We start from the raw sequence: 1,153,433 nt of genomic DNA on the forward strand, positions 1-1,153,433 counted from the left end.
GAACCAGGGACATATTAAGACAGACTGGAAACTGGCAAGTACTCCTGCCCTGAACCCAGGAGTCAGCAGGGGGTCATTTTATTTCCATTCTAAGCCTTGTTTTGAGTAAAAAACAAATCAGAAATTTGCCCTGGACTTCAGACCAGGAATATGTCTGTCCTGCAATGCCCAATGCTTACTAAGCAGAAATGAGGTATGTAGCAGAGCTTCTCGCAGTGAGACAACAGGAATTTTTCTTCTTCAGGCACACTTAAGTCCTTATTGTTACTATGCAAACTCACATGTTGCAGTGCATTAAAACATTCCATGATGTAAGATTGCCTCATTCTATTTAGGCACCAAAGGTATGTCAAGATTCATTTAACCCAAACTGAGGTATCTACAATGTAGAAATTCCTCCTTTTCTGTGTTTTTTACAGATAGATAAAATCTGGTTCTGGCCTCCTGGTCTTCTACTGTGATCAGCAGTGAGAGTGAGCAAGATAGTCTAGAGAGAAATCCAAAGCATTCGTGATCCAAATTGTCTTTGTGTGGTTCCTTGCCTCTCTGTCTATACTGACTGAAGAGGGACTGGGTAGCGTGAAATAAATTCTTTGAGAGTGAGGCTCACCTCGTGAATCTCACATAAGATCCGCAGTAATGTGTCTGGAATTACATGAAAGGCATCTGGGGCTATAAATTTCTGTCTGACAGGGATTTGTGGATGCTACTTCCACTCATATGTTAATTTAACAGCATGACTTTATAGATGAAACAAGAGGAATAAGAGTAGGTGGACCTAATTTTTTAATTTTTTTTTTCTAACTCACCTATAGCATTTAGTTTCATCCCATAGTGAAAGAAGCAGCTACTGGAAGATCATCATCGCAGGACTAATCAGATATATATGAGGAAAAGGCAGATCACACCATACAGAGTAGAAATAATGATGCAAAACATGAAGCCTTGATGTTAAACTAAGTTAAAAACTTGCAAGGGAAAAATGCTTGAAATTTTAGAGGGAGTTATTTCATTTTATATCTGCAGTAGCTTTTCACTCTTGACCAATATATTCTTTGAAAGTAACTTCAAAGTTATATGCATGAAAAATGGCAGAAACTGACTTTTCCATTGCACAGAAAATGCTTGTGTAAGAATTTCTTGTGTTTTCATGCAGTCGGTACACAAAGTACCAAGGAATTCATGAGGCCAATTGTAGCTAATCAAGGATCAGATAAAAAGCATTCCATTTATTTCAGTAGAATTAGAATACATAGCTTGATTTTCAAATAATCATTGTCAAGATGTAAAAATAAAAACTCAAAAAGACATCTGTCAAATAAAATTTTAATAACATATGAATCAGAACAAGTTGTGGCCCATTGTTTGAATAATCCAATAGTAGAAAAGGAGGTTAAATTCAAATAAATTATTCATTGAAAATTGTTGCTCATCTCCAGTATGTCTCTGTATATTTTAAACAAAAACAAAGTGTGCCACAGAATAAAATGAGGTTTTTTAAAATACTTCCTTGAATCTAGATGATGTAGTTCCCTATCTCATTCAAAAATAATTATTAAACACATGGAAAAAATACTAATGCATAAAAAATGCATTCAATCGGCATACGACAAATACATTATTTATTGCTTCATGTTACTGATGAGCTTTCATACTACCTCATCATTCTGTTTTGCTCTGTCACTCATAAGCCATAAGATCATCAGTAACTCATAATAAATAATGTATCCACAGCCAGTCCTTTGGGTAGATACTCTTATTTATCTAGGTAGATGCACACAAGATATGCACTTTCTCACCAAAAGAAATGGTCAGCACATTAAACAATGCTGATCTGCGGAAGTTTCAAAATAGCAGACAAAGAATGACAAAAAGGGATCAAGAGCATTACATTTTTTTTGGCCACGTATTTTTTTCATGCTAAGAATATATTGTTAGAATAATATGCAAATACAGAAGGTATAATGGGTCTTTTCAAACCATATTTACAATAATTAACATTCAAAAGGGGACAAAATTAATAGAGTTTGTTCTGACTGTTGAACCAATGATATGTACATTTCAAAGTTTATGGACAATATTTGGAAAAAATTAAAATGGAAACCAAATTGAAGATGTAAGTTAGTCTTACTAAAAGTTACTATTGCACAGGTTATTGGACTAAATGGATGTCATTAGTAAGAACAGATGGATCCCAAAACAATAATATAATTTGTAAAAGGTAAATCTTTAATATTTTTCATCCTGTAACACAAATATTCCTCAATATTTGCACTAGCATACTGCTGCAGACTGATCACTAATGAAAAACAGTCTTTGTTATGACCTGCATGCTATATCCAAGTTACATACAACACTGTTATTAACTCTTTTTTTCAACTAATTAATCACAAATTGGGTTGGTTCAAATCAACTATACAATAATATTCAAAACGGTTAACCTGAGTCACAATTTGCATTTTCAAAAAACAATTGGAATTGAACTTTTCTAACTGATTTGTGTTTGGGGAAAAAAATACCTGCTGAGGCCAGGTATTAGAGTCTCCAAACCTATACACTATGTGCTGGACTACATACATTTCTGTTATTCTATCCTGTTATTTAGATTAGATCCTGTTATTCTATTCTGTTATTCTATCCTGTTATTAACAGATATTCTATATCTGTTATTCTATTCTGTTATTCTGTTATTCTACACACAAACAGCATGTCTAAACGATTAAGGAGAAAATATGGTTATGTTAGCTGTATAAAGTAGATGAATTGATTAAACATACAGGCAGAATGAACCCTTGGTGTGGGTTTTATTTTAAAAAATGATTGTACAACAATGTAAACAAAATATTTCCACAGGGAGATGCAATATTAACTCTATTATATAAGATTTAATGACATTTTATGTAGAATACTACAGGGATGTTTTGTGTAGTTCCAGTCATGTACAGTCAAGGAAGACAGCTTCAGACTGGAACAGAAAGAAAGGAGGGTGCCTAGGTTAATATGAGGACTAAATGGTTTCTTTTGCTCTGTGTAGATAAAGAATTATTATTCATATGAATAGATATGTATATTTTGCAAATGTGCATGTGGGTGTTATGGGAAGTGAGGGATAAACATTCAAAAAGAAAAGTTATTTACACTAAAACATAGTATGTCCTTTGGCATAAAAACAAAAAGGTGGAAAACATGGCCAGGAATAAGCTTGCACAGAAAATTAAATCTCCAGAGGAGTGAAGCTTTTAAGCAAATTTCTAGTACAAGCAATAGCAAAAAGAGCCTAAGTGAAAAAGGAATTCACTAACTCTATGAGCTCTATGAGTGTCATTAAGTAACACAAAGCAGGCTGCAGCTACCCTCCATTACTAGAGGAAACTGTCCTATGACCTTTTAGTCCGCAACATGATTTTTCCTGAATAAAAGCTAGCACAATCATGTACAGAACCACAAGGTCTCCACAGTGACTGAGCAAAAGGGAAAAAGAAATTATTAAAAGAAGTGCCTAATAAAACCAACACACCAAACAAACAAACACACCTCCCTAAACCTCTCAGCTCTCAGCTTCTTTCTTAGTGCCCAGCACTGCAATCATGTGCCTAGGGTCTTATCTTAGCAAGGCACGTAGAGCTACATCACCAATTGATTCTTTTTGCATAGCGCCTTCTCCACAACTGAGAGGTGAGACACTGCTTACCAAGAAGTAACAAATACATATGGATTTTACATATTAAAAGTGGTGCTTATGGAAATAGCAGTGACTCACATCAACTGAAATCAATAGGTTTAGTAGCTGAATACATAGAAATAAAGAGCTGGCATGCCAAAACCCCCTCAGTGCTTCCCATTAACTTCAAAGACTTGTTTTAGGAGAAGGTCCAAATTAATTTTGTACCTGTTATTAAAGTCTTCCATCATCCAAGGCAGAGATTTGATGATGCCCCAGGGCTGCAGTGAGCTCCATGGCACAGTTTGTGCACAGCCACCCTGAAGCTGAGGGAAATCCAAATTCCTCAATCCAGTCTTACGTGATGGAGGCCTTTGCTTGTCTGCCATGCAAGGCTCAGAGTGTGTCAGACGCTGAAAATGGGAAACCAAAAACCTTAATAGAATGTAACAACACAGTCACCACACGTGGACTCGATTCACACAGTGTGCATAAAGCAACTGATTCCAGCAGCAAGCCAGCAAAGAGTCCTGACTTTTTTCCTAAGAATAAAACAAAGTAGTTCAATTCCACACAGAATCTCATTCTTCTCCTTTTTAACAATGACATCTGCTGTCATATCCCAAATTTTGCACTAGAAAGCACCAACCAGGAATTGCTCAAATGTGTACATTTTTCATATTGCACTAAGACTACAACAGTCTTACCTAACCAACTGGATCTGTCTGTCGCTTGCCAAGCAGCACCTGCAATTTGTTTACAGTCAACTGCAGGGAGATACATAAACTCCCCCAGATGAGGAAGATGTTGAATTTACACAGACAGGTGACAAATGATCTCAGGACAAGAATGCATACAGGAATAGCCTACAGTATGCCATTATATTATGACATAAATATATGACAACTGCTCCAATCAATGCCCATGGCAAATGTTTCCTTGTGTTACCACCACTAAAGTAATTCCTCCATGTTGCAGGTTTTTCCTTCTTTTTTTTTTTCCTTGAAAGAGAAATTCATTCTAAAATAATAATGAGTACAAATGTACCAATTAGAATGAGCAGATCATACTGTACCAAATAGGTTTCAGCACAACAGTCTGATTATCATAGTTAATAAATTTCATTTCTTGTGTATCACTGTCCAGATAGCAGTAATACGCTTCACCAGAAATATTCATATATATACACCCTGTGGTAAATTATGAACTGTAACCTCACTATGTCTTCAGTTACATCTAGACTCCAATTATAGTAAGCAGAATAACTTACCATATGTATATACAGAGTAATACAAAACAAAGCTTTCATTATACATGAGCAGCAATATTTCATAAAAGAAGTGGACTCTGCCTAAGTGTTAGCATAGAATTCAAGCTTTCTTGTATGAAGCAACATTTCCCATTCTTTTGAATGCTTGAAAATCATGCCTCTTGAAACGGAAACAGAAAAAAACCAGAAATCTTCTGGACACAAATGAAATCCTCCCTAAGCTCTCTAAAAAGAAGTTTACATTGTAGGAGGTGTTGCATAGATCTTGGGTTAATCCTCTGGATGTGACGGACTGTCTTTGAAAACAAGCAAAAAGTGGCATCAACCATGGAAACTTCCCTAGTCTCTACAAATTGTTATTGGAGATAGGACTTATTCTTGTTCCAGCCTCTCATAGATTTAAGAAGCAGCCTTTCAGTTTTAGAAGGGTAAACTGTAGCCAGCAAAATCCAAACACACCCAACCCAGGATTTGCAAAATGAGGACCCCACTTTTTCAGGTTTAAGCCTGTCTCTGCACTGTTTTACTGGGAACTTATAATTTATTTGAAGACAGTTGAAGGAGCAACCCACCTTTATTCAGTGATGGCTGGAATCTAACCAAAGAGCTATGATAGTGAGTTTGGGGGGTTTGTTTGTTTTAGAATGAATCCAAAACACCACATTAGGAAATTGAAAAGGCTGCAAGAAAATAATAGTGAACTGTAGCCAAAGAAAACGGATCATAGATTTGATTTCTAGAGGTCAAACAAGTCACCAGCTGCTCCCTGATCTTTCTAGTCTCATGTTACAGAAACATAATCAGGGAAGGTGTCTAGGAAGAAGCTTGTTGTTTATCAGAGGATTGAGGCTTCATATTAAGCCTTAGTGTTTATTGTCTGCTTAGCGAAGTTCTGATTATAGATCAAGGTACACTCTAAGCATTATGGTTTGCTTTTAGTAAAGGGTGCGGTATTTTCAAATCCTGAAAAACCTTACAGTCTAAACACTCAAAGAATGCAACAGAATCATCACTTCTGTCAGAGAAAAGCTAGAAGATGGACAGGAGTTACTTGAAGTTATAGTAATAAAAATGAGTGAGCTATGGAGAAACAATCTTCACTATGTCTTTATGCAATCCAGTGCGTGAAGCAATATCCAACTTCAAGAATAATATAACATTCATTTAGCCTTGCATAGCCCAAAAGAGTTGTCCCAGTTGTCAGGCAAGCCCAGGCTAATTCAGGCAACTAACTACTGTGCTATTTAAGATATCCTAGAGTATTGCTTCCAGCCTTGCATCCATCTTCCATGGATCTTCTTCAAGTCCTACATCACATTTGCACCCTTGTGAAGGTGTTTCATGTATCTAAGGACATCTATTTAAAATGTTCTACATACTTTTGTCTGGGCAGCTGAATCCCACTCATTAGGTTTCCCCTGTTTCTGTGTTGGGGTAGTAATGAAGATTATAGTCCATAAGAACAGTTGCTCTATCTTAACAACCCCTCTGTGTAAAAAGCAGCATAAAGAGGTCATAACAGAGCTGAAAATTGGGCCAAAGAGAGTATATTTTCATCTGGATGCACAGTTATAACTGCTATTATGTTTAGGGAATTGGGCTTGATCACTGAATGGAAAATACTTTGCAATTAAGAGGGTTGAAAGCGTACCTAGATTTGAATAATTAATGTTAATTTCCATTCGCAGAGAAGACCATCACAATGCTGAATCCAAATGCCATGCAGTCTTCTGGTCCATTCCCTCATTTCTTGTTGCCATAAATTGCAAAGTAATGTTAACTGAAGGGCCTTGAACAGAATTGCTACATGGATCACATCCCATTATACATCTGAAATCAGAAAGAATTCACACTTGCATCACTTATGCACATGAAGCAAATTCTTTCCTTATTTGGCTATACAATTAAATTGAATGAAACTGAATGTAATGCCTTGAAAACAATACTGAATTAAATGGTAATGCAGTAATCCATCAATTACAACAGGGTAACTAATGGCTTGAAATAGCTTTGTATAAGAGTTTCTACTTGGATTAATAATATAATTAATGTTATGTACTCACCATTAAACTAGGAAATAAAATATTGTTTTACTTAATCTTTCTTTGTCATTGATGGGGAAGTGCAATGGAACCAAAATGAATATTCATTGTAATGTGGTGCCTTTAGGTATACAAGTATCTATCAAAACCTCCCAAGAACGAACTATTAAACCTATTTATTATTGGGTTTGCTTTAAGTATCAGAAATGGTGACCACATTTTTAATAATCTTATTTGTCCTAAATGCTATAATGGTCACACTAGCTAGTCACAGGTTAGAGAAAGAGGATTTAAGTGAGGTTGTGAGCTAATATCCTCAGTATTTGGTTGGTCTAATTCTTCCAGGGACACTACCAGAAACACAGAAAATGGAAAAAAAGATAGATGTAAATTATCTGACCAGCTGTAGTGAGAAGGAACAGAACAGAATCTATATTTGGAAAAATGAAGAGAAGCTCACTCTTCTGCTCTGTGATGTTACACATGCAGAATTTCACACTTCCCACTGACATAAAACAAAGCTCAAGAACTGCAGGAATTCAAAACCTTGTGCATGTGTTTAGTGTCCCTTGCATGACACACATCCAAAAGGATGCACAGCAGGTTATCACTCTTTCTTGTCTCCTCTATTAGACCTTGGATCTGAATTATGCCAATCACCCTCCTGGTTTATTTAATTTACAAAAGCAATCTATTCCATTGCTGACAGTTTTAAAACTTAAATCTGCCTGTTACAGGGCAAGTGCCCTCTCCCATTCAGATCCCGTTGCAGGTACATACCTACAGGACTTCAGAGAAGGAAGGGATCTTTTTTCCCTTACCTAGTCTCTCTTGCATTTTGAGCCAATGTGCAAAGCTTATGCCTGATGACCAAAGCAGAGGGCAGAGATCTGCCCTCCAAGTGCTGCTGAGGGGTACAGCAGTGAGGGCCAAAGCCAGAGGGGGAGCAGCTGAGCTCATCCATGTCCCACTGATGAAACAATCCTGCTCAACCGTTGACAGATGGCAAAAGTCCTAATGATTGCAGGGGAAAGCCTTGCTGAAGTGTGTGATGTGTACAGGCACACTGGGACTTTAAAGACTTGCAGCCCACTCCTTTGAATACCTTTAGATCAAACAGCTCTGCACATAAGGCTGTGTGTCAACAGTTGCTTAACACTTCCTACAGACCTAAAATGTAGCTATAAATAGGAATGCAAAGCTCTGATTCCATGCTTTTTACAGAAAATTTACCCAAAGACACTAGCTAGCATATGACGTGACCTAAAGACTTAAAGATTTATATATGGTATCTATGAATAGAAGAAGGAACAGATATACACACACTCACACACACACACACACATTACAACTTATGGTATGTTTACAGTGGCCTTTGAAGTAGATATGAAAAATCTCCAGTGCAATAGGGTTTACTCAGAGACTCCCCAGGAGAAATTCCTTTCTCCTATAAGTCTTTGGAAAACAAAGATAATGGTGGTAGCTCCTTCTTCTTTCACCTTTCCCTCTCCCAGGCCTTGTCTTGTCTGGTAGCTGAATAGATGCAGTTGTTTCTGACCTGGGGAAAAGCAAGGAAATGGCAGCTCTGCTTTGCTTCCTAATGCTTTCCCCTGACTCCAGCAAAATACCCCATGGGCAAGGTATATTCAAATAGACTGTCAGCACACGCTAAAGGGGTCAAAAGCTATCTTGTATTATTTACAAGAAGTACTAGATAACGTTTTGGCCATGGAGACACAAAGAAGCATCATGAGATCATTAAACCTCTAAAACGCATGTAAAGCAAAGGGTGTCTTTTTAAGAGGTTATCAAAGGATCCCACATATGTATCAAGTCAACTCCAACAGAAGCAAAAAAAATATGCCTGTTAACACTAATGGGAACTGCAGAGTAAGTAGAAAGGCACTCACTCCTACTGCCTCTGAAAACCAGGGAATATGTATTTCAGCAATGCTGAGATATTAACTTGTGATTTAAGCAAATCTATACATTTCAGATAAGAAGCACAGCCCATTAAATATCACAGCCAATAATTTGCAAATATTTTATGCTTGGAGTTGATCATCTCAGAGGTCTTTTCCAACCTAATGACTCTATGCTTCTACAATTTAACATATCCATGCAGACAGATTATTTTTGTTTTTTCCTGTTTAGGAGCAGAAGGATATTAAAGGAAATCACCTTTCTTACTGTATTTATTTTACGTTTGTAAGGAAAATAGAAGAAAAAAACCAGAAGATAACATAAAACCCAAAAAGTGAGTTGGAAGAAAGGTTACAATAACTTTATGGGACAGATTCTCCACTGACCTTATGCATTCTGTCTTTTGAATGTAAATGCTGCTTTTCAAACCAACAGTATATTGTATCTCTTTAGTGCCTGTGGAAGAAGAATAAAATGCAGAAAGTATAAAAATCAGGATTCTGTGAGACAACTTAAATAAGCTAAAATTAAGAGCATATCTACCCAATTAAGGTTTTATTTTGTGTTATAGTCATGCCCGAGTATTTTTAAATATTGAAGGAGATGATTATGGATATTTGTGACTATATCTCTGTATCTCCCAGGAAAAGGAGTGCATGAGAAGGTTGGGTTTGTGGGAAAGGAGCACAGAAAAGGCAGCATGATGAAACCAAAGATGGTTGGGAAGTGGAGGGGAAAAAAGAAAGCAAGAGGAAGAGAAAAAAGTAGTTTCGAAGTCACTTGGGTTTGGCACAGAGTGGGGGAATTCCTCAGGGTTGTTAGGGTTTTTTTTTGTTTGACTGTCTACATCTGTCCTAGGTGCCTTAACATCTGAAACAGATTTGAATTATTAAGGGAGTAAAAGACCAGCAAGAAACTCCTCTTTAAATTATGAATTGGTATGTTTTAATGCCCCTTAGCTAGAAATACCCATTCAAAGAGAAGTCTGTTCAAGTGTAAAACAGTGCCCTTCTTAGAAAACACATCTCCCTGACACTGATTGGGATTAGAACAGTGGAATCAGAACAGTGGGATCAGAACAGTGGGATCAGAGATGTGAAGCTGCAAACAATTCTGTGTTATCACATTCTTCTGTAATATATTGACTGCTGTCGTGGCATGTGGTATTGTGCAAATGCTGCCCTAGAGTGTTCGTCCTCTAAATCAGACACAGATAATAGAAGCCAGACACAAAATGCCAGAGGAGAGTCCAGGTAGAGAGAATCCATTTTACATCAGACATAGATGCCACTTTCTCTTGGGCTGATTACTTCTTGTTAGAATAGTGCCTTACTCAAGGATTATTGAAAAGCAACTGTCAGTTCTACCAAGACAAAGAGTTCTCTTGCAGGAAGTGCAGAGTGAAAGAACTGTAAATTAAGAGCAGGGAACATTGTCCAGGAACATCCTGTAACTAAAGACAGTTCAGATGAGGTTCTAGACACAGGCATAACTACAACACGTAGTGCCACCCTTGACTAATTGCTACATTAAAAAGTGGTTATTCTGTGTCTACAGAACACAGAAAATGCACCACACCATCCTGATGCCTTGTTCAGGGCCAGCTTTTGTTTCTGTGCCTGGTCTCATATAGCACAGGTTATATTTTACCCAGTGATGCTATTGCAGTCTTTTGCCTACTTCAGCTATTTAGACTGCAAGGTCTTTGTGGCTCTCAAGGATGCCAGAATCGGACACGTACGGAGTAATTCCAGACCATAAATTTTGCCAAACTTGCTGACACACCTTTAAAATCATCGTAATAAATATCTCCAAAACAGAGCCATCAGGATTCTTAAGTCCAACAGCTCCATTGCTCAATGTACCAAAAGTCTTCCCCAAGATGACAATGCATAAAATGAACTCCTAAGTGATGATTAAAGGACAGAAAGCCCCAGTGAGTCACATAAGAGTGTTTCCCATGTAACAACAACTCTATAAGAGATCTCTCAGCCCTGATTTCAACAAAAAATTGTAAAAGATTTCCTGACATAAGCTTGTAAAGGCAGCTGATGTTTGTAGATCTACTGAATACCAAATACTGCATTGCTCATGCAGTTGTTAGTTTCACAACTTTCTTAGTCTTGTGCTTGCTTATACTCCTACTCTTCTCTTCAAGTTCTGGAGGGTAAGAGCTTTTCCTACATTTTACCATTTCTCCCTGGCAGTAATATACCCTCTGCTTTCAACAGATCTAGTGTATTTTGACTCCTGGTCTGACTGAGATTCAGGTAATTAAATTTAGCTTATATTTGAAGTTTGCTGTTTCTATTTCAAACCTGAAAGTTGTGCAAAAAAATATATCTCTTCTACTAACTGTACTAGACATTTTAGTAAAAGATATTATTTACCACTGACTAAAAACTTCTTGGACAGAAAACTAAGCTCCTGAATAATTTATAGACGGAAAGTGAAAATGAGCAGGTTTTTCCATATATACCTTCATGAGAAGTGAAATAAATGCTATTTCAAATATTTCTACTACATAAATATTTCCAGTTACTGAATGGAGAAAATAGTTTAGGTTATTTTATGTTTAGCACATGAAGGAATCTTAGCTCCAGTACCATAAGATCTCATTGTCTCTGATCAATTCAGGTTTTTTGCCAAATCATATCTTTTCTGATATACAGCAGTCACCCTTCTTATTCAAGTGCATAGCGACCACCCCACAGGTCTCGCATCTAGCCATTATGCATTAATGGGCAATTCAGCAAAACAAAATGGTTTTATTAGCTTCAATAATTACTGCAAACTTGATTCTTTGAATCCTCATTTACATTTGGTCTATTTTGCACTGCAATAGTTTTTCTGGAGTGAAGGTGACACTTGAGATCTAATGCATGTCTCAGTGAGGTTAAGAATACTGGTCAGGTCATAACAATGGATAAAGTAAACACATCCTTTTGTGGCTATCCACGCTGTTCTTAAAAGCCCTATTTAAAATAGCCATCAGGCAAAGATGGTGAAAAGGCACAAAATGAGACCATGAATAACAACATAATTCAGATTAAGAATTCTAACCCAAAACGGCCTTCAGAATTAATAGGTCATTCAAGAAAAAAAGAATACCCGTAATAAAAAAACCAAAACATTTACATGAAATCCTCCTTTTACACCTTTAATTTAGGCAGAGGTATTTTTTTCTCCTAAGCTGTTGCTTTATATGTGTTTATGTACTTCAGTCCCCATCTAGGAAGAAAGAGAAACAATCTGTTGTATATACTGACATGTACAAAATGAGTAAGAAATATTGCTGCACCAAATCTCAACTTTTACAACTGCATGATGCAATTTGATTAGTTGCATAACAATGCTCTAGATTATCCCAAAACTTTGAAATTAAATTACTAACTGATTTATTTTGGAAGTCACTGATAGTAGCAGTGAGTATGTCATACAGGAAGAAAACATTCAGGTATCCATAAAATTTTATATTAAAATTTGTTCTTACATATATAATAGAAGGAATTTTCATGATTTTTTTTCCTTTGCATTTAATGGTATAATACTTTGGAAGACTGGTTTGATTCAGGCTTTGTTGCAGGGCAGCTAAGACTCACTTTCTGTGGTAATATTTTCCTGAAAAAAATCTCACACCAGCTCCTCTCAACTATATAACGATTGACACTGCTCATTCCAAAGAATCCTCAGCACCTGGCTACTAAAATATCTTTTCTAATAATTTGCTATATTTGATACCCCCAGTGCCGTATTCTTTGTCTTCCTGAAAAACTTTTCAACCCATAAAAGTCTGTACAGCCTCACCGCGAACAGGATTTTATTAAAGCTGCACTTGCACTTACCTCAGGTATGAATGATATTATTTCTGGTAACAGCTATAACTTTCCCAATGTACCTGAATTTCCTTAAAGTAGTCTATTCAATGTGGGAAAAAGAGGCTAAGTTCCTTAAAGTTTTCTATTCAATGCAGACAAAAGAGGCTAAGTATCAAAATCAATTACAAATAAATAAGACTTACTCAATATAAAGCAAAGTGAGTTGTGTTTTGGGCTTTTCCCCCACCATGCTGTGCTCTGTTTAAAAGCACATCAATGTATGAATACCTGAAAAAACATTTCACAACTGGAAAAACTAAACAGGAACGAGAAACCAGACTGAATCTGGAACAAAACTGGGATATTGTCCAAAGGAAAGGGGTCAACTCAACAAAGAAGGAAATCATTGACTGAATCAACCAGGAATCATTGAATGATCAGGGTTGGAAGGGACCTCTGGAGATCATCTAGTTCCTGGTAAAGGAGGCTTACCTAGAGCAGGTTGCACAGGAATGCTTGCAGATGAGTTTTAAACATCCCTGAGAAGAAGACTCCACAACCTCCCTGGGCAGCCTGTTCCAGTGCTCGGTCACTCTCACAGTAAAGAAGTTTTTCCTCATGTCTAGATGGAACTTCCTGTATTCCAGTTTGCATCCATTGTTCCTAGTCCTTGGCCTGTTGCTGGGCTCCACTGAAAAGAGTCTGGCCCTACCCTCCTGACACCTGCCTTTTAGTTATTTATAGCATTGATAAGGTCCCTTCTCAGTCTTCTCTTTTCCAGCTAAACAGACCCAGATCTCTCAGCTTTTCCTCATAAAGAGATACTCCAGTTCCCTTATCATCTTTGTAGCCCTCCACTGGACTCTCTCCAGTAGTTCCTTGTCTTTCTTGAGCTGTGGAGTCCGAAACTGGACACACTACTCCAGATGTGGCCTCGCTATGGCAGACTAGAGGGTCCCTTCACCTGCTGGCCACACTCTTCTTAAGAACATCTATTCAATCAAGGGTTAAGTGGTCATTCTGTCTTCAGCTATGGGCCACTGCCTCTTTCCTCATACCAAATACACTCAAAACTATTGGGCTAACCCAGTCAAAAATGAATGAGGTTCATCACTTTAAAAGTTATTAATGCTGCATAGTTGTTAGAAAATACAAGGCTGGGTGAAGAAGAGAAATATCTGTAATATCCTTGACTGAAAAAAAAAAATACTATAGCCTAGGGTCATACCGTAGCAAACACCAGGGACTCCACACAGAGGATGTTCATTTAAGTGGTCCCACTCACAGAGAAAAGCTCGCACTAGAGTTTACATCATCCTAGACACGAAAGTCAATAAAACTTAATCCAAGGAAAGCAAGCCTCATTAGTTCTACTTTTTTTTTTCAGAACAGCAATCTTGGGTCAGGTTTTCTAACTACATTATTCTGTGAAAATAGTGGTTAATAATACATGAGATGGTAAAATAATAATTTGAGCAGCATTGGTACCACAATCACAATAAATTAAAAAGTGTGTGGTGTTTTTTCTAAATGTTTTTAGGGTATGTTTGATATAACCTTATGTTGTAAGGCCATATCTAGCTTATGTTTAAATTTAAAGCTTTAATCCTGCCTGTATTTAGCTTTAAAACATCATGGGCTAAATCTCCAAATCTTCTTATCTTCAAAATTATGTTAGCAGCTATGACAAAGTGACATCTGTTCTGAAGCTGTAACAAGAATACTGTATTACTTGACACTTGGTTCACTCCCTTTACAGTACAATGTCTGCCTCCCACATAACAGATGAAACGATTCCTCTGCTGAATGTATATGATTCTGTGATAACCATAGTAGCTGGTTAATAATTAGTATTTGCTGCTTCTATTTCAGTGAAAAGTGTCAGCATTTGGTAGATTTACATTAGAGGCATGTGAGACCTTTGTCCAAAAATAGGGTGGGGCAAAATATTTTTTCCCAATTTCTAGAACCCGAAGGTTGGAGAATGGCACAGAAAAACATGCTTGCTATCTCGCCTTGCCATTCATTGTGCACATTTAGTCTGTCAGAAACGCTCTGCTGCTGCAGTTAATGCTGCGCAGAGATTGATTGCAGGCTGTTGTTCCACAAGACATGGCTGAGGCAAATTAATAGCTCCTTGCTGCTGAAAGGGGGTGGGAGTCCCATTCCCACCTTTTCTATTCCCTCTGGTAATCCTGGCCTTGGGCTCCTGCTCCTTCTGTAGTTTGGGAAATTAACCCCATGGTTTCCTCAGACCCCACTGCATGTCTTTCTTAAGGAGCTAAGGGATGGTGGGCAAATCCTGCAAAAAAATGGGTGAATCTCTGGTGAAGGGGAAGGGTGAAAGCAGGATGGACCCTTCCCCTCATGGGTGCAATACATTTTTGATCAGCTGAGCCATCCCTGGAGCAGCCTTCTCATTCACTAATGGCAAATCTGGCCACTAGCCCCTCCAAATCAGGGGGCTAGTTGTTTTTTGCTTTATGCAGTCTGTCTGCTCACTGCTGTGTAATATAATGCTCCAAACAGTACAACAGCTCCAGTGGTTCAGTTCTCCTGCAATGACTTTCCATAGGTACAGTTTCCCACATCTCCTTCTGTAGCCAAATGTAGTCATATTAACAAGTACAAAGGATGGCGAGATTTCACAGACACATTCCCCCTATAAACCAATAACATTCTTGTGGCCTCTGACATGCCGTGTGTTACTTCTCAGACGTGTATTTCTCCATGGACTCCAGCAGTGCTATTTTTCTGGTCTCCCCAAGACCCAAAGCCGAGCAGTGTCAATCTGTTGTGTCTGACAGAATGGCAGGAGCATCACCTCTGGCCTTACCCACAGTGGAAAGTGATATTCGCTGTTCCCAACTGTGGCTGAGAGACTAGAACTGCAAATGGTGAGCCTCTGGCCCTAATGCTCAGGTGCCGCTGCTGTCTGTGGCCTTAGGACTCCTCATCGTCTTTTTTTTTTAGGAATTAATGGAAATTTCCTCATCTAAAAATCACAGTAAGAATTCTGTCTTGTACATCTAGAAGCCTCCAGTGCTTCTCACATAAGAGCAAACATTCTTATTTTCTGATTTCTGTCAAGCCAGATGTTATCAGGTTGCAGCCTATATTTCATCGATCCCAAACTGTAATCTAGCACTGCTAAATCTGGAGAAAGGCCTTGCTTTAGAGTGTTTTTCTGTGTTCCTATTTAGATTTTTGAGAGATTATGTCAAAACATATAATTTGCTGAAAATTGCATAGTCATACCCTCTATTTCAGGGATAGTGGGTAGTAGAAGTAACTTGAACTGAAGTACTATCTCGTAAGTCTGTCTGAAGGAAGAGAGTCTAAGTAGTCTAAAACAAAGACATAATTTCTTAAAATGAACATAAAATATCAACCATTAACAGCTATTTTTTTCAAATGAAAGAGTGGCATTCATAGTTCAGTTTTTGCTGTGAAATACCTTTTGTATATCTGATATTAATATAGTAGCTCATAGTCTTCATTGTTTTCTTTTGTTTCACTCCTTCATAGACTTCAGATTTTCTTTTAGAACTCTCTATTTCCAATGCCATATCATCATCCGAGTTACCCTCTTCTGGAAAATTCAGAAGGCACATCAGTAATTTCTTCAGCCATCTCCAAGTTAATCTGATGATAAAGAGCTCGGATACGAGTGTAGATAAAGTGTAGAGTTAAGTGCACAGACCAGGTAAACAAAAGGAAGGGTAGCCTATGCTGTTCTCTGGTTTACTACAGATACTGATACTCAAACTAGTTTAGGCCAGTTTAAAGGCTAGTTACACTTTTATATCCAGCTAAGATGAAGTCATATTGTTGAGCACAACACAGTCTGCACACATATGGCTGTATCCCCCGGGAGTCCTGATATCTGTCAGTATAAATGTAAGACAAATAATTTCAATAAAAGGAAATAATACTCACTTCAGAGAGTCCAGGACTTCACTTATGTTTTACTTTCTTAGGAAAAACAGATCTTACTCCAATTGTTGTAGTTGTCAATACCTTTTCTATCATTTCGTTTTCTACCAAAGTCTTAAGGGTAGATTTTTTTAAACGTCTGAAAGGCATTTCCTTTTTGAGGCTTCTATTGGGTAAAGAGCACAAGGCACCATTTGTGTGAAGTGCAAGGTGAAAGAAGTAGTTATGTTGTCCTTCAGATCTATTAATTCCTACAGGTGACTATCACCCTTCCTGAGTTCAATACACAAGTAAAAGCTTGTGTGCTGAATCTCAATTCATGTACTTGTTTCTCTCTATCGATTTCCTGCTATTGAGTTTTCAGAAGCACGTGAATTAGAGAAGCCTGTAGCAGTCATTTTATACTTAGTCAGATAAGTGGTTAAAGACCAAATCATGACACAGTGAAATCCTCATAATCTTATGAAATTGTTGTAAAATAAAATGGTTTGGGGCCTCATTTGATTTTCAGGTTTAATTTATATCACTTTAGTCAGTGAAGTCTTTTTTTTCTCAGGAAAACAGATAACGGTCTGAAAAAAAAAAAAAGCTCTGTTACTTGTTACTGTGCTTAGGATATGAAAACTGTTTACCAATATAAAAAGTATAAATCTTTTTTTCAAACCTAAAATAGATCAAAGTGCTTGTACTGTGGTCATCACTCTCCTGCATTGCAGCTCTAACGGGACAAGCATCAACATTGTTCACTGCTGGTATCTCCCTGGAAGCATATCTGGTGTTAGGCTGAAAGGCAAGCTGTGGTTCATGGTACTGTGGCTCTTGGATGGCTCCATGCCTGTGTGTGCATGGGATATCTGTGCAGCTGTAAGGATTTCTGCCTCTTCAGAGTGGGCTGGAAGGGAGGAGGAAGGAGGAACATCACCTACCAGGACCCTGTTGTGGAATGGAGACTGAGAAAGATTCAAGAAGCAGCAGCAGCAAACACATGTCAAGGCCTTCAAAAACAGCAAATAAACTCTCCCTAGGAACCCAGGTGTTAATCTGTGGAGGTTTTCTGTACTTAGATATCTGGAGAATGCTTCTAGACTGAGAACAAAGATGACCCTCCTTGCACAGGGACCATGGGAGGGAGGTCAGACTTACCCTGCAGACCCTTTGTATAATGCAAATGTTCTAGGTTGTCCTCCAGGAAAGCTTAGGTTTTGAGGGTCAAGATTCCCATTACTTTTACATATTTTTTCTTGAAGAGGGATTGGCAGACCTACCTTACATTTACTTTTCACTTGTAGTCCGGACACAGCAGTAGCTATGTATGTGACCCCAAATGACCAGGGGTTTGTTTGTGATGTTCCTTCTTTCTGGATTGCTGCTCATTCAGTTTTTATTATTTTCCCTCTCACGAAGAAAACAATACCTACTTAGTGTTATTTTATGACTAAACAAGAACCTTCTTTTGGAACCTTGTCTCTTCTCATAGTATCACAATCCATCATTCAGACTCTGGTCCTTTTTGACAGACTAATGTGATGAAATCAAAAATATTTGAATCCACAGGGTAAAATCTTCCTTGACAGAAACTACTAGAGAAAGCAGCATACTGATCCTATGAATCTCTCCTACAGGGTAGGGGACCTGTATCAGTGATAAGACTGGTGATAGCAAACACAGCACTGTTGTTTTCTAGGTGAGTTGTGGCTACCAGAATTATTTAGCATGGAAACAGGATTCAAATACACTGATTCCTGCAAACTGCTTTGCATCTCCCTTATCCTATGGAATACCAAACTCATACTATTTTTTTTACCACAAGTAAAAACTCCACCCCCTGAAAGCAGAGAGAAAGAATTCTTTGTGTCAGAAAATGGCACTATATTTTAAAAATGAAGCTCTCTTAAGAACCAGTAACTATGATCGAAAGGTTTTGCAAATTTCAGAATTCAAAATCATCTGATGTTCATAGGCAAAATCCTTTTTCATCATGCATCTTTGTACACGTCTGTGTGAATATACACATTTACATGCTCCTATGACTGTATCTCTCTGTATATATGTCTCTGTCACATACACACAGAATGTATAGATGTGCAATACTCAGCACAACACACTCCTTTTTCCCATCACTGCCTATTGCCAAAGAGCAGACTAAATCATGTGGTTTCATAATAGCAAGCATAAAAATGACAACCATTTTTTATTGCAGAATAATCCACACTGTCAGATGTACTGCCATCTGTGTTATTCAGCACTACTGCTCACTGCCTGCTGCCACCAGCACTGGCCCATTGTTGGAGAAATTACAGGAGGAGACGCTTGGCTTTACAAAAGTGCTTGAAACTGGTCCCATACTCAAGTACAACATAAACCTCAAAGCCGGACTTAACTTGTATATTCAAACGGTGTCCCCTGCTGTTATACAACTCTAAAATGCCTGAAGTGGATGGTCTCCTCTGTTTCCTTGTCAGAGACAAATGAGTTAAAATAATCAAGGCCAGAAAGTGCTTTTTATGGTTGTGAGAGAAGAATTAAACACCCCAGTGACTCAAGCTTGCTTAAAATATTTGCCTCTGAAGTTGCCATCATTGTAGTACCACAGAAACTCTCCTAGCTTGACCAAGCCTGTGCACAAATCAAATGTCAAATCTGCATCAGCTTCCACAGGACCACCAGATTCCAATTATTATTGGGTGAATCCTCACAAGCGTGAAATCTTTGTCTCAGTTTGTGGACTATTCACTCTTTTCTGTTACCACATTGCTTTAAAATCATGCCCTAATGAAAGATTGCCAATATCAACGTTAAAATTAAAATGCTCTATACAGAATAATAACTGAGGACTTCAAAATCTTCTGTGCTAGTACTCAGCTCTTTGTTTTCTTCCCTTTTCCCTCACGGCCCAAATGCTAGTGAAGAACATTCTGTAATATGACAAGTGCTGTAGCAGTTTAATTTTTAGTAGACCAGTGCCTGGTTTTACTTTATTGTGGGCAGTTAAATTTTGAGAATAAAAAGGTTATAAAAGTCATTTTAAAATTAAAATATTGCAAGACGATAATCATAACATCTTAAAAAAATTCTAACCAAACAATTATCTTCAGTAGAAAATAAAGTTTAGTGACAAATATTTTGTCAGCCTTTGGTCTTTTTCTACATATGCATTCATAATTCAAACCACCATCAACTGTCTACCAAATAAAACCTGCCAGATGGACTAAAGATTGGAGGTAATAATTACAAATTAAACATGGACTAGGCATGCTCCCAGTTGTCGCATTGCAGCCATAAAAGGCTGAAAAAATGTAGGAGACATTCCTACAAAAATGTAGCTTCAGTGTGTTAAAAAGGTTTTTGTCAGCTATAACACAAGATCCAACAAAAAAAAAAACCCTATGAGACTGTACCTGAACCTCCTCTCATTTAACAAATTAAATAAATAAACTAAGATCACCTTCAAACTAGTTCCTTTCTGAGCTGACACACAGCTGCACGTGATGCTGCAAATATTCAAAGCAATTCCACAGATCATTTTCTGAAAGGCTGTCGGAGATCTCTGTTGTTTTTGCTTTCATATGTTCTACCAACAAAAAAAGGGTTCCTTTGAGCACTGACTTGATCTTTGGAATCTCTTCACCATAAGCCTCAGTCAATAACTGAAAAGTTTCCATCACAGACTTCCTCAGTTTCACAAGAAGCTTGATATTAGTCACTGTTCAGCCTTGCACACTGACATTTTCTGACCAAGAGTATGAAAATGTCTATAATTGAACATACATACGTCCACTCTTACTGAGTGAAATGTTCGAGCTGAGCCTCGTCTCACTGTGACAGATCAGAACATGTTCTGTAACCATCTCTTTGTCTCTCCCCTCTCACTCCTGGTTCCTGATCTATAGGGTTAGTCTAATTTTTTTTTTTGTGTGTGTGTTGGAGTTTATATAGCTTTATCATTAAAACCACAGCGAGTAAACGAAAAAATCTTCAGAATGGCTTAGCGGTAAGGCTACCTATCATAGGTTTGTATAATCTGCACATTACTTCCAAACACTGCTACGGTAGTAGCCCTCCAGCATTCCCACATACTTCTCACACATGACAAACCTTGTCATCCAGACCCGACCCCCTGAACAATCTGAAGTCAATCAATATCTGTTAGTCATTCAACAGAAGTTTCTCAAATGTAATATTTTATGCTGTATTGTAATAATACAATAATTCAATAATTTCTTATGAACTTAATACTCTATTTTTCTTTGCTCTGAAAGAATTTATGAGCAAAGACTGAAGTTTGTCTCATTCCAAAGCTATGTCTTTCAAAGCTGACTTCTCTCTTCATCTCCATCAAGCCCTGATGTACTTCAACAGAGAAAGGCAGTGTAGCTAGAGACCTCCATGACAATAAATCAACATTGTAACCGTAGACGAAGGGTAAGTCAAGAACATAAGTAAGCATAAAAAATCATTCCAGTTCTGAAAATACTTTCAATAGGAATAACATTTCCATTATATTACTGAAAAGCATATATTTGATTGCTTTGTCTTTCACTTTCTTACTTCCTTTTAGTGCTATGAATAAGAAAGAAATAGAAAAAAGATTAAAAAAAGACAAATGAAGAAAGTATAAAGCAGAAGATTAAATTGAACTTTTTTAGTTTAGCCTTACACAAAACCCATCAAATTAAAAAAAAAAAGATTAAAAGCTTTGTTAAATTTTCTTGAAAAAGAGAAGTTGCTTCTGGTTCAAAAAAATGTTAGCTAGATAAGTGTAGTGGATGTAACGTCTTGAACCTGGTGTTTCTCACCGATAAATGTAAAGGACACTCCAGGCATCAGAAGCTTCAAAAAAGAATTCCTTTAGGTTATACATTATTGCGCTACAGTTATTCTAGTTTCTTTTCTTTGTTTAAAAAATATTTTTTTCATCATCATCCCTATTAGTAGAAAAGCATATATCTACAATTGCCCTTCCATATTCCTAAAAATAAACTTATTTATTAGAACTGAAGTTCTAGTAAATCTGAAATATATTAAAAAATAAATTTAGCTGTAAGAAGGAAAAATACTAATAAGAACTTCACAGAGCATGAAAATTAACTATGATATGTTAATCGAAGTTGAATTTTAAACAGAACATGGACACTTGTAGAGTTTCAATTACAAAAATGGTACATTTAGTTCAGAATAATAACAGTGTTCATTCTACCACAAATTGAAGGGTTTTTTGAACTCAAAAGTCAAGAATTGTCAAGAAATGTAAGCATCTTATCACATGCAGTGTCTACTGAGTACGAGTGTTTTCCAAACACTAGTAGGAGTACTATATTGTATCACCAGGAGAGGCTTAGTGAATATTTTAGCCACTGAAATCCATCTATTGCAGATTACAAACATTAACACAGTTAGAAAATAATTTTATCAAGGTTATTCTACCAGCAGTTGTTTTTCACAACTGGATTGACAGTTTGACTGAGTCCATAATTTTCACAGTTGGAGTTTCATGATTTGTCATGCAGCGCTGGCCAGCTCGGCTCAGTGGGAAAGTCCACGATCCTATAAATGTCCCAAAGGACATACCAGGATTTACCATGCGTGTGCTGATTCACTGGGATGAGGTCCAAGCCACTCATTCCTTCCACTCACAGGCAGGAGAATACTGCTTATCAACAGCAGTACAAGGATAACGTTCTGATCTGGAGGCTTACCTTCTTGTTGTGCTGCTTTTTTTTTCTGTTTCTTTACGCATAGTTTATTGTGTTGACAATGCAAATAAAGACATGAAAACATATAGCTCTTGAGCAAAAAAAATGCCTCTTTGCATGTTCTTTGGGCTATAATCTCAGCTATTGTTAAATTTTTGAGTTGTTAAGCACCCTCCTCTCTGCTGAGATAACTAAGAAAAAAGGGTGGTTGGCACCTGGCAGGGCTGGCATCTGAATGATTTATAAAAGCTCAGTAGCTGCTTCTCTAATATGGAATAATTTGTATTGAGTATGATTTTATGTTCAAAAAAGGATTTACCAGGCTTATAGTAAAGACAAAACAGTGGACCATAATGAGGATTGGCAAGGAAAGTAAGGAAGAAGAGCACAGCATAATGGAAAACAAAATTGAAAAAGTGAAACACATAAAAGACTGAGGAGAGCAGAGGAAGAAGAATAAAGACAATTTCCTATCAAAATCCGCTCTAGCAGGGCTTTCTTATGCTAGTTACAAAAGAGCATCCCAAAAGCTTTTCTCTTAGCAACCCCTATTGAAAGTCATTAGCAATGTAATGATGACTGAAAATGCAACGTTTTCTGGAGACCAAAGTGGTTTACAGTCTTACAGCTATTATTTCTTCTTTCGTTGTTACTTTGCTCAGTTATTTGTATTTATTTTTCTTTTAATAACATATCTCCTCCACTTTAGGTTCTTTTCAGTTCATGGACCAAGGAATCCTACATCATCTTCTTAAGTGAGACTCAGAGTAATAGCTGAGACTGTCAATTTACACTTTTGACACAGATAACTCCTCTGGTCCAGAAGCCACAGTAGCAAACTGCAGTGCAAAGAGGAGAGAAAGCAGGGGCAGGACAAAAAGTCAGTGAAACAAATAGCTTACAAACAAGTGCAACCCAAAGGTGAAATGAATTTGTGGGTAGCTGTTGCTCGGTTAATGGAAGAAATAAAGGTAAAGTACCAGCTCCAAGACAGCTACCTGTCACGCTGTCAGAGTTCAGGTAAGCTATTTTTTCCCGGAGAGAACGTAGACTTCTTTTCATCTTTGTAACTCTGTGTTACAAAGGAGGTTGCTTCTTTAGGAGAAAACCAACATGCTTCCGTGACCCAAAGACAGTACCGGGAGAATGATCCTGGAGCTTTGGGGTAGGTGAAAGGGATGGCGACATCCACCAGCCTTATTTTTTAGACTCCTTGCTGTGTATCTGAGCAATTATTCAGCATCCTCCTCTGCTTATCAGGGAGTGCTCCATCTTGGAAACTTACTAAGAGCCAAACTTGTAAGTAGCTATTGAAAACATTATTCTTTCTTCCATCTCTGCATTGCTTGTTGAATATTAATGTGTCTCTGACTTTCTATCACCATCAAAATTCCCCAGCCATATCCTGGCCACAAGCCTCTACTTCAGGAATTTTAACCTTATTTCTGCTGTGATAGTTTTCTGGTGCTTGTTTATTCAATACACGGTTTCACCCTTTTTTGTGGGGACAGGTTAAGTGCCCTTCTGTTTCATTATATAGTTATAACATACTACTCTTCTGTAATCAAATAGCTCTGAAAGAAGCAGGCAGGCATGATGATGGATGTGACAGAGCACAGAGGAGCGATCTGGGGTAGGTACATCAGCAAGGCACCAGTACCAGTGGGAGCAGGCTTGCTTGCTCACGTGGAAGATCCAGAGCAAGGGGAGATGCAGAAGCACTGTGGTTTGGCAGAAATGACTGTGCAGTCATTATTCAGATGAGATCTCTCTAGCCAAACAGAGTGCTAGGAACTATACACCTGTGAAATAATTACATGGTTATGGGTCATTCAGTCTACAGTATCGCTGTTCTCAATCTGATGGGGGCAATAACGTTCACAGAATCACAGAATCACAAGGTTGGAAAGGACCCATTGGATCATCGAGTCCAACCATTCCTAACACTCCCTAAACCATGTCCCTAAGTACTTCATCCACCCGTTCCTTAAACACCTCCAGGGAAGGCGACTCGACCACCTCCCTGGGCAGCCTGTTCCAGTACCCAATGACTCTTACTGTGAAGAATTTTTTTCTGATATCCAACCTGAACCTCCCCTGACGGAGCTTCAGGCCATTCCCTCTAGTCCTGTCCCCTGTCACTCGGGAGAAGAGGCCAGCTCCCTCCTCTCCACAACCTCCTTTCAGGTAGTTGTAGAGAGTAATAAGGTCTCCCCTCAGCCTCCTCTTCTCCAGGCTAAACAACCCCAGCTCTCTCAGCCGCTCCTCATAAGACTTGTTCTCCAGCCCCCTCACCAGCTTTGTTGCTCTTCTAAATATAGTTCGACTTCTAATTATAGTTCGACTATAATTTTTAAGAATGTTGTGGTCACAGGAAGTTGAGATTTCATATTTGCCAGTTCTATTGTTTGTTTGCTTTTATGTTTTCCATATAAAAAAAAGTGTATAGAATACTCCTGGCTCAATAACTGCAGCAGAGCTCATGTTTTCTTCATTGTTAAATGGTATTGTGTATGCATGCGTTTCTGGGGTTAATCTGAGAAAGAACAAGATAACAAAGCTGACCCTCTTCCTGCAGGCTGACTGTTGTTATTTACTGTATTTTTTGTTCAAGTACTACCTCTGCCAATAAAGTTTTTCCTCAAGCTATGCCAAAAATATAGGTGCTCTTGGCTTTTCCTTGACTTGGGAACTTTAGATAATGATGTTTTAGGGTAAAACAGTTTTCTTTCCTTTTTTTATAGGTATGTCTGAATGTGATAGAGTCTTGACCATCATGATCTCACTTCTAAGTATTACACAGCCAAATGCATGATTTGGATTAAAATTTTGATTTAAAGTACTTAGGAAGAGACAGAGACCTCTTCTGATGACTGCATCACTTTAGAACCACAGTGCAGGTCTCATGTTGTACTATTCTATTTGTCAGGGTTGGTACCCCCACGATACTTTAGACTTCATTACTTACTGCAAACGTGGGGAAAAAAAACCCCAAACATCTAGAGTGCAATCATAGAATCATAGAATGGCTTGGGTGGGAAGGGACATTAAAATAATCTAGTCCCAACCCCCCTGCCATAGGAGGGGACACCTTCCACAGAACCACATTGCTCAAGGCCCCATCCAACCTGGCCTTGAACACCTCCAGGGATGGGACATCCTGTGCCAGTGTCTCACCACCCTCATTGTGAAGAATTTCTCCCTAATGTCTAATCTAAATCTTCCCCCTTCCAATTAAAAACCATTTCCCCTAGTCCTATCACTACATGCCTTTGTAAAAAGTCCCTCCACGGCTTTCTTGTACACTCATTTAAGGTACTGGAAGGACGCTATAAAGTCTCCTAGGAGCCTTTTCTTCTCCAGGCTGAACAACCCCAGCTCTCTCAACCTGTGTTCACAGCAGAGGTGCTTTAGCCCTCTGATCATCTTTGTAGCCCTCCTCTGGACCTATTCAAACAGTTCCACATCCTTCTTATGCTGAGGATTCCAGAACTGGACACAATACTCCAGGTGGGGTCTCATGAAACCATATCAGAGGGGGAGGACCACATCCCTTGACCTGCTGGCTATGCTTTTTTTGATGCAGCCCAGGATACGATTGTCCTTCTGGGCTACAAGTGTGCATTGACAGCTCATATCAAGCTTCTCATCAGTCAGCACCCCCAAGTCTTTCTCCTGCTGCTCTCAATCTTGTCATCCTCCAGCCTGTATTGAAACCGCAGACTGTACCGATTCAGATGTAGGACTGTGCACTTTGCCTTGTTGAACTTCATGTGGTTCAATCACAGGCCCATTTCTCCAGCTTTTGCAGGTCCCTCTGGATGACATCCCTTCCCGTCTGGATGATGTCCTTCTGGTGTGACAACTGCACCACTCAGCTTGGTGTCATCTGCAAACTTGCTGAGGGTGCATTCAATTGCGCTGTCTACATCATTAATAAAATATTAAACAGCACTGGTTCCAGTACGGATTCCTGAGGGACACCACTTGTCACGCATCTCCATCTGGAGATCAAGCCATTGATCACTGCTGTCTGAATGCGACCATCCAACCTATTTCTTATTCACTGCATATTTCACCTACCAAATCCATATCTCTCCAATTTTGAGAGAAGCATGTTGTGGGGGATTGTGTCAAAGACTTCAGAGAAGTCCAGATAGATCACATCTATTGCTGTTCCCATATCCACTGATGGGATTATCCTGCCACAGGAAACCACTAGGTTGGTCGGGCAGGACTTGCCCTTGGTAAAGCCATGCTGGATGTCTCGAATCACCTTCCTGTCCTCCATATGCTTTAGCCTGGCTTCTAGGAGGATCTGTTGTTCCAGGATCTTCTGGGGCACAGAAGCTGACAGATCAGCAGTACCCAGGGTCATCTTTTCTACTCTTTTTAAAAATACGTTCAATGTTGCCCTTCTTCCAGTCACCAGGGACTTTCATTGCTATGACTTTTCAAATATCATGGAGAGTGGCTTTGCAACCGCATCAGCCAATTCCCTCAGGACTCCAGGATGCACCTTGCCAGGTCCCTTAGTCTTATATATGTTCATGTTCCTCAGGTGGTCATGAATCCGTTTTTCCCCTACAGTGTTTAGGGTTTAAAGTGCCTAGATGTTCTGTCTTAAAAAACCATAGAGGCAAAACTTGTTAAATTTTCTCTGCAACACAAATTTTGTAAGTAAATTTTGCAGTAAGCTTCAAGGTTTTTATGGGGACTTTTTTAGCTATTACAAAACATTAATCCCCTTATCTCATCTGTCCTTCAGATGAAGGAAACATCTTTCAGCTCTAGATGCAGGGCAATACCTCTAAGGGATTTCTGTGCCATAATAGCTCCCCAAAGCCCACCCATCAGTGCAGCAATGAAACACAAGCCTTTGTTTTATTATTAATCCAAAATAATAAACAGCCTGACCATTTTAATGTCTCCTACAGCACTGAATTGGAACTTTCTTTGCTATCCGTTCCTGTCAATCACTGTGGAAAAGCTTGGACTGAAAGCAGAACTTGAAGCTGCCAGAAAAGACATTAAGACATTGAAAAGTTCTGACAAACAAGAGTAAACAAATTTGAAGCTGTGACAAAAGTATACTCATACATATACTTACAGTGGCTTAGTAAATCAAGTAATATGTGAGTTCTAGAAATACAGGGAAAATTTGTCTGCTTTCAAAGGTTCATCAATACACAATGATGCTGGTAAAAGCCTAGGTGCTTCTGAAAACCTTGTTTCACAGCTTGCTCTCTGTCCAGTCCTCATTTGCTCCATAATATGTGGATTTCTCCATATGATATTACCAGGATAAAGGACTGGGTCTTTAACTTAAAGTCACAAGTAGATCTTCAACCCTATATTTTTAAATTTCTATGCTAAATGCACACCTGTCTCATTTAGCCCACAGCGATCAAGAGTTTAGTGGCAGATAGGAATGGTTGGACTTGATGATCCAAGAGGTCTTTTCCAACCTGGTGATTCTATGATTCTATGAGTAATTAGTTACAACCTGCATTAGTCTGCATAGAAGATGCTAAAGAAAACTCTTCCCTACAAGATAAGTGGCAGAACTCCCTTTTTCTCTCTGAAAGCAGCAAGTATGGTTTCTCTCTTAGCTCAGGAGAAGAGAAAGCAGCAGAAAGCAGGTGCTGCATCCCAGTCTGCCCCTGCAGTTTGCTGCCATAGTACCAGGTCTGCTCCACTCTTCTCTTGCAGCTGGATGGGAGAGAGTAGGGCTATAGGACAACCACGCCTTGGAAGTGCATAAGGCACTGTCCTTTTGGGACCTTTTCTGTAATTACCTCCTCAATGAAAAATCCTGAAGTGATGAGGTTTCTGCTTACTGGATCAGACCATGCCTCCTCTGTCACACTGCAGTGATTACTTCAAATTCTATGCATAGAGAAGTTTCTCCCTTTCCTTTGCTCTTGCTCCTTTGCTATGTTTTGTTCACTCTTTTTTTCCTCTATCCTTCTCCTTTTCCATTCCTTTTTCTCTTTCTCATTTTCTCCTTTCTTTTCTTTTTAGCTCAGTCTGGAATACCTTCACATCACCTCCTTTATCCAGAGAAGAAATTGCCACCATGTCTGCAAAAAGATTTTTTGAAGGCACAGAAACATTTTGCAAGCTGAAGTTTGTAACAGATCTTTCCCTAGGAGGAGTTGAAAAAAGGAACAGGGGTACAAAATGTTGTGGAGAGCTGTCTAGTTCATTCCTTTTTCTGGAAAGCAGCTTATAGGGACTTATTCATGCTTGTGCCTAAGCTGCAGGTAAGCAGAAAAAAACTAGATGATATCTAAACTCTCACTTTCTTGATCACCACCCATGAGAGGAATGCTTTTTCACCTAAGGAAAATGTCCAGCTAAGCATTTATGCAGAACAAATAGAAGTAAACAAAATTTACTTTGGATCGTATTTTGTACAATATACCAAACCTATGCCTGGAGAAAATTTTTACAACTCAGTCATGAAACTTGAAAGGCAGAACCCATAATGGAAATTATGACAGTGGAATTGTTCTGCTAATAATATAGTCATTTCAACTACTTAAGATAATACTGTGGCATAGAAAACACAGAACTGCCCTGACAAACAGAAAGATTGAGCAAACAGAAGTAGGTACAACCATATCATCAGACTCAATTGCCTGCTGTAGGGTAAATATTCGAAATGATATAAAAGGATGTTCAGCCACATGATGCCCAATGAAATTAACGGGACCCCACACAGCTAAATCCCCCCCATACAGCTACTGCCTTATTTCTGATATGATAATTAAGCTCTGGGAATGCAGCTCTGTTGTATTCACTCATGCCTACCTTGTTAACCCCAGAACAGAAGTCAAGTACCACCAGTAAAACCAGGCTTAGGTCAACAATACACAAGTCTTGTACTACTGCACCCCATCGCTATTAGCAAATGCTGTCTACGAACATTTGTTTAGGCAACTAAGCAATGACAGTCTCGGCTGTAACTGCAATCAGCCCTATTCACTGCAAGCAAGTTCAGTGTCATGAATGGCATTGATTACTCATGGTTTGTAAGGCTTCCAGACAATCATATTACACAGCAGCTCTATATAGCAAAGCAGTAAATAGAATTTTTATCAAAAATCTAATAAATAATAACCCTATTTTCTTTACGTTGCTAACCCTCCACCAATATTTCCACCGAGAATCTCCTGTTCAACATTGCCAGGGACAAATTTGGCTCAAATTCTACAGACTTTAAAATTTAACTTTGATTTTACTTGTGTTCTGTCTTCTGTGATTTATTGAGGATATCACATTTTCACAGAACAGCTGTCTTTTTAAAATGGTCAAATCCATTTATTCTTAAACAAATTTTATTAATGTGATTAGATTCTATTTTAGCTTCATAACAGTGAATAGGATATAGAAATCTGAATGCAGAAGTGCCATAAGCCTAGAAAGTAAAAGCAGCATAGATATTCTTCAGGTATTCATTAAGGAAAAAATATCTGTTTTCTTAACCATTAAATAAATTTTTAAAACCCCAGGCCAGAATACCAAAATTTCAAACGCAACAGTAATCACCATCACTAGTAATCAATGAAAATCAACAGGAGCTCAAGTTCTTCTGCAACTAAGCAGTTTCTGAGTGGTCATCCAACACTGCTTTGGTATCTGCCCAAGGTGACTAACACAAGCGAGAGAGTACCCAGGATAAAAGGTGTAGCCATTTAAAGTCAGTTGAGAGGGGAATACTTTTCCTGAACTATGTGATAATGCTATTAGCTCTAGAAACTCAAGCTTCAGAGTGATCCCACACTGAAGCAATCATCAACGTCTGAGAGGCAGAGTCCTCATTCCCAAGAGTTTTGTAGACAAAGACAGACCTAGACAAGATGAAAAAAAGTCAAGGATCAGAGAGTGGTAGAGAAGCTACAAGCTTGCTCTGCTTGCATAACTTGAGGTTAATATACAACATCTGTTTGTCACCAGGTATAAATCCGAGGGATTCTGAGTAAGCTTAGCAGCAAGAGATTATTTGTGATTTAGTTACATATCTGACTCACAGGGATTATTTTAATACTGATATCAATATTACTTGGTTTGAACAGGCTGTGTGTTAGCCATGCTGTGACTGGCATTGGGAACTACACAGTATATCTTAATCTCCTAATGCCTGTTCCATGGGTTATTTCTGTCAAACAGAAATGATATTTGTAAATTCTTGCTCTGATTGCAATGTGAGGTACAATTATGCAGTTACAAGGGAAGAAGAGGAGGACTTCTGCATGTAACTTAGATCCAAAGTGAGATCCGTTCGGTCAGAATTCTCTACCAGTAAATATTACTCCAGATTATTCATTACTTTTTATAGCATGAACATAGGAAGTTATTGAGACAAGATGTACACAACTAGGGTACTGGTATTCAGCTATTGAGCTTGGACTGGCAATGAAACATTCATGGGGTGGAGTGAGAGAGGAAATGTAAGCTTTCTACCTAAAGCAGAAAACATCAAAGGAATATTCACTGTACCTCACAAAAAAAAAAAAAAAAATATCTGTACCCTTTAGATGATATGCAAATAATAAATAATCACAATTATAAGTAATGACAATATCAACAAAACAAAACTGACAGAAATAAAATGAAAACAAAAAAAGTTCAAAATAATTAAAAAACAGAAAAGCAGAATATTTGTGAAATAAAGGTGTAATAAGTACACAGGTAGCAAAGAAAATCTAGTAAGTGTTGAACACTTGTTTTTATATATATCAAGAAAGATTCCAAGAAGATTTTTTTTTTTCCACATTGACTGCTTTCTTGCTAGTGCAGCTTCCAGCTGCAGATGTCAATGTATTTTGCAGATATATTCATGACAGGAGAGTCATTAAAAATAAATAAATATAAATCTGTGAAAGTGCTTAATGAATGCCAGTAGATCTGTAAATACAACTGAATTACTATTTTTTAGAGAACCCACACCCTCCTGCCAATGTGCTGTTGGAATATATTAACAAATATTTTTCTTTCCTATTGTCACAATGTTGAAAGTCATTTTGTCCTAAAGTGCTGTGACTGTTTATCAAAGACCTTTATTGGTAATTCGCAGAGAAATCATCTATGCTTTAGGTTAGACAAAGCATTAATTTTTACATTCAAGTAAAGGTCAACTACGATAGCCAGATGTAGCTGTAATGAAAATGTGTTCTGCTGAACAATTAAATAGTTCTTACCATATTCCATGTCAAATGCCTCTTTAAATTAGCAATTAAAACTGTGGTGGAAAAAAAAAAAAAAAGGAAGTATTGAGATGTGAATTACAGGACACAGACAGAAAAAGAGCACCAAGAAGAAAAAAAAAGTCTGAATTATAATGTTGGAATTGCTTAAAAATAGTAGGGGCTAAACTGTTATGGATTTACATTTTATGGGTTTATATACCACATTTTTTATGGATTTATAGGATTTATATAGTTTTAGCCAATGCCTTTCAGAACAGAAGGGTAAAATTTTATGAATGATTTGGTCATAGTGAAGAACTCGGAGAAATTCATACTTAAAATAATAACATAGTATTTTCATTTTCCTAGGAGTAAGGAGAGTCTACTCTAATTTGTACGTACCTGTGATGACCTTTTCAGGAACTGCTGTTACATAATTAGTTTGATGTGACAGTAAGAAGTGGGCCAAATTTATTTATGAATGTGATTCAAGGCATAACATTAAGATCTCATTTTACAACTCTTAGTGAAAACATAATCTGAGCAATAAAAATATTTAAAAATTTTACATCACAAAGCACTATGTATCATTGATAAAAGTATATCTTTTAACTGCCAAGTTCACACTGAATTTTAACAAAGCCATACCTAAGAATTTCTAGCATTAAAAATAAACCATGTTGAAATTTGAACCTTAACTAAAGAGACCATGGAAGTTACTTGCTGTAGTACTTATCTTAAGAAATAAAACCACAAACTTCCTCAGATTTGCTGTTGAAACTGTTTCTCTCTCTCTGTTGTCCGTTCTGCATAATCACAGATTACAGTTCAGTTCAGTTTCAGGGGTAGCCTGAAAGACGGCACTGTGGATCCAAGCAGCCTTCACATTATTAGAATCTGGAAGCTAAGCAGACACAGATTTTGAATGAAAAGTCTGCTCAGAGGCCTCCAACCAGGATCAAGATTTCAATTGTATTTGCATTTTTACAGAGCCAGGAGGGCTTGGTTGAAATTGGAGACTTTTCTAAGCCAGCATTTTTAAGCTTCAGTGTCTAAAGAAATCCACAACTAGACAGAAAGAATTCATTTGGAGTTCATTTTTATTCCCTATAAGAACCAAATGTTAGTATTTTAAAATTTTTCCACTGACAGGACTTGAAAAAACCCTAACCCAAATAATCCAGAGAACGCTGAAACCCTTCAAATCAAAAGTATTTCATTTTTGCTATGTTAACATGTAGTGACAAAACACAATTGATAAAAATGAGAAATTAAAAATAACTTGTTTCAGCATTTTCCAGGAGAAAATTGGCTGAGAAGAACCACAGCTCCAAAAAGCTCCTACCTTTCAGTAAACAAATGCTTCTGTTGCCTTTTTCTAGAACAGCAAGTAGTTTGCAGTGCAATATGAATAGCTGCTTCAGTAGTAAAAATAATTTGCATCTTAGCAATGTAACTTTACTTTAAGTAAAAATGACAGAAATGAAATTAATGTCATCAGAAATGCAGATACTTAAATCTGACCTGGTGCTCCTGGGCCACTGGCATAGACCATCAATCAAGAGAAAGAGGCAGTGTCAGAGCACGATTTATCTGACCTATTTTAGATAAGTATCTTACAGTGAAATGAATCACAAGAGAAAAGTGCCATTTCTTCTACCATACACAGAGATGTAACACAATCCCAGCTCAGGTGTAGACAACTATGGGCAGGTCAGAAGACTCTCACCCATAGAGTACAGATCACAGATATCTCCCACCCCAAGAGATATCACTGTCCTACCTATAAAATATGTATTTAGTCCTGCAATGATAATATCAGAGAGGTACGTGTCACCCATGCGTGCATGTGACCAGTTTATGCAAAGTCGTTGCCTAAACACGGCAGCTGGAATGAAAAATTCTTTCAGACAACTTTGCCTTCTCTCTCGCTTTTTTCTCTCTCCTGAAGGACAACATAAGATGTGGCTTTGCGATTTAATTAAACGTGACACGTGTTGCTATAAGCTACATATTTGCAAGTACAGTATTTATGCCAAGTATGAGCAATCCTAGAGTAATTATGGTCTATGTTTTGCAGAGGGCATGTCACTCAGTAGACAAGTTTCATGAAAGGACTGAGAAAAAGAAATGCCAAGAAAAGAAAATAAAATTATGGGCCAGAGGGTTTAAAGCTCCCAGATGAATAAAGGGAAACTGGAAAGTCTGTTAATGACAGAGGAACAGATATGACAATAATGATAGTGAAAAACTAGATGTTAGAGTTTAAGGTCAGACTGCCAAACCAGGCACGGTTCCCAGGCTGCTGAGAGGCAATTACTTCAAGACTTGCTAGGAGAAGTACTTTTTCCAAAGATCTGCTCCAGAGCCTTCAGGGTGTAATTCTCTTTCCATGATACAAGCTGAATAAGAAAGGCAATTTCAGAAGGTGGGTGCAGAGAAGTAATGTCTACAGTGGGGGTGCCTGAATGTGTTCATATGCAGACTACACGTGAAAAATCATACTAGAGCTTTTGTACTTTGGTGTACAACATCGCTGGCAAAAGCCATACAAGAGATCATGACAGTTAAGAAAATATGTAAACATATTTTGGTAGTGGATACAATTCTTAAAAACACTAATACTTTTTTTTTTCCCCCACAGAACAAATATTCAGTTTAGATTGATTGATTTACTGCTCTATAAACTACTGTGATTACAATTGTACTGGCATGTAAGTATCATGTCATTTTAAGATACTTTAATACCAATAAAAACATTATAAACTATTGTAAATCTCCTTCCCCTTTCCATGCGAGATTCAGATCTGCAGGCAGCAACATTGATCCACTGAAATATTTGGAGAGGAGTTTATATCTAGTTCCGCTGAGGTATTAAGAATTTGCAATACCATCATGTGAAGGGGCTTAAAACATTCGAATGTAGTAGAATGTGCTCAGGGCTACATCCAAGTCTTCTGAATAGTTTAAATTTAATTGACAACTATTTATTTTATTTTCATAGTTAGCACCTTAGATGTGTTCTTAGGACATTGAATGACTCCTACAGTCACACAAAAAGGCATCAAAGCAATAGATAGCACCTCATGAAAAAAAACACCAGGAAATTGCTTTCTACTCTGAAGCTCAGGTATGGCAGTTAGGTCCTGCCCATCATTAATGCGGTATCAGGGAATTACCACCAGGCTCAGTAGAGCCTTCCTTCAGCCTGGAGACAATCTGTGCAACCTTGCAAACATTCTAGTTTCTGGTAACTCAAATTTCCTTTCTGATGCCATGCTGGTACTACTCCTACCTTCTGGTTACAGGTATTAGTTCTCAATGGCTTCCTGGTAACTTCCATAATCTCATAGAGTTATGCTCTTTTTGTCTTCTGGACCATGCCGCTGAGTGGGGCTTTTCAGCTTTACTTTTGGAGGCTCATCTCCTTCTTCCTTACATTCTCATTTCCACTTCATTGAATTTTTTCTCTGAACTATCTCAGATATTCAGATAGTTTTGGATGTCATCTATCCAAACACATTAAGATACCTCTAGTTCAGATTGAAGTTAGGGTGAAACATTCAACTTTGGTGCCGTCTCCAAAAGCTAAGTTAATTACAGGAATGAAGTTCATTATTTTCTATGTACCCATTTCATTGTCTGAACAGTGAAACCAAGTTGATCACCACAGCTTACCTCAAGCTAATGGTACTTTGCCAGTTTTCCAGAACCACTAAGGTAACTGTTCAGTTTTCTGTCTTCACATTGAGGTTTAGATGGAAGTCTGGCTTAAGTATTTACCTTAACATCTTGCTCTGAAAGTGAACGTGATACTCAAATCATTTTAGCCTGTTTCAGAAGCAGTGTTTCATAAGCCACTGTCAGGGGAAAGCTGCATCTTGTGTTTTCATTCCTTTCCAGGTGAGTCCAGCTGTCAAAAGGTTACTAGTGAAGAGTGAGATCCCACTGTGATTTTAGATCAATTACAGTGAGACCAAATATAAATTATTCTGTATTTTTTCACACATAAACATGACAAATGGCTGGTTTTCCATGTATATATAGTAGTTTCTATCAAAAATTTGCACTATGACAGACTCTTTACCATAATCCTTCAGTTTACAAAGATCTTAGCTGATTATAGAACACCAATACTTTTATTTTTCAATAAATTTCACCACAGCATCAGCTCCACAAACAGTTAGAATTAGACAAAGCATCCCATTTGTGGTTTTATAAGTACCGAGGCAATGACATCCACATTTCCCTCTCTTTCTATTTGAAATACATTTTATGAGATATCTCAGGTTTGCATTTATTAAGCTTGGTTTTCTTAACATAATCTCACTGGGAGCTAATCAAACTTCCTGGGACCAACAAATACATTCAGGCCTTTATTCTTTCTTAAATTGTTTACAGCTGATGAATTTCCAGCATACAATAGGCATTGATATTAATTCCTAAATGCATGACCTTGCACAGTGAGTTACTTAATTTCATCCTATTTCTGTTACTCCAGTCCTCAAGGTGACCCATTCCTCCTTCATACCAACAATTGCTCACAACTTTTGTGATCAGCACATTTCATTATTGGACTCCTGCTTTTGTGCCAAGTACTTTAATGAAAATATTAAATGATTGTCCCAAAATTGATCCTCATGGGACTATACTAATAGTCTCAGAATATTATTAGGCCTTACATTTTAGTACTAATTATATTGTATTATTTACATTATGGCAGCAATACTAGACTCGACCATCCTGCAGCAATATACACAATAAGTGCAAAGCAGAGAGCCCTTGTCCAGATGAGCCAACCACCTGAGAAGACAAACAGAGACAGGCTGGAAGTAGTATTCTACTGTTTGGAGAGGTCATAATCTAGATGATGTTATGGCAGCTGTAATGAAGATTATCTGAGAATTTAACATTGTTTAAAATTTAGATTTCTGCTATTTGGAGATTAAGAGAGGGGGGGAAAAAAAAGAAATCCTGTTATATCTTATTCAACTACAAGAATGATGATCTAAGGTTAGTAGAAAATGATATTTTTCAAGTGGCTAGTAAAGAAACAGATACCAATAAAGATACTTTGTTGCCTATCGTACTGCCTAAAGAAATATTCAGTATTTTTATGTTCATCACAAATCAGCATGCTGTCACACAAGGCTTTTCTGGATGCGTTGAATGAGATTCTGAACCATTTAATAGAAACATTTTTCAACATTAGTTTCAGCATTTCTGAGAAATTTTTTAAAATATCATCCCTCACCAACACAAAATCGGTTTAATGACATTAATCACAATCAACGAAGAACTGTTCACTTCTGATTGCCTAAGTATTGCAACCAGCAAATACTTAAGGAAACCACCATTTATATTTTTCCTCCCACTTTTCCTTTGATCCTTTCTGTAAATTGATAGTAATATTTGAATTAATTTCTTTAAATTTTGATGAATTTATGAAATAATTTATTTTGTTAGGAACATTGTCAATGTATCACTGATAGTAACAAAATGTTCCTATTGTTAGCTGGAATGATATCTTCCATATTTTGCCCTCAATAAAAAGTATAAAATAACTGAAGTCAGTACATATGTGGCACTTGGAATCTGCATTTCGCCAGTGTGGGCATGATGTCAAAGTATACTGACAGTGTGCATGCATCCAAGAAAGCAAGCCTAGAAGCAGTGGGCATGGAACAAAAAAACATGAAATCACATAAAAATCTATTTTATGTTTTCCTTTTTTTTTTCTTGCAGTATAGATTTATTGCACTCGAGTGGACTGGTTAACTAACTAAATAAAAGCTCTCCAAAAGCTATTGAGAAACCATCTTGACTGTGATTGCAGAGCAAAACTGACAGAAGTGCTGCTATTACTTACGGCTTATATAGAAATGTTCTTACTCAGTATGCTTGACAGACATTAAATTAATCCCACTGTATCTTAATTCTAATTGCCACAGGGATTCAGAATGTTCTGAGGCATATCTGCCGTGAAAGTTAAGTGTCTGTAGCACCTCCCTACCGCAGGAAATACAGTTAAGCTCCATTTTGTTATTTTAGTGAGTATATTATTTCAAGGATGTTTTCCTACCGTTTAAAATGGGGCTCAGACATGCTGGTCGGTATCTTGCTGGCACAGCTTATTAATCTTTCAGTTGTTTAAGAAACTGATGTAGATGACATTTCTCATTTGGAAGTTTTAGGATGATTACCGTGATAGCCCAAAATGGCAAACGCCATAGGAAACATCACTTGTTATTTGTTTTCATAAAGCTTTCATATATAGTGCAGTTGGAACAAAACAGTGTCTACTTGCTCTTCTTTCAGAGGAAAAAAAAAACCCAACACAAGTCACAAAAAAAACATTGAAGTCCATTTTCAAACACCTTTTCACCTCCTTCTTTCAACTTAGAATTTTTGTTCTACGACAAGTAAGACTTCTGACCAATTCCTTTCCAAGCAGTGTGCACTCAGTCAGTTCATCCTAGATCAGAATGTTAGGAGGACCAAAGGTTTGGGGATCTGATACGCTGATTTCTTTCATGGTCTCAGACTAATATTCTGGGAACAACAGCTTCTTCAGCATCCATGGCCCGACACCTAGCTCCATGTTGCTCTCCCATCTAACTTCTTCCTTGGAGCACAGCAGACAAAGCCCTGCAAAAGGCAGAGGAGAAGTATTTAAGTACAAGTGGATGTAAGCAAGAACTGGATGAGCTGCTGCATTCCCAGAGTTTTGGTAAGCTGAGCTTGTATTTTTGGCTTTTTTTCAGGCTCCTACTAGGCAGGAGAAACTGCATTGCTCTGTATTCAAAGCAGTACAGCGCAATTTCTTTTGCAAGCATCTTGTTCAGGAATCTAATGAAATCTTTGTTTCTGTGACAATTAACATTGCAGAAATAAAGGGTCTTGGCCATTATTTTCATGCTATCCAATTGCTTTAGGAATACCCTATTAGTTACCATTTGCTGAAAGAGGGTGGCTTGAGTTTCAGGGTGGTTTTTTTGTTGTTTTGCTTTTGTCCTATGCATAAAAGCCCTTGAGGACTACTTTACCGTTATACTTTGCCGCTGTATTTGAACCACACCTGTGTGTGAAGACTGGTGGGAAGCCACAGAATAAAAATCAATACTAAGCAGTTTTATTCTACATTTCCTGATATTAGTCTTGCAAAAAATGTCTTAGGCCTGGAAAAAAAAAATTCAATAAATACAATTTTATCATCATGGCTCCAATTGTCAAGCTCCAAAATAATCTGAAAAGCAATTGGCTCCACTTTATGACAGATATAGAGACTAGAGCTGAGTAGGTCCCATCCTCATCATCTCATGCAACAAAAAAAGCTGAATGCCATGGTGAATTAAACCCCTACTTTCCTCTCCTGGCAGCTTAAAATGAGCCCATTTAGTATATATTCAGCAAAGACGCAGAACAAAACAAGCATGCAGCAAGGATTTCACTCTTCTTCCGGTATTCATTGTGCTGTGATGTCTATTGTTTGCCAGTCCGTAAGGAGGTAATTCACTTCCAGGACAGTTCAATTAGCATGATTTTTGCCATTAGCTTCAGTAAAACTTGGGTTCATCAGCTCCTCCAGGTTCTGTTTTTCTCTTTATATCCCTTGATTCCTTTTCTGCGGTCTGCCTCCATGCTTTATAGCTTCCACAGAGACTGGTTTACAGTTTCACCAATTCATTTTTACTCTTTCTGATTAGGAAGAATTTTTTCTCCACCCTCGATATTGTCATAAAATGCAAAAGGGTCCTCATTTTCATGGTGTCATCTCAAATCTTTAGCTGTTTCTGTGATCCACAATTCAGTGGCTTGATAAAAAGAAAGGAATAGTTAAGAAATTATGTTCCTAATCTTCAAACGTTTCACTGTCATGGAAAGCATAACAGTGCATCGGATTTTGTGAAGAATGTGTTTATAGGCAACAGAAAAATCACCATATACAACAAAAAAAATATAAAGAAAAGCAAACCTGAGCAAACAGTTCACAATGAGATCCACAGCTGTCACCAACTTTAAAGATTCATCTTGTGATTTGAATTTTCAAATTTTCAGTTAGCTCATATAAAATGACGGTGTTGAAGGACACATCCAGTGAGGATGATGTCTAAGGCAACACTGGGAGTTACTCATGTCTGAGTAAATCTCAAACATCCATAAACATGTTTGTCTTTCAGCTGAGTGTTTTCAACAGACTCTGTTCCCCACCTTAATTTCAGCAAATACAAAAACTATATCCAAATATAAACCTGCAATTGCAGACAGCAGTATCTTCCTGTGTACACGCTAAACATTAAAATGCTTCTCTGACACATGTGCAGTAGGACTTTCATTTGCAAAGAATTTTCATCTGTAATGTAAGAAAACACAATGTATAAAAATGTCTTCTCCACTTTTAAGGAGATCCTTTAATTCATAGAATCATAGAATAGTTTGGGTTGGAAGGGACCTTAAAGATCACCCAGTTCCAACCCCCCTGCCATGGGCAGGGACATCTCCCAGTAGATCAGGCTGCCCAAGGCCCCATCCAACCTGGCCTTGAACACCTCCAGGGATGGGGCAGCCACAGCTTCCCCAACCTGTGACAGTGTCTCACCACTCTCATGGTGAAGAAATTCTTCCTTATACCAAGCCTAAATCTGCCCCTCTCCACGTTTATACCCGTTCCCTCTCATCCTATCACCGCACGCCTTTATGAATAGTCGCTCTCCAGCTTCCTTGTATTAATTTGGAAGATCCAGTTAAGGGATAATGTATTTTTAATAGATGTTTCTGTTGTTGACTTTAAAAAAATCTTTTAGGAGCTGCGAATACGAATACAGAAGTTAGAGATTAGCCATTGAAAAAGCATATTGCAAATAGATATTATGTTAGGCAGATCCTATATTTTTCCCATGGAACTTCTTCCTTAAGTTTATTCAAGGAGGATAGTAGATTATGGAAAACTGAAATAGAAAAAAAGCAACACAGTGGAAAAAACTACACACTAACTAAAACAATGAATTAACTAGGTTGGAATATCAACAAATACCTGGTTCTGGAATACAGGAAGTAAGGTTGTACACAGTTCAAATATATTTGCAGAAGTTGAAGCAAATTAAATTGCCCAGGTTTCATGATTAGTTACAGCTAACCTATTCCTATGCAATTTTTGCAAATAGAGATCTAGGGTATTTGCATTACCCTAAAATAAACACCCCTTTGTCACTTCTGCCTCAAAACAAGTCCTCTTTGGAAAATAAACTTACATATAATGCTAAAACATGCGCAAGGCATTTTCTAAAATTCTACTATTATGATTTTTTTAGACACCTTTCATAATATCCTAACAAATATTATTTTATGTTGAGCAAAGTAAAATTCAACAGTAACTCAAGAACACACAAGAAAAAATTCGAAGTTCTACATCTGCTATATTAATTCAGCACAAAACCGCTATGGATTTTCTAGTACAATACTTGTTTTCTTCAGGTAAACAGTGTAATCAAAACCTCTGAACACTACTTTCTTCCATTGTGTTGTAATTCTTTAGGTAAGTGAGCATTTGTAAATTACTTAGTTTTACAGTACCTCAATGCCAAAGACCAAGTCAACTGTGTATCGATACTGATTAACAGGAGTTGTCATTTTAAGACCAAGCTGCTGAATGTCCTATTATCATTGTGGTGGTTTTGTAAGACGACAATGGACTGAAGACTCAGTGCAAATGCAAGAACTCCATGACAATCCTGTGATGCACTGTCTCAGGATACTGCCAAACACAACTGAATGCAATCACAAAACAATCTAAATAACTTCTTAGGGAACACTGCCAACCATCAAACTAATTTACAGCAACTCTTAATTAAAAGAAACTTCCTTGAGCACGATTTCCCACTTACCACTCTTTGAGGTCTTCAGCTAGAATCTGACTTCTAGTGAAGCTACGCAGATGCACACGCACACCAGCTGGGGATCCGATGCCTGTTTTTCAGTATGTCTCCGTGCCAGTAAAGAATGGAGAGAGTACCTGTTATTTTAGGCATGCAGCACCAGTGTTTCTGGACAGATACACCTTACAGAGGTCTACACACCACAATTACAACTACATCCCATTTTTGTGATGCTCCACTACACCTCTGGCAGAAGCATAAGCTTTTGTGCCAAGGGGCTGATACGCTCAGGGACCCTGCCTCGAGCTCCACACCCTGCTATAGCAACGGCTTGATCCCAAACCATGAGGCTGCTTCTGGTGCCAAGAAAGACAATCAGCTGCTGAAGCAGTCTCTGCCCATCAAATCAACCTATCCTGCCTCCTCTAAAGGAAAGGTGCAGGCCAGATGGATGTCTCCCGTGGCACAGTCTAATTTAGAGGCTCCTGTCTGGTTTATGTTGGCAGCTCTTAACACACGGCAGTCTGGACACAGCCATGAGGACTGGGGAGACACAAATCCACCCCTTTAAGCAACATAGACAGGTTACAAATTTAACTTATTCTACTTAATATCTGCTTCAAAGCTACAATTAAGAAAAAATATTATACGTGAGGCTTATGCCTGATTAAATTGTCAAGGCTCTAGCAATCTTCTATGGTAAGATAGTTGGTGTTGTAATACACTGCTCTGTATTGTTTAAAGCTCTTTGTTTATCAATGGTTTGTGCTGGTTAATATTTATGGGTTTTTTTTTTAATGTAATGTGCTGGCTATGTTTTTATCTCTCCCTTTTTTTTTTTGTAAGTGGGATGATGGGTGTAGGGTAAGGAAGGGCAAGAATGGGGTCATCAGGAAGAGTACAGGAACATGAAAACACAAGAGAGAAAACTGCAACCTACTTAATTGTGATCCACGGCAGGACCGAGCCAAGCACACAATGGTTACAGTGATGGAGGTCAGCAAGCAGGTAAGAAAACTTGTATTTGTGCAGGCCTCAACAAATATGACTCATAGCATTCATTCCCTTCACATATTTGGATCTTATTCCCTTTGTAACAAACGTATCTTACCCCCAAGGTGAATGCTTTTGTTCGTACAGATTTCCATCTACAGCTCTCTGGAAATTGGCAGGCTAGGAGACATTTTTGTTATCACAGTTCATGAAGCACCCAGAAATCCGATCTTTAAGGCAATCAATTGTAATTACGTAAATTTTTAGGCTGCATCCAGCTCTCCCATTTTGTTCATCCTACCGTGACTGCATGATTTCAGTGGTACAGCTTCCAACTCTTACCAGTAGAAATAAGATCAAAGCTGGCCCTAAAACCATGTTTTAGGGAACACAAGAAACAACGCAAGAAAGATAATGTATTTGAGAACATTTTTAATAAATAATGTGACAAAAATTACTTTTCTGATTATTGGATCCTCAGTATGCAAAATTATGGCTAAAATATGAGGTTTCTTACATGAACATAATGAAAACATTAATCACATGGATTGTTCCTTTAGTACTGCACACCCTTTCTATGGAACCTTTCTTTAAAAATTAGCTAAATGAAAAATTTCAGTCCTCGGTAAACACCAAAACACTTTTTTTTTTTTCTTCTTTTTTTTTTTTTTTTCCATTGGGGCTAGTCCTGATAGCTGTCGATAAACAAACACACATTTTTTCATTAGCACCAATGACAAAGAAATTTTATAATTACAAAAAAGATCATAAAATCTACAGACAGAGGACATCATTTGGCAAATTCAATGCAACTAATGCCTCTATTTCAGCTTCAATGATAATCCAATGTAGAGAGAGACCACAGTAAAACTGGTAATTTTCTGTAAGTCCAGGAAAAGTGAGAAGTGTTTTGATTATGGCCCACATTTATATTTGTTACTTTACCATCTGTCATCATTCAAATATTCCAAATACAAACATATAACATTAACAAAAAATGAAAAATATCCCAAACAAATGCTTAACATTTTCAATAAGACAAAAAAAAAGGTTAATAGTTACAATGGTTTACAAACAAAGTTTAGTGATTGTGCTTTTAAAACCAAAAAAAAAAAAAAAAAAGATAAGCAGTGCATTACAAAAAAATTAATCATCAAGATCAAACAAAACATTTTTAAGTGGCACTTCTTCTTTAAGGTGAATTGATACAAGTAGAGGTCTGAGATTTGGGCCAGTAACAGTAAGTGATATTACCGAATCATTATTAAAAATGTCCATTGATTTTCTTGCTTATTGTCATAAGCATTGTTGAAGCTGAAAATTAGAAAAAAGTTTCAGATAAAGTTGCTCATGCCATGATTAGGCAAATAGCAATCACATTGGCTTTCCTCCTGCCTATCCCAAAGGACATTTTTAATAAGAATGTACTTAATGATGAAAATGGAAAGACAAATCAAAGTACCACAGGGGATTTAGAATGAGTACATATTTACAATAAGAGCCACCTCATCCCAAATTAATTTCACTTGCATTTGTAAAACTGTATCATCTGCAAAAGGTTAGCAAGAGACTGGCAGAAAACAAGACACACAGTCTGTACTGAAATTGCAAGATACCATTTGCACTAACTGCAGACTACAGTGAAACCCCTAGAATAAAATAATGTTCTGCATGATGTTCACTTTGGGAAACGTTTTGATCAATGCCGTATTACTTGCAATGTTATTGATTGGCTCATTGGTGTACTGGCAGTGTACTAAGCACTGCCTTCCAAGGGAGTAACCTTGGGATCCCAAGCTCTGGAATCCCATTCTGTTCTAATCCTGAAGCAGCAGCTGTCCCAAGCACCATGAAGAGCAGCTTACCTGCCTTCTTGGGCAGCGAAGGTGATGCACTTAGCATTACGGAATAGGCAAGGGCTTATCCTAGTAAGGAGGGCGTACAAAGAAAGATTAAAATAAAAACTAGCATTCTGATGGCATGAAGAAAAATGAAAAATGGAAAATTGTACACTCTGATTGCACTGAACATTATTTCTGGCGTCAAACATCATCAGACTTGAGGCATCTTAAGTGATTTTTTTTTTCTGATTAGATTTTAAAAGCCTGTTACAGTACATGTCGTTGTCTTCAGCTTTCTGTTTCCTGCATTAAAAAAAAACAAATAAATGACCACGTTAGACTTTATACTTTAGAGTTTGTTTCACGTACTTCTTAAAGATTTGCTACCTTTAAACAATAATACTCCTTTTAGTTAAGTGCAGCAATGTGCATCTTAGACACCTTTTAAATTGAATTAATATTATTAGGCAGAAAAGAAAGGAGTAAAATGTTCATGCCTTAATACCTAATAAAATCCAGAATTATAAACTTCCAAAGGAAGTGAAAGACAATGTTAAGGCACTCCTAGATGCTTTAGTACTTTATTTTCACTTTTGAAACAATCTGGTTAATATAAATTGCATGTTCAAATATTGTGGTTTTGCAAGTTCTGTTCCACAGGTTTTAGGGCGGTGACAGTTATACTATGTCACATATTACTTGTCTTCTTATGTTTTTGACACATTCTTGAAGTTTCTTTACTTTCTTCAATTGGATATAACGTTAACAGACAGACAAACGCACTAGTTTTTCTGAAGAGAAATAGTTCTCCTTCAAAACTGTTTTTTCTTGCCATCTGCCCAAGCACAGAAAACACTGTTATTAAAGCCATTTTCAGTAGTACAACTGCATTTACCTCCATCTCTTCTTCTTCCTCTTCTCCTTGTACATATGCTCCCAGTACCTGCATTTCTGCAACATTCCTTCGGGCTATATTTGCTTGGTCTGCCCTCTGTCTACTTCCTGATCCTCTTGATGACATAGAGCTGGAAGAGCTGGGATCCCTAGGATTATTTGATGTTGGAAACGTTGGTCTAGAATATGGCAGGATGTCCTCTGTGTAATTAAATATATATATATTTTTATGTTTACAAGCTCAGAGATACTGTGATCCTAAAATAACTGCATGCAGCTGATTTATTTTACTTTTTACGATCCTCAGTAGGTTTAAAGTGATGCCTGACAGGAATATGAAATACATTCTTTCCATAATAGCATTATAGAAGCTTTTCTCAAGGAAATTTATAGTATTTACATGGTAACATTCACCAGAGAAAAACTAATTCATGATTACTGTCCACTTTATTTTAATTTATGATCACTGCTCTACGTTCTACATGAAAACGAAGAAAAAAAACCCCCTTGTAGTATATTTTCGATACAGCTGAGCAGGAGGAAATGAAAATACATGCATGATACTTGTAAGGAGATTACTGCGTCTAAATATTAGACCCTGTATTTCTCAAAATGAGTTTGAAACAAAATTAGTTATCAAATTTTAAAATTTCAGCACCATCTTCTTAAGGTAAACTTCTAATAACTTTTCTCTACAGTATCCACTCTATTCTGTACCAATCTCTTATTAATGTGCCCATTTAGCCAAACTACTGCCTGGTCACCCTTGATATTGACCCTGGACGTCTGTAGGAAGAAAGGACCAGGCATTTGTATGAATCTGTGTTGAACGCCTTAGTGAACAGTTGGCAAATTCCATTAATATAGTTCCATTAATTAGTAATCTTACCAACTTCCACATACAAGAGATTATATTGATCAGGTCTGATTCACACAATGCCATATCACTTGGTATTTATAACTAATGCATTACTGTTACGGCTTTCTTATTTTTGAAACAGCACCAGAATAGACCAAAATGGTCCAAGTGCCAATTTATTCTTAAAAATGCTGAATATCTGACTTACAGAACTATCTGACTTCACTCAGTTCCCTTGTACATTAGACTGTGATTAGATAGATTAGACATAACTCGACTATAAATGTATGGTTTGGGCAATGACACTGATCCTTACAGCTGTCAAGGAATGTTTCTGTTTGGGTTTCCTTAGCCATAGCTTTAATACATGACAGGTGCATAAGGAAAGCAAGACATGAAATCTATGATTTTCATAAGCTTTGTTTCCATTTTACCCTAATGAAAAGCTGCTATGCAACCTGTATTAGCACCTATATTTACAATAAATGGTGACATTTCAGCAGACCTAACTTCACTCACACCAGTGGTGTGTGAGACCCAGAAAGACAGTTCTTGTCTCCTACAACCAATATCCAATACTTTTACTTCATTAAAGCCAGAGCATGCAAAATAACCTTGAAGAAGATGAGTTTTTGCTGGTGTGCCTTCTCGTTTTGGTGCTTTATTTCCTCGTAGTTTCCCATCATTTTGCTGTTCCTGTGATTCTCTCCGCTCTCCTGAATTCGTCCGCACGTCTGAATGCTGTCTTCCATCCACCCCGTCCCTCCCTTTGTAGCTTGTGGCTTTCCTTTCCGCAGATCTGTCTGTCCTCGCTTCTATAGAAGCAAGTTTTGGCAACATGACTGGCCGCACCTCCACCTGTGATTTGGACTGGGCAGTCGGTGATTTTATAGCCGGAGGTGGCACAGGAGGGGGTGGCAAGTCTACAAAGTTTAAAAGAATAATAATTAAAATGACACCATACACAAGTAAAATTAAGAAATAATATTTAAATTGAACTGAAGAAGCAAGTTGCCCTATTTATTTTCACATCTCCCTCTGCCCTTCTCTCTCCACCCCAGAAAGTATGTTACTGTTAAAACTGCTGATGCATTTCCCCCAGCATTCTCCTTTTTTTATGCTTCATGCATTTTTTTATGCTTCAAAGCATACATGTCCCTGCCACCTGTATGCCATGAGATATAAAAAAAAAAAATCCACACTCAATCAACAAAGTAACAAGCTCATGGGAAAAAAAGACAAAAAAAAATACACAAAACCCATTTCAATATTTCTCCTTAAATTAGCACAGCCTAAAGTGTGGTAAAATTCAGTATGATTTTAAGTAATATTTGCAAGGCATGCATTCTGTTTTCACTTAATTCATTTTTTCTATTCCTGTGTTACAACTTAAACTAGAATTTGTAAACTATTCATTCAGGATAGAACAGCATTCTGTGGAATATAAAATGTGAAGGAAAAAAAAATGTAAATTCAAAGAAGGAAGGGACAATACAAAAGTGGCTCCCATAAAGCTGTAGGAACAAATCACATATATATAAGAAAACAACAGAAAAAATAATGAGATGTCAAAGATGTTTCTGAGGTTAATACTCTCAAGTGAGACTGCTAAAAAAAAAAAATTAACAGCACTATTAAAAAATGTAACTTCAGCATTTCATAGAAGTGCATTCGTTCCCTCTAGTTCCACAAATATCTTGAAGCAGCTGTGTTTTTCAAACACCATCACTATATATACGGCTAATTCACAGCCCATTCAAGAGAACATTTCAACTGAAAGCTAACTAGATTGGCCCAAGAATAAAGGTAGTACTCCTGAATGAGAAAAGATAGGAATCTAACATATAAGCATAAATTTAGATACTAGAGATGCGAGACATTTTTGAGAAGTTTTCCAGTGACGCAAAGCACAAATGATTTGATCTCGACATGTAGAAAAGTGTAGCAATGCAGAATTTAGTGCTCAATGCAAGCTTATCGGGCACCATCCTCCATGTTAAACTGGGACTACAACTTGGAATTGTCCTTGACATGTTTTAAGTGAGACTGGAAATTTTATCAGTTATCAGGAGGAGGATGATGAGGACGAAAGAAGTCATAAAGTTTATTTCTAAGGTTGGACATTAGGAAAATGAGTTCTGTAGCATCTATAACATCATTCTTGTTATGGAGCATTAACTCCATTGTCTTGGTAAACAACCAAGCAAACCTCCCCTCCACCCCAAAATATAAGAAAGAAAAAACGCTAAAAAAAAACCCACAAAAACCCCAACCAAGCAACCAAGTCAACTTCTCCTTGTTCTGATTTATGCACTGAATACGGGACCAAATCCATTTAATAAGAAAAACAGAAACATTTTTCTTTCTGTTCCTCTAGCCAAGAACAAGTTGGACAATTGGGCTTATATTCCTTGCAAATTATGCAGCATAGTTTGTTTTTCAAAGGCTGATAGTTTGGGAATGTCACTTTTAGAGAGTAGCTAAAGGTAAAGAGTTGAATAATGACGCTTAATCTTAATTATCTACTTAACACTGACTACTTGCAGCTGCCTTTTAAGAAAAAGCACTGTCATTTCCAAAACTTGAGAAGGTATAATGTAAGTAAGCTGAAAGCCTGGGTATATTAAGTGGCTGAATCAAAATAATTTTATTTATGGAGTAGAATTATTAGACTATAAAGTATGAACAAAGGCAGATCTGTGGGTGATGCATTAGATTTGTTCATCTTAAGGAACTCAAAGTGTGAAACAGAGAGTCAACTTCTGACTCAATAAGACAATAGAACAGATTTTGGTTAAGAAAGTACAGACCCAGTAGCGCTGCATTCCTTTGTTATCCATAATACTTTAAACATGATTTACAGAGGTAAGCTCTGTCCAATACACAGCCTTAACAATGGCTGTGTGTAATTCCAGAGATCAGAGTAGCATTCAGACTACATCTTCTATGCACCTAAAACTGCCCTGTGAGCTCTAGTCATTCTTTGGTGAACCAAAACACTTTCACTGTTCTGCCCCACCCTGTACACGCTTAAATCAAATATGGGCCTACAAACTTGGATATTTGCATCACAGGGCTCCATGGCCACATGAGCATAAGTGTCAATTCCTATTAAAAAAAGTTGGCATGAACCTCTGACAATTCAAGAAATAGGTGAAAAATTGTGTAAAGTTTGCCAAAGATCTCAGAATTGAGTGTGATATTTTCCATGAAAGCCCAGTGCATTAGACCATGTCAGATCAAGACCAAAGCTTATCAAGCACAGCAATTGTTCTTCCAAAGCAAGGCTGGAGATAGTGATGGCTCCCACCTTTTGCAGCATACTTCTAGCAATTACAGAATTTGGTCAAGAATTACAAAACAAGGTAACTCTGCATTAGCCTGTGGAGATTCAAACAATATTTTCCTTTCTGAGGAAAACATCCTTCTCACGAGATGTCTTCTCTCAGAAAAAGACATACCAAAACAGAAATGAACAAAGATATTAAAAATCAGAAGTGTAGGCTTTTGGAACCACAGTTGTTCATGCAATATCTTGTGTCTCACATTTCCCACTCATTGTCTCTATTAAATTATCAGAGCACTGAACAGCCCATCAGTTGACCCTGCTGGCATAAAGAGAGGGTATGGACTTAACATCAGCCTTTCCAGTCATCCTTGGAGCCTTTCTCCAACAGTGGTGGCACAGCAATGCACTGGGTGATTACCAAAGGGAAGGACTGGAGGCATATCAAAGGGAAGGAATAGGCGTCTTTCCTGTAGCCTATAAAATGCAACTATGAACTACTTTATTCAAGAGTGCAGATATCCAGCTACACGGGACAATGAACAAAGTGGTGTTAAGTCTTAACTACGGAAAAGAAAGACGCATCAATATAACAAGTTACATAAAACGGCACTAGCTCTAAGATACAGTAATAACTAAAGAAAAATGACAGTGTCTTTCAAGAGCATTTTTTCAACCTGCATGGAAACTATAAAAATCTTTGTTATAATCCAGGACTTCTTGCTCAGAATCTTTTACAGAGGGGAAAAAACCCAGACTTTTCAGAGATCAACACTATTACACCCCTGCAGTATTTATTTTAACAGCTTGTATCATAGAGAAAATCCAGATTCAATCTGCCTCCATGAGTATGAACTGGCACACTTCTTATTAAATGGAAAATGGACACTTCCACTGTAAGGAATGAAAAATAAATCACAAAGCAACATCAAACTAATATAAAGAACCCAGAAGTAATTGTTAAAGGTCAGCTGTGATCACATTTCATTCATGCCTATGTATTACTGTTGTACTGCTTCTCACATAACTAAAGTAATTAATGGGTGTAATTTCAGAGCATGGTCTACAGGAGAAACCCTCCATGCATGTCTTTTTTATGGAGTAATGATAATTTTCTATATAAGAATATATACAGAAATCATGGGATAAGCAAAATACCAATGTGTAAAAATAATCTGCTAAATTAGTTTGGAGCTGAAGTGGAGAAACCACAAATAAGCATAAAAAGATGAACTGCAAGTAGTGACAAAGGAGGGAAGCAGGCCTTAAACTCTATCAGCCTATAGATTTCTACAGTCTTATCCTAAAGAAAGCAGCAGAGTTACAGACTTGATGCAATATTGGAGAAGATAGAGTGAATTTTTTTCTACTGCATATTTATGCAGGCATGCAAAGCTCAAGACTGATCCTGACTTAGTAAAGCCTTAATTTAAGATTCCTAGATGCATAATAACCCTTAGTATTACTCGTGTTCTGTTCATGCTTTATCTTTCAAGAAACACGGCCCAAACTGTACACAATAAATGGACAAATAAATAGGTACAGTAAACCCCAAAATGTTGTATAAAAGCAGTGGATAGTTGGGAGTGTAGGGTTTTTTTTCCTGCATGTACATTTACATTATACTTTAATCAAAACAATTTTCACTCCACAAAATCTCCCTGAGTAATAAAATCAACACTTACAAAATATCTCACAATAGAATCAGAAGTAAGGACTGCAAAGACAGTAGGTATCTGAAAATTATTATCATTCAACAAAAAGAAAACAAGCTGTTTTTTAGAAGAGGTAAGAATGTATTTTTTACCTTGCTGAAATATGTACAGAGAAGATTGTTTTTGTACTGCACAGGCAGACGAAGACAAAGGTACAAATGATGCCGGCATGCATAACAGCTTTACATTTGAAAGTGAAAATTTCAGGAAATATTTAGTGGATATTCAATTGCCTTTTGTGAGAAATTCAGCTGCCCTAACATCATGTCATTGATGACATAGCTAAATAACTCAATTCAAGTCTCCGCCAGTCAGTTATGAAAACGTTAATATTTTTTTCCTTTGTCACTCAGAGATTTAAAAAAGAATTGGGATTTAAAATGTCGTGTGAACTGTCAATGGTGCAATTTCTATTGAAAGACCTACTGAATCAAAGCAATGACAAAGTACTTTTATCCTTTTTATCTAAGTGCTTACAATTCTGAGGGCTTGTAAATACCGAAAAATCAATTCAAGATAGATCAGAAGAGACTTTCATATCTATAATTTTAGAAAAGACTAAAATATTCTTTTAAAATTTGGTTTCTTAAATTAAATATGTAAGTAGGTCAGATAAGGCTGAGAAGGAGAATACATCTGTTGGTTCTTGTAATGCACTCTTAGTAGTTAACTCTCTAGAAGGCTGGATGAAGAGCAATTAAAAATTCATACATTTTAATCCTTACCACCTACTGAGCAAAGATTTTTAGCAACAAATACAGAGAACATTTCACTGCCTGGATGACTGTCAAGGAACAAAATAATTGAGCTGAAATCCCATTCTATATAAGTAGAAAATCATTTGAACTAACACTAGCAGAAAACACAGAATTGTTACTACTTATACAATGCAGAGTAGATACCAGAGCACTCTCCTTCATTTAAAAAAGGTTAGTAGCAGACTTTTACTGATACATTAATAACAAATACACTTTCAGAAATACGAGTCTCTTTCTCAAAACTTGGTGCATAAAGCAAAAAAAAAAAAAAAAAAGACTTACATATATTGCTGCCGATAATACTCTTGGTGTTTTCAATCTTTCATGCAAAACCTGAATTTATTTATATATCTTTTCTGGCAACCAAACATGTAAAGTTGTCATGACACTGGTATTTCACGAAATTGCTAACAAATGCTAATTCAGGTAATTTGGGAATAGTAAAAAATTCTTTATATGTGAAAGTAAATTCTATTGCAAAGGCTGAGAAAGAAATGAAGCTATGTATTTTTCTCCTTTTAGTATATATTCAATGCTTCTAGCCACCAATGAATATTTAAATTTAGAATATCTGCTTTACTCTGCTACAAACACACATATGTTCACACACTATAAGGAAAAAAAATATCTTTGTATCAAGCATTCCTTTATAAAAAGGATAAGTAAGAGTGTGACAACAAGCCAACAGAAAAATCTAAGTGCATTTGGGAAAGGTCAACTGTGCTTAAGTGCTTCATTCACATCTCCATATTGCTTTTCTCCACTAAAGGAAAACAATTAGTAGTTGTTATTTCATAGATAATTCTAAAGGCACAATACACTAGATGTGGCTATTAAAATGAATGGTTAGAATCTTCAATAAGGTTCTAAATATGCTTATGTAAATGGATTAGGGTGCAGAGGATCAAAACCAAACAAGCCCTTCAACCTTTGAACTGGGCTTTATTAGTTCTGCAGAAATTAAAGCCATAATTTGCTGTTCCCTGAACGACCACACTGTATTGCACACTAAACACATTAGTGGAAATTCTTACCCAATTAGAAAATATGCTGAAGTAAGCAGGTGCTATATAACACAAAACAAATATTGATCATGATTGTCAAATCTGTTGCAATATCTAACCACAATGCTCTATGACTTAACTTTGTGTAATTACTTTCACAAAAACCTGTCATCAAATCCAGGTCCATCTCTTATTTATTCCGGTGTTAGAAGAAAATGGCCACATAAAACTGTTGAGATTTTATTTCTGATGTCATAGCTGTTTTGTTTGTATCGAAATTTAATGCTGAGACAATTATACAGTTAAGAGCATTCTCTTCAAGAGAATAAAAGCTGATAAAACGTCTATAAAAATCTCTCAAAATGCCATTACAAGGGTGTCATAAATGTAACATTTCTGTTACAGTTTCGGGATTTACACCTTGTGTTGTCCTTTCACAGAAGCAAACATGCACAAAACCACTGTAATAAACTCTTGAAATCAGATAATATTCCAACAGCTCAGTTTCACAGACAGAAGGGGCCTGGGCATAAGCCAAGAGGCCCAGGTGCACTGTGTCATGCCAGTATTTAATGCAGTCTAATATCAGATAGATGCTAGTTGGAGAAAATACTCAGAATAAAGTACAGATAATAGGACGGACAACCACTCACTGCTAAATTACTTCTGCTCATTGTGCTGTGAGCTTTGTATTAATTTTTTTCGTCAAGTGGCAGGAATCATAAGGAGAAGTGGCTAAAAAATCCCTTCTTGTAACCCTGGATAAGGATCTATAATATTAGGCTTTCATATGATAATAGCAAATGATGCCCCTCTTTGAAAAATTTCAGACGGGTAATGAAAGTCCTAATCAGATTGTTGTGGAGAACCAGGAGGTGAGGAACCATGCCCTTCCTTCCCCCCCTCCCCCCGTTAGCAAATTTAGCAAACTTGACAATATGGGTTAAGTCTTGGAGAATTTATCTTACATGAATTTCCAACAAAGCCCGTGGGTTGTTTTATAAAACTGGAAGGCAGTGCTTTAATAAAAGCTGCACCACCTGAGGCATTTTCATTAAAGGCTCTCTCTAGACAACATCACAATGTTTGCATTATCCTCCCCCACTCCCAAGAGAATACAACACTACCTTTTCAGCAAGAGTTGATATTGTCTGTGAAGGCAGGAGAGAGGAAGATTAGATTTTGCTTTTACTCACAAGGTAACCACTTGCAACAATGTTGCGCTCAGGATTAAAATTCATTGATTTGTGTTGCCCACCATCTGAATGGTGAATAGTTTTTTTTTAGGAAAAGATACATTCTGAACATTTTAATAATCAGTCATGTGAATGAAGATTTTAATCCTAACCACACATTATTCTCAATGGCTGTACTATTTATGCTATCTGAGCTCTTAAATAATGACAGTAATTAGCCGATTAGGACACTACAGAAAACAGGTGCAAAGCTCTGGAGTGGATGCATCAATGTGCAACATTAAGGAACTCCAGCATTTAAAAAGATTAATCTGTTCAGTGTGTTTAGCAACAGGAAACACAAATCACTGAATTCTGAAACATAACGTTATCTCTGTGGAAAAATTTCACACACACACACTGAATGCATATTCAGAAAGGTTCACTGACGTTTTCACCCGTTTCAGTGGACTCACCATCTGTGTAGACTTCTCTGCGCAGATGTCCTGGCTGGTGTTTTTGCTTTTTGGCAGGTCGAACCTTCTGTATTACAACAGCACTCATGTTACTGTCAGTAGACACAGGGCTGGTGGGTCTAGGACAGTGTGATGCATGAAAATGTCTACGGCCTAGAAATTGTTAAGAGAAAAATAGCTATTACTTTTCTTACCTAAAGTAAGACATTTCATACTTTCTCTTTTTTTTTCACCTGGCTATACAAAACCTGAAAATATACTGTTGGAACAATAATAGAACTGTCATCCTTCCTATAATCAGCCTTAGAGTGAGCTTTAACTAAACAAAAGCATTTGTTATCCTATCAGTAGCGGGTTGGCTTAGTTGCACAGAAATTATCCAACTGGTTGGTAGCTGGTAGCTCCTGAACACCATCGGCAAGCAAAACCAGGCAGGCTTCTAACTCTTAAGAAACAACAAAACATTCAACTTTCAAAAGGGTTTAACCTCCCCTGGCTTGGGCAGTGCGAGGTCACCCATGGCATAAGTAGAGCAAGCCACTAGCAGGTTTTGGGTACAGATGACCCCTCTGTTGCTTTGCGTACAATACCAGAAATGCACTGGTGATGTTTGGCATTTTATCACAGCTTATTTGCAGATAAGAAGTGTCACAGTGTTAGCATGTGTGGTCAGGTACAGATAATACCAATGCACAAAAATCACTACATAACACTAATGTCACTGCAGTAAAATATTTTGCTTGTAATAGTAATGGGATGCAAAATTATCTTTTCTAAATATATAAATTTACATACACAAAGACACATATATTTATATGAATATATATGTATAAAATAGATAAAGTCCTGGCCCCATGGGTATGAATGGGAGTTTTGCCACCTACTTCAATTGGCCAGGATTTCATCCAGAATTACTAAATTACCTCCCTTCTCACTCCTCATGATGAACAGCTGTGTTGAAATGAAACAAAGGACTGTTAACTGCAAGAGGGTATCAGAAAAGGGATGAAGGTTGCAAATCTGTAGTGTCTGGGTGGACATAGTTGTGAGTACCAGAGTACTTCTCCAGGTCTGGCAATTTAAAATGACTGATTGGTAGAACACTCATGGATCTGCTCGAAACCTGCATCCCACTCTGCAGTATTCTTATTTCTTAGCTGAACTATAACAATATCCATTTGGCCTAGTAAGGTTACCGATTACCCACACATACCCAGCATTACTACTAACCAGGTTGCAAACCATTAAATATTTCAAATATTGTATCTCAGATGTCCAGTGGTGATTCAGGAGAAAAAAAGAAGGAAAAATATGCATAAGGCCTTGCTGCATATTCATAATCTATTATCTAAACTTCAGCTAGTAAAAGCTGTCAAATTATGAAACCAACACAAACTCAGTTCATCTCAATAATACAAAAGTAAGAGCTTTAACAGCATCCTACAAAAGATAACAACAAAACATAAAATGGAAACCAATTATACTACAATTTTTTTTTCAAATCTAGGGGAAATACAACTTTAAGGGTTTACTATTTATTAGGACATTTCAATACAGAGGGATTAAATCTCTCATGAAGACTGACTGAAAACATTGTGAGCCTTATACTAGAAAAGGGATAGAACTCTGTAATCCCGTATTTTTTTGCTCATTCAGTTCTGAGTGCAAATTTGCCAGCAGGGTTCAGGTTTGGCAATAATAAATGAGACCAAAAAATTATGAGCTATTTATGAAAAACAACATAGAGAAGAAACTTTTGCGGACTCTTCCACTAGTGTAAACTGACACCTCACCTCTGCCCCTGAATTTCTACATGTTGTAAGAACAACAGAAACCGAGGAAGCAGTTGTAGATAAATACATTTCACAGTGGCCATTTTTTCCCTTCTCCCATCAAACAGAGGACAAACTCACCTCCTGCTGCATCATGCATTTGACGTCTGGCTACTTTCAGGCCAGCGTATTCCGCAGCTGCTGCAACAGCCTGTGCAAAATCTGCATCAGTAAAAAATGATCCATCGGAAGAGCTAACACTAGACCGTCCGCTTGAGATGTTATCTTCTTCAGAAGCTGAACCCCAGCCATTGATCATGGACCCTGTTACAGAGCTCTCCAAATCCCCGACACTGGAGGCAGGAGTCTGCTCAAGGCCACGTAAAAGAAGCCTTCTGTTCTGCATCTTGGCAACCTCTACATCTGCCTCATCCTCTTCCTCTTCTGGTGCATCGGTATCCATATCAGAGACCAAGGGCCCTGAGATATATCCATAGGTATGTGGTGGGGAGATAGGCCTTGGAGGGGGTGGAGGACTCACAGTTTGACGTCTGCATAAAAATACAAGGTTAAGAATTGAATTCACATAACAGTCAGAGAAAACAGTAGTTTGATGTAAATACTTCCCAACAAGCCCGACTTGCCTTTTTAAATCAACAGAATTTCTATCTGAAAGGTTCAGGGTTGGTTTTAGTTTTTATTTTTGATGTAAATCAGAACTGATTGACAGCTATGCAGTTTGAAATGTACCACAAAGAAATCTGATTTTTAACAAGGTTCCTTTATCCCTGATTTTAATGAAAAATTGCTTATTTTGCATAAAGCTATTCATTTTTTCCTAATGTAGCACATGCACAGCTAGGCAAATAGGCGGTTACTGTTCACATGACTATTTAAAAACATTATTTGTGCACCTTTCAGACCATGAGTAAAAGAACAGCCTGTATATTGCTTTAGAAGCTTGAAACTATCTGTGTCTACAGATAACTCTATCCAAACAGATTGCTCCATAAACACAATCTTCCTCCCACCCATCCCAGTGATTCCGAAAGATGTGAAAAGAGATGTTGTTATTTCTTTATTGTTACAAATTGGTCTCGGTGATAATGTAAAGAAAGAATTCCCTACCACAACATTAGTTCTAAGTCTTAAGGATATCAAAATGCATGTAGATGTATGGGTTAATTTATATTGAGCTTAAATCATCAGTAATTATGTCTCCAGCTTAAAGAGGCAAAGTATTAGATATCACTAGATCAATGATCAGTTTAGTTAATACTTCACTCAGAAGTCCAGGCAGTAACACTGTCAACAGTTTTTCTACGGGGCTGCAAGCTTATTCTTTAACTGCCATTTGTCTGATAGGAAGAAATACTTTCTGCATAAATGGGTATGCTGTTGGCTTTGTTTACCAGAAATTTCTACTGCAGTTCGCTTTGCAAAAATTTACAAAGTACTTTTCCTTTCTCAATTTTCCCCTCTTATTATCTCATGAATATAATAATATCTCATGAACAAATAATGACCGTCATAATTTTTTTTCCTTTTTTGAGGACACACCCCCCCACCATTTTTTTATTTAATAAATGGCATCTATTCAGTTGCTAAGTTTGAAAGGAAAATTTAGCTAGGAAAAAACTAATACTTTCCAGCAAAAAGAAGCTGGAACGTCCCTGGACCACATCATCTAGCCACTATTTCCCACTTGCTCTGTTAAGTACTGAATAGAATGAAGAAAAGTTCAGTTATCAATACATATCCAATGATCATTTAATACCTTCCCCTCATCCCCCAGCATCCTAGAAACCACTGTTGATCTCTACCTGCTTTTGACTAGAGACCTTGTTCAATACAGTTTTACTACCTTAATTTAAAGCTCTTTTGACAATTGTCTTTGTAATATATTTGCCTGTCTTCATATTCTCTAGGTTTTTGGTATCAGGAGGTAGACAACTAGTAACAAAATACAACAGGGTTCTTAAAAACAAAGCTTGCCTGCCAACCTTTAAGGATAGGCTAATTGAGAGCAGCTGGTTCATGGACATACAGATTCATTCACTTTATCTGAAGCTGTGGTTCTCACTATAACATTGACCTCGTATTCTATCTCCCTAAATCTTTAGGTTTTTTCTCTGCTTGTCCACTCTTCCAGAACAGAGATTTCAACTTCAGTTCGCTATACTTCTATTAAGGTGACCAGACAGAGAAATATTACAGTTTACCATCAGTACCACCATGATATTCTAGATGTCTGGTTCTGACCAGAAATTGAGAAAAGAATTAGCAGAACTAAAAGTAAAGCTAATACATAATATGACAATCAGTATTTTAGGTATTTTATCAACTACAAAACCAGCTTCTACACCTCTCCCGGAAAAAAAAAAAAACAAAACAAAAAAAACAACCCAAAAATGAATACAGAAAGGCAGCACTTGAAAAGTATTCTTAATTGGAAGGTACTGTAATACCATATTCAAAAGAGAAAGCCCCCTTCCAGAATGGGGCTTCAGCTATTGAGCACAGTACACCCAACTCCTAAACAGCAATGCTGTAAGCCATATGAATGCTGTTAGATGGAAATGGTAGTCAGCCAAGACTTAGAAATCAACTAAATAGAATTCTGTGAATCTTTTTTAACAGTGTTTGAAAAAGTATTACAAAAGAAAAAAGGAGACAAATTTAGTTACTGACAATTCTAAGGCTTACCACTGTAGGAAGAAAAAATTAAATATAACTTTTTTTTTTTTTCAGTCCACTGAAGGAGTAAGCTGTATTCCCTATGAGCTTAAATTGGAACATCCTTCCAGATACTTCTGCGACTACTTTTGATGACATTTATGGTGACTAGCCATGAGACTTTGTGTTGAGCAAACCTTCTACTTCCAGGCAGTTGCTGGCTGGTTATGCACATTTTGCATACATCTCCTCCAATGCCTACTCTATTCTGTATGTCATGTACCTCTCAATCTTCAGAATATGGTAACTGAGGTTCTCGAAAGTCACTCACAACACATCACTCAGCATTTCCCCTTTGCCATTAGTGTCCAGCTAATTTAACCTCCAAACAACCCAGAAAACCTAAGCAAATAAAATGAACATTGCCATGCACTGACATATCAGAGTCAATGGAAATTACAGGGAAAAAATATTAACTATCCACTAATAAAAAGAGTGATTTTAAAGACTCGGGAAGATAAAGAGAAAAAGATACTCAGTTGAAGAAGTGTTACCATAAAGAAAACAAAGCAAGACAGACCACCCAGAAATGTGGAGCAGAAGTAAAAGCAGATATACGCCCTTCAAAAAAAATCAGATTAATAACTACTGCTTACCTTAAGAAAAATGCAAGCATAAAAGTGAACTAACTTTTCAAAAACATCCTGGAAAATATATCCATAAATATCCAGCAAGCTATATTAATAGAATCAAAGTTCTACAGTCTGCTTGGCAGGATCAAATTAATTTCATCATGATAGGCTTGCATTTCACTAAAAATAAAAGGTATGACTAGAATATTGCAGGTAAGTTAGTATATTTGTGGTAAAAAGCAGTATGTTCAAACCACTGGAGAAAGAAAACCATAAAAGAAATATAATTTGGGATTGAAGAGCTGTATTTTCTTAACAAAAAGCAAGTTAAGAAAATATCATACATAAAAAGCCTCATTCAGAATTCCTTGTTTTATGGAAAAGAAGCTGTGAGACTGTATATGCAAAATAGTTTGCATTAAAAGCAACTCAGAGAAGAAACAACATTTCCCTCTAACAAATATCTATCTTCGTTAATGTTGGTCATTCCTTTAAATAAGGGTAGGCAGAAATGCTAAGAAAATTTTGCAAGCAATAATTTCATGTATTTGGATTTATGAGAGGAGGAAAATCTATAGGTTATAAATTTATCTATATTCGTACATACTGGTGACAAGTTAATTGCACAGTTACTGTGAAATAATGCATGCTATTTTATGGTAATAATACAGTAAATCTATTGGAAACAATGGAACTGTAATTATATGGTAAGCTGTGTTAACGATACCACTTTAATATCCTGATGACTGTGAATTTAACTTGTGTCAGCACCGTGAGTACCGTAAAGTGATATACTACATTTCTTTCTATGGTATAATAATAAAGCAACTTAATTACATATTTCTTCGGTTACAAATAGTTCTAGCATCCTGGATTAGAAGTTAAATCTTAACAGAAGAAATATCATGAGGGAAAATCTTGGCCTCACTGAATTCAGCAGGAATTTTCAGTGAGGCCAGGATGACTCTTGTCACATCTCTCTTGCTACATTTGCATTGACACACCTCCGTTCAGGCTGGTGCTGTATGTGTCCCAGATCCTCCTGACAGTCCTGTAACATGGGCTGGAGTTCCTCCTGGGGAGAGGGGGTGAGAGTGGCAGTTGACTGATGGCTATAGGAGACAGCGGCTGGAGAGGAAGCTGCTCCTCGGACAGGTGGAGTAGGACCTCGCTCATCTTCTTCTTCTTCCTCTAGCTCATCCTGCTGCAGATACATCCTTGCAGGTGGGACAGGACAAGGAATTTCTTGGTCATAGCTAAAATTAATTTTTTAAGAAAATAAGGACTTAAATTTTTACTGTGTAATTAGCTTATCTGATACGTATATAAATAGGTCAGAAAAAAATCATTATTATATGTGCTTTTGAAAACAGCTTATTAAGATTGTATGAGTGGATGTACACCACTGTCAGTAAGCGATCTCCCTAAATAGTCACACTACAGACAGTTGAGGAGCACCAGGACAGTACTGAAGGAAGGTCTCATTACCAGCTCGTAGGGCAAATTACAGTTCAGTTGTGATTAAATTGAGAAATGGATGATGTATTCATTTTCCTTACCTTTCATCAACTGAAAGACTGTAATCTTCACTATTGCTATGGGGAGGTGGATGTGCAGGAGGGGGTGGAAGAAGATCTGCCCAGTTCATGCCAGCCTGCTTGGGAGCCTTTGGGGTCCGAGCACCCTTCTTGTGTCCTTGACTCCCTATGAATAAAAAGCAGTAAATACTTGTAATGCTTTGAAGTATCTCCTCACTACTACATTTTGAAAAACAAAATAACCATAGACCCTCTGAGATCCTTTCGATTCTTCTTCTCTGGGAATTTACTGTTGTGTTGAATTGGAATAAACTGATATTCCTTTTTAAAAGAATTAGTAATTGGTGCTTCTTTGTAAAATCACTATACATTCTTAAGTGTTTGAATTTAGCCAGAAACTTTACACAGCATGGAAAAAGCATATGGGATAAAAAACTTGAATTGTTAATAAATAGCCAAATAGCGATAAAACCATAAATGCCTTTTACAAGCAATATGTCATTAAAAGTGAGCTTCCGACTTCTATTAATTACATTATAGATTAACATCTAGCCCAAATGAGCTATAGACATATTTTCTAAAGTGTCTTTATAGTGTTTAATTGTTGGAACCTAAAATACAATATGATACAGATATGATCTATTAAAGTTCCACTGTTGCATTAAGCCATTGAATATATGTAATTTGTACTTGTCCACTGAAATGTTTTAGGCACAATGAAATGACTAGTTTTAGACTAAAGGGCAGGTGCAGTTGAAAATAATTGCTGAAAAAACTGAAATAACACAAAAAAAAGAAGAAAGAAGATCGATGAAGTATTGCACAAATGTTTTCAACTACTATTACTGTGAAATTATAGCTCATAATAGCTTTAATCTTCCGGATGTCTGCTGGAGGTACAATACAGAGGAGAGAAAGCAGTCTAGGAGGTTCCTGGAGTGTGTGGATGACAACTTCCTTACACAACTGGTGAAAGAGCTGACAAGAGAAGGTGCCCTCCTGGCCCTACTGCTTGTGAACAGAGAATGCCTTGTTGGGGATGTGATGGTTGGAGGACGCCTGGGGCAAAGCAATCATGAGACGATAGAATTCTCAGTTCTAGGTGGGGGGGATAGCAGAACAACCGCATTAAACTTCCAGAGGGCAGACTTTGGACTGTTCAGAAGGCTGGTTGATAAAGTCCCATGGGAGACAGTCCTTAAGGGCAAGGGAGCCCACGAGGGCTGGGTGCTCCTCAAGAAGGAACTCCTAGCAGAGCAAGAGCAAGCTGTCCCCATGTGCTGGAAAAAGCCGTCGGGGAAAAAAAAACACAGCCTGGTTGACCAGAGAGATATGGGTGGACATCAAAAAGAAGAGGAATGTCTATGAACTTTGGAAGAAGGGACAGACGTCTTGGGTGGACTACAGGGAGGAAGTTATATCATGCAGAGGAAAAATCAGAAGGGCTAAAGCCCAACTAGAGCTCAGATTAGCCAAGTCAGTAAAAAATAATAAAAAATCTTTCTAAAAATACATTAATAGTAAAAGGAGGACCAGAGAAAATATTCAGTCCTTATTAGATGCCAAGGGAACAACTGTGACAAAGGATGAGGACAAGGCTGAGGTACTTAATGTCTTCTTTGCCTCAGTCTTAACAGTAAGAAAAGTTGTTCCCTGTGTGTACATACCCAGGAGTTAGAGGAGCAGAACCAAGCTCCCATGATCCAAGAGGAAGGGGTTAGAGACTTGCTTGCCCAATTAGACACTCACAAGTCTACGGGACCGGATGGGATCCTTCCAAGGGTATGGAGGGAGCTGGCGGATGTGCTTGCCAAACCCCTTTCCATCATCTTCCAGCAGTCTTGCCTGACTGGGGAAGTTCCACTTATCTAGAGGCTGGCCGATGTTATACTCATCTACAAGAAGGGTTGGAGGGAGGATCCAGGGAACTACAGGCCACGGGAAAGCCATGGAACAGGTGATCTTGAGTGCTACCGCACAGCATACGCAAGAGAACCGGGTGATCAGGCACAGTCAACATGGGTTCACGAAAGGCAGATCTTGCCAAACTAACCTGATCACCTTCTATGACAAAATGACTCGACTACTGGATGAGGGAAAGGCTGTGGATGTAGTGTTCTTGGACTTCAGCAAAGCTTTTGACACAGTTTCTTACAGCATTCTGCCTAGGAAACTGTCAGCCTCTGGCCTGGACAGACGCACACTCTCCTGGGTGAAACATTAGTTGGATGGCCAGGCCCAAAGAGTGGTGGTAAACGGAGTTAACTCCAGCTGGAGGCTGGTCACAAGTGGTGCCCCCCAGGGCTCAGTGCTGGGTCCAGTTCTGTTCAATGTCTTTATCAACAACCTGGATGAGGGGATCTGCAAACCTTAAGTAAGTTTGCAGATGACACTAAGCTGGGTGGAAGTGTTGATCTGCTGGAGGGTAGGGAGGCTCTGCAAAGGGATCTGAACAGGCTGGACTGCTGGGCTGAGAGTAATGGGATGAGGTTTAACAAGGCCAAATGCCGGGTCCTGCACTTGGTGCACAACAACCCTATGCAGTGATACAAACTGGGGGAAGAGTGGCTGGAGAGCTGCACGGAGGAGAAGGACCTGGGGGTGCTGGTTGACAGCTGACTGAACACGAGCCAGCAGTGTGCCCACGTGGCCAAGAAGGCCAATGGCATCTTGGCTTGTATCAGAAACAGTGTGACCAGCAGGTCCAGGTAAGTTATTCTCCCTCTGTACTCGTCACTGGTGAGACCACACCTTGAATACTGTGTTCAGTTCTGGGCCCCTCGCTCCAAGAAGGATGTTGAGGCTCTGGAGCATGTCCAGAGAAGAGCAACGAAGCTGGTGAGGGGGCTGGAGAACAAGTCTTACGAGCAGCGGCTGGGAGAGCTGAGGTTGTTTAGCCTGGAGAAGAGGAGGCTGAGGGGAGACCTTATTGCTCTCTACAACTACCTGAAAGGAGGTTGTAGAGAGGAGGGAGCTGGCCTCTTCTCCCAAGTGACAGGGGATAGAAAAAGTGGGAATGGCCTCAAGCTCAGCCAGAGGAGGTTGAGGCTGGACATCAGAAAAAAAAATTTCACATAAAGGATCATTGGGCACTGGCAGTGGCTGCCCAGGGAGGTGGTAGAATCACCATCCCTGGAGGTATTTAAAAGACAGGTAGACGAGGTGCTCAGGGATATGGTTTAGTGGTTGATAGGAACAGCTGGACTCAAAGATACTAGAGGTCTTTTCCAACCTAATGATTCTGTGATAATAGAACAATCCAGCTTTAATAGCTCCAATAAGTTTGAATAGGACTAATTATTCAGGTAGTCTTGAATTTTAACTTTGGACATGGCTATGATCACAAGTGACTCTACCGTTGTTTCTTGGTATACATTTTTATCCTTGCTACTGTTATTTCTTTAAACATAGATAAAGTCATCGTATTTTTTACTATGTTTTAGAATCCTTCATAATCCTCTCTTCAACTGAGGTGTGGTGTTACATTACCACAGTTACATCCCTTATACACATGATTAAATACGCTGCAGAGAGTTAGGAAGCTTTTTTTTTTTCTTCACCTCTGCTGTCTTAGTTTTTCCATTCTTAGGGATAGTAGTTCTGCTTATTATTGTCCCATATGAGCTGCCAGATACAAATATGTTTTAGCTATGTACAATCATTTCTGGGTTCTCAGTATGTGAACAAAGACACTAACTATCCCAAGGTGACCATCATCTGCACTCTCTACCCTAAGCACCATGATATATACTAGGTTCAGCACAATTATTTATTACTCTGGTCACCTTGCTTCGTTCCTGTTGGAGTCCTTGGTATAGGACTATAAATTCTTAGCATTATGAATAATCATAATAGGTGTCAGCATGGAGAATATCACCTTCTCATTTTTAATTTGTAGGGGCTCATACCTCTCAGATGTTTCATGCTGAATTTCAGGTCTTAGAGTCACTTAGCACATGCTCAGAATCACATCCTGATGTTGCAGACCCAAGAATGGGCAAAAGGCTGCCTCCCAGAAGAACACCCCTGCGCAGCTGGGAGAATTGTGAGCCATGCTTATCTCACACCAGTCACTGAGAATTCAGGTCACCCAAAGGCACAGTAGGCTATATGTTTATGCTTCAGTCACAACCGGTTAAGGTGGAGCACAGAGAGGATTAAGGCAACCAGGCTATCAAAGGCAACAGCAGAACAAAAGGTGAAAAGAAAAGTCTTTGCCTCGATCAGTAGATGTAAAGTCCAGGGAGCTGCCGACTGTGACTATAACTCACGCTATAATTGGTGAGATGTAAATAAACATAGGCCAGGTATCAGACTTACAGTAAAGCTTATGTGTCATTTCTGGTTTAGCTCTGAACATTTCACAGACCTCTACCAGAAATCAAAGATGAAAGTGAATAGGTTACACAACGATCACAAGCAATAGCTTTTGAATTAAACCATATTTTGTGATTCCAAAGCACAGAGTACAATTTCAGTGCCCTACTCAGCATTCTCCAGTACAACAAGCTGTCTTGTTTCAAGATTTTTATGAAGGACTTTTAGATATTTTGCATGGAAGATGCTGATGAGAAACAAAATTTAACTGTAATTATCTATTGTCTATATTTGAATGATGTACAATGATAGTTTTGACATATAGTCACTGAAATATACACAAATTATATATAAACATGCATGCTCTTTTATTCAATGTAATGCATGGGTTTAAACTAAAAAATGAAAACTTTCTTTCTGTTAGGTATCACTTAAATGTTCTACTATCTTAAGCCTGTTCATGAATAAAGTTATCGTGGGTAGGTAGAACCAAGAGATTGAAAGGAAGTCAGTAAAGTACCAGGAAGGTGATACATAAATTAAAATCCTCTTTTTTTTTTTCTTTTTTTTTTCCGCAACAGCTGAAAAGGAATTTCTATGAATTGTCCATCTGGAGGCCTTAATATAACCAATAGGTCATTAACATCAGGAAATACAAATTCTATTTGATTTCATGACTTTCACAATTTTGGACAATCAATTACTTAACTGTCATTTAGATGGCACTAAGCAATCATTAGGATACAACAGAAATGCAGGCACCTGTTGGGCCATTTTCTATGCTATTTACCATCCCTGTGCTGTATTACTGTCAGTAGGTTCCTCCCCATCATCAGTTCTGTAAGTCCAGTAACTACTGCTAGCTATGGCTAGAGTACCCAAACACCAAAAAACCCTAAGGTTTAGTAAACACTGTACATACTCACCAGATGTACTACTGCCTCTGTCCGAGCTGTTGTAGGATCCACCTGTATTCTGGTCGTATGACTGGTTGTATGGAATAGTTGGAGCAACGTTGTCATTTACCCGGTAATCTGCAAGTTTAATAGTATAGTTAGTGCTACCTTTCAGAAGCACATCTACTTTTATATACCTGCTTCATAACACAAAGTAACATCTCCTGAAAATAGTGAGGAAGAAATCAATTCATTTTTCGAAAGGAAATCCATCCTACAATCACGTTTTATTTTTATATGGTCTCTAATATCATAAGTTTAAGGAAGATCATGGGAAGTTAGTAGCTCCACAGCAAAAATGAAGCAAAACAAAATCCTATGCACAGGGCTGTCGCAATGCATCTGAAACAATTAAGTCTCAATGGATTATTATATATATATATACACACACACACGACCTGTGTGAGCATTTTGCATACGAACAGACTGTCATCTTGATTGATTTTCCATGGTCTCTGCTTAATTTACGCATGTAGGGCAGCCAATGGACTGTGGTAGCTACTTTTTGTATTTCAAAGGTGACAAACCCACACAAGAGTCAGCCCGATATTACAAAGACTGAATGATCTGCTGGAGCAACAATGCAGCTCCACTGAATTTGGTTTACAAGAGAAGAGGTCTTTGTTTAACACCTGTGGGCTCCAAGATTTCTGTTTACATTGGGTCATGCAGGTTCTGGCTACAGGCGGGGCCTTTTTTTTGCTAATGGCTCTTACTGTAACCTCCTTCTCCAGCTCCAAGGCACTTGAAATATACATGTTACTTTTAAATCTAGATTCAGCAACCAGATTTGTAAAACTTTATCAGAAATAAAATACTCATCTGACAAAACCATTCTCTTGTGCCAAAAAGCAATTATAATTTACAGAGAAAAACTGTGTGATAAACAGAACCACTGGACATAAAGTAGTGACAATGAAGCACAGCATGTAACTCATCTAAATGGTTATTTCCCATCACAAAAGCTATAGGTATAATCATCAGCAAGATGGTTTTGACTTAGGAAATGAGAAAACCCAGACGAGAATATTGACTCATAAAATAGCAAATCAAAACAAAAAATAAACAAAACTAAGAATCCAGTCCCCATCTGCTGCAGAAATGTTTCTGATAATGTAAGCATGGGAAAAAGAGCAAAATGATAAATTCCACACCAGAGTGCATTCTATAATAGTTTCTCAGCCTAGTTGCATTCCAGAGACCACGCTGAAGCTCTACAAACCACATATGTTTACACAGAGGATAAACAGTAAATCAGCACTCTGAGATATGTATATATGACTGTCAGCAGACAATGCTTTAAAGGGGCCTTTCCCGACTGTGATATGCTAGAGAATATGCAGCTGTAATAGCTGTAATATACACAGTTTGAAAGATGCAGTATCTTCCAGGGCATAAAAACCAAACATGTTTTAATTCCAAAACGGATATGTAATACACAGTTCTTGAAAGAAAACATAATTATAAAAAAATTACAGCTTTCACCCTCTAGTAAAGAGTCACAAAAATTGGATTTTCTTTTGACATGTTTAAATCAAGGGAAGGTGTCACATTTTATATTGCCCTTTGAACTCCTCTGTAAGTAGATAGGTCCGGTTGAGAAATCAACATTCCTGCAATGAAATGCGTTTTTTTTACTGGATAACTTATCACTATGCCAGCACTTAAGCTACAACAATTCATGCAAAAACTTCCAAGTTAGAATGGGTCCAGTTCCTAGGGATACTGTTTTGCAAATCAGGTTATTAAAGGAGGCTGCATGGTAGCCTGGAGGACTAGCAAGAAATCACATACCTCTTTCTTCCAACTCCCACACACTATATTAAAAAAACATGCCCTCAAGGCCACGAAAGTACATTCTAATGTTTCCCGTTAACACTAATATCAATTTATTTTTAGCTTCTGGATCCACAGGCTTCAGTCAGGGTAACAAAGGAATTTAGTTTCCAAAACTGTGTGCAGTAGTATTGCCTCTCAATATGTGAATCAAAGGCTTGCTAGGGACAAGTCTAAAATGAATTGGATCACTCCATTTGTGTCCCCAGAGTACAACACAATACCATTTTACAGAGTTCGATATGCAAAATTTCATTCGTTTACATGAACATGTAGATTTAATTAGTCTCCATCCATGACTGAAAAGAGTAGGTTGACCTATTTAAAATTTAAGGTAGAGAATAATGTGACTACCATGCATCTGGCTTATGAATAAAATATCTGGCCTCTGTCCTAATCAATCCCTTAACTACTATTACATTTAAATTAATCTCAAATCCATAGGACATTTTATTTTATTTAACGCTTTTCTAAAGATACAGCTTGTTATTTGTTATAATAAATTCAATATCTGAAGGTTATTGTGGTGCTAATTAACTTCCTGACACTACTAACTGTGAATTTCTGAATCTAAAGAGAGAGAAATCTAAAAGCACCACAGAAGTCTGTTAATTGCTGAACCTGAAAGCTTTAGACTCCCAGCAGCAGAAGGTCAAAACTCCTCTGATGCCTAAAGAGGAGAAACAAGCTAAAAGCTCTTCACCTTTGTTTAATTTGTTTTGCTCCATAATGTTGTACTGTATAGGTGCAACCTCTTGCTTTTGCTGAACAGAGGGTTTCCAGTGTTTCTCATTCGTATCCCCGCTGCCATTGTTAACATTATTGCTGATATTTGACTGGATGAGTTGAGTGGTGGCATAAGGAGTGGGCTGCCCAGGCTGGCTGACAAATCTTCCATCCTTTAGATTTGGACTATTGAAGGTTTTCATCTCATTGATTTTGTTGCTGAGGTCCACGTCACCATATACAGTTGACTCAGGCAACATCAGGTTTGTTTGCTTGTTGTCCAGCTGATTGTTGTAATTTGCTATACAATCGGCTAACCACAGAGGAAAGAAAAAAGAAAAGGTCATTCTGTTCGCTTACGCTATACTTTCAATGAAATTCCCTTTAAAAAATTTTGGTATATAACTATATGGCTTGCATCCATGAAGCAGAGATAGCGTAATTAACTAAATAATCTACAGATTATTATTTGCCTTATAAGCTACTGCTTCAAAAATAATGTTCACTGTTTCGATTCACCATAAATTCAGATCTTCTGAATGGTATCTACAATGACTTACCTTGTTGGGCTTTTTCGACACTGGCCATATAAACACTCACATTTTTAAACATTATTCTCAAAGCAGTATGGAGATCCAATCAATAACTGTGATTAAAATAATTCGCATTGAAAGGAAAAAGGTAACCAAAACTTAATAGTGGGAATAATTAAACGCAACAATTATCCCATGTCTTCTCAACAGCATTTAGACTTCTTTGTACGTGTGGTAAGAAACAGAGATACAACAGACTTTTATAAAACAGACTGAAAAACGATTATACATAACAGAAAAAAAGAGAAACAGTACAGTGTGCAAGGTAACTCAGTACCCAGTAGCAGGTCTTTATTTCATCATTGTTTCCTTGTACAATCTTATATTTTGGGTTGAAACAAGAAGACAGGAAAGCAATCTGGGATTTTTGCTAAATTTTAGTTGCTTTGGCTATTGCAAAATAAGTATTACCGTAGTAATACCACTGTCCTGTATGCATACATATATTTTGTATCATATAGGCAGCACGAATTCACACTTCTAATAGTTACTGCATCACGAGATAACCACTTATTGCACAGAATATATTAAACATTTACTGATGCTTTGGCCACTACCATATGAACCAGAGTGGCTGCCTTTCTGCATTCTCTTGCTTCTGTGTGACAGTGACAGCAGGTCCACACGTTTTTTTCTTCTGCATATGCAGTCCACTGGAAGAATACTGAATGGAGTAACACAGTCTGTGGGTCGGCAGTTAGAAGGCTTAGTGAAAACAGTTTTCAATGATCATTAAGCAAAATTTCTCATCTGCCAGTTGATTAATGCATCAATAATTATGTAACAATCATCAGGAATATAGTTTTTCTCTTTTAAAAGATGTTGTATTTATGCTAACGAGTTTGATTCAAAACTTGAAGTCCATCACCTGTGACCACAATTAATTTACTGGAGAGAGAGCCAAGTGAAAATAAGTACACAATTCAGAATTTGACCATTATACTAAATGAAATAACTGCTAAATATAGACAACATTCAATTCAAAAATATTCCCTAATATATAAATGGTTTTTGAGAAATCTTTGCTGAAAGACAGAAATAAAACTACTACTTGAGGAAGAAAACCACCAATCCACATTTTCCATGATTAAAGAACAATATCAGAACATGCCACATACAACTTATCATTGCACATTTCATGCCTCCCAGTATGTGATTTTTGACATTTTACTGTTTGATACAGTTTTCTTTCTCATGTGCGCTGTTATTTATTGCTTCACAGTCTTCAACTTCTTGATTTCTACTTTTGAAATGCTTTCCTTTTTGCTTTCTCTCCCACCTACTGAAATCATGCTAGTCCTTTCTTCTTTCCTTGCCAAGTCCGTTGTCTTATATTGGACAATTATATATCCAGCATTTTCTTCATTCCTAATACCTCATACTTTGCTATACTACCCTTGCACTGTCACTTATAACACATATTTTTGGTTCTTTCCATTTTCAGCTACATCTAGTTTGTGTGTAAGGCAATATAATTGATACAGTACATGCAGTAGGTATATTTTTTTTACATTGATGTATTAGAATTCCTCATACAAAGTACTTAAACAAAACTGGTTTACCTATATGACAGAAGCTATATTCTGTTAGATTTTTTTTACAGCATCTACTTCTAGAATAACCCATTCCCATTCTGCAGACTTGGAAGACAGTATTATACTTAAAAGAAATTAAAACTGCACATTTACTTAGCATGTTCACAGCTATACAGAGGACATCCAACTCTGCTACTTTAGAGCATAAGTCAAGGCCAAACTGACATAATTAAGAATATTTGCCAGACTTTTCAGAAGAGAAGAGACCACTCTGAGCATCTTGTCTGACCTTCAAGCTCATAAGCACTATCTGAAAGGAAGGAATCACTTTGTAACACAATCAAGTGCAATATAAACGCTAAATTGAGAAAAATCCACTGCACCGCATCACAAGGTGTTAGAATACTTTACAACCCTCAAAAATGTGCATTCTCTTCCTCTTCTGAATTTGTAAGTTTCAGTTGTTAGAACTTGGTAGATCAGTACTTCTCAAATTGAAGTGTCTCTGTATCAGAAATCTTTTTAAGGAGGTATTTGTCAATGTGACATACTCAGCATAAGATAAAAGTCTCCAATGTTAAAATCTCTCACATTCCTCTGAAGCACCTGGCACTGGTCACTGTCAGACAGCATATAGCAGGAGATGGATTATCACCATCACAATATGACTGGTTTCACATTAATTACAGGAGGTAATGCTGTTTTGCACTTACGCAACTTCAGTATTGGCAATCATAATCCCTCTCTGAAATGCTGGGAAATGCTACTAGCAAAAACCAGCTAGACATGCTGGTAGTGGAAAACACTCATTTTCGTTCCTTACCAGTAACACAGACAGAGTTAAAACAAAAGAAATCTAAGGTCTATTTAAAACAAAATGTGCACCAGTTAGCACTTCCAGATATATTTCCCCAACCGTGTCCTTGTGGAACTCATGAGGTTTTCTTCAAGAGCACTCCAAGTCCTGCCCAAACTCCTAGGAACTACCACTTAACCTAACATTTCAAAATTGCTTTTAGAGTGTGAAGTTAACATTTTTATCCATGTGCCCTGAACAGAAAACTAGCTATCCAATTTTGTACAGAATGGCACCCCAAGGGAGGTTTTAAATGTGCCAAAGTAGGCTGACTGTCTTGCCAGTACTGTAGCAGTTTTATTTTCTTTTTTTTTTTTCATCACACCCGAACCAGAAGGAAAATCTCACTAGTGTCATTTTGGTACTTATCCTTCCCCATCCCAGCAATAAGGATGTACAGATCAATGTAAAAATCACCTTATCTGCTCTTTTTCAGATGCTGAAACATATCAGGTTAGTGCAAATTTTGATAACATTGAACTTTACCGGGGCTCCTTTAGCCTACAGCTTGCTACAACTATCCAAAGGGGGGGAAAAAAAAAAGGGATCGAAAGCATAATCATGACATAAAGGACAAACTATATGAAGTCTAAACGCATTGGAAATAAAGCCCCAAACAAACCCGTATACACTCTCAGGTACTGAAAGTATATACTCTGCAAAGAAGGTTCCTTAGAAGGTAGAAACATATCTAACCTGGTCGACTGTACGTTGTAAGGTTGCTATCACTGTTTCCGTTGCCAGATGTGCAGCAGTTGATGGAGCAGTCATTATGATTATTCCCTGTGTTAGGCCAAGTATCTGCTAGCCAGGGCTGAGTGGCTGGTTCAGTGATGTTAAGGAGTCCTGGTCTTTAAAAACAAAGCTTGGTTATTCCAACAATTAAGCAACAGTATTTTCACACTGCAACTATATTCTTCTCAAGAAGTTCGATATTACAACGCCATATTTGAAGGCCTGAGCACTGGAAAATATAGCCTGGTTGAATTATTTCATTACTTTTAGTCTCCTGTATAACCTATTCCTTGCTATGACACTCTGAAAGGTACAGCCAAGGACAGAATCCATTCAGTTTGCTGACTACATGTATACATTGCTGTGCAAGCTTTACCTGCCACTTTTGTTATGGTTTTTTCATATTTTTTTTCTGGGAAGGTTGTATTTTTATGTTTCTGCCCCTTTTTCCTTTCTAACAGAAAGCAAGGTAAAAAAGGGAAAACTGGCAAGTCAAACAAAGAAAAAATTCACCCATGGAAGCGAGAGGAATACACAGAAATAAGAGCTGAGTTTGGATGTGAATACTCCCAAATTCTTGGCGACTTATGACGCCAAGTTCTCCTCACTATTAGAGAGTACAACTATAGCTGATCAAAGGTAACACAGCAGATTACAGAAACCTCTGTTGCTTGGGAGTACTCGGATCTCACTAAGCATGCCGAATGTGAGATACATCTTTGTTAATGAGTAAGCCACTCACTTAATCTTCATGTGGGTGGAACAGCAGCAGCTTCTCAGCTAGTTTAAAGTAACTGGGAATACACAGCATCCTAAAAAATGTCCAGATATCAATGCTGCATATTGTCTGCACTTGGAATAAAGTGTATTCCTGCCATCAGCAGAAAGAAATAGAGCTCCTTGGTTTCCACTCTGATGGATGTTTTGTAGAATCTTTGGTGTGTTTTCAGTTCTCACACTAACAATGCAATGGCACATTATACAGTTCTATATAAGCAGCATCCCTAACAACTTAAAATTGCCCTTGATAACTAACGTGCTTTTAAAACTATGTACTTTTAGCAACTGTCATATACATATTTTTTAAAAAAAAGGAACACAGTCTCTTTCAACACAGGATTTTACAGGCAATTTCCCATTTAAAACAGTGCAGAATCTAGTCCTCATAATATTAGATGTGATGCTCTTCAAGAATAAAATATGCTAATCCTCTTAAACTGCAAGTTGAGAATACAAACTGCATGCAGTCAGTTGCAGGGGGTATAATCTGTCAGTGCCACAGGCTTAAGTCATAGTCTTAGAATGACATTTAAAAGATCTATACATATATGTGTGTATATATATTTCTGTACCCCATATGTCGTCTGACAATTCAACATAGGAGGTGATGAGGCTTGACTTACTGTCTGGCTAACAAATCAGCCAATACACATGCACTAAGTAAGTATTTTTTGTAAATCTGAAATAAAGGTACATCTATGTAGTCCTGTGAGCAGGCTGGCTAATTTGAAATACCTTGCTTTTTACCCCTACCACTCTGCTATTACGACATTACACCTCAAGGCATTTGGAGGAGACAAAGCCTTCCAGAATGTTTCAGCATTTTCAAGACCTATGTACTGGATTTTTGAATACCATTAAAGGTCCTCCGCTTCTGAAATTTACTTTACATTCATACTTGCTGTCATGTAAGAAAAGTGGTGTGACATACACAAATAAACAAAAATTTTACTAATTGGAGCCATTTAGGTGGAATTGTAGGCAAGAGGTGTTTGCATTACAGCTCCATAGCCTGGTGATGACTGGAGATCATAATTTCCAAAGATCTCTAACCTGTAGAGGAATTCCTCAAATTCTTGGAATTACTGTACTGGGTCTGGGGTAAGGATGGACTAAGCAAGTGGCTGTATGGGTGCCTAGCTGCTGACTGAAGTCAATCCACCACTATTACCATTACTTGAACTCTGTCTACAAAAGGGATTGCCACAGAACTGGGTAGTTTTTCAGCATCACAGAAGTGGGGATTATGTTGAAATATTTCGCTGTGACATTTGGAATTCTGAATAATGCTTTAACATGCTCACATGACTGCACTTGGCAAAAATCCTAAACCTCTCCAAAACATTGCAAATATCATGTAAGGAATGAAAAGCCTAGGTTTGGGAATCAGAGGAAGGTTTCACATGTAAAAATAACAGAGTTTTTTAGATTGCAGAAGTATGTTTCATATTCCATAAAATACGGTACATCATGTATCCTGTAAATGCCATATATGCAAATGAACAAAAGAAGCATATCTGTTAGCACCTTGAATCAATTACACTGCTAAATTATGGCACTGATACTTAAAACTAGGACAGTAAAAAATGATGTTGCATCCCTAGCAGTACCAAAATTACTATATGCAATGTGGACACTTCCAGGTTCATTTCTGTCCTCTGAGTCTATGTGACTGTGCTTTGTCTAGCTTGTGCTATGGGAAGAGCAAGAAAAGCACAGTAGCACAACGAACACAAAGGATGTTAACAGCATACCTTTTTGAACAACCTTGTCAGCGAGGAGAGAGTTCATCTCTGTTCTTTCTTATTTTCTCACTATCCTGGGGTGAAGGCAGCAACCCAGTGATTTACAGATTTGTCCATTCAAAAATCACCTTGTAGCTGTTCTAGAGGCTTTCCTCCATGGTTTTATGGCTACAACATAGCAGCATACAGCTGGACAGAGATTTCTGCATTTGCTCTTAACGTGCCAGGTTCAGCAGCAGCAGCAGAGTAGCCTCACATCTGCACAGCACTCAAGTAGACGTGGAATGTTATGTCTAACATTTAACATTACCAAGTTTTTCTACCATCTTTCAAATTAGGAATCACAAGATGACACTTGTGAAACAGGAATTAATATTGGAATTTATCGCCCAGCTGCTCTCTGAGATTTTAGAGGGTTTTTTTTTAAGCATCATGCCAAATCTTTAACTGAGATTCTTAGAAAAAGGCATGCTTGAATGTGACCTAGAAAAGAAAAATGTGTGCTACTGAAGTGACACTGCTCTGACCTGCCTTTTTTGCTATAACTGTTATTTTGCCTCCTGAACAAAACTCCAACTCTACACAGGAAAAGTAAATTACTATTTTGTCCATTGCCATTCATTAAGTAATAATGTAAACTCAGTAAACATGTGGGAGTTAAATCTTGAATTTGTAATGGGTTAGGCTGTAAAAGTGGGGGGCTTTAAAAACCTATCTGTTTCACTGTCCTTCAGTGCCTCATCTTTTAAGTGATGCTTTAACTGTTTTGCATTCATAGCAAGATTTCTTCTTAAAAAGTCACCTTATGAGCCATTTATGTCTCCAGCATTTTTTCCAGTAAACGTTCTGTCTTTGTAGTGTTTGTGAACCAGCTATATTTCTTAATCTTCATAAATGCCACGACTTAATTACTTTTACTCCCTTAAACAGCTGGTAAACCAGGTCTTTATTTTGAAGTTCAAGTGCTCCCTCTGCTGCTCATTTTTTGAGATGCAGTTTTTACAGGTAACAGAGCTAAAAATATTAACTCATTCTTTGGAAATCAACCTAAAAATTCAAACCATATAATCTTCGTTCTAAACAGAAATATATATATGACTAAAATGTATAATTTAATATAATAAATTAAAACGTATCTTTCCAAGTGATTATTCTGCCATCACTTACAAAGACAATTGTACTCCTAGCATCCTTAAAATAGCTGCACATGATTTACAGCTTTAAAAATAAAGCACATAATTACCTTCCGCCACTGCTTACGGCCTCTCCTCCTCTCTGATACGTTACTGAAACAGTTAAAGATAAAAAAGGAAATAATTTAAAAATCATAGAAGACTCCTTAAATACCAGTACTAAATTTGCCTTTGTTTCATTTTAGCTAAGACAATAAACGCGCATCATTTATACATTAATTCTGAGTCCCATTCTGCAAGCTATTCCTTCAAATGTAAGTTTATACATAATATTCATGTTGCTTGATAACTGCTAGTCTTAGCTCCGACAAAGTTTTATACTTCAGCTCTGTTCTGAAAAACACAAACACGCACATGTATCATTTAAGAAAGCAGGAAGCCATATATCAGGTTGAACTTATCCTTAACATAACTGCACTGACTTCAGTGGAGTTACTCTGTGGACGAAGTTAAGTCATATATTTATTTCATGAATGGCTAGATGTTAAAACTTTGCTCTACCTTAGGTATCACGATTTTAAAACAGACCTTACTTCCAATGTAAATAATTACTAATTACAGCTGAACTTACTGCAGAAACACATGCTCTTTCTGAATGTTACTGCACTATACTCATGAAACAATCACACTACAGAAATACATAGAAGATTTTATAATTTTGTAACATTTTATCATTGGATTTATTAATGATACTTTTTAATCTAAATATATATATATCTTGATTAAAAAAAAGTCTGGCAGAAAGAAAATACCTCCTAAATTAGAAGAAACAGTTTTCGCTAGTATTTTAGAAGCATTACACATTAACTATGTGGATATCCACATGCATTTATTTGTTAGCATGGATCACATATCCTTCACAGGAAGCATCATGGTTGAAAACTTAGTTTTTAGGATGTGAATGCCCATGAGGAAACAGTGCTATAAATTCTGCAGGTTTGCACTGGGTTTAGCAAAGGGTTAAGGAGATTGCCTCCTTACAAGTGCTGATGGATTCTACACTTTGCAACTAGGAATGTGTTAGGAAAAAGCAGCCAAATTCTGCTCTTTAGAAGAACTCCAAACTGGGAGTCTGCAAGAGAGAGATAAATGCTGGCAGTGATTACAATAACAGGATTAAAATGTAGGATGCATTGCTACGGGTAAGTCTTTTACTACAGGTAATGCTACAGAAGAGGGTCTGATTCCATTTAAAGTCAATGGAACTAATGAGGGGGATTATTTTTTTCCTTTAAATGTCTTACGTACTTTGTGGTTTTTTCCATTTTCTACTTTAAAAATCTCAGTGCTATTTATTTTGCAGCTTTGACATATCTTACAGAGCCCTGATATTTTCTTTTAATGTTAAGAATCTGACTGAGAAAATATGTGTTAGCTAACCTACCAACCTCTGCAGAACTTCAGTAGTGTGCTACAACTGTGATTGAAACAGAAGCCCTCTGTTAAGCCAATTAAAGTAACAGCCAAATAATAATAGCTGGAACTAGTCTTCACCGTGGATCTCAAAGGACAGAACCATTAAGGGCCACTCTGACTCATGCTGAACACTAGAGCAATTCCACGAAACATAATAGGATGTCTTTTGAAACAAGATACTATTCCTTGCAATTAAATGCATGTGGATAAGAATCTAACCCATTATGATTACGCCTACGTGGATGAACATAGACAAGACATGAGATTGCTTGTTTCATCTGTGGTCCAGCTTGGAAGGATGTAACTTAGCTGCTGCCCAGAGGCCAAATTAGTGCAGTGCTGATTCCAAGCTAACACGCCCTGCTAAAGTGAGTCTGGAGAGGAGGGGGCAGGTGGTATTCACCCTGCCTGGATACATATTTCCGGCAAGTCTCATAGAACTCTTGTAAGAATAAGGAATTTGGAACAAAGGAAGAATAAACAACCTGGCTGTTCACTCAGGCAGTAGTTAAAGTAACACGTGCAGTATACTGCTGGATACTGAATGTGTTGAATTGTACCCACTGTAGAGGAATAGCTGTCAGATTGTGGAACTGACTGAAGAACAGAAGAGAAAGGCTCTCACGGACTTTGGTGGGCTATGCATCAGGTTATATCATATCTTGTACATTTCCAAGCAAAAAGAAATAGAAGATGATTTTAAACCCACCCTGAATTTGAAATGAACCTCTGTTTATGTAGAACAGAATGATTATTTTAAAATTTCATAGCACAAATATAGTTTAAGGCAGCAGGCAAAGAAATCTAACTGCTATAACACTTTGATTTTCTGTATCTTCCAAAGCAGACAACTCCTAGGACACTGGTTTAGTGCAAATTCAGAGGAAAGAAAAGAAGCGAATGTTTCACTAACTATAATCCCACTGAATACTTTTCAAGTCAGCATCTGGGCACTGTTAAGTCATCTCTCCTCCAGCAGAAGCCCCTTTTGCATCGCTAGATGCAGGACACATTATTCCACTGCAGTGCAAGAAGAGAGCCCACATTGTGCAAAGTGATGGGATCGTGCTACAAAATAGTATGCTTGCATCAAATATTATGCTACAAAACACAAACAGAAAAAAGTGTCAGCTACAAAGCACATACACACTATTTAGGGAACAAAATAATGATACTTGTCATTAATGAAATTGTTCAAAACCCCTTCAGAACAGCTGAGCTGGTTATGTCAGAAAAAGAGGAACAGTACCACAAACACATGCTAAAGTAACAAAGAAGAGGGGAAAAGTGCAAATATATACCTGTTGGTGTGAAGGTAAAAGACGGGACTGAAAAATCAAAACAAAAAACAAACTGGTTATTAAGGCTGAAGAGAGAAAGGGAAACATACCACATTAGTATAAATCTAGCAGACAGCTGAATGTAAAACAAACGTATATTACTAACCCAGTAGCTCAGTCACACAGATATGGAAATAAAATTAAATTTGTGATTCAGAAAGAAGCTTGTCTCTGCAGGTACCATGCTGTGAAAAGAACTTGATATTCTATTCTGCTTCTGAGGGTCCAGTACTGTCATTTAGCCTTTCAAATTCCCCTCAGTTTGGTATTTTAAGGTTTTCTGACAATGCTAGCACAAATAACCCCCCCCACACACTGTAAATAATTTCAGACTGCAGAATGACAAATTCCTTAACAAAGCCTTATCAAAGTCCTATTGAATCTTATCTGCAGTTCACTAAGTAAATGCTCATTACGCTGCAATAATAAGCACACTTAAGTATGCAGTAAAGAAACAAAATAATAATCATATAAAGGAACAAAGAGCCCTGCTGTTTTACTGTCTCTGAATCAAGAATGGCACCAACTCTAACTGAAATAAAGGCACTAAAACCTACTGCAGCAATTAATTTTTGTTTTCATAGACTAGACTGTTAAACAGAGTTATTATCTTTCTTTCTTAAACCATCACAAAAAAAGGTTAAATATCTCCCTGGATGTAACACCTCTCTACCTTTCACCCCTCGGCTTTAAAAGAGAAAGGTTAACAACAGAACAATGACATTGCTTGACAATCTTCAGTCTCACAGCTACTATAAATCCTCTTTGGATCAATGGGGTCTCTAATCCCAATACAGAGCACCAGCATCTGCTCTTCCTATTAGCACATGCTCCCTCTCCTGTTGACAATATAGTATAGTTTTTCCTATCACTAATGGGCAGAAAAAGGCTAATATTGCCCTTTTCGATCTAATGACAGCAAAGAAATGTAACAGAAACAAAAAAAATATTCACTAAAAGCAGCCCTGAGACAGAATTTGATCAGCAAATGAAAGAAAAGGGTCTGGCTAAGCAAACAACTGCTTAATGTAATTTTTAAAATAACTCATTTGCGGAGAGTCCAGAGTGTCTTGTTAGGATATGCTGTAGTTTCCCCCGACTTTCACCAAGTCAATTTATTGCCAAGGATATGACACTAAGCAAAAATAAAAAAACAAACACAAGAAGTCAAGAAACCCTCAACCATTTAGCCCATTCCAGGCTTCATTTGTAGCACAGCTCTTTATCTCGGGAATACCATTGTATTTTCTTTGAGATAGGCCTTTTCACACAGTCAAGTTTAATTTAGGTACCTTCAGAAACATATTACTGTAGTAATAAGCTTTCATTAAAACAAAAGATGCATTTAAACCAGAGCTGCTTAAAACAGAATCCAGTGTCTCAAAATTAATTTGCAATTACAAGAACACAAAAACCCCCCCAAACCCTTAAACTACTGTCTCATTATTCTCCAGTGAGCTAAGTACTAAACCCAGTTTAGTTTCTTCAGGAACCGAGGAACAGATGAACAGAGGTTCAACTAAACTAAATCTTTATCACTACTACATGAAAGACTATCTTAATTCTCAGAGCTTCTATTAATAAACCTTCTGAGTGTGTAAGAGTGCTAGTACATAATGTATGTGTGGGAGTAGTGAAGTACTTTAACAGATGTCAAGCCTGAAGCTAAATATAAAAATAAACAAATGCAAGATTAAAGAAAGTTTGGGCTTGCAGTGATGACTTGATGCACTGCAGAGCGGCAAACTAGTTTGCGATTTATATTTCACTAAAGATGTCTTTTTCCCTTGAAGAATACTTCGTAATGGAGATGCAGACTCTGCTTTTCTGTGTATTTTCATTAAAATCCCCACCAAATTACACAAAAGATATTTTTACAGATATTGAAAAACACAGCTGTTTTGAACAATAGCTGATGTCATTAAAGTAACCATTTTTAAGGACAAATTGTATGCTTTTTACTTAATCATAGGTACTGCTGAAAGCATAGTGATGTTAGTTTGATAGAATTGTAGAAAGGCAGTATGGCAGCATGCTATTAGTAAAACAAAACAGAGCAGGCCAATGCAGCAGAACGTTGGGGTCTGTCTTATCTTAAGAAATCCTAGCAGAACAAAATCAAAGGTAAATTTTATCCTTGATTTCTGTCGTTATAATTCTGCTACAACCACTGTGCCTTAAGTTTACTGCAAGCATTGATACTATTAATAGCATGGAGGGCACCAAAACTCTGCAACGCTCCAGAACTATAATGTTTCCACTCACTCCGTTGCTATTTTTAGGACAGCTTCTTTTTTCATAGCAACACACTGCTACTGTTTGAAAACAATTGTGTTATATTTGCTTATCCATCTTGCCATTCACACAGTCATTGTTGAAGTGACTAAAGAACGTAATCTCACGACACCTTTCATACATTAAGATGCGCGTGCCTTTTAAATCTAGATCTATCTTTTGATTGCTCAGTATCAAACATTCTTCCTCTGTTTCTTCAAAATCAGGAATTTCCATTTTCTGTTTAATTCCAGAATTTATGGGTCTCAGTCTATGAGCACCTATGAGGTACTGCTTTGAGCTGTAACGAACTGTATCCTACTAAATTCAGCTTTAAATTCAGGGCATAATCAAAACATTATCGAATCATTACAAATCAAGGTTTTATCCCATATCTTCCAGGTAAAGATTCTAGTTTTGTTCGTTACAGAGTATACTGTAAACCACTGCTTGCCCACTGAGAATCTGATATAAAAGCTATTGATAACATGAAAATGAGGAGTGCTTTAAGTTAAGTCCCACTGCTGCCATTCTAACCAAATGCAGATGCCAGATGTGAGTCCCAGAAAGTCACAACAAAGGGTCTCACTATGGCATTTACGAAAGAGTTGGAAAGTATTACTGACTGTTGTGCTTTTGCAAAAACCCACTTCACCACATTGCCCCAGAACACAAGGAAATTCGAGTACACACACCAAAAGCGTTACTGTAATGTACACCACTGTTAGTATTCTTAGCAGCAAGAAAAGGCCTGAACCGGAGGTACAACGAACTACCATCCACTCAACTCCTTTTCAGATGGTACAGTGTCAGATAGCTAGGGCATATTGGAGGCTCCTAGCCTTAAATACACCTTGTCCATTTCTCATTTGTAGGAGTATCTTTATGATAAGCTAGTCTAGTTATTTTTCTAAAACTATGCTTTAAAGTCAGGTTTAACATGTTACGTAAATACTGCTGCTTTCTGCATTTCATTTGTTCCTGGTCCACACTTCTGGAAAGTATCGAGTAATTTGATAATTCCTGCATTAGAACAAGAGACTGATGACAAAGTAAACAGGCAGTAAACAGGCATTCAGCAGCCAGCAGACTGAAATACGGCACCTTTTCTGATACCAGCATAAGTACTAGTGAGTCCATTTCGCTTCTTCCTGTGGCGATATAACCAGATGCTGAAGACCATGAGGATAATCCAACAGGCTGCACCAATTCCAGCAATAAAGGCAGGCTGCTTCACTACATCAGAAATCTGCTGGGCTAAACTGACTTGATCTTCTGAAGACACAGGGTTTCCATGAGAATCTGAAAAAAAGATACCCAGAGCAGCCAATTAATTAAATGAGCAACTGTAAAAGGAAGCATGAAGCGAACTGACAAAATTGTAGTCTGCTTTTTCAAGGTGAAATCCTTCAGATTATTCTTTAAAAATCTCTTTTTACAGGTCTAGATAGAAATGGTTTCTTTTCCATACAGGACAGGTACCTCCGACTTCAATGATTTTTGTTTATTTAAGAAAGTCACTAAAATCAGGCCACTGGGCATACAAACAGGAAGTTATGCTCGTAAATTGCAGACTCTGGGACTGCTATTTCTTTTTATTATTACTTTTAGTTTAGCAAAGCAACATTAGCTTCAGAAAATTATCCAGAAATTTAGCAAAGACCACAGCAAGTAAAAGAAAGCACAAGCAAGAAACATGCACAGTCTGTTCTTTGAGCTCTGTGAATGGGTAGAGGTCAGCTACCCAGACATCCACTTTCATAAGTGAAAGTCACAAAATTACAAATTCAAAATACATTCACATAAGGTTGATATTGAGGGATACATTTGGCAGCTCCTGACAGAAGACTTACATCATGTAGTACATAGTTTAACATATTCTTTGCAGTCTCTGACTTTGATCTCAATTAAAAAAGACCGAATATTTAAAAGTACATACAGAACTACAAAATAACCAATCCTGCCCTCTTGACATAGATGAAAAAGCTAAAAAATAACTAAAAAAAAAAGTTATGAATTAGTAAAAATAGTCAAGTCGTCTCATTATTACCAAACAAGCAGGCCATTTGGAAAACATTTTATACTTAAATATCCCACATAAAAATAAAAAACATGTATTTTTCTGCACATTTTTAATTTTTTTTTAAGTGAATAAAGTAGCAGTAAGAATCAGTATTTCCTGCTCTTCCTGTATTAGACTGTTGTGCAAGAACCTCCTTAGGAAAAGCAGTAACAACATTGTCAGTGACCAAAGCTTTCTAACTGAAATGAAGCAACCCAAAGACAAAATACGGTCTTTCTTATTTTTTACCACTATGGTGAGTGCTTACTGGAAATTTTATTACTGCACAGGGTGAGGATAAGAATTCAAAACCTCTACTTAGAGTGGATATCGCTTTATCCACTCCACAGTTTAGTTTTTGAAATATCCATTTTTACTCTTGCGTAAATCCAACGGTTAGTTGCTTTTTACTATGGGTAGTGACATGAGATTCAGAATGAGAGATTAGTACTTTAAGGAGAAAGGTGGTGTTATTAATTCTATTAATATAAACTAGATAAGAAAGGAAAATCTATTCACCTAAAAAACTGTGTCTTTTCCCTGTAGACTAAGCAGTGGACAGATTTTTACTTTTTTTTTTTTTATGATAACATGCCTTGTATTATTCTAAAATAAGTCTAAATAAAATATAAGAAACTGCAATAAAACAAATCATGCAAATAGCAAACCTCCTCTGGAAAAGAATACCTATTTGAATGGGAAATGGATCGATTAATAACAACTCCTTCCAGTGAAGAATTTCAGATTTCAGGTTTTGTGACATCGAGGTCAAATACCGATTTTGCCATGGAATCACTACCACTGCCCTTAACTGCTACCTTATTGGAAATTTTATTTCATGTTTCAGATCCCTTTATCTTCTGTGATCCGAAGTGCACTGCCTAGTCTGAAAGTTCACCAGGCAGACTCATTCTTTTCTGACTAATACACACTTCATGTCTGCTGGGTTTATAGATTTCATGCCTATTTGTGCAAGGATAAGATGGGTTGCCTCAGATTTTATGGCGACAGCCAAGTGAAGGTCCACAGAAGCAGCCAGATGGGCTTAAATATATAAAGTATACTGTGACCAATGAATTAAATCTGTCACTTGCTATCTCATCTGCTGTCTCTCTGCAGCTGAGGCCATATTAAGATTTGAAAACTTGTATCATCAGTCTCTTTTCAAAATGAGTAAGTCTACTATTTCTATATTTTTAAATAGCTACACTAACTTCTTCATGTTAATGGAATAGAATGAAAGATTTCCAGAGAACCTATGGTCCTGAATAAATTCAGAAGACTGATAAATATTTTCTCTAGTTCTTTAAATATATAAATTTAAAACAACAAATACAGGGTGGAAAAACAATCATAAACCCAAAAGCCGAACAAGAATGTTTTTAAAACATGACAACTCTTCAGGTATACAGAAGGACAGTACTTTTAGGTACACAAACATTTTGCATTGCTCAGCCAATGCATGCCTGAAGATTACAAAATACTGAAGACTGTCTTTGAACATCTATTGTTCTAATTGTTAATTAAGATTCATTTCATGGAATTATTTTTCTAGCCATTGCAAACATAAAACCAACATAATAACCTAGTTGCTTTTAGGAAACTTGGCTTATGGCATGCTGTACATGGGTGGACTGTTAGATTCATTACATTAAAATAGATGGCATATACTTACACATAGAGTAAAGAGAAAAATGTATATGTGTTCATGTACAGTCATATAAATAGCATCACAGAAAAGAAGAAGGAAGGGCTTTCAAGAGGCCACATTTGATCCATGTCCTGCCCCTCTTGTAATTCAAAAATAGAAAGTAAGCTAAATATAAAGCAAAGAGAATGAAATCTAGTGAACTCCTCAGGACTAAAAATTTTCAGGAACAATATCTTGAAAGCCTTTCTTTGAGAAGCGCATCTTCCCTCTCCATAACAGCCCTGAATGATCAGTCAGGAAAAAAGTTCTTGAACTAAAAAAAGTACTTTCTCTTCATCCGAGGAAGTTTCTGGAAGCTTCGACTGAGATATAAGTGGTTCATAATCAACGTTCCTGTTCCTGCTTGCACTCTTTGAGGAGATGTGCCAAAATAATAAGTGAACATAAACATTCTACAGCAAAGTGCATCTTACTGCCAGAGCAGCAGCCACAGCATTTGAAGTACTTGAAAATGCCTCAGAGTTGTTGGCGCAGGCTGATCCCACAACTCCCTAAACCCAGCATATTATCACAGTGACTCATCCCTTCTCCTTCTCTGCTCAAGATAAGAGCCTTCTTTTTAATCATAGATAATGTTGCTATGGCTATTGCTCACAGGCTACCCAATCTGACCGTCTTCAAGCTCCAAGTTTCAAACTTTGATGAAAACTCATTAGAATTTACATTGTGAGGAACTAGGACCTGTAATTCTCCAATGTTAAATATTCATATAAATAGTAAGAATTTAAAAACTGACATTTAAGGAGTTAAATGTTAAAAGTTTAACATAGAATTAAGGTTAATATACAATTAAGATTGGAATGCCAAAGATACAAAAAAGACAGGAATTCCTAGGTTCACAGGTGTGCAAGCAACCTTAACTTTGCCCTGTACATGTACAACCTACAGAACAGTACCTTTCTACTTGCTTGTCTCATTTAGCATACAAAATGTACAAACAATAACTAGGAAGATCTAAATTTTGTTGACATTGCTATCTGGCAATTCAAAGCTTGCCAAACACCAGGAATCTGCAACATAATGTTTGAGTGCTTCCTCAAATACATGTGCATGATGCAATATGAAAATTATTTGGTAAAACATTATCAGCTTAAGAATATGCTATTTTGTTTCCTTTCTAGTTATATATGCTTTCAAAATGGAAAAATGTCATTTTTGTTCTTCAATCTTATAACATACAGTTCGAGAAGACAGCATCAAACTGTTTTGGAAGGGCTTGCTGTGAGGGAAAAAAAAAAAAGAGAGACTACTTTCTTCAAGTTGTTTGCAGGCCATAAGACAAAAATATCGACAAAAAAACCCTTACAGCTATCACAGTAGAAGTACTTGAAAGGCTGACAGAATACAATCCCTGAAGGCATGCTAGCTAGTTCACAAATCACATCTCCTACATGAATGAGAATAATAAAGATTCAATAAGACTTCCCTGTGTTTTGTACACTTGAGACATCCACTGGTTGAAATGATGCACTCAATGTTTATAATAATTGTGCAGACATCTCTTAATAAATAACTGTATATCGTATATTCACACCAATTATAAGTTTAAGAGTAGCATCAGCTACAGTTGTGGGACTTCTCAGGGCTGGCACACTCAACAAAAAATGTGCAATATCTTCTAATTTCACTAATTAATTGCCAACAAGCACAGGTAATAGTGCCAAGCTATAAAAAGTAGTATCCCATCACTGTTGAAAAGTTAGCCTAGAGAGCGGCAAAAACCAACTTGTTGCAATTCTCACTTTTCTGTACAAAGCATTATTGTAACCAATATTCTGAAGTTGCATGTTGTGACAAGAAAAGAAGTTCTATCAAAATTCTATATATTTCTCCATAGCACAGTATTTTAAGAACAATACAGTGAATTATGCCTAGATCTCATGAAATACTATTTCTTTTCCTTAACACCAAAGCTCTTGCAGTCTTTATGTAAAACATCAACTTTTCTTTAAAAAAAAAAACCAAACAAGTGGTTTTCCAGCCCTTGCATTTCACAGAAAGCTTTAAAAGTTCATTCAAAAGCCAAGACGAAAATTCAGAAGCCCCAATGGGAATGTTTTAAGGCAACAAATGATTTTTCAGTTGATCTCATGATTTTAAACACTGAAAGGTGATTTTGAACAACAAGTAAGTATGCTGTTGGCTTGTCCCTGGTGGCACAGGAAGTCTGGGGTACTGCAGCTCAGTGAGCTGTTTCATGTCAGCTGAGACATGGAAAATAAAAGAGCTTTGAGCTTACAATTTGTACCTGTCTTTGTAACAGGTTAAGTGTGCACACCAGGTCAGTTATCACAGCTCAGTTGATGCATGGGACTGTGACTGTATGCCTCAACTCTCAGACAATCCAATTTCTCCTGTCCTCCCCTCCTGTTCTGGAAGGCGGCCTACGAAAGTTGAAGCTTCCTTCTGTCACCTACCCACATGAAACACTGCCCAGTCATTTCTCACAGCCACAAACCTGGGTGTACCGAAGCAGGCAGAGTCAAATGTGAGGCTGCTGTGCAAGACATTAGGCTATACTAGGAAAAAAACCCTTTTATTTGGATGTTCCAGAGCCAGCCACAATCTAGTCTCACATTTTAGTAAGAAAAACACATTATAAGGAGATAAACATTTAACTTTAATAGAAAGTTCTTAAAAAAAAAGGTAAGCAACTATCTAAAAAAGACTATCTAAATCACACAGCATATCCTGTTTCCACACACAGAATTCTTAATTTATTTTTTTTAAGTAAGGATTGTATTAATTCAGATATCAGGAAAATATTTCCTGAAGGAATAGTTGAGACCAGTAACAGAAATGTAGAACTTATTTTTCAGTGGTAAACATGCAGTTCCTAGAGCAGGTAGGTACAGGGAATCAGGACTCTTAAAAAACCTTCTAAAAGTGCCATCCTTAGTCCTCTTTCCTCCCCCTCCATGGACTCCTTTCCCTCTCTCTGTAACCATGTAATTTATTGCCAGCGAAAAGTGCCAACTGATGACATCAACAAATTAATTTTCTTTCTTCAGAAGAGCTACCAGAAGACTGCAGTGTCTGCTCCACCCCCGGTGCTGGGAGTATGTCCAAGAACTAAGACTGTGATTCTCTGCGGGGGCTCCAGGAGAACTTGTATCACAGGGTAGGGTTAGGTAAAGTGCAGCCACTCTTCCGCCTTGAATATCTTAGGTTGATTATTTTAGTAAAGGAGTACTTCTCTTAAATGTAAATACTAACTTCCAGCAGTCTCCTGCAGTTACCTGAAAGACTGCAGCAATGTTTAGATACTCCTTTCTGCTGCTTCTGATGGCATGGATCTTGATAAGAATCTCGTCTCCAGGTCTCTGCCATGTAACAATCAAATTATGGTATTTTCACCACAGTGTATGTGGGTTTGGCCATGGCACATAATTAGAAGCAAGCAGTACAGACTATGAAAGCAAACTCCGATCACAAGGAAATACATGGATTTGACCAGACTTGCACATTTACACAGTCTCGTAGGAAAGTGATTGCTTCATGCTTTCTAACAGTGTCAGCAAAGGCCAGGAACCCAAAAGCAGGCAAAAATCTTACCCTGACAAGAGTCTGATGGGTTTCTTTTGCCACTTACTGAACCCCCAAAGTGATTAAGTTTCATTTTAAAATTCACCTTCATTTAGCATTTGCTTATCATCACAGAAAAGTGAAAATTAAAAGGGGGTGAAAGTCCTTTGCTTTGAACAGTAAGGTTACCCCATTATCTTACACTCATAAACCTCACTAATTTAATTTTTTCAAAAGCTAAGCCACATAAAACAAACTCGAATTTGACTTGAAAGTTGTCGGTAGGAAGCTGTGAATGGAAGCTGGCTGTAGGAAAGAACAACCCCACAAATAACTACAGGATTTTGCGCACATTAATGGAATGTCATAAAATCTCTCTTAATGTAATTGAGAATCATTTGCCCATATAAGTTAAGTAAGTTAAATATGACCTTCACTTTAATAGTCAAGGAAATGTACATGTAGTTTTCCAGACACTATACTAGTCATTCAGTCTTATTTTCACATGAAATAATAATAGATTTTTAAATATAAAAAGTCAAAGAACAAGGAAGATCTACTAAAGATACAAAGACTGAAAGGACACAAAGTCCAAAGCAAAATGCTGAGTTTGGTTTTTCAATTATACACCGTAATGATAAGGTATTTTGATACTAGAATACTAGTAAAGGAGCATATAACTATACCTAAAGCTACTTTAAACACTCTTCAGCTAACCAAGAGCAAAGATGCATTTCTCCCAGCTACATCCAGGAGCAATGCCTCTGATCTGCCTTTATGACAGAGACGTTTGGTGTAAATTAATTTAGGAAGTCAAGATTATTGTAAATAACCTGTGTACCTCTTGTTAATGTTCTGGGATTTTTTACTAGTTTTCACATATACTTCATATTTATTGTGCCTCTTTCAGCATGCTCTGGTTGCTTACCTTCAATAAAGAAATAAAAAATCTGATCAAGACAAATTAGGCCCCTAAACTAAAGTGAGCCAACACTTCAGTGATTCATACTCTCCTACATGTTTCATTACACTTGTCTTAAATGTGAAAATTCACTTTGAAAAGTCAATAATCAAAAAAGCATTTCTGCATTGGGAGATTAAAAAACCCCTGTGTTGTTATAATCCCACCTTTAGAATGCAGTTCTAAGGCAAGTTTAAAACCAGAAATGCCAAATGCTGTTATTCCAGAGATCAAGTAACACTATCCATTTCACTTGTCTTTAAAGTATTTCTGGTGCCATAAAAGACAAACAGCAAACAAACAAAAATCATTGAAACCCATAGGTAGGATTACCAACAGGCTTACCTAATTGGATAAACTGGGGATCACTTTTCACTCCAGGTCCTGCCCCAGTACTTGCTGCCACTTCCACGCTATATCGAATACCAGGAACTAGGGAGGGGATGACTACAGAAAAGGTGGAACCATCTACCGTCTTGTTTATGTGGTATCGACTTTCATTGCCAAGACACCAAACCTGCAGGGAAATAAACATATGGCATGTATAAATGTTCAAAATTCAACACCAGGGATAAGTAGAAGGAAGGATGACACATTCCTTTTTGCTGGAGAAAGAAATTTAGAATTTGTCACTACTCTAACATATGCATTTACGGATTGCTGTCCTAGGCACTGTATGAACATTGAAAAGATAAACTTTTGTTGCAAAGAGCAGTTCCAAATACTAAAATTATTTGCTAGGTTTATTCTAGTACATTTGTAGTTCAACCAGTGACATCAGTGCTAATAAAACTAAAAGCGTTAGTAACATGAAACAAATAAAGGAAGATCTGTCACCAAGAATCGTTCACGTACACAACAAAGTAAGAGCATTCAGTCAAATGAACCTGCAATTCTCTTGCTCAGGAATCATCCATCAAACAAAACTTCCTTCACTCAAGTGCAAGGGCAAGTCTTTCATCACATGACAACACAACAGACCCAACATCATACTGGAAACCAAACATTACCTTTTTTTTTTTTACATGGCAGCAAAAGGTAAGGATTGGGTAATATGTAATCTTCTATTGATAGACAACGGCACAATATCAGATCTCATTTTTTGCTTGGACATAGGTCTAACGACTTCAATTCACCACTTTAAAAATTACATCAGTGATATTAAAAGACTAGAAGAAAAAAATGATGAGATACTTTTATCTCTTTAGGCCTGCATCATTGATGTTGCAAATGCTTTTAAAGTAGAAGTAGCAGCTAATCTAGATCTGATAAAAAAAATTGATGAAGCTGTGGTGATTTCCTTTTTATTCTACCATGTACCTAGAAAGTTAAATTAGTTAAATTCAGTACTTTATCTGTAAAGAAGCAAACCTTCCTGACAACAGCAGCATTTCTGAACTTATGCTGATTGTACACAGGAAGAAAGACTTTGCTTTTGACATATAGGTTTCTTTAAAGATTTAGAGATAGCTGGTCTTAATCCCTTGTGAAATTCTGCTGCTGGGGATTCCTAGGTAAGTTAGCTGGAGTTTCATGTATAGAACAATTGGTAGGGCTCTTTCTGTAGAGCCTTTCCCACCTGGACAGTGGAAATTTTATTTCACCTTCAGGACATTGCAAGACCCTTTTTCCTTCTCTGGATTCCAAGGACTGAAACAAGACTAGTATGACATTGTAAAGATCTGAAAAGCATTTTAAGCTTCTTCAAAACAGAATCCCAACACAGCATATGCATAACTGCTGCTGCAAAGCAGGTCAGAGCACACACATTTTGATACTAAGCAAAGAGCGCTCAGTCAGTAGTAGCAGTATAAGCATTAGCAATATCAGTAATATTGTTCTTTAATCATAAAGGACAGTCCGTGAAAATGCTTGTATGTAAATAAGAACTCGATGAAGTGAGGAACAAGATTTAAATCTACATTTTAACATTTGTCATTTTCACAGAAATTGTTACTGTCATCTTCTACAATGGCATACATGCAAACAATAAAAACAATTCATTACATATTTGTAACTATGCACCATTAATTAATAAAAATGTTCTATTCTTAGGTGCTCAAATACATGGAGAAATTCACAAAACAGGAGTATTATGTTAAACATGAGGTTATTCAGTACTTGCCATACTATATTTGAATAATATATGCAGACGAATGATACTTGACTTTTAGAGTATTATGAAGGAATGAGTACTTTGTATTATAAACACATAAGTGAACAGAGAATTAGTATAACAAGAGAATTTCTAACTTCACGCTAAGAAATGGGGGAATGACTTCTGCTATGATTAGAATTTTTGGCTTTTTGTGTGTGCTACTGTCACTTCTTCAATTGATTACATATAGCAACTTAAATAACCTCTACAGACATATATACATATTTTACATATATATTCATTGTGCCTGTTTTCTGTCCCTGGTGGAAGCACAACAGAAATTAATAGCATCCACTGAATAAATGTAGATGTGAAACATGTCAGTGTGCTATCTACTCCTACACAAACACTACAAGATGTTTGCTCCTACACCTGACAGCCTATTACCTCTAAATGCTAGGAGGTATGTTAGGTATTATAAGCACCCGGAAACGTGAATTTCCTGACTTTTATTGTTTTGTCCTTACAACCTTAACATTCCTCTGATGTGGGGAAAATTATGGAAATAATTTTATCTCTTCAGCTCAAGGTCTGTTTTTAAATAAAATAACTCTGCAAGTATTTTTTCCCCAATTACGTTAAATATCTGAAACTAAGCCATAAGCTGATTTTTCTACCAGCTGACCAGGTTCTGAAAGACATTTCATTATTCTAAATTGACCATGAAGATTAGTAATCTCTTCCCTTTCCCTTTTCTTCTGAGGAAAATGAAAAATAGCACAATGAATTTTGATGGCTAGGAATATATGCCTATAACACAAAATAGCCATTCTCATTGAAAAAAAAAATTCTCAATAATGCACATTTGCAGGAGACTGAAACCAAAGATCCCGCTCCTCTGTAGATACAAAGCTTACTTGATATCCACAACTAGACATTTAAAAAGTTTGTAGCTCCCTTAGGAAAAATAAGCTTTTTTTCCACTTTGCTGTGTAAATTATCACAAAACAATCTGAACTGAAAAAAAATACAGTGTATGTTGCTAATGAACATCAAAAAATAAACATTTTATAATGTTCTTACAATTTGTTAAAAAATAAACATTATAATGAGAACTGTGTGAAAGATGATAAAAATATCAATACACTAAATACACGTAGTATTAGACGAGCACATTCTTTACTTGAAAGTTTTCTATTTGTTTTACCTACCCAGTTACCTATCTACTCAGATCTTAACACAGTTAATTATTATCCCTGAGCTTTTCAACTCATTAAGCCTGTTTATATTTATTACCTCCACCAACGTCTTTGAGTCACAAAATGGTTCTGAAATAGCTATGGTTCCCTTTCTACTTGTGTATGCATTTCTCAAGTTATAATGAAGGTAAGAAGGTAGTTGTTTTAATTAAGAGTGTTGACCCTTTGCTTTGATTTATGGAGGGTGTTTTAATTGCTTTCTACCATCTAGAATTACTAAATTTGGAGTTTTGAGTCACGGAATTTTCGTTCGCATTTGCTTCGACTAACCAGTAGATGGAGCCAAGCATCCACGAACAATCTAATCTGTCAGTCCCCTGCAATGTCCCCTCCTCTGCCAGGGGATCAAGGTGTGGCAGCAGTACCTTGTATTCCTGAACCATCCCGTTCTGGTTGTCCTCAGGGGGTGGCTGCCAGGTGACCACAATTGCCGTCCCGTTCCCATCATTCTTAGTTACCGAAACACTCTGCGGGGGAGCACTGGGAGCTGTTGGTTAGGAGAGAAGGATTTCATGGTTAAGTCCATCAAACGCAGCAGTGAGCTTTTTTTAAGAGGATGCTGGTTTCTGGGCTACACAAATGCATTCTTTTATGCCCTACTCTTCATTAAGGGCAGTTCTTGCCCACAAGCTAAAATGATACCAAGGAAAGCAATGGCAACCTGCAGCCAGGATCCTGAGTTCACAGAATCATAGAATAGAATCATAGAATAGTTTGGGTTGGAAGGGGCCTTAAAGATCATCCAGTTCCAACCCCCCTGCCATGAGCAGGGACACCTCCCACTACGTCAGGCTGCCCAAGACCCCACCCAGCCTGGTCTTGAACACCTCCAGGGATGGGGCAGCCACAACTTCCCTGAGCAACCTGTGCCAGTGTCTCACCACTCTCGTGGTGAAGAAATTCTTCCTTATGTCAAGACTAAATATACCCCTCTCCAGTTTATACTCGTGAGTTTTGCTGCACTCTCACTGTGCAGGACAGGAGAAGTCACACTGATCACGACCTTCTGAATTCAGACAACAATTACTTGAATGACACAGTTCCCAGTACCGAATTCCTCATTTGTCTCAAATCATCTCATCCAAGATCAACAGTTTTGAAAGATAAAGTCTATAAATATACTCCAATAGAAGGTGAGACCTCAGTTCCTGTATTGTGTAAATAATAATGAGTAATAGAAAACTTACTACGTCAGGACAGAATGTGTTAGTATTAACATATTTATAATAAAAAAAATATGGTTTGCATTTTCAATTCTTTCTAAAAGCTGGATGCTTAGCTGATGATTAACGCCATTAAACACACTTCCTGAACTGCTTGCAGCAATAAACCAGAGCTACATGGCATTTATACCAGGGAAAGAAAAGAGAAGGGGAAAAGTATCACATGCCAACAGAAGCACTAAAATCCATATTCAGAGGCACTGGCAATCTTGCATACTTATTACACCTGAGCAGCAACAAAAGGAACAGCTTTATGAACCTCCTCTTTTCAGCACATGTATGAGATGGAAATACATAATTTAGTCCACTGTAACTGTTGCCCTCATTCATCTTCTCATTTTGTCTTATTGATTGATCCAGATATGAAAGCCCTCTAAAAATGTGGCTTCCATTCCCTCAGCTGTAACACTTTGATGATCTGTGGCGTCTGCTATCTACTCAAGATAGTGATTAGCAAGTGCTTGAATCTGACAGAAGTCACTTGTGACCAGACCATGAACTCAGCAGGGAGGAGTGCACACTGCAGTGAAGATAAAAAGAGCATTTCCCATTGTGTGTTGGAGGGGATTTTTGCACATCTCTTTCTCTCTCTGTCTCTCACACATGGTTCTGAATATTTACTTCTGTGTCACCAAACAATTCACATAATGATCTGTCCAACACAGTCTCCTCTGCCACAGACTGCTGTTCTCAAACAGCACGCACTTCAAACAAAATCAAATAACGAACATATCAGAGGAAAGCAGTCCAGACTACAACTTCAAAAAGGAAAGATGAAGACAGTCTGGCTCCTACTTGCCTTCTTCCAGGGTCTTTGCAAATTTCACTTCACTATCTGCTCCCTGAAACTCATTAAAAAAAGGGCGGGCCTTGATTTCGTAGTTTACACCTTTCTTCAGTTCCGGAATGATAACACTATTTTTGGTTGGAGTCCTTACTTCAAAGATTAACCACTCTGACTCTCCATAGGATGCTGGCATAGGCCGGTACAGAATTTTATATCCTTGAATATACTGGGATTGCTGGTCCACCTGGGAAGACAGAAGACACAAAACATCCTTTAATAAATATGAACACGGAATTATGTCTGTGACACTACACACGGTTCTTGGACTATCTGTTCACTTTATTCCAAATGAACAACACTGCCAAAGCAGATAAAGGCTCCTTGCATTAGAGAAAATTACAGGCTTGATTCACAAGTGCATTAATCTGTTTGATGCAGTAGAACTGTGCTGGTTTCTGTGGATTTATGAAGGCATTATAGGGGGATAACAGAGTTGTATAATATGCCCTAACTCCATGAAATGAACAGCCTTTGCATCTGTAGAGTGATGGAGCTCAGCACAGGCCAGACTTCTGCCTCCCCTGAACCTGCCTGGCAGGGCATGGGGCACAAGGAAAGGGGGGCGAGCGCAGAGGATCTACAGATCCGCCACACAGGGTGATAAATACGGAGATCAAAGACAAGAGCCTGCCAACTCTCCTGAGGTGTGGAAGCCTCCCAAAATCCATGAAATGAGCACTGCTTCCTGCCTGCTTCCGTCTGGAGAAAGCAATCTGAAAGGGCAGCCAGCTGGCACTATCTCCATCACTGTGATTAACCTGGCTCTGTCAGAGGGCAGATTTGTCCAAGCTCTTCCTCCACCCACTCAGCAGGAGGGTCCTCTACTAGAGGGAAAAGGCTGTTTAGAGAGGCCTCTGAAAAGGCTCAGAAAGCTCAATATGGTAACATAGCTGAAATTATGAATAGCAGATTAAAATGATACTCAGTGGTCCTGAGTGCCTTTTAGACCAAGGTCATTTTATATCACATGCATGGAGAAAGAGACTTTAATGTAAATAAGGGTGCCACTCAATGTGTTTGACTATAACTGAAACAGAAAGCTTTTTTACAGAAGTGATTTTGTGCAGCATTCACTTTTTTTTAACTACTGATTTCGAAGTCCAATAACAGCAATAAAAAAATTATAAGTGCATCAGATTTTACATCAGTTTTTTTCAAAAACCTCATACAATGATATAATACAACTGTTTGCTTGCAATTTTATTCCAAAAAGCAACATATTTAATTTTTAATAATCACATAAAGAGTGCATGCGTTAGCTGAAACTGAGATAATGATTATTTTTGAAATTGTAGAGAAGACACAGACCACCCAAGAGACTGACAAAAACTGCCTGTCTGAAAAGGTTGCTCTGTAAGTAAAGGTCAAATAAAATTGTGCTAGGAACCTCAAAGCTGTTAAAAGGCGTTTGTCTGCTGCAGGTGGCTGGCCTGCAGGTGTCAAGTGTATCTGCTGTGCAACACAGCAGCTATTATTTGTACTCTTGCACACTCAGTAGCCCTGGTCATGGACCAGGACCTGATTGGGCTAGGCTCTTCTACAAAGTCAAAACGTCTTTTGTTCTTGTTCAAAATATTCTGCCATGCCATGGCAGGGGCTACACCCTCTGCTCTCCTAATTACTGCCAATATACTGACAGATTCAGATAGAAGCCCTAAACAGACCTCAAAGCTCAGTCCCTTTGGATTTATTCCTGTACCTGGTATAATCATCGTGCACTTTTTCTTCATTCTACATTCTATTTTGAAACTGCTCTTCTTTAAATAACATTTTCTTATCTCATTGCTTTGTACTTGCAGCTTCCTGTGTCTGATTGCCAAATTTCTCCCACAGTAAGTTATTTCTAATCCTTTCTTTCACTGAGGCCTAAGTCTTATAAGCCTATGTAAGTCTTTTTCATGTGTTTTCCCATTCCCTCTGCTTCAGGACTCCTACGGTATTATTTCCTTGCTCTCTCATTTCCTCTGCTATATCCTCCATGCAGCCAACTTGCTTCCTCCCACCAGAGAAACATCAATACAACATCTGAAAACCATTTGCCCCTTACATCTCTTCTCCCTGTACTGCGTATTGCGGGAATGGATGGGTTCAGATGAGGCTATATGGATTTGGGTGTTCTTCTCAACATGTATGTAAGGTGGAGGCAACGCTTTTAAACAGATTTATGGAGTATTTCTCTCCACTGGTGACTGACAGACAGTGAAGCACCCATGTTATCTCATTAGGGGACTGATACACTTCTCACTGAAAGCAGTGCAAAAGCATCAAATTATATGACTCAACAAGGCCTTGATCACCTCTTTAGATTCTAGTGCTGGACTCCCACCATATTGTAAACACTACTCTCTATAGAGACAAGAAATGGTGAAAACAGGACAATTTTTAACAAAGTAGGAAAGCAAAGCCCAGGTAGCACTCATTCTAGAGAAAGCCATTTGCAGACATACGAACTACACAGCTTCCTGAAGTGTGACTCCACTGCAGTCAAACAGTACAATTCAGCCGTATGTACAATCACCTCCAGGATACCGATTTATACTTACAGTCCAATGAACTTCAATGGAGGATGAAGAAAGAATAGTAGGGTTGTGCAGATGTAGTACCACATCACCTAGTTCTCTCTGGACCTGCTTGTGATCCACACCTTGACTTGTTGGTGGAACATCTGTAACAATTTAAGATTCCATTCTCACTAGTATATATGATTGTTAAAATAAGTATATGTAAATACAAATTAATAAACCACGACATATATGATGCTATCACCAATAAAGTACACCCTATGTACTTTCTAATTATGTTAGGAAAAAAAATACATGAACTATTTTCCCAAGCTAATTAGCAATGCCCTGGCAGTACCAAATCAATGCACTGCACTTCCTTTGACAGAAAGGAAAATGCTGCATAAAGAGAAAAAACACAGTCAGGGATGTCTCTGGTAAATGACTACAGCAGCACCTCTTCACGCTTCCCTGATGGAACGAATGTTCTACTACCCATTGCAAACTTCAAGAGACCAGGAAATCCATAAAGAATGGCAAAACCAGAAGCTGTACCTTCTGATAAATTCATGGACAAACTTACTAGATTTAATTACAAAAGAAAAGTAACAACTGAAGAAAAACAATCAGTCATATGGCTGCAGCTTCTTTGATGGCAAGTGACTTCTGTAAACAGGAGGCACAGCACAGATGAGTGTTGCTTGACTCTTCTGACATTTGGTCTTACAGCCAAAATAATTGTTCATATGCATGAAGGGACAAATTCCTCCCAAAAGAAGCAACTGTACAATGGAAACATATTTTCTGCATTCATAGCCCTTGAAAAGGATATTTAACTGAAATGGAATGACTGTCACACATATAAAATTTATAGGGCAATCACTAATAGGGTGTCTAAAATACACATATACCATAGACAGCAGAGTTACATAGTTTCTGTATTGATTTCATACATCTCTCTACGATCACTTCATTTTAAACAAATACCACACTGACTACAGCTAAAAATCATAGACTGGGAAAGTTATGAAAAGTACTTGCATTGATTTCAGTCTTCTTTTTTAAAAAAAAATTAATCTAATTCCAGATACAGAGTAATACATTACATAAACTTCGCTCCAGCCTACTACTTCCCTGCCTGACCTCCTCTAGTGACTGTGCAAGATCAGAAGTTCTTCAAGGATTCCGTTCTCTGAAGACCTTGGAAATTTCTGTACCTGTCTCCTTCAAAGAAGTGCCAAAGAGAGTACGCAGAAATTGTGTTTATATGCGTATTTATGTACCAATACAACTCTTGTCATGTGTCACTGTAAGTGTGTGAAATGTCTTAAAAGATGTGGTTTGGATAGCACAGTTTATACTGATTTCTATAGAAGACACTTACTAAATGTGAGAGCAACAGTTGCAAAGCATGCTTTTTGCACAGTGGACATATTCTCAGTTTACCAGCTTTTGGTGTTGTTTAAATAATAATAAACCCACTGCGACACTGCAAGGTATGAGGGCAACTTTCTTTCCAGAAATCCAGTTGCCATTTGGGAATACAAACCCTGTGTCACCTTGAACATTTATCACACAGTTTCCTCAACATATTTACAAGAAGATGTGATTTTCTTAAGTCAAAGAAGGAAACTGAGGTTAGCATACAGTCAGTGGGTTACAAATCTGTATTCTTAGCAAGGAATACTGAAAAAAACCAAACCCAAAAACCCCTCCATCGAGTCACTGTTATATCCACATGCAATACGTGTCACTAACAGTCCTCTATGAGAGTACTTCCCTCCCCTCAAAGTCTGAAAGCATTAGAGACATAAGTTTCTGTTTGGAGAGTTGCCTAAATATCACCCTGCTTAGAATCACGGAATCATAGAATAGTTTGGGTTGGAAGGGACCTTAAAGATCATCTAGTTCCACACCCCCCTTTACTCCCCCATGGGGAGGGACACATCCTACTAGACCAGGCTGCCCAAGGCCCCATTCAACCTGATCTTGAACACCTTCATGGATGGGGCATCCACAGCTTCCCTGGGCAACTTGTGCCACTGCCTCACCACCCTCATAGTGAAAAAATTCCACCTTACATCGAGTCTAAATCTTCCCCCCTCCAGTTTATATCCATTGCGCCTAGTCCTATCACTACATGCATCTGTAAACAGTCCCTTCCCAGCTTTCCTGTAGCCCCCCTTCAGGTACTGGAAGGTCACTATAAGATCTCCTCAGAGCCTTCTCTTCTCCAGGCTAAACAAGCCCAACTCTCTCAGCCTGTCCTCGTATGGGAGGTGCTCCAGCTCTCCAATCATCTTTGTAGCCCTCCTCTGGATCTGTTCCAACAGCTCCATATCCTTCTTATGTTGAGGATTCCAGAACAGGACACAATACTCCAGATGGGGTCTCACAAGGGAGGAATAGAGAGGCAGAATCACTTCCCTCGCCCTGCTGGCCATGCTTCTTTTGACGTAGCCCAGGATACGGTTGGCCTTCTGGGCTGCAAGTGCACATTGCCGGCTCATGTCAAGCTTCTCATCAACCAGCACCCACAAGTCCTTCTGTGCAGGGCTGCTCTCAATCACACCATCATCCCCCATCCTGTACTGAAATTGGGGATTGCCCCAACCCAGGTGTAGGATCTCGCACTTGGCCTTGTTGAATCCCGGGAGGTTTACACAGGCCCACTTGTCCAGGCTGTCCATATCCCTCTGGGTGACATCCTGCCCTTCTGGTGTGGCAACTGCACCACTAGCTTGGTACCATCACAAACTCGCTGAGGGTGCACTCAATCTTGCTGCCTATATCAGTGATGAAGCTATTAAACAGCACTGGTCCCAGTACAGACCCCTGAGGGACACCACTTGTCACAGATCTCCATCTGGACTTTGAGCCATTGACCACTACTCTCTGAATACAACCATCCAACCAATTTCTTATCCACTGAACAGTCCACCCATCAAATCCATCTCTCTCCAATTTAGAGAGAAGGATGTTGTGGGGGATCGCGTCAAAGGCTTTACAGAAGTCCAGATAGATCACATCCATTAGTTTTCCCATGTCCATTGCTGCAGTTACCCCATCATAGAAAGCCACTAGACTGGTCATACAGGACTTGCCCCTGGTGAAGCCACGCTGGTGGCCACGAATCACTTCCGCGTCCTCTATGTGCTTTAGCACAGCTTCTAGGAGGATCTGTTCCATGACCTTCCCAGGCACAGAGGTGAGGCTGACAGGTGATAGTTCCCAGGGTCATCTTTTCTACCCTTTTTAAAAATCGGTACAATGTTACCCTTCTTCCAGTCATCAGGGACTTCTCCTGACTGCCATGACTTTTCAAATATCATGGAGAGCAGCTTAGCACACACATCGGTCAATTCCCTCAGGACTCTCAGATGCATCTCATCAGGTCCCATAGACTTACACATGTTCAGGTTCCACAGGTGGTCATAAACCTGATCCTCCCCTACAGCGGGAGAGGGCTTACCCCCCTGATCACCATCTTGCTGTCTCATGGAGGGGTGAGGAGAGCAGTTGTCAGTGAAGACTGAGGCAAAAATGACGTTAAGTCCCTCAGCCTTCTCCTCATTTGCTGATACGAGGTCACCAATTTCAAGCATCAGTGGGGGTACGTTCTCTTTAACCTTCCTCTTCTGATTGAGGTACCTGTAGAAGCCCTTCTTGTTGGTCTTCACTTCCCTTGCCAAGTTCAGCTCCAGCTGCACCTTGCCTTCCTGACCCCATCCCTACACAACAGGGCAGTGTCCCTATACACTTTCCAGGTTGCCTGTCCCTGCTTGCACTGCCTGTGCAGTTCCGTCTTGTTCTTGTGTTTGACCAGCTGGTCTCAACTCAGCCATGCTGGTCTCTTGCTTCTCCTGCCTGATTTGCTACATGTGGGGACTGGGTGCTCTTGCACTTTATGGAAAGCATTCTTAAATATTTGCCAGCTCTGTTCCACTCTTTTGTCCCCGAGGACCATGTCCCAGGGTGTCCTACTGAGTAACTCTTTGAAGAGCTGGCAGTCTGCTTTCCTGAAATTTAGGGTCCTGACTAAAATCTTCGCCTGTCCCATATCCCCCTGGACCTTGAACTCCACCACTGTGTGATCACTGCAGCCCAGGCTGTCTCTGATCTTACTGTCACTGATGAGCTCACTTGTAGTAGTGACCATCAGTTCCAGTATTGCATCCTCTCGGGTGGGAGTCTCTATTAGCTGGATTAAGAAATTATCTTCAATTTACTCCAGGGGTCTCCCAGATTGCCTACAGCTTGCTGTGCTACTTTTCCAGCATATGTCAGGGTGGTTGAAGTCCACGAGTAGGATGAGAGCTTGTGAGCGTGAAGCCTCCTGTAGCTGGAGGAAGAAGGCTTCATTGGTTGGCTCTCCTTGATCAGGTGGCCTGTAGTATACACCAACCACAAGATTCCCATTGGTTCCTTGGTCTTCTATTCTGACACACAAGCTTTCAACCTGTTTGTGGCTGCTCTTCAAAGACAGCTCTTCACATTCTATCCCCTTCCTGACATAGAGGGCAACGCCTCCACCCCTCCTTCCTGGTCTGTCCCTTCTGAACAGCCTGTAACCATTGATAACCACACTCCAGTCATGGGATTTGTCCCACAAAGTTTCAGTGATGGCAACTAGAATGTAGCTTTCTAGTAGCACAGTAGCTTCCAGCTCCTCCTCCTTGTTGCCCAACTATCATGTGCTTGTACAGAGGCACTTCAGCTTGGCTGCTCTGGAAACATTCTTAGAAGCTGAAGGTTATGACGTTTTTAAAGGAACTTGAACGATAAGAGGGGAGATAACGATAAGAGGGAGTTGGAGGGAGGAGTGAGAAGAATTGGTAGCACATCCGGAGCAGAAGAAAGAAAACAAGGCCTAAGAAAATACAAGTTATGATGACAATGCAGAAGAGCATGTAAATATGCACAGAGTCAGTTAACCAATTAAGTGTTTAGAATAGGCGCGTGAACAGTAGTAATTAACCAATAAGATTGTAAGCTTGAGCGAAGGACAGTCAAGAAAACATATATAAACTTATTCTTCTGATTAATAAAGGGTCTTCGATTTTCACTCGGAGTCCGTTGTCTTCAATCCCCTCAGGCTGCCAGTTTCATTGCCTTCTTAGTGGACCCTTCATTACCTATAAGGTGTTTTGGAGAAGTTTCCTCCCTGACACCTACTACCTCAGGAGCCTCCCACTCATCTCCACAGGACTTTAGCCACGCCATGGCATCCCCAGCATGCTCCTGGACAGCGGGTGGAGGGTCCATACCAGCATCCCATCCCTCCAACCATTCTCTGTCCTCCCACCACCTGTCATAGGCTAGCCTGATATTATCCCCCTCCTCCTTCACATCTAATTTAAAGCCCTAATACAACAGGAAAGTCAGTGGAATAATTAGTTCTATCTTTGCTAGTCATAAAAGATGAGTCATTAACAATATGAATCAGACTATTAATAGGGTCAGCCATTTACACATCTGTGCTACACAATAATATGTGTGTTTTCTTGTTTTGGCTTCAAGCATCCAAGACAGGGACTGTCAGTGAGAATATCTAAACATGCCGTTGTTAATGCTGGTAAAATAAAAATGAAGGTAGGTCAGGTCTCTGATGTGGACATTTAGGACAAGACAGTATCACCCTCTAGACAAAAGTGAACTGGGAAATATCTGAACTTACTTAGCAAGACCACAGCTTACACCAAACTGAAACAGTATTGCAAGATGAGTGAAACTGCTTTAAAGAACTTGACGCTTGATTGCATTTCTTACTATTGATGAAAATATTATATATTGGTTGTTATTTTCACTCAGGCTTTGAGTGGTTCTCAGGTCTTCGCCTCTTCTAGATGCCCTGAGGACAGTGAAGCTTTTTCATGCTATTATAAACCATTCAGTTTTGTTGAGTGAACAGATCACACTGCCTCATTCGCTGTTTATCAGAGTCGGGTCAGTGATCAGTTCACTTGGGACATTCAGACTTGATGCCTCATCTCATCTCATCTCCAGGAATGAAGCGACACTGCATAAAAAATGGACTCACACAGAACATTGCTGCCTGTCTGCATAATAACACATGTTGCTCTGTTCCTGGAAATACAGGAGTCACTAAAAGGTTACTAGATCTCTCCTTGGTAACAGACTTAGGAACCAGCGCAAACCCTATTCTCCATGTGGCGTGACTCTGCTGTCTATATATAGCCACTGAAATTGTTACCCATCAGGAGAAACACAAAACAACAAAGACAGCAATGTGAAATTGTTCACCCCCAGGGGAGGTGAGGAAGACCTGCTTTCAGATCAACTTCAGAAAAAATGAAGAGTCACCAAAGGAAAATGCTTTTGTTTCCTTTAAGGAACTGACTTTCAAAACCAAACGTACTCATTTATGCAAAAAAAAGAAAGAAACAACACATGCAGAAAGAACAAAAAAAGATGACATTTAGCACTTTTACTTTGTAAAGAAATATATCCGTTTTTTCCCTCCTAAAGAATGTAAGTATTTCTATCGGAAAAATGCAGGCTGCAAAGTCGCAATGCTTTATTCCCTGTACACTGTCATATATGCAGTTTATTTTCTACAGTGAACATAAAGTAGTTTTAAAATGTACATGGCTGGATTCAGCCACAGCTGGACTTTAGTCACAGATGGAGTCAGCAGACGAATACTTCATCCACTACTAACAAGCCTTTTCTTCCATTTGTCTATCTGTAAGCATTGTCTCTCTTCCCTACTGTTTTACTTTTTGTTGTACTTTTGAAGTACTTTTAATATATTGCCAAACCCTCTTCTTTACTGGCTCATGGTGCCCAACTCCTGCAAAGTTTAAGCAGCAGAAACCAACTTAGACTATTTGTTGTTTCTCTCTCTGCCTCAGTCTTAAGCCTCATTTGATTCACTGGATGTAATAATAACAACATTTTCACAGAACTGGAGGATTTGTGTGATTAATTAAAAAAATTAGAGATTACTTTTGTTGCTAACAAGACCTGTTCTGCAAGATGTAACTATCTTTGGGTAAGAGATATTAGGTTTCCTTTAGATAATGCAATATGATGTCTAAGCATCTTTCAAAGTCTATGTTACAGAGAAATGCAAGTTTAAACATTGTATTTTACTCTAGTAGGTATTATAGCCAGCACAGGCAGACCGGCAAAAGCTACCAGAATTCCCGCATCTGGTATTGCTCAGTCAACTCGTTGCAGCCACTGTGGATGCTAAAACATTCAGTATCCAAAGCTTACCTTGAGTTTTCACTGGATCAGATATTTGGCTTGGATCACTTAGTCCATATGCATTAGCTGCCCTCACAAGGAATAGGTAAATTGCATTAGGTTTTAGCCCTTTAACTGCAAAACTTTCTGTTTTCACATTTTCAGCTACAGTTTGCCAGCTGCTACCAGATGCATGGCTAAGGATAAAACACACAGATAGCAGGTTAGTACACGCTTCTTTAACAACATAGTACATATAAGTGTTAAATACAGCAAGATCAGATGAGACTTGTATACCTGAAGGCCTCAATTATGTAAGAGGTTGGTGTTGCACCTGAATTCAAATTAGGTTGCCATGACAATGTTACTGTATTTCTGCTGACATCTGTAACCTCGGGTTTTGATGGTGCACTAGGAATCAAGTTTGGGTCAGTGGGTCTTGGTGGCTGCACTGGGACTCCAAACTCTAACAAAGGAGAGAGAGTTGCTGAGTACAGACAGGAAGCAGCTGTAAGCTAAATGGTGTTCACATTTCCACTGGCAATTTATGACAAAACCAGGTAACTTCTGCATTTCAATTTCCAATTTTCCTTTATGCATTTTCTCCACGCAAAGTAATGCTAATTGATTTACCTTGGACCTCTATGTATGCACTCCATGTAGCTTCACCACTTGGGGTTGAAGCAATGCAGGTGTACCGACCAGTGTCGCCCAGCTGAGTGGGAAAAGAGAAGAATAAATATTTGAAACAATCATGCACTCAGTGGGCTAGAGAAGTAATTACAGCTCTCTACATTTCCCCATGAATATAGATAAATGTATTAGGTGGCAAAAAAATTCAAACCAGAAACTTCTTCCATTAGAAGGCATGATTTTGTGTGATTCAAAATGAAAATGGATACTTACTTCTGAGCATACATTAAAGAACTGGAAAAGCTGCAGTTTCTAATTTAATGTTACTTATTCTGTAATGAACAAACAGAAGGCCAATTCTTACAGTGTTTAATTCTTACTCTGTGAGGTCCTAATAAACAAATTGAGAAGGAACTCACATGACAAGACCCCATACAACTGTCATGCTTCTGCCTAAAGGGAAGCCCAGGGATTTGTCTGGACTGTGGCACTGAACAGCATGTCATCTTTAAAACAATGCTTACAGACTGCACAGTGCTTTGTATATATGGGGTTACCTGTGTTAGTACAAATTTCACTCTACAGCAGACCCAAAAAAGAATCTCTGTGTGCTATTCTCATCCAGTTCTGAATGCTAGATTATTTGTCCATGTGTGACTTAATAACATTTCAAAAGAGTTTCTTCTTTTTTCCCCCCAAGAGAAATGCTATCCTCCTAAGGTCCCAGCCTCAGCATTCAGTGCTGAATGGAAACACTCAAAAATCAGAGGTTCAAACTCAAAGCCAGCGTAACTTGTAGCAGGGCAACTCTAGGGAACATAGTAAAGTTATGTGTTCAGCCTAATTTAAAAAAAATTACATTTAGAACCACAGAACAGATAGCAGAGAATAGCTAGTACGCTAAAACTTAACAGCGTTCTAAAATATTTTACAGCATGTGAGGCATGACCAGCAATACTGACCAGGTACTTTCTGTAAGTCCCTCAGGAAGCCAAGTATTTGACAGATAATTAACCATTTTAAGGTATGTTTACTCTGCTGAGTGAATATGTTTAAGCTTTAAAAACTACTCTGAAAAAGCTGTGTATATGGCTCTACTACTGCAGCAATTTAAACAAAGGCTTTCTTTATGAACATCTGAAATAATTAGATCATTTTAATCTATTAGTACTAAAGCCCAAATAATTTAAGGACTCATCTTAGTGAAATACAAGTTTTCCTTTCCTCTTCACGTTTTAAGTACCACAAATTCTCTTAATTAATAACTTCAAATGCATTTTTCCTTATGAAATCTAAAATAATGTGCCCTAGGCAGAATAAGCCAAGGTATTAAGCATAAATAATGAATTATCTGAAAGCATGAAGCATCAAATATTTTAATATAATTATTTAACATTTCAGTAATTCTAAATGTATGATTTACTACATCAAAAATGCCCAGAGGTAAGAAAAAACAAGTGAAACAAACAATAACAAAATCCATTTGCCAGTTCAAGCTACCTTGGCATAACGGATCTGCAGTGCTCCTGTCTCCAGTTGCTTGATGCGAGAATCCTGGGTAGAAATGAGGATCCCATCCTTTTTCCAGAGAATAGTGGGCATTAGAGTGCCTGTGGCCACACAGTTCAGTACTAAAGTACCATCAACAGCTACAGTCTGATTCACAGGACCCTGTCGAATGACAGGGGGAGGCCTGTCTGCAATCACTGCCAGAAGAAACAAGAAAGAGTTCTGCAACTGGAAGCAATTTTCTAATCATCTAAGCAACAGCAGTTGCTTGAGGCTTTGGAACAAACTAAAGATAATTAAACAAGTAATTAAAGTTAGAGGCATGCATTATTTAGGGTGGGGAGCACTATAATGATGCACAACTACAGAATTTTAAAATGATACACAACACAGTATTTTCAGAAAATAAAGAAGTATGAAATATAACATAGTGGTATCTGCTAGGCATTCCCTAATCCTATCTCCTTATCAAGTGACAATGGAATGAGAAAAGATTTCCCAAATTCCTTGTCAATTCCTTCTATCACATAGACGCCTGCATAACGGAATTCATACTTTCAGCATTCAAACACAAAGGAGCTAAGGCAAGTAGGGGATAACCTGGTAAAAACATACTTCTTAAAAAAAAAATAAAAAATTATGCTTTATCATCAACTCATCTTGGTGCTGTTTCCTAACTGGGAAATGCCTGGCAGTAGGATAAAGTAAACACAGAGGTACTGAATAGGACCATATTAAAAATTTGCAACTAAGATATATTTTTCCAGTAGTTTCTGACTATGATGACTCAATCTGTCAATATGACTTCAAAGTCACAAAGAAAATCCCACAGTGTTTGCATTAATTTTAATGCATCTTTCACACAATGAAAATTAAATACTATTGATGGGTTATTAACTGCATAGAAAGGTATAAAGCAGTCTCAGTATTCACAGAAAAAAAACAAAAGATTGCCTACCTGAGGGGGTTTTTGGATGGATAATCAAAAAAAGAGGTAAAAGCTATCTTATAGTGTTTCCATTACCTACTCTACCTGTACCATCCAACATGACATGAAATGATGATCTGAAAACAGACACAACTTCAAATGACATAAATCTGTTCAGTAATGTCATGGGGGTTTACATAATCTAAAAACTGGTTTGGTAGCAGAAATATAAACCTGAAATTCTGGTAATTTGTGAACATCGGATATTTCTAAACTACTTTTTGTAGCAACAAGCAGGGTGTTAGTACTGCTTTTTTGGCTAAACTCCAACTCCTGTAGTTTCATTTGCATATTCAAATGACATTGAGTTTTCAACAGCATAATTTATCCTTTACTTCTTGTTCATATCTGTAGCACTGCAGTGCAATGCAGTGTGAGGCTAATAGCATCTTCCTCTGCAGAGACAGTCAAAATAAGCTCACTTACAGTTTGTATTTAACTTGGTCAAATTTACAAAGAACTTTGAAGTTGTCCATAGTAAGGGTATCTGTGCTTTACAAGAGGAATCTAATGCCACTGAATTCCACGGTAATTTTAAGTGCACTGAAGCTGATGGCAACTTCTATTACTTTTAGAAATATCAGGGTATCATTCTGCATATCATACCTTCAATTTCATGGAAGTGCAAAAATATTGCTGTCCCAAGACATTATAAAAAACAGTTATTGATCAGATCAATCCAGAGCTTATATTTCTAGCAAAGAAGCATATTTAAATGAATTTTATTTTTTCCAAGTTCAGATGGTATAAGTCATTAAGAGAAAAACACACAGAGTTAAGGTTCTTGCCTAACTTCCTTTTTGAATGTTTTCTGTCACCCTGAAAGGCCTTCTCCCTAATGGTAAATGAATAAAAGTGGATTAAGAAATGTGGCTTACCACTTGTGAGAAACTAGAAAAGATCTAGTCCTATTCCCCAGAAAACCTCAATCCAGTACTTGCAAATAAATTATTTTATTCTCCAGGTTCGTGGCGTGTTTCTTCCTACAGGGCAAAGGTCTTGTTTATGGTAAGTATTCCCTGACAGCGGCTTCCCATCCCTAAAGTCTCTCCACAGACTGCTCTTATCCTTTCTGCTCTTATCCTTTTTTTTTTTTTTCCATAAGTGCTAAGATTATAACCTCTCCTGGGTGTCTTTACTATTAAAAATATGAAGTATTTCTGATAATTGGCAAGGTGTTCTCACACCGGCATACATTACTGCTTGCAGTTGTATTCCCTGTAGCTTTTTATATCTTAATTTTTTCACAGCTGCTCCTAAAAACAAATGCAGGACAATATTCATTTTTATATTATTCTACTGAATTCCATAGAGATTGACTTTTTTTTTTCCTTGCTGTACTGCTATATTAAAAAAAAACAAGTGGAGAAAAAAGGGTCTATGGAGATGCCAAGCAAACAAACACACAATAATAGGGATAAAGAGCTAGGTAGCAAGCAATTTAAAGAAAATCATATCTAGTGGACGAAGCTAAAAAAGAGCCAGATAAATTAACAGATATGACAAAAATCCATAAACCAAAGTATACATACTAAATACAAAATGGAAATATTCTGTTACCAATATTCTGTTATCCAATATTTTAAACCCCTGACAGAAATTTCCCAAACAGGAATTTTTATGTTTGAGGATACATGCAATCTGCATTCATGCAAAGCAGATACCAAAGTAGTGTCATATCATTCCACTGCTGTCTTCAAATAAAAATAAAAACTTGGGAATGATAAAGTAAATGCATCATTACCATCAGTAACTTCCAAGTAGGCTTTTGTTATGATACTTCCTGCAACATTTAAAGTCTGGCAGATATAGTACCCAACATCGGATCTCTGGACATTGGTGATAGTGAGGTCACCTGTCTGGGAAACTGAAAATCGGCTGGAAGACTGAGGGGGCTGGTATGAAAAAAGCAGATTCTACAAGGTATATGGGAAAGAAAGTGGGGAAAGAAAAAAGGGTCAAATAAATCCAAACGCGAATAATCTTAACATTTTTACATCTAAATATATTCATCTTTTCACATTACACGTAAAATAGTATGCTCTTCATATCATACCCATACCACAATGTGAACAGCTTTAGTAGCAAAGATGCGATACATACAGATACTATAACCAAACAAGCAACTGCAGTGAACCGAAGTAATTCACTGTAACAACTTTTTTTAGAACTTACTCCAGGGCATTCTAATTATTTCATTTAAATGCAGATGTTGGTTTACTTACTTGTCTTTTAACTTTTGCCTTCCTAAGAATGGATCTGATTTTAAAAAGAGATGCTGGTTAGGTCTCCCTATTCATAGTGTTAGTATTCTATAATGAGCCTTCTAATCTCAGATTAAATTCTATGCCAGTTTCTACTTTGACAGTTTTGGTATGAATTACATAGCATTTACCAACAGTGATAAAAAATCAGAGCTGCAATCAAAGTAATACAAATCCTTTACACTAATTCTAAATTTCTACCGCTGCCTGAACAAGTTGTGAATGAGAACATTTTAAGGTCACAGAGGCTATTCTTTGTCTCTCTTTCTTGCCTAAATACATTTTGTGTTTCCAAAAATCAGCCAAAGGAATGGGACATGACATCCTTTCCCTCAGTATTAGCAAACCCTATTCACTGACCTTCTTCTCATGTTCCCTCAATCATCGTAAGTGGTCACCACTCATAACAGTCACATATAAGCCAGAAAGATTATGTACTAGACACAACATATGGGAAAAAAAAATCCAGGTCATACAAATATATAAACATAATATACTGGTATACTAATACCATTGAAGCTTATAATCTAAATGTGGTTAGTAGTCTAGGTAGGTATTTAGACAGAAATGTTGCAAATGGGGCAAAGAAGCCAGTCTCTAAGCGTTCTCAATTTCTCTGGCCTATTGTTTTGCAAGACAAAAGACCCTGTCATACGCTATTGCACCATTCATTCCTTCCTTTACAGGAAAACCACAATCCCATATTCCTTCTTTCCTTCCAATAAAGAATACTTTGTGTCACATCCTTCCTTCAAAAGATGACTCCAGAAGAAAACTGTGATACTCTTGCTGTGCTATATCATGTTTCACCCATTGGCTTTCAAGATCCTTAACAAAGAAGCTGAAAATATATTTCCCTCTCATTCAAATAAGGTAGCTGGGAGAAAAGCTGACCTATTCAGGTACAACCTGTCAGCCAGCTGACTGAGTGGGAAAGTCGATCTCCTTAGTGCCAAACAGAGTCCTGCCCATGCAGTGATGCAGAACAACACATCAAATGGTTTAGTTTGCCAGACATGCACACATGTGGCAAACTAACAGTTGCACCATAAACCCAGAGCCAAACTTTCTTAAAATTTGGGAGTGGTTGGGAGTTCAAACAAACTTCAGCACTGGTCATCTCTGCATCTCTTAAAAGTTCTCTCTGTTAGGTGAAAAATAGTTTCATAGTATTGAAACATGAAATGTTTCGAGTTGTTTCCCAGATATATTTTTACATTCATGGAGAAACAGGAGATTGAGCAAAACATAGATATCCTTTCTAAAAAGGCTGATATCACCTAGCATGCACGTCACTTAGAAGTAAAGAAGAAACATCCAGCATCTCCAAGCTCTAGACTTATTTTCTACATCTTTAAAATAAGAATTAAAATATTTCCCTTATGTGACATCATCTCTTCAAGAAACTGCCATGAAGAAGGGACAGAAAGTCTGCTTTACCTGACTTCCCTCTCTCCGCCAAAAGATGGCTGGCTGAGGGTTTCCAGTTGCTTCACACTGGAAAGTCACCGTTCTCCCCAATGCAGCTACCTGGTCTCGAGGCTTTACAACAAACTGTGGAGGCTCTGAAAGGAAAATATCAAAAAATCACAGACTATCAGAAGACCAAAGTTAGCCTATTTGAAAGCACAATCTGCCTTCTGACTTTAAATGGTGTAAAAAAGAACAGTTAAGTTTCTTTAATAAGGAGAGGCAGCACAAAGACACATCAGTCTCTACCAGGCACAGCTTCGGCATAACTCAGATCACTTTTTCTTTTGCTGGACGTCCCAATGAAAATTCTGACTGTGCATCACTTGCTTTTATTAGTGACAATTTTATGTAAGGAAGTCCTACCAACTTAATCAGACAACTTGAAGAGCAACAGTCAGCGATACAAATAAATTTGTTACAATTTGGGTTTTGAAGGAGGAATACAGCTACAAGACAGAATGGAGAAATCTTTGAGGGGCAACTGGCCCACTGGCCATCTTTTGCCAAGGGCTGCAATAAACAACATTGAGTAACTAGGGATTCAGGCTTACATGCGCTAATGTGTAATCTCTGGTTTAGGGAAGCTGAGGAGAGGAAAAGTGCTTAATTGCTAATGAAAAGACTTTTGATGTAGTCGGGGTCTCAAAAAAAATTTAAGTCAAAAGCCTCCAAAATATTATTAAAAAACCTATAATATTTAAAAGTCTTCAATACAATTACTAAAGAGGAATTAATTTAAAGAACAGTAGAGTTAAATGTCTTCCTCATTTACATAGGCAAGGGCATGTTCAAACAAAATATATATGCAAATGAAGGCAAATTTGAAACATCTGCTCAGCCTAACATTAGAAATACTGCCAGCACTGTCTAAACTGTTTGATTCATACAGACTTCTACAACCCTTTCATCCAGCAGTAAACAGGATGTCAAAAAATCATGTCAGTCACATTAAAAAAAAAATCACCTTGGTGGGGCCAGCAAAGAAAAAAATCTACCTTGTTTTATAGGTTGTTAACTCTCACTTCTTGAAAAATATGAATTAAAGTCCATTTACTTATTCATCTCCAATTCCTTCTGATCATCTGCCCAATACTAATTTTTATTCTCTCCCTCTACTTTGCGTTGAGAATAAAAGGGGATATTTTGAATCTGACTAATAACTCAAATGGTTTTGATGTCTGTTTTTTTTTTCCTTAGAAACATTTTTGTATTTATAAGATTTTGCTTTAAAAAGAGCGTGAATCATACAATTCATTCAATATATTTTTTAAAAAATCAAGTAATTGTGGCTTTCTCTAGAATGAATTCAGTAACAGTCAAAGTCCTTTCTAAAAAAGTTGCTTTCGGTGTTCATGCAGGCCAACATTTTCAGTTTCCTTTTCCTCATGTCTTGTATCTCTGCTTCCTACTGAGTTCATATGAGAATATACACTTCCTACAACCCTCCCACTTCAGGAGGAATTTTTAAAGCATCGCACATTATTATTTACATTTGGATGCAAATGCCACCTTCCTTAGAATTTCCTTAGATAAGAACCTACACAAAGTGAAAGTGAGATTGAACTACAGTAATTAGCAGACTTCAAAACATTTAGCTCTGAAACATTCAATCAGTATCTTGGAAGAGACGTGGGAACACTTTGACATGACAGCATGTTTAATTTAGAACGGAAGGTGAAACTGTTGGGAGTTTGCCACAGGGTTGTAAGGTATGATGGGGAAGATGGAGATGAGGGTGAATCACCTTTCTCATGCTGCTAAACTCTAATAACAAGAATAAATTTATCATAAAGTTAAATTCAGAGCTTGGCTGGTTCTGTACAATGCCACACACAATGGAACTGAGGGTTTCTAAATCCTATGACAGGGCATAGGATTTATAAGGTTTCAGATTTTGTTGAACTTGAGAATGAGTACTGCTACAGAGAGATTAAGATGGTTCCCATTGCTTGAGTAATAGCTGAATTCTTATGATTCTAGCACCTGCAGAAGACTGTTCAGGGACTACTGAACACAAAACAAATAGGGGAAATTGAGTCTCTCAGGTAACTATGGTAAAATTTTATAAGATGAATAGTTATATGTCTCTCTAGATAGCATTCTAAATATGTATTTTATATGTGTATCATTCTAAGTACATATATGCATCTTATGCATATATGTATTACCCTAAATTTATTGCAATTAAGGTAAATAATAAAAATATTAGCTTCAAAGTCAGAAGAACGAAAACAGGATTAAGCACAACTTTGTTATTAAATTCCATTCAAAGTTTACTGTATTAGAAGCAATTTCACCCTCCTTTTTTCTAACTCAGTTTGCTTTTGCACCTTGGGTCACACACAAGTCGTATGTGACGAATCTACTGTAAAAAAAGCTGAGATAATAATCCCTTTATCCATAAGACCTTTAAAACAAAAATAATTTTCATAGAACATTTTTAAATTCAACTAATGCAGACACTGAAGAAAGAAGACATACTCTACATCATTGAAAAAGAGACAAAGTTAGCAACCTGTTACCTTTCTCTTTGCCATTAAGTTACCCATACTTCATGCAGAATTTATTCTGTGCGATGCATCTTGTCAATAACAAGTAAAAGATGGGAGCTGAATGGTTGAAGGACATGGAAGGGGATGGATGGGAAGGGGAGGAGAAGTTCCCGTCACAGTGATACGATGATTAGAAGATGGCCAATAAAATTTCAACTTACCAGACACAACTAAAAACAAAAACAAAACAAAAAGAAAACATGGAGTAAATAAAATTTAACAGACATGAAGCAAAGCAAAGAATAAAGCAAAATTAAAAAAAAATAAATAAAAAGAACCCTTGGTAAGGACCTTAGAAAGCACACATACATATTGATATATGAAAAATAGGTTAAAAATGTTGAATCACATATTTATTATTTGATTTTTAAGCACAAGTCTCTATCAAATGCTGAAAGCAGGCTGTCAAGGAAAATGAGTAACAGACCGAAATAATGGTCAGGAAACCTGGGTTCTACTCCAAGTCTTTTCAATAAACTACTGTGTAATCTTGAGTAAAATTTCTTTGTTTTCATATTATCATTATTTCTCTCCATCAAGACCTTTTCATGATAAAACTAACTTAAACTGTCCAGTAAATTTCAATTTGCAACATTGCTGAAATGGAACAGTGACACTTATACCCCTTCAAAAGCATTCAAACATCTACAAATGGAAGAGATTTTTCCCGGGCTAATAGCCATCACAAAGAAAGTTTATTAAAAAATTACTAATAGGCTGAGGCATTTAGCCCACACATCCATCTTTTCAGTATAAGATTACTGTCTTAAGGTCATAAAGCTCAATATTAAATGCAAACTAAACCACAATAAAATTAATTTTAAAAGATTCTTAACTCTTTTCTTCCTTCCCATACAATCCTCAACTTCACTTTATTAAAAAACACACTTATTGCAAGGCATTATATTTCTCAACAGAAATTTCCTAGTGGTAAATCATCTAATATTAAATTATATTTCAACTATAGTTGAAAATTTCCATATACTTTTAAACGGCAGACTAATTTCACTTACAGAAGAAAGGCACATTAAAAAGCATTCCTACCACATATCACTAATCACAAGAAAACAGTGAGAATAAAGATGTAAAAATAATGCATTTCTAAGATATACACAGATACTTACAAAAAAGTAAATAAAAAAAGGGTAATTGGAATAATATAGTTACATTAGAAGTAAAAAAAAATATATATTTTTAAATGCATGTTACAAATACCAAGCCCTTCAACAGTTTGGTCTTATCACTTTATGTTGAGAGTAAAACAACTACTGTTCAGCAGGGTACACTTTCATACTGTGTAGATAAACACCGCGATATACCATCCTCTGATAAAACACATGGAGGAAACTAATAATTTCCAGTCTGCCAAAATTCATTAGGCATGAGGAATACTGTTTTACTGTTCAAATAAATATAGAGGACTCCAGGTGCACTATTAAAATGAAGCAGAAAGAGAATCAGATACAATATTGGAATTTGGATTGTGTTGAAGCCAAGAAGCTGCAACCAAATGCGCTAAAACAAGATCTTGTAGAAAATTTGGTTTTTATGTTATTAGAGACTTTTTTTTTAGGAAATAATCGTCGAGGAAGTTGAGAGTAGCATTTTATTCAAAGATTCCATTTTCAGTTTTAAGGAAATATTCTGGAAGTACCTTAGCCACATTTGAATTTTTGGGTTCAGTGTTTCTCAAAGAGAAAATCGTGTGTATCATTCTGCTCAGATTATCCTGGTTAACTCTATGATTTGTAAAAGGAGTGGCCAAGAAATGATAAACAAGAATTCCTGAGAGAAATATGCTCATCCCCAAGGCTCAGCTCCTTGCTACTCTTGCTCATATGTAAGTATGTTATCCAGTAAATACTCCTTTTTAACTGAAAAGCTGTCTGCTAAACTTGCAATTATGGTCTGACCTGCTTTAGAATTAGAAGTGCTCCTCCATAAAACACAACCCATATTCTGCATTAAATAGTCTGATAAGAGACTTAATGGGATGCAAATCTTGCATAGAAGAAGTAACTATAAATTACCAATTTTCCATTATTCGAATAGTGTCAAAAAGAGAAAAGTTCAGCCTTCCTGGTAGCAATGCAAAACTGCCTAAGCCCTGTACTGAAAGCACACTTGAAAATTTCTAACAGATAGAAATCTGTCTTGGTTGCTCAATTACATTTCTACAAATTAAATTAACTTGTAAGTGCTGAATTTCCACTTTTCATTTTACCAGTTGGTTTTGTCAATGTAGCTAAAAAATAACCTTGTCAAGCAAATGCATTTCTTTTTCTCACCTGTAAAAACAGAGGGGATACTGATACATGAAAACAAACCCCTGTAGAAACAGGGCACTATGTTGGTTGCAAATCTGTGGCAAGGGCAAAGGGTGAAACTTCATAGAAAAATTTAAACAGTTCTGTCAGAGGGCCATCATGTGGTTTAAAAGAATAACAATAACAGTAACAACTCTAACAAAGACCACTTTCTTAGTTTGATTTACATATTATTAATATCTAAGGTTACTAAAACTGAGAAGAAAATAGTTTTTCCTCTGTTACAGCACATTTTATTTGACAGCCCTTTCAATTATAAGGGAAATTAATTTTCCCTGTGTTAATAATGGCTTTTCACGTGGCAGTTAGGGGGAATAACCCTTTTGTAAAGACATGAAGGTAGCATGTAAAACCACAAACACCAACGGAATACTATTTTTGCCTTTCAAATAATTTCTTTGACAAGTGAGCTTTTTCAGGAAAGACATGTCCAGTCACTGAACAAAAAACCAAAAGAAAGTGGTTTCCAGACCAGTGACGTGATCTTTTAATGCCTTATTCTTGCCAGCAATCCTATCACTCTCACTGGGACTATTGGTATCATTAAATCCACTTGCAGGAGTAGGAATTTGTAGTTTTAGGACTAGGACAGTTGCCAGACGTTAATGTAGCAAGTATTGTACTTGACAGATGTAGTATTGTAGGGTCATAGGATAATCAGGTTGGAAGCAACTAAACTGTCCCTAGTCCAACCTTCTGCTCAAGCAGGACCAGCTACGGAGCGAGAAGAGGTTCCACAGGGCTTGGTCCAGTTAACTCTAGAAAACTTCCAAGAACAGAGAATACAAAGACTCTCTCAGCAACCTGCTCCACTGCCTGACTGTCAGCAGTGAAGAAATTTCTCCCTACATCTGGCCTTGGTCTCCCTTGTTTCAGCGTAGATTCATTGTCTCTTGTCTCTCGCCATGCATCAGTGTGAAGAGCTTGTCTCCATCTTACTGACAACCTCTCTGTAGGTACTGCCAGGGGATATGGGTGGCGGAAGAGGCTGCTGTTATGTTCCTCCCTGCCCTGAAGCCATTTCTCCTCCAAGCTGAGTAAGTACCACTCTTTCAGCCCTTTTCACAAGATATGTAAATGAGACCACAATGTACTGTATGTGTCTAAATAACACATTTTGTAACTCTTCTCACAAAGGTGAATGCAAATCTTGATCTAGTGCTTCCCTGTAACTCATTGGTTTCCTCGTGCTTAGAACTAAATATTACAGAGCCTTGTCTACTTCTTAGTCTGATATTGGGCAAGCTATAACATTCAAGTACCCCATTCCTGAAAACTGTGGTAGTAATTATCTATCTCAAAAAGACTACAATTATATAAATTTTTATTCATTTATACTAAAAAGGTGCTTTTGAGATTCTGAGATTCAAAGTAGTGCTTAATTATTAAACAGCATTTTGTTCTGCATATTAAATACTAATTATTGTTCTCATTGTTACTATTTAAGAATACCTTCCAGATGCTCAGAAGATATCTTGTTATTCAATTGACACAAACTGAATACTTTTGATTTAAGCTCAATGTCTTTAATTTCTGATTATTTAAATAAATACCTTCATGCCTTCAAGGACTGCTTGATGCCCTTATAGCACATAAAAGTTATTATAAAGGAAGCAAGGAAGTATAATTCCATACCAGAAAAATGAAACAATCCCAATCTTCAGGGCAATAATTTATTACAATCATCAAGCCCATATTCAGTCTTTAGCCTCTATATAAATCCTTGGCCATGTGATTAACCTAGGAAATGGCAGTCACAACGCAATTTAGATTGCTTTCAATTATTTTTGTGATGTATTAATCCCAGTTCAAGTGAAAAATACCAAAGGCTGAATGTGCCTGTAGAAACTAACTGGTAGGAGACAGGATGTGAGTATGGGCCTATGTACTAGAAAAGACAGTGGACTTCAGGAGCAGGCATTTCTGATGTTGCTGTCCAGATAGAGACCAGATGGTGTGAGATGTGAAACTCTGGAACTAGCAACAGAGATCGTACAGGGAAAGTTACATTATCTGTGACAGAGCATTGCAGTCCCACAGAATAGCTGAAACTTAGCTGTTTATAATCTCTATATTAAATGAGTGGGTGAGAAACTCACTGTTTATAATCTCTGTCTGAAATGAGTGGCTACAGAAAATTTGGATACTAGAGTTACATGCAGAGGAAATGTGAGAGTCTGAGTATGTTTAACAAACTAGTCAAACTGTGCTCATACCTTAAAAAATTAAAAAACAACAACAACAAAAAAAAAATTCTGAGTAATTGAATAATTTTCCAACCCCTTCCCTAATTCCAAAGAAAAACTCAGTTAAAAAGCTGCCAGCTTCTTCTGTTCATATATATGTTTTATGACTAAGCTTGCTTAACTCTAAATCTAATTTACTATTTTTAAGTTCAAGTTTCTGAACAGGGACCAGTGAATGCCTTCCTGCAACACGTCTACCAGAAATTTATGTCGGTGTAACAAAAACTATTATTAAGGGACATTTAAGACAACATGCCATGCTTCATTTCCCATTCAGTGATTTGTAGGCTATCTGTTCTTATCAAATCAATCTGAAACACCCAATATCCTTTATATGGACATCTCTCTGCAGTCATTTGTGGAAAGTATCACCTTCTACAGAGAAATAAACAAGGCCAAAATCTTTTGCTCTGAAAAAAATATAAATGCTGTCATTCAGCTGTCTCCTGGCTTCAACCTGTGAAATACATGGGAAAATAATACCAGGTACATTACAAAGGAATTGGGAGTGTTTCACTTTTCATCCTCATTGGTCTCTCTATTTTCAGCTGTCAGTTTTTTGAGGTCTAGATGCACAAATAAATAATTCATACTTTCCCAGATTTTCTGCTAAAATTCAAATCTATATAAGACCAGACAGGGACACCCTTACTCGCCATGAATGCTTTCACAGTCCACAGTTCCCAAGTATGAAGTGGGATATAGTGCAACACAAACCTCTAAGGAAAAGTCTAACAGCCTGGCGCCAAGCATGCCACAGGCATACAGCTGAGGCAAAATGTTTATATGAGATTTTTGATCTTTCAAATCAAAAGTGAAGACTTGTAATTCCAAACCCCAGCAAGGGAGTGATTGTGGGTTATTACATTTAAGACGACTGGAAAAATACTGATTTGGATTGCTGCTGACGCGTCAGATAAGCAATTCTTAAGTTTAAAGGAACAAGTGACTATGGTAACTTCAAATTACCAAAGGCAAGAAAACAGAAATCTAATTGGAAAAGAAATCGGTTAATTGTTGTCTATAGTGTCACTGTAAGGAAGAGAATGAAATTAAGAAAGAAAGCAGTTCACTGAGTACTAGGACAAACACTTTAATAGTAGGATCACCTTTACAAGTAGAGGTCATCTAGAGATCTGTAACAATGTTTCAAATTCATGCACAGAAAAGCTAATAAAGGAAAAATCAATTAGCTGCTGTGTTCCTTAATACACTTCCCAATTAGTTGTGGGTTTTTTGGTTTGTTTTTTTTTTTTTTTTTAAATTTGTATTTCCTTACTTTTTGCTTACAATTGACCCACATTGCCTCATCTCTAAGAAGTCGGAATAGTGAAGCCTTCTCATGTACCAGGCAGTAAGTTAGAAACAGGTGGGCTACAGTCTGTGCCTTACATAAAAGTGCCACTCTTTAGGTACTGGTGAGCTGCAAGTTGCGCTTCTTACTGTGCGCTTACCTGGCTGCACTCTGAGCCAGCAGCAGTCTGGAAACCTGGCAGCCACATTACCATGACACTTACTCCGACCGTGCAGGGCAGAACATACTCTTTCATTTTCAGCACAGTGCACGTGGCTGCCAGGCTGGATTTAGGTTACACCTGTGACTTGATAACCAGCGAAAAAGGGCAGGTGCCCGTGTTTACTTAGGAAAGCTAATGTGCTCTAGGAAAAAGTGGTCTAATGATAACAGAGGGCAAGTATCGCTCTGTGGTGCTGACATAACAAATAAAGCCTTGAAAATGCAACTGCATTTAGAGCTGGTACATATACCAAGGAGACACAGGTAAGGCTATGGCTTTAGAACATGTATCTAAAAATTACATCACAACACAGGCAGCATTCATGTGAGATTTTTGATTTGCAACTAATTTTGCTGATACTAACTACAAAATAAGAAAGCTCATAATCTCTGTTTCACAAGAAATCAACGAAGAATTCCATGATGAAAATAAAAAATGTGGAAACAGACTTTACACTATAGTTTTAAAAGGTAGCATTCCTCAGGTTAATATATGTTGTGCACAGTTTAAAATGTTTATAAATCTTGTAGTCATTGCCATACAGTGACAAGAGAAATCTCAAATATGGGAGGTAGAAGACAGAGAGAGGGAGAGAGGGATTTAAGGGCTTTCAGAAGATCCTGTCCTAGTCTCCCCTCCCCCTGCCCTGCTCTGGGTCCTCTTAAACCATCCTATAAACCACATACAATTTAGAGTGCACATGTAGGACAAGTCTAATTTCAGCTATTTAAAAACTAGAGTAATGCAGTAAACTGTGGAGTCCTGTTTCCCAGGCTTCTCTTTTTAGAGGGGAGTTGTCTCTCCCTGTGTTTAAAAAGAACTGAGGTAATTTTGGACACTGCTGTGATCTAAGTAGTTGCGGCTACAAATATTTAGACTAAAGCCTTTTAGAAGAGTGAAAAAAGATGGATTAATTTTAAACAAGCTGTGCAGAAGTACAAAAAGATTATGATAGCTGGATACTATTTAAAGAATTCTTAGGAGTTTCCTACTGCACTAATTGACATAGTAAAAGATAGTAGAGCTAAAAAGGAAATGGAGTGGGATTTTTCCCCCAGCTTTTTATGACAGCACAGTTTTCTTCTTGGAAAAAAATACCTGTAACCTTCTTAAAATAAGCTAAATATATTTGTGAAAAGTGGCCAAAGTCATGTGATCAATGGATAACAAACACACACCAAAAATGGAAGGACAATAAATCACTACAGCGCAGTAATGTTTGATCATTAAAAAATGTTATTTCAAACATGCAGTACTCAGTAAGGGATACTGTCAACTGAAAAAGATACTCTTTCAAAAGAAATCCAGACTTCTTTCTATGGGACAACACTACCTCCACATACAGACAATCCAAGTCCATATATGGGACAATAATACCTGAATTTACTTTTTAATAATGTTAACAGGAAGGCAACTATGACATATTAATAAATTTTAATTATAGGTAGCAAAACCTCCAAGATATAAGACCTCTATACAAAATGGTATTAGCCATCAGGTAGCCAACTGGGAATTTTTACTGTGATGGAGGTTTAAAAAGGAATAAGATACTTAAGGGAAATAAACACAATGTGTAAAAATAAGATAAAATTAAAAATTTCAGGGAAACTCAGCTGGCTTTTTATACAGCGAAGTAGTCATTCACCTCTGCCAAATGATGATAATGCAATCAAAAATTGCTGGTAGTCTGAACTAAAATGTGACCCTAGACCAAAATCAATCTATGGATATCAGGAAACATGTTTTGAGTTGAAGTCTTTAGTTACGTTAGTTATGCTCTTTGAGGAATAAAGGCTGACAAGATCTGAGCTCTCAAGAACTCTGAAGGTAGAGGTATAGAAAAAGCCATTAGACCTTGCTAGTGGAAGACTGGACCACAGCAGAACTCTCAGATGACTTCTTCTTCTGTACCAAGACCCAAATATCAATGTACTACCTTAACTGTGTCAAAAGAGGGAGTGGCTGGTTGTTTTGAGGAGATGTAAATCCTAAGTGGGCTCTCATCATGCCACTGAAAGATGCAAAGAGCACACAATCTCCTTCAAAGCTATAACTAGAAAGCATTTGACATTCATGAGAATAAGACAAGCAACCTGATGTCCATCCAGATAGCTTTGTTTTTCTTATTTCTCAATCCTATCATTCTATTCCACACTTAAAAGGAAAAAAAAAAAAATTCACCCCAAACTTCGGGAATTAATGCATGGTCGTAGCAACAAGAGGAGCATGAGGATACCTCCTGCAGAAAACAATGGGAGCAAAGTTGATATTCAGCAGGTTTTAAGAAGCAGCATTTTTTCCTTGCACTGGAAGATTCTGATACTGCGCCTAATAGATGGTGTAGTTCGTGTATAAAGGCTGCAAAATACTTTATTACCAGTTCTTGAGTGTTTTTCAGCATGTAACAATAAAATATTTTAGTGTTCAAACAAAACATAGTCCTTAGTAACAAATGGTACTCAAACTTAGTAACAAATGGTACTCAAACTCAAACTTAACGATAAAATATTTTAGTGTTCAAACAAAACATAGTCCTTAGTAACAAATGGTACTCAAACCAGCTTATTAAAATAACGTTTGAACATCGTGTTATTGTAAGTCAGTATTTTTTTTTTGTCAAGAACTGGTTCAGAGATGACTGATTTTAATGACGCCTGTAAACTAACAAAAATAAAAGAGTGCATTATAATTGCTGTATAGTCCTTGTGAAAATTACTTACATGCTATAAACAAGCTGAAAAGAAAATGTGTATTATCTTTTTATGGATGTTTAGCATAGTTTAATAGAGACTATTTCAAAATTAACATATAGCAGAAGTATTGTTTAATGAACAACCAATGAAAATGATTATTCCTTACAGTCTATTCGATTTTATACATAAAACAAAAAACCTGCAAACTCAACACCTTGTAGTAAAATTCTACTTTGTCTATTCCAAAGTTATCATTAGAACAGCAGTCACAAAATAAAGTCTACAACGGTGAAGCCTGATACAAAAACAATTGATTTTTTTCCCTAGCTATGGGATTTAGTAAATTTGCAGGCAGTAGAAAACAGTCTTCAGATTTTCTTTCCTACTCTTGAGTTCTGAATATGCCACACAAATCTACTCCCTTTGCTTCTCTGCAGCGAGTGATTAAAAGGTAGACTTATTAAGAACTTTACAGTAACTAAGATCCTTTCATCAGCAGAAAGCCTCTAGTTTCAACTTATTTTTATAGCAACGTTTCCCCAAATTATTTGGATTCCTGTTCTACTTGCTTAGAAACATCCATCTCAAGGCCTTGTTTCAAAGTACTAAACTTCAGGAAGAGGTCTTAAAAGTTTTTAAGTGTTATTTCCCTGTAAGCAATTGCTGTAACTGTTGTGACACTCTATGCAAAAAAATAAAACTGCATTTAAAAAACTTAAAAGCTATAGAAGCAGCTATTTATTAAAATGTTACGCAGATTCGAAGCATCCATATATCACAGATTACTTAAAAAAATACTGAAATATTTACTGATTCCTTCTTTTACTTCTATTTTAGAAATGCTTCATCGCTTGCATGAGTAGAACAAGAACCTTCAGGGCACTAATCTATTCTTCAGATAGTTTCCTCGGTTCCTTCTCATTAACTTTTAAGATTTATATCCATACACCAGATATAGGTGACAGTCAAAGTCCTCAGATCTGCGATAGAAATCTGAAGTGCTGTCATAGTTTACAGCAGTCATTATGGGGGAAAGAGTTGTCTCTTTAAGCTATATGAATCATAAGAGATGGTTTTCCTCATTCATCCTGCCAAAAGTTTACTAATTAAAAAAATCTTGAAGTTTATCGGACAATCACAATTCTTCCATTGGATTCAAGACAGAATATGGCCTGAAGTCAATTCTTTCAAAAGGAGAAACACTGACTTAAAGGGAGACTATGTAGACAAGTTCAGATTTAAATCCAAGTCCTAGGTTTAAAATTCAAATTGTTAAATTCACCCATGATACTGTGAGGTGTTCACCACCACACATAATAACTACCTTATAACCCAATAACATTTTTGTAATCCCATAGAAATCTGGATTTCGTCTTTGTTATTCTAATGTAGGTAGCTCAGATACCTATAAAGCTATTACATTTACAGCCAACTTATAATGTGTACCAGCGGCCTGACATGGTGGAAACATTTATATGGTGGAAACATTTATATGGTATCCGACAGATAAAAGAACAAATCCTATTCCTTTTCATTCATGTGGTATTCTCAGCCCTACCCAAAAGCCTTATCAAAAAGATGTCTTTTATGGCGTGCCCTAAAGCTATTTTGTACAAAGAGGGATGGAAGGAGGAGGAAATTCCAGACTTGAAACATGTGCCACCTTTTCAGATTAAAATTCCTTGTCAGTTGACTACTACAGCCACAAAACACTTACTGAAAATTCTGCTCACTATCCACCCTGCAGATAAGCTCTGTTAAACCTAAAATTAATGACATCATAAGCTAAAAAACCTTGACATCAAAGACCACCACTGTAAAATATGAATTGGCCAGAGCAATTTCCATAGGAATTCCTCTTTGTTCCTGCCAAACTGATAGCGCTGAATGTGTTCAGTGCCTTTAAATGGCAAATTAAAATTTTACAGTTCAGCCACTGCTCCTGCATGTTTAGATGAGTATTAGGCAGGGCACTGTAACAAGCATTGTGAGCTCAAGCCACTGCTTGAGGAAGAAGTGTTAAGAAGAACTTAAAGTTTGGGGATTGCTATTCACTACTAACCTGTTAGTGATCGACCAAAAGTCACCAACAGCCACCGTGCTGGCATTATTCTTGTGAAGACACCAAGTCAACTGACCTACTCGACCTGTTTCTTTTTTAACTCCCACTGAGTAGCGACTACACTGTCATTGTTATAATGGTTACTGGCCAACTGCATAGTAGGACTTCCACGGGAGCCACAATTCCACTTGTATCAGAGACTAAAGCTCATTTCAGCATAAATTATTAACTGCTTATAAAATGAGATGCTAAAAATCCCCAATTAAGTGCTGAAAATGGGAATGAAACAAATGGAAGTAGGGGAAAATATGTAAAACCTTTGGTTGTTAGAGTTACTTAGCATTTTTATGATTAAAAGTGAAATTTGCAGATTCTTGAAGAAGCCCTACTTCTATTTGCATTGATGGTAAGACTAACTCTCACTTAGAGCTAAAGTTCTGAGGTATGCATTTTCAGTAATTTTGTGTGTCTTAGCAACATGGGCTACGGTTTTCTAAATAATACTGAAATATTTAGCATTATAATTTCTACAGCCCTGCTTCAAGGCACAAAGCTAAGCAAACCACATAATAGAAATCTTCACAAAAACATGAAAAGCATCTTGCATATATATTAAATGCATATGCGATAATTATATTCATCTTGTTTAGTACTAGAGCAAGAGAGAAATCCACTGGTTCCAGAGATGTACTTTGACTATTGTTTCCCTGCTTGGTAAAATATAATGCATTGTACTATGTGCTGCTTCCTGGCAGCTTGTATTGACTGAGGTATTTATTTAATAATTAATCATCTCCTGAATTAAATGCTTCCACGTGTATTTAGCAAGGTCTCTGGATGCCTTACAAATGCACTACACATGGCTGCAAAATGAAGACAGTGAACTGAGACACTGTGATTTTAGGAAAATGCAAACAACATCAGGATTACATTTTCTTGACTATTAAATTTTCCAAGGAGAAAATAAGATAGCTAGACAAACAGTTTCAAGGACAGAAATGCTTTTCAGCTGCAATAGTAAAAGACTAAGAGAAGGGTTCAAACTTCTGTGTCAATACAGAACTCCAAAATTGGTTTAGGAATTAACTGAAATCACAATAAAAATACAGGAACTGTATTTCACATAGGAAACACTTGCAATTCCCAAAAATAGGCATCTGTATAAAGGAAAACAGTGATTCCAATACTCATCTGTGATGCTGATGCCATGATTAGGAAGAACATTAAAATGGAACTGATATGCCCTCACCTCTTTTGCATTTTCTACAGTTAGCATTCTATTACACTTAGTTGAACTATCTGAGTTGACAGCTCCTAGTTCATGGGCACAGACAAGGCCCGTTTGCCTCGCTCCCCGAGCCAGGGAGTACTGCAGGGCATGCACCACGCACTCCAAGGTCTGCTAGATCGAGCAGGGTCAGAGCTGACCTGGAGGTAACGTCACTGCCAGAACCAGGGCAGCATTCTGCTGAGATACCAGGTTAGCTATTCGCTGTGTTTCACCAGCAGATTCCTAACACCTAGGCATCTCAATTAGCCCCAGGGCTGCACACTCCACCTTTTAATAACCTAGATAACCCCATATAGAGCAGAACACATGCAGGTCAATCACCATGCTTGAGGCCTGAAAAATGATGAGTATAGAAAAGGATATGCCCTCTTCTTAGCAGTGCTACCAGCCTTAAGGCCCAAGCAGCATTCCAAAGAGCACTGCCTACAGCCCTTTCTGCTGTGTGCCACGTTTATTCAGTGCAGCAGTTCCATTCTATGGACACTCGACAGACAATGACTGTCCTTTTTCTAACACGGGCACACATCTTCTGGGGTTAACACTAACAATTCTCAGATTTTTCCTTTGGCATATAGTCTGGCATGGAAACACCACGTCTTATTGCTGAGATACTGAGGGAGAACAAAACTCAAAACTAACCCCCTCAAAACCCCAAATCCCAGACAAATTCAAAATCCCCTCTTTGTTCTTTGCTGAATTTAACAAGTCTGCACAGTGGCAGCAGTAACTGCAGAGGCCATGATTTGCAACACAGCCCCTCTGTTTACAAACGTGTAACTGAAATAACTCTTTTTTGGCATAGCAGAACACACATTTATAAAACCCTACAGTCAAGAGATCACGCGGCAATTATCAAAAGTGCAGAAAAGTCTTGTCATTTCCATTCCTTAAATCATCCAAAAAAAAAAAAAAATACTACTCATATTTTCCTCAAAGATCTGTATCTCCACAAATAATCAGATCAACATCTCTTAGCACTGAAACAAGACCAAATCTACCTCTGTGGATAGAGCACAGTCAAAAAGCTGAACTTTTAGAAAAAACACCAAAAAATAGTGGTTTAAACGAGGAGAGGGGAGGGGAGGGGAGGGGAGGGGAGGGGAGGGGAGGGGAGGGGAGGGGAGGGGAGGGGAGGGGAGGGGAGGGGAGGGGAGGGGAGGGGAGGGGAGGGGAGGGGAGGAGAGGAGAGGAGAGGAGAGGAGAGGAGAGGAGAGGAGAGGAGAGGAGAGGAGAGGAGAGGAGAGGAGAGGAGAGGAGAGGAGAGGAGAGGAGAGGAGAGGAGAGGAGAGGAGAGGAGAGGAGAGGAGAGGAGAGGAGAGGAGAGGAGAGGAGAGGAGAGGAGAGGAGAGGAGAGGAGAGGAGAGGAGAGGAGAGGGCAGGAAAAGAAGGAAAAGTGTGGAAAAAATCTGAATGAAAATGCATGTTTTCTAGAGGAATCTTTTTTCTTTTTTTCCTTCTGATAATACTAGGTCTCCTGCATACCTGAACAAATGGATTTTGATCATAATTTACTACATTACCAGTAACAAATTAGCCTTACACATTACAGTTTCTCACATCAATCTCTTCTACAAAGACATTATTACAGACAAATGGCCCAGGAGGTAATCCATTCACACTGGGAAACAAATTATCCCGTAACAATATCCACAGTGCAAAGCTGTTACAATGTAAGTATCTACCTTGTAATACAAGTACCTAAAAAAAAGACAGTTGCCGAAGCAAGACTGAATCAAGATTACAATCACGTTCCTTAAAAGTACCACCTTATTGTCAAAATTCAAAGATGTCACTCTACATCTCTAACATCTGCACACTTATATCATTTTATAACTAAGTAGCATCCTTAACTTAAATGACATTAGAAGGATGTGTTTATTATTTTGAATAGGACTATGAAGGACTAGGGCTACCAATAGCTTATTTCCAGAAATGCAACTGCTCAACCAGTCACAAAGCAAATTTTCTCAATACTAACATTTTACAAGATTAACGGTTGATATAAGACATATCTTCAAAAAAAATTGCCATTTAAAAATTAATTCAGTCTTTTTCTTTTGAATAAATTGTGCTTACTGGTCATGTTTTAATCTCTTGTTCTAAAACATTAAGCATAAGAGCTGGTTATTTTGCAAACAAGATATATAAGTTTTGGTGTATAAACATAATGGTGACTAATAAAACAGAACATGTCAAAACCATTGGTTTTATGAGAGCTTCAACAAAAGAATTCCTATTTTCCTAGCAGATACAAATGTTAGGGACACTAAAAATTTCTGTTTGAAAAAAGAGAAAAAGTTAAGGACAAGAACCTTCCTGTTAGTGTAAATGTGTATAAAATACTTCTAAGCCTATACTTCCCCAGAACTCCATAAAGATTAATTCTCAGTGAACAGAGAAAAGGACAGAAGGACCATCAGTACTTAGAAAAAAGTATCAGGATGACATCATTGCCTGTCTGCTAGCCAGGAAAGGAAGAGAGGGATTATCTGAATAGTGAACATCTGGATTGTGTATATAAAGGCAATGAAGGATTTTTATACATACTAGTTCACTGAGTTCCACTGAATTTTTATCTTACAAAGGAACAGTAGTGCTAGGATACGCTTTCATAATGAAAAAGCAACAGGAATTCCAGTGGTCTGGGTTAGTGGATTAAAAGATATACAGATTTATCATTCACTGCTCCTTTACTTTATTTAATTGAAAAAATCTGGCAGATACTTGAACTTATAACTCTTTCTTTTCAAGTTAAAACAATGTAGTTTGATAACACTGGTTTTCTTTTTTGTGTTAGGGCTTCAGATGCAAAGATTGCAAGTGACATGATTCTGATCAGACTGAAGTTTGAAACACATATAGTTCCCCATCCCAGAAGCACAAAAACTTCTTACAAAAAACTCACATGTGAAGTGTTTCAATTTCTTAAGAATACAACTCATCCCAAATTTATATTTTCACATTTTTTTACAACACAGTATAGAGTTCTTGCATAAAGTCACAAACGTCATAGTTGCGTAAAGACTCAGCTAGTCTGTGTATAGAACTCTATAAAGCTGTTGTGTAAAAAACCCAAATTTATTCTAGATTGAAGTACTATGTAAAGAAACCTTCTTACCTTGAACTGTTAGAGTTGCTGATGCTTCAGCTTTTCCAACCATGTTTTCTGCAACACAAGTATATGAGCCCATGTCTCCTGCCATAACTTTCCGGATTTTCAAGGTATGATCATCACGGATTTCATATCTTTAAATATACATATTAAGAATCAATGAATAGGACTAATAGAACTTTATACTATTTCTGTTAAGGGTAAAAACATGGTGGGTTTGCTCTTAAATATTTTTATTCCTACATTTTCCTTACAAATAAAAATATGTATTACTCCTTATAAACTGATAATGTAAAAATGTTTTAAAAGCAAAATATATCTAAATATTTGAAAACTTTATTCTGATTTCATTTGCAACGTAAGCCATTTTTACTAATATCAATGGAATTTTACTGGCGTAATACAACCATAAAGGTCTAACGCATGAGTTTTTAATACTTAGAACTCTCTTAAGTACATGTAACACTAGTAATTATTCCCTCTATTTTTACCATCTGAAAGAAGGATTTTTTTAATATCATTGAAACAAAAATATTGTTGTTAAGAATATCACAATTGCTTGAAAGTATAGCTAAATCACAATTGATTCAATATTTTCTTTAAGAACAATGTGGCCTTTTACCATCTCCTCTCCTTTTAAGACCTTTTTTATCTTCTTTGTATAATGCAGACAATGTGTTTCTCTTTATGAGAAGTAGACACTTCTCTCAAAAATGCTGTATTTTTTACTAGAGCTATAGACTAGATTAACAGCAAGGTGGATTTGGAGCCAAGTGTTACAGTGCTTCTTCTTTCAATTTCCTTCCCTAATATGCTTTTAACTGATGATTTGGACTTCAAAATAAATAAACAGATTATCTATCTATCTATCTATCTATCTATCTATCTATCTACCTACCTACCTATCACAGAATACACTTCTTTTTAATAAGGTGCTTTACTTTTTGTCCTAAATCAGAGCAATAACAGAAGGAAAAAAAAAAAAAGTTATTTGGAAACTAGCAAAAAAACAAGGCAGCTTTCCACATTAGCAGACTATATTTTATATCACTTGTAATTCAAATATGTACTTCTTGATGTTTTAAGCTAATTTACTGTTTGTTATACATTCTCCAAAACTTTTCGTAACTATAAAATACTCTTTGGGTGAAAAATTAATCTGTATCAGATATTACTGACAGAATTTAGTAATTTTGACAGGCTGAGAGAATCTAGAGAAGAGAAGGCTCCAAGGAGACCTTATAGCAACCTTCCAATACCTGAAGGGGGCCTGTGTGAAGGCTGGGGAGGGAGTGTTTACAAAGGCTTGTAGTGATAGGTCGAGGGGCAATGGCTATAAACTGGAGAGGAGCAGATGTAGACTAGACATAAGGAGGAATTTTTTCACAGTGAGCGTGGTGAGACACTGGCACAAGTTGCCCAGGGAAGTCGTGGCTGCCCAATCCCTGGAGGTGTTCAAGGCCAGGTTGGATGGGGCCTTGCACAGCCTGATCTAGTGGGAGGTGTTCCTGCCCATGGCAGGGGGGTTGGAACTGGATGATCTTTCAAGTTCCTTCCAACCCAAACTATTCTATGATTCTACAATTCTAATTTAGGTGGTTTTTTTATGATATTTGTCATGTATTGTTACAACAAAAGCTTGAGGACAAGCTCGTTTTAAGTTTCAATATAAATTATAATTTCAAACAGAGCTCAAAGGTAAGCCAGGCTTACAGTCAAGAAAAAGAAATGCTAGTTGTTAAATGTTGAATGGCAGCATTATATACCAAGCTAGATGTCATAAAAACGTAACTCCATATACTGTACCTTGCTTTTGGTAATTCCCCATCATCTTTTCTCCATCTTACTGTAGGGACTGGGTCACCTCTTGCCTCACACTTAAACTCTGCACTATCATCCACAGTTACAGCCAAATTGCTTGGTCTCTTCACAAAAGATGGTCTCTCTAAAAGGAAAGGGAAAAAAAAAGAAAAGGATTAGTCCAGCAGTTCTGCACCTGAACTGCAGTTTTCCCTGAATTGTGGCTGTTAGACAAAGGGAAGCAGGATGACGAAACTGATGGAGGTGCCTCTGGTGCTGATCCTCTCGCTGCCAGCCTCAGGCAGAACTATAGGGCTGCAGATGGCCAGTACTGTGAACCTCAGCACAGGAGGCAGACGCATTCAACAGTGGCTGAGGATCTTAGCACAGATTCCTTACTTCTTATGGATGATTGTCACACCTAATATAGCTAAAGGAAAACACAACCTAACACGGAAAATCTAAGTACACTTTGATTCTCGGATAGAATCAGGCCTGCTGCAAGGACCTAGACAAGTGACCACTCATTTGCTGCAGTGCTTCAAAAAAGACAGAAGGCACAAATCATTGTCTCAATGGAGGTTTTGACTAAATGGTGCCTCTAAATTCAGAGGCTAAGTAAGTATCTCTGTGAAGTTGCACACAGGTATCATCACCAGCTAGTGTTCGATACAATCATTTCCAATGCTAATATAGAAAGTCAACACTTTCTTTTGCTAGCACACATCAAATGAAACAAGGCAAAAATCCCATAAGGTTTTCTCTATGATTTTTGTTTACAAAAATTGCTGTCATCCCTGACTTACATCGTATGATATGGATGACCCAAGTCGTGGCTCACCAGGGTCAGATTAATTGCTGCATACATTTTGTCAGGCTTTCTGGAACAAAATGGTATCACAGTACAGGCTGTGTTATTCTGGCAACCCAGATACTAACTGGAAATTACAGGAAAGGGATTGGCATAAGTTTCTACTTGTTACAGAGTTAAAAGCTTTATAGTGCTTTATAGTTTCATAGTTCCACACCAGGCTGCAGTGCAGTGAGGTTTGCATACACAGAAGGAAGAAAAGTTTTTGTAACAATTTCTGAGATACTCCACGATTACCCATCTAGAAAGGCAGCACCACTTGACAACACGATGTCCATAAAAGAACAGGGAAAGTTTAACAGGAGTGCTGGGCAGGTTCTTTTGCCTAAGGCAGATGACTTTCTTGCCTATAAACCTGTGAAAGCTCTGAGGGAGCTGAGAAGACAGTTGCTTGTTTTGACTTGTATGTACTACAGATATAAATATAATCTTCCTGGAACTGTAAGAATCTGAAGTTGTTGGCACAGTTGGGACATGTGAATACCTGAAAATACGGCACAAATTTCTCATAGGAGTATAAAAGCAGCAGACAAAAGGACAAAACCACAACCCCATATTCTTATGGTCTCACATTTGTGTTTGACAAAGGTGGTTCTAAATATTACTTTGACTTTGCAGATAAAGGCATAGAGATTCAGTACTATAAAACTTCAGTGAATGGTTCAAAAAGGACCGAAGTGGAAATGTGAACTGGCCAAAACCCTTTAAAAGAGCTTCCTTTATTACTGAGAATGACCAGACCAACTGGACACTTGTTTTTGCTTGCAATGCTAGGCAACTAATGTTAGATGAAACGAGTCAATCCTTACACTGTCAGTTCTAGCCTGGCTTCATATACAAGAAGTGGGAAATAAAACAGAGACCTACAGACACAAATTTATTTGTGAATTACAAAAATACAATTACAGACATTCAGTCCTTCAGCCCCGGCCCCCTTCTTGTAGGTGCTGTAAAACACAATCTGAATACAAGAAAAGAACATTCCAGATTAAATTTCAGAGTAAAAATACTTTGGGCAAGAATTTTCAGCTTAATTGCACAAGAGAAAAAGGAGTGATCTGGTAAGTTTGAGACTGCAACAGCCACAAGAGGCACATTGTTCTTATCCAGGTCAGTTTCCTAAAGTAAGAGTAATAGCCTGAGAGCTTTTGTCTGTCCATTCATAACACTCTTATTCAAATGTATAAACAGATAAGGGAAATCAGCACTGATTTAAGTGTCTATCTTTGTCACAGGATTATTTGCTAAACACAAGGAAAGGATCACTTTGAAACTTTCTAATATTACAGTTTCTGGCATGCAAACCACCCCCTGATCTAAAGCAGAGACCTAGAAGTTCAACTTCTAAATAACCAAAACCCATAATCACAAGATTTACGTTGTAAGTTTTTAATTTATAAAGTTACATGTTTCTCATGCTTTTTCACACATACCTAAGGCCTGAGTTGAAAGAATAAGGTGTATAAAGATTTCTAGACACAGGCTGATAAGACTTTTAAAGCTTTACTATCCTTTTCGAAAAGAAAAGCTCACTAATTTTCCCAGGCTGAAAATCAGAAGTATGTTTGAAGGGAAAACGAGATCAAGAAAGAGGCAAAGACAGACCTCTCTCTGCAATGCAACCCACTTACTTGTGTTTAGCAAGAGTAATATTTTCCAGCTTGGCCTATGTAACAGTCTATACCCTGATTCCTGGGTTAGTAGTAGATGAGTGATGAGCAGTTAACTGATACAGCTAATTAGGAGCCCAGTGGCAGGACTTTACTTAAATGTTTGACTTTCTTTCAGTTCTATATTTTTCTTGGAAGGTTTAAAAATCTAATAAGCTTCCACCCCAAAATGCTTCAAAGTTGTCTATAAATAAAAAAAAATACACACACACACACAAACACAGTATAGTAGATCACAGGAAGTCTTAGATTACAAAAGGTTACCCACTATCTTGCTGGGCATTCAGTTTCAACAGTTTTAAGATTGCATAAAGACTCTGAACAGGACTTCAAGTTGCCCAAGTCCTAATTCTGAGAAGTGGTTAAGACAGATGAAAGTGCCAAACACTGACAAGACAGATCTTAAGCCTGACTTAACAAAAAAACAACCAAATGAAAAGGGAAGGGCCAAGACTACTGCATCAGCACTGCGATGGAAAACAGTGTGTTATGAACCAGGATTTGGATGTTCTTATCCTGTGATATCTATTCTTAAATATCTCTCTCTAAAATATCTATTCGTTCTACAGAAACAATTAAGCTATCTCACGCCTCCCATACTTCAAAGTAACAGGGGATACATGTGGAATGAGAACTACTAAAGCCGTATCTACAGTAATCAGGAGGTAATGTTCCTATGCTGGAAGTATTCTGAGTTAGAGTTACAGCTTCTTTTCTGCATTAAGCTATCTTAAATGACAATGTATTTTTTTATGCTAGAGGAACTATCATTAGGATCACTTGAATAATTAAATCTGCTATATCAACACTCAGTACATACAACAATAAATAAAAAGATAATTATTTAGAATAGAAACTTAGAATAATTCTGTTTCTCTCCAATAAGAGGGAAACGTTAAGCCTCTGCTTCTTAGTGGTGTTAATTTTTGTTTTGCTACTACATTAAAATACTCTTCTAGTCAGTGGACACTGGAATTATTTCCAATTTGAGAACTAAATAAGAAAGTGTATTCCAATAGCAAAAACAGTCCAGGGCGGATTACAAAGCCACTAACTGCCATCCATTTGGTAGAACACAACCATGACAAGAACATTTTCAACATAAATACTAAAAAGAAATATACAAGAACTATCCTTAATAAAAGGGAAAACAAAAGTTGGACATTTCCATTAACACAATTAAAAGGAGGGGTTGGGGTTCTTACCTAAAACTGTGAGCTCCGCAACTTCACTTTCTCGTTCTCCAACCATATTTGTTCCAACACAAACGTATTTGCCAGCATCATTCTTTCTTGTGTATGTGATCATAAGCTTTCCTCCTCTGATCTAGGAAAAACCAAGGACAATAAGGAATATTTTAATATGAACTAACAATTTAATATTTATTGACTTGAAAAAAGTTTTTGTTACAGATAATGAAAAAAAAGCCAGTGATTTTTCAAAACATACAAAAAACTGGTGAAAAAATATTACTATTAAACCTTGTTTCCTCCTCTTATGCAAACAGCTTGCTTTAGTGTTACATCAGTATTTTAAAATCTCTCAGATTTGGACCCCTGTGACTTGGGGTTATTGAATAATGCAATACTGGCTGTTACAGCAGGTTGTTTAGTGCTTGTTGGCCAGAAGTATTACAAATCCTGCCTGTGTACTACCGCAGTTTGATATAATCAGGTAGAGAGTAAAAATTAGCACTAGACATAAATTCCATTTTCACATCAAGTGCTGCAATTACTCTTGACAAGAAATATGTGCATGTTATCCTACCATTGGTCACACTCTCATAATTAATTAATTTTGTATTTGTTTTGGTCCTCGTTTCTAAAGAAAGCAAAGGAAATGTTATATTATTTAGTACTTCACCTTTAAATAAATAATTTTAAAGGCTGATAAGCGGCTGGGCAGAAGTGCCTAAATCTTTACTGAAAAATGAATAATATTATGCTCTTAACTCTGAATTGAGGTTTTGGAAGATAAAGGAATTCCAGTAAGCCAAAATGTAGAAAAAAATGCTTCCCCTTTGTGATTCCAAACCTTATTATTTTATTTAAAAATATATATTAAAGGTAGATAAAAATATCTCAGCTCCCTTTGAGAGTATTTATTCTCTCATTTGATTGACAAAATGGTTTAACAAGTTCAAAGTTCACTGAAATGCAGCAAAATTTGTGTAGGCAGCTGAATATATACCATGTTTACTTTAATACACAGAAATGTTACTTAATGACATTAATTATATTTTTAAGTTAATATATACTTATGAGTCCAATCACAGAAGAAAATCACTGCAGTCTGAGGCACAGGTAGAAGAAAATAATAAATAAAAGCTACATATGAAGCTGAAAGGATCTAATGTGGTCAGTGACAAGGAGTGTTCTCAGTATGAGGTATTTTGCTCAAGTTGCCTGCAGCTACAAATCTATCCCTGAAAATTTGACATCTTGAGCAGTGCTGGGCTCTTGTTATCATTGTAAGATGTATGCATACAAAAATGACAGTCAGTTATTGAGATAAATGAACATGCACATGTATCGTAGATAATGTTGCATACAAATTTCATTCGGTTTCATTTGGCACTCATTGTCTGAGAGCAGAAAAGGTACATCCTTAATCATTCAGAAATGTAGTAATGCTGGGATTTCAATGGGCATTTAAGGGAAGAAGAATGAAAAAATAAGGCTGACCTGCAAATACACATTTTTCAAGAATCTGTGTACAAATTTAGATGTCTGACTACCTGAAATGGTAAGCACGAGAAGATAAAGTAACATATCCCTAGAACTCTATTTATTCCTTATTTAGATCTCACTAAATCACATAAAGCTATTTGCTTCTGATTAATCTATGCAAAGGATTTTAGAAAGATTTCCACGTATTGACGAGTATTTGTATATCCAGACATACATGCAGAAATATATACTTTGTGCATATATCAATATTGAATGCACTGGATTTAACAAAGAAGTGTACGTATGTATTACAAGAATTAACCAACTCAGCTGATGATTCCAAACCCATCTAAACTGTGAGCAGTGATTTTCATACATGTCTTAAGAGTTTAAGTACTCTGATGTTCAGTACTGCTTGTGCTACTCTGTGATTTGGGTATTGAATAAAATTCCATTCAAACTCATTACAATATGACATAACTTTATACTTTGCATGAACTGTAAACTTTAGCAAGAACTATCCTATGAATTTCTTCTAGGAATCACAAGACTATTTTCAAAGCACAGATGAAGAGGAGCATTAAAACAGAAACAATTGAACAATTGAAATAATTGAAAGCTGCTTTTTCTTCCAAGTTATTTGGGATCTACACAAGGAGAGAGAGGCAGACGAAACATTCCCTCACGGAGATGGAGGCAGACTTCCAAAGATGTGACATGCCTACTGAAAGAAGTTGTACTTCCAAGATGGAATTCTGAATGCATTTGGTTTCTTTTTCCTAGAGGTCTTCCTTTGTTGATTTGTTTGTTTGTTTGTTTGCACATTTTCCTTAAAACAGAAGAAGGGTTTAGAACTTAAGCTACAATGATGGCTATGCCAAATTAAATTGTGATTAATTACACAGTTACAATAAAATGTACCCCAAGTGCACGTGGAATTACAAATGTCTGTAACTAGAGCATTCACAGATGGCCAAAAGCAATTGTACTTTGGCTGCTGGGTCAATACCCAAGCTTTCCATTAATTTTAACAATTAGGTACCCACCATCTCAGTAAGATTGATCAAGCCCTCCTATTTATTAACAAAACACTGCAAATCAAGTCTGCAACTGTGGCATATTTATGTTCTCTATATGCAAAGTTTGCCACTTTTTCTCTTAAAAGAAAATCCTAGAAACATCTGTAGACCAAAGTCTTTTAACTAAAAGTACACAATGAAATAGATGCATGTGAACTTTTGTAGGAACACATGAAGAATCACTGCCACATTTCTTTGTCTGACCAAGTTCATATCCACTAAGTCCAGTATTGAAAGTTCATATCCAGTATTTAGAGCACTGACCCTTTGGGGGCAGTATCTGAAATCACATAAATTAGAATTATTCATAGTCTGTGGATACTTAACAGTTAATTAGCTGTTATAATTTAAGTGCTTTGGCTCTTCTTCTCCTATTTGTGCCCCTTCCCTAGAACAGACCAGCTGGATCTTATAGTAGCAAATGCTATAACATTTTGAAAAAGTGACAGGCAGAGTAACATTTTATCTCAAATCTCCTGAAGAACTGTAACCATACTGAAGACAAAGAGAAGCCCTTTCTTCCTAATAAACAAGATACAACAAACAGTGTTACTACACTACTCTGGTAGATCCTGCATCTCATGGGAAAAGAATTGCTTTGCTAACTGTCAAAGCCTTAAGTCTAATTTTGAAGCAATGGAAGTCAGTATCATGTTTCATTTATACAGAAATTATGCCGAGGCACTTTTTGACTTTTCATGCCTCTTCAGGATTTTGTTCTGTTCGGTGCCTACCAGCAAACTGATCAGGGCTGTGTGAGAAGAGAATACAAGAACAGCACTGAATACTGATGACAGAAGAAGATTCTCCTTAGCAGTTCACAGATGATGTTCAGTTGCTTGTGACATGTATGAATTGTTGTATGTATGTTAAAAGAATATATGATAGCATGGTGGCTTTCCAAGACTTATTGAAAGCTATTTTCTATGACCTGCCTGCCTGACCATATTTTGCTCTTCATGAACAAATTGTTTGTTCAAGCAAGTCCACTTCATTTATTTCTTTAAACAATGGCTGGAGATGTTCACGCAGAAAATTCTAGGCACCCACAGAGTTAACTGGGTCCAGAATTGTAAATTATGGCCACCCAGCAGCAAAAAAACATACAAATAATGAATCAACTCACTCAGCCAATAAATCAAATCCATAAAAACTTACCCAAGGGTTCTACAACCCACCACCACGTATTCAATACAGCTGTACACATATATATACTTATCCTAAGAGCATATTTTATGTACCTATGTGTGTTGTGTATGTGTATAAATTTCTCTATGTATAAATCCATACCCATCTGTCTGTGTTAAGAAATATTTTTATGTATGTGGGTGATTCATTTACTTTTCACAGAAATGTGCTATGAAATATGAGAAAGAATGAAGCCATGAGAGAAATGCTCAGGAAGCCCACATATAAAGATGACTGATATTTTTCTAAACTTTCTTTTAGCTCCTTGTTTCATTCTATTTAATGAATGAAATCTGCTCTGTTGCAAAATAATCCTAAAGCAAACTTAAATCCATAAAATAGAAATTTAGAACACAGAGTGAAAGACTAACCTCTGTTTGTATAGCCAGGGTTTCTGTGTACGTAATATCACAAATTTCACATATTTCAGTCTTGTAAAGTACAGCATACATATCACATATTATCTAAATGAAATGTGACAAGCATGTGATATTAACCTGTCAGACATGGTCTTCGCTTTAAAAGCATTCCTTCTAATTATAAATGACAATAAAACCACTAGAGAACAAGGTTGGTACAGACAACTGTAATTAATAGCGTCACAAATGGTAGATTCAAGTAAAATGGAGCCTAAATTTCTTAGGAAACATAGAGTTTCCTTATTTCTCTCTATGCAGTCTAGCATCCCAAACCAGATTTGGATATCCATATTATGACTTATCATTGCTATAAGGCATGGGATGTCAGCAACAGAAGACAACTTTGCAGTTTTAATGAAGTTGAGTACATCTTAGATTTTTATTTAAAAATTTGTATCTTGTTCCAAGCCTCATGAATTTCATGCATTCTTCCCTACCTATAATAGCATGCTCTAATATCAGTCACTAGACATCAAAACGTGTTTGGAACAGGTCTTCAAAGATGATTAAAGTTTGCTCTTGTTCAACTTCAAAGTTCAGACAGAGGCGTCTGTCCCGCTTTCAGTGCCATTCTCTGGGACCCCAGGAAGGTACATGCTGCCTTCTCCAGATCAAACACATAAAAAAAATTCTATTTGAAAGAAGTTTAAAACATGCTTTCAAGTGGTCTTTCTGTGCCATAAATCTGTCATGACAAAGTGCAAGTCAATTGCTCCCCACTACCATACAGATCAACAAAACAGTCTTGCAATGATGACAGGCCTGAAATTAGAATCCATAAAGAATGGTGCAAAATGCATAGGAAGATAGCTTTATTTAAAAAGAAAGAGCATTTATGGTAGAAAATAACGACAATAGATTCAAGCCGCTGCTTCTGGCACCCCTGCCAATCTAGCCTGGATACATCAGTCAGAACCAGATTCAAGTCCGATCCTCTACTGTCTTCCCCTCATTTATGACCTTATTATTAATGTCTGTATCTACAAGAAGATGGATATCTACAAAGGCTTAAAGGTTATCTGTGTCCTGAATTGTTTGGTGACTTCAGAGGGAGCTGAGGGCTAATCAGCACTTAGCATTATCACAAGACACCGAATATCAGAATAACCATATGTGTTTGATACTTCATCCAACTAACAAGATCATGGGAACAGCCAAGATATATGCAGAATGTCATATATCAACTTTAGAAGAGAAAAATCCATACTTCAGCATATACGCTATTCAGAAGTTTAAAATGGTAACAATTCCGAACTTCCTTTCTACAAACATTTGGCTTTTGTTAATCACAAAGGAAGATTTAATTCAAAATAGGCCATACTGGCTTAAGTTAATCAGAACTAATTTCCAAACAGACATCTATGCTTATATGAAAATATCTGATCCCGTAAAAAACACTTTCCTGAACCGTTTTCATAGAATCATAGAATCACCAGGTTGGAAAGGACCCACTGGATCATCGAGTCCAACCATTTCTAACACTCGCTAAACCATGCCCCTCAGCACCTCATCCACCCGTTCCTTAAACCCCTCCAGGGAAGGTGAGTCGACCACCTCCCTGGGCAGCCTGTTCCAGCCCGATGACTCTTTCCGTGAAAAACTTCTTTCTGATATCCAGCCTGAACCTCCTCTGATGGAGCTTGAGGCCATTCTGCCTTGTCCTGTCCCCTGTCACTTGGGAGAAGAAGCCAGCTCTGTCCTCTCCACAACCTCCTTTCAGGTAGTTGTAGAGAGCAATAAGGTCTCCCCTCAGCCGCCTCTTCTCCAGGCTAAACAACCCCAGCTCTCTCAGCTGCTCCTCATAAGACGTGTTCTCCAGCCCCCTCACCAGCTTCGTTGCTCTTCTCTGGACATGCTCCAGAGCGTCAACATCCTTCTTGTGGTGAGGGGACCAGAACTGAACACAGTATTCAAGGTGCGGTCTCACCAGTGCCGAGTACAGAGGGAGAATAACCTCCCTGGACCTGCTGGTCACGCCGTTTCTGATATAAGCCAAGATGCCATTGGCCTTCTTGGCCACGTGGGCACACTGCTGGCTCATGTTCAGTTGGCTGTCAACCATTACCCTCAGGTCCTTCTCCTCCAGGCAGCTTTCTAGCCACTCTTCTCCTAGTCTGTAGCACTGCATAGGGTTGTTGTGCCCCAAGTGCAGGACCCGGCATTTGGCCTAGTTAAACCCCATCCCATTACTCTCAGTCCAGCGGTCCAGCCTGTTCAGATCCCTTTGCAGAGCCTCCCTACCCTCTAGCAGATCAACACTTCCATCCAGTTTAGTGGAAGTTACTTAAGATGCACTCAATCCCCTCATCCAGGTCGTTGATAGACACTGAACAGGGATGGACCCAGTACCAAGCCCTGAGGAACCCCATTTGTGACTGGCCTCCAGCTGGACTTAACTCCATTTACCACCACTCTCTGGGCCCGGCCATCCAACTAATGTTTCACCCAAGAGAGTGTGCGCCTGTCCAGGCCAGAGGCTGACAGTTTCTGAAGCAGAATGCTGTGAGTTTTACAGCTACAGTATAAAACACTCACTATACAATGCTTCCTTTCTTACTATAAACCATGATTAAAATCCTCCTGCAACAAAAGCATGTTACAAATACCTTCATGGTCTTAAATCCACTCTACCAAGGCCTCAAAAATAAAAAAAAATAAAAAAAAAAAAAAAAAGAGAAAAAAGAAGTACAAATACTTGTCTCAGGTTTTTTTTTTTTCACAATGCTATTTACTGAGTAAAGAAAACCCACTAAACTTAACTAATAGGCAATGCATGAGCATATCCTATAAGTCAGTAAACAACATATGGAACCAACCGATCTTTCTGCAACGCTCAAAGAAAACCCAACTGAACCCAACATAGGAAGAACGTGTACCTAATGACAACAGTATTTCTGTAAAACTGTAAATTTAGACTCACGCATGAATCTCCGTTGGATGCCCTGGTGCATATATTGCTCTCATTGCAATCAGTGATTGAAATCAGAAATAAAAGTGAACTTGAACTGAACTCAGTGTCTGGTATGTCTTCATTTCTCTCCCCTTAAGCAATCTGGATAATTTGAAGTATCTGTTACATAGGAATTTTCTTCTAAGCATTACCACCACTTTGTTACCAACACCCTCCAAGGCTAAAATCCCAGATCAGCTGGGGTTAATCTGCCACACAGAATCTCTTAGTTTTTATTATGTTACTTGGAAGTATCACAAATTTTATATGGAAAAATAATCCTAACAAACTAAAAATTTTTGCACATATGAAAAATTCCTACCTGGTAACCATAAGAGAAACAGCATAGCCTAAATCTACATAAGAAAGTAGCAGTGTGAGAATGCCTACACTGCAAAAGACAGACACAAGGCCATTCTAGGAGCTGTGTCAAAAAATCACCAAGAATTAATCCAAGGGCAGTTTCAGCCTGGCTGACCACAAGGGTTCATTTACACAATCAGACCAGACTCATGCAGTACCTCTGCATGCTGCAGAGTACTCTTAAACCCTGCAGACAGCACTAAGGGGCATGTGTGAGTTTGTGTGGTGTGGAGTACTACCACCACGTCATTTCAGAAGGTTATGGACTCTGCTGAGGACTTCAGTTCCTAACAGTCATAGTAAGTATTGATCAGCATTGTCTTGCTTTCCTAAGCCTGGAGTTAATCTTCACATGACAATGACATGGATTTAAGATAACTTAATATTATAGACTGTACTTCTTCAATAGAAAATTTCCTTCTTTCCCCTAAGGAAAGAGGAGCTGTGCAGAGCACAAGTCTCCAACAGCATACTCCTATCTTTCAGGTTCAAAGGTTAGAAGCATGGGTAGATAAAACTTCACTAAGACTTGTAATTTGATGAAAGACATTTGTCAGAGTACAGATCTCTCACAGCCATCATGCCAAAATACAGAATTTTTCAAGGTCCTGATACAGGGTCTTCTAAAGGGAACTGTTCCGACAGAACTTAAGTTATCAAAAGCTTTGAAATAGATGTTCATAGGTATCCTTCTATGATGACCTCCCACAAGAAACTAGAAGGTATTTAACATGCAAAACCAAGGCTCTCCTAGCCTTAAAAGTACAATTGTGAAACACCAACAGCAACAAAATCATCACAGTCGGAGAAGAGAGAAGACAAATAAAATAAAGAATTATTCAAAATTTTTCTCTTGGCATAAGTCTGTGCAGCAGGTCATTAGTTTCAGCTTTGGCTTCAGTCATTCAGTGACCTTCCAAGATGTAGCAGGTGTAGTTCAGACTCCCACTTGCATGGAGGTCATATCCCCTATGAAACGGGCTGTCTACTACTCGCTCCTCAGTGAAGGGGAGGTGAATTACAGGCTCCTGGATCCTGCCTGCGACTGTTGCACTTCCTACACTCAATTGCCTGCGAAAGCTTTCCTCCTTGAAGCTGGTGCAGCTCCCAAGGGAAGAAGGTATTTCTGCCTTCCTCTGGGGGTAAAGCCAGGCCATTGATGACACAGAATACAAACTGACAAGCAAACGAAGCAAATAAAATTTGTCACAGGTGGCAAAAATGCTGTGGATTCTTTAACACATTTCCAGCTTGGTATTTTGACAGTTTCAAATTTTGAAACATGTCTGATTTCTCATTCAAAACATTTCCTTTCAAAACCTTACAATCAAATTTTCTTCCAAAGAAGTGTTGGCTCTACCAACTAAAGACTACAAATATACAAATATTTTGCAAAATGTTACCTTGAAAAAAATAAAATGTTTTTCAACATGACTAAAAACCTACTGACTCTTTGACCTGTGACCAAGATGGCATGTCATGGAAAGGAGACCATACTTAAAAAAAAACCATATAAACTCAAGTTAAGTTTTTACTGCATTTAACTCTGACTGCAGCTAAGTTTAGTATAACTCTAACTTTTTATACTAAGACTCTGCTGGACACAGAGAGTTGTGAAAACATTAAGCCTTTCACATCATTTGTGTAACACTTTCAAGGAAGGAACACATGCACCACATTGTTCATTTTTCATGAACGGTTAAACACAAAAGTCATACATTAATCTGCCACGTTTCACTCTTCCATCAGTGATCACTGCAGCTTTTGTGACTGCAGCACGTGCAAATCATAAATCACTGATTTCCCTGTATTTTTTTGTGATCTGCACACAAGCTTTGTGCTACAGGACAAAAGTAAAAACTTGCAGTCACAGGCAACCACAAACAAATCTGAATGTAACCTTCATTTTTCTTGAAGGAACGCTGAAAAGCCATTAGGATAGACATTACAGCTACAGACGAGATCTCTGCTTGGGAGATGCTAAAATTTAAACTTACAAAGAATAAAGAGGGCAATGTATGCACAGAGGGGTAAAGATCAAATCTCCCAATTTCCTCAACCCACATAGCAGCCCTGCATCATTATTTTCATTTTTGTGCTCTACTTTAGATCCTCCAGAAAGACTCAACAGGCAGTGACCTGCAAATCTGAGTCCGTTCACAAATGTTCAGCCCTCTGTTGCCCCAGGGGACGCTACACTATAAGCTGATCTTTAGCAGTGGACAGTGAAGCCAGGCGCCACTTGCGTTTCTATTACTCTTAAAATAAGCTAGCACAGGTTGCAATCAGTAGAACAAAGCATACACTCTTCCCATTTTCTACTTGTACCAGGATCATTGTTTCCTGGTGCTCACACATTTCCCGTTGCCACGCATTAACTACAATACCCTCTGAGAGTTCTTGTTTGTGGGCTACTGCTATGCTCATCACTGAGAAATACAGCTCCAATGTCAGCAGGAACAAGCTGCCTACCAGTTCTGCTCTTCCCACTCAGCCCTTGCCTTGGGAGCAGCAAACTATTGCTCCATGTGTAAATGGACGTGGTTACACTGTGAATAAATAGCTAAGCAGACTGAAGACAGTGAAGCCTGAAGAATGGTGCCTCTCCCCTTGTCTCGCCTGTAGCCACTGGCTCTTGCCTACTCCCGGCTGGGGGCTGCTGGAGCTATTCACAGGGGCTCCGGAGACCTGCTGGGATAATTGCTTCCTTTGCAGCAGTTTCTCACTATTCCTCTCAGATACTATGGCGGGTTTAAACTCCTGGCACAATTCTTGTTGTTGTGATCTGCACCAATGGAAAAGATGGAGAAATAAAAACGTAGCTAGAAGGCGAGGGGGGAAGAAACTGTTCTGGACACTGGAAATATCAGCTGCTAGTTTCCATTTGTATTCACAAAGCAGAGAAAACTACAACCTGGCCAGCCACGTTCTGCATGGAAATCAGTGTTTGTGGCAGTTCGCTAATGGTGGAATGGGCTTGTAAAAAATGGCAGAGAAAATTTCCAAGAGACCCATATTGTTGACTTTTTGGAAGAAAAAAGGTTAAATTCTACTGAAAACTCACTAAAAATGTCAGAACTTTAGACAATGTTTGATATAAAAGGGAAAAGAGCGTTCTGATGATTCTCTTCACCTTTCAAATAGTTCTCTGTGTTACTATACATTTGACAAAAGTGCCATAAAGTCTTAAAAAGTTTCATCCTTGGATGAGATTAATTTTCAGGCTGTTTTGCTTTAGTGGTTTCAGTGGATAGCAGTGAAATGCTACATGTTAATCCTAGACCTAAAGTTTGGCAAGAAACATTTGGTGGTGTATAATATGAATATTTCTACTCTATTTCAGAAAAATGCTTAAATAGGCCCTTATATTCCAGAATACTGGATTCTAAATATTGAAATGATGGAAAATCCTATTAGATTTTGAACTTTTGTTCAAGAGCTGTAAGAAATGATATTATTACTGTCACTTTCAAACACCCATGCAAAGAATAATCTGATATGCAGGCCATTCTCTGCAGAGAATATTAATATAACATATTTCCTGAATGTAGAGTCACCTTTAATTATGTGTTAGGTTTTGATCTGGGCTCATTCTGCTCACACAGCAAGCTAATTTCATAGCACAGTGACCTGGAAACATACCACAGAGGTATGAGCATATGATCCTAATGGTAACTTCTGAGCAAATGCTTAGGACAAACGCACCTTGAAGTGGAGGACTAGGACTGGGCCCTTTGCTGAGCCTCACATACTTCTAGCCCAAAGTAGCAACTCAGTTCCTGATACATAGGAGCTGAAAACCAAAGCAGGAAGAGGGATTTAATGTGATGCACACTTCCCTGAGGAATGGAAAACCAGAAGCTCATTAAGTGGGGATTTGGAAGACGGCATACTTATGGGGTTCTGCCAGAAAGAAATTTTAGATCCTAAATTAATCAGCTAGGCATGTAGGTATTAGAGTGGTTTGATGTGTTGTTTCTTTTTCTGTATGATTATGCAGTTCAATAAACTGTTCAGAAAGTTCATTTGTGGCATTGTCAACTACCATTCAAAAGCTCTCAAAGCGAAAAAACAAGGGACCATACCTGCTTGGAGTTAATGCAACTGTTACACTGATTATTACAAACTTTCAGACAAGTCTAAGAAGGAAAAAGTCTTAATCCTAACGGAAAGGAGTAAGTGATTTAAAGCTTGATAGCTGAACAACTGTATTCAGAAAGTTTACAGAGAACGCAGAGAAGGATACAGAACTGTCCTATTGATATCTCAACTCTCTTGACTGAATGCATAGAGGACACAGAGTAACTTTGTATACATTCTGAATGCTGCAGGTAAATATCTACCTGCTAGATATCTGCAGGTAGACCTATCTTAAAGTAAGAAGGAAAAAATACAAAGGGAAGACTTGTAGACAATGTGTTGCCTGGGATTAAAAGAAAAAAAAATGCATTGGCATTCTCCACTCTACCTGAATAAACAGATCATCTTTACCTTATGAAAATTTTCAATATTAGCTGGCATTAATTCTCCTATAAGAACACATGGAAGTCATAAGAAACAATGCAGGAGAGAGATCAAAACCAATTTTGGTACCTATTCCTTTTCTTATTTCATGAACACAAAACTGAACGCCATTAACAGTACCCAGAAGTAGATCTGACCAAACAAATGACCTATGTCTTTTATCAGTGGATAGTCTTGAAAAAAAATATAAACTTTGGTAAAAGCCCATTTATAGACTCCAATGTATTAAAATAATGAATTTTAATACATATTTGGAAAATATTTGTCAACAGAAAAGAGTTCTCTTGGCTAGATACCAGTCCCATAGACAAGGACAGTATTGCAAATATTATTTTCTAGGTTAGCAAATCAAAACCCAGTTTAATTATAAGAGGCTAATTATCAAACGTGGTATCTTGGCAGGATAATTTCAAATAAACCAAGTTTCCTTAACCTGTTGGTAGCTAGAACTGATCTCACAAAGTCAATACTTAATGAAGTCTTTTTGTCAACATATGCTCTTTTGCACAGTGCAGCTATGTAGTACCGTAAGTAACAGTCCAGGTATGAACGTGCCCATTTTCAAATTTAAAAAGAAAATGCTTCCTCACTTTTTCATTATTGCTAATAAACATATAGTTGTTATTTTAATAATTTAGGACAAAAACACGGATAAAGCTGTAAGTTTTAAAATTTTACATTTGTTTTTATGCAAAACTAGGAAGAAACATAGTTAATTCTCAAAATCATCAAAATATACTCCTATGAAACAGCAGTGTCAGACTGAGGCTTCTGGTTCAGTTATCTGAAATAGTGTAGGCTGATAGAGGCTCCAAATGAACAGGTATCCCAAATATCACAAGCTGTAATGATGTGTTAACCTCGGTGACAGTCAGAATAGAAGGGTCAAAGGTTCAGCTAGCATCCCTAGGGGTGATCCTTCAAGGTGAGTTTGAGACTCATTGACAGGGCAGCACAGTAAAACTGACACTGCACTCTAAGAAATGTATATGTTACAAAGATGAAGAACTGCCTTTTTCTTGAACTTTATATTCTTAGCAGCCAAAGAAATGCCCTTTGTTAAGATGGTTAATACATGGAGAACACAGTTCTCCACCTGCTGAAATCATAAATGTGAACATTTTCAAAGGCTACCTTCTATTTTCAAATAAAAAATAATTAGCAAAGCAGGCTCGCAAGTTTAATTGCTCTGGTACTGCAGCTACTCTTAATTTTGCAAATTTTAAAAGTTATTCTCCCATGCCCTACTCCAAATGTTCAGATTGCTAAAACTATGATTTCTTCTGCCACTGAAAACACTGCTACGACCAGTCATATTTGTTAGTTCCAAGAATAATAGATACAATAGTTTACTTCTTACATTGGTGGTGCAATGCCTTTGATTTTGGATGACAAAAGTAGAGCTACCTCTAGTAACTGGAGCTGTGACCTCCAGTTGGGTAATTTCTAATATTTAAGAATAACTAACACAAAAGATACCAGCTAAACATATAACAAGGAACCTTTCTTAGCAGAAAGTCTCATGAGAACAAAAATGAGAAAGAAAATGGAGCATGTCCACAAAACTCCAGCTGGCAAAAGGAGAGTAACTCACTGACAAACAAGCCAGTAACAACAAAAAGCAAAGCAGCAACACTAACAAAAAGATGAAGAATGTCAACTCATTTAGCACTTCAAAAAGGGGCTTCTCCCTTACTATAAACTATACTACATACTTTCTTGGAAAGGGTGAAATACTAGTCTCAATAAAGACAATGTTAATACACCCACTTCAGCAATGCCAGATTTTCACACTGAGAGTTCAGGATGTGTGCAGTGTATTTTCATAAAACATATTAGTCATAGTCTTTGTGAATGCAAATTTTGCAGGAGTTATAATCATGAAAAGTACCTACTATAGAGACATTCCTAGTTTATTAACAAACTTTTCAGATCCTTGAGTACAAGGAGCAATCATTTCAAAACCACTTTGACACTTTAGCATATAATTTTAATGTTAATGAGACGTTTCCTTTAAAATAAAAGGTAATCTCAAAATATTTGCACCTCAACTGGATCCTGCAAGTATTATACAGTCACAAACACCTAGAACAGAGCATGGCCTAAGTATTTAAACGATAATATTATGTTACTGTTCTCTCTACAGAAAAAAGCTTATTCATGTTTCAGGATGCAATAACATTTTGCACTTTGTCAAAGTGACACGACACAGCTTTGTTGCAATAGTGTCAGGCTGCTTTACATGTATGAATGCATTCCATTCCACAACTCACAAAACACTGAACACAGAACAATTCCAAGGCTTGCCCAAAATGACACAGGAACATTGCAGCAGCCCAGCAATCTGCTTTGTTTAGCTTGTAGACTTTTCACCTCAAGGCAATCTTTCCTTACTCTACAGTAATTTTCTCTGTAGGATAATGTTTTGCAGCTCACTTTTAAAAAACATGTTGCAAAGACTATATATTTTCATGGTAAAAACAGCTTATCTTTAATTCTGTTCAGTATGCAGGTCTGTTAGAGAGCAGAAAGATTAATTCCTGGAGTGTAGAATACCTACCACCAACCATAAAACAGTTTCAATCAGATACCTGCAGCTTCTATGGTAACACTTTACCCTGAATAAGCAATTTTTTTCTTACTTCATTTAGGTAAGGTCTTATTACAAGAGAAATGCTCAAACTGAACAACACAGTTCAAAGTAGTCCTAACAGACAGATAAATGCAGATGAATGAGAACAGCAAGATCTGCAGAGTCTGAAATGTGGGCAACGGTGGAGGGAATTCCAAGCCAACATATCAGCATCTTTTGCTTTCAAAAACTCTGCATTCTGAATGGCATAGCCACTTGTAAAAGTAATGGCGCAAAATACACAAAGTTACAATTAAGAGATATTGAGTCATAATCATATTGTTCAAGGAACCAAATTTCCCACTGGGTGAGGAAAGGCAAAGTTACTCAAGCATACATCTCTACGGCTAGTTTAAAAATTAAATACATCTCATGTAGTACTAAAAATATTTCAAGATATACACCAGGAAAACATTTTCACTTTCTTAAATTTTACTTTTTTAAACAGCAATATTTTGAAATGAAGCTTTGTGGGTTTTATTCTCTCTTAAAGCATTCAGGGGGAAGAACTTACTCCCTTTCCCTGCCTCTTATCTCTGCACAATTCATTCTCCCTCGTGCAGCCAGAAACTGGAGGCCTAGTAGAGGCAAGTCAACAAGTGACAACAGCAGCAAAGAGAGAGGCAAAAGCAAAGCTAATGAGGTAGAGGAAAATGAGTATAATCAGATCCAAGTAGAACTAGCCACCCACAGTTCCACATAAAATAAAAGAACAATATTTATGTGACTATGTGCCAAATAGATTCTTGATAGATAATCTTTCAAGAGAAAAAAAAAAAATCAATTAATTGTTCAATGCAGCATGAGTGCTAGCAAGAATTATCCTACAGGTAGATAAGAAAAGAAAGTAGATTCTTTTCTTTCCCTTTTAGGGAGGGCAACCATAAGAAGACAGACTTGGTCCTGCATAATATTACGGAGTCTGGAATAACACCCTGCAATGTGTATGTTAGTCCAACACTACTGCACGTGGTGAATATCTGAACTTGGCAGTCAGTAATTGTGAGTATATTATTACCTGGAGAGAGAGAAGTACTCCGTTGGGTTGAGGAAATTCAAGAACTGAAAAATTATTATTTTTGAAGTGCTGTGATTTGGATTAGACTTTTCATATAACCAGAAGCATCACAGGAAACTCAGTAAGGCAAAACTATCCAAACAAAGTGAAATAAGCAAAAATGAAGTTGACAGAACTTTCAAAAAGCAGACCAAAAAATCAAAGCAAACCAAACAAGAAGCTCTAATCACTTACATCTGTTCAAGGCTCCAAAAATGAGCACTGTTCTTCTCTACTATTTTTATTCTACATTTTTCTTTTGATTATGAGAACATAATATGTGCAAACTCAGCACATAGATTGTTGAGGTTTTATTAAACATGCTTTTAGAGTTAGTGTAATTTTTACTTTACAAAACTAATTCCAAAAATAAGCATGATACACAATAAAGTCTCAGTTAGCAGTTATACGATATTTAGATTTTAAGTGACAACATGTGGCTGCTGCGGTGTGCAAGTGACTAGGAATATAAAAAATGCCAAGAACAATCAAATTTATAAGGTCCACTAGAGACTTTCAAGAACAAAAATGTACTCTTTTTTTTACTGTTTGGAAAACAGTGAACACAGTAAGGAGCTGCATTGCTCCACTTCACTGATATAGAACGACAAATAATACATTGATTTCTGTAGGAAATTTGTGTGTTAAAAGGTCTTTCATGCTTTACTAATGGAAATTTCTCTGTATATGTGTATAAAGTAAATATAAATGCAGTAAAAAATAAAGAGTTCACAGGTCCCGGACTCTTCATGAAAGAACCTTAGAATACAGAAAATTTCTAGTGCCACATCCAATGGAATGAACTCTGAACATGATTTCTGCCTGTACATAGTATGCATGCTTCCTAGTATGGGTCCCAATGCTTGGTGTATCAGATTCACAAAAGGCTTTAAAAGTTTGACTCTTCAAATATTGTTTTACTTCGCATTGTTTTTGCTCATGATGAGGAATCGGAGAAGGCACTCAGCACAGCAGTCCTTAAGGGGCTGGGAAGAACAGTGCCTCCAGAAATGGATTTTTAATGCAGAGGAGGACATCCACAATCTACACGTTGGATTTCCATACAGCTGATGAGGGGAAGGGAGGAGAAAAATTAACTTTCTAAACCAAAGCTTCATCTTTATTGTCAAAGCAAAGGCTTCTTTCCTGACTGCTTAAAAAAACTAACCAAACAAAAATGTTTCTTTTTCATTAAAAAAATAAAATGAATGAAGAAATAATTTTCCTCCCACATCATTTCTTGATCTTCCTTACCCATCCCCTAAAAACCCAACAAGTAGACTGTCAGCCAAACAAAACAAAGAATTTACTTTCTCAACATAATAAATCACCTTCACTCCTAACCATTCAAATCATAAAGTCCTACATGCTCTGGATAGTTCAAATAACTTAGGCTGAGATAATAGCCACCTGTTATTTTATTATTTTTTAAGGAGAAGCTTCCCAGACTCCATTTGTATAATTTCAGATGTTCTTACAGGTTCAAAACTCTCAATAAGCCACTCTTAACAAGAAAATCCTGATAGTCTAATGTCTAGGCCTGTGGAAGTCTCAAAACTGAGGTATCTAACACACTCTATTTCCTGCAGGCATTTATTTCCTTTTACTATCTAGGTCATCAGTTCATGAGTAGGGACAAAAGAAATCCATGGAGAATTTTGACTCAGTGAGGACTTGTCAAATTCCTTTAAGCCTGCAGAGTATCTGCAAAAGGACTCAACTATTCTTCACTTTACTTTTATATTTAAAAGTAGAAATCAGGGTAAAATAAACTTGAGTGCAGAAAAACACATACTTAGTTCACACTAAAGGAGTACTTTCCACTACTGCTGAGTCAAACAATGCTGAGAAACCTTAGTTATGCATGCCTAATGCCTAACATTTTAAGTGGCAAGGCAAAATAGTTGAAGAATGGACATCACTGATGCAAAGGAACAGTTTCTGCAAGTTGTGAGAAAGAAACAAAAGGAACAGATACCCTTAGCTATAGGGACAATATGATCAGTGATAACTTTCTTTAAAATGCCAGCAATTAAATGACCATAAAGAGCCTTTTAATATAACACTAAATTATGATGAGCTTTAATTCCAGTAGTTTCCCTTATCATGCACACAGCCTATAAATCTCATAACCTCACACAATAGGTTACACTATTACCAGTCACACCCTTAGGAACAAAGGAGGTAATTTTGCTCCTAAATGCAAAATCTAGTCTCTGTAACAGCCTACAGAACATGGTGTCCTTCACACTCCACAGATATTTGGCACCGGGACACCCTTTTGCTCCATGTCACAATGCTCCTTCCCTTTCCACTAATGCTAAAGACCAGTATTATTCTTTGGAGATGTCTACTGAAAAGACACAACACATCATCACTTCACATCATGTGTCAACCAATGCTGGATAAGCCTGTCCTACAGTTTAATCAGCAACCTTGCATAGAAGACTCAGCGTTAGTAATAAGCCATAAACCAATTAGAACAAAGTTGGGCATTGAGCATGACTCAAACACTTTCACCTATTGGGCTTTTTCCTCACAATTTCCTTGCAGGAAACATCACACTAATGGAGAAAGCATCTTGTCTCCTAAAGAAGTACTCAGGACAGTCGACTGTAAGAGCTATAGAGAAGGAAGGGAACGTCCTTACAGGCGTTTTCAGGCCATTTGCTTTAGCTCGGTGCATGGAGACTTCAAGCCAACACAAGCAATTTTGCTCTTACCCTCAGTGCAACAGAAACTGTGTGGCCATATCAGTACAATACTGCGCCGGAGTGATCTAGCCTGTCTCTCAGCAGGGCTTATTAGCTCGGGCTCGGCGCCACATTAACCACCGCCATATGGTTTCTGGTCAATTCAAAGAGCAAACTGAACAAGCTCACATCTGCCTGACAAAGTCTGCATAGCTGTTCTCTCTAAAATGGCAATCCTGCAAAATGCTGTGAGGAGAGAATCTTGTAATAGGTTAGGATTTTCAACCCACATTTATTTCAGTGCTTGTAGAAATACAAGCTGTCACTATTAACAGCTGTGGTCAGGGTTGGAAACTACTCATGGATATGTTAGAGATGAAAAGTTTCATCTCAAAGAGTTGACTCTAAAAAATGGTAACTTTCCAAATAGGAATGTATATCAGAAAAAGGAAAATGAATAAAAAAAATTATAAAAAAAATTAAAAAAAAGTATGTCAGGTATTTTCTCTTCTTTCTGTTATCCCAGGCTGTTAATCAGCTTTTTTAGCACCTTCCAAGATGAGCAGGTTTCTTTGTAGAAGAAGGTAATGTTTTTCCAGGCTCAATCAGAAAAACCCCACAGTGTACAAAACAGTGTGACAAACACTAATCAAAGACTAACGTACCACCGAAAAGAGCTCAGATATGCCTGTAATAATAAAGACGACACAGGAAGTAGCAGCATCGCAGAAGATAGCCTGAGAACTCTGTGTTAAACAGGAAGAATGGTTGCACAGATGTGGAAACCTGAGTAGTTTAGACATGGCAGTGCAAAAGGTAGGCACGCAGAGAGAATTGAGGAGGAAGATGGGAAAGGTGCCCTGATGATCATGCCGGAGACAACAGAAGCACTTGCCATGGTCAGAGCAGTAAACAAGGGATACAATCCTGGAGACACATTTGGAATGATTTGTGGAATCTGGTGGGCAGAGAAACTCAAGCAGGAACAACAAGGACACTTGTTGAGCTTCAAGTGTGAACACAGAAAAACAACATCACATTTTGGAAAAAACTAAGAGCAAGAAACAGCAGGATCTAGAGCCATTTTCACTATCCTCTTGGACAGCTGTGTGGTTCTAAATTATTTTTCACAATTTTTTACATTTTTTTCCTCTTGGGGTGCCAAATTAACTCACAGCAGCTCTAGATGTGTTGCCAGACAAACCAATATTAATAGGACAGATATAAATCACTAACAAAAACTACTCTTGATCTTCAAGGAAGCCACCATTGTATGGATCAGTAGACTAAGGAAAAATAGGGGTAGAGTGGGAAGCCAATCCTCTCAGGAAGTGAGAAAAAGAGATGGAATGAAGAAAAAGGACTGGAAAGAAAGGAAATTGCTGGGGGGCAACAAATACATATTGGGAATTAGAACGAAAAACACACTTCTCTTTCTAACCCTCCCGGGGCACATAGGAAATTGCAGCCTGCCCTTTAATCTGCCACAAAAAAGAAAAACACGATATTTCATGCTGCTCTCCATTGGACAGGCTGTATCACCATTAGCATTACATCTTCCACACACAAGAAACACATACGCCATTGCTCTTCATCTAAAATATGCAATTTCGGGAAATTAAGATGTTTTGAGTTTAATTATAAAGAAATTAATGAAAAAAAGAGAGGATGCCAGAAAAAAAAAAAAATAAAGGGAAAAGAAAGAAATAAGTAGAAAGAAATAACTATAAACATCTTGAAATTATTTGGAGGGGCACCACAACAGTATGGTTTCTGACAGGAGCATACTTGTTTTAAAGGGTTAAGATTGTTACTCCTACATAGCAACAATTCAATCAGCTTTTGTTTCCTTTTCCTTGATTCACCATCCCTCTGCAATTTTTCCCACTGCAATTTAACTTTGGAAGGAAAGGTCCCTTTCCTAAATAGGGAATTAATTTCTGCTTTTTCCACTGTTCCCTCCAATACAAACAACTCTTTCTCCTTTCAGTTTGAACTGACAGGCATAGTAATTCCATCAATTTCTCTTTCCCTTCTTGTTATGACCAAGATCACATTAGGATCACCTATGTAGTTTTAAACTTGCCAAATAAGGCTGTGTGAATGGTCTCCACCACAAGGAATGAACCACGTTCTCTTTGACAATTCATTAACAAAAAAAATAGTGCAAATGAATAGTCTTCCTGGGGATGGCACCTTTAAGGAGGTTTTCTTGTCACAACAGAAGATCAGAGGCTTTGTTTTCACATTTGGTAGAAAACGTTTTCATCACTTGTGTAGAAATAGCATTATGCAAGACACAATAAATGCTTCATATTTCTGATGTACTAAGGGCCAGAAAATAAACAGAAATCAAGAATTCAAGTTACAACTTATCTAAAATAAGAGTGGAAGTCATTCAAAAGTGTTGATGTCACAAGACGGCCACACAAAAAAGGAATGAAAACCTGTATGCATTATTCATCCTGTAACTTTGATCTTAAAAGCTAGGAAACTTGAACAAGGAAAGATAAATGGCTTCTCAAGCTTTTCCTTTAAAAAATCAAATGAGGATGATTCAAGATAAATGATAGCTAAAAGTTAATATGAAGGAGGGGGAAATTGCAATCACAGTGCTGCACCAAAGTTTCAATGCAAAAGCTTTGCTTTTTGTATTCAATTACAAAGGATTTCTTTTTTAGGTACCAGCATCCTTTTTCATGTATATGTAAAAGATTTTACCTATTAAAATTTCATGTTCAGTATGAATAGCTTTTATCTTATACCACCTACACCATGACTTCATGCAAACAACTAGAAAGCTTTCTGAATCATGGGCTACTACTGGTCATGGGGCAGGAAAAGAAGCAGCTGTGAAATCCTGATCTACAAACATGGCTCGAACATCAGCTTTCTCCAGATCTTATGCAAGATATGCATACATTCTCCCAGTGGGAAACTATTGATAATTACAGGCACTCTGACTGCATCCTGATTTTATTTGGGCTTAGTTAATTATGCAGACATTTCCCTAAAATATGAGACAAATTGAGAGAGAGATCCAAAAGCAGAAGGAAGTTGCCCTGTCTAGATAGGAGATCCACAAAATCCTCTGAATACTCTGCGCTCCTGAGAGTCTGTAATTATTGCCAGTTTTTGCCTAAAGTTATGCCCAAAGGCCCCACCACCCTGGTTAGATTACTGATGTCAGCATCTTATATGCAGGCAATTGCATTTGGAATTCAAAAAGAAGATAGAGCAGCAACACAGTTCCTTAAGGGAGGGTTTGAACAAACCTAATGCAGACAGACATCACCACATTTATTACAAATCACAGCACACCAGCCATTTACATTAACAGCAAAGCGAAACAAAAACTGCCTTTCCATTACATCATGCAGCAGGAGGTTTTGCTTATCTGAGCTTTCAAATTGATACCTCCACACACACAGTTAGCAGTAATCAGATGATAAAGTGGGGCTAGACAGGTGGGAGAAAAAGGCTGGGTGGATGCAAGGGCAGGTTGTGAGTGGGAGGAAATGAATGGGGAATGAGGTGAAAATTTCATTGCAGTGGTGTGTGGTAGGATAACAGTAGGGACATCCTACGGAAAGTAGGGGGAGGTTTTGAGATACAACAGGAAAATGGCTGAGAAATGAATGCAGGCATGCTGGAGGTATTCACATTCTTACAACCAACCAAGATTCACTGCAGTTTCTGTGAGTGCCCAAGCAACTCGCTGCTAGTGGTACTTGCAGCCACTGATGCTCCTGCCAACTGCATCTAGACAAAACACATTTAGGAAGACCAAGCCCAGTGATTAGAGCAGTCAGCAGAAACTAGGAGATTGACTGTGCTTCCTCCTCAGCCCAAGGGAATGCAAACTCATAGCTCTCGGTGCTAAGGTGCCTGAAACACGTGGCTGCATCCTAATGAAACTGGGCTGCCATGCAAAGGAGATGGCTAGACTGGGAGTAGTCCAGTTCCTGGTGAGGACACCTAGAAGCCCAGAGTCCTGGCCCAGATCCTTGCTCCAAGCAATCCGCTGGTCTGTGAACTTCACCTGGTAAGACAGCAATTCCAAATGCGTAAACATCACTAAGGGCTGGAAACAGAACGAGGAACTTCCCCACCAGGTGAGCTCCTTTCTTTCTTACTCATAGACAAAGCCTTGCATCTTGTTTCTCCACAGTGTCTCACCTCCAAGCAGAGAGTTGCACAGCCTCTCCCTAGTGCAGATGGAACATTTCAGAAACTGGAAAAATACATTTTATCTTCCCACTGTTTGCAGTGAGAATTTAGAGCTATTCACTGGACTGCACTGAAACACTCCTTTCAAACACTCCTATATGCATTATAGCATGGATTCTTGATTCCACAGTCATCCCAGGAGAAAAATTAACTAGATGAGCACAGAATCACACTAGTTCTGCTCTGGCCTCATGATAATTGTTTTTCAATTCAACAAATTAAGTTAAAGATAAGCATTTGCTTCACAGGCAAGACTGCCATTCCCAATTCATTTGTAATACATGGAGAGGTATTAGCCACATGAAGCATATGCTTTCATATGTGGTGTAAAGAATACACATGAGAAAAACCACGTTTAGCTCCACTGTACTGAGAAAACTGTTTATAGACAACATATTCAAGAGCAGAGAGAAAAAATGTTTTGATGATGATTCTTCACCAGATGTACCCCGTGAATACGTATACACTGAAGAGCCTACACCATGTCTGACTTGAGCTAAAACTGAGCAGTACTGGGAGAGCTGTGCTCAGAGAAAATGTCTGTTTCTATACTCCCCATCAGAGATAGCTGTGCCCATACTCTTACTTTCATTCCTTATTTGTTCCATTCACTACTGTTCATAACCTGAAAGGCATACAAATTTATTTCTCTTCAAAGCATATTTATTTGCCCTACAAATAGATCAAAAATATGCAAAGACAACTCTTGACTTCTACTATCCCACCCACATAAGCATATCGATTTCCTTAACCCTACCAGGACAAAATAATATTTTCTTTTTATTGAATTCCAGAGGAAGTTGCATATTAAACTGGATCTTCTTTAACTTATATTTATCCACATCTTGCTTCAAACAATCTGTCAGGAACCAAGCCACCATATCTGTTTCTTCAGCACCTTTGATAGTCAGCTTGTAAAGCCCAGTTCTGCTGACTCAAAGATCAACACTGTCATTGCTGATAAGGAAAAAGCCTCAATTTATTAAAAATAAGCCAGGAATGGCCATGTCATCGTTTTGAAGAAAGTATAGAAACAAAATAAAAAGGTGTCAAGCATCATCCCTTATTCCAAAAAAAGTACAATCTCATGGTCTATTTTAAATCTCTGTTGAGAAAGGAAAGCATTAATATGAAATGCTTTAAACAGCCTGTCACAGTTACAGAACTCTTAAAATGTCAATAAGCCACAGATCAACAAGCCTTTAAGAATGAAAACAACTAGAAATACTTTAGAAGTTCAGCCACTAAAGTATTTTCATGCCCACTGGTATTACAGATACACTGAGCATTAACACGTATAGTTTGACATCTCCTGATCTGGTAATTTCATGGCTTAAAAAGAGGAAGGTTAACAACTGTAAACTATATTACCTGAAATTTAGTGTCACTGAGTCAATGATAATTCTGCCATCAAATAAATTTAGGTGTTCATTTTAAATACTGGCCCTTAATAGTAAAAAAAAAGGGTTGTGTTTTTTGTTGGTTTTCTTTTTAAAAGTGGATTTCATGTAAAGATGAAGTCTATCACTTAAAACATAACACTTCATCCTTATTTTAGCAGTTGCACTCTACTTCTTTATGTTCCTGCTGCTAAATGGTAATGAAAATGACCTAAAGGAGATAAGTTAACAGAAATAGGATAATTATGTCAGGTTTTAAAATTAATATTTTTTTGCCCATCTGTCCTTTAGCCTGCCCTCCATTCCAGGTCCCAATCCCTCATCACCTCTCAGCCACTAGCAAGCTAATACAGATGGTTACTGCAAGCTGTTAAGATGTACATCTGAATGCATATTTATCCACTTGGCAAGATCCTTCTGCAGCTGTAAGTTGATGCAAATGTACATTGCAATGTAGCTTCAGTCTCTTGCCTGCGTGAGAAAGCAGCCAAGATATTAATAGTGCTGCTTAAGACAATGCCAGGCAAATATGACGTAAATGAATACAGTTGAGCTAGCTATCACAGAGCTGCTAATTTACACCTTTGAAAACAAACACTCATTTGGGCACTTGAAACAAGCGTATATCTACACCTACATCAAAACTCATTTTCGTTTGTTTGTTTTTTTGAAGCAAAAACTGATAATGCAAGATAACTCCAACAGATGTCATGGTGAAAGAATACTACATAGGTGAGTATTTGATACAATCACCAGAAGAGAAAACCAAAGTGTGGGGTTTTATTCCATCGTAACCACAGCTTTAATAAATACAGGTGGCACTGCCAGTCAGTGAAAGCTGCTTTTGTTCTGAGTATGTCTTTGTTCCAGCAGCTGTTTGCATGTATAATGAAAGAAATGTACTTAATGGGCAACACCTGAGAATCCTTCAAGAGAATCAACTATAGCAATATAAAATGCAAGATTAGAAAGCATTTCCTGGAGAAAAGAAAAAAAAAAAATGTAGCACTGGAACCTTCTCTATCTTCTCTTTATCTCAGGTCAATTGACTTGTCACAGTGGGAAGGAGATTTGAAAAGGAAATTGCAAGTTCTTAGCAAGAATGATTGGAGGAACTGAGTTAATAGCCAGCAATCAGTATAGGTTCTAAGGTACTTAACAATTTAAATGTATGCATATGCCACAACTACAAAATACCTGAGCTTTGCCTTGTTTGTAAAAAAACAAATGGAACAACAGGCAATTTAAATCTCAAACAAAAATGATAATTTTACTTAGGTTTGTGGAGTTTAAGTGTTCTTCCATTAAAAATTTCCTTAATTTCAGCTTATGATTGACACATAGATTGCAGGTGCCTCTGATCTTGTTTTATGCTAGTAATCCTCCCAGTACCAACAGGATCCTATATGGTATGTGCTTTCGAACATGGTTTCTCACTGTATGGAAAGATGTTTTGTATCACCATGTTGGCAGAATATAACTGATTTTTGAACTCCATTTTTCATTGCAATTTCTTCAAGCCTTTTAGGCTCAATAGCTTATTGTTTGACAAGTCAAAAATTAACAGAAGAATAGTTTTCTGATTTGACAAACTACTTTATCCATACTACTGAATGATCACACACTGTATTCCTCAAGATACAAATGAGTATGACAACACCTCTAACGAGAAAACAGCTTAATTTGAGAGGGCAGAATAAGCCATCATCTCTCTAAAGAAACTATACCCCAAAAAGCCTTCTTATCCTTTCTGATCCAACACATCGCTTTTGTGCACAGATTCTTTTCAACAGAATTACACAAGAAGGTCTCATCTAGACTACCAGTAGTTCCTTTTCCAAGCAGCACAGAAAGCATACATTACAGGTTGCAGAAATTTGGAAGTGGATAAAAGGCAAGAAACTCTAGGAAAATGAAAAATACGAAATCCGACACAAAAACCCCAAGACTGTATTGGTAACTCTTTTCATTTAACAAATTAAGAAAATCAACTACAATCACCTTCAGAACAGTTTCGTTCTGAGCTGACACACAGCTGCACACGATGCTACCAATGTTCAAAGCAATTCCATAGATCATTTTCTGAAAGCTTGTTGAGGATCTCCGTTGGTTTTGCTTTCACATCTTCTACCGACAAAAAATGGGTTTCTTTGAGCATCAACTTGACCTTTGGGAAGAGGCAGAAATCACAGGGAGCCAGGTCTGGCAAACAGGGTGGGTGCTCAAGCACAGTGATGTTGTTATTAGCTAAAAACTGCTTCACAAATAAAGTGTTGTTAACTTACACACTGACATCTTCCAGCCCAGGGTAGGAAAACATCTATATTTGAACACGCATCCACTCGTACTGAGTGAAGAGATCGAGTTGAGCCTTTTCTCACCATGACAGGTTACACATGTTCTATGAATGCCTCTTTGTCTCTCCCCTCTCACTCTTGGTTCCTGAGCTACAGGGTTAGTCTCAGCGGTTTTTTTGTGTCGGAGCTTGTATAATGAATTTCATTTCCATGAGCTTCTCTTCCGCAGAGGAATTAGAAGAAACTAGGTTTTGCATGGTCCTCTTTAACAAACAAATGCATACCCTATAATGAAGTAGTAAGAGACTACAGATGCATTCCGAGCTAAACATAATCTAGCTTTGCCTTGAAGGTAAGAAAAAGACAGATCCTAGAAAGTAGAGTGTAGCTGGATGCCCACATGCTCAAGAGATTGGTAATTTCAGATAGTTGATTTTAGCTTTGTTTAAAATTTTTTTTATACTTACTGTAATTCTCTCATCTTTATCATCTAGAGGCGTCCCATCTTTTTTCCACGATATAGTGGGTTCTGGATGGCCTCTTGGGGGCTGACATTCCATCACTGCAGGTTCACCCACGGCTACCATTACATCTGATGGATTTTGTCTGAAGTCATCCCGCAGAACTGAAAGAATGAAGAAAATAAAGTAAAAAATCACCCAATGATACACCAACAGCACAGCAAAATGGGGGGTTTGGCCTTTAATGGTTCCTGTTGTCATCATACTTTATATTACTGAACAATTTAATTAACAAATATCATCTGGTATCTGGATGGTCTCTGGTACTTCCACACAGTAAGAGAGAAAATCCATGTACAACTCATGTTTAACTTCCAACACACATGCCAAGTGACTAACACGGACAGAGATGAAAGGTTGACACAAACATAGGACTGTCTGCACACAAGAGCCGCCTCACTGGTAAGTGTTGGCATAGCATCTGCCTAGCATGTGAGCACAGGACTTCTATTGCAGCTGAAGAAGACACAATGTCTTCTGCTCAGATAAAATGGGGAGAAGCACAGCAGGGATTGCTTTCTGACTCTCTTTTTCTGAGACAGAAGGCCAGCCTGCCACTAAATCAAAGGTTTACGGTTAGAGTTTGGCCACTGGCCATATGAATCACACACACACAGAATCACACAGAATCACAAGGTTGGAAAGGACCCATTGGATCATCGAGTCCAACCATCCCTAACACTCCCTAAACCATGTCCCTAAGCACTTCATCCACCCGTTCCTTAAACACCTCCAGGGAAGGCGACTCGACCACCTCCCTGGGCAGCCTGTTCCAGTACCCAATGACTCTTACTGTGAAGAATTTTTTTCTGATATCCAACCTGAACCTCCCCTGACGGAGCTTCAGGCCATTCCCTCTTGTCCTGTCCCCTGTCACTTGGGAGAAGAGGCCAGCTCCCTCCTCTCGACAACCTCCTTTCAGGTAGTTGTAGAGAGTAATAAGGTCTCCCCTCAGCCTCCTCTTCTCCAGGCTAAACAACCCCAGCTCTCTCAGCCGCTCCTCATAAGACTTGTTCTCCAGCCCCCTCACCAGCTTTGTTGCTCTTCTCTATCCCTGAATTCATGGAAAAAAAAAAAAAAAGAACCTAGTAAATGTCCCAGTTCTTTGATGACATTATAAGACACCGAACATTTGTGCAAACTTATCCTTGTAATTTAGCTTGTGTCTTATTCAAGCAAATAAAATTAAAAATCTTTCCTGATCTCTGGGAGTCATCCCTTAGGCTGAGCATATAATTAATTTAGAAGTCAATTTTACCACATTTTCACAGAAACGTATCAATTTTTGTGGCTTTGCTAGAATTTGTTTTTTTCTCATCATTTGGCGAAGTCTAGGACTAGGAAACTCTAGTTCCCTCGAATCAGCCACTACAAATCTTATCTATAGCTGTGTGATTATTTTTCTTTTCAGGAGAGGAGAGATGTCATACTGTGCTCAGCAAACCACTGCGCAGGGACATAGTTTAACAGAATAATGGTATTCTTAAGTCTTGCCAAGTAAGTGGCATTAGGTTTAATTTAAAAATAAATAACTCAAATTATAACAAATACAACATTCTAGACCTCTCCACAGCTGTTTCTCCATCCACACTGAACAAAGGATACAGTAATGGAAAAGTACATTACACCCAAAGGACTCTTAAGATTTTGACAAAGCTGTCACTCTCACTACCTGCAACAATCTTGTGTCAACAGTAAATAGTGCCAAGAATCAGCAGAAAAAAATATATCCTCCAAGCCACTGACCACACATGTACAGACATTCACTCCCGAATAATAGTTTGGTTGTTAATGCTGCTTCAAAGTGAGGTGTGATTTATTGTTAGACATTAAGGAATGTGGGTGTGCTTACAAATTGGCAGGTACAGTACTACCACCAAACCATTCCTCTATGTAAGGTCTTTCATGCTGCTAAGACCTCTAAAATGGTCTGAGGGCAAATAGGTCATCTACTTCGGGACAGAGGGATATACCTTTCTCATACTTTCTTCAATGCTATGCGGATGATCATGTTCTCTTGGATGAACTAGGTCTCTCAAATAGACTTAGTCTATAATGTTTAATTAAAATCAAAAAAGGTACACCTACTGCTTGTTGTACAAAAACTTGAGAAAGCATGGTCCATCTAAGAACAAGAAATTTCTCTCTCTAAATGCAAAAGACATGGATATTTCCTTCTGTGGACTAGGGAAAATTAAAAACCTTTTCAGCTATAAAATTAATCCAGGTCACATCTATAATATGTTTTCAGAAAGGGGAATGATGCTTCAGTTATTCAGAAAGATATGTCAAAAGATCAATCCTTTAGCTTCCATCCTACTTTCAACAAAATTTTATTAAATTTAACCTGCATTCTCTTACAGCTTCCTTACAACACTCCCTTATACAATAATGCATCAAAATTGGACACATGAAATTGTTTTGGCTATGGCAGCATTAAAATAATACTCACATGCCATTAAAATCTCATATATGCTTATTCCATTTATACTCGATACAGCATTAATAACCAGATGCAATTTCTTGTGTTTCCAAGCCTTCAAACAACCCAGACACAGTAAATCATGTAGCCTAAGTAGCTAGGCTGACACCGCTTCTGCTGAAGTCAAAGATTTTTTTCTATTTACTTTAACAGAGACCTGGATCTGACTTGGGGCCACCGGTCAATATTATTACTACTTTTTTTTTTGTTGTTGTTCAATTATCTAAACTGAAGAACATAAAAAAAAAAGAAACAAAAGTGGCACCAACTTACTGTCCCTCCCCTCTCCAGTTCCCACTGCTGACAGCACATGAAAGTGCAGAAGAGTATATTTCCTACACTACAGTTCTATCGCAACACAATAAAAGACATGTTGTGACCACGAGTAAGAAGTCTCTTATTACTGCTGAAATCTGTATCGCTTGGATAAAGCTTATATATATATAAAAGAAGTGCCCTTAGTATCTAAGAAACAACAGAAAAAAAAAAAATCAAGTGAAGTGATCTTAATAAACCATAAGTGCTTTTCAAGTCTGAAAGTCCTTGAAAATCTAAGAGGAAGGCCTATCACCTCCGATGGCTTTTAGCACCTTTGAAGCAACAAAGAAGTCCAGCACTTGCATACTAAAAACAAATTACCACAGTAATTTCTGCACTGCTTAGTCTCAGTTTTACAAGCATAGCATCTTGTCTGTAGATGAACAACTTTCACAAATTAACCAATACATAACAGAATGCCTTAAGAGGACATTAAAAGTGCAGGACATAGATACATCAAAACAAGTATTTTATTTTTAATATGAAATACTTTGGCTCTAACATTACATAATGAAATGCTAATAAAACATAATCCATTTGAGATTACTCCACAGATAGTCATCATGTAATTATTTTTGCAGCTGTAAAGTAGATACATGCTCTGGGTTTTTTTTGCCTCAGGCCCTGGCAATCTTGCATAAGGTTATAAATTTTAAATTTCATCCATTACTGAAAAAAAAATAATTTTTTTTTCTTTTCTGTCCCTCCTATACAAGGCTAACTGTAAATTGAGAATACATTTCCTTTTGAAGATGTATTAGAAGTATATACAGAAGTATATACAGCACATGCTATCAGTCACCAAAGGGTCAAATTTCACCACATGCACCGTTTTCTGTATATATATATATACACACACACACACATACACACACACAGGTGGAATGGAAGTAGATAAATTAAGGGGATGCTTACTTTTTCTTTTTTTAACAAATATGGTGTAGAAACTTCATAGATATAGCCCCCTCCCTCCATTTCTGACCTAACTGTGTCTAAGGTTTTCTAACACTGTGCTCTAACACTTTCTAAAACACAGCAAATAACAATCACAGTTATCATCATTACACAGCTGGAACAACTGCATGATCCTGCTGTGTGAACTCTGAACTCCTGTGTTTGTGCTGAAAACATTTTTATGCTATGCTTACCAAACTAATCAGGTTTGAGAGTAACTTTTGTAACTCCACTTTAAAAGGCAATGACTCCTACAACTATTTAAAATCATGTAGTAGTCAATCAATAAAGCAATTACACTTTCCCCAGGGACTCTTTCCTGTAGCAGAAGGAAACTAGCAGGCAGAGGATAATTTTTTATTGACAAACAAGATAAGTAGAGACAGTATTCTGTGTGTAATCTCTAAGCAGTGCTTTTCAAAATGCAGAACCTGGTGGTTTTTTCTTAGAGTTCTTCATTGGCCCCTATGACAAAAATGGGAGGTAAGTAGGCAGCAGTGGTTTGCGTATACACACTGCAGATATTTAGGAAAGAATACTGTTAGAGTTTATCATTAAATAATTGTGACCTAGTTCAAAGATAATAAAGAAAACAAACCAAAATACAAAAAAAAAAAAAAAAAAAAAAAAAAAAAAAAAAAAAAAAAAAAAAAAAAAAAAAAAAAAGAAACTAACCAGAACGCTTTAGTCAACAAGTACAAAGAATTAATTCATCATGATCACACTAATTGCTGTTGTGGCTATCATGTCTTAACAGGTTGTATCATTTAAGAACTGGAAATAAGAAAATATCCTGGAAATTTTGATTACAGGTGTATTCTAGTCAGACTGGCTAGACAGAGGAAGAGAGAGACATGAAGATTGGAGTGTGGTTCCATAATCAGATTAAGATGAATCTTAATCCATTTCAATTTTTCTAAAAGAGATCATCCAGATTTGCTTCCTGCTAACTTTCCTGCATTGCCTCGGACAAAGCACACTGTTTTGCAAGGTTAGTGGTAGGAAAGAGATCAGTGAGCCAAAGCATAACACAATTAGTCAACCAAAGAGGTCACAACAATTTCCACTCTTTCAGCATGAAGTTAAATGTTCCCTTCTATTGTAGCACGTGCCTCAACAATGTGGAAAAGTGAATTAAACAGAAGAAATGCTCGTTCCACACACTGCTTTACAAAGCAACCAGACCTCAACTAACACACAAGTTTTCTCCCAGCAAACAGAAATGTGGTAACAGCAAATTATGTGCAAGGGTTGAGCAATGCAACCCTACTAAAGGCCCACTGCCTTGCCTTTCAGCTAGTTTTGTTACAAAACCTCCATGCAATAGATTTAATTTTTTTAATACCTATCAATTCTATTATTTTAATTCCTGTGAATCTATAACAAGTATTTCTCTCCCCCCAAAACACCAGTATTACAAAGAATGTTTCCATCAAATACAAGGAATAAAACCACAACGCGCACATGCTGTGAAATGCTGTAAGATTAGGAAAATTAAAAATTAATTAAATGTTCTAATCTCATGAACATGTAATCAAAGAGAAACTAGACACATGGCCCACAGTTTAACTCTTTCACAGAGCCACCCCTCCTACAACACAGGACTTCCCCAATTACATAGTCTAAGAACTTGCACTGAATAGGTTTCCAGAGATAAGAAACTGCTCATTGAAAGGAGACCGATTATAAGGAGCAGTTCAATATATGAAATAGCAGCAGTGAAATTAGATGACACTTCTAAAATGTTAACAAAATGTATTGCCACAATTACTGTTAACCATTAAGTTGTTTCAAAACGTATTCTCTCCCAAGAGTAATGTTTTTGATTGATTGCTTTTTATACAGCATCATCAAACTAGGATGCTGATATCTACTGAATGTCAACAGTTTCCTCTCTGGAAAAAAAACTGTCATTCCTTAGTATATTAAGCAATACACATTAGCAAATATAACACCTGCATGTTTCTAAACCATTAATGTAGAAAGATACCAAGGAGTGCTGCACCTATTCAATAACATCTTTTAGAAGATGCTGATGACAACTACAAGCAATATGCTCGAATCAAGCAACATGCTACACTGCAAAAGCAATTTAAGGTTGAGACATATGGCAATAAAAATACTGAATGCATATAATGTTGTTAAAATAAGTACAATTTTTGTCGTTATTGATTTTTCATTCAGTCATTAAGAAATTTTAAATTGTTAATAGAAAGAAATGCATGCTTACAGAGAAGGTTCCAACAAAGACTTCTATAAAAACATTGGCTGAAACTTACTGATGATAATTACAAAAATTTATGGAAATTGCTAACAGTCTGATTTGATCTTTAAATATTGCTAGGAATCTCACTGGGCAACATAGCTGTCATCCCATAATGGTATTTCCATGTGTGGAAAGGAAGTGTAAATTAATTAGATGATGAATTGGGAATCAATTAAATGACCAAATCTGATAATTCACATGAAGAATAATTTTAACTCCTGTGAGAAGGGTAACTGACAGGCCTAAGAGAGCATACAGCAGCACTGGGAGTCCTAATTAAATCCTGAAGGATTTGTGATGCCTCAGGCATGTGACTCTGAGAGCATCCCTTAGGTTGATTGAAAATTGGAAATAGATAAGGAGAATGGACCTAATTATTAATTTGATTGACTGTGTACAAAACGTGATCCTTCTCAATATCTCCCAGATATTATGGTCTGTGACAAGGCTTTTACTACCTGTAAGTCACAACTTACTTCCTCGAAGAGTGGATTCATTTGTACAGACTGCAGAGACAGTTACTCACTTGTCCTGACAATTTAGTTATTTGCTTCTTTATTACTATTATTATTATTTTATTATGCATTTCATTTTAGAGTTTTGAGGTTATTTCTATCATGCTTCATTACAGACAATATTTTTAGTATGACTAACACAGATTTCCCCTCTTATGGCTGTAAACAGAGGTTTTAGACACAGCTCACAGAACTGTGGCTTTGGGAGATCACAAATTAGTTTTCCCTAGGCAAAGAAGGGTTTACATCTTTAAATCCAAGGATTTGGGCGTGTTCTGTAAATAAAGGGCTTTTTACTGTACACTCCAAGTCAAGGTCCTGATATCCAGTTTTGCAACAAAATGTTAGCTGCACTAGCTTTCCTTCAATGCAGATCATAACAAAAAAGAAGAAATCTGATTAAGATGCTGCAACAAGACTTTGTCTTGGTCCTCTAGGTTAAAGCACAGAGAGGTAACTGAAATGACAAAAGAGATATAAGGACCAAATAATGAAAGAGAAAGGGCGATAAGACCAAATTCACAAAAATGTCAGGGTTTTCCTTAACCTTATCCAACCTTATTTAATGAGCAGACACGTATCAACCCAGAAACACCAGTGTCTTGTAACTCAGGACTCCAGGAGAAAAAGAAAGGGCAGCAAGGACAGAAGCAAACATTTAGCCCATTTTCAATGAGAGCTTAAAGCTCAGATACATGGCACTGGCAAACGGAGCCAGATTGCAATTGATTGAAAGAAGTTGTTAAATGTAGGCTTGAGATGTGAAAAACTGACTCTCTTCCCATAGTTCCTAAGCTGAAAAATCCCTCACTAGGCCAAATCTGAAGGAACTTTATTCGTCTTAACTTCTGTTGTTAGAAGAGGAGATATAACTTGCCAAAAAAACTACGGCAGCACTGTTACTGTAGTACAGGCAAGACTTACGAGGCCAATGCTTGTGCAATTCCTTATAATCATCCTTTCACCCTGAAAAAGCCAAAAAACTTAACAAAGGATATGTTTTCAAAGGAACAGATTCATACACCTGTGATAAGAGTATTTCTGCAACATTCCACTGTTTTGCTAACATCCCGCCCCAGGACAACAGTTTTAGCTGTGTCCTTCTGTTTAGCATTCAAATGTTAGCATGTTATGAATTGTACCACTACTATCAATATTTTTTGAAAGCACCCTATTTCCACGAAAAAAATCCCCATTATGCTCTAAGTAGTTAAAAAAAAAAAAAACCTATGACATTTTAATATCAGAGAACAGACGGTATCATGACCATGCTCAAACCGCTAAGTCACTTCTACTTTTAATATTCTGGTAGATTACATTCTGCCGTTACATCTGAGGTCAAGCCTGAAACATCATTCACAAGGTGCAAGATGCAGGCAGTCTTTACAGCTGAATGGCTAATTTTAAATAACAGCAGAGCTAAACCCAGCATGTGTTGACACCAGACGCTACAGATAGCAAAGCCATGCTGCTCAAAAAATTTGCTGAAATATTACATACAATTTTATCATGTTCTGTTGTCATTATGTACAATATTATTGCATTGAAAGGAACTAAAGAACACAGAGATCCACTGTCTTTTCTCACCTCTCTGGACTGCTACAGATCAGGATACATCTTAGTTAGATAGTGAATGTTTCCTTAATCATACTCTGCATGTGGAACTGCATGAATACATCACGCCTATGGTAGTGTTATCTTGTTTCTTTACCTCCTAAAACATTCAAGATGCAAACTGAAAACAGATTGGCACAGTAGAAACATGTTAACTTTTTCAAAATTACATTTATGCCAAATATGGTATACTTTTCAAATTATTTGCTAATTTTAGAAAACACTCCAGGAGATGCACTTCAGGGGAAAATGGCAGATAGCCTTATACAGAGGTTATAAAGGAATATAGTCTTAGTCTAATTTAATTAATTGCTTTAAATTAGTTTCCAAACAGTACAGGCAAATGTTTGTTCTATTTCAAGGATATTCTAAGATATGAATCATTCTGCTTTCTTAGTATGACAAAGCACAGAACAATATCATACACTCAAACATATTACTGCTCAGAACCTGAAAAATCTCTGGACATAAGTTTTTGTGATTTACAATGATAGCTCTTCATTTAGATATCCATCCAAAGGCTTCAAATATTGTAAACCTCTACCTAAAGCATTATAAAAAGTAGCAAAGTTAATCACTACAACAATGAAAAAAAGGTACTGTAAGCAAATGGACTTTACCAGATTCACCAAGCTGGAACCTTGAATTGCATCTCTTGGAGATTTATACACTACCACAAATGGCAAAAGACAATAAAATCATGCAAAAAAGTACATCCACATTTGGACTCTTATTCTGGCTTCAGTGTCTGAGAGGTTTTTCAAAGGCAATGTGCCAATTGATATGTTAGTATTTAATATGCAATAAGTGCTACTGAGTAATCAGAGAAACTTTGCCTGTTGGCAGAGTTTGCCTTATTGCTGGCAAGCAGGAGCACATGAAGTTTTGGATCACCCCATGGTAAAACAGCAGCCAGAAGTCTGATTCAGAATTAACAAAAAGGGAAGAGAGGGCGATGCTCAGCATGAACACAAATGCATATAAAGCCAGCCAGATTTCATTACTAAGATTTTAATTTTGATTAAACACCTCCTTTTATATTGGGTCACATTCATTGTTTTCAACCCTCTGTTTTCATTAATATTTTAATACACAAGTAATATCAAGTTGCGGAACTTCAGTGTTGCAGCTAAAGATAGCATCTTTAATAACAGCTACAAAAGAGATGTTGGCATCCACTGCTGTCCAACTTTGCAATGCTGGGAGGCACCATGGGCTAGTAGGGACTCGGCGGCATGCACAACAATACATCTGCACTCACCACCAAGGAAAAGGTAAGTGGATGGCTGTAACAGTAGCTTAGTCTGTTTAAAATAGGAACTTATAAATGCACTGAAGACAAAACAAACTAATGTAACGGAAATGGCTGTGAAAGTCTGAAAACGATCAAGGCATTGATTGCATTTCATGGAAATGCTGCTTTCATCATTTTTTCACACCCTGGGAGAAACTGCAGTAGAGGGCAACTCCTTAAAACCTTCCCAGGAAACAACAGTGGTAAAGAAATTGTAACATGTAATTTTACTAATTCAACTGCTGGCTTTTTTCCCCCTTGTTTTTGCTATTTCTAACTCTTAATGAAGAAACTTAAGTTTGGATAAAAACGAAGAGACCACACTTCTTGAGTCCGTACAAGCTGGGGTACCATTAGCAGAAGTACCTACATTTGAGTTCCTTGCCATTACAAACTTGAACTGTAGGGCACCGTGATGCACACTACAAAGACCTACTGGTTCTGTTAATTCGATTCCTATCAATCCTAAGCAGCCTGGTAAGCCTACCAGGTTAATTACCAGGTTAATTTCCTGGTAAACCACAAGACTCTTCAATTTCCATTAGGAATTATAATAGAGAGAAAAAAACCAATGTGGCATGGTGTGAGACCAGGGCTTTTATTTCTCTATGAACTCTGAATCTGCACTCTGAATCTAAATTAAAGTTCCAAGTCAGTTCAGTGGTCTGGTTCTTTTCTTTATGTTTAAGCACAAAAAATATTCTTGAAAACATTTTGAGGTGTTGATCCAGATTATCAGTAGGTACGTAAAAATGAAAGTCGTACATACTCACAACAGTTTTAAAAAGCTATTAGATTGTGACTAATTTTGGTAAACAGGATTTGAATTAATTTGTTAGGTTTCTGGTCTGCATGTTTATGTGGGCCTCTAGCAAATATCACAAGGTATAATAAATGAAAAACTAATTTCGGCATCTCTTGCTTCTCTTCACTTTGCTTCCAAACAGAGCAAAAACCAAACTCAAAAGCAAAATGAAAGTTCCTCTGGGGATATATTTATGTCAGTACTCGAGTTTATATCAACACCACCATGCCTTTCCTCCCACACGTCCACTACGTTACCATAGAGTAAGAGGAGTTGCATGCCTACTGATGGTATTTATACACTGCATGCCCAGCCAGGAGGCCAAAAAGGACAGGTAAGTTTTAACTTCACATTACAGGGTTTTTTTTTCAGTGTATGTATCCACGTATGATATTTTGATTACAAAATCAACTAGAAGCAAGATGGCTAAGAAAAATATGATACAAGCTTCCTCTTGTCAGGAAACGGGAAAATAAAATACAACAAATAAGAATCTTCAAAATCATCATGTTCACATATATATGAGAATCCAAAACAAAAGGAGAAATTATCTTTGCTAAAGAAAGTGCTTTGTTGTTGCTTGCATGTTTGAATGTAATCAACTGGCATTTTCAGTAGCTTACCATGACAAGTGATTGTTCAGAAGCTTTCCTGACCTTTGAGACTGAGGCACTACAGTTACTTCAGGTAAAAAAATCCTTTTAAATAGTAAACACTCCTAATGTTTATACAAACTGTATGGTGCATATAAGTACAAAGTTTTCTGTGCTGTGTTTCTTGCTTGCTTTACAATAATGAGATACTCATCTCAGAACTGAAATATGTGGAGTGTATTACATGGTACCAAAACCGCAATACATGTACATTACAGCTAAACGTTAAAATATATTTGCACATTTTGGACTTGTTGGGGGGAAGGATCATATCTGTTGCATCCTTGCTAAAGCCACAGAAATAACAGTATTATATATCCACAAATCCAGTGAATCAATGCACCTGTTTGGTCTAAAATGGGAATCCTTAAGAATGTAATACTAAACGGGGGGGGGGAAAGTGAGTGCTTTTACCAGCAGAGAGAAGGAAGCAGTGCCACAAGCATTTATTCTCAATTTTGTGTCAAACTTCTGTTTCCACTATAAGTCTGTATGAATAATGCCTATGTAGCCTTTTGTTATTTTAGCATGGAAAACTGTGCAGCAGACAAAACTATCTGATCTCTCAGAGGAAAATTTTTTAGAGAGCAAAGTGGTAACTCTATACATATTCATTTAAAAATCCAGTTACAAATACATCACTAAATTCTGCCAAGGTTCATGGAAACAAATTGGGATTTGTATATACATCATTTGGATATAGGTCATTATCAAACTATCTAGAGAGTTAATCAACAGAGGACACTCTCAGCAAAACGAGACCGTTGCTACATAATCAGAAACACAAGAGCTGTAAACAAAGGAAATGCACATTATTCCCAAACAGTATAAATAATTTAATACTTCCAGAATAGAAATTAATCTACATACCATTTGAAGTACACAGAACCACCAATTCAGACAGAATAATAAAAGGTAAGGGAAAAACAGATGGATAATTAAAAAGACACTTCCCAAGTGGGAATACACTTAGCTTAGCAGTGCTGCTAACAAGTAAAGAAATAAATATAAAGGAAATCCTATTATCAGCATGTATATTTTATATTTTTTCTTTTCCGAAGGGATTGTTTTTTGATTTTTTCCCCTCTGGTGTGATTGGACACTGAACCTGGAATATCCATCAATATCTATCTGATGAACTCTTCAGCTTTTTAAGGCTTCAGTGTTTTATAGGACATTATTTGCAGAGAGATGGAAACAACCTGATTTGCCCATACTCGAGATGGGCATTCTTTTAGCTCCACTGTCCTAGAAGCCCATACCCTTTTGTTCCCAGATGAAGTCTCAACAACCTACTTCAAAGGAAAAAGATATTCAATGGTGTCTTAACCTTTCCTTTGAAACTGAACCTCTAGATCCAGTATCATCTAGCAAGGCTAATTGCACAGTGTGCAAGGGAATTACTATTATTTCAATATAACCCACCATTGAGAAATGATGAAAGCTGAGGCACTGTTGTAACAAGATTTATATAAAGACAGCACTACAAATTCATTATCAAAGGTGAATATTATTGCACAGGTAAAACAGGAAAATTTCAGAAATAATATTTATAACCTCAATAATTACATTCAAATACCAGTCAGCTTATCCTGCAAGGAAAAACTTGGAAGAAGAGAAGGAAAGGGGGGGGAGGAGGGAGAACGCAGATAAGAAGAAAATATGTGATTTCATGGGTAGATTCACTATATATCTTTCATCATATTAGCTCACTGTACTTGCTATTTATTTTATATTCAAATATCCTTACAAGTTTCACATTTTTCTATAACACAGGTCCAAAGTATCCTACAAGTTCATTAAAGTAGAAGAAATATGGAAATGTAACAGAGAAACTAATTAGAAAATTTAACCCTAAAAATGGAAATACTATCTTTTTCATTAAATGTTCATATTTAAGGCCATCTACCTATCTGAAAACCCACGCCACATATTCTAAACATCTTTTACAATTTGATGGCAAAAAGCTGCCAACTGCTTGATGATCTGAAATAGTCATATTTGACAATGTTTATCTACTTAGAAATTAAGTTTCTATGTTTTCAAAACACAATGATAACATTTTTTGAAGTCACACATAAAAGAATCAAAAAAAGCTAGCGTGTTTTTTTTTTTTTAATTTTTAAATTACTTCCATTTTTCATACTCTCAAACCTAGGAAATTATTTTATACATCTCAGGAATTTACCATAGTAATTTACCGGAGTCCTTTCTAGCAGTGATACATGCATATGCACTTAAAAACATTAACAGTACTACTAGACTAGGATCTTCTAAAATGAGAGGAGTTTGTATATAAAATTTTCTTTCTTCTGTAGCAAGAAACAGTGCCAACAAAATTATGAAGAGAGTGGCATGTGCCAAAGTAGGGGTATGACAAAAACAGGAATTTGGAAAACTCTGACTACATTGAACAACTTCTACTATAAGAATGTAAACAAAATGTAACTAATTTAGAGACAACTAACAACTTCAAAATAAGAAAGAGGAACCTCCTACTCCTCATCATGAAAATTTGTATCTTAGATCAGTTCCATGATTTCCATCAGATAGGAAAGTGCTTAAGCATATCCCAACGTTTCTGGAGCAACAACCAGTTTAAAATATGCTCAAAAGTTTTCTTCAGTCAAGAAGAGACCTGTCAGTTCTCCCTGTAAACTTCAAGAGCAGGGAAAAAGCCTTCAGTCTTGTTAAAGCACAAGTATAGTGTTCGCGGGGAAAAAAAAAACAACAAAACCAACAAACAGCCACCTCCTACACCCCATCTCCATGTCAAAAAAAAGCACCCCAACCAACCAAACCCAAAACATTGAATAGCAGTAACAACCATAACTTCTATAGAATGGGAGCTGCCTTCTCTATGACTTTCTTACATATGTTCTGGGAGGTAAAATCACATTAATTACATTCAGCACTGCTTCATTGCACCTGTGACTATACACCAGGAAATATGGATAATGTTATTCAGAAGGCAACAGTTGAACCCAAAGTCACTAAGACCTAGTATGCAATAAGAATATCCAGCTCCACATGAGATACCAGGGATTCGAAACAGCTTTCATAGAATCATAGAATCACCAGGTTGGAAAGGACCCACTGGATCATCAAGTCCAACCATTCCTAACACTCCCTTACACCATGTCCCTAAGCACTTCATCAACCCATTCCTTAAACACCTCCAGGGAAGGTGACTCGACCACCTCCCTGGGCAGCCTCTGCCAGTGCCCGATGACTCTTTCTGTGAAGAATTTTTTTCTGATCCAGCCTGAACCTCCCCTGGTGGAGCTTCAGGCCATTCCCCCTTGTCCTGTCCTCAGTCACTTCGGAGAACTATGTTCACTTATTAAATACATTCAATGAATTTTAAAAAGAATCCTTTTGTACATCTATATATATATATATTTCCCATACTGTCCAGATACTTTATTAAAATAGTTTTTGTTTCTCCTGTTTCAAGATAAACATGTACTTGCAAGTACATGTACTGTTTATCATAAAATAAAATGTGTCTAGAAATCAGACCTGTCTATTTTAGGCAACTTGATCAATCATGAAGAATTAAAACACAACTTTAAAGGCAGTTCAACTTTTCAGAAACAGGTTGTATGTTACTTAATAACTTTAATTATTTTTCCATGTGAGTCAATACTAGAAAGTTCAGCGAATTTTTAAATTGGCACCCAGTATTTTAAAACACATTTTATGTTAGATGTAAAAGTCAGCCCTGAAATCTTTGATTTAAGTATTTTTGAGGAAACGGCTATGAAAAAGAGCAAAGAAAACAAGGTTACTTTTAATTAAACACAGAAATTAATATCTAGTACACATAACACATTATTGAAGTGGTAATTAAAATATTGTATTCTGGAAGATAAATATATTAGCAAGCCAGAAGGATCTGGACTTATTTTATTATATTTTCAGAGAGAGGAAACAGAGTTAAACAGATGGCACTCCAATTGTGCAATGAATTCAGCATCTGTGAGTACATGTTGCATAAATGCCAATTAAAATGTGTCCGAGCAAATTTAAATCCCTTGCTGATGGAATTTAAGGCAACCTAGCTGCTTAAGATCAAGGTTAAACTTAATCATCTGTTCAACTTCTAGCAAGTTGCTCTCAAATTGTTTAGAAATTCCCAGTGAAATAATAAAACAGCGTTCCTATCGATTTGTGTTTATTTACATTCGTAAATCTCAAGTGCTAGACTGTAGCACAAAAAAAAAAAAATACCATGTGAATCATCTGGTAAGTCTAAATTGAAAAAAAATACTTCTTTGATTTAAAAAGCTTCTGCAAAAACATCCTGCAGAACTTCCCCTTTGGGTAGCTTTATGAAACAACACTTTTGAAGTGTCTTTGTAATTTTTATTAACCACACAAGCCTCTTTTTGCTTTATTATTACTTTAAAACTTTATTTTAGGTTGTCAACTAAACTTTCATAAAATGCATAGTGAATGCTAACTATGATATAGCAAAGTATGTACAGAAGAGGCTATGGTGAAAAGTTGAAGCAGTGCTGTTACACAACTCTCTAGCGGTTTTAATGCAATTTGGCATCGCACAGTCTGGTAATAAAAAATGCATGGATATGAACAGAGTGAACAGTAATTTGGCTTAAAGAAAAAGTTAAAGAAAAAACTTCAAGACTCGCAAAACTTTACGTTTGCCATCTATTTCAAGTATTACAAAGCACACTTTAGCAGGCCTGTACCCAGGAAGGCTGAGCGTCCATTCTCATGAGAAAAGAGAAGGCATTTTTGTCATGTGCTGAGCCATCCATAAAAATCGGGTATCATTGATTGAACTGGAGCAAACGTAGAGCAAGCAAAGCTTGGATCTTTTGCAAAGCTAATCGATTAACTTCCTTTATACATAATCCATGTGCGCAGCCTTTTCCCATACCAATTATTTCATGCTGGCAGTGTTTTGTTCAGGGAAAAGCCAGTCAGAAATGATAAAACCTACAACACAACAGCAAATGAAATTAAATGCCTGAAGTGCAAATTACTATCTACGAAATAAAATCAGAACTATTCATGCATGTATACATACTAGCAATAAATTAAATTATAGTAGTCAGGGAAAAGACCTAAATGTCATTATGAAGAGTACAGTGGAAACACTGGTGTCCCCCTCAGCAACCACAGAATAAAAGCTTTCCTTGAAAGTGGGAAAACAAAAGGCTTATCACTGTTTTCTGCAGCAGCAGAAATAAAGTGATTCTGGAAGAAAAATATACATCCCTAACTATCTTTAGATGATACAAATCATCCTGGATTTTCAACAGTTTGCTAATTTAGCGAAATCTGTGTCCTAGGCACTTCCGCAAGACTGACTGGGGAAGACATCCTTGAGTCTTGTACAAAGGCCAGTGCTCAACAGAACGCACGCAAAGAGCCTGATTTTCAGATCTATTAATCACTGAGCTACTGAAGTTCTGGCTAAGGAGCATCACTGAAAATTAGGGACTTAAGCATTTTTTTTTTTTTTTAAATGGATACTGCCATTGGAGAAGAAAGGAAATAAAACCCCGTACAGGACAGGGTCAACAACAGACATGCTTCCTAAATTGAATTGTGAATTGGGTAATATCAGCAGAACTCTCAGATACGAAAATAACTAAGTAAGGACAGCACACAACTTTTGACTGCCTTGACTTGTAGTCTTTTATTGCAGTATAGTACTGTAGGAACAGCAAAACACTAAAGTGTTCAGGCAGTCAAAGGTCATATAGTACAACATGACTGACTATATAATTTACTGGGAAAAGATCACATGTTCCAAGATAAGAAAATTTGTCATTCAAGATACCATTCCCAAGAAAAATAAAATAAAAAAGAAACTTTGAAGCACAGGTAGGATTCAGCAGAAGGAGGCTGAGGAAGGAAAGACAGATGGGCAGAGTAACTTGGCACTGCTGAAAACATAAGCTGATGCACACTGAGAGTAAACCAACAACCAATGGTATCCACTTCAGGCCCTTTCTGTCCTCTACCTTTACCTTCTGTGAGAGACATTTTTGCTTGACTCACCCAAAAAGAGGACTGGGGGGGAAGAGCAAATTCCAATGGACAAATGCAACAGTCTCTGAAAGTCAGATTTGCTTGAATACCCTAAAGGAGAGTGCCAGCAAGGAAGGAGAGGTCTGTGTGCTCTGTTCTTTTGTACTTTTTTGCTCTGTAATTATTATTCCTGATTGCATTTGTGCTTGATTTTGTCTATTGGCTCATTTTCCAGTCCTCTTCAGGGGCTTTCTATCCTTGCACTTAAAAGTTTCACCAGAGTTAGGACAGGGCCATGTCCCCAGTTAGTCTACTACAGCTGGATGGAACATACATCACAGCAAACTGCCAGATTTTTAAAGTGCCTTCAGACTTTTTGATGGCAGTAGTACCTCTAGCTTCACAAACAGCAAGTTTTGCAACTGCTGTTTCAGACGTATTTATTTCAAAGGTCCCGGAAAATGAATGACAGAGCATCTAATGGGATTGGTCAGGTCCTATCAGTCCTTCCAAGCACTAATTCTCGCAATGATTGTTACGTTAACTTGGATTACAGCCTTTACTTTAGCTTGCAATCTGCAAAATAAAATGATTCAACATTTGTAATTCTCTGCAAGTTGCACAAAGAATAAACACTTAAAAATTCAACTCAGCAGTTTTCATTGTTTTCTACTGTAACAGCTGCTGTATTTCTTCAGAAGAGGCAACCTTCTAGTAATCTTGTTTTGTGGCTTGTAATGAATGGAAATTTGATTTTGACCTCACTTTATGACCTCTACAAGAAGAATTATATTAAAATGATTTTGTGTCTTCATGTCAGCATGTCAGATAAATATTTTATTCAGTTGCTAACTGCATGACGCATTTTCAAAGCAACTCAAAATGCTGAATGTATTCTTAAAATACATTGCTAAATGAAGCAAAAATTCAACTAATTTTTAATATTTAAATATATTTGACATTTAAGAAATATTGGACATATTTGCATTAGTAAGAATACATTATGCATGAAAAGTTTTAGCTTCCATTAGGAAGCAGTACCTATGAATAATACATCTTTTTCTAGTGCCTTTTTGTGCACACAAAACATCAATTTGTGGCTAGCCCAAAAGAAATCTATATTACAGGTAAGCCATCTAATGTGTCCCTTACTACCTCTTGGCAAGTTTAGTCTAATAAGAGTTTTTCCACTAAATTACCCAGATCAACAGAAACCCAGCACAATTATACCCTGCTCTCTAACACAGCACATGATCTTTGCTCATGTGGGTAATTGCCAGGGTGGAAAATTGCAGTGAGGATGATGGTACAGATGTTCTTTTTCAGTTGACCAAACAAAATGAAAGAAAACAAAGAATTCCTTTATCATAATGACTTGTATTTAAAACGTACTGTTTTATATACCTTCACACACATAAACAAATATAATGAGAATTTTCAACAGATTTTTCTAACGGAAGATTGCACTCTTCTGTTGACGGTACAGGAATAGATTAGGTTTTAAGGAAGAAAAAGCATTAATAATGCTTCAGCATGTAAAAAACACATATTCAATGTTTGCAAACTGTAAGAATGTGCACTGACACTTATCAAGTTAAAGTTGTTGAAGAGGTTTCCACAGCAGGACAGACAGACTGGAGAAAATGTATGCCAAGATGAAAACCAAGCATTTTCAGTACTGACAAGATAGAAAAGATTTGCCTGCAATCATTATTACTGCTATGTTTACTGGTCCCTATCTCTGAAATCAGCAACTGCATTTTAAGGGGATGAAGGTAGGTCATTATGAGTAACATCCTATTTATCAGAGACTGTTGCACAACCATGCCTACAGAATGCATGTCTCATGAAATCAATCTTCCAGATCTCACACCCCCCCATCTCATTCTTCTCTTCTCACAGGTTCTCCCTGCTTTGTATTCCCTTGGGAGATGTTCTCCTTTATAAGTTTGTTCTCCTTTATAAGTTTTATAAGTTTTCTCCTTTATAAGTTTTGTCTCCTTTATAAGTTTGTTCAGTGAGCTTCTACCAAGTTGTGGGATATTCTTTTTTCTTACAATTAATTATTGTATATTGAACTCAAACCCCATCATTTAGTATTGTTGAAGATTTTTAACGTTTAGGTTATTTCCAAAAGTGTCCTGCTTATTCTCAAATACAAGCAAAATAAACAAACAAACTCTAGCAATTATTTTGCATCAACATACATTGGCATCAGTCTTCAGTTATGGCAATACAGATTGATCAAGAGTTTTCTGTGTTACAGAGATACACAACAAGAAAAGGAGACACAGAACCAGCCAAGCACCTGTTTCAATCCCTTTGATAGAAACGAGAGCAGTCGTTTCTATCAACATGAGTAGTGAAACATATATTGGAAGAGTTGGAACAGAACTTGCACTGACCCAAGAGAACGTACAAAAGACAGCAGTGAAAATCAAATTTCCTTCCTTTACCAACACTGAGAAATATCTGACCTTCTTCCACCAGTATATATCCAGGAAAAATCGTTCAGGTTGGAAAATACCTCTAAATTTATCAAGTCCAACCATAAACCTAACACTGCCTGCCAAGTCCACCACTAAACCATGCCCTCAGTGCCACATCTACACATAACTGAGAGATCTGCAACATGTTACGTTTCCAGTCTTTTGGTCACTCATCAGTAGAAGCATTTGCATATGAGAAGGAGGAGGGCAAAAGTTAACAGGTGCTTTATGTGCATAAAAGTCTAATTTTTGAGGGGTGCAAGAATCTACAGGTCAAAAATAGCTGCATAACAAATTCTGGAGACACAGGCACAGGCCAGAGATAAGCACTGCCCACCTTCTATAGTCTAAGATATGGTGCTTCACTGTTGTCTGTCTTAAAGCAGACTTTATTCCAAGTCTGAGTTGCCTGGACACAAACAATACTCTTCCTCATTCAACATAGACATGAAAAAGACCAAGAGGCATTCACATCACACTCAGACAGATGCTGCTATCGCCTGCCTTGAGGGCTTCATTACATCTAAGCCTATTATTGGGGAAGGAAGAATGACTCAAATTCAATGTGAGACTGGGGACTAGGTATGGATTAGCTAACCTCAGCCTCATTTCTCACCAAATTCAGATGCTTATGCATCTAGATTAAGAGAAACAAATGGAAATAACCAATAAAGTTATCAGCAGTTTTCAAGAAATACAGTATCTATATTTCATGGTTCACAACTGAGTATCTTGCAAGGTGTGTAGTTACTGCATGAAAGCTTGCTGGCACTCTTTACAGCTCCTTCTATGATGATTCCATAACCATGGCCTCTCTGCACTTCTTTGCTATTCACTGTAAATATAATGTGTCAGAAAGAGAATAAATATCCATGTATGGTATCAACTGCAACTAAAAATCAAACATATTTTTTCAGATGTCTTTTTACAAATCACGCTAAAAGCCATCTGCTCAGTGTTAGGCTAGACAAAGAAGCAGAACTACAGGAACTGCTTTTCCCTAAGGTTTCTGATTACTAACAGAGAACAGAATATGCAGTTATTTTATAGCGATATATGCACTGTTATGTAAGCATATTCCTGTATGATCTCTAACCATAAACAAGGATGAAGCTGTCTTCCTGTCAACCTCAAGTATGTGTTCTATTTATCCTCATTTACAATAAAGTAATCGAAAACATCTGACAAGTGTTTAACAATAACAAATACATAATTACTGAGAGCTGCAGATGGAAAGAGTAAAACCACTAGTTTTCAGCACTTCATAGTGTTACCTATCTGAAGGAGAGTTAATTCCCATTTGTTTCCTTTGCAAAGTGCACACCCGTAACTACAGGCTATGCTTACACTTGATTTGTAGTTCAGCTTTACAGGCAATTAAGATGAAAATATAGCATCCTTTGGGTTACACTTCTAAAACAGCTGGTTGAGGATCAGTCACATAGGGCAGGTTCCTGAGATGTGGATAATCTCTCATATGTGCAGGACAAGTCACAAGAATCATTTCATTTCTAAGTAATGGCCTAATATCCATAGACATAATTCATGACTATACCATCTCTGTAATTCTCTTAAACTTTCAAATATTTTCTCCAGGAGAATGGAGGAAAAAAAGGACAAAGTGGGAAACTTACTGCCTCATAACAAAAGTAACTCTGAAGCATAATCTTGCCCCTTACCCCAATCCAAAAAAAACAGACTGTAGTGCAAGATTTTAGCTACTTATGTCTGGTTAGGCTAAGCACTGAACAGTGTGTTTGTCTTCACCATACCCTGGCTACAGCTCCAGCCCATCAATCTGCACTTTTCTGAGAACAGCTGAAAACAGCTTTTTTTCCAAAAAAGTATCAATTTCAGAAATTTTGTGAAGTATTTCTCGATTTGACTTAAATCACCAAATAATGAATATACATTTAAATTTCAGGAGCGTCATATTCACAACACATTGCCTGCCAAGCAAAACTGACACCCATGGTATATCTATGCTGGTGACACACACAGGTTACCTCCCACACCCGTGAGGTCAGCAACAAAGTTCACATTTCCTTGCTGTGATTCACAGAGAAACTTTTAATGTTGTCTTTCTGAATAATGTCTCAAACATTAAGCTTTTGTTTTATCTGAACAATAAAAAACAAGTATTGGCAGCTCCATCCTCGTCTTATTTGTGAGCTCTGTTCTCTGCAAAAAAATAGGGATATTACCAGAGTAATTTAGCATGCAGCTGTTTTAGGCATCAAGCTACTTTAAGTATTCGGTGTTGAAAATCATGTTTTTTTACAGTGATGCCCTCAAAATTCTTTCCTTTAGCAAACATGTCAGCATCTAGTTTATTAAGGATTACTTCTAGCTTATAATAAAACATGCTATGACATGGACTGTATATTTGATGCTCTGTTCACAGAAACAGCTGGATGTGCACACCATGGAATTTACCAATACTCACATGATATGTCAGTGTCACAAAGATGGACAAATCTCTTGGTGCTTCTAAGCAATGGGAAGTTCTGTTTTAATCAATAAGTATATATTTATCAGTACCAAAGTACCAAAACTCACTCAGGTTATATCATTGTCGTTTCATGACTTGAAAGCTTGCATAAAATCAGCAATGTTAGAAACTGATGATGCAGAATTATTGATGAACTGAGTACACCAGCCCACTAGGGCAGCATCTAAATGCCATTCCTGTTCCACTTTAAATCCCATACATCCTGCATGGGCCACTCAGTGTGTATCTGCCTCCTGTAGACAGACTGCTGAGAAGCTACAATCAAGTTAGCACATCCCTACAATGTGGTATCAGTGATGTGAGGATTCTGCCCCAAATCTGAAATCAGTGATCACAGAGTCACAGAATCACTACGTTGGAAAAGATCTCCAGGATCAAGTTCAATCATTCCTATCAACCACCAAACCACGTCCCTGAGTATCTCATCTACCCGTCTTTTAAATACCTCAAGGAATGGTAACTCCAGCACCTCCCTGGGCAGCCTGTTCCAGCGCCCAATAACCTTTTCTGTGATTTTTTTTTTTTTTTTTTTTTTCTGATATCTAGCCTGAACCTCCCCTGGCATAGCTTGAGGCCATTCCCACTTGTTCTACCCTCAGTCACTTGGGAGAAGAGGCCAGCTCCCTCCTCTCCACAATCTCCTTTCAGGTAGTTGTAGAGAGCAACAAGGTCTCCCCTCAGCCTCCACCTCTCCAGGCTAAACAACCCCAGCTCTCCCAGCCACTCCGTGTAAGACTTGTTCTCCAGCCCCTTCACCAGCTTCGTTGCTCTTCTCTGGACGCACTCCAGAGCCTCAACATCCTTCTTGTGGTGAGGGGCCCAGAACTGAACACAGTATTCAAGGTGTGGTCTCACCAGTGCCGAGTACAGAGGGAGAATAACCTCCCTGGACCTGCTGGTCACACCACTTCTGATACAAGCCAAGATGCCATCGGCCTTCTTGACCACCTGGGCACACTGCTGGCTCATGTTCCAGTTTTTTACCAAGGACAGTGTGCGCCCATCCAGGCCAGAGGCTGACAGTTTCTGAAGCAGAATGCTGTGAGAAACTGTGTCAAAGGCTTTACTGAATTCCAAGAAACCTACATCCACAGCCTTTCCCCCATCCAGTAGTCGAGTTACTTTGTCATAGAAGGTGATCAGGTTAGTTTGGCAAGACCTGCCTTTCATGAACCCATGTTGACGAGGCTTGATCACCCGGTTTTCTTGCATGTGCTTCGTGATAGCACTCAAGATCACCTGTTCCACGACTTTCCCTGGCACTAAGGTCAGACTGACAGGCCTGTAGTTTCCTCCGACCCTTCTTGTAGATGGGTATAACATCAACTAGCTTCCAGTCAAGTGAAACTTCCCCAGTCAGCCAGAACTGCTGGAAGATGATGGAAAGGGGTTTGGCAAGCACATCCGCCAGCTCCCTCCATACCCTTGGATGGATCCCATCTTGCCCCATAGACTTGTGAATGTCTAATTGGGCAAGTAAGTCTCTAACCACCTCCTCTTGGATCATGGGAGCTTTGTTCTGCTGCTCTAACTCCTGGGTATGTACACACAGGGAACAACTTTCCTTTCTACAGAGGCAAAAAAGGCATTAAGTACCTAAGCCTGAATTATGTGATGTCACATAATCCATCATCTGAGATAACAAACCCGCTCATCAACATTCGCAAATCTAGGAACAGAAGCACACTGATTGTCTCTGTATCATAAACATACCTTCAATTTCTCCAATCCCAGTTTTCTATCATATGGCTTACCACACAGCTAAAGGTCATAAAACATTAGAAACATGAAGGCCATATGAAACCTCAGTAAGATATACAACATGACCTAGATCTAGACATAAATACTGAAACCTAGATAAATACTGAGAGGATTTAGATTACTGAGCCCCTCAGAAACTAAAATGCCTTTATGTTAATGAAAATCTTTCCATCCTCTCCATATTGACAGAAGTCCATGCACATATGTTAAGAAATTCAACTTATTCATAGCTTTCTGTGCTTAAAGTCCTATTTTTGCCACAAAGACAAACAGATTTTCCTTGACCACACTATCAATATATTAACCTGAGAATGTATTAACAAGATGCTTCACCGTATTTGTTACACCCCCATTAAATTCTGAAATGAAGGCCTGCAACCCAATCATTAAATAGATTTAAATCATATTGAAACTGTATGAGTGAGATTTTCTATTGTCTATTTATAACATAAAAAACACTGTAATCATTTGTGTGATACAGATCTGCTAATTTCCATTCACCTATTCCAATGGGAGCAAGAGGTTAATAAAAGACGCTGATATAAATGGAAAGTACCAGAATTGGAATCTCATCTTTCCATTTGCTCTCAATACTATCAAATCCTACAGAGTAAATGGCTGTCAGATTCCTGAGGCAAAATATATGAGGACCTTACATCACTGTTTTTACTGGATTACGAGGCTGCTGTCATACATGGGCCTGGGCTACCATTTTACATACGCTCAAATTAAATTTACATTCTTTAACGAGCTCCTTGAAGCTCAACTGATATTATATGTACCGTAATTATGGCTGTATTTTAAAGTTATAAGTAATTACATTAACTTGAATGCAACTCAGACTGTAAAAGTTCAGAAATAGCTACAAGAGGCGACAGGAAAAAAGAAAACAACAGTTGACTACATGCAAGCATTCTCTTCATAGGTTTACATGCTTTTGAATTGCCTAAGTAATGATAATTTTTGGTAACAAGACAAAACTTCACAGTCTTATCAGAACCCACACCTTGATAGATATGACTGAATTCAGACCCTACATCGAAATCTTTCTTACTGCCTTCCATCCCTTTTTCACAAACAAAATCTCCAAACTATGAATCAACAGTTCCAAGTGCTTAAAACTCATAGCACATTATTTATATACACACACACATACAAAATAATATATATGTGTCAAAACAATATGCCTGTCTGTCAATTCTGAAAAAGCAGGTGATACACTGGAAGTCCCAGTACCTGCTGAGAACCTGACAGTGGCTTCGTGTCCTTCCAATTTCAGAGGCGGCCTTTGAGTCATAACAGCTACGCTAGCCCTAACGCAAGAATCTGTTTCCAAGCAAATCTGCTTCCAAGCATACTATAGACATTTCTTTTGGTGGTCTGTTGTTGTTTTTTTAAAAAATAATTTTAAAAGCCTCATGCACCGGCCAGCTCCTCTGCAATTTACCTGAGAACATTTTTCAGCTAACTATCATGACTCCTCCTGTGGCTGTGGCTGTGATTTCTTAACACTGCCACAAAGCTCACGGTTTGCAAGACATTGCTGGATGCCTTTTTTAAAGAAAAGTATAGGAAAGAGAAGAACAAATGTTAAAGTAATGCCAATCACCAAATTTATACCAATAAAGCAAATTCATAATTTAAGATGAAGTATAATTCATTATTTATTGCACTGAATAACTATGCAGGATTTTATATCTGGGTGTACTAGTGCTAGGTATTTTCAAGCATTACATAAAACAACCTCAACAAAAAAGACAACTGTTCTCCATTGTGTCTTTCTGGGCATGAGCCCATTATGAATTTGAAGTGGTTAAAAACTAAAAACTGCTTCCTGAAATAAGCTTGTAGCTCAAGCACAAACATATTCATATGTGTAATGAATTCAATGTGTGTTTAACACAATCAATACAGCTTTATGTTGAAGTACTTTGTCATCACTCATAGATCATCTATATTCTACAAATTAATTCATGTTATTAATTCTAATATAGAAGGACTATTAAATACTCTAGTCTACATTTAGGTTTGCATTATACAACTGTGACCACATGACTGACTAATTTTCTGAACGAAAAGTTAACACCTAGATAAAATGAGTGAATGTTGGGTCTGTAACAGAAGAATCTCTAGAGAACAAGAGCCAAACTGGTAATTTATAAAGCTGAACTCCATTTCAATGACATTAAAACAATAGAAGGATTTATGAATAGTGTCTCTCCTTGTTACATCCAGATTACTGTGTCATCTGGGCGAGGCTGAGGACTTAAGAGTATTTCACCTACACTAATAAACCTATTTACTGAATCTGCACTAAGTGCTGAAGTTTACTTCTAATGAGTGTTGACTGATCTTGGCAAATAAAGTGAATTAGACCACACATAGCTGAGCCAGACAAGTCATCACTAGTCAGCCTGTCCCCAGGGGACAGAATGAATAAAAACTGTTTCTCAGCTTATTTTTTTTTGAAGGATCACCATAAATGTTCACGTTGATAGCAGCACTATCTTGACATCCTTTCAGAGCTGTTGTTAGCACTGGTACTATCTTGTCATGTTGAGCCTTTCTTACAAGTTAAAAAATGGAGGCATTTTAACAGTTTATTTTATTTTTATCTATCCAAACACTTATAACACACTCATCACCCCCACGTCAGTAAGCCCCAGATTTGAGTGTTGTCATGCAAAGGATTAGCATGCAAGTTCCCTAAGGTCTGGAGTGCTCCACACCAAACAAAGGATTTCATCACTGGTTTCCAGTGCAGTGGCACTGGGGTGGAAAGGGGCTCTACTCCAAGTGGCACAGGACTGAGGGTCAGTGGACCTGGCTGGTTTGACTCAGCTTTTTCTGACATGCTGAACAACTCACACCACATTTCTCTGCCTCAGTTTCCAAGCAGAATGGAAACAGTGACATCTCTCAAAAGCCTACAACATCTATGCTTGGAAAGCCTAAATAAAAATTCTCCATTCCTATTTGCTATGAAAAACGTACAAAACACCCCTGAAAGGTTGAGGGCACTACACTACCACATCTAGTTGCTTCTACCAAGAGCAATGCTGTAATGCCACCCTCACTGTTGCTCACCTGAGTTCAAAATAGGAAGAATAATCCTGACTTAACAAAAACATACATATGAAATACTGTGCATTTAAAGTTTAAGTTTCACTGCTTGAAGCGAAAACATGAATAAGCATTTTTGTTTCCCTGGTTTCATGGAAACTCACATGAGGCTCAGATCAGGAACCAATTGTAACACGTCCTGCGTGTCTGTACTGATCTCTGGACTCGAGAATGGTCAGAAGAAGGGAAAAGACAATCTTTGTGCATATACCTCTCATTTCTTGGCAGAATTAATGACTTCTTGCTCCCTGTGTGCTTTTTGTCCTCGATGTTCTGACTGCTGAGATGAGAGCATGCGAGCACACTAAGGGGCCTGGGGTGCCAGCCCAGCCTGGGTGGGGCTGAGAGGGAAGCAGGGCCCCCAAAGCAGGGTGGGAAAGCCTGGGAGTGGGAGGAAGGCTTACCCCACCTGTCCCAAGCCCCAACATTGGAATGCAGAGGTGTGCTACTTCCAGAGAAAGTCATGAAGGGTGCCTGTACTTACTGCTTGTTTGTACTCACTTGTGCCAGTAAGACTCGAGACACACGTGCTCAACCTCTCTACATCAGTACGTGCAGAATTGCCTTGCTGAAGTTCAGTTACCGTACTGAGTTGTAACCGGATTTATTCTTTCATGGGCACTTGCATTTGTGCTGCCTTTGACCTGGGTTTGGTAAATTTTACAGCCACTGGCCTCTCATAATTTTTCCCCACATTTTAGCTGTCTTTAAAATAAAGAAAATTCACATACTATGTTATACAGAAATGTCATAGCAGACAGATAGATTTGGTCTTGTGTAAAAAATCCTAGGTGTGAAGACAGAATGAAGGCAAGATAAACTCTTCCAAAACAAACAATATACAAAGGTTCAGTATTGTATTTCACCTGCAGAAATTGCTGGCTCCGCTGACATTAGGTTCCCCCCCAAAAAAAACCCTGAAATCAAAACCTTAACAGTCCACCTTCCCTTTTTTATGGCAAGGATGGGTATTAGAGGCAGATGATTTGCAACAAAAAAATGTTTGGGCTGCATCGCATTCTGGACCATATCACCATACAGGAAGCTGTAACTCTTTAAAGGTTAGTTTAGAGATATCAAAAACATTTGCAGCCTAATGTAATAATAACATCTCATTAAAAGTAACAGTGCATCTGCTAAACCTCTGTGCAAAGGACGCAGCTCATTTGCTCCAAGATTTTCAGCTCTGCTGTACACCAGCTCGAATTATCATAAAATAGCAAATATCACCTGCCATGAATTTTTTGCATGTATGTTGTGAGATGGTCCTGAAGCTCTTTTTAACTACATCTTTTGTTACCTGTGTGTTTCCCAGATATCTAGGATATGAAAATAAAGAAAATTCTGTTTAAAAATAAAAAATAACTCAATGTCAGTGTAGTGTTGGAGAGGGAAATTAGCATGTCCTTCCTACACAAGCTTCAGACAACCTGGAAAAAGTAGAAAGAATTGGGCTTTCCTCTAATTGACACCTAGTATCCAGATAAAGTTGCACACATATAACCTTTGTTCTCTTACTACAAAGCTGTTCAATTACACATGGAAAAATGGAACACAATAAAAGCTATGGAATCTTTTCACACCACAGGAATGCAGTTTAATTATTCCCACTAGGAGATATGAAGTATTTCCTAATGCAAATACTGGACTCTCAGAACACCGACATCAAGGACTTGCACTGAATTTTCCCCCAGGGGAAGAAGTATATAAAGTGTTGCATTCTACACTCAGCTTAAGCACAATATTTTCTGACGATTCTGCTATGGAATTAAGAAGGCAAACCTCTAAGCTTTCACTGAAATCTTTGCAGATTTTCTAAGATGAATGAACCAGCATGATGGATTGTTGCAAAATACGAGTATTTCTGTAAATATCAACAGAAATGTAACACAGTACGCTCTGCATTCACTCATGAACCTGCCATTAAAACGCAAGCAGCTTTCTGTAAACACCAAACATTTTAGTGCTGTGTTTCACCACTAGCTGTGTAGTTACAATTTAGTACCAGTTACAATCAAAATGAGTGATACATTTGTAAAACATATTAAAGACCAAAACTTAATTTCTAAAGAAATGCCTCACGAGTGGCAATAAACTTTATTGATTTAATGGTTTAATAAACAAGTCAAAAGATTCTTATGACACAAAACTGAAAACTGAAGCTTCAATGGAAGCCAAATTAATATCTACTGCCAAACACCGAATCCAGCCTCTAAGTAGAGGAGTTTCATCCCAGTTCTCTGCCAGTGCTCCACTCTCTGACCTTGTCCATGGTCACCTCTGTGACTCCTTTCATGAAATATTCTCACAGCTCTCTTCTCCCACTTCCAAGTTATCTCCAGTGTCTTCTGCAGCTCCATAATCTGAGGCAACCCCCAAGCAATAAGTTTAGGCTGGTAACTGCACTCCATCACAGAATTCAACTGCAGTACAGCTGCAAGTCCCTTAGACTATGTGGTCCAGTAGTACAGAAATTAAAATGTATATTTCCTACATTGTAAAATAAAAAAAAGGAAATATGAGAGGGAAAACCAAGGTCTTGAGTCTACAAACCACACAAAGAGTCTCTTGTATCTGCCCAGGGCCTACAGATTTTATGCGAAGTCCCCTGAAAGAGCAACTGAGCCCCAAAGCACACAGCTGCCACTAACAAAAGCTTTTATTCCAATGACAGAAATAGGAAATAGACTTTAAAAAAGTACCTGCATATTTTCATGAATAGCATCTGTCATTTGGTCTTTGGAAGAAAAAGTATCATGACTGGGCTATACTAAAAACAAAAGTCACAAAGTTTAATTTTGAAAGAAAATCAGGATTTACATTGTTCTCCATGCTGGGCTAGCAGTTCAAGCACTCTCAATTACACTGGAAACAGTTTCATTGCAGATCACACTTACATATAAAAGTAAATGGATTCACAGTGTCTATGCTGAATTAAATATATGCACGTGATTTATATATCTGTATGTATGCCTTCACCTGAAATACCAGGGCTAAGGTAGGGTCTTCTTTCAGTATTATGTTCAACAATACACTTAAGCATGAAAAAATATTTTCAATATAACATTTTTAACTTGATGTATCATTTTTTTTAAAAAGTTTGATATTTAAATGTTTTAGATAAATGTGGTAGATTGACCAGTTTAACTTTTGTACAGGAACACATAGACATCTTTGCCATATCCAGAGCTTAAAATTGCTACCATGTGCCAAGTAAACTTTTACAGATGTTCAGCAACAGAGTTCAAAGAAATTGCATTGTGTCTTCCTGGATATACACCAGCCAAACATATAAAAGCAAAGAAATGTCATGATATCAAATGAAGTGTCTATTTGCTGATGTTCAGATAAATGAGAGATGCAGGACTACTAACATTCTTTCTTTCCCATTACTTGAACTACATTCAAACAATGCTATTCATTGCAGCTAAACTACGACATGTTTTAAAATTACTTTTCCCCTTAGCTTTCAAAAGGCTACTCCTACATCATAGTACATGTATGAAATCCTCCTTGGAGAAACTTTTGTGTGCACAGATAAAAACTGTTTCTAACTATGTCTTCTTTATGGATGTACTATATACATACATATACACACTCAGCCCAACACACGCCTTTATATACATTAATCACCATTTTTGAACAGAAAGTTTATGGAAAATCTATATAAGGCAAATTTTAAAGGCTTCTACAATTTACTGCTTATATTTGTGATTTCTTTTCTAGCTCCACCCAGGTGGATTTGTTCCAGGAGAAGAATTGAGTCAAGCGAAGGAAGATATGAGAAATAATAACAATGTATTTCAGAAATAACTCAAGAGAATTTTATGAAGCTAGATTTTTCTTCCATGCAAGTTCTGTGGTACACAGAGAATTCACGGTGTTATGGTACTACATAAAGGCTTTATTTGCCTTTCCTTAGAAAGAACAGCAAAAGTTACTCATGGCTTTCACATGCAATACCATCAAAAGCCTTTGCCAATAAAAACGACTACCAGTCCTTCATGCTTTCTTACTCTCTTAAATCTACAATTTCCGCTTATATAAAATAGTCTATAGTTACTCCTACTGAAAACAGACAAGACTTCAGATTTTTAAGAAACATACAATTAAATAGAAAACACAATTTTGTGAACAGCAAAATTAATAAAACCTGATTTCTGGTAGATTTGTGTCTCAACCAGTTACTCCAGCATCTAACAAGGCAGCAACTTAAACTGCAGCTTTTCACAAGCTAGGTCATTTAGGACAGCTCTGCTCTCTGGTGTCTGTCCCATAAGGGCTGAACTCATGCACAGTACTTCACCTCTCTAACTTTCTTACCTAGGTGCCTGTATTTCAGGAAATTTGCAGGAATGAAGGATCTGAGAAACTGGGCCCTCCTTCATCCCTTCACATTTGGTTGAAATTGGCCTGTGAGTTAAAATATCTGTCGTTGTGGGAAACAGCCATATGCATGTGGATGCACGTGTTCATGCACACCCAGGAACACATAGTGTAATCACATAAATCTCATTTCCTTCAGAAACCAGGCTAAAAATGACATAGCAACAGCAGATGTGAACACAGTTATGAAAAGCAGCTGCATGAAACAAACAAACATAAGGTCAACACACATACAGGTTCTTTTAACAAAGCTGAACTGGCAAGCCTTTGGAATATTTACATAAATATTTTAAATATCCTCTTTCTGTGGGGCAAAGGACATGCAGCTTGGCTTCAGTTCATTTAAGACGTTTCTTATTTTCTCTGGGTCAAATTCTTACCTACTGAAGTCAACTTTATCTCTGACTTTAGCTAAATTTACAGTCAGGATTTCTTTCTCTGAATATATTGATATAATTCATATGGGTGTGCTCATACCTCCCCTTTCTCTGCCTACACCTATATAAATAATACATTTTCTACCTTCTTCATGCCACAGAGCCAGCAGGTCAAGGGATGCATTTCTGCCCCTCTATTCTGCTTTTGTGAGACCTTACCTGGAGTATTGTGTCCAGTTCTGGAATCCTCAGCATAGGAAGGATATGGAACTGTTGGAACAGGTCCAGAGGAGGTCTACAAGGATGATCAGAGGGCTGGACCACTTCCCATATGAGGACAGGGTGAGGGAGTTGGGCTTGTTCAGCCTGGAGAAGAGAAGGCTCTAAGGAGACCTTGTAGCAACCTTCCAGTACCGGAAGGGGACTACAAGAAAGCTGGGCAGGGACTTTTTACACAGGCTTGTAGTGATAGGACTAGGGGGAATGGCTACAAATTGGAGAGGGGCAGATTTAGACTAGACACAAGGAGGAATTTCTTCACTGTGAGAGTGGTGAGGCACTGGCACAGGTTGCCCGGGGAAGTTGTGGCTGCCTCATCCCTGGAAGTGTTCATGGCCAGGTTGGATGGGGCCTCGCCAGCCTGACCTAGTGGGAGGTGTCTCTGTCCATCGCGGGGCAGGGGGCGGGAGGGTGGTGGTGGAATTAGATGATATTTAAGGTCCCTTCCAACTCAAATCACTCTATGATTCTGTATATGAACATAATTGAGGAATTCCAAAATCTACCACTAATAAAATAGACATGAAATCTTTGTAACAAAATGAATTGGAGTCCAGAGACATTTGGAAACAAGTATTGCCACAAAACAGCCTTATAGTCTTAACTAGAGTGATGAACTTTTCACTGCTGCTGACTAAGGAAAGTAGTTTGGGCTGTCTTAGACCAGGGTGAGAGCCATTTAGCAAACACTTTGTTACATCCAGCTTCAAAAGCCATCTGGAAACTATACTGTGGCATGTGTCATCCTAGTAACACAAAAATATAGGACTGTCAGAGATTCTGAAGAGAGCAGAATCCAGATCCACCCTACCCTCTTCCACTAGGCAAGAGACAGTCCAGAGAGGCCCACAGTATACCCACCTTTTGTACTCCCCATTTCTTCTCTCATCTGCTGCAGAAAACTCAAGAAGAAACCAAAGCTAGCACACTAATTAACCCAAAATATATCTTGTGTTAAAAAAACCAAACCAAAACAAAAAAAACAAACTATTCCAGATATCAGTTTATAAGTGGTTTGACATCGTTAGTTTCCAGTTGGACACAGGAGCTACATTCCCTCCTCAGTATTCCTAAAGGAAAGTTTCCTGTACAGAACAGGTATAGTTTGAATGTTTCAACTAGCTACACTGTTACTTGCTGGTTTTGTACAATTTCAAGAGGTAAAAAGGGATAGCTTAACTTCTACGGCAAACACAGAAAAAGATTAAAAAATACAATTACATTTTTAAATACTCTAACAAGGGCTCAGTATTGCAGTGTACTGACCATACTGTTAGATATTCACAAAAAAAATCATATAATCATAGAATGGTTTGGATTGGAAGGGAACTTTAAAGATCATCTAGTCCAATCCCCTTTTTATATACGGGTTTTTCTTTTCCTAAACTCTAATTTCCCTAGGCTTTGTAGCGGGTTTCACACAACTTCTCCTGTGAAATGAGGGACAGTTTCACAGCAGATGAGAGCATCTGGGCTTGTTGAACTAAAACAGAAAAGCCTAACAGAAATACTGGAACTAAAAATAATAACAATTAAAAAAATATGCAGCAATCAAAATTGTAAACAACCACTTGACTTACAAGCTGTTTTCTTGAATCTAACAGTTAGTGTCTTTTTTGTACAGACTATGACTCAAGCAAAACTCAATCACTTCTGCTAGGGAGATCTGGGTAAAAATTAAAAGAGCTGAAAAGCTACATGCATCCAATGTTGAGGGCATAGGCAGTCATATATCCTCAAGCTATAAACTGAAAATAAAGACTATAACAATGTAGAGCGAAGCACAGATACCTTATAATATCACAGCTTCTCAATGTTCAGAAAACAAACTACACTACTACTGTGTAGTATAGACTTGGTGATTACCAGCCTAAATGCTACAAACAAGATTAGTTACTTGAACTGAAACATTTTCAGCTCATTCTGAAGACTCTAAGCACTGCTTCACTCTTTCCAAATGAAAAACAAGGCATGTGTTTTTGCTGGTATAATTTCTGTTTGGTGGAACAGACTATTTTCCCACGTTTGAATGAATGACTAAAGCAGTAGTTGAGACAAGGCCTCCTAAACCGAGTGCAACTCCATAAATGCCTGTGTGCAACACCGTTTGAAACACCATTCTCAGTCTCACCAGCTTTTCTCATTCTGTCAAGTTTGATCCTTCTCAAATGCTGGGAACACAACAATGATTGGATTACTAAGAATTGCCACAGTAAATGTTTCTTACATTACATGAGATTTAAAGTACTTTCACAGAGATGACAATGGAATAAATGTTTTTGCCTGATAAAAGGCATGCCACCTCCCAGGTGAGCACTCACTGTTCCGTTTACTTAGCAAGGGAAGGGAGAGACAAGTTCAAATGAAGCCAGAAAATAAAGATATGAAATGTAAACATCAATATTAACTCCATCTAGGATGACTCTACTAACATTTCAATTGCATTTTCAGCAACACACAGAACTCATAATTAACGATGTCACTAAATTTGCAGAGGCAGAAGTAGAGTGCCCAGATTAATTCTGAAGGCTTATTAGCTGCCAGTGCTTATCTGAAGTATCTGGAATACAATTAGAAGCCAGTAATCATGGAAGAAGGTTGATCTGAGAAACTGGTCTCCGTTGTGCATGCTTGAGTGATGTTCCCAATGCTCCCTGTTGAGAAAGATTACTAGTATTCAATCTTGTTCAGTGTTTGGAATTAGAATTGTGTTCTAATTACATCTTGTTAACATTATTTTTTTCTAATATAAATTCTAAATTTATAAGCACATGCTTCTTCTTCTACTTTGCTAGGATATACTTCTTTCCATCCATAAGCTTGTCGTAAAATAAGAATAAGCTTAACGTGATCTGACAGTTATCAAATGCATTGTCTTAGAAAGATATTCCCTCAGCTGAAGATACGTAAATATTATTTGGTAACTTTTGTGCTCCTGGGTGTGTTTTGGACTCTTCAGAACCAGGGTGTAGTTTTTAGTTTGAGGCTGCTGAAATGCAGTCTCCACTGCGACATAAAATGTGATATACAATTGCACGTAACACAGAACACAAAGCCAGATCACAATGACAGGAGAACCTCACTCACTTTGCAAGGCAGTTATTTATCCCTCTGAAAAGTTTAGCAATAGTTGCTACAATTTATTTCAAAATTTGTTTCAAAGAAGAAGGAAACTAAAAAAAATCTCTCCTATTGTTTTGGTTGGTTTCATTATTGCATATTCATACAAAAAAGAAAAGTATTAGGAATTTTCATTTCTCTGCAGCACAACTCACACACAAGTGCTGTTATGCATCAAAATGTGACTTCAGCTTCTCTCTAAATAAGAAGCAACAACTTTTTTCCAGTTTAAAAAAAGCAGAATTAAAACAAAACCTACAATGAAAGAAAATTTCTGTTTCTTCAGTGACTCCTTAAAATAAATACAACTCATTCCATTTTGCCTCTGCCTCAGGATTTGGCACATCCTGGATTAGCTTGCTGGTGCCTGGCTTCTTAGTTCACTGGGGTGGGGGGAAATATTTCTGGCTTTGGCAAAGCCCTTTTCCTGGAATCTTCCCAATAGCTGTGGTTCCTGATGCCTTTTTCTACGGACAGCTCAGACATCTCTGGGTTAGCTTGCCTTCTGTAGTCCTCTAGATTTCTTTACTGTGCTTCTTGGCTCAGGTTTCTAAATGCTTAACACTCATAAGCATTCTCACAATTCTCACCTTTTGCATGCTCCTCTGGTTTCTGAGCTGATTCTGGCACCAGTTTTTTCATAGTTCCTTTCCAGCAATGAGTCAATCTGTAGTGCAAGTCTCAGCACAGCAGCTGCCTTCACCTTCCTCTTATTTTAAGTAGCAGTACTCTGCTTAGAATCTTACATAAGGCCAAGCTTTAAAACAAGTTGTGGAGGACAGCAGTAGCTTTGTTCTCTTTTGTTTGGAATTCAGGATTCCTCCAAGGCTCCTTCCTTCTCTCCAGTAGCACTCCACAATAGATTCTTCACTGTTCCAGCAAGTTTTCAGATGCATGTGCTTACTTAGATGGTCTAGGCAAACTCACCCACTAAGAAAATGGTTACAGTTTGATAGAAATATATGGCATGACATGCTTGAAAGATGGGAACTTGCTTTAGATTTCATCTACCAAAAGAATTCACTCACATGTGCATGTTTTCACCCACTGCACCCCGATCCCTTCAACCCCACAAGTCAATGGAGCTACAGAACACTGATCTGAATTTGACTTTGGATCCTAATAAGTACAATAAAATAGCCCAGTCTTTGTTTCCTTCTTCTGACTTGCATCTACACAAACACAATGAGACGTAAGGAAGCCAGAACTCTTCCAAGCTATGCTGCTAATCGGGATAAGCAACCTAGAGGAAGAATACATTCATGGCAGGGAGGAAAGGAAATTTAATTGTTGTAAAGACAAGATATCTGACTTACAAATCCAGTAGTCACAGAAAGACCTCTAAAGCTGAACCAAATGCTTAAAGACAGCTCTTCCATATCATTAAGAACAAAAACATTTACACTATCACTTTGCTTTGCCACCAAGTATCTGTTAGCTTTGGGATTTAGCAGCAGTCCGAAAGTCACTACTGAAGCTTCGAGATAACAAGAAAGTTGGCATGCACTTAACTTCAAGAATGTAAGGAGTCCATTCTTCTTAATGTGGAGCACAGGCTGGCACTTGTTATCAGCTCAACTTGCTATTTTATACTTTAAAATATTGAAGATATTAGTACCAGTACAAAGATCTAAGTAAGTCTTTCTGTACAGTTTGACACAGCATTGTCCTTTTTTTTTGTGCATAACAATGCAACAGTTCATTTCCTATCAATCTTACTTTTGTGAATTCCTTATTAAAATGCTATTTCTGAATAAAATATTTTTTTCATTAGTCAATAAGTAACCCTGAATTGTCATATCATAGAAAGATCTGTATGGGATTCAAGAGCTGAATTGAAATCTAAAATAGGCTTCTGGCATTTGAAGGTTATTTGTCATACAGAGATTCATGCCATATCAGCCATTTTATATATGGCTACAAGGGAAACATCTGCAAGGTCTAACAGTTGATAAAGAGTAACCTGCCTTACTACTAGAAAAAGGAAGACTGCATTCTATTCAAAGGCTACAGATAAGGTTTAATGAACTGAGATTTCATAATGGAGAAATGACGGAAAACATGGATCTAATAAATTCCACATACATAAAACATTAAGAAAGCATGTTATAGAGTTTCTGAAGCTGGTTTGGGTTTGTTTTTTTTTTTGGTTTGTGTTTTTTTTTTTCCCCAGGTATTTGAATCCCTGCATAAAGTATATATTTAACAATTTTAAACAACTCTCAATATTAACCTTTCCAGAGATGCTATTTCTAAATTAAGATTGTGTGATACCCTCCCCCTCTCCCACTCATGTTCTGGCAAGCATTACTAAACCACATTATTTTAATCAGGGTAGAGCATGCAGGCTCAGAAAGGGCCTCGGAATACTAGCTTTGCTGGCCATTTGCACAGAGAAGAGGTTAAGCCACATAAATTTTAACAGTACTCTTGTTGGCCATTTCAGAGAGAAGTAAAGCTAGTTGGTGGCATGGAAAAGAAAGATGGAATTAGAAGTTATAGGGAGAAGAAAAAAAAAAGAAAAATCTTTTCACTGACAATAAACAACAAGCTTGACCTTTTGGAGGAGGGTACCCTTTCCTAATACTGTAGATCAAATGAGCTGAAAAGGAGATCTTAGCCCCACAGAATGATTTATAAAATGGCCAATCCTATAGCAGAAGAGAGATCTTAAATGACAATGGATGAAGGAATTAATCCCCATGACTGCAGGCAGTGTTTCACTTTTAGCTAAATTTCAAACCAAGTGCATTTGCATCTGCATGCTGATTTAACTCCTTTGCAATTCAGCAAAGGCCTAGTTTGCGTCTCCAGTGGAATGAAATGAGAACCATATATTTTTAATTAAGTCCCTGACACTTCATCTGGCTAAAGCTAGTACCATAGGCTGGTTTTAGTTTCTGAGGCATTAAGACATATGAGTTTCAAAGCTAACCGAATCTCAGAGACAAACAAAATTTCCACTCCAGGTCAAGCCTGTCGCACAACAGTCCTTCACAATATTTGCATCCTTGTCAACAGTTTTCCTTTCAAAATACATTGCTGAATCCAAACTTTAATCTAAAACATTTTATTTGGCTGGGAGGTGCTATTTCTCAACCAAATGCTAATTGTGCCAACATTTTTTTCTTGTCTCAGTAACTCCGAGTTCTATTCTTGAAAAGACTGTTAAATATGTTACAAGACTTGTCCTTCACAGCAGTGATATCAGACTAGTAAGTAAAGGGGCTTTCATCATATAACAACTCTTAGCTGCCAAAATTCTTTACTGCATATTAGTGAATAAAATGGGATCACCATGTACTGTACAAGTATAATTGGCTGAAGCGATCAATGTGATTGGCTTCCACTGGTGCAGTTTTCATAGCCACACAAATCAGTAGACACTTGCCTAATTGCTCAGTAGGTGTTAAATAACCGAGTGTGTGTTTTAGAATTGGTATTTAAAAAACATTAAAACCATTTGAGGTCAATAACTGCTCCTAGGAATACCAAAACAGAAGCATGGTACCAAGATTTCTACAAAGTTTTTTTTTTTAAAAAAAAACAAGGCAAAAAAAAAAACAATGCCAGTATCTATGTAAGCAAATGTATCTAGTGTAAAAAAAAGTTATTTTGTAAAATGCATTGGCAAAATAACTTTATTCTGTAACTGCTTTCATAATTCAGCTCTTATGTTACCCGTAATGCTCCCAGGTCTGTGTGGGACAAAGGGAAGTTTGCATCCAAAAAAACCTGACGCATATGGTTTTAATTGCTTTTTGCAGGGAAGTCAGAGTCCAATGTAAAGAAAAGTTACTCCACACTCCAGCTTGCAAACCAGGTTTTCATGTGAAAATTTCCAATAAAAAAGCAGCAACAGATGTGGCTGAGGCTATTAAGTTGTTTAGGACATTTTTTTCAGTCTGTCCACTTCCAACTAACTGCCATCTACTTCTTCCAACTTCCAACACTGTTTTCACTTAGTGCAGTCAAGGCTTCCCTCACAAAATCTCTTCCCACAAAGAATCAGCTGCACATGCAACATTGCCCAATACCTTCCTTTTCATTTAGTTACCTTTAAATAAATAAATAAATAAATAATGTATGCCTGATTTTTTCTTTTTATTCCTGTAATCACAGATTCAATATAGAGTATTATTTTTCAAATGAGGTAATGAAATATGGTATCAAGCTACTGCACAGTAATGTAGCTGTCTCTTCTAACACAACCCAGACAGAGCAAAAGAACTCAGCTTTGAACTTTTATAAAATATAACCAGCATTTTCCTAATTTGATTCCGTCGTCTTGGCTACAGTAAAATTTTACAAAGTACTGACAACTAGTTTTACAGAAGATAATTAAGTCAAAATTTCTTGTCCATCTATACATATAAATATTTTGTTTAGTCCTTATGATCCACTGAAGATCTGCATTGTTACCATCTGTGACATATTCAGCATAAGCAACTAAAACCCAAGAATTCACTTTAAATACCAACATATTTGGGGTTGCAAGCAATTGTAAGAAAATGGCACCTGAATGAACCCCTTGCAGAACAAATAATCACTTGTATTTTCAATAAAATTATGCATATGATAGTGGAAGTATAGAGTGAAGGAAAAACAGTTTTACAAGTTGCATTTATGCAGGTTCTTATGATTGTATTTTTTGACTGTTACATTCTTGGGGCAGAGATTATACATCTTTCACATCCTTTATATCTATTTTCCTGACATAATATTAAATCTGTCCAACATTTGGGTTTCAAAACAACATTCCACTTGTAACCAAGACTTCAAAATAAAATGCCCAAATGAAAGAAAACCAAATACAAATCAAAATACTGAAAATGCTGACCTAATATGCAGCTCCTTGAAATGGTATAAAAGAAGTTCATTTTAATTTATAATCTACTTAATGTAATTTAGGTGTTTTGCATTTAATGCAGGAAAATTTACCAGTAAGTTTGAAGTGTACATGAGACTATGAAATGGTCTCAAAAGCAGTGAGGCTTTTCTCTCGTGTGTACTTGTACCACAACATACCACCATGTGGATCCTTAGTTTGGAGAGAGTGTACTTTTCAAGCGAGAACACCTGAAGAAAACTTTTAATTCAATGATACTTTTTCTTCACTGAAAATTTTTGGTAAAGAAGTCATCCTAATAACAGATGGAAAACAAAAAAAAAAAAAAAAAAAGGGGGAGTTTCCCAGTTTCTCAATTTGAATACTGCACTCAGGTTATTTTATATGAAAAGATAGCCCAGGAATTATTTGATGAGTTGTGCAGTGTAGCAAGCCAAAACAATGAGAGTAGAACTATGCTTAAAGACAACCTGAGAGCTTTTGTTCTGTCTTACTTCAGCAAGTTTGCACCATGGTCTCTTAAGCCTGAGCATAAAAAGGAAGAAAAGAACAAACAAAATTCCCAAGGTTTTCAGATATTTTTCATGTTAACATTTCTAGTTCCTCAATGTCCATTCACGGCATACGTGTAATTCTTCTATAATTCAGCGACTTATAATTTTGAGTCCTATGATGACATTTTCAATCTGAGAAAAAAAAAAAACCAAACCTGTGTGTTCTTAATAATTACTTTGTCAATGACGTATTTCAGTTGATTTGAAAGGACAACTAGAAATAATCAAATTAATATACTTGGGCATATGTTAACCCACTGCCCAACACAGACTTTTCTTCAGGAAACGTTACTAGTAACTTTAACATAGCTTCAAAAGGAAATTCCTTGATGTAACTGAGTGATACCTAGTTCTTTGGAGATTGTGGACAAGTGTCCTCTTGAGCATTAGTTTGGCTGGAAGGCTGGAAGTATCAACAGTTTATGGACTAAAGCACAAGAACAAGAAAAAAAATCTTGTTTATGAGAACATAGCAGCCATCAAACATTCGTTAATGTTCTATAAAGTGTTCCCAAAGTTCATTAAAAATTATATAAGTCTTTCTGCTCCCTTCTTGAGAAGAGGCATATTGCCTCTGTACTTAACGACAAGGGTGTATTAGACAGGGATTTTAGTATCCACAAATTCTTTCATTAAAAAAAGCAGTATTGCCTCCATCATGCCCTCCAATTGAGGTTGCAAACTACTTGATCGATGGAATTTGCTTGACAAACGATACCACTAAAATACTTTTATAAGTAAGTCAAGTGTATAAATATATTCACCCTTCTTTTTTTTCTCCTACACAAATCCAATTTCTAGACATCTAAAAGGCACAAGTTCAGCATGTGTGATCTCCCATTGATGCTGATGTGCCTTGGAGAGCTTATTCCAGTTACCAAAGCATGGGTTTATTCTTGCTTACTTTCATTACCCACGGTCTCTATTACTCTGCGAACACCCTTGCTACAGAATGTGCTTTGTTCTTTTGCTGGAAAAAAAATAAAAAATAAAAAAGTACACAATTCTGTCTTTGTTGGTCTGGGGTTTTGTCTTCTTAGTGAACATTCAGGATCTAATAATATATTCTTTTCTTTCTTTAATATTCTTCTGTATCTGAGAAAACGTAAAACTACAGCATTTCTCGATTTCTCATGTGGTTGTAACAAAACAGAATGGGAAATATTTAATTTTATAGCTTCATAATTAAGATAAGTGAAGACAATTAAAGAACTGCTCCTATAAAACTAAAGAACACCAAAGAAAGCTTTGTAACTAGTATGGGCTCACAAAGATTCTACAGAGAAAACGTACATTTTTGTACATTATAAAACATTCTTCTCAGGCCAATGCAAATTAATATTTACAAATTGTTCTGAATCTTTTTCTCTAAGTATACAATAGTTCACTTGTTAACGCTGACATATTTATCTGGCCTTTCCCAGTTGTAGGAAAAAATTATGTCAATTTTCCCTCAGACTGCCTTCCTATTCTGTCACACACATTATTTCATGAAACATGAATCCAAATGTTCTGTTTCTTTTCAATTTCCTTTCACCACAAATTCCAGAGTCCCCCTCTCCATGGCTTTTAGTAACAATTCAGTCTTTCTAGTCTAATGGCAAAAACTCAATACTGCTGTCTTTAATCAGGCTACTTTTCACTTCAATGTCTTCAATACTGAAGATTCAATCTTTTGTTAGAACTACTTCTTTCCAGGTCAGAAGTTATGTCTATCTTTCTACATTAGGCATCTATTCTCATAAAGAAACAGAAAGGCTTGACAAGATGTTTGAAGAACACAGAATATTCTAACGTGTAAAAAAAAAAAAAAAAGTAATGGCTTCTAATAAAGAACATCTTTTACAAATTGGAATAATCTAGTAGTAGTCAGGCACTTCTAAAAGACCCGGGTAACTTTGCACTGGGATATTGAGCCATGTTACCTGGAAAAGAAGAAAAAGGTGATGTTTTAAACAAGTAGAGGGATTAGCTTCGTCTCTTTCCTTTCTAAATTACGGAACTATTCCCTAGTCAGTTCAAACCATCTATCATCCCCAAGTCTGTGTCAGACTTCGGACAGCTGAATAGATGAAGATCCAGCTTCAGCTCCAAAAGAGCTGGGCTTAAATTAAAATCACAAAGCTGACATGATCCTGATACTTTCCATCCTGAAGATCTCACAAATGCAAGATACAACAGATTGTACAAATAAGGAGACACCATTTACTCATGTGCTGAAGAGAAAAACATCATTAGTAAATGGATTTTCTTCTTTTCACTAGCTGCTTTCTTTTAATGGTTTGTCCTGTGGACAACATATTGCAAACTGTAACCTCAATATGAAAAAATGAGTCACAGGTACACAAATGAATCCCTAAAAAAGTAAAGAATTGAAAAATATTTGTTTAGGAGAAAGAGCTGCCCTTCACATACTGCACAAAGGCAAATTCCAAGCCTGCAATATAGTTCAATACAGACCAAACAGTCAAGTTTTATACGTTGTCTGTTCAGCTCTTCTAAGAATGTCCTCTATTGTGAAGAATAACCACCCTTCATTAGCCACATCTCTCTTGATCCCAAAGGAGCAGAATACTCCAAAAGAATGCCATATACCACTAAAAATCACACATGTAAATTGCTCATAGTAGCAACCAGTATGTAAAAGACATAAGAAAATCAAATTCCTCTGGATCGCTGGTCCAGTTGATGCCATAAAGACTAATGCTTTTAATCTTTATGATCAATTGTACTATATAAGCTGAGAGACACGGGGGTTAAGCATTCTGAATTTTGTGCCAAAAAAGATTCAGGTCTCCCTTCCCAATGAGAGCTGAAGGATGAGCTGAAGGAAGACAAAAGCCTGCGTGGATGCTTGAAACTCACTTGTGTGGACTTCATATATATCAACAGAGACCTGCTACCAGCTGCAGATTCTGTTCAATCAAGAATATAAATTTTAGGTAATTTAGATCTATGTTCCACTGTAGATGGGGAATATATCCTGAGGAAATATATTCTAAAGACAGCCCACGCTACAAATTGAAAAAAGTATAAAAAGCAGACCTCAGGATAACTCAACATAAAAACACCCAGGAATATTGTCTGTTCCATTGGATTGTGTACATTTTAAGACTGTGCTCCAAAAGAACCAGATGTTTGCTTTTAAAATATATACATTAAGCTCAAAATTGGTTACTGAAAAGAACAGCAGTTCTAATTCAGAAGTGTTTATAAACACAGAAGTTATGCTGAAAGATATATAGGCATTTAAAAATGCTGTGTGCATTTGTGTATGACTATATGTATGTAAACTGGCCTCAAGTGTTATGCTTTGATTAATCCCTAAAAGGCAAACTTTCAAAACTAAAGACTATTTACAGTAACAGCAAGTACAAAAATTATATGGAGAAAAAGGTTTACCTATAGGCAATACAGCAATCTTTTAAAACTGAGGGGTTCATCCTTCCTTCTGCAATACCATTCCTTTTTAAGGACAGAGATGGTAGGCAGAGATTTGCTTCAACAGTATCCGTACCAATGCAAGATGTAAGCAAGTCACAGACTGGGAAATTCAAGAAAAATCTCTCTCTTCAGCTTTGAAAAGATGTAGCATTTCACAGTAGGCAGTAGCAAACAAAACTAGCTTGTCTCTTAAGTGGGCAGGACTACATACTGATTGGCAAATACCTGCATTCTTATGGGTTTTATCAAACCAGGTGACCTGGAAATATGTTGAAATCAAAGTATTCTTTCGTGGGATCTAAGTAAGGAAATGCTAAAAAGTGGGTTTAAAATTGCAGCAGATTAGGTAACAAAAACATTCAGACATGCTCATTCTGTCCCAAGGGGAAGTAAAGCAAAACAGAATACAGCTGAAAACATTTTAGGATTACTCATTATGGAAAACTGCCTATCACATATTCCTAACAGGAAACCCAAATTACACCTCTTAATCATTGGTGTGCATAGACTGGACTTTCAATGGCTGAAAATTCTTGCCCTATTACAGGAATTAGTTGTAAAATCAGGTATATGATCCTAATGCATGCTTATATCTCCTTTTTACAAATCAATAAGTATTTGCCCATTTAACTTTTTTATATAGTTGCAGCTTAGGAAAAGTAAAAACAAACATTTCCATTTTCCTCTGAGCTGGTTGTAGCAAAAGGCTCACTTTGAGAGACAACTGTTGGAACCCTGAATGTTAATATGATAACAGAAAGGATCTTCCAAAGAAGAACAGTTTTCCCAGTGTTGACTTCATACTGAGAAAGACTAGCATGGGAGAACACAGTTTTCTTTCTATAGAGACATTTTCATGTATTTAAAAAGAAAGGAAACAAAAATAACGTGGAACTGTGAAAGCTGTCCTGCACTGAAAAGTACTCAGTAATGAGGTCAGTGCAATATAAGATGACTCAAATGAATCAAAGAATTCAGGCAATAAAAGTGAGATACTGCAACCAGGTTATTTTCCTCAGATCTGATCCTAGGAATGAAGAAGAAAGAAACTTGAAGTGCTAGCATCAATAACCTTGAAGACACTTAATAAACGGTATAGAGTTTTATACAAATTCTGTAAGGCAGCTGTAGTGGTTCTCTATGATTCTCTATTTTCTACTAGAAGTGTGAAGAGATATTTTGGAAAGACCAAGCACCTTTTGTTGGGAGTTCTTAAACAGATTCTCAGGTTTCTAATCCTTTGGTATAAATTAAAGCACCAAATTTCCAAGTAGATCTTTGTAAGGCTGTGCAATTCAATTCATCTCACAGTGAACAGGAAATAGGAAAACGCTATGCTAGGAGGGTTACTCAGTCCTTAGAGGAAGAGTTTCCCAGAAGACTGGTGCCCGAGTATGTAGTTAGATCTGAACAGGATTTTCACAATATACATCCAGGGATGCATAACTCATGATGTGTAATCAAGTAATTGTATTGTTCTGATACTGCTTTTCACAGTGCTTGAAAGCTTCAAAATAATACCACAGCTAGGAAAACACTTCTATTTCTTTTCTGCAGACAGAGAACTGAATCACAGACGAGCCAACACGTCCACAGTCACACAAGTTGTCCATGAATAGGGAAATCAGGACAACCAAGCATCAAATGAGCATTCTAATTCTTCTGCTTTGGAGACCGTGGAAGAGGATCTCAGCAGTGAAAGGGAAGCAACTCAGGAGAGTACTCGCTGTGCTCTTTTAATTCCTTTTAACTGTAACCTGCTACTTTGTAGTATCCTAATCTGGAACTAATCTACAAATAAAACTGACTGACTGGAAAAATGATCTGTTAGTCTATTAAGAAATTAATTAAGCACTACATTTGGAGAAAGACTGAATAGAGCTCTTCATTGGGAAAAAAATCCATATTCTGTCAATCCAACAAACCCAAAAGCAACTAAGATGTCATCCAGAGTTTTTAGTATATCAAGACGCGACACGATTCAAGGCAGCTTAATTTAACAGATGCCATTTTGTCTCTTCTATTAACCTGGAATTGTATGTATGTACAATAAACCTTTGTGCATGTGTGTGACTAAGAGACTAGAAAGTGTCTAATAGGTATGGACGGGAGTAGTTGCTTCCTATTTAACTTGATCCACGAAGCTAAAATCCCATTTTACTTACATATGCACAGCTTCACTGAAATCACTGAAGCTCATCCTGTTTGCTTAGACTAAGGATATGGCCCAGGATTTATATTACAATGTTCAACATTCCTCTAAGTACCTCACTTCAACTCTGCAAAAACACTTCTACTAGATACACTGATCACTGATTCCATTTTTAAAGTATTAGACTTTGTCTATACAAATAATCTCATTTGGTTCCTTGCTTTTTACTTCGATTTCGCCACCAGCAGAACAAAAGTTACTACTTCCCTCTCCCCTCCATCTCTTACTCATGTTTCTGGTACCAGGAACCCCAGAGCCACTCCATAATACTAGATGCATGTCAAAAAGGCTATTCTGAGTGTTTTGACTTGGCTTTAAGCCAATAAGATTACTTTGCAGGAAATGGACAAAACTGGAACATATTTTCTGTTTACACTGATAAAGTCAGTCAGCTGGAATATATTAAAGAATTTGCTGGAGTTAAATTAAATTATCTAGTAACTGCATCACCAGATACAGAAGTAACAGAGCTTGCCAATTATAACGGGTTTATTTGAAGACCTATTTCTTTCAGACTTTATGTCCAAAATGAGGACACATGAAACAACTTCAACTCTGCTTGACGCTGTACAGCTCAAGATCAAACTCATACTCTTCTGTGGCTGGGAGTAAAACTGCACTCAATTTAAAATCACCTCTAATAAGATCCTAGTATACTTGTCAAAATTCCCTTTACAGCCACAGCAGAAATAAATATTTTTCAACGACTGACTGATATTTATAGATGCTGAGTTTTAATTACCTTATACACTGGTAATTAGGAAAAATGTGGAATGCAATACATTTAATAGAAGATTAGATTTTTTTTAGAAATTAATGAGAGTCCTTAAGAAAAAGATACAACCACTGAGACACAATGTAGTGATTCTAAGTAAGTCTTCTTAGACATTTGTTACCACACAAAGATTTTTATATTTTCTAGCTTAAATTCAAACTTTTCTATATATCTTTATAGCTAAATAATAATTTGAATTATTATAAGAGTTACACTAGTTAAAAAAAAGAATAAAGTTGGAAAAAGAAAAGAAAGAAAGTCAAGGAAATACTATTATACAATAAAACTCCAAACCTTGGAAATTATAAACAAGCAAAGTAAATTCATAGTTCGAACAACAGTCAGGGCCTACAGATATCAATAATGTCACCCAGCAGGACTAGCAAACCAATCTGTTATATTTTTGTGATGGTGTTAGTGGTCTGCACTGTGTTGATAGCCCAGATTTTCATTTCCATTTTAATAGCTGAACTTGATTTTATTAAATACTTGCATTATATGTTTTCTTTTTTTATGACTTTTTGGCTCACAAAGAACAAGCACAAGTGCTTTAAGGTCCCCAGGGTCCTGTTCTTAGTACACTGCTATTGTGGGTTTGGTTTGCCTTTTTTTTTTTTTTTTAGAAAAAAAACACAACCGACAATGATCTAAACATAAAATCTCTATGGCAAACATGCAGATGACAGAGAGATCAGTGAGTACATAAATAAGTAAAGAATTAAAGCAACTTGGCTACTGCTACAGAATAATCTACCAGGTTAAACAACTGCAAATCAACAAACTTTATTTTATACTGACAAATGAAAAAGAACACCTTTGAGATTAAAACACAACTCAGTGTAATAAAAGAACAAAACTTACAGTTTGGAAGGCCTTCATACAGCACAACTAAACCAATACAGATTGTAACCCCCTAAAAAAGCTACTGTTGGATGGGGAAGAAGAATAGCTCAAGCAATACGGCACCATGCCAGAGCCTGACTGACTCTGGCACAATACTGCTCTGAGACAGAGTCTGGTCACAAGCAAGTGAAACTAATCTAACATTATGCTGCCACTGAATAAGGGTTACAAATTTCTCTACTTCTGGCCTGAAGACAGCTGTAGTGCTCTTCACGGGGACTTGGATCAGCTTGCCAACCCAAAGACAAGACTGGGTTTTTGTTCTGAGGCAGATTTAAGTCAGAGGAGTCAAACTTGATTCACCATGCTACAGCTTGGGTACAAGAGCCAGCACAGGGGGAGGAATGGGAACATGTGGCTGTGGCTGAAGCAGGAACAGCCCGTCCCCTTCAATAGCAGCACAGGCTTTGACCAACTTTTAAGCCAATAAATAGCTGCATTGCTTCCAGAACCACATCAAGAAAAAACATGCCATATAGCAATACTTGCAGACAATTGCCATAACATGTGTTTCTAATGTAATACAGTGACCAGAAAAAGGCAAAAGAATCCAAAGGCAAGCAGCAGCAACACAACAATCATTGGTTGTATACAAAGAGTGAACAAGTACTGGCTACACCTTTACAAGGTGGCAGAAGGCAGCCTACCAAAGCTCAAGACAGAGAGAAAGTTGTCACTTCTCCATCTTAAGAGAGCACCTAGTCTTCCTGGCTAAACTTATTAGGAAATCCCATTCTTCTTTTGATTCCCAGCAAGTCTAGATCATTACGTAAGAGTGACCCATCACATTTTGGTCTGACTGCTTTCAGTTTTCACATTTCATTGTTCATTTTTCATTTCTGGGAGACAGAGAGCAGGAATAAAAGGAAGACTCCAAATGCTTTTAAAATTTACATAGTGGTCACCAGTTACCAAAGAATTACTATTCTTAAATACTAGCCTGTGTGAATTGCTTTCCCACAAAGAGTCATGGTCACCCTCCCATGTATAATCATATAGGATGTGTACTGTAAGTCTCACTGACAAAAGAAATCATCTCCCTTTTCAGCCTGCATGATGACACACCTGCTGAGATCATCTTAGCAAACTAATCGTTTTGTATAGACTTCAAAAACTGATAATGTTCTAGTCTCTGCTGTTTTCAGCTGTTCTAAAAAATATTTTTATTTATATAAAGTTGCCAGTCTTAGCACACAGATAACCGGGTGAAATTTAACAGATATGATGTGCATGGTCTCAATGAGACTAAATGGTTTATTGATCCTTCCCAGTCTTAAATATTATGAAAGCCAGACCTAGTGTGCATAGCAGACAGATATGAATTACTATGAATCCCCAGGTGAAAACAACAATTGTGGCTAATGACAATTGGGGGGAGGGGTGGCTAAAAAAAAAAAAAAAAAAAAAATCAATGAAATATAAAATAATTTCCACTTTAGCTAATTTCATTTCACTGAGCATGCAGCCAGATGCATCAGAGAGTTTGAGAAGATCTTTACCACATGGACGCTTACAGCACTACATGCGGATATGTATACCATCAGGTGGAATTCATAATCCATCGACCGCCCCATGCTTCCTCTAATGACACTCACCCAGACAAAAGATTCGAGTCATAAACAAAGGCACAGAGGACTGCAAAAGACTTAATATTTTTCTGAATATATGTCAGTGAGTTTTAGGTATTCTGCCAGAAAAAAAGTTAAACAACAACAACAACAAAAAGACAATTTACATAGACATTTTGCTTGATCCTGTTTCAATATCATTCAGCCCATGGACTGCTCTTGCTGCATTTGTACAGTATCAAGCATAACAATGTCCTGGTCACAGCAGGAATCCCTAAGGTCTAGTGTAATATATGTAATGAGTAATAATGCAGTCTCCTGCTGTTTCCTGTGCCTCTAGCTGCCTCACTGACCTTCTTCTCTTGATACTGCACATGTCAGCTGGCTCCATTTGCTTCTGGAATTAGCATTAAAATGGCAATCCTTAGAGATTAAGCTACAGCTAGAGTAATGATAATGGAGATTTTAAAAGAATTTCATGGGAGTTTTAATTGCATATTTTAAAATAGAACACCTTTTCTATAACAATAGAAAGCAAAGCTAAACCTTAACGTTTCCTTGAAAAAAAAAAAAAAACTAAACCAAACAATAACAAATAACAAACAATAAACCAAACCAATAAAGGATTACTTTAAGAAATTTGTGTCAGAAGACATATTTCTCCATTTCCATCTTGTTGCCAAGACAGTCTGTGGATGTATTTGTCAGAGCAATACCATTAACGAGATTTTATTGTGAGTTTATCTTAATTGAAATAATAGTGTTTTTCCTTTCTACAGTAACTGTTACAGACATGAAAATCCCTGCAATCTTTGACCAGATTTTAAAATGAAAGATAAACTAGTTTAGTTTAAAAATCTGATCAATAACTGTAAGATAGGTAGAAGGCACATAATACTTCACAAACAATGATGTTCAGATACTGATGTGATTGGTTAATGAAATTTTGCATGGGCATTGCATCTTGGAGGATTCTTGTCATGCAATATGTCAGTTCTTACATACTAAATCTAATTCCTTCCTTTGAACTAACCTGTGTTTTCTACATTTGTATCACCTGCCCTTTACCTGAAACTCAGTAGGAAGATATTGTGAAAATAGATTTGCAAGACAATATGTAAATTCAGAGAGAAATAAGATTAAGAAATAACACACAGCCTATAAAAAAAAGTCATTTTTGTTCTAAGATGAATCTTATTGTTCTGAACTCAGAAATTGAGTTCACACTGTATGTTTATAGTTTTTTCTTTGGTGAATAGACAGATAGCATAAGAACCCATATATTTGGATTATTTTTAAATATTTATGATGCATAGAAAATACAAGGAAATAAACTGATTTTGCATCACAAGCTATTAACCATGTAGAAAAACAGAATTAAGTACTGCATTTCATAAAGTACGTTTTTAACATAATCCTAACTATGTTTGCAGCATGTCAAACATAAGACACTACTGCCTAATTAAGTATCTAAAAAGATTAATATATCTAGTAAGAAAAAAATGTATACTTCAATCTGGCAGACAGAAATATCAAATTCAAATGCTAGAAGTTGTAAATAGACATATCAGATCCAGAAAATACAGGCAAGGAATGTAGTAGATGCTCCTTAATTTTAAATCTTTTAATTAAGGCTGGATGTCCGTCTTAAAGATATGCTCCAGCTCAACCACAAATTGCAGGTTGGATGTCAAAATTACTAAGTGAAATTTTAAGGCCTGTGTTATGCAGGAGGTCCATTCCTGGTCTACATTTATGCAGAGATGAAAGGCACTCTATAAAGTGCATATAATTTGCTACTCTACTATATGCTACTCTAAGTAGCATATAATTTGATTTCCGTGAATTTTGAAGGCAATGCATGTTCTCAGGGGTCAGAAAGAAAGAATGCAGGCACACAGACTGCAACCTCTTTCTTCTAAGTGAAGAAGATAATTTACCTTTCTTGTACGACAACACTTTTCTAACTGTAGTAGTAGTACCCATGCTCTAGAAAACATGCCAATGCATTAGAACAATAATTATTTTCAGTATTTTTAAAGAGAAATAAATGTTACTTACTTTACTAATTTGCCATCTTGTCTTTCAGACACCGTCTCAGCTTACTATTCTACAATTCTGTGGAACAGCTTGGAGTATTATTACTACCATTAAAGATCAGGAGGCATGCATTTTCCTTCCCATTAACACAAAATGGAACTAAATTCATTTTCTAATAAAAGCATGCAAAACACTTTCTGTGATATGATATGAAGATTTTATAATCTCTTTATATATAGTGCTAAGTGTGTTACAGAGAGAACATTCTACACAGTAACTCAAAAGTATCTCAACAAACTGAACAGAATTTAAAAGCAATAAACAATATACTGAAAGACTAAAAGACTTAGAGGATGAGTTTATGCATAAATATGCAAATATACTAACTTTTCCCTTTGCTACAATGACATAAAATGGAATTACCATGAAAACTGTCTCCAGGTGGGAAGGGCAGAAAAAAGAGTCTGCTTAGACTGTACAAGTTTGCTAGACTTCTTTACACGGATAGTCATGCTGAGCTTTGAACTTTAAACTGAAGCTCAGAACTTGCATGCATTTATTAAACACCAGCTAAGGAGCCTGGAGCCCCCAGATGCTCCAAGGCCAGAAACGAACCAGGCTGGGCTGACTCAGCGCTATGTGCTGTGCACATATAGATACCCTGGAGTCTGTGGGGTTACAAAACTCTTCCCTCCTCCTCCACTCCTGTGCCTGTTATTAGTGGGCTGGCACCAGGCTGGCAGCTGGTACCTCATCCCTATTCAGTTGTCAGAAGGATGTAGAGCCAGGATAAGCAACATCAGCCTTAGGGAAAGGCAGGCTGCTTCAGATGAGACCTTGCCCATATAAACAGCCACACTCCAGAAACAAAGAGCTCAGGATAACCTGTTCGCCCAGGTTAACTTCCCACACTAGTTGCCAGCCTCTGTAGCAGTGATAGGTGCTCATCCATGTCTGAGAGACACTGCAGTCCCAATGCCCTCCTTTCCATCCAGTTTTTTTTCCTGCAGCTTCCCAGCTCTTGTCTCTGACTGATGCATAGTATATCAACTTCCTGAAACTCACTGGTGCGCAGAGAACGGTTACCTGCTGTCTGAACAAAAGAATCGAGAGAAAGCATATAATTTAGAGTTGACTGTGCAAACCTTTCCTCAGCCCTGGCCCAGCTGGTGTGGACATGCCATCATTAAAAGCCTGGCTGCACTGGGCAGCTTATCAACACCTTATGCACTGGCACTGCCTTCTTTTTTGGTGGCCTCTACCCCGCAAGGCTTTCAAACCATGGGAGCCAGCCTGTTAGGGGCCATGGGCTGTGCACAGAGAATATTTCAGTCTTGCTGATCCAGTTACTTTTTGTAGCTCCAAAGCAATACGCTGGGATATGGTCATTCTCCAAACAGGCTCATTTAAATCAAAGCAAAAGAATCAAATAAACCACTGCAAATAAAAAAAAAACTGCAGCAACAACAAAAAAACAAAACAGAAGTAGGGCAGAGGGAAGAAGAGTGAAACTATTAAATAATGTGCAATTAGCTTGTGGAAAGCTGCTCTGGTGATGTGAAAACTGCACCAATGTTTAAGTAATTTAAATGTTAACTTAATTACTCTCCTTTGGGAAGCAACTGCATTGGTGATGGGATGATCTAACAAGCTTCTCTCCTCTGTGAACCTTTGGAAGGAAAACCATCTAATTTTAAAACGCTTACTTGCCAGTGCTATGACATTATCACCTCTGATCATTCTTACAATACCAGCACCATTTCCCTATTCCTACTCAACTTTAAACTAAGATGTCAAAGCTGTAATTTTCAGCAATGAATAAAAATGCAATACATTTTTAAATGGCAGAATTACTCATTAACTTCACAGACTCTCTTATCTACTACTGAATGACCAACCCTGAGCTGTCTAACTGAGATCGCCTTAGGGAGTTGCTCCACTATCAGCTGAAGTAGCAGAACTCTTTGAAGTCATTCTCTCGTAACATCAAGTTAAAAAGAAAACACTGCCTCCAAGGAATTCTAATTACAGTATTTCATTTTGAGGAACATAGTTTTATACTGACCCAACAGTTCAAGGTACACACATCTTTTTCTTGTCACTATGATAAATTAATAAAGCAAAAGATATATTTTATATGTTTCCCATGCCAGAAGGCTTTAAAGATGTCATTTAAAAGAGAAAAAAATCAAGGTCAGAATTCATCTCCAATAAAAAAAAAAATTAAACTGTAATGAAGATTAAAACCCAGGTCATTCATCCGCTTTGCAGTTCTATTTAGTGTGTCAATGTAGACCATTTACTAAATTATGTATACAAACAGATTAACTGGAGTGGAAAATAATAGAACAAAATTGGTAACAAGAAGAATGTCAAAAGTTCAGGTTATGTTTTTGTTGCTATAGCTAAACAAAACGCAGCTAAATAGGTTGTATAAAGTTTTGTTTCTTTATGAAAGGCTACTTTACCCTTATTTTTAACTATGGTCAGATAATGGAAATGTCTCTTTCACTAAAATCTACGTACTTTATTTGTTTGAAAAAGATTTTAGCATTTTGACTTTCTGAAGAAACTGAGGCAAAACTCTGTTCATTAAATCTCTAGAAAGGCAGTCACAAAGCAATGACTTTGTGTGGACAGGTTCCACACAAATAAGAAATAAGAGTTCCCTGGGAAAAAGTTTGCAAAATTTTGTCCACTAACTTTAAATCTGATTTGCTGTTATATGCTTCACAAACAATTTTATGAATATGGCAGAAATACAAAGACTGAACTAAGCCGACATAACCGTTATCTACATTGTTTACAAGACTGCATTCTAATTTTTCTACAGGGAGCACTTAGTGTTAAATTACAAAGCAATAATTTTTTACATAAAAATCCTACTGGGAAATTATATAACCTGAGTATTACAAAGGCAATACGTCTAACAGATTAATTATACCAACTTAAGAATTCCAAGTTGTCTGTACTTAACCAACTGGGAAATGCACATTTCATTGTATTTTTAATGCTGTATTAATCTCCCACATTTCACTTACCCAGACAGTCAAATTAAACATTTTGGAACAGTGCAGTGATATATCTTAACTTTAGGTTAAAGACACTTCCTGCTATGAAAGTTTAAGTATTCATTAGGATATCTCGTGCAATAAAACCAGACTGATTAATTAAAAGACAAAAGACACTTGGTTTTACTAGTTTGAACGGCATTAGAGAAAGTAATAAGAGGCAATGGGATGAGCTAGCTAACAGTTTGCCACCTTGTTTACATGACCCATTCTGCTCAGCAAATGCAGCTCCCCAGAAATTCTGCCTCACTCTCACCATTATTCTGATTTTACAACTTGCATTAATCTGGGAATAATGAGAAGTCATTTGATTACATTTCTATAGGTTCAGGAACAAAACTTCTCTTTTTTTTCCCACTGAGTAAAACAGGCTTGGATATCAGCAGGTGGCCTTTTCTAACAATGTCATGTGTAGAAGACCTATGGGACAGCACTGCAGAATCGGTATCACAGGGCGAGCAACATTAGAAGCAGACAATAGAGGAAATGAAGAAGAAAACGGGAAACATTTAGGAATCTCTATTTCTAAAGGCATCTTTCTCTATACAGATTCATGAACTCAGGTGAAAATGGCCCACTAATCATAAATTCTCCAGAAATTCTGACCTGAGCAGGTGGCACTATTTACCAGTTATTATGCTTTTTCATATTATTTAGATATGTTTATGTATATTTAGGAACCTCCTAATCAACAAAACATATTTGGAGTAATATTTCATAAAAGAATAGCAGAAAGAAGATCAACATAAGCAGGAAACTTCCATCAGTTTCCAACAATAGTGCCTTTCATCTCTGTCCTCCAAATCCTTGCCCCTGCATCCTCAACTAAAGAATCCATTAAATGTATCCATATTTAATCCATCTGTGTCATAAATACAAAACCTTGGTTGTCTCCTGAAACTCGTTAAATGCTTCAATCAATTAGTCTGGGAAGGTTTTAGCTAGAGACTGAGCTTTGCCATCACACTTCAGAAAAGATGTCAGCTACCTCTATAGTTAAAAGAAGACCAGGATAACCGGAAAGTCTAAATGTTTCCTCGGAGGTACAGGAGCAACAGTGCTCTAAAGAATGATAAGACTGAAAGGGAGACATGAGAACAGTCCCTGTTTGTGTACAAATTCCTTTAATGTAACTTAGTAATACATCAGACAGTTCAGTTTCTTAAATGCTGCTGCGAAGTTTTACTTGAACATAGTTATGTCCGCCAAAATTTGGGAGCAGACTTGGTACGAATGGTTGAAGAAAGGTTATCTTACAACTCCTGCATCCTATTACAAAACACACATCCTCTGATTTGCATGCAAAACATGAAGGGCAAAATTATTGTACGGGAAAAAATATGTTGGATGACATCCTCAAATATCCAAACCTCTGCTTTTGATTTGTTTAATTTTAATTCTTTAAGTTCAAACTTTCCATCTGGACAAAAACAGGATGATCCCTTGAGGTTTGTTCTTTCTGGAGGTATGGATTAGAACAGTGTTCTAATGAATCTTGATCCAAAAATGCTGCCATAGCATGCATTAAATCTCGGTATTGTGTAATGCAGAAACTGTGACTTCTGTAATACTTTCCTTAAGTGGTCTTCATATCTTTACTTTGAGTCACAAACTGGGGGGGGGAAATCAAACCCCACATTTTTTTAACAAACAAATCACTGATAGCAGCAGTCCCAGCTTCTATGAACTGTGTCTCATAATTCTTTGTAATGACTCCAAGGAAACTTGGTTCCGTCTGTCATGATAGTGTCTGGAGACAGAAGACCAGGAGACTGATTTTTTTTTCCTCTTCACTCATTTTTCTTTTAATTTGTTCTGGATGAACGTAAAGATATGTCAGCAAGTTAACAGATGTTAAATGCTAATTTCAGAGGTTTCACAATAGTATGCAAAATGACTATACTGAAAAGTTTAAGTTTTATATGGAGAGATATGTAATGCAGCAGACTGGCAGGGATGAAAATTCTGAAGACTTTCTTCATACTATTAGTCAATATGACAGTGAACAAATGTTTCCATTTCAGATTTGTGTGTGCACATGCATGTATTTATGTGTGTGATTAGAAAGTCTCAAAATATCAGTAGCATGATGACGGAAAAACATAAGCCTAGACAAATCCGCCTAAATGAACAAAATTTACATGAATGGTAGAGTCAAAGTTAACTGAAGAAGCCAGCTCTTAATGAATATAGCTCCCTACTTGGATTTGGAGGGCTATTCCAACAAGGCCCTTCTGCATCCAAATACAACATGTTTTTTTCATAAGGCATTGTCTTCTTTATTGCTAATACGTGACAAAGAGGAATTAATAAGAATAATCAAGTCAAATACTATATTCGCTAGATCATTTCCCTACGAGGGATGAGAAAAACACTCATTTTGCCTAATGCATTACTCAAAGACACTTCAATGGTAAAGGCATTAAAAAAAAAGGTATACAAGGCAGAACTGCTCAATATTGGAATCTTAAAATATTGCCATTGCTGCAGGGGATATTTCCACCCTACAGGATGCAGTCTGTAAGAACAAGTTCCTACACAGTTCCCACCTATTATACCTGCAGGACATAATAAGATTTGAAAGCTTCAGTGTTGTGTGAGTGATGCTTTTAAATAGAAGTAGCTTTCCTAAAGAAACAAGCTTTATATGGATAGATTGCCTGTCTGTCTGCTTACCTGTCTCCTAACAACTCTGTGGAATATAGTCACTTTCAACTAAACTTAACATCATGCTGTGGTCTCCGACATAATTACACTCCTACAAGTTCTGTGAAAATCAGCAGCTAGAGCCAGAGGAGTCTAAATCAGTGTTTGCAGCAAGAAAAAGGCAATAAAAGCTTTCAAGTAGTAGTTGGCTCACCAGTCAGCATAAACACACAATCACAATAGCCCCATGGCTTACCTGACCATCACAGACTATATCAAAACTAAGTGGGGTTACATGTGTACTTATCAGTATGTTGAACCAGAATCGGGAAACACCCATCAGACCTTGTTTTTCCCCTTTGAACAGTATTTTTGCCTTTGACTGCCTGTAGATTTAGAGTTTTAACAAAAGTACTCCAGATATCAGAACAGAACACTCCACAGTGCAACCACAGTTAGGAAAGCTTTCCATGATGCTTCTCTACAGGCACTACTGAGAGGCAGAAAATACCTCTTGACCTACTTCTTTTCCCAACCCCTTCTACTGTTGCTGTAAGCAGCTCAGCTCCACGCCTAGTGACAGAATCTGTGGCAAATGGAAGATACCATTACATAAATATAAGACATTCTTGACATTTCAAAAACATCACCAGACCAATACTATAGTAAAAAGATTTTTGGGGTTTAATGGTTTAACTGCTTTGTGTTATTCATGCGCTGCAAATGATACTGAGTTTAAATAGGAAAATAAAACGAGAAAAGGACCAGATAGCAAGGAAAATTTGTGTCCCTTTTGATGCAATTATACACAGAACAGTCCATATATACCAGCCCCAGTTTTCCATTTCTCCTAATTAAAAGCAATAAATCAGAACAGTTCGTTGCCATGGTTTGTTTTGGTTTTGGGTATTTTTCGCTACAGAAGAGTGTTTTGACTTATCAGTTTGACATCTTCAGTGTCAATTAACAACTGGACCTCAAAATGGCATCTTGTGCTACAACGTTTAATGGAACAGTTCTAATGCCTACTAACAAAAGCCTCTGGACTGAAATCTTGCTAACATTGACAATGCATAACAGCAGGACTGATAGAGTTGACAGGATAGAGATAGTTACATTTTATCATAAAAGAACTGAACAAAAATGAAATAGAAGAAATTGAGTAAAAGCATTATTTGCTTTTTTGCATGTTTGGCTCTGGCTTTTCAAAAGACAAAGTAGGAAATACTCCAAAAGTAGCCCTGAATTAAATCAAAGGGCCCTGTCAAGCCCTCAGTGTAACATACCACAAAGATGCCAGTTTGGGTCTTGAAAGCAAGGGTATGCTTCATCACTGCAGTACTGTGCCCACAAGATTAATTCTAACATCTCCATGAGAATACAGATCATTTCAAGGCCATATTATACAATCATTGCTGGCCACACTGAGCCAAATGATATAGACACACAAAATGCTATTCAAAGTTTTTGTTTTCTTATTCCATATCTCATTTTAACCATAACTAAGCAATTTATATTAATAATAGAAAATAAGGAGAAAGATATTTTATTTTTAGTTACATGCAAATAATGTATCTGGACCTCATGTACTTTAGTTAACTTCTAAAATCACCTTTAAATACACAGAATCTCTACCATAGCAATATTACAGTATTTAAAAAAAAAAAAAAAAGATTAACTTAGATTAAAGCAGTAAAATTACTTTATCTCTTAGTTCTATAACATCAGACAAAAACACTGTTTCAAGAACTTCCAATTTTATCATGCCAATACACTTTTGCTGAAGAAATCAAGATTAAAGCAGAATACAGTAAACAGCCAAAACAAGTGAATTTGCTCAAGGTGCAAAAAGATCTGTTTCTTATTTGAGCAAACACAGTGCTCATTTTCTGAGTTCCTTAATGAGTAAGTGTTTAAGGAGCTAAGTGTAGTTTTAGTCATTTGATTCTGGTTACAGTCAAGCAGAGTCTTGTTACTAAAATCTCAATTACCACTTTGAGAACTAAAGTGTTGAAGGAGTCTTTGTTTATGCTGTGTGTCTTCTGAAGGCTGTCTACAGCAAGATACTTGCACCATAAAGAAGAAAATAACTTGGATCCAAACGACAGCAGAACAACAACCGTAACATTTTTTCACAAACCTGGAAAGGTGAAACTGCTCATCAATGCTAAATATCCCAAGATAAATTCTAATCCTGCATACAGAAACGTAAAAGCCGCTCTGACTTGATGAAATGGCTCCTAAATGAGTAAGTTGGAATGTCATTTTTGCTCCTCATCTGCCTTGAATAGAAAGCTTTAGCAGTGGCCGTCATCAACTTCAAACATTTGGAAACCTCTCTGCTGAATTTAATACAGAATATTTGTGAGTTAAAAGAGAACTCAAAACACAGGCTGTAATTTCAGTACTAGGCTACTTTCAATTTAGCAAAGATTTCTACAGCAGTACAATGAAAATAAGTATTAAGCATTTTATCTTAGCTCTCAGATGACAAATTATGGCAATTCCAAAAAGCAAAACTATTTTCACACATTTTCTTGTGACACGCCACTGATCCTTTAAGTACTGCTGGAAAATGCATTCCTTATTCAAACTTTTTAGAGTGATGAAGATAAATCAAGATGGACAATAGCAAAAAAATAGCGATGTCTAACAGATATATAAAAATATATACACATGCTCACCCACAGAGAAATAGCAGAAATATGTATATATAGAGAAAGCAAGTTAGCTGTATGTGGTTGTATGATACTACCTACTGTTGAATAACAATAAAAGTAACCAAGCACTATACTTTTTTTGTCAGAGAGAAATTTTGCTGGGTTTCGCCTCCTCCTTCTTCTAAAAGAACAAGCGTACAAACATATACTCCAAACCCCTAATAACTACTCTTCGTGTATTTGGATCCACAGACAAACCTGTTTGTAAATCTGTGACTTGAGATTGCCTTGACTGGATACAGGAAAACAATAGTCAAAAAGAGAAAATAAAATCTACACAACATCATGCGCATGATATATTTGACCTACAAGACAGAAAAGAAGATATAACTACAAAGGACAATGGTAAACTTACACTGATGCTTTGGAAATACCCGATTTATTTTTAACTCCTCTTTGACATCTACTGCTTATACAGTCAGAGCATTTAATACCAAATTAGGATGGGGTTTTCAAAAGATCTCAATGTTGGTTAAATCTGCTACCACTGAAGTTAATGGGGGCCAGATTCACAGACGGTGTAAATCAGCTTAATCCTATCAAATCCAGCTTTGAGCGTTTTATCACTAACTTCACTGAGTACAGATTAGGCCACTGTCGAGTCTTTTGAAAATCCCACTCCTTAATTCCTCTGCACATAGGAAATTTAAAGCTCAGTAATTAAAAAGAAAAAAAAAAAAGGAGGGAGAAAATAATATTCTAGGCAAAATGAGGCTCCTAGCTCCAGAGGATACCACTCATCCTCTCAATGAACATCCCAGCTGAGGCCTGTAACCCCAGTTTTCAAAGATATACAACCTGTACATATTATTAAAAACTATCCTGCCTCTTTCTGAGGGAAGTAGTAATATGCTGACTAATTCATAACCAGCCACTCCTCTATGAACTAAATATTCTCAAAGCTATTTGATAAAATCAGAGGAGACTGAAAACGGGTTCAATAGCTGATTTTTATTAGAGAATTTTAAGATTTACAATTAATAATAACTATAAATAATATATAGTATTGATCATATACAATTAATATTTTATTATATTAAATTATGCTCATTGTATTCAATTATTTTAACTTTAAGACGTTGTAAATCCCCCTCCAAATAACACACTGAAAGCAAAGAAAGGGACTTTTTGCTATAAGATCAAGAGGGTATTAACTTTTAGGGGTATAATATTCATAGTTGTATAAGGTCAAGTGCACATTGCATGAGCACTGTTAATTTTCACTTCTACAGTAACAACAAAACCATGAACTTCAGCTCTGCCAAACCATTTCCATTTGTTAGAAACAGTTTGTGCCACAGACAAAGGACTGGAGAGACGGAACCTGTGAATCACTGAAATGTCAAAGAACTGATTAGGTAATGTGATCAGAGGACTCTTATCAGGGAGTTTATATTTCACACTGTTTGGAAAAGCAAACCTCTTTTTGAAGTCCCTTCCCACCTTGTTTGCAAACCCTCACTCTATGTGTGGCAATCATTTTCAGCTTAAGCGTTTGACTAGAGCCCCTCAACCAGATCTGCAGAAAGTGCATGTTTCGCACCATCTCATTTAGTGTTCAGCACCTCTGAAGATATTCTGGTGTTACAGAGCTCAAGAGGAAAATAAATAAGGAAAGGAGGAAAGGAGGAAAATAATATACATTTGATCGGCTGTGTATCAGGGAATAGTCTAGCCTCCTGGATGACTACAGAAGAGTCATTGATTCAAGGATCTGGGTTATGATAAGGCTGAAGACAATACAAACAACTCTGTTCTCCACAGGGCCCTTGAGAGAATTGAGAGGAACCTCTAGTGCTGTCTGTCTTGGGAAAAACATAATATCAAACTTGCAAGCATCACAAAATAATATGCTTTCTTTCATTTAGGAGGGTACTGTTCCTGTTCTGCATGCCTTTCTTACACTTCTGTCATCTTTCGTCTATGCTGAATGTCTCTAAACAAAGAGAAAAAGTTATGTACATGACTTCAAGGTTTCCACGTTGTTATATAAAAACAGAGAACATAATAGCTACAGTTAAACGCTATCAGAAAAGGGTCAATGTCATATTATCATGTGTCTGGCCCAGAAAAACAAATACTTCTTAACTGAAACCAAAAATATGAAATAACAATTTCAATCTCTTTATTCTTTCAGACTGGAATCTGTCCCACAAGCTGTTTCACAACAATATTTAGAAACACACTGTCTTCTTTATCTCCTCATGAGTTTAGACACGTAATTGAAGGATGCACATGCAGACCATTTTTACAGTTCTATTATGACAACAGTTCAAGTGCTATTCTCTATGATAACCTTAACTTTTGAGGCCCCTTGACACCTTACTTCACCATCTATCTTCTGCTTAATATTTCCTCTACTCCGTTTTTCCCACAAACAACTAACTCTGTGATTTCTAAACAGCCTCCCCGTAACAGCAATACTTCCCACAAAAATCTCAAAGTCACAGAGCAGTGCTAACAAAGTTGTCCTCTTGCAATGTTTACACAAAACTCAAAAACTGCTAGGCTTCTGATGGGCTGTCATCATCACTTACCATTTACTTCTTTCCTTATTAGCTTATAATCCTCTTGCTGTTTTTCTGTATCTATTTACTATCTCACATTACAGACCTACCTGCACTGTGCTCGGTATCTTACATAGCACATATTGCATACTATTTTTTCTCCTCCTGTTTTCCTTCTCTGTTTAGCAACTGACATGACATGGCAACTTCTTATTGCAGTCTTAATAAACGATAGAGGGGTAAAGGCCCCTCCCAAAAGTAAGAACCATCTTTAACATCTGTATTCGAGCTGTATTGTCTAACCTTTCAGCAAGTTAAAACTTATGAAAGTTATCACACAAAGAGGTCATACAGAACCAGAGCACGAAGAGCTCTGTGGGTTTTATGCAAGTGTACCTTTGCACTTAATTCCAGTGAGTAACAGACTCCTTGAGATAGTGCTTTCAGACATCATGTTCTGTAGCAACACAGTAACAATCGCTCAATTTCTCTTTTCATTCCAGGTTAATAATAAAGAGAGACAAATCTAGCCGCAAGATCTCTTCCATGATGCACCCCTTGACATCTACATATGTTCCAAAGCTGCTTACAAAAGGTGGGATTTCGGGAGAAGATCACTGAAAGTTGTTCTCCATAGGAAAATGTAAGTCCAATAAACTTCACTATAGTGTTCATAGGGATTTACATACAAAATCCAGAACAGGGAAAAAAAAAAAAAAAAAATCCCTCTCAGGCGTTAAATCTTTAATCCTTGATTATTTGTCCAGCAAGGTGACAGATGGCAAATCTACTGCTATTATTAAAGCTCTTCCTCTGCATTGGCATCTGTTTTCCCTGGGGTAAGTAGAACAAGGGAGTTTTCCTGGCTAACCAAATCAGCCAAGTCTGGTTAGGACTCCTATCAGTATATTAATACTGCACAGAACTACATATCTTCACATTGTCTTCTACCACCATGCCCACTAGTTATGTATTAGGTCATCTTGGTATCCTGTTCCAGTCTTCGCATGAATCTAAACCGAGATTAATTTACACCTATCTACATATTTCTAGTACATGAACTACTGACATAAATAGGCATCAAGTATTACCAATTTCAGAGAACTGCAATTGTAGTCATGGAAACAAGATCAAAGCATCAATTTGAATTTGGAATTCAAAATGAATGATCATTAAAAGGAGGTTACCATTGACAAACTCTTTCGTACAGCTGTGTGCTCTTGCAAGCATATCTAATCCCCTATCATACAGACCTGGACTGAGTCCTAGATAAAAATGAAACTGCAAGGATACCTGAATCTATGGATGGCTGATGTGGGGTGGGGACGAGGGGGGTGCCTGGATATTCAGACTACTGCGTTAATGACAGAGTCAGCGTTCAACAAGAAGAATATTCCTGAGGACAGTAGTAGTTACCTGTGACATGTAACAAGAGTTTGCCATCCAGCTTAAAAGAAACAAAGAACATTTGTTTTTCATGTAAACTATGTAAAAACATCTAGGGTAACAAAGGGAATTTGCTGAGCTTTTCCTCATAGTTAATCCTTTTGCTTTTTTGAAGTATACATAAACTCTAAGTGGTGTCTGGCAGGGATATGGGACAGTTCTTTTTTCTGTGGTTTCAGAAGGAAAAACTATAACCTAGTTCTGAACTCTAACAGTCAAGGCTTTCATCTTCTCTAACACCCAATCACATTCTTCCGTTCAAAATACAAAAGTTAAACTTTGCTCTAAATGATTTTTAGTGACATTTGGTATTCCCCAAAAATTTTATTCACATTTTAATGGAAGTACTTTCTATTGGTAAACTTGGAATGTTAAGACTATTGAGACTCTAATATTGTATGCATAATGTTATATATCCATATGCCCCCAATGATAATACTGTAACCTTTTTTTCAGAAATTAACAATTGGTATCCAATGTATAAAACTACTTCTTTGTTAATTCTTTGGTGGTTTTTGGTTGGTTTGTTGGTTCGTTGGTTTTTGTGGAGAGGCGCATGGACAAGGCCTGTATTTCATTCAGATTAGTTCCATTAGCTGCTTTTTACAAATTCAAACAAACCAAATAAAGACAAACAAAGACAAACCAAAGGAAAGAAGCCATCTGCACAATTAAATGGTCAGTCAGCATATTTAACTTCTAAAGCCATATTACTGAACAATGTAAACACTAACCCCCTGCACTGATATCCTGGCCAAAAAAAAAAAAAAAAAGTAAAAAAAAAACCTGCATCTTTTATGTGTTTGAGGTTAAAGTTGCTGTGAAGTGGTATACCCTCCTCCAGAGAAGAGAGCAAACATACACTTCATCTGTGAAGAACAAGTAGAAAGGAAACAGACCTTCTTGGTAGTGTTCTGTTTGTAAGCAAGATTAAAAAGGAGGAAGCTTAAAACATGAAAAATGCAGCAATCAGGATCTTGCCTGCCCCTTCCTCCTCCCCCCAACTTGGTGCAGATGTGAGTTAAAAGACAAGCAAGAAGGAAGAAAAACATATGTGATAACAAAAGGCAGCTACCCATTGTCAAACATGCACATCTACTGTCTCCTGAAAAAAACCTCTCATTGTTTAATTGTGAGAAATATTTCTAGCAGTCAGGTTTTCTGAACTCCTTAATTATGGAAAATGTGCTTTCCTTTGCCATCTTGATTATTAAACTGGCTGATTTATTTAGAATGAGCCTTTTGGCCTTTTGAATATAGAAAAAAAAAACTATTAAGCAGTATGACTCAGGCATGTACCATAATTTTTCCAGCAACAAAACAAAAGGTCAAAGGCTGAGCTTAGAATTGACAGGTTAGCTGTGCTGTAAATCAATACCAGCCTTTGTTGACCACAGCGATCGCTTTATGGATAAAGGTCAAATCATTTAGACGGTTCAAAGAATAGTAATGAAACCTCGTGCTTAGATTCTTTCATTTTTCTACCCCCACAAATATACTTCTCCTGTATTAGTACTTCACTGAACAGAAAGGTGAAATGATAAACTCTAAATCATTCAGTTACCAGTCATAAATGGGAGAGAGACAGAAATCATCATCCATAAACTCCAAAAGTTCCCCTGACACCAGAAATTAAGAGGATGATGTCTTTCCCTGCTGGCCTAAGAGAGTGATTACTAGCAATGTGCTAGTGCTGTAAAATACCACTTAATTTGGAATTCACCATGAGGCTACTAATTGGGTCAATAGCCAGCAAGTGAAAGTTGGCAGTGACAGTCTGTCACTCAAGCATGCTTTTGCTATCTGCTTAGAGAAATTTTATGCATCTGCAAGTAGCCACTAGCAATGGGATGCAGCTGCAGTTCCAAGATGAAGACTGGAACAATACTATCTGAACTTGTATGCATGGATGTGGCGTCTTAACACTGCTAACCCTTCTGGTACCCGGCTAATGTTTTCTGCCTCCATGATCATTCCCACACACAGCAGTGTTCTGAGCCAGGTCAAACAAGAGAAAGCTCAAGACTAGGAAAGAAGTCGGCATTTATTTTGAAAACAAGCATCTCAATGAATCCAGAGTAGCTTTGACTTCTCTTTGTGAGACAGAAACATGTTCATTGTCTACAACGACAAGATAAAGCTAATTCATTCAGATCTTTTGTAACAGACACATCTTATCTTAAGATAAATTGCTGAAAATAATTAGATGAAATTAAATCATAAGATATCTAATTACATAAGCTACAGAGTCATTACTGTTTTTTTCCATCAGTACAAATTCCATAAGTGGAGTTTCCAATGTTTACTTTGTGAATGCATTCAGAAAGGCAGTGCCTTGTCTGATCATTTGTTTTGATCTATTAAAGTTTGAATAGTTTCAACATTTTTTTGCTTGACTTAGTGTTCTGATTAGTTATCACTCAGCTTCTTGCCTATTGACAGATTCCTACCAGCAAGACTGTAAGCCACGTTCTCACTACACTGCAAGAGAGAGAGAGGCCCTCTCCTGTATTTCGTCACCTTGGCAATCATAAACTTACTATTCAGAAGAAAAAATAAATGCTTTTCTCTCAGTTTTGATGAATGTCAGCAGCAGGAATTTGTCCCTTCCTGGAAAGTCCAGTACTATTATTATTTTACATTTCACTGGAGTCAGACAAGAAAGGTTAAAAAGTCTCAGGTTCTCTTTGAGGTCAGAAACATCAAGAAGCGAGTAAACCCCACATAAGTGCATAGTCTTACCATGAGGTCTCAAAAGCTCTCCTCTCACTGTTTTGCTATTGGTTAATGTACTTCTGCCCATCATATCAATGTAACGTATAAATTATTTGTATGCCTTTTGGGAATGTTATCTTCTCTTTATAGCAAAATCATGCCTGAACTACAATTGCGTGCTGCTTCAATCAGTGGTCATACACTTATATCATGGTATAAAAAAAATTAAACAAAACTCTTAAGAATTCAGTCTTTATGTGCCATGTGCCCTGCTGGAATCACTGCATTTTTTTCCTCATTTAGAAAACAGCAACAGAATCCCTAACCTGGCTGCAGGATGGATCTGTCAGTTCACAACAGACAATATGCATAGATTACCTTAAAATGGAAGCATTCATCTAAAATGGAAAGGCTTTTAAAAAAGAAGAAAGAAATAATCTTCCTGTGGTTTTGCAAAAGCATTCCAATGAGGTTACTTACATCGCTTTGAAATTAGTTTGAGTTATGGCAAGGCCACAGCCCGAGACCGGCAGCTGAGACAGCAACAGAGATGAAAGTTTTTTAGCTTTCAGATTCAAGGGGGAACACAGCTGCTACAGCCGGTCCTCTCAGATCTCAACACTTACTATAGCGATTCAGAAAGTGATAATATTTTGTGTTTTGATTTGAACAATGCACTAATGAAAACAGTCCTTAAATAGTACTAAAAACCCAAAATAATTAATCAAACACTAGGCTTTTAGATCTGGAAGTTGAAATGGGCTGATTTTAGGGAAAGTAGGTTCTGTTACATACTGAATTACCACCTCCGCACAAAAGTGCTGTTGGTGTGAGTCAGTATTTACCATTTTCTTTTTTCTTTTAAATGACTGGCATTTGTTTCCATCAATCCCACAATTTTTTTTTAATTGACATACAGTGGCACTTATATGAAAAAAAAATGTAGAAGTTTCTTACAGAATGTTAGAGAAGACCCAATATCAATTATTGTTGATGGAGGCAGATATAATGGCAAGTGTGCACAAGCACATTTACAAAGAAAAACAACAATAATAACCTAAGAGGGAAGGACTGGAGAACTTGAAGATCACAGTTGCTGAGCTCTCAATTCACAAATGATTGCGTGATACTGTACATTCCCCTCTGTGAAGTTCATGAGAAAGTTGGGCTGAGAGATAATATACAAATAAGGATTTTGGAGAAAATAAGTATCCTACTATTCCATACATGTAATTTCAACAACATTGCTAATTTCAGAACTTAACTTCAAATAAGTACTGGTTTTAACACATGATATTACAGTTGCTGTTAAAGTGTTCAAATCTATTCAACCAAAATGAAATTCATACTGTTTTAACTGAAATTATCCAGATCCTGGAATAGAAAATAACCTTGTTAAAGTGTGAGCAAAGCACCAAACCACAACTCAAATTCAAATTTTCAGGCTTCATTTATAACAAGATTTCAGTTACTGAATGACAACAATGCAAACTACTAAACATAAAATAATAACAACGGCACTAGCTCAGTTGAGATGTTTAAAACATAAACTGAGTAATTTTGAGAATTTCTCTTCTGCAGTGTTGTAGTCCAGTACATCGGTTTTGGCTGTGAAGGAGTTAATTTTCTTCACAGGAACTGGTATGGGACTACGTTTTGTATATGTGACCAAAACAGTGTTGATAACTCAGGCATGTTTTAGCTGTTGCTGGGCAGAGCTTACAAGAAGTCAAGGCCTTTTCCACTTCTGACAGCACCCCACCAGTGAGCGCACTTGGGGTGCACAAGGAGCTGGGAGGGGACCCAGCCGGGACAGCTGACCCCAACTGAACGGAGAGATACTCTATACTATAGGACATCATCCTCAGTATATAAAGCCAGAGGAAGGAGGAGGAAGGGGCAGGATAGGGACATAGGGAGTGATGGTGTTTGCCTTCCCAAGTCATGATTACGTATGATAGATCCCTGCTTTCCTGGAGATGGCTGAACAGTAGAAACAGTAGAAGGCCTGCCAATAGAAAGCAGTGAATGAATTCCTTATTTTGCTTTGCTTGTGTGTGTGGCTTTTGCTTTAGCTATTAAATTGCCTATCTCTGACCATGAGTTTTTCTCGCTTTCACTCTTCCGATTTTCTCTCCTATCTCTCTGCAGGGAGTGAGCAATCTGCTGGGTGCCTACTGGAGTTAGCTCACAACAGCCAGCAGCAAAATATTTGTCAAAAAACAAATGTCCTCTGCAAAAAAACGACATCTATAGCTTCTTCAAAAAACACCTGCAGTCATCGGTAGAAGTATTCTGTACTGTGTTACAGAAAATTTTACGATGGAGAACGTATTTAAAATGTGGCGCTTTTTAATAGCAAAAAAATCTTTTAAAGGAGATTGGAAATTATTTTAGTATGGAAATTTTTCTGGAAGAAAACTATCTATAGAGAAATTACAGACAAACTTAAGGACTGAAATTCAACAGCTGTACATGAAGGATGATATCATGGTATTATGCCAGACCTATCAGAAATCTTTTTCTTCAATCACCTAAAATATAGCTCATGAAGATGACGATTCCTCTGTCATCAGCCAAACTAACAAGATTTTCTTGTATCTTAAATTACCTCTAATTAGTTTTAAATGCTTATATGGTTTTTTAGAAACTTCTTACTGGCTATGATAAAAGGTATCTTTCAAGTCTTCATTGGTAAATAGTGGAAAAGCTGAGTGCAAATAACCACTTGTATTGAAGTAGCCACAATTCTATTAAGTTAGCTAAACCTCACAGACAGCTGGAAATCAATATGAACTAAAAGCTGCAAGTCAGTATGCATGAAAACACACATTTAGACAGAAAAAAATCCAGAACCATTTGCTGACAATTTGCTTGTTAACTGTAATATGATCAATGTTGGTTTATGCCACAAGATGGATAATGGAATTTTACAAAATCATGATTCTTGCTTCGTGATAATTAATTAAAACATTATATAAATGAAGAGTGTTTCTCCACAGTGAACCTCATTTAAGAACCACCAAGCAACAGATCTGGCATCAACTGTTATAACACAAAGAAACTTTGTATGTTTAATTATGTACAATACACATAAGTTACGTTTTGATCAAATATCTTGAAGAAATGACTTGTCTGATATTAATCCAATCTTGCTTTTTTTTCTCCACAAAGCAGGCTTTAACATAAACAAATTTTTTTCTTTCCTGTTACTAATTTACACACTTTTTTTTTAAAGAAAGAATTTTTGTGTCTACAAAAGGATTCTGTACCTTTTCTAGCAGATGCTCAAGAAATGAACTTCACGGAGAAATTTAGTGATAAAAAAAAATTATTATATATTTTCAAATGGCAGGTGTGAATGCTTGAAGCTTTTGTTTCTGCAGTGTGGGAAGCAATTCATTTTTATGCTGCTGGTTTTAATTAGACTACATTTGGAAAATGGATTTCATACAAACGGCTCTCAGAGATTTTAAACACATCCTCCATTTCTAAATTTAAAGAGGTATTCCTGAAAAAAAAGCACAACCTTCCTGAAAGTGTGGACACAGGAAGTAAATGTTAATTAATTTACAGTAGGATTCTGGTTCTAATTAAGTCAAAAATTGGCTATTGTGGGCCTAGAAATTCTTTCTAATCTTCAAAAGTACGTTTCCTTCTAGTTAGCAACTGGCCCCATATTTTGGGCTTTCTCACCTCAGGTTTTAGAAGCTTTCTCTATTAATATGCGTAGTACTGTTGGTACTTCGGTGCAAAAGATAAAGCCTCCGCTGATGCAGATTCACCACATCTAGCAGTTTGTAAGAACTACTGTATCATTTATTTCAGTTGTTATATAAACCAAATGGTGCAAATTTCTAAGCACAAGGATTAGCTACAGCCAAAAGCAAGAGAGAGATTTACAGATGCCAGAGCAGAGCAGACATGGAGAGACCAAGAAAACACCTGTCCCTGACAGGGAGAAAGCTGGGGAAGTCTGTGTAAGCTTGGATTTCCCATAAGATCCATGTGCAGTTCATAATATTCTAACTCCTCTGGAGGTAGAGAGGACTTCAGAGAAAAATAAATAGCAAAAGACTGTCACGCAAAGCAATCACAGAGTAGATCACACCCACCAGCTGTTTAGTCTTCCTACAGAAGACTGCTACTCTAGTTTTCCATTTAGTTAAAAACTTAGTTTCCTGTGGTAGCCAGACTCAGTTCTCACCACCTGGGCAGTCAGGGTTCCCATTACGGAACATTAGTATGATAGTGCACAGATATTTATGGTAATTTTAAAGGAGCAATTGTTTCTCAGTCTTATGCACTGCATTTTACATCTAGACACAGCTCTAAGTCTTGGATGAGGAATAAGTATCTAAACAAAGTCTTATAATTCAGAGGGTTAGAATACTAACACGTCATAACATTTATAATTCCTTTGACCATCTGTTATGAAAATACTATCCCTTAAATGTCCAGCAGTGAAACAGGTTTGAAAAAATTACCAATGAGGTTGTTCTGCCTTAACAGAAAAAACTGCTACTTGGGTTTTATATTCCTTCTGTAAATCAAGGGTGGCATCAGGTAAATCCACTTGGCTACTGAGTATTAAATGCAATCTTTTCACTTAGAAATGCTTCAAGATAATTATATCTCCTCCTTCTTCAGAACTGACATTTAGGAACTGACTGCCACAACTTTAGTAAGAATACTTAGCATTTAAAACCAAAACAAAAACTCCATGACTGCATCAGTATATAATGTAAATACTAAGAAATATTTTTCTATTTTCTTAATCCTTGCTTAGATCTAGTAACATTAATCTAGTACATCGTTGTTAGACCATTTATTTTCAACAAAATTTCAAGTTTTCAAAAATAGAGCATCTAATCTTCCTAAGCTTAAAAATAACTGAAAATAGTAGACTGTATAACAGTGAAATTCATGCTTTTAAGTGTCTAACATGTTAGAAAATTTACAACTTCAGAAAATTTGGTAAAACCATCTGCGAATATTTAAATGAAATGGAAATAATTAGTCTAAAATGATGCTATTTAATTTACTCTATTACTAGTTAGAACTCAAATTAACATCAGTCAATCTTAAGAAAAAGATCCTATTAATTACATATTAATTGGAATTTTAGGTCAGAATCAGAGATCCATGAGGCTTTATCAGCAAAATGGCAAAAAAGAGCTCATACTATTTATTTAAAGAACAAAAGCACAGGTCTGCTTAAGAGTCTGTAAGTGAGAATACCCAAGGCATTTCTTTGAATGGTTTTATACTTTTCCAGATAAAATATACAGCTATTTCTGACTTTACTGGAGAAGGCCTTTCTGATCCAAGCACTTCTTCAAGAAGTATTAGTCTAACTTTCAATGTTCCTTTGGGATTCACAAAGCATTTAAATTCACCTTTCCTACATCTTGCAATGTTGCTTCCTGAGCAAGGAGTCTAATAGACTACCATCGTGAAAACTGGCTCTTACTGCCATTATCTTTATAAAGTTAGTGTTACTATTGATAAAGCTGCCATGCTTTAGAACCCATCCCACATAAAGGAGATAACTCCAGCAACCAAACTTTTCAGACAGCATAGCAGACTTTAACTGGCATGTCCCAAGCATCTGTAGACAAGAATTTAGAATAAGAAGCTCACCTGTGCTGGGACAGTGGTGATTGTGAGTCCCCAATAACAAAAAAACTACATAGTTAATAAAAGCATGGGCTAACAGGAAACTGGCAGAGATTTTTTGAAACCTCTACTTGGTTTAAGTACAAAAATTCCGCTGAATTTTTGCAGATTGGTCGCTCTGACATCATCTGAACAATCAAAGATATTGTTTTAAAATGCTTGCACTTCTCTCCTTTTTGGTAAATGTAAACAGGATATTAATTAAAACCGCAACAACAACATCAGTTACAGCACATGATCTGCAAGCATTCTTTCTATGAAGTTAAGAAAAATCTTCAAGCTTTGCTATTGCTTTTACAGAATTCTGAGGTCAGCAGTAAAACTCTAAATAATTATACCAATGTCACACTACTGCCGAGTCAAAGGCCTGAAAATAAACCCAAGCACTAAGAAAGTCAGGAAATACTATTATTTGTAGAGAAATATGACCAAAAATCTGGTGTTATTGCGGGCAACTATGACCAAAACCTTGAAACTGGGGGAAAAAAAAAATGGACTGGGAGATGGAGAAGAAGAGTCTTCCTTTATTTCTCAAGAGGCTTTGCCATGAGAAAGCAGTTGAAAGCTCCTTCTCATCTCACCCTCAGTGTCAAAACAAATACTGGCTAAAACCAAATCTATGAAGTGCTGAACAAGGATCTGATAAGTACAAGATGCCAAAGCTAGCAATTGGTATTACAAGGATAGCGGGCTTTGCATGAGGTTATGGCCTCCAGACTTTTGTATACCATATTTTGAAGTTCTTCCTATAAAATTACATTTTTTATTCAAATCAGGCAGACTGTTCTCCAAGGGGAAGACCACACTGTTCAATTTCTAAGAGAACTAATTAAAATAACAGTCTCTGTAATAAACTGATGTAGACTGAAGTTTAACAAACTAATGAAGACATACTTGAAGTGAATACTAAAGGTGGTACATGTATTGGCTTTACTGCATTTTGTTCGTGTTCATACAAAAACTGTTAACCTTAAACAGATTATAAAAACAAGTGACTGAGGTAGGTCAATTTGTCTACAGACCTTAGCACTGCACTCAAAATACGTGTGTTAAGAGGAAAAAAAAAAAAAAAAGCAACCTTCAAATTAGATGCTAGGACAACAGTAGAATTATAGTAAGTATCCCTTACTTTTTTCCTCCCTCCTTCTTCCCACAAACTTATACAAAATTGAAACGTTCTAAATACATGAAGTCCCAGCTCTGTTTTCCAGCACAGAACCTTGCTGATACACCAGACATTTAAAAACTGAGTGCATCCAGAGAAGGCTGACAAAGGTGAAAGAGCTGGAGAACAAGTTTAAAGAGGAGCAGCTGAGGGAACTGGGTTTTTTTAGCTTAGGTAAGAGGAGGTTGAGGGGAGAACCTTATTGCTCTCTACAACTACCTGCAAGGAGGTTGTAGAGAAGAGGGTGTTGGTCTCTTCACCCAAGTGACAGCTAGTAGGACAAGAGGGAATGGACTTAAGCTGCACCAGGGGAGGTTCAGATTGGGTATTCGGAAAAATTTCTTCACCGAAAAGGTCATTTGGCACTGGAACAGGCTGCCCAGGGAGGTGGTTGAGTCACCATTCCTGGAGGCATTTACAAGGTAGGTAGATGAAGTGCTTAGGGATATGATTTAGTAGTGGACTGGTATGGTTGGAACTGATGATCTAAAAGGTCTTTTCCAACCTAATGATTCTATGATTCTGAAAGTCACATATAGAACTAAACACAATAAAATCTTATTGGTTAATATGTGGCATCTGTAACTACTTTTTTTTCCACATAAGTTTTATGCCTAAGCCTACAATATAAAACGAGTATATTTCTTTCATAACTAAGCATTTCTTCTAAATATTACAATTAACTCTGCATTATATATAACATAGCCTATTGCTATGGTTCAAATGGCGTTTCTGTAAATCAGTGAACGATTTGAATTTGGTGCAAGAAGTTGGCAAATTAAACACCACTTCTAGTAGGCAGTCCAAATTTTTAATGCTTTCTACCAGCATTAAAAATGCATTCTACCAGCATTTGCAGCCACCCTCAACACCATTTCAGGTTCATATGTAGAACTATGCCACATTTATAGTTAAGATAAGCGTTTTAGTATATTTTAAGGAATGTTGAAAACGATCATTTAACAAAACAGTTTTCCACCAAAAATATATTTGGCTGACTCAGTAATTTCCAATTAAATCACAAATCATTAGCACTGTGAATGTTCCTTTTTTTTTTTTAACTGTCATTTTCATTTCAGTTCTATAAAGAGTATTTTTAAAATATCATTAAGGCTGTAAATATTTTTCAGCATACTAGCAACAGAACAACCTACATATGTTTTTAAAGGAAATTAATTCTGAGAGAAGAAAATATCTATAAGTGATCCAGAAGTCACCAAAATTAATGGCAATACTATGGCTCTGGTCTCTGACTTCAGCCCTGGAAAATACAAATACTGTAAGTCTTACATGTCATTTTATTTGCCTTCCTTCCAATAATCCTCTGACAATGATTGCAGCTATTCAATTAAAGCCTGCAGAGGAGCATTTTCTAATTAGTCATTTAAAACCAAAAGTTTATCATTGTCTAAATAAATAAGCAGCATGCTTTTGCTAGAGAGAATAAAACTATCATTAATTTCAATCAACAATGAATTTTAATCATGTAAACCTACACTTATTTCATAACTTGCCTGCAATTTCAAAAGCATTTATCACTGTCATCATCTGTATATATTTTTAGACCTCGGTCCTGTAAAGATTTATGCACTAGAAACACATTCTAGTGTTGCCTTTCAATTCCCCAGGAAAGAAGCCTTGATTTGTAATTTTTATTTGTAATAGGCATTTAGAGGTCTGAAATACAATTAAATTATGATAGAATGTATTCCAGTTGTTTTTAATGTAAGTCAAAGTAAATTCAGTAAATTACTTTTAGTGTTTTTTTAGTTTAAAATATTTAGAAGTTCTATTATTTCTTTTCCTAGTTTCAGATGGCAAGAAAATAGATATGGAAACCATGGTTGCTTTTGACTACATACAGAGATGATGACCAATGTCTTAACAAGGACTGTGAAATTTCCAGAAAGGGCACACATCTTGTAAGTTCAAAAAAGAGAGTCAGTCAAAGAATCCAATACGTATTGTGATTTCTCAGCCTGAAAAAAATTATCATGCACAACTAATATAAACCATTGGGACTTGTGTACAATTGACTAAAACATTCAAAAGATATAAGTGGGTTTGTGTCAAAAAAATCAGCTGAAACTGAATTTGGACATGCTGCTCCTTCTCAACTACTCTACACCTCAACTGAAACTCAACCCTGTGGAAGCACTATGGTGCAAAACAGTAAACAGAACCATACTGGAATAACAAATTCAAGCAAACACTGAAAGCCAAGAGAAACATTATGTGTGTATTTCAGCAAAACTAGTCTGACCATATCTTACAATTATCTGTACAACTCAACCAGAAAAGATGATAAATCTTGCACTGTTTTGCAAAGGTTATTATACACTTTGCTTCAGATTTGTGAAACAGCCCAGCCCATCATTTTAATTTCAGAAAAAAATGTATGTAGCATTAGTCTACGGTATTAAGAGATTTATGTAGATTATTTAAAAAAATAAATAATTTCTAATTACAGATCTTTCATAAGTAATCATACAGCAGAATTTATATTCAAAAGAACTCAAAACCCAAAGCTTTTATGATACTGTGAACATATCGAGGGAAAAAAAAAAGGCAAAACAGATTATAGCTGCTTTTTTTTTTTTTTTTTTTTTTAAATGAAGGGTTTGTAGACTGTGGGGCAAGGGAGTGAAAATTTAAAGGGTAAAAATAAGGAGGAAGGAAGACATGGCAAAACGGAGAGTGGTTCAATGGACCACAAGGAAAAGGAGAGGGAAAGTAAATCTTCTCAAGAAAATGAGATGGCCACTGAACAGCCCTAGAGAAATTGACAGCATATATGCTTAGAAATTAGATAACAGGCATGGAAAGAAACCACAGGACTAGAACCTCACCTGTTCCCTCACAGCAGCCAGAGGAGAGAACACAGGCAGAAGAAAATAAAAGAGCTATCTGTTCCTGATATAAGACTGAATGCTAATTTTCTCTTTGGCTGCGAGACAATCACACATAAATTACAAGTAATGTCTCTTCCCTCCTGAAAAGCACACTGATGTGATTAATCTGTAAATTTTTAAAACCAATCCAAATGAAACCAAACATAGTTGAGGATAACTCAAGCTATTTGACTACTATCCTACATTAGAGCAATAAATCTTATTTTTTTTTAAATTTGCAGCTCAGAGTAATAGCAATTGAGCTGTATGGCTTACATTTATTCTATGTAGGAGAGAAAGTGCTTGTACTGATTTGAAAAGAGTGCTAAGTGAAAGTTATAAGACTTTCATTAAAGTGTGTCATGGCTATTGTCCAAAAGAACTTAAGCACTGCTCTTATCTCTAATTAAAATATAACATTTGATTCTCTGTATCTGTCAGTTTAGAACGATACGACTTCTGAAGCATCAAAGGATACCGCAACTAGAAAATGCATTAGAGTTCATAACAGCAACAACTGCCAGAGCCTTCCTGCAGTTCATCATCTCGGAGTTAATACATTGTCATTCTGGTAGCAGCACACAGCGAGCATACTTGCAAAAAATAAACCAGGCAACAAACCAGGAAACAAATGACAGTTGACAACATACTTTTATATGCATATATGACCAAGAGCAGTAGTGATGGAAAGACACAACAATGAAGTTAACATCTTAAGAAAAAGAAGGAGAGTACATATATTTTGCTTAACATTCATGATATTCGTTTCCTAGAAGGCAGCCTCAGTCATACAACTGACTTGTGGAATTCTTCCAAGGACTAATGAGGCAAAACTTTCACTCACTGGGATATTATTCTTTTTCAGGTTAATAAGAAATAGAAAACTGAAAAGTGGTCAAAACATTTGCCTCTCCAGCCAGTCTTCATTGACACATCCTGCAGACACATCAGGGTGGAGTCTGCCGTAATAAGTGAAGATTTTTCTATGCAAACTACCTCATGTCTATACAGTATTAGCCTATATACTGAATTACTGCTATTATTTTCTATAAAAACATATTTCACAAGATTATAAGTTGCACAAATATATTTTATAATAGTATAAATATTAGAAACTCTAGGTGCCATTATGTTGCATAAAAATACAATGGAATTGCTAAAAAAAAGCAAAAAAAGCAAACCGGCCTACCAGCACGAACTAGGCACTCTCTGCCCAGGAAAAACCTAGTTCTCATGAGGTTCAAAATGGGTAAAGGCCACTTATCCCACTACTAAAAGTCTCCACTCATTTAGAGATCAGTGATTTTACACAAAATATCAGGAGTCAAATCACACACCTTCGTGGATGTGCACAGAAATTTCAAGACTAACTCCTGGCCTAGAGTACTCCTCCTTCATCCAGGAACCAGTTAGAAAGAAATGTTGCAATATTTACATTTGCTGAGATGATGAAAAAGCTGTGAGGGATGATGGAGTATATGACTTTGGAATTTAGACTGTGATTTAGTGGATTTTGCATGAACAAAGCATTCTGAAATCAGCGCCTGCCACATGGATCACTGGTGATTCAGAAAATATTTCAGAGGAAAAGATACACACACAGGCCCTTGTTAGCATTTTGGCAACAGATCATTGCAGTTTTTCTGCCAGACGTGCAGAAGCTGAACTGGCATAACATCATGCTACACACTGTACATCCTGCATGTATCTTTCAGCTGTGATTGCTCTGGTATAACAAATAGCATCTGAGAACCCATAAATATCATTAAACAGTTCCAGCCTACTAATAACTCGTCTCTCTCTTTAGTCTGGCATTTCATACAAATAATATCAGGCTATTTCTGCTGTACTGAATAGAGAATACTCACTTTTGGGGAAGACGGACAGAACAAGACAACAACAAGAAAAAAAAAAAAAAAAAACAAAAAAAACAACAAATACCCACAATTGAAAAAGAGAAAGGTGCCCAACATGCCTTTTCTAAAACCATTAAATACATGCGGGATTCAACTCCTGTACAACAACTTTGCACATGTAACTGAGTGATTAAGTGCAGCCAGGATAAAACAGACACTTGACTTTTTGCTGCTACTTCCAGGCGGGAAACATTAACAGCCACATGCTCTCCATAGGCCGCTAGGAAGTCTGGGCAAGACCTGCGCCAAACTCTCTACTTCTTTACAATATACTTTCATTTTCATCTGTGTTGCTGTTACAAGCCCAGCAGCATGTGTACAAGAAGTCTAAATCTTCTTCCATCCAGTGTTCACACTCATTAAATGTCACAAAATGTTTCCAAATAGAGAAAGCAGAAAGGGCAAGGTTCATAATAGGATTTACAGAACACAACGTCCCTTTTACTCATTGTAACTTGGGAGAAAACTTATACCAAAAGAAAAAAAAAAACAACAACTAAATAAACAGTAGAAGAAGTTCAGTCATCTGACTTCCCTAAAAGCTGTTAAACAAAACCAATAAAGCTAACCTATTAATCCTCCAGCAGGACTACTGTAGAAATAATAATTTATGCAACCCCCCTGGTTACTGCGATGTCTTTATCTGTGGAAGTGCAGTGACCCCTAAACGTCTTTGACCTACTAAGTGCTAACAGATCAAACACTCAACAGCTTTTAATATATTTTTCAGATTTGAGCCCTTCTAATCAGACGCTGACTTTCGAGTTCTCCAGTAATGAATATTTCATAATACTCAGCCAAATACTTAAAAAGTCATGAAGTATCAATTGGAGTGAATAAGACCAGGCATGTCAATAATACTTAAAAAATAAATCACTATGAAAAATATATGGAAATGTTTAGTATTACATACCCTTATTTCTTAAGCAATACATACAATACATACATACATACCCTTATTTCTTAAGCAATATTTCTTTATACCTGAAAGATACACTTGGTATATTGCATTCAGAAGTTTGTATAGAAATGAAGTATGAAGTAAAAATGCTGAAGTTTTTTCAGTGCAATTCGTGTATCATACAGGCAAGGAAATATGCTATTCTTAATACAGCTCCAGATGTGGCACCATCTGACAGAAATAAACATGTTTAATTATAAATTGACCTACTCTAGTGTATTAAAAAGAAAAGAAAATTTAGTAATGCAATCAAACAAAAGTAGAGAGGAATGGAATGATAAGATTATCCAATACAAAAAACTTTAAAAGAGATTTTTTCATAGGTTGTTGTCCTTATCTACCAAAGCAAAAGTTACATGGTCAATAGAATCAAAAACAATAATAATTTCAAGTTTTTAAAAATACTTACATTAATATATAGTTCTGCAGGTTTCCTTTATATGATGACCAAAGTTTTACAAGGACATAGTAAGAAAGAATTAAAGAAAAGGTCCAGACAAAAGGTTCATTAGAAGCCACTAAAGTATGTACTGAAGTGAAAAACTGCCATACACTGCAGTAAACCATTCTAAACATAGTCCAGCAGACCATGCTTCCTGTGGTTCAGTTTTACTGTCACAGGAATCACAATGTTATGTCAAGTTTGTCTCCACCTGGCAGAAATTAAATGCTAATGATTTTTAATGACTTATTTTCCAGTTAATCTACTATGTGAATGCACAAATAGTATGCTAAGTTAAATCCTTCCACAAGTGCATAGTTAATAAATCCACCGGATTCAAAACAGGGATTGAGAAGACAAACAGAATTTGCAATGTATGCCAGTAAGTAGCTTACCTTCTCATGAACTTGGATTTAATGGTTGTTTCATCAGTTCTTCAAGCCAAAAATTGCTTGTACTTCAGCAGTTTGCCAGAGGGAAGACAAACTCTAGAATCTTATTAAGTGCAACAACTGAAGAACAAGCAAGTGCATATTCAAATGAAACAATTATATAACATCACTAAGCTGAGTTAGCAATAAATAATCAATCCTCTTTAAAAGATGCATTACTCTTCTCTTGTTTTTATTATGGAAAACACATCACCTTTTGAACAACATTTTATTACACTATTTTTGTCCAAGTAAATTTTAATAATACAACCTAAAATGGAAAAGTTCGCTTTAACTTTGCGGTTCATTTCCTCTCAACACACTCTCTGGGAGGATTATGAAAAATTCACAACCTGACTTACCCTTATTGTCTCATCCTGCTGAAATGAAACTGCCTGCCTTTACTCACAACAGCTGTCTAAAAGGAAAGCTGTTAAAGAAGAAAGCCTTCAACACATGATTTGCTACTACATACCTCACATTGTGACTTGCATTGAACAGGCTTCCAAGCTTCACTGAACCTCCTTCATCTCAAGTGTGGAAATAGGGCCCCGGAAGAAAAGAAATAGATAGCAGTAGCCATATCCTCTCTTTCCAATGTACAGAATAAGCACTGCTTGGAAGCCAGAAGGGGAACTTGAGTTTTGATCTTTTGCTGAAGAATCCTCTCTCTGAAACCTGGATTTATAACTATTTTCAAACCAATAAAATTATCCCGACTTATATTAGAGGAAATAGTACTCTCTACTTTCTAAAACATGACATCTTCTGTATATTTGGGATTTACATACAGCAGGAAAACAACCAAGCACTAATAAGTCCTTTGAGATCTGTAACTGAGCAACAGTTACACATTCTCAGTAATTAAATAATAGTATCCACAGTTATTGTAGCAATGTGAAAAGTAGCCTGCAAAGACCATAACAATTTCAGCAGCTATCTACTCAACACTTTACATTGTCTACGTTCAAAATACAAAGTTATTCTTAATTGTTAGTGCTTAATTAAAGAAATGGTTTTCCAACTAAATGTAGCCAGTTGCATGGGAAAATTTTCTAAGGCAAAAGGGGAACTTCTGTCGAAACCAGCATGTAGATAAGTGCACCCTCCACTTGTGCATTTGAAAGTATCACTCCAGTAAAGACTTGATAAAAATAAATGTGAAATACTTCTGAACAATGTTGTTCACCGCTATGAAAAGAAACTTCACTAACACTGCAAATTGCAGTGGTTCTCATATGAACCTAAAGGAAGTCTGCTGGAGCAGACCTGTCTTAGGAAAAACATAATGGCTACTAAGTCCAGGCACTCCTGGACTTGTTCTCCTCCACAGCTCGCTTGAAAGAGTGGAGTGCCACTCTTCACTGAAGATCACCTGCCTGATGAATGTCAGGGAGAAATTGCTGCAGGCTGTGATGACTCTCACTCATGAGAGTTGCTGTAACTGACTGCAGACTTACAAGATGTTCTGGATTTGTATAAACAGCGGTGGAGGAATAAAAGCCCAAAAGAGGAAAAAAGCACACAAGGAAGCCTTATTAAACAGAAAATTTCCTAGGCTGTTGTTTCACCAACTATGTCCTTAGCTCTACACAAAGAAAGAACAATAAGATTTGAAACCAGCAGTACATCACATATGACATTATTCTCATTGTTACACGTACTGAATCAGTTTTGCACTTACTGCATGGGAAACACTAAAAAGTTCCATTCTAGATTGCCTTCTCAGGAGATATGCACATCAAGAACTACAAGCAGAAAGAGGAAGAGCATTCCAATGGAGAAGAAATCAAGATAATTTCAGGAAGCCAAGGACAAAGGGCAGGGTGTCAAGCAAGACGAAAACCAAAACACATTTGTGCAAAAACTCTCTTTTGCCATATTAAGTAATGATTACATCTTGGCAATGTTCACATTCTGAAATAAGACTGGTTCCAGCAAAAAGAAATGACAGTGTCCTGTTCAAAAATAAGGCAAACTAGTAAGGTGGAAGTTGTTTTCTGGCTTATTCAAGGCGGGTAGCTGCCAGGAGACTAAACTGATGTTTCTTCAAGTATTTTAATTCAAAAGTTATTTTGGGGGACTTGAAACAAAGTACTTTCCAAATCCTGGAGGAAAATGGCTTTTCCTCTAAAGGGGCAAAGCTCAGAATAGACTAATAGACTTGAAAAATTTGTTTTTTCTGTCTAAAAAGCAGATGTTTTCTAAAGTATTTGTAGGGCGTAAAAGACAGTCTGGTGAGTGCTAGCACTGCAAGCAAGTGGTTGAATCTGTGATCTTAGCCAAACATCCTATAGTAAGTCTCAGAAAGTAGTACGACAGAATTCTAGAACACAATACAAAAAACTTTCAGATTTTTCCATGTATTGAAGTTTGTCCAATATCCAAACTGGTTTTACATCTCATTTAAAAGGATATAAAACAAAGAGTATCTATCCCTTATAGCACATACACTCAGCAAAGACTTGTGATTGTTACCTAAACATCAAGAATGATATTGAAATGAGATGTATCTCAAAAATATTGCTGACACTGTACGTGAGGCAACGCTTTTTGAACAAAACCAGGAAATATTATCAACGGTAACTACACTGCACTTTAATTACTTTTGTGTTTCTGATGTGGAAATAACATATATTCTCAGTGCTTATGTGCTAATACCAGTTTCTTCCAAAATTAAATTCAGATATTATTCACACAAGCATTTAACCTTTCAGTTACAAAATTAGATCTTCATCCATAGCAACTGATACTAATTCTCTGATAATCAAATTTGCATGAACTATGACTATGAAATAAGTAAGAAAGATAGAAGGTAAATGCTACTACCACTGGCCTCCAAGTCAAAATACTTTTGAAATAGGCTTTAGAATAATTAAAATACCATAGAAAATAGAAAATATCTAGGAAAAAAAGAAAAAATCATATACAGAACCAAAAAAGTTTCATCTTTTGTTAGTGAAAATTATTTAAATGTATTAAATGAAATTACAAACATCGAATTCGACATCTTAGAGATGTCTTTCATGAAAGGCCCATGGTATGGATTTTGATAGCTTTAGAGTCCTCTTAATTTCACAATTTTGGCACAAATACTATAGAACTATTCTCTGTCATCATATATATTTCAAGATATGTCTGGAAAAGCTATCTAAACTATTATGTTCCTTGCCTTCCATATAATTTTTAAATTTTAAAATCATATCATATACAGTTTTGTCCCCCCACTGTAAAATGAACATTAAATGCTTTCATCTGACATTCAGCATAAGTGAAGCCCTTCAGATACGAATCGATACTGTTGAGATTTTCCTCTTCATTTCAGTAGGTGACAAGTCAGACATAAAGCAATTGCAGTAAGTTGCACACACGCTGGAATTGCAACCAAGCCCAGTGTTATTGTACTTCAGGGGGTGCAGCATTTACACCAAACCATCATTTTTTTTAGTATTATAATACACTATCAAAATTCAAAACACAACACTGAGGTTCTTCAGACATGAATGATACTCAACCTAAAGAGAACTATTTTGCTGTTACCTGTATATTTTAATAACAAAGCTAAGCAGTAAAACTATAATTAAATCATGAAGTAACTTACTTATTCTTCAAAAGACAAAGATATTTCTCTATAAACAAATACAGAAAGAACAAGCAAAGCCAAATGGAAAACTCGCAAGGAATGTTAAAGAACAAATTCAGAAGAGGTGAAGAATGCTTATTCTCTGATTGAGAGTATATGCATAGCTACTTGGGCACAGACACATACAAAATGTCTTTTCTTTATCAGGCTGGTGCTTAATTCTCCAGGTTCAAACAGGACACTTCCCTAACTAACAGAGTGACAAGCCATCACATTAAGATACAATGTCTCTAGCTTGCCCAATCAAATATTGCATATACTCTGAATTGCCAGAAAAGGGCTTCTGCAAGATGAAAGTCTATCTGAAATTGCTAGCTGAAAATTCTATCTCACACTCAGTGAGCAGACAAAAAATATTGAACATGCTAGAAAATGAGCACATTCAGCTGTATCTTCCCTGCATTATTTTACATAAATATTGGATTTGGGGTTTTGACAGTGCTTATTTGTGGTCTTTTTTTTTTTTCTTGACAAAAATAGTCATTAAGTTGAGGGAGACATGGGAGACAGAGATGGACAAAACCAAACATTTGCTGTTATAAGCTAGAATCCACCATCTGAATACAAAGTATCAGCCAGCAAACAGACATCCAAATCTCATGGAATTGTTTCATATCATAGCATCTTCCAAATTTTATCCAATTCCCTTGTAGAAAAGTTTCTGCAGGTCAATAATGACAAACAGCCCATCCTCTTGGCCCAAGACGAGTGCCAGTTAAGTGCTGAGAGCCCTACAAGCAGAGCTACAAGAACCTAAATTTTCATATAAGCATGAATGGTGATTAGTTGGCAACATACTTTCAGAAGTATTTTTGTCCAAAGTAGATAATTATCCACTCACCTAAGTGCCTGCTAGGGCATTTCTGAAGTCACACAAGGCATCTATCCATGTATAGCAAGAGTCCCCTAAGGGTCTTCAAACCTCAACCTTCCACCTTAAAGTTCACCTTTGTAAAAAATTTGTGAATCTCCGCAATTACTCTTCCAGAAATCTACTTATTAAAAATGCTCCATTTACAGGGATAAGAACCAACCAATCAATCTAATTACTGGAGCCACAAAATCAAACTAGAATACAAACTCTAGATTCTCCACCTTGCATACATTAATCAAAGTTTTACAAGTTTGTTGTTTGGTTGGGTTTTTTTTCGGTCCCTCAGTGAAAACTGTGTAACTCTACTGTTCACAAAAGCTTACCCTTTTGATGCTGGGAATAATAACCTTGATATCAATGAAGTTAACCAATTAAAACTCATGTTAATCCTACTGGCCAGAACCAACATAACATACCAGCTCCACAATCTACAAAGGACATTTGAAAAGATAAGTCTAGTCTTCTGAGAAAAAGGATCTGTTTAAGTTCTGTGACATATTCAGATTCAAATCTCAAACTTAAACATCATTAAAAGCAGTTCAAAAGATTAATAGGTTCAATAGATCAATGGTACCTTACTATCTATGGAAGGAGAGAAAGGGGCAATTAGAAAAACAACTAAGCAAAAATTCCAGAGTCTGTCACCCTTTCACCTGGACAGAAAGGAGAAGGAAAGTTTGAGGTCCGTTTTCCCCCTTTCCCTCCTATTATGAATGTTAGAGCTATAAATAAAATAGCTACATGTGCCTCTACATTTGCTATTTTAGGTAACAAACATAGATCTAGATGCTTAGGTGCACATTCAACTTTCCTGGGTGTTATCTATTACAGTTATTGCTTACAGATATTTTCTACCGATTTTAGCATGCCCCTAAAAAGGCCTGGATCTATCTCATGAAGAGTTCTTTTCTTAATTCTCACGGCATAATCCTTCCGTCAGTGAGCTATTCAACAAAACAATTCTCTCTTCTTTTAAAAATATACCAGTTAGGAAGTTAGATATTGCATCAGGCAGCTACTAAATCAGACCACCCTCCTAGCCACCACATTAGATACCAGTCCTTTGGAAGTTGCTACTCAAATGCTAAAAGCCAAGTCTGCAAAAAATTGGTTCCAGCAGACAGAAATGGAAACATCTGACTTAAGTCTTGCTGTGGTGCATGGAACCAAGATTCTTCCTGTCATCTCACCCGAGTCCATGCTGCGCTGGCAGATAATGGGACTATTCTGAGAATGACTTTATTAAGCTGTGCGATTTTAACAAGCTGCTGACTGAAAAATGAAATAATTTATGCATGTCTAAATATTATTTATCAATCAGATGGGAAGTACCATGCAGATAGGTTTCCTCTCCAATTCCATGTATTAGGTTTTTCTCGTTCCAGAAGACTTTCCAGAAGCTTTAGTTAACGTGATGAAAATGTAGCTCTTAATTTTTTCGGTCCTTAAACTCCACTGTTTTGTAAGGCAGCTGACAAAGTGAGCTTACAGTACTGTCTTCAGCTCTGGCTTTGCTTTCTTCACATGTCCAAGACAAACCCCAAGTAAGCTGCTTTTTCAGCTTGGGTTAAACACACCACTGTGCTACTACAAAAGGCATCAGCTTTGAGACGTTGTTTCATTATGTTCCTTTTTACAATTTCACTAACAGTTCCCCTCTTGCTGGTCTCGTCCACCAGCTGTCCTCACCACCTCTTATTTCTTTCTATGTTGCTCTTAAGAAATGAGCTCACAAGGCTGCAGTGCATCAGTCCAACTATCGTTGTTCATTTAACGCCTTACTCCAATAAACAGTTCTTTCACGGAATTCACTAAAGCTCATTCCTAGAAATAGTCTCCACCCTCGTAATAGAGAAAAATAGCAAAAATCTGAAAACTTAAATTTAAGAACTTCAACCTACGTTTAGGCTTCTATTTTTATAGGTCAAAGATACATTGGTAGCTGGTGTCAGGCAGGCACATCATCAAGCACTGTGAACACCTCACTAAATAATCAAGAATAAAAGCTCTTCCTTTTCAGAAATAAACAGTTGTTACACTGGCTAACTAGTTTTGTACAAGTAAGTCTTTAACCTAAAGAGACAAAGCATTAGGATAGAGCAGGGCAAATGCAGGTCACCTCACAGAAAGTACCAAATCAACAGGTAATATCTCCAGGTCAAGCCAAAGGAGTTGAGTCAGAGATAAGGAAAGAGAAATGCTAGTTTAATTTTAATTAAATGATTAGAATTCCCAGTTATACTCTGAAAAAATAGTTAGTGGAATAGGATTGATAATCAAGGAATGGATTTTTGAAGAAATGGGACATGTTCCCTGCCACTCATCTCTGCTTCTAAAGTTGCCATCTTGACATATAATTAACCAAGCAAAGGGCCACAGCAAATACAAAATGTGAGTCTATGTTAAGACAAAATGTGTAAATACAAAACCAAGGGGAAACCAGTAAAGAATACTGCAATAACACCGAACTTATTTTCTGAGAGCTAGACAGTCTCAACACTAAGTGAAGCTATTTATCATTAACACTATTTCAAGCTAGACTATTCTGATATTCAGGTAAAGCAATAGCTTCCCTGTACTTAACCCAAAGCGCTTTAGCTCAAGTTGCGAGAGGGAGCCTTAAAAAAAGAAACTAAACCAACACCAAAAACCAACCAACCAAAAAAAAGAAAACCTATTAGCTTTACTTGTTAACTTAGTTAATTGATTAACTAAGAATCACGTGCATCTGCAATATAGTAGAACATAATTGTTAAACATTCATGGTAAATTTCAAGTTTAGTAAGAAATAACTATTTTGACTGACGGATCACTTTGTATTTACAAACAGAGAAAATTAAAAGCACCTGGATTCTGCAGGATGGCTCTATACATAAGGCATTCTTAGTATAAGTTCCATCAATGTAAAAAGGATTTATCTTGCACTTTATTTGGCAGAGGTGACTAAACTTTCTAACTGAGTTGACCAGGTTACTCAAACAATTATCCAGACTTCCATTAGCATGAAACAAAAGAAATGCCTGGTCAAAAAATCTCTTTGCTTTTTTAAAAGATGGACACCAAAGATTGATTTGACATATATAGTAGATTAGTGCATGGAAAGCAGAAACAAGTGCTTCAACTATTATCTCAAGTATATACGGAAAGAAAAGAGCTAGACTTATTTAGTTGACAAGATCTATTAAACATTTGAAAGTTACTCCACAAAAGAGGCATGTAAAAACTTATGATGGTGCCACAGAACTTCCTTTTTTCTCATGATGAAAGGTCTCCATTTAACAAAAAATAAAGTAAAATCTCTTGGATATTTGGGGTCCTTGATGCACACTGCTCCAAGATATAAAAGTATGCTATTAAAAAGGAAAATATCAACCTTGTCAAAAGCAGCAGGAGAAAAACAAGAAAAAATATCAGGCTTAAGCTCCAAGGAAGAAATCCGTAACTGAATAAAAACAGAGATATACAATGGAATTTGAGTTCAACTTTAACTACAGCTTTCACAGTCAGGGATAGCCACAGACAAGGAGAATAAAAGTATGTTTGGTCCATCACAGCCGTCTTCCATTACCTGCAATTATCCACGTGCAGACCATGCTAAGAACAAAGATACACAAGGAGCAACAGTTAACTGCACGTTATAAGGCAAGAGTGGGTATTCCTCTTCCAGTACAGAACATTCACTTGTGCTGAAAAACACCACGAATCCTACCCAGAGGACACAAGGTTTTGCTTTACATTGTTGTCACTTTAATTAAATGCAACCTAAATTAGGTATGTTTTTTTAATCCATTATTTTTAACATATATTAATTCTTTTATTCAAAGTTGTATCCTTACAATCATATACTTTATAACAACAGAGAATTAGTACAGATGTTCTGAATTAATGATGCTAGTCTTTACTTCTAATACAAAGTATACAAACTTTCTAATTTATTTTTTGTGACCTGTCTTAAAAAGTTGTACTTTCATCCCCAGCACTCCAATTTTCTTAGAATTAAATTCCCTTTTTAAATTTCTACTCAATATTTAAGATCAATTTCTATTAATTCTTTTTGGGGCAAATCTGGTCTTGAACAGTAAAGGAAATACCTTCCTCTTCTACACTGCTCATATAGAAAAAACTTTTTAGCTCTCAATTTCACTACTCAAGTAAAGCTGCTTTTACTGTTTCTTCATACAACCTTGACTAATTATTCTTCTAGCCATTCTTGTAGCTCTCCTTAGCATCACTTCTAGTTTTAATTCATGTCTCTAGAACACGCGAGATAAAAGTTGTACACAGTATTTCAGATGAGGTCTCACATAGGCTTTCTACAATGGCACAAATGTCTTCTTATCTACTTAACAATAACATTTTTAAGCTGAATCTCACCAGATATTCAATCATCTGATGCTCTCATATATCTTGTTTTCAGTCACTTTTGCTTCATAAGATCACTGCTTATATTTGACAATTCTATTATTTGCCTTAAATGCAGCACATTCTGTTCATCATTCTACTAATGGGCTAGGAATTTGAGATGATACTGAATTTAAAATTATTTTATCCTCTTTACTGGCTGAAGTCCTAACACTAGTATCTGCAAACCCATGCTATCAAATAAGACCAAAAGTGACCATGTTTTAAAGTGTAAATTAGGGAAAAAACCCTCATGTAATGAAAGACTATCATATTTCCCCCTTAAAATATCTGTTCATTTAAAGAATGAGGGAGTAAGGTACTATCAAATGTTCACCTGTTAAATTATAAACAAAAAAAAAAAAACCCAAAAAACAAAAGAAAAAACCAAACCATCACCCCAAACAATTTCCAATTCTGAAAACAAATAACCATAGCTTGATCTAGTGGGCAGCCTGATCTAGTGGGATGCCCCTGCCCATGGCAGAGGGGTTGGAACTAGATGATTTTTAAGGTCCCTTCCAACTCAAACCATTCCATGATTCTATTCTATGATACACGTCCAATTTTCCTCTCACTTCTCTTCTGATAGCCCTAGTGTCATATTCATTATTGAAACAAAATCCTGAAGGCAGGGATAATGGGGAGTCAGGCATTTGCAATGCTGGTTAATCTTTTATAGTTTCATAAAATGCTACCGACAGGGAGAAACATATTCAGAGTAGGATGTCAAAAAGCCATCATGCTGGATAAAAAAAAAATTAAGTCAGCATGTTCAGCAGAAAGTTCCCTGTCATTAGGTAACAGAAATGTGGAGAAAAACAATCTTAACCCCCACTACTACAGCAGGCACCTTGGATTCTCCCTTTTAAGGGAAACCCTAAACAGTCGCTTACTAAGAGGCGAATCCATAATAATGGATCATTACCATAAACCACAGACTAATTTAAAGACAGACTGGTCTTTTGAGGTCTTCACTCTCAAGAACATACAATTCACATTTTTCATGCTGTCACTGCTGTAGAGCATAAGAAGATTTGTTTGTAACATCACCTCTTTACAAGATACAATGCTAAGGCACGTGGTGCTTTCCAAAAAAATCTGACCTATTTAGTGGTTTTAAACTTGGCCTTTCTTGAAATATGTCTCAACTTTTGCTGCTGCAACTCAAACATTTTCAATATCAAGAATACTGAAAGAATTATAGAAATTACGTGCAGGATAATTATTTCTTCTCATAATTAAAATCAATCTTAAAGTTCTTCCATCAGAAAGCAAGTGATATTTCTGCTGATGCTGTAACACTTTTCAAACTCTGTTTTTTAAAACCAGCTTCTTTGTAGCTTTCCTTACTGTTGCATGAAGTTGAAAATACTCTTCACTTCTTGCTACCTTACATAGTATTGAGCAGCAGCCAATATGGTTTCCTTTTTCTACAGATGGTTTTATAATTTAGTCATTAATTTTACTTTGAACTTTTGATTTTCCCGTATTTTTCAGAATTGGAGAAGAAAAGATACAGAGTAGGAAAAGTACTTAGTCATGATCCTTTTCTCACTTCATCGGTGTTCAAAGATTCTTTAAACATTAGACTATCAGACTTTATCAAAAATATCTTTTCTCATTTTCTTCAATCCAAATGTCCTCCTTCCTTTTCAAAAGAGAAACTGACTAACAAAGAGTGTTATTCTTACAAGTTTGATTTATTTTATTCACCTTTTCAAGGGAACTGAGGTAACTATGTGACTTTCAGAAGGATTTATTGTTTCGTTTGCACTATTTTCTCCCTCTGGAGAGATCAGATTTTGCTGTCTCTCTTCCATCAATAGAGAAATAGATGAGCTAGCTGAAGTGTTAGATCTTATTTCTGGGTTGTCTGTATTCCTTTGTCCCTCAACTGAAGCTCTGTCTGCAGTAGCATGCCTACACCAGGTCTCCCTCCTTTCCCAAGCTACTGTATACACACTTCAATACCATTGGGATCACTAAACAATTGCTTAAAAAGTTCACCAGTTTCAAGGTTACTTTCATGGTTACATCCAGCCCTGGATAAGATTGAAAAATCAGACACCTCAATAGCGGAAGCCTTGCCAACAAATTTCCGAATAAGCAAAATCTGATCTCTAACACAGTGATCTTCCTCTTGCCCAGTGTGACTACATCCACATTAATTAATTCACCTTTGTGCAATGCACCTGATAGATAAAACAAGTATCTGTCCCCACAGTGATTCTACAAGTGTATCATAGTCCCATGGTTTTCCTGTGGCAAAGATTTTTCTCTTATGCCACTTGAAAACACACGTCTGTCTTCTGGAATTAAGTTAAAAAAATCTTAGCAGTTCCACTTATCAACTCTCTATACCCAAGAGCTACTTTTTAAAAAAATAGTTTCTTCTGGAATATTTTTAGCAGTGGTATATTACACATATGGAAATCAAGACCATTCTAAAATTGGTGAAATGCCGTAAGTGAAAGCGGCAAACAAATGGTTCACGAACGTCAAGCTCTTCTTCAGCGGCTGACATCCAGCGAGGACCTTGTCTGTCCATCTGCTCCCAATCCTGATCTACATGTTCCTGAATTCAGTTCCTGAATCGAGCCCCTGCCTGCCACCGAGTTAAGTCAGGACTTTCCCCATGCCTGCCCTACAACATCAGTGGGGTGAGGTATGGTCATCAAGGGAGTTCAATTTTGGTTCTGTATATGCGTATATATGATGTTATTCTCCTTTTTATTATTATTGTTTCACTTTCCAACCCACAAGTCCCCCTCTCTCTCTCATTTCCTTTTCCTTTTTCCCTGTGGGGGGAACTCGGACTACAGCTACCCCTTTTAGCTGCCAATCAGGCAAGGGGTGAGGTAAGCTCAACCAGGACACTGGTTCAGGGCTACTCAATATCAGCCTCAGCTTCAGCCTAAGGAAAACAGTTGCATCAGTGTTTGAACACATACTCCCCAAAGCTCTCTTTGTAACTCCCTCTGGTATCAAACTCATCTTTTCATTCTTTCATCTCCCTTCTTGGCATCTGGAACAAACAGAGTAGGACACGTCCCAGCTCCCATTCCAGCATGCCCTGCTGTGGTGTGAATACAGTAGCTCTGTCACTGTGGGCATGCTTTATATGGAAAATGGCCCGTGAAAGGGCATCATAAGATAATCACGCTATTTTCTTAATGTGGAGAACTAAGAGAGTTACAAATCTGGACTAATGGGCAGAGCACACAGCAAAGGCCCTGCTGCCAACAGAGCTGCAGGGCCATTTTTACCCCACCTCTTCACTGTTTCTCACATCTTGCCAGATGATCCCAATTACAAGCCAGAATTGTTCTTTCAAAAGCTTACTTAGTTTAGTAACATGAAAATGTGTTCTTGCTTTTGCTATCATAATCACCTCACAAGACTTACAAAAATAAGATTAGTGCAAATGATAGTTATGTCTCAAAACCCACCCCTTTAGCTCTTATCCTCTTCTAGAATCTTCACACTCTACTGTTACAAAATAAATATTAGAACTTACATAATTCTCTCAAATTCTTTTACCACTGGTTTCACAACATTCTGTTATAACCACTATTTCTTGACTTTTCTTTACCTATCCTTATCTTCTGGGTTTGCACTCTGGAAGTTACTTATATGTCTTATTTCTCTTTCATTTGTTGCTTTGAAGTTCTTATGAGAATCTCTCAACACTTCAAATATGTTCAGTGAGAAAACATGGTAAAATCAGTGTTTTATCGAAACAACGTGGAAAAATTCCATTTCATTTACTGAAAGTCCACCTTCCACAATTTAAAAGCTGCAATTTGATTCCAACTGCACCATATAAAAGCCAGACAGAATGAGAAACCGTCACTGTAATTCAAAGTTCAATGTAAGATTTAAACACAAAGTCAAAGCTTTTATGATGGCTCATTTACATGTTATTTGTTGGTTACACAGCTGATGCAGGAGAAAAAAGCAAACACTGTCATCACTGGAGTAACTTTTAAAACAACTGGTTATTTTTTCTCATATATTATATTAGGGATGTTTATGTGAAAGATTAAAAATAAAATTGTCTGCAAGTGACTTCAAGTACAAGTGCTTTACAATAATGTATCTTCCTCTAAAATCTACATCATACAATCTCTTTGTCCAAAATGTTAAATAATTCTATAGAAAATTAACCTACTACATATTTTAACTTGAAAATTCAATATATCTTTGTCAGCACTTATTATTGAAAACAAAAGTAAAGTATAGCTCCTTTACAATATACTATTGGATATAACATCAGAATGCATGCAGTAATGCAAACTTTACTGAATTTTACTTTTTGAGGTCAACGACCAAGATAATGAAAAACTCGTTACCCTGCACAAATACCACTAGTGTAGTGCAATGCATTTACTTACATATTGCATGCTGTAAAGTGATTTGGTAAGAATTTCATTGCATATTTAGGTTCAATTTCACATTTGTTTCAACCCAGTGGTCTGGCCCAAATATAAGGTTAAGAAATATGCAAGCGAAACCTAAGTAGCATGTTTGATCCTATAAAAATTCATGAATATTGTTACCACATGCTTTCTTCACACACAAAAAGGAATCTAAATACCATCTGTGCAAGACAGTCTAATTAGGGGATTAGTACCACAGAAGTTCTGCTCACTCACGTGTTCAAGCGCCTGCTCCCTTGGCCACTTAAGAAAAAAACATAAGTGAAGACGAGAAAAGGGACATCAGCACTCTCCTAGATCCAACGTAGACAGGAGTTAACTAACCTCACAGAATTTAGTTGTCCAACTCTACCCACGGGAGCCTGCATTTTTTTCCCTTGATGTATAAAGCCTGGCCCAGCACAAGGCTTGTGAATAAACTTGGCACCAGATGAATCACATTTTAATAAGTTCAAATGATATTCTGCAACCGACTGGTATTTAATGGTTACTACAGGGACCAATTTTTCAGGATTTGGCACCAACAATAGAAAACTGAATGATAAAAGAACATAAGTAGTTCTTAAAAAAAAATAAATGAGGTATAAACATAAGTAAAGGCTGTACTGCATAAATAAAAAGTCTTGAGTACATACAAAACCAAAGATCCTTTTGGAACCACCTCTTTTTAGAAACAGAAGTGATACATGTACAAAGAAATCTAATAAAACAGAGTCACTAACAAACGTGCTTAACCACCAATTTAAATCTGTTTCTGTTTGCCACATCATTTTTCTTAATCATAGGATAATTTATGAATACTAGTAACAATACGCAACCAAAACCCCTAAAGGAAAATCAGATCTTTGTATTTTGAACATGAATTCTGACAAGTTTCAACAGCTTATATCATATTCAACAGTTTGACAGAAATTTGTAGAGCTAAGCAATGAACTCGCTCAGAAATACGGTTTGTTTTTTGGGTTTTTTTTGTTCCTCGCTTTGGCTCAGTGAATGCTCACAAACAGATGAGTTCTATTTCTTTACTATATTTAATATTTTTTTTTAATTTTATTTTATTTCTCTATGATTTCTGTAGTGGCTGCTGATAGTTCACTTTGACTAAAGGAAAATCAAAAAAGCAAGACTGGTCATAAATCACAACTACGCAGCTAGCCTGCTTCTTGATTGAATACATACATATCTGTCACTGAACAGATTTTGTACTGTGAAAACATTTTCCCAGTCTGAGGCTATATTCTGAGTTCAGAATATTTTTATGGGAGTAGCTTATATTTCCAGACCATGGAAATACGAAATACAATGCCCCCTGCTATCCTGAAAGCCAGCAGAACGTTATAGAAGTCTACCGTGCAAATTAACTGAACAGGGAGATGCTTGCAGATGACACCAAGCTGAGTGGTACAGTTGCCACACCAGAAGGATGGGATGTCATCCAGTGGGACCTGGACACGCTGAAGAAGTGGGCCTGTGATAACCTCATGAGGTTCAACAAGGCCAAGAGCAAGGTCCTACACCTGGGTCAGGCCAATCCGTGGTTTTAGTACACAATGGGGATGTGATTGAGAGCTGCCCTGTGGAGAAGGACTTGGGGGTGCTGGTTGATGAAAAGCTCAATATGAGCCAGCAATGCTAGCTTGCAGCCCAGAAGGCCAACCATATCCTGGGCTGCATCAAAAGAAGCGTGGCCAGGCTGAGAGAGTTGGGGTTGTTCAGCCTGGAGAAGGGAGAGCTCCGAGGAGACCTTACAGTGACCTTCAGTACCTGAAAGGGCTACAAGAAAGCTGTGGAGGCACTGTTTACAAAGGCTTGTAGTGATAGAACTAGAGGCAACATCCCTGGAGGTGTTCAAGGCCGGGTTGGATGGGGCCTTGGGCAGCCTGATCTGGTGGGATGTCCCTGCCCATATCAGGGAGGATGGAATTAGATCATCTTTAAGGTCCCTTCCAACCCAAACTATCCTATGATTCTGTGAAAAAAGGTAAGGAATGCCATGTCTCTGGGATCTTGCAGGAGCACTGCCAACAGCAGATCAGGTGCTTACCGGCACCCAGATAAAGTGCAAGTACCTTTTAAACTTAGTAATTAAGTATTGTGCAATAATTAAGTGGGAAAGGAATTCAATATGATTATGTCACTGAATCTAACTTTAATTTTCAATGGCATCCCTTGATTAGTCTAGATTGCTGTGGAGGACCAATGACTGATTACAAAGACTAATGTTTTAAAGTGATTTGGTAAAATACAACTAGCCACCCAGGAGAAAAGCAAATCCCCAAATATGATTTATTTAATTACTTAAGCTAGATTTTAAAGCAGTACTGAAAAATCAGGGCTCTTACTAACTGTCCTGAAAAGGTTTACTTTGATTAAAATTTCAGTCCATTCACCAAAATAAAAAATAGTACTTTAATCAAGGCGGAAAGGACAGACTTCTCCCAGTATAATGATCTTTGTTTTTTCCAGCTGAACTACAAAATACTGGAGAATGAGAAGACAACAAACAGCATATCGATATACAGCCATGTGAGCAGTTGACTCAAAGTGTTCAAATTCAGAGCCCTCTCTTGTTAGTGACTAATATTCCCTCTCCTATTTCGGACACTAATGTCTTCCCAGATACTGGCTTCCACAATGAACTCACATTGTCAACAGATGTGAGGGTGCTGCTTAGTCAGCTTATGAATGGTTGCCAGAAGAGATTTGCTGCTTCAGGCTGCAGTAAATTAATCCCAGTAAAGGCAAGGTTTATTTGCTTCTCCAGTAGTCTGAAGAAAATACCAATGGGACAATTCTAGGCAGGGCTAAGGACAAATGAGCAATGGAGATAGCCTTGGAAAAGCCAGAGCTCTGCTGGAATGCTCTTTCAAGTCCACTTTACCTATAGGGTGTTCACCTCAGAAACTCCAGTTAACCTTTACAAGATACTGCTGTTTGCTCTTCAAATGTTTACACAGAGAAAATTGTTAGTAACAGTGTACATAAACATTTAAAGTCAGGGACACAAAGCTAGCCAGTGAAGGTAATAAAATCAAATAAAGTGCAAGCTATGGAACCTTTTTTTTTGGAAAGTTCTAAAATACAAGGAAGGCAATTTTTTCAGCAGAAATTCTCTCAAGATGATTGCTATTCTTATAAATTCAGCTTCTGCATGTTTGTTCTGTTTTAAATTTTTACGCTCATAAAATAAATTCTAAAATAACAAAGGCAGATCAACTTTACTTCCATTTTCCCTATCTGGCCTAGAAGAAATACGTTCCTGTAGGTTGAGAAAGTGAAGCTTTCCTTGCTGTTCTGAAAACCAACTCAATGCTACAGAGCCAAGGTGGTAGTAAACTGATTTTTTTTTCCCTTAGCTTATCTAGTGAGTCAAAGAAACTGCTAAAAACTGAGCACTTACTATGCAGATTCCCTCTCATACTTTTGCCTACTGTATTACATACATTAAAATACCTTATCTACACCACAGCAAAGCTTCAACAGCTACCTGAAAAAGCCAGTGCAGCAATACTTTTTTTTTCACTCTGATAGAACTTAAATATTATTTTAGTTGCACAGCCAGTCAGCAACATGAGAAAGAGATACCAAGAACTTACTAAAAACTCTATATGTCTACTTGCAAATGTAGAAGAACACCACATGTATTAAGGAAGCTACAAGTTGAACTTTCAAATTGTTAAGTACTGCACGTGAGAAGGAACTTCTCTCCAGCAACATTCATTCCTCTTATGCTGATAAAAGCATTATTGCCAGTGGGAGTATTCAAGTGCTAAACTGTAAGACAGGCAACACAAAAAAAAAAGTTATCTGCTTTAGGTTCAGAAGAGAAAGCAAGAACTACGGAGTGTTCTATACTAAACATTTTTTTCTTTATGTAGGCATGGATTTTCTACAAAGTTATGCAGTTCCTACACAAAGTATATATTTGCACAATATCTAATAGTGTAATATAGAACCTGTACAGTATTTTGAGTTCCAGAAAATGTCCTGCCTCCTCAGTACTACTATTCTTTTTGTCCAGCCTTGACCTGCATTTTTAGCTTTTCCATGGACACTCATAAAACTTAAAACAATTGAGAAAAAAATCTCTGAAGGACACTCGGAGAGCTTAGATTTATATTTCCTCCCATATAAAAGTTCTGTCTGAAACATAACTGAAAGACAAATAATAATCCTCGGTGGTGCAAATACAAAAATAATTTCATGCTCACTGATAAACAAAGTATTATTAAATCCAGTAATTTCAGGGGTTTATATATAGAAGAAAATACCCTATCTGGCCTTGAAATATCCATTAACTCAAACCAGCAGATAATTCAGAAACCTGTTAGAAATCATTAGTTTTTAACTCCTAAAGTTTATACAGAAAAAATATTCCAAAGGTGAGCCGGAACCTAATTATTTCTTTTTCCTAATTCTGCCAGGCAAGCTTTTCAACTCACACTTTGGGCTTTACATTCATTCTCACTGAACTGCTCATCACAATCTCCACCATTTTAGGCTTCCTGATATTTACAACTGTATATTATTATTTTCGCAGAAATACAGCATTAAAAAAAAGCTGTTGAGCTTTACAAATGAACAATGTACAACTGCAACCAATGTGCTAGATTCTGCTTCCTCCACCAATGCTATTAAGAGTCCCATATTCACAACTTTGTCACAGTGGGCTTTGACCCGGTCTAATGGCAACACGAAGTGTTGATGACTCAAGTCTTGTAGGGGGAGCCGCAAGAGTGAGCAAGTTTTGTTTCATTTTGTTGATGATACAAGCAGACCCAGAAGATACAACAGACACAAGAAGATGGTTGCAGAATGGCAAACACCAGTGCTCGATTATTTAGCGCATAGATTTGAGTGCAGGGCAAAGCAGCAAAACACTACTGTCTTCTTTTCTTTTCTCCCAAAGGCAAATTGGTATGAGAAAGCAGAGTTCAGCTTAATTTATCAAGCATTTACTAGAAAAAGCCAGAGGAAATTAAATTTATGAGCATCAACATAAGCATGGGAGAATTTCAGCACTTCTGTCTGTAGATTGCCTCTAGCAAGCTTATCAGTTCTTTAGTTTTAATAACGTGCCCCATCTCTTTTTAATCACGTTTCTAAAATACTACTTTTAAACTTTCTTTTTCAAAAAGCTACTACGTTTACTTCAGTAGCTGACAAGTCTGTATTGAGGCTCATGAGATTCTGCACACTTGGGAAAACTGGTGTATGTAGTTGAACCAGCAGGCTATCTGGGTAATGAAACTGAGCCCAAGGCAAGAGGGAGTCTGAAAGGCTCAAAGACTGTATAAAGCCACTTCAGTTTTGACTCCGGGCTGTATTCTTCACGTCCCCTTTTGAACTCTCTTGAATATTTAAAAAATGCCACATACAATAATTTTCTTTGTTGTTTCTCCATTAATCTCTAGAGCAAAAATACCTCTACCTGTAAAATATTAGAACACAAAATATTTCCTGGCAGGACCAGGCTAAAGGTCTGTTTTGCGCAGTATTACATCCTCATTACTGGCAAGCTGCAGATTCTTAAGTAACAGATTTAATGGAATTGTTTTCCTCATACATAGAGTTCAGCTTCTGGAAGCCAGAAACTGTGGTTTCAAAAAGTTTGCACGTGGACTTAGATGTTTAGTAGCCACTGACAGATCTATTCTTCATAGTTATTTAGTTCCTTTAGGAAATAGTTTGTACTAGTATGTTGCACCAATGAAAGCATTTCAACATGCTAGAAGAAAAAAAAACAGGCTGAGAGTTTCTGATTCAATAAGTTTGCAATTTTCTTCAGAGTTTCTCTAGAAGAATATCTCAATTAAGCAAAATGATACATCATTCTCCATTTAATAAGGGCAAGAGAACAGACACAAAAATTACTTTCTGACAGTCACCTCAGAAACCATGTAAACTTTAAAAATTACATTCTAATTAGAAAGGATAACTAAAAAGGAACAATGGAATTTTTCTGGATTTTCACATGCAGGGTTGTCAAAACACAAGAAAACCTTAGAAAATACACTTTCCATGCCCATACTGTATCCTTAAGCCTTTCACTCCTGATAATAACTGCTTAATCTGGCCAAATGAACAAAGTCGCCCTTTCCAAAGCATTTCCAGAAGGAAAATTACCCAAGCTCCTCCTTAAATAGAGCTTTTAAAAAATGTTCGCATGGTCCTTACTCTAAAGAAAAAGAATCTTATAAATTTACCTGGAAGCAGCCAGATAATAAATTATTCATTGAAGGGCTCTCCAGCAACCATTTCATATATTAAAATTTTAGGTTTTACAAGGCAATCACTGCTACAGAGGAGGATGGGCAGACACAGGTTGGTTTAATTGTCAGTATGACTGGAAGAGCTGAGTACTACCAAAAAAATCCTGGGAACTCTTGGTAGCCTAGAATTTTGACTACTAAAGCTGACAGAATTACCACAACTGAAACTCCTACATAAAATCCCCGCAGCTCAAGAGCTGATTCAGAATACTAATTCTGCCTGTCCTGTCAATGCCAGGACTTTTTTTCCCCCTTTTCCCTTCTAGCAAATTATATTAAACTTTCTTATTACTTTTTCATCAACAATACAACCATTTCTACCTTCAACTCCTTTGTGATGTAAATGAATAGCAGTCTCAAAAACAACTGAGTGTGCTTCACAGATATTCCCTTAGCACAGGTATAATTATTTTTAAAACATCACTTTGACAATCTGAACAAATCCTGAAGTAAATTCCTTAAGAGGCTCTAGCTAATCTGAAAGAAAGAAACAAAACACTTCCCAGACCTTCTCAGGACTTAACTTTCCTAGACCCATGCTTTTCCTTTTCAAATTTATTGCGAGGAACAGAGGAAGGAAGACAGTACTTTAGCTGCCTTCCTGGACACATAAAGAGTTATTTAAATGCTTTATCAACATTTTGGAAAAGAATTCTCTTTCAAAACTAAGTTCCCACCACTTCCTTTGTGGTTCCACTCAAACAGTGGGCAATAGCATTAATTAAAACCAGTCAGACAGATTCAGAGTATGCACTGTTTGTTGTTTTAAATTGTTGAATATCAATTACCTTATTATTTTGTGATTAGCATGAAACATATGCATCTACGTCTTGTGGCTTTTGGCAGTGATTTAAAAAAAAAATTCCAACTTTGCATACGGCTGTAAAACAGCATGTTTCCAGGCATTTTTAGCGCTGACTAGAGCCATTCTCAATCTGCTCACCAGCATGAAGTTAATTAGGAGAGGCACGAAGCTTATGGCTGGGTGCAGAAATCAGCAATGGAGCAAAATTATCCCTTATTTTGGCTTCAGTCAGTAACTACCACTGCGTCTACATGATATTTTTAAAAAGCTTTCACTGTTAAGTATCAGTTTAAGCTTTGACTTTGTATCTTATCCAATTTTCTAAATCCATCAATGAATGCAAATTGATGAACATAAGAAAACAGAAAAGCTAATTATGCAGAGCTTGGGGAGGATCTATAATGTGCTAATTTACAGAAAATCCAGTTTCAGACACAGCCTTGGGATTTATCTACAGTCCATTTTCAACTGCAGTGGAACTGGTCATTTTATTCATAGAATGCCAAACCAAGCTTGTACCGCAATGCATAAACCCCTTACAAGAATATCCATGTAAGAGGGCATCTTTCTGAATGTTTCTCATAAGTCCACTATTACAGTCCACATAGGGTGGGGAAAAAAAACCAAACAACCTACCTTGGAAAGTGAATTTGATCAAGGCTCTTTTTTTTTCTTATGTAACAAGACAGCAGTGAAAGCAGAGAAATACATAGAGAAGTACATAGGAAAACCTTCGTACCAGTCTCCCTTGCAAAAGATTTCATTCCTTATATGATATTAGATCACAGATTTATTAGGAAAGAAGATGCTTTAAACAAACAAACAAACAAACAAACAAGTAATCTAGGACTAGATGAAATTTAAATACCTTTGTTTTTCTTAATTTTTGTAAACTGAGGAGGTATTTCCTTGTTTAGGTCACCTTCTGCAGTAAGAGGACTGCTCAGCTACACAGTAAGGTATTTGTTACCCCTGCCATGCCTCAAGTCGTGTGGCCACATTAGATTTTCAATTTAGGTAAATTTGCTTTTGAAATATACTCCCAAACATCCCCACTTACTGTGTTTTAGTTTGCATCACATAGCAGTCCTGCAGTGCGTGAACTGGACTCCCTTCAGACAAAGTTAAGACAGAAGACAGGGTCCTGGAGAACAGCTAACATCATTCAGGCCAATCATCTGGACCAGACCTAGTTTAAAGTAGAAGCCCTAAAAGCAATAAATAACTGATGTTGGGGGCTTACCCCAAATCTTTTCACTCCTATTGCTAAGTGTGCTTTGGATTATGCTGGCAGAGTAACCAAAGAAAGTTCAAACTCACACATTACATAGTTGTTGGACATCAAGAAGACAACATTAGCTAGGTGCAAGAGGATGAACGGGAGGATGGAGTAGCAGGGGTTCAGATGCTAATGACAGTAAGAAGTTTGGAATATTCCAAGTCAGCCCCTTCCTTCTCAAGTGAAAGTGAAGAAATATTATAATGGGTCTTTTTTAGAAACTGCTGTAGTGTCTTCCAACACCAACTTACGCTTGTATTCAAAGCACTTCTTTAGCAAGTGCCATGCATTTATCACTATCACGTTGAAAAAAAGACTAAGTCTTTATGTGTACCTTTTTTTGATCATTTTCCCCTCAAAACAGTTCTCTGGAAGAGCATCAACATTCTTAGAAATGTTGATTCCAAATGACATAGAGTGCAATATACCAAAAGCCAGGAGATCTGAGCCGCAGTCCCAACCTCCTAAAGCAAAATCATTTAGCTTGCTACTGCCTCTTGCATCAAACCCTACCTGTACGCTTCTATGTACAAACCAGGACTTACACTTTGAAACTAGACACAAATTCAGACAGAACTACCAGGTTATTTCAAAACTTCGTAATTCTAGATTATGTCAAATTCACATTACAATATAATCAGAACATTAACATTTCGATAGATAAATTAAAAAAATACTATAATGGGCAATCAAATATTGGTAAATCTGATCTTAGGTTTTCTTCTTCTCTACACAGAAGAAGATTTAAAGACACACTCAAGATATTACAGGCAAAACCCCTAAAATGCTACCCACGAGTGGAAATTTAAACAGTCCTACAAAAAACATGGAGGTTTCCAAAAGGAAAAACATGTCACCAGTAGACGAGATGAATACCAAAGACTAGAAAAGGCAAAAGGAATTGCAGTTCAGAGTTACAAGTTATATTAAACCCCATTATATTTACTATGTCTTGCTTGTGACAAAAATACTTATCTGTGAAAAATTTTAGCAGAATTAACATGTAAATAATTCTTTCTTTTACTGAATATTCAGCCAAGAGATCATCTGGGGAGCAAGATGAACGCAGAGAGGAAGCCGCTGCATTTTTCTGTATTTAAAATATTAAATGAAATTGGAAGAAGCAAAAATTAGAAAGTAAAAGCAGATCCTTGAAATCATAAGAACTTTGGGCTTCAGTGAAATTTCAGGTTCTGGTAAAAAGCAAACACCTTGATATTGCTCATTTTTCCAGAGATAAAATATAGATTGAAAATAGGTTCATGTTTACTCAAGACAACAATAAAAATGACTCGTGAATCACTAAAGAAAATACAAAATATTTAAATTTATAGTTCTCATCAACAATTCCAACAGTAATATTTTTGCCTATAAATGTGATGAGAATGCAAAAATGAGTGCAATTTGAGTTCTGTACAAATACAGCATGAAGTACTCTATAAGTACACCTAAAACACAAGGAAGCATGAGCTTTACTGACAGGAAAATCACATTTCAGATTGCAGCTACTGCTAATGAGCATACAGGGTTGTTTTAGAGCTAGTTCTTCCTTATATATTCTCCTGTCATGTGCCATAATTATCTCACAGTGGGCAAGCAAAAGGAAGTATTTAAGCTGATGACTAGTTAAGGTAAAATTGTTTTATACTGAAGTCTCAGCATTCTATGAGCAGTTTTCTCTATCCCAAGTATAATACATTGCCAAATAAAAACTTAGAGGATAGTAGATTTTATAATAGTCGCTACACCTTGTAGCGACCACTTTATATTCAGGAAGAAGCTGGAATTTTATAGCTATGTTTACATATATTTACATTCTATATGAACACAATGAAAAATAAGGTAGTTAAAAGCACAGAAGAGTTTTAGAAAGTGTAACAGTACTCCCCTGTTCTGTGCTGGCTTTGCTCCATTAATAGGCTAAATTGTGCAGGATTGTTTCAGAAGATTAATTGAGGCTAACAAACCGAGGTGCCTCCCAAGGGCAGGAAAGGCCCAACTCTCCAAGGCTTGTCAAAGGGGTCTATTTCAAAGAAGCAAGAGTATATGAACAACCTTAAGTTAGGAACAGTCATTTGTCACAAGGCACTACTGAACTCATGTAACCCTACTCCTTACTTTTACACCTTCCCCAAGACTAAAATACAAAACTGGCACAAAAAAAAAATCAAACCAAACCCAAACACCTTGCTCTATGTTTAGTCTTAGTCATTTAGTCCGAAGAAGGTTATCCATTCTGACAAAAGATAAATCCTTGGATTACATACTAAATACAGCCGGGGTCCCAAGCAGTAAGTGGCCTTGTGGCTGCGAGGACCGTGGCTGGGACACTTGCCCCTGGCTCCTCCAAAGCTAAGCACCAGACTTTCCAAAGGCTCTCATATTGAGTTTGAGGCCAAACTCAGTCTGCCTGAAGTTCTGGGAATCAATTAGCCAAGGTCCAGGCCAGGCCAGGAAGACACTCATTTAAAGGGAAGGATGGGGAGTCGGCAAGGCAAAGCTATCTCTTGCACTAGAAGAGCTTTTCATGTGCGTATGTGCCTTGGGCATTATTCTGCCACTGAAGAGTCACATTAATCAATGTTCAGGACTGCTTTAAATACAGAAGTAAAAAGCTGGCTCATTGGTGATTTATTACCAAGCCCAACATGTAGTCGACATGAAACAAGTTGGTGCTTTGGAAGCTGCCACTAACAGACAGAAGGAGGAAGATATGGCAGTGGGTGTGTGGAGGCACAGTCAAACCAGTTCCATTTAATTGCCATGCAAGGGAAGTGTGATGTCGGCAGTCGTCCCAACAAATGTCCAAAAATGTCCCAAGGGACTGAATGCCTCATTTTGATTAGCAGAATTGTATAATTGCTGAGACTCCAGAAAATTAAAGCTCATGCAGTCATGAATACTGCCATTATACATACATAATGTCCTAAATGTCACTTACAAGTGCTTGGAACCGAGGTTATAAATTAAGATATCTACACCTCCCTCAGGCAGCTATTGAAGTTGTAAAGCTGTGTGTCCTTCAACAGAGAAAAATAGAACCAGTTTTCCATGATCCTACAGTTCTACAATTCTTCTGTAAGTTCTTTCAGTTTAACCTCGATATGGAAGTTTCAGGAGCATCTTTCATTTTTTATTACTAGGAAACTTCTGCTTAAAACTCTAATGAAAATTATCTCTAAAATCACTTCGTCTCTGGTTATGTGCTTATGTCCCAAAGTCCATATGACAATGTAGTATCTTCTTACCAAATCCAGTCCTCTCAAATACTACTCAAGAAAAGGGGAAGGACAAAAATCAGTCTGATAAAAAAACTACGCATATGTAAAATTCTGCTTTCTTATTTTTCCTCATGAAAAATGTCATAATGAAAAATTGCACTTTATTATTACAGGGCCTTTAATATATTTAAATTTTATCTTGAGAGGTACAGATTATTTTTAAAGTAAAAATTCTGTTGTAGCACACCTCACAGGGGATTTCTGCATAAAATACAAATTACTGTGAATAAAAAGAATAGAAATTACATGGTAGAATTCTTTACACATGTTAATTGCACAAAGAAGAATCAATAAAACTGTTTCAGCAAAAAACCGAAATCACTGCAACTCAAAATACAAAGACCACAATAACCACCAGAGGTCATAAGTTTAAAAGTGTAGCAAATAAGCTTTGACATCAGCCCAAAATATATATGTTGTGAAGTGCCATCTGTGCAATGTATGTAAATGTAAATGGTTTTTTTTGTGATCTGTCTGAAAATTCAAAAGAAGTATAACCACAGCCTGTGGACAACTACATTTTGTCTGCTGTTTCTAGGAAATTTATGCGTGTGATCTCCATTCATGGAGTGAATCTTCATGTTTGCTTGAATAACAATATTTTGCTTTAAAGGATACAATCATTCTGATAATTCTGCATTAAGTACAACACACATGCACAGAATCTTCAGTGCCTTCATTGGCTGTTGAAAGAACACTGCAAAACCAGATGCAGCATTTGGCCATATATCATTAGACCTACTAATATTACACTAACTCCATTTGCCTTACTGTCTACTGAGTGACCTTAACATAAAACTTAGTAAGTTCTTCCCAAATTCTATATCCTCTGAAGCAACATTTTTATCCAAGTACAGTGCTCTGAGTTTCTGGGTTTGGTCCTTGCAACACATTTATGTTCACAAAGCTTTATGAATATTACATATTCTAAACAAATATTTCTCAGAAAAAACTGAAATCTTTCCCTAAAGCAACAGTTTCAAATTTGAGAGCCTGATAAAACATTTCTGGTCCACGCATTCTCATCAGAAAATTCTCTTTAAAAATATTAAAAAAAAAAAAAAAAGAATAAAAATAGAAATAAAATGCATAGGGAATTTCAAGGTTTCACTTTCAAAAACACTGCAAGTACCCACAAGCACAATAAAACACAATACACGGGGGTTTTTTTCATTGCAGTCAATGAGACTGCTCAATGACAACATTAACCTCAGCACTAAGTTTAAACCAGAAGGTATAAAATATTCCCCAAAGAAGGGATGTTGCTCCAAATTATGAAGACAAAAGCAATTTAAAGTTTATGGCATCTTCTAAAATTACCCAAATTAAATATAATAAAGAGAAAAAGTACTTCTAGAATTTGGCTATGAATAGTTACATAACACACGTATAGTAAATCTTAATATAAACACACACATACATACATGCTTTCAAATACCTCAACCTACTTGACAGGGGAAGCATGAAACAAGGTAGAACAATTAGAATAATAGTAATAAACATGAGTTACAGAAACTAGAAAAGTTTACCTCCCCGAGGAACAGCAAGTTTAGGTCTTATAAAGTCCTGGAATAAAGCAGGATTGTAATCATTATATTTGCAAATGATGTGGAATTAAGGGGAATAAAAGCGTTGAAGAGCAGAAACAGAGAAAGGCATCGTTGGAAGAAATGTATTAACAACATCACGTGAGTGGAATATATTCTGTGCTGCGGTTAAAAAGAAATGTGTTCACTTTAACTATAAACTACAGAGGAAAAACTGGAATGAGCCAGGAAAACATTCAACATATTCACAAGACAAACTCAAAATGAAAAAAAGGAGATTGGCGACTTCAAGCTGATTACAGGCTCCAGGCAGCCTTTAGTAAAATTATAAAGTACTGTACATGAGGATTCATTAACTGCAATAGTATTTACTTGGTTTAATGAGAAACTGAAAAGGACTCAAGTGTAAGATTCTCTAATATAACTGAATGTACAAATTCGAATTATAATGAGACAAAATGCAGACAGTATTATTTGGGTCAATTTGCGGCTGATTCAAATCTGCATAGACATTCACTATAGTATTTACTTCAAAAAAAAAAGATTATAGGATGAAATAGGACAACAGCGAATAACACTTAAAATATTTCTAGCCATGCTTACAAATCAAAGCTCCAGCCACAGGAAAGCAAGGTAATTCTACCTAAGTTCTTAAATACAAAGATGCTTACCTCACCTAACGAGTGAAGTCAGTCTACTAGTCTTAGGTGGTTGAGTAGCTCCATGTTGAAATTAAGAGAGCAGGACAGGCAACTCAAGGCTAAAGCTTTGGATGCACATGCTGTTTACTGATTAATTATAGGAAGAGTCTAGAAAATAGTATTAACTTGACACCATTCAAATGGCCACAATTAGACGATACACAGTTCTTACTAACCTTACAAAGGGTACTGCCTGCGTCACACAAATTTTGACAGTGAATAATAAACTCAGGTAAATTAATTTTTCTAACCAGGAGGCCATAACCTAGAATGCAACAGGTAAAAACCCATGTACCCATGCAAATATGCTCTCTGTTTGCCTACTGATGCAAATTCTAAACTTAAGGGCCGACAATTACAACTGCAAGAGTAGCACACTCCTCCTTGGTGCTCCTTGGCCTCCACTGAGTCTATGGAGAAATGCATTTGTTCAAATATATATACATATATACATATATATGTTTTTTTTAATAGAGATGAGGAAGTGTCCAAATCAAAGAACCTTTGTCCCTTGAGTAACAGGATTTTCGTAAAACTGCTGACTACTATCACTGTGACTCCAATTTGAAATAAAAGCCTACGGGCTAAAGGCCCAAGATCCTTCAAGCTGAAGTTTTGAAAATACCACCTCTACATCTCAGAGATACAATCCTTGATTGTTATGATGTGCATTTCCAGCAGAACAGCTGTATCACACCAGTATAAGAAGGTAAAAGACTAGCAAACCAGGTAGACTCGGGGGTTTTTTTTCAGAAAAAATTAGTTAAGATAAAATCTGTCATCCAGAGAGGTGAGGTGTTTCAATGCCTGCTGGGTTTTTTTTATTATTTACAGCTAGATGCACATCAGTGTTTTGGAAATACTTGAAAGGTGGCAAACCAATTTGTTAATAAGACTCTGAAGTACTCTGTTGAAGAAGTACTTTGTATTTAAAAATTACAATCTTCATATGCTATAAAGAACCCAACAATCCTGAAAGTGAACTTTTTACCTTAACGTCTGAGATTTAAAAAAGCGTATATACTCATTACAAAAGGCAGTTTCAAAGAAAATTCTCAATATAAATTAGTTAAAATTCCTAAATGGGATTATGTACGTGTTTCTATTTAAACTGCTTTAATTTAATCCTATCTCTTGATACTATAAATCCCATTCATTTGTGGAGTTGTCCAGTTAACAGGGTTGATACCCTAGAGGAATCTTTGAAGACACACACTCTATTGTTACTGAATGATACAAAAGATCTCTTCCAAACCTTATAAATTTCCAAATAAGCTGTCCTTTAAAAGTGAAATTGAATCATCCATACACTTAGGCCATGCTTGATAAGATGTTTCATGAGTCAACTCGTGTTCTTACAAAACATTTTAATTGAAGGACTTTGCCTTAATCATGCAACTGTGCTAAAAATCAATGGTCATCTCTTAATCATCTAAATGTTATTTAAGCTACAAGAACCCATAGGCAGAACAGTTCTATTCAAGCTAATAAGAAAGAAGAATAAATTTACACAAATAAAATCAAATACAATTAACTTTTTAGGACAAAGGAAGAAACCTTGAGAAAGCATATATATACTAGCTTCAGTCAAAGTACTTAATTTTTTAAAGATTGTACATCAAGGATAAACACTGTAGGACTGAGGACTCTAGCATATAACTGACAATAAACAGGACACTTTGTGCTATTACTTCTGGTGTGATCTCACATATATGCCATAAAAACTTTATATTCAAACACAACACTGTTGCTTCTGCTGCTGTACCTTGCACTGAACTCCTTTAGCCAAAAAAAAAAAATTATTTTAGATATATATAAATTATTTTGCCCCCTTGTTTTAAGGGATTCTTTTAGTGTCTTGCAGCCTGGTCTGATTCAGTTTTGGATCAGGTAGATCACTCTCACTCCAGCGACCCGAATATGAAACAGGACAGTGAGACAGTCCCCAGGCTACACAGCCTGTCCAGCTGCAGGTCTACAGCTGGTTCACCGTCTCTTTAAAAACAGTTTCAATTAAAAACTTTAATTATGATTGTGCTGACTGGTCCTTGTGAAATCTGGATGGTTTATTATTGGTCATCACTCACAATACTTCATTTACTGATGCAAAAGTTAAAGGGACGAGGACAAGTTATCAGCACAAGCTTCCCCAGCATAACTGACATAGCTCAATGTACATGCTGTTTTGTCCAGTATTGTGAAGTCTTGGAAATGTATGGGAGGGAGAACCCACTTTAAATACTGATTTTATCTATTTAGTTTGCCTAGTATTTGGGCTGATGTAATTTTTGTGGAAGAGATGCATCATTTGAAGGGAAGATACGTTGATGTGTCAGTTTCTTGAAGTTGTTCAGGAACACAGAACCTATAAATAAGACTTGCTGAAACACTTCAACAAGCAAAACGCAAATGAGGCATTCAAATGGGAATTAAATTCTTTTTTCCTCTTCTGCAACTGTATGTCACATGACTGAATTGTAAGAAGCAGAGCTAGTCGTAGTGCACGTACTTTACATACATAGGCATTGTTTTAGCTCATTCATGGACAAAGAAACTAAAGTTCTTCCACACACACTTTTTGTTTTTAAAATGGGAATCTGTTTACTGTGCTCAAACTTTAAAGAACAGTGATGCAGTATCTCAGTTTCAGAACTGTTATTAGTTCTTGAATCAATGTCAATAATTCATAAAAGCTGCAGCTTAGTCTTTATTACGTGGGCTGTCATGAGAGAAGCATTACAAAAGCACTAAATGCAGACATGCACACTTTGGTCTCAAAATAATTCTGATTTTACTGATACTACTCAGAGCAGTAGAAGTTATAGGAAGACTACTAACCCTGCCTGTAAATCAAGACTACCACAACATTTCTATGTGGAAGAAACACAGAAATAAATTAAGTCATAAAAAATCATCTTTCAAAAACAGAACAAAAGTAGCTACTGGCCTCGCCTCATATCCTGCCAGCGAAAGAATTCCTGCTCTCAAGAATAACAGTCCATGTTGAAAGCAAACAGAGAGGCCTGTGGGAATTTGAAAAGTGTAAGGCTATTATTTCTAGGCTTTTATAGACAGAAATGTGATCAGAGCTCCTAGAAAACGCAGAAACCAGAAGACACAGCAATTTCACTTTTAACTGCAAAAATTCTGAAAGCACAGTTATGCTTAGCTGCGGCTCTTGAAATGATTACCACATAAGCCTTCATAAAACAGCTGAATTAATCTTTATCCCAAGCAAGGTACTTTTGACAAGGTAACATGTTCTCCAACATGGACAAAATGAATTCAGATATGTATTCTGGCAAATGTATGCTGGTTAATGAATGACTGTTTTTCCTAACTGCACCTCATAACAAAAATATCTTGACAGGGAGATATTTGAAGTCATGATTCCACTCAGTTCTGGTACTATCAACACAGATTTGAGGGTGAAGAGGGAAATAAGTGGCATGGGCAGTTGTCCAAAGAATATCCTTAAGGAAACTGAAGTCTGGTCCAGATACAAACTTGGACTGTTTTAATAAATCAGTTCAACTTCACATGTTGACACACTTTAATGGCTCTACCACTGACTTGTATATTTTAACACGTGTCAGTAAATACACAGAAATAAGCCAAGCTGACATAAGCAATTTGAAAACAGTACAAATATTTAGTTGAGACGCTAACTTCAGTTAGGTCAGCTTCAAAGCCTACTTTAAAAAGTAAACAAAGCGTAGCAAGTGCACATGCATGAATGTATAACACTTATAAACTCCCCATGATTTGGAATCCTCAATGTGTCAAAAGTGCAGGTAGGGTACAGCTTGTAAAAATGAAAAGAGAAGGGGGGTTAGGTTTTGTTTGAGTGTATTTCAAATTAAGCAGAAAGACAAAACACAGAGATGTGGCATCCTTGCCTCTCTAATTTGCTGTCAGAAGACTAAAAAAATAGTATTGATTTCAAGTTTATCTTCAAAACCATTGCTTTAACAAACCTTTGGCAAAGTATCATTCTTAAAATACACAAAAAGCAATTATAGAAAGTAATATTAACGTTAGACTCCAGCACCTCCTAAATGCTGCTCTGTTTTATTGAATATTCCCCTCAATCACACCCATGTTATTTGTAAACACTTTTCATGATTTCTCCTGACTTTAATATAATTATCTATTTTTTATTTAACTGGGAAGATGGACAATGTTTCCTCCTCTTATCTTCTGGATTTTTTAAAAACAAAATAATTTTAAAATAAACAAATAAAAGCCTGCATTGATAGAAGAAAATAATTATTCACATTTTCTTGCTTTATATATCTGGTATCTAAGTTGGAAGATGTGAGTGGCAATACCAATGAAACCTAAAAACTAGGACTTACTGGCCAAACAGAGAATTCTATTCACCTAATGTAATGATGAGAAAGACAATGGAATAGTCATTCATTTTCATATTTGGTGATAATATTTTTAAGTTCTGCAAGTGTATGAAAAATTACTAATATTCTCAGATTGAATTAAAAGCACAAATTTATTATCTGAAAATTCAAAACAAATGTTTATATTTTCTATGTAATCTAACACAAAAATATATAACTAAATAAAAGTAGTGACTTTGAAAAATATCTGCTTTATTGACTTACATTTTCTCCTTCTCTGGCAATATTTTCCCCTTCAATTATTGTTATTTGCCATTGGAGTGGAAATGGCTTAATATATAAATCAATACTTAATAAACTGTAATTTCACACATGTATCGTAGGTTTACTCCTGCTAGAAAAAAAATAATATATGGTGTACATATTGCAGCAAGATCTCCAGGACCCAGAGGCCACCATCTCTGCAGAAGTAAGTGTTGAAACTCAGAAGTTCCCCCACTCTGACAAGAGCTCGTACACAGAATTGCAGGACATGATGGCCACAGCAAGTGACAGTCACCTCTGCACATCATGGAGAGTTAATCAACCAGCAACATTTCATTAAATTATAACCTTGCAGCAGCATACGTTATCAGAACATAAAAGAAGTTGTGACTCATGTAAAATACAATATTTTGGAGAAGAATAAATTTTGAGAAGATCACAGTAAAGATTAAAACATTTCTGTTGAAGGACTGAAATTTGAAAGGACTTTTAAAAAGAACTATGAAACAGCAGTGTCTAAAAACTAAAAAAAATCGGCAGAGTAGCACAATATTGACGATTTTAAGATAGTACTACTTATTTAAAAAAATTTGCCCATTCTAATTATTTTGGTTTTTTAATGGCTGTGTGTACAAAAAAATACAAAATTGAGAATGAAAAAATTCTTATTTAGGTGGGGTAAAACAATCTTGCACAGAAATTATTTAATTCTTTAAGATGTTTTCTTGACAGGCACGAACTGGCTTCTGTCCTTTGAAAAAGACACATTAGCTATCATTTCTTCACACCCATACCTTCGGTAAATTAGACCACATCAAGTGTCTACTCTAATAACTTCCATGATGGCCCAATTTTCCCTCTGCGATGGCTGTTTTCATGCTTATTTTCTTTCTCTCATTATGTCAGTTCTTCCCTTGTCTGTATCTTCCTCCCCCAATACCAGCTTAATAAAATAGAACAAAAAACCACAACACTTGATGGCCATGGCCAAGGGAACGTGAATACGCTGTTTGGTTACTTCATCCACAATTTAAAACAGAACACAGAAATAATTTACTTTTTCCTAGAGTCACTACAGTCCAGTCTTTATAGAATAAACACTTTTCCTATTCATTAATCTTTCACTTAAAGATCTTCCTCAATATTTTTACAAAATTCAGGAAGAAAAAGTAAATCTGATTTTCAGAAAGAGTCCAAATCATCAAAAGGAATCATTAGAAATTAAATACACCTATAACTGTACCACGTTATAACTATTAAACATGTCTAAAGGAAACATATTTTTGACAATTTTTAGAGCTAATTTTTTTTTTAATCTAGTTACAGTGACAATACTAGAACAGGATGTTCTTAGAATTAAGCAACCCTATTTCAGATCAAAGGATTTTAAAGCCATTTCTAGCCAGAGAATGACATTATTTATACTACTGTCTCCACAGAGGATAAATCCATTTCTTGTTTGAAAAGGTTAGGCAATAAAGAGAGATTTATAAAACTAGTACAAATAATTGGTTTCCTTTTCTTTATCCTCTGTTGGCTTCACTACATGTTGGATAACCTTAAACCTCCACCCAGTCTGGAGCAAAATATTTTTACTCAGATTTTATATTATTGCTTTTCTAAGACATCTGCACAAGTCTTATTAGGTTTGTGGTGAATCAAAAACATTTTTTAAAGGCAGATCTATCTGCATATATTTTCTCACAGTGTCCTAAAATTCACATTATGAAAATCTGATTTTTCACAAAATCCATTCTACTGTTTCACTCATCTCTGGAAAACAATTACAAATATTCAGAAGACAAAAGATTAGAAGAAATTTCTAGTTTATAAGCACTGATATAAAGAATTATTTTAACACGGAGTGAAAGTAGCAAAAAATAAGACGGTAAAAAGTGGCCTTAATTATCTTTGTAATTCGTAGACTGATAGTAGGTTCTATTATTTACTTTCTAGTTGACCTCTTGATTAATATCAATGAAAAGTCACTATATCCTATCGATTATTTCGGATATTGCAAATACTATCTCAGTATGCCTTAAAAGCCACAACAATGAAGAAAAATGGCTAGAGGTAGCCCTTCTTAAAAAAAAATATTTTGTTATGTTCTGACAGTCATTAGGTTAATTCTCTAATAACATTTGTACAGTCAGGGTTTCAAGATTTTATTGCAATTCACACAATGTCGTTGATACTATCATCAATAGCTACAACCTATTTTTTAAAGGCATGGCAGACTTGCTGATGACTGACTACATTAGGTAAATAAAGTCACTGAAAATTACTTTAAAATAAATATGAAAACAGAGGCAGAACAATGCCAGCAAAGAACAAGATTTCTTTTTCTATGTAATTAAAACTGAAATCCATCTATGCCATAATTGTAAAGGAGGGATTTCTCAGCAAAACAGTTCAGTGCTAGTTTTGACGCTTTGATTTATCAATTTGATCCTGTTAATCAAAAGACTTGGATATATACTCAGCAGTACATTTCACATACTTAAAACTTTCTTATTTCCAAATGACATAAAAATAAACTTTAATATTTTACAAAATTGTGGCTTAAATATTTGGCATTCCCTTGATAACAGCTTGCCAATTAATGGAAATTACTGCAGCACTTAATATACAACTCTAACACCTGGGCACCAGAAATAAGTGGATATTCACTTACTCATTTCACATAGGCCACTGAGCAATAAATCAGGTCTAACGGCTAGAATACAACCTCTTACCTAAAATGGACAAACTGAATAGAACAAAAGAATTTTTAATTTGCCTATAAAAAAATACAGTTTTACAAGCTTTATTAGTCTCTATTGGAAATACAAAATTACTACTCAGCCAAAAGGAATGACCTAACATTGCAGCAAGCCACTGATGATGTTAGGGGGAGAGTGGCCCCTCATCTTTCTCTATTAAATAAGTGAATAATCAATTGCCTATCATACATTGATCAAAACTTCTGGTATAGTCCTCATCTAATGACACACACCAATAAGCAAGTTTTGAACTCACGGACTGAAAGAGATCTCTTCTGTACAGTTACAGATTTATGAGATCCATTCTGGGTTTTTTTCCCTCTAGTGCCTAACTCTTTGTGTAATCTGCAACCTTAAGAGTCTGGACATGAGGATGAGCCAACAATACAGTGCTGTTGTGAGACTATACACACATTTTACATCAGCCAGGCTTCTGTAACAATACTGTGCCAAATTTTGAGTAGCCCTCGTCAGGACCAAAAAAAAAAAAAAAAAAAAAAAAAAAAAAATCAGACATCAGAAATAGTCCATGGAGGTGTAACATCAATGACTAGATGGTATGAAAAACTCAGTATAAGAGGAACGATAAAAGAGTTAAGGTTGCCTAGGCAGTGGAGGAAAAATTTAGGCGCAACAAATAATAACGGTTTTCAAGTAGGCAAAAAACTTCTTATGAAAAAGACACTTGTGCTCTCCATCTCCACATAATACTGACAAAGAATAAATTGTTGTTATTCCAATAATAATGACACAGTGAGGTCAAAGACTATGAAGCTATTCGTACTGCTGAAGACTGCAAAGCATTATTGAATGCGTGGGGTGTTTACAGACTTCTCACAGGAGATCTCCAACAACAGTTCAGGTGACTATCCGTCAGTAATGGTACAGGTATGATTGTACAGTCTTTGGGGTAATGAGTTAGGACTAGATGGATTCTGGGTTATACAGAAGCACAGAAAACAATAAAAACATTTTAGGTCCACCCATTCTAAGGTATATAATGCATCACAACAGAATAATAGCTGGTTAGCCAAATGAAGATATATCGTTTTACAGAGTCAAGCACAGTTGACATCAGGGTCCTTAAAGTGGTGTTCTTCTAAAAAATGTAAAGAAACAAATGTTGACTTGCTCTCAAGCAGAAGACGATCACTAATGATGAATTACTTAATACAGTGACCATTACACACTGCTATAAAAGTCCAAACGGAGGAATAATGAACTAAAATAAAAAGGTGAACTACAGAAATCAAATAGAAGTATTTTTTTAAAAAAGAACATCAGAAGATAACTTAAAAAGATAATATGCTTGTAGCTGACAGAACTTTTCAAAGGTCCCATGAGAGATTCATCATTTTGTCACTTTTAACAGAGTAACGGGGTATACAAAAATTCCCCAACAAAATAACCAAGCAGTCCTTTTCAAAATAATTTTTGTGGCCTTGTTTTGTTTCTAAACGTTGCACATGCTGCATGTAGCTCCACAATTCTAACAGTCATCAAGGACTGAAGGGTCCTCTTGAAGTCTTCTAGTCCAACCTTTCTGCTCAAGCATGGTCAGCTAAACCAGGTTTCTCGAGTCAACTACATTTGGTCAGGTTTTGAGTATCTTCACAGATGGGAGACTTCACAACCTTCCACCCTCACAATAACAAGGTTTTTTTCTTGTGTTTAGATGGAATTTTGTGTGTCTTCATTTGTTTACATTGTCTCTCCTCCTGTCACTGAACACTACCAAGAAGAGTTTGGTTGCCTGTTATTCATCACTTTCCACCATGTATGTACAGACATGGCTAAGATCCCCCTGCATCTTCTGGGCTCCTGATTGAATAGTCTTAGTTCTCTCAGTCTTTCCTCATATGACACTTGGGTCCCTCAGTCATCTTTGCGGCTCTGCACTGGACTCACTCAAGTAAGTTTATGTCTTTCCTGCACTGGAAAGCCCAGCACCGGACTTAGCGCTCCAGATGTGTCTCACCAGGGCCGAACAGAAGGGAAGGACCCCCTTGCCTGATCTGCTCGCAGTGCTCTTCCTAACATCACCGAGAAGGCCAGTGGCCTTATTAGACACCATGGTTCATCGCTGGGTTATGGTTGTTGTCTACCAGGACCCCCAAATCCTCCTCTCCAGAGCTACTTCCCACCTTGTCAGCCCCTGGGCTGTAACTGGTTATTCTTCGCCAGGTGCAGGATTTTGCACTTCCTGTTATTGAACATTATGAGGTTTCTCTTTGTCCAGTTTGATTTCCTCAAGGTACTATGAAAGCCCAAAATGTAAGTGCATCCATAAGACAAACTCTAGGTACAAGCTTCAGTTCACTACTAGATGCAGGGGAAATGTTCCAAGCACACCTGATGTTTACTGAACTTTTTTCCCCCTCAACAGTTAATACATACCAGTTAGACTTTCACCTTGATCTAGCATGGCCCTTTCACATTCATTAAATTAGCATAAAATATGCAGAAAAGGAGAGGGAAAAGAAGTTAAAAAAAAAAAGGAAAGAAATGTTTTCTTGATAAGAATTGCTTTCACATTCATCATCTTTATTATCAACATACACTTTGTAAGAAATCATCCAGTCCTAGTCTCTTCTAAACTAACATATATCTTTCACACTTTTTTAGTGTTAACATTCCAACCTGATATATACTTTCCAACTACATTATCCTGTAGTCCCTCAGTAGTAATTCCTACTGATCCCAATACTTGTCTGAATTATCAAAGCCTCTTCTCACTCATTCAGCTGTTAAATTTAGAAAAATATCTACAGTGGGTGTCCAGTATTATAAAATTACATTCCAGTCCTCTATCTTCACCAACATAATATTAAATCATCAAATATGAACGTAACCTCCGAAACTGTAACCATGGACAACATATCACATGGTATCTCCTGTATACTACACTTGTGATCTATTTCTGATACTATATTTTGATTCAGGAACTCCACTATTTAAATAAAAGCATCCACTACAGTTCCTAGCTGTATGCTTATTTTTCCTTAAATATAAATAGATTAAATGGACCATTTTTAAATTTATAATTAAAACCAAACTTGCAGTAAAGAATATTTTGCACAAGAGACGACTAAGCAAAAAAAAAAAAAACACCCTCTATTTCTTTTTAATCCCATTCTAATTAGCTTTTTAATCTCCCAGTTAATGGGAGTCTGCTCTAAATGCTATCTGCTCTAAATGCTATATTATTCTACTCAGTTTTCCTTCAGCTATACTGTGTTGCTCATCTTAACTAACATATGTCTGCAAATCAACTAGGCTGGCTGTCTCTCCCAGTATCGACTCACCAAAAGGTATAGCCCAAAAGCTAATGAGCTGCTAAACATTGCTGCCATTGAAGAGAGGCATTGTGAATTTGCAGTTTTGCAAAACACCATGCACATAACTGATGATTCCTGTCAGTAGCTGTAGTGGGAGATCACGATTGACTCCAAAATAACAATTAAAATGGAATACATTAAGTAACTTGTTAGGGATAGGAGAAGCATAAAGCTTGTCACCGACTGTGGATTCACTTCCCTGATGCGACACTTTGTGAAAGCCTTAATGATTTGTCAGATATCATAGATGATTCGTCCATACATAAAAGTTATTTGGAACAGCCTATAGACTTCGCTCTATTGCAGGCGAACCACAAATTTTACTCACTTTCGAATGTAAACTTTGTCCATCAGTATGTACAAGAGAGAAGAAAGACCAAACAATTCAGAAGGAAACTACTACTATACAGACATTTCACTAACATAAAAGTAAAGATTTGATTCACAAAAGGACATCTTATTTTTAATTTCATTACTATATTGCCCTTTACCTTAGTTCCCATGTCATTGCAGAAGAGAGAGATGGCTCAGAACCAGATTCACACAAAAGGATTTTGATAATTGCACTCCTGGACTTAGTCTATAAAAATTCTGCTTATGAATTCCTTTAAACTTCAATGTCCTATTGTGAATCAAGATTATCCATTCACTAAAACTTTCAAGACAAGAATTTCGCTGAAACTAGTATATGCTGAACAAAGAACACATGAAATTTCATCCTTTTAGAGACTTAGGCATAGGTCTCATCACTGAACTGACAAACAACAATCCTCTAAGATTTAGATTACAAGATTTCTCCATTAAAAGAAAAGGGGAGTAATTATTTCCAAACATAGCAACATTTGAAACTGTACCTTATTTACAGTCAGTAGCTCAGTGATCTAAGTTCTCATTGTGTACCATCACAGCCTCATGGACCATCTCCCCAGCCATCTGGATTGTTTTGAAATGGGCTCAGTGATAATTGTATGTAATTATGTAAACATAAATAAATAAATGAAATCATTATTAAAAAAAATCAGTCAACTCATAACCAGCTCAAAATAAATTTTACATTTACCTTGCTCTGTTTCAGTGAACCTGCTTTTGCCACCTTTGACTTTCCTTCACCTTTCTGACTAATTTCTTGCATAAAATTGTTCATATATATCGTTTATGAAATCAAACACCAATATTTCTGTGATTCTCTGAACCAATGTGATTGTTGTTCTAGTTACAGCCATGTTCCTTTTTGACTAACAAAATAAATTTTCACTGACTGACTTTAAGTGGATACATATTTGTGCATACTGACCAACTGAAGTATATGAATTCAAATGAAACAGAAACGACTTTACATGTTCTTACAGCAGCATTTCCAGCAATGAATGCCAACCAATTCTGTAACAAAAGAATCTGTTGAGAAAAGTCCAGAGTGCCAGGCTCCAGATTTCAACATTTTCTTCTGATTTTAAGTTTTCATGCCACTTGAAATGCAGTGAATTTTACACACTGAAAATAAAGCTACAGTGGTAAAAGGCTGAGGCTTCTTGGGAAGGCTTGCTACTTTAAATGACAAATGGTAGGAAGAAATAATTCAAATGAAACACATTTTAAATCAGAGTTAGAAAAGAAAGCAATATACTAAGCCAACTGCAAAAATTTTCTATTTCTAATGTTTCGTTAGACTACTCGCGCTAAAGCCGATAGGCCTGGAGGCCTTAAAATTGTTTTGCTGTCAGGCTTTTTGTTTTATTTTGGAGTTTTACCAGTTTGCTACGACTCGGTAGATAAATTCCAAGCTTAAGTTTTTGCAACTAATAAAGCATAAAGGACTAAATTTATGAACTGCTGCTTTCATTGTATTATCCTTTTTAAGGCCAAAACCCAGCTTTCAAGCAGCACTGAACATAATCATCATCTAAGTGCACTGGCTCATGAAATACTGTACATGAAAATAAATCAGAGTTTACCCTGGAAGCCTAGACAGAAAAATACGAGATGTTTACAATGTAACTTTTAGAAATTTAAAAAAAAAAAAAAAGCATATGGACATAACAGTACAGACATTTTCATACTTGGGAAAGACTTGCTTTCACCCCACCTTGTCTCATCCTTCAGTAGATGCTCCTCTTTCCTTCCCTTCCTTCCTCTGGGATTAGTGTTAGCTGTTCTCACTAATAGAGCTTTAAAGACCACTTCCGTGATGACAGTTCTAGAGCTTCCTCTCCACTCCTCACCCATCCATGTTGTGTCCTGGGACACAGCTGCCCAATGCAGTAGGTCAACATTACCAGTGCTTCTTGGTGCTCTAATCACAACATCAGTGTGACAAAATAACCTAGCTGACGATTAATCTTACCAATTAACTGAATGCAGCCACATGTAGAGACAGGTGAGTTTGGCTTCTGCTTGCCAGGGCACAGAAGCAGAACGCTAAGTCCCAGAGAAGTAGTGCCTGTCCCACAGAAGTGGCACCCACTGCCTTTCATCAAACACCAGTACCCGGGTCCCCGACAGTCCAGAGAGTTAGTAAATATTTAAGAGTAAAATTAACTGTAAGCAATAAAATATTTGCTTCTGAGTTCTCCTTGGTGAGGGAGGGGGAAGGAAGCCAAACCATCGTATTCACGCTGGGAACCAAATTAATGTGTTTAGAAAAGAGGAGTTACACACATGAATATTACACAATGTCTGGGAGTAAATATAAGACAAGTTACAAACCAATTTTTTTTTTTTCATTTCTGTTTGATCGTTCATATTCTCCTAAATTAAGTGAAAGACAGTTGATCCTCAAATGTTCCTTCAGAGTGGAACTGCACTAGACATTTTCAAAAAAATCTGTATAAACTATAAACTCTGACATTTTTATTTACTATCTAGTGATAAATATCACAGCAATGCATGTAAAGAGGTCAGTAAAACAAGCTGCATGCATCTTAGGTTAGTAGAAACATGAAATCATCATGCTTATGGACAGGCAGTCTGATACTTACCTCTTTGGACATCACATAACGATAGGGAGAAGGGTTAATATATACTTGGTATTCTTCTACCAATCAAGATATCAGCTGGTAGGGGAGACCACAGAGAAAAGCACCACTGAAGTTGAAGGAAAATACCAGCTGTCTCTGCTCAGAGAAGACAGATTACCACCTGTCCAGTTATCTTCCATACACAATACAAGGCATGTTGGTCATTTTAACAGGGATAACTGTACCCATATGCTGTTTAATTTTGCACTGCTCTCTCCTACTTGTAAATATGCGTGATGGATCATTGTAAATCATAGATTAGCCAAGTGTTGATGTTTGGCTAGAGGCTGAACTTCATGCTTGCTTTAGCTCCCTGAAGCCTTAACTACAGTGTGCTACATTAGCATCACTACTTTAGGCAAACAATGGAAAGCAAACACATATGCATGCACGTGGACATACACAAAGAGAGGAAAATAATTCTAAAAAATATTAAAATTAAAAAAATAGGGAAGAATTGTTTTAAGTCAGTCTGCAGAAGAGCTCTTCACAAGCTTTGTTTTATATACTGCAAGAAGTTATGCTTAGTTATATCTGAGTTATAAAAAGAAATAAGGAAGAAAATAATCTACAGTGCAACTCTGCCACCTTCACAACTTGGCTCTGCCAGAAAAGCAGACTCAACCTGAATTCTCACATCCCAGAGGAGCTGCAAACTCTATTAACATATTCAGACTCTTCATATTATTTTTTTTCTACCCTTCTCTGTGTTGAAGACAAAAACCAAGAAAAAAGATGCTTGAGAATCACTAGAACGGGATACAGCTGACTGCTGTCTGTCAGCCAAATGTTAGTGGCTAAAAGCATCATTAGCAAGGAATAGCAGGGATGTCTGAATAGCAGGGATGTCTGTTCCGAGTGTTTCTGAAACTTCAGAGATTTGAGGTGCTCTCCAGCCTTACTCAAGCCCTGTGAATACTTTGTCCTAGCAGCTGTTCAGATGTTTGTTTGAACAAATGCTTGTAAAAAATGTTGAAATAATTATTTTGTATGAAGCTGTTGCATCATGGTCTAAACCACTAGTTATTCCAAGGCTCTGAGACAATGCACTGTGGTTTTGACCCAGAATCAATAATTCACTTATGCTGCTTTCAGTTTTGGAAAACACTGAAGACCCAGAACTTCGAAAGATTTACACTGACAAGGACCACAGATTCCTTGTGAAAGCTCTAGTCATTCACTCCCACTACTCACTGTATTGGGTGAGGTGTGAAATTCGTGATAGCTGAGCAGAAACTTTACACTCTAGCCACATCTACATTTTTTACTAAAATAATGACATTAATCACAAGTCCACCATCTAGCCTTTTCAAATTTGAAATTTGCAACTTTTCAAGCTATAAAATATCACCACATGTTTATTCATAACACATAATTCAATTCCTTTCTTGTCTGCTTTTACTTGGTATTAAGTTGCTGAGTCAGTAAAACGAACAAAACAAAAATAATGAATTCCCACTCAAAAAAAACAAAACTCAAATCCACAGAAAAACATGATTTTAACCAGTTACGTATGATTTCTTATGAGAAATTGCTATGCTACAGAACAAAAAATTGTATAAAATTAAACGAAGGGAACTTTTAATTTTAAAACGCTATAATGTAGTTCAACATGCAAGAGATGCACAATTTATTTACAAATCACCTTAAGATATCTAGAAATTTAATTAGCTTCCACTCTATTGAAGCTGACAAATCTTACTTTATTCTCAGCAGAAGCGAGTCAAGGCTTTTCTCGTGCTGGTCTACAGAGCAACTTGACTGTCATGTTGCTTTTAATAAAGCTTCAAATGCCCTAAAGACATGTTTCTTTACATATAAAAGATTTTATGTTCTAAAAATTGCTTTCCTGCTTTGTAAGGGAAATATCAAGGAATCACAAAACAGTTTGGTTTGTAAGGAACCTTAAAGGTCACCTAGTCCAAAAACCTCCTGCAACGAGCAGGGCCATCTTCTACCAGATCAGGTTGCTCTGAGTCTCATCCAACCTAGTCTTGAATGTTTCCAGGGATGGACCATCTACCACCTCTCAGGGCAACCTGTTCCAATGTTTCAGCATCCTCATCCCAAAATAAATTCTTCGTTATATCTAGCCTGAAGCTACCCTCTTCTAGATTAAAAGCCTTTGCCCTATCAGAACAGGTCCTACCAAAAGGTCTGTCCCTATCTTTCTCATAAGCCCTAATTAATACACATTCCTTAAATTAAATTTCAAGATAAACTACTAAAATACAAAATAGGGTTTATATCTGAACTTCAGATACACCGTTCGTTCATTTTCTCTCTCCAGGTACATGCAGAATTATGTAATTTAATTACCATATGTTTGCTCTGAGCACAATCACAAAATCACAGAATCAACTGCATATAAAAATGACTGTACACAAGTTAATCATATAGCTAGTTATAAATACTCTTAAGTCCAACCAACTGCTAAGTTAGCTTCTCAGCCTCAGTAGTGCGTCACCCTGCCTGTGCCCCCACCACCTGTGTCACAGTAAATACGCGGGTGCCAAAGACAGAGCTCTGCTTCAACTTCAAAATGGCAAGTCTTGCAACTCCAACCAAGCCTAACCACAACAGTCCATTAAACAACAGTTGTAATACTTAACTGCACTCAGAAATCTGTCTTGGATTATTATACATGGACAAAAAAATTGCACAGATAAAAAAATAAACAGGACTTTTTACAGTAATTTTAAAAGAAATTAAAAAATGTCTCAAGCTCTTTTGCACATATGACTTTCTTTCAAGAGCAAAAAATTAAGTTCACCATTAAAAATTTTGTTATTTGACGGATTTCATACCTAAGAGTTTACTACTTATAGAACAGGCTAATATTTTACCTAAAAAACTACAGCAGGATGTGACTATATTATATTAAATAGCAAATACTGTAAATACCAATTTTTGGGTTAGCTACAACATTAAATGCATACGTTTTCTTAACAGTCTGTTAAGTTACCTAACCCTCCTTCTGGAACACAGCCTTATAAATAAACAATTTACCCAAAGTTTAGGCACTCAGAAAAAGTAAATCTCCCATACAGTCAGAATTTTATTGCTTAAGTCTGATCAGACCTTTGTTTCAAGTAAGTGAACACAGTTCAGTAATCCAGGCAAGAAAGAGATGTTCCTACCAGATGTCATTACTTAATGCTAACATGAAAATAAGGAACATCATTGGGCGGAATTTTAAAAGTTCAATTGACCACTGGGTTAAATTCAAATAGGAAAAAACAATTATAGGCACAAATACTACACAGGAAGACAGAAGTCACCAGAAGATGACTAAATTTACAAGAATGCAATTTTTTCACACCTTTACTAACTACATCAGTATAGTCTGGCAAAACTATGCTACAGCCCAACACTACCCTGACAAGGAGATGAGATTACCATCTTTGGCTGCTTATTCACACCCCTTTATCAAAAGCTAACCTCTCTGACGAAGATGTGTTTAAACACATTAGTCTAAATATAGGCTAAGTAACAGCCAGCACATAGCCTTTCTGTAATTTAGTTTTGTCAAAATAATTTTGTACAGTTTAAATAGCACTGTTAAGTTGAGGTTCTCTCAGAACAGACCGTCTTAACAGTGGCTACACATGCAGTCACACTGCATCTGACTTGGGTTGTAATAACTGTAGGGAAGGACAGAAGCAAACAGCTGAGAGTGCAACTTCTTAACTTGGCTGAACTGTAACCAGAAGAATGCATCTGACCTAATTTAAGAGAAAACCAGTTAGCATCATACTCAACCAACTCCCCACCTCCATGGGGTCGCATGTACAGAAAAAAGGGATGAGGTTATCTCCCAGTCCCCACTTGCTGAGCCCCACAGCAAAAAGAACAATTGTTTGCCTGGCATAACAATGTGTTAGCACTTCAACAGCTGGGAAACAGTACTGGAATTTCTTCCCCCGTGCACCCAAAACAGGCTGTCCTTGCTGCTCAACTGTATTTCCAATTAAAAAAAAAAAAAAAAAAAGTAATAAAAAAAAGTAAAAAAAAAAAGTCTTTTCATAAGACTTCCAAAGAGGAAGCAGTTATATCTGAAAAAGCAGTCTTTTTCTGTTGTGGTTCTTCTCCAGCATACATAATGATTCAAACATTTAATTATTAACCTACTGTTTTATGCAATTGTTCTATAGATTGCACCACTTTGAAGTTCCCATAGTATTGTCATGGATATGTAACAACCCAGAACTTCAGCAGGCAAGAACCAATCCTCTGTTACTGGTGGGCTTTCTCTTAAGTCTCAGCTCCGTGAACAGATATCCAGGCTGAACTATGTCACATAAAACAAACAGATTACAAACCCCTCAAAATTATATTCAGGTTATTTATTTTAGATGGAGACAAACTCATTCATACTAACATCCGCTTTGTTTTCTTCTCATTCATGATAATTTCTGCCAGGTATGCTTAGCAAAGCTCTAAACTACATGGCTACGTGGCTCCACTTCCCCCATGAAACTACATAAAGAATCACTGTGCACAAAATGAGTTGTGGTGTAGCATCACAAGACCTGCAACAGCAGTATGGTTTAGTCTGCATCTGAACTGAAAAGTCAGAGACACATTCAAACCACGCAGTAAACAGGATCGGACCATGTCCATGACTCAGTTCAGACTGTCAGCTCAGGTCCCAAGCATCCCTCACTGCAAAATACTGGGAAGCGGTTTAAGCACAAAGCTCAAATTAAATACCTGAAGAAATTCAGCTACCTACACTTGCTACTCCTGCCTGAGAAAATGTTTACAACAGCACTTATAAATAAGAGTGCAACATATCCACACTCTGCAGTCTGTTCATCTCTTCCTACGTGCTCGCTTCTAGGCCAGGCTGCAATCTCTTTTGGTCCTGTGAACATTAGACTTCATTCTATGGTCCACACAAAAAAACAGAAGGTGAAAACTAGCAAGTTTTATTAATGCCTTCCTGATTTGGTCAGTATCTGTGCCTACAAATTCCTGGTTTTTTGTGTGCAAGTTCTGATTTTACAGAAGGAGAAGTCAATAGAATACTATTCTAGAACACAACGTAAGATATTAATAAATTAGAAAAATGTTAGCCATGCAATGATTTATATTTTCATACTGAAGAATTTCCATGCAGACAGGAAAAGGAATAACAGTTATGCCAGACACCATTATATGAAAGCAACAAAGTAAACAAAAATTAGCCAACCAAAGATGTTATGACTAGAAAAAGTAAACTATTTTTCTGCTTGTAATTTGTGACTTTTTCAATTCCAGGAAAGAAGTTTTTTCCTAAAATTTCATAAGAAATTGAAGTAATGGCATTTAACACAAAAAACTCCATGTAATTTTCATTTGGGTTCCTTTAAGTCTTTTCCCCTGTTGCCTGGAATAACATAGAACAAAAATACATTCTTGTTTTATACTTTACTGTATTTCTTTGAAATAGTCTTTATAAGTTCTTGATCAAAAAATTAATAGTTTAATATAGACTCTTATTTAATTAACAGAAAAAGTAAAGTAAGCTCACATTGCATTTACCAGAATTTTCATTTTCTCCCACACAACAGCAGGCATTAAAAAAATCCCACTTCATAACATCTAAAGAAGTACAACTCTAAAAAGACCTGTGATGAATCAATATGGACTTCCTTCAGAGCACCTCCTGCTTTCCCTCTAAGGTAAGAAAGTAGTGAAGTAAGCTGTGAGCAACAGCTAAGAGAGATGCTTTATTACATCATGTTTATGACAACATGAAATCTATTACTTTCCCCTTTAAACTCAGACATAGTTTGGCATTGGATTATTCTGAACTCCTTCCACACAATTAAAAGCTGACAGGCTTTGAGGAGGATGGTTGGACTAAGCATTCTCCAGAGAAACCTTCCAACCACAGCTATTCAGAGGCTGTTCTAGAAACAGCACTCTGCTAAATGCACATCTTTAAAGACTTATATTATTAAAAGAATTTCTAGACTTATTTTCTACTATATCTTTAATAAGTCAACTAATATGTGTAGCAAATGAACCTTGCAGCATAAGACCTTCATGCACACTAGACAACAGAATATTCAACTATGTTCACAAAGGCAATAAACACACAAGGCCATTTCATATGCTCTAACAAATCATCTTCTTTAGCTCTTTGCACAACCAACCTCTGTAAAAATTCCAGCGAGAGCATGTGCTTGTTTCAAATACAGAACAAATAAATCTGAAATACTCTCTAAAGAAAAATTATGATTAATTTGATTTTTATCGTAGGTTCTGTGTGTTTCACAGGGGACTAACATATTGCTGAATATACACAAAAACTGATGTGCCCTCAAAGAGTATCATCAAACTGAAAAGTGTGAAATGGTATAATCAAGGAAGACCACCTTTAACAAGAGGTTATATTTTCCTCCTGCAAACAACTCAAAAAACCTGGAAAATTTAGGTCTTGCTGGATTTTTTTTTTTGTCTTCAGAATTCATTTTTACCTAAGTGAACTCAGAAATTAATGACTGCAAAATAAGACAAGAGAAATATTGTTTTAAAAAATCAGCCTTTCTTATGTTTCTTAACTTAAAATTCCTGCTCAAACTCATAAGCCCTAATATCAGAGCATCTTGAAAAAATCAATGTAAAGCCCTATGGAATTTGAGGTCTCTAACACCCACTATCAGCATAATTTCACTTTCTAGAAATCTTGTATATTTTAATATTCTGTGTCTTTACAGTAGGGAAATAGAGGCAACCAACACAAGGCTTACCTTTGTACTCCAAGAGACCTTTTTGTTTAGCTTCCAAATTGCAAGCATTCAGATTACAAGAAAGTAGAACCTTATTAAAATCTGCCATTTCTAGAAATTTGACACATGAACATTCTATTGGGTTACACCTAAATTTTGCAAGGCTTTAGTTTAAAGGAAAACTATAAAATTTTCAAGTAGGGATGTTTTGCTCTACCACAAGCATGTGTAAACAAATAATATTTTAGTATTTTTTCTAAAAAAGATGTCAAATAGAAGCTTAAAAATTATCCATGGGAAAATAATTAATTCCTTCATTTTTAACCAACTACTGTAGGTCTGCATATTGAACTGACTTGCTGTACTTTTGCAGACGAAGAACAAATTGTTTGCATTGGTTTTTACCCTCTCACCATACAAATATTTCCAAATTAAATCAATTTCCTACTTTAGGCTCACTTTTTTGTTGCTATTTTGTAATTATTGGAACTATAGCTGTGGATCTAACAGGTAACATCAAACAAATCTTAACTGTACCCACTAAAATAATATTAAAGTCTTGGGTGAACTTTTCCAGTTACCTGGGTTTCAGTACAGCTCATCTAAAACAGGGACTACTTCACTCCAGAAACTAAAAGGTTTTTCTGTCTTTTACAGTTGTTACCAATTCCAATGTGGAAAACTTAGCAGAATTCTCTAAACAAAATATGGACCACACATATGAATCACAAAAAACAATTATTCTTTAAGTCAAAACTTAGTTCTTTCTTCTATCAGTTTTGAAAAGATTTGACTTGGAATGAAACCAGGAAAGTCACTTAAAATATTTTATTTAAATATTCTTTAAATCCTACAATAAACAACATCATGCTGTTAATCTGCAAACCTCAGTAAAGCTGCCCTAGCAGAATGGGTTACCCGCTGCAAATACTTGTCAATAAAGACTCAGCCAGCACTTTTTCTTCAGGGTACTCAAGAAAGCACTGGCTTTCTTGTACAGAACCCCTACACAAAGGTAATTTTATATAGCCACAGGTCTCTCTAGATATTGTACTGAGATCAGGGTAGAAAAGCTATACTAGTTCAGGGCCACAAAGCACATTAATTCAAGCCTGGAATACAGTTTGGCTTCCTGTCCCCATTGCTCTCTGACCTAACTCCTTTTAAAAACTTTTTTTTTTTTCTTCTAGGCTAGTTCCACCCTTGCTGTACTGTCTATTTTAAAAACAGAAGACACAATACAGACTTCCTTGATACAGACAGTCCTGAAAAATAAAGCAAGTTTTGTTAATTTTGTATAGGTAATAATGCATCCAATGTATATTTCAAATTATTTTTAAATACTAATGAATTTGTCACCTTTAAGACAGTAAAGACAAATAGAAATTATTGTATGGTATTATTTGATTTATATAAAACCCTTATAAGATGACGTCTAAGGTTTTAATTACCATAACTTCTGCTGTACATTCAAACACGCAAATGCTTGGCACACTGAATATTAAGGTTGTACATACACTTATAATTAGTCTTCAAAGAAGGAACAATGACGGTACAACAACATGTAGATTAGTAGGTAGCATTAATATTAGGAGTATCAATTTATTTATACATATTCACATTTGTACCAGTGGTTCACAAAAAATATGACAGACCAGCTCTGACCACTCCAAAAACAGAGCAGAAAGTAACCAGGATATTTTTGCTAAGCATCTAAAAATGAAAAATATCTGCATTACTTAGCTTGTTAAATGCTGCTTATGCTATCAAAAATTGGACTGAACTTGACAAAGTCAAGTAAGCAAGCTAAAAAAAATGAACAGTACACTTCCACTAGGTCTGTCCACTACTTAAGGAAACTGCCTCTCAACTTACCACATAACAGAGCTGGTTATGGCCCACCCAGAGTAACAAGTAGCCTATAGATCTAATATACTATTACCTCTATAATTAGTACTATCCTAGTAACGTATACTATGAAAGAAGTATAACAGTTTGATTCAACTTTAGTGTAGATACAGCCCTCATTCTTAGTTCATTTATTTTTATTTCTTTCACAAATATTTCAGATTAAACTCAGACCTAGTTTGTAGCCTTTGTATCAGTCTATTTATACAGTCTAATTTAATACAGATCACTTCATGGAGAGTTAAACCCCAGTTTGGGGAACAAAAAAAAAAAACTGTAAGGAAAGAAAAATAGCAAATGAAAGTGACTTTAAAGATACATTAATTTCTTGGTATGACTAGGTCTTCGGTAGACAAATGAAAAATAGTAATAGTAATACAGATTAACAGCTCTTTTACTGGAAGCATGCCCAAGGCTCGAGTAAAAGCTGTGTAGAGGATTCCATGGATAAAACACAAATATTCCTCACATCATTAAAATAAATGAAATTCTTTCCGCATCAATGTTTCTGATCCTTAACTAAAGCAGGAGGTGGGAGACAACACACAAAACCAAATCAAACCAAACAGTGCATTGCTGTTCCTGCCTAAGCAAATAATGGAAAAGTTTGTGGATTTTCCTATTAAAAATGACTTTTTCTCCATTTGCTAACAGAAGAGCATGCCAGTATCACTAGGAGAGTGCACATATATCAGCTTTGTCCTCAAGTTTTTGTACTTCATCTTGAACTACAATCCCAATATGATGAAGAGTAAGATGCCTTGCCTCCTTAAAATTTTCATGAAGAGGCAATCAGGGACTTAAACTACATTTCTCCAAAATCTTCCTAACAGTCTATCTAGCACTGCAGGGATTTGGCCTCTGGTCAACTAATGAAAAAATTCAGGTGCCTACAATAAAGCCAGCTTTCCCCAGGGCATACCCAGGTGCTGATACTGGTACATAAATGCCTAGACAAATAACTAAATGTCTCACTTTTAAACAGAAAAATTCCAAAATAATCTCCAAATCCTATAAGAGAAGAGAAGCCTGAAAAAACTTGCACCAGTCACAAGACATCAAATAATTATGAAAAAAAAAAAAAATCTAATTAAATAATTCTTTCTAAACAAAAATCTCTAACCTTCACTGGAATGAAAGTCCCACACAATCTCTACATCCTACCTTCACATCTATCACCAGTTTAATTATAAAATACATTACAGAGAATTTTATTGGCTAACAAGTCATTTTTCACATCATCAGCAATCCTTACCATAGAACAAATTTGCAAGAGAAACAATAATAAATACTCCTCTGGGGACTACTTACTGTGAATTAGTTCAAAATTATTGTGAATACTATTTTTCTAAACAAAATGGCAAAGCATGCTCAGAAGGCGTTCATGTATTTTTAGCATCTTAATCATCACTGAAATTGCATGCTTAACAATCTTTGTAAAAAAGTTTACTACTCTACCAAAGGAAATCATCCTACCTTATATTTTATTACTGTCACAAAGGAAAAATTACCTTCCTATCACCATAAACCTTACTTCTCTCCACCACAGCAAAACACAACATCTGTCAGCATGAACTTTATTTCTGCCCATAAAAAAGGGTGAGGGCTTTCAGACAGTATTTTCCAACGTATTTTGGATAAAATCCTCTTTCATAAAGAGCATTTCTTCCTTTCTAACTAGCCCTAGCACAAAACTACTCCTTCCTAATTCTCCTTAAAGAAGCTCTCTCATTTCTAAGGACACCTTGAACTTCCTCTAGAAGGTGAAATCTGTAACATTTCCCAGTCGGTGCCTTAAATATAGCTGCAAAATCTGCCATAACTTTCTATAGCATCCATATTACTTCCTTCACAGTTGCTACAATAAATCTAAGATAAAAAAATAAAACACACAGGCTCATAAAAGATCTTTATTGCACGTAATAATTGGAAATATATTTTGTATTTGACTTGTTAAGGTTGGCTTTCTCTGTGTATTAAGTTAACCGAGCTTTGAACAATATACCTAATGCAGAATTTTTATTTCAAGTGAGATACATATGAAACCTATATAATACACACATATGTTTAATGAAACAGACATTTTCAAAACAAAATGCTAGAACACATCTTATTTAAAAGATTAGCACAAGAGATGTTATCAATGCATGTTATCTAAAGTTAAAATGTTTATTTCTAAAAGCAGTTGAAATTACGTGAATACTGATATGCCTCAACATTCTGTTGACTTGTTTTGCTCCCACTTGCAATTAATAAAAACTATGTAATTTGTTCCGAAGTTTAACACTGTAATGCTTATGGAAAAAACTGACCTGACGAGCCAATCTGTGATTATTTATTGCCACAAATCATCTTAGCCAAAGTAATACCCTTTAAGGGAAGTAATTTTCATTTCTCAAAATCAATTAAAGATAAAGACAAAAACTCAAGTGATTACAGTCAGAAGTAAAGAGATCACTGCTCTTAATTTATCTTTTCCATTCGGGTCTCAGCCACACTGAATGCTGAAGATAGGGCCAACACCACATACTGGTGGGAACAATTCCCTTTTGCTTTCACAGAGGAAGAAGTTACTGAACTCCAGAGAGACCATCACACAATTAAAAAAAATACATATCTTTACAAAATCATAGATGGACAATGTTTTACCTGGCTTGGAGATATCCATTAACAACAGCTTTCTCTGGTTGTTGTGGGTAATGATCCTACTTCCAGACCAGAGCCATAGCTGCTGCCTTTCCCAAGTGACTTCATGAGAGGCTTTCCCATCCCAAACCCTTCAGTGGCAGCACATGCTAAAGGAGCCCACATCCAAGCATAAGCCCTTACGGTGCAGGGCTGCCAAAGTCCCATTTCTATGCTCCAAAGAATATCAAATGCCCAAGATCCAGAAGTGAAGACAAAGGACATCTCATTAAGAACTAAAACTGCAGGTACAACAAACAGCATTATCAGAAAACAGATCGACTTTTAAGAGTGCCCAGAAACAAGGGATACAGGGAAGAAAAGGAGCGGGTATGCAGCTCTGAGGGCCTGGCACCTTTTGGCACCAGGCTGAGCGCTTCATTTTCCTACACAGGTCCAGCTTGGCGGATCTGATGCAGTTGAGTGCCCACAGGCTGAGATATTCCATTCTGTGTACTGTACACACACACACCAAGACACTTTCAATTGAACAAGACTGCAGCATATAACCAGGTATTCTCAACTGTTTCCTGCTCTCCTGGTGGTCTATGGACTTACAAGCTGCCATTGAGATGAATTACACGCAGAGACAGTAAGCAATGTCTGCTGAACAGTTAACACCTTCAGATGCTGACCACAGACCAATTCGAACTTTCTATTCTCCTCTAAGTATAAGGATACTGCACAGAGCTTTGTCCAGTCTTGTGTATCATCAGCTCACTTCAATACAGAAGTATTTCAAGTAAATGTTAAAGAAAAAAACCTACAAAGACAAACCAAACACAAAATTAAAAACCTAAAAATGCACAAGTGCTCATTTCAATAAAATATTAGTCTACGTTTCTCAAGGAAGAAAAAGCATACTGAAACTACTGTTTTCTGACCAGTTATGTTTCTGAAGTTTCAAATGCAGTTCTGTTCCACCCCTTCTCCTACTTCTCTTGGATTCACCGAGTTGTGTACTATATGAATAACCATGTACTTCTTCAAGACATGAATGTTACTTAGGAAGACCAAACAGTCTGAACAGAAAATCACATGCTTTCTCATCCTTTAACTTCGCTCACTGTGTTCTTAATCGAATAATAAATTATAGTAATGAAATGAACTTCAGTGCTGCTTTAAGTTCCCAGAGCACTATGAAAGCCAACATACAGCAGAATTAGCAATGTTTAACATACTGATTTACTTTGTAGGCACAAAACTCACTAGACTTTCTTCAATGGTGTAGCTGTGGTCAGGGCAGTATGCACGTGCATAGCTTCTCAGAGACAGAATCCTGCATCTACCTCCATGTAAATATAGTACTAATTGGAATTTCTATATAGTATGAGTGACTTGTAGCCTTAAGTTACACCTTAACATTGGCCTTAAAACTATACTAGGTTAAGCAGAAGTCTCACGTATATCAAGCTTTTCAGATCTAGAATAATTAGTGCTACTGTTTTCTGAGCCTGTTTCAACATCTTAATATCCTTTTTCATGCGTGTGTGGACTCAGCATTCCAATAACGGTCTCACCGATGATTTGCTTAGTTTGTGGTCCTGCTCATATTGCCCAGCACAACTCAGAAAAAATCTTCCTAGATTGTCTAATGTGATTCCAGGTCCTTTTTCAGCATCACTGCCTTAGAGAACATAGTCCCTTAATGATAAACTTCTGAACATACACTTATTGTGCTTAGACATATGATGTGGCATTGTAATGCAAGAAGAAGCCATTCAGTTCTAAAGTGCTTCACCACTACTTGTTTGTCTTGACAAACTTTGTCTCATGTGCAAATACTGCAAGTTGTGACTGATGATTATTGGGCAAATACATTCCGAGCTATGTAGTTCTAATACTTCAGTAAATCTTTCCACATATATTTATAAACTTTTTTTTAATGTATGTTTATAGGAAATAGTGACTGCTTGATTCTTTATATAAACTAGTCAGACAATTTGAAGAAAAGTAAATCAGTTTTTCACTATTAGTTTACATTGCTCATCTATGGATAAGCTCTCCTTACACTCGTCTAACATTTTACAAAGACTGGTTTAAATCAAGTTTCTTTTTTGCCATAATTGAAGTCAGGAAAAGATTAAACTTACTTTCTTCTTTCCAGTAACAAAATATTTAAATGATGACAGCATAGTGAAGGAGCAAAAACAGGGACTGTGACTCCTAATTACTGTTCCCATTTTCTACTCTTTTAACTTTGAAGTTCTGCATTTATTCCATGACATAGAGCAGAAATATGCATGAGTTGCAATTCTCCCTCTAGAACAGGGAAAATAACTGACAGCCTAAAGGTTGTACCCAGCCCCCACAAGACAGTTTTACTTGGCGGCCACGATGGCCTATAGCAAGACTGCACATCTTGTACCGCACTAAAAATTTTGCTTAGCCTGCAGGAGAGCAAGAAAGAAATAAAAGAGAATGAGAAGAAGTAGGGAGTGGGAGGATCAAAGGAGCGTAGGTGATGGCTAATGGGTTAAAAATGGAAGTGTAACCATTCTAGCACTCCCCACCTTCCTCTGTTGCCTATATGGAGAGCAGCCAGCACAGAGGCGAGCTGGAGGCAGGCCAAGTCCTTCACATGGTCTCGCCCAAAGTGGGCTAAACTGGAGGAGGGATCACTTCCTGCTTTAAGGACCCAGACAACCACACCTGGATCTAGAGCCCACATGCCTTTTGTAACAGGGTTTGAAGAGGTAGCTTTGCTAGATCTGCTGGATAATTAGGTTAGACCTAATTATCCAGTGAGCCAGTGCCCCAAGAATGCTTACAAACAGGCGAGAGGAAGGCAGCACCATTCCTGCACGGGACCTACAGTATCTCCAAAAGCAGGTCACACTGCTGGAACAGAGAGACAGTCGGGATGTTTCCGAGTCCTCCTCTTTCCATCCATAATGTACTAAATCAAAGGGGGCAAATTTTACTTTATAGGCTTTCCCTGAGCATGGGTGAAATCAAAATCAATGACACTCATCTGGTTCTGCAGAAGCAGGCCCAAGTCCAGCAGGAACACATTAAAATGAAGTCAGAAAAACAAGTATCCCTATAACCAGGCTCTCCAGCACCTTTTATAGCACCTATACTGTTAGGATTTCTCTCTTGTACCTACCTTTCCTTCTCTGCACAACGGAGGGTTAAATGTACAATCATCTTGATATATTCATCTGATCCATGAGCAGCTGGCAGGGGGTGGAGGTGGGGGGAGGGAAAAAAAGGTTGCCCATAATCATAGGGAATCAGCAATCCAGGCTCTTGAGGAATAAATCCATAGAAGGAAAATTGGAAATTACACATTAAAAACCCCAAAATTTATATCCCAGCACAACCTAAAAGGGATAATTTTTTAAACATTTCAAAGGACTTCCAAAGCTATTCACAATCGGTGCTAGGAATAGTTATGAAACATTTCAAATAGTCATTGGAGTGATGAAGAGCAGTCTTGTGAGGAACAATGTAACAGTGGGCAAGTTCCCAATCTCACTACACTGACAGACATTTCTGTGACCACCTGAGACCAAAATTTAACTTCTTCCTGACTCAGTTTTTCTGTGTAGAGAACAGCAACAGTAAGACTTCCTTTTTTCCCCAAGCATGCGTACATCTGAACATTTAGGAAATGATTTTGAAAACTTGATTCGAAACAACTACATAAAAAAAACCCAAACCAGAGGAGCGTGGACTTGCTTTTCAGGGTATTCTTACAAAACGGAACACCACAAAGCAATGGTAGGATATCAGAATCAAAGCATATACAGTGATTCTCTTTCTTCTGTAGACTGACAATATTTACTAATATTAGCTGGCTTTTATGCTTTCATTATTTTATTATTTTTCCTGCAGTTTTGGAAGATACTGTGACTATTTTTCATTTTAAAACCTAATTTCTTCAGTTAGCATTTTAAACTTAAGTTATTTGCAATGCATACCATTAAACCTTTTATTAACATCAAATGACTGGCTCAGACAATTAATAGTGAAGACATTTCATATTGAGGATGTTTTTATTAGTTTTATTTTACCAGCTAATGCCACGATGGCAGCTTTGAATATTTCACTGTCTGCCCCCCCCAATAATTATAAATATAAGTCCAGAACACCTTAGTTTATAAAGAAACTGTGCTATTATATCATGTCTTGCCAAAAATGCCGTGTGATGCCTATTTATGAAAGGACAGACCTTTCCACTGTAATTTATGTTTACACCGAATTCAGTACATAGGTATGTTTTCAGGTATTTTGAAAAAAAATTGAACAGTTAATAAACCAAAACCAGCGTTATTAGAAAGAACACTTCAGAAAAAGACATTTTGCTAAGATATTTTATACAAGTCACATTATCAGTGAAGCCTTTCGTGTTTTAAAACCTTGCCACAGACTACACCGAAGAACTAATTCCACTAATAAAACTGGAGCCAAACAAATTATCTTCAGATAAAGATGTCTACAAGACAGACTTGCTAGTGTCTGATGAAAAACCTAAGAGCAGCATGGTATTCAAGGAATCTGCTTAATTATTGCCATCTTCTTCTTGGGTCACTTTTAGTCTAAATATTCGATACACTTCAGGGTGAACAAAATTATTAATTTATTTTTACACCAGAGAAAAACCTTCAGGTTTTCACAAAATAGTCTATCTGTAGCATAATTGTTGCATAAGGATCAGACATTGAGCTAAATAGCAGCTTTTAACACTTAACAGTTTCTGCCAGTAAAGCATTTACTAATAGGAGCAGAGGAACAAAAGCAAAGCAACCAAGAATGCCTTTGCATCTGGAAATTGTTACAGAAACTAAAATAGTAACTGTGTATAAAGTAGCATAGATAGATAACCCTAGGAGATTTTTTTTTTAATTAAACAAAAAAAAAAAATGAAAACAAACACAACAACAAACTAAGAGGTAGAAAAAGTTTTTCAAGTCTCTGTTCCTTTCTAAAAAAAATATGAAATATTTTAGAGTTGCAAATTAATTAAAAAAGCTCATTTTTAGTGTTTTTTCCCACTTTATTATGAAATTTTGGAACTGATTTATAGCATGCATATAGGTAAAATACTAAATATCAGTCAAGCCAGCTCTAGCACACTGCTCCCCTCCAACCACTTTTGATAGCATAGAAGCACAAAGAAGCCTGGTTTAGAGAGTCCACATGTGTTTAATCTTTGATTAATTGAACAAAAACTAAGAGCCTCCAGATGTATTTCTTTTAATCATGGGAAAGATATCTTTTCAGTTGCCTTGCTAGTAGGAGAGACTCCGCAGATGTCTGTCTGGTCTAAAGGGAATTTCTGTTTCTCTGGAGAAAACAGTTTAAATAGGAAAGAAGCAGCCATATGCTGACTATGCACTGCTTAACAGATGACGTAGAGAAGCGTCTACTACCGCAGGGAGTGGAACAGGGCAGCTTTCAAATTAAATTTCTTTCAAACTCAAAGCAATCAGCTGAAATCAATTTACATACAGGATGCAAGTTAAGTCAGACAGTTCTCATCAAAACAGCTCACAGACACAAAGATGCAAATCTACATTTGTCAGCAGTATGATTTTTAAGAAAGGATTTAACATGATGACAGTAAAAAGGAAGGAAACAATTCCTTCACAATTTTATATACAGCCAATACTTTTGTTTTCTGGGGAATGACGATTCTTCATCATCATCATAATAATGAAATATCTCATTGATACGCGATACTTGCAAAAGGTTCTAAATTCATACAGAATTGGCACAATGCAAATTAATCCCCGATTTTAGCTCAGAAGCAAGACTTCCAGTACTTGAGGAAAACATGTTTTAAAATATAGGACTGGGAGGAAAAAAGCGTCAGAACAAACAAAGGATGAAGATTACTAGACAGCATTTTATTTGCCTAGCTTTATTCTTTTTCCTATATCCTTTTGCCTACAGGCCTAAGATCTATATTACCATGTAGGAAACGTGACCACTAATAAAATTAGGAATGATCTCCATCTAGTTCTACCAAGAAGCTGGGGGGGCGAGGGGGTATAATGTGGGGTTGAGGGAACATGGTGATGGTGTGGAGATCAGAGTTTAAAGCAGAAACTGGAGCAAAAAATTAGACATCTGTTAGTTGAAAACCACATATAAAAACTCCCTTAGACCACAGGAAACTCATCAACAGATCAAAAAGAAGAGACAGCCAGCGGTCCCATTTGATAACTTCCACCAAGGAGCTCTCTGAAGTGTGCTTGAGGCTCTATCTTTCACGGCCCACAGGACGTACAGGCTTGAGATGTATTGAACGGCACATCACCTCGCACCATGAAAGGCAAGGAGAGTACGCACCAGAGACTGAAAACAGACTGTAGTATCAAAACCTCTATTTCCTTCTTCATATGATCAAGATGCCTGCCTTTATTGGTATTTCAACTTGATGTTAACAGTCTGAATTGTCTTCCACAGGCTTCTGAATAGCAATAGTAACACTAAGGAGAGCTTTGGTATCAGTTCACCATGTGGCTGGATTCAGAAAAATCACTTGCACATACGCATCAATCTCAGACTCACAGCTGGAAAGGTAGGGTCCTGTAATCCTGAACCATTTAAAATGTTGGTTTTTCGTTTTTTTTTTTCTTTGAAACCAATGACCAATCAGTCAAAATCTGCAAGGCATAGCTTTCACCTTGTTCTAAGAACAAACTTCTGCAATTTTGGTTCAAGGTTTCAGATACTGTTTTACCATCAGGGTTACCATTCCACAGAAAAACTGCCAAAACATTCTTTGATTTATGATTTTGCTGAGCTGCACAGCAATTTCTGGTAGGCCTAAAAAATGCATAAATTCCTTGATCGTCCATCCCAGCATGGTTACTGTAACATCCTAAAATAGTCATTACCTTAAGAATAATCAGTATAGTCAGTATAGCATAGTATAGTATCATATATAGTCAGTATAGTATAGCATTGTATAGTATCATATATAGTCAGTATAGTATAGCATTGTATAGTATCATGTATAGCATCATGTATAGTATCATAACCAATCAAGAACTCTGTTGGCTTACGGCATCCTAATTTCCTCTGCTCTGCACAGTTTCTGGGAAGACACAAGCATGAAAGAACAGCTTCCTTGGGTTGGACAAAGTGCTCTTGTAGCCTATTATTTTTCTCTGACCTTGACAGTAGATGATAATTGCATTGAATGGGAATCTTTTATTTACATGCTTCGTCTTCACAGTAGCTGTGTAAGTCTCATACCTATCGGTATTTAGAAAAAGCTTCTATTTGTTGCATCAGTATCATCGTTATCTGCTAATAATAACACTGATCTGTGAACTGATTTGAGCACAGAAATAGCTGTAATGCTCAAGTAAGTTGACACCCATCCTCAATAAAACTTAGTCACCTTCCAAAATATATTGAATCTTAGCACTTCAGATATAGTATGAAAGATATAAACAGAAGGGACTCCCAAACGTCTCTCCAAAATCAAAATCCTTAAACACTAATCTTACAATTGTAGACTATACAAGCTTCAGACCTTTAAAAACTACTCTTATGCATTCCCAAATACAAGCTGTTATTTTAGATAATACACATAACAATTTTCCTTTAAGAAAAGGACTTAAGAAATTAAGAAATTAAGAAATGACAACAAAATTAAGTTCTTCCACACCAAACTTTGTCAGTTAGGTAACACTTAAGTTACGGTATTTCTAGTCAAGCTTTGGTGTTTTCTGTGGCTTATCGTGTTTTAAAGCTGTATATCATTTTATTCCTCACTGCACAAATTAACCTTGTAACGCTCTCTACAGCATGAGCATCCAGTTAACTCTGATCAGGCACATTCCTTCTTTTATTCATTCATTTCATAAGTAGAGGCAAGACCAAGCAATACTAAAAAAAACCTAAGTTTTATTTTTGTCTATTCCACTGTCCTCACAAAGGAGGACATCTACATGGAGAAACCTAGTCTTTGAACAAAATGTTAAATGAAAAACTCAAAAAAGAAATATCTTTTGGGATATCTTAAAACCAACTGCATACATAAAACTAAAACCATCCACAACTTTTATGAAATTGCCAAATAAAACTGTAATCTACATAAACAGCACACATTTGTCATACACAGGCTTTCAATATATCTTGCTGCAAAGTACTACATACAGCTTCCAAGTGCAGCAAATCAGCTCTTTCTACTAGGAACCTCTGTACCAGCATACTCTGAAATGTATCATCCATCCTCAGCAGCCTACGAACTGAGGGGAGACTCTCTTCCCAAAGAATTTATTGTGGTACGTTTACTGCTGCCAAAATTCAGAAAAAAAGATCCAGAATGTATGGTGGAAGAAAAAAGTATCAAATAAGACAAAATAAATAAATATGACCTGCTTTTGATTTGGCATGAATACATTTTCTTCCAAGCGAATCCCCAATCAACTAACTAAATCTTGGCTGTCTTCACTATAGCAGTGTTTGTTTCGGATCCGATATAACAGATCTGATCTCAAACAATCAATGTGGAGGCAATGCCTCTAAAGCTAAGGGAGTCTTAATTTATGCACACTTCATACACAAACAGAAACAATTTTAAATGCATTAATACTTCTAGAAGAAATGTTCAAGTTACTGTGTATCATCAAACTAAGCATGATTTCTTCTGATATGTTTAACAAGCATTAAACAGAAGCTTCAGCGTGCACAATAGCATGTGTCTACTGGCTGCAAAGAGGATGTAGAGCAAAGTGATCATGAGTTAAAATTGAGTTAATTAAACCTTTTAGTGGTAGTATGGATCATGGCTCTAGTAGCAACAGTACTCCAACAAGTGAGGGGGGCAGCCCTCCCCATGACAAAGAGAAAAAAGATCATACTAAAGCTAACAAGATACAATAAGGAACACTGAAAGCTATTTTAAAAGCTGAGGATAGTTTTTCTTGAACTGATAAGGCATGAATGGTAAAACACCATGCAAATGATAAAAGTGACAGGATTTAAAGGTAAATGTGTCCATTAAAATCCAGTCTACAAAATGAAATTGTAACATACTCAACACCAAAGATTTAATGTAGATCAAATAGCATAGGGAGCTTGCAATTGTTGTGTGTTGTTTTATTACTCATAACATTTTGCATTAAAAATAAAATGCCAAATTTCTTAAAGGCCTCTATCAAAAACAACAAAAAATCCTTTTCTTCCTGGAAGGCATGAACAAATACACATTCCCAAATCTTGACCTTCATTCTCTTCTCCTACACCTTCTTTAACCTTCCTGTTGCTTTGTCCATGTTCCACTATGCACAAATGTGCATACATGAGCATCCATATGCCCATATAACAACTTCCTTCTGCTTTCTGTGGCCACATTACCTCACTCAAAACTATTTCAGCTCAATCTTCAAGCGTGAACCTCAATGAAATAATCATTTTTGCTATCATTTCTAGTAGGTACCAGTTCATCAGTCAGCAGAAGCAGCTGAATAACCTCTTGCCCAAGAGAGAATTGCAAAGGCCACCTTCTGGTTTGCTAATGGGTAACTTTCCATTTCCAAAACTACTTCTACTTCTCTGCTGTGAAAAATGACTTTTGTTTCCCAGCTCTTTATGTGATAGCCAAAACAGTCTTCAGACCTTACTCTGAGGATCCATTTGTACTCCCACCTGTAAAAGCTGACATTTATAGAGACAATTACCTAGTTTCACTATGACAGGGACATGCCCTTTTTCAGGTTCTTTAGGACCTTTCAGCACTGGAGAATGTGTCACTGGTAGGCAGTAATCCAAAACCAGTTACATTCCTCTAAAACAAAACACAGAGTTAATTGAAGTAGGTCTCCAGTGATCAAAAGGCTGAGTTCAGGAAGTCAAGAGGAGGGAGGCAAATGGTCCTGTAGCAGCCTACATCTCAAGGATGACTACAGACTGTTATCTGATTATCCCATCGCACACCCTTTCTGGACTCCCTTATTGAATCTTCACTCTACTGCATGTTTGGACACATACCACAAGCCTCCATTTCAGAAACTTTGTGGGGACAACACTTGAAACATAGACAAAACCAGTCAACTAAAAAAAAAAAAAATCTCCCAATTAAAGGGGAGTTACAACTCTTTATTTAATTGACCTGTAATTCAGCTTTCTACAGAGTTCGTAGTTATGCAAATTTATATCCTTCCCATTTATGAAGATATTACAGATCAAAATTACACAGAATATGTCAGGTAATATTAATTTACAAAGCTATTTTGTGCAGAGCTATGTAGCTTAGAGTAGCTTTACTAGTCTCTCAAGTGTCTGTGAGATTTTAATTCTTGAAATATCAAGTGGCTAGCTATTTGTTTAGGAAAAGTTACAGTCTCTGCAACATAGTCAAGCAGAATATAGTCAGTGGGGGTTCAAGCAGTTGTTTTGTAGATTTAAGGTACTGCTCTTCACAAGCCAGAACGGCCATTCTGTTTTTAAGGCTTCGGGGAGTGCCGGGGGGAGGCAGAGATGCAACACAATTTCAAGGAAATAACTGCAGGAACTGCAAGAAACGCAGCTGCAAATAGTATTTATATACATATATATAAAATAACATTAACGAGATGTCATAATAAATCCCCAATGCTACGAGTAGACACATGGGATCTTGAAACATTTTCAAAGTAGCACAGGAGGCAGAGATTGAATAAAAAACACTTAATTCAATTTGCTGACAATAAATGGTTTTTAAATTATGTTCAATTGTATTAATTGAAGACTACACTATCATGACCAAGATACATGTCAGTGGAAGGAAACGCAGCGTTCTTTGGATGAAATGGTAACTTGACTGAGGTGTGCATACCAAAGAAAGATGAACGAATAGAAAGAAACAAAACAGAGGGAAAACCCACTTTGCAATACTATGATTTGTGATTTTTTTTTTCTCTCCCCCATCGTGGTTATCACATCTAAACCTATTTTTAATGTTCTTAAAATACACATGTATTTAAGAAAATAAACCAGCTTTTAATATACTACACTTCTGAAATTTTTGTAGATTTGAAATCCCTCCACATTTCCTTCGTTGCAACTGCGGAATCTGTGTGCAGTGTACTCGAGGCACATATCCATCTTTTTACACAGGCAACAAATTCTCTGTGGACTGTCTCAAGATGAGCAAAAATGTTTTAGAAAAAAATAAATATCTGCAAAAAGGGATAATAGACATAAAAAATTATTTTTAGTATTAACCTCAATCTGAAGTCAAAACTACACACCCACTGAGCAGCGAAGGAACATCGAGCTGAAGTTGTTGCTGTAAGAGGGGATGGAGCAAAATGCTGTGCTTAATTCCCTATCCAATTATGAAACAAATTGGTGCAAACGGGAATGCTTCTTCCCGTGAGAGCTAGCTGTTAACAGTGAAAAACCCATTTCTGATTTCAGTGTTTCACACGTTTTTTGGTTGAACTTGCAGCATCAAAGCACATAACCAAATGAGTGCAACTCAAAATGATCTTCTGTACTTGTGTATATAGAAATCAAATAAATGCAGTTTTAGTCTGTAAACATACAAAAAATAAACTATAAGGATTTCTTAAACAGCTATTGTATATGACTACATGTATACAAATGTAAATGCTGTGACACTCAAAACAGGTGTACTGAGAAGCTAATCAAAACAGTTTGCTGATTTTCAGCAATCCACTGTGGATATGGCTACAGTTTATAATTCCAACAGCATAACAGCTATAATGTACAGATTTTTAGTTTAATGCAAATTTATTCCACCAGCCTTCAACTCTTTCCTTGTTCTTTACCTCTTTTGTAATATTTAAAGTGTTTTGGTGCTTTTGCACTGTCACATTACTACCTTTTCTATTAAAATCTTAACATTTTTTGTTAAAATTCTTTGTTTATAATCTGCTGGTATACAATTAAAAGTGTATACCATTAGACCTACAAATCTTATTTTTCCCTTACAGCATTGTTGCTGCTTATTTTTGACACCAGTCCTCAATATGAGAGTAATTTTCAACTGGATTAACAATTTAACACTATACTATTGTCACATGGCGTACATTTGAAGCTCTTTAAGAAGATATTCATCTTTTTTTTTTGCCTGTAGTTCTGACAGAGGGTCTTAAAGAAAAAAAAAACTGTGGCAATATCAGTATTTTGCATTCAGATCCTGCCAGTTAGACTCTACTCTACATATGAAGATGACTTTGAGGCAGGGGTGTATATTTAGCAATTACATATCAGCTGAATTGATGCATGCCATAGTGTACCACCACTGAAGTCTACCTCATGATGAAAAATTGTGAAGACACAGAAAGAGTACATGCATTTCCAAAATTACTTCAAGGTACACCATCAACCACAAGAATATGAAAAAAACAAAACTGTCCATGTTTCTTTGCTGCACAGAGTGAACATTAAAACACATTTTAAGAATCAACAAGCAGTGCTGTAAAGTAAACAGCAGCAATCATAAAAATCAAACTCTCTTCAGAATTAACACCAACTCAAAATTACAGCTCTGAGATACCGGATATAATATTTTAGAGTAACCAATCAACAGATAATTTAAACAGGTTATACATATACAGGATAAGCATACTTACAGCTAGCCAGCACTAACAAGGAAACAGCATGTTTATAGATATTAATCATATGTATTTACTGTACTATATGCGATGCTTAAAATCCTTCTGGTATAAAAAAGATTAAAGTCCTTGTGAATGTGAGTGAGTTTAGACAAAGGGCTCAAGTCAATGCACAAATTTATAGTCTGTTTCCTTTGCTTTCCATGAAAGTTATGAAACTCTTCTTCCAAAACTATATACCAACATATTTATTTTATTTGTCTAAAAGTAGGAGCTTCGTTGGAGCAAGTTAACAACAGGAACTATTTAGGTAACAGAGATCAGCATTTTCAGAGTGACTCACCCATTTCTGTGCTAGATTTCCAACATGACACCAGATGAATGCACACAGATTACAGAGGAAACACACAAAAACACCTTGAAATTGATAACTAACTTTTGAATTGCAAGGTTTCCTCTCATACTTCACTACTCTAAAGCTGATACTTTTTGATCTACACTTGTCGCTCCACATCAATGCATAAAACCCTTTAATGAACACTCTGTTCCTTCAAAACAGGTAGAGTTTAAAGGGTATACAGGAAGAGATAAGCATTACAAAGTGATGTGAACATACTTGACTGCTCCTTCCGTTGGCCAGATATCACAACTAGAGAGATGATTTATGGGCCACTTCTTTTACAGAAAAAAAAAAAAAGTTTCTAAATCTGCCATTATTTTTTCTAGTGCTTGTTTGTGCAACAACAATTCTAAATGTACCCTATTAGATCAAATCCTGGTTATCCTGCCTCCTATTACACATGGTTATCAGGAGAGGAAAAAACATCTATAAACTGAAACCAAGTAGACAAAATCTAACAAACATTTAGTAACCATAATTACATGTAAGCATAAAAGTAGTGAGAAAGTACAAAAATTGCTACATTTCTAGTGGTATAAGAAATGTAATAAGAAATAACCTCCCTCTGACTATTTTTCTCTTTTCCTATCTCTGTATTAATAATAATTAACTGCATAATCCCTTCATCGCTTTTAAGTCAATGCTTCATAGGTAGCTCATGCATTTCTTTATCTTCAAATAGCATCAAAGCAAGTGACTGTTACCAAAGAGTAAAAAAAAAATTATGTACTTACTTGCCACCTCCAGTGACGCATTATGACTTACAGCCTCCCCAAGGTAATTCCTTGCTACACAGACATAGACCCCTTCATCTGGCCTACTCTTGCGTCCGTGGACTATGCGTAAAAAAAATAAAGATCCACTAGGCAGCAGCATGCGGTGGGAACGTGGATCATCCTTGTCTGTTTCCACTCTTTCACCCCCCTTGTACCACTCGATGGTGGGGGTTGGCCTTCCTTCTGCTTTACAGTTTAAAGTTGCTGGTTCTCCTTTAGAAACAATCAGATCAGAAGGATGTTCAACAATTCGAGGTGGGAAATCTTCTTGTCGAAGACGAGAGCCTGCAAGGTAAGAATACAAAGTTTTCTTAGGGGATCGTTGCCAGGTACAGTCACTGTGTTTTGCAATACAGCTACTTAACCATGACCTCGTACTACGGCATTAAATAAGAACAGCTATTAACATTTTTTTTTTAATGGGAAAATAAAAACCCTCAAGCCTTAATGCATTTCCTTGTGTGCAAGGTTCTCCCAAGTGAATACATTCAAAAGCATTTTTTCAACAGGTGACCTACATTAGTGAATTAAACTGCCATGTTCCTAAACCACATCCATTTTTATATTGATCTACTCATCTATATACATTTACAGATACATGCATATGTATATATAGAAGTATGAAAATAATCTTACAGATGCTTTACAGACATCAGGCCATCCCTACCAGCAAAACTGGTACTGCTCTAATTCATAACACAAAGTCACAGTCAACCTCATTTGACTTTTTGGAAAGCTCATTCATACAATGTCTGCAGAGCAAGTCTAACATCTCCAGCTCTCACACAGTTGTTATTTCACTTGTACTATCAGCACCTTTTAGTCATTTGTTAAGCAGTATCACAGACATACAAATGCACAAAGTATCCAAGTGCTTCTTATACCTCATGTCATGTAATGAAATAAAAATAATTTTTTTATTGTCTCCAATCTGGAACTCTGATACACTGTGAGACAACAGTATCAGGGATAAAAGAAAGTTTACAAGCAAATAAAATACTCATCTAGAAAAGCATTCAATTTAAAGCTAATTCAAACTAAAAGCTGATAACTGGTATGAAAAAATACTATAATAGTCTGGTAAACAAACTACAGAAGAATATGAAAAACAACTAGGTGCTCAAGAATTCCAAGTTAAAATAAGCAGCTAGTAAACTTTTCAGGGTTTTAAATTGTTGACTCTATTATTTTCCTTATTTCTGTCTTTCTTGATATACAACTTTGCCAAGGATAAAATTAGTCTCTTGGATCACTAATTCTGATTAAAATTTTAACCAACACACAACATTGTACAAGCCTGCTATTGTTTACAGTCCGGGCCAGGCTGAAATTGAATCTGAAAATTACCATTTTCAGATATGTTGTATGTACACTTTCGATACTGACAATCAAGCAACTGTACACTAAATTCAAGTACTGTACAGAATCAAAGTGTATAGACTGACCTCTAAACCTGCTTGAAAACCGAGACTAAAATCTCCTGGGGAGAATGGGGATGGATGTCCTGAGGAAAGTCCAAGAATGCCCATATACTTTTTAAATTTTGTTGCTGAGTAACAGTAGAGGACTTGAAATGACAGAAATGTTCATTAAGTTGTATTTTTTTTTTTTAATCCTAGCTTTTTATATAGTAACATTTCTCTAGAAAATCTCAAAATCGATTGAAGCAGAAAGGTACACAAGTTGCACGAGTACTTGACTGGCACAGAGTGAGCATTAATCACAGATTGAGTCACAACTGCCTGAGGGGCATAATGGCCTTGACAACCAAGTTATAATCTTTTTACATATCTACACACTTCTATTTTTTTTTTTTTTTAGAAATCTTTTCCTCCTTTTTGCCTAGTTATTTCAGTTGCATTTACGCTTTACTGAGAAGAAGCATCTTCAATTATCAACATAAATCTTACAGTGGGCACCCATCCTGTAATTTTCCTGTCAAAAATTCTTCCCAAGGGGATATTTGGTAAAAATAATAGAAGCAGAACACCTATTACATGCTGGATCTGCCATTAAATATAGAACAGAGCTGCTTTCCCACCCCTCCTTCCCCCTCACAATGACAGCGCTGGGCTATAAGAACTAACTTACTTGTGTTCCCTGCTTTTATTATAATTCAAGTCTTTCATAAAAAGTCAACAGGATGCCACCAATTCAAGTATGCCATACTAATTACTTCATGCTGCTACTTAAAAGAACAATTACATGAAATCATGTTTCCAGTTTCTTAGACTGCACCACAACTATTTTTACAAGAATTCAAACACCGAAATAAGCAGATGTGAAGGTTCAAAGAAAGACAGCATTAAATGAATGCTAAACTCAGAAGCAAGATTTGCCTTTATTCCCATCTTAAAATTTCCTGTTAGTAGAATATACAAATACACTGTATTGAAAATAGCAGGGCATATGTTTAAATAAGAGACCTGCCGATATCAGAGAACAGCACAGAGCTGTTCTCCTTTAGAGGGAAAACAAAAAAGTTACGTGCTATGGGAACAAAGCACCTCAAACTTGAACCATGCAGCCTGAGACTGTTAGAAGTCAGGACTGTATCTAGAGTTGATCTAAACTTCAGCTCAGACAGAGATGATAAACCTGATTTCCCAAGATCTATATATCTAAATAAGAATATATAATCCTATGTCTCACAAAAAAACTGCACAACAGACTGTGCCTTTAGCCAAGGGCCAAAAAGCCAGTATACTCTTGGCCCTCATTTCTTTTCCACTTCACGTGTAGAGCATTTAACATCGATTTTCCAAGTACAAGATCTCTGCCCTTTTCTTTGACTGGAACGCTTTACCCTGTAACACAAGATCTTAGTAACTGGCCTAACTGCTATCAAAGTTATTAGTAAAATGCTAACAGGTTTAAAATCAGTGTTAGGTGATCCTTGCAAACAATTATACTCCATCAGAAGTTAATTTTCCAGTCTCTCCACAATGTATAATTTAACCTCTTTCAAAAACTTCTCAGAAAATGGAGGGAATTTTTGTGTGTTTTTATGTTGACTGGAAAGATGTTCCATAACTCTTGCTTTAGTGGTTAGAAACCTTTCTCTAATCCTTACATTAAACATCTCTGAGTAGTAAAGACCTCAATTCCTCCTTCACTAGAGCTGCACTTTTCATCTAGATCTCTCCCACGCACTTCTTGGGATTCTATCTCTTTGTCATGTATATTGTAACCTTTTCCTTTTTTTAACATCCTCTTGCATTTTGTGTTCTCTTTGCCATCAAAAGCAACAAGTTAATCTCATTTGGTTTTCCCCTCAGAAGATTCACTCACCTTTTCCTTGTCTTAAATTCTAGTCTGAGTTCATCTTTTTTGTATGTGGAAGACCCAAACCATACACAGTTAAAAGGAGAATTTGAATGCTACTTCAATCAGACACTGAAAAGCAATGTCACGTCATCTTACAGGGGAAAAAAAACTAAAGGAAAAATCAAAGAATTTTTCTGAACGTGGTCTTTTCTGCCCAAAGACACACAATGCAGTTAACCTAACCTACTGGGCTTACTTTTTCTCGCAAATTACTTTCAAGGGAAAACAACAGGAACAAGGAAGATCCACAGAGATCTTGTCCCATTCACTTTCTTTCTGTGAACTTCTCAATTTTTTTTTTTTAATATTCTTGCTCTTCATATACTACCCTTGTTCAGCCTAAATAAAACATCTGATTTCCTGAGTTTTATAGCCTGCAAGAAGAGTGTGTATTTAAATGCAACTATTTTGAAATTTCCTTTACAGGTGTTGCAGTCTTCCCTCTGTAATCAAAGACATGAAGTAATTAATGAAGGCAGTAATGCCTTTGGATTTTCCCAAAATAGCCAACTATGCAAGAACAGAAATTTCACTTTTTCATTCTATTTTGACATAAAGCACGCAATCCAAAACTGAATTTAGCATTTAACTGATATTTCAAAACACTTATTTGAGAATATCATTGGTCATTGTTTCACTTTGTACTCAATAATTCAGAGAGTTTTGTCTATAATCATTGTTCATCTCTAACAACTGAGAATTGAACATATAGTCTAGAAAAAAATGTTACATTTTTACCGAAATCCTGCTGTTCCTTTGCACAGTCATAACTGTGAACACTTCCATAACTACTTCAAAAAGGATGCCACGTTTATTAACAAAAATATCAAGCAACGGAGGTGTTGTAGTCCCGCAAGTGAGAAGCTATTTGTACAGTAAGGAGAAAACTGAGGGTAGTAGGAATGTTACAGCACTGGTAAGTCAGCTGATCAATGCCCACTCTCGGGTCTACAAGTTTATTGAAATGCATTTTAAGATGTGTTTAAGGGTTCCAAATACTGATCTGAGTCCAATTCTTTCCAATAACCTAGATACGATAAAATGTGACAAGCAAGGCTCTCTCTTTGGATCAGGAGAATCTGCAATTCCCCTATGCATTCCCTATGAAGAATAACACCTCCATTTCCTTTTCTAAGCACAAAATGGAAAACAGGTGAGCAAGGTATAACTGAAAAGCACTGAACACTAACTGAACATTCCCACCAGGAAAACACTTTGATGTTCCCTGAAAAAGACATTGTTCTTTTTGCAGTTTATACCATTACATCAATGAAACCTTTTGTTTCCCTCCTTTAATTGCTATTGGAGTTCCTGTTCCTAATGAGAGATTAAGTTATTAATAAATCTTTTTCATTATTTCAGTAACTACAGGATTTTTTTTTTTGGTAAAGCAAGTTGTATTTCAAATACAAACCCTGATTGTAAAATATAAAAAGAATTTTTGTGAGCCATGGCTTTTAAAATCAAGTTGTAGGCACCCACAAAACATTTTTCCCCACTCAGAATAATAATCTTAAAGTACTTTATGTTGCTAAGACACCATGAATTACAACATTTTTGTCATGGCTACCACACTATCAGCAGATGTCAGAAACCAGTAATTTACTGTACGCTTATGGCTGGTAAAAACCCTAGAATAACCACAGAGTGCCTGGAGTTTTAAATGATGTCTGTCTGTCTCTCTGAAATGAGATTAAATGGGAGCTGTACTAAAAATGCCTCAAATCCAGACTGATCTTGTGTTTGGGTCTTACACTGAGAGAAGCTGTAATCCAAATATTGGAAATTATAGACATTCCATTTACATAATGCTCATATACTCGTCAACTGAACAGGAGCTAGATGAAGTATTATAGTAATAAGCTAAAGAAACAAGGGATAAAAATAAAAACAATAATTTATTATGCTTGTTTAAATGCTGGGGTTTTTTCTGTTTCTTATTCTGCAGTAATTCTGGACAAATACAATTAGGTCAGAAAAAGCCAAAAATTTTTAAGCAAAAAGACTTCTGGAAAGATGTGCATCATCTCATAGTAACTTAAATATTCTGCCTGGTGGGAATGAAAAAAAAAATAGTAGGTGTCTTTGTTTTAATAGCTAAAAACTTATTTCCCAGGAGATCCTAACAGAAATCAGCTCTCTGAAATAATCACTTTTAACAAAGGAGCTGAAAGTGGCAACAATAAATCATGCTTTTGTTTCTTACTCTAAAATTAAATGTAACTCTTTAAAACTGGTCTTGAACAAAGTGTTCATTTTCAAAAGACAAAGCTTTACAGTCAATCTCTGTTACATGAAAACATGCTAATGGTTTGTCCAGCAGTTAGCATCAATAAGTTCTGACCTGGTTACACATTGAATTAGCTAGAATATAAATTTAAAATAATAGTATTTATATTGACCTACATAAGAGGTTGACATTTACATAAATCCTCAGGCAGGTAATCTTCCCAGTGTAATAAAGTGTTCAGTTTTAGCTTTTCTTTCCCCCAGTTCTGCTTTCTGGAAAGGAAAGATATTTATCTCACCCAACTTTAGCGGATATCTAGAGCAAGTACGTTTGAGACTAAACCTCACTGAAAAATTACAATATCCCATAGCAAACAGGTAAGCTGGGGATAGTATTTTCCCTTAAAGAGAACATTAATGAAATTACAGGAGCATGTTCATCAATAATGCAAAACCAACTATGACCCAGTGAGCAACCACACTATATTCAAAACAAGGCACAATGGTAACAAAGCCTACTTCATTACTCATTTTGGCTTTGAATGGCCGGAGTAATACGGGGAGAGATTTCCTACATTGGGATGATGTTGAGAACAGGAAGGAGTACAACAATGAGACTGAGAATAGCTGAGATGCATCTGAAGGTAGGCTTGTCTTTGGAGATTTGGATGTGACAATCTGGCAATGACAAAATGCTTGGAGATGATCATACTTAATTGCAGGATAAGTGAAGCAACAGAAGCAGTGAAGGCCATGACACTGAGAGTTGCACAGACTCTGGAATGACAATCAAGGATGTAAGAAGGATTGCAGAGGGAAAAAAGGTGGCAAAAGATTATCAAAAGGCTGTAAATATTAGGCAGAACTGAGTAAAAAGTGACTAAAAGATCTCTAGGGAAAGAGATATTCGAATATTAAAATAATAAAATTCAGACTTGATATCAGAAAAAAAAAAAATCACAGAAACTGTCATCAGGCACTGGCAGAGGCTGCCCAGGGAGGTGGTTGAGTCACCATCCCTGGATGAATTTAAAAGACAGGTAGATGAGGTGCTCAGGGACAAGTTTTAATGGCAGATTTAATGGCAGATAGGAATGGTTGGACTCGATGATTCAAGAGGTCTTTTCCAACCTGGTGATTCCATGATCCTGTGATTCTATGACTTGATGATAATCGGATAATTCTGTGAATAACAGAGTTGAAAAGATTTTGGAAGTTTTCACTGCTTAAACAGAGGAGTTGGGACATGGTAGGAAGATCTTGAACACTCAGAGCAACCATTGCTGCCCTTTTCCTCCCTGACAGATGGTGCTCCCTACACAGGAAGGCCTGACAGCTCTAACCTGTTGTCCAGAGGTTCACTGGTAAACCCAAGAAGAAAAAAACAACTACAGTAAATGGCAAAGTATGGGAAGAGAAGATTGTATGAGCCACCACTATTAAGTACTTCAGTTGCCTTATTTCTATTGTTATTACTTTATTGTGTTTAAATTTTCAATTAAAACAAGTTTCTTTCGCTCCATTTAAATCCATTTGACCTTGTGTACAACATTAAGTTTGGACAACTACAAAAAAGGCCAGGCATTTTCAATTACAAGTTGTTACTGCAGTAACACACTACTGTCATGTTTTAGTTGCATAAGGAAGAATGGAAATCTAAATCCAAATGAAAAACTTTCTTCAATTAGAGTTACATAAAATGTACAGATGAGTATCAATTAAAATATTTTAGAATCATTTCCACAAAAAAAAACAAAAACAAACAAAAAAGCCTCAACAGATAACTGCTTATTTAAAAGCAGTCTAGCCCTACCTTCTTTCCAAAGCAAACTTAAGTTCAAATATAAAGCTAAGTAAATTAGTATGAAAAGCATGAAAGATAACATGCTCTCAGAGAAAAGCAATAAATACCTCCTCCTGAGGAGGAAAAGGAACCATGATCCCATCAGTGTGGAAATTAAACATCTGTTGAACTTTTAAGGACACTCCTAGCCAAAGCAGACCATACTCCTGGACACTGACATCTCAATGACTCAGTGCAAGATCATTCTGTTTGCAGCAGTATGCTAGAACTAATATAGTATTTTCAGAGATCTTGTGAAATATTTTACCCTCCCACATAAATGTAGATTAAATCACATACTCCTTAAAATATACTTTAGCTTACTGGTCCACTAGAAAGCCACGAGTTGCTTGGCACAGCAATCAACATGACATTTGCTGCATGATGACTGAAGATATCTTTATATTAGTGAAAAATAACAACAGAAAGATCTGTCAAAACAGCAAACAAACTTTAACCTAAAATAACCTTCCCCCTATCACTGCCAACAAAATCCTCTTTTTCAAAACAATTGTAATGTTTTCCCTTTGACTGTGTTTGAATTTCCTGTCCCTCAACAGGCCAAAAATTTACTAGGTTTGGGGTTTGTTTCTTCAAGCATTTCTTTGGTTCCAAATTCTAACTGAAAATCAGAGGTCTTCACACACCCATTTCTTTAACATTTGTTTCTACTTACTCCACTGCATAAAGCATAGCTTTACACGCTAACATTGAATCCAACTGCAAATGGAAGCAATGTCCCAGGACTTCATTAAATATACAATAGTATGGGCCCAGAAGACTATTTCTCAGAGAGTTTTCTTCTCTAAGTGATGGACTAATGTTTCCATTATCATCTGTGCTCTGAGTTCCCATCTACTGGAAATCTAGTGAAAAATCATCAAAAATTTCAACCAACATCTTTACCATTCCTATACCTTCCCAGATGGATTTTAGCTCTGATTGAAGTGAAAATAGTACAACTTAAACACAACCACAGCGAAGAGTTTCGTTATCATTCACAGGCTGCCACAAGTTTCCTAAAAACAGGGCCTGGAGAAGTTCTATTAATCAGGCTTATGCATTTACTCTTACATAAATCCTAAGTCATCTTTATAACGTACAAGTTTGCATCCAGCACTCTCACAGACAGAGCTATGGATCACATTACAAGGAAAGCTCTCTGGAAGATGCCAAGAAACAAAGTCACGCAGGGAATTCCTCAGCTCCATATACCCCTCCTCTACCAGTATACACTGCAAAATTGATCAGTTATTCAAATACTGAAGTAAGACCCAAACTGTGAAGAGCTACTTTAAAGTGACTATGGTAGAAAACATCACCCCTTAATACACCAGAGGAGCACAAACAAGCAGTTCAGTGAAACTTCTCCACGATCTCATAGCTGAGCATGGGGTGATGTTTCATCCAACAAGCTGAATAGTACCCGAAGGAAGAGTAAAGACAAAGGCATACCATGATACCTGCTATGAGAGGCACTCCCCAACCTAGCAGTTTGACACTGCCAAAAGAAACAAGGGTATAAATGGAAATGAGAAAAGTACAACGGTCTTTCATTTTTACTTTACAATATCTAGAACATTGCTGAACTAACCTCTCAATTTTCTCAACATAACAGCATGCCTTCTTGATGACAGAAGATTCTACAGTATACACACACACACATATATATATATATAAAATAAAGTTACCAAAGTGACTTCTAGCATTTGTCTCACAGTATTTCTATACTACAACATAACCTATGAACAAAGGAAAAACTCAAAGAAAATAGTTTCAAAGCAAATCTAAGTTTCAAAGCTCACTCTGCAGACAGTCCTCAAGGATGAAAATTATATTTAACTTCTCTCTCTATAAAACCGATATGAGAAAAAGCACACTATCAAGTTGTTACTGATTAAAACATTCATATAAAGAGACGTTAGCAGACTCTTTTCCTGAATATTCATAGTGAATTCTTCAGAAAACCTGTAGCTAATAACCTAAGTGCTCAGTAGCCTGAAATATATTCAGGTATTTAAACCGAAGCTTTTCAGATGTCCTATATGATAGGCATACCCAGGGAAGATATTTAAATAGCACAGGTTTTTTAGACAACTCAACTTCTTCAAGAAAAGGTACTGAACCACAATTTTAAGGATAATTGACTGGAGTCATCTATACTTTCAGAAAACAAAATATTTGAAATGGTCTTTTAAAGGATTAGTAACAAATCCCTAGAGGAATGCAGCCCGCCTCAGTCAATTTTCAACCTTAAAAGCAAATTCTGACATATCCAGAACATTAATGAAGACAATGTTTATACCTTACATAGCACACCAAATGTGAGAATTCTATAGATAAACAAAAATGCTGTTGTCTCTGCCTGTTGAAGCTTATAATGGAATGAAAAAAAAGTTCAAGAATGGCAGTAACTCATGGTTTTTGAGGACGAGATTTAACAAGTGAAATATATTATTAACAGTATAAGTTAGAAAAATATAATTACTTGATCAAAAGAAAAAAGACGGGAGTGTGTTTTTATTTTGGATATTTTTAATTATTTTAATTATTTTATAATTATTTTTAATAGCTAGTTTAAAAACTAGCTTTTGAATCACTATTATAAAGAGTTCTGGTGAAGGGATTAGAGTGGCAAGAGAGAAAACAGATCAATACTTAGAGGTCAAAATGGAAAAATTAATGACAGGGGGAGGTAAGAAAAAGACACAGCACTACATAACCACAAGGCTGAATCAAGAGTAACAGAGATGAATATGAGCAGCAAACAAGGGAACAGACCTCAGAAAAGTTCTGCAGAGCTACACCAATATAAAAAACAACCCAGTAAATTAAAATGAGAGGAATACAGCTGTGTGATTTGAGATCATAATGTACAATACAACACCACCACAGGCAAGCAGGCAAGGGTTTGTATGGTTTACACATATAAATGCAGAAGATGACAAAGCCTCAGAAATTAAAGAGAATAACTATTTGAAAACAAGAGAAAGGAATCTTTGTTATTATCATTATTTCTAGCAGCTATCAGTATGTGATGGTGGAAGGGCTTCAAGCAGCAAAGAAAAATAAATTATGCCAGGAATTTATAACACTTAGAGGAGTATGTGTGGCTAGAAATATTAACCACCTTTCTTGCAACTTTTTCAGTAGATTTAGTAAGAGATTACTTCTCTGCACAAGGCATGTTTCACAAGTTAAGACAGCCATGTACAGAGAGGCAAGTGGAAAAAGAACAGCAACAACCTATAAAATATCGGGCAGCTAGAGCCAGAGAATTCAACTAAGTATGCTTCTTCAGCAAAGGAAAGCTATTTTTCTGCAGTCTGTAAGAGGCTAAGGTATGATTATATTATTAGAGTTCTCCTTCCAACAAATTAAACTGTACTTTACAAGGACGTAGAAATGCTGAGGAAAATACTTATATTCATATAAAGAAACAAATTTAATCTCAAGTACCTCATCTTCTGCTGCTCAGGATTATGGTAATACTTCCCATTATGCATGGGAGCTACCTGTTCACTAAATTTGGGTGTTCCTTTCTAATTTATTATAATACAAAGTGGACTAGTTTTAACTACCACCTCCACCCCCTGCCTCCCTCCCTCCTTCCATGACTATTCCATGCAAAACTTGTTCAGTCTCTCCAGAGAGATAAAAGTAGGCTGGGACCTTTACCTCACCAAGAACTTGCACTGCTCAAGTAGCTAAATCCAAGTCTGTCACTGCACAGGGAAGCTACCAACCATGACTTGAAAAGTGGATACACAGAACAAGTTTTGTTCATTTGCATCCCTGCAAAGGACTAGCCACGATTTTAGGTAGGCTTTTACTCAATAGGATTTTCAAGGCTAAACTTCCTTTAAGTTTAAAGAAAGTTTAAACTTCCTCCATCACAAATGTAAGTACAGCATAGTCTCTAAACACTAAAAGGCAACCAATATACTGACTTTTCCACTTTACCTAACTAACCAGCTATTTCAAACAACCTAAATTAAGGCCTCCTGAAGAGGCTGAAAGCCTTCAGCGGGACTCATTAGAACCACTAGGCCCTGAGGCTCACAGCTGTTCACTAGTGCCCTCTGCAAAGGCTGAGAATTAAATGCATGGTTAGGGGTTTAAATCGATTAACGGGTATCGGTTGTCCCTTCTCTACAGGTAGAGCCCTAATCTCAATCTTCTTGTTCTCTAATATACCATTAAATGACTAATTAGTAGGCATTATTGCACATGCATCAGTTTAAAGGAATTTTTAATGACAATTAATCTGTCCCTATTTTAAATTCATACTTGAAATAAACAGGAAATTCTCCCTCACTGTTTTGATTAAAAGCAAAGCTAAGCAATACTAAAAAGGTACATTAAAAATGAATGTGTCTTTTCTTGAGAGACTGTACGACAGACTGTCAGTCCTCTCCATGTTATATAGGAATTCTACTCTTAATTTGTTTTACAGTTTCATGATTGCTTCAAGTATTTCTAAGCTAGCCTATGTGCATTAGGAATACCATAATAGAATAGCTACAGGACTTTAGAGAAGTGAATTTTAAGTAGTTAAGCTACATAGGACAGATTCAACGCTATTTGATTCTTCATAAGGACAGCGCTAAACAGATCACTGTCAAGACTGTTATAAAGGAAACACTGGGGGAAAAGACTAGGAAGTCTTTATCTGCATCAACTGCTTAAATCTTTCATCAGCACACCACGATCATTGAAAAACATTACCATCAAAAAGGTAATTGAATTCATTAATCAACTTTAAAAATTATAATCTAATTACAAATAAATGAAGAAGAAATTGGTGTGCAACAATGAGAAGGGAAGAAAAAGGTCTCTAAAATATTTCAGCTCAGATCCCGTGTTTTATCATCAGGAAAAAAGGAACTGGGCTTTAAGGAGAGCTCAAAGCTCTCAGCAAAGACTGTGTGCTACTAAACCATATGCTCCTTCAGCTTAAGAGTAACATGGTGAGAAGCCACTCAAGATCCTATCAGGACATATCCTTAAGTGAAACCACTACCTGCAAACACCAAGAGGGAGAAGACAAAATTACTCAATATATATATATAAACATTGTAAGCAGAAAATGACATAGAATTATCTCACTTGATATGGAACTGCCTAATCAAGCCAAGGTCATATCTCTTTTCTTGACGGCTTGCCACTTCAGTAACAGTAAATTAGCCCCCTTCTTCCACCAGGAATGAGCAGTTCAGAGACTTCAGTTGTCTTCAGGGTGTTTCTGCCCTTTCTTTCAAAACCACACAAGAATATTTTTTTTCTGAGAAGAATCTGAGGAAGGTGATGAGGTAGCCCATTTGTATCAGCAATGGGAAAAGTCCAGCAAATAGATGTCTCCACTCCAAGAGCTATTGATCAATTTTACAAAAGGCAGTTAAAACACCAGTTTTAGAAGAAAGCAATTGTAAATCGTTTATGAAATACAATCTGCTAGGCGTGAGACAGACAGTTACACAACATGTTAGTGGGCTGAATACCCCCAAGACCTTAGGAAGAGTAGCAGGCATGAAGAAGGGCACAGAAAGTTGAGGAGGGAAGGGGATAATATGTCTGGCAGCATTTAGGCTTCTCTGTGACAGGGAAATAGATTATGGAGGCTTCAGAATGGCAGTTTGAGGCACAGTTCTACTTCAGATACAAAAGTCCTTTTTGAACCCTAACTTTAACCTGTGTGCTTATTTCAACTCCACAATAGAGGCAAATATTCATCCACTCATTTACAGAAATTGCTAGCAGCCCAATCTACTAACATCTGTGCAGTATTTAAATACTTCTATAAATAACGGAAAACTAAACCAGAAACCTGACAACAGTATATTGGGTGCTGAATCTAATCCAAATAATCCAAATCTTTTTTCCTTCTTCCCCTATCTCAAATTGTGGTTCTGTGCTGCTTTTAGTGCTATTTAGTCAATGCTATGACACTAAAGGATCAAGTGCCACTTTTTGGAATATCCAGAAATCACAAGTCCAGCAAATCAGCTGAGCTAGCAAGACAGATTCACAAAGCTTAACTGCTGAACAGTAAACATGTCGGGTGTTGGGTTTTTTTAATCTTTTTCTTTCAGTATTGGTATTTAATTACTGGTAAAAATCAAACAACATAGTTGGAATCTGTGCAATTGTTCTTACAGGTTACCATTATGATTTCACAGTGGCTTTGCTAGGTAGCTTTATTCCCGTACAAAGATATCTGGCGTATTAAACAAGCTTTCCCAAAAGAGCAAGACACTAAGAATAAGATGGAGTTTAATTAAAATAGCTGATGAACTAGCAACAATGTATGAGAAGTTTATTCAAGATAGATTTCTATTTAAAAAGACAGATAAATCTGAAACAAAGCTGAAAACATCTCATATTCAAGTTAGGACACATAGCTTTAAGAAAGAAAACAAGACCTCTGCCTTCCCCTTGTTTAATCAGGGCCATTTTACATCTGGTGGCTCTAACAGTTCTTAACTGACCACACAGCATTATCAATGAGACAAGAACGTTCAATGTTTGTACCTGTAGTTCTCCAGAAAGTCATCTATTAAATGATGAAGAAAGGCACAGGGGACTGGGTTAAAGCCCAGCTACTGAAGCTTTGGCCTTGTATTATTTACATGAAAAGAGACCAACTTTTGAACAAATGCTTAGCTACTAAAAACCTGTAAATGGAAGAACATCTTACTTGGAGATAAATTGATAACACAGGAACTCTTGCTTGATTCATTATTTTATCGAAGTTACTTTAAAAAACATATCAGAGAGAAGACTAGGTTTCAATCAAGTACAAAAACATAATTATGGAAAATGAAAATCAAACATTTTTCACATGTGAGACTGGAGCACTCAGACTAGGAAAAAAAGCTATACAGCATTTATTTAAGTCTTTTCTAATGACATAAGCTGAATATAGTAAATAATATTCATCCAACCTGTCATTCTATACACTTTATACACACTACAGAAAGTATTTCATGTAGTACACTGCCTCCTGTGAAGGTTTTGAAACGCACTTAATATTAAAACTGCAACAGACTCTCAACATGACAATTACTTTAATTGTTAAGAAGAAACATCATTATCTGGGCCTTTGTAAACACACTAAAAGTATTACTTTCTAAAGAAACAAAAGGATCTCACAGACCTATTCTGAACTCACCAACTGACAAATTAAGGCAATAAAAAGGTTCTAGGAAGTACTAGTCCCAGTGCATTTCAATGGGATTCTAGCGCCTAAATCCTTAAAGCTGATTTAAAAAACAGGAAACTTAATATATTGCTGAGAAAAAGAGCTTGAAGAGGGTATCTTGTTGTTGTTTGTTTGGGTTTATTTTACTTTCTATCACTTGCCTGTAGAACACTTCCCCTGTTAAGAGTTTGCCTACGTACATGCCAAATCAAACAGGTTACCTCAGTTAGCACTTACCAACATTCACAGAGCTTTCACTGACCAAGCTCTGAAAAAGTAATATGTGATGATTACTAGGAAGCAATAAAGCAAACAATTAAACTGGAAGCTGTACATTGAGTAAGCCGTACACGTATTTAAGTAAATAGTGTATCCCAAGTATCTTATCCCACCCTTCTTACAGCCTAACAGTACTCATCATTAAGCAAGACTGGCTAAGGGAAACTGAGATATGAAGTATAATTTTTTTATTCCTTATTTACTAAGTAAAAGAAATATCACCTTCCTAGACCTTAATAAAATATCAGCTTACAGTTCTCTGAAATTCCACCTTTTCTTAAAAAAAACAAACAAATACAGAACTACAGAATCACAGTTCTTCAGCCTCACTTAATTACACTTCTGAACTAGATTATTTTCCTCCATGAGAAGTCAGAGTTTGATGGGCCAACACAGACTATAGTCTCTCTCATATACCACCATAAATATAACTACAAAACAAAACAAAACACAAACTTAACCACTGTTTTGAAGTAAAGCAATAGATCACCCAAGTAACTCTCATTCAAGTAAATATTCTCAATGATTAATTGCAAAAAGAATACTTACGTAAACATGCAGAATCAAGCCATAGTAAAGAGCATCCCTGACCTTGATGGAAGCCTTTCTTGGTTTATTTCAGGAAAAAGCGCTGTTTTCCTGTTAATGCTGTCACAAAGCCCCAAATGAATTACTAAAAATCATTACTTTCATGTTAAAAGCTTTCACAATGACAAGAATGAATTATCAGGAGATAGAAAGTAAAAAGACAAATAATGCTAAAGAGGCCACCTCTACAAACCACTGCTGTGAACGCAAGTGCCTGAAGCCTTGTGCGCTCATTAGTATTGCTCATTGTAGTCCCCTCTCCCTCTCTGTGCAACAATTTATCAGCTCTCCCTCACTAATGTACAATCTTCTCTTTTTCCTTTCCATTAAGGAGATTCCCTTCCTTATGAATACCTATCACTCACTCTACAGCATGCTGGCTCTCCACAGAGACAGAACTCTATTACTGGTGAAAAAAATCTGCAGGGATAGACAAAATTGTATTGGTAAATAGCATTTTGATTCCGATGTAGAAAAGCCAGTACACTACTAGAAACTACTCTGAATCAAATATAAAACCACACAAGTTAATTTTATAAATTATTCAAGATAAGCCTTTTTAAAATCAAACATAACCGTTAAAACAGTAAAGCTGGCTTGCCCATTGCCTTCAATTAAGCATGTTTAAGTTCAGCTTTCCATCAAATTATATTACAATTTTACAAAAGAAGGTACTGTTTTAGAGATGAAAGACTTCATCACACAGCTAAAAAAGAAAAGCTACCTGTTCACAACAGAAAATTCTAAAAATACCCTTTTAGTTTTGCCTTCTATTTTTCTGTTTTCAAGGTCAATAAATTGCCGCATATAGACGACAGATTCTTCTGTCTTCCATATGAAGATATGTTGAAGACACCATTTCATGAAGGAAAAATAAATCGAGATAATAACACAACTTCTTGAGGCTTTGACTTGGTAGAACTTCCAGCATTCACAAGCATTTACTATTGCTCTGGAGATTGACCATGCTATTTCACTTCATAGACCCTGGTGAATGGCTCAGTAAACCACAACCTAATGCTCCATGTTTCAGAAACCTTTTTTACAGAAGTCTAAATTTTAATATAAATGTATATAATTGTTCCTCTAAATCATCAGCACCAGCAACATAATTTGCCTAGAGCATCATGCTGCTTCAGCCAAGCACAAATGGCAGGACTGTACAGCATTAGTTACTGCTGGAACACTGCATGTCAACCTCCCAAACATCCTCCTACTACTCAACTAGAATAATTTTTAAAGAACTGTATATTTCAAGTATTAGGTACAATTTCACAGAATCACAAGGTTGGAAAGGACCCATTGGATCATCGAGTCCAACCATTCCTAACACTCCCTAAACCATGTCCCTAAGCACTTCATCCACCCGTTCCTTAAACACCTCTAGGGAAGGCAACTCGACCACCTCCCTGGGCAGCCTGTTCCAGTACCCAATGACTCTTACTGTGAAGAATTTTTTTCTGATATCCAACCTGAACCTCCCCTGATGGAGCTTCAGGCCATTCCCTCTTGCCCTGTCCCCTGTCACTTGGGAGAAGAGGCCAGCTCCCTCCTCTCCACAACCTCCTTTCAGGTAGTTGTAGAGAGTAATAAGGTCTCCCCTCAGCCTCCTCTTCTCCAGGCTAAACAACCCCAGCTCTCTCAGCCGCTCCTCGTAAGACTTGTTCTCCAGCCCCCTCACCAGCTTTGTTGCTCTTCTCTGGACACGCTCCAGAGCCTCAACATCCTTCTTGTGGTGAGGGGTCCAGAACTGAACACAGTACTCAAGGTGCGGTCTCACCAGTGCTGAGTACAGAGGGAGAATAACCTCCCTGGACCTGCTGGTGACCCCATTTCTGATACAAGCCAAGATGCCGTTGGCCTTCTTGGCCACCTGGGCACACTGCTGGCTCATGTTCAGCCGGCTGTCAACCAGCACCCCCAGGTCCTTCTCTTCCGTGCAGCTCTCCAGCCATTCTTCCCCCAGTCTGTAGCGCTGCATAGGGTTGTTGTGCCCCAAGTGCAGGACCCGGCATTTGGCCTTGTTAAACCTCATCCCATTGGTCTCGGCCCAGCGGTCCAGCCTGTTCAGATCCCTTTGCAGAGCCTCCCTACCCTCCAGCAGATCGACACTTCCTCCCAGCTTAGTGTCATCTGCAAATTTGACTCCACCTTGCAGAAAAAGGTTTTTCTATTACCACGTAGAAGCATTTCAGAACACGTACTATTAAATCTGGTTAATGCCCCATCAGTTCATTTCTAAAAGTATTACCTACAATACATCAAATAGCTTCCATAAGAACAAAACAATTTAAGAGAGTTATCTGCAAAATGAGCTACTGATGTTTCATTTCCATCCAGATCGCCCTACAGCTCCTATACTGTGATAAAACATGCCAACATATCACAAAATACTGGAGAATCAACAGAGAAATTTACAGAAAGTGCAAAAGGAAGTCAGGAGGTTGGGGGGTAGTTGTGGGAAATTCCTGTATGAATCATCACAGAGGAACCTTGGGAGAGGAGAGTGAGTAGAAAAGAAAGAAAAGAGGAAAACAAATAATTCCTCATAATTTCTCCAACATTGGAAACTAAACCAGACTTCGAAAGAGCGGCTGTGGATTCCTTAGACAGATGGTGTCAGTAGATCTGTCTATTAGTCACTTCCGCGGCAGCAGCAGTACAAAGATGGGATTTGTAAAATGCCACTTAAAAACTGAATATAAACATAAGAGAAGTACATTATTAAGCTAATTAAACTTTCCAATACACAATTTTTTCCACCTACCACCTAAAACTAGCTACTGTTAATGTCTGAGAGTTACAGTTTCTGCTACAGCTTTACAGACTGTAGTAGAAATGGACTTAAACCAAAGCCCATATGGAACAGCTGGACTTAACAGGTGAAAAGCTCAGACCTAATGTTTTTTCCTGTCAAAGTCCATCTGCATCTTTGCTTCTGCTTCTTGTCAGAACCAACAACACATACGGCTGCTTTCTCACATATCATTCAAAATCGGAAGTCATAAGCACTCATCCTCCTTTCTCCCCTACTGCAGGGTCTCTACCTCCTACTAAGGTGATCTAACTTTTTAAGCAACTGAACCTTAAATCTTAAACGTTTTAATTTTGAATGTAACTAGCTTAATTCTCTGAGTTTACATTCCAGAAATGTGTGATTCCAAACAGGTATAAATGAAGCATTCTAAGACATTCTTAAATGAAAACACATGAACCTCAGAATCCTTCACAAACCCTGAAACCAAGGTTAGTTTCTACTGTGAGGAAGTCTTGCAGGGGGAAAAAAAAAAAACAACAAACAAAAAAAACAAAAATAAAATACAGATTTGGGAATATTACCAATGTGACACAAGGTATTTTCATAGGACCTGACAGGTTGAAGATACATAGAATTTGATAGAATAGCTAAATGCATGAGAAACAAAATCAACTTTGTATTTATGCAGAATTATGCATTAGCTATTAAACGGCATATATGTGACAAAGTTCAACAAATATATGTAAATTATGCCACTCTATTAAAAGATTTAGAATATTTCAGAATATTTTAAGAACACATATCCCTAGGATTACTCTCTTCCTCACTGTCAGTTCACTGATTAAAGTAAGCTGTAGCAATAATGTTAAACAGCACTTCTGGCAGCAAGTAGCTCAAAGATGCACTTTTAATTCTCAGAAATACTTAGAACATTCAGAAAGTCAGAGTCTATCACACTGCCCTACTTTATTTATCCAATAAGAAATGTAACTGAAAGAAGTAGTTTAATCCTGTTCTTTTAAGATAAAGGCAGGTGCTTAACACACAACATCTATCCTCTGAGAGATCAGACACGTAGTTCCAATAATCTTGGTTGTTACCCACGTAAAATGGAATACATAAACCAAAGACAAGGTTGGTCTTATCACAGGTACTGTATGTGGTGGGAGGGCTCCTTGGAAAATAGTCAAGATCCAAGAGCAGAAGAACTGTAATTTAATTAGCCACTACAAAGCATTTCACCTGCCTAGCACAAAAATGAGTCATACAGCTGCTGTTTTAATTATAAAAGATTCACTGCTTGCAACTATGCCCCGACTGGCATAGCAAACATATCTTCAAGAACTTTTTCTCTCTCTCTGTTACTGTGCTAGAAGGGAAAGCATTTCTGAAAGAAGCCACAAGACGCACTTGAGGACAAGCAACAGCTCCTGGGTGCAAGTATGGGGTCATGTTCAGATTGAGGAAATCAGTAAGACTTTAACCCATTTATAACATCTAACTTGGACCAAATAATACATACATATGGAGAACACACAGTATATAAAATATCAGTGACACAAAACTCCAGAAGTCCCAAAGAAAAGAAGCCTGTTTAGGATCCTTCTTCAAGGAAAGGCCAAACTGTAAGCTGCAAGCTGCTACCACCCCATGTGAGGTTGTGTTAAAGAGTTTCACAATTTGATATGATGGAACCATATGGATAATGTGAAACCATTGTCATCTTTACAGTATTTTTCATTAAATTTCATTTCAATGGTGTATACATAGTAATGTACAAACTTTTTTTGCATTTACATAGTATCTCAAATAAAGGTGGAAATCACTTATCATACCGCATTTAAGACTAGTGCTATAAACAATTTTGAAAAATACTATACTTAGACTTTAATCATTCTTCCTATAAAATTTAATTCTTTTTCTTTTCTTGAGTCAACTACGTTGACTTAAAAAATAAAATGCTTTCTACTGTAGTGCCACAAACCAACAGAACAAACAAACAAACAAACAAAAAGGCAGCTCTTGCCATTTCATGTTGTTTCATGCATTTCCTGTATGGAAGGAGAAGGAATAGGGGCACTATGGCCTTGAGTTCACACAGCGGACTCAAACAAGGTAGATAGAAAAGAGAAGAGGGTGTGGATGCAGGAGAGGACCGAGTGGCATTTCCTAAGGAAACCATAGCATTATCCTAGCAATGTTCCAACTAGTGTCTCAAACAACAAATGTAGAAGGAAACAAACAGAAATTCTTTGAAATTTGGATGGGGGGGGGGGGGGGGGAGGGGGAGAGAAATTAATTGCTTTTCATCATATAGTCTTAAAATGGCATTTTCTATTCTAAGGGAACAGAAAATGCATTTTATAAACAGTGTTTTTCTCTCTGAAGCTTCCCAAATTGTAACAAGCTGTTTAAATACACACATGAAAGATTACACTTTTTTCTTCTAATTATATAGAAGGTTCTTTATTTTAATAACACTTTAGGACACTTTAATTTTTGTTAAAGGATGAATACTGTCTCAGAGAAAACATTCCCTTCTCTAGCATGCCTGAACTTGTATTTGTAACGATGGAGACAGGCAGCAGCAGAGGATTAAAGACTTGTCTAAAGTGAGTTGCTGAAATTCATCAAAACTATTGGTGAATATGCAGGGGGGGTGGGGGGGTGATCACAATAGACTTTATGCAAGGATTCATCTACTATAAGCTACAGATATCCCAAATATAAAATATACCCCAAATATAAAATATGGCAGATTGTGGTCTTTCACTTGTATCAGAGAAGGAATTTTGACAGCACAAAGATTTTGGAAGGAAGAAATAGACACTTCTACCTTACTTAGGATAACGAATTGTGTTTGATGCTGGGATTTGATGATCCAATAATAATTCAGTGCTCCACAGCTAGAATAGAATTACCAAAGTACTAAGCAACATAACCACAAACTTTCTTTAAGAAACATTCTTTATTATCTAACAAACTCCGCTACTTAAAAGTATCTATCAACTATCTATCCTGAATTTTGTTGGAATCAAAAACCCATGTTATACTAGATTAGTCATGTTACCTATTCCCAAATTCAGTTTTCTCAGTTCTGACACTTACTGAAATATGAGTGTACCAAAATCGTTTGCCATATGGAGCCTCTGACTCGTTTGTTCTAACAAGTACTTAATTATTTTTGCATTACTTTATTTATCAAATTTACAGATTTAACTTTGAAGTCTATTCCCATGACAAATAGCTTTCATTTCCTAGAAATCAAGGAAGGAGAGAAAGAGCTTATCTTTACAAACTAATATAGTCTCTGCTTACAAGATTTACACCTTAAGAATTTTCAAAGCAAAAAAAGCAAGATGGAAAAATATAATCAAAATAGTTGAGATTTTATCACTGTGGTGAGGTTATCTTAATCCAGTGAGAGGAAAAACGTTGCTAAATATAATCTATAGAATTCTTCTCTCCCTGCTGCTCCTAATATGTAATATTTTTTTTAAATTATTTGAGAAAACATGTAACATTCAGCACTTCAAACACAAATATTATACTAACATTTATACTTTCTGTACAATTCCAAAATAATAAGGAAGTAATAAAACCTCATACATTAAAAAAACCAATCATTCCTGTTAGTAATAATTCTGCCTACTGTAAACCTAATATCATGTTAGCACATCTATCATGGACAAACAAATTGAACTTATATTCCAAACTATACCTTGAAGCAACTGAACCTTATCATGGGAACAGTACTTGGAACATCTCAACAAACAAATGTCAGTAAAGTTCCGCATAATACTTATCAGCAGGAAAGATTAAGTGAAGTGAATATACTAAGGAGTCACAAAATCAAATGTACACACAAAAGCAAACAGAAGTAGTGCTTCATTGTTAAAGGATATAGAGAATATTTATCCCTAACACAACATTCCTTCAACTGTGAGACAGACTACTTCCTAGCGATGGCAAGATAATATCAGATACATTTGTAATTTTATCCTTATGTTTCCGTTCCAAGACTGCACCCAAAAAGGTAAAATATGATTTCAAAGGCCAATATGTAGCTATTTTAATAAACATTCTTCAGACTATCAATTTTCTTCATGCCAGAAATACTTCCTTAAAAAAAAAAAAGTACAGTTTGAGTAGCATTTACCTTTTATTGAATGCACATGATTAAAGCTTGCCAATGTATCAAAAGCCTAACAGAGAGGGGCATTAATTAGCTCAACTGCTGAACACATTTCAGACTTCTGTTGATTCTCATGGTTGGATGCTGTGGTCCTCTATCACTTTCATGGAGTCCTACTCAGTGATTTTATAATCCAATTAAAAACCAGCTAAAACCCATAACCACCACAAACACATAAACCAACACAAAATCAACCTGAGGTCAGGCTATGCCATTTATACTAAGTCACATCAAGAAAGTCCATAAAAGCAACTTTATTCAATTTGAAGCAAAAGTGAATAAAAGTCCTGCTTGCTAGACTCCCAGAGTCTACTTTCTGGATTCCATAGAGTCCTTACGTTATAGACTTACCAACATCCTGCATATTAGCACACTAACAAGAGGAGAATACAAGAACCGAATGCTGTTGAAATAATTCTTTTACAGAAGAAACTAAAGATTTTAATCCTTTAGTTATCTTCCAGAAAAACTCCAATTTTCTTTCTATAGTTTTCCAAGAATTTCTGTTCACTTACTAAAAATATGCTTACAAGCCAGGTATATTAATCTCTGGAATTAAGCGATATCCATGAAATCTGAGAAGCTTTACATGCAATCATTCGGATACCCAGTGCACTAGCACACCTTTTGACACTTTATTCAGCTAAACTGTGGAAACACTGTTCCCTTTAGTTTAATTCCTGTGCCCAGATACAAATAGGCCTCTACTATTCTGACTTGGTCTATAATGACATAGGAAAAAGGTTCAGAGGAAAGAGCTCCGTCTGACACCTGCCCCAAAACGCAGCATTACCCTCAGATTGCCAAGTCATTTCACCGGGTACAAATATTAGCAAAATTGCAGTATTAACACTGACAATATTTAGCCTAACTTCTTAAATAGAAACTGCTTTTGATCCTACTTTATCCCCAAGGGTATTGCTCCATATAAAAAAAAAAAAAAAATTAACTTGGTATGTAACTTAAGAGTAAAATAATAATTTCCTATGCTACAATATATGTATAAGCATAATTTTGCTTAACAGTTGCCAGGGAACTACACACGTTCCAAAACATACCAGATTCATTATACAATATCTCACTTAAAAAAAAAAAGTATTTATTTTAGAGACATACCTTAACATGTTCAAAGAAAACTTAATTCTAACAGTAATTAAAATAAATCCCTATAAGTAGGGCAGGGCAAGCAAAATGTCTGGATAGACTATTTAAAAAAAAAAAAAGAAATGAAAGGACTAACCAACCAACCAGAGCAATCATACAACCAACCAAGATATTTTCTGTTGCATTCTCCCACAATGCTATCAACACCAGGGAATCTCCACCCAGGACTGAAGGAGCTACTGGGAAGGTCCTGCATACAAGGCTTGTTTCTGAATAATTAGCAGAGATCACAGTGCCAAGGACCTACAGGTCTCTAGCCTTTCATCTCTATCTCCATTACCCTTACTGTCATGCTTCCGGTGTTAAACACTGCATCTCTAACTGCGGACACACAAGTTTTCAAATCCCCATTGACCTGGACCTAGAAAATGACTTCCTAACCAGCAGGCATGCAGCTCAGGGCATACCTTCAGACTGCCACTGCTGCTGTCCAGCTGATGTACAGAAGGCAAGGGGATTTCCACACTGTGAAGGCAACGCTGAAACAACATAGGTACAACATGTGTTGGAGCATGCCTGCTCATCACAGACACGTGTGACACAGACCTGACTCATATCTGTTTGCAACCCAGAGAATTTTAAGAAAAGAAACCATGCTTAGGTTATGCTAAACACAAAAACTACATGCGATCCTCAGTCTTCTTACACGTACAAAGAACATTACAGATCTGACAGAAAGAAATATTAAGGAATCTTCCTTTGTATTTGGCCATGCCTTCCTTTTCATCCCCCTGAAGTCACTTAACTGGCCGGTGAAATGTCTGATCATTCAAAGACTCTCTTGTGAGTACCTGCTAGAAATGGACTCTAGTCTTTACACAACCAGGATGCAACCATGCCTTCAGCCTAGGGCTGTCAGCTTCTCACCAAAAAAATAATGTGATGATACTTGATACCATTTGGAAATATCCAGAACATTCCAGGCTAAACACTTCATTCAAAATTTCTGTGGAAGAGCGAAAAGAACAGAGCTCCACATGCCCTTGTTCTGAGACAAGGGGTAGCATTCTGCATAGAGTAATTCTTTGGCTTAGTGCATTTATTCTTCCCTGATTATTTTTAATATTTAAAAAGTGAACTATCACCTTATTTCTACAGCTATTTGATCACAAACACAGGAAATGCATGCTAAAGTGGATAAATACCACATGTAGTTGCACCTAGCATAAATACAGCAATCAGTGTGCAGAATAACTCACATAAACTTCAATACATCTGCTTACAGAAGTAACCAAAGCAACGGGCAGTAAAGAGTTGCAATTGTATCTGAATGAAATAAATTTCTTCAGTACTGCAAACACTTAGAACAATATTAAATCTAGGTAACAAAATCATCACATCAGTTGTTAAGAGTCTAGTCTTAGTAGTCTTAGAATCTCCAAGAAGCAGTGAATTGCTGTGGAGGCAGGTGAGGGAAAGAGTCACTTGGCATTTTCCGTCCTCATTTTTCTGCACACTATTTGAATATAATTTTTTTCTCTTATTTCTACATCCTTTTAAAGTACCATACAATGCAATAGTAAAAACATCTCACTCCTCTCTGAGACTTGAAAACATTACTTGATAACATTAAGAGGCTCTAATGACTTAGTTACTATGGTGTTTTTTTAATTTACCAGCTTTGTCATCTACGTTGCTTTAAAGTGCCACAAATTTCAGTTGACCCGTAAAACTACTATGTTTTCAAGGACTGAAAATTTTAAGTGTTACCACTCTTGTGGTTCTCTGTAACATGCATTTGCATCTTTAGGGACCAGGCTGATACAAGCCTGTCTTTGATTCTCTGAATGGACTGAGCATGCATCCTTGTGAGCCACACCGACGGTGTAAATAGTACATATCCTTTTCCTTCTGCTGGGCAAGAGTGCCAGGTAAACACCAACTATAACACAGCAAAGCCATCTCTTTGAGGGCCAAACACAGTGTTAATTCCATTTTCACTAGACATAACAAAAACCCTGCGATACACAATGTCTCTATTCTTTGAATGGAGCAGGGCAAGCATGAGCAGTCTCCCACTACAAGAAAGACATTGAGGTCCTGGAGTGAGTCCAGAGAAGAGCAACGAAGCTGGTGAAGGGGCTGGAGAACAAGTCTTATGAGGAGCAGCCAAGAGAACTGGGGTTGTTTAGCCTGGAGAGGAGGCAGCTGAGGGGAGACCTTACCACTGTCTACAACTACCTGAAAGGATGCTGTAGAAAGGTGGGTGTTGGTCTCTTCTCCCAAGTAATAGGATGAGAGGGAATAGCCGGAAGATGCACCAGGGGAGGTTAGAGTTGGACACTAGGAAAAACTTCTTCACCCAAAGGGTTATCAAGCACTGGAACAGGCTGCCCAGGAAGGCGACTGAGTCACCATCCCTGGAAGGGTTTAGAAGGCAGGCAGATGAAGTGCTTAGGGATATGATTTAGTAGTGGGCAAGTACAGTTGAACCTGATGGTCACAAACGTCTTTTCCAGCCTAGTGATTCTAAGATAAGTGATCTTCAGTTTCTTCTATCTAGAAACTGCTACTTATGTCAGTCACGCTGAATGATGACTGACAGCTTTGTGATCTCACATATTCTTCAACAGAGCTCAGATCACCCATTTGTTTTATTAGCAAAAGAGAGCATCTGGAATGAGAAGCTTAAGTACCTACTACACCTTTATTTCCAAAACAGCAACAAACTCTTCGTTTGTGAATAAAATTCTACTTGCAATAAACACAACCAGGACTTAGGAATGTTAACTTCCTCCTCAGAAGAGAGAAGAGAAAACAAAGAGCAAAACATCTAACCAATTTCAACTTTTCTTGTGAGATAAGTGCTTGCCTTTGAGTTTGTCAGTTGCTCATCTACTTGGAAAGATTTTTCAAGTGAAGTAAATTAACACCGGCTCATTGACTTCACTAGAACTACACTCCTTTACAACAGTTAAAGCTGACCTACATTAAAGCAGCATTTCACACCAAGGAAGAGTGACCCTAAAGACAGTTGGAGCCAGGAAGTCCAGTATGTTTCTTCCACAGACTTAATCATCATGCTGCTTGAACGCCAGACTTCCTCATCCCTGAGGGCCTGCAGCCCTCCTTACACCACAGGGATGATAAAACGATGGCATACACAACCAGCCATTTCCAACTGGTGAGCCCTGGCCAGCTCACAGCTAGTAGGTGACTAGATGAAGTGGTGAAAGCCTCAGCAATTGCCCTTAAAATTTCTGGCAGGGAGTGGTGCCTGAGCTTGCTAGTCTAAGCTACAGAGCTCTGTTTTCAATTGAATTCTTACAGGTTTTGCCAGCCATCCTTCTTTTAACAGTCAGAGACATGTTCTGTCTGGAGCTGGTGGTTCCTTCTGACGGGTGATGTACCATAATGAAAGGAGGCTCAACACAAAGAGTCAGAGATGAGGCAGGGAGAAAAAGAAAAATTATGTAATTCAGAAGAGAGAACTGTTAGAATACATTCACACCCTTGAATCTCTTTTCTACCGTGCATAAATATAAGTCTGAACACATAATCCAAACCACTAACGAAGGGGGAAAAAAAACAACAAAAAAACAACAAATCCCACAACTGAAACTAAACAAAGATTTAATATACTTGGAATGATATACAGCACCATTCAAGAGAGCAAAAAAGATACACATGAGCTTTGCAGCGAAATAACATAATATTCAGTAGACATAAAAAGTTGCAGAAAGTCATTTCATTTTGAACCAGGATCAAAACCAAACAACTGTCAACCTGCAAATTTTAAGGAACAGGCTTTGGGAAAGCCACAGAAATGTTATTGTACGAAGTCTGACACCCTAGAATCACTCAGTCGCAACACGCATCCCTAAGCAAGCATAAAGAGAAGCCTGCACTTCTCGCTTTACTCTTCAGTTTTCCCCATTAAGTGGCTAAACAAGGATATACCAGCTGCACTCAAATTCTGATATCAAATGAGTACACCTTTGTTTGGTTTTTGTTTTTTTGGTTTTGGTTGTTTTTTTTTTTAAATTAGCTTAACCTTGTTAAATCAATTCTTATACTTACCAGGGCATGACATTGTTTACATAAGACTAAGTGCAAAACCCTGACCTCTGTTTTTCTATCATGACCTCAGAGAATAGAGCCCGCTCACCCTACCCCAGTTCTTACAACTTTAATTATGTTCAACAAGGCTGCTGCGCTTTAAAGGTATCATTTACCAAGGCCAAAAGCTCTTTATTTTTATTCCTGTTAATCACTCCCATTTTGTTTTTGAATAAAACACCGGCTTTTGTTTTATTCTATTTATACACCCTGGCTTTTGCAATCAGAATTGCTATCAGACTGGATCACTTCTTCATACACAGCCCAACAGCTTCCTACATTAGTATACAACCCTATAAAAATCCACATAATTTAGCTTTAAAAAATGTTTTAGCTGGTACAGGCCACAGAGACAGGGGACAAGGACAGGTCCTATCTCATTATTTACAACATCAACATCATTAATCAGGCTGCAATCTTTAAAGAAATTCCAGCCTTTCTGTACAAGTTCCCTGACAGTCAAAAAATATCTATTCTGTTCCCACATACTGATAATTTACATTTTCAGGACTACAGTAAGCCAGAGAATTCAGTGAAAAGCCAAGTTACCATTGCAGCTGTAGAGATATCTAGAAGAAGAGCTTAAATGCACTAGGAGAGTTTTATTGGGGTTTTATCTCAACAGGTTCTTCAAATTACTTAATGGCATATGAGCAACTCTACAGAAATACATTAATGTTAAAAGTTAAGCTATAATAGTTTAAAGCCATTATCATTTAGTTTATCATCATCACTTCATTTAAAGCCATTACTCTTTCACTTTACATTTAGAAGATGAACAGCCTAAACAGAAGTTGTATTAGATTCAGTTTATATAATGGGACTTCTAAATTGAAATAAAAAGCATGCAGTTTGAACTTTATGGCAAACTGCACAATCTTCACATTTTCTTTTCTGTACCACATGAGCTATTTGCTCACTAGACAAATAATGGGTAGAAGACAAGAGTTTCTTTGTTTGCGTACACTAACTTAAAGCTGTAAAACTCATTCAGCCAAACTTTCACCTTTAAACCTTAACCTGACTTGTAACAACATTTGTAGCCTCTAAAATTACACTGCCTGCACCCAGACAGAGTTAATCACCCTTCACTTTTGATGGTAGATCATTATTCTAAGCACTTAAACTTGAGCCCTTAAAAGCCTGAAGAAAAATACATACATATCTATGTCTTAAATCAGTAGCGAAACAACAAAACTCTGCTCCACATCGCCCAGTTGAAAAGGAAAACAAAACAAGACATACAACTTGTAGCTCATGAAAGCAGAAAATAAGTGCATTTAAAGTCTCCTCAGAGATGAAATTCATGCTTCCCAGCACATGCTATTGATCGGACACCTGGTACTTTTAGGAAAAAAAGACTAGTCACAGAGGAAAGTCTGGCTTTCTTTTTTTTTTTTTTTTCTGTAATTTAAAACCTGGGGTGGGGGGGGAGGGGGGGTGGGTGATGAAATTAGGTAGAGATTTGGAAATAACATGTTCTAAAAGCCGACAAGCTTGTTAAAATTTTAAATGGTTGGCACCATTCTTTCTTTAAAGGAGTGATCTGTGCTTTACACTTTGTTTATAATATATTATGGCTCCCTTCAATATCGTGCGAGTAGGAACCAGACTGCATTCATTTTCAAACTTGAGCAACAGCAATAATTCAGCATTTTTGCCGTCTAAAAAAAGATCAGAACCATGTAAAATAAATTCTTGGATTTATGTATTATACTTCTCTCTCAATTCTGGCTAAACGCCACAGAAAAAAAAAAAAGGATATTATACAGCACAGGAAAATTCAAAGCCAAAAGTGCTTTGAAAAAGGTATCAGACACAAAAAACCCAGCAAAGACAAACAAAGCAGATAAAAAATGAGAAGTTAAAACAAAACCAGTTAAGGGTGGAGGAATGAATGACTGCCACAGGAAAGACACCAACAGCACCAACTCAACATGCAATAAATCCAATCCATGCAATCAATAACACGAATGTATCCTAAATTGCAGGATATGCTTAGTCTTGAAACTTTCTGCACTTTTTAAGTTTAGAAGTGACATTACGAATCATCTCTTTTCTCCTGCTATTCAGCTTTTCTATGCAATCTCACGTAGTGGAGAAGTGACACATAAATTGAGCCTTTGTGTGACAAGCAAAAAATTGAAATCAGTAGTTAAACTTCCTTCGAGTTCCAGGAGCTGAGAATTCAGACAGGTTTTGCTTTTCCTCCTCGGGCCACAAAAGGAATGAGTTGTTTTTTTCTCTTTCATTTATGCTAATAAAGACAAGGGAGCTATTTTTATTTTCCTCTTTATTACTGCTTTAAAAAAAAAAAAAAAAAAAAAAAAGAATCCTCAGTTTAAAACAAGTTTTAACAAGTATGTTACAGCCTGCACACATAACATGTTGGGTGGAGTAAAAGCCCTCAGAAACACAGTGCACAGAGCCAATAATGGACTTGTCACCAGCACCCTGTGATTTCATGACTGCTAGAACAAAAACAAATGCCACGTTCAGTTAATTGCAAAGAAAAGAATTCATTAACTTGATGTGGCTTTTTACTTGACCTGCGTAAGCTGAATAAAATAAAATTTCATTTTATGAGATTCAAAATGATCCACTGCAAGCCTGCAGGAATTGTGATGAAATGACCAAGTTAAATGACTGTTACTGGACTGTAGGTTACCATGCATTTTTAGCTGTGAGGTTGTTGCTTTCCTTCCCCGAATAAGGTAACAAGCAAACAAAATGTAACTGACTTTCTGCAAATTGACATAAAATAAACATAAATTCATATCAAAGACCAAAATATCAGTCCTCAAGACACTGAGATAATATGAGTGCAGACATTAAGCCAATCTTTTTGGAATAATAACAACTGATTTCTAAATAGTGATTTCTCAAAAAAAAAAATCTCATAGTTATCAGTCAAAATCAAATGTTTTCATTATCAATAATCTTTATAAAAGAGGGGAAAAAAAATAAGCGGCCTGTATAAATAACATCTACTCATTGCCAAAATGGTGAAGCATTTGGTAAACCTAAATCTGACAAACTTCTTAGCTTGACTGTCCCAGAAAAGGCAGGGGAAAAAGATCCCCATCTGATATGAAGTATTAGAGGATGAGTGGGAGGGAGTTAAATATTCTCATTCCACATTATGGTAATGGCTACCACATAAATGGGAAAGAAGCAATCATCTAGCTTTAAAAAGTCTTACTTCCTTGCTTTCTGCTGGATACTCCACATGCACACACACACACACAAATCAAAATTTTAAAGAAAACCAAGGCAGACATTAAATAAGTAGAAACACTGGCAATCCAGAAACCAAAAAATGTTGCAAGCAGAGATTTCTTAGCAATGAAGTTTAAGGAACCTTAGCCTCTATCTGGTAAAGATCACAGCTGAATTCCATTTTATAATTTGCCACGATGAACCCCAGAAGGATAGTATCTAATTCTAGAAGGGCCTACCTCCCTTTTAATTTTCTACCCCTACAAATTTGCTGCAGAAAACTCAACCAATTCAAGCAATCGTCATAGCATCAAAAATGATGCCACTGATTTTTCTCTTTATAGTTCTAAAAAAAGTTAACACTTGAACACACACTCCACTGGTTTCTCCATTCCCTCCAGTAAGAACTTGGAAGTAAGTACTATAATCCTCCTACGGAATGACAGCCTTTGAACATTTTAAACATTATTCCTGATATGATACCAAGCTACATTACCAGTCAGCTCAGTAACTGCCCAAATCATACTTGACAAAAGTTAAAATAAGTACTCTATATGCCTCTAATCTTGTTTCATTTTATGCGTTTCAATATTTTGCTTTCCCTACAGGCAACACAGATTAACACTCACTAGTGGAACAGAAAACAGAAATAATTATTTTCTAAAGTTTTCTAAACTGTGAAGTACTCGCTAGCAGTTAAATTCCATTCTGTAAGCCCCTTCCCATTTCTCAAGGCACACATTGCTGCACACACATTTTAAGTGACAAACGTTCCTCAGAACAATTGTTCCAAAAGTTAATTTCTTAGTTTCTAAATTTAACATCAGCGCTTCACAGATTTCTTTTCTAGTGTCGAAACATAGGGAAGACTTTCTTCAATCTTCTGTATTCAAAAGGTAAATAGTAGCAATGGTTCCTTCTTTCTGCTTCGCATCTGGTTTTAAATTATTCCTTTTAATTTTTAAGGGCTGTATAACCTAAGCAATGAGTCTCATTAATCACTACTGAATGATTTAACCCAGCCATTCGTTCCAGATGCTCCTCAGTGCTAGAGATATGCTAATTCCTTCCAACCTTTACCTCCTGTTACAGTTGAAACCATAATTTTCCATGTTGGTGGAGACAGGATTTTACTCCATGCATGGGGCCTCCTGCCAATCACTTCTATACCTAAGCACTGGCACAGTGAAATTGCCATGTCACAGTTTCATCAGGCATCCTTTTGTTAAACTTGTTTGTTATATATATCCTCTCTCCTACATTCTGCTGCTACAGCTTCATAGCTCGGAGCGCTACCCTCTCCAGGGCCAAATCCAAGTAAAATAATTGTTACTACCTTCACTTGTTTTCTTTTCTCCTTGTTTCCTCAGACTATTTTCTTTTAATTTTTTTCTCCTTTATCACCTCCTACCATTAAACATTTTGACTGTGAAGCATCCGTCAGCTGCTGTACCTTAAGCATCAGCTATATTTCAAAACCAGAAGCTGCATTGACAGAATTGTTTTGCATGTGGGAGGTGAGGGGGGAAACATTTAGAAATTGCAAATCCCAGTTCTGAACCTGCCTAGCATGCAAAAGAAGTCCTAGCACAAAGTTAGAGAAGTGCCAATTTTAATACCAGGTGCCAAGAGGTTCTGGTAGAAGAAAAAGAAGAGAGGCAGTAGTGACATTGCTGAACATCTGATCCAACCCCCTGTATTTTATAATGGTTTATTATGCGTTCACTGAATAAACACTAGCACAACCTAGTTTTGGATTTGGGACTGCTATCCTCAGTTTGGACTTACATGCTTGGGCTCATCTGGCCAACAGGAGATACCCAAGTTGAAAGGCTTACTTTTGACTGATGTTAGTAAAGCGTACTACAAAAGCGACATGCCAAGACAAATGTAACAGAATACATACTCAAACACTGTTTTGATAGGTTTCTTGCCCTCCACAGTGCCATAGATGCACATGCAAACTCAAAGGTATACAGCTTTTTTAAGTTAATTGGCTCTTAAGGAAATGTTCACCACAGTCCCTGATTTCCAGATGGGCTAAGTACCCACAATGACGTATAAACATTCACAACTCAAGTCAAACACTTCATACAATTTAATTTAAACACAAGAATCAAGAGTTTCAAAAGGCACTACTGATACTAAGCAGCTCCAAATTCAGGCTGTAGGTTTCCAACTTCACCAACTCACAATGTCCTGGATTACAAAAATCTGAGTTTTAATGTCTACTGAAAATCAAGCCACTCTTTAAAGGATGTCTACCTGGTCACTATCAAAAAAAACACATTTTTCCCCCCTTTACCTACTTCTAGAAGAAAGGGAAGTTCAGCTAGTACACACCTTTAGGCTTACATTATATCCTTGGCCATATAAGATTAGAAAGATCAGATGAGAAACTGTTGATATCTGTTATGCCACTGCAAAAGGAAATAGCAAAATTAAATTCTTCTATCTATGAATTCAGAACCATGAACTGCTTCATATGTCTAATCTCCAACGTAAAGGCAGTTAAGCAATTAAATAAAGAGGCAATATAACTAACAATGCAAAATAAATACCTTGCCTTGGGACATGCAAATTTCAGAACATACAGAAAATGCAAGCCAAGCAAGTTTTAAACATAATACTCACATGAAACATTTTAACAGTACTAAAGAAATCACAGTTCTGATTTATGTAGAAGACAGTTAAAGGAGCAGAAGACAAAGGCTACAACACTGAGTAACATCCGAAGCGTACATACTATACAGTTCCCTCACATGGCTGTCAGAAATTACACCAGATTTCATTGGTGGGAAATGCACCTTTGCTATACCCTGTGCCCCACATCTGAGAAGGCAGTCTGTTCCAAAATTGAGTTTATCCAACTGCTAATTCACTATGCAAGATGAAGAAAATAATATACTAAGTTAAATATTTTAAATCAACAGCTCAGAACAGGCTTGTCATCTTTAGAGATTTTTAATCTATAATAACAGGTGTTCATATCACTTTAACAATTTGCTATATTAGCACCAGACTTAAGGTAATGCAGCATCATATTCAGCAAATACCTACCAACAGAAAAGGGCAGCTTGAATAATTTTGCGTATCTGACTCATTTCTTCAAAGAAAGTATATGTTTTTCCGACTGCAGGAGTCCAGAAAACATGTTTTTCTTCTGATTAAAAAGATTCATACTATTTCAATAATTAAGTTCGACAAGCCATTTTAGCCTAAACTGAATTTATAGTAAGTTACATTTAAAAATGAGGGTGAAGATGACAAAAAAATGCTACTGCTGTTATCAAAATCCATATATTGAACATCTACATCAGAAGGTGAATGCATGCCCAAGTAACACCATCAGGGCCTTCACTCCTCTTCGAGCAAGCAACATGTTGACATCACTTCACTAAAAGCCAAATGGAAAAGTGCTCAAGTTCTCATTTGGATAATGGCACTGCTTTATAGTCAAACAGTGATATGAGGACCTATAAAGGTAATCCTACAGAAGGTATGAAGACAAGGCATAAACCAGTAAAATATCTGCCCTTAAAAGCACCTCTAGCTTTCAAGATATTTAGGAGTTGTTTTTCTTTGTAGATGTACTCTCAACACGTGGTCAAGTCTCTATTCACTAACAGGAAAATAATCTGATTTCCCCTGTTTACACCATTTATTGGGCTTAAAATACACCTCGATCACTAACTTCACTATTTACTTTACAATTTTACAAAGAGGCACTCAGATGAATGAGTTAAGGAAGGTTATCACCACCAAAAGAGATTATACAGCAGAATACACAAATAAAATATGTCAGGACCTCAGCATACAAAATTCTTAAGTGCCCTTTTGCTTGCTTGGAAAGAGCAAGGTTTCTAGCTTCCTAATGGCAAAATAACCTCTATTTACTATTGACAACAAAAAGCCTCATTCTTAGCCATTCAAGTACACAAAAAAACCCAGTAAATTTGCAACAATTACTTATACATTGACAATGCTGATCCTCACTATGAAAGAGTGAACTATTTTGAAGAAGAATCTAAAACAGCTACCATAACACCAAGCAAAGTGCCTGTTATTCACATAGTACATTTAAGGATGACAAAAAAATAATAAATTGTAAAAGTTGAGAAAGTGACTGGACTTGCTAGCCCCAGCATATTATTAAATTCGTTACACAAAGCTAAACCCTAATGAGACATATTACAGTCGTTTAGGATTGTGAAACCAAAGTCTTTCAGTTATTTAGGAAAACCAAGTGCCAAACCAAAAACAATATAATTTGAGAGCAAAGGAATAGGTTCCCAGATTCTTAAGTAGATTGTTAGATTTTTCTGTCTTGAAAGTCTAAAAATAATATTTTCTCTCTCTACTTCTTATGAAAACAAGATTGGTTTTGAGCCCCCATCAAAACTCTTTGCCACCACTTCAAAAGAATTTTCAAATAAAACATCATTTGGCATAGATATTACGTGTTAATATTTCACATTAAACAAACTCGCTACCTACGTATCATTAGATTCTGATAATATTTCTAGTGGTCTATCTCTGTAGATCCAATTAGAACCTTTAGCCTGTAGATTTTGGGCAGGAGACTCAGGAGTATCCTTGATTCATGTTTTCTAAAAGAATCTTATGGATCATTCACAGTAATCCACCAAAGCTCAGTAACCTGAACAGAACGGATGATCCCCGTTAATGAAAACAGTATTGCTTCAGGACAATGATATAGGAACTACACGACACAGAAACAAGAGAATATTTAACAACCAACACTGCAGAGAGCAAAAACATCAGTTTGAGTGCTCCTCTGTTTAAAACAGGTATCCAAATTAACTGCCAAGCTATATAAAAAAAAAAAAGAAGTGTTTTGCTGTAGTTGAAAGGTAACTTTAGGAACATTCCATGGGCACCCCTTAAACTATTAACTATCAGAAGGCAACTCTCCCACGAAGCAATACAAGAGACAATTTTGCCCTCCACTGGCTAGAACTATCACTGGAAACCACGCCTGCCCCACTACTGTCAGGCCTGCCTGCTTCACACAGCATGAGAAGCCCTCTTGAGCAAATGTACCAATCCCGTGTGAAGTACAGCAATTAGTATGGGACATTATGAATGGGAAAGTGGGAAGACACGTTGAGTAGGTGGCAATCAGCAATGCAATGGAATACTTCCTAGGAACATACAGCTCTCTGTGAATGGATCAGAAAAATTAAGTAGTAACATACTTAGCCTTGAGAACTGCTAGAACAGTGAACACACATGCAGAAAACCTGAACTTTGACATCCTCATTCCCAGCAAAACCTTTCTACATGTTACTCTCCAGATAACCGAAAGCTTTTATTTTCCAAACATATGAATTTGATGCTATTGTTTCTTGGGAGGTGAAGAAATAAAAACTCCATGAATTATGAAGGAAAGATTGCTTCAAAATGGAGGAAAAAGGGCAGAAAGCAGGGAAACACTCAAGAAAACAAGAATACCAGAGAAATACCCCTTAAAGCAATTTTTATTCTTATCTTTATGCACAGAAGCATTGAAATAACACTGGGAGAATAGGGAAGGAAAGCTGCTATGTTCCCATGTTCAAAAATATTTAAATCCATCCAACATTTATTAACCACAGGCTTAGATGAAAGAAGGTACTTCACAGGATTGCACAGAGGCAACACCAGGGTAAAAAGTTAGGGATTTTAAATTTTAAGTGGTTTACCAATTACTGTTTTAGCAAACACTAACCCATTTAGCTTTCTATTATTAAGATTTTCCTCATCGTCATCCTCTAATTATTTCCCACCTCTCAGTAAAAGTTTCTAGCATCCCAGTTAGAGCGTGGCTACAGAAACCATTGATTCAGTACTGGGTTTGAAGCAAGTGAAAAACCTTCAGTGGAAAAGGGAGGAAAGGATCAATCAACTTGCAAGCAGATCAGCTGTCAGTAGAACTCAAAGGATTTCAGTGTGGAAACTGCTGTAGATGACTCTTGTCCTTCCTTCCACTCTGCAGCCATCTGCCCTCAGACTTCATCCCGCCAAAGGTTTTTGGCATCTCCATTGTTCTAGACACAAGACCAACTATTTGACCACATTAACTGAGGAAAAAAGAAACCCCTCTGGTGAGGGAGTTGGAGAAAAGTTATTCTCTGGCGTTTGTCTCTATCTTTGTGACTGTGCTTACAGGGCAAAATTTAAAACCTTCATAAAAAATCATGGGCAGAAAAGGAAAAAAAAAGCCAAGGACTCAGATGGAATCAACATTATTAAAGAGAACACCTCTACCCTGAGGAGGGGAAAAAAAAAATCAAAACCACACAAAAAAAAAAGACCCTAAATTTACATCCAACTTACTTTATTGAGCATTTATGTGAGAAATAAATGGGAAAATAATACTAACAAAAAAATCCAAACACCATCACCCCCACTGTCCCCTGTTTCTTAACTTGGGGTTAAAGATACCCCAGTAGACAACCGAGTTACAGAGTATATTGACTATAAAGTCAATTTTTCTACAGTGGGGCCAAGCGGTGTGAAAAATTTACAAAGAGTGAATCGGTGAAGATGTTCTTCCCCATTCTGATTGTTCCATCCAGTAGATAAAGAAGGCAAAGCAAATTAAAGGTGGCATGACTGACACAGTCAAAAGTGACCAGGGTTGCTCTCTTTTTAAAAGAAATACAAAGCCTTCCATACTCAAAGCCACAGAAGCAAACCTAATACCTAACAGCAAAACTGTAATAGTTAAATTTATGATATAATCTCAAAACAGACATAAGTTATTGCATTTGGTGACATAATTAAGACTTCAAGCTTCAGGCAATGTACTTAAGTCTTTCAAAAGCTTCATTCATTCCCTGGCTGACCAGGTGTCTCGCACTACCACAACTTTAATGGCTCAAAGGGGTCCTCAGCAAACGTATAAAAATCAATTAAGGCAGAAGAGTTAGCGCCCAAACTAACCTTAACTACACCACGAGGATTTTAATGCATTTACCCGTAGCTGAGTGTACGACAAAAGGCGTTGTTGAGAAGGGGAAGGAATTGTGCAGGCAGGCAAATCCGGCCTCCCGAGAGCAAGGGGAAGGTTGGGCAGGAACCAAACCCCGCGCTCCGAGCGCCTTCGCCCCCCGCCGTCCCCGGCAGCGGGATGCGTGCCCCCCTCTTCAAGTCCCTAACACTCAGCCCTTTATCGCATTCCTCGACACCCGGGTTGGATAGGGTGCTTACACAGAGCAAAATCTGCCAGCCACAATACCCTGGGTAGTACGACCCTATCTTTAATCTACAGGCACGATAAGATACCCCAACACGCATAAACCCCGCGCAAACAGTGACTAATGACCATTAATCCCCCGGTATCGCGCCGGCCATCTCTCCCGCTTCCCATTTATCACGCTGGCGCTTCGCTTCACGCACGTGGGTAAACTTTAACCTCCGAAGGAGAACCAAAACCCCCGTCCTCTCGGGGTTAAACCCTTTCACGGGGTTAACCCGCATCCGGGGCTGCCCCCGGGACACCTGGGAGGGGGGAGCACAACCTTCAGCGCTCCAGCCGGGGGATGGGGGCGCGGTACCCGCCGCATCTTCCCCCCTCCCCCGTTATCCCCGGGGAGCCCCGGCCGGGCGGGAGGCGCAGCTCACCGGGGAGGGACAACGGGGCCGCTTCCCGCCGATCCCTCACGGCCGGGGCTCATCACCGGCTGTACTTATAGTAAACGAGCCTCTGAGCCCGCTATTACCAGGGAGGGAGGCACCGCACAGGGCGCCGCGCATCCCCCCATCCCCGCGACCATCCCGGGTCAGCCCGTGCCTACGGAGGGACCACGGCAGCTCCCGGGGCAATTGTGGTCTGGGAGCCCTCCGGGTGGAAGTGAAGCTTCGTTTCCGAGGGAAAAAAGGGGGTCGGGAAGGGGAGGTTGGCTGTGCCCTCCCGCGCCTCGCCCAGGTGCGGTGGTTACCTGCGGTGAGACACACGAATCCAAAGAGGTAAAAGTGAGCAAAGTCCGCGATCATTGTCCTCGGGTGGCGCCGGCAAGCAGTCTCATGCCAGAAGAGCCGGGGGGAGAGGAAACGAGGAGCCCCCAGTTGTAATTCCACAGAAGCTTAAGGCAGGCGAGGATTCCCAATCCCGGCGGAGTCCAGGGGCGATTCCCCTGCGGGGAGGGCGCTGTCAGCTCTCCAGCGGCAGCTCCGCCCGGCTTCCCTTCTCCTTAGCCCGGGCTTTCCTAAGCGGCGCCTTGACACATCCCAGGACCATCCAGAGCGACGGGAGAAAACAAAAGACCCTCGCGTTCCGGCAGCCTCCCCGGTCGCAAGTTGCCGCTCCTCTCCGAGACTCGGGGGGTGCTGGGGGGAGGCTGGATGCTCCCGGTGCCGGCACGGAGCGGGCAGGGCAGCGCTCTCCGCCCCGCCGGGTCAGTGGGCGGCGGAGCGGGGCGGTGGAGCGGCGGCCCCCGCTCCCATCGCGGGCGCCCGGCGGCTGCCCCTCGCCCTGCCCGGCATCCCTGGCTCGCACCGCTCCTCCCTTTCCCAGCGCCGGAGGAGGGCACGACGAGAGGGGCGAAGGGAGAAAGAAAGGAAGCGGGGGAAGAGGGAGCGAGCAAAACTTCCTCGGGCCAACGCCCCCAGCCACCCACCGTCCCACCCCGCCCGCTCTCGGTGCAGGAGGAGGAGCGGCTCCTCGCCTTCCCCAGCCGCCGGGGCAGGGATGCTCGAGTCAGGCGGGGCCGAACCCGCCGCGCCTCAACTTTCTGGTGGCACGTCGAGCCGCTCGTGGGTTTCCCCCTTCCCCCCTCTCCTCCTCCTTCTCCTCCTCCTTCTCTGATGCCGCCTCGGGACACCCTTAAAGGAGCCGCACCCACACAGCCCGGCGCGCCCGCACCGCCTCGCCCGTTCTATCCCGTCCGCAGTCCCGGCTGAGCCCGGGGTACCAACAGTCGCAGGGAAAGTAAACAAACAAAACAAGCAAACAAGCAGAAAAGGAGAAAATTAAAAAAAAAAAAACAAACCTCAAAACTAAAACACCCAATCTAACTCGGGTCTTCTTGATTCTCCCCAAATCGGGAACCCCAAGCCCCCAGATGGAAAAGAGTCCCACGCGTGCTGAGACCTCCCTCGAGGTCACGGATGGCGATGCGGCACCCGCTCATGGGCCCACAGCCAACCTTTCCCCTCACAGTTTACCTGACCCTTTTCCTTCCCTTTCCTCTGTTCCAATGATCCATGTCACTAGCGAATGGCACTATGAGCAGTTACAATGTTCTCTGGCATTCCCGGTGGAGCAAGAAGACTGCGTTTTGCTCAATGATTTCTAGGGCTGTGGCCTGGCTCTGCTCCAGGCATGGACCAACCTCTGGCACGTGCATCCTCAAATCCACACTCAGTCCTTGCACCCATTTTCAGTATCGCTACGGCTGGGTGCAAGGACAGATGCTATGCAGAGGTACGTGACCAGCTCAAGCAGCCAGCTACATATCGTGTTAGTTTTATCTCATGCCACGAAGGCAAGAAGGCTTAACATCATAGGTGAAAAGAGAAGGTGGACTTGGAAGAAAGACTGCTGCCCAGTAAGTCAAACACAGAGCAGAACTAACATTTCACAGCAAAGCTACAGGTATTCCTAGGTTTGATTCATTAAATTATGAGGATTGGATGATATCTAAAAGGCTTGTGTTGACACGATGAGGGGGAACGGGTATAAACTGGAGAGGGGTACATGTAGACTAGACATTAGGAAGAATTTCTTCACCATGAGAGTGGTGAGACACTGTCACAGGTTGCCCAGGGAAACTGTGGCTGCCCCATCCCTGGGAGGTGTTCAAGGCCAGGTTGGATGGAGCCTCGGGCAGCCTGGTCTAGTGGGGGGTGTCCCTGCCCATGGCAGGGGGTTGGAACTGGGTAATATTTAAGGTCCCTTCCAATCCAAACTATTCTATGATTCTGTGATTCTATGATTCTAAAAAGAAATTTCAGTTCCAAGAAGCATGCTGAGTATATTAACACCGTTGCAAGCCAGCTTTTTCTTGCAGTGATATAATAAAACTCCAGATAAATCCTTCCTTCACTGCCTGTCATAGGATTTATACGCGTCCCACACTGCTATCAGCCAAACAGGTTTGGATGCTCTCAGCCACCATCAATCCAACAGCACTCAGGCTGGCATGCCACTATGTTTGCCCCATTTCACGTCCCTGAGAGTGGTGTAGAGCAAACTTGGACTGAAAGTCCAACAACAGAAAGCCATGTGGTTTTCGCTGAAAAGGAAGTTCCTGGTTTGTAAGTGTGTATATATATATATATATATACACATACACACACTGTATATATATATATATATATATACACACACACACACACACACACATATATGTATATATACCAGCAGTAGCCAAACTGAGAAGATTCCCCACTCAAACTGGTAAGAATAGACCAAGCATTAGATGACTCAAAAGTTAGACAAATAACATAGTATATTAACATGAATCAGTCATTACTTTTCAGAGAGAAAAAGGAATTACTGTCCTACTTCGGATGCATTTAGAAAAGAGTCATAACTATGGAATCAATAACACTGAATTCTGTTGGATATGACCAGATTTCTGTAGCCAACAATTTCTCTTTCTGTTCAGTGACCTCATACCATCATTCTGCACTATATGGAAGAAAACTGTACTGGCACCTCCGAAATTAAAATACACAACAAAACCAGCAAAGACATCCTAGATAGTCCTTGAACCCAAGTGAGAAGTTTGAGAATTCAATATATTAGGTTTGAGGGGTTTGGGTTGTTGGTTTTTTGTTTGTTTTTTTTTTTAATTAAATAAATGAGAATCACATGCAGGGCTGAAAATGAGTGTCAAGAGTTCATTTATTTAACCTCTCAATTCTGAGATAGAACCAAGTATAAGTAGACTACAACTAGCAAGTATTGTTTAATCTCATTACTGTACACTTGTAGTGACTGGAATTTCATATTCTCTTTAGGTAAGCTGTTTTAGTTACTATATAGTCAGGTGTTTGGGTTTTTTTTAAAGCCTAGACTAAATAGTATCCAGGAAAGGAAAAAACATGACCACCACAGACACTACTTCTGTAGTATCAATACTTGACACACTCACATATGTAGTAACAAATTACATATTTTAATTGACTACTTCTGTTAAAAAAGCAAATCTACAAATAAGTCACTCTATAGGGTATAAATGGTTTTATGTATTCTGCGAATGTACATACATATTATTTATATAAAGGTGTTTATTCATTTATAAATTGTTATTTTTATGTATCACTGTTTTTACATGAAGCTGTCAATATCCATTAGTTGTAATAACATCATTTTAATGCATTTCTATGGCATATGTATTATCTAGCAACATAAATTAATATAATTACTTTGTAACTGGCAAAAGGTATATATGAGGTGGTGAAGGTAAATAAAGCATTTATCTAATTCCCGGAGTGTTTTCTCTATTTCAGATAAATCCATTTCCTCTACATTAGTTAAATAATAGATTTTAGATTCATGCACTCTTTGTCTTAGGTCCTTCAGAAAAACGACCAGTAAAATGTTATGCTGTGTTGAGGTCTTATGTATGCTGGATGTTTATTTTCCCATTTCACATTTCAGATACAGAGATATTCTAAATACAGTGGTGGACTAAAAGTCTGAAGCTTGAATGACCTTACCATATGATCATGAGGTGAGCGTCAGTAAAACAGTTTAAAGCTTTCGTGCTACAAATACTCCATTTTTAACAGGCATCTGTTTCTATCACTATAAAGAAATCTTTATCCTTTGAGAAGTACAGAATCATTCTACTTTAGGTATCTATAGTGGAAGTACACTAGAATGTCTTTTTTTTCAATTTTTACTGGCTCAGTTACTTCATAACATAATGTTTAGCTGTCAGTGTTTTCTTACTTCAGAAAAGATACTGAGTGGATGTATACTGCTCTAATTATCTTTCTTAAAATTCATTTAGATTGTAATAATGTATAACAGCTGCACAGCTGAGTGAATCTCTTCAAACAGTAAGCCTACAGAAATTCATCAGAATATCTTATAAGTAATTGACATCATCTTTAATTCTGCAGATGTTCTTACAAAATGTGTGTTATTCAGGCATCTTTATTGTCCTTGATACTGAGACATATCTACATATATATGAGATACACACACTTATATATATGTCCAAAAATATTTCTAGGAAAACAAATATGGCTTTAACCTCTTCAGATCTGGGAACACTACTTCTATGTATATTAAAATGCAGATGTTCTTGCTGTGTTAATTCTGGAACATGTGAAATGTGAATACCTGAAGAGTAATGAGATAAAATATATAAAAGATATAATAATTTTGTTGGCATCTGAAAAGGAGAAGGCAAAAATGTCACAAAATTATATTCCATTTTGACCAAGAAATATAGAAAAAATAGCCCTCTTTCACTGACATAAAGTCATGTTTTAAAGTTAATTTTAAGACTACAGAAAATACAGTAAAGTGTGCATTTGACTGTACAATAACATACAGTACTGCATTCGTCAAAGTGAAATATCAGGTCTGATTCCCAGCAGTTATCTTTCTATTTAAATTTCATGCAGTACTGAATGCACAACAGTTGAAGGACTGAATTTTTAATCTGGTGTTTATCTTCTTCTGAATCTTCCTTCCCCTCCCTGCCATTTTTAAGAGTTACATAAACATGTAATTTCTGAGAGAACAAGAATACTCCTAGACACGAAATTACATGTGCAGCCTGTGTTTGAGGCACAGAACTCTTAGGAGAAGAAAAAGAAAAGGTTCTACAGAACTCATACTTGTGATTCAGCAGATGGCACTCTTCCCTCAAAGTGACTGAAATCAGTACTACCTCTGATACAAGGACACTGTGCTTATAGAGATTATTTATTTCACTTTACCTAGAAGAGCCTTGTTTCTGTAGGCCCTAAAGATCCCAGGGTACTTTTGTCTAAAGGCAGAGGTATGCACATAATATCTTGGTTGTGCTGCAGGAGCAACTGCACACTCTCTCCACAAACCTTTTTGAACTTCAAATGACTCTTACCTTCCTGATCATAAAACCACTGTGCAGCCTTCCGGTTATCCCTGGGAGCTGGCTGCCAGAAATACCTCTGTGCGTGCATACGTATATTATACATGATCACACATAGACATGTCTGCCTATGTATACAGAGTTTATCATCCTTGAGTGTTCCGAGGCTGGCTGTGAGAATGACTAAATCAGTAGCATTATTCTATATGCTACAATTAAGGTCTCATTGACCTCAGAGAACTAGTCAGGTAAAAGTGCACTGTTACTGTTAGCAGTTAGACTATTATGAAGGTGTCTGCACAGTTTATTCAAACTAGAATAATTTTCACAGATTTTTGTCAAGATTTGCATAACATCTGCCCTTACTTTCATATGATCAACCATATAGACTCAGAAACATCCAGCCAATGCATTTGCATATACACTCATAGTAACTCATGAAATTCCATGTCTCCTCTCCTTTGTGTTTTGTTTTTACCTGCTGTAGTCTAAAATATGCTTAAATTACTATATCACATTATTTTACCCTTGGAATGTAATACTCATTTTAAAAAGGCGGACACCTAAAAAGTCCACTGTATTCCTGCCATTGTTCTAATCAGATATAACTAGGCTTAAAAAAACTGTTTATTCTCAGACTGTTTAGGACACCACAGAAGTGACCAGTTGTATTATTTAGTAAACTGTCTTAAAAAAACGTTTCAAACTCTTTTTTTCTAACTGTAAGCATTAGTAAGCTGAAATGAAATGGAAAAAATACCAGCAAATATACATCTCTCTTTGTATATTTGTCTGTAAGTATATTAGGAGCCTAACCCATATTAGGAATCCTAACTGAAGTCAATAAGCACACATGACAGCAGAACAGTATATAATTTCAGGGTGTTTTTGTAGGTTTCAGGAGTAAAAAATTGCATTTTTCTATGTTTAAGTTAAACTGTCAGTGCAGTTGTGGTAAGAAGGAACACTGTAAAGCATAGCTAAATGTAAAAAAGTGCATGGATAACAAAAGCTTGAAAACCTACAGTTGCCATGTAATTAATTTGGATCATTATTATGAGTAAACAAAAAGTGTTCTTATTTCCATGCCCATTTAAGTCAATTTCTGTTATTTTTTGACCTTACTGGTTACTGGTTAAAAATGCTATTTAAAGAAAATATTTTCTTGTATTTCATTGTTAGGGCCTTAACACGATTTTGCTTTTATTTACATTAATTTGAGAATGTAGCTCTTGTTTCTTTGCTGTTACTCTTAATTACACCACTAGTGTATTCAGACTTCCGGTGTCTTTCGCTACGTATAACATTTAGAATAGCAGTCATAGCCATTGCAGAGTAAGTAATGCTAGCAATAAAATATAAGATTTTATTTGCTGTGTTGAGTTTGTAGACAGAGACCCTAAACAAGCCCAAGCCTCGTTATGCTAGGTGTATAAAAAGAACATGACAAAAGATCTTTCTTCAAAGGATTCATAAAGCATCGTTATCAAAATAAAGGACTACAAGAAAAGTTCACCACTGGCAAATGCAAAATTCCATTGATGTTTATCCTTTAATAATCCTTTATATTAGGGGTGAATGTGGCTTTTCATTTCTGTTTGAAAGATGCTATAGCACAGCCCCACTGGAAAAAAAAAAATACTGAAGCTATATTCCTTCTGTTCTCCCAGAAAAATGCTAAGGGCATATATTTTCTATTCAGTCTACTCAGCAGACTAGCTCAAAAGCTTTTAAAAATTATTATAATTATAGGAAATACTGCGTACAACTTCTGCTCTGTGGCTTTGTTCTTGTTAATGACAAAATGCTAATCTGCCTAATATGTAATTTATATACAAACAACACAGTATTTATTACAAAACCAGTGTTATCTCTGATATTATTAAACAAAGAGAGACCTGTCCCTGAAATCTCAGTATTTGGTTTAAATGTTTAACAAATGATCCATTCAGCAGTTGCTATTTCCTTGTTTCTATACAGAGTGTAGGAAGAGCATGAGGGTGTCACCTAGTGGATTGTTCAGACTGAACTGGAAGAAAGCTAACAAGCGAAAACATCCAAGTGACATTGAATGAACTAAGAAAATAAAAGAGAAAGGATTCTTTTTTCCTTTATTTAATTACTTCAGGAATTGCGAAGGCTTCAACAGAGCTTTATTGTTCTGTAATATCTGCCTTTGGGTTTCCATTCATGTCACAGAAACTATTGGCACTGAAAAGGGCTGTAAGAATGATGCATCCAAAATTTTGAAAAGAAAATTACCTATGTTCCTGGCTCAGAGGAAAGGTTTAATATTACCACAGACAACCATTTTAAATGAGTTGCACAAAACTTTTGTGTAAGATTACAAATAATTGGAAGAAATTATATACAGTGCCTGTAGATTCCATCAATTATGTTTTAAAAGAAGGAACTATTCCATGATTTTCAACAGGCCATCAAAAAAAAGATTTTTTTTACATTTATTAGTTTGAGATTGCTGTATGCATTTGTAATTCATGAATAGTTAAAGTTAACCTTAGCAATCTGGAGATGAAAAGGATTACATAAACTATCCATCTTATTTCTTTGATTGAATTACTGCACATATTTAAAGCAGACGCCACTTAAGAACCGAATACCTGCAGTGAATTAACTCAGTCAAATGCAAAGCAGATACCCAAGCCAGCTCACCCAGCGCCATTTCAATTGCATGTTGAAATTTAAAATAACCACCATACAATTTATAATTTCATGATGAAAGCCTATCTGATCCCATTTATTTAACCTCTTTTAATTAAAAAAATGCTTACTGTAGTTTTAATATTATATTCTGCCCTTGAGTGGAGGAAGGGGGAAAAAATAAGGATGGAGCTACAAATGATAGAGACATCCTGTTTTAGTGCCTAGAGCATGAATTTTATTACACCCCCTGAAATTTTTCAGCGCGTGCTGTGTGACTTGCATGGGAAGAGGAGAAAGTCTTTGGCCCATGACAGTATGCTTATTTGCTGGTGTCAGAAATACACACTACCTGTCAGAAGACACAGTATGCTACTGGAAGAAGCAGCAAAAAATCTTACACTAGCAGTACGCTTCACTGGCCTTGCTCTTGGTATCTTACTTGAAGAGGTAATATGGCTAGTAGTAGTAATGAATGAGTGGAACGGTCTTCTTCTGTGTGTAAGGGCTAGCCCATCCTTAGCCTTTTTTTGCACATACAGACAATCTAAAATTCCCTGCAAAATACCCTGGGTGAAAAGGTATAAAGATCCCAACAGTCCTTATCCATACCAGAGGCCTGGAAAGCCACACTTCAAGAGAACTGTGAAAATGTGTCTCACTTAGTTTAATCAGCAAACCAAAAATTTGTAGAAATGTATTCCAAGTGTCAGAGTTAAACCAAACTTTCCCTACACCATGAGGGAAAATAAAGAAAAAAGATGAGTTAAATTCCTCACCCCCAAAACAGAGAACAGAGTTCGGTTGACTAGAAGCACCTTGTTCTGTTAGATATTAAATGCTTTTTGGCCCTTAGAAGCATTTCTCTTCTCTTTGGGATATGGATTTATTTTGAGGTTTTCTTTTTACTTTGTTTTTATCATTCCCCGCTGCTCAAAACTGTTGGTCTAGGTCCTAATGGATTCTGGTGAGAAATACCTGGATGATTTATATAGTGAAGTTTGGTAGTAGACACTGATAAAGTACAAAATCTGCAGAGCAAGTAAGGTTTGGTGCTGAGGGAGAGGATACTGTCAATGAGTCTTGTATACCCATTCATACAGCAGGCTATTTTACTTTAAAGTAGTTCCTCCCAGCTTTGTGCAGGAAACAGCAGTACTGGGATCCAGTACTGCATACATCTCTTTTCTCACAGAAGGTCAGGCTGCCTTTAGAATAAAAACAAAACAAAACAAAAAACCACTCCACCTCCCCCACCAAAAACACAAAACAAAACAAAACAAAATGAACAAACTAGAGGGAAGGCTTTGGTCCCCAGCTACATATTTTATTAAAAAGAAAACTGGTCTTGCATGTGTTCTCCTTAAAACCTCCCAAAGGACAAATCTGTTAGGGTATGTCTACATAGTAAGGAGCATCCAGTAACACAACTGTTCCACCCACTCTCTGAGACGGCCTGACATGAGCCAGCTCCAATCCAGAAGCTGAGTAAATATGCTATCACAGTGCCAAGCCTGAGCTAACACAGGTTGTGTCTCAACAGGCCTTATTAGCTCAGGCTCATTCTGTAATAACATGGCTATATGGCTGCTGCACTACAGCTGGCTCTGTGTGCCTGGCTTGCCGTGTGTGAGGAGCAGGCGCTTAAGTATCTGCTCCTGACTGTGTAGACATGCCGTCAGTGTGTTCCTCCTCTTCTTCCCGGAGATTTTGTCATCTAATTTAAAGCCAGCAGCTGCTCCTCTCAAAAAAAAACCCAAAAAAACCAAAAAAAAAACCCCAAAAAACCCCCCTGTACTGGTGTAGAAGAAGAACATTTTGAAAATAGTATGTCTGTGAAAGGTTGTGGAGTGCTGACTGCTTCTACAAGGTCAGAGGCTCACTTCTGTTACACCATAATGGCATTTTCCCATGCAGAAAGTACGACTTTAAGCAAGGATCACATAAGTATACAACTTCCAGTTTTCTCATCTATCACCTCTTAACAGAGAAGATGCAAGAGGAAATTACACACTGAGCACTGGAGGAGGCCTAAAAATGCAGCACTATTCTTTCAAATAAAAAGTGAAAAACTCATCCTTCTCTTTTATATAAATAGACAAGTTTTCTGTTTTCCTAATTGTTACTAAGTACACACAAGTTATCTGCATTTACCCTCAACTATATGGCTGGACAAACAGCCTACTTTTAGCTGGAGGACACATGGATACATAGCCAACCTCAAAGGATGCAACAAGAACAGAAAAACTGCTCTTTAAGTCTTAATGCCAGAAGGAGACAGCAACAGCATGCTAGTTCAGATAGTAATGTCAGACTACATACATTCTCAGACCAAAGGAAGTCAGGCAAAGTTCTTATAGATCACAATAGGGGAGGATATTACCTGGGATCCACCCCTTCCACATATGATCCTTGTAGTTTATAATCCTTAAATGGGTAAGTAGAAGAGCAGCAGCTAAAAACCTAATTCTAAACCTACACCTAAACGCACACATGCGGAAAAGTATTTCCAATCTTTTTGCATTCTTTCTTTCATAAATTATTTTGGGGTTTATCTTTAACTGACATTTTAAAATGTTGCTTCCTCGTGATGGGGCTGGGGAACTGTCACTTTTGTGTATTCAAAATTGATAGTCTCACATAGAGATAACAACCTCAGGCCAAGGGAGATTGCTTTGATGTAGAGAGGGTTTGCAATATTGAAACTTTGCATACTGCCATGAAAATGTGGCGCTCTCAAGGGAGTTCTTCCTAACTGGTAGGGAAAACTGTTCACTTGAGTAGGAGTTGGAGGGATTTTGTTCAAACATATTCAGTGGGTTCTCTTTGTGACTAACTTTATTTTAAATCGTAAAATTTAAAATTCCCAACATTCAAGAAAATATACATGCTTACTTTTTGTGATACATTTTGGTACGCAAAGCTACTTGTGTTGCAACATTTGCATTTTAATGTAAAGAAACAAATGGGTTTTTAAGCCCTCATTTTTATTATTAAAATGGGGAAATCCTCTCTGTGAATTCAATGGGATTATTAAAGACTCTACATGTTTTTCAGTAAAGTACTTATGAAACCTCCAATGCACTTTGTTCTTATATGGATTGTTTCCAAAAAGTAACATTGTTTTTAGTTCTTACAGAACTATGCTGTAATGCCCTCTACTGGTATTAAGCTGGTAAAATCACTTTAGATTTTCATTTTAGGTGATTTAAAGAGGTATAAAAAGAGTTTAAAGACTGAGGGTTCAGATCGCTATTAACTTCTACCAGTAGCCTAGGTTGGTGAGAATCTGTAAGAGGTTTTTAAGTAAAGCCAACTAAATTATCTTAAAGAATACCAGGCTTTATATAAGCTTACAATGTTGTCTAGATCTTCCAAGGTTTCTCAAGAAAGAACATTTGCTAAATTCTATGAAAAATTCTATGAAAATGTCCATTTAACTTCATGAAGTTAATTCTGCATTAGCAAATCAAGATTGTGAAAACCTTACGAGACTAGTCTTGTTAGATTTCAGTATTTCAAAAAGAATTTCAAAAGTCTTGGCTTACATTTTACTCAGCCAATGCATGACAATAACCATAGACTGAAGGCACTGTTAAAGCAAGAAACTAAATATATGCACTGGGATTTATGTCATAATCTTGGTCAATATTTTTAGTAGCTTTAAAGAAAATGGGAATGACAATTTGGACAGTAAATTATACACATACTGAAGAATCTTGCTTCAATACTTGTATGGCATGAATAAATAGAAAGAAGAAAATATTGAAAATCAACTTAGGTTTTTTTTCCTTTCCAGCTTGCTACTCTCTTCCAGCAAACTTACTGAGGTGCTACAGATCCCCAAGGAGTTAATTAATACTTTCCGTGAATAAATATCAAACACACAAACCACTCCTGTACAGGAAGATGTAATCAAGTGAGGGTTTTTGAAGTACCGTATCATTTGAAGTACTTATTTTATAGTGGCTTGGTTAAAATTGCTTTAATTAGATAAGGTACTGATAAAGATAAGGTCCAGGATGTTCTTGGTTTTCTCTTTCAGTTCTCTCTGAGCACAAAGTAGAAATTATAAACCTTTCCCAAATTTGACATCTTGGCAACGTGAGTGAGAGTTTCAAAAGTGCTTTGCAGAAGGGAATGTTCAACAGCCATTGAAAGAACTCCCCTTGGTATTCTTGAAAATCTCACCCTTAAACCTTTCTTAAGAATCCCTTGAAAGAGATTTTTGCTTGAAGCCATAAATCTTCCCATCAGATATGCAGGGCAAATCACCAATTAACAGGAGACATGAAGGATTTTCTTGATTACAATTTGGACATGCATTTCTCTGGAGAGCTGCTTTTGTTCAAAACCAGCCTATCTCCTCCATGTTTGAGCACTCTGTATGTCTCACAATCGAAAACCAGACAAGTCCAGTGCAACAGAAATGAGGGCTTGAATCATCTAAAATGCTTTCATGAGACAAATTGTTATACAATAGGTGACATACTGGTGTTTTGACACAACATCGTTTCAGATGGCAAAAGCATTCTGCTTCTCTGGGACACAATGGCATTGGATCCAAATGAGGAGTATGTGTAGATCTGGCAATAAACATGTTAAAGGCAAACATTAGCACTCAAGACTATTGTGTAGGTTTAGGCTAATCCTTAGGGGATTTTACATTCTTGGATCTGCCATATCCTAAGCTGGCATTAGCTTGAGGTGACAACCCACTGCCTGAGCGCAGGTGTGGGAGGCATGCCTGCCACTTTTCAGATATGTACGAGAAGCTGGACTCCATCTGTTTTCTTTCCCAACATTTTAATAATCTGCCGTATTGCTAATTATCCATGTAATTTAAGCCATGGTGAAGGCACCAGTGGAGACATATTTTAAATGGCTGTGATGAGGACTGTAGTTGTTTTTATTTAGCCTGTTTATGTTTAGGTTTCAAACTTAACATATTAAACTACAGGACACAGTTTGATCTGTGATCAGTGTTCCTATCAGAGAAAAAATGTGGCGCCTAGCCCTTGTGAAATTTGCTTTATTGATTTTCTGGAAGACATTGCCCAATCTAGTCTACCGTGGCAACATTCTGAATTCTCTCTTATCTCTGTTCTATTAAATACAGTGTTGTAGGTAATGCTAGTCCCAATTACAAGTAACCATCTCTTTCTAAAGTGATTTGTATTGTGTCCAGTGGCTAAAACAAGACATCATCAAAAAGCAGCATATTCTTTTATTACCCATTGGATTCAGGATAACCTATTGATTTGACACCGATTTCTCACCTGAACAGTGGAGAGACTGAAGTAAATATGCAGTGAAAAAAACATCTTACAAGGACGTGAGGACTTCTTTCTAGAATCTTGATACATAAACATACATAGATTGTTGTGGCACTTTAACAATGTAATTAAAGTATCACAATCATGTAATATCCTTGCCCAAATGCTCCCATGCTTGCCATGAAACTTTACACAAAACATAAGCCTCAGTTCTTAAAAGAAGTACTGTTCAGTTAAAGAGTAAACTTAAGCTCTTCCAGGGATGGCAGTCTTTTCTGTGCTATAGCAGTCTTCCCTGCATCTCACAATCAAGCAGAGGCTAAGAACAGCAGCAGGCAGAAAGGAAAACTGAAAGGCAGCCTTGTCTCTTCAATGCTCTATGGCTGCTGGTGACAATCCCTTAGAGATTCCATAGCCATAAACTTGGATCCAGGGCTGTATCCAAAATAAAAACAAAATACTTATGTTCTGTCTCCTCATTCTTCAACTATTTGCCATATGAAACACTGCCACCTCCAAAGAAGAACACAACAATTCTACCTCATGAGGTTTGGGGTCATAACCTCCAGAGTGATGTGAAAGTCCTATTTCTGACATACACTGGAAAAACTAGGAACATTGTTATTTGTATCCACAGAAAAAAAAATAACAACAGATAAATTGCTTGTTAGGAACATTTATACCAAACTTTTAACAAGTTTAGCAAGAGGTATGAAATAGATCTCTACTTTTGATACTAGCTTCTGGAAGCAATATTTACAAATAAACTATTATTATTATTATTATCATCATCATCATTACAACAAACAACCTATAATAGCATGGTACTGAAGAGTCAAGGGAAGAATTGGAATCTTCATTTCTTGACCACTGCAAATTAAGATAAGATGCTTTTCTGGAAGCCTTAAGCAAATACAAGCATTTCTTATGGAGCTGGTACAGGGGTTAAATAGGCAAAGTTTAAATAGCTTTTATAAGATTTGACTTGTTAATCAAGTGGTCTTTTCTATCTTAAATACTACTAATCATGCAAGTGATACTAAACAATATATTGTCTAGAAGGTCAACATCAGTATTTTAGAGATTTTATATACTACAACAGATTCAAAACATTTTATTCGCTTTTGCATTGTAACCATGCCACAGCTTGCAAAAGATTCTTTGCTGTTCTACTGACAAAAATGAACATAGATCCAAAACATGATAGTCCATACCCACAAAGTGGGAATGAGTTACTGATTTCACACCTCTGCAGTTTGTGGTTTATAGACACAGGTTGATTATGCGCATGTTCCTAATTAGAAAAGTTAAAAGAGTTTTCATATCTTTCAACAAAATAATGCCTTCAGTTGATTACAAGTAAGATTGGAAAACAAATTTTTTAATGAAATATGTGTCACACTTGTACTGAATACCATCATACGTTGCTCAGCAAAGCTGCCAATAAAGTGAAACAAGTAGAACTCTTCATATGTTTCCATGAAATTAGTAATTAAAGGTTTTCTAGTATGCAGCTTCATGGAGTACAAAGAATAAATCACATAAAACAAAAGCAAGACACTAAAAACCCAATTTCATGCAGAATTCCAACTCCTGAAGGGTTTGAAGCCTCAGGCACTTAGAATTTACTGTTTTTATTCAGAAAAATGATTTGCAGATCTAAATGAATATCTTAGGTTTTTTTCTTTGAGTCAAATGATCCATCTGTTTACTAAAACAATTCACTGTGAAGCCCAAAAGGTCATTTCAGGGTAAAACCTCCATCTTAGCAAAGGGTAAACCAAACAGGGTGTCAAGTTGAACTATTTGAAGTATAAAGTGCCATCAGATAATGTTTGATGATGGTCAGATTGTATGATCTTTCTCCTGTAGTTTTCTTAAGATTGGGATGCAAATAATCATTTTCTTGGAAGTTATAACATTAACAAAGGTTTATATTTCTGTGTCACTAATCTAGTTTTATACTCTCAAGTAGTGTTGAAAGCAAACCTTATATATAAAAATGCATATACTCTCCAACTTACTAAACAACTTGCGGCATCAGACAAAGAAGCTTTTGTCAGTAGTCTATGAATTTGCAAGTTCAATCACGGCAGTAGGCATATGCCAGAGAATGTTTCTCATCTTCTGCCATTTTAGAATGAGAGATTCCATTTATTTCAAATTGCTAATTTGCCGTAAGGTTGGAATGCTTTGATGTGGAGCTTGGTGGCAAGGGAAAAAGAATAAATCTAGGATAGGATATGCTTGTGGAATCGGCATATTGAGTAGGAAAACGTTTGTCTGAAATGAAACTATATAGTATTGCCTAAATGTAACATTACGAAAACTTTCAGTGGTGTTAGGTTTAAAATACAGCTTCCACTAAAATCAAGGGAGAAAACCCTTTAAATATGTAATATTATCAAAATAGAATATAATTTTGCTTCCTAAAATAATAAAAAAATAAATAAATAGAGAAGTTGCTATGATTCTTCAAATGCCATCACCATATCCAGGAATTGGAGACTGTATCGAGAATAAGACTTGTTCTCAGTGAGGTGATTCCCCCCATTTGTTTGGGTACTTTTTTCTGTTCAATGCATTGGAAACAGGCAGGTGGGAATGCTGTATTAGTGATTCTGCAGATTGTACAGAGTCTAGTGGAGGAAACAGAATTAAGCAAGTAACTGTAATGCCAGTACCGCATATACTCTTCCAACTCACACCTTATTTGGTGGATGAAAGTACAGCACTATGTCCCAACCTGAGTTTATTGATGTATTTGCAACACCACATATGATACAGCTCTGTGTACTCCAGGGCTCAAGAGAGAGCCTGTTTTCTTGAACCCAGATTTCTATAGCGTGAACGTAAATCTCAGTCATTACCTGCATCACAAAAGCCAAAATCATATGTTTTACTCCTATGTTTTTCAAAAGATTTTCTTAAAGCTGAAGTGGAAATTTGTAGACCATTTTCTTTTCTGCACTAATGACTTCTGTATACCTGATTTGGAACGGTGTTAGACAGAAGGTCAGCTGTCTATAAGGTAGTTCTGTCTCTAGTCTATCTACAGACAACACAGAGAAATGGGCCACTCCAGAGGCTTTTTAATGGAAAGAGCTTAACATGTATCTTAAAATTGATAAATCATCTTCTGGAAGAGCCTGTTTCTGCCCTCTTACTGCAGAGTAGCATGCATGATTGGCTTAGACTTGGCCTAAGAACTTTTTGTACACCCGGCAAGATAAAGCCAGACTTTAAATGTAATACTACAGCTCTGTCTGAGTGAAGGACCCATGTTCTACTTGGAAGAGATGTTGAAACAAAGGCATCTTCAATACTTAGTGTAAGTTATATTTAAAACAGGTCTTTGAGTTAGGAATCTCTGCTGTACACAAAGTATGTGAAGAAGGAGTGAAACTTTTGAGAGCTCTGAATTGGAGTGGTTTGGCTGAAGTCATCTTATTGAATCATCTGAATCAACTAGTTTCCGTGATGATTTTAGCAGAAAATTCTAAATTAGCTGTTTGCATACATAAAATAGTTAAAAGCTGAAGTGGTTATAAGAAAGGGGTAGACTAATTACTCAGCATTTTCTCTTAACACCATTATGTTTCTCCTGCTATTATGCAAGGACAAACACAACTATATTTCCCTGGCCAGCAGTTTTGCAGTTTGAGAGGAAATTGCTTGAGCCACAGTAAAGGACTTCTATAGAGTCTTATATGTACACAATATGTGTGCTTCTCCTTTTGTCTCCTTTTGTCATTTACTCATTCTTGTATTTCAGAAAGAAAACACAATGAACTCTCTGTGCAATTAAGATCTTGTCCTAATGTCTGCATTAGGTCTCAATTCCCTTTGAACAAAATGCTTAATTACACTTGCTTTGAGATTTCTGGTTCCTTAATGTTGAATATCATAATAGTTTATCAACAAAACAAATCTTTCCATGTTTTTCTATAAACCTGCATAATTTCTTGGCTTGTAGAAATTATATTGTCAATGTGGAAATATTGCTTCAACAGTCTAATAGAGCAAACAAGTCACATAGTGTTACTAATCATTCTAAAATGTTACTAATCTTCTAAAAATTTCTAGGATGACTGATCCTGGAATTGCGGGAGATCTTTTATCAGGAGCAATGTTGCTTCTACTTGTGCCCCATTTTGGAAGATGCATTTTCCTTTGAAAATTGCAAAGACAACAGAGAAATTCTTGTGAATCTATGTAAGATATCAACATAAAAATCAAGTCTTATTCTTCAAACATGCTGCACACAGACACTAAGCAGGTAACAAAAGAATAATAAATCTGGCTATTCTTAGTGGAAACCAGAAGACCTCCCTGTGTTCTGACATGTTCTGTACAGTACTTAAGTATAATGATGACAAAAAATTGTGTCTTACTTTACGCTATTTTCACACCCAAGCAAGTGTTTAATCCTTACTGCTTGTTTTCAAAACCATAGATACATTCTTTAAAAGCTCTTTAAATAAATGTTGGAAATGCTATTATGAAAATGTATCTTTTTCTGTCTTTCTCTATCTTCTTTCAAATCCATTCTTTTATACACTTCTCTTATACTACTTTTGAGATTATTAAACATGTAGGCTAGAGGTAAAATACTGATAGTACATAGATATAATCTCATAAGTAAACAGATGCCATCTTTAAAATGATTTAAAGAGTACAGGTGCTTTATATTAATCAAATTCTTTTTTTTTTTGCTTCAACTATGTCAGTTGAAGTGCTTATCTGTTCATGTTCTGTTCAGATAAATTACTGCTAATCATGTCTAAGGGCATGTTTAAGAGTTTTTAGGCTGGTTATAGATATTATACCATTTCAAAACTATCATAAATATTATAGTCTAACAGCTATAGTGCATCTGGATAACATTTAACCTGATTCATCATCATTGCCACCTACTGAGCTGCAGAAACCAAGCGTAAAAGCATGTTGTTATTATTAGGCTGTGCAGGCTACACTCAAACTATACAGTAAATATTTCTGAGGTGGGTATCGTAGCCTTACCTGCTTGACTATCACTGTATATTCACATATTGCAATTTCAAGGATTTTTTGCAAGACTGTGGCCCATGCTTTGTATTTAAAGTTATTCCACTTTCTTATGGTAGTTGGCTGTTAGCAGGAGAGGCAGAAGAACCAAAGATGTAATTTTCATTATTTGTTGGGAGAGAGAGTTTTAAACTGGGGAAGGACAATAGAAACCAAATTGATTAAGATTGAATCAAACCCTTTTTGACTCAAGACGTAGAGGTTCAAGTGAGGTACATTTTCAGTTAGTTGTAAACCTGTTATTTTTCAGAATCACCAAGAAAATTAATTGCAGAATATAAAGACAGTCAAGTTGAAACTACTAAAAAGCTTTAGGAGTGGCAAAGAACACATTGGAAATGTTGTGGGGTGCAACTGTACAAAGTGCTCACCAAGAGAAGGAAGTATAGGAGTGGTCAAAAGGAATCAGAAAACTTGGCCATGAATTTCACACTATGATATTATATTACCAGTAGGAGATAAGGGGAAAAGTTAGGAAGCAATATTGAAGACATCGGATGATCGGATGGAATATACTGAAAGAAGCCAGGGAACAGGCAGATGCAGAAGCTGAGAAAAAGTGACAGCAATGCTCTAATGAGAAGTGGAAAGGATTAGAATAGATTCAGCAAGTCTGGTAGCATAGCAATAACTCTGAGAAACGACATCTGGGAACAAGGACTCTTATCTAGTCTGGATGATATTAAGGTAAATGAAAATCTTTTGCAACCGGACCATTTGAGTGCTTATTCCAGTGTTATGACAGTTACTCACTCTTCATCAAAAGGCTACACTGCTGAGAGAAGGACTGGGTTATGTATTAAATATCCGAAATAAAAAAAATCATCCTCTGTGCATACAGGAGTTCCTATCCCTTTCTGAAGAATACTTGCCTCCTTATTTTCTTTGACAGATGTTAAAGTGTTCAGTGTTTGACAGGGACTGGGCCTTAAGAACAGTCCCCAGCCATCACTGTCTTTATATTTTCCTCTCTGCTGCCTATCTCATAAAATATGATTTCCCAAACCCAGTGCCAGCCACCACTCTTCTTCAATCAAATTCTTCCTAGAGACTCACAAGTGTCACATCAACCAATCCAGCACCTCATTATAAAACAGAGGGTGAAACATTGGGGAAAGAAAGCAAACAGAAAGGAAAAATGTAAATAGCATCACTTCTTGGTTACCAGGTGCATGTTATCTTATCTCTCTCCGTCTCCCAGGCTGTAAATTCCGTAGGGGTAAGGGCTGTCTTAACAAGTGCTTTGTAGAGTCTTTATCACAGCATCATGCATGTGTTCTAGCACAGTGACAGATATGTCATGGAACTACTTTTCAGATATTGTATGTTAGGTTATGCAATACTACTTTGGGATTAATATATGCCACATGATTTGTGTTTTACAATAAAAAAAAATCGAGAAATTTGGATTTCATTTCACTTTTCTAGGACAAACCCCGAGAAATTAGTGCCAAATCTGACTTCTAATTGTTAATTAGACTGCAACATGAGGATGCATAAGAAAAATAAGTATTTAATTAGTTCACTCTCAGTTTCTTTATGCTGAGATTTGCTGCTGCTTTGTTGAATTTCAACATACTGGTCAGATTACATGAAATTTGGCAAACTTAACTCTCTTATTCCAGACTGCAAAACAGATTTCTAAACACAGCTCTGAAGTCAGGACTTGCTGTAGATCCCTTCATTCTGAGGAGTATTATTCACCTATTAGCCAAGAGCAGACATTTAAAGTGTCTCTACTTTTACAAGTCCATCCAATTTCTGTTTGGCTGTATTCCCACATAATCTTTTCAGTTTAAGTGTGCTGAGTTCTGTTGATGTCAATGCAATTTAATCACAAATTTGTGGAATATTGGCTGGTTTTAACCTACACCTTTCAAGGATTTTCCCTTGAAGCAGAGGCATGTGGGAGAGTACTTGCTTTGCACTGCCTATCACATAAGCTTGCATTTTCACTTCCACTTAAGGAGAGGTGATACTAAAAGAGGAATCAGTAATTTTTGTCTCTTGCACTACAGTGGTCTTTTCTACTTTCTATTCATATTCCAAAATTACATTGGTAATACTTCTCATTTACATCATGCTTTTCTGCAGTTTCCTAATCTCCTTTTCTAACAATCTCAGTGGAGCAGGTAGGCTACATAAATAAAATGATTTTTGCACAGTAACTTACTACATTGTGTCAGACACTAAGAGGAGGATAGTTTCAGGGCTGGAATTAGACCTAAAAACACAGTTTACCATCTCAAACTCCAATCAAATCTTACAACTTCATCTACATATATAAAGTTGAATTGAAAGTTGCATACAAGCCGAAGAGTCCACTTAACAAAACTACAGGTTTAATAGATGTTTTATTCCTTCAAGAAAACCAAGGCACTTTCATATTAGGAATATGTGACAACAGGTCATATGGTTTATATTCCAACATTGAATGAGAGCAATATTTCACATTTGAGCTAACACGACACAAGAGAGCTGTTCAACCACTCTTGGCCTCTTACTACTTGTGCATAAGCACTGTGGTCATCACAGACTTAATAGTAGCTAATACTAAGAACAGAGCTAAAACCAAAGTTTCAGTTAGCTAACAAGCAATGCCACTCTTGTAATGCTACTTCCTTGTAAAAGAAATGGGTGTGCAATTGCATAACTTCTCTCCATTCCCACATGGAACAGAATTACATTCACCTGTTATTTGTACCATCATTTTGTGGCAATCCTTGAAAGAAAATATACACCCTTTTATTAGTGCTAGAACATGTCAATCAATTACAGTGGAGAGATAAAAGCAGCAGAAAACTAAGGGCTATATACATTTTGCTTCCTAAACCTCAGATTTTAGAGTATTATTTCTAAAGTTACTTTAAATGAAAAGTGCCACCACTGAGCAGAACTGCTAAGTCTTACTGCTAGCCAAAAATAGGAGGACTGAAGTTATCAATTACTCAGAAGAACTGCTTTGGCATCCTCGGTAGTGCAAATGCAATAAATGGCTTATTTTGTTAGAGTTTGGTTGGAGTTATTTTCTTAGATGCTGCAAAATTTAAAACTTAGGCAGCTTTAAGGAGGAAGCTGACATTACCTCTCTTCTGGTGTGGGGGGAACTCACCCAGGCAGTTAGCATGTGCTGAAACAGACTCTCTAGTAAGATTTTCTCCAATAATTGCCATGGGGAGGTAAGGGCTCACTAGAATGTACATTCTCCTGTACATCCCCAGCGCGGAAGGGGTAAGGCAAAGGTAACGCTTATTTAACATGGATCCATGCCTATGAATAATATTTTCAGCCTCTGACTGAATTCCAGGTCTCAAAGTACGTGACAGAAATACATCCATTTACTACAAGATGAAATATTACACCTAATCTGTAATCACTGGAAGGCTTATTTTTTTAAACTCTCCATTCAATATTGAAATAAAATCTCTTTCCTTTAAAATGAGAGAAGAGTAAAGACATCGTGCTGAGGAAATTATGCAAATTAAACAGAGTCCATACAAACCAATTAGTTTCAAGATCAGAGGTGACATATTTTCTAACTAATGCCAGTTTAAGCTTTTATTTATGAGCCTATAAATAAATATACCCTCACAGGAATGAGTGCAAAAGAACTTAGGGGATCTTCAAAAGAAGACCTGGTTAATTTTCCATACCACTGATACATTAAAAAACAATAACCCTCTGAAGAATGGTCTATTTATAAATTACAGAATTCCTATCACTGTCCTGTAGTCATGAGTCTACACAGGATTTACAGGCTAAAAATTTGCTAAGACCATGGACGTAATGGCTAGATGTCTGAGGAGTCTTATAACAGACCCTTTGATTCAGGGTATACTGGAGCGAGCATTCATTTGGTGGTTTTCCTTGGATCCACAATAGCACCACCTGCCTTAAAATGGTTGCTTTGAGGCAGCTCTCCCCTAGAGCAGCCAGTCAGCTAGTGCTCTCCAGTGCATTGCATGCTCTTAATAGCAATGGACTATTTTTTCCCAAATACCACAGCATCTATTCATTTGGGAATCTGTGGCAATCTGGACCGAGGCCAGAGAGCAGTCCCCCTTGATCTGACTGCTTCTGGCAGAATTACCATACTGCTGCTTCTAGCAGATTACTAGAGGTGCGTGAAAATTGTACTCGGCATCATAAGGAACTTTGCCAGTCTATATTTTTTTTCCTATTCATGAATCTAATAAAAAGAATATACAAAGCCTGAAGTATTAGCTAAAAAGGACGTTCTCTAATTTTGTCTTTACTATTAAAGTACATAATAATTTGTATGAGAAGGGTTTGAAAAAAAGGAAAATTTAAATGTCTTACTCAATCTTTATCTTAGTAAAGAACTATTTTTTATTTTCTCTTTTTTAACTTATTTTTTCATTAATATGAATTGTTTTGATTTTGATAAAACACCATTTCAGAGGAAAAATTGTGTCAAGTTTTAAATCAAATTTCACACATTAACTTTCCTGCAAAGGAGTTACAATTTAAGGATGATTTTGCACCAGTTATCCTATTGGAAAGCTGTGCATAGATGCCTTTTTCTAACTTATAAGTTTATTTATAGCCACTTGATGCCTTTTTGGCTTTGTGCCAACATAATTTTATGTTTGATTATTATCTTCCCTTTCCCTGATACATATCTCCTGATGAACACTTTTGGAACAAAAATCTTCTTCCTCAGCTTTGTTTCTGCATCCTTGTTTACCTGTTGTCATTTTGTGATTGATGTGTACACTCAGGTGTTTTCCTCTTATCATTTCACAATCATGAATTCTCAAATTTGAGGTAGATAATCTAAGTCTCCTCATTTGTGACCTTATTCTTCACATAATGCACTCAGTGCCACTTCAGTTTTGCTAGTCCTTATGATCAATACTTATTTCCCTAAATTATATTCTAATATTCTGTATTTATGGTCTCTCAATATTTTACCATACATCATGTTCTCATACAAGGATGGTTAGGAAAACTAATCTAGGGCAGAGCAAACACAAATATTTTAAAGATTCCACTGTAACTTTACTTCAGATTTGATATTTCTATAGTTGCCTCTTCAGTATCATCCTTTGAGTTGCTTACTCAATTTACTGATCTTATACTAGTTTCATTCTTCTGCAGCTTACTTCAATTTTTGCTTGCATCGAATAGAAAAAATACACACCCAAGTCCAACTACATCAAATTTCTACTTTTCTTTCATCTCAGAGAATCAGTTTTCAATGAAAAATATAAGATCTCATAATTTTTCATTGTAGACATCAAGTATAAAGAGTCTTATTCCACTTTCCTTTTCTCCCTTCCCGTTCTTGGTCATAAATATGAATCACATTTAACACCACTGTGATCACAGTGCTTTCCACAGTAAAAATCAACGTGCCTGTCAACACTTAGTCTTTTTCGCTCACTATACTCTAAACAAAAACCATGCAAAACCACAGTTTCTCTCCAGTGCAGACCTAATACTAGCAGCTCACAGCCGTGAATGTGTGGGTAACTGAAGAGCAGGACATCTCACATCTTGGGCTTTTAACATTGACTTCCAACTTCCCACCAAACCCTTCTATGCTGTCCCTGGTCTTCTACCACTAGCTTTTTTCTACTTCTACTTCTACTTCTACTTCTACTTCTACTTCTACTTCTACTTCTACTTCTACTTTTTTCTACTGTATCTTCTACCTCCCTCAGAGAACCCCAAGCCAATGTCCATTCCTTTCTGCTTCATCAGCATGTCTACCACACACCTCTCCTCACAGGAACCATGATACGCATGGAACCATGATACGCACCGTCTGCATTTCCCTACATTGGCTCCTCTTTTTTTACCCTCAGCCACTGGTGGAGCTCCTCAGACTGGCTGAGAGGCAAACAGGAAAGCAGCTGTGTGAAGGTGGAAGCTCGTACCCATTGATAGAACTTACTCTGCTTCTCAACATGCTTTTGCCTACAATATGCCTCTTCCATTTTCCAGGAATCAGTGCTAAGATTCATAGAGTCTGGAAGAAAAATCCAGTAAACTTGTTTGGAAAATCAGCCCGAAAATGAAATATAAGATTCAGCTGAAGTATTCTTTCCAAATTTGGTATTTCCTGGAAGGATGCTTCTCTCATACTATGTTCTCTTAAGGTCTTCAGTTCAAAATAGCATATCAAAAGGAATGGGCCTTAGGATCAGATTAGATCTTTTTACTATCGTTTATTCAAATTAACTAAAAATAATTTCAAAAAATGTCAGCACAGAAACAAATGGAAATGAATAAGGTGGATAATGAATCCTTCTCATAGAAGGATCCTTCTCATGCTGTACCTGCAGCAGTAACACTTTAATACTGCAACAATTTATTTTTCCCCCAATAGTTTGTTTTTAATATTCTCCCAAAACTCTGAAAGTATTCCAAGGCACCTTACAGTCTTTGCAATGCCAGCTGCTGTAGCACAGTGCAACAGTTAAAACTTCTGAAAAAGCCTGGATTCTTTGGGAAACAACTAATCCGTGTTTGCTCTCCCTGCCTGAATTTGTATTCTTGTGAAAGATGAGACTCCAAGAAAACTCCAAAGTAACTCCCACAACCTCACAGTAAAACACTGCCACTGGTGTCTACTTAAGGACTGATAGAATAGGCCAGTGATTTGGGGGGCATCACGTCCCTTAAAAAAGTTCCCACACTCAGATGGCTGTCAATGGTGGTGCCAGTGAACCGTTACGCAAAGTCCCCCAAACACTTTGTAAACTAGGATCCGGGAGGACAATAGTAAAGTTCAGTGCTGGAAAGAGATAGTGTACTGAATGCACAATGCCAAGCTTTGTCTGCCAGGGCTTCTGTGGAGGGAGAGGGCTACTTAATCTCCCCACTTGCCCTGGGGATTCTAGCTGTTTTAATGTGTCCTTTTTGAGAGCCTGTGAACTGTAGAATATAGGCCGGTAACAACTTTCTTTAGGACTGCCTCAGCAGAACCAAAAGCTGCCAACACAGAATACCAGCACAGTGGTGCTAATGAGCACAAAGGCGACCTTTAACTGTTTTTACAGCTACCGTGGTTAGGGTTTCATGTCATTCCTTGGTGAAGGAACTAATTCTTTGGCTTGTTTTATATGTGCCTAGCTTCCATCATGCTGCAGAGGATGGCCTCTTCACCCATTTTTCTTTTTTTCCCCCCCTTTTTTTGAATCATAATACAGCCTGATGCATCTTTAATGAACTGTGGGGCTTTCAGGACTTTTTTCCACGTTCTTACTATATGGTATAGATACACAGAGTGTATGCACTGACTGATAGAAAAAAATATTTACATTATTACTGATTTATCTAAGGACGAGTGGCAAATGCAAATCAAAATCCTTGACATACATTTTAACATTCAGGGATAAACTCCTGAAGTCAGTGAAATTTTTGAAGTAAGAGTAGACTAAACCGATAATCCTTACTTCAGGAATATTCTATTTTTGGAAAATATTACTTTTTCCTTTTACATAATTTGGACCTTTGTCTGTTTATTATATTATGAATGAAATTGTGCTATAACTGGGAAAAATAGAACTGTAACAATGATACTATATATTAAAATGGATGCAGGGTGCAAGCACAAAGACATAGACCTTAAAACAAGAGAACAGTATCAGAGATACCTTTCAGAAAAATGGATGACTTGAAGTAATTAAAGGATTATAGAAACATGTGATCTCAAGGGCTTTCCATTGTCCAACCAAAGATGTTTTCTTTATTAGCTACGTATCACATTACTTATATGTGGATATAAAATGTATAAATAATTTTCAGTTTAGGCTTTGTGAATGTTTGTTTCTGCATCAATCAGCTAATGAGTACACTTGTCAATGCGCTCACAACGGGCTGTGTGAACATTTGTATTAATATTTGACTGTTATCTCCTTCCCTCTAGGTATCCAGATATCTCATAAAATCTGCATGTGCAAGTATCTGAATATCCTTTTGTTTCCTTTTTATCCTTCTTCACTTTCCTTTTTCTTTCTACTTCACTCTGAATTTTTGCATTAAAAATTAAAAAGATACAGTGCAACCAAGGTTGAAGTGTTAATGAGATACTCAGGGCAAAAGACATGTTCAAAAACTGCAGTTAGTTGCTTTTTGCTGCAGTTGCATAGGACAAAGCAGCACAGTTGGTTTTTGTATGTATATTATTACTTCATGTCAAGTAATAAATAGACCGTAAGTAACAGACTTTTGTATATGCAAGTCCAAAATGCAGCTGCATGTTATAAAGCACACTGGCATGCTGTTGTCTCTTGAATGAATGTACTTTATGGTCACATGAGAAATCACACATATTTGGTCATATAACCAAATCAAATCCAGGCTGATAGATTAAATTCATAAGAAATGCACAGGGTAGTTGATCTGGAAGCATTAAATTAACTTTACTTTTAGTACTTTGGGGCTTTCTATCTACAATCATTTGTGCACCACTAACTTTTTATGTGGAAAGCTCTTCTGTGAAACAAACCTGCTTTAACACGTGCTGATGCCTCCTGAGATTAGCCAGCAAGGTGAGAACTCATGGTGAGACGCTAGCTTTACACCTATACGTCAGGAGCCAAATTCATGACCTATTTTAATAAATTGTTGCAAAATTTTGCACGTGATGGCACAAGACGGTCAATGAAGTCAATTAAATAACATGGTATAAGGAGGGGGAAAAGAAAGCAGGAATAAGCTGTAATGTTTCATTCTAGATTATACTAGAATCATGGGATACAGACTTAAGTGTTTAGCAAAAAGATAAAATATGCATGACATTTTATAGGCAACAGAATTTTGCTTGGCAACAAACATTTGCTGAGAACCAAAAGTTCACACAAAGCCAGCAACTCAGTCCTGCTCTAGAAAAATGGAGAAACAATTTTGCTCAAGAATTTTTAGGGAATTAAACCAAGTTCTACAGGATCAATATTCAAAGATATATTTATGCATCTAGGCTAATAGATTAGATTTTCCTTAGAAACTGTGGCCTCAATTCAAGCCCAAGCAAACTGCTGTAATTTGCTTTTTCACAATGTTATTTTGAACCACGCCTGTCCTTATGTAATGCAACTGACCTTCAAAGATAACTCCAAAATTTATAGCTAAGATAGCAATAGTGTTAATGATGCCAGCATTTAATTATCCATAAGCACACACAAAAAACAAAACAAACCAAACTCAGAATGAAACGAAGCAGAACAAAAGGAAACTAAGAATAAAGAAAACGAAACCGAGTATGTTTTTTTTTTTTTTAAGACAAGAGAAAACACTCAAACATGACCTAATGCATTAAATTACTAATGAAAAAAAAAAATTTATTCTAAAATTTTTCAGGCAAGTACAAACACCTATTCTTTAGCTGCCATGTGGGATGAAAAGTCCAGAAGAACTACAAACCCAGTCATGTTTGCTTTGAAGTGCTCTTATGGCACCAGGTTGGCCTATATATATATCTGAAGCAAATAAATGCTAAAAGATGTGATTGGTGTAGAAACTATCAAGTGGACTGACAATTGTTTTTGTCCCTTTTACTTGCAGGTGTAGTGGATCAGAAGTACGTATTTAGTGAAAGGACGATAAATGTGGCTGAAGCAAGGTCATTTTCATTAGCTCCCAGGACAGAATGTGGATTCTCTGTTTGGCATAATGTTTGTTTACCTTGTGGATGAGAGACCACTTTGAAGTGGAGAAGCTAAGGGAAAAATCTATTTTCCTGGTTTCAACAGAGAAAAATAATTTTTATATTAGCAGTTAAATTTCTGCCTAAAAAGAAAAGTTAGTTGGCCACAAGAGATTGGTTTTGGAGTCTCATGAATCAAGCAAAAAGTGAAGATGTAGAGAAAAGGAAATTAATTATATGAAAGCTCCATCCACGTTTTCCTTTCTGAAGCTAAAGTCCAAACAGAAAATCTTCCGTGGCTTTGCTAAGTATCGAGCCGATCCCTGTGGCTCACTGTGGCTACAGGGAGCCCCTAGGTGACTATAAATTGCAGAACCCTGCATGAATGCAAGTACAGCTACATTCACAGATCTGTGTTTTATTAGGTCAATATTGGTTGCCAAAATAAGTATTATGATTTCCACTAATAAATAAATAGTATTCTTAGGACCAGTCAAATACAAACTTCATTTTACTGCCACAGACCTGCTTCTATAGGAAAAAAAAAACCCCAAACCTATATTCTTGTACTTTAGGCATGTTATTTTTGTGTACAGGGCAATAGTTATTGATAGTGGAGTAATACACTTTCCAGAAATTATCTTGTATAGCTGCAGCAGAATCATACCAATCAATCCTAACAAACGACAGTCCCATTTGTGGGTTATATATTGTCTATATGAGGAAATGAATGCATTGTTGGCTAGCATGTGAATTAGAAATATACTTGCTACTCAACACTGATTCCTTGTATGGATATGCTAAGATCTAGAGTCATCCACCTAATTTTGGGCATATAATTGAAGACTCCATGTTAGGAGGAGAAGCATCCTGCAGTTTTTCAATTGCCAGTGAAGAATCCATTTGAAAATTCAACTCTGATCTAGAAGAATCTGTCTCTAGCTATTACTTGCACAGAGTAAGTAAATAGGTTGCCTCAATTTAAATACCAAAAGTTAGGTGTGATGTTTCCTGATACTCTGAAATAGTGAGCCAAATGTATGCAATGAGGCATCTTGCATAGGTGCTGGCCTGGCTCCATAATTGTTCTCTTTACCCCCAAACCAGCAGTGAACAAGAGTTTGGTACTGTGACTGTTTATGTTTTGCTGGCTCTCTAAATAAAAAGAAGAGTTCATTTATTGTTTTTTGTTTGTTTGTTTTAACAAGCTTTAAAAGTTCACAGTTTTTTAGTGGAAAGGAAAAAGTATAAGTAAGGAAAATATAATCCTCAGGCCCTTTCCCTCTCTCACTCCCACCATGAAGGACATTACTATGTTCTGTCTTGTCTCTTTCAGCTTTAACATTTCCTGCTACACTCAGTGAAATTTAAACAAAATCACTTTTACAAACATTTAAATGGAAAAGTATGGACTTTTGTCATTTCCCTCTTTGTGTAGCACTAATTAACAAAGACTTTTTGAGAAAGCAAAAAGCTTTCCTTTTTTAGAACTGGCATGCTGCTCCTTACTGATTCCCAACTGTGGTGGCACAATCCAGTATTTCTGAACAATGATGAGAACAGAAATAGATGGAATTCAATAGAAGCATGAATAATGGCAACCAGAACTGGAGTGGTGACATAATCTGTCTTCCAAACTGCCTTGAGATATAGTCAAGAAAACACCACATTGTAACTTGTATGTTGTGATCGCCTCTGATAGGTATCACCAAATCATTTTCAGAACAGATTTATCCACTCCAGTTAGCCATTTAAACATCTTTTAATGAAAGCTATGCTTACATAGTCATGTCATATATGCCTTCAGCTCCCACATTCTAATTATTATCAGCTGGTTATTTTCCCCTCTTGTGCTTGAAAAATCAGAGGTTCTACAGCGTTTCCCATATGGTGGTTTCTGAAAAAACTCGGGAAGGATATACCATGTGAAAAACATATTGAACAAACATGTTCAAGGGAGAAAAAGAGATGTAATGCTCTGTGAGCATAAAGATGCATGAATGTGCAGGGAAATACATGGGAATAACCTGAACGTGGTGTGAGGCTCTGAGGATTTCAAAACTGAAGGAGGTGGATGAATTAATATTTAACAGAACAAGCCCTATTTCCAGCTGATACTTTGTTTTGTTTCCAACTCCAAGCTGTAAGCTTATTTTGTCAATGCTATATTAGGGTATCAGAAAGATAAATATATATTTAAAAGTGGTATATTTTTGCAGGGCTTTTTTTAAATTAAGAAAAATTATAATTCATACTTGTAAAACAATCTAACACAGTGAAGATGCGAAATATTCAAATACTGATTGAATTACAGTCCTCAGAGGGATATGACCCATTACAATTTGCTTATTATTATAGCTCTTGGGGGAGCAAGAGATGCATGGCTGTTAAAGCTGTGCCACGATTTATCACAGTCTTCTGTTTTCATTTGTTTGTGACTTTCTGAAAGACTCTTTTTTTGGGCTGAGACCTCTATAATTGGTCTCAGTACAATGGAACTCCTCCTCACTCATCCCTCTTCCCTTCCCATCCCCCTGCCTTCAATCTGTTCAGCATTTTTGTGTTAGTGGTGAGTGGAAAAAATAGTACTTACTAGAGGCATTTATGGTTTGGCTTCACCATGATTCAAAAGCTGTCTAAAAAGAAACCAAGAGAATTTTTATTTGGCACAGTGAACAACACAAGCTGCCCAGTGTAAAGGTGCAGTTGAAGTGGTGCTTTTGAATGATACTGGCAAAGTGCCCTAGCAGGCATTTTAGTTATCTGCCACAGGCAGGTAAAATCCTTCCATTTCCTTCCTGCTTGCTAACATAGTGTCATGCCCACAACTCTCTAGAACATTTCCCATTGCAACTGCCAAAAAGCAGCTACTAGGAGCACACAAAAGTCAACACAGCAGCAAGATCAAACAGGATGGTGGAAAGAAAGGTGGTTTGGGGAGTACTGCAACAGTATGCTTGCTCTTTAAGTAAAGACCTCTTCCCCTTCTCTCAGACAGATCTGTGCATGATTTTCATTTGCATTTCCTTTACATGCAGCAACAAGTGCTGTAGTTGACCTGTCCTTCTCTATCTCTTTCTTCCCACGATTTGTTTCTGATCTTTCTTCTCCCTTTTCCTCTACCCTTTTGTGAGATTTGGTACTTGGCGTTTAGTAATTTTCACTTGCCAAGCCATTCCATTTGATCATGTTCTACCCCTAGTGTCAGTTCACTAGGGGTTACATGGAGCTAGTAGCAACGCACCCTCTGAGAACTGTGAAGCTCCATTGTATTGACAAAAAAATGCAACTGCGAAGGAAAGCTCAAACCCCTGCCAAAGGGAGAGCTATAGTCCAGCCATACAGATCTAGCACAGGACTGCGTACCAGAGGGCTCTCTGGCAGAAGTCTACATCCAGATCAATCAGTACTTTTTTCTGTACCTGTAAGCATTCCCTAAGCCTTATCTCCAATAACTGGAAACTCTTTGGAATAGTTCCTCAGTGTATGGTATTACATGGTTTAAGACAAGAAGACACTGCTCTTAGTTCAGGTTTCATTTGCTATAATTTATCTCTGTAATTTTTTATGTGGCTTCAAACATTCAAACTTGCTCCTTTTTTTTCCTTCTGTTGAGTTTTGAGAAGTCATCTGAGAAAAGTCAGGCCCCGGAGTCTCCTTGCATGCCAGGTACACATCAGTGGAATGCTGCTGATTTCACTCACATTCCTCCTCAGCAAGATGCGGTCAAGGGGAGAAATAATCACAACCAAACAGTGTTTTGTTGCTTGTACTTGATTAAATACACTGACACTATCATTAATCAAAGTTATGTTTTAATGGTATATTCTCAGTGAAATATATGATTAATGTTATTGATATCAGAAGAACACTCTTCTGTTATCTTGCAACTACTCTGTCTTCTTTAAAATGATTGTCAATTTGCATTTGAGGGTATACATGACTGAATGAGTGCACATATGTATTTATTCCTGGCTTTTATGTATTTATCCACAGTATCCATGATACAGATTTGCTTCTCTAATGTATAAGGCTGCCACAAGTAATATGTGCACAAGTAATTTTGTTATTTACATATGTTAATCACCAATGCATGCTTTTGGAGCAGCTCATCGTACCATTCACTGCCACCCAGGGAAGGCCTGGGGCAGCTGAGTAACAGCACTTTGCAGCAGGAACTGGAAGACATTCTACATTAGAGAACTCCACTTGTCTGAAAGCACAAAACATGGGTGTGAAGGAAAGAGCATATTTGGCATGACATTGATTTATGGGGTGCAATGCACTCCTTCTGCATACCAAACACAGACTGCAGGCTGGTGAGGAGATGACCAGGCTTTATTTCCTATCCCCTCGAGAGCCTGCTCACCCCATAAGGATGAGGGATAAAGAAGTCTCTGTAAACACCTGTTTCTCTATTTTTCCTTTCCTCTTCTGGACTCTTGTCATCTCTAGGAAGAATATGAACCGAATATCAATCCAATTTCTTTGAAAAATTAAAAGTCCAGTCTCTAAGGAATAGCTTTAGTAAGCAAACAAATTACATTCCTAGCCATTCTCTAACAGAACTTTAAGTTTGAAGGCTTTGTGATTCCAGTCTCTGTATATACTACGTACAATGCTTTTCTCTAAAGGAATGGACAGAATTTGTTTTGATTACTGAAAGCAGATGTTTGTAGCGTATGCATCATGTGTCATAGCTATGTTGCATGAAAAATTGAGAGAAATCAAGTTTCACCGCATGCAGAGTTACAGGTTTCCACTAGAGGGAGATCACTAGAAAGCAGAAAAAACGTTCTATATCCTAAAAGGATGGTAGCAGCATAATCTTATTCTCCCCTAATCTAGCAGGTTTGAGTATGTTACTGTTTAGGCATTCTTATTTAGCCAGAATGTTAAAGGTGTTTGTATAATTCTGTTAGAATTTAGAGATTTCAGTTACTTCAAAATTATCTTCTGTATGAAATAAACTGCTACATTGTAGTCGGTGATCTTATAAAGATCTCACATTTACCTTTTTATTTTGCAATTTTAGTTTTTCCATGTCTTCTAACTGAAAAAAAAAGTACTCAAGAAATATAGTTACAGGACCACATTAATGTTTTGCTTTTATCTGACTTCTCTTCATTATATTGCATATACTGTAATTTAACAGCTCAGGAAATAGTTAAGCATGTAAAATAGTCTGTATTTGTGGATTTTAGATTATCTCCCTCATGAAAAGAAGATAATTCTCTGAGGGAGAATAAAGCAGTTCAATCATTTTAACGTTTAGAACATAAAAACAGAAACAAGAATTTGAAATTATGTCTTAATAACTTAATATTTTACAGTTGATAAAAAGAAACCAACACAATGCAGACACAGTGTAAGAAACTAGAGAATGCTGTACAATGCCTTGTCCTGGAATTTACAATTTTTGCTCACTGTTAACATTCAGTTATAACCATATTGTTGTGTGCTCACTTTTAGGAGCAGAATGTCTCTCTGGACTCTGTGTTTTTTTATATTTTTCTAATAGCTATGCAAGAATAACTTCCATTCTTAAAGTAGTGGTACTGGCCTCACTATAATGATTCTGTTGGTTTATGGTGTTACAATAACTCTGGTTATTCTATGCCTAGGAACTGGAAGCTGAGAGTGAAACACTAACAATGCAGAAGCGGGATATTTAGTCAACCAAGGAAAAATGGGCACGAACACATCATATATATCGCACAATGCATATTTACATACAAACAAACATGTTTCTTTTAATACATATGGTTCAAATTGGTTTCCAAATATTGTTCACATAGTATAAAAGATATTCTCCCACCGTGTGGATGCTTATTTTGTAAATGCCCCAAACGGGTCATCAAAAAAGTTTACTCAATGATAGTTTGTAAAAGCCTATGAGTTCTTTCTATTTAATCGATTTTACAAACATCATTGCAGGAGCTTAAAAAGCTAATTTTCCATAATTATTTGCCTGTTGCGGCTGAATACCTTAGGTAATATTCTGAATCTTGCCCAGCTTATACACAGAACAGCTATAATTTGTAGATACAATTCCATAAGTGGAAAAAGAAAGAACTAAAGAATTCTTTCCTGGGCATTTTCAAGCTAGTCCCTTTGCCCACCAACTGGAAATAATTTTTGATGTTTCCAAAATGTAAGAGTTTTTCTGTTGTTATCAACACAGCCTATCTAGCTCAGGATTCAGCTTTGCCATCAAAACGACTTTGGAATCCACGGGCTGCACTTCTGTCCCAGAGGTACAAGAATTTGACTTGCTCCTGTGCAAGGCAGTGACTTGAGCCTGTCCTAACATTACACATTAGTGCCACTAATAATATTAGGGCACTAATGATGCCACATTCAGAGCATTCACCCCTCCTCCTGTGCCTCAGAGCAGCTATAGCTGGTAAACATGTATTCTTCTTTCTCAATCAAATGTCTGATTTTAACCACCATTTGCCCTTCTTCTATGTGCTGTCACCTTCCACATCAAAAGCTATTTAGTGAGGATGGTACCATGCCATGAACAAATTTCTCCTTGATCTTATTTTTAATAATTAGCTAAGCAAACTAGGCTGCTTAATAGTCTTCCCGTGAGAAATGCAACAGCTTGTTTGATGTTCTCCTGCATCCATTTTTTTCAATATCTTCTGATATAACAAACATTTAAAAAGCAAAATATAGGACTCCTTCCATCCTGTAGGTTTGCATCTAAAATCTCAATCCACTGGACATATATAATAGACAGAGTGAATGGGCACAAAAGGACAGTTTATCAAGATTTCTATCTGTTTCAAATTCTGAAATGGGCTTATAAACCAGAGATATTTTTTCTACCCTCCTACCTTCTAAAGCTACAATTGGAAGACTAGGTCATATATAAGCTATAGTAATAAGCTTTTTATGTATGTATAATTATACTGTTTAATATAAAATTATAACAACCAAGCATACAAGGTGAATAATTTTGCAGTTTGAACACAGAATTGCTATTTAGAATGAAGACTGGGAGCCTAGGCTCATTGAAATCAATAGAAAAACAGTATTGATTTCAGTGGACAGAAAAATGAGCATTTCTAATTTCCCAGAGAAGGGTTAACAGCATAATCATTTTTTTTTTTGAGATTTTTTTTTTCATCTTTATTGAGCTACATAAGAATGTAAGTATATTCACAGATTTGTCCAACAAGACAGACATAGAATACTGTGATGAAGGAAACTAACCATACACATACAAAACTCTAGCATTTTACCTGCAGACCTTTCATAGACAAGTTGAAATAATAGACATTACTAATATAAAATACCGATTTTGCAACAGAGGCACTATGCAGGCTGCAGCACTGGGATTTTTTTGTGATTTATCCTGTTACGACCTCTGCTTCTATTTGTGGCAAAATTAATTCAGCCTAGCATTTCTCCTCTTAGCTCTTTGAAATGGAAACCGTCATTCCTACTAGATCATCCCACATGAAGTGACTTGATAATATGAACAAATTTCCAAGATGAATTAACTGAGCCATAAAGGATTTTATAATTAACTTGTTGCCATTCGATTCTGAACCAAGCTCCAGAAAGACAACAGAATTTTTTTCCAAAAGTCAATTTTTAGCCCATAAGCCAATTGACTCAAATATTTTCTTTTCCTTTAATAAAAGTGTAGTCCTGTTTTAATTTCTTAGCTACGCTTAACATTTCATATGAAGCTATATAAAATCCAAAATACTAATAACGCGATGTACCTCTTGTTCCCACAAAAAGAATACCTGTATGACTTTTAAGCCACACAGAATCATTTGTCAAAAGATCAAACAGAAAATATTATTTTTTTATTGTTATTCACTTATGTGCTGCCAAAACACATTGCATTGCTTTAAAAAAGTGTTGGGCTGACTACTGCTGACTACTGCAAAGAAAGTTGCATTTCTACAAGCGATGATCTCTGCTTCATTGCCTCTGTCAAATATGAATACCTGCATTGTTAATAGTCTCTCTCACATGTTCTGAAACATATAAAGGGGCTTAAAATTTTTGTCAAAAATATGACTAATATTATTTAAGTGATATTATTATTTAAGTTGTACTTATTTTTCGTATAATACTTAACAAAATTTTCCTAGGCAGGTGCCGATGTTGTAATTTTCTGGCTTTCTGTGGGTCTGAAACAACTATGACTGATATCTACAGATAATTTATCAATGCATTTTCAGTCAAGCCCAGAAAACTCTTTCCAAAGGAGCAAGATGCTTGTGTGTGATCCATTTCATTTGAATGACTGAAGTTGTACTTGGTAATTACTCTTTTGGTGAACCTGGCTTTCCACTTGTCAAATTTTCTGACTAGTCACATGTTCAGAACTTCAGCACAAAATCCATTTACCTATACATAAGTTAAGATTATTCAGACATTCATAGCTATGCACCTACATAACTTGTAATTGCCGTGTGCCTACAGACTTGTTAAAGTGAAATCTGCCCATCACCCTCCCAAATTACAGGGTATCTGCCTCTTGAATAAAGGCTTAGTGTGAAGAAGTGTCAATTGAATAAAATTAAAATACAGCATTTCAACACTAATGTGTACACTATAGCTGTAAGTCATTTTCATGAGTAGAGTTAAGAGAATCTGATTATAAAGCAGGTGTAGCTTTCAGGGTTAGCTTATGTCCTTCAGGTCAAAGTGAAGAATATGTCAGTGAACAAATTGCTGTGATGTACAGACTATCAGGAAGGATTTGTGATGAAGCATAAAACAGGTTAATTACAAAAAGGTTTTCCACCTAAAAGCGCTCTATGCAAAACAGGCAACGCTGAAACAATGAGATCTGTCTTTTCAAAACAGACTTTCTTTTTTTTCACTTTTAAATAAATTAAAAATAAATAACTTATAAAATACATTACTTCCATTGACCTATGGTAGCTTTCTCTGAATGTGCGTCTCATAGTATGAAACAGAATATAAACTCCCCCATAATTTCTCAGTAGTCTGAAGTTGTCAAAGATTGTTAACAAGACTTTCAAAATATGAAGATGACATTATAAAATGGTGTCATAAATGTAGTGAAAAGCTGTCTTAGGTGCTTTACAAAATGATCAAAATTACAATTTCTGCCCTACCGAGCTCCTAATCTTTGAGACAACTAAGTATGAATAGCAATGGGGAAAGAGAAAATGGAGATTACAAAGAGAATTAACATGTGGTCTCTTTGCCACATTGTGTTTCTAGCTGCCTGAACCACATTGCTGTAATACGTGGAAATCTATAACATATTTTTCAACAGGGTTTTAATAAGAGCCAAAATGTGTATGTTCATCACAAAAAGCTAGAAAAGGAAAACAATCTAGCAAAGACTGATAAAATTGAAGCAAGCTAATTTTTTTCCTACTGCAGTTAGATGGCTCTTGAATTTTAACAGGATCTTACCACCATTTTCATACGAATCAAAAGTTCAAATCATATACAGAGATAAACCAAAATATGTGCTAGAGAAATTCTGGCAAATGCAAATTTTGCACAGTTGTTTTGACATAGAAACAAGTTGGCAATTTGAATTGTTTTTTCTTTTCATGACATGTTTGTTCTTCTACATATAATTCATCAATGGGAGTCACCTTCAGTAGGCAACATTGAATGTCCTGTTATTGAAAAAATAATAAGAAAAAGCAAACCAGTTTTTACATATGCCTTTTGTACGTGCCTCTGTCTTCCTGTAACCTGCCATTACACTTCATTTCCAATGGATGCCTCAGGATCCCTAATCCCGAAGATACTAAAAAATGAAAGTAATAATGGATTACAGTAATTTCTAAGGAGTACATTAAAAATTCAACTTCAAGTTCTTGTGATTACTTTTATTAGTCTGCAGTGCTTCTGTAGAAGTTAGTTACTATCAATCACTTATGCAAACAGATCTAGTCACACCAGATAATTTGTGAAATTATTACTCTTCATGAAATTTCTCAGGCAATAGATATGGTTCTCAGGATCATTCTTCATTTAGACTTATAGACTTGCAACAAATCACTGAATTAAAATTAAAAAAACCAGGGTGATAAAACACTGTGCTCTCTGAAATTAATTTCAAAGTTCAGCCACTTCATATTTTATACAAAGAATTTGCATTGGGTATGTTGAATATTTAGTTGGCTCTTTTCTCTCTGTATTGTATAAGTGAAAATTTGTGTTTTCTGTAAATACATTTATGAAAACAGATTTCCATTTGTGTACATAGACTCCACACTTAAACTTGATTTTCTCCTATCATTCCTGCATAAAACCATTATAACTACATGTACTAGAGTATCATTGCAAATTTGCTTGAACACAGTCAAAAAATATTTCTTGACAGAAATTTTAATGTCTTCAATAAGAAGTCAAAGACTTCTTCAAGAGACAGTTTCTATCAAAAATAATACAATCGCGTTTATAACAACGTTGCAAGAATATTTCAGCCAGACAGAATAGCATAATTCTACTAATGAAAAATACATCTGTATAAATAAAAGCAGAGATTGTTCATAAAATAATATGGTTTTAGAAAAATCTAACAACCAAAGCTTAATTATTTTTTTTTTCCGGAAATTTAGGGTTATCTATTAAATTCTACAGCAAGGTCACTTACACTAAGTACTCGGATCATTTCAACCAGAACCATTTGTTTCACACCATTTAATGAATGGTTTGGGGGAAATTACTTTTTACTAACTATTATAAGCCAAATAAAGGATCATAGTCTCATAGTTTGGGGGCTGAGATCTAATTTCCCTAAAATATAGTGTGCATCTAGATCTATTCATCAGAAATGTTAAATGTCAGAGTCACCCATAAGGACCCAAATGTGGATGCAGTCTTCTGATCTGTTTTGGCCAGCTGTTTTCACAGAGTTTTGGACTAATAAAACTCAAAGGAATAGATGACCTCATGAGATTTCCATTCCCTAGTTAGAAGCCTTCTAAGAGCAATTTATGATATTTCCCAGCTGTCAAAGTCATAATGAAAGCCTTGCATTAACTAATTTATATAATATAAACAAGTACCTTCAGTACTTAGCCAATGTTAAGTTTGCATTTAAAGATCTACCAAAATCCCAAAAATCTGAGTTTATTTTCCACAAATCTATGTGAACAATGATTTTACAAAGTATACGCTTTACAGAAAACATTTCACATTTCTTTCTAGAATATATCTCTTTAATTAGCTGAATGTGATAATGGAACTGTGTCAGTTTTCAGGTTTCTAGCTTTTAAACCAAATATTTTAGTTCACAATGACGGGAGCTGCTCTGTGAGATATTTCTGTGGCAGGTGGCAGTCTGCTTTCTTTCAACACAGACTATGCATTCATTAAAAAAAGAGAAAGCACTGAATAAATTCTAATTTGGCATGATTATGTGATGTGTGGCCTTGTGCACATGGTAACTCTCACCTATTGGCACTTGCAATTTTAGTATCATGTAATTAAATTAATTTTTTTGTCAAGTCAGTTTTAAACTATGTCTTTGAGGTAAAAGGCCAGTGCATTAATCCACTGCGGTATTTATTATTTAAATACTAATCAAGAGGTCAATAAATGCTTTCATTGCTTTTGTAAATGAGTAATGGAGTACTGCTCAGAGCTCTTGGGAGTGTCTACTGTTAAAAAGGAAACTGATTTTATTCCTTCTTTTCAAAGGGCCCTAAGTATATTTGTTATGCATGTCCTACCTTCTAGTGTGTGGAGTGTTTTTCTTGAAATCTAATACCTGTACTGCACATCCAAAAGCCCAAGCTTCTCAAACATGTTAGGATTCCAATTCTACTCTCCAAGTCCATATCTATTTTGCAGTAAAAGTGTGTAGTGAATGTACAGCTGATTTAATTGTAAGAATGAAAGTCTCCCCATGTGCCAGATATGAACTAGGGAGTTTCTATCTAATTTATATTATCTACAGTATTGAACAGAAGGGGAATTAAGTCGGCAAAGGATAAATAGCCGCTTTGCTGAAATTGATTCATGTATATAGAAAAACAGATTTTGATATACGCATTCCTGACTTTACTGAACACCTATATAAGCTCTATTTCTCCCACTCATTAGGGATAACTATTTAATGCATTTTGTGTCAAACCCATACTTCCGTTTCCTTTATTCTATGAGCATCAGACTTGCATAGTTACTTCATCACATAATGAAACTCCAGACTGCTATGAAGTAATCATGATGTAACGTACTTCTTCTCATGGTTATCTGTTTCATTATAAAATCTAGAATTCTCCTGGCCCAAAAGCATGATGGCTATCTCAGCTAGGAGCAGAGATGCCTGATTTCAACGCAGGAAAGCACTGGTTCAAGACCCTCATCCTAGCACAGTCTTGCTCACTGTCTCTCTGGCATCTGTTACAGGGAGAGAAACATTGTCATAGCAGTTTCTATGAAGAATTTATAGAAAAGTTTTAAGAAGTGATACTTAATTTCTTCCTGCTCCTACATTTGGGAACAGGGTTGACTGACCAGCTAAAATCTGAACTGATTACTGCCTCTAATGTTATAAAAGCAAGGAAGAGCTATAGACATGGCCTGCAACCTCTTACATTGTTCAAAAGCATTCTTCAAGTTAGGGTTCTAGTATTATATGGACTAATTGAGCAATTAGTGTTGGGTTTTGGTTTTGTTTGGTTTTGGGTTTTTTTTTTCTTTTGCCAAATGAGTAACAATAAGCAATGCCAAGCAAAACATATTTTACTGTGACATCTTAGTAATCAAAACTAGTTTTTGTAATGCCATAGAATGCAGTTTAGAAGTCATCACTACTATTCTGATAAATAACTTTAAAAGAGATACATACTTATAAGAGACAGTTTGGAAAGAATTTTAAGTCTACAGAATATAGGCTTTACCCCAGCCTAGAGAAGAGTAGAACCCAAGCATGACCATTGAAACGGAAATGGAAAAAAAAACCATGAACGCTGAAGAACCAGGAACATGGCTGAGCTCTGTGCTTATACTGAAAGATGACAGAAAATTTCTTTCATGTGCTTTGTGTAAAACAAGCCCTTTTACTTAAGTCAAGTGGCAGACTGTCTGCCTCTTCTTTGACCTTGCTCATCTAGTCCTTTTCTTTGATGTGTGAAGTGAGAAGAAAGGTGCTGAAATGCAAATAGGACTACAAATAAGGATCAGGTATGTGTATGTGATGCTGAGACCTTCAAAGAGGCTCTAAAAGCCAATCTACCACAGAAATCCGGCATTACTGCTAGTCATCAAGACAGGCATGAGCTCAAAGCAATCAAGTAGGTTGTCTGTCGCCTAACAGAAGTAGCTAATTGATGATTCTCTATATCCATTTGAAGAAGGGTGCTCAATAATAGGATTTTCTGTCTTCATATAAAGGATGCAGCTTCTTCACTGTGCAACTGACTTTTTTTGGTTTGGTTTTTATTTTTTTTTTTTTTGCATTGGACTTTTATCTGGAACTGAAGCTTTGAAGTTTAGTGTCCTATTGTCAGGGCTTATTTCCTTTATTGGCTCTTCCCCCCCTCAGACTGAGGCAATCTTAAAACTGAAGATGACTTTTTTTTTATTATTGATACATTTTTCATAGTTTCTGAACTTCATATTCAAATGTGTTTTCTCACAAGAAAAGAAAATCACATCCTTAGTTTATATTACAGTAACACCCAAAAGCTTACATTGAGCCAACTACAATATGATGCTCTTTAAAGGACAATTTCTCCTCCAGAGGCCTTACTATTCTATATTATTTATAACATTTCTATTTCTGAGTGTGCTGAGTGCTTAGCCAAGATGCAATCTGACAAATGAGGTTCCAAATATGACTACTGCTAATTAGCAGCTGTTAACAACTGAAAAGATGCATGTGGTACCAATACTCCAGTGCCAACAGAGAGAGGGGCTTCCTACATGATGAGAGGTTCATCACAGGGTTGCACTGATTCCTGAAGCAAGTCTATTGTTGTTGGCACCCATACTGCAGGGACAAAGATCTCACTGGCTGTGCGCAGGCACTAAGCCATCCTGACAGATGGCTCCTATTGTGGATAGAACATGTGTGTTGTATGCAATATGTTAGGGCAATGATGCCCACTTAGGACAAATGAAGTGTCTGCTTTACCTTGATTTTCCATACTGCCATTACTGACTCTGTTCTGAAGTCAATGTGTTTTAAAAACCTGGTCATACAAAGATTTTCAGTATTCCTGGACTTTGCAGAGATCTTGAGAGGTAAGGAGGGTAACAGTAATGACAATCCCATCACCACCTTTCATTCTTCAGCTAAAAGAATCCAATGGTATGAGCCAAAAAAATTTTGGTAGGCCTGCCAAAGTTTGTAAATATGTCAACAGGGGGGAGGAAACTCAGCGATAATCCCTGTGATTGAATGAAAAGCACATGTGCGGATAATTGAATTTCTAGTGCTTTCAAGTGAGGGAGTTTTCTGTGTAACTGCTGCTGTACTGTAGCAAAGTAGTTTTATTTACTGGAGGTATTTTAGCTAGTTGTACTTACTTCCCAGAAAGAAACAGTACCTTAGTAAAAGCATTTTTCAAATGACAGCAAACCAACTGTTTTATCATGAGGTTGATTCTTGACATTTTTTTCTTTTTACCTACTTCACAGCAGAGAGCACCATATCGCTCCTGGGGATGAATATATATATATATATATATATTTAAGTGCCTAAACATGAGAATGAATAAATTATATTCCTTAGAATGATGCCAATTTTAGCTTTCTTTTAGATTATGCAGTAATTGCGCATTGTCATTGGTGATGAATAATTCATGGCTAGTACAGCTTGTGGAATGAGAACAAATGGCTTCCTGAACAGCCTGATCAATGAAGCCTGGTTTCCTAAGAATTTGTTTCTTGCCTCCTCTCCCAGCACTCATGTTGCCACAATTTGGTGGTTACTCTTCTCCTGGTCTCTTCATTGTCTGCAGTGTCATGCACTATCACCAGTTCTCCCACGGTCTTTCGAGCAAGCCAGGACTTCTCAGCTTTCTCCTGTGTAAGCAGAAGTGCTTACCATTTTGGAGATGTTGGCTAGCCAGGAGTCATGCTTGTAGGCAGTCCACAGCTACATATCTGTTAATTTGCCAAGTAGTCCAAACAGAATGGGAACCTGCCTTTTGGAGAAAATGTAGGGTCTTCCTCTGTCAAATTTGGCTGACATTCAAATGCTAAAAGCATGCCTGCAGTCACGGATGTTTTGTTCAGGTAGAAGTGCCATCAAAGAACAGCTGCTTTGTCCTTAAATTTAAAATATTCCTATTATTTTTCTGTAGTCTCATGCTTTTAAAGGAAGTATTGCATTCACTTTTTTTTTAATTTGCTACTTAACATGTCATGTTAACATTCAATTGACTCCGAAATGTCTGATTATTATGGTTTATGATCTGCGCAGAAGCACCCCCTGACCCTCTTCCTTCACTTTTCAACAGAGATTTACTAGTAAAGGCTGAAGTGCATAACAATATTAGGGAGGCCTCATGATTTCCAGTATATCATGCCTTTAAGCATTTATTCTGTTCTCATTACTTAATTGTACTTTCTAAAATAACTGTCTGTCATTTTTCAAAATGTAATGTACCTTTAATAAATATTATCCTTCCGGTTTGATTATATTTACTCCAATACACAGTATTTGCAACTATCATTTTTTAAAAAAAGTATTTTCCTTCAAGAGTAAGAATATGAGAAGGTCTTTTCTATTCAGTTGGAATTATATAGCTCATAAACTCAAGAAAAAAAGGAAACAACTGAGATCAAATTAAATTTTGATACACAACCTCTTATGAACCCTTTCAGTTCATTGCTTGTGGAGCTCAGTCTTCTTTAACTAGAACCCAAAAAATGGTTTTCTAGAGACAGAATGAAAAGCTCTTTGCTCTATACCTTGCTGTGGAACATGATACAGTATAAAATTTATAACAGTTGCTGGCAGTTTGTTGGAGTCAATAAGGACAAAAGATATTTTCTGATGTTTGTTGCACTTGCGAAACTTATTCTTGGTTTGTATAGATTAATTCTGATGTATGGTAGCAATATCATGAAATGTTCTAGTCTCCCGAGTTCCAAACAAAGCTTATTTGGGAAACTTCCTGTATTTGTCTTAACATTTTATGTGATTATCTATGAAAAGCACATCTTGTACTTTTAGTTTAAATAGCCAGGCATTCTTCATCTACTGTACAATTTCAATGCTGAAACAAAATATAAATCCATTCATTCTGACATATGAAGAGACAATATTTGTTTCATCATTGATTTCTGTTTATGTTTACAGTTCATCAATGGAAATTATCTCTGTAATGCAGTCATCTGCAAAATTCAACTTGTTTTAATGCACACTTCATTTTTTCAGTGTTTTGGACCAATAATCTGTGTACTTGTTGCATAATAAAGAGGATCTGTGGAAAAATAACTACTCTAAAACCTTATTAATCTTATATAGAGATTATTTATCTAGGTACTTATAGTTGGCCTTCCATATTTTTATTCTTTTTCTTAACAAAGCCTGTATTTTATGAAGCAGAAACTTTTTTTAATCTAAGACAGAAATGTTATAGTTTACTATACCAGTTAAACAGATTGCTGGACATTCATCTCTCTACTCTTAGAGGTTGCCAGAGGCATGGAGAACTGCTAGCTGCAGAATAAATGAGATGGTCACAGCCTAAATGAGACAACTAGTTAGTCTTCTTTTTATACACCTATGTCAGCAGAATTCCTACTGATTTAAATCCCATTAGACCTATTTTCACTAATTCCCTTGTAGAATATGTTTGAAGAAAAGAGTTGGAGTTAGACAGAAGTCAGATCCACAGCTAGACAAAATTCTAGGAAGGGATCCATTTAAGTCTTTATAAGGCTTAATCCTTGCTTTAAGCAGTATTGACTAAAGGACTGGTAATCAAAAGCAATACCCTCTGAATTGGTGACTACCGTGAACTTAACTACGTCTTCATAAATGTCTGTGAATTCATTTGTAGCTCTCATCCAGTTTTGGTCCTCACTATGCAAAAAAAGATGCGAGCAGGCTGGAGAGGGTCCAGAGAAGGGTCACTAAGATGAGAGGACTAGGGAACCTACCCTATGAAGTAAGACTGAGAGAACTGGGTTTGTTCAGCCTTGAGAGAAAAAGGCTTAGGAAAGACCTTGTTACCTTGTACCAGTACATAAAGGGTGTCTACCAAGAGGACGGAAACTCTGTTTTTACAAGCAGTCACATGGAAAAGACAGGGGGTAATGGGTATAAGTTGCTCCTGTTGAGATTCCAATTGGATTCCAGAAGAAAATTTTTGATCATGAGAGCAGTTGAGCTTTGGAATGATCTCCCCAGGAAAGAGGTAGATTCCTCTACACTGGACACTTCTAAGGCTCAGCTGAACAGGGTGCTGGGCCATCTCATTTAAACTATACATCACCTAAAAAGGTTGGACCAGATGATCCCTTAGGTCCCTTACAACCTGGTATTCTATGACTCTATGATAATCAATATAAATGGGACTAAGGCGTTTGGTAACATGCATGCAACATTTTAGCATGGAATAATTTGAGACAACTCTTCACAAAGACCAACAGGCCAAATCTAACTGAATTCACCCACGCCAAAAGTAGTATTTAATGAGAATTGGATCCTGTGTAATTAACTTTTGCCAAAATAGTGCTTCACCTACTGACATTTCATAAAAATCATACTGATTTCCTAAAGATGTATCATAGAATCATAGAATAGTTTGAGTTGGAAGGGACTTTAAAGATCATTTAGTTCCATACTGCCTGCCATGGTCAGGGGCACATTCCACTAGATTGGGTTGTTCAAAGACTCGTCCAGCTTGGCCTAATATCTAATCTAAATCTCCTCTCTTTCAGCTTAAAACCATTACCCCTTGGCCTGTCACTACACTCCGTGATAAAGAGCCCCTCCCCAGCTTTCCTGTAGGCCCCCTTTAAGTACTGAAAAGTTGCTATAAGGTCTCCCCAGAGCCTTCTCTTCTCTACGCTAAACAAGCCCAGCTCTCTCAGCTTGTCAAAATTACATCTCCGTATTCAGTATTCTAGTTTTCCAATTGCTTGAAAAAGAAAATAGCCCCCCAAGAATTTTCTTGAGAAATCCTTGTGTTCTTATTTTTAAGTAGCAGCTAATAATACAATCCCTTATATTCAATTCCACTCAGTTGAATACAATGAAAATCTCTAGGGAGATCATTTAAGCAAATGAATTATATGGAGCTACCACATAAAATTCAGAATATTTTGAACGGGTTTTTCAAAAGAGCTTTTTGATATATATCAGGTGTTACAGTAAAATCTCTTTAGTGAATTAGAAGTTTCCATCATATCACACCGAAAGCCATACAATGTGGAACAAAAGAAGTATTATACTTGATTTGGTAGTCAAGAGGAATTTGTGTCTATAAATCAAAAATTGGCTGAATAAAACATGTATATCAGGTACCTTTGGGGAACATAAAGCTGTAAAATGTAGTTAGACTGTAGTGGTACAGTTAATTTCTACTATTTTGGTATTATATTCCCAGGATTTCATTAGATGATCATTCCTTAAAGGAAATGTAATTGTTTCAAATCCCTCCTGAACCTTGCCCATACGTGAAAGAACACATTGCAAATAAAAAATAATTTCAGAAAGGCACAAAGTCTGTGCAGAACACTACTGCTTACTGCTTTTATTCTGCCATATTATTTTCCTTCTTATTTGAATATTTTTTATTGACAAATTTAGTTTCTCTGCCATTTCTTTTTACAGCAGAGAAGGTTGAATTAAAGTACATTTAAAATTAGTACTTTTAGATGTTGAACATACATACTTTAAACTAGAGAAAACACACAGGAACTCATTCTCAGATCACGTAAGCTTGGAAGATGCGCTGACCTAATTTTTTTGCATCCTTAGGTTTTGCTCTGAAGGACCAGCTTTAGTGGAACTATTTTAAAGAAGATTTATGTGGTAGGTCCATTCATGGTATTAAAATGAAGACCAATAAATACTTAATACATTAATATTTTATTTACTAAATGTTATTATTTTAATACATTTAATGTTGTTCCATACACATTTTTATATTTTGATAAGCAGTTTTTAGTTCTTTCACATAACAACCTTTGTGATAAAATGTACGAAAAGTTCTTCTCTTAACATCATGATAATATATTTTACTCAGTCTTTACTTGGATTATTCTCTGAATGCCGATAACCAGGGAATTTATTGTTTTGGAAAATAAAATAAGGTACGTTATTATTTTCATTTAGTAGCTAACATTAATATGACTAGTCAATAGACTCAATTTTAAAGAAAAATTATCAGCTGAAAACATTATTCGCAGTGGAGATTTTTTTTTTATTCATGTCCCAAGAAAGCAGTGCTTGCTGTGTTATTGGCAGCATACTGTAGGTAAGTCTATTAATCTAATATCCTTGCCAGAATAAAGAAGAAAATTTGTAAAGAGAATAAAATAGAGGAAAGGGCTACTACTAGGCATCTGATAAAAAACATCAGAGTAAGTTTTCATTTCCCAAAAGAAGGTAATCTTTTCTACTTCTCTGAAAAACTATTTAAATGAGGTCTCATTAACCTCAGTGGTTGGTGCTCAAGGTGTGCTGCTAGGTTTGCTAACAATTTGATTTAATCCCCAGAGGTCTCTGACCTACTTCTTCTGTGCTGACCGACTAAAATATGTTCTGATGCATACTGTTGTTAAGGTAGTCTCAGAATCAGTATAATTAGTGAGCCTTGAGCTATTTAGAGCTTGAAAGAGCAAGAAACCATATATATGGAATCTCACATGCTTGATGTCTCTTCAGATGTCTCTCAACAATCATCAGTGTAATGCTGGGAGCCTATAATATATCTTGTAAGACTACTTTCCTATTTAACTCTCTTGCAGGTTTGCTTAAAAAATATTTCAAGTTTATCAATAAAAGAAATTGCGAAGGCAAGAATGGGAGCAGAGTTGGATGTTATTAATAATTGTGCAAAGAAAGGACATGAAAAGTTGTAACTGTCAGTACTTTTTCACATGTAATTTTTATTCAACTCTGTTGAGAATAGAAGATGCATGCACATTATTAAAATATTTGAGTTTTGGTAGGTTTTATGTATACCATTAGGAAAAAGCTATCCGTGATGAAACAAAAACAAAGTTTGTATGGGCTTCATTTTGAGCAGTGTGCACTGAACCTTATAAATCATGTAGGTCAAGCTGTGACTTGTCCATTAGTCTGGTTTATAGAATCAGAATGGTTAGGGTTGGAAGGGACCTTAAAGATCATCCAGTTCCGATCCCCCTGCTATGGGCAGAGATGAGGTTGCTCCAAGTCCTGTTCAACCTGGCCTTGAACACTTCCAGGGAAGGAGCATCCACAACTTCTCTGGGCAACCTATTCACTGTCAGGCAGCGTGTCCTTAATATTGACCTAAAAGCCCAGGAAACAGGTAGTGACTCAGTGGCCGATAGTATATGGGGGTTCTCACTTCAGCTGAGACCAACCGCGCCCTTTCTGCTGCAGTGTATTTTCTTCATGTCCTCTTCTCCTCTCTGTTCTATCTACTACCACCAGTCCTACTTCTCAATCTGGGTTTGATGAGTACAACTGGGAAAACTGCAGAAATAAAGATGAATGAAGCATAAAGGCTGGGGGGGGGACGACACACATGGACCTTGGGGAAAGTCTAGAAGAAGAGGGTGTTGTATAGCTCAACAGCAGGAAAAGCAACTCTGCAAAGTAACTGTGGCATGCCACTCCTTGCCTATTGCCTTACATCGCACAGAGAGCCTTGATTGAAAACAAGAGTACAGGTCCAAGACTTATGTACCTATCTGCAGCATCTCTGAGCTTAGAACCTCTGGTGTGGTGATGCATGTCTGTTAGTGGGTGCTTGAGGAAGAGAAGGAAACAAACCCAGTGCTTCATCAGCTCATCAGTCCTTCCTACACCTTCTGCTCTCTGTTCACGGAGGCATGTAGAGAAGACCTTCTCTATGATCAGAGTAGTACACATGGTAAGGGCTCACATAAGAATATAAAAATTGATTGTGCCCATTTATGCATCAGGACAAAAGCTAAGGATAGGCAATAATCAACCCTATTGATTAAGATTTTTTTTTTTAATGAAGAAATCTGCAGTTATTTTTAAAGAAACACGTATCAATACCTGTAAATCAGAAGACTGCATACAAAATGTCGTGTCATGATTCTCAGTATCTTAGAACTTTCTACTTGAACTTCTGCTTGAATACAGAAAACTACAGGAAACTTTGAAACTGATCTAGTTCTCCTTACTTTCATCCCCAGACCTTTGTTTTCCTTCTGTCCGTGTCATTTCCTTCCTCACCTACTTGTAGTGGCACTAAAAAGCCAAGCTTACTGATTTAGCAGGAACTGCTGACTAAATCATTTGTAAGGAATCCTTTTGCGTAGGAAAAGGCAGGCCAATCACTTAGGCTTTCGTAACTCTCCACTGTTGCTCCATCACAACAGAAGGCAAAAGTGGAAAACAACTAATTGCACTGTTTTTATATAACACTTATCTAAAAATATTTCACTTATATGGAATTTTCCACTGTATTCGAAATTTGGATTTTTTTGTAATCAGGTGGTTTCAGAAGAATTCGGAACAAATTTTTATTCCATTAATCTCATCTAGCAAAAGGATAAACTGATTCTGCAATACTGAAGAGCAAATGAAGAATAGGCTTTTATGAATTTATTTTAAAAAATTCTTGCAAGAAAAAGACTTCAAATTTAAATTTAACCCTACTGATAAGTGACATACTTAGAATCCACTTATTCTATTATTTGAGTGCTCTGACATAGTCCTGAAAGTATGTTCTTTATCTGTACTCAAAAACACAAGCAAGTAAGCAAGCAAAAAAACATAATTAAAGAAATGCTTCATATGTTGCAGGACTGGAATCTTCACTGACTTGGTAGAAAAAAAGAAGAAAACTACATTTCAAGAGGACTTAGTATGTTATATTGTTCTAGTTGGACTCATGCCTTTAACTCAGTTTTTAGTAATTTTTTTCAATATTCCCATGAATAGTTTTATTGGATCCATTGCTGGCTGAAGTAAATGGACTGCAGCTGGAGGGGCATTGGATTAGTCTTACCATAAACAGATGTGTTATGGCTACAGGGAAATTAATATAGGCAGGAAAAGATTGCCATGAACTGTAATTTCTCACTATATTCAGTTCAAGCTGTGTCCTGATGGATGTACAACACTTTCTAACACTGCACTACCCTGCCAGCACCACTGCAGAGCCTATCATGAGGACACAGTCTTAGAAATGCTAACTCAGTCATTTCAAACTGCATCACTTTGATACACTTGTCTGCCTAAATACATCCCGCTTTGATCATCCTGCCAAATTAAATGTGTCATGATGCTTTTTCTTTATCTCACTTCAGCTTCTGGACAGCAGATTTTAAGAGCATATGCAGCTACAAAAAGACCTGAACCTTAATAGGAGGACATTTTCCAACCAAAGAAATAGAAAACTCATAAAGATGCCAGCTGGGTATTACAAATGGATTAATTATTCAGATTTTAAAACTAGCTGCATCCACTCGTCAGGAAACATTTATAGAGCTATTATGAAAGAGATCTCACTAAGTTCATTCTTTCTAGGTATTATATTTACAGTTACCTAAGTTTGAAAAAAAAAAATCAGTTATCTTCTCTATTGTGTTCTCCTCCAGGTCCGTGCTCTCTTGGTAATATTGGTAGCTGTCTTGGTTTGGATTGATATTCAGCATGCTGGCAAGGACAGAAACACAGCGAGCCTGATGTACTTTGGAGTATACATGCAAATAAGCTTGTACTTTACTTATACTGAATTTATATATAAATTAATTAGTTTATAAAGCACTTAAGCAATAGAAGCATCTTCTAACATGTTTGTATGGTAAAAGTACATTCCTGTCAATAACAATAGGGTTCTACAATTCTAGGTTGTGCTCCTGGAAAAAAGAGCAGACAGCTCCTAATCTCAGTGGCGGTTTTCATCTTGCTCTGGAAATATAAAGCCTCTGCATTCTGGAGTTTAAAGGTAGCCAAATAATCTTGCTCTTCCTCACATCTTATAGTTTCCAAATGAACATTTTTGGTGAATAAAATGGCCCCAACTAGGTTAAGAACAAGAAAACTCTTTTGTGTTTTGTTGTTGTTGTTAAAGTTCATACATTACAGAATCACACACTGGCTGGTAGGGACTTCTGGAGGTCATCTTGTCCCTGTTCAGGTAGCGCCACCTATAGCCAGTTGCCCAGGACCATGTCCAGGTACCTTTTTAATATCTGCAAGAATGGAGACTCTACAACCTCTCTGGGCTCTGTCATCCTCACAATGAAAAAGTATTCCCTGATGTTAAGAGGGAACCTCCTATATTTCAGTTTGTGCCCATCACCTCTTGTCCTGTCTCTGGGAATCACTGAAAAAAGCCTAGTCTCATTCTCTTTGCACTCTCCCTTTAGGTATTTATATACATTGATGAGATCCCTGCGTGTTAATACAAACTTTAGAGAACATTTTTCTCAATATTGACTATTCTTAATAAGTTAAAAAAATGACTTGCTATGCTGATGTGCTGAGGTGAAGCCTAGACTATGACTGTGTAGCTGTTAGCAATGTGTTACAAGTGATCTTGCTTATTAAGAAAAGTGCACACCTCATTTACCTAAACAAACATTTCCTCTGAATGTCCTTAATTTCATTATAAACTCTTCTCTTTGGGATGATTATATTGTTTACCTGGCTTGCATGCCCTTACAAGATCTTGAATTTTTAAACGCTTACATCAGGGGCTGTCTGGAATCACAACATTGTGATTATGAATATTTTTTTTTATTTTTCTCCAGATCTTCAATACATCCTTGCAAAGGGAAGGAAAAAAAATAATTACATGTTCAGTGTGATATGACATCAAGCTCTGTGGCATAGTCAGTATGCTGGAGGGAACGGATGCCACCCAGACGGACCTTGACAGGCTTGAGATGTGGGCCTAAGCAAACCTCATGAAGTTCAACAAGGCCAAGTGCAAGGCCCTGCACCTGGGTCAGGGCAATCCAAAGAACATATACAGGCTGAGGACAGAATAAATTGAAGCAGTAGTATTAGCTCTGAAGAGAACAACTTGGAAGTGCTGGTGGATGAGAAACTCAGTATGAAGAGGCAATGCATGATTGCAGCCCAGAAAGTCAACTGTATCCTGGGCTGCATCAGAATCATGACCAGCAGGTCAAAGGAGGTGATTCTTGACCTCTGCTCCACTCTCATAAGACCTCACCTAGAGTACTGCATTCACTTCTGGAGTCCTCAGCACAGGAAGTACATTAATCTGTTAGAGTGAGTCCAGAGGAAGGCTATGGAGATGATCACAGGGCTGAAGCACCTCCGATACGAGGACAGGCTGAGAGAGTTGGGTTTGCTTTAGCCTAGAGAAGAGAAGGCTACAATGAGAACTTACAGCAGGCTTCCAGAACTTAAAGGAGGCCTACAGGAAAGCTGGAGAGGAGCTTTTATCAGGGAGCGTAGTAACAGGACAAGGGGGAATGGTTTTAAGCCGAAAGAAGGGAGGTTTAGATTACATATTAGGAAATTTTTTTTTTTACTGTGAGGGTGATGAGGCATTGGAACAGGTTGCCCAGAGGAGTTGTGGATGCCCCATCACTGGAGTTGTTCAAGGCCAGGCTGGATAAGGCTTTGAGCAACCTGATCTAACGGAAGGTGTCCCTGCCTTCTATTAGAAGATCCCTGATCTTTAGGGTCCCTTCAAACCCAAATCATTCTATATCTCTATCAGTTCTACTTTTTTTTTAGAGGGTTTATTTAATTTCTCATTGTATGCTATCTGATTATTTTGCTTATGTTACAGCTGTAATATTATTAAGTAATTCTCAATACGCCCAGGAGTAGTTATACATATAAATTTTGCATTAAAGTCCAGTTATCTCATGGGTGATATTGCATGCTCAATAACTGAAAATCCTGTTGACAACGATTTGTGTGAATATTGTGCAACAGCATTCACACTATTCCCTCAGATCCCTACTGTATCTTTCCAAATAACCTTTCTTTCTATTTTGTCCGTTTGATAATGGTCTGGAAGGCATAATTAAATAGCTACAATTTTGGAGGAAAAAATAACCCCCAAACCATTTTTAGCCTCCTGTGATGTCCTTACTGTTCATTAAAAATAGTCTCTACGCTCTATATAATACCTGAATAATGCATGGTAGTTTTTTTCCAGAGAAATAGGCATCTTCCTCCCCCACCAGACATTATGCTAAATTTGCCATTTAGGGTTTCATAAGAAACCTAGAACGCTAACTTTATAATCATTTGATTGGTAAGTTCATGATCCTTTCACCTTCCTTTTCTGTTCTTTTGTGCTTCCTGTTAAAGTTTACCATTTCTATTGATGTGAGGACTGTAGTATTATTTTTCAAGCAAAAAATTAAACAAAACAAATCTACCTATGAAAGTATGAAATGCCTCATTAGGCATCAGAGTGCAAGCAGTCTTGCTGAAAAAGAAGCAAATGATGGTTTACTATCTGGAAGTTTAAATCTACTGAAAATCAATTTGGTTTCCCCTTGGACAATAATTACTCCTAACAGAAAAAAGCAAAATCTTATATTTGGCTTTGCACTAATCCATGAACAAGAAAGAGAAATTTATTCTGCTAGAGATTAGATGGAAACAAATACAGAAAACAGTTTTTCAGTGCTTTTCGTGTGGCTAAGTTATGAATGTTTGAGTGGGCTGGTTAATCCAAGTTTAGCCAAACTGCAACTCCTCTTTTTCTTTTGGATATTCAAACCATGAAATTAGGGAAAAATAAAAGAAAACAGGAAACTGAAGCAAATGAATTTTATTGCCTCACAAGAACCAGCTGACGGGTATAAAAAGAAGAGTAAGAAAAGGCAGAGAATATAGTCACAAAGCCAGTTCAGATTTGGAAGAGATTATTTCAAAATATTCATAGGTTGGAAAAAAATAAAAACGGAGTCTGTCTATATTTAGAAGTGAAAAATAATGTAGGATTTTATGCAATAAAGAAAGCAGCAGTGAGTTTTAGTAGTAATTTTTCACTGCCTTTTAGGAAGCATCAGATAGAAACTCTCTAAATAATATATTGTCCAGTAAATTGTACAGCAGAAAAATGTCTCTTTTCTAATACAAGGCTCACTGAAAATCAGTACAGTTCCTTCTAAACCACTCTACAATGTTTTAATGCTTGTAGGTGATGGTTCAATTTGTTACACTTAATGGATAAGTAATGTAAAAGCACTGAAATAAATGTCTAGTTGTACTTGTAGAAGGATCTGATAAAAATAACTCTGGATCTTCTGATAGGCATTTTTATTTTCTTATTCAGTGTTCATGTATGAAGCTATGATACTGGGAGAATAGTTGCAGTTATATATAATTCTAAAAGGAGTGACCAGTTTTGATGGGAAATATTAATTGGATAGATTCTTTGGGGTTTTGTGACTCCCCTGTGTTGGGTTCAGCACTGTTTCCCACAATATTCCTGTATCCAAGCAGTGACATTAAGATCTGGATCTGTGAGCCACCAGATGAGTAAAAACTTGATGATTCATTATCTCAGAAGGTAATGGTTATTGAGCTGCAGCCTACCTGGAGCACAGTGATAAGAACAACGACTGCCAGATCTGTCCTGGGAGCTGGCCTGCTTAGGATGACTATTAGTGACTTGGAGGAGGAGAGAAAGGGCACACTCCTCATGTTTGCAGGCAAAACCAAAATGGGGGGACCAGTCCACGCACCCAACAACTGGGCTGCCACCTGGAGGGAGCCAGTCTGGCTGGAGGAACAGCCCAAGAAGAACCTAATGAACTTTAACAAGGACAAATGCCAAGTCCTGCTGTGGGAAGAAAGAAAGAATCTCCTGCATCCATACCAGCTAGGGGCTGCCAGGCTCAGATGCAGCTCTGCTGGGAAGGCGCTGGGGCTCTGTGCTGGCAGCAAGCAGGGTGTGAACTAGCAGCCTGCTCTGGCAACAGAGATGGCCAGCAGCATCCTGGGCTGCACAAGAGTAACAGGTAGTAGGATCAAGGGAAGCGATTATCCCCCTCTACTCAGCACTCATCTGGAGTACTGCATCCAGTTTTGGGCTTCCAAGTGCAAGAAAAAGCATTGCTAATCTGGAACAAATTCAACAGAGGTTCACCGTGATGGTCTGCGCTGAAGCACTTGCCTAGGAAGCTGAGGGGCAGGGGCTTGTTCACCCTGGGGAAGAAACAGACCTCCAATGGTTGTTTCCAATCTGAATTATCATGTAAATCTGTGATCCTATATAGGAATTACCAAGAAAAATGACCAACAATGCTAATGTTTGAATTATAAGAAATTACCTTTCAATGTTTTTCTTTTCCTATAACACTTAAAACCCAGCATTATTTCAAACAAAAAAGAATGTCACCTATACAGTGCATTTCACTGCTATGCATTAATGAGCCTATGCACATTACTAAATTCCTACTTCTTTAATTGGCTAAAAAAAAGACTAATTGGTATAACACACCATGATGAGGAACATGAGTGATGTCCTCTTACCTTTCTCACCCTGTGATATTTCGTACTCTTTTGACCTACTGACATAAATTTGCACTTCTGAACATCTTCACAAATTGCTTTGCATATTTAATTCACTGAACTGACAGCAGTGTCTGAGGGCAATTTGCTCTGTCTTTGCTCTTGCTAGGGTGCTCTCAGCAGAAAGCCTCTCATCAGCTCCAGTGGTTCCTGGCTGCGGCGGTCCAAATGTGAAAAAGAAAGTATAATACACTGTGATTGCTTTTTGTTTGGATTTTACTTGTCTCGTAATTAATGAGGAACTCATAAACTCAAGAAAAAAATACTAATCCTGGGGAATCAAATCTAGCACTCATAGCCTATCACAAATTTAAATCTTTGGAAAGGAAATTTCAAACTCCTGTCTGAAAACTGGTCTGGAATCTGTTGCTGTAAAACATCCTAAATTTCTATTTAAATTAACTAGGGCCTATTTTATTCCTTCTTATTCTTTTCTCAAGTAAGTAGTATTGTATGAGTAAAAGCTTAGAATTACTCATTGTATGAGCACACGTTGAGCACTGTTTGAGATACTCAATTTACCAATAACTGGATTTCTTTAAGTTTTACAGCCAACAACTTCTGTAGCTAAAATACCTTTTTCTATGTGTTCTCTATGAACATAAGGCTGGCAACAAATGCCAATCACATCCCCCCTTTCACTATGATCTCTGCCACAATAAGCTTTATATTCCCTGATTACTTTAATAACCTTTTTCCTGCACCTTTGCTAGATCAAATTCATCTTCTTGAGGTAGGGTTGTTTAGAAAAATCTGTAGTATCTCAGCTACATAGGGACATATATGACTACTAATATCACTATTAGATTAATTCTTCGCACAAAGTTTTGCTGTCTATTTTCTTTTCTTTTTCTTTTTTCTGGGGGGTGGGTGGTTGTCAATTTAAATTGTTCTGTTGGCTACCAGAAAACTCTCTAATTGGTTGAGAAACATGAGACATTGTCATTGTTTCCTGTTTTAATCAAAGCTCTGCCCTGAAATGTAACACAATAACTGGAGCAGAATATATTCTATAAAGTTTTTCATAAAAACTGACAGAGCAAGATTTACGTAAGTGGGAGTATCTGTGTTCCAATATTGCTACTATATGTTTTAATTAAATTATTATTGCCTGAACATCGCTATCGTTGACAGGCAATTTTATTGATTTGTGTTATATCTATCTTTTAATCCATATTAAAAATATCCTCCATATCTGTATGAGAAGAATGCTTGGAAAGAGAGGCATGAAACTGAAGGGACCTTTCCGGTCATTTAGGTTGACATGGGGAATAGAGAGATAGCTGATAGACAAGAACAGGAGATTATCTTCTATCATGAGGCGCTGTGCTGTTTCTCCCAATGACTCAGAAGCATGCTTTCTCAGTTGACAAGTTTTTAAAAAGAGAAAGATGATGAAAGAGGTCAGAACTTCTAGCTTTGCACATAATCCTGATGTATAAAAGTCAAGCAGAAGTCTACTACATATTACTGCTAGCAGTAAAGATTCAGTAACTGCGATGAAATTCATGTTGTTGAGATGTAATCTAGTGATTCATTCACACCGTCAGATGTCTGCTGGTTCTGGAGTACAAACAAGTATTTGTCTCTTCAAGTTGTTGGACATGATGAACTCAGTGTAATATGAGACCTGCTGGTAGCTTACTTTGAATACTTCTATGGAAATAAGATCTTTGTTTTGTTCAGACATTGCTACCTACCTGCTTCACATCTGAAATATGGTTTTCTACAGCCTTCTCTCCACCTAAAATATCCAAACTACACAACACATATCTTCATTCAACACTTTTCGCACCCCATTAGATGAACTCTGGTTTTGTTTCATGTGTTTTTTTCACAAGATTTCTCATTCTTTCTAACTAATCCTTAAGCTAAAATTTATAATTTAGGACTGTCAAATAGAATAGCAACTATTTCTTTGGGACATTTTTAGTTGCTATCCTGTTGCATATCATAGCATCTTCTTCGCTCAGCGACAAAATCTATATGAGCATTTACTACCTCTACTATACTGTTAGAAAAGAAATAGCTCAAAAATACTCCATTTCTCTCAAGATATTATTGTAGATATCCACCTTTGATGTCAAAGAAATCTTAGAAGTCTCTTCTGGGATGTGTTTTTAGAACTACCAATTTTCAAAACAAACACTCTATAATACATATGATAGCCTATGTGAGATTATTGGAATAAAATAAACGTCTCAGAAATGTTTCTGCAGTTAAAAGAAATTTCCCCTTCATTTCTTGAAATGCTCACCAAGGGCAATCTGTTTTTGTTGACTTGGGACAAGTGGTGATCCAGTATAAATGATTCTCCTGATCATGTAAAATATAGTAGTATAAAAGCAAAGTAATGTGAGAAAAAAGGATGGGATCTCTTGTCATATAAAAGAACATCACCACAATGATTTCATGATTAAAATCATGGGAAAAAAAAAATCAAATCAAATTCTGACTGTGGGTCACAAGTAGGAACTGCAGGATTTCTTTGCATAGTGGAAGAGTCTTTTGAGAAAACCGAATAAAAAAGTTTATTTGGAAAGATTCCTTTAGAAAGTCATGGATCTACTTAATGACGAGTGGTGATCCTTGTCTGCAAATGTTTGACTATGTAGTGCTAATTTAACAAGCCATCATTCTGATCTCTGTAACACAAGCAATAACCTGTGATCTGTTAAATAATCCCAAATATATGTGTCACAGTTAAACAGGAAATGCGCTAATACCTGGAATATAATGCATGCACACACTTCAATAACACAGCACTATGCACGTTTAGAGATTACTCTGCAACCATGGATTATGTGGAAAATAACTGAGGCTAATACTAGGTGCTTACTGCCCTTGCCCTATTTCAGGGAGGAAAAGAGAATCCTGTGAACTAACAGTGGTTACTTTACTAATAAGGCTCATAAACGACGTGTGAAGCCTGATGTGGAAATAATAATTACCTCACTCTGTTCTTGAAAATATGCTCTTACAGGTAAATATTAAACAGAACAGTATGTTTAATAGTTTTAGTCAAGGCAGTTTTGTCTTGTGTTCTTCAGTCTTCTTCACTCCCTGTTCCTTGCTGTAGGGTAGTGGCTTTCAAAGCTCCTCAGGCACTAGAGGACATCGTTCAGCAAATCATTTGCTCCATTTCACCACTAACCACACTATTTCTTTTGGAAATCTTGATGTCATTTATGACCCTTCCATCTATGAGCCTTTTTCAGAGCTCTTCATCTCCTAAATTCCTCCACTATCTTATTTGAATGATTTTCCATATTTCTTCTCTGATACACAGCGCAAACTCTCCTAGATCCTTTCCCTTGCTTCCTTTCCTTTTCTGTTTTTCCCTGTACATATCTCCAGGACTTTAATGAAAAAAATAAGAATGGGTACCCTAATGGCTCCTTTTCACTCTAAAGTAACCATACAAACGATAGTCTTTGATGTCTTCAGAGCTCTAAACTTGATAAAGAACTGAAGTCCTACTTGAACGTTCCTTTCACCTGCCTTCCTTAAATCACCAAAAAAGATTTCATTATATTCTCTGTTGCGCATTCCTATCACTTACTTTTTCCAAAATAAGCTGATGGTGATGTGGCTTAACTGTGATGATCTATTGATACCTACGTCACTATGTTACCTAAAGTTCACTTAAAGTCTGCAGAAGGAGAAGCAGGCATAACTATAGAGCATTTCAGAAATCAACTTTAGATGTTTTCTGTAGGGCGAATTAAGTACAACATAAATATCAAAATCATATGCTTCTATCCCATTGAATGTCACTGTGACCTGGTCTGTTCTTTTGCACATAGTTGAAATAGTAGTCTAGATTTTTTGCTATTGCGTGGTGTAACTATGCAATTATTTTCCAATCTTGCTTTGACAGAACAGAATTGGTCTTTTGTGAAGACGTAGACAGGGTAATCTTCCTGGCTCATTTATTTCAACTCACAGAGTTACAGTTAAAAGGTTTTGGGTTTCTTAACACTACACCATTTGCTTAATCAATCCACATGTGTCTAGAATTTTAAATATGTTACTCATGCGGTCATACCAGGTTTGTTTTTTGTTTTTTTTTTTTTTAATATTCTTAGCATTTCTCTCGTATCAAATATGCAATAGAAAACCTTCCTAAAAACTTCTTCAGTCTAATATCAATGTTATGCGTACAGAGCAGTCCTCAGTAACTGAACTTTCTTTCTTGATTTGTTATTTATTCAGCCCCCATTTATTTACATTACAAATACTTTCCACTAGTGGTCATCTTTAATATAGATGTGTATACAGACTCTCCATTTGGGTCTACAGTTAATTAATAATAATTATTTTGATAATAAAAACATGTAAACATTTAGAACCTTGATATCTGTAAAAACTACAACAATCCATTGGATACCACATTACCATAATGATTAGAGACATATAAAAATCTCAAATTTAGTCCTGTAACATACTAAGAATCATGAAAAGTCAAATACAAGGCCATCATTTTCCCGTTATAACCATCTTGAAATTTATCAACAGTTTTAATCTTTATCTGAAAATAGCTTGGGTTAGCAAGTCCACTTTCTCCCCTGAAAGTGATATGTTTCCTGTTTGGTACAAGGTTGCTTCTCAAGGCAAGCATTTACATCCACAGTTGAGACAACATAACCTAATGGGATAGCTGAAAATCTACTAATTTACAGGAGGCTTTAGGAGAACACACTGAAACACTCTCCAAAAGTCATGTACCTCTACTTCAGAACAGTATGAAACAGCTGCATATATGCATCCTGAAAAGCATATGTGGAAAGAAAAATAGGTAGGAAAAAATTAGTCTTTAACCCTGAAACCTCCCATATAAGCAAATACTTTGCTTATTTACCTCACAGCTAAACTTAGATGGAACTGGAAGGAAGGTGCACCCTATGGATACATCACTGCTTTCAGCATTAGTAAAAATTTATCATCAAACTGTATGAGAGCAGCTACTAGTTTGTTCTGGTTTTGTCCATTCAGACACCACTTTAAGATAAATATAGAATTAAAAAATAAAATGCTCCTATTTTTATCCAACAGGTCTAGACATCCTGGACTTCATCTGAATGATTTTAGGTATGAGTCAGATAATTTTCAGTAGAATAAGATCCTGGAATAGTTTTCCTTTGGAAGAACTAAATTCTATACCTAAAAGAGAACAAAAATGATCTAAGAATAACTGAAAAACCCAGGAACTCCATATTGGGCCCATGAATTAGAAAAAAAATGCAACTTTACCTCTAAGACTGTATTACAGTCAATGTTACTTTTAATAACCCTTACTGGTTACTACTGAAAGCTGTTGGACTAATTTAAGTAAATGCCCCAGGACTTCTCCATATAAACCAAGTTATATACACATACTGCTACTGATTACTATTACAGAGAGGAGGAAACAAAAAAGGATCATTAAATCTTTAAACATTGAAAATTTGGTCTTTCCTTCATTCAGTGTTCATTCAAATAGAGACACAAACACTGAAATTAAAAGCCAGCTGTCCCCCTGTTTTTTATTTTTGTTCAGCTTGTGTTTGCTTCTAACTTGATTCTGACTTTTGTATTTGCTTGGAGAATGCCTGTTCAGATATGGCCTATGGTTAAGATCTGGAGCCTCTGGGGAACTACTAGACCAGGATTTGATTTTTTCAGTCCTCCCAAACGACCCCATTAGTCTCCGAGAGGCAGGTTAAACAGCCGCAATACCTGGCAGAGGGCTTGTCCTTGGATGTGGTGCCCAGATGTACATGCACACCTAGATACAGGTGAAGGATCCACATGGATGCACAGATGCTGAGTAGTCTTGTGGTCTGCTTGGGAAATGGTCCCATGTCTTAAACATCCATAGTCTTAAACACTGCCTTGTATGCCTTAACTACGACCCTGGAAGGTGAGACAAAGTCTCTGCTGGGGCGTGGCAGCACCTGCAGCCCTGGCACCCTCTGCCTGCCTTCACCTCCCTGCTGTGAGAGGTCTTGCCTCAAGCTTCCAGCCCCTCTCTGAAACACGCCAGAGGGAAAAGATGATGGAGGGTGCATGCAGAGCCCCCCCTGCCACTCCTGAGGGCAGATGTGATTGGCAGGCAAGGGAAGCTGCGTGTTGGGCATCTGCCCCAGCCCAGGGGGTCTGGAGGGGAACAGGTTGCACCTCTCTGTGTAAAACTAAGTAACTTACTAATAATAGGGTCTGACCTGTCGTCCCAAATAAATTAGTGGGTACTTAAACACAGGACCGAGCAATCATTGTTCCCAGCCCAGTATGCTGATAGCAAATACCCAACTTACGGTAAATTAAAAGAAACATTCTTCAAGTTACGTTTAAATTTCATTTTGTCACTGTGATGACAGCCTATGAATCAAGGAGCACCAATGAACCAAATTAGGAGGAGGGGAAAAGAATAGCGATTTAGAAAAAAAATATTAGGAATATTTAGAAGTTAGAAAAGTCTACGTAATACACATCCAGCAGGGTTCATGCAGGAGGGTTCATGCAGTTTTTCTAAGGCAGCGTATGTTTTCTCAACTGAGGGGAAATATGTATTGGGGTTTTTTAATCTTTTTAGAGAAGAGTTGCTTTAAACTGGAATAAAATTTTGTCTCAAGATTTTAAACCACATGCAGGAATGACTGAGAGGAGTAAGTGATGAAAGCTGTAATCAGTGTAAGCGGTGTATAACAGACTCTAATTTTTACGAATGGACAAGAATCTCTCTTATTCCTGACTATCCTCTCCTTGTATCCTGTGAGAATCTCTTAATTATGAATATCTGATTCAGTCACTTTTGTTAATCACTTGACTACAGGCAATTTTATATATTGTGAGCAGCAGCAAACCACCGATAAAGTATTTAAAGACTATCTTCCAGCTAAATGTCCAATTCATTCTCCCTCCTTCATTCCCTTCGTTCCCTTTCCAAAAGTTGCTACCACTAGAAGAATCAACACTTACCTTCACAGCCTAAAAGTTATTTAGATCTAGAATTTACCACTGTACTGGACCAGTATTGGTTCATGAACACCCTGGACTCAGGGACTCTGCAGCTGAGCTTGGGCCCTTGTTGTGGTCAGTAGCATTACTCCTGGAGCTGGGTGTCATTTCAGTGTGCAGAGGAGTTGCAGGATTGGGTCCCTAATACATCACTGCTGTAACACACTGTGCTGCTTATCTGTGGCTTTTCTTATTTGGCCTAGAGACACATTTTTTCCAGTTTATGCAAAGCAGAGTTAATGAAACAGATTCTTCTCCAACCACATTTTAGTTTCTCTTGGATTTTTTTGCCCTGCTGCAATGAATTTGACTTTTGTTTACAACAGAAACAAAGCAAAAAATAACCCGAAATAAACACATAGAAAAATCCCTGCCTTTGGTCTTCAGAAATATTGCTCTCTGATGATACATTGCCTCGTGGACCAATGCACCCATTTTGAAAGAAAATAATGGGTGCATTGTTTCAACAATAAAAAAGGACTTGAAACATTTAAATAATTTAAATATATTGTAATGCACACAAAAAGACAGTCATCTTAGCTAGTTAAAAAACACAGTAAAATTTCCCAACAGTATAGGGTGATGGTGAAAGACAGTCAGCTAGTAAAGATTATTAAAACATCATGTACAGGTGGTATGGCAGATGGAGGTGGAAAGTGTCAGAAGTAGGCAGTCAGCAATATTTTGGAAAGATGCACTCTACCTGTGTAGCCCAGTGAATTGTCGCCATTATCAGAGGTGGGGAGTGGTGTCCCGCTGTCGTTTCCCCTCTCTAGGTCGTCGGAGTCTGTCGGAAACAACACCAGAGCTGCTGATGGGGTCACAGGAGTAACAGCATTTGCCATTTCAATCACAACACGTCCAGACACAATTAAATCCACACATAACAGCAAGAGCAACGGTGCCAGCACACGGCACACTTCGTTCTTCCCCTGCCTGCATGGTGGTACCCAGCAAAAGGTGGCCAGGAGCATTGCCCAAAATGCTGCCCGCTGTCCCTCTCTGCCCACTCCAAGTCTCGTTCAGCAGCCCGCCAGACGCAATGACCACCCTGCCTACCAGCCAGCACAGGCTGTGGTGAGCATATGGGGACGGGAAGCAGGGGAACTGAATGCTAGCATTGCTAATTTTCCACCTTATTGTTAATCAAAGCTATTGACTGTGATCACTCCCCATCATCGCTTCATCTCCTGGCAATTACAGACTCAGGGGACTTCACCTCTTTGTGGGGAGGAAGAGAGGGGGATGACTGTGTCTTGGCAAGCACAGGTGGGGGGCTGCTCTACCTCCACTGGAAGATGGGGCAGGGGAAAGGGGTAGACCCCCTCCAAGAAAAGGCAACAGTTTAGCAGCGCAAGAAGTAAGATGCATTTTCCGAATTGAAAAATTCATGTAAGAAAACATTCAATTTTAATGTCACGCTAAAAAGAAAAAAAGGGAAGGCAGCTGGTCAGCTAAGCATATAAATGAACACATGTTTTAAGACCCGGACATAAACTGCTGATCAAAACACCACAAAGTGTTGGGAAGATAACTCATAATAATGAAGCAAATCATTCCAAGCCGAAAATAAAATAAAAATCCCTGTGGCTCTGAGAACAAAACAGCACAACCCAAAGGAATTTGATATCGGTATCACTAGATTTTTTACTTCCATCTATGCAGCTTAATGTAAAACTGTTTAATAAACTTAAATTCTTTTTTAAATTTACTTTTGATAGTACACCCTCCAGTAGACAATATCTAAAAATGAACATTCATATTTTGTTAAAAATAATCCTACAAGAAGCAAAATCTCGTTGTAAGAATGTTATTACCACAACAATAGGCTGCTTATTTCTTTTTCCTGTTGACAGGTGTCAGATAATTTATTAATTATTGTACAGACCCTCAATAGGAAAGATACGTTTTGCTCTGTCTCTCACACAGACATTTTCTGGACTTCTATAATGACTGAAAATAACTGTTCCTTTTCAGTAAAATGCACATGCTGTTAAAAATCATTCTGAAGTTTCACAAAACACCTAAAGCAACTACGCAGGAAATTAAACTGGAAAAAACATAAGTGGATTTTTTTTTTTGAAGGCTTAATTTTACTAGTTCAGTCAAATTTTTAAAATGTGATGCCGAACATTAATATTCTCCATTTGTCTTTTAAACAATCTTACAGAGACAGCATCCTTACAAATTGATATTTTTTTAATGGATTACAAAAGAAAAACATAAAGAAAACCAAAATCCCCAAGATCAATCCAGCTGGAAAAAATATTTCTGATAAAAATAGTCAATTAAAGACTGGACAGCACGTCTTTTAACATTCTGTTGTGCAAATTAAGAAAATAAAAGACCAAACAAAAAACCCCAACCAAATGCCAAGACAATGTTTCATCTTGGCAGATGGAAAAAAGTGAAATATGGTCATTTATTGGTTCATTCATCTTTGCTGGCTTAATAATGGCCAATGTCGCGTACATCTTCAAAATCTGCCTGAAAATGTCTGTAGAGTGACTGAATCAACATTCTGCTTCTCCAGATTGCTCACTTATTTGCATTCACGGGTTGATTGGGTCAGAGTTTTAAATTACAGCAGTAAAAGACAGCAGGACAGGACTTTTTATTAAATTAAGAGGCAGAGGCTGTGCCTACTCTTTTTTTAGGGCAAATGTTTATAACTGACTACAAGAAGCTTGGACTGAGATTTCAAGCAATGAGCATGCTGATCTTCATTTTGAAAGATTAATTGTCTTCTAAGAGATTTAACCACGCACACCTCAAAATGATGAAGAAGGAGGAAGATGCACTGAGTGCTGACGGAGAGTTCTGTGCGTCAGTGTAACGTCTGGCAACATGTGCGAAATATGACTGCATAATGAATTGATCTTTTTTTACTCAATACTACCTCAAACATAGCTTTCCCAACAACTGGCCAACTCTCCTTGTAACATCTCACAAAACAACCAATGCTGATATCCTTTAGCAAGGCTCACTTTGAGAAATGTTACTTTTTGACCCTATCATAAAGAACATGATATTCAACTAATGTTAAATTATAGTTTCTGGCTGGAAATGACTTTCAGTAATTACTATTGCTGAAAATCAGTTCTTGCTGCAGGTGAATTCTACCCATTTCACTGAACTCTGTGCCCAAGTCCTACATTTTGAGCAGTGGCCCCCTACACTGGGCTGAATTTAATTTCATCTCTGTCACACGATCCAGCTTCGCCTTTGCTTGGGAGTCCCCGTTAAAACTTAAGATGAATAATACTATTCACTTACATGGCATGTTTCACCTTTAAAGGCATTCTGCGGAATGGGTGGTAAAGGGACTGACTATTAGGACATGATGTATTTCTTATTACCAACTTGCTGTAGGATCAGTCAGTTTTCCACTTGGCCTTGCTAAACATAATGAACCGTTTTACATCTTTACACTTTTTGAACTAGTTGCAGTGCCAAAAAAAAGTGAAGGGAATGAATTATATAATCTGGAACAATTCACCTGATGTGCAAAAAATTTCCAGCTCAGTCTGAGTCAAAGTGGTGGCTGAATTCAGTGCCTCATCCCAGAACTGACAGAGGAAGATATCTTGGTTGAATTTCTGCACTACACATGACAGACTTAAAACAAAATCTCTGATATGTGAGCTCCTCAGAAAAGCCTATTGTCAGTGAAATAAAACTTACACTTCAAAAGACACCTAAACAGTGATTGGTTGATTCACTAAGTACAAAAAACACCAGAACCCCAGTACAACAAAATAAACCCAATATTTAATTCGACTTCCTTCCACCCCTTTTTTCACACACACACACACACATATACATACATATATATATATATATATATTCCAAATGGGTTTATTTTGGAAGAGGAAGATGAAAAGTGAAATGTTTGTTATCAAGGAGAAAAGAAGGAGCAGGCCACCATTTGTCTGTTGCTACTACACTTTTCTTTCACAGGATCATTTGAGAGAGGCCTCATTTGAGAGATAGAACACTCTCATCATTATGAAAAACATCTCATTCCCTCTTTCCACAGCCATTTTCCAGAGCTACCATTCACTTGGGGCAAGTACCTTAAAGGACTAAAACAAACAAAAAACCCCTCTACAGATACCTATTTTGTCTTGATAAGAGAGAGTTAAATTTACCAGCACTGAGAGATCTAGATTTTGGCGGAAAGGTTTAAGGTTTAATCAGTGTGGCCCAAGCACAGGCATCACCTTCAGAGCAGCAAGGGAACATAACTTAATCATACAAGTTCAGAACAAGCTTTGGTGGTCCAATGGCAGTTGGATAGTACCAAAGATTTATGCAAACGTGGGGAACCTTTTCCAATGAAATTTTGACTGTAAATTGCTCCATTTAACTTGACTGCAGCAGGAGCTATTAAACACCATTCATGCTTTAATTTACATAACTTTAACTCTTTGGTGGGGTCAGAAAATCCAAATACTAAATATTTACTATTGTTATTCACTCTCTCATCTCCTACATCACCTCAAACCAGACACATTTATTTTCATAGCTGCTTGCACTCAAGTACTTTGTGCAATCAAAAATGTTTATTAAATTATATTAAATATGCTTTTAACTATGTCTCTGTTATTCATAGAAATGCCACCAGTGATTCCTCCCCCCCCCCCCCCCCCAACTAGTAACAGAAAGCGATGTCATCAGCTACTGCTTCTTTTGAACCAGGGAGATATGTCTGCATGACACGTTTTATTGATGATACATTCTTAAATGTCCCCAAATGATTCTGTATTGATGTCCTGGCCCATCCTCCTGGAGGACATAAATTAAAATCGAAAAGGCCTGAAGAGACACAACTTCTTACTACTGTACAAATCTCATGCATCTAAGTTTCTTCACAAGTCTTAGGTTTGTCTGAAATTAAAGCCGTGTACTGAAAAAGACTGACTACAAAAACAGTAACAGCCTTATTTAATTCCAAAATGTGTAGTTTTACTATTTATTGTCCTGTTTCTCTATATTTTGTTATCAGCAGCAGCTTGGGAGTACAAAATTGGGAGGAAACAGCATGAACAGCATTTTGCAAATGAACATTAATAAAAGATTAGGGTGAAGCAAATGAATATAAACTACTATCAATATTAGAATTGTGTTCTACAAATTGGATCAATTCCCATTGATTCCTTTCTAGCGATCTAGAGGAGTTCAGGAAGAGACATCAGAAAAAAACCCCTCAAGTCTGACTGCATCAAACCACAACTTAAGATGAGGAAATAAATTAGTAGCCTGTTTTATCAGTATTTTGATTTATGCGAGATTTTCATTGGAATTACAGTAGAAATACACTATAATATGTCTTAAGGGATATCTGATTTAATTCTATTTCTTCATTTGATTATTCATAATGACAAAACTTCTAATGCCATCAGAGTAAGTAAGGATAATACCCAAGGGAGAACTACTGTTAAATTAAGGTAACATGAGAACTGACTTATGTAGAGGAAAGTACTATCTAAAATTATATTAATATTTAGAAAAATGCAGACAAGCTTTCAAGAATGCAGAACTATTCTTCAGATCTGGAACAAAAAAAAACGGGAAAACTTCAAGCTATGTGCAGAACTGGGAATAATTAGGCCACATTTAGACTATCACAGCTTGGTAAATAGAGGCCTTTTTCAGAAGCCTATGTGGCATATGGCCAATTAATCTGGATAATATCCTTATTGATGTTCATATTAGCTGAAATGAAATATTCTATTATTTTTCATAAGACTTAATAGAGCAGATTTCTAGAGACATTCGTGTTCAGCTAGCTAACTTGTTTAAAATGGATAACTTTAGGCAGTTATGACCATTTTCATCAGCTGAGAGTCTCTACAAGTAATTAAGAATTTCTTAATTTAAATTTACACTGCTCAGCTGCTTCATCTTAAAAGTTAAGAAAGGTTTAAGCTAAAAGGAAAAGGTAAGAATTTGTTTGTGCATAATGACTTTAATCTGAGGACCTGGCACAAGTAATTTACAAATAAATCGATAAGGATGTCTTTTATTAATAGTCTGTACAAGTATGTCCTAGCAACTCAATATGTGGTTCTAAAAATAAAATGTACACAGGGACAGGTATAGAAATGTTATTGAGTACACGTAAGAGAGTTTTCTGATGAGAATAGAATAATTTGCGGTGTAAGATAATTATGAGAAACACGTTTTTCTAAAACAAGGAAAAATAAAGTTTTTATTTAATGGTTTGACTGAAATCTTGAGAAAACCTTAGTAGTGAATGCTATTTAAACACCTTTCCTTCTCTTTATTTTCATTAATCATTGAATAAAGGCCTTTAGCTAAGTAAAAAGTAAATGAAACTTCTAGTTATGCAAAAGCAGTAAACAACCTCTTTGCATCTTTATGCTGATGATAAACAACCTCTTTCCATCTCATTTATTTATTTATTTTGGAAGTAAATAATATTCATAGTTGTTAGCAACTTCAACACAGATCCAGCAAATACGTTTTATGGTTTAACCTAACTGTGATTTGTTCGTTTTGTTGTTTGACTGAACATTTAAATTCTCAAAACTTGTTATTTAGCAGAGAGCACACAAATTCACTGTAAGATGCTCCTAAATCTGTCCATTGTTCTCTCTCCACCTCTCTTCACACCTTGACTTCTCCTAGCTCTTCCTTGCACCTCTTGGACCATCCCCTGTAGCTCTCTCCTTTTCTGCATCTGCTTCCATTTCTTTCTCTGCCAGATAAACCCAAAAGTAACAGCCATTCAGGCTAATTAAGTGGTGCTGGAAGTGAGTTAACAGGTGGTGGCCCCAGCTGCTTTAGTTGCAGGGATGATAGGAGACCCATTGCTAGTCTTTATAAAACACTATGATTTATTAGGACAAGAAGACATTTGCTAAGGTGGGACAACAAGATTTATAAGAGAATTTTCTTCTATAAGGCAACAAGCAGACTTTCTCCAGAAAACACAGAAATGAATGACTTATTCTGAAGTGCTCATCAGTAATCCTGACTATATTCAATATGGCATACGCATAAGACCTCTTAGCATAGGTTTCTTCATAGCAATATTTTGTATTTTCTTTTTACTACAAGCACTGAATTCGATCTTACTTTAGGAAATTTCTTCTTCCTTAGAAGCTCTATTCTTTTGTTTTCTTCCAAGGGAACTTATATGTTTCTCAAGACCATTCTGATTATTGTGGGAACTGCCATCAAGACATTTAAATAATAGCAGCTATCATCATGTACAGTTGAAGAACTGGTTATGCAAGGTTCCCACGCAATCCTTCAACTCCAATACACTTCTTCCAGTAATTCCCCTAACTACTGTAATCAAGTCTATGAGATGACACCCAGTTGTCCAGGCATTAACCCATAGAGCTGGTGTTTTTATGACTTTAGCCTTGTAAGGCTGTTTTGAGACTGAATCATGCAGCTGCTTTACAAGCATCTGCACAATAAAATAGTAGCAAAGAACTGGGTTCATTTTCTCTTTAATGTAGAACTGGATCACAGCAAGAAACCAACCGTGTTTAATTACTTATTTTATTCATGTGAGTGTGGACTTCAGAGAGGTGATGAATTTCCCTTATTAATGACTATTACAGACAAACAATGAAAATTCAGGAACTAATTCAACATGTCATCCCCAGCAGCCTTGCAGTCACATGATTTGAAATCAAAACTACCATAAAAAATGAACATTGAAGAGGACATACACAAATCAAGAGCTGAAAAAGTCCTTTCTCATTTTTTTGCTTTTCTGTATACGCAAAGTCATCTTCTGAGTTGTCAAAAATATATCTGCAACACATCTGTGTCATTTACATTTTAGTAGTCTATCTGCTGAGCTCAGCATGAAGAATAATATTAAATCAATGTATGTCAATGCTTGTTTGCAGAATGAATGGCCATACACTAACATACTGTCCAGCAAGGAAATGCACTGGCATACTAAGTAAGCCTATTAAAATGGCTGTATCAGCCAGAAAGTATCTCTGACATCACAAAAATCCCAGGCCCTCTGTTCAGGAGATACTTCTAAGCACATTCCTAGCTGTTCTGGTTTATTGTTTTTTCCTTTCTTTCCCCGCCCCACTGCCCCTCCTTTTACAGGGACAGCATTTTGAACCATTCTGCTATTGTATCCGGCATCAGTGCCAACACATGCTCTGTACCTCCCAACAGTGAGTTCAGGCACAGAGCAATTACTGATATCCTTAGCATCTAGCTTTCTCAGAGGAAATGTGTCCTGTTGTTGCTCTACTTTGCTTTCCTTTCCTTTTTGCCTCCACAATCCGACACTTTGGCTATGACAGAGAAGCTGGCAGACAGGACACACTCTGAAGATCCTCTTCCTTTCATACATAAGGTCACTCATATTCTTTGTAACCTGCCTTCTGCACAAAGAAAAGACCTGATGATGCTATATCCTGTGGGGTGATTTGATGACTTAAAAAAGAAGTTTTAACCCTGTCATAGTTTACAACTAAAATAGGTTAGACTGGAATACAAAATCTTTGTGGCCTGAAAGGAAAGTAATTTAGTAACTAATGTACGGAGATTATTTTGAGATGAAATGAAACGGAAAACTGCAAGGTAAATAAGTATTCACACTGACTTGTAAAAAGACATGGAGTTGAAAAACATACCATGTCAATCTACAAGAATAAATTTAAAGCAAGCTACAAGAGTCATCAAATCACAAACACATATCCATGCAAAGCAGTAGTAAATCAAGTCTGTCCAGAATTCCCCTTCCTATTAACTTTCCAAGACAGTGAATTACCTGTAGATATCAAATGATTCTCACTTCCAACACAACTGTTTTTCTAAATCCAAAGAATGTTTTCTTCTTTTATTCACAGTAAGAAGGGAAAGTACTTCAGGGAAGTTTTTGCCTCTTGTTATTAGATCACAGGGTTTCTTTCTGTAAAGCTCTTCCTAAAAGCTACTGCTTTTGTGCAGCGTAATGAAATGTGTTCTACAAAGAAGGTTTTAAAGTTTGTCCCTGGAGAGAAGAGAAGCCATATAACAGGTGTTCCTCCTTTCTTTGTTTACCTGAGCTGACTACTCCCCACTCAAAATCATATCCTTAAGAAAACAAATGATGGAGCATGTAAGCATTTGCCTGGAAAATTTTATATTAGGCTGAAGTCCTTTCTTGTTAAAGCAGCAAAATGCTCCCATTGACTGTATGCAGGGTTCTGTTAGCACAGCTGTGAATACTTCAGGGAAATAGTAGAAAAAGCCACAAATAAAGAATTAGCAATTACTATCTAGCTCATAATGAAACATACACATATGTCCCAATCAACTTAAGAATTCCCAGTCTAAACTGAGAAAGATTCATAAAACAGTAGAAAGTTAATTTAATAGTTCCTAGTGGTTCTTTAGCATCTTCCAGCTGGGAATCTCATTTCTCAGTGTGATTAATGTCAGCCTCAAAAGAAAGCACAGGGTCAAAAATTACTTCAAGTTTATGAACTCAAACTCCAGACGAAATAGAACTACGATGAAATAAAATAGCTGAGGAGGAGAAAAATCAATAACTCTTCTATCTTGTCAGAATTCAGCTCTGTAAAATTAATACCAGATAAGAAATCATAGAGCACAGAAAGGGGGGTACTTGGCTTTACAAGCATTTACAAATTTCTCTAGATATTATCAATCTGTAATATTGTGTACATTGAGCATGGGAATAACAAGCTAGAGGCGGTAATTTTAAAACAAAATAAGACCTTCAACAGACCCATAGGATCTCCTGAAATAATTAAAGCTGTAACTGGAAGCACTGAGTCCAAAGCAATAAAGCGTGAACACTGAAAACCGATACATTTTAAACTACACAAATATGATGAGAACAATGCCACTGTAAATAACAAAAGCAGCACTGTGAAAATTTTGATGGATAAGACTATCAAGATGTCAAAGACACAACAAATCACTCATCTGTGTTCAAACACCAACTGAACCTTCCAGATAAACTGTCCAATAAGCCATAACCTTAACAGAATCTTCACTTTGTGTGTTGGCGCATACAGAACAACATCTAAATAGCAAATGGAAAGCAGAGTTATACCACTCTTAAAAAGCAAAACCAGAAAATCCATAGTGCTAGAGATCAGGCAATCAGGCTTCTCAGAGTGAGGGACACATTTACCATCACAGCAGTTAATTGAAAATGGAAGCACAGATGACTAAGAATGCATTGTGTCAGAAAGTTTCCCAAGTATACCATCGCTGGCTAGGTCACAGTTTTAATATCTGAAGTAATATCTGAGCTGAAGTAAAACACTGTAAGAGTGACAGTTCAAAAAAAGCAAAAATTCTTTAGCAAACCTGTATTGTTTGTTTGTCCTAACTTCATTAAATGTGTTGGTGCAGCTGCTTTGGGCCGGAAATAAAAAATACTTCTGAAGCTACATTATACATATCATATGTTTCTAGTGTGATTGGTTCCATATTCTTGGGGCCCTCAAGCGCCTCTAGCAGAGTTTCTAAGCAAGTTTTAATGTGTCAAACTGGATAAAAGTCACAAGTAGAGGCTTTATTCCTACAGGCTAGAATGACTGCTATCCAGCACAGCAACTCCAAAAGGGAAGATGATGCCCTGGCTGCCATCTGAGCACCGCATGATCCCATAGGCTGCCAATTAGAGCACATGGGCCGAGCCTCGCGGTGGCAGCCAGCAGCCCCCTTCAAACTCCTGCATGCCTTGGTGCCCTCAGGGTTCCTCTCTGACTGCCCACGGCTGAGACCTTAGCCCAGGGGTGCCCCAGCTCAAGGTCAGTGGGGCCAGCAGCCCCCAGCACTCGGCAAGCGCTGCACATCGGCAATGGGCTATCAGAACACAGCAGATGTGTCGATAGAACAATCAAATGTCCTTCAGCAATATTTTACTACCTAGCCAATAGGGAAACTTATAATCAGATTAGGTCTCAGGATGAAAACTTCAGTTCACTGCAGTGGACCTTTAGATACACAGAGCAGAATATGTCACGCGACAGAGTATATCTGAAGATCAAATCAGTGATAAACGCAGAGCTGTGTAACCAGATCTGTACACACAACCTACTGATTGCAAACAACTCACAGCTAAGTGATATATCATTACTACTATGGGATTTAAAAGACTTCATGCTGTGTCTAAAGGTTTTCTAGTTTGGAACCTCATCACATAATGACATTAAATATTTCTAGGTATGGCCAAGATTATCTCAAGTAGTATACTAAAATTCTACCATACTGCAGACCAAAATGGAAAAGCGTTTAATATTTTTGCAGACTTCAAATCTGTTTTATTGATTTTGTTGGGAATACAGGTATGAAATTTTGTGGAAAAAGGAGACAAAAGAACAAAATAAAATCACAAGAATGTAGAGAAAGAGAAGTATATTTAGCATATTAAAGGCAATTAATCATCTTCATTTTAGGAGGGCCAGACTACAGAAAATTCCTGGAAAAACACTGTAATTCCAGAAGGTGCTAGGTATGAAAAAAAGAAACTAACACGTTGGATCAAATAACATATCCAGCTAGAGACCAATCTGACATGGAACGCTGGTTAGAAAGTAAAACAACATAAAGCAGTATGGTATTGTTTTATTACACCAAATTAATATTTCAAACAGAAAACAAATTGCCTCAAAAGACAGTGAGGAAATTTAAATTTTAAAACAAAAGAAACAGACCTAAGTTTACCACATCATGCCCATTATTCAAATTTTACAGTTTATGTAACTTTACTGAAATTCCTGTTGTTTTACAACTGGAGAGTGACCAAGGATATTTTATATGATCTTGAAAGTATAACACCAGAGACAAAAAAGCCGTAAGCGTATGTAATTGCTCAAACCTGAATACAACTGAAGCATTCAGCAAGTCAGTATAAAAGAGCTTACATCTGAGATGAAGACTGTTTCAAGCACATTTCGGCAAAAGCTTTTAAAATTGTTAAGCCTTTCAGAACTTCTTTTTAGCTAAATAGGACTGAGCAATGAGAAGAGAAACATTTGTTACTAGAAATAATATAACTAAAAATAATTTAAGGTGTATCCCCTATAGTTTATTTTTTCTAAATGTCTATAACTAATGGCTATATTTTTGAAAATGCATTGAGTCTCAGAAAAGAATGCAGTGATGCGTGCAACATAAAGAAAGTTATGTTCAATGCTGAAAGGTAAACTGGGTAAAAATTGAAATAAATAAAAACAAACAAACAAACAATGTAATAAATAAATAAATAAATAAATAAAACCTCCATAAGCACTAACTGAATGTTGACTGGTTTTACACTGTCACACACGCCTAAGAACGCTCCCTAGGTAAACTTCTAGTTAAGATTTCTCGTCGGCTTAAAACTTGAACATAATTATGTTTGGCTAGATTCTGGCTGAGTGTGTCTCAGGGTCCTGCCCCCTCAAGTCATCCCAGTGAGTGTCCTAGACAAAACCTTCTCTTACTTGTAGCCGCCCACCACAGGTATCTGTCTTAAGGCAACCAAAAGGCAAAGTTACAGTATGGCAAAATCTTGTGCTAAGATGCAGACAATATGTAAATACATCTTCTGTCCACTGGTTCAGACATAGCTTTGAGATTCCTACCATCTTTATTTAAGATTTTGGTTAAGAATAGCAAATGAATACAGAAGACGCTCGAGGAAGATACCCAACAGATGCAGACTATGTAATCACAGAAATCCTGTTCTATAGAAAATCAGAAGAAGCTCTTCCCCATCCCACTCAGCTGAATTTATCAATGATACATATTTAATAATCAGAATTAGGATATGAATACAAGTTACGTATTTCATAAATCTGAATTACTGATTCCAATTCCACAATTATAATTGAACAATTATAAAGGTTTTTATAACTTATAATAAAGGCCATTCACAAGAACAAAAAACCCAATGGAGAAAAAATTGCTATAGGCACATGAAGATTTTCAGATGATATAATGTCAAAGAAAACTTAGCTGAATTCAAACTGACTTCTCATTTATCACATCCTGTGAGCAAGTCAGTTAATGACTACATTGACTCTCTTTTGTGTTCATTCTTACATACATCATCCAACCAAGGTGAAAGTAACCATAAGGTATTAATTTTAGAGAAAAATATTTCAATGATAAATATTTCAAATTGGAGTTAAGAAAGATTATTATACCATAGATTTGCTGTACTGAAATTATAGGTCATATTAATATGATTGCCACAGGAAATACCGCATAACATGGACTAGGTGATTCCTGGAAGTAGTATTGCTAGTAACTAAAATGGACTTCAGCAGAACCGTGTCAGCTAAGGATCTGACACATGTTAAGTGCAACTTTTTGCTATACTCAGGAGTACTGGATTATTTGGGAACCTTTCATCATTCAGCAAAAAATGATTAAATAGTTACCTGAGACCATGTTTTCTCCAGCCTACTAATATCAGAAGATGAGCTGAGGGAAGATTATTCCATCACTATGCACATCTGAATTCATCTTACATGAGTTTGTTTTTTTCTCTAACCGAAATGTAAAGAGTAGAATACATGACTCCCACCCTAATGATTGTCTCTTTTGAAGAGAAGTTGATCAATGAAAGGAATGAACATTATTTTTTTTTCCATAGGGAGATAGGATGTGCTGCACTTTGTGTGATTGGCTTCAATCTGTGAAGAAAGGCACAGAGAAACCTGAACTAGTATATGACTAAAACTCAGCACAATATATCTAATATTACCCTGTTAACTCAACATGTCTTTTATAAACACTGGAAGCAGGATCAATTTTTTCTTAGACCTCTCTTTCACAAAATGTAACTATTGTTCTATCTTTCTTGTATAACTATTCTTTGGTTTCTAACTAAACAGCTCAATTGATGATCAGTCCTTGATTCTTACACCAATTCAATCAGTTGTTATTATTTGCGTATTTAGAAAATTCAATCTGTGCAAGGGTCTTTCTCAACAGCTAACTTTTTCCCAATCAAGCACAAAGACTCCTGGCATTTTTTTAACGTTTCACGTTGTTCAGTATTTCAAGTTTAGTTAGCAGAAAACAAATCAAAGTTGCAGATGCGTCTTTGTGAAAACTGTGTTTGCATGGGCTTATTTGCTGAAAGATCACCACACTAAGGGAAGCTGCAAGGTGGTGAGTTTATCTTATGATTTTATTCAAGCTCTTTGGAGAAAAGGAGAAAGAGAAAGAGCATCCATTTGGTCTAGTCTGTGGCTCCTTATAAGGAAACAATTGATTTCTTTTGTATTTTTATTACTACAAAAACTGAAAACAGATAGCTGAGGAAAACAGAACCAGATCTCCCATTGCAAGGGCACTCAGTAAAATCCAGCTGGTGTTTCATGCAGTGCTCAGCCACAGGGAAAGTCTAGGCTTGAGAGGAGCCCCCGACTGCTGCAGCTGGGGCTGGAGCCCCACGGAGGTCAGGGAGGTGGGACGGTGCCTCCGGGGAGAGCTTCCTAGGGGCCTGACAGGGCTGAGTTACAGCTGCTGCTGCTGCTGCTGGGAGGGGAGGAGATGAAATTGTAGTGTGAATGGGGGAGGCAGTGAGGGGAGAAAAGCAGAATGTCTGATGAAAACATCAGTTTCACTTTCATCCCTCTGGTATTCTCAAGAATCGCTCTAGGGAGATGAAAGCCTTCACTTGAAAGTCTGATTCCTCTACCTTTATGCTCTGCAGGTATCTACAGAGAGTAGAGATAAAATGATAATGAACAAGCATTAAAACGAGTACAATTCCGTGGCTGAATCCCAATGAAATGAGTGAAGTCAGAACTCATTCCTTCAACAAAGATCGTGACCGTTTATATTTTAGTCAATAGCATCAAATAATAGGCAGTTACAAGATGACACACCCACACTCACCATCCGAAAATCCTTGCAAGTAAAATGACTTTTGTACAGTCTTATGGTCACAAAGACACAAAATTGAAACTTAAGAAATTTTAGAAGTGAAGCTGCACAACTGATCTTACTAGAACTTCCCCAGGCATGTTTTAGTCATTAGTTCCACAACCGCAACAAAGTATTGCTCCAGTGTAGAGAACAGATGATGCTCAGTCAATAAGCAATTACTTAATGTTTGATTCCTCCTTATTGTTAATACATATTCCGAACTCTGCTCTAATGAGAGTTTCATCTTGCCAAGTGACTTTGTCCTATACTGATAGAAGTCCAGAGTGTTTGAGGCACGTGGGTACCAAACACTGATTAGGAATCAGACTTCTTCAAAACCAACAAACTTGCAGACACTGATGAATGTTCTGCAAATCTGAACTAATGCACTTCCCCCAAAAGTGTGCAAGCTGTAGGATGTACTCTTATTATCTCCATTTTAAAGCTTGAAATCTGAAACTCCACTGTGGTTAGAGTCAAGCTCTCCAAAGAAAGTTACTTTTTTACAGACTTCTACCACCAAGGCTTCCAGCTCCAGCTTTAAAAGCCTGTAATGCTGGAGCTAGTACAGGGAGAAGGCAGCACCGATGAGGTGTCAGTACCTTTATAATGTCTGGTTTGGAGTTTTTCATCTACTGTTCAACAGCACAAGGTTGAACAGTTTCTAAGCTTTAGCCTAGCTGGCCAAAAATGTTGCAAAGCTCGGTGGGGTCATCTCCTGCCTTCCTAAACATTATTAGACCAATAAATAATAAGTTGATTAAACTACAAAGGAGCATTTCCAATTCTTAGGAGAGGATTAGTAAGCATGAAATACACTTGCCACTTTCACTGTTTGAATTATATAATAACCTGTAACATTCTCAATAAGACTCATATTTAATGTCTACTTTTACAAAATACATTTAAATATTATGTTGTCTTTAAATATCTGGGTTTATGTTAGCATAGCTAGTATGAAATCAAACATTAAATACAGATTTTGCAGTCCTCTATTTTTCTTTCCTTCTTCTTTCTAGCCCCTTTCTCAACAAAGCAATAGTATAAGCCCTATTGCTCTTTGTAAGTGCATGTGGAAGAAAATTGCTGAGTAAAAGTTCTGTTTGTGCTGCAGAAAATAAGGTCATACTGACAATGGTTCATTTTATTTAAAGGAAAGAGTTTGCGACTGATTGCTTGGGAAAAAGAAAAAGAACAAAAGAAAAGTTATTTTAGAGGTTTTGGCTCCTGGAATCAAGACAGGTTAAAGAAAAGAAAATCTTAAAAATCTTAAAGATAAAGGGATGTTTTGTAAGAAAGACTGCTAGCCTGGGACAATCTCAGCTGCTAACTTTTGAAATAAAATATGTTAATCTGTTAATTTCTTACTGAATTTCCATAAAAAGATCAATAGTACTAAAATCCAGAGAGACAGTAAGATGCCAGACACCTCCGTGAATCTATTCCCAAGTCTCTCTTTACCCAGTTTATAAAAAGGGAATAAAAGAATCCTGAATTATAAAATATGCATGTCCATATCAAGTTGAAATGTCTTGAGGCCATTGTTACGACTATAAATTACACTATTAAAATTGTTTCAGTAATAATCTCAGAGTTTGATAAATTATGAGGCATATATTTATCTATGATATTTTTTAACCACTTAACCTTCTTAACTACTGGAAGTTTAAGAACTGTAAGTACGACTCTTATCTTACTAATCCTATACTTTGAAGAGAATATTGTATTTGCATTGTAATTACATCTTCATTAATGTTAACTGCTATACCCTGTAAGAGAAATAATTTTATTATGTTACAGTTTACCACTACTCCTGACTGCCAGCACTTTGCTGAGCATGTATAGGTACGCAGTATTCTATAAAATAATGGTTAATCTCACATAACACTTTTCACGTTTCAGAGGCAACAACAGAGATTTTCTTCAATAGAAAGAGAAATAGTGATACATTAAATGTTAAAAATGTTCTTGTCAAGTGGCAACTTAGTCTTACAAACTGAAGTTTCTGAGATTCCTAAGCTACAAAATATAACTATGTTTAACAAATACAAACATATATTAACAAATTAGGTTTTGCCACTATTATAAACAAGTACCAAAATTGTTTCTGGTATTTCTGTGTTATTACAAACCCCCCGAGCAGCATTTAAACCTGACATTTTGCAATAGCACTCAGTGAAACCCAGAAAACATAAAAGCCCAAAATACTTTTCTTCTTTCCAGTGTTTCACTGCATGCGAACTCCACATTTGCAAAAACCTGATTAACAGCTTCTAAGAGTGTTGACACAGGTTCTGCTAATTTGTGTTCTGAAATAAGTTGTAAAATGAATGGATTTTTATTGTCTATTATATAGAAACACCCTTTGTCACTGAATTGATTTCTAGGATCATGTCTAGGTGAAGAAGCCACAACAGCTTTATATTTTGTAATTTAAGGAATTAGTGACCATTTAATCATAACAAAAAGTCTAATTTGGAAAGAATAAATAGTGATGTCGTCTAAATATTTTTGCTTCATGAATCTGGGTGAGCTGCAGCACGCCCAGGTTATTCTCAAGACAAATAAGTCCAGACAAAAAAAATCTTGGCATCTACAAATGCCATATGGAGTTTCCATGTGTCATTGTTGTATGACAAAATCATCTCCCCTCCTTTTTCCCTAAGATATTTATTATATATTGAAATTTTGCCAGTTCTTTTTGTTCCAAATCTGGGAGGAGGAGAGTTAAATTATTTTTGAGTCCAGAAGCAGAGAAAAATAATTAGCCTAAAAACCCCAGCTATCTTCTGAAATGGCTTTTCCAGGCGTAGAACTGCTCATTATTAAGGCCTAGCGTTGTGGGACTCTCCATGGTTTGAGGCTAATGCTCTCCCCAAGCGAAGCTGAGGATCTACCCTTTCTCATGGTTTGATGCTCCTGTTTCTAACCCTCATGGTTTGTTAGCCAGGTGACCTTCAACCTTTGATCCTGGAAAGACTATTAGCAGTGACTCCAAGAGATTTGCCTCAACAGCATGCCTGCAGGGGAGCATTCCCAGGTGCATTATAAATGCAACTTATCGCATCGTTCTACAATTAATAAATGGGATATCGCAATACACTCAGAACACATATCTAAAAATATATTATAACTAAATACATATTCATAAAAATAAAAATTGGTATTTAGTGGAGATAAGCCAAGCTGCATCCAATATGCTGCTGTGACCCACTTTTATGTGTGCATTCTCCACTTACCCTAACCCAAACATGATTTATTCAGGTACTTCGATTCCAGCAAAATCTTAATGTCAGGACTGGGCAGTGTTATTTAAACATAGTTATGGGAATTAATTACATAAACTGCTAGAGAAATTATCTGTGTGTGTCATCAGTTTTTGTTGAATTGAAGTCTAATCCCAGCTCTTTAGACCACAAACTAACATTTCATAACTCGGGACAGGATTAACTACATATCAGGTAAATAATGTCATGTTGAAGGCATTATTGTGATGTCAATAATAAATAACATCCCAGAGATTGGAGCTTTTTAGAATTGCCAGTGAGAAATATATTTTTTCTCTCTTTTTCACTGTAATTTCCACAGGTTGCAGTTTTCCCTTTTTTTTTCCAAGAGTGTGCTCCTTAAAGCAAGTAAGACAAAGCAGTATTATTCTACTGAGTTAATGGAATTTGAAATATATTTTTCATATGTAACACAACATGATTCAAACCAGCTGACCTTTGCCTACAAAGAGTTAAGAAATTACTTTACCGACAATTACAACTTAAAATGGCTCCACTGACTTAACTGTAACATGAACCAAAAGCATCATCTTGCAAAGACTTTTGTGCTTCCTCTTATGTGATGTGGGAAGTCCCACTGCTCTCATGGCTTTGAAGGTTCAGCAGGCAACTATGTCTTGTCTTCTTTATAGTTTATTTGACTTGCGGTCTAGCAAATGAAGAATTAAGAACTGCTGAGCTTAAAACTAAGCATTTTATTTAGTGGGCTAATAATCACATGGGCTCAAAGGAGGCAACTGATAGATAACAAGAGTAGAGTCAGAAGGATGGAAAAGGGAAGGAAAAAGTTTAGTTGAGAAATGAGCTCCAGCTGCTGACTCATAGCAACATTTATCAGTAAAGTTTATGAGGATGTTGTGTTCGGATTCAGTATGTGTGTGACTGCTGACTAGTCCATAGATTAAGAGTCATAGACACAGTTAACGTCCTTCCTGAGCTTTTAAATTCTAATGACTATCAAGCCTGAAAGTTTCCATTTTTTCTCCCCTCCAATAAAGTTTATGCATTGTATAATATGCTCTTAAAGCCTCTAGAGAGTTCCCAAACCTACTTTGGCTGAATGGTACCCTGTGGTGATATTACTTCATAATAAATCATAAAGAAAGGTGGAAAAAAAACCCAAAACATTTTCCAGACTATTTTTATAAACTTAAGTAGCTGAAAAATAAATACTAATTCTACATAACAAATACCTTAATCACTGAGGGAAAGATATAAACCCTAAACAAGCATAAAACCTGCCTCCAGATTTCTGTTCCATTCACGTTTTCGTTCCACAGTTTCCAAGAGAGCAACACAAGCAAAACCTTTCTTGAAATTTCTCCATCATCATTACTAATACAGCTGCATCACTGACACCACCACCGCACTGTAAAGCACCAAGACAGTCAATGCCCTCATTTGTTAAAGTCTCCAAATATTTGTAGTATGATAGCATGCATAAAATGTTCCAGCTTCTATAGAATATTGAACAGATATTTAGGTTTGTCTATTAAACAGCAATTAAGCATATACTCCGTTAAGCTACTTTCATTTCAATAGGAGTTAAACATGTGGCTAGTGGCAGTTACAAGCCTCACCAAATGAGGATAAAAGTGCTATGAAGAGAATTTTGATTCTACCTTTGTATTTCCCAGTGTCTTTTTAAGGCAGACTTTGAAAATGGTTTGTAAATACATTCATTTATTCTATATTCACTAAAAGACTTGTGCTGGGGGTCCTATAATAGTATAGTGCAGATTCCTCAGACTATACAAAAAAAAAAATCAAAATACCTATTATATGCCATGTCTTTCCTGTAAAATGATATGCCAACTTCCATAATCATTTCCTATTCTCTCTTTAGAAAGAATTGATATCTTTAAACCACCTAATTACAATAACAAATAAAAAGTCCCTTTTAGTAATAAGGAAGGAAACTGGCATGGAATCATAATAAAGAAAAGCCATCTGAGGAGCCTGCTAGAAAACAATACTATATATAATTGGTGTTTAATTATGCAGAATTAACAAATGGCAGCAGCACTGGTTGTATTACTTGACCAAGGCTCTCTGCCAAGTCAACAAGCTGGTTTTAATGTAGGAAGTAACCCATTCAGTTATCTGGCGCCTTTGAGCAGGGCCCTGACTGCTGTGTTCTCCATCTGTCTTGCCAAAAACATTTAGCAGAAGAAAGAAATCTGTTGATTTGCTAAAGCAAGATAAATTTCAGTCATTGATATGGGTGAATGCACCAATAAGATCATAAAAAAGTTTTCTAAATATTTTATTCATCTGGTGCCAATGATTTAGTAACACCAAGAGAGCTCAAAATACTAATTAGTATGAATTTGCAGGGTTGATATATTATACAATAGAATATCAAACATGTTTATATGAATATATTACCTCCACTGACCCCTCCCCTTCTCCATACACACTTATTTGAATGTATTTAAAAACATGTTTAAATATTTATGTTCTTTAGAGCCTCATTACATAATTTTCTCCCATGGTAAGCAATTAATTTGCATTTTTAAATGAATATAACTATGATGACACATATGAGAGGTTCCTGAAGAGCATGTGTGCTGATGCACCCACACTTGCAACTGACACCTGTAACAAACTAACGCACTGGTCTTACCAGTAGTTCTTCCTGCCACCCACTGCTGCGGTCTGCTACACTCAAGAGATCTGGCCTGGCACACCTTTGATAAAGTGTGCTGCTTCAGTGGAGCTCAAATTCAATTTAAGAAAAACTTTTCGAATTAAATACAGATAATAAAAACTTTGGCAGATGGAGAAGGCAAGAAAAGCCCCTGGTGGTCCCTAAAAGCAAGTAGTAGCCCACCACTTCTTCTACGCTTCTCTTTCATGCCCAGGATGCTTTGAGGATTGTCACCACAATAACGGTAACAGTAGCAGACCTACTGTCAAATGAATGAGAACCTTCATTGAGGAGTGCATCAACACACATATTAGAATTACACTTTTTATTTATGCTGTTGGAAGGCAGGAGATAAAACCGCAGAGGGAAGAGCAGAATTTGGGTTTTGATAGAAAAGGGAATATGGATTGAAAGAAATCAAATGGAAAATCTGTCACCAAACACCTCTACAGATTCAGGTACGCCTGAGTAGCTGAAGCTGGTATTGCTAAGGTCTTGACTAGTTTTCTCTTAAGTCAGACCAGGATTTAAATTACTGTAATATACTGCAAACTGAGCTAGTCTCATCTGAAATTTTGGAAGAAAGTTTAACTATGCCCAGTTCTTCTGATGAAGAGTCATTGTCATAGGAATCTGGTGGCAGCTGAAGATAAAATAAGAAGAGAAAGATTTGTCTTTGCTTTCAGTGCTTCCCAGGATGACAGGGTGAATGCAAATCAAGGACACCAATCTCTGAAGCAGCAAGTGCAACACAGAACTAAATATGAACTTCTTTTACATATTTAAAAATAATAGGCTTTAGAATTCAACGTTCATTTTAATCCCCATTTTTACTGGCAAGTAACGTCAGTTTTCTCCTTCCATTTTGCCATACTTTTTTCCAATGACATTCAGCATCACAAGAAACAATCCTTTAAACCACAGCATGTTATGTTTGGAAATAGGATGCTAAATAAAAATGCCCTTCTACGTGCTTGTGTATGTCAGTACACTACTTCACAAAGTTGAGCTATTTCCAATGCAAACACAAGTAAATCTGAACATCCTCATACATTCAATATTTTATAGACCCAGTAAAACTTGATCAAAATCTACTTATACTTGTCAGTTGTGTGACTTAACCTTTAAGGTAGACTAATTAGATTAACAGACCCCATACTGTAGATTCCAGGACTTCCTCAATGGCTATTAGATTACACAGAAGGAATTATGTTTTAGAGTCCTGCTTCCTTAAATCAAATTCCAGCCCTGTCACCTTTTTTTCATTTATTAGAACGCAAAGCTCTTGTTCCTTTCATAATAAAAACTGAAACTCTGTTAAATTCCACCCTTAATACTTGAAGTTATTCATGATTGCCATGCTTAGGATCAGATAACATCAGAATCTGAGCCTACACTGGAAGAATACAGTTTATGACAGATATCCTAGCAAAGGAATGAAAAGATGCCACTTAATATGTGAAGAGGCAGGAAATGCTTTTAAGAGACTGCCTATAATCTGTGCCCCAAGCAGACTAAAGCAGTGGAAATCCAGAGCAGCCGCTGGTGCGGCTGAGAGGAGCACCCAAGCTGGGAGATAGGTGCTGCTTGAGGGAGGCCAGTTCAGCTCTCACCAGCAGAATAAATAATGCTAACATGCAGAATTCCTTCTGGTTAAGGGACCGAGTTAGATAAATGGGGCTTAAGAAATACCTCTGCAGCTTTTCCAGCATGTTCACTTTGTCTTTTTCAAAATGTAGTTCAGATAGTGAGCATAGTTTTTGTATGCTTGCCCTGTATTCCCAGGCACCAGAGAGCCTGGACATGCCTGCAGAGATGAGCAGAATATCCAGTATTTCCTAGAAAGCACCAGAAAACCTGTGTATGCACAACACAATGAAACCAGTAAGCTGAAGGAGACTTGGTTTTGGGATTTCTTACACTTCCATCTGCCTACAAATTGCTCCCAGGTTATTACACACAGCGCAGCAATGAGGAAATATGGGTAAATACATTAAGCTTAAGAAACTAAGATCTGAGTTCAGATCTTTGTTCTAAAAGAGCTGTACAGCTGGGAGAATATTATAACAAGTGATGCCAAGGGACCATCTAACCTCTGTAATTTCGTGATGCAGTCAGGGAAAAGAAGGTGGAATCTAAAATCTGAGATACAAGAACATGGCTGTGGATAGATCATTTTCTGCACACCTGCTGATGGACACTCTTCCTTCCAAATGCCAGCATGCTCCTGCTGTCAAAATTGCTAGAAACATTGAAAGAATTAGTATGGAAGTGATTTTTTTTTTTTTTTTTTTTTTGAGGCTACCAGGATAGCTGGACTAGCTTTGAAGTAGTACCACACAGTGAGGCACTAAACATACTGGTGCATGTCCAGCCTCGGTCCCTGTTAATGGTCCAGGCATTACTAACAGCAGTCAGGACTGTCCCATTAGGATGTCATAAAATCTTGTCATCATAAAGACACAGCGGTCTTGGTCTTCTTTCCCTGCAGCTCATTTCTGGTCTGTGATATTACTTTTACACTACTTCCCTGACTTTCTCAATGCATTTACTGCTGATGCAGCTCCTTTTGTGCTCCCTGTATTGCTGGAAGTATGTGCTGGCAAGTACCTTTACAGTTAGTAGAGTTGCTTTAGTAGCTTGGGCAATCCATGGCTCCTAATGACAGGCCAATTATCTTTGTGGGTAACAACTTACCCACAATTGTATTTCTCGAAAACTATATAATTAAACACATATTGCTTCAATAAATAGCAAAGCAGTTTTGGAGAAAAATCTTGATGAATAAAGAAAAAAGAACCCTCTACCTTTATTTATAACGTGCTAAAAGCCAACTACTTGTATACATTTTTAAGACAGAAATTTCATTTCAATCCGAGCAGGCAGGGGGAACCTTTAAGCAGCCTGAGACAAAGAGGGTTTGGAATAATGGATGAAATAGCAAACCCTGACAACCCTGTGCTTGTGATCAGGTAGCACAGCCCAGGAGGGAAGCCTGATAAGGCAATTAGGAGCAGGTGATGCTTGCCAAGACAGACTTCAATCTTTAGGCAATCCAGTATAGAGAGGCTTCAATAGAGCCTACAGAGGATTCTAAATCTGCTCTAAATACTCAGAACTTCTTTAGGATATGAACTGAACACCACCTCTGGTGCAAAATATGATGAGCTATGAAGACTTCTTATTATAATCATGGCAGTGTATATAAACATTATTTCTGTAGTGTTAGTCTTTTTGTATTGGATTTTCATGCCCTGCTGATGCTGACATCTTCATGTTTCGCACAGCAGAAAAAGGAAGAGTGTGCATATTTTACACTATCTATTCTTGCCATCCTAATTCAAATGCCAGCTACACCCCTGAGGATTCCTCCATGGTGGGAAGCTTCTCTACAGTGATTTAAAGCACCTGAACTGCAACTACAGCTGGAAAAGTCTGTCCTTATTCACTACGTACTTGTCAACTGTAGATAAGCAGCTAAAACTGTCTGCCTAAAATAAGCGATATGCTATTGCACTGTAAAATGCTAGAGGGTTTCTGCCTCAAAATATTTACAGTTCTAAATAAGAAAAGAAGGAAAACAGAAGCCACAAGTTAGCAGCAGAGAGGTAAATGGTACCCCAGGTCTCTGTTACTTGCACAGTCAAAAACCTTTATATGACCGCATTTAGTTGTTAAGCAAAAAATTTCCTACTAAAGAAAATCCTTCAATGAATATTAGAAAAAAAACCAAAGAAAAAACTCTTTCCCTCTTCCTTGAATCCTGGAAAAAGAAAATTCTTTAATGACCTCATCTTCTCACTTAAGATATAAATCTGCATTCTGAACTCTATTTTTCTCCCATTTGATTACCATATTAAATCTGGAGGGAAAAAGCACACAGTGAAAGACGCTTTCTTTGAATGAAAAAAAAGGAAAAATTCTTAGTCTTACAGATGGCTGACAGGATGAAATGAAGCTTGTGTCTGCTGCAGGAATCAGACATTAGTGTGAAATCAGAATAGAAAGGAACATAGCAGAAGGCAACATTTCAAAAGGAGTTCAGCACCAACTGGCATTGTGAGGGTTAATTTACTGCTAGGAACTGCTGGGCTTTTCATTCTCAGTAGACACACAATAGACAGATCCCAAAAGTACCCACCATAATCACAGATGCTGGGGATTAATGCTAAAATGAAAGCTTCATGAATATTAAAAATATCAAAACTACTAATGATGTAGCAGAGTTTGGAATAACACCCAATCTGAAAATCTAAGAGTGTGCCATGCAGACGCAGTGAAACACTGTCTTTTTAAAACTGATTAAACCTACTCAATTTGTAACAGAAAGAGGCTTATGCATATTAGGAGCTGAATTGACTGCCAAACTTTACAAATTGCACAGGCTAATTACCATAATTAAGCTTTGGATTGAAGAAGAAAATTCCATTTATCTCAGAATGACTCAGTAGAACTTCAACAAAGAAGGCAAAATACATCAGATGGCTTGGCCTTTTTTTCCTTTTAATTTTTTTTTTTTTAACTGAAATGGTATTTGAAAAGCAGTTGTGGGAAAAAAAAATCAGAGTCACAGCATAGGAATACTTTCGCTTGAAAACCAGGAAAATGTTCATAATCTAGGGATCTGATTTTGGAATTTTTTTGTAAATCCTGCACTTCAAACTAGTACATTAAAATATGTTCTATTTTTTCAAACACAAAATCTGAGTCAGGGGGTAGTGTAAAGCCACGTGTCTTTTATAACCTGCAGCTACATATAACTCCTGTAACTACATCAGTTTCCTGGGGAGGACACTGGGTAGCAGTTGGCCCAATGGACTCTCCTGCTGTTTGCCCTCTCATGCTGATGCAGAGAAGTTATATTGAAGGATAACAGCTCCCGCTTTTTAAGATAAAGATTACTTGTTATCCTATGACTTTGAGGTGGATCTAAAATCTTCCACTAATGTCAAATGGAATTTGGATCTTGTCCCTAGAGTAAGCTTAGTCTGTGAACAATAAAAGCATAGCTGTGAAAACTTTATTATAGGATATATGAAAATGTCTTACTGTATTTCCTTTCCTATCCCCATTTAAGAAGGAAACATAAGATGAAGATCTTCCTGAAGCTTACCTAGCCTTAGTCTCATAGGTGTGAAACCATATGTACACAGAGACACCATGCTAAGGAGAACACTGAGATACTGGGGAAGCATTAATCCTCCTATATATAATAGGATTCTGACTTTTCACACATCAGTTACTTCAGTTTTGTTTGCATTTATCTAATTTCTGCTTCTAGGATAATGATGATGTTTATACATTTTCAGGTCTCCCAAATGCCTAGAACAGAATGGTCCTGAAAACAGTATATATACTGGTTCATTTAAAGAAAATACAGAAAAGTCACAATGCATAAAAAAAACACCCCTAAAGCAAAATAGACAGACCTGCATTTAATTTTGATTTAACACTCAATACAATTGTGATATATCTGCCATTATGGGCGAGCTATAAATATTTGTACAAATAAATGTGAATTAAAGGACTAGGGAAACATCTGAAAGAAAACCAGGCAATATTAAAAAAGATATTCATGTTCAAACACGATTTTATTCAAGAATGTTAGAAGAATGACGGGGCCATTAGAACAGAACCCTACAAAGAGAAACCAGGAAAAGTTTCAAAATGCAGATAACTAGAAGTGAGATATGTTATCCAAAAGAAGAGGGAAGGGAATGTAGCAAAATTTATCTACCAGCAATAGTGCTTTCAGGTACCATTCGAATTGTCTGGTGCATGTCTTTATTAAAGATTCACTAACATTATAAAAGAGCATATACACATGTGAGCATGTAAGAGAGAAGAAAATACCACCTAATTCTAGTCCAGAATTTGCATACTTCAAGGCACATTGAAATTTTAATGTGATATTGCTCATTCATACAAAGCATATGTATCTGTTTCTATGAAACTCTAATCTCATATCACAACTAAAGTACAGAAAGCACCACCACGACTACTCCTTGAGGAATCAACAGATATTCTATTAAAATACCAGATCATGAGTACTTCTGCAAATATCTTCCATCCATGCATGCTCTATCTTTCCCTCTTTTATATGACTGCTAATACAATCAACTCTGAGACAGTCACCAGCTGAAATTCCCCACTTTGTAAACTAAGCATCATGGCAGAAACTCCATTCTGCATTCTGAATAATCAGAAGGCTTTCACTTCACATGCTCAAAATTAAGCTTGTGTTACACTGTGTGGCAGTAGAAGAAAGAAATACAAGTTGTGGACACCCTTTAGTCATGAGGAATTTCTGCGATTTGGATATGTGGTTATGGTGAAGATGCATTTATGTGAGCAATTTTGTTTGTTACTAATTTTGTGAATGGAAATGCATCAATCTCCTCGTATAAGTTGGAAATAAGTCAATCAGCCATAGTGGAGGTGCAAGTAGGAAAGGAAGAGTACAATCCCAGATTCACATGACTTTCACCCATTCTTCTACTCATCATTAAAATGCAGAGAAACTCACTCATTATTGACAAATATAATACAGAAGATTATCCTTTTTACATTTTCTTTAGGATTCTTTTCTTGTCCTTGTATGGATCTATTCTGGAATCACGTGCCGCTCTTACTGGATAAAATAGCAGCAGAATAAGCTGCAGTAAGAATTGTCCTGATGTGATCTATGCCAGATTCTTTTTATATCAATCTGTTATCAGAGACTCCATTTTCCTTTTTTTTTTTTTCCTTTTCTCACAGTCCTGTACCCAATGGAAAGCTCTGTAGCAAGAAATTGCACAGGCAGCTGGTAGTAGGCAAATCAGTGAAATGCCCAAGCCCTGCTTATAAATGCAATAGACGGCAATTAACCTCTTCAAAGACAGACCAAAAAAAAAAAAAACTCTTTATTTCTACAATAAGACACCAGCTGAATGAACTCAGACTTGACATTCACGGTTCAACACCTTGAGTGAAAAATGCCAGCACTTAAGATGTCCATGCATTACCTGATGTTTTGCCTGAGGGACCATTCCTTGAGTACTTGTGGTTAGAGTGAACTTCATATAGATAACGTACTAAATAAAAAAATCTCTATGCTTTCTCACATTTTTTTTCCTTTTTATCACTTTTAAAACAAAGACAAATCTTTTTACTTGTAAGTTTGTAAACAAGGTCTTCAAACTTGTATTACTTGATATTTACAACCTTTCCAACAAGAATACTCATCGCCTGAAGCAGGTCAAACACAACTTTGTGTGCTATGTAAGGTGCTGTTGGTACTCCCTGTTGTTTATCCCTCAGATAAGAACAGGAAAGATAAGTTTTAAATATTGGAAGTTTTGAGTGGCCAAATATTCTGTTAATGATTCAAGATTTCACATAGTCTGTTCCCTTTCATTGGCATGTTTGTTTTCACTTTCTTATTTAAACAAACTAACAAAATCACTTGAAATATATCAACCAATCTAAAATCTTGGAGAAGAGGCACAGGCAAGAAAAAGCTACAGTTCTGTCATCTATTGCATTAAGAAAACAAATGTCTTCTAAATATTTTAAATTAGTAAGTACCAAAGGGGTTGTGTGTTATTGAAACTGCATTAATAAAATAATTTAATCCAAATAATTGTTCCATAATTTGCACTCTAGAAAAAAAAATAAAGTGGTGTGTAAATAGTTTTTAGAGACTGCAAAGGTGAAAAAAAAACCAGCCATGATGGAGTCCTAAACCACTAATGCTTCACCAGATGAACAAAGCATTAAGGAACTTTAGAAACCGATATATTATTAATCAAGTATAATTTTTATTACAATTTATCATGTTTGTTATTTCTAATTTTTCTAATTTTTAAAGTATTCCTAGATATAGAATAGAAAAATCATCACTCAAGTCATCTTCAGCCTTCAGCATGAAAACATGTAAATATGATTTAAAAGATATCTGTGATGATCTTCAGTAGGAGAAATTTGGGAAAGGGCCTAAGACTGACCTGTACTTTGGAAGAGAACATTTTTTCATATTGAACTATGGACTATAAATATGCTGACATTTCATTTATTCTAAATCTTGAAATATGGACAAAATAGTGGCAGGATACAAATAATCAGAGAATTAAGGAATATATTGCCTATCACCTGTAGGTTACTGGTTCAAGTTCTGTCAGATGAATAGCGACAGAAAGTCAATACAAGCAAATGGCTGTTTCATGAACTACATGTGAATCAGGTAAGTAGTCCAAGAGCATATCCTGACATAATATAATTCCTGATGAGGAACAGCTGGTGGCTGTAGCAAAAAAAGCCAAACTCCTCTCTAATAAAGACTCATAGAATCATAGCATAGTTTGGGTTGGAAAGGACCTTAAAGATCATCCAGTTCCAACACCCCTGCCACAGGAAGGGACACTTCCCACTAAATCAGGCTGCCCAAGACCCCATCCAACCTGGCCTTGAACACCTCCAGGGATGGGGCAGCCACAGTTTCCCATGGCAACTGTGCCAGTGTCTCAGCACTCTCATAGTGAAGAAATTCTTCCTAATGTCTAGTCTAAATCTGCCCCTCTCCTGTTTATACCCGTTCCCCCTCGTCCTATCACCACAAGCCTTTAAGAATAGCCTCTCTCCAGCTTTCTTGTAGGCCCCTTCAGGTACTGGAAGGTCGCTATAACATCTCCTTGGACCCTTTTCTTCTCCAGGCTGAACCAACCCAACTCTCTCAGCCTGTCCTTGTAGGGAAGGTACTCCACCCCTCCGATCATCTTTGTAGCCCTCCTCTGTACCCATTCCAACAGCTCCATATCCTTCTTACATTGAGGATTCCAGAACTGGACACAGTATTCCAGATGAGGTCTCATAAGAGTGGAATAGAGAGGCAGAATCACTTCCCTCAACCTGCAGCCCAGGGTACTCTTGGCCTTCTGGGCTGCGAGCACACGTTGACAGCTCATGTCAAGATTCTCATCAACCGGCACCCCGAAGTCTTTCTCTGCAGGGCTGCTCTCAATCACACCATTCCCCAGTCTGTATTGAAATCAGGGATTGCCCTGACCCAGGTGCAGGACCTTACACTTGGCCTTGTTGAACCTCTTGAGGTTCTGAGAGGCCCGCTTCTCCAGTCTGTCCAGCTCCCTCTGGATGACATCCCATCCTTCCGGTGTGGAACTGCACCATGCAGCTTGGTGCTTCATGTTATGAAAATATGCATGGGCTGCTCATTGTTTGCACTGTAGATTCAAAATATCCTTTGCCTTCGAATGTTGTTAATGTGGCATGGGCATATACACAAAATCAGTGCCACTAGGCACCATAATCCAGAACACTGCAGAAACGTCTCTGCTTTTGCTGCCCAGGGAAATGTATTCACTTGGTGCAAATGTGGATTTCAATAATGGTATTTGCCTATGCCCTCTCTTGCAAAGCAAGAAATGAGAGTGATAATTTCAAAAAGACCATATTGCTATTGGATGACTCTGTGTTATAATATTATTTAACAAATGTAAAGATGATATTATTAGATGGCACTCAAAAACTTAAAAACTCTATGAAGTTAAGTTTTCAAGAAGAAGGATCTTTTAAAACAAGTAGTAGATTAGAAAGACAGTGAAAAGAAGACAGGGTAGTGCTAGTGGACATCCTGGGTATTATTTTAAAAAAAAGCTGATTATTGCTTAGCAGCAATTTTTTGATTTTCATTTAAGATTTTTTGTTCTAGAAGTTCATTTCAGGTACATTTCAGAGAGTGATAAGTTACAAGTTAGTTTAACTCCCAGAAACCCCAAAGTGCAAATTTTTAGTGCTAGTGTAGCCAGAGCCACAGGAAATACATCCAGGAAGCAAATTCACTGCTGCAGTAAATCAAGTTGCTTTCTATATTTAATTTCCAACACTGGCCAGTTTCTGAGAAAACAGAAAATCCAGGTCTTTACCCGTTACATTGTAGATAATGCAAATTATTCTGCTAATGCTATCTGGCAGCATAGTGAAAAAGTTTAATTATTTAAGACATCATAATGCAAATGACATAATTTTGGAACAGATTTCTGCAGCTCCCAAATTAAAAGAAATTAAAATTAATAAGTTACGGAATAAAAAACAATCTAGAAAATACTAGAGTAATATCAATTTTTTTATTCATACTGCGTACACCATTGTCTTCTTCATTTCATATTTTCACTTTTAATTACTTTTAGATTTTTATAAAATGCCATCTATTTCAGAACCACAATTTTATAATAACTAATCAAACACAAGTTTCCACCAATTTTATTTAAGGCAAAATCTTTCATTCTGTGCATTTTAAAGAGAACCTCAGATGTATATCCACTGAAAATCCTTGGATTTTTACTCTTACTCTTACTCAACTTATTTTCATTAGAACTAGCTTCTTCTAACTAAAGTATCTATCTCTCCCACAACCTTTATTTTTCATTAATTCAAAGACAGATCCGAAAAAAAAATCTCTGCTGTACTTCTTGGTTACAGATAACTTCTTTCTTTTTGGGTGAGCTGCAGTTTTATCCATATAACTGCCAGTACTACAAAGAGAGGTGAAATAGTTTTATCAGTCATGAACACACTGATTTTGTGGGAAAGGACATCTTCATTTGTAATAAGCTGTGATTTCAAAGTGCACCCACTTAGCAAAATCTCTTTGCAAACCATGCAAAATTGTGGACATCTATATCAAGGCTAGCTACTATTCTCTAATATTGGACAATAATATCAAACACCTGCTTTTGCAGCCTACTGGGTGAATATGGCTGCTTTTGACAGACAAGTACTGGAACTGAACCATCAAATCACAAACCAACTTAATCTAGGGAAGAATTGAAAAGAGGGAAAGAGCTGTTTGTGTGCAAGCAAATGATAAATCATAGAGCACATTATTTCCTGGCATGTTTTTATAACGTGGGTAGAGACTGATGAAATACAAAACTAGCCACAGTAAATCTGATAACTGGTTCTATCAAGCCCAGATTTTTGTCTGTACTGGTTGTTCAGGATACTAAAATATATCTAACCTACTAGAGAGTGTTAGAGATGAAGGAAGATTACTTGTTGTCCACTTATAGTTAGAAGAAGAATCAGTTAACTTACATTTTTAAAAAGACTAAAAAGAAGAGAGCCCATATAGAAACAAAAGTTACTGCATATCAGAGAGACATGCTGAACATTCCAGCAACTGTTGCTAATAGGAGTCACAAACAACACACTTGGAGTGGAAATCACTGCCACATGTTAAATGTATTTAGGATGGGATGCAGAAGGGCAAGATTAGTACAAAAATTCCAAATATGTGCAGGGAAGGAGATAACCCCTAAGGAATTCCGGTTCTACACAATAAAGGTGAAACTGCTCTGCTCAGGTTTCTCTGGACTAGCTGTAGCTACATCTGTGTTGCTATTCCCACCACCAACTTCATATGCAGCTGCACCAAAACCTGAATGTGAGGAGAATCAGAGAACCCATCTGTGTTTAGCACAATATCACCACAGGCATGGGAGTGGCAAACATGCAAATGAGCTGATTAATTAGGAGGTAATTATGCTTCGGTTACTCTTTCTGTTACAGAACTGCTTTGATAGCAACATTAGATATTATACATAGGAGCAGCTCATAGGGGAAAACATTACAGTACCCTGTGAGACAGTTTAAAGTCTTTTACAAGCACATTTCCTGTAGTATTTATATGAACACATCATTTATGAAAATAGGTCGTATGTTATTAACTAAGTGAATCTTGACAGTGAGAAGCAAGCTTATCAGGTATTGATTACCAAAATAAAATATTTCCATGGCACTTCCCAGCTAAAGTAATTCCCTGTCATGGGGTACAGGTTATTTACTAATTTCTTCAAGGACTGTTTTCTCAGGTTAACTCGTTCTCACATCTTTCCATCTCTTTGGATTCACTAAAGGAACATTAACTTTTTAAAAAAAAAGCAAGATGGACCAAGAATCTTCACTGACTATACAAAAATTCTTCATTTTGAATTCAGATGGGCTAAGTTAGAAAGCAAAAGATCTGTTGCAGTTATGTTGCAGAGTAACAAGCAAACTTTTTGTGCCCAGAGTATAAGTGTAAGGCAGCGGAAGATTTCTGTATAGTATTTAATTCCCTGTATGTTTGCATGCATGCATTTGTGACTTTGGAACTTCTATAGGACCTGGTCACAAACCACCAGAATCAGCAGAACAACATGCATTCCAGACCTAATTCACGATACAAGGACCTCAATGTTTAGTTGCACTGATGATAATAAATCCCTATGAACTCAAGGCTATGTTATCTCTATCAGAAAGATTGTTTTCCCTGCTGAGAAGATTTAGTACACTTCATTCAGAGGGCCGGTATACCCAAGTAGGAAGCAGACTTTCACAGATGTCAGACACAATAGCCTGTTCACAGGTGAGAGTTACATGATGATTAAGATCACAAAACTTGAGATTCGTATTTCTGGGGGGACCACTAAATGCCTTAGGATCCATTATTTATACAAAAAATATTTATATGTGCACTGGTATCATGTGTCCAGCTTTCACCTCCTGAAGTGTGTACTTTAACACAGCAACTTGAGCTGAGACACAAGGAATTCAGCACAGCCAGACCCAGTAACAGCATGTGCGTTCCTCACTACCCAGACACCTGCAACGCTTTGTGCTTTCAGTGTGAAGAAATCTTGAAAGCCAGATTTGCACCTGATGTTAAATATTGCAATAAACTGAGGATGCACACTTAAAATACTTTTTCTCTGCAGGGAACTTCTCTATTTCATGTTCATAGCAAGATGTCTATGAAGTCTGCTTAAGCACTGATATGTGATTACTGCACTCTAGCCTTCATACAAATGTTATGGGCTTATATATGCAGGTTAAGAACAACATTCCTCTAATACGCTTCAGTGTGTCCTTTTTCCTGTTTGGCCTCCTCACTAATGTAGCTGATTACAAGTCTAGTGGAAAGTTCTGACAGTGATTTTCTATCAGGCTTCTTCAGAGGCTGGATACAACTTGCAAAAATCAGCCAGTTTGGAACCTATCTGATTCCAGTTGAGTTTTGGAAGCCCACGTTCATCTTGGTTTTAGTGCTTTTTGTTTGTTTTTTTTTTTTTTTTTAAATACCTAAAATGCATACAGCAGCAGTGGTTGCTGACAGTAGATGAAGCCTTCATTGTATACAGTCTCATGGCAGCTGGCTGGCTTAGTTGTTCAGTGCCTGGAAGAGCTGGCTGTGGATCTGCCTCTGTTGTGCCTGGGGGAAGGCTGGTGATTCACTGGATCCTTGCACACTAATTAAGCTCTTTCCTGTTAAGAAGTCAGGCCTTTCACTTCAGCCCTTTCACCCCAGTGCCTAAGCATTAGCCTGTTTCCCACAGCATGTTACCTGAGTTTGAGTGCTGAAGTAACACTGATAGTCGGTGTCAAATTCAAAGCCTCTGCTAGGGAAGAGGCTCCCACTGCTCACAGCTGTTCTCTGGCACCTTCATCTCTCTTGAAACAATACTAACATCCGTATCAACCAACAGAGAAAGAAAAGTAGCACACTAAGAATATTTCTTTTCCCATTCAGTGGTATGTTACCAACTGTGACATTCTACAGTAACTGAACACTCTTATTAGTTACTGCAATTCCCTAACACAAAACAAATCACAACATAAGAATAAATAAAGATTAACTCACTCATATGTGAAACAAGTAATACTGGAAAACTGCTTTAATATCCCTGCTGAGTAGACATACTGGGCTGTCTTACAGAAACTCTAACAACTTCATTTTGGGGAAAGATGAAAAAAAAACTTGGAAGATGCTGTGTTCCTTTACTTGGGCTTTTTCCCCACTCCTTGCGTGGTGAGATGGTGCATTGAATGGATGAGACTTTTAAAGTATTAACTTTAAATGCTTACACCTTCCTCTTATGCTGAGAGCCTAAAGTGGACCAGAGGATCAAAAAAACAGGTTTTATTCAAATAAAACCATCAGTACTTTAATTCTAAAATAGAGAAAACCCCACATACAGAAAAATGAGAAAAGTAATGTAAAAAGTCACAGACAATTTCCATTGCTGTCTTTGCTTCGGCATTTTTTTCCTTACCCCATTGTTTAACTCACTGACAGTATTTTATTTTGCATTATAACTTCTTCAAGCAGTTATACAGAAAGAAGGAATCCCACTGCATTTAGAGGCCTAAAACTATGTGACTGTACTAGAGCTCTACACAGGTGAAGCCGGGATTTTTGGGTTTTCACTAACAAAAATGAGTAGGGCATTTCAAAAGATTTGGCTTAGTTTGCTTATATTCAGCAAAGAATGAATTCTTATCTTTTCAAGCGCCAAGTAAGCCGAAAGTATAAAAGCTATTATAGTCACGAATCATCTCAGATAATACAAGTCTTATGTTTACCTTTCTATGTATAAACTATACCACATTTAAATCGTGGTGCATGACATATATTTTTCCTTTTTCTGAGATTTCCTCAGATTACTTCTGAACATAGTAATTCACAGCACATACCTTAATTTTTCAGTTCTCCTAAAGAATAATAATGATGTGATTAGAATGGCTGTGCAATAATGTAATTAAACCTTTTAGGTGACCTTTGGAAGTTTCAATAAAGCACTTAGAAAGCAGTCCAACCACGAATATGTTCCCGAAAATCATACTAAAAATATATTATTTTAATTTAATTTTTTGGCCTATAAAGAACATCTGTAAAAAAACCCTCCAATTTCAACTATTTTTCTTGCTTTCATCATGTGTAGCTTTCAGCGGATACATGTGGAGCTGATTCAAAGGTAAACCTGACATAGAAATATCAGGTAGTTGGCAATACTTGTTAATACTTTCCCTTGAGAGGAGAGTTGCAACAAAGTTTGCCTAGATTTTTTTTTTATTGAAAACAGTAAAATCTGTCAGTATTGTTAACCTAATTAGTGAAATAGGTGCCAGACTGTAAAGAGTTATTAAGGGAGTGGTAATGAAGCAGCTCCAGGAATAAGTGTATGCCATAATATTAGCTATTTGTTCTTAACAATGTTGAAATGATGTGGAAATGGAACTGAAACTGAACTAACACAACAGCCCAGGGAAGGATGCCCTAGCGTGATTTTTTTTTTTTGTTATTAGCACTAATAGCTGCTTCTGATACAATGGCTTAAACATGCTGTTGATTTGCTTGCAAATTTCAGCAAACCAGAAAAAGTCCTCTTTCAGGTTATTGATGTCAGAGGCCCCAAAGGAAAATTTGGTATTTTCTCACCTTCTAACATGGATTACAGTTTAGGTCCTCCCAGAGTTACCTGTTATGTACAGTTTACAATGTGCAAATATGCAAGGGGCAATCCATGAAATGTTGGTCCGTACTATTCTCAGCTTGGGCAGCATCTGCTGCTCAGCTGTGTCATTCACTGTTACGTGCAATTCAGCTGGTGGACTTCAGCAACACAGCATTTATTGGCTAAGCAGCAGACTATGGACTGAGCATCAAATATAAAATGTCAGTGTTTATGGTTTTGTTTTCGTCTCTTATGACTGGATTTTAATAACAAAAAAAAATGGAAGAAAATTCTTGTATCATCAAGCACAGTCCCCTCGTATTACGAGCAACCACATTTTGTAATCCCTTATGTAAACTTACGAAGCTCCCTCAAATCCATTATAAGTTTATGACCTTCAGAGATGGCAGCAGCGAGGTATATTGGTTTTGTCTCACACTGGATGAACTATTCCTAGCTTTTGTTACAGCGAAATATTTAGCCCCCTTGCAACAAGGACAATAGAAATGAAGAGGAAAAAAAACCCTACTCAATGCATTAAAAAATAGCAAAGTCAGATAAATTCTTCAGTGTGATAAAAATATCTGATAAATGTTATCTTAAAATTTATTTTAAACTATAAAAAATACACACCTGTAATCACAAAATCATATTGAAATGTGAATTTTATTTTATGCTAAACAACTGTGCCATTTCAAGCTGCAGTTACCAATGCAAAAAGGAATGGGACCAATATCCAAATTCAATTCAAGTTAGTTCATTTGTGAAGCTGAAGGTGAGGATCAAAGAATATCAGATTTGCAGAAAATCCATGTTAATTTCATTTTATCTACTACGTTGAATCATCCCTACTGCAACCGGAAGAAAAACACCAGAAACACACATTGCATAGCAGAGAAATTCAGCATCAGAAGAACTTAATGAGAGAGTATTATAACTTACATCTGGATAATTAATCTATACATGTAGAATATAAAATTGAACACGTTGATGGCGTCTTTCAAGCCAAATCTATAAATTTGTTTAAGACCTGGAAATAGGAGTGGCAGGAAATATTTCTGATCCAAGGCTAAATAAGAACATTAAGAAAAAAAAAGACAACTGGAATAAGTTGCATAGTTTTTCCATGGGCTATGAAAAGCTGAAAATTATTGGCAGTAGCATACCAGACATTCTCTGAATAAATAAAATATAATACAATATTTAGTTATATTTTCAGATCACACTTTTGTGATGTTTAGAAAGCTGTCTTAAAAAAGCAACTACTTGCTGTTTGCGTAACACAAATACCGTGTTTGCATAACAACAGCTTTATTTGAGGTCTCACGAAATACCTCATATCTTGCTGATGACAGACAAGTGCGTATAAGTCTTGTTCAAAGGCAAGCTGGAAATCAGGATTTTGAACCAGAAAATGTGTAATAAAATAAAGGTTCAAGTTATGACTGTAGCAAGCACATGCTCAGTTTTCAACACACAGGATCTGCTAAGGCTTTCTTACAGTTGTAAAGTAATTAGGTATGTATTACAGCCTTCTCCAAACAGACTGACCTGGAAGAATGAAATGGCCTTAGACCCGGCACCTGACTGTAGGGAGAAGGGGTGGTGGAGTAGTGGGTAGCAACATCTGTGCTGTATTTGGTTAGCAATACCAGCCTCAGAAACAAATTCAGATGATCAAGCTCCACTTTTTGCAAAGATCTTGACGCTGTGCTAGGGAAAGCAGGACATTTGACCTGGTGGCTCTTACTGTCATTCTGTGGAATTCACAAAAGCACTGTTTGGCAGCAGTAGTTACAGCATCACTTCCTTCACTCAGTTTTTCATTGCACTTCATCTTGTACAGTCATTTATGTATCTGGGAAGTGATGAAAAAATGACGCTGTTCTAGTGCAGTAATGTTTACAGCCACCTTTACCTGGGACCTTCAGTACATGCAAAAGCAGTAGTTATGGATATACTGAACTATCTGATAGAACTTCCATTTCTGTCACTGCTATTAATTACTCTAGACACATTTAATAACTAAACTATTATAGCCCTACTTCTAAGTTTTAAAGCTGTGAAAACCACTTTAAAACCCCCCAAAAGTGATGTGAAAACACAGACCGACAACCAAATTTAGGCCATTGTATCTCTTGAAATACCAGCTCCAACTTTCCTTAAGAAACAGATATCTCACCCAGAAATCGGGCTATATTTGTTTTGCAATTTGAGTGAGTCACACACATAAATGTTTAAGTTTTAATTCAATTGCCTCTCCTGTGGTCGATGAGTCACTACTACTCTGATATCTGAGGAGTCTCGCTAGGGGAGGTCCTGGAAACACATTATGACTCCCAAGTGGGTTCCAGCTGGAAAGTCTGTGAGCTGCACGTTTAAAATGTATAAACTTATTTTCCTTTCGTACACTCCAAATATATGTAATGAACTAGAATGTGTTTGCTTCCTGGATTGCAAACAATCTTGCAGCCAGAAAAAATGTTTACATTGTAAATGCTATTTTCTTTACTGAAAACTGTTTTAGCAATAGGTTCTCTGATGAAAAACAGTTTAGGTCATAAAAGATCTAAAAGAAATAGAAACTGTAACACTTTTCCTTCTCTCTAAACTCCTGAAACTAACTTATAAGAAGTTACAGTCACTCTAACCTGCTAAAAATATAGACAACATACTTTATACAAATGGACGATGCAAGATCATTTCAAAGCCTTTGATCAAACTAGGAGTATTATGAATATTTCTGTATATGAGCTACAAAGACTAAATAAGTAAAAACTGAAAAGCTACATTCCACTGACATACACCTTACAAATCAAGTGGGGAAGTAGGTTTCAACCACAATGTAAAAATAATTGATATGAAGGTGTAAGAGGGGCACTCCCCTTCTTATAAGACTCTCTAATATTCCTGTAATCATCCTGAGTCATCTTACCACCACTTAGCATGAAATGTGCCATCATTTACTCACTCCTGATGATTCCTATTTTGATTTATACTGGACAAATCATAGGATCAGTACCAAATTCAGTCCTGCTCTGAATTCAGGAGAAATCGCATTTCATCCATGGTGGCACCGGTGAAAGAAGAAGAAAAATAACCATGTTGGATCTCAACAGGTCCAAAACAATGGCAACGGCAAAGGAACCTCCATGGTCTTATGAGCCTTGCAGCCCCTGGAGACTCCTGACCCAAGCTGTGATTCAAGCCAGCTACTTTGCAGATGAAAAGTAAACCTGCTGCAGATGTCCCGACACAGACCAAAATCCCCAGGTCTCCTGCCACAAGTTATGGAGCCTGTGCAAATGAGCTCCCCGGAGTCCACATTTGACAACTCCCAGTCCTCAGAAAGAGCTCTACACATCTCGTGGGGATGAAGCCCAAAGCAGCATAACATTGCTGCACAGCTGTTAGTGTGGAAATATTAGGTGTGAGCACAGTATTATTAAATCTTCTCCTCCAATAACCATCTGTTGTTATACCCTCTATGCACATTCTGCATTTGCACATGAAATGCAAGGATAGGCATATACACTATGCACTTCCTTCCTATAACAGAGACAAATCCCTTTGTTTTTCACTTTGCTAGCATTTTGAAACTAGAATTGGTATTGACGCGATATCCAGGCTTTCACAGGTTGGTTGGTAGATTTTGTGGCAGCTCAGATAGATGTCATAATCTAATGATACATATCTAGGAAAACTGATCAATAGTAATAAAACAGAATGGACACCCAAAAGAAACCTATTTTTACAGTATGCAGCCCCTTTTACTACATGGAACAAGCCTTGCACATTCTTCTTTCTTCTTTTCCTGCTGCCAGCTTGTATTAATGAGGTGGTAGATATAGAGGGAAATGACATACGGTCTACATATGTTATTTCAGAATAAGGGTTCCAAGAAGAACTTGGAATAAAATGTCTCCCACATGCTTCCGTTTAAACCCATCATTTCTCTTCTCTAATGGTTGTTAGACTGGCTTCTCTTTTTTCATTTTGCAATAAGCATATCAATTTTCTGGATGCTACCCTATTCCTATATGGCATTTTATTCTTAAATATTGCATCCAACTTCAATTAATTTTGTTTTTTTCTAAGATATTGATGGGGGTGGCCACTTTCCTACAGGTACCCCCAAGACAACGTTTTTCAGTGGGGGAAATAGATGCCATGGGAAATTTCATGGAAATGGAACAACATCATGCCACTGATGCCTGAAATGTAGTGGTTAACTGTGGGTGCTGCAGGGTTGCTTTTTATCACTGGTGTCAAATTTACAAGAAAATCACCACAGAATGCCTTTAATGTCAGCTATAGTTTTCAGTTCTGGAAAGTATCAGAGGGATGCAAGACTATGGATCCCTTCCCACGTACAGGGTTTAGTTTTCCAAAGATGCAGCTATTACAGATGATGGGCTGTAGTTCACAAACAATCAAATGTCACCGAACTACAAAGCAATTTCTTTCCTTTGCATGTCACATAAGTTAGATAGAATTGAATTTTAATGAAAATAATCAGTTATTTTTCCTTTCACTGATTTAATGTTAAGATCTTGATGGTGACTTGTGACTCCATAGACTAAAGAAATTAACAGACATTATGTCGTCACTTGGGACCTATACAGTCCACAATGTTCATAAAAACCAAAACACTTGATCTCAAGCAATTGTAAACTATTCTGCTATTCTCTTTAAATAATGTATATTTATTTGCTAGAAATACGGGTCTAGAGCATTATCATGTGTAAATTAGCATTTTTGCATCAATATTTGCAGACACTGCAATTTAAAATAAATCAACTAGTTTATTAACTAAAAATTCATATTAAGATAGTAGGAAAAAAGAGTATTTAAATATAACTTAATACCACTGTAGCAAGAGTGGGGATTTTACATGCAGTAATTTGGCAAGATTTGACATACAGTAGTCATATTTTCCCAAAGGGAGAGTCAAAATCTGGCCAGATCTGTCATGGTTTCGTAAGTGTGACAGATATGACACAAAATAGATGTGATTAATTATTTGAAGAATTATTTGAAGAATTATATGTACATGTACTTTCATTAAATGGTCACAATCTCCCCTATACAAATTATCATAACAGCTGTCCTGATAGGCGGTCTGAGATGACCGAACAGAGAGAAATCTCACAGAGACAATGAGGTTATATCAAGTACTACAAAAGTATTATTATCTTAACTGGTATTTATTTTTCATTCTAAAGTGATTTTTAAATCTCTTTCATACTCAGCCTCTCCTTATCTTGTCCATGGCATAAAATTATACCCAAACATTCAAGATTTACAAAAGCATATGACTGCTGGTTTGAAAACTAAATGCCAAAATTTAAACTTCTGACATAATCTTTACATACATAGGAGGTGGCTTGAATATTAAAAAAAAAGTTAAGCAACAAATGTGTATTTTAAAAATTTACTAAGAAAGCAACATTTTAATAGGCAGCTCCTTCTAAAGGTCATAGAATGGCTTCAGTTGGAAGGAACCTTAAAGATGATCTAGTTCCAACCCCTGTTTGCCACGGCAGGGACACCTTTCACTAAACCAGGTTGCTCAAAGCTCATCCAGCTTGGCCTTGAACACCTAAGCCTGGAGAAGGCTCAGAGAAGACCTTGTAGTGAAGTACCTGAAAGGGGCCCACAAGAAAGCTGGAGAGGAACTGTTTACAAAGGCTTGTAGTGAGAGGACTAGGGGCAGGGGGTATAAACTGGCGAGGGGCAGATTTAGACTAGACATAAGGAAGAATTTCTTCACTGTGAGAGTGGTGAGGCACTGGCACAGGTTGTCCAGAGAAGTTGTGGATGCCCCATTCCTGGAGCTGTTTAGGGCCAGGTTGGACAGGGCCTGGGGCAGCCTGATCTAGTGGGAGGTGTCCCTTCCAATCCAAACTATTCTATGATCCTATGACCCCCAGGAATGGGGCATCCACAACTCCTCTGGGCAACCTGTTCCAGTGCCTCACCACCCTTACAGTAAAAAAGATTCTTCCTAATATCTAATCTAAACCTTCTCTCTTTCAGCTTAAAATCATCCCCCTTCATCCTGTTACTACACTCCCTAATAAAATGCCCCTTCTCATCTTTCTTGTAGGTTTCCTTTAAGTACTAGAAGGTTGCTATAAGGTCTTGTTGCAGCCTTCTCTTCTCTAGGCTAAACAAACCCAACTCTCTCAGCCTGTCCTCATATGGGAGGTGCTCCAGCCCTTGGATTATTTTTGTGGCCCTCCACTGGGCTCAGTCTGACAGACCCATATCCTTTCTGTGATGAGGACTCCAGAACTGAATGCAGTACTCCAAGTGAGGTCTCATGAGAATGGTAGGTGAGAATCACCCACTCAACCTGCTGGTCACACTTTCTTTACCAACTATAATGCAATAACAGATTTTTATTTATTTTTTTTTTCATAGTTCTTGTCTCTAGAGAAGGAGTACAATCGCTTTCCAAACTCAACCACAATAATAATTGTCATAATGAGTAATGGAGATTACAACTGAAATGAAATGTTTAAAGATCATATTTAAGTAGATTTGGCACCAAAACACTGTGTACTAGATACAGTGTCAGGTGATCTTTTCCAATTAAGCTTGAGTTGCAGGAAAACAGTATTTTAGACATGTTACGGTGCAGCCGCAGAATTCTTGCAACTATAAAGGAATTCCAGAATTCCTCAGGCACAGTTATGAATTTTGTGCCTTGGGGAAGACATAAAACGATTGCTTTATGGTCATTGAAGTCTTTAGAAGGCCTTGCTGGGGAAACTGTTACTGCCATCTGTAGTGAAACTGTATAAGCATAACTAAAATGGAGCACAAGATAGTCTTCCCTTATAAACTCAGACCTGCTGGAGTAATTCCTGTGGACAGCCACCTGCTCCTCCAAGCCATTTGTTCCATTTATAAAATGGATGTTAGTTCCATACTAACTTCTGAATGAGAAATTCATTAAGCTAGGCAACCATTCACACAACCATTCCATTGAGCAAGTAACCTGTCACCTTATACTTCAAAACAGTAAGTATAAACATGTCATTTAGATGTCATCCTCCTTAGATGGTAAAATTAAAACACTTAAACCGCAAGACAGAGTATACAAGATAAAAGGGTATTATAAAGACAGACTTTGTAGATGTTCACATTTTTCAGCTACACATTGTATAATAGCCCATACCTAGCCTACATGATCATCTCATGGCCTTCACAGCCATAAGAGAATCCAGGAGTCACAACAGTGATGAAATTTCATGTTTTCATGTTATTTATCCCAGCCAGATCAACAACTCTAAGGGAGAAACTTGTAGATTTTTAACCCTAGGGAATGACATTATCAAACGGCCTTGAGATACAATCAGCTGTTTCCATAAGTCATTGTGAGGTCACTGCGGATCTGATCTTCTGCCATCTCCATGCTGAACCGCATCATTACAACTCCTCTCATATTGCCAAAGTTTTATTCCAAACCAGAGTATTAAAAAAACCCACTTGAAATAGGTTAATTGTGTAAGTTATACCTTGAATTTTGCTCCCTTCTGAATATATAATAGATATAAAAAATAAACTGGGAACTTACGATGGGAATTTTCTGACTGCATGCTACAGTTAGCATGTAGTATATATTCTACATTATGATAGGGGAGAGCATGAATAACAAACTGCAGTTTAAGATGCAGTCTTTATATATAATGGTAATACTCATTTGCTGCAGAATCCTTTTAGGATTGTGGACCAAAAATGAAATCTAATTCTTCTGACCAGTCCCAATGCACCACAGGAGCTGGAAACATTGCTGGGCCTGAGGATGCCAAGTCTTGGCATTTACTCTGTGGGCTGAGGGTGTGCCAACAGCACTTCAGTGCCACTGTGTGAAGAAAGATCATGACTTTCTGTCACCAGTCAAACAAAAATGAAATTCATAACTGCATCACAGCCAAACCAATAAAACAGAGTATTAACGAAGGCCCAACTATGAATACAAACCTGTTCCCTCACTTCATCCAGACTCTCAAAGGTATGAATGCCCTTTCTTGTCCAGCTTCTGCACATTTACACTCCTCTAATGCCTTAGAATTAATATTATGAAATCACTCTTGGCCTTGCACCATGTTTCCAGTTATTCCCAAACAAAAAGGAAATCAAGAAAGTAAAAATCTCTTCACGAAGAATGCTGTGGTATCTTGTACTGATGTAACATTGTTTTCTATGTGGCATAATTGAAAAAGATGGAATGGAAAAAATCATCTTCAAAGCTTTTGTTCACCAAAACACACTTCATAAATCTAAGCTATAAATTCAACAGTAGATCTTTGAATATGTGATCTGATGCAATGGACAGACATAATGCTACAAGTATGTCAAAATTTTCTCATATCTATGACGTGAAATATGCATTGCTATCTCTGCTGACTGTGGCCTTTCTGTCACCTAAACAGGAAAACAGCATTTTAAATTCTTTTTCTGCTTTTGTTATTTTTAATGTGCACTCTTAGTAAGGAGGTGAACAGTCAGGCCAAGATAGTTACCAAATCACATTAATGAGATTATTTTTTAAGTTGTAATAATGTCACTATTTTTTTAAGAAAAGACTTCAAAGAGTAGGACAGTTTATAGCTTCAGAATTAACTTTTTAAACCCTAAAATATTATTCTTGTTTCAGTGCCTAGATGTCTGAATTTACTTCTTGACACCAGTCTGAAAACTTGGCAAAGAAACAGAGGTGAATTAGCAGACAATATTTAGCCACGAAGTGATGCCTTCTATTAAAGGCATTCTATCTTCTATCTTGATGTTTTGAGCCTACTCATAGTCAACAGCCTTATTGCTACTGTAAAAAGACCTAAGACCACGCCATTTTGGGATTTGGTTCATTTGCACTTGAAACAGATATTACATGTGCTTTCATGTGCAGTGGCACAACTGGGAACTTTGGTGCAGCTCCTTCTGCCTTGTGAAGAATCTGCTGGCAGCAGAGCCCTGCCAGATCGGCCCACAGGCAGGTGCCCACTGGAGCTGAGCAGCTATTGATGCCAAGGAAAAAAAAACCAAGTTGCTAAAGCCTTCTCTCTCTCCCCCTTTCTTTAAATGCCAAATTTGTCTGTTCAAACATTTTGCAAATGAAGAAAATGGATTTTCAGGTCACCCCTAATTAGCTACATGAATGGTTTCTGGCACTGCTATATCTTTTTTACATTTAGGACATCACCCCAGTGAATTGATCCTCCTACACACATGCTCCGAGTATCACTATTCTATTTAAGGCATTAAGAATTTCTTTTTCCAGCAGGCATAGCAACCCCTCAAGTGATGTGCAGTGCAATTCATTCAGGAATACCTGTGCCACTGCTGTGCAGGAATGTGAAAATGATGTCCCACAAAAGGAAGCCTGTAATACTGGGATCTGCCAGCAGCCCTGGACTGCAGGTGTGTGGTAGAAAGCAAGCTGAGAGGAAGGTGATGTTTGAGAAACGGGCACCATACTTTTGCTCTGCCATGCGAGTCCTGTAAGAGCTAATGACTGTGAGGAGGGGCAGGAGAGATGGTAGACCTCTAGATACACTAGAGGTGTTTGGGATCACATTCAATAACCACTGACAGTATCTTAAGAATGAAAAGCAGAGAAAGTGCTACGTCTTCTTCTCTGAGTCTGAATAAAAGCCATCACCCTACTCTTCTCCTTTTCCTGTGGCACGAATCCCCAATCCTGTTTCAAGTCACTTTAACCAACCACAGTACACAAACTGACAGTAATTGTTTTTTCATTAAGTATATCTATATTGCTGGGATAAATTAAGAATAGAATGTGGAAAGGATCAGCAACCCCAAGAAGAATGCTAAGGCCACCTTCTCCTCACAAAAAAAAAAAAGGGAGTAAGACTGCTAGGATTAAGGCCTCAGTCTAACAAAATCAAGAACTAAGACACAGAACTCCTCTCTGACCTTGAAAAAAATCACATTAAATTCAGATCTCCAAGTGGGAGTATTGACACATTCTCCTTCGTTATCAATAAGGCCTGCTAACCTGTCAGATACCCTGTGAACAGAAACCATTAAAGTACATTAACATTGGTGTGACTGTTTTCTGATATGGGTGACTTTAAATGAAATAAAATACATATACACATGCATACATCTCTTCATCAGGTATTTTCCTCTGGTTTATATATCTGTATTTAGTTTGAGAGCAATATAAGCCAAACATTTCTACTGATACATATAATAATTTACTCTGAAATTCTGTCTGAAAATTATTGTTGCAAGTGAAATTCTTGTATTTTTCTTCCCCTCTACCATACCTTCTTCTGAGAGATCACATTAACTGTCACTTTAGTGCACAATTCTAGTTATGTTTTGTTTATGGCTTTTCAGCAGCTCTGTAATCCTAGAGGATGAAAATATTTTCCATTTGCCACAGTGACACGTGCTGAGGAGAGAAAATATGAACAGCTGCAGGCTTCCCTAATGATGGGATCAGATAACACACTGTTCACGATTTCGATTTATCGTTTTTACTAAAAGAAAAAAGCAGGTCTTCTGTTCAGGCAATTCAATGTGAGGCTGCGTAAGGACCGGTGTACTCTAGATCAAAAGTGAGTGCTTCAAAATGAAACATCTCCAGACTGCCTGGCTGAGGAACTTTGACCAATGCAGACTCAGTCTATTTTAACTAAGTTCTTCTGAACCAAACTTATTGGCTTTAAATTAGCCAGATGCACTATATGTGAGTACTCCAGAGTTGAGTCCTCTGAAATTAAACAAACTCTTCAGAAGAAAAAACAAGCCTGCAGGTCAAAGAAAATGAGGTGGTGAGTTGCCATTCCCTTACTAGAGAGCTTTCAATATTTGTCAGTTATACATTAGAACCATTAAAAAAAAAAATCGTTATTTAGGATGTTTACTTTAGCTTGGCTCTGAGAGGCATTTGTGACCTTACAGAAGTACTTCATTGGAGGTCATTATTTAGACTAAATTCCAGATACAGAAAACAAAGAGCTCTATTCATAACAACTAAGACAGCAAAGTGTTCACAAGAGAAATGAGCAAGAATTTAAAAATGTAGACTAAATAGGACTGTGATTCAATAGAGGTCCCAATCCAGGAAAGCACCCCTGTAAAGCTAAGTCTTTAAGCACATACTTATTTTCATTCTAAGCAGCAGTGTATTCAACACAACTGTAAAAATACTTTAAAATAAATTCTTGACTTGGAGCCTAGGATTCCTCTCAAACAAATTCCTTGATTATGCATAAGGCAGACTTTATTAGAGAACAAAGAGACGCAATACAGTATCGGTCACCACTACAGCTATCAAGCACATCTTTTCCATGCTTCAGACTTAGAATTGTTCTTACTGAATAGCTAGAAGCACATAGGTCAGAAAGGGGCAAAGCTTGCACATATGCAACTTGAATTAATTGAATCAATAACAAATGAGTGAGCCAAAAGAGGAAACTTTATGTTTCCAGGACCCACTGTAGAAGGATAATGTGTGATACCTTGAGATCTGAATAAGCAGATTAGTTTTTGATGAATAGTTCATCTTTCTATCTTTTCAGCAACCAACCATATTGAAAATATTGAACACAAAGAACAAACAATATTGGTGCAACATTCTGTTTTGTCGTGAAGGATAAATCAGTGTTTCCTAAGTAATACATAAGCTTCGTTTTGTCAGGTGATCTCCAAAATATTCATGCATTTCAAGGTACCTAAGAAACGTTCTTCAACCTAACGAGACAGATGGAACAAAAAGTTGAGAAGAGTATTCCTAAAGGCCAGAAACTGTACACTGACAACGCACTTTTGACTGAATTAATGTCCATTTATAGAAAGCATGAAGAAGTCAGTTGTTGCTGAGGTCCTGAAGGCTGGCTCGTCAGTGAATATCAAATCTAAAAAGAATTGCTTTTAAGACCTTTCCTGACAATCACTTGGAATAAACACCCACTGATCTTCATTAGCTTCCCTTATAGGAAAAGGGGAACCTTATTAGGGCTGTGTTATATCATACAAAATGATCTGGTCATAAAACAAACAAACAAATAAAACAGTAAATTTCAAGTTTTCTTCTTGAAGATACAAACGATAAGTGGAAGTTCTCACTGACAAGTTAAACAAGATTACTATAATATATTTTTTACTATTTAAAGCCATTTTAGCAGATCTTCTGGTCCTGCTGGATCTTTGTGTATCATTATCATTTTCATATCTGAAAAGATGTTGATCCTGCAAAGATCTCAGTTTCCAGAAAGAATGCCACCAGGAAGCAGAAAAACATCTTTTTCCTGCTTTGAAGAGAAAAAGTAAAAATATTTGCAACAGCTGGGATGTAGCCAAGAATGTACTTTGCCCTGTACATTCTTCAGCTAAAGCATAGTTTTTCTGTTGTTACAGGCACAAGTCCATGTGTCATTGTTTTGGGAACTGTTAATGGTTCATACACTTACCAATTGTCACAGAAGAAACTGTGACATCACTTACAAATATTTACGAAACTGTAAAACCTGATTTTGTGAAATCATCTCAGGAAATATGTATATATATAGGTGTGTAAATTTTTAATAGCCTTACCTTCTGCTAAGTGTAATTCCATAAAAAAGATATTTTGAAAAAAAAAGCCACCTTGTTTTTGTTTAATAGCAATATTTCAAACTTCTTGAAATTATGTACACCAACCAACTCCAAGTTCTTCAGGAAAAAACACATATAGTCATAGATAAAATGGACTACAAGTAACAAGAAAAAATAATACATTTGCAAGAGAGTACATATATTACAATTCAATTTGAATATTTTTGAACAATCACTACAACTATGAACTTTTCCAAAACAAACTCTACCAGTCACCTGGACCTGATCTTTGCATTACTTTACAGCCACACTAGTGATTATCAGTATTTACTGGGGTTATGGTTAAACCTTCTATATTTCAGGGAAGGACCAAAGCACATAAGGATCAGATGCTATTGACTCTATATTGCTTTTGCACTGTCTGGACATCTTCTGAAGATTCAGCGTTCTTAAACTAAAGGAGTCTTTTTCTACCTTATAAAGCAAACTAAAAATTCAAACCAATCCTTATCTGTTACACCATTTAGATAGATATTCGCATGAAATCATCAAATCAAAAAGGAAAATTGCACTAGTAGACTCCTATACATACAGAAGCTGAACACGCTGTACAGCTAAAAGTAGCTGAAATATCTTCAGTTCTAGTTTGTATCTATTCCTCTGTCCTGTGAGGTATGAATTTTTGAAGCACATGACACTAATTTTAACCATGGATCACATTTTACTCTCGCATTCAAGAAGTCAGAAAGATTTCAGTTTTCTCCTATGCTGGTGTGTGGAACTGCCAAACACAGACTCAGATTTCCAGATATCACTGTATCTATTATACACGCTAACAGGATTAGCTAGCATTAGACCGGCATCCACAGGAAGCGTGATACACAGTAAGACCTAAGGAATTCTCTTGGGAGGCAAAAGATCTAAGTTGAGGCACGCATGAATTCAAAGCAATTCTTGGCACAATTAACTGCTTGACCTGCAAGATGAATAAGCATATCATTTAATTAATTGCCCAGCTTTTTTGAGCCATGCTGTTCATTTTTCTCATAAGTGTATGATAATATATTGCTACCACTTTTCATGGAGGTGATCAAAGTAATTATACATTAAACCACCTGGTAATGAATTGGGACTGCGTTTCACATTGCCCTGAATATCTCCTATCAACTCTGCTGATGTGATGTACATACATTTATGCAACTTAATAATGCTGTAAATATGAAACAAGACTAATACTAGTAGAAGTAGTTCTGGTTCTTAAAGAGGTTCCATTTTTTCTGTGTTTTTGATAACACATGCAGAAAAACTAAAATATAAAGAGATTTTTAAATCCTTTATTAAGCAAGGTGTGAAATACCTAATTAATTCTGTTGTAGAAAACAGTTTCTTTGGGGTTTGTGCTACTTCAAATATACTCTATACTAACATTTGTGTATCTATAGATACATACAAGTGTCTACTTATTCCTTAAAGTTGCTATCTGCTTAGAAGTAAAAACATGCTTTCTTTACACTGATGGAAGAAAAATTATGGCCATGGCACATAAGAAAAGACTTCTGCTTATGGAAAGCTCAAGTTTCTTGTCTATAACTGCTCCTTCATGCAGTGTGTTCACAAACAGAAGACCTGCTTTACTGAGCTCTATGATTTTCATTTTGACAACAAAGTTGGTGTATGTTTTATCAGTGTATTGGAGAATTCCTAAAGGACTTTGCCTCTCTACTCTTCTCTGGTGAGGACCCACCGGGAGGACCACATCCAGCTCTGGAGTCCTCAGTACGAAAAAGACGTGGACCTGTTGGAGTGGGTCCAGAGGAAGGCCACAAAAGTGATCAGCAAGCTGGAGTACCACTCCTATGAGGAAAGGTTGAGAGAGTGTATTTCTCAGTCTGGAGAAGAGAAGGCTTCAGGGAGACCTTATCATGGCTGCTCAATACTTAAAAGGTACTTATAAGAAAGACGAGACAGACTTTTTAGTGAGGCCTGCAGCAACAGGACGAGGGACAGTGATTTTAACCCTGGAACAGGTTGCCCAGAGAGGTGGTAGATGCCTTATCCCTGGAACATTCAAGATCAGGTTGGATGGGACTCTGAGCAACCTGATCTGGTTGAAGACATCCTTCCTTATTGCAGGGGGGGTTTGGACTAGATGACCTTTAAATATCCCTTTCAACTTAAAACATTCTATGATTCTATGACTTAAGGAAAACCACCCTGAAAATCCGGTTTACTCACATAGCTGGGAAGGTCAAGAGAAACGGTTCTGTGCTATTAAGGTAAAGTTAATTGATTAATCAAAATTTTGTCTTCAGTCTTTATAGTCATGTCAAAATTTCTAGGCATCCCTGAAGTATATATATTAACTTTTTGTTAGATTTCATATTAACTGTATGAAGGTTTTGTGGTTTTGCTCAAATTAATTTCAAAAAGGGAGTGAAGTTACCAAAATCTGCTTTATAATTTCCAGCATTTCTTTTAATTCTACTTGGACCATACTGTTGCATTGCTGTTCTTCTCCTCATCCCCAAACAATAAACATATAAAATTATTAGTTCATACCATCTATATGAAGCCTATCATAAATGTAACAAGTGAAATAGTATTTAAAGAATTAAGACAACTAATCTTTTCACATTACCAATCTAAAATACTAAAATTTATGGCCACTTGATGTTCTGTTCCCTAATTCTCTCACAAGGGAAAGTGGAGATCTATCTGTATTTTGTTTGATTTAGCCACTTAGAACAGGATACACTTTCCCCCAAAATTTTTTTAAATAATCACATCTTTGTATAATTTAGATGGCAATTGATGATATAGTTTTTTCCTTCCTTTGCAAAAACATATATATTTATAGAACTACTGAACACTCACAAGAAGCCTCTAGTGATAACAATCTCTTCTAAAGCTAACTCTTTAGTCTAAATGATTATTCTTTAATCAAACAGCTTCAATGTGTTGCAAAACCTGTTGCTTTTAACAGGTGGTGAAAGCATAAAATATTTTCAGGGTGGCTTAAGAGTTTAATAAGGGATATATGAAGTTAGTGTCAGTAACACAGTAACTTTAAACAGAAATATAGTAGAAATTGGGTAGGGAGTTAGTTAAGCTGCAGGAATGAATGTGAATGTATACCTCTTTAGAGATAGTGAAAGCTAGCCTTTGTACCTCTTTTGGTCTCGGAACTATTCTTCCTGACAGCAAGAGATTACCTATTAAAAGCATTCCACTCGTCTCAGTACTTTTCATTTACAAAGTGTTAAAGATTTTCTATGACCTTATCAAGTCTCCACTTGCTCACATTTACCTCTGCTCTAAAAAGTACCAACAAGAGTTTTCTCTTTAATTCCCTAATATAATTAAGTTAAGCTTGAAGCAACTCGTCTCTTCTGTGATTAGCTTGAAGTTTGCTGTTTCTGACCTTGGTGCCTGAGAGCCAAGGAATCTGTTTTTTCCAACTATGTCATCTAGTCTAACAAAGAAATGTAAGAATCCCCAACAAGTCTTGTCCCTCGAGCCAAAACTCTCACCCAATTCAAACTGATTTATAAATACACATTATTTCTGAAAGTGGAGCTATTAACACACTGATGCTTTGAAATTAGCAATTACCTTTTCATGGAAACATGAAGATCAGAGCAAATCAGAAGCATGTAAACAACACAAGGCAGCAAAAGGCAGGAATATTATATTCCTGTAAAATAAAGCAATTTTCTATAGAAGTACATTTGAAGGAGTTAAGAGAAGTAACACCTTCAAATACTAAAGTATTTTTTTTCAGCAGTCCAATTTTTTTTCGTAGTCCACCTCTCTTTGTTCATGTTTACTTAACCACAGAAGTTACTGATGTCAGAGGAGATTAGAAATTACCAGACTGCCACTCCCACTCTTTTAGCATGCAAGCCTGATGGAGTTGAGACAGCCACAAAGATGGTGTTGGAGTTCAGACAGTTGAAAAGATCGTCTAAGACAGGAAAGCAGCCCTAGGCTCTCTCTCATTCTCTGATCTTTGGTGTCGTACATCAAAAAATATTCATTAGTAACACAGACAAACTGACTGGTGGCATCCAACTCATCCAATATCCATCTGTCGAATATTGAGAAGATAGTCTATCGATTTGTACAGGTCACTGATCACCTGTTCTAGCAATGTAATGTCACACAAAGAAGGGCAAGTGGGGACTGACCAATGAGCCATATATTTTGGCAAAATAGTAGGAAAAGAAATAATATTTCCCAATGCTTACCTATTCAAGTAGCTTCTTCTACCTGTCTTTGAAATTATTGATAGTAGGTATGGATGCTAACATAAATGACATATATTCTGCTTACTATCAGATTTGTATATTTATTTCAAATAGGTACAAATAAGATGAAAAATGACAGTTACTATTTGGAAACCATATATGCATATGAAATACCATATGACTTTTCCTGTGGGCTTTTTACCTTTCCTAAGGCAGATGATCAAAACACCTGCTGAAAAATTTCCGTAAACTCTATCAGTGTCCCCACCCCAAAAGTCCTAAAAACAGGAGCCAAGAAAGGACACAGGCTCATCTTAGCTCATCTTGAACAAAGAAGAAAGCTATTTGTTTCTTTATACGAAATAAAAAAAGGAAAATATTTTCATTTGTTGCATGCATGCTAGCTGTCTTTTGATATTAAAAGAAACAAACCAGCCTAACATTACTTTTAGAAAGAAAAATAATTGGTACAATTAGTCAGTTAAGACAAGGAAATTTCCTAAATAGAACAAACTTATCTGTCTACTGTGCATTACATTGATCACTACTTTTTCATAGAAATGGTGATAGACCTCCATACTTTCATTTCTCAAAAAATCTAAGGAAAAGTAAACATGATCTACTTATATAGTCTTTGATGGTTTAAAATTTTCAATGGAACAACTGACATCTTGTGCTTGGAGCGGGTGTTTAGCAGATATGGGGGTCTGCTGGGCAGCCTCTGTGAGAAGCATCTGGGGCTGCTTCTGTGCTAGGTACAGCCACCTCCAGCCAGCTCCTACGGCCCCACCACAGTCCACAGCTGAAGGTGTCTCTCGACAAGCATGTTTAAGAAAAGGGGAAAATTGCCAAAAAGAAAAAAGGAAAAAAAAAAATGTAAGAAATAGCTCTGTGAGCACCAAAGCAATATCAGGAGGAGGAGAAGAACGGGGGGAGGTGCTCCATGTGCTTGAGAAGCCCTGCAGCCCTCGGAGACATCACAGTGGAACAGACATCCACACTACAGCATATGGAGGACCCCATGCTACAGCCAGAATATGTTCCCTGGAGCAAGCTGCAGCCCATGGAGAGCACATGCTGAAGCAGATTTGTTCTGAAGGGCTGCAGCCCATGGGAAGGATCCACACTGGAGCAGAGAAAAAAGTGCAAGGAGGAAGGAACAGCAGAAAGGAACTGTTATGGAGTGACCACTACATTAACTCCTCATTCCCAGTGCTGCTGAGTCAGGAGTGAAGTTGAGCCTAGAAAAATTGGTGGAGAGGTTGTGTTTTAATTTTTTTGGGTCTGTTTTTTTTTTTGTGGGTTTTTTGGTTGTTGTTGTTTCTTGCTACCCTGACTACCTTGTTTCTCACTGTATTAACTGGCATTATCTTTTTGTCCTTATCTCAACTCACAAGCTCCCCAATCCTCTTTACTTCCTTGTAGTGTTGAGGAGGGAGCAAGCAGCTGGGCATGCATTTGGCCCTTAACCAAGGTTACCCCACCACAGTTTTTCTTCAGATGACGCTTCTACGAACAGTGTATTTGTCTGGATCCAAGATCTTGTATGACCCTCAATCCTACCCTTAAAATCCTACAATTTTAACTACATATTCAGTAAAATGTTAATACCCCATGAGGTAAGGAACATCTTGTCATTCCTAATTTACTTATTTACAGAGAAGTGACGCTTACAGAATATTTGACTCCCCTAGCATCAATCACATATTATTTCCATTGCACCAGAACATGAACCTACATATTCCAAATCTGACTCCTGGGCTGCAAGAAGTCAAACTGAAAGGATACAATGCCTCACAATATTGTTTAATTTCCAAAGAAAAGAGCAACTACTATGGACATCTTTACAACAGCTACTTTTACTTCTGCATAATAACAGCATATTACCAACACTGATGAAATAAATTTCAGTGAAGATCCAAAAATAATTTTACAAACCATCAAGCCCTCCTTACTCTTAAGGGTTTATTTAGGTGACATTATTAAGTCGAACAGTAATACTGTCAAATCTCTTTCATTACATGCAGATCATGAAGGAAGCATGAGTACATTTACCATAGAGGCATCAGCTGTAACAGCTGATTAAAACAGACAATTTTGCCAAGATGAACATACCTACTGCTGATATCTGTTATTGAAATGGCCTCTCAGACATTGTGCTAAAGTGGAAAAATGTGCATCTCAGTTTTCCATAGAAAGAACTACCACTAGGAACATACACTAACACTAGGATTTAAAACAAAATGAAATGAAAACCTAAGGGATCTAAAGTATAAGGAAATAGGTTCATCCAGCTACATATTTATTTCATGGGGTGATTACTGCAAGGACATTGAGACTGGCAAGTAAAAAGGGCAAAATTATATAATTAAAAAAAGGCTCAGGAAATAGGAATGAAAGGTCTACCAGCCACTGGTTTGGGGCTCAATTTCTTGAGAAGCTTCAGACCACCAAAGGCAGTTCTGCCACTTCTCTTCAATCTTTCAGCAGATACAGCTGAAAACTAATCTCAATCTCTTAAAGAAAACCCCAATACAAAGAAGCATCTCAAAAAAAAAAAAAGAAAAGAAAAGCCAGAAATTTGCATTTAGCTGTTTCCGACCTCTTATGTGGCTGAAGATGTGCCCACACAGTACTAAATTTTCTACTAGGTAATTAGCGAGAACTGAGTTTGCAGACCAAAGTGGAAAGAAAGAGTTTGTTCATTTCCCTTAACGGCCTATTCCGCCTTTAAAGAGATTCCAGTTGCCTGTGAAATCACATTCCCACAAAAAAGTATCAGGCACAATTTTTACAAGGTACAAAGTAACATAAATCTTGTGAATCTCTCTGTGTATCTTCCCTGCAGAACTGCTCATCTTCAAGTTTGACACCTCAGTGTACAATACCTGGGGAGAGCTAAGTTCCTCACAATAACATTTACAACAATCAGTAGCAAGAAGAGAGTATTTTAAGTAAGTAATAGGAAATCCTGAAGAAGTCGTCTCCATCCCTGGAGACAATCAAAACCCAGTTGGACATGACCCTGAACAACCTGCTCTCTCTGAGCAGGAGGCTGGACCAGGCGGTCTCCAAAAATGCCTTCCCGTGTTGGCTAGTCTGTGACTATCAGTGAAATTCATGACACTGAGACACCTTTAACAAACTGCACGGTAGTGGAAAATCTATATCCTAAACCATAGAGGTATCTCTTTTCCTTTTAAAAATATCTTCCACTCAAGTAAATTAAAGCTTTTTTTCTAAAAGTTTTCTGGAATTATATATTTGGTTTTCTGACAGGTAAATGTATCAACTATATTTAAAGTAGTAACTTTTTGGCTTTATTTTGAACACTAGTACAACTCGTTAATTAATACATTTAGAAGAAACCCCAAAACTATTTATATCCAAACAGATATCAAACAAATAGAAAAGTCATTTTGTTGTTAATAAGACTTAAGGCTTTCTGGCTATACATTCTTTCTCAGAAAGCTGCAATGATTTAATGTTTTCACAAAACTTTTTAGTACAATTTCTGCTTTCAAAAAATGTTAATCTGTATTCAATACCTTCTCTGGCAGTCCTTTAAACCACTCTTTCTTTGACTTACACTTGTCACTGTTTAAAAGTCCTCAATAAACTAAATCGACTACCCCGAAAGAAAGCTATCAATCATATTGACTAGTACTATGAAAGGCCAACACTATGTTAATTGTGTGCAAAATTAACAGGAATTTGCAAGTGATTTTCTCAAGTTAAATCCCTCCTATGCTTTACATGTGTTGAATTACTAAGTATTCTTACCATAGAAGTAGCTTAGGAAATCACTTAATATTATCAAAACATAGGAAAAAACAGTAGGAGATGAAGAAGTTTTTCTTTTAAAACCTTGGTTGCATCAAATAACAGCTACCATGCTCCTCTGAGGTTTTAGGGCAAGGCTGCTTGCAGTAACTGTGCACCTTCTAACGTCCAACAGCTGCTGCAATTCAGACATGAGGCTCACAGAAAGCCCTGTCCAACTGAATGTCTGTGTTCAAAACACAAGAAGTGGTACTGTAAGGACAGCACGTTCAAATTCACTGAACGAAATTCCCACTGCTATTGCTGTACTTCTAAATTCCAGAAATGTCCACTTTGGTGATCATACAATTCTTTTTGCAGAAGTGTTCATGAACGGTATTAAAATTGCACAGCCGTACCCATTTTAGTCTGACAAGCCTTTGTTCTTCATCTTCATCCTCCACCTTTCTAACTTTATAACTTGGGGAGATATTCTCATATTGATGAGTTCAATGTTTCTTATGTAACAAACTCACTGTGCAGTAGAAGATAATTGTCCCCTGAGAGAGGTCTTACACCTTTCTTACCCTTTCCCTTTTTCTTTTTAAGGAGTGGGTAGATAAAAGCATGCTTTTTAAAGTTTACATTGTATGTAAAATAATCATAGTTCTCTCTTATTTGATCTATATAATCTTTATCTAGCATCAGTCATATAAGCTTAAAAAACAACATGGGCAGATCACATGAAAGCATTCTCGAGGGGCAGATGTGGAGATTAACAACTATGAGAAGGATACATTTTCACTGGCCTTCCAGACAGATCACAGTATCTTTCAAGACAAACTTTTAATCCTGTAAGTAACAGACTGATGACCTAAAATATTCTAAAAGCGTAATATTATGTATGACATCTACACATATTGGGGGAGTTGAAGTCCAAAAGTATACAAAAACAAGTGAAGATTTTGGATAGTTTGGTATTTTGTTTGTTTTAAAAGCAGCCTGTCAGCACTTCATGGTCCATTAAGAGAGTCGATTTGCGTTTTCCTTCAAATACTATGACTCCTGGGAGACTTTCCTCAAGAATATGAAGGGCCAAAATGCCAGTCACACTCTATCCATATTGCATGTTTGTGTTGGCATGAAAAGGCTATAAAAATCAGAGTGATGGCTGGCAAGACATCAGCTCACCTAAAAGGCTACTGCAAGTGGCAATTCATCTGCTCCTTCACTATCTCCTGGATTCTACCTCTCTTCTCTTTTGCTCCCAGACACATGCTTTTGTGCCTTTCATGCACTGAGTGTGGTAGTAATCTCACTTAACAGCTGCTATGGCTCACCGACGCAGCAAAAAATTTCTTCCTCCTCCCCACTTCATTACATTTATGTCCCCATCTGAACTGTTCTAGTTCACCAAGATGTCAACTAAGCATCAGGACAGAATTAAGAGCAGAGGAAGGAAAACTTGGGACCATTCCTTTTGATGACAGTGAACCCTATGATCAGATACACCCTTATTGTTCAATTGCATCCTAATTAACCTAATTTCAGTAGCTGAGAAGCAGAAAATGGAATATACTGGCAACAGGAGCCTGTGTACCACTAAACTCTAGAGCACACTGCTGGGTGCAGTCAGAGCAATACTGTGGTCTGAAGCTCCTCTTAACTACCTTTAAGAAAAAAAAAATAGAATATGATTCAAAATTTTGACATTCAGTTTGAAGCAGGTCTCAACACCCAGAGACCAAGGGATGATAAAGGTGTTCCATCTTGCATCTTACTAGCTCAGATGTATGGAGTTCTGCATCTACACACAACAAGAGGTATTAGTTATATTACTGAAAGATGCATTCATTAACTAGTACCAGGGATTTATCAGGAGGAAAGGGAAGGGGAAAAAAGAAAAAGAATCATAATCCTTAATGGTGAAGGGCAAGAGAAGCGCTATAAGCTTATGGAAAAATTACAATAGTCTTTGAAACACTGAACTGAAAATATGGTCTGTTTGAAAATCCAGATAGGTAAAAAGCTCAAATACGTCCAGGAGGTCTTGGGTGTAGGCATCATATTAGTTATAAGTTGAGTAAGGACTGAGTCTCCTAAGAAGAAACTCTGCTGCTCTCTGAGATAAATTGAACATTTTTCCTCCATAAAGTTACAGAACTTGTGAAGATTACTCTGGTACTGGCTCTTCTGTGGAGCAGAGTGGGAACTGCCAAGTGCACTGATAATATCAAAGTATTGATTTGTTGGTCTAAACAAACTCACTATCTGGCAACACCCCTTTGTGCAGTGTTTTCATGAGCAGGAATTCTTCTTGATCACAGACTGCCTTTGAACCTCAGTTTGCCAAGCAGCAGCAGTGCTCATTGAAACGGCTCCTCTCCTCCCAGTGCCATCTGCCCTCGGTCAGGAAAGGACAGCGGTGCTGACATCACGAAGAGAACCATACTCGAGAATGGACTCAGGGTACAAAAAATTTGCTCAGGGCTTTTATGCATGTCTTTTTTATTTTTTTCTTCAGATCAATTTCCTTAATAAATTACTTAATCCAACAGAATATTACGTCTCTACTATGGTCAAACTAAACCAGATTTTTCTGACATGAGTAAAAGGCAGCTGGTTCAGTTCCCCTCCCAACTCCTACCTCCAGCTGATTTAAAGTAAAATGCAACAATTGGGTTTCATTACAGAATTACTAACCGTATGTGCCCTACTAAGGACTCAGATAAGTAAACTGAACTTTAATTAAGGATTTAGTTAAATATCCTCTTTAACTTGTTGCATGTGTATTTTAACCATAGTACTGACGACATAAGACTGGCAGATTTTCAGCAATACTGGAGTCTCCTTGAAAATACTGACACCTTCAGTGAAGTACTGGAAATTAAATAAATACAGTATACTACAAAGAGAATTTTTCTTCTTTAACCCATACATGCCTGAAATGGGGTAAGCACAGATTCAAAATAACAAAGACTACTGTTTTGAGATAACTGTAAGATAAAAAGATGATAATAAAGCAAGCTGAATCCCAAAATCCGAAATCACAATAGAAAATGTATGAAGATAAGCATTGGACATCAAAATATTTCAAAAAATGCACAAAGCTTTTGAATGCCATATTAAAACCAATACAGACTAATGTTCAGTGCAAACACTTATTTCCAAGAAAGGGTTAAAAATGCATAGTAAATACATGTGCATATTAAGTTGCATGCCTAATTATCAAACAAATGTCTAGATAGTGAAACTGAGTCACAGAAAAAAAAACATACGTCCTAAGCACAGCGAAACTGTGAAGATTGATCAGTTTGCAAAAATACAGTAAGATATTCCTCTTAATAATTTTTTCACTGAAAATAAAAATTGGCTAAAATGCTTTTTTTTCCCTGACACCACGCATCTACTTTCTATCAGATATTTAAATAGCTTATCCTCCAAAAAAGAATTAAACTTATGATAAAGAAAAAATTAACATGCTGAAGACACACATACAACTTTCATTGAAAATCCTTTATCTTTCAGAAGTTTTGATTTCTTGATGAAAAATTCTAATAAAAGCACAGGCAATGAGGAAATCATAATTAAAAGGAAGATGTTGGCTCAGAAGAGTGTCATGGTCTTCAACAAGCTACACTTTATCTTTGTGCAAGACACAACCTTTTTTTTCAATCCTGGCCAGTTTAGCTATAAACTGGGTCAGTTCTCTAAACAAAGCTCAGCTTAGCAGAAATGAAATGTTTTGTCTGAGAAGAACTAGCAACATGTATGTGGATTAAGTACACTTTATTAACCTAAAACATCACTGCAGGACTCAAAATTCTTCTGATTAAATTATCATTTTCCATTCTTAAAAATATGGATAGTCCAGTGATAGCCATTGAGCACTCAGCATGTCAGTCTCTTTATGTGTGCAGTTTTACTGTCACCACTGGAAATGGAGCAACCCACTTTGCTGGATCAGACTTGTTCTGACTGTAGCATCTGTCACTAAGTCTGCTGCCATTTTCTGGCACCCGTTCTGAAGGAGGATGTCCTACTACAGACATTATGTTATGGCGTATAAATAGCAGAAATTCAGGTATGCCAAAGGATCCACTCCCTGTACCAAACAGGAGAGCTGAATCTTGGTTTCACAAAGGCTTGAATAAATGAAGCAACCCTTCTGTGTAGGAATTCAGTGAAAAATGTACTAGGTTACTTATTAAAATTTTCCTGCTTTAGGATAACCCCCTCAAGCTTGCTTTTGCAATAGCAAGAAATTTGAGCCTGATGAAGAGCAGAGCCGGCTACAGTCAAATGGAATCCACATGCTTGTGCAACATGAAAAGGCAGAATAATAGAAAGAAGTTGCTACATGTCATGACTATAGAGTTTCCAGCCCAACTTCTTCCCATTTTACTTACTGTCTGTCTCATTCTCATTCACATCACAACTCTCTAAAAAATAAATAAAACCAGCTGGTCTTCTTTCTGTAGCTTTATATCCAGGAAAGTGTAGCTAAGCCCAGTGTTTGAGTTACACACATTTAGATCATCTCAGGATGAGGTCCATAAAACTTCTGAAGTAACTCACCAGTATCATAAAAGCTCAAAACCACTGGCCAAGCCAAAAGGTCTAAAAACACCGGGAAGCAGCTGAAGTTGGCCAAATTATAAACAATTGAAAACAGACATGGTAGCAAAAAGTGTTAAGAAACTTTAGCTATAGGCATTGCTGCCAGCTCTAGCTATAAATCAGAAAAATAAAACGGGAGGACAACCTTCAGTCTGTTCAGAGCTTTTTAGAATAAGAACATGTCTGTTTATATAATTTTGTACAGTGGTAGGAAAATACGGTAATTAGAATGCAAACACCACATTTTGCTTTACACTAAGAACTGATGAAATAAGGGATATCCAGAATTTACAGAAAAATACAAAATCACAGAACTAACAATTTCCCTTCAATTTTTCAGTGTCTTCTAAGGTTTTGTTAAAGTACAAATGCTGGAAACAAACTACACCTCCCAATCAGCTTTGTTGAAAACATAAGCAAGGAGTGCTTATCTTGATCTGGACTATCAGCATAATTCTGAATTAATTTCATTTTAATTATCAAGGATACTTCTCCAACACTAGGAAAATATTATTTACAGAACTACAGGACACCTCTTGAATATGACAGGGTTAAGGGGTTGGTGAATGAGTGAGGCCCCTCCTGATTTTGGTCTCTGTGGGTAACCTTCCTCAGATCTGTTTCACAAGTCCATTCTTTCCATCTTAAACCCCCAGAAAAAGTAACTTTGCTTTGCTTCTTTCACAGTGTTTTATATGTTGGATATATTCACTCATGACAGATAAGCTATCATTCTTCATCTTGCAGATGAGAAATAGAAGTGATTTACCCTCGTCCCATAACATCTCAATAGTTAGACTGAACAGATGGACTAAAATAATCCAAGCAAGGGAGGCACAAACCCCCTCTTCCTCTCTGCTGAGCTCCACCACTCTTCACACCTAAAATGCGCCACATCTGGCCTTGGGCACCACGGCTTCTTCTCAGCCTTTACTCCATCCATAAAGCATCTCAGCCTTCACAGGATCACTCAGATTAGGTAACTTGATAGTAAAATGTACTAATAATTTTAATTGTTTCTATAAATGCTAAAGCAAATCTGTTACTGTCTCGACAGGAGAGTTAAGCTAATTAAGCATTGTTTTCATTTTTCAAACCCTTCCTTATTTCTTCTCAAATATATTTGACTGAATGGCTAAATAAAAAATAAATATATACAGTCTACCTATTGACTTCAGACAGCTTACCTGAAAGACTTGTTACTTGCAAAGTTTCTTGCGTACAGTTTTAAGAATCCATTATTTGATGCTCTAAAAATTGGTGGAAGAACAAAACACTTGAGCAGCTCTTGTGTAGTGTAGTAAAGAGTCAGTACAATAAATAAGCAATGGTTCAATGCTTCTTAGACATGTTTGAGTTTCTGTTGGATGCATTTCAGTATGACTTCAAGAATACCTTGACCTATAGACACTAATTTTGGGTTTGCTCAAATAACACAAGCCCCAAAGTTTTGTTTTGTTTTTTACATGAAATGTATTATTAGAGAGAATAGTTTCACTTTGATTTAATCATCTATTTACTTAGGGTTGGGGTTTTTGTTTGGGGTTTTGTTGTTGTTGTTTTTTAAGCACTGAAGAAACTGAAATATAGGATTTCTTTTGAAAATTTAGACCTAAAAAGCCTGAAATACATCTCATTCACATTGAAATAAATCAGGTAAATTGTCAATATCACAGTATAAACCCCTTTTATGCAGAGGACTAGTTAAAAAAATGCTCTTCCATGTGTAGATAGGAAAGTAGAGGTATGTTACTATTTATAGATCTGAATATATTCATATTAGAATACATGAAGTTATCTACAGTATGTATAGCTGGTAATGAAGGGTGAGATTAAATTAGAATAACAACAACAGAATCATAGCAGGAAATGCACACTGATTTTATATGCAGACTCAGTTTAAAAGTTTATTTTATAAATATATAAAATAGGAAAACAAGGTGTAAAATGCTTAAGGTTAGTGAGTTATCCTTAAGCTTTTTTTCTGGACCACTAATGCCTGGTTCTGGCAGGGCTGGTTAATACAAACAAGATGAACAACTAACTTGGATCAGAAGAATAAAGAATGTGGACTCTCCTTCTGAACTAACCCTTACCTAAACCTCTACTTTTGCTATAATAATCCAAGTGATTAGTTAGATATGAAATGGAAAGGTAAGTAAGAATTGATCCACATATCATCTAGGTGATCAAAACCTTATACCTATTCTTGCATAAGCATTCAAGAGTTGTCATGGAACAAAATTTTCCATGCATTGATTCACTGCAAAAAGATATGAAGTCAAGTCTTTGCTAGTGAGACCACATAGGGTAAAAAGAATTGGAGTGTAGAGTTCTTGTGTCACTGAGAAAAATTATACAGTCAGGGTGATGCAGGCAACAATGAAATAATGAACTGCATTGTGTCCCTAATTTTGAGCTTGGGAATGTTTCTAATCACTAGGAAAGGAGAACCACTGGACCAGCACAAATTTAAACAATTGGCTGGACCAAGGTTAATGTGCTCAGCATTTGCCAGGACTGAAAGGAATTCAGATATTAAATAATACTATTTTCCAACCTAAATTATACTCTCTTGGAATGTACAGCCATAGTGTACACAAGGCAAGATAATACTGACAAGAATGAATATAAAATAGCGTGACAATTTACCACTTATTACTGATTAAAGCAACAGTTGATTCTGACCCAAGTATGATTTACATGGTTTTTAGACAACTATACTATGGTTTCATACACTCATGCCTGTGTTGTGTCATCCATCTACAGCCTAAGCCCAGCTGCATGTGACAGCAACCCTAACTTGGTACATGGAGGTGAGCTCTCATGACAAGCCTTTGTCAGCAGGCAACTACAGGCCAACACCAACACCAAACACTCTGAATCGATTCACGCACCACCTCAGCCCCTGGTGCCAGGTGGAAAGAGCCTGCCTTGGCCAAACTTCGCAGCAAGAGCAGGTTTGCACCAGGCGGACAGGGGGACAACTCACACTGTGGTCTGTACTGCATCAGCACATAGCCAGGGAGGCATTGTGCCACCACGAGTAATTCTGTCACAAGGAGGAGTATAGTGCAGAAGAAGAGAAGAGTAGCTCTGCAAGACACAGCTCATGGGTAGCTAAGTTTCCCTGCCAGACATGAAATAACTCTCACTGGGGGCAACTGGGCACCTGCCCAGCACTATATAGCACATGCCATAGTATTCCGGTATCATGAACAAACTAATAACACTACCTTGAATGACAGAAAACTCTCTCCTGAAAAAAACCCTGGAAACATTTTTCTATACTTCAGGAAAGGGTGAAAGGTAATGCAAAGGATGAGTAGAAAGAAGTAGTCTGTAAACTATACACTTTTTTTTAAGTTAATATTTTTTTATGCTTCTTTCTCACACTAACCAGTTGATCATACTTCTCCACGATCAAATATGCTTTTGACTTAGTCAAATATCTTCCTTCTATGCTAGGATGATTACGCTAATAGAATCACATTATTATTTACAGAGTACATGGGAATGACTAGGCAAAAGTTCAGGTTGAACAAAACTCAAGCGACTACTTTATTTTTGGCGCTTGGAATGTTTGCAGAACAAACAATATCTAAGGAAGTGCAGTTGATGAAAGGAGGCTGCTTAATCAGCATAAAATAAACAGCTAAAAGCAAGATGCACAGGGAGAGGCAACAAAAGAACTACTGACTTGCTGCAGTATTGTTTTCCTTTCAAGCTCTGCTCACAACAGAAGCTTTTCAACAACTATGCTTAAATGCCCCAGTTTCGACACTGAATTCCATAAGGAAAGAAAGAAAAAGCTTTCAGTCCCTTGTACTACAATGCTCACAAGACACCTTGGATCTTCTATAAGCCTTATGACATGCTTCTCAAGTAAAAGCCAAAAGCACAACACTGACAAAAAAAGAACATAGTTTGTGCACCAGATGCACATAAAAAAGCACATAAAACCAGTAACGAGGCATGCAACTGTATTTTAACTGGAAATCTATATTCCCTGAATAAGTAAGCTCCTCTTAACAACACGTTCATAGACTCAAGAGTATACATTGAATTTGGGAATGCATTGCCCTGCTGGAAATCTTAATATGATCAGATTATTTCACCCCAATAGGTCTTACAAAATGAAACCCTGGATGTTCTTCCAGTAGTAAACAGTTACGATGCTATTTTGATCTTAAGCTGCTATTACAGCCAGACACAAATAATGTATATATTGTCCTTGGAATAATAATCAAGGAAAAAAGAAAAAGAAAAAAAAATAACAGAAAGCACTATTTTTCTCTTTCAGCAGCCGTTCTTTTTAGAAGAGATTTAAATGATCTGACATTTTACTAAGTATCAGAAACAGAGAATTCCAAAATGCCAGTTTTAAGTAAAACTATCTTTTGCAAATTGCTTTATTAAGATACCAAGGTTTCAAATACAACTCCTCCTAAGAAATTAGATGAAATCATATTTTTGTCTCTGAAAGTAGTTTGCCACACAAAACCCACTTTCTTCATCTGCTGGGTTCTCTTTAGAGGCATAACACACAGGAGTCAGTAGAATCAGTTGGAGTATTCAACTAAGTCATAGCAATATGTCATACATGAGTTTGTTCTTTTAATACTATAAATGAATAACAATATCAATGGCATTTGGTTCTGTGATCTGGAACAACAGTTTCGTACTAGAAGACACTTCTGCAGCATATTTTGTTTTTAAACTGCAGTTTAAGCTTTTAAGTACAGTGAAGCTGGTTTCACTGGCAAGACGTCAGATCGGCATGTAGAAAATGTAGGTAAACCCTTTTCTTTAAAAACTGTCCAGCAAATAAATTAGACTAAAAAGTAGGGTCAAGGATGAAGAGTGCGCTTGTCTTCAAAAGAGATGAATAAAAAGAGCCACATAACACCACAACGAAAAGTAGTACAGGCAAAAAAAAAAATCCTGAACTTTTCAGTTCATCACACCTCACAATACAGGAATAAGAGAACAGTCAAAGTGCTTAAAAAGTAGGAAGCTGAGAACTGTTGAAAGAGAACTTATTTGTCACGCGAAGTGACAGTGGAAATCACTACCAAAAGGCACAACCAAGAGTGTACTTAGGAGACTCAGAGATAATATTTTCTGTTTTATCTAATAGTTGCTGAAAATTATCACATCCATTGCTAGTGCTGCATAATGCTGCTGCAGATTCTTTTCCTGAGATCCAGCTTGCAATTACTTGTACCTTTAATTATTCAAGCCAGAGGTTTTCACACTGGATATAGGTGCCGAATGAAGGTTTTGCAAGTTCAATAATAACTTCAAAGAGCGTCGATGTGATTCTACATCCTGGAATTTAAGATTTCTTGATTTTGTTTTCAGTTTCTTTCCATAAAAAAACAAAGCTGAAGCAAAAACCACCGTAAACTTCCCTCAAATCATTCATAATGCTTAAATTAATTACTCATCACTGATGGCATGGAAAAAAAAGAAGAGGATGAAGGAAACTTCTGTTAGTCTAATTTTCACAAAAATTAAAAGATGCACACTGACTATGTTCTAGAAATATTTATTCATAACTTTTATTCCAAATTAAATGTTTTGCAAATAGGAATTAAACGAAACAAAAAAGTATGTTCTGCTGATATGAATAAAGACTCTAGGATACAATCTATAATTAACCTGAAGAACATGGAAGGTAAATGTCCAACCACTATGAACAAAGCAGAGAAAAAATTATAAACCTATGATGCTAAAAGAATCCTTGCTTCAAAGTGTGTATGCTCTCTAAGGAAGCTAGGGAGGGCAGTGCATGATGACTTTTTTTTCTAGAAACTAGGCACAGGAGAAATAATACTGACTGTAATTGTAACCCTTTGTACTGACTGAACAGCTCTTGGAGAACCTGGGACCATGGCTGTAACATATGTAGAAATACAATAGGTTATAGAGTAGTTGCTGTGATGTATAACATCTAAGTAGCTTTGAATTTCAATTAGAACTTGAAATAAAGCTGTGTCACAGATAAACTCTGTTCAATGTTGTTCTCCGGTTCAGAATACCCACAATATCTATTATATCATAAGGCATTACTACTTTCAGTAACATTTTTTAACTCTTTTCTATAATTTCCTTTTTATGGAAAACATAAGCATCTCATTTAATTCTGAGAGGAAATTAAAATAGTGGCAATATAGAATTTCTAACAGCTGCAACTGTATTAAATGTTATTAAGTTAACTTTTAAATTTATGCATGTAAAGTTGTATATTAAGAGGCTTACCAAAATCCTATCTCATTGCACCACTTCAGAAATAAAACTTTGAGATATAGCAATGAATCTCACCAATTCAGTAACTGATGTGATCTTAAAAGATAAATAAGTAACTAACAACTCAATAATTATCAATAACTTAATCAGGAGAAATGCATACCAATTTAATAGCTCTGTTCTTGAAAGAGAATCTGGAGTCTAACTCACAGTTGTGTGCTGAAGAGCATGCTGAGCTAGAAAAAGTCCTTTTTCACACCGGTGGTTTGCCTTACCAGCTTAAAACGCTCTTAAAACCACATGAGAATGTGACGTGCTTCCAGTGTAAGCTTGCATCTTATGCTGCTGATACCAGAATACAAGAATTGTCCAGGTCCCTCATTATGAGACTTAGCTTTACCTTTAGCTTTTCAGCTAACCTGAAACCAGCCTGGATACCCAAGATGTGTTAAGGTAGAAATAATGAAGCCATTTATTCATTATACTTAAAATATAAAGTATAAGCAGGTCTACAGAAAGGCGCATTCATATAAAGAAACAATTCTTACAGCTACTTGTACTTTTGTTAATTTCCTAGAAGCTTCATCTTTGCTTTATCCAACTAACCAGCTACTGTAACAGATGATCAAAGATTCACAGCTGGGTTACAGACCTACCCAACTTTCATCTGAACAGCTTCCTCCATTGGAGCATATCTTTGCTAGAATACACATAACATTTTATAGTCAAAGTCTCCCCAGGATACTTCTCAGACTCAGACTTTTCACCTATGAATATTTCACAATTCATAATTTAATCAGGTCAATTTTATCACTTTTCTAAAAGAAAAAAAAAAAACCCTACTGCGTTGGCCTAATTTAATAAATATGAGTATACACTGGAAATGGCAAGGTGGAACCAATAAATCTGTAAAGTATTAACAGAAAGCTGCAACCTCTCTTTAAAATTGAAACTAATTTCTCATACTAGCTTATAACGTACTGCACAGTCCTATAAAAATATGCATAGGTTTAGTTTTAATTTCTTTTGAGATTTAAAGGCATTAGTTAATCAAAGGGTGAATAATTTCTTAACCAAATTTGTATTTAAACTACTTCACTGTAATGTTTTGGTTTAGATAGATATAATATTTGCTTTCCACAGGAAATACCCATATAGTGAATTTTGTAGACTGATGCAATTTTACAGAGTGACAGATTTCACTGCAGAATTGTTAGTAAATATTGCAGTTATAAGAAGTTGTTAAAGAAACAATATGTAGAAGGAACTGATAGGTTAAGAATCTCAGACTGTAATTTATAGTGTAGTAGGCTACTGTGAACACAAAAAAACCCTCAAAATTTCATACCAGTTTGTAGAAAGAAAAACTTAGGAAAGAAGGCACTTGGGGACTTGACTAGAAATGGAAGAGTATCTTGCCTTGTAGTCATGTTTAATGAAGGCATTAATTTTTTCTCTTCTGAGGCTGTCACCTGGCTGAGGTTCACAATTCTCCAATAAGAGACAGTTGTATAGCATGCATTTCAAAAAAATGAGCAGAATGTTGGATATGAAGAGGGGGTTTTATGAAAAGAATACTAGGAGCTGAATAAAACACTAGATGTAACTGTTATACAGATTTATTTTCTTCCCTTGCTTCAAGATACCACCACTGCTTTTGCACAGACTTGAAAGAAAAGACCAGATGACAGTTAAGAATAAGTTCTGCAGGAAATGGGATGCAACTGTGTAAGAGAAAAAAAATAAAAAAATGCCTGTGTGGGGAAGCTAAAATGCCAGCGGGTAACAAAATAGAGGACGTAAATACAAAAAAGCCCTGGTAATTGACAAGAGAAACAAATGAAGGAAATAGCCATGAAAAAACAGAAGAGCAAGTAGTAAAGGGGAAAAAAAAAAAAAAAAAAGGAAAGGAAGAGAGGAATAGAACTAGATGCAATGGCAAGAAATTAAAAGGCAAAATTTTAAAGTTTACAAAAGTGATTTTGGAACATAAATCACTTGAAGTGATTAGCTTAGTATTTAGTTCAATGATTCTCAAAGAAAAAAAGGCTTCTAAGCAATTATATCTTCTGAATATGGTACTTGAGATACTTTGAAATTTTTGTTCAAGGACAGAAAATATCTTGAGGAAAGGGAAGGGATTTTTGGAGAGAATAACATCTTCAGACTACCAAGTACAGCTACAGAAAGGTTAAAATGGAAAATGAAATGAAAAAAGGATCAAAGGGAAATTAAGATAAGAAAGTCAGTGAAAATAAGGGACTATTTTAAGCTTTTACCCAAATGCAGAATGAAGAAAGGAAACAGGAAATGAATACAAATCAAGGACTGTCTTGACAGAAAAAAGTTGAGCATTAAAGGAAAATCTGTCATCTCAAACCCATGTGTTTGTACTCAGTTTTGGTACTTAAATTTTCAGACATGACATTGAAATAGAGAATTCTCATTGAATTAGTAACTTTGAGTAAAATACATCCCTTAAGTCATCATGTTACAAAGGCAAAACTGTGTTTTAAATTAACCTAATACATGTGAAAGCATGTCATTTCATTGATTCAAAAATCAGCCTAAGAACAAGAGGGGTGGCTCAGCCTGTTATTTTCTAGCTGGCATACAGGGCAAGGTGATACCATTGGTTATTTAAAAAAAAAAATAAAATTATCAGTGCATATTGTTTTGTCAAAATATAGAAATTCAGACAGTCTTAGCCCGCAATGGGGCAGAATAAATGTATTTCTTTTTGCCCCCAGTTTTCTTCAATCGATACTTGAGTATCGAGATAAATAAGGAAGAAGTGCTAGCCAGGGAAATCTACTCCCTCTTCTAACTGCAGGGGATGCTAGAAAAGAGACCCCAGGAAGGCACCTTTGTGGAGTCAGTGCCATTTCTGTTTGCTCAGAGGAGACAGCCTGGGCACAGAAAAGGAGAGAGCTGTGAATAAGAAGGTGTAATGTAACCAGAAGAAGATGGAACAAACTTTCTGGTAACTGGACATCATCTTCTCCTAACCTTACCTCTTCTTACGGGGCTGGTCCTTTTGTAGGTACTGGAGGCCTGGAGAAGGGCCCTAGGAGCAATGGATAAGCAGGGGAGAGAGATAGACTCCACTTCATGCTCTCTTCTTTTCACCCTGCTCTTACCACCTCATGCAAGCCTCAGCAGATCCAAGGAAACTAGAACTGGACCTGGCATTACTGTCATTAGAAAACACTCTTTAGCTCTCTCTTCAGTGCCCACTCCTAATACTGTTTCACTTTTCCATAATGAAGTGTTCACAATGATTTCTGATCCTTATCCTTCACATGTATCCACTGAAAAGTGGTATGTAGAGCAGCAGCCTGGCTCATTTGCCTTTGGAGATCAGCTCTAATTCTCAGCTCTCAGGCCTCAGACTGAAACTATCAGCCCTAGTGAATACACACTCGTCTAAATATATACACAGTTTTCCTTTGCTTGTAATTATTATAAATTTCTCAGTATTCAGGACTCTGCAAGAGATGGTCCCATCTCTAAATCCAGGCAGTTAAGACAAAGAAATAAGAAAAATAGACACAGAAAGGTAAGAACAAAACCAAAATCCAATTGCCCTTCTATTGACAGCAGAAGTGAGAGACAAACCCTGTGTTTTAACTGTCAGCACAGTGATTTACATCTGTGCCCCTGCCCGACTTTATCTTTTTGGAGTATTGTATCTTGGTGAACCTTAAAATTTTATTTTACCTCCACCACAGTTTTGATAGGAAATATTTAAATGGCTGTCTTGATTCATAGAATGGCTACAGATCACTGATTCTCTAGCTTTGCAGTCAATCATAAGACTAAAAGAACTTAGTTTTAGAAAGCAGAAATTAAATTAGGTCTTTGTTCACATAATAACAATGCAAAGGCATTTTAAAACATTCTTTAGGTCTAAGTACTGAGTTGAATTTTCATTCAAGACCATCATTTTAAGAAGCAGAATTTTAATATTTTGACACTCAAAAAACCTTTCCATATTCTCTTCTTAAATGACAAAATTCAGTAATAGAGGAGAAGCTGTAAAAAAAGGTTATAAGAGGTAAATCTTGAAAACATTTGCCAAAGTGCATAGCTAACACTTTAAAATGTCAAGCCAAACAGATGCTTGTGTGCATCCCAGTGGAGGTATTTTAGATCGGTAAAAACTTAAACCATGTTCTTCAAATTAAACCTGAACTTATCTGAAAAAAAAAGCAAACAAAAACCAAACCCATCCCATATTCAGAAGGATGTTTTTTTCATCTATATTAAAGCGAAGAATTTAGGTCAGGGACCATGATCAGTGATAGCAGTATATACTTTGTATAGTAACAGGCCAGAGCCAAAGCATTAAAAAACCCCAAAACTAAACTTAACAAGCGAAAAAGGGTGGAGGCGACCTTAAAAAGAGACAAACATAAGAATCCACCATCTGTGGAGGCAATGGCAACTTACAACTTCCCAGCTCTACAAAAGGCTTTCCCATGTCTTGAAGGTGATATAGGTTCAATTGTCATTAGATAATCCACAATAAGGGCACCCGACAGTATTTCAGTCATGGATAGAAAATGATATAGCAGTGTAGCCAAACCTTTTTTTTTTTTTTTACAGTAAAACTTCAGTCTACTTCTATTCACTTATTTTTTCTTTTTTTTTCTTTTCTTTTTTTTTTAAGCAGCTTGTAATGATCTTGATAATCATTTCCATCTGTCTTAAAACTGCTTGAAACATAACATTGCATATGAAAGCACATCTAGAATTAGTTAGAATTCTGCATCTGCAACTACGTTTTCAGCATATCTAAAACCAGAAGCAAATTCTTGATGACAGTATTCAGAGCGTGAAAGCCTAGTTTAACCTTGGGAAGATGAAAATACCTTAATTTAATATTCATTGCCCCACCACCTTAGTTTTGATCAATATTAATTTCTGATGCTAATAAATCTTTATACTATCTCAAGGACAGGGAGTCAATAATTGCTTATTATGGAATGAAAATGCAAGATTATATTTTCATTTTTTATATTTCACGCACAGCAATTATCAGCATTAAAGTTTATAGAAGTTTATAAAAACATCTGTCTCAGGCTCCACCAGGTAAAAACAACTTAAAATTTTCTAGGCAGCCATGGCTGATTTGAACACCACAGAAAATAAGAGGTTTTTTCTCAATGAGCCACCAAGTACCACCTCATTTAATACCTGCTATGTTACAAGGAGATCATTGCATACGGACAATCAACAGACACATCTCCCAAACAGTGTGTAAAGGACAAACTATTTAGTGGACTCAGACCTTGCGAATTAACAACATTCTTAAATTTTAGTCTAAACATTTATTTTCAAGATTTCATTCCCTCACATTGACTTAGGTGTCAGGCATTGAAAGAAAGCTCCTACCTATGGTTAAGACAGTGCCAGAATTCCCATTAATTTCAAACAGGACAGGGTGTCTCCCTAGGGAAATGAAGATGACTGTCAGTAGTATTGGGAAAAGAAGCAAAAGGCTAAAATAACCAATAGTTAATATCTGTATTTAATTTCTAAGTATCCTAATTTGTCTCTACAAACTGTGCCTACTCTATTGGTGTCAATTCTGGCTGGCATCATATAAAGAAGAGGTTTAATGGTACGGTTTGTGTCATGACAACAGGTCATGCAGATGAGAATGATATATATATTGACTTGACATATTGATGGTTTGGTTCCTCTAATTCCAGTCCTAAAAGGAATTTTTAAACCCATGTATAGGGCTGTACAGAAAGCTTACTGTACAAATAACTTTAAGTGGTAAATCCACTTTTTAAGTTAAATTTCATATAAGTTAGTGACTATTGACATTGCTGATTAAGCTTTCTAGTGGGATGCCACATATTCGTGGGGGTAAACAATCCGTGCAATACTCAAACCTCTTCATAGATGCTCGCAGCAGTTGCTCTTTGTCACACTGCCAGCAATCTCCTGCTTTTAGCCATCAACCATAAAAAAAGCAGCTTTAGTCCACTCCCAGTTTTGCCTCTTTGACACAAGCTAGTGTGCCATTTACAGATAGTGAAAAAAGAGACAATCATATGTTACTAAGTTTTCTGATACTCGTCTTTTGATAGAGCCTTTATCTTTGTTAAAAAAATGAAATAATTATCTGATTTTACTGATATCTAATTTATATCTATTTTAATTATGCAGCCAATGAGCCTCTAGGGATTATGTGGGAAGCCAATCATACATTCTTTATTGTCATAAATATTGTATTACTTCAAATGCACTCTGGAAATCTCATTCTCAGCATTTCTTAATGATATTCAAAATTCCAGGACAGAGCAAACTCCTATCACAAAATGTTAGAACAATTTCTAGTGTTTGTGTATTATTTTTTCCAGTTACTGCAATATCAATCTTACTTCATCCTTCATTAATCCAGTGAAATACAAAGTTTAATGCCAATGAAATGGTTGCCAGAATCCTATTTAAATACTTCTAATTAAAAAAAAATATTATAACAGTGGCAAAGGTTTTACCACAGCAAGAAAAAGCTTTCACAGAATTTTTCAGGCCCTTAAAAAAATACCAGACAAGCAAAACTCCAGCATACTTTCAGATGTGTGTATTAAATTGTTTTCTTCTTATTACACTAAAATGCTACTAGGTGTGTACATGTCTTAATTAGAACAAATCAACCAATTTTGGAGTAAGATTTTATTTCACACATGCAAAATAAACACAGAAAACAATTTAAGTGCAATTATTATTTCCATAATTTAAAAGTTTTTCTTTATGGACCTCTTCTCATGATTGCTTTTAGGATCTCTCTCTAGGCGACTTGCCATAACGCCTTCATTGTTAAGGATGTGTTTGTTTCTGAAACTGCTATGCTTCATAACATGCTGTTAATTGCTGAGTACTATCATAAAAAACCCAACCCCCCCCCCCAAATAACGCACCTTGTTACAAACATCTGATCTGATTTCTTCCCTAAATGGTCCTTAATCTGTAAATACACAAGTGGATCTTGTTCCTCCTGAAAAGGAAAACCTCCTTTTGCATTTCAAAAACAGTACAGAGAAAAGAAGATAAGGTTATAAATTATATCTTAATGGATATAACCATTTACCCAAACCAGCACAGAACAAGGTATAATCCCAAATACAACACTGCATGAGAATGACAGCTTCTAGAAATCTTTGAGATATTGCCTCCCCATCAGAATTCAACATGCAAGTAAAAGTCATGTGTCCCCAAGAGAAGACTGAAAGAATGTACCATGCCGTGTTCCTTAAATTAATTCAAGGTAAAATTCCAAACGAAGTTCTCAAATATGACTGATTTATCAGTTCTTACTCCCACTTTATTTGTATCAGCACATTTCAGGTTCTACTGTAAACTTCAGATGAAATATAGTTAAGTGTGACAACTACTATTACTCAGGTGGAACTTAAAATGTTTTATGTCTAGATGTGCAATGAGAGATAATAAACAAATAATAAGAAAAAGAAACAATGACTATAAACATAAGCAGATTATACAAAAATGAAGATTTTTTTTCCAAATTCCAGAAATAATTCATTTAATTTCAGACAGAACTTGTCAATGGGCCTTGTTTTTGAGAAATATTTACAAAAAAGTAAATATAATTTCATTTTGTTATTAGTTTTTAAAGAAGGACATCATTAGTCCAAGTTTAGAAGTTGATCAAAATAGACATTTTAAAAAGAGCTTTTATTTCTGTAGCTAAACAGAGATGACTATTGCACACTTTTCCCCCTTCACTTTTGGACAATGGATACTTCTTTACAGATTTTAATAAATTAATGAAAAGAATCACATTCAGTATTAGTCAAATGGAGAATCCCATGACAGAGTTGAGAGACTGCATTGTAAAGAAGTGGAAAGTTGTTGGGTTTTTTAATATTTTTCATCTTAGGCATGAAAAAGAAGATTTTAAGCAAGTTTTCACAGTTTATATGATGACTGATCAATAGACAAAAAAAAAATATTGGCAGGCTAAGCTTACTAACACCTTAAATGCAAGACAGTTTCATCTTTGGAAGGTTCTTGTACTGTCCTTCATTTCTTGAGAATACCTCATTGTATATCTTCATTTGTGGAAACTGTAGACCTATTCATCCAGGGAAACTGTTTCGTGAAGCCTATCTGCACAACACTACCATCTGTTACTTTCATGATCTAGAGTAGTTTTTCAGGATTTCTGCCTTTCCTAATTCAGTATTTACACTTTGTTAGATGTGCTTTCCTAAGTCACTATGAGTTTGGTGTTAGGGATGTTTTGGCAGAGAAAGCTGCAACTAAAGAATCATCTGGGCATTATTTGACAGGTCAGTCGGAGTCAAGAGCCCTTGAAACTGCAGAGAAAATACAAAAGTTGAGATACACAGTTGAAGAGTCATCAAACACCAAGGACTGAGAGAATGGGAAACGTCCATTGCCCTTCAGAGTGCTTCATCCTGCCTTTGCATTTCATAGTACCTTACTCCGCTACGCACATTCTGTGGAAAGAGGGAGCTTTCCGCTTAAACTAACTCCCACATTCAGCTTCATGTTTAGCTCCCATCTCCCTTCCCACAAAAACATCAAGCCAAGCACCAGATCCAGTCTACACACTGAAATGATATCCACATAGCACACACAATTCTAGGGCCTAAATAAAGCAAGCGTTTGCTTCAAAGAAACATACTCAAAGACAAAATATAACCAAGGAGCTTTGACCAAGGGAGCAATTCTGTTATTTTCTATCTGTCTTCACGTGTGGTGCCTGGTGGTCAAGTGGCCCTGAGCTAGCAGATAAGGCACTGTAACCTTTCAGATTTGATTGCATTGAGTTTATGTCAGATTTCGTGTCACAACACAACTCTGATGGTTCATACCCGCCTAGGCTCTATGCAAAATGCAGCTAGTATTATTTCTGTCATGTGTCTAGGTGTCATCAACATATGCAAGTCAGGAGCCTCACCTATGACCATAGATAACATTAACCTTGTTCACTGACAATCTAATGTAATTTTCCTAAAAGGAATACTAAGCTTAAATTCACTAACATAATGAGGAGAAATTTCTGCTGACCCATTCACTATTTGTTTAATATTAGAACTTATTAATAAAATATCATGGATTTGCATAGTCCTTTGTAAACATATCTTTCTAATGTCTTATAAGTGTTTTGTGACCATGGGTCTGAGCTACTTATCTGTCACAGAATTGCTGATTCCACATACTAAACCTATCCATAGGTTTTCATCATCTTTCTTGATTTGTGCTGACATTACACTTTCTATACTACATACCTCTTCTTTTATTATATATTGATTTTTATTCCTATTAACTATAAAATTGTTTTCATCTTTTTTATTCTCCTCTTTAAGTTACATGCATCACATGAGTTCATCTGTCATAGCTGAAGGCAGTCTAATTCAATAAATTATACTTTGCTTCTAATATATGAAAACAATGGTTGTATACAGCATTCAGATTATGTGAAAACACAAAAGTTAAACAAAGTGTAAATGCATTTATACAAATGTAAATATTTTCAAACTGCATTCTTTTTTACTGGTTAAATATTCCATTGATACACTTTAAAATATAATGGTGAAGCTAGTCATGCATAATCACCAAGTATTTTAAAAATATTTGACAGGAACAGGATCCACAAATAAAGTCAACTTATTTGACTAAAAGGGTAATTTCTCTCAAGGTTTCCTGCAGTGGCCTCCATCGTCAGCTAAGAAAAAGGGCTCCTTTATGGTCTGGGTAATTGCTCTTTGCACAGTGTGTATTGTATGTAAACACATCTCTTGACTATCTTAAAATCTGGGGAGCAGCAGCCTATGCTAGGTGTCCCTCTCCAGCCTCAGAGCTGTAACAAGCACACCGTAGCCACAGTGAAAATTTGCGCCCACAACATGCAAAGGTCAGGTCTACCCTCTACAGACACCATGACCCAAATTCTACCATTAACATAACATAGTGCAAGATTTTTGAAAAGATATAAATAGTTTTGACATTTAAATCATGTAAAATTATTTGATGCTAAGGTCCTGAACACCTTAAAAACATAATGTTATAGGTCTGTCTTTGTGAAGCAGAAGCTGAAAGTCAGATGGGATGAGAAATTACAACACACGTACTATTCTGATACTAATTCCACCTCAAGACTTTTATCAGAGCGCGGGTAACGAAGATGATTTTCAGAAGTGAATGGGCCTGCAAGGCAGAACTTCAGGAGACGGCAACAAGGAGGAGATATCAGTGAATGACTAGTTCTCAACCAATGTTCTTTGTAGTAACTCCTTCCCACTGATTCTGAATTCAGCTGGGCCTTTTCAATTGCAAAGCAAATGTTTACACCTCTGAACTTCGGACCCACAGCATAAGCAATATATGCATATTATACAACTTGGCATGAGAACCTAGATAAACAGTCATGATTAAGAGAATGGAATTATAACAAACCTGAACAAAATGTTCTATTTCATTGTCTGCTATGTGGTAATATTGAGAAATGAGTCTAAAATTACCTTAAGTGTCTCAAATCTAATCTGACTAGGGGTAAAGATGGAACATGATCCTTGCACATTTGCGACTATCTTCTCTCCCTTCTGAACCTGCACCAAACTGAAAATCCTGAAGGAGACGGTGTATCTTACTGGTCTGTGTAAGTAGGTCTTCCCTCTTCCTTTCATCCAACATACACATCAGGTATTAAAAAGTCAGGCTTGATTCCCCCTCCTTTAGATTCCAGAAGACAAAGCTTGTCTCTGGACAAGGAAAGTGAGTGATGTCTCCATGCTCAGACTCACCACACTGGCCTTTTATCTTCCATCAAGAATCAACTATTTGAGACTCCACTGATCCCTAAAATAGCTGTATCCCAGGGTGCCTACCAATATAAGCTTCCCAGCACGGGACTGCTAATTTTACTCTAAATAAATTATCCAGTGTTTGTAGGTTAATAATAAAATCTCACATGTAGAAAGTATAGACTTCAAAAAACGCTGAATTGCCTGACTAGATGTATTTTATCAGCTACTTCTATCATTTAAGCAATTAAAAAAAAATCACCTAGGCTGCTGTAGTTTGTTTAGTATTTTTGCAGGAAATTAAACTTGTGTGTGTCATACTCCAGAAGAGAATATTTTTGAATACAATTAACATCATTCTTCAAAACTTGTAACTACAGTAAATTGTACTGTAGGATTTCTCCTCTCTGTGAATTTTCCTGTTACAAGTGAGATCTCCACAAGAGTATATTCTAGGAGTTCTCCTAAACACCATCTTCAAATACTTTCAAGGAAACTACATCAAGTGAATGAAAACATAAGGAAGGCAAAAATCTGCTAATCGTAAAGCTTCAAACAGCTATGACTCTTCTTCATTTAGAGGGCTAATATAGACAGACACTGTACAAAACTCTTATTTCATTTTCAAGTTTGGTGTCAGGAGAAAGAAGTCCGAGAACTATGGAAGGGGACATTTTGCACAGTTGTGTTTGACTTTTTTTGTGTGCCTCTTTCTGCCCTCCGCCCTCCCTCCTTGTAGTAGAGGTGTAGTTCATTCAGGAACCCTGCTTAATGTCAGTCATGGAAGGAAAAAGAAGGAGGATAGAGCCTGACTAAAGCATTGATTCTCTGTTACAACTGTTTAAACTACATATGTACACACAAACACAGACACATATATGAGTGTTTTCTATGTTTTCTTTTGCGCCTCAAGGATCACCTGTGTTCTACTGATACCTCAATTCTGACTGAACCAAAATTAAGGTTAAGACCATTTTTCCTGGAAGTTCAATAGCTTCTTATTGCCTGTTGTCAGGAGCTCAAATCTAACCACTTTGATTTTGCCTTGGGAGCTTGGATAGTATTACTTAAATATTTGGGTTAAATCTGTAGTCATGCTGTATAGCCCCAATTTCATTCAGTAATTACACTCCAGATGCGTGTTCTGCACAGATACTTACCACTAATTGAATATATTTAAAATAATTGTTGTAATGAATGCACCATTAAGAATTTCATCTAATAATTCTACTCCAAATTGTTTCCAACAAACCTCAGGAGATGCAGCCAACAATTGCATCTACATCAAAAACACTGTTCGATGTTTGGTGTTTAAGAAGTATTCTAAGCCTATTGTAACAAAAAAATAAATGATCTGAATTCAACAGTATCCATCTCTAATTATGCCAATAAGGTATTAACAAGAAAGAATTTGGCTCTACGGTTCTTAAGAGCTCGCTTGAGAAATTCATAATGACATGGGAGCTGTCTTTCATTCAGCAGAGGAAAAAAGAAAATCATCAAAAAATACATCCCCAAAATGAATAGGTACCACTGAGGAAAGTAGTTTACTGTCACTGAATTTTATTCACCTTTTCATTTTCAATAATTGCAGTAAAATACCTGCTCTTCAAGGACATATTAGGAAAAGTATAGTAATTAAGCTTAGGAAAGTATAATCTGTATAGAAATGAAGTAGAACTGATTGAGTCTAAAACTAATGTATTATTGATTCAAACAAAAACCTAGCTGTACCCTGTGAATAAGGTTATTTAAAAACAATTCCAGATTTCTAGATGTCAGCTCTGTCACTTTGGGCATATTTATTATCCTCCTCAAAATGTGTAACCCTTCAAAATGAAAAATGGCATCACTGAGGAGTCAACACTTTCCCTTCCCTAAGGAGCCATGCCTGGGAACATAGGCAAAAACCCTAAAACCAGATAAATATAAAGTCTCTTTATGTATGAGCCTGCACAGTTTATCAATACAATCACTTAAATTGTCCTTATTATTTTAGCAAATTACACAAGCCCACATTCTATTTTTTAAACCAGTTCCAGCAGTAAAAAATCAACATCCTGAGGGATTTTAAAAGCTAGTTTTCCAGCATAGCTTTTGTGAATTCAAGCAGTTTACTTAAAATAAATATATTCACTATTTAGTAGTTCCTATACTTTGTTTCCAGCCAGTGAACAGAGGAAGGGCACTAACAATACACAATCATTTTTCAGAAGGTATGCTTGACAAAGTAAAGCAGTAAAATCTGTAGCTGGATGAATTTTATGCAATCATCTCACGCAGTCCAAAGAAACGAGTAAAAAAATACTTGTGGGCTATAGGAACACATACTATCCACCAAAATTTAAAAAAATGGCATGGACATTAGTGAAAGATACCATCAAGTTCATTGGACTTCACATTCCTGCAAGGTCAAAACTAATCTAATTCCAAGTTTATATGACTTTGTCCTTTTCCTCTCTCCCACTCTCTCACTCCAGTATTAGGCCTTCCTTACTGAAGGGATTCAAAATACATAGCTTATTCTGTCAAGTCTGAATACTAGATTTATTGTTGAAATTATTTTAGCCAATATTTGCACAGAAGAAAATAAAAGGGTTTTAACCAGACCTCTTAGATTTCTTCACTATAAATTATAAAACCAGAAATTAAATTAAACAGAAAGCAAAATAAAGCATGACCCTCCCTAACCACTAAATCATATGTGGCAATCTGTACAAGTGGATGTATTTTGGAATGTTTCCAAAGTCGAACTGTTGAAACTAGTTTTAAAAGAGGACGTGAATTAGCTTGCCATGTTCCACCCTTGATTTAACCCTCAAAAATATGGCCAAAAGCTTGCTAGACAAGCAGATGGGAAAGGAAGTGCAGTGTCACTGAGAACAAGAGAAACATACAATTTCTTTCCTGTAATTTTTTAAAACATTGCCCTTCATATAGAAAACAGAATAAATATGGCATATTAGATGTTTCTTAATTTTAATTATAAATTATATTTTAATGATTACCACATTACATTGCATTTCTGAGAATCACTTAATATTTTCAACTTCCATCTTCAAATTATATATGAAAATCCTATATATATAAATTTATAAAATAGTAAATAAAAAGAGTGAAAACAGCTTCTTCTAGGACACAGTTATAAGACTTATGCAAATTTATGCAAGTAAGGAGGGTGAGCAAAGCCTTATCACCGGACTAGAATTACTAGGTTTAATTAGTCTGAGAACTTCTGCAACACAACTGTATAAAAAAAAGGCAATCCGAAATACTGTGCAATAACATTCCAGTCTACAGATAAACACACACAGAGAACAACTCCCTGTCATGCTCTTAATGCTGATGGATAAGACACGGGCTCGGTTCCAGTCTGACACACATGGGCATGCATTACAGCATGGCTGGGAAAATAGGCAGTTGGGTGCGAGTATACAGGACTAGAGAAAAAACTACCTTCTGTAGCATGCCAAATAGTAAAAGTGCTTTAAATTCTATTAAAACAAGGAGTACGTAAAGTACCCTTCATTTTATTTATTACTTGACAATGCATATCAAATGCTGAAGGTTATCACAAGGGATTTACCTGTATTTTTTTTTTGGTATTGCAATACAAAGAGATAAACATGCTCCAGCTCCTTATTGTATGTTAATATTAAATCATTACACACAGCAGCTGTTTTGTGTTCCGTGTGGTTTTCAATTTCCTGCTGACAGGTGTCCAGATCACAGAAAATATGCCCACATGTAGTGGCAGCTGGCCACACTGCCATCTCCGAGATACCAGAAGTGAAAAAAAAAAGAGGGAGTTATTTTTCTGGGATGATTAATGCAATCATTAGATAGCTCTCTGGTTTCGAAACCAAGCAGAATTTAGATCAGTGGATTTTGAACTATTTCAGAGAAACAGTCTTTCTAATATTATAATCAGGATGGCTTTTTTTAATGCAAAAAAAAAGATAATTGCTTGAAATTTTTAGTCAAAAAGATGAAATGTAATTTACAGAGGTCTTCTTTAATTTAGTGAGCTTTCCATAACATGGAATCAGTCGGGTAATCCCACCATTTTAAGAATTCAGTAGAGTACACAAATACATCAGGTCATTCCTACATATGTGAATTTGGATTTTTGTGTACTTTTGGATTTTTTGTACTTGCAGTCATTCTTCTGGTAGGAAGTGAAAAGAGTTAAAAGAAGACAGAAATTTAATTTACAAGGTAGCATTAGGTCAAACATGCATTGTAACATTTTTACTTGATTTACACTGGGAACACAAATCAACAATACTATTTTCAGCTGCCTGTGTGACAATCCATCTGATTGTACAGAAACTGCTGATATGCAGTAAAAGATATAATACAATAACACTTGAAACATCCCATAAAGGAAGAAGGTCAGCCTTTAGGGGCCAGTGGAACCCCACCGCATGCTCTTGTCCTTGAAGCCAAATGAACAAATGCTGTTGCAATGATAGCAGGACAGACAGCACAGACCTCGACTGGCTTTATAGAAACATATCTCAATGAAGGAACAGCGGCTGAAGAGTAAACATTGGACTGCTTCACTGATCAGCATTTCCCAAACACCGAGTCTATGCAACACGTTGTGACCCAAGTTTTTTGAAAGTTTGCAAATAGAAAAGAAATTATGAAGGCTGAATGGGCTTTATCTCAAACTGATGCTTCTCCATTTCCCCTGGCAACTTCCAGGCTTTAAAGAGTTTAGCAAACTACTAGCCTTCTTGGTTGCAGCCTCATTCCCTTAAGAAATTCAAAACCTGATATTACAGAAAGGCATGGATATTTCATCCTCACACCTGCTAACCCTGGAGGGAAATATCTTTAAAACAATCTTCTGGGAATGCTTAAAAAAAAATAATCCTTAGAACACATTCCCCAGAAATTTCTTTTCAAAGGCATGGTGCTGCTTGAAGATTTCTAAAAAGGAAGCAAAAACCACCAGCCACAAATGAGATACTTTAAAATATGCTTTGAATTAATTTATTGGATGTGTTCAACTGTAGTAATGTTTGCTTCTGTCATATAAAGTTACAGTTGAGCAGCACCAGTGAAGCGTACTCTATTAAAAAATATCAAAATAAAAAAACCCCAAACCCATATTTTCCAAGTGATTACAGGAGAAATAAGTGGGGATTCTTTAAACACCAGATCTAATTTTGCTTATAAATGTGTGTAGAAGCATTAATACAGTCTGATTATCTATAGTGTGCAAAATCGTTACTTTCCTTTTAAAATTATTTTAAAAAAACTTACGGCAATTTCTACAGCTATAATTCACAAAATAACTTATCTTTTACATAGCATTACGTGCAAAAATCATATGTTATTAAGGGGAAGTGTTTAACTAAAAGGTACCTACATTTATAATCAGCAAGGAGAAAATTCCCAAATACTCCAGAAGCCCTCAAATGACATAAACGTGTCTCAATTGCATGCTATTTACAAGCTCGTAAGAGAAGAGAGAAGCAGATCTTCCTTTTTTCCTCAATAGCTGCTGAGGCAGATGGATGACACATACAGGAAACTTCTTAGTAGCATTACCTTCCTTCTTCAAATCCAGTTTTAACTATGTCAGGAGTTATTCCTCTGTATGCTATCAGTGACTTAGCACAGAAATCAGCGTTTCTGGTGCAAATGCCTAATACCCAGACCGACAAAAATCACAGTCCCACAGTGCTTTCTCTGTCTGTGCCTTACAAAAAGATAAATTATCTTACTACATAAGACAGAATGAAACAAGCTCAGATGGGAATTGTTCCTCAATAACATAAGTCATGTGCTGATAAGCAATCCAAAACTCCAATTCTGGATCCATATCAAACCAAAGAGAGCAGATGCAGAATCCACTGGTCTGGCAATAAATCTCCGCTGCCTCAAGCACTATGGTTTTCTTTATTGAAACAGGTCCCTTAGAAGTTCACAGCTGCCCCTCCAGCCTGACCCTCAACCTTCTGCTCAACTTGGTGTTGCAAGTATTATTAACATGTGTGTATGTTAATAATACATATTAACATACTTGTTAATATGGCAGTTCTCGTCATTTTTTTTTAGAAGTTATTCTTTCTTTTTCAAGCAGGAACATAGCCATTGAACATACAGGGATGTGAAATACTGTTATAACTATTGGATGTACATTCTGTTCCTTATGTGAGATAGTGCTGTAACTTTTTTTTCCTCCCTCCCCCCGTACCTGACAAAGAAAACAAATGCATAGGAAACAATAGCATGTCTTCTATCCTCCTTCATTTGCCTTCATGCTGAAACAAATACAGAAATTGGGACAGGTCAATGAATCTTGAAATGTCTAGTCCCAAACAGTCTGGGCAGGTTTCAAAATCTATCTGACTACATCCTGTATCTGATCATGTTTCAATTACGAGATTTTTTTCCAGTAGTGCAAGTCTGTTTTACCTGACAAAGTTGGAGAAGCTCACAGCGCTACACGATGAGGAGAGTATGTCTTTTTTTTGCAATTACAAAATCATCTTTATGCTTTCATAAAGGTAGTACTACTAAGTACACGTTCAATTTCATTAGTATTTCTTGTATTAAAGAACAAGATGTGAGTAAATAATATTTCTATTCTTGCATAAATTTAGAACTCTGTTTATTTAAACTGATCGGTAACAATCTGGTTATAAACTATAAATATTCTCTCCCATTCTAAGGATGATGTATTCTAATTTTGTTTGTAATACAATAATTATCTCCGGGTAACATACTACATGCGTTAAAGCATATTTCCCCCCCCATATGAAAACAACTACTTAAATTCCCACTTTCAATGAATGCATAATTCAAATCAGTTTACTAAATGTTTTATAATAGTGCTTTGTGACCAGGGGGAGAAAGAGATTTAAGCAACAGTAAAAAGAAATTAATCTTTAGACACAACCTAGCATTTTAAAATATCCCAATGTATCTCTATTAGGCCAAAATCTAAAGCCAACAGAAGTGCAGTCTGCTAACCTTTATTCCTACATTAATCAATCTCATCCTGCTTCATTTTGTGTTGGAATAGTAAATAAAAGAAATAAGGGGCAGCGGAGAAGAGATGATTACACAAACATACACTTCAAAGAAATAGAGCCACTGCAGCTATACTAGTGAAAAATGTACAATAAAATAAGATAATGCTTTCTTTCTATAAAAGAAAGATCAGTCATATAAATGAAATAGCCAAATGGAACCTTCAGGCCTAATGTAGTAAATCTCCAGTAAATTCCAATTAGTACTGAAGTAATAAGTCTGGAAATTACTTTTCTCCCTGTGAGTATTGCATATGCTTATAGAAAAAAATGCTGATACCCCGGATGCCATCAAGGACCAGGTCATTAGATAGTTAAATTCATCATTTATACATACTATATAAATTGATACATAGTTTTCAAGATACACATCTTTTTTAAACAAACAAACAAAACAACCCACACACATCAGTAAATTAGAACTTAATGTTGCCCTTCAATAGCGTTGTACCACTTGACAGTAGCTTTCAAGCTGGAAGTACCTTCCACTGACAAATTACAAGAACACATTGAGTAACCTAAGAACAGATATCTCACTTTTGTAAATTGAAGTCTTCAACAAAACAAAATAAAGAAACAGAAATTACCTACCACATTGTACTAGCTTTTTGTGAAATAGCATATGAATAAACTAAAATGATCTCAAGAGACTTAGGGGAGGTTTCTACACAAATACTTTGTGCAAAGCAAATATATGCATTATATTAAGCACGTACTGATTTTTCCTAAACTTTATTTTGAAATGTTAAAATTCAAGAACAAATGATGCTTAGATTACTGTAATTAAACTATGTAGATTTTTGACAAATACTATCATGAATACACTTCACCACATGTGAATCCACGAACCTGATCGCATCTGTATTGATGTGATGACATAACTGGAATAAAGAGACGCTTACAATTATCTCTCTCACCTATTCCTTCTCCATTCCCATATACACAGCACATAGGTGGTCAGAAATTCTATATTTTCTGGTATCAAAGAAAAATAATCCCACATACTTCATAAGAATGGGACTTCATCCCTTGGTCTGGGCACTGAATCTTAGATTGGCAGGTTCAACTCAAGACAGTAACTGATGAAGGATCAGTTGTGTTCTTGATGGTTCTGCATGACACAGCACACTCCCACATGACATACACAGTAAATAATCAAACAAATCACCTCAATACCTCTGATATTTGGTAAAAATATTTCTTTGCCTTTTCTTTCTTTTCCACATGCTGGCCAGTAAAGCAGAGCTATTGCAGAGAAAAGGCAGGCTAGGAAAATCTGCTCCAAGAAGGGCAAAAGAAGTATCTATATATTTTTCTCAAAACACTTCTGTAGCAAACTTTTCTACTTTCTATGGTTTTTGCCATGAGCAGATCATTCACAGCATGGAAGAATGAAGCAGAAGTTCTTTACCTCTTCCTAGCTACTCTAATAATCTATTTTTTTTAAGATAGCAGAAACTGAAACCGACACATTGCATTCATTTATCTTCTTCTATAAAAAAACTGCTGGAAAAAGCGGGTTTAGCTCTTACTCCCACTGAATTATTCATGTTTATGCCCGTGCGCTACTGCATACTTCCGAAATCCTGGTCACTCACAGATTGCATCTTTACAGTGCTATGATTTACAGAGTGTAAGGGGGACAATTACATAACTGTTTATTTAAACTCATAATTTCTCAGAAGCTCTACACAATCCTTTTGTTATCATAATCTCTAATGGGCAAATGTAGCATGAATATATCATGGCATGAAACTGGATATAGCTGACTTTGCCTGTCTGACTGGTGACTTACTGAGTCCTGCATGTCTGAACTTCTGGGAAACAGCTGTCGGTACCATACTGAAATTAGAACATTTGAGCTTGTCTGATTTATGTTAATTCTCGTGGGAACAATGACATGAAAAATGGATACCACTTGTAAATAAAGTACCAGTTCTCTCAATGATGGAAAAAATTACAAGATAATCTAATCTATTTCAGAACACACTGATCTATTTGCCGCCTTGATACAGTGACACATATACAGTGTAACAAAACTTAGGAAACAGAGCCTTGAGTATCCAGCTATTCAAAGGAGGAGGCTATCTGTTCTGACCTCACCATTATTTGAAAAATGTTTGCTACAGTGATTGGGTTGTTTTTAGTTGAAAAAGAAACATTATGATGTGAGGGAGGTGATTAAAAATCAGATTCATTTAGAAAAAGGTAAGGTACAGAGAATGTCTCCAACTTATCCAGTTGTAAGGTAGTTCATATCATCTAAAATTTAAAGGCCATTACATTTTATTTAAGTCTGATTGCTCCGCCTGACAGGTCAAACATTTAAAATCTTTTTTAACATACTGGGCTCTCATGGGAGACTCCACACAACATTACACTGTCCACTGATCAAGGCTGGCATTCATAAGACCAAGCCAAAGCTTTTGGAAATGACTCCTTGAGGATTTCATAGCTTTTCCTGTAGATGGGAAGAATAATCCCTCCAAATATTTAGTATAGTCACAAAAATCACTATAAGAAAAGGAATAATAAGATGTCTCTGAGACTGGATTATGACTGGGTCGAATAGTAGCATAGCTGAGATACTTTTTAGGTATACATAGGTAATAATGGTTGTGTCTTATATTTGGTTACCTTTTGTCATTCAGGATTTATTACTCCTGAAACTCTAGCTAAAAATCTCATCAACTGGCAGAGTCTCCAAGTTTTACCACATGAGCACAGAAAGCCTTTAAAGCGTATAATCAACTCCGGAGATGCTGCTGCCTGAGTTACAGGAGGTAGCAGAGCACAGGTAGGGTTACTGAACGAAATGATACTCTTTTTTTAAGGAATGTCACTTCATGATGTTAAGTGTTTTGCTAGGCTAGCTCAGAAACACACAGCAATAGGAGGTCAGGGTACAAAAAGGACACAGTTAACATGTTTGCAACTATGGAGAACCAACAGCCAGAGCCATTTCAAATGACAACACTAACACACTCCTACTGATCATTTCCTTATGAATTTTACATGCCAAGCTCAACTTGGGGTTTAAAAAAACAACAACACCCCAAGCCTAACAAAAAAAAATACCTCTTCCCCACACACCATTTTTTTTTAATCAAGGTTTCATTTCAATTGTCTGCTTCAAGTCTGAAAATGCAGAAGACGTACAGGCTAAAGCTACATTAGTACATTGAAGAAAGTTGCAGATTGTTTACTTAAGGAAAGTACTCCTCAAAATATTTTTAGGTTTTATGTGTGAAATTTGAAAGTAACAGATATCAATTTTATTGTGGTGTGTAAATTCTGATATGGAAATGGTCTCTGAAGCCAAAAAGCAGGCATCAAGAGTCCTATCTTTGTACAACGTGCTGGTTAAATGCAATGCTTCAAAGAGCCCCAAAAGAAAATATATACATAAGAATGACTGACTGCCTGAATACCTTGATGAACTGAAGCTCCTCAGATGAGACTGTTTCAGGCACAGGTTGACCTGAATTTAAATTCCGATATCTTCTTGAATAGTATAATTTGAAAAGCTAGTTGACTAATCTGCAGTGCTATTAGCACAAATAGCTCTGAAGAGGGAAGGAGGAAAGGATGGCTTTAGCCAGACAAATAAGAAAACCTACAAATATCAAAGGACTGAAACAAGGGCAGTGAAGCAAGATATAGCACTTCATACAGATGTTTAATTAATGATTGCCAATCCAATTCTGTCCCTCCTCAAAGTGCTAAAGGAGATTAAAGTCTTTACTACAGTCTTCAGGGTTTAGACGTAAATTAATGTGGACTAGGACTTACTGGAACTGCAATTTAGACTAAAGCAAAACAAAATAAACAGATGAAAAGTACTATCAATAGAAGCTATTAATAAGAACTTAAATTTGGACTTTTTTCTTAACAACTGTACTGACTGAGGAGGATAAGGAACAGAATGTACATGCTGGAAAGAAAGCTAAACTAGAAGGAGAAAATCTACTGTCACTTAATGTCCTAGTGTCCCAATTTTTCTTAAAAACACAGGAGCGGCAAGATGCAATGCGAGTACTTAGTAATCTCAGGATGAAAACCTTGGGGAATTCAGATGTGTTCAGCATAATTTTGAAATACATAATAATAATTTGTAGCTTTATTTAATATGTACATACTTCCCTTCAGAATTTCCAGCAAAAAAAAATGTGTGGGTAGAGGGGTGGAACCCATGCAAACCATTTAAATCAGCTGTTTCACCAGCCATATTCTACTTTTTCTAGTTTCCCTGAAATTACACTCCAAACTCCACAAAGGCAGCTTTCCAATCTCTAAAACTTGTATGAAAGAGTTTTGCCTTCAACATTTTGAAAACTCTTGAAGGAATATTTCTTAGCCATGAGTATCAGTTCTTCTCATTCTTTGGCTGCATAAATTTATTCTTTTTTAAAAAATGTCATCTACATATAAACTGCATAAATTTCAAAAGCACCTCACAGCTGTCATGATCCTGTTCCCAGGCAGATATTGCTCCCTTATTTTTATACACAGAGGAATACCTCAGGAACTCCATGAGATAAAACTCTCTGTAAGCTTCTTCTTGAGCTTTGTGTTAGTACATAGTTTTAGGGAATATGTTTTGTGTTTGGTAAGTAATATAATAGTCTCTTCAGCAACTAGTCTGAAAGTATAGCAATTATGTCTTATGCTAGAGCTTTTCAGTAAGAAAGTGGGAGTCCAAACTTTTGTTCATCAACAACGCAATAGCTACAGATCTGAGGAGGAGACACTGAGTTTGTTTTTCTGTGTCCTGGCATTTTGTTTTCTCCAGATGCAATGCTCAAAAAACAAGTTTTCGGCAAAACATAGCACCACTTTATCAACTCTTGCATGATGCCCAATAGAAACAATCACACTGCAGAATTCTATCAGTACTTTTTCTTGTTGCTTCTTTTAAGTCCATAATTTATAACATGATTGTCAAACCCAGTTCAGAAATGGGATTATCAAGCTCCATTTATTTCATGGTCAATGGATCCTTATTCACAGAGACAAACCCTGTAGGTGGTTGCACTGGGGCGAAGTCAAGCAGTCCATCAGCATGTAGTTTTTCTATCTTTACTTGAACTATCGGACTAGCTAAACAAAAGAAGGGGTCAGCAAACCGAAGAGAACAAGAGAAAGCAAGCTTTGTGATGAGCAAACAATGCCATTGTAAGGCATTCATAGTCACAAACTGGTTACAGATTTCTGGACTGTCAGCTAACAAAGTTGGAGGTACCTTTGAAACAATGAAGATCCTGAAACAACTATGGAATCAGAAAACAAAAAGCACACGACAACAACAACAAAAAAATCCCATTGAAGAAAAAATACCCCATCATCCACTAAACATTCAGCCAAGTTAAAGAAATAACCTTAAATATTCCTTCTTGTACAACAGGTATAGTGGCACCCTTATTTGGGTAATAATACAGAATGACAGTACACAGCACTTCCCCCTCTCTTTTTTTCCTTATTTATACTCTACATGGTGTATTTTGCATAACACTGCTGAAAAGTAATTTTAACAGTGTATATGCTTGCTTTTTTATTAAGTATTGAGGTCAAATACTAAGATTGAAGTACTAATAATTTTATATATATATATATATCTCAATATTAGCAATTAGACTACTTCTTCACTTTTTAAATGATAAATTGACAGGTATGTGTGCTTCCACTATGCTTGCTTTCAGATACTTGAACACTGAAGATTTTCTCCTTCAAACTGAATAGTTCTCCATCTGTGACAAACTCAGTTACTAGGACCATGACTGATTATGTTTGCTTGTTTTCTAATACATCTTGGGACTAAGATTTTTTTTTTTAATTATTATTAGGTAGTTATAGCTACAGTTAATAGAGAATGGAAATTATTTTTTCAACTTACTTTCAAATAACTTAATTTCTTCAGCTTAGTGACACTAAGTCTCCAGTATACTGCTTTGCTTTAACAGATAACATAAAAGCTTCTAAACAGACCTTTTATGTACAAGAAGTTAAGATGAGACAGACAGCCAGGGTGGTGAAGCACGTGCCTGTATGACACACTATCCTCCCTTCTCTCCTCTCCACTTGGATAACAGTTGTTTCCCCAAGACACTCCTTCCCCAAGCCCCTATCATCCACATCAGCATCAAATAGTGCAACCTAAGTTCAATGTCTCACTTTTCTTTCAAGGAAGATGGGAATGCCCTCTTCCCTTTTATTTATTGCTTCTACTTCTTATTTTGCAAATCTATACTAATCTTCACTCGAGAGTTGATAAGCCTTCCAAGGAAATATGATTAACCACACATTCTCCTATATTTTTCACATCTTAGGAATGTTTCCTGGAGCAAAAATAAACAAAAATATGCATGACTATATTTAAATGTTGACTATTTCCTTGTCCTAACTGAATATCTTGTTATAGCTACTGCAATTCATTGCAATTTTGATGTGGTTGTAATCCAGTTTGTGCCAGCAGAATAATTTCTCTTGTTCCTTTGTACCCCCATAAACAGGGTCACTTGGATCCAACCAAAAATAGCCCAGAATATACAGAAAGAGGAGAAGGCTCTGGCTTAATAGGCCAATAATGTAATTTTCATATAAACAATGTCCCAGTGAAAGAATCTTCAGTTAGACCCACCCATTATTCTGTTGGCTTCTTAGTGCCTTTTCTTTTGACCCAAACCAAGACTTTTCCTATGGATAAACACTGAACAACTGAACTGCTTGCCAGTCTAACAACAGTTCACTCCTCAGACCCTTTCCCTTTCAAAGAGATCTTAAACTTTTAGCCACTCTACTGCCATCACAGAGCTAATATCAAATATTAGGCACACCGTCTTTCTTTCAGAATGATTCTTTTGACATAGGGATCCTCAATAGAGAGATGATGTTCAGGACAAACAGGGATAGAGTAAACATTTGAACAGAGTCCTAGTTAAAATGAATAAAAAAAACCCCAAACTAAAAAAAACAAACTAAAAAAAAACAAACTAAAAAAAAAAACCATCAGCCACAAACCTCCTCCTCCCACCGAACAAAAACCAAAAAAACCAACCCCCCCCAAAACCCAAACACCACCCTCAAAACAAATGAACCAAAAATAAAAATCACAAAAAAGGCACAACCAGTACCCCAAGAAAATGTCACAAAACAAAGACAAACACACTAGTGAAGAATGAACATTCAGAAGTCTGCTATATCCGCTTAAGTCATCCAAACAAGTATTTCTTGCCCTGTAATTCACCAAGGCAAAACAAAGACCAGTGGAAGGAAAACGTAATAGCAAACACTACGTTCTGCCAGCCCACATGAAATATTGATGACAACTCATGTGGAAAAGAATTTAATATTGAAGTTTATCAGCACTTGACACATGACACATTCTGAATAATTAGGAATTATTGAAGTGATAGATAGACCAGTCCTTTGTGTCAATAGGAAGGGTCACTTTCATAGTAGCCTTAATCCGTGTAGACATAGTCACAAAGAAATATGTTATTAATGTGAATTTCTCATTAAAAAGAAGAAAAAAAATCTACATGCAGTGAAACCCATTTAAAAGAAAATCTATTTTTTTTCCTTCAAGTGAGCAATGGAGCTCAATTAAAATAGGATAACAAAAAGAACAAGAAGACCTACAAAACTGCAAATGCCTTTACATAGAGATCAAAGTCCTAGTGGTTGCAGATCAAAATTGATGAGAATGAATTTTAAGAAAGCATGCCTTACTGGCAAAAATTCTTCAAATTTTTCCAGCTGAGGAATCAAAGAGTATCTTAACCTCTTTCCTAACCTCTCCTGTCTTTATGGAAGAGAATAGGAAATAGTAACAATTTGTAGACTAGCTAATAATTTTAGAATGTCAAGTGCAGTAGAAAATAAGAGTTAGAGAAAATATAGTTTTAAATTATTTTAATTTCATACTTTTGAAATTTTTGTGAACAAAATGTAAATACCTGGAAGCTGGAGAGGTACAAAGGAGGGAAAAGCTTCATTTCTTAATTTTGAAGATGAATAGTCAAATATTATAAAAAAATTAAGATGTTCTCTATGATACTAAATAAATAAGTGGTTAAGCAGTTATGCGAATCTCTTAAAGAGATTGCTTAAACAGAACATGGAAACATCTGCCTGTGTATTTTCCAATGTGCTTTCAAAACAAACGTTGACTCTACAAATAACTTCCTGTGAAAAGTACTGTTGTGGGGTTTTTTACCTAGAAATAAGTGTTCTCAATTAAAAGACATTCTTTCCCTTCAGTTACCAACCAGCACTGACTTCCATTATTATCTGTTCCCTCCTCCAACTCTTGGAACAATTAAATCACTGAAATGCATCTGATCACTGTATGGCATGTATAAGTGTGGGACAGGAGAGGGAAAGAATAAATTCTTGGAGATCTATTATTGCAATGAAAGTTCTTGAACATGGTTTCCCAACAAGAGAGAAGTAGGGCTGCACCTTTAATTCTAAATATGTTTATTTACAATGTATCTTGAGCCATCAGCACAAAGGGTTACCCGAAGTGACAGAGTTCCAAGGTTTCTTTTCACATCTGCTGAAAACCAAACAGGCTTCACTCAAGATGACTCAGCTTTCAGTCCCTTTACTGTGATTGTTTGAAAGAGAATTGGAAAAACGGAGAAACAGACAAGACACACACGAGACTGGCAGAAAGACCTAACACAGCCTTAAGTAGATGGAAACAAGCTCGCATCTTGCAGATGTGGACATAGCTCCTGCTTGGAAGAAGGCACGTGAAAAGCCACGCGGAGCTGCTGCTGGCTAACCTAGCCTTGCTTGAGTTGCTTTTGCTGGCTTCCAGTAGCCACTGTGGAGCTGACAGAAGCTGCTTGCACAAAACAGGCAACATGGCAAATCAGGGGAAAGGGTTTACTGACTAAACCCAAACAGCTGTGTTTACTGATGCAACTCCCTCCTGCTTTCAGCTCTCTGCAGCTCCTGCTGTCCAGCAAGGGGTGGAGATGGTCATTCTACTGATGACTGCTCTTATTCTCTAGCCACACACTCAAATCTTCTCAGGCATTCAAGATCTTGACATTTAAACTAAAGCCTCCAGAAAGATGGATGGGATCAATGCAGTTGCGTGCAATTCTGAGTTAGTTGGTTTGGGGTTGCAGGCATTCACAGCTATTGCTAAATCAGCACGAGAGCAGTTCAACATAATTATTTGCCATCTCCCAGGTTGGCTAATCCCCTTTGAGTGAGGAGGCAAGCCTACTTTGCTGCTCTAAGAAGATAGGGAAGAGAGCCTTCTGGCAGCAGATCAAAGAGTTACCCTCCTGTCTCGAAGTATGTAGAAGGCAGAGGCAGCCTGAGCTTTTAAGGTAGTGAGTGCTTTTCTTGATTCACCGCTTAGCTGGCTGTTTAGTTGACTATGGTGATTACCTGAGGGAGGCACAAGTCAGCAGACAAGACACAGGGAACCTGTAAAATTCTTCCCACCAACTAAGAAAAAGCATCCACCCAAGGATGGTTTCACAAACCAGCTATTAATTGACACAGTTTCTACAACTGTATTTAGTTGACTGCTACTAGAAGAGCAAATCAGAGCATTTTGTGTTTCTTTTTGAACATGGAGTACAAGTGTCATGGAGCTGACAGGGGGCTGCCAGGCAGCCTCTGCGAGAAGTGGCTGGGGATGCCTCATGTGGGATATGGCTGCTTCCAGCCAGCTCCGATGTCGCCACTACAGGGCATGGCTGATCCCCACGGCCACAATGGCAACACTGTGGGGAAAGTCTATCTAAAGAAGGGCAAAATGCTGCCCAGCAGTGAGGGGTGAGAAGAAAAGTGTGAGAAACAGGAGAGGAGATACACACCATGGTCAGTGAAGTAGGAGATTCTCCATGGTGCCCAAACCAATTAATTGTGAGTTGAGGAAAGCCTATGCTGACACAGGGGAATGGTCTGAGAGGGAAGATGTGTCAGAGAGAAATCACTACGTGCTGCCTGAACCCTCCCCACAACCCACTCTCTGCTGTTCAGGGCTGAGGGTAGAGAACTTGGGGGGCAAGCATACCCAGGAAGAAAAGCATGGAATAAAGCAGTGTTAGCTTTTGTTTTTGTTTGTTGTGGGGTGTTTTTGTTTGTTCTTTTTTTTTTTCAATATTTGACCTTATTTTAATTAGTATTACCTTTAATACTTTTTCCCCAAATGAAGTCTGTTTTTCCAGTGACTGCCAAGCCATCTTTGACAGTAACTGGTAAGCCATTTTCCTGCCTATCCTGACACACGACTTTTCTTGTCCTATTTTCTCCCTTCTCACTCATGAGGGAGAGCAAGTAAGCAGTCGAGTGGGCATCTGGCTGATAGCCAAGGACAATGTACCAGAGCAATGCTACAGCCACATTGTTTTGCAGAATGAAAAGGCTTCACAGAGCTTATACAGGCTTTTGAAATTTGATTTGAGTAAAAAGCAGAATAAGAGAACTCTTTAGGAATGTTTTTGGAAAAAAGTCTTGAAAATCTAGAACAAAAATATTTTGTGATAATGGATTTCCCTGTGGACCAAAATAAAGTCAGCAATTTCCATCTCTAACACATGCCAGGCAGAGCAGATTTAGGCTCACTACGCATACACACTAGGTGCAAGAATATATTGGATCAAAGTGGAACTCTCTACAATGACAGCAATTTTCAATGCACTTAGTGTAACTGTCAATGACTTCTCAAGTTGGAGTGACAACTCCAGCTTTCTAATAAAGCTTTTCATTGTAGACATGGTCTTATAAAAAGAAATAGATGAATTCAAATACATAACTTCTGCACCAGAGAGAAGGTGAAATCAGAACTGCCTGTGGTAAGGCACAGTTTTTAATTTATAAAACTATGCGTCAAATCATGCTTACAACATTAATGAAGGCACCATAGTCTCTAGAATGAAAAAACCCACTCCATAGCAATTTGATTGCTTGATAGTGATAGATGAAAGCTAGAAAATACAGCCTCCAAATTTCATATATCATACTGTAGACTGATGCATGTTCATACTGCTTCTTGAAAACCCTCCACTGTATTTTTGCATCATGACAAAATAATATAGAGACCTTTGCCTTGCTGTATATCAAGATAAGCCGTAAGGAGGAAAACAAATATCAAACAAATGAACAAAAAGCTTATTTCTGTATAATTAGTAGCACTCCATGAATCAAATCCAAAGAGATATTGAAAATACATATAGGTTTTCTTTGAACCATGTGCAACTGTCACATACCCTTTTTTTTTCTTTGAATGTACAGCTGTCTAATTGAGCATTAACAATCTAATAACGTACACAACAGGACCTAAAGAGCAACTCTTCTTTCAGACGCTGCAGTGCACAGGTTCTGTATCACTCCCAGCTTTTCAATTAGATGATAATTATAACATGCCTCATTTAGAGCTACAGGAACCCTGACCTTGTCAACAGTACCGGACAATATCATGTCTGTCTTAATTAGATCTGATTAGTTCTGGGCCCAGATTTCATTGTGAATCTTAGCTCCGTTAAAAACTGCTCATCTGTTTGGCAGCTGCGGGTATTGCTGAGCCTTTTTCATGATACTGCATGGGTGTGCTTTGCTCCTTCTGACTCTCCTGAGACATTAGGACTCAATGCAGTGTTTTTGCTTGCCCTTCAGAATAAAGCAGATAGCAGATAATGGAAAGTTCAGGAAAAAGGTAGAAGTCGTCTTAACCGTTATATGGACAATTTCACACTATATCAGATTGGTCAATTATAGTGTAATAAGGCTTAAAATTTATAGCAGCAAGCCATATTTTAGAAAAAAAAGAAAGGATTTTTGTAAAAAACCCTCATAGATATGTTGCAATTGAAGATGTTGCAAAATCCCATGTCATCTACAAGAGATAGAAAGGTGCACAAGGGTGTGATGTTTTGGGTGTTTGTTGTTGTTTGAGGGGTTGTTGGGGGATTTTTTTTTTTTATTTTTAACATCAAAAGCAGTAAAATTCTCAGCATTACAGTTCTGGGGTTATTTCTCTATGGCAGTATTTTGAGCATATTTTATTAATCTTAGAATATTTAAATGCCTTTCATTTGCAATGATTTAATCTAATCTTGAGTTTTTGCAACACAGTTGATAACAACGAGAAGAAAGTTCATCCACTTTGATACCATTTCCTTCTAAATTATAATAATTAAGTTAATAATTATTTCTTCTGTATCAGTTTTGGAGTGATATTAAAAGACCAATATTATTTTTACTCTTATTGAGATAACGATTACAAAGACTTTGTTAGAAAAACGATTCCATAAAAATTAGCACACTATACTACAAAACCAGTTTGCATAGTTAGCTTTCACATCTATGTGCACTGCATCAAACTCCCTCCAAACCCCCAAAACTTGGTTCACAAAAAAATCTTCCTGAAAGCTGTCCTTGTACACAATATGACTACAAATACACTGGCTAGACAAGACATTTCCAAGAACCTCTACTCTTCTCAGAAACACAGAATTTGATTTAAATAAAAGGACAACTCTGGCCACTCACGGAAATTTGTCTCTACAGAGCTGTAGTTTTTAAATGGTCTCTAAAAGTCTATGATTCTCAGTAAATGAAAAGTCCTATGTGAGAACAGGTTATTTTTAAATGTGTGCTGTATCACAGCAACAGTAACTTGCATCTATCCAAATAGTGTTAATTTAGGATGAATTCCCAAGGACTATAGAAGTTTGATGTATCTGAACAACATTACTCGTAAAAGCACAACATCAGAAAACTGTTGAAATCAAAGCTTAAGAATGACTGAAATTTTTGGCAAGATGTTTTTCATAAGTCAAACAATACCTATCTCTTGGTTAACATAAGAGACTGTATTGGACTGCTTTGTTTAAAAAACTCAAACCAAATAACAGTGCATGCTTCATTATCAACGCCACACTTTAGAAAGTGTCTGAATTTAAACCTTAGTTTTATGGAGAAAGCTGAATAGATGAAGAAAATCCAAAGTTTTCTGGTTTTGTTCCTCCTCTACATCCCATAGTAAGTGCTGCAGCAAGTACAACAATACTCAGATTCCTTTACCGTAACTCCCAGAAGCCTATTTATTTTGAGCATGAAAATCTTAAGCAGGAGGTGAAAAAGAGATATATTTAACTACCACCATGTTATCTATGTAGCAAAAAGAATTAAAAAACCCAAGCAATCTTATTACAAAACATAACTCCAAACCTACAGTTGTTCCTTCCTGCTTCTCAACTGCAGAGATTGACAGAAAATTACATTATATAGAAAGCCCTATAAAAACCTCCAGAGGGTTAATACTTAGTTTTCATTAAAGAACAGAAAATTACAAGTGAAATTCTTATAATAAAATAACTACAGGTGTTTCAGGTGTCAAAGCAGATGGTACCTCAGTTATAATCCTGGATGTGATATTAGCTCTCTTTCTTTTAGTATTAATAAATGATAATGAAGGAAATCCATCTATGATTAGCCTTGGAAGCCTCCATGACATCCCAGCTCTGAGCTAACAGCACAACTCCCTGGGCAGTAGGCTAAATCGACAGATTGGGCCTCTGTCTGCTGCAGCAGGGAGACTCCCACCGCAATCCCTTGGCGCTTCCTCTACTGGTGGATGTGAGTTTCAGACTCACCACCTGTGATACTTCCCCAGAAGGAGCTCCTAGCCCCTTGTTTGCCAGCGAGACACCAAACCTATACTGCAGGTACTCATCTGTGGGGTTAGACAGAGCCACCCTCTTGCCGCTGGAAGCCACAAGCCTCCACTCTTTGTTTTGATGGCAGTTCCTACCTGTGGCCCAATCAGGCAGCTTCTCTCTGCCCCCAATCCAGGCAGATGGAGTGCAGGCACCTTCCAACAGGGTCCTTGTGAAGATAATTCTGCTCCATCTTTCCTGTTCTCTGGTACTGTGCAGTCTGCCTACCTCCTCCTAAAGCACCTGAACATGGCCAGGACAGCCCCACTGGTAGCACACACCTTCACAGGTGAGCAAGGACCCTGTTAACATCCCAGTCCTAGAAAGCCTGTCCCAGCTTTGCAGGATCCTGGCTGTAGCTGGGCTGGCAAAGCTGTCCCAGCCCATGTGTGGGACTGGGCACCAGAGCCTAAGCACCAGCCTCAAGCAGTCTGCAGCTGACACAGACTGCTGCCTCTGATGGTTGCTCTTTCTCCACAGGCAAGAAAAATAAGGTATCTTATTGCAACAGACCCGAGGCCAAGTATATCTCACCTAAAACTACGCCTGCATTTTCTTTTTTTTTCATATGTTGTTATTGACTAGTATTTTTTCTTTAAAGACCAGATAAATATAATGCTTGCATGAAAACCTTAACAATGGATGAAACCACTTCTGTTTAAAGTTATTGCTTAAAGTAGCGCATACCCTGAAAGGATTCAAAACTACGCTATCACTTAATTAAGCCAAATTTATCTTCCACTTATTGCAACATGAGCATTTCCGTTACCTTCAGCAGAATTGTTACGGTTACAAGAACAAAGACAACTGCTAAGATTTATTGAGCAGAGGCCTCATTTTGTGGTATGTCTGAGAAGAAGCATGCAAATTACAGGGGTTGTGGACATATTGAACAACAATTACAGCTTGGCCAGTAACTGACATGAGTTGCAAGTGCTAATTTAAGGAAGATTTTAATCTTATTTGCATTAAGGTGATCATCATTAAAATCTCTACAAATTCTTTTGAAAGTTATGATAAAGCCATAATATTTACTAGGTATTAAACACAGAGAATGTTGTGGTAATCTTTACAGCTTCATGTCTGTGAATAAATATGAATCATTTTTCATCTGGGCAGATTTCTGCCTGATCTCTGTTCTCTATTAAAGCTGTGTCATAATCTTTGAAGAAACAGAACATTTATCATAAAACTCCATGCCTAAAACTTACTATGAATTAACACAGCTGTATTTTTGAATACTGAGATCACCAATTCTGGAAAACATTGTTGTAAACATTAAAAGTTCAGAACTCACTATTTTAAGATAATGCGACCTCACACACAAAGTTTCATAAAGGGGTGAACAAAATACTTTTCCCAAGTTTTTATGTAATACTTATTGCTATTAATCATAGAAAAAGAAAGTTGTATAGAAAGATTAATGTGTTTTGTGTAATAAACAGTGTAAATAAAAATGAGCACTACAAATCACTGGGAACAATTTTATTGAATTTATATCAACTAACAAAATACAGGAGAAGTTTATATTCAAGTAATGAAAAACAGAATTCATGCTATATTTTGTTAGTCGATATATTTACATTACTTTCAGTCCTGTTGAAATTTGAACAGTACTGTTTTAAATTTATTCCTAATTTGACCACATCGCCCAACAGTGCAATGCTCAAGCGCTTCTTGCTCTAACAGCAGTTAAAGGCCACAAACTCACAGAAGTTACCGTATTGCCAGTTTTCAATTAACATTAAATAAATCAATCTATTCAACATAAGGCAGATAGATGCTAATAACCCTTATCTGTTATCCATGCATGTGTTAACTTCACCTTTTCAGAAGCACACCAAAATCGGAAATCCTAGCTTCTGAAGACTTTCCAAACTTGCTTAATTTTGCTTTTCTTTTAAATAATTTGGGCTCCTGAAAGAAACTGGTAACTTTTCCCTCCATTTCCAAAACATTTTGATGTGCCATGTCTTACTTGGAGTGCACATACCTACTAGGACAAGAACAGCATTACGGAAATACCTGTTCTGTGGTACTGAAAGAAATGTACAAATTTCTGCCTTCTTGACCCAGAAAGGCTGGTGATACCCAAAAGCAGATGCATTGATAAAGAATGAGTACAACAATAAAGAATGAGTATGACAGCATTAAAAGCACCAGATCTTTTCCAATAAATACTTTCAAAACTATCTTTGAAGATGGCACTCTGGGCACACACACTGAATTCAAAGCAAAGTGAACTTGGAACTATGAATTTCTCATAGCTAAAAGAGCAGGCAAGACATGCTGAGGACATACTCAACTTAGAGTGTTCTGTGGCTTCTAGTGATGAGCATCCACTTACTCATCATCTATTTTTTCCTACAGTAGTTGGTCTGCAGGCTTGGCACTGATGAGAAGGGTGAGTGCCAGAAGCTAGACAACGGCAAATAATTCAGTCCTGCAGATTCCACCATCACTTTTAGCAGTGTAATGAACACTCCATTTGGATAAAGCCTTTGCTCTGTCAAGCGAAGTATTCATTCTAAAGAGTGTTTTGCACTGGCAAGTGTTACAACTACTTGACGTGGCAGTAGGCAAGGGTGCAAGGGAAGAAATATAGGAATCAAATATATGGAAATTTTTTTTTATTTATTCCTTTAAAGGTAAGTCAAAACCACAGCATTTAAGTCAATAAGCTATTAAAATTGCCTATGAACTACTGAAGCATAAAAACACCTTGATAGTAAAATAAATTAGAACAGCATTGTCAATTCCCCCCACTGTTAGCTTAAAATATTCCAAGAATTACCACTAACTCCAAGTCTCTTTCCCTTATTACTGTCATTATCTCTTCCATTCTCCTATCGTACCCTCTCCCTTTCTTCTCTGCTCACACAAAAATACAAATGCAAAACTAAACAAACCAGCTTTAGCCAAGAGTACAAGAAACATACCAGCTAACTCTAAATATACTTGTAAAACAGTGGAGGGGGGTTGGTGGTGCTTTGGTTTGTGTTTAGTTTTTTTTAAACACAAAGGTGATTATAAGAGTTTATATAAATTCAGGCATATTTTTAAAGCTTAACGAGTTGTTAGATTTATGTATTGCTCTTCTCAATACAGGGCCCAAAACCGGATGCCAAGACAAAATAAAAGTGATCCACCATAAGGGAAATTAAATTGTCCTTAAAAATATAAGGACTTTGGGAAATTACGAGGAAGAGAGAGTTCTGACAGTCAGATAGATTAATAGTGTGATAACAAATTAAACATAAAACACCAGTCCCAGCTGCTTGTGATCTAATGGTCACTCAGGGACATTGCAAAGCTTTAACATCTGGTGCAAAGGGGGCAAAATTACCACTACACTGGCCTTTCACCTTCTAAAGACACTGGGATTGCATACGGCACAGTTGCATGCATGCCAGATGATCACTTAAAATGTGCAACAGTCTCTTCCCAGTAAATCGAAACAGTTTAAGTTATTTTAGTTCAAGTTAAATCACAAAGAGTTTAAAAGAAAATGAAAACAGAATACTACTCTTTCCATATAAGATTTCCTGCTTGAGGGACCTATGCTTAGATAAGAGAGGTACTTGTTTCACTCCAGGTCAAATGAGAGGGCTGGCCAGTAAGTGCTAGGAAAATGCTTTGGAAAGCATTGTGTATCGGTTGGCTCTCTTTAGCACATTTTCAGTACATCCCCTTTCAAATGAAAATGGCTATGCTTGAAAGCACAAAGTTGCAATTTAGAAAACCAGTGCCACAGACTTCAAAAATAATGACCTCCAAACCAATAAAAATGTAAATCCAAATTTAATGGGAGATTAAATACACAGGGAAATTAACATTAGATCAACAATTTAATCTTGCATACAATATAATTTGTTTCACTCTCTTAATATTTGGGAAAAGAAATGTGTCTCAAAGATTGACTGACTAATTGTGCTCAGCAGTACTGCAGCATTTAATCCTTACATAAAGGTTTATTTCTATTCACCACCAAAAGGTTCTTTTAATTATACCTTGTATCAACGTGACAGTATTACATCAGATTGGAAGCACTTGCTTTGAATAAGTCTGACCTTATCAATAGGCAGTGGATTATTTGAGGTTTTTGCCTTTTTATGCGTTTTTTCTCCTTTTCTTAAAACTGTGCATTTTTCTGCATATTCTACTACTCAAACTGTGGTTTACTATTTAACCAGCTACTAACTGCATTTCTAACTATTAATATTAATAACTTCTTCCACTCAGGAAGTAGAAATTAACTGTAGTACAAAGTAATAAATTCTTAACCATGCCTTTCCAAGGTGGACAAACAGATCCAATCCCTACGGGCCTGAGAAAGCTCTATAGTACATGGCAATGCTTTCTGGAGTGGTGTGACTTCTTTGAGAACTTTATGTCCAAATGACTTCATGGAAAAGACAGCATAAGGCTACGTAAATCTTTCCAAGAATTGCATAAACTTAATTGTCCTCATGAATTTACTTCTTGTCATTTACTGAAGTATTTGTACAGCGCTTTACATAATGAAAATACATTATACCTAAGCAACCGTTTAAAATACCAAGTAATAAAAAGAAAACCCATGCAGACAAGCATGGGAATGTTTGCACCAAGAAAGGCATTTTATTAATTATGTCAAATATGACAATCCTAATCTTGCAAGGTTGCGACATCACTAGAACTCCGTTGGCTCGTTCAAAAGGAGAGAGAGCCAGCCAGCCTAATTTTTGATGATGACTCCTGTTTTGGGGGATAATGGGAGTGGAAAAGAGGAAAGGATATGTGGTTTTGGGGGAAAACGGGTCTACAAAAGTATAATTGTTAAATTGAAAGGAAGTTTTAGGAGACTGTGTCCAACAATTTTACTCTATTTTTTTTTTTTTACGTGAGGCACAAATTCTAATTACAAATCCTTACAAAGACAAGAGAAAAAAAAAAGAAAAAAAAGATGCATTACTTCAAAACCTTCTTCTCTCAAAAGGCCTAACACAGCAGAGTGCACGTGAAAAGTTAGCCTGTTTGCCTTAGCACCTGAAAGCTGAAATCAGTTTTTGTTTTATTTGTGTTGTAGTTTTATCTCCAAAGCAGCAAAAGGACTGAGCACCTCATCTCAGTGCTGTCAGCAGGAGTTCCAGGATTATTCTCCATATATAATCAAGAAAAGTCTCTAATTTAAATTGCAGCCTATAGAAACAGTTTTAACTCTTGAATTGCTAGTAACCCCTGATGTTTACTCAAAGGAAGAACAGGCTAGTATGAAAAAAATAGGTCTGTAAAGTAAAGAAATTAAATTTTCAACTTTTATGAGGTATGAATACTCTTCCTGGGTTCTTGCCTTGGGGACTAAAACAAAAAATAAGGTGACAGAAGCAGTCTGGTAAGTGATATTGGATACGTATTAAAACTGACTTTTTTTTTTCCTTAACCGAAATGGAGAGAAGCTGGATTAGTTTAAAATTTAGCAAGGCATTGTATACAGAGTTAGACTGAGAGCATACACAAGGTGACCAGAGCAGGAAAATCAGAAATAATGTCATTCCAGGCTTGACAGCATCTTCCTCAAAGGCAGTTTATTTTGATGCTGCTGATGGAACGTGTTTAAGTGACTAACCAGCAATTTTTCATCCACAGTCTGATGAGAGTGCAATAAAAATCACAAAAGACCCAAATACAAACCCATATACAAACCCATAGAGTATTACAAAATCATCTCCATCAGTCACCTGACTACAGAGGGATAATATTGAAATATGGAGGGGTTAAGCATACAGCATGTGAACTAGACTGCCTATATGCCCTCATATTTAGCAACAGCATGATCTTCCAAATTATCTCTTCAACCTTTCCATTTTATTGCTGCTTATATTTTCAGTGGGAATTCAAATTTTTTACTGCGGTCAACATACCACAGCTGAACAGAGAAAGACAGCAGATCTTAAAGCTGGGGGTAGGGGGTGGAAGATGTGCGTTGCTATCCGAGAGGCATATAAGAATCTGGATGAAAATTTTAGTTACATATGTGAACAGCAACTACTATACTTGTGTACGAACAGGTGATCACAAGAAAGAGCTACCGTGGCTTAATGAGTTACTACTTGTTAATATGTGAGCATAAATAAGGTCCCAGCTTGCTCCAAGTACAGAGTCTAGTATTTTCACCATTAAACCTGCACCAGCATGCCTGCATTCAATTTGACACAAGCCTCACTCCAGACCTTTCGTATAGGAATGCTATGTCATTAATGTACAAACTTCATGTTAGAACTTGTGTATTTAGGTAGGCACACTCAAGTACAGGTGCTTGATCTTTAAGGTATCTAATTGACTTCTGCAAGAAAACAGAGCAAAACCAAAGATCAGAAGTGTCTCAACAGCATCAATAGTACAGATGTATCTCTCTCTCTTGGCCTCCTCAAGACAAAGGGCACAGGAACTTAGCACTCACCTACATGAATCCGAAAATGACAAGGCAGAACAGAGTTGTTGAAAACAAGATTTTTTTATTTTTTTTTCACTTCGGATGCTCCTGACTTCTTGATAATCATCAGAAAATTCAAACCTCGTCTTTACCGACTGGCACCCTCCTCACTTTTCTGTGAATCTCCTAATGAAGGTAATTTGCCTTTATATGATCCTTCTACCTCCATACTCCAGCAACAGAAATATGCAGTAATTCCAAAGTTCTTCCTATTAAACTCTAAAAATCAATTTCATAATTCCTTTTCAAGAGATTTTAACAAAAAAAAGCGCAACACATAATTTCATAAGGTCAGTTTCTAAGCAATGCTACATACCTTATCTAATTTTAGTGTGTATTTACCAATCATTTATTAAGAATAATTACTATTTATACAGTAGCCAATATCAATAAAAATGCTCACATATTATGACAGACAGTTAAAATACTTTAAATAGACAAATACTGTATTTTGGCCAATATTTGGTGGTGCCGGAATAACATGGGCTGACATTTCAAAATTTTTTTAAAAATTCACATGGGAAAGTAATTTTTATTTCAATAAATTAAAAAGTGATATCTTTTCACCCTCATTTGTCCTTAGATTAGCTGCTTGGAGTACAACTACAAACACTGTACACGAATTTGGCAACTCTTGGCACTGATTAAGGCATTTATTTGAAGAAATGAAGGAGCATTGAGAAAATTCCTATACATTCCTCTTGCATAGAGTAATGTCATCAATAATACATGCACAGTGATTTGGGGTTTCTATTTTACACAGTACGAATAACCAGTTCTTTTAATTTTATTGTAGTCAAGGTATTTTAGAAGAGAAACTTTTCATATCTGCGTTATCAATGACATCAAAGTTATAACTTTTTTTCTTTTGGAAGGGTGGTGTAGGAATGCCAACACTAAACATGGCAATCATTTGACTGAAGTGAAATAAAAAGTAAGGTTTTCATTACTAGAAGTGGCAATGAAATCCCTATCAGACAGGGCCAACATCAATTCACACTGTATGAAAAGCCATAGCTAGAGCTGGCGTATGAAAAGGAGATAGGAAGGAGGAAGACGGAGGTGCCCAGGATCTGGGCCTCAGGGAGGCAGCCAATCTTGGCACGGGAGGCTGCAGGCATTTCAGAACCAGGCAGGAAGCCTGATGTGTAAGTCAAGACCAAGTATTGAGCAAGTCAACTAAAACAAGTTGAGTGAGTGAGTGACCATGAAAAAAGAGAAAGCTGTGTGAGATGATTGGATTTTGCATTACAGCATATAAACTTTTTCACAACGTTTTCTTTTTGACTTTCCCTTTGACCCTTGTCTAGCCCTTCTCATAGATATTCAGCTACTGCTGGTACAAATTCTTCCCAGGTTCCAGGCAGTAGTCGTTGTGTCCGTCCGTCCCCCCCCCATCAAAGCATCATGAAAATTTGACTTATTCCTTTCGAAGAAAAAAGTAAACTATATTAACAACAACCACCTGGCCTTCTCAGAGATAGAGCTAACTCAATGTCTGTGCCTTCTGGCCCTGCAACAAGCCTTGGACAGCACATACTCTGGACAATACCTTGGTGCAGGCTGAGCTCTGTTCAGGCAAGAGCTTCCAGGAAAATATTAGTCTCTCCTTGCACAACTAACAGGGTAGGGAGTTGCTTACTTCCTTGACACAGAGAGAGAGGAAATGCTAGCATACATCAGGAATCAATAGATGGATTTGAAATACAAATCTGTTCGTCATAGATGCTGCTGGATCTGTAACTCTCCAACACTCCTTTCTTGGCATAAATGGAAAAACAAGTTACACTGGATCCTAGAAGGCTTAGCCACACTGCTTCTTTTGATTTTCAAACTTCATATAGTTCAGTGTTCATTAGCACTAATCTTTATTTAAAATGCTTTATTGAAAGCAGCTTTTCTTAAAGGTGGTTTCAGTGAAGTTTCTTTTCAGTAGAGGATATTAACTCTATTATCAGTTATTCCTATGTTAGTCATAAAATTTTACATTTCTAAATCTCTTAATCCCTGGACAACCGTGAAAAGTTTACCTCAAAATCAGAATCTGAAAGCTTCAGCATATTTTGCCTATGGATAGATGCCTGGAGAAATTCCTGTTTGCACATAGACCAGATGATATATTTAAAACATCCATAATGTTTCAAAGTATTTTAATTAGCGTTTGGGATTCTTAATATTACTGACTTCCTGGTGCCTCCTTCAAAATTCTGCTTTGTAAAACAAGTACGATTTCTTCCAGTAAGAAGAAACACCTCCTTACTAGCATCAGAACAAAACACTTGATCATTGAGTTTGAAGAGATTGAAAATACTTTATATGAATTAATTTCCAGTCAAAAAGGAAACCACCCCCAACCACTAATAAACTTCGAAGGAGTTACATAGCATGTGTATTCTCTAATCAGAAACACTCATCAGAAGTCTTGCATCTGCTTGTATACATGGGATTACTCTATGATGAGCAGTAACTTATATTCACAGAGGTTACTTCCCAACAGACAAATGAATTAAGAAGGAAAATTGTATTCTATTCACGACTCTTCTTCCACTACTGAATTCATAATGTTCCATGTCTATCTGCTGAAGTACTTCCAAAACAAACAAAATCAATACTAACACCCAAACTTCGTTTTCCTTCTCCTACTTTCCTGACGCCATACTGATCTGATTTAATGAAAAATAAACATATAAGTAATAATTATAGTAAATTCTTTAACCATTAAAATCATATTTTAAAAAAAAACCCAGGAATTAAATAATATCATTTGATTGTTCTCACAAGTACCTCGCATCTGTTTCATGGGGAAACCAAATCACAAATTAACACTGTAGGTAGTATTTCCAATGTTTGTGACGATATAACCTAAACAACTATGCACAACTATTTAGAGCTGTCTTTGAGCCCCAAGAGTGAAGTTATTTAAAATTTATTATTCCTCTGTGCTTCTTTTGGATGTTTCATAATAAAAAAAATAAATTTGTTCTTGTAACTTGTTTGTTCCTGTAACATCATTTACTTTCTTTCCAAATGCATGATTCCTGAAGCATTTCTAGTGCTCTTTTCATCTGGATTTTTTTTTTTTTTTGTTTTAAGATAAGAGTTAGTGTGTTTTAAAAGAAATTACTCTTCCTCTGCAAAAAAATCAGAAAGGTTTGTAATGGAATTTTTCAGTCAAAATATGCTTTTGCCATCAAAAATTGTATCTGATAAGAAACAAGTAATCATGTGGCACTTCACAAGAAACTTTTGTCTGTTTTCTTCAGCACACATGCAGAGGTATATGTCCGTATCAATTTGGTTTCAACACAGCTTTTATCCTCGAGTAACACTTTCCTAGAGTCATACAAAGTTATTTGCTATATATTTTCATGTTCCATTTTCCTATACAGAAAAATAAATCCAGTGCCAATGTTTCTAAACAATCTCATTTTCTTAAATTTAAGGTGTCCTTTATCACGGGCAGAAGATGACAACCAGCAGAGATAAGGATGGAACATCTACATTTGGCAAGCAGAAGGAGTTTTCAGCATCTAGTCCTTTCATTATGTCTCCACAACATTTGGGGAGAATGTGAAAGATAGAACAGAACAAGAAATGGAAGACGCAAGGGCATACTATGAATTACTGATTTGTTTCTTGGTTGTTTTTTTTTTTGTTTTTGGGGTTTTTTTAATACTTTTTTGTGTATTAGAAACTGCACAGGCAAATACGTATTAGTATCTACAGAAAGGGAAACCCATGCTTTGAGGAATGTGTCTGTACAAGGTGAGAGCTCTCAGTGCCTGGCTATACAAGAGACCTAAACTTGGAAAATTTTTGCTACTGTGGGAAGTTGAAAGGCCACAGTGTCTTTTGAAGCAACAGAAAATTGCGTAAATACATAGAATGAGAGTTACATCTTGTATATCTTTCTTCCTGAAGAATAACAAATATGATTAATTAACATATCACAAAACTGTTAATCTGTTCAAAATCATTAGATACCTACAAAAAATTTCTATTTTGTTTCTTAATAAGGACTCATGCTTTGGAATGCTCCAAGGGTCTCTTCTAAGCTTTGGCCTCAGTTAAAGCCCTAAAAAGCATTCCCTTCCTCATAAGCCTTTTCTAGTGATGTGTGCACAAGCATAGGCTAAAAAAAAATGAGGACATTTTGCATAATGCCTAAACTTGTGACAGATCTTCACATGAAGCCATGAGCTGGGCTCTGTGCTACCTGTACTTTCTTAAGCCAAGTTACAGCCCACTTTCCACAGACACATTCCATGTCATCTGGCATCAGCCAGTAGCTAAGAAATTTCCCCGATCCTTCCCTGCAAAACAAGGCATCTTTAATGACATGATATCTCAGTTTCTGAAGAGGAATACAAGAAACTGTCTTAAGCTATCTCTTGTTGGTGAGAGGCCTACATTTATGCTTGAAAACTTCAGTAAGTATAGTCCAGCATTGCTGTTTACTTCTTTCAAGAGATTTCTGTGAAAACAAGTTAAATGACAAAATGTGTGATAAACTTACACAAGCCACACAAAATTTTCTGTTCGTGTACAGCCTCATAGAAGCAGCCCTTAACGTATGCATTGCTTGCAAATACCTTCAAATGGAGAAACACCCCCCTGCAAGGTCTAATTAATTGTATACCAAATAGCAACTAATTGTACATAAAATAGACACATGTAGGAATGTGCTGTTTTGTTTAAAATTAGCAGCCAGGTAACTTAAAATAACAGGAACATGTTTCTCATATAAAGCACAAGAGTAGTCTTAGTTCTAAATTCTTAGTCAGCTGGACTCCGTTGTGGTAACCATCGATAAACTGCAGAACTCACTGCTTTCTGCAGGTTTTAGGGTCCCTTTACTTTTTCAGAGAGAAGAAAAGTGAACTCTCGTAATGGGCACAAACAATACTGTCTAAAAAGCAGAAACCAGGAACTAGTCATGGAATTTCTCAGCAAAATCATTAAACCTAGAGGCCTCTGAACTTTAAGTGCAGGAAAAGATCAGTTAAAGCAAAAAATCCTTAAGAATTCTGACAAGGTACAGGAAAAAAATGTGTTTCACTCATAGCACATGTTTTGAGATCAAACGTGGGAAAAAAAAGGCCTATTTCACTTCAGTTTCAAACTACTTTTTTTTTTTTTTTTTTTTTTTTTTGTGGACATGCTTGCAAAAGCTTACTAAGATAGTGCTCCTAGGTTGCCTCTATAATCAACGTAGAGAACAACCCTAATCGTCTCCCCAAGAGCTTCCCTCCAACTGCTTTGAAAACAGATGAATCCTGCCCTTGGTGCCCATTAAACAAGAGCACTTCCTTCCTTGAGTGAAATGACCTCCTGAACCACCCAGGGGTGCAGCCTCTCGTTGTGAGCTGCAGGACCTATATCACTGTGGTCATAAAGAACATACCAAACTCCTAATAGAAACAAAAGCAAGCCTGTAATTAGTGATAAAAACCAAGGGTGATGTATGAGAAGTCAGAACACCTCAGGTCTCTGTTAGCAGGTACCAAAGTTTGCATATAGAACGCAGCAGCTGGCAACATACACTAAAGCAGTATTGCAAATCACTTTCTGTGCTAAGAACAAGGAATTCAAGCATATTAAAGACTATTTTGTGACATAATTAATATCTTCCTTTTTACACAATATTTGAATGGAAAAGCAGTATCACAGTGCACAATCACGCAACATGATTTACTTTCCTGCCATACAAAAATCCCCATTGCTAGGGGATATTTGCACGTGGAAGACCATAGCCATTCCTCCAAATCTGTTTTTAATTTTGTACATCACCAGTTACCATGGGCTGATGGGGGTCTCCAAGACAGGTTCCCAAATGCCAGACTAGCTTGCTTTGCTCTTGGACTTATTATTGCTGTGAGGGATGATGGCAGTGCATATTACATTTTACCATCTTTTCTAATGTCTATATGGTCTACCTCTACTGGGTCCAGAAACCAGAGTGCAAGTGTTATTAACCCAAGTGCAGCAAGGTGACCATAAAAAAGTCTTTAGCAGTTTAAGTATCAAAGTCTGACACTGCTGAATGTGATTTGACCCTATGGTAAAAGAGGCGTTGGTTTCTTTTGGGGTATAGAGTTCAGTAATTTTTCATATCACATTTTATACTCACAGCACTTATTTTAAACAGAGGAAACATTACATCTGGTATTATGCTTATCACTCTAGCCTCATCCCTTTGATAAGCACATTACCCTTGGAATGCCGAACATTACTGATCTCATAATACAGTTTGAATATAATGTAAAGATTCATTGCACATGATTGCCTACAACTAGGTGCTTGGTGACATTTGCATGGCTTGTGATATACATCCTAGTCTCTAGCTGACTATTTCATTCATCCTTGGGTATCCCAGACACCCTATGCGTAACTGGCACAGATGAGGAAGGACCTACGGGACATCAATGACAATCCAGAGAAAGAGCTGGACGCTAGGAAGGATACTCTAAGGCAACTTAAAAGTCACAAAAACTGTTCATATTTAGTCAACTGAATTCTGCCTTCAAAGACACCCAAAGAATTATCACTAGTCTGGGCAACTGCGAAGCATAAAAGCAAAGATAGTCAATGTATTCGCAGCTGTTTTCAGCTCTTTCCTGAGAAGAGAAACATGTGCAAGCAAATACTATCTGAACATATGCTATATCTATCCTATTTGTCTGAAACAAGTAATGAGAGAACTCAAGCAACATTAACTGATGCTTACACTATTGTGAAAAAACACGAATTAATTTTACTTAGGCAAAGATCATGACTGTTTCGTTTAGCTTAAAATACTATACAAAGTTCAAGTAGAATTTAATTACTGAGACAGATAAGAGCACTAGCAAGGGAAACCAGCAAGACAGAAACTAGAAAATTACTGTACATTATTACAGATTCTTGTAGAGATGCCCATGAAAAACATCATTTTATAGCAGTTGTTATAGAACAGGAATGTTTCTTCAAGATGTCACCACAGGTTTCAATGGAGTTGACTCTTGCACTTTGGAAAATTTACCATTACGTTCCCCTAGATTCCAATATTCTAAAGAAGTCTTCAGTGTACTGACTGAAAAAAAAAAAAGCAGCAACTACCACCTCCACACCCCAACCAAACACATCACTGAAGTCAAACCAAGGGCAAAAAAGAAATCCAAGGTGTTCAAGAGTGACTTAGACATTCAGGATCAAAATGTAAATCTATGCAGCCATCCAAGTTTGGTGTAATTGACCTTATCCAAAGCAGGTTTGGAGTAAAAATAAAAATAATACAGGTGTCTTAAACCAGGTTTGGAGTAAAAATAAAAATAATACAGGTGTCCTAAAAAGCCAAAAGGTTACTGCTTATGCCACGGTAGTCCTTCACACGATACATAGTTTCATAAAAGAAATATTTAAGTTCTCAGGCCCTTCCACATAAACCTGCCTACCAGGTTGCATCCTTGATTTAGAACAAGATCAGCTTGCTTTAGGTTCTGTTCAACCTGTGCTAAAATTACTTGATAATAAGGCAGTAATTTGTTTGCCTCTTCAGCATTTTAAGAGAGATTAATCTGCTACCAACATTTAATGGAAATTAAATCACAAGCATATTACAGGATAATTGGGAAGCATGAAAGGAGTTGCTCAACTACAGTCATGCATATCCTGTTCTTTGAAATTACAGCACTGAAGACTTGTCAGAATTTCTTTTAATTTCTCTGTAAGAGAACACAGTAGAATTTAGTGCCTAAAAGTTACAACAGAAAGACAAAAATATAGAACAGAGCTTGCAGCTGGCTGCACAACTGCCGAGAGAAGTGGGCAGCAGTGTGCCCAGCCTCATGCTGGATCAAAGAGCACGGCTAGCTTACTGCACGGTGAAGATCATCACTAGACATATGATGCATGGACACAGCAAGAAGGGATATGGTCATGTTTAAACCCTTTGTGGTTTTATTCTATCCTACCTAGCTTTGTGTTATTTAAGCAGTTAAATTGTCTAGTTTATGTTCTAACAAAACTTGATCTGTTAGTCTTTGAAAGCATTTTAATCAGTCTCAGGCTGCTCCACTCAAAAACTCAACACAAGCTTCCCCACAGATGTTAACTCTTTCAAGACAAGAAGTATGCCTCTGCATACCAAAAGTCTATTTAATGTACTTTACTGATACTTTTATCTACTTTACATCTCCAGATAAACAGACTCTCCTTCTGAAATTTCAGTTGAAAAAGACAGAAAAGACCATATATTTAATTACCCACCTCCTGATAATTACTTGCAGTCTCTTCAAAATGCTGAAACTTGATACAGCCCTATTTGATACCCTTGATTATTAACTGAAAACAGTTTTTAGTCCTGATTAAATAATGAAACAAATCTGAGACAAACCCAAGACAAACCTGAAAACATAGTGAAATTCAGTTACACGAAACTGTTTCCAGCAACAAATTTGGCCCCATGTTACATTGCCCATCATTATTTTAATACTTCTAGATTAAAAAAAAAATAAAAATCTTGAAGTGGAACTAATTGCATCAGTCAATGATCATAGGATGATGATAGCTGAAGGCAGAAAGAGGATAAGTTGCACGCAAGAAAGAATACTGCAAACTTCTTAATGCAAGCTTGGTATTTGAGAAGAGAGAGGTGTAGTAGAAGGCATGATTCCTCTTCTGCATGTGAGGCCTGGCCCAGGGCCAGAAGCAGCTGCTGTTGCAGTACAGTCTCTTTTGATGGTGTTACCCAAACAAACCAGATTTCTAACTCTTGGATAAGATGGATAAAATGCATATAAGTTTGTACAGCCAGGTTAGAGTAAGCAGATGCGGTTCCTTGTGGTTTCTTGCGAGGTGCATTAGCAGTGCTCCTTTCCTCTCACCACTCAATGTCTTTACTTGTTATCTTGCTGTAAAGAACAACTTGCCCCCAGAACCTCACATCTAGGCAAAAACTGAACTGCAGTAATAACAACAACAACAACAAACTAAGAAAAAGCCAACAAAAATCAATGCATTTAATTTTAAACAGAATGAGGTTTGGAAGCTGAATTCCATTCATTTACCATTTAGCAGTAAAATATCAATTACAAACGGCAGTTAGCACAGCAAGACTTGCTTTGCCCTTAACGCAAGCTGCACTGTCCTCCATCGTCATCTGCCCAAACACCATATGCACAAGGAAGGTAGTTACAGGTCGGGTATGCTGTGCATTGGCAAGACTGTGTGGGAAAATGCACGTGGCACCTGCTGACACCCTATAGATTCTTTTCAATGCCCGATTTCTTCAAGAACAGTAAACAAACAAGTTAAATTCCTCATCTTGAGATTTACAGCTTACAGGAGGGCAGATTGCTATGCCTACATGGTGCCTCTATGAAGTCAGCACGGCTCTGTGCAGGTGCAGCTGTCCACATGTACACAGTAAGCTGCAGGCTCAGGGTTTATGCTTACTACTATAAAAATAATAAAATCATAAATAAAAAATATAAAAATCAAAGTCAGACAAGGAATGACAAGAATCTGGTTTATACTTTCAGTGCACTTAAAGTAAATGAATGTTTTGGAGAGAAATAACAGAATTGATCCTAGCTGAATCTCTTTTTCTTCTTATGTAGATGCTTGGGGAAATATCTCCCCAGAACAGCTTGGGAAAAGCAGCACATTTTTTCCTGCAAACTGGGGACATCAGACTAATGGTAATCTAGTCAGAGTGAACCATTGAGAAGTATGATTCACTACTGCTGAATCTATTTTGACTTCTTTATGTAGACCTTAAAAATAGGATCCTTAAAAAGAAAAGATATTGGCTGTAATATGCCTAGCTTTGTCAGGTCCTCAAAGTTTGGCTCAGGGAATGTGTGGGAGTGGCATAAAGCACACAGCTGTTCCTATAATCTTCACTACCCTCCTATTTTATAACTGCTAGGTCATATTATAGGGAAAGCACATTGCAAGTATTACCTTTCAAAGTAACTCTAACTATACAGTTGTTGCTACAAGGATACTATGTGCTAGCATATGGGAGAGAAAGCAGAGTTTCTGCAGTCTGAAGAGGAAAGAAAATGCATCAGAACCCCTATCTCTTCCAAAAGCATGAGAAACTGTGAAAATAGGAGGCACATTTCAGTCACTTGAATTCTTGGTCATGAGGCTGGAAGTCATGGACTGTAGACTGATTAAATCATAATTCTTCGGTATGTTGTTAATTTTGTATTATGCCAGTTCATCACCTTCTCATTGATTCAGAAGCCTCCTCCCATGAGCCAGCAAAGACTTGCTGAACTTATTTGATTGGGTTTTGCATTTAATTACTTAGTCTCATTTGCTTCTTGGTGTTTGAGAAGCCTCAGGAGACAAACCTTATTGTCATGACAGCAGCCATTTTCAAAGCAAGATAATCTCCCCTCCTCCCTTTTCCTCTGATTGCATATAATTTCCAGGGTTGGTGTGTTTTTTGGTTTGGTTTTTTTTTTGGCTTTTTTTTTTTTTTTATAAAGCTAACCTAACCACACACCAGGTTAAAATTCCATCCCTAATATCAGGGATATTATTCTCAGGCATCATTATTCTCAGCATCTCCCTCCCTCAGCATTCTTATTTGGACTTCTGACACAGACAGATAGATCTTCATGACAGTTTTCCTCAGTAACATCTACATTATAACAGAGATAGCAAAGTTCTTACATTGACATCCTGCAAAGTTAAGGGACCACCTTTGCAGCCTCTTCCTTGTCCCATCTTTGTAGCAGATTTTATACAACCAGACACCTTCCTGTCACATTTGAAGGTAATATATTGGGAAATTCATTCTTTTCCTACTCTACCATATGCAGGACAGATAATGCAGATCAGCTAGAACAGATCATGGCTCCCCTTCATCATTTTTTTTTCAACGCAAGAGCAGCTCATAGAGAATATATACAGCCCTCATGCCACTTCATGTGTTTAATATATGTCACCCAAAAGGATTAGGTTTAGGAGGTTTTTCTTCACTAGGTTTTTAACAGCCAGAACAACACTTTTAGATTAGATAGGCTTAGCTGCAACAGTATGGCAAAGCACAAGCGATAGGCCTGCACACAGCCTCAAACAGTATCCTTTCGCCTTGCCTGAAGGATAATCCAGCAGGACAGGTTGTTTGATTTCCTTAATAGAAAACATCTCAAGAATATAGAAACATACTTTCCAGTCACTTGGTTGAAACTGAGTATTTAACAGAAATAGAGTTGTTGTTGAAGCATTTTTTGAAAGTCTGCTAAGCCCATTGTTTGGGGACTACTTTTAAGCTTCAGTTCTTCAATTTCCTGAGTAGGACCTTGCATGGCAGGTTGTAATCACTTCCATCCTTCCCAATATTTTAAATATGTGTATTTCAATCTACAGCCATAAAAAAAAAAAGAGACTAGAACACTCAACTAAAGAGAGTTCTATAAATGGAAAGATAATGGACCTACAACAGATTTTCTCTTCAAATCCCTTTTTAGTGATGTTATATAATAAATACAAACACTTGAAAAAATACGGAACTTAAGATTTTTTCAGATATTCACTGAAAAATGTTGGCAAAATCCACATTATTGCCATCTCCCCCACCTCAGTTTCTTTTTCTCTAAGTGAAGCACCAGGCATGAGCTGCTTTTTTTTTTTTTTTTTTTTTTTTTCCTGTTCTTCTGGAATTACAGTTTTTATGAGCTAAAGATGCAGAAGAGTATCAAATCATTCACTACAGTTCAATACTCAAGAGGTAGAGAAAACAAAAGCTGTATTGTATCTACAATTCTTCCTTCCAGACCAAATGCTTCTTAAAGAATTTTTGCTTTTTATTAAAAGATCAAAAGAGTAAATTTTAAGTTTCGTCTAGTGATATCTTCTATAGGAAAACCTAGGAAAACCAATAACTTAGATTTATACAAAACATAAGTAGAACGACAGACGCAACAAGTGTAGCATTCTTATTTTAAAAAAGGGTAATTTGAAGGTGTAAATTACATACAAGCAAATCTGCTCCTATTTGAAAATTTGGGCTAACATTAACATCTTCAGATAAGGTTGACAATACTTAAAACATTCTCATCTCAGAATTTTTGGATTTAGTTTTGAATACAATTGTTAGCACAAATTGAAAGTTCTTGAACACAATTCTGAAATAAAGCAAGAACTGTAAAACTGCAGTTTTATATTGATGCAATTTAAACTTCTTCCTCCATGAAAACCTTCATAAATAGGGTGTACTAGGTTTCTAACATTCAAAAAAATATGCTTCAAGCATATCGCTCATCTGTTATATTGGTCTGCCATCTGTAGGTCACTGAGAAAATTCTTTATTCCTGGAATTTCAGACTACTTTGTTCATTACTTTGCATTTTTTTAGTAGACAGTAATTAGAAGGACTACCATCAGTAGTATCCTCTACACATCATATACAGCTGATCCTCAAATAGTTCCAGATACAGCATCATCGCATCAGATTTAACACTTCCCCGGCCAGGAAAAGTCACAATCTATAATGCATATTTAGTCTGTTATCCTCAATGTAAGGGCATGCAGGGACTATTAAGGTGTGAGCTGAAGCCTTGGGAATGGCCATTTTTAGCTGGATAACACCAAATTTTCAGCTCTATGACTTTAAGCATCTTATGTCTGCTACGCCATGTAGCAACTGTATTATGTGTATGTGTGTGTGTGTGTATGTATAAAGCCATGTGTGTACACATATTCTTGCCTCTTATGTGATTTCTCTGCATGTTTCTTCCAAGTGACATGCAAGCAATGTTTTTTTCAGGAATGATGTATGAATAAAGCCAATCTAATAGCCTAAAGATGTGAAATTCTCTTTTATGTCCTCAGTCAACCTCTGCTGCAACTAGCTGTGAGCACTCAAGATTCTTCAGCGAACAGGAACTGCTGTGTCTGCATGTCATGCTCACAGATGTCATTTAGATTGCTCAGTAGGAACAAGTGTTCCTTTAGAGACTACTTCTGTCCTATCTATTACGATAGGGGAAGATAAAATAACTTTGGAATAGTTTAGACAAGGTACAGATAGAGGGCTCAGTGCCAGAATCTCCGAGATTTGGGCAGGCTGTCTAGCACATTTCAGGGTGTAAATTAAGTTACGGTCCGTTGGGATTGTTGTGTATCACACCAGCTCAGACACACGCAAATTCTCCTTAGATCCATGTGTTCTGCACTGCTGTGACAAGCCCTTTATTAAAGATAAATTGTTTGGAGATGCTCTCCTTCCATATTTTGAAGCCTTTCTGGAACAAAAGTCTTCACTAACCTGTGAGTGCCTTTATGCAATACAGAGATGTTCACCAGCAATATTAAGCGTTTGTGACCACAGTCCCCACACTTAAATATTATATGAAACTGTATACAGTTTCTATCTGTGAAGCTGGAGATTCCTAACAAGCCTCTGATACTGCTGGAGCAAGAAAAATGTCTCTTTTTGTTCAAAAAGTTTCAGACCACTGCAATTTACTCCACACAGAATGCCAAGTTTCATACAGCACAAAACATCTGCACTGCGCCAGATCTTATTGATCTGCGTGCAGAAATATCTTAGCTAGTTCTGAACAAATAGCTGGAGACCTAGAAGAAGCCAAGACATCCCTGCTTAGACCAGTTGCAGTGGGACTACGCTGCTTCCAGGGCTCCAGCTACTACTGTTGCCCAAAATTGTGTGGCACAGCATTGAAATATGCACATTCACTTGGAGCCACTGATATTTTCAACACACTGATTTTTATTATTATTAGTTTTAATGTTGTAAACATGCACAAAGAGACAGTAAAAGCACAGTTAGTGTATGCAGTCAGCCCAGCCAGAATTGGTGCCCAAGTCTGAAAGATGGCATGATGATTATCACAAAGGAGCACGGAGCGAAAAAAAAACCAAAAACACACCCTAGCAAACAAGCCCAAAACAAATGACACCCTCATTTATGATGTGCACCCGTGTCATTTATTTTCATAAAATACTGTTTTTTTTCTGAAACATAGCTGTATACTGCTGAGTGTATAGACTCCCATCTGTTATACTAGCCTTTCTTCTCCACAATGTAAAGGCAATATATCTAGTCAAATCACTTACTTAAAAGTGTATAATAAACTTTTTTTTTCAGAAACCTGTATTAAACTCCTCATCTAGAAGTGCGTTTTTGAAAACATGGCATAGAAGGGATATGCGATTATATGAATTTCAACAAAAACAAAACCAAAGCCTTACCAAGGTTAACTTCACTGATATTACCTTGAGTGCTTCATTCTGCCTTGCATGGCAGCAAAGGCTAGAACTTCACCTCATTTTCAAAAGAGCACAAGAGAAGGTTCCCCACACTTCCGAAAAAAATCATAGCAGTACTATAAAGAGAGGGAAACTGGGTCATTTTCTTGCTGCACATCTAAGTGAAACTGTAAGGGATTATGACCATCATAAGCAGAAGCAAGTGCAGATACCCTGCATCTATCCAATAAGCTGCCTCACCCTTCAAAGACACTTGGGCTTACAGTTTGTCAAAAAAAAAAAAATGGTACCTTTATCTTCTTAATCCCACCTAAGCATCTTAGCTCTATAAACTTAACTGCAAATTAATTTAGAAAGTCTTTCCATGTTGGTATAGTTTCAAAAAGAGCAGGAAATATTATCAGCAAGAGGATTAACCAGTAGATGGCAAATCAGACCAAAGAGCCAAGCATCCTCTTTCAGACAGGTGTCCAAGAAAGTGTATGCACTTGAACACAGAACTGATACTTCCTCTGAATTATAAGTATATCATATGTGGTGGCACTTAAGAAGCCAGGGCTTTTTTTATTAAAAGTGTTTAGGTTTGGGGGTTTTTCCCTCCTTCTGTGCAGTAATAAAGATATTTTTTCAGAACTTGTTTGGGTTCCTGCTAGTTTCCAGTCTTAACGCTCTTCTTTGGGAGAGAATTCTACAACGCAACAGCTTGCAGTCACAGAAACATCTTTTGTGCATTAAAAAAAAAAAAACACCATCTCTTCCTCTCCACCCACTTCCCACACCACCACCAAAAAAGCAAACCACAACTCAAAAAACCTGTCACCTGATGTCTGCTGGACCTTGAACTGAAGGATAACACTGAGCAGCCAACTAAGTGCTTTGGTTCAGACTGCCAAACAAGTATCTATAATCAAATCCTTGGGAACAGAGCCCTGTACGGCACTGTTTCAAAATACAAATGGCTACAGCCAAAATACAAATTTAGCCTTTATGTTGAGAAATGTTAAATCCAGAGGACGATTTCCTATTGCGCAGTCTACAGCTGTAGGCTCAAGTGTCCAACAAAGAGACACAGCATGTGTGCAGTCCGTGGCTCCGGCACGAACCCAGCTTATGTCCTGGCTAGTGAAAAAATTCCTAGCTATCCTGTAACTACCACATGATTATATCTGTCACAAATACCAAGACTCACAGGATAAAATCTGGGACTGTAAACTTGAACTATTGTTCAGAACTTGAGACAACAAGGTATGTTTCTAATTATTTTACTCTTCAAATGATTTTCTTTTCCTGCAGAAGCCTAGCACAAATAAATTAGAAACAAACCTGAAGTTATATCATTACACATCTGTGAGGCAAGTGAGCCACTGCAAGTCCATTCTAGGAGCTTGAAAACTGAGAGCACATAAAATTGCTGCAATCTCAGGTAAAATGAGGTGATCTCTGATGAAGGACCAAGCGGATTATTATAAACAACTTGCAGTTAAGATTAGACCTTTTCTTGAAACACCTCTATAAATGCAAGTTATTGGGTTCAATGTGAGGATATCTGGGCACCTACTCCATGATTAACAGCATAGTAGAAGCCAGGCTAAGTTTTCTAGTTACATTTCAGAAATAACTGTTCTATAGTTACTGCTGTACTGAAATATATATATATATATATATACATACACACTTGCTGATAGATTCAGGTGTTTTGTGACCTGAATAAAAAGTACTTTATGATTAGAAGGAAGATAAGAACAAATATTAGCTTTGTGAAGAAGACAAACAAAATTGTTTGACTCATAATTTCTCCGGCCACTAAAGAGACAGTACCCAAAATACTCAGATACTTGGCTTTCCAGCTGTGAAAACAAACTTTTCAAAATTCCCAACCAGCAGGCTTTCACATTTCTGGGAAATGAAACACTACTAGTTGTTTTATTTATGGTATCTTTGCTTTATGACAGTTAATGAGCTATAATTTTATAAAAGAGAACAAAAGCAATACTTCATGCCATCACAAATAGCCATCAGCTTTATTTATTGCAGATGTTTTAATCTATTGTGGTAATAATGAAACATTCATTGTTTTGCTACCCTGAGCAGTCTATGAGAAATTTAAAATGACAAAAGCTTCCCTGCTTTCTCCCTGAAGCTTTTGCTCCTTTCCAGAAAGTTCTGCTGTGGAAGGAATAATAACGCACTTTGTAAAAAGCGTATCCGAGAAAACAGTAAACATACAGAAATAGTTTCACCATGAAGTTTAATCAATGCATTCTTGCAGAATGCAACTGTTTTGTAGACAAACAGGACACAATATTCAATGTTTAATCATGATTATAAAAGTCCTCATCTTGATAATATTAGTGTAAAAGAAAGTTTCATAGTGTTATTAGTATTGCAATGTGAAGATGTACTAAAGCAAGTTGAAGACCATCAATTTAGATGCACCCAGTCTCCGTTGTCATTAGGAATTACTGTGGCTATTTAAAGATCTTATTAAAGCCAAGTAGATAGGTTATGCATGCAAGAAAACACCTGCCAGAGGTGGCCATACATACAGAGAACAGCATACCACCCAGTTTCCCCAACCTTAGGCAACAGCTCTGCACTATAATCTGCCTTGTATTTGCAAAGGGTAGAGCTGGAACCTGCAAAAAGGCAGCTCCTTCTTGCTGATTCTTTGGCTTTCCATCTAGAAAGCAGTGATGGAGGAATCTTGAATGATTTTACTAACTTAGCTGCGTCAACTTCCACACAAAATCATTAAGGGAAAACAAAACCAAACCAAATCAAACCCAAACCAGTCACTGAAGGCTCCCAAGACCAAGGGTTTTGTTTGTGTTCCAGTGAACGTTACATGCTCCTTCTATTTCTCAGTTAGCTCAACTACTGACTAGCCCTACTCACCTGATAAAACAAGTAGGCAACTTAATTTGTAGCAGGTTAGCATCTGTCAGGCAAGTAACAAGACAATCTTTCACAAGACTGTATACCTAAGAGATCAGCGAATTACTCATCTGTCTGGAAAAGACAAAAGAAAAACTGAAAAAATATGTAGTGTGGTGAGCTCATGTTCTAGCGGTTGAACTTCTGCAAAAACACTAATGAGCCAGGAGCCCAACTACACAATTCTCCAGCGCTTGCCAGCAGTGCAGTTTCACTTAAAGTCAAATTTAGTCACAGAGGAAACAGTGAACTGAGGAAAATGGGCATGTGTTAAGGAAAATGACCGATAGCCTAGCTGAAGCTGTTTTGAGCTCACCATTACAATTTTATTGTTACAATCCAGTCATGAGGAAACAAGTTATTTGTCTTTATCACACCTAAAACTTAACTCTTCAAAGACTACTTCACATATTGCTTATTCCATTTTCACTGACAATGGCTTCTGTTTTTGAGCTTCGAGAATGCACCACTCATGCTCCCAGGATGCAATACAAATCCTTGCTCAGGCCACTTGGTGGAGTTCCCAGCTAGTACCAGCTCCTTGACTGTGTGCCCCAGACCTAGGTCTTGCTCATATTCATTTTACCTAGAATGATTGAAAGCACTAGATAAAGCACAGTCCGTTGTGCCTACATCCCTACCCTAATCCTTAATTCCCACTCCACATTCAACCTGACTGTGCAAGAGGAGTACTAAGGGACCAGAGATCTTGCCCTTCATCACAGTTAGTCAGAAACGGTCTTTAATACCAAAAGAATTTACTTCGCATGCAGTGCAAAAGAAAGTAAAATCAAGCCCTGTGAAAGAAAGCTGCAGCAACAGATTGCTATCTTAAAAAGTGCTGCCTATATTCTTCTAATAGCTTCTGCAACAGCTACAGATGGAATTTAACTTTGAAACCTGCTCATAGGCAAAATGACAAATTAAGCATTGTTATAGTTGAACTCTGTTGCATTTCTTAAGGCATTTCCAAGGATACCAGGTACTATTTTACACACTTTCACCCCAGCCACAGCACAGGCAGCATCTCAGGATAGGCTAGCCCATTTCTCTTAAGTGCATTAAAAGACACAAGCACCTAGCAACTTCCATTTCTGCATTTTCCCCATCAAGCCAAGACTCAGGTAAGCTCTCAAACTCTTTCTGTCCTTATCTGCTTCCACAATAGCCATATCTTCACAACTCTACGGTCTCCCCTTTGAATTAGCTCAGTGATGCTATCTGCTTCAGAAAGATACAGCCTCTTTAGTCTAAGATTTCACAAAATTAACAGAAAAAGTTGGTAATATTCATGTTACAGCAGAGACCTGGGCCTTGATGTTTGATTTACAGCTTCCTACAGTTTGTTTGCCACAGTCAAGAGATCTGCCTCAGCTTTAAACACATTCCCATTGAGGTTGTTCCACAGACTGTTTTCAATAGGTATGCTTTCAAATGTAAAACAAGATAAACACTACTGACAATTGCTATCAATGGAAGGAGATTCTTTCCCCCAACCAAATGAAGGTCTTTAAGAGACTTAATTACATTGCTAATGGGCTCAAAAGACAAAGCAGCATTCAAAAGTGACCTTAAAGTAACCACCACGATGCAGAACATGCAAACAGCCCTCATTGCTCGTTTTACTTACTGCAAAATGGTAGATAGGCTAGCGATATTTGCTAGTATTATGAACAGCAAATCCAATTTTTTTATTTACTTGAAGCTAAGGAATCTGTGCTTCTACAGGTTATGTAATCCTACAGAGCAAGACAGCCAAATGCTTAGTTCCAACGAAGACTTTTTGCAGGTGTGAATACTTTGCAGAGAAAGTTGATACATTAAAGTTATTAGAGGGATACAGATTGCCAGGAATAAGATTCTGACAGCATTAAAGATACCTCGGAATTAAAGGGCCTTGTGCCTTCCAGACATATTGAAATTTGCTTTGCAAGCTGGTAAGAAATGCTATTTCAGAACTGTAATTTTGAAGTTCAGTGCCCTAACTCTTAGCTAAACACATGTGCTGCAAAAACATAGTGCTGTAGGCAAAAAGACTGCTATGACCCCCAAAAAGCCAGCAAGGCAGGTGGTTACTGTGCTGCAACACCATAGCGGAGCAGTGACTCTAAACATAAGACTGAAGGGGACTCAGCATCGCCACAAGCAAAGAGTGCGGTTTTTAAGGTTTAAGGTTGGGTCACTGCACAAGTGCCCCTCAGAAGTAGGAGGGGCAATAATAAGCATTTATAGAGATACTAGGATGCTTTTTGATACAGCAGCTGTTGACATTAACAAAGAAAAAGAAAAAACAAAAAAAAACCCCTGCATACAAAATACTAGAAGGTAATCCCAAATTGCTGTTAGTAGAGAGAACTGCTAGAGAGATCCTTAGTCATCTTTAGGTAGTAGCTTCATGCCCAAACCAGTTGCTTGCCAACATGCCTTGAAAAGCTGAGAAAAAACAAACCTGAAGAAACAGCAGTTTTGTAAAACTAGCTCCTTGAACTTCTTTGAAGAACTTTTTTGTAGGAAAGATAATGGGAGATTTTCCAGCACAGTAAGGACTGCTGTTCCCACAGCTTCAGAATATTAGCAACTTAATACACTATGCATTATCATTTAAGAATTTTTACACAATTATTAATTACATTTCTATAGTATGTAAAAATTGAGGAAAACATTGCATTACACAGTTCTTATGTAGTAAAATGCAGTTGCAATTTAGCCCTTGTAATCAAAAGGGTTCCTCTGCTTTTCAGCCACCTTGCTCAATTCAGTAAGATTAACAAGACTCAAACCATAAGATACTACTTCCCTAAAGCCTAGCAGGGAAAGCTTTGGAAAAAAAGATGAGTTTACACACTTTGATGTTCTGAGCTCAATAACAAGTAAAGCCTTGACTCAACATTGCCAAGATCAGAGCTAGTGATAAGCCACTGCTGTGTTAAACTCTCAGCCTCACCACTTTATTTTAGCTTTGTCTGCCCATACCAATTTAAGTTACCAACCAAGACTAAAGCCTACCACGCTATTATTTCCTCAGGGAAAACTAGTTGAGTAATCCATGCTTCGCTTTTCCTGCCAGGGGACACATATGAAGACTTGCTGCTCTGCTTATTATCTCAACAGTTTCCTAGTGCAGTTCACCAGTGACCTCTCCAGACCAGACTGCAAGTATTCACCAGCTAAACATTACCACTGGGGCTACAGAACTTAAGAAAAAAGCTGCTCAAGACCTAACAAAGCTGATATTAGAAAGCTGATAGAGAAAGCACCAAGCCTAAAAGCGATACACAGTACTTTCATAGTATAAGTAAGGTTTTCTCATATTCTACCTTCAGCTCCCACGTAATTCCAAAGTCTTGATTTCAGGAAAACCAAGCTGCTAATGGTCTGTTGTCTTTGATTCGCTCTTCTCTAACTGTGGGCCAGATCCACAGCTGGTACAAATCAATCTCATCACTAAAGTAACTTCTGCCAGCTGAGGAAGGGGCCTCCTTTTACTCTGTAGCTTGGAGTACACCCCACTTACTCTATCATTTGTCATTTCATGAGAGTAGAACTAGTCCAGAAATGGTTGTTTCTGATAGAAAGCTACTTTCTTTACTTTAAATGGCACCTAACTTTGCACATTTGTCTGTTGAACTCTTGACAATAAAAACAATTTAAAGACCTGTGACAATATATTAAATAGTTATTGAAATCAGATGCAAGTTTTGAGTATGCCAAATAGGGGTTTATTACTTCAGTCTAAGGGTATTCTTACACTTATTTCTCTCCGTAGATGGACTCAAGATAATTCATAGCCAAGAATGAAAACACTCAGGCAGTTTAATAGCAGACTTTCATTCTCCTCCAAAAAATAGGTGTGCACAAACTCTGTATTCATTTAAACCCCAGAACCTGTACAGATAGCTGACTACCCCAAAGCATGAGAATTCCCAAACTGCTCCTTTCCCCATCACCTTGCTTGGGGACTTGATTATCCTATGAATCCTGCTGCATAAAAAGCTCATCATCTAAAAAGTGCAAGTACTATTTTAAGATCAGTATGTACCTATGCTCATTAAATATGCTACTTGCATTTCCCATGAGATGAGAACACAGTGAGCGGTTTTCTGCAGCAGGATTCTGGAATTTTTTTTATCTCAGATGTTAGAATGCAACTGTCTAAATATATCTTCTGTACAAAGTGAGATTTATACTGTGACTTCATATTACACACGAATAACTACATTAAAAGAATTAATGCATGAATGGTGCTTTTCTACATTATTTTGATCATCCTTCTGAAATTCAAACTCATAACCTATGCATGCACATTTTGCAAATTAGGCAAAATTCCTTGTCACTTATGAAGCACGAAGAGTTGATTTCAAATCACCAGAATAACAATAGTTGACAATTATATAGCTTGAATGGTTCAAGTTCAAGTTGAACTGTTTTCTCACTTACGGTTTCAGAATTAAGAACGTTTTTTAGACTTTTATAATAAGTATTTTACTATAAAGTTCAACCACTAAGGCTGAGGGCAAAGACAAAACAAACTTTCACACAGTAATGAAAGTATCTTAATGAAATAAATGTGCCCTGCATTCTGCAGTATATTATTCCAAGAATATTAAAGATCTTAACAAATGCTCTTTAAATACTTCAAATACTCCTTTCAGTTTCATCTCTGTGCGTTTTCACTCTTGAATAAATTTGTTAGTTGTCATAAATGTATGAATACCATTGATAAGAGCAAAAGTAGCAGTCCAGAAGAAAAACATAACAACTGCTCACTTTTGATGGTTTTTGTTTCCAAGAACTAATAACGTTTTTGAACTTTCACCACTGTGATCTTGATATTTTTCCATTCTGCCATCCCACATGAAAGTGACTGGTTTTAATTAAACAGAAATGCCTCTATCCATTTTGAGTGAAAGAACTATTTTTCTGTGTTAGTAGGCACACAAATATATTTCCTTTGAATAACTGGAACAGGTGTAGCCTGGAACATAAAACCTACCATAGGCATATATTTCAGAATTTATGCCCATCTGCTTCTAGAAGGTACTGGTTCTGTTACTGTACGAATACATGGAAAATACACACTAAATACGCAAAATATCCTTCTTTCCCTGAACTTGAAAATTGTATCCTAAGAATGTACTGAGGATGCAGAGATAATTAGACTGCACAAGTTAAATGTTAGGTTAGGTATTTGCATTTTTCTGAAACACTTGGGTTACCATAGGCTTATTGAGATGCCACAGCACAACACGTGAGAAGGCTGAAGAAGTGCAAAACAGTTGCAAAAGGCTTTAAAACCACAGAACTGGTACGGAACAAGCCACACAGGTTTTGTCAGTCATTGACATTGACAAAAAGGATTGAGGAAAGACTACATTAAAAAAAAAAAAAAACAATTATGCCTTATCCTATGAACGCTACCCTGTTTCAGGACTGCAGTCTGAATCTGTAACTGCTGTACTGAAGTAGCGTAGTAACAAGACAGCAGCAGGCAAAGAGCATGAACACATCTTTCTGAATATGCACAGAGCAGAAAAACTGTTTCATGATCTAAGGCAGTTGGATAATGCAAATGCAAATTAACTACTGGATTTTTAATCTAAATTCTGGCATTTTCTGAGAGTGCTCATCAACGATTACGTTAGTAGAGCTTTTGAGTATTTCAGCATGAAATCACATTCAGTGTAGTTGGCATCTTCACTGTATTTTTGGGGAATTTCTAATTTTACTTCAAATGTTAGCTTTCTGGACCAGGTACAACTCAGCTGCAAGTCACATTTTCATTTGAAAGCTCATACCTGTATGAATACAACATATCTTTCAAGAGCTCTACAAATAATCAGCAACATACTGTCAAGCTGAACACAGCCAGCATTGTTTATGTTACCTCTCTCTGTGTATACTTATAAGATATTAGGGCCTTTGGGCTCTGTTTTCCTTTATCTATATAAGATCAAAACTCACGTGAATACCTATAACCGTTTGACTCCAAGGAAATAGAAGAATTGTCACATCAGGTAAACTTGGGGTCACATTGGCTAAACTGGGGAGGTTAAAGAAGCATTTTTGCTAAATAGAACCAAATATATTGTAAGAAGGTATTGCAGCAAGGTATTGCTTAAAGCAGCTGTAAGGCCTCTCTGCTAAATGACTTATTTCTATCCTGCTTTACAATGAGGCCAGCTAATCCTGTGAGTGTTACAAAACATGTCACAGACGAACCTCAAATGTGCATTTCATTGGTACCACTGACATTGACCTTATGAACTCCATTGCACTTATATAATGGTAGAAACTGAGCTGCTGTGCTTGTTTCCTCTTTGAAGAAAACATCAGTTGCTGTAACATGCAACTAGATTGCTCTCATAGTTAATAATAAAAAACTTAAATATACTGTGGAAGCTGCTGAGAAAAACATAGACAGCTGCTGATGTCACATCTCAAAATTTCATGCAGATATATTATTGCTTTATTTACATTTGTCTAATTCTTTCTAAACCGGAGAGATTTGATCCTAACATTTTACATAGCATGTTTTGAAATATGTGTATTCAGGTCTTCCATGACAAATTAATGAGAGGTTTCTTTCTGCTTCTTTTTATTCCAGAACCTTATTCCATCATACTATGGGAACTAATTTTATAGCTCATAACTTCTTTTAAATACAGAAAGTAACAATTATTCAAGTGCTGAGTAAACACTTCTGGTATATGTGAGAGACATATATGCTGCTGTGCATACTTTACAAGTACTATAAATTTGTTTTCAAGCTCTGACAAAAAAGAATTAATTCCTTTTAGTTATTGCTTGACCATTAAGCAGGTTCTGCTTGGCACACTACTTACCATCAGATTCCACTGGTTTTAGTACTTCCTTCCCTATATAAGCGATGCAGACTGCTGTGTGTAACCTTAAAACTGATTCACTGTTTGGTACTACCTCATTCTTGCTTAGTAATATCACTTAAATGTAAAGCAGGGCTTTTTATAAGAGCACAGAGGCTCAGATTTTCTAAGGTGGTCTCAGTACACTATTGTGTAATTGAAATCTTCATCTTAATGTTAGTGAGATTGATCTGACTGTAAGCATTCGGTTCCCTAAGAAAGATGCTTTATTACAAGTTTTCTGTGTTATTGAAAATCTTTTTCCTGAATGCTTTGGAATAACATATCCCTAGATATGTTGTTGGCTCCTAAGACATTTTCTGGTATTTTTTTGAGGATGCCAAGTGTGGAGAGATGTGTTGTCCAAAAATGTTGTCACACTTTGAGTTGCACAAAACCAAGCTTTAGACTAATGAGGTTAATTTCCCTAGGATACCCTTACAAGCTCCTTCAAAGAAAACCTTCTGCTGAGAAGCTTTGGGGTAGCTAGGCTAAATTCAGCCTTTATGGAAATACCACCCTTATTTAGCTACTACCTTAACTGACTTATACATCTGGTCTCTTGGACTCTAAACAAAGCATTAAGTCATTTGATTCTGCTGTATCTCAGAGAAAACACATTTTCCTCCATCATGAAAAAGCTGCTGTATGTTTTTCAGAGCTACTTAAGTCCTGCAACTGTAACTTCAGTTTTTATTCCTTTGCTTATCTTCATTGTCATGAACTGCTATCTTTGCGAGAAGAGATACTGAAAAGCTTTCTTGCACAGCAGAAGAGAATACTCTGCTCTATATATGCACTAGATGATGTAGAACATTCACCAGAATCTGTTCCAAAACAGTTTTATCTATAAAGAAATGCCTAAGCTAATCCAGAATTACATTTACTTTCTACCTCTGCTGCAATATCCCCAAAAGACCGCATATGCCCAGATATTTCTGGATTGACTCTATTTCCCTAGCTGCTTATAACATATGGCAACACAGCCAGTAACCATCATAAAATATATCTAGAGCCAAAAATATGTACAAGAGAATAACCTTACACAGATTTTGCACTATATACTGACAAGAACTACAAGACAAGAATCTATAAAATTACTAATTTTCTGTGTGATTTGTGCACATTCTTTCACACATTTTGTCTAACATTGACTTCATCTGTGAAGTAAAGACAGCAGACAGTACTACTTATAGCACCTGGTAGTGATGTGAAGAAAATTAAAAGATGACTTTAGATAGCATAGCTGCTGCAAGGTTGCTACATCATATTTCTCAGGCCAGAACTACTTCAGAAACAAAATGCTGTTAAGAAAAGTCTATCCCAAAAGGCTGAATCCCAGGATGAACTGACTTTTCAAATTGCCTTTTGATGCAGCACTGTTAGGTGATCACTAATGATTCTTCTAGTTAAATCAAGTAGTGACAATGATTTAGAAAGGGAAATTTGGTTTGTTCTGGTGCTAGACATTTTCACAGAGCAGAAGGTACTGAAGCCACAGGAGGCAAGGGGGAAAGCGTCTCAAGGAATCTGTCAGAAAACAAATCCATAGCGTTTGTTTTTCTCTAGCTACAGAATGATCCCCCCAATGTAAGATACAGTTTAGACTGAGGCATCTAAAGCAATGGAATGATGGATAGTACTTAGAACATACGATAACAGATTGAACATATATCAAAAGTCAGGGATGTAACCTTACCAGACTCACAGTTTAAGATTTTAATATTTAAGATAAAAAAAAAGAAAACGTGTGAACTTTATACTCTGGGTGAGATAAAATGCCTGTCAGAGATTTGCTTCAGCACCTGCCTCATCATTTTCATATTTCTCTAACAGTTCATATGAAAAGGGGTTCTGAAATACACCAGACACTCCTGGGAGAAAATCTGACAAAGCAGGCTAAAGACTGCATCCACCAGCACAATAGCATCATTGCATGTCAGTCTACGATTTCCACATAATCTGGAGGTGCTTATGTACACAGACTATCAGATGTCCAATTAAAGCTTAGAGGTGCTGCATATAAAATGCAAACTAAAAAGTTTACAGTCATTAAAAGGAAGACATTAATGTCATAGTGTTATACGAAACTAAGCAGGCTTTGCTAAAAAAATCCAAACACTACTATTCAGGACCGTGTGATTTTTAAATCAAGTAGTGTATATACAACCATTATTAGCCGACATGTAAAACTGTAATATTCCCAATGGTCTTTAAGAATAAAGAAAAGCTATGTCGGTCAGACTTTATTTTCAAAGAAACATGTAGTTAGATCATTCTAACAAAAGGATCCACACACAGGAAAATAAAGAAGTATCTTTATTGGTACTTGAACATTAACAAATCACACTAACAGATGTTAAAGCAACCAGAAATCGACTGTGAGAAAAATATGATCTTTGGATATTGTTATGAAGGGACAATTAGTGTTAAGAAAGAAAGCGAGTATTTCTGTAAAATTATATTGAAAGCACTAGAAACAACAAAAAATCCCAGAAGAGGTATATATTAAGTTTTTGTGGGTTTGTTGCTTTGTTTTATGTTTTTTCTTTTTAATCAAGACACAGACTGAACAGTAAAGAGTAAGTTAAGAAGACATTATTTTGGTCAGTGTTTAAAAGACCAAGCTTAAAATGAACATCTTGTTACAATGTCCTGTAACCTACTCTATTTTTATTCCTAATGTTATGTGTTGGCTTCTCTTTACACAAAACAGTAGTCTTTCTCCATTAACAATACACAGGCCCCATCTGTTTCTCATTAAGTCCTTTACTTTTTCTGTAGTGCATTATGTTTCTGTTGCAGAAACCTCTCTGAGGAAAATGGGTTTCATAACTAAAAACTTAGGTTAAGTCCTCAAAGCCTCCTTAGCACTCATTCAGCACATAGAAAAAGAAGGTGACTGGGGGACATTTCTTCCTCATCAATTTTCTGCTACTCAAGGTAACCCCAAAACATGTAGGGGCTTTCTCTGCATACGGTGTGACAGCCAAGAATTGTTTGGGGAGAGCAAGAAAGAAGGGGTGAAAGATACTAAGACCTCAAAAAGGTAGCACCTTTCAACAAAGCCTACTGAGGAGAAAATGCAAATAAAAATGCAGGGAACAAAAGCAAATCCATTTTCTGGACTGCAATATATCAGTGGAAGCACTCCACAGGGGTAATTTCCCAAGCTGACGATTCAGTCCATTGAGTAGATTGAAACATATAGAAACCTTGATGAAAGGCAGCATAATTGAAAGTAGCAAACTGATTCTGAACATATGTAAAAGAATAGTAAATAAATGCATTTTTCTGAGGCGCCTGCTTTATAGCTCAAGTCATCACAGACAGATTCTTCACACGAAGACTTACTATGCAATATATCAGGGGCTTAATTTTTGTAGATTTTTGTGATTCATGCAATTTTCACATTACTTAGTCAAATACAGACTTTTAGTATGTTATGAGTGGTCAGTGCCTTCCTCCACTCAAGCATGTGGCACACAAATGAAAAAGGATTTTGTGTTTTGCCCAAATTCCCACCAAGCCCTACAGCATGAAGTTTCTGAGACACTAAGATCTCACATGTAGCATGCAAACAGGAGATTGGGTTGAAGAGAGAGACACTGAGCATTCTTTGTGCAGTAAAATTTCTTGCCAAGGACAGAGGTTTGTACTACAAATAGAAAGGGAGAGGAAAGGATTAAAAATATGCATGTGCCTTTAAAGATACTACAAGCATCCAATGCAAGACACACATCTATAGACTTCATTATTTTTGCTAAATGTGAATTTCCTAATTTTTTGTATTGCCTTTTTGTTTGTTTGTTTGTTTTTTTGGTTTTTTTTTGTTTTTTTGCTTTGTATCATATTCAAACTTGAGTACAAATGCACTGATATTCCAAGAACTCTGCAGGGCACAAAGTTTCATGGCATTTTACCTTAGTTGTTTTGTATCACAGAAAAAATATATTAAGCTGTATCACAGTACCAATTAAAAATAGTTATGGCAAATAAATGATAGCATGAGTTTGTCCATTCTCTAAGAAATAATCCTGATTTTTTGTAAGTATAGGCAATAAGCTTCTGAGGAACAAACTCTGCATGTGCATTGTTAAATCTACATCTATTCATATGTGTATAACGTCTCTCTGGGAGGGAGTATGCGAGTAGTCCTTGAATTAACATACTAGTTTTTGGTGCCTAATTGGATAGAAAAATTTTAAAGAGAATGAAAATAGTTGAAATACCTGCAATTTATTACTTGTAAGAATGCAGATATGGGTAATTATACAAAGAACACCCATTCCCTAATCACTTGGGAACAAATCTAGTTTCAACAAGTGTTTGCAGAAAGTGAGTTAATCACATCTCTGATGGGGCCACTGAACAAACAACTGTTTAGATAATGAACTGAAGATCACAGGCTCTTCAAGATTTGTACAAACGGTTGTCTTGAGCTTGTTTTCTTCTAGTTTTGGAATAGTAAGAAAGAAACGAAGCATTATCAACCACTTCCACTTTTCAAAGAGTCTTCTCTGATTCGGTGTTTCATTTTGTTTCATTATTTTTCCAACATGCATCCTTTCATAATGCCGAAATATCTCCTGGTTGACATTGAGTTCTGTTTCTAAAAAATGCATATACATTATATTGAGTCGATTGTGGTATCTTCATTCATCCTTCCCTCACATGGAAATAAGTACTTCTATGAGTATTCATTGCAATAAGGATATTTTTTTATCTGTAACAAGAGTGTCAGATTTATAACATCAGTTGTCCAGTGTTATATCATTATAAAGCAATAATTTCAGTGGAGGGCAGACCTGAAGCAGGACAGTGATGAATCAGGCAACCATTAATTTTTAATGATGTACAAATAACAAACCAAATAGCACATCAGGAAACTATTTATGCCCTACATTATAATAAATAAAAATAAAATGAACTGACAACTAAATTTATGTTTGTTTTCTGGAAAACTATGTTGCATAGAAAAAAACGTAAAGATTTCTTTGTAAGCAAAGACAAAGGACTTTGATTTATAAGAGTCTTGACAGTTCCAGTAGATTCCTAAGTCTGTCTCTCTCTAGAATCTTTGAGACATGTATGCACAAATATCATCACCTACAGTATCTGTGTCAACAAAATAGCCACATACGTGCAACTCATGATACAGAAATCAAGACTTTCATTAAAAAAAATCAAAATTAAAAGGAAACCTTTTTATTTTGGCTAAAACATCTCTCTCAGCCAAGCAGGTCTGAAATACTGCTGTGTTCTAACTTGAATTTATGTAATGGTAGCTACGTAGATTTTCTCATCTTGAACTTGCTGCTCAAAATCTTCATTTTTCTGAAATTCAATAGGTACTTTGGAGAGCCACATAAAGTAACTCTGATGGTGGAAAACACAGTCAAGTCCCCAGTTCTCCAGGAGGTATGAAATAAAATCCCAAGGATAGACTAGAATATTGATCAAAGCTGTACCAAGTTGCTCATTTCCAGGGGAAAGCTTGTTGCCCAGGGCTCATGGCCACATGGGCTGGCAATACTCAAGGTACTGGCAAAGATGAAATAGATTGGAAAAGCTTGAAAAAGCTTAAAAAATATCACAACTGGGGCACGACAAAAGTATGTGATAAAGAAAAAGACACAAAGATAGGGCAGAAGTGAAATGAACATGAGATGAAGGGATAAAGATACTCCAAATATACGCCCAGGAAACAGAGCATTGCTGTAGTCCCAATTCCTATTCCCTGGATGGGTAAAGAAGAATTGAGTTCTTATCTCCTTTCCCTTTGCTGACTGTGGGAAAGTAGGCTGACAATGGGGTTTCAAATTTACAAGAAGAGAAAAATTATCAAAAGGAAATCTTCCCTTGAAGAGAAAAATAAAATACATTAAGTGCTGTGACTAGGAGACATTTTTCCCCTACTACTAAGCAATGCATCTGTGTCTCACATAGCTGGTCACATCTTCCATGTTCATTAGCAGTGGGAAACAAGACAGTGTTCCAGTTACAGATCCAGGCCCTGGAGATAAGTGATGACTTTTTGAATCTTCCTTGGAAAACAGCCTGAAAATTAAGGAGCTGGATGGAAATGTAAGGCTGCAAGATGACCTCAAGAGGAACGAGAGGGTCCTTTACTGTTATTTTCTAAATCTTGAGATTTTTTAATAATGGTTTTAGATGTTTGGAGGTAATAATGGCTCTGTTGGCAGGAAAGCATCCTTGGAGTACAATAAAGTGCTTATCTAGGTACTGGGTGGTCCTCGTGCTTGGATACTTACATGTAATGATTCCATATATCACCAAGCAAAGAGGCAGAAGAGGATGAGTTATTGGGGAGCCTGGCTATCTAAGATAAGGAGAAAATAGTAGAGAATGCAGTCACTGAGGATTTTAGAGAAGTTCATGTAGAGAATGATGTTAACCCTTCCTTTGTCCTTAGACAACAGCTAAATGAGGAGTTACAAAAAACTCTCAACATAACTAAGTTACAAAAAGAACATTTTTTTTGTTCTTAATCAGAAACAATAAATGAAAAATGAAGTTTCTGAAAACTACAATTAAATAATTTTACACCAACATATAACTAATAGGAGCACACAGATTATGATTTTTTTCTCTTCATATAAATATTTTAAAATCATTTAAGGGCTTTCTTGAAATTGTGTAGTGTCTTACAGAAATGTAGTCTCCCAGCAGCTTTGTTGACTGTCTGTCATATGGCACACTATACACTGAAATCCAGCTCAACTCCACTACAGATCAAAAGTTCTAAACATTCCAAATTATAATTACTCTGAAATCTTTTGCTTTTATCAATCGTGTCATCTCACATCATCTTCAACCATAAAATCTTACTGAGACAATTTTAAAATAAGTCGGTTCATTTTATCCTCATAACTTAGACAATTTAAACAAATTAGTAAATTCATTTCTTGACATAAGGGGTTATTTCCTAGATCCTACAGGCAGCGTGATGAAAGCTGGACACTGATGTTAATACTACAGACTAAGTAGTTTGTATGAGACATTGCAAATTATTTACATGGTAGCAGCAGAACTACTTTGTTTTATGCTCTTCCAGGTTCTCTTCTTTTCTCCTTATCTTTCTTTTCCTTTTTCTTTACTTTCCTTCAGCCTTCAGCTGTTTAACTGTGCTTTTTTGTTTGCTTCCAATTCTCTCCTCTTTTTAACCCTTTTAAAATCTCTCCTTTTCTTAATTTCTCTTTTCACTGTTCTTCTAAGTTTCTTATCAGCCACATATACTCAAGCAGAAAAAAGTCTCCAGCATCTAAAGGCAACTATCTTTTCCAGTCATAGTTCTTTTTAGATACTGAGTTACTTGATGTTAAAAAGTCTGTGATAAAATGCTATCCTTTAATACAGTTTTGTGTGAAATGAGATTTCTTACAAGAAATACAACTAGGTGAAAGCAGAAAGAAAGTACTTTTAAAGTGGCTTCAAGGTTAGGAGAGGCTGCATTAAACCTTTCTGGTTACACTTTGACACCAAAGATTACTAAATGGCCTGGGACTCTGTTCAGAGCTTCCAATGAAGCATGTAGTGAAAGATGCTAATATTAATAGGCAAACTTGCACATTTAAATTATTTGATGCATATCAAGGTTAAATACTGTTTAAAAGCAACATCAATACATAAAATACAATTAAGAGCAAATCTGAACATTAAAGAATACTCTGTAGCAGTTCAAGAACAACATTTTTTAAATTATTTTCTGTAAGACAAGGAACTTGCTTTTTTCTTTAAAAGAACACATTTTTAGCAATCTAAAGCAGGTGTACTCAACCTTACAATTTTACATCAAATCAGGAGAATTCATCTGGGCAGAGAGATTATTCTCTTCTCCTTGGCATGCTTCTAGCCACTATTTGTCTTGGGAGCCCGGGGATCACACGCACATGGAGAGCTGGGCACACAGACAGAGACAAGCCTGGCCAGTGTCGTGTTAGGGCTAGTGGCTCCCTAGTAAGATGGTGGCAGCAGAGCAACCTGTATTCCCTTTTAGCCCACATCATTTTAAAAATCCTCCAGGAAAAAGCACTTCTGTGACCATTGCAGCACATGACACCATTGGATAATTGCTTGGGCAGCACTAAGCTGCCCTCTGCTGTCCTCTGTCCTGAGACCTCCTGACCTCCAGACTGTGCAAGAGCTGTGCATGGGTTGGGCTGGATGCACACCTTTGAGCTGTGCATCCACCACAAAGCCACTTCTCCTGACTTAAGGCTGCTGGACCCGTGGTGCTGGCAGAGGATGCTCCTCTCTGCCTGGTGCAGCAGGAGGCATGGGGCACACCGAGCAGGGACGGGCTGCTCCAAAGACATCTCAGGTAGGGTAGGCGTTCCGCTCCTCCCAGTTACAATTGATTTGTACATACTGGGATTGCAGTGCTAACCTATGGACCTGGGGCTGGTTCAGACTCAAAGATGACTTTCATGGAAAAAGCAGAGAGACTTAACACTTCTCTTAACACTGTAAGCAAAGATAATTTTTAAAGTGTGTCAGCCATGAGATATTCCTCTTAACTTCTTTCAGTACTAGATTTGATTCTTTTCTTTTAAGTATATTTATACCTGAGGCAGCGATGTTACTGTTAAATTTGCATTTTTTTCATGGATTGACACAGATTAAGCCATGTATCAGATTTCTTTTGCTTCTTACAAAACAATTTTAAAGGATATATTTATTTGAATGTCAAATATAAACCAGGGAATAACTTAAAATATTTAATGCCAATGCACACCTGAACTTGGCTAAATTGCAATGAGTCTGAAGAAACTTAGAAAGAAACAGCTAGATTTTGCATTAACAGAATTAGGACAGTGTTTCTGTGTCAATGGAAGATAAGTGAAAATGATAAGCATGAAATACCATAATAAATTCACCACCAATCAACTAACTGATGAGCAGCAATACAACATTTTTAGCCAAAAAAATATTTAAATAATTTCAGCATGCTTACTCTATTTAGAAAATACTGGATTAGGAGTAACTGAGAAATTACTACTACATTGCCAATAGGCTTTTAGCACCATAACAGAAGGATGTTAAAGCTTTTACTGGTCTAGAATAGCTCTCTATATGTCTCCATTAAATGTTAGATGATGATTCAGCTAAGATGACTCGGCTAGTGCTGAGTTGTGTTGAAATAACAAATAGGCTTCAGGTACCGGTACAAACTCTGAAAAAAAAGTAAAGTACTTTTAAATCAAAAAGTAAATTAGAATTACTGGTATAATTTTATGGAAATTGTTTACTCACTAGAAGCTTATGTGGATATGGAAATTAAAATTATTTCTATTGTTCCATGTGTATTAGAGGAATATTATAACTTTCTGTCCCAACAAATCTCTCAATGGATTGAAGTTTAATTGAAGTCAGCTGCTAAATACATCTGAGAAATTAAATACATTCACTGTCCAGAGTACTTAGAAAACCTCAATAACCATATTACCTTTCTTCTCTTGAGCTGCATGCTCTATGTTTAAGTTGTGCATAACTTAGGTACAAAACTCAGAAACTGTACTTTTGAACAAGACTATAATAAGAAAAAATATGAAGACTATAATAATTATAAAATTAGGTCATATCAAGGATAAAAATTATTTATAAGATATTATAGTACTACACAAAATATTTATAATATTTACTTCGTTAATATTACCTCTATCCTCTATTCAGAAACTTTTATTTTTGAGTTAGTACTTTACTTTCACCCTTTTTTCCTATCAGTTTGAGTTGTAAATGTTTTGAACATTAAATTAAATATTCACAAATGCACAACACATTCTACTCTAGAGTGACATCTGAATCTTGTAACTGTGTGATTTGCATTCTTGATCACCCTTTTGCCTACATATATTTCCTCCAAAGGAACGAGGCATGCCCACATGCCTACTGTCAGCTCACAGGAGGCATGCATGCTGTTTATCTGTTTATATTTTAGGATTCAACATTAAAAGTTTGAAATAAAATCAATCCTTTCTAAACAGTCAGTCCTTCTCTTTCAGATGTATCCTGGCCTCTATCAAAAATAACATGGCCAGTAGGACTAGAGATATGATCATTCCCCTGTGGTCGGCACCTTGAATACTGTGTTCAGATTTGAGGTCCTCAGTATAAGACAGATATTGAGCTGCTGGAGCGTGTCCAGAGAAGAGTGATGAAACTGGTGAAGGGTCTCAAGTACAAGCCTTATATATAAGAAGTGGCTGAGGGAACTGGAGTTGTTTAGTCTGCAGAAGGGAAGGCTGAGGGGAGACCTTATCACTCTCTATAACTACTTGAAAGGAGGTTGTGGCAATATTGGTGTTGGTCTCTTCTCCCAAGAAACAAGTGATAGGATGAGAGGAAATGGCCTCAAGTTGCACCGGGGAAGTTTTAGACTGGATATTAGGAAAAATTTCTTCTCCAAAAAAGTTGTAAAGAATTTAAACAGGGTGACCAGGAAAGCTGTTGGATCACAGTTCCTGAAGGTGTTTAAATGACATGTAGATGCAGTGCTCAGTGATATGGTTCAGTGGTGAACTTGTCAGTGTTAAGTTAAGAGCTCGACATGGTCATATAGATCTTTTTCAAACTAAATGACTATGATTCCATGATTCCATGTTTCCCTAGCACACAATTTCTGTTAAAAATATTAAAATCCCACTAAAATAAGTTCTTAAAAAAAATCAACTAAAATATAGGAACATTTACAATCATCCAAGTTCAGCAAGAATATATTTTGTCTCAGAGTGCTCAAGTCAGAAAGTTATGGAGCTTTTATAAAGTGTATGCGTGTATGTATATATTACATACACATACGTGTGTATGCCTATGTATGTGTACATACATCACTACCAACATAAAAAGAACCAGCAAGAACATCTATCACTGTTTTTTACTATGGATATATTAGTGATTTTGCCAGTCATAAGCACGGCTAAAAGAAGACCATGGCATTTGACATTCCTGGTGACAACTACAGTAAATGAGACAATGATGTTGATGTCAAGTTCTTTGCCTATAAAGCAAAATGGGCTGAACAGCAGAAAGAAAAGTTTTGTTGTCTTGTAAAAGCTTAATACTTCAAAATTCTCTTTCTACCAAAAATACAAAAATACTTTTTTTTCTCCAGTGATTCACTCTCTGTCAACTTTCAACTCTGATCTTTAGATATGAAATAAAAAACAATTATATTCTTTATGAGAAAATATATTTTAATCACAAAGTAAACAAGCAATTTTGACCAAAATTTCCTAACAAAGAAGATCACGTGTGGTACACCAGTAAATATGCAAAGTTATAAATGGCAGAACATATGCATGTACAGTAAAAACCAGTATATAGCATAGTAGTATAAACAGTATATTGCAATTAATAGTAATCATGGTATTACTCTGTATAATAGTTTTTCTGAGGGATAGTTAAGACAGTATTAATACATCGCTACTTCAGCATCAAAAGAACAATATTTCGACGTTTCCCATGATCATAAACAGGTAAGTTGTAAAACACAGGCATTCAAACAACAATCACCTTTCTTAAAAATGAATTTATCAGAAAAAAGTAATACGTGCTAGAAGAATATATCATAGCCTAGGAAATTAATGAATGATATTTCATATATATGTAAACATTTTATGTGTTTAATATCGCCTCCAAGATTTGTGGTCATGTCCCCCCACCCCACCCAGGTCCTGTTATAATGAAAAGCACAGATGCATGTGGGAATAAATCCCCTTAATTTCCTTCCATACTGTTTTTCATTGCAGTAGTATTTGTCAGAAATAGTAAGTTCTTCCCTCTCTTCCCAAATCTGATTTCACTCATTTGAGCTGTGGTAGAGTAGAACCTAGGCTACAAAATTTGCAGGTCCAAGAGTCTCCTATGGGAAAGTAAAGAATAAAGCTTTGTCCAAAGAAGTGTAAGCTCAGATAAAGCAAACACCTTTCACAGAGTTTTATTGTGGCCCTTGCTGGATCACTTTAGTCCTGCCCTTGACAGGCACAGCTAGAACTTGGATCACAATGATTTTTGCAGGCAGTTCATAATGTCACTTTATATGCCATGATCTTGTTTGGGGAAGCATCACAGAGACTCTAAAGAATTGGAGAAGATTCACAGAGGCTGTAAAGAAGCACAAGGTTATTTTATCTTTTAAAAGACCATTTGGAGAAGAAGCATTTTGAAATCTCTCTATATTGTAAATATAAAAGTCTTTTAAAGCATTGCTATATGGCTACACCTGAATGCTTTTGTGAAAATTCTAGTTAAGTGATGCAGAAACCAACCCTGTCCCTTTTCATTTAAAATCATACTTTTTTTACTTGGGTTATGCAATTTAAGTGTAACCCAATTAAATGAATATATATTACATAATCACACACTTCTCAGAGTAATTTCTTTTAGTATTTTAACTATGACGTGCAAAAATAACCCACCTAGGGAACATCATTGAGTATTCTGTCAATTGACAGGTAAATATACAACATTAACAGCAATCAACAAAGAATCTGTCAACTACAATTGCATTATATGTTGGCTTTATTATTTCTCAGAAAGGAGGAGCTAGGTACTTTCCATAACATCTAGCTCTGCATGATAGCTGCATTCTGCTACTGGAGTTATTTTTGCATCACAGACAGCAAAGCCAAATGGTATACCATTCAAATGGCATTCCTGTAAAATCTTCCTTACCCAGCAGTTGTTTCTAGTATGAATATTGCTAATATTTAATTAAGAGGAACATTAAACTCTTATGCAAACATATTCTTCTAATTTCAAGGAGACTTGATTCAGATCCATAACTTTTAATGCATTCCACAATGGATCTCTCTAATCATTACGTATCACAATATCATTAAGATGTAAAAACATATTTACACCTTTGTTTTTCCCTTAGCCAAATAGTAGCAATTTGCTAATGTGGTGGATTTAGAGTTCCCCATCCCAAGAGAAGAAAGGAAGTAGTCTGAAACCCTAAGGTCAAATAGCTAACTACAGATGACATCAAATGACTGATTACAACTGCAGTTTCCAAAAGATGTGCTGCTCTTAAGCTCCCATATCTTTGTCAAATTTACTCATGGCTAATTAACATCCCGAACTGATTGTCTTCAGTAATGCTTCTGTGAGAAATTAATATCTATATCTCCATCTATTTTAGTTTTTCATACAAGAAAATCAGACTAAATAGTCAGAATCACAAACTTTCAAGCAGCTGAAAAACAATGAATTGAAACAGAAAGTGTAGTATTTTTACTCTGAGAACTAGCTTTCTTAATAAAAGGTAGTACTTGAAGAGATATAGAGATACAGACTTTTTACTGAGCAACAAGTATGCCTTGGAAAAATTTCAGTCAATGTATTTCAAGCGTTATTAGATTTGTGCCTCGGTTTCCACATCCATAAAAGCAAAGGGCTTTTTTAGTCATAATTAGTTAATATATTTAAATATTCATAAGTGTAGGATGCATCACTTAGGCACACATTACAGCCTGCTAGTTTGGGCAGTGCATTTTCCATATGTAAATTATTTGTGGATAGGTGAGGCAGTTCTCAGTTCCACTCACTCCAGTGCCTCTTTCCTTAACGCTTTTGATTTGTCAAAGCAAGTGAAGTGGCACATTTATTGATATATATATTCTTACTTTTGTAAAAAAAAAAAGTTACTCAAGCTGCAGATCACCTTTGAGACAACATGACTGTCATATAATACCCACTCCGAGCATACTGACAGCCACTCCTATAACTTTTGGTTATTTTAGCGACTTTCATCATATATATTTTCCAATTGACCACATCACATTTAGCCGAATTAAACAGAAAACCTGAATTCAATTTTCAATACTTTTCCCCCTCTTTGTAATCTACGTATTTCTAAAAAAAAAAAAAAAACCCTAAAAAAATTGCCAGGTGTAATGGTAATAGTATGTTGCTCATTATGGGTATATTTATTTATACAGATGGATAGGAATATAATCTCAGCAAGAACTGAGTTGCCCTTTAAATAAAAATAATCATCTGGCTATTTCAGACAAGTATCAGTGTATGCAGTAGGAAGTCTCACTCTCAAATATTACCATGACTCATCTACTTTCCTGTTCTGACAGTGATGTTCTTTTCTCTGTTGAAGTGCAGTCTTGACAACCCCTGCACAAGCTGCAACACTGCGTTAAATCCCCCTTTCTAATCTTTATTTTAAACTGCAGTTATTATCCATTTGTATCCATAAAGTTACCCAGTATAATCTCCACGTTTACAAGGTTCCTTCACGCACCTGTAAAATTTGCTGCTTTTATCAATGCAAACATTTGAAACAGCATTTGAGTAGTAAGATTATCAACAGAAAAGGTACAGCTGATTATAGTCTCGAAGTCTCACAACTCTCTGGAAATAGAGGAGTTAATCAACCCACACAGTTTTGAAAGCTTGCAGTGAAACACAAGGTTGTACTGCAGATGTGTGAGGCATACAGAAGGTGTGGCCCGAGCTCTCTGCATGCATATTTAAATACATAAAATTATATGGCCTCAAGGTTGCTATTAAAGAATAACCCCCCCCGAAGAGGAAGAATTACACAGTAAAACAAGGTCTGAAGCATTTCTTCAAATAGAGAGCTGAGAAGAAGAGAAGGAAAAGCCTGGGTTACTCACGATTCTTTTCACCTCTCCACCTTGACCCCGCTTTTATTCTAGGCGTGATGTCCGCAGCAGTAGTTATGTCTACTAGCCCAAGCAGCAGCAGCAGTGACAGCACAGCCATGCCAGGTAACAAAAAAATAAATAACTTCTACCTGGAGTACTGATAGAGATGAATTAAAAGACTTTCCTTAGGAATGAATAATCGGAGCTAACAGCACTTACTCAGCAGAGGCAGAGGGAGATGTAAAATATTATTCCTACTAGAAATGTTTATTCAAAATTGTATTTCTATTGCATCGCTTATTTCCTTTATCCAGGGAATGTAAAAACAGAAGAGTCGTACAGGCTTCCCCTAACCAGCAGCCTCTGGCACTCAGACTCTGGCAGCTTTCTGTGGTGCCTCAGAAGCCACCGGCTCCTCACCTGCCTCTGCCACCTCTCAGCCCTTTCCAATGTTTATCAACATTCCCCGCAGCACCCTAGCAGGGGACACAGCCAGCCTGAAACCGGAGGAGTTTTTTCTCCTTCACTTGCATATTTCACTGCAGTTTCACAGAGCTGATGACATGGAACATTTTAATGTTGACACTCCAAACTCATTACATTTATCAGTGGGTGCAAACCACACTTTGTAAAGCTTCCTCCTTTACCCACAAAGAGAGGCAAAGGAAAGGAGGAAATATAACATGTCTAGGAAGAGAAAAAAAGGCTTAAAAAAGAATATTTTTTTCTTTCTTTTTCTTTTAAATTGCTCAATAACTCTCTTATTCAGCATAAATATATTCTTTTTCTAGGGAAAATAATACAAACAATATTACCTCCTGATCAGATTTCTGTCAGCAGACTTCAGGAATAAACAGTTCAGTAAGAGAAGCTCTGAGAATTCACGTATATAGTCTGCTACCTAACAAACATTCACCCTGCAGCACAACAGCCTCTGGGCAGCCAGTGTCCATTCAAGCAGACTCCAGTGTGTACAGCATTAACGGCGGTATTGTTAGAACTTATTTAACCCTGTATCTCTCAGTGCCAGGGAGCTAGATCATAAAATTCCCCATGGTGATTGAAACAGTCTCGAACAAAAATTATTTGCTAACCCTTTCACTACTGTTACAAAATCATTCAACACAACCTGTGGAAGCCCAGGAAAGCTTCATCCTGAGAGGTTAAAATCACTATAAGACCAGAGTGCTTTTCCCTTACAGTGATAGAGGGCTTTAGCCCGGATGAAGTCTATATTTATATTCAATAAAAGAAAGTGCAAATACCTTTGATAAAGATGTTCTTTAGCAACATAAGCATTGGCCTCAGGAATACCTACAATTCTAACTTTCTTATACAATGGTATAACCTACTTTCTGAACAGAACAGCTATTCATTATCATTCTACAACCTGACCTTCTGCATCACACATTGCATACTGGCTGTTGTGTAGATGCTATGAGTATAACTGAGCTGCAGAATTAAGGAAGTTTTTGAATAAAGGTCTGGAATAAATTTCTAGATACAATTCCAGTTGCAGAGATAAGAGAGACAACGCAAGATATTTCAGTCTTAGTACTGCTTCTATTAATTTATAGTGTTCACAGTCACTGCTTTTTATGAAATTTGAGTTCAAAATGATTAGTGTTATTGAATTACCCCAGTGACCAGTTAAAGTATGACCATCTGAAGCCATTCATCTCTAGACGTTCTCGTGTTAGTCATGGTAACTTTCCAAAACAGTCCAGGAACAACTTTTTGACTTTAGATGACTGCAGAGATACTGTATCAGTAAGTTTTACATGACTATTAAAATACTTATCCATGAGTCCTTTAAAAGGAACAGTGTTTCTTCATTTGGACCAGCTGGAGATATCAGGAAAGGATATCGCTCTTATTTGCTCAACTACCTGAAAGGAGGTTGTGGAGAGGAGGGAGCTGGCCTCTTCTCCCAAGTGACAGGGGACAGGACAAGGAGGAATGGTCTTAAACTCCACCAGGGGAGGTTCAGGCTGGACATCAGGAAAAAATTTTTCACAGAAAGGATTGTTGGGCACTGGAACAGGCTGCCCAGGGAGGTGGCTGAGTCACCTTCCCTGGAGGTGTTTGAGGGACAGGTGGACGAGGTGCTGAGGGGCATGGTTTAGAGAGTGTTAGGAATGGTTGGACTCCATGATCCAGTGGGTCCTTTCCAACCTGGTGATTCTATGATTCTATGATTTCAAATTAGGCGGTGTTCAGTGCAAAAAGCAATTTACAGCACAGGACAAAAAGAACGGATGATCTGTCAAATCTCATGCATGTTACATATTACAAGTAGTCTTCAGTTTGGTTCTGACTCCAGCAGCCCCTGTATGGCTCTTCTACCTCTGCAGATGAATAGAAGAGGGTGGTTTCTGCATACAGATCCAGCACCGTATCTGGACAGGGAAAGAGTTGCCAAGTCCTCATCTCAGTGGAATACCCTGATTAAGAAGTTGAGTTTCTTTCTGACCATTATATTCTACAGGAGTTCACGTTCATGGGCTGCAGAACAATGGAGAATCACTCTTACACCTGCCATTTGGCCTTTGTCACATAGAAAAAATAGTTCCTATGATAACATACAGCATTCTTGAAACGGTTAGGAATTTCAGACTGTCTTTTTTTTTGAAGCACATTCTAACTGTACCTCCTTAACTCAAGCCAGGGAAGTGTGTCAACACTCTCTCTCTAAAGATGACTCATCATGTTGCTAGTTATATAAGACACTTAAATGTACCAAGTTGTTCACTGCATCAAAATAGGCACAGGAAAAAAAACCCAAACTTCAGTTAATACAAGGTGGTCCTTTAGGAGCACATTAGCTGCAATGTGGAATGGTGTAGTTTATTCTGAATGTAGAGAAATTGCCTTTTCAAAAGACAGCTGCAGTTTTGAGCACTGAAACCAAAAGGCTTTCTGATAGAGCAGTTTGCTGAGTAACGGACAGAATATAAATATTTTCAAGGCACAACTCGAAACTGCCTCATAGAAGAAACCCCTGCCTTGTAGTTACTACTTGTTATCCTTTGTTTGGTTCCAGATCCAAATGCTATAAAGCCTTGTACTATGCAAAAGTTAAATGGTGAACCAGGCTGGTATTTCAGCAGATGTCTTCTGAACAATCAAGCCACACAGTGGTTTTGTCTAGTAGGCAGTCTTACATGGAGTTAGTGGAAAGTTTTGGAACTGTAGATCAGATGGATTTTATCTTACAAGACTAAGGGAAGGATACTTTTACAGATACGAAACCTGCTTGAACATTTTTGCACAGATTGCATCCATTTATCCTGTCACAGGAGAAGGACCTATTGCCTTTAGAAAAGCTGCCCCATATTCTCATCCCAAATGCAGTCAGACAGGGAAAACTTACCACCAAAAAAAGCTTTCATATCTACCAGTGTGCCTCATGCACAGTGTTGCTGATTAGCCGGATAGCGGACAACTACTGCCATAGGAGCAATGCCAGTCCACTGCCTTCCTCACTGGAGTAACAGCAAGTAAAACCAAACTGATTAAGTATTCAGAGTTGTAAGGCTCAATAAAAGGTGGCCTGCTTCTAAGATTTGGTGTTTTATAGCTCATTTAACTAGTTTCGGTTTCTGCTTTATAACTTCTGCTCATGTCAGTTCCCTAGCAATTTGAAAGCTTACTCAAAAGCAATGTAATTAATTCTGGAATTAGTCAAGTGGACAAGTTTTTCAGAGATTCAGTAGACCTCATGAAGATGTTACACCAATACTGGATGCCTTTCTGATTTATATGTTGCAGCTTAGTCACAAGTTAAGGACCTGAAGGTAAAATTATGAAATGAATTTATGGTCTATGTTATGCTAGTTCTATCTAGCTTTAATGTATGTCATTCCCTAAAATCGCCGGTCATGTTTAATTTCTTTTCTCCTCAGCTTTCATTATGACCCAGCCATTTAATTATTGTCTCCGTGTGACATAGATGAAAGTCACTAGCAATTTACTGCACAGTTCTTTCCTTGGATAAGATATCTTCCAGAGAGCTTAACAGAGCAGAAATTTTTCTGAAGTTCTCTCTCCTTTCATCAGACGTTTCACCTTCACCTTCTTCTAAAGGGTAGCAGAGCTCTCTACAGTATCTTGGCACAGCCTTCCAGGAAGTGTTTGCAACAACTTTCCTCTCTCTGCACAGGGATACATCATTGACTGAGCCAGGATAAAAGTTACAGCCTCTCTCACTGGAAGCCTACAAGGCCATAGAGACTTTAAGGCGAGACAGAACAACAGTTACAGGACCTATTAAAGTTAAAAATTAGCCAGGTTTTATTTTGCAGCCCCTGTAACTTTAGCAAGTCTGAGGAGATCCGCTCAGACACAGCAATGTTTTCCAAAGAAACATTGCAATCCTGCGAAGTGAAGGCGACACACGTGTAATTCAGCAGTGTGGGTATGGACCATACCTGCACACCATTTTACACCTGCAAACTAGGGGAAATGGTAAAGTTACACAATCAGCTTGGTAGGAATTTTTTGTTTTGTTTGAAATATAGAACTATTAAAGACAACAACTAAACAAAGGATTCTGAAACATTCTGTAGCTTATAGAGAGTACTTAACATGCCTTACTACTCTTCTTATCATCCAAATGCATAAAAGAAAAAATAGGCAAAATTTAATATTCTACTAACACACGCTTCACTCTTTCTTTTTACTTATCAAACACCAACACTGCACTCAGCACTGTATAAATATATAAAGTGACATTACCTCTCCCTAAAGACTTCATGGTACAGCACAACTATGTCTTAAAAGTAATCATTTCTATGAGAGCACATTTGTTTCTTAATTTTCTCACTGTTGAGCATTTAAGTTCTCAACATTATACATTTTGCTAGCACCTTTTGAGTTCTTGGTGATAGAGGAAAACAAATGTGTTCTACATAAATAGATATACATTTATAAATCTTTAAGAGCATGTACCTACCCACGCTTCCTGCTAATAAACTCACAAACACATAAACAAAGCAACAGTTTCACAATTAAAAAATCAGTTTTGATGCATATTATTTCATCTTGATTAAAGCTACATTTGAGTAAACCAGTCTTGGTTCCTTACAGAAATACTTATTTATTGTATACAATTAACATGGAATAAAGTTCTTCTTAATGAAAAATTTAAAAGAGATGATCTGGATTTTTTTGAGGGAAAAACCACAATTTTTCTTACCCATGCAGCTTATCAATTTTCCATCTATCCTTGTGCCCTCAAGGTAATATAGATTTTTATTTTTAAGTGCAAGGTTCTGAGGCTATCAATTATAAAAGAGATTTCAAAACACACATGGATCAAAGAATATCATCAGACTTATTTTTTCCATCTGAATGCAGAATAGTAGGCATTAGACAAAGTTTGTAAAGCTAAGTCAGCAACTACTGTATCTTACAAGAGAAATTTCACATTGTTGGCCTAACCAGTTGGAGGAAAACAAGAATAATGACTGCATTTTTTCTTATCTCATAACCCATAATTTTTTCTCTTTGCTTACAATAGGCACCAGGATGCAAGTGAAAGAAATCTGATCCAAGGATGTATTACAGAGAAGGATTTTTGTTGTTAAGAATGCAAACTAAATTCCCATGAGATACCTCCAAACTTGCACTCAGGCAAAAAAAAATCAGCCTTCCTAAGCAACCTAGACATCTGAGACACTGTTACCCGGTAAAGCCTACATAAGAAAATGGCTCTTAGAAGCTGCTATTTGAGTTGGAGGTGGCTGACTTGCTTTTCCTACCACAGCATCTCAGGAGAGTTTATGCATTTACAATCACTATTAAAAAAATATCCCCCAAAAAACCCAACTGCCCCCCCAAAGTAGTCAAGTGGCTAAAGACCAGTTGAGTCAGGGTATCCAAGTGATAATACTGTAGGCTACCAAGTCACATTCCTTCCTCTACCTTCTCCTAGAGTTACAAACAGCTTCTATACAATAGAAAATTACTTCTATAAAATCAAAAAGTACCAACAGATTCTGAATCCCAATGCATCACTAATAAAGCAAGCATGATATTCGCAAAAGCAGCACATCTCAATATCCCTTCTTAGCTCTGGCACTAAATCAGCAAAAACCCTTGAGTACATCTCAGGACCCTTACACCACAGCACTTCAGTCTTTTAAAGGCACTCTGTCGTTCACTGTTTTGACCCCAAACCAGGAGCCATAGCATTCCTTCTTAGTTATATAGGATTTTTTTTGTGTGACTGTACAACTAACAGATCTACACAGTTCTAAGTGAACTGATATTTCAGCATAGGCAGTGTTTTATCTCAGAAAAAAGGAGAAGCTATATGAAACTGATGCAAGAGCGCTTCCCAGATCATGTTGACAATAAAATTTTGTAAGATAATGCTAGCACTTATAACATGAAGCTTATGGATTAAACATGTCCCAAACACATTTAATGTATGCAAGATATTTATCATTATCTGCTCTAACAAACTGGTAATCTTTATCCTATTAATTCAGGCAAATGTAGGAGTGTTTACTGACTGGTGGAGAATTATAAGGATATATTCAGACAAAAATAAACACAAGAAAAATAAAACAAATAACTGAATATTGTTTAATGCAAAAATATGCCAGCCTACTCAGCTCTCAAAATAAACTGCTAAACTGTGATCTGTCTTCTCTGTTTCAAAAACATTGTTAGGCTAATCTGTCAAGCCTAATTTGCATTTCTATATTTACTTTTCCTCACCCACTTAAAATGTGTTAGTGGTTTTCAAGAAAGCATTCAGAGAAGATGTGGATATTTTATGACTGCAAGATCGAAGTCAAAGCATGCAGCATTTTTCTGTTTTTTTGACTTATGCTTCTAAACTTTCTTCCATTTTAGTTAATTGCTCCTTACTGGAATCTTATTTTCCTTTCCACTTGACTTTGACTTCTTCATTCTTCTGGTGTACTCTCTTTTTTTATCCCAGCATATCCTCCACTTGCTTTTCTTCGCGTCCTTTTTCTGTCTCTCCAGTTAACTAACCCCTCCTCTCCACTGATGTACTGCATGGAAGAAATGCAAAGGAAAGATATTTGGGCTGAGAACTATGCTAACAAGAGTGAACAACAGACGATGAGAAATCAGGATAAGTGTGGCATTATCTCAACAATTGATTTGGACTAGATAACATGAGATAAAAATGTGACACAGCTTGTACGATAGTCCTGTTCCACTTTTCATCTCAAAATACCTGATGTCAGAGGCAGCATAAAAAAATAAAATATGAATTTTATCCCAGCAAATGGAGATGTTCTGGCACTCATTTTGTTCACTTTGGAAAAGAAATTGCTTTTTACAAATGCATGCTGACTCAGGTATGATGCTGGATCACAAAATAAGCTAATTTTTCTGGGGATGGGTGGCATTAGAAGCACAGGGTACTATTTCGGCAGACAGGCAGAGAAGATGTACTATGAAAAAAAAGCGTAAAAGCAGGTACAAGAGTCTGGACGCACTTTTTCTGCATATGCCAACAACATTCCAACCTAAATTACAATGCAGTGAAGGCATTACACTATCTTTATCCACATGATTGGGAGCACTTCCTCTGCAGTGCTTCCATACCGATCAGAACAAGAATGAAGGTCAACGTCTCAAAGCCTAATAAAAAAAAATCCCAGTTGAAGGATGACTAAAAGGCAATTGCACTGGAATTAATGAATGGATATTTTTTAAAAAGACTTTTTTTCTTTTTCCACTCTCTCTGGGAAAACATAATTCTTTAATGTTGAACTTTGGTTTTAGGAGACTAAGTAACTTATAATAATTTTAGCAATTATATGGATTGTGTCCCAAATGGTGCAATTAATTTGCTGACCATAGCAGAACTATAGAAAATTGTGAGCATCTGGCCTCCTCTGCTTTGATCAACATTTTCAAAGCCTACTTGAGATAGATGGATGCTCCTTCCTATTAAGAGAACAATGGGAACTGGATTTCCATGTATCCAGAGAGACGGCAGTAATACAGTTTTTAGCAGTCAGTGGAAGTTAGTGGTCTGACTTCTATTTGTGCCTTTGAAAATTTCCGCAGTGGGGTTCTCTGGGTGAATTGGAGCTATGGAGTAATCTCCTAAATTGGAACAGAATCAATAAGCTAATTGAAAAAATTTACCCTAAATTCTAATTTAAGTCCTGAGCTGATGGAATTAAAACTGTCATATTTTTAATAGCTGTATGGATATAAAAAATCCTCGCCACTAACTGATATGTCATAAAGAGCATGGACTAAAATTATCATCTAAAATCATTGGTATATATTGATATTCAGAACATAGGCCATTGCACCTGGCTTTTATTTATCCATCAAACTAAAATATACTTTTTTAGCTAATCTAGGGCAGCTTTTCACTCTAACTTTCATGCTGTACTACCATACACAGATGTGTTAATGTGTTAATGAAAGTCAGCTCAATGACAAAAGTGGGTTTTGTGAGTTCCATACTTTCTAATGCAGAAAATCACCAAGACACATTAATAAACATTCATAAGTACATGAACTACTTGAAAGTAATAACTTCAGTAATAAAATCAATACTTTTCTCATAGTATTTAGTGACTGCTTCCAATATAAGCTCAGACTCAATTAACGCTCAGCAGCTTTCATCTGTTAGATGAAATTTCTTATATGCCACCATAAGGCTTGCTTAAGATTGGGTTCACTTTATCATTTTCATTCTATCACAAAAAGAAGCATTATTTTGGGAAATCATTGAATATATGCACATGAAATAAACAGGAAATAAGTGGAAACATCCAAGCAACTATTTTAAGTATTATAAAATCATATTTTGGAAACATTAAATGTGAACATTTTGTTTTGAAAAAAAGAATGAAACACCCATAAAATGCAAATGCACCTCTTTGCTTTATTTGTGGGAATAAAAATTTGTACATTTAATTGAAAGGTATGCTTTTAACAAAAGCCGTGTGGCTGTAGTAATCAAATTCTTCTTAATATTACCAGAATGTGGCTAAATTATGCTAGGGAAAAGATGAATTTTTGAGAGGCAGTTATGTAGTAACATAACTTGTTATCACGCTTTTTTTTTACAGATAAGATAGATATATTGTGCATAAAACAAAAATAAGTAATAATCATCAAATCAAAATGGAAAACATTCAACTTTAGTAATGGAATGTAAGAGTGATTATTGTAACTTCTTGTAAGATGGGAATGACAACTATTACCTTTAGAGTTATCAGTATAAATCTCTGTATGTGAAAACTGATGCAAGCTGAATGCTGTGAAATAGTTTTGATGCTTGCAGATGTTGCTTCCCCCTGAAAACCTAGCTTTTCTCTAATTAATAAGTCTAGTCTATTATTCTTCTTATCTATTTTTCCATGTTTGTTTAATTATCTGTGATAACTAAATTAAAATATTTGTTCCTCATTTACATGTGGACCTATTTTCTGATATGTCACAGATTTCTGCTCTGTTGACAGCTATTGTAGGTGCATTTAGAGCTGTTTTAAAGATCGAAGCTGTTAACATACTTTCTCAGACAGGTCAGTGAAAACATTCTCGAATTTACAAGAGTCTACAAAACCCCTCACATTTTGAAAAATCAGAAGTACTCACTTTATTGTAATCAAATTTTAAAAATATTAACAGTCACAGAAATACTGTTAGCTTACTAGCTAAAAGACCAAATTTTTAAGTACAGAAGTTATATTGCTATTAAGGATTAGCATAACATTGAAGTATATTTGCATATTTTGTACTATAACGTGGAAGATTTTTGTATGAAGTATGAATTAACCTCTAAAACTTACTGGTTTTTACATATAGTATATTTGCACTGCAGAACTGATATAGAAACTTCAGTCTGGTGAAAATGAAGCCTGTAGAAGTATGCAATATGACAGCCTGCCCATGCCTTGCAGAAATTAGCGTCTTCTGAAACTGAAGACTTGACATTAGCAAAAACAAAGAGCAAGAGTGTCGCGAAAAAGGTGAGTAGGTGCAAAGGATGAGTGGCAGTTCTTCAGCTGGCTATGCATCCACACGGGCTCCAGGCTGACACAGTGGCAGTAGGTGATCTGACTGAAGTTCATACTGGAAAAAGCCTGAATAAGCCTTGTCTGAATGGCCCTGAAAGCAAGTGATGACATTCCTGCCTGACTCTCACTCTGCATTTACTTCTCTCCTGCAAACTGCTGCAATTAATCTCAAAGTGTCTAATACAAACCCAGAGGACTGGCTGAAAGGTATGTTTTGGAATTTTGGACACATTCAATATATATTATATAAACGAATCTCAGCCTTGCTGTACAGGAATGCCTTTAACATTCATACAGGTTTTAGAGAGAATCTCTGCCTCTAAAAGTATTTTCTCCCACTATCTTCTATGACTCACCATTGGCTATTGCAACACCATAAGGTTTTATTACATAATTTAAGTCTGGGTTTTTTTTTAAGAAAAAAAAAATCAGTCAAAGAGAAGCCACAGTCAACTCCAATGTAACCAAACTCCACAGAAATCAAAACCATTTGGTTCACAAACTTCAGGACAGATTTTGATCCCACATAAATCCCAGTGACATCTGCAAATGAGGACAGAAGGGAGAGAGAAGCCTGCAAGAATAACACAGGGCTCTTCTCTCTTTTCCCTCATCTGCCTCAATTTTCCTTTTCATTTTCTGCTCCTTCTCTCCCTTCCTTACACCTCTTCACAAAAGACACATTTAACTAGTCAGTTTGGAAGAGTCACATGGCAAAAGTTTAGTTATGCCAATTCAATTTGGTTAAATAATGTATTAATTCAACATGAAGTAGACTCATTTATCAAACTACACATTTAGAGGATCTTTTAACAGAAAAAGACATGTTCAATTCATTTAACAAATGCATCCCCTTCATTCCAACTTTCTATATATTCTTCATCAATTTGTTCTTTTCCTCTCTTAGTCATGGCTTTACATATATCCTTACATAAATATATGTGCAATATATATTAGGATATGTATTTACTACTTGTTTATTGCAAGGAAATAGATGCAGAATAAAATGAGGCAAATAGCATCCTGTTTTGTAAGGTGATAGCTTCTCCTTTAGCTGGCTGCTACAGTTTGTAGCAGGCATGGTAAGGCCACCTGTGGATCCATTACTACCGATCTGTAATTTAGCCTATTAGCCTCAACACTACATGACATAATTCTCTGCTTACAACACATGTTGGCAATTTCACTCTGTGAGGTCCATTTACTGAATGTAAAATGTCAGCACACAGCAAAAGTGTTCTGTGTTCACAGAAATTCCTAGAGTAACTTTATATTCGTCTTCCATGTTGTTGTTTGATTTGTTTAGAATTAGATGTATTTTAAATTCATAATTTTGAGATGTATGCAATTGCTTCATTTGTTAGCATGTTTAGTGTGCTCATTGTGTAAAGCAATGTAGACCAGAAATTGGGAAGTATAGCTTACCGTGTCACAGCTTAGAAAATTGTATAAAAGAAAAAGAGGAGAAAAAAACCCAAACAAACAAACAAAACACCTGAAAGAAGAAGGAGGAAGAAGGAACTAAGGTTTTTTTTTTCTAAATCAGCAGGAATTATAATCAAATTAAAACTTACTCAGTACTTAACAGAATAATGAAACAGTTTGTTAAATTTGGAGCTACCTGAAAATGCTAAAACTTAATTTCATGACTAACTCAAACTCGTTGGCTTTTTAAAGTTAACCCCAAATAAAGTCTGGAGAACAATCAGTTCTGAAAACTACTTTTAAAACCTTTTCTATGTTTTGTTTCATAAAATAAGGACTGTAGATGTCACTGTATCAATTGTTATTAAAGGAAATTCTAGTAATTATAGATGTCATCAATGTAGGCAGATTAATTTTAAATAATAAAATTTTAACATGAAGAAAAAACAATTTTCATTGGTGTTGGATTTAAATAATCAACCAAATCAACCAAATTTTGACCCAAAGTACGCAGCTAGCTGAAATGAAGGCTACAACAAGTGACTGTAGACATTATGAAGATCATTATTCATACTTAATGTAACATTTTTTCACACTACACTGTTAAGGCATGAAAGGCTTAGGGCACACCTGCTAAATCCTTTGCCATCAAATACAGACTTGGCTCTGTTCAAAGTCCAGTGGTAAGGATTCACCAGACCTATAAATATTACTTTGATACGTAGGAAAAATTTTTCTTGTGCAACATAGAACAATTTACTAACTAGTATTTATGAAAGTATTGATTTGGACCTCTGTATAAAACTTGTTCTGGGATAGAATTGGGCTTTTGAACTTGAACTACCATATATTGATTAATAAATATTTGGCCTTGAATTAACCTGTGAAGTTCTGCATCAGCATTTTATAACTGTGGCACATATTTAATTTTTATTGGCAAACCACGAGTCATTAGAATGAAAATCTAATTTATTCATAGCCAAATGGTACAATTTGTCAAATAGGAACATATGGACTTGGAAACAGTCAACTTTTTCCAGTAACTTCAGAATTTTTTACCATTCTTGAAAGGAGAGGTAATGTCTTTTAAATTTTCTAGAGTACATATGAATAGCTTCGGGAGCCAAATCTTTTATTCTGTGTTTCTGTGCCAGTAGATGGTTCCTTCAAAAACACCCTCCCAGTTTTCACTCTTGAAATAGTACTCCATGCAAGATTTTTGGGTCTGGCAGCAGAAATCTAGATTTTCCTTTATTCTTGTCTGAACCTCAAGAATTTCTCCAACTCCTCATGAAGAAAAAGCACAAGAACACTGTTCTTTGAGCCCAGAGAAGTGAACCGTAGAGAAGAAAATCATAAGGCAGAATTGAAAAAGTAAATGGTAAGGACTAATGAAGAAAAAATGTAACATTATACATGAAAATTAAAATCAAAAAAGGAAATAAAAAATCAGTATAAAGAAAGATTTATTTTTGGTCAGATTTTTGTAAGGCACTTTACCAGGAACAGTGAAGCTGATAAACTATTCCAAATAGTCTTTGGCAAAAAAAGAATAGGAAATGTGAGGTATGAGAGCCAAGGAAGTTATACTGTACTTACTATAACAATGACTTTGTAAACAGAGTTCACATAAAAAAAGGGATCTTCAGTGAGATCAGTTGCAGTATGCTTGCCACTCCTGGATGCTCTACAATGCATCTCTCCAATTTCAATTTTATTAGAATACCATAAATGATGAATAATATCACTTTGTACCAATTTATTCATTTTTGCTCCAGCCACACAGTGGAGGTTGGGTCATCCAACTCCTTCTAGAGAACAGGAACACAGCAGCAAGTCTTCAGTTAGCCATGGGGACTCCTAGCCCCATAAACACAAAAATAAAACCAGATGTCAGACATCTGCAGAGGAGATTTGAGGATATCTTATGGCTCTCAGGCACGTAATAAAACTCCAATGAAGTTTTCAGATGAGGTAATGGGATTTAAATATCACAGAATACTCAAGGAGTGTTTTAAGTACCCCATACAATGTCAAAAACAATTCAACCAGCTTAAAAATGAACACTGTTGCAAGGTTTTTTTCCCCTCACTTTTTCTCCCTCTTTCTCTCTAAATGAAGGAAATTGAAGAGTAATAAAATCATAATAAAACCTGAACTTCAAAGACAGTGATCCAAAAGACACATCAAACTTCTAACACTATGGAACCAGGTTGAAGTTATTTTTCTGTTGAATGAAACTTCAATTAATGTTCTCTTGCTTAAAAAATATTAGACAAACATTCTGAGAGCAAAAGTTCTAAAATCAAGATGGTGCGAAGCTGTGAAGGTCCACACGTATGAACAAATTATTTAGCTCACAGTCACAGAAATATCCTTACAGAATACCATGCCCTTAGAGGAAATTTAGCCACGTGGAAGTAAATGGAAAATTTTCCATTGGCTTGTATAGGTTTCAGACAAAGACTTTGGGAAAAACAAGTGTTACTATCTCAAAAAGACCTTTAAATCAGGTGATTGTGAAAGAGGCAAAACACAGCTCTGCTCAGAAATTATTATTTCTAAAAACCATGCATACAATAAAATCCCAGGTAATGTTGAAGTGTTATTATTAAGATATTATTTAATATCAAAATATGATGTATAAGATATAATGCTATCAAAATAGGGAAATATAGTATTTCTTTCATCAAGGGAAAAAAAACTTGCTTTGACATATTTAAACAGTGTATAAATATGAGTATGTAATTTATTTTGAAGTTTTAGATTGTTTTCTTCTTTCAATTAAGACAGTAACCTCTGCTTATTTCAGAAAGATGCAGTAGAGAACCTCTAACACTTAAAACTCTTTAATAAAATTTATAATGCAATTTTTAATAATTTAGTACTCATTAGATTAACTCAGTTCCTGTATTCTGTAAGATTTACAGGCAGCTGCAAAATTATAGAAAGTATTACAGCAGGTTACAGAATATGCTAAGTAGTTTTTTCTTACATTAAACAGGACAGTTCTCTAATTTTTTTTCTCTTTATTGTGCATGCTAGGGAAATAAGATGCAGTTTTTATGGCATAATTGTCAGGCATATTTTACTAGATCATCCTTCTGAAATTTTCTGTGTGTTCCATCTATAATTAAAGACAATTTAATCTAGAAGTTATTTACAATAATGCATCTAATGTCTTTAGCTGTTTACCAAGAAAGCTTTAAAGGCAATATTATTCATTCAAACTTCAATCTGATTTACTATTTTTTTCTTAACTGATTTTTCCAACAGAAACCTCATCCATGGATCTTGAACAACTAATCTAATACAGGAAAATGTCTTACAGTCCTCATTGTTCTAAAAGCAAATGTTAATTCTAACTTGGGGAGGTTTACGATGGGCAATATACTAACAAAACATATTCCTATTACAATTATATAAAATATTGCTTTTGAAGTTTAAGTTCTGTTTCATTAAGAATTCTAAAGTTTAGCCCTTATACATGATGCTATTAAGATGTGAGACTTAAGAGGAAATTCTCACAGTCAAATTAACAGAAATATATATAAAAACACCCCTTAACAATATTTTTAAGCATATGTTCTGTAGCAAATACTTAAGAATATTTCTCCAGAAGCAAGGTGGAGGATAGGTACCTATATCTTCCTACAGACAGCTCTCGGTGGACTGTAAGTGGAAACTTCAGGTGAATTGATATGATCAGTCCTGAAAAAAAACTCAGACCTCAGAGTGTACCTACTGTATTACTGACTGACTCAATGTCCAGAAGTGTTGGAAATAAAAGTCTTGGAAATATCCTATAGGTATAATTACCTTACAGAAGAAAATTTCTGTTTTCAATGTAACTTACAGAGTACGGAAGATAAAATGGTGAAGATGACAGTAAAGTGATAAAAGCATAGTTGATAAAAGAGAGATGATCTCTCTCACATTACCACATACCGTAAATTCAGTCAAGACAAATGAAGTTTTGAATTGATACATCACAGAAGTCAAGAATGTCAAAACTGTACCTTCTAAGAGTTCATTATGAAATATAACTGGCATTGAAATTAATCTTTGTGGTTTCCAGAAATTACATTAGAACATATAGCTCAGGGATATAATGAACTAGTTAATATCTGTCTGCAGAAAGCAGAAGCACCTTTTTCAAGTCATCAGTCAGCACTGGACAAGAAAAAGCCCAAGAATTGTATTTATGAGGAAAGATGGGCTACCACAGGGAAGCTTATCAGTTTATTTCTCATGATCTTCATTTATCTCTTCTGCCCAATGCCTAAACTGAAACTGAATCAGATAGTAGATGTCACAATTTACAATCTAGTACTTCAATATAAAAGTCAACTGCAGGCAGTTCAGTAGTTGCTTAACATGTGGCTTACTCAGCTTTATGAGGACTGAGTGACGATGGTAGCAACTACTTTGCCATGATTATCTTTTGTTTGTTCAGCCAAATTCAGGTCTGAGCTCAGCTTGTCCTGCCTTTCCCATGCTCAACTGTGCATTTAGATCAGGAATTGCTGGAGGAGGGATGACACTTCCTTAACAACTTGGAGGGTATTCTCCTTCTTCCAAGTTGGGTACATCAAGCCTGGGAAGAGATCAGTACCAGATATTTCATACTTAAACATTCATAGGTCACTTACACAGGCTTTGTGACAGAGGAAACAAGAGACTGTAGAGACCGAAAGTTTATGCTTGGCTTCTCAATCTGCTAAAAAAACCTCTTGAATACTTCAGTGCCATAGACATCCTCCCTCTCACTCTTCCCTCCTCCATCTCTACAGAAAATGTAGAAACTCCTATTAATTAAGGATTTGGGTCTTGGCCAGCAAGTTATTAGTTCCAGCTACATGACACATCATGCAAGTTCTGAAAGGTCCTGATGAGATAAATAATAAATATCAATTGAAAATTCTTCTAAAGCCCATAACAACATCATTGTAAGTTGTGAATATACCATGCCACAGCAAATAGAAATATAGAACCCAAAATTTAACATTATATTCACTTCAAGAGAAAAAAAAATCACAACTGTAAACCCTCAAAACTATAACATATGCAACAGACAGCTACTGCCTGTCAGTAAAATCTACTAGGAATACAGTTCTTAAGCTCCATCCTTCTGGGCATGTGAAAAAAATAAGTCATTACTGCAGTGAGAAGGGATGATATTCTTCTTTAAGGTCAGAGGGGCAAATCCTATTTGCTGGCAAATAGACTCCTTAAAGCATGCTGTGATCAAAAGGACAACACAGAACAAAGCCAAAGCACAATTGCCTAGTTTACTAATGTCACATACACTGCAGTGAATTAGATATTAAAAGAATGTTGTATTAGGCAACACAAGACCTCCAAATTTTCTGCATGTAAAATACCTTGCTACAAATATTAAAATATTATTGTTGTTATTGTGATGTGTGCTACTAGAAGGGCAAAATATGATTATGAAGATGAGCCTGCCCATGCACACAGTCTTGTACACATTGTGCATGATGCATTAAAAATAGAATTCTGCAACAGCTGACAGGACAGTGAAAGGAAGGGAAAAGGGGGAAAGGGGAGGGAGAGGAATGGGGACAGGGAAAAGAAAAGAGAAGGAGGCAGGGAAATGTAGACCCCAAGCACATAGGAAATTTATTCAACCTGCCTGTTAGCTGTCAGGATACTTCAAGCTCACTAGAATATGTTCCAGTGCTGATAAAACAGAAGTGTCACGTGGAGGTGGAGAAAAAATGGAAATGCATGTTGAAATTTGTGGTCAGAACCCTTAATCTCTATTCAGCAATGCCTAGCAAATGTAAAAAGAACAAGCAGCAGTAAATAGTGTTTACCTGACCTTCAGCTAGGATTTTGTTGCTATTGTTGGGCTTGTTTTAGAGACTAGTAGAGATGCACCTTTAGATCTACATTTTTTGGTAGACATGCAAGTTTAACACTCGCATTTCTTCTCCTCTATAGCTGTCTGCATGTGTGTGAGGGTATACATCAGATTTTACCCACTGATTTTTCCCATTTAAACTTCAATTAATTTTGTGTAAACCAATATTGCTTGGAAGAGCTATGAAACAAATGTGCTTTATGAATTCCTTGTGTTCACAAAATATTTTTAGTTATTTAATGTCTAAATTTCAGCTGTGGCTTCAAATATTTACAGTTTTTACTTGGTATTGTTTCTGTGTCTCAGATGAATATGTAAATGGCAGAAGGAAGATAGGGAAAAAGATCAAGAGTGCCACACAAATCCACACTTTTGGGACAAATCTGCAAAGCAATATATGTGTGCAATAACATATATTAAATTTTCTTTTTTTGAAACAGTTTTCCAGGGTTGCGGGGTAGGGTGTGTGGGGAATTATCTAGAGGAGCTCTAAAAAGAATTCAGCACTGAAAACACAACTGTTACTTATCTATAGCTGCATGCTTGTTATTTAGTAGCAGTCACACAAAAATCTACTGTGCCTTTTTCAGTTAGTTTACTTTTATTCCCTAGTTTATCTTCCAAATATCTGTCCACAGCTAGTGTTTCCTAAACTGTTTTCCTGTATTGTAAGCTGACAATTCATCGCATAAGCAGTTTGTTGTTGGCTTTTGGTTTTTTTTGCCCCAGTGGAAAGTAATACCTTGCAACAGATGCCACCCATTTTTTCTGTGTCAGCTTGGTTCTTTCAGAGTTTGCAAGACAATAATGGCAATAGATTGATGACTACCACAAAGTAAATGAGTTGAGAGAAGTAATGTGTTAGGAAAACAGAAATGGAGTTGGGACTTGAACACTGTGGTGGAGACAAAAGTGTTTGTGGTTAATGAAGAAAATAATTGGAAAGAGTAAATTTTACAGCCTGTGTTGGCTGTTCCTATTAGAAGATCCAATCTTCCATAACCACTGGATGGTAACTTAAAAGCGATCTGAGGGCTGATAAAGCCCTCAATGTTACACTGTAAGGCTACTCTAACAAAGAACCTATAAGACACAGTAGTGAAAAACTGAAGTCCTTTCATTCCTCTGACAGACAGCAGTAAGATCAGACAGATAAAAATATACAGCATCATACACACAAGTAACACACATGCATAAAATTAAGGCACATTGTTTAACATTGATGCTCTTGCAAATGCCCTTGGAAACACCAGCTGCTGGTAACGGTGAGTTTGAACAGATCTGGTAAGTTTTAGCCAGCCTGCTAAAATATCTAACACAGGATTTTCAGGAGCACTCAATGAAAATGTAACTTACCTTGCCAAAAGCAGTGGGTGTTTTTAATGCTACCTTCAACAGAAAACAATTACATCATAGTTTCCTTTTGAATATAGCTCTACTAATGATTTGTCTCTGGCTAAAACTGTGAAACCTTTCTGCAGTATAAAATTTGCCGCACAAGTAGTCATGGTTTTGGTACCTGAGGATTTGATTGCTATAAATCCCAAGTTAGGGAAGGCATCACATCAAATTCAAGGTAATCTTAAAGTACTCCAGCATTCTGATACCTGCTGATTATATGGGATTTCACGCCGGGAGCATGTTACATCAGTGCTCCAGGCAGATGCATTTACACACTGCCAAACAACAAACTGCTTGAATTGAATGTGTTGATTTTAAATCTAAAAAACTCGAAATGGTTGAAGAATGAGCTTACATGAGAAACAACCTTCCTTTGTCTAATAGACACCTGCAGCTATTTCATCATGAACAGAAGAGATCTGTTGGTTTCCATTCACTAAGTAGAAATGCACATCAGAAAAAAAACATGTATATCGCAGCCCCTCACCATTACCCTACCTCTTTATTTACAAGGACAAGGGAGAAGAAGTAGCTGACATTCAGAAAGAGCAGACCTGTTATTTAGTTTTAGCATGATTATGGATTTCGTCTATGGAATTTATTTTGACCTTGTAATTGTGAACTCCAAGTTATGTTTGTTATGCAGAATTTGGGATAAACTTTGTCCTCATTGCTTCCACCATTACTACATTAAAATTATTCTACAAACACAGAATGACTGATATTAAAGCATATTTTAAAAGATTTCTTTAGTAGTCGAGAGCATTTTCATGTAGAAAATTCACTTTTCTTTTTTTGGATCACATTTAGCTATATAAATACGGGATAAATCTCTCTCATTTGTACTAAATTCTCAGAGGCTAAAGGCATGTCACTGAGTTGGATTTGATTTCTCACCTTACTGTATATCCTAACATATGATCAGAAATGACTTTTATTTTAAAGTGTTGTACCTTTCAGTGATGTACCTTTAGCAGAATAAATATGCCTTGAAGTTTCTACTCTTAGGATTAACAATAATTCTGATGAATCAGGTAATGTGTAATATTTTACATCAATGGTCTTTATTCTTCCAGGAAATTAACAGAGTTAATTATAGATTAGGCGACCCAGGTGCTTTGCCTTTTCTTCTGTAATTATTGAGACTAGTCTGTCAAAAAAATTAAGGTAAAATTTCAAAGATGAAAAGGAAAGCAGACCTGCCAAAATGACTTATTAATTAGAAATAATTTTAAAAGGAGGTAATTAAATGCAATTTGTTCTGTATTTCATGTCAATGAAGTACACTCGAACATTTCAATCCTTTTCTCACCATTTTTTATAATCACAATTTCTTATGTTGTCACAGCTTGGGAATCCCAATGTATTATTTTTGCAAGTGCATGCATCTACATGAAAAAAGTGACTATTGAATTTATATTATCACTGCTGTGAGCTATCATTGTTCTCACCAACTGAGGAAAATGTTATGTCAACATGATGATAGATGGCCTGGAGTCATAAGAGTGCAATTAACCTTTCTTAAGCTTATTCTCATTTAAGTGGGATAATAGAATTTGATTTTTCTTTTCAGGGACTTATGAGTTTTCAAAATTATTTCACCATATGCAGAAGCTCAGCCTGTTCTATGTTTCTTTCACATTAAACATTTGCTTGTCATTCAAAAGAAACGTAACTGTCATTATTAGTCTGTAAGAATATCACTCTAAATAACAAGATCTCCCAACTAATAAGACCTCCCAAATAACAAGATTTTAAAATACACTTTAGATCTTGAGTTCTAATTTCTTTTCTCTTTTCCTGACTATGAATTTAACATGCATTCTCTTGAAGTTTTTAAGCATTCTTCTGGAAGTTTGTTCTCCACAAGAGAGTTGAAATCTCTTTCTTTAAAATGAAGAAAGGAAAAAAATTTAAAAATCTGATGTTCATAGCATGAGCTAACAGCTGATGGGAATTTCAAGACTTGAAACAAAAGTGCAAGAGGTGGAAGTGTTGATTAACATGCACAGATCTTTTCCTGGACACAACAAAGGAGAACAAGAGCAGCTGAGTCCATTTGTGACAGCTTCTGTTTAGAAAGGTTAAGTGACTTCTCAAAGTCACACAGGAATGACTTTGCCTTCTGATTTTTGTTCCCTTGCTCCATTAGATCTCCACAGTGCTCTACACACATACTGACAGGAGAATGTGCATGAGCTAGTCATGACTGACAGTTTGCTGTACTGTTATCACTCCATAAGAAATATTAAGAGAAAAAAAGGAACTACAGCCTGCAAAGCAGGTTGTATAAAAACCCTTGAAATATCACTTCCCAACATTATAAATGCCTCACAAGGTCAGTCAAAGGCACAGTTCTATCTCTTAGGAAATATCTTCTGGTTGCATATTTTATTTTCTATCTTTCATCTTAGTGGGAAGAGGAAATAAATAATGGAGTACCTTCCAGCATAACAGAAGACCTCCTTTCAAATCTCTGCTCATGTGAAAAGGTGTGTGGTTTTGTTTGGGGTTTTTGTTTTCAAACTTCAACTAATCCCACCAATATAGAATTTCACAAGATCATATTTCATAGAAAAAAAGAGTAACTCCTCCAAATGAATTCTTGCACTGGCCTCTATTGGTCAGAGTATTTCCTTTATCTTGGTCAGCTTGCCCCAGATCAACAGAAAAAAAAGGTGCTGTATTGCAGGAGAGATGTTATCTGTGATACATTATCCTATTCCTAGTGCTACCTACCTGTAAAAGAGCCAGGATGTCACAATATAGCTGTAGAGGCTGCCACAACGAGTAAGGGAGATCCTTTTGATACAGGCACTCGGCAGCAAGGCTGACTGACATTTACACTTTTAAAGAAAATGCCCAGTAAAACAGAGCAGCCAGCCCAGACACAGAGACAGGAAATCTTCATACAACAACTATCCAGGATATTGGAGCAATACAATTTAGCATCCGTCTAAAGATACAACAGTGCTAACTTGAGCATTGCTCCAGACTTAGCTTGGAACAACAGACTTGATAGATCAAGCTCTAAATGAGCACTTTCCAGGGACCAGGGTGGGTTACAGTGCTCTCTTTACTCCTTTGTAACCATCTGCCTAAAGTAATTGATCTCAACTGATAGGGCAAGGGGTACCATGAGGAACTACTGAGTCTACCCTGTGTTGCTGCATAAGAGCAGCACAAAACAGCTGGACGATAATCCTGGGATCCTTCCTTTACCTATGCATCTAAAATTCTCCTTTGAATTTGACTTGCCTATTTTCCTGACTTCCATGGCTCTCCTTACAATAGTATCTGAGCACCATATCACTTTTTTGACGTACTTGTGACACCCCTGTGAGAAGGGAAATATATTTATTCTCCTTGCACTGACCTGGTCTTGAGGTATAGAGAGTCTAAACAGAGGGAAAACCCAGAGCTTATAGGGAATTTCCCTGTCCATAGCCAATTCTGTAAACATTTGTTCTTACGAAAGATCTGACAGTGCTAATGCAGAGAAGTGCACTAGCACCTAATTGTAGTGACTGAGGAGGAATATGAACTAATTTAATTTATCTTTATGTACAGTAAAACATAAGATACACAGTCTAACCAAAATCTCTTTGCCTTAAATAAATTGTAGGTTTTGTGTGCAGGGTCTGAGATTTATCTTATAACTTCTCCCCAGTTTATGTTTCCTTTTCCTCACATTGCTGAAATGAACAATTAATGATGATCCATCTAAATGCATATATATAAAAATACAAAATGCATTATTAGATTTTTATCCCCTCAGAGAAGTGAAAATAAAGGCCAGCTTTACATGTTCATTCTTGGTTTGATAGCTGAGGCAGAGTTGAGAAAACTTCATGTATTACAGCTTCCTACACAATTTAATTAATCCTTCACACTGCTATGAGTAAAGTAATGCATAATCCAATAGGACTTCATTTGTAATATCATCAATTATTGTCCCTCATTGTAGTATTAAATAATACCAACCTCATTTAATGTGTGAAATGAGTCCCATTGATTCCTTTGTCTTTGTAATTGAAAGGGACAGTCCCATCAGTTTCATTAAAGGTTATTTGTCCTCCAACACATCAAACAAGATTTAAAGCTTAAATATTAAAAAAAAAAAAAAAAAATCCATTACAAAACACAAACAAACCCAAAGGTAAAATGATAAGGTCAGTGAAATACTAATATTAAGTTCAGCTACCCAAGCATTTTGGAGACAGCGAGCATATTAGCAGCTAGTACTTGATTTTCTTGTGAAAATTGCAATAAAAGAAATGACTGTAACTTAAAATCAATGCTAATATAGAGAAGTGTGACTATATACATTGCAGGCCAGTGTACATTTCTGAAAAATGTACTTTCATAACTGCTGTATCAGTAGCTATGCCAGTCACACTTGTGTCATGCTCTGATTTAGGTCCTAGAGAATGCTGGTGCAGCAGAAGCATCACTATACAATTGTATTATCTTTGGCTTAGGAAAAGAATGTTCTTTTTAAGCAAGCAATTCAAGCCATAGATAAAAAACAGTCCTCCCTAATAAGTACTGGAATTGCAAACAGAGATTATAAATACAAATGAACACAGTTACTGGTCAGGTCAGTTAACTCTTTTTATGCTGAAATAGGTATGAAAGTGTATTGTAATGATATCAGGACTTAGGCAGATGCTTAAGAGCCATTACAGACTGTAAATATACAAGCAACTATTTCTTTTATATTCAAGTGTTTGGTCTATATTATCCATTGTTTTTAGAATATTTTAGTTGTGTTCTTCAGAAATGTGGTGCACTACGATGACCACGAACCACAAAGCAGAAAAAAAATAGCACTTAGCTATCTAAGAGAAACCAATCACCTGAGTAATTATGGAGTTCAATAATCTTATTCATGCATGAAAGAGCTACATGTGACAAGCAGCTATGGATTAGAATTGATTTTTCACATTAGGTTTTCAGAATGAACCTTTGCCTTTAAAGTGTTATGTATCTCCCTGGTGTGAGTGCAGTTTCCTTCTACCCCTTTATGGAAAGAAGGCAGAACAGCATCTGTAACATCATGTTACACTGGGACTCCAGTCTGTACTGCAGCCCAGGCTCCAGACTATCTTTGCTCTTTCTATGTTGATTCACATTCTGGCTTTCTTGGCAAGAAAAATCAGAAAGGTGGGAGGGACTGACTGATAGCTGGACTTTAATTTTATGTATGAAAATGTTCATTTCATTTCAGGGCCGAAATGGTTCAAGCCCAGCTATCTCAGGCAATACAGATATATTGCCTTAAATTTGAAAAGGATGCAAAAAGGAAGTTAAAAATGATTAGGCAATTAGTATCCCACAACCAAAAGGTAAGCAGAAATTTCACAAATTTCTCAGGAAGTTTGGGAAAAGTGCAAGTAAGACAGTATAACTTAATATCTTGTAACACATATTTCATGTTTTCCATCTGAAAGTATGTTTTAGTTATTGCACCAAGAACGTCTGATCTTAGTAAGGTCTCTGTAGTTAACTAGAATTCTTCCCCTTATGTAGTCTTCTCTGCCCTAAAATCCTTTAACTGCAAGATCAATGCATAGTCAACATTTGTATGACCTAAGCTTGAAAACTTTATGCCTGAATACCATTTTTATCTTACTCTTGTTTTATTTTTTTCCATAAGCATCAGGCATATCTTTCTGTAAGTATTGGTTCTCCTCTCTTTAAATGCTTTTTCTTATCTTCAGGATGGACCTCATTTTCCCAAAATTGCAATCAGGAAGTTTCCTGGAGTACTTAACGTATATGATACGTATCTAAGAGTTATTCTCTCCTTTATGAAGCAACAATTGCTTTTCATTCACATAAGCAAAATTACTAGCTGTTAATGAGCCTTTGCATACAAAGTAATGCAACAAATACATGTTTACTTCCGTAGCTTTATCTGAAAAAATAAAGTTATCCTTTATTTCACATTCTAGGCTCTCTTACCAATAGCTTAATACAATATAAATAGAAGTACATCTCTAAAAGTAAAGGACTAATGGGAAGGATGTATCCCAGGCCCAAGATTTTCCCAGCCCTGGAATTGTGGAGGAAAAAGGTAAGTAACCTTTTCTCCTACATACAAAACAGTACCTTGTGTTTCCCTACCTTGTGTGAATACTTAATCAAGACCTTTGTAACAGTATGGGACGGTCAATGGTCTTAGGTTACTTGAGGAAGGATTTCAAATGGAGAAGTTTTTATGAAACCTGAGTGGTCCCCTGCAATAGCCGCCTGCATGACAGATTCCTTCTCTGTTTCATTGCAGCTTCAATGTGTTGCTGATGAAAACCCATCAGCTGCTTCAGCTGCCCCTCTTGGGAAGGGAGCAGAGAGGAAATCTCACATAAAGGTCTTCAGGATTTTGCACAAAGCAACTGCCATAATTTCCATTTGGGAAATGATAGGTTTAACAGAAAGCCCTCTCCAAAATTTAGCACGTAATCTATAAATCAAACCACAGGCACACCAGTAACATGAAAATACAAAGAAAGGCAATAGAAGATGATTGAGGGCAATTAAAGAATGGAGCTAATGAATAACAGCAGAATAGAAGATAGGAACAAAGGAAACAAGGTCAGGAGTGAGATGAATAAGGGGAGTGCTGAATGGAAAGTAGAAACGAATTAAAAACTTGACCCTCTTTGTCATTTTTGATGCCACAGAAGTGTTTACAATGTTTCTATCACACTTTTTCAATGTACACTTTGTGACTTTCTAGCTTTAAACATTTTTCTACATACTAACTCTAATTTTCATTCTACTGTCCATGCAAAGTCCAAGGCACTGCCACCAGTTTTGTGCTCCAATACTCTTGCACTAGCTTGAATAACTATTTTTTTTTTTTTTTTAGTTCATTCAGGAGTGAGTCTTACAAGAGGTCCACAGAAATTTTAAGGCACAAAATTGTGTTTATGTTTGGGATGTCCACCAATCTCAAAATAAATATGTCTCGCTGCCTTCACTGGATTAGAATTGTTTGTATATGCCCTTGATTAAAAGTAGATGTTTTCTTTTCCTGCTCAATTTGCTACCTTCAAAAAAATATTGAATCTATGCAAAAACTTTCTACATATCAAATGAAAACATGGATTTACAATATAAGACATCTTTTTCACTAATTCCTTTTTTGGACAACCTATCTGGAAAAGGTAGAAAGAAGTAAACTAACTTGTATAAAGGTATTCTTAGTGTGTGCTAGAAGTAGATAGTTTGTTATTAATTCGTATCTAACATTATTGAAAAGTATTTTCCCTGTATTCCTTGGGAACAGGAAATAATGGAGAATGATGAGTGTGTTGTAATTGGAATCTGAAGAAGACTTTATGTTTATATTTGCTATTGTTCATTTTGATGTCCCAGTATGGTTTCTCTATGATATTTAGTTGGCATTCTGAATTTCATTAAGTCTACTGGAAGAGATTATAAAATATGAAACTGTATAAGAAAAAAAAAATTCTTAACCCCTTTCTGTCCATTACTTTCGATTAACAAAGACAGAGTATATTAATGCCACCTCAGCAGTAAGCTCTTACGTGTAACAACTATATTTTGTATACATTGAGAACGTTTTACATACAAGGGCAACATGTATATCACAAAAGGTCGTTTCCAGGAAAAATATTCAGATTTGTCCATTCAGAATCTGTAAGGAAATCCCAGATTATGGAATTTTAAGCACCATCTTAGCTAACGCACGATTCATCCTTGCATATTTCACTCCAAAGGATCATATGTCATTACCATTTTCACCTTTTTTTCTTTGAAAAAGGTAGTATGTATTTCAAATTCAACAGGAATACAAAGGTCAGAATCACTATAGTCAACCATTTGTTCTCTGATATAACATAGCAACTCAGTAGTACTACCACAATAACAATAAAATGTTATTAATTTGTGTAAGTAAAATTTCTTTTTGGTTACAGAGTTTAGCCCGTTTTGCAGTCCTTTGAAGCAGTCAAATTCCTAAATATTCTTTTAGATTTTCACCAGATTCTTATGGTCCACTGAATATTGTCCTTCTAATAGAACAGTAGGAATATTTTTTTTTCCGTTATGCTGGTAATGAGACCAGAAAAACATTAGATGGCCTTTTTCATGAGACTCAAGCCAAATAGATTCTTTTTACATTAGAGAATTTTTACTTTTTTGAATTTTTATATACATTTATTTAAACACAATCAAATCAGATTGTGAAGTAAGTACTTTTTACAGAAGAAAAATCAACTTATTTTAAGTTCTATATGTTTTTTTTTCTGCTTTGCAGAAAAGGCTCTGGAGGTTCTGGTTGACACCAAGTTGAACACAAGTCAGCAATGTGCCCTTTTTGCAAGGAAGGCTAATGGCATCCTGGGCTGCATTAGGTGCAGATGGAGAGAGGCCATCCTTCTCCTCTACTCAGCACTGGTAAGGCCACATCTGGATTGCTGGGTCCAATTTTGGGCTCCCTAGTATAACAGGGTGATGGATCTACTGCAGACTTCAGCAAAGGGCCACTAAGATGATTACAGGACTGGAGCTCGTCTCCTATAAGGAAAAGCTTACAGAGAAAGTTGGGGCTGTTCAGCCTACAAAAGAGCAGGCTCAAGGTGGTCTTATCAATGTGTGTAAATACCTAAAGGGAAGGTACAAAGAGGATGAGGCCAGGCTCATTTCAGTGGTGCCCGATAACAGGACTAGAGGCAGTGGGCACAAAGTAAAACATAATAGGTACCATCTGAACATGAAGAAATGCTTTTTTTATTATAAGAGAGAGAAAGCACTGGCATTGGTCACCAGTAAGGTTGCGTAGTCTACATTTGTAAAGATATTCAAAAGTCACCTGGATATGGTTCTGAACATTCTTCTCAATATGTCCCTACTTAAGCAGGACAGATGGATGAGACAACCTCCAGAGGTCTCTACCAACCTCAATCTGTGATTCTGTGAGTGTATTACAGAAATGTCTAGACATCCTAGCCAATATTGTGTACATACAGTTAAGCAAGACAAACAAAAGAAATAGAAGTATGAAGGGAAACTGAAAATTTTCTTGCTAGAATAAAAATGAGCATACTTGAGTCACCTGGAGCAGGGACTCTCAAACTACGGGATTCATCAGCTACACATCTGCTCTACATCACTGCTACTCCACGTACACCACAAAATAATCTAGATCCACAAACAGAAGGTGTCATTGTTAGTGAGACCTGTCTTCATTGCTGCTGCTGAAGGCCTGATTTAGTCTAATGGAACAGACATTTTTATTTTTCCATATATGAGAACAGAATACGTAAAAAAAGCGTTACTGAACTCTAGCATTTATATGGCCTTCAGAACGTCACATTTCTCTGGCTCTTTAAACTGCTAAGTACTATTTTAAATGTAGAGCATGTTCTTTGCGGTAAATACCTTATACATTCACAAGGTTTATCTTCTTTAAATTAAGCTAGCCCTCAGAAGTTTAACATTTAAATCAGGATTGCTTCTCAACCAAACCAACACAGGCTGCACTTCAATATTCCAAACCAATGCGTGACCAATGGGATTTTTCCTGCCACAGACTGGCTGGATTCAAATATAATCTCACCTACTGCTTCCTTTCTACTGATTACAGTCAAGGATGCAGCAATCTTTGCTGCTTGAGTGAACTCTGATATCTTAATGCAATTTACAGTATACCCTGGGATAATCCTTTGTTCAATATTGCTGATGTGTTTTTTCAACTGACCAGTGGCTTCGAGGAAAGCTCAAGATATTATCAGTTAGCAATCATTAATTAGAACTGTTCACTTTGAAACTCATTTAAATACATCTAGCTAAACAATTGAATACTGAATATCTTAATACTTACAGCTGGTTTCAAATCTTACATTCTGTGAATATTATTTTTTTTATTTTCTCAAAATATTTCATTTTATCCAGACTATCTATTTAGTTAGATGTTGGTACTTTATGAAGAATCAGTCAAATATGTATGCACACTCAAGCATTGCATTTGGTAATTTCAAGGACAGTATCAATATTTGATATTTCTATTTGATCTCAATGAAAACGTTCTCCAACTTCATCATCAGATGAAAAACTTCTTCATAGTGTGAATGACAAATTCTGTAGCACTCTCCTCCTTTACATCTCCCTTTTCTGATGGCTCTTCCTGTTCCCTGGCCAGTAGTTGAAGGAAGGCATCTTCATCTAAAATGCAGAGGTTTACTCGTATTTTGACTGCGGATAAAGTACCTTTCCTCCACATTGCGGTTTAAGTCCAACATTTGCAGGATGCTTCAGGTTTTACAGACTCATATTGCTTGATAGAGACAGTTAACTATTTCACCTTTTTCAGAACAAGCAGAAACAGTAGGCAACAATTCATACTTTTAACAGCTAATATGAATGTTGTGATTGTTTCCTATTTGGGTGATAGCAATGCAGAGAAAAGGCAAGTAAAAAAATCTTACAGGTAGATCTTCTACTATTTAAAATGGTATTATATACCATTTTGTCCCTTTTACACTGAACTGAATTCCTCTGGGAGGCTGAATAATGATTACTGTTTCCCACCCGCTGCTTGAGGCCGCTAAAGTAGATTGATGAAATAGCCTACTCCATTTTGTCTCTTTTCAGTCTTTTGCATGCCTTGAGCAAATAAACCCATCTTTTTCATCCTCATATACCGTACATTTTGCATGTATGCTGACAGCTTTGTCTCCCCGTACTTGAGGACAATGCCTATTTATGAGAATCCCCTGACAGCCCCTTTTCTGCACTGAGTACCCAGGCGTGGTAAGCTATGTCTACCCCTGTGTTGCTGCATAAGAACAGCACAAAACAGCTGGACGATAATCCTGGGATCCTTCCTTTACCTATGCATCTAAAATTCTCCTTTGAATTTGACTTGCCTATTTTCCTGACTTCCATGGCTCTCCTTATTATAGTATCTGAGCACCATATCACTTTTTTGACGTACTTGTGACACCCCTGTGAGAAGGGAAATATATTTATTCTCCTTGCACTGACCTGGTCTTGAGGTATGGAGAGTCTAAATGAAGGAAAGCCTTCATCATACAGCTTATAGGGAATTCCCCTGTCCTTAGCCAATTCTGTAAGCATTTCAATACCCTAAGAACTGAAAAGGTAATAAAATTATCTATTGTATCTGTTTGTCTCTTCCAGAACAAATCACAAGAACATTTGAGAGATGATACTAACCTGCTTTTGGAATACGGATGTTAGCTGCTACCGTACTATGTTTTTCCACAATGTTAAGGTCAACAACTACAGGCTTCAAGTAGAGTAGGACTACATTCAAAAACTCAAAGCTGAACAAAAGTCATCATGATCTGAAATGCTGCAACTAGCTAATTCTATAAGCACAGAAAAATCCTTGTTTGTTTTCTGGGGAAAAAGAAAAACCCCACAGAATTTTGGTTATGTAAGTGAATGGTTGGATGACATTTTGGAGCAGATGCAGTACAATAAAGTGGTCAGGCGAGTATTTACTGCATTTTCAAAAGTAACTTAGCACAAAGTCATGCTCCAATTTTTTTATTTTCTGTTTTACAAGTGGGAGTTTCCTTCCCATTCTCTCGCAATGCAACTGAAGAAGGTCACAAGTTCCCGGGTGGCCATATTTTGAAGGCAACTTCCATTCTTCCTCTGAGCTTCTTTATATCAGCACACACCAATGTCAAATGTAACTGCTGAACATAAAAAAAAATTCCTATTCAATCACAAGCCTGAAATAAAATGAAATAAATGGGTGGAACTAAACCATTAACTGAGCATTTCTTGGCATAAGAAGTATTCTAGAAAATATGCTGCAAGACAAATTAACTTGAGATATTAGTAAGGAGAAAATCTGAGATCATGTCTGCCAAACTAGAATTTAATCTGCTGCAAAGCAGAAAAAGTAGGTGGAACAGAGATTTCCCATTACAGTGAAATGATAAGCGACTTGTAAGAGGCTTTTGTTTCTCTCTCTATCGTGGACACTTCTGTAAACTAATTTTTAACTTTAAAGCAGATAGGCCTAAGGTTATTACTTATCAAACAGCTAAAGTGGGCAGACATCTTCTCATAGCACGTTTTACACAGAAGAAAAGAGAGAAACTGAGACTTTTCATTCTAGCTCTTACTCATTACTGAAATGGAGAAAGCAGGATGGATTTTACTAAGTGATGATACAGTCAACTTACAGGTAGAAATAGGTAGAGAGCTCTGCAGCTGTGATAATGAACAAACGTACCTGCACTGCAGTGACCTGATTGCAGATACAGAAATAATCCATAAAACCCCATTTTAATTAGAGATGATGGGCTTTGTATCACCTGAAAGACATCCTAGTTCTGATAATAAGGACAGGAAGTCAGAACACATTAAGCAAAGATCAGCTGTAAAACTCAATTTAGCCTGCAGCAACGTATAAAATAAGAACTCCTGCTATGCTGTGGATGTCCACCCAATCATTTTCACAGAAAGAATGTTGAAAGGTGTTACAGACAAGATTCATACAAAGAACTGATATTTAATCAAACCAAAAGTAGATCAGACCTTTAGTAGCCAAAATTAAAGGTGTTTTAGATAAGTTGGGGTAGGATAGTTTCAATTTTTCACTTTATGTTTTTCATTTGCTTTTAACAGACATTTTCTGTAATGGTTATAACTACATGATCTGTATCTGCAGGAATCATAAACTTGCAACTGATTAAGTGTTCTTCCTTTCCATAAAAGCATGACCTGCTACTGAAATTGAAGATAGAAAATTTAGTACAATGGACTCACCACTTACTAGCAAACTTTAAGAAGTGTATTCTAACACACGCTTACAATTTTCATCTGCTGGATAGATTGCTGTGGAAATATGTTAAAAGTATCCCATATGTTATATTAAGGACTGATAGTATTTTCAGTACTGGCAGAAGTGATGATAAACATCTGTCAGGAATAGAAGGGGACCAGACTGACTAAAGGCTATGAGAATTTGCCTAAACTGTTTATCTTTATATAAAATCAGAGTCTGTGGTCAACTGCAGAGACTAGAAGGAAGAATTACTCCTATAGAGATTAAGGTCAAAGCAAACATCCCACTTAAAAACACAGATGCAATGACACATTATTAGGTTTTACCAAACATTTCGGTTCTTTCAGAGAACTGAGGAAACAAAGTCCATGGATGAAAAGCCAAGAGACTTTTCCAGACACAGCCCTCAGAACCCTCTTCACTTTCTGAATTACAAGCCACATTTTAATATTTCTACCTCATGGCCAGGGGTAAGGAAGGTTTTGCTACAGGTATTTTTAATAATCCATTAGGTACTCCTCTGGATTACTGACTGAAGTAGTATAAGGTTTTTTCCAACTGTAGATAGAAACTTGGAAAAAATACAGTGTATGTACATGTTCCCCACTCTGACAGACAACAAACCACTTGTGGAACTTTTCGATGAAATGCAAAGGGGTGTTAGCCACAGCATCTGTTCAGATGGGGCCCTGGTTTTGAATGTAGCTGCGTGAATCCGGGATAATCAATTAGGTAGGGTGTCAGTATGCCAGCACAGATGTCCTCAGTCAATTGCAGATAATCATCAAGTTCTTTGAAATTTTCAGAGGAGATTGCATTACTCTTGGGTCACCCTTGACCTGCCATCAGGAAAGGTTTCCCAGATAAAAAGAATAAAATGATCATATCTTTTCCTGGTGCAGCAACATATATTGCAGGCTATGTGTAACCTTGAAAGGTTCCAGCGATACACTGAGAGCTGGATGCATATTGCAGGACACTGGAACAGTGCTCCACCCATCCCCCTCACCCTCCAGTATGAAATCAAGACTTTACAGCATGATACGATCAATGGCATCAGTGATATCAGCAGACATTTTCTTGCACACTTTTCCCAGGAACAACAGCAGCTCCATGGACATGTAGCTTTTGCAAGGTTAGGCAAAGGGAGAGGGTTTTTAATTTCAGTGCATACTTATTCACAATGGCACTTGGAATATAAACAACTGTGTGGGGGAAAATGAAACAAAACTTTGTTGTACAGGGACTACAACAAACACTTTCCCTAACAATGGCTCAAATTTTACAAGTACTGACTTAAAAGAAATCCTAAGTAAGAATAAACGAAACATAATAAAGCTTTTCCGTATCACCCAGCTTCAAATGTGGTACTAGAAATTTTTCAGAGCTGATCAAGGGTATCAGAGGTAACAGCTTGGAAACAAAGCTATCTCAATTTCTTTAGACACACAAGGCAAATTTTAAATCTAGAAGAACATCTTAGAAAACAAAAATGAAGGTCATTTTAACTTAATCCATCACTGCACAAAGGATAGTTATTTCAGACACAAAAGCCCAAAACAGCCACAATACCAAAGAAAAGGAGCTTAGCAAAATCATGAAGACAAACTATACTTTGGAGTCCTTTTTTTAAAGGAACTCCTGATGTGCAATAGTAGGACAAGCAGTACCATCAAGAACTTGTCCACACAAGTAAGGACATGCAAACAGAGGAATCTTTTATTCAGCCGAGGTGCATCTGGGAGATCTAAGGAAAAAAGAACATCCACTCTTGCTGGAAATGCAGTTAGAACACCCAGGCAACTACTAAGTGGGCCAGCAGATTGCAAAGGCGGGTACTGGCTAATTGAGACAACCCCTAATGCCTTTGATTCACAGTACTTCAGGAGAAAGCAAAGGAAAAATAACACTAAAATAGAAAAAGAAAAAAAGATTACATCAAGACCCTTAGACAACAAAGATAAATACAGCCATTTATCATTATTATATATGTATTACATGATAATATATAATGTATATTATTACTGTTATTATTGTTATTATTATTATCTAGTAATGCTAGAGTTAAACATGTTACGTTGTAGTCAGGGTTGTGTAGCTGAGAGATAAACCACAAAGTCTTATCTGTCTTGGCTTTCAGTAGTCAATCCAATGCTACAGCATAGAACTCACCACAAGCTAATTCATACATAAATAACTTCTCTGGCTGCAGTTTAAATGTGTATGGGCTTAGGTGGGTATGGATTGCATCTCCTGTTTTCTAAGTGAGAGTATTCACTATCCACATACATTTGCTGTTTTACCACATGATGGATGAGTTCCTAGCATATTAAATATTATACAGTTTATTGGTTTTGTTCCATTAAGCAAAATAAAACATAAAAGCAGTATTCTTTGTCTGCTGTTTCTAGAGACTTTGGATAGGTAGCATTCATTTTCCCAGCAAAGCTCTGTCCATTTCAGTGGGACTACTCTAAAGAAGGAAGAAATTGGTTTGAGCACTCTGTGAAGGCAATGATGGCTATCTCTGTTCCTAAGTACTTATATAAAGTATCAGACGTTCTGTAAGTTACAGCAAATTGTTCATCACACGGTCAGGCTAAAGCGACAAGTGTGTGAAAAATGAAGTATTTCACCTATACTAAAGACATTATTTTCCAGAGTGTGAGCATTCTACTGTACCGGTCATTTTTTATGACCATACTGTGTATAAAAATACTGTCCACTTTGACACTTAAATATGGATGTATCAATTCTTCTAAAATAAAACTCCTTCTAAGTTAGGTTATATAAAATTGTTCCTCTATGTTCTGTGCAGCATGCACAAAACATTGAGAAGCTTAATTTCCTCCTTCTTTGGAAGGAGAGACAAAAATGCTCAGTCCTCAGATGTGTGCTTTGTGACTTTCAAGAAATTGATGAGATGGCAAGTTTTATGCTGGTGTCATTGATCAGATCTGGCTGTCTCACAGGACTAGTTTAATTGTTTTGGATCAGACTGGATCACCCTTATTCTACTAAGAGTGTAATTGATTTTACTGTGATTACTTGCAGAGAAAAGTGTATATCCTGTGTGCATAAAATGCACAAAATTCTCTCGCCCTAGCGAGAGAATGCAAGACTGTTCAGATGAAAACTGCATTTCCACATTTACACCTTGTTTTTGTTTTGGTTTGTTTTAATATACTCTGCAAAGATCATATAATTCGGTTGTGTAATGCGGTGCTGTATTTTTTTGTCTTTTTTTTTTCACAAGAAACCTCCTAAATTTGCCATTAACCTATGCCAACATGACTACTAGCATACGCTCTGTTAATGTGGCCTTCTAAAAGATATCATATGCTTTCGTTAGCTATGAAGGCATTTCCAATACAAGAATCCTTTTGTTAAGACAGTCCAAGTGATAAATAAAACACATATTAAGCCTTAATTGTAATTAAATATAAGTACATATAACAACGCCCACGTTCAGTACCATGTAAAATAGGATTGCTTTCTATTAACATCTATCAATGTGCAAGGTTTAGATATGAGTACAAATTAATACAGAAGAATGCTAAATACAAAATCAGTGAACTTCATCCAAGTCTGTTGAATACTGAAAGTATTTCAATTATATCGTTGCAGTTAAAAGCCTGGTACATGTTGCCCTCTTGTGGAACCTGTGATAAAGTACAAGTTACTTTTAATTACAATTTTGCAGTGATATTTTAATGGATGGAATGTAATGATTTATTAAATTCACGATGTGAGTAGTTTATCATGATAAACACTGGATATATTCTGTAAATGGCTACATGTGACAAACAAATCTAGTTAATTAACTAGTAAATCAGGAGCTGCAAATTGTGGAGCCCTAGAATATTGGTGTTCTATTTCTTCATTTTGAAAAAAATTATGTGTGTGTGTGTATATATATCTATGTATAGATATATATAATTTTAGACCCATGCCAAATCTGATTTTTTGCTAACCATGCAAAATGGTATTTTAGAATTTTTAGCTGCTTGTTATTGTGACTCTCAGGCACACCTCAGTAATGACTGCTACTATTTGTATCAGATAAGACATAAATGGAATCCCTTGGATGCTTGGTATTTCACCATCAAATCACTTACATTCTTTAAATGCAGACTATTTAAATACTATCTTTCAAGGAATAACAAATTTTATAGTCGTTTCTTTTCAATACATATTTAAGGAACAAACATTTTGTTATCAACCAAGAGGAAAATCAGGAAGCCCAAATTAAACATTTAATCAGACATTAGATTTTAATGATGCTAGATGGAAAAATCAAGGACTTCAAACGCAGTTTAACACATTGTGGGGATATTTTTAAAAGAGTCAAAAACTTAAATGTATCTCATTTTTCCCTGGCTAAACCTGCTTCTATAAATACTAATATTTTAATTCCTTTAGAAAGTCTTCTAAAAGAAGGTTTAAACCTGCAGTTTAATAGATTTTCATAGCATTATATTTAGGGCACCTTCAGATACTTCGAAGTGGTTGGTTTTGTTGGTGTTAGGGTTTTGATTTTTTTTCTTTTTTTACTATTTCAGTTTGACTTCAGACATAAGCCAGTTTAGTACAACACTTGTATCCTTGATCAAAGACTTCCATCAGCTATGGACGAAGGTCAGGTATCCATGTTAATGCTATCAATGGCCTCTGATACTGCTGACAGGTAGGTGTCACTGATACATCCGTAGGATCTGATGGATTTGGTGTGATCGCTTTATTCTTCACCCACTGAGGTTTTATTTAGATTAGAAAAAGGGGCTGAAGGAAGGTTGTGATTAGCTAACACATTTCAGTTCACTCTGTCCCATGAACCTTTTCCTAGTGCTGGCACAAACTAAACATTTTACTTGTTTTGCCTGGATGAAATCAGTCCGGGAGGTAGGGACTTCGAACATTAACTGGTTCATATCCCTGGATTGTCTCACAAAAAAAAGGTGAATTTGCAAGCTGTTTGAATTCTTTTAATATACAGGATTGTTTATGGGGACTGTGAACAGCTTGGAGCCACAATGTCATTAATAAATATTTGGATGAATGGAAGTCATCAAGCTTTGTTTTGTTTCTAGCAACTCCCTCTTGTTTTTTCTCCCATCTGCAGTTTTTGGCTACTGTTTCTGCCTGCTCTAGGAAAACAATGATTAATGAGTGTCCTATAAACTGAGGTTATGATGACTGATAAGGCCCTTAAAAAAATTGTTCACATCCTCAGATTATTATTTCATGTTATTCTAGCCCAGTTTTCAAAGGGGTTGGCATTTCTTGAACTTTTTCTTTAGAATTTTGACTAAAATATCCCTTAAATCTGTTTTTGTACTTTTACAGTGCTAAAATATGTATGCTTGTGTCTGTATGTTTGTATACACATATATTTATGCCTTCTAACATACACACACCCATGCTTATGGGACCTAAATTACTTGAGTTACCCCTGCTTCATAGAAGTGTGTTAAACATAAATAGTCTCTGCAATTTTTAATGCACTAAGACTTTCATGAAACCAAACGTAACAAAACATAATCTCAGTGTTACTAAAGCTATTTCATAAGACTTATGCCAATACGAGATAAGCTGTTCTGACCGAAAATTTATTCATTTTTAGCTTTTTTTTAGGGTTGTTTATCAGGGATAGCCTGATCATTCCTTGAGTTGACTGACCATGTAGTTTCATAAACATTAATGCTAGCTGAAGGGAAGCGAAATGGGTGCCTAGCAGAGAGCACCGGGCAGAACACAATCATTGTTTTTAGTCAACTCTGTCAATTTACTTTGACTTGATTGAGATGTGAAGCAATACCGCAGCTAGGTGACCTAGGTGAATTGATGCTTTAGTGGTTTGAGGTCAATAATGCCAGACTTTAAGCCCCAAACTAGCTACATATATCACAAAGCATTAGGCTCAAGTGTTCACAAAGAACAGCAGTACTGTCATAGCCCCTGCCCTTTTGACAAGCTCCTGTAACTTCATTCATGAAGAAGCATCATGTAGCTCAGATCATGAAACTTTAGGAGTGATTATCATAACATACAAAACAAGGATAAATGAAAGTGTATATTAAGGTGACTCCTTTTATATCCTTCCTCAAAAGCAGACATCAGCACAGCATCAGTAACTGTAATAATAGCCAGGTGGCAATTGCTCTCATTTCAAACAGAAAAACCATTTTCTTCTGATTTCTCACTTAGTCATTTATACTTTCATCTTATCTACCTGGTAAAACATCTTGGAAAGGTGTTATTTACAATCCAAAATCATGAAGGAGCAGCCAAGGTACTTGACATTTCTGGTGATTCTGACAAATGATTCATATATAGCAGAAAATCATCAGTGCAATAAAAACATTTTATCCATGAAAATGCTACAGTAACATGAAAAAAAAATGAAACTTAGTCTTCCATTCACAGCACATACAGAGACACATAAACACATCCATAAACAGAAAACTAAATGAAATCTCTGCAGCTGTCTTTTGGGTTCTCTGCAAGCTAGATACAGACACATCAGCGTTAGTAGTTTGGGTCTTGACCAGCCTGTTAATATGCCCATTCAAAGTTTTTATGACTTTAGCACCATTAGAACTTCATGCTGAGGGCACCCAGTCTTTGGGTTACTCCTGCAGAGAACTAGAGGATTGTATACTCAGAAAATGAGAGGTGAAAATGTCTGGTGTGAAATGCTTCAAGTAAAAATTTAGATAACATTCAATACTGCAGTGAGTGTGGGGAGAGGTCCTAACCTCCAGCATCCCTGCCATCACCTTCCTTTCCTCACAGCTTTAGGTGAAACACACTGGTAATTGCTCACACAGATACTTCATAATGTCATGATGCTTCATAATGGCATGAGTTATATTAAGAAGAAAAGGATAAATCTTAGAAAGCTTGTCTGCGCTCAAACGCAAAAAAGAAGAAAAAAGATGGGATTTTAAGTTCATGCTCAGAAAGTAAATGGTCAGGATCAAGCCTGTTGTAATCAAGAACTAAGTTGACAGTTGACAGTCATACTAGATCTGAATTTGAACAATGCAACTTAGTGCAGAAGTAAGTCTAGTACGGCCTGTGAAATTTTCACTGATAACTGTTTTAGTAATTGCTTAAACGATGAAGTAATGACTGCTTAAAATGTACAAAACATTACCTGATTTGCTCTTATAACATTTCCTTGGCATGTTATGATTTTGAAAGTCAGTTTTGCAAACATGACGAGCAAAAGTGCTTTCTGGTTTCTACCTGTCACTGAGCAACATAGAAACATAAGCTCTTACTTGCAAGTCCATTTTATTAACACAATGATCAGCCCAAGGCTTAAGAAAGTCCACAAACAGTCCCTTTGAGGAACAAATAAAAGCCATTCTGTGTATACAAAGTACTTTCAGTTAGATAAAACATTTCATGGGTCATGATCAATGTTTCATATCCCGATAAATTTAGATTAGTAGTTGTACTCCTTTACAAAGGTGGGTGAAACAAGCTCCTTGTTCAATAGACTTTCCAAAGGCTGGATGTCTCAAAAAGCCTCTAAAATAGCTTTTCCTTTTTTCTCCCTCCAGAAATCAATATGCTTTAAAACATTTTACCTTCAAGAGTTATTGCACTTTAAAAAGAATGCATTAAATGCAGGACTGTTCTCCAAAATATTTTTTATTCTAGCTCCACCAAATACAATATTATAATATCAAAAAATACCACGACTCAAAATTTAATGTTCAAAAAATACAGTCTCTGTTATGAATTAATTTTTATTTTTGCTATCAAGAACTGATATCCAATATGTCTTCATTTAGCACACTTCATGGGAAATAGGAAGGGATGAGAGGCCACAACATTAGCCCTGCTGACATCCTTTGTGCTTTCCAGCTATTAAAAGATTTATGTGGTACTCAGTCTTCTGCTGACTTGGCTCCATAGTGAATGTGCATGTATAGCAACTTTACAACTAAAATCAATGTAAAACTTTCGAATCTCTTGCTTTGTTTGTTAGTTTGTTAACACAACGCTCTTCTTTTCAGTAACAGCAGTAACATCCCCACAGAGCAATACCTACTATGTCTTGTTATTTTGTATGCTATTTTAAGTATCTTAACACAAGGTGTATATGAAGATGGTGTTACTACCACATACTAAAGCATTTCATCCTGCTTCTGTTCTAAAACTGAATCACGAGAATAATGATTTTCAAGAAAACCTGATTCCCAAATACAACAAGGATAAGCAATATTAGCATTTTGCCCAAATCTCCACACACACATTAAAATCGGAGTGTTCTGAATTAGTGCATTAACCTCCAGCAACAGTCAAGGATTAAAATGAGTCTAACATTAAAGCCCAATAACAAATTAATCATAGGATTTATAGCTTCTCTCTCATTTCTTATGGCTGCCTGTAGCTTTTACATCTTCTGCTCTTCACTGATGTCCCATTAATTCTTACTCATCCACTAAACATGATGGGTGACAGAAGCTACACTCACAGCATGTGGTAACCCATACAGAACCACTTATGAGCTACATGACGATTATGATAAAGAAGAGGTCCTGTGCAAAACACAACAAGATTCAACATCATTTGATGGTTATTTACACAGGCCTCAGAATGTAAATTTTAAACAGAAAACATTGCTTGTCTATGCTATTATTTATTTTATACACTCATATCAAGACAACATTGAAAGGGATAGCGAAAGCTTGCCTAGGCCCTCCCTCTCCCTGGCAAGAATAGACGTTGCTCTGCTGAGTTATTAGCCTATGCCACAGTCCTGGAAAACTGGTCCAAGTGGTAGTCAAAGGGAGAGGTTAGAGCCAGTGGTGGTAGTGGACACTGCTGGCATGATGCATCTCTCATTTTCTACTTTCTACCCATAGGCAGAGGTGCTATGGCTTTTCCCTACCTAAAAGCTATTGGTATGGCCAGTATAAAGCTAAAAAATGTTGTCTTGCTTCTCAGCCAGCACTCTGTCAAAGCTCTACTCCACACCAGCTGGGAGAGCAAAATTTATTTTTGCCTACATTGTTGAGAAGCCCTGAGTCAGCTCTGTTAGAATGATTCCTCATGATGAAAAATTTACAGCTTTTACCCTTCCTCCCTTGCTCTCTTTTAATATCCTTCCCTTTTCCCCACAGTATTCTTCCCAATTGGATTTGGCAACCTCCTCAATTCTCTGTCATCATTTTCAAAATAAATGTATCTAACATCATGCCTCTATTTTAAGCCCTCTATCCTTTCTATCCTTTGTTTTTTAGACTGATGGCTTTTAGAGGTTAAGCCAAATCCCTAAATGCTTTAAATAAATAGTATTCTTTAAGACTTGCTTTTATCAGTTAGATGAGATACCTATGCAGTTTCCAAGAGCAAAGTTACAACTCATAGAAGGAGTGAGTTATACAAGATAATGCCATCAACTGTGAAATCCTGTGAACATCTAGAGATATTGCAATGTACACAGTTGGCTAAAAATGGTCACCAAAGCACAGAAACTGTCTCTGAAATAACAAAGGAAATCAAGTAATATCACTCTTTCCATTTGCCTGCAAATTACCATTATTTCAGTCCAATTACACGGCTCCAGCCCATTACAGTTGATGATAATCAGTGACATGGAGAAGGGAATGGAGCTTTCCATCAGCGCCATCCGTACAAGAGCTCTGACAGAAGGGGAAGAGAAGGAAAGGATAAGCCAACCAACCCACTTGCTGGTACATAAAACCAGGCCTAAATAATTCAAGGGAAAAACTACCACCAAGTTTACCTCAAAATTTGGTGGATTTAATTTACAAGGAGATTTTTCCATCCCAGAAGAAAGTCACAGCTTAAAGAAACATTTAAAATAAATTGTTCCAGGACAGTATTTTAGAAACAACATCATAAAAACCAGATAGAAATATTTTCTGTTTGCCAGATTTCTCTGGATTTCATTTTGATCTTTTTACTTTGCCCTTGCATTAGTTTATAAATAAACTCTTCATGATCTCTGAGACTGTTTCTGCTACATCAATAAGAAAAAGAAGAAAAGCTGACCTATATACTAACACATTTTTACATCCTGCTGTTATTCATTGCTATGTATGTATCTTGTTTATGAGCAGCACAAAGTCTGTAGGAGGTAACTGCTATTCACACTCCACCTCTCCATGCCTCTTGGGATGGGGAAATGCTGCATCTGTGCTCAGAGGATGCCAGATCACTGCCTGCGCCTGCCTATATTTGGCTGGCAGGCAGCTCTCTCTGGTGGCACAGCAACTGGAAGGAGTTGGGAGAATGCTTCAGATTTCCGCTTTTTTCCTAAAACTATACCAGCCATAGTCAAGATGCAGTCAAAGTATCTGGATTACCCTAAGCTACACAGTTACTAGAAGACAACAGAATATGGAATACAGATTCCACAGGAATCTGTCATATTCCAAAACTGTCTCTTCTGAAACTTCAAATTTCTGTCTGCTGTTATCAGAGTACCTCTCTTAGCAGAATCATATCAAATTTTGATTCATTCTTTCTTTTCTTCCTAAAAATATGTCTATAAGCCTTAATGAAGAAATAGTATTAATTCAAGTACAGAAATTTTATGTAAGTCTTAAAAAAGTGGTGAACTGCAGGTAGCAGAGCTAGGAGCTGCCTGCACACCTTCTGGCCTGGGGAACAGCTTTCAGGGACTATGTAGAGCTGGGTCCCAGTCAGAGCAGTCAAAGTAACCAAAACCAAGGCTGCATGAAAGGATCCACCCACAAAAACACTGTGAGCATTCACAAGTTTACGGAACCTTCTTGTTTGTAATCTGTATGACCCAGTAGTTGACTAGAGCCCAAGTATTTCATGACAAGCATCTTGAAATACATTACTTTTCAATTTAGTGATAAGAAAACTGGTCTTTTAGTCAAGAGGAGCCAGGTGAGAGGAGCAGGAGTCAGGAGTGTTCCCTAAGCAGAAGAAACAGAAATATAGTATAAGCTGTGTCTCTAAGTAGATACAATGAGTCAGTGGTAACCTTACCTTCACATTGAATATATAATGTCTAGCAGTAGAGTTAGTGTTGATCATCAAAATCTCATTTCCGATTACTGATCTGTGAAATGCTTGTAGACAGTGTAAGAGTTTCAGCCAACAAATAATACCAAAAGAAACATCAGCAAACAAACTGTGATACTCAATGAGGCATAAGATATATTTTTTATCTTTACCAACTGATCCAGGAATCTGCAGATGTAGTATTTCAGAAAATGCTGTTAGCAACAGGAAAACACCCTTGTTTTTGTGAAGAGTAGCACATTTTGTCTTCATGCACTTATTGAAGAAAATAATAACATTTCTAGGAAAATAAGGCGCAAGTTTTTTGTTGTTTAGCTAATTTCATGCTCTTACCAGAAAGAACATCTCTTTAAGTGGAAATTTGGTCTGTAAGCTGTGTGTTTTTTCAGAATGGTTATTTTCTTAATTAATATCACTTGTATCTGACAATTGAAATAAATGTCAGCAGTACTGATGTTATAAATTATAATAAAACTTCAGCTGTTTAGAGTAACGGAGATTGAATACTGAGCAGCTGCATTGATGACACCTTGAAGAGTCAGTTATAGAAATGTATTTGTTTCATTCTGGAAATAAAATAGCTCTCATTGGATTTTGTTGCCAACATGGAAGAATGCGAAGTAGAATCCAACAATTGTAAGTTGATTTGAAAAAAAATATATTTTTATCATTTGCCAAACAATGTTGTCAGAGCTAGATTTATTTACAGTGTACTGTTTTGTAACTGAATATTGGAATTGATAACATATTTGAGTGGCTTGAATCAGCCCAAGAGGCACCTGGGCCTCCTGTGAACTTGTCCACAGGAACTCCTTCACAGCTGCAGCTCAATGGCTGTAATACATACATGTATATATGTACATAAAGTATGCAAGTTAAAATTGTACACCTTAATCATATTCGGAATAAGATGATAAAATGTTGAAAAACAATAAAATAATTCACACTTTGAATTGACAATCCTTTAATACTAACATGCTGCAGGAAGATAAGGCTCCTTATTTATGACTGACAAGAATAGGGCAAGGTACTGATAAAAATTTCTTAGCAGTCTTTCCTGGTGCTCTATTTTTACCATCTGAAGGAGCCATTTCTACCCAAGAATTAAGAAAAAAAAAAATTTCCTTTTTCTTTCCATCCCATCACACCCTTCAGCGGTGCATGTGTCCACTGCCTCTCCCCCCCCACCCTTTCATGTTCATTCCCATCGAATAGGCATGAACAACCTCCAGTTTATGCTGCTGCTACAGAATTATCAGAATTTAAGGTGCAAGATTTAAGAAACAAAATATATGCGCGCTACTAAAGCTAAGAGGTAATTCCAGTGGTTCAAAGCATAAATAAGTTCATAATTTTGAGGGAATCAGCTAATGCAAGCTGACAATAGGTCCCTTTTTTGATCGTTCTTTGAATGTTCTGAGCACTGACAATAGGTCCCTTTTTTGATTGTTCTTTGAATGTTCTGAGCACTATAGAAAAAAGTCTGGTGTTGTTCACAGAAAATAAATGGATGTCTGCAAATGTTTTCTGTTCCAGGAGGCACTGAGGGGACAATGAGGACAGAGAAAATATGCAAAAAAAAAAAAAAAAATCTACATGCTTCTTCACCTGCAGTCACTGGAAGACATATGTGTTGGATGAGGAGGGAAAAAGAAATCCGGACCAGACAAGTTTCACTTGTTGGCATGGATCCTTTTTCATCTGCTGCTTCACACTGCTTCATGATAAACCACTCTGTTATTCAGAACTGAGGGTGAAATATTTCCTCCCTTCTTTTATCTTGTACCACTTTAGAGTTACATCACGTTTCTTTAAAGTTTCCTGCAAAATACAGACTGTATGTTTAAACACACTGGGTGTTTTTCTCTAGACCACAATGCTGAAAATAGTTTATAAGTGTGCTCGTACTGAGGGGCACTTGCTCTCTCTCACAGTGGAAATATTCCCCTTCTCCGGATAAGAGTAAAAAGTCTATTATTTTAGCATTAGCAAATGGATATAAAAACATCTTTAAGCTTATTGTAACACGGAAATTGAATTTTTTTTCTAGTGACTTTTTCCTCCTCACTATTAGTGGTAAACATGCAATAGTTTTTTTTTATTTCTGTTCTTGTGAATATGGACAATTATCAAGATACATACATTAAAAATTTTGATTCAAAATTACAAAGCAAGAGTGTACACAAAAATGCAGCCACAAAGGATTTGAGATTACTGCATGGCAAACACATCATTTCTTCTTTTTCAGATGCAAATTTCCACATGAAATGTAAAAATTGTCTGCAGCCAACTAGAAAAAATAACAGAGCTATGTTTTGCCAACTCAATACACAATTGAACATACTTATGCATCAGTTTTTACTACTGCATAAATAGTGTATACATCGCATTTCTGAATAGGTATGTTGATTTTGACTAAAAACCAAATAATTCTGTTTATCCATAAAGAATACAGATATGACAGGAGGCTAAGAAGTTATTGTGAAAGGAATAAAGACAAGACTAGATGCTGAGTGTTATAAAATTCAGACTATATGAGATTTTTGGATGGCTGAGCCCTGGTAAAATCATTTTTCTTTAATGGTTGCAAGTATGCATTCACAATGACTTGACTTAGGGCATAAGGACCTTCTACATTAGCAACAGGCAATTTTCCTAGATAACTTGTAAATATATAAAAAAATGAACATTCTGTCCTTGCTTTTTATATAGTAGCTTTTTTCTTTTGGTCATAAGTGTCTTCATACCAGAAAATAAAAATAAAAATGGTGCACATGGAATGTTTTATAACATAAATAAATTTCATATTTGATAGTGCAAATAGGAGCAAAAATGCAATTCTACAAACATAAAGTTAGCTCTTAATGTTATGAGTCACACCTGACAGAAAGCAAAACAAAGCAGGGGTTTTTTTTTCCACTTCGTAAGTATAGAAAGCATAAATAGCAGCAGACAGGATAATATATCCCAGAAAGCAGAAAAAAACCACATTGAAAGTCTGTGGAATACAGTTCAGAGGTGAACTACTGCAGAGCTGCAACGTGCTCTAATGTTGTTTAGACTGTAGCTGACGAAGTTCATTTACGCAAACAACAACAAAAGAAAAGAAGTAAAAATAAAAGCTGAAAAATTGGGTAAACCATGAAAATATGAACAGTTCTAAAGTGAAGAACGGGGAAAACATACTATGCATTCAGCAGAGCTATCAATAAATCTATAATAATAATAATAATGTTTTCTTTATCACCTTTCAGCTTTCTTTTGAGGATATGATTTTAGAAGACAATGCCCAGGGACTGATCAGAGATAGCATTAAAATTGGATAAGGAAGATTAAGGGCACCATGGAGAATGCATCATGTATATCAAGCAATGCAGTCTTTAGGCATTTTACGGAATTATTTTATGCATTCCCACTTCATGTATAAATTTTGATATGATTGCAACATACAAAAAGAGAAATTCAGATTTTGAAACAGGAAATTAGCCTATTTACGGCTAAAGAAAAGGTCTTTCAGGAACTGCAAATTAGTGTAACTCTGCCAAAGAGAAAGAGTATGGAACAGATTTCAGTGTTTATGAATCTGATTCTTATTAAGCATAAAATGTTGTAAATTATGCTTTTTCTTTTAACAGCATTGTATTTCTTCTAACTTTTTCCCTGTGATTTACCTCTGTATGTCTTTTAAACTTCTTTATTCTCCCCTCATTTTCTTTGCCTTTCAGCATAGCTGGGATAACAATACGCCTGGCTATTCCCACTACTTCTGTTCTTGAGGTCTAATGTTTCACCGTGATTTGTTTCACGTCATTTACTTGCAGTCTGCAAATAGTCTTCCATTTAAGAACTAGAAAGGTGTGTCACAGCTTAGTTTCCCAGACAAAACACATTCTGGCTCCCAATACGGCCAATTCTTTTCCATCAGTTTGCCATAGCCAAATGTGCTTTACAGAAAAAAAATGAAGGCACTATTCTTCTTCCCATCTCCTCCCTTTCCTCAGGCAAATACATAGACTTGCTCTTCAAGAGCTCACTATTATAATTAAGATTTCTGAAAATATTTGGTTTGTTTCCCCCCCCCCCTCAGTCATACCACTACTGGTTATAATTTAACATAAAATTGTAAGCAAACCAACAAACCAATTCCTAAAAAATAACTGAAAAATAAATACCAACCCAAAAGGGCAACCGGACAATTAGGTAAACATCGTTAAAAATAGTGATGGTGCAAGATTTGAAGAAATCTTGAAAAATCACTTTCCTAACCAGAAACTTTACTCACCAGAAGATGAAATTATTTATTAAACAAGTACAATACCAATTGCATTCAACTGATAAGGTTTTTGTTCCAGAGTTTAACAGGGGTCACATCAACACAGGAGACTGTGCTGTACTATAATTTCCAGTTAAATAAGTTTCCACACCATTCCAAGGCAGAAGTATTCTGTCTGATAAACAAGACCTTATATTGTAAGACATCAAATAGAACCAATTATTACCTAGTTTTAAAAGCCCATATAATCAGCTAATTATTCAGTAGTCAAATGCAGGAAAAACAGGACAAACACAAGTGTGAAACAGTAAAAAGTAAACAGTCTGGAAAAAATAAATAAATAAATCTGATAGTTAATAATCCAAAGTGCTCAGTGACTATTTATGGCAACATATACACTGTACGGAAGATCTGGATTTACTTTTAAAATAAATTTTCACATAACTAAACAAAGGAAAGTAAAAAATCTTGGGATTACAATAAAAAATTTTGCAACTCTATGAGTGAAAAATGTTAGCCTTGATGACAACCAGTTAACTTACTGTTTACAAGAGCAGTTCTAGTCAGAATGCAAGATCGCCATTTGTATTGTCTTCCCTCATTTTTTTAAATATTTTTTTCAAACTACCAAATGCTGTTTCTCCATCTCATTCTTATTTTTAAATGGTTTTGTCCTAAAAATAGGAATAAAAAAATCACTTTGCTGAAGTTGAAATTTGAAACATTAAACACTAGATGGCAGAACAAGGCTGGAGCTGAGCATCTGAAAAAGGCTGCACCTAAGCTTGCCTGCATTTTTCATAGAGGATTTCAAAGATAGCAGTTGAACTATTTTACCTGTTATTTCTGTGAAAATTGTCAGTAGCTTCATAAAAATTATCTCCACAAATTTCAGTCTTTGTATACACACAACATTTTCCTTCCTTGAAAACGAAAAGCAAGCGATTTCTCTCTGGTGGCCTCCTGGTACTTCCCTTGGGTGCCTGCTCCCACCTGGCCCTGGCCGGCAGACATCACCTCACCTGTAGCACAGCACAAAGCCCTAAGCTCAGCTCCTGAAGCCAAATCATATTCATTTCAAAGGGCTGCGTGTTCAAGAGGAAAACGACCAAGAACTGAATGCAGAATTTAGGATTTAGCCTAATGTACAGATCAAAGGAAGGGATTTACCTTTCTGGCTTGTCAAGGAATCTAAGAGTAATGCACACAGAAAAAAATACTAGGGCACAAAACACTCAAATACAGAAAAAAAAAAGACATTCTACTTTCTCTTCTAAAATTTGAACTTGCTTTTTATAAACAATAGTAATTGAATTAAGAGTTTAAAAGAAATTAAGAGGTTAACAGACACACTGAGTCACCTGACCAGCTTTATGCATAAAAGAATACAACAAAGAAATGCACCTAAACAGAATGATAAAAGCAAGGCATGATTCACTTTTATTGACACTGAAAGCAATTAAGATACCATTTTGTTCACCATCAGGTTCATAGACTTCTGTACCGGGCTATGTCTTTGATAAATCCCACTGCGTCACCTCAGTGGAGCAGCTCCTATTTTGGGTAAGTGGAAAACAACATGTGTTCACTACTTGAGAAGTTGCCTACAGCTGAACTTGAACAGTGCTGCGTGTGATTTGCTGCAAGCAATAAGTTTCAGTTGGGATGGCAAATTTCACTAAGACTACAATGCAACTCCGCCTTTAATTCTTGCAAAGTAAACATCATCTACGGGAGCCAAAGGCTTTGCCCAAGAGCAGCAGAGCATCCATTACAGCCTAGACGTGTTGGGTAGCATCACAAAAAAAGCGATGTGTATAGATATTATATCCTATCCTAAGCATTATCCTAGCTATATTATATTTCTTCCTATGCCTAGAGTTATACTTTAGAAGCTTCAGCCTTTCTGGTTTTGGCAGAGCTTTCCTATGCAGCTCCTCAGGAAGTCTCTGAACATACACTACATGAAAACAAAAGGCAGAAATGTCACAAAATAAAGTAACAAATGGTCGGGGAGGGCTGCTGAGCTGCTGCTCCAGGGAAGACAGAGCAGCTGCTCTGAGATCTCCCACCTCACACAGAGCTGCTCCTGCAACTGCTGGGGAAGGAAGGCACGTCCAGGTGGCAATGGAATTTGCTCAAATGCGCTTCAAAATCAAAGGGAATAGCTTGGGCAACAACATTTTTAATCAAATATGTAATTCATGTTATGTTATTTCAGGCTTTTAATATCATATATATGTAATATTTCAGTCTTCATGCTGAATAAATAATGAAGATAGTTGCTCCTACGAATCAACGTACCAGGCACATACTACTGATAAAAGGTGTGTGACGAAGAAGAGGAAGAAGGGAGAGGGAGAAAAGGTGGTGAGAAGAGGGAGAGGGCAAGAGAGAGAGGAAAAAGCCCCACTCCATGTGTGCCACTCACTGTCTGTTCTTTATTTCCAGTTTTCCCTCATTCTTAAAATAGTACATTTAGCTGGAATTAATCAGTAATTTCAACACAAACTGGTAGAAGTAGTGGGAATATGGTTGGCCCACCAACTCCCATGTCCCTTGGGTCACTGCCCAACTTGAACTGCAGCTGCAATGCTGTCAGCGTTCTCCAGGGTCCGTTGATTCCCACAGCATCTCCTTCCCCAGATACCCCTCTGCAGCCCCAATGCTCAGGAATGGGAACAAACTCCAAAATGACCGAGAAAGGATGACAGGGAAAATCAGACAACTATATGTCAAAAGACTCTTGGTTGTTTCCTTTTTTCCTCACAAATGCCTTGGCACTGCACAAAGGCAAATTCAGAAAAAAAAAAAAGGGAATGCTATAACAAGCTAATACGCATTTCCTTTCATAGCTGTTCACACTTAAGCTATGCAAGCCTTTATGTCTACCGTTTTTGCTCAGGGTAACTCCCTAAGTGCATGTTTACCCCTCATATGCTTTAAGAGCAGAACAAGGGGTAAACTGTTTTCTCATCCTTAGTCATAAGTATCAAAATGTCATATTGCAAATATATAACAGGGTTTAATCTCGTCTGTCTTTCTCTGGGATTAATTAGCTGTTTATCAACTGAAAAGAGTCAAACTAGTGTAGAAGTACTACAAGGGTAGGAGATCCTGAATCCTCATTGTCAAGTAGTTTTTTGATAGCTTAATTTTTCTTTTTTTTTTCTGCTTTCCTATGTCTCATTTTATGTATCGACATCATTATGTATATACCCAGGAATCCATCTCACTGCTCTCTTTCAACCTTTTCTTTACTAACATAAAGCATTGCACAAAAATTATGATGAAGGTAATTTCACAGCTTCTCACATTGCTCCCAGCTGCTTCAGAAACCTTATGCTCTTTTTTTACCCGATGTGATCAAACCTATTTATATTCTACCTCAGACTCCAATCTCTTTTAAGAGGTTCCAAGTTGCTACTGTGTCACGATTTCTCAGTAAGCATTAAAAAAACCCCAAACCCAATGAATAGATAGAGATTTGATAATGATCTAGGTTCTGAGTAGGTTTTCTCCCTGAGTATTACACAGATGAACTAAAATATGAGCCTGAGTACATACTGGCAGAGCGAAAACTACTGTGAATGCTTTGAAGCCCACAGTTTTTACCCACATATATACATCAGCAAAGTTCAAGAGCCTTCACACTTGACTAAGCACAACAACCTCTTTTGTATTCAGAAATATCTGGTTTCTAGCATGTTGATTGGATTAGAAATTGTTACACTTAAGAAGAGGTTACTCAAGGACAGGAAGAACTATTTTTCAGCTATACCACAGGAGCCATAGTACAGCAAAAGTAGGTGGCAGCAGGTGACATATTTATATCCTCTGGAGTAATTTTTTTTTCTCTCAAAAGCCAAAAAATCCATGGTATTTATTGCCACAGAACAAAGAAGATGCTAAAACTTTACAGGATTTAAAAAAAATGTTTGACAAATTAATGAACAATCCAACCCTCTGTAAGGGCTATTAAATTGAAAGACAGTCCCTTGGAGCATTTCAGGAAGGTGGGCTTTGCTTGTTCTTATATTGCCTATGTATTTGCTGCTAGCAGTTTTGGATTTGAGGTATAAAGATAGACAGATCATTGATCGGTCCTGTGATAGCCTTTACTACCTCTTGTTAAACTTGACTTACTTTGATGACTGCTGTCTTAACCTACTTCAATTATTGCAATGACTGCTATAAAACTTAAAAAACCCACAACTTTACATTTCATTTGATTTTAAATAAAATATTTCATTAATGAAGTCTGTGGATAATGCTGTCTCTGGTTAATCAGACAGTCTAGAAAAATTGCTATCTTTTCCCTGCTTTCCTGCATTTTTCATATTTTCCTTCAGATTAGGGCAAATTCCTAACTAATAAAATTACTACTGAATACAGTTAATACCCTAACTATAAGTAAAAACATGTCATCCTCACTAATAGCAAGCATAAACAGAAACAGCTTTTAGATGCATTAAATCTAATAAGATCTCTTAAACATTAACATTTTATTTAAACTGATTGAGCATAGCAGAATTAGTCAGTATAAGAGATAGTTAATATTATATTTTGCCTTTCTGTACACAGAAAGACTAACTTCAACTATAGTTGAAGTTTTAATTTATTGTTGAAAGCCAAAAGCAGTTTCTGACTTGAAAGAAAAAAAAGATATTGGTAGTTACTTAGAGGAGCTTTGCTATTTTATGTTGAAAGGAAACACGTTGTCACTGGTCGATACAGAAATTGCCTACAGCCTTCAGCTTTGTAAAAAATTTCAGGCCCAATTAAACTTTTAGTACAGTCTCCATATAAATAAATGCAATAAAAATCCAAATCCCCTGGAAAAACATGTATATTATTCTCTAACAGGAGAATCCAAACTATCCGATTCTCCAGTGCTGCTCATGAAAAACAGTGGCTTAAACCCATGAGCAATGCTGGAGCTGAGGCTGGTGCAAGCACACAGCAAAACACACCAGGTGGAATAAGCCAAAGCTCTGCAGACTGCGACATCCAATGCATTTTGCTTAGGTGGGCATATGAGCAGCAGTACCTTACGCTAACGTGGCAGGCTGACATGCCTGGAGTACAGGAATGTGGTTGTCTCTGTGATTCCCCTGAGAACTAGATCCCTTGCAGTGATCTAAAGAACATAATGAAGACTTACTCATTTTTCATCTTAACCGCATCAGTAAGGTTCACAAGAGAATGGCTTTTGAAACCATCTGCACGTTTCAGATTTGACAATTTTTATACGAATTAGAAATTGTTATGAATGGCTTTATCGTGAAAGGAAAGACTACTGCATTTTTGTGTCTATATAACTTTGGTCACAGTGAAATAAGTAAAGTTTAATTTGGGAGAGGAAAATGCATGGCTCATTGGCTAAAATCACTCAGTACAGACAAGCACAGACTCAGTACAGTTTCAAGATTTTTGTAGGCTACGGAAAAAAAAGAAAATTCCCATGATTACATATGCAATCAGTTATTCTGAATCATAACTAAATATCTGAAATTTAACACACTCTATGCTGAATGAATTTTCAGTAATGAAATTCTAAACACGACTTCTGGGTATATTTGGGTGTATCTTTGTCTATACACAAAAGAGGTATATTTTCATTTTAATGCACAGGGGAGTCACATACATAACCACTATTAACATCAGTGGGTATTATAGGTGAAATATTCTGTGTACTAAGAACAGATCCTATTTTTTTCCTGTTTAACATTCTGTATTTTATCAGTTGTCATACTACAGTGAATCTAACAAGAAAATATGATTGTGAATGACATATAATCACAAGTTCAGCTGTTCTTACAAACCCAATAAGGGGTCACAGCTGTTCTGAAGTACTACCCAATCTCATTCCTAACACCTGAGTTGAGACATTGCAATGTAGGAATTAAGTCAGTTCATAGGTAGGTTCATGAGACATGATGTCTTGGAAGAAAATCAGCTGACACTGGAAATCAGTTTTAGAAGATCTGAACTACTTAAAAAACCCAAACAACCAAAAAAATCACAACAAAATATAAAATCCTACCAGTGTGGGTTCTGTTAAAATTTCTGTCTTCTTTGATTCTGGGTGGATTTGGATTCTAGGTGAAAAAACTCATTAGAAGGGAGAAACAAACTATGCGTCTTGCAAGGACGTGAAGAAGAATTAATACTATTGAACTCAGGGTCACATTCCCAAAACTGAGCTTGGGACCTCCAGCTCTAGGTGTTGAAAAAGACTGCAGATGCCTGTTTGGCTCTGAAGACCAGATCGACCACTCCCTCACTCGGTAACCTTACCACATCCATAATCTCACTAAAAATTACTGGAAATATTCAAGTGGTAGCTGAACATAAATAGTTGCATGAAGTCCATCCCTAAGCAAACAAAAGAAGGGAGACACAAAACTAATACTACCATTTGCCAGTGCTGAACTTGGGTATTGAGTGGTATGTCCCCACTGCCTGCAAACAAATTGATAGTAGAAGCAAGAGCCTTGTGCAGATCTCTTGAGCTTCAGTCCCACATCTTAACTATCTGGCTAAAGGGTGGAAGATACAGTTTTTTTCTCCTGGGGAGGTGAGCGCACAGTGTCACTTCCTTTCCATTGAATGCTTCAAAAGTAATCATCTCTCTCATTTACAGAACTTTCTCTCTCCTAAACTGCTTTTTTAATGGATCTCCACATGTTCTGAGTTATTTACATTTTCTCTCCCTCCCTAAAAAATACCTTCATTTTTGGAGTATGTGCTTCTATCCAACATAGATATGTTACAACAGATATAAGGGAAAAGAATATCTTGCTTGCCTATCTCCAGGAGCTATTACAGCCACCAGCCTAGTCTAATCATTGTCCAGGATTGCAAATAGCATTCTGCAGTCTTCATTTAAAACTCCTCGTAAAACAGCAATGCATTCTGCTTTTATAGCTGCTTTTATATTCTCTTACACATACTGGTATTAACTAGACAGATTCACAGAAGTCAATCTATACTGATAAAAACCCATGTAATAGAATAGAGAACAACTCTAAATACTCTAATATTGCATCAAATCCAAAGAATAAAAAACTAGACAGGCATGATCACAAAAAACCCTTTCACCAAATAAGAACAAGATATTCTTTCATCGACCACTAGAAAGCGCTATGACCATGTTTTTAGCAATTTGGAAACAATAATCTACTCAAATCAGACTTTTGGAATATTTGAAGAGTCAACCCCAAGACAAAAAGAAAAAGGAAAAAAAAATTTAAAAAATGAAGTAATTTCTGTCTGATGGCTAAATCAACTACTTGTGACACTGAATGCTCCTGCAGGAAAGTAAAGTGAGAGAACTCTGAATATGATGGAAAAGCATCACGTAAGGTATTTTTCTCATGATTAAAGGAGATCAACCTTTGCAAGTCTTCTTACATCTTTCCTGCACAAGATTGCCCAGAAAAATACAAAATAAAAAGCACAGAGGACCTGTTACTTTACTATTTTGCACAGTGCAAAATGTTTAGTTACAGTTTATAAAAATTTCTCATGTCTTTGTAGAATGCTTTTATAAATGTGTGAGCAGTGTGGCATATTTAAAGGAATATGAAAATGATGACAATATATTTTAAAAACTAACAGAAAAAGCTTAGCAAACTGGGCTAGATTAGTCTCTAAGAGATGCAAACACATGATAACTTTGGCTACCTGTATAATTTTTTGTGAGAGTGAGTTTCGTGACTCTGTCTCCAGTAAGAAGAGTAGGTGGTAAATACCTCCTCTCTTGTCTATAGGGATAATGTATCCATACTTTTCCTGATCTTAAGCCCTAGACATGTCCTAATTATTTCAGGAGTAAAAGTGTCATACTCTTCAGTGAGATTTCATGAACAAGAAAAGTCTTCAGGCTTAAATTCTCTTGCAGTTCAAATATCACAACAAGATTACTCATTGCAGTAATAGCACTTAACATTTACACCTTCCTTCATCAACTACTTCACAAACATCAGCTAATAATGCAGACTTCGATGTATTTATTTTCTTTGCCTTCTAGACTAGAAACCCAATCCGGGGAAGTGATTCATTAGTCAAACACAGTATGCAATCCGGTAATGTTCCTCACCCTAGCTTTTTTTGCTGCCTGAAACCATCTTATTACACTTCTTGATTTATACCCTGTTTCAGGAGATAAAGTGAATACAGTGCTTAATTTCTAAGATGTTTATTACTTTCCAGAGTATTGAATATAGCTATTTTACGTCTTAGCCTCCACATAAAACTTTGGTTATTTTTGACATATTTCTAAATGAAATTGTTAGTTTGATAAATATTTCATTATTTCCATCATTTGCAAATATGTTACTGGCTTTATATTGATACACATAATGTACTTCTATTATTTAACCACATATATTTATCTCCTTTGCATCTCTTCCAAGGAGAAAGTTTCAAAATCTTTTCAATCTTGATTTATACCCTTGAAAGATCTGAAATTCAATTGATACTATGAACACTTCTCAGCTCTTCTGAATCTTTCATATTTTTCTTTCTTGCACATCAAGACATTTTACTTGTTTTTTCTAATCTAATTTCAGTAGTTCTGAAGACTGCTGACTAAGCCCTTGGCAAAACATCCTGGTGGTATTTATTCTAGCTTTAATGTAAGATGTCATGGAAATTCACATACATATAAAGAATTGGTGTATACATTGCCTAAGAGAGTTTACATGACCTCCTAGACAGAAGGGTCATCACTAGAATGTAGATTACGTTGAGCTGGGTAAACAGATTCACCCACTCCCATTTCACGCCTTTTGCTGCTATCACATGAAATACATATTGCCAAATTAGTAGCACTAATACACTTTCCATTATGGAAATGATTGCAGAAAAATACATATTCTTACAGAAGCATAAAAACTTCAATATTGAGTAGGTCAATACCAAAGATTCTATAAGTCAATCTGTTAGCTAAGGGTAGAACGAGAAACATAATAAAGTAGAAGCAGAACAAAGATAATTTGGGAGTGCAGTTCAGGCCTCAGCAAAGGCTGAAGCCAAAATTGCCAGAACTGCAGAGAGAGGAGTTCACCCGGGCTTAAGACTTTATAGTTCTCCCCAAGCCTTTTGGTAAGGTTGCTGTGTGTGTTTTGAGTGGGATGTGGGAAGACTTCTTTACAAATCAATGCTTTTGAAAATTTCTTAATAAATACTCTATAGTAATAATAAAACACACTTCTAAAAGCAGCAGTACTATGATTTTTCCCCCCTCTCAATGAACACTTAAATATAGAAAATGAGATTAAAAGATAGTAGTATGTATCACAGCAAGCAGTATAAATTAGACGGAAATAAAATATAGCCTGGCTGGCAGCATTCCAGTCATCCTGGTGACTTGTCAATTCAGATGTGATGATATGCTGCACGAGACTTGCCTCTGTATCTTCTCCATGTAACCCTTATCTGACAAAGGGCTAAACAACGTCCTTTGGAAGAGATAAATTATGAATGCACCAGTTTGCATTTCATGCCAAATTCCACAATTAAGTATAATTATATGCCATATGTTTTCATCCTTTCAGTTTTATGTAGTCTTAAAAACTAAGGAAATAAATAAAATAGTGGAATGTATCACTGCCACGATGCAGCATACATGGTGTACTGCAGTACATCTAAAATAAAAATACAGTCAATGTAATTATTCTAAACTAACTAATCTGAATTACAGGATAGTTAACATATGTACGTAGAACAGTTTTTAAACTTTGTCTGCTAGTACTTTTAAGTCTGTATGGGTCTCAATTCAGATCTCTAAAATATTAAAGGTCACAAAGAAACTAACAACAGTGCTCCTTAAACTCAATACAATCTTTCCCGGACAACAAAAGAACATACAATTTCTTCTCATATGTTTACAATCATAATCTTAAAAATAATGATTTCATTCTTTTTTTTCACTGAATCTATGACTGCATGCCTCTGCAAGCTTACTTTTAAATTAATTTCATTTTATAAAAATAAGTAAAATCTCAAAGATTACTTTTATTGAAATGCTTTAATATAAATCATTGATTTATATTATTGATGTAAGACGTCCGAGAAGATCTTATAGCAACCTTCCAGTACCTGAAAGGGGCCTTAAAGAAAGCTGGGGAGGACTGTTCACAAAGGCTTGTGGTGAAAGGACGAGGGGGGATGGGTATAAACTGGAGAGGGGCAGATTTAGGTTCCATATAAGGAGGAATTTCTTCACCCTGAGAGTGGTGAGGCACTGGCACAGGTTGCCCAGGAAAGTTATGGCTGCCCCATCCCTGGAGGTGTTCAAGACCAGGCTGGATGGGGCCTTGGGCAGCCTGATCCAGTGGGAAGTGTCTCTGCCCATGGCAGGGGGGTTGGAACTGGATGGGCTTTAAAGTCCCTTCCAACCTTAACTATTCTGTGATCGATTCTATGATTCATTTAAATGAAGACTGTAAGATTATCTGACTGAGCTTGCCCTTCCAAAGCTTGAATGCTTTCAAAGCTAATTTGATGAAAGCATCTTTCCTGCAGAACCCAAGGCAAAGTTATTCATTACAGCGGAAGCTTTAGGCTATAGCAATTGCAGCATATTTGCGAGTCATCTCAGCATTCTATTAGCACACAAACATGTCTACGTTGATGGAGAGATTCCCCACTTGTCAATACAGGTGTACCCCAAGCTATAGGTCTTATCTTGTCTTCCCTTTTCTTTGGAGAAGGGTTGCACTTATAGACAGTCTGAGCTGAAGCTCTAGGTAACACTGAACACTTTGAAGTAATTTCCAGCACTGGCAAAAAGGGGTCTAGGATTTCATGTGCTAAATTCAAATATTTTCATGTATTATCATCATCTGGACTTGGGTTTAGGGGTGTTTTGGTGAGGCATTTACTTGGTTTTGAGGAAATACTCATGAATTTAATCAACCCTTTCTCAGATACTTCCAGGAAATTATGATGCTTTCTTTTTTAAAACAAATAATTTTTTAATACCGTGCAAACGCTGTAATGTAGAACACACTATTGAAATCCTAAGAACCGGAATGTAGTTTTATTTAAAGAAATAGTCTCCAAGATTTAAATTACGTGTTTTAAAGTAGCATAATTCTAGTAGAGCAGACATATAAGCAGTTAACTCAGTTGACAATGCAGCTAAGAAATTGCTGTACTGTTTTATCAATCTGATCCTGAGGCTTTTGAGTCTTTGCATATAAAATATATACCTATATGAAGCTTTAATGGAATTTGAAAAAATAAATACTAAGCACTATGTATGCACAATGCTGTCCCACTTCTGATAGGATATATATGAAAACAAAGCTTTTTCTTACTTTTAAGAATTGTGGAAAAAATGGACTCATGGAAATGCTATCGTAACCATAATTACATTACAGTATCAGCTACTGCCTAACTTGTGTTTCCTCAGAAAAACTGCTTTAATGATTTTTATCTGATGCTTTGGATGGCATATTAAAGTCCATCTTTAAAATAAGTAATATGCAGAGAAATATTTCATTATAAAGAATGTAGGTGAAGACTGTGTTAATTAAGCATTTCAGGATCTTTACTAATAATGGTTTTATTTTTCCTCAGTTTTCAACAAAAATGACAAGTACATAGTTATTGTTCACTATTCTGTACTAAAATAGTAACAACTAATATCCATTATGGTAGCTCATGTACACAGTAACATTAAATAAATTGCTAGTAACAGAATATATTTACAGAACAAACCAACATTACTCCATTTCCTAAATCAGCAATAAAAGACATAAGGAAATGCAGCTTTCAAGACATTTGGAAATCCTTTTTCCATAGAGGATATAGTTACTGAAACACTGTTTTTTTTCAATTATTAAACTTTCATATTAGAAAAAAAATTCTAGGAAAAATACCCAATAAAAAATGAAGACAAATTCCATACAATGACTTTGTACCACAGTTAATAGTCTTCCTACAAATCAGTACCAGTTAAATATAATTTTTAAATTAAGTCTTCAAGAAAATGTACCACAAATATGAAGAAAAATTCTTACTAAATTCTTACTAAAGATCCATAGTACTAGCCAAAAGTCAGATAAAGATAAAACAAGTTCTTGTTTTCAGAGTTTGAATAACTAATATTGTTTAGTCTATTGGGATGTCCAACCACTACCTGAATTCCACTAATTCTTAACCTCTACTTCAATACTGTGTTTCCTAGTCTGCTTATGAGCATTTTATTATGGAGTATAACAATTCAAGATTAAAGCACTTTGACCTTATTGAAACACTGCACTTCATTAAGACAATATGATTTTACTCAATTTTTAGTTAGCTTAAATGCCACACTTGTTTTATAAAGACAGTACTTCTCATTCATCATCTTGCAACAGATTCCAAAGTGAACCAAAGTTTAAGAGTGCAATACTGAACCTTCCAAAAACTTTCTAGAGAAGGCTTTTTATAAGACCTTGTACAAACTTCTGCTTAAACAAAATAGTTAATCTAGCCTACGCGGTGAGTGAAAAAAAGAGAAAGAATAAATCAGCTAAAGAGGTAAAAGCACTGAGAAAAAAAATTACAGTAGCAAGAGCAGAGCAAGCCGAATGAGTCAAGGCAAGTTTGAAGCTCTGCTAGGCATCACTGGATTCCTGTAGCATGCATGCAGGTGTATCTCTAATATGACAGAAAAAAAACAGTAAGACCCTATGAAATCAGTAAAGAAGCTAATGCAACGTCTCAGCATTTTCAGACATTATGAGGCCTGCACACGCTGCATCAGTCTCTGTAATGTATTTTCTATCTCCCACCTAGTCTCACTTAATTAGAGTTCACGCTATTCTGAAATACCATAAGAACATACCTTGGTGGCCAGCAGCAGAGTTCAAGAAGCATTTCATGGCTTAGAGCTGTAACTTAGAGCCCACAGTCAGACTGGACTCTCACTGGCAATTCTAAACCTCCATTCTGTTGCATAAATCTTTAAATAGCTTACACACCCTTTCCATTGATCACTGAGAAGGTATTTAACAAGTTTTAACCAGGAAAAGATTAACTAGCCATGATCCTTTTAGATTAGAAAGGAGACAATTAATCGATGCTATGATAAACACATAAATTTACCATTACCTGGAGAATGTTTCTCTTATCATTAGGCAGGCAGGTTACATTAGCTTCTGTACCACTTTGTTTCTTTGGTTACCAAAAAAGGCAATAAAGGCTCCGCTTTCCCCTCTCCTTCAGTATTTCTAGTACACTAAACTTTAGGGTAATAAGTGGTCTGTGCTGGAAGGGAAAAGATTCTGTTAAAGTGAAATGAGATGATGCGCATAAGTATCAGAAAGCAGAACAATGTATCATGAGATGTGTGCAGTGACAGTTTACTGTTTTTACAGCATTGAATGAATCACTCAGGGAGGGATTTTGCACAGAACAGTTTGCTGGAGACCCCTCTTGATTTTTTTCTCTCAGCTCTTGCTGGCAATGGAACAAAATACAGCAGGTGGCTGGGGCTCCATCTGGGTCCACTGCTTGGCATTATTAAGCCACATTAGAAAACCACAGTCAGCCCACATCGTGGATGCTACATACAATCACAAGTAGGATATGGCAGAAATAGAAATAAGATAGGAAAGAGCAACAAAATTGATGTGAGACAGACAGCAGGGTTTGTATGAAGAGAGATAAGGTAGCCTAGGACTCTTCAGGCAATTTTAAATCTGAGGCTTGACCATTTTGTTTGATACTGTCTGCTACTTTTAAAATAATCTTCTTTATGCCATTCTTTATTTTCACGCTTTTCAAAATTTGTTTCCTAATAATCAAGAAAAATAAATATTTTTTCATGCAGTGCATTCTTACATTAAGCCCTCATTGCCACAAAACCTTGTGAACACTAAAACTAGAAATTGTGACTGGTCACTGAAGTCCCACAGTGGAAGAAGGCTCTGAAGAGACAAGCAAAAGCTTTGTGCTCATGAAGTTCTTGATAAGATGTGGGAAGTGTCTATACACTCCTGACGCAATGAAAGCTGCACTTATTTCAAGACAGGGGGGTCCAAAGGGTGGATTTTAGCCTACATGAGCTGCCTTCCTGATCCAGGCAGACTGGTGAGATGCAAGTTAATACACGGATCAGCCCAAAACAGACTAAAAAAAGTGAACAACTAACAAAGAGAACTTAGAAGACAGCAAAGGGCTTCAGCTGGTTTGAACTCATTTACTCCTTCCTCGCAGCTGGGGACACCCACCCCTTGTACTGGGACCCAGCTGTGCACTGCAATTGCTATATGCTGCTAAGTGTACTTATATTTTGATCTACATGCTGTCAAGGACTATGTTTCAAACTGCAGATGAACTGCTCTTTCTGTCTTAAATGCCGTTTCCCAGCCATGTTTTGAGATGAAGTGGTTGAAGCTAGCTCAAAAGGACCAAAACAAGGTCAGAGGCTTTCACACCTGCTAAAATGCTCTTTGCATAAGTGCGGGAGAAGTCAAGCAGTGCTCACTGCGATTCCGGAGGGGTTTGAGAGGGCTCAGCACTCTGGAGAACAACTATGCATGTATTGAATGAACTTTCCCACTTTTTTAAGGTTATCAATGTTATATTTCATCATGGCATATATGAACCATGAACTGTTTTTTTTTTTTTCCCATTAATTCTGTTTCCTCTTTTTAGTCTGTCTCTTTTCTCCTTGATTCTTCTCTCTCTCTCTGCATTTCCATTTCCAGAGAGGCACATTATTACTTCATACAGTTTATATATGTCTACATTCTTGCTTTTGTTATGAACCAATAGTTCTCTTACACTAATAGAAAACTGAATATTGCCAAACTGCCTTAGAATTATTAAATTAGTTTAGATCAGGCATATAATGTTGTTTTCACTTAAATACTCTTCCCAGAAACTCATTTTGATGAACCACATCCCCTTTCTGGTTGCAGGGTGCAAGGAGGTCAGGACAAAACACATGCACCGCTGCATCACTATGTTAAATAAAAATCCCATGTCACACCATATATTGTCAAATAAGTAAATCTGATATTAACCGCCAAATCTTCCCCTGCAGAATATCACAAATAACCTGGTCAGAGAGAAGTGGACTCAACACTAACACAGTCCAAAGAGGTTAGGTCACCTAATATATAAGAAAAAAGGAAAAAGCCTTTAAGGACTATTAAACATCATTGTTCAGCCCAATCTTTTGTTTGAGTTTCCGAACCTACACGTGAGATGAACCGTCATCTTATAAGAGTTCTTCCCTATGCTGTTGTCCAGTAAAAAACAAACTGGCTGTTTAGCCTAACCTGGTACTTTGCTCTTGCATGGGAAAATGTAGAAGTAGGCATCTTTGTTCAGTTTCTTCGTTTACAAAGGTGCACAGGGAAACAGGGGTTTGACAGCTCAAGCTGTTCATTGTTTTAATCTTCCTTATCTAATTCATTTTTTGATACAATACAATACAATACAATACAATACAATGCAATACAATACAATACAGCACTTACAGCTTGCATCCCATGACTATTCAATGTATTTGGTAAGTGTTGCAAGCGATCTCTTCAAAGTCTTATTGGAGTCTAAACAAAATGTCAGTTATCATCTTCCTATTATGCTCATTTATTAACGTGTTTGTAAAATGTCAACAGATCAAGAAGGGACAGTTTTTGTTGTTCCACACAGACTTTTCTGCTTAGGCTTGTCATGTCATGGTCTCTCAGGTCTTTCCTTATGCTAATAAACTAGTCTGAAGTACATGGTTTGGAGGTCAATAGCCTCCTGGTTCAAACACAGACCTCTGTAAAATATGGATGTGATTCTGTTAGTCTCCAGTCCCCTGAATAAGAAAAACCCACATATTTTTAATAATTTTTCACTTATTTGATTCTCCTGTTCTCTTAGCAGACTTTGTCCTCTTTGATTTTTTTAAAAGTGTGAATAGTCCCAGAACCTCTCCAAATGCTCAGTCTTTATTGCCAAAAGACGGAAGTATTTCTTCAGAACTTTCAGTATTGATGACTCACACATTCAGTTAATTTAGCTGCTTATCACTGTCTGTAGCTCCCTTGATTTCATATTACTACATAACTGACAGATTTCTTACTTAAAGAAAGCTTTTCATATGAATTCTTTACGTATAACAATAGCTCTTTTAATGTGTTAAATGAATCGCAATTAAGCCTAAATGACAACATTGGGAAGTTATTTTCTACAACTTTTCAGCAGTTAGTCTGATTGGTTTCACCTCTGGTGAATGCATTGATGCAGGAATTAAAGGAGTTTATCTGTTTTTATGGAAGATTAAAAATTATTAAATAATAAACCACTGGAAGATTAAATTAGACACAAAACAAATTAAATCCACCTTGTTTTGTGACAGTTAATAAATCAACTTTAAACAAATTACAGAATGTTTAGGACAATCCTGTTTGAAAAATAGTCTTTGGAGTTCATGGGAAGTGACGGTTAAGTGAACAAACTTAATTTCTATGTTTTAACAAAGAAGAAGGATGAAACAAAATACTTCCTACATAAGGATATGGACTAACACCTTCAAGTTAAATCCTGCCATAAGCAAAAAGCAGAACACTTGAAAAATTCCATTTGCTAGTTCTCCTTTTTCTTTTTTTTTTTTTTTTTTAAATTTCTTGTCACTCTGCAATTCATCATCCTAAAAGCTTTGATCCCTAAGGCTGAACAGATATGAATTTCCTAAATAACTAAAACTTACTGGCAAGTGTTTCCTTTTAGAGCTGTATGTAAATGCAATGTTAAATTTTATTTTTGTAATCTCTTTAATCAGAAACAAGGGAATTAGCCAGCTGTTTGGAACTCATGTTAAGATGTAATTAAGCATCTGATTGAATTTCTGTGCATATCAAACAGCAAAGGCTAGTATGTGCACACCAGACAGATCGCTTTCATTAAAATAAATATCTTCTCACCAAATGACAATAGAAAGGGTTTACTCTAATGGTTTGTCTCTGAGATATCCCGCCGCAAGAAAGCACATATCAGAATGGCAAAAGAATTTGCTTTCTGTGTCAATCATACCAACAAGGCTCCTTACTGAGTGACACCTAGCTTTCCCTTACATCTGTACTGCATGCTACCGCAATACGCTAAGGAATTGTCTGTCTTACAGGCTTCATAGGGAAAAAAAAAAATACCACAAATTATCAATTACTCCAGTGTGGAAAGAAGCCTTCATGCCACCTGTGCTTGCTTGATTTTTATTTATGTAATTGGTGGGAAGTGTTTCTTGTTCTTTAATTGCTAGTGAAAGACCTATTAAAAAGCATTACTGCTCAGTTTTAAGTACATATATAAAGCATATGTCCAGATTTATTACATCTGGTAAAGCAAAACCCAATTTTTATACTTTTCATGCGTTATTGTCCAGAGTTCAAGTCAAAAGACAGACTTTTTCCTGTCTCTTTTCCTTCTTCTGTAGAAAAAAGAATAAACTCTCTTGCCCAAATTAATCTACACACAAAGTTAAAGTTGTACTCCAAAAACTCCTCTGTAGCACTAGAAAGCAAACACAGCTTTGCAAGTAAAACACACTGTGGTATAATTGATAAAATTTCCTTTCCTCAAACTCTGTTCCTCTTTACAATATTTAAACGTTATTCTAAAACATGAATTGCTATCACAGAAAATACACTATTCAGACAATTTGGAGAAAGAATTATTTGAAAAAGAAGACAGGTTTGACAAAAACATTTCATAAGGTTTGATCTGTTTAGAAAGAGTTTAGAAAAATATTCATATATATAGTTCTCTATGCCTTTAATTTGATAAAACTAGATTTAAAAATGAAAGAGTCAATTACTTAGTCTGCATTCATTAGCATTTTCCTGAGAACTGGTCAGGACTGCATTCAGCCTAGACCTTGATAATCTTTACTCTGAGAGTGATTCCACTAGTCACTTTCACTCCTTAGATGTTTGTGCCACACTAATACCTGGATCCCCTGTGATGGTACAAGTTCTAGTCAAAAACTATCTCAGTGAAGAACAAGAAGAAAACTGGGTCATTGCTATGAAACTGAGAAGAAAGCGCCCAGTACTTTGTATTAGCTTTAAATCCTCAGGTTCTGGAATCACGTGATTCTGTTAGTTCTCAACCTTTATGTTATTAATTTGTCTGAAGACTTAAATAAAAAAAATTTGAAGCTCAAATACAAAGAATTGAAATAATTGAAAATAATTGGAATTTCTTCACATCCTATCTCATGATTTTTTAAAGCTTTGGATAGACAGCATTGCATGTGCATGGTATTTTAAGCTTTGATTACTTATATTAATAATAAATTTTATTACAGTTTTGAAGTGGAAAGAAGGAAAAAAAAAAATCACCTCTGATGCAATCATGCTCCAGGTGAGATAGGGACACAAGGATTCTGTAAAGAATTACTGAAGCAGAAAGTCTGTTCACATCCTGAATTTACAGTTCCTTTTCCCTAATTTATACCAGTGCTTGCCCCTAAATAGTTCTCTAAGGCCAAAACAAAGCACAGGGACCTCCTCCCTTTCTTAGAAAGCCTTAGAATTCAATTTAAACATTACTCCACAAATGAGTAAGAGTATAATATTTGCTATATATGTATATGAAATCCATTGTTCTTTGTATAGTGCTATTGGCTGGAAACTAAACTGTCTTAACAGTCATAGGTATTAAACCCAAAGTTTTTAATTTTTATTTTATGGGGGTTTTAAGTAGGATTGGTTAGTTCTATGTGTCATAGAACTAATGTGCCCATGCAATGGCATTGTAGGCATTTCAGTCATACTTCACCTGGGGGGCTCAAGTACTTGTTGCCTTGGCAACACACTGCTTAATGTGTTTCATTTTGCCTCTTCTCTCCTTTTGTGAATATGAACTTAAAAAAAGAGGAGAAAGTAATATCCTTTCACAGGTATCACACCTTTTCCTAACCAAAATCCTGTGAAAGTAAATGCTAATAATAGTATCATTATAGGAGTAGTCATTTCTCAGCTAATGGGTGACAACAATATAGATTATAGAAAAAAAGACAACCTGTTCTCTGAGAACTGAACTCAGATATTCAGTATTGTTAGCTTATTGGTAGCATCAGATGTTGTTTCCTTTAGTGGGTAAATATCTTCCTTTTTTTTCAAGAAAGAAATGCTATTAACATAATATTTACAAAATTTTGTACAAGTATCTTCAATGATATCATTGACAATCTTCACAATGCAGCATCTTTGCTGCTCTGACAATACCTCTTAGTAATGAACAGGACCAATGGCACTCTATCTGCACTAATGGACATACTTATACTTATTTATACATATATTTATTTATACATAACACATGTATGTATGCATGCCTGTATATATACACATGCATATGCATATAAAATACCTTAAAATGAAATGCAGACTGCAAATACTATTAGCAAAAGCTTAATATAGTAGTAACTAAGATTGACGTGTAGCTAGTTGCTAACTGGCCCTGCTTGCTTTGTTGTTATTTTATTAGTCACTGACAAGACAAGTGAACCTTTCAACTTTATGAACTATAACTTTTGTAGGGGAAGTTCTGTGACTGTGTGTGTACATGACAATGGCCATGAACACATGCAGCATACTCCCATCCATCCAAAGTACCAACGATGCACAGCAAATCTTCTCATTTCCTGAAATGATTCTATGGTTTGGGTTTTTTTCCTGGCATCCGTGTGACTAGCAAAATGCCAAGAAGCGCATCTTCAAGGTATGAGGACTACAAAGGGACTTTTTGTTTCCTTGCCAATGAAAAGAGTATAAAATGCAACATTTTGCACTACTACAGATAATCCTAAAGAATGCATTAAGCAAAATGTGCCTTGTTATCACAAAAGGCAATGGTATGTTTTATATACGTATGAGCACATTAAAGAATAACTAGCTTTCAAGTGTTTTTAAAAAAATTAAAACAGTGAGGAATATTTTTGCACTGACATATTATCATTGTGTCTAAAATGAAAGCATATTAACATACGTAGGAACTCTGGTTAAATTTTTCTGCAAGTGAAAATACACAGCATAATCTTAGAACCTTGTTGCATTATAAGGAAACACATAAAGATAACGTTTTCTGCTTCCTCTTTAGCCAAGTCCTTGACTGAATTATTCATAATCAAGGAATCAGATTTAAATTCAATGCTTCCTCTTTCTTTAAATGTCTAAATAATGTTCCTAAATTTTAGAAAATACAAAGAAACAAACAACACACTTGACACTGCAGAGCTAAGTCTCAGAACTAGGGAAATACTAGAATTTAGAGCTTGTCTTTGTACTTGTAATCAAGTACATGAACTGGACATAACTTTAGCACTACAGTCATTACTTACATGACAGTAGATGTTCCCAGAATCTTGAATCGTTTTCTGCAAAAACTCCATTTTACAGATAAATCTTTATCTTCATTACGAATTCAAAGAAACAGTTTTCTGTTAGGTACATTTCTCTTCTTCTAGGAGTTATAAAGTATGAAAAAAAAACAGGAGTAAAAGTAGAAAGAGCAATTCTGGGGTTACACTTGCCAAAGAAATTGATTGGACCCCTGCCTTAAGAAGTGACAGCCAAGTCATTTAAAGTTGAGTTTGCACTAGTCATCTGTCCTTTGCTCATACCAAGGTGTACACACAGCTATGGAACACCTGATTCCCAAAACTGTCAAGCACTTACAACTGTGACTGAAGACAATGAGATCTGTGCTCTGAATGCTTCAAAATCTACAAAAACTAGGTCCAAAATGTATCCTGCGGTAAAAGTAGCTACTTCTGATCTAATCCTATCTGCATTTCAGATCTTAATTTGTAAATCAGGATGACAACATCCCTTTTATCTGGCTGGAGTCATATGCATCTAAGTTCAGTCATGTTTCTAAATCACTCAGATACTTTTGGAATGAGCAAATTGGAAAAGCCTGTTAGAAAATTAATAGTTCTCCTCAAAGCTAAGCAGTAAATTCAGTCTCTATCTGTACAACCAAAAAAATTAAATGAGCACAACTGATTGTTTTAACCATCCTTTGATTCATCACAATTCTATCCTTTATAATAGCTACTGGTTTTATACGAGTATTTCAGAAATCCTAGCTGATGACATGGTTGGGCACACAGATTTTATAAGTGTGCATATGTGATTGTCACTCATGGGCAGCTAAATCAAAAATTAATTGTGTGGATGAATCTGAAAAAATGAAAACAAAGTGTTTCTGTTAGAGCAATGTGTCTGTATAATGAACAGACCAATAAAACTTTGACAAGAACCTAAGAGGCTTTACTAATTTTTAGTTTTAACTAATATGCTTATCTTGCCATATGAAAAGTTATTTAGTTGTGCAATATACACACAATATTTACTTGAATTTTCTTGATTAGTAGGATGAAAGAGATCTAAATGATAAGGTTTTTACCTGTATTTAAAATACAGACAAGGAAATGCTATGATGCTGTTAACACAATTAATGTTTTATGCGGAGACCTTCCAGGCTACAGCATTTCCAAGCTAGAGCTACAGTGAATGCTGTGCATGCTCTGTTGGAAATTGAGATCTGCTTTCTTAAAATTCAAAACATCATCCAATTCACATAATATTTATTAAAAATAATGATAAATTATCTTTTCCTCTACAACAAAACATATTTTTTCCTATCTGTTTCTTGTTTTTATCTTACAGTTACAAAAGCAATATTAAATTCAATGTAAACTTAAAGCCATAATTGTATCTATTGTTCTTGCTTGTTCATGTTTTCCTTTGGGCTTGACATCTCTAACACTCTGAAAAAGTACCTACAATTAAAGACCGCTTGCCACCATAATTTCTTTCTCTCTCTCTTGCACAGAGTTGTACACAAGTGCACCTTTGTGGAAAACTTCTAGCAGCAAGCAAAAGGATTAATTTTAAAAAAAGGAACATAATATTTTAGCTTTGAAAAATTATATATTTATTTAACCAACTGAAACCAAATCTAAGCTCAGATAATTAACATTGCTCCCACAGCAATTAAAAAGTAGAACTGAGGCTTAACTGCCAACCTGATCATCCATTTATATCCTCATCATAAACCAGTAGAAACTGACAAAATCCTAAATTTTTAGGTTTTATTCACTATATATAGTTTGCTGGTAGCTTCTAGCCATGTAGCCAATAACATCTTTCTTCCATCAGCAAAGTATCTGGCAGTAAATTGGTCATAGTGTTTTTAATGTTAACTTATGATGACTGACAGTGAAACATCCTATTACTTGGGATTAACCGTATAACCTTAAATGCATAAAATGAAAGGAAGATAGAAGATACAGAACAGCACATTTTCCAGAAAGCATCTCACTAAAACATTTCATCTCTGCTATTAAAGGCATGATTCAAATGTCACAAAAAGTTGCTTATATGCTTAAGCTGTCACTAAATTGATCAATGATTAAGAGGAGGTGAACAGTTCAGCAGAGTTAAGTCTGAATCTAATACATACCAAAGCACTAGCATTTGCTGAACAAAAACGATCTTGCTTTTATTAGGTAGGTTCAGGTTTGATGGGATGAACCATTCACCCAGACACAGTCATAACTCAGGAGAACTAAAAGCAACAATAAGATGCTTTTTCTACTTTGGCATTTCGTATATAAATGGACAAACATAATATGGGTCAAATTCTACTCTTTGTACTTAGAATCAAACCATTTGAAAATAGAAGATGAAAAAATATTAAGCGAGTATACTCTCATCAGAGTTGAAATAGTCATCTACCGTAATACTATACAGCTTCCCCATTAAATCATCTTATGAAAAGAAAGAATTCAAATAAGGAGTCTTTTTGAAGACAACTTGTGAATTGGGAATATTTAAAACTACCAGAATCATACCCACATAGCTCTATGCTCAATTTCACAATACTTTCAGGTTTCTTTACCTATAAAGCATTGGGCTACTGACAGTTTTCCTCCTGGCATATTTTGGGGTATGAAGAAACATTTAGCCTGAGGATGGAATTTACCTACCTCTCTTCTCATCTCTCTATCTCTGACTGAAACACAGGAAAGATATAGGATCTAATGAATGAATGTTTAAAGGGCACTGAAAGGACAATTTGGAAGTGTATTTGCAGTTTCTAGAAAGATGTTTTTAATCACTCATCATTAAACACATTTACCACATTAATCTGTAGTAGTGTGAACCAGCAAGGATATGGACCAAGGCCAAGTCCACTGACAGAGGAAAGAAAAGGACTGATTCAAATTAAGAAGGAATATGTTAGACAGGAAACAACAGAACAATACTACATGATAAAAAGCAAAAGAGGTGAAATCTGACAATGAAATTGCTTAAATATTCTCAAAGTAAATTCTGAAAATTTTCAGAACAAAAAGTATGAAATAATTTAAATGCATTTTAAGATACAATATTTCAGAATTTGTTAATAAATTTTCAGTTGTAGTAATTCCATGGGTAGTGTAAATTTGTGATTATAATGTGCAATAATTAATAATCAAAATGCTGACTCATTAATTAACTTATTGAGGAAACAGCAATGCTTATTATGATGTATATGAAGCAGCAGAAGTTGTCAGGATGTTCTCGTCTCCTAAGACTGGTAAAATGTATCCAATGCATTATGGTATGATAATTTGTTTAAAGGCAGGCATTGCAGGCATTAATTAGAATCCTTATGACAGACACTATACAAGCATTCATATATCTTATGCGATACACGCCTGAAAAATTTGACACCATAACTGAAACGAACAACAAAATGATTGTAAAACAGGCAAGGGAAAAATTGAGATACTGAAAGAATTCAATAAAAAAACCCTTGTGCTTACAGAAAAACTATATGCATAAATAATGTATTATTTATTATTTAATATATTATATTTTCAAATGCCAGCTTCTATTAGATTTACTTTTCATTGGTTTCTCACTGTACTGGGTTAGCTCTGTTCAATGTCTTTATCAACGACCTGGATGAAGGCATTGAATGCACCCTTAGCAAATTTGCAGATGACACTAAGCTGGGTGGAAGTGTGGAACAGCTGGAGGGTAGGGAGGCTCTGCAAAGGGATCTGAACAGGCTGGACCACTGGGCTGAGACCAATGGCATGAGGTTTAACAAGGCCAAATGCCGGGTCCTGCACTTGGGGCATAACAACCCTATGCAGTGCTACAGACTAGGAGAAGTCTGGCTAGAAGGCTGCCTGGAGGAGAAGGACCTGGGGGTGTTGGCTGACAGCCGACTGAACATGAGCCAGCAGTGTGCCCAGGTGGCCAAGAAGGCCAATGGCATCTTGGCTTGTATCAGAAACAGCGTGACCAGCAGGTCCAGGGAGGTTATTCTCCCTCTGTACTCGGCACTGGTGAGACCGCACCTTGAGTACTGTGTTCAGTTCTGGGCCCCTCACCGCAAGAAGGATGTTGAGGCTCTGGAGCATGTCCAGAGAAGAGCAACAAAGCTGGTGAGGGGGCTGGAGAACAAGTCTTACGAGGAGTGGCTGAGAGAGCTGGGGTTGTTTAGTCTAGGGAAGAGAAGGCTGAGGGGAGACCTTATTGCTCTCTACAACTATCTGAAAGTACGTTGTGGAGGGGAGGGAGCTGGCCTCTTCTCCCAAGTGACAGGGGACAGGACAAGGGGGAATGGCCTGAAGCTCCACCAGGGGAGGTTCAGGCTTGACATGAGGAAAAAAATTCATCTACATTTTTAACAAATGGATGAAGGAGTAAAGATAAAAATCCAACTCAATTATAGTCCATGGCCCTGATCCAGCAAACCACTTAGGGCTTAAGTTTAGTTCTATCAAAGTTAACAGACCTCATCAGTCTAAAGATAAGCATCTGCCTAGGGCACTTCCTAGACTGGGGAATATGGACTCTGTGCAACTACACTGAAACACAACACATTTGCCTCACAATAATTACATACCTAACTAATAATTTAAAACTATTGGTCAAAACAAAATGTACTATAAAAGGCTTTGCTGAAATGCAAATTCTTGTGTTTCTATCACTCTTACACGTAGCGTGATCATGAAAAAATTCCAGGAAGCTAAATAACAGATCTGACTTCTAATTACAGAAATAGAGGATGCATTTTGCAACCTACTTTCATAATTTGTACCTCTTATGAGCAGATATAAGTATTGAAAAAATGTTTCCTTGATGATTGAATCAAATTTAAACAACCACGCTGTCAGCATCTAGCTTTTGCTTCAACTTAATATAAGAGAAGAAATGTCCTAAACAAAAAGAAAACTAAGTCTTTGGTGATAATTATAGGACCACTTATATTGACTCTGGATATCAGTAAAATCTCAGCTGAAAATTAAGTAGTAAATAATATTGGTAATCATGTTTTACGTTGAAGATCCAGCTTAGAGAACACCCATAAACAAACAAGTAAGGGTTGACTTCAGCTAGAGACTTGGCGACTCACCATTTGATTCATTTAGGAGACATCTGTGGTGGTGGTGTTTTCTCATTACAGATTGATATTCAGAGGAAGAAAGCCCCTACAGATGTTTTACTTTCTTCTCTGGGCAGTTTTAACACATGAAATTTTATCTCAGGGAAGTGACAAATGTTTGAATACCTAATGGTGGTAGGAACCGATAAGGACTGGACTTGTTCTCAATTCAATCCTTTTACAAACTAGCAAACTGAAGTCTGAAGATTGGAAAGATGTCCTAACTACCCAACTGGACAAACAATACATTCTAAAATGCAGATATTGTTGCCTGAACCCTAGTATAAACATTTTCGCTCTGTTGCATATAGGGACACATTCCAGGGTGTAATGGAAATTCTGCTTTGCATGGTATCATGTATAGCTTTCACACAGCCATAATTCAAAAATATATAGAAGCAATTGCTATTTTGTTGTTTATAACTGGGTAATAAGATGTGCTCATGGAAATTATACAAAACATTACTCACCAGAAACAACAACCCATATGGAAGAAAGCTGTATACATGACAGGTTAATTTCTTGGATACAGTTTATGTAGCAAATTATTAATTCTTTTTAAAAAATATGCATCTTATTAAAAATTATTCCACTTCTCAGTTGAATTTTTGGTAATTCAGTACTGTGTGTGCATATTAATTTATTTAATTTGTAAAATACCTTGATAGACAGGGCCTAGACAATGTGTTCAGTAGAACTCAGATGTAATATCTCTCTCTTTCCAAATGGTGGCCAAGACAGGAAATAAATCAGTAATGATGCAATTCCAGAAGATCTATAAAATCAGAAACTGACAGTCCTTTCCATCCAAAAAATGCCTCGTAATATGCAATTTTGTTTGAGATTCCCTGCAGTGAAAACACTGTTTCTCTACGTTGCCAATATTTAATTGATTACACTTGGAAAGTATGTGGGATAGGATTTGATTTGCACTATACCACCCTTCAATTTATGTATATTCCATTCCTTACTAAAACCCATTCTTTCAGGTCAAGAAATAAGTAAGTGGGCCTATTGATGAAATAAAGTATGTGTCTATTGTTCTTAACTTTAGTAATCCTAACAATCCTATTACTTAATGTGTCAGACACACTATGTTGAAGTTTTGTCCTGTTTAAGAGCAAGAACAATTCTGGTGTGTCAGTAAATCTTTATCCATACAGTATCTACAAAGATTGCAATATTTATTTCAACAGTGAAAAATCTTTTAAAAAGACTGAACATAATATTCAAATAAAGCCCTCCACAGTCACTTTGTCTTAGATTCCTTCAGCTGAGTTCTAAAATTATTTTTAGCCTATTTAGTCATAACTGAGGAAAAATAAATAATTTTAAATAAACAAATGGAAACATGATTTTGACCATTTTTATTTCCTTCCTATTGAAAGTCAGAAAGAGACTGCTAGTTCAGCAGGTGTGAAATTCCAGTTTAAGTACAAGCTACTCTAATTTCACAGTTGAATCGCAGAGTTGCCACAGAATCCCCATTGTGCAAATTTCACATTTGCATGCATTCAAGGTCATTACTGAAGGTGATCGAAATGAGACTCAACACCTCCATTTATTTATTGTCAGGGAGTGAGTCTGAAATTTGTAGTGACTTTAATCATTCTGATTTCACATCTGAGTCAAGGTTATTGCAGTCTTGTCTTGCCTTGTCAAAGAAGAATTTCCACTTCTAAAACACTACCTTTCAATAATTCCCATCTTTAATCAGATTTCAAGCTCAATAGTTCTGACAGAGATACTACACAATCTGCTTGTACATCGCTTCATCAATTCATATTATTACCTCTCATCGGATTAAAACAGCATCTATTTCTTTTCTTTATCATATTCCTGAACAGTACATTCAATGATGCACCTTGATACCTTAAGTAACAAAGAAGATAGTTTAAAATATATACATACACGTGTCTGTGTTTAAAAATACAACCCCCTATTTGTATACATATACTTACACATATATGAACATGGTATATAAAACATATATTTAGAAAAAAACCCACATGTATATACTAGACACTCACATAACAAGAGAGAATTTAGACTCTGTATAGAGATAGAAAAGACAATGTGTGATGAAGAATATAAATTTGAATAATGGTTACAGTAGACACTACAATGACAATGAAAATCATGGAAATATTGAAGTGTGCTGAAAAGCAAACCTTACTGATTCATTTCTTACAATGAAAAATAATTCTGCCAATAACTAGTTTTGAAAATGTAGTCTTGAACCCCTGAAAAATACATGCTTGGAGCAAGATCAATATAATTAATCTCAGTTTGATTAGTACCAAAAAAAGATAATTTCATAGGTCTATGAGCAGTTCATACGAATGGAAATGTTTTATTTCCATTACATAGACGGAAAAATTTATACACAGTAAATTACAATACTTGCCAAAACCAACACATTGATCTGGAAGTGTTGAGAAGCCACCACAGACTTCTTTGTGCAATTCTTTGCTGTAAACACTATGCAAGTATATCTGCTCTTCCTTTCAGAGTCTGATCAAGTCTCAGGAGACATTAATTTCCTTTCTTCTCTAGTAGCCTGATGTAGTTCCTAAAGTCTACAGGTTTGCTGCTTTGCTTTAATTGTATATTTTGCAGGGTTTGAGCCTTGGAACTTTCTTAGTTTAGCCTATTATCATATGGAGCTGTTATGAAATAAATTTATGATATCAGATTAATTCATTAAGTCAAACCATCCTAATTTTTAGATCCAGCTATATTTTGTTGGATTAGGTTCCATAGTTAGATAATCTCTAAATAGACTAGAGAGGTAGCTGCTAACAATTGATTTCCTTTCACTCATTAAAAAGGTTTCTATTGAGTGGAAAAATAAGCAGTGAATTGGTAAGTGTGAAATCAATTTCTTTTTACTCTTTGCAGGCCAAAGATAAATACTTGTAATAGACTTGGAAGTTACAGCATATAGCTAACTTTTGATCCTTGTATTCTCTGTACTGCACTATACATCCAAGTTATCAAGCAGAGCTTGTCTAATTCACAGAACCATTACTCTTCCCTAAAAAAATTAAGTTCAAATGTCTCTACAATGAAATATAAGGAAGAACATCAATAAATAGTCATTTGGTCACTGCATTTATATAAACTGTTTTTCCAATGAACATTTTGCTGAGCTTAATATAGTGTAGTCTTAATGTTATATGTTTAAGGTCTTTTCTAGTTATGCGTGAATATGTAATCCCTGCAGTATCTGACTTTTTTAGTTACTGCTATGCCAGTAATAAGGGAAAAATTTCTTCAGTATAACACAGTTTTTACGATTGTTTCTAAATGAATATTTACATTGTAATTTACAAATAATTAATCATTTCCACCCCAGAAAAAAATTAAAATAATGAGTCAATAAAATAAAATCTTAGACACAATTTCCTAATCTTTTCTGATTTCAGTCCATTCAAAAGTAAAATGCAATTCCTTAGTCTTGTTTCGACTATTCTAAGGCAACCGATTTCTCCCGACTGTAGGTCCACAAAAATCTTTTTCAGAAAGGGAGTTCTAAACACTAAAGCCGGAGGACAATCCCAAACATTCTCTGTTGCCTTTCCAGCTCTCCTTCAGCAATATCACTTCAATAAGAGGGTTCAGAAACCATAAGCAAGTTGTTTTTTACTGTAGGGCCTTCTAGGAAACCTTCTATCAGCTGCAGCATCATATGGTAACATGATGTATCGTATTGATAGATTCCATATACTAACATTGAAATATTTTTTATTACTGTCTTGCTCTACTAGGAAAATATCAAATTCAATAAAATGAAAAAAAAGTCAGTTATTAGCATTACTGACATGTTAGAGATGAATCATACTGAAAATGTGTACATTTGAAATCTATAGTGTTTATTTTATAAATGAAGATAACTACTCATTTTTTCTTTTTGTTTTTAGTAATGTCAAAAGAAAAAGAAATAATTGTTCCATAATTAAACCTAGGTTGACAGTTTTGCTGCCTCTAGGTATTCTAGGAGTAATTTGCTTAAGAAAGCAGTGGAAGTTTTTCTGGTGTAATGTCTTTTCCTGGTTATTTCAGTGTTGACAGCATGGCAGACAACACAGACACACAAAACTCCATTACATCCCATCTTTAACAAATTAGCAGTTTGCATGTATGGAGATTAGCAAACATGTAAGCAGTTCATCACTTGCCATGGTAATGACTTTACTCAGAAAAACACTGCCAGAAATCTATGGTGCATCTATGCACATAAGCACAGAGCTGGTGCTCATGGCTAGTATCAACTCTAAGAGATTACATAGCTTATATTAGCACTGATATTTAAATAGTGTGATTTTGTTTCTTGATGAAGTTTAGATATTTCTAAGATCTAGATTTTTTCTTTTAAGAATCAGATGATTATAAAATCAGTTAAAGAATCTTCCCAGGATTCTTGGTACTTGTGTAGCTACAACAGTGAATTAACAACACTCATGTTAGAGGATGGTCTTCGTATTTATCAGTGCAAAGTGCCAGGTTTCAGCAGCCAGGAACATTTTCATGGGAATCTTTAATTTGGCAAGATAGGCACAACCTTACATGCATAAATTCAAATACTACCATTAAGCTATTTTTTTTTCAGATGCAACAGATGTTTTGTTACAAAATTTCAGGATATCTAGTTTGTAAAACCTTAAACTGAACTTTTACTTTCAGAAATGCAGAGTATGCTCTTGTTCAAATATAATGTACTCAACAATTTCTCAAGGTAGCATTATCAGTCCTGAATATTGTTCTTTAAAGTGTTAGGCAGCTAGTATTTGCTAATAAAATGGTTAAAGTTGTGGTGAATGTCTTCAATTTTACTTTAAAATGCAATAAGGCTCTTAAATTCCTACTTAAAGAAATGTTGAACTTTACAAGAGGTCTAAGCACTCAACAGGTTGCTATACCTTAGAGAATTTTGGATTATAACTCCGGGCCAATTATTAGATTGTATTAATATCTGATAGCAGCACAACTAATTACTATATAATATGATACTTGCTAAGTCTTTTTCTGTTACAAAAAACCTAGAAAACCCTAAAAGAAATGACTAAAACACGTGCCACAAAAATCCTAAAAGGCCCAGGTGTTTTAAAAATACCTCTACATTCTAAATGCCACAATATCTCTTTTTAAAAAGACAAAAAAACCCAAAGCCGTGGGTCACACACACAGTTGTTCTTTTTTAAATGCATTGCAGATAATGAAAAACTAATTCATGAGATCTTGAAAACTTATTTTCTGAGACTGAAATTGATTTGTGTTCCCTTCCCACTGATTTATGACAGAAAGGTGAGAAATACATCTAAGATACATTGATATTTAATGATTAGAAAGAAAACATATCTTTCAAATACAAACATCAGTTTTATCATATCTACCTGTTGCTCCAAGGGTTTTTTTTTTTGTTAATTTGCTTTTGTAGAAGAATAATTTTAACACGAGTTCTAGGCTATATTTTTGAAAAGTAAAATGCAGATACAAAAGTATCTGCCCAACAGAAATTTTAGGAACCTATACTACAGTAAGTAGAACTGAGGTGACGGAAATTTGATCTTCTTTTCTTTCAAGAGTGGAAGAAATGAAGCTACCTCTGTATTTCACTTCAAAGATCCCTTGGTGCCTGGAACAAGGCTTCCAAAAATTCCCAGAATTGCCTCCAATTGGAAGGCCCATGCAGCAGAGTTTTGCTTCCTGACTCCTCAGCAAAAATCAAGACAACATGGGTTTGTTTCATGAAAGAATATCTGTTAAACAGAGACCAGAACTCCAAGCTGTTTAAGCACCCTCCTATCCATGGCTGCTGGCTTAAGCATCTCATCTGGGCAGAAAACACCTGCAGAACCACCACTGTGGTTTCAGTCCACCCAGGGAGGATTCAGTCCACGAATATCTTTCAAAACGAGCATAAGAGGAAAAGATGAACAACAGTATCTTCAGTATAAGAATAAAATAGCTACAAGAATATATACACTGTATTACATAACATTGTACAAAGGCACGCTCATGTATGTCCTGACCAACTGCAGTGAGTGACGAACAAAGGCAGCTCATACTCCTGCTGCTGGGCTACATAATGCAGCTGAGCACAAACTGTCTAGTCCTGTATGACTAGAATGAATACCTTTGATGTGGAAAACGCCCTTTATCTTTCAGGTGTCAGACACAATATGCATGGGTTATAAAGACATCAATTCATGCTATTGTTCACATTTTCCTGCTTGTTTTAGTATGTATAATGTGAAGAAAACAAAAATTATTTCTGTTATATTGTAATCTCATGAATAAATTTTTAGCTCAACTGATCCAACCTCACTATTTTTTTCTCCATAAAAACTACACTACAATACACTCTAATATATATATTTATACAACTGGTTATATACACTGTAAAACTGGTAAGGCATATTCCTGGAATATCTAAAAAGCATATTGATTTTTTTTTTCAATCAAGAAAATAAGCTTTGCTTAGAATAAATTCAGTACAATTGAAAACAGTGATGGTGGAAGAAAAGAGACTGTTTAACTAGAGAGCTTTCTTTTTTAGTTTCTAAGTTTTGGGCAGGGAGAAATACAAATGTGAAATAAATGTACTGGCTTAATTCTATTCTTAGCAGTCTGAACTAGCTCAGAAGACTTCTTAAACTATTAAGTTGCAGACTACAGACCTGCAGGTACTGCATTAGCAACTACAGCCTATGTAGCTGTTGAAAGAAAATAGTTGATTCCCAATTTGAGAAGCAGATATTGTCATGTTTGTTACTTGTGGCTCATTTCTGCTTTGACTGAAGCAAGAAGTGAAATATCTATTGAATTCTATTGAACAGAGTCAAATATAAGTGCATGTGTCGATATAAATGCAAAACAGAATTAGTATGGGAATGGGTGACCTGAATAAAAGGAAGGGAAAACTCAAAGCAATCTGTACAGTTAGCTCTGGAAAAGTTAAATTTCTATAACTTTACAAGCAAGCGTGAGCTATCTGAAATATTCTGGAAGGCTATTGTTCTGAGGAGCAAGGAAATTATTTTGGTGCTTTGGTTATGATAAGAATTAACATTTAAGTGTGTAGCTACTAATAATTGTCTTAATGAGTTTTGGTTTTCTAAGCAAATTAGCAGAAGAAAAAAAGAGGGAAAATTTCTGCTACTCAGTTAGCTTTATATCACCGGCAAAGGTACTTTGCAATTTGGAGATCCAGTGTTTTAGAGCTATTACTGTAAATACATTGTCTCTGGCAAATTCAGATGAGGTCCAACATATAAAACCCAAGACTAAACAGCTTTGGAACCAAGAGTGAGAGGCGAAAGACAAAGAGAGAGTCATAGAATATATTCTAATCTGTCAGAGTGAGACAATGCTCAGCTCAATCTCTTCAATCAGTACACATGGACACATGTTCAAATATAGACATTTTCTTACCCTCAGTTGAAAAATGTCAGTCTGAAAGAGTGAACGGTGTGTCAGCATGAAGACAACCCATAACACTTTGTTTGTGAAGCAGTTTTTAGCTAATAAATACCTCTTCCCAAAGATTGGCTTGGTGCTCAAAGGAACCCATTTTTTGTTAGTAGAAGAAAGCAGAAATGATGGAGATCCTCAACAGTCTTTCAGGAAATGATCTGTGAAGGTGCTTTGAATATCAGCAGCATCGTCTGCAGCTGTGTGTCAGCTCAGAAGGGAACTGTTTTGAAGGTGATCACAATTGATTTTCTTAATTTGTTAAAAAAAAAATTACAGGCACAATCTTGGGATTTCTTTTTGTGTCAAACCTTGTATATTACTTACTAGTATCAGAAACCCAAAAATAATTATTGTCATAAAACTGGCACTTTTTGAAGTCTAAGCCAAGAACTTTTCATTTAGCTGTGCAGCTGGTGAAAGAAATACCTGTATCATAAACAAATAGCGAGTTAGTTTTATATAGGTCTTGCCTAAAATCCTGTCTTATATATGAATGCCTTTGCCAAGGTCTATCCAGCTCCTACCTCCAAAAGCAGAAGTGGTCAATGCAAGTCAGAGAGGGCATTACTGGGCAAAGGTATAGTGACCCTTTCTTAATATGCTTTCCCTAAATCCAGCAATTATCAGGTCATGGACTTTCAGTGCCAAAAGTATGATTTGTTATGGAACAGCACTTATTCCATTATTTTTTTCAGTCAATTTCTGACATGACATCTTGTGGCAAGGAGCCTCCCAGGCAGACTAAATGTTACATCAAGTTGACTCATTTGTTTCCTTTGATTTTTTTTTCCCACAATTTTTTCTCCTGTAAATATTACTGAAAATTTCTGGTTCTAGAATCTGAAATGCTAGTGAGCAATCTGTCCAAACTCAGCTTCTCCTTTACAATCATGGTATCTAAAAATCCATCCTAACAACCTTTACCCACCTTTCTCAAGGGCTGAAGAGTCCCAAACTGATGGGTTGGTCTTTCTGTTCAGTCATATCCACTGCTTTTACAGAATTTTTCCAGCTCCTTTACAAGCCTTAGAGATGGCAGGACTGCAATTAACTTCAGATGGTATTTAAAATATTAGTACAGTACAGGTGTTTATACATGCATATTAACATTATTTGCCTTATTCTATATGCCTTTCCTAATAACACCTAACATTTGATTTGCCTTTTTTTGACTGTTATTGAGCACTGAACGACATTTTCATAGAACTATCAATCATAAATCCAAGATCTCATTTCCATGTGATAATAGTCAGCTAGGAATCCATCATTACATATGTAAAGTTGAAATTGTTTATTTCCCATGTGCATCAATTCAAATTTATCTAGATTGCATTTCATCTGCAGTTACTTAATATGGTAATATCTTTCTTCAGTTCATCACACTCAGCCCTTGCTTTTATTACTTTGAAAAATTTGTTGTCATCAGTAAATTCTGTCTACTCAAATACATCTCCTTTTTCAGTCCTAAGGAAGTTGTTGAGTGACCCAGACACATATGACTGCTGGCTACCTCCCTCCTCTCTCTGAAGAGCAACGTTTTACTCCTAGCTTGTTTCTTGACAGACTTGTAGCTGCTTGGAGGCTAAAATTCTGCCTCTATTTTTAGCTCTGTCCCTTCTCTTTTTTTTCTTTTTTCATTCTTTTGCACAAATCTCTTCAACATGATCATATAATATTCTAGACTGTTGTCCATATGCCCTCTACACTAAAACCTACAACAGCGGAAATAAGCAACTTCTGGGAGAAGGATGGTAGGTACTTCGTGCACAGGGGTAAATAACAAACCTTACCCTCAAATGCAAATGAGCAGGTTTCGTTGTATGTATTTTCTCACAATTACTATGGGGAAAAAAGTCCAAATGTACACATAAAAATCCAAAACATTTTATTTCCATCAGTTACATACAAAGGAATTCTCCTTATCAGAAGTAATGAGCCTAAAAATGACTGGCACAAGCTGTAATCCATCACTATCTTAAAGAAATTGGATCCTTAATCTGCGAAGAGCCATGTATTGTGTCAATGCAGATCATACTTATTTTGCCTCCCTTAACACCTTATAAATTCCTTTAAAAAGTTACAATCAATGTCAATACTCCATCTGTACAGCCTTAAAATGTGACTAACCACAGCTTCAATATATGGCTATCGAAACCATTTTGAATCATTCCACAGCAGAATTCTAGTGCATGTTAATACCTATATATAATATGATTGACCCTTTCATCACAGTATGTTGACAATATGAATCTACTACAAAATTGATTTCTCCCCCTTTAGCTTTAACTTGGAAAGCCATGAAACTTTCTCTTCTATCCATTTACAGTAAGTGCTATGGGATAAAAAAGGACATTATCCTACTATTCTTCTGCTCAGGTACTGAATCCAGCACTAGAACAAAGGTAACTGGGGCTTGCTGGCCAATAATTGCTACCTGCAAACAAGTATATAGGTAGTAAGCAAGAGTTTTCTTCCTTACAAAGCAGTCCGTCTAATTAGCTTAGATGTACTGCAAGTACTAAATTGCTTCCTGAGAAGGTGTAAAGTTCAATACCCCTACTGCCATCTTTGCTTCTTTCTTTTGCCCTCCTTTCCCTCCTTCACAAGTCTATTGAAAGAAGAATAAGCAGAAAGGTACTTTTTAGCTTCAGTTTTACTCTCTTTTTCACTCTGAGATGAGTAAAGCTCTAGACCCTTATGATCTATCCCACTGTCTCTTCTAACACACCACATGGTATGCCAGTCCACTGATACAAATAAGCTTCAGACTAGGATGGCACGTACCTTTCCTGTTCAGTGAGGTGACTTTAAAGAAAACACGACTACACAAACCCAAAGAACTAAATCCCACTTCCCTTTGAATGTCAGAATAACAATATTTTATTTATTTTTAATAAATGCAATGTATATTTCCAAAATGCATTAAATCCATTGGGGTTTTTTCACTTCATTGAGCACTTAAGGTTCTTAGCTATCACAGGTATTTCTATATGCATAAGTATGCTTTAGATGTCATTTGTCAAGTACTTTCTAAAATGTTTTCATTATTCCACTGTCATACTTTCCTGCCTCCTATTCAAAAGTCATTAAAAACGGAAAGTGCTGGACTGACTTGCACTTGATAGTTCATTTCAAATAATCTAATATGACATCTTATATATATATCACACATTTGTAGTGAGAAACACAAATTATTCATCCCAACAATTCTATGAATTTTCCTAGGTGCTTTATCCACACCAGTAATTTTGAACACACAAATACATCTCCAACGAGAATATTTAAAAACATTTCATCTTCTCAGCTGTTTTCTCTCTAATCTCCTAAATAAATTTTGCTAGTCATCTTTCATTTCATGCTAACTATACAGGCATAAAGCTGCAGTCCGAATCACTACAAACACTGAGTAAGAGCACAGACAATGCAAATATGTAGCACAAGTATTCATATGAAATTCCAACTTTCTTCTCTGTTCATAAACTATCACAGGATACAGAACCACTAACAACATAATATGTATTCAACACAGCTACATGGAATCTGAAATAATTATTTAAAGACTAACTTTTTAAAAACATAATTTACTACAATAAAATGTGCAATATGATGTGCAAGCACCTGACAACATGGCAGAAAAATCATAAAATAAATTTCCATTTTCATTCACAGACACAGCCTCAATCCTATGAGTAATTACATTCGTCTTTCACTTGAAAACTCCTTTTAAGTCTTCGAATTAAAAGGAACAGATGAAAGAACCTATCCCATCAGCCTTTCCCCACCCTCTACATTAGAGTGGCCTCAGTAGGTAAACTGGAAAAGGTAGTATTTTACTCAATTAATTTCACAGCATGAAGGTAAGAAAGTGGGTCATTGTAGCTGAGTAGTAATTCTGCATTCTCTTGATTTATATTAATGGAAAATTAACGTGGAATGACATAGTTCACTACTTCACAATATGACCAGCATCCAAACATGTTGCACATCTTGTTTTCTTAAAACTATGGATCGTTCACTAATGTTCTCATATATGATGGTCCCACTTTATAAAGACTGTTTGACCACTAACTATATCTTGATATGCCACGTAACAAGTTTCTGTTTAAACATTAAGAAGAACTATCACTAAAGGTATTCAATTGATTCTTCTTGTTATAGTAAATACTGCAAAACATTTTTTCTGACGTTACAGACAAACCTACATTATCACGCAGGTACACAGAAAAAGTCAAGATATATTAAGAAAGAGGCCTTTTATGGTGGTGGGAAGATGAGAAACAACACATGGAGACTGAAAGAAGAGAGGTCCAGACTGGGTATAAGAAAAAACTTTTTCTCCATGAGGACAGTCAAAACATTGGAGAAGGCTGTCCAGACAGGTTGTGCAAATACAGTCTTTAGAGATTTTCAAGTGACTGGACAGACAGGAGCAACCTGGTCTGACCTGGTAGCCGGTCCTGTTTTGAGAAAGAGGCTGCACTGGTGACCCCCTCAAGGCTGTTTTAGCCTGAACTATTCTACAGTTCTGTGAGCGTCCACGCTGTCTACGTGCTGGTTATATCATCAGGCTCCCAGCTAGGGTGTAATCTTGATTCTCTGCAAAGAACAACCCAGCTCTTGGGTACCCAGGAGTACAGACATACATGTGTGTGGATACACATACATACACTGACACATAGTATTTTTACTATACCTGATGCAACCATAATTTCCTTAGAAACATATATTGAATATTGTGTTCTGCTTTATGTTACATACGTATTGAAGTACATAGGACGTAATTTAAACAGAAAGACTATCTATAAATGTCATCATTTTTCTGTATTTTGATATCTATTGGGGTGAAAAGTTGAGTATTAAGATAATATGAATAATGCATTAGTATAGGAGATTTCTTTCCTTATAGTGATTTCACATTGATTCACTTGACTAAAATAATATGAGGATAAGACTTTTAAGCTGTATGACAGACAATATTTACAAATATGCCAATTTTTCTTCACCTTGAACCAAAATAATTAGGTGGCTTAGATAAAGATTGCGATTGTTATCTGAATGTGAGATGTGTGTGTTAGGATATCATTAACAAATATCATAATGGAACACATTGTGAATCCTTAGATTGGTGATAAAATATATTTGTAAACAAACTATACAGATTATATATCAGTGAAAATTTTAGAAACAGATATACAAAAGTAATTGATTACATGTTCGACACAGATCTCCTTTCCATATGCAAGTCTTTCCTGCTTTTAGCTTGAGTGATCAATATTACTTTGTTACTACCTAACACTTCACTGCTACCTTCTCTGAATCAGTTTTTTGTACCTTTCCACTGTATTGTGCTTCCTCCGCAGCAGGCAGGTATCTGGACAGAAGAATTTCGTTTATTCTTTCCTGTCTCTTGTTTATCCACTACTGCATTTACAAGGAAGCAAGAGCAGAGAGCGCTTTCTCTACTGATACATACAATTACATCTGGCAACCATCCAATCTGAACTCATTTAATTTTGCTGCTGTATTTGATAAAAACAAAAAACACTCACTTTGTAGCTCAGCGTCTTATAGAGTGAGTTCTTTTCAGAACTTTGCTTTTGATTTTAGAGTCTACCAGGAAATTTCCAATTATATGCTTCTGATTTATATGAAAAGCTCAGGAAACAATGTTCTCAGACTTTGTACACAGTGTCCTGCTGAGTCATGCTGTAGAACACAACTATCTTGGAAGTCAGCCCTGGTATAATCTCATAGAAACTCAGTTAGGAGAAACGGAATACCACGTTTAGAGAGGCTCTTCATTGTAGTAGGTACAGCTTCTGCAGTGGACTTTGCATGCATGACTTTGTATACAAAGTTGTGCTTATGCTGAATTCTTATTTCACTCATTTTTTGACCCATAAGGCTTCTTAAATGCTAATTTGGTTCCTTCAAAAATATATCCATATGAGGGGTAGGACAATATTGATTGCTGTGTAGGATGAAAGAGATGTGCTTGTTTGTGAACTTCCAATACATTACTGAATTTCAGAAGATTAACCCAACATGAAAATTTTTAATTCCAACATAATTAAGCTTCTACATGTGGAAAAATCATAGAAGACGCCTACGGCCATGTATACGGATGGTCCTTTCAGTGACCTGAAAAGAGCAGATCAGAACTCAGAAATCAGAGCAGTGATCTTGTGCATCTCTGACCAGTATATTGGATCAACTATTTTTGTATTACTTCGGAGAAAATTAAGAAATTACTCACTCTCTTCTCTGACTTATTTGTCAGAAGTTGGTTTTATGTGGTTAAAGGGGGACAATGTTTACTGTAGTTAACATGAGTTTTGTGTTATACTTACATCTTTAGTTATTTTTTTCAAATACAATCTAATCTAAGTAAAGAGACATTCAAAGAATAGAAAATGCTGAAAAATGGAATATAATGGTAGTAACAGTGCATGTGAAAGAAAAATCAATAAATTAAGGAGAAGAAAAGAAATAGTTCATTTAGTGAATGTAATACAAAATGAATCATTTTAACCCATGACGGATGGGGCATTTCACATATCTGGGGACTCTCCTCAACATCTATTCTCCAAATAGAAAATTGTGTGCATATATTATTTCATTACCAATATACATACATGATAATACATAGATTAATTACTTTGGCAAAAACATCTGTTACACATTCATGCACAGAGACTACTTATTCTTTCTCTTAATCTGACAAGGATTCTTGCTAAACTGCTTGTGAACTACACGGTGAAAAGTAATTGTAGTTCAAAATTACAAAAATTTGTTTCAATTTAGAATAAATCCCCTAAAATTCAGAATTCCTAGCAAAAGGAAACTTAATCCTTATCTTGTAGCATTCTACATCAGAAGCACACTAATATATATTTTCCTTCAAGGCAGGTAACTCTCAGACCGTTGTCTACCTTCTTCCAGAATTTAATTGAAACTGTATTATAAATTAGTCACAATCTGTCATCTGAGAAAAACTATTGCACAATATACAAGATAAGATAAAGCTAAGCTAAGCTAAACCAAGATGTATTTTGAAATTATATTTGACTTTCTTGCAACCAATCCATTTACCAGTATGCCCTAAATAACACCTCTTCGATTTAGGAATGAGACTTACTATGTCGGACCCTGGTGTAAAATTCACAGGTCTTCTTTTGCAGAGATAAAGTACAATAATATCCGTTTGTCATCTTGTTTCCCCTGGAGCTGGCTTTATCATAGAATAATAGAATCATCAGCTTAGAAAGGACCCACTGGATCATCGAGTCCAACCATTCCTAACACTCCCTTAAACCATGTCCTTAAGCACTTCATCCACCCGTTCCTTAAACACCTCCAGGGAAGGCGACTAGACCACCTCCCTGGGCAGCCTCTGCCAGTGCCCAATGACCCTTTCCGTGAAAAATTTTTTTCTGATATCCAGACTGAACCTCCCCTAGTGGAGCTTGAGGCCATTCCCCCTTGTCCTGTCCTCAGTCACTTGGGAGAAGAGGCCAGCTCCCTCCTCTCCACAACTTCCTTTCAGGTAGTTTCAGGCTGAGGGGAGACCTTATTGCTCTCCACAACTTCCTTTCAGGTAGTTGTAGAGGGCAATAAGGTCTCGCCTCAGCCTTCTCTTCTCCAGACTAAACAACCCCATCTCTCTCAGCCACTCCTTGTAAGACTTGTTCTCCAGGCCCTTCACCAGCTTTGTTGCTCTTCTCTGGACACGCTCCAGAGCCTCAACATCCTTCTTGTAGTGAGGGGCCCAGAACTGAACACCGTACTCAAGGTGCGGTCTCACCAGTGCCGAGTACAGAGGGAGAATATCCTCCCTGGACCTGCTGGTCACACCGTTTCTGATACAAGCCAAGATGCCATTGGCCTTCTTGGCCACCTGGGCACACTGCTGGCTCATGTAATGGCTGTCAACCATTACCCCCAGCTCCTTCTCCTCTGTACAGCTCTCCAGCCACTCTTCTCCCAGCCTGTAGCACTGCATAGGGTTGTTATGCCCCAAGTGCAGGACTCGGCATTTGGCCTTGTTAAACCTCATGCCACTGGTCTCAGCCCAGCGGTCCAGCCTGTTCAGGTCCCTTTGCAGAGCCTCCCTACCCTCCAGCAAATCCACACTTCCTCCCAGCTTAGTGTCATCTGCAAACTTGCTAAGGGTGCACTCAATGCCTTCATCCAGGTCATTGATAAAGACTTTGAACAGGGATGGACCCAGTACTGAGCCCTGAGGAACCCCATTTGTAACTGGCCTCCAGCTGGAGTTAACTCCATTTACCACCACTCTCTGGGCCCGGCCATCCAACCAGTTTTCAACTCAGGAGAGTGTGCGCCTGTCCAGGCCAGAGGCTGACAGTTTCTGATGCAGAAAGCTGTGAGAAACTGTGTCAAAGGCTTTACTGATGTTCAAGAAGACTATACCCACAGCCTTTCCCCCATCCAGTAGTCGAGTCACTTTGTCATAGAAGGCGATCAGGTTAGTTTGGCAAGACCTGCCTTTCATAAGCCCGTGTTGACTGGGCCTGATCACCCGGTTCTCTTGCATGTGCTTCATGATAGCACTCAAGATTACCTGTTCCATGACTTTCCCTGGCACTGAGGTGAGACTGACAGGCTTGTAGTTCCCCGGATCCTCCCTGCAACCCTTCTTCTAGATGGGCACAACATTAGCCAGCTTCCAATCCAGCGGAACTTCCCCAGTCAGCCAGGACCTCTGGAAGATGATGGAAAGGGGTTTGGAAAGAACAACCGCCAGCTCCTTTAATACTCTTGGGTGGATCCCATCCGGCCCCACAGACTTGTGGGTGTCTAGCTGGGCAAGCAAGTCTCTAACCACCTCCTCTTGGATCATGGGAGCCTCGTTCTGCTCCTCTAACTCCTGGGTTTGTACACAGAGGGAACAACTTTCCTCGTTATTAAAGATTGAGGCAAAGAAGGCATTAAGTACCTCAGCCTTGTCCTTATCCCCTGTCACTGTTGTTCCTTCTGCATCCAATAGGGACTGAATATTCTCCTTTTCTTGTTAATGTATTTGTAGAAAGATTTTCTATTATCTTTCACAGACTTAGCCAATTTGATTTCTAGTTGGGCCTTAGCCCTCCTGATTTTTTCCCTGCACGATCTTACTTCCTCCCTGTAGTCCACCCAAGATGCCTGCCTCTTCCTCCAAAGCTCATAGACATTCCTCTTCTTTTTGATGTCTCCCAAGATCTCCCTGCTCAACCAAGCTGGCTTTTTCCCCCTGCCAGCTCCTTTTCCGGAACACAGGGATGGCTTGCTCTTGAGCTGATAGGATTTCATTTTTTAAGAGTGCCCAGCCCTCGTGGGCTCCCTTGCCCTGAAGGACTGTCTCCCTTGGGACTTTGCCAACCTTCTGAACAGTCCAAAATCTGTCCTCCGGAAGTTTAATGTGACTGTTTTGCTAATCCCCTTCTTTATCCCACCTAGAACTGAAAACCCTATCATCTCATGATCGCTTTGTCCCAGGCGTCTTCCAACTGTCACATCCGCCACAAGGCCTTCTCCATTCACAAACAGCAGGTCAAGGAGGGCACGCTCCCTTCTTGGTTCACTAACCAGTTGTGTGAGGAAGTTGTCTTCCATACACTCCAGGAACCTCCTAGACTGCTTCCTTTCTGCTGCATTGTACTTCCAGCAGATATCCGGAAGATTGAAGTCACCCACGAGGACAAGAGGTAGAGATCTAGAGACTATCCTTAGCTGTTTACAGAAGAGCTCATCAGCTGCTTCTTCTTGGCTGGGTGGTCTGTAACAGACTCCCATCACAATGTCTGCCTTCTTGTGGGCTCCTCTGACTTTAACCCATAGGCACTCAGTCCCTTCCTCATCGTAACTGAGCACAAGGGTATCAAAGCACTCTTTAACATAGAGGGCTACCCCGCCTCCTTTTCTATCCTTCTTGTCCCGCCTGAAGAGTTCATACCCCCCCATGGCTACACTCCAGTTATATGAGTCATCCCACCATGTTTCTGTGATGGCAACGACATCGTAGTCTCCTTGCCCTACAACAGCTTTCAACTCCTCCTCCTTACTGCCCATGCTGCATGCATTGGTGTAAATGCACTTCAGCTGGGCTGATGAACCTTCAGCCCTCATAAAGGGCATAGAGTTCATTCCCAATTGATTGGTTCTTGGAATAACTAACTCCACAGTGCCAGTTTCATTCTTGCTGTCCCCAGCTGTACTCGCCCCAACTTGCTCTGTGGTGGTGTACTGGCGGTCCACTCCAGCACACCATATCTCAGTCGCTGGAGTCCCACTTCCAGGGTCATTCCCAACTAGCCTGGTCTCCTCCCTCTCCCCCTTCACATCTAGTTTAAAGCTTTATTTAAGAGCCTAACTAGGTTTTTAGAAAGTACTTTAGTCTCCCTAGGAGACAAGTGTGTCCCATCCCTAGTAAGAAAGCCTGGGGGTGGGTGGGTCATTCCATGATCAAAGAATCCAAAGCCTCTCTCCTCACACCAGGCTCGGAGCCAGGCATTAATCAGCTGTTTGTCCTTGACCTCCAGTTCCATATTCCTTAGTGCTGGGATGGAACTAAACACCACTTGAGCTCCAGAGCCCTCCATCATTCTCCCTAGAGCCCTGAAGTCTCTTTTGATGGCTTTCAGCTTTCTGTGCTGTAAGTCATCATTGCCTATTTGAAATACTAGCAGGGAGTAATAATCCATTTCTTTCACCAAGGAAGGAAGTTCTCTAGTGACATCCTTCACCGATGCCCCCGCTAAGCAGCAGACCTCCCTGTGGAGCGGGTCTGGTCTGCAGATGGGTCCCCCCGCTCCTTTTAGAAGGGAATCCCCTAAGACAATCACTCTCCTCTTTTTATTTACAGAGGATGTTTTTAAGGTCCTCTGAGGATGCTGGAGCCTAGGGAATATTTCTAGGCTGTGGGAGCCATCTTCTTCATCCTTGGGGATAGGTTCCACTTGCAGCACTTCATATTTATTTTTGAGGGTGATTTGGGGATTTGTTGTCTGGGTGGGGGGAGCAGGTTTCCTGCACCGGGCAGGAACTTGCTGCCTTTCCCCATCTCTTGTTCCCCCAACCTTGCAGTTTGCAGGTGGGAGCTGCTTAGCCACACTGGCTCCAGCAGCCTGCTGAGTTTGGGAGAGGCTGCTGCTCCAAAGATCTATTTCCCTCTCACATTCCCTGATGGTCCTTAACCTATTAACTTCCCCCCTCAGCTCTGTCACCATGCGAAGGAGCCGGTACGAGAGGCGTGAGCTGGTGTGGGAGGGGGGCGCTGCCTACAGCCCAGGGTCGGGGTAGCTGCATGGACCCACTGAGGCTCTGACTGGGTGGCAACATCCATCCTGTTCGCTGCGGCATCCGGAGCAGGTTTAATATTGTGCCTGGTAGCCACCATGGTCCACAGCCCCGTCTGACCAGCCACCAGCCTCTCCCTGCTGGTGAGCCTTCCTGCTCACCCTGCCTGCTTGAACTGCCGCTCGAACTGCACCTTTGTACTAACGTGCCCTGCTCCTCTTTGCCACGCTCCTAGGACTTCGCTGTGCTCCCAGTCGCCGTGCTCCCAAGGGACCGTTTTAAATCGTTTTATGTTACAGTTGTGTATGTTCAACAGTTCAACACCTAGTTCTTTATAATGTTTTTTTAAACTCCTCTACTCCTTATCACTGCTATAATTTGAACAGTACACAACTGACTATTCTGAATTCATATAAATTCCAATAAACTCAGTAATAATTTTTTTTCCTAAGAAATCCATTCAGAACTACATTTTCTTGCACACTTACCTGCATGTACAGTAGTGCCTGAGCTACTGATACTTTTTGGTATAAAAGTATTAAAAAGATACAGTGACTTTAGAGACTTCTGAGAAAGACTCAATGGCTGTCTGACATGTTTGAATTGCGCTGTGAGCACTAAAAGCTCTCCCTGAGTGGTACATGGGAGGTTAATTCATGTCACCAGACATCACCACACAGAGCTGAATCCTTTCGTTAATGTTCTTTTTCCTTCTTTTTTTCATTTAGAAAGCAAATGTATTATTCCTTGGGCTCCTTTCTCTTTTTCTCTCGCCTTTGGGCTACAGCTGCTCACCAGCCTCTGTATTTTTTCTTTAACAGCTAGTGAACGTGTGCCACAAATACTGATATAAAGACAAAAGTTGTAGGACTTCCATTACTTATTTTCTCTCCTCTCTGCTATTTAATTTCTTTAATTAATTTCACTGATGTGTTTCGTAAAAGCCTCACAGCTATTTATCTAGCAATTTTCCTCTCCCCTAAACAGTAATCCCCATATTGTATTTATTTTGCCCACTCTCTGTCTCACAGAATAGGGCTCTACAGCACAAGTAATGTGCTCTTCCTTTCAGTGCACATTACGTGGAAGACTTGGACACAGCCTTTTCACAGAAGAAAAACTCATCCAAAATCTACTCAGCCTGTAATAAAAATTAGATATTACTTGATGGATTTTCTGCAGCTGTATAAATTTCAGTCTTGTGCAACTCCATTAATAACATCTCTGCAGAAGCACAATTCAGTACCCCAAAACCAAAACTAAAACACCCAAACCATTACAGGGAAAATAGCAATTGAGACATAAAAAAGGGCAGGTTGTCTGTACTGAAAACCATCCATCTCCTTTTCATTATCAGCAAGTAGACTAGGACATAGCACCCCTACTCAAATGAGAATTTAAAATTTTTCTAACTCAATTGTGGAACATGATTTTCAGAAATCAGTAAGTAATTTGGCAATTGTTATCCTTATATATGGATACTTATTGCTATGGCAAACAACTACCCTGAATTACAGCCCTAACATGGAGATTACATCTGAAACATGCTGGGACAATGACTCTTGTACGTGCAAATTAAAAAGGCTTTTAATAATAGAGAAATAAAATCATTCATGCGGAAGACTGTGTAATAAACAGTATCAAAAGCACAGCAATAATAACATATATTTTAATGATGCTTGCAACATTTGATTATAACTAAATCTATAATTCATGAAGTGTGTAAAACTGAGGGAGCAATAAAATAATATCAACGTGTTGAGTCATTACTCAGAAGACAAAATCAGTTTATGAATAACAATTAATTGTAAAAGACTGTGACCTTTGCTGGTCCCACAGTAACTCCAGGTGTAAGTCCCTGAATATCTTTAGACTCCAAAGGACACCAAATATTTGTAAGAACAAGTAGGAAAAACATCAGATTTCTACACTCCATCTCACTTCAGTGAGCCATTTTGGATTTTATAAATATCATGGGCTTTTGATAATTCTTGTGAAAAATCATGAGTAATTTTGAAAATTTAAGAAGACCTAAAGACTTTCAAGTTTGTATGTGAGTGTAGTAGAAAGATTTAAAAAAAAAAAAAAAAAAAGTCATCAAGGCATGAAACAAGGTTGTGGAAATAAAATACCTATATATAAAATTATGCAATGCTATCTGCATCTCCTATAAATTAGAGAACTGGGATATGCTTGTAAAGTTGGAATATGAAGGTTTATTTTCATACTTATGATATGAATAGATTTACATTTGAATTCCTAGCAGCATGCAAAATCAGGTACTTCCTATGCATTCTTTCTCAATTTAAATTTAAATTAGTTCAATTAAACAGTTTTAAATTAGTTATGTTACACCTAATTATTATAAAACTCATTTTTTTCATACCTTTATTTGAAGTCCTTCCCTGAAGCGACAGTCTTGATATGACTAGGCATACCCAAACCTATTTTTATGCATATTTTTTACAACCTTAAAACACCATTGTGATTAAAAAATCTGCAGCACAAACTAGAATTTAAAATGCCATTTGAAAAGGAGTCTGATTATCTTTTCTAACTACCATGCAGAAAAATCCCCCACCAAGTTATTACAGTTGCAAATGCATATAGTCTAACAGCAAGGGTTGGTTCTTACTTCTGCAGTGTTCTGTTCCCCTGTCCTCTGCCAAGTAAGTTCTGACAAGCTGGATATCTCACATACACTATGTTCAAATAGTTCCTTACAAAGAATACCACTTCTGAGAAAAGCCATCATATCCTGCTCTCCAGCCTGTTCCTCCAAAGCCACTACCTTAGTTATAAAGATGCAATCAGTTGTGGGGCTGTCATGTAAACTAAACAAATCATCGATCTGGTTAACTTCATAACACAACAAATAATTATATTGGTATAATTGAAGTTCATGTAGAAACAAGGAGATGGGGCAAAAAAACTGTTGAAATATATGGAACTATACCCTCAGGCAGAGCTTATTTGTTTTGGTAGAAGCAATAATATTATGCAAACTTAACCTGAAGAACATTGTATTTTCATACACATTTTTGGTTTTGCTTATTTATTATTTTACAATTTTATTATTATATTTTTTGTAACAGAATATGCCAAGATACTTTCAAAATAGAAGTTGATTTTATCTTCAAACTAAACTGATTATTTTGTTGTCTTTCTGCAGAATTAGAACAGTATATCTGGGATTGTGATGCATTTTTGGTTTTATTTAAAGAACGAATTTTAAAGTAAAACTCAACATTTAGCAAATGTCAGTAAAGTAACTGTATGTAATATCTTAATTTCTTCCTATTCTTTTCTTCTGTTTATGTAATACTGTAAAATTTATTCACATGATATGGATAGGTTGAATGTTGGTCACTTTACCTATCTGCAATATTCTAATTTTGTTGTCATCTTTAAAACTGTGAACCAGTGTTTTATTTATTATTCAAAGCAAAGCCTGGTAAGAAATTACTTCCACTGGTGGTTCCTATGTTGTTCCCTTAAACTACATTCTTAAACATTTATTTTTTTTAAATTCCAAGCGGAGGAGAAAAATATTCACAAATAGAAATAGTTTGCTATTTAAACATACTTTCACTACATATACATTCTGGGACAAAAATATCATAGGATAATCAGATGTCCTCAAGAGTCCAACTACTGAAGAAGCTAAGGAATATGAGAAGCATGAAAAACCTGCTGTATCCATACCAGAGCAAGTGATGTCAAGTCTGCTTCACAATGTTGGTACTATTTCTTTAACAGCGTTTAACAAGTTTCCTGTCTCAACAGAAAATGATGATGCAGTTATATGCCTGGAGACTGTAGCTAGATTATTTGCTAAGAAGACTCATCAGCATCTAGGTGAGAAAAAATTACTCAATATATTTGATCCAACAACAGACACTCACGAGATATCATTGCTCGTTCCTTCTTTAGTAAATGTTGGGACATAGGTAATCAAGAAATAATTCAGCCCACTTTATCCTTGGCTGCAGTGGTCCTTTACCTCAGGTGTCTCCACTTAACATAAGCTGGAATGAATTCAGACCCTCATAACTTCCTAATTTATTTCCTCGGGCTTTACATGGTTGAGCTTTCATGTTTCTTGAGTTAGCCTTTAGGAACTGTGCCTGGAGTTAAAGCCATAGGTATAACTCTTTTTCCCCTTCTGAGACCTGAGATGCTCAGGTCCAGCTGCTGAAGTTTGTGACTCACGCTTAGAGTGTTCTCAGTAGGCTCACTCCAAAACCCCTTCCAAGAACATTTGAGGATGCTGATGACTTCACAAAGACTTTCAGAATTCCTCATTTCTGACAGCACGACATCCGAACAATGTCATTAAATATATCATGTGTTCCCATAGCTTCACTTGCTTTTAAAAATAGTAATGAACCGCAAATAATTCCCCTTTGTGCACTAGAGCTACGAGTCTGTATCATTTGGAGCTGCTATCAGATTAGGTTGAGAAAAGTACTTTTCCTGTAATATATCATCCTTAGGCCTCTCATCAGCTTGACAATGGAAAAAGTCTCACATTTAAAATCTGATGAAAATTTCCATGCTACACCTAAATTAGTGGGGCTAGCAGTACATCCTCATCCTCACTCCTACTTCAGGCAAGCACCAAGCACCTTTACCCTAGGCTTTGGTTTTCCCATAAGGAAAACAAACATGTGGCAAGACAGACATAAAACACTTTGCCTTGATTCTCTGTTTGAATAATTATAGGATGAACTTGTGCAAGATCGACAACAGCATATGCATTGTTTAGTCTAGAGGCAGCCCAGTTGTCAGAAGAGAATTATAAGGCACCAAGGAGGAGATTTATCTAATCAAAGATAAATTCATACTTCCTTTAGTTAAGAGAGAGAACAGACAAGTACAGAGGGCAGCCCCCAAAATGTACCCAGGAGACATCAACTGTACAATGAATTGTCTCTCTTCATTCAGTATAAAGTATTTAAAGCCTAAGTGATCAGCTCAGATGCAAGTGTCTACAAGATTAGGTATCTGCATTTGTGCTGCTAGTTGGATGGATGAAGATCATCAAGTGTTAACACAGAGATGAAAAATCTACCTATTTGAGGGGTTTGGGCAATATGTTGCAACTTTGCCCTGCACTAGAGGGAAAGTCTCTGTAAAGAAAAGTAGGATTTCTTGTTGTTAAATGTTGTTAAAAAAATACTATTTGTTTTGTTTGCAAATATATGGGTATTTCTTAAGTTTGTTGCTTAAAAGTGCTGTTAGGCTGCTTTTTCTGAAATTGCATCCAGAGTTCTGCATACATTGGTACTGAAACTTTGTTGTTGGTAAACCCCTATTGATTTTCCACTGAAAGTACTGTAAATAAAAAAATAAGGTCTATGAATCAGCTGATAAGCTAGAATACAAAACAATGAAGAGAATTTTATATTGCATTATTTTAACATTGTCATAGCACACTATATTCTCAAAGTAACTGAACTTCATAAATAGAAAATATAATTTTCCCCATGTAAAGTAATACATTTTCCCTTATACATGTGGAAAGAATTAGGAACAACTAGCTGTTTCCACCAATACTATACAAATAAACTGAGATATTGTATGTCTCATTTTTTTTATTTCACACTTTAATCATCCTTTTGTGGTGAAAAATGCAGTTATGTTTTATTCTAATGGTGAATGCTCAGACCTGCTGGAAAACGTGGTCCTGGGAGTCAGATTAGGCAACTCATGAAACAATGTGTTGGCTATTAATGTCTACCTGTTGGCAGTTTGTTAGAAGACACTTGTGTAGCAGCACTTAAGAAGCCTGTGCAAAGACATGGACTCCAGTTCTCTGTGGCTGCATGGTAAACAAGACAGGCAATATAAAACAGGAGTTCTTTATGATACTACACTGACCCCAGTGCAGAAGCACTATGTACTCAAAGACAGGAGACTATTGTATAAAACGAAATTGTTCCATAACCAGTAAATTTAACAAAGCACAGCCCTCTTCTCTTACGTTCCTCCACCATGATTACTCTAGACCTTTATAAAATACTCTCTGAAACCCTTTCAGCAGTGACTTCATTTCTCCTCCACTCCCTCTACACCCTTCTGCATTTCTTTTGCTTTCTTCCTACTCTGCCCTCTATGCCCTCTATCTGTATATGCCGAAATCCCAGCAGGCAATGTGGTTCATTCTTACACCATGTGCGGATGGGCAATAAATATCTGGGAGAACTAATCTAGGTCTTTCTCTGCATCACCTGATCATCATAAGAATTTCATGTCTCCCTGAATTCTCTTTTTTTTATTACATCCTGAAAAACTAGTCAATGCATTCCAAGACTACTGATGGGAGGAAGATTAAAAGAATGAGAGTGGCTGAATTTATTAACATGTAGGCATAAATGACTATCAGATAAGCTATATCATTTTAAACCAAGGACAATACTATATGTGCAAAAAGAGTTCTAGTATACACACAGCCTATTACAGTAGCATTTTGACATTATGGACATAAAGCTGTTAGCACAAAATGCTATCTCATATTATACTAAACAGGTTAATAATATGAGGCAAACAGGCTGTGAGTGCGAATATACTCAACTAAGATAAAAATGTTCATTGATTTATCTTGAATACTGGTTATGAATTCTTGATAACTTAATCATTTAACATTAAGACTTTCATGTTCTTTTATTATAATTGTGTGGCATTTCCTTGGCTAATCCCCTTTCTGCCCTTTATCATGAGGAGCTGCATAGCCTAAGAATCAAAATAAGCAGTCCAGGGGTGCTTGCTAACTGCTGAACAGCATCTGGTAGGTCTCCAGTGTCATTCCAATATGAATAACAACACAGCAATTCCTTCTTTTTCAGGATTTTCTCTCTAACTTGTAGCTGGAAGGAGGCAGAGACAAAAGATCCCTTCCTATGATCTAACAGAGGAATGCACAAAGTAGTGAAGCATGAGACTCAGACTTCCTACATTTGTTTTCAGGCTCTAGTACTGCTGTGCCTATAGTAACCATCACTCTGCGCCAAAACCTCTCTCTTCTTTTTCTTCTTCTTCCTGTCCTTATCCCACTCTGTTTTTTCCCCTACCAGGTCAAATTCCACAGCAGAATCTCTTTATTTTCCTAACTTCTTAATTCCAATATTCTCTGACTCTTCCCAGGTTGCATTCACCAGACTGGCTCTTCTGTTCAGCAGCTCCCTCCTGGGAATTTATTCAGCATCACCCTAAAAGAACAAAGATTGGGTAACCTCTCCAATCACTTTATCAAAATCCAACTCCTATTCTTCAGGTGCAATGATCACAGGGAAAGTTTTGCTCATTGTTTCCAATATAAGAATGTTGAAAGATTTTTTTTCAAGTTACATCAAAATGTTAAACACAACATCAGCCACTGATACGAGATTTCCTGGGCTTACACAACTGGAACACATTTGAGTTAAGTTTTCAAAGAGGTGACAAAAAAGATGCCAGTTTCAAATTTATGTGCCAAAATGTTAAGCAGGTACTAACAAGGCCAAAGACCTTTCAGTTGAACTTTACTTGAAATAAAAATCCCAGACCATTTGTCTTAGGTGAAACAAGAATTTGGTTCACCTGGAAGCCTGGAAAGCTGCAATCCAAAAGATGAGGCTGGTGAAAATGTATGTCCTAATAACCAAAACTATCAATCATGTAGTCAAGTTCACTGTTTTATCAGTAGTGAAGATTGAAATAAACTTTCCAAGTGACTGAGAAGTTTGCTGTATGGTTGGAACTGAAGAGGAAAAGGAGGAATTAAAAAATAATAGCGGAACTAAAACAACATTATGCTACTCCTGCATAGTTTCTTTGCTTACATAAGTAGGCGAAAAAAAAAATTCTGTATGAAAAAAAGTAAGGTAGAGCAAACAGAAATATCCATGAGGTAAGAATGAAGAATTCTGCACAGAAAAGTCTGCAAACCAATCTTTTATCACGGAGGAGTGCAACATGATGTACCTCTGTAAGACTGAAGACACATATTAAAGTTTAAAATAGGAATACAAAGGCTTCAGTAGAAGACACCTCAGATCACCTAATTCTTCACTTTCACAAAATTCAATTAATTAGTAAGTCTTAATGGTGACTGTGAGTGTGCTGTGGCCCTTTAATGGAATTTCTTACTTTGAACCTGTAGTGTTAAAATATAGCTTATGCTTTTTATTTACATGAATGCTTATGTTACCAATGATCAGAATAAGGATTTTATACCACTGGCCTAGAAGGGAGCAGTTTTACTCTAGATCTTCCTAAAGTTTCAAAAAATGTAGAAAAATATGTTTTTCTGAATTTTAAACATGTTATTATTTTAGTCATATATATCATACACGCTTTTAGGCTTTTTTTGAAGCCGTAGACTAGTTGGTTTATTTCTAGCATCAACATTCTGTCAGTCTTTCTGAATTAGCAAAATGGACTGTTCTGCAAATGCTGACCAAGGGGTTTCAACTTATTTCTTACAAGGTGACTGTAACATAGATTGATTGGAATTTCTGCAATAATAGAAAGGTTAAATATTTCAAACCAGAGCTCAAAGCCAGACTTGACACTGACTGAATACCTTCATAAGCTACTACTGACCTCAGACCATCCTTTTTTTGCTGTACTTAATTCCTTTGAAATACTAGATGATTCAAACTTTCCTGCTAAACCTTGCACAACTATTTTCTTGTAATGTTCAAAAAACCCACTGCACAGTCTTTCAATAACCATAGGAGATAAAAACCTTAATAATGGAATGTTTCTAGGAAAAAAACAGGAATTAGAAGCCCATTTCATTTACAAGCTATAATACAACTTTTAAAATGTCTACAATAGGATTAAACACCATGAAGTCTCAGCAGAAAAGCAGCACTATGGAATAAAGACAGCAGACAGTGAAGGAATAGCAGACAGCAATGTAAAGTCAAGGTCCCAGGCTACATTTAAATAAGCTAGCTCAGGTCCCAGAAGTAATATAGCCATGACAGCAGGGAGCTCAATTTGGGTAAGCTGCGGGAATGCCAGAAAGAGCTGAACTTAAGTTAACATTTTGACCTCTCCATGTAGTGAGTCCTTTCAAGGACAAAGTAGTTTTGAAAAATACATGTTTTAAGGGGAATGGAAAATCAACTAGGAAGGTAGGCAATAATCATTGTCCTCTTCCCAGTTCTAAGTTTTTAGTTCAAATTCCCAGTTCATTCATTTTAGTTCAAATTCATAACTGTCTGTATATATTGAGACTTTAGGGTAGACTACTGAATTCAAACAACAGTTTTGATCTGTGTAACAGATTGCTGTGATTAACTTATGAGACCAATCCAAACTACCTTGTTCAACCCAAATGATGAAACAAAATTAATGCATAAGAAGCTTTCTCTCCTGCAACAGCCCCAACTTAAAAGCACAAACTCCTCATGAGTGCTGTATTAGAAGTAGGCTACCGAGCTGCTGAAGTTTAAAACCATATGTTAGCATCTTTGTACAAAGGTGGCTGGCTGATAAAGATAAAAGTCGCAGTAAGCTAATCACAGGTATTTCAGATTGGGAATATGATGGAAAATCAGCAATGAGGGACTGTAAACACACTCAAGTGATTTTGAACCTGGAATGTAGAAAAGCACAAAAATAATGCTAATCATTGCCTAGTCTTGAGTGCTTAACAAGTAGAACTCTTCATGTTTATGTGAAACTCACGGCCATACTAGAAAACATGCTTGAGATTCCAGTCCTGCTGCGAGAAAGATCAAGACAGTGGAAAACTTACTTTGCTTTTCTCTGATATCAAATGCAGGCAAAGTGGCAGAATACATGCACACTTTTTCTAGTAAGGACTGAGGTCTGCAGTGCCTGCATTCCCACTTGCATTTCCTTTGCCTGGGTGCTGTTTTGGAGTTGCCCCAGACCACAAGCAGGGATTGAATTCTGCAATGCCTGAGTTCTCCTTTATGTTTCCCCTCCTTGGTGCTGGTTCATGTCGCAGATTGTGAAGTAATGGAAATAAATTTATTCTTTTCATTTTATCTGTGGCTTTGTGGTTGTTCCTGTGCTCTGCCTGCATTCGGCTCATAAAGAAATTATCACATAAAGAAATTAAAAACTGATGGATAAATTGCTAAGATGTTATAAAACAACTGATAAAAGCAAATGAAATCATAAAATATAGGAAATAAACCTATTTTTTAAGTTTGGGATGGAAGGTAATGAATCTGTGTGTAATTTAGGAGAAATGAGATTAAATAAGCAAAAGAGCATACGAGACCAAGAAGTTGTTTAGCTTTTACTTAACCATCTGTAAACTTTTTCTCAGTCTTCCTCAGTGGAAGATGTAGTTAACATCCACAGGCTCTGATCTCTGTACTAACTCCAACTTTGATTTAGTACAATGCCTAGCACTGATTTAACAGCTAGATAAAATCCAGCTTATCAGCTGCCATCCATAAACAACTGTACTCAAGAGGTGTGGCAAAAGTAAATGGTGGAAACTGATGAATAGCAGTGGTCATGGGCACTGTATCTTTCAAAAGTGTGATGTTTGTTTGTGTGTCCTAGGCCAAATCAGCAAAGAAGTCTAAGTGTGCACCAAATTTCAGGTATTAAGACACCCTAGTTATTTTAGAGCAACATATAATTAAAGGGAGGGATGCTTAGTCTTTAAGTAATTTTAAAAAATGGAAGTGATCAATTCAATGCTAGTTCAGTGTCACCTTTTTTAAATGACTGTTAAGGAATTTAACAAAGCATGGTTTCTGAAATGGTACTGTTCATGAACGGAACCTTTAATTTAACACCTATACTTTTAAGTGCCAGATGGATATAAAGTGAACTGGAAATTCTCTTCTTACTCTGAGTAGGGAGTACTGTAAATGAGGGAAATCCTGGAGGGCATAACCAATCCATTTTGCAAAGGAGAGAGAAAAGAAGAAAAAAGAAAAAGCATTCTTTTGTTGGGTACTATTAATGGCCTTTTTATTTTCGTATACTAAAAGTGTGACCTTGCAGGTTGCCTCAGCTGCATGTCAAAATGAAGTAGTTTTAAAACCTCAGTTGTTTATGATCTGGTTTAAAAAACAAGTTTTAAATAATATCATTACATTTTACCCTTAGAATTATATTAAGGAGGAAAAAAAAAGAATAAACATACCCAAAATGTAATTAAGAAATGTCTAAGCATGGAAATGTAACAGTAAATGGCTAAGCAGATGTGCTTTTCAGCACTTTTAAGGATTCTTTTATCTTCATGGCAGCTTCTAACAATGCCTTGAGCAAAAACCATTTGTAGAGGATAGGTGTTTCTTTGTTTTCATACACAGAGGAAGGAGAGATGACTGATGTAGTAGTTGCATACACAGAATATTTGACATTTTATTTTGACAATTAATGTATAATAATTAAATTAATGTAGAAAATATATTTAAGCCGTATTAGCAAAAATAAATAGTGAAAGTCATAGTGCCTGCAGCCTTGTAATATTTAATTTATCAAATATAAAATTTCAGCATCTTTGAAAGTGGGCCATATGCAAGTTTCTCTGGATCAAAATAATAGACAATTTTTAAATGGTAGAGAAAAGTATTTTTCTAAATATTAATAAAATGCTATAAAAAAAGTTGAAATAAAGATGAAACAGCAACTAGTCAGTTACACATTACTGTACCAATAACACCATCATAGATACAGTACAATTACTTATAATAATCTTACTGTCAATCTAATTTAGCGGTTAAATTTAAGAAAAAACCTAAAATGTAAGACTTGTGTGCTTTCATGAGTTGCACTTTGACTTAAAATTCAGATTAGAGAAAAGGCAGTAATTTCCTGCTTAAGCTCTGCAAAAATGAGGTGGTAGTCTCTGATAAAAGTATATTTTTTTCTGCATATGCAGATACAGGTGGATATAAATCACCCTTTGTCAAAGCAGAAATTGTGCAAATATGTTCGACGTTTATTAAAATATTTAATAAAGCATCTCTAGACACTCCATTTCACAGCACTGAAAATGAATTAGCAAGCACAGATATGCCTACCGTAACCCCTTGAGTAGCCATAGTGTGAAAACATGTTTGTAAATTGTAACATTCTTTCACTGGTGTGACTAAAATTAGTTTTATAATTGATGTTAAAGACATTAAATTGCTTTGAAGCTCTAACAGATTTATCATCTAAATAAATATTAGATTCAATAGAGATTCCATGTCATTTTGTGCCCTACTTTTGTAACTGAAGATTGTTCTCAGGATAATTGATGAATTATGTAAAGAAACAATTATTATTGTTAACTTTAATATAGGTAAAACAACTTCTGGTGAAAACATTATTTCTATTACCTACAGACATATATAGCATTTATTCCTGTTTCCCCATTAACCATATCAAACACAATCTTTATAGAAGAATTCATGCAAATATGTTCTTAAGATTATTGTATGCAAATGCCTGAACAGTAGCAATACAATCAACTTTGGAGCATTACAGAGCTGTGTAAACTAAGAAAGCTTTTCAATGTAAGTTTATAATGCCAATGCCTATGATAGATACTCAGGACTTGATCATGCCATTCTCATAATCAGTGTATTTTTGTCTCTAAGAAGTTTAGAGCTTCAAGACTATCTGTGAAGCAGGAAATGAGTATTTACCAATAATTTTACCAATAAAAGCTTCAGAATCTGGTATACAGCTTTATAAAATCTTTAGCTGTGGACAATCAAGCTTATATCAGAAAAACTAGTTCCCTCCTCATAATATATGCTCAAACTTTTCTATATGACAGTGGTTGTCATTGTTAATTTTTCTTCTTCTCATTTATCTTTTAATTTATTTTAGTGGGCAGCCTCCCAATACCTTACATTTTGCCAAATGCTCTGTGAGTGCATTCAAAAGATGTGGAATACATGTAAGTGGGTTTTTTTCAGGAAAACCACAGGCATAGGCCTCTAGAGGAAACCAAAAATTAGGACATGCATCTGGGATTACATCTTTGAAGAGTAAAAGAAAAAAAAGGAAAAGAAAGCAAAGTGTGCCTTCTTACGCACTCACAGAAACAGCTTATAAAGGTGTCTACCTGCAGGCACAATAGCAGCTTTAGCATCTAACCTCTATCAGTCATAATCTAGAACAGCGCCACTTTCTATTAGCCAAGCAATCGAGGAACTAAAATTATTTATACTGGTCTACGCAAGTCACTCAGTTTGCTCCAGTGCATTTTGATGACTTAATTAGGAGGACGGTGCAGCACATGTGGTTTTCCAGCCAGGTTCATCACAAAGGCCACATCATCAAAACAGAAGAGTTGAGTTTTCTACAGCTAGATTAAAAATAGGGGTTTCTTCATTAAGTGTCTTGCAGCTGACTGTGCCTCTTGGTTTGCCTCCATCTATTCAGACAATTAAATAAAGTGTCATGCTTTATTTATTTCTTTTTAAAGGCTAATAAAGAAGCCGTGAACTGAAGTACAGCTGGCAATCTTTTTTATTTATTAAGACCTCAGTGTAGACAGTGACAATCTCTGTAAGGCAAGACACGTGCTGGGATTTTTTTCCCTCCTTTAATACATACCCTCTTTCTAGGCAAAACAGCTCTACCAACAGGAATGACAAACCTCTGTCATCCTCCCAAGCAGGGAGAAAAGATCGGGCATTAAAAAACCACAAAACCCACCCAGAATAAAACAACAGGGAAAACCTACGATCACACATAAAACCAACAAATGTGAAACAATCCAGTACTTTGAAAATATGTTGATGGCAAACAAAGGAAAAAAGATAGGTAAATGACAACACTGTAAAAATCAGCTAGCATATATATATATATATATATATATATATATATATATAATGGAGTCAGAGCAAATTTAGTTACAATATCCTAAACAGAGAAATACCAGTTATGTATTTTCACTTCTCTCAGCAGGGATGGATGATTAGATAAATTACATTATCATTATGTAGGTAAATCCACTGAAAACAGTATACAAGATTTACTACATTGTTTCCATTTTCTGATAAAAAGAAATTATCATCTCTTGTGTCATTAAGTAATCTTGTTTGTACAGTCATAATGGAAATTATATATGGTAATATCATATCATGGAAACATCATAATGTTTGCTTAATAACAAACACATTGTATCTTAACATAATGTGATCTAGCATGAATTCATTAACATTAGGACACAGGAATATAAATAAGTGAAAAATATTTTTAAAATATTTTACAAGGATGACATATTACCCTGCACTTCAAAGAAGAAAGATGAATGCTGTCTTAAGAGTTGCTAACTGATAATTGTACACAATTATGTATACTTGCAAATGCAAATATACATATATATATGTATACAGTGGTTAGGTGAGATGAGTTGGTACTGCTTCCTCTCTGCAAGAGGTTATAGTGTGGCATGTGCATATTGCAGGGACAGGTGAGAAAGAAGAGGCAGACGTGAATGCCAACAGTCTTTACAAGAGCACAGATGCCAGTTTTTCTGTTTTCTATTTTTTATTTTACTTAGTCTGCCTAAATAGAGCCCCTTCTTAGCAGAGGCTAGCCAAAATGTGAGTGGTGTTTGGCTTAGTGGTGGGTTTTGTTTCAGTGGCGGGTTTCATTTTGTTTTGTAGATCTGAATTGAAGAATATTTTCTGTCTGCTTCAAGTTAATTGGATGTGGATGACAGAAGCACATCTTTCCACATGCTCCTTGACCCAGCAAGGCCTAAACTGCCTGTCTACTCTCTCAGAATTTGACCTTGAATACCACAATCTACGAAACTGGTGGCACTCACAAGTGGAAACAATACATTAAATCATCATTCCTTGCTACACATGACTTACAGATGTATTTGTCACAGTTATATTAAATTAGGATCACAAAAATGTAATTTATAGCCAAGACTGACATTTCAGAAAAGCTTGTGAAAACAAAATTACAGGAGAACATTCACCAAAACACGGTATTTCTTGCCACTAGTTTGTCAACAGAACAGTTTCTCCAAGATGATCCCTTCTATGGTAGAAGTTATATGATGGAAAGTTAGGAACATGACAGAGACGAATCTGTGGTCCTGGTTGATAAGTTGAATTTGAGCTAGCAATGTGCTCTTGACATAGGGAAGGATGGCTACATACTGGCATACTTTTATGAAAGCATAACGAGCAGGTCAAGGGTTGATTAGTTCTCTGCGATTGTCATTCATGAGTCTGCACATGGAAGAGCACATATAGGTTTGGGCCACTGCAAGAAAGAACAGCAAAATGGAAGAGAGCCCAGAGGAGGGCTCTACAATCAATAAGGGGCTGGAGCAAGTGAGATACTAGAAGAGGCTAAAGAAGGTGGTTTGCTTTAGTATGCAGAAGTCTAAGGCAGTGGTTTAATTATAGTCTTCAACTACCTTAACAAAAGTTCTGCAGAAGTGAAAGCCAGACTCTCCTCAGAAGTGCACAGTGAGAGGACAAGACCCAAGGGTCATGAATTACAATATAAAAAGTTCCAGCCAATAAAAAAAAGTTCCAGCTGCTCTAAATGAAAGTAAAAATTCACCTTGAGATTGATCCAAAGGAGTTATGAAATTTCCATCCCTGGAAGTGCTCAGAACATAGCTGGACATGGCTCTGTGCATCCTGATTTAACTCTTTTTGAGCATCCTGATTTAACTTTTTTTGAGCAAAAAAAACCCAGACTAAATGACCTGCATTTTTGCCATGATCCTGGGCAAAGTTTCCTACATCAGAGCTAAACTTCCAGTCTTATATTTAAACACAAATTTTTAATAAGAAAATAGCTGAAAGTTATCTTCATTTGGGCTCAGAGTCAATGAAAGGATAATCGGAATTTGCATGGAATACGGGGACCTATATTTAAAAATTTGATCCTGTTAAATTTCCATCTTTAGACTTAATATTCTTCTGGGAGTTAAGGCTCTGCTCCTCAGGAGTAGCTTGTCATAAGTTTTGAGGTTTTTGGTTTCTATCCTTTGCCTTATTTCCCCTGTGGAGTATAAACTAAGCTTTCCTGTTTATGTGTTCTGAAATGCTTACTTGCTCATCACAAAATAGTTATGAACATAGTTGTAAATCAATACGAAATTATAACTAACGAAACTGCCATATTTTAAAAATATGAGATCAGCAGCTGGATTACATGCTTAGAAAGGGTGAAAACAACCCTCCAGTACTTTCCAACTGAAAGAATTTAAATCCATATCCTATAGTCTTTGAGTGGAGTCAAGGGGATACTGGCCACTTAATTTCCTTGGCTCAATGAGTCATTGCTTTTCCTTTACAGCTTCACAATCAGGAATTTACATGGAATTTGAACCTCTTTGCCTGTAAGCCTATGCAAAAGACATTCAATAGCCAAAATATGGATTGGGTTGGGTTGGCTGAACATTTCCTTTTTAAACATTATTCTCAGAAAAAAAATAACAACCATAAAACTACCTAAGTTCTGGCATCTCTTCCAGTTCAGATGGAGAGCAATTCCACAGTGCTTCTTGCTAAAGGACCTGATCCCAAGCCTAACCAAATCCATGAAGAATGTTCCTACTGTCTTTATTCACAGACCACAAATCTGAAACCTTGCACTCACGTCTATTCATGTAAAGAAAAAAAAAAAAAAAAACCAAAAATCTTAAGTTCAAATTATGCAAATCATTTGCTGAATGTGAGATTTATAGTTTTATGTTTTTCTGACAATGTAGTAACCATTAACTTTAAAACACTTGAATGACTTAACTGAATACATAGAGCTCAAAGTACGCATCTAAACATAATGTAACATTAGTTATTGCCATGTTTTCTTAGATCAGTGCACTTTAAAATCAGCTATCAAGTTTTTCAGCCTTAAAATATGCAGAGCAACTGGAAAGAAAAATCACATCTTTCCCAGATAATATTCAACCCTTGATTAAATAAAGATGTGCCAAGCCAGAGATACTTCATGCCTCACGAGACAGCCGTCATGGAATTGTGAGTGTATTTTATATGTGAATTAGAGGTAAGATGTAATGACATGAGATGAAAGGCTCAGCCGTGATTTTAATAAAGGGGGGAGACAGTACTTCCCTGTGGACCCTGTATGCAAAAGAGTGAGACTCAACAAGAATATATGAAAAGATTCAAGAAAAACTAGAATAAATGATTCAAAGTTATAAGACCACCATTAGCATTCATCACATTTTACTGAAATTGAGAATTCCAGTGAGGGTAAGCTTTAACACATTTCTGATGTTTTATCATATGAAATTAAAGCTATGTCATTAGTAAGCTGGAGTAATTTTCAGCTTTTAGATAAGACAGAATTGGAGAGTTTGAAACCATAACATTTCATTTCCTAAAGGTTTCTAACAACATGATCTAAAAATAATTTCATTGAACTTATTGTTTGGAATGCATGAGGTTTATGGAAATAAAAAAACCCACATGTACTTTAGTAGTACCACGATCACAGACCTTTTAGCTAGCTTTTAGTAATCCTCAGAAAAAGCTGTTACCTATTGTTCTACTGATATTTTTGTATGACTACAGCAGTATTCCAAAGACCCATTATTTATTTTTTCCCCCCACTAAGCAGAGGAAAAAGTTTGAGATTTTACATAGGTGTCTCTCTTTCTGTACAAAAAAAAAAAAAAACCAGAGAGAAAAAAGAAAGACATGCCTTTGTAAAGAAAAGGCATGAAAAGAGCAAAATGAATGGCTAAACTGCTTAAAGAAAAAAAAAATCCTGCCTTATTTGATCTTTTGTGATAATCACACTTCTGGCACCCTGCCAGCGAGGCTGAGCATGCTGATGTCTGGCCAAGTAGAGTAATCTCCTGGTTCAAGTCTGAGGTCTGTGATGAAAATTACAAAGCAGGAGCAAAATCAAAATGCCACCTGTGATTTTATTCTGAAACTAATTTGATGGAAAAAGTAATACAATGCAAGCAGCCTTTCTTAGTAGAGTCTACAAACCTATGCCTAAATTGAAACCAACGCAAGCAGATGGAGGTAACTATCATGCAAATACATTTGGATCTGCAGGCATTTCTTTTAAAAAGAGCGGAAGATATCTTTGTGACGGGTAAATTGCTTTGAAATTATGTTTCAAGTCCAAGGTCAAACTTTTAAAATGATAATTTTAACTTACATCTTCCTTTATTCTGGAGATTTTTGCATCTTCTGTGTAACAGATATGAAATCAAGAAAACCAGGAAAATAATAATCAATTCATTTCCTTAATTTACTTCCCATGAACCGCCATTCATTATAGGTCAACAAATTCTTGAAGGAAAAATAAAAAACATTTCCTTTCTCTTTTCATTCAGTAACCTATATCTGAAGTAGTTGTCCACAGATATATAGAGAATTGTATAGTCACAAAATTCCAAATTCCACATACACAGCGTAAGTATCCAACATAGAAAACCAGCTAGCAGTCTTTATTATTATTATTCAGATGCAAAGCAAATAAAAACAAGCACCAAAACTCAGCAAGTTACTTTCTTTTTATAGGTCTGTTGTGTTTTCCAACACTTACTGAAAGATTGTACATCAGCAGTACTGATCAGGTTTTTTTAGGGGGATGGGGGGAAGGAGAGGGGGTGTCCTAACAAATATTGAAGATTGTTCACAATGACTCAGAAGCTCTTTCTATAGATTTAGTCTTAAGAAAAACCGCAGCACAACAAAGCAGGTTTTGTTTCCTGTACGTACAACAGAAATCCACTGTTCACTAGTGATACATGTTACCTATTTTACCACCACTTTCTTCCTGCTTGAAGTTTAACAATATCTTCCGCTGTTTACATACGATTACTACTCTCTACACTAGTAAGGCTGGCCACATGCAGACACCAGGATAAATTCTGATCTCTAGGACTTCACGGAAAACCCTGCATTTCGGTTGTTTAACTGTTTTTGCTATTTTCTTTCTTCAGGAAGGTTCTGTATAGATTCCGTATTCTCTTTGATATTCAAATCTGTTTCTGCACTTGGTATTTCTTCCCTCCACCAACAGTGCTAACAAAGGAATGTTTTAACAGCCACCTTAACCTTCTCATACTTTTATTTTCAGGCCACTCTTTTTCTATATTTTCCTTTACAATCAAAACAGGCAAGTCATTGCAGCATAGACAATATGGCACTCACTAAATTCTATGTTTTGAATATGCAGATATGCTCATAAATTTCTTCACACACACACACACACGCACAAATATTAACATACACATACATTAATATAGAGAGAGTGCACTTCAGGTATATACATGCTCATATTCACATTGGTACCATAAAAATTATTCATAAAAATATGAACATATTTAAATAAAAGGTATCTACCTGGAATGAGCTGACCTAGTAACTGATGGCATCTGGAAAGGCTGAATACAGCTGCTATGACCAAAAAAGGATAATGTTTCCATTTCATGATGTGTCCTTCCTTGCATTACACCAGCTTGGCAGCGTTAATGTAACTGTTACCTGCAATACACAATGAGAACAAGAACAGTCAAATTAATGATAGATTTAGGGTACTTTCAAATAGCTTTTCTTTAGTGTAATTCTGTGAAGAATGATGATTTTCATATAGTTTTAACTATTAAAATAATGTCTTTTTTTTAAAAAAAAAAAAACATTTAAGAAGATCTATCCTTGCAGAGCAGATGATAACTCCAAAATAGATGTTTTAAAGGTAGACATGAGGAGCACACATATATTTTAAAACACTGCATGTTGTTTGGTTATTATGTAATCCAAGAAACTGTTCAGTTCTGCAAAATAATTCAGTATACATTTAATCCATCCCAGCTCAAGAGATGCCTGTGTTTATAAACATGCATCAACACTATTCATCTTTTTATACAAGCATGGTTAAACTTTACACTAGTCTTCTTATGACGTGACGTTTTGCTGGGTGTGGAATAGGGAGAATTTTACCCAATAGTGACTTCAACAGTTAAGGTAACTTTTTGGAAAGTTTCTGTTTTCTTAGGTGTATAAAATTTTCATCTGACCGGCAGGAAATTGTATCTTATGAAGGAAGAAAATCTTTTTAATTGAAGTGCTACTTTTATACTCATTTTTCTGACCACCACCACTGTAGATTGAAAAGTATTCACAACTCTACCACTGCTGAAAATAAATTTTGGCTCATCCTACTCATTTCTTATGCTTCATCTACATTAATGCTTAGTATGGACTTTGACTTAACTCCCCAGACCTTGTTTCCAACATACCAACCTGTTCAAAATGCTTTTCTATGTAGGTTTCTAAAATAACATATGGTTCTTAAGTTTCTAAAACCAATAAGATGGTTTTTAGAAAATGTCTTCAAGAAAATACACACTATCTTTAAATAAATAAAACAGGTTTAGTGTTTTGTTTTAATAAGAGCCTTCTATCTTAATACAAACCAAAATGTGTGTAACTGCTACATTCTATACATTGCATATTATCTGGGCTTCACATCAAGTTGCTGATGACAGGAGAAATGCTAATTGAAGTGTTTGTCAAATTATTAGATGTCCACAGTTGTCTGACCCTCATCAAGAACTAAAGACCACCGAACACAACTGTAAATATGAAAGCCGGCTAATAAATCAAGCTTTTCTCCAACAACAAATAACTATGTTAGACCTTGATAGAGTTACAACTCATTTCTGTCTCCTCATAGTCATTCCCTGTGTAGTTAAGAATGTATACCCAGAGATGAACATTTTGGGTTATGACTCCTATATCACCTAAATGCTGGCAGACAGTATTGTAACCATGAAAAAAAATATGCTGTCGTCAGTGATTTTTTCTGTCTGCAGAGAATTTTCATCTGTAAACCTAATATATATTTAATGACTGCAGATAGAAGAGTTGCATTGCTACTGGGAGCATCCAGTGTCAGCTGATCCTGAATATGAATAGATGAAATCACTTACATATGCTACATTTTACATTTGCTTCTTGTGTTATACCTTTAGCAACCAGAAATAATAATACCCCATTTCCTAATACTGCTATTACCTGAATCCTACGAAACATTTTTTCTTCCATTTTTCTCACTTCATCTGCACTGCACACAAAAGCTTCAGTTCTTTCCATTCCTATTCTTTAAATTTCCCCTAACAATTTTATGACTGATCTTCTGAAGAAAACAGGTTGACAGCTCTTAATGGCAGAGTTAACAACAATTAATGGCCCAGGCATTATGTGGTTCTCTAAATGCTATTCATGATATGACTCCAAGACTGAAATCAGCAACTTCAGACCTTTAGAACATTGATTTCTTTCTCTGTCAGTAATACAAGCTTACTTTATACAACTATTTACCATTTTGGCTTCAGATTCCTGTAGTGTCTTCATCTGTACTTTCTGTCTTCTAACAGAAGATTGAATCTTGCTTCTAAGGCAAAGCTGATGAGACAGCCCATTGAATTGGGTTCACCAAACAAAAAAACCCCAACACTTTCAGCTAAGGATTTACTTTGTCATTATAATGTGAGGTGTTCACACAATGTATGTCAATGTTAAAGAATCATTTCATTAATATGTTTTGCGAAATTATTGAAGGACTCAGAGTTTTAATAAGAGTCTAAGTCTTCCTATCCAGTGGCAGAACACGACTCCTACTACAGATCCTCATCGGGATCTCAATAGGAGTTAAAATCACACATTTTGAAGGCAGAATTTGATATGTGGACCAAATTGTATTAGATTTTTGTGGCAAGGTGCTGGCATGCTACGGAGTGAGTGCTCTGAGGCGAGGCCAGGAGCTGCCTATGGCAGACACAGTCAGCTCCAGCTGACTCTCTCCAGGGCACAGATGAGCCTGTCACCCAAGCTGGTAGTGTCTTTGGGAAAGCCTGTGTAAGAAAGGATCGAAATCCAGATAGGCAAAGGAATAGAGGAGGAAAAACCCATCCCCTGCATCAGTCTGGGGGAAGGGAGTGGGGACAAGGGAGTAGAGGTAGGACAGTTGAGGATGAAGGGTTGAATTTGAGGCTAGAAAACACTGCAGGGGATAGTGGTGGTGGTAGTGGTGTTAGTTTTTGTCTTTCTTTCTCGCTTTTGCTACTTTAATCAACAATAAATGTTACTCTTTAGCCAAGGTTAAGCCACCACAACCATAAAATTGTGGTGGGGGAGACGAATCCTGGAAAACACTTTATGGCACTTGCCCTATCTGTGAAGGTATCCCATGCTTTTTCCACACATCTCTCTTCCACTTAGTTGACAGACTAAGACTTCCTTTTAATCCCTTTGTATGTGACAGGGCTCCACAGGGAGCTCCGACCATGACTGCCTGGCTTGTTTGTTATAACCTTTTCTGCCCTCTAAGTCTGCTTGTGGTTTATGTTTGAAATATAATATTTAATTGTAAAACCTGAAATTACTTCAGTGTTATTAAAGCCATTATTCCTACAGAAAATTTCAGTGAAGACGGCTTTAATGAAGCTTTTTATTTTACAGATTAAAAACAATTCTTGTGGATATTCCTGAAAACAATCCTGAAGAGGAGGCTAATTCTTTATATATGGAGTGTAGTGCTTCCTTCTGAAATAGTAGCCCTGGGTCACAGGAAAGATAACATAGAAAAAGATGTCATCAGAATGGAAAAATGTTTCCAGATAGAAGTTGGGTTCAGCAGAAGAGAAACAAAATCTGTCTTATCATAGTCTACTGCAGCAGTTCTGCAGTTCAAATACCAGACTGCAATGGAAGAAACTCACAGAAATGTATCACAATCAAAGTGATTCAGCTGGCAATTTAAAACACTGCTTCCCTTAGTACATACTAAAAGCCCATGAAGTATCTGCCACATGCATTTAGAACTTCTAATCATATACTAATTTGTCAGAGTCATAACATTTAACTTTTTGATCACAAATAGCTGAACTAAATGTTTCTGTGTTTGGTCCTTTTCTGCGATTAGTCTTTCAGTGTCTGAAATACAAAGCTAATACTGTAAAATAAGAACTGTCACTAATAATTAGATGTTGCCAGTGACGGAAGAGGGATGCACTTGCCATATAAATTTCAGTGGCCTGTGACCTCACTTAACTCCCTATCAAATGACTACGTATCTACACCAGAATGTGCAAAAAAAAGAATCAGGTTCAATGCATTGTCCAGAGTGCACAATGAAGATAAACACTGGTTCTTCTATGACATTATAATCATTAAAGAGTCAATGGGAAATTAAACTGCACAAACCCAGAGGGGAAAGAAGCACAATGGTAAATGCAAGGAAAGGATCTGATCAATTATTTTCTTCCACTTTCCTACTATAGTCCTATTTATCACTACAGCCAGTGCAGCACTCAGCACCAGAAGCAAAGACACTGAGACAGGACCAAAACTAAGGCTGATAGGCTAGTTTTCTTTTAATTTTTTTTCTTTAAATTTGAATAGTATTGTTTCTTCTCTCAGAAATGATAAACAGCTTAGTAAGGCTAGATTTTGACAGTACGCTCAATAGGAAAAAAAAGCACACAAAGGTTAGGTAATTAAGATTCTAACTTGTAAAATTTAGTTTCCTTTATAAAATCTATGCACTTGGGTATATATTATGCTAAATATTGCTACCTACAGGATGAGACAGAATTTTCATTTGCTGTGTACCCGAAGACCGTTTTGGAGTGGGATAGCAAAATTTCACCAAAGGCATTTAAAAGAGAAAAAATTCCTTTTGAATCAATCTTAACTCCTTTTGAGTGCAGAATATTTTTAAAGCTTGGCAGGCATTGTTGGGTCTGCTGATATTTGTTTCCTGTATACATATTCCCATACTTTCAATCCTTTTGTTATAAAGTCTTAATGTCTATTAGTTGGACATACAGTTATCTGGTCATCTCTGTTCAGGCTGATACTACTTCTGAAATTGCTCCTTCTATGCATTATCATCAGTACAATTATACATAACTGAAATGAAGAACTTCCCTCTACTATTTTAAACATTCTGTCTTCTTTAAAATATATTTATTTGGAGTCACAGGAGGATGAGAAGGAAGCACTACCATACATTGTCTCAACTGCTTCCATTTAGGAGCAGCAATAAGAGAGAGTTGATGAGCTAGGGGGAAAAAAGTCCAGCCAACTCCTTTTCCGTTATAAAGTAAATCAACTTTACTTTGACCAAAGCAGCTACAAAAATATAAATCTATTTAAATCAGAGCAGTTTTCAATAAAGGGCATCTATGGATTTGGATTGTGATCTTTGCAGTGACAGTTTCATCAGCCATTCATGAAGCTCACCTTAATCTTTTAGTATTCAAAAAAAATTGCTTTTGTGGAACCAATTGTTTGATTACTTTTAACAATTATGATGCAAGACTTTACTTATTTTCAGCCATGGGGTTTGTTTTAAGTGCTGTGAGAAAACCAAGATGAAAAGAAATAATAATAATAAAAATAGCAGTGGATTGAATGTGTTCAGTGTACATTTCTAAGCTGGCAGGTGACAAACTTATTTGTAACAGTCTTAACTAAATTTTAACTGGCTTGATTCTCTGTATGCTATATTTACTGCCAAACAATGTGCAATAGGAATAGGTGAGTCAGGGTAATCCAAAGAAAAAAAAAAGGAAAGCTGTGTCCATGTTCATCCACTTGTACTGAAAGACTGCAGCAGAAAGCCAAACAGCAGTATCAGCCTGACAAACTGTGGTACATGGCATAAACTGTAGCATAAACCCTAAATATTCTCTACTACGTTGCTCACACATGAAAGCTCAGTGTGAAGAGCCAAACTCATGACAAAAGAAACACCTTTTCTCCCACTCCATCTCAGTCTCATAAACAATCTCTCTATGAGAAGTTCTGCTAATCTCTAACATTTCCTTCATGTGTCTGGCTATAGAAGATGAAATTAATTTTGAAGAAGAAACAATTTTATCAAAGAAGTTTTCCGCAGAGAGAAGTACATAAGTGAGACAGTGAGCAACTAAACATGATTTCTGTGTAAGGGAGCAATGTAGTTATAATGCAGTAATGTGCAGTGCAAGGTATGGAGCGTGAAGTGGAGTGTTAAGGGAATGTAAAGAGAAAACAAAACAAACCAAAACCCGAACCCCCCCCAGCAATCCCATTAACTTTAAAACAATCACTTCCAATTGGTCTGTGAATTGGGGCCACTCCAGAAAACTTCAGGCACCTGCCCCTGCCTGACCTCCAGACTGTTGGTTAAAAATGGAAATTTGAAGAGGTTTATGATGACATTCTTTTGGGGAATAACCTTATGGTCCCACAGGTAAGCAGAATGTACATATAGACTAATGTTTAAATAAGCTATGCAGTGTTGTAAGCCATTGCCTGTCATCAAAGGGCTTGTGTTCAGGTTGATTATTCCCCTGGAATGTAAAAATCAGTTCTAACTGGCAAACTATTCTTTTGTACAGATCCACAGTATCGCAGGTTTTGTTCCGTATTTCATATTCAGTCACTCTCAGAAGAGCAATCAGAGGCCAAAGATAACTGGTAACATTTGCCAGTGAATTCACTGGACAAAACTTTCCTCAAATCCATAAGGTGATTTCATTCTGTTAATTAGCCTTTTTTGCTGAAACTGTTGATACAGTTAAAAGCTGTGGGAAGGCAGGGGAGAAGTAAAGATAATTATATTATCACTCTGAAGAAGCCATACGAGAGAATGAGAAGGAAAGATCTTACAGTCTCAGCTAAAAGCTTTGCAATAAAGGACACTAAATGTGTATGTGCACACACACAACACTTGTGTGAAAAGAAGAGGTGATGATGTAGCTTTAAAGACATATCTAATCTACTAAAATTTACTTGTATTTCAAACCTAGAGGAAAGTGACAATTTGGGTTGTTCTTCCCAACTGTAGCCAGGATGCCTATCATAATTCTCACTCGTAGAACACAAAATTTCTCTATAATTATAACTTGCCAAGGGAGCAGAACTACAGTCTCCAGAAGCTTCAACTGGCATGCTCCATGCAACTCTAAACCACAAGATTTGTGAAACAGCTAGTTTTATTTTTTTTTAAATGTGATTTCTTTTTTTTTTTTAAGTTGTATCTCCTATAATAAACCTGGGCCTCCCTTTTTGAATAATAAGGGTCCATCTCTTAATAAGGGCAAGCAAACAAATGTGAAACAAATCCTGTAGTAACAGCACTATAGAAAACCCTATGGGAAAATCAATTGAATTTAGAGTTGGATTTGGTTGTGGTACCATATACAAATCTAGATATAAAGCAGGGAGGGGAAAGGAAAAAATGACAATGCTTGGTGAGTAGCTGGATCACTGACTGAGGGAGGGTGTCTGCAAAAAACTTGCACATAGAAATCAGAATAAAAATCATAACAAAATTCATGGATTATCTATGATTCAACAACCAAGAAAAAAAAATTAAACATGATTCTCAAGCCAAATTACAAGACTGCCAACCATCAAATACTAGTGTATAACTACTCAAAAGAAAGGAAAATGTATGATATAAAATATTTTTTTTTGCCATTTCTGAAGTCTGGAAAACAGTACGACAGCAATAAAAAGGTAAGTTCCCTTCGGGTATACTCCTGCTTGTAAATCTCAGGAAGAAAGAAATAAGGTGGTTGGTAGTCTACTCCTCTTTGTCAGATACTTTCACCTTTCATTTCTATAAATTACTTTTGCACATAAGTGATACTAGAATTAAGTATCTTCTGTTCAAATGTAAAGGTTACTTCAAAGAGGTTGGAACTCATTAAAAGCAATAATATCTCCTCAAAATAATAAGAATATGCTTGCACTCTAACTCTATGACAAATTCAGTAACAGTGTAATGAGCCCTGTGTTTTCCAAAAGACAAGTTTTACCAACAGGCTACATGTTAAAAAGTTTGTGATTTTTGAAAATACAAGCAAGAAATGATGTTAAGAAAGCAAGAGCATTCTTGTACCTAGGATAATGATGCATTGTTTCTTTTTGCCCTTTGGCATACTAGATCAACAAATCACATCTCAACTGCCAAGACTTTCAAGGGAATGTTTGGATTAAAATTGGGTACTCCACTTGTTGCAGATTTCTCAATATGCAATACCGTGTTCCTAAATTGCTTTTCTAGAAATACATGCTCATCACTTTTTGAATAGTCAAAAAAACTATCACTAAAAATGCCTTGATGTAATTAGTAATTTCTTGATTCATAAGAAATACTGTGACTATTCAAACACCATTAGGCAGTGGATGTTTGAGGAAGTAAAGTGATGGTTGTCAAACGTACTTCCAAACAGAGTCGCATAGAAAAGGACTAACATTTGATAGAAAGAAAAGCCAGTACCTGAAAGGTTAAAAAAAATTCCTTTGGCTGCCTTTTGACTCTTCCCTTATACCTGGTTTAAAAAAGCAAGGGTTTTTCAAAGGCATTTAGCTTTAAACATTCACAGTACCTTTGAATGTCCTCAGCAGGACCAGAAAAGATGGATTCAATTTTCAAAGATAATTGTGTCAGATAACTGTCTCATCCCTTTTCAGAAACTATCTGATAAATACCTAATTACCAGTCAAGTGATTTCAGAGCCACACAGCTGGTCCTGAGAAAAGGCAACAGGGAATCACAAGGTCCCCAAAAGCCATTGAGAGTAAGAGGCAGTTGTTTTGTGAATTGCTTCATTTATTCAGATGATAAAACGCATTGAAAGTCCCCAAAGAAAACAAAATATTCTTAAAATTTTGAAATAGTAAACAGAATCAATATGTAAACAGGGAAGGAAATTATTAATTCTCAAATAAACCAATATTGTGTATTACAGAACAATTACATTCCAAAATCCACAATGATAAATATTTTAGTCCTTAAAAAGACTCATTTTTCCAGAAACCATTTGTACACTACTCAGTTTAACCTTATCTCGTGTTGATATATAATACTATATAATAGGAAACTAGCTTTAGAGTAATTTATATTGCAATCTTGTTACAAACTTAAAAAGCATTTTGATCTTGAACAATTATAGCTTTATTGGTCAAACTACTAATAGAAATGTTCAAAAGTTATGTCATCCTTTTTGAAAAAAATGATAATCCAGCAATCCTTTCTGAAAGTACAGAGTAACTTCTCATTTAAGTTATCTTCACCAATTACAAAAAAAAAACAACCCCATGCAGGTACATATAGCATCTCAGATTTCAGCAAATCTCTTTAAATTGTAAAAGCCAACACTGTAATCTTGCTGAATTTCTTATGCTTGGAGAAGTGTTGGCCCCTACTACACGCCCCCAGTGTTAATGGAGTGGAGAGCATGAAATAGCAACATAATGGTGCAGAGATCAGCATCACAGATGGAAAGCAGATTACTGATAATATTTCAACAGCATTTAATCAACCAAGTTATATATTTTTCAGGTTTTATGAAATACATACTTCCTTTGTGAAAAATTCAACAGATCTGGGGTGGTAATCTCAAAAGTACTTATTTCTGACCTAACCCTACACCCAGATTGGAGCAAATTGATTGGAATTTTGCAAATGAGAAGGATGAATATATGCACTTCTGTAAATCCTACTCAAAGAATTCAAAAATAAGGACACAGAAAATGTTATATATAAATAGCAAAGTGGTGAGCCAATGACTGTTGAGTCCACAATGTGGAAACAGAGCTATGAAACAAGAAGCATTTTGGGATCACAGACTGTAGCCTCTGGTGGCAAAAGACCTGCCAGAATTCTTCCTCTTTAGATTCCACTTTAAGGGAAAGAAAAATAGCTTGACTTTGCCCTTATAATTAGAACAAAAGCAATTAGAAAGGATTTTCATACCTTGCCCCACCAACAAGTCTTCCCAGAGACAGAAATTTACATCAGGATTTAAAGAATATTCAGCTCTCCCCTAGAGCACATTCATCTTTGTGGAGTCACCAGTAAAGGTGAAGCTTTAACAATATAAGGACTTTTAACCTTGTCTGCTTCTTGGTTAAATAGACTTGTGTGAAATGGTAGCTCCTTAGGGAAAAGGAAGAAAGTGCCAGTTTTCATGAAGATACTGGAAGAGTGGCAGAATCCCTTTGAAATTGAGACTGATCTGATAAGGTCGTTATGGCTGTTAATAGCAACCCTTTCCTCTGGTTCCTTGGACATGGTGGTGTCATCTAGCTGCAGTTTGGGGCAGCCAGCAGCTGAGCTGTCTCTGCAGGGGGATGATGGGGACTGACTGAGCCTCTGGAAAGCCTCATCCCTATCTCAGTAGGCATAACAGCTTCTCCCTGTAAGTGAGGAGAACTGTTGCCTCCTAGTCTTTCTGGGATCAAAGCTAGTACTATCTTTTTGCTGCTTCATACTAGCTGTCTTACTGTAAAGTTTGCTCCCACTAGTTTTTAAACCAGGAGTTGAGTATGAAGAGAAGGGTGAAGATTTAAAGTAATTGCATTTCTGCAGCTCCTGAGACTGTAAACCTTTGGGTCAAAGGAAAAAAAAATAATAAAAAAAAATAACATCAGCAACCCAAATATCAGGCAGGGAGGATGCAACCCTTACATTTGCTGTGTGGCTAAGGGGCCCATGCAGAACCTCACACCAGCTCCAGGGGAGTGAGATGCAGGGCAGTGCAGCGGTGGGCCTTAAAGTATATGAGGAGGAATGAAAAAGGAGATCTGGGATTATTTCAGAGAGAAAGTTTTGTGGATGCAGGATCTGATTCTTTCAGAGCCTAAGTCCTTCTGGTCCTGCTGTTTCTGTTTCAGCCTCCTGCAAGAAAAATAGCCAACAGGGGTGGGGGAATCACAGACTATGTGCAAGAAAGTGCTATTCTGTATATGTCCTGGTAATCTCTAGAGTATGCTTTATGAAAAGGATTTATTTAGTCTATGTGCTGTCAAGAACCTATGAAAAATTAAGGTATAGAATCATAGAATAGTTTGGGTTGGAAGGGACCTTAAACATCATCTAGTTCCAACCCCACCCCCGACATGGGCAGGGACATCCCACTAGATCAGGCTGCCCAAGACCCCATCCAGCCTGGCCTTAAACACCTCCAGGGATGAGGCAGCCACAATTTCCTTGGGCAACCTGTTCCAGTGTCTCAGCACTCTCATGGTGAAGAAATTCTTCCTTATCAAGCCTAAACCTGCCCCTCTCCAATTTATACCCATTTCCCTCATCCTATCACCACAAGCTTTTATTAATAGCCCCTCTCCAGCTTTCCTGTACGCCCCCTTCAGGTACTGGAAGGTCACTATAAGATCTCCTTGGAGTCTTCTCCAGGTTGAACCAACCCAACTCTCTCAGCCTGTCCTCATATGGGAGATGCTCCAGCCCTCCAATCATCTTTGTAGCCCTCCTCTGGACCCTTTCCAACAGTTCCATACCCTTCTTATGTTGAGGATTCCAGAACTGGACACAATACTCCAGATGAGGTCTCACAAGAGAAGAATAGAGGGGCAGAATCCTGTGACCTGCTGCCACGCTTCTTATCATTCAGCCCAGGATACGGTTGGCTTTCTGGGCTGTGAGTGCACATTGCTGGCTCATGTCGAGTTTCTCATTGACCAGCACCCCAAGTCCTTCTCTGCAGGGCTGCTCTCAATCACCTCATCCCCCATCGTGTACTGAAAACAGGGATTGTCCTGACCCAGGTGTAGGACCTTGCACTTGGCCTTGTTGAACCTCATGACTTTCTCACAGACTCACTTCTCCAGTCTGTCTAGATCCCTCTGGATGACATCCCATCCTTCCGGTGTGGGAACTACACCACTCAGCTTGGTGTCATCTGCAAACTTGACGAGGGTGCACTCAATCTCACTGTCAATATCACTGATGAAGATACTGAACAGCACCGGTCCCAATATGGACTCCTAAGGTACATCACTCATCATGGATCTCCATCTGGACTTTGAGCCATTGACCACTACTCTCTGAATACAAACATCCAACCAGTTTCTTATGCACCGTACCGTCCACCCATCAAATCCATATCTCTCCAAATTAGAGAGAAGGATGTTGTGTTGACAGTGTCAAATGCTTTACAGAAGTCTAAATAGATCACATCTGTCGATTTACCCATGTCCGCTGCTGTGGTTACCAACAAGCTCCTCCCAGAATGTGATGGGTTCCCTGCTCCTCTGAGGCAAGACCTGAAATCTCAGTTTTAATGTTTCTACGGAATTGGAGTCTCAGACAAGACTGCACTAAATCTTATCAAAACCGTAATATGCTAAATAAGTTTCCCTCATAATCTAAACTTTAATTTGAAAATGAAGATCACTCCTCTGAAGAATATCATGTTCTTTTTCCCCACTTTTCCTCCCTTGTTCCTCCTTTTAAGAAAATCCCTTACAGCATATTTTTAATCATCTCATCAGTTCTGGAACATAATTTAAGTTCCGAAGTTATCTGTTATAAAGCTAACAGCAGCAAAGAACTAGAATTAATAGACTGAATATCTTGAGCCTGGAAAACTTCCCTAGAGATGGTATTAATCCCATCTAATAGGAACAGAGAGGCTATTAGTGTCCATGAGTACATGAAGTAAATATGAGTGTGCATTTTAAGTTTTGTTTCTAAGTATTACTGGAGAAAAATAAATAAAAAGGGTAAAGCTCATAAAAATACTCTAATCAGGAAAACACAACAGATACGGAAAAGAGAACAAAGGTCTTAAGTCTCAGAAAGGCTATCCAAACTTTGAAATTCTGATGCAAAACTTGAAATAACATTTACAACAAGAGCAAGCAGAAAAAAACCCCACATCTCTAAGTGTCTCAATGAATTCTAGAGTTTCAGCATCCAGATAATACAGTAAACAAAATACTGGCAAGAATTTTTATTCATATTCTCTCTTATCAGTGCAATGAACTTTCCTGAGACAAAGTTTTCAAACAAAAGGTATTTTGTTTTGTCAGAATATCTAACATACTAGAAGTTAACAGGATAGTAATGTCAGGTCCCCAGTTTCTAGCATGGATCCTTGCACATTTTTTATTGCATAATCAGATACTCACACATGTATCACACTCTCTGTAACTACAACAGACACAAGCTATAATTATATTTTAAAAATTATGGATGTGCCTGACATAATTGTGTGACTTTTCCAAATAGAGAAACTGCTGTATAATCCCTCTCAGGTAGGCAAGAAAACAAAATATCTTGAATCACTGAATTCAGTCACTTCAGCAGGAATTTGAAAACATGGAACCACTAACTTCTAAACCCTCAGAGACTAAAGCTTAAATATTCCTCAGCTGGACAGAAACACAATTGGAAGTTTATAGAGGCGGACAACTGATTTCCTAGCAGTAAACCATAATGACCAAAGTAACTTGTAATGGATGAATAATTAGGTAGGGGTAGAAAAATAGGCTGAATCCACAGGAATCGTGCATTCATTACAGAATATTCATTTGTATTTCTGCATATTTCATATAAAGAATTCAGTCTGGGACTACTAGAAGAGTCACTACTACACAGGCATTGTGACAGTATAATTTCAAAAAGGCTAAGAGGGATTCAAGAGAATCTCTTCTGTCTTTGATGTTAGAAAAAGGTTTTATTTTCTTCAATTTAAGCAGGTGTCTCTTTGGAAATACCTGAAATAAAGTGGCATGCATTTTCTAACAAGCCTTATATTATTAGAAATAAGATACCAATGGAGCAAGAAATCAATATTGTACTTTCTGAACTGGAAAGTGGAATACAGAATGTTAATTAGACATTAGCGAAAATTATGTATGTGCTGGCTTGTGCTACTGGCACTTCTGGAAGGCAATATTGCTTTTCTAGGACTCAAAAATAGGGTAACATTATCTTAATTTAGTGAAAGGAAGACACTTTTATAAAAAAAGATGCAAGATACTTTTACCCTTCTTAAAAATAAAAAACTTGTTCTAATATTTCCATTTCCATTTGCCTTTCTACCCCAGTCTTTTCCCTTCCTTCCTTTCAGGTAAGCCTGGAGATCTGGATCCATGTAGATGAGTTCTTTGCAGCACTCTAATGCTTCAGTCAGTGAAAAGAAAGCAGTAGATTAGATGTTCATATGGCTGCCACGTAAATTTACATTTTGAGCATATGATTTATCATATAGTCAGAGGAACTAATCAGCATTAATGAAGAGGTTCATAACATGTGTCAAAGTCATGTTCCCTGCACACATTAAACTGATTCAGAGCTACTCTTCTCCGGCTTTTTTTCCTGTTAGCGAGAGGGAAGTAAATTTATTCAAAATCCTTGTTCTCACCTGTGCCAACCCATATTACAACCCACTTCCCGTTCATTTCTTGAAAAATTGATACTTAATTTGTTTTCAAACTACCTAAAAGATCTCCCATATGCACTGGCAGAAAAAAATAAAAATGTTATCACAAATGTGTGGGCTACAGAGTACAAAATATCTCTAAACTTTATAAATGGAAAAAAATAACAGTTAATAATATTTTCCCAGGGAAATAAGTATGCACTAGCATATTTGTATGTGCTTACAGTATGAAAATGTATCTTTTACAGTAAACACTAAAATTGAAACATCTATCAATATATTATCATAACTAATAAATGGATAATTAATACCAATAAAGCTTCATTTGCATAACCACAAAGTAGTTCAAGAATTTCAGTATCTGAAACTAAATATTTTAATTATTCCCTGGAACTCTTCTTGTTTGTTTTATATCACTCCGTGTGAATACTTCTACTAATGTATCTCTTCTACATATAACAGCATCCTAACACTTACTCAAACTTTACTGACTCAATCTTATCTAAAGTCTTTACCATGGGATGATCTGTCCGTAAGCATGAAAACTACAACCATCTTGGATCTTTGCTCATAGTTTATTCCATTTGTCTATAATAGTTCATTTCAAGTAAATGTGTAACAATTACAATAACATTGTTTCCCTCTAATCTGAGGTGATGCTGCCATAAGAGACGGTTTCTTGATTCCTCAAGGTGTCTCCTAGTTCCACAAAGACTCTGCTTATGAAGAGCACTGGAACAGCTCAAGAGCCATGAAACTGAAGTGCTGGCAGATGACAAATCAAAATCTCATTTTCATAAAATGAACCCTACCTCTCTCAGTATTTAAAGTACTTGTCTGAAATTGCCTTTGATGAAACAAGAAATTTAAATCGAAGTCAGGAAGAAAGAGCATGCTAAAGTACACTGCTATGCTCGGCAGCTGACCAAAGAAGCCAAACATTCGGACTCACTTTAATACATGTTTTGGAAGACAGCATCTTCATCAATACACCAGGAAAAATGTTACCTTTATGAAAGCCTAGAGAAAATAATTCTCAGTCCCCTGGTCCCAGTAAAATCATCTTGAAAATGCTCTCATAGATAAAACAAACAAATAATACAAAATAATTCATGACTGACAAGTTGTTGATGTTCTTCAAAGCAATAGAAGCTGCTCTGCCACTGCAGGCAAGGAAAACGAAGACAAATAAAAATGTAGTGTATGAATAAAAATTACAACAGGTTTGATTACAGTGAAAAATAAGAAAATCCTGCTCCAGCAAAGCAATTTGAAAATCAACAGTCCTCGGTTGGGAAAGACTCCTGTTTTTTTTAAATAGCATTCAGAAAATCAAAATTCCCTGTAGAAAACTTTTCTTGTTTAATTATTCAGACTCCAATCTTCAAAAGCCAATGCTTATAAGACCTCTCCTTTAGCAATTTGCCAAACTAATCTAAAATTGCTAACATTTACATATAAATTGAGCCAACTACATCATCACATTCTTTAAGCAGTTTATTTCCTCTCTACTTGTCAAAGAATTTATTTTAGTTTTCCATAATATGAAAGATATCATACAGAAAATATATACCTTCTCTGAACATCTGAAATGGAATAAATCAGATTGCATGCTCAGTGTGACACAACAGATTCAGAATCAATGTCAGAAGAAGAGAAGTAAGGAAACAGTGCAAGAATGACACAATATAGTTTTATTGCTCTTCCTTGTAGTGCAACCTGTCAGACCAACTGTAAGTCTAAACCACTAAATTTCTCATATGAAAGAATCTGATGTGTTGCGCAAACATTCAGTCAATTTATTTCAATGGATCACTGTCTCCATTGAAACATAAATCAAACCCAGTGTTATAATAACATAAGATACGAGAAGAACTTCTGATAGTAGATATATCTTCAAATAGTGAAACCTGCAATAAATGCACCCTTTATTAAAAATACCTAGTCACTATCAATGGTTCTTGGTTTGGTTATTTTCTGTGATTCTGATTTAGGCTTAATAAAACTCTTTACTAAACAGAATGCATAAGCAACTGTATTGACAAATCACAGACTAAGCTCTCCACTCCTGACCTTTCTTCTTCTACCTAATCATCTACCTCAGTTGTCTCACTGATACCTCACCTAGTTGCGTGCTGTCAGCTTAACATGGCCAAAACTGACCTTTTTGTCTTCCCGTCCAAGTACTATATCACCAGCATCCACCTGCCACTCAAGTCTGTAATAAAAATGTCATCTTTTTCCCCTTTCCCTAGCCTTCCTAATCCAGATCATAAATAAATCTTTCTGCTGCTTCTTCTACACATTAAAGATAATTTTCTTCCTTTTTGCCTGCACAGCTAAATGCTCACTTAAGCTCTTGGTTCTCATTTTGATTCATTTAATCTCAAGCTCCATTACATCATATCAACCATTCCCTTTCAACCCATTCTAAATGCAGTTCTCAGTTTTATCTCCATTCAGGTTTCATAACAATGGGTAAAAATTCCAGAAGCATAAAACAGCCTAAAAACCAAAGATCCTTGAATCCATTTAGGATTCTAAATTGATATGGGTCATTTCTGTAAGCACTCATGCAGCTAAAGAAGCAGATTATTATTAGACACATGAACATCTGAAAAAGCTTCTCTCTCTGACAAAGGCACATCAGCCCCTGAGTATCTTGGAAACTAGGCAATTTTACACACTCATCCACTCCTGTAATTTTTCTGCCACCTTCCTGTGTTTCATGCACCAATTTTTCATATATTTTATTCATCCCTTCTTCCCCTCCTCTTCTACTTCTTCTGCTGCCATCTGTTTTACATACAGCTTTGTCACTTTCTCCCAGAAACGTCTAACATTTAATTTTACTTTATGCCTTTGACATAGAACATCCTCTGTCAACTTCCTGCTGAAACTCTAAGAAGCAGTTCACTAATGACAGCTAAGTTTAAGTTGTTTAATGCCACAATGGCAAAAATCCCAAGTAAATATTAATATAAATATATTCATATAAATATTTGTATAAAGCATGTATTTGTGTGTCTATTAAAAATACATCTAGTTCCATATTTTCACTCTTCTTACAATGATTTCACATTTCAATCTATGTCATTTGTGTGTCTTAAAATAAGATTGAGTCTCTACTAGGAACAATAAATCATCTATAAATATATGTATGTTAAAACCATAACTTCTCACAATTCATGCACAGAGACAATGTAGAAAATTATCAGTCAAGATCACAATTTTAGAGTCAACCATATATAAATATAAATAAACATTGTTTCATTCTTTCCAGATTGTTTCTGCCTATGACTTCCCTCTCACACGTATCACAGTATATTTCTGAATTAATTGTTAGAAATCTAAATTTTCAGGAGTAAACGAACAAAAAAAAATAGTAATCTAGACTTTTTTTTTTCTGGTTATTCGCCAGAGACAATGCTCGTGGATCATGCAGGGTACCCTGAGGCAGCAGTAAATTAACAACAGTGATTTACAACTGACTCAAAGAACAGAGCAAACTACCTGTTGATCATCAGTCTGTTCTTAACTAAATGTGCTTAATATCGCAGAGGGACATTCATGGACTGGAAAAACACTTGGCCTTGTGTCATTCTAAAACAGAAAGTGGTGATGGGAAGAGTGATCAGTAGGCCATGGCTTTCAGTGAGCATGCATCCATTTCCAACCCTCAGCACATCAAAAGGCAAGAGGATTGCCTCCCTAGCAACAGTGTGGTTTAGAGGCTTTGTTAAAAAGGAAGTCTGGTCCTTGAACTCCAAATTAACACAAACCATCCATGAGATCAAAATGAGAACAGCAATTTCTCCTTTGTCCGTGGACCGGGCTGTCCTGTCCTCTATGCCCCTAACTAACACCATTACTAGGTTTCATCTTCAGTATGTAACAGCGAAAAAGACCATCTATCCAGCTGTTTGCTCAGTTCTGGTGATGTTACAATTCCTGTAGGCAGCCAGTAAGTCACCCACTTTTATGAGAAATATTTTTCACTGAGTCTATGGTTTAGCGTCATAAATGTTACAAGGAGCATGAAGGACATAGTTAAGAGTAGGCAGCCATGACTATGGAAGAGGAAGAGAGGAACTGCCTCTGCTGACACCTGTGCCAAACTTTGTGACTACATGACCATGACCAAATCACAACTCTTAACTCATAAGAGTTCCTTAGTAATAAATCTCTATCTTCTGGATTGTCTTTTAAGGTATACATGTGTGAGGGACCACAGAACAACAAAATAAAACCCCACAGAGAAGGTGGGGTTTTTCAAGGGCCTTCACAGGTAAGCTTTATCATGAAATTACTCAAGAAAAATTGAAGAGTTCTTTTCCATCTACAATAGAATACATGTATGTTCTTTCATTTACATATTAATTTCACAGCTATAAAATAAAGCAATGTCTAATTATTCTAAAAAACCAACAGAACCTGTTATTTAGTAAACCCAGTTGCTTTTTTTCTATGATAATGTTTTTAATAAACACTGAATGTGACAGCAAAAATTATCAGATCTATTCTATAAAAAGAATCCTATGTTAAAGCCTATATAAATACATCCCATAAAATACTTGGAATTTTTCCTTAAAAGAAGTACTAAAACTTCCCCCTTTAATTCATTAGCTTTCATTCAACTTTGATTGCTGCTATAAAATGCTATTTCTTTTTTATGATACCATGATCAGGTTTTTTGACTTACCATAAAGGAAGTGAACATCAATCATTTGTATTATTCTATCATGATCGGTGCTCAGAAGGGAATGCTCAAGTAATTTTATTAAATCATGCATTACCTAAAGCCTGCAGTTAAAGAAAAACAAACCACTGAATCTAGAGCTCTAGTTACCACAGAAATATGAATCGCCCTTTTCAATGTGTATTATTAAGGAGCTGGTACAAAAAATGTCTAGAACTGAAGCCAAAAATGATTCACATGATATATGTTTAGGGGTGAAGCACTAAGAAATTTCTGGCAGAAGTGTTAATTCAGCACATTTTCAATGACAGACTAAAACGGCCAGCACATGTATTAATCCTCTGATATTATCTTTCGTGTAATGGCTTGTACTACTCTCCCTTTAATTGTTGCTAGCTGAAATGGCATTTGAGCTGAGTAGAGACTTGAGGATTAAGGTCGTAACAATATACAACCAGAACTGTCTTGCCAGGTCTTCTGCTGAGTATATCTTGGCCATGACTCTCAGGGCTCCACTTCTGTTAAAAGTTGCAATCAAGACACCCAGACAGTAAAGGACACTGAAATGACCCACACACTAAGAGGCATGTCCTAGTTTCTCATGAAAGAACATTTGTGAGCAACAAAATGCTTTTAAGCAGAAGGAGTAACCATAAGCATGATACAATTTTCCATATAGGAGTATCACTACTGAAAATTCACTCATGAAAATGTCTCCTCATGCTAGACTTCATACATTCTTACATCTGTCCAGAAGTTTGGAGAGGATTCCTTCTACATTCCTCCCTTTCTGTTTCAGTGAATGTAGTTCCCCCAAGGGCTGCTGGATATCCAGCCCTGGATATGAGTTTGTTGCTTTGCACTGTATCATGAAGAATAGCACTACAAATACTGACAGTAATGACACTAGATTATTTCCACTAGATCCAAACTTTCACTACCAGTCTGTGGCAGTAATAGTATGGACTTTACTGTGCATTACTTGGATGTTCATTTCCATAAAATTTAATTAACTTCTAGCTCTCAGGATTAAAACGGAGACACACAAGTATGGCTCCACATTCAAAATATGTTACTGAAGAAACAGAAGGGGTTAAACCCAGAAAAATGGACTATTTTGACTATTTCTGTAGACAAGTCAAAACAATATAGTTAAATGCATTCACGCTCTTGCCTACAAAGAGACACTGTGCTAACAAATTTATGAAAATGCAAGAAACTGTCAAGTACAGGAAAATGGTTATTTAGTTCCTGGCATATTTAAAAAAAGATGGAAGAAACAAACTAACTTCAACTCCTGGAAAGGTAGAAAGAATCTCTCACCTAAAAGAGTATGTTTGCCTGGAGATAAGGGCTGGGAAACAGTCAGTTGCTTAAGAAGTGGAGAAATACAGCCCAAAGCCATACTGCAGACATTGCGTTAAAGAAGCATCTTCATATGGGAAAGCCATGGAAGTGTTCAGCTTCTGTGATATCTAGTTTGGTGTTACAGGAAGTTGTGCAATAGTAGCAGTCTTCTCAAATTTTTCACTGACCGTGTGTATTTGTACTATCTTTTTGAGCTGCTTAAGATCATTCTCTGTTTCCTGTGCTTGTTGGCTCAGAGTGCTCAAGTCCATACTGTTCTTTGCAAGCTCGGCTTAGAGTTGCATGGTCGCACTCACACCACAAGGCATTTGAAGTAATCTGTGGCTTCGTACCTATACTAGAGGTACTAGTCAGAGAGTAAGCAAAGCAGCATTTTGAACACAGAATTCAAAAGCTAGTGCTGGTTATTTATTTGTGTATTTATATATCAACTCTACATAATTCAGTGAAACAGAAAAAAAGAAAAATAAATAATATCATAAGCAGAAATAACTGGCAACTATTAAATGCTTAATCTGCTGTAATGTCACTTGTTGGACATCTGCAGGGAAAGGTTCAAAGGCATACCTTGCATCACCACTGGTCTCCATGTTTATGATCAGGCATAGAAAAATTTGCTGTTGCTCCATGCCTGTAAGAATCCCCTTTCTTTTTTTTTTTTTTTCATTTGTTTAGTTTACTGTGGCTAAGGAAAAGATTGCTAGGTAGCTAAGAGCTGAGACAGTTTAGGGACAAAAGTTCATGCATGCAACTGTGCCAATCTTTAGTGCTAGTGGGGATATACCTACATAAGGACTCCAGCGCAGGGAGGGGTGTGTTTCCTCTTCCAGGGACCATGACCCACTCCCCTCTTCTGGGGTTCCTGTCACTGTGTGCATCACTATGCTTAGCAGAGAAGGGAAATAAGATTCAAAGAAACAGGTCTGGATCACAATGTACCCACAGAATGACTTTCCCCATTCACAACTGTTGGACCCATTCACCTCATTTTTCTTGAAGGAGTTTGAGACAGATGGACCTTCTCTCTCTTCTTTCCTCTGCGTCACACAATTTATTAGGTGGGTATGACATATTTTGGCAAAATGAAGAAAGTCTCGCTAGTACGGTACCAGGCAGCAGAAATAAGAAAATCTTTGTTTCCTGCCTAGTGAATTCTAAAAACTTGCTTCAGTCAAGATCTTCATTTTAATATCCATGATATAGAACAAAATGTCAAGAATGTGAACTTTGAAGTTAGCCCTGCCTTCAGCAGCAGATTGAACTAGCTTACAATACTGATATTTTAACATACTTCATCTTATATGCATATGTTCCAACTACAAAGACATGGGAAAACAATCTTGCTTTATCTCTATAGTTGCACCTCATTAATCCCAGTTCTTTGCTTGTCACCTGACCTAAAGAAGATATTTGCTAGCTCTCACATTCCAAGCTGTAGTGTCTGAGAAGCAAAAGACAATATCCAAATACTTTACTGTACTGGAAACGAGGCATTCTACACTATAGCGTTAGTAAGCATAGTTCTGCTGAGACTATATTAATCACTTCATGATGCTCCACATGAGCCTATCTAAAGTTCTGGTACTGTACATGCACTTCCTAAGGGAGCTTAGATTTTCATATACATTTCAGCACTTTAACATAGATAGTTGAAATTTAAAATAACTTACAATTAATTTGAAAGTACGTGGCTTATTGAGCTAAGAAACTTCTTGAAATGCTTTGAAGAATATGATAGTCCTAATTTGGACTTCCTTATTTTGACTTCATTTAAATACGTAGTAACAAGTTCTAAAGCTAGGATTATAGCCTGTATATATGCAGAGTTGTGGCCATTTAGCTTATGGTAAAATAGCTAGGATTGTTTCATGCTTGCTTCTGAAACTGAATATTCTGAAATAGAATACTAATGAGCTGAAAAATGAGTATCTTAAATACAGTAGAGAGACAGCTTCCACCAAGTGTCTGAGATGCTAGAAAGCAGCAGTCGGATAAACTACACTCTCATTACTTGTCATGTTTTGCAAAACAACTGCAGTAAGATAGAAATTAATTATTTTTACTGTAATATCAGTAGATCTTTCTTTATAGTACTGCTCTTTGCTAGATGGTCAATAGGTCACACACATCTAGGAATGTTCTTGCATCCATTAACCGTACATAAAGCTCATTTATCATGCCTTGGTATAAGGTAGGTCTTCCAGCCTGTCCTAATTTCTTTTTTTAATTTGTTCAATCCCTGCTCCTCCTCCTCCCCTCCTAAAAAAAGCACCAGAAAAAAAAAACCAAAACAGCACAACCCCTCATCCTGTATGGATACACATATAGATAGGATTTACTGAATCTCCCTTTTTTCAGTCCACATTTATATAGCTGTCTATGCTTTCATTTGCGTCTCTCTGTTCCCAATAGTAACTTTGGCACTAAGAGAGTTTTCTGTTAAAAGCGAGCGGCATTGATTTATGGTAGCATGGTTTTCCTCACCACTCCCCACTCCAAGTTGTTCACAATGGGCTCATTGCTTCCTTCCATCACCTTAGCCTGAATGCCTGAAGCAATGTATCCATATCTAAGCTTCAGATCAGATTTTCAAGGAGCAAAGGAACTAATTAAATCAACTAGAAAAGGAGTTTAATCAATAGCAAGCTATAAACTTCTTTTTTTATCTGTAAGTACATAAATTACAAAAGAAAAGTTGAATGCAGAAAAAGAGATTGAGAGAAGCACTTCCAATCTACGCTATCCAATGCTTCCACTAAATGAAATCTCAAACTATTAAAAAGAATAGCTTGAATTTCAATCAGGAAATTCAATATTCATTTTATGCTTTAATTGAGGCAGATGAAAGCCGTATCATTTTTCTCTGCTTTACCTTTTCAGTCTGCATTTTCTGCTCTTTTACAAACATTTCCTTCAATTATTCAAGGTACAAAATTTTTCTCAATTTCCAGTACACACTAGATGTTATTTTTAGCTGCAATAGCTGCCTTTGCCTATCCAGTTTTGAATGCAACATAATAGATACACATTGTTCTCAAATATGCCTTCATTATTCATGGTTTTCACTGTATTTTTTTTAAAATACCATGTGTGCTGTGTTATCTCAACGAGCTACACAGCACATGGGCTTTTGTGTTCTTGACTACATAAGGCTGAACCAGTGAGCACCTATTACAACGCCACACCTATATACATACATGTGCAAAACCACGTTCCATACTCCACCTCAGAAATGTTTGGTCTCAAGCAATTTCTTAAAGGGTGCATTTTAAAAAGTAGAAAGTCTATTTCACTTATAGCCTTATACAGAAAGCATAACACATACTGAATTTCCAGTCTATCCCACTGTGCCTGCATTGATCTTCTTAATTTGATTGTAAGGTACAAGGCAAACATTCTGCTCAAACCTGCCATCTTTTATTAGCGTGCTGACACCGTCATATGCAAAATAGAAAGAGAAGACTCCATATTTCTAAAATGACACACAGCATTTACCAAAGAACTCTCTATCCTGGATCTGCAGCTGGCTTTCCATACATGTATATGCAGAGTAACTTCTTGATATCTCTCCTGTCTTTCTTTATGGAACCAGAACTCTCCTCAAATCCCACAGAAACAGACACAGCCAAATGTAGCTTCCATTTTTGTTTAAATCAAATGCTACACTGGCATGGAAATTACAGTAAAAATATAACTCAATAGGTGCATATAATCTATGCATAATAGAAACCTTTTTTTTTTTTTCTGGTAATAGCTACCTAAATCAAAATGAATATATCTGACTCCCTTTTTTTTCCCCTAGTTTCCTTAAAACCAAGATTTATGCAATCATATGCCATAACCTTACTCTGAATTCAAGACTACAATAGGTGTCGAATTTGTTCACAAGCTGCAATCACATTTGAAAGGTGGGGTCTCAGAGATAAACTTCTGGAAATGGGCACCTGAACAGAGAGATGTCCATTAGTGCTCACACTGAAGGGCAGACAGCAGCAGGGGCTCTACTGCTGAACACCCCACCTCCACAGGCCAGCCAGTTAATTAACACATTCAAACTTGGGTCAGCCCTTGACTTCTGCTGTCAAAACTGCAGATGGAGAAGGCTGGACTAGGCACCTGTCAGGTAGCTAAAAGTACTTCAAACGCATAAGGCTAAATTAGGAGGTAAAGCTGCCATGACTGACCAGTGACAGTAGAAACAAACCCCTGAAAGTATATGTTTGATTTCCCTGCAAAAAAACTGAAGAATGTGTTTGCCAAGGAAAAAAAGGCAAGTAATATTCTCTAAGGAACTTCATTATGTCACTAAAAGCCACCAATTCACCTTTCCTACCGTTCTTAACTCTGAAAAAACCCAACCAACCATGCAATGAGACAAAATTCAAAATCTGTAAACATCTATCACTACAGTAATTAAGTTTTTCACAATGAAAACTTCAAGAAACATTTAATATCTGGCAATGGACATTAGTTTTAGTAAAACAGAATATTACAAAAAGAATGTGCTCTAAAGCATTGAATCAGTATTTTTTTCAAACAGTTATTCATCTTCAAAAAACTTTGGAACCCCATTTCTCTATTTGCCCTACAAACCACTGACTTGCATTAAGCATGTATAAGCATTTTATCCTCCTTCCATATTGTGTTAGTCATTTTATGAGTGTCTATATTAAAAAAAAATAATTATGTGGGGATGCATAAGTTACATTTTACACCCTGATTCATTAAAAATGAAGGACCCTAACATTTTATTTATGTTATATCCATGACATGTGGATATAAATTTTCAGAAAGAGGATAAACAAGAGATTTGCCCTTAGCTTCTAGTTATTTTTTAATGTAAGTAAAAAAAAGTAAAGGTTCAAAAAGAGTAAGAATAGTGACTAATTCTAGTGAAAGTTATTTAAAATCTAAAATCAGTTTTACTTAGTATCCTAAATGCATAAGTATTTTACTTTCTTCAACTTTGCATTATGTTAACAGGTATTTAATAGCTTCAGGATGTTTAATTAATGCCTCTTCCCAAAACTTAGCCAATATATGAATATATATTATACATATATATACACATACGGCTGTGTATATATCAAATTATGCTCAATGGTATAAACCCCTTACTACTGCTTTTAAACAAAATATAAGAAAGGAGCATAAAATTCCACCAGACTTACAACTGATAAAGAGAAGAAATAATTTAAGGGAACATTATCATCTTCAGTATAACACATGTGAGTTCTGAAAATTTTGAACGATTAGAGACATGCCAAAAAAATTTCTCGTCTGCAAAAGTAATTGGAACAGAGGATACCTGAAGCACACCATGCCCCCCCGATCCCAAAACTGGTAGCTTTTTAAAAATAATTGACTTCCCGTAAACTGCTTCACTTTACAAGTAAAGAGTTGAAATAAAGTCCTTAGTTATTTTCTTTCTTTGACATGTTTGAGCTAAAAAGAAAAGTTGCACTGGCAATAAAAATGATAATTGACTTGAAAAGCTTAAGATTATATAGTTCTATGTACATGCAGTATCTTAAGCTGTTTCCAGGTTACAGTAAACATGAAGTCAGTAATGCCATCAGTTGGCTACATCTCACAGACTATACGACCACATTGGAAAGAACTGAGCTTGCATCTTGATAATTTAATGAACAGAAAAAAGGAAGAGCCATTTTACCTACTGGTAATGTTTTAATGTAGGGGTTTGTTTGTCACCTTTGTCCCTTGTCTTCAGATAGAAATGCCTGTAGAAAGGAAACTGTCTTCTGTTCATCAGCTATTTCTATTTTGTGTCCTGTTTGTAACTAAGCTTCTAGGCACTAACAAGTTGTAACAAACAAGTTCTTAAGTACCCTACAATGAACATCTGGAGTGTATAGGCAGTTTGAAAGCCACAGATATTTTTAAGGAAAGTAATTGTCTAGTCTTTTGATCCAGAGACAGTAAAAGGGAGAATCTTCCAGGAATATGTTCCTAAAATCAAGTTAACTGCATAATGAAAGTTTTAAATCCAGAGAAAAAAGTCTTTGAGGAGCAGAAAGAGTCTTGAATTCTTATTATGTTCAGAAAAAATTTACTACTTCGAAATTAATATTTCATGATGGTAGTTCACAAAATGCCAAATCAGACTCTAAATGTAGAAGTGTTTACATTTATATAAATCTAGCTGGTTTAGAAATATGGGTAATAAAAGGCAGGGAGATAAACCAAATATGGTTTGTGCTCACTAATTTCCATGCTGTTAATGTACTGGCTGCAATTTTTATTTTAATGAAGTTTGGAATTTCTGTTAGCTACAGTTAAGTGACTAGTTTTCTACCACATCTGGCTTCTAATGACATAGTAACAGTCGCTGCTCAGATGTGCTCTACTATTTGAGACAGGACATGTTGTTTTCCCTGACAAATATATCAACCCTATGTATCATTTATTTTTTATACCCACCAAAACTTCTTCAAAATTACGTTTCTCTATTCCTAGCAGCTGGGTTGGGTTTGCATTAACCTGATGAGCCTTTACAAGATGCACCAAAGAGCGAAATGAATCTATGCGGATGAAAATGAAACTCCTTCCAGCGAGCCAGTCTGAACCTGCTATGACTGAACACTTACAAGGCTTGTTAAAGTCAAAAGGATGTGCAGATGCTTGGTATTGTTAATCCAAGGCTTCTGGCCTTGGATCATTAGGAAACCGATAAAGCTGACTAATTTGAAACAAACCTGAAGCCTTAAAATTAATCAACCTATTTAATAGCTATGTTTTCTGTGTTCTGAGGAATGGAAAAAAGACTCAAGTTCCCAAATCCTTCAAGTAAGCAGGCAGATGACAAAGAAAACACAAACAGATGACAGTATTTTTCACTTTCTATTTTAAAAATTAATCCTGCCTGCAGAAATGTTAATATTATATTTCCAAATTGGAGATCAGAAAATGAAACAGAAGTGTAACATTGCTGACACACACGTAATTAGTTCCTTGGTTTGCTTTTCCCCACTTGGGATAATATTTTACTTTGATATTTATGCAGTACTTCACTTGATCGATTTATTAAAAAAAGAAATTATGCAGCCTACTAGTTTCTTCTCACAGATCAGAAATACCTTTCATTGTTAAAAAATACCTTCCAGAATTTAGTCCTAAGAATTTTTTTTACTTGAAATTCGTCTAAAATTTTCTGCTTATTAAAATCTAAGCCTAAAATATCATAACATAATTATTCTTCTCTCTTCACTTGATACAAATATATAATACAGACATACATTTCTTCTACTATTTAGGCCTTGTAAAGTAAAAATGCAGTAATTTGTTATGATCACAGTACTTATATAAATACAAAACCTATGTAAGTATGCTTTTCTCAGTTTTCTGTGTAACCTAAAAATTTTAGAAGATACAGCTTGGAATAAATACCATCACCTTAGGGTTAAGAATTCAAAAGGAAATATATGAATGCTGTTTGTTTTTCAAATTTTTAATTTTTAATCTGTTTTTCAAAATTGATTTTGGATTATTACTCTGCATTTACTCATTAAAAACTTCTGGCAAAGTTTATTTAAAGAAAGGGTCTGTGTTGTCTGATGCTGAGCATCTGTGTTACCGTAGAGTAATTTTGGAAGGAAATCAGCACTACAAATGCAGGAGTAGGTGGTACCTCTCCCTTTCTCACAGTAATTTTCAAATGGTCTTCAACTTTGCCCCAGACACGTATTTTAAAAACACTAAAGTTCAAGTGTTACTTTACATTCAGGATTGTAACACTACTCTTAATGTCTACAAAGGAAAAACAGATGATTAATATCTCTATGCAAATTATGACTATCTGTAAGATGTTGACATTTGGAGATCTAGATGCCAGAGCAACTAAATTGTGATGATTTTTCCATTTCTCACGGGTTATGGAACAGCTGTCAGGTGGTAACAACTTACACTAACTATTAAGCTAGTCTGCATTTGAACTGGTGACCTAGGAATGAAATATTCTCTTTCTCATGATCTTTCATTCTCTCATTAACAAGACCCCTGAGCCTTTCACTTCCCACCAAACACATCTACTTTTTTTCTTTTTTTTTTTCCTAAAGTCAAATGCATGTGGCCTTTTCGTTACCCAGTAGGAGAGCTGCAACTGGTGCTTTTCTTTCAGATGCCCATAGCCAGAGACAGAACAATAGCTGGCTACTTAGAAACTTAATTACAACATGGAGAAAGAAAAAGTCAGTAGATATTACAACGTTCTATCACATAGCTAAGATACAGACTGTAAATAATTTGAAGGCTAAAATGAAGACAAGAATGTAAAGCATAATGCTTTTGTAAGTGTACATATACACACACAGGCAGTACGTGCATCTAGATTGATAGCACTGAGACTGAACAAGAAAAAGTATAGAGTTCATTCTGACAGAAAAGTGCTAATTGCAAAGAAACTATATATCAAAATATCTGCCCAAATGCCACAATGAATGAACTCCTACTACAAATATATTTTTTCTTGCTTTTCATGTCCTGTAATATTATTAACAAACTGATACCTCTTAAAGAATCAAAAAACTTCTGCAGGGTTTTACTGAACATACCCTGAGGCAATGGATTTTATAGAACTATAAAAATCACAGAAGGATGTACTAGAGAGTGAAAAAGAAAAAGAAAACCAATTATCATCAAAAGACAGAAAACAGTCAAAGTGACTATATATTTGTACACTAGAGATGCAGAAAACTAGAAACAACATAAAAGAACAATAGGTAGCAACCATTTCATCATCAACACAACGAAGGGTGAATGGCAACCAAACTTCTAGGAACAAGAAATATAAACTATCATTAAGAACATATAGAAAAGATGTTGAGCACTTAGCAGCCCCAAATCACAATTATGTTCTCATGACATCCTTCTTAACATAATGTACAAGTGGGGAAAAGGATGAATGTGAAAGAAAATTCACAGAAATTTGCCATAATTAAAAGACTTGGCATAGCTAATTCCATGGATAAACTAGATTAAATAGGAGATAGCAGTAGAATAACAGCACAATAGTAGCTTAGAAGTTCTAAAACACACTTTGCTCAATTTTTTTAACTGAAACTACAACTAAAATAACCAGTTAGTGGTGTATTATTTTTATAATTGTGTTTTCTTTAAGGAAGACTAAAAGTTCACAACCAATATGTAAGAACTGTGTATATAAATATATACATATATGTCGGCAAAATATCAGAGCTGAGACACACAAACCAGTCATGCTTTTCAGTCAACTAGGCAATAAAAATTAAATCTGCTTTCTCTTACAGGTGGAGGTGCTACCTTATAATATGTTTTAGTGTTTAATTTAAATGGGAATTCTAAGCACTTGGATGTTTCTGCAAACTAGAGGTTCAATTACTTTCTCCTCTGGTTGAACCATAACCAACAAGCATTTTATGAGTGCAATAATGCACTTCAACAAATGGAGCTCACAGTAGATACTCACTTTTCTCTGGGGAATGAAGAAAACTTGTATTCCTTTCTGCCTCACAACACATGGGCATTCTAAAGTATCCTTTGTAGTCACACAGCCTGTCTTACGTTACTAGATATATTTCACTCATATAAATGTAGGAAGCAGTTAAGTACAGTCTCTCACTTGAGGTATAACTATTTTACTCTCTCAAACTGTTACCTTCCTTACTGGTGCAGAAACCAAGTTATAATATTTCTTAATTTCATCTGAGTTTCCATTTCAATTTTGGGAAAAAGTGTTGAAGTAATCATAGAAAAGGACCATAAAGCTATACCCCATATATTTAAATTCTCATATTGATACTACAATAGCAATTCTATTACCATAATAATAGGTATATGAATATAAATAAATGCTTCACTTCATTTGTGTCAGCATTTGCAGAAAATAATATGACAGAGAGCAGGGCTCTGGGGATTCATTTGACATTACTGAACAACCTCTTAGCCTAGGATATGCCTTTAGCTGCCCTGCTTCAGGCAGATTACACAAAGGAAGATCTACTGTTGCCTTTTGAATGGAAGTCTCAGAGACTGATCTATGCAACACAAAGAATTCACTAATGCGAATGCAAATCGTGTCACCTTTATAATACAAAAGGAAAAAAAAACAAAGCAAGGAAACCCTATACAATTTAGCACCCAGATAAATACTTCCTTAAGAAACTTTCTCTGAAAAGATCTTTTTGAAGACTACTCCTGCATGTTCCTCAAGCCCCTGGAGCAAGGGCTGAGATTTCTGATATAAGATTTAGATTAAAATATTATCATTCCTTTTCAAAAGCAACGAAATGAGAGAGGTTTTTCATTTCAGAGCACATAAAACTTAACAATAACAGAGTGTGCACTAAAATATATGAGTTTAGTATTGAGTACTAGTACATACAACTCACAGAAGTGATTTCTAAAAACTTAATAGCAACCTCCATGTGTTAAGACTACCAAACTATTTTTAAATAATTATTTCCAATGGAAATAATTTCCACATGTTATAGAGAGACTCCTTTTAAAACTTCAAGTAATTTGGGGTATGCTGCTGCAATAAAATTTTTAGCATTCCTGTGGAGGGAATATCCTGCACTTGCACAGAGAACGATGCTTCACAAAAGAGGTTGTTACCACTTTAAACTGCAGAAGGAAAAGAAGAGGTGTGGGGGTAAATTAAGCATCTCACTCGGGCTTCTTTAAAGATAGACTCCTGCTGGTTCTGTGCGTACTGGATAGCACTTCATACCATGAAAAGGGTCAGGAAGGTCAGAACTGTTATTCATAGCAGAAGGCTACTAAAGTAAAGATTTAGAAGGCCATTAAAGATCATTTAAACAATAGTCTTTAGTTTAATCAGCAAAATATCAGGCAGTCTTATTTCCACATGTAATCACTTGGAGACAGGTTCAGCCTGCAGTTCACAAGTTCATTTTTTTTTGTTGTTGTTATTTTTTATATTAAATGTGGCTTTCTGTGTTTTGTGATTCACACACATCTGAATGTAGAAAGGGCACAAGTTTCCAATTCTTAAAATGACACACAGGGAAAAAGAAAAGGAAATTTGGATTTCTACAACACTAACAGCTTGGTCCATAAATTTGTTTGAATTGAACATGGGAGGAGCCTTCCCTGAAAAAAAGCTATGGACCACATGGCGTGCTTCTAGCCTTCTAAGTAAAACAATGACACAAAAGTGTCCTGCAAGCTTTCCCTGAGTGCATGAAGTTAAGGCAGAATCATACCTCTAAAGAGATTACTTTTCTAACTGTTTTTTTTTATTAATAAATTGATAGGAAGATTTCATTTATAGCCATAAAGTAGGGCTTTTATGTTGTTCCAGTGTTTGCCCTTAATAGATTTATGGATGTGTATCAATTGAGGAAGAATTTGGAATGGAACAAAACACAGACTAGAAAGTTATATAGTGGTATAAAATATCAATATATGATATCCATTTGCAAATATATTAGGCCTGACCTTAAACAGGTGGAAATCTACAATGCTTGTTTTTACACCAGCTGAGAATCTGACCTATTGAATCTAAGGTGACATTTCCCATCAATCTTTTATTTATTTCACATTCATTGCCAATTTCTATGTATTGTAAGAACCAATGTGAACCACACCTATTAGCCGCTGTATTCAAGAGTCAGCATGATGACATTTAAAATGAAAAGGATAAAGTTCTGTTCTTTCTTGCATTTTTTCCTTTTTTCTAAGTGATTCACGAGTCTCTTTCAGAATTTGTTAATTCTTCTCCCTGGCACCATTCGGGCTAAATTGATTTATTTCAGTAAATAATCTGAAAATTAAAGTGGAGAATGCATAAAAGAAAGTTAGGGATTAAGGCTAAATTGAAGATGACATAAAACAGTGAAAAGAAATTTATTTGTATTGCAATTAAACCGCTTGTAATAGGTTGCTTCAGTAATCTGGTATGATGGGACAGAAGTCTGACCTACTCTACATGTCAAAGGAGAGACAGTGAGATCCATTGCAAGGACAGTTCTCAGCTGTGGTCCATCCTTTGCACATGTGATGAGAGACTTGGCTCCTTCCTGCAGCATTCCTACTCGGGCAGTTAGGCTACTATTGACTTTTTACTCCATTGGAAAAGCAAAAGACAAGCAGGAAACAGATTGTGTTAAGTTTTTAATTTTATTTCCAAGGAGCACTGCAGATACTGCCTTTTATTTGGGGTAAATAATGAGATGACTCTGTCCTACACAGAGACATCTCCTATGTGGAATACAGCAGTATGGAAAGAGAAGAGTAACAAGGAAAAGAACATAAAGTAAGAAAGTTGAATGGAAAGGGCTGATGAAGGATAAAATTAACATTATAAGCAAAACAGCCATTTTCTGCAACAGGTACAACCAGTGCCCATTTATTCTACAAAAAGTTCAACCTAAAATGATTTGGCAGCACATGGCTTTGCAGCAGTACAGTGATGCACGCTGAAAGCTTAGGTCTTAGAGATGTTTGAAATTGAATCATTCTTACTAACAAACTGGAGGAAAAAAAAAATGCTAAGTAAGCCTTACATTATGCTACTGGAGATTATTACATGCTATTAATTTGACACTGCACCTCCGCTTCAGATGCGCTTGAAGCTGCAGAATGACGTACTTTGAAAATATGGTAGAATGTAGGGAAGGGAATTAGGACATATTGGCAGCTGTGAAGCAGCTAGCTTGGATATAGCATTTGGGAAGCTGTAACAAATATTACAAATAGTTAACTGTTGAGAATGCATTCTCATGTCTTGGATAGTAAGCAAAGCTGGTCAGAGTACAAAAAACAAACTCATTTTTTCTATATACCTCTTGAACTTCCAACATCCATTAGAAATAAATCAATCTCACTTTTTGATGAAGTTCATCTTCTTGCCCTCAATAGCATGCAAAACTGTTCTTGGGATACAGGAAAATAAAATACACGTTCTTGCATCTTCCACGTCCCAGTCCCAATCCATGAGCTCCAGTCACAACTTTCCAGACTGCTGAGATATTGCAAACTTGTCATTCAAATTCAATCTATGAATATCCTCACTAAATACTTCCACTTCAAGGAAACATCATGCTTATTGTACAAGTATTTTTATTGACGTAAATTCCTCTTCCTAAAAACATTAATTCATTTAAGTTCACAGCTGTATTTACCCACTCTTGAAAGTGATGATTTCTCTCTACAGAAACTGAACAGCAGCAAAAAAAACACAAGAAAAGAAACCCAAATGCGTATCAGTTCCTGCATCTTGGCAATATAATTCTGTAGCCATGAAATTTTCAGATGAGACTACAGAGCTTGAAACCCTGGCTTATAAATATCTTTGAGCGCAAGTGACTTTTAACTAACCTTAATCTAAGTGTCTATAATCAATAAAGAAATACAGGTACTTTCAGGCACATGATTCAGTTTAACTACTTTTTTTAGGAGGAAGTCACCTTCTGGAGATGGTCATTGCTCCTCACTGAATATTTGGTGAAGCTGTTAGAGCTTACAGTTCAAGTCTAACCTGACGATGACTAATTTAAGATAACAAAGTCCTTCCTACTATGGATACTTGGATAATATTTTAGTATAATTAAAAACTGGAAAGAAATAAAACTGTTCTTCTTAACACTTCTAGAAAGCCATTTTCGATATGCAGTCTGCAAGGAAGTCCATCAGAAAATAGTTAAAACAGATTGTTTTCTCTTCCCTTCTCTGCATATCAAAGGTTTTGCTCATTCCCAGTCTTTTCCTCATTGTCACTCATCTGCGACTTCACTCTCCATCTGTATTGCCGTATGCTGAGTGATAGGGTCATATCAAAATCCTCCCCAGAATTTAAAAAAGTCTGTTACGTAGCAGCTTTGGCAAAAGAGCTAAGATTTAACAGCAGTATGAAAAAAAATCTCCTAAATCCTCCTCCCAAATAAAAACATAACCATTCTGCAAGTACATGAGTATTAAATCAGCGCTACATACAAATTCTGCTTGTTTCCAGGCTCTTGGTTGCCAAACTTTATATTGGCTTAGGGTGTTTTTCACCAAATCTGATGAAGAACCTTTTCTCTTTATTATATATTCCTGTGTAAAGAAATAATAGACTGTATTCTTTACAACAGCCAAATCCAGACAGACAAAGAAACCTGCAAAGTGACTAAAGTAAAATATTTCACAACAAAAAGGTTCTTTTTCTTTGTCTTATGTTACTGCCTCACTTGCCCTGGCATCCTAAATTACCTAGAAAGATGGTGGCATAATTTATGTTGATACGAAGATCTCCAACGCCCTTAAAATCGCTGAGTCAATATCCTTTGCTCAGGACGCTACTTCTCATGGGTGATGAAGCAAAGAACACCCTAATCTGCACATGTCAAGGTGAGTAAAATTCATATCAGCCCTTGCAAAACAGAACTACCAGTGCAGAAGGTCACTAAACACTTCAGGCCAAGTGCTGAACTAAGGATGTGATCCTGCAAACTTTTCCTTGACAACACAAAGTCGTGGAGAACAGCAGCAGAGAAAGCCACCAGATACTTGAAATGATGAGCTCAAGGGGATAGTTTCAATACCTATACAAGTGAAGGGTAATTGAAATTGTATTGGCCCGTGTGGTCAATCAACCGCTAAATAATTGCAAAATAAGAGCAGAGAAACAGCTAGAGTAAAAAACATAAAACAGCTAGAAAACGTCAAACAGGTGATTTCTTTAGCTCAGTAACCTCTCTGATCATATTGGTCAATGAGGTCAAAGACAGATAAGAACAGAAATATCGGATTTCATTAACCAAAACCAGATCTTGTTATTTTGGTGCGGCTTGTAGACAGACAAACCTTTAGTTACTGGCTCTTGGCGACTGAAGGCTGGTATGGATATTGCAGGGAAGAGCTGTACACTAGCATGGGCAGATTAGGGTGCTGCTCGAGCAGACCTGAGGCATCATGGTGCCATTCCTGACAGTTTGTAAAGCTTTGTATGAGAAGCATGAAATGTCTACACTTTGGATCTTTTCAAAGACTTTGCTCATCTGTTTCTAACACAAATCTGAAGTCTATACCCTTAGCAGGTGGATCTAAAAGACAGCATGTCCAGTTATTGTTAATTACCCTCCTGCTGCTTTCAGTGTAAAGGGATGGCTGGAGCACTTTACATTGATGTCGCCTTGGATCCATAAATGGGGATAGTAAAGCAGGTGTCCCTGCGCCAGTCTGTCTCCACAGCTGCAGACTAGGAAACAGCAAAGCATTGATGTTGATTACATTATTTTTGTTTTCCCATGGGAAAAAAAAAATCTTCCAAAATATACTTCGTTTGTGTTTGTTATCCCAAGCTACAGTTTTGCAGATAGATGAAATATTCTGGAGATTTTAAAAAAGAAAAGTAATTTTGCCTTCAGTCTCTATGTCCTCTCGATATCCTTTGTTAGTTGCAGTTTAGCGGCAATAAGAGAGACCACCTAAAAAGATCATAAAATTAGAGAAGAGGGATCACCCCTCCCAAAACTTCCCTGTATTAAATTAATTTCACATAAACAAATGAAACAAGCACAGAAAATTAAAAGAAATTAAAACCACAAATGTAAATTTAAAATTATGAAGCCACTCTCAAGTCTTCATCTGCAGAGTCCAATAATTACCAAGAAGTTGGCTGCTCTACAGCGGGTGTATTCCTTGGTATTTCTGTGGCATTCTGGTTTTTCTGAGTTTTCACTTCCTTGCTTTTTCATATGATTTCAAACATCAAGGCTGGCTAACAGAAAACAAAAACCTAAGGGGAAAAAAATAAAAATCACGTGGGCAGCACGAGCCAACAGGTATGCCACATAATATGGTTCGTGAAAAGTTTGCATTCATATAATCAGGGCTAACCCAAATTTGGAAAGAAAAAAGCCTAAAAGCTATTATCATTGAGTAATTTATACTGAAGTTTTACATTACTATCAAGCATGCTATTGCACTGAATTTCTGGTTTAAAATTTTTCAGAAATGGTAAGCATGTATTTGTGAATGAGCCTTATTTAACTTCTTGAACAGCAAGTAAAGAACAAGCCTGGACGTGTCTTTGTCTTAAGACTTAATTCATAGAAGTTAGTTTCTTTAATTACAATCCTTATCAATCCTGTGATTTCAGGGTAATCAGGTTGAAATCCAATTTGAGATTTTTTACTCAATTTTACCTTTTGTTCATTTGAGAAGTAGCGTATTTGTACAGGACACGGGGCAGATTTCAAAGGCAGTGGGAGGGGGCAGGATTCCTCTTCTCTCACAGGGATTTTCAGGAGCAGTTGATCCAAATTCTCTCCAAAATCTCTTTGTATGCAGATTAACACTCTTTGATTTGCATAAGGAAATCTTCCCCTCAAATCTCACGGTTGTTATGCACAGTAGTGATTTTGGGCTGTATCTTTGATTACATTATAAATTAATATTTGTCCTCAGCTTCCAATCAATAGGAAAGAGTATTTTGTCAAAAGGCGTGCCTTTGGCAACACTTAAGCATATTCATGAGAGCTTAGCGGTGATTACAGTTCTGAGGCACACGCAGCAGCAGAGCTTCCCTCACCAGTGCTTTGAGCACGCTGCACCTTGCATCTTTCCTGGAGATTTTCCATAGGCTCTAATAGCTCCCAGTAGGCTTCCCCACACAGACCTCTGCACAGCTGGGAAGCTGACGTTGCTATGGAGCACCACCACGATTACTGAATAAAGGTGCAAAACAGTGCATTACAGCTGACATGCAGCTATGGAAGGCATTAAGCGTCTTTACCGAGCTGTCACTTACAGCCCTGTGGGAGATCAGAGGAAAGTCACGGGTCTGGGAAAATAATACAGTGCATTAGCAATAACTGTGACAGAAAGCTGAAGGGGTTACATGGAATTAGTTATACTACATATGGTTGTACTTGGCAAAGGATGACTGAACTAATATTGACTGTATGAAAGCATACGACTGCTCTGGCCTTTCAGAAACTTTAACGTATAGACAGAGTGACAATTTGACAAGGAGCTATTACCTCTATTAAGTAAATAAATATATTAGATATTGTATGCATATATAGAATAGACATATATGCATATATGTCTATTAACTTTATTTACCTATATGGGAGTTGAGCCAAACTCTCTTTTGAGACTTACACATGCCAGTCTTATTCACTGCCCTATAAGTTATAAAGGTATATCCCGACAGCACAGCTTTTGCCTTATAAGCATACGTAAGTAGGCTAAATAGTGCTGCTATTTTATAATTCTGAAATACACTTCTACAGCTTGGAAAGATTTCCATACCTTCAGATGCAATAAATTAGGCATCATTATAATCCATTCGGTGTCCCTGATGCTGTCAATATCTTCAGTTACTGTAGTCACTCATTATAGAATACGCTTATTCATACATATTTTTAACAGCAAATTTAAATGAGTCAGGAAACACAGACTTTGTTCTTTCTACTCCAGATTTTTTTAGAGGAACAATATATCAACAGGCAGGTGGCTATACAATATCTATCAGTTGATGCTTGGAATAAAAGCAAAGTCTGCTCTTGTATTAAAATATCATTCACAGACTTTGTGTAACTCCTTCCAGTTAAACTGTCATATTCCTTTTACATAAGTTTGCAACTCTCTCACTAAATAAAATACTCCACTGTGATGCAAGTTAATATGCCTCATGCATATACACACAAGAAATCCTGATCTTTGTGTGACATTCTGTGAATTTACCTACTATAAATACCTTAGGGTCAGAGAATAAGGAATTTTTGAGTTACAAGTACAGACATAGTACAGATTACTGTTCCTTAGCATATTAGATCCAGAGTTTTAACAGGTACAAATTCAACTGACTAGTGATAATCTCTTACAGTAGAACACACACACATTCAGGTTACACTGTTTTGGATCAATCCAAGATACTCTGCCATTTCTGAGAACAACACTGTCAATATTAATTAATTAATGCTTACTACTCTAGATCAAAAAAACTAGTACAGTATTAGCTAATCCATTAAGGATTTTATTGTATTCTGGTAATGTTTAGGTGTTTCTTCTGGATCAGGACCTTTTCCACTGCAAAGCATGTGATGAGAGCAAGAAATTTTAGCTCCGAAGATCCTTTGACTTTTTCTTTTTAAAAAACCATCTTTGTGTACTTTCATTATGGCAGGATATTATTCCAGAGTGTAGGGTTTTTTGAAAATGCAAAGAAATTCTTTGCTACAGCTTTTGACAAGAATCAAGGAGTTAGGGGCTTATTTTAAATCTCAGTAAAGTGAGGAGATTTGCTTTTATAAGAAATCACTTCCATTTTATGGGTCAGTGGGATAAACATTTGCAGAGTTATCAAAATGCAGCCCAGTTCCACGGTTCTCAGCTATCAAATCACACAACATGGGGTTAAATAGTATCTCTTTCTGAAAACAATAAGGTAATTCAGACTGACTTAAAACTATTATGAGCTTAATTTGATCTTCAGCTGAGTTATGGTAAGGCCAAACATATGCAGAAGTTTTAAAGGAAAAAGTAGTGCTAGGTAAACAAACTCACACATACAAGTGGTCCTTAATGAGTGAAGCCTGCTCTAAATGAACACAGTGGCAGAATTCTTCATCAAAAAGGAATTCCCAAGTTTAAATAAAAATATAGCAGAGAAGAAATTACAAAGTTTTACCTGCTTAACAGAGGATGAAAAAAGCAAGCTCTTCCCTTTTTCAAGAAAATGCATATTTCATTTCAGCGTCCTTACAGGAGAGGTATAGGCATTATTTCATACCTATAGCTGCCTAGATATTAAATTGTGATGCATCCTGGCCAAGCTTTCCTCTGATGCTGGTATTTTGCCCATTGTTTGTTTCCATCTTCCTCTATAAAAAGACCTGTTAATAAAACTGTATGCCTGTAATTTATGAAGGGCTGTGTTCTAAACCATCTAGAGAGCAACCTTGTCAACTGTTATCTAAAGCAGTTAGCTTTGACTGTTTCAATTTATAACAGCACCTCTGTGATACAAATGTTTGATACTATACTATCAAATTTGTTTAAAAAAACACGAAAATTCGGACTAGTATTATTTTTGAAGGTGCTGTTGGTTTGACTCCATGATATTAATTCAGTTTTCTCCAGAGGAATAAGATGGTAGAATTGGTATAGTGAATAGGAATAATACCCCCACAAAATATTTTTATTGTAATTTCAGGACATGCTTTTAAGTTGGTATGTATGTGTCTTTGAATAATGAATATTTTATAATAACTTTTAAAGTTTTTTTTAATTTCATAAAAAAGAACATGTGAGAATTTTAAACTGAGACTTTCCAAAATGTTTAGAGGATGGAAGCAAAATTTATACAGTTGTGGAGTTTTCTCCTAAAGTAACATTGTCTTTCTGTTAAGAAAATAGTTTAAGTCTACTGCTACTAGCCAAATGTAGATTTTTCTTAAATCTTCGTTTTTTTAATTGTAACATACCTTTATTTTAGGATTTTCCCAAACAGCTTAAACGCTGATGAAAAAGAAAATATGACAGATGCCCATTAGCATAACTGACTGCTCAAAAAATAACATTAATGTCTTATTACTTATAACATATTCATCCAAATGTTTCATTAACTTCGTAATGTAATATTAATGAGAAAGATAACTAAAATTTTCTGGACCCAGCAACTGCAAACTGCCAGCTAATCATTAAATCCCAGCTCTCCTTTCACTTGGTTTCATCTGCACAGGTTCCTCACAAATTCCCATTCACAGATCACAAAAGAACAATTTGGGTTACTTCAAGAATTAATTAGACATTTGTATGAAAGCCACTAGAACAACTGCTCTTCCTTCGAGTTCATAAAGCTGTTTAATTTGCTCTTGTATATTCATTCAAAGAAGCTGGCAACGCCACAATAAAACACAGCATGCAGAGATAGCAAGCCAAATTTCTTACTTAATTGTTCACTTCCATTTACTATGCTCATTTAAAAGATGCAAGCACTAACACCTTTTAACCTTAGCAGTGACACAGCTGGGGCACTCTTCACACATAATACAGAGTGACTTAGAATAATGCGCCCCTTGTCAATCTGTAAAGAGTATTCAGGTTGAGATTTAAAGTCTGTGCTTGCATTACCAAAAGGATGAAAATCCCTCTCTCTCACAGTTTAGCTTTTATTATGTTTATATCTTAGCAGCTAATTGACTGAAGAAAGGAAAAGATGCTAAACAGGAAGTATTGAAATGTGAATTAAATGCTGCAGAATAATAAAACAGCATATTTACTGATTTCCTTTCTTTATTTTAACATCTTAGCTTCTTCACTGAGAAGTTAAATAGCCATTTGAATGACAGTCTTTCACCAAAGCTGTCTTCATAAAGCTTCTATTGAGCAGAAATAATAGACAGACTCCTACAAGGGATGCAGGACAGACCAGATTTCTGTATTCAGCAGAGGTATTCTGCAAAAAAATCTTGGCTTAGCCATGGAAATAATGTCACTAAAAAGTCAGAGTGTGCCCTGTGGAGAGCTAATCGAGGGTGGAGATGAAGATAATCTTCCCTCCAAACAGCAATCCTGGCTAACCACAGCTGAATGTTTATTTCATACTACCACAATATTTTCTCCCACTCTCCAGCCCTGGAGCTGGAAAGCACTATACATCCTTTTCACCTTAAGCATGAAAGTTCTTTTAAGATTTTCAAATTCACTATCTGTAAAGGAAAATGTAGCCGCTCAGACTTAGATGCAATGCGAAAACTGGCTCTCTAGCATACCAGCACTGATGTCCATCTGTCAGCATGGCACTTAGCCCACCCACAAGGTGCAACGCTAGTTTCAATAGGGTGTAGGTGCCAATTAAATACAAATTTAGAGTGATAGCCTGCAGAAGGCAAAAAATAGCACATATTCCGCAAAGCAGCATTTCCGATGGTAAATACTGCTAAATGTTTTATTTTAAAGGATCATTTACCTTTTTGATAGTGGGCATTATGAGTCAGATCTAAATTCCATGAAAGTCAAAGTAGCCTTCCAAGCACCGTAGAAAGTATACATATGTAATATGTGTCAAAGCCTGCTCTTAGTAACTTGAGTAGCAAGACTATTTAATTCATCAGAAGAACAGAGGCTTTAGAGAACACGCCTTTTTCCAATCAATCTACATGACAGTGAAAACTCTCTGTGCACAGAAAGTACTAATTATGTGTGATTGACAAGGTAAAAAGAAAGACTGCAGTGCTTACCCTTCAAAAAAGAAAAAATACACAAAACATGTATTAAAAGCTGGCTAGTCATAACTCTGTCTTCTTCCTCCCTCACGGCAAAATGGTTTCAATTAAATAATATTAATTCCTGCTACCTTCCAAATTACTTCTGAAATAAATGTAGAGATAAACAAAATGTGGAAATAGGCATTTATTCTTCAGAAGATAGTGTTGAAGGACTAAACAAAACTAAATGTTGTTCAAGCATTATCATTTATTGATGAAAAAGACTGAAATTTCTGTCTCATTTCCCTCCTCCTTCTTTTCCCTGCCTGCCTTCCAAATTCTGCTGTTCCAAACTTTCAGCACTTTTCCCTTCTACAGAACACATTTCCCAAGACAAAGCAAGGTGGAAAAACACACAACATAAGCCCATTGCACTGCCAGAGCTGAGAAGAGAAGACCTGCAAAGGCACGAGAAAGACTGGTAGCTTCAGAGGACCAGCTGATATCAAAAAGGTCAGACTTCAGAAGTGTGAATTTCAAATTAGATACTATTGGAAACTGCTGAGTGTGGGAAGAACAGAGATGGCAGTGGGGCAGACAGGTCAAAACCAGGGCAGTTATGGACTGTTGGAGTTACGGAATGCTGTGTTTTACAGTGCATGCCTTCAGTCGAGCTTTTGGAACTCTGTGGAGCTGAAGCTGGAGGTGAAGCAGACTGAGTTTGCAACAGGGTTTCTGCTTCCCAGGAATGTGGACAGCATCGCATCAGGCTTTCAGAGACAGAACAACCCAACCCATGCCTGATCCATGTCTGTCATCCTCAGACGTTTACAAATGCTGCTGAATGTACAGATCAGCTATTCTGAAAGTCTGCAAGAGATTACTGTGATTTATGTAGCACATAAACAGACCCTTCCCCTTTAAATGCAAAGACACTACACAGGCACATTGATACAATATGGGAGTTGAACATCTCCGTATTAATGTATTTCTTATCATTTGTTTCTGTTGTTTCTGTAAGGTGTGTCACAGAAACAACCTTAACAACCTTCACCCTTCCCAAGCTTTACTTCAATCTGTTTCTGAACAGGGGAATAACACCTCATTTCCAATGCCTGTCTTTGTTCTTCTGTTGAAATTACAGCATTTCAAAATGTCAAATTCAGCTATCAGGCAGATTTCTGCCACTACAACAAAACACTTTTTTGCTTTAGGGTGTTTTTTATTTGTTTGTTTGGTTGATTTTTTTTACATTCGAGATAGGAGTAGAGTTGTTATTATTCAGAGATAGAAAATTTAACAAAATCAATCAAAATTAATTTATATGTTATCTTCATAGCGCATTTGATAAAATGCTCAACATTAATTTTCATTAATTCATGCTGCAGATCTAGCTAGTGTCTATGGAACAAAGAACTGAATTTTACAAGGGAGTGTAACCATCTGACCTGTGTTAGAAAAAGACACAAAAAGGATTTTCCAGAATCCTTGGGACCAAGTACTTGTAATACCTAGTATCTGTAGGTGCAAACTTGTATTGGGTGCTTTTTCTACTCAAATCTTCTCTTTAAAAGCCTTGAAGCATGAATTCATATTTGGGGGAGGGTGAAAATATAATAACTCTGCATTTATTTTCCATTTTCTTTCTCTCTTAGAACAACCTTATCAACCTCCTTCTTACTCTGAAAAATGTTAACTGTGTCACACTTTCTACATACTGTATAATACAATCTCATTTACTACAAATAATTTGGGGGAAAAGAGCCTCTGAAAGGTTTAGGGGTGGAGATACTGCAATCTGACTGCGAGTTCCTGCAAAAGACCTTGGTAAGGTGACTCCAGCTGAATTAATCACTGAAAAGCACAGAACAAGATATCTCTAATAACAATACAGAATCTAAGCTAATATTTCAAGTAATTTTGAGCACAGAACAAAATTAATCTTGCTTTAGACCACATGTAAGATTTTCACAAGAGAGAAACAAGAAGAGAAACTGTCAAACACTGGAGCATAAACCAATGATAGGTACCAGAAACTGCAACCAGTTAGTAATGAAGAGCTTTAAAATACTATGCCGTCCTTCAGTGTGGCCTGAACAGTGTGTGTCTTCAAATTTGGCAGTGAATTGTAAAAACAATGGTGTCTTGCAAGTGGAGCTATCTTTGCATTCCTTGTAATATATAACTTCTGTGACTTAATAGATTTAAACTGCTAGGACCTGAGATGGGGGGAAATCTGTGTTCTGATCTAATGGCATTCTAAATCATTAAAGCTACCTAAACTACAATGACAATTTTTAGTTTAATCCACAGTGTTAATTTAGAGTGTAGAGTACAGAATATTATTTGAGGATAAGCTTCTCCCTTTATATTGCCTAAATGCAAGAAGCAGGTCTGCAGAATGTACATAAATTTTATGATTCCCATTTTAATAACCATTTCTTTCCCACCAAAATTAAGTGAAAAATTGTGAGAAATTATATTTTCATATATCAGAAAGCCTTAGCATGGTGTATGCTGTCTTTAAGAGAGCTTCCACAAAAGATCGCTTTCCTACTGTGTGACAGGGTGTGAGCAAAAATTTCCTGATAAAGGCTCACAGAGCCTTCCCTAGAGTTTAAAGAACATCTGCCATGCTTCTCTGTAAGTAGGTAGGTTAAGAGGGGAATATTAAATGGTACCAAATCAGAGTGCCCTAATTTGGCTGCCTTGAAAACAGACAAAGGACGGTTTCTCAAATACCTAAAGCATGCACACAAGTATATATTATGTAATAATAATAATAATAATAATAATAATAATAATAGTTTCCCTTTATGTGCTAAGGCAATGCAGCCTCTTTTTCTCATGTATGACCAATTTGGGATGTCTAAAGAAAGAGCTAACTTGGCCAGAACACTGAATGTATTGAGCTGATCACTAATCAGAGAGTTTTTTTATCTCATTGTTAGAACTAAAATGGAGTCTTTCTTCCTGAAGGACTAGAATTGGAGAAAGACATTATCTAAGCAATAGACAAATCTGTGGATTGTGAGGCGAATTTCATGATCTCTCTTTGATTTAAGACTGCTAGGTGAAGGGTGTTTCACAAACTGACTTCAGGTAACCCTAGCCTTATCCCTAGCTTTATAGGCTATACTGTCCTCATTTCTGACTTCACAGCAGCCTGGCAGTCCTATTGCCATCGATACAGTCTGCAATAGCATCAGGTATCTACAAGCAAATACATTAACACCAGCGTGATTACTTGCTTGTGCCCGTATGTCAGAAGTAGAAGGAAAAAAATGGTAGGAATTTGGAAAGACCTTCTCTGCACTACCCAGGCACTTCTGAGCGCCAGCTGTGATACAAGCTCTTAAAACAAACTCCTGCAAATATAAAAACAAATGCAGGTTTTGACTGTTTAAAACTTCTACCTTCTAAAATACTGTTTGTTCAGAGAAGCCTAGAAGTACAATCTTTCCAAAACTTCAGCCTTATCACCACTTCTTGTGGCCCTGCCACGTAGTCACTGTAGTATAAAGACAGGATTTTTATTTATATAAACTCTCCCTAGTACTGAACTACCATCTAAAGGGTCATTTTATCTGCCCATTTAACAATCCCTTAGAGAAAACTGCCTAAGCAGAGACCCTTTCTGACTAAGACCGGGCTGCTTCAATGGGTTCACGCTTCTTTCGCTTCCCTCCCCTGCTCTGGGCAGGAGTCATACTGGCAGTGCACCAAGCTGGGCTCTTTCCTGTGCTCCTTAACCATAGACACTCTTCTTGACAGCTCTAAAACCCAAGCAACTCTGGGCATACTTGTGGTCATTCCCTTTATCCTGTGCTGTTGAAAAGAGTTAACCGAGGATCAATCGTTTCACCTTTCAATGGAAAACAGATATGCTTCAAGCTGTAATTCCAGAAACTCAATCTTGGTATCAGGGATCACAAAGGAGTAAATTAATCAGCCATTTCCTACTTCATAAGTTATTAGATCATTTTAGAAGCACACAGTGATTACGAGTGACTGTCAGAAAGAAGATGCTAGCCTGACTGACCCAGACCCAAACCACATCAGGGAAATTCCTTAAGCTATAAAGAGGGAAACATCCAGTCAGGTTATGCATGGTACTGCAAAGAAAAAAATGAAACAGAAATGAATAATAACAATAAACAAATAAATGAATACATTCAATGGGTTTGCAATTAGGAGAAGTTTTACCAACAGGCTTCATAATACATCATTAACCAAAGCATCCATATTCAGAAGCCCAGCAGATTTAGTGAGGCACTGTACAGATCATTAGCACTGGAGATAATAGCCATTGATTAAAAACTGACACATTGATAATTTGTTCTGGCTTTTGGTTTGCCTAAGGCTTATACTCAATTTCTTGCAGTCTCCCACAGCATTTTATCCCCTGGATCATGAAATCTGTAGTTTCAGTCTCATGAACACACATACTTAGTCCATCTATTTATGGTATTTATGCAGCATGTCCGTTGATATGTTCCTGCCCATATAATTTAGTCATAAAATCTTGCCAGGCCCAAGACATGATTTGCTTCAAATTATTAAACCACTTTGTTCCTTATTTATTACGGCAATATTGTTTGCCCTGTAACAGCTAAGGTTATGTTAGCATTTCCATTACAAACACAGTTCATCAAGGGATTTAAAACTTGACTGTAAAAATCTTGCTTTAAGCTGGGATTCTGCAGACAAGGATTCAACAGACAACAGATTTATTTTTTTTTAAAAAAACAACCCCCAAAACTTTGTACTAAGAATAAAAACAATATCCACCTTGCTCCTGCCAATTTGGCTACAGCAATGTGGAAGAAAATAATTGCCGTTTGCTATCAAATCACTTTCACATACACATTTTCCTAAATTAAGATTTTTATAGCATGCCCTGTGTCATTTTGTTGTATTTCAAAATTATAAGGCAATTCAACTCCGTAAAGCTGGCCACTACATCTTGATAATAGTTTCATATTTTATGCATGGAACTCAGAATTTATACAGAAGTATCATTCCCTGTGCATGTAAATGTAACAAATTGCTACTTAAGGACACATAATGGGCATTTCTCAACCTCAATACCCATACAGAGGATTTGAATGTAACTTTACAACCAGATTGAAAAAAACAAATTAATATTAACATTTTTCTGTACTGAATACGGTACTGCTTCTCCATAATGGGTTGTTCCTGTTGCCTATGTTCACCTCATCAGTGTTTATCAGACTAGTGTATATCTTTTAGAAGTGTGACTATTATTCCTTCTGGGAGTGTGTGTAGATACAAAACCCTGATACAAATGTGAAATTATAGTTCTTACTAGCATTAGGATTTAAAATACTACTGTTGCAAATAAAGACTTCAATTTTGACAGTGCATTTGCTAATAATTCAGATGAACAGAGTGTCCCATCCTGATGAATTAGAGAGATAGACAATTCACCTTCAAAGAAGGTAGAAGAAATCTCTGCTTGAGGCAAAGCAAATTCCAATACAGTTCACTTTCTCTATTAAGACATGAGCGGATATAAGATAAAGATTAATAATAAGGTTATAAGGATTTCTGTACTAGGTTGTCTCAGGAATTTTAAGCAGAATTTCTCCATTTGCTTGTTTATACAAGTCTAACCATAGGTAGCCCACGGGTTACATAAATTTAATATTTCAATATGTCAAATATTTTCAGTCTTAATGATTTAATGGACCTATCCCTGAGATGGGAAGTTGTTAATTTAAGTAACCATTTGTTTTAGACTTTCAAGTACTGCCATTTTATAATTAAATTGATTCTATGTTGTACCTGATTGCATTATGTGGACTGGGAATTTGATATCAAAAGGGAGAAAGAAGACTAGGTTTGGGCTCACATTTGGTCACGTTTCAATATTGAATTACATTTCTATGACAGCTATAGTATGTGGGCAAAAGACTACTATTTTTACCTCTGGAAAGTTTAGAGCAAAATCGTAAGTAAAATTATTGAACTCCATCTTTGAAAAAAATTTATGCTTGCTAGATACAGTGTTTCAGAAATGTCTAAAAAAATACTATACTTCCATTTTGACACAGCAAAAAGAAACATGAAGAGCCTAGATATTTAAGAAAAGAATCGAGTCACATCTCAGAATTCTTGTTTGTCTCAAAGTTAATATGTCAAAACATACCAGGATATACAGATTTATGTACTTTATCATGTAGAGTCAATTATGCTTGCATGTGAACATATTTGTCAACACATTGAATTGACTGTTTTTACAGTTTGGTATAGACATTTTACAATCACTGCAGGTACATCAGTGAGCCTGTCCTTTCTCTGTTCTCCATGGAACCTTTATCTAAATTAGTATTTTCTATTAAAATGCTCTATTTTTCTCTGATGCACTTCCTCACAAATCTCTTTCATACCTTGCCCACTCTGACCTTCCTTTAGCCTTCACAGTCAGACACAAAAGAGACTGAGAAACAATCCGGTATAGCCCTCTGATCAAAGGCTGCATCAAATACACCTCATGGCATTCCTGCCAGACATGTTCCCAAGCTATTCTTGAGACTATTGTACCATGGATATCCCAGTTCCCCCAACTAACCTATTTTACCTCTTTAACATCTCTATCATTGGAAAGAATTGCCAGATTTATAGAGAAGTCTTCCATGTTATCGTGGACAAGAGTTTATTTGCATTTGTCTGCATATGGAAAACTGCTGGCATAACTGAGTTTTCTCACCTCAGAAGTTGAACAGTCTAGTTATCTCCCTCTTCACTTCAAAATTCTATTTCTGAGATCAACTTATTGGTTTCCTCTGCATAATTCCTCTTCCTTAAAAATACATTTTAATATGTGCCTGGCTCAGCAGATTCTTAGGCTTGTTCTGAATAGTTTAATTTGGTCATAATGTTCTGAAAAGCCTCATCGGCCTCCCACAGAGCTCTCTTCCCTTTTCTAAGGCAAGTCCCAAAGAAGATAACTTCCTGGTTGTCACCACTCATTGCAACTATGTTAAGGTTACTACTAACCTTCTTGTCAAGCAGGCCAGGAACATGAGAGGGCATGTATTTAGCTATTTCAAGATGGGAAAAATAATAAAAAAAAAAGCCTGAATTTCATTCCCATGAAGTACAGCTCTGTCCAAAAAGCTTTTTAGCAATATTTAATGCAGTTAAAAGCAAATGGTTTGCCAAACTATACAGTTCAATGAAAGATGCTGACCTAATAGCTTGCTTCATGGTCCAGCAGAGCTGATGTGATGTCAGTCTATGAATAGAGGGCACAGATCCAGGCAAGGCTGGATAATCATGTGCTGAAAGCATGGTTATTACTAGGGGCACCAAGCATGTATCATCAAATAAAGTCAAATTGATTTGCAGGTCACCTTTAAGTAACCAATATACTTTATTGCTGTCCTTCTACATTTTGCAGGGAAATTCCTCTTCCAAACATTCCCATTGAGTGGTGAGTATTAAAGAGATATTGTCAGTTCATATTAATCATATAGTTCCATGAAAGACAGTGAATGGTATCTGTTTACTCGAGATGAAAAATATGTTCTCACTGTACACAAAGAACTTCAGTTTTCCAGACCTTTCAATTTTACTTTTTATTGTCTTTTTTTCCACTACAATGGCTTTTAATTGGTTTAAATATTCTACCACTCACAAACTGTTAAAGAAACATACAGAGACATGCAGGAGCAGCACAAATCACAGATACGCTTAAAAAAGAATCTAGCCCAGTTAGGTGCACCATGGTAAATTCTATAATGACAGATTCTTTTGTCCTCTTCCCTGATCTCTGCTCCTATCATGCTGTATTTCAGAGTCAGCACACTGTGTTCAGATGCTTCAATGGATATGGCCTTTTCCTTGGAAGAGAGAAAGAGTAAACTGGTGTTCGGGGTACTTACTTGCAGCTTTAGAAACCCGCACACCTGTGACTTTTCTGTGCTGTCTTATACAAGTCGATCCAGTTTCTTTGGAGAAATCAGTCCATGAATATATGGGGGGGGTGGTGGTGTCAGGGGACGGAGCAGAAATCCAAGATCTACGGTGACTTTCAAAGTGCATCACTAAAGCCAAGACCACTAATTAGGTGCTCTAAAAACTCTCATTAGGTATTCTCAAGTAATTAAATTTTTGAAAATGCATCAGGAACTATTTCTGTTTCAACCATACTTCCTGCTGAACAGCAGAGGTGACGGATACACTACAGTAGCTATTGATCTAGAGAATTTATCTTCCATTCCTTCTCTGGGCTTATCCGCTTTTACTGATCTAGAAAAGGACATTTCCACTATATTTCTTGGCAACAGGTTACTACGCTGTTAAAGGACTGGTTATTGATTGAAAGCTGGCAATCAAAAATCAGTATCTGAAATCACCGGGCAGATTTAAAATAAGATTCTGAAAAGTTTGTTGCCAGCAACAGAAACCCAGTTCCTACTAAGTTTTTCATAGGATTTTTGTTTGTTTGTTTTAAGGTACTTTTAATGTGTTGTCCATGCCTGCTAGCTAAGCTATGAAGGAATTGCCTGGAGACTTTGGGAGTAAAATTCAAACTTGTTTTGTGAGGGAGCATCTATTTCCTTGTCAGAAGGAACTACCATGGGAGCTCCTTCATGCCTCTCAGCACAGCCATGAGATTAAAATTTTCTTTACAACACCCAAGGGAACACTACGGAAAGCAGTTTAAAATTTAAACAGATAGTTCAAAAGGAAGCCACGTTGCAATGGCAGGGTCCATTCACATGCTGAAGGGGAGGTGGTTTAACCAGGGGCTAGAATACTCCCCCTTTGGAGTACAGCCTGTGGACTCTCCTGTATTATTCTGGAGGCATACAGATGTGATTCAGGGAATACTTTAATTGATCCCAGAGCTGGATGGCCTCTTGGCCCAGAGGAGGTAAAAAAGAGACTACAGGAGAGAGGCAGAGATAGGCAGAGCATTAAAAAATTTAGGTTTTAAGAATCACCTGAGTTGGTATTACTTACTGACACCGATTACCTGTAAAGGTAGAGACAGCTATGGAAATGAAGAATTTCCCGTTTTTCAAAATCACTTTAGGAAGGCATATCTTTAAAAGTTTTAATTATCTTCATAGTCCATAACACAGAAACCTGAGAAAAGATCGTGCTGGCAGGACACAGAGTAAGCAGGTGGGTGGGAAATCTTTGGCTGGTATTGCCACTGACGTTTCTCTCTTATCCAACCACAGCTTGGGTAGTCACTCCTAATACCACATGAACATTAATATAATCAAGTACAAGCACTATCTTTTAGATAGTTTAGAAGTAAATGCCAAATTAATGACTGTATTTTCTTTCCTTACCATCTGTTGCTAGTCATGCTCAGACCCAAACCAGAAATGGTCTAGTCTACACAAATTTTATCAGCTTATCTACAAGCATATAGTTAAACCAATACAAGCCTCCAGGTGATACCCTTAATTTCATTCGGATGAAGGTCATATTGATTTACCTTGTACTGGTAAACTGACAGTCATAAGCTATAACCATTCAAAACCTGACACTTTAGGTGTTTAACTAAAGTGGTATTTAAATCCATTTTAGGTCATTTGGTGAAAATTATGGTTTTAGACAAACCAGTTTCCTGATCTGAAACAAAAGGAATTGCTGTATTCATGCCAGAATCAGATCTTTTCTTGAAACACATTTGTCTGCCCTTGATTCTATTTCAGCCTTTTCATTTCTTTTATATTACTGGTTTATGTACTCCTCCCTAAGGAATATAAACATATCATATGACATGTGTGAACTTGTAAACTCTTTTGAGACGCAAGGATAGTAAATTCTGAACAGTATCTTTTCTAGTGTCTGAATAATTCCAAGGAACAAACCATCTGTCAAAGACACAAGAGAAAGTCCTCCACAAGGTAAGAATTAGATGGAGTATAGATAGTATAAAACTTGCCTTATTTACCCGACGGTCAAGTCTTATAACAAATACACCTATTCACTCATAGTAATGCACAAACAGTTTTTACACTTATATTTAATATGGTGCAATTGTCATCATGATATACAGATAATCCACCAGGCAACATTTGTAGAGGAATGTAGTACTGATTATTGCACCAACAGATGCACCCCAAACCCCAAACCCCTTAGACTTACAGAAAATATGGCTAAACCTTTATCTCTCAGTGTTATCCTTAAATTGAAGAACAGTGCTTTTACAGACTAGCTAAAACTATTCCTATTCAAGACAAGCATTGCCTCTCAATTACACTGTGATAAGAAAATTTCAATTTGATTGTTTTGATGTTTGATGTGGTCAGAAATGCATATTCAAACTGCTCATATTGAAAGAGAACACTTACAAAAAACTTAAAAACAACTAGTTTTTAATTCATAATCGGTTGAACTAACTTATCACAAACTTATAAAGCATTTTCAAACCACAACTGTTTTATTGCAATTTATTTCACTAAAGATATCCCATATAGCCATCATTTTGGTTGGCAAATCAGCACAGCAATAATTTCCTTTTCTTTCATTATGATATATGAAAGTCAGATAGTAGTATCTTAACAGCTCATTACATTCTAGGTGTTTATTCAAGTAATTATAACCATCCTTTAAGTAGATGCAATCCATCATTTTAATAGGTCAAATTCTCATTTTTTTTCTGCTTTGCAAACAAGTTAGATGAAACATTAAGTTTCAATTGCACATAGAGATCTTTAAAATAAATGTAATGATGGCAGAAGCACTTGCCTATAAATATTTATTAGCTGGCAATCACAGGGTTTTCTGTGATGAACTGTGCACTGTGACTACTGTGCCTTTGTAGGCTTGAAAATCTCAGGACTTGGGCTGGGTGACTTCAGCTCTGACAGCAAGGTTTCAAGAGGACTCTGAAGCTGATCTTTCTCCTTGCTTGTTCAGATGAGCTGTCATGGGTTTATACCATAGAATCATAGAATCATAGAATCATAGAATCATAGAATAGTTAGGGTTGGAATGGACCTTAAAGATCATATAGTTCCAATCCCCCTGCCATGAGCAGAGACATCCCACTATGTCAGGCTGCCCAAGGCCCCATCCAACCTGGCCTTGAACACCTCCAAAGGTGGGGCATCCACAACTTCCCTGGACAACCTGTTCCAGTGTCTCAGCACTCTCATGGTGAAGAAATTCTTCCTTATCAAGCCTAAACCTGCCCCTCTCCAGCTCATACCCATTCCCCTCCGTCCTATCCCCACAAGCCTTTATGAATAGCCCCTCTCCAACTTTCTTGTAGCCCCCTTCAGGTACTGGAATGTCATTATAAGATTTCCTCTGAGCCTCCTGTTCTCCAGGCTGAAGAAGCCCAACTCTCTCAGCTTGTCCTCCTATGGAAGGTGCTCCAGCCCTCCAGTCATCTTTGTAGCCCTCCTCTGGACCTGTTCCAACAGTTCCATTCCCTTCTTATGTTGAGGATTCCAGAACTGGACACAATACTCCAGATGGGGTCTCACAAGGGAGGAATAGAGAGGCAGAATCACTTCCCTCGCCCTGCTGGCCACGCTTCTTTTGATGCAGCCCAGGACATGGTTGGCCTTCTGGGCTGCGAGTGCACATTGCCGGCTCATATTGAGCTTCTCATCGACCAGCACCCCCAAGTCCTTCTCTGCAGTGCTGCTCTCAATTACCTCATCCCCCATCATCTGCCAGGAATGCTTCTCCTAGTAAAACAATTTGATAAAGGCTCCACCACGCCCACCTCAACTCAGAATGGGGGAGGAAAAGAAAAGCTACTCAATCTCACCAGCCAGCAGAGGGGCTTGGAAAAAAGGCTGCAGATTCTGCTTGCAGGCAGGTGCTAGGGTGTAGGGAGCCAAAGGGTCGGAACCCCGCAGACAGAGCAGAGCAGGCATGAGCCCCAGCGGCGGGAGGTGCTGCGGTGGGGAGGAGAAGGGATGGCTCCAGCTGCAGCTGGGCCAGGGCGAGAGAAGGGTTTGCTTCACTGCTTCGTTGTTTACGCTTGCTTTTCTCCCCTCAATACCCAAATCGGTAGTTAGAAGTTTGTGTTAATTGGCAACAAATTAAGTAAAATACCCCAGGGCTGAGACCGCTTTGCTCATGCCAGTATGTTAGACAAGTACTTGTACAGCTGGATTGGAGTTAAGCATTGAATCATAGAATCATACAATCATCAGGCTGGAAAAGACCTCTTGGATCATCAAGTCCAACCATTTCTATCTGCCACTAAACCATGTCCCTGAGTACCTCATCTATCATCTTTTAAATACCTCCAGGGATGGTGACCCCACCACCTCCCTGGGCAGCCTCTGCCAGTGCCCTGCGACCTTTCTGTGAAAAATTCTTTTCTGATATCCAGTCTGAACCTTCCCTGGCAGAGCTTGAAGCCATTGCCCCTTGTTCTATCCCCTGTCACTTGGGAGAAGAGGCCAGCTCCCTCCTCTCCACAACCTCCTTTCAGGTAGTTGTAGAGACCAATAAGGTCTCCCCTCAACCTCCTCTTCTTCTCAGCCTCCTTCCTCCTCTTGAAGGAGGAATCTGTGTTACGAAAATCTTCTCTGCTCTAGACTTCAGCTTGTTATCTTCAGCCCTGGGTTCCTACCCAATAACCTAGGAATATTAGTGAATTACAATCTGAGGATTGAGATCTTTCCACAAATTTTTCAACAAACACATATAGAAACAAAAAAGAATAACTGTACACATTCGCACCCAACAAAGCAGTCAGACCCCCTTCCTCAGCTCATGTCCTTGTAGTACAGAATTTGCCTTCAAAAAAGCTGATCAGTTAAAAGAAAAATTCAAAACTGATTCTAGAAGTCTTTAATTTTGTTTTCCTTCCATTTCATTGCTTTTCCTGTGCTCAGATACAACCTGGGTTCTGTTGAATGTGGCAATTCTACAAGTAGGGATCCAGAAGTATTTCCATTACGTTTACTCGAATAAATAAGAGGTGTGTGCTTAGGGCAGTTGATGTTAAAAGCAAAGACAAAAATACCTCCAACAGCTTCACAAAATAGATAAAATGCTCATACAGTTCCAAACCACCAAAACTAAAAATCTCCCAACAACGAATGGGAGCTCTTCAAAAACTTTTAGCAGAGACTATAAGAGCGAGAATATAATTTTTTGTCAGTATGTCCTTCACTAAGGTCATTTCAACTTTCAGGGATCTCAAGGTAGCTTAAAGACTAGTCAAAGAATCATTATTCTTATGAAATAAGAAAGGACAAACAGCTACCACGCTAACTTCAGTATACAAATATGCATCCTTAATATTTCACTAAGCCACAGAGAATCATGAAATACAACACTGTTAATTCCCAAATTCCATTGAAAGCTGACTAACTTGCAAATATTTTACATTCTTAACTACATATTATTTAATTTTTGGATCTCACTAGCCCAATTGAGATCAACAGGATAACTACTGTGCTTTCAAGTCAAGGTCTTGCACAGCTTTCATTAAAAAGCACAAATAGGAAGTTAGGACAAAATGAAAAAATCAAACCAGTGTGTGAAATCCTGACAGGTTGCTTGTTTTGGGTTATTCTAGCTATTACCCATGCTCATAGCAACTGAGATCAATGGAAATGTCTCCCAGGTTCCAAATGTTACAGAGGTTTCAATCAATCTGCTGAATGAAAAGCGGAATTTGATAGGTTTGCAATTCTCTTTCATGTAGAAAATAACAACAAAAAAATCACCCTAAGTTTGCTCTGTGTGCAAGACTAATATAAATGATAAAATAAGACAAGCCCCCCCCAGCTTTTAATATTAAAACTAGAAGTGTAAGCACAGTATGTTTAAAGCATTTGCTTAAATGTCAATATCCTGTCTGCTTCAGCAGTGATGCAGGTTTTTTGTGTCACTTCTGCCTGCTATCGATTAAACAATCATAATTGCTAATGAGGAAGTAGAAGAGGCTATTTTTAATTCCACACTGACTTTTATGTCTGTTGTTTCAAATGTGACATTACCTTTGTTGTTTTAAAAATCAGTGTGCTCTTTATTATACTCTCTGAAAATTATAAGTATGTACCTTATATTATTTCTCAATAATTCACACTCATGTCCAAAGCTCCTCCTTTCAGAATTCAATTAACCTTAATGAATTGCCCTACCACAAACTGCCAGTCAAGCTGAACATATAATCGTTATGAATTAATTTCTCGGAAAAGGTGAGGCTTAAATATTCAAGTGCAGTTTGTTCAGCTTCACACGAGCAAGGATAAAGAAAAGAATATGTAGCAGAGACCCATAGAAATTGTGTTCTGAAGGCACTAGCAAATACCAACACACAGTACATATTTCTGCGGAAGAATTGTATTCATCCTTTAATACAGATAGTAGAAGACATTCAATGCCAATATATGAAAAGATGACACAAAACTGATGTCCTGGGGTACAGAAGAACAGCAAATTCTCTTTCTTTCAAGCATCTCCTGTATACCTCAAAGGTGTCTGATTTCTAGATAATATTAGCAAAAAGACCCAAGCAATAACCCCTGTAGGTGACTTATTATAGAAACTTCCTAAAAATAACCACAGTGGGTATGTGTGTCTAGTCAACTCCATTACTTGACCAGATTGGTGGATGTTTGATGCAGACTCCAAAGGAAGTAAAGGCATGAGCTGTAGCCGGGACAATCTCTTCTCTGAAAACCCACAAAGGAGAAGAGTGACACAATGAGACTGAGGCACATGAGCCTGGAACACTAATCATGCAATTAAATCATGATTAGCAAGTGGCTTTTCCAAGACTTATTTACCAAGGAACAAAGAAAGTTGTGGGTATGAGGAGTCTCATGCACACCTTTCCCATTGCATGTAATTTGACTACAAACCAACAACTTCATTGTGTAAATACAACAGCCTAAGTGAGCCTTCTTCGAGCTCTCCCTGTTAGGTTTTGAAGCTGCTTGGAAGTGATCTCCCTTTGCACTGGGACAACTCTCAAAGTTAATCTTCAAGGCAGAGAGACCTTTTACCAACTTTAGAACTTTGTTAAGTGTTTGACAGCATGCTAAATTAATACTAACGAAACATAACTAATCCATGTATCTACTCTATCTACATGTATCTACTCTATCTATTCTGATCCAAGCAAGAAACAATGCCAGTTCTAAATTAATGTTTTAATCCTTCAGGAAACAAATAACAACAGGAAAATAAATACCTAAAATTTTAGAAGGTTTTCTGATAGTTTATGATCCAGAAATTACGCTTAATGATTTTAGTGTATCTAAAGTAGCCTGAAAATTTGAAAATATGATAATGTTCATAGATTTCCACAAGGTTCAAACCTGTACACTAAAGCCCAACTTTGCATTCACAATAACTACTGTGGAGGTATGACAGCTGTTACAAGTTCTAAACTTCTCTTTTTCTTTTTTTTTCCCCTCAAATGACATTTCAAAGTCAGGTGATTCTGGTTCTATCTTTTGCTATGCACACTAAAACCTACTGTAGGAAGGGTGATATGTAGACACTGCTGAAAATCTGGTTCAACTCAATACTGAATAATGATTAGAATCTGCTCATGTGTTGTTAACAGGAATTTAATCTAAGGAAAAGACATAGGCTGGCAACTATGCCAGCTGTTAATCTGTGAAGAGAGAAGGTGGGACAGAGGAATCCTAACGAATTCCCCAACCTTGATAAATATTATAAAATAAAAATATAAAGCTGGCCTATCAACAGTGCATGCAAGCTAGAGCTGGTCTTTAGGAGTGCTGTCCCGTGCCTTAAGTGCATTAAAATGTCATTATCCATACCACCAAAGTACCTTTCTGATTTCCTTTCTTTAAGCCTTTTCGTAAGCTATAATTACAATTAAGCGAAGATATTTTTATTGTCACAAAATGTATGCCAATAGCTCACACTAATGCAATCCAAACATTAGTATGAACCATTTTTCCAATTACTGCACAGACTCCCTATAGTGTTTCAAGCTGCTTTATGACATTTTAAACTCCATACATAATACAGTTCTTGAGAAAGCTGCAAAATATTTCTATTTCTTTCTTATGACCCAAGAAAACCTAGATCTATTAAAAGCGCATTTTTATCGCAGCAGGATAAAAATGCTTTTACTACATTTATCTTCAAAATTGGTGGTGTTAAATAGTGCCAGGGGATAAATAACCATAAAATATAACATTAGTGTACAGGGTACCGTTCTAACTAGGCATGATGGGATGTCTTTCCACCCTTTCACTTCTTTTTTCTGTGTGTCCCATTAGAGATATGCAATCATTCATCAGTCACTGTGGAAGGCAGTTTCACTCCATCCTGACTGCTGCCTGACACAAGACCCAATAAAGGAAACCATAGAGAGAAAATACAGTCCACAGTAGTCCAGAGATGCCCCCACTTATATTCCCAATCGATTTTCTACCAAAATACTTTTGCTATTTATATAGAGACTATTTCAATAGCTTCACAAACAAGTTTTGAAATCCAATTAGAGAAACAACTATTTAAAACATTAGAGGGAACTAGAAAAAAAAATCTAATTAATAACCACATCAAAAAAAAACCCCAAGTTTCAGCTTTGATTTAAAAACCAGATGTTACAATCAGCTTCCACTTATCTAACTCTGCTTCTGCTTCTTGGCACTTCTAGCAAACTTATGATAACTTAATGTACCTGATCTGTCTAAGCATTTAAGCTTTAAGCATATGTTGTTTTCCCAATGCAAATACTACTAATAAAAACATTGAATCAATCCTAAAATAAACTTAATTTAACAACAACAAAAAAAGAATAAAACATAATACTTTTCCAAGCTACATATTCTTTTACTTCGAAAACTGAGAAGAGGCTTGTGGGAAGACGAATGATGGCTTCTTCACAAAGCTTTTGATAAAAATGCATTTAGCGGTTCCTTCATTACTATGCAACATCCACCAGCTAGACAGAGAGAAGTAACTTGCAAGAAAATCTGATGCTTTTTACATATATAATCTTGCAGAAATCAACAAGAAAGTTTAACTTCTTACTGAATATTATTTTTCAGCAAAAAATATGGAAGGTAGTTGCCTGAATTTGGGGGCAATACTAAAATATTTGCTGCATGCCTTAAAGAAAGTAACACATAAAAATGCCATGTTATAGTTCAAACATGCTTTTTTTGTTAAAAGGATAACATGTAGCCTTTAAATAATTTTTAAATACTGAAATTGATGTTCAGGAGATTAAACTTCTTCAGGAAAACTTGTACTGAATTTCCTGGAAGGACTTAAAATTGTATCTTCATATTGTGCATTCCCTCAGAATTCATTAAGCATATTCTCACTACTTCCAATTATGCCCTCTCACTGACATCTTAAAAAAATAAGATTTTAAAGGAACCAAACAAAAATCTAAACTGTTAAGCTCTGAATGAAATGCAAGAACCACTGAAATAGTATGGACTATTCCTTTCAAAGAATGAATAGTTTCTCGTAGTCAGATACTGAGGGCTCTAAACCATCTGGATTATGTTAATCTAAATTATTTATGAAGTCAAGTAAAAGAAATGTCACATTTCAAACCCATGATGTCTGAAGTATAGGAATTGCTAGACATGCATTTCTGAAATCACTCCACCAAGACTGTGAGATTATTAATTTCACTGAAATTAATAATCAATCTTGTAAGAAAATTCCCACCAAAATAAACAACAGAAGGTCTATGTTGATGATGTTGCCCATTTTCATGTTATGACCAGGACTCTACATATCTGTGGCTTTGATGACCTCACTGGACAAGTATGCGCTTTAAATTTTTTACTTGTTAACTGCTTCTGAGTTAAAGCCTAAATCCACAAACACAATAAACTTACCAAGGTCAGGGATTTATTTAAAATTCAAAGTGATTCTTTTTAACTAGCATGGGCCAGAAACCTTCATTTGTTATGGAGACAAATGGATTAGTCATAAGGGCAACTCTGCAACATGCAGATCAGTGGCAGTAAGGGATAAAGAAAATTCAAGAACAAAGCAGAAAGGACTCTAATCTGAACTATCCTTAAAATCCACAAATTCATACAGGCATCTTGTATTGACACTGCATCTGTTGCAGAACTGCAACTTTGTGAAGTGTTTCAAAGCAACTTGGAGATATCCTTTTGTCATAGGAAGTGCCAGATACAACTAAAAGATCTGAAATTATGGCATTCCCTTTGCAGCACAGAGTAACATACCTTCATAACTTCCCCTCAAAGGTGAACTTCCGTACATCACTGAAATTTCTATCTGTGCAATGGTAGGAGTTTACTGCGTTCCACAGGTTTGGGGGGTTTCTTTGGCAAAAAAAAGGCAAAATAAATAACTAAACTTGTTTAAAAGAGCAGCAGATCTCCAGGAAGCTACCAAATTTATGGTGTGTCAAACATGCAGAACACAATAGACTACAATCTTTGAGTGTTCCATCCTAAAATAAGTGACAAAACAGAAACAAAAGTTCACATCAGTCTTACAGAAGGAACATTTCATTAGTACCATGAGGATACACAGATTGTTTCACAAACTTATTTTGAGAGCAGTTATGCTGGTTATTATGCTGTTAAATACAGCTGTAACAAAATAAAAACGTTGACATGTTTACTCCTATTGTAAACAGCAACCACCACCTAAATCCAGAATTCAGTCAATACATCGACTTTGAATATAAATGTTGAACACCTGCAGCAGCAAAGCAAAATTAGAAATACAAATAGACCCATGTTTTTTACCTTCATCTCTCAATTCATAATTAAGCAGCCCACTGAATGACTTTTTGCTTCCAGCATGACTAAAGGCAGAGGCATTCCATCAGCCACAGCAGTACAGGAAGCCAACAGACCAACCTGTTAGCAACATCTGAGAAGCCCATAGGTTGCATGAATTTTAAAAGGTTGTGTTAAAATCATAGTTGTGTTAAAATCATAGTAACACAGTATGCTTAACATAAACAAACTCTCTTAGGGAAAAAAAAATTCAGCATTAACTGGCTCAGATAACTGTACACAGAATCACAGAATCACAGAATCACAAGGTTGGAAAGGACCCACTGGATCATCGAGTCCAACCATTCCTTACACTCCCTAAACCATGTCCCTAAGCACTTCATCCACCCGTTCCTTAAACACCTCCAGGGAAGGCGACTCGACCACCTCCCTGGGCAGCCTGTTCCAGTGCCTAATGACTCTTACTGTGAAGAATTTTTTTCTGATATCCAACCTGAACCTCCCCTGATGGAGCTTCAGGCCATTCCCTCTTGTCCTGTCCCCTGTCACTTGGGAGAAGAGGCCAGCTCCCTCCTCTCCACAACCTCCTTTCAGGTAGTTGTAGAGAGTAATAAGGTCTCCCCTCAGCCTTCTCTTCTCCAGGCTAAACAACCCCAGCTCTCTCAGCCGCTCCTCGTAAGACTTGTTCTCCAGCCCCCTCACCAGCTTTATTGCTCTTCTAAATACTGCTATAAGGTGTACAAATCCTTGGCATATCTCTGAAAGGTCTGTTGGTTTGAAGCCTATGCACACCGGAGGAATTATTCCTGACTTTAATTGTGCCTCAGACATTTCTATTAGCACTGTATATATTCTAAACTGGAGGGAAAATGTCAGGAATCTTCCCAGAAAGCTGTTCCATTGTTTCATAGTCAAAAAAGGACATCTCTGCTACTAGATTTTCCACATTACTTAGTTTTTTATGAATTTCAGAGAGGACATAAAATAACTTCGCTGCATAGATATTCTGTAATTGATTTTTGACCAGCTGAACTAAGCCACAGCAGATTTATTCCTTAAATGGAACCCCATAATGATGGTAACCTTTCACCTTGTGAGGGTCACAGAACCAAAAATTCTCCACTGAGAAGACAAAGCCTTTTAACTGACTGAATGAGAATTCAGAGATAGGACCAAATGATTTAAGGGATACTATTATCCACTTTAATATCAGATTTTGGTAGGGGGCCGGCAAGTTGTTCATTAGGATTTAGAAGGGTAAATGAAATATTGTACTTAAATCTCTTGAGAAACTTTGCGAACTTAAGAGACTGCAAGTTTTAAAAAAATAATATCCATCTTACATGACAGCACCTGAATAAAGTCAAGACCAATCCCGATTTGTACACAGAAGCTGAAATCCATTATACTTCATCTTCCTGTTAGGACTGTAGCCTCTAACAATGTTTCAAACACAGTAGTAAACAAAGTTCCTCTACATTTAGCAAAAAAATGAAAAGTTGCTGGATCACAGTTCTTACTGTAAGGGATCCCAACAGAACTCTTGGTGTTGAATTCTTTTTCATATAGTTTGAGGTTGTGGAGAGATGATGTATGAATCCTATGATTCCCATGATGTATGTACAAGTTATACTCTGTTGCAGGAATCATCTGATTTTAGTTGTTAGATAGGAAATATGATCTACAATTAAGAGCAAAAGATGACATCAACAAGCACAGTTTTTATAAATCCAGCAAGCACTTATAACCTTCATGAGACAAGGTAGATGAAACTTCATAATGTTAAAGCAAATCAAAATACCTTCAAGTTCCAAATATTAAAATAATTCTTAAAAATTCTTAAGCATTTTTTTGTTATACACCTTTTTCTGTAAGGAATTAGACACTGACTGTACATATTTATGATAAAGAACAGTAGAAATAACAGTATTTTAACTGAACTCTAAACAGCATCTGTGTTTGTAGGACTCTTCTGTCCTCATTTTATCTGCAGCAATTTTCAGTTACACAAACACACTAAAGGAAAATTAGGTCTATGTACCAGACTTTTAGATCAGGATAAGAGGTCACTGTCAGGTGCTGCTTTAGTATTAACACCTAACGTAGTTACAAAATGATCTCTTTTACTTTGCTTATAGTTAATTCATGATCATGAAGAGCAATGTTACAGTCTTGCTACTTACTTTCCAGATCAATTAAATGCTGGGTGTAAAAGAAATCGATTTCATGGACAAATTACATATTTGCTTTAAAAGTTTCCTAATGCTTATTACCTCAGTCAATAGTAACTTACATTTGTGTACTTTCAAAATTAAGGCTGCTGCTTCTTCTTCTTAAAGAGAAGCTCATCTTAAAACAAGTTTAAAAACTGACAAAACCAATGTTTGTTTATTTTTCTACATATTACAGCCACTAAAGATAGAAACAACATTATTTTCTATAATGGTTATACACAAGTCCTACATACAAAAGGATGTTAAAAAATTAGTTTTCTCATTTCCACTTATTCCCTTATTGCTGCCTTTCTCCCCTCTTTTTCCCTCTTTAAGACCTTTCTGAAACTATCAACGTGTTTTGATCTGTCTGCTCAGGGAGATGGCTTAGTAGTGGACAGGTAGGGTTGGGCTCAATGATATCAAAGTTCTTTCCAAACAATGCGATTCTATGATTCTATGATAAATTGTCTTTGATAATGTTTACATTTGTGCTGCCAGCTGGAACTCAGAGAGAGAATTGATTTACTTTTAGATAACTTCTGGCGTAAGCAGGCCAGAAACAGTATCTGTACTGTTTGATGTCATACAGGTGTGGGTTATCCCGACAACAACCTGGTGCTATAGGCTGTGATCACAATACATCCTCCTTGCCAAAACTGAGGGCAAAATGCAAGAAATGCAGGTCTTCTTAACATTTTTTTTTTTTTAATCTTAGCGAGAATCCAATTTAGAAGAGTAATTTCACAGGTTTTGCGACTACTATCCTTTCCATCTTTAGTAAATTCAACTCCCTACCTGGGATATGTTATTTCATTATAGAAGTTTTTTTTTTTGTCCAGATACTGTGGATCGTAGAACAACATCTTAGTAAGGATGCTTCATCAAATACATAGGTTAGCAGAAGAGCCTGAAAACTACATAGCCACAAACAGTATCATCTATTAGGCAAATTAACAATGCAGCTGAATAAGAAAAATAAGTAAAAGAAAAAAAAGAGAGGAATTCACATTTAAAAAAATATGTTCAAATATTGTTATTTTTCAAAACAAAATGAAAAGCTGTATGCTATATGTAATATAGTAATTTTCTATATGGTTAAAAACCTCTGCAACACAGTCCAAGTTGAAGGAATTTTTTAAGGGGTTTTCCCCCAACTTCACTTTAGTTGCATACTTACTGGTAAGTTTCCCTGTCTAGATGAAACATTCTCGTCAATGGGAATACAAATATTCATTTCATTTTCAAGTTCTAGTACAACTAAGTCAGTCTTTGGCTTTATTTTCTGTAGTTTATGATTTTTCCTTTTCCAAAGTATTATCCAACTTTAACTGATTTGCTGATAAAAGTTACTGTCTAAAACAAAAATATTTCCTGGTTTGTTTCAACCATTCAATGAAAAAATTTATTACACTAACAGTAGTGAATGTTTATCACAGTTACTCAGCTAGTTTTTGTAGCCCTTATGAATACCACAAAAAGAAAAAGACCACAGTTTAGTTATGGATGAAAGATAGAAATTCTAAAGAATCAGAAATTGGAATATACTAGGGAATAGTTCATTTAATATATGTGGCCATCAAGTAGACTTCAAACAGCAACCATTTAGCCAAATTAACTCCACTATCTCACTTGGGTATTTTTTATTTATTTTGTGATTTTTTTTTTTTTTAAGTCTTTTAATGCTTCTATAGTTTTAGCAGACTAATAATCCTAAATTGGATGGGTGGATGGATGGATGGATGGATGGATAGATACGTGCATGCAGAAGAATTTCACAAATTGTGATCAACTTCGTATGCTATTTTGTTAAAAAAAATATTATTTTGTTCAATAAATATCGAACAACCAACTCAGTGATAAGCTATTGGGAGATACAATGAGATACATGTGCTATCAATTCCAGAAACTTCTCCAATAAAAACTAGTGCATTTTTATCTTATATTACAACTATTTCACATCTTGATTAAATTAAACATGAAATACAACACACATGTCCTTAATACACATACTCTGTTTCTGGGGCTTTGTTTAATAAACTAGCTTCCTCCTGAGATGTATCCATTTAGGTCATGGATAGATAGAGATTAACTGGAGATTTTTCTGAGGTTAATTCATTCAGTAGAACTCCCCAGATATTAAGCTTTATTATTCTGGCATGCTTTGTAGCCAAATTTTCCTTTCTAACTGGTCTTATAAAAGGCTGAGAGCCCAAAGTTATCATGATGCCATTTAAACAATTCATAGTCACAAAATTACGTTTTCAAGCAGAATATATGCTAAAGCTGCAATTAAGGAAACTGATTTCACGTCATTCACAGATCTATGATTTGGATGAGAGAGAGAAAAAAAATGCAGCAGGAAAAATTTCTTTCCTCCTATGTATCATAGCAATATTTTTTCTTCTTAGGCTGCCTCAGGCCACCAATTCTGCCTGCCAATACATTGCTGGTTTATGCTATATTCGTTGTTAACAGAAACTTCATCCTCCTTGTCTTTTTTTTCACTTTCCTGACTAACTGAAACAGCACAAACAAAACCAAGCAAAACCCAAACCTTGAACAAGTATATATATAAAAACTGGCTCATAAAATAAAATAAAATAAAATAAACCACTGTAGAAAATCATAACATTATAACCCCCAAATATTGATTACAAAATGAGAAAATATGGCGAATAGAAGTCACAAGAGTTAAATATATTATATGTATCATTCTTGGTAAAGAAAAGTTGTTTAGCAGCAGTGTCTTTTGGTAATTCTTATTTTTGGAAAAGGTAGTCATATTATCTTTTTAAATAGTTACCTTATCCTGCATTGGACATCCAAGACTAATGGAACACGTGCCTCTACAACTTCAATTACAGAATCAGACAGAGTCATGAGAAATCATTTTTCCTACTGGAGAGGCCAACTAACTTCCCCCTTTACATAGATCAAGTTAAGCATGCAAGGAGGTTTTTTTTCAAATATTGGAGTAGCTGAACAATTTCATTTTAAGGATTTAAGCAATAGAATAATTTATTATACATTTCTGAAAAGCTGAGGTTTCAATGCTCTTGTGGCAAGCCTTTGAATGTTTGGTGTTGGCGCAGATGGAACGTTTTACAGCAAAGCTTTAATTCTTGATCCAAAAGGCATCATTTTTGCTTCTGGTCAAAGGTGAATTTATTCCCTCTGCTAGCCCTGTCCTGGGGCTCTCCCTAAGCAGGTTCTGTCAACTGTGCTATGCTTCTGCCAAATTACATGATGATTTTGTCATGTAGCATAATATTCCCTGGTGATTCAGTTTTAATCAAATGCATAAAAGCAAAGCATTGTTGAACAGAGCAGTAACAAAAACAACTCTGCCTTAAAGAGATATGAAAGAAATGCATTTGAGTTTTATAACTTACGCACACTCAAATGTATAAAAAAGCGGCCACACCTCAGAAAGACTATGCTCTTTTGTTTTTCTTTTTTTTTTGGCAAAGCTGTTACCACAGACAGTAACTCACACTCATAACTCACTTTAAAACTGTAACATTTCTTGTTGCAATGACAAGAAATATTCTTCATATTGGAATTTATACTTTGGAGCAAGGGACTGAGTTCAGTAGGGCTGGATTTTAGGGCTGTTATACAGACTCCGACAGTGTCCAATTAGCACCGAACCGTACAGTAACTTTAACAATAACCTATACAAACCTCAGGAGGAGGTTTTAAAAGCCAATGACAGCAAGAAATGTCTCAGACAAACAGATGTAAAGTTCCGTTGGGGGATCTAGATTCTGAAGGCTTTGCAACATATTAAAATGCAGTAATGAAGATGTTCTAACTGTGTATCTCATCAAATACATGTATACACTTATTTTGTGCTGTATTATAGAAGTGCTTGCTATATTTGTGTAGGTATAGTGTCTTATCTTTCACAAAGAATCATAAAATAAAATTGTTAATATGTAAGAATTCAGAGACTATGTCTAGGTTAGCAGATGGCTTCTGGACATATAGCAGCAACCCTTTAGTGAGAAGCAGTTGATGCTGACAACACGTGTCCACAATATACACTTTTCAAGGCCTTTTATTTCAGATTAGCTGTTATCTGGCTCTGTGGACTGAATGCCCATTTGCAGCTGGAGTGCATTAGTTACACTCCTGGAGTGTGCTAAATCTTCCAAATCTGAGCCCTAGTTTCATCTGAAAGGAATCAAGTTGAGGCACTGCAAAAGCTCCACATGATGTGAACCAAAGCACAATAAGAAAGAAAGAAATATATGCACTTCAAAAGCATTCCTTTGATTCAAACTAACGCACTAACAAAGATGCGCCCTGAAAATACATATGCATATCTCAGCCCACACACATATGCACATAAGCATGTATGTATTACTAACAGAAATAAAAAAGTATTTCCAGCAGAAATTGGTGGATAGAGTTTATCTGCTTACTTCATGAGTTCTTTTTCTTTATTTCTACAAGGCAGCATCGCTCTATCAGGACTAATGTGCCCACTATTGTTTTTTAAACTTCATTCTAATTAATTTTTAAAATCTTTTAATGAGCCTTGTCATACCATTTTTTCTTCCATTAAAATTTGATCTCAGAAGAGTAATTCAATAATTTGGAATTAGTTAAATTTGTCCATTACAATGAAATTCTGAATATTGAATTAGATGTGGTACTTGTAGAATAAATGTTGCACATTAAACAAGTTGGTGTTCTGTAATACCATATAGCTTATCAGGGAAAGTTTCTGTATACATCTAGCTTATAATTTTACCAATCACACCAGTTGATCTGCCTTCACAATACTTTCCCCACAGAAATGAGAAGTGTGTTTTAATTCTCAGCAGCAATGGCAAAACTAGCTTTAAATCAGGATTTTTTTGATGCCATAGAACTGTCAAAGATGAACATTTAAAAGTGCTGGTTTAGAAATGTGCAAGTACTCGCCCACAAAACATTTTATTATGACTGAAGAGACTAAGAAACTTAATTTTTCTTATTTAAAGATAGAAAACCAAATGAAGAGCCAGTGAATATAAGTCATTCACACTCACTACAGTGGAGTTAGGGAAGATCATTACACTACTGGATTTAGGGAGATAAAATGCGCAGTATTAAAGATTTATATATACGAGTTTAGAAGACTCTACATTCAATTACAAACAGCAGATATTTGGATTTTATAATTTTTTTAACTCAAGCTTACTTCTCATTTCCTAAAAGTTTCCTATAGTATTTACTAGCTAAAATGTATTATATTCGTAAGTGTGCACTGTTGCTACAGGTTTTATATAGAACAATCTGTGAAAGAATGCTTACATTTCATCACCAAATTCTCTGCTTTTTATTTATGCATTCTGAAGACTGCATGTTCAGTACATACATGACTGTACACTGAAGAATATAGTAACTGCACTCCATGAAATACCTTCTACCCAAAGACTGCTGCACGTAACCACTACTAAGAGAGTGCAATGTGTTTAATCCCTAAGGAGTTCAGCTGGCTGATGTAAAATAATACCATATCTTGTTAGGATGTCTACACTATGCAAGTATTCCATAGAGTTCTGGACCTGGCTTTAAATTCTATTTCTTTAAAAAATCACTTGTATTTCTGTCTTCATGTTTAGATTCTGTCCACCACAGTAGTATTTATATATGTATCCCATTTATATTGCAGTAGCTGAATATATTTGATACTTAGATGCTCTGATACCTCAGATGCTGAGAATCATCTGAACTTTACCAGCATTTAATGACATGAGAAATATGGTGATAGGCGAGCACCAGCTTTGAAAAACTCCTGTCCACAGTACAAGTCCACAAGTCTTTTCAGCTGACAGCATTGCTGGGGTGGAAGGAAAGCAATTTTAACATGGCAAATGCTTTCCATGGAGTTCTGAATGAAGAATTGGAATGAAAATGCATTTTTCATGTATACCAAAGAAATATAACAATGACAAAAGCGAACATTTAAAATGCAAATCTGCTAGTGTTGTGTGACAGAGTGTGAGATGTATCTCAAAGTCTTAAGGTTGACTAATTAAATTGCCATTGATAAGATGTCACTTAAAGAGACATCTCTGCAGTGAAACATGGGTTTGCTTTAAATGACTTGTCATTAGAGCCACGGGTAATGTCCGTGCCCAGACTGAAAAATAATGTAGCTCCCAGCAATATGCACAGTAGGAGTTAAAACAGCAAGAACAGTGCGAAGTCAATGTACGCCAACCACTAGAGAATTATGCCTCAGGTGCTACGTTAATTTACTTGTTGGCATACATTAATTGAAACCAATCAATAAAGCTGGTGGTACAACAGAGGGATTGCAAAAGAAGTGATTGACTGCCACACTTAGTCATTTTAAACTTGGAAAACAGAAATTATTTAGTCTAAGATTTTTTATTTCTTTCAATACAGATAATGAGATTATTTATTTATTTTCCATTTTTTCAGCACTAATTATAGTAACTATGTTGTCTTTCAACAGACTTTGTGCAAATACCAGTATTCTGATCAGCAGCTGTTAACTTCCTTTTAATGGGAACGATTTCTTTCAATTGAGAAGCTAGAGAATATCTGGTTTTGCTGCTACAAATACTGTTAATCCTTTTGTCACACTAAAATCGTATATATATTTTAATACTTATAAATTTGCAGTATTTTTTTTCCATTTACAGCTAGCTTTTAAAATGTTTCCTTGCCAAAGGTAAACATTTCAAAGTGACTGTCAAAGAAGAACATAAAGACCTGATACGGTTTTCTTGAATTTTTTGCATTAAATTTTCTTAATATATACATTCTATATGTCCAATGTTGACTGGTACAGTTTTCAATTTTAAGTCTAGGTTGTTGGTTTTTTTCCTTTTGTTGCCTTTTTTCAAACGTCTGCATAATTTCTGTGAGCTCCACCAGTCAGTTCTCAAGATCCCACCACCAAAAAGAAACCCCGCAGAGACACTTTTTCATATCTGGAGAAATTCACTCACAATTATCACCCTCATTTCATGAAAATGTTTGTTCTTACTGATCTTCTGTTGCCAGAGAGATCAATGGAAATCAGAGCACTTATTCATAACCACTTTGCACAAGGAATGGGCATTTACATCAAGGTGCCATATGCCATCATTACATATTTGATGGCATAGAATTTACTCAATATTTGTCCAGAAATGAGCAAAATCTAAAAATATCTAAAAATTTAGCCTCTGGCAAACAAGGAATACCTTATTCTGTACTTGTAGCAGTATTATTTCCTTCTGATCATGCTCAAAGGCATACTTGTTCTCATTTATGTTTTGTCTTATTTTTTTCTATTCTGTTAAAGTTCACATAATAGTGCTAAATTCAATCTCCAAACAAAGAAATAGATCTGCAACTGTTGTCCTTTTGCACAGGTTCATTAAAACAATATAGTTTTATAGATTTGTATAAGGAGTGATGCTGGGAAGCTGACTTTGTAACATTGTCTTCCATGCTTTTGGGAGGCATTGACAAGAAATGAAACACAAACTTGCAGATGCTGAACACTGAGCAGGATGCTTATTATGAGATTGTCCATACCTGGCAGATTTTTCCCACACTGACAGGTTTTGCTTGTAAGTGGACTGAACCATCAAGTTACAGTTTCTATGTACATAGATTCATCTCCAGATTCTTGCTTAATTTGGTTCTAAAACATTAATTCTACCTGATTATTTTCTAATGCAGTCTGACTACTTTTGATTCTTAGAAGGAAAAATAAAAAGCAGACTATCGTCTTTCTGTTATACTAAAAATACTATACCCATGAAGAAAAGATTGGAAGTCTAGATGAGTACTAAGCATATACGGTAAGGGTTGGCTAACTGTGGTGCTGTTGCTTGACAAGCCTGAAAGCAAAATAGTAATTTACATCTGACTGGAAAGCCAATTTTCTGTGAAATCAAGTAAGTTTAATGCAGGCCCTTTGAATTACCTCTCAATTACTAATATGGCAGAGAAGATTTGTGAAACACTGAGCAAGACTATCAAACTCACTTAAGTCCTTAAGGTTTCATGACAATGCTGTACAACAATATGGTATTTATGGATTATACATTTTTCAACAGGAATTCTCCAGCCAAAGGTTAATTCAATTCCCAGAAACGAGAAAGTCCTGGGTGTCTATTACTATGTAACCTGTGAAACTGAATCCAGGGACTGAATCCCAGGTAGCTGCTACAGGAATTACAAACCAAAGAGTGTGACTGAAGCTCATTTTCTCTCTCTTATATTCTCTATATCTTATTCACGAGAAATACTCTAAAGAGCTTGAAGTAGTTTCAGCCTTTCAGTTTGAAGTCTGGAAGAAGCAATACTGAAATATTCAGTCATAAGATAGAATTGAAATATAGTTACAGAAGTAGAAGTGTATTCTTCAATCTCAAACTTTACCCCCACCCCTTTATTTATTTTAAAACACTGATATAAGGAAAGGCTCTATTGCAGCAGAAGAAATGCAATATTCTACATCAAACTGCTCAAAGTTTCTATCATTTATTTGCAGTTACAAAGCAAGATTCAGAGCCAGCTATTAAATGTGTCTATTAAAGTGAAAAATCACCTTTATTCATTTCACACTTAAGATGTTAACAATGAATTATAACAGCTGAAAACATTCTAATTCTCTTTTCTTGCAATGATAAGAGCTGAAAACATCACATTTTATTCAGTCCCATATAGTTGATCAACTTCTGAAGTAAAATTGTTTCATATAACTTCTTTTATTGGAATAGAGGGTTTTAATAGCTACATTTGTGAGGGATAAGGCAGGAACCAGCTTATGGATTTGTTTCATGAAAATTAACATAGGGAATGCTCTCACTCTTTCAGGATCTGCTATAGATGGCAGCTACACACTATTTTATTTTATTCCCCTTCCCTCTCACTGGAAAATTATACAGCTCATCTTCTTCTAGAAAATGTACTGGGTGGACCCTTTTTGGATGACTGCAATAAAAAACTTATGCTGTGAAGCCTCCCTTCTTAAAATTCAGGTCCTAAATCCCTTCTCCATTTATATTACCATAATTCTAGTTAGAACAGTTACAATTCATTCCCCCTTCCTTCAAGTCATAGCAGAGAAAACAGCCCACACCATCAGTCAAATCTATATTTTCCCATTTCCCACCAGTGCATGCCAAAGCCACTCAGAGGGACAGACTAGGAAAGGATCTGGGACTGATTTGGAGAAGCTCACTTCTCAGCAGCCATCTACGAATTACACACTGATAAATCATTCAGCGAGACAAACAGAATAGATAACTACCATAGTAATGTGGACCTTAATTTGGTTCTCTCTCTTCTCCTCTGCTACTTGTAAGAACTTAGATATCTTTGACACCTCAGTCTCTCTAGCAAATTTAACTGTATAGTTGGACAGTAGATTCCATGATTATCTACAGACAGAGAATGACTACCATTGGAATGGATCAAGCTTTTGTTCTCTACCTGTCTGAAGCATGTGACAGGGGATAATGTCAAATTGTCCCAATTTCAGGCACGAGACTCCATGTATGTTGGTCACTGTGAAACCTTGCATGAGTCACAGTGTGGCTGAGAGTAATTTGTATGGTATTCCCCTCCTCTCAAACAAGTTTTATCTTAAAGACTGTGGTTTTATCAAATATGTATTCAATAAAATAACTGCAAAGAAGCAAGCAAAATATATTCTACCTTGAGCTGTTTAGTGTCCTAAGATATACAACAATGAACCTATTTCTTATCAAAAGGAGACACAATGGATAGACAAGTGACTAAGGTGTATTAAAATTACTTAAGGATGACTGCTGCTGCACTTCTCCAAACCACTCATGCTAAAATAAAACACACTAGTAGCTTTGTAAAGAGGTGAAGGCAGCCAGAATGTGTCCAGAGTACTTTGGCTGTATTTTTTGGTTTGTCTTTTAGTATACAATAACACATTGCAATCTCACTTGGGAGGAAGAAAGAACACCTATAAGCAAGTAGGCTGTTTCTGTAGGACAGAGAATACTTCAATACTCTCAACCTAATATTTGAAGTTTACATGCAAAGATTCACTTTTAAAGCATAGTATAAAAGGCTTCACAATTTAATGAAAGGCTTATAGAACTTTATTGAAAGAACTCTTCAGCGTGTTCAATTTATCAGCTTATGGCTACACAGACATTACTTAGGGAATATTAAACTCAAACTTCCATTTGAATCAAAACTTATAATTTTTAACTTTTAAAGGTAAGGTGTCTTCCATATAAAATTACAAATAAAAAGTAGATTTCAAACACAATGTAAAATAACTGGCCATCAATATTCCCTACCAGACTTTCCACGTTCATACAATCTTAGCCTGCAGATCCAATTATCCTCCAACATTTGCTGCTCAACCATGCTGAGATTATTCACCTGCCTTCCAGTTAGACTGTAATAAAAGATCTGTAGGTGCATTTACACTCAGAGAAATAAGGTATAACTGCTAGCGTTATAGTCATCTCTTTTTCAGTTAAATGCACTGCCATAAACAGCATAGTCATAAATCAGACTAATTTCAGCTACTTTATTCATTCATTTGCATGATATTTAGTCTTGTTAATTTTAAAAAAAACCTAGGTGCAGAATACATGCAAGACGAGACAATTCTTGACCCAAAGGCCTTACAAATAAAAATATTAATATCATATGAGAGATATTTTCTCCTGTGTCCAGATATCCTAAGTGTGGTTTCAACATGAATATGTGATTACCCTCAGTAAAGGCAATATCTTCTTTCTCTTATTCTTTTTTTTTTAAGCTTGACATTTTAAGAAACTAATCATACATGTTGAAACTCCATTAACCTCTACATTCTGCACAAAATTTAGCAGACTCTCCTTCTCAGAAAAAAAATTAACAGCAGATTAATGATAAAATGATTTCTGATATTCCAGCCCTTATGGTCTTTGCGCACTGCAGTAGTTGTACATCATGACAAAACAAAAACCTTCTGACATAGGACACTGGTACATGTTGCCAAAAATGTCAGACCCACAGTTTTCAGCCCAAAGCTCCAACTACTTGAACCGCAGGAGTAATTTCATTAGATGACAGCTGCAATAAGCTATTCTTTCTCTACATGGAGAAGCTACTGCTGGGAGGTACAATTCATGTGGGCATATTCCATAAATCATATACCACTTAAAGAAAAATATACTTAAGAAAACATTTACCAAGTACTGTGCAATATCATTCCTATTTATTATCCTTACATTCTTACTGCATTCATGCCTTAACATTTTGAGATTCAAGAGCTCACAATAGACTTTAGAGATTCAGGTAAAATTCAGGAAAATTTGAACTTTTTGTTCTCATTTTTTACAGTTCTATTGTTCTGTTGATCTAGAAAATCTAGATTTCTGGTGTTCCTTGACAATTTATTTCTAGTGAATATATTCCTGTTGGCTCAGAGAAAATAAAATAAAATTTGGTTCTTTAGTTACAGGTTGAAACTATAGTGATGGTATTTATTTACTATGTTACTGCTATGTAAGGTAAAGTAAAAGTGTAACTTGATGTGTAACTATTGATAATTGTTGGTGGGTAACAGCGCAACCATATACCTAGCTTTATTTTTTCCTTTAAATGCATTTTATGTTCTATATATGAGCCCAAGATAGTTGTATAATGTCTACTTTGGTAGCAAACCTCCTCCACCCTTCATCAGTGGCTTTCTGCTAAAAGAACAGAAATGCTGTATCTGAACAAGAGTTACATTAAGAGAAAGATGGCTTACTTAATGTTTGATATTTAATTTCCTGGGTTATTTTTGAGTTTGTTATTTTTTAATTTTTTTATTTTTTTTTAGTTATGCAGCATTTTCTCCTGAAGAGTCCTTACTAGCCTCACTTTAATAACACAAACTTTTTATTTGTCTTTTTTTTTTTTTTAAATCTGGATCGTATTTCACTTAAAAGTGATATGGGCACTTAACTTCTGAACTACCTTCATTCTACATTAGGTGATCAGTACAAAACAATTAAAACACTACTACTGTTTGAAGAATAGTTTTGGAACAGGGTACCACATCTCTGCTACAGACTCAGAATTAGCTGTTTCACACCTAGAATATTCCCTGGCACCAAGGACTCTCAAAAGCAAAGCAGTGCAAAAGTGGCACCTTAGATCTTCACTCCAGCAATGGCTCTAGCCAGTGGGTGATCAAGATGGAATAGCATTTAAGTTGATTTAGCTGCCTAAAGACACGGTCCTTGTGTATTCAGTTTTTTGAGCAATTTGAAGAAGTTATGTAGAAGAAGAAACATACATTCCCAGGCCTGCACACTTCCTTTACTTTTCTCCAGAATTACTCATAAGAAAAGTATCTGTTTCACTAGTGGGAGGAGCAGGCTCAGGAACTGAGTTTCCAATTACTCTTCCAGTGGCACCTACAAAACAGCCTAATTCCTACATGAAGGATGGTCTGTTTTCACAAAGAGCTGAAAGATCAAAACTGGAGCATTATGGTCCATCTATGCAGTAAAGTTTTATAACAATTAAAAATACAATATCAAAAAAATAATTGAATATCACCTGAGTTTCATTTGATTTTCTGGATTTGTTTCTGTTTTTTGTGAAAATCAGATGCATTTTTAACTACAAATCATGTTTTTCATATTCTATTTAGATTTCTAGGTCATGCTTTCCTTTGACATTGGAACAAAACTAGACGGAAGAGAACAGCAATTTTAATTTAATTCCTCTCTTGTAAAGGACTTCATGCAGATGTTGTTTTTCATGTACTCACTCTTAGTACCTCTTACAGCTAAGGTTTTGTAATGAGATACTATCTTCATCTCATAATAGGTATATTTGACAACTTATAGATTATTAATAGCTTGTAGAGTTCACAGATAGTAATATTTCTAATTCCAGTATTTTCCCCTGACATATATTTGAGATAGAACAGACCTAGAGATTGCAAAGGTTCAATTTTTCCCTGGAAAACTCAACAGCTACAAAGTTCCCATATGAATGTTTCTACATAACTGTATAGTAACCCACTGTAAGGAAAATCTTCACTGTCACTACTGAAACTCTCTCTAGCGACTTTGGCTGGGACAAGTTCCATGACTAGTTAGTGCAGCACAATGGAAAACAGGCTCATTAGAACAGCTGTATCTTGTGTGGAAAGGCAAGGTTACAAGCAGACATGGCATTAGTCCAACCTATCAATCTTCCCTGCCAGAGGATGACTGCACCAGAAAAGGAGGATGTTTGTGAAAGAGCTGGAACTTGGCACGTGTTCCTCTTCTCCTTGCCTTCTGAAACAGTGGGCAGGCTGATGGATGATCTCTGCTTTAGGGCACTCGGCAGTAGCATTCACACAAGTGAATTTATACTATGCTGAGCATAGTGGTATGTTACTGCCTTCTGGTTGGGTTTGACTAACAGCTGTCACACATTTGAATCGCCTAAATGACCCCTGAGACACAGTCTTAAAGCAAGCAAACAACCCTCTTCCATGTTTTGTAATCAACATAGACAAGATCTCAATAAGGAGGAGTGTTGTACTTGGAGAGTAAGATGCAGTTAAATGTTGGTTCTTAATTCCTTAGGCAATCAGTTTCATAGTGCTTTAGCACACACCCCTAGAAAGCTCTGTCTCTTACAGAGGTTGCACTTCAATTTTACTGTAGCACATTCCATCAGGGCAGAAAAGAGGAGATATTATATACAGAGCTTTAAAAATGTTGGTTATTCTGGGCCAAAGACATTAAGTTCTCTGGATGTTCAAACAGAAGCCTTGAATTTGATGGGATGCAGACAGTGTGCTTACAGTAGCTCCAGCAGGAAATGTGCTGCCTGACTTTATATTGCCCAGTGTTTTTTAAATCTTTAGGCTTTCATGCTTCTCATTACCGTAGTTCAGCTAAGAATCAATGAAAATCTGAGTACCAAACTGCAAGAAATGTTTAGTGGCTGCTTTTATTGTAGGTTATTCCTGACATCTGGATAAGAAGCCAAGTGTATCCTGTGATTAGAAGTGCACTGCAGAGTTGTATAGAGGTCAGTGAGAATAAATCTGGATTATTTCACTGTTGCTAAAGTACACTAGTTCCTTCTGAAACTCTTGGTCTGTTATGATAAGCAGATGAGCTGAAAAGCTGTAGGATTAAGACTTGGTTCCTGCTGTCAGAAAAAAACATTCTTACTGATATCACCCCACCTGTGGCTGGGCTCTTTCTGGATCAATGCAAGGTTAAAGCCACCATCTCTTTTGATCTCTGCCAATTAGCACAGAACCTGCAGTCTCATTCAGAGTGGGGTGACGCCAAGCTTATAGGGTACTTTAGCAACTGCAGGTTATCAGCTATGTAGCCTTCCAAAAAATTAGTGCACTAAAACTGATTTATTTTGCTCTGCAGTATTTTGCATACCTAGACATAGATCAACATTAGTTTCACCTAGTTTTATCTTTTAGAGTGCTCCTTATTGCTGCCAGTTGCATAAAGTGAAATTAAATGACTAGGAATAGGTAGAAAAGAATTATTTTCTTTGTATTTTGAGCTATTTCTTGAGTGAAGCAAATACATATGCATTGTGACTTGTTGTAAAATAACCAAGAAAGGATAGCTAAAGTTTTCCATCAGGGAGCTGCTTTGAGCCAACAGGCAAATTAAGCACTTTTTTCTATAAAAACATACATTTTTACCTCATGTAATAAGATATTTACTGTAATGACAGTAGAAATCTAGTCTAATGCATTTAAGATAACAATTCCAGAAAAACAGGTTGCAGTATTTAAACTAACAATATTCAACATATATATTTTTTTTTTACAGAAATACTATTGTGAACTATGCCGTCAATGTGAATGGACAGTTGCATAGCTGTACATTGGCTCTCTCATACATGAGAGTATGCAATGATCATTCAGAGTTGCAGCCCCAGAGAAAAAAGCATTCAGACCACCTACTTCTAGGTTCTTCTAACAGAGATTTGGGGACAATTGTTACTTCATGGCAACAGTTCACAAGCAGAATTGTTGCTTCTATTATGGACATAATGTGAGAAATTAAAGAAAATGAAATCACACCTTGGCAATTTACATGGAAATCAAAGCAGAGATCTTTTAATTACATAAGTGACTGACAGAAACACAACTTTATTCAACCAAGTAAGGTTGAATGTAGATGTTTAATGCAATGCACAAAAATATTCATCCTTCTTTTAGCCATTTATGCTTAACATATTTTAGAATTTGTTACCAGAATTTTGAGATTAAAAAACCCCATTATTTCAAGACATGCCCTAGAGCTAAACTTTGTACCTTATACCTTACACATATATTTCAAAATTGGAAGTTTCTTATTGCTCAAAATACTATGGGGAAAGCTCTGTTCATTTGTGAAAAGTATTTTTATAAACTTTTTCACATGAGATAATGCTTCAAGGTACAGGAATACCACATATTGTACACAGTGCTCAGGAACTAGGAAATTAAAATCCTGGTTTGGGTAATACATCAAAGACAACTCAAACATTGTAATACTCTTCATTCCAGGATGATTAACCATGACTAAAAATTCTGGAAAATATATTTTTCTCCCTCTCAAAAGAGAAGAGGAATGTTTCTTGGTTTTCCTTGCCATCTAGTTGTTATCGTTGTTTAAATATATATTTTTTCATATCTTGATGCTCTCCTTACTATCTGTAATGAGATTTATTAATGCATAAAGACAATAATTTGTGGGTTACTCCAAAATATATTTCAGTGAAAAAAGATAAAATTAACTTGAAGGATCAAATCTCCACACAAGATGAAGCGTATTCAGACCTTGTAATTTCTTCTGCCATATTTCTATGCTCTCATTCCTATCCTATTACACTCAAAGGAAGTGTTCCTGTCTTTTCATAACAAAGCGTTGATAGTTCAAATGTACACCTTGATTTCATCCATATACAGCACACCCCATCTAAAAGAAGTTATTGGAAACAGTTTTTCCAGTGCTTCATTTCAATACCCACAGGCAGTCAAAATTGATTAAAATGCCATGATCTATGGAACAGTGATACATTCAACCTTTCTTTGGACTTCATGCATGCAATGTTTTCAGTGACAGTTCTTTTCTTGATTTTAAAAACATTCAGAAGCTCTATTAGGCAAAAATACTTAGCTGCATCAGGAGCTTATCTGGAGACTGAAGTTGGCTGTATTTTATCCAATATTTCAGTTAGAATTGTCTGCAGTCCTATCTGCCTAGACAGTTTGTTTAGGTTTTCTGTTTAATTTTTAACAGAAAGGATGGGGTTTTTCAGTTGTCAGCTATGAAAACTCAAACATAGGTTCAAAGAGTCAAGTCACATCCTTAAATGCATTTTTTGCTAGCAAACATCTTGAAATAACTGGGGTGGATTTGAGGCATAAATCTGCAAAATAATTCATCCAAGTTACAACTACCACTCATGATAAATGAGAGTGAAAGAAAAGCATTTGACTTTCAGATAGTAATTTGGGTGTGGCAGGACTTGCAATTAGGAGCTTAGTAAGTTTACAACCTTTTTGTCCAGCTCTTCTCAGTAAAATCCTACTCTAAAATCTCAGAACAAGAGCAAGTTACAAAGACAACTACCATTTGTTAGATTTCCATACTTGCCAAGGGAAAATTATACACAGTGGATCTCCTTCTGCAGTTAGCTGATCCGTTCTTAGATGTATATTGGGGTTTTCTGCTTGCTAACACTCTATTATTTTGAGTGTGGACATGTCAATGAAGACTGTAATGAAGTACCTTAAAGTGTTGTTTTTTTCTAGAACATATTGCAGAACATTTAAATACTGTGATTACAGCAACTTAACACATATATGATCACAGCCAGTGTCTTGCATTAACAAAGTTTTCTCTATTGTCTTTCTACACGTCCCTCTTAGAAAGAAAAGAGCTAGAACAAAAAATAATATAAATAATTACATATTTAATTCAATATTGTGTCTGAGATCAAACAGGCACATAAAACACTAGAAACGTCAAAGTGTGGTACAGCAGATAACATTCAAAGAGAGTTCTTTTTGAATATATGTTCAACAATATAGCAAACTTGCTAGCATCGAAAGTGACTGTTGTTGGCAACTGAATTCTGGTTTAACAGATGAGTCGGACTCTTCCTTCTGCTATTTTTAAGAATGCAACAGGCTTATTATTACAGAGAAGAACAAAGATACACACAAGTTCACTTGTCATGCCTCCCATGCAACTGTTTCTTCTCTCAAGCAAGGGGTCACAGAAAGAAATACAGAGCATGCAAAGGAATTTATGCAGAATTGTTTCCTCTAAATTGAAGAGAAAGACACATTCTAATTGTTACTTAATGGGTTCTTTCTTCATCTTGAAAGATTCTCCAGTGAGATAGGGATCGATGCAGAACTTCTTCAACTAGGGAACTTAGATTAACAAACAGTAAAACAGAAGCAAGATGAAAGGGCTTTTGAACTTAGTGCCACTCCTTGGCTGGAAGCAAACCCTGCAATGTGAGCACGGTGAGGATCCAGGCAGTATGAACTACAATGCAAACTATGGCTGCTGCTTTCCTTCAAAAGACTGAAGAGAAAAGGAAGGAATGAGGTGGAAGTAAGGGACCTCAATTGCATCTAAATTGTTGCCAGAAATTCAGGTCTCTTGGCTCTTGTCTTCTCAGGAGAGACAATTCCTTATCCCTAACTTAAACTATTCTATGTTATGGACCAAGGAAGGTGAGCAAGTGTCGTCTTCCATCCCTATTTTGTGCCAGTCTGCAAGGAGAAAGAGATGACACTTCAGGCTAAAAGAGCATGTGAAAAGTCTTTGGCCCAGGAACTCAAGCACTTACCTAAAGATGAAACCTTCTGGGCTTTGGATGCTACTCCTTAGATCAATTTTGAATATTAAAATCACACATTATTTGTGTGAAGCCAACTCTATTTATAGAGAAGACAGACCAGAATTAGCAACATCTCCCCTAGCCAGGGGTAACCAGTAAGCTACTAAGTCACACTGCTCATTCATGCCAACTGTCACCTTCTCTCCTGCCACAAGCATTTTGTAGGTGTAACGATCAACTTACATGGCCTCTGAGGAGTAAGAGGCAAGTTGAGTAGGGAAAAGAACAAGTATGCTCAATGTGTTCACGTTAACCCTAACTCTAACATTAGTCATTAGGGTTTATGGGCTAGGATTTATGGGTTAGGGTTTATGGGTTAGGGTTTAGGGGCTAGAGTTAGGGGTTAGGATGAGGATTTGGAGATTAGGGCTTGGGAGTTAGGGTTTGGGTTATGGGGTTAGAGTTAGGGGTTGAGGTTAGGGGTAGGATATGCGTTCACACATTGAGAGAAGAAAGCTAAAGAATACCTGTGGAAATAAATATACTATATGAAAACATAAGAAATTTTCATGACTTGGCAGACCTGGAGTACCAACCTGGAAATGGCTAAGGAAAGACAGATGATTCAGGACAGGAAACAAACAAATAAAAATGTCCTTATGGAAGTTACACAGAGCTGACCAGGGTAGGCAGGAGGGTGGTACACACTTGTACCTGGAGACAGACAAGAACAGATTAATGACTGAATAAATTTGGAGGAGAGAGAGAGTTAATTGAGGCAAAGGACTGATATGTTTGACAGACTATAAATTGATGGTGGCAAGAGTGAACTGATAGGACTGATGCTTAGAAGATGAATAGAGAATGAAAGATTTATTGACTGAGAACTTTAGATAGATAGAATATCAAAAGATATCTGTTAAGTCTCCTGTAGATTGGAAGAAATATTTCATTATGTCGCCTTGTGGACTGGGTAAGAATTACTTGAGTCTTCTGAAACCTTAAATGTTGCTGCATGTGTAACTCACTTGCACACTAGCTTTACAGTTCTTTCAGGGGCTGTGGAGTTATTCATGTTCGCCAAATTCTCTCTCCTTTCTATCACATTATAATTGCAGAGAGGACACACAATATTCCTCTTCATGTTTCTATTGTGTGATGCATCATATTGATGAGCCTAGAAATTTAAAATTGTCTACACTTTTTTTGAAGAGGCCATTTTCCCTAGCGCTGAACTTTCCAAGTGCTGAACCTATAATTCCATGGAGTTTGTCTGATACTTGTAAAAACAAAAAGTGTTCACAGATAACATTATCAAGAAACTTTAGTTTTGATCAGCAATTATTCTAGTATTTTCATCAACTGAAGAGACCGGAATATTTAAAGTTCCTCGTATGTTACTAATGATGTAGCTAGGAAGGTAACAAGGGCATACAGAAACCTTAGTACACCATGGACATATGCTACAATAAAAGAAAAGAGGGAGAAGGGGGGATCACAGAAGAGGCTATCCAGGAAGACAAACAAGTGGACAAAATTAAATTTAACTCCATGATACTTAAATTCTTCATCTCTTTCCTTAAAAAAGACAGATTTGTAGCCAATCCATTGTAGCCAATGGATTAACATATTACATTTATAGCTTCTCATCTGCTATCTGGCAGTCCAGGTTTGGCTCTAAGCAAAGCAACACAAGATTGCCAGATGTTTCTGAGGACACAGAAAACACTTAACAGAGGAAGTGCAAAATCTGGACAAACCAAATCATGGTTCCCTAATAATTTTCACTTTTTGACCCAGGGAACAGATGGTTCCAACCCAGAAGGATCATAGAACATGGCATTCCCCTCACGTAAAAGATTAAGTAAATATAAATACTGTACTTCTCACCTTTTTTTCCTCCTCCTTTTTTTACACTTTTACCTGTGGAACTACAAAAATCTGCTAAATTTGTACCTGGCCATAAGCCACAACAAACAAGTCAGGGAAACCCAGATGTAAGAAGACCTACTTAGAAACTTCTCTGCCCTAATTTCTACTCAATACTTTACCACACAAGGAAAGTATACTTTATTTGTTCATCTGTATACATTGAGATTTCCTGTATTTTGATATAAAAAAAAAATCTGAGCCTTCTGTGGCTAACACACTTGCCTCTATCTCTTAGGCTGAAGTTCAGATATGCACACAGACCTTGAAAAGTTAGTTGAAGGAAATCCATGTGGACATTATATATATGGAGTGTTATGTGTATTATTATTTGTGGTCCAAATCCAGTTACAGCAAAAGACGATGTGAGAAGTTCACAAAGTAAAAAGATAAAACACAGGAACAGATGAAATAACAAACAGAGGAAAGCATCGGAACTCAAAATATCCTTCCCTCTTGTTAATAATTTAATTCCCTTTAAAAACCCATTGGGAAACTATATATAATAAACCTTTTGATTATGCCAGAGTGAAGACATATGCAAATACCTCATGACAATATTGGCTGATTCCTTCTCATTTCTCCAATATTTAGCTCATCAGTATCCAACACTGAGGACTCAATACTACCCAGGAAAACAAAAGGTATGGCTTGAAATGTCTTCTCACTGACTAAAAAGTCAGTCAACAGCAAGCAAGATGTTTGAGTTATCACAATGGCATCCTTCTTTTACTTTTTCATGAAGATTCTTAGGGAAATCAGTGGAGCTTCTAGGCAAGTGTCTGTCATGGTACCATAAATGCTTGCAGGAATTCTTTATCTTAGGGGCTTAGGATATAATTGCCATACAATTTGCAAAATTTTGGCAGTGTTTGCTTAAAGACTGACAAGCAGTGACCAACTTCAAGAAGAACTGGAATAATTGTATTAGCTTTCTGCCTTCCTTTCTTGTCCCTAATCATCAAAAGCCAAGTCTCCTTCCACATGTTTATAGCTTCTTTATGCCAGTGTAATGCCCTTGGAATTTATAACAGTTTAAGATGTAGAGTTGAAGACATGCATAGAGACAAACATAAAACAAATGAAAAAAAAAGAAGCACACAGGAAAAATATGAGGCATTATGTTTAGACATTAGCCTTACTACTCCGTAATTTAACAGGAAATTCTCAACCTGTTTTCTCTACAAACTGCACTGAACAAAGACTTCTTTTTCAGTTAATGAAGAGTACGAACTTCAGTTTAATAAGCCTTCTCAAATGCAAGATCTTGTCTGTCAGTCTGTCAGAGCCTCAACACATACCTACAGCACAGTGATGCAGCATGAGAGAATGGTCCCTTCTGTCCAGACATCTGTGAAACACAAGTATGCCACAAAACACTTTTTTCCTCCAAAAAATGCCTCTAAAGTTCTTCAACATACTTAAAATAATCAGCAGCTTTAAAGATTTCCTTTTCGTGGCTAAAATGTGAAACACGGGCAATTGAAATTAAAGTAAACAACATAATAAAACTATTTAAATCTGGGTTTGAGCCGTTGGTCATTAATTAAGCATAACCTACAACACGACAAAAAACACAGATACCGATCACGAGAATGGTAAACTTAATGACATCCTTATGTTTGCTTATATGGGTGCTTTGCTTTTCACCGTCCTCATTCTTTTTTTCTTTCAATTTTTAACAGCTTCACACTCGGGTGCGGCAGGAGGAGCCCTCGGATGTCAATCCCCCAGCGTGGCCCAAACGCGGTCCCACCGCGGGGCTCAGCATCCCCCGCGGGGCGGGGGCGCTGCGGGTTTGCGGCACTGCAGCAGCTGCTGCAGCCGAGACTTCCCTCCTCCTCCTCCTCTTTCTCCATCCCCGCCGTACCCGGGGCCCCTCTATTGTGCGGGGAGGCGGTCGCACGCCCCCCGGCCCTGCGGAGAGGGGCCGCTCCCCCCGCCCGGGGATGCGCTTGCACGGTCCGGGGCTGCTGCTTTGCCTTCTTAAGGGCAGCTACAAACGCGTAGACACACGCATACGTCTATATATACACACATTAACTCCTATATAGACACACATAACTCCTATACAGACACACATAACTCCTATATAGACACATATAACGCCCATGTAGACACATTGACTCCTATATAGTCACATACAATACCCATAGACACATACACTCTTATATAGACACATACACTCTTATATAGACACATATGCTCCTATAGATACATACGCTCCTATATAGACACATATAACACCTATAGACACGTGTAACTCCTATATAGACATATGTAACTCCTATACAGACACACATAACACCCATACACACACCTATACACACCCATAGCACCCATACACACACCTATACACACCCATAGCACCCGTACACACACACACATCACTCATACACACATATCAAACACACACGCACATATATCACCTCTATACACACGCACAACACTTAGGTGCACACACATTTTCCCCACTCCTGCCGAATGCCGGTCTCTGCCCTCCCGCCCCGCGGGGAATCGGGTGCCTGCGGGGGGGAGAGGAGGGCGCGTCCCCCCTCCAGGGCAGCTCCCCGGCTCTCGCATCCCCACCAGAAGGGAAAAGGTCTTTTGCAATCGCGGCGAAAACAAAGCCGACGCATCTGGCAGCAGCCGGGGTGCGGTGACCGCCCCGCTACAAGTTGCGGATTCCCCCTGCTAAGGCTGAAAGGCACCCCGAGATCAGCCCGGCGGGCACAGCGAAGGATGCCGGCTGCGAGGCGATAAAAACTTCTTTGTTAACAACCACCGAGCCCCAAGGGTGGCGATGGAGCGGCGGGCACCGTCCCGCGGAGACAGCGGCAACTTTCCGGACAATAAGCACGGCTCCCGTTTTAACCCCAAAGAAACTTGTTGGAGCGCTCCCTCGGCACCAGCTGCTCGGGCATCCCCTTCTCCCGCTGGGACCTCTCCCGGTGCCGCCGGGAATCTGCTGCCTCGCCCGCAGCGGGGAGGGTCCCCTGCCCTGCCCCGACACCCCCGCCCCGCCCGCGGCTCTGGGAGTTTTGGGGAAGGGAACGACTTACCCTCCGAGATCAGGAGGCTCTCAGAAGAATAGCAGTTCCATCATCCAGACAGTCCTTTGCAACTTTCCTTGCACAGAGCGTGAAAATAGATTTATATATATATACGTAGAGTGAGAGCGCTTAAGATGACAAACTGACTTTTGAATAAAAAAAAAGGGGGGTGAAACCGGATTTCTTCCCAGTATCAGGACCCTGGAAAAAAATCAAATCCTTCTTCAGAAGCGAATTCTTTCGGACCCGTTATCTCTATTACTATTAATGCGCAGAGCGGGAGGCATCGCATACAAATAGATCCAAGTGGCAGCGTCTATTGGTGGCCGCCGAGGGCCCCCGGGTCCTACTGCTCCGGCGCCGGGAAACTACAAAGCCGAGCAGCAGCGAGAGGGCACGGTCTGGGGGGGCGAGAGGGCGGGGGGCGGCGGCGGGGGCCGAGTCTCCTTTAATTGATTCGTTACCTCGGGTATTGTAATACATGTTGCGATGTTTAAGCGGGAGAAAGCTGCATTATAAACGGGTGTCAGGCTATCTCCCCTTTCAGAGCTGCTTTTGCGAGGATATTGTGCGGTCTGGGATGAGAAATGAGCCTGGTTTTTAAAGCCGGGGGTTTATTAGTCTACAGCTTCCCACCCCCCATCCAAATTATCCGTCACCATCCCTAATAATTAAGCAGTTACTTCGGCAATCAATTATTCATTGAATTTCACTTACCTATGCTTTTTCTTTCTCGAGCTATGGCTTTCCAAGGACACATCTGTTCCACTGCACAAAGAGAGGAAAATAAACGGTTTTTTTTAACATTAAGCAATTTATTCATAATTAAAAAAGTAAAAAAAGACTTATAAAGGTAAGTTTTCTCAATTACAGACCACAGACTCCTTTGCAATATTCAAATTACAGTCCTTACGGGATGTAAGAAATCATTGGACTCAAAGAAAATATCCCATTTGAAAATTCAGGCTGAGAAAAGAACAAAAAACAAATGCAGCTTTTATGTATTGATGAGTAAATGGAGAGTATATGTGAGGTAATGATGACGTAGGTCAACATAACTGAGAACTACAAATATTGCAAGCACTCACGTACATATGCAAGATTATCACATACAGTCAAACTATTCTTGCTGTTTTACAGATAATGTACATTATATACTAAGCACGCATCCAGATAATAAACACTAGCAGGCTTAAAGTTGTAAGTATTTAATGAAGTCTTTTAAATAGTGTATGAAGACTATGAAGAAATAAAGCATGCTATATATTGCAAGGCATAATGCAGTTAAAGATCTAAACATGGTTGTTATAGGAGGGCTGGAGCACCTTCCATACGAGGACAGGCTGAGAGAGTTGGACTTGTTCCGCCTGGAGAACAGAAGGTTCAGAGGAGATCTTATAGCAACCTTCCAGTACCTGAAGGGGCTACAGGAAAGCTGGAGAGGGACTGTTCATAAAGGCTTGTGGTGATAGGATGAGGGGGAATGGACATAAACTCAAAAAGGGCAGATTTAGGTTTGTTGTAAGGAAGAATTTCTTCACCACGAGAGTGAGGCACTGGCACAGGTTGCCCAGGGGAGCTGTGGAAGCCCCATCCCTGGAGGTGTTCAAGGCCAGGCTGGATGGGGTCTTGAGCAGCCTGATCTAGTGGGATGTCTGCCTATGGCAGGGGAGTTGGAGTGAGGTGATCTTTAAGGTCCATTTCAACCCAAATTATTCTATGATTCTATGTCCAAGCGCCCTACGTAGAAGAAAGGGAATTTGTGACAAGGGTACATTTTTCAAAAGGTCTTGTGTGTAGGGTACTGTTAATGTGGAAAGGTCCTTACACTCTAGTTGGGAGCTACCAATGTAAATACAGATATTGTTTCAATAATATCTGTAAAAATGAATACATACAGCACAAGTTCACCTGCCACTAGCTCGTTATTTCACCAGATATATACATAGAAAGAGATAAAATAAATTTAAAACAAAACATGGAGGAAAATACAGTATTTAAACAGCTCTTGCACTCTGAGACTCAACAGGAGTAGTTGAATCATTCTTGAAAGGAAGGCAGGAGGGGATCTGAGCTTTTGGGCATCAGTAGCCTCATGAGAGAAACGATACAATAAGAGCTCAAAATTAGGTGTTCAGTGCTGCATTTCAGATCTACCTTACAGTTTGTATCTTTAAGACTTTGCTTCTTGTTGGAACAAGATTCTCTTTGTTCTGGTTATTTTATACCTTAGATAAGAAATATATCCCAAAACAGTAGCATTTCTGTTATCAGAGGAGATATACTAGTTTTTCTGTAAATACACTCTTCAGTTATTACCATAGATAGGCATCAGGATTTATTTTTTTTTAATTAGAAAAAATTCAAGTTTCAATTATGTTACTTTGAAAACGGGTGACTATTGCACAAGTAAATACATATAGTAAAGAAAGATATTGTAGTTCTGTGCAGTTCAGACTTTTTTTTTCCCCCACTGTTGTGGTTTTGTTTCTCTTTAGGTCTATTTAGGACAAATTCTGCTTTCTTCAGAGTTTAGGGTATGCCTCTTGTAGCTTCCATAGGCCTTACACTTGCTATCATAACCTTGAGGAGACTCCTGATTAACCTCAAGTTAAAAAAGAATGGGCTTAGACCTATTGCATTTAACAAAATAATGTAAAATCATTGGCGTCATCTGCAAATTTACTAAAAATAGTTGATTGGTATAAGTGCAAATTAAGGAGGCAATAACCAACACCATCACAATTAAGAAATTACCCTGTGATGGAGAGAAATTGCCATCCCCATTGTAAAGCCTACAGAGATTAATGAAATATAGCTGTGAAACTGTTTTAATAGATAAATTGGGTGGGTGGTTAAACATCTGAGAGAAGATGATTACTTTGTAGTGAAACAAAACAAAGAGGAATAAATCACAAAGCTGCTCTATTACCACAATTAAAATGCAATTACTTGATCAATTATCACTTTAGCTAATAGCTTGATGGAGGGCAAGAAAATAAATAAAACATTAAGGCTAAACAAAGTTCTTTGAAGTATAATGATAATAATATCTTCATACATATGTGTTCCTTATTTGTATGCATTTACACCTAATACACATATAGTGCATTGCATATCATAGGCAAGGCTGTAAGGGATGTGTTTAGCTATTTATTTGTAGTATGCAAGTAAATATCAATGATACATGATGATAATGCATGCAGTGGGTAAGCAGCTAGCATGTGTTTAGATTACCGATATAATACATTTCAGTGTTTTCTAGATGTCTAAGATTGTTCTTGTTTTACATATCAGCCAAAGGTGGTTTGGAATAGTTCCGCCCTTGGAATAGTTTCCAAGGTAAGTATACGTAATGCCACATGTTGGTTTCGAACATACCCTTGGAAAATGATGGCCACTTACTGAAGTTCATGTGGACATAGGGCATTTTACGGTGGTAGTAAAGTGAACCATGACTGTTGTATATCAGCATTACATTTTTATATCTAGTAACCAGCAGAGCGTGCATTTCTATATAGGAAGGTAAGTGCTAATATTTAAGTTTGTATGAAATAAAATCTAGTGTATAAAGGCAAATAACTTGCTTATCTATAGTATGAGCACCCCGTTATAACCTGATCCAATGCCAGTGGCAAGGAGTAGACTTGTCCCCTTGATCCAAACTCCTGATCAAATATAATTCTTATTTAATCTATTGAAATGTTCACACAGTATCGTTTGAATATGTAGGCAACAAATACTTCGTAATGATTATTCAGTGTGGAAAAAAATACATGTGTTTATGTTGCCTAATAGCAAATTGATTCTGTTAAAAGTTGAATAAGGTTTGAGAAGAAGCTTAGGCTCATGGTGAGCTTCAGTGAGCTTAGATGTCAAATGCAAATAAAGGGCAAATAGTGCATGCATCCTGTTGTAGAGAGGTATGTCTAGGATTTCTTCTCAACATTTTAATGCTTTGTCTTATGCAAAAAGTTTGCACATTTGATGAACTTGTTTTGCTTTTCCCGAGGCAAGTGAATTGGAAAACTTACAAGTTTGGATGTATTTAAAGTGACCAATGTATATGCTATAAATGTGTAAGTATTGTTGTAGTGTGCTAATGAAACAGCAAAGTTTGTGCTCTTGCAAAGGTAGTATGAAGTTTCACTAGATCTCTTGTGTGCTGTTGTGTCCTTAGATGGAGGTGGCATCCGTGTTAAACCCCTTCACTTATGTTCTTTCAATTGTTATCCTTGCTATCTGTGTTTGATAGGCTATTTGGAGAAAAGTTTGACACCTCCCTTTTTGCCTTCTGACTATCAGAACACACTGATGAAAGCAGATTGACTGTTGGGACATTTTGCAAGGATAACAGTAGAATAGCCTCTGAAGGACAACATCTGAATGTGAGAATGGATTTTGAAGTTCTACTAGAATAATGGGTTAGACTTTTCTCGAGTACCCTGTACTACCCAACATTCAGTACACCTGAAGAGAAACGGTACAAACCTACATGGATACAAAAATAATACTGCACTGAATAGAAACACTGCTCTCTATGACTAAGAGTAGACAATAATAAAGAATAACAGGCTTTCTTATAATAAAGATACAAGACAAAGTCGGATTAAAAAATTATTTTGTGCAACTTAAGCTGGCAGTTATCTTTGTTGCAGTGCATGAATGAGTACAATGGAAGAGGAACAGGCATTCTGCACACCGTTTTCTTATGCAGTCATGTACCTAGCCCTCCATGCAATCATTTTATTGCAAATCCTGACACTTTCAGCCCGACTGACAGCTATTGTCAACAGGTAGGAATGGTTGCAGATCACAAGTTCATGGGCCCTCAGCTGTTACTATTTTTTTTTTTCCAGGTGATGCTATCAAGATAGCAGTTAGTAAAGCGATGAGATGTTTTTCAGTAAGCTGATAACGTTGCTTTACCCATCCATACAGTGCAGTCATATTCATGTCTAAAAATGTCTGAGATGCGGAAGTGAGGAAAACATTTTGGCTAAAACTGTTTTGAGAAGGATGAGGAAATGAAATTAAGTGGAGAGGAGCCTTTAGCCCTATAAGCATCTGTAATAAAAGCACTGGCAACTGAAGGGGATTTAGTCTTCTGTGTAGCATGTATGCTTGGGCTAACTGCATATGCAATATGAGGTCACTTGGTATATGCATGCCAGTGTGACTTTATAAATATCTGTTGCATTTTATTTGTGTGTTTATGCTTTGAAATGGTTTTGAAGTAAAGTCCACAATTTCAGGTCTTCTTTTCACTCCTGTTTTAACAGGTCAGAGCAGGACCAAAGATATGGAGACTTAAAACACGGGAAAATGGGATTTCTACATTTTGGGAGAATGAGGGGTCTCTGTTCCTGCTTTTTGAGTGTGAAGGAGAGATTAATGATTTTGATGTTTTCTACATTAATTCTCTAGTATTACTTTTTTAAACATACTGTGGAATTGGAAATCTGAGCATTGGATGGTCAACCTACACAGTGTACACTTTTTTCCAGGCCTTAATAATGAACAAATTAATTTCTTAATTAATAATTAAGAAGTCAATAAATTTATTAATAAATTAATAAATATATATGTGTACATATAAAACCCCAAGACTAACCCACATGCTGTAGTGGCACATGCCTGAAGACTGAAGGTTAAAGAGAGGTTGAAGATACTATGGAAAAAGGGAAAACAGTATATAACCACTTACTGAGGGCTGCAGGGGAAAGATAATGTTAGGAAAAAGCTAAATGAGTTAGTGCTATCCAAAGATTGTAGGAGAGAAAAAATCTTCAAAAATGGTCATCAGAGGAAAGCAAAGTGCCAGAGAGAAACTTTTCCTATTAGCACATGAAGAGGAAAATGAAAATTGAATAAAATTGATGCAGACACTGAAGTAATTATTTTTTTTATTATTTTTCCCTCTGTTAAAGAAAACTAAAAGGTCATTGCAAAAATATTTTTGATGGAGCTTCTCTCAGAAAGTGAAAATCATGCCTAAAAAAAATTAAATCTATAGAAGTTTTAGATTATATCACCTTTTGTCTTAAGTGACTCAACCTAGGAAGATCTAGTGTCTTTAACTAGACCAGCTGATGCAGCTAAGGATTGGGAAGGTGAGACTGATGACCATGTGAACTCTTTAAGGCAGTTTGTCTCATTTATATCCTTAGAGCATAACAGCTACACTAGCATGACAGCTTGCATTTTCATTTGAAACATGAACTTGGAAAAGTGCTTCCTTGGTCATCAAGTCCAGCTCCTAACATTAGAGGAAATCTTGACAATTGCTCTCCAGTTCAAAATATACTAAGCCAAGTCAAAATACAAAACTAGAATGGTGCAATTCTTATTTACGGGGTGTAGAACATTCTACACCTGAAACAACACTATAGAAAGCATATACAATATTCACTGTAATAGTAATAGTCCTTTAGGTGTACATAAGGATGCGAACTGTGGCAGATCTCTAAACCTCATGATTAGGTTTCCCCGAGGGCAGGGAGTGCATACTGTGGCTAGACGTGGAGCAGCTGGTACCTAATTTCTAGTCACTCAGTCCTCTATGGGAGCCTGCAAATCTCCTGCTGTCGCTGCTAACAAGTGAATGTAGTCCTTCAGCTCAACTTAGGCTCTTGCTAGAGCAGTAGAGGATGTGAAAAAAGTGGCAACTCTAGCTGTTCTCCCTTTAATATTTTTATACTTGCTAAGATCTAGTTAGGTACGTGAGTCTTGAGACAAAGTGAATGGAGAATAAGCAAGCTGTGCTGTTTGCACTCGTACACCGTGCTAATCAATGGTTTGTAAAGGATGACTAATCCCAGCTACACTTGATGGTATTTGAAAGGCCACAAAGTGTGTATGGTAGAAGAGATTTTGTCAGGAACTCAATACAATGCTTAAAAACATTGGTGAATTCTCTAAGGGGTTATAATACAAAGTAGTTGTGCCAGCAAGTTTACTGCTGGGTATAAAATAAAGTCCTATCTTTTCATATCTTGGTTGCTCATGAGCAGAAAAAGAACAGGAGGTTTTTCATTAAAAATCAGATAAAGTTAGAAGCCAATTCTTTCTCCACCAGTACACGCATTTAGCTGTTGGTCAATAATATATTATTAAGGCAATATTTTGGGGATGAAAATGAGTATTTAAATAAATAAAAATGTAGATTTTTTTTAAGGGAAATTCTACATTCCTATTGAACTATTGAACTCTAGAAAAGCAAAAAAAAAAAGTTAACTGAATGCTACATTTGCATCTCCCTTTTACAGCTATAATGCCTCTTCATTATTTTGGACTTGGTTCCTCAGCTGTCCTTCATTATGGCTTGTATATTTCTTACGTACTGTAAACATTTTTTAAATGGAAAGTAATTTTTTATTAGCTTCAGGGTCTGTACACATCAGAGGAGAGAAAGTATTTTTAAAAACAATGTACTCCCCTAAACTTTTTGTGGTAGGAGGAGATCATCAGAGACAATAGGGAAGGCAGGTGCGGATGGGAGGATTTTTTGTGGGAAGCTGTCTTTCATAGAATCATAGAATGGTTTGGGTTGGAAAGGACTTAAAGATCATCTAGTTCCAACCCTTTTGCCATGGGAAGGGACACATTCTGCTCGACCAGGATGCTCAAAGCCCCATGTAACCCAGCCTTGAATACTTCCAAGGATGAAGCAACCATAATTTTTCTGGGCAACCTGCTCCAGTGCGTCATCACAGTCGCAGTGAAGAATTTCTTTCTTTAATCTGAATTTACACTTGTTCATTATAAAGTCGTTATCCCTTGTCCTTACACAATAGGCCTTGCTAAAACCTTTGTCTCCATCATTCTTGTATGCCTCCTTTGAGTCCTGGAAGGCCAGTATAAGGTCTCTCTGGAGCCTTCTTCTCTCCAGGATGAACAACCCCTACTCTCTCAGCCTGTCTTCATAGGAGAGGTGCTTCAGCCCTCTGATCATCTTTGTGGCCCTCCTCTAGATTCACTCCAACAGGTTCATGTCCTTTGTATGTTGGGGGCCCCATAGCTGAATGCAGTACTCCAGGTGGGATCTCATGAGAGCAGAGTAGAGAGGGAGAATCACCTCCCTTTGCCTGCTGGTCACACTTCTTTTGATGCAGGATATAGTTGGCTTTCTGGGCTACAAGTGCACATTGCTGAGTCATGTTGAGCTTCTCATCAATCAACACCCCCAAATCCTTCTTCTCTGTTCTACTTTCAATCCATTCTCTGCCCAGTGTGTATCTGTGCTTGGGATTGTCCCAACCAAGGTGTGGGACCTTGCACTTTTCCTGTTCAACTTCACAGGCCAACCTGTCAAACCCATCAAGGTCTCTATGAGTGGCATCCTTTCCCTCTAGTGTGTGGACTGCACCCACAGCTTAGTGTTGTTGGGAAGCTCGCTGAGCATGCACTCAATGTACAATTATCTTTCTTTCAAAACTTGGAATTATTTTCAGCTGCACCACATGACACGTTGGAAGAATAAAGCCAGAGCCAGAAGATAGTAAAGGGTCTGCCTTTTCTTAACCAAACTCCTGAGATGAATCGCTGATAGCAGAAACAGATTGAGTCACTGTCAATGTGTACAGGTGTTTTCAGGTTTTGTTTGGGAAGCCTTGAATGAGAACCATGAGACAGAAGAGACAGGATGGATGCATTGAGGAAGGTTGGAGAGGTCTTGTGGAAGGAGGGCTGTAGCTGAGAATATGTACAAGTAAGTACGTGGATAATATAGGCTATTTATGAGCCCTATTTTCTTACCCGTCCTCTGGTATACAAGAGTTTACTGAATTTGGAAACTCTGAGGAGTGAATCTTTTGCTACTTCATGCAGGAAAGGAAAAGTCCATTCTGTTTAGAAAGTGAAGGTTATCTAGCTAAACTAGTTCAATTTAGTTTAGGTTAAAAGCATTCCATTAAGCTAGTAAATGGATATCAGTGTCTAAGGTATTTCTGAGGCACACAAGCCCTATGTAAATAGTGAGCGGTAAGGCTATCAACTCAAAACAAAATGGACAAGGAAATAAATTAAGATGTTATTCTGCTCTATGAATATGTTTTACAGAATGAAAATTAACAATATAATATCTAGAAGGACTTCCCAGGAACTAGGCTTGTTAGGTGATGAAATAGGAACTAAAAAAGGACTAAAAGAGATTTCTTAATTTTAAGTAGTTAAGACTGCTACTCTGCAAAAATCATTTAACAAAGGCTTCACAGGGTGCAATTTTACATTTGTACAGAGCTTTTATAAAGTGACTACTTGTAAATTATACTATGTGTGACTAAGAATTTTTCCCTTTGCTTTTGATATATGTGATTTTTTTTTTCTAGAACATTATCTGGCTTTTACACTGAAAACTTAGATTTTTAGATTTATCATTATTTGTGAAGAAATTGGTGAGGACTTTTCATTTTTTTTGGTAATGCTTCCTGGATATTCATCCCTGACTTGTACCCATGAAGAACCTTGGAGAGAGTGATGTTTTCACGAAAACATTAACTCTACTTCACACTAAATTGATTAGGAAATTTCAAAGCCAAGAATCCCTGTTTACTTTTAAAAGATTATCTGAAGTGCTGTGTCAGCAGGGGGAAAAGTGTGTCTCTCAAATTGTTTCACTGAAACATCTTTGGGCATCAGCCAAATCATTCCTAAACTATAGCCTTAAATTTCATAAAAAAAAATCTTGCACTTCCTTCCTTCCTTCCTTCCTTCCTTCCTTCCTTCCTTCCTTCCTTCCTTCCTTCCTTCCTTCCTTCCTTCCTTCCTTCCTTCCTTCCTTCCTTCCTCCCTCCCTTCTCTCTCCGTGTCTTTTTTCTTTTTCTTTTTTTTTCTTTTCCCTTTCCCCCTACCTCTGAAATGTTTGCTGTGCTGTGGTTATGAAGTCCTTCAGGGAGTATCACAAATACACGATGAAGCATTATATTTTTAACTGTGTTTTCTACATTAGGCAAATGATTTTGAAATTCCCTCTGACAAGTTAGCTCCATATCAGCTTTTTATTAAAGGAGTCATAAGAATATAGCTTTTTTGAGGGTTACCAGAACCTGAAATCAGTAGAGGAGCAGTATTTATTTTGGCTGATTGCATTACAAGAATTTACGTTCTCCTTTCCACATCTGTTTCCCTCCTCTTTTGATACTGATAATGACAAATGTAGATCAATGTTTGGGCTGTACTTGGTGCACATGAATGCTGCTGAAGTATTAAATATTATTACTGGCTGTTGTATTTGATATATTGAATAACAACGAATACTTCTGGGAAGACAGGCCAGACTTTCTTTAGCCTACATGGAGAAGTACATGTCTATACGGTGTTTGTAAAGTGCGTTCTCAAAGGATCCTCCAATTCTAGGAAGAAGGCTAAAAGAAGAAGGATTCTTAAGTATCATTTCTCAAAAATTTTGTGGGGTTGACACATGGAACAAAAGACATTTCAGTGATGCACCAAACAGAAACAAGGCCCAAAACTTATGCAAGCAAGTATCACTTAAGATCACTTCAAAAAAACTATATTTGTTTTTTATTTGATCGTTACTTCCTAAATAGGTTTTTGTAAGGTGAAAACTACAGAGGAGGAAAAATGGGCATTCTTTTCAGATTTGGAAAGAAATAAATATGAATAACAAGGCTGAAATTTTTAATTTCCATTTAATGTCTTTTCATGTATGTACTCTAAGAATTTTCTTAAAAAAATTCTTCATAAGGAGAAAACTTTGTATGGAGAAAACTTACTATAGAAAGTTTACTATAGAAAGCTATGTGTAAGTAAGTGATATAATTAGTTAAAAAGAATCAAAGGAAGTGGTATGCAGACTTGTGCCATGTACAGGCCATGAAAAAAGACTGTGGGAGATATCTTTGGAGTTGGAAGACTCATGTGCTCATGATAGGAAACACAAACTCTTGGCAGAGCTGCAGTCATTAACCAGAACAAACACTGTAAAAACAGCATCTAATTATAGCAGGTGGGAAAGTAGGGAGGACTAAGGGAAGAGGAACGTGGCTGGGAATGGCACGAAAGGCAGTTCAGCTCTCCCAACAGGTCAGCAGCAGTTTGGTGAGGATGAACTCACCAAGGTAGAAGAGTTTCTTCTGCCACACACTCTGAGGATGGTGTTTGTGTGGGAGTAGGGGAGCAGCCTACTGCTTTTCACCTTGTCATCTTTTTTAGTGAGGCAATTGATTTTTAAAATAGAACGGGCTTTCAGGAAATAAGTGTTCATTTACTCTGTATTACTCTGTTTATTCTTCTACTGTTGTTTTCTTTCTTGAATGAAATACTGCTTGTTACGCCTCCCAATTTTCCAGTTATGTAAAGATATTGTTTCACTGAATCCAGAAAGTGTATTTTACCATCTTGTTAAGATTTTACGTTATTCCTACTAGTCAGTTTTTGGTAGAAGAATTTTGATTGATTTTGCTGATTCTTGTTCATAATTGGTTTGGTTTGATTGTTTTTGACAATGGGCAGAACATGAATTTATAAAAGAATTGTTTTATAAAAGAGAAAAAAAAATGCATCTTTCCAAGTGATATCACTAGGCAGTCACTTATTCTGATGCCTTTTTCCTTCATCTTGTAGTATCATCTAGAAAATTAATATAAAGTTCTTATTACTGCATTTTACTGTTTGAATCAACATTTGAATCAACATAGAAGACAAATAATATGAAAATGAGATACAACTGAATCTGAGTCAATAACCAGTGATTAATTTTCTGTTACCCTTCATTTACCGCCGCTCTTAGTCTTTTTGAAATTTAAAAACTGTCACCTATTATAGTAAGGATATCCAAAGGTAAAGGCTTGTCTTGTCTAGAAGGCTTCTGGAATACTGTATAAGATAAGATTACCTGAAACTGAGAACCACACAGATTACATGACTCTGAAAGTATCATAGAAGCATTGAATCATTAAGGCCTCTAAGAAGATCAAGTCCAACCATCAGCCCAACATCACTATGCCTATTAAACCATGTCCCAAATTGCCACATCTACACATTTTTTTTTAACAGCTCCAGGGATGGTGACTCCACGCTTCCCTGAGCAGCCTATTCCAATACTTCACCATTCTTTCAGTAAAGACATTGTTCCTAAAATCCCATCTAAATCTCCCCTGGAACAACTTGAGGCTGTTTCCGCTCATCCTACCACTTCTTACTTGGGAGAAGAGACCAGCAACAACCTCCTTTCAGGTAGCTGTAGGCAGTGATAAGGCTTCTCCTCCAACTCCTCTTTTCCAGGCTAAACAGCCCCGGTTCCCTAAGCTGCTCCTCATAAGACTTGTGCTCCAGCCCTTTCACCAGCTTTGTTGCCCTTCTCAGGACAAGCTCCAACATCTCAATGTCTTTCTTGACATTGATCACAGTGAAAAAAAAACCTGAAAAAATGAACACAGTATTCGAGGTGAGGCCTCACCAGAGCTGAGTGTTGGGGCAGAATCACTTCCTTACTCCAGCTGGCCACACTGTTTCTGATGCAAGTCAGGATGCTATTGTTCTTCTTGGCCATCTGGGCACACTGCTGGCTAGTGTTCAGCAGGCTGTCAAGCAGCACCCCCATCTCCTTTTCCACTGGGCAGCTTTCCAGCCACATTTCCCTGAGCCTGTAGCACCGCATGGGGTTGTTGTGACCCAAGTGCAGGATCTGGCACTTGGGCTTGTTAAGCCTCATAGAACTGACCTCAGCCCATTGATCCAGCTTGTGAAGAAGTATTTTCAATTCTCTGTTTCTGTAAAGTGCACATCATTTTCATTAGCAAGGATGTATTCCGGCCCATCTCTTTTTGAGCCAGGTAAGTTCACATGTTTTCCTGCAGTGAAGAGATACAAACCTATTTTTGCCCTGAGACTATAGAAAACTAGTCCATGCTTTTTCCACTGACAGCTAGTACTAATGTTAACTACTTTGTGTCAAGAGAGTGACTAGACAACTTGGGAGGATGAAGGAAGCTCTTTGGAAGTCAAGAACTGAATCTCCAGCTTGTGTATAAGGAGACTTTAAGGGTGCTTTTAAAAGTGACCAAAAGCAGCCCATGATTTTTAGGAATGAAATTGAGGTATCTCAAGCAGTGAGTAATAGGCAAGGAGTTAAAATAAATAAATAAATAATAAAAAAAAAAAGCAAAAAGACAAACAACATTTTACAAGAGCAAGAGAGCTCTGGCAACCAGGCAGGCTGTTGGACTGACTGCTCTCAGAGGTCAAAATAAAGTAGAGAAAGAGCATCGACTGAAGAGATGAATAATGACTAGTGAGAGTCAAGCATGGTCTCTCTGGGCCTTGGAAGGAAAACCGAATAGTGAAGAACACTGACAAGCTGAATCCCAGAGGCTGAGATAGTAAGAAATGATGATGTCGAGACCACGGGAAAAAATAGAGCATGATGTAAAGCCCTTAGTGCTATCAGAAATACAAACAAGATTCCTATTAAAAATCACAGATGCAACAAATTATTAAAATGCTAATCCTAATGGTGGCTTCTGCAGTGAATATTTTGTATGAGAGGGGAAAAGTGGTAATATTCTGTGTCTTGAGACAGAGCTGTGAGTTTGTAAGTAGGCAATAAGCACAGCACTGCAATGCCTGAGAAGTATTTTATTTTCAAGAACCGTGTTATGATACAGGAGGACCATGACTGAAGGCATGAATTAGTGGAGTCTCCTCAGAGAAAAATATTGATAGAAATATTTTTATCAATAATGTTTATATTTATTTCTAATTAATGCAAATATAGTTCCTACCTGCTCACTAAGTTTATAGCTTCGGTCCATATAAATATGTTAAAATATGTTATTATTTACTCATCGTGTAGTCTGGAAAATTTGCTTTTTAGCTTACTTCTGCACTCTTCTGCAAGAAAACAAGGAATTCAGTTAAGCTAAAACAAATTATGTATAACTAATACTACATCTGATATAATAACAATTATGCTTGAAGTTAAACCAGCATGCAACAGCTGGCAACTAAGTTAAAATACTTAAAAAAAATTGAAAGAAAGAAATTTGACATTAAATGATTGGCATATCTGCTATTGCAAAAGACCAGTAAGAAAACTGCAAATTCTAACATTTTAATTAACAAAACTTTTTTTCAAAACTTTTCTAATTTGAATTTTAATACTGCTTTCAGCATTGAGGTAAATGTGATTTAATGAAAATCGTATCTGCCTATTTTAAAAGCTTCAGATTGACTTTAAACTAATCTGTCTGTGCTGTTGGAGGTGATGATGTGACTGATGAATAAAGCAACTGTAAAACCCCTGAATTAACTGTTAAATGAAGGCCCACAATAGAACTTTAAGTCTTTATAGGTGTTGGAACTCTCTCAAAGGATTTGAAAACTCCATTTGATTAGAAATTTTGGTAGAAGAGAAAAAACTCTTATGGAAACTCAAGTGTTCACAGTTTTTAAGTGAATTTTATAAGAACAGGTATCCTACTTTGAGGCATAAGAGAACACTATTATCAATGCTGATACTCCCATTGCCTTGTGGAACAGCACCAAAACGTATTTTGCTTTCTTTAACTCAATTCTGATATCTTTGAAAAGTGCATTTTCTTCATGCTAATTGCAATCTGAAACTTTATTTTATTCTGTAAAAGGAAATTTTTAATGAATCTAGGAAAAATGTTCAGTTTTTACTGCACCACTTTTCAGCAACTTCGTTTCCTCTATAGTGAGAAAGAAGTGGCTTCATGATGAAGGTGCTGTAACAGAGCTGCTGTAAAGTGAGTTGAATCACAGCTAAGGTATATCATCCTCTATACCCACCATTTCATGAGTGCTCTAGAGATATTTTTTACATAGATTATAGGTATTATTACTTACATAGCATAGCACAATATCTAGATATGGGTAAAAGTATCTCTTGTACAGACAAACATTTTGAAAATCTAGGTTCACCAAGAAGATATAGAAGCGTATTCAGTAGAATAACTTTGCATTTAATCTTGCCCAAAAAAAGATTAATCTTTGTCACTCACAAGCTTCAGTCATTGAATTTACAGACAGCAGAAATAAACTTGCAAAGACTGGAACTTAAAACCCTTTAACATGTAGTTGTGCATACTTTAATTACATACACTGGAATCTTTTTTGACTGCCTTTTCTTTGGCAGAGGTTTACACCAGCAGATTCAATTCAAATTGAATTTCAGTCTTAAACATAATAGGTTTTGCTCACTTCAATAATTTTAATGTTTTTCAATAAACTAATAGAAAAAGAAATGTAACTGATGTATGTGGGAGTTTCCTGAGAACTTTAGGCTTTGAGACTCAAGTCTAAAGTGTGAAACATTTTAGCTAAATATATATTAAAATGCCTAATCACATAGTTGCAAACACTGAGAGATTTCACCTAATGGACATTAATAGACTACTCGCATACCTTAATAACTTGAGTGGGTCATGACTGCACAGTCCATACTAACTTCTAATAACCTAGGAATTTCTGGATCATTAAAGAAGACCTGAAACAAAGCAATGCAGCATTGCACTTTGTTTTCTTCAGTTCATTGATATGACAAAACTTCTATTGGATTTTCATGTAAATTGCCTCTGTCTACATTTGCATTACAAATTTTTATTCCTATTGTTGTTAAATGGATATATAATATTCACATAGCTGTAACAATGAGCTTACAGGCTCACTTATTTTGTTTTATAATTCTGTGTTGTAGTGGAATGAAAAGCAAATACTTTGCTGTAATTGTTATGCTAATGGACTTTTAATGTTGTTTTATTTTTCAGCTACTCACCAGCAGTCTCCAAAGTTTAATAAAGCTCAAAACATTTAATTTTATTGCCTTGGACTATTGATTATCTGTTTAACACTAAGAACAATGTGATCTGTTGTCCTTGCCTTGCTGATTGCCTGAATTATCTTGAAGAAATGAGAGATGTACATGAGAAGAATCTCATGCAATAAAAAATGTCACTTATATACATTACTCATGGCTATTGTACAAAACCCACAAGCCTTTAACCTCAGACTTGCAAAAGAAAGAAATTTTATCATTTCACAACTGAACTTGATATTACCTCAGACATTAAACTACCATTTACATTTCTCTTTCTTGATTTTTATTGCCAGCATAAGCTTATTTAAAGGAATGAATAGCATGCTCTCTGGTTTGAGACAAATATTAAAATAATACTTCAAAAAACATACTAGACGTATTAGGGAGGGTTTATTTCAATTTTAGAAATTACATTATTGAGGAAAATCATGTTTGCTTCAAAGAAATAACCGAAGGAATAAAGTTAAGAACAATACCAGGCTTCATCCATTCCACCATTATTAAATATTTTTAACTTCTCACAATATGGCTATAAAAACTTGAGAAATGGGAAGGCTTAAACAAGCTATTCACAGGAAATAGTGAGTTACTCTTTTTAGAAATAAGTTATCAAAGCAAACCTGGTTTGCTGCAGTTTGCAGAGTAGTGTCTCATTACAATTATCAAAACTTTTTCTGTGTGAAAGTGTATTTTCACTATCTGCTAGTCACCTGGTTAGAAATGACTACTAACTTCTGTCAGAGTTATGGAGCTTGTGTTTTCTTGTATTAATTGTTTTGAAAGCCAACATGGTATTGACTCTTTTTTATGAGTTTTCTGTTCATGAAGTTGAACAAATGCGAAGTGTTGTGGCAGTAGACATTTTACTATCAGTGATCTCTTAGTAGCTATCATTCTAGTGAATCAATAGGTACAATCTTGTGCTTGGTGAGCTGGAACAAATCATGAGTCTTTCATACCAAATTAATTTTTTAGTGTATCACATCCCGTGTCTCCAAGTTTTTGGGAAGTCTGTAACACGCTTAACAGGGACCCCCCATTTTTCTGCATACCTGTAACTTCAGTGCTTACATTGGGAATATCGGTTGCATTTATTGATGAGAAAAAGATGAATGGGATAACAAATCATCCAGGAATATTACTTCTGAGGAAGCAAATGGAGGTAGATGAGTACAGAATATATTGTCTGTCTTTTGTTTTTTGTTATTAGGTTCTTTATCTTCTAAAGAAAATCTCTGTGTTTTATTTCCATGTATTCTGGAATATAAATATTTGCTGGCAACTTACTTCATTAATATGTGCTGTTTAACTTGGAGAAAGCTGAAGAGTGACTGAAGGACAGTTTTAGCAATTGTAGAGTTTCTGGGGTTAAGAAGAAGGAAGTGTTGTCAACTCCATTTTAAATATCCCCTTCTCCCCCCACCCCTAATTAAATTTTACCTTTATAATTGTACTGTCAGGAAAACTGAACACAGAATCATAGAATGGTTTGGGTTGGAAGGGATCTTTCTCAGACAACATGGCTTCATGAAGGGCAAGTCCTGCTTAAACCACCTGACCTCATTCTCTGGCCCAGTGACTCTCTTAGTGGCTGAGGGAAAGGCTGTGAATGTTATTTATTTGGACTTTGGTAAAGTGAGGCTGCAACTAGGATGCTGTGCTCAGCTTTGGGGCTCTCAATACAAGAAAGACATTGTGGTGCTGGAACACATCTAGAGAAGGGCAATGAAGCTGGTGAAAGGTCTGGAGTACAAGTCCTATGAGAAATGGTTGAGGGAACTGGGGCTGTTTAGTTTGGAGAAGAGGAGGCAGATGGGAGACTTTATCACTCTTCTACGACTACCTGAAAGGAGGTCGCACCAGTTGTAGCGGAAGTGGTTTAGACTAGATATTAAGAAAAATGTCTTTGTTGCTGAAAGAGTGGTGAAGCATTGGAATAGGCAGTTCAGGGAAGTGGTGGAGTCACCATCCCTGGAGGTTTTCAAAAAATGTGTAGATGTGGCACTTTGGGGCATGGTTTAATAGGCATGGCAGTGTTGGGCTGACAACTGATGATCTTAGAGGATTTTCCAATCTTAATTATTCCATTATTCTATTAAGGTCATCTAGTCAACCCCTCCCCTGCAATGAGCAAGGAAACTTAAATGAGATTAGGCTGCTCAGAGCCATGTCTAACTTGACCTTGAAAGTTTCCAGAGATGGGACATTTACCAGCTCTCTGGGCAACTTCTTCCAGTGTTTCACAAGATATAGTATGTAAGGTTATGTATAAAAGTAATGGTGTGCTCAGGATTTGGGCTAGTTTTATTCCAGCAATGACTTCTTCATATAAATAAAAAAAACTCTCAAAGAAAAACCTTTGGGTGGTTCACAGTATCTTGTAGGTCCAAAATGAGTTGCATGCTTTCATTTTGTGATAAATTCTTACTGGTTCTAGTAAATCTTTAGAGTCTAAAAAACATAGGTTTACAATTGAGTTTTGAGACCCTCTTTGTTGGTACTTTGGTGTATCTTTTGTGTCATATATTTGTGGAGAAATTACAAAAAGATATACAACTGCATTTCCTCGTGGTTAAGTTGAGGGAGATGAAACTGTTCATCTTTCTCAGTAAATCTTATTTTTTGGCTCCACTTTTCCAGTTTTCTCTAGTACTAAGCAAAGCAGAAGGATTACTTCATCCATCTTTGGTTTTTGACTGCGAGTTTTCAGCAGCACACCTTCCTTGGTCTAGATCACCAGTGTCACTGCCACCATAGGGGACCTGGAAGAAATGAGTAATGAAACTGAGAAATGAAATGGATTGGACCTGGACTTACACTTCAATAAAATATATCCATGGTAGAAAATTCCTCTGCTTAAAGCATTTTTTCCTTGAAATTATCTACTTTAGGGCAGACAAATTAGGCCCAGAGAACAGAGCTTCTGGCAAAGTGGTGCAAAAGCATCAGGTAATATATGGTGGGCACTCTGTCAGCTTCTGTTCTAGGCAGCATTTGAATCATGTAATTTCCATAAAATCCATTCAGAATTCTTACATTCTTACCAAATCTTCTGTGAGCCAGGGTTTTGTTCTACTTAAAAAAAAAAAAAAAAAATCAAAATAAAAGCAATCAATAAATCACTACACTATCTTAGAGTTTGATACAAAATTTTCTTTTTAAAAGTGATGTTGAAATGTGTATAACATGTAATTGTGTGATTTTTCTGCAGAAAAATGTCTTATCAGCTCTTATCAAAGATTTTCTTGATAAGACACATAAGTTTGGAACTAGATGAACTGAGAACCTGTTGGTAACGTTAATTCTAAACATCTAGACACCTCTCTGAAAGTTTGTAAATTGTGCCGTTCTTAGTGAAATATGTTAAAAGTTTTTCAGGAAAGGTTATTCTGATTCAGTAGCTGCCAGAATGTACCTAAGCCCTTGATTTCTTTCTTTGTACAGCAGGCAAAACAGTAAGGCACTGATTGCAATTATTAACTTCAAGTGTTTTCATTGTGTTATTTATTATAAACCCCCTTTTTTGTGTATTTACAAATATATTAAAGATATATAAAAATATAATATTTTTGCAAATATAAAATTGCAGATTTCAGTCAGATACAATTGTTAAATTGAAAAGTAGGCTAGAAACTTTAATAAAAGTAGTAGGTTGACATAAAATATATACAATATCACAATTCAAGATACACTGTTTTAGCCAAATATTATTATTGTCTTCCTTGTGCTTAGAATATAATTTTATATTTTTACATTCGTTTTACATTTTTAATTTTTATTATCATTATTAATTGTGATTACAACACAGAAGAAAAGGATAGTCCACGTACTGGAAATAAAATCCCTAGAAACTAACATGAAAGATTTGTTTTCATTTATTAAGTCAAGATAACTATAAATATGGAGGGATTTGGGAATGAAAGAGGAAAGAAGATTTTAATGTAACAGTGCTTAGGCTGTTTTAGAACTTAGAACTTCTACATTTTAATGGAGTATCTAATGGACCACCAAATGTATCCGTATATTTTCTCTGGGTCAATTGTGGTAATGACTTAAGACTTTCTAACTAATGTATATAAATTATTTTAATGTAGCCCATAAGATTGAAATAGAGCAAGATATAACACTGTGTGACAAAACTGTTCATGTAAAACCTGCAAAACCAATCTAAAAAAAATTTGCATTTTTTTTACCCTGTGAGATTTGGGCAAGGATAATTATCTCTCGATGGTTTACTTCCCTATTTGTAAAACAGTGCAAATTATGCTTTTAAGGAAGCATTCTGCCTGCCTGCTTAATTTTCAATGTGAATCTGTGTTATTCCTGTAATACACCAACCATCTCTGCAATAACTGTTCTCTCACATTTATGTGACAACCTGAAGTGTTTGAGAGGAAGATGCAGTATAAATATAGAGGAGAACTGCCAAGTATCATTTCTGTTGGAGGAGTTTATGTGACTGAGCCCACACACGTATGAGGGTGTTGTAGTTGGTGTTCAGTTTTGCTGTGTTCTTTAATCAGACACTGTGAAGAGGTGAAAGGTGAAGGTGAGGACAGGGAGAAGAAGGAAGTGAGGTCTTCATCACTTCTGGTTGCACCAAGGCGGAGGGCTAGAAAAATCCGTGGCTATCACATCAAAAAAATTATGTGTAAAAACTGCTTGGTGACTGAGAAGAAGTCGAATAGGATCTCCTTAAACAAGCAGCACAGTTATTTCTGTGCTTCTAGGAGCATGAGGTGTGCTTACACCCACAATGGGCAGTTTCTAGTAGCTTACTGCATGGGTTCAAGGCAAGTCTAGCACCATCAGCTCTGGGGAGACAGATGCTGGTGCCAAGGCTGAGTAGACCTTCAGGTGCGGTGAGCCCATGCTTTAAAGAAGGAGTCACGTCACCCCCGTGATTTGGGATCATTAGTGTTTTAAAGCATTTTTGAGGCTCCTACATTGGCTTCTGGCTGTGGTTTATGAACTTTAAGGAGGTCACCTCATATGTTGAGCTGGAAAGAATAAAAAATTGCAAGCATTAAGAAGGAGAAAATATGAAAAATTATACCAATCCAGTTCATTTAATGCAACTGTCTATATTTTTGTATGTGCAGTACTAATAACAAGCAGCTAGCTTTTGTCAAAAGTCCCCCAAAACTTGTAGAAAGAGTATTGTTTTCTTCCACTGGGAAACTGAATTGAAAAATGATTAAATGATTTTTTCTGAGTTCATCAAAGACAGAGAGATTCTGTCTGCATTTATGAGACCCTGACCTCTATTCACTAGCTTAGAGTATTACCAGAAATAAGATAAAATTCTGTGATACAGGTCCCATCATAATGTTAATTCTAACATTTTTTTGAACTCTCTCCTTTACAGGTGCACCAGGAAAAGGCTATTAGTAGGGATCGTATGATATTCTGTAGCAAACATCCTACAACTGCTTTGGTCCTTCTTTTGCGTATTAATAGTTTCACCATCAGCTAGAACAATTCCTATAAGGAACACTTAACACAGTGAGCTTTATCTTTGTGTGGTAACATCATTCTTTAAGTTTTAATTTTGTGATATTTGTCAGATCTAAACAGGTTAACATCAAACTTTCAGGATTGACTTGCTTTGTTTGAGTCGATTCATAGTTGAAACTCAGAGCTTCTTTTCTCTTTCTTGGTCTTCTCCTGCATACTTTCTCTCTCTTTTCTTTGTGTGATTCTTGAATCTGAAAGAACAGATGTGATTGTTTTGCAAACTAAACCAGAAAATCGGTTATCTCATAGATAAATAGACAACCAAGCCTGACGTTTTTATTCTTGGAAGCATAATGTTTAAATTGCTATTGATCAGAAAGAAAAAGTTCATTCTGAGCAAAAGAATAAGAATATACTCAAACTTATTTGCCGAGGCTTTGCAAACAATTTATATATATAACAGACTTAACAGAAAAATCTATGTCTGCTGAAAGTCATCAGGTTTTGTTAACTCTAATGCTCTCAGCTCTTTAAATGTCAATTGTTAAAAGACAATTTTGGATCCTACTTAAAAGGTAAAGTCACAGAGGAGAGAATTAAAGCCTTAAATAGTGAAATATTTATTTCTAAAGTTAGGAATATATAGTTGGGTGGGGGCTTTTTTTATTTTTTTTTTGTGATGGGTTTTGGTAGCCTTTTTTCTTGTGGTTTTTTTGTTTTGTTTTGTTTTTTTTGTTTGTTGCAGGGTTTTTGTTTGGATGTTTTGTTGTCGTTGTTTTATTTTAAAGGATAAATCCCCAGGAAGTTATTTCTCCCTGTTCTGTGGGGTAGCTTGGTTTATTTCTGTTTTGGAGCCTCTTGCCCTGCTGGACAGCAGGTGACCAGAATGCTCTGAAGCAACTGCTTGCACATTTGAAAGGCATTGTTACCCTTTGCTGCTAAGACATGACATGTTAGAGACACTTTCAGATGATTAGAGAGTTTCTTAAAATATTTTTGCCCTGGAGGCTTTTCCTGAGGTTGATCTTGCTGCACATAAAAATCCAGGCCAACAAAAAACCAAAACCTCCTCTATTAAAAATTACCCAAAAGATCTGATGTTTGCTTCGCATCTTCTTTAATTAAAAAACACCATGCCCTGGTTTTGATATCTAGAATGTGTTCCTCGTGGTAATGTCAGTTTTCTCTTCCCATGTTAATCTATGTAGTTTATCTAGGTAAAATCTAAAAACCTTTCAATAATTTTGATATATTAATAACAGTAATGTTTTCTTTCCAGTATGTATAAAAAAGCGATCTTAAAATTCTGCTGTTTTGTTTGTAGTGTATATTTCTGTGCTAAGTTGTCTTTTTTAATGTTTGCAGAAAGATATGAAGATCCCAGAAGTGATGTTTTACTTGCAGTTTTTAAAAAAGATGGGAATTTCAAAGTATTTATCTTCATTTTTAAAAAAAATTCTCTTTTTATTTTCTATTTTTTCTCAGCATGGCTCATCTTATTTTTCACTTTTTCATCCCACTTCTACTTTACTTTTTCCATTGTCCTACTGGTCTGCTGCACCTATGTGTTACAACTCCCTTGTTTCTTCAGCTCTGAATTGTCAGGAGTAGATTAGTGCTAAGTCAGGCTTTTAGAGTGGACGAATTTGCGCTCTGCCTAAATTACAGGCAGAGAAATAATGTTTAGCAGTTATTCTGTTTGAAATAGATAAAACTTAGCCCTTTTCAACATATCATTGCTCTACTGTGTGCAAGGTGTTATATATATATATATGCCATTTCTCAAAAGTGTAGAAAAGATGACCCTGGGAACTACAGACCTGTCAGCCTCACCTTTGTGCCTGGAAGATCATGGAACAGATCCTCCTAGAAGTTATGCTAAAGCACATGGAGGACAGGGAGGTGATTAGAGGCAGCCAGTGTGGCTTCACCAGAGCCAAGTCCTGCCTGACCAATCTAGTGGCATTCTGTGATGGGGTAACTACATCAGTGGACATGAGAGAAGCAACAAATGCGATCCATCTGGACTTCTGTAGAGCCTTTGACACTGTGCACCACAATATCCTTCTCTCTAACCTGGAGAGATATGGATGGACAGTTTGATGGATAAGGAATTGGATGGATGATCACATTCAGAGAGTAGTGGTCAACAGCTTGATGACCAGATGGAGATCCATGACAAGTGGCATCGCTCAGGTGTCTACACTGGGACCAGTGGTACTTAACATTTTTATCATGTGCACCCTCAGCAAGTTTGCAGATGACATCAAGCTGAGTGGTGCAGTTGTCACACCGGAAGGACATGATGTCATCCACAGGAACCTGGAAAAGCTGGAGAAGTGGGCCTGTGTGAACGTCTGGAGGTTCAACAAGGTCCTCCAAGTGCAAGGTCTTGCGCCTTGGTCAGGGCAATCCACGATTTCAATACAGTATGGGGGATGATGTGATTGAGAGTAGCCCTGTGGAGAAGGACTTGAGGGAGCTGGTTGATGAGAAGCTTGACACAAACTGGCAATGTGCTCTTGCAGCCCAGAAGGCCAATTGCATCCTGAGCGGCACCAAAAGAAGCATGGCCAGCGGGTTGTGGGAGGTGATTCTCCCCCCTTACCCCACTCCCGTGACACCCCACCTGGAGTGTTGTGTCCACCTTTGGAATCCCCAGCATAAGAAGGATACAGAACTGTTGGAACAGGTCCAGAGGAGGGCCATGAAGATGATCAGAGTGCTGGAGCACCTCTGCTGTGGGGACAGGCTGAGAAAGCCAATTTTATTCAGTATAGAGAAGAAAAGGCTCTGCAGAGACCATCTAGCAGCCTTTCAGTACCTGAAAGGGGGCCTAAAAGAAAGCTGGAGAGGGACTTTTTACAAGGGCATGCAGTGATAGGACAAGGGAGAATGTTTTAAATGGAAGGGGGAAGATTTAGGTTAGACATTAGGAAGAAATTCTTCACAATGAGTGTGGTGAGACACTGGAACAAGTTTCTCAGGGAAGTCGTAGATGCCCCATCCCTGGAAGTGTTCAAGGCACGGTTGGGTGGGGCCTTGGTCAACCTGATCCAGTGGAAGGTATCCCTGCCCATGGGATTTGGATCCCATGCAGGATTGGAACTGGATGATCTCTAAGGTCCTTTCCAACACAAACATTTCTATGATTCTTTATAAAAAAAGAACAGCACTCAAGGTGCAAGATGTAGCGTGGTCTTTACTTTTTGGCTGTAAACCTTAGAATTTTCCCAAAATAGGGAAAAAATAGGAGAAGAAGGAATGGAGAGGTAAAAAAAGATGTGCTACACTCATTTGTGAATTGCGAGATTTTGGAAAGTTTGGTCATTTAAGACTGCTCACAGTGGGTAGTACAGAGAGATCTGGACTGTATGTGCTCTATGCATAATTAAAGCTAGCGACAGGTTGCTGGGGTTTGAAGAGACATTTTGCTCTTGTCCTTCTGTTAAATGCTTCTGTCTCCTTGGATCCAGGAAGTGACCCAAAAGGGACTGAAATATTATACAATCTTATTTGATGGACAGCAAAATTACAATTTCAAAACAAAATGACCTCGTTTTAATGGAGTTCTCCACAACACACATAGTGAAGCCTGCAGTGTTCTTCATCAGAGGGTACGAAGGATACTATTGCACAGATATAATGATACAAATGAGTGGTTATGAGAATTCTATGACCCACTCATTTCTTTAATATCTTAAGTAGGATGAGGCAATTGGCTGAATAATGAGATCTTAATGGGAGTAGTGGTCTGGGTGAGAGGAGTATAACTGTCTTCATTTAGTCTAAATCTTTTCTGCTCAGAAATTTACTGTCCTGAGAATTTTTGTTTTCATACTACAGAACTGGCACTGACAACATTACCAGTGTATGTAATGGTTTGGAAAGGACAACAGCAGCAGAGAAAGTAATCTTAGCAAATGTGAGCACTGTTGGTGAGTTTTAAGAGAATCTGCGTATTTTCAGGAAACAACTAGAATTTTCTTTTATCAAAACACAGACTTTGTGCTCTTGGACACAAAAGACAAATTTCATAAATAATTACCAGCTGTCGGCACATAGCTGTCATTTTAATTTTCTTCCAGGGATATCCAACATAATGTGGGAGCATAGTGAAATAATTCTTAGTTGCATGCCTTTTTTTTTTTTTTTGTCTTTTATTCCACTTCTATTTCTTCCTATAATTTGTTTTCCTTTCTTATGATAGTAAGAGCTATTCAGTTCAACAGTTTACTTTTAGTTGATGTGTCTTTTCTACTTTAAGAATTTTTTTGTTTTCCCTTTTTTCTTCTCATCCTTTTCAATCTGATTCCTTCTAGTCTGTTAGCAGTCTAGCATAGTAACTACGAGTCTCATGACTTATATTTACTTTCATTCTCCTTTTGGTCTAAAATTACTTTCACAGATGTCTCTCTTACTGCTGTGCCCTTTGAACTTTAACATCTTCAGGTCAATTAGGTCTCTTGGATTTATGCAGCACTTCGTTACAGTAGCAGTACTGTTGTAGCTGTTATGGTCTACAATATTTTGGCTGGAAGTAGCATCTCAGACCAACTGACAGAGTCTGGGGGAAGACCTGCAGCTTGTAGCAATATATGCTTTTCCTGCCTGAAAGAGAAACAGCAACCTTTAAAACTAAATACCAGTTGAAAACAATTATTCTAACTTAATTAGCTGTGCTACATAGACCATAGGATAATAGATAATTGACATTTGTGTCTGTACGGAGGTGTTAACCATGTTTTTACCTTTTTTCCTGACTTACAAGAAAGGGAGAGAATGGATTTATCACTTGTGGGATGTTGTTGGTTAACAGAGGGAAATTGCAGAGTTCCATAACAGCAGTACCATCACTGAATACATAATTGTGAGTATCCTCTAGTGTTATGAATTCCAGTTTCCAGTTCATATGGGAATTAGCTCATCTTTTACAGGCTTCTTGGGAGAGGAGGAGATGAACATCAGAGCTGACTTCTGTGATAAATGCCCTTCCTTGGTTTCCTGTGCCATTCATCAACTGCCTCTTCAAGGTCACAGGGAGGCTGTTGGTTCACTCAAGCAATTTGGGGAGCACTGTTTGGGGCTTTAGATGATGTGCCGTGCATTTTGGAAAGGGCATGGGCTGGGTGTGGGGTGATTTTTTCTGCTGTGGAAAGCATATTTTGGGGTTGATCAGAATTGTGCTTTTCCCCAAAGTCTGCCCAGGTCACCTTTGATGCGTGCCAAGTATCGTGGAGTTTCCTAAAAAACAGGGGCTACTTGAAAAGTAGCAATTTCTGGGAAGTATCTTTTAAGACTGAAACTTCTTCTCACATGGGTTGTAACATTTCAAGGGTTTTATTTTTGTTAAAAAATTCCCACTGGAGGTATTTTCCCAGAACACCATTCTAGTCAGGTAACAATCCTCTTTAGGTAGTTATCCTCAAAAAATATAGCGGTATTTAAAGGGATGTCTCATTATTTATATTATTGTATATAGAATAATGAATTTATAATGATTAATTAGTACAACTACTACTGCTACTTTTATAACAAGGATAAGTAAGAATTTGGTTCATAAGATGTGCTGAATTCCTTTTCAACTGTTTGGAAAGACTGTTAGCTTTTTGGAGGTAGAAATTTGGGCAAAGTCTTGAATGCTTTCTGTTAAATCTTGTCATTTAGAGAGGACAAGAGAGTCTTACAGGAAGCTCAGGGCTCTTCAGTCTGAACTGATTTTTTCCGTCTTTAGAATGACAGTTTGAGTATGAACCATTACTACCATAGGAGAGAAAGAGAGATATAACAGCTTTTTTTTTTTTAAATTTGTTGCAGTGGATATTCTCAGAGCTACTTGTCAGCTTCATTGATGTGGTCTTTCAGGATTACAATCTCCTTTCTTTTGTCTGCTACTTTAATTACTATTTGATGGTTATAGACAATATGGATTTTTTTCTTCGAAAGGTAACAGCCTCTTTCTCTTCTATGGTGCTTTCTATTCTGTAGTCAGAAAACACCTTTCTTTCAGATGGTCTGACTAGTATATGCAGTTAAACTTTTTATTTATGACTTGCAGGCAGCTTAGAAATTTACCTTGTTTCAAATCTGAAAGGCTGTGTACCTTAAATTCTATTTTATTTTCCTGCTAAAGAGTGATATTTTTTTCGATAAATCTTGTTGTAGCTTGGGTAGGAGTCTGTTTTTAACATGGATCGTTACCCTAAATAAGATATTAAAGTGCGAAATAGATTCTAGGTACAGACTGGCCATCATCAGCCCTCTACATTTTTCGAAACAGCTTTCAAATATGCAGGGAAATTTGAAATTAGATAGCAAAAAAACCCATAACAACTAAGATGGCTTTGTTTTAAAAACAATTAATTTAGGAAGCCATTTTGTTAGAATGACATAGAGTGTAATATTTTCTTAATAAACTTGCAACTTTCTGTGGGCAGTAACGGAACATCATCCTTTAGTAAGCTTATTCAGATAAAGAAAAGGAAACCCAAAATACCTATCCATATTTAGGAAATGTGAGTTTCCTAAACAATCCTAAAGGAGGACACAGTTGCCTAAAATTGCAGAGGCAAATCTTATGGCTTAATTTCAGTATTGTAATTTTTAGAATTTCCAGTCCTATACTTCCTGAAGTCTCGAAGGACATGTTATTAAGTGAATATCCTTAAGAATCTAATATTTTTCTTTATGTTCTTCCTTAAACCAATGCTGTTTTAGCAGAATAGAACAGTTCAGCTCATCTCATGGGCACTGAGTTCAGCTAAAGTACTTAAACCAGTCCGTGAGTAGGTTTGCAATTATAGTCTTCCTGTCCCAGAAAGATGAATATTCTTATCGTGGAAATAAAATGTTATGGGCTGTTTCGTCTATAGTAAGGTCAGGGCATTACTTTGGTGGGACATGATCACTATGATTGAGCAGAAGTCCAGGAGATAAAGAATAACAAAGTGTGTAGCTCTATGTTTTATTTTATTTTTTTTCTATGGTAAATTAACAAGTTTTGCGTAGTAAATGAATACAGGGAAATCAAACACCTAACACTTCAGATCACTTGAAGGAACAGCAACCATTTGAAGAAAACCAAGACAGACATCAGCGCTTAGTTTACTGGAGATGATAGTTACAGATATTACTGATGATAGTATTTTGCAACAAAAATAGCATGTCCCTCTCTGTTATTTGCAGTGGGGAAAAAAACAGCAGGATCAACAAAAATAAATTAAAGGAAACATATTTACCATGTCACTAAACAGACTACAATAGAAGAGTGTCTGACAACAGCTTGCCTTTATGTGGTCAGAAAGCCATTAATGTGCAAAGCCAGCAGTCATGATCAGGCATCCACCAGGACACAGAGTAATCTTATTTTTCAGGAAGTTTAGGTCACTTACAATAACATCTTCTGCTGGTCTGGTGTTTTATTTGCCTTTAACCTTCCTTTCTCACTCAAAGCAAGAGAACCTGCAACAAAACTCCCTTCAATGACACTTTAGATTCTTGTTTTTGATTTTCAGAAAACTAATTCAAATTTCAAAACTAATTTCAAAACTGAAGGTATGCTCCTTTTTCTTTGGAATGATAGATTAAGAACTAGAATTTTTTTTGTTTTATTTTTTTAAATGGGATTTATATTGTTTTACCTCTAATTCCCAGTTTTAAATGAATTTTAGTTTATATAATATCTTTCTAGGATATTTGTCTGGTCTGGTCCTACTCATTAGTGGGATCACTGCAATCTTCCAATCCATTTTGTGTTTTGGCACTCAGTCTGTAGTGCTATTAAGTCTGTCAGGCTGGTTGACAGCCAGCTCTCAGCATTTGCCAAGCCGGTTATCTTTAATTGGAGAAAGGGAACACTGATAGAGATGATTTTCTCTATAAGTATTGGTGTTTTTCTTTAAAATGACGGTCTTCCAGACAGTGACTCACACATGTCTTTGGGAAGCAGTCTATATATCACATTAGTTCCTGCTTTATCAGGAGTAGGATGAAGTCTAATGTTGCAAAACACCATTTCTATAAATGTTTCTTGTACTCAAGTGAGCAATAGTCTTAATTGTGTGTGATGATATGCAATTGTATTATAGCTAATTAGGCATGTCATCTTCTTCAGGTACGTTTGTTTCATGTTAGAGTCTTAATGCAGTAGTTGATGTAAACAGGGTTTGATTAAATGGAGCTATTTTATATTGTTTAAGGATCTTGAATCTGCTTATGTCATCTTGTAAGAGGAAGATAGCAAGCAATAAATTCATAACAACATGTAAATTATGTTAAGTACACTATCAAACATAAACAAAATTCATTAAATAATAATTCTATACAACTAAGCAACCTTGGCTGCAGTTGAAGATACAGGTAGAATACTTGAATAATTGAGAAGTTAGGAAAATAAACTACGAAAATGGAAAGTTCAGCACAACCTCAACAACCTGTTAAAATTAATTCAAACTTATCATTGGAAGTTATGGTGGAACACCTTCACTTTTATCTTGGATATAAATAGAGTTTGAGGAAATGATGAATACTCTGTGATAACTAAATCAATACAAAAGTCCTCATGTTGACAAATGGGCCCTCAAAGAACCATGTACAACAGCTTCTGTAAATGTTTGCTTGATGTGATTCCACTTGTCACCATACTTCTGTATTGATACACTGTTTTATATCTGACGAAAAGAAGAACTGACTGGAACATTCCTTTTTTTACCCATATATAATAAGAACAATATTTTTTTTTGCACTGATACCACTCGTTATTATTTTAGGAGTTTAACGTGTTAATTTTAAACTCTTATTTAAAATAGAGCAGAATTAGCTAGGGGCTTAAAATCAAGCATGTTTTCAGACTTTTCTGTGCTGTTGTTTAGAACTAGACAAACGTATAATAGATACTATTCTATTTTTTCTTGTACATTGTAAAGCCAAGCAGTGTGCCCAGGTGGCCAAGAAGGCCAATGGTATCTTGGCCTGTACCAGAAACGGTGTGACCAGCAGATCCAGGGACGTTATTTTGTCCCTGTACTCGGCACGGGTGAGACACACCTTGAGTACTGTGTTCAGTTCTGGGCCCCTCACCACAAGAAGGATGTTGAGGCTCTGGAGCATGTCCAGAGAAGAGCAGTGAAGCTGGTGAGGGGGCTGGAGAACAAGTCTTATGAGGAGCCGCTGAGAGAGCTGAGGGAAGAAGAAGAAGAGGAGGCTGAGGGGAGGCCTTATTGCTCTCTACAACTACCTGAAAGGAGGTTGTGGAGAGGAGGGAGCTGGCCTCTTCTCCCAAGGGACAGGGGACAGGACAAGGGGGAATGGCCTGAAGCTCCGCCAGGGGAGGTTCAGGCTGGACATCAGGAAAAGATTTTTCACTGAAAGGGTCATTGGGCACTGGCAGAGGCTGCCCAGGGAGGTGGTTGAGTCACCTTCCATGGAGGTGTTTAAAGAACAGCTGGATGAGGTGCTGAGGGGCATAGTTTAGGGATTGACAGGAATGGTTGGACTCGATGACCCAGTGGGTCCCTTCCAACCTAGTGATTCTATGATTCAATGGTTCTATGATTCTATGATTCAATGGTTCTGTAGTGAGCAAAATAATGAGCAAATGTTATTTTCAATATAGATAACATTGCTTTTGAGTTTCTAACCAAACTAAGTGCAGAATTAAATGAAATGATTGAATTTTGGGGAAAGTGTTGTAGCAGCTAAACTTTAAACTGGCTTTTAATAATGTATTTATATAAGCACTTTCTTAGGTCTGTCTAAGTTTATTCAGGCATGTTGAGATTTTCTAAGTAACTTGAAATGACATTTCATTTGTCTGTTGTGATTTAGACAAATCAACTTTACTGTTTTGCTTCTTAAATAGAATCATAGAACCATAAACTCTGTGCCCTTGGTTTGAGCTTGCGTTGTAATTTTTGTTCCATAATCACAGAATCACAGAATCACAAGGTTGGAAAGGACCCATTGGATCATCAAGTCCAACCATTCCTAACACTCCCTAAACCATGTCCTTTTCTGGAATATGGATAACAGAAGCCATGAAATTCTGGGTAAAAGTTTTATAACCTAACGGGCTGTGTATAAGATTGTAATTCAGAAAATTCTGATTTAATGCCTGTCTTTTTGACATTTTTCCTGTTGTCTCACTTAAAGACAGAGGAGTATTTTTTTCCTAAGACTGTGGGTTTATATGTATTTTTATTTGACTAGCTGTATGTGTTTAACTGACAGATCCCTAAATAAATTGAAATGGATATCTGTTTAAAAGATCTTGCAGCTTAAAGAAAGGGGAAGTTGTCAAAGGACAGAGGTCCCGTGACTGAACTTTGAATGGAAGCTGTTTGTGGGGCTTTTTGGTTTGGTGGCGGTTTTTGGTTTTTTTTTCTAAAGTATAACCATGAAAATACAAGTCAGGCAATCAGAGTAATCCCTTTCCAATTTACAGACAGGAAAACCAAGGTGTAAGGGAGCCTGATGGCTGGACCACTGCTACCAGCCACATCAGTCAATGACATAGCAACATTGACAGAGGAGTCATACTTGAGAGTCAGACAAGGTACCTGCTTGGTGAGAGCGCCATTAAGCTGAACGACATTTGCAGCTTGAATGAAGACTGACTCCTTTTTTCTTTTGTTCAGTCATGCAGACAAATTCTTAATGGTCTTATCCAGCCTACTATCTCAAGGAACAATAAAAGTATGTAACATATTAGGCTCATCGTCCTTTTTGAAAAAGAGACTATGTATGTTAAACCCAAGAAGGTCTGCAGGCAGCTGGAATATGCCAGCTTTAGGAACTGAAGTCAGTGTGTAATTTGGATGGATGTAGGAAAAAAGATGTGCAAAGGATTAACAAGGGCTTGCTAAAGCACAGCAGCAGGATAGGATGAAAGCAGGTGGGAGTATGTAAGTTCATCTAGAGTCAAATCACCAAACCTGGTAACTATGAATTGTTGATATAGCTGTTAATATTATTAATAAGTCAAAGTAGAATATTGTCATTCAGCACCCTGAAAAAGTAAGAAGATAGATCAACAGAATGTAAACGTGAGTGACATCCTTCTAAATTAAAAAAAAAAAAGACAAACAAACAGATTTTGTGTCATACTTGTCCCTAAAGAATAAGACACATTATTTTTACTCCCACTTGTAAGGCCCAGTGGATAGAAAAGATTAGCAATAGGCAGCAAAAGCTGCAAGGGAAAAATGACCAATGTCACCTTTCAAGCCACAGTAGCTACAGCAACTGAATTTTTACGTTGCTTCTCAGCTCACCGTGATGACTTACAGTTAACATTTGCTGCACTACGCTGCTGAGAACTAAAGGCTTACTCAGCAGAAGTAACATAAGGTGAATACATGTTGCTTGTTCAGATGGGGTCAGAGTGAGCTGAAAATGCTTCATACCATACCATCATCAATATTACTAGATAGGGAATGCAACCAAACGATAACAGGGCTAGCTATGACCTTGGTGTAAGTGACAAACATCTTACATTATAACAGTTCATGAGTGGCAATAAGTAATAGGGCTAGCAGAGGTGGCCATCAAATATAAGTAATTAACTGAAGCAATGTAAAGAGAATACATGAGCCTGGGAAATGATCCAAGAAAGAAGTAGAAATAAAAGAGAAAAACTGGAGGAAAAAAGACATTTTTTTTTAAATGGGAGGCTCGTGAAAGTTGCTGATAGCATCCTGGACTGGCTGGGAAGTGGAGATAAGTTAGATGAATGCTATATAAAAAAATAAATGTCGTGCATGGCTTGGATAATATCACATTAGCAGAACTGATATTTTCTTTCCTGTTCACATGTGAATCGTATAACAAACTAATACATATATCATGGGAGAGGAGAGGGAAGGACACATCTGGACTGAGGCTTAAAAAGGTAAATATATCCAGGGCCAACATCCTGCACTTGCAGTAAAAAAGAAACCCTCAGCTTCCATTTTTAATAATGTTAGTTTTTTTTTTTTTTTTTTTTTTTTTCTTATTCTCACCACTGTGGAAGGAAAGGCTTGAAAACCTCTCCAGCAGGTAATTGAAGTAGGGATGTCTTCCTGAGCCAGCAAGTAGGGGTTGGAGTGTAAGGGCTGGGAGTGTAAAAATTGAAAACAAAGCTTTTTTCCAGTGCAGAGGTATGTCAGAACTACAGGTCATGCAGAAAGCATTAGTCCTGCAGATGTGTTTCTAGCGATGGAATATGTCTTGTAGATTTTACAAGCATATACACTCTTATTAAAGGTATAAATTCAGAAAGAAGCCATTTCTTCTAGCTTTGTTTCTTATCATCTGTTATTTTTGAAAGCTTTGAAATCTGTGCTCTTCAGCCTCTCACTGTGAGAGGTGCATACTACCTTGCAAATATCAAAAGCCTTTTATATTGTTTCACAGTAGATCAAACTTTATTCGGTCTTCATCACATCGTGTTACCTGCCTTTTCTGAAAACTGTTATTATATAATATAAACAAAGAACATTTGCAGTAGCTTGCAGTAGGGGAGACCCACACACTGTACAGCTGTTAAATCCAAGATTTTATACCTCCATTTTGTGTAATGTCTGAAACAGGCTTATGTTGAAATATGGACAGGTAGTAAGAACATACCACTTTTTTTTCCTTCTTTGTGCTTTCTAGTGATGGTTGCAAAATAGAACATTTTACTTCAGCCCTTTGGGCAATGAAAGGCTGGGGCAAATGATCAGAAAGTTTTAAGTGGGTCATTCATTTGCAACTTTTCTCCCCTCCCACCATTCCTCCTATATTTTTTCTCTTTGGTTATAGAATATAATTCTTTATTGAGGGCAATAAGTACTTCTTTATGAAGAGAGACATTTCACTGAAGCCCTACTCCACTCTTCCGGAAAACCAATAACTGGACAAAGGAGCAAACAGAAAATGATATCCTCCTTTTTTTACGCTTTCCCCCTTGTTATGCTTTCCCCTTTGAATTTGGTAAGCAAGGGTAGCCTTGAGCAGCTGCTATGGAAAAGAAGCAACAATTGCTTAAGATTGTCCCGTGGCTCATATCAAAGGTGCCTCTGAAACTACATGACAAGCAGGGAGAACTGAAAAGGAGACAGAAATAGAACTTCTACGGAGGCTACAATTTGAGAGAGGTGACCCAGGGAATGCAGTTCATGATCACACAAAAACTTGTTTCCTTAACTAGAGCTGTGGACTGTTTCATCTATATAAGGAAATTAGATTGTTATCATTTGCAGATAAATAATCAACAATATGTCAGTTTGGGTTTTTTTACTGAGTATTCTTCAGTAGTTGAAAACTTCTATTTCCATGTGTTTCCAGGAATGGATCATGTTTGAAAACGGTAAGTAATCTCTTTTCTTGAACACAATACTAGTTGGAAAACACATTGAAAACGGTATGGTGTCCTGGTTCATATTATATGTGGGGTCATTCTTCTTTGCTCAGGCTTACAAATGGGCTTGTCATGTTGCATATTACTCTGGTAAAATTCCTTGGGAAATTCTAGAACTCGCCAGAAACCCTCTAAGTGAGAGCTGGTAAGTTTGCTGTAAGTACATAGTTTTCCCTGGCTGCCTGTAATTTTCTGGATTCTTCATTTCCTGATGCTTTCTTCATTTTATCCCGTCATCCTAAAATGTAACTTTCACTAAAACGGATAGATTTTTGTGGCTGTGTATACATGCTTCTTCCTAAGATAGGCACTATTTAGAGGAGAGAAGAAAGCATTACACTATGAAACCACCCAGAACAGTTGTTAGAACATATTGCCATCTGCAGCTGATAGCCAGCTGGCAATGTCTCCTTGTTGGTTGCAGATACTTGCCAGACCTAAACGTGGTTTTGTTCTCCCTGTTTTACAATTTTGCTCTATCCATTTTAATATTTTCTTTGTTTCTAATACTTCAGAATTATCTACCTTATGGCCTCAAATTATTTTCCATTGAATTTTTTTTTCAGTGTTTACCAGTGACCTGTTAGATGGTAAGAATTTTCAAACCAGAACATTTCTTTTGCATCTGCATTTGATTTACCCTTTCAAAGACATAATGTCTTAATTGAATGACCCTTTGTAAGGCACTTATAAGGTCACCTCACTCTTTTCATTAAAATGGTATTGAGGTCAAACAAGTATTCTTAAACTAGTTTGGAACATATGAAATCAAAATTCGACACTTTATGTTGCAATTTTTATATATTCAATTCAGGCACATTTCATGAAGGAGCTTCTATTGAAAGGTTTATTGATTGTTTCCCTAAATAATATCCTGTTTATCTCAATCAAATAGTTTAAAATATATTCTTTATCTATTAACAATGCTTTGGGGCATATTATATGAGGTCCAACACAAAACCCCCCAAGACTATGTCCGTAACTCTCTTTATTTAACAAATTAAGAAAATCATCACAATCACCCTCAAAACTGTTCCCTTCTGAGTTGACATGGAGTTGCATACGATGCTGCCTTATTTTCTGAAAGTCTGTTGAGGTTCTCTCTCGGTTTTGCCTTCACATCTTCTACCTGCAAAAAAAGGGTTCTTTTAAGCACTGACTTTCAGAAGAGGCAGAAATTGCAGGAAGCCAGATCTGGTGAATAGTGTGGGTGGTCAAGCAGAGTGTGTTGTTTCTAGCTAAAAACTGCTTCAGAGACAAACCTTTGTGGGCTGGTGCACACTGACATTTTCCAACCAGGGGTAAGAAAATGCTTATATTTAAACACACATCCACTTGTACTGAGTGAAGTGCTAGAGTTGAGGATTGTCTCACTGTGACAGGATAGAACATGTTCTATAACTGTCTTTTTGTCTCTTTTTTACAGAAACAGCAGCATCTTTTAGGACACTGGGCATTGTCATTGGTGTTAGAGCAAGAAGAATATAAGGGTTTAGTGAGCAAGTAAAGCAATTATTAATTTTTTCCATTAAAAAAACCCCAAGATTCTGACTGCTGATAAAAACTACAATTTTACGGCGTTTGTAGAGGAGCAAGAGTTAATATATTTTGATATTGGAATAATTTTGAATGTTTTTTTCTGAGTGTTTTAATTTAAAAGCTCTTAACATATAGTACAGCAGTGTTATTTTTTCTATGTAATTTAAAAGGATGCCATTATACATGTTATTATTTTGTATTAAACCCAAAAGTAGTCAATGTATTATGCAAATTATTTTGATAGTTTATGGGAGGGGGGTTGTTTTTGCAATGTGCTAGCTGAAAAAAATCGAGGAAAATTTTCCATGAATTGGATATTAATTCACTTGGCAATTTTTTCTTCAATCTAATTTACTAAAATTTGTCTTTCAGTTGATGATCTCTAAGGTCTTTCCCAACCTAATGATTCTATGTTGCCAATTATCTTAACAGTCATTTTGTAAATGTTCATATACAGTAGAATTGGAAAAATCTGATGAAGAGGGTCTCTAGAAAACTCTTAACATCAATTGGATTCTAACAGGTACTGCCTGTACTTGCTTGCTTGTTTGTTTTTTTTCTTGGCTAAACTTTGTGCTCTAAAATGTATTTGATCTAAAATAAAGGAGAAATATAAAATTGCTTTTAATAAAAAATCCCACTGTATTTTCTGTAGTGCCCCTTCACATCGGCTATCAAGCTTCACTGCATCTTATGCAGCTCAAAGAGGTGTTCGCTTTACAGTACACCCGTTGTCAGGAATTATTTCTGATTAGTTTTCTGCTAATGTTCAATTCAATCTTGAAATCTCTATATTTCTACAGTCCTTCACGGAGTTGTCAAAAATAAAATCGGTGAAGTTACAACCTTCCCTTTCTCTGCTCTGCTTTTTTGCATTATAGTCCTTTAAAAAATGGAAAGTCTCTATAGATATTATGAACTAACATATACAGCAGTGTGCCAAACCTTTTCTTTGAAGTACATTTCTTTAGAAATCAATATAAACATCCTATTTCAGATTAATTCACTGAAATTTATTGCAGAAAACAGAACAGAAAATGTCAATGAAGAACTATCTCATGTAAACTATCAGTAGGGCAACTGTGCTTTAAAAAAATATTTTAATTACAGATTAATTTCTTAGAAATAATCATAAAATCAGTGCATTTATAGATCTGGAAATTGCCATGGCTGATCATTGTTTATTATTTTTTAAACACTTTAACCAGTGTTTTATCCTAAGTGCACAGAGCATTCAAATTCCTTTCCATGTGGTCTAATCCTTTAATACACCAAGTGTTATCTAGATTATTATTATTATAGAGATAAGGTTATGGTATGGTTTACCCTGAGTAACTTTCACTGTCTAGTGTAAATCTGGGTAGTAATATTGCAATAGGTCATAGAAATTCAAAAGTTTTTTCTTGCATATGATTAAATCTGAGACTTTAATCTACAAGTTTTACAACCTGTCATAATATAAAAACTCACCCATAGCTCTCTGGATGAGATTTGAGATGTTGCACATGCAAACAGAGAAGCTGCAAAGATGTTAGACCTTTTTGACCCCTGAAGTGAAAATAAAATAGAAGCAAAAAGAAAAAATATTGAATCTGAAACCTATATTCAGGGCGTCTGCATGAATAAGGAGGCATAAAAAAGTAGCAGTGACAAGTGAGGAGAAAGAGGAGGAAGAAAGGTTATTATGAAACTACACATAAATGAGCAGTGAGGACTGATAATGATATGTGACAACAAGAGAGAGGAAAAATCTCAATGTATGATGGTGAATGAGGAAAGAAAAAAACTCTGGGACAACGTCATTAGTGGAAACTTAACAAAACCTAGGTGACAAGTAGGAATTCAGACAAAAATAGTGTATGTCTTTCCATATTTGCACAGAATTATTTTACTCATCTTTAAACAGCTGACAGCTTTTGCCCCGGCTTATGTTCAAAATGCATTTGGACTGCCAACAAACAGTGAACTCTGACCAATCTGGTTCAACACTCTTAAGAAACATACAGAAGAAACGGTTGTTGGGTAACTTGACCTTTGTGCTCATTCAGATGAACATTCACTACAGAGCTCAGCACTCACTGTGTTGTGTGACAACTAAACCAGGGATGGTTAAAGCTTCTTGCTCTCTCACAGTGCATGTCTCTAATGCCTTGACCTCTTTTCTATTCCCTGCAAGTTTATTGGGAAGGGCAGCCTTGGTTAGAGCTATACATTTGTCCTGGTGTGGAGAGTGTTTTGTTCCCTCTTCACGTACACACCCGTCTTTGCCCCACATCTGCAGAAATCTGGCTCCATGAGCCACAATACCCCTAATCAGCAAAAATTACACCATTTATCAGGTTGACATCCTTAGTCTTTGGACAGGCTGATCTAATATTTTCAAAACGAAGTTTCTACGCAGTATCATGGTTCCATAATATTTGCATATAAGACCTAATTGCAAACTGATCCAAGACAAACTCTTTGAGCTGTGGCTGACTTCATGGAAATTGCTTAGTTGCCAATGACATGTTTTTTTCTGTAGTTTTGTTTTTGATACTGGTATAAATCTTGAATAAGGAGAGAGCTGGTTCTCAAGTCCACATTTATAACATGACAACAAAAATGTGTTGCTCTTGCACAGGGGTGTTCGTAGGGCAAGAAAGATAGGCACAGAGGGAGTAAAAATTTGGTATAGTTAGCCTCTGGGCAATTTTAAAGTAGCAGTTTAGGGCAAAACAAGGACAAAATCAAACTTTATGTAAACACAAATGGGAGCTTTCACACTTTTCCTTTGTAGTTCATCACAAAGTCACAGAATCACAGAATCACAAGGTTGGAAAGGACCCATTGGATCATCGAGTCCAACCATTCCTAACACTCCCTAAACCATGTCCCTAAGCACTTCATCCACCCGTTCCTTAAACACCTCCAGGGAAGGCGACTCGACCACCTCCCTGGGCAGCCTGTTCCAGTACCCAATGACTCTTACTGTGAAGAATTTTCTTCTGATATCCAACCTGAACCTCCCCTGACGGAGCTTCAGGCCATTCCCTCTTGTCCTGTCCTCTGTCACTTGGGAGAAGAGGCCAGCTCCCTCCTCTCCACAACCTCCTTTCAGGTAGTTGTCTAGCTCCAAACATTTAACCTGTGTTTTCTTACAGGTTTATGAGGCTTTGGTGCTCACTAACGAGGGTAAGGAACAAGTACATGCTCAGAAAGTTGAAAATGATAAACATTTGAAACCTGCGTGCAAAAGTAATGAAAGAACAAGGAAAGTGTGTTCACTACAAAGACTTCGTTTTGTGATGCTGAAATTAAAGCTAAGATTTACTCGGCTCTCATCCATTATGTCTGGCTTGTGTTGGGTAGTGATGATTACATGACACTGATGCATGGACTAATATTCTAATAGATTTTTAATTAAACTGTGGAAAATACTTGGGGGGGTCAAATTTTTTAATAAATGAACAGATTAAATGTCCCATGAAAGGTACCATATGTTTTTTTAAAGTCTGAAAATTAGTTACAAAATCACAGTTGATTTAATTATATGGTCTCTCTGTCTTGGGATAATGATATAAACTGAGAGTTATAATAGTCAGAGAATGAAACCTTTGCTGTTGACAGGCATTTTAAAAATGAAACACTTGGCTAACTGCTGTTAAATGTCTGTAGTGGCATTTGTAAGGATATTCTTTTAATACAATATATTTAGCTTGTAAAAGAAAAATTATTAATGCTGTGTCATCTTCTGAGTTGTACCTTTTTATGCTGGATATCTCAGTGTTTAAGCATGAACATTTTGATCACAGTAAACTGAAGATATTGTTGTGAACACATGGGAAGCAAATATCTTGGGCCATTGATAGGGTTTCTTGTTTATAGGTACATTGAGCAACCTTTATGACCAGTGCTACAAGCATGACTATTACACATCTTTGTAAGAAGCCAACCACCTTTCAATGTACCTGCAGCTGTCATTAAAATGATAAAAATAAGCTTATATATAATAAAACCCAGAATCTGCCATATTATCTTCTTGACGAATAACATATTCTGATAATACTTCTGCATGTCTATGGAAATTTCTGAAACTTTCAAATATCTATTCTTCCTAACCAGTGCTGTTCTCCAGCTGTGATCACCATCAACATCACCATTAATGTATTTCTTCTTTCATTTTCATGTGTGTGTGTGTGCAAATACTATGTATCGACTTTCTTCTTTCCAGGTGAACGACAAATAAAGTCAAGTCTGTGATTCACTAATTTGCATACCTGTGAACGTCATGAACTAAACTATATCTTGTGCTTAACATACAAGATAGAACTCATGTAAGGAATTAGAATTTAAACAAGATTATTCACAGAAATGAATGCTTTCTACACCAGTAAGTATTCTGTTTTAATGATACTGTGAAATCAAAAGTCTGTTTAGTAGCAAAGTCAGTCACAGGTGAGAAATAAGGCTGATTTTGATTGCATTTTTTTTTCAGATATAGTGTGAAAAAGTATCTTTCAAAATTTGGGTTTTTCTCATACTGGTCAACTAGCTTTCTTGAAGACATACTCTAAATGAAATGGTTTGCATTCTTCTGAAAATGGTTAATATATTTATGGTATTTGGAGTAAAATAATTTCAGAAATCTATGAATAATTTGTAAATAAATGAACAATATAATAATAGAAAATAAACCTATTAGAATTTTTTAATGAAGAATATATTTAAAAATGTATTTGATAAAAGTAGGTCGAGAAAATATAAAGTAAAAAAAAAAATCACTAAGTGATGAAATCTACAGTCTTATTGCTCATTCTTTTCTTTATTAACAGCTTGATGAAGTCATTAGCTTTGTGAACAGAACTATGATCAGAATCTTTAATAATTGTCCACTCTAACTTCTTATAACAAAATGAAATGATAGGGAAAGGCTAGACATTATTTTGTGCTTCAACACTTGCTGAATAGAAAAAGAACTGGTGTGAAACTGTGAATATCCAGAGGAAAATGTAGTAGATAACCTGAATCATTAAACCACATTACTGAGACAGATTTTTTTTCCTTATCTCCTCATACTTTTGGGGACAGAGGTGTATCTATAGAATTGGGTACTGTCTTATGTTAGACAACTTCTGCCTCAAATATATTAGCCTTACTTTTTTCAAATTAACAGTTTTGAGTACTTTCAATCACAAGTATATGTAGTAGGCTAATATAGTTAATCTTATTGTTTATAATTATGATGAAATATTTCCTATTTCTTGTCATAGTATTAAATTATGCAGCATAGTTCCATTTTCTTCATGAAAATTTCTAGGTATACAAACAATTCTTGCTGAACCAAATTACTAGTACTGAGGATTAAAGTATTTTATAAGAGGCATTTTCCTTTATTCTCCTACAAAAATTTCTCACTGAAGACAAAATTTGCAGACATGTTAATCAGCATAGGAAAAGAGTTCAGTTTTTACTTCTGCACATTAGGACAGAAATTAATCTCACCTACTATTTGTTTGAATCTCAGTTCCTTGGAACCTGTACTCTGATAGACATTAGTACTAAGCACGTGAAAATCAAAAGATGAGGTTAAAAATTTCAAAATTTGTTTGCATGAACTGGTTGGATAGAAACCTAGGGAAAATACTTTAAAAGGTAATAGCTTTAAAGGAGTATTTTGGCTGTTTTATATGACTGATAAAGAATTTTCTTTAGAGGTGGGGAGGAAAGAACAAAAATAGACTTGTGTCCCAGTGCACTGACAAATAGATTTGTCCAACCCAGTTACTCCAACCAGGTAGGAGGCTCAAGATTTCTATGGTTTATAAAGTCTGGAGAGTATAAAACATCTCACTTACTGAACTGAGTTTGGTCAGAGTCTTGTGTTGGGGAACCTGGCTTCATGACTGCAATGCTTGGTCTCAGTCATAGAGTGCAATATATGCTATACACTTTTGCTTTGTAAATACCTGTACCTTTTAATTATGTCAAACCATAAAACTGAAATAAAAGTAATTTTTAGGCAATGACTCCTTAGTTCTGCACTTCTTTTAGCGTTGTGGGTAATGACTGTGACCATTTTTACCTTACATACAATCCTTGGTATGATGCATACCATTTGCAGTAGCTAGAAAGCTCAAAGTGGATTTAAATTAGTCAAAAATAGCAAAATGGGGTGTCCCCTGCAAAATCCTATTTTTTAATAGTAGCTGAAATCAGAGAGAAGGGTGGACATTTGTTTCTACCCCTGGGTGGTCTCTGACTTGCAAAAAGAAGGAATTGTAAGAGTGTTAAAATTCTGATTGGAAGCAGGCAAAATGCGATGAAAAAATAAAGTCAATGGAACAAATATTTCTTTTTAATATGCCATATGTCAATAATTTCAAAATGTTTGATATTACATCACTATGAGAAATAAAAAGTTTGGATTACAAATGCTGTAATAGTTTTATGGCAAATCTAGAGTAAATTATATCTAAATCTTGGCTTTAAAATGAAATGAACCAACAATCTAAATATAATACTTTAGCATTATCAAAAAAATGAAAAAAGAAATCTCTCTTTCACTCCATGTTAGTTTTGGAATTTATTACATCTGACTGTAACTCTTGAGTATGGGAGATCACCCTTTCTGATATTATGTTACTGCAGTTATTGCTTTTGGGTTTTGCTGTACTTTTAGATTAAACTTGATGATGATTCAGCCCGCAGACCTCTACAAGTGGATAATTCTGATTGAGTCTGTGAGGTCCATGTATGTTTCTTAAAGAGTAGTACACGACAGCAAGTGCACTGCCTATCACACGGCACAACTACTCAGAATAACTTACTGAGCAAAAACCCTCCAAACTGGACAACAATAAAAAAGAGGCAATAGACATAAATAGTTGCTGTTGAAATAAAGTGTGGTGGCGACATTATCAGGGCCGAAACAGTTTAGTTTTCACCAGTAGTGAAGAAAGAGCAGTGAAGTTCATTCAAGTAGAGGTTTCTTAGCTGAAGAACAAAATAAAGGGGATTGATGACAGAGAGAACAAGGAGACTGTCAAGATCAGCTTTTGTCTGTATGTCTTAAACATTGTCTTGGTGCAAGGCTGGGTATGCTTTGGGCTTTGTATACTTGGGGCTTTGTGCAGTTTGGCAGCAGCTGTGGAGAGAAGTGGAGGTGCTGGAGCAGGTCCTGACTGCTGCCCCACCTGTGGCTGGGCTCCTGATGTTCACTGAGCTGTCCTGGGCTACTGTGGCAGAGGGATTTCCACATTCTGAAGAGGCAGGAACTGCACAGAGATTTGTAAAGTACTTCAAAATATGTTAAAGTTTACCTTATGCACTTAAAAGTGTAATGTTTTTATTAGGCATGAGAGTAGTCTTATGGATTTAGGATTTTCTACTTCTCTTTTTTTAAAAAAATATAACTAAGTTTTATAGAGAGGGAGTAATTCCATGGATCTATTCAGAAAGCAAATGAAAAACAATGAACAATATCTCATAGATCACCTGCATGGCTGGAACATACTAAAACTACTGATAGCTTTAGGCAAATGCTAGGCTAAGCATCACTTTGAAGCATTTTATGTAGATGTTCTCATCATAGCACGTTTCAGATCTTGTAATAAAGCTAAAATGTATTACATAGGAAATTTCACGGCCTTTGCTCTCCCATCTCTCTCCAGTACCCATACCTCCATTTCCTGTATTTACCAAGTCCATGGATTTTAGTTATGTTAATTCCCATTTCTTCACATCCGTTCCCAATCCTACTTTTCTTCCAGTTGTTCCTGTCCTAATCCCATTTTTGTTTGTTTGCTTTGAAGTAGGGGCAATATTTTTACCTCTTTTCTCACCAAAAAGACTGTGGAGCATTTTGCTAAAAATTTACCAAAACACAGCTTTTGTAAATGAGGCTGTTAGTTTATCTTGCATTAGGATATTATTTTTTTAAATGCCTTGGAAATGCAGATAACTTAAGAAAATTCCCAACAAATATAATGTTTTTTCATTTTTATTCCATTTGTCATGATTCAGTTGTGTAAAATTGTATTACATGTGAAGAAAGTAACAACTTCACAAGTTTGAAGCAACCGGTATAAGTGTATTGTTTGTTTCTGCTATTTCTGATTCATATTGTGGTATGAGAACTCCTGAAGTCTATCCTTTTTTCTTTCTAAGTGTGGAGGATCGATGGCAGCAGCCCCAGATTTGCAAGCATTAAGACGACAGGCTCAGCAGTTCTAGGAGGCTGAGGCGGCTTTCCTATGCATTTCCAATTAATCCCAGCAGGCTATCTCTTTCTGGCAGGGTAATGTATAAAGTACACCATAAGATTGTGGCACTTTCTCTTCTACAGATGGAAAAGAAAATACTAGTGTCTGTATTCAGATACATAGCCAGACACAGCTTGCCTGTAGTCTTTTGTACATGCAGGTATTTTGAATGTCCTGGAGTGTACAACACAATGAAGCAGGTGCTCTGTATCAGCTGAAAATCCCATTATATATTTTGAAAATAAAAAAAAAAACAACAGTGCGCAGACTGGCAAAATAGTCGGATCCTAAGAGTTAAAGCAGACTAAATGATTATTCCTAAAGTCACCATAGCATATTGGCTTCTTTTTTGTTTGCTAGCTCTCTTATTGATACACTTGTACAGGATATTATTCATATGGATACATGAATAAATTCTGCCAAGGTACCAGAATTACAGGTGTACATCCTATCCCTGATGGTAACTAAAGGAAAATGTGGATTTCTGTTACTGCTAAAGAAGGGCTAGAATAGCTTCTGTAAATGATTAATTATCACAATTTGTCGTTGTTTGGTTTTTTTCAGACAGATGGAGGCTTCATTAATCAACACTCCAAAACTATCAAAGTAATTATTGAATGATAGTTTATTATAATAGAATGATACAGTTATGCAGACATTTTGAATTGCAAATGAAAAGCTGCACATCTTTTGGATTTGTTAATACATGTAAGATCAGAGCCAAATAGCCACTAGGTACATAGATATAGAGTGACATTTCTGAATTCTCATGTTTTCTCCCACAATCAAATTTGGAGAAGTAGAAGCAGTTAAAACAGCAAACATTCCTCTTAATGATTTTGTCAGCTATACTGAAACTTATTTTACACAAAGATAGAAGTGTGTTCCTTAACTTTCATATAATGTTCAGAAAAGAGTATATATTGCATGTTTAGTGAACCAAAATTAAACTATTCATATACAATTACATGTTCTATATGTTCTTTCATATGCATTTCAACCCTTTTCTTACTTGCCTGTAATTTAGATAAAAATGCACATTCCCCCTAGTCTCGTGTTTTCTTAATATATGTATTTGTCTCCTGGAATAAAACAGGTAACTACCTAACGTTTGATATATTGGTGTTCTGAGAGAGTAAAAAAATAATACCAGATAAAAATGTTATTTTTAGTCATATTTAAAAATAAATTTCTGTGCTATTAATGAGTATGCACCTACTGCACATTCTATGAATGACTGCACATTCACTAGTAAAAGATGAGCCTCAGGTCTCTTTTTGCAGTGAAAGGGTGATTAAGCTATAAAAGTGAAAACAAGATATTCCATTCAATAGGCAGACTCCAGGCTCCAGTGTTGTGGTAAGATGTATAGTCTTGCTGGTAACAGCAGGAAATGTTCTTTGATGTGTTCTCTGTCAGTTCAGTACAAATGGTCCTTACATGAACGCTTATAGAATTGAAAACTAACTAGAGGAATCAACCTCTAAACCCTATCTCCTTACAAAATCCTGTTCTGGCATTTGAAGTATAGTATTTTACAAAGGAGGAAATAAGTCAAACCAGCTGATATTATATTACCAGAGTATAAAATGAATATATTTTTTCAAAAAATCCTATCAAGATCTTTTTGGAATAATTTTTTTTTTTTTTTTTTATGTTTAGAGGTAAAAATAATGGAGACTTTTGAATGGCAAAAATATAATCTGCCTAGAATCTAATTTTTCAAAAAATGCTTTGTTTTCAGAGAGAACAATAAATTAAGATTCATGTTTCTCCAAAAACCTAAAGATTTCTTAAAATTTCATTCAAAAAATATAATTTATGTGGATCTTAGAAGAAATAACATTTCAAGTAAACACAAATCTATTTTGATTTTGGTGTCAATTTACTAAAATAAATTGAAATTCTTTGGGTTTTTGCCTGTACTTCTGTGGTATATCAAAAGGAAGTTTGAACATCTGTTGTGATTGTCATTCCCTGTATGCCATACACAATCCATATAGGCTTCCCAATATTGGAATAGCCAGCTTCCTCTCCTCATGTAAAAACATCTTCCAAGCACCATGATATATGTACTTCAGCCAAAGAGAAGCCACTTTGCTCACTTTGATATCTAATTGCCTGGCACCAAAACCTGATGAGAAGATTGAGGCTGAGAAACGTGATATGGGGCTGGACTGAAAGTAGGACAAGGAGGGAGGTGAATCTCTGGTTTCCAGAGACCTTCACTGCAGTAACGTGGAACCCCCACAGAGCCTTACCACAGAGCAACATGTGCGGGGTCTGGGCAAGCCATGGCATCACCTCATCTTCTTATCCCAAATAAAGAATGGAAGGAGGGAGACAGTAGGAGCCTCTGTTCTGTTCCCTGCTGAGGCAGAAACGGTAACTAGTTGAGGGGTTGTAATGCTCTTGTTTGCTATTATGAAACTTGACTAATGCAGGGGTGAAACACAGTCAGAGCAATATACTTTACATCCTGTATAGAATATATTATTTTTCTTTATGCATTTTCCTGGCTGCAAAAGCATGCAAATGGAATGGCTTGGATCAATTTATTTGAAGAATAACATATATGCACTGTTCCTAACTTATAAATTATTACATTGTAAAAAAAGGGCATAAAAAGGGCAAAAAGATTGCAAAAAGAAGGCATAACAGAGCTGCTTGCAATGAAAATTGAACCTGGAAATAAAACGCAGATGGACTGTTATCCTAAGGGAAAGCTTTGGTTCCCATGAATGCCTTAATGCTTGAGAATGTTTTACTGAAAAAAACAGAAATTATCTCTTTCAAGGTAGTGCCACTAGATTTCAGTCTTACTGTTTTATAAAAGTCTACATTAAAAAGAGGGAACAGGATGATATTGGTCTGAATTCTGCTAGTATTTGAAACAACCACTGCATCTAAATAGAAACATTTCAAAGAAACACAAAACACTGCTGCTGATTGCCAGTAGTGAGGCATTCTCATTTACCTCGAGTGCTAGTGACCTACACAGCAAGGCTGGGAAGCCTTGGTTTTGATGACCACTTGGGAAAGGGGTTTATCATACATGAGGGATGATCCTGGCTTTGAAGTTTACAGATATTGAAGACAAATTGCCTCCATCAGATGGACAAGTTATATTGGTTGATTTTGGTTCTTTACATGGTTATAATGGCCAGAAGGATAATGGTTACTAGATGATAGAATCAGTTTTGCTTAACTACAGATGTTTATTTTTTTGTTTTGTATTTTGGCTTTGAAATGATTCAGGTTATTAAACAAAGTGCAATCTACAACATCTATTCTGGAGAAAAAATTCTGAAACGTGGGAACCAGTGACACTAAAAAGGAAAAGATTTAGCTATTATTTTTATGTCAAAGATTTGGAAACTCGTTACTAAATTTTTTCATGAAATGAATATTTCTTGGAAATTGCTAGAGAGAAGAATGAGCAAATATAATATGCAGCTAAAAGCGTGGAGGCTTATCTAATAACAAACTCATGTGTCAGCAGTTCTGAACAATGGAAAATTTTTACAACTAGATATTTTGATGTAGCACTATTAATACAGCTAATTATCTCTTGACCATAGAGAGTTAGAGCAAAAAATATTCCTCTATCAATTTGTTGTGATGCTTTGCTAGCAGGAATCTACTTAATTATATCTTAATTTGTGATTTTAATGAATGTCATGAAGCTGCCTTTTTAAAAAAAAAGCAATACTCAGTATTAAAAAAATGTATTTACAATGTGCATGATATTAAATTTATTAAAATGAAAATTATGATATGTTAACAAATAGCGCATGATCATAAAACTGTGCTTTAAACAACTGTTCTAAAGAAAGTCTAAAGGTTTCTTGTATAAACCCTGTATTTCATATGCAGAGTAATATCTGATCTCATTAAAGTTGAGAATAAAATTATTCAGGGAAACATACAGAGTTAAAGAAATATTGTTACATTAGAAGAAACAGAGAAAAGAAAATCACTGCGTTTTATATATCTTTAATAATTTAAAATTTACATGGTATATATTTGCATACAGTTGTAAAAGCAGTTTTCTAATATTGGTATGTAATTATGCATCTGCTATGGTTTTACAAAGAGAAGCTGTTTTAGCAATTTTTTTTTGTATTTTTTGATTCAGAAAATATTTCTCTTTTACTGTTCTCTCATACTTTTTTTAAGGGGAAGGAATAGCAACACAGTTGCGTAGTTTTGATTAAATGCACTTGCCTCTAATTAATGTAGCTGGAATCAGTCCATGATAAGAGGTTTCTCAGTATAAGAAAAAACAGGCAGCATAACCAAGACCAAGCTAGACCAGTCTATTATTTTCATCTCCAGTATGTTCCAAAAAAAAAAAAGTACTGAAGTGCCAGAATTTAGTTGTAGGGAAAGTAAATGGAAATTATTCTTCTGATTGATATTTGCTTTTTCCTGTCACTCTCTAATGAAAGAAAATATAGTTCCTTACTATACAAAATCTATAACATGCATTCACAGAGTAAGTGGCTCCCAAATGATTATTTAAGCCAAACAAGATTTTATTGTCACTGGGGATTGGCAAACAAAATGATCTTGGGAGTTGCATAATAATTGATTTGAAACAAGTGATAGTCCATACAGTGTTATGTATACAGAGAGTAATGAATATGTTTAGCTACAGACTTTGAGATTAGTATCAGGACTAAAATGAAAGCTGAATATTTTTCAGTCTTCGGAGGTTTTCAGACATCCATACTAAATAATGAGCTAATTTAGATAAGCATTAAACATGAATTTAATCACATTACTGGTAATTACTAGCAGACACACAATATGAAGGCCTTTTAGATTCCTTCAAAAGTTGTAATTAACCATAAAAAAAGTAAATTGTTTGACCTCATGAACTGCATATAAATGACTTTCAACTGAAGACTTTTAGATTTAATAGGATACATAGATTAGAGTAATCTTTTCTTATATATTATTTAGCTGAAAGTAAAAGTGTGGGTTTTGCCACATGTTAACTTAAAAGCAAAGTCATACTATATTTCTAAAAATGTTACTTACTGGAACAAACCTACAAACCAAACCCGTTTCTAAGAGTATACAGCACATATTTATCTGATATATATATATACAGACAAGCATACCTCACCCCAAAGGCTTGAGAGAGCAAGATTTCCACACTGGCTGCCTATACCAGGCAAGGTGCTGCACTTCCCATGCATTTCACTGACAAAAATAATGGCTGGAGTATAAAAACAACTACATACATTTAATAAAAGGATTTTGAGATAGAGTTTCCAGCCCTAGAAATATATGAACAAATAAATATTTTTAGTTTGCTTGCTTTAAAGGAAAAGGAGCTGTTACACTAAGTCTTAAAGTTGATGTATATAGAGATTGGTCTCTGAAGTTATGATTTTGGAGAGAAACACTTAATAATCTAATTTCAAATAATGGAAGTGAGCTGTTTTTTGAAAGTTGGCAAATGACTATGACTGTTCAATTTATCTCAGGCAGTGAGGGAGAGTGCTTTCTTATTTAACAGAGTAGTGAGCTCATCTACTTTTTCATTCATCAGTCGACCATTGCTCAAGAGCATATCGTCCATGCCTTTGCTCATGTTACAGAAGTTACCCTTTTTCAGCAATACTGAAAAATTAAGATTTATAAGCAAAAAGATAAAACGCCTTTTTTCCAATGGATTATCACTGATATAAAATTATTATCTTATAAGAGACTTGTTGAAAGCAATCTTTTCACTGTAAAAATTGGTGGAGTAGTAATTTTCTGAATGATTTATTTTTCAGCAGAAAATGTTCAGCCAACTCTGTGGTCAGTCATGTTACTTGCGATTACTCTGAAGACTGTCCTTGGGCTCTAGCAGGTCTCCTGTTAACCTAAGTTAAAATGTGCTTTTTCACATAACAAGGTGGGTGATGGTGAATCAAGCCAAAGCTACATTTTTCCTACCTTAGAAATGGCTAATGAAATGGACCATGTGTAAGATTTTCCCTCTAGCATACCTAAATCTCTCATGACCTTTCTATTAAAACTCACTTCAGCTCACAAAACCCATTATATTTAGGACAGGAACAAGCAGAAGTCATCAGCAGAAATGTAGTTAATCATCAGCGGGCATGTAAGTGTCAGCTAGAAGACAGAGTGATCAACAGGTTTTTGGACACTTTCTTCTGTTGTGTAATTTTTTCTGCTTCTGGCAACTGATTCTTCTTTCTGTCTTTCACTCAACTTTAAAATATTTTTCTCCCCTCTCTCCTCTCTCTTCATGTAATGTTGTCACCCTTTCTTCTTTTGTCCCTTTTCCAGCAGGGTTATCCTTGCCAAACAGAGAATTCCTGAAATATCATGGAGTCATGGTGGCTCCTGCAACTGCATTCTTCAGTTTAGTTTTGTTATATAGCTTTCTTTTATTCTGTGTTTATATAAGCAGTTACAACAGTGGAGCACACTATCTACAGGCTAATTAGAATTTACTGTAATAAACACAACTATTACTCCTGAATTTCATTATTTTTTGCTCTAATAAACACTCACTATAATGCAGGACAATGACAAGGGAGTGATCATCAATAACACACATTCAGTATTTGCTAATTAATTAAAGTTGTTCATTAATTTATTTGAAGAATAAATATTAAAGGAACATGCCATTCATATAATTTACTGCAAATGAAGAACAAAAATATCTTCTCTTGGGATTAACATTTTCAAGAAACTTGGTGGGGTTCATTAAGGATCTTACGGGTGGAAATCTACATCTATTTAATGAATAGAATTCATTGTTTAAATCTCAGAGCACTCACAAGCTAAAAGGTGTATGTGTGAAATTACATTAGGTAAGTTAGAGCAAGTGCTGTTTTGTACACTCTGACTGCATAGAAACTATATCTCTTGCTCTACTTTTTATGCTCTGTCTACAGCAAATAGAGATGTGACTTTAACCCCATGTCTCATCTTGATGTCTTTTGGTTCTGTCATGTTTAGCTAATATAATAGAGAAATAGGAAATATGAACTTCTAGCAACAATATAAAAATTTGACCAAGATAGGGAATTTAGCTCTTTGTGTTGTTGCCTCAAGCCCATCTCAAATTAAGATGCTCTCAGCTCTTAGAAAAATCAGTTTTTCTGATTTTTCTGATTTATCTGACTTATCATCTATTTTTCTGACTTATCATCTATTGAAGTTACCCTACACAACTAGTAATGTCTTCTTTTAATCATGCCTTTCACAGTCTGCTTTTATAATATTGTAATTGCACTTAGATGTACTCCCGTTTTTTTCATTAGAAACGTGCTACAAAAATGATAGAATTTTTTCTTGTCCCAGTGAATCAGCATGTGTTGTGAAAGGTACAAGAAATATTCCTAGGCCATATTTGCCATCCTCCTCCTCCTCCTTGTCTTTGGATCATCAAATTAAAATATTTAAAAAATCTAGAGTTGTTTTGAGCCATGTAACTCCTTCAGTCAGTCAAATTTTAAAACAAAAATGTCTTACTGAACCCAAGGAAAAGCGATCTGTCTGCATGTCTATAGAAGCAGAGGATTCCAGTGGGATCTTGTTAATTTTGTGAGTTTTTGTGACCTCTGGATGAGCACAAAGTTGTGCATGAATATGTAAGCAAGTACCAGCAAGGCAGATGTTAAACTTACTGACCTTCACTCACTAAAACTGATAATCGGTTTGGCTGTCATTCGTTGTCCTTTTGAGGCTTCCTCACAGCAAATGAATGCCAAAGAGACATATTTGATCCTGCAAGTCCTGCCAGAAATTAGGTTTGGACTTGGATATTTTGGAATGAATCCGAGTCAAGTTTGACAACAAAGGGTAGGCTGCTGCAGTAACACATGCAGATGATACACTTCTCAATCTGTTTGTATGCTCCAGAGCAGAGAGACATTGAAGCCCTTTCCTGCCTTTCATTCAGCCGTGAGTATGAAGGCAAAATAAGCAATAATGTCAAAACACATAATTCCTTTATGCAGGTAAAATAGCCACTGAATTAGCACCTATGTAACTTAATGAATGGGGCAACAGTGTTTCACTCAATAATAGGTAAATTAATTAATGACCAGCAGAAGTCTTCTGCTTTGTAATTTGGAAATCAGAATAGAATGAGAACATACACACTAAACAGCAAGATAAACATTTTCTTACACAGCTAATAACATCTTATATACTTTAGTCATCCACTCTCTAAGCTGTGTTTAATAAAAATCAGATTTTCTGTATTTCTTAGATGTTTTTTGATAGCATTTCAGTAACGGTTTTCAGAGGTGCTGCAATGATACACTGCACCTGCATATAATAGATAGAGGGAAAGTGACAACAGGAGTATACTAATGTTCAAGGACCAGAGCATAAGAGGGTTTGTAATACTGGAGGAGTTGCAGAGGGATGGTAATAGAAGGTGGGTTCCTAGAGAAGTAAAGGCCGGAGCCAACAAAAAAATGGACAAATATTAATGAAAATCTTGCAAGCAATAATGTTTGAAAAGATGTGACAACTTGCAGGTGACAAGGAAGAACAGTCTTTGTCCCCTTCCTGAATAAAGGGGAGGTAATTATTCTTTAATTATTGCCTCTTTTTATCAGCCAATTAGTTTTCCAGTTTTTGAGTTGGTCAGTTACCTTATCAGCATATAAAGCAGGAGAAACAACGTGAAACCGAGTTTACTGGTAGCCAGGTTTCTATACCCCCTTAGCCTCCGTCACATGCTACCTGCTCCATCCTGTTTATTTCTTTGATGTTTGCTGTCTTCTAGATTTTAATCAAATTTCTAAGAGTACACAAAGTGATAATGACAAACTGTATGATGTTTTACAAATAAAGGACAAAAAGGTAAGACTAATACCACAGAGAAGCAAGAATGCACCACGAATGCTGCAACATTCACAAACACCTTAGGTCCTTGAGTGTGTAATGTAAAACCTATTTTGTACACACTTTAAGAAATACAGATCTCGGTGTTTCCTATTAATTTTAGTATAGTGAGTATTTCACATGGCTATATGCTTATATTCTGAGTACAAATTGTATCTTAATACTTCTTTTTGTATGTTGAAGTAGAATTTATTAGAGAGACTGAGATATAAAGGTAACTCACTGTACCTCCTTCTTTCTCCTTCCCCCTTTTTTATAGAAATCTGTTGATTTCAGATTATTTCTTGTTTCTGTTTTGCTGTACTTATCCTTAGGTGTTTTGATAATCATAGCACATTACCTTCAATATCTGCTTTCTGAGAAGCCATTTATCAGCCTGCCTTTTCTTCCAGGGTGAAATCCTTTCCTATACCTTTTGTCGCCGTTGGCACTTTACCCTGAAGCAGCATTGATTTGTGTGGAGTTACAGTTAATGCTCTTCTATAAAAAGATGTTGGAGTAACAAGGACCAGGATCTTTTGAAGTTAAAAAATGAGGGAGCTGTGGCCTTGAGGCTCATGTAGGCAGATGAGGCATTCTGGTCCTGTTCCTTGATTGAGGTCTTCCAAATTCTTCAGTGCTTGGCGTCACATACACCTGGGCCTCACAGACATCCAGAAACTCAATAAAATGAAATACGTCGAGTTTAACTTGAAAGTAGACTGAAAAAAAGTATGCATAAAAAACTCAGAAACTTAATTAGTGGCATACTACAAAGGTAACGTTTTCATATACTGGAATTTAGACTACAGGGTAACAGCTTGCAGCTGAGGACCATACAGGGCAGCTCATCAGGAAAGTCAGCTTGACCTTTTTTTAGTCTGCAGTTTTGTATGTGCTGATCTATTCTTCCAGCATAACTGTGCATGGCCAGGAGGGCTGTAATGTGCTTTGCAAGCAGTTACACCCCTGTCAGAACTGTATTGGAAAGCAGATTTGGCAAAGAGAGCCTGGCCAAGCAAACTCTCTCCCTCTGCCCTCATGTTTGCTCAAAGGGGAATAATTTGAAACAATAATACTACTTCAAGAATATTAGGGTGATCCCTTGATTATTTCAGTCTTCAGTTGTCTCTCCATCACCAGCAGTGAACCAGTAAAATACAGTATTAAGGAAAAGTTGTGTTATCCTGTTACTAACATATTGCAGTGTATTTCTAAGTTGCTAGATGCCCTTTATTTCTGTGCTGACCAGCTGACCTCTCAGTGTTACAAAGTCTTTGGAGTGCCGTTTGCCTTATCATTCAAGGTTTACACCTCAGAGCACAGCCACAGTTGGCAACGACCTAGGCTGTTAATAGAGCAGCATGCAATTTTGATGTTTTAGTTTTGAGTTTGGGAGCACTCTCCAGTTGTATGATACTCAGTGCCATTTGCTAACCCAGGCTATTTCTTATTCCAGAGCTTTTAGCCTCTTTTTCCAGGTCAGTGCTGAGTGCAGACATGATCCATGCTAGTTAAAAAGGTATTCAGAAAGATGAAAGGACATAGCTTTTAGAAAAGGTTGAAATAGTAGTAGCGCATCAGAAACACACTACGCATAATATCATATGAATATAATCAAGTCATTTTCTTTTTAACATTGCAATCCCATTTAACAAGTTCACTTCCCCCATTCTCTTTTCAATTTTTACAATTCTGCTGTTCTGGCTAGGAATATCTACTGTCTTAAGGGCAATAAAAATCTTATTAGCAGCACAAAACCAGCGCAGAGTGATACACAACCACTGAATCCTCTGAATCCTTCATTGCCTAAGAGCTTAATCTTGGCTTCAGAATGAACACGTTTTTAAATAAGGAAGAAAATTCAGTCTCTGGAAATAGTGATTCTAGGGCTTTCTGCAGTACAGACTCTTGGTTCTGAAGGGAAAAGGAAAAAATAAGAACATACTTCTGACTGAGTGCATATGAAAATTAGAAACCAGGTAGGATGACACCAGAAGACTAAAACTGCAAATTAGAGAATTCATGTTACTAATGTTACTTTTCCAGGCTCTTTGTCTCAGCAAAAAATCTCTGTGTTAGTTTATCCTTCACATATTATGGTTTTCAGAGTGGCATTTGCTAGTGAATGTGTGCTGGTTTTTTTTTTTTATTTTGTTTATTTATCTAGGGAAAATCATTAGTCAGGTTGTACTTTAAACAAGAAAGGTTATTGTTGGCCTTACACATGCAATTAAAAAAAGATATCCCTTAAGAATTATTTCCAGTATTAAATATAACAATAAGGAATAAGGGAGGCATAGAATGGCATAACAACATCTGCTAGCCAATTCCAGTTTATTTGTTGAACCAAGTATCATTCATGGCTGTGAATGGATTTCATTCCACAGGAGTCAGTGACGTTGTGCTCAGTCCTGTGAACTTGAGAGAAGTTGGTTATGGCTGAGAAAAAATGCTAAATAACAGGACTTGAAACAGTTTCACAATAGCCAAGGCGCTGCTACTGAGTATTTGTTTTAGCCTGCAGAGAAGGACTTCATGTCCAAGGAGGAATGGTAGAGAAACCTCAGCTATCCTCAAAACTGAGTTTACAGGACCATTTCTGAATAAGGTAGGCTGAGCCTGGGAGTTACATAGCTAATTCTTTGGTGATGTATGATGTCCTGTTTTCAAATTCATGCTTCTGAGTCTTAATTGGACTGTGCGTTTTCAATATACACAGATGTCCTTCATCCTTAGTACCTGTTTTACTTGCGTAAGCACTTACACAGACACTATGTATGTCCAAGTATGCCAAAAAAGGTATGGACGTAGTCCAGCAGATGAACTCTCAGGTCCTATCCTGAAGAATGATTGTTAAATAGATGATATTTTTATTTTAATTATTATTAAATTGACGGGCACGGATATGACTCTCAGCTAAATAAATGGTATTAATGCAGTGGTGCTGTATAGGTCGTTGGTAAATCAAAATCCATTGTCATGCTTGTGCCTTAGCCAGTGATGAGAAGGAGGAGTTGATTCACTCAAGTCACTAGAGACACTCTCAGAAGCGCAAGTCATTTGTCCTGCCTAAGAAGGTGCTCCTGACCTTGGGACTGTCTTCAATTGTTTGGTTTTCCTGTGTCCTGGCAGTTCCCTGAGGGCAGAACAGTGCATAGGAGGAATTCAGAGTCTGCAGCTTTCTTGTCGGGCACAGCGCAGACAGTGTAAACAACTGCATTGCAGTCAAAAGGGATCATATGGTAGAGAACTGCACCCTGGAGTGGCTCTTTCTCTCTTTACCAGGCCAGGAAACACCAGTGGGCTGTGTGTTTATTGACAGTATGCTGTCTATACTTAAGCTAATTATAATATACTGAAGTAGGTTATTGGGGTTGTCATCACCATCATGGGTGATGAGGAAGAAAAGAAATCTAAGAGGGACTCTGAAAAGGATATCACTTTGAAACAACAGGAGGAAAGCTACAGAAGGAAATGTAAACAGGACTGGACAAATTTGAGTTACAGAATACTTCATCTGGTGTTACAAGCAAAAAGCATCAATAGACCAGCAATGCTGATTTGGTACATTGGTGTGGGAAGAAATGTCTTTTATTTTAGCACAAAGTGTATTCTGGACACAGTAGAAACATATGGGAAGGTGAAAACATTCTTATTTCCTGGCAGCTTCAGGATCTCATAGAAAATAATGTTGAGGGTCACCCAGTCATTGCAACAGACCCATATCATTACAACCTTGGAAAAGGCTAATCTCAGTACCTGTACTGTAGCGTGCTGAAAAAGGCAGCACTGCTTAAAAAGAAGATTGGAGTCATGTGAATTCAAAGGGACCAATTATTTTTTTTCAGCTGTGCTGGTCTCTCAGCCTAAAGGCGCTTGCTGAACTATTCCTACTCTCATTTCAATCTAGAAAATTCACAGGTGGTTCATGTTAGATTATGGGGACCTTCATAATCATCATTTTGATGTTACTACTTCTCTGCTCAATGTATTTCAGTGCTTTGATCAGGGGACTGGTTTTCCTTATAGTCACAGATGGTTGCTGTTCGACAGGCTGACAGGCAGACAAAGTAAATAGGGATGAAAATAAAATATTCCTTTGTTTTGGTGAGTCAGGCCAGTGTTGTGTGCTTAGACAGTGCTCTGTAATCCTTCTAGCTACATTAGGATGGGGAGAGTATATTGTTTATAATGGTGCACAGGAATCTCACATCATTCTTTCCTGGACTGTCTTGTTGAGAATTTGATCAACAAATCTGAGCTGACAATGAAATTCCACTATTAGGTTTTTTGGTTTTTGTGGTTTTTTTTTTTTTTTTTTATTAAGGTGGTAAGTGTTGCCATAACACAGCACTGTGAAATTTCAAGGGGTTAGTTTGGGAAAACCCCATCTGACAAAGATGTGCCTGATCCTGCATATCAATGGCAGTTTTGAGCACAGATCAATATGGGGATGAAATGCTACATAATTATTGCGTGTCCGTGCCTGTATCTACTTGCCTGCTCTCACAAAATGAAAAAAAAAAAGAAGGAAAAGAGAAAAGAAGTTTGAAAAAAAACCCAACAACAAACCCAGCCCTTACAGAAAAACTCTTGGGGTCACCAAAGATAAGAATCCTAATATAGCAATAAAATCGTTATGTAGACAGCATAAATGTTTTTATGATCTCTTTATTTATTGTGGAAAAAAGAAATCCAATAAATCAATGGTGATTTTGAAGTTGATGAAATACTTAGGATTAAGGACTGTTCCATGACACTCATGGCAACTCTCAAAGAAAAGTGACATCTGGTTGGTAAACTCTCCTGGGGTAATTCTGTTGGATTGGAAATTTGGTTTTCCATAAAGAAATTGTTACTGACTTATTGATGTGATATGACATTGCTTCCTTTTTGGCAAGTTAGTCAGTAACGGCAAAAGTTAGTCCCACTAGCCCTAGGTTGAACTTTTGCCAGTTAAACAAGAAAAAGAATTAAACAGGGAACTGGTTGGCTAGGCCCAGAAAAAGATGACAGTATGGGCCTCAGAAAAGGACAATAGCATGACAAATTTCTTTTTCTCTTTGTGCATCAATTATAGTGAGCTTAAAATTATGTTTTTCAGCATTACCTTTATTTTAATAGACAATAATGAAGATATCAAGAAAATAGATTTTGTTACCTAGCTGAAGAGTGACTATTTATGTTAAGTATTGGAAGTAAATTATTTGTTTAATGTAAATAGTTGAAAAGAAGCTCTGTTACCAGGGGATTTCTGTATACAGTTCTCCATTTTCTGTTTCCTGAATGGTTTTACTGGATCAAGTTTAGCTGGTCAATAAGACTAAAAAGCAGTTTGGTCAAGTACTTCTGTTGAAAAGGAGAATCAAGCCTGTTATTGCTAAAGGCACTGGAAAAAAAAAAAATTGTATTTAAGATTTAAATCTTTTTGTATTGGAGTGGTGCGTAAACACTTATGACTCCCAGGCCATGGTTCCAGGACCTTTGAATGAGCTCTCACTACAAAAACTGCATCTCCCATCAATCTAGAATTAATAAATAAAATGTACTTTGGAGGTGGCTTCAGGTGATAAACCCTGGGGTGACTTACAAGCCCATGCCCTGCAGGTCTGATAAGCAGATGAGAAAGGTGTGAAGAGGAGGTGGCAGCTGGGTCTAAGGGGGACTGGTGGCCCATTCCCCACTGGTGGCAACTTTCCTGGAGCAGCAAAGCTCAGCCAGCGGTGTGGCCCTTGGAGTGCTGAGCACTCCGGGACAAACAACCCGTCAGAAAGCTGCTTGATAAAGTGGCTGAACTTAATCCTGAAAGCTTTTGTGGTGAGACCAGCACTCACATGTTTTCAAAACTCTGGCTGCATATGAGAAATTCTAGAGCAGCCTTCAATTCTGCCACCAGTTTTGGAAACATTTGTCTCTAGGTTTGCAGTTGGTTTGGTAGTTCACATTTGTTAATCCTCGATTCCAAATAAAATTTGCAACAAGGGTGTTTTTCTCCAGCTTCTGAAAAAAATTTGTTTTTAAGGAAAATATTTAAGACTGTTCAATTTCTTAAAAATGGTAGGTATTGTAAATTTTAAACTAAATGTGCTTTGCTTGATAGACGTAAAACTCCAACAGACACTATTTCATTAAGAAAAAGTCTAGATAGAAATTGCAAACCATTGTTTTCAAATATTTTGCTAATATCAGTACAATCTGGAAATTAACAGTGTAAATTTACATTGATGTTACCTTTGATTGGGTAAATGCATTCCTCTGGGCTAGTAAAATTATGCAGAAACCACCATAAATACGGATAGAAAAGAAGTGGTTTCATAGAATTAATTGCTTGGTGATTGTTTACAAATACTTTCCCATTATTGAGATAAATTAAGATCAGGGAAGGCTTTATCCAAAAACAAGGTCAAGAAGAGAATGTAAAAGATCTCATGAGAATGTAACCAGAAATTATATTGTAAAAGCATATCATAAAATATATTATATTGTAAAAGTTTACAAAAATATGTATAAAAGGCATTTATAGATATTTATAGGTTATTTCCTAGATATTTGAAGTATATGCAAATGCTCAAATTCTTTTTGATCTGAAGTACTAAAAAAAAAGCTAGACATCTCTGTGTAGCAACAAATATAAGGAGTAAGGATTGACCACGACTAAGTCAATCTGCATTGGAAACATTTTTATTTTCACCTGTGTTGTGCTATACTTTCCATCAAGTTCTGTTGCTTGTCCCAAAATCTGCAAAAGATTGATTTTCCTCCCTATATTATGAACTAAAGGATACATTAGAAAATATTTGAAAATTATTGTTAGTTTTTATTGAATTGTTGTGCTACCAAATATGAGGCTTAAGGATTTTCTGTGAGGTCTGTTAATGGGGGAAACAGATATGCAATCATTCATATAGGCTCAGGTTTCTTTCCTGAGTAAACTTAAAGCTTTAATTGTTTGCCACAGCATATTTGTTGTCTTTCCCTTATGTCGGTGAAAGCTCATCAATCTGCCTTCAGAAGAATGCTACAGGCCTCTGCACTGCAAATCTCACTTAGGTCTGTGAGATAAACTTGATGATAGAAAAATTTGTTGGATGCGCCCTATGGTATTCATTCCTTATTCTTTCAGCATTACAGCTCTTTCAATTAATTCTGTCTCACTCACCTTCCATAAAATTTATATCTTGCATTTTATAAAACAAAACCAAGTCCAAATGACTAAAGCACTCTTCTTATTTAAGTTAAAATGTTATGACTAAAGCTGTTAACTTTGGTTACTATTGACAAGAGTAACACAATCCATCTACAGTTCCTATGTAATGAATTAATAGATTTTTTCTTTTTTAATTCACCTTAGTTGATTTTATTTCACTCTTCTCCATGTGTGTATCACTTCAGGAAAATTCATGAATAAACATTGTCCCTCATTTTAGAAATCTGAAAATGAGAAAAATCATTCAGCTTGTTCAGCTTGTGTCTTTGCATTAAATCAATCTTGAAATAATTTATCCTTCTCATGAACCTTTCAGATACACCAAACTCATTTATGCAGCTTCTGTGCAACTTCCTTCACAGCCTTTATTTGATTTGCTTATCCACGTGCTTCTGCATGCTCACACTGGATCCTGGGATTAATAGGGTGCATGTCAATTCTTCATGATGTTTCAGATTCTTGTAGTAAATCAGATCATTAAAACACAGCTTAACCTAATGGACCACCCTGGAGCATAAAAAAAATCCTTCTCCATATTATAATGAACAAAACTGTTTAGTAACTTCCACAGCACTGGAAAATAATCATTAAAGTTTATGTGGAAAAGCAGCATGAAACACTTTGTTTGAAATTATTCCCTAAAGCTCACAGTTTTGACTCCTCTGTCCATATCTTCATTAAGGATTTCATTTGAAATAGGGGCTGCCTTTTTGTATTTTGCTCGCGCAGTGTCCTGGTGCATAGTTGGGGGCTCCTTGTTACTACTTTTGCAAGAATAGGCTTCTTTTGTAATTGGAAACATCATTAAAATACTATTATTTATGCGGTATTCCAGTCTAATCAGGTTTACATATGCTAAGACCTTGATCATAGATCTAAATGTATTAAAGAATGAAAAAAAAAATTGTGTGCTTGATAAAGAACATTTGAATAAATTTACTTTGTCTGATAGTTGAAATCATCTCATAAACCTATTGAGCCTGGATTGCAAAAGCTGAAGGTTCTCTCTGGACCAGAAGCACTGCAGAACCACTCTGGTCCCAGATCCAGAGGCCCCCACTATGTCCTGTGATTTGTGGGAAGTTCTCTGTAAAGACATACAACCAGCTTGCTAATGTGGTTGGTAAGCTTTCTTGCCAAACAGAGAGCATATAGGTATTGCCTTTCCTGAAGAGAGGCAGTGCACCACTTCCTAGTCCCTGCTGGAAAGAGGGGCTGCTGTATACCTGCCTTATCCCAGCAGGGCAGGCTGCTCCCTCACTATGTTATATGGTGGGAAGTCTCTCTCTTGATCTCCAAGGACTTGGCAGAGTTTGGACTCTGATGCCAGAGCTCACAGGAACATTTTAGCATCCTAATTCCTCATTCTCTGAACCAGGACCTGGTCTCCTATTCAGCATGTGCATGTTGTATTAGCATATATCCTTGTTTTATTTTGCAGGAATCAGGGTATGCACAGAGCAACTGGTGCCAAACAGGCTCTTGCCCCGCCAGAACACGGGAATGCAGCAGAGGTGGGCCTCCAAACTTGTGAATTAAGTTCTCCAAAGCCTAATTACATGACAAGGAGACTTGATCTGAGGAGGACTGATTGAAAAGACAGTGGTAAAAAAGTGTTCTGCTAACTCTTCACTATGTCAGAGGTATTAAGTTGCAATTATAAGAAAAAAAGTACTGTCACAGAGAACTGGGACGCTGTTGAATATGCATATCAGGCACAAAAGGAATGAATCCACCCAAAGACCTTAAAGATTTTTTATAAATTAACTCCAACTGAGTTAACTGTAGGCTGAAATACTAATTTAGTTGCCTGTTCTACTGCCGTCTGCCATTTAATGCAGTGCACATTTGACCTTGCTCTGTTGCTGTGTTATGTTGATCACTAGTCAAGATATTAATCTCCTAATAGTAAACTCAAGTCATATCAGCACTCAAATGCTACAGTGATCTGTTGCTACTTTATCAATGTGAACAATGTCTTGCTCCCTGACCCTTAGGCCAGCTTGTGAAGATGTACTCTGTGAATGTACGTGTACCACCTACATGTGTTTTGTGCAGAATAGCAACCATGAGGCACTACCCTTGAGATTACTTGCAAGGCAAATAATGCCTATGTGAAAGAACAAGGACTGGAGCTGCTGCTTCACAGGGTCCAATATTAGTACTTCTGGTTTAAACATGGACACATATCTTGCATATATCAAATGATTGGGCTAACCCAGTAATGGAGAGGAATTTTAGCACTTCAAAAGAGCAGTTAAAAGAAAAGAAAAAGACAAACAACAGACCGAAAAACAATCAGGAAAGATGATTGCTTACAGTTTTATGATGTCTTAAACAAATAAATATAAACATAAGCATGGAAAATTGAGATAAAAAATAAGATAAAACAGAAACATATGATGTCTGTGCTTTGTCTGCCACGGTGGCTTCCTCCAGGTCTCCAGTCTGACTCTAAACAAAGTCTTAGTCTCAAAAAGCTGGAGAATATATAGAATTGGAATAGAAGTCAGAGGCTTAAACAGTAAATTAAATAGGAGTGAGATGGGAAAAAAACCAAACCTGAAAACCTATTATGGATAATTATTTGGTATTTTTAAAATTATGTACCAGAAAATATACCATCAGTTTTCAAAAATGTAGAAATGGCGTGGAAAAATCTTTGGCAATTGTCAAATTGTCGAAAAAGAGGTCAGGTTTGAAATATTTTCCATCTATTGGTTTAATTCCAAAGACAGTTTTTCTCAATCTTGAACTTTACATCTGTACAGAACATGATAAGAAGACTCACAAGATTCTCTTCAGAAATAGTATTTCCAGGAAGAATTCAATGATGCAGTCCAATTACCCTTTTTGTAACTGTAAAACTCTTCACAAAAATAGATCACTGAGTTCATGTGCATTGAACAGTTCAAATGAAAAGCCATCAGAGGAACTGAATTAAAACCATAGACACAAGGTCCTTCCTGGCATAAATCATATGCATTGTTATAATAAAACAACATGTAACAGAAGCAATTCTTCACACCACTGAGTTTTTGGCATGGGAATTGGTCCCAGAATCCAGTTTTTACTGCTTCAGATTCCATATCTCTTAGTGTGTAGGAAAACCTAAATTACAATATGCTGAAATAATTTTGTGACATTTGAGAATAGAATACATGCGACTTAGCATCTAAAAAAGCCTGAAATAATTTGGCATTTATCTTATTTTTCTTTTTTAATGGTCTTCGTCATGCTAGTAAATGACAGTTTTTTATCCGTAAAATATAGTGGAGTATTGTAGCATGTCCTGATTTTGCCAGTTGAAGCTTCTTTCTTTTTTCATAGTCATAAAATGTATGTCAAGCACTGTGAGCAACTCCTTTATGGCTTGCTTGCAGTGCTGCAATTAGGATCATACTGTGTCATATTCGAAGCTCAGTGACTGTTAAATGTGCTACGCCTGCATTACACTAACTCCTGTATCAGTCATTTTAGATGACCCCCTTGAAAATTGCTGCCAAAAGTTTATGTGTCAGAAATCACTTTCAAAATGCTTATGTAGTGAAGAATGTTCACAGGTCTTTACCTACTCAAATACTAAAAACTGTCAGTCAATGGAAACAGACTCAACGGTTTATATTCTAAGACTCACTATTCAAAGATTTGCTTGAAAAATTATTCCTATATTCTGTCAGGAATTGAGTTCTGTGTTTAGCCAGTTGCTCACTTTTATATTGTAATAACCACTACAAGTTGCTACAAAAGGTCTGACAGAACCTTCGGTATTGTTTTTAAATGGAATGAATCAGGCATATGTACCTCATCACTACAGTAATCGAGCGTTGCCTGTTGTCTGAGCTGAAAATTCAGACCTCTTGCTGAGGTGTGTGGCTGTTTTCATTCAGAGCCCTGTGCTGTTTCATTGGCATCTTCAGTCCCAAGTGATAGCAAAACTATGACTCCGGTACTAAACACAGGAGTTTTATTTACAAAGCAGTTAACAGCTGATAATGTTTCTAGAAAAGCGAGTTTAAGAGCTTTTTACATTTTAAGAGTTCAAACTGTATACTTATCCTATAGGTCCATTATCAAGGATAAGATTTGATTCACGACGGAATTGTATTTAATCTTTTAAATTTTCTGGAGAAATAAGATAATCTCCTCTGCTATAAATTGGACTTTAGTAATATGTCTTAAGTACTAATCTAAGCCTAAAGAATCTATGGGCTGGATTTTGGTGTTTGTTTGATAATAGCTGTTTAGCCATCAGTATAGTACTGAGAGTCAATATCTACAACTGCTATAAATTAAAACTGAGTCACTCTTTTATTCCTAAGTTCAAGGCTGGATCAACACCCTGTTACAATGAATAACAGAATTGCAATAGGACTTCATGTGAGTTGTTGCCAACCTGTACCAAACCTTTCCATTTTCTTGCTTCATAACACAGTCTCAATTTCATTAAGAAATTTCCTCAGTGCCATTTGTGCTTTCGCTCAGCATTAGAAGGTAGGGGATCTGGGTACTGGGGATCCAACAAGCAAGCTTATCAGTGCTGAAGGCTGTCAACAAGACCTATCCAATAAACCTGCTCAGAGCCTAATAAATTATGTTGCTATGACTGTGTTGTTCACAAAGCAAATTAATTGAAAAAATCTGCTGCAGTGATATGTATTTCACACGGTAAAATATAAATTCAGTGCTCTTTTCATTCTCAAAGGATTTAAATTCCCTTTTTTTTTTTGTTTCAGGGAGCTGATCTGATCTCTAGGCCAAGGGCAGGACTTCACATCCTGTCCTAGGAGGACAGAAATTCAAATAGAAAAAGGGGAGCTCTGTGTTCTTATCTTTTGATTGCTGCTGTCTTTTGCACCGCGCTCTCACCGGATTAATAAAACATAATGATGGGACCAGGACACGACTGCAACCTAAGCACTATGTGTTAACCATGGAGATTCTTATGGCTCTTGTAAGGGTACTGACCAATTTTCCACCAGGCCAGCTGTCACTGAAATGGAACTAATAGAGGTTTCTTCCTCATTTAAATCTCTCTTTTTCCTCTGTGAAATGGACTCTGTAGCCCCAATAGGAGTAGCCAGCCACTGAGTCATTCAGCTCCCTGCTGCCTTGCCTCCTGCAGTAAAAAGATGAAACTTCTAGAGATCTATACCCACCAAACGCCCAGTAACATTTGAGTCTTTACATGCAGAGGATAAGCTATATAATAGAACTTCCTCTTAATAAAGTATGTCTCTGCAGCGGTTATAACCATGTTTATATGTTTCTAAATAAGTTGAATCTAAATAAAATTGGACTTCTTAACAACTTGTTGCTTTATCTACCATCACTGGAGTGATAAATCTGATTAAGAACACAGGAGTTATTTCACACTTTTGATATGCTTTTCAAAGTGCCAAGTTCATAATGGAAATACGTGATACTCTGTGTATCTCACAAAGTATACAAAATGATGAAACTCCAGTATGAAGGCCATTACCAGGCCTAATTTCAAGGCTGAATTACATTTGCTTGAGAACGCGTCTTACTAGGATAACAAAACAAGTTCACGTTGTGAACTTGAACAGAAAGTGTCGATGAGGAATTTTACTGTGCATAGGGGAGACTGTTTTTTTTACTATGCATAGCGTAGGCTGTTCTGATAGGCAATTTTTTGCTAAAATAAGTTGTATAAGGTAAAAAAGCAAGCCCCAAATAAGCAAAGATAATTTAAGAACAGGATCTGTAGCGTTACTAAAGGTGGTCCTCCAAGAAGAAAAGTGCTACCAAAACAATATTTACTGCGTTGAATTTATGGTTACAAAGCTATTTTTATTTTTGTTCCTTTCTTATCGTACCTCAGTGAGGATCAGGACTGGACTGTCACTGATCCTGGTGGACAATGCAATAACACTTGTAATTCCTGTGGCCATTTGGATTTGAAATCTCTGGATCAGTTTAAACTCACACTGCTGCTTTTCGAATTCATGTTCAGTGATAAAAGCGGTGACCAGACAGGTTTCTCTAAGAACTGTTTAATGACGGGAACACAATACGTGGAGAAGGAGTAGTTTGCAACAGTCAAAATATCCATGATTATTTCACTTGAGTCTGTCCCCACTCTGCCTTGGAACCTGGGAATTTGGATTTCTTTATAAACTGTAGTAGTGGTCTTTATCTCCATGCAATTTCTTAAGAGTAATGGCTTTTGTTCTCCTAAGAAGGACTGACTTTTCAAACCAGTTTGAAATCCTTTGCATTCTCATATTCTCTGTGCCTTTCCTCTTTGGGAATCTGGTTGAGTGAGTTCAACAAGGGGTCAGGCCTTACGTTGCCTCTCAAGTGTTGCTAGATGAGTAGTTATCTGAAGGTGTTGCATTCCTTTCTACTCATGGGAACTAGCTCTTTGTTACTGCTATGCATTTGGACTAACGTTTAATATGTATAGAATATTCTTGCGGTATTGCAAAATGACTCTTGAAACAAAGTTTACTTTTTATTTACAAGCACTGGCAAACATTGTTATTGTAGTTTAGGTTTTTAACTAAACTCACGTTCTGTCTAAGAGCTCATTGTCTCTCAGAAACAGATTAGCAGGAGAAAACATGTATATTGTCTTAGCACAAATACTCTGTCACTGATAGTTTCTCCAGACTCTCTTGTGAGAATGGTAAACTCTGGCAAAGAAGAGTGGGAGGGTACAGCACAGTTTGTTAGAAATTATCTGTTAATCCTAAAATATCAGAAGTCTTGTATAAGATAAAAAAAATATTTCTGTGGCCTGTTTCAGATCTAACAGTCAGACTGGTCTCTCTACTAATAGTGCTGTGTTATTTTTTCTTCTTAAAGCCCTGGATGCTACTTAAAAATAAATAAACCAACTTCCCTCTAAAATTTTCCAACTTACATTTTATTTAGGATCCTCTTTTTTGGGCCAGATTCTATAACTGAGGCAACATTCAGGATCTTTGTCCATGGGAAGATGCATCCTTTTTCTAAATAGTGAATACAGATACAGAATATAAATCAGTTGCTTTTTCCTTGAAATTACTAGCTGAAGAACAACTCATGCAGATGAGTTGTTGGCAAAAACGTGAACAAGAACAGCATTATTCAGGCAAGAAAGAGACTGTGATTATGTAGAAGTGTATCTCAGTGATCCTTTTAACAGTGTAAGCATTGCAAGGTGCAACTGCAATTCCTCCAGTACAGGAATGTCACATACAGTTATGATTGATGTGTTTGCCAGCATGTAGAGCTGGTAAATTTCAGCATTGCAGTAACATAAACTATGATAGGCACCCTCAAGTTGCTAAATTCTCCCAGCTTTATAAGGTCTACAAGACCCCTCTGTTGGACCTACAAGTCTACACTTCCAGCAGGGGGCGTCCCAGGTGTTAATGGCCTGGAGAAGAAGGGAGGGGCACTCTCCTACAAATTAGTTCTCAGTTGCTTGTCTCTTGTTGGCCCCTCCTCTTAGTCTTAGAGTTACCTTTTTGTCCCTTCAGTCTCCATGACTGCGGGTTTTCTGCACTCCTTCATTCTTCATGGCCTGATTGTTTGTTGCCTCTGGGGAGTTCACTCCAAAACTCCTACAGCTACTGCACTGTTAGTCTGTTTACCTCATGACTTGCCAAATGTTAAATCAATATTTTGTTAAATATGTTTAAACTAAGACAATAATTTGATTGTTTCAATCAGCAATTTGGTTGGTTCCTGTCTTGCCACAAGAAATGTTAAATATAAACGTGCATGGGTGGCAATTTGATTACTAACTCATCTTGGTGCAACATCTCGCATTTCCCCTATCACTGGTTCACTTTTTTTTTTTTCACAGGTTTTGTTGCCTTCAGGAGAAAAAAACCAGTGTGTGGGTTTTATTTTTTTTTTCTGTTTTTCCTTGTTCCCCCCCAGTTGTTTTGGAGGTTTTGGTCGGTGGTTTTTTTTGTTTGTTTCTCCCTTAACCCCCAGCCATATCAACACAGTTCTTGGTCCTCTGTGTGCTTTCTGTGGAAACCAGCTATTTGCTGGATCCACTCTCTTTTGTCTTGACGGAGGGTTTTCTTGAGAGGCAAAGAGTGAACAGCAATGCCAACATTCTCCTCCCTTTGCAGCTTCTCTTCTCTCTCTTCTCTTCTCTTCTCTTCTCTTCTCTTCTCTTCTCTTCTCTTCTCTTCTCTTCTCTTCTCTTCTCTTCTCTTCTCTTCTCTTCTCAGATTACCTGGAGGTACAGTGGAATCACTCCTTCTCTGTGGCCAAATGAAACAAGTCTATATTGCTTGCTAAGGTAATCAAGAATTGCAAAAATCCGTAGTTGAGAACTGACTGGAATCAAACCCTTTAATGCAGAATCAAGTTAACAGATTTATGTGATAACATTGCTCCAGGTACTACGTACATTTATTTAGTTGTGTCCCGCTGAATGGAATGTTAAAGAAAATATTTAAATTGGTCATAAAAGTGAGAAAGTCAGAGTTTTACTAAGTGCTTAGCTAGCTCAGCTATTGCTGGTGATCCTCTTTTTAATGCTATAGCTCAAATTGCATTAGAAGTTGCTTTTCCTTAAACTTAAATAACCTTTAAAATCCTTATAAAAATGGAAGACACACATTCCTGAACTGTTTTTCTTCTACTAAAGCACACATTGCATGAATGAAACTGGCTTTCAGATTATGATTTGTTCAGTACTATATAATATAAATGCATCTGAAATTTATAGCACACCACAAGCTGTTTAATACTCAGCACTTAAACTGCTGTGTTTCCACAGCAAGATGTAATAACTGAAGATTTAATACAGAACCTGATATCTGGACAGTTATTAACATTGTTTTCTTGGTATTTTACTGCCTGCTTGTAAACACTAGTTCATTGAAATGTAATAGTATGTACATGGTCATATAAACTGTGAAAAAGAACAGGTTGTTTTCTTTGCCAGAGGTACTGCAGATGTAAATGAAAATGTCTAGACCTTGAACTTAAACATCCAATTCCATATACAGAAAAAGTAATTCTGCTCCTACCACAATATTTTGACCTTGTGTGGCTGTTCAGACTTTTTAACAGCCTGGGGAAATCACTGCTGTGGAGATCTGGTTTGTTTGGGTTTGTTTTTTAAGCTCTGCTATTGTCTTTAACAAAGTAGGGTTCCTTCACTTCTCCCCTTATAGTCTGTAGAAAGGAGGAAGGACATTTCAATATATGGTGTTCTATTTACCACTGGGTCTTGTGCCAATAGAAATGAAGGGTTTAATTCTATTAGATTGAAGAGACTAAAAATACTCAAAAAATCTCAGTAAATGGTCATGACTTGTTATGTTCATGTCCCAAAGTAAGTATCTCCTCTGATTTTATTTAAGTATATTTTAAGATTTCTCCTCTCACTCTTTGTCACCTTTGATAATTATTTTAGGATAAGACCTTAGCAACTATACAAAAAAAACCCAACTATTCAAAAAAAGGAATCTTTATGCACAGATATGAAAACTCTTGCCCAGATATTGAAGCCAATGGAACGTGATATTCACTGACATGAGAAACTTCAAGTCATCCAAAAGATGACTTTTGTGAAAGAAATCTGTCTTGCTTATCAGGAGGGGGAAAAAGTAGCAGCTGCTTTGGGAGGCAGGATGTCATACTTTAAGCTGTCATGATAGCAGAATCAAGTCCAGAATCTGTACAACTAAAGCCAACTTTCAATTGCTTTTTGTCCACATCTTCACTTTCTAATGTTGGTCCTATATTTTGAGACTTAAAGACATATCTTCAAGGGCTTCCTCTGTAATCCATGACACGATGATCTCCTGTTCCCTAGCTACTGTTCTTTGGCTGTATTCTATGTTTCAGAGCCCCTTTGCAGATGCTTTTCTTGCTTTGGCTGCAAAGAAAACTAACTGAGAAATAGAGCCAAACTCTAAATTGTGGAAGGGTCCTTCACAGTAGCTTAGTCTGTATAAATTTTGCTCTGAAAAGAGAAATTTATAATTAAATTTATTCTACAGCTAACTTCAAACACTTCACAGCTGCTTCATATATATAGTTATGTTGGAATTTTAGACACCTGACTAATACAATTTATTTGATGTGTCTTTAGAACTAGATATTAAAATATCAGAGATATGGCCAAGAAGGCATCTTGCATTTCTGATACCTTCTAAAAGGTTTAGACACACAGAAGCTCTACCAATACTTTGGATGTATTCACCCTTGGAGTTAAAAAAAAAGAAATAAAACAAAAAAAAGTAGAATATTACCTTCATAAGAGAGAAAATGAGAAAGCCTATTAGGCTTTCTCAGAATACCCAGACCAAGAGTGAAGCATATTGTGTGTATTGATATCTTGATATCTAGACAGGAGAGTATGTCCAAAGAAATCTTACTGTCCTATTTTTTTAATATATATATATTAGTCTGCAATACTACAAATAAACATTCCTGTATTAGAAAAAAAAAAATCTAAAAAAGAACAAACAGAATTTCCTGTGGAAGAACAGGGATTCATTTTTAGCATTATGGTACTATACTATTCTTTAAAATGACAACTGTTTTTTAATGTGCATAGGTATTTTCTACATTTATTGGTAGAATAGACAGACAACAAAGGAAATATATGCTATGCGTCTATTTTACTGCTAGCTTTGTATTCATTAGCTCGTACATGAAAAGAGTGAGCAGAATTGTTCTGATTCAGGTTGTAGCTACTTTTAGCTACAGTGAGAAAATCTACCACATACTATGAGTTTATACTGAATGTAGATACCAAAGGTACGGTAACTAAAAGACTGTAGATTATATAACAAAAACACAGAGCACTGCATTCACTGGTAAACAGCATTTCTAGCCTTTTACCTTTTATAATGACATTTAAAAAATCCTTGTAAGATCTCCAAAGGCTTTAGTAATTATGTTGTTTATTTCCATTAAAGAATAGTCAGATAACAAAGGCTAAATGAAATATCAAATGACAGGATGTGTTTTTTTTAATGAAGTTTTCTCCTTCGAGGTGCCCCTCCTTGGCTAAATAAATCAGTTGATATAGACATGTATTTTCTATTATTATAGTGGGATATGTGTTTCACAAATATGTTTATTCACTGTGTTTTTAACTGTCATGGGTCGCTTATGCACATAAACTAGATAGAAGAATGCAGAGGGGTTTTGTGCAGAATCCAAGCATTTTAATACTCCTCAGCTGCTCTCCAATACTGCGGCTCATTTCCTTTCACCCTCAAATTCCCAGCCTGCAAATGTACAGTCAGTGCCATATTGTTCCTCGCAAAGACTGCTTTCATTGCAACAGAACTGTGAGAATCATGGCCAAAGGTCTGATAGCTCCTGCACGTCTTTTAACATAAGGTGAATGTTGCCAGCCTAAAGCAATATCCTGACCATGATATTTTGAAATGACTGAGGGAACTAGGACTTTAAGGATTATACCCTAAAGCCTGAGTTATATTTTCAAACATCCTAGACTAAGGGTAAATAAAGTTTATGCTTTTTGTAGGCTAGCTTGCTGGCATCATATGGCACAAATGAGCTAATCAGTATTACTAAATTAAAATTGCAGGTATGGAGGTGGTTTCTTCTGCAAAAATATATTTAATGCAGAAAAGTGTAGGAAGAGATTCCACTAATATAAGTTACAAAAGCATATGCAAAATTAGGTCCTGCTGTCTAAGAAAAGACAACATTGCATAGAGAAACCTTTTTAAAATCTGTCTCTGTAGGATTAAAGTTTAAAAAGCTCTTATAATTACCTTTAAAGTGAACTTGTTTTTCATATCTGCATCCTATTTTAAAATACACTGGCAAGCATATGAAATAAATCCAAGTGGAGTATGCAACATATGTCTTATTATGGCTTATTAGCCTCCCCAATGTAAGGGAGGACCAGGTTTGTGACCGCCTAAGAAACCTGAACATATATAAGTCTATGGGACCTGACAAAATGCATCCAAGAGTCCGGAGGGAATTGGCTGATGTGGTTGTCAAGCCACTTCATAATATTTGAAAAATCATGACAGTCAGGAGAAGACCCTGGTGACTGGAAGAAGGGTAACATTGTTCCCATTTTTAAAAAGGGTAGAAAAGATGACCTTGGGAACTTCCGACCTGTCTCATCTCTGTGGCTGGGAAGATCATGAAACAGATCCTCCTAGAAGCTATGCTAAAGCACGTGGAGGACAGGGAGGTGATTAGTGGCAGCCAGCATGGCTTCACCAGGGGCAAGTCCTGTATGACCAACCTAGTGTTTTTTTATGATGGGGTAACCACAGCAGTGGACACAGCAAAAGTAGCAGATATGATCTATCTGGACTTCTGTAAAGCCTTTGACATGCCCCCCCCGCCACCATCCTTCTCTCTAAATTGTAGAAATATGGATTTGATGGGTGGACTCTTTGGTGGATAAGAAATTGGTTGGACATTTGTATTCAGAGAGCAGTGGTCAATGGTTTGAAGTCCAGATGGACATCTGTGACAAGTGGTGTTCCTCAGGGGTCCATACTGGGACTGGTGTTCATCAGCATCTTCACCAATGATAGTGACAGCGAGACTGAATGCACCCTCAGCAAGTTTCCAGATGACACCAACCTAGTGGTGCAGTTGCCATACCGGAAGGACAGGATGTCATCCTGAGGAACCTGGACAAGTGGGAGGGTTGGGCCTGTGAGAACCTCATGAGATTCAACAAGGCCAAGTGCAGGGTCCTACACCTGGGTTGGGGCAATCCACAGTTTCAGTAAAGGGTGCGGGATGATGTGATTGAGAGCAGCCCTGCAGAGAAGGACTTGGGGGTGCTGATTAATGAGAAGCTCGACATGAGCCGGCAATGCGCTCTCGCAGCCCGGAAGGCCGACCATAGCATCATAGAATCATACAATCATAGCATCACTAGGTTGGAAGGGACCCACTGGGTCATCCAGTCCAACCATTCCTAACTCTCCCTAAACCATGCCCCTCATCACCTCCTTCACCTGTCCATTAAACACCTGTAGGGAAGTTGACTCAACCACCCCCCTGGGCAGCCTATTCCAGTGCCCAATGGCCCTTTCCATGAAAAATGTTTTCCTGATGTCCAGCCTGAACCTCCCCTGGCAGAGCTTGAGGCCATATCCTGGGCTGCATCGAAATAAACATGGTCAGCTCACGGGAGGTGATTCTGCCCGTCTATTCCTCTCTCATGAGACCTCATCTGGCACCTGGAGTATTGTGTCCAGTTCTGGAATCCTCAATATAAGAAGGATATGGAAAAGTTGGAACGGGTCCAGAAGAGGGCCATGAAGATGATCGGGGGCTGAAGCACCTCTGCTGTGAGGACAGGCTGAGAGACTTGCTCTTGTTTAGCCTGGAGAAGAGAAGACTCAGAGGAGATCTTACAGCAACCTTCCAGTATCCGAAGGGTGCACATAAGAAAACTGGGGAGGGACTTTTTACAAAGGCTTGTAGCGATAGGACCAGGGATAATGTCTATAAATTGGAGAGGGGCAGATTTAGACTAAACATGAAGAGGAATTTCTTCACAATGAGAGTGGTGTGGCACTGGCACAGGTTGCCCAGGAAAGTTTTGGATGCCCTATCCCTGGAGGTGTTCAAGGCTAGGTTGGATGGGGCCTTGGGCAGCCTGATCTAGTGGGAGATATCCCTGCCCATTGAATGTGGGGGTTAGAATTACATGATCTTTAAGGTCCCTTCCAACCTAAACCATTCTATGATTCTATGATTAATGCTTGATGCACATTCCAAGTACCGAAGATGTCATCACCTTGCTCCTGAAGTCCTAGGGGATTTTGGACAGGAAAGAGAGAGAAATGTAATGTGGAAACATAGTAGTCCGTGAAAGGGTCAGAATCTCCTAGACCACTGCCATGTGCCATCATTTACACTTCAAACGTGAGAGCTTAAAACCTTATCAGGCAAAAAAAACGTGTTTCTTGCTGTTCTGCCACAAGTGCAAAATTTGCATAAACTACAAGACAGTGGGGATCAGCTTGTGTCACTTGCTTCTGAGCAGTCCACATGAAACATTTCAGTCCTGGTATGGAGGTGGTATATAACTGCTCTGTAGAATACACGATTACTGAGGTTGACAGGCAATGGAACACTGGCCACGACAGATTCCCCTTTGTACAAAGTCCAGCCCTTTTATCTCTTCCCATTGCGAATTCTCAGCTTCAGCCTCAAGCCTTGTCATCAAGCACATAAGCAACCAGCATATTCCTTGGCTAACGCATTAATCTGTACTTATTTGAGAGTAAAATGATAGTAACTGGTAAAAGATGAGATCTGATATTTAGAATAGCATGTACGCTGATAGAAAAAAGTTACTTTCTTCACAGGTTTCACTTTTCCCTTTCTTGCCTTATTATTATTATTTTGAAAATTGCTGTACTTCTCATTTAGCAAGGCTTCTCTTGACTTTGTTATTATGTCTAAAAGGAAGCTGGAGCTTGCTAGCTGATGATTCCTCCAATATCAAGAAAGGGTGCCCTGAAAGTGAGTAGGTTAAACTTAGACCAGGTGTGTATATATCAAGGTTGAGTGAAGGAATACAAGCCTTGAACAGAGTACTCCTCAGTCCACTAAGGAACAAATGATAGGCTCAAACAGGTTCTCCAAAATAAAGAAGTCCTTATAATAGCACAGACTGTTGAGTTATCTTGAAATCATCAGACAGAATAAAGGTCTTAAATTCTAGTTGTATTTGCATTGAGCATCACCACTTAAACTAATGTATTAAAGTACAAAGCATTCATAAGTAAAGCTCCATAAAGCAGCAACAGTACATGTGAGTTTAATCCATCTGTACTACTTATTTTAACTTTGATGTTGCTATTTTCAAGATAGAACAAAGTTATACAATATAAAATTACTTATTCCCCTTATACTTAGCTGCAATAGCACTCCTAAAGGTATCTATCTGAATAGAAATACAGTATCAGTCAGTGTGTTTGATCTACGTGTTTATCTATCTAATAAGCTTCATAATCACACAGTAAACTAAATATTATAAAATATATGGATATCTCTAATATACTTGCTATATTAAAAGTTTTTTTTCCAGACTATTCTTATTGTCTTCCTACCTAATATTTTCTTGAAGGCTGAAAGGACAAGACAAAATGTACTGTAAATCTGTTGGCTCTTACTTTATAGTTTGCAAAAAACTTTTGATCTTTTGATCTTGAAAAAACACAACCTAAAAGCTTTTTCTTTTTGGCTGGAATCCCAGACCCCAAATGTCATTCAAAGGGTACATTTTAATGATGTACTGTTTGATAGTCTACATCCTTGTATAACTTTGTGGGGTTTGCTTTTTTTTTTTTTTTTGTTATACATTAGTGCTTCCCATGAGATTCATCATATTCAACTTTGACCATTTCATTGGGGGTGTAAAAGTTTGGACATTTTAAATAGTATTTTAAGAAGTTTTTCAGCATAGAAATATCAGAACTTGCAGAACAAGACATTTAAAGTGGAACAAAAGCAATCTTACTCCATTACTAGATGAAACTAAAGAATTTTACACTAAATGAAGTGGTACCCAACTATAATCAAGAAGGGAGATGGATGCTTGAATGACAGAGAACAAGAACTGTTAGGAACTCATATTAGCAAAAGAATCTTACTTAAGTTTACTTGAGTAGAGCTGCCTAATCAAAACATAGATTTTCATTTTCTTTTATCTTTGTGTCTTATTATCAGCATCTAATTCTCCGATTTTTAAAATGTGGCTTATGATTGAAGGCAAATTCCTTTGGCAATAGTGAAACGCGTACTGTGGATAAATAGTGAATATACATGGTGGTATTTATGTAAAAAAGTAGAAAATCCTTGTGATCCAGTACTTCAGTAAACGCACAGCATGAAAATATTTGGCTTCAACAAACTTTAATTTAATAGGAAGAGTCAGAAATTGATTTACTGCAAAATTTTTTAATATTACTGCATAATGCAGCCTTGCAAAATTGTCATGAAAATTTACCGTCCCAGATGCAAGTGTCTTTTTCACAGTAATCAATCAACATTGTGAATGAATAATTTTTGTTCACTGCATTGCAAAATATTAGTTTCAGAAAGTTGCATGAACAAGAATTTGCCAAACTCCTATACTATAAATACATATTTCTGTATACTTGTCTTTATAAATAAATTGTGTGTTATAGTTTTGTAGCTTGTTTATGTGTTGGGGATGTAATAAACACTGAAACAGAAACAGAGTGCATGAAAATTACATAAAAACAATAACTCTAAACTGCAGGTTTTGGGTGTTTTTTTGTTCTGCTTATTTTTAAATTTTATTTATATTATAGGCATGAATAACAGTAATGTCAGCTGCATTATAGTCCTGTTTGGTAGCTTTTAGATCATAAACAAATATCCTTAAAGCATTAACGACAGATTTATAGTATTTTTCTCATAAATCAAAATTATATTCAAGCTCCAGGTAATGTTGTATAAGTGGTGTGGTGCTAATGATTCACCACGTCTATCTGATTGTGTAGAGGTATGGGACTAATAGATAGCTCTGGACAGATTTCATAGACAAGAGGATTGATAATGATTTTGGGAGTCTGAGACTATACCTGGAGAACACAGTGTGGAACAATGCAATTAGTATATTGTATTCAACAGCCATAGTGAGCTGGCTCTGAGAAGGCTGAAACACCTCCAGAGGTCAGCATATTACTTTGGGTCCCAGGAACAGGCTGGTTATCTTGACAGATTGCCTTTACAACCCATTTCTGGCATTTGTATGTTTCTGTTGCATCATAGCTCCCATACAATGTGTGTGTGCGTGCATGTGTGTATTTTAACAAAATGATCCAAAAACCTTGATGGAATTTTTGGAAGGAGGCCATTCCTTAGGATACTGTAAAACCCTGAAATTAATTTGCATTGAGAACATTAATGTATTTTTTATTTATTTGGACATAAGCCTAACGATTACAGCTGGGTGGTGTGGTGTTTTGTGGAAGATTTGGAATTCAGTAATGACTTTAGCACAATTTGAAATGGAGAAAGTTTCTGGTTTTGAAGCCCATTCCTCCATCAGGCACTTTTGTGCATTTGAATGGTTCAATTCTGTGGCATCCTGGAGGTGGCACATGGAAGGTAACATTGAGAAATTATAAGTTGTCCTAAAATTTCAGACTTTTACACTGTCTTTATTCTGTAATGAAGGTATCAGCTTCAATGAAACCAAACAAATTTCATGACGAGATAGTGTTCCTCTTAAACCTTCATTGACTCTGGAACAAATTTTCTGAAGTGAAATTGTGCTCATTCAAGATTGCAGCTACATGGGAAAAAATAATTTCAAAGGAAAAAAAAACACGCTTTTTTCAACTAGTTTTAATATATTTTATCAATGAGCAAGTAAATGGCAAACTTTGGCATTGGGGCATTGGTTGAATGAAGATAGTTAATTTCAACCACATTATTGAAAATGTTCTGTGAATTAATATGAAAAATCTGTTTTAATGCCAAAAAAAGAAAGGAAAAAAAGAACATGAATTTGCCATTTGATGATAAAGAACCCATTGAGGTGTTGGAGAGAGATTCTGTTGCAGGAAGATAGCTGTCAATGATAGGGCATTAAGTGGGTGAGAAATTTCAGGTGTTAGAAAAGAGAGAAGACTAAGAGTAAGAAAATTGAGCTGGAAGGGACAAGAGGGGCAAGTTTCATCAAACACTTAGTGGTCCTGGAGTTCTTGAGAAGGTTCAGAGATGTTTGAATTGCTAATAAAAATCAAATTACTCTAAGTAATAGACTATGTAAGGCAACAAGCTAGTTTTTCTAGTAAAGGGTGGGGGAAGGGAGGAACAAAAAAACCCCCAACCACTTATTTGCACAAACAGAAGCATTTTTATTGCAAAGTAAAAGTCAATGACTGAGAAGATAACTAAGGCATCTATATGAATGTTTATGACAGCAATTCCATCTGCCAAATGGCAGAATATATTTCCACTTTCAGATAGCTGATGTTGGAACTGAAGATTAACTTGAGATCTAAAGTATAGAATCCTAGAATCCTAGATTAGCTTGGATTGGAAGAGACCTTAAAGATCATCTAGTTCCAACTCCCCTGCCATGGGAAGGGACACCTCCTACTAGATCAGGCTGCCCAAGGCCCCATCCAACCTGGCCTTGAACACCTCCAGGGATGGGGAATCCATAGCTTCCTTGAGCAACCTGTTCCAGTGCCTCATCACCCTCTCAGTGAAGAAATTCTTCCTTATGTACAGTCTAAATCTGCCCCTCTCTAGGGATGCCATTGACCACTGCTCTCGGAATATGACCATCTAACCAGTTTCTTACCCTCTGAACAGTCCACTCATCAAATCCATATTTCTCCAGCAGCTCTGGATGTAGTTCCACTAGTCTACCTCTCACTCACACTCTGATGCTCCTCAGTCTCTCTACTTCCTCTTTCAGCTCTGCTACCAGGCTGAGCAGGTAGTCTACCTGCTCACATCTTATGCAGACATTGCCCTTGCTGTCCTCTCTTTCCAGTGCAAGTTGGTGGCACTTCATGCAGCCTGGAACCTGGATGGCTGGACTGAAGCATCCCTTCTGGCATGAGCAGAGGATGCAGCCACTCTCTGGGTGGACACCATGTCTGGGATCCCTTTCACCGTCTGAGCTCACCTCTTCAGCACTGGAACTGCGCCCTCCTTGCACACCCTGCCTTTGAGAAACGTTCTTGCAAACTCTTCGAGCCTGCCCCTCTGACGAGCCTGCCCCTGTTTGTGTGCTCCTGTTATTGTATAACTTTCTTTTCAGCATGATTTAAGTATAGTGATTGAGTTATGCAAGAGAGGGAAGTAGATAAGCTATCATTACCATCATTCTAGTAACACCAGCTGCAGTGAATACCAAACACATTTATATTTAGCAAGGGAAAGTAAACACAGCTATACTGAGATTTGAATATCTATTAACAGCTTGTTCAATGGCTTAGATTAGACTAGTCTCACCTTGGTATGTTTCACTCACAAACTGTTCTGTTTACTATTGTTAATCCCTGTTTATGAAAAAAAAAGAAAATAATGAATATATACAATAAGTCAGACTGACTTATAGTATACCAGATCCATGCCTGATCATAGGCAGAATTTATTATTTCCTTCCTCTAGTATCAACTCACAAGATGAAATTTCAACAGTTCTGACATTTAAACCTAAAATTTAGAGAGTGCTTTTGTTCTAGGCTTCTCAAAGTGGTTTTTGAAAGTATAAATCTTTAATCTCTCTTTGTACTTTTTTGTAGGAAAACAGCTGCCAATCCATTCTCTTCGTCTGTAGGAAGCCTTTAAATAAGATTTAACCTCTTCAAAATTTCCTACAAAGAAATGGTACATTTTCCACATTTTTAAATTACATTAGATCACCATGCATTTTTCCGTATGAATCCATGTATGGTAACACAGGAGATACTAATGTAATTTCAGCCACACTGGTACATTATGAAGCTCTTTGGATTAATTTCTTTTAGGCTTTAGACTCTACTTGTGGCATCGCCTTTAAAAATCAATGGCAACAAAAAAATCTATTTTTGCATAGACAGGGTGCACCAGAAAGCCTGTGGTTGGGATTCAGGATGGCCTCTCTCTGTTTTACTGCTATCATCTGGTGTGTGGCTTCAGGACAGCATCAATGTTCATGCACTTTTGATCAATTATGTTAACTCAAAGTGGAGCATGTCCTGGTTTTGTCCCAGTATTATGCGTGTGAGTCTCTTTGGACTAGAATATAGGTGAATGCCATCGATTAGGACCCATATTGCATAATGTGAAACTGTCTATGAAATTCTTGCAGGACCTGACACAACTAGATTCTGAGGCCAGGACATGCAGAAATCAGCCTTCAGGGAAAGTGTGAAAGCATATGCTTAAGTGCAGCTGCTTTCTTTATGATTTGTGTTAAGTGCATGCTTAATGTACTTCCTGCAATATCGGCTTTGAGTTACTCTGAGATAAGAAGAAACTGAGAGTGTTAATCACCTTGTATGATTTTGCCAGTGGTTTATTAACTATAGTAATGGAGAACTTATGAAGATTTTCTCACAGGAAAGTAAAAATATCCTTCCAGGATGTTTATTTGGCTACAAAGCTAATAGACTAATGACGAGCGTTTCAGGGACAGTGGTAAATTTGCTATTGACTTCTCTGATTCAGACACTATTCTTTATGTATTTGATGAAGAAAGATATTTACAACTTTGACTGGATGAGTAGTGGAATCAGGTGAGATACAGTCCCAGTGCTAAAGAAGTGTGACTAACTCTCAAATTTTGCTCAGGTATAACAGCCAATACCTGGCGATTCACTAGAAATCTCTCTAAGAAATTTTGCATGGATCAGATGCAGGGGTACTGCCAAATGCTGTGTAAACTACGTCAATTTTAAGAATTCTAATCATCAAGAAAATATGTTTTAAACACGTGACACAGACTTATTTAAAGCAAATGTTAATCTCAGTTACTTTATCAAACTAAGATAATACATACTGATTTTAAACATTTATTTCTGTAAAGAAAATAATTGGATGCTTCTGCCACCATAATCTTAGCAACTTTCTGGACCACTGCCCTTTTGTTAGTTGACTGACTCCTATTATTAAAACATCAGGCTAAATGTACTATATGGTGTTTTTCTATTTTGCTTTTCAAGGGGATATGGAAATTAAAACTCCAAAATTATCTAGCACAAAGATGCTATTATTTCTGAAAATAATATATTTTAAAATGAGTCTTATCTTTGTATGTGTTTTGCATGTACTTTGGAGAAAATTTATGTAGTGTGAAGAAGAAAGTGGGCAAGGTATACATTGAGAAGGCAATATAATTTAGGCTAAGCTGATTTGACTTCCTGTGTACATTATATTGAATTGGGAAAAAGAGAAAGCTTTGCTCCATTCTTTATTTTCATTTCAGGATGTAAGTAAAATTGCTTACCCTTTAGCTTTTCTGAATCTGAGATGTTATAGACTACAAGCTTCATTCCTAGGCATTATGGACTCCGTTGGCTATTCCAGGAGTTATACATCACCACACATACATCTGGGCTGGCAGGATATTTTTGAGAAGAGCTTGTGCTTAACTAGAGGTATTATGGAACTGTTGAATCCTTGGATTATAAAAACATTCCCTCTAAACAGACACGGCAGGAAATTTTCATAGGAAGTAAAGATATTGCACTTACAAGAGCAATAGCTATAATAATTCTTGTGTTTCTGAAAGCCCACAAAAATTGCCTTCAGGAAACCTCACAGCACTTGACTAGTTAAGAGTGGTTGTCATAAGAAATATCTATAACTATATATAAATTTGGTGTTTCATGCCAGGTTATATATTTCCCACCCTTCCAGGAAAATCTGGTACAGTGGAATAACAAGACATAAAAACTTAAGTGCCTTCTTCAATCTCTGATGGAGATAGGAAAACAAAAATCTTCTGTCATCTTCATGAAAAAAAAAAAGTGGAGTTACTTGTTCTCCAGTGTTAAACAATATCGGAAACACTACTAAAATTAGAGCATCATGCCTTGAAAAGTGACTTAACCTTTCCTTGCTTCAAGTACTTTTCAATCAGTCAACAGTTCACTTGTGTTTGGACATAGGATTCAAGCAGGAATCCAAATGTAAAATTGTTGTTCTGATCATTCTTCAGCTATTTTTGTTAATTATCTCTAATTTTGGTCACAATGATGAAGCCCTTCTTAGTGGCAGATAAAAAATAACACTAAGACTTGTTGCCTGCTAAGTGAACTGTGGAGACTGGGGAAGTCAGGTGGTGAAACTGGATTTTGTGATTTGCCTTGCGTAAGGTTATACTAGTAGCTGACCCCTGACTGATGCAAATCTGCCACAGTTCCATGTCCCCAGTTGTGGCCATGACAAGGCTGAGCGTGTATTGCTGTGCATACATTTAATATACTTCAGCTGATCTTTTGGATTGGAGGTGGGCGCTAAGTACATAGATTATTTGAACCATGACTTCTGTTGTACCACTGAGTCTGCAGATGGACAACAAGCAAAAGTCAGCAGAAGAAGATATTCCAGAGCTGACCTTTATCACACCACTAAGTTATAGGCTTTACCCTCATAACACACCAGAACAGTCCCTGTACAGTCATCTGTACAGGTGGGAAAACTCTGACATTCAGGAAGATAAATGTAGTGAGATTGACTTTAATATAATGATTGTCTGTATTGTGGTTCGGTTTTATTTTGTCTCAGCACCTGAGGACTGTCTGGGTTGTAGGCTATAAGGATGCATGGGTGTATGCTATAGAAATAGAGAATAGAAAGTATGCTATAGAAATAGAGAATAGAAAGGCTCTATTAAGATTGTCAACTGTAAGATAAAATCCTTCAAAAAATGTTATTGAAAACAGCTGAACTGGATGACTTAAAATCTAAACTATTTTTCCATTAGAAAAAGATAAAGGAAATGTCCAACAGGCAGGGTGAGAGCATAGCAATATAGTCTTTCTACATTAGAATAACACAACAGAAAAAAAAAAAACCAAAACCAAAACTCATCATAAATTATTCCTGGAATCTATTCTCTCTGCTGGTAGATGATAGGGATTATACTATATTTTCTGCAGAAGTTTATGGATAATGTATGAAATTAAAATATTACTTCAGCTTTTGTTTGTCAGTTTTTAAAATTACAGAGAGAAAAACTTTATATGAATGTTTTGAGAGCAGTAATCTCAGGAAATGGGCAATCCAAGTTTAGCATTGTTTTGGCATTACATTCTCTCTGCAGCAAAACACTGAACAGATGTATCTGAAAGCAATTTTAACCTATTCAGAAGGAAGACTGCCAGTGCAAACCTTCCACTGGTAGAAAGCAATATAGTGTCTCTGGAACCTGTTCACTACCTATGGTTTGCCTGAGGTTAGTGTCTAGCCTTTCTAACAATGTTACCTTATAAATCACAAAAAATATGGATCCATTTTGAACTTAAATGAAATAAGACAAAAATGAGTTAAAAAAAGAGTAGATTGTGAGGACTGCTGAATATTTTAATTTCAGACATTAAAATAGCCATTTATAAGGCCAAACTATTAAAAAAAACCCCAAACTAAAATGATGCCACTAAAAATGTCTTCATTACTGGTTAATATATTTATTTTCTTTTCAGAAAGCAATGCTATTGCAACCAAAACTTACACAACATCTGCTGTGTTAATTATCAATATATTACTAAGCCCTCAATTTCCTACTCAGACATAATTCTTTATAACATTATGAGAAACAATGGATTTAGGAGTACATCACTTGGGGATTTGAAGTACTATTAGAGTTAGATTCTTTCATTCTGGCCAGATGGAATTTATAAGAGATTGTGGGGGAGGAAGCCTCTAAACTGTTGCCAAAAAAAATCTTTACTGCATATGCAAGATTTGCAAAAATAGTGAAAGAACAGGTTGTCCAACAGTGGCCTACTGGGAGAAAAAGTATAGATTTTACATATAAATCAGTTATGTCCTTAATGTAAATTCAAAAGAAGTCTGCTTCAGACTGGAGGAAGCACGTTTCACATACACTGTGATTTCTATTTGAAATGAACCATTTACTTAATACTTTCCTTTATCATTCTCTATAATGGTAGTGTTTACAATGTTATGGAGACACAGGTAAGGAGTTGCAATCTTCCTATGGTAGGTAGTAAAGACTAGGACTTTGAAGATAAATAAAAGAAATGAGATAAATAGTCAAAAAAAGTCTGCATATTTGATTTTAAATGACTTTCATTCAGAAAAAAAAAAAAAGAAAAAAGTATAATTTCAAACACCTAAACTGGGATTTGTATCATCTTCATCTGAGCACAGCACCTTGACCTGCCTTTAGGTCAAGAGAGCCAATTTTATTAAGCCAACCAACTTGTCTTTGATGATTCCAGTGCATGAGAACTACTAATGTTTATACTTTCCCACCGATGATACAAGCAGCCTAGAGACGCAAACTAAGGTTTCGGTTTATATTGGCCAGGTGAATCCTACCTCCATGGTCACAGACTTCATGCTGTGAACACAAGTGAGTTGGGGACAGTGCAGCTTAATTGTTTTCTTAGTTTACTTCTTCACTTGCTATGCATATGATCTTCTTCAGAGAGTATAATTATCCTGCAGTTCAGCAGCCAGGAGTCAAACCTAGGCCAAATGGCACATATGTTCTTTTGGGTAATGAGATGAGGTACAGAGAGATTCATCTTTGAGTTTAAGTATGCTCTGTGTAGATGAACCTTGGACCATTTTATTAGACTTGCCTGCTTATTAGATATGCCTTGTACAGAGAGCCTTAGACTACACATAGATTTGATTTAAATGAATTTGCTTTAAGGCCAAAGAGATATTTTCCTCACGAAATATGTTAATTTATTACACTATATTGTATCTGGTAGTCTATATTTTAAAATATGTATAACATTCTTCAGGCCTTCAAAAATGGTTATTTAAAAAGGGCTGACTATATAACTAAATTTAGAGAAAACATGTATTTATCTCTTGTTACAGTTAAGATTCCTTTACTTTTCACCTTGGAAGTTCTTATTGAGAAACTTTTCTCTTTAGGAACAATAGGCCTTATTCCTGGCAGTCATAAATCAAGTCAAAGTAGCCTGGGGGATTTTATATCAGAGAAGGATCTGCACCACTGGCTAAAATTATTCCCAAGGGAAGACTTTTGGTGTAATTCCAATGCATTCACTGAATAAATGTGTCCCTTTAATCTCATATGAAATAATCTAGTGTCCTCCTACACAATGTTACGGGCTTGCAGAAAGAGATTTCTAATATACTCTTTCCTACCACTGGCTGAAATAAAACTAATAAGGTGCCTTCAACTGGCTTTCTACTTTTATACAGCCAACATTATTACTTTGTTCCTTTACACTAGTTTTAAAACAGAGAAATATTTTGTTGTAAATAAAGATTAGATTGTCTCAGTAGACCTAAAATCTTTATGAGTTTTTATTAGAAAATATATACACCTGTACCAAACAATTTAAATGCAATCTGTAGTAGTTCGACAAAGCTATATTATTTACCTTTTAAATTATCATGTCTTTGTGTTAACCTAATATCTACAAAGAGATGGGAAAACTTTACGCTTTCAGAATAAAATACTAAGTTACGAGCAGAAAGATCTATGTTAGGAATTAATTTGGTCTTGCTTTTTCTATTCTCTGAACAAAACACAATATATTGTAAATATTCTCAAGTTTCTGTAGTGATTTAAAACTGCTAATGTTGTATAGAAATACATTGCCTCTACTTTTGCAACTTTGAAATCATGCAACAGTAATAATTTTCGCTTTAAAATTAATATCTTATCTATACAAGAAATCTGAGGCCCATGCAGATCATTTACAGGCATATGTCAAAACCTGCAGAGACTATTACTACCATCTTTTTGCCTTCCCCAGAAAAAAACCCTGTTAATAAGAGACAGATCTACAGAGGCAATGAATAGCAATTACGATAAGGAAAAATGGTTTCTCCACTGAAAATACTTTATTTTCTTCTAGAGATTTAGTTTGTTCACACGTAGTTTATAAATGAAACAGCTGTTTGACGACAGAAAATGCTTTCACATTTTAGTAGAAAATTAAGATTTTTTTGCTAACTTTTATTTAAAGAAAATATCAAATGGAAGACTCAAACAACTTCAGTCATACAGGTTTTTTAAAAAAATATTTTTAAAAGTTTCTGTTTTTTTGAAATGCGATTCAGCAGTAAAAAAAGGGTAATATAAAATTAAAGGCACAAAACCTGTGTTTAAATACCATGAAGTCTGTGACACAAACTAACAAAAGACAGGAAATTTAACATTAAGGCAGTAACTCTGGCTTTAAGTCATGTCATGGAAAAATAGAGACCATTATAGACAGCATGTTAATCTTCACTTTCAATTTCCTGGCTTTTGTCAGTTTATGTCACAAAGTTAATTATGTTTAACATAACTTTTGAATTTAATTTCCTTGCCTATTTTTCTTCAGCTTCTTTGTTTTCTTGTTGTTGTTGTTATAAGGAAAAATATATTTCGTCACATTTAAGAAGGTACATGTTGTTTAGTAGAATGATTTTTTAAAAAAAAAAATATTTGTTTTGGCTAGGATAGAGTTAAATTTATTCTTAGTGGTTTACAAGGTGCTATGTTTTGGATTTCTGCTGAAAGTAGTGTTGATAACACAAGGGTGTTTTAGTTACTGCTGAGCAGTCTTTATACAAAGTCAAGCTCTTTTCTACTTCTCACAGCCCAACAGTGAGTGGGCTGGGAAGGCACAAGAAGCTGGGAGGTGACCCAGCTGGGACAGGTGACCCCAACTGACCAAAAGGATATTCTACTCTGTATGTCATCATGTCCAGCAATAAAATCTGTAGGAGAAGGAGGACGGGGGAATACTGAGAGTTATGACATTTGTCTTCCCAGGTAACCAGTAGGCATGATGGTGCCCTGCTTTCCTGGAGGTGGCTGAAATAGTGAATAGTGGGGAATAGTGAATAGGTGGGAAATAGTGAATGAGTTCCTTGTTTACCTTCAGTTGCACATGCAACTTTTGCTTTACCTATTAAACTGCCTGTATCTCCACCCACAAGTTTTCTTACTGTTGCTCACCCCGTTCTCTTCCCCATCCCATTGTGGGGGAGTAAATGAGTAGCTGTGTGATGCTTAGCTGTTTACTAAGGCTAAACTACAAGTTTACCAGGTATCCCTCAAAGCCATAATCCATAGAAAGACAATCTTGAAATATCCTATTGTTATTATTAATTAAGAATTTCTGTAACTGAGCGTTTTTGACTCACTTACTGAAAATTTGAGTCTATGTAATTTTGAAAAAAAACTTTTGCAGTTTTTTTTTTAAAAAGGCACTAAGACTATGTATACCAATTATTAACCTATCACAATTTTAAGGTCCAAATAGATATACTTGATAAAGCAAACGGATGTTTTCTATGGTGTTATACCACTTTATAATCATCATGTTCTACGACATAGAGTTTAGTGATTCAAGCCAATGCAGTCTCATTGCACAAGGTAGAAACCTTAACCAGGAGAAGCGGAGTATGGCCTTTCTGTCTCTGCCTCAGCCCCTGGAGAAGTTGGTTGGGTTGTTGAATGGGCAGGAGCTCTGCTCTGAGTGAAAACTGAAGAACCAAGGCTGGAGTTTCACTGTTTTCATGTGTTAAAATGAATGCGTTACAATCTCTTCAACAATATTGCTGGTCAGTGTGAAGCATTACCTGGACTGGTCACCACTTCTAAAAGACTGCTATGCATGGGATAGTTTACCTATGCCTCCTTAAACTACAAATTACGTATTATCAAAGGCACTGGAGCACTGCCTTCTTAACAGAAATGTCACTGTATGGTGGACTGAGAACAGACTTGAAAGCTGTTTGTGAGTGGAGTAGAGAAGGGCAGGGACCTGCAACCCTGATGAATTTGACAATCTTACATTTTGCATGAGGTAGTAATTCTTTTCATTATTAGAAGCTTGTGAGCTGCCCAGAGAATCAGAAGTCAAAATAATTTCATAGTATTTCAGCCACTTCCCCTGGCAGTTCTTGGTCTTCATAAGGATTGATGACTAAATTATTGCCTCTTAGTCGGTACTGGTAGAAAGAAAATCTTCCGCATCCTGGTGCACAAAATTCTGCCCTCTACTTTAGCCTTAATTCCCTGTTGTTTCTCATATTTCAGTGGAAAAGAGAACCATTAATTTAAGAGCACCTTTCATCACTGAAAATAGATGTACATAATTAATTGATTAATTAATGCAGGGCGTAAGAACATTTGTGTTAAGGACAGCTAATTTTTACCTAAAGCAGGACCTTATAGGTAATGACGATACATCTGATCTCACTTGGTGTGCTCTTTAGAGTATTATATCTACCTTGGAGCTGAAGTTATGCTATCCTTAGAGACCTGGATAAAACATAGTGAATTTCAAAGCACTTATTCTCCACTTTGCTGGGTCTTCAGGAGCTCATATTTATTGTGGCTGATGAGAAGCTTTTAGAACCAAATTTGAACTGTGAATTTAGAATAAGAATCTCTTAGGTGTGTAAATAAATATATTTCCAAACAGTGAAAATTGACAACAGGCTTTTATGTTTTCTGGTTGCATATTTCATTACAATTGAATAAGACAACTTTTCTGCTTCAGGTACTGGAACTGGGCAGGCCAAAACAACATTCTTTGAGGAACACGAGATCTTGGATCCTTGATCTTGGTTGGAGATTTTGCCTCTAGATGATTGCTCATGTCTGCTTTTACTCCCCCTGTTCAGCAGGAAAATTCATCAAGTCTCAGTGCCTTGCCAAAAAATTAAACCTGCATGGCCAGCTTTTTGTGTGACTAACATAGGATTTTAAAATAACACATAACTGTCATATTTAACCATTATGTAATTTTAAAGCTGTATTTTTGTGGCTTACAAATCCCGAAACAGGCAAAACCTCCTTCAGTTCTGGGCATAGGTTTTGTAGTAAATCATGAACAAATATGCAAAATCAGTAAAAGTAGATGACTTAAATGACTTGGCCCTAGTTGAAATTATTCCTCTCGTTCACTATTGGCAACAATCCATGGAATAGATTGTACTTGCAGGTCTTGGAAACAATCTGTTTTCTGTAAGAGGTGAGGAGGCTTAATTGGTCCCTTTACTATTAAATACCTTTCAATATATGTTTTTCAATAGCTGAAGTATTAGTTTAAGAAAATTTTTATCTATCTTAAACACAATAGAATTTCTTTTGGATAATGCCTTGTGATTTTGCTCAATTTCAATTTAGGGAAGTAGTTTTGAATTATATATACAGAATCAGATTGCCACTACTCTCACTGCTAGGTATCTGAATAAAAGACCTCTGAAGTCAAAGGAAGTCTTACTATAGAACGCAGTGTGCTTTAGCTTGAGTCCCCAAATAATTTTTCATCTGCTGATTGTTTCTCTGCTTTTTGCACCGACTGATTTAATTTCATGTCACTGGTTTGGCTTTGGGTTGATTCTTTTTTTTTGCATACACTGCTGCTTAGGTTAATTTCTTTGTGCGTCTAGCATTTATATTCTGAATTGCTGTTTAAGTGGTGCTGGGAATCTAAGATATTAATAAGAAAAAGCCCAATTTTATAGGGAGTCAAAATTTGACTGGTAAGTTTATGTGAATATATCATCACCGAAAAAATATTAGATTTTTTTTTTATATATATATATAACTGAAGATAATAAAGCTATTTGATGAGCTGCTGAGTACTGGCATAGAAAGCTACTTCTTATTCACTGCTATAAAGTATTTTCTAGAGAGAAAGTCACTGAAACAGTAATTTTCATACCTTATCTGTGAGGTTTGCATCTTGCCATATTTTTTTTCCAGTAACCTTAGACCTATGTGTTTAAATATTAAACATTTCTCCATAAATGTTTTAGAATGTGATTGCACATGTTCTAGACCACAACTGTTCTTGTATTTTACAATTTCTTGTTATTGTCAAGATAGAGCCAAAACTAAAGAGAGGAAGCTGTGCTGGTAAACTGCTCCTTTTTATATGTCACCAGCTTTTCTGCTTATTAGTCTTTCTTTTAACATTCCTTATTTACCACATTCAGCAGGACTGTGAACTGCTGCAATAAAAGCTACAGCTGTTTCTCCTTTTTCTTTCCTGCTTTTGCCTTCTGCTAAATATGTCCCGAATATGGTGAACAATGGTGTGTCTACCTAGGAAACAACCATCAAAAGTCTCTTTTGTTTCATTGTATTTCTCCTTTGCTGCCCCAAGAGGAGCAGGTTTTAAAGCACAGCAGCAGCAGTCATGAGGAAGGCTGTGGGTCATAATCTCCTGTTGATGCTTCTAACCAGAAACTCTCCAGAGTGGCTCCATCTTTCAGCACTAGCAGTAACAGCTGCCTCAGCAATCATTTGGGGTGGTGTCTGTCCTTTTTCCGCTTTTGTTAGGGAGACACTGTTGGGCCAAGAGGTCCTGAAGTGCCCCCAGGACTTTTGGTATTAAGGAGAGCCCAACCAACAGCTGCTGTTCTTCCTTTGTAATGTTACCTGTCTTATGCTGACAACTGTACAGGAAAAGGAACTTTTAAAGCATGGCTTCCCTCTGAGAACCCAAGAATGAATTATTAAAATAACACTTTGTGAACTATATTTTCTGTCTCACACATACGTTGTCTCAAGATGATCAGCCTTTTTGTACTGTGACATGAGAGGAAAAAGTTGCTTTGATTCCGGAGAAAATGCAAATTACTTAAAAAAAAAAAGGAAAAAGAGGAAGCTAGCATTCTCTTTGTTCTCTAGACAGGAGTTCATAGAGACAAATGAATCTGCTTTCTACTCATGCAGCCTTGATGTGGCTGCTAGGTTGTTTTGCTATCACTCTCTCCATCATGGAGCCTGACAGAGCTCTGTTCGTTCCCATGGGTGTCTGTGTCTGCAGTGCTAACCCTAGATTTCAGTAGCCAAAGCGTGAGGGCAGCTACACACTTCTGTTATTTTTATTTATGCATAATGGACTGGGGCAAAGAACTAGTGACTTGTTAAAAAAACCCAAATTTCACCAAGGCTAATTCCTATTTAAGTGCCAACACTTTATTGAAGAAGTTGGGGATGCAGAACTGAGGTGAGGCTTTTTCATTTAATATAGTTTTTTCATTTAATATAGTTTTGAAGTTGCATTTTCAGTTTCAGTTGACCCAAATACAATGTGAAGGGAGCCAGGATCTAGCATAACAAGTCTTCTAAGGAGGTCTCACGCTGGAACCTTTTCAAGGCAAATTAAACAGTATTTTTCAAGATAAGATTACTTGGTTATGTAATAAAATGTACTTAAGATGATAAATGAAGCTGAAGAAGTATTTCATTGATGGTTTGTGGAGAAACCAAATAAAAAGAAATTTCTGTTGATTTCTAAAAGAATGCTCACTATTCCCTACGGTGACAATTCACCACTAAAAGATGGTGTCTTTGTTACTCTTAAGTACAATGACCTACTCCAGACTGAGTATTTAAAGCCATATTTTAACAAATAGCTATTAAACAAAGCCAAAAATGTGATGGCTTTTATGAGCTAAAATGAAAAAAAAACCACTTCACATACTCTTAATTTCATTTTTTATTTTGGTTTCATTTCTTATTTTGGTTGTGTTAGTAAAACTATTACTTTTTTTTCATTTTCAGCACTCTACCAATGGAAAACACTGAGTATTTGCCTTAAGTAAAAACTTCTGTGCTGGCTACGGTTGGTTTTTTTTTTTAAACATAACCTTGACTGTATGAAATGTATCAATGATCATAGGTTCTTTTGTTTATGCCAAGCTTCAGAATATGCCAGTACCTGTGAGGCATTTGTTATCTAATAGTAACATATCTCTTATCTGTCTTGCTGGTTGATTGCACCATTGCCCAGCACCATCAGCTAAATAACCTTGACTCATTCAAAACTATTTTTTGTGAAATTTCCCATATTGCTGATGTTCCATGCCCTAAAAATTGAGAGATTTTTAGGTGTTGTGTTTATTATTTTACAGTCTTTATCAGAAGATTGGTACTTAAAAAACAATCATATCAACACATGATGGTTATACTGGTAAACAACTACTTAGTTGCATAACCATTATTAAATACAATATTGTATTTACAGCATATGTAATAAAATTACACTTAAGCGTAGGTGTGAACCACTGCATAAAGAAACAATTGTAAGAATTTATTTACCACTATCAGTTCATGGAGTTCTGTATAAAAAGGATATATAATCTTAATATGAGGAACACAGAGGTTTAATTTATGTATATTAATAAAAAGAGAAGTATATTTGTAATCTTTAGTTATAAAGACACATTTTACTTTGTAAGTTGCTGTAGTAATTTTATGATGCAGTTGGAAAAAAAATCTAAAATCCTTTGCTAAAGGAAAGCAGCAAATCTTTGATTTCTCCAAATCTACTCCATTTCAGAGTGCTTAGATTCACTGTGGTGAAGTCAACATTAGCTTTAGAAATAAAAATCACAAAATCTCATTCATCATCTAGAGCTGGGCTCTGACAACTTATAAGTGGCTTATTATTCTGCCTGCTAATTTTTACCACCAATCAGACGTAAAGTAATACGTCAAATTCTGGATAAGTTCTAGAACTAGGCTCCTTGTCTTTGATTTGTGGCATTTGTTTCTTTTTCTTTTTTTTTGCTAGTGAGCATCTTAAGCATCACTAATAAGTTGAAAATCGTCTTTTACTTGCAAGCTTTAGTTCTCGGCACTGGCACATTTGCTATCCTTTTCTTTTTTTTATGAAGTAGCTGTAATTACAATGAATCAGTAAATTTCTCTTAAATCTTTATGCCTTTCCTTATGACATGGGATTCACAGTAAGGGCCCACTTTTTCCTTTTGAAAATATAAAATCTACCCCAAAGAATCTGGAAAAAGTCATGCTATTGTAAAAACAACTAATAATGCTTCCTTGTGCTGTTTTTTAAAGGTACCTCCAGCCACTACCATTTTCATAAGCACTAGTAGGACAATGTCTTGTATGATCTAATAGAGGAGAATTACCTTCTCTATCTTCAAAGCAGAAATGACAATTGACATTTAAAAAAAGAGAGGACAGAGCAGTATGATAGTAAATGATGGTAGATAACCCTGTCATGTAAAACCGAAAAGTGGGAAAGGAAGTTAAATTGACAGCCTTGCTATGGCAAGAGAGAACACACTTTATATGTGGAGATAAGAATTTATTATAAGTCTAAAATCTTAACAGCATGATCAAAAAGCCCTAAAACCACTTAGTTTCAGTCCAGTTGCAACAGTATTAATGCCTGCAACCAAATGCAGAAGAACCTCTTGACAATACAATTTGAATTCTTATGCTAATATGTGAAAAAACTTGCTAATATGTGCTCCTTCTCCCCTGGCGCTACAATCACACTTGTAGTCTCCTCTGGGCCCCAAAGGTTCAGCAGGGTGGGAAACAATGAGTTTCAGCAAGATATCAGCATCCTGAGTCCTTTACTGCCAGGAACAAACGCTGCGGCAGCCTGGTGGTGATGCAGTTGCCCCTGTGCTTCTGGCACACCAAGATGGGCCCACACAAGTCTTGTGGTACTGTGCTGTCAGGTCAATAAAAAGTCTGGGATTGCATCTACTGGGCTACAAGAAGCCTGCAAAAACTCAAGGCTTTTTCCTGATATCTAAATCTTTTAGTATTGACAAATAGGTTGGAGGTCAAATGGCAGGGGCCTTTGATGTGCTGTCTGTAGAAGAGTTTCAATCTAAAGAAAAACAGGATTGTAATGATTTTTCGCTAATCTTTAGCTAATATCCTCCCTTCTTTTCGAAGCTCCTATTTCCTTCATATATTTAGCACAAAAATCAGTCTAGCATGAGAGGCAGCAAGGCTTCATTCTCAGCGTTACAAAACAGAATGATTGAACCTAGGGTCAAAGAAAAAAAAGAATTTCCCTGCTCTGTAATTTAACTGGATTCTCTTCAAATATTACTTGTCCAGCTATGGTGCACCTTTACTCTCACCCTCCCTCAGTGCGGGTGGGGACAGTAGTGATGGCAACAGTTTAAAACCCAGTGAACTGCCATTTCAGCGAAGGTACTGAGGCAAAGGGCTGTAGAACAGAGGTATTGTGCCTGGGGTCTCTTCTTCAAGTGGCAAAACTGCAATAAAAGCATGGCAGTAAAAGCGCCGGGAGAGAGAGGGTTCCCCAGACCCTCTGGGAGTGGGAAAGAGGCAGCTCTCTCAGCATGGGCAAGGACAGGAGTAAAGGAGGCCAATCCGCCTCACACACAAGAGCAGCCCCTGGGAGTATGAGCGACCAGGACTGCAGCAAATAGGACGGGCAAACAGGGTGTGGCTTCTCAGTTTGTGCAGGCAGGGTGTACAAGGAGGTGCTATTTTTGAAGGGGACGTTCCACTGGCTGAGTGGGAGTCTTGAGGTATTCAGAACCCAGCACCTGGACACGTTATGTGATCACTTGCAACAGGTCAAGGGCACTCATCCTACCTGACCTTCAAGACAGAATGGTGTGCACTCATTTCAGAGCAAAAGCTTCAGCTCCAGCTGTGTGACCTACCCAGATGATGGCTGATGCCTCCACACAGATGGAGCAGCTGAGGGGAGATGCTGCAGTGCAGACCTCGGAGTATGGGAAGAACCTAGAACATTCTCCTGGGACAGGTGGCAGAGCTGCTGGCAAAAGGAAGGCCCAGGTGGAGGAGATCCTGCAGAAGACTGCGTAGCATCGGGAAAGCTGAGGTGGATCTTGACAGCTGGTTTCAACTGCAGTGTACCCATAGCCCATGGACAAACAGTCAAAAACTCCCCACCAGGAGAGAGAAGGGAGGGAGGACAATAATGAAGAAGAATGGAAGCTTGCAAGGACAAGGACCAGAAGGAGGAAGAGACTACCCCTGAATCTTGAGATGCCCTTGCAGAACTGCTTCACTACTCTGCAGGATGAAGAGGAAATGCCCATCACATCCAGAGAGATGCTGGAGCTGAGTAAGGCAGTTCCAGCTGCTCCCTGAATAACAATCAGATCAATGAAGAGACAGCTATGGGTGATAGTAGTAGGAGACTCTCTTCTGAGAGGTATAGAGACACCTATTTGCTGACCCAACCCACTCTCCAGAGCGGTGTGCTGCTTACCAGGGGCTAGTATCCGGGATGTTACCAAGAGGCTATCAAGCCTTGTACAGCCCACTGACCACTGTCTGCTGCTGTTGTTTCATGCGGGCACCAGTGATATGACCAAGAGCAGTATGAGGGGTATTGAGAGTACTGAGAGCAACAGTAAGGGACAAGTTCCAGAGTCGCGCGCAGGTAGTTTTTTCATCAATCCTCCTGGTCAATGGGATGGGGTTTGAAAGGGCCAGTTGAGTCTGGCAAATCAACAGATGACTACGGGACTGGTGCTACATCCAGGGCTTTGACTGCTTAGATCATGGCACTCGCATTGAGAAACATGGTCTGCTACAGGATGATGAGGTCCGTCTGTCAGAGCTGGGGAAAAGCATCCTTGATCATAGGCTTGCCAAGCTGATGAAAAGGATTTAAACTACAGTTGCCGGGAGAGGGAAACCTCAATCCATCCCACTCCTACAAGTTTGATGCCAGTGCTAGAAAAAGATGGCCAGAACCTGGAAAAGGAACACTGGTCACCAGGAAAGCAACTGTAGAGAAACGCAAGCAATCTCCAACCAGTAAGACATCTTTATTGGGGGGGCTCAACTTAAATGCCTCTATGCAAACACATGTAGCATGGAGAGTAAGAGGAGTTAGAGACATGCACACACTCTCAGGGCTACGATCTCATTGACATCACACAGGCATGGTGGTATGGGTCCTATGTTTGGAATGCTAGGATGGAGAGATAACGGCTTTTTAGGAAGGGCAGGCAAGAGAGACAAGGAAGGGGTGTTGCTGAAGCGCATAGAGCTCTGCCTGCAGGTGGATGAATAGTCCACCGAGACCCTATGAGTCAGGATTAAAGGACAGGTAGGGACAGACGAGGTTATAATGAGGGTCTGTTACAAGGCACCAGACCAAGAAGAGCGAGCAGATGAGACCCTCTATAGACAGACAGACAAAACCTCATGTTGTCAAGCACCATGATATCTATTGGAAGGACAACAGAGCAGGGCACAAACAATTTGGGAGGTTATTGGAATGTGCTTTGATGACAAATTCTTGTCCAAATTATAGAAGTGCTGAAAGGGTGAGGTGCTACACTCGACCTTGCTCTCACCAACAAGGAAGGGCTGATGGAGAATGTGAAGTTCAAGGGAAACCTTGGCTGCAGTGACCATGAAATAGTGGAGTTCAAGGAGGGTGTGTAGCAAGGTCACTGCCATGGACTTCAGGAGAGCACTCTGGCCTCTTCAGGGATCTGCTCAGTAGGGTACCTTAGGATAAAGCCCTGGAGGGAAGAGGGGCCAAAGAAAGCTGGTTAGTATCCAAGGATCACCCCTTACAAGCTCAAGAGCAATGCATCCTGACAAAAAAAGAAAACAGGTAAAAATGCCAGGAGGCATGCACGGATGAACAATGAACTACTGGAAAAACTTAATCTCAAAAAGGAAGCCTACAGAGAGTGGATGCAACGGCAGGTAGCCTGTGAGGAACACAAAGAAACTGTCTGAGCAGCCAGGGATTGGGCTAGGAAAGTTAAAGCCCTGATAAAATTAAATCTGACCAAGGATGTAAAGGAGAACAAGAAAAGCTTCTATAGGTATGCCAGTGATAAAAGAAAGACTACGGAGAATGTGGTCTCTCTCCAGAAAGAAATGGGAGAGCTGGTTACCCAGGATAAGGAGAAGGCTGAGATACTCAATGGCTTTGTCACCTCAGTCTTCACTGTCAATGGCTCAAGCCACACCGCCCAAGTCACAGAAGGCAAAGGCAAGGACCGGGAGAATGAACTGCCCACTGTAGGAGAGGATCAGGTCTGAGACCATCTGAGGAACCGGGAGGTGCACAAGTCCATGATGAAATGCATTCACATGTCCTGAGGGAACTGGCAGCTTTTCAGGAAAAGCTGTAGGGGCTCTTTATCAGGGACTGCAGTGACAGGGCAAGGGATGATGGTGTTAAGAAGGAAAAGGGTAGATTTAGAACAGATATTAGGAAGAAGTTTTTTACTGTGAGGATGGTGGGGCACTGGAACACCTGGAGGTGTTAAAGGCCAGGTTGGATGAGTCTTTGAGCACTCTGATATAGTGGAATGTGTAATTACAGGGCTAGATAATCAGTGAAATTGAAGCGAGGTTGTTGTTAAGCTGATTTTGAATTTTTCTGTGTCATAAGCATGTTTGGAGGACAGAGCTGAGATACAAATGTCTATTTAATCTCTCGTTTTTGTTTACTATGAAAGAAAAGTTTTGAAGCAGTAGGAAATTGAGAGCCTTGAAAAATTTCTCTCATACACAAACATTTTCAACCCCCATCTTCTCCTTTATTTTTTTTCTTTTCTTTTTTTTTTATTATTAGTTCATTTTTTTTAGAGGTAGTCATCACTGAGCCCTGAAGTTTTTCATTTGAAACAGCTATTGAGCTGGGGAGACCAGTGTCACTTGCAGAACACTGCTCATTTCCATGTCAGCAAGAGTTGGATACATATGAGTAACCAAAGGTCTACACCATAGCAAATTTCTGCAACAGCAGATTATAGTCAAAGGCTTTCAGGAGTCACATAGGAAAAAAATAACAACTGCAAATGAGTCTTGCAATGAATCTAGTTCTTCTGCTTTGAGTTCTTTCTCTCAATCTTTCGCTCACTCTTTAAAAGAAAAGAAAAAAAAAGCGAAACACCGCTTTTTCAGTAACCGTTTTGGTGCTATTACCTCTGCTCTTCACCCCTTAGGAGAGCTTTTACCTTTAATTTTGGTGTATCCTGCTGTGGCCATGCTATTACTTAGCTATGACAAGAGTTTTAAAATTACAAACATGCTTGGCTAGGGTTGCTGCATTTTACTTTAGCCTTTCAAAGTGGCTTGTTGATGCTAATATACAGCACCCCTGCTGTGCATTTTTTTCTTATTCTGACTTTCTTTTTTTGTTGCATTTTGCATGTGGAGCCTGAGTGATTAATATTTCATCAGTTCTTCAGTGCAGATTGCCACAAGGATGTGTTGCATTTGACTTTTCTGGAGGTCTCTTGCCGCTGAATTGTGACTAATAGCTGGAGCTGGATCTCTAATGGTTTAATGGAATCACCATCAATTAGAAACAAACAACTGCTTACCACATCATTAATCTACAAGAAGTTAATTAAATACTGTTATCTACATTTTAAATATATTACCTTTTCTACAGTATGTCAAAAATTAGTAAGTATTATTCTGGTCAGGTAGACCACTGATTTAATTCAATATTTAATGTGAAATTCAATATACAATATCACATCATTATTAAAATGATTTTTTGCAAAAGTGGAAGTGGTACAAAAAGTTATGGAAAAACCTTTCATCTGTATATATTGGCTAGAGATGACATAACGAAATACAATTGACAACTTCAATTTTTTACAATTTTAAAATTCCTAAATAAAATGTATATATATGTACCTGTGTACATACACACACATATATAAATACCTGATGTTAGTAATCCAATCATTTGATCTATATTTGGTTCCATAAATTAGATTAGATGCAATTTTTCATATTTATCTTGTATTCATAATAAGAACCATGAAGAAATGCACATTGCAGAAACTTCAGTGTATGACCAGAGAGGTTGTAATTTCATTTTTTTTTTCTAAAATTAATGCATGCTTTATCGGTGCATGTATTGGTATGTGATTTTTAAAATCATTTTTTTGCATACACATCTAATTGCATGCTTTGGGTAGCCATGCAAGCTAGTGACGGTGGTGATGGTGGGTCCAGAGAGACCAGAATGCTAAGACTACATGAGCAAAAACAGGAATTAAAAGGTGGGGGAAAAATCAGCTTACCTAAATCTGCAAGAAACTCAAGCTTGAGGGCTCTTTGATTATATTTCTCTTAGATAACCTATTTGAGCTACACTATAAATGGATAATCCACATAAGTGCTCTTATCAGAAGTTTTGGCTCTTTGTAGTGATCTCAGTAGGCCCCAATTCTTCTACCAAAACCTCAGGGGTAACATTAACAGTAAGAAAACCCATTAACATTGGCTTACAAAGTTATATGTACAAATATTTAATTTCCTGTGGTCAGTTTGCCACTGTTGCAATTACCTTTGTGAATAATTTTGCAGAACTTTTTGCTCATTATTTTCAAAACCTAAGGCAATTTTTAGCAGCAGACTTGTACCGGGGCTTAAAGAAACAAAGCAAACTGACCTTGTGTAAAGTATTGAGTACAAATGGTTGAAAGTGATATACTGTATTTTCATTTTTTAGAAAAATAAACAACACTGGAAAAGAAAAATAAAATGCATAATAGATCTCAATTCAGAGCTGTAATGAAACTTACAATGAACCACCTTAAAGGTCAGTTATATTTTATTTATTTTCTACCAACTATCAAATCAGAATTAAAACGATTTTTTTATTGTTATACCACTGAAGTTATACCTAGTATTACAAAGTTTTTGTCCAAAATGAACACAGGAAAATATATTGTGGCAAATTAATGAGAAAATAATATTCTATTATCAGCTTATTGTGTTCGAGTGCAAGCAGAGCCGTGTCCCTGATGATCTGTATGTTCCCAGTATTTATTGTATGGTCATCTGTTTGTAAGATCAATTCTACTTCCTACTGCCTCCCACCTTTGACTATGTAGTATGCTACTGGAGGAGAAATAATTGTCAGTTCACATTTACGTCATTATTTTCTTTACAGGATCTACAACGTTTGGGTTTGGACTTCTTTTTTTTTTTTTTATAAAAACCAAGAAATTGCTTGACAGCTTTAGCTGACATATACAGACATTCCCAGATCTTTCAGTTGGTGGTGAAAATTTTGAAAATGCAGCCCTGAAAAAAGAGACAAGAAACCCAGGAGGAGTCGTTTAAGAACTGCTGTGGTGCTTAGGTAAGGGGAACAGCTTCTTATTTTTGCATGCTTAGAAGTCATATTTCTGTGCATCTACACCATCTATTGGTGTCCTTATTTCCATATTATCAGTGGTACGCCAGCTGCCAAAAAGTACAAGCTGAAGGAGAACAGTTACTTAAGCCAGTTTTCTGTAGCCCAGGAGAGTACTCCAGCTGTCAGGTTGTTGGGTGTTCAGCAGTGTAGACATCTTGATTTGTCCCACAGGAGTCATCCCACCCTGCAGCCTCAATGACTTCAGCTTTAGTTTCTTACACATACCTATGTTATGGGGTTACAAATTTATGATGATGAAAAATGTTTTGTTATTAAAGAGAAAAAAAGTCTCCAAAGAGGACATCTCCAAGTGTTTGTTCTGGAAATAATCCAATCCTGTTGGCTAGGAGATGCCTTCGTGATATATAAGATTAATATTTGACTCCTGCCTCTGAATCACTTACAGAGCAGCAATTGTTTTATTGTTTTGGAAAGCAGATAGTCTTTTACCTTCCTTTTCAGTAGTCTTGGTTTGCTCCAGTGGAACAAAAGAATGTATGAATTCTTAAAGCTTTTTTGTAGGATAAGGGGCAAAGAAAGTAAAAAAAAAGGGAAAAAAAAACCCTAGGTGTGGATTGCAAAGCAACCACTTTCCTGGAACAGTTTTCCTCTTGGAGAGGCAAGCTTTTATGAATCCGAGGAAACTTAGCTTATATCCTCTTTCATTGGTGAGGCTTTCTGTGAGTAGGTCAATAATGCATTTCCCTGTGGAACTCTTTACCTGATAACTCTGTCCCCCAGCATGGATTTGAGTGTGCCGGAGGCCTGCCTCTAGCACTTGGCAATATTTTTTTGTGTAAAGGAATACTGCTAATGAAACAAGCATCAGGGCTGATGCGCAAAGACACAGCAGCAGCAATCTTCTCCTTACCATTTCAACTGCATACCTTACCCTTTTTCTCGAACAACCACAGTCATAAAATCCCTGCACAGGCTCCATTTTCATTCAATATTTGGCCTGCTGAGAGCATCAATTAAAGTCAGTTGCAGTACAGTTTTTGTTGAGGGAGCTATATGCAATAAATATATTGAAACAACTAATGCGTTTTATTAGAGCAAGGAAAATCTAATCTCATGTAATGTACTCTGCCATCACTTTGCTGTGCAATGACTGCAAGATGAAGTTTCAGATCTGTCTTGCTCCTGACTTGGGCTTAATCTCAACACTCAGTATAAATGTGTGCAAACTCTATATCTCATTACTAGTCTCCTGGGTTTCCCTACGGTGGATTAAAGTGCAAGTTCATTAGGTTAAAGTGCTTAATTATCTTAAAATTCTTAGCGTTAGAGTCAGATGTCAGGATTTGATTAGCACTGCAGGGAGCTCTGTAAGGAGAAGAATGGAAATAGCCGTTGTCCTACTATAGTTAAAATGCTATAAATATGTAAATAAGGACACAAATATGGGTCTAGATACATATGCAATATTTCTTAACTCTCATATGAAATAATTAGCATAAGTTATTTTGATGTATCCCTATCTCCGATCCTTAATTATGTCAATGCTACATTATTTAATATTCCATGACAAGTTGCCATAATCACATTCCTTTCAGTCTTGTTTATTGCCTTCTCTTCTTATTAAAGTACTTTTTATTTGTGTGAAGTGTAAAGGAAAAAATAATATGTTATTGACCTTCAATGCATCAAGTTATAGGGTTCTGGGACTCTACCACAAGGTGTGATATAATGGTGAATTTTAACTTGCAAAGATTACTCTAAAATGTTTAATGAGCTACCACACATGGAAGAAACTGAAATACTGTGCCTTACCTTAAAGAGCACAGTTGTGCTAAAGCAGTCAAGGGATCTGAAGCAGTCTTCAGTAAGAAAGATCTAAGATCTGTGTAGTATAAATGTTTCTTTTCCATGTGCCTATGAGAAGAAACGGAGTTTCTCTGTTTTCAGTGCACTGCTTGCAATTCAGTCCCTCCATCAAGCAGAAAGGGCCATGCAAACTAGCAAAATCCACATTCAGTTTCATTATTCTTTTCCTGTTCTTGAGAAGGAACAAGAATCCATTTACTTAACAGTAGAAAACAGGAAATGAAATTGAAAATTATCATTAGATTAATCTTGAGCTAGTGTGTCCATTAAGGTTTATTACCTTGCAGTTCTTACCTTCAAGGAGCAGCCGAGTTTTTCAGTAGCGATATTTTTTCTATGTTAGGGCTCTTTTTCCCCAGGTTGTATTTTTTTTTAATTTGTTTCATTTGGTCATCATTCTTCCCCTTGGATATTATTCCTAAAGTGTGGCTGTTTTGTCTTAAAAGATTGAAATATATTTTCTAACCGAAGATGAAACTTGCCAAACATGGTCCTGCATTGAAAGGTTCCTAACAAATGTACTTCAAGTGTGTAAGTGGTTGTGATTTACAAAGGCCAAAGCAACGTACGTTAAACTTGCCTTTGGTAGATGTGACAGTGCCTGTTGGAAACTTTAGTTTGTGCCAGGTTATGCTGCATAAGAATTGTATATAGTTTTGAGATGGAGCATCTTGTCTCTTCCCTTTGAGTTCCCAGTGTGTTACACAATATTGATGATGGGTGTGCTCCACTGAGGCTGAGATACTTAAACTGCAGCTCACTGCAGGGTTTCAAGACCTATTAACAGGATGAGGATCAAGGACCCATCTTCCAGCCTGTTTCAGTCCCAAGTGTGGCAGCTTTCCTGTAAGAGTATTTCACTTGTGTGTTACTCATGGCACTGTAATCGGATTTTTTACATGGCATCAAAATGGTTCTGGAAACAGCTAGGACAAAATCCTGCTCCAAGGAAGGAACAACAACCAAATGTAAGTATTTGGCTTAGTGGTCTCTAGAGCAGAATTCAGAAGGCAGAGCTGAACATGATCATATTCCTGCATCCATGTGTGAGTTCCTCTGGAAAGACAGGAGTCCTCTGTTGAACAGTGGTTATAGCAGTGGGTGTTTAATCCTTTGGATAATAAAGACTCTCTGTAGAGATATATTGAAAATAAAAAATTTATAGAAAATAGTAATTTATAGAAAAATCTGCCTCCCCCCCCACCTCCCTCCCCCCCCCATATTAATGTCTCTATGTCTAGGAAAAAAGAACAAAATATTTTCTCTCCAAACTTTTGTTTGGAAGAAAATCTAACTGAAGTTAGAGAATGCAAGTTAAATTATATCATTAACATTTTGTAGTTACTGCTGCCTGAAATACTTTATCTGAAATAAAGTATCTGAAATACTTTAAAAGGTAACTTTGAAGATATGAAATGACATCCCATGTTGCTCTTTCCTCATCTATCCTCAGCATTTTTGATGGCTTATAAATTTGTTTGGGCTTCAGTTTTTCCTTTTAGACCCTGTAACCTGAAGTTCTATCATGCTTTGATACCTGCATTGAATTTTCTATGACTGCTCATGTATACATACCACTGTAAATGTATTAACATTTTGGTTTCTGTGGATGCTTATAATTTTATGCTCCTCTCATGAAAGGAGACCTAAAACCGAAAAGTACAAGCAGTGAGATGGTTAACTGACTTGAAGACAGATGTTCATGTTGCTCTAATTTTGACAAAAGTACATTGGCTTCCTGTGAAGCAAAGGATTGATTTTTAAACATAGTATTTGCAGACCAAGCACTGTGTGGCTCAAGTCCAGCTCTATTGGAAGACTTATTAAAGGCCCCTCACATTCTCTTTGTTCTTTTGAAAATCATCAACTGCTTCAGATGCCTACTGTAGCTTCCTGTGGTTCATGTACTAGTATTCTTTTAATGGTTGTTTCTTTTATCTCTTGAACATTTTTGCTTTAATTTTAGACATTTTTAGAACAATTTTTAATGTTCTTATTAGTTAATTGCAAGGAGTGATCTTATTTTTTCTGTAAACAAGAATTTGCTTACAATTTATTAGATTGTGCTTTTTTGTTATACAATAGTTAAATTTCGCCTTCTAGCTCCAAAATATACTTTTAACAAACCTTTTGTAGATCAGCTTTTTAAAATGGTAATGAATACTGTTATTAGTATATTTTTTTATTATAAATTTTATTTTAGTTTTATATATTTGATTTATTATTACTAGTTTATTGTCAACAAGATTATATAATTATATTTCAGTATTAATATTTATCATCTTGCTCTAATACATGCTGTATTTTGTGACTACTAGCAAAGGAAAAATATCAGGAACAGGTTTTATGTTTTGTGGATTGAGATTTCCGTTTCCATTTCCAAAATACAGACACTATTTCAGTAAATGTTTCATTTAATATTTTCCTAAATTCCATCTGTAATTGAGTAAATATATATTGAAAGAGATGTTCAGTCTCAGATAAAACGTGAGGCAAATGATAATAACATTCAACTTTCTGTCACTATTTTCCTGATTTTCTTGTTCTGCATCAAAATATCTTAAAAATAGTCTAATATTTCAATTGCATTCACTTCTTATTCAAACCTTATTCACTTTCATGTATAGGGTTCCTCATATTATCACTTGTAATGTGTTTTAAGCCAATTGACTGTAGTTTACAGATGCTAAGCTTGGGCAAGCGATCACACACAGGAAAATGTGAGGAATGTCATGTTGCCATTCTTTTTCAAATCCTACATTATTAGCTAAAATTTTATTAAAATGTCTTCCAAAACACAATTGTTCTTACCCTGAAGAAAGAAGTAATGCTGAAATTTCAGAGCAATTTACCATTTTGTTCTATATCGTTTTCTGAGGGTTTATGCAGCTATACAATAATTTTCTCTCATTCCTTTTCTTTCCTTCTTTGATTTCCATACCTAGTATTGTAGAACATGAAGAAAAATTTCTTTCTGAAAGTAACTGTTCAACTTTGTAACCAGTGAAATCAATCCCATTTTATTACAATTTAGATCTTCTAATTCCCTGCAGCAGACACAATCTGCAGTGTGTTATGTTTGACATACTTAAGTCAGCACTTAAATTCAAACTTTTGTCCCTTTTCAAGAAGGCAGAAAAATCAACTGGCATAAATTGACTGAACCTTACAGCCTGGATAAAAATGTCATTTCTTTAAAACTCACTAACATCAATGTGCAAACTACCACTGATATGGACTGTAATAGAACAAAATGTTCTTAGGGTTCCTAGTTTTCTTATCAGTTTTATTGCTTTTCGTCTCTTACTGAATTGTAAAATGCTGCATGTGATTCAGATTATTTATTAAGGATGCTGTGAAAATGGTGTTTCAAAGCAGAGTTTCTATATTTAATTTTATTATTTTACGGTAAATGTGTAAGGGCTTGAAAATAAATGGTAGGAGAGGCATGCACAAATGCCACAGTTGTTATAGAAATCAGAAGAATTATTCTTATACTTACATTGAAATAGGAACAAAGAAGGGAAAGGCCAACAACAAATCAGAACATAAACAATTTTTTTGTGGTGACTAATCATTATGAAGAATAGATAGGCGTAATTTTCATACCAATGCTTTTAACCATCCTTCTCTCAGGCAAAATTACAAAGGAAATTTAAATCTCCTTTAAGGTATGATGGGAGATAATACACTTTTTTTTCTACCATCTAATGAGGCTTTCAAAAGGTCATAATCATGGAGAATATCGGAGATACAATATAAGGCACATTTAAGAATATATTTACAGTAAATGACAATGTGAAACAGAGATTGATTGACACAGTAAAAAGCATGAATTTGCTTAGGGAGGTATTTTATGCAGACTATACTCTGGCTACAGATCTGCCAAAAATTATCACCTGTAGAAAATCACACTTTCTCGAAGAAGTAGAATATGTTTTGCCCTGCAGCTTTTTTTTCTTTCATGAAGAAGAGACCGTTTCCTGAAACATAGATAGTTTTTGTGTGTGAATACAAGTTAAAGGTAAAATATCCCCGAACAGTTACGTCCCAGGGCTAGGCAATTAAAGATTCGGGCATCTACTGGCTAAGCGCTGCAACATCTACATTTTAGGCACTCTGACATTTGAAGCTGAAAATTAAATAACTAAACAGTGTAGCCCAGAGAGATTCTTGGTGGGTAGGTCTGTCTGCATGCCTTGGGCACCACAGTCATATGGGACCGCCAGTAACATCTGATGCTCACTGCTGAATGCAGGATGGTAGAGAAAGTAAATCCTTGGCCATAATCACTGTTCATGGTTAGACTTGTTACTTTGATCATTCATCCATTGCCATAAAGTGAGAATGACTGGAGGAAAACAAATATTTAAAAAATTTGAAGAGTACTTTACCCTCTTTCCTTGATGCCTGAGTCAAGACTGATCCCAGACCTCTCCATGTGATATCAACAGCTATAATCATGTATCACATTTCCCTTTAAAATGAGAACACTGTTGAAAAAATGCAGTGGTTGTGATTATAAATATAGACAGTTTATACATGTAAGGTTGTATTTATCTAATTCCAGAGTAGCTAGAGTATTTGCTCAAGAAGTGGAAAGTTTTATTTATCTTAGAATCCCCTTGCCCCATTCCTAATTTAAGAATTGTTCCAGAAAGCAAGGGATAAGTGAGGGTGGAGGAATGGGAGCATTCTCTGTCCTTTACTCAGGAAGAAATCTGTCAACTCCAGTACTATTTCCAGCCACTGTTCACCATACTTGAGAGGAAGGATTTTAGGAAGTCACTGGCTAAAAACACCTGCTTTGCATTAATGAGGTTTTCCCCTTGCTACCCCCAATTCAGGAACCACTTTCATGTCTTACAGAAGCTCTGCTACTAGAAGTGTAGCATGTTGATTACTTTGGAGAAAATATGACTCCTCCCAATAAATATGTTCTAGTGAATTCTGAAGGGCTGTGTAAGCTTCAGGCTTTAGTTTTAATTTTAATTTCAGTAACTACCATGATAAAAATATGAATTCCATAGACAGTTAGAAGTATATCCCTTTCAATCTCTCAGAATTGAAACCAACTTTATAAAATAATTTCAGCTTGCTAAATAGAAATCTTTAATATCTTATTTCATGGTGAAGAGATAGCACACCTAAAGGCTTCTGAACTAAAATTGAAGAGTCAAGTATTCCAAGTATTTCTACATAAATCATAGAATCATAGAATCACTATGTTGGAAGGGACCCACTGGGTCATCGAGTCCAACCATTCCAAACACTCCCTAAACTATGCCCCTCAGCACTTCGTCCACCAGTCTTTTAAACATCTCCAGGGAAGGTGACTTGACCACCTCCCTGGGCAGCCTGTTCCAGTGCCCAATGACCCTTTCTGTGAAAATTTTTTCTCTGACGTCCAGCCTGAACCTCTCCTGCTGGAGCTTGAGGCCATTCCCCCTTGTCCTGTCCCCTGTCCCTTGGGAGAAGAGGCCAGCTCCCTCCTCTCCACAACCTCCTTTCAGGTAGTTGTAGAGAGCAATAAATCTCCACTCAGACTCCTCCAGGCTAAACAACTCCAGCTCTCTCAGACGCTCCTCATGAGATATACACACACATATACACACATATGTGTACATAAATGGTGAAAAACATGGATTCCTTTGCTCATAACATTTTGCACTAGTTCATATGAATTTTGTGGTGCAACATGTTGAGCTCTGAATTTTTAAGTGTCTACATCCATGAGGCAGGACAAGCATTTGGAGAAAAACATTTCTAAGTTAAATTCTTTATAAACAGAGTTCTTGTGGGCAAAATCATCTTCTCTAATGTAAAAACAGAAAGCTTGCAAGATTAACAGATGTACCCAAAATTACTCCAGACTAAAAGATAATAAAATAGGTACTAATGTACCATCACATTTGTTAGTTTAGTACTAAAGTAGGAAAAGTTCGAGTGACATCAGAGTGCAGAAATAAATGAAAAATAAAGTAAGACAAACACAGTATTTACCTAACCTTTGAGAAATTAACTTTAATTTTAATCTCTTGACAGCAGAATAGATAAGAAGTCACATATAATAATAGGAATTAGCATGAATGTAGTATAGAATTAACATGCAGCATTTTCCACACTCAGGGAAGCTGTACCAGTAGCAAAGTATGAGGTGGTAAAAAAACACGCTTGTATGTAAGAGAACGGGATGGGTGTTTCTTAGGATCATTTCAAAAGTCAGAAGACAAGCAATGAGAAATTAAATAGCACAGAATTCAGGTTTTTCTCCCAAAAACCTTCACTAGCATTGTTTTGCCCAGCATTTAAAGACCTTCTTCAGAGATCCCTTGCTCTAAATCGAAGCCACTGGCAGCAAGGGGAGGTTGTTAGGATTAACATTATAGAAGTTCTACTGAGTGAGCTAGTTCTAGCATAAATAGAGCATACTTAGTCTATCATACAGGAGGCAGAAGAGATAGCACTTGCAGCATCATGTGCAATCCTCATTGCCTATGTTTGGTATGATTAAGTGAATGTATAGCAAAAACACTGAAGAGGAGAGAGCCTTGCTTAAAGGGACAATGAAAGGACCCAGCAAAATAAAAGCCATGTTTAAATGCATGAAAGACAAGAATGGAGCAGGGGAGGAATTCTTCTCTGCTAAAAGATAACACTTGTCAAAGGAAAAATACAGATAAACTCATACCTTCTGAATACCTTCTGAGCTGCTTTTGAACCCTCAGAGAAATAAGACCAGAAAAAATAAGTGTTTGGAATTTAATTGGCTACAATATTAATCTTATTGCAGGACTGAAGAAGGAACTCTTTGATGTACTTGCCTGAAACAAATGAAGGTCCCTTTCAGCTTACTTCCTGCTTTTTTGAGAGTCTGAACTTGCATCAGAATATTTCAGCTAAGTACTTGGGAAATTAGTGTTTCATATTTCAGCAAAAGTGTCTGTATTTGCCTTTCCAGAAGCTGAAATGCATACATTTATATCTAAGTGTATAGGGTTTAACAACTTTCATGTAAATAGATCTATGCACTAAACGTAGTTGCATGTAGCTACGTGTTGTACCAATAAATATATTTTGTTTACATGCATTACAAGCATATTCTGTAAGCAAATTTTTTAAATATTCAATGAATGTTTAGAATTTTAAAGGCTATTTTCAGTAGAATTTGTATTCTCTATAATAACCTGTTATTCAAACATAAACTTTGAGTAAATTCTCTTATATGTTGTTAGTAAAACTTAAGAATTTTAAGGGCTTTTTGAACATTCACATAATTTCTTTCCACTTACATGTTAATTGAATAACAAGGATACTACCATCACTGCTATTTCCTCTGAAGTTGTTAATTCAGCCCAGAACATTTGTGATTTCATTGGGATATTGTTTATTGCGATGGTTAGAAATCAATTTATGCATTGCACTGAATTTTATTCATAGGGAATTACAATGACAACTATATTACTGATGCAGTTTTTCTATAAGGCTTCTCATTTAACACTTAGTAATGTAACTACGTTATTTAAATAAACAAATGTATTTTCAATTATAAGTATCAAAGTGATAGGTATGGGAGAAAAGTAATATTGCTATTGCATATTTGATTATACAAGCAGAAAGTCAAACCTTCATTATCACTATATTCTCATTGGGAATTTCAGAGATGTTACTAGTAAGATAATTAACATTACAAAAAGAGCATGTATTTTTAAGATGACTTTTTCTTCTGACAATTTATTTCCATACCTGACACTATGGAAAATTAGTTGTCACTTCTGCTTAATGTTTTAAAATGTTTTTATTATAGGTGTTTTTGTTTTCACTATGAGACTGTAACAAGATAAATATGGAACAATAGTCAATTCATGCTTTTGAGTAGTAAGACTGGACTGCAAATTAATTTAAATTCCTGAAAAATATATAAAAATTACAAAGAGTCAATGTTGAAACTTTGCTTTTAAAAGTCTTAGGAGCACATCAGAAGCAGAAAATTAATTTCTCCCTACAGCAATCTTAATTCTAGAGACTTATAGACTTCTCCAGGTGTTGTTTTTCTTGCACAGCTTTATGCCTTTGTTTACTCTGCATTTTTATCCTGTATTTACATGAGCTTTGTTGTCTAAGTGCTCAAGTTAACAAACACCTGACAGCTGTACAGTAGGTATTGCTACCCCCTTCAGTGCCCAGAAACATTGTATAGTGCGCATCCATCAAACTGGCATCTGAAGAACACTGGGAAGGATTCTGTGTCTTAATGAAACTTTGACAACAGTGTACGCACCTTCAGAGACTTTCCCTGTGTGCAACATGGGAGAAGTTAACAGATTGGTTCCTTTTCTAACTTACCATTTGTCAGGCCTTCAGACATATATACTTTAATCCTAAATTTTTCATTTTCTGATATTCTGGACTTAATTTCCACACTGTGTTATGTCAAAACAAGAATTAATTATTATAAAGGAGGAGAAATATCACTTTGTAGGAAAAGTATGACATTGAGATTGATATTTTTTTTTTTAAATTCAAGCAGCTATGTACATTTCATTTCATTAATTTCTTAGTTTTTCTAAGTAAATAGACCAGATTAAGTAAAATCACACAAATCAATTACTAATTTTGGTTTTGTTACTGTTTTTAAAAATGTTTGCATATTAATACAACCTACAAATTTCAGAGTATTTTAATTCTTTAAAAATGTCTTATGACACTGTATTTCATCATGACATACTTTTAAAAGGCACAAAAGTCCTGAAAATGACTTAAAAAAAAATTCCAGTCTGACAAAAAAAATGAGAATTTTGCCACATTATAAAAGAAAATAACTAACTTTTCCTGTTGCCCAAAGAACTATAGGCAACTTCTATAAGAAAAGCTAAAAACCATCTTCTCATCACATCGTTTTCCAAAGTACGAGTAGATGACTTTGTTTAAGACAAAAATTATAAAAAGATTAAAATGTAATGACAACAAAAATCTAGCTTACATATTTCTTTACTTATGTAAAAATTGTTTATGCTCTTTTATTCTCACTAAGGAATATTCATATAAGGTTTAGACCCAAACTTAAGAAATAGGCAAACCAAAACCCCAGAGAGTCTATATCCTTTATTTAAACATGCAAACAAATAAATAGAATTTCAAAAGTGCTGTTATTGATGTCAATTCCTATTAGGGTCCCTCAAATATGTGAAAATTTGACCAAGTACCTCATACCTGAACATAGCTTTAAAGTTTTAATTTCAGGCCTCTGCTTTGTCTTTTTTCTTTGTTTTTCTTTGTTTTTATTATTCTTTTAAAATGATGAAATACCCACAAGCAGACTTACTTGAACTGAGGGGTGTGGTTAATTATGTAAAATGCAGATAATATTTTTCAAGAAGGAAAACCAAGTGTGGTTCAATTTTGCAAACTATGCTTGTTATTCTTTAATACAAAAATGATACTGTAAGATGTAATATCACTTTGTTATTAGCATTAAACAAAAGCAAATAGATCTGAGTTTTATGCTTTCAAAGTATGGGAAATGTAGATTCTTCAGTAAGCCAGCCAGTTTTACTAGTGCTTTTTAATCTTGGCATTTCCTTCTCCATTTTTCTTCTCACTAACTTATTTTGTATTATATTCTACTAGGGAGTTTCTCATCGTTATTCTCATCTCTGTTTTTCTCTTTCTGCTTGCTTTCCTGCATTGCCTTTCGTTTTTCTGTTTCCCATTCAAATCTGTTTTCTCCACATTTTCCATTACTGTTAAGTTTCTCATCCTCCACTCTCCCTTTAGTTCTTGCTTGTATTCTCTTTCATTTCACTCTCACAGTTTCTTCAGTCTCTCATTCTTTCAATTAGTCTCCCATTTTTCTTCTACTTGTTGTTTGCTATATTTGCATGTAGCACATTTTCCTGTTTTATCTGTATATATCCTCTGTACTGAACCTTGGTGAAGGTTTTCTTTTGTTTCTGGTTTGAACTCTGCTTTCGAGTCAGTCACTGTAAACACTGCAGATATAAACAGCCGTTTTAGAGGCAACCCTGACATCATTTTAGGAAGTAATCCCAGCATGCTGCTTTCCCATGCATAGTTATCTGTGTCTTCGTTCAAGACCCACACATGATTATATGTCTCTTTTTGTGGTGCTGTCCCATTTCTATGGTAACACCGTATATCTTCCATTTGTGTGTGATGGAGACTCTAACAAGTGGGCCCCTTTCAATCTGCAGGAGCTAACAATGTTTATTTTTGCCTTTCACATTTTATAAGAGCTTTTTCCTTAATATATGTTATGACAGCAAAATATTCATATAGAGGAATCTCAAGTTAGATATAAGATTTAGAAATCCCATTTGAGATTTAGGAAGAAAGTATGTACATGGCTTTCAAGTGCAATGCTAGAGAGGCTTCTATGATGGAAAAGTCCTGATTTTTCTCTCTTCTCCTTGCTCTCTTTTACTAATAGTCTATGTTGTATCAAAAGACTCTGATGCTAAATGCATAGGATAGCCCAGGGGTCCAGTGCCTCCTGGGTCACACAAAAGCATAACACACAAAGCCTGTCTTTGACCCAATTAACCTTCCTTGCTTCATCTTAAAAAAGAGCTTTAATGGGGAAGGAGGAAATGCCTTCCTTCTTGATTGCCCTAGAGTACACTACCAGGTTTCTGAAGAGAGCTACCAAGTTCTGAAGTCTGAGGAGTGTATGAGGTCTGGCTTTTTTTATTTCCTGGGGTAAAAATAAAACAAACAGAATCCCCCTTCTATACCCTGGACTTTTGTTTGGCAACAGTGGACACCAGACTGTTCAGGCTGAGGTAGTTCAGGGAGTGTCACCCTGCACTGAGAGCACCCACTCAGTTTCAGGTAGCTTCCATGCTTGCCAAACACCACCTTTGGAGTCTAAGACATTAACAGACTTGGTGACTGCAGTCTGCCTCACATATTTTTTGGTTGCTAGTGCTGTTTGAGATCTGATTCTGGGAATATTTTAGATTGGACTGTTCAGTTCATAAATAAATGTTAAAATAACACACACAAAAAAATAGTTAAAAAAGCTACTATTTAATTTCTTCTACCAAACCCAAATGTTAAAAAATCAAACATTTGTTCTAGTTTGTAATATGTTATAAAAAGACATCATGAAGTTATAATGCTTTTTATTATTTTTTCCTTTCATCAAGATTGTTAGAAATATTTAAACTGATAATTTGCATTTGATAACGCTTTCAAGTACTTCACCTCTCTAAATGTGAATCATGAAGTTGACCATCTTTCTTTGGGCTAGGAGAGGACCTAAGAAAAATACTCTAAAATGTAGATACAAAGGCTAATAATTGTAGCTATTTAGCTGGTAATCCTCCAAAATCTCAGTACCTGATTGTCTGCATCAGGGGTACAATGCCTGCAGCAGCTTTGTTCAAGTTCAGAAGATATGTTTTGATCTGTCCTTCTCCCAGTCTGGACTAGGTGTTGGTTGTTTCTGCATCTAAAACCAATCCAGCAGTTCAGGAAGGCAATCAGGGGAACAAAATCTTGTCTTTAAAAAGTAATCATTAGGAAAACACACATGCAACTGTCTTTTTCCTCAATATTCGTGTCACAAAAAAAAACCCAAAACAAAACAGGACAAGTACTAATGCAGAAAAGTGTGTAAATGAATTAGACAGAAAAATCTAGAAGAAAGAACTGATGTTATCTTTTACTCTTCATTCTACTAATTATTACTACTTCCATACTACTATAATTCTGCAAAACATAAAAGCTTTTAAAATCAGTACTTTTCTAGGAAAATATTCCTTCTACTTTACAAAGCAGTACTGATATTAAATACTTTGAGAGATAATAGAATTTCATATGGGTAGTAGAACGAGCAGAATGTCCCCATATTGTCTCTTTTTTAACTCTCTTTCCCTCCCTTCTTCTTCTTTTTTTTTTAAATCTGTTGAAAAATTCAACATTATTTGAGTCATACCATTTTTATAGATGCTGATATCCTTGTTCTTGTCTTTCTTTTCTCCATTGTCCTGTATTCCTTTTTTTTACATTATTGTTTTAAGTTACTCGTCATTTTTTGGAGAGTATTTTATCTCTCATGCTTTCTTCATAACTTTATTTTCTCTCTGCCTACAATAATCTCCCAATTTGTAAGTTTAGGTCAGTCTTTCTAATGAGACATAGAAGCATTTATTTGTTTTTCAGGGTGGAATATTTTTTGCATAATGGTGGATAAATTTAAAAATGGGTTAGACCTGACCATAATGCCACATTTTTCTAAAATTAACAGGGTGCTCTCAGTCAAAGCTAAATGAAGGAATGTCTGTCACAGGCGCTTAAGCTAACCTACAGGTAATAGATACCGATTTATGTCAAACTGCAGTCTCTTAAGAAACATGAGTGAAAAGTCAAGCATTTCAGTAAAGCGTGGCAGAATACTCATAAGGGTCTATTCGATAGAGATATTGAAGCAAGATAGAAGCAAAAGTAATGAAAATCAAGCCATGTACACAACCTTTGATGACCAAATTAATAAATAGCTGAGATTTACTGTCTTCTATTGCATTGCATTCAAGCTAGTATAGAGAAACAAGTGAAACAGAGTTGATTTGCAAAAATGATTTACCACTAGAGTTAATCTGCTTGTGGCTATATCCAAATTACCTGTGTATTAGTTGTTCTGGCACTGTGCAGATGGAAGAATTGTGTAGTGCACCGAAGCACATTTCAGCTGAAACAGAAGTACACTCAGGTGACTGGAATACAACTGCATTTCCACTTAAGGGGAAGAAATAGTGAGCTTCCTCAAATTCTCATGTGATCTCTACTCTAGCCCTGTGCTGCCTGGACTAACAAATCATCCTGTCTGTCATTAAATATGTGTCTATTCAGGTTGGCTGATTTGGCTTAAAATAAGAAAGAAAACAAAATAAGCTTGTCTTAAATTCTGTGGTAAGCATGGTAAGTGGATTTCTTCCAAAGTGAAAGCATTAATTAAAATAGAAAAGGATGATTCTATACATATACATACTAGTCAAAGGCAAGCAATGAATATTTACCTATGTTACGACCTTAATCAAAGCAAGCCCCTGTACATGTGCCACACAACTGAAATTTGAACAAGTATAGATGCTGTATCTCATCTATCAGACCTGCTGTGATGTCTTCAATAATCTCTTGCTGCTTGTCCATTAATGTGATAAACTAGCAGTTTTCTAAGTATCATTTCCTTGCATACGTGTTCTGATATGCCCAAAAAATGAGGTCTGACGTTTTGCTGAGGTAAACTCAGTGAAGTCATTGGCATTTCATCAAGTTACATGTTCATCTGGTGTTTTGTCTCATTGGGTTTATGGTGTAACAACGGAAAGAACATCCAAGGGAAACAGATGAGGGCTCATCCACTTGAAGCTAGATGGTCATAGATGTATTATTAACACAGTTTTTTTTTTATGTAAGTATAAGGCTATTTATGACAAAGATTTCAACCTATCACGTAATGACCTAACATGAAAAAAATTTTGGTCCTCTTGAAAACAAGAGGGACTTTGCTGTGAAATTTGAGCAGGCTAGGATTTCATAAACTTTAAAGAAAAGTGCAATAACAGTTCCTAAGTATTAACCTTTGCCACAAGCCTCAGAAAATAAGGACGCTCCTTTTGTATTTTCCTGGGGTTTTCTTATTGCAGACTGAATTATACTGTACTTTACCTTCAAGTATCAATTATACCTTCCTTCAAAAGTCAAACACTAAGAGAATCCCTTTTGAAAGTAAAATCTGCAGAAAAAAAATTTGTTCTGCTATTTTCATATGCCAAGTATTCACACAGCTCTCCTGATATACAAAAACAGTCTTACTGGGGAGGAGGTGTTTCTGTGTGCATTAGCAAATATTTCTGTGTAGCATTCATTATCACTGAATACAAAGAAATGATTATTCAATGAATCATACAGTAAATAAATCAGATAGTGATATTCTGGCTTTTATGCCATGGGCACTGTTGCAAACAAAGAACAGGATCCCTTTTCCAGAAGGGATGTGGAATTGAATACAAGTTCATCTCAATTCAGCCCTGGCACGCACGCTTCCCACTGATAGCTGAGTATTTAATTTCTTGGAGCATTTCTATTATTAATTTGTCTAACAGAAAAAATCATCATCAAATTATTAGATCTGCTCTCATCATTCCATTACTAAAATCTATAAAATCAATCAGATCAACACTGATTTGTGCTTAGTGAGAATTTTGCCCTGCCAGTAGACAGAATAAGGGAAATATGTTCCTTTCAGGGCACAAATATGATGGCTTTCTCTAATTAGAGGTACACATTTTAACAGGAAAATTATAAATAGATATAGTCTTGCTGTGAGCTTTGTATGAACATGCTGCAGGAAAGGCATATTCTATTACAGGAGTCAAAAAGACTTGTTGCTGAAATCAACTATAAAATGAGAAGAGATTTTTTTTTAATGATAAGAAAATAAGTATTAAAATCTCTGGGGATATACAGTAAAATCTACAATAGCAGCCCTCCCTCTTTAAGCCAGATAAGAAAGCCTATTAGACAGATGGCATCACACATGAAAAAAGTGATCAAGCTGTGAGCAAGACAGCCAGATCTACTTAGTGTGATAATTAGAAAAGAAAGAACCCCAACGGAAGTTCAGAATAGTAAAATATGAAATCACAGCTGGAAAAAGTGTTGGAGTTTGGACTCAGGAATACGTGAGATAAAGAATAGAAGGAGGAAGGACTATGAAAGAAGGGCACTTCCATCTGAAGGGAACAGAAGGGCTGATATGCAGACTGGACCCATTACATGGGGAAGTCTACTGCCTACCTGGAGCCTCGGTTAGAGATGTGGAAAGAAAACTTCCAACTCTGGTCAGACCCATGGATTATTATCCACTATTGATTTTCAAATTAGACAGTAATGAGAATTCAACATGAAATCTGAGGGCAATTAAAAGGGACTTCAGAGCCTTGGGACAAATGGTGAAGGGAACAGATGCTCAGGTAGTGTTCTCCTCTGTCATTTCTATTACAGGGAACGATGAGGGAAGGAGTAGGAAGAGCCAGGAAATAAATACCTGGCTCTGAACGTGATGTGAGGAGCAAATCTTTGGGATTTTTGACCACAGGTTGGCCTGCACAACATCAGACTTGCTGACAAAGGATGGGGTACACTTGTCCCCCAGGAGCAAAAGGATGCTTACCAAGAAGCTAGCAGAGCTCATCAATAGAGCTTTAAACTAGGTATGAAGGGGGAAGGGGACAAAACCAGGCTTGATAGTAGAAAGCCTGGGAATGGTGTCTCAGTGTCTCAGGGCTGGTTAGCTAGCAAAGCCCTTTGGTCTGTTGCCTCAGAGGAAGCAGGAGATAACACCCCAGGTGGCAGCAAAGATGCAAATGTTATTGATGGGTTAGAAACTACAACAGTACTCACTTAGGAATTAAGACTATTCCCCTCAGGAACATGGCAAGATCAATAGCCCAGCTGAAGTGCATCTACAACAATGCATGCAGCATGGGCAATAATCAGGAGGATCTAGAAATCACTGTATGGCAAGAAAATTAAGATATAATTGCCATCATGGAAACATGGTGTGATGACTGACATAATTGAAGTGCTGCCATAGTTGGATGTAAACCCTTGAGATGGGATAGGCAAGGAAGGAGAGGTTGTGGGGTAGCTGTCTGTGTTAGAGAGTATTTTAGCTGCCTTGAGCTCAATGATGGTAATGATATCTGGGGAAGTTCCCCTTGACTGGAGGCTGGCTGATGTTATATCCATCTTCAAGAAGGGTTGGAGGGAGGACCCAGGAAACTACAGGCCTATCAGTCTGACCTCCGTGCAGGGGAAAGTCATGGAACAGGTGATCTTGCACATGCAAGAGAACCAGGTGAACAGGCCCAGTCAACATGGCTTCATGAAAGGCAGGTCATGCCAAACTAATCTGGTAGCCTTCTATGACAAAGGGACCTGCCTGCTGGGTGAGGGAAAGGCTGTGGATGTAGTCTTCTTGGACTTCAGTAAAGCCTTTGACACAGTATCGCACAGCATTCTGCTTCAGAAACTGTCTGCCTCTCTCCTGAGTGAAAAACTGGTTGGATAGCTGGGCCCAGAGAGTGGTGGTAAATGGAATTAATTCCAGCTGGAGACCGGTTACAAGTGGTGTCCCTCAGGGCTCAGTGCTGGGTCCAGCTCTGTTCAATGTCTTTATCAATGACCTGGATGAGGGAATCCAATGCACCCTACGTAATTTTGCAGGTGACACTAAGCTAGGTGGAAGTGTGGATATGCTGGAGGGTAGGGAGGCTCTGCAAAGGGATCTGAACAGGCTGGACCGCTGGGCTGAGGCCAATGGGATGAGGTTTAACAAGGCCAAATGCCGGGTCCTGCACTTGGGGCACAACAACCCTATGCAGTGCTAAAGACTGAGGGAAGAGTGGCTAGAAAGCTGCATGGAGGAGAAGGACCTGGGGGTGTTGGTTGACAGCCGACTGAACATGAGCCAGCAGTGTGCCCAGGTGGCCAAGAAGGCCAATGGCATATCTTGGCTTGTATCAGAAATGGTGTGACCAGCAGGTCCAGGGAGGTTATTCTCCCCTTGTACTTGGCACTGGTGAGACCACATCTTGAATACTGTGTTCAGTTCTGGGCCCCTCGCTCCAAGAAGAATGTTGAGGCTCTGAAGCGTATCCAGAGAAGAGCAATGAAGCTGATGAAGGGCCTGGAGAATAACTCTTATGAGGAGTGGCTGAGGGAACTGGGGTTGTTTAGCTTTGAGAAGAGGAGGCTGAGGGGAGATCTTATTGCTCTCTACAGCTACCTGAAAGGAGGTTGTGGAGAGGAGGGATCTGGGCTCTTCTCCCAAGTGTCAGGGGACAGGACAAGGAGGAATGGCCTCAAGATCTTCCAGGAGACATTCAGGCTGGACATCAGAAAAAAAAAAAATCACAGAAAGGGTCAGTGGGCACTGGAACAGGCTTCCCAGGGACGTGGTTGAGTAACCTTCCCTGGGGGTCTATAAAAGATGGGTAGAGGAGATGCTCAGGGGGATGGTTTAGTGGTTGATAGGAATGATTGGACTCTATGATCCTGGAGGTCTTTTCCAACCTAGTGATTCTGTGATTCTGTGGCAGAGTTGAGCATCTGTGGTAAAAATCAGTGTAACACCCAATAAGGCAGATATCGGAGTGGGAGTCTACTGCAGACCACCCAGCCAGGAAGAAGAGACTGATGAAATATTCTAAAAGCAACTGGGAGAGGTCTTGCAATGCCTAGCACTTGTCCTTGTGGGAGATTTCAACACACCAGATGTCTGCTGGAAATATAATACAGCAGAAAGGACACAGTCTAGGGGGTTCCTGGAGGGTTTGGAAGACAGCTTCCTGATGTAACTGGTGAGTGAACTGACTAGGAAAGCTGCCCTGCTGGACCTGTTGTTTGTGAACAGAGAAGGTCTTGTGGGAGATATGATGGTTGGAGTATGTCTAGGGCACAGTGATCATGAGATAGAATTCTCAGTTCTAGGAAAATTAAGGAGGGGGTTTAGCAGAACAGACACCTTAGACTTCCAGAGGGCAGACTTTGGCTTGTTCAGAAGGCTGGTTGATAAAATTCCTTGGGAGGCAGTCCTAAAGGAGAAAGGAGCCCAAGAGGGATGGATGCTCTTCAAGAAGGAAATCCTGGCAGTGCAAGAGCAGACCATAACTATGTGCTGAAAAATGAGCAAGTAGGGAAGAAAACCATCTTGGCTGAGCAGAGAGATGTGTAGTTCTTGGAAAAAAAGAGGAAAGTCTATGAGCTTTGGAAGGAGGGGCAGGCATCTCAGGAGGACACCAACAATGAAGTGAGACCATGCAGAGAGAAAATCAGAAAGGCTAAAGCCCAACTAGAACTTAAATTGGTCAACTGAAAGACAATAAAACATGTTTCTACAGGTATATTAACAATAAAAGGGGGGCCAAGGAGGATCTCAACCTTTACAGGATACAGGGGGAACAATAGAGACAAAGGATGAGGATAAGGGTGAGGTACTTAATGCCTTAGTCTTTAGTAGTAAGGTAACGTGTTCTCTGGGCACCCAGTCCACTGAGACAGAAGACAGAAGACAGGGAGGAAGAGCAGAACAAATCTCAAATGTTCCAAGAGGAAATGTTTAGACACCTACTCAGCCAGTTAGATATTCACAGGTGTATGGAACTGAGTGGTGTCTTCCTAAGGGCGTTAAGGGAACTGGTGGAGGTATTTGCCAACTCCCTTTCCATCATCTACCAGCAGTCCTGGCTGACTGGGGAAGTTCCATTTGACTGAAAGTTGGCAAATTTTACGTCCAATTACAAGAAGGGTTGGAGGGAGGATCCAGGGAACTACAGACCTGTCAGTCTGACCTCAGTGCGAGGGAAGGTCATGGAGCAGGTCATCTGGAGTACTATCACACAGCACACACAAGACAACTGGGTGATCAGGCCCAGTCAGCATGGGTTCATGAAAGGCACGTCCTGCCAAGCTAACCTGATCTCCTTTGATGACAAGTTTATCTGCTTAATGAATGAGGGAAAGGCTGTGGATGTAGTGTACTTAGACTTTAATAAAGCCTTTGATACCATTTCTCACAGTATTCTGCTTGAGAAACTAGTGCCGCTGGCCTGGATAGATGTACCCTCTGCTGGGTAAGAAACTGCCTGGATGGCCAGGCCCAAAGCGTTGTGGTAAATGGAGTCAAATCTAGTTGGAGACTGGTCACAAGTGGTGTTCCCAGGGCTCATTTTATTTTATAGAAACATTATTCTGTTATTTTTTTTTCTAGAAATATTATTCTAGGTTAGCAAATCCCCACAAGATTTTTTTCTTTTGATATCAAACCCGAAGTGCAGTTTCTCAAAGGAACTGTTCAGTGAGGCATAGTGCTAATGGTACTCGAACTAACACACACAGCTAATTCATTCAGTCATCTGACTCCTGAAAGAGTCGAGTTGCTAGTACCTGCAGCCTACTCAGAGTCAGAGCTGGAATTGTGCTCCAAGGACTTGTGCATCTTTCTTTTTCTGTGGACCCGAGTAACAGATATTAGGTAGGGGAGGTAACATCAGTTTACATTCATGGGAAAACCACAGTTAAGAATGTCTGCTGTCATTTGGACAACTGAGGTTCAGTTCCTACTCAGGCCAAATAGAATTGCAGATTTAAATCTATGGATTTTCCAGTCCACAGAATAAACTATGGCACTTTGAGGCAAGCCTTTAAGTAATTTTGCAACGATTATTTGAATGCTTATTGGGCCAGACTGAAACAGAGTTGCTCAATTGTTTCATGATTAGAGCAATTACATGGGAAGAATGAACTAGAGAAATTGTCTGTCTTTCAGATCCTTGATTTCTCACTGTCTATTTTAGCTAACAACCATGAAAGAACTAAATGCCAGTGGAGGTGGTGGTTAATGGTGTTTTTTCTAATTGGTGCAGAGTACACGAATCTTTTTCAGTGGTCTGGCTGTCTATGTAGACTTTATAAATAAATATACATGGCCCTCACAGAAAGTCATGATCTAAGATATAGCCATCTAGAATAATGCTGAAATACCAAAAACTGTCACACTGTACTAAAATTACATGATTACATGAATTAAATGATAACATTGAAAAATTCAGCTAGATTAAATAATTCTTCAATTATCAGAGATTACAAAAGCACTTAAAAGCTTGGTTTTATTAGGGCTTTTTGTTTAAAAAAAAAAATCAGTTGTAACAATACTAGCAACATCTTAAAAAATATTTAACGCATCCACAACTCCTGTCTTGTGATATTCAAATGTTCTGGTTTTGCTGACACAAACAGGAAAACTAGTTCTTGGATGATTCTTTTTTCACCCTAGAGAAGTCTCAAAAAGTTCCACTGTGTCCTCACACTAAATAGCACCTGTTTCTATCTTTTCTCTTAAAGAAAATCCCAAACACTTATTGTCATGGAGTTATAAAATCAGCATAAAAATAACCATTTTCCAACATTTATTTGTACTGGAACAGTTACAGTTTTGCTTCATGCTCTTTACACATGGCCAGATACCCACCCTTCTACTGAAGCTGAATAGGGTTTGGTTTCTCTGAATGCTGTTTCATCAGTAATTTGTATTATTCCTACAAGGAACACAGAGTACTTTGTGTCACAGAGGAATTATTTTTCAAGTAATCATTTTGATATTTACTTAACTAATAATAAAAAACTTAGTAATAACTTAGTAATAACAGTAGTAAGAAGATAAATCTTTACATCTCATTCTTTACTGCTGAAGTAATAATTTGCATCAGAAAAGCAGTCTCTATTGTAGACTTTGATCATACTTCATATTTTTAATTTACTGCAAAAAATACAATTTAATTGTCATTACCTTAAATTAGACTCATGTTAAGTTTTCGAATGTCGATGAAAGAGAACTTCACGTGACACAGAAAATTCAAAGAAAATCACCTATTTATATGTTTATTTAAATAATACTTGAAAGGCACTGAAGAGGGAGGGAAAACAGAGCTGGGCCTTCCTTGCTGTCCCTTGAGGGTGGTAGTGGTGCATATCAGGATATACAAGATGAAATAGGTTTATCTGCTCTTGTTGGTAAATTATGTTGCAAGACGTTGCAAGTAAATTCCATTCCTGTAAGCTAATACCTAAAATATTTCTCTTTAATACTCTTTCACTAATGGGAAAAGTTTATGTATCTTATTCATACAAGGGTGATAGCATTACTCTAAACTAAAGACTGTAAGGCTGTGTCCCTCATCTTTAGTCAAAATACAGTTTACTGATACTCCTGATGGAACTAACATGAGCTTGATATTTCTCTCCTTGCTAGCACCTTCTAGAGCAATGACAGCTTTCTACTTTGTCATATTTTTACTCAGTACATTCTCCATGGTTCAACTATGTCTCCAATCATTTATTCTGGAAGTTCTATTTTTCTCAATTTTTGATACTTTTATATTGCTTTATTCCTTCTTATTCACTACGTATTATTTTTTACTAGGAGTCTTGTCTATTAAAGACTTTTCAAAGTTTTCTTGTGAAGTAGTGATATTTTGATTAGGAATCACCCAGTGCTGACGTTTCCAGCCTCATGTTCTTTGATAACAGACTCAGACACCCACCCCCTCCCCTTTTCTTCAGTTTGCTGTCTTCTTTCTCATTTCTCATACTGTGATAAAAGGTCATCAAAGTCATCAGAACTCTTAATTTGTATGAATTAAAATGCTTTTTGTCATTTGTTAGTCATGAAGAGGTCCATTTTCAAAACATGCCACAAAATTTTCTGTGAATGTCATATGTGCTGCCACACACTTCTTGGGACATCTTTGAATGTATAAACTAAAGTGTTCTGCGTGTTTCCAGATGGAGTCAGAATCTCAACAGTTTTAAAGTGATTATAAATCTATTTATGTCTTTTTTTCCCACGGTTTACTGACCTTTATTCTATTACCTACAGTATTTCAGCAAGCAGTTCCTCTGGGCCATTTTCACCTTGATAGGAAAACTTTATGAATTACTGTTTTAACAGGCATAATTAATCCATGTTCCGGTTTGGTTTGTGTGTGGAGGGCTTTTGTAGTAACTACTCCTGCCTTCCTCATTTCGCTGAAATTTTTTTTTTTTAAAAATTTCAGTACTCAAAATTAACCTCTGGCACTTTCCACTAATATGAAACTAGTATTTATGTGCCTCATTGCTAAGCTGCAGACTTGATGTTATACTTGACAATTTTAAGCCTTCAATAGATTACTCACCTAACAACATCTACACACGTCCACAACCACCACAGAATCTGAACTCTTTTTGCTGTTCATTTTTATTATCTGTACTGATCAAAACATGTTCCAATTTTCTTTCTCAAGTCACAAAAATCTTTATTTATGATCTGTCTGGACATATTCCTTGTTAGTTTGCTTGTACAAGGTGTTGATTTTCACCCTGTCAACAGTGTAAGCCTAAAAAATTCAAAACACTTGAAACCTGGCAGAAATATATGGCACCTTGCAGTATTAATTTCTAGGTTAAACCTCAATAAATATATTGTTTTTCTGTCACCATTGTCTGGTTAGAATGACCTCACTTCTTTATGGACCTTTAATTTAAATAGCTTTTTCTGCAGGTTGTTTTTCTTTATTCCTATTCCTATCGCTAGTAAGTTTGAGCATAGAGTAGTGTTAAAATATCACTGGAAGTAGTTTGTTTATGTTATATCATTTAAAGTGAGCAATAACAACATCTATTAAACCCTCCTGAATGCATCTTTTTCTACATGTGTCTGTCATTACTCTGCTTATGCATATGGAGTTGGAGAAACCAGGTGCTTCAGGTTTTTTTGCATACAGTACATAAACAGTCCTCACAAAATACTGTTTTAGGCTTTTGGAATTAGCTAACGAAATGATAAGACCTGTCATGAGTTCTTTCAGTTTGTGTCAACTTCTGATTGCAGTAGGATAGATAAATGAAGATCAGGTCTCTGTCTGTTACAGAAATATCACTACTGCAGAAGTGCACCAAGATTATCACCAAGCCTCCTTCCCTTTCCCATATAATTTGTGTAGTTAGTATCCATGTGCAGGATTGCATCTTCATAACATTGCACAGCTGGAAGAAAATGTGACTGAATATCATTTTGCTAATCCTAGAACAACTGGAGCCAAAACAATTCTCAATGTCTTATGGGCTGCTCCCAGGAGAACCAGCTGGCCTAGACACACACTGGTGTTAACTGCTCCTAATCTGCTCCAATAGTCTTGCTGCATAAAGATGGAAAAGAGATGAGAGAAAGACTTCTGCAGTAGATTTACTGAAAGAACTATACGCTTTTGAGAAATTCCCTGAGTGCACTTTTAGCATTTCTGAGAGTTTCCTTTATCCTTAATCTCATTCTGTTCATATGTGTATGGGCAACACACAATAACAGCTTTTAAGTTCAGCCCGTAGAAGTCTCCATATATAAGAGCAAAAGAAAAATTATGCTTTCACTTATCTGCTTTCATCTACCAAAAAAATGGATGAAAGTTTTTATCTTAATCTTGCCTTTGCTTGCATCTAACGGAAACATTTTTCATTTCCTAGTCTGACCAAATCCAGGAGTAGTTTAATTTTCTTTGGTGTGTGCTATGATGGAAAACAAAAGGAATATATCTCTAAAGCTATTCAAAACTACATCTGGACACTAATTCCACCACTCAGAGAGATTACTGCTGCAGATTTGGTACAGCAAAGCAATCTTTCCTCTCTGTCCTGTGCTGCTTCTGACTTGGTGGTAGGGCTTTATATTATAGCTCAATCTCCTAAAAGCCCTCTGTGTGCTGAATTTAGTGCTATGAGTAAATCCATTGGAGAGAGAAAGCACTTAGTATTTCTTTTCACATGGTAGGTGAAAAGCAAAATGTCCCTGTACAGTCAGTAAAGCTGTTGTAGCTAGAGGAGTTCTATCCTGTTACTAAACCAAAATGTTAAAAACTTATATGCAAGCCAGGTTTGGGGTTTTTTCAAGCCTTCTAAATAAATCAGCAACTGTCTTGCAGTGATCTTTTTTTGTTAAAACAATTGAGTCATAAACTCTAAAATTTCAATGAATGTCAATCTTATGATAGATAATAATGTGCAGATATTAATGTACTCTTCATTTTTCCCTTTTCTTTCATTTAGTGAAAGAAGTAAAGTAGTACTTTCAAGTAAATTACGTGTAGACTAACTAAAATGATATTGGCATTAGACACTTGATCAGCAATTTAATTTCATACCATGTTCTTAATATATAAAAAGAGAAAAAAGGTCTACTTCCATCCTTCCACTCCCACCCAAACCTTGTCTTTCAACACTGAAAGTGTTCTGCTATGCATATACTCCCCATATGGAATGGGGAAAAAATCCACAGTACCTTATTCTAAGTTTATGATGGTGCAAATCTGGAGAGCTTTTCACTGTTTATAACTCCATGGAAATTCATTAATGTAATCCTGGAATGATGAACTGAGGAATTAGGTCTTTTATTGTTAATAAAACTCATATTATTACCGGAGTACATTTCTCTGTTAAATTCTCATTTGAAAATATAAAGCTTGACCTCGAACAACTATGCCAACATACCCATCATCAACACTAGATCTTCAGAAGTTATTGATTTTATTGAGGTCAGCTGGAACTCTACATTTTGATATCTAGTAGGTAGAGGGAGGTGATTCTCCTCCTCTACTTGACTCTCATGAGACCCTAGCCAGAATACTGCATCCAGCACTGGAATCATCAACACAGGAAAGACATAGACCTTTTTAGAGTGAGTCTAGAACAGGGCCATAAAGATGGTCAGAGGGCTGGAGCACCTTCCGTATGAAGACAGCCTGAGAGAATTAGGGTTGTTCATCCTGGAGAAGAGAAGGCTCCAAGGAAATGTCATAGCAACCTTTCAGTACATAAAGGGTATCTACAGGAAAGAAGGTGAGAAGTTCTTTGTCAAGAAGTGTAGTGATAGAGCGAGGGATAACGGGTTTAAGGTAAAAGAAGGTAGATTTAAAATTAGATATAAGGAAGAAATTCTTCAGCATGAGGGTGTTGAGGCAGTGGAACAGGTTGTCCAGAGAAACTGTGGAAGCCCTGTCCCTGGAGGTTTTTAGGGCCAGATCTGGCTTTGAGCAAGATGGTCTAGTAAAAAGTGTCCTTGCCCGTGGACGGCTGAATGGAACTGAATGATCTTTAAGGTCCCTTCTAACCCAAAGCATTCTATGATTCTATACACCACAAGAGTGACATTGGAGGCTTAGACTTTGCCTCATTTCTTTGGGGAAGGCAAGAACATGATGATGGTGTGCCCAAGCCTTCTCATAGGTGTGTAGGATGCGATTTTGGATGTGCAGCACCCCCAGAGGCATTTGCTAGTTTCTACAGTTCAGGCAGAATCAGACCTGCTCATGTCTAATGATTTGGCTAGTTGCCACAGAGGAACATTTACATCTTGCCCTTCCTTTGCTGCTCAGAGACAAAGGTGACATTTTGTCAGTCTGTTAATGGGAATTGCCTCCTAACTCAGGCAGCTTCAAGGTCATGTGATCGGCTCATAATTCGGGATTGCAAAATCACTTCTTCAGAGTGTGAATCTTGGTACGTTTCAAGGAGAAATACATTCTCTGTTTCTCCGCCTACAATTAATTGCCAGGGAGCAGAGTAGCAGAAAAGACAGACCTTTCATATTTCCACAGTGCTGTCCTTGAAATGTGCAGCGTACCTCTCAAAAATAGTTAGGATACTATACTTATTCAGAGAATCTAAATTAACAGAAGTGTAATACACAGAGCTTAGCATCCTTTGTTTACAATTGCCCAAGTTATTTTAGACCAACAGCTTTATTTAATACATGTGTTTTACATTTTTCCTCTAATACTATTAAGGAAGACAACTTTGGATCAATTTACTTGGAAACCATTAATTCAACCAAGGTGAAATGTAGAAAGCACTCTATTGCAGATCTGCTTGGCCTCTTTCCATCAGTTTGTTTATTTTTCCCTTCAGGCTATTTATGTTAGTTTTGTTTGTATTGTCCAGCATGTCCTTTCCCTATAAACACAAATTGATAATAAGTGAGAAAAGGCCCACAGAAAGCAGAAGAAAAGACAAAAGCAGAAAGTTTGGACAAACAAGAACATCATGTCAGGAGGTTCATTTTACTATTTCTTCCTGTCTTTGTCATATATTGGATCCTTCAGTCTTTTACCCTTTAAACTCTCATATATTTCTCACAAGCAAACTCTTATTAGCTCCTGAAATTACTTGATGCTATTCCAAGAATGTTGGCCTGAATGTTGGCCTGCTAATACTGAATTTTCTTTTTTCTGTTCTTGTTCTGTTTTATTTTCTTGTCCCATTGAAGATCCTATAATCTGGGGTGGTTTGTAAAACAGAAGGACCATTGACTGCTGCCTTTGCTGCAGGCAGAAAAACTTACAAGATACGAAAGGCCTTTGTCGTCCAGTACATTATGGGGAAAAATAGCCTTTAAATCAGCAGTACTTATATGTAACGCTTCTTACTTTTTGGCTGCATTTCATAAGTATCAGACAGGTAATTTCAAAGTTAATAGATCTGCAGATTTGTGTAATCTACAACTTTTCAGACATTCTTTTTCCTGAGCATTTCATAGGCTTCACATTGCTTTCATAGATTTGTGTATAGTATAAATAAAATATTATATGATGCATTATGATACATAGTGGTTTGAGTCTAGAATGCGAGGGATATTTTTATATAAATCATTGGACACGTGAACACAAAACTGTACAGTAAACCCTATTTTACTTGAGAATGGAAGGAGGAATAGGTGAAATAATGTCTAGTTCTGCAAATCTCATGCGAGGTCTATCCAAGAAAACAGAATATTACCTTTCATATCCCAATTTCCCACTGGTAAAATGGACAAATGACTGCTAAAAAACAGATACAATTCCAGGACACTGAAAATTAATCAGTGCATGGAAATGAATTACAATTTCTATCGGGAACTATTTCAGTAGATGTTTTAGACAGTGTCCCATATGATTGTGTAGATCCCCTCTGTTGGATCAAACTGGGAATCCAGATTGTAAATGAACACACAGGTTCCTTTAACCTCTGAGTATGGAAAATGTTTGTGGGATAAGGAATTAAGCCATGAATATCACTTTCGGACAGTTCTTTTCATTACATTCTTTAAATGTGAAGATGGTGAAAAAAAGAAACACTTGACAGGCAAAGATAATTCCCATATTCTTTGAGTATTTTTTTCACAAATCACTACAAAAATTCAAGATTTCAGTAACAAAAAAAGTATATTATTGAGAAGTGTCACTTTTTCTGTCTGAAAGAAATTATTTTCTTTGAATTAACAATATGACATTTTTTCCTATCAGTTTGATACGAAGCTGATTCAGAAACACAAAGCTTGGTTTTCAAATGTCACTCAGATTAAAAAAAAAATCAGATTTAAGCTGAAAGAGGGTAGATTTAAATTAGTTATTAGGAAGAATTTTTTTACTGTGAGAATGATGAGACACCAGAGGCAAAATTTGCCAAGAAAAGTTGTGCAAGCCTCATTCCTGGAGGTGTTGAAGGCCAGGCTAGATAAGGCTTTCAGCAACCTGATTTAGTAGAAGGTGTCTCTGCCTGTGGCAGGGCAGCTGGAACTAGATGATTTTAAGGTCCCTTCCAACCTAAACCATTGCATGAATCTGATGCAATTGCTAACATGCACTGAGTCTATGACTGACCTGCACCAATGGAATCAAAAGTTGTTTAGTTTTCTAATATCACCCATTCATGCTTTATGTAGATGCTTTGGCAGTCTAGTTGATATTGGCATGTTGATGTAATTTATGCTTTTTAAAGTAACTAAATTAAGTTTTTGCATTTTGGAATAGTTAGTTATATGCAGTGAAAAAAAAAAGAATAATGGACATGCAGAAGTGTAACATAATTTCAATGGTAATTTTGATAAAACACTCTAAATTACATCCTCCATATAACCTGGCAGAATAATAAGATTTCTCAGCTTCGAAGTGTATTTGTTCCTTTAATAAAGTGTATTAGTTCATTTTATAGGGAAAAGGTTGTACATGCTTTCAGGGAGGGTAGCAAACAATTTGAAAATATGTGGTTAATTAGCAGAAACAAAAGCAAAAATCCAACCTTTCACTTGCTCCAAATCCTAGGTCAATATTCAGAGCTGTGTGTGGGCAATGTAAGAGGTTTGAAAAGGTAGGTTTTGGGTTGGATACTCACATCATCTGGATTCTTTATTATAGCTGCATATACAGAACACCAAGACAGCTGTCAAAACAGGTAATATATTTGGACTCCTTCTACAGTGTCTCTGCCTTCACTGTGTCTTCCTCTTTCCTATACCTTTCACACCCGACACCCTCAGCTCTAGAACAACATCAGAAAAAATTCTGATGCCTGTTTGGCCCCTAGACATTACATCAAGAGGTTGTACCCATTGTAAATTAGCCAGCAATCATCACGTTAAACGCTATTTTCCTGAATGGGAAGATTTAAGCATGGCAAATGAACACTGAAACAGTACTACAGAAAGCTACAAAGTTTGGAGTTCTCCATGGCTGCCTGTCCTACGTGTCTGCCAGAGTAGCTGGAAGTTACTGTCTACTTATTCAGCCTCCTTGGAATGAAGTTCTACTATGTAAATTGATCACTGGGGTCTCATTTTTCCCTTTTTTCAGCTTGTTTCAACATATGCTCTCTGGACACAGCTAGGTCTTTTTGTTGTTTGTTGCATCCCCATGCAGAAACACATCTCTGTTCCTTTCATTCACCTTGAACTCCACTTCCTTAGAAACCCCTTTATGTTCCAAATACAAAGTTATGTCCAACTAGAGGAAAATAACATCTATTTTGCAAATCTTTATAGAAAATATGTGTGCAGTATGTTGGAGGAATAACTGGAAAAGAACATTTCGAATTTAGTTGTTCACTAGAACATACTCCATACATTGTAATGCTCTCTATCATTATGTGTAAAACTGAAAAGCTGGAAAAATTATTTGTTCTGTTCCTTCATTAGCACTGTGGAATAGCTCTTTACATTTTAAAAATGAAATTAATCCCAGAGCAGTAATTAAGCACATTATAAATTCAAAATATAAAAAATGTTCTCTGTGCCTCATACACAGATTTCCAGATTGATTTATCTATAAATAAAATACTCAGCTTTTATATTACTAGCTAACTGTGCATTTTATGCATGCTCAATGTTACTTTAATTTCTTCAAAATTTATATGAAATATTAATATGTGGATTGGGAGAGTTTAGTTCATTAAGTATAAATTAAGATTTGACATTAATTATTTAGTAGTTAAATTCTGGTTTTGTTTCTGGCAGATTTCATGCTATTGTAATTATTCTTTTCTTAATGGAAGTAATTATCCAGTGGTACAACAACGGGTCAAAAAATATCTCCCCAATCTTTAAAAAGAAGCATAAGTATCTTTATTTTGAAGTCAGAAGGTGATCTGAATGTACAATGATTGCTTAATCCTGTGGGAGTGGAAAGGAAACCACATATTAAATATTGTATTTTTACTTGTATAATTTTTAATTAGGGTGGATATTCACGGTGACAGTTGCAAAGGTAATATGTATCTCTGGTATTTAGTTCATCTGAATGAAGTATGTAAGCAAGCTGCTTTCTTAACTATGACCGAGCCTTGCTATTTTTTCTCACACTCTAAAAAGTCATGTATTTCTAGAGTAATTCTTCCAAAGCTTGTAGTGGTACTTACGGATGAAGACTGTGCTTAATGGATTGCATAAATTATTGCAGCTCCAGTGAAGCCAAGAGAATCACAGGGAATATATTGGCCTATCTAATAATAAATAAGACCTATTGAAAACAAAATGAACTAATTTTCAGGATGAAGGCCCTGATCCTGGGGAAATTTTTATTTTCTTTAAAAGGATTTACAATGCAGCACCCTCATCTGAGACAGTCATGGCAAACTGTGCTCATACTCAAGGGAGAAACCAACAACTTTAAAGCATACTGCTTATCCTAAGATTGTTATCTACTTAGAGGCAAGAGAAATCTCACCTTAAAGTAGCAGTTTTTACCTGCTGAGGAAAATTGAAATGAATAATTCAGGTATACGTGCTTACATTAGAGAATCCTAATCCCCTTATTTTAATAGATCCCATCCTAACTCCTGAAATTTTCACTGTACTGTATTGTCCGTGGAATACTGCAGTATTGTATGAATGTGAATGTAGCAGAAACAAAAGCAAAATAGGATCATAAAATCATAGAACAGTTAGGGTTAGAAGGGACTTTAAAGATCATCTAGTTTCAAACCCCCCTGCCTTGGGCAGGGACAACAAAATAGCCACCAATTATATTGGTTGAAACAGATATATAATTTGTTGGGTTTTTTTTTTTCCTTCTACTGTTTGTGCTATAAGAGAGTAAAGTATGAGGGAAATGACCAAAACTTGTTGAAAAATACCCTAAAAATGGATTTGGAAAATTCCATAATATTTTGAAATACAAGCATCCTACCCTTCCTGCTACTCATTGTAGCAGGAATTGTCATTCCTTTTGCTGAAGCTTCCAGACTTTGGAATTTTGCTGGGAATTTAGTTACAAGACAAGGCAGAAGCAGAATGAGGTTGTTTTCATCTTGACTCATCTTGACTTTCTCACTACCTTACCTGTCCTCCTTGTGTTAAAAAAAATAATTTTTAATATGTAGGCTTTTCTTTCCATAAGGATTTTTCTTTAGATTTAATTTGCTATTCAAAATACTCCTCCTCATTCTTAACTCTTTGAAAACATTACTAAAATATAAAGGAATGTGCTGTAGCAACACAAAGAGCGAGATTTATCATTCATGCTTCACTCTTTAGCTTCTTCACTAACGTAGAATTTTGGGACAAATTAAAACAACTGTCTGAAAGAGACAAAGAGAAAGAAATGAATGTTGATGGCAGTTGTTTTTCCAGAAGCTGACACTGGAGTTCAGAGGACAAAAGCAGACACTGCAGAATGCTCTTGGGGAAGCATCATAACACCTCACAATGCCTAAATGTCTTCTTTATTTGATACTAATAATACTAGGCTATGGTCAACTGCATAATAAAAATCCTATCAGTGGCAGCAGAATTATTCATGCATGACTGACTAATTCCTCTAGTGTCAACAGATAGAGTTTAAAATACCATGTGACACCAAAGGTTAGTTCTGCTGTCACTGTCAGTGGAAAAAAGTGCATCTAATCTTTCTCGGGTTAGTATGATCCTATACCTGATTACTCATATAAACCATAAACTGCAGGTGTGCTATTATGTCAGTGATAAACAGTATAAAAACAGTATTTTCAACAGAGTATTCTGATTTCTTCACAAAAATGAGCAGAAGTATTAAACTCAGTCTTTATTCAAGTAATATACTATCATGTGATTTAAAAACTTATTACTGAATTAGTCACTATTTCACAAACCTCAAATGCAACAAACTATTCAGGTTCCTTCACAGAGTCACTACCAGATCTGTTATGTGCAACAAAACCAAAGAGATCTTCTGCTAAATAAATGTTAGGCTTTTTTATACTTAAACTGTCTTATTTAAAGTAATTATAAATTAGCAATGTTTTATGATTTGAAAGAGGATGGTGGTCACAATACATCTTTCAATTATGTCTTTATGACCATAGCAAGTGGACTGTATGATTCACATCTACAGCTATTAAGGTGCCTTTGTTAGAACCTTAGGCCTTTATCTCATCCTATGTGGACTTCATAAAATGATGGCTTCCACCTTTGGGATTTATTAAACAGATACATTGACCTTCACAGTTGTGACATAGGTCAACTTCTGAACATTACTATTCCCTACAAGCAATTATCAGAAAATACTAGTACTGGAAATGCTTTATATCTTAAACCTCAATATAATGGTGTTGGGACTTTCCAGCTCCAGAGCAAGCTGAACCTAAATTCTATACAGTTGACTCCAAAAATGTGTTGAGCAGCTGCCATCTTTTTTAATATAGCTAAAGCGTTCTATTTTTTAACAAAGGGTTTAATTTAATCAACATAGCTGGAATTTTGGCTATGATGAGGTAAGGGACAGTCATTATCTCATTTATTAATGTTGCCTTGCTGTCAATGTGAGTGCAGTTGCTGAGCAGAAAAATTCTCATGAAATTGTCAAATTTTGTTACTGTTTTGGGTCTAGTCAGCGATCTCCTGCATGGCACGTAACTTGGAATAGAAAGAATGCAAGGCAGTGCACTCCAGTGGCATAACAATAACAACTTTAGAATAATCGAATTGCAACATATTTTATGCCAGCTTGACCTTGGGATCTGTGAATAGCTGCATAATGATGTGAGGAAGTGAACAGGAACAACATTGTTTTTAATACTGGAGAGAGAAATTACTAATCCTCCAAAGTAATGATACCAGAGTTGCATAGCTGTTTATTAATTTATTAGTTTTGGGGAACATTCTAGCAATTGGGAACATTCAGAGATGCAAAAGCCCTACTTCTTTGTAGCACTATACCTAAGAAAAGGCACACAGGTGAAGGAAGGAATCCTCCTCTCTTCTGAACTACATTAAAACAAACAAACAAACATATAAACAAACAAGCCCCATGGCCTTCATGATTTCCTAACCTAATTTTCCAATTATTTCTGCCTGGAATTAGTTTTCTTGACAAAACCTAAGTAGCAGTTGACAAGTGCATAAATTTCTTTTAAGGCTAAGGGTAACTGAAGGATGCCTGAGCCTCCTTCTCAGTCTCTCACAGTCCAGTCCAATTGTAGCCTTTTTCACTCCAGATACAACAGCTTTAGGAAAATGACCTAGAATACTTTTAAGTGTTGATCAGAAAGATGAAACACACACCAGATATGGGAAGTTTATTCCTTATTCTACCATGTTCTCCAACAGAGCTGTAGGAACCGCACTGTACTCATAACAGTTATTGACCAAAGTACTATATTTATGTCTTTATATAACTTCTTGCAAAGGTAGTAACCCTGAATGGAAATTGGAAGAGAAGCTTAGTTTACTTCTAAACTAAGAACAAATTTGATACCTCCTCACTGATGTAGCTACAGCTTGACTGATGCAAAAAGTGATATGCAAGTAGTAAGAAAGTTTTAAGAATAATTTGAAAATATCAGTGCAAAATGTGCCACATGGATAGGCAAGAGTTTGCTGCAGAATGCAGCATATGTAATTATATCTTTATGTTTCATGTATAATTTTCTGTAAGCATTCCTAACACATGAGTGTCTTTCCATTAATGACAGTTGGAAACTGTGATGCATTAGAAATCTGATGAGCATGAATTTCAAATTGCTTCTATGCTGTGGTGTGCATCAATTAATATCTTCAGTTCTGACATAAATTCAAAGGCTACAGTTGTCAAAAGCATACACTGATATTATTGTAGAATATGCAATACGTATTGATGAGTATGCTAATAGGAATACAGAGATAATTATACAGAACTGTACTTATAAAGAAACAAAATCAATGATATTTTCTACTGATCTTCACAGATTCAATGTTCATATTTCTATTAATTGCACATACCCTTATGCATATTTATGAATACAAGATAACCAGACTACCTAGGAATAAAAAGTTGCACAGCTAATTGGTAGGACATTTTCTAGCTGAAGTAATTAGAAAAATAAAGATGAGTTTATAAAGAAAGCAAGAAAAGAACGCCACAGAAAACTGTAGGTGGACTGAATTTTAAGAAAAGATTTTTATAATAATTCAATTTTTTTCTATGGATCTAAACCAAATACCGTTCTAAATTATTTTTGACAAATTTGAAAAATAAATACAATATGAAATATTTTACTTTTTAATTTAAGTATTATGTATTATTTAAGTATTAAGTATTATTTAATTTAAGTATTAACTGTATGAACTCCTTCTTTTTATAGGTCTTTAGAAAGTGGAGGAATTCAGTGATATACAAACATGATTTGAAACACTTTAGAAATAATTAATATCTTTTGCATGTCAAAGCTGACTGAAATTTTACTTCAAAAATTGCCTTAGAAACAACTATTTTAATTGAAGTATTTAATATTTCCTCCTTCTTCTATTTACTCTCCCTCCTTCCCATAACTGCTTTTTATGAAGTCATGGGCTTTCTTTTCCACAGCTTTCTTTTTCCCCAGACTTTGTGAGTTTATCTTCTTCCTACTCCTCACTGCCTTTTCTTGCTCCAGGAAGGATAATGAGCACAAAGCTCCCACCTTTAGTGCTTCCTCCAGCTTTTGCCCTGGGACCTGCATCTCCATTTTCTCTCTTGAGATGAAAAGTCAGCCCATTATATCTCTTGCCATGAGGGGTGAGAGGAGGAGACTGGTATGCTGGTGGAGTAGCCTACTGCTGCTCTCATCATGGGATGGGACTGGTGAGTGGCAATCATGGAGTCATCTGGGAAGAGGTGGCACCCAGACACAGCTGCCTTGGTATCCATATCACAGGAAGAGGCAACCAAACTTGGCATCCGAGCTCTTCAAATCTTGTACATATGAAAAAATAGTAGGCATGATCATGCATTACAGGGACTGAAAACCCATGCTGTTTTAATTTCTTCCAAGTCTCTAATTTCTACTTTATTTATCCTTAAAGTCAACCCTAGGATGAATGCAGCTCCCGTGTCAAAACTGTTTCACATTGCAATCAAATCCTGATCCCAGGTAATAGCTCTTGCTCTATTACCTCGTATCTATAGCTGCCCACGTGGTTTCCATGCTTGTAGTTCTAAGCTTGTGTGAAAGATGTTACAGCTCTTGGACATGAGAAGACATGATCATGCGACTCACACGGGACATCTCTAAAACAGAGAGAAGTTTAATCTTACTTGATTTTTTCATGCAAAATATTATTGCTATTATTGCTTCAAATAAAAATATGATTTCTCCAATTGCTTTGTACTACATTACATGGGTGAAACAAACATCTCCTAGGTGAACGTTGCAGAATCAAATAGTTAAAATGGAAGGCTCCTCTTGTAGATATTGGAAACACAAACGTCTGAGGGGTGATCCATCACAGATACTCTGTTTATAGCAGCCTCACCAGAAAAGCAGTAAGGGAAAAGATTTTTAGAATGAAAAACCTGTGAACTGAAACAGCTGGATTGAAAGAAAGGAATAATATCTCTTTACAGTGCTTTCTAAGACCTTGAGAAGAAGACATTAAGGACGTATTCCTTGAGCTTTAACATAGCTTCTGTAAATGGAAGCCATAACTTGCAAATCTGTCTCAGTTCTTTGGAGTTGACCAGCAATAGGATAGTGTATCAGCAAAGTAGTTTCTTAATGTAACTAAATTAAAATGAAATTAAATTACTCCTATCGTATTTTAAAAACTGTTCTATCATGGATAAGAAAGGAGCTCTTTTTTCTAGATTAAATACTTGTCAAAAGAAAAAGAGGAACTTCATTACAAACACTGAGTTTAATGAGAGAAAACCCAACTGAATATTTATGTCACTGGAAATTACTGAGGTAAAATTAAAACTTGCCATAGCTTATTCATGACTGCTTCAATTTTTATAGATAATGGATAGCTGTTAGCAGAGTGGCTGAAGAGGAAACTCAGAGCTGTGTGAAAAAGAGAAGTGGCTTATCTTTGGCAAGGGAGAAAATACTTAGACCAATTCATGTGGACATTAGCTCATACAGCTATGAAGTGCCAGTGTTTAGGAATAGTAGCCAAGCTTTCATCACTTGGAAAGTATTCTCAAAAACTTTACTTTTTTGTCTCTACTGAGTTATCTAATCTCCTTTTTATACATTATCTCTCAAATACTTTCTGTGAAGTTAAATTTCACTGCTTTTCTAGTAATTTAGAAGTTCATATATATATGCTCTGTTGCATCATGTATCCTTGGGATAGTTCTTGTCTCTATTTTGTATATTTTATTGTATGTTTCCTGCATTACCTAACACTATTAACACTTGAATATAATATAATTGGAAACTGAAAACAAAGGAATGAGCATCACAGCAAAAGGAAGCAAGAAAAGAAGTAGAATGGACATATTCTGGTTAGAACTACTTGCAGATTTGTCTAGGAGGAAACAATGTATTCTCCTCCCTGAGAGCTCAATGTAACTGGGTGAGGATTGCTGCTTCCCATTGTAGCTGTAACCTCAAGGAATTAGAGGACTTTAAGCTTTATTCTGCTGTTTGCTGAGAATTTCTGATTTATCTTTTCTTTCTTTTTTCTTCCACTCTGGCTTCCATAGTTGGGATGAAGAAAGGTGAACACTTTGTGTGATGTGGCTTTGTGCTATATTCACAGTACAACAACCATATTTCAAGAGCTATTGGCATGGTACCTTACTTCCCTGGTTTTAGCAAGCCAGCACTATGAGACATTTCCTCAATTACTTCCTTAAAGTGCACTGTTGTGAATAGCTGGCACCTGTAGAATATATGGTTAATGTTTTCAGGCTTCGTTCTGACTGCACAGAAGAAAAATTTATATCCTGTTTAATTTAGTATTACCATGAATTGGAGTACATCATGCAGATCTTATAAGGTACTGTCAATTTTCAATGTGATATTTCAGCAGATTTCCAGCACTACTGATTTATGCAGCTAACTTATAAATGGCAGTTTTATAGATGAAGTGTTAAATTAAGTCTTCATCACATAAATTGGTGGCTTTCCTTCTGCCTTTATAAATGAAAAAAAAAGGAAACCAATACTGAAGCTAAACTAAATTGTCATTTTATTAAACCTAGCTTATGATTCAATAGTTCTATTGAGCTGCTATTCCTGTTTAGATATCAATCTTCTGCACGTCTTTTAGAGATACGAAATCCCAGACTGTGGAAATAAGGAAGAAAGTCAGGCTTATAAAGCTCCAACTTGCATACAGCCATGGCTGTAATTTAACCTAGTGAAAGGTATAACAAAAGCGTGCAGAAATAGCCTAATTGAGAAAATAGTTATGAAATGAAAGTCAGCCCATAATACTACTAACCAAACAACTATGCTGCTGTGGTGCGTTGACCATGCCTAGCTGCAAAATGCCCATCTAGTTGCTCTTTCACTCTTCCTCAGTACTGCAGGGGGGAATATAAGAAGTAAAACTTCAGTAAAGATAAAGAAAAGGAGGTCACTTACCCATTATTGTCATGGGATAAAAAGACTTGGGGAAAATTAATTTAGTGTATTGTCAATTAAAATAAAATTGGATAGAGAATAAGAAAAATTAAAAAACCTTCCTGTCCCCCTTCTTTTCACAGGATCAGCTTCACTCCTTCACCTTCAATTCCTCTTCCTCCTTCAACTCAAGCATTGCGGTGGGATAGGGAGTGGGGATTGTGTTCAGTCTATAACAGCTTCTTTCTGCCACTCCTTCCTTCTCATGCTTTTCCACTGTGCCAGGATTGGCTAGACTTCCCATGGGCTGCAATACTTCAGGATAATCCTGCTCCTGTGCGTGTTCTCCACACACCACAGTTCTTTCATGGCACATCCACTTCACTTCATGGTCCAGAATCTTCACCATTACAATGGTGAGGCTCTGGAACAGGTTGCCCAGGGAAGTTGTGGATGCACCATCCCTGGAGGTGTTCAAGACCTTGGGCAGGCTGATCTAGTGGGATGTCCCTGCCCATGGCAGAGGGGTTGGAACTAGATGGTCTCTAAGGTCCCTTTCAAACCAAACTATTCTAAGATTCTATGGTTCGATGATCCACCTGCTCAAGCAGATAGAAAATACCATTTATTTTATTAGAAAATATATATATTTGGAAACATGCATTCATGCTCTTTCTCATGTCACTGATATTCACAAGTAGCATTTGACCTTTAGAGAATGGGAAAAGTTTCAGCTTCTTCAGAGTAACCAGACCTAACACTTTTATAACCTTGTTTTTCTGTTCAAAATTTTCTGGAACATGAGGCATCTGGAATTATGTTGGGGGGAAAAAAAAAGTTTTTTCTTTATGCTAGGATTAATTTGTGTCAAGATGAGACTTATGACAGCTTTCTGTAACATTCTTCTCCTCTCTTTTTTCATAGCTGTGGGTATTTACTGGTTTTATTTTTTCTTGGAGATGCAGAAGGAGCTAAACTACACAAAAGATTGCCTAAGTTTAAGCTTTACAAACTTGCATCAGTGCACTGAACTTTTTCACTATACTACTTTGCTTAAAGAAGGAAATGGCAGTTTGTATAAACTGTAAAATCATGAGACAAAATTACGACCTTAGAATATCAAGAATGATTTCATTAAGATTGGAAAAAGAAATGGTATATATAGAAAACTTTATTATAGGTTTAGCAATACTGTTATTTTAATACAATGTTGACTTTCCTGAAACAGCACATTTGAAATACAAGAACAATACCAAACACAGTCTCACTGAGGCAAGTCCTGCTGACACTGCATTAGGACTACCTGGTGTACCTAGTGATCATAATTGTGTGGTGTGAAAGAGCAAGATCTGTTGTTCTTGTTTAGTTTCTGTCTGCTTCCAGCTTTAACTATAACTGCTGTGAAACACAACAAAATATAACTAAAGGGAAAATGTGATGCTTATAGAGGAGGTTGCAGAATTGAAAGTAACTCAACACTCCTATTTAGTTTTTGTTGTTAAGACTTATCTTCTCCAGATGAACTGTAGGAACTTTTATGTATCAGTTTTGTGGGTATTTGGATTTATTTTTAAGCTTGTGGCTGCGGATCTTTTCTTTTTTCTTTTTTTTTTTGGTGGGGGGAAGGTAGGCTTTAGGGTTTTTTTTCCAAGAGAGATTAAACTTACATGTTAATAAGACTGGATCTTGTGCTCTTTTTTAAAATATAAAAGAAAGAGAAAAATGATTATCATCTCGTTGCTTATTTCTACTAAAGTCTGTTGTTTTATTCTGTCTGGTTAATGCCTGTGAATTAGCAGCACTGAATGGCATGTTTCGTGCTACACTGAACCTACTAGGATCTAATGTTTTAACAATATTTAGATTCATGAGATAAAATGTTTCAGTGGTCTGCTAATAAACACTTAAACAAGCAAAGGAGTCTTTTCACAGTGCAATTTTGTTGATATAAGGATATAGGTTTTGTGGGGAGAAAAAGACCCCACAAAACCCAACATCTCTCTCCCCCTCCTCTTTATAACACCCTTGAGGAAGAAAAAGAACAAGAATGGATTGTGATTATGGAGTTAAGAAAAAGGAAGGAAAATGCAAAGTAGCAGCTAGGGACAAATCATACAAAACATATTCTTTTTAGGGGGAAAAAATTCAACTTATAAGCCCACCTTCCTAATAATATCGGGGAGCAGAAAGCCACTTTCCATTCATGTGATCAACCCTCTGGAGTAAAAACATGATGGAAAAGTTTTCACATGATGGCATTTCACCAGTTTCTTCCTAATCCAGTGCATAGGATAGTGAATGTATTATGCAAATTACTTATGTGCAAGGAGTTCAAGATTAGGTCTTATGAACCTTATTCACTGAAGGTATGGTAGTTAAAATGAGGCTCTTCTTGCTTCTGTAGAAACACCATGAAAGAGATATATAGTTTTCTACTGAAAATCCAGGATTCAAATTGCTTTCTCTTGAAAGGTAAATGGATATTTGCCCAATAAGGGAGAATAAAATCCAGTTCTGTAGCCTATATGTAAATGAAATTTCCGTACAGTAAATTTAGTTAACTGCTTAGTATATCCCTCACATTTTAAAAGGACACTGAAAATCTTCAACAATTCATTTTTTGTAAGAATGATAATTTGGTAGAACTATTTCAGTGGAAAAAACTTATTATTATAGAAAGTAAAAATATTGTTAGTTTAAAGTGGGGTTGTGCTTAGATGAGAACTTCAAGGCCATTTCTCTTGCTTATGAAAACGGTATGCAATCCACAACAACAGAGTGAAAAAGATAATTCACTAGTCAGTTTGACTAACTAAAATAGGTCTCACACAAACCCCAAAAGCAACAGTTCTAGCTACTTAAGTTACAATTCCATATGTGTTTTACAGTGCTAGTTTTTGTAAAAGAGGGAAAGTCTGATTCAGTTCTGATTTCCAAAATAAAAATCCACTGACAATATCCTTCTGGATTTCTGAGCTAATTATAATGTAGCCAATAACCATATCCTTTATTTGTTTACTACTTAGGTTCTCCATTTATGTATGAGAATCACTCCTGTTTTCCCAAGTCAGGTTTCAGAAGACTCAATGTTTAATCTGGGACTAAAATTCAGTTACTATCTTCCTAAATAATCCACATAATTTTTTCAATTCTGCAACTAAAGGTGTTTTAGAGCAATGCTGCCTTGTGTTTAGTAGTATCTGTATTCCATTCTAGAAATGATTGCTTTCACACATAGTTGAAGTAATTCCTGCACATGCATAATTTATAATTATGTAAAGTGCTTTGAGGATACATAAGACATTCCCCTAGTGACTGAATAAGCAGCCAATGACCTTTATTTCTTTACTGAATCAGAACATTAGAAGTTTGAGTTATTTTAGGATTTGGAATCAATTTTAGCAGCAGTTCTCTTAAAAGTGAGGTCATCCCCCCCCAGCTGTGCTATGGAGCTGGGGCCATACAGTGTTTATTGTTACTACAAATGTGATTCAGCTCAGAAAGGTACTATACTTCTAGTTAAGACATGGAAATCCACTCTTTCTTCAACATATTCTCCTAACTCTTATTTGCTTCTAATGTTGATATTGCATACCAGTTTTCAGCTGGCACAGTTATAATAGGGTTGTATCTATAATATTTGTGCTGAGCTAAATAATTTACTTTTCTAAAAAAAAGCAAAAAAGTCAAAGATAAACACTATCAGCCTTGTAATGTGCTTATAATGTTTTTAAAACTTGATCTTAATTTGGCTATCACTTTTACTTCAACGTTTGAGGTGCTGTCTTTGTTATAGGAGTACAATGAAAGGAAGAACAACAGCTACATTTTTAAAGTGCAATTCAGATGAATAGCAGCACCTAAGCTGTTTCTAAAATGATTTTACTTATGTGATTTCATTTTTGTGGATGCTTAGTACTGATGTTTTTAGCACAAAAATTATTTATCTTGGGAGGCTTGAAAATCACACTGTTTCACTGACAATACATAGAGAAATAGACAGCAGGGGAAAAGAAGTGCATTACAACAGCCTGTTACGCTGTAGGGTATAGGGTAAAATAGGGAATTGGAAATCAGAAAAAAAAAAAAAAAAACAAAGAAAAGCACACACAGGTGGAGGAAAAAAATGCTAGAGGGAACAGAAACTGCTGCAAGCAAGATTTACCATAATCATTCATGGGAGGTTTACAAAAGGATATTACAGCTACCTGGGAGACCAGAGCCCAGGGCCATTTTGGCACACAAACTAGAGAGAAACTGTAATGCTGTAATTCACTCTTTCAGTATCCAATCATAATAGAAGCGTTTGGAAGGCAGAAGGTGAAAAAAATGGTTGAGATGTGGAAGTCAACTAATTTTCTTTAAGTAAATAATATAGATGTGATGACATTGTCAGAGGTTTTTGTCTTCCACAGACAGTGTGAAGGCCGTCATATCCACCCAAAAAAGTAAATATCCTACCAAGTAGGGTGAGCATTCTTTATGTTAATTGAATCCTGGGGATTTGCACTGGCTGAAAAAAAGCAAACATTGGCATCAGGAACAATTGCTGTCGCAGTAGGAATGTACCGCTCTATGTGCTCTAACAATAAAACACCTTTGTGTACATAAATCTCCTGGATTTTAACAACTCTTCATGACTGTATGTTAGTAATGCAATGCATATCTTCATTGTCTTGATAGTGGGATGTGTATTTTTTCTCATCTTTTAATGACAGCATCACCGTGGTGACTACTAATGGCTGTTGGTGTGTCTTGTACATCCTGTGGCTTTGCTCCCGAGGCTGTCCATGTTTGCATCTTGTCTCCTTTTCTATTTATTGTTCTTTTTTTTTTGTTGATTGGAAGGGACTCAGGACATATGTTTTAATAGTAACATATTCTTGTAATTTTGGCTTTAATGTTGAAAACACAAGAGGAAATGTAGAAGTGCTAGCCACTCTACCACCTAAAATTATTTCATTTAGAAGAGGTCTCAGCTGCTGATGTGGCAGATCTATAATTGCAAGGCTCTGAAGAGTTAGGCATTGCAGCACTGGGGGTACGATGTCTTTTTCAGTAGAACTACAGTTTCATAACCTGCTTAAGCTATGAAACTAGGTTGATATGAAAAGAGGTAGGCCTGCCTGTCTTCTTTTTCCCATCCTATGAGGCATTCCAGCCTTACTTCTGTGATAGTATAAATTATGCAGTGAATTAGATTGCCTCACCAACCTGACAATGTATTTGCTCTCTTTGCTGTAGTCGTCTGCGAGATCAGTTCATTCAACCAGTTTGCTTACACGGGCACCTGTTTGCAAGTGAAGGGGTAGGGAACAAACCTTCCACCAGATCAAAGGAGGGAATAGCAGCCTAAGCTGAAACAATCTTAACAGTGTGCTAGAGCCAACGTTCAGGGACTGCTCATCTGCATGATCCTGGCTATACTATGTGACTGAGAAACATAGTATGGTTTGTCTCCAAAAGTGGGAACTGGAACTATGAAGTTTTCTAAACCAAATGTTAGATTTGTGTCTGAGAGCACCCGATTCTTGGTCCCTCAACTCTCTTGTCTTGGTTTCCCTCCTGTAAACAGAGAACAGTGTCATTTTCACATGTTTTATATAGCTTCTGTATTTCTACAGCCAGGTTTTTAGATGACATGCTGCCCTTCTGCATGTCTGTGTGCACTGCTTGCTACAACAGCACCATGACCTAGGGAGATGAGGAATTGAAGAAATCTCTCACTATTACAATAATAAAAATAAAAAAATAGCAATGTGTTTACCAGGATTGAAATCTGTAACCTTGGCCAACTGTAATTAACTCATTTTGATTTCTAGTGGCTATCTATAAATCAAGTATGGATCCTGTTTGCTCTGGTCAATTAACCCTTTCAGTTTATTGAACAGTTCTTTAAATAATTATATAAATTATGTAAATCATAATAACCGTGTTATAATTATCTTGACAATTATTCTGTGTCTCAGTGGCTATGGGGGAAAAATGAAACCTGTTTCTAGAGCACTTCTGGTTGCTAAGAAACAGTTTCTTCAGTCATAGAAATTGTCTCTCACACCAGATACATTATTCTGGTAAATTGGACTTTCAGATTGAGTGCCATGGGAAAGGAGAACAATCAGATATAGAGACAATTGCTATTACAGAGCTGCATGGGGTCTAGTATATGTCTGTCAAAGATTCTGTTTTTATATCTGCCTGTTTCTATTTTCATCAACCCTTTTCTTTTTTTTTTTTTCAGCTTTATCCCCCCACCCCTTTCCCCCTGCTCTCACCCCACGTGTTTGATAAGGCACATATCAGAAAGTGTGGTTTCTTCTTGATGAGAGAGAGGATAAATACGATTCTTCCTACTTCCGATACATTTTTAAAAAATAACACCTGCATTAAGAAATTTAAGACAGGTTTCAGCAAAAGAATATTGGGCAAGGGGCTCTGCTTTTTACAATATGTGAAGCAGATGGGAAAGGAAATAAAGTTCATTCTGCATCTGTTGTTCTGTTAGGTGACTCAAGACTCTATCTCCAGTGGTGTGACACAGCCTGAAGCTGGGGTCCCGGGGGAGGGCAGGGTTCTTGCACTGCAGGTGACCTCCTGGGGCTCCAGGGGCTGCCAAACCCCAGATGGGACAAGCCACCGGTCACTGTGCACGATGGATTAGGGGACAAGGCATACAACTCCTACGTGAGTCAGGGTCTGGAGTGTCATCCAGGACTTGAGCCTAGGTTTTAGTAAGATTGTTGGACTGTGAGAAATGACACCCATGTTGTAACAGTGAAAACAGAAATCTTCTGAAAAAGCAGTGCAGAAAAAAAATCACTGAGTTCATTCATTAGACCTTGGAGTATTTTCTGTGTGTGTATATTTACAGCTTATTTAGTCTTTACAGAAATTATAATTGGGTCTGGGTCCTCCTCAGGCTGATCTATATTTAATTCTCCTTTGTTACAGTTTCATATTCTTTTGACTTGGAGATGCTTTTTAAAAAAAACAGCAATTATATTGTGTTACCATTGAATAAAATAAACAACAAAAACCTAGCTAGATTTCTGTCAAAACCAAAGAAAACAAAGAATCAATCTCTACTGAACTCCATGTTTTAAGTTTGAACTGTTACGAATTCTGAACTATGTTACTGTATCTTGTGTTTAAATATCTTGTTTAATTAAATTTCTACCTGAGTTTCTTCTGTAGCTTGCTCAAAGATTTATAACACTAAAGATCAGAAGGTTGAATCAAGGATTTAATAAAATGTATTGTACAAAGAAAGAAGTTGTGTAGGTGCGCAGAATAATAAGTGCTCATTTCAGCCGTCTGGATGTGGCTGTAATGATAATTATGGCACAGCTATTGAAATTGATTTAAGTTTCAATCTTACTTGGAAATTTGAACATGTCATTAATTAATTACTTTATCTAAACAGATTTGAGATATTCCTGAAAACCTTGTAGGAAAAAGAAGCATTGCTATTGCCATGTATGACTTTTCCCATTATATTTTTAGTGTGTTTGCAAGGTAATGTCTCCATATATATAAGCAGGCATACGTTGCAGTCATTCATAGATCTTGACAGAAACATACAAAGTATTATCCTACTGTGTGCTACTCAAATCACACTATAGTTAATGGATATGTATTTTCTATGTATGAGATAACAAAACTTCGAGAAATGTATCCCAGGGTTTTCCTTTTCTGTGAGTGATGGCATGACACTTGTAAGAGCTATCTGTCTGCTCCTGTAACATACAAATAAGGCAGCTTAGAAAAGTGGTGAGAGAAAAATGTGTACAAATTCAAAATAAATTGCTTGTTCTCTAAATGTTATATAGCACGGCAAAATATTCAAACATTTTTTCTGCCTGACATCTATCAAAGAAGGGTTGTGTGTTTGTGTGGATTTTTAGTTGTTGTTTTGTTTTGAGTTTGTTTGTTTTCTGTTTCTTGTTTCTTGTTGTTTGTTTGTTTTTTTTTTAAATTATGTACAGTGCTCCTTTGCATTGTTTGAAAATCAGAGTTATAAACTCACATTTGAAGAAAGCTAGTTTGAGTTCTTTGTAATTCAAGGCCCAGAACGTCTAAATTGGTTTGCATCCAAGTTTTTGTATTTAGAACATAACAGACAATATGAAAAGTAACCCAAAAAATGGGGAATTAGCTTTCTGAACTTTAATTTGCTTTGTATCAGAGAATGACTGAAGTGTTGCCACAGAATCTTTAAATATACTTTCTTGTGCAAACATTGCTCAAGGGAAGGATCAACCCATGTTTACACAAATCCATGCTTGAAACTGGCATTAGTCATACCTCTGAAAAATGAGTGATTAGTGTTGAACACTTCTAAGGAATTGTAACTGAAAGAATTGGGATACATAGCTTCTGTCTCTATACACTCTATCCAGTCCACTTACAGCTGCACCTGGGTGGACTTTATTAGAAAACCTGAACATAATCACTAAGACATTTTTTATATTTTGCATCTGCATTCTTCATAAAGTAGTGACATTCTAGTGGGCCTAATTTGGGGAGTCACAGCTTCCTTTTGAAGATAGTAGGATGCTAATAGAACTCCTACAAATCTAACCAATGGCAAACACTGGCATTAACTTGCAACTTCCTAATCTCTATAGCAAGAATGCCAGTTTTGGATCTGAATTTTGAATGCAATGCCACTGAGAAACAGTGGGCTGGGGAGAATCTTCAGAGTTCTTCTTGTGCTTTGTTTTCGAAAAAAAAACCAAAACAAAACCCCCAGTCTTTCAGCTGGCATGTCTATGTTAAGGAAAAATCATCATTTTGACCTGCAGCTCTTTTCATGGTGCAGCGACAGCATTTAGCTTTGTCCATCATCCTTTTTCCTATAGAGAAGATGTGGATTAAAGCCCCCTGCCTTGTGACTCTGCCTCTTTGGGCTATTGGTATCAATTAGGAGCTAATGTGGGGCTTCAGAGGTCACTCCAAGGTGAGGGTATAGGGTGTTTTTCTCTCTCTGTGCTGCACAAGATTCAACTGTGTGGTGGATTGAAGCTGTGGCTCTACTGAGCAGAGTGACAGCACACTAAGTTAATAAAGTGTTCAGCAGCAAACATTGTTAGCTGAAATTATATCTTCCTAGTCAGATTCTAAAGCAAAAATACATAATCTAGCGTGAGATTCTGTTTGTCATTGCAAGTGCCATGGTTACACGAGGAATTTTGTGTATTGATTAAAATCTCTTAACAGAAAAGAAAGGAAATGAGATGATGAGAGTTCAAAAATATCTCTTTCAATAAAGTATGGCTTAAGGCCATCCAATAAAGAAAAGAAAAAATTGATGTGAAGGAGAAAAGGGAATATGTTATCATCAGTTTGCTTAGATAGATAAAGGGAAAAAAATTGTTTGAAATAAACTTTACTGGTATGTTTGAAATATTACGAATAACACATTTGAAAACTAGGTATATGAAACTGGAAAAGTCAAAAATACATTTGAAAAAGAATATAAATTTTGGGGCTTTGGAAGAAACATCTTTGTCCATTTCTTTTAGTCACTGGTGTCTTTTATAGACATTAAATACATATAAAATATTAAAATAGCAAAAAAGCAGATATACTAGGAAAACACAAAATTGTACAGCTAAGAGCTACTTTATTTTGAAATAAATACTTGAAATATGATGATATATTCCCACAAATGTAATGGTTTTCCTTTGCTTCATTTTTTTTCCTTTTGTGATTCTTCTATCCTTTTTCACAGGGTGAAAATTCTGAAATGTAATACTGGTTACAGTGACTTGATAACTTACTTCTTTATTATCATAAGAAGTAAACATTTTCTAATTCAGAGAAGGCAAGGAAAGCAGTAGACAACGTGCCCCATTGCAGACTGTAATATTAGTCCCTGTAGTCATGCTAACATGAAGTATCTTAAATGTAATTGTATCTTTGTACCATATAGATTCTATTTAGGTAACGGGTAAACTAAGAAGGTATCAAAAATATCCTTTGCATAAGGCCAATGCTTTACCAAGTCCTGAGTTAAAAGTAACTTCAGAAGGTGCTACACAGGGTGAAAAAGGAAGACCAGATATGTCTTTCAGTTGATTCTGTTCTGATATAAACAATTGTTTCAATATAGTTTAAATATTTTAATGTGATAATTACTTACTCTATATGTGGGAATAAACCATCATGGTCAATATCTCATTGTTAATGTGTATATAGCAACTTGGGAACATCTATAAATATATTAGCCTCTATTAACCTTTCTGAAGTTTTATTAAGATGAATGCAGAAAATATGAAGTAATACTGAATAAATCAATTTAAGCATGTTGTCATAATGGAGCTTTACTATTAAATCAAAATCCAATAATTAGGCAAACATAACACCAACCAACCTGTTAATATCTCTTCTTCTTTCCAAAACGATAATAACAGGCAAACCAAAAATAAGTAAATCATCATAATTCAGAAGACGATAATGAGGGAAACTCAAGTCCTATTTTGAACAGAAATGCTAAATGGTATGAGAAACTAAAGATGAGTCTCCAAGCACATACTAGACCATCACACGCGAAACTTGGATCAGATATTAAAATCCTATCCTGAATCCAGATTTTAGGTCCTGTCTTTTATGAAAGAAGGTAACTTAATTTCACTTGAATGTTGCTGCACCTTGGAATTTGGAAGCTGACACTTGAAGATACATGATCCTAATATCTGGAATCCTCCCAAACAACTGATAAGTGAGATATTAAAAATAATAGGCTATCTAGACTAAAATTGCCAATACTTCTTAAGAAAGTTAAGATTCAGATCTAAATTTGCTTTAACACCTGAAGGCCATGGATGTGACATCTAGCTTATGCTTAAATATTTCATTTGCTTTCATTGCAGTTTCTTATGTGTGATAGAATCACCCTGCCCAATACAAAATGACACTTCTAACATCATGGAGGTAATTTTCATGTTTCTGATAAACCAGGACATTTTTATTTAAGAGGTTTATTCTTTTCCCTCCTTCCTCAGCATTGACGTCTTGATTGCAAAATTATACTAGAACTTTTTTCTTTAAATTTATAGGGAAAATCACCCATTCTAGCTCAACTAAAGAACAAGAGTTTAGCAAAAAAAGCCAGCACAGTGAAGCAACAGGGAAAAAAACCCAACAAAATGACTAAACATCTCTAAAGCTTTGTGATACAGGACTTTGTTTTTAGGAGGTCTTGGCAAGAAACTTCTTGTAACAAATCCTAAAGTATTTTACATGAAGAAAATTTGACGTAGTTATTAAATAGAGCTGGAAAAATACCAATATTCATAAATATTCTAGATTTTAACCTCGCAAAAGTAGATTTCCTTTTTGACTATGCTTCTCCCCTTTACTTTCCCTTTGATTTAATTTAACCTTTGTAAAGGCATTTGTAAAAATTAAAGTCTCAGTGATGTTTCTAAAGAAAGGAATACATATTGCAAGCAAAAAGATGCTGTTCCACAAACAGAGCAAGTAAAGAAATGAACTATTTCTAGTGGTACAGTGATAACATGACATTATTGTGCAAAGTTCAGTTCAGAATAAATAACAATAAATATATAATGCATCAACTACATGACATAGGAGATCACATGTCACTTTCAAAAGTGACTGGAACACTTGAACCCTGGTAATGAACTTCTAGAAATGCCACTGCTATAAGTCAATGGCATTTAAGCTTCTGAGTGTCAGAGATATTTAAAATTGGATTTAATATGTTTTGTTACCTTTCAGTTTTGTATTTTTCAATCTCTTTTTTATAGTTCATAATTTTTTATGAGGCTACATAGTAGTGATTTTTTTTTTTTTTAATGCATGCCAGGAAACAAGTTTTATATTCATTATAGTGTAGTCTGTTTTTATGAAGAAAAAAACAAGGCTCTTGAGTGATAAAATAGTTCATATATATGTGAACTATCTCCTGCACCCTCAGCAAGATCATTGTAGTGCTATGGACATGCCATGGAACAAATATTGGATTATATTAAGACTATAAACCTCAGGCATTGTGCACTTTTCTAAATTATTCACACATAATCACTCCAGGGGATTACAGTTTAGGACGATAGGAAGATGCCTAAAATTAGACAGCGATGAAGTACCTTTATTCTTCAGTGTCTTGGAATACATTAGCCTTGAAGCTTAAAATGCACAATGATGAGTTTACCTATTCGGAAAAGATGATGATGATTGCAGATCTGCCAGATAACAAGTTAATTGCTATATTTAACTTAGTTATTGGGAATGAAAGGCAGGTTTTTTTTTTTTTTGTTGTTTTTTTTTCCAAAGGACACTTCTAATGACAATTCTTTCTTTTATGTGGCATGGCTAGTCATTTTCAGTGGATAAGGTTGCGGCTCAAATGTCTTTCTGTCAGAAATAACAAGTGCATTAAATTGGATCTCTAGAACTAGTAATAGAAGATTACTGTTATTAATAATACTATTTGCTTTGGGAAAAATGTAGCATGCCTAAGGAATTTTTCAAGTATAAAACTACCAAAAATGATGGCACATCTGCTTTTCCTATTCAATTTGATTTTTTATTTTCCTTATTGTGGATAGAATATTAAATAATATTGGATACAAAGAGGAATTTTGGAAATTCATAACATCTAGTAAAATCTCCTCATATAACCATTCATGGCTTACAAGGTCATTTTAATAAATTAAAAGCTGTGAATGATGCATAGAATAGGAGTAGAATATACTGCTGTTCCTTCCTTATTTCTTATTTCTCAGCCTAGTCAGTGCATCTCAGCAGAAGTTCAGTAATGGTGAACTCTGGGGCAATAGCATCAGAGAATAGTCTTCATTTTTAAAGATCAAGCAGAATTTATTTTGATAACAGCTGACTTGAACATATGTATCTGCTGCAGAATCTCTCTTTAAAAGTAAATGAAAGTATTATGCAGAAACTATTGCAATGGTAGAAAATTTTGGTGTAAAATGCAGTGTTGACAAATATATATATACTCATCGGAGACTCTTAAATGTCACCCTATGTATTACTACTCCTTATTTCTTTTGTAAAATGAAACATGTAAAAGTTTTTTTCCTCCCTCATTTTACAGTAATTACAAAATCACAGGATAGCTGGGTTTGGAAGTTAACTCTGGAGATCATCTGGTCCAATCCTCTGCTTGAGCTGTATCAGCCAGAGCAGATTGCTCAGAGTTGTATCCAGCTGGGTCTTGAATATCTCCACAGATGGAGACCCCCACAACCTCCCTGGACAACCTGTACCAGGGTTCAGCCACCGTCACAACAGATAAGTGTTTTCTTATATTTGTCAGGTTCCTTGTATTTCAGTTTGTGCCCACTGCCTGTTGTCCTGTCACTGGCCACTGCTGATAAGAGCCTGGCTCTCTTGTCTTTATTCCCCCATCAGATATTTGTACCATGGATCAGATCCTCTAAATCTTCTCTACTCCAGGCTTTACGGCCTCAGCAATCTGTCTCTCCTCCTAAGACAGAAGTTTCAGTCCCTTAATCATCTTTGCCGCCCTTCCCCAGACTCGCTTCAGTATGTTCCTGTCACTTTTCTATGGAAAAGTCCAGCGCTGGACTCAGCGTGTGTCTCACCAGTGCTGAGTAGAGGACACAGATCAAGCCCCTCAGCCTCCTGGCAGCACTCCTCCGAATGAACAGCAGGAAACTGTGGGGTATCTGTGAGGCCAAAGATGCCATTAATGCATTTTGCAGTTTCCTCAGTTTCTGTACTTGGTCTCTTGTGCAGAGGCATGGTCTAGAAGGCTAAAGAAGAAAATATGTAGCTAATAAAAAAGAGTAAAAAGTGTCAGTAAAATATGACTGGCTTTGAAGAGCCCCTTGCATTTAACCATGAAGAGATTTCAAGATAACCATGATGCTTTCACATGTAAATGGGGTTTTTTTTATTCATGTATTTGGTGTAAAATACTGTATTCCTATAGGAAATACGTTCCTCTGAATGAAGAAATATAAGAAAGCAAGCTCTCATGTTATTCCTGCACAGAATTTTAAATATAGTTAAGAAAGATCTCTGGACTAAGAAACCTTAGTTCTGTGAATTCTATTTGCATACAGACAAACAAATATAGCTACTAAGAATGTTTCTAAGCTTGAACAAGATTAAACAATAAAAAAATTGAGACCAGAGCAACAAGTCAGACTATAGTGAGTACTGGACACTGGAGAATGGACCCTCTGAAGCAGCCCCATAAGTGATGTGACAATATTTAAAAATGCTGTCATTTTACAAGAGGTTATGTTCCAAAACTACGAAACACTATGCACATTCAGAATTTTCAGGAAGTGAGGATTCATTCATGTTTTTAAAGCAATGATGCATAAAGGTGTGAGCATTATTTTTTTTTTTTTTTTTTTAATATAGAGATACCAAAAAAAAATTTGAGCTTGAGACATTTATAGCTAATGTTAGTTTTGCATACGTTAGAGCAAAACTTATGCTAGGAAAATGGGGCTCTGTATACTGAGGCCTCTCAAATGGCACACTAATGTTTGAAAGATGGGAAGAATTCCCCTGTGTTTTTAAGTTTATGGTTCAAAAATGGGAAGTTGAAAAGAAAATTGTGTTACCAGAGGAAACTCGTGAATCTGTTAATCTGTTCTAAGTAGTTTAAAAAAGTTATTGATAAAGTCTCCAAGAGAAAGGAGATTTAGGATTAAATGAAATTGTTAATTAGATTAAACCTTTTAATTTGATGTGGTCCATGAATGTAATCAATCTTCCTCTAAGACTGTAAAAGAACATTTTTTCTGGGTGAACAGTGCAAAATATCCAGGAAGTTACTGAGTGAGGTTAGTTATACATTTGTATTCTTAAAATTGTACGTCAATAAGTATGGTTGATGATGCTATGACTCTCACAAAAGGAGAAAACCAAACAGATTCTTGAGGTCTTTAATTACAGATGCTGCATTCCTGCAAGATTTTTGTCAGTGTTTCATATAACTGTCTTTTATAGTGAAGCTTCACCACTTCCCTGGGAATTCTTGTATATGCCAGAAAAGGAAATCTGGTTCATGTTCTTTGAAGTCATAATCTGGGGGAAAAAAACCCAACAAAGTGAAGCAGATTTTAATGGAACAGAATGCAAGAAACAGTACAACTTTTAGCTTGTAGGATGTTTCCAATACTGCACCTCAAATTGTGTTAAATAGGAATTTTGCCACTGACGTTTCAGTGCCACTGACACATAAGGCAGCAGAAAATCAGCTTGTTATGTAGATAAGGATTGTATTAAAAGGAAAATTACTAATGAGTCTTCTTGCTTATAATGTATAATTTTCACAAATAAGCATTTCTTTCTTTGATTAGATTCTGTGTCAAAGTCTTCTTTTTCCTTCCACTACTGCAGTCCATTATTGGGTTTGCCCTTTTTCCACGCCATGAATACAACTTCATCTACCAAGCTGCATGTTTTCATTAGGCTTCTCTATTAGATGTCACAACAGATTCAGTATGAACAATTGCCTGAAAAGACAGCAGAGCTTACTGTACATTTAGGATTAAAAACCCAACCAAACGAAAATATGCCAGTGCTTGCATGCAAGGCACACAGGATCATCTGTTTAAATTCAGGTTTAAAAGGAATATATCCATTAGACAATCAAACAATCAAACAATAATGACACTAAATTACATTATTAATAAAAATAAAACTACTAGGTGAAAGCTTGTTATAGATTAAAGTTTCTGAACAATATCTATACATGTAGCAAATGAATTTTACAACTTATTGTTTTTAAATTTGACCACATCACTTTCTTTCTTTGTCTGAAAAAAAGCCTAGGTTCCATACTGGAACATGGGACAAGTCCCACATTGCAAGTACTCTTGCATGAAGTCCAGTGTCATCACAAATACCAGGGATTTTATTTAACATTTACTTAACCAAAATGGGAAAGACTCTGATCAGAGTCTGTGTCAGTTCTGATGGCCACATTAAAACAAGACACAAATCAATGAAATCTGATTTTGTTTCTTATAGCACTTGTAAAACTAGTTGCAAAATTCAACTTAGCCGTGAGTTTTAAAAAGTAAGGTACCATGCTGATTTATTGCAAAGATGAACATTAGATGGTCATTGACACACTGTGTATTTTTAGGAAGATAGGGTAAAATTATAGCTACAGTAAAATGTAACTGCAGAAAATGTTTGTAGGATTAAGAGGGGAAAACCCCAATAATTTAATGCAGAAATTCTTACAACCTCTGGGTAAATTGTTTTGAGAGGATTTCAAAGAAAGTACAACGTGTAGAAAATAAAACAAATATATAAATAAAAAGTTCTAAAATGAAACAAGTGTTACATCTGCTATGTGTCTTACATAGCTTTACATGATCGCTTTGGAAAGTATACTTCTCTCTAATTATATACTATAAATAATATTTATACTAATTCTTATAAGTAACACAAATTTCTGTTCATAATCTGATAAACCTCTTGCAAAACCCTTAAAACATATATAGTATTCCAGAAGGAAGAAAAGACTTCTGTTTTTATTCAGCGTGCATGAAGAGCAAAAGAATGTATTATCACGGTAATAACAAAGACGCTAGGGAGTTAAGAATATAGTTTCAAAATGAGAAATACTTTCAGAGGAGCTATCAGTTTTCTATATGGAGATTTGAATTTGTTTTGAGTTTGGGTTTTTTTGTGTGTGTGTAATGTACAAAATCAAACTTGTTTTCAAAAGAGAATGTCTCAGTTCTCCTGGTGACAAGAACTTCAGATAAAATGTAATTTAAATGTTGTTTTATACCTGACCTTTCTTTAAATCATTATGTTTAGCAATAGTTTATTACAAACACTACTACAAAAAGAGTATTAAAATTGTGCCTCAGACGTAACCCAGTCTACTTAGATTATCAAAATACAGTATTTTCAGGTTCCGCTGACAGACTATATGGAAATAATTTTAAAATAAATTGTTCAATACACTTGAATGAATACTAGTTGCTGACTATGAACAAATGTTACAAGGTGTTACAATTTCTTATGAATTTGGCCCATTCTGTAAGTGACTGTTGTGTATCAGGTTATAATGAAATCTGCTGGTTGCATGCTGAAGACATTGGTATTAGATTTAAAATTGACTCATGGAAAATACATGAATTCTCAGATCCAATTGATCATGGTCTCATGCTGTCACTGCCCTTCTGGCACCATGATGCTTGTGGTTTCAGTGGAGATGTATCATAATGCAGCTTTAAACGGCTTTTGCTGCTGCTGCAGCTTCCTATTGTATCATGATTTTTAATAAATAATTCGGGTTTTAATTGTCTTGAAGAAGAATGGATTTGCTTAAGTGAATAAGAAAAGTTGATAGGAAGCTTAACCAAATATAGCCAATGTTTCTTTGGCTCTTTTTTTTTGTTTTTTTTTTTGTAATTGTGGCTTATGAAAGGCTTGGTCCTCTAAATTCTCTATATTTACCATCCCCCAGGGTACGAGCTGAATGGTGATATGAGATGGCTGTGCCTAAGAATAGGCAATCTATTCTGGGTTTTATCAAAGGTCCTTTAGGCCAGATATTTTCTATCTAGTTGTGGACAGTTTCTGAAGTGGACAATTCCTGAAGTACAAGAACTGATAATTAGACACATTGATTCACACTTTTGGCAAAGGTATATATTTAATGATTTCACTGAATAGTTCACAAGACAGTTTGTACTTATGAGCAGTTCATCTTGCGCATGAATACATTAAGTTCATGGTAATATGCAACGATCTTGCATCAAAGGCACCCTTAAAACAGAAGATAAACTATTCTGTACATGCTATTCAATCTACAGTATAGGTATCTATGAAACAGTGTTTGACAACTGCTCCAATCTGAACATAAGCAGTATGAAATGATTCCAGGATAAACATTTTAGCTGCTTGTGTAATGTTGCATTATTTTTAAGGCTACTTGAAATTTACAAGATGCTTTTTTTCCTTTTTTTATTTTTATATATATATTTTATATATATATGGAAAATTATATGAAATGCTTTAAGTTTCCTCTTCTGTATTTTCTTGGAAGGTTTACGTACATTTGATGTAAAGTGTGTGTAAACATTTTGCTATAGGATTCATTTACTGAAAAATATAGAGGCAGCATCAGAAGGTTATGTTTTAAGTCATGCTTCAGAGTTGATATTCTCATTTTTTCTCAATTAAGTAAATGGATTTTATTACTGATGTTAATAAAATATGACAATATTTAGAGTTCTGAAAACATTTGTGTATATATATACACTATCTATACATACACACATAGAGATAAACATACACGTATTCATATTTATTTCTCTGTGAGGCAAATGCTGAGTTTCAAATGGAGTTATGAGTGTGCTCATCAAGCGTTCTGAAGGGTCCTCATGTGTTTTATTCTCTTCTGGTCGCTTAGTTTATATGCTAAAAATGTCAAACAGAATCTTATCTATCCTTTGTGGAAATCAACTATGTCTAATATAGTAATGCTAAGAATGATAAATGACACACTTAATACCACTCTGATTTATAATATCAAACTATAGCTGCCTTCAACCTAAAGCAAACATGTAGTTCTGAGGATGATATTAGCATTGTTTCTACAGGTCAAGACCAAGATTTCAAAAGATTATTAAGATTTCAAGTGGCTTGTTTTTACTGATTGTTTTTAAGAGCTTAAAGAACATCAAACTAATTTGTATATCCTTTTCAAAATCTTGCTTCGCTACTTATGAAATGTGAGGGGAAATATTATGTTGACAGTTCTACCTGTTCTATTTTCAGGAAACAACTTATCCTGTGTTCAACGTCACGAATAAAGAACACAAAAGCTCTCAGATCTGATAATTTTTAATGATGCGGATAGTGGAATGTCATATTAGAGGTAAAAAGAGATGGTGGGATCATAGAAGTCTTGAGATCTTTGACACTTTTGTAAAACAGAGAAGGACAAGACCTTTATGGATGGCTACACGAGGTGGTGGGAGGTTCCTTCGTAAGTTTACTTTGTGCCCCAAACTGAATTGTTTGTAACAATACTCTATTTTCGTCTTTTCTTCCTCCCACACTGAAATTTTACTTGCTGTTGATCGGGGATACCTTTCAGAAGCTTAAACACCCAATGTTCTAACTGATATGTTAATGTTGTGTGTATGAGGTCGCATGTTGATGCATCTAAGCAGAGATGAAGAGATTTCATGCATATCTTCATAAATAAAAGAACAGTATATATGGGAATTACCTAACTTTGTACATCTAACACTTAGATGTGACTAGTCACCTACTTTTTTTTTTTTCATCAATGAAAAGAAACTGGCACTGCTGTCTATTTCTGCTTATATCCTAGAAAAAAAAAAAAAAATCTTAAGTAGACAAATTACAATGTCTAGAGAATATTTGCTTTTTTTCCATTGGCTTTAAAAGGGAATCAGTTCCTCAACCCAGATGGAGATGTCGCTAAAAAGGTGCCTGAAGATGGGTGAGATAAATCTCATCCGCTGGGTGTTACCAAATTGTACAAGCTCCTGTTCAACTCCCCATTCCTTCCGGTATGTGATTGTCTCTGACTGCAGACAAAAATCTTACTGCAGTGCTTATAAGCATACTCTAGCTAGTTCTGCCATGTCCTCTTTCAGGTGGCAGAACACCTCTGAGTTGTAAGGTATATGTAATCTCAGTTAACAGTTGTAAAATTAGATCCTATTTCAGTCTGGATATACAGTCAGGACATGCTGGATCAATGTACCGTTCTGTGTAATTGCATGGCAAGGGGGAAAAAAAGTAAGTTTTGCTTTTCTGTACACAGATCATAAATACAACTAGGCTCTCTTTGAGACCTCTTCTATTTATATTTATTCTCTTTGTTATGAACATGGGAATGTTTTTCCATAAGACGACAGTAGCATGTTAAATAGAGATGAGTGTATATTATGGTCAAGTCTATTTGCATACGTACAGCTTATGTCTAGCCATATTTAGATGCTAACATCAGTTAAATATTTGACTGAGTTGTAAGACTCCTGGAAATGCTCTAGAGTGCATTTTACAGTGATGGAGAAGCAACTGTACTTCTAGTAAGCACACTTTGTCAATCTTAATATTCACAAAGATTTGCGAGCACACCTTCTTGTCTTCTGAAATTTCTTGCTATGTGAAATTATGAATTGTGTGTATCATAAATAAGCCTTCAGAAAATTCTACAACAAGTTTTTGGGGATTTGATATAAGAAAATAGTAAACGTCTTGGTGACACCTGCTGCAACGATAACATTAAAAACGCTGTCAAACAGAAGCCATTTATCACCAACCCATACTGAGGAGGCAAATTCAAGGCAGACTTAATCTGCACTGCTTTTCTACTAGTGGAATAGCCATTTGATAAAACAGGTTGACCCAACAAGGGAAAGCCTTTCAGTGTAGTGTAAGGAAAAACAGCTATCTCTGACGAGAATTAATGTTATGTAGGCTGCCCAACCCTTTAAATTCTGCATGTATCGTATCTCTATGGAAACTTACTGCTTTTTTGGCCTCTAGAATTAATGAATGGAATTTCTAACACTTACCTAAGTGAATATGTAAAATATCAGTTTATTTGCATGCCCATCTTTTTTTTGACAAATACTTAGAATTGCACTCTGAAAATGTGAATATTAGTTCAATATCAATTCTGCTGTGATAAGCAACTCAGTTAGGGTCATAAAAGAGAAACTGAAATCTACTTCTGATAAGTAGGGTTTATTATTATTATTATTATTCTTTTGTATATAAATTCCAAGGAAACTACCTAGATCTTTCTTACACTATCTGATTATACAGCCCTCCCTGATTTAGCTGCCATTGTATTAGATCTATTCTAGTTCTGCTAGTGTAACAACTATTATGTTATCTGTCAGGAGGAAAAGGATTTCTTTTAGACTCTCTTTCATTTACATTCTTAAACTGCTCTTCTTAAAACGGTTCTTTGTGCATAGAAGATGTAAACGTGATAATATAAAATAAATTATTTCTCATTTAAATATTTGTTACAGAACAGATTTCTGATTAGGTGGAATAAAGGAATTTTACACTATCAACTGATTAATAGTTTTAAGCTCTGTACCATATTGGTATTGATAAGCTGCTGTGCTCACACGTGCGTATAGTGGGGAAGTTTCTTCAATGTGCTTGAAGGCAAACTGTCTGGTCAGACTTCACTGGTTTCTGATCTGCAAGCCTTAACATTAATATCATATCTAGCTGGGCAAAACTCAGTTTGCCGCTGGAGGTTTTGAGGTTTGGAAATCAAATTATTCAGATATAGGTGACCCAAAGACATTGTACCAGTTGCCTACAAAGTAGATGCATGAGGTCTAAATCATGGAAGGCTCATTGTCTTTTACTTAAGCCTTGCATTTTTTGTTACTAGTTTTGTGATTTCCTTATTAATTTAAGGTGGTGATACTATTTTGCTGAGATGGTGTCATAGCGTATTATCCAATGGAAAAGTGGGACTCAACCTTTCATTTGCTTCAATAGCATAATCTAATTAATTCAGAATAGCATAAAAGGAATAGACATTTTAAATGCCACTTGCAAAACCCTTCAATGTTGATATTTTATAAATACACTAAAGCAGCTGAACTAATTTCAGCCTGTGTTAACATTGCTCATGAAGCATATCGAGTGTTTAATTACAATGTGAAAAGAACAAATAATGAGAATAAGTTACCCAAATCAGTTCATTATAAAATAACTAATGTGATGGGCAATTAAAGTATGCATTTAAGTGTACTCATTATACTGTCATTCAAAATTACCTAAGCTAAGGTTAAAGGTGTTATTAAAAACATTAATTTAATTTGTTATATAAAAGGCAGATAATTATCATAAACTTTTGCAAATGATAATGAGAAACACTTTAATGAATTCTTGGTTTAATTAGCGGGGGTATCATTATGATTTGCCTCTGGGTAAAATGGCAGACTATTAATATATTTTCTTTTCATTATGATTAGAGTCTTAGAGAGTTATTTAACAACTTATATGAAGAAATATAGGCTTACATTTATATCTTTGGGGTGATATCTCATTTACTTGCAATAGATTTATGATACTATAAAGATCTGATAAATTCAGTTTTTGAAGATAACATTCCAAGAGTTGCTACTCCTGCTTAAACTCTCAGTTACATGCAATATCTACTGTTGGGAGCACCTTACAAAAAAAAAGGTGTCATGAAACTTGGAAGAACCCGAGAACCTATCCTTGGTGGCTTTTGGCCTTCTCAGACCATCATGAAAAAAATATTTAAAAAATACATTACAATTGTGTTCATGTTAAGCTAGGCTATATCTCCAACTCAATATAACAGTTGCTCTAAAACACAAGCTAACTCAAGTTAGCTTTCTTGGTATAAATTCTGAGAAAAAAACATTCCTATTTTAACTCTAAGATGTTTGTAAGTGAGACAAAATATTAAAGAAAAAGATTTATTTGACTCACGGAGTTTTCACTGAATTTTTAAAATTATTTTAAAACTAGTTTCTGCATCCCTCGCATAAGAAAAACACTAGATATAGACATTTAACTGGACATTGTTCTGACAGGGAGAAATGGTTGTGCTTGAGAACTTGTTATCCCCGTTAACTGAGACAGTTTAACCTTCCTCATCTTTTCTGGTTACATCAACAGCAGTGAGGTAGATCCTTAACAGCAAAATAACTGTGTATCAGGGACAATATCTCACTGTGATGAACTTGGCTTAAGTGACTATTCTATTCAGCAATGTACAGCAACTGGAGAAGATTAAAGCACCTGCTGTCATTTATCGTCTTCTGTTTTACCATTTCTTTTTTTCTGTTTCTCTTCCTTTTTATTTCTAACTTTCATATTTTATTCATAGTTAACACAGTAGGTAATGAATTCAATATTCAGTGTTTACTGACTAATGTTTGAATCCAGTAAGCATTGGCTTCAATTTCATTTGGCATGATCTTCTGTATGCATTATTATGCACATGAATTCTGGTTTGGATAGATTTGGCTAAAGCCTCTTCTTATCAAAACAAAGTTAACTGTTCTGGTTTGAGCTAAAGTAGAATCAGTTTTCTACCTTCAACTATGTCTCATCTAAGTAACTTCATTTTCTGAAAGTTAACTACATGTTTTTCAGACAGTGTTTGCTCTCTAAAAGTGCTAACATGGGGGACTGGTATGCATAAAGCCCACTGCTTATACTTATTTCTGTAGAAACCAAAGACATTCTCAAGTTGGTAGAACGCTGTAAGTGAAAGGGGTGAAAAAGGGTCACACCTGCAGGAAGGGATTGAAAGGACAGGTGGCCCTAAACTGACCAACAGAGTATTCCATCCCATATACCTCATACGTGGAATAAAACTGAAGGATTATGAGGGTTGATCTCGCTTCTTTGATGGCTGAAGCATAGTGAGGAGTTTGTCTGTCTGTTTGCCCCTGTTCCAAGATCTGTGCTCTCCTGAATACAGCTCCTGAGTCCAGCTCCCTCCTGACATTGACCTTTTCCCAGTGCCTGAGGTATTTGTGGTGATATAGTCACTGAGGGGGTAGCACAATGTCGTATATTTTTATATATTTGATTACTTGATTTTTTTAATTAATAGTATTTTATTCATTGTCATTATTATTTCATTAAGGCTGTTTTACTTTCCAACCCACAAGTCTTCTCATTTCCCTTTACCGTTTTCAGGGGTAAACAGCTTGCATTTAGCTGCTGAGTTGAACCAAGTGGGCGTTAAACGGATATTTTCAATGCATATCCTACAAATTGCTGTGATCTTAAAAGAGAAGCTGTATACTTTTAGAAGGATTTATGGAGAGGAGACTAGAGATTGATAGCATTAGATTATACGCCGTTAACACATCGCTGACATCTGAGCTGCATGTATGCATGCACTAACGGTCAGCTGAAGCACTTTAACTTATAAGGCAAAATTCTTCCTTCTGTTCCTTTAGTCCAATAGTATTCAGTGTTTGAATAAGCTGCTTATTAGCCTACATAGATGTTTCCCAGCAGTGTTTTTGTATGAATCAAGTGTACTTTTGGAAGATATATCGTGGTTATAGCAAACGTCTCTGCTTTGGTTCGTGTCGATATTCTGGTGAGTACAAATGTCTCTCCTTTATGATGAAACTAACCTAAAGATGAACTACAAGTGGTTGCCAGCCATGAATGTATGTCAAGTCTAGGGGACTAGACCAGAGTCAGTCCAAAGTAAGCCCCCTGAAGCATGGATAGTACAGGTATCAGGCCCTCAACACAGAAGTTTTCTCTCTGTGTAGGTCATCTGCGCTCAAAGCTCCACACTACTTGCTCATGTACAGACACTCTGTGTTTCAATTCTACATGTGGTTCAGATGTTTATTTCAGCAGAGATCTCCCCAGTACTGTCTGCCAAATAGCACAAATGTATTCTATTCTTACACACTGCTGGGTATATTCAGCTAGAGTTACAGTACAGCATAAACTCTGATGTTATATCCCCAGTTGAGTAAAATAAACCATACTTAAAATGCCTCAAAGCTGATGACAAGGTTATGGTAAAACCTTGAACAGCCTGGATTAGCTTTGTAATAGTAGAAATTTCCACTTTCTTATACAGTAACAGCATTTTACTTGGCACTCTTGGTGCAGTTAATGAGAGAGACTGCAACTACCGTAGTCCTCCTAGGGCAGCACTGTTTCAGTTTTTCAGTTGCAGACACAAAAATTTTCCTACATGTTAAAAACTGTTTCATGTCAGAGACTAGAACTAGATAAAGTGCATGACCTGTTGCATGAGATATAATTAACTTAGGAGCAGCTTGGCCATATCTGAGGCAATAGAAAGCAATTTTCTTGAGAAAGGTGGAAAAAAATCCATATTGATCAGTACTAAGTAGTAAAAATTTATTGCAATGTTGTCAGTTGCCTTATTCCAAATCAATACAAATCTCAACAAAAGCTTCTTAAATGCAATAAGAAACTGACAAGGCCTTTTTGTCACAGATTAGTGTTAAAGCAATGAAAAGGCCCCCAAGGAAAAGTGTTTCTGACTAGAATGTCAGTTGTATCCCATTTTGGCAGTGCTCCTTTTGGTATAAGACAACCTTATTGGCGTTTTGGTACCCTGAAGGAAAGCTGAATGTTTTATCAGTTAAATAATGCAAATGTTAAGAAATGCTCTGCTTTTTTGACTCTTTGAATCAAATTGTAAAAGTTGTTAGTTTGCAGAAGAAAAAATGTATGCATAACCTGAAGAAGAATGAAAGATTTAATATAGAATGAACATTCTTTCTATTCACAATTTAAAGTAACACTTGCATAAAAATTAATTTTAGTCAGACTAAGATCCTGCGGTAGGAATGTTGAAATCAGCATGCACTAGTAAGAGACACACTCTTTACAAAGGCATTCTTGCAAACAAGAATTAGCACCACATTCAGAACAATTTCAGCTTCGCTATAACAGAGATTTAGATGCTGGTAAATTATCTTCCCAAAGCAGTACAATCCGATTTCAGGTAATGAAGAACAAAACCAACATTCCCTGTACTTTTAGAACAAATGCTTTTAAGGAATTATGACTGTACTAGCATTTGTTTGATTAATTGGCATTACTATGGTAGTTTGCATGAAAAGAGCTATTTTAGTTATTAAGTCATCATGACTTTCATTATTTCTGCAGAAAGGGTACACTTACACTTTCATTAAAAATTAATGAATCTAGAACTAGTGATAAGTACCTACTTAACATGTTTCGAATTATGTATTTTCAAAGCTTGAAATGATCTCTGGATCTGGAGTCTGAGGAACTGAGTTCTTGCAAATCCATAGCCACAAATAATGCAAATCCTATTGAAAGACAACAGCATTTTAAATTCTAAATCGCTTAGAAGCTGTTAAAAAATCACACTGTTTTTACCCTTTATGTAAGAGAGTGTCTATCCAGCAATGTGATCTCACTCTTTATCCTTAGCTCTTTCAAAATACTCTTGCCAACATCCTGAGCGTGCACTACATTGCTGTATTCATTTATATTAAGTCAATGACACATGTAGAACCAGATATTTATCTGGCTTAAAATGCAGCAAATAATAGAAGGAAATTGTTTCCTAAATTTTCTCTTGGGTGTTTCTAATGATTCAAGTGCTGCTGCTGTGTTCCACCCAAAACTAAACAGGTTGTCTTGAATGCTTGCTCTCAACTAAGACACCAAGGCTACTTCTTTTCCAAGTCAGAGTCTGATGGAGACCATCCGCTAGTTATTAATAGATATTTGGCTGCTTAGAAGGCTAGGGCTACTTTCTGATTGAACAGCTTTATATTATTCTGTCAAATATTTAGTACTTTTATCCTTATATGCAAGATTTCCCAAGAATCACTACTTAAAAATGTGAGCAACAAAAACCAAGTCGAGCAGTGCATCTATAAAAGAAAGTACTGGAGATTATTGAGGGAAGACCTGTATACTAGAGGACAAACTCTCCAGAATACAGGGTTCAAGAGTAACTAGATGTCTAAAGCAAAAAAATTAAAAAAAAGAAAAAATAGGAAAAAAATCAGAAAAACAAGTGAAAATGCTATAAAGGAGGATATCTATGTAAATTATCTTTCCTTTATTTGATGCTGATGTGTAGACACACTTGTCTAATAAACTGCATCTGAAAGACAGTAAATTTTTCTAAGACTGCTCCATATCTGTAAGGAATGCACCCTCTGTGGGTTATTGGTTCAACAGAAGAACTCAAACCTCTGAATTGCTAATTATGAAGCTTTAAAGTGGCTGACAACAAAGCTGGAATTGTCTTTCCCAGATACACAATTCTGGAACCTTTCTAGAACCTTTCATTTTTTTATGAGTTTGCAGTCAGGAAGGAATCAAAGCTGAGAATCACACTTCCAATGTAGACATAAACATGATAAAAACCAGACAGTTGCTGCTTCTCAAGTTGTGAAATGTAACTAAATCAGTGCTTGTATTTTCCTTGGCGAGGAAGAAAGCAGTAGGGTGGATCTGTAATCCACAGAACACACAGGAATAAGCTGGTCTCTGAAAGCAATGGAAAAAGAGAAATTGGCAAGGTGAAAACTGAAGTGTGTGGAAGATGAAGCAAACCAAATTGATGCAGTGGCTGTCATTTGGAAAGAGATGTTGCATTTACACAAACAAAATTAATTTTCAAAAGATCACAGAGGAAAACAACCCTGACCAACCTGACCCCCACCAAAAAAAAAAAATCCACAAAAAAACAGAATTCAGAAAGTATCTTAATTATTAGTCCTGTCTTAAACAGCAGGTTAACCATAGTGCCTGGTTTTATGAGGACTTTTTCTGTTTAGCTGCAGAGGCACATTAAACACATTACTCGAAACCCTGTGTGTTCTACAATTCTTGGCTACAGAAACCATCCTCTCAGCTACCTTCTGCCAATGTCTGATTCCTCGTGGTGGAAGTCATCCTCCCCTGACCTCTTCTGTGCAAACTACCAGTGGCTTAAACCACTCAGTGCAACTTAGCATTGGAAGAAATCAGCAGTTACCAGTCTTAAGTCAGAGGCAACAACACTTCCTTATTGCCACTATTTTGCAGTTTTCCAGTGCTTTTCATTTCCTGCCTAGGATGACAGGCTAACGCCATTCAATTTTACACCAGAACAGAAGAGGTGAGGAACAGTCACTTGTTCAGACCACATTTTGGATGGATGAAATACAGTCACAGCAAATTACAAGTCTGCTGCGACATCAGCTTAGTTTAGTGATAGACTTATGAGACATATTATCTTAGCCAGTCTTAGCTGAAAAGCAATGTAGAAAGCTGCTAAGAAACTGACAGCAATAATCTAATTTCTGAAATGCTGACAATTCGTCAGTGGCTTATGGGTCTTTGAATGTCTACATATTCATGTTAAAAGAGTCAGAACTAATTTTCATTCTACATTATATGAACAATTTACAAAGAGAAGAAAGGCTGAAAGCAATTACTAGCATTTGGTCTGATTGTCATGCTTTTGTCATCTTTTGTCATCTTTTTTTCATAAGCTTGTAATGTGCCTACCTTTGTACTAAACAAAATCATTTCAAGTCTCAGTTCTTAAGTCAAGTGCTTAGGGAAGTGCAAAGCAAATGAAGGAAAGATATCATAGCTTTATTTCACATAATTTTCTACAGCCTGCTGAACAGAATTCTTACACTGAAGCCAATGGCAAAACTCTGCAGAGAACATACTATTTAGCCACGTTTAACATTTCTGTTCTTAGCAAGTGTGATGAAGTTAATTGAGGGAATGACACCTGGATGTAACTTTAGGGTAATAGTGAGACCTTGACAGGACTTCAGGGCAACAGAGGAGTGCCTCAGAGGACACTGATTGGTGAGAACAGGTCTTTCCATGCTCTCAGTCACAATTTGGTATCTGGTTTCTAGCACGTGCTTTATGTTTCCGGTACATTTATGGCACACTGCAGATAGTTTGTAACATTTTCAACTGTTTCCCTGTTACCATAAAGCTAATACTTAATTTTAGTAGGCAATTTAGGAAGATATAGAGTAGAAATGAGGCTGAGGAATAGTTATCTTCACATAAATACACCAGAACGTGGAAGAATTTACACTTAAGATGCAGTTTATGAGACTGTTTTCTTTCACCACTCAGTTGGTATTTAACAGTCCTTTGAAAAGGATAGTTACAGAAGTGTTTATCCCTTGCCGTATGATATAAGTCTTGTAATCTTTTTCCTGGATTTCCAAATGAAATTCAGGGATTTCATTAACAGAATATATGTTTTAGTTTTCATTGCAATATCAACATATGGTGGCAGAATTTTGTCAATACCAGCTTCTCGTTCTACATTCTACTGAGAATATAGATCACAGCAAATCAGAGTAAACACAGTTCTTACACAGAAGATGCAGGCAAAAATGTATACAAAGTGTTAAGTCTGCCAGTTTCATTGTAGTGGATATGCAGAAATGGGCTTGAGAGAATTATTTAGTGGGAGATTTGCAGAGACAGGTCTTTCATTGACTGCTGCTCTCATGGAACAAAACACAGAAAAGAGGAAATTTGTAAGGCATTTGTAAGCCATGGCTGTCTCTTTAGATAGTTTAGTTGTGTTAAAGGCTGGATTATGGAAGCATCCTTATGTTCTGTGATGAATTAAAAAAAAGATTTGCTGCCTTGGACAACGGGAAACTATGCAGTCCAATACTAAATAACATCTGCTATGTATTTTTATGCCACTTGCAGACTGTAAAGCACGTAGTGGGGATCTATCAAAAAGCAGGCAGATTTCAAGTTCCAAAATGTAACAATAGGTAACAGATATTTTGGGCAAAAGGATAAAATAAAGTATACATCTTGTTATTGGTATTTGAAACAGCAAATAAGACCAGAATTTATGACTTAACAAACCTCTTACATAGTAATTTGCTTAAAAACCTCCTCAAAATGCAAAGAAACTTTACAAATAAATTTAGTATTCCTATCAATGTCATTCTTTTTCAGGCGTATGTGAATTGATCTTCAATTTTAACTTGACTGACCCAAGAACTTCTGTCAGATTTCCAGATTTTTTATGTATTCAGCAAATTAATTAAAATTGGGCACTTACGGATGGTTTCAAGGATTTTAATAGGCATGTTGTATATTTATAAGAATATTCTGCTCCGTTTAGTACTTAGTAGGGAAATTGGAACACAGCCTGATTGAATGCTTTTGATATCGCTGAGTTATTTTTACTTCTTCATATTAAGTTGCAACACTCCTTTTAGCAATCTGGTAAGACTTTATTTGACCATTCTAATTCAAGCTGCTTTTCTTTAATTGAAAAAAGAAGGCCTTAATGTGTTCTTTAAGGTTCTCTGACATTTCAGAGAAGCAGGAACCTGAATATTTCAGAGCAAGGCTGTTAGGGAAAGTAGATAAGTTCAGTGAGCTGTTTATAAGGCACTGTGACTGCTTGTGAAGGCTCTCAAACAGATAGCTTCTATACTTTCTGTACTGCTGTGAGAGTGTGAAAGGCTACTGTGCAATCTATGAAGTGGCTACTTACCGATGTGAAGCACTGAGACTTCCAAAATGTCCTGGATGCATTGAAAACTTCAGGAGCGGTTGCCTTACACTATGCAGTTTGCCAAGTATTTACATCGGCAATCTGTGACTATGAAGGGTAGAAGATCACAGAAGTGGAAGAAAATCTGGATAATCCCATAGCACCATTGCTATTTATGAAATGTAATTCCATAGGCAAAGTATTGCTGTGCCCTTAAAACATGATTCCTTTGTGGCATGTTATCCATGTTGTGTTTACCTATCATACCACTTCATTTCAATAGGTGCACTCAAGTTTCCCACCCTTGAAAGTGAGTAATCTGATGTCCCTTCAGTTTCTCTTCAGCATATCCCAAAACTCCTTAAGTTAAACTATCTTGCATTGTCATATATTCTTTTTTAACTTGAAAACAGAGAATGAGGCAGATATTTTTATTATTTTTCCTTAGTTATTACAATATCTGATATTTGTCAATCTGAATCGGATGAGACAAAAATCACCTTTTTTAAAAAAAAATCCAATTGATTTGATTCATGTGTTTTCGCACATCAAATTCCTAAACTGACAGGGTACACAGAATTTTCAAAAATAAACATAAAGGATTGCTTATCAGAGCCCTGCAGCTTGATCTCTATCCTTTCCCATGGTAACACTTTTTCAGCACAGTAGCAGCCAGCAGGGTAGATAATGGGACACTTCTGAACCTGAAAATTAGATGCTGTCTGCCATGACTAAAAAGAAAAACCTGAAGGTGGAGATACATGAAGAAAAGAGGATGAAGTTAGTTTTTGTTTCCATTTTAAAATAAAAGGCAGATGGAAAAACACAGGAAGTCAGCCCTGATAAAACAGAGATGTTCATATGAAGTTAGGAAGAACACCAAACAGACCAACCTATGCAATAGCCTGAAAACATTCATGCAGACATTTTTTTCACTTATTTAGTAGGTAAAAAGTCTGCTTGCATTTACTGGAAATTAATTGTTGGCTAAAAAAGGCAGAGTCTTCTCTTTCCTTTCGTGTAATTCCCTAGCTAGATTGTCTGGGTATGTGAGAAATTATTTTGTATACATATTGATGAAAGTAATGCAGTGTTTGTATTGCCATTTCCTTTTTATAGTGGCAATATTTACAAAAAAACCAATTTGAAATGAATAGGTGGGTTTTTCTAAGCGGACAACAAAAAAGCTTATAGACAATTATACGATGTAAAGGAAATATAGTTGTTTTCTATAAGAATAATTTGAGGGTTTTGTTTATTTTTTCACTTCTTCAAGTTGCCTATTAATAAAGCAACTGATATATTAGAGAGGAGAGAGGAAAAAGATATATTACATATTCTTTATACAAACAATACCTGGACTTCCTACCAATTCAGGGATGTTTTATGATTGTGAAGTAAAGAGATGAATTTCCTTGAAAATTTCTCAGTAGTGGTTGCTAATGCCAGGAAACAATACCCTATTTCTGATTGACAGCTACAGCACTCTGACTCTGTCTTTTATAATACAAACATCATGCTGAATCTTCCACGAATAGATGTAGTCTCCTTCCCTTTATTAGCTTTCTCATCCCATAGAATGCTTGTCCTTTAGAAAGAAGTAGATTAGTCCATTTCCTCATGGGGGTTTGCAAAGTCCTTCAATAGACGTGACTGGAAGAGGAAGAGGCTGAAGATGGTGGCCTAAGGGAATAAACTGCTGACTTGATAAATCTTTGGGTCTTAAGAGGTCATCTCTTGATGTCTGAAAGAAAGATTGACTTACCAGCAAGTATGAGCACTAGTCTTTATGGCTTTGTGACTTTTTTTCCAGTAATATAGAAAACATTTGGATGTGAGACACTTATAAATTTTCTATAAACACAGAAGCAAAGAAGCAATGTTTTTCTTTCTCAGGTCTCGTGAAATACTTGTAGATTTATTTATTCAGTTTTTTTTTTTTTTTACACTGTGTGCACGTTGTCCATGACACGCGCAGGGAATTTTAATGATGTTTTGCACTAATAAATGTAGCTATGATATACAACATGAGAGAATCTGAAACTCTGTGAGCTTTTGTTGTATGTGACACCTCATAGACCCTAAAGAGTGTGATAGCATTGAGCAACATATCGTTCATGAAAATTTAGACATTTCACATCCATTGTCCTGAGATGAAGGATCAGCTAGGAGCAGATTAAATTTAATTAATTTTCTTTTCCCTGGAGTATTTCATAACTTGCAAAGTGTTACTCTCTTACATGAAAACAAACATATTTTGGGCAGGGGGCTGTCCACAAAAATGTAACATTTTATCACTCCTTGCTACAGGCAAAATCTAAAAACTCATAGCCAGGCCCTTACTTATGGAAACTGAGGAGATGCATCAGGATCAAGGGAACAATCTGGGTTTTTTTTGTTTTTTTTTGTTTTGTGCTTGTTTTTTTTGTGTGGTGTTGCGTTTTTCTTAAATTCCAACTGCATTATATAGATAGGGGTTGCAAACAAAGAAGTGTAATCTGCACATCTCCAGACTGTAATTTAAGAAGGATTCACTTCCAAGACGGTCAGACCACCCTGTTGTGACACTGTTTGTGAAGCATTAAGAGTCTAGTTTAAGACATAGAGTTTCAAAGGAGTTCTACCTTAGTGGAAGTCCTGCGCTCAGTTTTGTCTAACAGTAAATCTGTTTACATATAATGCTTTCTAGACACTTTTTGTTTTTGTAATTTGTTCTTGGCAAATTTCTTGCTACTGTTTGTTACCCAGAGTCCACAAAAGCCCTGGATACTTCTGGATAACTTTATGAGTACAGAAGACTGTCTAAACTGCATGAGTCTAAAAGTACTTACTTAGGGGAAAGAGTAAAGTGCTGGTCTTTCTTGTGACGTGGTCAAACTCTCATAATTTGTAGTTGAGCAGGGAGTTAAATTCTAATGTAAATTCCAGATAATTTTTGTAGCTGTTCTTGATTTCAGTTTGGGGGACACCTGGGGACAAATGCAAATGTTGCATATATAGACAATAGTTTCTGGAAGCATGACCAATCTGTGAATAGAATTTGATTAAAATTAAAAGATTTAAAAAATTAAAAGATTCTTAGGGTCTTAATGTTGTGAAGTGGGTTGGTCGTTCCAAATAACATCTGTCAGGACAAGCAGTTGTATACAGCTCTGTTTCGTTTTTTTGAAACGTCTCTCCTGAGAGCTCTATAATCTAAGTCCAGATTGCTGCTGTCCTCTCCTGACAGCCTGGCAGAGAAGTATTGATCCATCCTGGGAGGATGTGATGAAGTGACAACAGCAGGGACTTTTATTTGCTCATCTCAGGAAAAAAATACCAGAAGGCAGTGTAAGCTAATCTCGAGTGCTTAAGGAGGAAGAAGATGTGCAAAGAAGAATGGGAAGAATGCGCTTGATTATGACTTCCACTAGGGCTTGGGCAAGGGCTTTTTGGCATTAAATTTGCCTTGTTAAGAGTAAACCCACTATAATTTATTGCAGACTTATGATCATAAGCAACAGAATTGAGAGAAGCACTTGGGGACTACCTCCACATTCAAAAACCAACCGCAAAAGAGATGTTTTGCCCAAAGGGTCCACAGAATACCTTGCCCACTACCTGATAGATGTCATTGTAAACATCTGAGGAAAACGTACACTGTAAAAGAAGGAAAACAAACAAAACTATAAACAGTAAAGTCTTTCTTTTTTTCATAGGGAAAGGCACAGATGGAAATAGAAAGAAAGAGAAAGGAGTGTTCTGAGCATTAGCAAAGGTCAGTACAGAATAAAAAGGCTTGTTTCTACACAACTTTTGGCAGAACACAGTTTCATACCAGTTTTTCAGAAGAAAAGAAGAACAGGAAAATTAATTTTCAAAGAAAATGTATATGACTCACAAGTACAGTTTGAATTTTTCCCCCAATATTTTGTTGTGTTCTGCATATGTTGACAAAGCAATCAGAAAAAGTATAATGTCCCTGAAAAACAATCTGTTACATTTAGGAGAACAGAGGTGAATGGAAAAATAAATACCTCTTAGTATTCAGAAGGAATACCTGAATACCTGAATTGTATTCCATGCACATGAAGAGCAATTGTTCTGATGTCTAGGTGTTGAATTTCCCATTTTATTTTATGCTGTGTTATGCCATGCCCAGTTATGGCCCAGTTCTGCAATGTTTTGTGTATGGTTAGATTGCTGCATTCAGACACACTGCAGTGAAGTCAGCCAGGTCACAAGAAATTCTAGAATTGTGGGGAAAGTGAAGAATATTAAATCGGAGAATGAGCATGATAACTTGTTTATTTTTGCAAGAGTAAATTACAAAATTTTGTTGGCTGGGTAGTACAGGCTGAGATGAGGACATAAAAATAGACTGCAGCGCAAGAGCGGTGCATGCACCATATTTTGCTAGATTTTTGTTCTGCTTTCTTTGCAAAAACATTTTTGGCTCTAAAATAGCTTGCTCTCTCTTTCCTGGGGAAAATGTTTGAAATGCAAGGAGAGATATTTATTACAGCTTTATATTGTTTTGAACGCAGAAGTAAAACCATGCATTTTACTAATCACAATAAATCATCTTAATTGACAGCCATCACCAAATAAAAATACAGTCTGTGATATATTTAATATCTTGTGAAAATTAAGAAAGTTTTGTGACTACATTCTACTTAATCCCAATAAAGTCTCTTAACTATTATTTATAATTTTTTTGTAGGCTGGTTGCCATGTTCATGACTTTAGAATTTCAGTTGCTGGAGTCTAGTCTCTGCTGAGCCGTCTGTGATTTTTAAGAAAATTGAACTAAGCTGTTGTTCACACAGGGGCAGAGCAAAGAAGGAGAAGAAAAGAAAACAGGTCATTGTTCAGAAACATTCTTGACTAGTCATCTCAGCTTTGTTTAATACCTCTGAAACTTAGTCTTCATATATAACATTGCAGAGTTGTTATAAATTTTTTGGCAATGGAGTTGTTGTGCAGTAAAAATGGCTCAGAAAGATTGCATTAGAGAGATACATACAACAGTAGACTACAAACATTTTCAAACTGAAGAATATAATTTGAAAACTATAGTCTGAAGTTAAGAAAGCATGACTAGTCATCCACTTGCCTGCAGACCTCTTAATGACTCTGCTGTTAACTATCAAGGTGAAGAGTCGCTCCCTTGCTTGCAGCCTCTGACTTTGACAAGAAAATATTTTTGGCAGCACAGATGCTTTTAATTGACACACAGAGGGAAAAAAATAAAGAGGAGAGTAAAAGAAACTTTAAAATGCAGCTGCAATGAAGCAAATAGTAATGTCTATGTTAGACTAATAGTAGTGTCTAATAATTCTGGTCACTAATTTCCTAACATGAATTCATATTGAACAGTATGTAGTAAATCCTAGCATATCTGCCAATGGTTTTCAGTTAGTATAACTGATGACACACTAAAGAAAATGAAAACACATTTAGAAGTTTTTTTAAAAATTTTAATCTTTGCTTAGTTCTCTGGATAGCCCGAAAAAAAACAGCTTAACAAAAACCTGAAACAAGGAGTGAGAAAGGAATGAAAAATAGTAGTGGTATTCAGCATTGTCAATTGAAGAATGGTTTTGTATATGACTATTTTACATCCTCTGTTTGAAAGGTAAGACAATTTGATCCCATCCTTCTGTAGGATGCACATGAAAAAAGTATTTTAAAGGACACTTTTAGTAAGTTCTATTTTAGTAATGTTAAAACTCTAAGTTTGAATAAAACAGCCTGGAATGTTGATCTTGAAATTTACTTTAGGAAAGTGCAGCATCCTCTGAGAAAGCTAGTAGGAAGAAATTGATTCTGTAATGATGCCCTTCTACTACTACTTTGTTTCTGTTATATTAAATGGTGGATGTAGATATAATCATTCAATGTGATGTTGTTGCAGCAGAACAAAAATTGATCAATATATCATTATTGATCAGTTTCTTTCTGATTGGCTTAGCAAATTCTTGTGTTTTTTCTAGCCTCACACAGCCAATCCGGCCTATCCAGAGTTAATCTTAATAAATACTTCTGTCTACTAACAAAAAGGTTACAATCCAAGCAGATTATAGAAAAATGAGCTGAACGATAACATAATTGCATATATACATTTATCAAAGCATTTCATATGTTCTTAAAATTAGGCATGAAATTAAAATCACTCTTAAATCTAGATACGAAATGAAAGTATTTTGCTTAGTCACAGTCATAGTAGTCCAATAACCTCTCTGTTCAGTTCAGTTTCTGCAAAGCCTTTAGAAATTAGTTTCTAGGCACCATAGACTATAACCCTGAGTATTTTGGTATTTTCCAGTTGAATTCATTTAGGTGCTTTATTTAAAAAGCTCATATAAAAGACTGAAATATTTTACAACATTATTAAAAAGCATGTTGCAACTGGTGAATTTAACACAATCTAATAAAATATTATTAGATCCATAATTTCCCTGCTTCTGATGTTTTCTTTACATCCTTTGTGGATCAAATTCAATAAATGTTTGAGATACTGTGACTGTATCCTCAGTCAACCCAGGAGCCTTATTTGGCTCCTGCACATGATGCAATCTGTTTTGGGTGTGTGCACCACCACCTCCTCACCCCCCACCCCCCACAATGTTTACCAAAATGATTTTTAATACCCAGTTAATCAAAATGCTATCTAGAAAACTGTGGTAAATTCATCAGCTTAGAGTGCTTCTAACATCCAATTCCAAATCTCTAGTGGATAAAATGCTGAAAATCTGGTTATTTTATCAATTGCACGTCTTTTCAAGCCTGGCTTCTGTATGCAATGACAACTGATTAAGAAACTGTGTCACAACATAACTCTTTTTCTCATAGAAATGCATGGGAGGAAGGGTCAAGTAACATTTGTGTAGCTCAACCTGAGAGGTCAGATTATGCTTCCAGTACTCAGATATCATGTGTTTGAACTAAGGTAATTACTACATTATCCCATTATATCAACAAAAAGAGGTGTCTGAAGCTGATTATCTTGCTGCTCCGTTGTTACTCTCTTTCAGCTTATTTACTTTTCCTCAGTAAGGTGTTTCAAAGGGAAGTAAATTGATTATTTTTTACTTGCATACATCTTACATTTTGGTCAGAGTATGCTGATCATGTATTATGAATTATTTTGGAATAACAACAGTGTTAAATGCTGCACCCCGAGTCCCCATCCTTTTGGCTTCAGGCACAGCTCAAAATTCTTCTGTATAAGGAAGACTAGCATAAACAGATTGTTTTGGTCAATACCAAAAAAGTAATTCATAGGCACTTTGTGAGCACTTGGTCTCTTGGACACAGACATCATAATATGTGGAGATGCTCCAATTATTCTCCTTTAAGAAAGGCTGGTGAAAGCCAAAGGTGTACCTCAATGCATGCACCAAAATCTTCCCAACACCTGGTTTCCTCAGTTAAATAGATACCTGGTCCTGCAAACCCGTTGGCTTGATTCATACACATTTTTCAAAGAGGGGAGGTGAAATCAGTGTTCAGTAGTCAATATTCAAAAGATTTACGTGACAAGTGACAATGTGAAGAAGTGGACAAAGTTACTGTTTCCCCTGAGGACGGATTCCTTTCTTAGATTCTTAGTCTCCAAATCATCCCAACGGGATTTTGCCTCAATTTCCTGTTAATGAGTGTTACTTTCTTCAACCTATTCATTGACATTTTATAGAACACAAGGTGATTTGAGTTTCTTAAGAGTCATCTGCCTTTTGGGACCAGATGTTCTCCCAGGTTCAGGAGCCTTGTATCCTTCATTGACCTGTGCAAATACGGACAGAGGTTACCTGAAATCACTTCCACTTTTTCAGTATATATGTTCTCAATACGAGAGAGCTCACCCAATATTACATCTCCTCCTGATAGTTCATTGCAATGTGTTCAGAGATGGGTAAAATATATTGCCCTGTCTCTTATTCAGGCTATGGATTTTCTGGACCCTGTCAATTTAAACTCTAACTTAACCAGTCCAGGTGGTTTTAGTAAGGTACACCCTCTACAGCCTCTTTTCTAGTAGTGTGGAGGGTTAGGATTTGAGCTAAAAGACAATATGGCCAAACAGCACTGGGAAAAGACAAATTTCAGTAACAAAAAATACTACTATGAGTGATAAGAATGAAACAGATTAAAACTCACTGAAAATCAGGTTGGAAAATACAGTTAGAGAAAAGCTAGCTAGGAGGAAAGGGAGGTGCACCTTTAAGAGAGTTGTGCATCTTTAGGAAAATATTCCATCCAGTTGAATGCAGTAAATCTTAAGAAATTATGAAAAGTTTGGTATATATCTGTGCTTTGTGAGCTAACATAAAGGACAGTCAGCCTGTGCCTTGCTCTTGTCTGCTTATTACTGGCTTATTACTGGGCCTGAGGGTAAAAAGAGGTTGCAACTTTCTGATCTTATTTTTCCAGTCTTGACAATCTGTAAGTCAGAACTTCAACAGTGTGGCCTAATGAGACTGCTCTTAAAGGCCAAATTGTTCTTAAGATGAATATTTTTGCTTTTTAGTTTTCTTTTTGACTCCTGAGCTTTTGTGATCTATTCAAATGATTTCTGCAAAAAGAAAAACACTTAAAACAAAATCCAAGACTTTTGCTGATCAAAGAACACAAACTCCTCAATATTCTTGAATAATATAAAAAATCTCTGTGATATTCACAGTAAAACCAGAGAAGATTCTTCATCACACTTTATATAAAATTGTAAGGAAGACTTGTCAGCCATAATAAAAATAAAAAGATGGCCAAGTTTATTGGCATTTAGAACTGAATTTTGAGCTAAACATCTTTTTGCTGACCAAGTAGAAATGAGACACACAACTGGCCACCAGTTTCTTGGAGGTCACAACAGTTTCCCAGGTAGTATTGCCTTATTTATTCACGCAAAGGGTCTTGAAATCTCTGAGCCTTAAGCACGAATTGTGGTATTGATATCAGTTATAGTTGTCACATATGATAAACTAGCTATGTTTTATATTGCACCATCTTTATGAAGAAATACATTCTTGGATATTCCCAGTTATTTCATGGTAGCTCCTTAACATTACGTTTCTCCTGTCTTATCTCTTCTTCTTCAGCATCTCCTCCTGACTATGTGTAAAAGGCCAGATGAAACAGTGACAACAGAACTCTGAAGTATGCACCTTTTTAGGGAGTCTATAGCTGGAGGCAGAGGGTCCATGTCTGTTGTTCCCGGGTACAAACAACTTCCTTGGTGCTGGCCATCTCACAAAAATGGCACAATTCTGTGAGCTGCTGTTTAAATTGCAATTTAGAGAAGTGATGATTAATCAGAGTAAAGTAGACGTCAAGTAACTAAAGGACTCAGGCAGCTGTGTTGGATTCAGACTGGGTGATTTTCTTCTGCTTTGGGCCAAATGAAATCTTTGGCATTTGAGTTTGATTATAAAAAAATTAACCAAATTTCATTTTAATATATGAAATCAATTTATTTCCTACACAGCTAAAATATTTTTATTTTTGTATTAATTTTCTTTCTTCTGTTGTTTAAAGCTGTTTTCTAAATTACCCCTTACTTGTTTGCTAAGTATCTTTATTTAAATATCTAGTGAGAACTATTCCACTCTCTCTGCAAATTTCAGCTATGATGTTCATTTTAATTGCACAAATTCAAATTACTCTGACTCAAGCTCAGCAGATTGTGGAAGTTTGTCAATCACACCCCAAAAGAATTCTCCGAGTTTGGAAGTAGGTAGTGAAAATCAGAGGTTCATTCTAGAAATCCATTTAAATGTATGTACCTCAGTGTCTCTTTCCCCAGTGTCCAGACTGAATGGGATACTATCATTGAAGTAATGCAAATCCATGAGTACTTATCCATGACGGCAAACATTAGAAATACTTGCTAAAATCCAGCTCACAGTCTGGGTGGTTTTTTTTTTCGTTTATTCCCTAAATGAATTTGTAAATCAATGTTTAGCTAATAACTTAACATTACATCTACAAGCTTACTATTTCAGCTTGTGAACACTATTTCATGGTAAATAAGGCCAATTTTTTTCTAATATTATAATAGTGGTCTGTGCAATAGAATAACCACTTGCTCAACGACATTCTGCAGAAATAGAATACTTTCTGTAGTATATTTTTAATGCAAATTTCCTTGAAATCCTTACTCCTGATGGTGAAAGATGAGTTACAGCAGAAACTCTGCCACTTCAGGATTATTGTCAATAAATGTAAAGGTGTAATTTGAGTGATAGTGAAAGAACAATTTTATTGAAAATCTCTAGAGAGTCTGTTTCACAAGATATAATTGGAAAGGGGCCATGAGCCTCCTACACCAATTTTCAAACTAAGCATCTTAACCATTAAGATGTGTATATTTTAAAACTGTCTAGGGAAAAAAAAAAGTAATATAATCAATAGCAATATAAGATTAGAATACAACTACTTTGAAATAGGGGCATGAAGGGGACTAAAGAACTCTAAAATTGATGCAATTTGTACACTGAAATACTGTTTCTCAATGTATTCTAAACCTTCCTTTTCATCCATATCTTTGACATTGATGGCCGAGATCTTCACGTGTTTCAAACTGTGCATCTGCACTGACTAACTTGGTTTACAGAGAAACAAGATATTGCAATTTTCATTTTTTAAAATTGACAAAGCTCCAAAGAGTTTCTTGATATATTGTGAACTTTGCTTTCTGACATTTCTGTTTGAGGCTATACTGAGAGCCCCAAAATCCCTCTCACTCTTCTGTGGCTCTAAAATCACATCTGCAAGTCAAAATCTACATTTGGAATAACTACCATACCTTGCCAGTGTATTTTCAAAGGGTTTATGAAATCAGCTTCAAGATTTTCTTTAGTTATCTGTTGTTTCCTGGTAGCATTTAATTCTTTAACATTTTAGAACTCAATGATTTGAGACTTATTTGTTTCAGAAGTGGCCTTGTTTCCCTCTTGATTAGTGCTTTGGTCACAAAGGCTGAAGCTAGAACTCATCATTAAAGCAGACAGCAGATTACTGGCTCCTCACTGAAAAGGAATTTTGTGGATGGATTCTGCTTTTCTCCCTGGCCAAAAATTATTCAAATCAATTGACCCTTAGTCCCATTTCTTTGTTTCAATCTAACCTTTTGTGAAGGAGAAGAAAGATTGTTATTTAAGAATAAGGAGTCATTGGAATTCCATTTGACTGCTGATTTGTCATCTTTTGTTCTTGTTAATGAAAAGCTCTTGATTATTTTTAAAAATTATGTCAGAAGTAGAGAAGTGTTTTTAATCTACTGTCTTAATTTAATATATCTTCACTTTACAAAAACAGTGTTCCTTAAAAATGTTCCTCTAACTGGATTGAATACTCACACTGCAGGCTTACTACAATTTAGAAATATCATCAGTTTTCTAAATATTTAGAAGAATATTGTGTTATTTGTTTTGGATACACAAAGCAGTTTTTCTGAAGTTATGTTTTCCATTAGAATATGAATTGGCTACAATTTTCCTTTGGGTCTATTAGCATAAAAAGCAAGGCCACTCTTTCCACAGTTTTAAAAGAATGCCAGAGACAATGAGGAACAGTTTGCTTGTGTGCTAGAAAAATTGAATTCATGCAATTTTCTTTCTTGTGGTCTTCCTGCTCCTATATGTCCTGTTATTTTTTTCTCTAAGAGAAATTAAAATATTTTCTTCTGGTTTCACACATACTATATTTGTGCTTCTAGGCTTAAAATAAGTATTTTATTTGTAAGTACAAATTTTCATGTAAGCAAAAATATTGTAATCTATTTTAACTGATAAATGGGAAAGGATTTTGGTGTGCATTGTTACAAAATATGCTTAAAATCTCCTTCACTTCAAAGACTGCAAACACAGAATATCAATTGTTTTAAAAACCTTTATTCAGTCTCTTTCCACATGTGACTTGTCTTTCTTTTCTTCACTCTGCTTACCTGTAGAAGGAGATGAATGATTTAATCTGATATTCCTAAATTGTGCCAGTACAACCTGAGAACTAAATCCAAATGTAATGGTGATGATATTTCTGAATTTCTGCTTAGACATTGAGAAATAATATATAACATGGGTGCTGAATACTTAACGCTGCAGCCAAGCAAATCTGCACAAAACACACATGATCCTAATAACCTAACTTTGTTCTGCAATTTTCACACAATGTATAAAGCCTCTGTTGTGAATTTCTGTAACCATTTTTCTTAGTCGACTCTTTAAAGTTTTTTGTTTGTGGGTAGTACAGAAGAGTTAATTTTCTGCCCTTTATTGATACCCAGCAATGCTTTGTAGTCGTGCACTGGTAGTCGAGCTGTTGTAAGTCCCCACAGTAACCTTTACAAACAACATATTAAGACAGTTCATTTTCATTTTATCTATTATAAGGTGCTGTATTAGTCTTGTAATTTTATTCACTAGCGAAAATGTACGCATGGCATAAAGTTGTGCATTTCCTTTAGCATTGGGGAGGTGATTGTTGGTGTGGGTTTTTTTCTCTTTGAGAGCAAAATGCTTAATGACTATAGAATAATAACATCAGCATAGAAATAACTAAAGGCAGTTTGCCAGCTGGAAGATGAATGGAGAATTAATGTGTATTGACTGGACGAAATAGTGAAAAGTTGACTGGAGAGACCATCTAATTCAATGGAAAAAGAGGGATAGAATGAAAATATGGATTGTAAAGGATGCAACTGTAGCAAGAGGCATAACATTAGCCCAACCTCTCCAAAGAGAGTCTGCTTAGCTTCAGCAGAGCTTGTTTACTTTAGTTCGACTTTGGTCTTACTAGACCTTAACTGGTTCTGTAATGAGCCAAAATCGAGATAAATCAACTGCAGATTACTTGGCAGGGATTGGAATTCGAGCATCATTGGTTAAAATCCTTTTCCTATATAAAATGGAAAATGCTACATTAATGTTAAACATCAATGACCAAACTTTAGTACAGGGAGAAAGGAAAGGAGCGTAAAAGTTATAGTTGTCTTATCATTTCTATTACTTCTGCAACGATGAAACATATCTGGAAATATCTGAACATCCTTTCCATTTTGTTATGGCTCAACACAGAATTGTAAAATAATAGTGGTGTTTCTGCAAAGGGTTTATTTTTTAACAGGGCTAAGTTTCATCAAAATGCTAGGTAATATGAGAGGCTTTTGTTTCTAGCTTGGTTCAAAATGCTAAGTTATTCTGGAAAAAAAATGATCAGTCACATATTGTGCTCTGAAAGCAGATGAACGTTCATCTACTTGAGCTGCTAAATGGAGAATTGACAGACATGACCCTGGAAAAGCTTCACACGTGAAAATTCTGGAATAATAATACTTCTCTTTAGAGGGCTAACATCCTCTCCTGCTTTGTATTAAAAAATCTCTGAAGGTATCCTAGACCTTCATAGCCCATTTTTATAGGCTAGATATCACAGGTAGAAATGTATTTATACCAATAAGAATTAGGCATAACGCTGTGTGCCAAGTAACCATCATCACAGAGCAAGATCCATTATGATCTTAATTGATTTCTCTTTTTGACAATTGAATTATTTTTCAGAATAGTGGGATTGCATGAAAACGTCTTTGTTGTTTGCTTCGATAGTAAGCCTATTACCTTAGCATATAAGCACTTGCTGAAATGGGTGAATGAACTTATCATGAATTTTTGTCATTTCAGTGGGAATGCTTAAATAATGTCACCAGGTGTGTGAACTAGCGGTCTATTTTCCTCAGACTTTCCATACTCAATAAAAAGTATGGAAAAAAGTAAGCAAAAGCTTTCTCTGAATTCTCCTGCCAAGGAAGCTGTGAGTTGTTTTTTCTCCCCTCTCTTGATTAGGATTTTATGGAGACTAAGTAATTAACAAAGTAAGCTGAAAAGGTTAGTAGTAGTGAGAAGATTATCCCTTTTTTTTCCATCCCCTCCACTACAGAATTCCTCTATAAGGTCTAATAACCTTTCAGATATTTGGATTATTCTCATATTTTATGCTTTCAGAACTCCACCCCTCATTCTTTCATTGCTACTTTCCTCAAATATTTAAATATTTGACTTATCTTGTGAATGTCAGCATTTATTACTGCAGAAATACTTTATTTCCCTATTATCCGAATCCTTACTTGGTCATAAAGCTGTAAGACTGACAAAAGAGAGACAGTTAAAGCTTTAAACAGAAACAAACAAAAAAAAAAAAATCCAAACCTAAATGAGGTAGGAGAAGAATGACAGGCTTTGATTGCTATAGCTTTCTGTTTCTGTGTAAATTTCAGTGATCAATGGTACTCTTCAAAAGATGTCATTGGGTTTTTTTGGTTTTCCTACATGAAATAATTTGAAGGCATGTAATATCATTGTAACTCTTAATTATTACAAACTGATGCCATTATGCAATGAAGTGTTTCCACTTTGCATAGTAAATATTTTCTCTCTTAAGAATCTTCCTTTGGAGATGTGGCAAGTAAGGTCAGATGGCTCTTAATGGAAATAGAAATGAAAAACACTACCTCATTGATTTCTTCTCCATTTCCAAAAATGAGATCTTTTTTTTTCCTCTCTGTCTCATCATGATGATTCCAGATAAGCACCTCCATAATAATAATAATAACAGACTAGTCTGGAGAGGTATAATGCTTTATTTCAATGATAGTCTATAGTAAGTTTATTATAGATTCAATTCACTGCCATGAGATGTGGCTACAGTTGCTAAGAGGAGCTCTCAATGAAAGAATTCATCTGTGCATGAAAGACAGTGAACCAAAATCATCCCCGTTGTAAATAATCCAATTTTATTGGAACTGCTTCAGAAAAAAACATTTGTCCCACTCCATTTATCCATCACGCTACAGAAGGATGCCTTTCATAGCAGTTATTTTCTTCTTTGTTGCTCTACTACTTACATATTTTGCTCTTTGAGAAAAAAAGTGAATAATAAAATTGAAGATGAATATTTGGTGCCTTACTTATCTTACAAAGAATTTTTATGTGAAGAAATATGCTTTGAACATTTCACTCTAATTGACTTGTGAAACAAAATGTAAGCTTTCTTGCAGAGACTGTAAGATAAACTACACAAAAATGTTAACTTAGGAAAGTGCTTCCATCAATTTTATAGAAACTATGCTTACGTAGCTGTTCTGTTATCCAAGTTACCAAAGTGTTCGTAAATAACTGTTCCTTACAGTCTCTGACAATGTGGAAAAGTTGCTGTTCCTGCACTAATGATATGAAGAGAGAGTCAATGAACACTATCAACTGAAACAGACATCTAACCACCTGCCGAAAGAGTAGCTCTCATTTAAAGTAACATGTATATCCTACTAAAAAAAATATATATTTTTGCTACTAAATCAGATACATTTCTTGAATTATGTATGTGATAGTTTGCTGATCATCTTGGAAAGACCAAATTAAAAAAGGAATTTTTCATTTCTTACACAAACTGAGTTAGGAGTAAAACTTGCAGAGTAATATTTGGTAATGAGTAGGAGAAGGCTAATTGCTTCCTATTTACCATGTCCTTAATAATAGCACTGAAAATTGGAATGGACAGAGAGCTCGAGACTGTACTGAAGTGTAAGACTAAGTTCTAAAAATCAAAACACTCCTTCATATGTCTTAATCTATGTCACATTTTGAAGTGTTATAAAATTGTGTGACTCTCTAAATTGACTGTGCTTATATCTACTATAAATACCTATTTTGCATAAGAAAATCTAAAAATTCAGATATGGGATTGCATTGTTGAGTTCCCTAAACTAATGACAGTTACCATTTTGTTCATTTTAAAATTCTACCTTTGTATATTATTACCCTCTGATTTTATACAATTTTATTCTTACAGAAACCTGTCAGTCTTGAAACACTTAAAAACTATGAGGATAGCAAAAAAAAGAAGCAAGTGGCATTGAAAATACACTTATTATTTGCACGCTACATAAGGAGAAAGTTTAATTAGTATTATGCAGTTTGTATTAGTGATACGTTGACAGCACAGTGATTACATACAGAGGAAGCTCTCTCAGTTTTGCTTCAGCACTCAGTCAGCGCTGACTCATTCTTGGTGCACAGCATAAAGTACAAATCCACTCATTAGCAGTATCTCAATCTGACATTTTCTGTTCTAATGGGTTGAACCTATCCTGTTGTTTAACAAATACAACACTGAAAATTAACTGCCTAAATCAGCAATTTGATTTTCAGCTGCAGATAATAATGTCCAGGTAAGATTTTTGGGGCTTTTTTTGCCCTTCCCTCTGACATATTGTGTATTTTGTCCTGTAGAGGGTGCAGTACACAAGAGTTTAGGTCTGTATTCAATGAAAAAGTGGAAATTAGATCCAAGAAATCTGTGTGGACAATTACATAATCAAATGTGATTAATGTGGCAGTGACCTTTTTCAGATACAGCTCTAGTACTGCATGTTTGCTCTTTCTGTGAATCTGAATTCAGTTAAAGCTACATCATCTGCAAGAAAACCAACTAGAAAATCTGTTACACAGAAGATGAAGGAACTGGACCACGTGAGGCAAAGTGTTTGTAAGTACGCTCAACTTTTGGAAAGGTGAATAACTCCATCCATGATAAATGTGACTTTCTGGCTGCTTTATGTAAAATATGTATGCAAATACTTTGCTGAAATATAGCCTATATTGCTTGCTGCTTGTGAAGCCAAAGTCAACCAAAGACGTAAAAACCTGATCTAGCGCTGGAATTTCAGGTGACCATGTGATTCATATGTGTGACATTTATTTTTGAGTCAAAGGGTTGTTTGTTTTTTTTTTTTTTAAATAACATATATGTTCAAATCATCAGAGAAACATACATTTTTTTGACAAGTGAACCTTGTCTTGCACGTTTAAAGGAATGGATGCAGTTATTCCATCTTTGGAAGCTGTGAATCATTTTATGAATCACTTGGAGAGTAAAAGAAATGTAGAATAGTTGGCTAAGATGAAGCAAAAAGAATATGTATTTTGAATCATAGTGACACTTAAATGACAATACATACTTTAGCTAAAGAAGTAGTTCCATACAAAGCTCTCTCAGGTTAATTAGAAGTCTCATGGTGATTAAAATGAACTTTAAATTAGACCATGTTTGTAATTTTCTTTTTTTATGATAGGAGAAAATGTAAACAGCCCTTCTGCAAATATTTTAACTGGTAGTAGTCAAATAAAATGACCCAATAAGTGAAGTGATTAAAATCATTAAAATTCTAGCACCACAGTGTTTACTAGAGTACTTAGTGGTGTTAGACTTAAAATATCACATCAGCTCATCCAAAACATCACTGCATAAGTGGGGTGGAATTTATTGAAATGTTGATCATGTCGCACATTAGTGAGCTGTGTATTGACAAGGAGCTTCTATACTCAAGGTTTTGATTTTGATTTCTTGTTAAGTGCTCTCAGCAATTCATGACTAATCTATACCTAATTTAAAGTATTGAATAGAATCTCCCACATTTCTATCCTGAAGGTCCTCTTCTTTGATAGAAATTTTTCTGAACTTTATTACACCCTGAGTTCTACACTTAAGGCCAAAGGCTATATAAACCATCATTAATGCTTACAGCAAAACAAAAAAAAAAAGGTAATTCACAAGATTCTTCGCACAATTTTTTGACAAGATGAGGAAAATATGTGAAAGAGGACAAGCAGCTTCTCCTTTCTCTTTCCTTTGGAACAAAGATATGCATGGCAAAAAAAATGGGAAAAACGGGGATATTAAATAGCTGTGGCCCCTAATGCTTAATGACATGGCAATTTTGATCACTATGTGGAGATCTGGGAGAGCCTTGATTCAGAGCACAGGTGTGGATTTATAAATTTATATTCAGACAATGACTCTGTCCCTTCAGCACTATGAATGTTGCACAAATATGGATGACAGCAAGTGCTGAGATCCCTGACTGTCTCACTTCTGTCTGCTGAGAACTACCAGTTTAGAGTCTCTCTTCCCTCAGTGAATAATAATTGTTTTATACAGAGTGAAACAGATGTATAGAGGAACACTGTCAGAGATCCATCTGCTCTTTGGCATGCACTTCTGCAAGGGAGCCTCAAGTCCCTCCCCATAAAGGAAAGGGAGGAGAAAATCGAAAGCAGTTCCTTAAAGTTCTAAACTTGAGTGTCTTTTTCTTTCTTGTTTTGTTTTGTTCTTAGCATGTGGACTGATAGGGAGTTGGTTTGGAAACAAATTCTTAGGGCTGACTGAGGCTTGAGCATAAAAACACTACCAACGCTCACTGAAGCAAATGCTAAGCAACAAAAATGCTGGATGCTTAAACGTCTTAACACTGACTTCTCCAAGGTAGAACTGTAGATTAATTACAATTTGAGCATATACATTTAGTAGTTAGGCAGTTGTAGGCAGCAAACTCTGAAAAACTTTCAGGGAGCATCTCTGAAGGAAGTTATGATATGCTAGATGCTTATGATAGACTGGTGAATGGGAGGATACAGAAGGTAGATTACTTCTTACTCACAAAATCAAGACAGGAAAAATTATTTAAAAACATTATTATCCATTATGTTCCCGAGCAGTAAAACAAAGCAAAAAAAATCACTATCCATTGACATTTATACGTAGTGTTTTCTCAATTTAAACATACCTTAACTTTTCCTACAGAATGGTGGTTTCAATAAGATACTAGAATGCTGACTACAGTAAAGCAAAATATTTGTTAAAATGTGAATTAATTCCTTTGAGAAAAGAAAAGAAAAACCAACCACAAGCAAGCAGCAGATGTCTCTTAGGAGTATGTTCAGTATTTCTATGTATGAGCCATGACAAGAACACTCATAGAAATTCACAGAGGAAGTTTTGAAGCCCTGTGTTCCAGGTGACATTCCCACAAGGGACTCTGACAGTTCCTGCTGGAGAACTGAGAAAATATGAGAATCAACTCTGTAATACTTTTAAAATGACTGCATGAAATATTCTTTATAATGTATTTTGCAAACTGTTGCCAAAAGGAAGTAGAACTTTTTTCTTTTGCTAAATAAAGTTGCATACTTTACTTACATCATTGTTGTTGCAGAGTTTCCCATATTTTCTGACAATTAACATTTTTTAATATAAATATCTATAATGTCTTAGAGAAGATAACACATTTCTCTGCAAGGATCATATAAAATATTGCTGCTAAACCTGTTTGATGCAAATGAAAAGAAATAAGAGGAAGAAAAATAATTCAGCAATTTCCTATACCACTATATTCTCATCTCTATTCTGTTTTTTCTTTCCCCTTCCTAATCTACTAGGTAAACAAGTGTTCATGAGGTTAAAATAAAAGACCAAAAGCAAAAAGTGAAGAAAAGAAAAAATAAAATTACTTTGCACTTTGGACAAGCAGTGATTCCAGCACTCCTAGGCTAAGGAAGCTGCTTAATTCTAAAGCCACAAAGTCTCTGTGGTTCATCTCTTAGTGGAAAATATGTAAAAGGTCTTTGTGAGACAAAGATTTACTATTACGGGACATGAAAGGAGACCTGTGGCATATAGGAGACCATCTCTCCTTCAATCTTAGCCTACTGTTAAGAGGTCTTGTGCTCTCTGAGAGTTTGTGTGGGCACATATACATTGAATTTCTTGTCCCAGGAGTCAGTGTCTTCTGTGAAAGTGCTTGTGTCCTCTGATCACCAGAGCCAGCTCTCCCACCTTCAGGTGGATAAAGGAGACAGTACTTGCTGTCTAGCCCCAGTGTCTCCATTACCACGTGGCTCCTGTGAGGGGAACTGCAGAGAGACTACATCATGGTATACAATAATTTTATTCTCACAAACCATGAAAGCAGAAGATGCAAGGAGAAATAAGGTTGTGTAAAAGGTTATAGATCCTTTTCTGGATCTAAATGAGTAAGCTAAAGATTGTCTGCCTATAGTGGCTCATTAATTTTCAGCAAGTGCTAATATTCTCCACAGCTTTGACATATATACTACAGCTTCATAATCAGCCCAATTAGGCCATGTCTGATTTCACAAATGTTTTAACCTAACACTATCACTTCACTTGAAGGGAATGTTAAGACACTCCATTCTCTTAGCAGAGCTATAGAGTTGGGTACCTTATGCATAGCCACCCATACAAAAATCCTTTAGTTTACTATCCTTTATGCAAAGGATGCTGTTGCAAAAAAAAAAAAAACCCATCTATAATTTAAAATATTACATTGTATAGACAATGTAATTTGTCTATAAGTAAGAAGTATTTGTAAGTTTGGAAGAGGATTTGCACTGAGGGTTGCACCACAAAGAGAGCGAAAGATTTGCTATTTAATTTAATCTTCTAGTACATATCATCCTTTGCAACTGAGAACTTTTATTTGCTTAGGCAAAAAAAAAAGAAAAGAAAAAAATTCTCAATTTTTTCAGGATTTCTGTGTCTCACTTGGCCCTATTGCAGCTGAGTTGCCCAATGCGTGAAATTTCTCCTCTACTGAGATGCAGAAGTCCTAGACAAAAGGTCCCTGCCTTCTGCATGCATCAGACTGACTTTTCACAAGCTGCTCAGCTATGTTGTATATCCATCTATCCATTCATATAACTATCTGAAATTTCATACATACAAGCACAGAAGCTGAAACTTTGACCATATTCCAAGAAGACAGAATAATACAAAGATTTCCCTTAATATGTATTTGATATAAATATATAAAAAATGAAAGAGTTGGTTGTAATACATTTTCTTCTATTTAAAATTGTTTTAACTCTCTGTGAGGTTGCTGGTGTCTCCCTTGGTATATCCCCAGTTTTGTAGCATGTCATGGCATTGTAATGAGCATGTGTTTTGTGGATCATCTGGAGACTTGTGAGAGACAGAATGGTTGAGAAGTTTGAGAACTAGAAAACTTCAAATGCTAAAAAGAATGGATTATGCAGCGACTGTAGAGATTTAACTGTTTCACTTATTTTCCACCAGACACCTTCCACCATCCCTCTACAAATAGATGCTCACACAAATACACGTGTAGGTTTAGTTGTTTTGCATGGCTTTTCTCAGGTTTTCCTGACAGATAGAAAGAATTGTGCTTTGGTCTGGCTCACTGCCAGAGCAATAGTCATATCCAAAGCCAAATTGCAGCACAAGACTATTTTGAATGACAGACTAAAGCGTGTGTAAGGATGTGAAAACAGGTGGTCTGGGATGTCTGCTATCCACAGAGCATCTGGTCACTGGAGTGAGACTGCATTATACTTTGTACTCCTAACCTAGAGTGGTATTAACAGCAAGGGAAGAAGCTGGCATCTTTTCCAGACTTATCATCTTTTAACCTATCCTGAGTAGCCAAATACAGACAAATGTGTGGTTCATGTCTAAAAATACTCTAGTCAACATATAATTTCTCTACATAATTTGTATTTTTAAATGATTAGAAGTCAGATTATCTTCATATATGCCAGAATATTTGCACAACGCAATTTTCTTTTGTGCAGACACACAACTGTTGCAAAACACTTCGATGATTTTTGACTTCTTTGTTCATTTAAAACTGACGCAATAAAGTAAGCATACTTTTATGCCTATTTAATGTTACCAGCTGTGTTGATACAAAATAAATAGAACTACTTTAGGGTGAGCGTCCTTTCTCTCTTTGCAGTCAAATGCTTGTTAAAAACTATCTATCAGCAGTTTTAAGTGGGTACCTAAGCAAAGGCCTGAAACATGTTCTGCTAGGTGACAAGAGACAGACCCTGCAGGGCCCATGCAGGTTTTGTGTTCTTTGATACAAAGACAACATTTTACTTTAGCATGCAAATAAACGTTTAGATACAGGATTGTAACAGAAGTATAACAGCATATGATCACACTAAACACACGAAATGTTCGATTTCATAGCATGTCAGCTCTGAAACATTACATACACTGAAACATTACATGTAGGTCATGGTTTTAGAGTGCATTTTTCAGCTGGGTTTCTGGTAATGACTGGATTTCTCTATAGCATGGCTCTTACTGAAATCAGAGTAAGAAAAATTCCAGTTTTCTTATAAAATTAAGAAGAGCTGATGAAGAAGTTCTCTAATTGTCTCTTCATGTAAGGTGCTTACTAACACATTTCTCAGCTTCTGTTCAGGAGAATATACATCTTTAGGACTCCAGAATTACCTGGAATATCCCTATCCACTTTTAAATTCAGACTTAAAAATATTTTTTAAAAATCAGTTCTCACAGCAAGTCCTATTTAATATTCTTGCAAATCTTCTGTTACTCTGGTGAAAAAGTTAGCTTTATTGTTTCAAATCAGATTTTGCATAAGAATACAGCACCATTGAGGATTGTTCGGAAAGGACTTATCGTGCCAGCTTTATTCGTTTACTCTTGTTAGCAAATTATAGTAATACCAGAGTGATACGTGAGCAATATCTTGGAGTAAAAATAAAGAAAAAATAATAGATAGAGATACCAGCATCAGAAACTCCCTTGTTTTCATAAAAAGGAAAATAATTTTGCATAATACAGCCATTGATGTTAATCCTGATTGTATAACCTCTGATTGCAGAGATCATAGTTTTTCATTGTGCAAAGCTGATGACCTTGCCCTTAAATTTCAGAGGTTATTAAAGGGGATCCTGTATAGTTATTTGTTTAACCAGATAACCTGTACAACCTGTGAACTGAATTATCTAGTCTAAACACACATTATAATTCCCAAGGCATTAGACCAATATGTTTAATTACAACAAAACAAACCAAATAATCCTCCTGCTATGAATAATCATTCTACTATCTGTTTATAGTATTAAAATATGTATTTGCTAGGTGTTATAAATCACCTAAACAGAACGAGAAATTAAATACTAAGGGTCTCCTCAATAATGGACAAGATAGAGATGGTAGTCCAACCTTGGTCAGCTCACAATATTGTAAAGAAATAACTAATATTTATTTTCTATTATATTTTGAGTTCTTAAGAACACTGAAGCACAGCAGAGTGCAGAAACACATTTCTGCCTTTTATTCCAAACCCTTCCTTGCCTGGATTTGAACATACCATGTCTTGTTTTGTGAGATTTCACCAAGGAATAGCTGTCAGCATTAAAAAGCCAGCCTTTTAAGATGGTACAGCATGTATGTGTATCCTCTCAGTCCATCAAATAGATTTGAAATACCAAAGGTCATTACCTGCTCTAGTACCAGAACTCTTGTAACATGTTGTGGTGTCTCACTTACATCTGCGCCTTCTTGTTACCTTTTGAATAGTGACAGCTTCATGGAGAAATGACTGTTGGTCTAGGGTGTTTTGGTCATTGTACTTTCTCTGAAAAATAATTTCTGCCTTTGCATTTGCAAATATCAGTTATTTTTTAAATTAATGTATTTGTTCTCATTAATGCAGTGGTATAAATATCACAATCATAAAACATGAGGGAAGCACACCACTGAAATACTATAGCAAAGGTGAAAATAAAGACAAATATAAGTCAGTTTATGAAGAACATATCCATCTCTGCAAATCCCCTGAAATCCAGCGGCATACTGTAGTTTTTAAGCAAAATCCTTGTTTCTGTTGTGCTAGAATTCTTAAACAAATAGTTACTTTACATCAGATTTCAAGATACCTTTAGCCTTTTGGACTGTCAGAATGACAGAAAGAAGCAAGAGTCATAAACTAGCAAGGATGAACTCTTTGCAAGCCAGGACTGATGAGCTCCTTGCCACTAATGTGGGCATTGCTTTATGTGCTGTGGGCAGCTATAGGCGCAGCACTAGAATGCCATGTACTTCTTATCCTCAAAGAGTCCAAATGACCTTTGGATACATAAAATCGAAGGTAAAAACAGCACAGACACTTCTGCAGGTCACCTCTCCTTCCCCTGGAAGTCTAGAGGTTGACAGCGAGAGAAGCTGAAAAGACACAGGTGCACTCACCTCCAGGCAGGATCCTGGCACTCATGAGGAAATGCACTCATGGTTCTTGGGGGGGGGGTTTAGTCTCGGGACACCTGAGCTGCACACCATTATTGCTATCCCTGGTTTGTGCTTTTCCTTTCCTTGTTTAGGAACAGTAATTTTCAGAATGTTGCAAAAATTTTTTTGCAGAAAGGTAGAATGAAGGTCTCAAAGCATGCAGTAAAGTGACATGAAGGGCTCACCTATTTTACAATTTGTTCACCTTTGGCTGTTTTGCCAGAATTACATTTCTCACCAATTAATTTGGCAAAGTTTACCACAGTGACTTAGTTACTTCACTGAATCAGACCTGTGCTCTGACAAGCTTTCAAAACCTACATGCTCTGGATTGTTCTAATCAAGAAGCTTTGCAGTTCATGCAGGTGAAAGGCTATTTGAAAAGGTTACCTTTTTTCCATCTTGTCTCCGTCCTCATAGGTAAAACTGACTGATAAAAAATAATGCTAGAAAGAGAGAGAAGGGTATTTTCAAGATTGTAACAATAATAATAATTTAAATTTGTAAAGTTACTTATTTTCTCCAAAATTTATTATGAATTTTATTTTCTGTGGTTTAGGGTTAAAAATTAGGCTATTTTCTAATACCTAATGAACTAGAAACTGCATTTTATAGAAAGAACGAGGGAACTAAATTGTCATCAGTTGCTATAACACTTCATTGAAATATTATGAAGTTTTGAAAGTCTTGTAAGTACAAAATAATTCTGATAGAAGATGATTTTAAATAACAGAAGTGCTCTGTTTTCTTTATGTATAAATGTACTGCCTTGTCTTTTTAATCAAGTGCATAATCTCTGATATATTTCAGTGCAAATCCAAGATCTTAAATTATTTTAAAACATTTTTAGTTAATTTTGCTGGAGCTGTATCATGAATTATAACTTGCATTGAAATCTAACACCCAGAGTAACAAGACTGAACTAGAATTCATTTTTCCTTCGAAATTGGACTTTTATAATACAAGGTAAATTGAAATGCCACTACAAAAGGTTACCATCTTTTACTACATGAAGTTAAAAACTTAAATTTTACTAATGGTGCAATTTTCTGTGTAATCCATCTTTTACTTAATAGCATATAATTGTTTAAATAACGTTTTAGTCCCTGTAAAAAGAAGACAAAGTTAGCAAGGAAGGTGTGACTATTAGATCGTCACAAAAAGCATGGTGAGTCCTATCTTTCAGGTGTTCAGATATATTATTTTGTATTTCAGTAAACCACAGGAGCATATAATTTTCTGCAGTGCCAACTGATTTGTACTCTGGCTGATGAATCTCTGGCTCCTTCTCTTTCCTCTTTTTTTCTAGCAAAACACTTGTAGGGGATGTGGTTAAAATTCATTTTTTGTGTGTGTTTTTTTCCTTTTACCAATCTTAATAAGGTGCTATGAATGCAATTTACTGGAATAGATTCGTAAGCGAAAGAAAAATGTGCTCAGAATTACAATTAAGCCTGTAGACAAGAATGCGCAATTTTAAACTTCAAACTTCTAAACCCTTGGGTCTACTCTGCCCTTAAGGGATTGAGTCTCTCAAAATGCATAAAGTTTATAGGGTTGGATGCTTTTAAAAATGCCAGTAAGAAGATGTCACCTAAATGCTAATTCACTTTAGCAGCCACAAAATATATTTGGTCATTTGCATTTCTTTTAGTGTGCACAAAGACGGCTTGTCCTTAGTCAAGTTGCATACCTTGCAGACTAAAACTGTTTTGGGACTCATAATCTGAAAGTGGCATTTCTAAGTTTCCTAAAGCATGGTTAACATGGTCCAACACAAAAATCTATACTATTTCTATTGCTGTAATGTCTATGTGCCAAGTACAGACATTTGTTTGATTTGATCTCTGGCATCTTTATCTGGCATGCTCTCCATTTCATTTCTCCCATCCTGAATCAATTTTAAAGGTCCTTTGGTGAAAAAAACACAAAGTATTAAAAAAAAAAAGAAAGAAAGTAAAAGGAAGGATAAGAAAAAAAGAAAAAGAAATAGAAAAAAAGCTGACAACCCATCCTGCATTGTTTTTTCAGTTGAGATGCAAATGAAAAAAATCTTCTCTTCTGAAATGTTATATTACAACTATTATGGTGGCAATACTACCCAAAAGCTGGAGGAAAGGTTTTGTCTGTTGTACTTACTTGTGAAATATCCTTTTCTGTCCCGAGCTTTCTGGCATTTGCCTCCTAAATAGTGGATATTCCAGCTGACACATTCTTCTTTCAAGAGTGCATCTTGATGGCAACCAAATACCACCTTGTCCCATCAGTTGCAATTGCTATGTTTGAATGTAAATTATCTCCAGAAATTACAAATACACTTTTAATAACTGTATATATATATATTTCTACATATGCATTTCTTTTCATCTAAAGGAGGGGTCCTGGATGAAATCGTGTTGGACAGCAGAGGTGAAGCTAACTAGCGTCTCAATTTACCACTCTATAAATTTGAATTTGCACATTTCAAGTGGAAAACCAAAAACTTGTTTGGTTTTCAGGTAACAACTAAGTGGCAATTATGTTATCTGAGCAAGAAGACTTTAGTTTGCAGTTAGAATAAATTACTAATAAATTTTTCTAGGCAATATTCCAGTGAGAGTTTACCACAAGTAGCCATGGAGGGCTGCAAAAATATCTTAACCAACTGTAGGGGTTAGAGACTCTTAAGGAATAAAAGAAAGAAATTCAGTATTGCAGGCTGTCACACCATCAGCGAGACAAAAGATCTACTGCAAAGTTATAAAACAGTTTTAAGTATCCATACAAGTTCATTCAGTTCAAGGAAGAGTCTCCCTTGTAATTCACAGAGCATCAGTTCAACTATGTGATAGACTTGCCTAGACTCTAGATTTTTCAGTTCCATTAAACCTGGAGAAGATCAGAAATTAATACACTACTGTGAAAGAAGAATTGGGTTTATTTATGTTGGCTTAATATTTTTCTCTTTTAGTATGAAAACTCTCCCTCAAATTATGGAAATCTAAAATATTATTTCAGGATCATATTCCTTACTTTTATGTTTGGGTTTTTTTTGTAGTACCAGTTTTATATTTTATTACAAGTATTTGAAAGTCACTAATTTCATATACCTGAACAAACATTGCTTACTTGACAGGCACTTACTTAAATGTATTATTTTTGGCATAAGGTCTAAAGTTATGTCTGCAAGAGATGGCAATATCTTTTTGGCAATATCATCTCATCGCAGTCTGGCATAAATTACCCAGACTATCTTGTTTTACCTTGCCATAGTTTAAGAGTCAAAGGGATGGAAGCACTCACACCTGGGATTAAGTGGTAATGGGTTTCTTAAAGCTCTTTGTTAAGTTATACTCAGATAGTTAGCTGTGTTGCTTTGTCTGCAGCCTCTAAAGAGGACACAGTGCAATAAGAGAATATTTTTTAACTCCCTATGTCAACAACCTAAATAGTGAAGAATGGTAACTTCAACATTAGAGACCTCTACAGCTTAATTTCCAACAACAGATTTTAAATGAACAGTGGAAAAATGTTTTAATGAATTTGCAGTTCTTTTATGCATCCATTCATTGCTCCTTATTTTAACTCTCTTAACTGTGCTCCTTTGTACAAGTATTTCTGCAAATCTGCTGGCTCTCTTTCTCTTCGATTGTCTGAGATCTAATCACAGGACTTGTCAATTTTGATAAATTGAAAAAAATATTCTCTATGGGAAGAGTGTATTCGGAAGAGCGTATTCTGAAGAGTGGAAAGCAATTTACTCTGGAACACTGTTTTCTGGTGTTCCCTGAACCAGTTTGTTCTCTGTTCTAAAAGCCATAAGAACATGGTCTAAAAAAAAGAAGCACGAGTAAGAAGATACCCCCTGCACATATATCGTTGCAGTTGCCAGATATGTGTTAGCACTTGCTGACACATGTACTTGCGAACTGTCTGCTGTCTTCTGCCAGTACCTGCAAGTAGACTGTGCTTCCTGGCAGAAGTTCATATGATATTTTACATATAAAGTGAAATAAATATTTTAAATATTTGAATGAAAACTTTATATTTATGATAGCAAACATAATATTTCTGTTTAAAGTCTCAGTCAATGATATTTAAAGACATTGAATATTACCGGGGAAACACTATCTTGACCTGGAACTGATGTCTCAGATTTGATACCCTTAAAAAATAGTTAATCTGTGGTCATAAATTTTCATCATTAAGCTGTTTTCTAGGGGATTAGAAAGTACAAGCTGACAAAAACATGGACACAAGACAGTCCAAGGATTACAAAATACTGGAAGATTTATTGAAATGGATTTTTTCAATGGAATGAATGGACACTGGAATAGTGTACTGCACTTTACAAGGCATTTGTGTATGAGTGTGTATAGTTTTCCTCTACATTCAGTTATCATCTATCACTCGTGGTTTTTATAAACAAGAGCTACCAACATATTTTAGGGATTTGAAATAGCACACAATCTGATTGGACATACAAGGAAACACAGGTTTACACTGATGATGGTCCTATCTTTGGCACCTTGATTAAATGACTAAAGATTGGTAAAATGAATTTAAGCCATATTTCAGCCAGCTGACAGGTCTATGCAGGAAACAAAACCATAGAGCCTCATTTGTCAAATTCTTGGCAATACTACTTCAGTGGAAGGACCCAGTTTCCTACTATCACCCTGAATATTAGTCATTTGTATCATGACAAAGTGAGTAAAATACCTGCTGTCTTATGGTCTCTTCATTCTTGAAGGGATTTGTACCGAAATGTGTCTTTTCAAGTGGAATTATAAAGTTAACTTGAAAGAGGGCTTGATTGTCTGGATCTTAATGACAGTATGATAGGGTGGAGTGTTTATGGGTAAGAATTAGGAGGAAGGCCAACAAGACAGATATTATGGTGGGGGTCTGCTACAGACCACCCAATCACAATGAGGAGGCAGATGAAAGATTTTGTAAAGAGCTGGGAGAAGTCTCACAATAGCTAGCCCTTGTTCTTATGGGGGGGCTTCAACCTACCAGATACCTACTGGAAATACAATACAGCAGAGAGGACACAGTCTAGGAGGTTTCTGGAGTGTGTGATAGATAACTTCCTGACACAGCTGGTGAGTGAGCCAACTAAAGCAGGTGTCCTGCTGGACCTGTTGTTTGTGAACAGAAAAGGACTTGTGGACTTGTGGGTGAAGTGATGGTTTGATTCGAGAAGTTAGAATGGTCAGCAGAACTGTCACCTTGGACTTCCAGAGAGCAGATTTTTGGCCTATTTAGGAAACTTGTTGATCAAGTCCCCTGGGAGGCAGCCCTGGAGGGCAAAGAAGCCCAGGAAGGATGGAACTGGCAGAAATGCTCTTCAAGCCGCTTTCTATCATTTATCAGCAGTCCTGGCTAACTAGGGAGGTTCGAGCTGACTGAGTTTACAAGCGTGATGCCCATCTATAAGAAAGGCTGGAAGGAGGATCCAGGGAACTACAGGCTTGTCAGCCTGACCTTAGTGCCAGGGAAGGTTATAAAGCAGATCACCTTGAGTACCATCACGTGGCATGTACAAGATGGCCAGGTGATCAGACTCATTCAGCTTGGGTTTAAGAAAGACAGTCTGCTTGACTAACTTCATCTCCTTCTATGAAAAGGTCACCCTCTTGTGTATGTTGTCTACTAAGACTTTAGTAAAGCCTTCGATAACATTTCCCACAACATTCTCGTGGAGAAACTGGCTGCTTATATCTTGTACTTTTCTCTGGGTAAAAAAAATGGATGAATGGCCAGGCACAGAGAGTTGTGTTGAATGGAGCTAAATCCAGTTGGTGGTTGATCACAAGTGGTGTTCTGCAGGGCTTGATGTTGAAGTCAGTTCTGTTTAATATCTTTATCAATGACTTGCACAAGGGCATTGAAGGAACCCTCGGTAAGTTTGCAGACAACACCAAGCTGGCTAGGACAGCAACTGCATGAAGACTGCATCTTACAAAGCAACTTTAGGGAGATCCATTAATATCTGTTGACATGCACAATTGCATGTGCAACTGGAGTTTGTTCTCAACAGGAGGACCGCAGTGACACTGGTGCTATGTTCAGAATGTACTTTATTTATGTTGGTTAAATATGTGTACAAATTATTTTTATATTGAAAAAGAGGCAAAAAATAAGCAGAGATCCCAGCGATGGTTGTTTTGGGACCAGGATTTCCTGTCACATTTGAGAAACCCGAGGTGTTAGTAACTGATCTGCTTCATGTGTACAAGCACCGAGTTTCTAGTTTTTATTGTAAAAGTGTGCTTTCAATCTAGGAAGGAAAATCAATCAGCAGAAAGAGTGAATGGCACTAAGCTCCACATGTCTCTTTGGGAGCAACATTGTAGCATTCAGCCTTGTTCAAGAAGTTTTATATTGCTTTTGTTTATATACAGGATAACATAACAGGGATACAGGTCTTCTCTTCAGAAATGTTATTGACACTCCTGATGCTGTGTTGGCATTTATTCTTTGGATTTTTATTCCCTCTATTCTGTGGTACTTATGTCTCTGAGGTGATGACTTTCATCTGTGATACATGCTCACAATTTACAGAGTGCATGGTATCCTGATGTCTGCAGGAACAGGAAATTAAACAATTAAACAGGAGGCAGATATGAAAAGCAAAACAAGCAGTTTCCCTCGGTACATTTATTTTTCAATATTATCATCTGTTGGTCAGAGAAGACTGAAAAAACTTTGCTGTACCAAATGACAGAAGAAAGCAAGAATCGTTTCAATAGAAATATTTCAATAGAAATATTTTCAATGAGAAAATAATAAAGCACTTCAGAAAAGTGAATTAACCAGGCAGAATAGGCATTCAGTCTTTAACGGCAGTTAGAGCTTCTGTGCCTCTCCCCAGCTCTCGTAAGCCCATACAGCACGGCTGAAGCCATTTTCACTGGCCTTTGATGTAGATGTGCACTTGACCCCACTTCAGCTGTCTGAAGTGACCATTGCCAAGCTCTCTAGGGATTACTTTAAGAGCAATGACAGATCACTTTATTAATTACAAATTACAGTATCTGGAGATGGTGACAACAGATATTGGAAAAGGTGCAGCATATCCTAATTTTTCATAGCATAATCAGCCTGTTTGGAGCCTCAGATAAAAATAAATTGCCTCACCCTTACAATACACTTGGCATATATTTATTGCAATGTTCTCTATCAGCAATTGCCATGCCTACATGGACTAACTTCTGTCACATTACCCTAAAATGTGAAGGGGAGTGTTAATGAGAAAGGGCAGTCAAAGAAGGGCCCCGAGAGCCAGAGCTGCATTTCAATTGTTGCATGTCACCAGCACTGGTTGTTACCTTGTGCAAGTTATTTACAAGCCCCTCTGCTGCAATTTGCCCACCGAGGTGGTAGGCCCAGTGAGAAGTTTGTGTTAGACAACTTGAGGATAAAAGCATGACAGAAAAGGACTTCATAATCCTTTACTGGTAGAAAACAATTCAATAGATAATGTCATTCCAAAATAGCAAATATTATAAAAGAAATTTCTTTTAAGTTGCAGAAAGAGGGAGAAGAATCATTCCAGTGGTTTGAGAGGGAGAGCTGGCAACATTATTTTAATTTTGAAAACAGGACTATAGACCTACTGCTTACACATTCTCAGAGACAAAGTTCACAACACATTATAATGAAGCCAACAGTTTTTGAGTTCCTTATTGCTGTAGTGGTTTTCATGATGTCCTGAGTCATTTGATATGAAGTATAAATTAGTCTTGAGGAACAGGATTAACCTTTCCAATCACATTTAAGGTGAAATTGCTTAACTACAGCATACAATGTCGTGTTGCAGATAATCCAAGTCCTTGATTAATGCTCTTATAATCAATTGCTGTCTGGAAGTGACTCCTTCCCATCACACTCTTCACAAAAAGAGCAGATGGTATTTAAAAGGTTATGGCAAGAGGGCATTTCAGAGGTCAAATAGAACATCGATCAAGTGGGCAGAAAAATTGCTTTTTTCCTTCCCTTTCTCCTTATCCTCACAATCCATGAGGGAACGTGGCCTATGAATTATAGTTTGATCTATAGTTCAAGCACTAAAATGTTTTCTTGTTTCAAATTTCTATGTTGTTTTGGGTAATGAACCTGGAAATTGGATTCCTTTCGTGCCAATAAAAAATTGTCTCCAATACACGTATCACAGCAACATGATTCTAAGACCCATAGAGATTTGCCTGCTACTGCCTTGAATGCAGTCAGAACACCGGAACTTAATAAAGGCAGTACTAATATCCTTTAATATCTAATGTCCTTTAAATCAATTTGTAGCAACGATAGTGACTCTGTGAAAAAAGGTAGCCCCCATCCTCATGCTTTTCTATAGAAACCATTGAAAAAATAAGGATATCATGTGGCTTAGTCTCTTTTACCATTTTCCTTGTACGTAGTAAGTTGCCATTCTGCACTAGAGTCCAAGGAGAGCTATTGTCATCTGTAATGAAAGGGACAGAGACTACACATAATAATGCAGTCTCCAAACCCAGAAATCAGGGGCCTGCCATTGTACAATAAGTAAAATATATCAATACCCTTTCTCCTTCCTTTTCCATCTCCTGTCATGCTAATCACATAGCCTGTGACTAATAGAAGAGTAAAATTGTTTGTGCTTTTTAGTAATTTTTGAACTTTTACTGATGAAAATATATTTTTTCCAATGGGTTTTAACATAAATACTCTCATCTTTGCTGCCTAATAAAAGTGTATTTTTGTCAGTTGTCACATCTGACTGGCCTTTCATCTTTTATTATTTTTCTTTTTGTTATATATATGTTAAATGTGACAAGCTCCTCTTGATACTTGATGCTCCTCTTCCAACCCAGGACATTCTACAATTCTATGATCCTATGAGTTATCACTCACTTCAGTGTAAGTAGCCACACAGGAGCCTGCGGAGATATGAATGAGGCAGGGGCTTATTCAAGAACAATCAACACTTACAATATATTGCATAACCAGAGCTGTTAACCATGAACCCTTGAAAGGTGGACAAGAGCAGAACTTGAAACCACATTAAGTAGAGGAAAGATGGGGAGGGGCTCTTTATCAGGGAATGTAGTGACAGGACAAGGGGTAACGGTTTTAAGCTGAAAGAAGGTAAATTTCTATGAGATAGTAAGAAGAAATTTTTCACTGTGACAGTGAACAGATTGCCTAGAAAGGGTATGCATGCCTCATCCCTGGAGGTGCCCAGGCCTGGGCTGGAAGAGGCTTTGAGCAACCTGGTCTACTGGAAGGTGTCCCTGCTACGGCAGCAGGTTTGAACTAGATGATCTTTAAGATCCCTTCCAATTCTTTGAGGCCTCAAAACATTCTCTGTTTCTATGAAGTAGTCCTATTAAAGTGACATCTGTCTTGCCATCCAGGAATGGAAGGAAAGCTATCACTGGAGCTGGTGGTGCACATTAAATAGTCCTAATACACACGGTAATTTATAACACACTGATAGTCCTTTCAAGATCAGTTTTGGTTTTTTACATTCCTTTGGGTTTTGTTTGTTGTTTTTTATTATTTTTTGAGTGGGTATAAACTCAAAAAAAAAATTAAGCATATGAGACAATTCAACAAAGTCATGACTATCAGCACTGTATAAGAACAAACTCAAGTATGAATATTTATTACAGGAATATTTCCATGATTTACTGGCCAGAAGAGAGAAAATAATTCCACATGGATGAGATATTTCTGTTTCACCACTTAACTACAGGTTCTTAAAAAGCAGTGTATGAAAAAAAAATGTTAGTGTCGGCATGTACATAGTTATGAATGGGAAGTTAGGAGAAGCTTACTTCTAGCATTATCTTAAACCACATAGATTTCTGAAAAAAAGAATGACGCTTGGGGACCTGCTGCACTCAAGGCATTCTTCATGGGGATTCCTGAAACAGGAGACCGCATTGGCTCTTAGCAGACAGTTAGTATCAATTGCCTTGTTACAACTAGGACCCAAGTGATCGGAACTGCCATATTAAATGCATATTGATGAATGAACATCTTTACTAGTAGTCTGAGGCAAAAGAGACTGTGAAAAAAAAAGCTAGATATATTGACAGCATCCTAGCATTTCTCATAGTATTTAACCTACGGTCTTCATCACTAAATCTTCAGAAATTTTTAAACTAAACCTTTTTAATTCTGTTGTGACTCCATGTTGATGCATTGTCAAAGCATTGCTTGTAGTTGAGAGATGATATTCATTGTATATTGAAGCTATTTGATCAGAGAAGAAAACAAATGAAGATGGTTTCAAGAGAGAGAGAAAATCAAATAAACCTATATAGAGGGAAAAGAAATAGTTAAGAAGTGCTTCTTCAACATTCTTTTATATATTTTTCAGGGCTTTTTTCTCCCCAAAAGACTAGAGAACCTTCAGATAAATTGACAGTCTCTTAAGTAACCTAGTAAATAGCCAAAGCCATGAGCTAGCTTTTAACAATAGAGATATCTATAAGTATAAATATGCCATTCTCTTTTTCCCATGCTTAATTCCATGATTTTTTTCCAATTTTATAGACTTAAATAATGTTCTGAATCAAGTAATAGAATCATATGTATGACCGTGACCATCTTTTTTTTTTAAATCTGTTGTAGATGAATATTGACTACTCCTTTGAATGTTAAATGTAGAACAAGAGCTTCATGCATACCATCTATCGTGAAAAGGAAGGAACATATAGAAACCAATGAAAGACTTTTTCTTGTCTTTCCTCTAGCAAAACCTGTTATAACTACATACACGTCCCATCATTTTCTGCTCTGTCACTTTCCAAGCCACAGCTCACTCTTACCTTTCATAACCATTTACAATCAATCCTGCTTTGTTTTTTCCTTTACAGTACGAGAGTATGCAAAGCTTTTCTTTTCTGATGTTTCCTTTTCCTAAGCTTAGACGTCACATCCATCATTGGGATCATCACATATATCTGTCAGGTGATTACTCTTCTGTACCCTCTGAGTATTTCTTTGGCCCAATTATATTCCTGCCTGAGTAGTTTGTTTCATTCTCAGAAATCTATAATATACTATCCATTGGAGAGGGGAGGGAGGAAATGCCCTAGGCTTTCTAGCAGTTGTTTGTTTTACATTGCTACTCAGTCCATAAATGTAACACTAAAACAAATCTGTGGTATCTGTGTTTGGATGACTTTTAAATGACAAAAACTGTGCTTTATTCTTGTACAATCAATATCTTACATGTGAAACCTAAGACAGCACTTTACACACAAGAAACAGGATAATACAATATCAACAAAGCTATGTCTATGTCTGCTTTTGCTTGTGCATTGCTGCCTTTTCGTGGCAAAGTACTTTATCTCAGATCCTTTGTGCAGCCACTAGCATGTGCTAAAGAGTGACACTGATAACAGACATGCTATAAAGCCTCCACATTTGTCAGATATGATTCCTTGTGCCTGCATGGTTCTGCTTGTTCCTTTATTTCTTTGAAAGGTTTTCTTGAATGTCTTCTGATTTGTAGGTGTTGCAACTTTAAGAAAGCCTGCTCTGTTATACCTCGGGCTTCTTCTGAAAAGGTGAGAAAGCAGCTACTTAATTACATGGGAAAAAAGGCAGAAACAGGAAAGAAAAGAAAATGTGATTAGAAAAATAGGGTTTTTTTGGTCCTGGTGGTAAATGTAATCAAAATATGGATGTGAAAATGCTTCCACAGAGGAATGAAGCTAATAATATCTGAAATTGTTCTATGTAACCCAGGATGTAATAACAGCAGTGTGCTGTTTTTCTATCATTTAGGTTCAAAAATTCCAGCTATTTGCCCACTGACAATTTGAGGCACCTTAATTCCTCTATTAATTTGGTTTTCTGTTCCTAGAATCTCAGATAGAGGGACAGTAAATCTCCATAAAATACAGAATAACCAAATGAATTCTGCTCAAAAACATTACAGATTCAGATTTCTTCTGTAAACTGATTTCTCATGGACAGTCAAACAGCTTCATCTGTGTAGCTTGCCTGAGGGTACTGCAGTCTCCTGGATGGGATGGTATACCCACACTTCCTCCACTTGGGACTGACAAATGCGTACCCTGAATGCATAAGCACAGAGAGTTGGCACGTGCACACAGAGCAAGGCAGTGAGTAATAACACACCTTACAGGTCATTTCTCCTGTAGAGCAAACGTGTTCCTTGAGATATGGTCCAAAATGTGCCAACCAATTGTACATGTCATGGACTTCATGTGCACAAATCCAGCTCTGCCCTAGGTCTTGCTCTGTTGAGCATCTAGAAATATTATCATAGTGACAGGTCTAATCAGACTGTGAAGTATTCAGAAGTCCCACATACAGGCTCTATTTCTTTTTTTCCATCTGGATCTATTTTCATGACAGCAAGAGAATTTCTCTAGGATAACTAGGATATATGCCATCTTAAGCTTTCATCCAACAGTGTCTTTACCATATCACAACTAAGAAAAAACAAAACAAAACAAAAAACAACTGGTCTCTGAGCTGGATATATGTGATCTGACAGAAATGGACACTTTGCTTCACTAGCAAACTGAGCAAATTCTACATATTACATAGAATTTCTTTTTCCAGGAAAAAAAGACATAGAATTTTTTGTCAGAAATTATTATATTAATTTAAAGCAATGCTGGACTGGAATCACAAATAGGAAACTATTTAGAAAATCAAAGTATTTTTGTGTAAACAATAATTTTCTTCAAATACCTATGGCAGTCCTGAGCTTTTCCTTAAGGAAAAAATACCTTTCAAATTAAAGGAAATTTCTTGCCTTTTTAGTTTTTCTAAAGGAGGGACAGGGAAATGGGGAATTTTGAAAATGTCATGACTGATAGATAAATTTCTTATCTTGAAGATGAAGGGTTGGAGGAAAACAGATGTTGACTTTCATTTAGCAAATGGGAGCTGTAGTGAAGATTTGCAAGGGCCATAATGTGCCTCTTCCATATGAGACTTCTTTCAGGCAACCTTGCTCAAGGCAGGAAAAAACAGTAGGAAATGAAGATCCCTACATGTCATTAGAGCTTGAAAAAAGGCTAGGTGCTATTCTCATTTACAAGAGTATAATTGTGGAATGACTGCACTAAAAACAGAACAATTCCACCAAAGTCACAGCTGAAAAACAGAGAAGAACATTTTACTGCCAAAACCTGGAATATTTTTGCTGTTGTTGTTCAAATTCACAGCCATTAAATCTGAGGACATATTTTTCTTTTAACTTCATTTTGGCTCCAGTGTAAGTGGATAACTCAGTCAGATTTACAAGGATGATCACATTTCTTTTTGTCCCTGAGGAAAAATATTATTAAACTACCCACTTGAGGAAATGAAATAAATTAAAACATCTAACATTTACGATGGTCTAGTAAAAAAATCCTGTAAGACACTCAATCACAGTATACGAGTTGAAACAATATGTATTCCTTTGATGATTATCTGATTGAAACAAAGTTAACACATCAAGCTGACTACTTCACTTTTCTTTAGTCTCACTTTCAGTCATTAAAGATTGACACGGGCTGGTGGACTGTGGAAGCAAATTGGGTACAGAGATATATATGCTTTAAGGCGATTGCTATCGACAGATGAAAAGTGGAATGCAATTGACCCAATAGGCATGCCAAAAGCTACTGGTGGAAACAAAGGCTTCATACTGAGCCAGAGGAAAAAAAAAAAGAGAAGAAGCCAACACAGAAACAATACGAATAGATAATGAGAGTTTTAAGATGTCACTGTGTGACAGACAGATAATATCAAAATTTTAGGGTGTGTTTTAAGAAGAAAATGCAACATGCATAAAGATAGTGTGAAGACATTTATCCCAGAACTATGCACCATCTAATTCAGCTCTTTATTTTGTTTTTACTCTATAAGCTTTGGGGAATATTTCACAGCGAGAAAGTCCATAAAATTGAGAAAGTAATTTGCTTTATGAATGTTTAAAATGTTAACATTCAATTAATTTTAACTGTGTTAATTGAGTTCCATAATGTACAAATGTGGCTATCAAGAACTGGTCATAGATAACCAAAATATTTTCACATTTAAAACAAACTTAATTGAAGCAAGAGAAAATACTGCTTGCAAACTAGGAATTAATAAGGTATAGAGAAAATACAAAAAACAAAAAAGAGAGAGGCACAAACTTGAGGAATTTTGGACTTGAGGAGATTTAAAAGAGAGTCTTGACTCCAGAGACAAAAAAAAAATGTATTAATAAACCTTTATATTCTGGTACCATCTAGAAGCCAAATGGCACAGTATCCCATTTTGCTAGGAGCTGTATAAACATATAAAATGACAGATATTCCCCCTTCAAACCAAAGAATGTGTACATCGAACTTACCCCTATTGAATGTTTATGTTATTTCTTCTTTGTGGAATATTTTCTGTCTGTCTCTATTCTTTACAAAATATATGGATCATCTTTGTACAAACCCTGGATGTGCAGTACTTCCAGTCTGCCAACAATTGTATCATTTATACAAACCAGAAATACAGAAGGCAGAACGTGCCTGTCTGCTGCAAGGGCTTCAACAGTTGCGCCCACCGAAATGCTGTAGTGAGAAGAAGTACAGCTAACATCAGGAATGAATTGTCATTACCACCATAGTGCTTTGGGATTACAGGTTTCTTTCTAAGACTTCAAAGATCAGTGTTTTGGTAGCAATTGTGGTGGAATAAAGAAAGCCAAAAAAATACATATAGCGACTGTAAATCCTCGTACTTTTTGGTTGTACATGTTTGTAAGTGATGTATATATGTATTCTGCTGCTATTTTGATGCCAAGTTTTTATGACTGAGACAGTGAAAGAATTTTTGAGCTGCTGCTCCAGGAAAGAAGCATTAAAATGGAAGAGTATCATGGAATCCGGGGCTACTGAAGTGACCTGTGAATAAGCCAGCACAAAGGCTGGAAGCTGTCAAGACAGGATTACTTGAAGCTCTGCCCTAGCAGACAGAATTAGGTAACCAGGCAAGTAGATGCACTTATCTGGGCTACAGCATTGTGTTAATGAAGCTGTGCTGTTTCCAGACACCTGAGTACAGCTCTGATCTCATTCTGGTCCACTGGCTAAGAGGACTGTCCATTCCTTAAACAGACCTGTTTCATTTGCAAGTGGGTAATAAGTCAGTGAGGGTCTGATTTCACACTCAATGATTTCTAAAAGGGATTTTCACTGATTTCAATGGGATTTGGACTGAGCTTTCTAACCCTGAGTGTCACTTTATGTTTGGGCATTGCGACTTTAAACTCGCAGTTAAATTTTGCTCTACTGATAAAGTTCATGGAATGAAATACAAAATACAGTGATACAGCTTGATTGCAAGTTTCAATAAAGTTTTTCTATAAGTTGGCTGCAACATGCAAAGTGATCAAACAAGTTATTTAATTAGCCTTATTAAGTTTCTATGTATTTAACACACAGAAAAGATGACATTTTTTTTGCAGTTGAGCTATAAGGATCTTTAAGCTTTCTTATGTATATTATAGGAGGATCATGGAAGTTGATAAATAAATACATTAGAGAATTTATTAATATAAAGTAGACAACCTTCTATTCTTGCAACCCTGATATTGCACTGGAATTAACAGAAAAAAATTGGATTATTTTAGATTTTTTTCTACCTTATCCTCTTTTTTTTTAATTTTACGTATTAGAAGATACATATAAACAATGTCTATCTCTTTTGACTATCTTTAGACATAAAGCAATAGTCCACTTCCAAATAATAAACAACAATATTCCTGTTAACTCAGTAGGAGTTAGATCAGGTGCTAGATGCTGATAAAGATTTTTACTCTACTTGTTTCAGTAGTAGGAAACATCTGTAGGGTTTGGTGGTAGTGGTTGTGGTTATTGTTTTTCTATAGTGTTTTTTTTCTAAATGTACTTTAAAAGATAAAGTGATATTTTAGTTAGAATATTTAAAGAAATCAAAGATGGTCCAGGGTTTACCAGCTACAATGTGCACTACTTTAGTAGTAAACTATTCAGACCTCTGTTTCATAAATGAGGAAAATGTGTAGTTCTGTTTTGTTTAATACGCTATATTTGCCACAGCTTATAGTGGGACATCATTCTCCCTTTCCACAAAAATACATCAGGATGTTTAGACACTTCCTCCTAGAGCTGGTTTTGCAATGCCAATGCCCTGATCTTGCAGCTACACACTCCAGTGTCAATGTCACTGCAGTAGTCAGCAAATGTTATCAGTATATAAGGCTCGTGGTAAATTTAGATGATTTAGATGTTGTCTAGATCCATTTGGACAAATTAACTGTTTTAATTTGTCATTTTAAAAGAATGATCAGTGTTTCATTGTTATTTTTTCTGCTGTGGAAAGTTTAGTATCCTTTATCATATCTCAGGAGTTTCTCAGGAAAGCTAGTAAAATCTGGACGCTTCTGTCCCGCGAATTTTGTGTGCTTTTGTCCAAACTTGTCAAGTATGAAAGGTACAAGGTAAAAGTTTGCTTTAAGCTTTCCATTCTTCACAAACTGATCCCAACAGCTGAATAAAAGAGAGATGACAAGGGTCACAAATTTAGCAAGGGGACACTGGAGAGGGAAATCCCATTCATTTCATGCCAGTCATAATCCAGCCAACTGATTCCTGCCCTGGAATTTGATAGAGTGTAGTTAATAAATAAATCATCCAGCAAAGGAGTTTTCTTGTTTTTAATGGCAGCACGTATGAAACTAATACATATGCAGGGCAGAGGTGGGTGGGATGTCATAAGGAAAAACCCTGGAATAGCCCCAGCTGCAGGCAGTTATGGCAGCTGGTGAAGAATAAACTGAAGACCCTGGGGGGGACCCATAAGACATTTTAGGGTGTGCTCCATTATAGCTGTTTGTCATTTGTTATTTTTTTCTGCTGGCTGAATTCTTTTATTCACTTGTTTGTGTATATGATCTGCAAAGTACACATGTTTATGTTGAACCGATTGAGATGTTATGGTCTGGAGAAGGAGATAGGTTAAGTTTGCATTTAACAATAGTTGTTCAGGGACAATAATTTAAAAAGGGTAGAAGTGCTCTAATATTTTTGTATCACTGTGATGTTCCTGATGCATTATCACACAGATGAATTAGTTATCATCCTTGTTTACACTCAGATCAACATTAACACATTTTTTATGCTTAAATAGACAAAATTGGATGCAGTTTTTAATTCCTAGGGCTATACCATTAATTCATGTGTTTTGTTCTCATCGTCCTTAAGAATTAATTACATAAATAGGAAATTCAGTTACCTCTTTGCCCACTTTCCAAGTAAACAGAGCTCAAGAAAGCAAACATTGCATGTAAACATATTTGTGTAGATCTAAGAACATGCATATAGATCTTCTCCGTACAGTATCTTTCACTTACATATAAAAGAAATTTGATAGAATGGCAGATGTCATAAAGACAGTAATTTGTTATAAGTTCTGGAGAAATAAACAAACAGACTGAGACAGGACAGAGGGTCTATCTTTACCTTTACTGAAAGAAAGCCTCAGTTCCAGCCCTACTTTTTTATTGGAAAGAACCATAAATGCATGACCTTGAATCCATAGGAAACCAGTCCCGACATACTTTGGTGCTTCTGGAACTATTTCCTTTCTAATAAAGTAGCATAACCTAATGAGAGAAAATAATTTTCTCTCCAGCTATAATGCAACTAAATTTAATATTTGTTTCCTAAGATTATGTTGTATAAAGTGCACAACTTTCAGTTCTGACATGTATATATCATTTAAATAGGATTTATGAGTAATTCAGAAAAAGAAATACACATATTTTGTATCTCTCAGATGATGAGAAATCATTTAAGAGTATCCAATAATAGTCTGCCTAAACAAACGTTCCTCAGTAAATATTGCTGTTATAGTAATAGTGTCTGAAGCAGCATCCTTTGAAATGATAAAAGAACGAGAAAAGCAAATCAGGATAAGGGTGATTGACATAATTTGAGTTATGCCATATCTACTTGATGGGACAGAAAGAATGATGATACTTATACTGACAAGAATATTTGATTCTTCAATCTGTGTTTCATCAAAAGGCATTACTACCTTTGCTTTCTTATTATGGTTCGTTGCTTTTTATTTTATGCAATCCCTTCATCTAAAATTAGTAACAGATACTGAACATACCGTTAGTAGTGTTGCTACTGCAGATGTAAGGTTTCCTTCTCACTTGATTTTCAAACGTGTGTCTGCAAGAGTTATAATCCTGACAACTTTCTGTTCTTACTGGAATAAAAAGTCAATGATTGTAATTATTTTGGATGAAAATGTATTTTCTATATTTCTTAGGTTTAGTCTTTCATATTGTCAAAATTGATTTATGTGAAATTACTGCCTGTTCATTTTGCATCAAAGTAAAATCTTCCATTTTTTAATATCCCTGTTTTTCACACATAATTTAAAAAAAATATGTATTTCTGTAATTATGATTTTGGGGCATCAACTGTTCAATCTCTAATAGTGGTCTTAAAGCCTGCTTCCAGTCCAACAGCTGAACTATGAGACCAGATACTCAGATTATAAAATCAGCATAGATTCATTGACCCCAATCACTCTTTAAAGAATAATTTGAGATGAATTATTTTATTCAACAATTTTTACAGAATAGAGTCAGATTCTCATGGAGATAAATGATTTGCTTTACAGAAAAAAAGATTTCTGGGACTCTTACTTAGCCAGATTTTTAACTCAGAGTGACTGCTGGTGATCACAGCCATCCAAGCTGTCGCAGATGTTGTGTTAAGAAAGCTATTGACCGTCAGTGGGTTGTAAAATTTTTCTGCTCTCACTTTATTGCTGCCCCCATTAAACCATCCTCTCAGGTCCTATATTTGTGCAACTGGTTCTGTCCCCTATGGTCTGGTGTCATTAGCCCATTCCTCAGTAGTGGACTATATAATGCTTTCTTAATTAACCTTGTGGATCTTGTTGCCCCAAATAACATTTAAATGGGAGTTTGCAGCTGTAATATCTTGATATAGATTTCCACTGGAAGTGCTTGAATGGAATACATAATTTCAGGGAGAAATCCTAAAAACCCACAAGATACCTTTGAGATAATTACAACATTGCTTGTCTTTTCAAAATGGAAGGCCTGGATTTGTAATCAAGACAGCATTCCTCTTTTGAAAGCCATCATTCAGCCACAAGTCATTTGTGTTTCTGCTAATCCAAATAAACTTTAAAGAATAATGTATTTATCAAAATATCATTGCATATAATACATCCCCTTAAATAATACTTTGCAGAAAACTCATCAGAATGAATTAATACTGGGTACGTAACTCAACATTCTACCCTAATCGGCATCTTTAATTGCTTGGTACTTATTGGTTCTTGAATTAGAAATTAATCTATGAGATATTTAATTTCCATGCCTTTTGAACCAATTGTCTCCAACACTTCTTTCTGTACATATTTTCAGATTCAGTTCAAGCTACTTGCTTATAGAATCAAACACTTTTGTTGAGCATATCAGGTATGTTCAACATTAGATAAATCTATCAGTGTGAGTTTGTGTGTTCTAATTTAGTTTTGATAAACACATGTATAGTATTAGTGCTTTGAATTAATTACATTTGGTTTTGTTCTGTTTCAATATTTCCTTGTGTCTTGCAACTATCTTTGCTTTCATTGACAGAAGTAGTCTTTCTCGGGCTGAGAGTAGTTGGTTATCCATCCTCGCGGACTGTCTCTTCTAAATGAGACTCTGGGCCATAGATCATAAAAGCAATAGGGAACCACTTTGTACAGGCAAGTTTCAAATCATAATGGATGGCACAGAAGACATCCTAGCAATTTTATCTTTGTAATTTTATTTCGTGTCTTTTTCACCTCCAAAGTAAACTAGCTTCAATGAATCATTCAAGGTTTTGCATTTACTGAGAACTGCCAAGTGCAATGTTTGCAATCATGGAAACTAGTCATGGAAACTATCAAGACAAACTAAAACTAAAAGACAAAGTGCCACAGAAATACAAACTGTAAACGCGTATATGCAGGATAATGAGGCTTAACAGAAAAAGAAGTTGTGTTTTAACTACCAATGTACTTGGATAATACAGCCAATAATAGCATAAAGTCCAGAAATAGTTGATCAGATATGCACATTTTGGATCTCAATCACACAGCTGGAAACCCTATTCTTGTCTAAGGGTCATTAATTTCTCTGGAATAGTGGTTCCCTGGCAATGCTTTTCCTATGCTTTGTCCACTGCACCATGATCCTTTTACATCATGCAAATGTTACTGCTAATAAAACCAGTAACTTAAAACTCCAGAATTAGTGTCTATTCTGCAGAACCTCCCAGGAGTCAAATCATATATAAATGTCCAATGTTGAAGTTGTCTTACTGGAGAATCATACAGGCCAATGTCTTTATCAGAATAAGAAATAAGAGAAAGTAGTTGAAACTCAGAAGAACAAAACCTCAATAGAACATAAGATTAATTGAGATTTTTCTTAAATATAAATGGGGATGAATTTTTAAAAGTACTAATTAAGCAGTTAACATGAAAATTTAGTCTGCTCCCCTTTTTATAAAATGCTTATTACATGTTCTTTTCACTTACAGATGCATTATGATTGCATATTCTGACAAAATGAGAGCTTCAGATGAAGAATTATTAATTATAAAGTATTAATCTTCTTTCCTCAACTGGGCAAGCCATCTTATTTGTAAATAATTTTTTTTTTATTGCAATTATGGAGAGATTCCCATTTGCTAACTAATTGTTCAATATGTCTTGTTATTTTTATTTGGGAAAATCTGCTAATGAGAAATGTGAACCAAATGTTTGTTGTTACTTTTTCTTGAACAAATGAGATACTGAACAAAATTTTTGGCTGGTAGTTACTGGAAGAGGCCCCTTAAGGAGGCATCTCAACAGAACAGAGAGTTTTGCTTGTTCTCCATCTTTGACAAGGCACACATACCTTTTCAAGAATAAGGAAATTATTCCCTTGTTAAGTAAGGAGAAATAAACAAAGAAGTTAAAAATCTTTGACAGAGCGTATTATATAGCAGATGATCACAGTGGTTTACTTAAAGAACTAGAAAGAAAATAGTATAATCTTTCATTTTTTTAAGAAGTGTTCTTAAAGCCTGCTGAGATTTTTTGCTAAACTGTAATTGAACTTTCTAATTGCTCACCTAAGTTAATAAATGACGTGCTCCTTGTGTGTCCTTCTTATCACCTTTAGTCTCCAGTTTTTCTCAGAAATGCTGAAAGATTGAACACCTTGACACTCCTTTTCTGTATTAGCTATTACATGCTAAACCCCAAAGTTATTATCATTCAATTTTTCCCATTCAAATGGCAAGTGGTGGGGATCAAGGCAACAGTGTGTACTTGTTCTTTGTGTGTTCCATCTATAATTTCTAAAACTGCAGTGGATTTACACATTGAACACATATGCTGATGAAGAGATTAATGTTCCCACTGGAGGTGATGGAGCTCTGTAATGCCTGAATTTCTTTTTATTAGTACAAGATGTTATAATAGAACCAAACACTTGCTGTACTACATTTCTCACTGTCCTTGAGAAAATGGATGGATAACTTATAACCATAATTATGCCCACTCACTGGTTTAATGAAGAGAATTAGAGAATGTATAAACAATGGCTGTGCAGGGGAAAGTATGCATAATTGGCAACTATTAATCTAATAGTGAGAAAAGGAGACGGGTGAGAATGATTAACATAGGCCACACAGAATGACCATTTGTGATAAGAATGACTGAGAAGACATTGACATTATTCACCCTTCCCCACAAGGAGAGCATGAATAGAAATAAAATTAAATACAGAATTGAGCAGCAGGTGTAGTGTGCAGGTTTTTGGCACCCGCATTTTTCTTTCTCTGCAGAAAAACTGCATGAGTTTTCCTTTCCATGCTGTTAGTATCATAAAAAGTGCTGCATGTTGATGCAGAAGAGCAAATGTTTTCCACTGTCTTATACAGAGTTTCGTTGTCCAAGTAGTCATTTTCCAGGGCAGTCAAGCGTCTTGTCAGTTATGGGAGGCAGGGGTGTAAGTTCTCATTTGTGTCTTTTTTCGTTCGAGTGGTCCTGTCCTTGTTGCAAGAAGGGTAGTAACTGACGGATGACAGACAATGACCATTGAAAAGAAAAAGAGGGAGGAGGTAGCCAGTTAATGGAAGGGAAGAAAATAGTAGTTCACTAGTAAGTATATTCTCCTGTCAACAAGGAAGCAGAACACAGCTTTACCATGCTCACCCTCTCTAATCACCAGCACAGATTCATCTTGTGTGCAGAGAGTGGGGAACCTCATAGAAAATCATACAAGGTAGTCATCTAAACAAAAATGCCTCCTAAGGCTCACACAAATGCTTTAATGTAAGTTTGCACTGGAAAATTGAAATGTAGTTTTTTAATTCTGAATTTTATTTTCCTTTACTTAAACCTAGTAGGCATTTTTATGCCTGTCTATAGACAGCTGCTAGTGAGAAGATATGCAGACTGCCCAAATCAGAGGAAGGGACACTAAGAGAATTAACTCTTGCTATCTGAGCCCCTTCTGTGAAAGTACTTGGGTCCTCTCAATAGTTGCTGCAGAGAATGGAGGGTGTCTCTACTAAAAAGCCTACTTCAAAGACAGGGTTCTTGCTATTAGATTCTGAACTGATTTTGTGTTGTTAGAGGCTTCCTAAGTATAGGTAGGAGAAAACATGGAGAAGATAATAGAGAAGGAAGCATTGGGAAAGCATAATCTTAATCATCAAAGTCTCCTTGCAGTTGTATTTCTCAAAAAAACTATCTCATAATTGTATCCATGAACATAGTAATGGTAATGGAAATTACGAGATCATCCTGTACTTTCCAAGTCACCTATTTTTCCCTTTTCTGCTCCCAGGAAATACCAAGTAAATATATCCATTTCATTCAAGTGAGTAGAACTAGAGAAAAGTACTGCACTTGAAAACAGCTTATGAGAAAATGCCAATTATTGGCTCTATGAAACAAAAAAACAGGCCAAAAATCCGCCCAAAGACAAAACTAGAAAAACATAAATATAGGACCACCTGAAATTCCCTGAGAGTAAAAAGTTGTTTAATTCAAGTTGAATCAGAGACTGTCCATCTGTTCTTTGAATGCTGCAAATATATTTGGCCTTCCCATGTGCTCTGAAGACAGAAGATTTCCAAAGCTGTCAGTTCAATGAAGTCTCTACTACTTCCCTCTACTGTGGTTGTGATTGCTTGAATCAGATTCAAGTCCTCATCTTTTATTATAGAATTTTTCTTCCTTTTTCTTAAGCAGCATGTCTTATTTAAAGAATATATATTCACATCTAAAGAATCACAGACTATGTCTATCTGCTGTAGACTGTGGAATTAAAAACAAGACTGTAAGCATACTTTTCCCATAAGAGTCTAACACCAGCTCAATATTTAAATGTCCATGGGCTTAGAAAAACACTTATATCTTTTTTTTTTTAACATAATGATGGAAATCAAATGAAAGAAGGGTATGCTAGCATGTTTTTCCACTTCTAGAGTCATTATTTGTAGGCTTCATACCACTGAAATCCTTCTTTCTTTTGCTATCCTGCACTAGATTATTTCACCAATCATTGACAATAGCTGGAAACTAGTTTTAAAACTGAAATATAAGGCAAGGGGTGATCTTTTAAATAACAATTTCTGAACAAGACACAATGATAAACTCTTGGAATACCATTTTAAAATTAAAAAGATTTCAGAAAATTCTAAGAAGAAAGCATATGTCTATAGATATAAATAAATGATCGGCATATAGTAAGTATCTGACCTCTAACTACTGATCAATCTTCCTCCAGCTGCTATTGCACAGGCTAACGCTTTAGTGATTTCCCTCCCATGTGGAATAAGCCAATATACCCATCCTTGATAATGTCAATTTTAAATCATTGCAACTAGTCTGGAAAGACTGTGAATGTGTATTGTTCCAGTGGCCACGAAAGTGGAGAGCTCTGCAGCTGTTAACCTACAGTTAACGTGCAAGTCAGCAGGTACTGGTAAACAGTTGTCACAATATTCTCTAGTACAGTGGGAATCTGTCATGCTCCTTACTTCTCTGAAGCAGGCAGGAGAACTTTTTCTTGACTGAACCAAATAAGGAAAAGAAAATTGTGCCTACAATACTTCCATCCGTATCAGAAGTAGCACTGTCTTCTCTCTGTGTTTCTGGTCTAATGGAATGGAGTGGAGCAAAGCAGAATGAGATAGGATAGGATAGGATTAGGATAGGATTAGGATAGGATAGGATAGGATAGGATAGGATAGGATAGGATAGGATAGGATAGGATAGGATGTTTCAGTTGTAAGGGACCTACAATCATCTAGTCCAACTACCCGATCAATTCAAGGCTGACCAAAAATTAAGGCATGTTATTAAGGTCATTGTCCAAATGTCTCCTAAGCACTAACAGGCTTGGTACATCCTGTTTCAATGCAAAAGATTTTTCGTTCCCATATATATCCTGTCCCTGAACCTACATCATACTCTTCAAATGCAGTGCCTTCCTAATGAAATTTTACAACTACTTCCCTGAGTATTCCTTGTAGTGTTACTGTTGAATTTCTCTTCCTAAAGCTTATCCACCTCCAATGCATCCAGGAGAATTCCTTGCTAAACAACTTTGCAATACCAAAATGTTTTTTTAAAAAAAAAAAAAATAAAAATAATTAAATGAATTTATAGAAATCTATCCAGGGTTACTTAGTTCAACGAAAGGACCTCTGACTCCAGAAGTCATTAATCATTCGTGCCTGGATACTGGGATACCTACCTTCCTGGGGAGCTGTTCAATGTAGTTTTGGTGTGGCTGAGCCCAAACTTAAACTCTCAGAGACACTGCCACAGTGGTCATAAAGCTCCATCTTAACAAAGTTCAGAAGAGATAGGGTTACCTTTTGTTGCTCTGAAGGCAATCTGTTATGGCATCCTGCAATTAAATCTCAGTGTGGGGACAAAATTCGTTCAAAGCTTGGTGAGATACCATATTCTTAGTCAAAAGCAATATGCTACTAACACCTTTCACCTTTTTCAACTTCAGATGATCCAGTTGCCACTATCCCAAATCATCTACCTAACTGGAAAGAACAACTGTTTCAAACTGTACTGAAACACGATATAAGTCATGCTAATTAGAAAAGTGGAAAATTTTCAACATCAGATGAGACCCATCTTCACCTTCTATAGAAAATGATAGAATCTAAACTTTTCTAAATAGTGCAAGACCTCATAGTCTTTTTTAATCCCATCTCCTTTTTAAATGACTGCAACAAGCTTTCAAGAATAAATCCTTTACATTCCCTCTTTGCTAGACAATATGGAAATTCCTTGCAAATATTGATTTGTCAAGTCAGTAGTAATACAGGTATTTGTCAGTTGCCTGATGAATTTTCATTCACTACACCTGTAAATTAAATATTAAGTAAATTCCTAGGAACACTGCATTTAAGAATTACCCCTGACTTCATTACCATGACTTTTTCTGCCAAGAGTTTGTCAGAAATCTAGAATGGATTTATCCAAGTTCCTACAATAGCTTCCCAAGTCAGTTGAGGTCATGGGTTTCAGTTTTCAAAGAAATAAATTTTTCAAGCCTAACTCTGTTCAAAATCAAACCGCAGTCTCTGAGCCCCTGCCATGTTTCAATATTAATGGGAGAAAGCCTAATTATAGCCTGTCATCTGAGGTGCAACATTTTTATTGAAGAAAAAGAAGAGTCTTGAATCTCAATTTCTTAATTCTTAGAAAATTTTACTCTTAAAAAGCTGCTTCCTAATAAATATACACAAAGTCTAAGCAGGATCTTCTCTCAACTAATCTCAGAAACAACAGTAAAAAAAATATTTTTATATTAAAGAAAAATCATAATAGCTGGCATAAAAATAGATATTTTATACCAGAAAGGGTGCTGTAAATGAACTCTGTGATGGCCTCTGTGGGTTTCCAATTCACTGCTTATTTATGGTTATGAGCAATTTCATTTGCAGAAGGAAAGACGCTGGTTCTCAGATGCCTACACAATTTGAAATAGGATTTAGATTGCTCATGAAGCATAGCTGGATAAAAGACGAATAAGGGAATGTGTTCTAAGATACGACTGTATTAATTTGACACATAGTAAGGTTAAAAGAAATACATCATCTCTTTTACTAACTGTTTAACAGGGACTTCTGTGGGCACAAGGGCAATAACCAGGCATCATCCATGCTGTCCCAAGGTGCCATTCAGGCAATGATGTGGGAGACCTCTCTCTGAAAGCAAAGGGTGTACTAAGTAATGTCCCAAATTGTTTTTTTTTTTTACCTCTAGAGAGCTGCAATTTTACTCTTCATCTACACTGGAATGGCACCACTTCCTACGTTTCGTTTTGTCAAGATGCTAAAGTTTGGGTTTCTTTACCTCAGCAGGGCCTCCCAATGCTTTAAAGACGAAGAAAAAGCTTTACATTAGCCAGCTTGGCCCCGCAGGAACAATTCACTTTTAGACTTTCAGAGCAGGCAATCAGTCAGACTCCTAGTATGCAGGAAGTGTATCTCTTGAATATATGAAGGAGCTGGGGGTGAGGGGCTTGACAGCTGTAAAGGCAAAGAGCTGCAGTGGCCTGGAGAGAGTTTCTGCTTGGACGTGGGCAAAAAGAGACAGCAAGAAAGCCCCATGCTACCTGTTACCTGTAGGTGCTGCTCTGGGTAGCAACACAAACAGGGAGGTTCATCCTTTCAGTGTCTGTTGTCACTGTGTATTTATTTGTTTTTTCTTTACTGGTTTTTGAAGGATTGCAGCTTGAGATGCGCTTTACTTACTTTCACTATAAGAAGGACCCCACAAAACAAAAACCACTGCCCTACTAAAATGTGATAATGAAATTGTAAAGTTAAAAAGTTATTAAGTTTCATAGTTTCACAGCCTCCCCTATGTAACTAATGGTGAATAAAGTAAATTAAGCCATACCATACTGACTAGCATTAAAAAAGCTGATAAAATATATTCATTGTCATAAAATCTAAATTTTCTTCTGTGTCAAGAGAAAGAAAATTCCAAAGACACATTTTCACAGAAGAGGCCTTGCAGCCATTTCAATTCTTCCCGTGTTTTATTTTACTGACACATTTTTTTTTAAAGTACAGAAGAAACCTTCTTTTCCAAATTGATGAGACCAGAAATGCAAAAAGAATTATAAAATATATAATAAATGCCTTCCCTACTCCCCCACCCCTCCAGTGAAAGAAAGGAATGCACCGAGGGATTTAAGAGCCTTTCTTCATCGGTATTGTAAGAAAATGAAATTACTCCTAAAATTCCTATTATATTAAAAAGAAAGTGTAGAACCATATGTGGCTGAAGCAGGGAATGGTATAGTGCCATTAAATTAAAATTTATGTCAAGAACTAAATGCATACAATGTGTACATGGCATATGCCTTAGGCATCTTACATATGATGCCATAGTAAAATAACATTTTTTAATAGCAATTAAACTCCTTAAGATAATGAGACAGTCATCAGGACACCTTTTGGTATTTATTAGGAAATGAATCATGCTGAACTCAGGTGGTATTAAAATAAATCATTCACCTTAAACAATTATAAATAGATGGGGGAAAGAAATGGATTTTCAAGGTGAAAGTGCAAGTAAGAAAGGCAGTAAATTTTAAGCTTTTAATCCAAAACAAAACAAATATTCAGACAAACTCCCCAAGTCAACTAAGTAAATTTGAATTTCCCAGGAAGTGAAATATTTTCTGAGGAAAGGTATAAGGTCAGGCCTAGTAAAAATTGCTGTGTAGTATGTCACACATATCCTTTTTATACTAGTGCTCTGAAGACGTAAAACAGGATCTCACCTGGAACTTTTGGGAAGAGGTAACTTCACAGCTGCTATACATCAGGCTCTGTAGACCAAAAGGTTGTTTCTGTAGTGCCTAGAGCCACTGGGCTCTTCAGAGTAGTCACACACTTCCCTTTCCCCCCAAAGAACCTTCCTCCACCACCCAAAAAAACCCAACCAAGACTACACCTTTAAATTGAAATACATAGGTCCAGCGCAGCAGGATGCAGAGGAGGCACCCCTATTGCTCTTGACTAGAGCAAATTTAGCTAACTTTGGCAGTTAATTGTTATATGACAGTACTATAAAAAACCTCTGTGGAGAGACTGGAGAAAGAATTTTCCTGTTAAAATAGTTTGCACGACCTCCAGCAAGCCCAGGGCTCTGCCGGAGGACTGACTTTATTAAGCATAGGGGATTTCCTGATTCCTTGCTGCAGAGGCTGGCTATGCTGCTTCCACTTTCAGTTAACACTCAGGAAAAAGAAAATCACCTCCTGAAATGAACAAAACGTGCCTGTAAAAGCAGAGTTATAAGCTATGTTTCTAATTCTTCACTTTCAAAGATCACTATTATTTTTCAAATTTAATTATTACTTGATTACATTCCCATTCTGTTCAAGATGTCCTGAACTGTGCTTTTTTTAATAGATTACACAAAAAGAAGTTATGCATGAACATGTTCTTGCTTTGTCTTCTTTACTCCGCTGTCATAGATGTAATAAACACTGTGAATTTAGTAAAGTTTGTCTTTTTCATTGAAATCTGACCATTTCCTGAAAAATTCACATAGATTGGAACCATGTCACATGGTTTCAAGATGACAGCGACTTCACTATGCTAACGTCTCATTTGCATATTTTAAAATAAAGTATTCCATCTTGATTGGCATTCTCATTAACTTGACATTATAAAAGACTGCCTGTTAAACAATGTAAGCAGTATTTAAATGTAACTGCTATTAATTCCTCTGCTTTATAGGAAGGAACATTGAATGGCTCCTTTTTTTCAAGGCTACACTGGAGATGAATGCTGATATTTAGGCTGTTCATGTTGAAAGATATTCATTTTCTTCTTTTTTCCTCCATTTGGTGTCATTAGGGTCAGGTATTGACTTCACATTAAAAATGATCAGACAGATGCGAAGAGAACACATACAATTTCTAAACTATAGAGGCTACCAGATTTTCACCATTTCTATATAAATGCCTGAAGATAACAGAGCTTTTTCTAATTTCATTAGGGAAAAGGTCAACCTCCTAACAAGAAGGACTGATCTGAGGTATTAGATTGAAATTAGTCTTGCCTTCCTCATTAAATACAGATCTTCTTTAGGTGCACAGAACTATAGATTACTCTTCTAAATTTTAAAAGCCAGCCTTAAGCCTTTATTTACATCTTCTGTCTGAAACAAAAGCTTCATACAAAGTTGCATTCTTCCTTCCTGAAATCTTCAGTGCCTTTGGTATGTCTGGTACCAATATTTTATGTATATTCCTATGCCAAGTACATTTTTCTACAGAAAGCTAAGATCAAAATAATTGATTTATCAGAATATTTGCAATTTAGTTCCTCAAATAATCATCATCAAATGCAATACATGCCCTTTAGGTTCCCAGCTCCCATAGGATCCTGTTGATACTATGATGGCATGAATCAGCCAAAGGCAGTAATACTGTACCAGTCAGTAGCACCTGTAAGTATGATTTGTTGTGACTTTTTCAGAAGTCTGGAAGCTGCTGGGTTCTCAAAAACCCCACAATTTATTTAAAATCCTTATGGAATGTTGGTATCCTACATGCTTGACAGGGCTCTGTCTGGCAAATAGCTAATGTTTTTAGCCCAGTTCTTCTTTGCATTGTTGAAAGTGAGAATATTTTACAGGTTTGGATTTTTGTTTGACACTACGTCCTGAAGTTTTTTTCCACAGTCAAGAAAATTTTAGCTTAAACTCAACTTCTGAATAAAAATATCTCTCACTGATTCAGTACAGTTATATTTTGGGGCAATAGATATGGAAAGAAAAAGCTGAAAATCACGTCAGTTGGAAAGCAGTCTTAAGATTTTTTGATTTTCAGTTCTCTGGATGAATTTTGGGGTTCCTCTGGGTCCAGTTAATGTCTGCTTTGTTGTGAGGTTAAAGCAGTAATTTAGATCACCTTAATATTCTTCTCAGATGATGACTGCTTCTTAAAATCTCAAAACTTCCAAACACATTTTTTACCAAAATAGAGGCAAATATTTTTTTGCAAAAGGACATTTTTACCTGTCCACCAAAATATCCTGATGCACTTTAAATTCTATTGGTATTTACTACTGACCTCACTGTGAACATTCTGTTATTCTGCTGAAGAGTGGTGGTGATGCACACCATGCTTACCTTTTCAGGCACCTTGCTCCCTGAAATTATTGGATTACAGTTGATGGGAGATACGCTGATTTAAGAGAAAAAAAAAGCCTGTGAAGGCTTGGGTACTCACTTGTATGGTCTTCTTTACCCAGCAATCAGTTCTGTTTATAGTCTAGATCAATCTTTTCTGCACAGTCTCTGTATTAATTTTCACCCTTTATTTATGCCTGTACTGCAGAATCTTGCTTTGCTCCTACCCTTTACAAGAGACCACCAGCTTTGAAGCTCCACCTGCTTTGTCTGTTTTCCTACTGCAGAAAGTGCAGATTTGTCCTTTCAGATTGAGGACTACCTACTTTTCCTTCCTTGCAAAGTGCAGAAGCAATTTCATTAGAGTACACCTAAGCCTTACTAGATGTCACACTGCAGGACAGAGAAAGGAAAGGGAGCTGAAAAGAAAATGTTTGGATTTTGCTACTGAAAGGGAAGAAGTAAAGCTGTATGGTTCTTCGTGTTACCTTCTGGGAAAGCTGTCAGGTTGTTGATGTGATAAAAAGAGAGCAGTCTCTGCTTATTAGGTAGCAGCCCACAACTCAAGAGCTGGAAAAGCAGAACAGATGGACAGTCATAGGTGTTGTTGGTCTTTTCTTTTCCCCAGGCTATTCCAGCAAGGTAAAGGTTTCTGGGAGATTGCTGTTTCCCACTGAAGCATCCTGGCTCTTACCCTACAATGATATTGACTAATACTGGTATAATATTTCTTTATACAGTGCTTTCTTATTTAAGACATGCTGAATAAAGTCTGGGAAACAACTTATGTAACATTGGCCAAAACAATAAAGTCTTCCAAGCCCACAAATCTTTATGTGCTAACTGACAATCTGTAAAGCAGCCACCTTGACTTTAGAAAAAGCAAAGTCAAGCTTACATTTTTCTGATCACTGAATTTTAGAGGCAGGTTATGCAACAGCCAGAGGAAGAAGAGAAATTGAATGCCCATGCTTGGACAGCCTAAGCTCTAAGGTAATAAATGAGCAGCATAATATTTTATCTGTTGAATGAAGTGGGAGACGAAAAGTGAGTGCCAAGTGGCAGCTGTTATAGCATTATGCACATGACATTGAAACTCTAGGTCAGTTGTTTCTATTATAAACCCCTTTTTTAAGTGTTTATAACTTGGCTGCTTTAAATCACATCTAGCTGAAACTGGCACAAAACTTGTCAGGTTAGCTATAGGAGATCTTTTCCCATTTCTTTCATTAAAAAAAACCAAAACCACTTACATCATTTAACCCATTTGCCTTTTTAAAACAGTCAAACTCTTTTTAGTCATTACAAACACTTCAGAGGAACAGAGACATTCTAAGACATAAGGAAATACCAAAACATTTTATGCAGTGTATCCTGGATGTTAGGAAAACTGAAGGTATGAATTAAAAAATTGTAGCTCAAGTCAACTCTGCACTTGCTAAAAGAGTGTCAAGCTGTGTCTTTAGCCAGACAGACAATTAGAAACCATTTCTCTCCATTTTTCTCTCCATTTATTTGCCTATTATATGAAATCTAGTTACCTGACTCAAGAAGCATAGTGATGCCTTCAGTGCTGGGATCAGCAGAACACAGATACCTGCATTACTGTGCTCCAGGGAAAACAAACGATGACTATATTCTTTTCTTAGGTCAATTGGAATGAAGATGCAACACTTCTCAAGAGAAGAGAAGGTTGAAGGGTCAAGGAATGAATTAAAAAACAAGCTAGAAACACAGTTTTCATGAAATGTGGCATATAAACTTAATCCATTTATTCCAAGCCTGTGGTAGGACACGTATATGACCCATAGGAGACAGATTTTGAGTGAGTATCCCAATATGGCATTTTCTGGCATATTAAATAACATCTTGTGAAATTCAAAGTTTGAATATTAATTGCATAAAGTTGTGTGACTCTATGGCCCTGTGAGAATGAGATATTATCAAGAGATGTGGCAAAGGTTCTAATTTCTATGTTATTGCTACTCTTCCAATTTTGCCTTCACAGGAGGGAAAATTAAACTCTTGCTGGCTAATCTGCACAGACACTGTACAAACCATTGACTCAAGTTATCCTCAAGCTTCCTCTCTAGCTCAATGCATAGTTAACATATTTTCCTACTCCAGCAGAAAATAGTGAGGAAGCTTTATCTCAGACTGTGCAAAAAAGCATGTATTTAAAAAAGCCTATGTAAGCGGAGACAAGCGATATCTTATTCAGATGAAGAATTTGACCCAAGATCTCTTGCCCTCAAATAACTATTATAAAAAACAGAATTGGAGTATTTAAAATAAGGACAGTTGCAACATTTCCTGTTGGAGATGGGTCATACTATACAATATACCTATGTGTTAATTGAACCCGTGAGCAGCAAGGATAGCATGACTCCCTAACCTTGTTACTGAGATTCACACCTGAGAGTTAAACTATTTATGTTGAATTATTGTGTCAGCAGGAAAGGTTGAAAGCAGCTGACCTAGGATATGCTGTGACTAAAGGGGAAGAATATGTTCTTGGTAAGTCTGAGGGTGATACTCTTGGTTTCAAATCCTCAAGATTAAAATCCTTATAGTGGAATAAATATTTTGATTGTCCCAATCTGAATTGTAATGTTGTGCCATGTAATTTTTCCTCCTTTTTGTGACTCTTGTCCTTTGTTTTATTCATTTTTTCAATTTCATATTCAATTGCCTGGGGATGAAAAGTTTCATTTCTAGTCAAAGGAGATACTTTTTCAGTACAGTGCCATCTTCTCTGTTTGGGGTTTTTGTTTTGTTTTTTTGGGGGGTGGTGTGTGTTAGGTTGGTTTTTTTTTTGAGAGAGGAAAAAAAACCAACCAAGCAAAAAACAAAGAAGAAATTGTGTCAGTCCAGTTACTGATTTTATTCAACAAAACAAACTTTATTATACTTAGGAATGTTTTCACACTTCTGTTTGGAAGGTAAACGCTATTCTACAGCTTCAGATACCATTCGAGCATTTTGCCCGTGTTGGTTAGAATGATAATTACAGTGACTTGAGTTAGGTTTCTGTTGAGCTTTAGCTGATTCACTGGCATTTACTAGACTATCAGCCATTTTGAGTCTTTTACAAAGGAAGTAATGCACAATTTGCATCTGTCATGACAGAGGTATTTTATTTTTATGTAAGAAAAAATAAAACAATCTTGTCAGATTTTGAGGCAGAGAAAGTTATTAAACCTGCCAATTATTCTGTATATATGTAAAAACTTGCATATGAATAACTTATCCTAGGTAGAAGTACAATACAGAACAGACCTGTAATCTTAGTTTATAAAGCTAGACACATGTTGTATAAGAGAATCTACTCAAGTTCCCTGGGGGAATCTAGACACACAATTAGAGGTAAACACAGAAACATCCCCAAGGAAAAACATAATAATAAAAAAATATTTTTTAGAAGAACTATATTAAAAAAAAAAAAGAAAGTTGAGCATTGTATAATAAAAGCACAGATCCCAAGGCAAATACGACGCAGTCAAACTTCCAAATGATCTTTATGAGAGTTAAGGGAGAGTTGGAGGTTTCATGAGAGACCTTGCAAAGAAAGGTTCGTATGGTTTCATTATGCAGCACTGTCTGAGCAATAATGCCAGGGGTAGGGAGGCGGTAGATAGAAAGACTATCATTTGGCTTGTCATACCTAACTAATAAAGCAGAACTGGAGACTACTTGTCACTGCTTGTTCATATGGGGCCAATTTCTGGCAACCTCTGACTATGGGCACCTGCCAATAACCCCAGGCAGAGCAGTGAGAGCAGGCATCTTCTCCTGGCTCTCCAAGTCGGAGCAGCTGTGATGTTAACCCACCGTGACATGCCAAAGAGGAACATCCCAAGATGTTGCTGATACCTGCCAAGTTTATCTCCCCATTTCCCTCACATGTACGTATATCTCTCAGTGAACAGCAGCATTAATCTTGGGTTTACACCGAAGGCATTTGCTCCCTCTTCTGTACAAAATGTTCTGAATGAATCAGGTAAGCGTGCATCCAAGGGAAATTTCATGCTCTTCATGATAATTTCAATAATCAGAGGAACCATCAACATCAATAGACCAATCTAAGCAGAAATTAACCAGTAACTTTTTCTTATGCTAGTCCATCAAAAGAAAAGGGCAGTTGCAAGAATGGCTTCAGAATTCAAAATTCTTGTTTTATAGGTGTGTGAGACACAGTAATCCTTACAAGTAAAATACACTCAGGGTGATCAAGATGTCTGCACTAGGAGTGCAGAAACAAACTCAGTGAATTTTATATCTAGTAGGCCTCAAGTCTGACACACTTTATAATTGCAAGGGAGATGGATCCATGAGATAACTCTCTAAATTACATGTCCAACAAACTATAATTTCAGTACTCCGGGATTTTTAATCATCATAAAAAGTACACAGAGTGGCCATGTATATTATTAATTTACAGATAGAACTAGATGGAAGACACAACATTCAGTTGTAATCTGTTTATGGAGACAGTCAGGCAATTATATCGGACAAGGGAATTAATTCTGCAGAGTAAGATTTAGTGTTTAGTCACAGTGACCTCATTTTATCCTTAAGCCCATAAAATTCAGTGTTCTGAAATCTATCTAGTGTACTGAACACACCATTCAAATACCTGTGACATCATTTTGGGATCCAATCCCTGTAGCCATGAGCTACAGAACTATTGTGTCATTGAACAGCCTCATACAGAATCAGTGGTTTATATTTTTAGTGGTTAATATTTTTAGTTCATCACTTTCCTCTGTAAAAGTGGTTAATATTTTTAGTTCATCACTTTACTCCGTAAAGAAAATTTCTGAAAGTTATTCAGGCTGATTCTTGCCTAAGTGGTTATATATTTCAACTCATACAGATATTTTTTCAGAAATATTGTTACATTCCATGCCCATAAAACATACAGTATGTGTAGCATATATATACTGTAATTAAAAAGAGACACTGGTGTTGATAAAAAGACAGTTGTTCCCACATAAGTGTAAAGACTGTCTTCTCTACCAATTAAGAATCAGCAGAATATGGGTTTTAATAGTCCTCTTGGGGAACTTGTCTTTTGTATCTATGATAAATACATGATTATAAGGACAAATTATATGAGCAGCAATAATTTCCTAGTAATGTGATCATTAAAAGCCTTCACAACTGCAATACATCAATATTAATTGGGGACAGATGATCATTTTACTGACATGTTCAAGTCATTATCCATATTTCAGTACTTCATGAATACCTGAATAGTCTTAATGATGTGATTTTTTTTTAAGCTTCTTTCTTTAGTAGTCCTAACAGGATTGTTTATACAAAAAAAAAAATGAAAAAAAGGAGAAGAAGAGAATGAATTACAAGTAGTGCAGGTAGATGTGGGTTAAAAGTAGCTAAGATTCAGCAAAATTTCAGTTTCTGCTGAGATGTGAAAACAATTTGTCACAACTGTTGTGTAGAAACAGCAGAACAAACCCTACCTGCTGATTCTGGTTCATGTTGAGTCCACGGTGAACATTTGCGGAATTGGAGGATACCAACACTCACAGCTGTATAAGGTAAGTAGTCTACTATAGCAACCTGTTGGATCATATTCCTTAATAGTATTAATTGCCCTGCCTGTCTGCTTAGAGGCCGTTTCTCATGTAGGCAACGAACACTAATTCACTGTTTGCATAGGTCGGGTCTCTTATTTCTGTCCCCTGTGACAGTGGACTGGTAAATGATATCATCACCTACCACAGACACGTAGGTGTTGAAAAGCCCACACTAACTTGCAGACAACATTTGCAAGAAGAATAGTAAATCTTTTATGATAATCTGAAAGCTGAAGTGAGATGACAGAATATAATTGCAGATTATATTTTGTGTCTGAAATGGTATTATAAACCCACAAATCCTGCTCATGAAGATGTGTATGCCAGGTGTTAGTTCATAAAGTATTTGATCCATTCTAAGATACCACTCTTGCTGATTTCTCCTCAACTCTAGACTTAAGTCATGCTTTGATACAAACCGAATATTGTCATGAATCTATGCAGTTATTTATAACTATAGAAGAAAGATATATATATACAGTTGCTAAGGTTCATGACTAATCATATAAATTATGTTTTACATAAAGATAACTGGACATATTAATCACATTTATACACCCATTAAAAACTCTTGAGAGTCAATTTTCATTGCAGTTGTTTAATGAAGCACCAGGTGTCATCATTAGGGCTCCTATCAAGAACATTTGTTTTGCCTAAGCAGAAGTTAGTAGCTGTAAAAAAAAGTAACTTTTGCAGTCTAGACTGCACTATGATCGTATGGCCTGTTAGGGTTCTCCTTCCACTTGCCATGACTACCAGGTGAGTTATGCTGATGTAAAAATAACCATCAGAGTTAACAAAAACATACTTACAAGGTCATGCACATAATTAGATACGTACTAACTTGTAATATTAGAAAAAAAATACAATTGTGCTGCTGCAGTGATGAACTTTAATATCCCAGTTTAGAACAGGCATAATGTGGCTATTTACTTAACTCTGAATTGCAAAATAATTTACCTTCAGAATGCAACATCTATATACATAAACCAAGTATTTTTTTTAACATTAACAGTTCACAGTTAAATTTTAATTAATTTTCTTTGCAATTATATAGAAGTCTAGAATTCACATAGCAAAGCTATTTTTATTTTTTTTTTTGCCTTGTGTTATATTAATTATTCATGGAGGACATCACAGGGTGACAAATCTGTGCAAGTAGCTATTGGGTGTTCACAAAAGAAGAACTGTCCAAATATTATAGAAAAGAAAATAGGTTGAGCTCAGCACTAAGTTAAAATGGTGGGATTTTTCCATAAATTAAATTCAAAGTTAGGTTTTGGTTTTGAGAGTAACTATTTTGTGACATAAAATGCAATCAGACAGATTTCTGAATAATTAATTTGCTCATCTTTGGTCTGGAAAATCTCATCCTCTAGCTTTCCTTTTGATGCTGTTCCATTTTTTATAAAATATTTTTGCACAAAAAATTATTCCTCTGTTAAGTGACTGGGACATTTTCCTATTATTTAAATAGGTTGGATGAAGCAGAAAATCTCCAGGAGACCCAGAGAAAGATACAGGGCTCCAGAGCCTGTAATAAAGCCATTCATGTCAGAAAAAAATTCTTGGTCCAAAAGCAACTGCACAATTTATTTAATCCACCTCTTTGATTCTCTCACAGCATTGGTAGGACACATGAATTATTTGGGTTTGAAAATTACGTTCATTTTGTGTGGGGAAAATATCATGTTTTTTGTTATTTCTTGTATGCAGTGCACTAACTAGGTAACAAGTGTGGACAAAATGTTTAAATGGGGCATCAGAGGTCTAAACTGAAGTTCTTTAGAGTAATGGTCCTATTATATTAAAAAAAGCATATACTATTTCTCCACTATTAGGAATATTAGTGTATTGATGTTTGCCATGGAAGAATAACTCTGCTTTTTTTATTCAATTAATTAAGAAGATGTCAAAAGCTACAAAAGTATGAACATAGCCTGATATTATTCATAAAGGATGCAATTATATTAAACCATTCATTAATTAAACTTATGCTCTGAAGTAAGAAAATATCGAAGTAGAAACATTGTCTCCAAGAGTTTAAAACAGCTTGAACATAATTTGATGTAAAACTAGAACTGCAAAATCAGTTCTCATTGCACACTCAGCAAGAGTGCAAAAATTCTTAATTACTGACTTGTTCAGCTACTGTCAAGTGGTATTTGCAAGAGTTGAATCTTTCGTGTGCAATAAAACACAACATTCATCTTTAATATCTGATCTTTTCTTAGTGAAAGCAGAGGGTGTGAATCGTGTGCTTGAATTTTTTTTTTTTATCTTTAAGAAATACAAATGAGAGCATGGAGAAAATAACTTTACAAGTAATGAAAATCTTGTTTGATTCAATCTTCATATTAAATTACTGGATTTAGGTTACTGGAAAATGTAACTGTGGCATCAAATTCATCGTTTTCTTTGTTCTCCAATTTCCATGCAATAAATGTAGTTCCTTTATCAGGAAATCTATAGTGGGCTAAATTTCCTGGGCTAAATTAGATAGCTCTGGGATATCCCGTCCTCTTCTTCTCTCTCTTAAGTTCCAGTTTGGTAGTAGGAGATGTACACTCATCATCACAGAGACTGCTCAGAAATGGTTGGATGGACACCAAGACAAGTCTGTTAGCTGCTGAACCAAGTAACCGTATAGGGAGTAGATTGTCAGTGGGTTTTTTTTGCCAAAAATAAAATTGAGGAAAAGAAAGTGTGATGAAATGAAACACAATCCAAACAGTTATGATGACATGGTATTGCCATGTTCACATCCAGTGCAGCGTCAAAAATTTGATCTTGAATACCTAAACTAGGAGCTCAAAGCTATGAGAATCCATTCACATTGGAGGTGCTTGGATGTTTGCTTCACTGCAATTCATATGCTACCCAGAGGGATCCTAGCCACAAAGTCATCCTGCTCAAATGTGCTTCTGTCCACTGGAAAGAAACTACTGTTAATTCAAGGCAGATAAATCTTCAAATTGCATGGTGTTGTTTAGATGCTGTCCCAACTTGTCTTTATGACTTCTTTGCCATTTTGTCCTGTTCTCCTCTTTCTGGCCCTAGCTACCTACGAGTTTTGTAATTTTTCTAGTCTGAAAAAATGACAGAAACTTTGTTAGAACAGTCGTTCAGAGCATTGTTAGTCCCCTACTAAATTCCTGGGAAAGTATTATTCATCTGTTTACCAGTCTCTTAGGTCTGTTTTGAAAGTTGGCATGGCAGTGCCAGACACAACCAGAGCTTTCTGGGTGGCTGTTACCAAAATTTCAAAGAACTGTCAAGTTCTTGAAGTAAATTGCAAGGAATTCCAGGAAACTATATAAACTTAGAAGAAAAAAAAAGGAATATTGTGGAATATATTTCCCTTGCACTAACACAGTACACTGCACCATGGCAGGTACACTCAATGCTCTTTCCATTAAAGGTCTCTGAACTGGGATTATGCCCTGACTGGTCAGGCTGCACCATCACTGTGGGAAGTCCCTCAGTAATCTCTGCAGAGAGTTCAGCAGTGAGTCAGGACAAGAATGGGAGAGTTTTAGAGAGAAATAAACCAGCAGCTTTCTAGCACAAAGCATGAAGACATGACTTACTCTGTTTCAGTTTCTTCATGAGTGAAATGGGAATAATGCATTTCCACAGAAAAAGTGAAGACTCTGAGAATAACTTTCTTGCAACTTCTTTACTTTGTGCTGCTATCATGATTTATTTTATCCTTATTGGTGATCTTAACCTCAGTAGTCACACTATATTTTCATGATCCAACTAAAGTTCTACGAAGATATGATTTAAAATGAATAATTAGAGTTTTGCTTTGTGGTTTTTTATTTGTTTTTTTTTTTATTTTTTTATAAACTAATGGGAAAGATTCAGGTTGGATATCAGAAAAAAATTCTTCACAGTAAGAGTCATTGGGTACTGGAACAGGCTGCCCAGGGAGGTGGTCGAGTCACCTTCCCTGGAGGTGTTTAAGGAACAGGTGGATGAAGTGCTTAGGGACATGGTTTAGGGAGTGTTAGGAATGGTTGGACTCAATGATCCAATGGGTCCTTTCCAACCTTGTGATTCTGTGATTCTGTGATTCTGTGAAAGAGAGCTTCCTGTTCTATGGCTGGCATGCAGAAATATCCCTGCTGCCCTCAGAACTATAGGTATATCTAAATTCACCACGTCTTCAAACTACTTGCACAGAAATTTTTGCAAGTGCCGACAGGATGCCTGCAGTCTTTCTAAGCGAGAACTTACCAATCGAGTAATTTTCTCACCTTTTGGAGGGATATGCTGAATATTTATCAAAATTTTAAGTATATTAAAAATTTTAATCTAGGATTGCTACATTACTTTCTTAAAAAAAAAAACCCAAAAAACGTAGCTAAACTTTCAGTTCTGCAGTGTGGCCATGGTTTCATTCTCCGTATTATCTTCTGGTGTCTTACTCTTTTGCTAAATACTTTGGTTTTTTCTTTTTTAATAGGCTGTGCCTCCACTATTCTGAAACACTGATTATGTACACCTACACTTCAAAGTTCAGAAGTAACAGATCTGCTTGAGTTGGAAAGCATTTGGTTTTATGTAGCTAATTCAGTAGACTTTTCACCCGATTTTCAAGAAATGTATTCATATATAAATATATATATCTACTTATACACACATATATATAGACATAAATCTACCTTTATACATACCTGATGAAGATCGTCAGCTTATTTGAAAAAATGCCATTCACAGGACATATATTTTGTCCCATTGTGTAAATAGAAGATACTGAGTTGATGGATTTTTTTTTAATTTTCCACACTACACAATTTCTCAGTGGCTCTGCAAGTGAAGACTAGGTTCTTTCAATACTAATGTCTCCTGTCTTTAAAGTTGTGGGTAGCTGGAAACTTCTGCACATTGCTAGTCACTGCTACAAATAGGAATATGCTCCCGGTCAACTATTGTACTAGAACTTTTCTTCAGTTTTCACCTGCAGAGCACTTGACCTCTACTATGGAACAGTAAAATATCTTTATTAGCTTTTTAGTTAGTCTGGTCAGTAGCTCTTCTCCCTGATTTTGATGTTTTTTTCTTGAGTTCTGCAGAGAGGCTTTGATCACTGCCAGAATTGCCATGACCTCATTTAATATGCAGAATAAGCTTCACTACCAGGTGCCATGGTTTTCCTTCATTGAGATTTCCCTAAGGACGTTCTGGCCTTTGTGTAAATCTCCTTGTGACTCCTTTGTTCTTTAGAATGTAAGCAATGCTGAAAGTCCTAATTCTGCATTTGGAAATGTTCTTCCCATGATTTTATTTCTTCTTTTCAATGAGACCAAGGCCAATCTCTTTCCTATATTTACATATATTTGAAATTAAACTTCTCTAGCTGTCTTTCAGAGACATATTCTGAACTCTGGAGCTTCCTAGAAAAATTTTCTTCCACTCAGATTTTGCCTCTCACTTTTTATTCTGTGTCTCTTCATTGCACACATCTAAAGGAAAAGCTGTTCTTGTACTGTACTGCTTGTTGTCTCTTTCTCTCTTGCACCTATTGCACATTATATTATAGTTGTATATATATTATAGTATATTCTTGGTGACTGTACATTTCTGAAGTAAATTTCAATCTTCTTTAAAGTTATAACTAGTCTTTTATCTCTCAAGTACTCTGCTGAATCTCTCTGTCATAATGTGGAGAGCAGCACGAGGTACGTGGAGCACACCGATGAGCGAAAGCAGACAGGGAGGGTTGGGAACGTTCATTAGACCTTGGCGTTGTTCGCCTTGAAGAGCTTGGCATTGTTCGCCTTGAAGACCTTGGAAGTTCATGACAAAGGAGCCAGCTAGCATAAGTTTACTGATAAGTAGGCATTGGAATGCAGAAAGCTGGTTGCATTTGGTTCAGGAGTTTGAAAACAGCCAGAGGAGACTGAGTCTGTGCAAAGTTCAGAAAGAAATGTATTCATCCCAAGGAAGACTTCCTACTTCATCCCTAAGACCCCAGCCAACGACCATCAGGAGGGACTACGCAGGCACAAGATTGGAGTGGACTTTCCAGATCTAATTATAACACAAAGCAGGGATAGGGTATGAATATGTAGCAGGCGCTTATACCTATGCATGTCTTTACACTATAAGTAGCTGCTTATTAAGCTATATGTTGTGCAAGCTAGGAGGAGAACCCCCTTGCACCCCAGCACTGGAAATAAACATACCTGCTTTATAACTCATTTTGTGTTATAGGGTTTGATTCCGCAAAACAACACGGTTAGGCAAATCTGTTTGCTTAGGTCTCCAAAGTCCAAAAGTCATGGTTAGGCTACCATGGGATTTGGTTAACAGGTACACAGGTGTTATCTCAGGCATCTGTACTGTGTGTGCCCATTGCTCTAGGCAAGCATGCCCTATGGTTCAAATGTTATAACTTCCCTAATAAGGCAGAGAATATTATGTCCCAAAATATTTCTCCTAATAACATTTGCACTATGTATGGAGTTCGTACTTGTCTCCCAACACCACCCAGGCCCCCAAAGATTTTGCTGTGTAAGATGGGAAGCAAAATTTTGAAAATGTAAATGAAAGATTTTCATTTAATTCCGATTTAATCAGCAAGCCTTATATTGCCAGTTATATTAAATCTATTGATTCCATCTTTTCCAATTCAGTAGACCACTGCACAATTACAGCTTCATTAGTAAATTAATTATGGTCGGTAAGTTTGCATTCCAAAACCAAAAGGATTAAAGCATTTATACTCTTCCCAAAACTACTTTTACATACAGAAGTGAACAAACCCGTCTCTCTAAAATAACAATTGTAATGAAAAACTGATGTTACATAAGTAGAATATTACATTACCAAAATCATCCTCCCCACCTACACAAACAATGGAATGTACAGGAAACAGTAAGTGCATTTCATAAGGTAAAATCTTGATGATTTTGAGACAAGACAGATAAGAGCCCATCATGCAACAATTTAGATGTCATGTACCATGCAGTCAGCCTTCCCAGAGACTACTACTGGAATTAGCACAATACATTTTACAAGCTGAAGCCAGATCCTCAGAGAAGAATGAGCTCACTGATGGCTGTCCAGGTCAGACTTTGGTTCATGGAGGAGTTCTGCCTGTCGGCTCTATGAGAAAATATAGAGCTCACAGCATGAAAAGCTTGAGTCTCAGTGAGCCTTAGCATTTTTAGGTGACACTGAATTTTTCTGAGGGTATAAAAAAGGCAGTAAGTACCACAACTTCTTTTTTTTTATGCAGAGTAATACTTAGACTACAGGCCACAAGGTTTGTGCGGTGATCATGAGGCTAGCAGGGGCGTGGGCTGTGGGTTTCCAGAGTTAAAATCCTGGAACACAGTGATTTGAACTAAATAAGCTTTGTGAGTTTCTGTTGCAATCTCTGTACTCTCTGTAGCATGGTCCCAGGGGAGTCTTGTAATACCAGTGAGTTACATGTTTGCACCTTTTGAAGGTTACTCCTAGGAACTCTCTGTCAAAAGCAGAATACTAAGGTTTTTCATTATACAACCTTCCAGGTTCTGCACGTCAGAGAAAGAACTGCCTTGTACTTGTGAATACATCTGCCTGCAGGTGCAAGGTATTTCCAAAAGGAACAGCATGCAAAGGAAAAACCTTGTTTTGACCTGGTGTCATTTCACTAGAAAGACATAAAACTGAGATGGAGAAATAAGGAAGGGCTGATTCTCCATTGCAGCAGTGAGGAGAATGGCATAGGGAAAACAAAAAGAAAAACTGAGCCAGTTCCTAACAAATATTCTGCAATTTATAGTTCACAGCTTTTCAAATAGAAGTTATTTTCCTATATAATGGCTTTGTGGGTTGGGTGGGTGGTTTTTTTCTCTCTTCGTGATGCTAAGTCTTCCAGACCACCTCTTCTTCTAGCTGACTTTTTTTTATTCCTTTTGAAACTAGTCTATATTACTCCGTTAAGGTTCAGAAAACTGAAAAACCAAACCAAAACACACAAGAAGTCCTGAGCTAACCTTTAGGGGTCTTAGACAAAGGATAAGGTAAAAATTGGGAAAAAAAAAAAAATAAAAGTGTCATTTTACTGTTCGTTTTTCAAACTGGTAAAAAAAGAACCTGATTCTAGACTAGTCTGAAAAAGTAATCAGGTAAGATCTGAAAGGAGGTCATCATCTCTACAAAGTAAAATTAAGCTTTCATATTGAAAGTTAAAACTGAAGTGATATCTCTGTAAGATGACTGATGAATTTTTCAGCCTGTAGTGCTAAATCAAGCTAGGAGAACAACAATAGACACCAGGTTTTGACTGAATGAATGGTGCCAGATATGTTTTTTCTCCTTTTTTTTACCAAAAGATGCTGACTAAAAACATTCCTTTCTCCATGTCTCCAGCAGCTCTCTCTTGACTATGTCATATTTTCACAGTTTTCACAGGTTATCACACAGATTTGTCTAATACCAGAGCATTTCGCTAGTCTGATTCACATTGCACTTCCACTACCTGTAACATGTACATGTACTGACCTTTATAACCGCGCAGGAAGATTTGACCAGAAGATGGCCAAGGACTCCTTCCAACCTAAATCATTCTGTGATTTTATTGAATTTTGGAGAACTTTACAATAGAATTGATTCTTCTGCCTGGATTCATCCAGTCATGCTGGAGTGAACATAGCTAAGTGATGCTCCTATGCACACATGAAATCCTAGGTGGAGGGAGGAGGTAAGCTATAAAAAGCAAGGTGATAAAACAGCATGACAATTTGGCATTTAGTAATAGCTGAATAACAAACCTAAAAATATAGCTTATCCCGTATTTTCTCCAAGTTTGTTTAACTTGCTTTTATTTGTGCTTCTAAACCACAATAGTAACATTTCTGTTATTGTTACCAAAGATGGTGTAAGATGTATCATGAAGGTTTCATTTTCTGTGAAATCCTTTATGACACTTCTATAAAGTAAATCAGTGGAAAGTCCACTTCAGAAATGATCAGATACTTGAGATATTATACCAACAGACATGGAAAGTAACAGCAAAAAAATGTTGTAATTACCTGGTAGAAATATTAGATAATATTTTACTAATATGAGGATTTTCTTGTAGCTGGCTACCTGTGGCTTTTTCACGTAATATAGGCATATAAATGTATTTCAGTTCACCTAAATCCTGCCTCTATTTCCTTCAGTTTTAATTTAGGCAGCCTTAGTGAAGCTTTCCTTTATTAACTCTTATGTAGATGACAGCGCTGCTGTCATACATGTGATATTTTTAAAGTCACTGACAGGAATAATATTGTGTATAAGAAATGTATTTATATATTTCTTGTCCATTAAGAGTGGATAATGACAATGGACAAATGCCATTAATTAACAAAGTCAAAACAGCCCCTTACAAATCTGTGTGAGCACACTAGCTTGGAAACAAGTATATTTTTTCACAGTTGTACATAATTTTAAAGTATGATTTTCTGATCATGTTCAATGGACATGTTTTCAAGAACAAGTGTTGTAAATAGAGCATGGGAGGCTATCAGAAAGCAGTTGATAATGAGCTCTGACACAGTGAAGATGGAATTTTTGCTTCAAGGTGTGCGATTAAGGTGTGTGAAATTACAAGAGCTGGAATCACACGTGACACTCATATGATGAAGGAGGAATACTTTTAGTTTTGAATCACCTGCTGGCCTCTGTAAAATAATGTTTAAAATATAGTGATATTATAAAAAGTGGAAAATGTGTTCAAAAAAATTAGAGAGCTAATAAAATATAGTTTATCCTCTAATGTCAATGATATGAGTAATTCAGTGAGTGTTTTACTAGTATACCACCCAGGTGTGGGGGACTTGTGATGCTCTTTACCCAGAGGAGCTGGGTTTATTATTACTAACACTGAATGCATTTGTCACATTTTTATCTACATCACATGGAATAAGTGCTATATATACAGTACAGATAAAAAAGGTAAAAATATAGCATAAGACTACGCTAATTTTGTTTCCGCTAATTCAGTTTCTTTTTCAAAGAAATATTGGTGATAGATTTTAAGTGGTAATGTTGAATAATATCACACCACAGGTATCATAGGAATATTCATAGAATCATAGAATCGCTTTTGAGATCATTGAGTCCAACCATACCTCTCCACTACTAAATCATATCCTTGATCCCTTCATCTACCCTCTACACTTCCAGGGATGGTGAGTCAATCACCTCCTTGGACAGCATCTGCCAGTGCCCGAGAACCACTTCAGTGAAGAAAATTTTCCTAACATCTAATCTGAACCTCCTCTGGCATAACTTGAGGCCATTTCCTCTCATCCTATCACTTGTTACTTGGGAGAAGAGACCAATACCCACCTTGCTACAAACTCCTTTCAGGGAGTTGTGAATAGGGATAAGGTCTCCCCTCTATCTTATTTTCCCTGGGCTAAACAATCCCAGTTCCCTCATCCACTCCTCCTAAGACTTGTTCTCCAGACCATTCACCAGCTTTGTTGCTCTTCTTTCAACACGTTCCAGCACAATGTCTTTCTTGCTGTAAGAGGCCCAAAACTGAACACAGTACACAAGGTGCAGCCTCACTAATGCCAAGTACAGGGGCAGAATCATTTCCCTGGTCGTGCTGGCCACGCTGTTTCTGATAAAGGCCAGGATGTCATTGGCTTTCTTGGCCACCTGAACACTCTGCTGGCTAATAAGCCGACTGGGAGAACACTCCCAGGCCCTTCTCTGCCAGGCAGCTTTCCAGCCACTGTTCACCACTGTACAGGTTGTTTTGTCCCAAGTACAGGACTTGGCACTTGGCCTTGTTGAACCTCAAGCCACTGGTCTTAGCCCACTAATCCAGCCTATCCAGACCCCTCTGTAAAGCTTCCCTACCCCCAAGAAGTTCAACATTTTCACCTAGTTTAGTGTAATCAACAAACCTACTGAGGGTACACTCAATCCCTTCATCCAGATCGTTGACAAAGATATTGAACAGAGCTGGGCCCAGCACCAAACCCTGGAGAACACCACTTGTGACCAGCCTCCAAATGGATTTAACTCCATTTACCACAATTTTTTGGGCCCAGCCATCCAGCCATTTTTTTATCCAGCAGACGTTATGCCTGTCCAGGACATTGGCAGCCAGTTTCTCAAGCAGAATACTATAAGAAATGGTGTCAAAGGCTTTACTAAAGTCCTGGTACACTATATCCACACTCTTTCTCTTGTCTACTAAACAGGTAACCTTATCACAGAAGGAGATCAGGTTAGTTTGACAGGACCTGCCTTTCATAAACCGCTGTTGACTGGACCTGATCACCTGTTTGTTCTGTGTATGCTGTACGATAACACTCAAGATGACCTACTCCTGATCTAGGCATAGGACCTTGCACTTGGCCCACTTCTCAAGATTGTGCAGGTTCCTCTGGATGGCATCCTGTCCCTCAGGTGTGCCAGCCATACTACCGAACTTGGTGTTGTCTGCAAACTTCCTGAGGGTGCACTCAGTCCCACTGTCTATTTCATTGATGAAGATATCAGAAAGTACTAGTCCCAGTACAAACTCCTAAGGGACACCACTTGTCACTGTTCTTCTTTAGGATATTGAACCACTACCCTGTGAACGCCATCATCCAACTGATTCCTAATCCACTGAACACTGAACTGAACACTCCACTGAACAGTCCCATTAAATCACCAGGGACTTCACCTGACTACCATGACTTTTCATGTATCATGGAGAGTGGATTGACAACTACATCAGTCAATTCTCTCAGCACTCTGGGATGCAACTTATCAGCTTCCATAGACTTATATGTGTTCAGTTTCTTCAGGTGATCATGAACTTGATCTCTTACAGTGGGAGGGGCTTCGTTTCCACAGTCCCCATCTTGCAGTCCATCCACTTGAGAGGTGTGGGAAGAGAAATTGCCTGTGAAGAGAAAAAGCCCATGAGGTAGAGACGTTGTTCATCAAAGGGGGTACTCTTTCTTTGACAGCCCCTTTCTGGCTGACATACCTGTAGAAGACCTTATTATTATTTTTATTCTTTGCATCCATTGTCAAGTTCGGCTCCAACTGTGCCCTCGCACAATTAGCGCCATTCCCAACAAATACAGCTATGAGTTTGTCAGGCCTCTTACTGGAGAAAGGCAATATGTGTGTATGTCAATCCATCTTTAAATTGCTCTCCTGATCTGCCAAGGGTGTCACGCTGATTTGGGGCTTTGCTCAATTTGTTCTGGTTACATAGCCTTTTGCTATGGCCTGCATCCCTCATGCTTTTGACAAGGAATCTGGGCTGCTTTATATAGACTCATAAGGCAGTAACAGCATAGTGGCATTGTATAGCATCATTGCCCTGTGTCATGTAGCATCTTCCAGGAGAGACATCCAGACAGCAGACAGCTTATACATTGGCATTCAGACAGGTCAGGCAGGTTTCACATACCATCATGCGTGCCTCATTTCTCCTGAAATTATCCCGATTTTATGGAAAACAAAATGCCTCTCTGCTGTGTGGGGAGGTCCCAAGGTTGGTTACATGTTCAAAATGTGCACAGCCATTCCTTTCAAATGCACCAGATGTCAAAGTGTCGTGAACATAGCTGGCAATACAAGATGGGTTGGATAACTGGGGTTTTATGACAGGATGGCAAGTGATACATTAGTTAGCAGTGTTACAGTATAGATGGTAATGGGAATAATTGGGCTTCAAAAATGACATCCTATTTAAATGAATGGGTAAAGTTCATGTTTTTCTTACTACTGCTGCTGAAGTATATGTGACCTCTAAAGGACATAGCATATCATTTATGTGAATAAAGAAATACTTACTTTAAAAAATCTAAAGGAAATATAGTTGGTTGGTATTTTAAATTATAAAGGTTTCTTTTTTCTTTGTATGTATAGGAAAATCTTAACTATAAATTTAGGTTTCATGGCTGATAATGACATAACTTGCCATGGACTTCAAAGGAATCAGAAAGGTTTTACAAGCTAAGGAGATAGTGTCCCTGATTTCTGTATTTTCTTTCTCTTGAATGTTTATTTTCTCCAGTCTGTCTTCCCTTTATGAACTGAAGCCTTACATAGCTAAACAATCCCTTCTACAGGTCCATATTTATGTGGATACTCCTTGCATTATAGTACCTGTCCATTCCCAAGCAGCAATATAACTGAAGACTCCTACTGAAAGCAAATTTTGTGGCTGTTATGCATTGTTTACAATTGGCTATAAAGAGAAAATGTGATTTGCTTTAATTAAACAACAGTAAATTAGCAGTGATGATTTACTGACGATAATTACTCTTTATGAAAAAATGGAGCTTGATATGTGTTGTTCTTTTCATGCATCATCAGCTTATTTCTAAGGAGTCAGCCTTACACTTCATGCTTATTGTTTGTGTACTGTTTGCTGTAAGGCTGAAAACAACCAGAGATTAAAACCAGCGTCCGCTACATTTTTGAAGGAGCTAATGGCCCCCTTTGGAGCTGCTAATTGGCAAGTTCTGCAACTCCAGGCTTTTGAGGTATGGTTGCCATGGAAAAATTACTTTGAAGTTGGCAGTTGTGAATATTTGACCACAATTTTTCCTAGTTTGGAGACTGGATGAAAAGCACTGTCATCTCTCCCACAGGGCAAAAGATATCTGGAGAAACTGTGCAAAATGATTACCCATCAGAGTGGGTAGAAGAGTGGCAGATGATGACAAACAAGGTTTTCCCAATGGATTTCATTTCCCTGTCTCTTGTGTGGTTTTTCGGAGATTTTCCTGTTCGGTTTTGGTTAGGTTTGGGTGTTTTTTTAGGGCAATCTTTGAACTGATTAGAAGATTTCTGGATGAATAAAGGTTAATAACTTCCATTTAATTTAAACATTTGTGGAGGAAATGTGCTGTCCATCATTGAGAGATAGGCTGACAATCCTGCACCACAATATATAAACATAAATAATACAGCATTTGGAAAAGCCATTTTGAGATTTCACATCATCTATTTTGGAAAAGATGCAAACCAACTTATTCCAGTACCACTAAAATGACTGGGAGGAATTTTAGTGAGTGGTTTATGACATACTGCAACATCAAGGAAAAAGACACATGGCTTACCTGTTCATACAATCTCATGTCACAATTTGTGATGTTCTTCAATGATGCATTAGGTTGCCAACTGTCTGCCTGTCAGATTTTAAAGTAATTTTTTTTTAAATCATTTTGCCAGTCTGCACAAAATTTAAACTGACAGTCATTGACCTTAGTCACCGTATGCACTGACTGCAATAAAACCAGAGACAGATATTACATCTGAAAAAGTAGATTTTACTTGTTTTTTCTGTGGTACTTATTTTTTCTCTATTGCTTCCATAAAATTATGAAAGATGTATTGATATTACTGGACACTGGTGAATTATCCTCGAACAGCTTTGCTGATATACCTCAGCTATTTGCTTCAGTTTCCTCTAAACAAAGAACCATCATATTAAGTTGTCTGTTGATATTGGGTATCAATCTGCACAAAACAATTCTATTTCATGTTTTGATTTAAACTTAATTTGGAGAAGATATTTCAAGAGGGATGAATAGTTTATTATCTTGAGAGACATTTATCTGTACATCATAAAAAGATCTTTTCATGGCACACTGACAGAGTGGTTATGATTCTTGCACACATAGAAGATGAATTTTGAAGAATTTTTTTCCTTATAATAGGCCTTAAGACACTAAGAATGAAAGAAGGTTATGGCCCATCCCCCCTGTCCATGTTTGCATAACATAAATACAACGTGATGATTCACAGGAAGAGCAAGATTTTTTTTTTTTTTCAGTTTGCTAGACCGACCTGAGGCAAGTTAGACTTCCCTAAGACATCTTGGAAAGAGAGTGTTTCTGAGGATAGGAGGACTATGCTGAAAATTTGGAGTTAGAAGTTATAAAACTATGTTCATAAAGAGTGAAAATTTCACATAAAATTTGAGAGGTGTCTGTTCTTTTCTTGTTTGACATACACAAGATTTACCTCTGGGATGAAAACCTAAGTCTTTTTGATATCTAAAGAGAGTATGCAAATGACTGCAGCAAGGCATGGATTTTAAGTGTATATCGGCATTTATAAGCTAAAGAAATTAGTTTGTCTCTGACAGATATCACTGTCTCCATTGTCACAGTGAACTATGGTTTAAGATAACACAGTACACTTCATTCATTTCTTAATGCATAATTCTACTCCAAGTGTGCTGCTTTGTATGCTAAATATAATTTTTATTGTTTTATTTTCTTTTAGGTCACAGGAATAACCCTTAGGTGACTTTGTGGCTATTGAATAACAGTGGTTAAAGCCAGATCTTCCCTAGTGTCCAGCTCTGTCCCACTGGCTGGGCAGTTACATTTATATTACCACTTCAGAAAAGTTTGCACGTTTATAGTCTGTCACAGAGCAGATTTATCTAAAGTACTTACAATTCAAATAACTCTATAAAGAAGAACAAGTAAAGTTGTTGGGGTTTTTTTAAGTACTGCCATAAAATGATCTGAAATTGAATCTGAGATGGTCTGCAATGTCACAGACCAGTATGGTACTTTGGAGTAGAGAAAAAAAATCATGTGGGCACTTTTACTTTGGAAAATAGTACGGAATAGATGAAAATGAACGCTGACGTGACATAGTTTATATATTACATAGGAAAAAATGAGATGACATATGAAGGAACTAGAGCCTTATCCTAAAGCTACTGAAGTCAAAGTAAAAAATATTCCTGTCTGTAGGGCAGCAGAGATGTATGGAAAGGGAAAGATCTCACTCCTTGTAGTTAGAAGTCCAGAATTCTCTTGTTCATTCCTCCCATTACAGTCTTTGACATAGGAAATGCCAAACCCCACAGGTGTTGCAGATTAAGTGTGAAACATCACTCATTTCTGTGTTTAAGAAAGGGTTAAAGATTGTCAATGTTTGTGGCAAAAGCAGAGAAAGAGTGAGAAAAAAATATGCTTCCCCACAGGAAGCAGATTCAGAGGGAAAACTCACCCTATATTTTAGTCTGACAGTAAATATGCTAGATTTAAATATACTATATATATATACTATAAATAAACTGAAGGCAACATTGTACTTTACAGCTTATTCATTTGTGAAGCCTGCTCATCATGACTGTTCTCTAGCATACACGGGGGCATTTCCTCAAATTTCTCACTTATGCCAATGTAAATATTTGTAATCTGTTCTTTTTTTCCTTTTTGTTTTTTCTTTGAGTCACTGACTAGGTTTAGAGTACCTCTTGCAGCAGAATGACTGATAAACCACTGAGTTGCAATGGCACCATATACATGAATAGAAAAAGTACAGCAGGACTCTCCATGTACTTTTGCTGTGTACATCACACATTGCTTACCGCTGCAAGTAAAAGACCACTATGGATCAGAAAACTAGGCTTTCCTTTCCTTGTCTCCTCTGAGGATGTGCATGCATTGACCAGTGTTTTCAGTAAAATAAGGTCTTCTACAAATGCTTGCATTTAAAACTCATAAAAGGTAGACTGGCCTTTCCTCTACTATGTGACAACAGAACACTCATCTTGCAAGACCCATGTGTTTATGCCCAGTGAATTTTAACCTTCCCTCTTTTATGGCAAAACACGATCTGAGCTCCGAACCATTTTGAAAAGGACAACTCCTACCTCATGAAGCACAAACATATATAAAGAAAATCAAGATTCGTTAACTGATCATATCTCTTCAGCGTTATGTACAGGGCTGATTCTGAAAGAACTTGTGGTCTCAGCTTACAGCCTCACCTCCAAGGACTCTTCAATTATTATGGATGATTACAAACTTTTGGAAAAGTTGCATAACCAAAACTCATCCCTCTGCAGGAAATGTCACCATCACCAGACTATAGAATTATACATATGCTTGTACTCCTGTTCTGGGATAAAAAACAAATAAAATTTATATTTTTATTTTAAAGAAAAAAGACTTGACATGTAGAATGGGAAATTCCACACCCTCCCTGAAGAAGTGCATGAGCACTGTTGAAGTAGCCAGTACTCTGTTAATTAGATTGTTTTTTGTGGTGATGAACACTTGAAGCTATTAAGCATTTCAGGGGATTGAAATTGGGATCCATGTATTCTACATTTCTGTTCCAGCCACTGAGACACTACATGAATGGGATGGGAGAAGAAAGAAGAAAAAGAGACCATCTTATTCCTTGCTTTAAAAAAGAAAACATGTAACGTTTATAGTCCATCTAGAAATGCAAAGGATTTTCATGATAAACAAAAACAGACTCTGAACTATGAATAGTAGATAAATGTACTCACCATCCTGATGTGGCTCCTCTGCTTTTAATACCTGTCATAAGGTACATGATCCAAATTAGGTTTTTCTAGATCCCTTTCTAAGAAAAAGTAAGTCTCCATTCCTAGGAACCATAAGGTATCATTTGGGACCTGGGTTTTTGGAACTTATGTGTTCCTGTATTCTTTGGGTTTGTTTGCTAAATAGCTTTATAGTGTAGCTCGATTGTATGATTTTTTCTTCATATTTTCACTTCCCTTTTTTTTCTCTAGATTTTCTTTCCTGCAAAAAAATCACAGGTTGATCTTGCAGGGCTTTTAAAAAAAAAATGTATTTTTTGACAAAAATTTAGTTCAATATTTTCATAATAATTAATATTTTAAAGAATTATTTAAAATATTGGTATGTCTATGCACTCATTTCATTTCAATGAACACAGTAGATTTGTGTATAATAGATCTACTTGGCTCTGTGCCTGAAATGCATTTTGCACAGCTTTTCTTTCCTCTTTTTCCTTTTTGAATAGACCAACAACACAGTTCCACTAAATTAATTAAGGAACAATAGACAACGTTTTTCAAGTGCAATGCCACATGGGTGCTTTCAAGATGCAGTGTTTACTTTCTTTTTCCAGCAGTAATTCATGGCAAACTAGTAACAGGCTGACGAGAATTTAGCGTACAGGAGAGGGGAGGTCTGCAAGACATCATAAGCGCTATTGATTTTTCTTAAGTGCTAAGGCTTTTAAAGGGATTCCTACAAAGATGCATGCTATATGGAACAGGACTGTGTGCTCTGTCAATTTAGCTGGATAGTGAAAGGAAGATACGGTCTGGAAAAGCCAAACAAATGGAGAGACCTCTGGGGTTAATAAAAGTGAAGCTAGGTTCCTTCTAAATTGCTTTGCAGGCAATTGGAAAGACATCACAACCATTCAGCTTCACTTCAGTGGAGCATCTTATGCGGAAGATGTTATCTGTTCCAGTCTTAAAAGGTTGCAGAGAGAGGCTGAGATAACTCACAGGTTAAGTTATGCTTCAAAACTCTTCAGACACCTGGGATATGGCAGTTTGCCAGTCACGTTCATAACCTCAGATCAACATCAACCATATGCATGACAAAAATATCTCTCATAGCACCAAATTCACAAATAATGTCACAATGCTAAATGATCTGTTTCAACCTTCCATTACATTTGCTGCTCACTTTCTGACAGATTATGGCATGTGGCTCTTGGTTTACCATAAAGGCTATACTTTCCCAAGGCCAGTTGCTGAGCAAGAGATCCATCAAGGCTCTTGAAATGCATTTTCAAAGAGGTTACAGTGATCTGGCAATGTGCTGAATGTGAAGTGTTTTTCTACTTAGAAAACCAAAGTGCAGAAGACAGGAATTTAAAATTAGATTAGAAAGTTATTTACAATATATTTATTATACCTATATGGGCAAAGGCATGTTTTAAGGCTTTTTGTGAATGTTTTGACAATTTGAAATGAAGTATCAATAAATTAAGCTGAACCAGCTCAATGACCTTTCAACTTCTAATAGGGAATATACCAATCAGATATCAAAGCTGAAAATCTGAGTATTTTGGTCTAAACAATTTACAGGGAAGAGAAAGAGATGCAGCAGCAGGGTAGAAATTTCATGCTTATACACCCTACAAACAAATATTTCATCAGTTGAAAACAAGAGTAGAATTTTGTCTCAAGCATGCTTTAATCTGTATAAGAAAAACAATTTCTGTCCTGGTTTCCCATAGAAATACAACACTATAGAAAGAGATAGTGGATGCATACAAACATATCTTTCTTAACCTCTGAGGGTTTAGGGAAGATTTGCATGTAAAGTGAAATTGGGTATTTTCAATAAACTAATAAACACCAGAAAGTCTCACATTGCCTGATTTCATTTTTTTTTTCCCTGTAACAAGGGCAAAATAGGAAAAAAAATCAGCAGTAAAGTTTTCCAGTAAAACTGAGATAGGTGAAACAGTGCATATGCTACAGAGACAGTTTACCATCTGGATTTTTAGCAACTGTGGCATATTGTGAGGGACTTTGCCGAAGGATTCAGTCTATAGCAAGGCTATATGAACTCTATGGGAGAAACAGATAACTCTCCTTGGCTGATGGAGAGCTATCTACCTAACTTTTGACGAATAACAAATGTAGCAATGGGGAGCAAGCGACCTAAAACCACTATGATACTCTCAAACAAATAACATAAACTCAGGGTCATAGAACTGGACAGGCTGCACACAGTGAAGTGCAAGGTAAGAACAAGAACATCATATATCCAGTAATATAGATGCAGGAGGAGGTAAGAGCAAAGTTTATATCCTGGGGTAAATATTGTAAAGTGAAATTCCTGCTGCTTTTTTTTTGACAAAATTGATTAAATCTTACTAAGTTAAAAAACGTCCTAAAGGAAAAAAAAGATTAGACGGTATTTCCACCTTTCAGATGGATCTATTCATAAATATCCTGAATGACATCACAGATGTTGGGGTTTTTCTCATGTATACAGAAGGGAGCAGAATTCAACTAAGAAGAATGAAGAAAGGCCTGATATACTATAAACCAAAATAAGATTGAAATTCTAATATTACAAATTACTTTTAACTTGGTTCTACCTTTTTCTTTTTGCTAAAAGCGTTTCCAATAAAATGAAACCCCTATTCCTAGCATCCTCTGAATTATGGAAGTCTGTACAGATACACACTCTCTGTCTTGGATCTTTCCTATTATATCAGCTGTACTTTGGCTTTTTGACACAACTTCCTTATTATTAATGTGGAAAAAATAAAGAAATCATTATTAAGAAGGCTCCAATACAAAGGAGTGCCAATCAAAATTTAGCATACTGAAAAGGTCAAATATTTTCCGTTAATACATTCAGAGTCGGAGCTCTCTTTGTTCTTCAGTTTATTCAATGCTACAATTAATTCAATTACACTAACTTTAAAGCTAAGAAGTGTTGTCATAGATCATAACCTTTAGAAATGTCTGCATTCTCTCTTACACATCTACCTTAGTTAGCATATTTTAATGATATCTCAGAGAAGAACTGGGTTAAGTGTTCCTGGCTTAAAAAACCAAGAAAAAGTATAACTAATAAATCAGACAGCTGTCAAAAGCATACAGAAAGATTTAGAGATATTGTATTTAAAGATCAATACCCATCCATACAGTGAACTGGACACAGAAAGATAGAACAATAGGAAAAAATACTGATAAAAAAAAATCACTCAGAGTGAAATTCTTAAATATATCTCATATCAGCAATCCTCTGTGCACTCTTTGTCTCTCTCGGGAAAGGATGATGGCAATACGATGAGTTAAAGGAGATAACAGTATGAAAAGAAGAGAGGATGAAACATATATTTAAGACTTTAGGTAGCTGCTGTATTTGACAAGCTGACTATCTAACATCCTAACATTAGGCTGAGTGATCTTTCAAAACATCGGAGGTAAATGAAGTTGGGTTATTCCATCATTTTGGAAAGTACTGGCATAGAAAGGTTGTATGACTGGCATCTGAAAGATGGTACAATACACTATTACATAGGCAACATGTCTATTCAGACCCATTTACTTTTATCTAGGTATCTCAGAAAATGTTAATGTCACTGCCACCTAATCCTTGCAGTGCTATTTACTAAACTGTAATCTTTAAGACTAACTTCATATTCTTTATCCTTTTTGGTCTTATAGAAGGCAATAACTTCTCTTGTCTTGTTCATAGATGGAATCTTGTACTTCTTACATGTTTGGACTGCAGGGCAAACTCCTCTGAATATCCCACTGGTCTTAAAACAAATATTTTGCATTCAAGTGTTTGAGCTCAAGAGAAAAACAATCCAGTCACTAACAAGCAACATTTGGAGAGAATCCTGTCCCATACTTTTGTATGCACTAAATTTGAAGAGTCTTCCTTTTTACTTGCAAGATTAGAACCAAAGCAAGAGACATCTTTATAACACACCCACATTTTTTCCTGCAACTGTGAGTACTTTAATCTAGGAATACATAGCACAAGCTTTGTATAAAAACAGAGGATATAGTAAATATCACAGCTAATGCCATTTTACTGCTACTGATAATCACCCTAGCTACTTAGATCTAGTTTCTGCTCAGGTCTGAATTGTATTACACAAGTATAAAATAAAAACGTTTTTCTTTCTTAGTAACTCATCCTGTTCAAGCAGGTCTAGATGTCAACATGCTGAAGATGGAGTTTGGGCTCTAGATTGCACTTATGATTTAGGCTTTTGTTTTTCAGTATATGAAAAAAGGGGCTAAATTTGGGGCTAAATGTAAAAATAAAAATATAAAAATCTATACTGTGGTGCAAGTCCAGCATGAAAGAAGGAAAGAAGATTATAGCTTTCATCTCTGTAGCTTCCCAGCATGAAACACAAAACAAAGTTAGTGATGCTTCAGAGGGGCAGGAGAAAGCAAGTCACATGGCAGGGCAGAACTGCATTTTCAGGAGTCTCTTCCCTAAATTCATGCCTAGAAAGTCCCTTTTGAAAGTAACTGCAAAATAATGTTGAATAACCTACGAATATTTGGCTTTCCTAGACCAGATTTAAAAAAACAACCCACTGTTAATACATTATTGTTAGAGAATTGCAAATACAGAATAGATATGAAGAAAGTGAACAAACCTTTTAAACCCTTTTTGCAATTCATATTCTACTTAAAAAGTAGCTCTACCAGTAAAGTTCTCAATTTTGCTTCTCAGACAGGGCAAGCTCTTTGAATATGAAAACTTCTGAAAAAATTAAGTAACCGCCAAGTATTGTTATCTTGTACATCCAGGCAACGATAATTTATGAATTTATCCCACTTCCTATTGACTAATTGAACAGCAAATCTGCCCAAAAAAATAAGTGCAAACTCTCTTCTTCCCCTGTCCAAAGACTATTACCAGTTCCCTGGCTGGTGCAAACATTTTCACATAGCAAAAGCAGCTGCTGTTTCCTCAGCTTCTGAAAAGAGGTTGAACAATTAGCAACTGATGTGACTTTTCCCAGCATTTTAAAATACCTTTGATTGCTCGAAGGAGGTGATAATTTTCAGATTGAAAAACAGTGCTCAAAGGAAAATTCTTTCAGATTATTTGGAAGAGGAACTTGAGAATGACAGTCAAATATTTTATAAATCAGTGCTCTCTTGCCTCTTTTTCTGACTGCACACATTACTGGCTTGTGCTAAATAAGAAGGGATGAATTAAAAATATCCTCTTCCCATCCCTGTACACCCCTGACAAGTTATGTTCTAAGAGGAACTGCAGGTTTACAACAGTATGGATTATTATGTTCTCTGTTCCAGTCTGGGCTAATCTTCCCCAGACTGTTGAAATGCATGGAAAAAATATCCCCTCAACATAAGAGAGTAATTATTCCCTTGATGAAAGTATTGTTTCATTTTTTCCAGCAAGAATTAACTCAGTTTTATATAGATATTCAAATAGCTTTTTCATTTTCTTGTATGACAAAGCCCAACTCCACTAAATGGCAAAACAAAACCAAACAAAATCTGGATTATTTGTGTTCGTGCTCTATATTGTTTAGAAGGAAAAGTTTTTCTCCTGTGCACTTTTTTTAGGTGCAGTTAGTAATAAAACTTGCAATTTACACAAATACACCACTGTCTGTTCGAACATGACAACTCTGGAAGGCATTAGTTCAAAGATACTGTATTGATTTAAATTGAAATGAATTACCTTTCAGGGAAAATGCATTAACTTCAGTGGAGAGACACAGCAGTGAATATAAATGAAAAAAATATTATTTCTCTACACTATTTTGGCCTCAGTTCACATGATTTTTTTATTTTTTTTCTTTGTAAAACAGATTTAATCTAAACCAACACTAGCTTATGACATTGTGTATTTATGAATTTCAACAAGGATGAAAAAAAGATGGAGAAATGTGAGAGGTATGAAATATGAATCAGATGGCCTTAAGGTTCCTCCTTTCCCCAAGGATTTTACCTACCTACCTTTATTTATTGTCTGATTTAATAGACACTTGAGGAATTTTATTTTATTATTTTGAGGGAGGGAAGAGTAAATCAATTTAATCACTTAATGGGGTTTCTAGATTAAATAGTTCTGTGAGCAGACTGATTAATGTTTTTGATTTTGTATATCTTTCACAGGAATGCAGTCACATGACTTTTGTCCCATGCTGCTCCTCATACATAATATTTTTATAAGAGTCCCCACAAAGAATATACAGTTAATGACAGATTTTTTCTTTATTTACTAAAAATGTATTTGAATCTTGAACTTGTAAATTAGGGTTGGTGTACCAGAGCTAATTTGTATTCTGAGGATGACTCAACAAGAAGAACACCATCACTACCTCTCAAAAAAAGATAAAAAAATCTTTCAGATAAATATGACTCACCTACAAAGGTGAAATCACTAGAATATATTGACAATTATGGACTAGTCAAGTAAGATGTTCAATGCTAAAAGCTTTTGTCAAACTGAAAAAAGGGGCTGACATCTTTTCTACATCTTGGGTCAGTATTATACAGCCACTGTATTATGTAGTCCTTGTATTAAATGCTACGTTAACTTGTAATTTTTGTATCAGTATTTATAAATTCAAACAAACTCGTTCCACATTCTCTCTGTGTTTCTCAGCCACCATTTCAACAATATTTTGATGAGTCTGAATTCTGCAGTTCCTCTGTGGTCCTTAGAAATCATATCTTTTGTTGATTTCATATTGAGTCTTTATTCCCTAGCTAACCTCTCTTGGAGGTCATCCAAACAAGTGGGCTCAAGCAAGCCTTGAAGCAGCATACTCTGACGTGACATTGAAGGAGGATGGTGAATGATGAAAGTTATTGGTTTTGTGGGGCTGGGGGTGGCAAACAGAGGATCTGTATGTAGGAGAGGTGATGAAGAAGTCATCCCATTAAGAAAGTGAGTGAAAAATAAATAAGCTGGTGAAGAAAATAAGCTCACTGAACTCTTAAAATATGTACCTTCATACTCATGAACCAGTCACGTTATGAAAGGGGCTGGAAGTGTAAATTTTCACAGCAGAGAATTTTAAAGACATCAGCCTACTGTAGAAAAAAATGAATTTTGTTACATTTATGAGGCTGTGTTAACATTAAATTGGAACATGGAATTAAAGCTGCAGATACTAATTTGTTAACTCAATCACAAAAATCCTATCAGAAGATAATTATTGCTCTGTTTTCCTAATGAGTGCACAGCAGATGACCAAGTAGCCCAGATATGTTTTAGCATAAAGTAAAAGAGAGTAGTCAGATGATTTAATATTGACCACTGTTTTTCATGTTACTGTCAGTCACTTGCATTTGAAGTCTACCTCAAGAATGAAATACAATGGTTTGGTATTCATAAGTGGCACTTAATGATACACACTCTGACGATACATCTAAAGTTTAGATTTTAATCCATTATATGGAACTGGAAGTTCACTAATATATCTAAGAGGTAAAAGACTCTTATTATTACCTGTTTGTTGTTCCCTATATTGTCTTCTACTATTAATCTAGAGTAAATATTGATATTATTATGTTTGCAGGGGTCATTTAGCTAGCCACTTGATGTCACCGCAAGTCAACAAAAATTTTGCTCTTCGTGCACTTAAGGGGTGCAGATAAGTGGCTGAACTAGAAATGTGTTTTGAAATGATGTTTCTGTCGATAGTCATATGAATGAGATAGACAATGTACATCATTACATTTCTTTTCTGTAGAAAGTAAAAGGGTAGCTATAAAAAAGCTACTTCTCATGTTTGCACTAAAGATTACTTTTAATTAGGCGACTTGTCTAGGAGGAATTAGATTGTGTAACAAAGAATGAAAAATATTGGTGAGGGAAGAATAGTGGCAAAAGCAGTAACACTGCAATAAATAAAAAAAAAGCTGAGTATTCATTGGGTCAGAAACAGTTGTCATTACTGAGTAAAATTTTCCTTTGTTGTTATTAGAGACTGCTAAATTATATTTTGCACTTGTCTGGAAAGATTTTCATATATGTGAAACCCCCCAAGATTTTACATCCAATACCACTACTTAGTTATAAAAAGGATTAAAGCTTTTTAATATTGCAACAAAGGTCAGAACCATACCTTACTTGGGAACTGCACTTGTTAAAAATGTTGTTTTTCAAAAGTAAGAATTTTCTCTAAATAATAGTTGTGCATATTTCAATAGCACTCATGGAAGGGTCTATTCCTGAATTAGAAAATATCTCAGTAAAAAATAAATTTACTGAGAAAAAAAATCCTGACAGAATATGGTTATTTTTTAAAACAAAACAAGCCTAAGAAACACATGTACCCAGAAAGAAAACATGGAGTAGCTGAAGAGCTTATGCCTCTAAGGCCTTCAGGCATGCTCCGGGTCACTCATAAACTGCTGTCAGGCTTTGCATGAAACCAATCTAGTTACACACTACTTAACCATGTAATCAATTGTTTCATAGGATAGGAACATCTGACTGTATGTGGTATAGTGATGCATATCTCATGACTACAAGGAAAAAGATTTTTTTACCTTTTATGTATTTTCAGATCTGATTCTTTATCTGGTCTAATTTAGCACTGCTATATGTCTTCAGTGTAGTTAATACTGATTTGTGAAAGTGTAGAATAGTAATCTATATGGAATACTCAGCTTTGGGTGCTCCATATATATATACATCTTCACATCTTACCTGACGAACCCACTAGGTTTGAAAAGCTATTCTTGTTGGTTACCTGGCTGCTGAAGGACTACTATAGATTAAATCTAGATGACTGAGTTCGTTTTCTGCATGTATATCAGTCTCTAGCAAGTGAATCAGCAGTCCAAAAGGCAGTCAAACTGATAAAAAATTAGCATATAACGTGCTAATGTAGATGAAAATGAATTACCATAATCTTTCACTTGGCATTGTGGCTTCCATTAGGATCTAATTTCAGCTCCTTCACTTTTTATAAGAGTTTAAGTGAGAGCTTGCATCCAAGCTAATAAAAAGATGGCAGGACAAGAACTAGCATCACACAGCTGGACATACAATAGCAAAATATAAAAGTAAAGAAAAGTAATTGATAAAATTGCTTTTCCTGCCCATATCTTTGATTCTCGCTACAGAGCTCTATATGGTGTGCCATAAATTTTGATATAGGAAAGAACAGGGTTTGGCTCCTTTGAAAGTGTAATGATGCTGGTCTCTCACTTTCCCTGTGCCCTACATAAGGAGTACATTAATGACTTGGTGATCTACACAGCAAAGACATTGATGCACTTTCTCAATATTTTTCCTTAGCAATTTGGAAGAAAGGAGAAGTTAACAGCCAGTCAGATTTCAACTGAAAAAAAAAAAAAAAAGAGTGCAACTGATGCTCTCAAGAATATTAATCTTCAGGTCCTTTGTAAAAGAAAGGTAAATGGCAGCAGTCTTTTACCCTGAAATTTTTATTAAAATAAGGATTAACAGTGAATGTCTTTGGTAATATCCAACTGTCATCTAGCATAAGATAGAGTCAATTTGAGCCATATCTGTTTCTGTTCAGCTAGGAACTTGCTATAATTTTCTCTCTTTTGTATTTATGTTACATGGCAGTGAGAAATTTTACACACAATATACTTAAGTAATAAAAGCAGAGAAACAAGTTTTTTTTCAGAGAATTAACAGCCTCCTGGGAGCCAAGGCTTCACAACCCTGAAAAGGGTCATTAAGCCCAAAGAAATGTCCAGTGCTGAAGTTGTTATTGATATGAGCTGAAAGTGTATGTATTTACCTGTGGGAAAAAAGGTGGAAGGTGGAATGTTTGGATTTTGTGTTTCTACTTGTGACAATGTCTTTAGCAAACCAAGTAGATGATGATCCTAGAGTAAGAAAAATATCCTTTGCAATTCTTCATCACATTCCAGAAATTTCTGTCAGTTGTATAATGTGATGAAATATAATGGATTACATGGTTCTTGAAAGACTTTGGTACCATGACATTCAGAGAAAAGATAAATAGTAGTTTAGGAAGAGAATAGACAAACAAAACTCTTTAGTTCATGAAGTTTCTTAACTGAGAAGACAAAGACAGAAAAAAAAAAAACAGTTTCAGAAAGGAGAATCAAATTAGTGGCAGCAAAGAAGCTGTAGAGCAAGAAAAAATTAAAATCTGACTACAATTGCTTTCACAATTTGTAGGACTTGTCTGCCAAAACACAGGTACTCTGGACATTAAGAAACAGAAGTGCCTAATGGATGTATTTCAGATGAAGTTTTTTGGGGATGGCTGACTCCATTCCAATGTTCTCCATGTGGATAAATTTAGTATGTTGTTTATTTATTTATTTTCCCCCAACAGCAGTGTTTTGTCATGGCCAAGTAGAAATTCAGCAATTTTTACAAGAAATGGGAAACTACATTAGACTGCACAGATCACTGGGTTGAAAAGGCTAAGCAGAGTAATAATATGCTTTGTAAAGGGGAGAACACTTATAAGGTATGGTTTTCCTTCTTTCTCTGATTTATACCTCCTCTCCCAACATCCAAGGGTGTTTTTAGAAATTCATTTGCTACTTTCTCTCTACAACAGGTAACCAATTTTAAAATTCAAGAAGTACCAAAACTGGTTTTCTAAACATTAGTTATATCTTGAATAAAGTATTTAATTTGAATTGCTGCTAAATTTCATGGCAGAGATCACAAGGGGATATTCTTGTGCAGAACAACAGGAAGCTAACATGTTTTTATTAATTAAATCTCTCTTGGTAGCTGTGGGATATTGCTTAACCTATCCAGAAGAGATTTAACTTCTTCCACCCTAGTATTTGCCTCAGGGCTTTCTTTCAAGTATTACAGAACTTCAAAGCCTAGGAGCCTGAGTCTTCTGCAGTATCGAAGGACATCAGATATTGGATGCACAGCCAAGCTACCCAATCTGAGAGAAAAGACTGACCATTCATTCAGCCTAGGGCTATCTGAAAGAGAAAAAGAAAGTTCTGAGACTAGACAGAGCTGCAATAAAAGCTATTTAAAAAACTGGTAAAATATTATGATTGATATTCTGAAGTGCAAGTTCTTAATATAAAGCTTATAAAAGATGCAGCAAGAAAAAAATTATACAGGTGGAAAATATATTCCTCTCTATATTAGAAATATTGTGGGCATTGCAGGTGACTTTTTTATGTATTCTATGCAGTAGTGTACCAAACCATATGATATCAAGTGTAACATATTTTACAGTCAAATCATTTTTGTTCAGCCTCCTACAGGGTTATGACCAGCTGTACATATATATATGGCTATAAAAATGTCCTGTAAATAAATTGTAGTTTTAATTTGTATTCATTGTAAGAGTAGCATATATTTAACGTAATATATAAAATACCAAGACTTGGAGACACAATAAAGGATGTTAGAAAAAGATAAGCTCTTCAAAAATCTAGTGTTTTTTACAGTTAATCATAAACCAAGAGTAAGTGCATTCATGTATATTTCACATCGCTTTTTGCTGCCTCACTAGTGTTATCAGCTAAAGTTTTGTATCACTAAAAATGTAAACATAATTCAAAAAGAATTGGTGTGAATTCATTGCCACTAATAAAAAAAAAAATAAAAAGCAAACCAGAAAATGAGATTTTCTACAATGTCTCACAGGGCTTGTAATTAATTTCAGATAGAAATTTAAATTAAATTTCACATTATAGCCAGTAGAGGCTTTTTTTGGGCAACACATCAATAAGTAATTTTTCTGAAGGGTATATTTACAATTGCATGTTGATGAAATACATGTATTATAATGCAGATGCAAGAAAGATAGTCTGGAAAAAACATGCAAAAAACATGTTCCTCTCACAGTAAGAGTACTTTGACTTTTCTGTATATTCTCAATCTTTCAGACATCTCTTTCCTGAAAACATTATTCCAGGTGTACTAAAGCTCTTGGGAAGATTATAATTGTCTTGAATGCTTTTGAAGGCCTCGAGATAACAGAATTCTTCTGTTAGCAGGTGCAAAAGATTGTTCCCCTCTCATTTACTGTCATTTTAGAGAATATTTAATGGCTCAGGGCATAATCACTTATAATTTTTCTTTATTTTACACTTGAACCTAATTCCACTGGCTTGAGTGGAGCAGGTCCTGATCTATGCTGCTGTGAAGGAAGTTATTAGAAGAAAAGTTTAGAACTTTGGACAAAGTATTTACTTATGACTCTGTTGCTAATTTTCTTCTAGTTATTACTTTTTTCATTTTAAAGTTGTACTAGAAATATCTAGGAAAATATTTAAGTTTATAAGAAGATTATATATGTATTTCTACCTTATTGTTTTTTAGAAGTTGTAAACATGCCTACAACAACGTTTAGGATTTCTTTCTAGTTTGGATTGCTTTCCACATATGATAATTCAAGAAATTATCATATGATAAGATTAAATTTAGATAAGATTAGATTAGCCAAAAGCTTTAAAAAAGTGTTTATAACTAATTTTTTCTGAATTTTAACTTAGATTCCAAGCATTACCCATAGCTGAGACAGTATCAGTTTCAATGCTGGGGTTACTGCTAGGGAGGATGGTCTACAGCATAATCATCGCAGAAATTCTCACTTGGTCACACCTCCACTGACTTTGGGGAAGGAGACTGCATGCACATCACCCATATCCATATTTTAGTGTGTTTTGATAAATGGCATATCTACCTGTCTGTCTACATGTGCATCTGCATACATTTATCTTCTGCAGGAGTAAAGTCCCATGAAATCCCAGAAAAGGTAATATTATGGTCCAAAGAATTCTTAGGCCACATTCTTCTGGCTCTGCAAATAGAGACCTGTCTGCTTGCTTGAGCAGGAAAAATAATGCTTCCTAGGGATTGAGTGGGTGCTTGATGACTAGTTCAATCCCTCACTTTGGAAGAAGTTGAGCCAAATTAACAATTCTCTCAGTTTCTGAAGTTCTGAAGTTGCAGAACCTCTGGTTATTGCAGAGCAAGTACTGCACCTTTCTTTAGCAGGGAAACCTGAATGGCTCATTCTGCCCCTATAATTTCCTCTTAGTGTTCTTTACTACTCATCTTCTTCTGCACTGCATCTCTCCTATATTTTGTGTCTGTTGGTTTTAATTCTCTCCTGAGAAGAATTACATCTTCCCTTTTTCTGCTTAGTACTATTTTTATCAGTAAATTAGTTTCCCAGTTTGGAGGTTTGGCACATGTTTAGATTTTGTAAGTAGGCACTTTACTAAACTGCTGTCCAAGATTTGGTACTATAAAACTTTTAGAATGGAATAGTTTAAGAAGAATGCGTTTGTACTCATTTTTCTACATGCCCCTGAGAATCACTCCCTTTGACCTGCTGGCCACGCTTCTTTTTTGGCTGCATCAAAAGAAGTGTGGCCAGCAGGTTGAGGGAAGCGATTCTGCCCTTCTATTCCTCTCTTGTGAGACCTCATCTGGAATGCTGTGTCCAGTTCTGGAATCCTCAGTGTAAGAAGGATATGGAGCTGTTGGAACAGGTCCAGAGGAGGGCTACAAAGATGACCAGAGGAGCACTTTCCCTATGAGGACAGGCTGAGAGAGCTTGTTCAGCCTGGAGAAGAGAAAGCTCTGAGAAGATGTTATAACGATCTTCCAGTACCTGAAGGGGCTACAGGAAAGCTGGAAAGGGGCTATTCACAAAGGCTTGTGGGGATAGGACAAGGAGGAATGGGTATAAACTGGAGGGGACAGGTTTAGACTAGACAGTAGGGAGGATTTCTCCACCATGAGAGTGGTGAGGCACTGGCACAGGTTGCCCAGGGAAGCTGTGGTTGCCCCATCCCTGGAGGAGTTCAAGGCCAGGTTGGATGGGGCCTTGGGCAGCATGATCCAGTGGGAGGTGTCCCTGCCCACAGCAGGGGGGTTGGAACTGGACGGGCTTTAAGGTCCCTTCCAACCCAAACTATTCTATAATTCTATGATTCTATGATTAATATAGGTGCTAAGAAGAGGAACATTTGAAGTTAATCTATTTTCAAGATTTTCAAGCACGGCCAAGTACTTCTTATCTATAGTGCATACTGCATTTTTAACATTAACATCTTTTAGGACCTCTGTAATGACAAATGCCGCTTCCTGTCAAATGTCAGAAATTGGACTAACAGCACTGAGACTACTAACAATTCATACATGTAATATTAACATGCAGATAGGACTTCAGAACAGCTTTTTCCTTCATTCTAACTAGCGTTTACATAAAAGAGGATTAACTCCCTCCCCCAGGTCTCCTTTTTCTCTCTACCAACTCCAAAACTTTCAATACTTCATTTGAAACTATATTTTCTTTAAACCTGATCAGTCCTTTTTGTTATTCACCTATCATGGTCTGACAGGTAAAAATTTTTATTCAAGTGCAGTCCCAGAGCTGGGCAGGTTACTTGTGATGCGTGCAGTGGAAAGGTTATTCCACATGTTTTACTGACAAACATATTTTACATCCCAGTGGCACATCAGACTTTCTGAAAATACCACCACGTTGTCACAGAGTTTTCAATATATTCTCCTCTTACATAGCCCTTTTGTGAACAATCAGTAATTTTGAGGTAGTGCCCATTTATAATGTCAGAATTCATTATATGCCTGTGCAAACGGAGACTTTTTAATATTGCATAATAGGTTTTGGGTTGGGTTTTACTATGCCTACTCTCTTCTATCGATCAGCTCATTAAAAAAGACAAAAAATAGTACAAGGTCCAAAATAGAACTTATAATAATTGCTGATATATTACTCCAGTTTGATAATGCACAATACTAAGTGCTCCTTGAGTACGCTTTTGCACCTGTTTCTTTCATACATTCAATTTAGTTGCATTTTCTTATCTTGCTAATGAATAAAATCTGCCACAGCACCAAAGGCCTTACTGAACTCAAGATACATAGCATATACTCCTTTTCTCCACTTTTATAAGCTACCACAAAAAGAAATTAAATAGATTTAACAGAATATGCCATCAACAAATCCATATTGATGCATACTCATGTCCTAGGTACCATCTATGTGATTAGTTTACTTGAGTATTTGTTCCAATGTTTTACTGGAAATTGAAGATGAACAAAATATAATTTCTTTAAAATAAAACAGCCTGCAGCTGCAAGTTTCCACTCTTTTAGAATTCCTAAGAGCTATTACGTATTCCTGCTTTAAATACTTTTACCATTCCTCTATTACATCACATTAAATAGTACCTTTTGAAATCCAAAATATCTGAGTATATTCCACCTATCCTTTTTATATACCTGTTTCCACATATCATTCTTTCTCCCCTCTTTTCTTGGTGTTGACCTACTTAATCTCCCCTCTTTTCTTGGTGTGACCTACTCAATCAGAGCTGACCTCTGAAGAAGTGTGATTTGTTTTATTGATAGAATGATTTGTTGTTCATATCTGCTAGTCAAAACTAATACTTTTATCCTCGATTAGAACTTTGATCCATTAAATGTACCAATTAAATAAATAAGATCATTGTGCATATAACACTACTAAATTTTTGCTACTTAAAATATCAAAAAGTTGTCCTAATTAAGCTTACTGAATGGTGAAAATCACTTATTTTGGTATGGATCACTTTTTAATCTAGTTTTGGATATATTATTTGGGCACTTAGCAGTTGAAAAAACATTTTGTTCATCTTTCTGAGTTCCAAGAGACATAGATATTCTCCACTTGTCTGCATTTGACACAGTCTTTATACATTTAATTAAATCACAAGAAATAAGGGTCTCACTGGTCCTTTTCTCTGCTTAAAATAATCCGCACCTGCTTTGGGTGGTACTGCCTACCAAGGTTCAGTGGAGTATTTTCCATTATTTTTATTCAAGAAGCATAGGATATTTCTAAATAATAAAACCCGAGTTAAACCTGAACTTTTCCACCAGTTTTGAAATTCCAACAGAAAATATTTTATTAACCCATTTGCCCTTTGTCTTTGAGCCTCCAGTCAACTTTTCCTTATCCTCTCATTTCTTCTATGTCAATGTATTGCATCCTTGGAAATAAGATTTTTGAACAATACTGGTACCTTTTAGTGAATTCACTAGTCTCAACCATATTTAAGAGGCAGTCTTTCAAAAGAAACCATGCTCTGGTTTTGTTTAAAATAATTTGTGGCGTAATAAAGTCTGTTTTATATCTTTTACTGTTTTTTCACTGTAATTTATAGTATATCTTTTGAAGATTTAATTATGATAAATTGCCTTCTTTTTCTATGTAAAACAATCAAATTTTCTCTACAAGCTGCTCCAGGGAAGCAGTGAAACATAATAACACATCATGATTTCTTCTGAAACTATGCTGACTCTTCATTCAGCTAAATGAGTAGAAAGATACACCTACACTGCACATGGTGCAAAGCTGTGACAGAGCAGCGGCGTCCCTTTGAGAAGTAACAGTCATGTAAATACAGCAGTTCATTTTTGGGTTGTATTTCTGCAAAATTTCCTAGATTCTGATAAAACTTTTAAGTAATTATTCAGAAAACAGAAAGGTGAAATGAAAATATATATTATAAGATATTTTCACATAAATTGAATTGGGAAAATAACCTTTAATCCTGCAAAAGCCTGAGCAAATTCAGCACTAATCCACCACAAAGCAAACTGTGAGAACTCTGCTGCTCCCTCTCTTGGTGCAGCTCAAATTTAAACTGCATGAAACTACTGGAGGTAATGACATTAAAGCAGAAATTTGTTCCAGTATTTCAGTCTCCTTGAGAGAGTGCAACATTTTTCAAATGGCTAATCTATTTGAATTAAATTAGGTGAACCTAACATTCATTTCAAAATCTTTTATCCTTCTTCTTCTCAGCCTTGCAATGCAGGGAGCACAACTATTGCCTTCTGGGAGCTGTTGCTATCAACATAATTTAGATCAGCCTAGATGACTATTGTTAAGATGCATAAATGAAGCCTGGCTAGCCCCAGGATTAAGGAATCACAATGCTCCTTTTATCAGTTTGCCTCTTCTTCCCTGTTATCTTGAAAATCTAATTTTAAAGCGCCAAATTTTAAAGCTATTATAATGTTTTTATGATTATTCCACAACTTTCACAGGCTGTGAGCCTAAATTTTATTTTTTTTCATAAATTCTCCTTTCCTTTGTGGTTTGTGCTTCCAAGTTGTGCACAAAACAGTCTCTCTTACTCTGTTTTATTAGAAGTCTCTTCAAACACTGAATTTAAAGGTTTCTTCATAACCCTCGCTCTATTTTTGCACTCAGAGGGCCATATGTACTTTGTAGTTATGACAAGGCGTTTGCTGTGTGCATCATCATTTACTGTAACTTATTTATATTGGATTTCAGAGTATTATAACAGGATCAGTTAGAGGAGATTCACAGACTACTTACAGAAGCAGGTGAGCTGTGGGCAGAAGGTCTCTCCTACTGGTTCTGCCACCAGCACGGTAATCTCCAGCAGAGCAGGTTATTATGTATTTGCCCTAAGCTGCTGGAGCAAGATCCCTCGAATTAATTTGTCAAAATCCATTTCTAGATGATAAGTGCAAGATTAATACTTCAGGCTTCTATATATAACAAGTGGGAGGACAGTTTCTGCAGTGCTCTGGAGAACTGGGTAATGATGGCAAACAAAAAATTAAATGCCACCAAAGCACTACGCAAAAGATTTTTCAAATAAAGAAGAAATGGTTCTGAGTCAGGAAATTATTTGGAATCAAGCAAATTCTTTGATTTACCAGAGCAATTAATTTAAGATATCATAAGTAAAATCCATTGTGTCTGAGAAATTACTTTTCTCAGGTGGTCATATTTAAAAGTACTCATACTGCACAAGTTTAAAAGAGGAAATTTGCTTGAAAAGATTTAGAGCTAGCTTTTTAGCTCTGACAGACTGGAACAGTTCCATTAATGCCTGTGGAGTTAACTGGATTTATACCTGATGAGGTTAGGACCGACAATGTCTAACATATTGTTTTCCAAAATAAAATTATGAATTGTGGTCTATGTCTTTTCCTACATTTTTTTTTCGCATCTGTACTTTATGATTTCTAAATGTTATTTACTTTAATTGGGTTATTTATTGCTTTTTCTCTAAACCAATGCAATCTTGTTACATGCTTTATAAAATCTTTTCAGAAAACCTGTTGTAAACAATTGCTTATCAAATCCATCCCAGTGCTGAAAAGACAAATCAACATGGTGACTTGTATGAGTAAAACTGTTGTGAATAATTTCTACAGCTACAAAACTAGCATTGAAAAAAAAATATTTGAAATATAATTTGTATCTATATGCTTTTAAATTTCAAATGTTTTAGAAATATTTGCATATTGTGTTAGTATGCACATATAGGTAGGCTTCTATGATGGGGAGAGGAATTCCATTGATTTTTGATTTTAGCTCCATAGGAGGACTTTGTTTAATAAATGGATAGTTTTAATTAAATCATCTTATCTATTGCACCCAAGGATTACTTCTTGCTAACAAAAATTTATAGACAAACTAAAATACACTTTGAAAATTATTCTTTATAATTTCACAGTTTATGCCATACCATAGATTCTGTTATATGGAAAAATGTTCACAATGCCCTTTACTTGAGCTCAAAGTTCAAAATCATTCAGTAAAAATCCTTCATACTCACCTGTCGAAACTATGTGTAGAGGAATTCAAAGAATGGCTGAATACAGACTTCAGGAAAGTCTGTACTGTGAAGAGATATCTCTGACTTAAAAAACTACACAAATATTTTCTGTTTGTTTGGGTTTTTTTTAATAATGTAAAGTTTTAATGTGTTTTTAACTAGAATTGATCGATTTTTCCCCTTTATTCATTGAAGTTTAATGTCTTAATTACACTGTCTCTCATATAACAAAAATTTGCCTCTTTGTCAACAAGGCACTAAAATGTTTTTAACATTAAAATATTACAATACCTTCAAAGTCAGTACAGTGTTTTGCTAGAAAACCAAAGCATTTTAAGGACAGTGTAGAACTGGTATGTGTTGTGCTGCCATATCCAAAATGTTCATTTTCGTTGCCTCATATAGTAAAACTAAATGATTATCAAAATAATTTCCCCTCCACAAGCTGCTAGGTCTACACCTCTACCCGTTCAGATGGAATGGAGAAAATTGGGATGAAGACATCCCTGAACTTTATTTGAAACATTACTTGAGCCTTTCTCTTTCCTATACTTTAAGAAATGCGAATGATAGAGACCAGTAATTGTAACCCCTTCCCCTCCAAATTCAACTTCTCACTTACTGTTACATGCAAGAAATATAAGGCATTTTTTTCAATGCAACACCATTTTATGCTATTGAGCTGAGTTTAGGTTCTTCAATGAAAATCAGTATCCTCGTATTGTTTTTAATTTTAGATGGTCAGATTCCTGTCCTGAGAGAGAGAGCTCTGTAATGATAAGAAGCTGTTCCAGGTATGGCAGCATTTCAGGGTGAGAATGTGTTATTGATTGACTAGTTTATTTATACTTAAAAAAAAAAAAAAAAGTCCAGATCTTGCATAAATATTTGAACACATGAAATAAATAGATTTTTGCTCACAATATATTTACATTTATGTATTGCGTACAGATATAGTTTGAAGCAAACATAATTTAAACTGTATTTTAAATGTCTGAGGTACTCTGTGGTGGGAAACATCAATATTAGAAATAAAGTTTTACCTTAAGTAATTTCTTCCAATACTGAAAATTCTTTGACAAATAAAGAACATCTTACTGATACGAACTTTACTTTTATTAAAAAAGCAAGACAAATAAATAAAAGACAAGTCATTCTGTGAGAACTGGAATTACACTGCTATAGCATTTACATTACAAAGATTTGAAATCCAAAATAGGGTATGTATAAAAAAGAATGGAAAAAACAGTTAGATGCAAAGAAGTAAATATATATCTTATTTCATTAAAATAGCTCTATAATGAAAAAAAAAATAGTGCCTAGGATATAAATGCATACCTCAGCAATATATTGGGGTTTTTTTTCTTTCTTTCTTACAAGCATTTGTAGAATTTTATTATCCTACATGAATTAACCAAATGCTTTTAATGAAGTAGCTGTGTCTCAGAATACTGAAATATACAGATAAAAAGATTCTCCTCTAGTTACTGAAAACCTGACATGAACTACTCTTAGGAATTAAAGTTAGGTCTTTTATATAGGTCTGTTTATAATAGCCAGACAGAGATAGAAAATTGATTAAATACACTTCACGGCTTCACTGATTCTTAATCCCTCTTAGTTGAGTTTTAAATGTCTGTCTGTAAAGAGTAGACTTTTTAGTGGTCTTTTTATTGTTTTCTTTTGTTTTGTTTCTCTTTGAACAGACCAGTTATCTGAGAGATAATTAAGTATTTTACAATCTGTGTCATCTTTCTTTTTTCCTGTAGAAAAATATGCTGTATTGAATTTTATTCTTCAAATAGCAATTATGTACTTATTCCACGACTTCATAATCAAATATTTATTGTCATATTCAAGACTAAAGAAATGTCAGACATTCATCCTTCTTGTTTCCAGTTCATCAGTAATGAGTTTTGGTCTTACAGCTGTCTCTGCTAATGGCATTTATTTCTTTCAACTCTCCAAGTACACTTTGCTATAACAACCTCCTTATCACTGGCAAGTCTTGTAGTTTCTTATTTTTTGAATACACATGTCAAATTGGATTTCTGACCTTGGGAGAAGTCTTCTATAGCAGTGACAATCCATTATGTGCTATGAAAAAGAAGCAAGTACTGTTAGAAACGTATCTAACAAGTGCTTCTATCAAGTCCCTGGGACCAACTTAGCACGTAATTGCCAGGTGGGCCAACTGGCTGGAGGTAAGAAAGCTGCACACAGTTGGTTGCCAGCAAGATCTCAGGAGAAAAGAGCAGGCCAATTTTTCCACCTGAAAATGTAGGTAAATTTTGTGGGTCATCCCTGGATGTCAAACCAGCAAGTGAAGACTGGACAGCACTGCTAGCAAGTCAGTGAGTTATGCCAGCTTTTAACTGACTTTAGGGAGGCTTTTTGGATTGAGACTCTGAAACAGACCTCAAAGAGGAAATATTCCATGTTGATCAATCTTTGTTGTTTCGCTTTCCGCAGAGTCACAGTTTATACATAATTCCATGTAAATGTAATAGTTTAAAAATATCTAGTTCATTTACTAATTTCCCTTCAGTACTGTTCATCCAACAAATGGATAACATGACATACACAGATTTTACCCAGCCTTTCCTATATACAGTATAAACTATCGCAGAATCTGATGGAAAATAACTTGTCTTTTAGGCTTATTATGATAGTTTCTCACTCTACTCTCAGGTACATTGTGATATTTAATCAAATATCAACCTCTGAGTGATTAGGGAAAAATTCTGTAATCTGTAATTTGAAAAAATTGACAGAAAATCTCATGAATTTGTAAGCATTGTACTGAAATTTCTGTAACGTAAAGTTGTTTCATTTACTTCAAGTATCTAGTTGGATTTGATAATAGAAACAAAGACATTTTTTATTAAATTCTAACTGTTCAAAGTCCTTTAAAGAATACCAAACTCCTGACAATTCAGGGGAGCTTTCAAAAGATAAGGAGAAGAATAATTAGATCTGTAACTTTACATTGCAAATATAAAAAATTAGTGGAGTTTAGTTTTAAAAAACCCTGCTATAACTGCATAACCTAGACTTTTCAGATACATTTTAGCTTTGATGGGCAATTTAAACAAAGTCATTGACTCCTCATTTTTAGTGAGATTGTTCATATTTTTGACAGTTCATATAGGTCAGAAAATGCAGACATTTCTCTTCTTACATCCGAAGTCATGTTGTCACAGTTCTAACTGGCAACTTTTTAGCCATACCTTTTTGTTATTGAACATGTGTTGTATTGGTGTAGATACGTATATACCAAGCCACCTCCTGGCTGAGCCTGGATTGCAGTGAAGATTTCCTTTCTTACCCGTCTGTCCTGACTTCCTCACTATTGCATAAATATTCCATGCTCCCTGAGATGCAGACTGAAAATATTGTACTGCCAAAGGACCCATTACAGACCTGAGATGTTTGGGCCCATCAGTACTATTACACAGCTCACTCAGCATCATACAAAATATTTGAAAACACTGGACATATTTCTTAAAAGTATTTAAATAGAAACACAACAGAATATTAACAGAAATTAGCATAATTCTGCAGACTTGGAGGATCTTAAGTGAGAAGCAGAAAGGGAAACTAATCATTCAGACCTATCCAGAGCCATGAAAATAATCTGTTAATGAATATATATCCCTATTTTCTAGGGAATTTTCTAAGGAATTTCTAAGGTCAGGTTATCCATGAACAAAGTGGAATCCTTTTACATTCAGCTGAGGAATTAATTCACAGGATTTCATCTCTTCATGCATCTTATCAGGAAATAATGAGACGTAATGCCTCATAAATTATAAAACAAGGATGAGTTTTGAAATTACATGACTTTTGAAACACTTGTAAGCTGTCAAAAAAAGCTCTCGTATTCACTTACAGGAAAAAAAAAAAAGAAAATTGCCTCAAACCTCAGGAATTATATAAGAACAGAGCATTTTTGGCCTGTGTGTAGGCACAGAATTTTGTAGATTGAGGCAAAGACTAGAAGTCCTGTAGTTCTTGACTATTGACATCATCTCCTTTAGCCCTTAAGTCCAAACTTTCCAGATGTTTGGGAGCCCTATCAGACTGCTCAAAGCCCTTATGTCCTAAATGGTTGGCACAGTTTAAATGTCTAGCATGTGCACAGAAATGTGCCAGAGTGCCACCCGTCCTGCCACGCACACCTTGTGCAGCGGGGAGCTTGCTCTGTGTGCAATACACTGGAGCCTCTTCAGTGTCACAGGAGATTATTTGTAGAGTCAGTGTATAATCAAGATATGTCAGACTCACTGTGTACGTACTATTTGCCCTTAACAGATGCAGCAGTTATGTCTTTACATTTCATCATGTGCAGGATTTCCCAGATGTGCAGGATGGAAGCACAGCCTCCCATCACACCATGTGGTAGAGGGGCTCTGTGCCACTGTTTGGGGCAGGGGTTGTTTGCATCTTGGTATTTCTTCTTTCATCTCTTCTTTTCTTTCTCTGAAAATAAAGCACTGAGGACTTAACCCATTTAGAACCCAGTGGACAGCTTATTGCCACTGTCTCTTGACAGAGTTGTGCTAATTGTAAGAACGTGCCAAGTTTAGAAAAAATGAAAGGGAATCCAAAAGCAAACTGATAGATTAATATGGAATTGAGGATCATGGATTTTATTTGACTTTTATGTGCAGTTAAGAAAAATCTGAACAGGAGTCCAAGTAAAAAGCCAAACTTTCAGCCAGGCTAACAAAAAGAGTCGAGTGAGCCTAAAGAAGCCATGCTACAACCAAAGCGAAAATCTCAGGGTCACTCTGAGTAGTTTAAAGAAAAACCCTGGAACCAGTGATAATGGCTTCAGAGCCTATTGATATCTGGAAAGATGAATATTGGCTTAGGTCAGTTGTGTTTTGACTGTTCCTGGTAAAGTGCTTTCAAGTGAAAGAGTGGTGTTTATCTCTTTAATAAATGGGTGCACCACACACTGCTTAGAGTTACCAGATCAGTTTGTCCACCCTGGAAAACTTTATGTTTTGTGCAGGCTTCAGCTAGTGAAGAAAGGTAATTTTTGTGTCTATACTGGAGCATAGAGCCATGATGATGGATGATATTTCCAGTGTGGCACACATAGGTAACAAAGATGTGTGGAATAAATACAATGCACATGTTTCTCTGTATAGCAGTGTTTATGCAAAAACCCAACAATGATTATGTATGTAATTTAAAGCAAAAAGAGGCCTGCAATGCCAAGTCTGGAAGGTGAAGGAAAATACCTGGTCTTTCAAAATTGTCTAAGGTGGAGCTGCTCTTTGAACTCTGGTCTCCAAATCTGCAGAAACAATTTTTTTATGCCTATCTTCACCAAGTAAATTAAGAAATTATTTTTCAGGGACTCTTTACCAGGATCTAATAAGAAAAGGTTGAAGAAAAGGCCAAAGCATGTGGTATAAGTTTTAATATACAGGCTGAAAAAAATGGCTGCACATTTTGTATTGTAAAACTGCTGAATTTCTCTCCTTAGAATTTTTCTCAGTATAGAAATTCTACAGTTATCTTTATGTCTGTTTTAAGTAAGAACATTTCCTTTAGAAAGAAATCCTACATGAAACCATGTTTATTTTTCAGGTTAATTTCAAGTTACAGTTCACCAGAGTAATCAGAACAATATAGGTTATGCTACTAAAACTATTTTGATTAATTATGCATGTAAAAATTTTAGGTTTATAGTTAGATAGTCAGTTTAACAAATTTCTCTTTCCTGTGCCAGTGCCAGAAACACTAGGAAAAATTCCACTTCTAGGCTGTGTGGTTCTCTGTAAAAGATGGGGTTTACATATGGCAGAAATTAAGTGTATGTGATATCATCTACAAGTTCAGAAATAATGCTGCACCCATGAAAAATAAAGATAGTTATTCAAACCATTTAGAGCTGCAGTTATTCATAACTCCGAAGTATTTTATGGGGTTGAAAAGGTTTCTAACAGTGAAGCATGCAGTTCCCTTCAACAGTACAACCATGCCACTTTTTTCTTCTCTCTACTGTTTGTTCTGCATGTAAATCATACTTGCTTTTATGCGCTCATTAGATGCTCAGTTGGTGTAATTTCATTACCTTACTAGCAGGTTTGCATGTTACATACCCTCAGTTTTCTGGGCTGCCTTTACTGCAGTGAAATCACTCACTACACAAGAGAAGGTAGAACAAGCACATCATATGCAACTTTTATACAAAATCATTCAAAATTACTTAGCAATGTTTTTTGTGCATTTTTTATTACCTTGTTTCAGAATGTTCCTTTTCACCATGCCATAAGAAAGAAATAAACATGCCATTACAAAAAATAATATTTGTAGATTTTTTCACTTGATACAACATGGCTTGCTCATGTACTAGCAAGGCCGTACTGAGTCAGCATACAGGCTTCCAAGGAATTTGATAGGATGAGGAAAGACCTAAGTACATACCTTTCCTCCTTGCGTTTCACTAGTAGTTCAAGCAATATCTGAATTAAGATTTGGTTTAGCAAGTTCCTCTTTGCTTTCTGTTCTCTATCTGAAAATTACTATTTACCTGTACACATCCCATTGGGTTCTGTTGTCAATGAAGTATGCCATTACAAAGGAAGGAATACATGTAAGACAATGTAACGAAATACTCTGTTGACAAAATGATTTTGAAAGCACAGATTCAATATATGTAAACACAAATAGAAAATATTCCCCTGAAAACCTCCTGGAATTGGAGGCCAGTCACCTCCTGGACCTGGAGTCTTGCAATACCATCATATAATAGAAAACAAACAAATGAATAACCCTTCACCCAGCCCCCAAAAGAAAATACAACTTAACACAAAATTGTGTGAATATATTGTACAGGACACAATATGATTTTAATCTAGGATTTAAGAGAATGAGATTAAGTCAAACATTAACACTTTTTAAGCATTAGGAGTCTTTCTGCAAGCAGACAAAATGATAGAGAATGTGTGGAAGAGTCATTACTATGACAAGTTTAAAACATGATTAACCATCACTTCCTCTCAAATAGTACCTCCCTTCCTCAAGTACAAATGTGGAACCTTTTTCTTTGAAAAAAAAATTCTTTTCTTTTTAGCCATCTGAATTTGTTATCCTGTGATTTCATATATATATGTGTATATGTGTGTATGTGTGTGTCTATACATAGATATATATTTATATATATACTTAATATATAATTATATTTACATTTGAGATCTGCTATGTTCCCACTAATAAGCCACAGTAATCTAATAAAAGATGAACAGAAAATTAACTCCAGACTGAAATTTTTCTGTTCTTCTCTTTCATGGAAGTACTCCATTCTATTAAGAAACTGAAATGCTAGAGAGGAAGAACAAGATATCAATATTGTGACTAAAATATCTTCTACAGCAATAGTCTCTTTTATGCAAACCTCGTAACATAGAAAAGTGCAGTATAGCAAAGCTATTTAAAGACTTAATATTTCTCAGGAGGATCTAATAGCCAGTGAAACTTTGCAGTCGTATTCTATATTGTGTATATCTGCAGCAGTGGACATGGGTAAACCAACGGATGTGTTCTTTTTAGAATTCTGTAAGGCCTTTGACATGGTCCCCCACAACATCCTTCTCTCTAAATTGGAGAGAGATGGATTTGATGGGTGGATGATACAGCGGATAAGAAACTGGTTGGATGGTTGTATTCAAAGAGTAGTGGTCAATGACTCAAAGTCCAGATGGAGATCCGTGATAAGTGATGTCCCTCAGGGGTCCGTACTGGGACCGGTGCTGTTCAATATCTTTATCAATGATATTGACAGCAAGATTGAATGCACTCTCAGCAAATCTGCAGATGACACCAATCTGAGTGGTATAGTTGCCACACCGGAAGGACGGGATGTCATCCAGAGGGACCTGGACAGACTGGAGAAGTGGCCCTGTGAGAACCTCATGAGGTTCTACAAGGCCAAGTGTAAGGTCCTGCATCGAGGTTGGGGCAATCCCTGTTTTCTGTACACAATGGGAGATGATGTGATTGAGAGCAGCCCTGCAGAGCCAGACTTATGGGTGGTGGCTGATGAGAAGCTTGACATGAGCAGGCAATGTGCCCTCACAGCCTAGAAGGCCAACCGTATCCTGGGCTGCATCAAAAGAAGCATGGCCAGCAGATCAGCGGAAGTGATTCTGCCTTTCTATTTGTCTCTTGTGAGACCTCATCTGGAATGCTGTGTCCAGTTCTGGAATCCTCAGCATAAGAAGGATATGGAGCTGTTGGAACAGGTTCAGAGGAGGGCTACAAAGATGATCAGAGGGCTGGACCACCTCCAATGTGAGGACAGGCTGAGAGAGTTGGGCTTGTCCACCATGGAGAAGGGAAGGCTCGAAGGAGATGTTATAGCGATCTTCCAGTACCTGAAGGGGCTACAGGAAAGCTGGAGGGGCACTATTCATAAAGGCTTGTGGGGATAGGACAGGAGGAAAGGGTATATACTGGTGAGGGGAAGATTTATATTAGACATTAGGAAGGATTTCTTCACCATGAGAGTGGTGACACACTGGCACAAGTTTCCAAGGGAAGTTGTGGATCCCCCATCCCTGGAGGTGTTCAAGGCCAGGTTGGATGGGGCCTTGGGCAGCCTGACCTAGTGGGAGGTGTCCCTGCCCATGGCAGGGGGGTTGGAACTAGATGATCTTAAAGGTCCCTTCCAACCCGATCTATTTTATGATTCTATGTTTTTATGATCTGCAGAAGTAGTGCAAATTCTGATTTTTTACAAGAAATATTGGTAAATCTGAGTCAGACAGAGGCTTCCTTTCCTGAAACAAAGGCTGCTTGAACACTGCGGATTATCTGCTAGACTGAGGGTGCCATCAAGGGCGTGCAGGATCTCCTAGGTGTGCTCAACATACTGACTCAAGTTGTAGATTCCTGTACCCCTGGACTCTGGTATACCACCAAAGGCTGTTCTCCTTATATCACTCCTGGGGTCCCTTCAGTGTCCCATAGAAAACCTCTGACATTTTAACTCAGAAATGTCAAACTGCCAAGGGCCTAATGAAAGAAAAAGCTTGTATGCCTAGAGATAATTTTTTCCATTGCGCTTTTCGCAGATAGAAGTATCCTTCAATAAAGATCATCATTTGCCACACACCAAAACAAGAGTCCTCTAATACTGCCTTAAATAGAAAAAGCCATTGTGTCACTGTATGTGCATCAAATAACATACTGTTCTGATCGCTCAAATGCCATTTAATGGCTGTAACACAGCACACATGGCTGCAATATAGTTCACAACCACAGACTGGTACTCTGTGTGGCAGCTTGTGTTGCAGCTACTCAATTTGTATGTGGCCCCAGACAATGCTATCATCAGTTACTTGCTCCTACAATCACAAAAACTGACTTCTCTCCCACTAGAACAGGCTGGGAATGATAAATATTTCCTCTCTGAAGGTTCAAAATCTGATTTATAAATGGTGGTGTGCATCCCAGAAATGTTTATTCCGTTTAATATTGCTAGTACATATAAATACTTATTTTTATTATTGTTCTATTGTATATTAATCCTATATGATTATTGTGTAGTACATCTATTTTAATTCCTCACTTTAAATTCAAATATATTTTACAGATACCAGTAAGTACTGATAAGATGAATTAGGAAAAAATCCTTCAGTTACTAAAACAGGTACTATTACCTTAAAAAGATCTTGATTTCATTATACAAATAATTTCACGCATATATTTCAAGGGCAATGTGCAAAAAGCTTTCAAGCTCCACCTGTTGCACCCAAGACTCATTGCTGAATGGTCTTGAGACTTATTCTGTGTAGTATATCTGTGCAAAAAACTACAAACTTCATAAAACAATCATCCACCTGCAGCTATAAAATACAAAAATACTGGTGGCCCTGAAAGTTTCTGACGTGCAGTTTGCTTAAGACTGCAAAGAGTATTCATGGAAGGTATCGTAACAGCCTGATCCTCTTATACACTTTATTAGTTGCCACCATCGCCTCTTGGTGGAGACCAGGCAGTCTTTGGCACACCTGGCTCATCAAGCCCAGTGTGGCCACACTTAGGTTCTTCTGGCCTTATGATGATGATCAGTGATAGTGACTGTTGAGCCAGGTGGTATTCCAAACTGGGCATGAGAAGCCATGTCCTAAATATTCAAACAAGCAAACCATGAGTGAACAGCTAATCTTGTTTCCTGACATTGTCAACAGATGCTAGCGCACTTCTGCTTTGAATTTGACAGTTTTGCCGAAAGAAGCGAAGAGTAGGCGTCACAGCTGACTCTTAAAGATTGAAGGAAAAAAATGTGTCCCTTTAGCTAGCCACCAAGGCTGTCTTCTGTAGTAACCCCAGCATAATGAATTATTTTTCTTTACCTGAAGCTTCTCATTCTTTTCTCTGCATCTCAAACTGCTAGACATTTAGCTATGCCAAGAACACTATGTGGCCAAGCTAATAAACCTGATTAGAATAAAGGGATGCAATTGGAATCTGCATACCAATCTGGTCTACTTTGTGATTTTGCAAATAATTATGTTAACCACTGTGGGGTAGGAAAAAAACCTAATCAGAGGCTGTAATTTCATAAATCACTATTGCCGATAAAGATAGCAGGTCATGAAACTGTCACATAAGAATGACGACTTTACAGAACAATACAGAACAATTCTCTCTGAAAAAAATATTCAAGGTTTTTGATAGGAAAATCACCACATGCTTTATACTTTGCTTCTTCATTACTATACCATGTTTTATGTTATACTGGTTATATTATCAAATTCTGACACGAATTCTATTTTTTCATGGATTCTGATGGCCCAGGTCAGTTCTTCAAACATCTGACCTGGTTAGATTCCTTAGCAGAGCCTAATGAAAGGATTATGTTAAGGATATAGAGCCATTCATTCTGTCGTGATTAGGAAAACACTGTGTATTTATGTATACTGCTGAACCAGGAGCTGTTATCATGAGTTTAAGTCCATCTAGCTAATGAGATAATCCAGCGCTATGATGAACTAAGACTTTGTCAAAATAAATGAAAACCAGAAAAAAAAACTAATGGGATGAAAACAGTGAATGATAACAATTATATTTGGAACATATCATTAAGGAACTTAGTGTTATGCTCATCACAGAATATAGTATCTCTTATTAGAGTTACTTAGAGGTTGGTTTATAATTCAACTCTCAAAATGTAAATATTTTATAAAGTCTTTTCCCACTGAAATGCCACAAACCATAGTTCACTATTATGTAAATGAAAAAGATACAGATCTTCAAAGACAAGGCAGCTTGCTGATTCTGTGGAGGAAAAATCCCGAAGATTCTGTTGTATAGTTGTGTAAAGCAAGGGCAAGCAAAGAAACAACAAGGGAACTAGCTCTAGATACTAAATAAATACTCTCAAGATAGGATATATTTATTACTTGATGGAAAAACTAACAGACTTTAACATTCTCCCAAATGCAAGAGGCACATAATTTCTGCAAACAGCTAACAGCTAATTTCTGCAAATTAGCTAATAGCTAATATGTTTCAAATGAATATGTTTATAAAATACATACACAACAAGTAAAATTCAGATCCATATTCACAAGATACTGCTAATCAATAGCAGTTATTTGACTACAAATTTCACTAAGGTGTTTGAGGTTTTACCGCTGCACAGGCAAGGGTTGAGTCCTGTCATACAAATGACAATGCATTTAATCATACTTACCTCTATCTTCTTCTCATTGCGTCCCTTTCTCCTGCCTTCAGGACTGCACTGCCTACCTAACAGCCTTTTGTAGCTAAAGAGCAAAATCATAACTTTCCAGCTGCACACAAGACCTGACCCCAGCCGGCCTTCTAAATGCTATCCGAATAACTATGTGGTACATGGCAAAAGGTTACAGCTTTGAGCAAGGACAAACCTATATAATCACAGAGAACAGATCCAAGTTTTCCTTTGTACTGAGGACTTTGTACTGAGGACCACCCAAGAGTATTGAAGGAACTGGCGGATGTCCTTTCCAAACCCCTATCCATCATCTTCCAGAGGTCCTGGCTGACTGGGGAAGTTCCACTAGACTGGAGGCTGGCTGATGTTGTGCCCATATACAAGAAGGGTTGCAGAGAGGATCCGGGGAACTACAGGCCTGTCAGTCTCACCTCAGTGCCAGGGAAAGTCATGGAACAGGTAATCTTGAGTGCTATCATGAAGCACACGCAAGAGAACCGGGTGATCAGGCCCAGTCAACATGGGTTTACAAAAGGCAGATCTTGCCAAACTAACCTGATCACCTTCTATGACAAAATCACTCAACTACTGGATGGGGGAAAGGCTGTGGATGTAGTCTTCTTGGACTTCAGTAAAGCCTTTGACACAGTTTCTCACAGCATTCTGCTTCAGAAACTGTCAGCCTCTGGCCTGGACAGGCGCACACTCTCCTGGGTTGAAAACTGGTTGGATGGCCGGGCCCAGAGAGTGGTGGTCAATGGAGTTAACTCCAGCTGGAGGCCAGTCACAAGTGGAGTTCCTCAGGGCTCAGTACTGGGTCCAGCTCTGTTCAATGTCTTTATCAATGACCTGGATGAAGGCATTGAGTGCACCCTCAGCAAGTTTGCAGATGACACTAAGCTGGGAGGAAGTGTCGACCTGCTGGAGGGTAGGGAGGCTCTGCAAAGGGATCTGAACAGGCTGGACTGCTGGGCCGAGACCAATGGGATGAGGTTTAACAAGACCAAATGCCGGGTCCTGCACTTGGGGCACAACAACCCTATGCAGCGCTACAGACTGGGGGAAGAATGGCTGGAGAGCTGCACAGAAGAGAAGGACCTGGGGGTGCTGGTTGACAGCCGACTGAACATGAGCCAGCAGTGTGCCCAGGTGGCCAAGAAGGCCAATGGCATCTTGGCTTGTATCAGAAATGGGGTCACCAGCAGGTCCAGGGAGGTTATTCTCCCTCTGTACTCGGCACTGGTGAGACCGCACCTCGAATACTGTGTTCAGTTCTGGGCCCCTCACCACAAGAAGGATGTTGAGGCTCTGGAGCGTGTCCAGAGAAGAGCAACAAAGCTGGTGAGGGGGCTGGAGAACAAGTCTTATGAGGAGCGGCTGAGAGAGCTGGGGTTGTTTAGCCTTGAGAAGAGGAGGCTGAGGGGAGACCTTATTACTCTCTACAACTACCTGAAAGGAGGTTGTGGAGAGGAGGGAGCTGGCCTCTTCTCCCAAGTGACAGGGGACAGGACTAGAGGGAATGGCCTGAAGCTCCGTCAGGGGAGGTTCAGGTTGGATATCAGAAAAAAATTCTTCACAGTAAGAGTCATTGGGTACTGGAACAGGCTGCCCAGGGAGGTGGTCGAGTCGCCTTCCCTGGAGGTGTTTAAGGAACGGGTGGATGAAGTACTTAGGGACATGGTTTAGGGAGTGTTAGGAACGGTTGGACTCGATGATCCAATGGGTCCTTTCCAACCTTGTGTGATTCTGTGATTCTGTGATTCTGTGATTCTGTGATTCTGTAAAAAGAAATGCTTCTCTTTGCTATGAATGCTTTTCTCATTTAATTATTCTGCTTACAGAAAATGAGAGGATCCTTTTAGAATGACAATGATTTAAAATATATCTCTCATCATTTTGTGATTGTACTGTATAGGTGGCAACATATTTAGATCAAAGTTAAAATCAAGACTCTGGTGTTTGCAGAAGTACTTCTACCTGTATTTACCAAGATTTCTGTGTCTTTCCTTATGCTATTGAGTAAGTTAATGGCTAAGCATGTGGAATGTTATTTTCTCTGAGCTGCAGCATTGTCTGTCTACTGAATAATTAGTTTAGTCCAGCTTTACTGGCAAGTCCTTCTCATTCTGATCTTCATCCCTAAGGAATTGCTTCCACTTTGAAAAAACTATGTAAGTTACTCCTGAGTTTGTAATTCTTTTCCATTTTTGTTACAGAAATCCCAAACTTATTACTAGCTTTTAAAAAGCCAGATGTTCCTGGCAAGGAAACACATACTCTGAGCCCACAGAGAGCATGCTGCAGCTGATTGAAAGCATGCTGGGGTGTTATAATTTTGTTTTGGATTACTTTCCTAGCCAAAAGAACCCTAGAGTCACTAAATGTCCTGATAATCATCTCTTCTGAAACTTTTATTATGAAAGCAAATAATAATAAAAAAATACCTACCATCATAAAGCATAAACCAACATGTAACAGTGTTACAAAAATCACTTTGGCTTATATCAAGTTATATGACTGCATATAGATAAACAACAAAGGAAGATATGGAAAATTGGGAATAAAAGATTTGTTTTTCACTTTAAGTAAGAACTTAAAATGTAAAAATGCAAGACTAAACAATTTCCCAAGTAATCCAGTAACTGCAAACTTCTTTACCGTGCATCTTTTCTGAAGGCTTATGTGTACAATGTATTTTTAATAGATATAGATATACTTACACTCCAAAACAGGAACAGCAGATAATTATGTTTGTTTGGGTTTTGTTTTATTTAAAAAAAGTCTTTTTCTAAAAGTAGGAGCACATCTACTATCTAATTAGGGATACACAGACAAATGTGTTTATTTTATTCACACCTACTTCATTCATAATTATAATCCATGGCTCTGTTTTCACATTATTTTTATATTGCTGCAGCTAGAGGCTCTGTCAGGCTCATTCTATAAGTAAACAGAAATAATCATCTCCAATCTGAGTGATATCAGATTTTTCACTGGTGTGAATACCAGCCAGGTTAGGTGGACCCACTTTTTTGTTGACCACTGTATCAGTGGATATGAGTCTACCAATTTAAATATTAATGAAAGGAAAAAAATACAATTTATATAATTACTCATGGTGACATTCTTTTAACAGTCTAATAGATCTATGAAACCGCTACTGTTCCTAGATCACATACAGGTGCCTTAAAAACATGTAAATGTCTTCAAATTAGAAGGCCTGTAGGGCAGCTTGAGACAGTTATTGCATATCAAGTTAGTAATGTCATATCCTCGGCACTTAAAAAATCTTAAGGTAGAATTACTGTCCTACAAATGCCAATGCAGTAAAGGTAATATTGATCTTCTTCATAAAATGGAGTAGCAGAAGGGTGTAAGCATTGCGAAGGCACCCCAGTGGTACTCTCTAGTGGTGATTAATACTAAGTCAGGAGCCATAACTCTGATGAACTTTTAATACAGTAAGTCAACAGAAGCAGCTAAAGGCACCGTCTGAGAGAAATGTGGAGGAGTTCAATCAAGTTACTAATATGCTTTGATCAGGACTCTCAGGTACTCTTAACGGAAAACAAAGTCTTAAAGGGAATGTGACATATTGGCTGATGGCTCTTAAGGGGCAAATTAGTCTCACAACCCTTCTGAAAATAGAGAGCAGTACCTTGGTAAGCATCCATCAGTTTGGGAAGGAAAAATAATACTTTGCATTCGTTTGAGTATTCAGTTAGGTTTAAATGTAAGCTATGGGTGTGATCCGAGGAAGGACAGAGGAAAGAAAGGCAGTATTTATGAAGACTAATTTAGTTTAGCAAGGTTAATTTCCCTTCCTACAGTCAGTAGCCCATGGAGGATTCTACACAGGGAATATTCAAGATACAGCCTCCTCCTTATCGTTAAAAAAGATTTTGCAACTGAACCAAAAACACTAATAAGGATTGTGCAGACAATGCATTGCCTTCAACACTGAAAGCATTATAGTCCTGAAATGTAATAGCACTCCAATCCAGTGCACTGTCACTCATCTGGATTGCCAATAGTTTAAAAAGTAATAACTGTACTCATTTATACTTATTAACTAATTGTGCTTGGATCTTAATGTCCGAAGATGAAATCTTCACATCTTACTCTGCACTGGCCACTGCAAAAAAGCATAGTAACAAAGAGAAGAATTCAGATCTGTCAGGAACACTGACATACATTAAAATAGATGTGTATTGTAAACACAGTTTTTTACCTCTCTTCACTAATGCCATGAGAAAACATACTCAGACGCATGCAAAAATAGCCACCAGTTTTTAATTGGTACTGGCAACATACAAACAATGGGCAGTGTTAGAGACATTTTCTAGAGCAGTCTCTACCTTTTTTTAGAAGATACTATTGATCTCTTTTAGACTGTAAATCAGAAGGAGATTAATTCTGGTGACATGTTGCTAATTAAAGTGGTACATCTTAATCAAATTCTCTCATTTTCTTCTCCATTGAACCCACTGTTGATCCACATAGAGTAGAAATGACTCACTTCTTACTAAATAGAGCATTGATTGAAAAATTATTTTGCATACTAAACTACAAAAATACACTGAAGTTAGCAAGTCTCAAAATCATTGGCAAATTTTTCAGCTAGTATCTATAGTAAGTGACACCTATATAAGCAGTCTCTATGTGATTTCTACAATATTCCAATAATGCTATAGAAAGACCTTTCTCAATGGATTTTAGAAGATGAGAGGATCAAGTTTGTGTGAGTTTTTGCACAGAAAATGTAACTTGTTTAATAAATCTATCAATTACATATCTCCACTTTCAGTGAATCAGGGAAAGACTCCTTGTACTGCTGAAATTTTGAATGTCAACCATATTCCAGGGTCCAGTATCACTGATCAGCTTCCTTTTGATATCCTCTGCATGAAGGATCTAATACTTAATATCAAATAATCAAATTTGAAGATGTTTGATGTTCTACTGTGTCGCCATACGAATGCAATCCACATACCAGCCTCTATAATCGTGATACTTGGAAGGTGTACATGAGTTGAAGCCAGATCAAGCCTGACGCTCTCTTCCAAATTCTTTTGTTAGTTCTCATAAATTCTTTTGTCCAGTTCTCATACTCTATATCGGGCTGAGCCACTCATACACTGCCTCCATGATGGCCTGGCTGTGTACGGGTTGATTTCTGCAACTATCTTAAGTGATTTGTGTTAATATGACTTAAATATTCATCTTAATATGAAACTCTTATGTGTATGAGTCTTTAGGCAGCTTATATCCTGCTGCCCCAGTGACAGGAGGTCATGGTTAGAGAAGGGAAGGGATTTTGCACTTTGTGAATAGGTGAAAACTTCTGAATCACTCTGGGCTGGAAAGGCAAAACCACCCCTCACTGTGCCCCAAAGCCCAGAGAGTTCAGTCAACAGTTATTTTGAACAAGGATCTTCTGAGCCGTGACCAGCCCTTAGAAGACCTACACCAATTCTGGAACCTTCCAGAAAGGACTTCCATGCATGCATCATTTCTAGAACTTTCCAACTGAGACACTGTATGAGCATGGTGAACACCCTCCTCTGTACACCTTGTATGATAATGAGGGGTGGGACAAGTGATTGTTGTGACTTTCGTTTCTTCCTCACAAGCACTGAAAAGATCCCCTTATGCACAGCCCTGCCAACCAGGATCAGGACTTTACAGGCTAACTCAGGGAGACATCCACACTCTTTTAATGAACTCAGGGAGAAACATTGCCAGCCAGCAGCTGATCCACTCAGTCTACAGAGCCATTTCTCTCAAGCGAGGGCCACCCCTAGTGCCAACCCTTTGAGACAGTCAACTGCTTTGTAACAGCTGCAGTCATTCACACCCTGTATCTATCCTCAAGCTCCAGGAGCACATCACCCTTGCCCAGCTCCTCTGAGCTTTCTTCCATGGCAGGGGTTTATTGGTCAGTCACACCATAATATGAGACACACCAGAATTAGTTGCTAATCTAAACAGCAACCTAGCAATCAAAAAAAAAAAAAAAACCCACAAAAAAGTAAGATTTCACAAAATGCAACTTTTTTACTGTTTTTTCTTCCTATTGTCATGGAAGATTTCTTTCATAATTTTAAGCAGTTCTTTACCACTGTTTACTAGAGGAGCGAAGAGTAGCTGAGCTGACCCCAGGGCTGGTGATATTCTGCCAAAACGGCATAGCACTGCAGGGCAGCAGAATCAGTGCTTGTAATGTCGTCATTAGATGGCCTAAGCATGGTGAGGGATGAACTGGGCCACCTGAGGAGGGCAACCAGAAGAAAATGGAGCCAGGACTGGAGATTGGCACTCCTACTGGCATTCAGGGCAGGACAGACAACCCCAGGCTTGGATGAAATGTGGTCCTGCACATATGTGCAGCGCTGGGGGGACACCAGGAGAGGCTGAGGAGTAAGACCTGCTGGTGTCCTTAGGTCCCTGACAGTTACAATCACAGAACCACAGAATGGTTTGGGTTGGGAGGGACCTTAAACACTTTCAGTCCCATCCCCCCCTGCTACAGGCAGAGACATCTTTCACTAGACCAGATTGCTCAAAGCCCCTTCTAACCTATTCTCAAACACACTGAGTGATGGGGCTTCCACAGCTTCGAGCAAACTGTTCCTTTGTTTCACCACCCCCATCATAAAAAAAATCTTCCTTATATCTAGTCAGACTTTCTTCCTTATATCTAGTCTGAATCTGCTCTCTTTCAGTTTAAAATCATTATCCCTTTTTCTGTCTTTCAAGGCCTTGGCAAAAATTCCTTCTCCATCTTCCTTGTAAGTCCCCGTTTCATATTGAAAGGCTGCAGTAAGGTCTCCCTGGTGCTTTCTCTTCTCCAGGCTGAAGAACCCCAACTCTCTCAGCTTTTCTTCACAGATGTGTTCCATTTTCTGACCATTTTTATGCCCTGTTCTGGACCCGCTGCAATAGGTCCATGTGTGTCCTGTACTGGGGACCCCAGAGCTGGACCTTCACACCTCCAAGTGAGGTTTGACAAGAATCAAGTACAGATGGAGAATTATCTCCACGCATGAGATGTTTTTCGTGTTTCTTGCATTGAAGTGTCAGAGATCAAACGTGAAGACATAAAGTCACAAGAGGAAATAGAAAGAGTTAACTAAATAGAAAATATCTGTGAAGGTTACTGACCTGGTTAGCAGTTCACCTTGTTTTGTAAAAGGTAAATAAATTGAATTACTGTATTATGCAAACTTAGTTTTGTAAAGTTAGCTTAGCTGGGCAAGCTGGTCACTCGGATGCTAGTGCCTTGTAGGACTGCTAAGAAAACTCTTAAATACTTCATACCTACAGTGATTTGCTTCTCCCACATTCATTCTTTCATCTGTCAATCTAGCCAGCTATGTGATACCATGTTTCCTTCTCTCCATGACCTGCCCGGATTCATTCCCCCAGTCTCTGTCACATATACCAAGTAACCTCTTGTTTCTTGTCACAAAATGTGAATATGACTTGCATTTTACATCTTGGTTAAGGTACTTAAATGCTGAGCAAGGCACTTTGGTTCACCCAGTTCCTACAACTTAGTTCCTGAAGGCTTAATTATCATAATGTTGTCACTTACAGATCTGGGATGGGAAAACCGACCTTTCTTGGTTTATTAGGTCTGGGATTGAGTTTGAGAAAAAAAAAAAAAAAAGATGGGCAGCTGGAATTTCAAAAAAAAAGTAATGATTACTGTACATCTCTAATACTCTGCAGCAAAAACAGTCTCATCCCACATCTGTATGCACTATAATTAGTCCGGAGTTAAGGCATTGTTATTTGCAGAATCAGACACTCAAAGGTCAGTAACTGAACTGACCTAAACTCTCTGAAATTCAGAGACATATCAAGAGATTAGGTTTTTTTCTGTTAAATTTGTTCAAAAGATGCCAAAAGTTTAACATGGAGTAAAATTCTTTTTTCACAGTGTTTCTCATCATGTACTTTTAAAGTAGTGTAATACATCATTTCAATAGCGAAGTATCTTATCCCTTCCTAGGAAGCCCTTGCTTGTTGAAGAAAAGGAAGGATTTTATGTTTGGTTTTTTTGGTCATCCGTCTTTCTGAAAAATAAAGACCTGAAAACAAACAAACAAATAAATTCTTTATATTATTTTGGGTTTTTTTGTCAAAGGAACTCATTAAAAGCAATTTTAAGATCCTAGCAAGTTACAATTTTAAGTAGATCTATAGTGCAGCAATGCTAATGGTGTCCTAGGTGGCAGCATCAGAAGGACTGTTGCCAGCAGGTGGAGGGAGGTCATCTTTCCCCTCCGTTCAGGACTGATGAGGCCACACCTGGAGTACTGGGACTAGTGATGGGCACCCCAGTACAAGGAAGACACACACACTTTGTAGAGAGTCCAGCTAAGGGCCACTAATATTAAGTGACTGGAGCATCTCTCCTATGAGAGAAGACTGAGAGGGGTGGGGCTGTTCAGTTGGAGAGGAAAAGGTCTAGATGACATCTTATTGAGGTATGTAAGTATCTGAAGGGATGATGAAAAGAGAACAGAGCCCAGATCTTTTCAGCAGTGCCCAGTGATAGTATCTGAGGCAAATAAGAGCAGAAGAATTCTTTTCCATTATGAAATCTGTACTAGTTGCTGATACATTTATTTGTGGACAATCTGACAATAGCAACCCATTCTAGTGTAACTGGAATCTTTGATTACTGTAATTTTGACTGTGTAGGTATTATTTACTTGTTTGCTGGTAAACTGAAAAGGCTATCAACTAAAATAAGCTTTATACAACTGAGTGGCCCCATGAAAAGGAAAGATGTTTTTACAGCAGTTCTATAAATCCTGACTGACTAAGCTAGTCCTGCCAACAGAGACCTTTCATTGACGTACATACTGACAGAGACTCTTCTTTAAGCTTCCTTCAGTGTCTGATGTCATTAGAAAATATTTGGAAACCATTCATAAGGCTATGAGATTTGCCATCACAAATAATCCTTCTAGTACGTGAACTTTCACATTAAAAGTTAAATTTCTTTCTCCTTATCATAACTGGATCTACACTCATTTACACTGACTTTTTATCTTTGAAACTGAAAGAGAGCCCAGACTCTCTTTTATTCTCTGTAGTACTGATGGTCTACAAAGTCTGTATTGTATATGTGGTCAGATTTGAATTGGTCTCGTTTTAAGGCTTCTGGAGAGCCTTTTAAAAAACCAAATCTTTGAAGGTTTTGGTAGGAAAAGTAAAGACACTTTTGCTCATTTGAGATCCACAACTGAAAAGCCCTTTCATTTAAAGATTGACCAGCAATAAGGTTTGTTTTTAATTTCGCTGATGTGCCCGTTGCTTGTAATGAACCAGTCATCCTTCTGACTGAAAGCTGAAGAGCAGATTCACCCTCATCAGTCTTATTTTACTAGACATAACTTGTTGTCAGCTACATCTTGCTAAAGAATCCCAGAGAAGGAAAGTCCAGAACCAGTCAATATCTGGGAGTGACTCATTAATTCAGAGGTGGAAGTTTTCTCATGCAGGGAAGAAAAGAGCTGGATTTGGTCTCTGCTAAATCAGCTCCTATATTTTACATTCAGCACTTCTGAATTAAACACAGCAGCTAGTCTAGGAACTTAGGTATCAGAGTCAAAATCATAAGTACCATTTTAGGCCTTTCTTGTACTAGGTCATAATATTTTTCTTTGGACAGGAGTAATGACCTGAGAAACAGTTGCTGCAGCCACAGCACTTTTCTCTGAGCTGCAACTGTGGCTTTGTATTCAGCCTTTCAATAAGAAACTAATGGTGGAGAAACAAAATTTGTAGTATCTTCCTAATGAAAAGTATTGGATTCTGCAGTATTGAATGGGAAGTTTCTGATCTTTCCTAAGAAATGAGGATTTTCATTTCACACTTTTACACTTGAAGGGAGATAAAACTTAGCATGACAAGAAGAAATAGGCTGGGATAGTGATGTAAGGCCTATTGAAGTGCTGGAGGACAATCATAGAGTCATAGAATGGTTGGAGTTGGAAGGAACTTCAAAGTTCATGTAATTCCAACCCCAATACCACAGGAAGGGACACGCCCCACTGAATCAGGCTGCCCAAGGCCCCAGCCAAACTAGCCTTGAACAACTCCAGGGATGGGGGTTCCACAGCTTCCCCGGGCAACCTGTTCCAGTGCCTCACCACTCTCATAGTGAAGAAATTCCTCCTTATGTCTAATCTAAATCTTCCCCTCTCTAATCTATAGCCATTCCCCCCTTAGTTCTATCAATACATGTCTTTGCAAAAAGTCCCTCCCCAGCTTTCTTGTATGCTCCTTCAGGTACTGGAAGGTCACTATAAAGTCTCCTTGGAGTCTTCTCTTGCCTAGGCTGAACAACCCCAACTCTCTTAGCCTGTCCATATATAGGAGGTGCTTCAGTCCTCAAATCACCGCCCAAGTCCTTCTCTGCAGGGCTGCTGTCAATCATATCATCCCCCATCCTGTACTGATGGTGTATATATATGTCGGTTTTGTCAATCATGTAAGTAGATCAAATTCTGCAAGCACTACACCAGTATACAGTTTCTCTAATACAGGTAGTCTGACTTGCTGTAAAACAAGTGTTCACTAAAGTAACTCTAGACAGAAATATAAACATTTGAGTGATTACACTATGATAGACATTCTCAGTTTTGATGAACATTTTCTATAAACCTGCTAGTGAGATAGATATCTGTGTTGGCTCTACTATGTGCTGACTTTTCAGTTTCAAATAGCTTTTAATGATTTTTTTTTTTATGTCAAGCAATATGACACATAAAATCAAAGTATCTGCGAGAGATTTCCTCTCATTTTGCAGCAGAAAAAGGAGAAAAAGTATAGATGAGGTTTGTAGGACCAGTAGTTCATGTTCTGCAAAAAATGCAAGTACATATAAATAATTGTGGAAATGAATTTCAGATTAAGTTCAGTGACTCCATAAACCATTAAAATAGCATGCAGCATCAGCAAGAATAATTTCTGCTGAGTAGACTGCTGCAAAAATAGCAGCTATTCTAGAAACATTTCTTTTAAAATATAACAGGAGTGAAATCAAATCTGGTTCCTGCTGCCTGTTTAAAACCCTACAATCTGTGTAGAAACAGAAGTGCTTCTGTTGTCAACTGCATTGAATGAATAAAACCATGAAAATATTTTAGTTATGAATGCTTATCTTCCCACTGTCAAAAAAACTTATTTATTTATAGTATTTCAATATTGATTTTGCTTTTTTACAGTTAACAGACTAGCAGTTTGTGTTTAAAGTGTATAATTTACAGGAAAAATGGGACTGAGGCCAAAACGAATCGTACACACATCATCTCTTAATCATGCCTACCCAGGGGAATACAAATAGTTTGCAGATTGGATCCTTATTCTCCACAACGGAACATAAGAAAAACATTATACATAATGTTTTATGTCATATCTCTACACAGGATTTAAGTTTCCTGAATTACTTGGTCACTTACAAATTTTGGTCCCATATCTAACTTTATCACCGTCAGGAACAAAGACGCACAAAAATAATAATTTTTACTGAAAGCTGCCTTCAATTACACACCCTGGTCACAATTTAGAAGTTTATCCATTTAAAATTACTTCTACTTTTGCAGCGTATCAAAGTGATCAATGTGTATCTTGAATTATTTAGTTGTACTAAAGGTGTTTCAGAAATAATTAAGAAAAATGTTAAGAACAAAAGCATCATAAATATGCTAAGGTATAAAACACTTAAAGCAGGATAGACAACTGAGCCATTGAAGGCAATATTTCACTAATTCTTTTCTTAATAAAAGTCCATATATTCTTAAGTTCCACAGTCTTTTAAAGAATGTTTTTCTCTAAAACTTTTATATGTGTTCTAGACTGTGATCGCTTGCAGTCATCACATATGATTCTCACGTGTGTTTCTGTCTGAATCTGATATCCTTAAATCCTCCATAATAAATTAATTTCCTACCACCATAGAAATTTATCAGCATACCCTATCTGCAGAAGCCCTGTTTATCAGAGGCAAATGAACGAGCCTCTGGAAGGATTCTGCTCTGAAAAGCAAGAAAGTCTAAAGACAGCAATCATTGGCTTTGAAGTGGAGAAATCCTAAGAGGGTCTGTTTGTTTTACATAACATTATATATCTTAAAGTTTGCAAAGACATAAGCTTAAATTCTTTGAGACTCTCAAGTTGCCACATCTGTAATCACTAGCAACATCTGGAATGCTTTAAGGTGCTGCTTGCCATTGACTCTACATCCTGCTGTGGCAGCAACTGCTCTTTCTTGTTGATCAGACTCTTTAGCCATGTCTAGGGAGACACTGATGATAACATCTCTCTTCCTCTTGCTGGCCTGAACTCATATCTCTGGATTTCCCCTGTCTGATCAATACCAGCACAACTTTACCTTTCCACATCCCTGCAGATCTCTTTCCTATTTGCCACCTGTAGCCCATGAGGTCCTGGGCTAAAGTCTATTTAAAGTCATTGGGAAAAAGAGGTAACTGATTGGGAGACTGCAATCATCTTAGATTATCTAAAGCAGCTAATGTCAGTAGTGCCAGCATGGATTAGATTACTGATGTGGTCAGGTAGAGGAACATTGCCAATCAGTTTGATAAAACTAACAGAACTGTCCTCACAGGTCTTCTTTTGTATAGTCTACACATGCTCTGCAAGAGGGAATCAGTAGCCTTGAGACCAGACTAATAAAGGAAAATTAGTTAAAACAGAAAAAAACATAAAAAAGGGAAAGCCTCAAAGAATATGGCCCAGCTTGATGGTATAGACTCACAACTAGGACTAGAATGCTGGCACTGCTCTTTCAGCATGCTCTAGAGAAGTGACCTACAACTTGCCTTTCCTCTAGGATTTTTTACCTAGAGATTCAAAACCACAGAAAGGCCAGACTTTTGTGTCAGCCTTTTTTTTAATGGCAATTTCATACTGGAGTTTTTGTATCATCCTTTCATTTTTGGAGGTTTTGGGTCAGCCTTTTTCTGTTGGATTTTTTATATCAGCCTTTTTGAGTATGCCTTTTTGGTCAGCTTTTTTTAATTGGACTTTTATCAGCCTTTTTTGGGTTACTTTTTTGGAGTCAGACTTGGGAAATTGCTATGGATTCCAGTTATGGGGTTACAAGTGGATTTTGACAACCCTTATCTCCCCTGGAGCCCTTAGGAAGGTATCTGGAGGGAAGACCTCACCTACAACAGAAAGCTAAATTGTGGATTCTCTTACAGTAGTCAAAGAGAGAACTAAGATGGACCAGTGTGAATGTTTAGAGTTCCCTATATGACCATTTTACCCCAGTTTATTCCTCTTCCATCATGTTTCTTGCTTATGAGAAGTACCATATCTCTGAGAAGTTCTTAATACATATATATAAATGCCACCAGCCTAGTATGATAAAAACCCCAAACATCTATGACTCCAGTATTTGACCTATCAAATTTCATTTCACATGCAAATTTACCAACTAGAATGTGAGCAACTGAGAAAAGAGTGAACATATAACTTATCTTTTCTGATGCTGGGGTAATTTAAATTTCTTAGTAAATTGAGCTAACCTTTCAGATGCAGCCTCACTTTCTGGTTCCAAGTTCTTTGGTTGAGTTTCTAAATTCGGAGCAGAAATAGCAGTTTAATTTTCATGATAAAAAGCCAAAACAAAAAGGCTTAGAAAGCTGTATTGAGCAGACTGGAGGTGGGGGTGGGAGAAGCATCAGTTCAAGAATGATTCTTCCCTGGAAAAAGTCCCTCACTCTTTCTACCTACAAGGAAAGACTACGTGTTAGGCAGCAAGACCAGAGCTTCCCAGACAGTGAAGGAGGGGATGGAGCAGATGCACAGAGCCAAGGTGTCAGTAGAGGGCATGGCATGGCAGGAGATGAGAATGGCTAGAGCTGCCTTGAGTGGAGTCTCCCTTGACACCTGTGATAGGGTAGAGAGTAGCTGGGGGCTCCTCTGCAGCTCTTAAGGGCTGCATGTGGTCCAAAGCCATCACCTCTGCCAGAAAGCCAGACAACAATTCAGTTTCCTCATGGCTCCAAAATAGGCTCTATAAGACAAAAGGAACCCATGGAAATTTAGCTAAGTTAGGCTCAGTTAGACTGTTTTTTTAGCACACAAGTAGGTTTGCAGTCAGTCGGCCCAAGAGTCAAGCAATAGCTTAATTTCAAAGCCATCATCCACAAAAGCTATCTCTACCTTATGTGCAAATGATCAGTAAGCAGTGCCTTCAGCCAAAAAAGAACTTTTTTTTTTAGCTCTGCCTCAGCAAACTGTCAGCAACAATAGGCAGCAGTAACAGAGACTAGACCAATGCTATTTGATAAGACCAATTCTGATTATTCCATCTGACAACCATTAGTTATTACATTACAATTATTTAGCTATTACAGCTACAGATGGTCCAGTGACTGCAACTCTTACTTGCTGACCAGATCAAAACCCACTTCTCTGCCTATAGCCTTTCCTCTGTGCAAGCACAGTTGGGAAGTCCTCAGTTCAGTTAAACAACTGAAGAAAATTAAGGCTCCCTGTTGTCAGGACAATGGCCCTCCAGGCCTACATCTGTGCAGGGCATCCTATGCATACCTTAAGACAGACTTTAGAGAGACTCCTTTCCATTGACTACTGAGATAATCTGAGGATATTTTCTCCCTCACAATCAACTCATTCTTCCATTTCTTAAAATTGAGATTAGAGCTCTCCTATTTCCCTGCTTCTCAAGGGCTCATAAGAACAAATATTTTAATAGTTTCGACACACTGACATATTAATATAAAGAGTATGTAAGTGCATCTGTGGAAAACGAGCCTATATATTTATATGTATCTATACTTACATGTATATGTATAGTTATGTATACAGAAACCTGTACATGAAAATAGATTTAAAATAACTGTTTTCTGAGGTGGGTGGAATTTGTAGCAACTAATTAACTATATACCTCTCTTGTCACAAGACATGAGAAATTATGAGCTTGAATGATGTAGACTTCTAAGCCAAAAGACACAGAGAGAAGGAAAGTGCTATTGGCAGAAACTACGTTTTAGTTTACTCAATACCATGAGTGAAAGCTCAGCTCTAAAAAAAAGAAAATTTTTCACACAAGCTATTTAAATTAAAACATGGCTTGGTCAAGTCTCAGAAGCTAAATGAAAAATTAAGTATGGGTTGTCTGAGGACAAGGCATTTTCAAGTGATGGGATCAAGCTACCTTACCACTTTTCTGGGATGTTAAAGTCACTCAGTATCTCGAGGTCTCTCAGACATTACTGAACTTTTCTGACTGCTGTCACATGATATCTCACCCTCAAAAGCTACATTAAAAAATAATTAAATAATCATCCAAATTATTTTTTGTCTTAAGTTTGAGTTTCTGTAGAATACTGAGCTTGGTTAGATACTTATCAACAACACGCATGAGCGACAAGAAACACAAGTATTAGCAACAGTATAAGCAATATAGTGTGTGGTAGGTTAGCTGTGGTTTGGATTTCTAGTTTCCTAAATATTCCACTCATGCATACAAGTACAAGCTTTTTTTTTATGAAGAAGCATCTGAACGTCCGAAAAGTCTAAATATAGATATATACAATTCATAATGTATTTTATTTGACAAACAGCTTTCAAGTTAATGCTAACAGTATTTCACTTCCACATATATGCGTACTCATTTTGAATCTTGGCTATTTTTCTGACAGTCATTTATTTACTCGCATTATTAACACTTCACAGTTTCTTCTTTATTTGCTGTGTGAAGGTGTTGTGAATTGAATAAAAATCTGACTGTCTCTTTTAAAGAAAGCAGGGTTATTGTTCTTTTGACACTTTAATCACAGTATTTCTCAGACTGGAGACAGATGGCTTTCCATATGTTTAAAGATAGGTGGACAACATTTATTTAAACATTATAAATACATTAGGTTAGCATCAAGATAACAGTTATATCTGATTTCAATAACTTAATGTAAAGATAAGGGAGCATGGCATAAATTCTTTTTCAGAATGAGTGTTTCTCAGCAATACTATATCATTCACCATTTTAATGTGTATAGTTCACTGTATCACTATTTAGTAAGTATTTAATACTCTAGGTAGCTTATTACAATTACATATATTCATTATGGGAATGATAATTAATTTGTAATTATCAGCTACTCAAATCTATTTTCATGTAACTCTAGTTACTATATGAATAAAAAATTAAGGTGAAAAAATGTGAAAATTTACATAGAAAATAGTAGCAAATTTAGTCTCTAATTACGGTGGACTTCTGAAGGAAAGAATGTCAAAATTTATATTCTAGTTTACTCTGAAGTTTTAATCTGTGTTCTGAGGCTGCATTTGTTATCAGGAAGTTGTAGTTTGAGGCAAATTAGAGTCAGTTCTGTGACAACTCAGTTGCTGTGAGTAACTTCAGTTCTCTGAAAACTAACTGCATGTTTTTGAGGCAGTGTTCTTCTCTAAAGTGATAACACAGGGCATTGAAATGCAAAAAAAGGCCAGTGCTTATACTTCACCAAGGCCACCCTCAAGCTAGTGGAAGGCAGCCACACCTGTGAGGAGGAGTGAGTAGGGCAGGTGACCCTAAACAGTGTATCGTCCCATGTATGTCATGCTTGGTATGGGACTGAGAGATAACAACGGTGTCGCTCTCTTCTGTCATGGCTGACTTCCAGTGAGGATGTCGTCTCTCTGATTGCTTCTGATTCCAGATCCGTGTGTTCCTGAATCCAATTCCTGAATTCACCTCTCTCCTATCTGTGGATCCATTCTCTCATGTCTGCTCTGCAGCATTTGTGGTGACATATAGTCATCAAAGGGTAGGGGCTGATCTCATATATTTTTATATATTCCATTACTTTCATTTATTTTCATTGATATCATTATCTTTAGCATTTCATTAAAGCTGTAGCTGTTGTTTCTAAGCCATAAGTCTTTTTCCTCTCATTTCCCTCTCCCCTTCCCCTGCGGGGCGTGGGTGGTGAAGGGATTTTGGAGGCTCAACTGCATGGCTTTAGCTGCCGAATTTGTCTGGTTGGGGCTAAACCATGACAGAAATGTACTCCAGTATGTGTCCTAGTACCTTGATCCCTTATTATTGAGAGTGGTGTTATACAGTGAGCTGTGACTGTTTCCTTTTCATAAAAAAATGTGGTGCTTCTTTATTGGCCAGGATGGACACGGTCTAAACAATGAAAAAAAACCATGTGGTGCTGCTCAATCAGAACAAGGAAATGCTTTCCGCTGTTTAAAAGAAATAAAAAAAAAACCTAAAAATTTTTTTCAGTACGTAGTCTTTGACTACATATCCTATTTATAAAGTTGACTTACCTAGCTATTCAAGTGATAGAATTTGCAATCTGTATTTGTACAGTGCCTGCTTTAGACAATGAATTATTGCCCTGGATTCTTCTGTCAGGATAAAAAAAATACAAATTAACAGTAATAAGATAATTAGTTACTCGCTTGAATTGCAATGCAAACCTGCCTTATTTGGTAGGGATAAATTTCAGGAAGGACTTCTGGGAAAAGTTCGGAATAAAGTTTGGAAGTAAAAAGGAATCGAACTCTTCATTGGGTCTGCCTGAATGGTGACAGTAATGCAGGAAACTTCTGCAAGGATCTTTCACTAAGGAAGAGCCTGCCCTTTATCCTTCTCCTCCCCTCCTCCTCTCCTCTTTAGGTACAAGCTGAATAAAAATCATATTAACACATAAATTTACAACCTCACTTTCACTTTGATATAGGTGACTGGAGAAAGTTAGGTTAATCAGTAGAGATTGTGACAGTGTGCTGTGAACATTCTTCAGAGAAGAAGAGAAAAATTGTATTTACTGCTGAGATAACTTCACACATACATGCAGATCTGCATATGTGACTGAACTTCAGTTTTAAGTCCATGATTGTTCTGTGAAAATAATAAGATGGAAACAGAGAATGAGAAGGAATGTGAAAAAGGAGGAAACTCTGTACACCCCACCTCCCAAATCCCTAAATTTAAGTATTAATAAATGGTATGGCGACACTTGCAGAAATGTTGTTTAAGCTCAATCAATACTCCATCATAAACTAGAAACCCTAGCTGTCACCTCTGACATGTGCAGAGAAGGGGTTATGAAGACTGGCTTCATTTTTTGTGTTCAAATCAGTCATTTCAGGTCGTGGTGCCCTTCCCCTCTCATGATAAGTAGAAAAGACTTTGCTATGGTTAGCAATTTATCTAGTATGCAACATTTGTAATGGTGGTGAGGGACTCCTCTGTTGCCTGCCACTAAATGCCACTGACTTGTATTAGTCATACTTATATATAATGTTCCTGAAGCTGTAAGATTATTATAAGCTTTGCCATTTTCTTTTTTAATAGAATTGAAGTTTTTCTACAACACAGTATAAGTTTAAATATTTGTTTCCCATTTACTCCTAAATGTTACACTTTTCTTTCCATGGCAGCATCAAGCCATCCAGGTACTTGTCACATCCCAATCCTTCTCACCACCCCACAAGTGGAAGAGGGATGTGGTTTGTTAAAATGGAGTTCGGGGAAGTGAATTGAAGTGAAAATGACACTATATGGTTAATTTAAACTATTTTATTAATTCTAAGGCAGTCTGCAAATATTCAGTCATCTATAAGAGTAAAATAACTCAATTCTTGGCAAAGGCAAAGATGTATACATATATAAGCCATATAAAGCAATAACATGCCTCTCGGGAAAGGGAAATGCAGAGAGAGACAAATCGGGGAAAAGAGAAGAGAGGTAGATTAAAAAGAGGAACTAAAGAATTAGTGGAAAAAATATAATTTCAACTTTCCAAGGGATCCCACTATGAAATATGATTCCAAAATCCTGGAAAGGATGGGAACCTTCATTCAAAATAGGGAGACTTCCCCCTTTATGCAGTTTGTGCCAGCTGACCACACCCATTTACACCCACTGGATATTCCTTTAGAAGGATGTCTGTGTTACATATGCTGCCAGGTCTGATTTCAGGTGGGCACACGCAATTAGTCTCAGGAACGCGGGTCCTCCCAAGCCCCTCCCAAAATTGTAGAGACTGATGTTTGACTTCTCTCATGTGCTGCAAAGCATGCTTTAGGAGATGTAAAAATTAGTGAACTTGTTTTGGTCAAAACCAGTGTTTAAGACAAAATAAAAGTAATGGTTTGTCTGTGGTTTGAAATGCAGTTCTTGACAGTACTGTTGCATCTCATTTTTGCTCCTCAGACTGGTTGAGCTTCTAATTAGAGTTCAGCAACTGCCTTTGCCTATTTGTCATGTTCTGGTACACCAGAAAAAAACAGAGAAGATCAGACTTGAACACCCTTTTCAGTATCCTGGCTTGGTTGGTGACTTTTACCAAACCATACCAGAAGAAATATATGTAGAATACATAAAATATTTAGATTTTCTCCAAATTTCCAGCCACCAAAGAACTTCATCACCACAATTAACCAGTTGTTACATTGTCTTCAAACTTAACTTCAAATTGTACAGCTAAAGAAGCATCATAAAAGCCTTTTAAAGACTATTTGAAGAGATTTAGAGAAATAAGAAGGAATTCGCAAAAAAACCAAAACCAACCCATAATAAGTTAAGAAGAAGTTCACTCCTTTTCCCCCTCTCTGTGGACTTCTAATCTAATTGTAGCAAGGCATTTCCCTCCATTCCCAGCCCCCAAACTGTCGTAGTATTATGTTCCCAACCAGTCCTTCATTTTAAATGACAAATAGCTTACTTACTCACATTGTGATGTAAGGTAACTCAGTCATGATTTCTCTTTGCTTGAGGATAATCTTTGTATCCAGGAAAGTGCCATAAACATTAATTTATGGATGTTCCAGTTTGAGGGGACTGTCTACATCCTGTGGAAGCTGTCACACACTGAATGATGAACATAATAGCTGCAGAAAAACACAGGAAAAATGACTGTTACTATACAGCCTAGCAGTCACCTTCTCTTTCTTGGATAGGATAATCTTTTTCAGTGAATATTTTGCTCTTTCACAGTAACTATTCAGGATTTTTTAGAGGAAGCAATGCTGTCTTTACACAGATGAAGAAACTGAAAAGCAGAGAGATTAAAAACATGTTGTAGGTCCAAGTCTTAGATGAAGACAGTAGAACTAACTTTTTCCACTCTCTGAGCTGGCTAAAGTTGAGCCAGCTTTGATCCAAACATAATTTATACACACTATATGCTGGTGGCCTAGCAGTAAGTTGCCTATCAGATTTTCAGAAGGGTGGGTGCGTCTCTCATGTTCTTAATCTATCTGTCTCTCTCAAAACCTTGTCACCTTTTTGTTCTTAGAAGTGGCCTGTTTAGGGAGGTCTTATTATATGCTCACAGCATTCCATAAACAGATGGACGTGCAAGTACAGGGACTTCACTTCAAAGTGAAAGCCTGAGACCTTCCCACATGTTTTGTTGCTTTCTTTGCAGTCAAAACAAACCACATACCTTCTGGTTAAAATTTAACAGATGGGTTCCCAGACGATATATCCTGGTCTTTTTAGTAATCTCTCATATCTAATGTAAAGCCAGCAGAGTAATTTCTTCTGCATATTCAACCAAGACTGCACACAGGTTACTGCTTGGAAGTACATGAGGAAATCAGAGCCCCTCAGGGACTGAATCTTGTCAATTTTTCAAAATTTTTCCCACTTCATAACTACTACATTTTGTCCTTTGTTCAAATAAGATTTATATTTTCTCTTTTAAGCCTGAAGTAAAGCTAACAAGGACACAATACATTATTCCTCAAGGAATAATAGATATATTTAACGCACAATATCAAACTGATCACCCTTCTCATACTCCTCTTCAAGGGGCTCACAGCTTTCACCCACATAACTCAGGTGCCTGGAGAGTCGTCAGCCAACAGTGAATTCCAAAGCTCAAGGTCCACAAGTCACTGAGTTGGTAGGCAAGATATGCCTGGTTTCATTCTAATGAGAAGACATTAACTACTCTGGCCATAATTTCAGACACCTCTCAAATCCTCACAGTGTGTCTGTCTGTATAGTCTTTAGCAGACAGTTCCCTCTGCCTGTACTCTGAAGAAATTCAGGAGTTTCTTTCTATTTTCTAAGTCAGCAAGAAGCTCTGCTCACATAAAAATGAGTCTGAGATAATATCCCATGCATGCTGATATGTCTTGTAATTTTGGAGTAATAATGTTCCGTCTTCTAGGGCAGAAAAGGCTTAAGTCTGATTGACCTGAAATTTGAACAAGGAAAGTCTGTATCCACCATACAAATGAAAATCTTTCAGTGTCATGATATATCCTTGACAGGGCCAAAGGAGATGCAGTTGTAGTAGTCTGTGCCAAAGGAAGGCGGAATGGGCTACAGAATTGTGTGGCAGTCAGCAAAGAAATATGTCACAGCCCTTCTTTTCCAACATGACATGCAATGTATTCCATATCATGTTACTCCTCACCTATATAATGCAGAGCTCAGAAAGTCTGTAACGACCATATTGATTAATGGATGTTATGAGTGAGAAACACCCTTACAAACTCACAATCTGACATCCCATAGCAGCACTGGCTGTCAGATCCTCTATGGTGAGTTCCACACTATGCCTGCACTATAAAATCTTTAGGAGAAAATAATTTTTATGAGAAAACTGAGGGAAATATTCTTTCCCTGTTGAAGCTCTTAAAAATTAACCTTTTGCTTCAATGAAGCAGAAATTGTCTTTTTTTCCCCTATTTTACTTTTGCTCCTCACAAAATTACATTGCTCCACATTGTAGAATTCTTTAGAATATTGTATGTAACATATTTCTTATTAAGAACGTGTTTGCACGAGAACAAGAAAAACAATAATTGCCCTAGTTTTGCACTCAGGAATGCTCCAATTTCAAGAGCAGCGTTAAAATGAATGGGTATGCAGTGCTAAGGAAAACTGAGAGTAAGCAAGAAACAGACACTGAACAGGAACACACCTTTGCTCACAGTGATATTGTTGGCACATTTGCACTGACTTACAAGAAGAGAAAGTTGGTGTTTTACATAATCCCATTCATTATACTTCCAAATCTGTAATTTTACTTGAAAAGTCAAAATTTATGTATCTGCTTTTTGGTTTTCTTATATTTGCTTAGTGATGTAAAACTCTGAGCAAAATGTTGACTCCAGTTAAAAAGTGAACAATGCCTACCTCAAACATCATCTCTCCAAATATTTTTCCTCATATGAAATTCATTTGGTCTAGTATTTCACACTGAGGGGATGGATAAGCTAATGGACTACAGGGATAGTGATATTACGCAATACCAGAAATAAAGATTTCTGTCCTCATTGTCCCCTGATTTTACACCCATCTAACTGACAAAATACTTGTCTGTACAAATACAGCAGCTGATGTATGGCAACTGTCCACTGTAAATTCTTTTATCCCATGGCAAATGCAAAATAAATTGAGTTACCTTAGCCTTCTTTCATGCTAACTTAAATTAAGTTGCATTTGCCACAGGCTAAGAGCACTCAAATAGACATTCATTGTGGATCTGCCAGCACGTGGTAACTCCTTGGCCTGCAGTAATGTGTTTGTTTGATGTTTCAGACAGAGAAGTTTTAAAGTTGCAAGTTCTCACATCAAGCAACAAAATTAATAAACACTTTACTGTTTATTGCCAAATTCCACAAAGCAAGGTGGGGAAGGGGAGACTTGGTAGATCTCAGTGTGAAATTACAACATCCTTTTGTGGAAAGAGGACATAGAAGCTAAATTGGCAACCTGAGATCAAATATAAATTCATTCAATTCATTAATAAAGGGAAAGCATAGGAAAAGTAGGTCTTGATTTAGAAATCCTTTCCAAGATGGAGCTTCCTTATTTGGATGCTTCAAGTAAATATTGGATGATTATCCAAAACTCTTAATGATATGCTTTCTGAAAGTTTGGTTGTATTGTCCTTGAAGAGACTATAAATTCAGTGGACTGGTTTCTGACTTCACAAAAATAGTCCGACACCTTGTAGCATATCTTCTTATAATACACTACCAGAACTCTCCAAAATCACTAGATAATGCCAGAACTCCTTGTATTTGAGAACAAGATAGCTTTCATTTTACATTTTAAAATCCAGTGGTATAACTGAAAGCTGTAACAGCGTTTTACTAATATTAAAAATATTTTTTAGGAGAGATAGGCAATGAGAAGATTTTATGTAGACTTGTAAAAACCTACCATACTGAGTATATGGATAGGATAGGATAGGATAGGATAGGATAGGATAGGATAGGATAGGATAGGATAGGATGGGATGGGATGGGATGGGATAGGATAGGATAGGATAGGATAGGATAGGATAGGATAGGATAGGATAGGACACGTACAACAATCATCTAGTCCAACTGCCTGACCACTTCAGGGCTGATCAAAAGTTAAGGTGTGTTATTAAAGGCATTGTCCAAATGCCTCTTAAACATAAACAGGCTTAAGCCATCAGCCACCTCTCTAGAAAAGAGAGCCTATTTCCTCTCTAAGAGCCTATTTGGAGCCCTCTTTAACCCAAGCCAAACACTCCGAGCCCTACTTCACTATCTGGCCAGCTAGGGCATACTCGGAGCCTTCTTGGACCCTGGCCAGTGAGCCAGAGAAAACTTATAACTCATGTTTAATGCTAGCTGGACACAGAGTTCTACTTCCCTAGCCAGCAAGCCAAAATTCTACCTCCCTAGCCAGTAACAGTAGTCTACTTACAGCACTTCTGAACTTCAGCCAGCTAGCCAGAACCCTAGTTCCTTAGCTCACAAGCCAAAGCCCTCCTCAGAGCCCTCCTGGACCCTGGCTGAGCTCCTGGACTCCAGGCAGCTACCCAGAGTCATCCCACCCTAGCCAGCCAGCCACAGTCTACTCAGAGCCCTTTTGGACCCTGGCCAGCCTACTTCTCCATCTGGCAAGCCCGAGCCCACTCAGAGACATCTGGTACTCAAGATAGCCAGCAGGGACCTATGCAGAGAACTTTTGTACCCCAGCTATCCAGCCAAAGCATAATTAGAACCCTCTGAAACACCAGCTGGTGAGCCAGAGCCTACTCAGAGCCCTCTTGGAGTCCAGCTGGCAAAACAGAGCCTATTCAAAGCACTCTTGACCTCCGCCTGTCAGAGAGTGAACCACTTCCCTAGCCAGTCAGCAAGAGCCCAACTTCAAAGCCAGTCAGCCAGGGCCTTACCTCTCTGGCTGGACAGCCAGACCTTACTCAGAGCCATCTTGGACTACATCTGGTCAGTAAGAATCTACTTAGAGACAGTTAGAGCCTCCAGGTAGCCTTCCTGTCAGAGTCAACTTCCCTGTCAGCATCCAAAGAGGGACTTTTGGTTCTAGAGTCAATTTGTGTGTCAGTGTCCAAAGAGGGACTTTCACTGAGCAGTTTCAGGAGTTTCAGGAGGTTGATAGGACCAGTGTCTGTCTGCCAGAGCCCATTATTCAGTGATCACAAGTTGAATTAATCAAATTGTCCTCTACCACTTGCCCCTGCTGTCCGACCAGAAACCTCTACCACTTGCCCAGACCTGGCCAGCTAGCTAGAGCCATGCATCACTCATCTCAGTCAGCCACACAGAGCCCTACACAACTTGCTAGGAACAGCAAGTCAGAGCCCTACAACATTTGCCCCAGCTGGCCAGATCCCTCCACTGCTCATGCTATCCCATCTGATGCCATCCCATCTCATGCAACCCTGCATCCTTCCCCAGTCCATGTTGACTCTGTACAGGAAGCCCTGAAGGAGATGAGAGCAGCCCAACCCACATTCCAGAACATCCAATTCAGTCACCAGCCAGCCAATCTATAGGCAGCTGACAGAGTCCTTGTGAGCTTCTGGAATGGGCTGTGTTGAGAGGTCATTACGTGGGGGTTAACAGGTACATGAAGGCTGCCAGAATGGTCAATAAAGAAATGGGGTAGAAGAAACAAAAAATAAAGCCCACATAGAGAGAAAAATAGCCCTGGCAGCCAACTGCCGGTGTGTCAGCAGGCAGCTCTGTCAGTGCTCAAGAGTAACCTCCTGTCAAACCAGCCATGGCTGTGTTGTCCTTTGCTGCGCAGCCTTGAGTGCCACTCCAGCCACAGGGCTAGTGTTTGGAACAGGTTCCTTCTCCATGCTGGGGACAAGATATGTGAAACCTTGAGGATGTCACTACAGTTCTTGCTGGGTTAACTCAAATTACTCCATGCGTAGCACAAAGGAATCCCTTGCAAGCCCCAAATATAGATAACTGTACTGTGAAACATGTAAAGCTCATATTTTAAAAACAGGAATTACATGTGTGGGAAGTTTAGGAATTTCAGCCATTAAAATCTACAGTCACTTACTCCTTCATTAGGAGATGTGCTATGCTTACACCTGCTGCTCTTACAACCCCTTAACTGAATGGCAGATACCTGTAAGCTTTCCTTTCCAGTTAGAAGTCACCTACTGAGCACCACAGACATGCAAAGGTCCCATAGTTAAACACTGCAAACTGAAGAAGTAGTCACAGAATTTGCAATACTTAGTTACTCCCTTACAAGCAATAAGGATGTCTAAGCTCGTGATCCACTTTGGAAACTTTTTCCATGATATACTCCATTTACAATTGGTAATAGCAATAATCAAGTTCATCTAAGCTTTCTCGATCAGTTTTCAGACAGCTTGCACTCATCAGATCTCATTTTTTAAAACAACCACAAGGCTGGGTGTCTCCAGAAATCTCATTCATTATAATCAGACCATGATATTTCTCAGCCATGGCAAATTCACTTTAGCTGGCTGCGAAGGGACAACCCAGATGCTCCTTTACTCCTCTCTTCACCAAGACAGGGGAAGAAAATATGATGGGAAAGATCAAGGATTGAGATAAGGAGAGGTAAAAGAGACTCCACTTGGGGAATTGAATTGAATTCATTGAAAATTAATAAAAGAACAGGAGAGTGAGGAATAAAATCAAAATTAAAGACACCTTCTCCCCAATCCCTCTTTCTTCTCAGGCTCAATGTCACATAACTTTTCTTCCTCCAACCCTGAGAGGAACAGAGGGATGGGGAATGAGAGTTGAGGTCAATTCATAATGCTTTATCTCTGATGCTCCTTCCTACTCGCACCCTTCCGCTTCTCCAGTGAGAGGTCCACACCACAGCAAACAGTATTCCACTAATTTCTCCAACGTGGTTCATTCCCAGATGCTGCAGAACTTCCAGAACAGCTCCAGGTGTGTCCCCCATAGGCCATATTTCTTGCCAGAAACCTTCTTCTGCATGGGTTCTTCTCCACAGGATGCATCTTCTGCCAGGAGCCTGCTTCTGTATGGGGTCCTGCACAGGCTGCAGCTTCCTTCATGTCCACCTGCTCTGGCATAGAGTCCTCCATGGGTTGTTCTGTGGCTATCTGCTCTACCATGGTCCTCCATGGGCTGTAGGGAAAAGTCTGCTCCACCATGGTCTCTTCAGGGGCTGCAGTGGGTCCCTACTGGGGTGCCTGGAGAATGTCCTCCTCTTCTTCTCCTCTCACCTCAGGGATCTCATGGCTGTTTCTCAGACTTTTCCTCCTTGTTTCTCCCTCTGACTGTCCAGTATTTTGCCTTTCCTTACACAAGCTTTCCCTGTGGTGTCACCATTGTGGCTGCAGGGCTCAGCCATGCCCTGCAGTGGAGCCATCAGAGCCAGGTGGAAACAGCTGTGTCTGTCATGAAGCAGCCCCTGACGCTCCTTACAGAGGTCATCCAGCAGCCCTCACTGACAGAGTCTGGAAATCTGCACCCCATACTCTGCAGCTGAACAATGCCCAGACTCACAGCTCGTCTGACTGAAAATCATAGGAGTATTTGTGAAATAGGTTTGTGTCTACATTTCTAAATAGATTTATACTGGAGATAATATAAAGATGGATTCCTCTATAGTAACAGGGAAGAGTTCTTCGCTGCAAGAGGAATACCACTTAAGTCACTGTGGCTATGTCTTTAGATGAATAAAAGCAATGTAATGTGGTCTTATATTAATGGAATAATTCTCTTGGATAGCTGTGTAAAAATATTCTAAGTACAAATCTAGGCAACTCTTAACATTTTTCATCCTCTCTCACCTTACTGCAGAAATCTGCTGTCTACCTTTGGTGACTCTCAAGTATTTATTGCATTTGATAGTAGTTCTCTAAAACGTGTACAATCATCTCATTCGGACTTGTGCCAGATTAGCAATATCCCCAAACTTTAGTACATAAACCTATAAAGCATTGTTGGCACTGGTGGCTAAGGCACTTAATTTAATGAGATGGGCTTGCTATTGCTGAAACTGCTGAATGTAGTATTTTCAATAGAGCCAGGGAAAAATTTAATTCGTTAGACCTCTGAAACTGTGTTCCACTACTGTTACTGTGCTGCAACATTTTGCATATCAATACAAAAGACCTACAGAAATTAGAAGTTCACTCTTTGAACTTGCACGTACTGTTGAAGTGAAAAGTAGTTTTGTTCTGCTACTGGGCTATGTTGTCTTCCTGGATGCCATAACATAGCATAACATATGTGATGCCTGTATGCCAACAGCAAAACTCATAATTGTTATAGGACTACTGTCCTTCATAATGACAAATGACATCATGCTTTTGCAGTATGATGACTTGTCTCTGTTAATGTGGAGACTAACACATTTCTAAGGAAAAGTGGAACTATAATCATCATTAATAATCACAGTTTGAAATAGAAAGAATATTAGATTAGAGCCTTTAGGAAAAATTATCAATCCCTTTGCACAAGCTTTGACTAATTTCTTTTGTAAGAGAAAACAGATGTAAAAGGAATTTCTAACTAAGACAATGAGGAATTAAAATCTGAAAGTTTCTGATGTGGAATATTGTCCTCTTACACTTCTGGCTTAAGACATGACATTTATTCACAATGCTGTACAGCATCTGTTAACTAATGTGGAGTAAAAATATGTAGTCAGACTGAATTTCAATAAAAACAGAAATTTCTTGTACAGAATCCTCTATCCAGTCCAGTCATAACTGCCTCAGTTAAGATCATAGCATAAGCAGATTTACAGTAATGTAACTCTACCAGAATAGAGGAGGAATTATGTGAACTATACCTGCGACGTTTTCAGTTTATCTCACCTTCCAGTTGGTTATTACTGCCTCTGCATTTTATCTTTAGAAAACTAAAGGCCAGAAGTTCAACATCTTGTGAAAGGGGATGCAAGAAACTCATACCTAGACTGCAGTCAAGTCCAACCTGCAGGCCAGCCTCCTCCCTCTTTAACCTTGGCAAAACTCCCGTTCTTGCCCCTCTAGTCCCTCTGGTTTTGGTTCTTTGCATCTCTTGCACAAATGCTCCTTATCCTGCCAGACACTGACAGATCTCTGGGAAGCCATATCTCAGGAGTGAGTTGCCTTTCAGAAGGTACCACAAAACTTCATATTACTTTACAGCACCAAAATGATTTAGTTATTAAAGATATTATTTTTAAATATAGAGAGGAATTTGCTGTTCCTTTTTTACAGTCTTCATAAATGGCTTTTGATTTCAAAATTGCATCTTTGCAAGTATTACAAGGTTTGTATCTGTAAGCTAGATTCTCACTTCTGGCTCAGACTATATGCATACTATATATGTATATTGTATAGAGTATACTGTACTCTCTATATAATGTCCAGCTAAAATTTTTAGAAGAAGAATACAGAAAAATCTAAATAAATAATTAATTTACATGTTTCTAAGATTTAATGATACCCAACTTCATCACTTTAGGCTTAGAGAATTTTTCCAGACCAGAATTTTTTGTCTTAACAGGGGCTATGGGATTGACTATGAGTGCTGGAAGTGGGACTGTGTAATGTCTTTACATGCCAGGGTGAACAGCCTCTCTAAAGAGTCTTCTCGGTTACAGCCTCATGAATTTACCAGTGCATTAGTTGCAAAAGTGGCTAAAGCTGATGCCCCAAAGGAGATACAGCGATCTCTAAGAGTTTCTGCCATGTAAGTGTCTTTAATTACTGCTTATCCATTTAGAAGCAGGGTCCTACCTGGAAAGAACATTCTTCTCTCATTGTCACTGAAATCAGAGGTCTCCCATGGGTGCCACAAAGAGTGGTGAATTCTCTTATGACAATAGTAGCGAATAACTCTATGGAAACAGTTGCTTGTCAAGTTACATGCTTTTTCTCCCTTTTATAAGATTTGCATTTATGTTGCCTTGAAAATTCAAAAACTTTCTGATAATTTTACTTTTCAAAGCACTTTGGCCAAAAACGTGTGTGCATATGTAGGTGTATGTCCAAAAATTTTAACCTTGGAACAATATACAGAAAGACCAATGCCATACAATTTTATAGATACTAAGAACCTTCCTTGAAATGAACCTTTGAGATTCATACTCTCTCACAATTCCTGATTTAAAATATTGAGTTTCACTGTCATTTCTGAGATATACTAAAACATTCTTTGGCAATTATGAAGGGCCAGAGTTGAACAAACCTACAGAATTTTAATGAGTTTGCAGTGGTAATTATTTTTAATTGCCTTCCATCTCATTAGAGTGCCAGGTGTCAGATACGTAACCTCACCATGGACTATGATTGTCTATAGGGCCACATATCTCTCTGCAGGTACTAATGAAAAGACATTCAGCGTCCAAAGCCTCTGAAGCGGTCTAACAGTAACTTGTTAGTTCCTTTGAACAAGAGGAGTCTGACTCTGACCTCACTCACTAAAATTAACTGCAAGGATACCACTGAATCATATCACTTCCAGCATATCTTTTTAAACAACAACAAAAAGGAACATATACATATGTGAATATATTATGTCCTATTTTCTACTGTTAACTGTTTATTTTCACTTTTACTTACCACTTAGAAACAATAAGAATTGCATCAGTTCCTTGTTCACACAGCAATATAGCATAAAGGGAATGCTCTTCTACATTCCTTTCCCTTCTGTAAGATTTTTTTCTTAAAATAATAATATTATTGGTAAAGAGTTAATTTCTCATCCAGTTCGAAGAGACAATTCCAAATGAACATGAAAAAGCAATAATAGAGGTTTGCCCTGTGTGTCTCCGAATGCTAGAGGAATTTCCATGTTGTTCTTCACTGAGAAAAAGAAAAACAAAACAAAACAAAACAAAACAAAACCCAATCCCCCGAAACAACATAGCTGTGGTTTAAGAAAGAAACAACATTGTACTGCAAAGTTAATTCAATAGTTATGCAAAAAAGTACAGGTCTGTAGGATCAGTACTTTTTCATACAAGCAAATGATAGGCTTGCAAATAAGAACAAACACTACAGAAAAAAATAATCTAATCTGTAAAAAAACTCTTCTTTTTACTACTGAAATAATACAGTTGATACACCCTGCTCATAGAACTGCTTAAAATTTCTGGCTTCCAGATGCTTGAAATCAAAATAAGCCCTATTTAAACTATACGGCATCAATCACAGAATTTTAGCTGTATGCTAAGCATAGCTTTGCAATATATAATAACCTGCGATGAACTACCTGTAAAGTTTAGACATTTCCTGTGTTATTTCATAATAGGATGAAGCTCTAGGACATAACATCTCTAATGAAGATTCTCTAGGTTCTCTTACTTATGTCCAGACAGATGTTGACTTCTTTATACTTTCTCTTTTTTTAAGAAATAAATTCTACAGAACAATTGATCATTTTATTGCATTTGTCCTTTTTTCTTATCTGCATCATGTACCTTCTTCACATTCCAGATACTCAACTACAAAGGCAGAAAAGCATGCATTTCACCCATTTTATATTGATAATGAATATATTTCTAATGTTATCAGATGTTATCTGCTCACAACTGAGCCTTAAATGCACCATTTCTTTTAATTAAAATACTTACTTCTTTTGACACAAGGCAGTGGATAGCCCAGGCCAACAATGTCTCAGAAAAAAATGTTTAAAAATTAGAGATGATTAATTTCTTAGGCTCTAAACTGATTATCTAAAACTAGATTCTTCAGTCAAAAATGCTTTGTTCTCTGAGTTTCTACACTATGACAAAATAACCAATGGTTTTAGAAAACCTGTAAACTAAGCTTCTGGAAGCCAAGGTACTCAAGCTGGGTCTGTTAACGGTACTTGAAAACCTTGGCTTAGAAAACTTTTTTTCTTACTGGAAGTGTACATTTCATTTTAATATTTAAGAAACCTTTTCTTTTTTGTACATGCTCTTTTTAAACATCAGTTCTATTAGAAAACTAATCATAATAAATTTTCATGTTACTTGACAATCTTTATATGAGATAGAACAGTTACATATGTTCCTTTTTATCCAAAATGCTAAATTAAGTACTGCAGATTAGATTATCTTTCCCAGTAACAAATTTTCCACTGACTTCAGTGAAGCTGTAGTAATTAACAGAAGAATAATAGCTGTGTGAACTGTTGGAGTCAAAAATGGATTGAAGCAAGTCATTGTCAAAATGGATGTTACATCAAAATACAAAGAAAGATAATGTTGTCTGTCCATGATGTAACATGAGAGTGTATGTTATTTAGTAGGTGTCTTCATGGTCTAGGAGGACAGCCTACAACTCTGTAGGCTACATAATTTATTAAAATCATTCACTTGCAAACACAGTTCAGAGTAACTCCATCTCAAAGAGATTTTTTGAACATTCTAAAAAAGAAATTTTAGCTAAAAATGATCATATTTTAAATAATATTATTTTTCTATTTTTAAGGAAACTTAAAGCTCATGCTGCAACAGTCTATGAAAAAAGTGTGGAAAATGCAGTAAAGCTTATATGTAAGCCGTAGATGAGTTTGCATTAATCATGGAAGCATTAATCATAGAAGGTTTCATAGTTCAAGGATTATTTGCTGCGCACTTTTTTCATTATTACCTTACAATTGTGTCAGGACTTTCTGTATCAGCACAGCTTGAACTCAACAGTAGCTAAGCTTGTTATGGATAATCTTATTTATTCTACCACCTCTCTGCAAGATAATCACATTATGATTTTCTCAAGGGCTTATCACCTTGAATCCATCCAGGACCTGAAACATGCACAGAGAGGGAGAAATAGATGGACAAATGCAGGAAAAACTTATCTAATGTTCTTGCATCTTGCTTAGAGTGATTGCATCAAGACTCAAAACTATTACTGCATACGTTAAATCTTCCAGAATAATAATTGGTATAAAAATAATCACTATGAATGACACTTTTGATAAGGAATGAGCATTTACATTTTCTATTAAGAAGTATGAAATAGAGAGTATAGTATATTAAAAAATACTCTTATTTCTAATGAGTTAAAGATAGTCATGAAGGGCACAGATACAATTTTGCTAGGAAGACAAAGATAAGATTTGACTTTCAACAAGGCACAGCATAAAAAAATACTTTCCTCCAATCTTTTAATAAATGCATGAGAAAATGTAATTCATTTGTTGAATTACTGAATGCTAGACACTGAAAAGAACTTTACAAAGCCCCAGTAGATATTTTGGACAATGCTCAGACATTTGAAGAGGCAGAATTTTCTAATATTTCATCAGTTGGACTTCTAATCTAGATTGGATTAAATGCTATTAAATTCTGCACATAAAACAATCTTCTACTGGCAAAGAAAAGTATTAATATGTTCCTATTTATAGAATCTAATATTCACAAATATATATGAATAATTTTTATGAATTTGTCAGATTATTTTCAAATGCATACTATATAAAGGTGTCACAGCCTGTCCATTAATGTGTTCAGGCATTACTTCGAAAACCTAGTCCAAATTAATTTTCATCCAGGGGATCCATAATATCCATTTGGGTTTTACTTTCACAGACAAACAGAGAGACCTTAACCCTTGCAGATACTTGATCCAATATGATGACTAAATCAGTAAAATTAAGCAATAACACAACCTGCTACGCCGTTTAGGTGCAATTACAAACAATTCTATGAGGCTGGATGAGATCCACTCAAGAGTACTGGGGAAGCTGGTGGAAGTACTCACCAAGACACTTCCCATCACTTTTCAACAGTCCTGGCTAACTGTGGAGGTCCCAGATTACTGAAGATTAGGAAATATGATGCCCATCTACAAGAATGACTGGAAGGAGGATCTGAGAAACTACAGGCCTCTAAGCCTGACTTGGTGCCAGGGAAGCCTAAGAAGCAGATCATCTCGAGTGCCATCACATGGCATGCACAGGTCAACTAGGTAATCAGGCCCAGTCAGCACGGGTTAGAAAAGGCAGGTCCTGCTTAACCAACCAGATCTCCTTCTATGACAAGGTAACCCACTTACTGGATGAGGAAAAGCCTGTGGATGTTGTCTACCTAAACTTTAGTAAAGCCTTTGACACAGTTTCGCACAGCATTCTCCTGGAGGAACGGGCTGTTCATAGCTTAGACAGGTGTACTCTTCACTAGTCAAAATACTGGATGGCCCGGACCAAAGAGTTGTGGTAAATACAGTCAAATCCAGTTGGTGGTTTGTCACAAGTGGTGTTCCCCTAGGCTCAGTGTTTGTGTCAGTTCTGTTCAATGTCTTTGTCAACGAACTGGATGAGGGAATTGAGTGCAGCCTCAGTGAGTTTGCAGACAACACCAAGTTAGGCAGGCGTGTTGATCTGCTTGAGGGAAGAAAGGCTCTACAGATGGATCTGGACAGGCTGGGTCGATGGATTGTGTCCAATTGTATGAGATTCAACAAGTTTAAATGTCAAGTCCTGAATTTGGGTCACAACAACCCCATGCAGTGCTACAGGCTTGAGGAAGAGTGGCTGGAAAGTTGTCTGGCAGAAGTGGATCTGGAGTACAGCTGGCTGAATATGAGCCAGCAGTGTGCTCAAGTGGCCAAGAAGACCAAAAGTATCCTGGCTTGTCAACTAGCATGACCAGCAGGAGTACGGAAGTGATCGTGCCCTTGTACCTGGTGCTGGCAAGGTCACACCTGTGTTCAGTTTTGGGCCCCTCACTATAAGAAAGACATTGAAGTCCTGGAGATTGTCCAAAGGAGGGCAATGAAGCTGGTGAAGGGTGTGGGGCACAAGTCTTATGAGGATGTGACAGAGGGAACTGGAGTTGTTTTTCTGGACAAGAGGAGTCTGAGGGGAGACCTTATCACTCTACAACTACCTGAAAGGAAGCTGTGGTGAGGTGGATGTTGGTCTCTTCTCCCAAGTAACAAATGATAGGACAAGAGTAATCAGTCGCAAGTTGCACCAGGGGAGGTCTAGACTGGATATTAGAGAAAATTTCTTCACTGAAAGGGTTGTCAAACATTGGAACAGGCTGCCCAAGGAAGTGGTTGAGTCACCATCTCTGGAGGTATTTAGAAGGCTCGTAGATGTGGAGCTTAGCAACACAGTTTAGCAGTGGCTTGGGAGTGCTATGTTAAGGGTTGGATTTGATGATCTTAAACGTCTTTTTAAACCTAAAAGATTCTATGATTTTATTCTATGATTCATCATTGTGTTTACAGATTAATTTTGCGCTAATTTGTCTCTATTATAATATGACTATGTTAAACACATCAGTCTAGCAGCACACAGTTGAACATGTCCATGTTTCTGTGTGTTGCCTGTAAGTGGAAGTTCTGTGAAATTGGGGACTGAGTTCTGCCTTCAGAAACATCCACAAATTAGTCGAAAATTGGTGTCCTTGTAGGCAGAACATGATCCTAAATGCTAGATATTTTTTATTTGACTGTAATCTTGTGTGATTCACATGGGTAATAGATTGTGTTAATAAGCGTTAAATGTTTCTTCATTCCCATGTATATAACTGCTCCTTAGATTAGCACACGTTAGCACACCCTATGCAGTACGGAAGATGATTAACTATGAAGTGCTATTTTGAATTTCAAGTGGGTCCTTCTGCATGAAGTGCAACATGCTGTGCAAACTGAAAAGGTTTGAGTGTTTGATTGGTCTTCATTTCTTTTCTCCACAGTTTTCACTACTGGGAAAAGAAGGTATTCGCATGTCTTAGAAACAAAATCAAGTTCCAGAATTTTTCAAAAGATATTTTATGCTTTAGATGTAATTCTTTTAAATGTATATGTTCATAGTATACTCTTGTGATGTAACTCTGCTGTGACATATGGCAGAAAAAAATGTACAAGAATGAAATGAGCATGTCAGGATTTACGTTTTTTCCCCCTAAGCATTTGCCAGATGTAGAAAAAAAACTCTGAAAATTCACAAAAAAAATCATTTATAAAGGAAGATGTGGAATACTTCAATTAAGATAAAACAAATGAGACCAGCAAAATTGTATGTTAGATACAAAAGGAAGCAGATACTAGTATATCTTTGAATCACCCTCCTTGAGCACATGCATTATTAGTTTTTAACTTAATGTTTGCCTTTGCATGTTTCATTTTCCATAAAACTCATCCTTCATTTACAATTTGTAGGAAGGAAGTTTAACCACAGGCTAAAGCAGTGGTCTTGGGACCAGGTCCTATTCATGAGGCAATACAACTTCCTGGAAATTCCTAGAAAAGGATTACAAAGCATGTAGTTCTCTAAGTAGCCTTTCTGGATCAGAAAGTAATGTAGGACAGATGATGGCTAACTGGACAGTCAAGGATCAAGAAAATTACTTTGTGAGTTAGCATTGTGTAACCTCATTTTAAATACCTGGGGAAATGGTGGATGATGGTAAGAGGAAAATTGCAGAGACTTCGGAGAATAAAGTGGAGGCCAGGGAAAGTGAGGTTGCTTGGTGGGTACCAAGACATTGTGGAAACTTAGGAAGCCTGAGAGGTGCACAGTAGGGGAAATTACTCTGGTGTAATGAAATGAGAACCACTGGATTGAGAGCTGGGAGTTATGAGGAAATAATGAATAAATAAAATGTTGAGTTGTTCTTGTAATTTAGTTGTAACAAAATCACTCTTAGAGTTCTTAGCTGGATTATTCCCTAACTCCACCAGGGACTCAGAGGTAGCTGCTCACAACTTGGTCCTCTTGAACATCAAAGGTTCTTAATTCTTTATGGTCTCTGTGTGTCTCACTTTACAATGTTTTTATTTGTTTGGTGTACCCTTGCTCCTTGCTAGCTCAGGCAGAGGAGAGCCGATGCATCATAAAATCTTTACTCCCACAATCAGATGCAGAACCCATTATTCAAGAAAAATGTCACTGATCTCTCTGCCCTCCCCATGTACAGAAACTGGTGATCCCACATCCAGGTTACTGAGCTTTTAAAATGGTGGGTGATGACTTTGCATACAGTACACTCTGTAAGAAGAGGAAAAGCTAACATCTTTGAGAAGATGGATCTTGGCTTTTCATCACAGGAGAGAAATTTCCCTTCCAGACTTCACTACTGAGGAACAAAAAATGGTGGTAAAAAGTGCTAACCCACTTCTCCAACTTTTCTCCCTGACACAGTATCTAACATATTTTCCTTTATGAAATATAAAGTCTCAAGTGACTTCAAGGATTCCTAAAGAATCTTCCATATTCTCTGCAGTTTAGTTGCTCTTTATTTTTCTCTTTTGAAAGGTCTTTAGTTCTTTTTTTCCACTTCTCAAATTTGTGCTTAGAAGCAGGAATGCAGGCATAATTCCAGTTAAAAAAAAAAAGGATATGTTATTAATTTCACTTGCTAACAGTCATAAATCAAACCTCACTACATGCATCAAACCTCACTACAACCTCCTGCTGGTCTGATACCACTTGGTGCTATGAAGGCAAACAATCATCAGTATGTTTGGTCTGGTTTTTTTTTAAATCCAACATTCTCTCAGCTCCCTTTTATTCAGAGAGTATTTCTCTTTTTTTTTCCATACTGTAATCTAAATTAATACAAGTCTCAAATATTACCACTCATGATACTTTGTTTACATGCTGATCCATGATTCTGAAGAGAATAGAGGAAGATTAATAAAATTAAAAATAAAATAGTGTATTGTCACAACACTTGAACTAAATCAACATTTATTAAACAAGAAGGGTAACTTTTAAACTTCTAATGTACGGCATCCTAGTATTTCAGATTTTTTACTGGAACACACCTTTGTATAACAAAGACCAGAACTTCTGCCAGTGTCAATAATATTAATTCCCATACTGTGGGCATATGATTGATTGGAAGTAGGAGTCTATGCTTAAGAATTCAGATGATGGTTTAGTGAAATTCAAAAGGCTTCATCTTTCTTGTTTCCAGAAATAGATGTTTTGTTTTGTTTTGTTTTGTTTTAATTTGGGTATGCATGTGGCTGAAAATTCTTCTCAGGAAATATTCATACACTAAAGTTAAATCAGTCAGAATCTTCAAATATTTCTGTCCTCTTCTAGAGAAAGGAGAGTCTCCTGGCTTCATCATGTAAATATTATCATATAAAAACAAGCAAGTGGGTCATAGTTTAGCCTAGAAGCTGTGGATTTCTAATGGATTCTGTCTAATAGAAGATTCTCCTTTGCTTCTCTTCCTCCCTTCAGACACCTTTACATATCAGCTCTTACATATGTCTCATCCAACCTTGTAAGGTTACGTATCCAGGTTTCAACACGATCAATCATCCCGCATACTCTTGCAAATTCTGTGTCACCAGAATACACACTACATAAATAAAATAAATTAAATTCCCAGACTGCTGTTAAGGTGGATCTTCTTCTGTGGCTGCACACATGAACTAGTAGAGTCTATGTGACTCTCTCAGTTTAGGCTGTGGGCTCTGAAGGAGGGAATTGTGTCTTTCCATCTTACTTTATACAGAATTTAATACATTATCAATGCTTGCTACATAATTGATAGCAATATTAACTAATTTAATAGCTTGCCTATTTAATTGTGGTATGCTAAATAGATGGATAGAAAACTTTAATTGGTCACCTTGGACAGATGATGAGCAAACAATGCTTCCACTCTGCCTGTTTCTACTTTCTGTCAAGACTGCCAACAGTTTCTCTCATCTTCAGAACTGGAAATGCTTAGAGGAGTGCATTAAGGCTGATCTAGTCGATTATTAAACAAACAGCAGAAAGCGTTCTTGTAGTAGCAGATAAATAAAAAATAAATTTTGCTTGGTAAACAATCACCTTGTTTCTATGTGCCTGTCTGTAAATTACTCGAGGCTTTATTTACAAATATTGCATGGTTTGAATAAAGAAGGCAAAATCAAGCCCTATAAAAAAATTCCGAGATGAGCCCATGCTTTAAAATAAGAGATCTCAGTAAGTTTGAATGTTCCTTAAATTTCCCCCCAGTAGAAGGCTGAAATTTTCACCTAGCATCTAGGTTTTAAGACGTGTCAAAGCACACTATAATGAAATATAAGAATGAATCAACTCTCAAGAGCAGTATGGCCTAGCAGTTCAGGGACAGATGCAGAAGAAACGTGATTATTTTTTGGCTGTGATTCTTGCTGCCTTGGGATAACATTCCACAACCTCTTCTCTCTGGTTTCACTACTCAATGCCTACTTCAGTTACAAAATATTGGTTTAAGGACTGTATGTTACCACTCATGTCTATGGCGCATGACAAAATGGCTCTACTAGCTCCACAAGGGCCTGAAGAAAATAGTGTAGCAATAAACTATTTAAAGGTAATGATAAAATATTATCTACGATTCTTTAAAACTATTACAGTAAATGAAAGATCAGAATCTTCCAGAATATTAAATTTCAAAACTAGCTCCCTTATGGTTAAATTAGAAAAGTTTAGTATGCATTATATGGTTTACAGTCAAGGGTAACACCTTTATTTCTATTTGATCCATTAGTAGTTTATTGTATTTAAGCTTTTCACTCTCTGTGAATCTGTTGCTAGGGTCAACTGGCTAACCAGGCTAACAAAGATGCCAGATATTACTGTGTGTGTTGCTAACCCACTCAGTGGTGTTTGTAAAGATATAGTACAAGACAGATTTTTAAATATTGTCTCTTTTTCAGTTTCTCTGTTAATTATTTTTAATGCTGTAGTAACTGTGTAAAGGGAGGTGAAACTGTATTAAAAAAGACCTTTCATTAGGCTTTTTTTTACGATATCCATGTTGTCATGTTTTGCCAGAAGCAAGGTGCTCAGGAATGTATTTTGCTCTGTAATACTTTTACCTTTTTTACAACCAAGTGCTCTGAACTACCTGGGAACTTACAGTAGGTTTTTTCAGGCTTCATTTCAAAAAAAGCTGATACAATATAACTAAGACAAAATCCATGCTGCTTATTAAAGAATGTTTATAGAAGGCTGAGGGGTTTTGTCACCAGTCTACGCTTATTTCTTTATACTGTCAGAGAGAGAAAACTTGAAAACTGAAGAGAACCTGCAAACAAACAAACCAATAACAAATTGCCACTCAAGTGGCAAAAAGTTTTGCAAAGTTTCAATACCTTTTTTTCAACAGATCGTAGCAAATTATAACCACCCACTCAAATAATTCAGAATCGCTCACTAGGGTATAAATATATACAAATCAAAAGTTTCTCGCTGTCTGTTACAGTTGTTCACAGCTTGAAGCTGTATCAATGAAAACTAAGACCCAAAATGACCACTTGCACAGCCTCTTAGGATAGATTCTTAATTAGTATAATCTGACACAATATTGCTCACCAAAATGATCACAGACCAGTTTATAGCTACTAGAGATCAGGCCACTAAGGATTTTCTTTACATTTCTGTGATTTTCAGTACCATTTACAAGCAAGCCTAGCGCTTGTAAAGAAGATTCTAGTTTGATCTGTAACTTAGTGTTTTTCATTACTTCTGCCAAGATGTAAATTTTATTTAAGAAGTTTTTGTACAAAGCCCTAATAGCAAAAATCCATGCATCATTTAGCATGCCTCATTCATAAAGGTAATGCATTTGCTATATTAAGATAACCTTTTAAGGAATGATCCAATTTAAAAAATTGAATGAAGAAAAAACAAATCTCTGGCACTTTAATCTAATTGTAACAGAAAACGCTATGTTAACTGCTGATCCTCAGAGAAATCCGAAAGCAGGAAGAAGAAAATATTGCCACTCAATAAAAGTCTTGGCAACTGCCCACTGAGACCTGGAACACAATATATACACATCAAACAATCACTAACTTATTGGATCGTTAGGTAAAAGCCAGAGTCATTTGAAGAGAGTGCTGCTCTCCTTAAAGATGAAATATACCCTAGTGCAATAAACAAAGCAGGTACAAAAAATTCCACATAATAGGAATTATTAGGAATAACAAATATTAGGAAGAAATATGCTAAACTGTCTTACTTAAAGCAGATTTACTGTGAAGTTAGGTTTTCTTTTCCATTATGCTCAAGAAATTTTACCAATTCAAACAATGTTACTTTTCTACTTTTGCAAATGCAGAAACCAGGATGCCAAAGACATGAACTTCAAATATTTCCCAATGGAACTAGATGAATGCAGATGAGAAGTAAAATGCCATCTGAAAATGTTCTTGCAAATAACTCCTACTGCATAAATGTACAAATAATTGCAAAATTTTTCTCATTTCTTTCCTCTCTGTTCTTTGCATATAATTTTTAATATCTATCTATCTATCTATCTATCTATCTACTTATCTTCCAGGAAACCTTCTGACTTTACTCCATTCACACCTCTGGAGTCCCTCATCCTTACTCCCAATCCCCTTTATAACAACTTAGTAAATCACACAAAAATTCTGTTTCTGCCTCCTTACATGACTCCTCTCTTCCCTTTATTTGCTTTCAAATCTTCTTTCCTGACTAATCCCTTAGTTCAGTTTCATGACCCTCTTCTCATAACCCTTCTTGAAAGTATCCTTTCCCTTCTCTTCTACTTCCACCCTTTTCTCCTCACTGCTCATGACTAGGAGGTAAAGATAACCTCTGCACTGACCTAAGGAAAGTAATCCCTGGAGATCCTCTCCAAGAAAGCAGGCATATTCCAACAAACTAAATAGCATCTCAACAGAGAGAAAAGTTCCCTTTTCCCTTACAATTGCAGGTTTTTTCCTTAGAATTCTCTTCCTATTCCTGCTTGATAACTGCATTTAAAAAAAAAAAAAAAAATCATGCTGGAAAAAGTTTAAAAACTACATTAATCAGAGTTAAGTAACTGAGAGTGAGTGACGAGGTGCAAAATTTCCCTGGCTTCTACAATGCACTGTCTAGGTCAGCAGATAAAAAGACTTGCAGATCTATTGACAACTGGGGACACGGGACAATTTATGTCAGCTAAAGAACTACTCCTGTATTTAGATTGGAAGAAAAATTGTGAGCCCACCCAAGCGCTGTTTGAAGCCAAAATCAAATAAAGAACTTATTTTCAACAGCATTCGTTCATGAAGAGCCAGGAACATAAGACATTTTAGCTGCAAGCAACTAACGTTTGATGTATTTTTTTCCTCTCAGAGAACAACTGAATGTGGTGCTGCTAAGTAGCTCTCATTTAATTGTTGTGTTTAATATGCATTTAAGTAGTTTCTTACTCACCGAAGAAAATATATGGATTGAAAATACTACCTTGCATATGTTTACATCCCTTTGATAACAAAAGCTATTTGCCGCTCACTCATCCAGCACTAGTAAGCTCTTTGATAGTTGTAAGGCACAAGTGACACACAAGCTATGACATTCATAAGCTATGATTTGCAGGACTTTGACGCAGATATAACAAGGAAATATGCAATATCTTAGTCACATATTAACTGACTATGATTATGTGTAACTGTGGGCATAATTCTTTCCTGCTTTGTGTTTTGTCTTTCGCGTGATGCATTCTTCAACAAAAACATTGTTAAATTAAAATGATGACGTGTTGAGTTTTCTTTCACTTAATGTTGGGGCAAATCTGTTCATCATCTCTTCCTCGATGAAGAAGGCAGTGGGATGTGGGGAATGATAGATTAGCTGCATAAGAATCTTTTCCTTGGACAATTTTCTTGATCTAAGTTACAGTGGTTGGATTCATGTGCTTAAGAGGAGGTGAATTTCAGAGAACGACAAAAGGAATTTGAACAAGGTTCAAATTTAAAGCCTTTGACACAGTTTCTCACAGCATTCTGCTTCAGAAACTGTCAGCCTCTGGCCTGGACAGGCGCACACTCTCCTGGGTTGAAAACTGGTTGGATGGCCGGGCCCAGAGAGTGGTGGTCAATGGAGTTAACTCCAGCTGGAGGCCAGTCACAAGTGGGGTTCCTCACGGCTCGGTACTGGGTCCAGCTCTGTTCAATGTCTTTATCAATGACCTGGATGAAGGCATTGAGTGCACCCTCAGCAAGTTTGCAGATGACACTAAGCTGGGAGGAAGTGTCGATCTGCTGGAGGGTAGGGAGGCTCTGCAAAGGGATCTGAACAGGCTGGACTGCTGGGCCGAGACCAATGGGATGAGGTTTAACAAGGCCAAATGCCGGGCCCTGCACTTGGGGCACAACAACCCTTTGCAGCGCTACAGACTGGGGGAAGAATGGCTGGAGAGCTGCACGGAAGAGAAGGACCTGGGGGTGATGGTTGACAGCCGACTGAACATGAGCCAGCAGTGTGCCCAGGTGGCCAAGAAGGCCAACGGCATCTTGGCTTGGATCAGAAATGGGGTCACCAGCAGGTCCAGGGAGGTTATTCTCCCTCTGTACTCAGCACTGGTGAGACCGCACCTTGAATACTGTGTTCAGTTCTGGGCCCCTCACCACAAGAAGGATGTTGAGGCTCTGGAGCGTTTCCAGAGAAGAGCAACAAAGCTGGTGAGGGGGCTGGAGAACAAGTCTTACGAGGAGCGGCTGAGAGAGCTGGGGTTGTTTAGCCTGGAGAAGAGGAGGCTGAGGGGAGACCTTATTACTCTCTACAACTACCTGAAAGGAGGTTGTGGAGAGGAGGGAGCTGGCCTCTTCTCCCAAGTGACAGGGGACAGGACAAGAGGGAATGGCCTGAAGCTCCATCAGGGGAGGTTCAGGTTGGATATCAGAAAAAAATTCTTCACAGTAAGAGTCATTGGGCACTGGCACAGGCTGCCCAGGGAGGTGGTCGAGTCGCCTTCCCTGGAGGTGTTTAAGGAACGGGTGGATGAAGTGCTTAGGGACATGGTTTAGGGAGTGTTAGGAATGGTTGGACTCGATGATCCAATGGGTCCTTTCCAACCTTGTGATTCTGTGATTCTGTGATTCTGTTTCTTTCTCTGAATCTTGTGGTATGCACAGCTCAGACTCAGAGGGCCTGACTCAAAGACAGCTGGATAGCAATGTAGTCTGGATAGGAAATTTTCTTTTTTGACTTGTTTTATTGTTATTTCGGTCAAGAAATCAAAGAGATCACTCACTCTGAATAACATGGGAAAATACAGGTATAATGTCTTTATTCAGAATATGCTAAAAGAACCCAAATGAACAAAAAATGGTTTGAAAAAAGTATTTGAAAAAAAGTATTCTTTATTCAGAGTATGCTAAAAGAACCCAAATGAACAAAAAATGGTTTGAAAAAAGTATTTGATGAGATGTTAAACACTCATGAAGGGTCAGGATTTTAAGAAAAAACACTCTTAAAAAAAATATGCTCTTTCATGAATTCTTTTTTCATGCCACTTAGTGTTCCATACATAAAGTTCAAAGGTTTCAACCTGAAATGTCAGAGAACTCTGCAACATCATCACCATCACAATTTTATTCATTATTTCAAACAGCTTTTTGTTGTTATTTAGACAATATCAACACCATCTTCCATATTTCAAAGTCTGAGCAAAGGTGGAAAGGCCAGAGCTTGAAGGTACATTTTCTTAATAGACTAAGCGTAGTTTTCCCTCCAATTTCTGCCCATTTTCATCTCCTTATTGGGCAGTATTGTCCTTCGGTTACAGTGTATGAGCACTTTGTAGGTGTTTCAGCCTAAAGCATGCTGGCTTTTGTTTAAAAAATGATAGAGCGTCTCAGCCTCTCAGCACCTTCTGTAAGTGTTTAGGGATGGCGAAGATGCTCGGTCGGCATCCAGCACAGCTACCTATCAAAAAATTTTCTGGCATGCTGCGGTTATGGGTCTCCATCAAGGAGATCAATAGGCATGAACATTGCAGGCTCTTTGCCCTAGGGAAAAGAAAAAAAAAGTCACACAAGCTGAATCAATGACAATGTGATATGGATGATATTTTATGTGACCAGGGACAGGAAGAAGAACAGCTATATTTATGAAAGCACACAGTCAACTGGATTTTGTTTATTCCTCACACAATGCAACATCATTCTCATTTTTACTATATAAAGCTATGCTTCTGTGAAAATTTCCTTTTTTTTCCCCCTGACAATCCAAAGAAAATTTATCTTCCATATTGAACGTTGGAGTGTCAAAATCCCTATAAATTTATGGGATATAAAACATGAGTTTAAATTTGTAGTCTAGAAACATCTCACACTCCCAGTACACTTTCTAGTTCCCCATCTGCAATATAAAGTCAGACTGATCTCTCTAAATCAAAACTGCATTTTTTTGACACTTCATCTCTTTGTCATGTTGTCTCTTAGCAATATCTGTGCTGCAAAACTCTTTCTTTATCCATTTATAGTATCATAGGACACACATCAATTTTACAGGTAACAAGACTAATATGTATAGAAAAAATCTTATAAATCACATTTGTGAAGAGGAAAATTGTGTTAAACAACACAGCATTTGGAAAAAACTAATCTGTTTTGCAATCTTTTCAGTTGGTTTCGAAATTAGGCTATGTCACATATTTATTGTGATGTTGTATATGATGCATAATGAATGATAACATAGAGCTGTGATAGTGCTCTTTTTCTCTTGAAAGGAAAACAGCCTGACTCTCCTCAAGTGCTGACACACCTTTAACTATTATCTTCTTTACTCTCATTACAAACTTCTTTACATGTTTTGCACTTCATTTGTTCCCTCTTTGCCAACAAACAAAGGGTAAGCATCCTATAATTCTGACAACTACTTTCCTTCTCCAGTTACTTTCTATGAATTTGTATCCCATTCTCCTTCCTAACTGGGTTTAAAATCATGACTGTACAGATCTCTCCATATACACACAGATCTCTTCCTGCTTTCTGCTATACTAGATGCTGTGCAAAGAGTATTCTTGTAAGTTATCTCTAGCTATTTTCATTGAGTAAATTTTAATAATCTAGAAGAAACCATAAAACAATCTTTTGAGACCCCACAAGTATATTCACTTTTGTCTTTATCATAAAGAAACATAAAAAACGGATCAAAATGTGCACTACATCTCCATTGCTTGTATGCAGAGATGACTGCAAGTTGAAATTAGCACAGAAAATAAACTATCCTTATTTACAGAGTATTTCAATTAGCTAAGCTGCTTCATGTACCCTGGTAGTTCCATTTGTATAATGATTCCACAGAAACAAGCGTATTTTTACCAAATTCCTTCGACTAATAAGAATGGGGAAAAAAAAAACCAAACCAAACCCTTGAGTTTCAGCAGCCAATCCCAGATGAGAGAGCACACTTCTGTCTCCTTAAATTTCCCCAATAGTCTTGCATACTGGAACACTTCATTACTTGTTTCAGAAGAAGCCATATCTATATATACAGTTTGACACCCAGCCTTTCATCCATTATTCCCCTAGGCTTGCTTGCTGAAACACCACTGCGGACGGTAGAGACTATCTTCTGATTCCGGTAATGGTTGGCACAGTATTAGACATAATTCTCTCATTAATATTATAATAATATTAAAGGAGTATCATTGTGGATTTTGGGGTCTAGTAAACTCATTTGTTTCATTTAATTTCATTGTTTACATGACCCAAGATACCTGCTGTTTCTACTGCCATTGCTTTAACAACATTGTTTTGCCTTAAAGTATATAAACTTCTGCAATTCCTCTGATACTGCACCTCTGGAAATCCTAGGGAGTTATCAATCACTAAAGTTTGCATTTAAATTCAGTTACTAAGTCCTTTCTGAAGCTGAGGATCCAGATTTCTGAAATGAGGCTGCTGCTGATCTGAAGGCTTAACAAGACATTCCACTAACACGCAAAAAATTTGCCAGAACTTTAATTTTTAACTATGAAACAACATAAGGGATAGTGAGAATTGGAATTTTACTCACATCGGAAGCCGTTTTATTTTCTCTGAGTTAATAAATAAAGCCCAAATCTGAGGAGACTTCTGATGTTATAATTTCCCTTTAAATGCGTTTGTGTAGAGGTTACGTCCTGTGGAGGGGGAATCTGTTTATTTTAATACAGATGCACATCAAAATAACACATTTAAATAACACACAGTGCTACAGTGTCATAGGGCCTTCTAAGTGATTCTTTTCATCTACTCTTTTCATACTAGTCTAACTCTATTGACGTGTGGGTCATTAAAGCTAAATTCACACCAGTGCTGTTGGCCTGCACAGGGCCTATGCATCACTTACATTCTACTTAACTCTCTGAATGGAGCTTTAAAAGGATTTATGAGGTGTGCAGCCTTATGAACCTTCCAGGCTGGGAGGTCATTTTGCTTCACCCCTACAAATCCTTAAAGCAAAGTTGCAGCAGTTTTGGTTGTTGTCTTCCTCGAAATATGTTCCGTAAAGCTTGGCAGGACTGTTGTGCTCCTATCTGTAGAATGGTGCTTGATCTTCTTTCTGGAGCCTGGCATGAAACTACAGGTCAAGCTGTATAAAAATTGCTAAAAATTAAGACCTAAAACATCTACTGGTAATGACAAAAAGTCATATGTGGGTACTTATTTTACTACTATATCTTTCAGCTTGTGAAGAAAAATTCTTCCAAATATTTTTGGTTATGACTAATTAGATTATTCAGTATTATGCTTCTGTAGTGTTTAGTCAGAAATTGTGGGACATAGTGGCCAGTGTAGTCTTCGCAATGGATGACAGTTTGTCCCTTTCTTTGCGTTTGTGAAGTGTGGGATCTTTCAAACTCATCTTATTGCGCTTTTCATATTTTACACTGTTTTGTTTAAATACGTCTTTACTTTTGGAGTCTGTAACAGTTATTTTATACAAGACATGAACTGTCCGATGTGCAATCACATCCTGCTTTGAAAGGGTAAGATAGACAGGTAATTTTGAAATCTGCCTTACCTAATTTAATTTATCTCATCTTGAATGTGACCTGATCAAATCTTCCCTACGCAACTAAACAGCAATGTTTAATACTCATTCAGATCATGTGAATTTGAAGTTGAGATACAGGCTGAGCTGGCAAACTGTGTACTTTTTATTCTTGAGATTGTCAATCAACATTTCCCATTAACAAATGACACATTAAAACCAAAACCAGTTCTTTCATAGGAAAAGCTAATAAACAAAGAATTCAACCACTGGAATTTGTGCTGAGGAGCTGTTTGTTACTCACCTGACGTAATTCCTTGGAGTCATTAGATCTATCTGTCAATGCAGCACATTAGCAGTAAAATAAATCAGGTCTGGACACTTTCTAAACGTGTGTAGCTTTATATATGATATTTCGTGTAGAATTCTCTATAGAAAACAAACATCCGCTGATCACTGAGCTTCCACTCTTCTTCAGTAATCACTGTCTTTTAAGAGAATGTGATGTCTCTAATCGTGGGTTTCCTTACACAGTGTCAAACCACTTTAGTATTTATTTTCACTTCTTTTTAATGAAATGGCAGCTGCAACAAGAAAGAGAAAATTTCAGAGTTTTTTCCTCTGAAAATAGGATATTTATCAAGAAAGAGATTAAAAAAGCTAATTTAATTCCTTCTTTTTTAATCACTGCTACTGGAGCTTTGGACCATATCAAGAGGGATTCTGACAGCTTAGCATTAGTAGGAGAAGGAAGGAGAAAAACCTATCAGCAGTGAATGATTGTGTTTAAGCTTGACAATGATGAAATAGTAGAGGCCATGCTACAATTTATGCTCCTTCATTTGTCTTTGTTGATAAAATGAGCACTGTCAGAGGCTCAAGCTCACGGCAAATTTCATGTGACTCTGTTTATCCCTGCACTGAACAAGGTTTGCATACGATCAGATGATAAACACACAAAGTTCTGGGACAGCCCCTCCTGTTTAACAGAAACATTCATTTTTATTTTTTTCTTTTCTTAAAGGAATGAAGGTGCAAACTATCTGAACAGATTCCTTTTCAAGAAAACGTTTCATGAAATATCATGACGTATCCAAAAGTAATACAAATGCGCAATATAACCAGTCTTTGAACAGCATTTCTCTAAAACGGTCTTCCAGCCTTGTTAAAAAATATATTTCTCATTCATTCCTTCTTTTTGACAGACTTACTACTCCACAAGATCAGCTTCTCACTTTGTATTTCAAAGGTCCCTCTTCAAGATAACGGTTGAATGAAGTTTTCTGAGAAAACTGAAAATGGTGCATTGAGATGGTGCTAAAATTAGGAGGCCTTGTTGAAAGCACACAGATGATTGAACTCAGGACAGTTTCCTCATCATACAATTTGACTTCGTTTTGTGCAAAAATGATTTGCCAAATCCTATTCTACAGAAAAATACATCATAACAAAAAGATAGACAGAGAAAAGGTTGAAAGGCCAACCTGTATTGCACAAGGCACATATGTAAGAGTACATAGGCAATTTCATTAATAAAACAAGAGTATAAGTTTAAAAATATAGGAATTACTAGATTTCTACAGCATTGTGCAAACTGTACCTTTCATTGCTTTATGCTTATCAAACTGCAACACGAAGTCCACATGACCTAATATTCAATAACCAAAAATTCACATTTTATACATACAGTGTCATTTTTTTCACAGCATTTTTCTATGTCAGAACATGATAAGTATACCACAGGCATTCTATAGAACCTCCCGGGCAATTTCTGGATATTATTTCAGTCAGTAACTGTGTTCCATGTAATACCCACTGAAAAGCATCATTCAGACCCCTAAACTCAATGTCCAACGCATCTTTTCTGCCTTTTGAGACAAACCTGATGACATGGGAATTAAACTAGGAAAGCTCTTTGATAAAAACTACTTAATAAATATTTTTCTATAATCAGAATTCTACTATATAGCTTATTTGCTTTCACAGTTTCATGTTGGGTGGCATTTCTGTAAGAAGTCCTAACTTGGATTGTACAAAGGTACTGGAAAGAAAAGAATGAGAAAAGTGTATCATTTAAGTTCTTTTTCTACATTCATTTATTCTAGGGGCAGAGAATGGGGAAGTTAGGGAAAAAAATCTGTTTTCAGAAACTGCTGTTTCTCACACACAATAATCTTACTATTAACATTCAAAACCAAGGATGACAAAATCCATGTTGTGCATCATCTATCCTTTGTGGGAATCAGTTTTCTGACAAGGAACAATGCCCATTCTCGATTGTCATTGAAAACGTAATGTTTCTAATTTTTGTAATCATAGAATCGCAAAGATCTCCTCCCCATCTTAAAATGGTTAGTGTGGTTAACATGGTTGCAAGTTCTGCTTTTATCCACCTCTCAAAAGTTCATGCTTAACAGCTTAGTTATGCAATATAAGGTAGGTTTTATTTGTTCTTGGATAAAGACAACCTCCTGCCTCCTTAATAGCTCATAAGCAGGAACTGGATCTGTTCAGATCTACTTCCTGAGCTGTGTTTTCTAGCCTCATAACCACATTCTTATGTACAGCACTTCGGGATAAATTTATCTATCATTGTTTTTGTTTTTAGTGGATATGTGGGACAATCTTTTTTTCAATTTGCATTCCTTGCAATAGCATCCACCCAATTAATTTTAAAGGTATTAAATTAGATCAACAAATGTCACTGGTGTGTATCCCTTTCAAAAAAATCGAGTGCAAGTAGTTCATAAAGCAGTCCTTATAAGTCTCTCTGAAAAAACTATTATTGAATGGAACCAAATCAGATAAGTAGTGTTTTCATTTTGAGAGAAATAAGTACTTCCTAATCCTTAAAGCGGAGAGGCATGGGACGGAAACCAAAAGCACAAAGAAAAGAAACTACCACCAAAACCTGAATTATTACTTCTGTTAGTTCCAGCATCCTCTCAGTAATCATATTCTTCCTAATATAAAAAAATACAATTCCTGTAATACTTATCTACACAAATCTATCAGGACATGAAGTCTGGACAGAATAAAAAAAATATACAAATCACTTTATTCCAGACATTTTATCTACCAGTATTGGCAGTGTGAACCACCTTCTAGGACCCACTCCAGCTGCTCAGGTCTCTCATTGTGGGTAGGGTCTAAGGTAAACCAGGTTAGACCAAATATTTTCTTTCCACTAAGCTGAAATTTATCAATGATGCTTCCCCCTATTTTCCGAGAGCCCGAATGTATTTCATATCTCTGTCACCATTTAATTTGTTGTAAAAAATTCAAAAACCGTTAAAACAATTATTTTGTGTTGGCTTTCTTTTTTTCGCAGTATAATTACATATAGCAATAACTCTTTGCTCCTAGAAGTTTAGTCCCCAAGACGATGCAACGAGGGTCTTCAACGTTGCACAATAAAACTTAAACGAACAAAGACAAAGATGGAATTAGCGGCCGCCGCCTCGGGGGAACAGCGCCCCCTGCTGGGTACAGACGGGCAGCGCCTCACCCCGCATCCCCGGGCAGAGCCTGACCCTGCACAGCCGGGCAGAGCAAGAAACAACAAAGGTTATCATTCCTCTTCTCCTTCCAGCCTTAGGATCCTTCAGTACATTTTCTTTTTTTTCACTTGGGATCATTATTTTCTTTAAAATCCTAATCTTCAGATTCAGTAATGTTATATGTACACACGCTGTCATTTTTCTGCTTTTAATCAGTGATACACATCTCTGCAAGTGAAGCTGATGAACCGAGTACATTTATTTCTTCAAGTTTTATCCATATAACACTGAAAGCTCACTGTCTGTTCCTTCTGTTTTCTTAGAATACTTTAAAGAAATCTCTGACAGTCTAAAGGACTGAAGGTTTGCATAAAATAATTTTGTGCTGGTAATAGCTCTCAGTGTTGTAAATTGACATGAGCTTTTAAAATTATCCCACAGCTGCACACGTCACAATTGCCAGAGACCAAACACTGGGAAGTCAGGGGCAATGGGTTGGAAGGGGGTTGCAGCAGGGAGCTAAGGAGTGTTTTTCAGTGACAGGCTCCCCCATTTGTCTGCGTTGGGGCAGAAGGTAGCTCACGGAGCAAATGCTGACTGGTTCCTTCCAGCAAGGTGCCCTATACAAGGAGAAGCATCTTCAGGCTCTGCAATGGCCAGACAATGGCCAGGACACTGTTTCTCCTCTTAGGGTTTTGGAAGAAACCTCAGTGTGTAATCAATAGTCTCATTGCCTTCTTGTGGGCTGGGAAACAGCTTAACATAGACACACAAACACACAGACATTTCCCCCTGTCCCAGTGTGCAGAGCTCTCCCAGAAAACTCCCCGAGGTCCTGCAGTCTGCAGCCAAACAGTTCTGCAGGTGCATTTCTTGCAATACTCACAGGCTAGACACCCCCAGTGCAAAGGAACAAGCCCTCCTTTTACATTTACCTCTACACATGTGTAAAAAACAGTGGCACAATCTATGCTGCTGAGTAAACAATACTTGGAAAAATATTAATGGATATAACACATTCTGTTTGCCAGATGCTGCCTCACATGTATGTTCATACTGCTTAAAGAGAGCACAGACAAATACCCAGCATAATTAGATCTTGCCTGTCAGATTTAAACTCTACAAAGTACCGCATTTCATTCACAGCATAATCAAAAGGATTTTATTTTTCAGAATGAATTGTCTGAATTTTTGGAACTGCGGACAACTTTTGACTATGAGAATTGCATGGTGTTTGAATCTAAAAAAGCAAACACGAGATACAATCTGTGTTAAGCAACATCCTCTAAGGCAAACACAAACCAGCCAGAACAAACAGCTTCAGGCAAACTAGCAGAGTAAACAACTGAAAGCAAAGAGAACAAGAAAAGACCAGAGAGAGGCTATGTTGCACTTTCTTTGCAGCTGGAGGTCTTAAAGGGTTTCAACGACTCCCAGATCCATCTGTCTACAGGAAATCATTTTTTTGCCACTGGCATGAGAATTAATATTCTGCTGTGCGACTGGGAGAAATGATGCTCATGGTGCTTTATAGCTCCCTAATTAATTTCTCTCCTGCCAAAGAACACACCATCAAAATATGTTAGTACAATAACTAGTCTCAGACAATTTCTCATCACTCCTTAGGATCTGAGCCTGCATTTTAATCTACTGATCCCAGCTCCTGTGCTGCTGACTTTGCTAGAGCTCTATGGGTGCGAGAATCATCTCTTATCGATTTCTCTGCACAGCTAGGGCTTTCTTCTGTCTGGGCTTCACTGGTGGAGGCTTAACATTCTGTGAAATAATTTAACTTTTGTCTTTTGTTCACATGTGCTTATCTAGTAGATTATCTGCTAGTTACATTTTGTCCTGAGGCTCTGAACCATCAATCAGTGATTCATTATTGCTTTTTTTTTTCCTCCAAATAAAATCTCAGCTGAGATAAAAAATATTTTGAAAAGGTGTACTGCCTTGCAAACTTCTTGCAAACACATACAGTTAAAATGCAGTCGTGAGTCAAACTGGATAATTCATGCTTTTCCATTTGTCTCTGAACACAAAGTAAGATACATTACCTAAATTCCCATGAAATTTTGATATGGAACCATTAGCTTTTAGGAAGAATAAACTTGAAACAGTACTCTAGAAATTGCAATTGACTATACAAATAATATTTATCAGAAGTAATGCTATAGTAATATGTAAGTTTGTGTCTATTCGTGTTTATCTGTGTAATACTACAGATGAGGATGCAATGTTCTTTAGTTTCAAAAGACATTCAGCATCATTTAGAAACACAAGCAATCCTGTAACAAAAGATTCCATTATTTTCTTCTTTATGCATTTTCCTTTCAGATCTAATGATTTTCAGAGGTTGTTAGGGTTACTAGGGTCAACAGACAATGTAAGAGCCCATTAGATGTACAAGAAAGCAGAGCTATGAAAAGCAGTTTCAATGAGGAACACAAAAAACTATTATCCCACAAATGTTGGAAGTATGATTAAGTACAGATGTTGTTTTATAAAACAATGTATCCAATACAAGGAGAAGCATCTTCAGGCTCTGCAATGGCCAGCCAGGACATTTTTTGTCCTTTTAGGGCTGTGGGAGAAAGCTCAGTGTATGAATACCAAAGACATCTATTCATAATCAAAACTCAGAAGGTCTGAGAGACTAGCAGGCTGTATCCACTAGTTCATCTTACTAATTTCCCTCACTCTGGAGTATGGCTTTTAGGCTTGCACATGTGATAGTTGTCCATGGTATTCTTCCTTACATCTGCGCATTCTTCCAGCTCTTTCCTACAGCTAGGCACTATCCTTTATATCTAGACTTACAAACTACATCCCCAACTGTGGTGAGTTGACCTCGGCCAGATGCCCACCCAATCCCTATCTCATGCTCCTCCTCAACAGGAGGGTGTCTGTGGGGGAAATAAGACTGACAAGATTGTGGATTGAGATAAGGACAGGACAATCACCAAGTACTGTCACAGTCAAAGAAGCCTGGCCTTGTGGAAAATTAATTTAATTTAATTCCAATTAAATTAGAATTGGATGGTGTGAAACAAAGACAAAATCTAAAACTCCTTCCTCCCGCCCTTGTCCTCCAGTCTCATTTTTGCTCCTTCATCTCTGACTCCCCACACTGAGTGGTGGAGGAGGATGGGGGACAGGGGCTGTGCTCAGTCCACAACAACTCCTCTCTGCCACTCCTTTCTCTTCACACTTTTCCCCTCCTCCAAAGTGGTGTGCTGTGTGGGTGCAATGTGGACACCTGATCCAGCATGGGCACTCCAGGGGCTGCAAGAGAATCCCTGCTTGGCACCTGGATCATCTCCTCCCTGTCCTCCTGCTCTCCCCTCAGGGGTTACAGGGCTGTTTTTCACATTTCCTGCCCTCATTCCTCTCTCTCTGACTGTCTAGTATTTTGCCCTTCCTTACATAGGCTCTGTCGAAGGCGCCACCATCGTGTCCGTGGTGCTCAGCCATAGGTAGCCTGCATCAGTAGGATCACTACTTTGAGGGATCTGCTTCAGACATTTCTAAACCCAAGCACTGTCTGTTTTCTACACACCACACTGTCATGCCTTTGGTGGCTACTAGAGCCATCTGCTAACTGAACAGAGGAGCTGGATCACTAGCATTTGTGCATGTAAGCTGCCTTCCTCCTTTCCCCATGAGCAGAGCAGCAGCAGTGGTTTTCTTGACATCTGTGGTTTGATTTGTAGCACAGTCATGCCAGTCATCAAGGCAGCAAAACCACATAGTGAGGGACTGCAAGGTGTGCCAGATACGGGTGAGAATAGACAGAACAACTATGTTGCTGGTTTTGGAAGGTGTCAGGAGTTTTTTGAACTGCTTTTGCTGTGAAAGTCTTCTGAAACTCACAAATAGTTTCCAGAAGAGCTTCCTAAAATTCTTCCTGGCCAATGAGGTAGACCACAACACAATGGAAAGCCATTTGACAGCTCAATGCTACTGCTGGACACTCCACCTCTTTCTTTTTGCTCTCACTGCTCTGGCTGCTGCTCACTCCCACAACTTGTTGGAGTTTTCTGTGAGCTAATTTGACTCATTGAAATTTGCAAGGAATACCTGCAAATTAGACTGCTTTAATTTACTAATTCTGAAGAAACAGTTCAGTTCATGTAAGGGTCGAGGGAAAATCAGATATGGCAGAAAAATGGAGACAAGACTGCTGTCAGGAGTTGAAATGTGTGAAAAGAAGGAAGAGAGCCTTCCTTTCCACGGATAAGAAGCCATTAGGCTACCCATGCTGTCCTGAGACTATGGTCTTTCATCCTCCTCACTCTCCCACCTTTTCTTGAAGTGGCAGCTGGGTTTTAAAAATGCCTACTGATTGTGAACTTTGCACACATATCACTTCAGTATTTTGTATATTAGAAAAAAAAAAACAACCTCCATATGTAAAGCCATAAAAAGAGACATTAAGACCTATCTTTATTCAGTGGCTTAGACATCACAAGTTGAAAGACACAAGCTTTGCGTGGGTCTGCTTTGGAAACCTAGTTTCTCTTTTTGCTGCTTTGGGAAGTGTCATTTTTAATTGATTATATGAAAGATGAGGTAGCATTCATTCACAAAAGATGACTCGTCAGATAAATCTGAAATCACAGCAACACACCTCCCAAACTGACTTCTTTGGATTTCTACTCACATTTGTGAAGATTGGTCATCCTGGGAACATTGCGCATTCAGAGAAGAGGAACACAAGATGCATTGCACTTTTCCTCGTGGACCTGCCATTTTTAACACTTCCACCCACAGAGTGTGCTGCTATATGTCAGGAGATAGGGGACATATAAAATTTCTCTCTTCTTTCTTTGACCATTTGTCGTAATTCAAGTGAGATCTTTCTTTTTGTGAACTGATCGCTGCTTTTCTATACAATCCTACTATGACAAAATGACAATCAAAGATGGATAAATGCAAAGCAGTGGTGTTTTTCACATGCTTTAACAAGGCCAGACTTCTCAACATTAGGAATTAAAAATTAGGAGAAACAGAGTTTGACATTTTTGAAACATTATCAAATGCAAATCTGATACAGTAATGAATTTTTAGAATGGATGGACTAAATACTAGATTAATTCTCAGACAGAACTAAGAAATTCAATGTATGACCTCTCACCTGAAATTCAAGCTGAATTTTAATTTTTTTTTAGTATGTCCACCCACTATTCTTCATTTCACTCATGCTAGTTTTGCAGTGTTCTGGTGCTTAAAGTTCCTGATAGGTCTTGAAATTGAGCCCTGAATTACCACTCAACGTTTTTTTTTTTTTCCTCTCTTTCAAGCCACCTGGATGCAAGATGTACCTGAACAGATTCCTATGAAATACTAAAGGTCCCAGGAGATCCAGACAAATTGGATAAGCATCAGGTAAACTTTTGAACCAAATTTTAAATCTTTAGAAGATTATCTATAAGCTACTGTTATTGGTTCCATTTATATTAATGTATTTCATTACATGGTTATATTATTTTGTGCTCTTATAATTGAAAATCCCACAATTTACTTCAATTTTGGGGAATGTTGTGATTAACATGGAATTATATACAGACGAAAAGGCAGCTTGCATTGTTATTTAAAGCTAGAATTTGTCAAACAATAGGATTTCGGACCACAGAATTAGACTTTTCCCAAATTTGGAAATTTAAAATCTCAAATATTAACACATTATATACTCAGATCCTCTCAAAAATTAAATAATAGATTTCTATTTCATTCCATTTTACTAATTTCTGCAAATCATTGGTATTCCAGGTAACTTCTTTCACATGAAAGGTTATGGACTTCATGTTCAAACATCATTGTGCTGAAACTGATTTGAACAAGAGATGTCTTCAATACTTATAGTAAGGATGGCTATTGCATTTTAGATGTGATGTATGCCAGCAAAGAGTGTCCCAGCCTGTGGAATGAAGGTGTGTGTAAGACACTGTAGTAATTCTATATTAACCCCTCTATATTTACTGTGTCATTTTGTAACCTGAACAAGCACAGTTATTTTGTCTAAAAAGTTATCCAGTTATGCTGTTTTGTGATCTATAAAGGAATGAACACTTTATGAGGAGGGATGTTATGCCCTTGTATGTCCCACAAGATCTGTACCATGTTGGTATGTCCAGAGCAGTGAGACAAACAGAAAAAAAGAATTTGTATCAACCCTATTTTGGGGGGAAACTTTGCCGAGGGTATAGAGTGATTTCAGTTATAGTTTTCAATATCTGAAGCACAACAGAAGAAAGTGTGCAATACACTCATATATTGATTATGTCAAACACTTGAAAACTGCTGTGTTTTAACAATTCTCACCCATACAACTAGTTAATTAGGTCGTTTGCTGTGTTTTAAAGTTAAGCAACTTTATAACTAGATTAAAGGGTAGTTTTGGCAGTAGGTTTTAGTTCCTATTGTTATTCTTGAGAAGATTGAGATCTGAAAGCTGAATGTATATCAGGGAGATGAGCACTGGACGCAGCATAGGCAGTCCAGCTTAGCTTCCAAAGTAGCAGGGCTGCATTTGTTTAGTGTTTTCCTTTGACAACTTGCAGCAACTAAAGACAAGCAGCAAGTTCATGTTGTCCTCCCACAGCAGCAAATATTTTCAACAATTTTTGCTTTAATTTTGATGACAAACGCTTTTCTGTCCAACAGTAGATGCACTAAAGTAGGGTGATTTTTCTCTCCTCAAAGCTGACAGCCAAAATACACACACACACACAAGTTTATCCAGTTTATTAAACATATTTTAGTCTATTGCACCTGCACAAAGAAATAAAGGAAGGTGACATTGTACCGTAAAAGAACTAGAGGGTAGCATTGTATAGTCTAGTGGAAGCAAACCTAACAAGAATGCTTCACATCTACTTATGTAGCTGCTGAACTTCAAAGAAATCCATTACAAGTCAATGGTTTCCAAGGTTTCCATGGCAACCTAATGAAAACAAACACAAGATACAACAGAAAATTATGCTTAGATGCATCAAAAGAATAGTACTAATTATAGAAGCAACACATCCTCAGAGGGAAACACTGAACTGTATAAAGAATCAGCATTCACCTAGCATGTCTTATAAAATGCTACATCATACGGAAGAAATTCAACAGTTAAAACTTGCAGATGTGTATCTCTTATGAGGGATTTAAGTACAGCTCATTGTGGTCTCCGAAACATTAAATTGATTCTTCTGGGAAATATCTTAGGCTCCCAAATGTACTTAACACCAGATGCAATATTCAGCTGATGTCTCTTGGGGAGAGCGCAATTTGAGTAAAAAGGGTTGATCTTAGCACAATTCTTTTTATTTTTACCATCTGATCTCTTCCTGTCTTCATCTCTTTGAAGCTACCTGTTCTATTAGGAACAGGAAAAGAAATTGCAATAAATCAGGACACATTCTGGGGCAGAAGTCCTATTTTGCTTAGCTTTTCAAGCAGTTACAGGAGAACTAGAAGGGTACCAAAAAGTGGAGGTATGTCATTTTTATGCTAAAAAACAACACTAGCTTACCAGAGAATTTGGATCTCAAGGACTGTCTCATAATATGTAGTAGTATATTTCATGGAAAGATTGATATTAAAAAAAAAACTCCAAAGGGTAAAATATGTTTTGAAACATTTGGAAGAATGTAAAGACCTGCCTCAAAAATTTTGAGTCATCCCATTATTCATCTCAAAGGAAAGAAAAAGGTAGAAAACTAAGACATTTGCCATAAGTGAATTAGGTGTTGGGTTTTTCTGCCTGGTGAAGAGGACTAGAAAATTTTGAGGCCCAGGTGTTCTAAGGTTATGGTAAGCAAGAATCACTCTTTTTTCTCCCAAACATATCTCATTACAAAGAAATGGTTTAAATGCCAGTCTAATATGGAGGGTTTTCACGAATACTCAGTCTCTAATGAATATAACAATTTTTAATCTATTCATCTCCACTATACTGCATTTTGACAGCATTTGAGAAAGAGGCTGGATCACCAAACTATGTTAGTTTAACATGTAACAGAATGAAGTTCAGAATACTAAAGCCCTATTCATAATATTCTCCTTTTTATAGATGAATAAAAAAAAAATAGATTAAAAAGTCAATGCATTTTTGCTCACACTCAGGTTTTAAGGCAACTCACATAGATTCAGATTAATTATCTCAATTTCTGAGCCAAATCAGAAACTTTATTCTTGTAGCTAATGTGCAACATAAATTTATGGTAATTTTGGGCAAACATTTACATGTCTACATTTTCTGTGTTTTCTATATGCCTTGGCCCAGTTTAAACATGTAAAATTATAAACCACTCATTGCTATTCCAAAGCTCTTCCGTGAAGTACATACAGGAAATAAGATCTACAATCCAAGAAACAAGACACATGTTAATTCTTGTACAATGGACAAATCTATATTAAAATCAGGACTGCACTGCTTCTGAGGCTGTACTCCAGAGATAACGAAATATTGACTTGCTATTCTCAGCCTGGAGCAAAAATCTAAGAGAATATTTGAACTTTAATTAATATACATATAATGTAGTGGCAGTTTACATTCACCTTAAGAATGCATAGAATTATGCCATACATTGAACTTTATTGAAACTTTGAGGGAATATTGAGTTGCAAGCTTGCTAGAGGCAGGACTGTTGTCTTACTGTCGGCCTATAAAATGCCTGGCATGCAAATGGCACCATATAAATAATCATATCAGTGCCACAGTAAATGAAGAGGATAAAAAACCAAAGAAACAAATAACCTCCCTACCTCCTAGTTAATCAAATTAAATTCAGATTTTTTTTTTTTTTTTGTAGCTTAGACACTAACTCTTTTTGAGCCCCTAAAGCTACTTTTATCCAACTGAGTTGTCAGGTTTTACTAATCTATATAAAGAAATGACATACCTGTAGACAGCTTACTTTTATTATTCACTAAAGGGTATGAACCCTGGAGTTTTTCAGTGCCAGGATAAATGCTTTGGGTCATATTCACAACAAGGAAATTCGCACGTGCAAAACTGTAGACAAAAATACTGTAGTACTTCAACCTTCTGATCACACAATTGGATGACAGTTGTTTCTGAAGATAGTTGTTGTTATCACTCAGTTTCATAAAGATGTGAAAATGCATAATCCTGTATGTTCTACAAATGCATTAATAAAAATTCTTTTTAAAAAAACATATTTTTATTACTGTCATAAGTCACAGTCAAAAAAGTTACAACTATAGGCCTAAGTGATCAGTCACTAACAACTATCACTACAGTAGAAACTATCATCTTTCCAACAAATAAAAATTACAAACCAACTTACTTCTAAGAAAAAGTCAACTGAGATAAATAGGGAACTTCTACAAATCACAGAATCACAGAATGAACTGAGTTGGAAGCAACCCACAAGGACCATTGAGACCAGCTTCTGACTCTGCATAGGACAACCCCAGTTTATACCATGTGTCTGACTGCATTGTCCAAATGCTTCTTGAATATTATTAGGCTTGGCACCATGACTTACGGTTGGACTTGGTGATCTCAAAGGTCTTTTCCAACCTAGAGATTCTATGATTCTATGACTGCTTCCCTGGGGAGCCTGTTACAGTTCTTCACCATCCTCTGAGTGAAGTTCCTTTTCCTAATATCCTACCTAAACCTCCCCTGGAACACCTTCCTGCCACTTCCTTAGGTCCTATCATTGGTCACCAGAGAGAAAAGATCAGCATCTGCTCCTCCTCCTTCCCTTGTGAGGAGGCAGTAAGCTTCTATGAGGTTACCCCTCAGTTTCCTCCAGGCTGAATAGACAAAGTGACTTCAGCAGCTCCTCATACAACATCTTCTCAAGACTCTCCACCAATGTTTTGTTCCACCTCTGGACATTTTCCAGTAGCCTGAAAGAAACGTGATTTAAATGCAGTTACATTAATAGTAGAGAAAAAAAGGATAAAAATTCTTTGACTGTATTATTCACCATATGTTATTCACTGTTTCACTTGATCATCTAGCCTCTGTAGGTGCCCAAGGCAACCCTTCAAACCTTTGATTTATTTTTGGTCTCATTTAGAAGCTGTCATGCAGTTGCAATATACTAGTTCTAAAGAGCAACAATTTCAGGAACAGAAGTGATCAATTCAGCTACTCTCTACTGGAAGAAGAAAATACCCTAAAATGTATAAAATGTTTGAAACATGAAAGATTGAACATGTCAGAAATAAATTAAATTCAGATTGAATTCTTTCTAAATATTCCTGCCATTCTAGCTCTCCAGTTCTCTTCTGATTCCCTGTGTTTAACCTTGCTAGGCATAAATGAGAATTCTTACAACACAATAAAATTTTAGTTCACCAAAGAAAGAGGTTTTTTTCCCCTTCATTGCTAAGGCTTTTCCCAAAACAATACTTCTAATGCAATAGTAACCTCTTTCCTATAATACGTAGCATTTTACCAGCTTCTTCTCCCTCCCTAGTATTATACTTGTCTTTTCCAGTATTTTCACTAGATAGAATTGCAGACCTGATCCAAGTAATCTAAGAAATGCAAACAATCAGGGAGTACCAACTGACTTCTGAAAAGCCAGACTATTAGGCACATATTTCTTCAAGCAACAAAGTCAGGATATCACACTATTTTTTTGTGTTTCTTTTTCAGGCTTTGTTTGTGTTTTTTCTCCCTTCCCCCTCTGCTTCAAACTTTCTTGCTTGTAGATTTTTATCTCTGGAAAGTTTTATCCGTGTTCCTGCCTTTGCCTTTTCCTGTGAGGTTCCATGCAGGCTGTAACCCTGATTTAATTAATTACAGAAAGTCCAGTCACATACTCAACAGACACGTGAAAATCATATGGATGTGCAAGTGCAGATCTGTTCCCTAGCTTCAGCTCTTGTGCAGTGGCTCTAAGACATCTGGGAAACTATGAACAAATTGCACATGCATCACACAGATGGCTTTTTGCACATGAGCTATAATCTAATGTCTTTGGAATGGATCAGATAATGCATTAGCACATTGAAATTCGGTAGAGAAATATGGACAATATCAATTTGATTCCTTCTTTTCCCTTGGAAGATTAAACACATATATTCGGTTTCCAGAGAAATACCTTTACCTTGCATTCTTATATTGGAAAGGAGGGCAGAGAGCAACCCTTTCATCTAGCATGATAATATTTTTATTTGTCCTTTTCGAATGTATTATGAGTATATATAGAGCTACAGAGAGATGAAGCTTGCCTAAAATAAGCATCCTTCCCAAAAGACAGTGGAATGATATTGTTAATCTAGAGGGGATGAAACCTACACCTAAGAAAAAGGGTTTTACCTTTAAACAGATGGCTGACACTGTCACCTGGAACAGTCCCCAGCTGAACTGTTTCATGCTGTATAATCTACTCCAAAATCTGTCCAGTGAGTAGGACACTACTATGTCCTGAGAAGCAAGTTACAAGTTACAGGGATTCTAGTTTACATTCCTTGTGAACTTTGGTATTACAGAGCAAACCAGTGTCAGCTGGGTAAATTTATAGTGGCTGGAGGAGAACAGCTGGAATGTCAGTGACCAGAGAAGCACCCTCAGGACAGGTCGGAGAAGAGGCAGATTTAAAAACCTTCCAGCAGAAGATGGAAGCAAATTTAACTTCCACTGTTGAATGCCAGAGGGCAATTGCAAAGCAACATGGGGATGCCACAGGACTTTTTGTCTAAACTGGGAAAGAAAAAGAAGATAATAGGTGGTGGGGTTTTTTTTCCAAAAAGAGTTTAAATTATTCTTTTCTATGCAGAAGTAAAATTTTTCATACTTCCATTTCAGGGAAGTGGGAAGAAGATGGAGAGGTAAATTCTATTTGTATTGAGCTATGGTGGATTTTCTTCCAGTGTCTGAGTTCAGCTGCCACATGATAGCTTATTTGCATAGACCTGGGATTTACTGATTTAGGGCTTACATGAAGAAACCTCCTAAAAATCATAGATTCATAGAATAGTTTGTGTTGGAAGGGACCTTAAAGATCATCCAGTTCCAACCCCCCTGCCATGGGCAGGGACACCTCCCACTAGATCAGGCTGCCCAAGGCCCCATCCAACCTGGCCTTAAACACGTCCAGGGATGGGGCAGCCACAGCTTCCCTGGGCAACCTATGCCAGTGTCTCACCACTCTCATGGCGAAGAAATTCTTCCTAATGTCTAGACTAAACCTGCCCCGCTTCAGTTTATACCCATTCCACCTTGTTCTATCACCACAAGCCTTTATGAATAGTCCCTCTCCAGCTTTCTTGTAGAAAGAAAATAGATACATAAAATTCAGTTCAGCAGCATGGAATATTGTTGCTTCAACTTCTTGGCCTGGCCCCAACTGTTTCACAATAGCTACTGGTATTTGATGAGAATAGAAGATACAACTAAGTAAGTAATGAAAGAGTGTAAAATCTGACAGACTCTAAACCATAGTTATTAGCATGACAAACATGGCTATAAAGTAGCGAGAGACCAAATGCAATTAAACAAAAGGTATTCTTACTGGTATCAAATGTGATGTGCATCTGGTTCCTGAAGAAGTTGTCCATGTTTCTAAAAAACTCAAACTAAATGTAAGGATTGGAAAACGCCTTTTGTGAACCACCGTTGTCCATCTCTGGGAACAGGGGATTAAAATGACTTCTACTATTCATGAAAGAGGCCAGTATAACTGGTAAGGTGAAGGCAGAGACGTGGTAACTCAGCTCAGACACACAGCCTCAAACCAGGAATCCAATTCCCTGGTGAACTTTATGTTCTTGTTTATGCCAGCTCAAACTTGTGTTAAGTAATTTTACACTCAGTTCATATGAACATCAATAACTAAAGAAATTTCTTGATGACAAATCTTGCATGCATCAGCTTACTATGTGATACATCAAAGAAGAAATATAAGTCAGAAAGAACTCATTTCAGAGGTGAATTTCATGCCACTTCAGCAAAGAGAAAGTAAATTGTGGTTGGCAAGACACTTGGCCAAACCAAGGCCCTTCTGAAGCTTGACCATCTGCAGAAAGCGTGGAGATCTGGAGGAAAACACATTTTAGTACATGGAGAAAAGCCCATCAATTAGAGATTCTGGCCCACAACATATTTATATTAAATTAATTTTCAGAAAGTAACATGTGTGATTTTGACAGTAGAATTTTACCCATATGGTTTAACATTTGGGTGCCTCTAAAGCAGCTTGGAAAGTTTAAATTATTTGCTAATTCTTCATGAACTTTATCTCTCCATCTCACTGGACCTTTATTTTTGGAAGATAAGTCTTAGGGTTTTCTCCATTTCATCAGCCTGTGAAGATGCATGGCAATTGGTTTCCAGATATGGCGGAAAACCAATGACTGCTCTAATTATGTGATTTCAAGTAATTTCAGTTGTTTCTCAACAAAGAAAATATCTTTTTGAGGGTCACAGCTGGGAAGAAGCCTAAAAGGAAACTCATCCTTCTGATCCCAGTACCTAGGAATTTTCGCCCTTTTCAATTTTTGGGTGATTCACATGAGAAATAACCCCAACTGGACCTGCCACTGTAAATTTTCTAAACCTGTTAAGTTAATAGCAAGCCTGCTACACTCAATTTATTCTACAATGTTTTGCCTATAGGGACACTGGCACACAATTTTATCTGCAACATTATTTTTCTGGCATTTATGACAAACTATAAACTACAGGACTGAATTTTTAAATGGAAGCTTTTCTTGTTATGAATCAAGTGATGGTGGGATTCTGCTATTGTAAGCTATCAGCAAACTTGCTTTTAAACTATATTTCTAGTGGCTTTCATGTTGCTGCAAACGTAAATTCAAAGAGATGTATGCTTCTTTCATCCCAGTGCTACCACCGAATTAAAATATCAGCAATATCCATGAATTAAATGGGCCTCATCAATGTTGTTCACAGCAGTTGAGATAGGATTTTATATTTTTTGTTTACAATCAGCAATAAATACATGTATTGAACTTTATTATTGTTAAGATTTATCAAGCAGCACTTATGCTCCTGGCCATGCACAAAAGAAAAAAGAAAAAGACACCACCACCACCATCACTACCAAACAAAGACCCTTGAATCCTCTACATGCCATTTCTGCACTACAACAAAGATATTTCAGACGTTCGAGCCCTGCATTTGTACAACTATGTGTTGTTATACCGGCACAAGTGTGTCTGAGAGCAAATTCATGTATTAAGATACCACATTGAGATACCATTAGTGTCAAAGCTCCTGAAAGACGATATCTAACTAGCTATATGTATGCACCTTTTAAGATTAGACATCAGACTACTGCAAAATGGCCTAATCTTAGTCAGGCGTAAGAAAGCAAGGTTGCCCTTTACTCTTTCGAGACTAGAAAGATGGAACAGTTAGAGAATTTGAAGGACTTGCTTCTAAGCTAGATGGTGCTTAGACCTCAGGTCTTCTTTTCTGAAAGAAACTGGGACCAAGCTTCAATGAACACATCCCAGGAGAATGCTCACTGAATTCTGCAACCCAGTCCTGACTGATTACCTCAGAGCTGCACCAAATCAGTGAGACAGCACACAAACTGGACCTGAAGCAGAGGCTGAATAAGAACTGTCTGTGCACAAGCACATTCTTCAGAAGAGATTATAGAAGCAAGGCTGATTCAGGACCACTGTAGTACTTTTAGGAAACAAAATAGATTATCCACCTAAAGATGAGCTAAGAAGCAGCGCAAATTGGAATGTAAACACATAGCCTGTCATTAGATTTTATTTTCTTTCACCTCATCCTGCGGAATTTACTGATGCCCACCTAGATGTCGGGAAGCATTAAATTGAAGATATACCTACATGTAAAAAACTAAAGCCTTCACTCATCATATGTGATCTGAATAAAGTTACACCTCAAAAAGGTGTGTGTTTTCAATAGGGCAAAGCTTTGGCTGGAATTTGTTTTCCTAGACGTAATGCAATCCAACAAAGTTTAATGAAGCATGACATTCAAGTAACTGGACGCAAAGTCTGGTCATTAATTTTGGATTAGAACTACTTTCTTCTTACTTTTAAGGATTTTATACAGTGTTTCCTGTCCGAAGCATTACCCCTGCCCACATCAAATTGTTTCAAGATTAATTTAAAGTGCTGCAAAACTCCTGTATAAATACTCTTAAATTGTTTTAAACCTCAAACATTAGCTTACGTTAAATTGATTCCTCACAAGATTAAGAAAAATCAATATATAATCCATTTTTAACCTGTTTAAGACTACCCACTAAGTAAATCAATTTAAAAATCTAATAATTTAACAACATATGCTGACACTAATGTTTATCATGAAGATCACTGATGTCTTTTTATTTCCTGGTAGTTGCCCGTCCTCCACACATGTTCATCTGACACATTTCTTGCACAAACTCCCACCTCCTTTGAAACTGGAAACTTGGATCCTGTATACAACTTCGCATAATGAGGTGCTGACACGGAAAGGGTACACTCACAATAATCACAACATTAAAATAGTGTGAGTGTGCGTGCAAGCGGGGCCTTACTTTAAAACTACATTCTCAAACACTGAATTTCCTGCATTTCTGATTTTCTTTCTACCTTTAAAAAAAATCCTGTTTAGACCTAAGAATGTTTTGAATTGGTAGAAAAGATAAAATAATCTGCAGTCTTCTTGCCAAGCTTTTTAAATTGCTGTATCTAAACTATTAATCCACATATGGTGAAATTAAAAATAAAAAGTGGGTGAGAAGGATCAACATGAAGACTTAAGCTTCTAATGGATTAAAACAAATTACAAAAATCAGGAAAGCAAAAGTATCACCATTACCAAGTATCTTATGTCTGGAGATAATGAAATTACAACTAACTAGCTGATTTACAACTTCAAATTAGGTGCAAGAAAGCATACTCTTTCTTTTAGTTGATTCTCAAGGTCTCATTCCTTGGCAAGTGTAAGAATACAACAAACAGCTTGAACTGTTGGAAAGGTATCACTGGAGTTAACAGCTCCACTAAAGAAATATAAAATTGCTTCCTGGTTGTTATATTGTAGCTAATACAGGACACAAGCTTGAGAAGAGGAAAAAAAAAACTATTAACTTCTTATGATAAAATCTAGATTTGAATTTACTGTGGAATAGGTTGTGATCCAGTTGCTCTAATATTTAAAATACCACTGTAAGTAATATCTTATTTATGTCATATTTTTGCAACCAAGAAGCCTTTTGACAACACATATCCATAATTTTCACCGCTGAATTAAGAAGATCTTCTCTTTGATAGCCATGTAATATAGGAAGAGTACTGAATTCTTTTGCAAGACTAATTCCAGTAAAATATATAATTTGTCAGGAATTCATATCATCAAAGATTTCTTTCCTGATAGGATTTAAAAATGACCATTAAAAAAAAGGAAAAAGGAAAAATGGCAGAAGAGAAAAATATTAAGCTATGATTTGAAACAGGAAGGTAGCAGGAAGTATTTTAGCTATTTGATTAGAAGAGGAGGAAAGCTGTATTTCTCTGTTAGGCAAATCTGTACTTCTTACAAACATTATGCAGACATTGTATTAAGATGTCTGCTGTCATAGCACAGAATGATTAAAAATGATTCAGGGGCTGGACAGCCATAGTATAGAGCAAAAATCATGGGGGGTGGGGGACGGGCAGAGGGCAGAAATCCTTTTAGATTGACCTTTAACTGATAAATTGATGATGTCCTCATTAGCAGCAACCCTGCTGCTTGCCCTCAATAAAAGATAATGTCCTGCTGTTAACACTATTCCCATTTCTGTGATTTAACACTACTATTACAGTGCAGATTCTATTTAAATGAATTAAGGTTTAAATTAAGATAAAATATTGTTGGATCTGCAGTGTTTGTCTCTAAACCAAGCAGTGCACTTCCATTGCCTGTGACTGGAAATCGGAAAGTTACAGGAGCATTTATCAAACGACATTAGCACCAAAGTTTTCACAAGGTAGTTCGAACACAATACACAATTTTTTAGTATGCTCTCAGTAATAATTCACAGGCAGTTAGTTTGTTTATGATAAACTTTTTAACGCATAGTTACCCATAATATCATCTTCCCTGAGGAAAAAAAAACCTTTACTGGAATTCCAGTATTATCTTAGTATAGAAATTCATGGGGTTCACAATGCAGTGAGATAATGAATCAGATTTACGATTACAATGCAGTTTTACAGTTTGCATGGTTATCAGTGTCATCTATAACGCTAAAAACACAGAAACAGATGCCATTACTGATCTGTGACTTGACTTAACAATTCTTTTATTGGTTTATGAAGAATAATTTTAAACAAAGAATCCTAAACCTTTCAGTTTGATCCTCAGAGGTGCTTACCTTTCAATACCGGTGTTGTGGTTTGACCAGTAGAAAAAAACTCATCTCTTTTATCCTGCCAAAAGCAGAGCCTGGAATTGCTGGAATTGCTTCAGTAAGATTTTACAGGATTCACAATGCCACGTGCAAAGTTCTTGAAAATTTATTTAATTCCATTTTGCCACTTTTTCAGGAGTGTCATAATCCCATTAAATGATCCAGTACCACTGCTACATGGGGGATAAATTTTTTAGGAGAAACGTCAACAATCTGTTCTTTGGTGCTGAAAAGAAGAATATGCAAAATTTTAATTATTCAAAGTTAACATTTAATAGTCTGATTTAGTTTTGCAGTTGCTTTTATGAACGTTAGATACGTTAGATATGGATAGAATTGTGTGAAATATTTTATCTTTACGTAATTCCACAGAAATAAGATTTAAAAAAAAAATATTACTTCACACTCATCACAGCTGTTACAACTGCATATTCCACATCATATGCATTCACATTTAAAACCCAAAAGTGTTTCTACTCAAAATGCTGAACTTGTACTAGTATATATTTTGTTTCCCTTAAACTGCCTTCAAGACGACTTCTGGGCAGAGGAAATGCAACACAGCAAAACATTCATTGCTCAGTTAAGGAGTTAATGTTTTGATAGCTGAAAAGAGGGGAGATGATCATCTCTGGGAAAGGCACATTATATAGGAATTACTGCAGGACAAGGAGGAGGCAGAAGTATCTTACCTACAAATAAAGAGAACTGTGTGGGGTTGGGATTTGGCAATATGCAAAAAGCTAGGGAAGACATAAAGATATTTAAGTTTAAATATTAATAGTGTTTTTCACTTTTTATGCCTCTATCCTGTGAAGATACAGTTATTGTCCCGGAGTTGTTTTATTTAAATAGCCAACATACAAATGACAATAGCTCCACTTTAAAATATTTTAGGGAGAGTTCAAGAGAAAGAAGAAGTTGAAATAACTTCCCAATTGTGAAAAAAACCAAGTCTCCTGATAAAGAATGAAATTGCTGGAGTTTATAAACTAATCATTTTCTCAACAATAGTGTCAGATAGTTTGGAGAGTGAGAGCACAATGGCTGTTTTTATAGGTGCATTTTATACAGAAGTAGCAAGATAAGGTACATGCATTCCTACTAACATCCAACACCATGCACCCACATCACTCTCTGCAGACAGAATAAAACAGAACAATGCAAAGCCATCTTAATAGAGCAGAACTTCAGTAAAAGAAAACATGAAAAAGCACCTGTGGCCCCCAAAAAAACAATGTTTCTGATTTTATTTTCTCCCTATTCAGATTTTTGTCCTGTTACAAACAACTTTGCCAGTAAAAGGCTGTACAACTACCATATTAACCTCAACAAACCAAGTCTATAACAATGGGTAAAGGGTTAATCCTAGATGTTTTCAGGCAGCTGATCTCATTTTGGGCTGCTTTTTTTTTAGTTGTAGAGAGCAATTAGGTCTCCCCTCAGCCTCCTCCTTTCCAGGCTAAACAACCTCAGCTCTCTTAGCTGCTCCTCATAAGACTTGTTCTCCAGCCCCCTCACCAGCTTTGTTGCTCTTCTTTGGACACACTCCAGAGCCTCAACATCCTTCTTGTGGTGAAGGGTCCAGAACTGAACACAGCATTCAAAGTGCATTCTCACCAGTGCCAAGTACAGAGAGAGAATAACATTCCCGGACCTGCTGGTCACACCATTTCGGATACAAGCCAAGATACCATTGGCCTTGGTCACCTGGGCACACTGCTGGCTCACGTTCAGTCGGCTAACATCCCCAGGTCCTTCTCCTCCAGGCAGCTTTCTAGCCAGACTTCAGCAGCAGCATTTGAATTTTTATTGTGATAAATACTTTAAAAAACAACTTTATGTTTATACATGTACTCTCTATACTACATCTGGAAAAACAGAACTATAATAACACTGAAAAATGAGAGTCAGAAGTTTATTCTTTAGACAGAGTTCTAACTTGTGTTGAAAAAAATACCATCACGTCTGTTTTATTTTTAAAAAAAACAAATATGCCCCCTACCCGCCCCCCCAAAAAACAACGAAAAAAACACCCAACCACCCAAAATAAGTGTTCTCCTCTTGAGCAGGATCATGAAAGAGATGTAAGGTCTTCTGTGATGGAGTGTTACACAGGTGCGAGTAGAAGCTGAGCAAGAAGGAGCAAGATTTTTAGATACGTAAAGGTGTTTAATTCTTTCTTTCAAATTAGTCTTGAAGGTTTAATTCTCATATTGCTCAAAGTGTTTCAAAGTTCACAACACTGAAAGCAAAAGCAACAATCCACATGCAGCTTTTTCTAGCACTTGCAGCAAGTTTCACCTACAATTGACACAGGCTTGTGAACGCTTACGGAAAACCCCATGCCTTGTATGTGAACACCTCCTGAGGGAAAATTAGTAATTTCACACAGTACTAATGATAGCCTGCCAGTGTTAAATTAATAGCATCCTTGGGGAAAAAGGTAATAACATTTTTTCTGATTAACTTAACTGGCTGCAGGACTCTGCTGTAGTTTTGCTCAAATTCATCGGTAAAACCATTTTTTGTACTGTGCCTTGAGTTGGAAATTTTGATTCTCAGAGCTGAGAGGGTAAATGGCAGTTTCTAGTGGTCTGCTGGTTTCTGTAATTACCTGTGATCACAAGGTAATACATTTATTCTCATAAGATTTAGCTAAGATGTAAAATCCAGTGATATTCCATAAATTCTTAGAATAACATGTTCCATCAACAAATAATTAACTTAGCATTTTTAAGTCAATCATTCATCTCCAGTATGAAAGACACCATAGAAATCAAAACTGAGTTACGAAACTGAAACATAAAGCAGTATGCACAGGTTAGAACAATGTAGTTCTCCAGATAAAGACTTTATATGCTTATTCATTTAGCATGCACTGCCTTATTGGCTACAGAGCATAGCTTCACTTTGCCTCAAAAGATTTTTAGAGTCCTATAAAAACAAAGAGAATGAAAACAGAAAATCTTTTTTTTCTAGAAAACTTCCTTAGTTACACAGTACTGTGCTGTTTATCGTGCACACTCTTAGAAAGGAGTAAGAAAAATATTCCTAAGGAATTCTGATTCTGTCCAACCTGACTGCAAAATTCAGTGGAAATGAAAGGATTATGTTTGCCAAGAAAACCAAGGTTTCCACTATACAGTAAGGGTGCATTGAGTTATTCTTCCTCTAAAGCATCTCTGTAGCACAGTTCTTTAACACTCCAGTTTATTAGCACTGACATTACTAATAATAAACTATAAGCATCAAGTATTGTAACTTGTAATCTGTAATATTCTGAAATTGTTGCCTCATGTGAAATATCAATGTTATCAACAAACAGCAATGCTACCTGCCAGACAAGAGAAGTGAAGATGAATTTTATAGCAAGAGTTAAATCCTGCTTATTTTAATTCTGAGGACAATTCCTCTAGGCCACATCCTACTCCTTTTTGTTTGTGTTCAAGACTTCTTTAAGGCTTTGCCTATGCAAAATTGAAATCAGAAACCTCAGCAGTCACCCCACTTATTTTTGCAATTGCTGTAATTGAATCAAGATGAGCAATGCTTAGTCCCCACTTGAAAGCTGAAGGGAAATTTACTTTGGAGATGATAAGAGTGTCATGATGGTAAGAGTGTCAGCTTTGTAGAGCAACATTAACTGTTAGAATAGAAATTAAACTAAAATGCTAATGCAAACTAACTCTGGAGAGGTGTATTTAGAAATTTAATTCTCTTATTAAGCTAATTCTCTACTAGAGCACCTTGTATTTTTCTTGATAAGTCAGCACAAGTCACTTCACATCCTATTACCCAGGAGAACTTAAGGAAACTTCATTTAAAATTCATGGGAGACTATTATCTAATGATTCATTTCATTAATAACTCGTCTCCCTGGTTTCTAGGCCACAAATGCTTCAGACTCTGAAACCTTATCCTAGTTGTTCATAGTAATGTTTTAATTGCCTCATTTTTTTGAAAACATGGAAGACTAGATCAGTCTATGAAATCCATGACAGAAATGTCAGAAAAGACATTAAGCGTGTTCAAAGAAAATCCACGTGTACAGATGATAAAGGATTGCTCCTGCTGCCATCTGCAGGAAAGCGGCTTCTATTTTAAACAATCGTCTCACTTTTAAAATATATAGTAATAAAGTTAATAACATTTTGACAGCTGCTACTGTGAGAAAATGAGAACAGATAACTATTTTAAAGCCTGGCAAAAAAAAAAAAAAAAAAAAAAAAAAAAAAAAAGAGGCTAGAGTCAGAAGACTAAAAGAACAAAACCTCAACCACAAATTCTCAAAAGAATTTCTGTTCCCTGTTAGGTATGTACTTATAAATCAATACCCAATCCCTGATATAGTTAAGACTGTTTTGACTAATACCTTCACGTGTAAGAAGCTGATAGATCAAGGTCACTGCACACAGTTAATGCCTTTGGCAAGAAAACTCCAAGCGCTTAACAGTGGGTCCTCCTGCAGACAGCCTCAACAGCACCCCGTAAAACATATTGTGTTCTTCACATCCCCTTCTACAGGGAGTTCTGCACGCAGCATCAGAAGTGACTCCTAATTGCATCTGTGGTTGGGGTTTGCAAATACTTCCCACACGGCTCAGGCCAAGATAACGACGTCCCTTTTTCGGTGGGTTTTAAATTAAGAAGTCAGATTTCGCTACTGGTTTAAAATCAGAATTACCACTGTAACCGGGCTTAGTGGAACTCCTCTCATTTTCATAAGCCATTTCTGTATCAAAGGCACTTCCCACCCGGCAGCGGCCGATCCCGCGCGGTGCCTGACTGGAGGGGGCGGTCCCGGCAGTTACCGCGGGAGATTTAAACCGTCCCTTGGGAGCACTGCACGTTAGTGTAAGGGGGCAGTTTGAGCGGCGGTTCGAGCAGAGAGGCGCTGGAGGCCGGCCATAAAGGACCCTGGACCATGGAAGCAACCCTGCAGAAGATTAAAACCACTCCGAATGCTGCAGCGAGCAGGATAGATGTTGCCACCCAGACAGAGCCTCAGTGGGTCCACGCAGCTCCCCAGACCCTGGGCTGTAGGCAGTGCCCCCCTCCCACACCAGCTCACGCCTCTGGTACCGGCTCCTTCACATGGTGGCAGAGCTGAGGGGGGAGGTGAATAGACTAAGGACCATCAGGGAATGTGAGAGGGAGATAGATCTTTGGAGCAGCACCCTCTCACAAACTCGGCAGGCTGCTGGAGTCAGTGCAGCTGAGCAACTCCCACCTGCAAACTGCAAGATTGAGGGAACAAAGGATGCGGAATGGCAGCAAGTTCCTGCCCCGCACAGGAAACCTGCATCCCCCACCCAGACAACAAACCCCCAAATCACCCTGAGGAACAAATATGAAGCGCTGCAGGTGGAACCCATCCCTAAGGATGAAGAAGATGGCTCCCACAGCCTAGAAACATTCCCTAGGCTGCACCATCCTCAAATGACCATGACAACACCCTCAGTAAATAAGAAGAGGGGAGTGATTGTCTTGGGGGATTCCCCTCTAAAAGGAACAGAGGGACCCATCTGCAGACCGGACCTGCTCCACAGGGAGGTCTGCTGCTTCCCGGGGGCATCAGTGAAGGATATTACTAGAAAACTACCTTCCTTGGTGAAAGAGACAGATTACTACCCTCTAGTAATATTTCAAACAGGCGATGATGACTTACAGTGCAGAAAGATGAAAGCCATCAAGAGAGACTTTAGGATGCTAGGGAGAGCGTTGGACGGCTCTGGGGCACAAGTAGTGTTTAGCTCCATTCCAATGCTAAGGAATGAGAACCAGGACGTCAAAGAGAAGCAGTTGATTAATGCCTGGCTCTGAGCCTGGTGTGAGGAGAAAAGTTTTGGGTTCTTTGATCATGGGGTGACCCACCCACGCCCAGATTTCTTACTAGGGATGGGACACCCTTGTCTCCTAGGGGGACTAAAGTCCTTACTAAAAATCTAGCTAGGGTCTTAAATAGAGCTTTAAACTAGATGTGAAGGAGGAGGGGGACTGAGACCAGGCTAGTTGGGAGTGAGCCTGGAAGTGAGACTCCAGTAACTGAGAGATGGTGTGTTGGAGAGGACTGCCAGTACATCACCTCAGAGCAAGTGGGGGTGATGATACCTGGGGACAGTAAGGATGAAACTGGCACTGTGGAGTTAGTTATTCCAAGGACCAGTCAATTGGGAATGACCTCTATTCCTTTTATGAGGGCTGAAGGTTTGCCAGCCCAGCTGAAGTGCATTTACACCAATGTATGCAGCATGGGCAATAAGAAGGAGTGGTTGCAAGCTGTTGTAGGGCAAGGAGACTATGATGTCATTGCCATCAGGGAAACGTGGTGGGACAACTCGTATAACTGCAGTGCAGCCATGGGGGGGTATAAACTCTTCAGGTGGGACAGGAAGGGTAGGAGAGGAGGTGGTGTAGCCCTCTATGTTAGAGAGTGCTTTGATACCCTTGAGCTTGATTACGGTGAGGAAGGGACTGAGTGCCTGTGGGTTAAAATCAGAGGACCTCACGAGAAGGCAGATATTGTGACGAGAGTCTGTTACAGACCACCCAGCCAAGAAGCAGCTAATTAACTCTTCTATACACAGCTGGGGATAGTCTCTAGATCGCTGCCTCTTGTCCTTGTGGGAGACTTCACTCTTCCTGATATCTGCTGGAAGTACAATACAGCAGAAAGGAAGCAGTCTAGGAGGTTCCTGGAGTGTGTGGAAGACAGCTTCCTCACACAACTGGTGAGTGAGCTGACAAGAGAGGGTGCCCTCTTGGACCTGCTGTTTGTGAACAGAGAAGGCTTTGTGGGGGATCTGACGGTTGGAGGACGCCTGGGACAAAGTGATCACGAGGCGATAGGGTTTTCAGTTCTAGGTGGGATGAAGAAGGGGATTAGCAAAACAGTCACATTAAACTTCCAGAGGGCAGACTTTGGACTGTTCAGAAGGTTGGTTAGTAAAGTCTCATGGGATACAGTCCTTCAGGGCAAGGGAACCCACGAGGGCTGGGTGCTCTTCAAAAATGAAATCCTAGCAGCTCAAGAGCAAGCCATCCCTGTGTTCCGGAAAAGGAGCCAGCGAGGGAAAAAAACAGCTTGGTTGAGTAGGGAGATCTTGACAGGTATCAAAAAGAAGAGGAATGTCTATGAGCTTTGGAAAAGGGACAGGCGTCTTGGGTAGACTACAGGGAGGAAGTGGGATCGTGCAGGGAAAACATCAGGAGAGCTAAGCCCCAACTAGAAATCAAACTGACTAAGTCTGTGAAAAATAATAAAAAATTTTTCTACAAATACATTAACAAGAAAAGGAGGACTAGGGAGAATATTCACTCCCTATTGGATGCAGAAGGAACAACAGTGACAAAGGATGAAGACAAGGCTGAGGTACTTAATGCCTTCTTTTCCTCAGTCTTTAATAGTAAGGGAAGTTGTTCCCCCTGTGTACAAACCCAGGAGTTAGAGGAGCAGAATGAGGCTCCCATGATCCAAGAGGAGGAGGTTAGAGACTTGCTTGCCCAGCTAGACACCCACAAGTCTATGGGTCTGGATGGGATCCACCCAAGAGTATTGAAGGAGCTGGTTGATGTCCTTTCCAAGCCCCTTTCCATCATCTTCCAGAGGTCCTGGCTGACTGGGGAAGTTCCACTGGACTGGAGGCTGGCTAATGTTGTGCCCATCTACAGGAAGAGTTGCAATGAGGATCCAGGGAACTACAGGCCTGTCAGTCTGACCCCAGTGCTGGGGAAAGTGACTCGACTACTGGATGAGGGAAAGGCTGTGGATATAGTCTTCTTGGCCTTCAATAAAGCCTTTGACACAGTTTCTCACAGCATTCTGCTTCAGAAACTGTCAGCCTCTGGAATGGACGGGCGCACACTCTCCTGGGTTGAAAACGGGTTGGATGGCCGGGCCCAGAGAGCGGTGGTAAATGGAGTCAACTCCAGCTGGAGGCCAGTTACAAGTGGGGTTCCTCAGGGCTCAGTACTGGGTCCAGCCCTGTTCAATGTCTTTATCAATGACCTGGATGAAGGCATTGAGTAAACCCTTAGCAAGTTTGCAGATGACACCATGCTGGGTGGAAGCGCGGATCTGCTGGAGGGTAGGGAGGTTCTGCAAAGGGACCTGAACAGGCTGGACCACGGGGCTGAGACCAATGACATGAGATTTAACAAGGCCAAATGCCGGGTCCTGCACTTCGGCATAACAACCCTATGCAGAGCTACATAGGAGAAGTCTGTCTAGAAAGCTGCCTGGAGGAGAAGGACCTGGGGGTGTTGGTTGACAGCCAACTGAACATGAGCCAACAGTGTGCCCAGGTGGCCAAGAAGGCCAATGGCATCTTGGCTTGTATCAGAAACGGTGTGACCAGCAGGTCCAGGGAGGTTATTCTCCCTCTGTACTCAGCACTGGTGAGACCGCACCTTGAGTACTGTGTTCAGTTCTGGGCCTCTCACCACAAGAAGGATGTTGAGGCTCTGGAGCGTGTCCAGAGAAGAGCAACGAAGCTGGTGAAGGGGCTGGAGAACAAGTATTACGAGGAGCAGCTGAGAGAGCTGGAGTTGTTTAGCCTGGAGAAGAGGAGGCTGAGGGGAGACCTTATTGCTCTCTACAACTACCTGAAAGGAGGTTGTGGAGAAGAGGGAGCTGGCCTCTTCTGCAAAGTGAAGGGGGATAGGACAAGGGGAAATGGCCTCAAGCTCCGCCAGGGAGTTTCAAGCTGGACATCAGGAAAAAATTTTTCACGGAAAGGGTCATTGGGCACTGGCAGGGGCTGCCCAGGGAGGTGGTCGAGTCACCTTCCCTGGAGGTGTTTAAGGGGCGGGCGGACGAGGTGCTGAAAGGCATGGTTTAGGAAATGTTAGGAATGGTTGGACTGGATGATCCAGTGGGTCCCTTTCCAAACCTAGTGATTCTATGATTCCGTGATTCTACTATTCCATGATTCTATGATTCTCCTGGTTTTTTTTGCCAGGAAGAACAGCATTTAATCTAAGTTTTGTTTTGGTTTTTTTTTTTTCTAAAACGAAAAACAGAGGTACAGAAAGAAAAGTTCAATCATACTTCTTCTGAGACAATCTCACATTTCAGCTTCCACTGATAGCTGCATGCAGATTTGTGGGGTTTTTTTCTCCCACTTAGTGGGATCCAAATCTCTTATGAGGTTATCTAGAGGCCACTGCAGCACATTAAATATGTCATAAGACCCAGTTTGCCACTCTGCCAGAAGAAACAATAGATTTATTCACTGCACCCAATGGAAGTTTGGACACTAGTGAGGGCCTGCTCAGGGGTGGTGTATCAAACATCCCTTCCATCTCCATATTAATTTAAAAGAGGTGACAAGATCTATTTGATGCTACAGATGGCTTTATATCATATACATATGATTGAATAAGCAATGCTATGAACTTCAAGTTAATGCAATTTAGATTTTCATTGGTGCTGAACTGCGCTCCAGTACTTTGTATTTGTTCAGGAGTCAGTTATACTGTGCAGACTCCTGCTTCTCTTTCATTTCACATGAGTTTCTGCAGAAGACTATCTAACTGAATATGTAGGTTGGTGTTCAAGGAAAAACAGTCATAACATGTTAGAGTTACATTTATGTTGTGAAAATAACCTGAATGAAAAAGCCTTACATGTGAATACATCCAAATAACCTGGAAGCAGGACAAGAAGCATTCGGCCTCCTATTACATATTTAATTGAAGCCCCTTACAAATCTTAGGTCCCCTATAGTAGCTCAAAAGTGAGCTAAAATTGAAGGAATTACTATGTTCCTCAACAAATAATTTTTATAATAAACAGACTCATAAAGAGGAAAGTCATTAAGCTGAAAATCCATGCTGAGCTGTAAAGTGCATTATGTAATTCTTGATGTACTAACAGCGAACTACTTATTAAAGCAAAGAATGGCAGAATATTCAATAAACTCTACACCCATAAAATTAATATTTTTCCTCTAGTACAAACAAAAAAGCAGAAAAGTATTTTTGAAAGGCAATAGAAGGCTTGTGGTTCACCCCCACCATTCCCCCAAAGAAAACAGAAAGTAATGATTTTAAGTACTACTTGACAGGAACTGTTGCACTAATTAACAGCAAGATCTTATTATTTATTAATTTTTCATTTATTTAAGAAATATAGTTAAAGGACAAATTATTTGAGTATAATAAATTTAAGAAATAAGAAAATAAATGAAAGAAAAGATTAAAGTAATATTTTATTCTGGTTTCCATAGCCTGTGCACCAAATATATTCTTCTAATTAACGAATCAAAACAAGCCAAACTCAGTATTACTTCACCTGAGACTGCTGAAAATATTGACAGAAATCTTTCCATTGTCATCTTCTGGAAAGAAGGAAATTTCTTTAATTGTCCCCTCACCTTTAAATTTGGTCCACCTACTAATTAGAAAGTAACACTAATAGTTACAACTCTCCAGAGTGCATTTCTCTTAAAAGAAATAGGAATAACAAATTTATACCACAAATTTCTTTCCCTAAGAAAAAAAATTGTTCACTTGTTTCTTTCACATCAGAACAGACAAGTGACTGTTGGAATTCCCTTAAGTCTCAATGACTATTTGAGACTGCAGTTTTTAACTTTCTTTGTAACCTGTTAGATCACCTGTCAGAGACTCTGATAATAACATGCCATTTTATGTTGGTGTTTTTTTTTTTTTTAACATTGGAGTAACAAGCTTTAAAATGTATGTGTCGGAATATCAGGTTTTGCCTTCTAAAAGTCTTATCCATCCTATTCATGGAAATATTTTAAGAAGGTTTTTTAAGTATTATCCAGAAGTAATCAAATAGTGCAAGTTCATGGAACTCAAAATAATTCTGTTTTTACTGCAGTCTGGCTCTTTGATATTTCCTTTTGGGAAATGCCAATACTATGAAAGAGAACCAACTCTATCCCTGCATCTTGACTTTTGTTAGGAGGTCAAATCTATTTTAAGATTACTTGAATATTCAACAAAATCAAATACAATTTACAAATAACTAAATAAACAAAATGAGCAGAGACATTCAAAATTTTGTCAAGTTCACCTATACATACTGGAATTCTTTTGTTGACAAAAGTTAATGATAGTTAGTTAACAGTGGAGTAACGTTCATGAAGACTAGATGATAATTTCTTTTGTTTTGTACTAGCATCTTCAGACGTTTACTATATCACAACATTTTCAGCATAAATATCCACCTGTCTCTGGCTTCTCCACATGTTTTCATACAAATTCTGATTAAGAAAAGTACAACAGTAGGTCTTTCTGAAGAGATGGCTATGGACTATAAAACCTCTATGTAAGATTTCAGTAAGATTCACCTTCCCATGACCATCATGCCTGTGGTGATAGCATTCCTCTAACGAGGCAGTTAGGAACTTTTGACCAAACAAATATCTAATTAAAAGACCATGTAGCTCAAGTTGCTTGAGAACATCGTCAAATAAAGCCAGATTATATACAGAAAACCTTGTTGCAAGCCAAGCACTTTTTTCCGTTAACAAATAAACCAGCTCAAACTTCCTTCTGATGTAGCCAGTACTTTTCAGACTATTTCAGAGGTTATTTCTAATTAGTCAGTGCTTTCTGCAGTAACATAAAAGAAATATATGAATTTACATGTCTGACTACATTTGTTTGTTATTTTTAAACTAGATATCAGCAAATGATGAAGAAAATTCAATAACCTTATAGTATACATTATGATAAGTATTTATTTCTGTTAAAATTATGAGTGGGAGACTACCATTTGTAAATGTTTTCAGGAATATCCAATCAATACCTGAGTAGGTAACACTAAAAAAGGTATTCACATTGTTCGCCTGTAGAAGGTGTAGATAGGAGCTTTTGGGGGTTAAGGGAGACAGGGTGATAGAGGACATCTTAGAGAATTATCTTTCACCTCTCTGCACTGGCTATATAGAAAGTAAAAGTTAATTCCACACAGACAGGTAGTGTAGCTTATGTCCCAATGCTGTACAAAGCACGGTTATGGTTCATTTGGACTGGCGAATCTTTAGATTGCTAGGTCATTTAAAAGGTGGTGTAACAGCTGCCTATGAAAACACTTTTATCTCCGCCTTCTTAGGATATAGAAGAAGTAACCAGCGAAAGTTGTTACAGAAGAAAAAAAAATTGTCTCTTTTGTGAATTGTGAAAAGAATATAAACTTCATTATAGGCATGCCAGTATGAAAAAAATATTTAGGGGACTCCTTATTTCATCCCTATGCTAGGATTGGCTTAAGGGGATTTGGTGTTGTCATTACCTGTGCATATGCACGGCAAATCCAGGAAAAGACTCAGTGGAGATGCATGTGTCTCTAGTGAAAACAAGTTCATCACACATGTAAGAAAGCTGTATGTTCAACTTTTCAGGGTTTATGTTTATAACTAAAGTGGCATGGACATCATAGCTATCAGATCTTTTGTGTAGTAACTTTGTGAATCCTTTCAGATAAGCAGCTTAGATTCTGGCACTAAGAAGTAGATGCCTTAAAAAAGGAAGCCTATTTATCAATTAGTAAGAAGGAAATAGGTAAATGTTTACTCTTTCCATAGTAAAAAAAAAAGTAATGTTACAGAACATCATAAAGAAAGTAATAAGAAACTAAATAAAATTCTTATAAGATATATTAAAATTCCAGCAAAGTCATAGTTGGGACTTTCTCTGCCAAGCCAGGGCAAACAAATGTAATTTTTTTCAGATTGTGCAGCTTATATGGAAAATTTAAAAACTAAATCTTTATTTATTAGTAATTTATCAGATCAAGGAATTACAACTCCACCTGATTTTAGAAAAAAAATCTGAATTATCATATTTTTCTTGTCTTAAATAATGTATTAAATTTATGACATATTGTACATTAGAATGTATGGTATGTAAAGCAGAAAATTTCCTAGCAGTATGCATATTTATATTCATCATATTAGTATTGATGCATTTATTTGTAAGAGGGAGGGAGAACAATGGAATTATTTTCAATGCATTTTGACCCATATATTGAATGCAAAACATTTTATTGTTATGCTTCAAGAGGATAACTTATTATACACATTAATTACAGTAGAGTCTGTCTTCATGCAAAAATACTTAAATTTATTTAAATTAAAAGAAAACTAAAACTTATTTAAAGCTAAAAAACTTAAAGCTGTTCTGGAAAGAACAGTGATTTTAGTGTCAATCAAACACATGATTTCCATCCCAAGATCAAATCTATGCAAAAGATCTTAAAACTAACTTCAGCTGCTAGTAAATGACAAATCCATTAAAAGATGATATAAATGAGTGATCAAGATGTAAGAAAAGAATAATAACTGAATTCAAGTGACACTGTCTAACTCATAGATTTTCCTTTTATTAATTTCTTAAATGAAAAAGCTGACCATTCATTTAATCTACTTTTGCTGTACTTTGAGAAGTTTGACTATTAGAATCCTTTGTCAAATAACAACCTTGAGATGAGATGTATAGCTTTAATATCCTCTTAATATATTTGCTTAAGAGACATAACATAATGCGATCTGGGCTAATCAGCATAGGAATAGATATTCTTAGGCAAACACAAACCTAATTGTGTAAGAATGTATATTAAGAGGCTAGAAGACCGTGACCACTCTAAAATCTCCTAAAGAATATGAAGGTGTGTTATGAAGTGTGAGGAAGAATTGTTTTTCCCTTTGTAGCTGTAAAACACAGAAGGCCAGTCATCTAATTTGTTACCATAAAATCAATAAGTCCTAGTTTTGGACCAAGTCTAGTACTGCAGAATACACAAACAGTTGCAGAACAATGAGAAAGCAGGGGAAAAGATTTTGGTGAGTAATGTTTACTTTAAATGCAACAGAAATCTTTTTTTCTTCAGTTTATTTCTTGGATGAAAGTTCTTGGTGGTGGTAGTAATATTAGTAGTAGTTTCAGAAAGTTCCGTTAAGCCTTTGCCATGCTGTAGCATGCTTTCATGCAAAAAACCAAGAATATTTCTGGAAATTTGCTAGGGACTGTGGTAAGAACAGTCTTGATTAAGCGCTTGATTTTAATTCCTGTTCCTACCAATGTCAGGGAAAAAAGCAGAAAGTTAGTGCGCTTTTATTGTATTTAAAATGCAGTAAGTAAAATAAAAGTAGGTTTTTCCATTTACATTTTAGTAAGACTTAATTGTCAAAAGCATCCATGTAAAAAAAGTATTTTTTAAAAAAATTCTGTTACTTAATCAAGTCAAACCTGAAATAATTTGAATCATTTCTTAAATAATCACCATCAGTCCACATTCTTAAATAGTCTCTTTGAAAATTTCTTCTGACGGGACATTTAAAATTTCACCTGAGAAATTTGAGGTCAACACACAATTTTACTATTAATGCATTACCAGTGCTAACATTGACTAAGCTGTCATTGTATTGGAGTCTGTTGCTGTATTGAAACTATCTTCCTCATGCTGACTTTTATAGGTTTTTGAAAGCACCCTTTTAATATGTGAAGTCTAGAAAAGATATACATTCTTGATTATTCTGGAAAATCACAGTTGGTGCAGTTCCTGTTGGACACCCTAACTGGAGGCAAGGAAAATCTCTTGTATGTTTTGAAAAAATATTGTTTAATGAAAGTTTCACTTTACTCAGTGACAGATATACCCTGCCTGGCTCAAAGACATTATGAGACTTCATGTTATAAATACACAATTATATGCTACTATAAATTTACATACATAAACTATATGTACTGTAAGTATATAATTTTACATGTAGGTGTACTTTTTGAGAGTATGTGTGTGTTTTCATATGTATACATTGAAACATTTAATTCAAACTTTCCAACTGAATACAAAGTGCAGAATTAGTTAGAAAAAAATCATTGTGTGTTTGAGGCTTGAGTTAATCAATTTTATCAGTAAGTTAGAGCAAGTTCATTCATGTTGCAGTATAATCTGTCTGGAGAAAGTCTAGTCATATGAAGCTATCTTTTCCTTGGAGTAAAATACCAGCTATAGTTATAAAATCCAGGCTTGTATCCTTTTCTTGGTTTCTGTCATCAGGTGTCCCTACTGAAACTAACCAATCTGATCCGAAAGAACACTACCAAACATCTGTCAGAGCTCACATAATTTCAAAATATCTTTTAAAGAAGAACAAAGTAGCATTTATATTTTCATGCATGAGCTAATAATCAATGCTATTGCATGTTGTTTTGAAATAGCATAATAATAATCTCAGCTATTGAAAAATATGAACAGAAAAGATATGGTGCAATTGTATTATAGAAAATACAGAAGATTATAGTTGAAGTGTATTTAAAAAAAAAAAAAAAACAAACCCAAACCTCTGAACCCTGCTATAAGCATTTGAAAAGCTGCTAACCTGATAGTGAATAACCTTCTCCGCAGTCTCCAAGGACGCAGAGACTGCAAAAGAGCTGTCTTTTTTTTCAAAGAATGAAAAATCCCTAGACCTTCCTTAGTGCCACAAATTATCTAATTAGTAGAACTCTTTTAAAATCATGAGGGAAAAAAAAACCAGACTGCTTTGTATTGTTTCTACAGTAGCTATGGAAAGACCAGTGAAAAATCCAATACGTAGTCTAGTGACAAAGAAAAGTAATTATAAGCAGCATTTACTATTGATGAGATTCACTGCATGCCTGGCCAACGGAAGTTACAATTATATGACTGAGCAGTTTTATAATACTTTCTTCTCTGTCTTTCTGCTCATAGACATTTTTCTTCAGAGTCAAAGAACGGACAGTATAGTGAATTAGCACAAATGTTAACAGATAAAAAATTACAGGTTATGCTAGGCTTTTCATTGCTCCTCAGACAACAGAGATTACCTAGATGGATCATAGGTTGCACACAATGTCTACCAAATGTGTTATGGCTTTAATCTTCTGCCCTTGTGTCCCAAGAAGAGTAAGAGACATATAACAATACAGCAAGGGACTGGCTTGTTGCTTAGTTTATGCTTGAATAGGTATTTTTTAATTCATAGTGTAACAGACTAGTTCAGCAATAATTAGCAGTATTTTCATAGACCTCAGTACCAAATACAAATTAATAGTCTTTGGAGCATGTTCCTTAAAGAGGCACAAAGAGTATGTGCTCTGATTATTCTCTAAGTGACATTTCGTAGGTACTGCAGACAGCAGAGACATTTTTTGTTTCAGGGAAAACAAGATAACAGTTTACCAGGCAAGAAGATATCAACTACCATATAATAAGAAAATAATTTTTTACCTCCTTTACATTTAATTAAGCTAATTTAAAACTTAAGTTGTAAGGGACATTAAACATGTTATATAATAGAAAAAAAAATTTAAAAAATCAAAACTGGATTGTGTTAGATTTATAGCCTGCAGAAACAAGATATTAAGTCTACACAATTGACAAATAGCAAATCTAAACGAGACTTTTAGGTCTGTAAGAGGGTCCATGGAAATAAAAGGCAATTCAAGGCCTTGGAAACTGCATCAGTGCAGCAGGGAATTAAATTTCAGTTTGTTATTGGATTTTTGTATAAGAAGTGTCAGAATGTTCAGGCCTATTGAAAACTTTCCATTCAAAGTAGATTCTGCAATACAAACTGAGATTTATACAGCTTAACCGAACAGCATGGACTTTCTTACCTGCTATATCCTGAGGTGTGCTCTTATCGTTTAAGATAAACGAGGATACATGTGTATATTTGATTCTCAGATGATGCAATGTGGAATAGCTCTGCAGGCTTCTGTGACACTATGATGATGTTTATAACCAAAGTGATACTGAAAATGCCAGCAAATAAAACTGTTTAAGATTCGTTTTGGAGTTTTAGAAAACAAGCATCTTTTATCATACCTGGGCAACATGCAGGAGTGATCTCCATCAATCATGTGCAACGAGACAAAGGCTGGTTACAGAATATATTTCCCACTTACATGCATATGTATAAATTTTCCCAGAAATCTTATGGATATTCTATTACTTTCCAAGGTCTAATTTTAATGCTATGAAACTTTGCAACAGTCAAAACTCGTGCTAGTATGGAGCTGGCTCCAGCTCTCTGCTTGACTTTGGCTTTAAGATACAAAATACTGCAAACAGAGGTGATAATAAAACAAAAGACATCTGTTCAGCACAAATCATACTTCACACAAGACATTATCATATTCGAAGAACAAATAATGTCTGGAAAACATGCTATCAGAGGGATATCCTGTCTAACTTTCAGAAAGACCACAACTGCTTATAAGAAACCTAACTGTACTTAGCTTAAATCAAAATACTCCATTTTGCAAAGTTTCAACATATTCCACATATTGTATTAAAAGAATTATGACTCTATGCTTTTTGCAACCTAGCATTTTTAAATACTAAATATGCTAGAAAGATCTTTAAAAATGAAACTGTTTAAATAAGCCTACAGGCAATCAAAATATGAGAATAACAACAGTGACATTGCAGTAAGAATTTTCACAGATTTCCATATCAATCAAAGAGACATTCTGTAGTTGTTTCCTTTTTATAATTGTTTTACCTAAATACTAAAGCAAATCTGTATCTTCACAGGAATGCCAAGGCAACTTTATTTCCTTCATCAAATACTAAGTTATTTTCACAGGCTGTTTTAAACATCTAAAATGTGAGCATTTTTGTCAGAAAGTTGAGATATCTGCTTATATGGTAAGAAAAAAAGGTGGTTCCTTGCACTAAATTCATCCAGCAGCACATCTCAAACACTGGTTTTCAAACAAAGCACTTGAAGGGCAGACGTTTTCATACCAGTTGCTCACTAGAAAGTTGTTGTGGTTTGAGTTAAATTAGAGTCAGTTTTGTGGCTAACTGAGTTGCTGTGAGTAACTTCACTCTCTGAACGCTAACTGCATGTTTTTGAGACAGTGTTCTTCTCCCAAAGTGATAACACGGGCATTGGCATGCAAGAAGGCCAATGCCTATACTTAACCACAACCATTCTCTGGCTGGTGGATAAGGAGCTGCACCTGTGAGGAGAGTCGAGTAAGGTAGGTGACCCTAAACTGACCAACAGGCTATTCCCTCCCATGTACTTCATACTCAGTAGAAAACTGAGAGATCGCTAGAGTCTGGCTCTCTTCTGCGACAGCCGATGCCTAGTGAGGAACTCGTTTGCCTGGTTGCTCCTGATTTTAGATCCGGGTATTCCTGAATTCAGTTCCTGAGTCCATCTCCTTCCTAGCCATGGGCCCATTCCCTTGTGTCTGCTCTGCAGCGTTTGTGGTGATGTACAGTCGTTGAGGGACATGATCTCAGATACTTGTATATATTTTATTACTTTCTACTTATTTTCATGATCATTATTATTATCATAATTTCATTAAAGCTGTAGTTTTGCTTTCCAACCTGCAATTCTTTTTCTCTCGTTTCCCTCTCCCCTTTTCCTGTGAGGGGTGGGGATTTGGGAACCCAACTTCCCAGCTTGCATTGCTGAGATTTAGCTGCACGGGGCTAAACCGCTACAAAAGTTAAGCATATAAACACTAAAAAGCAATAATTTTGCATATTTTCTCAGTTTTATGACTGTCTGAATTTTGTCTCCATCACTCCAAAGTAAATCCTACTACATACCTCAAGCTTCCTCAGAGAGCTCTCTGGGACAGGAAACATTCATCCCTTGTTCAGATATAGCACAGAGCTCTTTCTGTTTCAGGACTTTCTGTTAGCACAAGACCTGAAACTAATGTAGTCAAGAAAAACGACAAAATCAAACACATAAAAGATATAAATACAAAGAGACATCCGAAGTTTGCTTGCGAAATATTTGGTGTGACGTTTTAGATTTATCTCAACTTTCAAATGCGAATGAGGGAAATAAAATATTTCTTCCTGATTCTACATGTTTGGTCAGCCAGCTTGAATGGCTTTATTTTGTGAATCACTTCAGTAAAACTTGAATTTGAAGCAAAACACCTTCTGGACATTCTGGATTTTCACATAATTGTGAGTGTAGATTTAGATATTTTCTTGTATCTGGGATGGTGTATTGTTGACAGACTGGAACAGGGAATAGAGTCTGTGTTCCTTCCAGACCTCCTTGCCTCCTTTCTCCTAGCAAATCTCAGATGACACTGTTTCCCAATGAAAAACATATTCTACATGGATTCAATGCAGGAACTTTGAGGACATTTGAACAAAAGAAAAGCAGGGAAGATCATGCTTTGGGCACTTCCGAAAACTTCAAGTAAACCAACATCACCACTTTCTCTTCCGCAAATATTGAAGAGAGCAAAATATTTAATTACAAGCCCTCTAATTTTCCCAGGACTTTAAAAAAATATTTAATCCTATTTCATAGCAGGAATAAAATTTTCCAAACAAAATTAAGGATTGAAACTTTATGCTGTGAACAACAAAAATTAATGACAGGCGTCTTTCAACCACAATGACAGATAATCTGTGCAATAATTTAGAATAACAATTATGCCAAGAAAATAATGATTGGCTCAGCTGAGACTGATAATCAGAAAGAGAAGGAAAGACTGGAGAATGCTTTATTTTCCACAAATTATTTGCTTAGCTCCAGTGAGAAAAGAGACATAACTATCACAGTGGTCCTCCTGTATTATGGTTCCTGGATGACAGTTGCCATCATGCAGTATGAGTTTGTTTACATTTTGCTTTAAATTCTAGAAACATAAAAACCACTGAGATGATAATAAACTTTGAATTAAGTGTTGATTTCTATTGACATAGGGAAAGAAAGGATTGATTTCATTTTGGTAGCAAAAACTATCAAGAAAAGAAAAAAAAGATTATTTCCAAATGACAAAAAAAAAAAATTAAGAGGACGTTGATCTCTTTGTCAAAGATTAATGAACAATGACAGTTCAAAAAACCAACAAAGCTAACAGCAAAAATCAGATTATCCTATGGACTTTCTTTCATCCTCAATTGCTAATGGATGTTGCGCCTGCTGAAGGTCACTCTAATCTTATGTAAAAATTTTCAATTAAATTTAGCCTAGGATTATTCTGCAGTTTCTTCAGTCCTTTTTGTAATTAGATCTCTTGGTTTAATCCCAGCCAGCAAGTAAGCCCCACCCAGTCACTTTCTTATTCTCTTCTGGTTGGATGTGGGAGAGAATAAAAAAAATAAAAGTGAGAAAACTTGTGGGTTGAGATACAGTCAGATTTATAGGTAAAATAAAAGCCACACATGCAAGCAAGGAAAATAAGGAATTAATTCACTGATTTCCATCAGCAGGCAGGTGTTCAATCATCTCCAGGAAATCAGGGATCTATTATTTGTAATGGTTACTTAGGAAGACAAACACCATCATTTCAAATGTCCCCTGCTTCTCTCCTTATTTCCTCCGGTTTTATTGCTGAGCATGACTTCATATGCTATGGGACAATCCTCTGGTCATTTGGGGTCAGCTGTCCTGTCTGTGTCTCCACCTAACTCCTCGTGCAACCCCAGCCCAGTCACTAATGGGTTGCTCTGAGGAGCAGAAAAGCCCTTGACTTTAGTGCAAGTGCTGTTCAAGAAAACATCCCTGTATTATCAACACTGCTTTCAGCAAAATTCCAAAACATAGCCCCGTACTAGCTACTATGAAGAAAATTAACTCTATCCCAGCCAAATCTATTAAATATCCCAGTACACTCGAGTATGTCTTTTTTATAGCTCTGAAAACAAGGGAAGAAACGGCTATTAGAGAATGGCTGTGACAAAGGGATCACTTGTTGATAAGAGGAACCACTACTAAAACACAAAAAAGACCATTTAAATTTTTACAAACAGGAACATTTTATACACCAACTATAAATAAAGTATTCTAGTAAGAAGACAGAATTTTTCTGTACTTGAGCCTTTGTGGGATTTGCTGGAGGACTTGCATTGTCAAATAGCAACAATAGGAATGCTTTCAGTAAAAGACAGAGTTGCCTCAATAACATGTTGCAGCTCATTTTCCTTTTTTCATTAATGGTCAGCAACATCTACGTTCTTAAATAGTAACTTTAAATGGAAACTGCTTTCTCCAGAGTCATTGTCTGCCTGAGAATGCAGTAAAGCAGCTACAACTTTGAACGCCCTATTTTTCTCCAGTGGTATTTCCATAACTCTTTACAAATTATTATTAGGGGATATCTGGACTAATTTCTAATCTCTACCTCCCTCCTCAATGCTATCCTTGAATCATTTATGTCTCAGTGAAAATTTCATGCTGGAGTATGATGCTATGTCATACCTCTAGCATGAATTAAGGACCTTTACTGCTGCTGACGGTGCTAGATTGCACAGTTCAGCCTCATTGCACTAACTGCTACCCTTTCCTTCTGTGTTTCCTGCTATCCTTTTCTGCTGTAACCCATGAATTACTTCAAAGTAACTTAGACACTGTTTAAAAGCTGTCTTCAAAATGAGAATAGTATTTGATGGGACTTGACGGTGGAATAAGACATTATCATGCCTTTTTTTCCATTTAGCTTCTGCTAAAAATTGGAAACATCTCCTTTAGCTTGTTCTCAAAGCACCCTTTACAAGGCATAAAATCTGCATATACTCGACAGCCCTAGCAATGGGTAAATGCACATTTAGGGAAAGAAACTCAGGTGAAGAAGGTAAAAGTTAGGCTGCAGTTCTTTGTCCTTCTGAACTGAAGTGAAATATTTATTTATTTTGTGTGTGTGTGCATGCAAAAATTGTTGAATTCTTCTCTAGAGTATTGTATGCAAATCTATTTTTCTGTTTCAGTCTATCTCATTTCACAAAATCTATATTGCAGTGTTTGATCTTCCAATATACTCTACAGAAAAGTAAAATAAGATACAGCTCTTCATTTTCCTTTCTGTAAAAACGCTGTTACCCATGTAAAATTCAACAAAATAAACAATATAAATTAAAGGCAGTGCAATGGATGTTCTGCTTAATTATATTTGTAGAAAATCATTATATTATAAAAATGAAGAAAAGTAAATTACATTAAAAAATAAAGAAAATGAAGACATCAGTGATTGTAATCAATGTTACAACTTTTCACTTATACACAATTCAAACTGACAAGAGAAATAAAATCTGAAATGGCAAATCACCCTTTAAGATGAACTCTTCCTGCTAAGAAACCAGAATAAAAAAATACAGCTGTCTGTTGTACTAAAAATTAATTAAGAAATAATTCTTTTGTTCTAAGAGTAATGCATAGCCAAAATCCACAATCAAATGCAGCTTATTTTATTACAGTTGAAAGTAAATATTAAGATTATATGATGGAATAAATAATGATGGTGAATTCTTAACTATATGCGGTTATGAGTTCAATTCTGCATTGAATGGGGTATCAAAATCTTCAGTATTCATCCAGTTAAAACTTTTTATAAAATGATTAGCTGACCATAGATTTTAGTTTAAATTTTTCTATCGTTTGGAGAAAAGAAATATATACACACGCATAGTTTTAACTTGTGCATGAGTGTACAAATACAAAGATATTTATATCTGTTTTCCTTTGCCTGCTTTGAGCTCTTATTGATGAAGAGCAGTTAGTGTCAGAGTAAGTTGATTTTGATTATTATTTATGTCATATAATAACATTGCACAGTCAAAACATGATTTGCTCTCCCAGTGTTGTCTATATTACACATGTCCATGAGAAGTAGAAACTCCAATAAAGCTCAGTATTACAGATCCGTCTAATGACTATTCTTTTTTGAAATCTCACCTACTGGTAGAGATTTATTTGACATGGGTCTAAAAAGCTATGTTCATTAATTCCCAATAAAACTGGAGGATTAAATTCTATTTGCTGATTTGTATGGAGGTATAACAGAGGATTGTAGAGATAATGTAGATGTTGACATTATAGCTTCAGCTATCACATTTCAGACTTGAATTGTAATAAAAAAGCCCCAAACAAACAAAAAAGGACCGAAGCACTACTACTGATACTGAGCTGCATAAAAAGGATTTGTATTTTATACACAAATCCCTCAATAAATATTTAGTATAATACCTCAATAAATATTTTAGTAAGAATTTTGAATCAATAATCAATTGTTAAAACATAGAAGCCTTGAAATCATGTAGGCTTTCTACAGGAAGTCCTTTCCACAAAATGTCCTTCCTATACCACACACAAGAGAAAAGAAAATTAATGGAAAACATTTATAACTAAATAAGCTAGTTTGCAGATTGAAGACTTTTTAAACAATGTATACATAAAACAACGCATGAGGAGGTCAGCAGCTCTGTAATTGATTGCATAACTTGGTTTAGTGAAACAGAAGTATTTAAAAAACATTAGGCTAAATATAAATATTAAAATGGCCACAGGGTAGACCAAACTATTCAGAATTGATATGAAGAACATGGTTTTGAGAGGTACTTTTTCTTACTAAAAGCAGTCTATTTAGGCTAGTTTCCTATACATAATACAAGAGGATTGAAACCAAGAGAAGCAGTGTCTGACATCTCTTGGCTGCTGCCACTTGCTCTTATGACCTTTTTAGCCCTCTCTTCTTGTTTCAGCAGAAGTGTCTCAGTGGTCATGTGGTAAAGTAAAGCTCATGCAAGTTAAAAATAGCCTGAGAATAAATAATTAGAAAGAAGTAAAAATCCAGAATTGCTCTTTTCAGTAGTTACTAAGCACTAGATGAAGGTGCACAAAATTTTCTTGCATCCTTTATAGACTCTTTTTAAATTATTTTCATTTGTTTGTTTGTTGAGTGCTTGTTGTTCTGTTAAATACTCAAATCCTGATTTACGCAGTTAAGTATCTGACAATTTACATAATCATTCATTTTTAAAAGCTGGACTGAAATCTTGCACTATGATTCCTAATCTAAATGTTACTAAAAACACTGAACAAAATTTAAGAAGAAAGTTAACACGATTTTAATGCCTGCTCAAAATGATCAGTATTTTTTTCTATTACTTAAACAGGAAAAGGACTTATTGTAAAGATGCAGCTGATCAGTACTTTTTCAAACCTAACCAACAGAGTAAATTAATCAAGCCACCTTTTTCTGTTATTCAGACCTTTCTTAGCTTCTGAGTCAGAAGATGTGTATTTCAAGCTAAAAGAAGATAAAAATCAAAATGTTCAACTAAATATAGAGTGGGACCTGTCTAGAAGTTGAAGTGCAGGTTTCTGGTTATTTTTTTTTAAGCAGTAGTAATTTTCAGACACATTGGTGATTTGATGCAAGGGCTACACAGGTAGAAATATCTGGTGTGTGTATATCTAAATCCAACATCTGACATGGTAAACTGACAGATGTGGTTTATTTAGACTTCTGTGAAGCCTTTCAGATGGTCCTCCACAACATTCTTCTCTCTAAATTGGAGAGAGATGAATTTGATGGGTTGACAGTATGGTGGATAAGAAACTGGTTGGATGGTCGTATTCAAAGAGTAATTGTCAATGGCTCAAAGTGCAGATGGAGATCTGTGATGAGTGGTGTCCCTCAGGCGTCTGTACTGGGACAAGTGCTGTTTAATATCTTTAACAATTATATTGACAGAGAGCTTGAGTGCACCCTCAGTAAGTTTGCAGATGACACCAAGCTGAGTGGTGTAGTTGCCACACCGGAGGGACAGGATGTCATCCAGAGGGACCTGGACAGACTGGAGAAGTGGCCCTGTGAGAAGCTCATGAGGTTCTACAAGGCCAAGTGTAAGGTCCTGCACCTGGGTCAATCCCCATTTTCAGTACACGATGGGGGATGATGTGACTGAAAGCAGCCCTGCAGGGTAGGGCTTGGGGGTACTGGTCAGTGAGAAGCTTGGCATGAGCTGGCAATGTGCCCTGACAGAAGGCCAACCGTATCCTGGGCTGCATCAAAAGGTCGAGGGAAGTGATTCTGCCCCTCTAATACTCTCTTGTGAGACCTCATCTGGAATACTGTGTCCAGTTCTGGAATCCTCAATGTAAGAAGGATACGGAGCTGTTGGAACGGGTCCAGAGGAGGACTACAAAGATGATCAGAGGGCTGGAGCACCTTCCAATGTGAGGACCTTCCAATGTGAGGCTGAGAGAGATGGGCCTGTTCAGCCTGGAAAAGAGAAGGCTCCAAGGAGATCTTATAGAGACCTTCCAGTACCTGAAGGAGGCTACAGGAAAGCTGGAGAGGGGCTATTCATTAAGGCTTGTGGTGATAGGACAAGGGGAAACGGGTATAAACTGGAGGGGGCAGATTTAGTCTAGATATTAGGAAGAGTTTCTTCACCATGAGAGTGGTGAAACACTGGAACAAGTTTCCAAGGGAAGTTGTGGATGCCCCTTATGCGTTCAAGGCCAGGTTGGATGGGGCTTTGGGCAGCCTGCTTTAGTGGAATGTGCCTGCATATGGCAGGGGGGTTGGAACTAGATGATCTTTAAGGTCCCTTCCAACCCAAACTATTCTATGATTCTATGATCTGTTCTAAGGAAAAACCTAGAAATCATTTATCATCTGTAATAGTTGTAGTGATAGTTTTGATTACATTATATTAAGGAGAAGAATTATCCATACGAAAATATAATTTTATTTGTATACATTAAGATGTGATGTCCTCAGTGATCTTTTAAACTAATTGATGGAATAATTCTTTGTCCTGTGGGAAATAAGGTTTCATTTCTAAGTCATTTAATTGATCCTCCACTCAGTCTGTCTAGTATAAAATTAGCTAAAACTAAAATTCACTGAAGATACACTGCTGTGAGAATGGTGGAAATGAGAATGTTTTCCTTCCTTTTATCAACTGTATGGCCAGGTAGAGGTTTATGAATAAACATGGATACAGAAATGTTGAGATTATGCTAACAATACAGATGTGAATTTTTTAAAACCCAGTGGCAGAAATTACAATAAAGGGGTGCACCTGCCACTAACAGCACAATACAGGGTCTTTTTTCTGTGTGTGCTGCAATTAAATCTCCAACTATTTAATTCCTCCAGCAATAAAACCCCAAAGACAACAATTTGTACAGCTGTTCTCTGCATATAATGGCAACTTGGCTTAAGTACCTCATGTTCATTTTGTAAAGAAGGTAGTGTGCTTCACTATAGTATTTCTATAAGCTCTGCTAAAAATGTGGGCTTCCAGGAAGAAATATGAAGGTTTTGCAGAATAAACTTAGCTTGAGAAAATGGTTTCCTCTTAACTTAGATTAGAAACTCCTTCTCTTTTTGAACACAAAAGACATTAAATAAACATAAAACATGTAAACTCTTGAAGCAAAACAATGAGTAGTATCAGGGTTTAATGCTTTCTGAATTATTTTAAATTATCTCAGAAACATAAGATGTGATAACACTACTGTGATTGTTAGCTTTTCAAAATTCAATAACATTAGGTTGTCTTCAATCACACCAATGTTTTGTAGCCAGAACAAATATTTCTACTTAATGTTCTGAGACTATGTAAAGCACAAAACTGCATCTTTGGTTAAACATTGTAATATAGTTCCTAGGAATCTAAGTCACAGTTCTATACTTTATTAACTTAGAAGTTATGTTCTAAAACAGTCATTTATATTCAACATTTTGTTTCTATTTAGGTAAAATCGTAACTCAAAATGTGTAATGATGAACACTCTTTGTGGAAGAGCCATGAGATGGGAGTCTGTTGATCACGTGCAATATTACATCTATTTTTTTTGACCTTTGCAACTCAAGTATTCTGTACCCGTGGTGCCATTAGACTGGTGAAAAATCAGTTCATATACAGTTTTCTTCACATAAAGCTGTAGTACTACAGAACTTTAATTATATTGTAAAACTGGAGAGGGGGATTGTTAGTCCTCAAGGATCATCTTTATCTTTCTATACAAGCACAAATGCATACATTTTGGAAACAAGAGAGAACAGATTGATTTGAGAAACACTTCTCTGATCTGGCCATAGTGGATCAGAAATTGCATCTGAGGAGGAGGGAATAGTTTGAAACTAGAGTCCTCTGTGCACAGGGACTCTGGAGAAAAAAGGAGATGACATGGTGTGAGAGATTGTCTGAATAAGGGTGCTGAGCAGAGACCTACAGCTCTAGACTGGTAGTTCAAAATCAACCCCCATGAAACCTGTCGCCTCGAATGACTTGATTCTGTGGCCTTGGTGGAACTCTGTTGGAGGACTTCACCACAGAAGAAAAAGGTGGTCTCTGTTGTCATCCCTGTGGGAAGTAGGCTGCAGAGGACAGGACTTGGCTGCTCAGGAAAAAAGTAGGAAAAGAGGCTGATGATACCTGTAGCAGAACATGGATGCTATGGGATAGTGTTACCATGGTTCTACTTTAGCTTCTTTTCATTTTGACCTCAGTCAGATTTATTCCCTCATCCCCCTGAAGCCAAGGATTATACCGGAGAATTAGAAATAGTGTTGGCTTTGAGGAAGGATGATGAACTCCACTGTCTGTGGCAACTGTGAGAATGTTGCCAACAAGGAGGTTGGCAACCAGTTCAGTATTGGGTTTTGGCACCAAACATCTGAGCAGACAACTCTGAACTCAGCAACGAATGAGTGGTTTAGCACTGACATTAGCTGAAGGCTCTGAGGTGGGAAAATATTTGGAGCAGTGAGAGAAGGGCTGTGACAGTCTCTGGCTAGAACCTGTAAAGGTAAAATGGAGATTTTCTATGGGATGACAAGGGATTGTGAGGATAAGTAGTTCTATACAGCTGTTAAAATGGGCTATAGTCTTTTTGAATTGTATAGAAACTTCAGGGAACTACTGTAAGGAAGGACAAGGGCAGCTCCTAGGAGTTACCAACCTACCTGGGAACCTTCTTCTAGAACCTTGCTTGTGAAGCAGGCTACATATTGTCCACTCCCATGTCCTCATTTGCTGTTGTAAATGCAGTAACTGCCACATAATGAAACCCTTACTGCTATTCCTTTAAAATTATTTTTCTTAAACATTTAAGCAAAGAGTAGGATATAGATTAGTTGTATCAGTTTAACAACTTGTTTTCAAATGAATAGACTTAGTATGACAAATATAAAACAGTTTTCTAAAATCATCATCCTCTTGGTTGTCAAGGGCAGGAACCAATTGCCACAATGATTCATTGAACAGATTTCATACCCTTTAGGGGTTATTTTTAGGTGCTAGTAAATTAAATGATAAGAAATATATGCTGATATTTTAGAAAGATGAGATGCAAAGATTTGATGCAGACAGTAAAATCTGGTGTGATGGCCAACACCAGTGTCATAGGCATATTCAAAACAACAATAAGTGAAATAAGATTTATCAGATTTAGGTTTTACGCATCTGTGCCTGTGTAAGACAGAAAGAGTCCTTACCAATAATAGACTTGAAAAAGATTTGTGTCTTCTAGCACTTGTCTGCTAATACAGATTACAGCTAGCTTTTTAAGGGTATAGTAATCTGCAAATCCAAGAGTGACATTTTAGCCTCAGAAGAAAAATGTCACACATTTATATAAACATATGTGATCACACATATGTGAATGTTTTTTCTACTTGTTAGTGTCCTGTTATTGACTTCAGTTCATTTACAGTTGAAATCTGAAAAATATAATAAGAAAAAGAGCATACCTGCCTTTTTAGTGTGCTTCTGTGATGCTTAGCACAAGGCTCATAACAATTCATTTTGCTCAAATGAAGATAATACTGTGGGCATTTAAAGCAACCCAACTGTGTTTAATATTGTTCAGAATCTAGTATGTAGTGTATAAACACTGGCTATCCACTGCATATGCATATCAAATGATCAAATCTTAATATAAATTGAATTTTGTAAAAGAAATGGAAAAATACAAACATAAGAAAGAGGGGAAACAGACACTGACACAAAAGCAGTGAAAGAGGAAAGCAAAAAAAATATTAGAAAAGATTAGGAGAACCTTAAGGTATGAGAAACAAAATCTGTATTCTTTAAGGAAATAATGCTTTGTGGTTTTGTGGGGTATTGATTTTCAAATCTCATTTCACAACAGAAAATTATTCCGATGAAGATTCTATTCTACTCTTTGCATAAGCTGTTGCCTCTGCTTAAAACAAAAAGAAAACATAAGGCCGTGTTACTGATCATGAGAATATATACTTTAAAAGATTAATCAGGGTGGCAGTCTGAAAGATCTACTTGCATCGTTTCTCCCATCCATTTTGTTACCTTTTCTCTGGAACCATTTCAATTACACCTTTCTCTTGCCTGCCTCCATTCCCCCCCAAAAACCCTGAAGCAATGCAAAACAAAAAATAAACCATTTTATCATCTTCTTCTTCTTCCTTTCATTTTACAAACATACCTTACACAATTCGTCTGGGTTTTTTGTGGTTTTTTTCCTGATTAATTGCCCTAAAGTTTTTGGGTGTTTTTTTTTTCTTTCTGTAAAAAGAAAAATAAGCACACTTGTGTTAATGCAAGGCACCATCACTGCTGAAGTGTTTCTGGAAGCACAACCTGCACTCAGTTAAACCTGCAGTAGAATTCCCCCAGGAACAGGCTGCTCTCTAGAATTAACAAAAGCTCAGTCCTTATTCTGTGGTCTACTACAGCTTTAATCAAAAGTAGTATTTTGATTTACTATTCACTGTTTTGAAATCTGAATCGAACTCCATTTGAACCAAAGGGAATATGATCTTTTAGTCAATGGGCTTTAGCTCAGAAGCAAAAAGTTCCTGTTCAACACTGAATTTCAGGCTCTCTCAATGCATTTTTCCAACACCCGGGGTTTTTATACTTTCAAAGGAGATACAGCAAATTCTTCTACTAATGCAGCTCCAGCAGAATTGTCTTTGACATATCATCTTCTATAGAAGAATTGGTAAACAAAGCCAGAGTAAGGCTGCTTGATAATATAAAATTTGTACCATGCTGTACATTTCTATCAAGAAGCCTTACAATGGGAGTTGGAGCTCTCCAACTAATTCAGTTTGTGAGCGTAATACTGAATATTAACATGAAGATAAAGTATATTCTGGTGCATCATATAGAATTACAGTGCAAAAAGCTGCAAAATATTAAAATAAAATCAAATATAACTTGTTTTAGAAGGTGTAGCTGAATAAAATCCAAAATTCAATGAACTATATTAAATAAAAAGCAATCCTACTTCTTTATTGTCAACACAGAAATTAACTTGGGGAAATGAGCAATAGTATTTATATGCAGCTGGTGTAGTGATTTTACTTTATATTTGCATGTTAAAACTTTCATTTCAGCAAAGCAAATTACTTTGATGAATTGCCTTACAAATGATTATTGAATATTCTTATGCATCTTATAAGAATTCAAACAACTTTTAAAACATAAACTGAAATTTAACACCAAGATATTTTTTATAGGCCTTAATTTTTTAAATCATTTTCATTTTCTCAGAAAGAATTGTTAATGAATCTTGTTGTATGGTTTTAAATTACAAAGTTTATGAAATTAAAATTTGATTTTTTTTTTTAGTCTGTTGCTTATTTTCAGTGTTGACTGATAAGCTTACAAAAATTATTTAATTGTACATGTTTTCAAGCATAGTGATTCCTGAAAAAAGATCTGAAGTACTAGTATTTTTCAATCCTACATGTGCAGGACTTTTTCTTGCCTTATACACTGAAAGTTTATGTTCTATATACTATTCTTGAGACTAGCCATGTGCAGAGCTATGTTATGACAGTATTTCTTGTGTCAGTGAACAAAAAACGGGGCAGCAGTGAACTCCTTCCTTCTTTGCACCTCCTCAGGTGCCTCTGCACAATAGATACAAGGCTCTAGCTGTGGAGGACCAAGCAGTTGACAATGTGGATGTCAATCCATCTACACCAGAAGTGGGGCCAGAACAACATACGCCTCAAATTACTACAACCGCCACAAGGAAGAAAAAAGAGTCATAGTTGTAGGTGACTCCCTGCTGAGGGGAGCAGAGGGTCCAATATGTCAAGCAGACCCTACTCACAGGGAAGTCTGCTACCTCCCAGGAGCCTGGGTTACGGGTATTGTTAGGAAACTCCCCAGTATAGTGTGACCCTCAGACTAATACCCATTACTGCTCTTCCACGTTGGAGGTGACAAAGCTGCAGTATTTAGCCCAAGAGAAATTTTAAAAGAGACCTCAGGCCTTGGGATGGCGAGTGAGAGAATCTGGGGCCCAGGAGACTTTTTCCTCCCTCATTCCAGTTGCAGGCAGTGATGCTGGAAAGAACAGATGGACCCAGTCTATTAATACATGGCTCTGTGTTTAGTGTCATTGTAACAGCTCTGGGTTTTTTCTTAATGGGATGGACTACACAGCACTAGATTTACAGGTATCAAGTGAGAGCCACCTCTCTCAAAGAGGGAGGAGGGCCTTTTCTCATGAGCTTGCAGGGGTCATTGAAAGGGCTTTAAACTAGATGTGAAGGAGAATATCAGACTCGCCTATGACAAGCTGTGGGAGGACACACTATGGTTAAAGGGACGGGGTGCTAGTATGGACCCTCCATCTATTGCCCCAGGGCTTGAGGGGGATGCTGCAGCACAGCTGAAGTCTTGTGGAGATGAGCTGAGGGTTCCTGAGGTAGCAGGTGCCAGCTAAGAAAGCTTCCATGGAACACCTTAAGGCAAAAAAGGGATGTTCCACCAAGAAGGTGCTATGGTCAACAGCCCAGATGAAATGCCTCTATTCAAACACACACAGCTTGGGCAACATACAATAGGAGCTGGAAGCTGTTTTGCTGCTAGAAAGCTGTGACCTGATTGCTGTTACTGAAAGTTGGTAGGACAAATACACGACTGGAGTGTGGCTCTCGATGGCTACAGGCTCTTCAGAAGAGACAGGATGGGAAGTAGGTGTGGAGGTGTTGCCCTCTATATTAGGAAATGGATAGAGTGTGAAGAGTTGTCCCTAAAGAATAGCCACAAACAGGTTGAAAACTATGGGTGAGAATAAGAGACCAAGGCAACAAACGGGACCTTCTCGTTGGTGTCTAGTACAGGCTACCTTATCAAGTGGAACTTACTGAAGAAGCATTCTTTTTCCAGCTACAGGAGGCTTCCAGCTTGCAAGATGTCATCCTACAGGGGGACTTCAGCCACCTTGACATCTGCTGGAAAAGTAGTATGGCAAGCTGTTGACAGTTCAGGAGACTCCTAGAGTCCATGAAAGATAACTTCTTAACCCACATAACAGACACCTCTATCCAAGAGCATGCAACACTCCACCTGATTGTCACCAATGCAAGTGAGCTTACCAGTGAAGTCAAGATCAGAGATATCCTGGGCTGCAGTGATCATACATCAGTGGACTTCAAGATTCTGAGGAATATAGGACAGGTGAGGAGTATAGTCAGGATCCTAAATTTTAGGAAAGTAAACCTGCAGGTCTTCAAGGAGTTAGTCAGTAGGTCCCCCTAGGAAACGGTCCTCAGGGATGAGGGAGCAGAACAGAGCTGGCAGATCTTTAAGGATACTTTCTATAAAGCACGAGAGAGCTCTGTCCTCGGGTGTAGGAAATCAGGCAGGGAAGGAAAGAGACCAGTGCGGTTCATTCGAGACCTGCTGGTCAACCTGAAGAGCAAGAAAGAAATATACAGGCAGAGAGACGTAACTTGGGAAGAGTATAGAGATGCTGCCTGTTTGGGTAGGGATGGGGTCAGGAAGCCCAAGGCACAGCTGGAGCTGAACTTGGAAAGCCAAGCAAAGAATATAAGAAGGGCTTCTGCAGGTACCTTCCACTGTCACTGTTTTTTCATCAAATTAGATTCTTACTGACCTAACTACTCTTTCAAACACATTATAGAATACTGGCAAATTAATATCACTAAATCTGAACAGTTCTTTATTTGAATAGCAGGTATTCACAGACAGGTTTTCCCCACAAAACTTGTGTGTTGTGGATGAATACCATCTGTCTCTGGAGGCAAAATGCAATTCTCATGTTGGTTCAAATCTTGTTCTCTCTACTGAATTTCCCAAGAACAGTGCTTATAGGACACAGTTGTCGTAGGACATGTGTTCTGAATAGCTACCAACTGAGAAATACATTGTTGTCTTCTACTAATGCGGGGAATTTTCCTGTGCAAAGGACTTAATCATTAATTTATTGAGAATGCCCTAGAAATTATGGGCTTTCATATGCTAATAGGTGTATGTGTGATAAGACTGAAAAGAAAACTGAGTCTCCTTCTAAAAGAACAGGATTTACCATCATATAGTATCCTCATCTCAGACAATCAAGTACTGCTCCCATGAAGTACCTATATTAAAGACTTCTTGTATTAGCTGTGTCAGTGTAAGATGAAGCTTACACAGGCCTGTAATTCTGTAGAAGGAATTTTCTTAAACAGGATGAAAGTCTATTTGCAATCAACACCCACAAAAGAGCAGCATGATGCAGGAAAGAAAGGAGAGAGGTGGTTTGCTGTCACAGATTTCACTGTTTCAAGCAGAGACGGGGCAGAGCTGCTAACAAGTTCCTGTGATTCAGGTACATGCATCAAACCCAAGGGATAGCACTGGAGCAGAGGGCCAGCCCCTCTCCACAGCTAAAGAAATGCAGTTACCTCGGAACAGGGAAGAAGACACTAAGTAGTGTATCAACAATACTCCTCAAAAAAAAAAATGAAAGGGCACATAATGCCTAATTAATGACAATTCTCAGCATCTTGAGTACCATTTCTCATGATAATCTTCATGGGCAACACTAACCCACAAACTCAAACTCAAGTTTTTTGCTGAAGATTTCAGCAAGTCTCCCCTTGAAGAGATATAATGCACCTTATCTTGATTTCTTCCTTTGCATATGTATTATTCTTGCTTGCCTCCTTTATGCTGACTCCTTAGTCAGTGCTATTTATGTAATATATGTGTTTATGAGAATAAGAAGAAAATGCTCTTGCACAGAAGGAAGTGGACTTAATGAAATGTAAATCAAAACCACCGAGATAAAGCACAGTTCAGGTCTTTCTACAAAGAGGTGGAGTGCAAAACCACAATGATGGCAGGGTTTATTGCTGTTTTTTCCTCTGTGACTAATACCTTATTGTTGCAATGTGAGTCTGGGCTAGTTTAGTGCAAAAAAAGTCAACATTCAATTTCTGCATTAAGAGTACAATACTAAAATAACTGAAAAATGAAGTTTTTATGGTTAGAATGAAGATGTAAGGTGTTTTTTCATCTGCTTTTAAGTAAGAAGGGTGATACTTATGTGATCGGAGAAGGGCGTGGGGGAGGAAGATAAAAAAGCACCTTATATTTATGGATTAAATGCAACAACCAGATAAGTAACTGTCTTTTTTTGCTGTTTTGTGGGGGGTTTTTTTGTTCTTTTTTCCTTTCTGGGAGACTTCCTTTAAATCCATTAATAGTCTGACCCTTTTATGCCACCACAATTATCTGTAGACCGTAATTTAGGGAAAAAAGGAAAAGAAGAGCAAAGCCTAACCTGGAAAAAGCACAGAACACATTGCTGAGATCCCTGTATTATTAGAAAAATAGTTTATGTACAGCAGCTAGGCCATAGCTTCATGCCTTGTTTGCCTTCCACAAAGCCAAGCATCTTATTGGAATGATTTTTTTTTCCAGTAGTCATTCAGACATTTAAATGTGCATCCTGGAGTAAACTCTGGTGTTTAGACTTTCTTGGAATTTTAGAAACATTAAGAGAAAATCGGGGTTTTTTTTTGTTTTTTTTTTAATGAACCCGGTAAATAAATTATTCTTTCTAGGCTGCAGTATGGCTGGAGCCCAGTTCCCATGATTAACTTCAGAATGGGTTTTTCAAGAAAATGATGATTTTGTGGAAATCACAGTTCCATTCAAAAACCAGTCTGACAAAACCAGTTTTTGTTGACCTCTAAGCACCATTTCTTTTTGTCCTGCTGTTTCTTTGTTCCTCTCTACTGTCTGTTCTGTGAAACCATGCCTGAAAGCTATAAATATAATACACTTACCAGTCATACAATTTTAAACAGAGTTGTGATAACAGCTTTGTGAACTTGGAGCGTGTCCATGACTCCTGAGATAAGCGGTGCAAGAGACCTACTGTACCCTTCTCTTTCTATGACTATCATTTCTCATTAGGGTATATACTTAAAAGAAACCTAACCTGATATTATCTTGGATGTCTGTTTCTGATTTTTATATTGGTAACTCATATACCCATAAGTAATTTGCAATTTTATTCTCTTGCATATGGACAAAAATCTCTCTTTTTAAAAGAGTTTTTTAACTTTTTTCTCTTTTTTGACTAAAACCTGTAAGTTACCAAACCAGTCTTGTCAATCACAGAGCATTTTACCTGTCACAGTGGGTGAATTTAATTGCTTTAACTAAAGCTGGAAATCAGACACTGGTCTGACCAAATAAAGGGAAACAACCCCATTGCTGTTAAAACTGACAAAGTGTGAAGGTCACAACTTACATATTAATACATTCTTCCAAGTGACCTTCTGTTGTAAACAAAGAGTATTAAATGCTGTTATTCATCTTCTGCTAATGAACATATATTACTCTGGGGTCTAATGAATAGATAAAACATCCCTGTTCATCAAATATTTATGAAAGTAATATTTTCTATGCTTACCAATTAAAAGGGTATTTTATTACAAATTTAAAGCATGCCAGCTCCAAAATCCTTGGAGATTAGATGTCTGAGGTTGCCAAGAAATGAAGCCTGGTCTTCAGTTAATTATTTCCACATGGGTACTTCCAATAAACAAATACGAAAATGTAATAATAAAAATTATATTAGGTCAAGAGAATAACCACTGAGTTAACTTATTCTTCAATCATTGGTCTCACAACAACTGATGATTTTGCTGTTCTCTGAATATGTTTAAATACTAACCTACCTTGATTCTACATGCAAAGAATTTGTTCCTACTGTCATCCCACTGGATCCATTATCCGAATAAACATAATACACTACAACACAATAATTTTGTTTAGTATGTATGTATGTATGTACAGATATGTATGTACCTAGAAGTAGTATTTCATACCATAAAAGCATACAAGCTAATGTCTACATGATCTGTTTAAAAATATTCATATGCATGCATGGCTTGTATAGACCAACCTGCTCACCTCTTGTACCTGACGAAAGTCGAATGTCTTAGAGGCACAACCACTCACATCTTTACAGCAAAGTGAAATGCTGATAGTATACATACTATCCATACATGCATATTGACACCAAATAAATATAATGAATAGTCTGTGTGTATTTTCTTAGCTCTTACAGCAACATCAGCGTCAATTTTTTAAGATTTCAGCAACTAAATACTTTCTCTTCTGTTTCTGTTAGTTTGTGTGAAAATAACTGTCACATAAATCACAAACTGCTGATCCTTTAAAACTTTTAGACTGCGAAAAAAAAAACCATAAAATATTTTATACGTAGAATAAATACTTTTCTTGGTAGACAATAGGCTAAAAATTCCCAACCAGTGAGCTTTTACAATTACGTTACCTTTAGCAAATGCCCAAGTAATAAGTTTTGTTAAACAACATTTTAGACATTTTTTTTTTCTTTTTGTTATTAGATAGTGGAAACTGCATTTCCATAATGAGCATGTACCTGAAACACTTAAAACATGCAAACTTAAGATTCTGTTAAAATTGACATATTGCTTTGGCTTTCTTGCATTAAGCTGGTAAGAGTAAACAAGGAATTATTGTGCAATTTACGTGGGAAAAAAAAGGTAATTTATTTTTCCAATGAAGGACACTGGTGCCCTCTGCTGTCTGTTTCTTGAGTATCATGGGCTTGCTTTTTTCCTTTCCAGCACCAGTCAAACAGCTTTCAGACTGTTATTAGGGTTACAAAATTATGCTTGAAAGCTGTCAAGAAATAAGTGTTCCAGACAAAGAACTTTGTAATTTATCTGCCCTCTAAAAATAGTTATCAAGTATTGCATCCAAACATAATGCATAGGAAACAGCTAAACACACTGTTTGGAATTTTTCTGTGTGTCCCAAGGTTTGTCTGTAGCCCTAAGAAAGTACTCGGCAGTGTGTGAGTTTGAAGCTTCTGTAAAGCCCTGTTCCAAATTTTTCCAGTCCACAATCCTGAGAAGTCAATGAAAAGCTTTCTAACAACTTTAATATCCTGTGGAGCTGCCTCAAAAGCCACTGCTTTTGTGCAGGGAGTCTGTCTGCTCGTCTGCTTACCTAGCTAAGGTTAAAATAAAACCATGTCAAATTCCAGGGCAGCCTTAGTGTTAGTAAACTCCTTGGGAGGATTGGTGTAAAGCAAAAGGAAAGTTGTTGACAGGAGTGAATGACTTCAAGCAGACGTCTTTAACTTAAGAGGAAATTTAAGTAAAAACCTACTATCTCCACATCAAAATGCAGAGATAGCCTACAGGCCACAGCTGCTACCTCCGTAACAGCTTCTCTCTGATGACAAGGCTGATTATACATGGTGCTCAGGCATGATGATGATAAATGTGGCAAAGAATGCATATTCAGATCCTGTAATCAGTAAAGCATGAAGAGTTAACAAATAGGCACAAAATTTTTGCTTTTGCTGTCAAAGCAGCGTGTTACATCTGGTAATGTGTACCACATCTGCTTGCCTGTGGTACCAAGTTTTTCAAAGACCTGAAAGCACAGCTCATCCCATTCTTGAAGTAAATTATGCATAATTGTGAGGATCAACAGGAAGATCTGAGTCCAGATTTAAATACTAGCCCAGGCACATAACGGATGGAGATTTTTGAAAAATTGAGGAGTTGGCAAAAGAGATTACTCCCCTGTGAAATGCGAAACTCTTAGTCAAAGAGTTTTTATTACTTACTGTTCACTAGGTGGAGTTTACTTTTTTGACTAGACATAAAGACAGGTCTAGCAACCAAGAGTGACATGCCATGATTTTGGCTATCAGAAAATATTACTAGCCTAAAGGCACAAAAAGGCAAAAAGGAATAACTTTATTGAGATATGACTATATGTTTTTCTATGGCACAGCTGACTTTCTTTTTATATGCCTCAAAGAATAACAATGTGGATTTTTTGCTTAAAGCAGCTAAATGGAAGGAATAAAAATATAAAAATAGGTTTTAATTTTTGAATATTTTTTACATAGTTTCCTTTGGAAGTATGACTTAGAGGTATTTCTGGGTTCTTATTTTTTTCTGAAGCCTACTTTGGGGCTAAATTCTGAGTGTCATGGAGTCCTTCAATCTATGTCACATATTTTAATATATTTATTATTAAAAAGTACTAAGTCTATTCAAGATAGAGCATCTAACTTTTACAGCGTTACCTCAACGGAGTGCCTACTTTTTCTAGAGAGTGCATGTATTTGTAATATGTTTCTCTATATGAAGAGGCCAGAAGCTTGAGTTCAAAATGTGCAATATGAAAGACAAACTAAATAAAACCATCCTTGTATCTCAGCAAAACCACTTCATATATGCTAGCTTAACAAAGCAGCTGTGAATCTACTGCCTGGAGATACACTGCAGCACTCTTAACACATTGCCAAACAGATGCCCCTATTTGGATCCTCAGCAGGCAGGAGTTGTTGTTGTGCAACGCACTACTACCTTTGGTGCGTTACCTGTTAATAATCACTATCCACCTTTTTCTGCATCATATTTACACCCTTTTCCACAAAATAATCATTACCTTAAATACACCTTCCAGGTTTGTATGTACAGTTCACATTTATTATTCAGCATTCTGCTTAACTATTATTGAGTGTTGGCTCATGTGGACTGAAACAGTTTGCTTTTATAGACTGAAATATGTTGTTTTGCACTATACCTGTTCTCCAGAGCTACAGTTACTGGACATAGGGGTTTGTAGGTGGACGGATTATTGACTTCTTTATTACTACAGGATAAAAACTATAACTACACTGTCCTTAATGCTTTCATATCTCTCTTACTGCCCAGACTGCTAGAATATATCAGGTAATTCACGATGACAAAGAAAAAGTATGAGAGGACCAGAATTACAAATCTCATTAGGTATCATATAGCTCAGAGACACAGCACTCAGTATATGGTTCTTTCAGAACACTAAAGTCAAGACATAGTGTTTCAGCACTTCTGAATATAAATGAAGTGCTTCAAAATATTTTATAGCTTTATGGGTTTAGGTTTTCTTAATCTTTAATAAGCAAGAAAGTCAGTCAATTTTGGATCATTACAAACAAAGAACTATTATGTATTTTTCTTATGCAAGTCCGGATTGCATGCCTGTCCTTTAGCTCATTAAACTCATGGAATATTAACCCAACCAAGAGAAAAAAAAAAAAAAAAAAGAAAAAAAGAAAAAGCATAGATTTCTGCTGTACCAGCTCACATAGGGATCAGATAATAACTAGAGTTGGTCTAAGATTGGGTGAGACCAGAGAGTACAATGGTCTCTGTTAGGGCCAGCAAGTAGTTACATTAGCTCACCTGAGCTGTGAAACCTCCTCTGGAACAAAAACACACAAAACAAACAAATAAAGAGGCCACCCTCATCAAATGAAAACAATTCAAAGAAACAGTGGATAAGAAAGAAACTAAATTTCAAACTTCTGATTTCAACCTACTATGTCCAGCATTTTCAGATATTTTAATAAAACTTCCTTGAGATAAAAAGCCCTCTCATATGTCTTGTTATCTCGTGTGGAAAAAAGGTGTGTGATCAGCAAGAAATCCCTCACATCCTTCAATTTATTTCAAAACTTTTCCTCAGTCATGAGATTTCTACAATCACTTTTCATGCCAATGGTTTTTAGGAAATGGACACTGCATTTTTGTGGATGGTTACTCAATCAACATTGAGTAACAAGCAAAGATAATTTATCCTGCCAAGTACAGCTATACTGTGCAGGTTCCAATTATGAATGCAGTCATTTTTCAGTTGTTGTCCACAACACTACAAGATCTCCCAAGTCACACACAGCTCACACTTGAATATCTTTTTTGAACAGAGGAAATTAATCTGCTGAATGCTGCATGTCTGTTACTTCTCAAACAGCCAGTTGCATCAGAAAAATGGACTGTTGAAACAGGTTTTATAATCTGGGGCAGATTTCAGCATCTTTTTCAGCATCTTCAAAGTTAACTGGTTTTTTTTCAGTTTAAAATAGTAAACATAAAAAGTAAGGCAATGTGGCATTGCTATAGAGATTACACAGCTGGCGCCCATTGCTAGATCAGAGCTGAAAGTTTCTGAAATTGCACATTTAGCTTCGAAAGTGTTTAGCAAACGAAGTCAACATAGTATTCACTGATACAAAGACACAACTCACTTTCTGAGGAACTGATTTACTTTGAGCAATGCTGATACAATCAGATCCATGTTGTATCATGTGAAGCTTTATTTCCTCAGGCAGAAAACCTCATGTTGTCAAGAAGCACTTTTCCTTAATCATATCATTTTCTGTCTATTTGAGTTTTCATGGTTGACTCAAAATCTCCTACCACAAGAACATAAAATGGAAGTAAAAGTTACGTGAAATTGTAGCATTTAATCTAGTTAGCATCTTAAGAGAAATTATGTGGAATTATCATCTATTATTCTTCTGGTGTGAGTTTAGTATAAACAGAAATTTAATTTTGGTAGCAATGGGAAAATAAGCCATAACTATTGATAACTAAACTTAGCACCAAACTAAAAAAGTTTAAATGGTAACATAAACACTGGAGTGGGATAAAAACGTTGTGAGGATATTCCTACAATTTACTGAATAGAGTTGGAGCATAAAAATGACAAAAATAATGACCAAAATTGCCATGAGAATGTGAAATTTTATGTGGGAAGAATGTAAAAATGTATCAGACATCAAGTTCACAGACCTGAATTTCTTTACAAATCAGTATTTGTAAACCCAGCATGAAATACACAGATACAAATCAGTTTGGAGGAATTTGATCTGACACCCTACAGTTGGCATGATGATGTGAGTGGTGAACGCACACTGTATCACATTGCAAACACAGCTTGTCTTTCCTAAAGCACACAGCTGTGCTCAAAAGTAATGAAGCCTACTGAGCCAGGTATACTGAGATTTTAAACAGTGTGATACCTGCTATTACACTACTTTATAGAAGTCTCAAACTGAACTTCAGATGATCCTCTGACTTCGAGGTAACTATTGCTAACATTGTGTGAAAAAAAAAAAATGCCTACGTACATCATAGCCTACCCCAGTTCATCTCATAATCACCTTCAAGGAAGAAAGTGAACATTTAATCCTAATAAACTGCTAGAGTGTGGTGGTAAAATCTTTTGGCTTCATTGCTCACAAGTGTTCTCTTGGCAATAAAGCTATTTCCAGCAATCCTGCTGTGAAATGTACTGCTATTAAATCTTTCACATGAAAATAGGAGGAAAACAAAAAAATGATGATTGTTTTTCTTTGATATTAGTAAAGTTTTGAGAAGGTTTAGACTTTTCCTTCTTACTGTAGTTATAAAAACTTTTTAAATTACATAACAAATTAAAGCACTTAGCTATTAGACGTCTGCCATAGTCCTCCTGAACGATCACCAACCAACCACTCAGACAGCACACCCTTGTCTCGCTACTAGTGAAATGGTAAGGATAATACTTCTTTCTCTCACAGAGCTCTTCCATTACATTTATGCAGATAAAAACACACAAAATATAGAGGCTTTAATTTTCTGTTCTTTGTTGATTATCCATATCTCCCTTCTACTCAGTAAAATCCAGTTCAGATTTTTAAATCTAGCCAGCAATATGACCATATAGGACAGAGGTAGAGCAGTACTTCCAGAAGTTGTGAACCCCAGGTCATTTGAGGACCTGTAGATCATGATAGATGGGCTCCACTGAAAAACTCATGGCCGACAAGTCATGCACTGTGGAGTATGGAATGCTGACTTCAGATGCAAGGTAAACTCAGCAAATTGTGTATCCTCTACCAACTTCAACTTTCAAATGAAGAACTTAATTATACATTATTTTGGTCCAGGGTAATAGAAAGACTTGACCAGTAGTGTAGCCTGAATCCAAAAGAAAAGGTTCTGCATTCCTAGACAAATGTGATACCAAAAGATGACAGGTCTTTGCTGTGATATCACCATCATTAATAGAAGTTGATTTATAATTAGTCTGGTGCCATCTACAGTTGACAGATTTGCACAGAGCAGTACCCTACAAATATTGTTAATACCTCTCTCAGAATCACAGAAACCTGCAGGCTGGAAGGAACCTTTGGAGGTTACTACTTTGATCCTGTGCTCTACGGACAATCATTTAAAGAAGTTTGCTCAGGTCTATGTTCAATATTATATCCATATCTTCATGGATAGAGTGGATAGAGAACCCATAACCTCCTTAGGGAACATGTTCCAGTTTTAACCACCCCTCATTGAAAAAAAAAAAAAAGCTAGTTCATTTGGAAAGGAAATACAGAAAGTCTTTCATTTGCTTTTCCATTATTTCTGCATCTGCAATGTGATGCAGAGTTTCAGGAAACTGCGTAAAGATGCGTGCTGATCCTGATTAATCACGATAGCAGAAATCCAAGCCACACAGAATCCCATTAAAATGTCACCACTAAAGCACCATGCCTTCAGAAGGAAAAACTCTGGGGTTTATTTTGATACTCCAGATAAAGTGGTCTATTTCTATATAAACCACTCCAGACAACACTGAGAAAAGCTGCTCGGATTTAAGTATTTTATGATGTGTCTAGTTTAAACTAGAAACTGGAAACTTGAAATTCATCCTTCTTTTCAAACCTTCAGTTATAGTTATATCCCAAGCTTATAATGTTGTGAAGTCAGTGTAATAACTTGTCAAAACTTCTGAAAGTTTCGAAGAATGATAAGATGCTGTAGAAATTGACACTTCAGAAACTATAGAACTACCTTATATAATCTGATTATTTTCTATCTCAAGATTTATACTGAAGATACAGATATAACAGAAAATTCATAGAACCATAGAATCGCTAGGTTGGAAAAGACCTTCGAGATTATTGAGTCCAACCGTACCTGTCCACTACTAAACCATATCTTTAACACTTCATCTATCCATCTTTTAAATACCTCCAGGGATGTTGACTCAAGAACCTCCCTGGGCAGCTTGTTTCAGTGCCCAATATCCCTTTTAGTTAAGATTTTTTTCCTGATGTCTAATCTGAACCTCCCCTGGCATACCTTGAAGCTATTTCCTCTCCTCTTATCACCTATCACCTGGGCAAAGAGATCAACACCCACCTCTCTACAATCTCCTTTCAGGTAGTTGTAGACAGTGATAAGGTCTCCCCTCAGCCTCATTTTCCCTAGTCTAAACAACTCCAGTTCCCCCAACTACTCTTCATAAAACTTGTTCCCCAGCCCCTTCACCAGATTTGTTGCCCTTCTCTGGACATGCTCCAGGACCTCAAGGTCTTTCCTGTAGAGAGGGGCCCAAAACAAAACACAGTATTTTAGGTGCAGTCTCTCCAATACAGAGGCAGAAACACTTCACTGGTCCTACTGGTGACCCTGTTTCTGATACAAGCCAAGATACTATTGGCCTCTTTAGAAACAGTCTCCTATGACAATGAGCCATCTTTTTTTCTTTACAGAAGCTGTTTTGAGTGATGGCTTATGGTACCTTAACCCAGGGAATATTTCTAAGCTACGAAACCCATCATCCTCATCGAGGTTTGATTCCACTTGCAGAGCTTCATATTACTTCTGCAAGGGAACCTGTCAGGCTGAGGCTGAGGCTGAGACACACCTGCTGCTCTGGGTAGGAACCTGCTGCCATTCCCCTCCATTTTAAGTTTACCTCTTCAGCTGAATAGAGAGAGGATGTGTCCTCTGTCATGAAAGGTATGCCTGTCTGAGACAGGGAACGTAAGGCGTTTTTCCAATGGTCAATCTCCCTCTCACACTCCTTGATGTTCCTCAACCTGCTCATTTCCTCCCTGAGTTCTGCCACCAAGCAGAGGAGTTTCTCCACCCAAGCACAACTCTCACAAAAGAATCCCTCACTGGTGTCCAATCCCAGTGCAAGTCCCTGCAGCCCAGCATCTGGGTGACAGCACGTACCCACTGGGGCTCTGTCTGAGAGGCTATATCAGTCATGGCTGGTGCAGAGCTTGAAGAGGCCTTATTTATCTGCTGAGTAGACACCACGGTTCCCTGGTACTTCTGGCCAAGGTCTGGTGCCCTGTGCATGCCCTTGCTCTTTCACCCTGCCTCACAAACTGCCTCACCACACCCTTCTGACATGCCACACACCTGTTGGCCCGTTCCTGTTCACCACTCTCCTATATCTTCCTTTGGGGCTGCTTAAATCTCCTGACAATGCTTCTGGGAATGCCTTCTCCATGTCAGCCACGCATCTGTGAGCGGATGCTTCCATAAGTCAGATGTCAGCTACCCCTAGCTTACTCCTGGGCTTCCCTTGCTCCAGAAACCGCCTGTCTACCTTGATCACTTGGTTGCAGAATTTACCGTCCCTGATTCTTGCTGATTAAGCGTTGCTGTTGGCTTTGCCACATTTAAATCTCATGTTGAATTCAGCAGAATATCTCCTACTAAAAAAGATTGATTTGCCACAAATAGTAAATTTTGCTGAATAATTTCACCTTGATTCTCTTCTCAGCTGCTCCACTGTAAGTCAGAAGCAACCTTCCTAAAATTTCTGGCTTTCAGCAGTAAATGGAGAATCAGATCCAAACAGCAACTGGGGATTTTGGAAACAAACAATCAACTGCTGAATTTAAAAAATAAAATAAAATAAAATAAAATAAAATAAAATAAAATAAAATAAAATAAAATTTAATTAAAAATCCATAACACCTACTGCAGACAATAGATTTGCCTCAGTAAATTTTGGACTTGGCCTTGTCAGAAACATATTTTGAGCACAACCTTGTAAAAATGATGTTTTCTTACTTTTCACGTAATTGCTGAATATATTTCAGTTGCTCTTTTTCAAGAATGTTTGCGGAACAGACTTTTACCAAAACTAGCAAAATCAATCCATGCCCTCACACAAATTTTCCTTCCAGAAATGCCCCTTTATATAATTAGAAAATGAAAATGTGGGAAGATGGGTTTGCAGTACGAAGAGGCCCAATGAAAGAACGGAAGTGTTATCAACACTAGAAGAGAAAAAGTGCATGTCTGGAAAACACACATCATTGCTACTGTCACAGGAATCTAGGAGATTCCAAAATCTAGAGCTTTTTTCTAAAATAAAGCAATGTTGACTTGCAAGGTGGAAGCAGAACAAAGCAACCAGATCTTCAGAGCCATTTTTCAAACCAGCATACCTGCTACTGTCGGAGTCTAAAGGTGAGATCTGACTCAAGTTGTGAAATTAATGTTAGCAATAAAAATGGACTAATTTCCCAAATCGTGATTTCTTCTTTGTGGATCCTTTAGAACAAAATTTAGCTCTTAATAGCATGTGATGTAAAACAAATGACTGCATTTTACAGACATATAATTGGACTCGATCTGTTTGAGACTGCAGCATGGTAAGATAAAGTGAAAATTAAGTCAGTCTATTTCACAATATCTCTAACATATAAGCCATGATACTGCTATTTCAGCGCCACGTTAGCTTTATGTGTTTCCTTCAGTAAAGTTATATCAGCAGTGAACCAGTGCAGCAGGAGGCAGAGCCACTCTCTCAGGATGTAGTTAGATACTACAGCTGGGCTCATCTAGTGTCTTTTCAGAGCCAAAACAGGAAGACCCGATTCACCTTATTAATCTCTTCCATCCTTCTGTCTTTCCCCATCCCTAATCGAAAGCTCTCACCACTCCGCTTGTATCAGCTGTGGTGTATATCTAATACTGCAATAAAGTGGTTAAGCTGGAAGAAAAAAAAGGTAATAGTTTACTTCCAGGCAAATAAATTGTATCAAATAAGCTCTTGATTAAAAGCATATGCATGCCAGGGCTGGCACAAGGAGGAGGAGGATGACTCAGTGGACAGAGATGAAATGAGACCACCCCTTTGAGCCACAGAGAGCTTGGCAATTACAGCTGAAATTGCACCTCTGAAAAAAAGCAACCACCCAGTGTGTTTTTCTCTTCTAGAGGCTGAGCAGAAGGTGGGTGGTACTAATAGCTTGCTATAAAGTCTAGCTCTGTAAAAGCTTGCTACAGACATACATTCACTTACACGCTTGTTCCATTAAGAATGCTTCAGATAATGATTTCTGCAACTAAATATCCATGACACTGTATATTTGATATGTACTTAAAAGATAGTGTTAAAAATCCACTATCATGTAAGGTAAATAGTAAGCCTACAGATTTATCAGATTTTTAAGTAGAATGACTGTTAAATAGAGCTGCCTAAAAGGATCTTTCTGAAAATTATTCTATTGAAGAATTTTTCTAACTCCAATTGCCAAAAATCACGGGAGTTGCATTTCTTAATATCAGGATCCCTTTTTAAATATCTGCTTAATTACTCAGTTCCAGGTTTATAGATTATTTAAGAAAAACAAAGTTCAGGAATATTCTACAATTATAAATGTGTTTCAATGGGAAATATCTCTTCAAGGTGAAATTTGCCCATGAAAAACATTTTTAAAGTCATGGTTAGCTATAGAAGAGCTTTCTTCCTCATGACTAGCAAGAAAAAAAATCATCACCATAAACTTGAAAACAAAAAACCCGGTATATATTCTGTGGAATTATAATAACAATTACCTCTTTCTTCCTTACAGAGATAATTCACTTCCTTACAAACAATGTATCTTACATTTCATTTTTCCTTTTTTTTCTTTCTTTCTATTTTTTTTTAATTAATTCCAGGAGGACAACATTAAGTTGTGTTCAGAATAATGTAGGGATAATGCAGGTGTAAGGAAGAATGAACAAGAGAAAGAAAAAAGAACATACTGAAGGATTAATAAAATGAAGGATGAAATGAAATTATGAAATTATCCACAAAATGTTATAGTAATGAACCTCACAAGGAACTTGTATCTTGGGAGGCCTTTAAGCAACTTGTTGCCATTTCAGTCTTTACTAGACAATAATCTGCCCAGTGCTGCAGTCATTGCTAGGCAAGACATTGGCAAATGGACAAACACTGAGGGAAAAACAGTTAGAAGATTAACTTGAATATTTGGCAACAGGAGCACAAGTTGGGCCACTCTCTTCTCTTTAGAACACTGATCTACACATGCCCAGTCAAGAAATGGCTCTCAGAATAGCAAGCAGCTGTGGGCAACAGTTGCATTAAAGGCATTCAAAACTCACTGGATAAATAACAAGTACATTTAGAAAAGGTCAAAAAACAGTTTATAGATAATTTGTGAACAGAGAGAGGTAGCATACTTACCTGATAAAAAGGGTAGAGTAGCTTTTATTCACTCAGTTTTATGATTTTATTTTTTTTCAATCTAACTTCTTAGAGGGAAAAAATAGTAACCTGCTTATTTTTCATCTGAAAAGACTGACATGAATTTAACTCTGTTTGCCTCAGCCTTCATAAGCCAAAGATTTTTTTTCATAAGTTTGCTCTTGTTCACTAAAGCACCCAAGTCCCCTAGCCTACACAGGCCAACATTTGTAAGAAAAGACACAGGCTTTTACTGGGGTGTAGCAAGAGCATCAGCTGTTGAAATAACTGTGTACTCTTCTTCTCAGATGGTGGAAAAGGGGTTTTAAAGACAGCCATCAAAAAACCCACAAATGAAGCCAGAAGAAATTTTTATCTTTGTCATTAGAACAACTATTTTTTATAAGAGCTGAACTTCCAATTAGTTCCTTCAAAAGGAACTTCATGTGTAATACTGTTGTTAAATATTCAGTGTTTGGAAAAAACAAAAAAGAAAATATTTATTTCAATCCTATTATGTGAATTTATTTTAATCCAACAGGTAGCTAGATGGGACTCTCATATGATATTTTTCATTGTTGCATTGCATACAAAATACATAAAGTGACTCTTTGTTTCTCCAAAAGGTTTTTTAGTAGAGATAAGAATAATTAGATATATGGCTTTGCATTTCTCAGCTTAAGTAAAAAGCTCCTATATGTAGACATAATAAAATATTTAAAGATAAATCAAAAAATAAAGGTTTGTTTATTGAATAAAACTATTAAAATATGTCAGCACTGCAGAAAAGCTTCAAAATATTTATGAGAAATAATTTTTTTTTTTGAACATGCAAAGAGAGGCATTTTGGGGAGAAAATATTTTTGATAAGTAAGTAGTGGTTAAAGACCGCAGAGAAGAAAAAAAATCCACTGGTAAATAATAAATGGAAGGGGTAGGATTGCCAAAGAGTTCAGATTCTTAAAGCCATGCACTTTGTGCCCAATTCAATTTTGGTCTTCAGTCCTGAAGCGTTCACTTGTCCTGGACACAAAGAAGGCTAAACCTTAGAAGTGACTCACAGATGTATTAAATTAATTTTACCTTACACAAAACATTACAAACTGAACAGTTATGGCAATAGGATATAGAGTCAAGTTTTTTTTCCTTTTTTATTGAATCTCTCTTTTATTGAAACCCATGAGGCTAGTGTTGCTCTCTTCTCCCAAGTAACAAGCGATAGGACAAAAGGAAATGGCTTTAAGGTGAGCCAGGGGAGGTTTTGACTAGATACTTTCTTCACTGAAAGGGTTGTTAAGAATCAGAACAGTCTGCCCAGGAAAGCAGTTGAGCCACCATCTCTTGAAGTATATAGATTTGATGTGGTTCTTAGAGACACGGTTTAGTGGTTGAGCTTGGCAGTGTTAAGTTTATTGTTAGAGTTGATGATCTTAAAGGTTTTTTCCAATCTAAACTGTGATTATATATTTCTGGGTTATTTTCCAAAGGGTGATGCTTCACCTTCGGAGGGACAGTAAGTACTATCCAGAGGAAATGCAGGATGCTGGAAGAAGCAGCCTTTGCCCCTTCCAGCTGGAAAGGCAATTGACTCTTTTGTCCACTATATGAAAAACAGGCACCACTCCTGAGAGGCTTTTCCTGCAGGAAGGTGCTTTTATCCTGAATAGGCAAAAGCAACAATGTACCATTCTAAGTAAGGCCACCAGTCAGAAGAGAAGGGCAATATTTATAACACAGCCTGTTTCTCACTTTCCTCCTTGTGCTACCTGTAGAAAACTATACAGTGAGACACCACCCAAACTACTGAAAATAGAAATAATATCAGCAGAGCAGCACAATACAGAAACTTCTTAATGACCTGAACCTCAGCCAGCTTGCAGTTTAACTATATGTCACGGTTTAACCACAGCTGGCAACTAAGCATCATGCAGTGCATTCTTACCTTCCACCACGCCAGTGGAATGGGGAAGAGAATGAAAAAAAAAAAAAAAAAGTAAAACTTGTGAGTTGAGATGAAAACAGTTTAATAGGACAGCAAAAGGAAGAGATAATAACAACAGTGAAGCAAGTGATGCATGATACAAATGCTCATCACCCAGTGACTGACACACATCTCATCCCTGAGGAGTGCTTGCACTGCCCTCACTTTATACACTGAGCATGACATCAAATGGTATGGAATATCCCTCTGGCCAGTTTGGATCATCTCTCCTGGTTATACTCCCTCCCAGCTTCTTGTGCAACTCCCTGCTGATGCAGCATGGGAGGCTGAAAAGTCCTTGACTTAGTATAAATGCTACTTAGCAACAATTAAAAGCATCAATGCATTATCAACATTATTTTCATACTAAATACAAACCACAGCACTATTCTGGCTACTAGCAAGAAAATTAACTCTATTCCAGCTGAAACCAGGACACTGAATTTAGCCAGCAGCTACACTTCAGCCGTGGACTGCGCTGCAGTTCTCCTTTTAGTATGGCAGGTGTCTTAATTCAGTTTTGCATCATTCATTTCCCATTATTAACTTCATTAGCTCTCTCGGTGCCTATTAGGGGACAGACCCCCAACCCCATGGCTGGGCCAGGTATCTGAGCCTTTGCTTGGGTCATTCTGCAGTCATGAGAACATGTCAGACCAAGCCAAAGCCCACTTAGTCCAGCAAGTGCTTTCCAGTAGCTGTCAGGTGAATGCTTTGTGAAGAGTTGAAGAACAGGAGAATTTCACAGTGATATGGTTCTATATAAAATTATCTGAGGCTCAATAACTTTCCTAGAAGACCATGATTCAGGAGTGCCAGAGATCATTCTTATTTAGCACCTCTTCTCACTGAAGAACAAGGTTTCCCTGAGCTTCCATCAATGTTCCTGTCACACGTAAAACACCTTTGCAAGTGAAGAAAACAGGATTAAGATAAGTCACTCCACCTACAGATTAAAAATTTTACAGGAGTCAGGCTTAGTTGTTATTAACATATATATTGCCTTGTTTGAGACTAGTTCAAGTATGTCTGCTTGAGATGCAACCATATGTTTGGATTATTGAACAAAGACTTTTTGTAATCTGACATTAACGTAAATTTTTAATTTTCTGCTTCTTCCAGATCTTTGACGTAACTTGATTTTCAGAGCTTTCAGACATGTGAAACTTAAGTAGTTATAAATGGGACAGATAGATGTTCAATTTGTTGCAAAATTGGATTACTACAGTTTAGGTCAAAATCAGAAATGTGATGACACTCTAAAGTTAGGATTCTCTCCTTAGAACTTTCGCTCTTCTGCACACAGAAAATTGCTCAAGTTAACTTAAAACATTCCAGTTGTGCTAAAGCATGGTAAGCTGCATCAGTGACATTTTAGCCATTGCCTGTTTTAGATATTCTTAGCTGAAGAAAAAAGTTCTTGCTTAACCTTGGGGTAAGTGTTTATCTGATAGAAGTTTCATGATTTAACCCCAGCTGGCAACTAAGACCACACAGCTGCTCTCTCAGACACACCCTCTACCCTCCACCCCTAGTGGGTTATAGACAAGAATCAGGGAAAAAATCAAACGTGTAGATTGAGATATAGACAGCTTAATAGACCAGCAGGAGGAAGACACAATAATGATAATAACAAAAATAATATGTACAAAACAAGTAATGTATAATAAAATTGCTCACCACCTCCAGAGACCAATATATGCTCCCATTCCCAAGCAGTGATCCTTGAGCAGATAAGCCTGATGCCAGCCCACTTCCCACTTATATGCTGACCATGGTGTTATATGGTATTGAATAGGTCTTTGGCCAGCTTGCACCAGCCGCCTGGCTAACTGCCCTCCCAGCTTCTTGCACAGCTGCTCAGTAGCAGAGCATGGGAAACTAAAAAAGTCGTTGTGTTTCTTAGCAACAACTAAAAACATTATGAACATTCTTCTCACACTAACTTCAAAATGCAGAAGTTGCTGGGAAGAAAATTATCCCAGCCAAAACCAGGAGAAGAGGCTACAGAAAGGGACGATTTGAGAGTAACATATAGCAGAAACATTTTCATTCTTCCAGTCATTCTTCTGCAATGCATTTTTCCTTGCACACTCCTTAGAACAAGTCACACATACAGGAGTCAAAAAGGAACAATAACAGCTTATACTATCAGCAGTGTAAAGTACAACTTAAGGTCGTTGTGAGGAATACTAAGGTTTCTACTCAGTATCACACTTACAAATATGCTGAAATGCAGTTCTGGATACTGACACTTTCATTGATCTTGGCTCAGTTCCTAAAAGATAAAGTCATCAGTCAAGATGAAGCAGCTCTATTGCCATCCATTTAGCTTCTAACTTCTGCAAACAAAATGGAATTAGTTACAATGGCAAGAAAATGTCACTAAATGACATTTTACTCAATGTTTGCTGGCTATAAAACAAAGTTGTAAGCAATCATATGATTTAGAAATCAGGTTTTATTATGTTGCATTTTATGTAATATGAAAGAACATATTGTAAGTGCAAACTCATACTCATTTGAATCTGCTTCTCTAAGGAGGATTCAGTTTTCCATTTTATGTGTATATCAGTAGACAACTGACAGTCCCTTGAGGGTATTCTACCGTGTCTCTCAGAATGAAGAACATGTTCCTTAGTGATGTTTAGACAATACAGTAGAGAAGTGAGATGCTTAAATAACACACACACATATATATACAAACACACATACACATATACATAAGAAAAAAAGAAACATTAACAACCAAGGGCCTTTGGCATCTTTCGGGGAAAGGTCAGAAAGACAGATCGAAAATAAAAGATGTCGTATTTCTCAGTAAGTGTATTCCCTGGTTCTGGACCTACTACGAATTCTCAATTTCTTCTCCATTTTCTTACCTGTATATTTGTAATTGGTAAAGTTTGTTTGTTTTTCTTTCTCAATGCTAACAAAATTACAACCTGGAACAGTCACCAAGGCATTGGGGAAGATGTTGGATTTCTCCAAGAAGATTCCAGGGGGAAAGAATAGACACAGAGATAATATTTTATGACTTGCATTTTACTGATCATAGAGAACTTAGCAATGACTAATATATAAGTATACAAAAAGTTCTTTTTGCTTGTGATACACGTGCACTGAAAAGTAAAATCTCCAGTTCAGAGTTCTTAATTCTGAATAGATACAAATGTTATATTGCTTAATGAAAGAAAACACTATCCTTAAAAATTGTATAAAAATAATTACCGTGTTAGAAAATCTACTAGGCGAAAAGACTGCTACTGAAAGTAGAAGTCAGAGTTCCATGCAGAACCCATACAACTGATGGCTGAAACCCGGGCTAACTCTAACATAATTAGGAAAGGAGAGGATTTCACAGTCTTGCTGAATTGGGTCCCTTTGTTTACTCTTGAGTATACACCAATTCTGATGCTTCAAGAAATTGATGAGCACCTCGTACAGCTAAGATCTTCCAAAAGTGTTATTCTCTCTACTACTTCATCAGTGCCTGGCTGCTTTAAAGGACTTCTGAGGTGCTAAGCCCTTGATTCTAAACAAATAATACACCCTGCAATAATTCCTGTGTGTGGGTCAAGTGAGTCAGACATTTCTGCACAGAAGTGTGGCTGGACCAAGGTGTTTAAAAGATCAGAAGAGGTGGTTTCTGTGCAGTTTACTGAATGCTCTTTGTAAAACCACTGCTTCTGTCTTGAAAGATGACTTCATTACCTTGGACAGCATGGAAGGCTCCTGTGGTTGGAGATATTTGGGAGAATTTAATTAAACACACTAATGTGCTACAATGAGTTAGTATTTTGGGGACCCTACTCCCACACAATGTAATTTCTTTTCTAAAAAATGGCTTTTTTAATCAGAAGTTGTCAGAAATACTGAATTACTTTCTCATGGTTAGACAAATGAAAAAGAGGTTCATCTATACAGAGCTGGCAGATAAATACAAATGAAGTCATCAAACTCAGTCTGTAAGCTTGGCCACACTACAGTCTGTCTGAACGTGAAGGTGAGCTAAGGTTAATATTCATTAGAATCAGAGGAAAGCACTAGTAGAAAATATGTTGGAATGTGTAATGTTATTTGGTTCCCACATGGCAGATCATAAGATAAGTTTTATTCTGTATTTATTTTTTAGTCTAATGATGAGCAAGGAGGGAAGATTGTAGGAAGTAGATAACAAACTAAGAATTAAAAAGGAATACGCATCTGAATGTAGATAAAATATATCTGTAACAACAAAGCAATAGCATCCATGCTTAATATATTCTGGAAAACACACGTGTGCATCAAGAATATCATCTAAACAGTTTATTGGAATATGTACCTCTTTTCTGCAGGTTGTTTTATCAAATTGCTTTATATACTGCTTTCTGGAGGAATTTATGGTTAGATATGTTTTGACTTCCTATTACTGGAAAAACAGAAAGAAGGTGGCGACTGGTGGTCAGAGTATTTGGGAACTAATTTCTGTTCTTGTTTCATCACTGTGAAAAGCTCTGGCTAAAAACAAAAAGATGAAATGTAGACAATTTTTAAGCTGATAAATAATCTATGTTGCACCTCAAATACTATTTTCAGTTTTGGGCCCTTACAGTGCCTTACAGTGTTTTGACAAATTGTAATGCTTTCAGACCAATAAAACACTTAATGAAATCTTTGTTATCAGAAAGTGCAAATGATCAATTGATCACTGTAAGGATGGTATTTCTTCAAACACTTTGTAACAGCGGCTCAATTACTAATTTTCTTATGTTCTTCCTAATGAACATAATCTACTAATTCTGCTAATTATTCATACTAATTATCCTAATAGTCATGCTAATGCTTTCTATTCCTCAAGAATATCTTAAAAAATATCTCTTTGTATTTTGAGACTTATAAAAGACTGTGGTATTTGTTTTTCTCACCCCAGGCCACAATCTTTTACTTTACTTTCATTCAAATGTTGAGATATCCTTTTCACAATAAATTTTCCAAAGACAACTAAAAAGGAGTGTAACCCCAGCCTTGACATTTTGCAGTTAAAGCTAAATTGATCTAATGGCTAGTTGCCATTGAAAAGGTACATTTTTGGCTTTGTGTTTCTGCCATTTCCATTTCACCAAAGCTGGCCTCAGAATGATATGATGCAGATCAGTGCAGAAAGTACTTCCCATTTCTTTCTTGTAAGACTGATTTTTGGCTTGTTTAACAACCTGGCTGGGTTCATCAGGGAGTCAGAGAAACCCTAGGGGTGGCTCAAAGTGTTGAGGGCTGTTATGTCAAACCATACTCTAAATGACACATATAGGTTACAAAAAATTAAAAAGAAAAAAAGGTAAAGAGATTGGTTTTAAACAAAGTGGCATAAAGAAGAAGATAAACCCAAAATTTCTTCATGATAGATACATGGAATCAGGTTTTTTAAGTCAAGCATATGTTGCAATAACAATCAAAGGAGTGAGGGTGGTGAGAAAAGTGTAACTTGCATAGAAAATCATCGCCTTCTAAAAACGCATTACAGGAATGGTTTCTCAAGAAATGTGTTTCTGGATTATTCCATAAAAAGAGCTCTTTGTGTCTGAATGATATATATATGTTACTCTATTTCTTTCTGTCCTTTATTTTCATCCTTGCTGAGGCTTAAATTCCACATGTGTATTTTTGTCTGAGTGAGAACTGCATGGTAAAATAACCAGAAACAATTTAAAATCAATTCATTCTATTTAAATTCCTATGTCAAGTCTGAGTTTACCTTTTGTCAGGTCCCTTCTGTTCCTTACACACACCATATGTGTTTCATTATAATTGTAAAGCCCCTAGTGTTAGCATATGGAACAATTCAGTAAGGACAAAGGTTTTGCATTGAAAGAAGGAAAATTCTAAGAGTTCTAAGAACATGCTGGGAAATTAAGTGAATTCAATTTTGTATGCCAACATTTTTCCATGTCCCTCTTATCACCCTCTAATTTTAAAAATAATTCATTACTTCAGAAGTAATTTAAAATATCTTTTGCTGTGAGAAACCTTTCAGAATATGTTCTCACTAAGCGGTCTTATGTCTAGTATCATGAGACTAAAAGAGAAATCTGTGTGATGTGAAATTCAAGTGAACAAATCAAAACCTAATAAATGAACTACAATTAAGTGCAAATTTAGGAATTTTCTGAGTTATTTTAATAAATCTTTGCATAGTGGTGGAAAGAATTAAAAAACAGATTCAGTAAATTTAAACGGATGGAGCAGTTTTGACATCAACAGCAGAGTTAAAATATAACCCTGTAGTCACAAAGTAGTTTTTACATATAGAAAAATGACAAAGGTGGAAGACTGGTAGGAGGTGCATACACATTTCTTATTCAATGGGTTGCTCAATTTGTGTGCACTGCATAAGTTAGCTGAACGAGAGGAAAGGTGAGGAACTTACTGAAAGATAGAAATGAGAAAAGACATTGAGAGAGATAACGAAAAACAATTATGCTGGATCCTATTTTGTATTAGAAATGTAAATAGTAGTTTGCAAATATTAATATCTCTGATGAGGGAGAGCTTTTTGTTTTATCATTCTACATTCTTAATTTTGTTTGTATTAACTAATTTTATGCTTTGTTGTGACACTGCCTTAACTCAGGTCCTTCCTGCTCAGTGATTGTACCTTGTGTGGGCTGAAAACGACTGTTCTTCATTTCTGTGCCTTTATTTTTAGGATCTACAGACCTGATTCTTCTCCATCATAAGATGGGGCCAGTCTCATTGAAATGAATGAAAGAGTCCTACAAGGTCAGAATCTCCATGTTTGCAGCCTGAAAGACCATTAAACGTATAACCGTGTATGATTGCCTTCCGTCCTTCACTCTTTTTCAGTCAGTTTGAGCATCAAAGTGAAATGTTTTAAGATAGCAAAGAGCCATTTTAGCAGCAAACTCTTTATGGTTACTTATATTGCTCCTTGCACCCATATGAGATAAGCTTTGATTTTATGAATAAAAGCTTAGGACCAAGTTCATCCCAAGAGTAATTCTCAGAAGAAATACATATCAAGTGGTCTTCACATGCTCCAAATTATGTTTAGACCATAAACCAGGAAAACTATAAAAAATTTCAGTTCTCAAAAGTGAGGTTTGGTTTTGTGCTTGCTTTTAAAACAACAAAACAAAACAAACAACCCCCCCCCCCCCAAACCTTAAAGATTCAAAACTGTCAGCTGTGTCTCAAAAGAGTTCTCTTTAATCTGTAATCAAAAATGAACTCACAACTTATATATCTCTCTTAAACATGCACGGAGAACAAAGTATCCAGCCATTCTACTTTCTCAAGTGTTTCTCGCATATTTCTTTGCCTACTGCTTTCTAGAATACTGTTTTCCTACTCAGAACATATGTTTATGACTTCAGAATTAGATCAGATCTGAAAATCACCATGACTGTAGAAGTGGAATTTAATAGGTCACTGAATGCAGATATAATGCTCTTTCCTAGCATTTATTTCCATAGCAATGGTTCAATTCACCCAAAACATATCACAGCTTCTCTGTATATCTAAAGACTACACTGTTCTTACTCAAATTGGTTTTGAATTATTTCTTAGCTATTGTTTAGCCTTCCAGTGGGAAATAAAGTGTCCAGAAATTACTAGCAAGACCGTAACATCAACTTTTCTATAAAATGCAGAGGCTGTCTAGTTCTCTTGCACTATAAAGGAGATGTTTATTTCTCTAATTCTCAGGAGAAACAAGAATGAAGAACTAAGAAAGAATTAAGTGGGAGTGATTCAAACAGAGCGAGGAGCTGGGACAGTCTGCTTCCTACCCCACTGCCAACTGCCGAGGTCTACTACAGCCTCATGATATTTGTGAGTGTGTTACATGTTTATATGCCCCCTGCCCACCAGCTGCTTATGTCCACAACCAGACAGGAACCAGGCTGTGAAGTCTCCCTTTGAAATACGTTTTAACTTTGGGACTTTTTAGTAGAAATTTAAACCCTGCTCCTTCCTTTTCTTATCCTTTCTGCATTACCGTATTTTGTTATGATAAAGTGCCATATTTTGTTATATGTTTTCAAACACAGGAGTAAGCATGAGATTCTGAACTCTTGATGGAAGTTAGGCAATAATGGCTTCTGCTGATGTTCTGAAGTGGTTTTGTCCCAAATGGTTACCTTTGGATGTTCTTGGACTAAGAATTTTACCACCACAAAGGTATTTTTGGATGCTCTAATGATCTGCAGCATCATTTTCAATTTAAATTATATATATAAAAACCCCAAGCTTTATTACAGACATGGCAGCAACAGTTCACACTTGTAAGAGCTTCATTTTTGTTATAATATTCCCTAGGAATACATGGTGGGTAAAGTAAGATTCAGGCAAACCTGGATATACTCTCAGCTAGGCAGATATGAACTAAGTCTGACCTGGAAGCCTTATAGCTGTATTAAAGCTACATTGCGGCTGAGCTGATATCACACAGAAGATGAGAAAAAAAAATGTATAACAGAAGATGAAGATATACCATTACAGTGTGCAGTTACATAGCTATCCAGCACGATCCATTTTGGATAATGTCTCTGGATGAGATTTCCAACTGCAGGGCAGTAGTTTCTCTAATCATATTTTAGAAGATTAGAAAAAATTTCTCAGCTACAGAACTGCTCAGAGGACAAAGAAATAGCATCTATGGCCTCAATTGTGCCCCCAAAATACACTTTTCCCCTTTTTAGCAGGGCTTGCAGAGGAACATATCTAGTGCAACTTATATTTGTCTTTTACAACATTTCAGCACAGACTGATTTTTGTCAATAGACAAAATGCTTCTTCAAGGCTTGTTCCTCACCTGTTTCAGCAGCAGAGAGCCAATTCTAGTCCCTAATTTACAGGGTAGGTTTGTTAGGAGTTTTTGCTAAACTGATATAACTAAAAAATAGTTTCGTCCAGAAAGGTTAGTTTGTAATCCAATGTGCAAGATGATAGCCTCTGATTAAGTTTGTAGGTATCAAACGATAGCAACATGTTAATGTACTGAACTTATATTAATGCAATAAACAGCTGCTGGTTTAACCCTTTCTTACAGAAAAGTTTTTGATATTATGGAGCATTTTCATACCCTCAGAGAACAGTAGACAGTATGTGAGATTTGAATGAGACTTTTGAGCAGATAGAGTATTTTTTTTAATGAAGGGCACTTTCAGCACCCATCTAGTTTGAAGTGTACAGGCTTCAAATGGATACAGTTGCAGTTTTTAATGGATACAGCAGTGATAGTCTCAGAATATGATGAGGAATGTAAAAACATTGCAGCTGTTTAGAGAAACAGAAGTAAAGCTTTTGGTACTTAATGTTCCTGGAGACTACGGAAGCTGCAAGCTATATGTTCTGTTCCCACTGGGATATGGCTTCTTTGATTTCTCCTTGCCAAACCACAGTGAAATATTGGCATGCATATTGGTATCTTACCAGAATATGGTTGCATTTTGAGACCAAAGGAAGAAATCACCACAATAGTTTACATCTTGATGTATTTCACATTGCTATATTGCTTTGGCATGCCTGTAAAACAAAACAGCTACAGAGACATATATTTTGACACAGAGTTTAGTTCATTGTAAGCTTCTTAAATGATTTGGCTTATCCACTGATGGTCCTCAATGGATGTTCACAGCCACGGGAGCAGAGATTTGACACTGCAGGGCAAATGTAACATTAAACAGCAGTTGCTGTTGCAGACAGGGGTACACTACGAAAGCTTGACACATCTGATCCCGACCTGGAAGCGAACACAGAAATATGCAAGTCAAAGAGCTACATCAACTAATATATAGTACTGATGACACCATGAAAATGCCAAACTCCATAATCAATGCCAATTTCATTATTAACTAGGTATTCCTCATTAAGCGGCTCTAGGGTACACAGGGGATAATTCTACCTAATGTGTCCAACTATTGAGGTTGGTTACATGACTTTTATACTGGTTAAACATCCATATTTATTTTGATTCTGGTAAATACTAGCTAGACTCTGGAAAATACTGGTTAAACATACATATCCATACGGATTCCAAGAAACATACTACATATGCATTGTTTTTCCTGGAACTCGTTATCATAGTTTATCACTCACTCTCATATGTGCACCACAGTTTCTTCATGTCTTTAGAAGCCTCTGGTGGTCTTTATCTATCTCCTCCATCACTGTGTCCTCTTGGTGAGCTGAGGTCTGTTCTTTGTTCCTGCTGCAGAACTGTCCTATTCCCTTTTAGCAAGCCTTGCTTTGGTGGCTTGGAGCATCAGTCAGAGATAAGTTTCTTTAAGATGGACGATAGTTGATTTGTTGCTTGTTTCAACTAGTAAACAAGTTAAACTCCTATTATGATCACATTCTTTCTAACTGAAAGCTGGCCAAGATTTGCTTAAGCTTCTTCTTGTTATTTGTACTATTGCTTAAGCTAATTCATTCCCTTAACCTAATGATTTATTCCTTCCTTCACTGAACGTGGCCACTATCTGATATTTTAGTGGAAAAATAATCAGCAGTTTTGCAACCTGACAGGTTTCTTCCTAACCTTATGGTAGAAAGCTAGTTTAAGGCCTGAAGCATGAATATTCTCTCATATAGAGTTCTGTGCTTCAGATGTAAGATGGAATATTCCATTTATCTATATTATTGTCAAATTCTTGATTGAATCCTTTTCTTTAATGAAATTAATTGCAAAGTTAATTCAAAATTCAAAGCTTACCTTTTACTTCCTCATAGACCAATGAAAGCTGAGAAGCTAGAATAGAGTTGTATTCTGGTCCTCCTAAATTCACAACTCACTTCAGAGACAAAAGGACGGTAGCAAGATTTTGGCAGAAAATACAAATGTCTTTTATTTTATCCATATCTGAGAAACTACTTTTTTTTTTTGAATACCATCCACTGAGCTTGAGAGAATTGGAAAACAAATAGAAGCCAGATTTCAAAGGATAGTATGCAAAGGCAAAGACTCAGAATGCAGAAAAAGACTGGCTTTAACAGATAAAAGTCTGTTTATTTGTGTCTTGATATTCCCATAGACTGTTTTTATTTTTATTTCTTTGATATAATAGCTGCTTTCAAGGTACTTAATTTTCTCTCCCTCCAGACTGCATTGCTGTCAGGTGAACAATTACATTTTTTACTGTGTTTCATGTGTGCCCATTATCATTCCACTGACTCTGTCTCCTGGTCTGCAGTTATCTACCAGCTACAGCAATGGAGAGGAACACCCAAAAAGAGACCTGTGAAATGGCACTACTCCTCAGTTAATATGCAAAAACAGCAAAAGAAAATCAAAATCATCTACTTGTCTCCAAGCAGGAGAAAACAAAACCAACAGGCACAACACCTATTCAAACACAACACACAAAAGGAAAATAAATAAATAAGTATCCAGTGCCAAGAGCTTGTGCCACTCTAATGGTAACAAAGGAACTAATGTACATGATAATGAATGCTAAATCCTTTCCCCATTGTATTTCAAAGAAGAGGAAAAAAGGTAGCTTTAAATATGTCAAACACATCACTGAGGGAAATAATAGTAGAGTCATTCACTCCTCAAGAGACTGAACTTGTAAATTGGCCATCAGAAAGGCTGGAGTGGAGTAGTCAGAAAATGAACAGGAAGGAAAATCAGAAAAGAACAGGGGTGAAAGCTAGAAAAGTGTTACTATTTCATTAGCAACATCAGTGATTGTTTAATGTTATAGCACACATCCCAAAATATTTACACTTCATATATTTTGAAACTAACAAAACAATCACAAATTGAAACACATTCAGATATTCAGGTAGGATTCCTCTACTTACTTATGCTGGGATCTTGCTATATTGGTCTTATCAGTTTCAAAGAAGTTGTGCAATTCTTTTTTGACAATGCCATTATATTTTTCTTTCCTCCTGCTGTGCCTCTGATGAATTCTGACATTTCCTCTAAAGCGCATCCACTTGCAGACTTACTAACTGCAAGTGCTTCTCCCAGAACTACAGATACCTAGCTCATCAGCCTGAAGCATAGTTTAAGTAGAATTTAATTGCCAGCATTCCTTTTTAAGAATAACTTTCCTAATGTATTTATCCAGTATTTAGAATTTAGTAGTTTTTTCAGTTAAAAAAAAAGCCCAGTCAATGAAAGAAAACCCAACAGTTTGAAAGATTCTTCCAGTACTTTCCAAATATTTATTTCCAGTGCTTAGGAGGGAAAACTCATTTATTTAAAAACCAGGAAGAATTGTGAAGGAAACATCCGTGTAGTTAAAAAGGAAATAGTC

At 36.8% G+C, this 1,153,433-nt stretch overlaps 1 protein-coding gene and 1 long non-coding RNA gene across 9 annotated transcripts; both read right to left on the reverse strand.

Moving 5' to 3' along the window:
* Window positions 1-42,845: 42,845 nt before the first annotated feature.
* On the reverse strand, window positions 42,846-663,594 carry ROBO1 (roundabout guidance receptor 1). Of its 8 annotated transcripts, none has more exons than XM_054076894.1 (30): window positions 553,109-553,284; window positions 409,521-409,604; window positions 307,606-307,932; window positions 161,709-161,866; window positions 134,946-135,066; window positions 131,206-131,344; window positions 129,406-129,533; window positions 111,567-111,691; window positions 109,607-109,778; window positions 106,866-107,071; window positions 105,366-105,447; window positions 105,030-105,198; window positions 104,763-104,929; window positions 97,563-97,684; window positions 94,972-95,203; window positions 93,315-93,436; window positions 89,938-90,109; window positions 82,438-82,635; window positions 79,021-79,047; window positions 76,354-76,396; window positions 72,547-72,701; window positions 68,844-69,179; window positions 66,275-66,382; window positions 61,053-61,197; window positions 60,498-60,710; window positions 56,327-56,736; window positions 54,414-54,566; window positions 46,614-46,922; window positions 45,142-45,341; window positions 42,846-44,549 (listed from the first exon to the last, which is right to left on the reverse strand). In XM_054076894.1, exons 1-30 carry the CDS (start codon window positions 553,215-553,217, stop codon window positions 44,535-44,537), a joined length of 4,947 nt encoding a protein of 1,648 aa, XP_053932869.1. In that variant the 5' UTR covers window positions 553,218-553,284; the 3' UTR covers window positions 42,846-44,534. The 8 variants fall into 8 exon arrangements, with proteins under 8 accessions (XP_053932869.1, XP_053932863.1, XP_053932856.1 ...); XM_054076881.1 differs by lacking the exon at window positions 553,109-553,284 and adding an exon at window positions 663,480-663,594 and having other exon boundaries at window positions 42,847-44,549; window positions 60,498-60,749; XM_054076902.1 differs by lacking the exon at window positions 553,109-553,284 and adding an exon at window positions 554,365-554,413 and having other exon boundaries at window positions 42,847-44,549; window positions 60,498-60,749.
* Window positions 663,595-1,083,081: 419,487 nt separating this feature from the next.
* Window positions 1,083,082-1,096,665, reverse strand: LOC128854397 (uncharacterized). Its single transcript, XR_008453462.1, has 3 exons — window positions 1,096,419-1,096,665; window positions 1,092,008-1,092,269; window positions 1,083,082-1,084,553 (listed from the first exon to the last, which is right to left on the reverse strand). It is a non-coding gene; the product is annotated as an uncharacterized LOC128854397 (long non-coding RNA).
* Between the last annotated feature and the right edge of the window lie 56,768 nt (window positions 1,096,666-1,153,433).

The sequence above is a fragment of the Cuculus canorus genome, chromosome 1 (assembly GCF_017976375.1).
Source record: "Cuculus canorus isolate bCucCan1 chromosome 1, bCucCan1.pri, whole genome shotgun sequence".
NCBI lineage: Eukaryota > Metazoa > Chordata > Aves > Cuculiformes > Cuculidae > Cuculus > Cuculus canorus.

Coding starts and splice junctions, on each gene's coding strand:
- ROBO1 (XM_054076874.1), bottom strand. CDS start 553,217: ATGGCTGTGCTGTCACTGCTGCTGCTGCTTGGGCTAGTAGACATAACT. Junction 129,534..131,205: donor GGGGAATTACCAAAAGCAAG/GTACAGTATATG, acceptor GTATATTTAAAG/ATATGAAATCCGTGATGATC. Junction 79,048..82,437: donor TTATGCTGGTATCAGAAAAG/GTGCCGTATTTC, acceptor TTGATTTTTCAG/TCCCGTCTTTTACCTTCACA.